This window comes from Rhinolophus sinicus, linkage group LG02, assembly GCF_036562045.2.
Source record: "Rhinolophus sinicus isolate RSC01 linkage group LG02, ASM3656204v1, whole genome shotgun sequence".
In the NCBI taxonomy this organism is placed as follows: Eukaryota; Metazoa; Chordata; class Mammalia; order Chiroptera; family Rhinolophidae; genus Rhinolophus; species Rhinolophus sinicus.
In genome coordinates, this window is record NC_133752.1 from 181,259,221 (window position 1) to 182,363,789 (window position 1,104,569).

The following is a 1,104,569-nucleotide window of genomic DNA, read 5'->3' on the forward strand; positions in this document are numbered from 1 at the left end:
GGAAGGATTTAACAAGATAATGCTTGTGAAGTACTTTCGTGCTTGGACCAAGAAAATGCTCAGTGAACAGTGCTTGGTGTGATTTGGGTCGCATCTTCTGCCTGACAACAGGTCCCCAACTGCTGTCTCTGCCACCAGTCCTGCCCCTCTGCGTGATTTTTCCAAAGTGCTCCTGTTAGTCATGTCTCTTCTCTTTAAAACTCCAGACCTGCGGTGTGTTCTCTTGCTTCTCTGGCTTTGTATGCATTGTTCTCCCTTCTGTACTGCCCCTCTCCAGCCTAATTTTCGTTTGTCCTAATTCCTTCTTACCCTCCATATACAAGTATTCTTTGAGATGACCCTTCTGCTGAAGGTCTGCCCTGCCTTCTCGTAGCATCCTCTTCTCCCTTACATGGCTCTTGTTGCCCTGCGTTGTTTACTTATAGGAGTCCCCCATTAGATCGGAAGCTCCATGAAAGCCAGGTCTATATTACACCAGAATCCAACACAAGCCTGGTTCCAACTGGAGCCTCAGTAAATATTTGTGAATGATTGACACTCCTATATGCCCGCATGCCTGTGGCACATTCTGTGTTCTCCCTCTGCACCAGGATGTCATGAAGCTGTCAAATTGAGGTGTAGCATCTCACGGGCGTTTTCTTTATCTTCCCATTTTAGTTTGGCATTTTGTTGTGAAGCATCATTAGGGAAAAGTCAAACTTTTCTTGGGTAGAAAAGATTTGCTTACAAATTACATGAAATAAACATATCCCCGGAGTGTTATAAGTTGGCAAGTGAGGTGATCTATTATTACTCAACAAATGTTTTGTGTTATCATAATTTACGTACTGACCTTTAGAGAAGGAGAAAATGATTTACTAGTAATTCTTAGTCTCTGAAGATTGTTACTTGAATAGCTTTCCGTGCCCATAACCTCTCCGTCTAAGACTACAGATATACTATATGGTTATTAAAATGCCTGAATTAGGAAATCAGCTGTTGTTGGGCTAAGAGTTTAACCACAGAATTGTTGTGTAGTTGTGTATATTCACGTGGAGGGCACAGAAGAATTTGCATCAAACCTGGGACTCATCAGAGACCAGGCCTTTGAAGTCATTTGACATCAACAGGGACTTCTGAATCAGATGATGTTGTGAGGAGACCAAAAGTTGGGAAATTTTCATTTCAGTTATGATTCAGGAAAATGAGTTGCTGGTATTCATTGTAAATACATTTATGAGTCAGTCCCTCAGAACTGGGAATACTGCTTCTCACACAGAAGTGAAGAGAGAGGAGAGAGATGCCTCTGTGATTTCCCAGCACCCAGCGCTGGAATAAGTAACCAGAGAGAGCATTCCAGGCCTGAGTTTGTGCTTGGTGGTCTGAACAACTGATCACACTGGAAAACACCCAGCAGGTGAGTCAGGACTCCTGCTGAGGACCAAGGTGGCTGTTCTAAGGAGCTGGTGCAGGACTTCACATCTTCATGACCTCCCCACTCTGGGCCCTACCTAGTTCTTATTTTATCTTCACAGTAGTTAAGTGGATTTGTAGACTATGCAGTTCCCATTTATAGAGAAAGAACTACACTCCAGGCATTTAATCAGTGACAAACCCAGGACCAGAATCCAAATCTGGTTTTCTTTATAGGAAGACCCAGACCCACTGGGCTACAAGCTGAGTGTCAGTTGCAATTGGAAGTGGAATCTTCTTGGTTTCAAGGCAGATGAACAACAGTCTAGGGGTCAAAGCTTGGGTTTCAGCAGCTGGAGAAGCTGTTGGAAATCTGCTTTCATTTTGATTAATCTTTAATTAGTAAGGATTCTAAACCCTTCACCTTGGATTTGCCCCACTCTGTCAAGTAAATGTCTGAGACGTAACAAATCCTTTTTAGGAGGATGGAAGGGGGAGGTATGATTTTTTATGGTTCTTTTATTGTCAGGCCCTGTGCTGGGTGCTTCCACACTAATTTTTTTTTCCAAATTAGTTTCAGGTGTACAAAACAACATAGTGACTAGACATTTATATACCTCACAAAGTGATAACCCCAATAGGTCTGTTAACCATCTGACACTGTTCATAGTTATTACAATATTATTGACTATATTCCCTGTGCTGTACTATATATATCCCTATTTTTTTTAATTATAGTTGACATTCAATACTATACTAGTTTGAGGTGTACAGTGTAGTGGTTAGACTTTTATACAATTTATGAAGTGATCCCCCAATAAGTCTAGTACCATCTGAAACTATACTTAGTTTTTACAACATTATTGACTATATTCCCCATACTGTGTAGCACATTCCCATGACTATTTTGTAACTACCAATTTGTATTTCTTAATCCCTACAGCTTACCCGGCCCCCAAATCCCCCCTCCAATCTATTAACCATCATTTTGTTCTTCGTGTCTATGAGTCTTTCTGTTTTGTTTGTTCATTTATTTGGTTCTTTAGATTCTACATGTGAGATCATATGGTATTTGTCTTTCCCTATCTGACTTATTTCACTTAGCATAATACCCTCTAGGTCCATCCATGTTGTCATAAATGGTAATATTTCATCTTTTTTTATGGCAGAGAAACACTCCATTGTATAAATGTACCATAGTTTCTTTATCCAGTGTCTACTGAAGGGCATTTTGTTTTTTTCCATAAATTGCCTATTGTGACTAGTGCTGCAGTAAACATACATCTTTTCGAATTAGTGTTTTGGATTTCTTTAGATAAATACCCAGAAGTGGAATTGCTGGGTCATAAGGTAGTTCTATTTTTAATTTTTTCCACAGTGGCTGCACCTATTTTCAATCTCATCAACAGTACACAAGGGCTCCCTTTTCTCTACAGCCTCGCCAACATTTGTTAGTTGATTTATTGATGATGGTTATTCTGACAGGGTTGAGGTGACATCTCATTGTAGCTTTTATTTGCATTTCTCTGATTAGTGAGGTTGAACATCTTTTCATATGTCTATTGGGCATCTATACATTTCATTTTAATCCCCTTCTAGGAGTGGCCAGTGGCCATGTACGCAGAAGTTGTGGGGTGAAGCTTACAGGGAAGCTCCTAAAAGGTTGACTTAACTCAGTTGGGAGGCAGGAGCCCTTTGGTCCCCACCGTCCTTTTTCCTGCCTGGAATGTGTATGTGCTGGATGATGTTCCAGCAGCCATTCTGTGATCATGAAGTGATCTTGCAGAGGATGACATGGTAGGCATGGCAGGGGAGAAATACAGGAGCGTGGGATTTTAATGACTATGGAGCTACCATTCCAGCCTTGTACTATCTCTGAAGTTCATGTTACATTAGAAAAAATCCAACCCCTCCCTTGTTTAGGAGACTGTTATTTCTGGTCTTTGCTACTTGCCCCTGCCTGATAGTCCCATAAACTAACCTGGTGTATAAGATCAGCTCAACAGATGTCAGTGACCCTGCATCCCTGCCTCTGCCTCCCCCTCACCCCAGTGACAGACACTGTTCCTCTTCTGATAAGTAAATAACTGGATATCTAGCTGTGAGGCCGTTGAAACTTTGTGGAATCTCAGAAAGTCTCAAACAAGTGATGCATAGACCATGCCCAGCCAGTCATGAATTTTGTTTGGCCCACACTTATTTTTTAAAACTGAATTTGTTGCCAGCATTGGAAAATCTGGTGGCCTAAGAGTCCTGATTTCTTAGAAAATGTTGACTCAGGGTCTTCCTTTCTGCCTGGCAACAGTCAGCTGGAACTGAGTAGCAGCTGCCCCGAGAGGAGGCAGGTGCTCTGGATGTCACAGCCCTCCCTTCACTCCTGTGGCCCTGACACATCTGAGTTGGCAACCGCCCCCTCCCCTCTCCCACAACCACGCGCCAGAAGTGGCCTGCTAAAATGGGACTCCTGGGTTTCCTGAGCCTTTCTTCTTTCCCAGTCTCCCCTGACTCGACACTGAGCACATTGTTTTTTTGTTTCAGAAAACTGAGCATGCAGTTTTGAGAAGTGGTGAGAAATCAGCCTCTCAAATGTCAGAAAACAGCTGATGTTTCTTCTTACTTGGAGGCATCTTGACTTCCCTCCTCGCGTGTCTTATTGACAGGAGGAAGTAAGAGGGAGAGCGCAGGCTCCCCCAGGAGCAGCTGTTGGGATGCTTGATTGAGGCACTGAGACATCCAGAGGACAATTACTAGGTTGGTGCAAAAGTAATTCTGGTTTAAAAGGTTAAAAATAATCGCAAAAACCTCAGTTACTTTTGCACCAACCTACTACATGAGGATCGAATATGGATTGCTTTGAACGGCTTTTATTAATTACCGTGTTGTGTGCTGACTTGGGCTGTAAGAGTGACTCCATCTCAGATGCAATTACTGTGGCACTGAAAATACTCAGACGTTTCCTAACTGGCAGGACTTGGAATGCGCATTTAGCTCTATGGTGCCCATGAGTCCGTTAGGCGACTTGCGGACCTCTTGGCCGTCTGAACCAAGCAATGAGCTCTGAGAAAACTGCAGTTGCTGTGGCTACCACCTTCAACTGGGGTGAACCCCCCGAGCTGTTCCATGGAGGATATCTATTTCAGTCTGATGTATGTCTGAGTCTTTGCATCACCCGTCATTAACTACTTTTTGGAAAGTTAAACGTCTGTGAAGCTTTTACAAACATAGGTCTCTAGGGTTTGGGAGAGAAACACAACTATGTTCGTGATAATTTGCAGCTGTGATTCTCTCAGTTGCACACATAGTGCAATATGTTGGGTGGGAATGAATGACATTTGCATTAGCAAAGTAAAATGGCGCCACACTGAGCACAGCGAGTTCTCAAGGAATACATTGGCTTGAGATGAAGACAGGAGACAGGTAGGTAGGACAGGCATTCCCCAGGTCGGCATCAAAGTCTCATAGTTAATTCCACCACAAATAATACATTCTGTTTGTGAGCACTAAGGGAATCTGTTTGCAGGATCCTGATTGGGCAACAAGCCTAAGGAAAATGCTCAGCCTGCTTTGGAACTGGTTTCTGTGGAAAGCAGGACTCTGTTGCTGGGACATGCAGATGCCTGGGTTCATTTGCACAGCCAGGAGTAAATGGGTGTGGGGGCTGGCTGGACGTGGGGGAAACAGGAATGGAGTAGGGGTTCCTGATGGACCTCGGTGCAGGGAGGCTCTGCTGGCCTGTGTTGGCTGGCTGCTCAGTTTTGTTTTAAGAAAATGTGTTTATAACTGTCAGGTTGCTTAATTTTCACCGGAAACATACTAAATGAATAGCCTGTATAAAAACAACTGGAAAACTTAATGTCTTAAAAACTTTATTCCTTATAGACTTCTGAACATGGTCATTATACTCCAATTCTGTGGAAGACCTCTGGAAGCTAGCCCACTCACCCGATTTTCATTTCTTTTCAGAAATAGCTTAGGAGCAATGTTACTCAGTCCAAGTGTGAATTTTTATTGATTTTTGAAATTGGGCTGTTTGTTCTTTATCTAAGTCTATCTTCTGCCCCATCATATCCAGACATTATACGAGGTCTGACAATGAAGTTCACGAACTTGTTACAGTGATGTTGCTAACCTTTTTTGATATCAGAAGGATTAGTCATTATGAATTTGTACCAACTGGAGAAATACTTAACGACCGTGTTTGCCCGAAAATAAGACCTAGCCGGACAGTCAGCTCTAATGCGTCTTTTGGAGCAAAAATCAATATAAGACCTGGTCTTATTTTACTATATATAAGACTGGGTCATAATATAATATAATATATAAATATAAATAATATACCGGGTCATATATTAATTTTTGCTCCAAAAGACGCATTAGAGCTGATTGTCCGGCTAGGTCTTATTTTCGGGGAAACATGGTATTTGGAAGTGCTGAAAAGCCTGCATGAAAAAGATGAAAACGACCTGAACTTTTCACCAACAATTCATGGCTCTTGCATCACGACAATGCACCAGCTCACAGGGCACTGTCTGTGAGGGAGTTTTTAGCCAGTAAACAAATCACTATTGGAACACCCTCCCTACTCACCTGATCTGACCCCCAATGACTTTTTTCTTTACCCGAAGATAAAGAAAATATTGAAAGGAAGACATTTTGATGACATTCAGGACATCAAGATAATACGACAGCTCTGATGGCCATTCCAGAAAAAAGAGTTCCAAAATTACTTTGAAGGGTAGACTAGGTGTTGGTGCATAACTTTCCAAGGGGAGTACTTCAAAGGTGACCATAGTGATATCCAGCAAAGAGCTATGTAGCACTTTTGTTTTGGATGTGTGTGCGAACTTAATTGTCTGACCTCATACACACCAGCAATATTCCCAAGTATTCCAACAGAGAATCTGATATGGCTTGAGAAAAATCACTTCCATGACTTATTAGTGAACTAAGTAGGCATAATTTTCATAGGGTTCATTCACCCAAATTTATCATAGAATATAATTTAAGAAGAAAAAAATTAATGGCGTAATTGAATTGAAGTCCTTTTTTGGAATAATATTAGCATTCAAGGATTCCCCACTCCCATGGATATTGGAGTTACCAACCTGTCAAATTTACCCTTCAAGTAATCTGCAAGTCCCTTTAGTATGTGGCCTGGCTCGCTTCTGTTTGCCCCTCAGATCCACTCTTCCCTCCTCCCTGCCCTGAGTGGTGACTGGAGGCTGCCCTGTGTAGACTGTGTCCGCAGGCTCCTTGCCCTCTGGTTTCTGTGGGTTCAGGTAATGCAGGATGGAAGGTAGAGAGTGAGATCAGGGTATTTTAATCCCTGGCTCCCTTGCTGAGGGCCCCTGCACCTGGCCATGTCCTTCAACCTGTCTGGCAGCCCCTCCACGCAGCCTTCTCCTTTCCAATCCACCTCAGGCCATTACCAGCCTGGGGACACTGCTCCACCTCTCTGTTGTCCTACCTGCTGCCAACACCTATGTAAGTATTCTATTTGTTAAACTCTTAAATTACCTAACGGGAGAGTGCCATCTCTTTTGTGCTGGGACTATAACTGATACAGAGAGGCATTTGGTCCACAGAAATAACAAATAAGATTACTGACCTCTTGATGGTTAGCAAAGAGAAAAAGGGGCCAGAGTAGTCCAATCAAAACATTACCATCTAAATTTCTGGCCCAAACCTTCTTTCATGAAACCTGCCCTTTGTGCTTCTGTGAAGGTCACTGCCCCACCTCGCTGTGCTCTGGGCCTCTGCATGTCAGGCCAGAAGCACCCTGAGATTGCTTTGGTGTGTATTCTGGAGAGTAACAGACTTGGATCCAGCAGCGGGGAGGTCTTCTGAAAGTCAAAGGTATGAATGTGAGTCATTGATCGTCCCAGTGTGTTTCTATTGGCCCTAGTATTATGCAACTCACAGCTGGCATGTATTTTAGGAAGAATGACGGGATTGGTGGATGTTGTTACGGAATGTTTGTATCCCTTCAAAATTCATATGTTGAAGCCCTAATTCTCCACTGTGATAGTATTTGGAGATGGGCCTTTGGGAGATAATTAGGGTTAGATGAGGTCATGAGGGTGGGGCCCTTCTGATGGCATTAGTGCCCATAGAAGAAGAGACACCAGAGAGCTTGCTGCTCCCCCACCCTCTGCTTGCACTGACAAAGACGCCACATGAGCACACAGTGAGATGGCAGCTGCATACAAGCCAAGAGAAAAGGCCTTAGAATGAAAACTACCTTGCTGGCACCTTGATCTTGGCCTTTCCAGCCAACAGAACAGAAATAAATTCGTTGTTTAAGCCTCACAGTCGATGGTACCGTGTCTCCCCGAAAAGAAGACCTAGCTGGACAATCAGCTCTAATGTGCCTTTTGGAGCAAAAATTAATATAAGACCCGGTCTTATTTTACTATAATATAAGACCGGGTCTTTGTAATAAGACCCGGTCTTATATTAATTTTTGCTCCAAAGTACACAGTAGAGCTGATGGTCTGGTTAGGTCCTATTTTTTTGGAAAACAAGGTATTTTGTTACGGCAGCCTGAGCTGACAAAATGTGCAAATATTTTTTCCCAACCTGCCATCTGTGGTGTCCTGCCGTGTTTCCCCGAAAATAAGACCTAACTGGAAAATAAGCCCTAGCATGATTTTTCAGGATGACATCCCCTGAACATAAGCCCTACTACGTCTTTTGGAGCAAAAATTAATATTAGACCCGGTCTTATTTTTGGGGAAACAATATAAAAGTGATCCCAGTTTGGTTGTCCTTCCTCTTTTAAAATTTTGCTTTTGGCAATTCCTCCTTTAATCTTTCAACAAAGACAGTGTGGTTTTGGGGCTGAAATTCAAACTTTAAAGGCCACTGTATCTTTCTCTATGGGTTGAATTTGGAAATGAGCAAATTTTCTCAATAATTTTGCCAGTTAAAAGATCCCTTTAGCTGTGAATGCTGAGAAGACTGGTGCTTTGGTTTTGTTCCTAAATGGAGGCAGGAAGGTGCTCACAGAACGATGCCAAGCACCAGTGGCTGTACAATTTACTTTTTATTTTGTGTGCTTTTTTATAGGATATAAATAATGACAAAAATTACAAAATTTATAACTGGAAGCCCAAGCATATTTACACATATGTTTCTGTTTCAGCAAAGTGACTATTTACTTTGCTCCTATACAATTTCCTTTTGGTACCATATATGTGTTATTTTACCTTCCATTTTAGTACATACATATCAACAGTGAATAGGCAAAATATATACAAGGAACTGTTCAGTTCAAGTAATTTAATATTGTATTAAAATTTTTCAACACTGAACTAAAACCATATACATTTGTCAGTTTGAAATAAAATTTAGTTATCCTCTCAAACTCACCAACTGATGAACATAACTGATAATCTCAGGTTTAAAATAATATTGGTTAATAAAAAAAAAACAACAACATTAAGACAATCCCACAATTTATCAATATCGCTATAGTGAACTTCAAAAGGATTCACAATATATGATTGGTTAGAACAATATACATTAAAATGTTATTTTTTTCTATAATGATATTGGTACTGTTTATATAATTTGACTACATAAATATACCTTATGGTATTTATCATACAAATACTCCACAGAGACATTAAAAAAATTAAAATGCCTTAAAGAAATGTAAGTAAATTTTATTTAATCAAATAGTAAGCAAACATTTATTTGTTTTTTTTTTCTTTCAAGAAAAGAGTTTTATTACTTTGGAATCTCTCTTTTTTTTTTTTTTGTATTTCTTTTTTTTCTAGAAAAAAAATTTTTTTTTGCAACAGAATTTTATTAACACCTTTCTCAAACAAGGTCTTGACAGCAGGAGCCCCCATTTATTTTTTTTAATATGTTCTTTAAAACACTGTGAGAATTTAAAAAAACAACAACAATCTTTTCAGGCTAATATGGCTGCATCAGCACTTTGGGCTGGACGCCGGTCTGCTTGGCCGAATCTCCTGCTCTGGTCCGAGTGTCATCAGTACTTAGCCAGGCCTGAGCCAGTCTTCTTGGTAGTAGCAGTAGAAATTTAGTTATTTGAAATGAAACCAGAAATATCCCTCACAACTAACCTAATTTTCTTATCAATGCATTAATGAAACATTCTTTTAGTAAAAATATTTAATACAAGACACATATTTCTGTGCATAATAAATTCCTCTGTTTTAAATCATTCGTAAATTGTGAATCAGTCCAGAGATGTAAAGGTTTTCTTTATCTGACATAATTGATTACATATAAAATCCACAAATATAGAAATTTGGAAGCAGGGTTTCCTGGTAACCATGGGGATGGTTTTGTCCTGTTGTATGAAAGGATACTCAGTGATGTCATCGTTTTACAGATGCTTTATGGGGGTTCTGATTCTACCTTTAAAACTGACAGTGAAAAACCCAAGATTTGTATACTTTTAGGCAGTATTAGAGATCCCCTGTACTTTTTTTTTTTTTTTAAAGGCGTTATCCCCAACTATAGCAAAGCAAGTGTTGGGGCCAAGTCACTAGAAATACCTTGGGTGGTGGCAGGGAGGGGAGTCAGCGAAAATCTCAACTCATGCCTCTCAGGGGTTACGGCTGGAAACTCTCAGTTGCACTTTCTGTCACTGGTACAGAAAGAACGTCCCCAGGAATGGCCAGCGGCATTTCGCCTGTGACAAGGCCACACAAACAGAGCAGTCTTCCTCCTGGGCTGGGTGGAAACGGAGGCGGGAAGGAAAGCCTGCTCCAGACTGCTCGGCGTGCAAGGCACCGCGAGGATGGGAGGACGGTGAGTATCAGAAAATCGTGGTCTCATACTTGGTATTAATTCCCCTCTTGGCTTCTTGTCCCGGCTCCACAATCCACGGCAGATTGGCCAGAGTCTTTTGCTCAGATGGGTCGATCTGCTTTAAAAGAGAAAGGCTGATGCCTGTTATGTGGTACCTGTACGGGGGCTCGGGCATGCATCCTAACACTGCTTGGAGACCAACACGCTGCCCTGGCAGGACTTCAGAGGTGTTGGTTGTGAGAATCATTTGTTCATTGTTTTGACAGCATTTATTACATGTGGACTGTGTGCAAGACACTGAAGAGGGGATGGTGAATGAGACAGGCCTTGCTGTCCAAGGCACACAGATGGGGAACAGACACAGAAATGTTTCAGTCCTGAGAAGTGGGCTAGGAGGGGGAAGCAAGGGTGCTCTGTGGGCACAGAGGGAGGCCACTGACCCCACATCAGGGAGCCAGGGGGGCTTCAGGAGGAGGTGAGACAGATTGTGCCACTCCCTGATGTGCAAGCCTCCAATGGTTTCCATCACAGAATGAACCCAAAGTCCTCAAGGTGACGTACGGTGGCCCTGCCCACCTGCCTTTCTGCATGCCAGCCACACCAGCCCCCTTGCTGCTCCCTGCATGCCAAGCCCACGGCCAGGGCCACTGTTTGCGTCAAATGTTCTGCTAGATGCTCTTCTCCAGGCACTTGCATGCTTTATACCCTAATGTCACTCAGGTTGCTGCGCAGACTGTCACCTCCTCACCCGTGTGCCCGTGCAAAACAGCTCCCCAGCTGTCCTGCTCTCCTCTTATTCGTTATAGTCCTCATGCCACACACATCATATCTGTTTACTTGTTCATCCTCCTCGCCAACGTATGCTCATGAAGGTGGGTTTTATCTGTTCTTTTCACTACTGTTTCTCCTGAACTTAGAAAAGCTCCTGGCAACCCAGTAATTTGGAGGCACACAATAAACACTTGTTGAATAGATAACTATTAAAAGAATGAGGTAATGTCTGAACAGAGAGCTGGAGGACAAGCAAGCGTTTGCTGGTGCAGGTAGGGGGAGAGGGACAGCATGTGTCAAGTCCCCAAGAGAGGAGAAGTGGCTGTCTGGGGCTGACAGACAGTTCACAGAGGGGGAGACCACTGAGGGTGAAGAGGTGAGGAGGGCCAGGTCTGGCTGAGCCTTGAACCAAAGTGAGCTGAACTATATATAATATGGTTAAAACCGCGTTAGCCCCCATGACACAAACAGGCCATTAGGGTAGGGCTTAAGCCATGAGCTCTTAGGAGGGGCCTGGGAGCTGCCTCATCCTTGGGTGTTCCACGTCTGCCCCGGCCCCCTGTCCTGCTGGGGAATGCTAGGCAAGCTTGCTGTGGAAGGCCTTCCCCTGGCCCTTCTCTGGCACTGAGCTTTGAAGCCTGCTGGAAGGTCGCAGGATCTGAGATCCGTGCTGTCGCCTACCTTCCAGTATGATCTGAATGCATCTCCACCAGGCTGGGGTCAGGGAGGAGGGGACTGTTCATAGGAACCACGGAATAGTTCTCAACAAGAAAACAACTGGAGCTGAGGGAAGTGGAACAGGGACAGCAGCTGAGGGGATGGGATGTTGAGGCCGTTAAAGCACCTCCGTATTATTCACTGTATGTTTTCATGTTTCTCAGTGAAGACTTGTAGAAGGCTCACTCAATGAGCACCCAACCCTTAGTGCTTTTCTGGCAGAAGACGGGGCCCAAAGTGACATCAGATGGAGGCACCTGCCACGAACAGATTTATCTGGCCCACATGAACAGGAATACAGTAGTCTAAGAGAAATCCCAAAGTATTCTGAAAATTCCTGGACATTTAACTTACATTTTTGTGGGTAAAGCTAGACAATAAACAAATTTCCGTTAATAAATGGTGCACAGAATTAAAAGCGGTTGATGGAGTCAGAGCGGAAATAAATGAAATACAAAAAAAAACACAAAAGATCAATGAAACTAAGAGATGGTTTTTTTGAAAAGATAAACAAAATTGAAAAACCACACTCATCAAGAAAAAAAGAGGACGCAAATAAACAAAATCAGAAATGAAAGAAGAAACGTGACAACAGACACCACAGAAATAAAAAAATTTCCCCCCTTTCGTCTGCCTTCCTCTCACCTCCCACTCCAGTTCAAGCTGTTGTTTCTCAGTCTAGTTGTGTAGGACACAGCTCCCTGGCCCATGCTGGTGTTATGAGCCTTGCACTCTCCCCGGCTGAGGTAGTCGGTCGACCCGGTTGTTGGTCGGCCACTCACAGCAGCTCACAGCAGCTCTCGCCGGCTGCCAGCCACTCACGATGGATGCCAGCCACTCACACTGGCCACCGGCCATTCCTGGCAGCACACGGTAGCCCACGGCAGCACACAGCAGCCTACGTCAGCTCATGCTGGCTGCCGGCCACTTATACTGGTCACCGGCCACTCATGGCAGCACATGGTAGCATATGGTAGCCCACGGCAGCTCTCGCCGGCTGCCGGCCGCTCACAATGGCTGCTGGCCACTCACGCTGGCCCTGGATGCTTATGGAGGCACACAGTTGCCCATGGCAGCACACAGTAACCCGTGGCAGCACTCAGCAGCTAATGCCAACCTCCGGCTGCTCACAGCAACCCAGCTCCAAGGAGAGCTGTTGTTCACAATCTTAGCTGTAGAGGGCGCAGCTCACTGGCCCATGTGGAAATCCAACCAGCAACCTCGGTGTTAGGAGTGCGGCACTGTAACCACATGAGCCACCAGGACTGACCAAATAAATAAAAAAATTAAAGAAAATACTATGAGCAACTATACGCCAACAAATTAGACAATCTGGAAAAAATGGATAAATTCCTAGAAGCATATAATCTTACATTGCTGAATCAAAAAGAAAGAAAATCTGAACAGATGGATTACTACCAATGAAATTGAATCGTAATCAACAAGCTCCCAACAAACAGAAGTCCTGGACCCGATGGCTTCACAGGTGAATTTTACCAAACATTAAAAAAAGAATTATCACCTATTCTCAAACTATTCCAAAAAATCCAGAAGGAGGGAAGGCTCCCAAGCTCATTTTATGAGGCCACTATTACTTTGATCCCCAAACCAGACAAAGACAGTACAAAAAAAGAAAACTATAGGCCAATATCCCTAATGAACACAGAGGCAAAAATCCTTAACAAAATATTAGGAAACTGAATTGAACAATACATTAAAAAGATCATGCACCATGATCAAGTGGGATTCATTCCTGGTATGCAAGGTTGGTTCAATATCTGCAAATCAAAGTGATACACTACATTAACAAAATGAAAAATATAAATCATGGTCATATCAATAGATGCAGAAAAGCATTTGACAAACTCCAGCATCGATTTATGATAAAAACTCTTAGCAAAGCGGGAATAGAGGGAACATATCTCAACATAATAAAGGCCATACATAATAAACCCACAGCTAACATCATATTCAATGGGGAAAAGCTAAACATATTCTCCTTAAGATCAGGAGATGCCCACTTTCACTCAGCATAGTGCTGGAAGTTCTAGCCACAGCAATCAGACAAGAAAAAGAAATAAAAGACATTCAAATTGGAAAGGAGGAAGTAAAATTGTCATTATTTGCAGATGACATGATACTATATATAGAGAACTCCAAAGATTCCACCAAAAAACTATTAGAACTGATAAATGAATTTAGTAAAACAGCAGGATACAAAATTATTCCGAAATCAGTTGCATTTGTATACACCAATAACAAACATCAGAAGGAGAAATTAAGAAAACAATTCCATTTACAATTGCTTCAAAAACAATAAATTTAACCAAGGAAGTAAAAGATGTGTATTCAGAAAATTATAAGACCTTAAAGAAGATACAAATAAATGGAAACACACACCATGCTTATGGATAGGAAGAATTAATATATTTAAAATGTCCATATTACCTAAGGCAATAGATAGATTCAATGGAATCCCTATTAAATTACCAATTACATGTTTCACAGAACTAGAACAAATAACCCTAAAATTTATATGGAACCATAAAAGACCCCAAATAGCCACAGCAATCTTGTGATACCTCCCACAGAAATAAGAACAAAGTGGGAGGTATCACACTACCTGACGTCAAATCATACTACAAGGCTATAGTAATCAAAGCAGCATGGCATTGGCATAAAAACAGACAAACAGATCAATGGAACAGAATAGAGAGCCCAGAAATAAATCCATGCCTATATGGTCATTTAATTTATGACAACTGAAGCAAGAATTTACATTGGGGTAAAGACAGTCTATTTAATAAATGGTGCTGGGAAAACAGATACATGCAAAAAAATGAAACTGGATCACCTTCTTATACCATATAAAAGAATAAACTCAAAATGGATTAAAGACTTAAATGTAAGACCTGAAACCATGAAACTCCTAGAAGAAAATATAGGAAGTAAATTCACAGACATTACCCTTAGTGATATTTTTACTGATACATCCCTTTGGGCAAGGGAGGCAAAAAACCCCCAAATAAATGTGCGATTACATCAAACTAAAAGTTTTTTCACAGCAAAGGGAACTATCAATAAAACAAAAGGCCATCCTACTGATGATATTTGCCAATGATATATCTGATAAGGGGTTAATATCCAAAATTTATTTAAAAAATTAACACCAAAAAACACAACCCAATTAAAAAATGGGCAGAGGACATGAAGAGACATTTCTCTAAAAAGGACATACAGATGGCAAACAGACATGATTAATCAACATCACTAATGATTAGAGAAATGCAAATAAAAAGCACAATGAGATACCACCTCACTCCTGTCAGAATGGCTATCATCAATAAGTCAACAAACAACAAGTGCTGGCGAGGATGTGGAGAAAAGGGAATCCTCGTGCACTGTTGGTGCGATTGCAGATTGGTGTAGCCACTATGGAAAACAGTATGGAGGTTCCTCAGAAAATTAAAAATGGAACTACCTTATGACCCAGCAATTCCATTCCTGGGTATTCATCCAAAGAAATCCAAAATACTAATTCAATTAATATACGCACTCCTATGTTTACTGCAGCACTATTCACAATAGCCAAGATATGGAAACAACTGAAATGTCCATCAATAGACGATTGGATAAAGAAACTGGTACATTTATACAATGGAGTATTACTCGGCCATATAAAAGAATGACATCTTACCATTTGCAACAACATGGATGGACCTAGAGAATATTATGCTAAGTGAAATAAGACTGAGGAAGACAAATACCATATGATCTCACTTACATGTGGAATCTAAAGAACAGAATAAACAAGCAAACAAAACAGAAATAGACTCAGAAATATAGAGGAAAAACCTGATGGTTGCTAGGTGGGCAGGGGGTGAGGATGGGAGAGAAGGTGAGGGGATTAGAAAGTACAAATTAGTAGTCACAAAATAGTCACGGGGATATGAAATACAGCATGGAGAATATAATCAATAATGTAACGATTAGGTAGGGTGTCAGATGGGCACTGGTCTTATCAGGGGGATCACTTCATAGACTGGTGATGCCTGACCAATGAGCTATACACCTGAAGCTGAAGTAGAATAATATTGAATGTCAACTATAATTATATATACTATATAGATATTCACGGGATGTAAAGCACAGCATAAGGAATATAGGCAATGGAAATGCAACAGCTATATAAGATGTCAGAGGGGTAGCAGATTGGGGGGAGGTTATCACCTTGTGAGGAATGTAAATGTCTATTACATTGTTTTGTACACCTGAAACTAATGAAAAAAAAAATAATAGCAGCTTAAAAAAAAAATATATATATATATATATATATAAATAAATAAAATAAAAGCGCTGATGGACTTGAGCATGACTGGGTATCTACCTCAGGTGGGGTGGTCCAGGAAAAGTGTTCGTGTACCTGAGAGCTGAATGACAAGCTGGAGTCAGCAGAAATTAGGGGGAGACTGTGCCAGGTGGAGGGAACAGCTGGGACAAAGGCCTCAGGTAGGCGTGAGCTTTGTCTGTTCCAGGAACAGGAAGGCCTGGGTGTCACAGAGGAGTGGGGTGGGAAACTAGGGCGGTGGTGCCATGATGTGAGCTCTGCTTTAAGATGCCCCTGGGTGCTGTGTGCGGGAAGGGAGGCTGCTGGGAGGTACTAGTCATTCTGGAGAGCAGCAGCGGTGGGAGAGGGTGAGGAGAGTGACAGCGGAAATGGAGAGGAGTGGATGGAGACCTGTTTCAGGGGTTGAGTGGATGGAATCTGCTCAGGGGTTGGCCATGGGTGAGGTGAAGACCAGCATCAAGGATGACTTCTGGATTTATGGCTTGAGCAACATGGTGAATGGTTATGCCGTTTGCTGAGCTGGCAAAGATCGGGAGCGAGAAACAGCTCAGGGGACAATCAAGAATTCTGTTGGGACATACTGAGTTTCAGATGTCTTAAATACCGAAGAACAAAGGGAGCACGTAAGTCTGGAGTGAGTCAGGACTGGGAGCCGGTGGGGCTGGTTAGGTGTGAGGTGGGGAGGGCCAAGGGGTCAGGACATGGTGCGTGAAGCAAAGATTTTCAGGGGATGTGCGGTTTCTGGTGACGATCGGCGATGAGGGGTGAGCACGGGCGTGGAGGGCTGATGCGGGGAGAGGAAAGATCCTGGGAATGAGCTGGCAAGGAACAGAGGGGCCAGGCACTGGAGGGACCATCCCATGGATGTTGAAGTCGCCAAGAATGGTGACAGACGTAGAAACCAAAAAGAAGATTGTCGACAAAAAGCTACATGGTCACAAAGGAAGGTGCCTCTCTGCGAACATTAACAATCCTACACTCCCCCGTGACCCTGGGGGACAAGAGGTGGTGGGGAGGAACAGAGAGTGACAGATGGAAGGATATGTGGTTGTGTGAGTGAGGCATCTGGGGGACGCCTGCCTGCCCCGAGTCCCAGCATTTCCAGGATGCCACAGCGCCGGCAGCTGGAGCAGAAACCAGATGGGAGGCCGGTTGGGAACCTTCCCACTTCTGGGTATTGCTACTACCAGAGGAGGCTGCTTTGAAATCATGAAAGTCTGTTAAGACAGGATGTCTGCAGAGCTTGTGGGAGGGCAGGGGAGGAAATTCCTGGAGGAAGGCAGGTGACAAGGAGGAGGGGCGGCACCTTCTGAACAGTCTCCACTGTGCAGGAAGCCTGAGGTGGGAGAGAGCACACAGGGCCGGGTACCTCGGTCTCTCCATGGGGGCAGCTCTGCTCTGACCTGCCCACAGCCTGTGCATCTTGCTTCCTCTAGCTGGACCCCGGGGACACCTTCACCGTGAACCTCTGCCAACCTCTGTTGGCCAGGGGCTTGTGAGAGGCTTTGTCCTCTAGTGGGATGGCAGCCAAAGCCTCTGGAATGTCATTGGTCCCAAGCTGGGACCTTCAGGAGAATCACCAAGGACAGCAGCAGCCCCCAGTCCCCCTCCCAGGGTTGCCACAGATGACAAAGTGGAACTTTCTTGGGAGCCTCTAGGTTCAGGCAGAGGGTCCCCCAGTCTTTTCAGGAACTAGGCTGAGCAGAGGGTGGACGCATGCCGGGAGGAGGCCAAGGAAATGGAAAAGAAGGGCAGGCCCTGGATTCTAACCGGTACCCACACCCCGCAAGGGCCGGGTGAGCAGCCCCCTTTCCCTCCCCTTCAAGGTTTTCAGAACATCTGTATCTTTTCTACTTACCACTGACTTGCGAATGCTAACGCGGGGCTTGGGGATGGGCTTGGAGGGTTTGTTTTCAAAGCTTTCTGGAAGTGTGGAGGAATGTCCCCCTTTCCTTGCTTGTAGTGCGAGCTGGTAAGCGACTTCAAATGCCTGTCCCAGTGTTAGGATGATTTCGTAGGCTAAGTTCTGCAAGAGAAGAGAGACAGCGTTTACTACAGCACACTGCAGACCAGAACGAGTCCAGCGACTGAGGAACACCGTGGGAGGTGAACCAGTGAAGACCTTGAACTGCTCCACGTGACGTGGCAGTGAGTCAGCGGAATTCTGTGCGAAAAGGACACTCCAAGTCCTATGTCAGGTCTGTCTATGCGAGGCATTAGTCACTGACACGACACACTTGCTTATAGCCACGCAAAGGAGCGGACTCCCCACTTCTCTCCATGGGGAACAGGGCCCCCACCCCGGCCCAGGAGCCCACTCCATTAGAACCCCCCACAGGCAGCTGCTTGCTCCCCAGGCCTTGGAAGGAAAGGGGTTACTCCGGCGGGCTGCTGAATCCTGGGTGCAACTCAACCATGCCTGTGAGGACAATCCCACACACTCCACGGGAGGTGTTCCTCAGAAGTTTGGGTCTTTTTACCTCAAACATCTGTGAGTCAGTGAACATCTCTGAAACACAATCAAAATCTAATTTAGGCAGAGGGGAGAGGCATTAGTCATGCTGGTGTGGTGTCTCACAGTTACAGCAGCGAGCATGCAAACAGCCAATTATCCATCTATTTCTTGAGGCGTTTGCTCTCCCTGTGGGTCCACGCCATATTTTATCATCAAATCAGCAAGAGACAGGAGATCCTGTCAGGCCTGAATGCCAAGCCAAGCAGTGCCTGGGAGAAAGGTTGTTTTCTTCAGACCTTCAATCACTCCCCTCAAGACGGCTTCTAGCTTTCTTTTCTTTTCTCCAGATGCGAATCTTTATTTCTGCCTTCTCTTCCCAGCCCAGCTCCTCCGTCTTCTCTCACTGAGAACACATGACTTTGTCTGGCCCCAAGGAGGCAGGGTCTTGACAACATCCCCTGCTGTCACGGCACATTCGAAGTGGACGCCTACTGGTCACAGAGCAGGTGCGGTCTGTCCCAACTTTTCATTCTGATGAGTGTCTGTTTATAGTTTTTCAAACCCACAGAAAGAGCATTCTGATTATGCTGATTTTCCACCTATGCCCTCTCCCCCAGGACTAACTGAATTCCCAGGATTCTCAGGAGGACTGTTTGGGATGGATCCCACTTGACAAAGGTGGAGCAGGAGGTACAAGATGGCCTTCAGAGGCCACATGGCAGAGGCCCATGGGCTTCTAGGCCAACCACGTTTCAGATCAATATCAGACTGACATGGTCTTAGACCCAAGCAGGGACATGCTGCTGAGCATGACAGTTGGTTTGACAGATGACAATGTGTGTTCTCCTTTGAGCTACTTGTTGAGACATAATGGCCCCACAAGACGGATATGTGCTTGCTGGAGACAGCAAACCTCGCAGAGCCAGCCGAGCACTTCCCGAAATGAACACTGAGCCCGTATTTGCCTCCAAGGATGAGTCAGACTAGTAAATTAGCAACGCACCAACAAATGATAGTGGAGGAGGGCTGGCAGACAGCTCTGGCCATCACTGCACAAAGAGGGCTGAGCCCTGTGACTGCCTACACTCGGCACTCACATCCTGGTCAGCTTTGCCTCCTTGTGTGCGATGGGTCCCCTCTGAAAGGCAGGCAGGGCTTCTGACTTCTGGGGGCTTCTGACTTCTGCAGCCTCCACATGAGGCTGTGGGCTCTTGGTCTTGGTCACCATTACCATGGAGACGCTTGGTCTCCATCTGTCAGGGGTAGGGACCAGGTATTCGTGCTCTGGGTGGGCAACTGGACTAAGGGAAACATGACAGATTCAGTGATTCTACACCATGTGGCTTTTAGATGCTGGGACAGTGGAGCTTCATGACTGTGAATTCCTTTATAATTAACCTAAAAAACAAGATCCTGAAAGTGAGATTTACTTAAAACGCCAGTGTCTTCCGACGAAAGTCGAAGATGCTCATTTGAGCAAGTGCGATTTTTCACATGGCTGTTATAGGAAGCCTGGAGGGTTTGAAAGGTACTGGGTTAGAAGCTCTGCCCCTTCATTTTTAATTAGTTCCTGGTGTCTGGAAAATAATCAAATAAGACACAGAGACCAGACTGTGGGACTGAGGTTTCCTGCCAAATGGCTTCTCCTACTTTGGCTTGCATTCTCCTTGAAGTGTTGCTTTCGGTTTTATTTTAGAATGCTTTGCTTTGCAGAGTTCTTTTATGATTACGTATAGGAAAGAGTTGGACATTGTTACCTTTCCTACGCTTTCTGCCACCTCGATATTTGAGGAATGGATTCTGGATGTCAGAGGAGGCCCCTGGGCACGAGCTGCAGGGAGCAGCTGGTTGCTGATGGGGATTTTGCATGCTGTGCAACCAGCCCCCACTTGTCAGATGGGACCTGAGGACACACATTTGAACCGGGAGGACGGTTCATTTCTCCTGCCTCTCCTTAGTAACAGCCCAACTGTTTAAAACGAGAGAGTTGTTATTATGAGAGCAGGAGTCTCTACTGGGACAAGGCGAAAGATAATATTGCAATATCAGACAGGCTTAGGTGACAAGCCCTTGCTTGTCCTTCGAGCCAGGCTTGCCAACCCCAACGATAATGGCTGGCACTGCACAGCCAGTGACAACGTTCACAATGCCTGAAAGCCCAACGCGTCTCTGCCTTCCATATATTATCGTTGCTACTGTAAGGAGGCCAGAGCCTGAGACTGTGCCTGAGACACGGAAGGCACTCAGGAGATGCTTGCTGAGTGAATGAACAGCCAAATGACAAACTGGAGTAATAACACTACTAAGTTATTACTAGGTAGTATTCCTACTATAAAGTAAGGACCCAACAGATATCAGGCGTTCTGCCAAGCATTAAATTTATCTCACTTAAGTCTCACCATAACCATATGAAGTAGAGTATTATTATCCTCACTTTATAGATAAGGAAATTGAGGCTCAGAGAGGTTAAGTAATTTGCCTGACCTCACAGAGCTAGAAAGTTACCTAGCTGTGATATGAACCAGTATTTGTAACTCAAAGCTCAAGGTCTTAACTCTACCTGGGTGTGGCAGCTTGTCTCCAAGATGGCCACCATCATTTCTTCCCCTCCCTGTACATGCCACATTCCCTGTTGAGCATCTCCTCGAATCTGGATTGGTTTTAGTGACTTTCCCGATAGTAGAATGTGGCAGAAATGACATGCTGGGACTCCTAAGATTAGACTGCAAGGGGCCTTGCAGCTTCCACCTGGGCCTCTTGTGACACTTACTCTGAGGAAACCAGCCATGCATAAAAAGTGTGACCCCGAGATGACCACGCTATGAGGAGGTCCAGGCTGGCCACAGGGAGAGGCACCCTGGAGAGAAACAGCAGTTGAAGCCAGTCCAGCCCAGGCTCCAGATACGGAGTGAAAGGAGTCATCCTGGACATTCGAGCTCCAGGAGACGCCACATAGAGAGGACCCAAGACTCAGACAGATGGCCCTAGTTGAGCCGTCCCTGCATCTGCAGCCATCTGAGTCCCACCATTGGAGACCCAGGATATTGTCGAGCGGAGAAGAGCAGAACTGCCATGTTCTGGCCCAATTCCTGACTCACAGAATCGCAGACAGATTAGCATGGATGTTGTTTTACGCCACCCAGTTTTGGGGTGGCTTGTTAAGCAATGACAGATAACAGGAACACCGTGCGATGCTGAAGAAGGCCGGCTGGACCCTTATTCAGGCAGGAGGAGGAACTGCCGGCCTTCGAGCTGGGATGGACAGTACACAGTCGCAGGAGGCCAATTCTGCGGCTACCGCTCCAGCTTGGCCAGGCGGAAGTAGCTGCTGCCTCGACCCTTCCTGGTCACAGGTCACAGTGAGCGCTAAGGTGTCCCTTCACCCACCAGCCCAAACCACAGAATGGGAATGTCCTTTTAAGTCAGCACAACCACACTCTCATGTCTACTTCCTACCTGCCTAGGGCACACATTCAAACTCACTGCGCTCTACTCTCACTACTCACCTCTCTGAAATGCTGTAACCCGGAGTCTCTGACCTTGGCATCTCTGCCCCTCCAAGCTTATTGGAAAATACCTGGCTTGGCCTTTCAGGAATGAATCTCTTTCTGGCAGTTGGCGTTGAGTATTTTCCACCTTACTAGACCATTAATGAAAGAACGTGGCCCCTGGTGTCCGTGCGTGGGTGTTTGGTGCAGTGTGTGTGGGGGGGGTGGCTACTGGGAAGAGCATGCTCTGAGTTTCATTATCTTAAATTGGGGATAATAACACCGGCAGTACCCACCTTACTGGATTGTTTTGAGAGCCACTCAGAATAACAGTTAACCCAATGACAACGCCAGCTAACATTTATTATTCACTATGCGCCATCACCTTCAGTGACGTGAAGATGATGGCAGGGATGCAGGCTACACTCCCTTTCCAGCAGAGGCTCTTTGGGGTGTAGTCAGGAAGTCCCAATTCAATGGGGACAACTGCCCAGGGGGCATATCCTGCTCTCTGAAGGCTTGCCCTCCCTCCCCAACGGAGTTTGATCTGTGGATTAAGAATTGCTACATTAGAGGGAACTGAGGAGACATCCTACTTTAAGGATAGACCCAAACTGTAATCCAGGGATGCAAAATTCTTTTTCTTATCCGAACTGGAGACAAGTGCAGGCAGCTTGTATTTCCTACAGGCCCCTTAGGACAGTCAGGACTGCAACTGAGCCTCATCACGGATGTGTGCTGAGTCCCTGGTGCCTGGCCCATGCACAAGTGCTCACTGAATGCTGTGGGGCAGGGGAGGCTCATGGAGAGACACAGAGACATCCCCCATTGTCCTCCTGTATCCTAGTCACAGGCTGTACCCGTCACACTCATCACTTTGGTGTTAGGAAATCTGCAGCACAGAATGTGGGCAATCTCCCCTAGGAAAACCTCTGACCACCCGGATACTTAATTTATATTAACCAGCACATCGCTAGGATTATTCTGTGTTGGAAACTGTGAAAATCTTTTTGGCTCAAGGGTTCAGCAGCCTATTTGCAAGAATAATCATTATACTGTTCAAATTTTTCATTAATAGGGGAATGATTAAGTATACAGATCCTTGTGGTGGAACACCAGGTAGCCATTTAAAATGAAAATGGAGTTGTTTAAAAAAAACTAGCTAAAAGACTGTAAAAATATATGTACACATACGTACATGGATGGTATCTGTCTGTGTGCATAGAAAACAGGGATGTTATATACCAAAATGTTATTAGTAGTTATTATTGAGTGCTCAGATCACGGATGGTTTTTCTCTTCTTTATACTTTGTCTGTTTTGGATTTTATTCAAACGAAGATGAATTATTTTACAGTCGTAAAAAATAACAAGCTTTTGAAAATGGTGGAGTAGTAAATGCTGTGCCTGCCTCACCCCATGAACACATCAAAATTACAACTAAATTATAGAATAATCAACTTGGAGAACCATCTGAAGTCTAGCTGAAAAGAAGTTTTATAACTAATGACATAACGAAGCCATGCTGAGACTGGAGCGGCAGAGACGTGAAACAGGCTAGTTCCAAACCTCTGTGTGATGGGTAAAAATTGGGAGGGATACCTCGGCCACCCAGCATTGTTCACCCAGGATGAACAAGGGATCCCAGCCCCCCACACCAGGCTCCTCAGCTTGGAGTACTCGTGCCAGGAAGAGGAGCCCCTATAATATTTGGCTGTGAAAAACAGTGGGGATTCCGACCATCCAGGTGGGATGGAAGGCTGCGGGAAACCCAGACATCCTCTTAAAGTGCCCGAGGACAGACTCACTAGCTTGCAGGCACTCACCCTGGGCTCCAGTGGTGACTTCAGGGTGTGTGCCAGAGGCATAGGGGGCAGACTGAGGTGTGTGGCCTTAGGCGAGCGCTGGAGGACAGTCACCATTTTGCCTGAGTGGGGTCTTCCTCCCATGCAGCCAGCAGGCGTGCACCTTGTTTCCTGTGTTGAGCCCACCCCCTACGCTTATGGCCAAATCTGAATCTAATAGGTCTGGTGAGCTCTAGAGCTCTGCCCTGCTGACTCACGGAGACCTGGCCTCACCTAACTTCATACTGCATGAAGCTTTATCAGTGGCAGAACCTTATGGGAGCCAGCAACCGGCAGCAGGTGTCCAGCTGTCCTGACTTTTTGTGGAGCTACCCCAGACCCGGTACTGGTGGCCGCCATCCTTGGTTCACAGTAAGGCCTCTCCCACGCACCTCCAAGTTTAGCACAGGTAGCAACTAACCATGGATTGCTCTGTAGCTTGTACGAGGTAGTTCCGGGTTGATCACAGGCAGTTGCTGACCTGGGCCAGAACCTGAGCCCCTCCCAAGAGGCCCAGAACCAGCATACATGGAGGTTGGCTTCAGACCATAGCAGAGCACTGCCCAATTAACCCAACAAGTGACACACAAAAGAATGGTCTCAACAGGCACCACAGCCTGCTGAGGTGAATTCCACTCAGTCGGATAAGCCCCCCCCACAGCAGCTGTAAGCTGTGGATGTCGCCAAACCCCACAGTCAGTCATCCTGAGGGTGAATCCCACCCACTGAAGTGCCAATAGCAAGCAAGGCTCAAATATAACAGAAGGGAACGCACAACCCATAAGGGACACTCCTGGAGCACCCAGCACAGGTGACCAGGGAGACTTTGCCACTGGGCCCCACAGGGCACCTACTACATAAAGCCACCCAGCAAAAGACTGGGAGACATAGGAGATCTACCTAATACATAGAAGCAAACACAGAAAGGAGGCCATAATGAGGAGACAAAGAAACACATCCCAAATGAAAGAACAGGAGAAAACTACAGAAAAAAACTAAACAAAATAGAGACAAGCAGCTTACCAGAGATAGAGTTCAAAACACTGGTTATAAAGATGCTCAAGGAACTTAGTGAGAACTTCAACAAAGAGATTGCAAGCATAAAAATAGACACAGAAACTATAAAAAGGAACCAATTCGAAGTGAAGAATACAATAACCAAAATGAAGAATGCACTAGAAGGAATCACCAGCAAAGTAGATAAAGCAGAGGACTGAATCAGTGATTTGGAAGACAAAGTAGCAGAAAACACCCAGTTGAAATAGCAAAAGGAAGAAAGAATTTAAAAAATAATTAGGATAGTTTAAGAGACCTCTGGGACAACATCAAGCATAACAACATTTGCATCATAGGGGTACCAGACAGGGAAGAAAGAAAGCAAGGGATTTGAGAATGTATTTGAAGAAATAATGACTGAAAACTTTCCTAGATATACAAGTCCAGGAAGCACAGAGAGTTCCATACAGGATGAACCTAAAAAGGCCCACACCTAGACACATTTTAATTAAAATGGCAAAGACATAATTTTAAAGGCAACTAGTAACTTATAAGGGAGCTCCCATAAAATTGTCAGCTGATTTCTCAACAGAAACTTTACAGGCCAGAAGGGATTGGCAAGAAATATTCAAAGTGATGAAAAACAAGGATCTATAACCAAGAGTACTCTAACCAGCAAGGCTATGATTTAGAATCCAAGGACAGACAAAGAGCTTCCCAGACAAGAAAAAGCTAAAGGAGCTCATCACTACCAAATCAGTATTACAAGGAATGTTAGAGGGACCTCTTTAAGACCAAAAAAAGAGAATAAAATGGTAATAACTACAAATCTATTAACAATCACTTTCAATGTAACTGGATTAAATGTTCCGATCAAAAAAATAGAGTGGCTGAATGGATGAGAAAACAAAACCCTTACATATGCTGCCTGCAAGAGACTCACCTCAGATTGAAACACACACACAGACAAAGTTATTTCATGAAAAAGGAAATGAAAAAAAAAAAAAGCTGGGTAGGAATACTTATACCAGACAAAATAGACTTTAAAACAAAGGCTATAAAAAAGAGACAAAGAAGGACCCAGTAATCCCACTTCTGGGTATTTCTCCAAAGAAACCCAAGCTACTTCTAGGGAACGTGTGCATCCATATGTTCATTGCAGCATTGTTTATAATGGCCAAGAAGTGGAGGCAGCCTGGGTGTCTGTCAATGGAAGAATGTTTAAAGAAGAGGTGGTATAGATATAGATATAGATATAGATATATACACACACACAATGGAATATTGCTCGGCCATGGAAGGGAATGTGTTCTTGCCATCTGTGGAGGCAAGGATGGACCTGGAGGGTATTGTGGTAAGTGGAGTGTCAGAGAAAGAAAGACAGATGCAATGTGGTTTCACTTATATGTGGAATCTAAAGAACAAAATAAACAAACAAAACAAAACCCCACTCATAGATACAAAAAACATTTTGATGGTTTACAAATGGGGGGGGTGAGGGGGTGGTTGAAAAACGGGAAGGGATTAAGAAGTACAAATTGGTTGTTACAAAGTACTCATGGGGATGTAGGGTATAGCATAAGGAATATAGTCAAGCATATTGTAATAACTACGTATGGTGTCAGATGGGTACTAGATTTATCGGAGTGATAGATGGGAGAGAGGTTGGGGGAAAGGGTGAAAAAGGTGAAAGGATTTGGAAGTATAAATTGGTAGTTATAAAACAGTCATAAGGATGTAAAGTAAACATAGGGAATATAGTCAATAATATGGTAATAACTATGTATAATGCCAGGTGGTACTACAGTAGCCAGGGGAATCACTTCTTAAATTATATAAATGTCTAACCACTATGCTGTACACCTGAAATTAATATAAAATAATATTGAATGTTAAGTGTAATTGAAAAATTTTTAAAAAGCGGGAAAAAGGTGAAGGGGAATAAAAGGTTCAAATTTCCAGGTATAAAACAAATAAGTTATGGGGATGTAATATACAGCGTGGGGAATATAGTCAATAATATTGTGATAGCGTGGTACAGTGTCAGATGGTTGCTGGACTAATCATGGTGATCACTTCTTTAGGTATATAAATGTTGAACAACTATGGTGTACCCCTGAAACTGATAACAATGTTGTATATTAACTATATTTTTTAAATACTCAAAAAAATAACAAGCTTTACCATTTTGATAATTAAAAGCAAGACAAAATCTTCTAGCTCAAAATAATCTTATTCATCCTTTATCTGTCACCTTGGGGTTCTGAGTGTCTTTTCATTCTTTGGCAGTAAGGGCTAGAAACTGTTTTCGTGGCAAAATCCAGGCGCATTTGCAGGTGTTACTGTGGCTCACCTGCTCACCTCCGTGTACCAGCAGACTGGCCGTCCATCTGGCCAGGAATCTTGTTTATTTAGGCCCTTCTGTTTTTCACACTGGATGGCAATTCTAACATCTGCTCAGTTGAGTTTTATTATACCCAGCTTTTCTTTTATCCTGGAACCCCAGTACCTCTACTCCAAGGACTGAGCAAAGAGTCGAACCTTCTCCTGTGTAACACCCCTCAAGCCCAGATGGAAATGTTGTCTGTGGACATTACCTTACGGACATGCAGTCAATCCACCCTTGTAACTGTGATAGGTTTGATCCCTGCACCAAGTCAGACCACCTGTGAACTTGAACCACATTCTATTTCCTCTCGTAGTTATGACAAAGCAGTTGGAGCAGCAACGACCACATGACATTGCTCACTACATCCCGGTGACGAGCTAAGTGCCGGATGTGATTCTCTAACCCTCACAACCCCTTAACAAAGGAGGGCTCATCATCCCTATTTTACGTGTGAGAAGCTCTGGCTCAGGGAGTCCGATTAATTTGGCTGAGTTCATATAGCTAGTAAGGGGCACAGTCAGGATCCAAACCCAGATCTGTCTCCATATGAGCCAGTGTTTTGTGCTGCTGGGCTATCCTGCCTTACTGCTTTCATGAGTCCACTGGTGTTCTGCCCCCCCCACCCCTCACCTGAGGGACCCTCTAAAAATCCAGTGTTTTGGAGATTCACTGCACGAATGTTGGAGAAGACACTGTCACACAATATCCCCTCATGGTTCCCAGGACAAAAAGTTCTTTTAGTCTCATTGAAGTTTTGTTTTCTGAGAGGACTCAACAAAGAAATATCAAGCACGTAATGGCTGCATTCCCCTACTTGTCTTGACCTCCAGGAAGCTCAGAGCCAAATGGGTGGCTCAGCTTTAATACTGATGTAGAACTCTGTGGTCTGCATGCCGACGTTAAAACCTTCCCTGGCTGTTGATCTTCCTTTTAGTCTCTATTTTCCCTAATTCAGATCTGTGTGCATCTAGCTTTTCAGTTTATCATACCTGTTTGTGCAGGCTGCCTTAAATCCTTTATGGAAGGAGGCATGGTATAAATAAATGGTGCCCATTTGTTCATGTAGACATTTGTTCAAGAGCTTACTGTGTTTAACCCATGACTGCCAAAATGGCTGACAAGGCACATCAGACACAATCCTCCACATCATCTGGGGAAAGGGACAAAATAGGAAATAAGCTGAGAGAGGAGGGGACACCACAGTGGGAGAGGGCCCTGCTGGCCCAGGCTGGGGAGCTGCTGTTTACAAGTGGACCATTCTGACCTGTCTACTGGCAATTTCCATTAGCATTAAGAAAACCACCACCATATTGTGGTGACTGGAATTGAAGTAACAAATAAATGTGTTCGTTTCATAGCCTTGGAAAACTGCAGGCACGAACCTGGCTACTCTTTGGCCTCTGGGGGTCGGCAGAGGCACTTCCTGAGGATGACAGAGGCTACTCAGTCCTGAAGAGGGCGCAAACACAGACATTCAAGGCAAGGGCTGTGTCTGTGCAGAGAAGTGTGGGGCGAGGTGGAGAGGCCAGCAGCATTATAAGGAATCTCAGAGGTGTGCTCCACCCGTGCTGGTGAATAAAGACCACGCCTGGGTAGCCCGCATGGGCTAAATCCACCACTGGCTGCCTACCCATGTCACCCATCACTGCCACTGAGATGACACTGAGAAGGGGGTGTGCTCCAGGTGATCTTTGGGTTCCTTTCCACCCTGGGAGCTCCAGGAATCTCTGATTAGAAGCTGTAGTCTTTCTTTTACCCAGCCAAGGAGGGATTTAGTGTAGAGGTGTGTGCAGTGCGCGCCATGTTAAATAGCAGCATATTATACAAAGGCCAGATGGCAGGTTCCACAATCCACCAGCCAGTGCTTAGAAATACAATGACCAAGGGGCTGGCTTTCATCTCAGAGGATGTCCTCATTGCAACAATCACTACCCAAACTATTCCAAACGGCCAAGTATTCTGCCATTTATAAAATGGCTTTTGTTTCTGGCAACACACCCTTTTCCCATCTCTCACCTTTGCCTGGTGAATTACTGCTCATCCCTGAAGGCTCACCTGGGGCCTTATGTCTTCCAGGAGCCCTGAATCCCCTTTCCCGATCCCCCCGGCTCAGTCAGGTGCCCCTCCTCAGGTGGCCCCACAGCACCTTAGGTATTTATCAGGATTTATCAGGATTTTCTCTTTAGAGTTCCCACTCCCTCAGTTGACTGAGCTCTTTGAGGGCTCTGGTTCCACTTGACTTTGCATCTCTCGGGCTTAGGACATATTAGGTGCTCAACAAATGTTTGTTGGAGGAATTGAAAAAAAGGAAGCTGCTTGGAAGGTCCCTAAAATAAGAGGACTTGCACCATAACAGTGAGGTAAAGGTGACTATGGATGGCCAAAGCCTTCTTTCCTTCTATCTTCCCTCCCACAGGCAGATTGGGATGGAAAAATGCAGGCCATGCTTTTGGGGGCCTGAAGACAAAAGAAAGTGTTTTTTAATCTGGGTCCTCTGTGCGGTCTCTGGAAAGTAGCCATATTTCTCTTTTGGCTGTATTTTGCTTGTACTTCTTGTTTTCTAAGACCTACGGTAAGCTTTGTCTACAACTTGCTTCACCCACGTCTTGAGGCAAAAATAACTGAGAATATTCTGGGCATATTCACAGAATTCATTGCCATCTCCTTAGCTCTCCCTATAGTTAGTTCTCTCAAGTACAAGCCAGAAATTAATCTTTATAGACTAGATTTGTAGAAATAAATACTGCCCAAAGACAGGTCTCCAGCATCTAGACATAAAAGTTATTCTGCTAAGAAGCCTCTCTCATCCAGGGCTGACATGTCAACTGGCCAAAATGCAGAGAGCTTCTTTAGGACTAATTTCAGCTAACTACAAGAATCATTAATTTATTATTTTCCCCATAATTATAATAGGGGTACATGTAGAAAATTTTTGAAAATACATAAAGAAGAAAATAAAATAAATCACCTATAAAATTCTACTGCTGGGAGGTAGCCACTGCTATCTTTTGCTGTATTTTCTTTTGACACTTGTATATACACACAAATACTTTTTCTATGCTATATGAGTTATGCTATATGCGAATTTACAAACTTAGAAGCAGACTTTATATACAGTTTCATAAGTTGCTTTTTCATGTGACATTAAATCAGGAGGGTTTTTTGCATGTCATCACACATTCTTCAAAAACCAGATTTTTACATGTGGCGGAGGGTCCCACCATGTCTGCCAAGGTTTCCTGTCAGGCCTCACCCAGCACACGAGTGCACGTCGGCTGAATGAGACTCAGGGAGGAGGCTGGGCCCTGCTCACTACCTGCTTTCTCACCACATTCCAGGTTCCCTGTGGAGGTCACGCACGTGTGCCCTGTGGTCACCTGTCCTCATGGAACCACAGCCTAGGGTGCTGGATAGACCCACCTTGGAGGGACCGGCCCATGAGCGCAGAAGGGAACCATGGTCTCACGATTTATCCTGTTCTTGGCAGGTACTGGGGAAAGGGTGTGCAGAGGAGAGATTTGCTAGATTTCAACCTCTCCCCACTCTTCAAAAGTAAAAGCTACTGGTGGAAGCTACAGCGAACACTTCACTAACGTGTGATGCCTTCAAAAGGGATCCTTGCTAATATCAAACCCGTTTTATTTTAACCCTCGCTGATGAAAATCTGTCTCAAATGGACAACAAGCCCATTTCCTCGGCTTAGTTAACACTGTAAATATAAATGACTTCTTGTTTATTGGAGATGCTTGTCTAACGCTCTGAGCACATCATGCTAAAGGGAATTAATGAGTCGCCATGCTTCCGAACGCACCACGTGTACACACAAACGAAATGTTCAGCCTCCAGCCCCAGAGCCCCTCCTCTGGGAGCCCCTGCCCTGCAGGGTGCTGGCACAACTGCAGGATAGCATAGGCATGAGATGTTATGTCCCCACGTCTGAACTATGAGCTCCTGGAAAGCAGGAACCGGTGCCTGACGCGTGCTGGGCACTCAGTAAACATGCCTCGTACGGATTCTGACTTTCCCCTCAGGTGTGGAATACAGCTGCAGCAAACGTGTTGTAAACCAAAGACTGGGGCACAAATCCTCACACAGGGTCTGACAACAAGAAAGAAAACAGCTGCTACCAGCTGCTCCTACTGCTCTGCCATCCTTAGCAGCGAAGACCGACTAAATGCCATGTGCTGGAAACGGGCATGTAACCACAGCTGGTGGACACCACTGCTATCTCTAGTTTACAGGTAGACACGGAGGCTGAGAGGCATTCTTGCCCAAACTCTAAAACTAAGCAGTGCTGACCTGGGATTTAAAATCAGGCCGATTCTAAAGGCCATGCCCCTAAACACGAGATCTGGTATTTAGTTATTTGGGAGGGGGCTATAATGAGTACGTGTATGAAGGCTGCAAAACAACCTGCGAAAAAACATTCAGAATGCCTACTTTCTTTTTTTTTTTAACTCAATAAAAACTGTGATCAATTTAAGGCTCTGGTAACGTCCAACCCACTCAACCTCCACCCCCCACCCCCCTGGGCCAAACAGTGATGAGAGGAAAAAAAAAGAGTGACTATTATTCTTTGAATATCCACCCACCTTTGGCTTTACGGCTTGATTATGGTTAATTCTCAATGCTTTATGCCAATGAAGAGGAGATATGCAGCCCAGCAGTGTTTATTCTTTTTTTTGGGTGGGGGGTGGAGGTGGTGGTGTAGAGGACCATGGGGCTAGGGACGCTGCCTTTGTAATTCAATCAGGGCCATTCTCTGCTCTCAGGAGCAGGATCCCTCCTGGGACAGACCTAGTTGATGAGTTTCAGTTGGCTGCAGAGGGCCAGGAAAGCCTTCTGCTGTGCCTGTAGGTTGCTCCTTTGTAAGTGGGAGACTAACCAGGGAACGTGTTACAGTTCCATCTTAAAGGCTCTATGCACTTCAACTTTTTCTTATATTGCCACGTGCTTTCATAGTATCATCATCAAATAGGTTGAGGGCCATTTTCAGGTGGAGAAAATGAGAAACAATGAAAGAGACCACCTAGCTGCACATAGGGTATTAATTTAGTCGTTAGAAGTTCTTTTGAACCTTTAAGTGCTCACTTTATGGGACAATCTCTGCGACACAAACCATAGATACTTTATGTCAGGAACTACTCCACAGGAATCATTTCAGAGCTTAAGAAAGTGTGAAATGGGTGACACTGGTCAAAAGATACAAACTTTCAATTACAAGACAATAAGTTCTGGGGATGTCATGTACAGCATGGTGACTGTAGTTAACAATACTGTACTGAATATTTCAAAGTTGCTAAAAGAGTAGATCTGAAAGTTCTCATCACAGTGAAAAAAATCTGTAACTATGTGAGGTGATGAATGTTAAAATTAAACTTACTGTGGTGACCATATATACTGGGGGTGCCCAAAAAAGGTATACACGTGACTTGTATTCATCTTTTGTTATCGGTATATATTGAGTATTACAATTTTAATACAGTTTTTTCCTTTCTTAAAATGTATATACACTTTTTGGGCGCCCTCTGTATGTATAAAATCATTATGTTGCACACCTAAAATGAATACAATGTTCTCTGTCAATTATATTTCAGTGAAACTGGGAAGAATTTAAATTTCATTAAGCTGATGAGAAAACCAAGAAAGAAACTTGCAGCAGCGCCCGAACTGGAAGTTGGCATAGGTCTCATGCACTGTGATAGCATGACTGACTCTAGCAAGTCAACTCACGCAGACGGTTCTCTGCTTTGGCCTGCTGGTACATACTGATGGTAGAGTACGATAAAATGTTATCACACAGTCCACGGACCATGTTCTCCTACATGCTGTCATTTCTGTTTCTCCCACTTAGCTCCATTCACGGCCCACATTCAGCCAAGAAAGCCCAGGAGAAAGGGAGCTTTGTCTCCCACATGCCCCACCCGGCACATCATGACTCTGACATTCCCTATACGTTCCCGAGCCAGTACAAGGCACACACCACGTGCTTATGGAATTTGGGAGTTGTAAGTAAGAGAAAAATGAGCATGGTTAAAAATATCTAAGGCTGTAAACATATTCTTTATAGAGAAGTGAGAATTAGCAAGGGTCTAGCAGCAGCCATGCCATTTAATGCCATTAAAAACAATAAACCTTTCATATTTCAAAACTATTGAATGAGGTCCTTCCCAGATTTCTTTCCCCCTTCTTCCGCCTCCCCCCGTCCCCCCGCCCCACTCTAGTTCTAGTTGTGTAGGACATGGTGACCTCGGCATTAGGAACACAGCGCTCCAACTGCCTGAGCCACCAGGCCGGCCCCCTTCCCAGATTTTAAAAATTGACCTGTTATTCCCACAGAGAATGCACTCAAATCTTTCGGATTTACCTACCTCAATTCTATGATTAGAAATTCTACACCGAGTGAATACTAGGCGTATATAAAAACTAGTTTCCAAATTACCTTGGTTATATCTGTCTCTTATCTGTCGTGCGTGGCCTTTGAAGGAAGATCACTGCAGCCTTGGGACCCGGTTGTCACTGAAATACCCATTGCCCCTTTTGTCATCCTAGTAGCATGGAACTCTGCTTCCCTCATTTGAGATAAGGGAGGCAGAGGAACGCCGAGTCGGTGTCTTTAACCCCACAACTTCTAGTCGCGTAACACGGCCTTCTCTTCTGCCAGTCCTACTGCTCCCTTTTCCCCAAGTTTTCACTGACTGGAAGGTAGAGTTTGGGAAGCCTTTTGTTCTATGGTTGATGAGGTGTGTTCCAGACCCTTAGCAAGTTAGAGATGTGCATGGAAATCCGCTGCCGCGATAGTAAGAGTCTAGAATGCAGAGCAGGCCTGGCGCTTGCTTGTAGGTATGTACTGGCTTTTTTCTTGGGAATGCTAATTCCATTTTTGCTCTAGTCTTTTCATTTTTATCTACCTGTCATCTAAAACTAAATATCACAAGCTGAATTTAGTATAGATTCTAAGAAATGGAAACAGGCACAGAGATCATAAGGCATAATATTTCCTGAAGTGTAGTCTGCAGAACACCACCCCTGCAAGTGCTCTCCAAAACAGGCTCCCATGACCAAATGAACTTGGGAAACAGGGCACACTCCACCCCCTCCTGGAGTCTGAGCATCTCAGACTAGGTATGACCTGAGGTAAGCGAAGTATGTTAAACTCACGTGCTAGCTTTTGTAAGGGGGCTTGGGCCTCCCTTCCCAGGCCACAGGATTTCTATGGGAAAATGTGCTGAATTTCAAATCTATCTCTCCGTAAACTAGAAGCATCTTAAATGTCATTGAATTTTCTTGATGACAGCAGATAAACATTTTGTGACCCATGAAAGGTCCACAAGGTCAAAGTGGCAGTAACTTTGCAATTAAAAATGCTTATATACTCATAAATATCAGCTAAAAGATTAACTGTATACTTAGGGTATTCTTTTCTTTTTCTCTCCCTTTCTTTCTTCCCTCCCTCCCTTCCTTTCTTTCTTTGCCATTTGGGCAGCCCAGGGGACTGACTCTCAACAAAAGAATTTTAAGGTTTTAAGACTGGACTAAATAGTGAACTGCCCTACATAAAGACACAAAATCCATGATCAAAGAGGCTTTTTTTAGTGCTAGCAAAGCTTGTTGCATCTCAAAATTGCTCAAAAGCCCTGGTCAAGGTTGGTAGCCTTTGTTACTATTTTGGAAGTTAAACAAACTGTGTTCATCCAGAGAGGATTAAAATGGTAGATTTGTGGTGTAAGATGAAAATCCGTTGGAGCTGATACCAGAATCCTAAACTAGTGAATGTCTACATTAAATCTAACATCTGGATGAAGAGATAAAAGATGAAGCAATTCTCCACATGATTTCAGGGATATCATGTTGCTCCTCAAACTAAACAATTGACTATTTTCCCCCCACATTTCACCTTAGTATTCTGTCATATATCTTTATATATCTATGTCTATATCTATATCTATATCTATATCTATGACATGACAAATTTTAGAACCAAGGCAAATCTAAATCTCAAGGGGGCAGATGGGCAATGGGTATCATTTTTAGTTCAAATACAAAATGTTTTGGATACACTTATGAAGGCAAATAAAAACCAATTTAGAAAGAAATGCTGCAATACTCAAGGAAAAGCTGGAATTCATCCTGAAAAGTATTGGAATATTAATATTCAATGAAAACACTGTAAAGAGACATCCCAATGTGAGGTCTGCAGAATCATTGTTTTCTTTCTATTGTTTCTATTTTACTTATTTATTACTTCTGCTTTTTCAGTTCTTTTTTTTTTGGGGGGGGGAGGGGATCGAACCGGCAATCTTGGTGTTATTAGCACCATGTTCTAACCAACTGAGCTAACTGGCCACCCATACTTTTCAGTTCTTTTACAAAGGCAGTGGGAAAACTTTGGACCATAAATACAGTTTTGGCAAATCTATCTTATGTCTTTTAGCAGAAAAAGGGGCCAGGCTGCCCTTTGTGATGTCAGTGGGCAAGGAGAGAAAACAAGTGGGGATGGAACGAATATTGAACACCTATTATTTATGCGGCACCCCACATATGTTCCTTCATTTCAATCCTGATGAAAACCTGTGAGGTATAAATCCTTGTACCTGTTTTATACACAATGGAAATGAAACTCAGGAAAGTCCTGCAACTTGTCTAAGATCAGGGAGCTGTGCTGGGAGGTGAACTCTGACCTGCTTCCTCCTTCTAGGACACCAATCCAACTCCCACAGAGAGAGGTGTTTCATGCAAACCAAAATATATGTGGATAGAACGGAATTTTGCTGTTTGAAGAAACAATTGGCCTTCGCTGATAGCAAAGAAGGAAGCCCCTGCCCCTCCCTAAGCTGAAGCCAAAGCAAAGGCTTTGAAACTAAAGAAAGCAGTGCTGAAAGGCATCCACGGCCACAGAAAGAGAAGATCCGCACATCACTCACCTTCCAAAGGCCCAACACACTGGGGCTCCAAAGGCAGCCGAAACACCCTCGGAAGAGCGCCCCCTGGAGTAACAAGCTTGACCACTGTGCCATCATCAAGGCCCCCTAACTACCAAGTCAGCCATGCAGAAGATAGAAGACAACATACACTGTGTTCATTGTGAATGTCAAGGTCAACAAGCACCACATCAAACAGCCTGTGAACGAGCTCTGTGACATTGACGTGGCCAAGGTCAACACCCTGATCAGGCCTGATGGAGAGAAGAAGGCATATGTTTGACTGGCACCTGACTATGATGCTTTGGATGTTGCCAACAAAATTGAGATCATCTAAACTGAGTCCAGCTGGCTAATTCTAAATATAAAATTATTTTCACTGTGAAAAAAAAAAAGAAACAATTGCACTTGTCAAGAATGACAAGTTATGCTTAAGGCACCAGAAACCTAATGCTGAGATGGTTTTAATCAACTCCGCCGATCCCATGCAAACAAACACATCCAGAGATATTTAGAGTGGCCTTTGAGAGCTTTGCTTTGCCATCCTTACTGCCACCACATGTCACTTTTATATTACTTTCCTCATGCCTCCCAAGATAGAAGGAATTTTTTCAAAAACTGAAAGGGATGAGCCACGCGCAGCGTGATACAAACGCTCTGGGCATGAGCCTAACATACGTTAGAATGGTGCAAATTTTGCATTACGATGGTCCTTTGTTCATGGGTGTTTGTCAGACCTGACAAAGATTGTTTCTAGCAGCCTTACCCAGGACGCTGAACTGTGGGCTGGCCTCCCAAGAATATATTACACTGCAATTTCTATGTACTTCTTTAAATATGTGTATTTCAAATACATTGAGCACAGCAGAATTGTTAAAGCCACATTTTAGAATTCTTCTGATTATAAATTATTTCATGGTTACATATATATACATCTTAAAGAAAACCTTGTTACTTTGTAGAATTGGGTGTAATAATCTAGATTTGTTTGGAAGAAAAATAAATTTCAGTGCCTCACACAATATTTGTGGTTTTCTGTATGGCAGCTGTGTAATTTAACTACTAATAATAGCAGATTATTATACTCTACTATTTAGAAATGGCTACCAGAGAAACCAACAGACATAGTGAAGGAAAAAGGAGGCTGGGAAGACATTTACTGTATTTTGATATCCGAAGAAAGGTAATTCGTCAAATCTGAAAAGTGTAGTTAGTAGCTGAGCAAAGACAGTTCAGATACTAGGTAGAAGCGGAGTTTTATAGACAAAGCTCAGAAAAGCTGAGTCTCACTATACCTTACGCTAGGTATACCTTAATACTTGGTAAACAAGCCACGCATCTTAATTATAAGCTGGGCTTTCAATAAAATCCAGGTACCTTTGGGGAAATATTAAATCTGTCCAAAGAGGGTAGTTACTCACCACATCAAAGGCAGTAAACACGTGACAGTAGTGGTGATTTGACTTCAAATCTTTTGTGATATAAGCAAATGTTGAGAGATCTTCTGGGTCCTGGGCAGCACAGGAGATATTACGAATTTCATGTTCAGCAATTATGTTCTGGAAAAAATAACAAATGATCATTGTTTTCCTTTGCAAACAGGCACATTTTAGAACCAAGGCAAATGACCTGAGAAGCAGCTGCTTTCTCCCTTTCTAGAATGTTCTAGACCAGCAACATTCAAAGTAATCCAACATTCTATCTGTGGGTACATGTATGCCAGGTCTGGAAGGAATGTTTTCATTTAATTAAAAACAACCTAAAATAGTCATGTCCTGGAACGGTGGTTCTCATCACCAGGTGCTATGCACAGAAGCAGTGTGGGTGCCAGACACTTTTTTAAAAAAAAGTAATTACTAATCATTTTACTGTTTCCATTCCACACTACACCTGTAGATAGGTAACGCTGCTTCCTGCTAACTCTGTCCGGAAGCGATGACCTGTCACGTTCTGCATGCTGGGAGGAACTCTGCTCTGAGGAAGCTGACCCTTCACCATCTTGCTGCCAACTGTCTTGTGCCCTGTCCTCCTCCCCCAGAGCAAAGGCAGATACAGAAGGCAGCAGGCCGGTGGAAGCGTTAAGGTGCTGTCTCTTGGAGACTCCATGGAAGCTAAGGTGTGGGGAAGGGATGAGGAAAACACCACATTGCACTATTTAGGCCTTGGATGCCTTGCTTGATACAGGGCCCTGTGGATGACAATACTTTACTAACTACACCCACTGTATATAATTATGAGTGAGTGCTGTGGTTATTATCAACTTACAGGTGAGGAAACTGGTACTCAGAGAGTAGAAGTGCCTTCCACAGGGCACATGGTGGAACTGGGACTGAAATTTGGGGTTGTCTGACTGTAGAGCTCAGGCTCTTTCAAATACATTGCTATGCTCCTCATTCCCATCTCTCTATCATTGGTTTAGTATCATTTCACTTTTTCCTCTGTAGCATTTCTTCATGCCATCTCCCTGCCAGTCCTCTTATCCCTACCTGCCTCTAAGAACAACTGGTGGGAGATAAGTGAGGAAAGGTTTAAGTACCATTATCCTGAAACATACAATAATGAAGGAGCATCATTCTGGCTTCCAGAAGTTTCCTTCTGCAAACTTCTTTGGAAACATAGATATATTAAAAAGCAAAAAATTTCACATAATCCTGCAACTATTTTTAATCTTATAATATCCCATTTATGTTTTCTGCAGTTGTCATATATAAAATCCTCAAAACTTTAGTTACCCTAGTTACTTTTTAATTGCACAGTCTTAATTAACCTGTTGGCAATATAATGCTCCATGTATACCCACCAATGCCTAAAAACGTTTACAAAATGTCCTTCCCTACCAGCATCCCCAGCAAGTACTTCATGTCCCTCACTCTACTAAGCTGAGTGGCTGGGACGCAATTACAGAATTAACACATAAAATAAAATAAAATCAAGACATTCTTCACCACGTCCCTGTATGCTGACACTACATGAAGTGTTTTGTCAAAAATAACTCAAATTGAAATTAGAATCCCCTAAACAAGTAACATTCTATTGCAAGATACAGTTTCAAAACAGAAGGTCTTGATCCTCTTCTGACATTCAGATAGCATTTCTTCAAGCAGAAATCTAAATTAGGAACTAGTGTGTCTAAACATAAATTTTAAAATAATAAGATCTACATAGTCTTTACAGGTATGATGTTAACAGGTGCCGAGAGCCTCCACCATCATTTTAATTGGGGGCTGTCATTACCTCAGGAAGATTGTGTGGATTTGGTCTCACCTGTGCAGGATGTACGGTTGCTGAAAATAGAGCATCAGCTCTGTTAACTAAATTGGCATTTTGTGTTCTTGAGATCATTTGCTAGCATAAGGTAGATCAACTTCTTGGAAAAGTATTACAATGAAAAGTGCCCTGTGATTTTTATTGCACTGAATTTCTTGAATCTTGTCAATTCACAAGATGCCACTCTTGATTTTCAAGAGTGACAGCATCGTAGCCCTGGGCAAAACTATAAAGTAGGTAAAGTATATCTTTGGCGGTTTCCTTTATTATGGATTGTATGCCTGTGTCCTCCCCAATACATGTCTGGAAATCTTGGCTTCTTATCAAAATGATGGAGTAGGTGAACACCGTGCTTGCCTCCTCCCATAACCACATCAAAATTACAACTAAACTACAGAACGACCACCACTGAGAACTGCCTGAAGTCTAGCTGAACAGAAGTCCTATAACTAAGGACATACAGAAGCCATATCCAGACTGGTAGGAGGGATGGAGATGCGGAACAGGCTGGTCTCACACACACGTGTGGCAATTAAAAATCAGAAGGGATATCTCAGCTGTGGAAGTCCTCCCTGAAGAGCAAGGGGTTCCAGCCCCATACCAGGCCCCCATCCCAGGGTTCCAGTGCCAGGAAGAGACGTCCCCAAAACTTCTGGCTGTGAAAACCAGCAGAGGTTGTGGCTGAGTGAGATGGAGGGCTGCTGGAGTCCCAGGCTTTCCTTTTAAAGAGTTTGTGCATGGACTCACTCACTGAGGGACTCACTTGCTCTGCACTCCAGTGCTGGGGCAGCAGCTCAAAAGGTGCCAAGGACATTTAGGGAGGCAGTGAATTGTCAGGCTTCAGAGCAAGTGCTGGAGGGGCAGCTTTTTCCCAGACAGATGTGCTGGCAGAAGCCACTGTTCCTTTGTTGAGCCCTCCCCCAACCCAGTGTGCAGACAGAGTTGGACACCATATCTGAGTCTCCATCAACCTACCTAACACTGTTCATTCACCTCACCCTGGTGATTCCCTGAGATTCCACCCCACTCAACTTGTGGGCCCACGCAAGCCACTTCCAGTAGCTTTTCCATACAAACAGCCTGTCTTGGCTCATGCTGCTGACCTTCCTAAAATCTCTCAAAGGTTCACACACCCCAAACAAGCAGCATCTTGCCTTGGTATGCCTTGTACCTCTTGCTAAGCAGCCCCAAGCCCAGCACTAGTGACAGCTGGCCTCAGCTCATAGCTTAGCCTCTCTCAGGTACCTCCAAGCCCAGCACAAATAGCAACCATCTGCAGATCACTTTGCAGCACAAAACAAATGACCCTGGGCAGGGCACAGGCAGCAATTGACCTTGGCCTGCACCAGAGTTCCTCCAAAGAGGCCTCAAAACCAATATACCCGGTAGCCAGCTTCAGACCACACTGGAGCACCACCTCTAAAAACGACATACCAGGGCAGACTGGGCAGGCACCAGAGCCCCACTAAAGTGAATCCTGCTCTGTAGGATCAGCCCCTGCACAACAGCTTTTCCACTGTAGTCCAGGCCAGTCCTCACAACCAATCAACCAGAGGGTAAATCCCTCCCATTGATGTGCCAATAGCAATCAAGTTTCAACTATAATAGGAGGGCACGCACAACTCACATAAGGGGCATACCTGGAGCATCCAGCTCAGGTAACCAGGGAGACTGCACCACTGGGCCCCATAGGATACCTACTACATAAGACCACTCTACAAAGACTGGGAGACATAGCAGCCCTACCTAATACATAGAAACAAAAACAGGGAGGCAGCTAAAATGAGGCGACAAAAAAATATGTCTCAAATGAAAGAAGAGAACAAAACTCCAGAAAAATAAACAAAATGGAGAAAACCAATCTACTGGATACAGAGTTCAAAACACTGGTTATAAGGATATTCAATGATCTCAGTGAGAACTTCAACAAAGAGATAGGAAACATAAAAACGGAAATAGAAAACATAAAAAGAACCAGTCAGAAATGAAGAATATAATAACTGAAATGAAGAATACATGAGAGGGAATCAATAATAGATTAGATGAAGCAGAGGACTGACTCAGCAATTTGGAAGACAAGGTAGCAGAAAACACCCAATCAGAACAGCAAAAAGAAAACAACAATTCATAAAACTAAAGATACTTTAAGGAGTTTCTGGGACAACATCAAACATACCAACATTCGCATCATAGGAGCACTAGAAGGAGAAGAGAAAGAGCAGAAATTGAAAACCTATTTGAAGAAATAACGACAAAAAAACTTCCCTAACCTGGTGAAGGAAATAGACACATAAGCCCAGTAAGCACATAGAGTCCCAAACAAGATAAACCCAAAGAGGCCCACACCAAGATACATCATAATGAAACCATCAAAGGTTAAAGACAAAGAAAGAATATTAAAAGCAGCAAGAGAAAAGCAGTTAATTACCTATGAGGGAGCTCTCCCTAAGATTGTCAACTGATTCTCAACAGCAACTTTGCAGGCTAGAAATGATTGGCATGAAATATCCAAAGTAATGTAAAGCAAGGATCTACAACCATGATGACTCTACCCAGCAAAGCTATTATTTAGAATTGAAGATAAGAGAAAGAGCTTCTCAGACAAGAAAAAGCTAAAGGAGTTTATCACCATCAAACCAGTATTACAAGAAATGTTAAAGTGACTTCTTTAAGAAGAAAAAAAATATGAATAACAAGATGGCAATAACTACATATCTATCAACAATTACTTTAAATATAAATGGATTAAATGCTCCAATCAAAAGAAATAGGGTGGCTGAATGGATAAGAAAATAAGACCCTTCCATATGCTACGTACAAAAGAATTCATTTCAGATCAAAAGACATACACAGACTGAAAGCAAAGGGATGGTAGAAGATATTTCATGCAAATGGAAATGAAAAAATAAAAGGCTGGGGTAGTAATACTTATACCCGACAAAATAGACTTTAAAACAAAGGCTATAACAAGAGACAAAGAAGGAGCCAGTAATCCCACTTCAGGGTATTTACCCAAAGAAACCCAAAACACTAATTTGAAAAGACATATGCATCCTTATGTTTATTTCATGCAGCATTATTTACAATAGCCAAGATACGGAAGCAACCTTAGCATCCATCAATAGATGAATGGATAAAGAATATTCCACACAATGAAATATTACTCAGCCATAAAAAAGTTAAATCTTGTCATCTGCAACAACACAGATGGACCCAGAGGGTATTACACTTAATAAAATAAGTCAGAGAAAGACAAATACATACAATTTCATTTATATGTGGAATTTAAAAAATAAAATAAATGAACAAAACAGAAACAAACTCATAAATACAGAGAACATTTTGATGCCTGCCAGATGGGAGGGGAGTTGGAAGGTGTTGGTGAAAAAGGAAAAGGGATTAAGAAGTACAAATTGGTAGTTACAAAGTAGTCATGAGGATGTAAAGTAGCCTAGGAAACAACATCAACAATATTGTAATAACTATGCATAGTGTTAGATTGTTACTAGATTTATCAGGGTGATCATTTCATAAGTTATGTAAATGTTTGATCACTACGTTGTACACCTAAAACTGATATAATATTGTATGTCAACTGTAATTAAAAAAAATAAATTATGTTAAAAAAAAGAAATCTTAATTCCTAATGTGATGGTTTTGGAGGTGAGGCCTTTGAGAGATGACTGGGTCATGAGGGTGGACCCCTAATGCGTAGGATTAGTGCCCGTATGCTGAGCTAGCTAGCGCTCTCTGGCATGTGAAAACACAGAAGGAAGATGGCCATCTATGAACCAGGAAATGGGTTCTCCTCAGACACAGTACCTGCTGGTGACTGTTTCTTGGACTTCCCAGCCTGTAGAACTGTGAGAAATAAATGTTTATTGTTTAAGCTACTCAGTCTATGGTAATTTGTTACAGCAGCCCAAATGGATTAAGACATTTTTACTGTGTTTACTGACCCTCCCCCAATTTTCTGGACCCCTGCCCCTGCCACTTCTCTATTCCCTAGGAGCAGAGGGCTGTTTGTCTCCCCCTCCCCCTTCTGCTCCTCCTGCTCCCCTCCGGTTCAAGCCACTGTTTCTGTCTAGCTGTGTAAGACACAGCTCCCAGGCCCATGCTGGTGTTATGAGCTGCTGAGGCAGTCGGTCACCAGTCGTCTGTCGGCCGCTCACAGCAGTTCACAGCATAGGAGCACAGCGCTCTCACAGCCTGAGCCACTGGGCTGGGCTCCTAGGGCTGTCTTTTAAGTGCCCGTCCAGGCTACCCGCCTCTGTGCTGCTCCATGTCCCAAAATTAGCCTCCTCTCCCATTGTTGAAATTTTCATTCCTGTGTTCCCATGGTCTAAACTAGAGGGGAGGCAGGCTAACACAAATATTCTATACTCAATTAAGAATATTTGATATTTTATCATCTCGATCGGCACTCAAATAATATGCTGTTGAATGAATGCATATTGATGGTCTGTGTAGGGAGGTATTTTTGAACAGAACTTCTGTGGTGCTAGAATGTGGTAAAGACCTGGGATCTCACCACTGAAACACTGCCATTACTCTGATGTCATCATGAGGGACAGTTCATAATTAACTCCTCTTATATTGCCGAGCCTCCTCATCTAAGCATGATTTAAGGAGACTAGAGCTTTTAAAAGGCTCAAGAGAAGGAATGGGGAGGGGTTCACCTTGTCCCTTCTTTGGGATACAAAGTTTGGCAGCTCAGTTCCCTTCAACAGGGAGAGACTGTTTTTCCACCTGTTGCCTTTCATCATGTGGAGAAACAGCTTAAAGAGGTGTCTGGCTGGCAGGTGCAGAATACGCTTTTTGGTGCAGCCAATTAATGGGTTCTAAGGATGTGTGATAATGAAGTGACGGAGCCTAGAAATCAGCTTCTCCCTGCTTTCCTCTCTGGGCTCTGACAGGCAGGGATTTCTCCTCAGTCTCTGCCTCAGGCCAGGCCTTTCCTGAGAGAATGCCCCTCTGGAGAGGGTCCCCCCAAACAGAAGCAGCAGCCCTGGCCCCAGACTAACTGCAGACAACTGTAGGGTGGGGATGCAGATGAGAAAGCGTACATGTTTACGGGCTCTTAATTTGACTCCGAGATTCTCAGGAGAAGGATGTGCTATAAAAAACAAACAGGCGCTTGTTTAGGCAAATGTTCTAAATTATTTTGCGCCCCAATAAATAGCATAATCCCTGTTTGAAGTTGATATGCAAAACAAGTGAACAGAAAACTAGCTCGGGCACTGACCGTTCCTAATTTGGCTGGGTGGGAAGGTTGAGGAGGGGGTTGGAGCAACCCACCCTCAGCCACACGCTGGATGTGGGGGTGATGTCACCTCTGGAAGATCCTGCTGACTGGAAGATGGGTCTGTAACTAAAGGGTTGTAGTCCTCTGGGCTGAATGCCATGCTACTGCTGCCTCTGGGCTATGGAGCTACGGAAAGCTGATGTGCTTTAGCTACAACATTTTAGTACCAAATCGATTCCAATTTCCACTTTTAATTCAAGATTATTTTCCACTTCTTCCTTCTTGAATCAGGATTAGTGATTCGTTTCCTAAGTTGCTAGGCAATAAATTTGAGTTTATAACTCCGAACGGAACCCTTCCCCTTGAACTCAGCCAAAGACACTTATTTATTAGAGCAAAACGAAAGAATTGCTTTGTGAGAGGGTCCATCTTTCACACAGTCTAATGAGGGCTAAGAGGAATGGAAGAGTAATTAACACATAATCAATTATCCATTGCACTTCAAACTAATTGGTGGAAAGGAGCTGTGGAATAACAAAAAAAATGTGTTAGTCTAGGGGGTGGGAAAGTCAAGTTGTAGTTCTTCATGACCAGGTGGCGGTATGACTGCAGGGCAGTGCCTCAGGGAAGGGTCTGAGGTTTTCCCTGACTCTACCTGTCCAGTGCAGGTGGAACTACCCCTCTGCCGTACCAGGGCAGGGTTAAAGACATGCGATGGTTAGGAGAGGCCTGCTGAAGAATACAATACAGTAAAAACATCAAATATGAATGTGAAGGTGTGACTTTTGGTTGTGCCTTGTTATGCGTTTAGTCTTCATGTCAGGTAAGTCTACATGTCCCACGTCCTTCCCTTCAAATCAAAGTGGCCATCAACACACCAGTCCTTGGGGAGAAATCTCTGGTACACACTGACAGCAGGACTCTGGAATTTATATCAGTCTCCTCCTTTCCTGCTGTGGGCGTTAATTGGAGGTCAGGCTTTCCCACAGAACAAAGTGGCCTAGTAAGATGCCACTGCAGACATTGCTAGAATGTAGATGTATGAGCACAGCTCCTGCCACATCACGGCTTGAGGCTGTTCCTTCAACTATGGGTCCTCCATGACTTTTGACACCAGTCCTTGAGCCCCAGTGGTGGTAGTGTTTCTCAGCCTTTTACGGTCCACCTCCACCAGTGTGGCCTTTCTTCTCTCCTAAATACAATCTCTCTCCTTTGGCTTCTCACACAGCAACTACTAGACTATCACCCGAGCCATCCACTCTCTCCGTATCCTGTAACACGGGGGGAGATCAGCTACCCCAGGTCACTGGGATGGCGACCCTGTATATCCATCAGTGTTGAAGTAATGTTCCCAAATTCCTGAAGACTCCAGGCACATGTCACACAGTCATACAGAGGCTGGCTCCACCTGCCAGCAACATATGCTTTTGCCTTTGCTCTAGATTTTAAAACTATGCTGACGACCGTAGTGCAAGGACTTGAAAGATATGCTGACCTTTATTTAGTGTCTTTATTCACACAGAACTATCTTTTGTATATCGTTTGGTGCTTATACTTCCAAAGAGTAGTCATCTGTGAGCAGAGATCCATGGGTAACTCATGGATCTAATTAATGGCGATGAAGTGGAAGCGTCTCCTCAAGGTATAATCGAGTTCTATGGCCCTTGATGTATCCATAAGCAAAATGCAGCAGAACTGACAGAGCTCTCTCTCATTCCTCTGATCATGGGGAGTAGGTTAGAGAGGATGCTATTTATACAGACACATCTAGTTGTACCATCAGTTTCGTGGAATGACAGCCTTAAGACTCTGGGAACTTCTCAGGGCAAATACCACTCATGTAGAAATTGTCAGAATCGAAGCCTGCTAAGGTGGTTAATCTGAGAGTTGCTAAACTCATACACTGAAAATATGTTGCTATTCATGGTTTTCAAATGCAAATGGGGGTAGAAACAGTTGTTCCAGGTTAGGGAAAAAAATCCAAATGCCAAAGCCTTTCTTGAAATGTACATACAGCGATAGCAATGATATCTTCAATGAGAGTTTCATAAAGTCTTGAAACTTTTTAAATCAACTGACTCTAGTCTAAGGATAATGTAAGTTTATGCACCAGTAAATATGCTTCCAAGAAATAAAAAAAGCAAATCAATTGGGATTTTTCTGACAAGGTCTCCACAATTATAATCTGACAACAACAGCTGCCACCAAGACATTGCAGAGTTGAAACTAACAGGCATCTGACTTGGAGATGCTTTGAATGCTGTCAGCCAGCATGACTGTGCCTGGGTATCGGCATTCTGCTTGATTTTCAGAACTGTTTCCAAAACTGGGAGGGTGTTTTCCTAAGTAGATTTTGGGAGCTTGAGTACATCTGATGGCTAATGCTGTAACCTCCTTCGTTACAGAAAAAAATAAAATCAAGAAAACTTCGAATTGGTTGAGTCAGATGCTCAGATTTCTGATCCAAGGGTCACTGCCCATGAGACATCCCCCAGTATCTGAATCTAGCTGCTCTGGCCCAAAGATGTCATAGTTTAAGTTTACCTGTTCCATGACTTTCTGCTCTCTTTCTCCAAAATGGAGTGGGTCCAGGTGGGAGGTCCGGTGGGCAGTCCAGAGAACAAATGGTATTCACCAATGGGGATCGCCTCATTTCCCCTCCTTCCACACTTTATCAGTTGGAAGGATGTAGAAATAAAACACATGGACATTGCGGGGTTTTGTGAGGAGGAGCCAGTCAGCTTTGAGTTCCTGGAGAGTGCGAGTGGTCACACCCAAGCTTTCTAGTCTAGCCCCGGCATGCCATCATCTCCACCAAGAAAGGAATTCTAGGACACTGTTTAAGTAAAATGCAACCCAGCTGTCCACACTTGACCTTAGGGACTTTGTCTTCCCACTGTGAATACAAAGTCCCACCAGAGTCCCAAGAATGGCCTGGGCTTCTTTTCTGATTGCGTCTCTTCAGAAAACAATACAGTTGAAACTCTCTTCCATCTCAGTAGCTGAGAATTATTACAATTATAAAATATCAAAGTCAGAGGAGGTGTCCCTTGTGTCAAGTATTCATTGCATGTATGAAAAGAAAGGACATATATATCTCTAGAGAAATGGAAAGACAAATGTTTTAGCCTTTCACCTGGTAACAGTTCCTCTGATGGAAAAATGATAACATTGCTGAATTTTCATTCTATACATAATATTTTTTTTCTGTTTTAATGTTCTGTGGAACCAGAGAAATATGCCAGATAACAAGTGGCCACAGTCTATTAGAGATGGCACCATGGACAAGTGAAAGCAAAATATGTATAAGAATCCTTGATCAAGTCCCCCAAGTAAAACGTGCCTTTCTGTATACTTGTCCGAGTGTGTGTGTGTGTGTGTGTGTGTGTGTGTGAGTGTGTGTGTATGTGTGTATCAGCTGTTGTGTTTGGGGAGCATGACGCTAGGGGCTAGGGAACGATTAAAACGGGGGATATTGGGCATGATGGGAAGCAAAGGATGCTGGGTCATACTCGTATACTCAGGACTGTATCTGGTGTCTAAACTACAGCGACGTGCGATACCTACCTTATTTGTTGCGTCAATAAATTTGACTCCTTTATAAGAGACTGAAAGAATAATAGTAGGGACCTTCTTCATTTGCTCTGTAGACTTCTGAAATTAAAATTAGAAAGCTGTTAGAGCAGTTGTGTTGCATGGCAACTGAAGCACATAATTTTTCCTTTTGAAAGATAAAAATGAGTTCGAGTTAAAAACCACACACACACAAACACACACACACACACACACAAACACACACACACACAAACACACACACATACCTACATACATCAAACACACACCAAACACGCTCTAATTTAAATGTATGTCTCTCTTCTCCTGGGCTTAGCTATGGTTTGGGCTTATAAAGTGTCTTGCACTTGAGGATCTAAAAAGAGCTTGTTCTGCTTCATGTGGGTGAAGGAATCCTCCTTTCCTCTGACACCAAAGGGAGAAACGAACAGCCCTGTCTCCTACTGCAATTTCAAGCGACAGTTCTTTTGACTAGAGTTAAACCATGTCAGATTTAACTCCAAGGGTGAGCTTAGCATTAACAAAATATATGCCACCATGCTTCCTTCTTTCCTAGTCACTCTCTTTCTTCAAGGCACAATGTACGTCTGCATATGTACTTAAAATAGGGATTTACAGGTCTTTGTGAATTTTTCTCGAGCCTGGCCAAAGCTGTGAAAGCTGGTAGTGCATTTACAGCAGAATCACTTGTGACCCCCTGGAATATAGTACCACTCTGTAACAATTAAGCCCTCCAGGAGCAGTCTGCATTTTGAGCGACAGCAAAATGGGACAGTCCAGGTAACCTACTTTATGGTTTAGCGCTGCTCTAGTCCCTTAGGCTAAGTTCTTATGACAGACGTTCACACTGGCTTCATGTGCTTAGAATTTCCAGCTTCTCCAGTTTCATGCATCTGCAAAGTTCCTCTGTAATTTAGGATGTGCCTTTTTTGTTTAGTTTTATCATTCGTCACAGGTCACCAGCAGTCTGTTTACTTCATTTCCTACTATGGATGCCCCCTCACAATCACACTGAACATCAGGAAGAACCTACCTGACAGTTAGCCTGATGGATTTTCCAGACGAGACAAGGTGAGAACATAACAGGAAAGAAAATACATAAAAAGGTGAGTGGAAATCACTTCAATAATTCACCAACAGCATAAATTCATTAAAAAGTAAACAGAGCATAGGCATTACAGCTGTATGTAGAGGCAGTGACACTGTGAGTTTAAAATGCTGCAGGCTTTTATAGACCCGTCTCTCCTTTTCTTTTTCTGTTTTCTCCTCATTCTGTTTACTGAATGGCAGTCTTATGACTGACATGCAAGAACCTTCCACTTTGAGTGTTCCGCAACTTATGTATATTAAGGGAATTGGGAGCAAATATAAACTGTCTTGATTTCTTCATCTATATTATTCAATTTTCCATTTTTAAATTCTGACATGTGACCAGAATCAAAGAAGGCTTTTAGTTGGATGGCGGGAATGAAAATCATTGAACTCAATAATGGGAATTACACTGCATTTTTCACTTGAGCCACCGAAACCATGTTTCACGTTGTCCTGATTTTGACATGTTTTTTATAGTTACTATACCTGTTTCAAAGGTAAAGAGAATGGATTACTAAGAGTATTACCACTTAATATTTATTAAATGTTTCATACAGTAAAGAAAAAAGCAGCTCTCTTGAAGTGCTTTTTAACTAGTTTTAGAATTACCCAGACTCATGAGGGTTTTTTGTGTGTGACTGCCAAAGAGATATTATGAAATTGGAATGTAAGGTTAGGTACACTTTCATCTTTTCCATGCTTTATCCAACCAACTCTTAAAAACATGCAAGATAAATCAAAGGCAAGGCTAGAAGAAACAACACGCCGTGTGTTGATTTTAAGGCAAAGCAGTGAGCTGAATTCTGGAAAGAGAGGGCTATGGCAGGCGCAGACAGTGGTTTCGTGCACCGAATGTGCATGTGTATGAAGAATTCTTTGCAAAGAATGACAATGGATTTCAACAAATCATCTTGCTCATCTCTTGTCATGAATACATTCTCCTGAGCAGATTTATTGGTAACATGAAACAATACATAGCTAATATAAGAGTGAAACACCAACATTTTATTTAGTATTAAGAAAAATCCCCAAAATTAAAAATTAGAAAAAGAAAACACATTTTCACTTATTTCAGCAACGGAGTGGTTATATGAGGAAGCTCACTGAGCTTACTGTTGGAAAGACTCAGGGTCTACTTCAGGAGCTGTCACATAGACCTCAAATTGCGTGTAAGTTGGAGTCTGCTGAAAGTGGCTGTCTGAAGTGCTGTGCTGACAAGGATTCTGAGCCTGTGTCTGTGCTGGCTGGGAAAGAGGGCTGAGAGTGATGTCAGCCATGGGAGAGGGAGACGAGGAGCAGCACAAAAGCCACGCATGGCTATTCCTGGCCTGGTCTGATACAACAAACAGCTACAACACAAACGCTGACAAATGTGACAGAGATATGAACAGTGTCTACAGAGAACTCAGCTGGGAGAGTCTCATTTTGCATGAGAGGGTGAGGCAAATCTTCATTCATTCATTCATTCATTCACTCATTCATTCATTTATTCATTCAACAAACACTGATTGCCTGCCATAGGTGATTGAGCTGGCTCTTCAAGGATGATTAGGAATTTCCCAGGTGGCCAAAAGAGGGCAGAAGAGGCTGTTGTAGCAGCAGAATCGCCATATACATCCTCACATGCCTGGAAATAAGAAATAACGTAGTGGGTTTGGGCAATTGGCAGGAGAGGGGGCTGATACAGTAGGTTTGGAAGATTGTGACTTACTCTGCTAGGATCCACTGGCAGCTTTTAAGCAGGGAGTGACACAATCAAATCTGTGTTGCAGAGATGGACCTGGTGGTTGGATGGCTGGACTAGCTAGAGGCTAATTGCAGGGAGGCAGGGAGCTGTGGTGCAAATTCAAACAAGAGTCTAACTAAGCACCTGAGCTGAAGTAGAGTCATGGGGGAATAAGCGAGGGAGCCACGATTCTGAGGAGGAAGGATCCAGAGGATGTGCTAACTGATCCACCATAGAAGACGAGTGAGCAGGAGAATGTCACAGACAAAGAGGCCATTAACTGGAAGGGGACATGGTTTTGCATGAAATCCTTTTGAATGTGCTCAGTTTGATAATCAGGTGGAGATGTCCAGGAGAAAATTAGAAGTAAGAATCAGATCTGCAAATCCATCCATATGGAGGGAGGCTGGGGAGACGGGAGCAGAGGAGGTGGCTCAGGCGTGAATCAGAAGAGGGCTAAGAACCACCCCTCAGGGAAGCAGGTTAATACTGAGGGCTGGGGCAGAAAGGAGTCAACGAGGCAACCTGAGACAGAGTTGGAAGAAGCCCGAGAGCAGTATCACAGAGTCAAGCAGCTTCCTTAGAAGGTGGGGGCAGTGCCCGATGCCACGAGGACTAAAAAGACCTAAAACCCTGTGCCTAGCGCAGTGGCTGGCACACAGAGGAACGGCTACTTTTGCTGGGTTTCCTGGGTGAAATCTCTGGCGTTAGCAAGTAGAAACGTTTGTAAGTGCTGATCTGATTAAGAGCAGCTTCATGAGGATGGTGGCAGCAGACAAGAAAAGAACGCGGTGCACTGTGCCACCAGTGCCCGGGAAAAGGAGTGGAGCGCTGGAACAGATAGCTCAGGACACGTGCTCTGAGGCTGAAATGAAGGCATCAGCCGTGGTTTCTGTCCTGACACAAAGATTCCACATCATATACCCAGCCAGGAAAGAAAAAGGGGGGTCATTTCTTTTTCTTCCATGGGTGCCAAGAATCCCCACTTTCCTCCCTGGAGGCAGCACTGGGGTGCCCCTGACGCAGGCTGTGGACAGGCCTCTGTGAATGGCAGTGTTGGGGTGGTCATGCAGTGTGATCTGGCACCTCATACGGACATTGCTGCTCGAGTTCCAGAGCACGCACTGCCAGGCAACACTGGTTTCCATGACCTACCTGCAGCTTTGCTGGAGAGCTAATACTCCCAGATGCATATGTTCAAAACTCAAGCCTTATTTGTTTGTGGAAACCAAACTCTCCTCTTCAAGCCCATATCCCCAGGAGGACGCTCAGGGCAAACCTTATGTTATGGTTCTCTCTTGTTTCTACTTGCTTTTTCCTATGCCATATTCTTTGTGGAGTTTCCGAGGTTTCCCAGAGTCCTCAAATTCCCTCCCCTCAGTGACAGCTTTATAGGGGACTCATTTGTAATGAGGATCTCCGGATACTAGGCAGCTGAATACTCCTGGGTAGTGCCCCCCAATTCACCTAACCTACAGCATCTTGTTCTCCTGCTAAAAGTACCATGGCGCTAGTCAATGGTATTTTGTTCACAATTTCCCAAATTAAGATGATCAGCCTTTCATTATTCCAAGAGAAACAATATTTAGTTAGATAGAGATGTTATATTTCTGAAACCTAACTAAAAAGCAATTTTTGAATCTTAAATTTAAAGCCAGCCTTACATGTAGCACTTGGGTTTGTATTGTCTGTAAGCGTTACACAGAACAGGGGTCATAATTTCACCTCTGGAGGTGGATGCGTGGACTATTGTTCTCAATAGGGAAAGCAATTAAACACTTTTAGAGTGTTTTTTTTTTTTTTTAAGAGGGATTTTTGGACTCGCCAAGTAAAGAACTCACCATCTTTTTTCTTTTCCTTTTCAATTCTAAATCATGAACTGCATGGAACCTTGCATCAAGTCAGAAATCACCACCGATGCTTTTATTTTAGCCGTAAAGCATGTCCTGAAATAAATCGTTTCTCGTTTTCTAATGCAGAATCAGCAGTATGAGAATATCCTTTTGAGAATGCAGGGGTTATCTCAGCCCGTGACGTTCACAAATGTGAATGAGAGCAAAGAGGCTTACGACTGGGAACATTGAGCTCTAAGCTGCAATGTTGGGTTTGATGTTTACGTTCCTAGTAAGAATCATGTGTGCCCCATAATCTGCACAGAGGGAACAGTGAGGCCGTCAGTGAGGACGATACCCTGACCATTCCCCGGGCAGACCAGGGAATAGATTTCCAGATGGTCTTCTGCCATCCAACGTATAGTATATTTTTAACCTACACATGGCTACCCTGAGAACGCTTTCTCGTTAGATAGTCAGTGCTGAGTCATAACTATTAATTTTGCCATGTAATATTTCCCTTAGTTTCAAAGTTTAATTATTATATTCAGTTTCAGCAATTAAATTATAATAGGATCCAACAATTATGTTTGGTAGCCCTAAGTGACTTTCAAATGATTAAAAAAAAATACACAAAGCAAGCATTATCATGGTGATTTTGTATGCAGCGAAATTAGCTGTCTTGGGGTTATAAGAGATAAAAAACAGACCACAAATCAGCAATTTGAAATGAACTCTTACCCATCGGGAACTCAGTTTAAATGTCACTTTCTGGGGAGATCCTTGTCTGGCCTCCCTGCCTGACGGGATGGCTTTCCCCTTGTTCCCTGCCCCCACCCCATGAGCTCCGGCCTGGGTCTCGGGGTTGTCTGTTTCCCTCATTATACAGGAATTGAGGATGGTTCATACCTTTCTTGATTTGCCTCCCCCATAATGACTAGTACCTGGTCTTAGGTTGCGCCCTATGAAATTGCCATTTTTAAGGGTCAAAATGGCTAACTCTGAGCGATTTCATAGGATTCAATCGAACAGCTGCTGAAATCCATGACTGTTAAATGAATGAGCAAATGATCTCAAGTGTGTGGTAATGAGCACGAAGCCAGCTTTCTAACGAAGAACCACAGTGCCAGCCTCTCAACACACAGAGAGCTCAGCAAACAGTTCAGAGAGCACCAGTGCCCAGAGGAAGGCATGGAGGCTTTGGAAGAACTTGGAAGAGAACCACAGATATGATTAGAGATAAACCAAGAGATTCCTATGAGGTGGTGTGGGGACCGAGCCAGGAGTGCAGTTTCCAGGCTCTCGGCCTCACGTGGAAAGGTGCTGGCTTAGGTAGTAAATAGCCATCAACTGTGATTGGATGGCCATCAGCTGTGGCTAATTGGCTGTCAACTGTAACCAGTGAGCCATTGGCCACTAATATAACTGCTGTGGCTATGCTAACAGAAAATGGGGGCTAGCAAGAAGATGGGGGCTGGCAAGCGCGGATTGCTGTTAGGACGGTGGGTTGTGGACAGTGTGGCTCCTGCTTCTTGTGTCTCCAACCCAGCCGCCAGCGAGAATATAGTGGTATGACTCCCCTACCTATGGCTCTGTGGGTGTTCCTTTTTGGCCTAGCCACATCCTGCGTTCTTATGTGGGGCGTGGGACCAGAGACCCCGCAGGTCGCCTTGCACAACAGGTGGCAAAAGCTTCATAAATCTTGGGATTTTTCAGCCTCAAGGAAGAGAAGGGTTAGATCTTCATTTTGACAACAGGACTTCAGCTTACATTGCAAGCATGGAGATGAGAAGGAAAGACTTCTTGAGAAGGCAGAATGATTACTAGGGGCAGCTGAAACGTTCCTCCAGGCATCTTTAAAAATAGTTTGGATTTTCATCTGTCACTAATGACTTAGGGGTGTCTCATTTGGCTGGGAAATAGGCTAAATGACCTCTCAAGGGGTTTTCTGGTCACAGAAACTCTGACACAAAGGCTGGGTGAACACAGAGCCTAAGACCATATGACAAAAACAGACAGTGGGCAAGTGGCCACTCAAAGTAGTACTCCGGCAGAAGACACAGCTGTTGTACCGCCAGTGTCCCTCACACCCTGGCTGAATCTGGTACAGCGCAAAGTGATGTCCTCTATCTCTGTTCCTGGAGCCCCAGCGGGTTACCAGGTATCGAGGCAGAATGATTCTACCAGAGCAGCCTATCTACACAGCAGACTTACTGGAATGCCCAGAGGCCTGAGGCAGTGGTTCCCAAACTTTCCAGGGCATTTGAATCACATGGGGGCCTGGTAAATAACTCACTATTGGGCTCCACCCCTTGAGTTTCTGATTCAGTAAATGCTATGGACTGAATATATCTGTATCTCACCTAAACCAGTATGTATGTTGAATTCTAACACTCAATGGGATGGTATTAGGAGGTGGGGCCTTTGGGAGGTGATTACATCATGATGGTGGAGCCCACATAAATGGGATTAGTGTGCTTATAAAAGAGGCCTGAGAGACCTCCCTTATCCCACCTGCCATTGGAGGGCACAGGTGAAAAGATAGCTGTCTATGAACCAGGAAAAGTGTCTCACCAGACACTGAAGCTGCCAGTGCTTTGATCTTGGACTTCTCAGCTTCCAGAACTGTGAGAAATACATTTCTCCCAGTATATGGCACTTTTGTTACAGCAGCCTGAACGGACTAACACTGTAATTCTGAGGTAAGGCCTAATACTTTGCATTTCTAACAAATTTCCAGAAGCGGCTGCTGCTGCTCGTCCGGGAACCACACTCTGAGAACTTCTGCTCTAAAAATGCAGTTGATCAGTTTGAAAGTCACTGTCGGAACCGCTCTCTGCTGCTATCATGTAAACTCAGTTGTACTGCGTCCTAAATTAATTCAGAGAGAAGGTAATTTATCAAAACACACTATTCTCCACTTGACAAATGATTTCCCCAAATCTTTAGCACTTAACTGCAACTCTTGGTCTTCAGAGCAATTAACAAGAATTATTGAATTCTCCCATGATCGCTCAGGGACTGCAAAAGTATAAAACATTCTTCATATAAAACAAAGAGTTCAGGTCATAAAGACAGATTTTCCAGAGTTACGTCTGGAATAGATGTTATCACATAGAGATGATAAGCCCAGGGGTCAGGCTGAAGATGTGTGGTTTCTCATAAACGTTCCCCAGCTCTCCCTCAACTACCAGGTTTCCCCGAAAATAAGACCTGGTCTTATATTAAGTTTTGCTCCAAAAGACACATTAGGGCTTATGTTCAGGGCATGTCACCCTTAAAAAATCATGCTAGGAGTTATTTTCCGGTTAGGACTTATTTTCTGGTTAGGTCTTATTTTCGGAGAAACACAGTAGGAGCACATCCAAGGTATTAAGTATATGCCCTTGAGAGATGTGACAAGCAAATGTCAACTGGTTTTCGTGTACTGGAAGAAGCTTTTTGGAAGGCAATTTGGCAGTTCTTACTCATTTTCAAGTTGTGTATACATACCCTTTGACCCAGCCATCTATATTTAGTGGCTTATTCTAAGGAAATAATCAGACCAGTTTAAAAGATTTAGATATAGGGTTGTTACCCTTAGTATTGGTTATAATTTGAAAAAAACTGGAGATGGCCAAATGACCAACAAGGGTAAGTAGTTACATTTGGTTCAGTTATGAATTGGAATATTGATCAACCAACACAGATAAATATTGGGGCTATTTATTAAAATGAAAATATGTCACATTATTGTGTTTAAAAATAGATTACAAAACAGTAGGCACAGAATATTTCCATTTTTATTTTTTTTTTTATAGAAAAGTGATGCCTATGAATGCACAAATAATCAGCCTGGAGAATTATATACGAACAAGGTGTTAACAGAGAGGTGTTTACAACATCTGGATGGTAAAAGTACAGTGGTTTTTATTTCTCCTTTCTGTACCTGTTGAAAATTTTAATGATCTTTTAAGTTAAAAAAGCCACCTGTAAACATGTGAAAAAACACAGTGACTTTTTCAGTCTATCACTTGTACCGTGTTTCCCCGAAAATAAAACCTAGCCAGACTATCAGCTCTAATGAGTCTTTTGGAGCAAAAATTAATACAAGACCCGGTTTTATTTTACTATTAGACCAGATATAATAATATAATATAATATAATATAATATAATATAATATAATATAATATAATATAATATAACTATAATATAATATAATACCGGGTCTTAAGTTTTGCTCCAAAAGATGCAGTAGAGCTGATGGTCCGGCTCGGTCTTATTTTCAGGGAAACACAGTAAGTACAACTTCAGAGCGTGTGTGGGTGTGTGTCCATCTTTAACTTATCAAGGGGCTCACTGATAAGCTCCTTCCTGTAGGGGGCACTGTCGTGCAGTAAGTAAGAGCACAGGAGGGTACAGCTTGGCTTCCTGTTTAAGCTCCACCCCTTTGGAGCTGTGTGGTTAGGTATTTAACCTCTCTATGTCTTAGTTACTTCCCCTATAAAATGGGTATGTTAATACAGCATCTACTTTGTAGAGTTGTTGTGGGGACTACATAATTCAGGGCCTAGCATGTAGTGAACAGCAACAGATTTTAACGATTCCTGTTATTCTGAGGATGAGCACTTTTACTTAGCTTTCCAAAACACAGCCTCCCACTGGCAAAAGAGTGCAGAAGCAAAATCAAAGTCTGTGAGCATAACTGAATAATCTCTGGGCTGGCAGTGAAATGGTGTTTGCAACAATGAACATTCAGCAGAGTAACATATCTGGACCAATGACAGCTGACTCAACACATTTAGAAAGAGCTTAAGACAAGTGGGAGCTAAAAACAGAAGAGGGTAATATATTGGAGAAAAGCGAGTCACAAGAGCAATAAAAACAAAAATAAAAAATTAAGACAACTGAGGTATGAAGAAGATGGAATAAGATAGTTGGAACTGTTTAGTCTTCTGTTGGATAGACCCCTAGGAAAATAGTCACAAAGCAAAAAGTGCACATGGACACAGCTCAGCAATGAGGAGTTAGAAATCTGGTTGTTTCTTTGTGTGTAGTACTATTTTAAATACACACACACACACACACACACACACACACGAGCTTAGATCTCTATTTACCTGGCTTGCTTAGTACTTGGGAGAGACTGAAAGATAAAATACTTGATTCTTCTGTGAAACTTGGGCAACAGAGACTTTAAAAAAACCAATTGTTTGTAAGTTTTTCCCAGCCTGGTTCCTGAGAAGCAGTCCCTAAATTATTTCTGAAAATGACAATTCCTCATAGAAGGGATCTGCATAAGGACTGAAGAACTAAACACGACTTTAGTTGGAATCTTTTCTAAGGAAAGAGGCTTCTTAATTTAACATTTCCATCTAATTCTAAACGAACTTTTTTCAAGCTTTCCAATCCATCCTCCACCATTAATTTGTTTTCTTGTAAGCACAGAAAAAAAAAAGCTTCACACTTCAATCAAGGCACAATTATTTGGAAAATTCAACTTTAGAATTGCTTCCAGATCGGAAGTTCAAAAATCACACAAGTTAAGGAGAACAGACTCAACAACAAGTCTGAACTACGCTAAAACTTTAAGCCCTTTGGGAAATGAAGGTTCTAAAACCTAAATACACCGAAAGATTTGCTTATTCTTGACTTCAAGATAATTTTAAAATACTTCCTTTCTTACATCAGGAAGGCAGATATCTACCTTATTGTAGTTGAACTCAGATATTTTTTTTCTTTCTTTTAAGAGAAATTTCCTTGAGCACAAACACGTGTGACCAATACTAACCATTAACTATGGAATCAGACAAAGTCAGATTTCAGAGAGTATTAAATTGAATATAATGGCACACCTCTTTCAGTAGCAGATGTTTCCTAATGGTGTATTTAATAAGGAAAGTAACAGTGTTGTATATTAGTGACAATTATACCCTGGGGCAAAATTCAGGAGGGGAGGCTGGGGTATGTGGATGTCTAAGGAGGCACAAGAGAATAGCACAACCTCATCTGGCCAGAGCAAATCCCTCATCTCACCAAACACTGTATGTGTTAGAATCTTTGAAGTGGGAGCTATTCATACCAAAGAGAATGCTGACAGGCCAAAGCAACAAATGTATTGTTTTGGAAAGTTCAGTCCTGTTGACACATTATTTAAAAGAGGCAACTCTCAGTGGATTTAGGAACAAATTACCACCCTCAAGAATACATACGCCATCTATGTACAGTTTCCATTTCCTCTCCCTTCTCTTACAGTGTTCAGAGAAAACCTGGGTAATGACTGGGGTACTGGCATTATAGCTGGAGAAAAACAAATGAAATAATCCAAAGTGAATATCCATCAATTTACCTGTTTTTCAAACATTTGGAGGAAGAGGTCAACACATTTTGAGACTATACTGAACTAGACCCCTTACAGGCATTAGTTCATTGAACCCTCACACGTACCTTATGAGGTAGCTATAATACAGCAGGCCCCGGGGATACCATATATTCTTTATATGGTTCCTTCCCTGTAAGGGGCATGGGCATCAGTAACCAGGTGTTTATGCAGGCTCGGGGCCCAACCACCATAATAAAGCAAGTACTAATCTTTTTGCTGGTGGAGGGTCTTCCCTTCAATTTGCAAAAAAAAAAAAAAAAAAAAAAAAAATGCAACATCTGTCAAGCACAATAAAACAACGTGCAGAAAAACGACATATGCCTGTACAGTGTGAGGTGAGGTGTGACAGAGGGAAGGCTCTGTGTTCTGCGGAACACGTTGGGGGCGTAGTATTCAGGATCTCAGAGCTAATGCTTCCCCTTGGGAATCCTTCCAGAAATGAAGGCTCTGTGTCTGAGCACTGGGTTAGCTGGAAAAACCAACCAGTAACATAAAAGGCAACACTGAACAAATATGTTTAGATTAAATAGATACCTTTACAATCCCTCACACATTACTACTATGTGCTTTTAGATTTTAATTTGAAATAGAAATGTCTCCAAAGCTGTCATGGTAAAGGAGATAAGCATCCAAGTTGTACTACTAAGGAGAAAAGTAATTAATAGACATCATTCTTCCTAAAAGTGTGCCCCAATATGAAGGCATATTCAATCTCTTAGGCTTCTATTAAGGAAAACTCTAAAAGATAAGGCAAAAATTGCAATTTTACTTAAAAATTATCAGGGTTTAATGCAACTTCACGTTGATTGTTCTTCACTAAACACAACTCAAGATAATTTTCAGAGAGACATTATTTAGGGTTTGGACCAGAGGGAAAAAAACCTAAAGAGGAAAACCTGCATCCAAATATTTATAGCAGTTCTATTCACAATTGCTAAAACTAAGATGGCCTTTAATAAGTTAATGGATAAACAAGCTGTAGTACATCCATACAATGCAATATTATTCAGTGATAAAAAGAAATGAGCTGTCAAGCCACAAAAGACATGGAGGAACCTTAAATACACATTGCTAAGTGAAAGAAGCCAGTCTGAAAAGGGTGCATACTATATGATTCCACTACAGGACATTGTGGAAAAGGCAAAAACTGCAGAGATAGTAAAAAGGTCAGTGGCTGCCAGGGGTAAGGGGGCAGGGAAGAGGGGAGGTGAAGCGGTGGAGCACAGGGGATTTTTAGGGCATGACAACTGCTGTATGATATTGGTGGTTACATGGCATGATGCATGTGTCAAAACCCAAAACAGTGAGTGTATAACAAAAGAATAAACTCTAATGTAAACAACAGACTTTAGCTCATAATAACGTATCAATATCGGTTCATAATTGTAACAAATGTACCACACTAATGTGAGATGTTAATAACGAGGGCAGCCATGAGGGTGGTGGTGGTGTGGTGGTGGTGGCGGCGGTGGTGGGAGTATACATACAGGAACTTGGTGCTTTATGCTCAGTTTTTCTGTTAACCTAAAACTGCTCTAAAACGTAAAGTCTATTAAAAAAACCTTAGGACAGTCTGAAGAGGAAAAACTGGTTAACCTGAACAAAGAGAAATGTGATTCCATTTTGCAGAATGGTGTGAATTGCTATCATTTCACATATGTTAGTTTATTATGGCATATTTTTAATCGAAATAATATGTGTATAATAAAACATCAGGTGATTCATGTAGAATTATCTTTATTTCAGAACTAGAGGGGACCATAAAGGTGAATAAACAGGTTTAGATAACTTAAAAATTAACTAACTGTGATGATCAAATACTCCAAATGTTTCCAAGAGGAGAAAACCCTGTTTAGTTTCTATTGGGGTAAAGTGAATGTGTTAAAGTTAGTGTTGTAGAGATAAATACTTTCCACTATCTAGGGATGCAATAAAAACTCTCCTGAAATTTTGTATTTATGTTAACACACTGGAATATACACCAAATCACTACATATGGCTGTACCTACTAAATGGTTGAATTTAGTTAGTGCCAACCTTACAGGCTCTTTAGGGTGCCTAAAGCTATTTCTTTGTCAATATACATGGATCATCTTTTCAGCTATTTTAAAACTCAAGACAGTAAAGGTTGCACTGGCTCATGAGAGAGACGGTACAGCCTGGGGTTCAGAGGTGGGTGGTACAGCTAGACTGCCTAGGTTCAAATCCTGGTTCCACCAACTTGCTGGCGGGGTGACCCTGAGCAAGTTACTAAACTTTCCTTGGCCATTGTTTCCCCGCATGTAAAGTGGGGACAATAGCAATACTTTCCTCACGATTAAATGAATTGGCGCACATAATCACTTGTGCAGGGCCAAGCATACAGCTCTCAAGTGTTAACTGTTATTAGTCCCAATACACTGATTTTAGGAGACCAGGCCTGTCTCATTTTGGGGATCATCTATGAGAACTCCTCAGGTTGATGGCAACATGAAGACACCTGGATGATGATACTTCTGCTGCTTTGGGGTCATTAATGTTAACATGTTGGACTTCGCCACTGGATTGTGAACTCAGTGAGAGCAGGAGCCAAATCTTAGTTATTTTTGTTAACAAGTTGTGTGTAAGGAAATATTATTCAGAACACGGAACCACACTGATGTACTTCTTACTAGGATAGAAATTCTAACTTCCGCTGAAATGCCTACTATTGAATTGAAAATTTGTTTCAATTAAGAGAGTAAGCCAGGTGAAGTTTTAAGCTACAAAACTTTGGCCTGCCATTACTGTTTATCAACTTTCAAGATCATCTGTGTCCTGAGGTATTTTCTGTGGGAAGACCTGATTATACTGGGACTTTTGGCTGAAATGCCACCATATCCAGAACAGAGAAAACAGCTACTTGAGGTTCAAACTGAATATTAACTGCAAGTTGACATCCACACCATTTTTAGTTGGTGAAACTTCTAATTTACAATCTGATAGTGCCCGGTGACAGATCAAACCCGCGCTTCTGGCTTTGAAAGGCTGTGATGAATCCAGTGAGTGCAGCTTTAGCTCCTGTATCAGAGACTAATATTTATTTAATCGAGATGGGAAATAAGGGCCTGTGATATTCTAAGAAGCGATAAAGTTCTTATTTTCATATAAACTATTCAAAACAAACACCAAGGGCAGCAAACCAGAAAAATGCCTCAACGAAGAATGGCTTCTAAATAGACGGGGTTTTTCCGTTTCACTTGAAGCGACAGACAAGTATTTAATTAAATTATTCTCCACTGAGACTATTAAAATGGCTTTGTTATTGCTATCAGAATGGAATTTCAGATCCATTTAATTTCAAGAAATTGACTGAAATTCAAATCACAGATTGGGTGTAGTTTAAACGGTGCTCTGTGCTCTACCCACTGTTTATGCTGATTACAACACTGAAGTAGCTGGGCTTTGATAACTGAGTTAACAGTACTAAGCCAGAAATGCCAAGTTAGTTTCTTAGGTATAGTCATTATAATTCTTACAAGGTTTGATGATTGAAAAATGTTCCCATTTTCCTATTGTTCATTGGTGACATAGTTTAGATCAGATATATATTTAGAATGTAAGATTTCCAGAATTATAAAACCAGGAAGAACCCTGTAGGGCATCTTGTCCAGTGTTCTCATTTTCTAAGTAAGAAAATGAGGCCCAGGAGAAGCCAGGGGAAGGGGAGGGTGTAGCAGTTAAATGCTTGTACTCTGGCTTCCGACAGACCTGAGGGTCCAGTCCCAGACTGGCAAGTTGTTCACTATGTGATATGGGGAAAGTAATTCAATTTCTCTAAGCCTCAGTTTCTTCATCTGTAAAATGGGGACAATAACTGTACTAATCTCACAGGTTTGTGGTAAATATTAAATAAAATAAATAAGCACAGGACTTAGCACAGAAGACTGCCACGTTGTAATTACTCAGTTATTATTATGACTAAAAAGTGACTCCTGAGCCAAGTAAGCAGCAACAGAACTAGAATTTAGAGTTCCTGACACATATCAGGCCTTTTTTCATCTAAACACAGTACCTGGAATAAACATTCATTGGTATACTGACAATTTAAGTATAACTTTGCATCAAATAGAAGGATATCTGTTTTAGTCCTTCTGTTATTGAATTGATCAAAATATTAAATCAGCAATCACATGCTGAGGTCTCAATTTCATGAAGATCCACACATATTTAGCTTTCATGAGCAATGGATATTACACGCTTACTTTCATAACTGTTTTAGTTCAATTATACGCTTTTAAATATTTCCCGCCCAAAGCTGTTCATATAAACTAAATGACAAGGTGTATTGGCTACAAATAAAGTTAGGGTTCACTCACTAATGATCTTAAATTTGACTCTGGTTAGTTGCTACGTGGAGTAAGTTCAATATTCTTAATTCCGTGTTTCCCCGAAAGTAAGACCTAGCTGGACAATCAGTTCTAATGTGTCTTTTGGAGCAAAAATTAATATAAGACCCAGTCTTATTTTACCATAATATAAGACTGGGTCTTATATAATATAATATAACATAACATAACAACATAACATAATAAAATAACAGGTCTTATATTAATTTTTGCTCCAAAAGACGCATTAGAGCTGATGGTCCAGCTAGGTCTTATTTTCGGGGAAACACAGTTTGTACTGTCAGTCAGATATCGCTATAACCCCTATACATCTGCTGTGGAGGAACCAAGAATAAGGGACCATAAAAGACAAAGGTAACGTGCTTTACAGTATGAGTGAGATTTGGTTTGGCTCATACAGACTCCTAGGAATCCAGCAGTCACCAATCACAGATGTTTGGAATGGCCGTTTTTGTCAATATTTATTGTTATATGTTTCAACTCAAGAGTTTAATGTGCTTCTTATACTAAAAAAAGAAAAAAAGAATAATTAAGCCTCAGAAAGAATTTTAGCTTTATATAATATGCTGTCAATACTTCTGCATTTCATATTTTCTAGTTAATTGGCAGTTTTTCAGTATTCTCAGACTGTCAAGTGGGTGCTGAAAACATTTCCTTGTAATACACCAAAGATCATTTTTATCCTAGTTTGGACAATGATCAATGTATAGACAATTAATTTTAGATCTTTAAAAATAAGAATAAATGTAATATGGTATAAATACATCAAATAGACATCAACTCAAACCACAGTGAGATAAGCTCAAGAATAAATACGAATGAAGCCCTAGCACCATTTCATGTAATCATGTGATTTAGCAGACCAACAGATGAAGAAAAGAGTAATTTTAAAGTGGCAATTTGTATCCATACCCAGTATTTAGTACTTCAACAACTAGAAATAAAATCATTTGGCAAACTCACCCGCATTTTTGCACAAGCATCCTGGGTTGATTCTGTCCCCCTGAGCTCTTTTATCAGCATAGAACCTAAGTACTAAAATATAAAAAAATTCAACGATTTATTAAAAACAGAGTATAAACATGGGTAGAGATATAAAAACAAATTGTGGAAGTACTACTGGCTAGGTTTCCTGGCTGTAAGTTGCACAACTTGTAAACACGAACAGTAACTAATTCTAACAAATAAATGCATTTATAGAGAGAATGTAGCCAAGTTAACCACAGTTCTGAAAACTACACATTGCTCTTTATAATAAAACTGCATCATTTTCTAAAGACACCATCTTTCAAATCATATTTAACTGCAAAATGGGGGCATCTAAAAATGTTTTCCCTGTTTTTTTGAGGCAGCAATGTCTGCAAAAATAAATCACCCTACCATCTATGTAATTATAGGGTTGTATGAGACAGCTGAGAAGCTGAGCAACACGCACCCCATTTGGGCTTAGTTGGCTGCATAGGTAATTAAAGTTAGGCTGTTCTTAGGCGGATATGCCATTTTGGACCTTTTTCATTCACAGCTGTGTGCCCTACGATGGTTGATCCACCTGAGAACGGATGGGAGCGCTCAGGAAGGGAGAATGTCACTCTCAGTTGTTCCACAGTGCAGGGAGCTGAAGCCCTGGTGGAAACTGACACTAGAGGGCTGAATGGGGTAGAAGAATGAGAAACTCTCTTCTCAGGAATTACCATCCACTTTGTTGTTAGGTGGCGGGATCCAATACTGCCTCAGAACAAAACACCACTCATGCTCCAAGCCCTGGCTGGGGGCAAATAGTTTTTAGCAAAATGTCTATTTTGCCTTTCTATCAATTGACTCCTCAACTTTTTGAAGCTTCAGTAGGGTTCCCTCCTTTCGTCATTCTCCCCTCTCTAATTCCCTTCAAAAAAAAAAAAGTAAAAGGAGCTCTAGGTGTCTTTAAAAAAAAAATGAATTAAAGTAATTATTTTCCTGACATGACTGCAAAAACAGGGTTGGCAACCCGTCCTGCAGACCCAGGAAGTCCCTGACCTGCAGAGAATGTGCGAGGGCACAGCAGCAGAGAGCCTGGCCAAAGGCTCTGAAGTAAGGCAATGTTCAGAAAGTCACAGGGACTTGGCATTTGAGCTTTGGAAGAAGAAGGAGGCATTTCAAGCTTACAGATTTGGGGAAATTTCTATTGAAATAAATCTAATGTGTCAAGATAAGTAAGCACAAACTGAAAAAAAGCCTAAATTGCTATGAGATAACCAGGATGCCCACGTCTTAATTAAGGAAAGTGCTCTTGGTGAAATCCTTATCTTTTAAGGTATCAGGAAAGTTTGTCCTAATTGAAACATTTCTCTTTAAGAGAGGCAATTTCAACGTGGGTTCAACTGAATGAGGGTTCAGCCACTTCCTGCTGTAGTCATGACAACCACCTGCTCCCAAATCTATGGTATCTTTTGAACATTTACCTGTTCAGGTCACTCTCAGTTCTCAGCTAAGCTTGATTCCCTCTCCTATTAAAAAAAAATACCCAGTAATATAATCCTAACGATAACAAGGAAAAGAATCTGGTATTTATATAATGCGATAGATCCAAGGTTTTGAGACCACTGGTGAATGTAAATGCCTATATGTGCTATATTTATACTCATTTCCATGTAAAGATTTTACTTTATGACATTTCATTTCAAATTTACAACTATATAAGAAGAAGGCAAAACAGATCTTAAACTTACAAGGTTAAAAGGGTTATAAAGCTATTTGGACTTTCTCAGTGGAGAGAAGGCAACTTTAAAAAAAAAAGGGAAGGGGACAATCTTTTAGGAAGATGGACATTTTGGTATATTTTCAATATGAAAGCAAAGAAGCCAGAAATTTACCATCTATCCCTACTCACACCCAAATACTGAATTCAGGGTAACTTACGAAAGCTTTGTAATCACATGACTGGAAGATGAGCTTCTCTGGGTGGTGTTGCCAGTACTGTACTGGAGTTGAGGCTGTGGCTTCATTTGGAGGTCGCAAGGTAATGGAAGGTTCTCCCCAGTCTCCTGTCTGAAAATCACATTTATTCTAGAGGTAATATGAGCAGTAGGCAAAGTTCATTCCCTATAGCTAGTCTGAGTTCATCTTATACACATGTGCTGCTGAAATGTGCAAATACATTTATGCGTATTATATGTATATGAATACTTTCACTGTTTATTATGGTTTTATACGTATTAGATTGGTGCAAAAATAATTATGGATTAAAAGGTTAAAAATAATTGCAAAAATCGCAACTACTTTTGCACTAACCTAATAGTACCATATTTTCCAAAGCTGAGTTAATTTTTCAGGTGCGAAAGAAGTTGAATTATTCTATTTTTAGAATGATACACTAAGCTAAGTAATTTTAAAATGAAACATGAAGATATTAATAGTGTAATAATTAATAATTTTCTGTTACAACAGAAAAGAACATAAATCTTTGAAAGAATTTTTTATCTATTTTTAAACTTGACCATTTGAAATTTTTAGTTTGACTTGCTTTTATGTTCCGAATACTCAGTTCCGTAAATTTCAGTTCTTAGATATGACAGGCACCATGTCCTTTGAATTTTGTCTTTGGAGAAAAGGTACTGTGTGACACTAAAGTTTAGAAGAAAGATTTACTAATGGATGACATCTAGTTTCCCTCACCTGAATGCATTTGTATTGACATAATGCCACTGTGATTGTTTTGGATGTATTCAGCTACCTTTTTTCAGAAAACCTAAAGCACAGATGAGCACTAAACATTAAAATACCAAGTTCGGTTGTATGTGACATGTATGTACTTAAGGATTCTGTTTCACAAATATTCACTTACGATGGGACATCATATAACACGTACGCCCACTAAGGCAGACCTAAAGCAGAAGGGCATCCCACCCATCATTTTATTTACTATTTTTCATGAGGTTGGACTTGGCCTGTTTGACTACTACAAGCATACCTCAGAGATATTGTGGGTTTGGTTCCAGACTACTGCAATAAAATAGCTCAATAAAGAGAGTCGTAATCTTTTTGCTGGTGGAAGGGCTTGCGTTCAATTTGTAAAAAGCGCACTATCCATGATGCTTAGTAAAGTGAAGTGCAGTAAGATGAGGTCTGCCTGTATAATGGTTTAGTGTAAGCATCTATAATGTCAAGGGCCTTTGTGGGCGGGTTTTTTCTAGGCTCCAGTCTATTGAGGTGTCACACATGGGAGATTTCTTACTCTTTTCTCTGGTCAAGATTCTGATTTTTCAAAATTTAGTTCTCAAACAGAAATAACAAAACGACAACAGGCTGATTTCCAAAGCTACCCTTTTCTACCCTGGATTTGGCTGGTCTTACAGAATTATGAGAAGTTACCTTTCTCAAGAGTTGAAAGAACATAAAACGGTCTCATGAGCTCCCAAACCAAGCAAAACCTTGGTTAGAGAGCAAGTTCTATGAAGGTACTAGCAAATGGGTTGGCACTGCAGGGTTTCTTAAGTAGGATTTTCAAGGAGTCTAGGATGAGAATGCAAACTTTTGGAGGTATATGTTTTTTGGGAAAAAGAAAGTCCATAACTTTCACTGCATTCCCTGAAAGGATCCAGAAACCCCCAAAAGGTTAATAACCACAATTCTCCAGGAATCGCTTCCATAGGATGTGTGTTTTGGGGAAGAGGACTAGGATGCCAACTTTCTCTGTGCAGCTTGGACTTACATTAGGTGGCATATGAGATGGCTGCCAATGCTGAAAAGTGTGAGGCACAGGCTTTACCTTCTGGAAGCTTCTACCTGGCTTTAAAAAACCAGAAGAAAATTCTAGAGCCCCACAGGAATGCACAGGCCTTTTCACAGAGGTAGAAAGCCCGAAGCCTTTCTCTTTAAGATGGGTCGCCCCAATCACAGGAAGAGCTAAGCTCGCATCATGCTATTTCCTTGGCTCCTCACTGGAGTGTGTGACCAGTCAGAACCCCTTTTGCTCCTCTCTCATGCTTTATTTTGAGCTTCTCTGTGAGTTAGTTTTCTTCCAGTTGCTGGATTTACTTGCATACGGCTTGGTTCTTCTATCAACTAACTGTTGATATTATTACGACTTCACCTGGGATATTCTATTTTAGCATTTTTGTCTATTTTATGATCCATCATTGACTCATTCTTGAGTTTTTATATGAATTTTTATTTGGTAAAAACAACTGACTGCAATTAATTTTAGGATTAAGTTTTCCTCTGACTTCCTATTTTGATCTTTTCTTTTCCTTCTTCCTCAAACATCTGTATCTTTATTATGTCTCCAAGTCTTCATTTCAATTGGTTGTGATTTGCTCTAAAAAAAAAACTAGTATAAAATTCAAAATGTAGGCTATGTGGATTTCAATATTATTTGGAGGTTCAGTGTAATAACCTTTAAGTGATAATGGTTACAACTCTGGAAACATGTAGCTGTGAGTTCTTAATTAAAAGTTCTCCCCAAATCTAGCAAATCATCCTCTAATCTCCATTAACTTACTTCCCCTTTCTCCCTGCCCCTGCCCCCCCACCCCCAAGCAACAACAACATAGCAAACAGCGGTTGTACACTTAAGTCACAGGTAACATTGTTAACAGAACAACAGAACTTTGCACGCAACTCCGTGGAATGATACAAAAGGAGCTGGTTGACATCAAAAGATCCTTCGATCCAGTGTCTGCTGATGTAACAACTCAAACCAAGCATCAGATCTTCATGTTAGCCCTGTCATAGTTCAGCTGAGGTACCTTGGCTGAGCTCAACAGGCAGTTTTCAAAACAGCCTAAACAGACACGCAGGAGCTGGGGACACCAGGGGTTGTTGGGCAAGGGTTGGAAATAGGGCTGGGGGAGGGGATGGTGGGGTGAAGCTGAAGTTACAGGAATATTTCAGGCATTAGTACATTAAGCATGCAAATCATATGCAAACTCATTCTCTAATTGTTGAATTAACTCAGGCACTTTCATAATTAAACTTCAATATGAATTCCATACACTTAAAGCAGAACTACAGCCAAATGCTGATCCAAATATTTACATCATCCACATCAGTCATAGCAGCCATTTTGGGAATAACAAGCCCCAGCACAAACCACCTCCGTCTGGAAATCATCCAATCTCTTATTAGATAACCACTTGAAGAAATCAGTGGCACATCCATTCAGCTTTGTTTAGGCAGCACCATCATCTGCTCTCCTATGATTCCACTTGGTCCAGAAATCACAAACCACCTGCTTTGAATCATAGTGAACTGATAAAGCCTCTCCTACGTGTACAGGGAAGATGATTATACGGAAGAGAAATATAATCCTTATTTTCTTTCTGGCCTTGAAACACTGCTCCAGTCCAAATATTTTTAAATTCCCTACCTTGATTGAATCTACCTTTCTGGAAATAGAAACTGAGTTGTGTCATACGGGGTGGTTATTTCCAGAAACTCGTTTTCAAACAGAGGGAAACATGTTTTTAAGATTGAATTTATAAGAAAGTACATTTCTTTTCTTCCTGGAAATTCATCATTTTTTTTTTTAACCTTAGATCTAAGAATATATAGAAGATTCAGCTTGTACATGTCGATTTTTCTCTTTGGAGTTAATTTAATGAGATGAATGGACTTGGCATTACACTATTATAAAACACATGTACATATGGCCTTGGCCCCCGGGTGGGATTCAGCTTCACCTGGTTGACTGACAATAAAAACAAGAGTTCAGAGAACAAGGGTGCTTTAGGTCTCACCCCTTCTGGAGGCTGAATTACAGCAGGAATGAGTTAGGAGGAGCAGGGTGGAGTAGTTCCTCTATGGAGTAGCAAAAGAGACCAAAAGCAAATACGGGTTTTTGCCTAAAATAAATTCAAATTGTGAAGCGCAGTATTAGGTCTTGTTAACTAGTGCATTCATATCCAGATAATACCTATATTTATTCAGGTAAATGAAAAAAAATAATTTAATAATTTTCCAGTTAAAAATGTTTATTAAACACAAAATAAAAGTCAATGGCTCTAGAAGTTCTTTTGCCTCAAATAATGGTTTATAATCAGGACATATTTTTAATGAAAAGTAGGTCTAAACATGGGTAACAATGAGGCAATAATATTTAATTAGAATAAAAAAACAGGAAAAGTTGGGGGTAAATTCTGTCATATTTTAAACTATTATTGATTGGCAGTATTTTTAAAAGTCTTAATTACAGAAGAGAAATTAAAATGATGCAAGCCACTTTTACTAAATGTCTTCAGGCTCTCTTTAGAGCTTGAAATACTTAGAGAAGACTTTTATTTTAGATTTATGTATTGAATGATCTTAATATTCCAATAATTTGGTCATAGCTTAAAAATCTCATTTACTTGGTATGTATGTATTTATTTCCTTTAGGATATATTGCTTAAACAGAGGAAAATGTACATCATTAACTATCCCTTGAAGCTCAAATAAAAATTAACCTTCTCCTATAAAGAAAAAGCATAATTTGAGACTGGAGTTTTAAATGGAGACTGGATTCTGTTTAACAGGTTATTTACCAACTGCTAACTAGAAATTCATAGTCTGGCTATATTTGAAGGACTATAATTGGGTTGTACCTAATATGATGTAAATTAAATGTCTTATACCACCAGCTGAAAAATACAAAACCACTAGCTGCATTTAGTCATAACACAGGAAAAAAATTCAAATTCTATAGATATTAGATTTTTACTGGATGGCAGAGTCCAAAGTGAAGCTTTTAAACTTCGTATTGTTTCAAAAGATGGTAAAACTGCCTGGTTTTAGTTCACATGCACCAGATCCCTAAGGCTAATGCTAAAACATCACAGTGTATAGCTCTCTCCCCTAAAAAGGAAAACTGAAGATATCACATATTCTATATGCTTTGAGAATGCAAAGGGGAAACAAGGTCTATATTCTTATTTTCTTGAGGAAAACGTATCCTCGGGATATCAGTAAATAAAAGCCATGGTTATGACTTCGCTGTCTAATACGAACAGGAAGGTACGGTATTTTCCAAGCCTTGTATTACTCTTTTAATCATTTTTCAAAATTAGGATTTAATTGGTTTTTTCAAATAGAGGCTTTTAAATCTTTTCTACTAGGAACTGCTCCCACCTACCTGCCTGTAAATTTAGATCTGAATATTAACAAACATTATCTATTTCTTCAGAACACTTAATGAAAAAGTTAAATGATTTTAAACGACCACTGTTATTTTAAGGTTTCCTTTTCAGTTATTCTGACAAATATCAGAGATGGGCTCCCCAAACAAACACACATAAGATCTATGTGATTACATTTACTTTCTGTTATCTCTACGGCTTTGAGGAATAAATGTTACCGATAGCTCTGTGCTTAGAACGATGCACGTACAGATATCTGGATATGAATGTGAGGAAAAGCCTCCTACAAACATTTGCACACACACATGAAAGCAGGATGCTGTGGTGGTTCCTTTAAAAAAATCTTCAAGAATAAAGAATGTGAGTTCGGTCAAATGCAGTTGGTATATTAAATATGTTCCCTTTGATGATGAAGAGCAGAGATGGTCACTTCTGAACACGAAGAGCACTGGTTGGCATGTACAAGTTCAGGAGGAACTGCTGGGTCACTGGAGCGCCAGCACCAGGCAATGTATCCGCCCCACGGTCCCCGGAAGCCAGAAGTCCCATGCACAGGAGGAGGGCGTGCGTGATGTGACACCCCGAGAGAGGCCCTTCGCATGCCGCCCCTAGAGCTCTGCTTAGTGATTCTCAACCAAATGTCTCAAGCTCTCAGACAGCAGGTTATCCAATGGGACAAATTTAACAGGATGTGAAAATAAGAATGTATTTTAAAATACTACATGGAAAAAACTCAGACATTAAAATGTTTACTTTTCAAACAAAATGATTTTTAAAAAAAAGTATGCAAAGGTGAAATGTGAACATTAAAAACATTTTTTTAAATTAAATTTATTTTGATGACATCGGTTAGTAGAAATGTGAACATTTGAATATTAAGTAGCTCAGAGTAAAATAGGTCACAGTTTCACACACATTCCAAAGATCAATTCAGTACTGTCAAATGGAAAAAGGCTGAGAACCACTTTTAGCTGTAATTGTGCCTCTCCTGGCTACCCTCCCCCATTTGCATAAAATTTATACAGAATATCATGCAAATCATACTCAAATATTTCTCACGAGTAAAGCACATGAACCTTTGAGAACTGTTAGACACAATGGCTTCGATAGTCCATGGACACGGGGAAGTACAAAATGAGGAAGAAAAACACTGATATATACATGTGTATATATATCAATTTACCCTTTTCCTTCTTCCTGTAAAAGCAAGTTAACACAGACACCTGGGATGAAAGCCAAAACTCACATAGGACAGATTTTAACTATAGACTTCAAAACCAAGTATGTTGTTCATTTTAGGACAATGTTTGCACGTCAATAGTCACAAGGCACAGTGAATGAAGTATCATAGACAAAAAAAAATCTCAGCAGTCATTAGACACCACAGATTTTCTGCATTGCCGGGACACAGTCCCTACGGCTACTGACAACACTTTGCAACACATTACATAGCGCAAACTCAGGACGAGTAAATAACCATTTGTAACCTTACATTATGAACCTGATGGATGGCTGAGAAAGGAAATCCAGCGTTCTGATTCGTCCATATTTCACAGACAGACGACTGCTGATATAAACAGAAAACTATCTCATCTTGTCAATATTTAAAACATGGCAGCTACCAAAGTAGCATGAGGGAGAGAAGGAGGAAAATCATAAAAAGCAAAGCAGCACATTTCTAAAACAAAAAACCAGCAAAAAGAACCCCCCAAAACCAAACAAACAAAAAAGCTCAAAAAATGCCCAAGGTTTAGTAATTGACTTTCAAGCCATTCTTTTGCTTAAAAAACATTGTGGGTTGGCTAGAAAAGAAAGACCATTTATGCATTAGTTTTAGATCAAGGGAAATTACCAATCATGCTGGAAGAAGTGAGCTGTGTTTTACATTTGCCAAAGAGAATGGAAATACCTTCCTTCTTCACATCATTCATTTCAGAAGATCAATATTTTCATGACGTTCAAGAAAGATAGGGAACAAACTTTCAACACAAGTCAAACATTTAAATTTTCTTATCTTCAAATGACCATGAGCAAACGATGCAATAAAATGACTTTCCTAATTTGGTCATTGCTCCATTTGATAAACGCAGAGATATTTTTCCCTCCAGACTTCTCAAGGGCACAACTGTGGTTAACAAGGGGGGAAGTGTCAGTTTGCCACCCAGCAGTGGGAGTGTGTGGTGGCAGAGGTGCCAGGAAGGAGGCTGGAGCAAGGAGGGGTTGGGGGAGGCAAGCTCAGTTCTGTCATTCAAGCAGGTACTTTGGGGAACAGCATTTTTGCACATAATGAATCAGCTCTGTAATTTGCTCTCTCCACCACACCATTACCAATCTAATAACTAACAATTATTAAAAGGCAATAATGTTTGCTTAGGACCAAATGCCAAACTAACCAACTACCCCTCTTAGGAGTTATAGTAGAAACCACTAAATAAACTGACTAGGATCCTGGCTGACCTTCACAGAGTTCTTTTCCTGAATTCCATCATTCTAAAAGACGCTGTGAAATTGAATCACAGAAAATGGCAGAGCGCCTAAACTTATTCAGCAAGCTCTAAGAACATCCCCAGAATTCACAAAGAGATCGTACAAAGATCAGTGCAGGAAGAAGATAAGAACATAACCACAAAAGGGTTTAGAAACCCAGCAAAGAATAATATCATTGGCAAAAGAATTAAGGAAAAGAAAGCTTCTCCCTGGCTAAATGTTTCCTCCAACATCACCCTCCCAGAAACGCTCACCAGAAATGTAACATCTCACACACCTACATCTTTGCTTTCCATCCCTTCTGTCATCTGGATGGCTTGCTGGGGACAGACTGTCAGGTAACTGGCATTCTGTTAAACAAGAAAGATCCCCGGGTCTGACCAAAAGGCACCTCCAACCATCTTCCACTTAAACCAGCTCTGCTCTTCTCAGTGCCCTCTTTAAACTTAAGGTTATTTTCTCCACAGGGGGATCTTCCTCTTCCTGCTTTTCAAAAATTAAATCTCTAGCAAGTTAAGTCTTGGGTCCATTACCCTCCCAGCCTGGTCTCGAATAGCTGCCATCTGATTTAAATATATCAACTCCATGCTTTAGTGGGATTACCATCTGACACCGTACTGTGCTATCACAATATTATTGACTATATTCCCCATGCTGTACATTACATCCCCGTGACTTGTTTTATACCTGGAAATCTAAGTCTCTTATTCCCGTTCACCATTTCCCACCTTTTTAATTTTTCAATTACAGTTGTCATTCAATATTATTTTATATTAATTTCAGGTATACAGCATAGTGGTTAGACATTTATATAATTTAAGAAGTGATCCCCCTAACATCTGGCATCATACAAAATTGCTACAATATTATTGACTGTATACCTTAGGCTATACCCTATATCCCCATGAATACTGTGTAACAACCAATTTTTACTTCTTAATTCCTTCTTTTTCACTTCATCCCCAATGCCCCTCCCATCTGGCAACCAAAAAATGTTCTCTGTATCTGTGACCTGGTTTCTGTTTTATTTTGTTCTTTAGATTCTAATTATAAGTGAAATTATGTGACATTTGTCTTTCTCTGACTTACTACATTCAGCACAATACGCTTTAGGTCCATCCATGTTGTTGCAGATGGCAAGATTTCATTCTTTTTTAAGGTTGAGTAATATTCCATTGTATGCATGTACCACCTCTTTATCCATTTGTCTATTCAAGAACACCCAGGCTGCCTCCAAATCTTGCCCATTGTAAACCATGCTGCAATGAACTTATAGATGCACACATGCCCTCAAAGTAGCATTTTGGGTTTCTTCAAATAAATACCCAGAAGTGGGATTACTGCGTCCTTCCTTGTCTCTTGTTACAGCCTTTCTTTTAAAGTCTATTTTGTCTAATATAGTAAATATTACTACCCCGGCTTTCTTTTGTTTCCATTTTTCATGAAATATCTTTTTCCATCCCTTTACTTTCAGTCTGAGTCTTTCGATCTGAAGTGAGTCTCTTGTAGGCAGTATATGGAAAGGTCTTGTTTTCTTACCCATTCAGCCACTCTATTTCTTGAAGCATTTAATCCATTTATACCTGTTTAAAGTAATTGTTGATAGATATGTAGCTACTGTCATTTTATTACTCATATTATTTATTTATTTTTTTTCTTCTTCTCCTTATAGGAGTCCCTCTAACATTCCTTGTAATATTGGTTAGGGGGTGACGAGCTCCTTTAGCTTTTTCTTCTCTGGGAAGCTCTTTACCTGTCCTTTGATTTTAAATGATAGCTTCGCTGGGTAGAGTCATCTTGGTTGTAGATCCTTGCCTTTCCTCACTTTGAATATTTTGTGCCAATCCCTTCTGGCCTGCAAAGCTTCTGTTGAGAAATCAGCTAATAAGACTGATGGGAGCTCCCTTGTAGGGCTTTTCTCTTGCTGCTTTTAAGATTGTCTTTAACCTTTGGTGTTTTAATTATGATGTGTATTGGTGTTGGCCTCTTTGAGTTCATCTTGTTTGGGACACTCTGTGCTTCCTGGGCTTGAATATCCACGTCCTTCATCAGATTAAGGAAGTTTTCTGTCACTATTTCTTCAGATAGGTTTTTAATTTCTTGTTCTCTCTTTTCCTTCTGGTACCTCTATGATAAAACCTGATGTTGTCTCAGAGGCTCCTTAAACTTTCCTCATTTTTTTGGATTCTTTTTTCTTTTTGCTGTTCTGATTGGGTGTTTCCTGCTACCTTATCTTCTAAATAGCTCATTTGATCCTCTGCTTCATCTAATCTATTGTTGATTCCTCTAATATAGCCCTCTACTATATTCATTTCAATTACTATATTCTTTATTTCAGACTGGTTCTTTTTTATGTTTTCTATCTCCACTTTTATGTTTCCTGTCTTTGTTGAAGCTCTCCCTGAGATACCGAGCATCCTTATAATTAGTGTTATGAACTCTGGGTCTGGTAGATTGCTTGTCTCCAATCTGTTTAGTTCTTTTTCTGGAGTTTTTTTCTGTTCTTTCATTTGGGACATATTTTTTCGTCTTCCCATTTTAGCTACCTCCCTGTTTTTGTTTCTACATATTAGGTAGGGCTGCTATGTCTCCCAGTGTTGGTAGAATGGCCTTATGTAGTAGGTGTCCTGTGGGACCCAGTGGTGCAGTCTCCCTGGTTACCTGAGCTGGGTGCTCCAGGTGTGTCCTTATGTGAGTTGTGTGTGCCCTCCTATTTTAGTTGAAACTTGATTGCTGTTGGTACGTCAATAGGAGGGATTTACCCTCAGGCTGATTGGTTGTGAGGACTGGCCTGGAGTACAGTGGAAAACCTGTTGTGCAGGGGCTGATCCTACAGAGCAGGATCTGCCTCAACAGGGCTCTGGTGCCTGCCTAGTGTGCCCTTTGTGTGTGTTGTCCTTGGAGGTAGCCATTGATGCTCTGAAGCTGGCCATTGGACGTGCCAGCCCTGGGGCCTCCTGGGAGACCAAGTTCAGCCACAAACTGTGCCCTGCCCTGGGCCACCTGGCATGAGCCAGAAAGCAATCTGCAGATATCTTCCACCTGTGCTGCGCCTTGAGAGACCTAGCATGAACCGAGGCTGGCTGTTGCTAGTGCCAGCTTAGGGCTGCTCAGCCAGAGGTATGCAACACAATGAAGTCATATGCTGTTTGTTTGGGTTTTGTGAACCTTTGAAAAATTTTAGGAAAGTCTGCACCATGAGCTAAGACAGGCTGTTTGTATGGAAAAGCCACTGGAAAAGGTTTGGGTGGGCCCGAAAGTTGGGTGGGGCAGGGTCTCATAATTACCAGGGTGGCGTGAATGAACGGTGTTAGTAAGGTTGATGGAGACTCAGATATGGTGTCTGCCTACATCTGCATGCTGGGAAAAGAGGGCTCAACAAAGAAATAATGGCTTCTGCCAGCAACTCTGACTGAGAGAGAGCTGCCCCTCCAGCTCTCACCCTGAGGCCAGACAACTTGGTTCTTCCCTGTATGTCCCTAGAGCCTTTCCAGCTGCTACCCCAGTGCTGGAGCTCAGAGTGAGTGAGCCTGTCAGTGACCAAGACTGTGTGAGGGCCTTTTAAGAGGAGCCCTTAGGACTGCAGCCACCCTCATCTCACTCAGTCATAATCTTCGCTGGTTTTCACTTCCCAGCACTGACACTCTGGTCTTAGGAGTGTGGTGTGGGGCTGGGACCCCTTACTCTTCTGGGGGGACCTCCACAGCCGAGATATCCTTCCTGATTTTTAATGGTCACACACGTTTTGGACCAGCCCATTCTGCGTCTCTGCCCCTCTTACCAGTCTCAAGGTGGCTTCTTCTGTACGTCCTTAGTTGTTGGGCTTCAGTTCAGCTAGACTTCAGGCGATTCTCAATAATGGTTGTTCTGTAGTTTAGTTGTCATTTTGATGAGAGGAGGTAAGCCCAGAGTTTACCTACTCCACCATCTTGACCAGAATTCCCGACAAGGGCATCTTTCTTAAATGGCAGTCGCTGAGTTGTCTCTGATGGTTGTCACTGGTTCTCAGTATAATACTAACTTGGCCTCTGATGCTCTCTTGTAGGACCTGCCCTGCCCTGGGCTGTACTCCCTGGAGGGCTTTGCTGGGGTGTGGAGGGGGCTCCCACTACACAGTACCTGATGTGAGAGATGTGGCTCTAGCTTGACTTCCTTCACTCAGCCCTCCTTGTGCACATGCACGCCCCTTGGGTAGGACACAGGGGAGAGGGCACAAGCCCAGCTTCCCTCTGCAAGCCTCCTCACATCAAATGGGCACATCCTTGCCATGCAGGGCAGGCTGCTCGGTGACCACTCCCCCTCCCTGCCAGGATATCTCTTTCTGATTCTCTATTCTTCACATCAGGTTGGTGCTAGGTACATTTACCTGCAAGAAGTCCAACTGTGGAAAGAGATGCTAGTTTCCTCTCCTGGCAGGCTCCCCCAGTATGGATAAGCAGTCCTCTTGGAGTCCTTCTCTCTAGGCTTGCAGTGCATAGAACAGACTCATTCGTCTCTTCCATGGGAAGGGAGGAAAAGCCTCAGCTCTTTCCACAGTGGTTCAGACAATTCTGTCCTTCCTCAGCACCAATCTTCGCTATGTGGACTGGTCACTGACTGGCAGGACAGGTCTACCTTCTTTCAGTAAACCTCGACCACGGTGTGGCTTTCTCTTTAGAATGTGTGGTACTTAGTACCTACAGGAAAATTCCCATCTAGCATCCTGCTATATGAATATATCTTCCAACAGTCACAGAAAGTTACCAGGGAGTTAATGAGGAAAACGAGGGTCTCGCGCCATACCTACTTTATTTTTAAAAATCCGTATAAAAATTTTCTCAAAGAAGAAAAAAAAAACCACTCTGAAGAGAGTTCATACGTGGCTTACCTACCTTTTAAAGAAGTTACAATAACTATTTTCCATTTATAAGCTATGTTTTAAACTTTGAAAAAGTAAAACCTCTATAATTTCCAATAATTATGTGACTCAATGCAAATGGTAAACAGTCAGATTTTTAAAGGAGTCTAAAATAAAGGCAGTTAATTGTATTTTAGTTATGAAGGTTGTTTTCTAAAAAAACTGATACATTTTAGATATCACAGTAATTCTGTTGGCAAAGGATTTATCAGGCTCATAGAGCATTAACTTATAATGGACCAGCTGTAACTGCTGTCTTCATACTATGAAAAGGCTCTTCTAGACACATAGATATTAGACTGAGTGCTAGAATACATTTTTTTAAATACACAAGTTTCCGCTGCAGAATTTCATTATATTTATGAAGATAACATTTCAGGATGCAACACGTATGAAAGTGCTGAGGTTTGAAAAGTTTTGAGGAAGTAATGAAATTTCATCTGAGGCCCCAATTCTTAGAACACTAATGGTGTAAATCTAAGTTTTAATTAAGCCTTAGAACATCTTCATCTGGAAAGACGGGTAATAGTACCTGACCTGCATGTTTCACTAGGGTGTTGTGCAGCTCATGGCAAGCTTCATCAGAGAGGGAACTTTTGCACAATTTCTAGAACCTAAACTTCTAGGACCTAGAATGCAGAAGGCTGTCAAATGCATTCACTGAGTGAATGGAATCACAGAATAGGTTCAAAACATCGTGTTAAATGGTAAAGCACTATAGGAACATTAATTAACGTAATTTTTATCACTTGCAGTTGGTCCAGTTTGTTGTTGCCACTCGTGCCTTTAAATGATGTCACTGCTTACACACTTCTGATAAAAAGCGCCAGAAATTAACCCTGCAGATTTCTTGTTAGAAAAGTTCTCATTTTTCCTGATAAAGGCTGAAAAAGGGCTGCCGTCTTTACTGAAGGGAGAAGGTACATCTGCAATTAGCACACCTATGTGTTACAGAGCTGCTTGTGGAGGAAGAGCTTAGAAACAATTCTATAAAAGGATGTTAAACATCCCGTTGCAATTTCATTTGCCTATTAATTTCCTACATATACTGCAAAGGCCAGTGTAGTTTATCTGAAACTGAATTACCATGAAATCCAAATAAATGGGGTTTAACTACAATATAGTAGTCTTATAACTGAGATATAATTAATAATTTAATGTTTAATTAAATGAAGTCAACACATATTTGAAGGGGTCTAATTTTATCGTTTGTTCAAACCTGTCTCCTCACTCTGGAAACGTTTTCTTAAAATACAACACACACCTATTTCACTTTTCTTACCACCTGTATCTCAGGTTATCATGAATTTAGTTCAGAAAATAGAACATATCTGCATTGAAATTTAAAAACAAAACAAAAGCATATCGCCAAAGTTTTCCTCCTAAAGTGGACTTCTTTTCTGTTCAACTGGTAGCAATCCAGTAGTTTGCAATAAATTATCTCTCCTTCATCATCCATTCTTTCCCCTTTCCTGAAGCATTCCCAAAAAGTGCTGTAACATCTCGCAGTCAAAGCAAACAGATTCCTTCCCTTGACCCAACATCTTCCTTGAGCTCCTGCTCAATTTCTGTTCTTCCTTAAGAAGCAAACCTCCCCAAGATGCATCTGTTCTACCCAAGAGGGGTCTCCACAGTCTCCACTTTCCCTTTTCCTGCCTCCACTTGAGCTCACTCTACTTAAACTGCTCCTCTCAGTAACCTCCACTCTGTCAAATACAGCTTTTCATTTGCCTTGACTTATCTGACGCACAGGATGGCTCCTTCCATTTCTCAGCCTCCTTTGCTGGTTCCTACGATCTGATCATCCTCTGATCCCTGGAGAATCCGTCCTCAATCTTTTTCCTGTCTCTGGTTATACTAGGTGGTCTCTTCCAGTCCCGACTCCCCAGTTTGTATCTTCAGCTCAGACCTCTCCTCTGAAGTCCAGACTCAGATATCCAGCTGCCTTCTTGACACCCGTACTTTGATGAGTAATAGGCATCTTAACCTTTCATTAAATGCCCGAATCCAAGCTCCTGATTATCTCCCCTCTGCTACAAGTTTTCTTATCTCAGCAAATAAACGCCAAACCCCTTCTTCCAGTTGGACTCATCCTTTCCTTTCACTTCACATGTCGCACTCAAACCAGCAGCAAATCCTACTGAATCTACTTCTAAAGTCTTCTCACCCTCCTAGCCCTACCTGGTCCAAGACACTACCTTTTCTTACTTGGATTATCTTATTAGCTTCCAAACTGATCTCATTATTTTCATCCCTGCCTGCCTTAGTCCTTAATCTCAATACAACAGTCCAAATGTGCCATTTAAAAGGAAAGCCAGACCATGCCACTCTGCTCCATTTAACTCGGCAGAAAATTCGGAGTCCTAACAATGGCCTGCAAGGAACTCCACCCTCTGGCACCATCCCGCCTTCCCTCCCTGCCCTCCGCCCGAGGGAGGAGAGGCAAATTAATAGGCAAATGAAATTGCAATGGGATGTTTAACATCCTTTTATAGAATTGTTTCTAAGCTCTTCCTCCACTTCTAAGCTCTTCCTAACACTTCCTCTTGCTCACTCCGCTCTGAACAGCAAAGCACACTCTTGCTTCAAAGAGTTTGCATTTGTTTTCCCCTCTGCCCGAAACGTTCTTCCTCCAGATACTGCAGGACGAGCTCCCTCACTTCTTTCAGGTTCTACTCCAAAGTTACCTTCTCACAGAAGCCTTCCCCGAAGACCCAGCGTGTTACATCCAAATCAAGTCTATGCTGCCCACATTATAAAAGGATTATTCTTTCAAGCAGAAACTGAAACTTGAAAAAACTTTAGAGCATAAGTCTACCTGGCACCCCGACATTCATTTAAAACAGTTACTGTTCATCTATTGGATGCAAGGCACGGGACACAAAGTGAGTAGGGATTCACTCTGCTTTTAGTCCATGTTTCTGGAATGGAAATTGTGATGGACACCATCCTTTTTCCATTGTCAAGACCAGCAGTAAACTGGGATTCACAGGCTGCTGGTGGAACGGAGCAGGCACACTGTGGCTCCGTCTACTCGACAACACCAATTAGGCTCTGAAAACCTTCTGGGAGTTTTGCTGCATAGCTAGGGTAATAAAGAAACTTGTATGAATACAGCCTTTGGTCAGACTCTATCAAAGATGAAATTTTCTGCCTTGTTCTAGCTCTGAAAAAAAAAATTGGCTTTTGCTCTGTTTCTCCCTTATGTTTGTCATAATTCTTTCACACTACAGGTTATTTAGAAATTGACCAGAAAGACTCCATCGAGAAATAGGACAGGTTCACTGTGAAAGCTAAAGGAATAATAATCAATTCCTTCTTTTGCATGACGGAGCTTCTAAAACAAAATGAAAACAAACTTGAAGTGTGAAAAAACAGCTTCCAAGGCAAAAGAAAAGTGCGTCCCAACAAAGGAGACCTCAGTCAGCAGCCAGCAAACTCCAAGGCTCCTTGAGCAGAGACTAAAACGAGATGAGATGTGTCAAAGGATGGAGTCAAACAAATTCAGTTCAGTCAAGGAATAATGCACCGAACACTTCCGATGCTTCTTTGCTTCCAGCAGTGACAGCCCACGCCTGCGGCTTCTTCTTTTATGGGCACTAACTGACCTTTGCCTGGAAATCAGAAAATCACAACCTTTTGTCTCTCCTGAGTTACCCAGAGCCTGCAGGCCACCATCTTATCATTTCTTATGTTGTAGATGCAGGAACGATCCTCCTTCTCTGGTGAGTTTTGTGACACATACATGGCCCTCCAGCAACTGTATGTGATTCTTCTCTTCAACTATACTGTGAACATCTCAAGTTAAGGGTTTCTTACCACTGACCCTTTTAATAAAAGGTTTTAAATAAACAGTATTATATGCAGGGAATGCTGGACTCAAGAAAATGCTTTCGCCTGTCATTTCACCATCTTTCTCAAGAGCGGTCCTTGCAAACCTTCATGCTCGTGACCTTTCCGTGTCTACGGGGAAATTCTTGGACAGATCGGAAATCACCAGCTAGAAGTGAAAAGCCAGGCCAACAGTTGTGTCTCTGTGTATGACCCACTATTGCTGGTGTCAGCATTAATCACTCTAACAAGAGTGGGAGGAAATAAATACCATGTTTGGCCCCATCCTAAGTACACTGGCATGATACATATTACATTGTTACCTGTAGCCTGCACCAATTTACAGTCATCCATCGCTTCCTTCCTTCCTTCTTTCCTCCCTTCCCCCCTCCCTCTTTCCCCTCGCTCCCTTCCTTGTTAACTCTGACTCTTGTATTGATAGCACATAAAATAAGCCCTCAGCTGCCAAAGTAGGAGAGAACTATAGGCTATGTGATTCCTGTTATTCATTTGTAGAGATAATATATAGCATGCATTGCCTAATATGACAGTTGGAGCCCTAAATGACATTACACAATTATTTATGAAATCTCTTCACAGGAAAAAAATAGAGCAGAGAAAAAAATGGAACACTGTAAATCCAGATCCTATTACACAGCTCCCCAGGTCTCTGGATGTTGAAGGAAATTTAAGTCAATTGGGATTATGCTGTTTATTGCAATATGGGTTAGTTTACTTGTTTGGATGCCACCACAAACGTTTTTTAGGACTACTAAAAAGTGGAAATATTAGTAACGCATTCAGAAAAACAGCACTCAGCTTTCTTTTTTTGTATCATAACTTGAAATGCTTCAGAGAAACTTGACTTTACAAAGCAATATCGTTCTTTGCCTATAACATCTCTTTAAAACATCTGTTATGTTCCTTTCTTGCAAATCGAGGGGTCACATTTTCCTTATTGAAACCCATTTATTAACTATGTGTTCAACATTGCTTCCTGCCTCTGGTAAGAAAAAAGGTACTGGACAGAGCCATTCATTCAACAATGTTTACTGAGACCCCATTATTTCCTCATTGCATCCTTGTGGAAAATATAGAAAAACAAGGTCGAGTTGAACAATCACTTTGAGTGATGCCAACCTAAGAGGTCTCTGGTAGAAGGCTACAGTTTTCCCTCAGCTCTGTTTGTTCAACACTGAAATCAATAAACTGTTGGATCACTTGAGAGGCATGCTTTTTTTGAGGTCAGATTTTTTAATGAGTACATTACATATTTGGGAAGGATCACAGATATACCGAATGTTAACCAAGATTTTAAAGGGCATTGGTAAATTAGGATTATTGTATAAACTTGATAAAACTGTTTTAGCTAGAAAGTAATAATGTAAATGTAAAATCCTGCATTAAGGTTAAACACACACACACACACACACACACACACACACACACACACACAGGCTTATGGCCATTGATAAAGGCTGGGAAACTTTCACGAAGAAAAGCTCAGTAATAATTAATATGTTCATGTGGTTAACCATGAACATCCACAAAGCAGGCGTGTGCCCAGGGCGGGGGAATCAAGATGCTGTGTAGCCCACGTCAGCCTTGTCAGAATGATATGGGCAAGAAGCTGGATAAGGTTAATACAGTGATGCGGAAACAGCAAATTGTCTTCAGAACTAGTCTCATCAAGAGGGAGCAGTTTTACTCTCCGTTGTTTCAGAAGATAGCGTGAACTACATAGGAGTTTTAGGAAGGCTTATTTATGAATTGAAACTTTTCTAGCCATGGGGCTGCCTCACAAAGTGGGGGCCACCTTTCCAGTAACAAGTTTAAGCAGAAACTTGAGGCTGTCTGTTAAGGATGTATTAAAAGGGATGATGCATCATGAGACAGGACTACCGTGTTTCCCCGGAAATAAGACCTAGTCGGACCATCAGCGCTAAGGTGTCTTTTGGAACAAAAATTAATATAAGACCCAGTATTAAAAGGTTCAAACTGTCAGTTAGAAGATGAATAAATTCTAAGGATCTAATGTATAGCATGGTGACTGTAGCTGATAATACTTTATTGTATAATTGAAATTTGATAAGAGTATATCTTAAATCTCACCAAAAAAAAAAAAAAAGGTAACTATGTGAGGTGATGAATTGTTAATTAACTTGATGGTAGGAATCCTTTCACAATGTCTATCAGATCATCACATTGTACAATTCATTTTGTCAGTTATACCTCAATAAAGCTGGGGGAAAAAAGACCCAGTATTATATTACATTATATTATATTATATTATATTATATTATATTATATTAATTATATTATACCCGGTCTTATATTAAAATAAGACCAGGTCTTATATTAATTTTTGCTCCAAAAGATGTGTTAGAGCTGATGGTCCAAGTAGGTCTTATTTTCAGGGAAACACAGTAGATATACTTTCTGGCCCCTTCCCACTCTAAAATCCTGTTTTTCTTTAATAAAAGGAACAGAAGAATCTTCTAGGCATTAATGCACATAAAGAACTACAACCTTTTGTGATGCTGCATTCAAACCTCATTAAAATAAAGAGCTTTACAGAAAGGGGGGGATCACATCATTTCATAATTGTTTATATGAAGCAATTGTTTGCTATTCCTCATTTGTAAAGAATGAAAAATTGGATGAGAAGAGAGAAGGGTTTTCTTCAAATACAATGCTCATCCATGCTACCTGAGAGATTTAATTCTTTACTAACCTTGCAGTTACACAAGGTATTAGATATTAATAGAATTTGTCAAAGGACTCAAAACATTGCACTGGAGCCTTTCGGGGTTCTAGAATTTCTAGAATGTTTCATGTCTGCTGGTACCCAGTTTGTAGGGACAACCTGGGGTGTTCATCACAGTGGTTAAAGGGCAGGCTATGAAGGTAGACTGCCTGGGTTCAAATCCTGTCTCTGCATCTCATGATATGTGTGGCCTGGGGTTAGCAATATAAACTCTCTGTGCCTAGATTTCCTCATTATAAAGTTGTATTAATCAGTACTGGCTGACAATGATGACAATGGATTGCCAGATCTAAGCTGGGCAGGTGATAGGCTGCTGTTCTAGCTGGTTTAGTTCTCTAAAAAATTTGAGATCATCTCAATTCATGTTCAATGTGGAGTTCTAAAAACCAGTGGTTTTGCGGTGCCTATAACCTTGTGTATTTATGGAATGCTTATTATAGGGAATTGAAAATGACCAGGGAAGAGTCCCGCCTTGTCCTGACAAAGCCAACATACACTTTAAGAGAAATAAAATACTGTAACCTAAAATATAATGATATATTTTGACATGTGCTAACTCATAAACTGTTTAAAAGTACTGAAGTATGGATATCATCCATAAATCCTTTCCAAACAGCTCCAGTGCTAATAGGTTATAACACAGATAGGAACTGCTTACACAGTGTTTGGATTCCTAAGAACCATTGTTTCCCTATCAGTAGAGAGGGATTAGTTTGGGCTTACAAGTGGGAAAATAAAAATAGTTTTGTAAAATGTAGCTACATATTATGAGCTTTACTTTAAAATACATTTAGTCCCAGTTGCAGTTGAAAAAGCAGAAAAAAACTAGAAGTCATCTCAAAATAATAATTTCCAAAACCCAAACACATAGGTTTGTAGTTTGTAAAGTACTTTGACAAATACTATTTTCTCTGTGCCTCACAACAATGATGCGAGCTGGGAATTAATCTCACTTTAGGAAGAGAAAACTAAGGCTCTGAGTAGTTAAGAGGCTTGTTCAAGGTTACAGAGGTAATAGATATCAGAGATGGGATTTTCAACCCTGATCTCATTACTTCAAATCTGGTATTTTAGAAAAGCTCATAAATTAAGTATGAAAAAAAGAAATCAATACCCTTGTGATATAACAATTTTCCATCAGACATTGTCAGAATTTGAAAGTAAAAGTGGGTTTATTCAGGCACCCACTATTCCTGTCTCTGCCTTACTAGAAACCATCCCCATTTCCAGTCATGGCCCTTTGACTGCAGGAGGAACTCCCTTCTCATCCTTCAGTCCATGTGGTTCAGGTGGAGCTAAAACCACCTCCAGTCATGTGACCTTTGCCTGGTTAATCTCTCCCCCCACCCCCGTGTGTGTGTGTGTGTGTGTGTGTGTGTGTGTGTGTGTGTGTCTGTCTCTCTCTCTCTCTCTCTCTCTCTCTCTCTCCCCCTCTCTCTCTTTCTCTCTCTCCCTGGGATTTTTTGGGGGCAACTCTTGGAAAGAAAGCCCTCTTTCTAGTATGTTCAAGTTTAGTAGGAATTTGACTTTGAAACTTCTGTCATGTAGAGAAAGCCTGTCTGGGAAGAGGGGAGAGCAGAGCCGAGATATGAAGAGCCAGAGGGCAAGACATCAGACAAGCATGGGGATTAGGTCGACCTGACTTTGCAGTGAAATGATTCAAATGCATGCCCTTGTCTGCTTAAGACATCTTGAGTTGGATTTTTGTTACTTGCATGCATCCAGAAAAGTTCCTACTGATATATTATTTTAGTAACACACAAACGGAATGAACTCAGACAGCACTGCATAATCAGCCCTATTTCTTCTAGTCATTAAGAAAACCCTTCTCTTCCTTTCTCTTCTTCTTCTTCTTCTTTTTTTTTAAACCCTGGAATGAAAAGAGGGAGAAGGAGAATAAGAGAATTCTCCTACCCTTGAAAATTTAGCAAGGTCAGATTATACCAGCCCAAACTCTGACCTGTGGACCCAAGAACAGGACTGAATATAATGAGAAACATTCCAAAACTTTAACAAGTGGAACAGTAGCCTGGTGTGCCTCTTTGTGAACAAGCTGCTCAACGTCAGCAAGCCTAAGGCGCCGTGAACTATCACAAGGTCGATGCCACTGAAATAGGGTTTTTATGTATTGTAAGATTTCTGATTTATTCAGTTGAAAATAGGATCTTTTCTATTGATGTTTTTTTAAAAACCCATGGTCTGGTTTTAATTGGAAACATTCACACTGGTTAATTCCCAGTACACGGAGGGAAAGCGGAGACATCAGAGCTTCCCTAGCAAAATGACTGGAGGTGTTACGTCTATCTGGCATCTGCCTTATTTGCCTCACTGATGGGCTTGATAGAGAATAAAAGAACAAGACTTGTAAGATGAGCATCAAAACCTAAAATGCACCCACTTCTTCCCGTTATTTTTTAAAGACCAATGTATAGTATAGACAGTAGCATGGCAATGTGGCCTGAAAGACACTAATAATATTGCAATTTCCAAGCCCAAAGTTGTCAAAGGGAGAGTGGCGTATATTTTGAAAAACGACTGTTCCGAATAATAAACAGGGTGCACAACCCATCGATTTTAAGTTCCAAGTACAAAAGCAACATTTTCCACTTCTGCTTGGTATGATGCCTTCGGGAATAGATGGCGGGTGGTTTAGAGTTTCTGGCTTGAAACGGGGCACAGATATCATCAACATCTCAAGTTATGTCTGAAGCTGGTATGTCAGCTTGTCAACTCGACAAGCTGTCACATCGGAAGTTCCTGATGGAAGAGCTTATTGAGTTTATTCTTAACCTTCTTCTTCTTTTTTTTGGGTTATATATTATCTGTCTGTGCTTAAGTATAAGAGTTGCTCTTTAGACCTTCATGGGGGAAAATACTGAAGTTATGGACAGGCTGAGCCTTTCTGAGGAGCAGCTAAGTAATGAAAATCTAAATTAAAAACTAGCCCCTAACTTATAATTTAAAATTTGATATAACACAGTAATAAGAAAACTTGTATAGTTTTTTTTGGGAAAAAATCACTTTGGAAAATGCTGTTCCTCTTAACACAGTTGTACTATTTTCTAAAGGCTGCATCTGTAGTTTCCCGTAATGCCAGAGCACGGCGGAGAATTTCTAGGAACAACGGGCTTTCCCTCCCAGGGAAAGTATAAAAGAATACACTACTCTCTTCCTTCTTTCCTAAGCATTTGCCTCATGGCTTTTTGAGATATCCATGCTTCTCTAGGTAACAATTTTGCGTACTGTGTACTTCAAACAAGTTCTAAATTTCACTTAAGGAAAAAATAATCCTTTCTTTCTCACTTGATGTTTAATCTGACCATGTTACAGTAAAAACAGGTTATTACTGTGAGATAGCCTTTGCTGCACACTTTTGGAACCTGTATGTGCGGAGAACTATTCTATCTTTCCCCTGCTTTTCCTGACTTTGATGATCATTTTGCACTGATTCCCTTTCCACCATGGTCGACGCTCCTTGGCAGTCTTCATATTTATACAATTAAAATCGTAAAGAGGGAAATTCCAATTCCATTCTCAATATACTTTCTAAGCATGGATAACACTAGCACAAAAAGATGGTTTTTATAGAATGCTACAACCATCTGAGCACTCACCATTCTAATAGCTTTGGAATTAATTGGCCCTATGAAGAATCAGAGACCTTTGAATTAGGGACTGATGGGTGCTGTATCTGAATTGATAGTCATGTCACATGTATATGATAAGTACTATATATATCCCGGGGATGCCAAAAACTGTATACATGACTTGTATTCATCTTTTGTTATCAGTATATACTGAGTTTTACAATTTGAATACAGTTTTTCCTTTCTTAAAATGTGTACACATTTTTGGCACCCTCTATATTTATTTACAGTTTGGAACACGCTTTTACATAAATTATCTTAACTGATCCAAACCCGGAAGGCAGGCATTACCCACATTTTAAAGACAAGGAAACTGAAGTTCAGGGAAACCCATGACTTGGTACAGGTCACACAGACACAAAGAAACCAAATCGGAACTCCAGCTGAAGAAGCCATGAAGGAAACAGCATCCATGATTTAGAGAAACCCCACAAGCAAGCTCGTCTCTGTAAAAGCAGTAAACCCCACACCAACCTGCAAAGCTTTTCACAGACATAGGAGAGGGACAGAGTTCTACCAAGATGTGCAGGGTGGGTTTCCACTAAGAGGACCAACAAATAACCATTGGAGTTCTGAATTTATGGGGTTTCATGGTGATAACCATGAGCTGATTCATTGAGTTTCCACTAAACTATCAGTGATTTTATCCCGTTCTGCTCATTGTGCCTATGTAAGTGTAATCTATTATAGCATATGAGAAATTAACATTTGTTGAACTGTTATTAAACTATTTTATATCATTTAGAGGCAGCCCAGAGGGCAGCAGGAGCCATGGAGGAATCGGGATACGATCAGGGAGAGCCAAGCATGGGTGCTGGCTGTGCCATGTACCAGTTGTGAGGCAAATCATTCACCCACCTCAGCTTCCTTGGGTACAGAACGAGCTGTTGTGAGGATGAAACAAAATACCGCACCTGGAACCCCAAACACGGAGCTGGCCATGGCAGGGCTTCTGTAGCGCTCACTTTCCTTTCTCTTCCTTATACAACATCAAAAGAATGAATATTTGTAGACTCCAACATGTAAAATGCTTTCAAATAAAGAAGGAATTGATCTAGTCATACTTATTAAGTAATACTGTTTGGATCAGAATATATTAGACGTTGAACTGAATCAACTTTCGATGACTTAGAAGCAATTTACACAAAGCCTTTATAGAGCCTAAGCTATTGCTCTAGGCAAGTCCTAATTTGGTGTCTTGCTGGCTGTGTTACCTGGTACCCAGGAGAATCATGTAGTTCATCAGTTTCCTTGTCTTTACAATGTGGCTCATGCTTGCTTTTAGGTTTGTGTGCCTCAGAGAAGGTTACCACCCCAGGCACTATTAATATTTTCATTTAGATGACAGAATTCAAAGCACAAGGACTTCTCCATGCTGAATTTCCCTCATTCATATAGAGCTAAAAGTTTGTGCAGAAATATGTCTTCCTCTTCCTGTTTAGGAGTCTTTTTTATTTTGTGAAAATAGAGGTATTATTTCATTTTCCCCGTAAGTATTTTCTATAAATGGAGGCCTTCTATAAATGAGTTTAAGTTTCGCACTGGGGAACTCCTTTCCCTTTTTCATAACTTTGAAGAATGTGGCCTCTAAACTTTATTAATTCCATTACTCTCCTTTATTATTCATTTTAAGAGTACTTTGACTTCTCAATATCACTTGAGAAAATTTCTAAAGATTGAGATTAGGCTGTAAATACTGGAAGTACTTTTCCTCTTTCTGATATATTTTTATGTACTATCTCGTCTCCCCAGAGCTTGGACTTAGAAGCTGATCTGCCATGTGCCACACACACACACACACACACGAAGAGCTGTGCAGGACACCTTGTTTGTGCTAAAATGAGACAACAGGTGTGAATACTTGGAAAATTTAAAAGCTCTATATGCATTAAGGTATTATTATATAAATGTGTGTGCAACATTTGTTAGAGGTATGGAAATAGGGGAGCATATCAGAACTTCTGAGCTAATGTGTCCAATTTAGAATTATAGGCCAGAAAACCTACGTTTTTAGCATAATAGGAAACCCATTGTTTAAATGTGTTTCTATCATTACATTCATTATTTTAAAAACTGCTACTAGTACTAAACTCAATTTTGTTTCTCACATATTCATCTAAGACAATTTGAGGCCAGAATATTGTTAATATCAGAATAAAAGCAAACAACAGCTACAATTTTTGCAAATCCCCTATATTCCAAGACATGTATTTTAAAAATTGGGTCAAATTGAAAACAAGTAATTAAACATAACTCTAGTGTTTTTAAAAATATTTTCCAACAAATAAGCTTAATAGGTGGAATGGACATTAAATTTATCTTAATTCAACTGTAAGCACTGGTTTTCCAAGTTAAGCAGAGCATCTGCAAACATCTACTGAGCAGATCGTAAGAAGGCAAAACTCCTATGAGTTATTGCAACTACCAAGAACTTAAGGTTTCTGGCCTATGGCTGGGATTCCAAACCACTCTAGTGGGAGCTCAGATAAACTTGAAAAAGTACGGGGTTTCTGAGAACATGGATTTGTCCTGGTGATTTTCTAGTAACTGCATTTTCCTTTCTTTTAGCAAGTAGGAAAGGAACTCTGAGGATGGACTTCTGTGACTTAGCAAGAAACAGACTGGTTAGGCATGCATTCACCAAGCTACAGTAAGCCTCTTGGGAGAAATCCCTTGGGAAAGAACCACAGGGACTGAGCTCCTGGTGGAAAGGAAGGAGATGTAAGTAGTTGTCTGCTTAAAGGGATTTTGATTGCTAACGCAAGTCTTCATTCAGGAAGACTCTATTGCCTAAGCACATAACTTTGGGGGGGAAATGTGGTTTAGAGAGAGTATGACAGGTTTAAAAAAGCAAATGGATTTAAAATGTATTATAGCAAATGACCAAAAAAAAAAAAGGAAAAAAGGAAGAATAAGAAAAAACATCAATTGAGTGGTTGAGTGGTGGAAAAGTCACATAAATAACACTGTTTAACAACAAAATTACCGAGTATTTAATATCTTGACAGGTTAAAGCTTTGAAATGGCAGTACTTTTAAGAGGTACACACGTGTTCATTTCTCCACGATTTTTGGCATTTCCAAGGCTACAATTAATGTAACCTAAATAGTTGTAATCCCAGAGTCCCTTTTTCTTATTGATCAGATTCCTGTAGTGCCATCTCTTATTTTCTCTGCAGCAAAAGTGCTGTATCAAACAGTAGGGTTTAAGAAAATTTCTAATAAGCTCCTGGTTCTTGATGGAATCCTGGTTCTGTATCAGTCATTTGATCACTGTGACTACACGTGGGGTGAACAAGCACATTCACACAGGTCACCATAAGTCACCAAATCCTATCCACCTGCTTATCTCACTCCTCTTTCTGCTTTTGGGCCTTTCTCACCTGGCCAGATACAAGTTCAGTCAATTTCCTCAAGAGCAACACAATTCTTGAAAGCAAGGCATTATGATTGCACTGACAAGAAAAAGATCTAGACAATTCAAACGGTATTACTGCTCCTACTTCGTGAATCTCATAAAGAAAGGAAGAGAGCAATCTTGTTAGATAACATCCGAGTGTTCACACATAGGTGGAAGAGTAATTAATTTCCTCTTTGAAAAAACTGTACTATGCGGAGAAACTTCATAAATTACACGAGCACCTGAGAGAGGTGATTCTGTTCCTGAAGTTGGCATAGTCAATAATAGCTAATGCTCATTAACAACGCATGGTTCTTCCTTACCCAGAGAACAGAAGGGTTCAGAAAAGGCCCAGCTTGTATTAACACATTGCGTACGGATCATGAGAATCTTCGTTTTTTTCTGAGCCATGCGTTAAGGACGGATAATGAGAATTCTCATTTTTACTGTTGACTCTTTTTACTTTCCATATTTTATTGAATTATTTGTAGAATAATTATTTATAGAATAATTTATTTGTAGAATCTATTATTTATAGAAAAATAATAAATGACATAGAAGCATTTATGCTTTAAAGAGAAGAGTGCATTTTAAAGTAGTTTCTTTTAAAAACCTGCCGGAACAGAGGGGTATGAGGGATTTAAACCCCGCCGTACGCAACGTGTTAATACATAAAGACTACATGGTTCAAGGTTAAGACAAATCATGGCTCTGAAATGCTGTCATTAGAAATAGTTAACCACATACTTGGTCCACAAATATTAACAAGTAGTAGGAAATATACAAAGAGTTTGGGGAAAAAAAGCTTTCAGACTCTGTTTAAAAGAACATCAGGGAAAACAGTAATAAGGATTAAAACACAATACTTAACAAGAGAGAACCGGAAAATTATTCTTTTCTTGTCTCTCCTAACATTTTCCATCTCCCTTCTATAACAGATTCTCCATAATCCCAACATTGCCATTCCTTGCACAAACAACAATTCAAAATTGAGAAAGCTAAAAAAACAGAGGCAATGTCCCAGGCCATTTCTCTCCAGGGCATTTGCAGGCAGAACAGCCTGCAATAGTTTCCAGAACATTCTCTTCACATTTTTCTTTTGTGAGCGGCATCATAGAATGTTTACCAAATGCTTTTAAAAACAGAAACGAAATCTCATCAAACAGTTGAGAAAAATATTTAACAACCAAGGCGAAGCAATTACAGTCAAATTTTCACCTCGAGATTTTCATCTTAGGTGTGGGAGGCAGAGAGAAACCTCTTAACACATCGGTCTGAACCTAGAATGAAGATGAAAAGAGTTGAATCTGCCAATAGTTGTCAACAAGTCCATAGCTTAAAAGCTCAGGGCGAAATGGCAGAGTGAGCTGCCCATCTGAATATGCTGTAAGGACAGCACCACTGTTTGGCTGACTCGAGTTTCTGAGCAGCAAGCTAAGGACAGGCCAGAGATGGACTTCCACACCAAAACCATGGAAAGTGACAGATCTCCCTCTTCTGAACGTCACAGATCTCCCTCTTTAGTTATTTGTGTCAGGCAGCATCATCATTTTTAACTACTCAAGGTGAGCACATGAGATGATGCAACTAGTCCCAAGAGTATAATTCTATACAAATGTGTACATGTGGGAGGCAGTTAACATTACTCGGAGTTAATACTTCCCCCCAAATTCTGCCCTGTCATCCAGCCGAGTTATGTTTCATAATCCAGACTTTTATTATTCATTTTCATCATGATTCGATTCTTGTTCAGTATTATTCCCTTTAGAGGAAAGACTTTCTGGGTACAATGAAATCAGACATAATTTCTTCAGCAGGAATGGAGGATAAAGATCTGTGTATACCTTCCATTCCCAGAAAGGTCTGTTCCAGTCTAGTTCAAGCGAGCAGGACATGAAAACCATGATATAAAGTGGTCAAATTCCAGTTGGGGTGGACAACAGGCATCATCCACTGTAAGCTATTGTTCAATATTAGAAGGCATTACTTGATATGGGTAAAAGGCAAAAGAAACGTCACAGAGGCTTTTAACACCTTACCTGAGCCATCTGCCTCTCCAGTTTTGATCGGGGAATATCATCAAAGTAGTTTTCATTTCTTCTCCTCCTTGCATCGCCCTGCATGATAATGTGAGGAACGTCTAGGGAGCCACCAGTGGTGTAAGTGCTTTGGCTAAGTGATGGAGACAACTGAGGAGGAGTGTGATTACCACTGGGTTCCTGAATGGAAATACATCATGAAGTAAATACCATATTTTTGCGGCTAACCTTTGGTTGCAAAATCGTGAAATACTGACAAGACAAACTGCGGGGGTGGGGAGTCATTTTTGAATCAACTGCTAAGGAATGGATGACACTCCACCACGTTATTAATGGCCGATCGAGTTCATACTTTTTCCCCTAAGTCTTTCAGGTCAAAGTTTAAAGTATAAAGAATCAGGCTGTTTTCTTAAACCAGCACTATGGGTGATCTCAGGGGAGAACACACAAGTGTCGGGCAACCCTGATGCTGTCACCTGTGTTTACAAGGGAAGGAGCTGTGTCTTCATGGGGACAGAGTGTCCTCACTATGGTAGACGCCATGATGAGAAAGCTTAAATGGGAACCAATGGGTCTTGATCCTCCATCACAGAGTGATCTGGCAATCAGGTGGGGAAGAGGACACAGCATGGAAACACAGCAAGTCACATGTACAGACGGCAGAGTAATGCATATGACAGAGGATGCGTCGAGCTGAAGGGAACTGGTCAGAGATAAGACAAGGGGTGGCAGACAGCTGGGCTCTAGTGTTTGCAAATAAGAGGAGGATTGGATCATGCTGATTCCCGGGTCTCCCCCAGATGTTCCGGACCTCTTCTGACAAATTAAGGTTCTGTACTTTTTCTTGGGATCTCGGTCATTACCCAAATCTCTTCCAGGGAGCCAGAGGGTCAGGTTCAGAAGGGGAAGGAAAGAGAGTAAAGTAGCAGGAAATGGCTACTCTAAAGAGTTATTTTAGGATGCTTACACTGATGGTAGCTATAGCTTTCTCCCCTTTCGTGTAGCAAAATGAAGGCAAAATAATAATCCATTTTCAGCCTCATTTTCCTCCCAATTTATTTGAAGCTCCTCTTATTGAGAGAGAAAAATAGGTCCTATTCTACTTTATTACTCCCAACACCCTCAACTAGCCTCCAAATGTCCCAGTGTATCCCAATTGCCCCAATAATCAATTTCCCTTAGGGTTCCATCCTGGAGCCAATTCTCTTACATTTCCTGAAATCTTAGTGCATTTCCTTCCTTAAAACTGAATCAGACTCAAATCTTAACAGCTCCTCTCCTGCCCGACCCTCTGCTACGCTTACAGTGGTTATGCTGTTTGCTCAAGTTCACTGATACGAGACATTCTACTGCATTTCATTGCTGGCAGTTACGGCTAAGTGCCATGCTGGTGGTGTTCATCATTTATTATCATGACCTTTTCTGACAGTTGCAGAAAGGGAATCAGAAGCAAGCAAGTGCAGGGCTGAATAAAGAGAACAGAGTTGAAAGTCTCCAACGGTCATGGAGATCTCAGCTTTTTGATGAATTTTAGAAAGTTTCTTTCCGCCTCACGAAACCCAGCGACTGTTGGCTACACCTCCCCATTCCATTCTGCCTGGCAATCATCTCTCGCATTTTCTCCTTCTCTCTGCTCTTGCCTTCCTTCCCCTTCCACTTTCGTTCTTTCTCCCTCATCTAGGGTTTCTCTCTCCCTCATCTAGGGTTTCTCTCTAGTGTTGCCACCCCATAATTCTAAAATCTAGCTGAAAGAGTTTATTAAATAAAATTCTAGATTCTCTATTCTTAATTTATGAAGTGAGTAAATCTGGGAAATTTTTACTTTCTTAAAAAACAGAAGACCCCAAGGTTAATTTTAAATTGATCTTTACTTAACTGTAGTCCCTGATCGGTTTTCTTTCTGTGGGTTTGAGGAGTTTCACAGAAAACTCATTTCCTCTCTCCTGGTGTAGATGGGAGCGTGGGATGGCAGTAGCGGGAGTGGCTCTTTAAAGGTGGTGGTTTGTCAGATGTGTATCTAAATCTCAAAAATATATATTTAACCAATGGAGGGAAAAAAAATCTTGTTTTATAAAACACAACCAAAAGTGAGATTGTTCTCTTACACGGCTTAGGTAAGCTATGTGGAAAACAGCCTGTACTTCCTGACCCAACGCTTCAGTCATTTCATTGTATTGCCCAAAATAAATTTGGGGGTAAGAGTACAGAACGCCATGAATGTGCTGAGCACTTACCCTGAGGGTGATGGACCGAGGGGGCTTCTGTGGTGGGTCCTCGTGCAGCCTGTCTCCCAGAGATGCCAAAATACGTTTCCTGTGGCCAATCAAACTGATTTTTAAAACCTGAAACGACATATATTTAGGTTAAATATTTCATTTGAGATAAGTAATTTTTGTATGTACTAAAAGATGAAGGAATGAAAAGAGATTTGTGCAGTTTATCTCTGCACCATGGAATGTGGTAGGAAATCAGTGTGGCCCTTCAAGTCCAGGGAGAAGGGAGTAACATGGAGAAAGTCTCAAGGGGCAAAGTAGTGGGGTTAGGGAGAGAAAGCAGAGACAGTGCTTTTACTCAAGCAGCCCTAGAGTCCCATTCTCTACCCAGCAGCCGCAAGACCTTTTACTAAGTACAAGCTGAGCCTTAGCCCTCACCATCCGAATTCTCCCGTAGCTTGCTATTGCTCTTAGAATAAAATCGGAGTCCTAACCTGGCCTCAAGGCCCAACACGGCTGGTTGCTGTCTGTCACTGTGTCCCTGCCTCTCTCCCCTTCATTCAGGAGACTCAGTCACACTAGCCGTCTGCTTATTCTCGCCTTGGGGCCTCACCCCGTTTGTCCATCTGCCTAGAATGCTCCCCCTGAGATCTTCAAATGATGCCTTCTTGTCCCTCCAGACTGCACAAGTGTTGTCTCCTCAGAAAGGCCTGCCCTCCACCCTGTCCCCGCCTCAGTGAAAGAACTGTGCCCGCAACCCGCTCGCGCTCTACCCTATGTTCTTTTCATCATTTTCTGAAATAACTTTATTTACAAGTTTAGTGTTGGTGTGCCTTTCTCAGGTAAGCTTCCTGAGAGCAGGGCCCTGGTATACATCACTTATTTCCCAAATGCCTAAAGCAACACTTGAAATAATAGGGACTCAATGAATATGAAAGAATAAATGTTAATATAGATAAAAGTAGCAGAGTAGGGTTATAATCAAGCAGTTTCTACTTGGGGGAGACTCAGAGTCTCCCCAGGATGGGATTTTGAGTCTCACAGTGCTGCAAAGGGAATCAACATTTGAAAAGAGCCTCAGTCCCCACCCCTTCCTGGAGCTTTACAAAGGCTGCCCCTTTCAATCCTCCCAGCATCCTTATCTCGAAGGGGTTCTTCTCACTTTACAGATGAGACAGAGGTTCAGAGTGGCGAAGGTGCCTATCCAAGAGCTAGTGCATGGAGGCTCTGGAATTTGAATCAGGTTTGTTGTTTCAAAGCTTGTTCTACCCCAAGGTAAACTGCAAACATCTCCAAATATCACCAACTTTTTAAAACAACATATAAATCCATTCATAAGAAATGTATTTACCTCTTCTCTGCCCATGTGTAGTTCCAGAATATAACAACTCTTGTTGGGTAATGAGTTCCCAAAGTACCCATTGTGTAAATGTTTTATTTAAAACATTTTTTTTCTCTTTCCAAATTTTAAAAGGAAGGGATGGGCATTTCTTTAGGCGTTTCATCCTGTGCTAGCTTGGATTTTTATTTGCTTATTTGTCAATTAGCTTATTGGGTTTTCTGCCTAAATTTATTTAGATTTCAAAATAGCATTTAAACTAGAATGTCCCCATGCACCATATCCCAACGATTTTATAAACCTTCATCCTCCCAGGCTGATGAATCCTAATCTTTGCAGTTTGTTTTCATAAAGCAGGTCCTCTTTCCCACAGATCATTTCCGTTGACTTTCTCTGTATCTTCTCCCACCCTAGCACAACTGCTTAATGTTTGTTGAACAAGTTGCTCATAATATTGCAGGTATAAGTGAATCTGGCTTTACATTGGAGCAGGATACTATTTTCTGCTTTTAATCCCTCTTTTAAATGCCCTTTCTAAGCACTCCTGATTTCTGGCTGGCCTTTTACCCACGGTAGGAGTAACTATGGAGAAAAATGTACACCGACAGTAAAAATCTCTTAATTTTGCTATAGCTGATAGTTCAAAGCCCTTTAATCTTGGAAGGACGGTTTGAATTATTTCTCCCTAAATTCCTTGTCTTACAGTTGTCCATGCAGAAGCCAATCTGCCATCCCCCCGCTCACTCCTATAGCCCCGTATTACCTTTCTGCCCTTGTATTAGTCAGCTTGGCATTTCACTATCTGGAGGAGCTTGGCAGTTTTTGCAAATCTGGGAATTTCACCATACACTCCTTCTTTCAGATGATTGACAACATGCTAAGTAAGTGTGGTTCCATTGCTGTTTACTTGCAGGCAACCAACATTGTTTGCATGATCCAGAGAAATGCCTTTATAGTCCCACGTTTGTTTCTTTTTTTTTTAAAGCCTCAAGATCAAAGAATTCCCCCATCTCAGAAAAATACATTAACCTTTTCAAATGTATTTTGTAAGTCTAAAAACACTACATTTTATTATTCTCCCTTACTCTTATTCTCAATTACTTTGCCAAAGGCTTTTACTGGATATGAATATTTCCCATAAAACCCCACTGGCTTTTTCCCAGTAGGTAATGGGATCTGATGCTGATGGTGCTAGCTTGGAGCCCCGAGTCCTGCTAAGAAACGTTTTCATAGTAATACAGACATTTAAAATTATTTTGAGAATAACTGACACTAAACAACAAATAACTGTGGTAAAATCGAGCTGGTAGAACCTCCATTGCTGCTTTGGGTTTATTCCCACAACTCAATTGTGGGCAAGTTACCTGACTCGTTTGGTTTCAGTTTTCTCACCTATAAAGTGAGGAACTTAATGACAATATCAAATGTTGGGAAGATGATGAGTGAAATTGTGAGAATAACCAGCACGGTGCTTGGCACATAAGAGATGCAACCTTCGTCATGTGCTTATTCCAGCTAATGGACTCAAAGGATGCATGGAAATCCTGATCCAGAAAAAAAGGGACTTAATAATTTTTACAATTAATCATGTCAAAAAAATTCACTGGCACCTTGCATGAAGAGATGTAGCTAACCTTGGAAAAGCCCTCATTGAAGTGACATGTACTGGTAGAAATGGATCTGGTTTCTAGCTATTTGTTTAATACTAGACCGAATCTCAAAGAATGTATACTATTCTTCCATGTACACCAGTTAGTCTCCGACAGGAGGTAAGCTGAGCCATTCTTCTACACTGGAGCTCCATACCTGCCTCCTCCAAAGAACTGCCCAGAAGAGGATGGATGATTAGATAGACGGACAGAGAGATAGAACAAATTAACAAAGAACGATAACTCACATCAAGAACATTTGGATAGATCTCCTTATTTATCAGAAATGATCCCAAATCACAGAAGAAAGTAATCGGATAACTATCATTTATTGAACATTTACTATGTTCTCGTTGTGCTAGAAACTGAGCTAAGTGCATTATACTGTGTTTCCCCGAAAATAAAACTTAGCCGGACAATCAGTTCTAATGTGTCTTTTGGAGCAAAAATTAATATAAGATTCAGTATTATATTATATTATATTATATTATATTATATTATATTATATTATATTATAGACCTGGTCTTATAGTAAAATAAAACCGGGTCTTATATTAATTTTTGCTCAAAAAGATGCATTAGCGCTGATTGGCTAGGTCTTATTTTCGAGGAAACATGGTATATGTGTATAAATGTCTCATTTAATTCTTAAAATAACATTATCATTCCCATTTTAGAGACGCAAAACTCAGAAATCCTGAGTAACTTGTCTGTGGTCACATCGCTAAGAGGTATCCTGGCTCGTGTTCACACCTGATTCTTTTGTTTTGTTTTGTTTTTCTAATTAAAGTTTATTGGGGTGACAATGGTTAGTAAAGTTCCATAGGTTTCAGGTGTACAATTCTGTGATCCATCATCTATATGTCACATTGTCGCACCCGATTCTTAGCCTGCTCTTTACCACCTACCGTGCTCTTCTTCTTGGTTATTAACCTCTGCACCTTAGCTACACTATCGGTTATACCATCACGAGATGCATCTTAAGATGGGGCTTTATGAGTTGTCATGTTCAAAACATTTATACTGGGTCTTGACTAGCTGAAAAACATTAAAATAAGACAGCTTCAGTTTTGGACGAGGCTTATAGCCGTGTCAAAGCCAGACCAAAAGAGCTCAGGCAGTTACCTCACAGAATTCCCTGTGAAATGCATATACAGATACCCTCACTTTTCGAGTTTGCTTTACGCTACTTTGCTCTTACGAAAGATCTACATTAGTACCTGTTTTTGCTAACTGAAAGAAACCTGAAGGGGATTTTCGCTTTTACAAAAATAAAAATAAAAAAGGCGAAAATCGAAAATAGCATTCAGTGTTTGTTTTGCACAGAGATGTTATAGAGGCAGGTGCGCCATGAGCAGCTAGAGTGACCCCACCAAGCTCCTTCCCTGGGAACCACACTCGGCATCTCAGCATCAAGCCGCCATAGCCTTGACCTGTGTCTGTGAGCATCTGTGCTTTGTCTTCATTATTTTGTGCATCCGTTAGCAAAAACGTGTCCTAAGGTAAATTCTTCTTTGCTTTAAGCCATTTCCTGGGAACGCTCTACTTTCAGATATTGGGGGAAATCTGTATAGACAAAGAACAGGAAGTCCTCATCAACCCTAAATCAATCCAAGGTGGCTAATACTAGAGTGGAAGGGAGGGTGACATTTGGCTTCAAAACCCCCAAAACTGACAATATGAAATCCAATCAGCAAGACAATAGCAGAGAATATTCCAAAGAAAGATAGTCATTATAGGAAAGTCAAGTCCAAAAGCAATTGGGTTTGCCTTGACAGAGAACAGCTTAACAGCTGATTATTGTTGTAAGCAGATAGGGAAGTAGTGGAATCCTACCATCCCAAGCACCATAGCTGATGACCAGTCAGTTTATAAACCTTTAGTAGTGTTCAAAAAGCCAGAGCAATGGTAACTGTGGTAGAGAAAAACTCTGTACATTTTTCATTATTGCTTAGGTGAAAGCTAAGTGCATCTACAAGGAACCCAAGGGAGTAAGACTAAAATAATGGTAATATATTGGAGATTCAGTTATTCTAAGATATTGACACAATTCAGTTCAATTCAAAGAAACAATATTGAGTTTCTGCCACAAATTATTTGGAGGATTCAAAGGAGAAACTTAGAGGGATTGGGCACAAATAACTACATTGTCAAATCATTAACTAAGAAAAAATTATTATACACATGAGCAGAAGGATGTGGTTCCAACAGATAAGAAATAAAAGGTATTGCATGTTTTCTTAATGGTTTTTAAGACACCTATCATGAGAAATGTGGGTCAAAGGCAAGGAATATTGTTGAAAGAACACAGGCCTGCCTCATATTGGTATCATCCATCATAGCAGCTGTCTCTAGGAATTCTCCCCACTTTCAATTAAACAGGACAACTTCAGAAACCACATCAAAAATCCCGGCAATAGAATAACTGTGCTGAGTGACAATGCTATAATATTATGTCACTGCCATTTATGTTTCTGGGTTTAGCTGTGGGAATTCTGCCAGACAATATCATGACATCCTTGCACTGAATCGCTCACCTCAGAATACATGTCACAGCAACACTGCAAGTCAGTCAACTTAGACTTGTTTTTCCTTCTTAAATTTAATGTAATATAAATTAAACCTGTTAAATTTAACATGATGTGAATCAAACATTTTTTTCTCTTTATCTGCTTTTAAAAAAAAATTAATGTTTTGATTAAAATAACAATACCGTTCTCCCATTGTAGAGACAAAAAATACAGAAAACAAATAGGAGAACAAGTTCTCCAGAGGCTAGTAGCATTTAGGCTTATTTCCTTTCACTTTGTCCCCATGATTATGTTTTGTGGTGGCCAGAATGTAAGTACAATTTTCACCTTCATTTTTTCACCCATTATTAAAGTTAAGGAACTTAGCTACGTATTTAACTCTTAGTAGACATTTTAAGTAACTCCATATTACCATATTATCACTTTAGAGAAGCATGTCGTAATTCACTAACCGTTTCCCTTTTTGTTGGAAATTTAGTTTGTGCTTCTTTTTCTGGATATCAAACATTCCATGTCCTTAAAAAAGTCCTATCCCCTACAATTTCCATTTTCATTGCCATGTATGCATAAACACAATGAAAAACACCAAAGAAAACTGCAAGAATGCACATGACTCATGAAGAAAAGTCATGTAGCGACACTCTGTCTCCACGTTCCGCATGAAATCTCAATCCATTTATTGCCGGCTGGACCAAGTCCTCCAGGGAAAATCGCAAATGCACATAATCTTCCTCAGTGTCACATTTTGCATTTGTCATATTCCGGAGTTCAGATTTAGCTGACAGACGTGAAATAACACATGTAGCTGGAATCCTCCAGGGATTTCACAGGCAGCACTACTTAGCACACGAGTGAATCTAGTTATCACCGCCAGGGGACTGCATCCTTTTTATTCTGGGTTTTTGTTTAGGGAGAGATTTTTATTTTACTTTTATTTAAATGGTATTGAGGATGAAGCAGGTTTGTCCTGCATTCGGAATCCCCTTTCCATTTTTAAGGGGCAGACTGTTGCCCCTTTTCTTTCCTAGATATTTGCTAACTAAGGACAGCAGCTTCCGTACACATCCGGAGGGCTCCTCTAACTTCAAAGTGGCTTCTTCCAACAAAACTGCAAGTGTTCTGAGGAGCTCTGGTGGTCTTAAATGTCCAGAAGGGAAGTTGAGGTGGGAGTTTATTTGCTTTGTTCACATCTGCAGAACTAAAATTGCAATGAAATGTGAAGGATTTTCCCCCTTTCCTGCTTATAATTTCTAAACACTTTCCCCCGGAGAGCATCAAAGCAAAAGTGCCTATGTGTCATCCAATTTCAACTCCCGCAATTCCAGAAAGCCTCATTTGAACTTGCATCTGATTTTTGACTGTGACATTTTCTCTCTTATTTCTTGGACTGTAATAATCTATGTCTGGTAATAGTATGGTGGACAGAAGGACCTGAAGCAGAAAATCATGATATTTGGTTCTTCCTCTGACTCTTCTGAGTGGTCTTTTAACAGCTTTGAGTTGTGATATTAAAGGGACAATAAACAAACATTTACTGAGTGTCTTTCCCACATAACCACTATGCTATGAATTTGTGAGTCATAAAGAAAAATATATTCAGTCCTCTTGGGCTCTCTATCCAGTAGGTGGAAAAATATGAAAAAATATGTGTGTGCAGATACTTCTATCTATTATCCATCCATCCATCCACCCACCCACTACCTAACATCTATTCATCTATCTATATAAATATATATGTCTACACAGCCTTCTAAGACTAAAAGAGATTTCTGTAGCTTCAATAAGAATGATTAGGAAGCTGCTCTGGAAATTATAAAGCACTGAACTATGGCATTATTTCTCTTTTTAGTGTAACAGAAACTTAAACCTTTCTTACTCTATCCTTGAATAACCCTAACAGCAAAATTTTAAATATTATTTTTGTTTTATTTAAATGTGCTATCATGGCTATCTCTGGGTAGGTATTAGACCAAGAACCATGCCTTTCCAGCTCTCTCTCCTTTTATCTAAAATGTCTTTAATTCCAGCCAAATCTCCTCCATGTCTTCAACTGTGCCATGTACATCTCTTTCGCCCACACAATACCTCTGCGTATTCTAGAATGTCTTTTCCCTCCTTTTCATTAGATTCTTGCAAGGATGAAACCAAGATCCACCTAAAGCCTTCCTTGCTCACCTTGGATGACAACAACCTCTTTTTCTCTGAAGTTCTCTAGCATTCATCCAGACTACAAGCTCTGTATATGTCAGATACAATGACATTGGATCCTGGGGACCCTCACAACATCTAGCACACAAGTACACCTTCAAGGGACACCCTGGAACATCAGATCTCATCCCTTACACAGTAGACAACCAAGGAAGTGGGGGAGAGTCTTTGAAAGGCAAAGAGGAAAGGAAGAGAACACCCACATCCTATTTCCTTCCCTTCCTACTCTCAACGCTTTTCCATTCCTTCTGAGCGTTAGCACCTCAATTCGTTTACACAGTCTTGCCATGGGTGATGTAAAACTTCCTTACCTACCACCATCTGTATCTCCTTTCCTTTACCTCTAACACTTCATGCAAGGAAAAAAAATTCCTCTGACTAGGTTTTCCAAATTTCCTTTTCCTTCTTACCTTTCAAAGCAAATAACAGTTTGTATGACATGCCAACAAAATGCAACTGTGTTAACCTATGGGAAGGAAACAAAAACAAAAAATATAGGTCCAGAGAGAGCAAGGGGCAGTGGAAAAGGGGGAGAGAGTAAGTGAGAGGAGGCAGGGGTGTGTGTGTGTTTTCTGAATATAGTCTGTTTCAATAAATAGCAAATGCTAATTATGAGGAAATGAGATGATCCTTGCATGGGGAAGAGACCTTAATGGTATAATTGCCTCTGCGCATTTAAGGGTTCTGGAGGTAGAAAGCCTTTTGTAATCAAGGAGAATCTCAGGTTTATTTGTGAAGCTCTCTGAATTACCTCTTGATGAAGGTACTAATTTTCTGATTATATTTTCACATAAACATTACTCCAGAAGATTAAAAAAAATACAAACAAACAAACCAATCAGTTCCTAACTAATTTCCCTGTAAGTTACTTTTAAGTACAGCTTGCTGCAAATTTGGGTTTTCACAGGAGAAATTTGGTTTGCATTGCTCAATAACCCAGTCATGGGGATTACGGAAGGAAAATTCTGTTACAAAAGAAAGTGGGAAATATGTGACATATCCCACATCTCAAGTTATTCTCGGAGACATGATTATGGGCTAATAAATAGCATTTGAAATCTGCAAATCTCTTTGCAGTATTATTACTACATAAGGATGCTCTGCATCTTAAGAAGTAGAGAGGACAAAGTTTTGCTTATTTTGCAAACCATGCAGGGTATTTATCTATTGAGGGTATTTCTCAACTTATTTCCTTTCAGTTTTTGAGATCTGAAAACTTATGATCTATTGGGGCAGCTGGTCAGCTCGGTTGGTTAGAGGCGGTGCTCTTAATAACAATGTCGCCAGTTCGATCCCCACTTGGGCCACTGTGAGCTGCTGCCCTCCACAGCTACTTGATTGAAACAACTACTTGACTTGGAGCTGATGGGCCCTGGAAAAACACATTTAAATAAATAAAAGTTAAAAAAAAAAACACCAAAAAACTTATGATCTATTATAGTAGTGTATGATTGATGTTCTCAGTCTCATAAATAAAATTATATTTAACAAAATTCAATATTAACACATGTCCACATATAAATTAAACTGAAATATGTAAAATATGTAAATACACATATATTTGTAAAGAGAAGCTTTAAGACAAATTGAATCTCCAGAGACAGTCCTAGGTTAAGTGACGGCTGGATTATTCAATTTGGGGATTATAAATGGCCTCCTTTGTGCTGTTTAGCTACTTTAACGGCATGTAACACCTTTCATCAGAGGGTTGAATAGGGGAAAAGGCAATGAATTCAAACAAGTCAGTTCTGTTTCTTGTCAGCAACTCTGATAAAAGAATTTGGTGTGGGAGGAGGTAAAAATCTATCTGAAACAAGCTAAAATGTAACTTTAAAAAAATGCATCCATGGATTTTACTTAGCCTAGTAAGCTATTACTGGGCTTTAAAATTGGGCATTATGGTATTTCAGCCCAGGTGTGGAGGGAAAAAGGATGTTAAGGGCTTAAAAAAGTATTTCTAAGGAAGGCAGATGTTAGTCCCAAGGACAGGCTCAAGATGAGGAAGCAGGATGATAATAAGAGACAGGTTTTTTTCATAATCCCCTTTTCCCATTGTTTCCTCACCTCCATCCGTACCTGCTTCCTTATCTCCTGGAGAATCATCACATAACAGAATAAAACTGGGAATCACTATATACCCATTAGAATGGCTAAAGTGAGAAAGACAATACCAAGTGCTGGTGAGGATGTGGAAAAACTGCAACCCTCATTTTGCTAGTGAAAACGTAAAACGGTAGATCCATTTTTTGGAGAACTGCCAATATCGCACATTATGACCCAGTTTCTTACCCTATGACCCAGCAAGTCCACTCCTAGGTAGCAGCTCAAGAGAAATAAAAACATATAGCCACAAAAAGATTTGTAAATGGATGTTCAAACAGCATTATTCGTAATAGTTGAAAACGGGGAATAATCCAAATGCCAGAAACAATAGACTAGCAATTTGACTACAGTTTAATCAGCTGGTGAATAGATACTAAGTAAAATGTATTATTTTCAATGCAATGGAATACTATTTAGTAATAAAAGGGACTACAGATATACGCTACAGCATTGCTCAGAAACATTATGCTAGACACGTACGATTACATGTTGTGTGATTCCATTTATATGACGTCTCTAGAAAATATAAAACCATATCAGAAGAAAGCAGATCAGGTGAATGGGTGCCTAGGCTAGATTGCCTGGGGTAGGAATGGGAGTGAAGATTGACTGCAAAGGCCATCAGGGAACTTTTCAGGGTGATGGAAATGTTATAAAACTGGGTTGCATGGATGGTTGGACAACTGCATAAATTTACTAAAACTCACTGAACTGGATACTTAAAATGGGTGATTTTTATGATCTGTAATTATATTGCAATAAAGCTGTTAAAAATGAATAATACTGTGAGAAAGCACTCAGTATTCAACAAGTGTAGAATAAGTAAGGCCATTCCTGAAGGCTATAATTCAGGCTGCTCCAGACAGAAACTACTGTCCTCCTGGAATGTACCTTTTACTAGCTGGACTAAAGGGTGAGCAACACGTAAACGAGAAGGTGTCCAGCATGTTTCAAGGGAAACGTGACCCAAAATGAAGCTTTGCTCTGAGTGCCTAGTGTTGTTTAACTATAGGCTAATGGGTGAGTAGGCTATTCTTGGACATTCTTTGTTATATGTATACAATAAATTAGTACCTATGACTTCCCCACATCTATATTTTAAGTCTTAATCCTCCTAGCTCTGACACTCTGGTAAAAATGTTTATGCTTTCTAAATGCTTCCAGCAAACGGTTTGTGAATGTTTGTCAAGAGTGTAGTGACCCCTAGGAGCCAGCATGGGTTCTGTAGGGGTAAGAACAGGCAGTGATAATGAGATTCCCTCAGGCACGAGGGCATAAGGCGGCCTTCTAAGCACCAAACTAATCACACCAACAGAGAGAATGGAGACAGAATGACTTTCTGGCCCAGAAAGAGCCAATAGAATAATAGACTGGCAATTTGACTATCGTTTAATCAGTGACACTGAAACCCAACTAAACAAAGAAGGTATGTGTCAGGGTGGGGTGAGCATGGAAGCAAGAGTAGAGGGCAGATTCAAGCAATGAAACAACAGATAAAAGACAATTAGCAAGCCGAGCCTTGGCAGTACTGACGGGAGAGCGAGCTTGAATCTGGAGTAAGTACACTCTTTGTGGACTTAAGAGGTGTGCTCTGCCATTGGGCGGCTGCTGTTTCACTGGTCCTTGTCTTGATCCAAATGAGACACCCCTCAAAATTGCCTTTCTTCCAACAGCACGTGAATCAGGAAGCAGTAATCACAGAGTCAATCTCCTCGGTAGCCAGTGCCAGGAAAGGAACAGTTGAAGATGGGGGGTGGGGGAGCTTTGGTCACCCTTCATTGACAGATTGGGAATTTTGATACGCTCTTCTCTTGTCAATAAATTCAGCACCACTGAGGCAAAAGAACCTGCTCTGGAGGCGCAGTGATTAAGAGCAGGGCTTAGTGTTAGAGTGACGGGTGTGAGCCTTGACTCTGACACTTACTAGTATATATGACTTCGGGCCAATTATTTAAACTCTCTCGGCTTCACCTACGTAATTCATTCAAAATCATGGGGTTAAAAACAGTATGTTCTCGTACACTACTATAGTGTCTGCATTAAATGAGATATACGAAAAGCACTTATCACAGTGCCTGGCATACAATGAGTCCCAATAAATGGGACCCCATTCAGTGTTTTAAGTCCAGTTTCTGCACCGGAAGGGCTGAGCCTACCCCTGAAACTTGGTTCATTCATCAGTGTCACATCAATGCCACAACCAGAAACAGCTCAGCAACTGGACAGATGCCTTTTCTCTGGCAACAACCCCGGTGCCATCAGCCATTCTTCTTTACAAACTTCAGTGGTCTCATAAAAAATGAGTTTTTGATAAACTATATTAATTTCTTTTTTTTTGACAGAGCTATTAGTATGAGGTTGACAGACCAGGAGAATGCCATAGATATAGTGTCTCTGATTCCAACAAAGCACTCAATGAAGACTTTCAGTACCTATACAATGGGGAGCTCTACGCGAGAAAAAAAATAAGTGGAATCACAGCTGGTTGTACATCTACACCCAAGAGGCTTGATGAATGACTCTGTCACAGCCTGTAGGGGGACCACTGATTGAATGCCACAGGGCTCTGTCCCTGGATTCTGCTCTATTCCAGATTTTCATTAATGGCCTCAAAATAGACATAAGAGGAATGTTTATCAGATTTTTCAATGACATAAAGCTGTGAAGGTATTTAGTATGGTAATAGGCCAATGCAAAATTCAAAATTCCCTCCACAGGCTGAAAGGCCACGCTGACATAAAAATGATCCCATTTATGAGGAGGGATAAATGGAATGCCCTACATTAAGGCTCCAGAAGAAATCAATTGTGCTAACTTAAGACGGGGGAAATATGGCTTTACCACGGTTCAAAGAAATATCTGAATTTTCAGTTGAACACAAGAAGAGATGTAGTGGAAAAGAGCGCCAGACTAAGGGTCGGAGGGAAAGAAACACACACGAAAAAAATGACTTTTCAAAACAAATGATCTCATTTACATTACCATTCAGTCTTAGAGGTTGGCAATTATCTCTATCTTAGACATGAAACAACTGAGGATCAGAAATTTTAGAGACTTGCCAAAGTAGGTGACAAAGCCAAAATTTGAGTCCAGTTCTGATTTCCAAAATTCATGCTCTTTATATCCGTAATATCCTGCTGCCAGCTCTCTCCCAGAGTTGCTGTGAGGCTCAAGTAAGACAATATTAATAGAAGCACCGAGCACAGTGCCTGGTGTACATCCTCTGCTCAGAAGTTGTGGGTCTGTTTCCAGACTCGTTTAGCTTTAAAGCTGTGTGCTTATCAAAACGACTGGTACTTTATTTATTGTAGTATGAGCCCTGCAGTTTATTCTGAGTCTTTTCAAGTTTGTCCATTAATATAACTATCATAGTAATGATTCTGTCAATTTTTCTTATATTCCTTTCACTCTGTCACCATTACTCCAAAACCCTTAATTCCAGAAGCGGAAGCTCTGGCCAGGAAAAAGGTAGTGGGAAATTTGAGGGCAATCAGAAATCTGTCAGTCAGTAATGATTCCCAGATAATGAAAACTTTTTTTTCCAATTAAGGTAATTTTCAAGGGCTGCATTAGTGGTTTAATGTTGCATATTTACATGATAAAACCTCAATTACCTCTAGATAATGAGGTAGTGTGTTAAGTAACCTTAGTATAATGATATGCATGGAAAAGGTACAAAATTTTCACTTAATTCAATTATTTGATTAGTGTATTTTATGGTTAAATGATACTTTTCCCCCCGTTGTTGTTGGAATCCTTATTGGAATTCTTCATATATATATATATATATATATATATATATATATATATATAAAACATAAAATGTTTTATACGTATTATGTAATAGTTGGAATTCTTCCTAAATATATATATATTTAGGAATATATACAAAAATACACATTTAGGAAGTATTCCAAATATATAGTACATAATATCTATTCCTCTTAGATATATAATACATATACACAATATATAATATACACATATTTAGGAAGAATTCTAAATATTATATATAACACATAATACACATATTATAATCTCTATATATTTTATATATATATATATGTACATAAACACATTTGTTTCCCTCCCTGCCTAAGCACAGTTCATTGATGGTCCTTACGTCTTTCCTGGATATTTGGAATACCAAGTGACATCAGAGTCATGCTTTATGAACAGCATTTGTCACTGGGCCCCAGTGCTGCTGCAGAAAATGGCTGAGGAAGGTACCCTGGCTCCATCAGGATCCCAGAAGATTTTGCTCTTCTTAATAAATACTTAGGAGCAGTTATTTGTCATTGTCTCTTGCACTAGAAGCAAGGGCTGACAACATTAGCTATCTAAACGTTCCAGTTAACGAAGGGTTTATTGTAAAAAATAATTCTTTTGGGGTGGGGGTGGGGGTGGGGTGAGCTCCTTTTCAATTTCTCTCCTTTTTCCTCTTCGCCCAGACCAGCCATGATTCACAAAGCTGGAGAATGGAGAGTCATTAAAAAGATGGAGTCATTAGCTGCTGATGGCGCTGGTTTTGTTCTCCCATCCTGGCATGGAGAGGTATGGCCATGGTGATGACCAAGCCTCATCACCATCATAGAGCCGTGCGGTGGATGGGCTGAGAACCTCTGCTATATACTGTCTTATAAAAATATGGAAAGAAGTGTCATCTGGTCTCTATCTGGTGAACCCACTCATCTTCCAATATTTCCAAGATCAAGTTCAAATACTACTTTTGTGAAAGATGAAATTTCTACCAACACCCTTGTCATCCATCCTGGCACTGATCATACCGTGCTACAGCTAGGTGTTTACAGTTTCCTTCTCTAGACCAAAATCTTCTTGTACATGTGTAAAAATATAAGCCTTATTCTCTCTATATTCCTAGCATGTAGTACTTTAGAAGGTGGCTCAAAGTTAAACCCAAGCAGACTGAAACAAAGAAATCATCAAACAAATAATAGCAACAGACCTTCTGAATGACACTTATCAAATTAGCCATGCTCCAAGAAAAAAAATCTGCTTAGCACACTGTATAAAAAAAATGAAATATATTTATGTTGTATCTGGTTTGCAAGCTTGTTGATCAAATTTATGAGCTCAAAACAAAAAAGTGAAAAGAATAGCAATGCTTTCTAAAAAGCAGATTCCTAGCATGTAGTATGTTAGCAGGTGGCTCAGTTAAACCCAAGCAGACTGAAACAAAGAAATCATTAAACAAATAATAGCAACAGACCTTTTGAATGACACTTATCAAATTAGCCATGCTCCAAGAAAAATATCTGCTTAGCGCACTGTATAAAAAAAATGAAATATATTTATGTTGTATCCAGTTTGCAAGCTTGTTGATCAAATTTATGAGCTCAAAACAAAAAAGTGAAAAGAATAGCAATGCTTTCTAAAAAGCAGATGCTGAACTGTTACATGGAAAGTAATAGCCCCACTTGCCAATGTAATTCAATATAATTTACAGGGCTCCAATGAAAAACCAAGCAATAAACAATGACTTAGTATTTGGTAGAAAATGGGGTGTAATATGCAATTGTCACTGAACTTATTACCTACATATAATGTCATTCACACAGTGAGAAATTACTCATTTTTACTTCAAGATAATTTTAATACTAAGCTGGACAGAAAAACATATGATGAAAAATTGGTAATTTATTCTCATATTGCCCTAGAATGATGATAATATGGGGCATGTCATTAATTAATTAATATAATGTTATTCATGCAGCGAGCACTTGATATCCATGAAATGCATAATTAATGATGAAAATGCCACAGTGTTAATATCATACTTACAGATGACATCAATTTCTTCCCACCCATGCTTAAATTAAATATTCCTGAGTCCTGTTTTAATCTTTATGGGATGCAAGGAATTTGTGAAGAAATAAAAAAAGATGATGAAAAATCAAATGCCAAAGTTTACTTCCAGTATATGAAAAATGATTATTCGACATTAGAAGTATTTTAATCTCAACTTTTTAAGGCATTTGCTAACATTGTTTCAGGCCAAATGCTTGAAATGTTGAAATCTTATATTTCAATTCCTTAGGGTGAAAGGGGTTTTCTTTCCCCAGCATTTCTTGTTTTTATTTAGGTTTAATCGCTTCTCTCATCAAGGTTCATAAAAGATGATATTTATATCTCATAAACATAGCCAGAATGTGTTGCAGGCTCCCTGCGGGAAAACCATGAGCAGAGGTAAAAATCATTGCAAGATCCTGAGCTTCTTAACTACAGTCTCTTAGAGAAATGTCGCATGTGAGAAATGCTAACTAAGGAGGCTGGGAGAAAAGATGCTACCTTCCCAAAAACAACATTTGAAAAAGCAAGGATTATTAACATGGTGGTTTTATGAAGCACTTGAATTTTACATAAGTATGGCTCATTTTTTGTTTCCTAAAAAAGGATGGCATTAGGGCAAACCAAAAACTGAATACATTGTGAAGTTGAGCGAAAAAATTTGCATCGAGCTAGGATTTTAACAAAATGCAACTTTTCAAACACTTTTCCTATTTTATAATCATTTACATGGCTATTTGCAAAATCTCTAGTCATGATGCTGAAAAAGATGATTTTAATTTTAAAATAGTAACACCGCACTTGTTTATGAGGATTTTTGCAGGAAGGAAAATTTTTATATACTATTCATCTCAATATAAAAGGGCTTCAATTCAAGAGTGTTTATGCTTAGAATTTGAATTTGTTCCTTGGAATGGCCTCATGGCTAATATCTTGTCTATACGAGTATGCAAGGTCAAATGGATATATCTCCTCGGTAAATTTGGATTGACCACCAAGCAATTTATCAGGAAGCTGGAAGATCTGAATTGATCATTAAAACAACAGAACAAATGGGCTCTGTCTGCTTAGTTGAGTTTACTTGATGGTTAGCTCATTGTGCCTTAAGGAAATTTACTTGGCTTCCAAATGAGACAGACACCCCCATGACATACTTACTATTTAGAACCCTATCTCAAATTAAAAAAAAATCAATTTTCAAAAGCACAGCATTAGACGTCTTTTGTTGCTTATATCTTTGCTGAATTACCTCCCAGGAAGTGGAAGAGCTTCCTGTTGCCCTACTTCATGGTCTATTGTCATATTCCCCACAGCTGGAGACTTTTGGGAAGATGGGTAATTTGGGTACTAAATACCAGAAATTATAAGTGCTTGGTCTTCCTTTATCAAGTACTTCTTTTCCAAGTGAAGCTTTCCAATAGCTTCTTTTGGAGGCTATTTTCCACAGGTTGTGGGTGATGGATAGAGACCATTAAAGGGGGTGCAGCAGAAGGATACTCCAATTCCTCCCAATACTTCCATCTTCACAGCACCCAGGCCCACCAAGACGTAACCTTACGCTGAACAAGGGAACAATGTCTTAACTGAGCATGAAGTTCTATTACTGTTGTTCCTTAAAATGCAAGTTGCTAAAGGAACAAAGCTGATTAAAGAACCACAGTGTGTTTTATGAAAGTTGGTCATTGTGCCATTGACAGAACTGTTAGAGTCCTAAGTACTGGGTCCCTACTGGCAGCTTCCGTTCTCAGAGTCACACCTTGGTGGGGGACCTCAATAATGCAGCCTGCAGTGTGCAGTTTTTCATCAGCAAACACGCATCCGGGGTTGACTGTGTCAGCGATGTTAGGTTGCTGAGGGACATACGGAAAGGAAAAAATATTGCCTTGAGGAGCTCCCAGTCTAGTGGGGAAGACAAGGGATTACTAAGCAAAGTGACAGGTGCTCCAAGGGAATACATTTAGTATTATGAAAGTGCAGGGTAGGGAGTGACAACGTCTGCCTGGGGGAGTTGCAGATGGCTTCACACGTAGGACACAGGCTTTTAGGGACGAGTAGGAGTTTTCCAGGTAGAGAACTAAGGGAAGGGGAATTCCAGGCAGAGGAGAATAGCACGTGCAAAAGTGCAGAGGTGTGCAAGAACGTAGGAAGATATGTCTGTTTATGGTTTTAAAATTTTATTTATGTCCCTATTTAGTTTTGGCAAGGAAAAGTTGTACGTGTGAATGGCAGGACAGGAGGCTGGGCTGTGGACAGATTTCAGGGAATTCTAGAGGAATTTGGTCTTCCAACTTAATTAGACAATACATGTGAAGTGCTTCCAACAATATTTGGCATATAGTGCATACTCAGTAAATATGGCCTGTTTTTACTATGTTGGAATCTTTGGGAAACCAACCAACTTTTAAACAAGGGAAAGGATGAGATCAGAGATCAGTATTGCTTAGAACAATAATTTTGATGTCAATATTGAGAATGAATTAGAGTAAGAAGACACTGTCCACAGGCCAATAAATTCAAATAACTAGAGTGAGGAACGGGGCCAGGAATTAAGTCTTGTTTACTACTGTATTCCCAGAGTCCAGCGTAGTGGCTGCACGTAGTAGGCACTCAATGAATAGTCACTGAATGAATAAGTGAGTGTAATGAGAGGAAGGAACCGATCTGAGAAATATCTAAGTGGCAGAAGGACAGAGATGGCGAGCATTAAATGGTAAAGGGGAGGGAGTTTTTTTTGTTTTGTTTTTTTAAAGATTTGATTGGGGAAAGGGAACAGCACTTTATTCGGGAACAGTGTGTACTTCCAGGACTTTTTTCCAAGTCAAGTTGTCCTTTCAATCTTAGTTGTGGAGGGTGCTGTTCAGCTTCAAGTTGTTGTCCTTTCAGTCTTAGTTGTGGAGGGCGCAGCTCAGCTCCAGGTCCAGTTGCTGTTTTCTAGTTGCAGGGGCCGCAGCCCACCATCCCTTGTGGGAGTCAAACCAGCAACCTTGTGGTTGAGAGGACGCACTCCAACCAACTGAGCCATCCGGGAGGCAGCTCAGCTCAAGGCACCGTGTTCAATTTTAGTTGCAGGGGGCGCTGCCCACCATCCGTTGAGGGACTCGATGAGTTGAACTGGCAACCTTGTGGTTGAGAGCCCACTGGCCATGTGAGAATCGAACCGGCAGCCTTTGGAGTTAGGAGCATGGAGCTCCAACCGTCTGAGCCATTAGCCCAACCCTGAGGGAGTTTTTGTTTAAGGATGACACCAGAAAATTGGATTTAAGAGAATGGTATTGCTGTTCCCTCTAAAGGAGGGAGGAAAAGGTTTGGCAGGGGAGACAAGGCTCTGTATTTGCTACTTTCCGTGCAGCTGCTGGTTTCTGTCTCTCCTGAGTGTTGAGAAAAATTGGTCAAGGGAGTGCAAAGGACCCTCACACAGGCACTGAGCTTGGAGCTTTCCTTGTTATCTTGTTGAATCCCACAAACTATCTATGAGTTTGGTATTGTTATCCCTGTTAACAGGTGGGGAAACTGAAGCTTAAGATGACATATTAATTAGGTGGTGGAACCCAGACTGAAAACACACACACCTTTCTGCCCAAAGCCTGTGCTTTTTTCACTCCACCATATTGCCTCTGCTGTTAAAATGAGCATTTGGAATAAGGTACATTCCATATTCAGAAATCTTGGGGCTAGGGAGGTGAGCACTTTGCAAAGAAATCAAAGCACAACTCTTGTTAACTTTTGGCTTCATTAATACTCCAAACTTGTCTTCCCCATTCACAGAATTATTAAGGAACCAAAAAAGATGTGAAAATCTTTCGAAAAATAAAAACAAGGTGATATAACAAAATGAGAAGAAAATATGTTCAGATTCTTGTTAAGGAATTCTAGAACAGTGCAAAAGATGTTAGGAGCTGGATGCTATAGTAGGGCTGTTTGACTGGCAACGGCATCTTTTCAACCATGGTTCAGAGAGCTTGTTGAGTTGTTTGTTTTTGTTCTTCCATTCTTTATGGGTCAATTTTCCTAAAACTTGAAAATCTGGATCTGAGGTATGGGAAAAGAATGAATTTTGCCTTCCAGTCAGAGAGTTTACAACTCTACGGTGTTCAATCTTGTTTTCAAAGAGGCTTGGTTCTGTACACACCTAAGTTCATACCACCCATGTCCGCAAAACTCCCTCAGGGACTGGGCAGGATGGTCATGTATGGAAAGCAAGTGGCCACTGGGTGTGATGTATTTTGTCCTTGTGCTGGGCAAAGCATCCCAACACCATAGAGGACCAGCGGAGCGTAGGGTGATATGTCTCTTGGTCCCATCACAATGTAAGCAGGCTGAGCAGAGGCAGCACCCACATTCGTGTGGTAGCCACAGCACCTAGCATGAAGGGCTCATTGTAGGTCATTCAACTTATGCTGGTTACACCCTTCCCTTCATTCTCCAGAGGGCTGGCTCCTTTCCCCACTCTGGTCTTGGCTTAGATGCTGCCCCAACAGAGAGGCTTTCCATGGCCACCCTCTTTAAGCAGCTCCTTTAAGCTATTCTCACCTACTGCACTCTGTTCATTTCTCACATGGCTCTTTTTAGAATTTTAACTCACATATTTGCTTATTTGCTTCTGTGTTGCCTCCTTCTCAAACTAGAATGTAGCCCCCAGGAGGGCAGGGAGCATGTCAACTTGGTTCAGACCAGCACCTAGCATGGGCCTGAGCTGTTGTAGGCTGGTAGAACCTATTTGTTGTTTTAATGAACAAATGATGCTAACCCTGAGATGGTGAGACAGGTGACAGCAAAGCAGAGGGCCACTCAGTACCTGGGGGATCTCGTTCCATAGTTAGGCTTTGTTATGATCTGAGATCAGGAAAGGAGCAGTGGACTGGCTCATGTGTGGACTCTCTGGTCTCATCAGCAAGACACACCAACCAAATGAAGTGACTGGTCCACACATAAGCCCCAAAGGAGAAGCACGTTAAGTATCGCTATTCATCAACCTCAGAGCAGTTTCCTTGCTCTCCTAGTTATATATGCATGGTATATAAAAATAATTATGCAGACAGAAGGACTCACAGTTGCTCAAAGTAAACCAGGAAAGTGTTAGAACCATTCAGTAGGTGGTGCGACTGCTAGGGGAGTCAGGAATGTGCCAGGTGTGGGAACAGAAACTACTCCAGGAAATGGTAATGGTATGAAACAATTTACATGTAGTAGGGCATGGGAGGTTCTGGAACTGCATTTGTTCCCCTGCATTTCCACCACTGAAATAAACTGGTAAGACTTAAACTGAGTGATACGGCTGGAAAGCCACATAGGACTAGTTTACAGGCTTTATGCATAATTTACCACATCAGATCCTTACAACCTGTACTGAAAGCAATATATCCTCTATTTTACAAACAAGGAAACAGGCTCAGGGAGGTTATGCAAGCAACTAAGTCTGTTAGATTTCAACACTTGCACTTTCTTTACTATGGAGCGAAAGCCAGATAGCTATTTAGGATATAATTCTAAGTTCCTTATTGTAATGTTATTTCTTACACACCTTTTGGATACCAGGAATGTATTTCTGATGGCATGATGGCATTGTAAGAAGGGTGGCTTCCAAGATGTGGGGTGCATTTTCCACTTGGAAACAAAATTAGGGGAACAATGACTTTACTTCCTCAGTGTTAAATAACATGGTAGACATTGAGAATTTCATCTATTTCCTACTGAATGATTTTAATCCTAAACAATTATTATCTTTGTAGAAATGATCTCTTTACAAACTCTCTTCTTGCAAAATACTTACTTTTTTTAGTAAATATCTTCTGGCAATTCTAAAGAAAGGTACATGAGGGGTCAGCCTGGTGGCTCAGGCGGTTGGAGCTCCATGCTCCTAACTCCGAAGGCTGCCGGATCAATTCCCACATGGGCCAATTGGCTCTCAACCACAAGGTTGTCAGTTCGACTCCTGCAAGGGATGGTGGGCTGCGCCCTCTGCAACTAGCAATGGAAACTGGACCTGGAGCTGAGCCTTCCACAACTAAGATTGAAAGGACAACAACTTGACTTGAAAAAAAAAAAAGTCCTGGAAGTACACACTGTTCCCCAATAAAATCCTGTTCCCCATCCCCAATAAAATCTTTAAAAAAAAAAAAAAAGGTACATGAATTCTACATCCTAACTATTAGTTGTTAAGAGAGCTGAAATATGCAATAGCCATATTTATAGCACCAAAACCTGTTCTTCTGAGGTTGCATTTTGCTGATCTGCTCATCCTGAAGGGCTTTGGTGCCTTAAATATCCCCACATGTCATTTATTTCTGCTTAATGTGCTTATTCACCATTTTTTGAAAATAGAAGCATATTTTGGAACATGTTTACTTTTCTGATGTTGAAAATGATCACTTCTGGTCTTCACCCAAACTGTACGGAGTACCTGGCATATAGTAGGTGCTCAGTAAGTATAGTATTACTAAATGAAGAAAACAAATGGAGGCTAACATAATCTATTTTTTTTTAAAAATAATTCTAGCCATATGTAATTTCTTGGATTGCATTGGCTTCAAAGCTGGGACTTCCTCTATACATATATAACCAGAGTGAAAAGTTTGTGACAGGGGGGTGCAGAATTCAAAACTGGTTCTTGGCCAGGATTTGGAAAACAACCAACCCAAGGTCTTCAACCTTAAACCACAAAACTAGAAGAAAACATAGGCAGTAAACTCTCTGATATTGCTCTTAGTAATATTTTTTGGGGGATTTGTCTCCTGGGGCAAGAGAAACAAAAGAAAAAGTAAACAAATGAGACTACATCAAATTAAAAAGTTTTTGCACAGCAACGGAAACTATCAACAAAATGAGAAGACAACCTACTGAATGGGAGAAGATATTCACCAATGATACAACTGATAAGGGGTTAATATCCAAAATTTACAAAGAGCTCATACAATTCAACACCAAAAAAACAAAAACAAAAATCAAACAATAACAACAAAAACAATCCAATTAAAAAATGGGCAGAGACCTGAATAGACATTTCTCCAAAGAGGACAACAGACATATGAAAAGATGCTCAACATCACTAATCATCGGAGAAGTGCAAATTAAAACCACAATGAGATATCACCTAACACCTGTCGGAACAGCTATCACCAATAAGTCAACAAACAAGTGTTGACGAGGATGTGGACAAAGGGAACCCTTGTGCACTGCTGGTGGGATTGCAAATTGGTGCAGCCACTATGGAAATCAGTTTGGAGGTTCCTCAAAAAATTAAAAATAGAACTACCTGATGACCCAAGAATACCACTTCTGGGTATTTATCCAAAGAAATCCAAAACACTAATTCGAAAAGATACATGCATCCCTATGTTCATTGCAGAATTATTTACAACAGCCAAGATACGGAAGCAACCTAAGTGTCCATTGGTAGACGACTCAATAAAGAACACACAGTGGAATATTACAATACAATATGTACAATAGGAAATATACAATGCCATAAAAAAGAATAAAATCTTGCCATTTGCGACAACATGAATGGACCTAGAGGGTATTATGCTAAGTGAAATAAGTCAGACAGAAAAAGACAAATAACATACGATTTCACTTATATGTGGAATCTGAAAAACAAAACGAACAAACAAACAAAACAGAAACAAATTCATAGATGCAGAGAACAAACTGATGGTTGCCAGAAGGAAAGGGGGTTAGGGGACTGGGTGAAAAAGGTGAAGGGATTAAGAATCACAAATTGGTAGTTACAAAATAGTCATGGGGAGGTAAACTACGCATAGGGAATATAGTAAAAAATATGGTAATAACTACGTATGGTGGTGGGTGGATAGTAGACAGATGAGGGGATTATTTCATAAATTATGTGTCTAACCACTATGCCGTGCACCTGAAACCAATATTGAATGTCAAATGTAATTGATAAATAAATACCTATCCGCCCGCCCAAATCAAGGTCTTCAAATATTTCTGAACTGCAAAATGCCTTTGCTGCCCTTCCCATCCTCTCTTTACAAATGGAATTGTGGCATGACCCTGGCGTGCCACCCTAATTAGTCTGTCCTTTGCGATCCTTAAGTATAGGGAGAGTCAACTTGGCTCCCTTAAGACCAACCACTTGAAGTGCTGTGTTTCTCAAAAGCATGGTTAGTCAGACCTGTACTTTAAAGCCCAGGATGGGTTATGCTCTGGGACTTAACTGGGAAGAGTCTGTTCTTCTCTGGGCCTTGATTTTCTTTTCTGAATTATGGAGCATCCTATCCTCTGTTTCAGATGAAAGTTGCAAATATAAATAATTCCTCAGTGAATGATGCTCTGTGAAGTGCAGACACCAGCAGTTAAGAACACATTTGAGGCCTGGTATAGCACGGTTTAGTAAATAATTTATATTTTTATGATATATACAGTCTAGCTATGATTAATGTACCACAGTCATACATACAAGCCATACAATCATTAATATTAATCAAGCCTCCTTCTTTTTGAAGCAGTATGAGTTAACAGAAAGTGCATTGGCTTTGATATGAGGCAGACTTTAATTTGATTCCTGGCTCTAACATTTAGAGTCTGGATCTCAGGGAAGGTATTCACCTTTCCCAGCTTCAGTTTCTGAGTTTGTGAAATGGAGATGGCAATCCCTCCTTCATAGATCTATTGAAAGCATTTAATGAAAGCATTTTTAATGTGTTGATTACATGTATATAAACTGATGTGTTAACAAATGAGATGACCCTGTGGTGTGTGTCTGTGTGTGTGTGTGTGTGTGTGTGTGTGTGTAAGCACACTTGCTTGCGTGTATGTGCCTGGTGCAGGACTGATAAATACTGCCCCTCCCTTATGTTTTATTATTTAATATGACTGTGAGGACAGTGGTCAAGCTATTATTTGCTGCTTCCTTCTAGGGGTTAGATAGGGTCGTATAACATGAGGATAAGGGGGAGGGCGGCCACAGGCAGATCCTGAATAATATCTGTGTGCCTAGGAGATGATTGCAGCTAGCTAGGGACAAAAGAGGAAAAGCCAAAACAGTTTTTAAAGCATGTTTTCTTCTATGTCTACAAGATCATTAGGAAGGCCCATCATCAAAAGAAAATTTCTATTTGAGAACACAAATGACGTGATATGACATGCGTGTTTACTGTTTATGGTTATTAAGTCTTACCTGGTGGGAGGGAAGAAAGAAAAATTATTCCACGAACACTGGTTAAAATATCAACTATGTGGGAAAACCATGCAATGGAGATACAATGATTCATAAGACATGCGATGAGTTTTCAATCCAATGGGGAAGCATGTGTGTGCGTGAGAAACTACCCTGCCAGGCTGTGGTTCATTCTGTATTAAGAGACAGTGTGCCATTGGAGCACAGAAGAGGAGGTAGTTATCTGAGAGGACCAAGGGCACTTTCAAGATGGTGGGATATTTAGGTCTTGGAGGAGACACAGGATTTCACAGAAAAGAAGGGATGTAAGGGCACCTGCATGAGTTGGGGATGGGGGATGGTGTGAGCAACGCTTAGAGAATCACAGATATTCTGACACTGCTGCAGCAGTGACCTCGGCAGTGGGGAGTTGGGCTGACACACTGCAGGGAGCCTGTGGCTAGAAGGAGAAAAGAGCTGATGGATTGTGGAGAGGGAGGGTGGGGTGGACCCGGGGCACATACAGAATGGTTAGCTTTGGAGAGGAGGGACACGTGTTTCTGTGAGCTGCAGATTCTGGCTGTTACTTGGGTTAAGTCTAGAGATGGAGAAGTAATAAGTTCTTTTTTTTTTTTTTTTTTAAACCACTTTACCGAGGTATGACTGACATACAAAAAGCTGTTCCTATTTCATGTAACCAACTTGATGAGTTTAGAGAGAAGTACTACACACTTGGGAAACCAGCATCACAATCTATGCCATAAACACACTCATCACCTGCAAAGTTTCCTCCCACCCTCCGGCAGTAAGTGCTAAGAGAGCACACCTAGCCACTTTCATGCTCTTGGTGTAGTGAGAGGCAATGTTGATGGAATGAATGAGTGAATTTGGCTAGGGTAGCGGCTTAAGAAACATAAAGGTTTGAAGAGCTATTTATGGGGAGCAGTAGACATGAAGTGAATGAAGGTATGGCTTCTGATCTCAGGGTATTTACAAGTTAGTTGAAGAAACACGTGTTAAAGACATCATACGTATTTTCAAAGCAGAGAAAGGGAAATGAATGGTTCATACAATAAAAGGGAAAAGGATGCTTATGCGTTGCTTGAGAAAGAAGTTTACAGCTGTACATTGTATAATACACGATGATGTGACCTCATTGCTGAGGGTATGTGTTCCTTTTCTAATGTTAAAAAATATCACAGCCTGTCCATGTGACCGCAGATATGCTTTCAGTTATATTCAGGTTCCTCACAATGTTTGGTGCACAGACAGATTTGGGCAGTTTTAGTAATTCAGTGCATTGTCCACCTTCTCCGTGTGCCTTGACCCCCATTTCTGGGGTCTTCAGCAGGCCACAGTTTGGGACCTTACTACACTATAGTGTCCCCATAATCATATGGGGGTGATTAGAGAGGATTTCACTGAGAAGGCAGCACTGGGTTGCACTCTTTTTCAGGGCTGTAGCCCTGAGCGAAAGCACTGAATCAATGAAAAAGCATAGTTCAGAGCAGACGAAAGAGGCTGGAATGTACCCGATGGCATGAGAGGAAAAGCTGGTCAGCAGAATGGAAGAGAAGCTCCTTTTAGCAGCGCTCTGAGAGGTGGGGCTGGAAGAACAGGTTGGGGTTAGACTCTACATCTTAACACTTTGCCAGGGAATCTGACCCTCACTCCATGGAGAGCAAGGAGCCACAGAACAGGGATGGGATGTTTCTCTTGCACGACTGGATATCATGATGTCCGACCTAGGCTCTCCGACAGCTCTAACTAAACACAACCTTAGCACTTCTCACAGTTTTCCTTGAGGAAGTGCGTCTGGAGAGCCATCTGTTTCCCGTGGGATGAGAGAGGAGCATAGATTATCCACTTATATTAAGTAGACTTCCGACTTCTCTTAGGGTTATTGTCTCTTTCTTGGATCTCAGGCAAGGGAATAAAATGCTTATTTTCATGGATTTTCTATTTGCTAAAGAATGTTGTGTCTAGTTTGCTGTGATACATTTTCCCAAAGACATTCTCATTACCGTGAATTAATTGGGTTCCTGAGGAAAATAAGGACGGGGTTCTAGAAGAGCTTTTGGGTCTCACGCCAGGATTTCTAACTCTCCAAGTAAAAATAAAGAGCTATGGGAGCTCAAGCTACCCAGAATGACTTCAACAGAACATCTAACTGTGAGGGTATCTGAGCCCAAGTCGTCAAAGAGAAATATTTTGAAAATTCTCCCTGGTTTCTGGCAAGAGCAGCAAATCCTGATTTTTCAGTTCTTTATGAAAATAAGAAAAGACTAACAAGTTAAAACCTGGGCATTAATCAACTATTTAATAATGCCAACAAATGAATTGAGTTCTACTGTAATTCACTGTGGGGAGATTAAAGGAAACCTAAGAGCTACAAATAAGCCATTACGAACAGTTTATAGTGATTCAACACATGAGCTATGATTAATAATGAATCAGACGTAGAGCTATGAATGACAACAAACAAAAAGGACTCATTAGATTAAGAATTTTATCAGAAAAGTATAATTTGGATATTGATTCAATGTTTCCACTGGTAACAAAAGGGAAAATAAATTCTTTTTTATGCAATGCATTTTAGTTGATCCAATTCAAATTGACACTGTGTCAATTTTAAGTGAGACAACACTTAAATCAATACAGCCCAGGAGTTGTAAAAGTATAGGCTTGTGTGGTCTTCTAAACAACTGATATTTATATATTCTATTTTTCTTAAGATCCTTGCAAGCAAAATGGGAAAAGCTCCCTCTAATATTTTGGCTTTTCAGGAGGGAGGCTTTTCAGCTTTGCTCATATTTGGGTCAACATACTGACATCTTGATTTGTGACAAAAACATTTTCCCACCCATATTTTGGGCTCCTATTTTCTTTATTACACCGAAAATAATTTATTGCACAGAGGAACAGAAGATAAATTGAATTGATTTTGTAAGCTGCCACAAGAACAGCTCCCAGAAACAAATGCAAATAGAATGAACAGTTCTTACCATATGTCTCATGTAGGCTACTCACGTTTTTCCTCATTCCAGGATGATTTTAAAAACCTGTTCTGTTAATGCACGTATGCAATCTCTGCAATCTTAAAGATTTAAAAACCTGTGAGTTTTCACAGTCCTGAATATCCTAATACACATAGTTTTCACACCTGAGTGCTGAACACAGACACTGAAATAGCTTCTATGAACAAAGGAATTTGAAAGGGCCCATGAATTTCTCATTGCATGCTGAAGCTGTCCTGTGTCAGCTCTTCACATAAATGCCAAACTCAGGGCGCCTGAATTTTAAGAAAGGAAGCCATACTTTTTATGTCAGTAAGTTTGACTCTTTGTTGTCTAGTTCTGCTCCTTGGAGATACAAGCACACCTTGTGCTTACTGAATGAATACTAATATCTTAATTAAACCTCGATAGAGGATCACACTACAGCCCTCACTTAAAATATGCACAAAATTAGAAGGGGGGAAAAAAGAGCCGGATGTTGTAGGCCTGTCAAAGGAAGAAGAGAGCCCACTATCAATGGTGCATTGAAAAGACTTCCTCAGACTGCTTTTACACTAACGGCCCTAAAACGAAAATTGCTCTCATTTCCTCTTCATTGACATGAGGTTTTTTTTAAATTTTTTTTCTTTTCTTTAAGAGGTGAAGGGGCAACAGGAACAGAGTGGTTTTAAGTCCATAAAAGGAACATTGACAGATTTGTGGCAATCTGAAAGACTTACTTCATAGTACATCCATTTCCAAACCCCTCTCTTCTTGGGGTTAGGTTATGTGGGAAGGACTGTAAATTTTCACACTAGATTCTCTCATGGTAAAATTAAGACTGCTTCAGAGTTGATACTACTATTTCATAATTTCCAGCTCTGAATGGAGGTGTTGCTAATATAGATAGATCAGGCTCATATTTTGATTTTAGCATTCCTTATGTCAGTTTTCTGGGAGGGCTTTCTTGCAGCCCACTTTCTGATAGATAGAAAGAAAACCGATTTGGTGTCTCTGCGAAAAAAAGAAAAACAGAAGAAGAAAGCAAGGAAGAAGACCAGGAAGAGAGAGAATTGCTTATTTAATACATCATCTTTGTTTATTCTAATGGTTCCACGTGGCTCTGTACTGTATGGAGATACGACAGTACCTTCTTGGGGAGAAATAGAAGATTTCAGCAGCTTTAGCAAATGACCAAAAGGATCCATTGTGATGTTGGACTTAATGTGATCAATTAACAACAGAAAAAAAGTCTGCCCAGTTGTTGATCTCATCAGGAAAATAAAGCCCACAATAATCATCTTTGAAAAGAGGTTAATTAGTTTTAATTCTAACCATGTAAAAGTTCTAAACTAATTTACAGTCTGAAGACATTCATAAAACATTAGAGCTGGCACAAACACTGGTTACTAGAAGATTACTAGATTATTAGAAGAAAAGGATTTTAAGGTTATGGAAACTGAGACTCAGAAGGTGACAAGTTCAAGGTCACGCAGAGGAAGCCGGGAGAGTATCTTGGGGTGTCTGAGTTCTGATATGTTGCTTTTCTACTGCAAATCAGTTTTCGAGATTCACATGTTGAAAAAGAATGACATAAAGTAATGCTGTCATTTTTTGGCCCCAGTAGCAAATAATAAATCTCTACCACAGACAATGGCATTTAATGGTCCAATATAGTTCCTGCACGAAAACTGACAAATCATTCAATATGACCTCCAACACATTTCCAATATACCACGCAGTCATGTCACTGGGGGTTTTCACCAACTCTTAGGGCCTTGACTTATCTGTTACTCGGAGACGCTCATCACAGAGATTTGCTTTTTCAGATACTTCCAGGGATACAAGCAATTCTAGTCCTGCCCTGCACAATAACAGTTTTTTGGGCTCAGTAAGTGGAGTTCACCCCCTCATCCTGTTAGTAAATGTTTATTAACCATAATGACGAATAATAAAGAGGTTTTGTCCTCTCTCACCTGAGCAGAACAAAACAGCAGGATTTTCCTGCAGGTCTGCGGGACCCCAGCCTCGGTGGCCTCTGCCAACAGGCTCTCCACAGGAAATGGACAGGAGATACCCGCTATGCAAATTAAAGTCCTGATATTCATGATAGGCTGCAAAACCCAAATGGCCCTGAATACGAGCCAGTGAGGCATTTCTGTGCCCTGTACCTGGTAAGGTAGAGGACCCTGATTAGTCTGATCATGGAAACGAACTTCTAATTAATTCCCTTATGGGATACATGAAAATTATTTGCTAATCTCCTTTTTCCAAAGGAGGGACTAAATAAAGTATGTTCGTTGTATAGGTTCAATGTTGAAAGAAGGGGAAGAGGGCATTCTTATATATAAAAAATGTGTTCCTCTTTGTATCAACTTGGTTGACAAACAAAATATGTGGTTTTCTCCTATCAACTATGGATCACTGACAACTAGCTGCAACAGAAACAAACCGGTCCATTAGCCAATGAGGAATAAAATGCTACAGATGTAACTGGAGAAATTCTGGAGATGGGGAAATAGTCTGCAAGTATTAGTGAATTCTTTTTCCATGGTCATCTTGACAGAAAGTTACTCGTAATGTAGATGATACAAAAGCGTTAGGTAAATATCTTTCAATATTTTGCATTACCTACGCATGGACACACTGCACCAGATTTATCTTAAGCACAAAAGTGAGCTGATATTCTTGGAGGTGACCTGGAAGCATGTGGAGTTTCATGCCATCTGTGTTATTCACTTCAATAGCGTCAGAGCCAGTATCTCTGTTGCTGGAAGGAAGGAGCGATCTTGTCCTTAGTGTTCCCCCAATAAGACGCCGCCTATAATAGGTGCCTGTGACGGTAATTTTGTGTCAACTCTGCTTGGGTTCTTCCTTCCCAAAGATAACCGGCACATTCAGGGAAGTCTGATTTTCATGCATTTGGTTTTACTTTTCCCAAGGGAAAATTAGATATGTCATCAGTATTTGCGATACTTTGGGAAACACCTTGCCTACACAGCCAAGGATTAAGATCTGGATGCTCTGTGCTCATTTAAAGCCATTAGAAGGGTTTTTGTTTGTTTTCTGAAGACATCTTTCCTCACAAGTGCCTCCTATAAAAGGCTTTGAAACAATGTCTCTGCAATACGCAGCATCCATGGATTCTTCCACCTCCAGACAGCTGGATTCCAAGTCTGCAACATGAGGCAAGCCACCTCTGGGACGTCCCAAGCAGCCCACACCCAACACCAGTGTCCCAGGCGCAGCCCACACTTGGCGCCCGTCCTTCCGGCCCCCTCAGGCCCCGGGTGCACTCCACCTTGAATTAAAGTTTTAGATATTTGTGTCCAGGCCTCGTTCCCTCCAGATGCGGAGCAGCCAGAGCTGCTGAAGCATGTCTATTAATTGATCAATGCAGAATGCGTTTTAACTAATGATTTGATGGGAGACAAAAGAAGACCATCGGGCTGAGGTGTTTGAGGAAGAGGCTGCTAAGAGTGGGAGGACTCTAATGAATAAAACACCTCAGTGGTATTGGGAGGCAGCTTCTAACTTGGGGGGTGCAGAGGCTTCACCTCCCATAAATGTCAGAAACATTACAAAGTAGTGAATATCCGGAAAGAAAACTGACTTACAGTCTAGAAGATGTAATTTGCTTTGAGAAGTTTATGAAAGGAATGAAGATGACAGCTGCCTTTTTCCTACTGTTAGTCGCTGATTGCTTTTGGCTATATTTCATTTTGATTCCACTCTTTCCTGTCTGTATGATATTTCCATTACATTTTATGCCATTTTAGATTTTCTTTTGTTGTCACGTGTAGGAAATGGATTATTTTCTTCTTGTCTGTGAAACTACAGCGATTGTTTGTTTGGAGATGGCCGCATACTATGTGGACTAGAGTACAAAGAGATCAGGTGCCAGAATGATCTGTGTTTGAGATGAGGCTCATTGTAATGGCTCTAAAGGGGGATCAGGGGAATCCATGTGACCCAAAAGCTCATCCTAACCCACAGTGACAGAGCAGTACAAATCATAACTCCGCTCCTTTAGGTGGTTGCCTCATGGCTACAGATTCTGCTTCTGTAAGAAATTCCCTTTTAGAGGAGATTATACTCCGTTTCTACATTTCTTTTTCCCCTATAGTATCCATCTATATAACCTTCAACTTTCCACGTGGGGATTATTCATGTATTTATTCATTAATTCAACAAACGTTTATGTAGCACCTCTTATGTGTCAAGCCAGGTTTGAGGTGGTGGGATGTAAAAAAAAGTATCATTCCCACCCTTGCTTAAAACCTAGTGGGGAGACCAAGAAACAAAGAGACTGTGTAGATACAGTATGAAGTTGCTGCAGTAGATATACCACCGTTTTTCCTAGGAAAACAGTGGAGGGTTACTAAAACCAGAGAGAGGAAGGTCAGGAGAAACTTCCTGCAGGAAGCGAGAGAGCTGAGACTGAGCTGACCAGGCCATGCTTGTTTGCATGACAAAGGTTGCAACAAGTGGTGAAGGAGGGTGTGGGGAGGTGTTTCAGGATGAGGAAGCAGCACCCACAAAGGCATGGGTGCCGGAGAGAACATACATATTCAGAGAATCTCAGGTAGGGTCACGTGGCCCAGCGTCCTGCGGATGGGGAGACATGGTAAGAGATTACGTTGGAGCTTGTGGGCTGCAGCCAGGTGGGAGAAGGTCCCTAAGCCCTGCTTCAGGACTGCGCGGCATCTCAGCCAGCAGACAATGGGGAGTGTGAAAGAATTCTAAGCAGGTGACACCTGCGTTTTTGAAAGCTCATTCTAGCTGCAGTGTAGGAAGTAGCTGGAGGTGGGACAAGACAGGACATAAGAAAACCACCTAGAAAATCAGCATATTAATGTAGGTGAGAAGAGACAGGGCCTGGATTGAAGCAGCAGTGCAATAGACAAATTGGGGTCATCTAAGTGCTAGAAATGGAGGAGCATTGTGACTCTGCTCAAGCCACACTGGCCTCTTCACTGCTCCTTAAGTACACGGGGGATGTTCTTGCCTTGGGCCTTTTCACTAGTGGTTCTCTCAGCCTGAAGTGACTGGTGGCCAAATATCTGTGTGCTTCCCTCCTAATCTCCTCAAAATCTTGACCCCAATGCCCCCTTCTCATTAAAGCCTACCGTAACCACTGTGTTTAAAACTGCACCCATCTCCCCCGACACTCCTGAATTCTTGTCATCCTGTTTTCCACTGGGTCACTTATTAACACCCTAATAGCCTCTATAAATTTCATTACTTTTATGTTTATTGTTTATGATCTTTCTGCCCTGCTAGAATACAAGATCCTTGAGGGCAGGTGTGTTTGTGTTTTGTTTGTCCACTCTTGTGTCCCAAGCTCTAGAACAATGCCAGGTACATAGTAGCCACTCACCTAACACTTGTCGAATGCATAACTGGATGGATGTTAGGACTGAAAATGCAAGAAGAGGCACAGATGATACCCTGTTTTCTTCTGGCTTGGGTAGATGAATGGGGAGAGCAGGTAGAGAATTCATCAAAATGGGGCAAAGAACAGGAAATGGGGAAGACGATGAGTTCCTCTTGAAACATTTGCCAAGTGGTAAGATCAAGCGTCTGGTCTGGGGGCCCAGCCACAGTTAGCCGTCATGAATACGTAGTGGCTGGTGGCAGGACTTTTCTCCAGCAGAAGACCATCGGCTTGCAACTCAGGGAAGAGCTGATGTTCCAGTTCAGTCCCAAAGGCCGTCTGCTGCAGAATTCCCTCTTTTTAAATTAAAAAAAAATGTTGTTTTTATTTAATTTTAAGTGTGTTTTTCCAGGACCCATCAGCTCCAAGTCAAGTAATTGGATCACTCTAGTTGTGGAGGGCGCAGCTCACAGTGGCCCATGTGGGGATCGAACCGGCAACCTTGTTGTTCAGAGCACTGCGCTCTAACCAACTGAGCTAACCAGCCGCCCCCAGAATTCCCTCTTGCTTAGCAGAGGTCAGTCTTTTGTTCTATTCAGGTCTTCAGCTGATTGGCTGACGACCACCCATAATTGGAGGGTAATCTGCTTTACTCAGAGTCTACCAATTTACATGTTAATATCACCCAGAAACACCCTCACAGAAACATCCTGACCTATCTGGGCAAAAACCCCTCTAATGGCTTTAAATGAGTACAGAGCATCCAGATATTAAGCTTTGGCTGTGTAGACAAGGTGTTTCCCAAATTATCTCAAATGCTGATGGCACAACTAATTAATTGCCCCTTGGAAAAAAATACCCAAAGCAGGAAAAACAGACTGTCCTGACTGTGCTGGTTATATTTGGGGCGCTGAGCGAAAATCACCCAAAGTACATCTATACGATGGGATGAGGCAGCGTGGGACCTGGCCCTGTCAGCGTGGTAAATGCCTGACAACTGGGGGCGACTGTGACTATAATTTATGACTGTTTACCCACTTTCCTACCCGCTGAGCACTGGGAAAGGAAAGGCCTCTGTGCTTGCACAAGAGGGGGAGGTGGAGGGGAGCTTCGTTCCATAGCGCTAACCTTTACTCCATGCCTTGTGTTCCAGGCACTGTTAGCTGCCTGAGGTGCTGTTTTCACTTTATCTTCTAACCAGTCCTCTCAGAGAATGTATACCCATTCTGTAGAAGAAATACACGAAGGCGCTGGTGTGTCCAAGGGCTCAAAGATGATTGGCGGAGCGTGACATAAGGACACAGGTGCCGGATCCTGCGGGCCATCAGGAGCCCCACTCGACGTGACGCAGAGCTGGTTGTCTTGCAGAGCAATACTCCCACCATCCCCTTCTCTTGTGGTGTGTCTCCAAGGACACTCAGACCATAAGCTCCACGAGGACAGGAATTTTTATGTTTTTCTTCATTGTTAATTATACCCACAGTGCCTTCCACCGTGCTTGGTACATGCGTGGTGCTCAGCAAATATTTATTGAGAAATGAAGAGACCCAGGGCCTGAGGAAGAGTCCTTTGCCCCCAGGACCACTTTCCATCCACGTGAGAGTGCATCTTCCCTGAGGAGGGCTGGGCATGAGCCCAAAAATTCCGGGGAGGAGAAGTCTTTAAAGGAGTGAAGGACTCCTCCGTCAGGACGAGACTTGTGTCAACCCAGATGACAAAGGAACTGTGAGACCCTGGGGGGAGTTATGACCTGAAGATTTGCCAGGGGTCTGCCTTTTAGTGTGTAATTCCCAGTTCCGATGAATATTAAAATAACTAAAATCCCAGAACTCTCGAGTTTCCCAGAATTTTGGCGACGCTCTTTAATAGGTTCAACAACCAACAGTCTAATTCAGGTTTTGCACTATTCTGATTTTTCACCTACAGATAGCACAAAATAGCATGTACATGCACACTACATACACATACACACAAATACATATATTTTTGCCAACCCTTGTCTTATGTGGGAAATTCGAATTTAAAACAAAACGAAACCATGTCCATTACTACTTTCCTCATCATTTGGTTATTCACACACTCACTGTCATTTAACTCCTTTGAACCTCACTCCTTTCTGTAAAATGGGGTTAATAACACCAGCTTTATATGAGAGCAGATGATGGAATATGCTAAAATGCCCCGTAAACTAGAAAGTAGTCTTGTCAACAGCAGGGCTTGGCCTGTCTGTTTTATTTTGTGTTGCAGGTAAGAGGAATTACCTGGGCCCCAGCCCTTCCTTGGCCACCTGTGATCTCTAGGGAGTTTAGGAGAGCCTGTGCCTCAGTTTCTTTATCTGTAACTAAAGGGTAATAATGTACCCAGCCCCTAGAGTTGTTAGGGAGATTCAATGAGATAATGCCTCCAAAGCACTTAGAAGCCCAGAGACATAAGACGTGCTTAAAAAAATGTTAGCTATGGTTATTACTTTGGATCAGTGTACAGGTGTCGATCAGGCCAGTCACAAGCTTCCTAAGGGATTATTGGCAGTTGTCCTCAGTAGAGGGCAGGGGTGATGGGTGGGCAGATCCAGGTCTATGACCCAAAAAGGTGGTTGCCCCGAAGTCATTTTGCCAGAGAGAGAGAAACCAGAGGAGCTTTTTGGGGTATATGTTCTTTATTTCCTTTTCCTCCCTCCTTCCCTTCCATTCTTCCTTCCTTTCTTCCCATTTCTTATTTAAATAAGACACAGAATTCAGGACTGCCTGAAAGGAGATGTTAGGGCAGCTGGGAGTCCAGCTGGGAGACGGTGAGAAAACAGGCCCCTGCTATCCTGTCCTCTTCACTCAATCTTCCCCAATTAACTGGAAGTGAGGGGGTGATCCCCTCGCCAACTTCCTGCTACTAAGCAAAACTTGTACAGCGAATGCAAACACTTGGCTGTCAGTGTCCAAACAGCTTGGATATCCATCACACCTGCCCCTGCATGTGTGCCCGCACCCAGGAGGTAGGACCAAGATCACAACACCTCCTGTGTGCCAGGCTCCCGGGATGCTTATAAGATGCATTTGCATGACAAAAACAAGAATGGTCCCTTAGGGGAGATTTTATAAAAGGAGACCGCTCTGTGCACCTGTGTCATTCCTTTGATTATTCAGACTTGGGGTAGAAGCAGGAAAGGTGTCCCCATTTCATTTCTTCCTTTCTCAACTAATCAAAATTTCCTCTCACCTCTTTGAACTGGACCCACGTCTTTTTCCCTTTCAAAAATCTGCCTCAAAGACAGCTTTTTCATTTTACCTTAAGAATGACTTAAATGGTCTAATTTTTAACCATTTCTTCATGTAATAGAAGTGATACATGAGATTTCTTATATCTTACTCCTTTTGAACTTCAAATTTATTTCTAAATCAATTCCCTCTTGGCAAGGCATTATTACTTTCTGCTCATAACGATCATCCACGATTTTCTCTCTTCCATGATAAAGCATGATTTATATTTGAAATGAAGTTCTGATATTTAAAGTCTAAGCACTGTCTTGCATATTAATTAATGTAATTCCTACACTGGAAAAATGCAAGAGCATAAAATATGAAATAAGTTTGATATAAATATAATCATCTGTATTTGACCACGTAGGAAACAAAAGCTAAAAAAAAATGGAATGCCTTGTACAAATCCAGAAGGAGTGAGTGGCCCAGCTGAAATCAGAACTGATATCTTCTGATCATTACATGTTTCCTGTCAGTTCACTAAAGACAACATCAGTAAAATTGTGAATATCTGATAAGGCAGACATTTCAAACTCTTTCATATTCAATAAAATATACATTTTTTTTCCCATAAAGGAGAACCAAGAAGCAGTTATATTTTTTGAGTAGTTTTTTTTCTAAACTATATTCTTATCTACACTGAAATTCTATACAATGATCCATCTAAATCAAGATAATTTATTTCTACAGAGGGAACAAATTACTGGAAATTAAGCAATTTAAAGCCCAATTATTTTATTAATGATAATGAATGTAATGTGACTTCCACTGCAGTACTGAAAGGGTTCAGACACTGTCACGTGTCCTGGGCCTTTAGGGACAAGTTTTAGTAGTTAATGAGGTATGACTTCTGTTTCAATTCTAAACAGAGCTACGTGGGAAATCTGGGACATTTATAGCAACATTTAGTATAAATTTAAAACATTTAAATAGCTTTGCTCAGCAAATATAGCTCATTATATATCCTTTTAGCCAAGTTAAGTGATTCTGAAGTCCAGTTACGCCAATAACTCAAATACCACCAAAGACTATATACAAACTGTTATAAGCTGAATTGTGTCCCTTCCCCAAATTCCTGTGTTGAAGCCCTCACTCCCAGTACCTCTGAATATGACTCTGGAGATAGGGTCTTGAAAGAGGTTGTTAGGGTGGGGCCCTAATCCAACACAACTGATGTCCTTCTAAGAAGAGACTAGGACACAGACGTCACAGGCAGAGGGATGCCCGTGTTAGGACACAGTGAGACGGCAGCCATCTGTAAGCAAGGAGAGAGCCTCAGAAGAAGCCAAACTTTCTGTCACTTTGATCTTGATCCTCCAGAACAGTGAGAAAATTAATTTCTGTTGTTTAAGCCATCCAGTCTGGGGTATTTTGTTGTATTAGTAGCACTAGCAAACTAATATACAAATCTAATACTCACTTTCTCCCTTCAGCCCCGTGTTTCCCACAGATTTTTGATTTCTCCTTGATCTGCCAATAATACAAAGATGGGCAGATCTAGAAGGAGGAATCAGGATAAATTGAGAGGACCCATCTTGTAAGACTACACCTCTCCATGAAATGCCATTTTGCCTCGTCTGCCTAGAAAACTCATCCTGATTCCCCAGACCTACAGATGGATTCTTTTTCAGGGCCTTCACCTCCCCAGGGTGGTGCCCCGGTTACCCCCTGTAAATCCACCTCTGTCATAGCACATATAACACCGTGTTAGAATTGTTTCCATTGCTGGCCCCTTTGCCATCTCATGAGTGCTTTGAGAAAGTGCCAGATCCTAACCACTAGAACACCAGGGAACGTTTGTGAGTGCTTGGAATGGAGAGTATGCGATACCAAGGAGGTACTCATTAAATGTTGGTTTAATGAACGAATAAATGAAATAAAGAGATTTCCACTCCTCCTGGGATAAGCCTGGAATAATTAATTCCCCAAAGCAGTTTGAAGTATAGTGGCAATTGTTTGTTGAGAAAAGTATTAAGTGATACAAAGCTAAAACAATGTAATAAAATCTACAGGAAGAAAGTACCTATTGATGAGCTTATTAACAGTGAAGAAAGTACAGTTGACCCGTGAACAATGTGAGCTTGGGGACAATGACCACCTGTGCAGCTGAATATTTGCGTATAACATAAGTCACTCCCCCCCCCCATATTTGGACTCTGAACTGCCAGTTGACCCTAGAATAATGCAGGTTTGAACTGCACTACATCAATTCAACTGATGTCAACTGAAAAAATCTGCATGTAAGTGGACACATGCAGTTCAAACCCCGCTGTTCAAGGTCAACGGTAATTGAGGATGAGATGGCAGAAAAAGTAGAAGCAAAGACCCTGGGATGAAATAACACAAGCTAACAGGGCTGCACCTTTCCTTGAGGAAAGGAATCACAGGGGCAGTTGTTCTGAACCAGGCCCTACAGCACCCTTCAGCATGAAGTTCAATGCCTTCATCATGAAGCTCAAGAAGCAAAGATTCAACGAATACTCCACGCGCAGTTGAAAAAAAGGTAGTCATAGTCCTGGAGGTAAAAATAATTTTACTCTCCAATAAACAGAATCATGAGAGAATGTGGAAACAAGCGGATACAAATGCACTAGGTGTGAGTTATCTTCTGAAGGGAGTGAAAGCAGATGAGCTAATGCCAGCGGCTCACGTAAGGGGGAAAAGAGGTTGTAGATCACAGAGCCAGGAATGGAGCGGAGGCCCACTGGCTGGCAAGGAGATGATGCCGTCAGTCAGGATGGCTGGGAAATGGCGTGAGAAGATGGCCTTGGCTAACAGGCGCAGGGGGATCACCCTCTGCCCACCTCTTTCACTGTCGCCACCATCCTCTCTAAATAATGACTCTGGTCAATAGAAGACACATAGAAATCAACAGGAATCCAAGTATTGAGGTACTACAGAATGAGGCAAAAGGAAAAGAGAGCCCTGATTTTCAAACAGTGAAAGTGACCCTGGAAATCGTAATTTGGCAAGTTTGCAATATTGTGAGAGAGTAATAAAAAAAAAAATCTGTTCACATCCAGAGGGAATAAACCCAAAAGTAATAAGATGCTTGGCTTTATGACGGAAACAAAAACAAAAGGCATGCCAAGTTTGATAGCTTTTCTGATGGAATTACAAAATTACTCGTTGAAGGGAATGGAGCAGATGTGATGTATTTGAATTTTATTAGAGCACTTAGAAGAAAATCTCACCCAATTTCCTTCACAAAACTAAGTGACTTTGAGCTGAACATGGACTGAGATAATAAATGAAGGGCAACGATGCATTATAATCAGTATCACTGGGAGGAAGGTGTTTAAAAGCTGACGAAGGGCTCCTCCTGTTTAGGGTGCACAGAATATGCTTCTTAATGTTGTGTAACAACAGAAGGATGAGAGCGACACACAGGAAACATGGAGATTTATTGAACAAATGGACTAGAAATTTGGTTAAGATCATCTGAATATAGAGAAAAATGAAAACTAACAAATATATTTATATCTTTACAAAAGTAAATATATTTGGGAAAATATTTGCAAAAATGCAAGCATAAAAGGAGGAAAGAACTAGAAATTAATAACACTGAGAAGTACCTAGGAGAAGCTCCTTGCCATAAACTTGAACTGTACTACAGATATAAAAATAGAGATATTAATGACTTATATCATGCCATAACGAAAGCACATTATGTACCTTGCCCCAAAGTAATTCTTTTAGGTGCAAAAGAGCTGACTTTTACTCATCTGGACTTTGTTATGAATTTTAACCCTCAAGTTTAGCAATAAAACTATTAAATCAGTTTTAAAGGAACTATTCTAGGGCAAGCACAACTCACCCCGTCTCTCTCTGAGAGAGATGCTGTCTTGCTTTTTATCTGCTCCTCAATGAGGCTCAGCTCAGTTGCGACTATTTCTGGATAAATGGACCATCTTCAGGGCGGTCATGACCGATTCTAAAAGGATGCTGAGCGCCACAGTGAAGGGTCGCTACTGTTGCTGCTTTCAGAAATCTCTTCAAAGTTTAAAAAAAAACACCCCTTAAACAAGTGCTCCTGAGCGGATTTTGAAAATAATGATTATGTCCCGGATTTGGCCACTCTTCTGTTCATGTATTTTTTATAAGCTCAGTGAGACGTTCTGAAGCCTCTATGCCTGGGTTCAAACCCTGGCTCAACTACCTGCTGCTGGCTGGGTGACCTTGGACAAGTAGCTTGCCACGGCGGTGCCTTAGTTTCCTCATCCAGAAAGGGGATAACGTTAATGCCCGCCTCACAGGATTATATGAGTCACTGAATTAACACTATAAAAAGCACATAGTGAGCCCTCTATAAATGTGAGCTATTCCAAACGGACTCCCTGTGAGCAGACAAATTTAAAAGGGATAAGATTCAGAGAAAAGAAAAAACTATATTCAGCTCTAGATGCTCATCAACGACTATTTGCTGAAAACCAAAAAAAAAAAAAAAAAAAAAAAAAAAAAGAATCCCATTTTGCTAGGATTATATAATCTAATGATGCATCTTCAGAGCAGGCAGTACAGTTTCGAGTGAAGAAACAGGATGAGGATTCTAATCCTACTTGCCACATTAGCTGTGTGCTTTTGTGCGGGGTTTTGAGTTGTCTCTACAAAATGAGGATATTGCCACTTGTGTGAGCTCCCTCACAGGTTCTGGAGGAAAAAATGATATAAACGAGGTGGAAACAATTTGCAGGGCTACATAAGGCTTATGAAAGGAGCTTTATTTATTTTTTTGACAAGGCTATAAAAATGAATCGAGGAGGAGCGTGGCATTCAAATCCAGACAGAACTGTTAACTCTGTATCACAACAGTGGCACTCACTGAAAAACTACCACCGGTAGACTATGGACCATCTTTGTTCATCCCCAACTTCACCCTCTTACTCATCTCCACATCCAATGAATCCCCAACCTCTGGCCATTTTGACTCCTTGCCTCTCTTTTAGGCCCATCTTCGTCTCTCTGCCGCACAGGCGCGAGCTTGGTTACAGCTCTCAGTATTTCTTATCAGCATCACTATCAGGGCTCAATAACAGAGGCAGTTTCCCTGTCTCCATCTTGCCCCTCTCCAATCCACTCTCTCTCCTCTCAGAACAATATTTCTGCAAAGCTGACAATGTTATTAATAATTCTCCCTGTTTAAAAACTCTCTTGGACCGGCTGGGTGGCTCAGGTGGTTGGAGCGCCCTGCTCCTAACGTCCAGGTCGCCAGTTCAATTCTCACATGGGCCAGCGAGCTGTGCCCTCTACAGCTAAGATTGTGAACAACAGCTTTCCCTGGAGCTGGGCTGCAGTGAGCAGCTGGAGGTTGGTGTGAGCTGCCATGGGCTACCATATACCACCATGAGAGGCCGGTGGCCAGCGTGAGTGGCCGGCAGCCGGCGTGAGTGGCTGGCAGCCAGCCAGAGCTGTCATGAGCGGCCGACCAAAGACTGGTGACCGACTGCCTCAGCCGGGGGAGAGCGCAAGACTCATAACACCATCATGGGCCAGGGGGCTGTGTCCTATACAACTAGCCTGAGAAACAATGGCTTGAACCGGAGTGGGGGGGAGAGGCAGCAGAAGAAAGGGGTAAAAACAAAACAAAAAACCTCTCTGGTGTACAACTCCTGGAGACTCTGGTCCCTTCTGATCTCTTTAGCTCCTTCTTTCATCACCTCCCTCCCCTTCCCCTGCTGCCTCCCCTCCCCCTTTTCTCCAGCTGGCCTGAGAAGCTCTCTGTCCACCCTTCTCTGCATCTTCCTTTGGAAGATACAGATGCAATCTCCTACAGGAAATCTTCCTGGTCTCTCTCCCTTCCTTTCTGTCCCTCTAGCTTCTCTACTGTGGCATTGATTGTACTCTATTGGAATTGTCTACATATCTGCACATGGTGGAAGGCATGAGCTGTCTCATTCCTCTATGTTGCCAGCCTGGGACACATAGCAGGCCCCCAGGTATATGCTGACTGAACAGACCCAGACCATCAACTCAGAGACTGCATCCAATGTCAAGGCAAGTGTGGGCTTGTGATCAAAAGCTCACTGGTTTTGGAAGCAGCATACAGGAGGTAGAAAGTCCAACAAAAGGACTACAGTGATGACACAACCTAAACATTGCTATAACAAGCCAGGGGATAACTGTAGTAGGCAACCTGTTGGCCTGTGGCCCTTAATTCAGCCTTCCTCAATTCATCTGGCCTAGAAAATGCTGTGGTTTAGATCAAACACTGCGGGAACTATAATAAAAAAATGAAGGAGGGGCCGGTTTTTAAATACAAACAACATAGCAGAGGACGAGGAATGCAGATTGTACCAAAGTGACCTTTCCCACCTACAAATATAACCACACGACATCTCTGTTAAGGTCTCTTCGATGCCTTTCCATCACTGGAATGCTGAAGTTTAACAGCCTCATTTCTCTCCTCCTCTTCCTCACACCCACCCATACTACATTACTAGTGGTTCCCGTAAGACACCCCACGGTGCATGTCTCTGCATCTCTGCATGTGCTGTTTTCTCTACCTAAGGTACCCTTCCCCTCAGCCTCTTCTCAGATTTTCCTGGTGAACTCCTGATCATCCCCGAAGTCTCATCTCAACCGTCACCTCCTCTGAGAAGCCTTCCATGACCTCTCTAGGTAGAGCTGAGTGTGGCTCCTTGGTGACTCTAATGCACCTTGAAATCTACCATATAACTAAACAGATTGTCTGTTTACATGCTGGTTCCTCCCCCACACCACAGATTTTACGAGTACACATCTTTGCATTTTGGGATTCCAGCATAACACCCTGCCCAAATTAAGAACTCAATAAATTATGTGTTTAACTGAGTTTGTTGAATTCACATGGACGAGAACACTTACTTAGAGCCTGAAAAGCTGAAGTGGTCAATCTTTCGTGTTTTATTCAATAATAGGGCGCATCATTAGAATGAACTACATACAACGATCAAGAATGTGCAGAAAGACCTTTACAATAAGAAACTACAGGGATACCAAACTTTGCAGTAAAGTAAATTGAAGACAAGAGCACTCACAGAAAATAAAATTAGATGGCTTTAAAGTACAGGTAGAAATCACATGATAATTTTAGATTGCTTTCTTTAAAGATGCATCAATGTGTTTTAAAAGGCAAAAATAACCCAGCCTTTTAGAAGTGGTATTTTACAACAGGTATTTAGATTCTATTTTCACAGTGCGTTTGTTCAGTGTAATTGCACAATAAAGAAAAGCACTTGGCTTTCAGGTCACTGTGCATATAGAGCTAAATTATGCAATTAGATGACATGTAATTAAACAGACTAGCAACACAGTCAACCTAATGGGGCCAGTATGGGTCTGAGTGACTCATAAAAACATTGTGTCGTTAAGTGGGCATCTACAGGAACACTGGATTGCAGTTTACCTACAGCCTAACCAATCCCTCCTGTGACTAAAAGGAAAACGGAAAGAGAGGCCTCAGAGATGGGGCAGTCTCACTGGAAATTCTGCCTAAGCAGAAGCTGAGGTGCCATCTTGATTCTTACTATCCAAAACTTCCAATGAGTCATAAAATCTCTCCAAACATACTGCTGTCAACATTATCAGGTTGACCTTCTAGTACCAGAAATAATAGGAAAACACCATTAATCAAAGCTTATTTTGAATTAACTTGAAGAAACACTTCCTGACCCATCACTCACGTACTATAACAGAGTGAATATTCAGTAAGTGAAAACTAGTGGCAGAGGAAGTATAAATTCGCTTTTTTCCTACTTCTTCAATAACATATGTGTCGAGCATGAGTGTATTAATAAAGTCACAAACAAGAAATGTTCTCTCTTTTTGGATAAGGTTTTGTTGTTGTCATGTTTTGCTTTTGGGGGGTGATTCTGGTTTTGTTTGCTTGCTTAAAATATGGAAGCATTCCAGTTTTGAAAGGATTCCAGCTAGGAACAGAAGGCATCCTTTAAGAATTATCCAGTTACTGTTGTCTTTAGCAAGAAGAATCTAGCCAATGTCATACTTGCTAATGTGGCAATAACGTTTTTTATAAGAAAATTTTAAGTGAGAAATAAAACAATCTAGCCATTTACTCACAAACCCATCCGTCAATCCCCAACCTGAATTATTCCACACATATTTACCAAAAATAAATACACTAGACCTCCGTGGGAACATGAGGGTGTGGAGATTCAGCTGCTGACAGTCTACCAGATGAGCCAAATCTGTCACCCAATCTTTATATTCTACTTCAAAATGGCTTGAGTATATACATATACTGTAATGTTTTAATTAAAATTATACATATCAAAACCTGGAAGGATACATACTAAAATGTCATCTGGTAGAGGGATAGCAAATTGTTTTACTCTTTTTGCTTCTCTGTATTTTCTAATTTTTTTCTATAATGAGGATGTATGACTTGTGTAAAAAAGGAGAAAAAACTCATTTTATAAAAAATGAAAAAAAAAAATCCAAGTCTGGTAGCCTTATATCTTGTAATACTTTTGAACACTTACAAAGACCCACTGCTTACCCTCTGGAATATCCAACAGAGGGTTTTCTATTATAATAGCCAGTTTACTTGTGTGCCTCTCCCCCACTGGTAAGGAAACTCCTTGAGGGCAGGGAGCCTGATTCTATTGTTAGAGCTAAGGCCTAATACAGATTGAGGCACATCATAGACACTTGATAAATACGTGGGGAAGAAGGCAGGATGACAGGAGAGCAGGAAGAGAGGGGAAAAAACTGGAGGCAAATGTTTCTGAGGCTTTTAAGGAAACAAGTACTTAATGTAATCATTTTGATGACAAAAAATCAATTAAACAAATGGACAGCATGAAGATGACATAGTTGATACGATGACCAATATGGTTTTTTATTGCACAATCAACTCTACTATTGGCCAGAGTGCCCCCTTGAGAGATGATGGTTCATTATGAGGATGCCTGAGCCCATCAATCTGGGAGCAAGGGGTTTCCCGTTTCATACAAGGGGACTTTCAAAATCTAAGTTGTTTCATTACAAAAATGTATTTGTCATGCCTTGATTTTTATGCATCTCTAAAAGCAGAGACTAACAAAGCAGATCGAATGATGAGGCATCGTATTTCGCATACCATCTGTGAGAGTGGCTGACCCTGGTGCTGGCAGAGGACAACCTGTGAGGCCACAGTTAACCACTCTAGGTTTGCTCGGGGCTTTAAGTTCTTGTCCTCACGATGATTTTTCAGATCCATATGGTTTGAAAGCATCAGTCATGGTCCTAACTTTGGTGATATATTGACATGTGGAGGTGAAGGATGAAGAAAAATGTCTGTAAGAAGTACACGAACCTTCAAAAAACAGCAACTAGCATTTATTCAGCACCTACTGTGCTTCAGGGGGCTAGCTGTCTACTTGTCTATCTAATCTGTTAGTTCTCAGAATAACTGTTCAAGGCAGACGTCTTCACCGCTTCACAACTGAGGAAAATAGGGCTCGGAGAGGTTCAGTTCAGTGACTTTCCTGAAAGCACACGCAGCTCACTAGTGGTGGAGCTAAGATGCAATTCGAGGTCTGACAGCAATCCCAAGCTCCGTCTTCCTCTAAAGAAATGCAGCAACGCCTACCAGGTATTGTTTCCGTGTTGTACAAACGGGACCTTTTTGCTCTTCCTCATTTTACTTTATTTCTCTTGCTTCTTGTCCCTCCACCGTACAGCATCCCTGTTCTTTCAATATTTTTGTGCCATTTGATAAAACTTAGTTTTAAATTTTTTAAACAGTGTCTGTAGGTCCTCTGAGAAAAAGCACCATAAAATAATCTTTAAATCCTTAAAAATAATCTTCAATTCACGTAGTATGGATAAATATATTTAGGTTTTCAGGCACCCTGAATATTGGACACATCATTCTCTTGGAAACTTTATATTGACTCACACACACACACACACACACACACACACACACAATTAGAATCATTTTTTTTAATCAGAAATGACATTTGATTTTGAAATGATTATTCAGTATTACTCTCACTCTCAGCCAAGACTTCCACAATGCCTAGATAAATAAAAAGGGGCTGAAGACTGAGATTTTTCAGCTTTTTTCTTTTTTTCTACATTGTGATAAATAACGATTAAAAGTAGAACATGTATGTTAATGATACACAACAGAACCCTCTCTGATGCTTTGCAGAATGTAGCCTGGAAGGTCAACCTTCTAACAAACACATCTATGAGTTTTATTTTCTATAGCCACAGACCCTCCCCACCCTCTTTTGGAAAAATCAAGTAGAGCCTAAAAGTGAGACAATAACAGCTCATATTTAGGATTACCAGTTTTTCTACCGGAGTTAGGCTCAGGTTCCAGGAGAGAAAAAAAAGATTTCCATTAAAATCATTTAAAATGACATGGGGGCAACAACTGCCACGCAAGGCACACATGACAATGAAAGTCCATTTAAATAACAAGCCCCTCAAATAAGACACAGAGGAAGGCAGCAGTCACATGAAGCTCGGTTTGGTGACAATATGCCAATTGGAAAAAAAGAATATAAAAGAAATCAACCTTCACTAGAAGTCACAAGTATACCTAACTTCACAAGATGGATAGGTTCCTAAAATGTTCTGTATGCATAGTTTTTTTTTCATAAATACTAAGGGAGAGAGAAAAATAACATAATGGCATCTTGCAGAAATTTTTCTATAAGCAGAGAAATCTTGTTATACGGCAAACAGACATCTGCTTTGATTCCCTGCCTGAAAAGACTTTTAAAAATTATAATAAATGATGATTTGTATAACAGCATGTTTTCTATACAAAACAAAGCAAACCTGTATGTCACTGCAAATATGAAAAATGGAGAAAAAGCCAGAAGGGTGATTTCCATTTTACTTTTGGTATTTGAATGCTACAGTGATAACTGACCACAGTAGCAGCGGAAAGAGTCAAATAAATTATTGTTAAATTGTCTTGTAAATTACTCAGGCCTTCAGCCCATAGTCAGTAATACACAAGCATTGCCTGTGGTTTAGTCAAGACTACAGAAATTCAAAATAATCAGTCATTCCACGTGGCTGTTATAGCTTTCCAGGCATTAAGAACTGGATTTTATTGAATGCAGGCATTTAATTAGTAGGTAGTATTAAAGTGCAATTTTCCAGATTAAACTATATTCTGTATAAACTTTCTGTATAGCTTGCTGGTATGCTGACTTGTAAAGACAAGGTTATCGTAGGTTCACCCAACAGTCAGGTAATAACTCATTTTTGTTGCTGTTTTTTCTGATTCTACAGAATGCAGTCTTTTGGCTGTAATTAAAAAAAAAAAGTTTCCGAATAAATATTCTCCAAGATTTGTTTTATGTTACTGTCCAATAAACTAAATCTTTTAAGATTAACCTGAATACTAACACTACACATTGTGATACTGCTTATGCTATAAAGAAAATTGTACCATAATTTCCAATTATCCCATAGTTAATTACAGCCATTCTACCACAAAAGTGCAATGTTCAACAAATACCTTTTTTCCCATTATAGTGTAAAATATCATTTTGACTTTTATTTAAAAAAGTGTGACAAATGACTTTTAATTCAATGCATAAATTCTATCTAATAATGATCAAAACATACCAATATAAATGACAGGAGTAAAATGAATTTGAAATAAGTATATACTTCACATGATTAGTGGAATATATGAAGAAGCATTTAAGCAAATGAATCCATTTGATTAAAGACAAGTATTAATATTATGGACAAAATCCACAAACAGTGGATGGAGATTTTTTTTTTTTTCTTTCAAGAGATTATTCTTGGAAATTCACTGGTTATAATACATATATTGAAGTTTTTTTTCTTTAATGGTAACTTTTGTTAAAAGATCTCAAACAAGACAACATTGCTGATTATGTAACATTGATGCTCTGCTGTGTGATTTCTCAGCTCTGTATCAAAAGATAAAAAAATAAAACAATAAATTTTGTTAATGTTTTTAAATAACAACATCTTCTAAATCAACTGCTACTTCTCAGTGCAGAGCTAGATCTCCTGAACAATGATAAGAAATGAAAAATAATATAAAGAGCAATATCAATCTTTACAAAATGCAAACTTTACAACATTTGAATTGGAACCATTGAAGAACAAAACATCCCTTCCCAGATAATGTGCTGTATAATTAGCTGGAAAGGTGTAGCAATGCTTTTGGTTATGAGCAGCCAATTGGAAGGATTATCAAATAAACAATCTAGCTATTTCTGCTTTGCTAGAAAACTGATCATTCTTAGTGGTGAATATTAATCTTTTTAAAAAGATTAGAACAAACCTAGCTTTGTGAATTGCTGCATGCTTTCTTGCAAATACACAGTAAGTCAACAGTTTGTCTAATCATCAATATTGTACACTTTAAAATATTGGATATAAGTAATTGTCACTGAAAAACAATCTGCTGCGCGTTCAGATAAAGCTATAGAGATCTGGCTTGTTACCTAGCAACTAGGCAAGTAACTGCCATACAGCAAAAAAAAAAAAATCCTTATTTTTTAGGTAGCATGTTCATAAGACTCCATATTAAGATGTTAATAAAGCTGAAATATATATTAAGGTACAATTGCAAACGATTTTAGATACATCCATAGTCTGCGTTTTGAAATACCATGCAGTAATGAAAACGGTCAATATTTAGACCTATTATTTGAGTTGGTCACAGAGGACAATACTCTGTACTGTTGTTGTTTTTCTCAAAGGATCACCATACCTTATTAATTTTTATTTGTATTGTTTTACAGACAAAGGAATTCCAGCAAGATCTTATGTACTGATTTCTATTTATTGAAAGGCTGATGCCTACTTATTTAACATCAATAAAACTATTCTAATTAGCTCACTGTCGGGGATCCCAATTACTTCTTACATTTCATATAACAGCTTAAGGCATTAGATTTATATCATTTGAGGGAGTCTGGCTTGCCAGTTAACCAAAGTTCTGTTTCAGTTTTGCTAAAAATCTGGATTCCAGGACTGTCTGTGCATAAAATCTCTCTGTGAGAGCAATAGGTATTTGGGAGCACTGTGTCATTGTCTTCTGAAGTCTACAACATTCAGTGTGTGGCCAATCTTCAAGTCCCCATGTGAAGGCGCTTCCTTCTGGTGTGCAGTGCAGGCTGACTGGCCGTGGCCTGTATGATGATGGTCGCATGTACAGCTGTGATTGCCAAGGTCTTCACAGTACCTCAAGCCCTTTGCTTACACGGCACTCCAGTGATGGCATAATGTATGATGCTTTTACTTGTATTTGTGCAGATGGAGACACAATCCAAAAAAGCCCTTCAAATTATTACACGTAATTAATATATAGAAGTATAATTAAGGCAGAATGAAGCTGTAAATTAAGTATTTGATGGGGAGTCTACCACATTGTTTTCATTGGTTTTTACTCATTCTCACATTACTACCAAACCCATCTTCTTTGATTTGAGAAGGAATCTGCATCAAACGTGCTAAATAAATCATATTTACTCAAAATCAATAGGTACATAAAAAACTGTCTGTTTGAGTTTGGGGTGTGGGTTTGAGAAGAAGGCAGGGGTTCACAAACCCCAGTGTTTCTGAAAACTGGCTGAAGACAATTGGTCACATACCCCACATCTTGCTCGAGAGAAATGGAAATGTTTCATAGAACTACTCTGTTTTTCTTTTAAACAAGTACTTCACATACATTATCTCATTCAATGCTCACAGATCAGGGAGAAACGTGTCCCCATTTGACTGACAAGGAACCGGTGCTAAAAGAGTGCCCACTGGAGGCCACACAAGCTGGTAAGCAATGGAGCTGGGACTCATATCTTGATTCCCAGGTCAATGTCTTTCCTAAATTACTATGCTTTTAGTTTGAGTACAATTATCTCACTTTGCATAGGAAAACCTGACTTTCATTTGCTGTATGTACTCTGTACACATAGGCATATATACAACTGAATTTAAAAAGTGATGAACAAGGTCCTAAGGGTTATTGTCCCTGCCCTCAAATAGCTTAATTAGAGTCTCACGGAGAATATAACAATGTGTACAGACACCCAAACACAAGGCACAGAAAACTGGGAGTTCAGAGAAGGGCTGGTTATTTCTAATTGAAGGACTGCAAGGAAAAAGTGACAGATGTGACCAGGAACAAAGGGCAGGGTTTGAAATAGCCGGAGCAAAAGCAGGGAAGAGGGAAGCCGGAGCAAAGAGGGAAGGTGTTTGTGATACAGTTTTAGTAGACCAAAATCTCCATAATTTACTTCTTATGCTGGTTAACCTTTGTTATATCATGGTTCATCTTCCCCGTGACTATGAACGAATCTATTTCCATTTGCTTTCATTAATAAGATCATTAAAACATTTTTACATTTCTTGATAAAACTGTACAATTTAAGACAAATTATGCTGAATTTTAGGACCACAGGGAAGATTGGCTTTACAAATGAGGAGCTGAGAGTCCAGAGAGATTAAGTAGCAGGAAGCTGTGTAACTACACAACTTCTTAAAAAAGTAAATATATGTAAAGTGCTTAGAACAGTGCCTGTCACACCAAAAGGATATATATTTTACATTGCTTTTTCATTACTGTAGTTATTACTGGCAGAGTTGAATCTAGAATGTTTCCTAATTTCCTAATAGTGTTCTTTTCACTAAGCAACTTACCTCAAAATATAGCTGTGCTTTAAAATGTATAATGTGCATCTTCTATGAGCAAAAGCTGTATTTAATTGTAAAAGTATGCATTAAATAAAAACGTGCACTCGTATATAGATTCACTTTGAAAACAGAAAAAATTGAGTCTTCATCACTAATAATTTACAGCTCTTTGTTTGTAATCAAATCTTTATCATCCTCAAATATACATAATTGATGTGTTACTAGCTAAAAGCAAGTCTAAATGTTCTCCAAAAGGCAGCACTTTACTAGTGTTACTGTATAGACCTAGAAATACAAAATTTCCCTGATCTACACTTCTCATTAATTCATTGCCAACCATTAACCTGATACGTTTATACTGAAAGATGTCAGATATTTGCCAGATTAAGAACAGTTTACGCTGAGCCAAGCGTTCATACACATACACCTCTTGATTAGTAAGTATTCGTTATACTCTTCCCTGTATTTACATTCTCTCCCCAGGCGACCTCGTCCAGTCACATGGCTTTAGATACCACTGTGAATTGTAGGCTAGTAGATCCAACCACCTGCTGGACATTTCCATGTGGATGTCAAGTCTCCAACTTAAAAAGCTTAAAATGGAACTCTTGATTCCTTCTGTCACCACTAGCCAAATCTGCTCATCATCTATCCAGCCGCTAAGGTCAATAATTTAGGAGTCATCCATAACTCCTCCCTGTCCTTCATCTTTCAAATTAATTCATCAACATCTAAGTTTTATCTGCCAATGCACCCTAGAGTCTGATTTAAGATAAAAAATTTACACTGCCTTAGAGAACCTCCCTTTTTAATACCTAATAAAATGTTTTTAAAAATTGCAAACATTAGGTAAAACAATACTGAATAGTAACAAATCAACAACAGGAAAATACAGACAAATAAACTTCACAACTGACAGCCAAGGAAAGAAACAGAAGATTCTGGAGCAGGATAAAGAGGCACAGTGTTGCTTGGTTCTTCACCCTGTTCTCACTCCCCAGAGAGGTGAGTCAACAAAATTCTGAGAATTCTTACTAATAACCTAAATTTAGAGAAAGGTATACTCAATGAATACTCTTATCTGTTTTCTCCCTCTACTAAAAGCAATGGAAATGTGAAATGGGAGAAAGGGAGCAAAGGGCTAACTCCATGGAAGTGAAGACTCCAGGGCTGCCTGCCTACTCCAACGAGGAAACCCTGAAGTCCTAGGTTAACTCCAGGGTAGCTACTAGTTCATACGGAACTTTTAAGTTAATTATATAAAGGCTGTCCTTGGTATACCCCACCTCCCCTCCCAAGTTGGTGAAATGAATACTGATAATAGGGATATTCAACAATATCTGAGAAAGACAGCCCACAAAATCTAACCAAGATTTGAGCTACCTTTCTGTACAATTTATGCCTTTTTCTGCTATTTCTTCAGACTGCTGAAAAGTGGACAGATCTAGGCAATAAAGAGCTCAAAGAAAAAAACCAAATGGTGATTTAAAAAGCAAAATGGAAGTGATTTAAAAAGTTACACCGTGTCTGGACAAAGCTGCCCAAGCACCAGAAAAAAAAAAAAAAAAAAAGATAGCATGGCAGATATGCCAGGAAGGGAGAAAGGAGGAAAGGAAGGGAGAAAGGAGGAAAGAAAAGGAGAGGAGGAAAGCAGGACAGAAGAAGGAAGAGAGGAAAGGAAAGAATATGAAATGCAAGGGTCACAGTATAAGGAACTAAATCTGGAACTTTATTCAATGGGAAGAAGGAAATCCTCACACAAACTTTCTACTGTACAAAGAATGAGTTGCAATTGAAGCTTAAAGGCAGAATAATTTGTTTCCTTGAGTTCACAATCTCTCTTTTTATCTCAATCGTTTGGGCATACCAGAAGGAGAAGAGAGAAGGGACCAGGGAGTATATTCAAACAAATAATCAACGAGAACTTCCCAAACTTGTGGAAAGAACTGGATCCTTGAATCTAAGAAGTAAATAGAATATCTAATTACCTCAACCCCAACAGGTCTTGTCCAAGGCACATTGCATTGAAGCTGTCAAAAATTAATGACAAAGAAAGAATCCTCAAGGCAGCCAGGGAAAAGAAAACGGTAATCTACAAAGGAAAGCCCATTAGATTATCATCAGATTTTTCAGCAGAAACTCTACAAGTCAGGAAGGAGTGGAATCAAATATTCAAACTATTGAAAGAGAGAAATTATGAGCCAAGAATAATATATCCAGCAAACATATCCTTCAGATATGAAGGAGGAGTAAAGACCTTTCCAGACATAAAGAAGCTGAGGGAATTTTCTAACACACGACATACACTACAAGAAATACTGAAAGAGGCTATTCGACCAACATAAACAGGGATAATTTGTGGCAACCAAAACATAAAAGGGGGGAAAAATAAAGGCCTGAACCAGAATATGGGAATGGAGAAATAAGCATGCTGAAGAAAATGGAATACTCTAAATATGAAACATTCTTTTACATAAACATAATGCTAACCACTCAAAAAAAATCCAGAACTGAAATATATAACATAATAAAAGAAGAAACAGAGGGAAAAATCATAAAATACCACCATACAGAAATAACAGACAACAAAAAGGCAAAGAAACAATGGAGACACAGTCTTACCAAAAAACCAAAGATAAAATCATAGGAAATCCTCACATATCAATAATCATCCTAAATGTAAATGGACTGTACTCACCAATAAAAAGGAGAGAGTAGCAGACTGGATCAAAAAACTAAACCCAACCATATGCTGCCTTCAAGAGACACATCTCAGCTACAAGGACAAGCATAGACTCAAAGTGAAAGGGTGGAAATTGACACTCCAAGCAAATGCTATCCAGAGAAAAGCAGGTGTAGCCATACTGATATCAGATAAAACAGACTTCAGGATGAAAAAGGTAACAAGAGACAAAGATGTACATTTCATAATGATAAAGGGGACTATACAACAAAAAGACATAATAGACATCAATAATTATACCCCCAATCAGGGAGCACTGAAATATACCAAGCAACTACTAACAGGAAGACATCCTTAAATACTAAAACAAGCAAACAAAAGACCTTTAGAAATGAAGTATCCATGAGTCTTTCTTGAAATAACAACAAAAAACAATTGACAATGCAATCTATGCAAGTAAGGGATGAATCAAAGAACTCAGTCATAAATGTAGAAGCTATTCTAAAGGATTGGAAAACACTGGGTTTATTTTAATAGAATTAATACTAAGTAAGCTTAGCAATTATGATTACAGAATAGAAAGTGTTATAAACATGATCAACATAAATTGATTACAATTATTAGCTGAGGAAAGGGTTGGGGGAGCGGGGGAGGTGTCACAGAAAAGCATTCACATGATCATGTTTTGAAAATTTGTAAAATATATGCCATTTTCTTAAAAAGGAGCCCCAAGTTGTATAATCTTCCCACAAAAATCTGAATCCATTCCTGCTCAAACTTCTTAAGTTTTTCATAGCCATTTCTCTTAACCATAAGGGAAGATCTTTTAGGAAAAAACTCTTGTAGTAAGGAGACAATCGTTTAAAGTTGAACAATTATTTAGCTTTTCTTACTTTCATTTTTTTCTGCTGTTAACTATAAGAAAACAAATTTCAATACTTTTTATTTAAAAATAGCATCTTCAGTATGATTCCATTGTTGTCATTGTTATAAAGTATTTCTGTCTATTCACGCATTCATGTATCAACCCCTTCGTATAGATGTATAGAAAGATGCCCTAAATGATATTAGTCTAATGTTAAAGTTGCTTATTTCTAGGTGGTGGTATACTTGGGGTAATTTTTAAAATTTATTTTATTATTTATTATGATCACATATCAAAATATCAAAAATAACAGAGCGATTATTTTTGCTTAAAAAAATGCCACGGTATTAACAGATACTACTATGGATGGTGAGAATTATGGGGAATTGTGATTTTCTTCTTTGTATTTTCCCATATTTGTAGAATTTCCAAAAAGTCTTTCACAATTTTATGTACTGCCTCTTTGTTTACTGCCCCTGCTCTAGTCCAAATCACTATCATTTCTCACCTGGACTACTTTAATAATCTACGTGGTCTCTCTGTGTCTCTTTTTGTCCTAGTGTTACCCAGTCGTCACACAGTGGCCAGCCCGTGTATTATTTTCAAAGGTAATGTTATTGCATATCTGTTTTAAAGTCTCCATGTGCTCTATACTGCTTTTAGGATGTCCCTTTGCCATGGCTGGCAAGGCTGACCTCAGGTGGCTGGGACACAGCCACACCGGACTGCGCTCTGCTGCCCAAACACCTGTGCTGCTTCCCAGAGGGCTTCTAAAGAGGTGGTTCCCTCTGTCGGAAATGCTCTCTGCATTTCCCCAGCATCTCGGCATGGCTGGTTCCTGCTCACCATTCAGGTTTCTGTTTGAGGGGCACCTTCTCAGGACACCTTCTCTGAACAACTTTTTTAAAGTAGCATCCTTCCCCTCCAGCACTCGCAAGTATGTCACCCTGTTATGTGGCCTTCACAGCACTTACCACTATCTGAGATTTTCTCCTCCGTTTACTTATTTACATTTTTTTGTGTCACTCCTCCCCCATGAAATATCTGCTCTAGAAAAGAGGAACCTTGTCTGTTTTTTTTTTTCACTATTGTATCTCCTGCCCTAAGAATGGTGCCTAGAAGACAGCAGACATTCAATAAATATTTCTCAAGTGACTAATACACACAGAGATTTGTTTCTCAGCTTAAAAACAAAGGTTGTGTTTGCAAAGCTGTCTTTTAAGTCAGTTGTTTAGAATTCAGAATACATATTCCTTCAAACAAGCTACAGTAGAAATAATCATTAAATATCAAGGTTAGCCCACAAAAGTCTGCTGGACCCATAACAGGCTAAAATTCTGTATGCCTGCAACAAAAATACTAGAAAATCACCATGATGAATTATCATTGGAATAATATACAATTAAAAAGAAATATTTTAATTTATTTAAATATGGACAAATTACAATTATTATTAATCTTTCATATTGGTGAAGATACTTGTGGGTATTCTGAAGGGGACTTTGGAGCATTTCCAAGGCCTGCAGATCTTTCTGGTCCTGGTTTTTAATTGTATAAAACCTCACTTTAAAATTTCTAGATTTTGGGGCCAGGCCGGTGGCTCAGACGGTTGGAGCTCCGTGCTCCTAACACCGAATGCTGCTGGTTCGATTCCCACATGGGCCAGTGGGCTCTCAACCACAAGGTTGCTGGTTCAATTCCTTGACTCCCACAAGGGATGGTGGGCTCCGCACCCTGCAACTAACAACGGCAACTGGACCTGGAGCTGAGCTGCACCCTCCACAACTACGACTGAAAGGACAACAACTTGACTTGGAAAAAATCCTGGAAGTACACACTGTTCCCCAATAAAGTCCTGTTCCCCTTCCCCAAAAAAATCTTAAAAAGGAAGACATTTAAAAAAAAATTTTCTAGATTTCGCTCAACAGGCATATCACCAGTACCACCCTGAAGGCTTATCAGTCATGACTTGGATCCCTGCATCAAAAATGTAAAAGAGGAAAGAGCACATCGATTTTTCTGGAGGAATTAGGAGAGAAGGGTCTAGGGAAAGGGATATGTGACTTGAAAGACAGCTGAGCAATGAGAGGAGAGAAACAGTGATAAGCGGTCAGCAGAAGATGGTAAAGAGTAAGTTCCTCCTGCCAGTTACCAGTGAATTGCATTTTCCAAGACAGCTTGGTCCTGACTGGAGCAGTTCTGGGTGGGCAAAAGGAGGGAGAACCAGTGTGTAAATAATGTTGAAACTTGGGAGGGACTCTATGTTCCTAATTTGAAGCATTGTCCCAAATTTGGTTTGGCATGAATTTACATGACTAATCTACCAGAAGTGTGAAATAAATAGCATCATTCATATCAGGAGTACACACCAATCCTTGGGAGATATTTAGGAGGCAATGTCAGACCTTTCATTCCAGAGGGAAAGCTACACTACAAGAAAACAATTTGAGCCAATTATTTTTACACAAAGTTGACAGTTAAGACAGAAAAAAATGTCTTAAGAGCCAAGAGATACTGCATATGGTCTGCAAGTCTTTTCTGGAGAAATGAATCATGGAGATAAAGAGAAGCAGCTTATTCTTACAGTTACATTTTATATTTCTAGAAAAATAACTACAACATGGTCATGGTTTTTAAACATAGGGAAATGAGACTTTTTATGAACGTTACACAACACAAAACATACCACCTGTTGCAGTTACAACTCTGTGCAAGTTGCTCTCAAGTCTTAATTAAAACCAAAGACAGACCATAAAACGTATGGTTACCAAAACACTATTCTAATTGAAACGTGCTAAAATGACAGCATGCTCGAAGAGCCTTAAAATATAATTTTCTTTTTCCAAGTGTCTTCGTTCTAAAATGGCCACAAAACCTAGCCCTGACCAATGTTCTAGAGCTACAGAGCTGAGTGCCATTTAAACCTATGGCCAAGCAGCACTGAGATTATGGTGGGGTACCCACTGATCCCAGTGAAGTCTTCCCATGCCCTTAGAAGGTGGCGATCTGCAGTAACAGTGGTGGTGGAAGATGGTAACCATGGGTGTCTGGGAAAATCTCAATGCAGGATTGATTTTCCAGAGAACGTCATTGTGGTTATTCCAGTGAAGTTAGTAATTGCAGTTTAGTTAGAGTAAGTCCAAACCCCAAGAAATGGATCCTTAAAAGCCATTTACCGAACAACTCTGATTTGATATTTACCTAAAAACACACTACGAAGTATTTAATAAACACATGGGATCAGAACGTGCATTTTTGCTTCTTCCAGTTCAAGTCTTGTTTTGATCTTTTCTGAATTTCTTTCTGTTCCCATATGAGAAAACAACTAGCAAATACCAGATTTGAGAGGTACACCCTAAACATAAAATTTTTTAGGGAATTAATCTTGGATTTTCATCTAAACGAGCTAATATACTCTCACAATTTTTTAAAGGAAAAAAATGACTCAGCTTAACCATATTTTGCCTTCTAAAAACATCATCTCATGATTGATTCCATGAAGAGAAACCAAAAATCAGATGAACACAAATGGTTTTCATCTCACACTAGAATTGAAAGAAAGGTTATTTTTTACATGAAAATTACATCTACATAAAGATAGATTTCTGGAACAATACATTATTGACAGTTATGTGGGAAGATAAATGCACCCATGTAAATGTTCTTTCTCAAGCAAATTATTAAATATATTGACAGTATTACACTTTGAAAATGATCATTTTAAAGAAATCAAATATTAATACAAGCGTAAAGACATCATAGCTAATAGAACCTTTCACTCAAAGAAATATGCACACAACAATTTTTCCAAGGCTTATTGATATACACTGCTATTAAATTCAATGGCAAACATTTATGCTTTGTTATTGGCTTTTGTCCATGGAGGGAAAAAGATAAGTAACCAACTGATAAATCTGGATTCTGTCCACACTTCTGTTAATTACTGTTGGCCTATGGAAGACCTTGTACTTTGGTTACTGACTGGTATTGGTACCTATAAATGCAAATCAAGTCTGAGTTACTGCTATAAATACAAAATGTGTAAAACTCAAACATATCTATGGAAATACAAATATCTTACTCATGGCTATTAATGACTCTATTCAAGCAGATCGCCTAATTAATTTTTGCTAATTGTTCATTTCTTCTGGGACATTAACTGACATGATGGGTAGAACTGTGACATGTGTTGACACCAGCATCTGGTCAGAAACAGGGACATCAATAAACTCTACCCGGTGTTTCTACAGACTTCTGCCAATGCAATAAACACTGACAATGCCAAAGCATTTATTTCAATGTAATATTTACAGAACATGTCTGCCTTTCATTTAGAGAAAGGATAAACCTTCAAAACACATGGTGCTCAAAAATGCTTATTCAACGAATGATGCAATGACTTGATACTACATTGGGAAACATCTCCTTACATTTAAAAGAGAATAATAATATCACAAATGATTACTGGGAATGCCTTTCCTGCACAATGTGCTGTCTGCTAATTTATATCCTACGTAGAATATGCACAGTAACTTTAAACAAATACCACTGTTTTAAAGAAAGCAATTCCCTAACGTGTCAGACCATGGTACCATACGCAGTAAATTAATAGACAATAAATGTATCAGAATTCAATACATAATGCAAATTTTGTTAAACATGCAAACTTTTACATTGTTAATAACTGTTCGACGATTATCATTTTAAATTGCTGGCAAATGCACTTACATAGTTTTGTGAAAAACTAGTTGTCCCAAAATATCTTATTAAATATTTCACCATGCTGTATCTATATTTAAAAATTATTTTAATGGAGATTTCACCTCCAAGTAGAGGTGAACACGTTGTGTTCTCTCTCTCTCTCTCTCTCTGTCTCTCTCTCTCTCTCTCTCTGTCTCTCTCTGCTCCCCTTTAGCAGAATTGTAATAAATATAGGGTCTCTGTAATAAATATAGGGTCTCATTCCTGATACATGGATCTATTGTCACGCCACTGTCATTAAGAAAAAAACTATTGGTTCTACTAAAAGTGCCAAAGTGCATCAAGCAAAGTAACTCCAGTGCAGTAAAATTAAGTTTTGGCAATTAGCAACTTCAGGACAAAGTTCCCATCCCTGAACAGGGAACACTAAGTCTTCACTGCTTTTCCAACATTATATTTCCCCTCTGCATTCTGAAGCTAAAAAATAAGTCTTTGCAACATGTTTTTGTGTGACACTGTCACTAAGTATCCCAGGTAGCCTGCATTGGGACCAGTTACTCCTCTCTCCTCTGTCTGAGTCCAGGAGGATCACGGCCATCGCACCAAGCACTCACTACCCAGGCCTGACAGACAGAACAACAGAACACTACTGAAGACTGCAGTGGAATAAAGCCAACAGCAGTCATTATATCCTCGTTTGTCACAGAGCCATCAACACTATGGATTCAAATAACCCAGACACCACCGGCATCTCCTTGCCCAAGCTCACCGGCTGAGTACAAAGAACACAGGTTTGGAAGAAACCTCGCAGAGGTTTTCTAATCTCCTTTCTTCTCTTTCCTCCAGATCCAAACCAATTCCGAACCAGCTCTGAACTTTACCATGAATCTACCCGATTGTAAAAGACTCCCAAACAGAATTACAGACTCCCTTGGTAACTTGTGTCAATGTTATGAAAAGTCTTGAGTTGTACCTAAATTTTTCGTGTTGCTCTTCCAACACTATTTCCTCTAATTCTGTCCTTCCAGTTGCCAAAGTCCACAGAGCAAGCATACTAATCTACTGTGTCTAATAATTGTAAGGACCCCAAAGTTCATATGCCTGCAATCTACTGATATACAACATGTGGGGTGCACATATGCGGCACAGGGACTGAATTTTTAGTCATCTAAAGCCAGCGTTGTAGTCGGTCACAGAGGAGAAATAGTAACGGCAGCGAGGACTAGCCTTTCTGGCTAATCTCTGAAAATGCATAGCCTTCGTGTACTGCCCATTTATTTTAGGGGCTTGTGTTTACAGACGGCTGGTTTCCTTAGAGGAAAACAAAACAAACAAAAACCCGCGTTGGTGGCAGCATCCCTGTAAGAACAGAACCTCGTTTGGCTTTGGCAAGTTTTAGCCTGGAGTAAAATTACATCCAAGTTACAACCACGAAAATCGGGATTTCAATGGAAACGCTGACCCAACCTTCACGAAAGCAGAAAATTGCAGTCTCTGCTGCTCTATTACTGCTTAAGGCGTAGCACTGGAAAGAAAGTCGGTGCCCACTCTCCCCTCCGATAAATCAATGTGTAAAAAATGCGAGGAGAGAGGGCATGCTCAACACCAACCCTTCCAGCGTCTATTCTTCCTGCTGTTCCTGAAAGGTGATTCAAAGCACCTGGAAATTACATGGGTTGGCGTGGCTTTCTAACACTGAAGACAAATGACCTTTGGAAAATATATACTAATGAAAGTCAAACCATTTGGAAAGACATCCGGCAATTTATCGCTTCAAACTCCTCGCAACACCATAAGGAGGAAAGGAAAGGGAAAAGGAACCCAACCAGAGGGGGAAAACCAATAGCCAAACCACGTTCGTTTTCTTTTTTTTTTTTTAAAAGGCAGCCCACACAGTAGAGACCAAAAGCCTAGGCTGCAACAAATGCCCCAGCAAAACCTTTCCGCAGCCTCCCTGGCTTTTCTGACTCGGCTTCCTCTTTTCTCCCTGCCCCAGCTGCACCACCACTTCTCGCAGCCGCATCTCCGCGAGCTGGGGCCGTGGACCGCGGGGGAAGCCGTGCCCCGCGCCTCCCCGGGCCATGCCGCTACTCACCCGAGCTGACCCGCACTAGCGACGGCAGCGGCCGCAGGCTGGCTGCGAGCCGGGATCCGCGAGGGCTGGCGGGCTCCGGCCCCCGAGGACGCGGACATGTGGCTGGGACCTCCGCTCCCCTAGCCGTTGCCTCTGAGCATCTTTCTGCGGGGCTCCCAGCGAATGCGAACGACGAGGCGAGGGCGAGCGCGCCGAGAGGGGCGGGAGAGGCGCCGCGCTGGGCTGCGCCGCGCTGCGCTGAGCGCCGGGCTCTCCCCGCGAGCTCCCCGGGCCCGCGCGCGCGCCCCCCCGCCGCGCCCTCCCTCCCTCCCCACCCCGCCGCGCGCCCTCGCACGCGCCCGGCCCCACGCAGCGCGCGCCAGCCTCGTCGGCGGCGACCGCCCAGCGCCGGCGGCGCGTCCTCCCCCGAGCGCCGTCTCCAGGGCTGGTGGCGGCGCTCTGCATTGTTCTGCGGCTGCTTCACGGGGGTGGGCGGCCCGGGAGGGTGGGAGGTGTCGGCACAGTTGCCGGGGAGGGCTTACCACTCAGTCAGACCCTAACTGCGAGAGCGACGCGGACCCGGGCACGGCGTGCGGGGGCTGCGGGCGCCTAGCACCGCCGGCTGCGGGCGCGCGGGAGCTTCCTCCTCCCGCACTCGCTCCGGCTCGGCGCCCGGCGCATCCTGTGTTACTATGGATATCTGGCTCCTCGCCGCCCCCTCCTCGCACCCGGAGAGGCCTCCGCAGAGGCAGCAGCCAGGCAGCTCCGCAAGCGCCCAGGTGACTGGAGGGACAGCGGCAGCAGCGGTGGCAGCAGCCGCCACCGCCGCCGTCACTGCTGTCGCCACTGCTGGGGAGAGGAAGAGGAGGAAGACGGGGAAAGGCAGGTTCTGCTCTACCCCGAGGCCGCTTCTGGTTCCCTCCCACTAACCAAGCTGTTCGAGTTCTCCACGCAGGAGAAGCCACAGCAGTCCTCAATATGTATGGACTATTGTCACCACTTGAGTCACTGGCGTTCCAGTGTTCAGAGGTGGATGATTGGCTCCCAATAGACTTGGAGGATCGGGGTTAAGATCCGGAGTAAGATTTTGATACGGTTCAAACATCTGTCCCCGGTTTCCACCAAAGTTATCATTGTTCTACTACCAACAGTTGTAGAAATTCACTTTGGTAAAGGAATCTCTTCAAAATTATGCCAATTAAATGAAATAAAAAAAAAAAATCTGACCTGAAATGACAAGGCTTTTTTTTCTTCTTTTTAATCCCAATGGTTTTTCCCTTGCTCTAACTAAATAAAAATAATGTGTGGCTACATACTGCTTAATACCATAATCTTTGAATGAGCATCTCTAGCAACTCACATACTTCAGATCTTAGGTGGTTCAGCCTTCCATCCAAAAGTGGGAGTTGCCACTTAGTCTGGCATAGGGTTTCCAGATGGGAATTCCCACCTGTTCTCAGGAATTTTTTTGGGGTTCCCGTTCCTGAATCCCGAGATATAAACTGCTTTCTGTTCTCCACAGTGAATCGTTTCCACAAAGTGACCGCCGATACTACCAACTACCTGGGTTCAAGGAGCAGATTTTCCTGGTTTCCCGGCCAACTTGTCCCGGGATTTGGGAACGGAAAAGCAAAACCAATTTCTGAGAACGGGCGGGAATTCCTGCCCGGAAACCCTAGCCAGAAATAGGAAAAATGTTAACAGATACATCGTGAGTAGTACGTTTATGTCCCATTGTGGGTATTACTGGGATCAAGGAGCTGATTTCCCCGATTTCCCCACCAACTTTTCTCAGGATTCGGGAACGGGAAAGCGAAAAAATTCCTGAGAACAGGTGGGAATTCCCGCCTGGAAACCCTAGTCTCGGATAAGAAACACAGATAATAACCAACATCTGAAAATGAGGAAACAGCACACAAACAGTCTGAAAAATAGATTGGAATAAAGGTACCTTAAGGAAAAGTATTTAAGGCAATGTACAACATTTTGATGAACTCCAAACAGTACTAATAATCAACCTGTTGTTTAGGGTATTTTCACTTTCTAAACTTTAAGCGTATCCATTACATTCTCACTTAACACTGTAGATAGGATCTTGGAACCACAGCGAAAGCTCCTGTAGCAAAACCAGTTTTACCATCGGCTAATTAATATAAACAGCAGTTAAATTCCTATGGCTTTATTATCATTATAACGAAAGGATGTTATTCGAGGAGCTGCTATGCATTTATTGCCTTAAAACAAAAGAAAACAGATTTCTGTCAACTGCAAAACATCAGGCACTAAAACAGAAATGTGAATCAATTCTTGTATAGTAGGTAACCTTTACTGAACACATATGGTTTGTCAGGCAACTGTGAATTATCTCATTTAATTCTCACAATTCTATGAGGTAGGCTTTATTATCCTTACTTTTCAGATAGAAAAAAAAAAGCTTAGCAAGATCTGCATCTAGTAGTTGTGGGACAACATTCATTTCCTTACACAAGAAACATAAATGTCCACTGTTTTGCCCACCTGCATGTCATTGTCTGCTTTTGTGATGTTCAGATTAATATGTACTCTGAAATCATGCTTCTACCAATGGGCAGGACCAGGACATAAACCCAGGCCTGTCAGGCTCCAGAGTGTGAGCATTTAACCATATAGAAACCACTTCTCATTCATGTAAGGAGTTCATGAAGCTTTTTGATTTTATGTCTTATTTGCATAGAAAAAGAAACAAATTGGACACGATCTACTTTCTTGAATGGAGCGTGTTTGGATAGCTCTGTTTTTTTGTGATCAGCAAACTTTCAGTGGGTTTGGAAGTCAGGCCACTTAATTCTATTTGTCACTCTGCAACCCAAACACATGTGCCTTGAGATAGAATAGGTGATTTGTTGGTTTCCCAATCATATGAATGACTGAAGGGCATCACTCTCTTCTGGCTACTGTTCTCTGGCAAAAATACTGGATTATCTCAAAGAGATGTCATTTGTTAGGAATGAACTACGGACTCTTTAGGAAGCAGGCATGCTATCATTTTTGTACGTTGCTGAGTTCTGTGCACTCTAGAGTAATATGGGGTCTACAGGCCATTTCGTGTTTGCACCACCTCTAGAGAATGATGGAAATCTAATTCTCCATCAGCGTTTGTGCTTGGTTTGTGAAAACTTCTTGAGGGAGCTGGGAGGGAAGTTGCTGTCCATGGTGGATGTTACTGATACTCCATTCAGCATAATCTGCTTACACATTAAATACTAGAGTCCTGGAAATTACCTTTAGCACAGCACTAACAAAATTTGGCCATAACCTCCAGATATGTGTATTAAAACACAAAGGTCTTATGAATGTAATCTCCTACTGGTTGGAGTAAAAACATCAGTTCACAGAAAAATGACTTTTTAGGGCACTAAAATAGCCCCTCCTTATAGTTGAAATTTTAGATATTTTAAAGTTCTAGAACAGTATATAAGGATATAAGAGATTATCTCCTGAACCTCTCTTATTGCAGAAAAGGAAACGGGTGCTTAGAATAATTAAGTCACTTGCCCAAAGCCTTACCCAAATTAGAGGCAGGAACAAAACGATTAATACTTGCCACTTGAACTGTTCAGACACTTACCATGATACTATGTTATTCCAGGATACTCAATATCAGAACTATTTTTTCCGTCACTAATCTTATTTTTTACTAAAAACAAATCAGTCAAGTTCCATTTTATGTTATTTAAAATATGAATAATATATAGCCTCAATTTCTTTAATTTGGGGGGTATCTACATCTTATTTTTAATACTCTGGTTATATTAAGTAATATATTGTTCCTTAAAAAACGAGACACTTTAGAACAGAATCTTACAGTACCAATTTCAAACTTCCTTATATTGCCAATGAAAGGTAAAACATTCATTCCATTATAGGTCATCAAGAATGCAACATAAACTGCTAATTTAAGAATAGCAATTTTATATCAGAAAGGACTAACATGTGGGATTCCCCAATTTCCTGCATTCTTCTTTTGCATTAAAAAATTATCCAGAACATCGTGTTGAATATTCTAGTTTCATAAAGTTTAATAACGGTGGTAACTTTTCAAAGAAATATGTAACACACTTATATTAGTACTTTTATACAGATTTAGAGAAATAGAATGTATTCATTTGTTTGGTGGTAGTATTATGCAATAGTTAACCTTCCAATTTTGGAATCAGAACTATGAGTGCAAGAAATGACTATTGCACTTAATAGCTTTGTGATCTTGATTAAGTTACTTACCTTTTTTGAGGCTCACCTTTTCAATTGTAAAATGAATGTAACAATAATGGAAACTACTTCATAGAGTTGTGGTTAGGAGGAAATGAGAGTACTCATGGGTCGTGGTCTTTTTGATGTGCCAATTTGGCTAGGTTATAACCCCCAGTTACTCAAGCAGACACCAATCTGGGTGTTACTGTGAAGGTATTTTGTAGATGTGATTAAAGTTCATAATCAGTTGGCTGTAACTCGGGGAGATTATCTGGGGTAATCTGATCCAATTAGTTGAAAAGGCTTAAGAGCAGAACGTAGGCTTCCCTGAATAAAAAGAAACTCCAACCAGGGAATGTCTGGTCAAGATGGCAAAGTAGGTAAACACTGTACTTGCTTCCTCTCATGACCACATCAATTCCAACTAAACTACAGAAGAACAGTCATTGAGAATTGCTTGAAGTCTAACTGAACTGAAGTCCTACAACTAAGCACATACAGAAGAAGCCACCTTGACACAAGTAGGAGGGGCAAAGACACCAAATGGGCTGGTCCCACACCTACATGTGACTGTTAAAAATTTGGAGGAACATTTCAGCTTTGGGGAAGAATATTTCAGAGGAGTGAGGGGTCCCAGTTCCATTCTAAACTCCCCAGCCGAGGGTTCCAGTGCGGGGAGAGAAGTCCCTATTACTTTTGGCTGTGCAAACCAGCAGAGATTGTGGTTGGGTGAGACAGAGGGCACCTGCAGTCACAGGCACTCCTCTTACAGGGCCCACACATGGACTTACTTGCTGACAGACTCATTCATTCTGAGCTACAGCGCTGGGGAAGCAGCTCAAAAGGCGCCAGGGACATACGGGGAGGAACTGAGTTGTCTGGCTGCACAGTGAGGGCTTAGAGGGGCAGCTTTTTCCCAGACAAAAGTTTCTTAGTTTCTTAGTTGAGCTCTCCCCGCATTGGTTTGCAGATGTGGGTGGTCACCATATCAGAGCCTCCATCAACCTAGCTAACAATGTTTATCTACCTTGTCCTCAAGATTCCCTGAGATTCCACCCCATCCAACCTGCGGGACCATCCAAGCCGCTTCCAGTGGCTTTTCCATACAAACGGCCAGTCTTGGCTTATGCTGCAGACTTTTCTAAAATCTCTCAAAGGTTCACACACCCCAAACAAGCAGCACATGGCTTTGATATGTCCCGTATCTCTTGCTAGAACAGCCCTAAGCCTGGCACTAGCAGGAACTGGCCTCTGTCCATGGCTTGGCCTCTCGAGGCACCTCCAAGCTCAGCATGGGTGATGGCCATTTGTGATTGCTTTGTGGCTCATGCCAGGTGGCTCTAGGCAGGGCACAGGCTGTGGCTAAATTTGGCCTGCAGCAAGGACCATTCCAGGAGGCCCCAGGGCTGGCATACCTAGTAGCCAGCTTAGGACCAAGCTGGAGCATCACGCAGCCACCTCCAAGAACAACATACCCAAAGGACAGACTGGGCAGGCACCAGAGCCCCGCTAAAGCAAATACTGCTTCCAGCCACTTCACAATAGCTCCTCCACTGTAGTCATGGCCAGTCCTCAAAACCAATCAGCCTGAGAGTCAATCCCTCCCATTGACCTGCAAACAGCAACCAAGGCTCAACTACAACAGGAGGGTACATACAACCCACATAAGGGACACACCTGGAGCACCCAGCTCAGGGGACCAGGGAGAATGCACCATGGTGCACACTGGGCACCTACTACATAAGGCCACGCTGCCAAGACTGGGACACATGGCAGCCCTACCTAATACATAGAAACAGGGAGGCAGCCAAAATGAGGAGACAAAGAAACATGTCCCAAAGGAAAGAACAGAACAAAGCTCCAGAAAAAGAACTAACAAAATGGAGACAAGCAGCATACCAGACATAGAGTTCCAAACACTGTTTGTAAGGATGCTCAATGATCTCAATGAGAACATCAACAAAAAGAGAGGAAACATAAAAATAAAAATAGAAAACATAAAAGAAAGAACCAGTCAGAAATGAAGACTACAATAACTGAAATGAAGAATACATTAGAGGGAATAACAATATATTAGATGAAGCAGAGGATTGAATTATCAATGTAGAAAATAAGGTAGCATAAAACACCCAATCAGAACAGCAAAAAGAAAAAAGAATCCAAAAAATGAGGACAGTTTAAAAGACCTCTGGGACAACATCAAGCATACCAACATTCACATCATAGGGGTACCATAAGGAGATGAGAGAGAGCAAGGAACTGAAAATCTGTTTGAAGAAATAATGACTGAAAACTTCCCTGAAAACTTATCTGTTTTAAGAAATAATGACTGAAATCTGTTTGAAGAAATAATGACTGAAAACTTATTTCCTGAGAAGGAAATAAACATACAAGCCCAAGAAGCACAGAGAGTCCCAAACAAGATAAACTCAAAGAGGCCCACACCATGATAGATCATAATTAAAACACCAAAAGTTAAAGACAAAGAAAGACTTTAAAAGCAACAAGAGAAAAGCAGTTAGTTACCTACAATCAGCTGACTTCTCAACAGAAACTTTGCAGGCCAAAAAGGATTGGCATGAAATATTCAAAGTGAGGAAAAGTGAGGACCTACAACCAAGAATTTTACCCAGAAAGAATATCATTTAAAATCGAAGGACAGATAAAGAGCTTCTCAGACAAGAAAAAGCTAAAGGAGTTCACCACCAAACCAGTATTACAAGGAATGTTAGAAGGACTTCTATAAGAAGAAGAATAAAAAAATAAAAATATGACTAATAAAGTGATAATAACTATGTATCTATCAACAATTAGATGTAAATAGATTAAATGCTCCAATCAAAAATAGGATGGTTGAATGGATAAGAAAACAAGACCCTTACATATGCTGCCTACAAGAGTCTCACTTCAGATCGAAAGACACAGACTGAAAATAAAGACACAGACTGAAAATAAAGGAATGGAAAAAGATATTTCATGAACACAGAAACAAAATTAAAAAGATGGGGTAGCAATACTATACCAGACAAAACAGACTTTAAAACAAAGGCTATAACAAGAGACAAGGACTCAGTAATTCCACGTCTGGGTATTTATCCAAAGAAACCCAAAATACTACTTCAAACGTGTGCATCCACATGCTCATTGCAACATTGTTTATAATGGCCAAGATGTGGAGGCAGCCTGATGTCTGTCAATGAATGATTGGATAAAGAGTAGGTGGTACATACATACAATGGAATATTGCTCGGCCATGGAAGGGAATGGGTTCTTGCTATCTGCAGTGGCATGGATAGACCTGGAAGATATTTTGCAGAGTGGACTATATCAGACAGAGGATGACAGATGCAATGTGATTTTGCTTATATGTGGAATCTAAAGAACAGAATAAACAAACAGACAAAAGAGAAACAAACTCAGATACAGAGAACATTTTGATGGTTTCCAGATGGGAGGGGAGTTGGAAGGGGGGTGGTGAAAAGGGGGAAGAGATTAAGAAGTACAAATTGGTAGTTACAAAATAATCATGGGATGTAAAGTAAAGCATAGGGAATATAGTAAAAAAATATGGTAATAACTATGTATAATGCCAGATGGGAACTAGTCAGGGAAATCACTTCTTAAATTACATAAATGTTGTAACCACAATGCTGTACAGCTGAAATTAATATAAAATAATATTGAATGTTAACTGTAACTAAAAAATATTTTAAATGGGGGGAAAGGTGAAGGGGAATGAGAGGTCCAAATTTCCTGGTATAAAACGAATAAGTCACAGCGATGTAATGTTCAGCATAGGGAATACAGTCAATAATATTGTGATAGTATGGTACGGTGTCAGATGGTTGCTGGACTTATGGTGATCACCTCTTTAGGTATATAAATGTTGAATGATCATGGTGTACACTTGAAACTAATAGAATATTGTATGTTAGCTGTATTTTAATAAAAATTTAAAAAGAATAAAGTTTGGAAAGGAAAGCAAAAACTCAAAAAGAAAGGAAACTGCATCTATGAACCTCAGTTTCAGCCCCAGCCTAAGAGTTCCAGCCTGCCCTTTCTGATGGCCTGTCCTACAGATTTCCAGACCTGCCTAGCCAAGGGCCCCACAATCACTTAGGCTGATTGATTGCAGTAACTCTCTTAGTATACATCTCCTACTGGTTCTGTTTCTCGGAATTGAACCCTAACTGATACACTTTGTAAAAAAATTAGCTAGTACCTGGCACATAATAAGCATTCTAAACGTGTTAGCTGAAATGTTCTTTTAAAAAAACCTTTATTGAACACCTCTCACTTCACAGCATTGAGGCATACCTTACACTCTCATAAAAATGCCCAGGTTTCTGAAACAGAATAGGAATAGACACCTATTACCTTCAGTGCTAGCAAACCCAACCAGGAAGGGATTTAACATTTTAGTAAAATTTCCAGGAGAACAAGGGAAATGTGCCAACAGGGTTGATTATTCCTTCTGGAGCTATGTAGGGGAATTATGCAAATCTAATGTGAGGGCTGCTTCTTGGGTGAAGAAGACAATGAACAAAAGGGCAGGCACTCCTTTCTCAACTGATCTGTATCTATTTAGCACCTGAAACTAGGGAGATCAATTTTCATGGATCAACCATGAAATTCCAGGATGCAATACAAATTCATCTATGACTATTAGTCTTAAACCAATTAGAATTATATACTTGAGAACTGCTTTGAGATTCTTGAAGGAATAATTACTTTTATATTTAATAATATTAAAGTATAAGGTCTTTCTTGTCTCAATGTTAGCTTATCTTAGAAGTCTGCATTGTTATATCATGCAGCTTTTAGTTTGTTTTGAACATTTTTAAGCAAACAAAGAGTAGTTTAAAAACATCATTAAAAAGCAGGCACGGCACAAATCTACTTATAGGAGTTGCCTCTGTCCTTTAGGATTATCACTGCAAACTTAAAATTTAAAGCTGGAAATATCTCAGAACAGTAAACAAAGTCCAGCCACGGTAGTCTCAGATATAAAAAGTATTAAAAGGTGACTGGGGAAGAGAGAGAGAGAGAGAGAACCTTTTGATTTTATATTAAAGCTCTGATAACTTAGAGCCTATCTTATGAATGAAAGTGCTTTAAATTGTGTGTTTGTCTGTGCATGTGTGTGTGTCTTTGCTCGAAAGAGCTGTCTCATAATCTCTTATACTATATTAGTGATTTTTAGAGAGCTGATGATATAAAAATACTTCTACTCATTATGCCAGGATTTATTAAATGCCCATGATGTCAAACATTGAGCTGGGTACTGAGGGATAGGGAGGTGGATTAGAGATGGACTTCGTAGAAATCTTTCTCTGGGTAACTCCAGTTTATCCTTATGGATTTCAACTAACATGTAATTTACTCCAGGAAAGGTTTTACACATCCCTTGCCCCGTACTGGCCTAAGCAAAATTCTTTTGCTCTCACAGTAACTTTGTTTCCCCTAATATAGCATTTGTCTTTCTTTTGGGGGTCAGTAATTACTTGTTTAGTTGTGGATCTCCCCATATGACTGCATAAAGTCAAGGACCCTGCTTATGTGAAGCTCTATTTACATTTGGCTTCTGTCTCCCAATAGGTACTAGGCAAACATTTATTGAACAAGTGAAAGAAACTTGGGATGTGTTGAATTTTAGTAGCTCTCCAAATAGATACATGCAGAAAGCAGATAGAATATAGATCTGGAGCTCAGGAGAGAAGTGAGGGCAAGAAATACAGATTTGCTATCAGCGGATTTCTGGGATTTCTGGTAGTTGGCAGGCCTGGGCATGGACTGTCATCAACTAGAATCACATGTAGAATTATGAAAGGTTTGAGGTCAGAACTCTGGACAGAGCCCACATTTTCCATTGTACAGTGTGGGATGATGATACATGGTCCACCGATGAGGATAGAAAAGCTTCGTGAAACCCTAGCTCCACATACATCTTTTGAAGCATGTGAACAAATTTCTAATAGAAAGATATTTCAGAACTAAGTGAGTGTAGAAATAGAAGCACGAAGAATATGGATTTATAATCATGACATTGTGGAATTTTACGTTCCAATATATATATAGAAAGGTTTGAATTTTGAAAAAAAAGAGAAAAAAGGTGGTGTATATGCAGACAGAAGGAATGGGACATGAGTCAGAGAAAGAGAGAGTCTAGGTAATGGCGAAGCAACAGAATGGAGTTCCGCAAGAATCGGGCATCAGGAAGGCTGAACAAGCGGTGAACAAGGCGTGTGTGGCTGTTGGCGTATGTCCGCCATAGAAACAATGTCGTTCTCCCTTAGATTTGGGGCTTGCTTGTCATTAATGAGACAAGGCAAAGGCCAACTTCCAACACTTACAGGTTTTATCATTTTTATTGCACGGTCATCCTTTTGCTGTGGAAAAATTCCTTTATTTGAATAGCACATCGAAAACAACGCATAGTGCACCTACTCACCATGCGCATATTTACAGATCCAACAACCCAGCTACCACAGCCCAGAGTGAACAGAAGGGGCTGACACTTTTTCCTGAAGGCAAGCAGGCTTGGAATCCAGAGGGAGCGAATGCAAACACTGAGGCCCATCTGCCAGGAACGTTCTGCCCCAGGCTTCAGAATTAAGACCCAGGGACTTCTTCTGGATGTTAACTACATTCAAATCCCGAGTCACATACAGCTCCATGAGCCAGATCGAAGACATCGTTTGCTCGCAGACTTCGCTGACAAGCAACCCCTGAGAATCCATTTTAGCCACACAGCACAGGTAGATGTTAAGTATCTTGTCCTTCTAACACCTTTAACCAATAAAGCAGCTGTGCTGAGCCCCTCGGAGCAACGTCCGAGGTTAGCCCTGAGAGGAGACTGCTCCAGGAACCTGATCTCGATGTCTGTTTCACTAAGTGGCTGTACATTCCAGATGTCCCAGGATGGCCCTCTTTAAAAAGTCAGACCATGAGACTTGATCTTGGTTCGGAAAAATATGGTTTCTAGCATATTGGAGACTCACATTTGGAGTCCTCCAGGAGGTAGCATAATGTGTAGAAAAAGGCTGCGGGCTCAGACCTGGATTCAGGTCTGATGCTGTCATTTATTGGTCGTAGGCCCTGCGCAAGTTGCTTAACCTTGCTGCACCTCAGATGCACCTCAGTTTGTGCATCTGTAAAATAGGGATAATTGTTCTTTAAGGATTGAATGGGCGCACCCATGTAAAAATATAGCACAGTACCTGGATCACAATGGGCATTCAACCAGAGAATTAAGTGCACGCTAGTATTAATTCATAAACCTTTAGAATCGAGAGCCCACTCCATCTTATCAGCGGAACTAAATAACAAAGCTCCTTCCCACAGCACCTTCCAGTGTGCTTATCAGCTGTGTAAGTGAGGAAGAGCCATGCAACTAGGAGTGGACCATAACTTTGTTTTGCAGACTCATAAAAAAGGTCTGCCCCTGTTTATATATAGCATTATGCTAATTCTCCCGCAATGCTAGGGTGTTGAAATATACTAGAGGGACAAAGGGAGAAAGAATTACATAATAAATACTATTAAAAATATTGTTGGGTTGGAATAACTGAATCTTAGAGTAGGGAAGTGTGGTTGATGTTCACTGTTTTTTCTTGTTCAACACCCAATCCCTCTACTTCTGTTACCAATCGTCTGATTTTTCACTGGGGGCCTATTTCTCCAGCCCTCTGCCATGAAATCCTAGAAATTCCTAGAAGATCTGACCATGAAGAGGATTTCACTGGCCAATGAGAGGATTCCATCGCTCAGTCACAGAGATTTGTTCAGGGAGGGTCAGGACCAGGATTCTGTTGGAAACATCGGAAAAGAGGAGTTGTCTTTTCACTGATTTCTGGGTTGGGGACACTGGCATTGCCAGGGTGCTGAGCTTAATGCCTGGAGCTGCCGAGGCCATCCTGTGGAGAGGGTCTGCACGTGGTGAAGGCAGTGCCCGGGAAGCAGAGCAGAGATATGGAGCGAGAGATTGAGAGGTGCCAGTGATAGCTTCTGAGGATCTGGATCCAGTCATGCCTGAAATTATTGGATATTTCCTAGTTGACAAAATATATTCATGCACTATCTCAATTAATCCTTGAAGCAATAACCCAGAGGTTGGCATTGCTAATATTGTTCCTATTTTACAGCTTAGGAAACAGAGTCCCTGAGAGTCATTGACTAGCTCAAGGTCACACAGCCAGCGAGTGGGAGACCCATTGCTAGAATTCAAAATTCCTACCTCCAAGTGTCATGTATTTTTCCCAGGACATTGCAGCTACTGCACTGGGCAAGCTGCTATGAAGAGGGCCTTCGTTAGAGTAGTAACTGACCACAGCTTTGCTCTGAGACATTCTCTCCCTCGCAGAGCAGTGCCCAGCCTGATGCTTGGTAGTAATGCCTGCTGTCACCCTCACTGGCTCACAAGAGAAAGAGCCCAGGAAAAAAGGAACAAGGGCTCCCTGGAGTTTCTGGCGGAGAGTGGAGGAGGGAGGATGCTTCTCTAGACCCTTTAGCCTACTCCCTTTCTGTAGAACCCTCAGGCAGGGTCTACAGTGCAGTGCTGGGCACATCCACTCAATGCTGGGTCTACACACTTGGTCAGGACCTGGGATAGGACACACCAGCATGCCCCTGGGGCAGAAATGCCTGTCTGAGAAATAAAGTGGGAAGCCACATTAACTCTTTCAGGCCATTAGGCTACCATTCAGTAAATTACTACTTTGCTCTAAATGGGTCCCTAGTGGGTATGGAGGCTGAGAATATTCTAATGTGCATTTTTCCCCCCTTTTGCTCAGCTGCTTTTTCCAGTTGTGATGTGGATCAAGAAGTTGCTTAATAACTGCTTTATTCTGAGTCACTAGATGCTCTTACAGATACTAAAAATTTCCCTGCAGATCTATTATATTAAAATGTGTGGAATCAAATCTACTCATATGTGTAAGGTTGGGAGCTGCAGCCCGGAACCCATCGGACCAAGGAGTGACCTAAGGCACTGGGACATCCCTGATTTTCAAGTTCTGAGTTAATGGAAGGAGTGTGACAGAGAGCCCCATGCTCCTGGAGGCCTGGGGTGGTGGTGGTGGTGGGGGAGCAGATGCTGTGGGAAGCTCCAGCGTGGGAGTTCCTTTTTCCTGCTTAGAAGGGAGGAGCCACAATTCTGTTCTGAGGAGGATTTGAGGTCCCTGCCTTGGCATATTTGTTACAAGGGAGATTTCTGGGAAGGGCAAGTATGTTCCCTGAAAATGCTGGTTTCACCCTATCACTCAGAATGCATGACCACTCTCAGTAGAAGGAGATGGTGGGGGGGGTGGAGGGAACAAATACATTAGAGTGACAGATTTGCTACAAATCTGTGGTGACTAAGTACATGCCCAACAGAGTTGCTAGGGCATGTGGTTACAGTGATTACAACAATAATACGTCAGCATTAAAAGTTTTTGAAGCATTTGCATATTCATTGCTGACTAGGGCTGGCTTCATGGGCAGTGACTGACCAGTGCTGTCCCACAGGGCCTCTCAAAAGGGCCCCAAACTTGGTGGAATGTTCTGCAGTCGCAGTCCTGCAATTCTAAATAATTTTCACTCGAATTTATATTCTGTAAGTAAAGTCTGATGGGATATGGAGCATGTGCTGGCACTTCGAACCTCAGCTCGTGTGTGGTCTTGCCATCCTGGGATGAGTGTTTGGCTGTCTGCTCCCTACTTCCAGGGCCTGCTTGCACCCCCCCCCCCCCGGCTTACCCCACAACCACTGCTGCCCTTTGCCTGGGGTAGCAATCAAGTGGCATTGACAGGGGTGAGCAAGGGGCTGGCCTTCATTCAGCCCTTTCCCTCTTTTCTCCACTAGTGGTGATAGTGGGTCTTGGCATGGAGGGTCACCCACCCTTTGGCTTTTTGGGGGTAGCCATCCCTGCCCGGAGCTGCAACTCAAGTCATGTTTGGTGGGCAACATGGCAGGTGACCATGCAAAGGCGTCTCACTCATAGCATATTCTTTCCTAGAGACTGTTATCACATGGGGGTGGGAGAGTCACTCTTCTGCCGCAGGTTGGGGTGGTGAGGCTGTGGGAAAGGAAGACTGACTTCTCTGCCCCTGGCCAGGCCCCATATTTTCATTTTGTACTGAGTCCTGCAAACGATTTAGCCGGCCCTGTCATGGACATTCATTATGATAGGACAAGGATGTCACCACTATTACATCTTCTGCTATTATCTCTCCTGCTTGTGGAGGCCGCCATGACCTTCCCTGTGACTTGCACGAAGCAAGCACTTACAACATGTCATCCTCTTTAGTCCTCAAAACCAATAAGCAAGGTAGGGCTTATATACTGGGGTGGTTGCCTAACTTATCTTGAATTTTAGTTTCTTCATTTGTAAAACTGGTACAATAATGGCTACTTCACAAGGATGTTGTGAGAATTAAGTAAGATGGTATGTGTATAGAGGGATGGAGAAAATTTAATCACCTGCATTCCTCCATATTTGTTTGGAAGAAATATTTTGATAAGCTATATGAGGAGAACGGTGAACACACTCCCCGCCCCCTGCCCCCATGGACATACTCAGGTAACTCAAGCAGGCTGCTTAACTTTATGACAAGGAGAGGAGTTTACATTGTGCCCTGGAGGAAGGTGATAAAGAAAGAGGAGTCACTGAGGGAAAAGGTTTTGCGGGGAAAGAGAACACTGGTGACCGTATGACCTTTAGAAAATGGAAATATTGAAAGGGGGCTTTAAATAGTTTGTGTTGGGTTTATGATGTAAATGCCCCACTTCCCCATCTCCATGAAATCTTCTGTAAAGACGAAGTAACTGACTAATGCTTTTGTGTGTGATTAGATTAATCGGGGGAGGGAAGTCTCAAAGAGGTATTGAGGTTTGCATGATTGTTGGCATAAATGAAAAGAGACAACATGTGTGGATGCACGTGCCAGAAGATGAGTGTAGAGCTCATGCTGGGTTATGACATTATTCTTTGATTGTTTCTTCTGAGTGATCTCACTTTTGGTGCAGGCCAGGCATTTGGGGGAAGTGGGGGTATGACAGCAGCTATGTAGATTCTGTTTAGTTTATATTTTTCTTGGTTTTTCAAAAATAAATTTATTGGGGTGACAACGGTTAGTAAAATCACATAGGTTTCAATTGTACACTTCTACGTGTATAATACATCATCTCTGTATCACATTTTCCCACAAGCCCCACCACCAAGCTCTGCACACAGTGGACACTCAAATGTTAAGGGCTAATCAAGGTGAGTAGTAACTACTAAGGGGAGGAAACTGATATGCTTTTGTATAATAATTTCAACATAGGAATTTGTCTCTCCAGCTTACAAATGAGGTATCTGAGGCTCAGAGAGGCCAAGATATTTGCCTGGGGTCACACAGATGCTAAGTGTCAGCGCAGAGATAGAAACCCATGCCCAATGCTTGATGGCTCTCTGGTCAATGAAACTTTTGCAGACTATCTAGGCTTTTGCAGTCACATAAACAAAGCATTACTCATGTATGTATATTCCACAATGCCACTGAAATCAGAAGAATAAGACAAATTAACTTTCAAAGCATTCCCAGAGAAGAAAACATTTTCTTTTTAAATGGGTGGAGGAAGAACAAGAGTCTAAGGAAAGAAAATAGCATAACTCAGTTATCCCTTAGATGTCTGTAGGATTACACCAATATTAGTCATTGGACTATAATGACACCAAAAAGGAAAAATGTGCCAGGCAGATACAACCCATTGTGCAAGAAAAGGCTGACTCAAATGTGTCTAAAAGCATGGTTCTTCCTTCAGCCAAGTCAAGTCCAAAGGAGCTCATGAATAATTGGCTGCAGCTACCCTTTAAGCAAATGCCAGCTCTCTCTGCTCAGGTTGATACATCTCCAAACCTCGGGGAGTCGGGAATCAGCTGCCAGTGGGCAACGGGCGTCTGAGCGTTCATATCCAGACCAGGCGATGATCCATCAAGCTAATTAGCAGCTTGTGGGCCACCGATAGCTGGGAAGGTAGAGGTTTTTAACTCTTTTCCTGATAGACTCTGGGCCTATTTGTGCTTTTTGAACAAGGTTCTGTCAGCAACTGCATGTCCTCCGTGACCCCACAGCATTTAGAATTCAAAAGGAATGAGGGTAAAAGGAAATTCAGGTTTGCTTTAAATAAGACAAGAGAGACTAAAAAAACAACGGAAGTGAAGTCTGACATACACATATATTAATAGTATATACATACTGGTTTTCCCCATCCTCTGTATCTTCATTTTACTTAGCATAACATCATCACACAGAATGAACATTCAAAAATGTTTGTTGATGATGATATTTAAGATGTAAATAATAAACAAAAGGAGAAAATGGAACAGAATTATGAGAGGGCAAGAGATATAGCTTGTTGGCACCTCAAGCGCATTTAATCATCAGGATTCCAAAAGGGGCACCAGAAACAGAATTAGCTTCCATGGGAAACGTAGAGAACATGCTGAAAGTCCACAAAAATGGAAAACATACGCTAATCAGGAGATGAAGGTGATGGAACACATCTGAAGTAGTGTTACGGCAAATTAGCACTTATAAACCAATGTGTAAATCAGTAGAAGAGCAAATCCAGTGGATTTTAATAAATTTGTGAAAACTTGTAAATAGTGCATTTAAAATTGGTTTTAATGTGATGATCAAACAGTAAAATAGAATCAGCAATCAAGGAAGCCAGCACCACCATTTCAAATGTCTTCACTGACACAAGAGAAGCATTCTATAGCCAATTTACTCAATATTTCTGACTCTAGTGTGGTTTTGCTTTTCATGGACCCAATAATGTGCAATGGAGCAGTGCCAGCATGTGATCTGGAGTTATGAAATAACAGAGAAGCACTCTAGTCCTCGAAGTAGCCAAATCTGAAAACCACATAGAATGGTAAGGCTGAACGCAGGCAGAAGTCTTAAAACACAGAGATAACATTTATGGAGATGTCTGCACGAGCTCTCTCTCTCAACATATGGAGAGTTGAGGAAGGGCTACGGGATTTCAATGACACCCCCATCACCACCATCTGGAGATAAAAAATCCTGCAGTAGATTTTCTTTTAACTGTGATAGCGAACTGATGAACTTTGTATTAATGACAAGATCCGAGCCAAAGTTCCCTTGGACTACTTACTATGAAACTGTTCACGGCTTGATGCTGGGGTTAAAAAACAGATTTATGCTTCTGTGAGGAACAGCTGTCATTGTATTTGTAGAACCAAACAGTCAAGATGATGAAATGGAGATGAATCCAGAGTCTTCAGGGACCTAAAGAAAGCATTACACAGTCTGGGAGGGTTTGGATGTACTGGCTATAATGTAAACTGTATGGGGCCAAGAAAGGAATCTACATACTGAGATTATGAGCACAAATCTTACCCCAAATATTTACTAAGTAAAAACATAGTGAGTAGTTCCTTAGGAGGGAGCAGAGGCATGGGCTCGATTGCTTTTTGCTGCAAGAAATTAATGCACTACCCTGGACTATAATCAATTTCAGGACTGTAGTCTTTGAAACAGATGACAGTGCTTTATCCAGGGTCAATGAGCCATTGGATTTACGCCAAATGATAATTCCCCAGAATGCGTCCTACAGTCTTTTGTGTGTGAAGCAGATGAGGTCACAAGTTTATTCTATGGCCCCCAGTGTTACATTGGTTCTGGTTATTGCCCTAGAAAAGGAACTTCCCTAATACTGCCACCCTCACCCCCCAAGAAAACAGTCTCCTTATGGTTTGGTCAGAGCTAACCCTCAAGTTCTCCCTGTGTAAGTCATGTCTTATGAGCAAAGGAAGAAAAAAGCATATGATCCTGACTATCTCTCTAACCTCAGCTCTGGTGTCTCCTCACTTGAACCCTTTGCTCCACCGCTGAGAGATGTCTTGACTTGGTGCCTCTACCTGTGGGACTCTCTTGGCCTTTAGCATTCTCCCACCAGTCCTTTGCCTGGAAATCTGTTCTTCCTTTATGTGTGACCTTCTCCTGAAAGCTTTCCCTGATAATAACAGCAAACACATTGCATTTACTTGGTACTGGGTACACTTCAAAATCCTTTATTAACATATTTAATTCTCACCAGAGCCTTACTAAGTAGGTACTATTATAGTATCCATTTTAAAGACAGATAAACTTAAAGGCGGAGAGGTTAAAAATGTTTTCAAGGTCACCGGTAAGTGGCAGAGCTGAGATTAGGGACCAAGGCAGTCAGGCTCTGGAGCGTTGGTTCTTCACCACCGCTCGGAGCAGAGGGATCCCTCGAGCAGCCTGAGCACACACCAACGGCCTGGCCCTGCCGTCACGTTTACAACCCTCCCATGTTTCTGTGCTCGCTAACTCCAATTCCTCCTTCAACCTTCCGCCCAAGCATCATTTTCTCTTGTCATTCAGCCTTGCTGCTCCTGCTCCGCGAGCCTGGGAGTGGCGCACTGCCCACACTGTGCTTCTCTGTGCCAGAGCAGACAGCACGTGTCTGTTTACCTCTCTCTCTTCCCCATGAATCCATCCAGGGATGGTATCAAATGGGATCGTAAGTAACACCGTGCCTGGCGTATAGAACTGTGGCTAATAAATATTCATCTGTTTGATGGATGGACAGCTCTGTTTGGCAACTCTGGTTTCCAGCTTTTATAAGCAGATTAAGAACAAAAAGGGATTCTATCTCAAATCCTGGGAGAACCATGACAAATGTTTAGCTCCAGTTCTGAAAGAAGCAAGGCTATTTATAACTCAGGGTCTCAACATTAGGTGACCTGGACTTAATTTTTTCTCACGGCTTAGATTTATAGAACTTTAGACTGGAGGGGCCCTTGGAGATTATTTAGTCCAGGCATTACAAACTGGTGGCCTCAAGATATGTTTGATTTGGCAGACTATTATGTGTTTCTATTTTTATTAGAACAACGATAGGCAGGGCATTTACTCTTTATTTCTCCACATTCTTCACTCATTTATATCATCTTCTTGACCCTTGAAGGCATATGAGTATGAAATATCTGATTTTAGTCCAAACTCTTTTTTGGTCTCCTTTTACAGCCAAACTCCTCAAGTCTGTACTTGTGGTCCCTAATTTTCTCACTTAACTCATTCCAATCAGGTGTTTATTCCACCCTCTACTGATGTGTAACAGTGACCAATGATCTCCATTGTGCTATATCCAGCTGCCAGCTCTGACCTGAGACCCTCCTCCCTGATTTTCAGACCGATGTCCTGTTTTCCTCCTCCTTTTCTGGCTTTTCCTTCTCTGTCTCCTTTGCTGATTCCTCTTCATACTCTCAACCTGTATATATTGGATGCCCCAAGGTGCAGCCCTTGGCCTGCTGCTTTCCTCAGTCTGCTGTCACACCCTTCGTGATTCTGTTCAGGCTCACAGCCTTAGAGACCATCAACATGCTGGTGCTTTCTCACTGTGTACGCTCTCCAGCCCACTTGGTTGTCTAGTGGGCTCGTGCAACTTAAATTAAAAACAAATTCCTGATTTCCGCCCTAAATCTTTTCTCCTTCTAGTCTTCCCCATGTCATTTAAGCATCATCTTACCAGCTGCTCAGGCCAAAAAATTCATGATTGCTCCCTTTCTATGATGTGCCATATCGAAAGCCTCAACAATCACGTCTCTACTCAGATCCTACAGCATCTCCCCAGTTATTTCCAAGTCAGAGCCAAAGAAAGTCTTGTTTTGGGGCCTTGATATTCCACCCACAACCTTAATCCCACCTCTGCCTTTATTTCTCTGACCACTTTTCCTACCACTGTCCCCTTATTGACCTGATTTGGCCAGACGGGCCTCCCTGCTGTTCACTGAGCACTCCCCGCACGCCCTACCTCCAGTCTTCACATTTTCTGTTTCCTCTTCCTGGAACATGCCCACCCCAACCTTCCTCCATCCTCCAGGTATCTCTGTGGGTTGTTTCCTCACTTCCCTCATGACCACACTAACGAACCTTCTCGCTGAGGCCTTCCTAGACCCACCTTATTTAAAATGGACTCCCCCACACCAGGACTCATTGTCCCCAACCCCTTTCTCCTTGACTTTTCTCTAAAGCATTTTTTTACCCTTTCACACGCTGTATAATTTATTTACTTATTTTGTTTGTCTATCTTTCCCTACTGGAATGTAAGGACATTCCTTGTCCAATGCTATAGCTTCTGCATCAGAGTTGTGCTCAGGACACAGCAGGGACTTGCCATGGGTTGAATTGTGTGCTACCCTCCCCCCCACACACAAAATTCATATGTGGAAGCCCTAACCCTCAGTACCTCGGAATGTGACCTTATTTGGAAAGAGGGTCATTTCAGATGTAATTAGTTACGATGAGCTACAGGAGGGTGGACTGCTAATCCAATACGATTGGTGTCCTTATAAAAAGAGTGCCACATGAAGAGAAAGAGACAAGCATGGAGGGAAGACGATGTGAAGAGACACCAGGAGAAGATGGCCATTTATCCGCCAAGGAGAGAGGTCTGGAGCAGACCTTTCTCTAGCAGCCCTCAGAAGGAAGCTACCCCGCCGATGCTTTGATGTTGGACGTCTGGCTTCCAGGGCTGTGAGACAATAGACTTCTGTTTTGTAAGCTGCCCACTTTGTGGTAGTTTGTTATGGCAGCCCTAGCAAACTAACATAGCACTCTAAAATATACTTAAGAAAAATGTATGAGTGAACTCATTTTTCCAATGAAAACACTGAAGCCCAGAGAGATTAAGTAACTTGCCAGAAACCCACAGGGGGTGAACTGGCAGAACCCAAATCTTGCTTTCCTACCTCCCAGTCTAGCTCTCGGCCATCACATCTTGACGCAACTTCAGTCTGCCTGCCATACACTGAACAATACTGGGTTGAGGGTGAAGGAGATATCTGGAGCTCTCTCACCATGTCTTAGGTGTCATCTTTTCTGCTTTCCTACTTAACACCCCCTCCATCACCACGTAATCTGGATGTGTCATGGCTGGGCAATTATTGATGTGTGTTTGCTAAGTGTTCTGCTTGCCTCTCAGAGGAAAGCCCTGTGCATGACTCTTCCATTATTCAGGAAGTAACACAAGTTAGAGTCATAATATAAAGGAAGAAAAGAATGATTCACTGCCGAGCCACTGAGCCACAGGGAGCAATCCAAGGTTTAGAGCAGACAATCAGCTAAGATAAGTCACGATGATGTCATAGCAGAACATACAAATACCTCAGTGGGCTGATCCAAAAGAACATCACAATTAAATCAGCTTACTGCTGAGCACTCATCTACATCTGTGAAGAGCTGCTCTCCATTCTGACAGCCCCATTTAAGGAGAGGCAATAAAAGGAGGTGGCGAGAGGAAGCAATCTAGCCAACATAGGCCATGGAGGAAGAAATTATTTCAAATTGCTGCAAAGTAAATGAACATTAGTCACTTAGAAACACTCTGAAAGAGGTCAGACATGGTTGGACACTTACCAAACAGGTCAGAAACAGTGTTTTCTTTTCAGCATGGAATTACAGTGTGACACTGAGCATGAAAAATTGATGAGGGCCATAAGGGGTGATATTCAAAATATTTAACAAAATGTCGACAGCATAGGCCATCACCACCAGCAAAGCCTTATCAGGATATGGTAGTTGAACATGGTCCTTGGTGAAACTCACTTTGCTACAATGGCAGAGATGCTCTTAACCTCTTTGACCTTCAATTTAGTTTCTTTGTCACAGTGTGAGACGCCACCTTCCATTTCTCAGTGTTGTTACGAAGATTAAAAGAGTATGCTTGTGAGACTGCTTTGTACATGTCAGGTCCTCAATAATAATAGCAAATATTTATATGTTCTTATTAGTTACCAGGCATTGGCAAATGCTAATTCACTTAACCACTATGACAAACCTAAGATTCAGCGATTATTATTACAATTTTACAGATGGAGAAACTGATGTGTAGGGAGGTTAAGCAACTTCCTCCATGTCACACAGATAACAAATGGCAAGACTGGGTGTTTGGACCGAGGCAGTCTGGATCCCAGGGTCTCAATCTCCACCCTACGCTACCCTCATAAATGTCAGGGCCCTCCCCTCCCACTCTGTGCTCCAGAGAGCCAGAGTGCCTGCAAATCCAAAGTTTCATCGACTGTAAGGCTCAGTTAAAGGAAAGTGGACGGTGCATCATGGGCTGGTGCTCGGTGATTTAGCCTTTCTGTGTCTGCTCAGCCCTCATATGCATGAAGAGAGGAAAAAAATCCCAAACAGTCAAATTAATACAAAGGTTTGATGACAAGTTTGGGAGGCTTTTGTTTCATTTTGTATTTAATATCAGCTGCGCTACTGTAAGCATTCAGGGTGAAGAGTTATTTATCCCAGTTAATGAATCTCATGATAACATAAATGTCTTACAGCTCTGAGCTTAGTGAGTAGCTCTTATCTGGGGACCACTTAGTGAAGCAAATCCTGCATGAACAAAGGAGGAATGGGATTTGGGAGAGTGAGGAGGGGAGGAGGGAGAGAATGAGCCTTTGCTGAGCAGCCACCGCGTGCCAGCCCTCGCACTAGGTGCTTGACTCTCATTATTTCCACTTATTCTTACAACAACTCAGTCATTCGACCAACACTCACTGAGTGTCAGGCATCAGAATAGGTGCTGGGGTTACCAAGTTAAACAAGTCATGGCTTCTGCCCTTCTAAGTAACATGAAGAAAGAAAACAAGTAGAGCAGCTATTTGAATTCGGTGTGATATTACTGACCTGCGTATATGCAGGCAGCGGAACTGCGGTACATAAGCCGGGATGGTACCAACCTGTTCACAGTCTCCTCATAACAGATTCTTTCCTGACAGGGCAGCTGTGTCCTGGGACAGGTGATACCACCACTGCTCCTCCCTGCTGCCTGCCAGACCTCTTCACAGAGAAGGTGGCAAACTGGCCTGATGAGAAATTCTTTCCCCTAGCAGCTTACATTCAGAGGGAGAGATGGAATCAGACCCTTAGTTGTAGAGACAGAAATTGAGAAGATGATCAAAAATGAGTCTGAAGTAGAGTAGGAGGCCAGCTGGGACGAGGTGCAAGCAGAAATAAGAAGTAAGCAGAAGCTATGAGTAAACAGAAGCTTCGAGGTGCAGGAAACGCTGAGTAGCATGCGGAAGCTAGTTGGTAGAAGGAGGCGGGTGTATGGAACAAAGTGTGCTGTGGTATGTGTACCACGATTTATTGAACCATCTCCCTACTGATAGATCATTTTCATTTTTTTCTGTATCACAAGGAATTCTATGGAGAATATCCTTGTATGTCAATATTTGTAGCATTTCTGATTATCTCCTTTAATATGTTATTGGATCAAATGGTATGCAAATTTTAAAGCTCTTAAAATCTTTTTTTTGCAGAAAGATAGTGCTGGTTTTCCACTCCCTTCAGTAGTATATGAAAGGGTCTATTTTAACACATGGCATCAACACTGAGTCTTGGTCAATTAACCATTTTAATTTTTTTTCAATTATATGCATACTTTTCATCTATTAGAGGGCATTTGTACTTATTCTGCTGTGAACTGAGCTTGTTTATATCTTTTGTCCATTTCACCTATTGGGGCATTTATATTTTCCTTACTGATTTATAAAAACTCTTCACGTAACCACACCTATGCCCACAGACAAATGAAAGTCGAACAATTAAGTTTGCGAACTTTCCACCATGTAATTCACATTTTGCAAATACTTCCTCTTACATTGTGTTTGCCTTTTAATTTTTATTTGAGACAGAGAAGGTTTATATTTTTCAAGTAGTCAAATTTATTGATCTTTTCCTTTTTTTTTTTTTAATTTTCTGATAAAATATTTTTCTCCTTTCTAGATCAGGAAAATACTTGGCTCTTTTTTTGTTGTTTTTTGTTTTTTTCTTCTTCCTAGTTTCAATAAATGTTTTTGTTTTTACATTTAAATCTTTTGTTCACTTAGAATTCATTTCGGTATATTTGAACCTTTATAAAAGAAAATTTTGTACAAACTGAAAAAACAGAATTGTGTGATCCTGTTTCAGAAAGATCTCAGCTGTATTAATGCTTGTTTTTCAGTGGAGTTAATCATCAATGACTTTCAATAAACAATGTAATGAATGGAGCATGCACAGGCCCATGTAAGTGCAGAATGAGGGACAGCATATGATTCTGGGCAGGGATATCACCATTTGTGTGCTCTGTACAGAAGAACCTACTCTCACTAAATAGGAAACGTGGGTAATGAATAGGAGAAAGTCAACTGACTTTGACTCTCAGAAAGAGTCAGAAACCTTCAGTTCTTGGATCTGTGCTGATTTACAACGGGACACTTAAACACACTGTACCTCGTGGACCCCAACACCCACTTTCCAATTCCTGTCTTTGAAAACTATCTAACTAGATGTCTTCAATAAAATAACACTTCGTCATTTGGGAGAACATTTTCTTTCCTTTCTTAGTTTGTACTTATCTAATGCTCAGGGCAACTTCCACTTTTATTTTCATAGGGTCTCTTTCAAAGTATGATGACTGGATGGAAACTGATTGGTGAAATAGCTAGTTGGCTATATTTAAAAAAAAAAAGATGCAATTGTGAGTGTACATAAACAACAGTAAGTTCCACAGGAGAGTAAAAGGCAGGGGAACATTCTAAAGAGGCACCTCATTTCATTTTAACAATGATAAACTTCAGGAATTGGGGAAAGCCTACTAACTTAGCACCCAATTCTCTGAAAATAATGGTGTATTAATATGCTATGGCTGCCATAACAAAGTACCACAAGCTGGGTGACTTAAGCAACAGAAATTTATTGTCTCACAGTTCTGGAAGCCACAAGTTCAAGAAGATAGGTTGTCAGGGTTGGCTCCTTCTGAAGGTTATGAGAGAAAATCTGTTCTTGCCTAGCTTCTGGTGGTTTGCTGGCAATCTTTGGCATTCCTTGGTTTGTAGAAGCATCACCCCAATCTCTGCCTTCATCTTCACATGGTATTCTCCCTGTGTGTGTGTCTGTCTCTAAATGTATTTCCCATTTTTATAAGGACACCAGTCATTGGAGCAGGGCCCAGGCCAATTAGCTCATTTTAACTGATTACATCTGTGAAGACCCTATCTCCAAATTAGGTCCATTCTGGGGTACTGTGGGTTAGGACTTTAACACAGGATCTTTTAGGGACCCAATTCAACCCATGACAGGTTGGCAATACAATAATTATTGTACCAACTACTCCGATGTATTGGATATAATATGGGCATCTCAGAGGCCAAACTGAGGTTTGATCCTGGCTCTTATTGGATCTTGAACATTAGGAAATCTCCCTGAATCTGTTTCCTCAACTGTGAAAAAGAGATGAATTATAGTAAGGATTTATTCATCAATTCAACAAATGACTGCACACGAAGTGGGCAGCTATATGTAAAATATCAAGTATATATCAAGTACACATTCAATATGTGCTACACTTGTCTTTTCTTGTACATACTTAAATTATTAGAATAATCTGAGTGATAATAGTGTTAACCTAAGTATTAGTAAACAAAATTCAAATGCAATGGAAGCATTTTTGTTAAATGTTTTTTATTAATAGGGTATGTGTCTATGTTTCTGATATAACTATTTAAATTTGACCGGCTCTTGGAGTTATTTCAGATTTGGTACTCTATTGTTCTTGTTGTGGAGAGATGGGGGTAGACACTCCTGACATCCTTCATCACTTAATGACTTTCCAGACATTCCAAGATATAAAAAAATTAGCCTGGACATGCAAAACGATACAAACGGAGTAGACTCACTGAATCAATCTATTTCTTTCTCTTAATATAGACGAAAGTTTAACTACAATTTGTTTATGTGAGCTTATGTTTATTCTTTGGATTATGTGACCCACTTTGAAACCAAGTAAAAAAATCATGAATCAGTACTTCATGAGGATTTGTAATATTTCCCCATTCACTAAATGTGATGTTTTATTCACTGGACCATGTTTCTTCCCATATTGCATTAACAAGAAATATCTTCCTTGATTCTCCATGGTAAGCCGGGAAATACGCCAGGGAGAAAACTCCTTGTTTAGAAGCCTGTCAAAATCTCCTTTTGCCAAGCATTTGCCTTTCCTGGGAGCGGGGAATCTTGTTCTCTCTGATAAGATGCTTCTTCGAAGACTCTCTAAGGCAGTACATTTTAAACTTTTAAAAATTATCAACTTTCTCAGTGGAATGCTGTTTTCTAAAGAGATCATACACAAACTCCCATGCTTATGGTTAATGCAGGGAGGAGTTTCTGGAGATCCTTTCTCCGTCTGGTTTTCCTGTGACTTAGAGGGGCTTTTGCCTGAGGGATGTCTGCAGAAACCCAGGACTCATTGGAACACACTTTGAAAACCACTGCGTTAGAGCTTGGTCTACAGAGGAATGAAGGCACCTTGCCAAGAACGTCTTCTACGTGCTACCTGGTATCATGTTAGAATCATAGGAGGTGAAATCAGGGAAGAGAAAGGGAACAATGTTGGTACACATGTCCTTTGATTCACCTGGAAATTCTAGCAGACAATGATTTCTGGTGACCACAAACAGGTTTCTTTCCCAGTAGGTGGGGAGGATTTAGTTTTAGAAACTGATTTTAGGATATATATGCCAGTTTCTATAGGGAGCACTCACTGATTCCACAAATTTGTTGTGAAGCACCTACTTTTACTTCCATAGTCACCTGTGGTTGTACTGATAATGTATCTGTATCATTGACAGTTTTGCTTACTAGTTGGATCCTCCAGTAAGCAAACTCATTGGGGATAGGGGACATGTCGTTTTTACATTTAGATTCCCCAGTAGCTGGATAACAACAACAACAATTACTGTTTAATAAAAACAACTAATAATTAATAAAGAATTATTAATTAATAACAGTCATTATTTCAAAAGCAGCTGACATTTTTGAGCACAGTGCCAGACATTGTTCTAAGTGGTTCATGTATAGTATCTTATTTAATTCTCACACAAACCAATGATGTAGATTCTATTCCCAGGATCCCATTTCCTAGATGAGAAAACTGGCATAGAGAGGAGGAATCACATGCCCTAAAGCCACGCAGCTAGTGGAGGAGCTGGATTTTTAAAGCCAGGAAGCCTGTTTTTCCTACTATATTATATAATATCGTTCAACAATACTGTTTGAGGCCTCTCAGGGTGCCAGACACTGTTCTAGGAACAGAGGATATACGAGTACGGTGATCAAAACCAAGTTCTGGTTTTTGTGAAGTTTGCATAGTGAGGTGCTCCCTAAGTATGTGCACAGTTAAGACTTACTGAATGAATGAGTTAAAATATTATATTTCTATAATTACTACCACTTCACAGATCAGGTGACAAATCTCAAGGTGACAAATCTTGGGGTGCCAGGAACTCTTTCAAGGTAACACAGCTAATCTGTAGTGGAACCTGATTAAAACTCAGTTCTGTAACTTCTGATCTCTTGCTCTCAGGTCCATCTATCTAAACTACGCCAAGCAATCCACACTTATTGGATGGGTGCTGTTTTCAGAAGATTCTCAGGGAAAGAGCTAGAGAATTCACAGCATCTGCTTTGACTCTAACTCTTTTTTCCCCTTGCCTACCCATTTTCTTTTTTATTAAAATTTATTGGGGTGACAATGGTTAGTAAAATTACATAGGCTTCAGGTGTACAATTCTGTAATATATTATTTATATATCACATTGTGTGTTCACCACCCAGAGTCAGCTCTCCTTCCATCACCATATATTTGACCCCTTTAACCTCTTCTAACATCCCTCCTCCCCCCTTACCCTGTGGTAACCATTAAACTGTTGTCTGTGTCTATGAGTTTTGCTTATACTAAGTCTGTTTCTTCCTGTTTGGTGCTCTGTGGTCCATGACTTCCTTATAGTAACTTTTAACATATGCACTCACTTAGCCTGAATGCTCGATAGAAGAATGAAAGCTATAGTGAGATGCATACTGGACAATATAGTGAGGTCAGCATGCCTACGTCTACTAACTCTGTTTCAGCTTCCTTACAAGTTTCACATCTTGAAGAACAGAGAGATAAAATCACACTATTTGCTTAGATTGTTTGACAAAAGCACTTTCAGATATGTTTCAACGTCTGGGCTTCTACACCTGGGTAAAACCCTGCTGGCTGTAGGGGCTATTGTTTGAGGGTGAGCGTGGAGATGTCTCTACTCTCAAAAGCCACAAGAATTACTAAGCACACGGAACACTTAACAAGCTCTGGTCCATGTACCTCATCAACTACTTGCAGCCAGAAACAGCTGGCTGACCTGCAGCGAACTCTCCTTAGAGGTGTATCTTCAAACCGTCAATCTCAATGCGTATCTTATAGGTGAAAGTCTGCTTCTTTACTAAGTGCTAAGTAAATTAAATTCTACGAGAGTTAGAGAGTAATTTCATCTGCTGGTAGAAGCTGTGGATGGCAGCAAGTTAATACAAACTTCGATTTTCAAATAAGATCCAGTGTGTGTGTGCGTGTGTACACACACACACATACACACACACACACGGCTATTCCAGGGAGACAAAAAATAATTACTAGATTTTGCTGGAAGAGGGAAAAGGGGGTCACATATATGGTGATGGAAAGAGAACTGACTCTGGGCGGTGAACACACAATGCAATATATAGATGCTGTATTATAGAAATGTATACTTGAAACCTATATTATTTTACTAACCAATGTCACCCCAATAAATTTAATTTAAAAATGCTAGAGAAAAGAAAATTATTCATTTCTTCCTTCCCTTGTCATCATCCATTCTTCTCTTTCTTCTTTCTTTTTAAAATTCCCTTCCTCTCTCTCTCTCCTTCCTCCTTTCTTTCCCTTCATGCTTTCTATTTATTCAATGAACATGTAGGGAGCACTTACCATATGTCAGGGCTTATACCAGCTGCCCTCATGCACCCCAAATACTGAGATAATATAATTCCTACCCTCAACAAACTCAAAGTATAATAGAATTGAGAAGTTACGTGATGGGGGAGGCCTGCAGTGCTTTTTCTATGATATCCGATCAAAGGAATCATCTCACATCTCTTGAATGCATTGCATGATTTTCCTCTTTGCTTCTACCACTGTTTTCCCACCTGGGAGTCCCCTTAATAGTTGTAGTATAATGTTATACTACTCCTTCAAGCAGCTCAGTATGTTTTCTATAAATTCCATCAATTATTGCTGTGTTCTAATGAGGTTTTAAAGCAAATGTTTGACATTTAGGGGTCTTTTCATTATATAAAGAACATCACCCGACTCCCATTTTAGCATTCCTACATCTACCCTGGGACACAAAAAGCAGGGAGGGTGGGGGTTACTTAAGAGGGTGGCTAGATGGCCCCTGAGGAAATTAATTCAAAGAAAGTGATTGTAAATGAAGAGTATGTCCATTTATAAATGTGGTAACTAGAAGGATTCACTTGAAGGGATTTTTTGACCTTTAGTATAGCACTTTCAGTGGCTTCAAGTCCTAGATTTTAATAAATTCCACACTCTGAATCAAATTTGTATACCTTTCAGAATGGATTTTAAAGGAACAAACATCTGCAGAACAAAAACAGTTTCCTCCTATGACCACAAGCAAATGTGAGGGCTGTCTGCTCTTGCAATTTTTACTACTTCAAGTTATCAACAAGGAAACAATGGCTCAGTTAGTCCTTCTCTTTCACACACTCAGAATTACTCTGCAATTGTTTGGTGCTGCTTTATCCACCCTCAAGTGGCGTCTCTGCTTGAGAACTGCATTTTTCATTATTTAGACTTTCCTGTAATTTGTTTTGTGATGTTAATGTTTAATAATTCCATACCCTGAGAGACATCTTTGTGCAACTTTAAAATACACACATCTTGCCCTTTTAAAAAATAACTTTAACCTTTTATTATTCTAACATTCTGAATTTAATGGAATCTATACGCATTTTAGTGAAGATTTTTTGATCCCTGGTTCATAACTGGTACTCACTGCAGGCTTTCCTTTCACAACATAAATTCCTGCTCCCTGTATATGGAATCTAATCCCTTCATTGGAAATGTAAGTGTAACTGTGCCACTGCATAAGAAAAGCAATTAAATTGATATAACTCTCTCTTGAGATCTTAACATGCATGTTGCCTGCACACTTAAGTTCTGATTTATTTGTGGACTTTGCGTAAAAATAAAATTTTCTCAGAAATTCCTTGAAAAACATGGCGGTTCTTATTGAGCATAATAGTAGATGCCCTGAGAGTTCTGTTCCTCTGAGCTGAAGGAGAGCTTGGACACCGAAAGATGATCTACTGATGTATGAAGGTAGGCTTTGCTTTGCCTGTTGTAAAACAATTTTAGTCCATAAGCCCATCATTTCTTAAAGGTTTAGTTTCCAACAGTTTTTGTTCTGCAACTGACAAACGCCAAACACATATTTCCTGCGTGCTGAATAGAGTAGGCACACTATAAATGCAGAGTGAATTTGTAGAAACCACTTTTGAGTAACTGATAAAAAAGCTGCTGATCACTCCTACATTGCTCCGAGCCACCGATCCATATTTGATGAAAAGCAAAATCTTCCACCTTTGTGTCATCGTCAAGAGGAAGTAGAACCTGATAGGGTTATCATTTAGTCCCTAGCCATTCCTCATTTTTCATCTCTACTTTTATCAGAGCCATTTATTTTCTTCTAATGCCTTCTTTCTCCTTGTCCTTTTTTTTTGCTCTAAATATCTCTGGGGAACACCAAAGAACTCATTTATTTCTGCATTCATTAACAATAGTTTTATGCTTTGCCTTTTGTTCAGTTGCCACTTGGGCTGCAAGTAAGACACACATATGCAGGCAAGTGAAGCGTTGGACATGGTAGGCCCCAAAGTTAGATGCTGCCACTTATGCCTGCACTCCCCCTATTTCTCCCATTCGCCCCCCAGGACAGGAGGGGAGAAGGCAGCAGTGCTGCCATTAAAGCATGGAGCCACCACTGCAGTGCTGAGACTACGTGCAGCCCCAATGTCACAGGAAAGTCTGCAACGTCATTTCAAGATTAACTGCATGAACATTCCCCCCAGGTTGCTATTTTCCACACATAGAATATCCAGAGAGGAATCTTTCAGTGGCTAAAAGAAGTGCCATGTTTTTTCAATGTCATTTATTTCTCTGCTCAATAAAGTAGATATACAGTTTTTTAAAATAGAATTCTTTTTTCCCTCATGGTACTCTACTTCTCTTTCTCTCTCTATTCCCTTCTATACAAAAAGGTTGTATTTACTTTTGAACATACATACGAGCTCCAAGTGTGTGTGTGTGTGTGTGTGTGTGTGTGTGTGTGTGTGAATTTGACTTTGGGAAATCCAAGTAGCTTTTCACAAGCCACTCTCTATCTGTCCTTTCTATTTTGTTCCCCTTAGGCCAATTTTACCTTGCTCTTGTGCACCACCAACCCAAAGACATTGCCTTAGGGACACAAATGTGGAATTGATATAGTCAGTTTTATTTTGAGGTCATGCAATCCCTCTGCTAAATCTTAGGATGTCTAATAGTATTGGAAGAAATTTTCCTTCTGTAATGAGGCTTTCAGGATTTCTGGAAAGGAATTCATAATAGAGGCTGGTTCCTTTTGTTTCTTAATCAATTCATTACATAGCCTCCATTACATAGGGAAATTACTCCACCCAACTGAGACAGTATTTTGAAACAGATTATCAAATAATAGTGCAGCCTAATTTCTATAGTTCAGTGAGTAGAAAGGCAGAGTATATTATTTGATAACACAAATGCTGAGCCTGTTCCAAAAAATTTAATATTCAAAGTCCAGACGGGACGAGGAGACAAGAAAGTAATTGCTTAACAATTTTCCAAACCGAAGTGACCTATAGCACACAAAATACGGTTCCATTCTGTGCAACTGACATTTTCTTTGTTAAGAATAATGAGCTATAGCAGAATGGCATAATGTAGAACTCCACAACTGCGAAGCTTTCTGCATAAGAACAGAAAGAGAACATTTCTTAAGCAGTTCTGTGTCTACTGCTTGCCTTGAGGAGGCACTTAATGGCTATTACTGTTAATAGTAACAATATGAAGCTAATTGGTTTATAATGAAGCAGCAGAAAATAGTGACAACGAGATTTGGGTATACAAAGGGAGACATAAAAGTCTCTATTCAGCCTACATAAAAATGATGCTTAAAATGTAACCTAATCTTGATATTTTATTCACACTGTAGTGAACATTCCCTATGTGGCTCATCAAATCTCATCTCTAAGTTGGTGACTCTCAAATTTTTATACCTAGTTCTGAATTCTCTCCTAAGCACTAGACTCAAATAGCCAACTGCTCACTTGACATCTGCATCAATAGAGCTAATAGACATCTCAAATTTAATGTGCCCCAGACCAACCCCCTGTTTTTTCCCTCTCCCCCACTTCCCGTTCTCCATCACTGGCACCACCACTCACTCACTTGGGTTAATTCAGCTAACCTATGACTCAGCCTTGATTTCTTTTCATTCTCCTAATGATCCCTCAGCAAGTTCTATTGTTTTACCTTTAAAATATATCTTAAATCCAAGCACATTTCAGCAGCTCCTCTGATAACCACCTCCTCCAGGCCACTGTAATCTCTCAGATAAATTAACCCCCTTTTTTCTACTCTTGTTGTCTTACTGTCCCTTTTCACAGAGGCAACCAGTGATCTTTTGAAAATGTAAATCAGATCATGTCACTTTCCTACTTAAACTTTTGCAATGGCTTTCCTTGCCCCTACTTACAGTAAAACTAAACTCCTTCTCCTGGTCTATGAGGCTATTATCTGACCCCTGCTTCTTTGCTAGACCTTATCTCTTATCACTCTCTCCCTTATTTTACTCCTAAGCTTTCTTGTGTTTTTCTGAAAAACCCTATTCCATTTTTGCCTCAGGGTATTAAAACTTGCCATTGCTCCTCCCTGGATTTGCTGCTCCTCAAATATTTGGATGTCTTGCTCTTATTTCAGTGACTGTCCCCTTCTCAGAGATGGCTTCCCTGACTGCCTCTACACAGCTGCCTCCTACTTCTGGTTCCAAAGCTCTCTCAACCCTCCATTGCCTCTCTTCTTTAATTCATAGCACTTATCCCAACCTAAATCTATGTGACATATTTAATATTTTTTTCTCATTGTATTTCTTCCCCCCAAGAATGTAAGCTCATTGAGGTCAGGACTATTGTCTCATTCACAGCTACATCTCCAATACATAGAATAGTCCCTAACACTCAATAAATATGTTGAATAAATTAACGATTCCTACTTAAGGACTTTCTATGATGTCCCATTACTTAAAGAATTAAAATTTAAACTTCTTAGTATTCCTTAGCCAAGGCATTCCTTAGCCAAACTCCCTCACTGTCTTACTTCATGCTCCCTTTCCACAGCTTCTTCCTGGAAATTAGTCACCCTGCGCTACCAGGTCCCAACATTTTGTGGACTCTAGAAATATCTTCTTTGCCTAGGTGCCTGCTCTCCTTTTCTGTGTTGCAAATTACAGATCATCAGTCATGCCAGCTCTTATATCATCTTTTTCTCAGATTTTTTGCACTGAGTTGTTTCCTCTCATCAATTTGTTACTATATCTATTATAATAAATATCACATACCCAGGGTATTTCTTGAAACAATCAGCAGCAATTTTTTAACATAGCAGCTGCCAGAAAGAAGTGATACTAGTGAGAGCTGAATAGAGGATGATCAAAAATGTTATAGAAAAAAACTGGAGAATGGTATATGTACAGGGGGCTTTGAAGAACTCCAATATGTTCCTAGTAATCTAGAAGGCCATGAACATGTGCAGGGCTTCATACATGCCCAGGAAAGACCTGAGTAAGCCCTGATCCTCACTTCTGTGTAAGTAGAGATCATGAAAATGAAGATATATCATACCAGAGCTCATGAGATATAGCTAAAACAGTTATTAGAGGGAAATTCACAGCTATAAATGCCTACATCAAAAAATAAGAAAAATATAAAGTCAATAACCTAAACTTCTACCTTAAGACACTGGAAAAAGAAGAGCAAACTGAACCCAGAGCAAGAAGAAAGAGAATAAAACATATTAGAGTAGAAATAAATACTATGGAGAAGAGTAAAACACCAGAAAAAAAATACAAAATTAAAAGTACATTCTTTTAAAATAGAAAGTAAATTGGAAAGTATTATCTAGACTGACCAAGAAAAAAAAAGAGAGACTGAAATTACTAAATTATGAGAGTAGACATTGATCCTACAGAAATAAAAACCATTATAATTGAATTCTATGCACATAGTATACCAAGAGATTAGACAATCTAGATGAAATGGACAAATTCTCATAAAGGCGCAGTATTAAAATGGACTAAAAAAATAGAAAATATGAATATAACAAGTATAGAGATTAGATCTGTAATAAAAAAACTTCCCACAAAGAAAATCCCAGGTCAAAATGGCTTCACTGGTAAATTCTACCAAATTCTACCAAGAGAATTAATACCAATCCTCGTAAGCTTTTCCAAAAAAAAAAAAAAAAAAACAAGAGGAAGGAATACTTCTGGACTATTTCTATGAGGCCATACTACTTCAATACCAAAATGAGACAAAGACATCACAAGAAAATTATAGACCAATATCTCTTACAAATATAGATGCAAAAATTCTCAAGAAAACACAAGCAAACTGAATCAAGCAATGTACTAAGAAGATTCTACACAATGAACAAGGGGAATGTATCCTAGGAAGGCAAGATTGTTCAACATACAAACATCAGTTACCATGTTTTGCCATGTATAATGTGCACTTATTTGTCCAAATTTGTGAGGGAAACATAAGGATGTGCATTATACATGGGTAGTACTAATTCCATATATATATATATAAATGTTTTTAATTCTTTTATTTATGCTTATGAGTTAAAAGTGTAACCCTAGAAATCAATAATGATATCCACATGCAAAATAATACCCTGGAATATGATCGTTGGTTTTGTTGAACTTACGACAAACTTGCAACAACGAAGAGTTCTTGGCCTTCTATGATGTGTAAATATCGTAAATTTGTTCCGGTACATAAAATTTCTTGTACCATAATATGTTAAAAAATAAATGCTAAAATTTCTTTATACTACATAAACAAGTGTGTAAATGTTAACAAATAAAAATTTGAATTAAAAAATTAAAACGAAAGATTTTTTTCCCTGAAAGTTTGGGCCAAAAACATGGGTACACATTATACATGGGAGCGCATTATACATGGCAAAATATGGTAATGTAATGTTATCATATTACATTAATAGGTTAAATGACAAAAATGACGATTATCACAATAGATACAGAAAAATCGTTTGACATAGTCCAACACTCTTTCATGATAAAATTATTCAACAAACTAGGAGAAAAAGGAAACTTCCTCAGCCTGATAAAGGCCAACAATATATAAAACTGCATGGCTAAAATCATACTTAATGATGAAAGACTGCATGCTTTCCCCCAAACATCAAGAACAAGACAGGAAGTCTTCTCTTGTCTATTCTATTCAACATTATACTAGAGGTTATATATAGGGCAGTCAAGAAAAAAAAATAAAACATCCACATTGTAAAGGAAGAAGTAAAACAATCTCTTTGCAAATTATATTATCTTGTATATAGAAAATCCTAAGGAATAAACACACACACACACACACACACACACACACACACACATACACACACACTTAAAACTAATCAAGTTCAGCAAGATTGCCTGATATAAGATAAATATACAAAAATTAGTTGTATTTCTACATATTAACAATGACCAATTCAGAAATGAAATTAAGAAAAAATTATTTATACAATAGCATCAAGAAGAATGAAACACTTAGGAATTAATTTTTAAAAAGAAATGAAATACTTGTACGTGGAAAACTATAAAACATCATCAAAGGAAATTAAAGAAGACCTAAACAAATGGAAAGAGAACTCATGCTTATGTGTCAAGGACTAAATACCAGTATTGTTAAGGTGGCAATATTCCCCAAATTACCCAACAGATTCAGTGTAATCCCTATCAAAAATCTCAGCTGCCTTTATTTGTAGAAATTGACTAGCTGATCCTAAACCTCACATGGAAGTTCAAAGCACCTAAAAGTAAAAACAAACAATCAAAAAACTTGAATAAGAAGAACAAAATTGGAGGAATTCACACTTCCTAATTTCAAAATTTACTACAACCTACAGTAATCGAGGCAGTGTTGTATTGGCATAAGGATAGAAATATAGATCAATGGAACAGAATTGAGACCACAGGAATAAGCTTTTACATGGTCAATTGATTTTTGACAAGGGTGCCAAGACAATCTAATTGAGGGGAAAAGAAGCTCCTCAACAAATGGTTCTGAGACAACTGGATATCCATATTCAAAAGAATAAATTTGGATCCCTACCTCATATAATATATAAAATTAATTCAAAATGAATCATAGGCCTAAATGAACGAGCCAACACTATAAAACTCTTAAAGAAAACACAGGAATAAATCCTCATGACGTTGAATTAGGCAATGGCTTCTTAGATATAACATCAAATGAATGAGTGACAGGAGAAAAAAAAAATAAATTGGATTTTATCAAAACTAAAAGTTTTTTGCTTCAAAGGATGTCATCAAAAAAGTGAAAAAAACTACAGAAATGTAGAAAATATTTTCAAGTCATATATCTGATAAGAGAACATTCAGAACACATAATTAACTGTTATAACTCAATAATAAAAAGATAAATAATATAAAGACAATTAAAAATGAGCAGAGAATTTGAATAAGCATTTCTCCAAAGAAGACATACAAATGGCCAATAAACACATGAAAAGATGCTCAACCTCACTAGTCATTAAGGAAATAGAATTCAAAACCATAATGAAATACCACTTTGTACCTATTACGATGACTAAAATAAAAAAGACAGACAATAAAGAGTGTTGACAAAGATGTGGAGAAATTTTAACCCTGGTACATTACTAGTGGGATTGTAAAATGGTGCAGCCTCTTTGGAAAATAGGTTGGCAGTTCCTCAAAAAAATTAAACTTAGATTTATCATATAATCCAGCAATTTCACTCCTAGGTAATACTCAAGAGAATTGAAAACATTGTCTACAAAAAAAATTTGTACATGAATATTTCCAGCAGTATTATTCATAATAGCCAAAAAGTGAAAATAACCTAAATGTCCATCAACTGAAGATGGATAAATAAAATGTGGTATATCCATACAAGTGGAATAAAAATTTGTCTATAAAAAGGAATGAAGTACTTATACATGCTACAACCTAGATGAAACTTGAAAACATTAAGCTGAGGAAAGAAAAAAGACCAATAAAAAAGACTACATATGACATGATTCTATTTATAGGAAATGTCTAGTATAGGTGATGGGGAGAAAGAGGAAGGGGGAGTGACTGTTAATGGTTGCGGGTTCCTATTTGGGACGGTGAAATGTTCTAAAATTCATTGTGGTGATGTGATAGTTGCACAGTTCTGTGAATACATGAAACACCACTGAATTGTACCGCTTAAAAATGAATTAATGGTATGTAAATTATATCTCAATAAAGCTATAATAAAATTTGGGCACTAGTGGTTTTCACCCTCCCTACCCTCCCACTAGTGGGACAATGCTGGCACCTCTAGCAGAAAATGATGGTGAGAGCAAATGACATTTCAGAAATGGCTTTTAAAGCACCATGAGCAATAGCCTGAGGATAATCAGAGTTGTTAGTCTCCTCTCCTACCCTGGGAAGCGAAATCAACCTGATTCTGTCTATCATGGACCCTGGTGACGTGAGTTGTTGATGAATGCTCTGTAAAGTTTAATATCCCCGTTATACTTTAGATATAGAGTCCAATCAACAGTATGTTTCAAACTGAGGCTCTTTTGAATATAACTAAAATAGAACTTTAAAATTAGAAGAACTTGAGGTCCTCTGGTCACTGGCCAAAGGGGGAAAATCAGTTTTTATGACCTGGAAGTTCATTTAGCATTAAAAGAAAATGACTTCTTTAGATGAGAATAAGGGAGAGGCAAAATAACTAAATCGGAGGTTCTGGGTAAGCACAAAGCAACAACGTCTCCTGCTTTCTCCTTTTTTTCTGTTAGGATTATATTTGGGGATATTATGTCTTCATCAAACGGTGACTCTGTATGCTTTAAAGATGGGTTAACTCTTCATAATCTAAGGTAGAATACCTCTACTGCTGCTTTTAAATTTATATTGATATCCTGTTACAACCATTTTTTCTTCTTTTTCTTTTTTTTTTTGCCTCTGGGGGAAAAAGGGACCCAAACTCAGGTCATTACATTGTCAAATATGTCCTAGGTACCTTTGTATGTGGAGGAAGGACAAGTCATTCACAGCTGCTTTCTCAATTAATACTGCCCTTCATCACTGCATTTGCCCCTTCCAGCTTAACCTCTCTATTTCCTGATTGGCTTCTCAATATACCAAAGCAAAGTTCCATTTCCTTAAGGAAAACCCAAGGAAGCACTTTTCCCAGAAAGAAATTGAGGCCCCTGACCATACATTCTCAAAGGCTTCTGTGGGTTACTGGGAAGGGACACACCTGTGCATCTGACCTTAACAAGCTCTAAGTCTATATTGTGGTGCTCAGCGGCTGCCTGACAGCTCAGTCTAATGGTGGAAAAAAATGCACCAGCCTCAGTTTTCCTGGCTTTCACTGGCTACAACCCCCTCACCTCTCTCTGCATCCTTCCCGTTGCCATTCTTCTGCGAAGGCCTCTAGTCCCAGGCAGGGGCCCATGGGGAATTGCAGATTAGCACAGTGTACACCTCCTGGCTTTGTGTGCTACATGTCTTTGCAATTTCCCTACTCTGGTAGGCAGTACTCATCAATCAGCCCCACAGCCCCACCACTGAGATTCTTTATAAGGAGCAAGCTTGCCTTAGTCATAGCCACTTGTGTAAGAAATGTTTTCTCTCATGAGGTGTTTGATATGCAGTACAGTCATTCCTTCTGTTCTGAAAAGCTCACCCTGAATAGGGTGGTATAATTTCAGGATGCTCAGAACCATCATACCTTTAGTTTTTTGTGTTTCCAAAACAAATTTTATGTTTGTGAAAGGGACCAAGTTTGATGAGTGGCAAGCACTGAAGACTAAAGGATTATTTATGTGAAATTGTTGCTATAGCAAAAAGCCATATAATCTTCCCTGTTCTGTACATACTAAATCTTCCAAAGGGTTAGAAAAATATTTCATTTCTCTTTGGCTTTCTGATAATACCAAATAATACACCAAATGGAAGTAGTCTTATAGTTTCTTTCGATAAGCATTTCTCAAACAAGTGGTTATTGAATATTTGTTCCTGGGTAATGTTAATATTTATTCCTGGAAAACAGAAAGGTTTTCATGGTCAAATAAATTTGAAAAACTTAGGTTAAATAAAAATAAATTGATTTCCTTCTTGAAGGGCTTCACAGAATCTTTAATAATACTACTGTGTTTTGTTTAATTTCTCAGATGCAGCTATGGCAAACAGGTTTGTCTCTGGAAAGAATACTTTATCTCAAGAAGCTAGTGTTCTGTGACAGAGTTTGTGAAATGAAGTATTAAGGAGGAGGATTTTTAATAAATAGGACTAGATTCTAATTGTGGGCCCTCTCCCAATTAACTTCATCTATAATAAGGACAATAATACTTGCTACAAATGGTGTTGTGAAAATTAAATAAAAATACAATGCTCAAAAGTAAAGAGATTGAAATAATCATCCAAACCCTCGCCAAAAGCAAAAGTCCAGGACCAGATGGCTTCATGAGTGAAATTCTACCAAACCTTTAAGGATGGTTTAATACCTGTCCTCAAACTCTTCCAAAAAAAGTTGAAGAAGAGGCAGTACTTCCCAACTCATTTTATGAGGCCAACATTACCCGGATACCAAACCTGGTAAGGATAATGCAAAAAAGAAAACTACAGACCAATATCACTGATGAATACAGATGAAAAAATCCTAAACAAAATACTAGCAAGTTGAATGCAACAATACATTAAAAACATTATACATAATAATTAAGTGGGATTCATTCTAGGGGCACAAGAATGGTTCTACATATGCAAATTGATCAAAGTGATACACCACATAAACAAAGGATAAAAATTATATGATCTTATCAATAGATGCAGAAAAAGCACTTGATAAGATACAACATCCATTTATAATTACAACACTTAATAAAATGGGTATAGAAGGAAAGTATCTTAATATATTAAAGGCCATATATGACAAACACTCAGTTAATATCATACTTAAAGGTGAAAAACTGAAAGCTTTTCCTCTACTACCAGGAACAAGACAAGGATGCTCCTCTCATCACTTTTATTCAACATAGTATTGGAAGTCTTAGCCACAGCAATCAGGCAAGAGAAAGAAATAAAGGGTATCCAAATTGGGAATGAGGGAGTCAAATTGTCACTTTTTTTGACAACATGATTCTTTTTTGTTTTTGACAATATGATTCTTTATATATAAAATCCTAAAGACTCCACCAAAAAACTATTAGAAACAATAAACAAATACAGTAAAATTGCAGGATACAAAATCAATGTACAAAAATCCATTGTGTTCTTATAACATGAAATTTCAGAAAAAAAAGAAAAAAAAGTTCCTTTTGCAATTGCATCAAAAAAGAATAAAATACCTACAGATAAACTTAACAAAGAATATGAAGGACCTATAAACTGAAAACTATAAGACATTATAAAGATATTCCATGTTCATGAATTGGAAGAATCAACATAGTTAAAATGGCTACATTACCCAAAGCAATATACAGATTTAATGCAATCCCATCAAAATCCCAACAGCATTTTTTCCAAGAAATAGAACCAAAAAAATCATCATTTGTATGGAATAGCCAAAGCAATTCAGACAAAAAAGAACAAGGCCAGAGTTATCACACTCCCTGACTTCAAATTATACTACAAAGCTACAATAATCAAAACAGCATGGTATTGGCAAAAAACAGACAAACAGACCAATGGAACAGAATTGAGAACCCAGACATAAACCCACATATATATAGGCAGATAGTTTTTGACAAAGGAGCCAAAACATACAATGGAGAAAAGAAAGTCTCTTCAATAAATGGTGCTGGGAAAATTGGAAAGGCACATGCAAAAGAAATAAACTAGACTACTATCTGTCACCATATACCAAAATTAACTCAAAATGGATCAAAGACCTAAATATAATAACTGAAGCAATAAAATGTATAGAATAAAACGTAGGTACTAAACTTTTGGACTTTATGAATTGGACCTCAAAGGCCAGGGAATAAAAGCAAAAATAAACAAATGGGACTATATCAAACTAGATGGCTTCTGCACAGCAAATAAAACCATCAACAAAATAAAGAGGCAACCAACTAAATGGGAAAAGATATTTGCAAACATCTCTGATAAGGGGCTAATGCCAAAATATATAAAAAACTCATACAACTCAACAACAAAAAGACAAACAATCCAGTTAAGAAATGAACAGACACTTCTCCCAAGAAGACATACAAATAGTCTATATATATAATATACAATTATATATGTATATAAAATATATGTATGCATGTATATATAAAATGTATACATGTGTATATATACATGCATATGTATATATATATGTGTGTGTATATATATATGTGTGTGTCTATATATGTGTATATATATGTGTGTGTGTGTGTGTGTGTGTGTGTGTATATATATATATATATATATATATATATATATATAAAGTGTTCAACTTTACTAGCTACCATGTTTCCCCAAAAATAAGACCTAGCCAGACATTCAGCTCTAATGTGTCTTTTGGAGCAAAAATTAATATAAGACCCGGTATTATATTATATTATATCATATTATATTATTATTATAAAGACCTGGTCTTACATTATAGTAAAATAAGACCAGGTCTTATATTAATTTTGCTCCAAAAGATGCATTAGAGCTGATTGTCCAGCTAGGTCTTATTTTTGGAGAAACATGGTGGTAGGGAAATGCAAATCAAACCCACAATAATATACCACCTCACACCTGTTAGAATGGCTATTATCAACAAGACAAGTAATAAGTGTTGGAGAGGCTGTGGAGAAAAAGGAACCCTCAGACACTGCTGGTGGGAATGTCAACTGGTACATCCACTATGGAAACAATATGGAGGATCCTCAAAAAATTAAGAACCATACATACAACAATCCCTCTTCTGAATATCTACCCAGAAAACTTGAAAACATTTATCTGTAAAGACATACGTACCCCCTACGTTCATTGCAGCGTTATTCATGATGTCCAAGACATGGAAACAACCAAAATGTCCTTCGATGATTCAATAAGGAAGATGTGGTATGTATATGCAATGGACTATTACTCAGCCATAAGAAAAAATGACATATATAGATGGATCTTATGATTATCATGCTAAGTGAAAGACGTCAGACAGAAAAAGTCAAGAACCATATGATTTCACTCATGCGTGGGATATAAAACTGAAAGCAACAAATGAACAAGACAAACAAATAAGCAAAAACTTGCAGACACAGACAACAGTTTAATGGTTACCAGAGGGTGAGGGGGAAGGAGGGGTGGTAGAAGAGGATAAAGGGGGCTCAAATATATGGTGATGGAAGGAGAACTGACTCTGGGTCATGAACACACATTGCAATATATAGATGATGTATTATAGAATTGTACACTTGAAACTTATATAATTTTACTAACCAATGTCACCCCAATAAGTGTAATCAAAAATTAAATGAAATATGTGTATACTAGCTAGTAAAATCCCAGGCATCTAGTAGGCCTTTAATAAATGGGAGTTTTTAATATGTGTAGAAAAAATAAGTTGTCAATACTTTTTCCAAAGAGAAGCATTTAATTTGCAATAATAGTTTAATAGAAGTTCCTGAAATGCCTTCTGCATCATACAAGAAGGATGAAATTATATTTACTCTTCAGCCCAATTTCAGTGATGAGCACAATTTGTGATATTTGTTGAGGAATGGGAGGGAAAAGAACATCTATTGATAGATTATTTAGTACTCACATCAGTTTTATGGTGTAGAAATGATCCAGCCCCACTTCATTGGTGAGTAAGCTTAAGCGAGTTGCCCAGATTTATACAAAGTATATTAAATGGCAGAGTTAGAACTCAAACTCAGGTCCTCTGACTCCAAAGCTGGTGCTCTCTCCATCTATGACTCCATATCTCCTTCTTTAACAATTGAGAATTCAGGGGTGACCGGTCCGCTCAGTTGGTGGGAGTATGGTGCTGCTAACACCAGGGTTGCCGGTTTGATCCCCGCATGGCCACTGTGAGCTGCGCCCTCCTTAAAAGAGTCAACTATGCCATTGTAGCAGGAAAGCAATATGTAACCAATGACCATGGCTGTTTCCCAATTAAAAAATAAAAATTTGGTAATTCATTCTTACATGTACGAGGTAGCACCCTGTTAACTAACACTATCCTATTCCTCATTCATTTCAGATAAGTGACTCCCCTCCTACATTGCAACAGTGATCCTAATTCAGTCTCATCCCAGTGATGTTTTATGGTCCCTTTGTCAGAATTTTTCTCATATTCTGCTAAGATAAGGAAGGATGACATAATTGAACACACAGCTATATCTTGCCCGAAGCCTCTTCACAGGAGATTGTGGTGATGAGTACAGCTCAGGGGAGGTGACGTGAGGTAGTCGAAGGAGCGCTGGCCTGGGTCTTAGTTCTGAGTCCCCATCCTCTCTATGCTATAACTATTTATGACCTTGACATTACCTTGACAAGTTATTCTCTATCTCTGGGGCTTAGTTTTCCAACTTTGGCCCTACCTACCTCACGGATTCCATGAAGTAGATTAAGTCCTTCACTGCCTCTCCATGTCGGTTGCAGTGGTCCCAAAGAGGGGCATACACACTCCAGGAATGTGCAAGGTGATTCATTGGCATGAAGAAGGACAATATCAGGACTTCCATTTATAGTAATTTTTAATCTTGTCCTTCAAAAAATTTCTCTCTTTTGCATATGTTTTGTAATATATTAACAAAGCATTATATTTAGGAAAATGATAATCAAATGTTGGAAGTTGTACTAAAATGTTTAATTAATAGGGGTATGTGATAAAAAATGTTGGAGGCCCAGTGGCCTTCAGGATAAAGCTCATATTCTTTAGTATAAAATTTAAGTCCCCTGTGAATGCTCTAGTCCCATTTCTTCCCCCGCCTCCCTTCTACCTAATTAACCAAACACACAAGTATGTTTCACAGCTTTGTTGTCTTTGCTTACTCATATACTATTCCTTCTGCCTTAAATTCCTGAAACCTCTTTCAGCCCCCCACCTTCCACTTAGGGACCCCTTACTCATCAGTCAAGGCTCAGCAAAGGAGTTACCTCCTGGATGAATCCTTTCCTGAACCTCCCAGATATACCACATGACGCTCACCTGAGCTTTTGTCGGGTTCTGGGAATTGCAACTTGTCTGGGTTATGTTTGACTTCATTTACTAGTTTGTATGTCTCTGAATGGCAAATGCCTTATCTTCATCTTTTTTGTTCTGGCACCTAGTATGTCTCCTGATATGTGTTTCATAAATATTGATTAATTATGCAAATAGCAAATGAGTTGTGAGAGTAGTACTATAGGGTTAAAATCTCCAGGAAAATGCAAATAGTCAATATTATTAACATTTGTTAAATTCTGTTGGATTTCAGTGGAATATCTTTCGTGAAAATCTTGACTAAGCAATATGAGCAAAATAATTCTAAGCAACTGTTGTAAGCACTGGTTCTCATCCCTGGCTGCATATTTCACCTGGGAACTATCAAAAATACCAAAGTCCAGACCCTACTCACAGAAATTTCAATTCAATTAGTAGGGGATGAAATCCAGGTATCTGTGCATTTTAAAAGCTCCCAGATGGTTTTCATGTGCAGCCAGGGCTGAGAACCACTGCTCTAAGTATCACAGACAGACAAAGGTGCTTGCATAAACCTGAGATAGAGTGAGTGCTTTTCCTAAAAATGCAACTGCAACTGTGAGTCTTTAGTACCCTGTCTTTGTAAAGTTAGAATCCATCTTTGGGGGGAGAACACACAAACTGCAGTTATTTATTGAGACCAAACTACTGAGTCACTTGGATGAAAATGTGAGAGTTTAAGACTCCCCAGCATGGGTTCACTAAGAATAGATCATGTCACAGAAACAGGAACAGTTTCTTGAAAGGAATGGCTAAAGATATTGACAAAGGCAGAGAAACCCTTTTGCAAGGTCATTCATGGGGCATAAAGGTTGGGCAAGGTGAAGAAAATGTGCTTGCCGATTGCAATGAAATAAAAAAGGCGTTAGTGAGAAGGAGATGGTATTGTGCTGACTTTTAACAGGACACCTTATAGGAAAGCGTTCTGAGAACTATAAAGGATGACACATTTGTAAGGAATTATTATTTTTATTAATATTATATTTAGGGTGGGTTGGCTGTATCTAAAATACTCACTGGGAAAGAGTGTATCTCAATTAGATTACATAGAAAACAAAAAGACAAAAGTTTGTTAAATGTGACCCTGATTTTGCAACTAACACCTTTTTTTGTTTTTTTCCTTCCTCATTTTTTTTTTTTTTTCACCTTGGGATTGTAAGAAAACTGAGTGAGGTGTCAAATTAGCTTCAAACTGCATCTCTGGGTGAAAACTTTAGGTGAGCATCAGCTAATACTAGCTCAGAGCATATGTCAGTTGAAGTTTCTGTAAGGATGTTTTGAGAAAACTTACTGGGGTTGGTGTATATGTTGTCAATATAGAACTTTTTATTTTTTTTAATTTGTTATTTTTTTAAATAAAGTTTATTGGGCTGACAATTGTTAGCAAAGTTACATAGATTTAAGGTGTACAATTCTGTATTACATCATTTATATGTAAGGACAGATGGACACTAGAATGGACACTCTGACCTCTAAAAGTAATGCTGCCGTTAAGGCATGGAACAAGGTAAATTAATGTATTTAACTGGTTCTTGACTTGAATGCTACTACTTATTCACATACTGTACACTGATATCCCTAAATAGCAATTTGTACTCTGAATTTGATCTTCGAAAGAGTGATAGATGCATTTGAGCAGAGGCTCTACTGGGGGAATAGTATGGGAGAGGGGATTATGACTGTATTTGTGGTGGCCCCAGCCAGTGCTAAACTGCAGCATGTCCCTTTGCCTCATCCGACAGTTGAGTTCAGGCCCCCCACCCTGAGCAGGCCTGCAGTTAAACCTGACCCCTCTCTCCTGCCAGCTGGGTCCTGTGGGTCCACTGGCTATTAGCTACTGTATGCCATCCAGACAGGAGTCCTTAGCCTAGCTTGATGGCCCCTGTATTTCTGTCTTTGCTCCCTTTGTGTGGGGGTGGAACAGAGGGTGGTAGTGGATGTGGGCACAGAGGGTGCAGCCTATTGATGCACTTGGCTTCTACTGTGGTGAGGGTGAGAAGCAGGAGAGTGAGAGAAAGAGAAACACCTATCCTCCACCTCTAATCTAGAAGTCTAGGGTCATCTGATCCTGAGATCTTTCAGGACTCAGCCGAGAATGTCGCTTCATCAGGGAACTCCTGTCATCAAGGCCATGTTCTCTTAGGTGCTTTTGTAGCATCCTATACATAAGCCTACTAGCATTTATTACTATTATGATAAGTAATTTGCGCAAATACTCATTTATTATCTGTCCCTCTCAGTTGATTACAAACTTCAGGAGGGCAGAGACTGATGTCTGGCCTGTTTATTTTTGTAGCCTTATGCATGAGACCGGAAATACAGCAGGCACTCAATAAATACTTGTTGAATGAATGAATAAGTGAGTGAAAAACACAAGAATGTATGCATAAAGATGATCTTTGGAAATAATCTAACATCTAGGAAGAAAAAAAAAATAAATCATGGATACCCATTTGGTTGAATACATCATTAAAAAACATTTAAAAAATGTTTAATAACATTGAAAAGTGTTTAGAATGTAAGGTTAAGTGAAAAAAGTAGGATACAAAAATTAATATATGGCATGACTTCTTTTTTCTTTTTTGGCATAAAGAAAATATAGTAGATTCTTACTATTCACAGTAGTTCTGTTCTAAAGTCACTAGGAACACAGAATTACCCAATACTGACTCATTGCTCCTGGGGAAATACAGCCTTTGGTCACATTTTTGTCAATTGATAAATATATAACCTTATTTTATAGGCATTTCTGTTTAAAGACTTCTGATTTAATATATATTGTTGATTCATTAACACTGAATGCACAACCAACAGCACCATAACTCATGTCTAAACGAGCTTTTCTAAGAGATGCATTTTCTCTGTAAGCACATCACAGCCTTGTGCTTGGGAACACTGGACAGCACTTCAGCACTCTAATTAGAGGTCATTTTTAACAGTGAAATCACCAAGAAAACCACAAAAATGTGGCACTAAGTAGACTGCAGAAAGGACAGTTGTTTACAGCATGAGAGCTGAAACAAGAAGGCAGAGTATCGCCTGTCTAACCTTAGCTGGGAATGTGTGTGATGGTGACTCAAAGTTTTTGCTGTATTGCGCTTGTGCACATCCATTGGTGACCAGGAGAGCGATGTGAGCATTGATTCTGGGGTTACAATTAAGTTTTAGTGAGTTGGTGAATTCGCAAATATGGAGTTTGTGAAAAGTGGGGATTGACTGCATGTACTTAAAAAAAAAAAAAAGACAAAACTGAGGGCAAAGATACCCTCAGGGTACTATTATGGTGATAAACACTGTTTTCTTTATGGTTTTTCACAATTTTCCAAATTTCAAATATTAACTTGTATCATTTTATAGCTAGAAAAATATTATTTTTCTTATATTAGGAATTAGCAAAATGTGATGGGCAGGATGTATAGAGAGAAAAGGCAGCAAAAGGTTATTTTGTAAGCTGTTGCATAGCACGTTTAAAAACAAAAAGCCCAAACTCTACCTGTATGGTAATTTAAAAACATTGAGAAAGATCTAAGATGGCAGAGTCGATAAACACCGTGCCTGCTTCATTCCATGAACTCATTAAAATTACAACTAAATTATAGAACCTGGAGAACCATCTGAAGTCTAGCTGAACAGAAGTTTTATAACTAAGCATATAAAAAGGAAGCCATGTCAAGACTGGTAGGCAGGGTGGAGACGTAAAACCAACTGGCCCTAAACCTTCCTGTGGTGGTTGAGAATCAGGTGGGATACCTCTGCCATGGAGGTTCCCTCCAGGAAGAATGAGGGACCCCAGGCCCTCACCAGACTCCTTAGCCCAGAGGACGGGTGCTGGCAAGAGGAGCCCCATTCTGGCTGTGAAAAACAGCGGGTGTTCTGATCATCCAAGGGGGATGGAAGGCTGTGGGAAACCCAGACAAACTCTGAAAGAGCCTGTGCACTGATTCCCTCACCTGCAGGCACTCACTCTGGGTTCCAGCGGAGGGCCGGTGACCTGGGGAGCATCGGAGGCTTATGATGCGTGGCTCTGGGGAGAAGACTAGAAGACAGTCACCATTTTTCCTGCGTGGGGTTCTTGTCCCATGCAGCCTGCAGGTGGGTGCTATTTTTCCTGTGTTGAGCCCTCCTTCTATGCTTACAGCCAAATCTTAATCTGATTGGTCTAGTGAACTCTACTGCTCCTCCCAGCTGACTCCCTGGGACCCGGACCCACCTACCTCCCCCAATGCCCGAGGAACTTTCTCATTAAGCAGCCAGCCCCGCTCACATTGCACTCTTTTTTAGAAAACTACTAGATCTGTGGGCCCCAGGCACACGGCAACTGGCCTCAGTGTGCTCTGAGACGTTTGCTGAGAAGCTCCAGGCTCAGCACTGGCACCAAAGCAGAATCTATTTAACATGGTGACCACAAGTCTTCCCACTCTAGTGACTCCCTGAGACCCTACCTCATTCAACTTGTGTGCCACACAAGGCTTTATCAGTGGTAGATTCTTAAGGGAGCTGGCAGGTGGCAGCGAGCCTTGGGGTGTCCTGGCTTTTTTGTGGAGCTACCCCAGGCCTGGTACTGGTGGCAGATGTCTTTGGTTCACATTATGGCCTCTCGCACATGCCTTCAGGTTTATCACAGGCAGTGAACAACTGCGGATTACTTTGTAGCTTCTCTCAGGTAGTCCTGGGCCAGTCACAGGCAGCAGGTGACCTGGGCCTGCACCAGAGCCCCTCCCAAGAGGCCCCAGAACCAACATACTTGGAGGTTGGCTTCAGACCACAGCAGAGCACTGCCCAATTGGTGCCACAAGCGGCATACCCAAAAGGCAGTCTTAACAGGGACCCAGAGCCCACTGGGGTGAATCCCACTCAGTGAGGTAAGCCCCATGCACAGCAGCCCATAAGCTGTGGATGTGACCAAACTCCACAGCCAATAAGCCTGAGGGTCAATCCCACCCACTGACATGCCAGTAACAATCAGGTCTCAAGTATAATAGGAGGGCACACACAACCCACACAAGGTACACTCCTGGAGCACCTGAAACAGTGGCCAGGGAGACTATGCCAGGGCCCCACAGGACACCTACTACTTAAGGTCACCCACCAAGACTGAGAGATGTAACAGATCTACCTAATACATAGAAATAAACACAGAGATGCAGACAAAATGAGGAAACAAAGAAATACATCACAAAGGAAAGAGCAGGAGAAAACTCCAGAAAAAGAATTGAATGAAATGGAGGCAAGCAGCCTACCAGACACATAGTTAAAAAAAATGTTTATAAGGATGCTCAAGGAACTTAGTGAGAACTTCAACAGAGATAGCAAGTTTAAAAAAGGACATAGAAACCATAAAAAGAACAAGTCAGAAGTGAAGAATACAATAACTGAAATGAAGTATGCATTAGAAGGAATCACTAGCAGACTAGATGAAGCAGAGGAATGAATCAGGTATTTGGAAGACAAGGTAGCAGAAAACACACCGAATCAGAAGACCAAAAAAAAAAAAAAGAGGATAATTGAAGAAACCCCTGGGACAACATCAAGCGTAACAACATTTGCATCCTAGGAGTACCAGAAGGAGAAGAGAGAAAGCAAGGGATTGAGAACCTATTTGAAGAAATAATGACTGCAACCTTTCCTAACCCGGTGAAGGAAATAGACATACAAATACAACTCCAGGAAGCACAGAGAGTCCCAAACAAGATGAACCCAAACAGGCCCACACCAAGAACACATTTTAATTAAAATGGCAAAGGTTAAAGACAAAGAGAGAATCCTAAAAGCAGCAAGAGAAAGGCAACTGGTAATTTATAAGGGATCTCCCATAAGATTGTCAGCTGATTTATCAACAGAAACTTTGCAAGCCAGAATGTGATGAAAAGCAAGGACCTACAACCAAGGGTACCCTACCCAGCAAGGCTATCAATTAAAATCGAAGGACAGATAAAGAGCTTGCCAGACAAGAAAAAGCTAAAGGAGTTCATCACCACCATATGAGTATTACAAGCAATGTTAGAGGGACTTCTTTAAGACAAAAAAAAAATAAAAAAAAGGAAGATCAAAATTATGAATAATAAAATGGCAATAGCTACATACCTATCAACAATTACTTTCAATGTAAATGAATTAAATGCTCCAATCAAAAGACATAGAAAGGCTGAATGGATAAAAAAATAAAACCCTTACATATGCTGCCTACAAGAGACTCACTTCAGATTGAAAGATACACACAGATGGGAACTAAAAGGATGAAGAAAGATATTTCTTGAAAATTGAAATGAACAAAATAAACAAAAGTTGGGGGACCAATAATTATAAAATAGACTTTAAAACAAAAGCTATAACAAGAGAAAAAGAAGGACCCAGTAATCCCACTTCTGGGCATCTATCTGAAGAAACTCAAAATGCTACTTCAAGGGGAAGTGTGTATCCTTATGTTCATTGCAGCATTATTTACAATGGCCAAGATGTGGAGGCAGCATGAGTGTCTGTCTATGGAAGAATGGATAAAGAGGAGGTGGTAAATGTATGCAGTGAAATATTGTTTGGCCATGGAAGGGACTGGGGGCTTGCCATCTGGGTCAGCATGGATGGACCTAGAGGGTATTGTGCTGAGTGGAGGCTCAGACAGAGAAAGACAGGTGCAATGTGATTTCGCTTATATGTGGAGTCTAAAGACCAAAGTAAACAAATGAAACAGAAACAAACTCACAGATACAGAAAACATTTTGATAGTTGTCAGATGGGAGGAGAGTGGGGAAGAGGTGAGGGTGAAAAAAGAGGAAGTGATTAAGAAGTACAAATTGGTAGTTACAAAATAGTCATGGGGATGCAAAGTAAATAAAAAGAAATATAATCAATGATACGGCAATAGCTAGATAGAGTGCCAGGTTGGTACTAGACTAGTCAGAGGAATCGCTTCCACTATAGTCTAACCACTATGCTGTACACCTGAAATTAATATAATATTGAATGTCAACTGTAATTGAAAAAATTAAAAAAGGGGGGAAAAGGTAAAGGAGAATAATAGGTCCCATTTTACAGATATAAAACAAGTAAGCCATGGGAATGTCATATACAGCATAGGGAATATGTGATAGCATAGGACGGTATCAGATGGTTGCTGGACTTATCATGCTGATCCCTTCTTTAGGTACATAAATGTGGAATAACTATAATATTGTATGTTAGTTATATTTTTAATACAAATATTTTAAAACACCATATTGAACCATAATTTTGAAAGTTGCTTTGAATTCCTCCTTACAAGACGTTTTTGAATGGCCAATGTACCATTCTACAGCCAGGAGCAGGGAGACTCCCTGAGCAAAAGCTTCAAACTGACCGGGAGAAAGAGACAGAAAAAGAACAAGACCCAGCTCTGCAAACGTCACTCAGCCATCTGATGAAGGCCGTGCAAGGACAGCTTTCTCTAGAAATTCTTGCCCTTAGCTATTTATCCCCTCACTCTCTGCCAAGTCTGAGTTAGGTGCCCCTCAGCAAAGTGCCCTTCTCCTATTACAGCACCTCCCACACTGTGCTGTAATGACCTTCGTAATGACCTTTGCATGTGTCTGCGCTCCCAACCTGAAGCTCTGAGAAGGCAAGGGCTGAGAGTAGCTTGTTCGCCACTGCATTCCACCACCTGGCACAGTGCTTTGGACACAGTGAGGGTCAAATAAGTATTTGTTCAATGCAGATGGAGTGATCATGCATCAAGCACCCCAGCAGAGAGCCACTCCTGTCAGTTCTCATCTTTCAATAGGAAACACCAACACCTCATCCAAAAATGTTGAAGAGTTCAAATGAGAAAATCTCAGTCTTAAAAAAAAGACAAGATTTCTTAGTTTCGGGCAAATAGAGACCGTAGAAATAAGAATCTGCCTGCCTCCGTCTGATAAGCAAATGAAATTCTTGTTTCCTTTTACCTTCTTACAATTGTATATTCTGTTCATCCGTCTTCTGGCTTGGGATTACTGGGGCGTACACTGCTATTTCTTGCAGTGTCCATAAGCGCAGAGAGCAGAACTCCATTCCTGAAATGTGCTCCGGTTTGATAAGGCGGATTGGACTGGATCTGGTTCAGCCTTTAATCTGTTTCCATAGGCATCTAAGAATGTTCCAGAGCCAGGGCTATTTCAGGAGCTTTCTATTTGCAATATGTGATTTTACAAAATGATAGCTGTATTAGTTTTCTATGGCTGCTGTAACAAGTTACTACAAAGTTAAGGGCTTAAAACAACGCAAATTTACTATCTTATAGTTGTGTATATCAGAAGTCTGACATGGATCTCACTGGGCAAATGCAAGGTGCCAGCAAGGCACATTCTTTCCTAGAGGCTCCAGGGGAATCAATTTCCTTGCATTTTCCATCTTCAGAGGCTGCCTGATTTCCTTGGCGCATGCCCATCTTTTCTTCTTGAAAGCCACCAACATCAGGCTGAGTTCTTCTGCTGCCATCTATCTGTTGTTCCCTCTTCTGATACTCTCTGCCACTTTTAAGGGCCCTTGTGATTACATTAGGCCCACCAGGATAATTCAGAATAATCTCCTTATTTTAAAGTCAACTGTTTAGCAACCTTAATTTCATCTGCAACCTTGATTTACCTTTGCCATATTACCTAACATGTTCACAGGTTCTGGGGGTTAAAACACAGACACCTTTGAGGTCATTATTCTACCTGCTATAACGATATAGACATACAATTGTATATACATACAATCTAGAAAATATAGTAGTCATTTTAAAAACAGTGTTCCTATCCCAATTCTGCTCCCCCTGAATACCACCCCTCTGGAAAAAAAGAAAAAAAAGAAAAACTATCCAAAGCATCAAACCACAGAATGAAATAATTTTAGAGTTAAAAAAGTCAAGAACTGCTTATTATGTGGATATAAGAGATTAAGATCTCCATAGTATCACTTGTGTGGGAGTTTATGTGTAAGAATCTCACTGCTCATAAGTGATTTCCATGAAGTTCCACTCACAGTATGAACAGATCTGATCCTGTTATAATCTGCCTACAATTTGCCTGGAACTGTGCATACAAATTGTGTCTAAAACTTTCTTCTTAATCATTCCTCTCTCAGGAATTCTCTTTATCTTTCTAATTTGTATTAGACAAGGCTTTCCCATCCCCCACTGCTGTTTTTTCAACAGGCACTGAGATAGAGTCTAGCCGGTCCCAGGAAGACTGATCATTGACTGGAAGCCAGTGGGAATGATAAGCTTTTCTGTGTGGTTTACGCAGAAGGCAAAACACTGCAGATTCCACATCCCATATGTTCCCCTCCTACCCCACATCAATCACACAGTTAACAAATAAAAAGTAACAACCGGCAGCATTCCCTATTCCAGCCACCTTTTCCTCATCTACTAACTGTAAGAGTAGGAAACATTTGTTATATTTGGTCTTGAGTAGAACCAGAATCAGTTGACAAATTTGTTTCACATTCATTCCTAAATCTATTTCCTGTGTGAATATGGACCAGCAGGGGTGGTGTGACACTATCACCCTCGAACAGGGCTTCTGTGCACATCCATCCTTCCAAAGCACCTGAACAAGGCCGATGGAAAGCTCAGCTCATGTGCTTCTGAGTTCAGAGCATCAGCACAAGCAAAACTGATAGGGATTTTTTCAGAATGTTCAGTTTTCCAGCTTCTCAAACAAATCCTCCTCCCTGCCCCTTCTGTCTGCCTGTTGGTCTTATTTGGCTAAGTCTGAGGAATGGACACCAGGTTTGCCTGCTCTGCATCCACCCCACTTGACCCCATTGTGAGGTGACCATGTGGTCGGATGGGTCTTGACTAATCTTTGTATCTCTCTTGCTTTTCCCATCTCTCTTCCCAGTGAGGCAAAAACATTGCATATCGTTTCCCTGGCAACAAAGACCGGCTCAGTTTGGGCCAATTAGATGCTAGCAGAAGTTTGCTGGGGCTTCTAGTTAGAGCATCCTCATTCTTAAGAGAGAGCTTCAAAGAATCACCCTTCCCTACCCCAAATTGGTCCTAGAAGCTTTGCAGCCATTTTGTTATCAGTCTGATGAGTAACTGACCTAGAAGAATGACAGGGAAGTAGAGTTTCCTCCCGATCTCCCCACCCTGCCCCCACACTCTGAGCTTCCAGTTCTGTGGGGCAATATTTTCTTTTTACGTAAGCCAGTCTGAGATGGATTGTCTGTTACAGGTACGCATTCATTCCACACATAATTACAAATGTCTGCCGTGTACTAAACACTGTTCTAGGGATTCGGGTTATGCCAGAGGACAAAACAAAGGTCCCTGCCCTCTAGTATGAGCAGATAAATAAGCAAATAATAAATGTAATAAATCAACAAACACAAAAGTACATTAGAAGGTAATACGCAGAGCCAGATGAAGGAACGAGGGAGTGACAGAAGCTGTAGCGTAAAAGATAGAAGTAGCTGATAGTAATTTTAAATAGAGTGGTCAGTTTCACCTCACTGAAAAGGTGCCTTTTGAGGAAACTCTCGAGTGGAGTGAGCATGTGTGGATATTCGGGGAAGACTCTTCTAGGCAGAGGCAACAGCCAAAGCCAATTCCCTAAGTTGGGGGCTTACCTGGAGTGGGAGAGAAGAAAGGACCTGGTTGGTGGGGGTAAAGAAAAGGAAGGCAGAGGTTGACACGGGAGCCCCGGGGGTCTTCTAGGCCGATGAAGGATTTAGGCTTTTACTCTGGGTGAAATGGGGAATCACAGATGGGTTTCAAGCAGAGGAGTCACAACCATCCCTCTGAGAATAGACTTTGAAGGGGTGAGGGAAGGTCCGGGGAGTCCACCTGGGAGGCCATAGTCCAAATCCAGGATGGCAGTGATGAAGGTCATGAAAGCAGTTTCGATTCTGGATATGCTTTGTAGGCAGAGCCAACAGGATTTTTTCCTGACAGAGTGTATGTGGGATGTGAGAGAAAGAAAGGAATCCAGGATGACTCCAGCCAAAAGCAATCTAACTCATTCAGTCTCAAATTTACCTGGCTGGCCTGTCATCGATTTACAAGCAATGAGTGTTACAAACCATGGAAAAGTCCAACCCAATGTAGGGTTCACGTGCAAACCAGTCATTTATATCAAAATATTGAGGGTTTTATCTTTTCTATCAACCATCTCACCCGCCTAAAAATCTATATTTTTTGGCTGCCCTGTAAAAAATAAAATGATCCTTCATTCCCGGGTAGGACTGAAGTGATGACTGTTCTACTCTGTGCAGTAATGTCTTTGTCCTTCATCTGTGTGTGATGCGGTTTCTCTTTACCTGGAGCCTTTCGCTGCCGTATGTGATGATGGTGTCCCTTCCTCGCCGAAGGACTCACCATCTGTGTAAGGGATGTTTCCACCCTGATTCTGCTGATGCATCACCCTAATTGTCTGGTTGTTACTGCCTTGCCACTTACCAACTGGCGGGAAATATTCCTTAGCTCTCCATCCGTAACAGAATTACAGCCTCTATCTTTAGAAATGATACATGTCGAGGATTATTCATGTTTGTAATTACAAACCTCCTAGCAGAAGCACAATTATTAAAAACCTTTGGAAACGACATTTTGTCTCACATCACGAAACTTGCTGTGAGCCTCTCATGCTGGTATTGCTCTTGTTGCTGTAATTTCTACCTGCACTTCAATTGCAATTTGACATTATCTCACTTCTCTCTATCTTTCAAACTGGTTATAATGGTTAGGTCTCCTGCTGTTTATCCTTAAATACTTTCCCCTCTGAATCTTACTGGGCTGTTTCCTGTGGTTACAGCCAAGGACAGAGCTGCAGCAAGACTTGTGGCATTGTGATAACTTGAGAGGGTTGGTTTCTCTCTGGTGTAGAACCAGTGAGGGAAAGAGCTGGAGGGAACTTCGGAGATCATTCACACAAACCCATCACTTTAAAGAGGAAGCAAGTGAGGCTCTGAGAGGTTAAGTGAATTTGCTCCTGATCACCTAGGTTCCAATTGTTGAGTTATGCTCTGGAATAGCAGGTATGGATATATTCAGGGACAGACTCTTTTAAGTCTTAGCAACTTGCAATTTAAACTGATGCACCAATGATCTGGATACACAGCTGCATGGCAAGGGAAGTAACACTGTATGCCTCTTCTGAGCCAGAAGACACGGCTAGTTTTTTGGTATCATGGGCCACATTAATATCCACAAACATCTGATGAGATAGGAATAATGATGCCCATTTCACACACAAAAGAGGCCCTTGGGATATTAAGCAACAGGCCCAAGAGCACACAGATAGTAAGTATCTACCTTGTCTCCTTGACGTCCCACCCTTTCTCTGTCTACTACATCAGGGATGGAATAATAGATAATATTCTGAAAGGCTGAGGTGCGAGCAAGCATGAACTGTATTTAAAGGTGCGGTGTGAGCATGAACTACTTTTAAGGTGGTTGGGGAACCTAAAGTGTTTGGGAAACGTGAAGATGGTGTTAGAGACTGTGCCTCACCATATCTGCCATTTCCTCCATCCTTTCACTCAGAGCAAGCCGGACCTGGCTAAGCAATGCCATCCAACTGTTAACAAAGAAAACTCAAACATTAGGAGGTAGGAAGCTGGAGAATTTGCTTAATACACGAATGTTCAATTTTAACTCTTTGAGGTTGTTTTAGGCTTCCTTGGTACGTAGTGGTCCAGAGTGGCTCAATTGGGCTGGTGGGGTGGGAGGAGGATTAGAGGAAGAAGGGACTGGAAAGTGAAAGATGCCTACATCTCTGTGGAAAAGGATGCTGCCTTAGATTGCCTGTAGATAAATAAGAACCTGACTCTACAATTGGTTCTCTTCCTGAAATAACCAGAAACATTGAACATCAGAGGCATGAATTAAATACTGCCTCCTTATTCTTTACTCCTTTCGTTTTTAGCTATTTCCATTGCTGCTGCAGAAGCAGAGAGATGGCCAGAGCATCAAGATCAGGAAATAGTATGGAGGACGAGTCAGTAAGGGAATCTCTTGATTTTCTGACCCGCGGGGCTATCTGAATGGGTCCCCCCTGAATTGCAGGAGGACATCCAGTAGGAGCCCCAGTATGCCTCATTCCCCAAAGAGAGCCTCTAGAACACTGGGAGCAGCATTAAGCCCTGGAAAGCCAGGAGCCCAAATGATGACGGAACTAGAAACTATATCTACAAGGCTGTTTTTCAAGAGGGCATGGTGACCGTGTCGGGTGAGGGATGAAGTAGACGTAGCAACTGAAACTGCAGGAAGACCTTGAGGTTAGGTTTAAGTAGTAGCTCCCTGAGAGTTCAGCCCCATAATGCCATATTGAAGGATCTCTTCTAAGATTGTCACTAATAGCAGAGCGCCACATCTGGCGGGGAAGGGTTATAGCCGTGGTCCCAAAGTAACTCGATGGGAGGTTTCAAAACCTGCTTTCTTATCACAGTGACCTCGGTTTTTCAAAAATTCGGGTTTTTGAGTCCTGTTTCCAAAAAATCTGATTCACCAATGGGAATAACCTTCGGGTAATTCTGTCAAAACTTCTCATTGGAAACATCTGAGATAGGTAATCCCGCCTTCTGTAATTGTGGGTTTCTACTGTGCTACTTCCTATGGTGCTTCTGAAGCACGCTTAATTTTGTCTTTTCCAGCTCCGAGATTCTTAATCTGAGTTTCTGGGACTCAATGGATAGGGCTCAGGGGGTCCAGGAACCCCCTGAGATACTATGCAGAATTTCACACATATATAAGCTTTGTGCAAAGTCTCAAAGGAATCTATGGTCCCCAAGGGATTTAGACCAGCTGTTCTACCCGTTTCCTTTCTGCCCAGACCTGCTAGTGCTGGCACATTGCTTCCTGCCCTGGCCAGTCTTCATGGTTTCAACGGACAGCACATTTCACTTCTATTTGGGAAATTTGCATTCAACTATGAAACAGAGGATGATTGGAAAAGGGGGTGGTGCACTTCCATGTTTCTGTTGAAATTAACTTCCTTTGGCAGGATATGCCTGTGACAGTTTTCACAGAATTCTGCTGTCCCGTTTTAACGAGCAGCTTCACAAATATATATATCCATGTCATCAAAACTCTACTGTCTCCATTTTTTCCCCCTTGAAGCCGACCCCTTACTGACCCAAACAACGCACAGCTTAAGATGTTACTTGACTTCTCTGCGTCCTGTGTTGGCCTCATTGTGCTCTAGTATCCACAGAACAAGCCTGATTCCTTTTCCTGGCATCTGTGCCCTTTACAATCTGACCATCTCCTGCTGCTCCCCTAATTGTTCCATGTTCCAAGCTGACTGCGCTCCTTGCCAGTGCCCAAGCCCTGTCTGTGCCCTCTTCCCTCTGGGCCTACATGGCATGTCCTCCCTTTCCTCTCCATCTGTCACAGTTTTATCCTCATTCAAGGCCTTCCTTCTCTCTGTCCCTCAGCCAGAATTTTCTTTTTCTCTGAACATCAATTATACTTGGTTCGTATGGGTCTTACGGCATTTGTTACATATTGATTCATGTTCTATTATTCATGACTTGTGCTTCTCTCCTTCCTTACTCGCTTCTAAGTCATTTCATAGCAGGGTCCATGTTGATTTTAACTCTGTATCTGCATGTTGCCTGTGTCACAGTATCGAGCATACCACAAGTCCTTAATAAAATCTGCTGGAGACATTTCAAAACCTAGATCTGGCTATATGAATTTAGGAAAATAGTTCTGTTGGTCCTTTGGTAATCTAAGTTGGACGGCAGCTTGAGAACTGCATATAAACCACATTTATTCTCGCTGAAGTAGAAAAGGAGCCTGATGGCTTCACTGAAATTTATACTTTAAAAATATTTACGTGATTTCATTTTTTTATAACACCTGTGAAACTTGTAGCAGTGTAGTATTTTTATTCCCTTTTGGCCGGTGTATTTACTGAGGTGAGAGGTGAAATCCAAGGCCCCAGAGCAGGCAGGAGACAATACTGGGGCTGGAGCCCAGGCCTCCCGAGGATGTATCAGCAAAGCGTAGCACTAACTGTGCTAAGAATGGGATACAAATATGTTCACACACTGACTGCTAAGCTACTTAAGGCAAACCTATGGGTCAAAAGTTTGGTTTAGTGTAGATGGTATGAAGAAAGGCCCATACCGTCCATTTGAAATTGTCTTTTCACCAGTCTGTTTTGACATTGCTGGCTCATCTCTGTCTTTTGTTCCCTAAATAATAACATGACTGTAAGTCTAGTCATTAGCTTTCTGCTTTCCGCCCACTCCAGTGTCACCTTCAGGGACCTACCCCTGTCTCATGGTTTCAATTTTTACCACTCTGCCGACTTTTCTAACATCTTTGTAGTGATGTAGTCGTCCCCTGATCCCCCTCACGCCTCTTATGGATTGCCAGAAGTTTCCACTTGGAGTTCTGCCATCACTTTAAACTCCTGATTATCTAAATCCTAACTCATCATCTGCCTTCTGACCAAACTTACCCCCTTCTCAATCTACATTTTCCCATCACCATTCTAATTATACAAGTTCAAAATCACTGTTTTCTTTAACTTCTTCATTCTTCACAGTTGAAACATGAGGTCTTACCAAGTCTTCCTCCAAAATGCTTATCATGACCATTTGACAATCTAGAAGCTTTTTGGCAAAGATGATCTTTCTTTAGAGGCCCTCACTGCACACACATTCTTTCCTTTCTGTTTTCAACACCACATTCTAATCTAGGGTATCTGTTGGCTTATCCTTAAACTGCTCTAATAATCTTCACCTGATTAGTGTCTCTGAAAGAGAAATGAAAAGATGTTACTTCTCCTCACTGCAAACCCTCCCGCCCCAATTCCATTGGTGTCCATTTGGTTGGATAAATTCTAGTCTTCATCCTGGCACACCAAATCTCCCACAATAGGACCCAACTGATCATTTCATCTATATTGTCCAATACTTCCCCATAGTGATTCTTGCCCCAGGAAAACTCTTCTGTTCCCTGCCCCAGAATGTATCTTCCACTGCGTTGCTCTGCCCTTCAGTCTCTTTCTTTCTTTTTCTACTCCATCTCTTCTGATCCTTCTCATTTCTCAAGGCCCAACTCATGTCTCCTCTTTTGGATATGGCTTTTCCTGAATATTTAAATCCACACCTCTGAAGTTCTTTGGCCCTTAATTGTCTACATCTTTGCCTCTCAAAATGTTGTCAAATGATCAGCGGCATTGGCACCACTTGGGAGCTGGTTAGAAACACAGAATCCAGGGCAAATGGAAATCTGAGAACAGATAGTGTCACTATACTCTTCCACTAGCCTTGGTTCACAAAAGCCCAAAGACTACCGCAGTATGATCGATGACCCCACCAGCTCTTGTACTGTTACTTAACTGTTTGCATGGGAACATGTCTTATTTCTGCCAACAGACTACAAAGAGAATAGGGTCATATATTTTATAATTCTGTACATAATTGATATGCTCAGCACATAGAGTTTCAGCTCTATCTCCCCTTTCCTTTCCTCCTTTCCTCCTGGTGTGTATTGAGTGATTTAGACATTCACTCAATTGAGATATTCTATCTGTAGCATAGAATATTTCATTCTAGTGCTTATACATGCTGGGGAGAAATCATTCATCAAAACAAAAATCCTTCTCTTTAAGGAACTTGCATTCTATGGGAAGAAAAAGACAAAATAAGTAAAATATATGTTAGATCACAATATGTACTGTAGAAAAAAAACACTAGGGAAGGATGTTGGGGAGTTGGGGAAATTTACTTTTAAATAAGGAGTCAGAGTAGACCCCTTTTGACAAGGTGAGATTTATGGAAGGACCTGATGGAGGTGAATTATGTAGCTACCTGGGAGAACAGCATCACCGAGAGTGGAACAGCAAGGGCCAGGGACATGAGGTGGGCATGTTCTGAAAGGAACACGGGACAGAAATAAAAGTGTCTTGAGTTTGGAATATAAGGAGCTTGGGGGAGAATATAGGTGAGATCAACTCAGATCTCACATTGTAATAGGATCTCTCTGTCTGCTCTCTTGCGAAAAGCCTGAAGGGGGATAAGGGTGGAAGCAGGAGGCCAATGAGGAGGCCACTGCAGTGATACAGACAAGAGATGATGGTGGCTGGTTCAGAGAGGCAGCAGTGGAAGAGGTGAGAAGTGGTCAGACTCTGTATTATATTGAGGGTAGAGACAGCAGATGTGCTGGTGATTGGATTAGGAGTATGAGAGACAGAGAGGTGTCCAGAATCCAGGCATTCAAGATATTTGGCCTTAGCAATTAGAAAGATGCAGCTGCCATCAAATGAGATGGGGGAAAGGCTATGGGTGGAAAAGATTTTCAGGGAAGATTAGGAACTTAGTTTTAGCCATGTTGAGCTTGACATATCTTTTAGACAAGTGAACATGTTGAGGAGGCAGTCGGATATCTGGAATGAATGAATAAGCAGGATCTTAATGAAGCGTGTAACTCCCTCAAACATAAATCAACACATTCCTCTAACTACTTCCTCATAATGTGAAGCATTTTGGGAAGTGACACTGGAAGTTAGACCCTTCTGACAAAGACCAGAGCTGGCGACCTAACCATCTTCTAGTCCTCCCCCCTTAAACGTTCCCTACACCCTCAACATGTCTAACATAGAACTCATTTTCTTTCTCGCAAACCTGGTCTCCCTCTTTGTGAACGTAGTGAATGGTACCAGCAGGGAAGCAAGCGAGTCACACTTTATTCCTTCCTCATCCCTTCATTTCTCATCCCTCTGTCTATTGGTCACCAAATCTTATCAATCCTACTTCCAGGCCATCTCTAGAATTCATCTCTCCCCTATATCTTCACTGCTACTTTTTTTTTTTTTTTTTTTTGGGGGGGGGGGATTCTCATCATCTTTCACTGCATTATATGTCAATCTTCTCCTACTTGGTTTCCTAACCTCTAATCCATTCTTCACATAGCTCTCAGAATGATTTTCCAAAATGCAACTGTGGCCATATTACTCATTTGCTTACATTTCCCCCAAAGGCTTCCTTCTGTTTAGAAAAGCCCAAATCCAGAGCTTGGCCTACAAGGATCATCACGATCTGGCCCTGCTTATCTCTCAGATTTACCGCCTTATACACACGCACACACCACTTCCATCCACTAGCCATACTGAACTGCCTGTAGTTAACTGATTTATTTATTCCCATTTTAAATATAAATGGAGAGCTTCCTATGTTACAAGCACTGTGCTGAGCTTTGGGGATACAACGTGGGGTGAGGCCGACTCATTTCCTGCTCTCGTGGAACTGCACCTTCTCAGTTCCCGTGCTTTTGCTCTTTGATCCCTCTGCCTTGCATTTACCACTGCCTTCCCCTCCCTTCACCCCACGGCCACTGAGAGAACACCAACTCACCTTTTTAAGATTCCACTCATATCATTTCTTTGAATTAGCACTTTTCTTAATCTCCTCTCTTCTAAAAATATGTCCTCCCTAAAAAGATATTATTAAATAACTTAATATCTCTAGAAGCAAAGATATTTCTAAATACATTCAGGTTCAGTTCAGAATATTATATTTTATACTAGGAGATTACAGCTCCAGGAATAGGATTTTCTTTTTGATCTCAGGAGGTAGAAAAACCCCCTTTTTCTGGATTTGTTTCCTTGTCCTTAGATTCCACAAATGGGATAAGTAATTGTTGACTGCTACAGAATGAGTGAATTCAAATGCACTGGATTACACATACAATGGCTGCTCCAGAATGTTTATAGAGTAAGGCCTTAGGGGTGGTGATCTGATCTCAGGGTAGGGGTGCTAGGGACCTTGTCTTAAAGCTGAATTTGCGTAGCAAGCTCACAATTTTTACTTAGATTAGCGTACATATATTTGTAGCAGCTTGGTGGGGGACTGATAAAGATGGGGGTTAAGGACTCCCTTTTAAGCTATCCCTTATGCTACCACTGTACAGAAAATGGCAGGATGATTGCCTTATATGCATGTACCTGCCCATACTTCCTGATCTGCCCTGTTTGCAGTTCCTAGAGGAGGTAATCAGGAAAGAAAACATAGGGACTCAGCACATGTAAATCGATGGGGGCCAAGGGATGGGTAATAAGGGTGAGTACCAAGGATAGTAAAAGCCTTCCTCATTTGTCTATGCCTATCACCTAAGGGCTGTTTCAGTGTACGGGGTTGGAAAATTAAGTTCGCGAATTCATCCTAGAAAAAGTGCTACATACCTCATTGCTGAATATCACTACGGTCATCCTTGAGAATCTATGCACTGATGCCAGCACTTAGTCTACCCTTCAAAGCAGCTTTGGAACTCTTTTTCTGGAATGTCTATCAGAGCTGTCATCGTATTACTCTTCATTTCCTGAATGTCACCAAAATGTCTTCCTTTCAATATTTCCTTTATCTTAGGGTAAAGAAAGAAGTCATTGGGGGCCAGATCAGGTGAGTATGGAGGGTGTTCCAATACAGTTATTTGTTTATTGGCTAAAAACTCTCACAGACAGTGCTGTGTGAGCTGGTGCATTGTCGTGATGCAAGGGCCATGAATTGTTGATGAAAAGTTCAGGTCATCTAACTTTTTCATGCAGCCTTTTCAGCACTTCCAAATAGTAAACTTGGTTAACTGTTTGTCCAGTTGGTATAAATGAATAATGAATAATCCCTCTGATATCAAAAAAAGTTAGCAAAATCGTTGCAACAAGTTCACAAACTTAATTGTCAAACCTCATGTGAGTGAGCATTTTGCTAAGGCTGCGAAATCCTAGAAACTCTGGTCTGAAACTCTGTCTCTGTCCTATTCTCTTTTTTTGGCTCTATATCTCCTCACGTCTCTCTGGATAGTCACATATGTATACATTTAGATGATTTTAGAAAGCTCCATAGGGGAATATCTGTATTTTATTAATATGCAATAGCACTAAAATCAAGTATTCTAGTAAAAAATCCTGAAAAAAAAAATCCCTCTTGATTATCTCCCTTTTGACTTATTTATAGTCTGAATATGGCAGTATATCTTATAATGGAGCTATAAAAATGAATGTCTGATACTTCCTACCTCATGTCTAGTGAGATTAGGGAGTCAACATTCTTCTTATCATTGTTGAGCACTTTAAAGAGTAGCACAAAGTCACTCTGGCTGTGATAAAACTCATAGCCCCCAAATCGGTAAACCTTCCATGATGACTGCTAGCACATGTTTGACTACACATGTGTGCCCACACATGCACACACAAATACACACATCTAAACATTCTAACCAGATTCATCTTTTCCTTTTGTATTGTACTAAATATTCAAAATAATATTTTATCAATGATTGTCAATCTGAGTTATAAAATCATATGAATTTATTTATAAGCTATAAACAATTTATAAAGGACACAATTTGCTGCTTAGAAGAGATAGCACAGTCACTATTAATGTGTTTAATTTATTTAATGTGATGCCTGCTTTGTTATTGCTTAAATTATAGTTATATCTACACATAGCTGATTATTTATTAATTTGCCACATTTAGATATATCGATGGGGTATTTTATAAATTAAAATCATATCAAGTAAGAGGCTATCCTGATTATGAAGGCTTATGATTAGTTGATGATTATGAGTGCTTTGTTTAACAATTATAAAGGCTTAATGATGTTTGTGGTTATATTATAAGAAAAATTGCACTTTTAATTATATGGGAAGGGATGGTATGTAGTGAACAGACAAGAAAAAGTGTCAGTTCTGAAGCTTTAAATTAGATTCCCATTGATCGGAATCAATCTAGTATGAGCTTTCCTTGCTATGAATGTTTTCATGGTTGTCAGTCTCTACTACTACAGGTTAGTGATTTTACTGGCTGTGTACAATGGACAGATTAAATGCCAGGGTACGGATACGGCCAGAACTCAACACTGATGACATGGACTTACTACTGAGATTGCAAGGTACTTCCCTGCCTCTGCTCCATCCCTGCTGAGGAAGTCAAGCCACATATTTCTGTACGTGTCACATTCACATGCCAAGCTAAAGATAGGGTGGTCCTGTCTTTTATCTGGTAGAGGCGGGGGGCATGTGCCTTTCCCCTCAGCCCCGTTGCCAAGATTTACACATCTGCTCCAAGGCCCGCCATTTGGGTGGGAGCACATAACAGGAATCTGATTCATTTACTAGTTCTGTCATTCAAAAGAAGTCTACTGAGTGCCCAGGTGACAGGATTGGTCCAGTTGCTGGGAATACCAGGTGCTGGGAATACGTAATGGTCCTGACTTCAGGGACTTCCATTGCCATGATTGCTTAGGTTCAAATCCTGGCTCTACCGCTTAACCTTGGGCAAGATGTTTTACTCTCTGAACTTCAGTCTCCTAATTTGCATCAGGCTCCTATCTGTTGGGAGAATTAACTGAGGCAATGTCTGTAAAGCACCCAACAGTCTTCCTGGTGCATTACTAAGGTCAGTGATTTTCTATTGTTGGGCAGAAGTCAGATGCAGGCCATATTTCCACCACAAATTTAACTGGTTGTGAATGTGGTCTCTTAGTTGAAATTACTCTGACTCACTATTCTTCTGAGTCTAGTCTGAGCATCATTTACTATATAGTAATGACCATGCAACAATGGGAATATCATTACTGTCTTCCTAGTAATGTTTTTGTCCTTCAGGTAACACACATGAAATGAATACCCAAGCTCCGTTCCCTTCAGGGACTGAGAATAAGAATGGGAGACGATCTTTCTAAGAGCTATTTACGCACTGTATGAGACACAGAAATGGAAGGAAAAAAAACCACAAGATAATATTTAGTTTAAATGTTAAAGCAGTGGCATTAGAGGCCCTGGGCCAAGGAAGTTTAAAGAACTAGAATCTTCCTTGTGTTAGAAGAGGTTTCATTTTATCTTGTCCTTGAAAAAACCTGAGAAAAGGACATGAGAATCTGTTTGTTTGTAAAAATCTAATTAACTATTGAACTGTATGATGTTCTCTAATAACTGAGTTTAGTTGAATCAGAAACCATTAGGTACTTTCAAGTGTTGAAATGAAGGCCCTAAATTGATCACCTAAATTATGTACTGTTTTATCAAAATGTCCAGGCTGGAAACTGGTTAATAGCTTACACCACTCAGGTCCAGTTGTTTTTCTATGTTAGTAGCTGCGCCTCATCTGAAAGACCGTGCAGGGTATCACCACACTATCGCCTATGGACTGGGGGTGGGGTGGGCATGTAAAGTAATCAAGAGGATTTTTGGGGGAAACCAGTAGGTGGCACCAGAGAGCTCAGGGCAGAAGGCACAGGAAGTGCCAGTCCAAGAGGCATCCCCGAGACATTCAAACAAGGAGAGAAGCTGATTCAAAATGGGACCCTGATACTAAACAGTGTCTCATAGGATTTGGAGCAGAGTTGGAAGAATCACCTGGAAAGTTTTAAAAATGCCATTGTCCATCCCTTACCCCCAGACCAACTACAGGAGTATCTCTGGGTCTGGAATCTAACATTGGTCTTTTAAAAAAAGATCTCCCAGATAATTCTAATAGCCGGAGGTAAAAACCAGAGCTCTAGGCTAGTAGTTCTCAAAGTAGAGTCCCCAGACCAGTATCCCCTGGGCATTTGTGGAAAGGCAAGTTCTAGGGCCCCCAAACCTACTGAATCAGAAACTCTGAGGGTGGGGCTCAGTAATCTGTGTTTTAACCAACCCTCCAGGTATTCAGATGCTCATGCAAGTTTGGGAACCAAAGTTCTAGATAAGTTCTGTTAGACGAGAAAACCAGGAGGGCAGTTAGGCTGAAATGGCTCAGGAGGGAAGTCCACTGGGGTTCCCTTTCGTACTTAGAGAAAAGAAGGAAAAACACATTTCTCATTCCCATAAAGCCTTTGAGAGGGGAGGGGATCTAACTTTGCCACTTCATGTCTCTCAAAGCTCTTAGGAAGGATTCATGACCTCTTGGTTCCAATGGGCTCATATGAGTTTAAATAAAATGCAGAGACTGATGAGGGAAAGCTGTCTGACCACCAGAAAGGACAGCTTTACTTAGGAGGGAGGTGAGTGGGGGGAGGGTAAGGGCTTTCCAGACCTGGAAAGAATAACCTAAAAATAAAAAGAGAGGAAAGTCATTAACATGGAACATTGCTTTACTTTTTCCTTTTATTTCATGAAAGCAATGCTTTTGGGGGCAGAGCACTGATATGTTAATAAAACTGAATAATGTCCCTTGTACTTAGGTTTTAGTACAAGATGAGAACTGCATAAGAACATGTTCTACTGATGCGTTGGTTTTTCTCACAGTAACATCCAGCCCCCAGAACATTCTCCGGCAGCACCCACACTCTCCTGCTCTAGTGAATAAACCGGGAACAAAGCTGCAAATCTGAGTTGCTGATGTCTGGATGGTGAATGTGCTTGTGTATTATAATCTGGCTCTGTGGCTGATTTAGATGGAAATGTGGGGAAGTCACTGAGCTTCTCTGGCCTGTTTCCTCAAGTAGAAAATGATGGAAAGCACACAGATGAACCCGAAATGTTCAAGTGATCTGCACCAGACTGGGAAGAGGCCCAGGTGTCACAGCCAAGCAGGACAGAGGAAAATTGCACTGACTCAACGGTGTCACCTCCTGGTAAATGGACAGAATGAAATTTAAGCTGAAACACCTTTAAGCTGGAAGTTTAATTATCAAATGTGGGCCAAGCACTTTACATGCATTTTTTTGTTGTTTATTTTAATTATCTTTTTTCCCCATACTCATGCATGCTACAAAAATACTGCCTTTACCAACCAATAATAAAAGTAAACCAAGTTAAGAACCTCAACCAAATCCCAGGTAATTGATTTGGTGGAACAGAAATATCTTTTTTGCTCCCTTTTAAGTTCATTTTATGAGAAAACAAATCCCGCATGGGATCATTATTTTAAGCACAAATTGCATTTAAGAGAAAGTGTTTGGTAAACTTTCCGGGGCTGTAAATTAGATCACAATTTCATTAGAATAAAGGCTGCGAAATGCATTTCTGAAAAGTACTGTACAGAGACATGCTTCCAATACTTTATGAGATAGACTTCACTGGGCTTGGAGAGAGAAATGGAATCCTATTCAGTATACTTGTTACTAAACTGTGATTACTCAGTGACCCAGGCTCACTCTATCTGACTATATAGTCAGCTTTTCTGGATTTACAAAATAAAAGATTTTGGGAAAGAAAATGAGAACCAGTGAATCATTCACATAGACACATAACTAGCAATTTGAAATAGGTATTCAGACTATCTGATCTTTACATCTCCTCCTTTGCTCAGTCCCTTTCCAGCCTCTGAAATTTCCCCCAGGTACTTACTCAGTACTCTGTTCAATCCAGTTAATGTTATGTTCAATTACTCTCTGTTTCTCAATGGAGTTTTGCATTCAAGTCTAGTAACAACTGTTTTCAATATATGTTTACATTTTTTCATTTCTTCATACAAGTTCCATCATTTCTTTCTTTCTCATTATATTTTTCTTTAATTGCTTTATTTTTTGTTTGTTGTGTTTTCATGCTTTAACTCTGGTCCTTATTTTCCTCCATGACACCTCTTTTCACACTTAACATTATTCTCTAGAATGCTGCTAGATTCCTTATCTTTCTCTTATTTATACAAACAACTGGAGCATAGAAAGGACCATTCAGACTTGCCAATACCAGGGTGGTTTGGGCTGGCACACTTTCTGGCACATACCAGGCACTCAATCAATATCTTGTCAATGAGTGCCTGGATGAATAAAAATAGAAATGGCATTAGTATATTTTTGGTACAATCTTAAGCAAAATTATGAACTAATAACTTCCACCCCTTCAAATGTGTGTCAGAGTCCAACAGACACATTTCAGACAAATAGAAACTGGAGAATATAGTTTACATTAAGTGCCACAAAATTTCACTGGTTGTTCATTTGTGCCAGCTTAACTTTTTTCTATTAAACCACTGAGGTATTATTGACAAACAAAAAGCTGTATATAGTATTTAATGCATACAATTTGATGAGTCTAGAGATAAGTATGCATCTGTGAAATCATCACCATCTACGCCATAAACATATCCATCACCTCAAAAGTGTCCTCCTGTAGTTTTCATTAAGAACCTTTATGAATTCAGATTCTGCTACTGTTTATCAAAATGAATATGATTTAGTATGAGCCTTGCTATGCTTCCATTTTGATAATAAATGTTTTCATTAGCAGTATGAATTTGTAATTTGGGATTTAGAAGTTTCTTTTTTAAAAATTTACTTTGTGTTTTGCCTTAAAGTAATTAGTTATTAGACCTATCCTGTTTCCCCGAAAATAAGACCTAGCTGGACCATCAGCTCTAATGTGTCTTTTGGAGCAAAAATTAATATAAGACCCGGTATTTTATATTATATTATACTATACTATATTATTGTATTATATTATATTATATTATACCCGGTCTTATTTTAACATAAGACCGGGTCTTATATTAATTTTTGCTCCAAAAGATGCATTAGAGCTGATTGTCAGGCTAGGTCTTATTTTTGGGGAAACACGATACTAAAGTATTATCTTTTCACGTCAGGGATACATGGCTTCAAAGTTAAGACAAGGTTAGATAATAAGGAAATGAACAAAGAAGTTGAATAAAAATATTAACATTTTTTAATTGATCAATGAAAATGTGTCAGGATGTATGAGCATCTTTTCCTGGTGATAATACAGTGGAAATAAATAATTTAAGTGAAAGCAACAGCATCATTGGCTATTCATTGTATGTATTCACTGTTGTACAATAAAATTCTGAGAGGCAAAGATTTAAAGTGAATGAAAATTATCAGTTGTAATTAATACTTTAAAATTCAATGAGCTCAGAGAATATTTTCAGTATGCTTTCTGTGCTCTAAATGTAAAACTTAAAATTATTAAGAAAATCTTATTCAGTCTTTTGAGAAATTTGCATTTCACTGTGAAGATGGAACACAGCATCCTTGGCTGAGTTATTTTCTGTAGAAGTCAGCACCATTTTGTGGTATATGATTAGCACATTCCAATGGCAAAGATTCCAGAAAGTTTAAATTTAGTTGTGAAAAACTGAAGGCATTTATCCATTCACATATAAACATGAAAATGCAAGCTTCACTTTCAGTGTGTTTAAATGCCACATATTATAAAGGAAACTCTACAAGATGTAATCACCAAACTCTGATTTCACATTTAGAAATCAAATTTAAAAAAAGGCTCGCCTATAATTAGTGACACAGTAAAATATGATACAAAAAATGGCTGTCATAGAAAAATGTTTGTCAAAGCAAAAATCTCTTATGCTCTGTGGAAAGTAAGATACCATTCTTGATGGATATTGTAGGTCAATATAGATTGGAGAATCTAGTATAGGAATAAAGTGTTTATATCACTCTAAAATTCAAATAGTTTATAGTTCATGTACATATAATCAATAAACATTAGTGGCTTAAGATAAAACTCAGTGACTGATAGTTGACAGATTGATATAGATTCAATAATATTCGAGATACAGTTGTAATTGATGAGCTCATCAAACTAGGTCACATTATGGTATATGGGAGATAAACCAAACGTCTATAAAGAACTTAAATTCCCTTACTAGGCAAAGTATAGACCAATTTGTTTTAATCTATGTCTTTATATTTAAAGTAGATTTTTTTCATGGACAGCATATAGTTAGGTACTATTTTTAAACAGTTTTAACCCAATTTCTCTCTTATAATTTACATTTAACATAGTTATTGATATAGTTGAATTTCAATTTATTATCTTGTTGTTTGTTTTTTATTTCTTAAGCCTTATTTTGGCTTAATGGAGTATTTGTTTTAGTATTCCATTTTATCTCCATTATTGGCTTATTAGCTGTACCATTTTGTTTTATTTATTTATTTTTAGTTCTTGGCCTAAGGCTTGCAATATGCTTTTTTAGCTTATAGTCTATCTTCAAATTGTGTGCCATTTAATGTATAATATATGATTCTTACTATAGTTATAGTTGCATTCCTTCATCCTATTGTCATACATTTTACTTCTATGTATGTTAAACCTCATAATACATTGTTATTATTTTTGCTTTAAGACCATTTGTCTTATAACCTACCCCTGGCCCATACTCAACAACCTGTGGCCTGATTTGATTATGTCATCCATCTGTCACTTCAGACGCACTATCTTCTATTGTTATTTTTTTACATATAAATATTCTATTTTCCCAACTAAATGGTAAGTTTTCTAACAGCCATACTGGATGTTACTTATAGATCCACAGTGCTTTGTTTTAAAGTTTTGTTGATAAGTGTGTGTGTGTGTGTGTGTGTGTGTGAATATACACTATGTTTAGAATTAAATCTCTAGAACCAAACGGCCTAGAATCAAATCCCGGATTTTATTACTTACTAGCTACATGACTTTGGCAAGTTAGTTTCCCAGTGACTTGGTTTTCTCATCAGTAAATGGGAGAACTAACTATAACTGCTTCATACGCTGGTTGTGAGGATTAAATAGGTCACCAGATTTCATAGCACTTAGAACATTTAAAGATGAAAAGTACAGTGTCTGAGATGAAAACTACACGAGCAATGAACTAGAATCAGCAATTCAACACCTATGTATCTAACCTGATTATGTCTTGCATGTGTGCTCCAGGAACTTGTCCAAGAATTTCCATGACAATGTAAAACTGAAATACCAAAGTCCATCAAGACTAAAATAAATAAATTGTGTATATTCATACAGAAGAATTTATACAGCAATATGAGTGAATCTCGGGAACATAATATAGTGCAAAAAATTGCAAAAGAATGTATACAAATGATTCTATTTATATAGTTTCTTACATTCAAAAATATGCAAAACCTAACAATGTATATTTGGGAAGACAAGCATATGTGATAAAACTATCAAGAAAAGCAAAAGGATAATAAAAACAAAACTCAGGAGAGTAATTGTCTCTTAGAGGAAAGGGGATGGGATCAGGGCAGGGCTGGCAGAGGACATCAGAGATAATCATAATGTCCTTTAGCTCATTGGTCGTGATCGTTATATTATCAGTGCTTTTGCTACTCAAAGGATAGTCTGCAGAGCAGAAAGCATTGGCAGCACCTGGGCTTTTGTTAGAAATGCAGAAACAGGCCCACCCCAGGCTGCCTGAATCAGAATCTGCATTTTAACAAGATCCCACATGATTTGTTTGCACATTAAAGTGTGAGAATCACTACTTTTAAATTTACATATATTTTGTAAGTATTTGTTTGTATTTAATAAATATTTAATAAAAACTACTTTAAACTGATTTGATTCATGTTTGATATCCCATTCCAGTTATCTCAATGTCTAGGTCTTTGAAATACCCAATTTCTTTTTCTTATAATCACCTCATACACTTCTCTATAAAAAATGAGTGCAATGATGCCTGCAACAAATTACTATACCTACGTTCCTTCATGACAGAGCTATTTAATTAGTGGTTAATAACTGATGATTAACTGGCATTCCATATCAGATACCCCTTCCTTTGGGGTACTCATTTCAATAGCTCAAGATTGAAATAGCTCCTTCTAATGAGATACAAATATTATCAAAATAAACTTACTTAAATAATATTCCATTTGACATTAATAACGCAACTGTTTTCTTTAAGAATTATGATATAATCATTTACACAGTCATGGTTTCTGTAGGAATTGTTTGGTCTGAGCATATTTAAAACAGACTTGAGACTTAATGCTTTTGACCATCATGGAATATCAAGATCGGGACTCAACCTCCCATTATAAATTGGACAAAATATATGAAGTAACTGTTTTCAGACATTGGACTACAGGCAGCATAAGACTGTGATATCTTAGAGAAGGGGAACAAATGAAGTGACGTCTACAATTGCCCCAGATTTCTGCCTGGAGGCGATTTATGGACCATGAGCAGAAGGAAGAGTAACCCCAAAGAGCTGGGTTTCCCTATTGCTCAGAGGACAGAAATCAAATATTAGGGAGGCTGAGACTAGAAGTTGCAGGGTGGAGATCTAGAAAGTAAAGGATTACGTGGAAAAAATGAGCTCCAAAAATCTGAGTATTAGGACATGCATGAGTAAATTCCACAACCAGACAAAGAAAAACCAGAGATTTGTAAGAAGAACAATTCTCAGAACTTGTACAGAGTGGGAAGACATTGAATCTCTGACCAGTTATTATGGAGAGTCCTCTACAATTACCTGGGATATTAAATGGAGACCCCAAAAGGATCATACCTTAGTGGTAGGGGCTAGGGAGAAGACTACTCTAGACTTACTCTAGCAGAGCTTTAAAAGGGATTTAGAGTAATTAAACTGATTAACAAATAATTCAGCTGCTTGCCAAGATAAAAATACACATTTTTAAGGAAGTCCAAATCCAGACAACTAACAGTGTAGCATTTTCAGTCTTCAGCAGCCTATCAAAAATTATCACACAAGCCAACAAACCAGAAAATGATTACCACCAGGAGAAAAAAACAAACAATCACTTCATAGAAACAAACCCAGAAATGACAGAGATGAAGGAACTAGCAGACAAGGATGTTAGAACACCTATGATCACGAGGTGGATGTACTAAAAAGAAAACATAACATGAAGAGAGAAATGAAAAATATTTATTAAAGCTCAAATGAAATTTCTAGAGATAAAAAAATATATAATACCTGACATGAAAATTTTACTGTATGGGATTAAGAGCAGATTGGACACTGCAAAAGAAAAGAGTCCATAAACTGAAGACATAGCAATAGAATTGTCCAGAATGAAGTATATAGGGAAAAAATGGTGAAAAAAATTTAACAGTACTTCAGTGCCCTGTGGAATAATAGCAAGCGGTCTAACATATGCGTATTTTTTCCAATTATACATATGTTAAAAAATGAGGGTGAGATATTTGAATAAATAATGGCCACAAAATCTTCTAAATTTGATATGGATCCAACAGACCCCAAGCAGGATAAACACGCGCACACACACACACACACACACACACACACACACACACACACACACACACAGAGCCCACACCAGGGCATAGCGTAATCAAACCATTAAAACTCTAAAAGCATCTAGGGGAAGGGGAACCACATTACATATAGAGGAACAAAGATAAAATATTCTCCAGGTTTCTTGTCATAAACTATCCAAACCATAAGACAATAGCATGAACATCTTTAAAATTCTGAATGAAAAAACTCAATTTAGATGCTGTAGCTGATAAAAATATCCTTCAAAAATAAGAGCGAGATAAAACATTTTTAGGCAAACAAAATCTGAGACAATTAATTTCCAGCAGATCTATACTGTAGAAATATTAAAGGAAGTTCTGTTAGAGAGAAAATGATACCAGATAGACAATCAAATCTATACAAAGAAATAAAAAAAGTGTTGAAAATTGTAAACAAATGGGTAAATAGAAAATAACTTTTTCTCATTTTAAAAATTTACTCAAAAGATACCTAACTGTTCAAACTGGTGACAAGACCTACCTGTATATAATCCGGCTCCTACCCAATCACTCTGTACTGATCTCCCTGACACCTTCCAAACTCTAACCACATTGACCTTCTTTCTGTTCCTCAAAATGTCATGCTTGTTCCTATCTCAGGGCCTTGACCTTTGCTGTGCCCTCTGCTTAAAATGCTCTTCCTCCAAGTCCTGGCAAGGCTGGCGCCTGTGTTAACATTCAGAATTGATCACTTTGTAAGTTACATAAATGTCTAAGCACTATGTTGTACACCTGAAACTAATAATATTGTATGTCAACTGTTATTGAAAAATTAAGAAAGAGAAAAGAAAAAAAAAAACTCAAATCAAATGCACCCTCCTTAAAGAGAATTTTCTTTAAGCAATATTTTAACCTGAATTAATGCTCTACTCCCGTCTTAGTCCATTAGCTTGTTTAATTTTTTTCAGGATGCTTATCCCCATCTGAAATGATCTCATCTATTTGTTTACCTCTTCTTAGTCTGTTAGTATTTACTAGAAACAAAGCTCTGTGAGCAAGGATCTTGTCCGTTTTGTTCATCCCTCAAAGAGTCTCTCAAGTTTCTACTTCATCTACAAAAGTCTTTGTAAGGCTATGAGGAAATGTCTCTCTTTGACCTGCTTGGAGGACTTTGGCCTAATTTATCTGTACACAAGAAGATATTTCAAGTGTGTATTTCATCCCCTCGTATCTTCAAAACCTGGGAGAAGCATGGTTTGTGAGGTCTTTTGATTTGTCATCACCCTTGAGAGTTATCGATGGGTGATAGAAAATGTTCATTCTTTGTAGCGGTTTTCTTTTGAAACAACACTCCACTTTATAGGTCATGCTGCTAGCACTTCCTTTGCCCTCACCAAATATTTATTAGTCATCACAGGCTTTTCTTGCTGGTGGGAACTTAATCCAATGAGTTTTTGTTTCGTTAGGAACAGATGAACACAAGTGGCTTTCTAAAATACTCCAAGGAAACAGTGAGCTATAGGAAAGATTTTACTCTTCATTTATGATGTATTTTCGTATAAGGAATCATTTCTTTGGCTAAGTGATGCAAACAAAGTGATGAATATTGTGCTTGATAAATCTGTGAATTGCAGAATACTTTTGATACTGTTTAAAAATCTGATTAACATGAATTTTCCTTCATTAATTTTCCCTGTGAAATAAATATATTACTACTTATACACAAAATGATATTTATTCTTCCTAATGGAGGTCTAGTATATTACTTTTAGCCTTATTCATAGGCATGGTATTTGAAGTAAGTTATCATATTGAAATAATATTAGTTTTCAATTGTTAGTTTTTACAGAAAGCTAATTATTATGACTGTTCTTTCAAAGGTAACACAAAGAGCAGCTTTTTAAAGATAAAAAAATAGGCAATAGGACCTGATATTTTTCAATCCTATAGAATGGGAATGGTGGAAGAAAGCTTTAGGAAATGGAAGATCAAATGGAAGAAACGTTTACGACTTGCTGTTATCATCATGAGGGACCTCTGAATCTGAATTAGTCTGTGCACGAACTGTCAGTGTCTCTGACCATGGTAAGATACAGGATTTGCTTTTAATGTACAGATTAATATTTCTGATCTGATGTATGTGGCAGGACAAAACATATGAGGGTCTGAGTGTTCCCAACCCCTCTCTTTCAACCCGCTAAAGAGTCTGTCAACTTAGTTTCTTCCCTTTCCAGGTCTTCAAGGAGGTTTCTCCAAACTGGTTAAGAAAGGGGATGTTAAGGAATACTGTGTGAATGATGAACACTCTTCAAAGTGTTTGATATCTGAAGTAAAGCCCTTGAGATATTTTGGAATTACTGCTTGGTTGCTATGCACTATTTGTCTATCATACCACTTTAAGACTGGGCTACTTTGGTTACGACTTTAATAAGGTCATAGATTTACTAACTGGACAGATGTTTATTAAAAATTAAGTATGTAAATTCTACCAAACATTTAAAGAACAATGAATAATAATTCTCTTCAACTTTTCCAAAAAAATAGAAGAGGACCACTTCCAAACTCATTTTATCAGGCCAGCATCACCCTGATACCAAAGCCAGACAAAGACACGAAAGAAAAGAACACTATAGGCTGATATCCCTGATGAACATGGATACAGAAATCTTCAAAAAATATTAGTAAATTAACAGCAAATTAAAAGGGTCCTATATCATGACCAAGTAGAATTTATCCTTGGGAATTAAGAATGGTTCAATAGCCCCAAATCAATTAATGTGATACACCACATTAACAGAATGAAGGATAAAAATCACATGATCATTTCAACAGATGCAGCAAAAGCATTTGAGAAAATTCAACACCCTTTCATGATAAAAACTCAACAAATTATGTATAAAAGGGACGTACCTCAACACAATAACAGCCATATATGAAAAGCTCAAGCTGACAATGATGAAAAACTGAAAGTTTTTCCTCTAAGATCTAGAACAAGGAAAGGATGCTCATTTTTGCCCCTTCTATTCAACACAGTATTAGAAGTCTTAGCTTGAGTAATAGGGCAACAAAAAGAAATAAAAGACATCCAAATGGAAAGAAAGAAGTAAAGTGGTCTGTGTTTGAAGATGGCATAATCTTATATAAAGAAAACCCTAAAGACTACACATCCACACACACACAACCCTAAACCATTAGAACTAATAAACAAATTTGACAAAGTTGCAGGATACAAAATAATATACAAAAACCTGTTGCTTTTCTATATACTAACAACAAATTATCCCAAAAGGAAATTAAGAAAATAACCCCATTTACAATAGATTACAATGAATAAAATGCTCAGGAATAAATTTGTCCAAGGAGGTGAAAGACTTATACTCTAAAAACTATGAAGCACTGATCAAAGAAATTAAAGCAGATACAAATAGATGGAAAGATCCCATGTTCATGGATTAGAAGAATTAATGTTAAAATGTCCATACTATTCAAAGCAATTTACAGATTCATTGCAATTCTTATCAAATCTCAATTTTTACAGAAATAAATAGAAAAAATAATCCTAAAATTCATATGGAACCACAAGACCCTGAATAGCCAAAGCAATTTTGAACAATCAGAATAAAGTTGAAGGCATCATACTTTCTGATTTCAAAATGTGATGTGAAGTTACAGTAATCAAAACAGTATGGTATAGGCATAAAAACAAACATACAGACTAATGGAAAAGAATAGAGAGCCCAGAAATAAACCCATGCAAACAACCATCAACTGGTCTTCAACAGGGTGACAAGAATACCCAATGTGGAGATCATAGTCTCTTTAACAAATGGTTTTGGGAAACTGGATATCCACGGGTAAAAGAATAAATTTGGACTCTTATCTTACACCATACACAAAAATCAATTCATGGATTAAAGACTCAAATGTAAGACCTGAAAACATAAAAATTCTAAAATAAAACACAATGGAGAAGTTTAATGACATTTGTCTTGGTAATGTTTTCTTGAATATGTCACCAAAGGCACAGACAATAAAAGCAAAAATAGACAAGTGGGATTACATCAAACTAAAAGTTTTCTGCACGGCAATGGAAACAATCAACAAAATGAAAAGGCAGCCCATGGAATGAGAGAAAATATTTACAAACCATATATCTGATAGAGGGTATACCCCAAATATATTAGGAACTCCTATATCTCAATGGCAAAAATCAAATAACCCAATTAAAAAATGGGAAAAGGAACTAAGTAATTTTTCAAAAAGACATACAAATGGCCAAAAGAATATATGAAAAGGTGATCAATATCACTAAACATCAGGGAAATGCAAGTCAAAACCACAATGAGATATCATCTCACATCTATCAGGATGGCTTTTATGGAAAACAAAAAAAAAAAAAACTCCCAAAAGAGAACAAATGTTGCTGATGAAGAAAGGGGGAACCCTTGTACACTGTTGGTGAGAATGTAAATTGGTGCAGCCACAAAACAGTAGGAGGTTCCTCAAGAAAATAAAAATAGTGTTATCATATGATCCAGCAATCCTACTCCTGGATATATATCCAAAGGAATTAAAATTAACATCTGAAACACAAACTAACCATACACGGCATTCTTCCCAAGTGGCTGGCTATAGGTTAACCTACAGATGAAGAGGCTGGGCTCCTGGCCTATGGTGAGGGGCCAAGGGGATATCTGCCCCAACTGTGGGACTTGGAACGGCAGGAGGTACTCGCCAATGGCTACAACTCTGGGTAGGAGGCTGCTGTCCATGGTGATCTCTGCACGGAGAGCAGCAGTGGCAGAGGGGTGCCAAGAAAGGGCTTCAGCCTTAAGCGACCTTGAGGACAGTCAGCAGGGCCACAGGACGGCTCTCCTCCTCACATTCCCAACCCCCTGCCCAAGGACACCTCCCAGCCCAGGAATCCTGGCTCAGAGAAGCAACTTCATTCAGAGTTCGGGGATCTGTGAGCAGCTCTCTAGCTCCTTGGCTTCTGCCCCTGCTTGTTTGGTCAATAGCATACCATGACCTAATGTCCCATAGATGACACTCCCCTCTGCAGACCTGCTAGCCACAAAGAACCTTCAGGAGAAGGGCTGGCGGGAACAGGCTTGGCTCCTGCTAACCCGGACAGCCACCCAGGGGAGCCCCAACTCTCCAGATCTCTGCACTTCTCAGTCTCAGGTCCCCTCCCAGCGTGACTCCGCCTCTCCACTTCCCATTGGCCCAGGTAACTGGGCTCCAGATGCCAACTGGCTGTCCTCCGGCCTTGGCTCCCACCTCTAATGGAACCAAGACGTCCATGGTTAGCCTGGAAACTGGGCACATGAGCCACAAAATACAAAAGCCTCACCTCCCTGGCTCTCCCTCTCCTCCCAAAGGAATTATTGTATAGCCCCGGAGGCCCGGGCTGCTCCAACCAACCCCAACCCCCAACCCACGTCTAGCCTGGCCAGAATCCCGATCTCGACCCCAGAGGCCCAGCCAGGGGAGAATTTCAAAGAAGCCTCAAAGAGCCCAAGCCTCTAGGCTGAGCTAACCCTACAGAAAGATGGGGTGGGGAACACTGTGGGCAGAGAAGCTGCACCCAACTCTTGCCTCAGTGACCTGGACAGGGGAGAGGAGAGGAATGGAGGTCCTCCGCCACCAAGGCTGCCTTCTGACCCCGTCAGTCAGGAGTGGTGGAGTCTGGTCCCTGGTCTGCAGTGCTTCTAACTCCTGGGGCCAGGACGCACAGCCAGAGCAGTGGGCCTAGGGCTGGACTCCTAATTCTTGAGGGCCTGCAAATTAGAATTTCATGGGGTGGGGGAGGTGTTAAACCCATACCATTGTTGGGTTTCCACCTCGGACCAATGAACTCAGAACCCTTAGGTAGTCAGGATCAGGATTCGAGAGGGCTAAAAGGGCAGATGCAAAGTGTTCTGAGCAGGTGACAATCATGAGTAACTAGGAGCTGGTATGACAGGGTGGGAATGGCAGGGGCTGAACCAAAGAGCATATGTCCTGCCCAAGTTCAGGAAATAAGACTGAAAACTATTGTGTTAGCCTAACAATAGTATAGTCACAGGCTAGGTTAAATTAAACCTGCTGGCTGATCTGTCAGTTCTTAGCCTTCAGTCTAAATGTTCTGATAGTTACTGACGGGGTCTAACATGCTGACCCCAGTTATTAATACCTAAGAGTTGATATGAAAAACAAAAATTCTAGAGAACCAGAGTGGAGCTTCCGATGTTCACTAAAAAACAGTCATCTCAGCCCCTGAACCCAAACACTACTTCCTGGGAGCTGTTAGCTCTTTCCTGGGTCCCTGCTCTTCAGGAGAGCAGCATGTAGTGACAATGACATGGATTTCTGCCCCATCTGAAGCCTGCTGCCATCACCTGACAGCTGTGACTTTGGGCTCCTCATTTCACAGTTTTCTTACGTGCTGAAGGAAGATAATAAGTGTCTGCCTCAAACAGATGTGAGGATTAAATGAGATACGGCATGCAGGGTCAGCAGAAAACCCCAATGCTGTTCTTGGTGGTCAGGGGTGCCCTCTCCTGGCAACCTGTAAACTTGACACGCAGTAGCCTGGATTGGAATTGAGCCCTTTGTTCCGCAAGCTGAGCAGACCAGGCCAGCGTGACTGGCTGGGACAAGTGTGAGAACCCTCCACCCTCACTCCCACGTGAAATAAGGTGTGAAGGACTTACACGGAGCCCTGGCTGACAATGGCGGGAGAGTCAGACTGGAAAACGGGCTTGAGGAAAGGAGGGAAGCTGGATAACCCTTTCCAACATGTCCCTCCCAGGTCCTTGGGCAGTGTCCAGGGACCTGCTCCTGTCCCTAAAGTGACAAGCTTCATAGGTAACCAGCAGGCTGGGGCTGGGATCACCTCCATTCCTGAGGTTGCTCCATAACTCAGGGCTGGGCGGGAAGCAGAGCGAGGAGGTCTTCCGGGATGGGCCCTGGGGACGCCAAAGGCACAGCAGCCAACACCTGCCGTGGCCTGGCAGCAGGGGAGGAAATGCTGGGTCAGGACTCAAGAACTGAACTGGCTCTTCCGCTGGCTACTGGTGGCAATGAGGAAGTCTCTGAATCTCTCTGGGCCTCTTCACCCCTCAGAAAAAGACAGATCTGGATTAGATAGGTTCTTGCATCCCTTCTGGTTCTTGGATGGATTCTAAACTGATGCCACTCTTGGGAATGAGACCTCCTCCTTGTAGCTGCCAAAGTACCAGCCAAGACTTTTAGGAGAAGGCCCAACAGGGATGGCTCCTAACACCCAGGAGGGAAAACACAGAGGCTGAGCTTAGAGAGATAGAGATACATTTCTTCTGTTGCATATCTCAGACTTCACACACAATAATGCTTCAGGTTCTTCTGAGAGCCCTGACAGAATCTTCTTCCCATGCTGCTCATGAGGACTCACCCCTGCAGGGTGGAAGCCCAGCCTCTGCTGCAGTTCTGGGCACCTGGGAGACTCTGCATTGGTCTCAGTCGGCCCTGGTGCCCTGCCTTTCCCATCAAGGGCCAGGGTATGCTGGAAAGCCCTAGAGCCAGCTCCACCCCCTCTTCCGTGGTCCTCTGGCTATGGGGGAGAGGCTGTCCCACTAGAGTCCAGGTCTGCAGTGCTCCCCCAAATCCCCTGTTCTCAGCCTCAGAAGCTGGCATGGCACTTATGGAGACTCAGCCGTGAGCACTGCACACCCAGGCTGGGGGACGAGGCAGCCCAGACTCCTCCAGGGCAACAGCAGAGGGGCTCACCAGCCTCCTGTGCCCAGTGCATGGCCCACTCCTGGGGGTCGCTCTGAGCCCTACTGCACAGCTTTTGTTTCTAGTTCCTCCCCCAACACACATTTTCCTTAAAAAACAAAACAAAACAAAAACAAAAACCTAGAAGGGAAGGTTTGGAAGAGTAGGCCGTGGAAGCTGAGCCCTTCTCCCCATGTTCCTGCCCCCTCTGGTTCCCAGCAGAGCCACTAGCAGTAGTAAACACTATGCCCACCTTCAAAAAATAAAATAAAATTAGGATCTCAAAGAGATACCTGCACTCACATGTTCACTGCAGTATTATTCACAATCGCCAAGACAGGGAAGCAACCTACGTGTCCATCATGGATGAACGGATGAAGAAAATGGGGGACACACATACCATGGAATATTATTCAACCTTAGAAAAAGGAAATCCTGCCATTTGCAACACTATGGACAAACCTATAGGACATTATGCTAAGTGAAATAAGCCAGACACAGAAGGACAAATATTACATAATATTACTTGTATGATGAGTCTAAAATAGTCAGACTCATAGAAGTAGAGTGGATGGTGGTTACCAAGGGGTTGGGGCAGAGGGAAACAAGGAGGTTTAGCAAAAGGATACGCAGTTTCAGTTACACAAGATGAGCAAGTCCTAGAGACCTACTGTAGAGCATAGAGCCTACAATGAACATACTGCATTGTATACTAAAAATTTGGTAAGAGGGTAGATCTCATGTGATGTGTTCTTATCATGAAATATAATAATAATAATGATAAGAATAAGAATAAGAATAATCAGGAGGGTGGAAAGAAACTTTTGGAGGTGGTGTATAGGTGGTGTATAGATTGTGGCGATAGTCTCATGGGTGTATATTTATTTCCAAACTCAGCAGGTTGTATACATTAATTATGTACAGCTTTTTTTAAGTAAAAAACTTAAAAGAGGAATGTATACTGGAGAAAATTAATACAGTAATAGCATACTGTTTGGTAAAAAAAAATTAAGTGTATAAATGCAAGGACTAGAACGATGTTCATAGAATATTTCTATTCTTTTTAAAAAAGAAAATACCAAAAACATGTTAAACGTATACCCCCAAGTATCACCACTGTACCAGAAATGTACCACATATCATTACGTGTCAATAGCCATTTAAAATTATTAGAAGGCTATATGCCAAATTATTTTTTAACAAAAAGTTACCTCTTTCTCTGGGGACTAGCACTGGGCAGGTAGAAGGGAGCAAACAAAAGGCAAGGAGATCCTTTCACTTTGTACGCTACATATTGCTGCATTGTTTGCGTTAATCGGAACAAAAATTAATTATGATCTGTCATTGAAAACAAAACCAGATATTAAGAATTACAACCTTCCTATTAGTCACAATTTGAAAACATTTTAGTAGCATAGAAAGTAACTAACAAACATCTAGAATATGTGAGTGTTATTCCTGCCATCTTGGACAACTACATTCTTGTTCAATCTGTTGATATTTAAATGCATGTCAAGCTATCGATAAAATTAGTACTGAAATTTCCCTAATTTCTTTGGTTGAAAAGGTTCATGTCAAAGCTCTTTGGATTTTGCATTCATTTCAGATTGGGCCACGTTTCTTTTCTTTTAAAACGAAAAATATCATTTCTTTAACTGCCTCTGATAATGTTTACGCATACTGCCGTGGCCTGTCTATGGTTTGAAACTTTCTCAAGGGCAAAGGTATATTTGTCTGGTGTCCTATGTGCAACTTGTCCTTGTGCCACTTTTCCAGGGTGAGGGGGAAGGAACAGCTGTCATCTGTCCTGGGAATTCAGCCTAGAGTCTGGCACCGTGAGAATTTACCCAGGCTGCTTTGGGGGAAGACAGCTGACATTTCATGATAATCATAACTGTAAACCAGAACGACACTGGAACTGGTGGAGTTAAAAGGAAATATGACCGAAGATTAAGCAGTTGAGATGATTTTTGGAGACAGGATGATTCAAGCGTATTTCTAAAGTTAGCTTTATTTATTATTATATTCTAAAACAGAAGAGAAGATCTTTTAATAAGGATTCTAAGAGGAACTTAGATTATAAACCCGGATCATGCTTAGAGAAAGTTACTGAAAATAATAATGAAAACAATAACTGAGAACGTTAAACATGAGAACTGTATTGCTTTGAGTTGAAGGCAAGCTGCACACATGACCATACATTCCATCCTTTGGAAGCTTGCATCCTTATATGGGAGAGATTGCCAAATGAGTGGTGAGAAAATGGTGGTGTATGTGTCATAAGAGCATAGGTACATAAATTAATAAGTTTCATTAACCATAAAAATAAGGTTAAAAGATAAAAATGTAACCTCCATGTGCCTATGTAAAAAAGAGACAGAAAAAAAAATTGTCAACACTCTAGAGAGGCTGAGATCAACCACTACAAAGACTAATCTGTTCACATATAATCTAGAACAAATATTGAGTAGCAACAGCAAAACATTTTCACTTCTATATTTTGCTTTACCTTTGGAATAGAAAGTGATGGCGTAAGGGATTCAGCACGGCTTGCTTCTGGTTAGAAGAACACCAGAACCACCTAGTGGAGTTTTCATTTACTGCATAATCCTTAAGCTTAATATTACTAAACTGTAATTGCTGAAATAAGCCCTAAAGTGAAATCAGTGGTTATGATCTCTCTGTGGCTTATAACAGAAACAGTAATTGTTAATCTTCAACAGACAAAGCTGTCCCCAAATATTTGAAGAAAAATCCCTGCCCACCTCTTACCAACTAGCACACTTGCATACTTGCATGTAGAAGCACAGTCAAGAGTTAAACATTTTGCCGCTGAGATAGATCTTTAAATTATCTGTGAAAGGTAAGCTGTAGAAATCTATCTGCATTCATGGCAGAGTCGTCCTTTTGGTGAGCAAGAACAGAGAACTCTACAGAGCGCAGCCAAAGGGTTGCACTAGAAGCTTGACCTTTATATAAATCTGTGGTTACACAAACTGTATCAATTTCATTTTTGGAGCAAAGGAGCTCAGATGGTTACAGTGTACTCCGGCCATTCTGTATCCTGTGACTGAACCAGCTGGATCTCTGCATGTTGATGGTGGTGACAGATGTTTCCTACGTTGTATTGGAATTTGGAATGATGGGTCAGAGAAATAACAAACATTCTGGGAAACGATACTTTGGTGAAATACAAAAGGTTACAAAATGCCAAATTTTAGTAAACTCTGATGCTAAATCAAAGGTTAATTAAATGTGATTTATTATGCATCAAAAGAAGAAAAAAGAGCAGGATCTATGGGGAATGGGAAAGTTGATGCTATTCTCACCTGTGAGATGTAGTTTGTTAAGCAGAAGACAGGCTTCAGGCTGTGAGGTGGTGCTTTTCAGCCAGGTACCACTCGTGAAGGGCACGTGGATAGGCAAAGCTCTCCCAAAGCTGCAGGGCTGGGGTTGGCAGCCATCATCAGAAATTTGCAGTGGCTGAAACTGCAGCTCTTCTGATCTAGGAACAATTCCCTTTTTATTTTCTTCCTCCTACAGTGTGAAGGAGGCTAGGTGGACACTCTCTGAAGATTGAAATTTCAAACTGTGATTTTTACAAGAGTGACGATCTCTTCCTAACTCTTTAGAAGCTAAGATGGGAACAGTTTCAGTTCACAAGAATAAAGCCCAATTCCTCTTCTTGTTGGAATACCCAGTAAAATGCTAAGAAATGTATGAGTGGAAGAAAAGAAAGGAACGGAGAGGAGAGCAAGAGATGAAGAAGAAATTGGAAAGGCAGAACGAGATGGCGCACGTAAATAATAGTAACAACAGTAACAGACAGAATGGAGTGTATACTCGTATAGAGAGAAGGACAGGACTTCAGACAAGGTGAAGGGCTTCTACATAAAGAGCTTCATTTCCTAAGGCAGGCTCTTGGACTTCTCTTGGGTCAATGAAGATAACAATAAGAGATTGTTAGCACTTCTTAATATCTTGAAAAGCCTGTTATTGTTATCTCTTAGCACTCATAGGAAATTGAAATTATAAGTTGATCTGTGTGCTTCTTTGTCTCATGGCTCCGTGAAGGCAGGACCTTGTCTCTTTTACTCAACAAGGAGCAGCCAGCACCACTGCTGTGCAGGAGAGCCGATGGTTACAGCTGCAAGCCCTGAAACAGACCTCCTGGATGCCCAAGCTGCCTCACCACTTACTACCCGTGGCATGTATGTTGCCAGTTGGCTGACCTAACAAACATCCAAGATCTCTTCTGACCTCTGCCTTCCATTATATATGCTTCCAAAGAGGGGAGGGAGGGAGGGAGGGAGGGAGGGAGGGAGGGAGGGAGGGAGGGAGGGAGGGAGGGAGGGAGAAAACACTTGAATCTCACTTTCCCAGTGTCTCTTGCCGGTAGGGTAACCATATGACACAGACTTGGCCAAGGCGAGGTGAGTAGAAAGTGGTGAGGAATTTGAGAAAAGCTCTGACTTCTTGCTGAAAGGGACAAAAGCAGAGGACACTACCTTCTCTGTCTTCTTCTCGACATAAAGGTGGACATGATGCTCGGCTACAGGGCAGCCACTGTGTACTCATGAGGGGAAAAGTGAGGCAGTTCCCAGCGATGCAGGCGAGCTCTGACATTCTTGTTGAGCCCCAGAACCAACACTAGGAACAAATGACCTCTGGCCTTATTGTTATAGGAGAGAAACAAATGTCTATCTGTTTCAATCTCTGTAGGTTGGGCTTTCTGTTACTTTGGGAGCAAATCCTGCCTGGTCTAATAGTCCTGTGACTTTGAGCAAGCTACTGTACTGTTTCAGTGCCCTCATTTGAAAATGGAGATTACAGCAATATCTTCCTTCTAGGATGGTTGCAAAGATTAAACAAGATTTTATATATATATATAGTCTAAAGTAAGCACTACATTGGGTAAGTTGTTATTTTTATTACTATTTTGAGAATGGGCTCTCAATAAATCTTGGTTGAATGAGTGAATGCGTGGAGTAGAAGGTCAGACGCAAAGGGTATGGCTTGAACTAAGTAGCAGTAGGATGACTCAATTGTCCCACTTGAGAAAAATGAGAAAACACGGAGTAATGAGAGGGAGGGGGCAAATGAGGGGGGCTAAAGAGAAGCCTGCTGTGCGGGTTGAGATGGGCCATGACAAGCGCCCCACAGTGCACGATTCGTGCATTGGTGCTGAGTATAAATGGACAGCCCACGCATATCGGCATCAAGTAGACACTGAATAAACGTTTGTTGGCTCAATGAATAAATGAATGAACCGTTAGGGTGTTTACTAAAAACGAAATTGCTATCTCTTCCTTTAAAATAAAGAGAGCGAAGCAACAGAAGGTTTTTCTCCAGGGCCATCTGCATGCCTTTTACAATATTTGCCTGAAATTATGTAGGTTAAGATGTATTGCTCTATAATTGCCTGTGCCTTCGCAAGGAGCAGATAAGAACATCCGGTGGGGGCAGAAGCAGAAGCAGAAGGAACCGCTTTCCCACAGAGTAAAATATTCTGTTGTTATCAAGAGCCCCTTGCTGTATAACAAACGAGAAAATGAAAAGGAGAGCTGATAGTGGAGAAGCAGATACCTCCTAATAGGCACATCTCTCCGAAGTTTCCCACCAGGAGACAGCTGTTGGTTAAACAAGGAAGAAATGCTACAGTGAGGTGACGGTCGGCTCCATTGCTTGCCCCAGCGCTGGGACTGCAGAGCATCTGTAAGTGCATGGCTTCCATTGCCTTGGCCCATTGGGACAGCTGGGCTGTTATGTCAGAACCACCCTGCACACACAGCTCCTTTGCATCTGCGTTCACCCAAGCCTGCTCTGAGGAGGCTCAGTGCATTTCTAATCTTTCCTAAAAACATGTGCAGAAAGCAATGGAAATTTGAAACGTATAAAAGGCTTAATCATGGTTATAAAGTGGGTGCCTCCACATGAAGGATTAGCTTCGATGGCCGTATTTCTGAACATTGTTTGCATCACAATTTCACATGAATGCCTCAGATCTAGCTCTGTTTTTCTCTCTACCCTCTTTCCACGTCTATCCTTCCTCTGGATTACACTGGCTTGAATTTTGCGTACATTTAATACAGATGACACACACACACACACACACACACAGACACACACACAGACACACACCCCACACACCACTCAAAGCACATATGAGTCACAAACATATGCTGCTACACTTGATTTGCTGATGGCATGCTGAGCAGTGAGCCCACTCAGTACAGCTGAAGGGTCTGGAATAGTAACTCTTCACAGGGATAAACAGCTGAGATAAACAGTGATGCCGAAAGTCTTCTTCCAATGACAGAATAAATAGAAATTAGTATCTCTTCTACCCCCTCCAAACAAAGCCCCAGGGACTTCTAAATTAGAGGGTCATATAACCTTCTGGGTCAGACCCTAGAATTTGGGTCACATTACAACTCAGAAACACTTTAAGACAGACTACATGGGGGCAGTGGGGAAAGAGGGAACACAAACCTTCAAAATCATGGAGCTCTGACCAAAGCTTGATCTCCTTAACGTGTCTTAAGACTATGCCAGCTGAAGCCTCGTTTCTTCTAACTGTAACTCACTCCATCCTATAGCACCAGTACTTGGAGAAATTAACTGCTTCATTCATTCCGCAACTATTTATTGAGTGCCTGACACTAGCAAAGGGAATATAGTCGCAGCCCCAGAGGAATTCACAGCTAACCAGAACACTTCCCAGGGTAAATGAACTCAGAGTTGACTCCACATTAGAATAACAGTAGAGCCCCACAGGTGGGCATGTCCAAGAGGTTTACTTTCTCTTCCTCCTCCGATCAATGTAAACATTTATGGGGGCCCGTCTGTATGTGGACCCATGTGCATGGGGACCCATCTGTATGGGGACCCATCTGTATGTGGGTGCGATGCCAAGGGGCAAAGCAAGTTTAAGGGCAACAGTCCTAGTCAATAGCCCAGGGACTCATGATCAGAAACAGGCCTCCTCCCTTGTGTTCCAACTCCTGCCGTGTGTGGGTTCAGCCCCAAAGTACTTCCGAAATCCCAGAAATGAGCGGAGGCTAAGAATCACAAATGTACTTTGAGATCTGCCTATAGATTTTGATAACCATGATGATAGTATTATTCCTAGTTAAAACAATGAAGCTAATCTTGGGTTATTATGTACCAGGCACTGTTCAAAGCATTTTGAATGCCTCGTTTCACTTAGTATAAACACTACTATTGCCTCTATTATTCAAGCAAGGAAACTGTTCATCTATCAGTCAAGCCAACTCCAGAGGCCTCGTAGATTTTTTAATGATTAAGTTATGCCACTGCGCAATCACTCTGCCAAAAACTGTATAAAACTGACAGGTTCTACAATTAAAATCTAAAACATTGAGGTAATATAATAAAACAAAAAGAAAAAAAATAAGTTGGGGATTTTCTCTTGCTTTTGCTCCACTGTTTTTTTTCCCTCCAAATAAGTCCCATTCTTTAAAGCACATTCACCTTAAGGATATGATGCGAGAGCTGGAGCTGTCTACTTACCCACCAACTGTTTTTAAAGGAAGATGATCAGGAGCTAGTGATGAAAGAGCTGTCGTGTTTAGTCTGGTGCCAGAGGACCTGAGAACCATAGACCTGGTGAGTTAGAAAAGATGTAGGCAAGCAGTGATGTCTCTATGGAAACAATGTGAAGATTCAAGCGAATACTAGGTCTATTAGTCATGAAGACAGCAGGATCTTTTCTTTTTTTTTTTTTTTTACACTTATATAACCTGCTTATTGAGGAGTCTGACCATGGTGAGGGGATAGCTAGAAACACATTTTTCTTTCTAGCCACTGCTCCTAACTCTGCTATGTTGAATCTCCCATCTCTCCTGATGACCAACTTTTAATGACATCTTGGGAAGGCACCCACAGTTACTGGAAGTTCGGTCCAGTCCAGTTTAATACTATAGCCTCATATCCAGTTAACGATTTTCTGCAGCTCCACTGATGGCTAGCCTTACGACCCACGGGCCCGATGTGGGGGCGCTTAGGGCAGCTCTTTCACTTCAGAGTGTTCTGGTTCTAGGCTACCTCCTTCTTTCTTCTGCGAGACCCAATTCCTCTTGTTTTGGAGATGGCGAGACAGGATGAGATGGGTTAACAGTTCTTTGCTTTTTCCATTGCTTTTGCTGCTTCTCTGCAGTCACACAGGTGACTGTTGAGACTCTCTGTGGGGCATATGTCCACGTGTTAGCTCTCTTAGGGACATGTGTGGGCTTTTTGAGGTCCCTCACATGAGAGAGACGGCTCTGACTCAAAAGTGCTCATCCTCACTCAGCTAGTTCGGCCACCCTGCCAGCTGTGACTGAGCTGCCGGCATTTTCCTGCCGGGCGGGTGCGTTACTGGCATGTGAGTCAGGCGGCAGCAGAAGGAGCGTTGATACAGTAGGAAGAGTTTCACACTTAGTGAGCCCCAAAGAAGGTATCCGGTGGGTGCACTGCTTGTAATGTGAAATACGTGCCATCCCTTTCCCCAAGCTTTGGCCCATAAGTACCTGTTCTCAGACAAAAAAAATTCTCTTTTGATATCCTATCCTACTGTAGTAAAAACTTTGATCAAAGCTTTAGGGTAAGAAAGCACCAAGATACTTCTCTCTCTTCTCCCCTCCTCTCCCTCCCCTTTATTCTCTCTTTCTTCCAAACAATAACCATATAAACTAAAACAGGAGAGATAAAAAAGCCTAGAAAATTAGTATTATCTTAATGTCAATGAGAGAACTTTAACAGAGAAGAGGAATTTGGAATATTAGAAGATAGGAAACAATTTTAGTTTCCTGAGAATTTTGGTGGTATTTCTACCTGTTTCAATCTTGGACTGTACTTTTCCACCCCCAGGAAGCCTCCTACAACCAGGCTGACACTGCAGGTAGCCAGTAGGACTTTCTCGCGCTCTGAGCTCAACCTGCTTTCATTTGGATCTGAGCTTTCCAGTTCTGAATGCCTGTTTTCTGGTCCAAGAGTATAATTTGAGTAGACGTGGTGAACTCACCCCAGCCTCCTTACCAATTGCTATTGTAATTCTTCAAGAATATAAAAGAAAAAATTTATAGAAATTAGGGATGGGTGTTGTTCGCAGGCTAGAAACATCAAAGAATTTCTGTAAGATTTCGTGTTAGAAGAGCTGGAATGAAGGCAGGGCAAGCTTGCTCCATGTTCATCACCAAAGAAGGAAAAGATTGCTAATGAAAAGATCCCTAACAGAAATCCACCAGTGCTCTCAAGTTCAGGGTGACAGGGTTGAAGATGAGAATTAGCTTCAGGGAAGATGGTGGCGAAAAAATGTTTATCCCACTCCGGACTCCAGGCATCACATCAAATGCAGGATGGAGCTTGGTCATGGTTTATGTTTGGCAAGGACGAAGCATTAAAAAAAGGTGGAGGGTAAGGGGGGAGGAGGGTGGTAGAAGAGGATAAAGGGGGTCAAATATATGGTGATGGAAGGAGAACTGACTCTGGGTGGTGAACACAGAATGCAATATATAGATAATGTATTATATTATAGAATTGCGCACTTGAAACCTATATAGTTTTACTAACCAATGTCACCCCAATAAATTAAATAAAAAAGAAAAATAAAAGGTGGAGGGCATGGTGAAGAGAGATGCTAATGGTCATTTCTTGGGGAGGCGTTATTGTGCTTATTTCAGGCCACCATAAAAAAATCAAGAATCTGATGCAATTTGTTCAGCTGCTTCAGACTGCGGCCGGGCTACCTCTTTACTAGGTATAGGCATCTAGATAACTCAGAAGTAAAGAAAATTAAAGTAAATCTAAATGTTCTCCTTCTTTTATTTGGACCTTGTTGGGGTTCAGGGCAGGCCACTCCCAAATATGCCAAAGTGGCCTATTGATTATTTTAAATTAAAGTTACTTGAGAAACAGCCAGTGGCAAAAGGACACTCTGACCCTCCTTCATCCCCCAGAAAGCAGGAAATAAATCTCCTGTGATAGGTACCCTCCCTGTACCAGGAAGTAGAGAGACATCCTTGTCACCAGAGACAGGGAATTCAGGGCCCAGAAGGCTGTATAAACAAGCCCTGTTACTGCTGTATTAATTTACTACCCCAAGTCCAAACTTCTTTGTCTTGTCAGTTCTTCACAAATTTATGGCTTCTTTGTCTAAAAAGTATAAAAGCTGATTGCTTTGGTCATTTCTTTCAGTCTCATTTCTGTGAGACTTCTGTATGCATGAATTAATTTTTTTTCTTCTGTTCATCTGTCTTCTGTCAATTTATTAGAACAGCCAGAGGAACTAAGAAGGGTAGGGATACATTTCCCCTCCCTAACAACCTAAACGTTTTTATCACAACGTCCCAGTTGAATTGATTGCAAGTAGTGGAATCTCTGTCAGGATGAGCAAGCAGAGAGAAGTGACTGGACATAGGAGAAAGACTGCAGTTCTCAAGAAGACGGTCAGTGTGAGGAACTGGTTCTCAGCTCTTGGTTCTATGTCCCGCAATAACTTTCCTTAGTTATTGTCCCTCTCAGATTCAGTACCTCTCTGTGACTCTCCCTTATCCATTGAACTCTGTTTTGGAGAGACAAGGCATATTTTTCACTTTATGTAGTTCTCCAGTCCAGTGTCTCCTGTGATCAGTGGTTAAGAATTTCTTTCCCTGGCTCCTAGTTTTGCAGAACTCTGTCTCTCCATGGAGCAGGGTGGGCCTGGCATCCAGAAAGATGGGGGAAGCTGAGCAGAACTTGAAATAAGAGAGAATCGAAGTGTTCTGAAAACTCTCCTATCAAATCCCTCCATATTATTCCATCATTATACAATTAGCCCTCTGATTCTTAAAAAATCATAGCACTTTTTTTTGTTTGTTTTGCTTTTTTGCTTAAGAGTTGAGTCATCTATGCAGAGGAAATACTGGGTAAATGAAAACCTGAAATCTTTATTATGTACTAACTCAAGAGCAATAATAGTATACTCTTTCAATTAGAGCAAAACACACTGGGAATGTGTGTAGGATAAAGAAGGAAGTCATAGCAAGGGAGACAGCAAACAAGGGGCAACGAGAATGGAAAGGAACTAAAGAGAGGAAGGAGGGCCCCAAAAGCAATCTTTCCCTGTTGAAAACTGCCTGGGACCCTGGCCCGTCATTTGGTGTCCTTGGTCATTCTCATGAGAGGCAGAGCAGCACACCGATTAAGAGCATAGACTCTACAGCTAGACTGCTGGATTCATAAAGGTTAACAGCCCCATCCTACCTCAGGAATCTGGAGGTAGATAGGTGTCCAGTTTCTTCATATAGAAAACAAGGATAATATTGGCCCCTGTATCACAGTGTTGTTGTGAAGATTAAATGAGTTGATGCATATCAAGTATTTAGAATGGTACATGGCATAGATTACATGTTAGTTGTTATTCGTATGTTTTCTATATCACAAAGGGACTTAAAATGTCACAATTCCTCCTTGTAAGAGTCAGTGGGGAGGAGTGAGGATCACGATACTCGTATACTGAGCATCTATACTCCGGATACTGTATATAAAATATGTCATTTAAGCCTTATGTGCTTATGAAATAGTATTACCCCTACTTTGCAGGCGAGAAAAGTGAGTGTCAGAGAGGGTGAGAATCTGGCCCAAGGTCACACAGCGAAAGAGCGGCGATAAAGTTGGCTATGGTACCCCGTGACATTACTTACATAGTTCCCTTTGGAAATAAAAATGTACACAAATGGTATAGGCAGATAAAAAAACTCTGGCATTAAGTTTTTACAGTAGTTATACTCATAACCCTCATCTTCCTTACTCAGTGCTTACATTTATCTCCTGCCCTACAGACAGTAGACTTTTAGTCCAGAAAGGATATATATATATATATATATACTGAATACTAAATAAAACACACCAGAAGGGAAGAAAGCAGTCCTATCCATCATGTAAATATAAAGATAAGTATAAATGTAAAGCATATATAGTGAAAGATAGGTATGGATTTGGAACTGAATTTCCAGGCTGGATGTATATATACACGGAGGCAACATTCCTTCCTACTTAATTAGGAGAAATTCAGTGAGTAGCCAATAGGTAAGACTGCTTTATTAAACTACTTTATAGAGCACATAACTTTAATTTACAAGAGCAATTAAATGCTTGAGAGAGTTAGGAATTTTAAAACCAATATGATTGGATTTCAAGGTGTTACATAAACTAGGAGGCAGGGATTATGACTTAATCAACCTCCACTATAAACAAGAATCCATCAAAAGTCTCAAAGCACAAACTTATTTCAGAAAAGAGGCTATGGTATCCAATGACGTTACTTATACATTTATCTTTGGAAATAAAATATAAAAATATACACAAATGTGTAGACCAAAATTCAGGCATTCAATTTTTACAGTAGTTGTACTCACCACAAAAAAATGCATGTATAACTGAAATCCACAAGCAACTGTCCAAACCATCCTAAGTCAACATTGTGAGAAACTTTTCCTGTTAAAACTTCTACCAGAACCACAGCTTGGGAAAATTGGCGGTTATGTTTCCTTGCTGTACCTTTAGCGCCATGGATGCTAACAGGACTAAATATTTATGAAAAATTTGGTGGAGAAGCAAAGAGCCTGGACAGTTTAATTACTGTGGTGGGCAGAATTCTAAGACGGCCTCCAATATGCCTGCCGCGGTACATGGTACATACACCCTGCTTAACCCCTCTCCTTGAGTGTGGGCAGGATCTGTGAATATGATGGGATCATCGTGCTTTTGACTAGGTTACATGACAAAGATGAAGAGACTTTGCAGATGTAATTAAGGTCTGAATCCGTTGACTCTGAGTTAATCAACAGGGAGATGATCCCGCGTGCGCCTGACCCAATCAGGTGAGCCATTAAAAAAAACAACAAACAAAAACCAAAACACCAGGAGGCATTAGAGGGATTATTCTGCTGGTCTGGAAAAAGAAACAAACATTGATGTTGTGAACTGTCCACAGAGAGGAGCAGCCTCTGGGAGCTGAGAGCCTTGGTCTTACAACCACAGGGAAATGAATTCTGCCCACAATCATGGGAGCCTGGAAGAAGACTCTAAGCCTTAGATGAGATCTCAGACACAGCCTGTTCCTCGATTACAGCCTATGGGACCCTGAGCAGAGGACCCAGTTAAGTGGTGCCCAGACTCTCAGGAGATGCACACCCACACAAATTATGAGAAATAAGTTTACGTTGTTTTAAGATGCTAAATTTGTAGTAATTTGTTATATAGCAATAAAAAACTAAAACACAAAGTAGTCAGATCCTGAATTAATAAATAATTATTAAAGAATCCTGAATTATTAAAACTTGGTTACTTGAATAAAAGAATAAATACGTATTTGAATTGGAAGATTTGGAGTTTTCACATGAAGAATCAAGTGTGATTGAAATAACCTCAGAGTAAGTATTTGGGAGGTCTATTACTCAAACATTTGGTAATTGAAGGAGGGCTAAGATTATGGATATAGCAATTGATTGTAAGGTTCCAAAACGTATTTCCTGTAAGTGTAGGAAAAGCTGAAACTCTGACTGTAAAGAAAGTGGTATTTTTCTTTTTATCTTGAAATTATAGACACTATTCATTATACTATTAATAGCCAATAGATCATATTAGAAATCACAAAGCTCTTTCATACAGATATTTTTGTATTATGTAATATATGTGTTTCAAAAAGTCACTGTGTTATGATAAATGAAGCAATGGAAAACTCATGACTTATGGGAAAACTGGGGTTAGGGACACAATACTCCAAACGTTGCCAGTGACAAAATTAAAAAAGTTAAGATTCTGATAAAAATGGTAGCACAGTTTTACACATGTCAAATTGTTGAAAAATATATATACATATACATATTACAATAAGTGTAGTACTTTCCTCTGAAAAAGACCTTAACTTTGTTGGTGGAAGTGGAAGTCAGAAGGGTTGCAGCTTGGGAGGTTTTGTGAAATAGTGGGAAAAGGGGTATCTGAAATCAGAGGGAGAGTTGTATCACTAGATATGGATGGGTGTGGTTCATAATACAGGGGGTGAACGGAGGTAGGTGGTAAATGTGTGAGGTGTGTGAATGTCTGTTTTTTGTATTCCCATGTGGCTGGGTGCAATTGTGGAGTGAATGAGTGTGCAGACAAATTACAAAGCACATACTGGCTCAGGAAAGGTGAAGGGAAATAGTAACTTTCAACAGTCCAAAATAGCCATCCTGGGGCTTATGGTAAGTAAAGTAGGAATAACCCTAACACTAACCCTAACAATAATTCAGTCATTATTCCTGGGTCCTCAGACATATTCCACTGGAGGATTTGGGCAACAAAATTTTACTTTCCTAATTCTGAGCACATGCAAACAATAATTTCTTAATTTGTTTGTTATACATTTATTAAGCATTTCCTAAGTGCTGTGCCATATTTTGGGGACAGATAGTAAAAGTTTAAGAATATAGCTTCAAATCTGTAGATTCCTTCACTATTTATTGGAAATATCAGTACTAAAAAAACCGACTAGAATGGAATTATTTTCCACTTTCATCTAAGTTGAGTAGGATAATTGCAAAGTTTATCTCATTGTCTGCAACAAGTTTTATTTTGATAATCATTAAATATTTTAATAGGGTAGCCTACACGTTCTAAGGAAAACAGGCAGCTAATTTTATACTAATGCTTTCTGGTTAAAAAAAAATAGCTCTGCATGGACAGTGTAGATGCTTGACCATTGCACTCTACACCGGAAGCTGAATAATATTGTATGTCAACTATAATTTAATATATATTCACGGGATATGGAGTAAAACATAGGGTATAGAGTCAATGGAATTGTAATAGATTTATACAACGTCAGAGGGGCAATCTATTGGGAGAGGGGGGTTATCACTCTGTGAGGGGTGAAATGTCTAACTATTGCATTGTTTTGTACACCTGAAACGAATAAAAAAAAATAGCTCTGGTTCTCAAGCTTGGCTGTACCCTGGAATCACCAGGGGAACTTTAATAAAAAAATATTGATACCTGGCTCCTACTCTAGAGATTTTGACTTAGATATTCTGGGGTGCAGTCTGGCATTGATTTTCTAATGTCATCAGAGTTAAGAACCACTAATATAGTCAAACCTCAGAGACTCAAACCCACTTAATCGGAATTCTCAAATAACTGGTATTGGGGAAGGGGAATGATGAACTGGGTTGCAGAACTGAATTCTATTTTTTTTTAAAGGTAAAAATCATTGACAAAGTTCATATCAGAATTTATTCCAAAGTGTTTTTAGCATGATCTGAATGAAGTGAGGTTCCATATCTTCCAAACTCTTGCACTTGCAATGCTAGACAAGGACAGTGCCATAGAAAAGTGACCGTGAGGTATTACTATTCCATCAATTATAAATAAACAAAGATTTAATTGTTTTTACTCTACTTATTATTAGGTGGTTAACTCATCGTATATGGATATAAAACTAATACACTCTAAGGTGGGATTCATGGCTGTAATCACAAGACAACTTTTCTCCCCAACCATCACTTTACATTTTTTTCAGTGGGGATGGTTTTTTCAATCTGCTGGATAAAAACTCGGGCAGCCTTATTCACTCTTAGAGTGAGAAAAAAATAACCACGATCACTTTAGATAGGAAAACACAATTGCAATTTAGTAACCACGAGTGTTCACCCCATGCAATAGTGAAAAACTCCAATTTTGATTTGAAGTTGAGGCTTTTCTTCTTCCCACCTCGGACCCTTGCAAATGGGAGCCTCTGGTCAGGGGACTTGAGTGTGGTTGGGGTCTTCTCTCTTTCCTTCACCCTTAGCACTTGGCACCGGCCTCCTTGCACTCACATTTCAGCCATACAGAAAGCTTAGTGTTCCCTCGACACCCCACGTTGTCTCACATGTCTGCATAGCTAGCTCTTCACTCCATCTGGTCTACTCTTCCCTTCCTTGTTCACCTTGGGAAAGCCTATTTGACCTCCAAGACTAGTTTGGACATCTCTCTAGTTTCAGTTCCTTCCTTATTCAGCTTTATTATTGGTAGGCAAAGGGGTATGAATGAAGAAGTGCAAAATAATACCATGAAATCAACTGCAGAATTATCTGAGGGTTTACATGTGCTGATCAGTCAGGGGTCCTTAGATATCATGCATCCAAATCCTTCACTTTCCAGAAGAGAAAACCAGCGAGGCCAAGGGACTTGCTAACTGGTTTCTTGGCTGCTTAGGGCACTGCAGGCCTGGGGCTCTTTCCTGCACACTATACTGCTTTCTTCAACAAAGCAGAATATTCTGCTAAATTAAAGAGGTTTTCAACTCCACAGATGACAAATGTATGCCAAAGAACCATGATTCATCACTACAGGATGTTAGGCTGAGTTGTGGCACGTGCAGTGCACAGAGATGGGGAATCAGACAAACTCTGTGCACCGCAGGCAGTGGCCTTGGGCAATGCTTTTACTTCTCTAAGCCACTGTTTCTCTATATGCAAAGCAGAATATTAATACTCATCTTGTCTTCCTGAAAGTGTATTGTTAGAAATGAATATGATTATACTTTATAATCTCCAAGGTGCTTTAAAAATGAGAGTTGTTATAATTACTGCTATAGCTACTCCAATAATTACATCAAATGATTTGTGTACTTCACAGATATTTTGCAGAATAATCAAGGATAATTTGTTACTCTTTGCAGAAGCAACAAAGAAAAATCTAGACCCGAGATTTATTTAAAAATTTTTTTTTATAATTTACACCTGTGCCCAATGTCATTTTCTACACTTAATCTAAGCGGATTGCTTAAATAATTAAAAACGATTAATATACATAAAGCAATTAGAAGAGTGACTTGCATGCAATAGAAGTTTGGTAAATATTTATTATTGTTATTTATGTCCTCAGACTTTTCTGTTCCTCCCTGATCTGAGAAAGCGAAACATAACTCTCTCGACTGAATTTCATTTTCTATTATTTGAAATGACAAAGATCATGGGTGACTAACAATTCAAGCACCGATTTTGCTCCCTGGGAAGAACACAGCGTTGCTTTAGGGAGTAAATGTATTTGCGAAGCATTGTTTATAACAACTGCTATATATCCAAAGGACAGTGTGCTTTTTAAATATATGTATATATCATACTTTTATTCCCATTTAGCTTCTGTTAGAAAAGTCCTGAGATATCCTCCAGGCGTTATTCTGTTTATGGATCTAGATGCCAGGGAGATGATAAGACCAAAGGTTAGAGAGAAAAATTTGTTACTAATTTGCAAATTAGCAATAAGCCTTCACCTACCGAAGTATTTCTTTTGCTGAATTTCAGAATATAGTCATCTATGAAGGTTACTTTACTTCAGCAAAAAAATTGTTAGATGAGGAAGATAGTAACCGTATCTGTTGTACAAAAGGAAAACAGAGTTTAAATAAAGTGTAAAAAGTTACCTATATTCTCCAAATTGCTTATTCTGCAGGGCAGCTCAGAAGAAGGTGAATGGCTCCCCTTTCAAGGTCAGGACACCCACTCCTGTGTGTTACACACTTTTTTCAACGTGAACATTGATTGATTTTTAAAGAAAGAACAATTGGAAGAGGTACCCATGAGATTTTTATAACTCCTTTAACAAACACTAAAAGATATTTTATTTTTAAAAGGAACTGTGGGTACTGGTGATTGCAACCAAGTTCATTAAAATAAAAATTTTCATGCAGCAGACAAAAAACACAAAGCAATCGGAGAAAATCCAAACTTGGTGTTATAGTTATTGTTTGTGTTCAATAAATCAAGTCTATTTGCAAATATGCATAATTACTTTTTAATAAAAAAAGAAATTAAGCATTTTGCTGGCGTAACCAACAGTAGGTAATTATCTTAAAAATGACACGAAAGTAGGCGGCCATATACTGATTCATGCTGCTTCTCTTCTGAAGTGGGATTATCTGAACTGGAAAGGAAAATCTCCATTTCCCCAGAAAGGAATGGATTGTACAAGACAGAGATCCATTGTTGACATGGGAAATCCAGGAAAACCACCTTTTCTTTCCGTTTGCTCCCATCTTGAGCCATGGGCTGTATATTAAATAGAGTACTCGCCTGCTGTGCCCACTGAGGGAGGGCATTCCCACCCACCCGATCCCAAGAAGAGGGGGGCATTGACGGTACAGAGGAAGTTGCCAGGACTGGCACTGGATGGATGGAAGCTTCACGAGGTTGCCTAGGTGGGAAGGTAAATTGATCACGCTTTGGAACCTAGTTTCCTTTCTCCCACGTGCTCCTTCAACAGCGCAACCTACAGTGAAGTACATGTCGCAGTAAGTGGTGGGGAAGGGGGTTATTGTCTACAGCAGGTAGGTTACCAAAACACTAGCAGAGAAAGGCTTTACAACAGAAACCTAGCAAAGCATAAGAAGAATATTCTTTCAGGCTTCGGCAAGAAACCCAGAAGCCTGAGCTGCACTTATGTCTAACAGAAGTTCTGGGAGAAGGCAGCTTTAAATACGATGTATAATCATGAAGTTGAAAGGATGCTGGTGTCGCTGTGGAAAGAGACCTTGGATTCAGATAGGCCTGGGCTTGAGCTCTGGCTCTCCCAGGTTCTAAATGCGTTAATGTGCTTGGGTTCCTTGGCACCCCTTCAAGTCCCCTTCCTCTGTAGTAAAGTGGAAATGATAATACCCATCTCTTTTTGGGAAGAAAAAGCCATCTGAGATACGTGAAAGCTTTGTCGAGTATAAAGCACTATTAAAATGCTTCCAGAAAATAATAGCAATTTATCCTAGACACCTGCCTTGGGAAACCGTCAGGGAACTGTCAGTTGTTTCCAGTCCTTACATTTTCTTCCCTCGGGCTCAGAAGGAGGGCTTTTCTCTTGGACCTCACAATTACTGGCTCATTCCTGTGCTGTGACGTGGGATGACCCTGGTTGTCAGCTTGGGCACATGGCAGAGAGCACCACCATGGTGGTGTCTGTGGGTGCAGTGGCCAGGCTGGCAGTCTCCTCAGCTCCCAGGCTGTGGGCAGGGGCCAGAAGAGACCGTGGTCACCTTGTGTTGCCTCATGATGCTCTGGCCGTGGTGACGGTGGAGGTGGCTGGTGCTTCTGTATGTCCTGCTTCTGATGCTCCATTTCTGGGTCCTTGCAGTTGTGTGTGGGGCCAATAGCCCCCGTCTTCCCTTTCTCCTCTATCTACCCTGGCACATTCTTCCAGCGCCTTTCCCTCTCCTGCCCTCTTGGAAAGGCATTCAATTCCTACCTCAGCATCTAATCTGGCCACAGCTTCCTCCCAAACAAGCAGAATCCTTTCCTCTTCTTTGTACTGTACACCTCCTCCAGCAAGACATTCCCGATTCCATCCACTGTCCTAAGCTTGTTTTAAGGTCTCTGCTATACATGCCTGTATGCAAACTTTGAACATGGCACGTACCACGTGGTATGGTAATTGTTTACTTTTTCACCTCCCTTCCAGAATGTGAGACTTCATAGGTAAGACCTGAGTCTTCTTCACCACAGTCTCTCCAGCACCTAGGACAGTGGTTGGCATGCAGTAGTAAACCACTACTGAACTAACTGATCAGACTTCTCTCTTCCACCCGCTCCCACGGACTTTCAGTTATATATACCCGAAGGCCGCAGTGTGGTGAAGATAAACATCTCTCTGCAACTTGCTTGCTTGCCTCTTTCTGTTTCCCTCTACCCTAGATCACCCATAGGTGTGCAAGAAGGGCCACAATCAGCGGAGCAAAGGTGGAACAAAATCAGTCCCAAGTTAAAGTATTCTGTCTTTGTTTTTTCATTTATCTTCTGTTTCGTCTTTCAAATGGAATGTCAAGGTTTTACTTTCTCTGGTGTTCTTATTCTAAAATGCTTAACAGTCTCAAGGTGGATAAAAGATTTGGATAATTGTAAGTGGGATGGGTTATAGGAAAAGTTTGGACATCATTCTGTACCTTCTAGAAATATCCCAAGTCAAACTGATTAAAGAAATTTGTTTCTTCTTCTTTAGTTCTACATCATATACCCAGGAATTCAGGGTTTGAGAATTTCTCGGTCAAGCGCACATTAGTAATAAATAGCATGCAGCCTTTCCAGAGGACCCGCTGTTTTCTAAAAGTGGTTTCCATAGCTCTGTGGCAGACGTTACCAGTTGGTGCAACGCCCATTCCAGTTTCTCCTCCCTTGCCTGCTTTCCCTTACAGTGGCTGGAAAGAGCTAAGACATACTTTCTCAACCTCCTTGACATTGGGCACTGACATAGACGCAGTTTGGCCACTGATGTATAAACCTATGTCTCCTGGAAAGTTTCTGGAAAAGCTTTTGATTTCCCAGTAAAAGGAACACATACCTGTCATTGTTTCCTTTCCCCTTCCTCCAAGCATGCATGCAGGTGTGATGCCTGGAGGCCTGCATGCTATAGCTATTTCGCTGCCATGAGGTGAAAAACATGAAGACAAGATGCCATCACATTACAGGAAGCAACGCAAAAAGACCGAATGGCCCTGGTCTTAAATGATACTACTACCAACTCCATTTCTGGGTCTCTTCGCGACTGGCGTAACACACGTCTGTATTGTTTAAACTACGACTGGTCAGGTTTCAGTGCCTCAAAGCTGAAAGCAACTTGTGCTGATTCAAGCGGCAAATAAGAACATTGCCCCAGCAGTGAAGCGGAGCTTGGTTTACCTGTGGCATCATTCCAAAGCTGAAACACAGATAATCCTTACTAAATTTAATCCTAAATATTTCTCTTTATGTCCACAGTCAGGCAAACCCTTCTTCTGCATCTGGCTCCTCGTCCCTTAAAGCCCATGTTTCTACTTCAGCCTCGCAATGTGGTGGCGGGGAAGGGGCTGTGCGCCGTCTGTCACGGGGACCATAAGGCACAGTTGACTGAGGATGGCCTCTATTTAGCATATGTTCTACTGCAACCTGCGGTTCCTGGAACAAATTCTGGGTCACAACACTTAACACTGATACCATAGCTACTATTGCATGAATATTCCTGTATTCCTTTCTTTGGGCTGCTGTACAAATTGTCACAAACTGGGTGGCTTAAAACAGAAATTCATTATCTCACAGTTCTGGAGACCAGAAGTGTGAAATCAAGGTGCCAGCAGAACCATGTTCCCAGGGAAGGCTCCAAGGGAGAATCCTCCCTTCCCTCTTCCAGCTTCTAGTGGCTGCAGGTGTCCCGTGACTTGTGGCAGCACTCTAACCTCTACCTCATCGTCACATGGCCTTCTCATCTGTATCTTTTCTTTTGTCTGTATCTTGGCTGCTTATTATAACGACACTTCTTATAAGGGCCCATCCAGACAATCCACAGTGGTCTAGAGTCCTTACCTTAATTACATCCACAAAGACTCTTTTTCCCAATTCAGGACACATTCTCAGGTTCCAGGAGGACATATCTTTTGGGGACCACCATTCAACTACAATTATCTTCCTTTCTGTTCTAGAAATACTATTGCATTTGTCTTATTTTTCTTTCTTGGATCTCATTAATTTTGATTTTTTTTTTTTAACCTGGGTGAAAAAATGGTAATGATTTAAATCTTGTATTGGATCAGAATTTAAGGTTGTTTTTCAAAATATGTGTTGGATTTCATATTTTCAAGTTAGGAATTATTTTTCTTGTAATATTCTAGTCTTTATGTCTCATTTTAAAGTTAAAAAAAATAGATGGCTTCAGACAGGTAAGGATATCACAGCAGTAATATATTTACCAAATTTAATATCACCCAGGCACAACATTTATTGTGATTTATTAACCACAATCTTTAAGAGAGATTGGATTATTATTACTATTTTTAGGACATCAATTACTTTCTATCTAGATCAATGGTTTTTAATCCTGCTTACATAGTCTAATCACTGGAGGACCTTTAAGAAAATGTATGACTAGGGCCTCACTCCAACCAACTGAATACAAATATCTGGGTCTGGGTCTGGGCCTGGGAAGGCATACTTTTTAATAGCCCCCAAAGTGATTTTTATTCGTATGATTAAGAACAGACTTAAATTCTTATTAATGATTACCTTCTTCAATATCATTTATTTATTCAATCAAGTTACAAGTCTTTTGGGAAATGTGAGACTATATAAGACATGCTTTCTATCTGAAGGTTTGAGTAGTGTTGGTGTATAATATATTAAGTATAATGTGTCATTTATACTCCAGGATGGTGCAACCAAATATCGGGACAGAATTTCTCTCCTAGTATCTGTGCAAAGCTCAAATCGATTAAAAAAGTAACTTGTATCATTATTGCTTTATCTCCCTTGCGCACGCACACACAGAGACACACACAGACACACACAGACACACACAGACACACACACACACACACACACACACACACACACACACTGCTAGTAATCATCAGCACCAAAAAAGACTCCTTTACTTGACTATTATCAGACATAACCTCTACAAGTCAGAAAGTTTTAATATACTAGGTGTGATCAGAAAATATGGTGAATGTTTAAATTAAAAATAATTTATTACAGTAAAAGACACATTGCCATTAATCACCCTCAAAATACAACCCTCCCCTCACCCCCCGAACACACTTATCCCATCGTTCTTGCCACTCTCTGAAGCAGTTGTGGAAGTACTCTACCTTGAGTGTTTTTAGTTGCGCTGTCATGGCTGCCTCAATGTCCTGAATCGATTCAAAACATTTACCTTTCATGGTCATTTTGACTTTGGGGAAGAGCCAGAAGTCACATGGTGCCAGATCCAGTGAATAAGGTGATTGAGGACACACCGTAATGTTTTTTATTTGACAGAAATTGCTGTACCAGAAGCGATGCGTGACATGGAACGTTGTCATGATGGAGAATGAAATAAAGACACCCATGAAAGAGGACTTCCAGAACTGCTTCAGAAAGTGGCAAGAATGACGGGATAAGTGTGTTCGAGGCAGGGGCGAGTACTTTGAGGGGGATTAATGGCAATGTGTCTTTTACTGTAATATTTTTTTAAAATTTAAACATTCACTGTATTTCTTGATCACACCCCACGCCTTAGATCCCTCTTCCACAGAGTGAAATTATCATATGCTGGTAAAAATCAGTACTACTAGTGCTTCCTATTAGTAGGAAAAGCTTCAGCAGCAGAGTTGTGCACGGCCTGGGGAAGTGCAGAGGACTGGAAACTCTCCCAGCCTCCAGTTACTTGGGAAGATCCTTGGGATGCTGAGCTGACACTGGCAGGTATGAAAGGGCATGACAGTGGGGCTGGGGACAGCAACTGTCCCTCAGCAGCTGCTTTGTCTGAGCTCACCCAAGACACTGCGGCTGCTGCTGCTCATTGAGACATTTACAGACGCTTCGGTAACAGCCAGACCACCAGAACCAGGCAGTCACACAGCAGAAACAGGAAGAGAGGAAGGCCCTGCACACAAGAGAGGGTGAGGGCAGGAGCCAGAGGAGACTGGAGTCCACAGCTGTGGGTCAGCTTTCAGGAAAAGAGAATGGAACACTGTACTCGAAGGACTCATCAAGTCACATAAACATGAGGTCTTGTGGATGAAAGACAGGGAGAAGGAGAGACCTGGAAGAGCACAAGATATTAAGCCAAATATTTAAAAAACTACTGATGAGATAGGAACCAAGTTGGGTTTATTCATTCTACATTGATCAAATATTTACGGAGCATCTTCTATGTGTTTCAGGAGTTGGGGATAGAGAGGCGAGCATATGTTCTAGTGAGGGAAACTGACCAGAAGACAGGTAAAGGAAAAGATTTCAGGGCCATAAAAACAAACAAACACACATTCCAGGTATTGTGACGGAAACTGGTGGAAGATGGGGAGATGCCACTTTCATTTGGGTGGTCAAAGAAAGCGTTTGGACCCCGGAGGTGACCTTTGCGCTGAGATAATGAGGAAGGAGAAAGGTAAACACGTGCATAGGTGATCCAGGCAGAGGGAACAGCAACTGCAATGGGCCTGAGGTTGGAACACATTTGGAGTTTGCAAAGAATCAGACCACATCCAGTCTGGAATAAGAGCAAGGGCATGGCAGGAAGAAGTAGAAAAGGCAACTGGGTTTGATCATAAGCAAACAGCTGGGCTTCTGGAAAGGTCACGTTGCAGGTCTTTCTGTTCTGGTCTGAAAGGGGCCGAGGTCCCTCTGGGAAAGCTTCTCAGGGCTGCCCTGATACAGACAGCCTGTCAACTCTGACAGCAGCAATCCGATCCTTCCAGCTGTCATGATGTAGCCAGTGGCTTTGCAGTTGCCTTACTCTGAGTATTCCAGTCACATGGGGCCTGCACCTCCAGTCCCTGAGGGTGGTTTTGATAGTTTCACTACGTGCGCAGTGATTTAAAGCAGGAGGAACATAAGGGACTGCAGCAGCGAACGTCAAGTGATGTCAACCTCTGACAACTCCCATGACTGAAACATTCAGATTCCTGAAGTGACTTCATTTACACTGCCAAATCCTGACAGCCTCTGAGGTCTTTCTTGGTATATGAACACGAGCTCATCTCATATCTATGGAAATGGGACAGAATGGGCGTTGTTTTCTAAGTAAAAGGCAAATGTTAACTCAAGAACTGAACTCCTTTTTATTCAATTTGCACTCTTCCCAGAATACCTTGCTTATGCTCTATCTCCCTGATTTCAAGACCCACACTTTACCTTCAGTCTCTACCTCTGAACTCATGCATCTTACCATAAATCATGCCTCACAATTGCTGTGACATGGCTGTCATCACCTGTCAGTGCACATTTGGTCATAGCTGCTCATGGTGTCAATTAAGCCCGCAGGTATTGCTGATACCACACGTGGTGAGTATAATTAGCATTTAAACTGTGTTTAAAAAGATTATACTATATTTTGGTATTAATACGAACAGTTTTGGTACTTAGGCACAAATAGAGAAGAAAGAAGGTAAGGTGATATTTTTGAAGCAGACATCTTCTTTGTAAAAGAGACTACAATTACTCATTTTCTTGAAAAGCAGCAACCACGTGCATTATGACAGAAGAAGAGAAGATATCCATAAATACATGAAGTCATATCATGCTTTACTACTGTGCTACATGAAAAAAATTACAGTTTACATGCCAAGGAACTCAATAAAGTCAGGAGAAATTGACAAAGCCCTCTAAATGAATGTCAAAGCTGTGTGATGTGTTTATATGTTGGACAGACTCACCATAAGGCGCTGTGTCAGAGTTTAATTTGCAGCATCTTTTTTCTTTCTTAGGGATGCAGAAAATATGGTGCGTCTTATAATAGATGGCATTTGAGAGTCCGTGAAATACAGTAGAAGAGAGCAGATGTTTTTCTCTTTAGATGACTAGGGCTATGCAAATACGAGATCCCATTTTATCCCATTACATTCGAAATGTCTCATGCAAGACCACTAAACACATTACCAAAGAGCTGTCCACTTGAAAACTTATAACTCACGACTGTGTCTCACGCTTACGGTAGACTGAACAAAACATCCCTGGGACAACTTAATACCCTTGGTTACTGAACGGAATTTAGTCAAAAGCATCTAAGTACTTAGATAAATAGGAAGCATAGGCAGATGACTGTGAAGTAAACTGTCTTCATAAAAAAAGAAGAAGATAATTTTGCTAAGACAATTATTTAAAATTCAACTTAAGTAGGTCACTGTGTTTTAATGTCTAATTTTTGAAAAGTCAGGACTACAGGCCCTGAAGTTTTTTTCTCTTAAGGTGCTCTCAGATCAGCATGAAAAGACAGACTGGGAAGCGAGTCAGCTGGAGCGCTATGAAATCATTCACAGCCCTGCTCTGGGCAGGTTGTCAATCACTGTGTGTGAAGCCTGTATTGATTTTTTTTTTTTTTTTTTTAGAGTCCATAGTCATTCTCCTATTTCTACTAAAAAAAAAACTGTCTTAAAGATTTAGTCAAGTTCCTTGACAAATAGCAGGTCAATGGCTGAGGACATGCTGCCTGGTGGGTAGCGATTGAGAAAGGGCAGACCTCTCTGCCCCAAGCGCCAGACGGAGTGTCTGTTGTGACAGCAGGTTCTAAAGACAAAAGGTTTCTGCATAAAAGTGTAGCTTTACGTAGCATGCAGAAATGTTTTTTGGGGGTACACTTTGGTTATTTTCAGGCATGGATCATAAATACTTATTTCAAATGCAAAGAAGAGTTGAAATGGTGTGTGTGTGTGTGTGTGTGTGTGTCTTTGTAATTGCTTCCAGATATTTCTACCTGAAGTGTGTGATAGGTAGTTCCAACTTACCACGTTCAATAGAACTCTTGATTTCTCCTCCCAAATATTCCCAATCTCAAGAAATAGTTCAGGCCACAAACCTCTGACTTACCCTCAGCTCCTCTCATTTCTCTTACAATCAGTATCTAAGCCATCAGCTGTCTTCGGTGTACATTCTGATTCATCTTCACCACCTTCACTTCAGTACCAGGCACCGTCATCTCCTGCCTTGACTACCGGGAGAGCCTCTTAGCTATATTGTCACCCTCACCGTCCTTGTCATCCCTTCCCCCTGTCTGTTCTCCCAACAAGTGGAAGGGGGCCTTTAAAACAGAAACCACGCAATGCCACACTCTCTTCCTCAAAAGGCCTCCCAAGACTTCCACCCGTACTTGGAATACACTTGGATCCCTCTGCATGACCCACACTACCTGGCCCTCGGCTGTCTCTCCCCATTTTCCACCAGCCTTTCCCCTTGCTCATGCTATTATGGCCACACTGGTTCCTCAGTGCTCCTCAGACTGGCTGAGCATGGTCCCGCCCCCGGGTATCTGCACTGGTCGTCCCCTCAGCCTGGAACGCTGGTCTCTGCTTGGCTTATTCCCGCATCTCATTCAGCTCTCTGCCCAAATGGCACCTCCTCAAAGGAGTCATTGCTGACCGTCCTTTTTAAGATCTAGTCACTTTCTGTCTTCTTGTCCTCTTTCCATTGCTTTACGTGCCACTATCTGATGTCACATTATAGACTTATTTGGTACTTGCTTATTGTCTGACTCCCTCTCTAGAGTGGAAACTCCAGGACAAGGAGGGGCTTTGTCCCTTGTTTTGTTCCCTGCTGCATTTCTAGAGCCTAGAACAGTGCCTGGCGTATGGTAGTTGTTCAATAAGTATTTCCATTCAACATAAATACTGCATATACTTCTTCACGTGTCAGACTCCCAGCGATACACATTCTAGACACATTGAGGCCCTACAAATATGTACATAGTATGGTCTGCCCTTCAACTTAAGCACCTTCGCCCGACATGCCAGGCACTCCCAGCTGATGGCAGCTCCCAGAGGAGGCACTGAATTGGGGTGTGGATCACACACATGGTTGCCTCTTCTAGGCCCTCAACTGTCAGGTAGGTGAAATTTGTCCCTGACGACCTTGCCTCCGGTGGCTCCCCTGTATCCTCCTTTCCCCACTCTCACTGTCAGCAATTCAGTCGGTGAATATTTTTAAGGACCTGCTTTGTGAAGGGCATTGCAGGTGGATAGACAGCTGAGCCTTCTGAGGTCAGGTTCTCAAGGAGTTTGGTGTCTGGTAGGAGTGGAGGTGACAAGAATAAACCAAAATAAATGTAAGGGCTGTTATAAAGGTTAAGTGTCTTGTCCGGGAGGAAGTAAGGAACCAGGATTTGAATTGGCTCATCTAACTCCAAGTCTAGCCTCTTTCTCCCTCTGCCACCCAAGCCTGCTTTCTCCCGGTGCTTCTCCGTGTTTATAAATTTGTTCTAAATCCCCCTCCGCCCTTCTCTGTATCTAAAGCCCTAAAAACTGCACTTTCTTGGTGAAGTTATGTCAGCTGATTACCTGATCACAGTTGCTCACAGTAAGTGAGAGCTGACTAAGAGATTTAGTTCTCTCAGGTGGTGTTTGCATTGTAACTTGCTCTTATCTGCTGCAGCCAGTCCCAGAGAAACATGTGTGTGAGCGGTGATCTGTTTATTTATTTCTTGGGGGAATTGTGGGGGAAAGAAGATGACCTGGGGTCCTCTTACTTTGAAACTTTCTCATCCTGCGTCTCTAGACTTCCAATGACCAACCCAGGAAGTAGGTTGGGTGTGGGATTTTCCCCTTCTTTTTAGTATATTTTCTGAAGGGAAGTTGATATTTCATTTTGGCATTTGGGAGGTGGTAAAAGAGGTCTCCCCCCTGCCTGGCCCGTCTGTGTGCCTGCATGTGTACCTCTGAGACCTGATATCTTAACAACCATGATATCATGATAACAAAGCTAGAGCAAACCCCGGTGGTCTAGCACCAGAGGCCATAGTCTCACGACTCCAATGTGCCTCTTCTTCATGGACAGTGAGAGCACGAATAACAAATAATGAACTTTAGATGTTGTGTGACCTGAGTGCCTGGACCTCAGGAATAAAGCCACACATGTGTACCTGGCAGCCATCTACCTGAAAGCACTGGGGACAGAAGATCGGAGGACAAAATCTTGAGCAAGACTGACAGTTAATGGAGGGGAAGATAGAGAAGGCGGCACTGAAACTTCTGCTATTGTGATTCTTGCTATTATGCTCTGTGCCTGTCTGGAGGAGTCAACTCACCTAAGGAACCACATTCAATTAAAAAAAATTGTTACACACCCACTTTGAGTAGAGTGGGTGTGCAGCAAATATTTGAGCAAGGCATGGAAATGAGTCTCCATTAGATACATGCTTCTGCATTTAGTTTTCTAAAATAATTTAGTTTGATAGTCGATTAATCCAACAAACGAATTTTCAGCTTTGTATAGCTCTAGCAAGGTCATTATACATACAGTATGTTTACCATCTAAGTTATTATTCTCTGGTTGTTGAATGATGGTTGGGGGCTCCTGTCCCCCAATTTTCCATACATTTAAGACGTCTACTATCACACCCTATCCAAGTCTTTTTGTTTTCCTGTGAGCGCTCACACTTTAGCACCATTAATCATTTTAGATTTTCTGAGATGGTTTTGATTGGAGGCTTAGAAACAATAAGATCATCCAAAATTCTAAAATTTTCTCTTTAATCAAAACTTCTCTTCTGTGGTGGGTTGATTGTACTAATGGCCTCAATTCTTCATCCCGACCTGCATCCAAGCCATTTACATGTGAATTTTCAGTTCTCTCTATCAAGAAGTGAAATATATCCTCCCCTCTCAACTTGATTCTAAGTTGCTCATGTAGTTTCCTTTGTGCAATTTTTAGGAGATCAGGTGCAAACACAGGCTTGGGAAAGTGCTTGCACATTTTCAGTTCTCTCTGTCTTTGCCACGGGACCTGCCTGGGAGAGTATGTTAGAGAACAGGACATGTGCAGCAGAGCCAAGCTGCCCCAGGTGTCTTAGCTGAGACCATCCTAGACCAGTTGACTCTCATATCCCAACAAGCTACAGCCAAGTGCCAGATGGGAGGGAGTCAGCTGAGATCAGAAGAAATTTCCAGCCAAACCCAGCCGTGGTTACCAACCCGCAGATTCACAAGCTAAACAAATGCGTACTGCTTTCAGCCACTGCATTTTCAGACTGTCGCACAGCATGGCTCTGGCCACGGAACGCTGACGCATCCCATACATCTTGGGAACCTGGAAGCTGCCCCTCCATTTGGTGTCCATTAAACAAAAAAATTGAGTGCCTTCTATTTGCAAAGCATTGTGCAAAAGGCTTTGCTGGATTATTTCATTTAATCCTGACAACAATATTATCTAGAGGATAGATAATGTTATTATGCAACATTTAGAGGCAAGGAAATTGGAGCTTGGAGAAGGTTAAGTGACTTGCCCAAGGCAGTAAAACTATAAGAAATAGAGTTGGAGTCAAACCCTGGAAGACTGCTTTCGGAGCTTCTGTGCTTCCATCACCGATGCTTGCTTTTTATTCTACTGGTCCCTCCAGCCCCTTTTCTCCTACCCATCTCCACTCCATACTCAGGAAAAGACCCTGTGTTCCAATTTGAGATTCAGACACCAGTTTTCTACTCACTTCCCCTTAATACCTCTCTTGTTATAGCTGGTATAAATGGCCATCTTCTCTATTAGTCTGGAAGTCCTTTTGAGGTTAAGGACTGCAAAATACTTATCGTATTTTTTTCCCACAGTTACTATGAAATAGAATTTTAAAAAAGCTAATGATCCTATTCAAGTTTCAGGAACTCTACTTATCCCCAAAGAGCAACTTATACAAAAGTAAGAAAAATTCTACTATTATAGATATATACTATCATATATATTACACGTATATTATATATTATATATACTATTATATATCTATAATAGAATTTTTCTTACTTTTTAAATATATAAATATATATTTAAATATGTATATTTAAAAGGGCACTGATCCCAAATTAATCTAATTGGTATAACAGAATGCATAATAGAGGGTTTTCCCCATTCTATTAAACAGTTTTAGGTATTTCGTGTTTGGCTGATGCCTACAAAAATAAAACTCTCCTGACTCACGTTTTAATATTAAAAACAGGGATTGATATAAAACTGGCACTGAATAATTTCTGTTTTGCAGTTTATGCGTTTAAGAAATTTTTATGATTTAGTCACTTGTCCTGTAGTTTAGGTATGCTTCCACCAGGTGGCAGCAGGGTGTCAGACATACGGTCTGCACAGTAAGGACTTGACACGGTTTCTGAGGTTCCAGGTAGTAACACTTTCCTTGAGTTAAAAAATAATTTGAGACAGCAGATTTAATTTAACATACTACATCTCTTTAGTAAAATACCTAAACTTAAACTCTAAATCAACCTTAAACATCTTTCAAGCAGGTATAAATCCTAAACTACGAAATCTCCAGCCTTGAATTATTTTCATAATGGGCTGATTCTAACACTAATCTTATAAATGCATTGTAATGATGATGTTAACCTTTATGATTTACTGAGTCTTTATTTATTGTCAATCCCTTCTATGGCAGCTCGCATGTCAGGCTTCAAAATTCTTAATAGTTTTTTCCTAACAAAAGTAACTCTTTGGCTTCCATTTCATCTACGAATATAGAGGCTCATCCTTTTAGCATGCTGTCAGATCTTACACCAAGGAAGACCCAAAGCATTTCTCCATCAGAACAGCATGAAAAATGTAGTTTCATTTTATGGGGAACTTTTCCTTTTTATTTTTTACATTATGGAGTAATCCATTAGAATATTTCCCCTCTCAGAGCTCCTAGACGCACAGAGCCAATTTACTGTATTTACCTACTTAACTGAAACATAAATGGACCTCCTTAGCAACAGGCTCTTCCCTAAATGCCTCCAGAAAAAAGTTCTTCAAGAAACAAAAGTCTTCATGCCATGTTAGAAATCTGAGCACAATAACTGACTTTATTATCATTAACGATACTATCTATTTAAAAGGAGCAATTTCAATGAGCTACTTCAAAAAGCTGTCAGAAGTTTCCACTCCTATAGATCATCAAGTTGAAACTTGGGAACAGATTCTAGAAAGGCTTAAGCGTATAGGCGATAAACTGAGAACGAGTACATCCCTAACCTCTGAGCTACTACCGTGCTACGCCCCAAGGTCTTTTGCTTCAAAAACAGAAAGAACTGGGTGACTGAGAGTCAAGAGTCAATGCTATGTAGTTGGGGGGAAAGACACTAGCTATTCTGTATCTAAGCATGGTCAGAAAAAGAAGGAGTGGTGATGAGACTGTGCACAGCTCTATCCTGAATGTTGCTACGCAAAGCTGACAGTCATTCCCTCTGACAGTCTCCCACTCCAGGAGTGGAAGCATCAGAGCAGCACTGAGCAGTGAGGGTTTTGACAGAGCTGGTAGGAAAAGACGGGAGGCTGAGAGGCTGGGAAAGGAGAATGGGGTAAGAGTTGGGAATGTGGGGAGAGAGAAGCTGAGCAGTGATTTCCAGAGGCTGGAGTCTGCACAATAGTCAGGGCTATCAATGCTGTAATGGGTGAGTACTGACAGGGAGACGCAAATGGCCACTGAGTTATGAAAGCCGGCCAGCTCCCAGTCTAATTCTAGGAGAGGGATCTAATGGAGAGATACAGAGAAAGATAGAGGCAGCAGAAAAGTAAAATAGAGAAGGAAGAGAAAGGGATGGATACTGTGATTTTGAGTCTCACAGGAAACCTATGAAACCAACAGGGCAGACATTATTATTCTTTATTTACAAATGAGAAACTGAGGCCCAGAGTCGGTAAGTGACTTTTTAAAAGTCACATACTGAGTGGCAGATATAAGATTCAAAATCAAGTGACCTGATTCCAAGATAAAGATGAAACGAGAGAGGTGCACTCGCAGCCCTGATACACACCCTATGTCCTACTCTTTATTTTATAAACAGGAAGTAAATCTTTCACATAACCAAGGCTTAGTCTTTTAAGGTTCAAAATGAAACAATTTTAGCCACTATTGAAAAGCATTTCTGAAATGTATTATACTTGTCCTTGCCTTCTTTTGAATACTCACTGTAATTTACTTTCTTCTTGATGTGTGGGATTAAAATGATGAAAACTGACTCAATATATATCCAACTCAGGGCTACCCTCAGGTTCTAAGAAGGCGCACAGGTTTTATTGCGGTCACGCCTAATACACTCATGGCTAGCAATAGCTGTATAGCAGAATCGGCTGACTCAGCTGCTCCTTCCGTCACCGTCAGCTCTTCCTTCTTAAGTGTGTTGGTTTCTGGGCCCTGCCTACTGCTTCTCATCATGTCATTCCCCTGATTAAAATCTTGTGAATGGATATCTACTGATTACAGCAGCATTTTTTTTTTAACCCAGGCTGCACATTAAAAATCACCTGGGGAGCTTTTTAAAAACTCTCAATACCCGAAGGCCACCACCAAAGATTTTTATTCGGTTGTTTAAGGGTGGGGACCTAGCCTGCAGGGATTAATATAAATAGCACAGACCTGGGCTTCCGGTCAAGATGGAGTAGCAGGAGTTGGATGTACCCTCCCACCTGACGCAATAAAAAATCTAGACAAAATATATGAAATACTGGTTTTTGACACACTGGACATGAGGCAATGAAGGACATGGATCCCTGGGAGATGAGAAATGAAGTGAGTCCTACAATTGCCCTAGTTTATAACCTTGAGAATATTCCCAGGCCAAGTTCAGGGAGGAGGAACCCAGGGAATCTGGAAGACTCTCTGAATTGAGAAGATGGAGGTGAGAGTCTAGGGAGACTAAAGTAGCTCGAGTTGTCTGGACAGAGTACTGGAGAGGAGAGAGTACTGATCAGGACAGGCATATGAGGAAATTATCTGAGGCCAGATTTTTTTTTCAAAAAACAAAAACACCTGAAAAGATTAGTGGGAATAGTACTCAGAGTTCAAACAGAGTTGGTAAGAGTTTGCACTGTATTCAGACTGGGAAGCATGGAAATTCACAGGACATTGTTAGAATACTCAGAAGTATCTTGCGTCAATAGTGTGGAAGCATTAGCCACAGACGAAATAAATGATGCTCTGATTTTGCCTAACAAGTCTTAAAAGCAAGACTTGAAAAGATCAAAGTGTGCCCAAGGAGCTTCTCTGTGTCCTAGAAGAAAGCTTAAGAATATTTATATGAATACAAAAATATCCAGTACCCAAAAAGGTCAAATTCGTAATGTCTGGCATCCATTAGAAATTACCAGGCATGGCAAGAACAAGGTGAAAAGTCAGTCAGTCAAAACTGACCCCAAACTAACCCAAATGTGAGATCTAGAAGACAGGGGCATTAAAACAGTTCTTATTACTACATTCCATATATTCAACAAGTTAGAGAAAAGATTGAGTATGTTAGAGACATGGAAAATATTAAAAGGACTCAAGTCTAACTGCTGGAGATGAAAACTACAATCTCTGAGATGAAAAACACACTGGATGATAATAATGGCAGTTTAGATATTACAAGAAGAAAATATTATTGAACTTGAAGACATGGCAATAGAAACTACCCAAATGAATCACAGAGAGAAACAACATTGAAAAAAATGAATAGAGCATTGGTGAGCTGTCATCCAACTTCAAATGGCCCAAAATACATGTGATTGGAGCTTCCAAAGGAGAGGAGAGAGAAAGCAGGGCAGAAAAAACATTTTAAGAAATAATGACCATGGTGCAGCCACTATGGAAAACAATATGGAGATTCCTCAAACACTTTAAAATAAAATTACTCTAGGATCCAGCAATCCCACTTCTAGGTATATATCCAAAAGAATTGAAAACAGGAACTTGAGATATTTGCACACTCATGTTCATTGCAACATTATCCATAATAATCAAGAGGTACAAACAACTAAAATGTCCAACAGCTGGATGGATAAAATAAATGTGGTCTATCCATGCAATGGAATATTACTTGGCCATATAAGAAAGGAAATCCTGTCTCATGCTACAAATTGGATGACTTTGAGAGCATTATGCTAAATGAAATAAGCTAGTCACAAAAAGACAAATACTGCGTGACTTACTCATGTGAGGTATCTAAAGTAGTCAAACTCTTAGAAACATAAAGTAGAAGGGTGGTTGCTAGGGGCTGGGGGGAGGGGGGCAGGGAGCTGTTGTTCAATGGACATGGAGTTTTACTTTTGTAAGATGAAAAAGTGCTAGAACTCTGTTGCACGATAATATGCATATTGTTAATACTCTTGTACCATACACTTAAAAATGGTGAGCACGGCTCATTTTATATGTTTTTGACTGCAACAAAATGATTTTGGTGATCATATAACTGAATATACGAAGTATGATTGAACTGTACATTACAAATGGATGACTTGTACCACATGCCAATTATATCTTAATAAAGCTGTAAAATCAAGTTGAGGATATTACACAGCAATGGGAGAGAATGAACAGTCCTACAATTATATGCAATGACATGTAAATTAAAGAAGCTACATGCAAGAACATTCCATCCAACACAAGCACACTGAGCTCTGCCGTTGGACATAAGGATGGTAGCTGCCTTGGGGGGCATGTGAAGATTAGTGACTGGAAGGGGCCAGGAGGTGCTGTTAATTTTAGGTGCTGTTCATTTTCTGTTTCTTGGTCTGGGTGTTAGTTACATGTGTGTCCTCTTTTTATGAAAATTTATGAAGCTGTACACTCATGGTATACATGGAGTTTTTAATGTATGTTATAATTCTATATAAAAGTTTTGAAAATGTGAAGAGAAAAAAGAGATATAACTATTTCATAGAAAACAAACAAACAAAAAGAATGACCAAAATTTTTTCACAGCTGATGAAAACTATAAATTTCATATCTGCGAAGCTCAAAAGACTTCACACACAAGAAACATTAAGAAAACAACATTAAGGTACATCATAATCAAATTGCTCGAAAACAGTGATAAAGAGATCACCGTAAGTGCAGCCAGAGGTGGGAAAGAGACTTGTTATGTGCAGAGGAATAACAACACCAACAAAACAACAAGAAAAGAAAGGGTAACAGCAGATTCTTTGTCAGAAATAATGTGGAAGGGAAGATGGTGGATCAACATCTATAAAAGAATGTTATCCTAGAATTCAATACCCAGCGAAAATATATTTGAAAAATACAGGTAAGAAAAAAGCCTTACTAGTAACCTCACACGATAAAAAATGTTAAAGGAAGACTTGCAGGTAGAAGGAGAGTGCCAGCTGATGGAAATAAGGGTACACACAAAGGAATGAAGGGCAGGGATGGCTGCGTGGCTGTGTGACCTACGCAGTTGGACATGGTCCTGCATGTTGAAGGGTCTTATGTTTGGTTTAATGTTTTGATGCCATTGACTTAAAATTTTTAATAACTGTTGAACAAGGGGCCTCATATTTTCATTTTGCACTGGGCCATCAAACCATGAAGAATGGTCCTGATGAGGAATTCTTTGGCACCGTGGGAGTGGGAGGAAAGGCTGCAAGGCTGAGTGTGGCTGAGATCTAGGTCAGACATTCAGGCATGGAGTGGGGAAGGGCAGGACATTTTGAATGCTTTAATTTTAATCAGCAGAAGACTGAATGGAATCTGGGTGGGAAAAAAACAGATGTCCAGTAAAATCACTTTTTTTAGGGTAGACATTTCTAGATAATCAGAATAGGATTTCCCTTTTGCACATAAATGGCTCTATTCAGAGGGTTTCAGTTCTTCATTTGTTACTGAATGCTGAGGACCATGTTGTCAGGCCAAATGCCTTGTTTACTTTCAGTGTGTGTGTGTGTGTGTGTGTGTGTGTGTGTGTGTGTGTGTGTTTCACTAATTATAATACCAACACATTAATAGTGCTCTTTCCCTAATATTGACCCTGAGGTGATGCAAGAGTGCAAATTCACTTCCAATGCAAAGAAAAGCAATATTCCTTCCAATGATGAGGATGCAATGTTTAAGCACATTTTATTGTGGTATGGTTCTGTCTCAGTTTAGGTCAAGGCTCCAAAGTTAAGAGCAACAGAATAGGCATAGATATGCAACATGTGCTGAAAGATAGTGGAATGAATAACGCCAGCCCTAGTCCATCACCAACAACAAGGCCATATGTGGAAGGGCTAAAAATTATTGGAAAGTGAGTATTTACTTGGAAAAAGACTGTCCGTCTCACATGAAGAGGAAAAAGGGTGTGTTTTTTTTCTCCAAAATATAGGCCACGTGAGTGAGGAAAGCTTCAAGAGAATGACTAGAAGAGTTTGCAATTTAGATGCAGTGAGTGGGGGGGGGGTGGAATCCAGGAGCTTTACCTGATAAAACACCTGAAGCTCAGACACTGTGTCTTGCTGTCCTGAAGGTTTGTAAAGAGCTAGCAGTATTGTACACGGGTATAAATGAAACGCTTAAATCCAAAGATAATTTATGAGGTTTGCTTTACACTTGAATACTCATACCTACTTAATTAAAGCCTTTGGCTTTGATTAAGGTTTTTAACATTTGAAACGTTGACTGATATAGCTTCCCAGGTGTATAAACATGAATATTTTTTTCTCATTTATTAATATCCTCAGTGAAGGTATAACCTTTTACTTAAAATAGTTGGTTTTGGAGATGGAATTATAACATTCATTCTCCCCACTCTTCCCTGCAGTTTATGGATTTGTTGATTATTCTTCTTGGTTGGGAGTGTAAGTTACCATTTGCCTTTATCCAATAGGCACACACACACACACACACACACACACACACACACACATTTACACATAAAATGCAAAAAGGCTTTTAGGGAGTAAATTTAATCGCCACTCTAGCAATGACGGTAAGGTACATAGGCGTGTGAGTTTATAATGCTGATCATGAAATAAAAACCTTAAAACAAGTAATGAGTCTAAATTTGATACCAATAGGACTATATTTCTATAGCATTTAAAGCAAATAAACTCACACTATTACAGGTTTAACACAAAGTTAGAATGTTTCCTTTGAAAATTTCTCAGTACATCTCCAAGTGATTAGATTATCACAATATTTCCCCTGGAAAGATAGAAATTAAATCAACAACATTGCAAAGAAAAAAATAAATTGACAGTCCTAATCAAAAGAGAGATGTAAGTATAGTTTCAGCTGCTATTAGGCAAAAGGCAAATGATCTTTTAATTAATTTACTGTTGCAAAATATGTCCAAATGATTTTCATGGGACACATGGATATTACTACCTTAGTTATTTCATTTGTTTCTGCCCTAAGGTATTTGAAACACAACCAACCACTGCAGTTAGAGTTTTAAAGCTATTCTTGCAGCTATCAGCAGAGACTTAAGCATGCACTGAAGACTAAATTTTATCTGGTTCATTCAACGTGTATGCTTATCATTATCAATACTGTAGGCTATCATAAGGCTGAGCTAGAATGATTGCTTTGGTAAATCCATTGGGAAGAAATTAATGATATATTCTACATTGAGATTCACAGATTAATAAACGAGACAGAGTTCAAATTTATTTAGTCTTATCAAAATCCCCTTAGCAGGTATGTACACAGTGGTAAAATAAATTAATATTGTTTTTCATTATTGCAATACATTTTTGGCTAGAAAATGGATAATTTCATAATTATCCATACATATTTCACATAGGGAATATATAGCTCTTTTGTCTAAAATTTCCCCCACGCAGGGCTGTTGAGGCTGTCAATAGCAGTAGGAATTGTTGTGCAAACTTGGTAATACTGTATGTAAAGCCTGACAAACCTTCTGATTTAAAAACATTCATGTACTTATGTACTGTTAACTCATCTTTAATTCTCTTAACAAGCCTTTGCAGAAGACTATAATTCAAGCTAGTTTTATCTAGCTAGCATCTGCAGAGGGAACAATTTGCCTGACAATCTCTCCCAACATATTCATATTTTAATACCAAACTATCAATGCAAAAGTGAGGTAATGATGCAACTAATGATAGAGGCAGACACAGAAACAAAACAGAGATATTGATAATATATTTTGAATATAAAGCATAGGTTAAGGAATAAAGGGAACAATTATTGGCACATGCATCTTTCTCTAAGTCTAGACACATATGGATCTGTAAAATTGGCACTATCTTATGTCTTCAAAGTTTCTCTATGCTTTATTTCCCCTGCAGAGAACGCTGATATTAAGATGTGAGATTTCCACTACTCTCGCTCACCCCTACGCTTGGGTAGCTTTGTGACCAAAGCCCTTATTAGGTTATTCAAATAACCTTGTTTTTCAAAAGCAACAAGTACTCTACCAAGAAAAAGATCGTAGAAGACCTTCTTGAAAGATTACAATTTCAAATGTATTTGTACTTTTTAAGTCGCAACTTTGTATTGTTTTCATTTCATCATGAAAATACTTTGAATAAACTTACTGTGCTCACTGAGACTGTATTATTATTTGTCTAATACTAAGCATAGTAGCATGTGAAATTGGAGGCTTAATCAATACTATTGAAAGATGCTGAAGTTATTTGTAATCATATCAGGAGCCAGCCTCCTCATTCTCCTTTCTCTTCCCCTCTACCAGCAGACCTCCGTATCAGACACAGCCAACACTTGCCCTTCTCTCTTCACTTTACAGAGAGCAACAGTTACTGAAGCTATTTGGTTTCCTTAAAACTAGTCAGTCATTACAAAAACTAAGGATGTGAATTTCCATAATAAGCTTTGCTCTAACTCAAGGTGACTGTACATTCTCTTTAGGCTAGAAAACAACAAATTATGGGTACCTAATATATATTTACTGGGCCTATAAATTACATATGATGTTATCTTATATTTGGATCCCTTCCCGTATTAGTTGAGATAAATAAAAGTCTTGAGTTTGAGACCAATCAAAAGCTTCGTAGGCCAGAAGGCACACACATAATTGTGCTTTTCTCTCACTTTAAAACCCAACAATCCTAAACCATCAAATGAACTACTGCTACAGCAGCTCTGATGGACACAAACATTTTGTTCTCTGATTTCCAAGTCTGAAGGAACAGATCAGTTTTTGTCCATAATAAATATACCTTCTGAGTTAAATGACTGGCAAAGCCTCTTCATCACGGGTGTGCACTTGCCCAGAAAGATGTCACAAGGAACTTCGCATTTCACCAGTTTATTTTAAGGGCAATAAAATAAAATAAAACAAGGAAAAAGGCTGGTGTTAGATACTGATGCTGCACTCCAGGCCAGAGGAATTTGGTCTCAAAGTCTAAAACACAGTGACTATGCTTTTTTTCAAATCTTATACAATGCTTGTGACAGCCACTGCTGCTCTCGAGACTGAAGTCACACTGTATTATAGCAAATGTGACTAGAGGGAAAACCTGTAAAGGGCCAGTCTGGGTGGGAAAGTCTATATTGCTGTCCCAACCCGAGGCTGCATGGGCCTGTGGGTGGTGGTGGATCGGCCCCTGAGCCCTGGCAGGAAACCTGCTGGCACCGCGGACCTTGCTGTCACGAGGCCTAGTCACAGTGACTGAACAGGGATTTCAAGGCTGCCAGTGCCCACAGCACTGGGGAAGGTGTGGGTCCAAAACGCTAGCCCCGGCGTTTGGATTTTGAGAAGATACAGTCTTGCTTTATTTAATGATACTTGCTTCAAACATTTTATAATAGAGTTCTATTGGAATCCATTCTTTTCAATGAGGGATTACTGCTAATGGCAGTTAGCTGAATGACTCTTGTGCTATCTATCCATCGTATTTGTTCTTCACTGGGGAGCCGTATTATTCAGAAGATGTCACATAAGAGATATTTGTCAAGTTATATCATTGGCTAGAATGCAACTTAACTGGAAGCAAGGTTGTTTGATCTACGGCGGGTACCCCGTTAACAAACGGCTCAGACTGTCGCGTTCTCAGTGGAGAACTGAAATCTGCTTGACACAACCAAAAAGAAATACAGTTTCAGCTAGTTCCATTGCCACACAGACTGAGAACAAAATTAATCAGAGGCTTTTAGTCAGACAGCAAGTTTCTTCTGAAGTAAAGATAGCTTTTGTGAGGGAATAAGCACAGAAAGCTAAGAGCAGATGATGGGAAATTAGAAGAAGGAGCCAAGAATTTAATTAAGTGAGTTTTACATCAAAGAACATTTTTTATGAGATGTTCTAGAAAAGATATTATTTAAAAGCAAAAAATAACTAGTTACTAATGACCATCACTTAAAATAATTAATGAAATGACATGTATTCGTTAGGACTGGATTTCTGGAGACAAAGTGGCATAAAGAATAGAACAGAACACTTTTGAACTAGCAGAAATTTATTTGCTTTATCTTTTAGTTTATGAATACTTTTTTAGTTATTAGAATATAGAATTTAAATCTAAGAAATTGTCTAAAAGGTTAAATGATTTCTCAATCACTTTTGGAAAGAACAGCCAAATATAATGCAAAGACATCATCACTATATATTACATTTTCATCTCTTCCATTCCTTTATGCCATTAGAAATAAAAAGCCAGTAAAAATGAAATGAGAGACGTATCAATAACAAAAGTATTTGTGCACATTTAGTCGATCTCTTTGGACTTGAATACATGGCAACATATGTTGGCTAGTTTTTATAGAAACTCTATGTCAAGTGTACAAATAAAACAGAGACAACTTAAGATTAGATATAAGTTATGGAAAATAAAATTTTGATATTATAGCAGCCTATTTAATAAGATCAAAAGCAGTCTCTTTAAGTATAGGGTTTGTATCTGCAATTAAGGAATAGAGATAAGGAAATACAATAGAGATAGACAACTAAAAATAACTTTCATCTTTAACAATGAAGATGAACAAAGATCACAATGTGAGCCAATCAGTTATCACGTCCATATCCTAAACTCAGAAATGCTTGGAAGATTCTCTTAGATAACGTAAAATACCCTGAGAGTCCTCTTAGTTTCCCCACACCAAAACTTGAAAAGACAGTGACTGTGGAGCTTGACTGGAACCAAGACAGATATGTATCTAACACAGAAGGCATAACTGTAAATACTTGGACACCAAAACATTTCCAAAGAAAGAAAAAATTACCCACCGATGATAAGAATTTCATTTTTCAAGGGTCGAAGGGCTAAGGTGTCTTTAAGAGACCAACTTACATTAATAAGCTCAACCTCCCAGATTTTTTTCAACAGGTCCATCGATGTGTAGCCATTAATTAGAAAGGCTTTGGTGTAGTCACCTAGCTCAATGGAATCCAGCCACTCAGCGACAGAGGTGGGATGGTAGCCATCGTGGCCAATGGGTCTCATCTGTAATTAAGAAAATCACATCAGGATTAATTTAAAGTGTTTACTTTGTATTCCAACAACAGAATGCATCTTGCCATTTTGGAAATTTATCTGATATGAAGCAACACCTCCTTCTGGATAAGGAAATAAGGGAAACCAAAATACTTTCGGCACAATTCTAAGTCAATAATTTTCACGCTGACTTCGTTTTAAAAAATGCACCCCAAATTTTCCAGTTTAGCTGTGAAATAAACTCCATATTTGAGAGGACTAAATATGTCAAACTTCTGTTATAGATATTATCGGCATTCTGTTGGATGGAATTTAAAGTGATGTCAGTCAAGCAGTATTAAATTTAGTGCTGAATGCACAAGGGATGGCAATCTCAAAATGTGGATGATAATTCTCATGTGCACAACATCAAAGCATGTGAAAATACTGCATGACTTCATTTAAACATCCAAAGGAATTCGTGCTTATGCAAGACACGCATTGTAGGCAGTGCAAACATGCTGGAGAAACATACTGCTGCTCTGTTAAGCCAGTAGAGAAAGGCTTTTGAGCGTTTAAAGACCATGTGTTCTCCATCGACTCTGCAGAACGGTAGGCATGAATAGAGACCTTGCTGGCAGACAGGTTCCTATTTTTTGTCAGCTATGTACAGATCTTTTTTTTTTTTTACTTTAGAAGAACAAAGAAGCGTGACAGCAACATAATGCTTCTGAGTTTAAATTGGAGTGTGAAAGTAATTTAAGCAAGAGAAACTTCTGGGTTTAAAATTTTGTAGGGATTACTCCAGTCCTTAAGCTTTTATTTCAAATTTTAGTTGAATCTGCAGTTCCTGGTTTTTGAAGTAACTCACTTTGTAAGACTTGTGCTGCTTTGTGTGTCACACTATGTACCTAATACTTGAGTTACTGAGGACAGCTGTCACCTCAACAGCCAGATATGGTCCTTCAGGGAAATTCATGATGGGAACAGCAAAATTGGGTGAAATACAAAATACATTTTCTTCTTCCTTCAGATTCAAAGATGTAAGTATTAATGCAAGTCTATATGATTCTGATCTGTGAGCAGAGAAAAGATTAGTCTGGGCGTTAGGGATTCGGATTGTAATCTCAAATGGGTTGGGCTTTCTATCACTACGCATTATTCTCATTGTTAAGATTCTCCTTAGTACTTCATTTTTTAAGTTACTTTTTCTCATTTCCTCTTTCTCATTGTTTCACTCCCCAATCTATTTTCCATTTTGAGGTTTAAATGTCTTCTATTTGAAAGTTACAGTGTAATTCATTATTTGCATTAGAGTCTGAACTGCATCAGACTTTTGTATTTCACTTGTACACTGACTAACCCATTTGAGCTACTCATTAAATGTTTGTTCATGTAACACTTAACTCAGTGTTTATGACACTGAGTAGCTACAAATGTAAATGACAACTCAGGGTTTGCACACGGAAGTTTAGTGGCATTCCCACATAACCAGATGTTATGTGTGTGTAACATTGGTGACTCGGACCCAAAGCTGAGGCTCAAAGGTATTAAGTACCTTCATACTCTAGAGAGAGTAACAAAAATACTGGGCTAGGTACATCCTCCAGGACTTATGTATTAAGAGGTGGTGGAACCAACTCTGCTACCTTGAAAAATCACCCCAGTGCCAGAAACTCCCTGGTTGTCCCATAAGGAAATAACTAGAGAAAGAAAAGAAAGGAAGACCCACTGGAGTTGAAATTAGCAGCCTGGAAGGGAGGTCTTGCTGTTAGCCATAAAGAAACTGTAAACCCCAACAGTAGATACTAGGGATAAGCTTCGGAAGTCCTGATGAATCCAGCTGGGGCAGAGTCGGAGAACTGTGCAGTGGGGTTCCCACAGTTCACCCCAAATGACACATCACTCCTTTGAAAGAGCCGTCAGTGGCCACCTCCCACACAAACGTTGTTGATGGTCTGTGTTGGCGAAGGAACTTTGGTGGGGAAGCCCAGCAGAGCTCTGTGAAGCAACCCTCATGAAGTATAAAAATGTTTGCCTCTCCCCTAATCCTTCCTTGCCCCAGCACTAGGGCATTTGGAATCAGAAAAGAGAGAGGTGTCAGTCCCCTAAGGAAAGTCTAAACTTCAGCTTAAACTTCAGGGTTGGGTGGAGGGCGAAGAAAATAAAACTGGAGGCTTAAATGGATCGGCACTGAATTTTCAATATTTTACATGACTGGAAAGTTATAGGATATGATAGCGATAACATTAAAAGTTAGTAAAGAGAGAATCAATTGAATTTGGTTGAAGGCAGGATTAGAAAAAAAAGTCACATCAGTATCTCACTGAATGCAGACTTCTCAGTAATCTGGTTACTGCCGAGAGGCAAGTTCTCCCAGACCAAATTTAAGGAGGTGAGAATGAGGGAAATATTTGCTGGGATTGTGAGAGACAGGGCAGGGTGGAGGGCAAGAGTGAAGAGGACCTGGAAATGGGGACATTGATGTGTGCAGGCGCAGCAACACATCACTCATTCAATAAGTATTTAGTGCCTATACTGATGACTGCTGTGGAAACAGCAGAGAACAAAACAGTTACAGTTGCTCCATCATGGAAATTATAATTCTTAATTAAAAATTATGTGAACAGATGACCAATAAATTATAAAGGCTCTGCATACCTGAAGAGAGGACGCCATCAGAGCCATATGAAGTTACAAAATTAACTTGACACGTATTTAATGATATGCAGAATGGTTACTGTGCTACAACAATAATTTCTTTCAAAGCAATTCTCCCATCTGTTCCTTCATTGCTGTTCCTACTCCCACTGCCCTGTTTAGGTTTTCTCATTAGCATTTACAAAAACTAACGCAATAGCCTTCCACATGGACTTCCACCTTTGGTCCACCTTATATCTTGCTGCTCCATCCGTTTTCCAAAAAGCCAACCTTTGCACCAAAACAAACCTATAGTGGCTCCTTCTTGATAAAAGCCCAAATGTCCAGTTACAACATTCTAGGACAATTGTGATCAAGTACAATCTTATCTTTTCAACTAAATCTCACACTACTCTGCTACATGCAGCCTAATACACATGATTAGACATGTGCATGTCTAAACAGTATGTTAAATTGCTAGCCGTTCCACCAACATGAACTGTGCAAGATACATTCATATCTTTGCTAATATCATCTTCCATGCTTGGAATGCTTTTGTCTTTATTTCTGGAGTGTTTTTCTAGGACTGCCTTCCTTTCTTGAGCTCTAAGATACAAATTACCAATCATTTGTAGGCTTTCCTACAGATGTCCTATTTGTAGAAGTCCTATGGGTATCACAAACACAAGTCAAAAACAAATCTATCTCCTTCAACTCACAGACTGGCCCTCCCTCTGCATTTCCCATCTCAGTTAATGGGGACCCATCACACTACTGCCCAAGTAAATGCTTAGGAGTCCATCTTACTTTTTTCTTTCTGTTTTACCATCGTATCTAATTCACCCAACAAGTCTTATAAAGCTGATTTCCAAAATGTCTTTCAATTCAGTTCTGACAATAGTATCTAGCCTAAATGTTGTTGTAAGACTTATATGATATAGCGTATGTAAATTGTCTATCACAGTGCTTTGAATATAATAGGTCTTCAGGAACTCTTAGTTCTCTTCCCTCCCCACTGTCTTAAACCAAGGCCATATTTATTTTGAAATAACATTGAGTCTTCTGGTTGCTAATCTGTTCAAGTTCTAATAAAAACTCTTCTTTCGTCTCCCATCCCTTCCTCTTTCCTTTCCTATCTTGTTTTAGAAAGGGTTTATGTCTGCTCACTTCTTTATACTCCTCCTTCCCTCAGCTGACAGTTATTTTGCAGAAACACAGCTAACGAAGTCACTCAAAGAGATTGACTCGTTCCCCAAATCTTTGCTCTCTTCCTGTGTTACAACTATGTCTCTGTGCCCTTTGCACTGTACCCCACTGGCGGCTGCAGTAACTTCCCATCCCGTTGGTGATGGCCATGTACTTACTGGGCCAGTGGAATCAGGGGAAGTGTCAGTGTGGCAGTTTATAGATGAGGCCTCTGAGCTGTGACATACTCATCCTTTTGTGTTCTTACACTCTGCCACAAGAATAGTCGCATAACTGCTGGTCCCAGGAGAAAGATGAGACTTGTGGGGCAAACCTAATTCTAATCCAAAGCGCGGAGTCTAGCCTAGCTCAGTGGAGATCGGGCAAACCAGCTTAAGTTAGCTGAATCACGGTGGATGCATGGACCCATGAGTAAGAAAAATAAGTATATATATACATATATTCTTGTTGCTGTAAACCACTGAAATGCTGACATATGGGGAAAACTGACTAATAGAGTCACATCTTGTTTTGAAACCCTTGGTCTTTGTATTAGTCAAGTTATCCAAAGAAACAGAACCAGTGGGATGTGTGTGTGCTCACACATACTCACACACATGCACACACACACTCACACACATTCATATCTATTTCTATTTCTATTTCTATCTCTATCTATCTACCTATCTATCATCTATCTATCTATCTATCTATCTATCTATCTATCTATCTATCTATCTATCCATCCATCCATCTGCCTAGATTTATTTTAAGCAATTTGCTCATACAAATGTGGGATCTGACAAGTTTGAAATCTGCAGAGCAGGCTGGCAGGCTGGAGACCGAGGGAAGAATTGATGTTGCAGCTCAAGTCTGAAGGCTGTCTGGGGGCAGAAGTCCCTCTTCTTTTTTGGAGGACCTAAGTTTTTCCCTTTTAAGGCCTTCAAGTAATTGGATGAGGTCAACCTGTAGTATGGAGAGTAATCAGCTTTACTCAAAGTCTACTGATTTAAATGTTAATTTTATCTCAAAAAAGACCTTTGTAGGAAGATCTAGACTAGTGTTTGACCAAATAGCTGGGTATTGTGGCCTAGCCAAGCTGACACATAAAATAACCTCAACTCTTCAGTTTATGAATCCATTGGCAAATGCATCCTCATGAGACTGAGAAAGACTAGGGAAGCGAAGCTGAGCTAACGTCAACATCCGTCTCATGCTATATGACTGCCATCTAGTAAACATCTACTTAGTGCATCCTTACTAATGCTAAACTAAGCAATTCTTTATTTGAATCGAGTAAGATTATTGGGGCATAATCCACTGTATATCTAATGCCTGTGCTCATGCCATTCCCTCTGACAAGAATGCTATTCCCCATTCTACTGCTGAAATTCTATCCATTCTTGAACAGTCCTGTTTAAATATTCCTTCTTCTGTGAAGCCTTCTGTGTTATTTGAAATTAATCACATCTTCTGCTAGATTTCCATAACCTTATTACAGCACCATGAAGGGCTGCTTTCTATGGTAGATAGAGAGGTGAATATCTGTCTTCTTCATTAGACTGTGATCCCTTTGGTGAAGAAACAAGGTCTTAGTATCTCTGTAGGCTCTTAGCATCTCTGTATCAAAGCATTTCACACTTGGCAGGAATTTTCTAAATGTTTTTTTAAAATTAAGTGATTTAATGCCACACAAAGATAAAATGAGAAATTAATTTTAATAGCATGACATCCATTTCTGGGGGGAGATTTGTGTTTTGTACTACATTATTATGAAAATGAGGGCTATTTTTATGGCTTAACATTAAAGTTTACAACTGTTTAAAACTTTCACATACCAAGAGCCAATTCCAGGTAGCATGCTGTATTTCAAATGCACTGGGCTTTGTTTCCATAGCCCAGCAGTCTTGACTCAACTCTCAACTAGTTGTGTAACCACGGGCAACTCATTTCACTTCCCCAAGCTTCAGTGTTTTCACCTATAAAATGAGGGTGTTGGACCAATGATCTTAGAGTTCCTTTATAATTCCTAAATCTTGCAATTCTATAATTTGTAAATTAATATCAAATTAGTGTCAGATTTATTAATAAAGTAAATAAAAAAAATCAGCCAACTCAAAGAGACAAAACTATAAAAAACATGACAAGAAAGGACATTTAGCCTAAAGGTCAGATGGCATCCACACTTCTTTCATGAGACTTCAGCGGCATCCACAATGAACACTGACTGCTTTCTCAAATTAGCAACGATACAACGCTTTTTTCAGCAGGAACATGCGGCAGGAAAGGGCTAGAGAGAAACAGCTCCCTGGACCCACTGCCAGGCCAGCATGCTGTTGTGCACAAATGGGATGCACTAATCTGTGAGGGAGAGTGGTGGGCAGGCAGGAGGCATTATAACAGGAGCATAACGAGGCACTCTGATCACTGGTTGAATCCTAAAGTCTGCAGGGAAAGCCAAACTGGGACGGAAATCAAAGATAGAAGCAAAGGAAGCTTCAGTCTTGGGAAAATTTAGGTATATTGATACGAGGTCTGACAATTAAGTTCGGGAACTTGTTGCAGTGATGTTGCTAAACTTTTTTGATATCAGAGGGATTATTAATTATGAATTTGTACCAACTGGACAAACAGTTAACCGAGTATACTATTGGGAAGTGCTGAAAAGGCTGCATGAAAAAGTTAGATGAAAATGACTTGAACTTTTCGCCAACAATTCATGGCTCTTGCATCATGACAATGCACCAGCTCACAGGACACTGTCTGCGAGGGAGTTTGTAGCCAGTAAACAAATAACTGTATTGGAACATGCTCCCTACTCACCTGATCTGGCCCCTAATGACTTCTTTCTTTACTCGAACATAAAGGAGATATTGAAAGGAAGACATTCAGGACATCAAGTATAATACGACGACAGCTCTAATGTCCATTCCAGAAAGAGTGTCAACATTACTTTGAAGGGTGGACTGGGTGCTGGCATCAGTGCATAGCTTCCCAAAGGGAGCACTTCAAAGGTGACCATAGTGATATTCAGCAAGGAGCTATGTAGCACTTTTTCTAGGATGAGTTCACGAACTTAATTCTCTGACCTCACATATCCAGGAGATCAAAAAACGAATGATCAAGATAAGAAGAGAAGTGGATGAAACAGAGTCTCAAGGAGGGCATGCTCGGTAGTGAGGGAATGCTGCAGAGAGGTCTAACAAGATGGGGAGAAAGAAGTGTCCATGGGATCTGGAAGATTGGTCCCTGGGCCCCAACTGAAAAGAGCCCAGAAGCTAGGCTGTGCTGAGATGAGGTGTGAGTTAGAGGTGAGGAAGCAGTATTGCACTATAGAGTATTCTTTTGGGTTCATATGGCAGGAGAAGGGAGATGAAGGTTTTTAGAAAGCACATGGAAAAGGCACGGAAAGGGGTATGAACTGAGGACTCAGGCTTGAGGAAGGTCAGAGACAAAGCAGTAAGAGCCGAAGAATGCAGGGGAGATTGGGGTGAGGTAGAGGGCTTGTCTTTGTCTTTTGCTTTGGGGATTTTGCTTGCCTTTCTTGGAAATTATAGCACAAGAGGAATTATTAGCTGGAGCTAATTTGGGGGTTAAAAATCTTTCTGTTAAAACAGCTGTAAGCGTCCAGAAGCTACCTGGTTTGGACTTAGCGAGAGCTGGAACCTTGTATGTGACCTGGTAAAGGTCCTCACGTGGGCCAAGGCAGCCATCCATGTGGCATGCCATTCCTTGGGCACAACCACACAAATCTGTCATTGTGTAAACCTGTGCAGCAGCCCTGATGTGCCAGGCTCAGCTACTTAAACATGCCTATAAGGCTGCAGTGGACTGTGGCTTCCCTTTCCCCACCTGGATGTCCTCTGTACTCGCAGACTCCCTGACGACTTTTGTCACATAGATAGCCAGTATTGTTGGCTAGCTCCCTCTATTCCTGCTCCTTGTTCTAGCCTTTTCTGCTCTGTCCTGCTGCTATCCAAGACTTGGACCAACAGCAGCCCTGAAAATAAACCAGGACAAGCAGTGCTGGCAGACAGGGTGCTGCCAAGTCCAAATGCAGGTCTAGCAAGTAGTGCGAGGATCAAATCTCGTAGAGGCTGACACCTGGGCTTACACATCACTGCACTATTTCATCAGTGGCTCTTAAAAGACTGATTGAACATTAAAGAGAAAGGCAGATCCACAGACCACAGGGCCCCAGAAAAAAGTCCACCCATCACCATCTAAGTGCTATTGCAGTACGACTTTGCTGGGAGAGATACGCCTACACAATGGATAGGACTATTAAAGAGAAGACCATCACCTAATAACCATAGGAGACTTGAAAGATCCCAAAGTGATCTCACACACATCCTCTCATTTGTGAGGGGTTTTAGATGATCTCTGGGAAAATGCCCTTTATGAAATGTGAGACCCTGGCTAGTCCCCGGAATGATACCCTGTCTGTGGGAACTGAAAGGATTGGTACACTGCGGTCATTGTTGCGAAGCCAGTGTGATAAGGTCTCTGTGCTGTGCACCAAGGGAGGGGACACATGTACAGGTCTGTTTCTTGGAGCCCCTTTGTTTAGAATCAGACTCTGTTATGGATGCAATTTCTATAGAAGAATAGGGAGGAAACCTAAACCCACAGAGCTAAGTGAATTGTGTTTAGAGGTCAGTGTGGACTTCCAACTACAGAGAGTGTTAACCTCTATTTTTCCCCCCACTACCACCTGAGCCACACCGACTTGGGGTCCCTTGAGTGTTCAGATGATTGAAAACTCTCCTCTTTAGGCAAAGGGCAGGCACAGTGAGGAGGTAATATTTGGATATTACTTGGCACTACATTTTGGGGAAATAAAAGAAAAAAGTCAAGTGCTTTGGGCTGGGTAATGCCCCTTAATGCCCTATGATTTCTATTTTGTAAATAAAAGAAACAAATTAAGGTGTATCCCAGAGAGGGCTTGAGGTATCCCTTATTTTGACAAGTGTTAGATCACGGAGGCAACTGAAAGTGCAGCAATGGACAACAGAGAGTGCAAATACAAGAAATGTATTCAAGACACATGGGGATCAACTCCCTACAGCACACAATAGCCGTTTATGAACAAACTAAAAGCACTAGCCAAATGAAGCTAGCCTCTGGGCATCCGCTGAAGGGGTGCACCCCCTCTCATCCCAGGGGCTAGACTGACCACAAGCTAAAGGAGTGACGTTGCCAAAACGAACAAGTTCCATAAATCATAGTAAGGAAAAAAAATGACAACGCTAACAGCAACTACAAAACAATCTCTCTCTTTATGGCTTTGAAAGCACTACTAGTCAGTCTGCTAGTCAGGCACTGGTCGTCTCAGAGCAACTACTGTCTATAGGTAGCAGCGCCTGAGAACCCGGCAGTTATCTGTCAGGTAAGATCTGCGGGGATGTGGATGAAAAGAACATTAGAGCCACAACACAGGACACACAAAAACATGGTCCTTCGGGTTGAATGATTTTATCATACTTCTACCTGAAGCTTTTAGCAAAAGGGGTGCCTTTAAAAATTCAATGAAAGGATACACACACACACACACACATATGTATATATATGTATATGTATGTATATATTCACTTCTAAACCATCTTTTCACTTCTAAAATCCTTATTGAGATAATGTCGACCCTAGAGCCCTTTGTTAAATATCACTATTTGTTTTGATTTATTTCCTTGTCACAAAGCTCTTTTATCAAACAAGGGCTCTGATTAAAGATGAAGAGGATTTTTGCAACTAGAATAAGGTGCGGAACCGCTCTCACTATCATTCACATTTTCAAGCTCCACCAGTGATGTGAACTATACTTAGAAAAAAGACATGGGGTCTCTTTTTCCCTCTGACAGTACACGTTTCCTGACATTCACGCAGCTATTCAATGGTTATATAGCACACGGCTTTGCTCTGAAAACGGAACCTTTAAATGCTGCTATCAATCAGGAACATTGTTTGCAAGTTATTAGTCTCAGCTAAAAAAATTTCCCCAAACTTGAATCTTCAGAAGATAATGAATGCTCTGAATGTCAATTCTATTTATTTGATGTTTAAAAAGCAAGTCCTTTCTCAGAGCCTCCAGGCATATGCATAATAACATCACCCACTGAAGTAGTTCAAACATAAATCTATCGGAAAACCAAAGTTAGCAGAGTACAAATGAATAAGTTAAGTTCTGACTGGGTAGGGCAGTATAAAAGATAGCATTCACGTGGTGGCCTAAAATTAGTAAAGGAGTTACAAAAATGAGAACCTGCCATCCATTCATCCATCCATCTACTCAATCTACTCATCTGTTCATTCATTCATTCATTCATTCATTCATTCATTCATTCATTCATTCATTCATTCAACACTTATAGCATGTCTACTATATTCTAGGTGCTGTTCTGGATACATCAGTGAACGAAACATAGACAGATCCCAGTCCTTGTGGAGTTTCGATTCCAGTGGGGGAAGCAGATAATAGTTAACGAGCACAATAAATAAGGAAACTATGTCAGAAGGCGATAAGTACTGTGAAAAAAAGGGAAAGTACAGCAGGAAGATTGGAAGTGTTGCAGAGTATGTGTGGAGGCCGGAGGTGTAGTATTAAGTGGGGTGGTTAGGGGAAGCTTCATTCAGAAGGCAAGATTTGAATAAAGATTTAAAGATGGTGAATTGGCTGTGTTGGCCACTGAGGGGAGAAAATTCCAATTAGAGGGAACAAGTAGAGCAAAGGACCTCAGGATGGATTGAGCCTGGTGTCTATTCAGGAACAACAGAGAAACCACTGGGGTTGGAGCAGCAGAAAGGAGTGAGGAGCAGGTCAAAGAGGTAATTAGGGGTCAGGTAAGGTCAAGCTTTGAAAGCCTTGTAAGGACTTTGACTTTCATTTCTGAGGGAAATGGGGAGCCAGTGCAAGAATTTGAGCAGAGCTGTGACGCGATATGGTGTATGTTCCAGCGAACTCACTCTGGTTGCTGCATTCAGAATAGGTAACAGGGAAGTATGTTTAGGAGCAGGAAGGCCTGTTCAGAGGTGTGGAGGTGACCCAGGGGAAGGAGGCCAGTGCTTGGACAGGGTGCGGGAGTACAGCTGGTGAGAAGCGGTCAGATTCTGGATGATTTGCTGAAACACAAACTGTTCCTGTTTTCTAACACAGATGGGGAAGCTGTGAGTCTGATGGATGCAGCTGTGTGGCACAGAGCTCAGCTGAAGCAGAACTGTGCTCACGCATCCTGTGTATGAATATTTGGGTGCCTGGTGGGACAGGTCTTGCATGGGTCCATTTTCAGTGAGGAATCCAGGGCTTCAGGAGACTCTGCTTCTGCTCAAACAGGTGGTCAAAGCATCTGTATTTGATTCAAGGAACAACAGCCAAGTGTCCGAGGGGATGGGTGATTCTGAAAGGATTTCAGGATCCGGCCCACTGAGTGGGCCCTGGCCCAGCTCCCACTGACCATGCCTTAGGAAAGAAATGCTTCAATAAGAAAAGCTGTATTATGAAACATTTTGGGGACATTGGGAACAATAGGAGTCAGCAGAATTGGCTCCAGTGAGCAGAGCTGGTGCCACACTGCACACACTGGTGTCCTCAACACTGGGCACCTGTGGTTGGCATTGGTGCTCACACGGGCAGGCTTCAGTGATGCTGGCAGAACATCCAGTTGGCACTGGCTAAGGTGTCCTGATGGGAAGATGTTGGCCATTGTAGCCAAAGCACAGTCCTTAGTAACAGACTGGGTACCCTAAGTGGGTATCAGCAGCACGGAGGGCACTTTTGCTAAGTTCTGGTGGTATTGTTTGAAGCTTTGGTGATAGGAGCCATTAACCACAACAAGCCAGAGCAAAAGAGGCAGAAAAGGGCTGATGTCACACGGTCAGTGAGAGGTCTGGTAAATGGTGCATATGTGACATGAGACGCCTAGAAAATCCTTAGCAGGTATTTCGATAAGGTCTAGTATATGCAGATAAGTGTACCCCCATTTTGAAGCTCTACCTGGAATTCTAGAGAACTCCTTTTTTATCTATAGTAAGGGGTACACTCTAAGAACTATTCCATCACCACTGGGGTGAGAACAGCAGTTACAATAAACAATAGCTTTGCCCTCAGGAAAATGTTTCCGGTTTCATAGTCTGGTGTTTTTGTTTGTTTCGGGTTTTTTTTTTTGTCAATTCAGAACTTTTAATGATCTCCATCATCGAAGTGACTAAGAAGTTTTAGCTCTACTTATGTGACTCTCCAGTAGAGAGTCAGCTCTAACAATAATTTTAGTAGTTATCATTTATTTAATTCAACAAAAATTTTTAAGCACAAATGATACGTAATATCATCCTAGGTATTGTGAAAATGTAAGCGTCTAAGGTTCCTTCCTTCCAGGAATATGTAATTTCCTTGGTTATACATGTGAAACACATACAAATATAAGAAAATAATTAAGTGCCAAAGTTTTTATAAGTTCCAGAAAAGAAAAGAAACTGAGTGTGCTGGAGAAATTTGAGAAGCATTTATTCTGTAGTTTCTCTTACGGAATACGTATATTGGGAAGTAAGTGAATGCCTGTGAGTGTGTGTGGTGTGTGTGTGTGTGTGTGTGTGTGTGTGTGTGTGTGTTTGCCGAGAGAGAGAGAGAGGATGAATATGGGCATCCACTTCTCCTTACTGTCTCTGGACTCAGCAGGAACACAGGCAGCACCCTCTGTCTGGAGTGACTCCCTAAATTGACAAACAACACTTAATTCTTTGAGATTTAGTTCAAGCGTCAGCTATCTATTCAGAAAACCTTCCCTGACCCCCATGTATTTAGCTTTTGCCTCCTCTTGTAGCATTTTCTTACAGTGCTTTACTTTTTGACATACCTGTCTAACTAAAATATAGAACTCCTTGAGGCAGGGACCAGGTCCTTCATTTTTGTAACCCCATCTCTGAACCTTGCATGGGGTCAAAATGAACTGACTGACTGGCTGAACTGGATGTCCGAATCCAGGATTGGCTGATGAAAATCTGGGCAAGTGGATGTTTGCAGACGTTATGCTCCTGGAGTTATGCTACCTCCCTTTCATCTGGCTCCAGTCCTACCAGGGATGCTAAGCTTGGGATGTAAGGTCTGTGGTTATTTCACATCTGTATCAATAGCAACTAGAAAAGTATTCTGTAAAAAGTGAACACCAGAAATGTTGATAGATGATGATGCAATTGAGTCTCAGAGGTGAGAGGCCCGGAAATCAATCTTCTCTACACTTAATGCAATAATCTCTTGTACATTTGTGGAGAAAATTTCGCATTCGAACATTTCTGTAATACCTGTTAGGATTAGAAAATTGTAAATACAACCCTTTCCCACCAGGCAGTGGCCTCGAAGTAGAGAAGAAGTTGAAGGTTAAAACTGATGATGCGTTTGAGAAAAAGCTTGAACCTGTTGGGATTTTACGATTTGTAATTTATAACCTAAGAATCACTTAAAGTGTATCTAGTTACACTTACGCTATCATGAATTCATAGAACAAGTAAAGCTAAAAATGCATTTTCTCTTGGAGACATGAAAGAAAGAATCTGGCAGTTTCTTGAGTACTTATTTCCTCTGATAAGAGCAGTAACTATCTGTTAACTAAAAAGAAAGCCGAACTTCTATTTACTAAAATAGTAGATGCCAGCTCTGCGGGAGACAGTGAAAATGGCCAGTCATTTTCCAAAGGTGAAAGCATTGACAGATGATTCGTAGAGAACAGAGATGCGATAGAGGCAGCAGCGGAAAGCAGTTAAGGTCACAGACTCTTGAGCCAGGCTGCCCGGTTTGAATCTGGGTCTCTGCCACTTATGAACTTTGAGATCTTAGGCAAGTTTACTTAACTTTTGTGTGCTTTAGTTTCTTCATCTGTAAAATACAGAATGAATTTTAAAATTTAAAGGAGTTAATCTAATAGCACTTAGAACAGTGCCTGGCACATAGGAAATTTCTATGTAAGTGTAGGTTATTAACACAGGGGTTTGCCCTGCAGTGACTTTCTGAGCATACTCAAGACCAACTTGGGGGAATGTGAATTTTAGGGAGAGTATTCACTATGGGTCCACAGAAGATCAACCATCTGGTTAGAATCCAAAGCCAAAAGATGGAACTCTAAAATTTCACCAATCATCAACAAAGAAAATGACCACCAAGAAATACCATGTAATGAAACAGTGCTTAGCTTAGGGGTATGATGAGTGTCACCTCAGTTCCTAGGTTAGTCTGCTCCATGCAAGCTGACTACAGGTATCTGTGTGGGCTTGAAGAGTTTGACTCATTACAGCTTGAGGAGCAACGTGATGGGATGAAATTTGTAGCTGGATTGATGGCACAGCTATATTTCAGAAGATGGGTATTACAAATGAGAAAAAAACAAAAACACACCCCAGTATAGCTCTCTACCTGAATAAGCTAAGCAATTGCTTTGGGTCACTTTTTGCTGGGAGCGCTGTCTCAAAACTCCCCACTACAAAGAAGTTTTCAAGGTGCATAGGAATAACTTTTTGATTCAAGTGCTTCCTCCTCCAGGAACCCTCTCCTAATTCCCTGAACAAAAGAGACTTTCCCTTCCATTTAACATGCAAAGTTTCTATTTTCACATCTATTGTAGCTCCTTTATGCTTTGCTTTGTATTAAAATCACTTGAATATTGATCCAATCTTCTTTGCTAGCCTATAATCTCTTTGAAGGCTGATATGGTATAATTTCATCTTTATTCTCCTGGGACTCTGAGACGTGAGTAGATGCTCAATGCATTTGCGGACATAAATTGAACAGAGACTTCTCAACTTGAGTGCTTTTGATCAAAAATAAGAAATATCACCAAATTACATTCAACTATTGAATTAGAATTTGATTCAATTGTATGGTAAAGGTAGGGGACGATGGCTCATTGAAAACAGCGGAGATGTTGTTTTAGAGCTCTTCTGCAGATTTACTTAGTTCTGCTTTTCTATGGAATCACAATGCCTTTAGCAATTTCACGGAACTGCGCTGTCAAGGTCTGACCCCTGAGTTTCTCACTTCATCTTCACTGCATTCTCTGCCACATACATTTATTGAGCCCTTGCTGTTTAAAGTACTCTCTCTATTTCCACTTTTCTCCCACTTTCCACTTTGTGTTGGGAACTGATTACATTATTTCTAAGAGATACAGACAGGAAACCCTCTGAGTCTATGTTTACTCATTTACTCTCTTGGGTAAGAAGGCCCTAGTTATGGTTTTAAACACCTTCGCTTCCAGCTCCTGATGAGTTAAACTATAATCCTAAATGTATTAAACATAATTAATTTAGCGGCTGATGATCAGATTTAAAAATTATGCCTTTTTCTTATCTGGAAATGAATCATGTACCCCAGGAGTAATCCACTAGTACAGAATGGAAAGTATGCAATGAGTGCAGCCACGGGGGCATTTTTAGTCACAGGACCTTTTATGTTAGTAACTGAGTTCATTTTTGTTACTTTTTGGCTCAGGCGAGAGTAACGTCAAAAATTCATTGAGTTTTGTTACTTCAGTGAGCATTTATTGAACAAATAAATGCAAGTAGTTATAACTAACATTAATTTAGTCCTTCTAAGTGCCAGGCGCTTCATGAACATTTTTAAATTTGTAACTTACAATAACCTAATGTGGTAAATGTCACTATAATCTCCATTTTACATATGAGGAAACTGAGGAGTGGAGAATTTCAGTAACTTGCCCCAGGTGACACAAGCAGTAGGTGGCTGCACTGTGATTAAATTAGGTCAGACTAAAAGCTCAAGAGAGTTCATTTTTTGAGCCCCTGCAAGGCTGCAAATTCCTTAAAGGTGCCGCCCGTGGATTAGTTAGTTTACTCATCTCAATACCCCCTTAGTATCCTCACTGTGCTGTGAAGTACAGTGTCAGCCAAGACAGTGTGGGGGTTGAGAACCTCAGTTAAACTAGCTGGGTGTGAATCCTAGCTTCTCCGTCCGATAGAGCATCCGTACAACCTCGTCACGCTCTGCCTAGTCACTTGCTTCATGTTTCCCCACAGCACGTACCATTACCTGGCATTACATCCTTTCTCGTCTCTTTGTCTGTAGCCCTCCCTAGAATGAGCTGCATGAGGACAGTGACCGTGTAGATCTTGTTTCCTAACAACAACTCCTCAACCTTTAGAACAGGTCCTGGCATGTCGGAGATATTTCATGAAATATCTACCGAGTGAACCAATGAGCTCCATTTTGAGTACTGTTTATTAGCCATTTTCAGATATAATTAATGGACTGAAGGAAGCTCAGGTTTTTTTTTTTTTTTTCTTGGTTCACCTTCAATCTTCTTTTAAATTTCTGTCTCACACACACACTGTTATAGTACACATAACGTGCCAAGCTCCATTTTAAGTGTTTTACAAATATTGACTCATTAAATTCTCACAACGCCCCTATGGGGTAGGTAAAATCAAACTCAGGGAGTCTGGCCGTGTTCCCAGCCATCACCCCATGCTTCTTCCTGGCTTAATCCTATGGAAATGCCATCTCTGTGGAGTTTTATGCTCAAAAGATACATCTTCACTCTTGCCCGGAGAACGCCCTTTCATCCTGTCCATCTTTCCTTCCTTTCTACCCAGACTAAAGAAGAAAATAAGTTGTTTTATTTTATTCCATTATGCCTTTCCTTCTTCGAAACAGCAATGCCTACTGTCAGTGAAGTTTCTCTAAGGCCATCTTCAAGGATAAACAAGTGGTTTGATCCCTAGTGGCCACTGGACAACTGACATGGTTTACGTCTACCTTTTTTTGTTTTTCGTGTTTGTCACCTCCCTGCTTTTCTAGGACTTTTGAACCCCTGCCACAGCCCTTCCCTTTCAGCCTTGAGAGGGGAGTTTAGTGGTCTACAGAGGCTGCAAAAACAGCCTTATTCGCCTGAAACTTAAAAGGAACCCCAATTTGATAAACAATCCTTTTCTTGAGTTTAGTCATTTGGTCCTTTCCTGTCCTTTTACAGTTTTTCTCACAAATAAACAAGCATCCTCAGGGACTCTGGGATTTAGTTTCAGCTCTGTCCTAAGGAACAATCTGCCTCAGGGCGACTCATTTAATCTAACCTGGACTTGGTTTCCTCACCTGTGAAGCAGACTCAGGTGAGAAGTTGAGCTGGTATTTTAAGGTCCTTTCCAGCTCTAAATTGTGATTTTCTTAGAAGAATTATATAACAAAGAGAAAGTGCTCAGATATCTAAATTCCTTTACTCTTACTACTGATGGCAGTATCGCTTCAAGGGAGCCATTGTTCTTTATTAAAAGGGGGTGAACATCTCAAAGTTAAAAGGATGATAGCTGCTGGGGATGGCAATAGATCAGAACCTATTTACTTACAGGATTCCTCCCATATTTCTCTGCAAATTTTAAGGGGGCATAATGAGTAACACTGATATTTCAGCTCTCTTTTCTATATAATAAACTATTCCAAGATAAATTCATTTAAAATAAAACATTAAAAATCCTCCCTCTCTAGCTTAGGAAGGATACAGCAGCCATCTTGCTTTCTGAAATTGCAAAAAAACAAACCACAGAGCAGACCACCAGTAAGTAGGTTGGGACTGCACTGCTCTCATATTTAGCATTCTTGGACTATCTAACCAGCCCAAACAGCTATAGCTATTTTGTACTTTGTATGTACTGGATTTTGTCATTTCAAAGGGCCAAAGAACTTTAGAAGCACTAGCCATTCCTTTTCCCAATGTACCCCAGAAGAACAGACTAGTTATTGGTCTCTACTCACAAAGAGAAAGCATGAGGCATGGGGGAGGGTGTCATTCCAGGAAAAGGCAGGCCATCAGGGTTGTGGGTGTTATGTTTGTGAAGGACTTGCCTTCCTCCTTTCTATAAGACTCAAACAAAAAGGTGTTAATTCGGGAAATGTGTTTGGGAGTCCTCACCAGACCCATTCAGGACGGACTTCAAATTTGCATTCTTGTTTGGCCCAGTCCGGTCTAATAAACATTAACTGAACATTACTGTGTCCAGGTGTTGTGTGTTTCATGCTTAGGAAATGAAGATTAACATGACAAAGATCTTCATCTTGAGCGCGAGAGACAATCTAGTCAATAGGTAATTTTATAGGGTGTAATGAGAGCACAGAGGGGTTAAGTTAGCAATCTAACCCAGACAGAGGATGTCATATAAGGCTTCGCAAGGACTACATCTGAAGGAATGAATATGGGTTACTCGTATGAAGAAGGGCAGTAGTCGAGGTGCAGAAAGGAGAAGGTGCTTCTAACACAGAATGGCTAAATTCTCGGGGATTCTGTTATCTCTTCCTGGGAAGGGAGGCTGTATTTCTTGGCTTACTTTGCAGTTTAGTGAGGTTAATATAAGTGAGTCCTGGTGAATCAAATGGAGTCTAAAGTAATATATTTTCAAGCCTGGCAGTAGAACATCACGTGTGATCTATGCTCCTCTCTATCTTGACCTAAGATGGCTCTCAGAGAACTCCAAGATGGGAGAGCCACATGATGGAAGACGCTTGGATCCCTGAATTACTACTTGGAAGAGAGCTGCCTGACACACGCTGGACTTAGCATGAGTGAGAAAAGAAATTTAATAGTGGTAAGCCACTGGAATTTTAGAGTTGTTTGTTATAACAGAGTTCAATAGTGTGCCAGGCTAAGGAATAATATGAAATATCTGAATGACTTATTGTCACTTTAAAATTCATATATTCCAAATTATCTAAGTTTTTCAACATAAGGTCAATTACTCTTCCTTCCTTCCCTATTCTCCAATGGCACCAACATTTATCCTGAAAAATCAGTAATCTTTTACACTGTTCTAAGTGATCTAAGTGAGCATATCTGTTTGTCCCAGAACCAAGAGACGTTTACGGAACAGAATAGAGCTTGAAAGGATTCTAGAAACAGCACCACCTGTCTCACCAAGGACCAGACACCTAAAGGAAGTGAAACATCTTATGTCCTCAGTTAGACTGTAGGTTTAATCATACATTAACTTTAGGTTAGGGTCCCCATGCTAATGTGATGCCTATATGTGTGTGGGGTTTTCTTTGTGAGTATATATCTTTGACTGGATGTCTACATTGAGTGGCATGAAGTTTAAGATACCAGCTGGTGAAAAGAAAGAAATGCAAGTAAAAAGAATGCGGGTAAATGGAGAGTGAGTGATGACATGGGAGAATGAAAAGTCACCTTGTCAAACAGTACCCCGTGACAATCTGTGCTGGTAGCCTACATTTTGTTGTTGCTCTTTTGAAAAATAGGAGAAGAATTAGGAATGTGTTTCTATCATTTTTCTAAGTGACAGGAAAATAAGACTGAACCTTCCTTTCTAGACATTTAAAGAAACAATGTTGGGTGTGCACTTTTCCCCTAAAGCTTGCATACGTCTTCATCAGCCATCAAGCCTAGAATTAAACATCTGAATTTTAAGGACCTTGAAAGAACTAGAGTTTTTAAGAAAAGAGTGTTGAACAGAAAGCTAAATGGAGATAACGCCACATTTGTAACACTCCTTTTAAACTCTGAAGTTATCTGTGCTCCCATTGTATTAAGACTTTCATTTCTGCAGAGACTCTCTTCCTTTATGACACAGGGTTAGGAAAGTGACAGTTACAACAAATCTGGTCCTCTATGCTTTGTTTTATTAATAAAATTTTGGAAACAAAGCCACTTTTTTGAGGGGCAGGGTTTGTGCTCTCCACTTTGCCAGTTCCCACTACTCCATATTGTCTTGCCTTTAATAACGGTTGAGTTTTCAGTCACTGCCAGTGTATCTCTATATCTCTGCTCACAAGCTTTGTTTAGTCAACTGGTGCCTTTATCTATTTGCTCTGATCAGACTTAAAGTTAAATGGTGCTTTTTACTTTCTAACTTTGTTAGTTTTTTTTTTAAATATGTTTTTGTCCTTGCTAACATCGTTAAAGTCTTGTCCAATAGACTTTGACCAATTCACTTCCCTAGTACAGATGGAAAGATGCTCTTTTCAATAATGAGGCACCAACAAAGAATGAACATACTTTTAAAATTTGTAGTATTTTATGGGATTACTGATTTATGCATATTACTTAGAAAAGCAGAATTTAGATCATGAAGACTTGATATGCAATTGACAAATCTCTAATATCTCTGATTTCTGTATGATTGGATCATACCATGCTACGTTATATCTAACTCTACAAACCACAGACATGTGCCTCTTTTTTGAGTGATGATGACAAGTGTGGCTTCTAAATCATCTAATTGTGACTATCACAGTCCCATGAAGACAGCCCATGGAAATAAAGGATACTTTGGTTGTTGCTGTTGTTGATGGGTTATTCCTTTTAACCATAAATGTAGACATGGAAACTAGATTGTGCAGTGGCTCATATAAAGTGTACCTGCCAGAGGCAAACTTCTGAGATCATCCCCAGTGATCCCACGTCCTGTGTAAACACCTCTTATTGGGTAGGGGCTGGGTCTAGTGACCCGATTCTAATAAAGAGAATACAGCAAAAGGGTGAGATGTTCTCATCACAAGGAGAACACTGTTTTCCTTTCTTTTCTTTTTTGTTTTATCTATATGAGAAGATGGAGGTCAGCTCCACCTAGAGTGGCAATCATTTCATGCTGTATGCCTTAAACTTATACAGAGACGTATGTCAATTATTTCTCAATGAAACTTGAAAGAAAAGAAGAAAGAAAGGATGGGATGTTACAAAAGACTGTGACTTCCATCTTGATGGCACTTTCTTGTCCTCTCACTTGCTGGTGCTGTTGAAGCCAGATGCCTATTATGAGATGCTTTAAGGGGAGGCCGCACATGACCAGAAACTGAGGGGGGCTGTCAGTCAACAGCTTGTGAGCCACAGAGGTCTCAGTCCAAAGACCCCCAGGGAACAGAAGCCTGTCTATATCCACATAAGTGACCTAGAAGTGGATCCCTCCCAGTTGAGTTTTGAGATGAATGTAACCCTAAGAGAGACCAGAGAACCCAGCCAAGCTGTGCCCGGTGTCCTGACCCACAGAAACTGGGAGATAACAAATGTTGCCACTAAGGTTTGTGTGTAATTTGTTATATAGCAACAAATCACTAGCACAGAATCTTGTTTTTGTATTGTAATAACAGATAATTCTTTTTTTTTTTTAAACCAGTGTCTCAAACAGAGGATGGGAAAGGAAACAATTTAATTCAATCAGAGGTATTCAGTGCCATTCAGTGAAAAAATAATTGAAACTATGTAGCCCAACAATTATTGGTTAAATTGAACTGAACTGAGAAATAAAGGGCAGCTAAAGCACAGGTGTTCATTGTGCAGTAAAGTAGAGATAGAGTAGCAATGCATAGAACAATGAATACCAGCAACTCTACTATGATCAAGAGTCCTGTGATAACAACATTCAGTAGTCATCAAATATTTTTGAATTAGAGTTTTGAGGAATGGCAACATTTAATGGAGGAGAATGAGCAGAAAGAGAGCATCAGAGAGGCAGGAAGATAACTGGGTATCTGGAAGCCAGAAGAAGACAGTGTCGATAGTTGATAAGTGTATCAAAACCTACTGAAGCCAAAGTAAGGTGAAGGTGGGGCCTTTGGAATTTCTGCTCTGCTGGTCCCTGGTGATCTTAGCCCTGGTTGTGTGTGTGTGTGTGTGTGGGGGGGGGCAGCAAAGGAAATAGTGAGGCCCAGGTAGGTTGGAGGATGAGTGGGAGCAAAGGAAAGGGGGATAGCAGGTAGACAACTACTTGCTGACATGTATTTAGACAGCTACCAAATAATACCAAAATATATTATAAAACAGAAAAATATTAGAAAAGGAAATATTGAAAAACAAAGTGAACATATGATCTAAAAGTTGCTAGCGTGCTGAAATATATTTTCAATTCAGGATGAGCGATATTAAGAGAGCAGATAAATATGGGCCTTGACACGAAGTTCTGCAAACTTTTAAAATGAAAATCCTTTCAATTTTTGACCTCCAGTTGTTATATTGTCGAAGCACAAAAGAGATTATGCCCTTTTAAAAGGATTTTAGAGGATTATCCAAAGACTTGGCCACACATAATTCTTATCTGGAAAAAGGTAAATTATATGTTGCAAATAAGTAATCAGGTTATTTCTCTGCTTAAAGTTCCTAAGAGAGTAAAAAGTAAGCCATCTTCTCGTGGAACTTTTGGTATGTTTCCTTTTTTAAAAAGTGAGGAGGTGAAATATAACCTTGAAAAGTCCAGGGAAATGTTTAGACCTAAGAAAAGATTGAGTTGGGGTTGGTGAAGGAAGTGGATGCTGAGTGAAATTGATATTAAGCTTTGCTACTAAAGGTCAAGCGTTGCAAAGGACAGAGGGAAAGAGTGGATGGAGGACAAGGCATTAATGTGGTCACAGTTCTAAACACGTCTATGCTTACAATATATCACATGTACTCTGTGTTCAGTGTATCAAGTGTCCTACAGAACATGCAGACCTTTTCAGTGGTGAATATTTCAATATTAAAAAGGGCATATTACAGATGAACCATTATTACTCAAGGAATAAACTTTTGTCTTTGAAACATGAAACAACAAATACCAATAAAACATGAAAAGCATGCTTTGAAGTGTGCTAACAGGTAAAGATTGTACTTAGCACACCACCTTTTCTCTGCTCAGGCATAATCTTCCCAATTCCAAAACACAATGTGTTAATGAAAGGATCTCAGGTGGCAATCGCGGAATATTTTTCATGAGAGATGAAGAACACAAATACTCTGAAGACCAAAATTACATAAACAGAAATGAAGAGACATTTTGTCCATTTTCTGGCATTGCAAAGTTAGAGAGAATGCAAATGAAGGCGCTGGCAGTAAAATTACACTATTAACCATCTGAAGATTGGGCTCATTACCTAAGAAGGCAAAGCATCAATTTATAGCATTATAACATTCTGTTTGCGCTGCTGAACACGTGTTTGGATGTTTTTATGTATTCTCTACTCATTTGAGTGCAGAGTAAGCACTTTGCATCAGCCTCTTGATAGAAGCTTAATTTTTGTGTTGTTTCTATTATATTGTTTTTCTCTAATGGAAATGATATTCTGTCTTAAAAGTAAACACTCCATTTATCCTCCAAAAATTCTGGATTCAAATTCTTTTGTTTCTCACTATCAAATGGCAGGTACAGGATTACAGAGATATCTTAACAATGCGGCATGCTTTGATTTAAAAATTATATTTGAATAATATGTGAGGAAAACATTCAATCACTCATTCCTTCATTCTTTTAATGTGTATGTACTGCACTAAGCACAGTGGGAAATTCATGGGTGGATGTGACACTGTTTCTGCTCGCAGGATTCCTATAACATAGAAGTGGTAGAATTTGATCAGTACCTTCAGACAGAACAAGCATAGGACCATCAAATCTCAGAGGAAAGAGAGAGCTGTGTAGTCCTTTCTTCCACAAATATTTTGACCACTTACTATGTGCCAGGTGCTGTCCTACGGGATGGGTACAGAGAAGGGAACAAGATAGTCGAGGCCCCTGACTTGTGGACCTTGCATCTTTGGGGGAAAATGGAAAATAAGACAGAAAACAAAAATAAATAATATTACTTCAGTTAGCCATAAGTGCTATGAAGAACAAAGTAAAGCAAGACAATACAAAGGTCAGCGATGGTGAGTGAGGGCAGCGGCTTTGAGCTCATGAAGGCCACTGTGAGGAGGTCACAGCTGAGGAGAGATTCAATGATGTACAGACGCAAGCGAATGAAGATCTGTGCAAAAGGCTTTCCAGGAAGAGAGACCAATAGGGAAAGACCTTGAGGCAAACATGAACTTGGCATGCTCTGGAAAGAAAAGAAAGCACATGACTAGAGTGTAGAGGTGGGGAGAGTGAGAGATGAGGCCATAGAGGTGGGATGGGGCCAGATCCTATTGACTTTTGTGGGCCACAGTAAAGATATTATTCTAAGTGAGAAGGGAATCTGTTGGAGATTTTAAGTAGAGTGTGGCATGTGGCATGAGCTGATTTATATTTTCGAAGAATTGTTCTTGATACTTTATGGAAATTCAATTGGAGAGTGGTAAGAAAGGAAAGTAGGACAGAGATTAGACATCTATGAATCATCCAGGCTTGAGAGGGAAGACCAAGGAGAAGTCGACTCAAGCCGTCTAACCTAGAGGTGACAGATCAGAATCTACTGTAGTTCAGTTAGAGGCAGTTGGTTTGGAGTAGGGTGATAATTACCAAGGTGGGGAGAAGTGGTTCCACTTTAGGGGATGTTTCACAAAGAAAGTGATATGTAACTATTTGAGTTGAACTTCAAATGATGGGCAGCAATGTAACAAGGGAACATTATTCATTGATTTATTGAGTGTCTACCATGGGCTGGGCACTGGGCTAGGTGGTGGGGATAGAGCAGTGCAGAAGGCCTTCCTGACAACGAGGAGAAAACTTGCTGAGGAAGTACTATTTTAAGTAAAGATACAAAAGTAGTGAGGTAAACAATACACTTATAAGAACTGCTTCTAGAATGAAATCTTACCATTTGCAACAATATAGATGGACCTAGAGAAATTACATTAAGTGAAATAAGCCAGACAGAGAAAGACAAATACCACATGATCTCACTTATATGTGGAATCTAAAGAAAAGAATAAATGAATGAACTAATAAGAAACAGTCTCAGAGACATAGAGGAAAAACTGAGGGTTGCTAGATGGGGGGGTGGGGTGGGGATAAGGGGGAAGGTGAGGGGATTAGAAAGCACAATGGGTAACCACAAGATGGCCACAGGGATATGAAAGTCAATTTGGGGAATGTAATCAATAATGTTGTAAAGATTTTGTAGGGTATCCGATGGACACTTGTCGCATTAGGGAGACCACCTCAGGGATGATGTAGATGCCTGATCACTGCACTGTACACCTGAAGCTGAAGCTGAACAATAATGAATGTCAACTTCAATTACATATATACATATATACATATACATATATATGTGTATATATATATAAACATGTATATGTATTTATAAGAAGTAGAGTACAGCATTAGCAATAGAGACAGTGGAAATGTAACGGCTGTGTGCGATGTCAGAGGGGTAGTAGATGGGGGAGGGGGTTATCACTGTGTGAGGGATATAAATGATAAATGTTTAACTATTACATTGTTTTGTACACCTGAAACTAATTAAAAAATGTAAAAAAAAGAACTGCTTTTAGAATTGGTTCTAAGGATGCATTATTCTTCTCCTTTTACTGTAGAAAATTGTATAATTAAACTCCTTTGTATGCTTGACTCTCCTTGACTTTGCAAAAGCGTTAAGTTTCTATCAGTAGAAACTCAGTTTACTGTCAGTTGGCAAATTTTACCAGATCACTTCCTTGGGAACAGTGGTTAATATTTGTCTTTCCCATTCTGAGCAGGAGAAATTATAGCCTCCTTATAAAGGGAAAGGGCAGAAGGGAATACAAAACATGATAAGCTCATATAGCTAGTTGAATCTAATACTGCTCATCTGTCACTCTGCCTCAAATCCTGCCCCCACGTCTTTTCCCAACTGGATGACCCAACTTCAACTTTCCTTCCTTCTAATTCTTATTGTATACTGCCTCCAGAATTAACCGACCTAAAGTATTCTAGTCCTGTCCATTCCCCAGTGCTTACAGAATAAATTTCAAATTCCTTAGGCTGACACCAACTGACCTAACCTACTTTTTCTGCTTTATCTGTGGCTCTACTCTCCACTCTCTAATTGTTTTAATCACAATGGATTGTTTTTCTTCTTTTTAAGAAAAAGAAGAGTGGTTTTAATCACACTCTCCAATTGTTTTAATCACAATAGATTGTTTTTTTTCTTTTTAAGAAAAAGTTAAAATAAAAATAAATAAATAATTTTTAAAATTGTGCTATAATTACGAAACATAAAATCTACCATCTTAACCATTTTTTAAGTGTACAGTTTGGTGGCATTAAGTACATTCAGATTGTTGTGCAAATCCCATTGGATGTTAAATCACAGAGTATCACTATTCCTCTAATGCTTCTGGCAATTTGTATTTTGGACCACACCTGTATCTATGATTCCTTTTGGCCCCTGAAATGCCTTTACCTTTCTTTCCCAGTTAAAAACCTATGCATCTTGAAGACCAGCACTCAGATCCTACCTCTTGCTTTAGGCTCCTATGAAATCTTATCTGGAAACAGAAGCTCAATTTTTGTTGCCAGGTAACATACTGCTTAGGGTTAAAATGATGCCTGGTTGGCAAATTGTATCTGGACTGGGAGGATTTATACATGAACTATGTAAATACCTGACGGGGATGCAATACTTTGGACTTCTCCACTTGAAGACTTGTAAGTAGGCAGGATCTTTGTCCCTGGAGGCTAAGCCTATGGCGTTGTTACAAGAGGTATTTTCTCTTATGGAGCGTGAGGCTACTAATCCAGGAACATTCCCATGTTCACCCAATGTTGGTCTTGTCTTCTTGCACCTGAGCTGTCACCTGCGGGGCCTGGAGTGGCATTTGTACTGATACAAGGACTCCCACGGAAGAGAAACTCTGAAGCAGCCTTCCTGGCCAGTGGTGTTTCCTGTATCGCATCCTTTTAGATAAACCGAAAGCTGAGTATGGCCCATAGCAGTCTTGTGAGTCTGACTGTTTAGCTGAACCTATGAAAACCTCCTTTGGGGAGTTGCACCAATATGTAGGAATGTCAGAAACAGTAACACTGCTTGACTATCTGGACGTAAACCACTGGGACTGTCTTGAGGGTGAGGCTAACAAAGCATTGCTTACCTTTGGAAGGAGCTGGATTGCCTGTAGAATTCTTTGTCTGTGCCCAGAATTAAGGATTCCAATTTCTAATAAATCCTGATCCTCCATAACATTGCTTCCCTAAAACAAAACCATAAATGTTATAAGTTAAATCAGGGCTTATTACTAAGGGTAATAATGATTTATTCAATACAGAGACAAATGACCAACAGGTGATCTGAGTTTTATAAACAAAAACAGAGAGTCATTCTTCAGTGAGGGTGAGTGCAGAGGGGGTCACCTCTGTGACTGAGTTGAAAGTTCTGGGAAATCTTCCTTCTCCTCACAAATACTTTTACGGTTTACTATTTCTGGTTGGATTATCTGCATCGGAGATTCATTCCTGCGACTTAAAACTCTGTCCCTCTAAAAATGTAAATGCTTCTGGGAAGAGCTACCACATTTAGAACTGTCAGTGACTTCTACATTGATATGAATGAATCAGAACCCCCCAAACCCCCCACCACCACCCAGACCCTGAGTCACCTGAAAACAGATGAGAAAACAGTATACTAGGCAGGTTAATAGTCAGAATTAATCTTAAAATATTGAATACCAGACACCTAGTCAATATGTGCAGATAAAACAATAAATATGGTACAGGTCTCCACCCACAATTGTCTTTATTCCTTCTAGGCCAGTGGTGGAAACCAATTATTCAAAGACAGTTAGAACGATGGGACTGTGCTGCGATGGTGACACATGCTTGGGAGCCCAGAGGGGATCAGGGATATGTTTTCAGAGGAGATGATATCTACGCCGATATCTGAAGGATGGTTATGACTTAGCATTCAAAAGAGGAAGGACAAAGGAGAAATTATGCGTAACGTCCTATGGGTAAGAAAGAACACGGTGCACTTGGAAGCACTGAGTTCGGGGATAAGTTGGAGACAGCAGCAAATGACACAGCTGGAAAAGCAAGCACCGGCCCGACTATACGGACGTTGCATGCCACGCTGGGGAATTTAGACTTCATCCTGCCCGTAATGGGAAACAGGGACAGATTTTATGAAAAAGAGTTAGTTATATGATGAGATCCCAAATTTAGAAAGATCAGTTTGGTTGCTCTGGCTGGGCCTCAGTTTCCTTACCTACAAAATGATTTAATTGAGCTTCCTTAATCTTCAGGGACCAGTCTAGTTCTGAAATTCAGTGATTTCCATGATTTTTTTAGACATCTGATTAACATACAGAAATTTACACAATGCTTATTTTGTCCATAAATTTTAGTCTTTTGGGCTTTGTAAGCTAGAGGACTCCTTTAAATTGAGGAGACTACAGAGAAAATTCAAGAATTTAGATCACTACCTGTCTGGACAAATCAAACTGTCCTCTTAATGTGGCACACAAAAACACTTATGAGTAGAAATTACAGAATACCTATTTGTGGAGAGCAATGGGTACTGATGAGCAGTTAAAGCAAAAGAGAATGAATTGGAAAGGGCAACCCTGGGGCATGGAGGCCACTGCAGTTATTCTAGAGATGCTGTGGGACTATACTAAGGTAGTGGTCATGGGAGACAGAAAGAAGTGAGAAGATTTGAAAATTCAAGAAGTTTGACGTGGAGAAATGCAGAATACACATTGGTTCCAGGCTTGGGCAAGAGGGATGATTCCTGATGCCTTTTCCTGATATAATAAAGAGAAGGGGCCAGTCTAGCATGGTGCAAAGTGAGACTAACGTCTTTCCCTGGACAGGGACAGAAGAAATGGATGTAAACAATTCAATGTCAGACCACATTATGAATGAATAAATGACTGTTTTTAGCAAGATTAAAACCGTTAGAATGGTACCATAGCTAAGGACTTAAAATGGGCATTCACTGGACAAAACCTTTCAGTTACTCAGAGCGCCATTCCTATGCTTAAGCTACCCTGGCATTCTTGGAGAAGGCAGAATGATCCAGGTATATAGCAGCATGGTAATGAAAAGCTTAATGAAAAACAAATAAAGCCAGGCTTGGCCGTGTGCCATAGGAAACACTGCTCTCAAGAAATTACTCAGTGCACACAGTAGAGCATGGCTGAGAATATAAATGACTTCATTTTGAAAAAGCGTTATTTTCAGAAATGTACTAGTGCGTCGTGAGCGGGATGTATGATACAATTCATATTTGACTTTTACTCTTTGAGGGGTTTTCCAAGAGGAGTTAGCCAGCACTTATAACAGAAACAAAACAAGAAACCTTTAGCTCTCTCTCTCTATTTTCGACCATTACCAGGGTTTCCACGGACTAAATAACCAGCCTACAAGTTCTGCTCATACAAAATGCAGAACCTGGTTTCTTTGTACAAACACAAAACACACCAGGATCCTTTAGTCTGAATTAGTTTTTATCTACAGGTCATCCTGAAAACTTGATTTCAGTGTTTGAATGCTGCAATGATTTGAGGAACTGAAACCTTAAAGACCACTTTTCTTCCTCTAAACTCTCAGCATACCATCTTCTCGAGCTTCAGTAGGAGGGGAATCTTTTTGAAGAATTGTAAGGAAGTCAGACATGTTCTCCTTGGGTCAAATTGCCTGGCATATTGGATAATTACCAAGCACTTTTGAACAATGATTGAAAATTATGGGAAGCACAATACAAATGGTGAGAATGTGCCCAAGGGGGGATGGTACTAATAGTAGAAATGTAAAGAAAAGGATTCACTGTTCCCAGTGAGGCCTGCTGTTAGAAAAGTTCTATTTTCTCTCTTATTGTAAAAGATAGGGATACCAAAAATATCCTGGTGCCCCATCTAGCCAGTCTTTTTTCAAAACAGCACCAGGCTTGGAATCTAAAGACAGGGGTTCCAGTCTTCTCTGGGTAAACTTGGCTAAGTCACACGTTACTTCTAGGCCTCTGATCCTCACCCATAAAATGAAGCAGTTTGACGAACATCCATTCAGGTCTAAAATGCTATGATTTCTGTCATGTCCAAGTTTTGATTAGTATCATTAGTAAATATAAGTTGTATAATGAAATTACCTTTTATTGTTTCAGAACTTGTAGCCTAAAGTTAGCTTTAAGAAGTAATTATGGAGTAGGGCAAACATGCATGGTTGTGGGTTTTTTTTTCTGTTTTTTTTTTGTTTTTGACAAATTCATCAGCACTAGGAACTTATACAGTTTCTTATTAAAAGAAATGATAGCATACCTTATTTTTGTAGTGTTATGGATTCTTACAGGTTTTCAGAGAAAAATCTAACGTTTCAAGTCTTACAACTAACCATTTTGTTTGCACTTGGGTAGCAGTTGCACTATCAAGGACAATAAACATTTCCATTTTTCCTAGGAAGCTGGAATTTATTCTCACATTGTCACTTGCCTTCACTAAATGTTAAAAAAAAAACTCAGCTTAACTCTTTTTTTCCTTGATAAAAGCTAAGCGTAAACTCTAGCTTTCTCTCTCCTCCATCCATCTCACATAACTGCCAGACCAATGGTTTTTGGAGTAGAGCTCCATTGTGTCCAGCTTGTGCTTAAATCACCTACTACACTGCATTCTCTGTCTCTTCCTCTCCCCAGCACACACGCTGTCTCTACTTCCTCTTTTACCAGTTGCTCCTCAGCACACCACAAAAGGCTTCTACCCCGTTAATTCCATAGACTTTCTCTGCCAAATGTTAAGAATGACCACCCAATTGCCATCTCTAGTTGCTCTTTTTCAATCTATGTCAAGGACTCATTGGCCATATGTGGCCGGTGGCTACTGTATTGGACAGTGCACATTTAGAACACTTCCATAATCATAGCAAGTTCTATCTGACAGTGCTTCCCTACAGTTGAAGACATTGAAACTGTGGTTCAATCACATCGATGGGGCAAAATGGTGATGCAACAAGTAACCAAAAATACTCATGAATCATTCTCAAGATATAATTGATGTGCTGCTTAGTGAAAGTTCATGAACACTAAATTTAGGATCTTTAGCAAATTCTCTTCTCATTTTTTAGTCATTAAAACAAATTAGTAACTGGCTCTACTTTCATTAGTGTTTCTTTATTATGGGCCTAGAAATCTGTGCTATCAAAACGACAAGTCCGATTGAGAAGTTATTATTTTCTTAGCACACAACCTGGCACATTGGAGAGATTGTCTAGGGGATAATAATCAGTAGATAACATTGTTTAGTCAATGACTTACTAGAAGTATTGAAGGCCCAAGACAATGGTTTTCAGAAGAGATGTTCCTTTAATACAAGAAATGTCTAATCCAGGGAGTCTTCATTGCTTTCTTAAATTATGGAATTAAGAAAAATAATCTAATATTTATGTACCGAGAGCTTGAAAGCTGAAATTCCTCTGACCATAAGGAGAATAACTTATGTATTGAAGTTTGTGCAGCTGTGATAAACAAAGAAGATAACCAATAAAATAAAAAGTAGTGTTTTATACTTAATGATCCATTAGAAATAGAGTAGCTATTTATTGAAATCATGTCTCAAACAAAGAGCTGGTTCTTTGAAAAGATTAACAAAATTGACAAACCTTGGCTAGACTCACTAAGATAAAAAGAGAAAAGACACTAATTAACAAAATCGGAAATGAAAAAGGGGAAGTTACCATGGACACCACAGAAATACAAAGGATCATCCAAGAATACTATGAAGGACTATATGCCACCAAATTCAATATCCTAGAAGAAACAGACAAGTTCTTAGAAACATATAGCCTTCCTAGGCTGAACCATGAAGAACTGGAAAATCTAAACAGACCGATCACCAGTAACGAAATTGAATCAGTCATCCAAAACCTTCCCAAAAGCAAAAGTCCTGGACCAGATGGCTTCACTAGTGAATTCTACCAAACCTTCAAAGAGGATCTAATACCAATCCTGCTCAACTCTTCCAAAAAATTGAAGAAGAGACAATACTCCCTAACTCATTTTATGAGGCCAACATTACCCTGATACCAAAACCTGGTAAGGACAACACAAAAAAAGAAAACTACAGACCAATATCTCTGATGAATACAGATGCAAAAATCCTAAACAAAATTCTAGCAAATCGAATACAACAATGCATTAAAAAGATTATTCATCACAACCAAGTGGGGTTCATCCCCGGGGCACAAGGATGGTTCAACATCCGCAAATCCATCAATGTGATACATCACATAAACAAAATAAAGGACAAAAATCATATGATTATATCAATTGATGCAGAAAAAGCATTTGACAAGATACAACATCCATTTATGATTAAAACACTTAATAAAATAGGTATAGAAGGAAAATACCTTAACATAATAAAGGCCATATATGACAAGCCCTCAGCTAATCTCATAATTAATGGTGAAAAACTGAAGCCCTTTGCTCTACATTCAGGAACACGACAGGGCTGTCCCCTATCACCTCTGCTTTTCAACATAGTGTTGGAAGTCCTTGCCAGAGCAATCAGGCAAGAGAAAGAAATAAAAGGCATCCAAATTGGGAATGAAGAAGTTAAATTGTCACTCTTTGCAGATGACATGATGCTATATATAGAAAACCCTAAAGACTCCACCAAAAAGCTATTAGAAACAATCAACGAATACAGTAAAGTTGCTGGCTACAAAATCAACGTACAAAAGTCCATTTCATTCCTATATACTAACCATGAAATCTCAGAAAAAGAAATACAAAAACAATTCCTTTTGCAATTGCAGCAAAAAGAATAAAATACCTAGGAATAAACTTAACCAAGGATGTGAAAGACCTATATGCTGAAAACTATAAGACATTTTTAAAAGAAATTGAAGAAGACACAAAGAAATGGAAAGACATTCCGTGCTCATGGACTGGAAGAATCAACATAGTTAAAATGGCCATATTACCCAAAGCAATATACAGATTTAATGCAATCCCCATCAAAATCCCAATGGCATTTTTTAAAGAAATAGAACAAAAAAATCATCAGATTTGTTTGGAACCACAAAAGACCCTGAATAGCCAAAGCAATCTTAAGAAAAAAGAACAATACTGGAGGTATCACACTCCCTGACTTTAGCTTGTACTACAAGGCTACAATAATGAAAACAGCATGGTATTGGCAGAAAAGAGAAACATAGACCAACGGTATAGAATTGAGAACCCAGAAATAAAACCACGTAAATATGGACAGATAATTTTTGACAAAGAAGCAAAAAACATACAATGGAGAAAAGACAGCCTCTTCAATAAGTGGGGCTGGGAGAATTGGATAGCCACGCGCAAAAGAATGAAACTGGACTGCTATCTGTCACCATGTACCAAAATTAATTCAAAATGGATCAAAGACTTAAGCATAAGACCTGAAACAATAAACTGCATAGAAGAAAAAATGGTCCATTGCACTCCCACCAACTCATGGACCTTGGGTTCAAACAGCATTTTATGAATTTGACTCCAAAAGTAAGGGAAGTAAAAACTAAAATAAATGCATGGGACTATATCAAACTTAAAAGCTTTTACACGGCAAAAGAAACCATCAACAAAAGAGTCAACCAACTGAATGGGAGAAGATTTTTGCAAACAGCCTCTGATCAGGGGCTAATATCCAAAATATACAAGGAATTCATACAACTCAACAACAAAACAACAAACAATCCAATTGAAAAATGGGCAGAGGACCTGAAGAGACATTTCTCCAAAGAGGACATACAAATGGCAAATAGACATATGAAAAAATGTTCAACATCACTAATCATCAGAGAAATGCAAATAAAAACCACAATGAGATATCACCTTACACCAGTCAGAATGGCTGTCATCAACAAGACAAATAGTAACAAGTGTTGGAGAGGCTGTGGAGAAAAAGGAACCCTCATACACTGTTGGTGGGAATGCAGACTGGTGCAGCCGCTATGGAAGGCAGTGTGGACGTTCCTCAAAAAGTTAAGAATAGAATTACCATATGACCCAGCAATCCCTCTCCTGGGTATCTACCCAAAAAATCTGAAAACATTTATCCATAAAGACATATGGTCTCCAATGTTCATTGCAGCTTTTTTTTATGGTGGCCAAGACATGGAAACAACCAAAATGTCCTTCGATAGATGAATGGATAAAGAAGTTGTGGTATATATACACAATGGAATACTATTCAGTGGTAAGAAAAGATGAAATAGGACCATTTGTGACAACATGGATGGATCTTGAGAGTATAACACTAAGCAAAATAAGTCAGACAGAAAAAGTAGAGAACCATATGATTTCACTGATATGTGGTATATAAACCAAAAACAACAAAAGAACAAGACAAACAAATGAGAAACAAAAACTCATAGACATAGACAATAATTTAGTGGTTACCAGAGGGTAAGGGGATTGGGGGGTGGGAGATGAAGGTAAGGGGTATCAAATATATGGTGATGGAAGGAGAACTGACTCTGGGCGGTGAACACACAACGGGATTTATAGATGATGTAATACAGAATTGTACACCTGAAATCTATGTAATTTTACTAATAACTGTCACCCCAAAAAAAAAAAAAAAGAAATCATGTCTCAAAAATATCTGTACTGATTACTTCTGCTTAGAACTCCAGCTTGAAGAGGTTTCTTACTTTCACAACCTTAGTACCATACATATCATATTCATTTAGAAACCTTTTCTTCACATTGAATATTCTATAAAATGCTAGGGAAACATAGTCAAGGACCATAGAGAACTGTTTTCTTCTTAATATAAGCTTGAGTTCAATGTTACTTATTCTCTCGTTAGTCAAAGACTGAAAAAAAATCGAGAAGATGCTGTTGGAGAAAATTTCTTTTGCTCTATATTGAACTAAATGATTCTTCGCCACAGTTTGTGATGTGACCTTAAATACTTAAAATAGAATATTTGTATAACAGAATGACACCAAGGTCTTGCAAACTCACACATGGAAAGACACGCATTTTAGTTTATTTCTAAGATAATTTTTTACACCATAAATGACACAGTGGCATAAAACTACAGATATCCCCTGCGTTTCGAAAGTTCAGGTTACACCACTTCGCTTTTGTGAAAGACCTACATTAGTACCTGTTTCCATTAACTGAAAGAAATCCCAAGAGGATTTTCGCTTTTATGAAAAAAGGTGAACATTCAAAATAGCGTTCCGTGTTTGTTTTGCAGGGAGCCAGTATAGAGACAGCGGCGCCCCCAGCATCCAGAGTGGCCCCACCAAGCTCCTTCCCCGGGAACCACACTCAGCATCTCAGCATCCAGGGCCATAGCTTTGAACTGTGTCTGTGAGCATCTGTGCTTTGTCTCCCTTATTTTGTTCATCCATTAACAAGCAACACGTGTCCTAAGGTATCAGAAGAGCCTAAGAGAGCTCATAAGGGTGTTAATGGTTAGTGTAAAACTGGACATAATTAAGCATTCCAATCATGCTGAACGAAATAAAGACATTATGCATGTGTTGAATTTTGGGTCTGGGAACACTCAAAAATTTTCCTATATAAATTAATGATAACTGCTTCTCCACTGTATGCCATTTCCACTTACAGAAGTTTTCATAGGCACACTCTACTTTCGGATAGCAGGGAAAACCTGCATATACGAGTTTTCTTGGACTAACAATGCTACCTCTTAGCTTTTATAAAGGCAGTGAGTCAATTTGATATCAGTTCACAGTATACCCAATGCATGTCTTTTCTGCATTATTATGATAATCATTATTATGATAAATACCAGATTTATAATTCCCCTATCAATGCTGAAACAAAGCTTTATTTAGTTTATCATGCAGAAACATGGTTACCATAAGTGATCAGATAATAGATAATGTGCTTCTTCCGATTTTAATTCCCTCTCTCACACTAAAGAAATGGCAGTGGAAAAGATACTCATTATACATTTTTCACCTCTCTACCTTAGCCATCCATTTGAACATATTCTGTTTACTGCCATGAAATTTCTTGTTCATAACTAAACTTTCATGATTTTAGCTTATGAAGAAAGTTTTCTAGATTCTTCAGACCACATAAATTAATGATTCAAATAAAGCCACATTTAAGCAATAAGTTAGAGAGCAATAAGTTAGAAAACATCTTATACATGTAAGTTACGTATTTTAATAAGTTGTATCTCAGACTTACATTTTTTAATTTATTGGGGTGACAATTGTTAGTAAAATTACATAGATTTCAGGTGTATAATTCTGTGTTACATCATCTATAAATCCCATTGTGTGTTCACCACCCAGAGTCAGTTCTGCTTCCATCACCATATATTTAATCCCCCTTACCCTCATCTCCCACCCCGCAGCCCCATTACCCTCTGGTAACCACTAAACTATTGACAGACTTACTTTTTTAAGATTAGTATTTAACAGTTAACATGATCACAATAGTGTTATACTATCATTTTCTTCCCTCATTATTTTTCAAGCCTATCTCCCCTTTGAAACATCTGTTCTGAAGCTACAGAAAGAGCGATGGAATTTAGGTAATTAGGTATTTATTTGTAAAAATATTGAGCAAGATTTGGTGATATCATAAATTATAATTATGATTCATTTGAGACGTGTTCATGTAGGTTTTAGAATTTTATCTCTATCTATCTATCTATGCATTTATAAAAGACTGCAAAGTCATTTGTGCTGTTGTGGTCCAAAATTTTATAGCTGCAAGAGAGGGAGCCTATTCATTTTCAAGGCTGCTAATCCCTAAGCCCTACAAGAAGAAAAGCTGATGTGAACAAATTTTATTTTGATGCTCTTATTTTTCTCCAGATACATACATCGGAAAGTATAAAGCTTATAACACCTATTGTCTTCTTTGAATTTTCACACTAATAGCTGTTGGTATAAGTTAGCATGAAGTAAATTGCACAATTATTGACTTATTCTGTGCCAGGCACTGTTCTAAATGCCTTAGACGTATTAGTTTATTTAATTCTCACAACAACTCTATGAGGTAGGTACGTAAATAACTTGCCCCCATAGCTGAATAGAGTGTCATAACTATTACCCAATACACGTCCAGTGGGGTTAGTATAGGAGAGAAAATGTTCAATAAAAAAAGTGGCTAGACCTAAACGGTTTGCATTTTCCTTTAGAGCCCTATGAAATTCACATTTGAAAGCAAGTGTCCCAATGTATTTTACATTTGATTTTACAGTTTTAAAGCCACACTGATTCCCGCTATAGAAGAGAATTTGGAAAGCTGCCTGACCTCGTCTTCCATCCTCTGCTCCCGTCCTTTCTGTTCACTGAATCACCGAATCAGGGTTGGCAGGAACCTGGGGGTATTTCTAGTCTTACTGTTCCCTAACTAACCGCAAAGCTTTAACTTCCCTCTCTTTTGAAGTGTGATGTCTAGCTGGGTTACACCATCCCCAAAAGGGTAGGGCGGATATTAAAATCTTTAACTGGTCCTTCCCAGCAGCTGAATGTGAGCAGGGGGTGGGGATGGGGTTGGGGCACACCTGTGTTCTGTTCCCTGCGCTCCCCCTGGGCTGCAAACTGCATGTGACAGGAGAGCTATCAGAAGAGCTTGCCCAAAGTAGAGATGAAAGGAAAACAGTGAGCGGCTGTCCTGTGTCCTTTTCCAATCACAAGCTGTGAAGTTTTAAAAGAAATTTTCCTTGGGTAGGCTGCACATGATCTTGGCAAGAATGATTTTGTTCTCCCATCTAATATGCTGAACATTCTCCAGTGTCTCACAAGAGAAAAGTGAGCAGCGATTTGGTTCTTTTGGACACCCTGCTCTTAACAGAAGAGGAACATGGCACCTTTATATTTACAACAGGCTCCCCTTGCAAATGTCCTCTCCCTGGTGATACAGAGCTCCGAAAGGAAGGGCTCCTCTTGACAGAAGCAGAAAGAATTTGCTCCAAGGCAGGACTAACAGAGCTACACAGGACAAAGCAAGAAAAAGCGCTGAAAATGATTCACTACCAGCCATTTGGCATTCATGAGTACCAGGTACATTGCCCACCTTGCTTATAAACTTTACAACAATCTTATATGTAGTAGTATCTTCCATTCATAGACAAGGAAACCGAGCCTGAGAGCTGTGAAACAATTTAGCCAAGTGCATACAGTTAGTATCTGATGAATCTGGGATCAGTGTTACAACCTGCCAGACTCTGACGTTCATGCTTCCTTTACTATAGAAAGAGAACCAGTGTTTAGCCCAGGGGACATTTTCTGGATGGAGATTCCAGTCAATGGATACACTGCCAAGAATTAAGTCCCTATGTTTACACACAGCCTTACAGATATACTGACAGACCACTGAGAGCAACTGCCATAGTTTCTCCAACATATTTATTTCAAATAAATTACCTCCTGAAAAATTATGCAGTTAGTTCTTCTCCCACCTACATTAGGGTAATCTAGAGCCAAGCATGTTAATTGGTGATGTCAGGTAACTTGCCTTGTTCTGAGCCAGGACTATGCTGGGAGGTGGGAAGCAACAGCATGGTGTCCACACTTCTCAGCTCTTCTGGAGAGCTTTGTCAAACTGACTGGCTGGCCAACTGGGAAAGTGAAGTTTTTAGGGTCAGGGCCAAGTTTGGTGACCTTTCCTTTAGGTCTCTTTTAAAGCCAGGATTTAGGAGGGAGGATGTCTGAAAATGAGTTAATCAAGTAGACAATGTCTGGGAACAAGTTTGTGAAACAAGTTTTGTGTCCCTAATTTAATGTGTTCTGAATCCAGAGGAGAGACAGTCCATTGCAGTCCCCCGAGCAGGCTAGCCAGGCTGATGGAGTCTGATGGTGCAGGTGGATAAGATAGTCCTCTGGGAACTGGTAGCTCATCGTAAAGGTGACTCATTAGTCCATCAAAGGGACGGTTGTACTCAAGAATCAGATACCTTCAGATTTAAAGCTGATGGGGTCTCCTGACCCTGAGAACTAGATTCAGAAATAGCCAAATAAACTTAACAGGAGAGGAACAAAGAGGAAGAGAAAGGCAGGGAGAGAAGGAGAGAGAGAAAGTGTTGCTTATTAAGGGTGAAGGTGGTAGTGAGGGAAGTAGAGTCGCCAGACAAAATAAAGAAATTCTAATTTATCTGGGATTGTGTATTTTTATTTGTTGAATCTGGCAGCCTTAGAAAGGAGGCCACTGAATGTTGGAAATGAGCTGCCACTCATTCATTTATTCAACATATATTTGTTTAAGTAACATTTTGTGAGCACTTTTTATGTGCCTGGCACTGGGCTAGGTCCTGGGACACACTGAAAACAGGACATAAAAGGTCCCTCTACTTTTAGAATTCACAGTTGAGTGGAGAAAACAGGAAAATAACCAAATAAAAAGTAATACAAGTAATTATCATTTAGCAAAGTTTTATATATGCAAAGCACTATTAAATGTTTTACATTGTTTACTGCTCACAACAACCCCTGAGGTTGGTACAATTACTACCATTGCTTACAAATGAAGAAGTGAAGACACAGAGAAGCTAATCGTTTGTCCAAGATCACAGAGCTAGTAAAAACTTCTCTAAAGGAAATTAATACAGTGTTGCGGTAAAAAACAAACAAACAACAAACAAAACTGCAAGGGAGACCTATGTTAGAAAGACCAGTCAGGAAAGCCTCTCTGAGAAAGTGCATGGAAGTTGAAATGTGAAGGATTAGAGGGAGCAGTCCAACCTTGAGAAGAGCCATTAGAAGGGCATCCAGGGCAGAAGGAACAGCAGGTGCAAAAGCACTGAGGTGAGAAAAGAGCCAGGTGCATTCTAGGGACAGAGGGACAGTAAGATTTGGATTTGGTGACTGAGTAGAAAGAGAATCTTGGAGGGGAAAACAAGGCATAGATTTTTCAGGGCCCTGCAGATCCTGAAAAGAACTTTGATTCCATTCTAAGTGCAATGAAAAGCATTGAAGGACATAAACTGACTTACGTTTTTAACTGGCTATGATGTGGAAAATGGTGGAGGAATTGGGTGATACGGAAGTTGACCTCAACAACCAAACTTGAAATGACAGCTCAGAAACATCAAAATCTGAGGGGGATGTAATGAAATATGACCTATTGGAGAACCATGGGAACCGGGGTCAAGTTTCCAAACTAAATATAATTTTTTGATTGAATTAAAAAGAAAAGCCAGATGGCAAAGATGAAAGTCTGAATGGTCTTTGATATAGGCTGTAAATTGACACAACTGTAGGTAGAGACTGAGTTCAGTAATACCAATTAAAATGTAAACTTTTTTTTCTCCATGGCCTCAGCAATTCTATTCCTAGGTTGTGGCAGCCGTTACGGACAGGCTGACCCCATTCTCCCTTGCTACCTTCTAGTATGGAGGTTGGACAAACTACATGTTCTCAGCCTCACTTGAAGCCATGATTAGACGTGTGACAGAATTTGCCCACTGAGGGACTCCTCGTCTACTCTGTTCTAATCTTAACAGAGTAGAAACAATGAGACCTTTTGGGGTTATGCTAGGCTGGCCTCTGCCCTGAACCCTTGAGATGCCCGGTGTGTGGCCAGGTGCGTTGTAACCTGGAACGCCTCTGGTGGGCAGTGAATGATGATTTCCCTATTGAAGCAGTTGACCAGAATATTCTTGACTTTTCTCCTTATTTACTTTTAGTTTTGAAGACATTTTTCTTAAACTGTCTTCAGCAGAAAAATCACTTTTCCCCCCATGAAAACTCTATTTTGGCTTGCTTCATTTTTAAAATTTAGTGGTGGGAAAACTCACTTGTACTACGCTATAGTAGACTGAATGCTTGGGTCCCCTCAAAACGCATATGTTGAAACCTAGTAGCCACTGTGATAGTACTTGGAGGTGGATTTTGGGAGATGCATAGGTCTTGAGGGGAGGGTGACTTATAGCAGAGGTTTCCAAGAGCTCCTTTGCCCCTTCCACGTGTGAGGACCATGGAGAAAACATGGTCATCTATGAACTAGGAAGTGGGCCATCATCAGTTGCCTAATTTGCCGGTGACTTGATCTTGGACTTCCAGCTTCCAGAACTGTGAGAAATAAATTTATGTTGCTTATAAGCCACCTTACCTATGGTATTTTGTTATAGCAGCCCAAATGGACTAAGACATACAACCCTGGAATTAAGTGTGAGGAAACAGTCACTGTGGGTTAGACAGGCAGGAGACTAACCCAACCAAGGGCTTAAACTAAGAGCTGAGCAAAATCCCAACTAAGAAGAGTTCCTTGGGCTGTTGTGAAGGGGTCTGGCTCCACCATTTGGCCTTGGGTTGAATTCAAAGGGAAAATTTATGCAAGAGACACAAACACTCCTTTCCTTTGTATAACATCTATACCATGAAGGATACTCTCTCCTCATTTTACTCACTAAATAATAGTACTCAATCAGAATGATGAGAGAAAGAAAAGGGAGCTGTCCTTTCTTATAGTGAATATCAATGTCTCCTTGTCTAATTTTTTTTAATTAAAGAGAGAAGTTCTTGGGTTTTACTTCTAAAATATTCAACTGGTAGCAAACCCACTATAAAGTTCTTCATATTAAATTGAGCATTATTAAAGAGGAGCACATTTTGACTAGGTTAGAGCAGCTGCTAAATAGGCCAGAGTCTCTTATTTATTTCTACTTGGTGTTATATGTCTTATATTCTTCACTGGATAGCAAATTTTGGGGGGGAGAAATGATTATGCCTTAAGCATCTTTGCATGTCCCCTATCACCTGTCTGCTAAACTCTGACTAAAATAAAAACTTGAAAGAATGAATGCATAAGTAAAAATGTGAAGCATAGATTTATAAAAACACCAGCCTAAAGATTACTAAGTTTGTAGAAAATGGATTGAAAAGTTTGAGCTGAAAAGTCTAATATTTAGAATGTCAGATATTTTTTCCTAATTGAAGAAAAGATAAAGATGGAATTTCCGGTACATGATAGCATCAAAATGTTCTTAATTTTTTTCAGTTTTGCAAATCCTCATGATTTGATTTTCATCCAGAACTGTCAGTTGAGACATCTGATAATCTAAAAGCATTCAGAGAATTAGGATCCCATATGGCTCAGAAATACTTCCTATCCGGCAGAGAGAAAGAGAACATACTGTGAAAATAATACTGGTATATCCTTCAATTATGTGTACAAGGAACACAAATGAATTTAAATTATTATTGATGGCATAATGATCATTATAATGACCATCAAGATCAATTTCAATGAACAAAATAAGAATATACAGTTCTCATAATCACTCTGCATTATGAAAAAGCAGCTGTGTATTTCAAGGCAATGATAGCAATGGAGTTGTGTTTCGTCTCACAGAAGCAACATTCATTGGAAATAAGCACTGAATTAGGAGTCCTGGCTTATCTCTAATTAATTGTATAAACCTGGAAAAGTCATTTCACGTCTATGGGACTTAATTTTCTCAACTAGAAATGATAAAGTTGGACCAGATATTCCCTTCTAACATAGCATCTGATCTTGAGGTTCTAGCAGAAAGTAAATCTACTCAGACATTCATATTGTCTGATGAAGAATTCTCCTTGCTTGAGGGGAGCATTTTCTTCAAGTGAGTGTTCAGTATTAAGAGATACCGTGTTTCCCCGAAAATAAGACCTAACTGGAAGATAAGCCCTAGCATGATTTTTCAGGATGACATCCCTGGAACATAAGCCCTAGTGCGTCTTTTGGAGCAAAAATTAATATAAGACCCGGTCTCATTTTCGGGGAAACACGGTATATTTACATAATGATGAGAGAGGACAAGGACTTGAGCTCAGCCAGCTGTACCAACTGAAATAATAATAATAATAATAATAATAATAATAATAACAACAGTTGTTAATATTCAATGTGTTGACTGTGAGCCAGGCACTGCTTAAATCCTCAGAACAATTCAATATAATAGATATTCCTATTAATATCCCCATTTTACAGATGAGAAAACTGAAAGCTTAGAAATAACTGGGAACTTGACTGAGATCACACAGCAAGTGGTAGAGCTGCTATGGCAAACAAGGGGACAATAAAGTGGATTGTGGAAGCAGAAAATCAGATACCCCCATATCCTCTAGTGCCTAGACAAGTGTCTTCTTCATGGAATTGGACGTAGATGGATGGAGTCTCTCCAGTAGTCTGCATTAACTCCCTTCCCTGCAATCTCTACTGAGAGATTGGAAATTAATAAAAGCAATATGGAATTCAGAGCTCTTGGGCTCATGTTCCAATTTTGCTCTTTAATAGCAGAGCGACTCAAGACCAGGTGGCTTCCTTTCTTCATCTGTAAATGGAGATAACAATGACACTTACCTGTTAGGGACGTGGTACATAATGCTTACGAAGTTGTTTTAAAAACTATAAAGTAAAATTCCTAAAAATAAAGCATGCCTGCTAGGAACTACTTTTTCCCCATTTTTTTTTTTTTTTTGTGTGAAGAACATAGAGCTGGAAATCTTCTAGTTTCATGTTGTTTTGCCAGAAATAGTCTATACTGAAAGAGGCAGCATGCGTGGTGGGAAAAAATGTCGGTTTTATTCCTAGCTCTGCCGCTTACTTAGCTGTGCGGCCATGAGCAAGATGCTCAAGGGGGCGTCCCATAGTGCCCCTCACACAGGTTCCTGTGCTTGGGGTTTAATGCTCTGTGCCTGCTGTCTTCAATTCTTCATAATTTTTTCTTTGAATTTGCATTTCGTTAGGGAAGACTGATGGGACAGTGGAGTATGTGTTGGGGTTCCTCACCACATCTCAGGGACGGGTTTCCCTGAAAACCTCCTCACTGCTTCCTGGCCATGGGCCCTGCTTGCACTTGCCCGTTCTACCTGGTCCCAACCCGATGCTGCTCTGCTCTCCTCTCCCAGCAGGGGTCTGGGACTGACACAGGCAAGGACAGGGTCAGACACTCAACTCTAGGGCACCTCGGATGGGGCAACATGTTCCCGATCACCCTCAGACTCTGGAGGCACGTGGGCACATCTGGTGGGCAGTGGGCCCACGTTTATCCTTGACCTAGGTACCTAGCATGTCCTGGCACAGATACAGAGATTTAAAAATCCTTGGAGATCCCCTGTCTCCCATGGGTTGGAGAGACAGGCCCCTGGGAAAGGGACACCTGGCTTGCCTTCCCCAGACTGCCCAGGCCGAGGTGCTGCTCGTTGGTCTGGGGGCTGTGGGAGGTGGGGCTCAGCAGGTGTCAGGGTCTGCATGAGGCCCCTGCGCCTGCATTGGCGGGCAGGTCAGTGAGGGTCTGTACTCTCCCTGCTACTGTCTGATGCCTGACAGTGCTCCCTCGGCTGGTGCTATGCCTGGGGGCCTTCTCCTTCCTTCCCGCTAACCTTTAACCTCTTGAGTTTGGTTTATGTTTGTCTTGGCCAGCTCAAGACACCCTCTGGATTAAAGTCACAAAATAGGAATTGTGTAATTTTGGTGATTCTGCCTATGAGTTATTAGGTTGGTTCAAAAGTCATTGCGGTTTTAAAAGGTTTAAAATAATTGCACAAACCGCAATTACTTATGCACCAACCTAATTGGCATTTCCAAAATTTGCATTTAAAATTGACATCGCGCAATATAAAAAGTGGCAAAATTCATGCTAATTGCATAAAATTTTAATTTTTCTTTACTAAGGGCATTAAATAGTAAATTAAAAACACTGTGGCAAGTCCAGAAAAAGACTAAGGAAGAAAGGGAGAAAATTTACATGTAATTTTAGTGGTATTTTTACCCTGCTTTTAAAATAAGGAGCCCTACGTTTTTATTTTGCACTGGGTCTCACAAATTATGTACCTGGGTATGCTCCCAGCATGCAAGTTTTGTATAATCGCCTGGTCACTGCCTCACTCCACAGATATACCTGCATCAGATCTGTAAGCTCAGTGAGGGAGCAGAGTTGGGCTGACCCATTAAACAGCTCACGCTCTATCTAGCCACCTGTAATTGTATCTATTCCTTCCCATAGGGTAAGAGAAATGGGGGCCATTCCTTTGGAAACTATGAAGGTCATTTAACCCTAATACGGATACTTCACTAGATGTTAACTAGATATACTTTCCATTTGTAATCCTGTGGGGTGTCTTAAAATAATGAGGATAATGAGAAATATTGTAACTTGCCTGGTCTTCTGGGGCTCCTTTATTTATTTATTTACTTATTTATGTATCTCTCCATCCATTCATTCAGTCACTCATTCTCTCATTCACTTACATATCATTTCACATCTACTGAAGGCTTACCATGCTGCACATACTTTGTTAAGCACTGAGCATCCAAAAGTGCTTAAGAGGTTCTCTCTCCTAAAGCAGCTCAAAGTCAATGAGGGTGGATGGAGGTGGGGAGGAAGAAGGCGCATAAATGTATAATTATCTTCTTATGACAGCAAGTGCAATAATTATGGCTACACAGAGAAAAGATTCCTGAAAAGTTCATAGGCATGGATCAGGAAAGACCTTTTGAGGAGGGTGATGTCTTTGTTTCCTACTAACCGATGAGTCAACGTTAGCCAGGATATAGAAAATGGTAGAGACAGGGAGAGATGGGCCTTGTACGGATTGGTTATAGCATGAACAAAGACGCTGAGACTAGAAACAATGTAGTGAGAGTGCAAACCAGCATGCAGCCCCCTAGTAATCAGGCTGAAGACACAGGGCGAGAAAGACCAAGTAGTGAACCTTGTAAACCTAGAATCACTGAGACGCGAAGTGAGTTTCATCCTGTAGCTCCCTGCAGCCTGGAAACCAACGCCTGGAAAGATGATTGGATTTACAACTCAGAGAGCACAGACCAGTGGCTATCTGAAGTGTGGAGCTGAAGGGATAGAACTGGAGGCTAGAAGCTAGACCCTGTTTAAGAAGCTCTCGCAGCAATTACTACAAGAAACAATGATGGCCTGAATGAACTAGGGCTGCAGTAATAAGGATGGTTCTATATTAAAGAAATACTAAAGAGTTAAAACTGCCTGGACTTACTGGATAAACGTAGGAGCAAGTGGAGGCGAGGAGCAAGGACGTTGTCAGGTCTCTTGTTTGGGTGACTGAGGGTGAAGGGGTCAGGTGAGAAACAGACTTCAGGAGGCGGTAGAGATTTTGGAGGTGCAGTCGGCAGAATGGCATGTTCTGTTTTGGATGTGGTTCGGGGCCTTTGGGAGTGCCAGGTGGGGGTGTCAGCAGGCAGTGAGAGCAGGCTGAAGTTTGGGGAGGGGCTTGGGCTGGAGTTGTAGATTTCGGGGTGATTGGGATCTAGCTGTAACCATGAGATGGATGAAAGCACCCACAGGGGACACCAGGAACGAGGGAGAGAAAAGAGGCGAGCATATTGTCACAGAAGCCAGGAGGGTAAAGTTTCACAGATGAGGACAGGAACCAGCTGTTAAGCATGGCAGAGAGACCCTAAGAGAAGTGGAAAGAGCCTTTGGAGCAGCTCATGAGGGGTCACAGGAGGAGTCCTTTCAGAATTGTGGGAACAAAAGCCAGATCAAAACGAACTGAGAAGTGAAGGGAGTGGAGACAGTGAATACGGGCTAATTTTGAGAAGTTTGAATGAGAAAGGGAGGAGAAAATTTGGAGCACAGCTGGAGGAGCAGCAGGATCAAGGGAGAGTTGCTTTATTTTCTTCTTTCTCTTCATAATAGGAGACACTTAAGCACGTTTATGTGCAGAAGAAAGGAAAATACTAGAGAGGGAGTTTGAGATACAGAAGAGGAGAAGGAAAACTGGTGGAGGCAGGTGGGGCATCCTGATAGCCCATCATCCGTACCAGGAGGAAAGGCTGTGAAGCCGGCGGAGGATACAGACACCTGTACCCCAAGCCCCCCCGGCCACACTTCTGCCATCACTGCTTCCATGGCAATTCCTCAGGCTGTCTCTATTCCTGAAACTGAGCTGCCAAACTGTCGGAAAATGTCAGGCGACTGTGTTGAGGTCTCTATAGAGTCACATTATTTAACCACTGATAGACTGTACTTGTGTGGCAATTCTTTTTTGAGGGGGTAGGAGGGGTTCCCATAAAACTTCCCTGATAACAATTCTCCAAGTTTCTAATCTTATCTTTACAACCCTCAGTCTTTTAAGACCCTGTCCTATTTTGAGTGGTTTGAGGTTATCTATCATGAACTCTTTCAACATCTTTCTATCTCAATTTCTGATGTCCTCATCGACACCTCAGTTTTTTTTCATGCAATATCCAAAATTCTATTGATCTTTCAACATCCAACTCAAGTGATAGCCCTTATCTCTGTTACGCTTTCATCTCACATATACATTTTAAAGTTATTTGATGTCTTTTACATTATTTTATAAGCTATTTTGAATACTTTTAGAACAAGAAAGGGATTCAATCAACCAACCAATTACCCTGATGCCTTTTTAAAACAATCTCGTCTTTTTTCATCTTCTTTATCTCTTTAACTTACTGTTATATCATTCCTCTACTACACTATTAAATCCCTTAATGGCAGGTAAAATTTTTTGCAATTATTCTAATAGTGACAATGCATTGTAATTAATAGCTACCTACTACAATTAATGGACTGCAAGTTCCTGGAGGATAGATGGATTAGATAGATAGATAGATAGATGATAGATAGATAGATAGAAGATAGATAGATAGATGATAGGTAGATAGATTGATAGATAGATAGATAGATAGATAGATAGATGCATATGCACACATATATTCATATTCTCTAAAATACATCAATTTAATTCAATACTTACTAGACGCTTGCTAGCAACTATACAAAGATAGCAATTAGGGGTATATAAACACAAAACAAAACAAAACAAAACACAGTCTCTGTTTTCTAAGGGTGCAAAATCCAGTAGGGCATTCTAATATGTCTGTATGTGACACCAGTACATAAACACTAATAAATATTAGGAGTGGGTTTTCAGTGTGAAAAGAACTTTTACAGGAAGAAGGCACAGTACAAAGAAGCACAGGTCTGTGAAAGGTCACGGCTGGAAGGCAGGTGAAATGGTAAGAGGACGACGCTGGGAATGCAGCCTGGAACCAGGGAACTAGAGCGTTCCGATGACAGGCTGATGAAATGTCACGTTACTACGTGGGAAATCTGGGGACGTCAAAGTTTTCAGGAAGAGAACAATATTAAATATGCGTTTTAAAAAGATAATGGAGGGAGAACTGGAAAAGAATGAGATTCAAAGTGGGCAGATAGAGAAGAGGGCTTTTTTTCCTTCTTGAGGTGTATTTGATATACAACGTTAGCTTCAGGTATATAACATAATGATTCGATATTTGTATGTATTGCAAACTGATCACCACAGTATCTACTTAGCATCAGTCATCAAATATAGTTTCAAAAAATTTTTTTTTCTTGTGATGCGAACTTTTAAGATCTACTGTTTTAGCAACTTTTAAATATGCAATACAGTATTCTCAACTGTCATCACCATGCTGTGCACTACATCCCGAGGACTTAGTTATTTTGTAACAGGAGGTTTGTTATAGTTTAGGTGAGAGATGATAAAAGTGAAGCAAAGGCAACTTGGTTACAGATTAGATATGAGAGAGAGAGACAGAGAGAAAACAGAGAGAGAGAGAGCGAGAGAGAGAGGAGAAATAGTTAGGTAAGTCGTGAACAAGGTTAAGAGCCCAGGAATAATCTGTTGATCTTATTTTTTAAAAGACATTAATGGCAAATAGCAACAAACACTGCCATTTATATATCCCATAACACATGTTTCTACAATCAGTCACAGGCAATATCGACATCGCTTCTCCTGCACCACTTATCACCCTCTAGGCCTGATTCTGGAACTTGATCCTATGTTCGTCTCCTATTAATTCAGGTCTTAAGTTGTGAGCACCCGCTGAGCTCATATCCTGCATGTATATTAGTATGCATCTTTTATACTTTTCATGGTACTTGGCAGAGGGTTAGGCAAACAGTGGCTATCAAATGAATACTTGTTCCTTTGAATGGAATGGTATCACCTGGGGTTTCCTGAAAGTTGTATGTCCTCACATTGCTTGACCTCCGCGATGCTATTCTGTGCCTGGAATCCTTTCTCTCTCTCTTCTCCCTCCTTCTATGATCTTTACTTAGCTTTGCCTCGCTTGTTCTTTCTCTTCACTTCCTCTAGAATTTCTTGGTTGGTTCACTCACACTGGGTTAAACGCTTTGGCTAAGTAGCATTGTAACTTATTGGTTTCTCTCTTTGCCCCATAAAAGCAGACAGCCTTTTGGTCATTTGCTCTTTATTTTATCCCCCAATTGAGTCCAGTGCAAGGCATACTGTGGGCTCAGTAAATATTTGTTAAACAAACATGGTTGTATATGGTTTTATTTGGAAATCTGAACATTTTGAACTGCGAATCTTCCAATAGCTTGACACAAAGCCCTAGATTCATCCAGTGCGTCTAGATGAAAAAAGTATTTCTATTCTTTATGCTCTTAAACCAAGTTAGTAGAAATTGAATTAGCGATTATTGAGGACTTTTATGCCATTAAAATTCTGGAGGAGAAACAGCAAGACAACTCAAGCCTCAGCTCTGTTACTGCCCCCAAGAGCATGCAAACGTCTGCTCGGTTACCCATTTTCTCATGTGTACACACTATCATTTGTAGTTTGTAAGTTCCTGTGGAGCAGGAATAGTAAGCATCTCAGAGATAGAAAACAAGTGTGACAGCAACAATACAAAGACATCAGAAAGGCAGATTCCATTCTGGAAAGCCTTAAGTGGTGCAGCTTTAGTGTCCTGCAGATGCTCGCAATTCAGGGTCACCGACAGCACAGTCCTTTGCTCTGAGGCATGGGTTTTAGTCAAACAACACAATTTTACCTACTACTGCCTGATACCATTTTAGGCCCTAGAAACAGAGATGTTAAGAAAATCAGGCATGGCCCCTTGTTCTCATGGAGCTTAGCGTCAAGGAAAGAGTTGGTGGTGACCTGGTTTTGAGGAGGTTGATTCAGATCAAGACCCAATTTTGGAATTGATCCCCAAGAAGAGAAGTGGTTTCTGAGGATACAGCTCTGCACAGACGAAGCTGTGGATGAGGACTTGGAGGGAGGAATTCTCCTTAACAGATCCTTTACTAGGAGTCTGTGCAAGGCGCAGGTCTTTACTTCAGCAGAGATGCTCTATGTTATCATCTGGGGCTCATTTTCCCAACAGGCACGACAGGGGATTAATGACGACTGGCAGCCTTATTTTCCAGATAATGAAATGTCCCCTTATTCTAGTATCTCCACTCCCAGAGTTTACTAAGTCTCCCTTAGCACCATCAGCCACCATCATGGTGTAATGGAAAAAAAATCCTAGAAAAGCTAAACAGGCCTGGGTTATAAGTACTCACAGCTCAGAGGCCACGATGTGCTCCAAAGGCTAACTTTGACTGAAGGACTCCTAGCTCATTGTGAAAATCTAAGATTAGAACAAAGGTCAGAGGAATCTCATCCCCCTACATTTGAGTGGCCTAAAGCAATGTAAGCTTTCTAAGTCACATCTTGGATAGGTCTCAACAGATAACATTTTAAAAGTGCTGATCCCACGGAATTAAACAACAGAAACAGCATGTGTGGTACGGCTGGGCAAGGAGCACCTTGAAAGTTGTTGCCAGTTTCCAAACGTGTCTTTTCATTGTGAAAATTTAATGACTCATTGATAATACTAGTCAGAATCATAATACTGGAGAGCATTTTCCAAGTTAGCTTTCAGTTCTATTATTTCCCTGGATAGTAAAAGCTGATAGGTTAACTGGCTTGGCTCTGATGATCCTGAGAATAACTATTAGAGCAAGAACAGTGATCCACCTGTCTGCTCATGCTGTAGTGGTCCCTCCATCTTCCCTATGTGATAATGATGAAATAATTCCAATAGCTGAAATAATGCCAATAAACTCAGGAATTAAAATAAATTAACATATTGGAAAATATAATGGACCATAACTCGCTGTTCCACTTCTACAATGGTTTCTCAGGAACCATTTCTGATTTTGGAAGAGTACCAGGTACACCCTAACTATTTGAGTAATGATGCCCTGGAAAAGGGATGAGAGTAGGAAACTGGCATAGACCTGAGCAGAGAAGCCAAGTGGAATACCGGATGATACATCAGGAGCCTCGACCACGTTGCTTCAGACTTATAGATGAAGCATAAATTAAAATGTTAGCAAGATGTACTTGACATCCCATGGCTTCACAAGGAATGTCTTTGGGGATGTCTATTTTTATAGAAAGAACCTCTTGCATTCCTTTTTGTAATATTAGACCAAAGTATGGGATAATGAAAATAGAAATTTCTTATGCAATGTTAATAATTTTTATACTCAGAGGGTTCAGTGGAAGCTAGTAACTACGTAAGATTAGTTCTGCATCTAAACTGAGCCTGCCAGGAATTGCCAGGCCCGGGATGCAGGCTGGAACACTTGAGTGAGTTCTAACACAGGCTTACTTGTAGGTTAACCACAATCTTCTTAGGACTTCCTCTTTAAGGCTGCAATAAAAAGATGAATTCCTGCAGGAAAGTACTCCCAGAAAGGCACAAGGAGGTCTGAGTAGATAAATAAGATAGATATCTAGGGAACGGAAGCTAGAGGGAGAAAGAAATGAAAACACACAATGATTTAAAGAATATTTTTTTAATCTGTAGGGACATTAAACTTAGCTCATCTTTTAAGATCAAGGATATCTCTATTTTTATATCTCTATTTCTCATTGAAACTTCCCCCAAGCCTCCCAGGAAGAATAGAAAGAATAAAGAATTGGTCCAGTCCCTTACAGATGAGATGTGAGGCTCAGCAAGGTCAAATGACCTTTCCCTGATAACAAAGCAAATAACTGCAAGAGCAGCATTTCTGACCCCTATGACTTCTGCACTGAGACTTTTTGCATCATCACAGCAGAAGATGATTCTGAAGTGGCTACAGTAGCGTCAGTTCATGAAGATAACTCACTATGACAGGAAAGGCAGTCTGTGCAAACTTCCATGCACTGATCACAGCGAATTGTAGCCAGTGGTCTAGGTCTCTATCTCTTCAACTAGACTGTGTGCCTTGAGGATAAAAGCGGTTCAAGGCTACCCAATATCCCCAGTGGTTAGCGTAGTAACTAATATATAGCAGATAGTCAATAAACATTTCAAGAATGAATAAATGAGTGACTGAAAACATGATGCAATCTGGGAAAATTGCCTTCAGGAATTGGGGCTCTGAGACAAAGAGTGGGGTACATACAAAAGAATACAGAATAATGTTGAGTGACTAGAGTCATTGAGTTAGGTACTAATATAGGGAAAAATAAAATAGATTAGAGATAGTAGACAGATGATAAATAGAAAAAGAAGGTAGCGTTCATTTTGTTTTGTTTGTTTTTGCTTTTAAGATTGACAGTTTTATTTATGAGCATCCCGATAGGATTTGACCTATACAGAGAACAGATAAGAAGGCAGGTGATTGGAGAAATGGTTGCTGAGAAAGAGTAGAAAGCATTGTTTAGAAGATAGAAGAGGATAAGGAGGGAATTGTAAAGATATTTCACAGGAAAAGGGGAAAAGAGAAAAGAATAATCTTTCAGTAGGACATTCTAGAAGCAGAATACAGTTATCCTCTAGGGAATTTTAGAAAATGAGAGCACAGGGGAGAAACTGGAGCCCTGGAATGGACAGAAGAGAAGGGAGTGTGATATATAACATACGGCATTGATCACTCACAGGGAAAGGGAAAGGGAAGAAAATGGCCTCCAGGGTGGCATTTCTGTTATCAAGCTGGACATTCCTCCTGTTGTGCAGGTAGAAATCAAGGCCGAACTATAAACTGGTGGTCTGTCTTCAGCTTTTTCCTCCTCTCACTGGGATACCTGCTCTCAGGGCAGCTCCCTGGCTGGCCGGGGAACTCTCGCTGGGCTGGAAATGTTTCCTAAGCTCTGGACCTTCACCTCTTGTTTTTCAACCATCAGAACTTGCCCAGCCTCTATTTTATTTTCTGTCAGGACACCTGTTTCTATGCAAAGACAGAGAAAGCTAATTGGTTCAAGTGAAGTAATTCCTATTGCAGGCTTAGCTAGCTAACGCTTACCTTGCCTATCACATATGACAGCAGTTCAATTCACATAAAGTTCATAAATTAACAGAATTCCTTGAGTGTCAGGCTCTGAATGGATGCAGCAGAGTATGGTGGGGTAGCACGCGGGCGTTGGAGACAGAAACCAAAGACAGAGGTATACCTGTATACCTAGGGAAGTTGTCTTCTCGGGATTCTTTATCTAATTCTTTATCTGTAAGGAGATGATTCTTCATCCTTAGTTTCCTCTCCTATGAAATAGAGACCATGTTGCCTACTTTGCAGGGTTGTTTTTAGGATTCAAAATATGTGTAAATGATACTAATGCTATTTACCATTTATTTATTTCTTTATCCGTGTCTCTCCTTTTAAAAAAAGGGAAAGCAGAGGCACAGAAAGGTAAGGTGGCATGACTAATGTCACACAGTTGGAAGGTTCCAGAGTCAACCTTGCAGTCAACCAGGCAGTTGTTTGCATATTTTTCACCAGTCTCCAGAATCATCTAGGTGAACAGATGACTTCCCTCCACAATGACCAAGACGATGTATAGCCCTCGCAGTGGTGAAACACTCTGAAACGCACTCATTTCATTTAACGCACACCGCCATCTTGTACAGAACTAGTATCCCTACCTGAAGGAAAATAAAACCCAGAGCAGGGAACTCATTGGCCAAAACTCAGATAACTCATTTGCAGCATAAATTGAAGTCACATGCAGGATTTATGACCGTAAATATCAATACAAGAAGGAGAGCAAGCCCTGGGTTCAGGGAAGGTGCCCACATCATCGCTATTTATCTAGATGGTCTTTTTTGCATTGCTTTTAAAGTTCTCTGACAGAAAAGGTGAGACCTGGCTAGATATCATCACACAGATGAGAAACAGAAAGTGAAGGCATAGTTCATGAGGAACTCCTTACTGCAGGGGCACTGGTCAATTATCTCTTACTGAGTGGTGCTATTGGCTCATGGGAAAACAAACTAGATTTTTAAGAAGGTGCAAAATTGCAACTATAAAATCAGATAAGCCTCCTGCAGTTGGGAATAAATTCTATCATAGAAATACATCCTGCCTGATACCAAAGGCAGCCAAGAAACTGTGCCAGGAGTTTCTTGGATGAAAACTGCCATTTTCTGCTGTAGAGACAGAAGTGGAAGCACTGATTGGAGAATGATATTATGAAGAGTTCTAAAATATTTATCATCATTCTAGGTCATTTACTCATTTACCCTTTTAATGCTCATTTCTTTTGTGCCACTGGGCCAAGCTTAAAAGCAAAGAATAGAAATTCATTTTGTTTTTATACGTTAAAATAAAGCAGGAAGCTTCTGTCTATGGTTTGGAAAAATCATAGCATTTCTGAGAAACATTAAACACTAAAATGATCCTTCAGAAAATGACTTTTGTCATTTAATAAGGATATTGGATTTATCTGAACAGGTTACAATTTTTTTTACGTTTTTTGGGGGCAGCTTCCTGAAACTTAAATACTTCAAGAGGGGAAAAAATGATGAAAACAATGAAAACTGCCACTGCTTCACTGTATTGATTACCCTATTATGCTTTTTTCTGGCCTCGACTCAGCTACCTCCTTTTGTAGGTGGCCTTTTGCAGATTCTCCACCTGAATGAAGATGTCCTTTCTCTGTGCTCCAGGGGCACTCACAGAAAGCACCATCCATCACTGCCCTCAGCGTACCGTGTGGTAGCTATCGCCTGCATATCTGTGCCCTCGGAAGACGATCGGGATCAGGACCATGTCTCAGATCCACCCGGCGTCCTCAGTGCCCGGCTCATAGCCAGAGCTCAGAAAATGTTGACTGAACAGCACTGCATTTAAAAATGACAACCTGACTCCAGAAAGGCTCCCTCTACCCACATAAAAGTCACTATTTTAAGTGTATCATGTATGTGAAAAATGTCATTCCCTAATGGTATCAAAGACTTGCAAATGAAAGAGAAAGTGAGCTTTATTTTCCAGGTCTTCTCTAATTGGCTTACATAATATTAAAAGGTGTTTCTTTAAAACATCATTTCTGTGTCTCAGGCTGGAAGGATACTTCTGCTTAATGTCCTCATAGCTTTCTATTTTGGCTCTGAATTCAGGGACATGAAAGAGGTTTGACTCAGCTGCCACTTAATACTGCACAAGCCCGAGAGAGACTATTATATAATCTAATGTGTATTTTAAGTTTTTTTATCTTCTCCCCCATCCCCTCCCCGAGCCAGTACCTAAATGCTACCTTCCAACCTTATGAAAATGCTGCAACCCAGTGTGTGGGAAAATGAGGTCCCCTACTTGCTCTGTATTCCTTGTAAGTATAAAAAATAAAAGCAGTTGATTAAGGGTTAGCAATTTTTCTTTTCTTTCTTTACACGTACTTGTAATTCATTTAATGCAGGAAGTGGGCAGAGTTTTCTTGTTCTTTCCAATTCAACTGTCAGGGAGCTTTCTTGCCAGCCTGCTATGGTTACCATGGCAACAACATGATGGTGGCAGTAATATGATCTCATGTGCCTTGTGTCAATAGCATCAGATCATCATGCTTGAGAATAATTTTGACCATAAGTTTCAGTTATACATTCAGGATTTATTATTTGACTGATTTACTGGAAATATTGAACAATTGTAGCCCTACACTGCTGATATAAGCATGTTCACAATGGCTAGCATTCTTTTCTATAAATGACATCTTATTTTCTATGGCATTCTAAAATTTGTAAAGTGCTTTCATATAATGTACCTATGAGGTCTGACAATTAAGTTTGCGAACTCATCCTAGAAAAAGTGCTACATACCTCATTGCTGAATATCACTATGGTCACCTTCCAAGTACTCCCCTTGGGAAGCTATGCACTGATGCCAGCACCTAGTCCACCCTTCAAAGCAATTTTGGAACTCTTTTTCTGGAATGGCCATCAGAGCTGCATCGTATTACCCTTGATGTCCTGAATGTGGTCAAAATGTCTTCCTTTCAATATTTCCTTTATTTTCGGGTAAAGAAAGAAGTCACTGGAGGCCAGATCAGGTGAGTAGGGAGGCTGTTCCAATACAGTTATTTGTTTCCTGGCTAAAAACTCCCTCACAGACAGTGGCGTGTGAGCTGGTGCATTGTCGTGATGCAAGAGCCGTGAATTGTTGGTGAAAAGTTCAGGTCGTCTATGTTTTTCACTCAGCTTTTTCAGCTCTTCCAAATAATAAACTTGGCTAACTGTTTGTCCAGTTGGTACAAATTCATAAATGAATAACCCCTCTGATATAAAAAAAGGTTAGCAACGTTGTTGCAACAAGTTCGCAGACTTAATTGTCAGACCTTCATAGCTTTCATTAGGCAGGTCACACATTATTAACTCCACTTCATAGAAAAGGAAACAAAAGCTCATGTAACATGGTTGTGTTAGGTAGCAAAGCAACTCCACAGTAGATCTGAAACTTCAACTTGGGGCTTCTGTCATCAAAATCACAACCCTTTCCTTAACGCCCACGGTGAGAATTGATGGTGTTAGGAAAATGTGCTTAGGTGCACAGGTTAGACCACGGAATGCCTGAATTAAAATAATTAAAATGTGTGTATGATCACAACGACTAACTTGAAAATGTAACTATTTTACATTTGGATGATGCTTCATACTTTCACATCTCCCATGGCAACCTCCTTTCCTAAGGCTGCCCTGATACCATATATAGATCTACAAATAGAGGCTTCTCCTTCCTTTTGCCAACTGACCATAGCCTTGCTTTTTAAAAATTATTATTAGCTGCATTTATTTTTCCACTATGAGTTCCTTGAAGGCAGGAATCATATTATTCATTTTTTGGTATCTCCCTGTTCCTGGCACACTACCCGGTACATAATAGATACACCATAAAAGCTTGTTTCTTATTGAAGTTAACTCATCTGACTCTCAGACAACCTCAAGAGGTAGGTACAGCAGGCATTATGGTCGTCATTTTAAGAATGAGTAAGTAGGGGTTACATACATAATTTTAAGACATTTAATTATCCTCCCTCCACCCATGTGCTCTTTCTACAACATCCTGTTTGCTTTCATTCTTCACGTATTTCTTCATTCAGTCTTTCATTCATTCACCAGACATTTGTTGGTTGCACCTTATATACCAAGCACTGTTACAGATGCTGGGATAAGGTAAGTAATTCACAGTACCCACCATCACAGGACTCACAGATCCTGGAGATAATTTTCTGTCTGGTCAAGTAGGTAAAATGAAACCTTATATGGAACTCGGGGTATGCATTAGATTATTTCACAATTTAGTTTTCTCTTGGAGACAGTATCTTCAGAATATATTCAATCACTCCCTTGAATGTAAGATTTTAGAACCAGATAAGCCTTGAGTCATCACCAGTATAGGACTGAGGACTAATTCTATGTCTCGATTTTGTTTTCTTGAGTGTGAAATCGGCATTTCCAACTTCCTTCAGAATCCCCAAACTTAACGTGTCTGAAACGAAACCTAGTATCTGTGCCACACAAATGAGGTGAGAAGAAAGACGCAGATGAATAAGTTTAGACTCCTGACTCTCTTGAGTATATTTTTTATTGTCACCTTGGGTCTGTTACTTATATCGTCTAGGTATTTCTTCATTTCTAATTTCTACCTGGCACAAAACACAGTGCTCAAAATACTTCTTGAATAAATGGATTAATGAAAAAGTTGTCAATAAGGATTAAAATGATAACAGCTAATAGTGATACTGGCACAGTGCTAGCATTAGGAGGTACTCAATAAGCATTTGTTAAATGAATGAATAGGCTAAATAAATATGATTAGATCCATTTCTTGAAACATATTCAATTGCCAAGAGAAAACTTCTGAATACCTTTAGTTCTCTTTCTTCAATCTCCACAACATGGAGTCAGGTTTATTTTACCCCTGCAATGTTTTGGATTTGTTCCTTTCTTTCGATCCAATATCATGCTGCTGCCCAGCCTCCACTCTTTATCAACCAGACTTTTGTAGGAGGTTCTTGACTGAACTTCCTCTTTTCCATGCTCTCCCATTCCAAATTATTTCCCAAACTGTTATTTTTAAAGAATAAATAAGATCGCATGTCTGTTACGATCAGAGTTTTTGTTTATTCTCATATTCTAATTAAGAAACTTCTTAGCATGGCAATCAAGATCCTTGAAATGCTGACCTTCAGCTCCATTTACAATCACCTCCCTCCATACACTCTAATTTTTATCTTTCCAACTCCCTAAACACGTTTTTGGACTTTAAAAAATTTTTTTCTTTATGTCTAATTAGTGGAGTGATTATAGCTCTGTAATACTTTGCACATGCTTTGCAATTTGCAATGAATTCACATGTGTATATATTGAAACTTCACACAAACTTTATGGTAGGCAGACAAGATATCGTTTCATTTCACTGAGTAGGGAATTGAAAATCAGAGAGGTTAAATGATTCTGATCATCATAACCTTTATGAGAATTAAGTTGGCAATATTTCTGCCTGTGATGATTGTTGAACAATAGAATAAATCAAAATATTTACAGTAATAGCTATGACTTCTAAATGTTAATGCTCAACATTCGTTCAGCTCTTCAGCACAGACATCAATAATAAGGGCCCTGAAGCCACACTGCCTTGGTGGGGATCCTGGCTCTACTATTTCCTAGCCGTGTGGCTGTAGATAAGTTACTTGATCTCTCTGTCCTTCAATATTTTCATTATTATAATGGGGATACCAGTAGCCTCCACTGCACAGCATTACTGTAAGGGTCGAGTGAGTTGAATATGTGTAAAGTCCTAGAATAACACCTGACACATAGTAAATACTCCTAAATGGTGTTGCTGTTGGTAGCCTCAAAGATACATCATAAGGAAAGAAGATGTGGTACCTATATACAAAGGAATATCATAAAAAAGAATATAATCTTACCATTTGTGACAACATGGATGGACCCAGAGGGTAGCATGCTAAATGAAATAAATCAGACTGAGAAAGACAAATACCACATGATCTCACTTACATGTGAAACCTAAAGAATAAAATAAACGAACAAACACAACAGAAACAGACTCACAGATACAGAAAACAAACTGATGGTTGACAGATGGGAGTGGGGCTGGGGAGCTGGGGGGAAAAGGTGAGGGGATTAAGAAATACAAGCTCGTAGTTACAAAATAGTCACTGGGACGTGAAGTTCAGCAGAGAGAATACAGTCAGTAATGTTGCAACAACTGTATATACTGCCAGGTGGGTACCAGACCAATGAGGGAGCGGGAATCACTGCATAAATTATGTAAGTGTCTAACCACTATGATGTACACCTGAAATTAACATAAAATCATATTGAATGTCAACTGTACCTGAAAAATAAATAAATACATACATACATACATACATGCATACATACATACATAAATACATCATAAACACTTCTTTTCTGGAATATCCCCTGAACTCAAGAAGCAAATTTAATCACTTCCTCACAGGTGATCCTTTAACACCCTGTTTGTATTGTCTATACAGTGCACACTATACCGTGTTTCCCCGAAAATAAGACCCAGCTGAACAATCAGCTGTAATGCATCTTTTGGAGCAAAAATTAATATAAGGCCTGCTCTTATTTTACTATAACATAAGACCAGGTCTTATATGATATAATATAGTATAAGACCGGGTCTTATATTAATTTTTGCTCCAAAAGACGCATTAGAGCTGATTGTGCAGCTAGGTCTTTTTTTCGGGGAAACACGGTAGCTGCTTTAGGGTGCTGGCTCAGGATAGACTCAGAAAGTTTCCATCTACTTCTCATTAGGACCAGCTACTCAATTTCTCTAAGCCTCACTTGACTACCTGGAAATGCCAGGATAGTTAGTAACAGTACTGATGTTTCAGGGTTGTGGTGATTATACTGTCAGCTAAGCACACAGAGACCTACTGCGTGGCACAGAGTAAGTGCTCAAGAAAATTTAGCTGCTATTACTACTGCTCATCTAAACGTTTCACCCGTGACATCTTGTGTTTATTGTGGTTACAATTTGTCTTTACTCCTATCTTTAGTTTTTCTGCACAGTAGATTTTAAAAAATAAACATTTAGATACAAGGGATTTTTAAATAACCATGATTTAAGTAGAAAGATGCAACTGAACTTTGTAGAGAAAAATCCCAAATTCTAAACTGATACGTACTGGGATTGAAATACAAAACCATTGAATTATAGACAAAACTATCTTTTGAAATATCTGTTCTAATTATTACATAATATAGATCTAGTGGTTGTCTGGGAAATCTGAATGCAACATATAATACATTAGCTTAGATATATAAAAATTCTATATATGGATGACTTTACAACACTAAAAAGTTTGAAAATTTTCTTTTGTTCATGGACATAGCTCACTAAGAAATGGGGTTGGTTATGCTGCATATGAGAACACTTTAGTGCAGTAAAATTTTTTATTATGCAGCTTTATATAGCACCTTTCCTGAAAGAGTGACTGACTATACATTGCCTAGTGCTAAATTCAGTAGCTAACTCAGACCTTTTCCCTTTCATAAAGCGGTTTCAGGAATGAAGTTAATATTCTACTTCACAAATTAAAGCACAATATTATGTGTTGCAATGTTGTGTGCCCACCCACCCATCAGCCTGGAGATGAGCTGCTATTCATATGCTTGAATTAAGTACTAGGCATATTTCTAGCTCGTAATCAAAAGTAACTACATACACACACACACACATGCAAAGAAAGGCTAGAAGAAAATGAAAGTAGTTAACAATGATTGCAGGCAACTTCACCAATATAAGACTGGACATCTTTGACAAATATTCAATTTGGAATTCCCTAATCTTTTACTCTTAGGACTCAAAGACTGGCAGGAGTGAATTTCTTGGGATTTTCTTATGTTTGTCCAGAAACTCTGGATCAAAATTTTGGGTCTCAGGGTAACAACAGTAGCAGCAACAAAAACAGCAATTTCCCAAGCATTTACTTTAAGGAAACACTTATATGAGACATCAGCTTCTGCAGCTGGCTGAATTAACAGCCCTCAAAGGTGTCAGGTTCTAATCCTTGGAACCTGTCAATGCTACTTTATTTGGGAAAAGGATTTTTGCAGATGCGATTAAATTATGGATCTCAAGCTGAAGAGATTTATCCTGCGTAACCTGAGGGGGCCCTAAAGGCAATCACACGTATTCTTATAAGAGAGATAGAGGGATAATTGACAGACAGAAGAGTAGGAAGCGATATGACCATGGAGGCAGAAATGACGGGATGCCACCACAAGTCAAGGAATGCTGACTGGCAGGCAGGCCTCCGAAGCTCGAGGAGCATGGGGCAGATTCCGCGCCAGAGCCCCTGGAGGGGAGGCCCTGTCTACACCTTGATTTTGGCCCAGTGATACTGATTTCAGACTCCTGGCCTCCAGAACTTTGGACTGAATAAACTGTTTTTATTTTAAGCCACCCAGTTTGTGGTAATTTGTTACAGCAGCCACAAGAAAGTAATAGAGATTTTAAGCATCCAGCCATAGAACAAATATCAGAAGACTGCTGATATTCCTTCCGCAGATTCTCAAATTCTTGATTTGTTTGTTCTGTGGGGGTTGCTGGTGGTGGGAATAGAGCTATTAAAACATCCTTCCAATGTTAAGCATCACAGGCTGACATTTTTGCAAAATCTCTTCCATTGTCAGCCCCGCCCACTTACACAGTGGAACTGACACACAGGTATGGTGAGTCAGACTGACGTAAATGCCTTGTTTTGCCCAAGTGGATTTTCTTCAATGCAGAACCACAAATGCTGTTATTTCAGTGTTTCTTGTTGAATTTCATTCATTTAAACATTTTGAGTGTTATTAAAAAAAATAACAATATCTGTGAAGATCATGAATACACAAGAAATGGATTTATCATTTCTTTTTGCTAGCACATGTTAAGAACCTGTGCGTGTAAGGTATTGATTGGGGCAGTAGAGATTTAATGATAAACATGACACATTTCCTGACTTCACTTAAATTCTCATTGCGATAAGAAGAAATAATATGAAGTCATAAATAATAAAAAGCAGGGTGTGGAAATGCCGTAAGGAGAGAATGGAGACACGGTCCACATTCAGGTTTCTTGCTTGGATGACTGAAAAAAATAGCAGTGTTTCACTGGCATGGGAACTGTGGGAAAAGAAGCAGATTGGGGAAGAGTGATGGGTTTGAGGTACGCGTGGAACATTCGCATGGAAAAAGGGTCTTGCTTTACAAAGATAGATCTAGGATGAAATTATATTTTTAGAATAATCTGGACATTGGTGGTAAGTAAAGTCTTGGGAATGGAACTGATTGTCCATGGATACTGTGCTCAGGGAGAAGAGAGTCTTGAGGAAAAAGTACAGCGCTCATAAAGCATAGCAAGTGAATGATGGCTAAACTGATTTGAGATTTAAAGGGGTTTGATAGGACATCAACTGTAAAAGTCTATCCAATGAGGATGACCTTAAACGCCAGACTCAAAGTTGAGATTGTTTTTCGTACGTAATGAGTAATAGTTAGGTGCCTTGAATAGGGCACTCATCTGTTTCTGCTATGCTTCATACAGTGAACCCAGGGTAGCACGACGATGGAGGCTGGAGAGAAAGGCTGAGGGTGAGTTTAGTTGCAAGGTTAATGTGATGATCGAGGGTAAGAGGTGATGGGGTCCTGGAAGAAGTCCCAAATGTACTAAACTAAATTGGTATGAAAGGCACACCTTTGAGTGTTTATGTCTGCATTAAAGGTCTTGAATTTTGTATGAACAGGCAGAAAGAGAGGAAAGTGACATGTTATGAGGAAAAATCTGGTGTATGGCATGACCCACTTTATTTATCGAGAACTCTATGGAAGCAGGATCAGTGAGGCGTGCAGTGTTGTATCCCGGAAGTTGAGAGGAAAGTTAATAATAACCATCTCCACGGGATAGACAGTGGCCGCTCATGCAGTGTGTTGCTAAGATCTGCAAGAAGCGAATGAAAAGAATTATCTCTCAGTTTCCTTTTTGGAGACACTTACAAATGAAATGTGTTTAACTCAATAAACCACAAAGTCCAAGGGTCAGAGTTATACTTGGCAGCTTGCTTCCTGAGGTCACTATGGAGCTGCTGAGAGTGGTGGGCATGGTTCCTTTGATCCTGGAGTTCTTAATGTCATTTTCAGACTTGGCCAAGACTCAGTGAGATCTTAGGGAGATCTTAGTAAAAGCACTCCAGTAAGTTCTGTAGGTAACTGGGATGATACCTGAAATATTTTTAAAAACTGTGAGGCAGTGTGAAACAGTGGAAATACACTCTTTGGAGTCAGACAGACTAGAGTTTGAGTGCCATTTCTACACTCTGTCATCCTGAGAAAATTATTTAGCCTCCTCAAGCCTTAGGTAAAAGGAGGATACTAATAGATTTTGTGAAAATTTAATAAAATAATATATGTAAAACTTAGACTTAAGAGATATATACTAAGTATTAGCTCCTTCCCGATTGGATGCCACATCAAAATATTCATTGATATCACACTGAATAGAAGACTTTGGAGAAAGAAATCAATCCAGGGAAAATGGAAGGAAATTCCTTAAGAAACAAACTGAAAAATTATGGGAGGTATTCCATTTGCTTAGTTTATTACAACTCTGGAGACATTTTCTTATTTTTACATGAATCTTCAGGGACTTCTAATCAGCAGGGTTTCCATTCAGTTTTTAGTGGGATGATGCAGAGACGTAGGTATTTAGAAAAACTAATAAAATTTTTTCCTGGTGTATGTTGCAGGGTACTTTAACCTACAATACATGCAAGGTAAACAACTCCTGATGTGAGACAACAAATAAGATGTCTGTCTAATTAATTTATAAAAATGTTTAGGAGGCTCCATAAACATGTTTTCATAAATGCTGCTTGCCAACCTTCCCGACTTTGAGAGTTGCTATAACAACCATCAGTCTTCTCAGCAGCCTTGGCATTCTGCATTCTGAGATTTGTTTACTAAGAAACGTTATTACCTTGCCCAGGCCCATTAGCTCAATCTTTTAAAGGATAGTGCTAATAAAGTAGGAATTTTAAAGTATATATTAGCAACCATATTGTATCCATGGGCCCTCCTCCAAAGCAACTTGTTTGTTCATTGAATTCATTCATTCAAAAATATTTATTGAATGCTTGCCATATGCCAGACTGTTTTCGGTGTTAGAAATAAAACAGTAAAACAACAACAAAGCAAACAAACAAACAAAAAACAATGCAAAGTGCCTGCTCTGGTAATGTTTACAGTCAGGGGTAAGGGGCAGGGAGGGAGACAGACATCAAACAAGCAACAACAGATATACATGGTGGGATCTACATAGGGTCGTATGCACAGTACAGAGAAAGAAAGCAGGGAAAGGGAGAAGTGCTACTTTAAGTCTCTTGAAGTGGTGATATTGAGAAAAGATTTGGACAAACAGAGTAGGAAAAGTTGCAGGGAACTTGTAGAAGACCATTTCAGTAAGAAGGATAGTGAGGGCATAGGTCCTGAGTCTGGAGTGAGTGAGGGGTCTGGGTGACTTTTGTGGGATGCTTGGGGAAGATGGTAGGTGATGGAATCAGAGACAAACAGGGGACCTGTTCACACAGGATCTTGGAAGCCACTGTAAAAATTTTAGATTCTATTATGAGTGAAATGGGGAACCAATGTAGGATTATGAGCACAGGAGCAATATCATCTGATCTCTGTTTTAGGAAAGATCACTTTGGTTCCTGTGTGGAGAAGAGACTGTGACGGGTCAAGATAAGAGGGAGACCAGTTAGGAGGCAATTGCAACAATACAGGGAGAGGTGATGATGGCATAGAGCAGGTGGCAAGTGGTGACAAGTCATCACACTCTAGATGTACTTTGGAGGTAGAGCCAGTGGGAATTAATTGCTGAAATAGGATAGAAAGTATGAATTTAAAGATAACTCCAAGGTTTTTATATTGAACACTAGAAAAATAAAGATAACATTTTTTTCCAAGGGAAGAGTGAAAAATAAAAGCAAGCAGAAGCGTGTGTGTGTGTGTGTGTGTGTGTGTGCACGCGTGCACGTAAGGCAGAACCTAAAGTGGAGTTCTAGGCCTATTAATTTCAAGAATACTGTGAGACAGCTAGTAAACATGTCAAGTAGGCAATTGTATATAAAAAATAAAATTCCTTTATAAATTTCAGAGTTCAGGGGAGAGGTCTGGCCTGAAAGTATAATTTTGACAGTCATCAGTGTATAGATGGAATACAGGGGCTATGGGACTGAATGAGATCACCTAAAAAGTAACATGGATAGAGAAAAGAAAACAAAACGCTGAGCCTTCGACCCTTCCAGTGTTAGAGGTGGAAAAGACAATGAGTATTAGGCAAGAGGGGATGAAGAGGAATGGCCAGGAAAGTAGAAGAACCATGAGATAACGAGGTGTTAGAAGAAAATTATTTCAAGATGGAGGAAGGTATCAGCTGAGTCAATACTTCCGACAGGCCACATAAAATGAGGACTGAGAATTGACAATTAGATTCAGCAACAAAGAAGTCACTGGAGACTGTTGTGGAGCAGTTTTGGTGGAGTGATAAGGAGAAACACCTCTTGTTTAAGAGAGAACAGAAGGGGAGATGGTGACTAATGACAGATCTTTTGAGGGATGTTGCTAAAAAGGGAGCTGAAAAATGAGGCAGTAACTAAGGCAATGTCGGGCAGAGAGCGTTAGGATCTCTTATGACATGTTTGTATGCTGACGGGGAGAATCAACAGAGGGAAAAACTGATGATACAGGACAGAGAAGGAACAGTGAAGCTGGTGAGCAGGCAAGAGGGGCCACCTCATTTAAATGTGAGGTTTCATTTGCCAATTCAAAAAAATTAAATGCGCATCTATCATAGACCAGATACACAGCTATGTACCGGGACACAGAAATCAATAAAACGTGGTGGTTCCTGTTATCACAGAGACCATTTTCTGGGAAGATGGAAGAAGCATTTTATAAACTAGTCATTCACATTCAATAGAGCAATGGTGATACCCGAGAAAGGTACCCAGGGCGCTATCTTGGGCTCTTGTCATCACAGCATGCTGATTCTGGGGAGACCATGTCATTAGAAGCCAAGACTCAAGGGCTTCACTCCTATACTGCGTAGACATGTTACGGATCACACTACTGATTGGACTAATTCAGGCAAAAGATCTGAGTGTGAATTGATGCTGTGGCCGCACAGATCAGGTTGAGATTTAAGAAATGGTTAGGAGGTAAAATCAATAATTCTTGGGGACTGGCTGGTCTGAGTAAGGTAAAGAAGAGGGAGGGTCCAGAATCACAGGTTCTCATACCCAGGACCCTGGAGGTGTGGCTGCTGAGAAACACATTACTCACAGGTAGCATGGATGGATGAGAAGAGTCCGGGATCTTTCCTTTAAAAAGAAAATTAAGGTCAACCTGGCACTTTCAAAAAGCTTTAAAAGGGGCCAGATATTTCTGTCTATAAAAAGAAAAGAAAAAAACCATACCTATTCTCTCTGTGATGTCACAAACACAAAAGAAAAATAAAAGACAGGAAAGACTCTAAAATACTTTTGACACTACATGAGAGACTCTTAAAAAAAGAAAGCAGAGTTCCTGGATTGATGTCTTTACTTTTCCGTAGAATAGCTTGAGAAATTCAACGAAAATTAATTGAAACATATGGCGGCCATTCACAGTGGCCCCTGACGTTATGAGTCCTAAGAAAATTGTGAGGCATCTTAGAGTTTTGGGAAAAGAGAACATGCCACCTACTTTTAGGTTAACTCCTCCAAGCAGGATGCTTTAGGGTACCATGCAGTGCTTTTCAAATTTGAGTGCCCACTCAAGCACTCCCACTCCCAGAGGGATAACAATGAGTCCCCCGGATGGCAGATGAGGAGAGGGGGTGTCTGAGGGTGTAACCTGAAGCAACCAGTTGCATACATGACATTTCTTTGAAGTCTAGCATTTGAATATAAAACAAATTTTATATTAAATTCCATAAAATATCTATTTTCCTTCATACAAAAATAATAGATTCTACTCCCACCTTACCCTGCCTCAGATCACTGAGTAAAACTAATACATTGGAAAGATATGTGGTGTTTTATCTAATGACTCTGCTTATGTCTTTGTATCCTGCCACACTCCCCTGGGCATGTTGAGAAGCCCAGGGGAAGAGGAAAGAACTCAGAGCAAAGTTTTAGGAGGCCTGGGCTCTAATAGACTAAGAATCTAGCCCCTTGTGGTCCACCAAAATATGAATGGGATTCATGGATGGTGGCATCAAATGATCCAGTGAACATTTTAGGGGGGAAAATGAATATTCAGCTAAGACTTGAGCCATAATGGAAACTTTGAATAAAACCAAAACAAAACAAAAAAATACCTCAACCCTTGGGAGATGACTATAGCGTAGAATCCATATACTTGACGTGTGTTATAGGACGAGGTTATTTCTTGAGAAGTGGAATTGCAACTTTCTGCTGAAAAGATATCAGTCCTTCAAAGGCACCCTTAGCAAGCCCATATGCCAACTCCCACGTTAGTAGACTGAATAGTTTGCCTATAAAATATCACGTTGAGATTAGCAGGCTGAATAGGATGGAGAAAAGCTCATGGAGGAGAGGGCCTGCACTGAGACACTCATGGAGACGACAGAGGCAATTTCAAATCTTAGAGCAGTCCACTATTTGGCATCATTCCATTCTCAAATACTTCTGCACTTCTGTCACTTACTGAAATTTTTTTTTAAGTCTGACATCAATAATGCTGGTGCTTCCAGATTCTGGAATAGTAGCAATGATCTAAATAGATTTTTATCATTTATCAGCATTCAAAAAGGAGAAAACAGTTAGCTACGAGTTTCTAGGGGGAAAAAATCCTAGAACAGAAAAGTGAAGAGCACATGGTGCCTGATGTAGTGAAGACTTGTACAAGTACGGTGTTCCCTTTAAACGGAACATAACACACTCTGAAAGGGTTGTCTCCAATAAGGAACTGTTTTCCTCTTTGAAGGGAATTCATTGGCCATGCTCTATGGACAAACCCAATTCCACGAAGGGCCATGGGGTCTTGGAAATATTTGGCTGGCCTTCCGTTCTCTCTAGCAACTTTGAAGACCTGATGATGACTTCCACAGAGTCTGTATGCTTTCTGGGCCTCCTGGTCTGTGCCGTAGTTCTACCAGCAGACGGTTGAGAGGGCTTTCTTTTTTGCCCATGCCTGCCAGTTCCCTCCACGGATCATACTTCCTTTTATAAAACTGAATCTTCTTTTGCCAAGACAAGGATGAGCACAATTTATTTTAAAAGACACATATAAAATGTATAATAAAGGATGATATGTTTGAACCACACATTAGAAACTAAACCCTAACATCCTCTATGTTGAAATTCTCAGTTCTTCTACCAGTTGGATGAATGATCTTAGGCAAGTCGTTAACCTCTCAGAATCTGTTTCTTCATCTGTAAAATGTACATAATAGTTTCTCGCGTCATGGGACTAATTAGTTACAAGCCACACAGTAGCTGCATACTGTATTGGATTCTGAAAAAGCCTTGCTCAAATGCTAACATTCTATAAATAGCGCTGTGGCTTATCATATGAAGAGATGGCATCATTAGCGTCCTATCTCAGCTGAATCAGGACACAGACCATGCCTAGGACTCTGATTCAGATGACCAGATGAAAGGGAAGGAAGCCTTTACCTAAGAACTTCATGATTTCTGATTGGAATGCTGCTGTGTATGCTTAGAATTGTGGTGGCACCCTTAGCCCACTGGTGGCTAATTTGAACCTGTTTGGCTGCAGAGATTCCAGTCAATAAACCTGAACCGGTCTGTTCATCTGGACACTCCTCTCAAATTGGTTGAAATAAATTCTCAACATTTGATTTTCTGACCTGATTCTCAGCCACTCAGCACCAGCATGTGGTCTGGCATTCTGAGAAATTTTCCAGTCTGTTGGGTGGAAGTAATCCAATCCTGCCACTGTTTGTGGTAGAAGGAAGAGAGAATATAGAGACAGGGGCCAAGAAAACAAGAAAAGTTCTGAGGCTTAGGGGAAGTGGCATCATGTGGTAGCAATCTGGAGAAATGGAGTTGGAGGTGACTGAGAAAGCCAAAAGACAGAACGTTCCAGAGCCATAGTCACTCTTTGGCTGGAAGCTTGGAGGATGGTTAAAGAGTAGGATGCCCTATGTCTGGATTTTTCTAGGCATGATCAGGTACTGCAGCAAGATGGGGCAGGTGGGGCTACTTTAGGGCCAGGAAAGGGGGCCTTCCTCCTATAGTGATGGAACAAGGGCTAAGGAACTGATTCAGTTGCAGCTGTGGCTAGAGGAGTTTCAGTTTGAGAGTACAGCAGGGTACCCAAGTAGAGTACAACAGTAGCAGGGCACAGTTTAAGCAGATAGTTCCAACTGGCAGTCTAAAATAAAGAAGCTTTCAAATACATGCGTGTGGGTGGTGCACCCTTCCCAGTGGCCTGGGGGATTCTTGCTTGGGCAACACTCACAGGTCCAGGAAGAAGGGAATAAGTGTGATGGGGAGCAGGGCCTCAGTCATTTAGCCCAGAACAAACCATTGGCTAAAGCCTCTGATAAGAAGAAATGGGCCATGTGACATGGATGGTGGAGCACAGCTCAAGCGTGGAGCCTCAAGCCTCAGTTTTGAGGCTCAGGAATGAGACAGGGCCCACTACAGTCATTAGAACTGAGATAGAAATGCAGGGCTCGCTTAGCAGCAAGAACTGTCTCATGTGTAGTCATAGAAAGTGGGTTAGACTTTAAATATTTGCTGCTTTAGGTGTGGCTGGAACTCAAGAGTGGGGGAGCAAGGCTCGATCTTGAGGGGCAAGGTGGAGGAGGTGTGCCCAAATTTGGAACTGAAAAGGGGAGCAGAGAAGCTGGAAGGTAGGTCTCTCTTCTCCTCACATTCCCTTGCTGTCAGTCTGGACAGAGACTCAAAAACTGGTTTAAAACTCTTCAGTGGGTCTGCCTAACTTGGATACAGAGAAAAACAAGGTTATACAGCCTGGTTAAATAAGGGAAAAAGCTGACAAAAAGGTATTGATTGTCCCACTTTAGACTATCCATCGTTATTCACCTCCTCGACACTGGAAAAGATGTTCAGTATAACATTTGGATTTTAAATGACAGCTGCATCAAAAATGAAAATTGTGTAACTTTTAAACTTCCAAGTGCATACGGGTAGGATGACTGCTCACCCCAGCTCTACTCCTGTGTTTATTATTTGATTAAATAACAAGTAATAGTCTCTTATATAATTTGAAATCATAGTTAGCCTTAATTTTAGAAGGATGTAATAATCCTTATTTTTATCTTCTGTTCAGTTATGTATTAATTTTGGCAATTCATTGTCTAGTTTTATCCGCTCTATTGTATGATGTCTGCCACATGACACTGTACATATAAGGTGTTTAAATGACACATCAAGGTACACTGATGTGTACCTTGCCACTTGCTTAGTGACTTTAAAAATAATCTTCAGCCATTTGTTCCACTTTCAGATCTTAACATGTGACTCTGCTTTGTGAAACACAAAAGATTAATCTTATATTCACGAGCCATTTGTTAGGGAAGCTGGTAGAGTAAAACTTTAATTGATTTTTTTTTTTTCCTGCAGCTCTTGAAGAAGTAAGATGTGAACCCAGATTAGGTGGCAGCATACGTATTTTTGTAAAAGGAACTTTTACTTGCTTAGGCTGAATTCATAGTTATAAGCCTCAGCCATCCTGGATTCCTCTGTTTCACTCCCTCCTAAAGTCAAATCTTACCATGTCGAATCCGTATCTCTGAATCTGTCTCCTGTCCATCACAATAGCCAGTGATGTTCTCACATCATGTAACAGGCGCTCCTTCTTTTCCCTCCAATCATCCTCCATACTGCACCAAAGTCAGAGTACTAATACACAAATCTTACCATAACACTGTGCTACTCTAAGCATTTTCTTCAGAATTAAGTTCAAACACCAAAGGATGGCCTTTAAGGGGCTGGTGACCTGTCCTATCTCTTTAACCTTGTTCCCCGCCTCTCCCAGTCCTGACACACACACTGAGCCTCCAGCAACATATCTTCTGGACATGCGCTGCACTGTCATGTCTTCGCGTCTCTTGGTACTTGCTGTTTCCTCTGCCCGGAAGTTCTCCTTGGGTTTCTGTACCTGTTGACCCTTTGAAATCATCCTTTAAGGACCGGTTCAGAGACGACTTCTGTGAAATAGTCCCTGATTCCCACAGGCAGAGTTAAGACCTTTGCGGTGCTTCTGTGCTGAACACTAGCTACATGGCACTGTAATGATCTGTTCATGAGTCTGTCTCTTCCCCTCGGCTGCAAGCTCCAGAAAACCAGTGGCTGTTGCTCACTCATCCTTGCTTCATGCTTCCGCCTGCATCCCCATCTGCTCTCCCAACCTCCATGGTCTAGTACCGTCCCTGACACACAATAAACACTCGGCAAACACTTGTTGGTTTAAAGAATGAGTGATTGCAGTGTACGGGATTTCAGGAGTCCCTCTAGTTTTGCTTTCTTAACTTACTTAGTGCTTCTTATGGTAAATTCACTTCCAGGTCTACCGTACTGACTCTTTGATTCCAGTTCTCAGTCATTTCTCCCCCTTTGCACAAAACTGATTGCATAATATTCTGAAGTCTTACTCTTCAAATTACATGACAAAGTTTGAGTGCCCCAGACTTTCTCTGCCAAGCACAAATGATACATTTTTTCAAGGCATGGGCTAAATTATCTGCCAGTGAAAATGGTCTGCATTTTGCCTCAGTTGTTTTTGCAGCACAACCACTCCTGTAAAGCTCTTTATTCCTAATTTTTAGCTTAAACTTTTCATTAGATACAGGCCATTTCTTCCTGTCTCATCATCTTCTAAGACTGTAAATTATCCTGTTACCTCATTTCTAATGGTAACATATTTATCTCCTGCAATGATGGCTCCCCTGAGCCTTCCTTTTTCTTAGCTACATAAAGTTAACTTCCTCGGTGGCAAATTAAGGACAGATTACAAGCAGCCTGGGAACCAGGCTCCGTCACCACAGGGGGCCGCCCACTCAGCCTCCTTCTGTTCAACCATCCGAAAGATGCAGCTGCTACGCCAGCCCAGCACTGGGCTGCTCTCCCCCTGCCTCTCCTCATCTCCTCCAGGGAAAGAGAAGTCCCTCGCTCCATCAGGAACTGGTTGGGCTCGATCCTGAGTTCTCTAGGCTCTCCTCCTCCTGCTCGCCCTCCCCCTGCTGCCTACCATCTCCCGCCCACACCAAGGCCAGCAGTGACTGTCTCCAAGACTCCCCCTCCTTCCAGAACTGCCTCTCCGTTTCCATGGCAACAGAAAATGTTGGTAGGAAGCAAAAATGCTGAACTGCAACTAGTGTTGGGGCTGGGAGGAGGAGGTGAAATGTGGGCCTCTCTGGAGGCTGCAGAATGAGGGAAAGGGGAGCACCCAAGTGAAAGCAGGGAGAACGAGGCCAGGTGAGAAGCCCTAAGAGAAAAGAAGGACCTGGGAGGATGGGGGAAGGTGCATTGGCAAGCGGAAATCACTGGTTAGAAAAATAAAGCTAGGAGGAAAGCTTCAGACAAAGTAATGGAGAATTCTATATATAGGGACTAAGGGGCTACGACAATAGGTATGAAACTGGGAATAAATGAATTTCGTTTCAAAGGTGAGTAGTGGAAGGCAACAAGTGTGGTGGCAAAAAGAGGGGCTTTAGAGCTTAATAATAATGTATAAAAAGAAAAGTAATGGAAATGTACCTGGGCTTGTAAGCAAGCACCTCTATTTAATAGTCATGTGTTACTTATCTTCTCTGAGCCTTAGTTTTCTCCTTTGTTTGCTCATCAGTTAAAATAGTTATTAATAACTACCTCAAAAAGTTGTTGCGAGGATTGGGTAAAATAAAGCCCGTGAATTGGCCACTCAGAGTAGGTAAGGTAGCTTTTTTTTTAAACCAGTGTTTGAGGTTCAGGAATATAGCATTCCAGAAGGCTGGAATTTGAAGTTAAAATTCACTGAAAACTGTGCATTGTTATATGTTATATTGTTATATGTCTTTGTGCATTTATTTCAATTTTCCATGTCTCCTAAGTAGATAGTATTATGATACTATGCACCTGAGTACATGGTGTCATAACAATATTTAGTTCTAGCCCATTCATCACAAAAATGGAACCACCCCTTTCCTTCAAATCACTTCTCCATCTGCGCTTTAAAAAAGTTCTTCTGACATTTACTCATTTCCTCTCCTATACAGCCATAACACCACTGGTCTCCTAACCTCTCAATTCTCTTCTCTCCCCATAGTTCAAGAGGTTGCTATGAAAATAATATTCCATGGCCACAATCATGCTTGTAGTAGTCCATCAATATTTTTTGAATGAATGTCTGTGACATCATTTCCTTCAGGACTCCAAGGCCAGAAAAGCTAGAATAGTTGGCCTACCCAGAGATGCCTAAAATGCGATTTGCTCTAGGCCACCTTTGCTATCTTAGAAGAAGGATGTGAAATACTGCAGTAACGCTACATCTCCATGCCTCCCTGTCCTGACAGTGAGACAATAATAGCAATGATGATGACTAACACTTGAGTTTGCTGTTCCAAGTACTTTACATGGATGGACTCATAAATCTTACCTGAATCCAATGGGATTCGTATGCAGTTATTACGCCTGTTTCCATGTGTGGACATTGAGGTACCGAGACACTAAGAAATGTCCCCAAGGTAATACAGCTTGTAAGTGGTAAGTCAGGGCTGGAATTGGAGTCTAGGCAGAGCCTATCCTTTTAACCATTGCACTGTGCTACTTCTCTGTGGAAGACATAACTGAGCTCTTTTAGGAATTGTGGTTGGATGAGATTACTACTGCTTTTTAGGGATAACTGTTTTTTCCGCATTTGGTATCATTTAATGAATAAAGTAGGAATGTGTGACTCTGCCTTTTCAAGAGGTGCATTGAGTGCATTGCTTTATCTTGATTCCTCTTAGATCCCAGTAAAAATCTGAAAAAGGAATAGGAATAAAAGGAATGAAATAAGGAATAAAAATCTCATGATCTCACAACAACAAAGATAACTGGAGATAAATATTTAAGGATGAGAAGTTTCAATAAATCTCCAGAAGTCAGAAAGAGCACAGAAAAGCATTGAATGGTGCAGTGAGGTGGATGCAGCTTTAGCTAGTGGTGGCCCTGAGTCAAAAAAGGAGCCCAAGTTGCTCATTGGAACCCCAGAGGTTTCAGCCTGAGAGAAGGAGGTAGCGGAAAGGAAGGGATTGAGAAGTGGACAGAAAATGGGGACAGACTAAATGTCTACGTATGGCACAGTTGCCTCCCTACACCCAACATGCATTCATTCTCTCTCTCTCTCTCTCTCTCTCTCTCTCTCTCTCACACACACACACACACACACACACACACGCACACACACCCGGCATTTATCCTTCTTCTCAGGCTGAAAAGAAAACAGATACTTATTCTCTAAAGAAACTTGAAAAACCTTTCTGGAGACAATTAGAGCAGTTAGTGTTATAGTATTTGGGACACCCTGCTCATTATAGGGACACCTTGCTCACGACAAAGTGAAGTCTGGAAAGAAAAAGAAAATGTGCCTATGTAAGCAGAGCTTCTGCTTACGCTTTCTGTCGCTTCTTCCTGAAATCTGAACAGGAAACCACAAGCTACCAGTCATGGAATGGTAGCCTGTATTATGACTGAGAAGGAACAAGTTAAAAACAAAGCATGATAGGAAAACTAACTCTAGAGATAATTCAATAAAGAGAATTTCAAAGTAAAACAACTAACCTCTAACTGGTAACCCCTGACAGATTCAAATCACTGTTACATACAAGGAAAAAGAAAAGGGTGCCATGAAAAAGGACTAGAGAAGAAGAGCATTGGGAAATTAAGCATTTTGTTGCCAAAATTTAAAAAAAATCAGTTTAAAGATGAAGATAGAGAGAAATGGTAAATGTGAGAAAAAGGACAAACTACATTAAAGAATGGCTGAAGAAGTCCAGTATCTGTCTAATAGGAATTTACAAGAAGGCAACAGAGAAAATGAAGAGATAGAAATGAGCCAAGAAATAATAAAAGAGAATGTCCTAGAATGTATCTTTATATTTAAGGTGCCGAACAAGTATGGAACAGGATGAAAAAGAATCTACTTAGTCACATGTTAGTGACACATCAGGACACCAGTGATGAAGAGAAGATCCTGAAAACTTCCAGAGAGAGAAAAAGGTCACCTGTAAAGCAACCAAGGTCAGACTTCTCAACAACCATATCCACTGCTACCGACAATGGAGCAATGCATGCCAACTTCTGAGAAAAATTAGATTCATTCTGGAACTACATACTAAAATACAATATTAATCAGCCATGTGGGCAGAATATAGGCATTTTTAGATTCACGAGGGCTTAGAAGTTCACCTCTCCTGTATTTCTCAGCTTTTTCATTTTAAAATAGTTCTTTGAGTGTGTGCTCCAGCAATATGAGAAATCAAATCAAGAGAAAGGAAAACATCCAAGAAACGGTGGATTTGGTCCAGGAGTGCGAAGAAGAGAGTCCCAGAATGACGAATGTGAGGCAGTCCCAGGGAACAAGAGCAACACAAGAGCAACTTGGGACAGGAAGACTGGGGGCGGGGTCTCTGGGAAAACATAGGTCAGGGAAAGAGACGGTATGATGGAGACCGTGGAAAACCTAAGGATAAAATACAGGCAGAAATGCAAGAGAAAGGAAAAATAATCAGAAACGACAGGAAGAAAACAATTATTAAAAATAACCAAGATCGTTCCCATGTTTCTAACTTAGGTAACTGGGTGACTGGTGCGTGGCCATCATCACCGACACCCATTCTCATCAGGGTGGGAGTAGGAGCCCAGGAATGGGGTTTTCATCCCTGATAAACATGCCCACACCCCATGCATAGCAGGGAGGCAGAGAAACACTGGACTTCAAGGTACCACAGCAGGTTGTTGAGGGCTGCAGCGGGAACCACCACAAAGCACGGTTCCCCTGTTTGCCTGGCAACACTCGGGTCCCTAGGATTACGGGGTGACAATAGAAGCCAGTACTGATAGGATAGCCGTGGAATTTCATGCTAGCACTGGCATGGAGTCAAAACTAGGCTGATTTAAAACATTAAAAAGTGGTATTTCTTATCACCTGAGTTTGTGGGCTAAGATTTAGTCTGCAACTCTACTGGGGATGGGGGCAGGTTGGAGAGAGAAAAAATGGCATAAATGAGCTCTAGCCTCATCTCTCATATCAAGATGTCAGTAAATGATGTCTAACGTTGATCAAGTGGGAACTAAGGCAAGATGCATATCACATGGAGATAATCTCTTCAAGGACTCAGTACAGAAACGTTTAAGGTATTTGCTTCTGGCGAGTGGGGTTGGGAGTGGGGAGAAGAGTGCAAAAAATAGTTTACATTTAAGTTTTATTTTTACAGTTGTTTTGATGTTGAAAAAATTTATATGTATTACTTAAAAACTTTTTAAGAAGTGTGTTCCTTTCTGTCAGTCCTACTGTTCAAATTACCTTGCTAGCGTGTATTTGTTTAAAATGTCCTTGTGTCTACTGTAAACCACCTTTTTGGAAGAGGGTGAGTTAATAAATCAAATAATTAACCAGTGATCGGTGTCCACTACTCCATTCGCCAAGCCTCTTCCTCTTTCTCATTTCCAAGAGTGCTCTGTAGAACACAGGGAGGAACACCCTACTTACTGCGGTCATTGTCTTGGTTGCAGGGTAATAGGAAGCAGAGAAGCCTTAATTTTTAGCATCTAGACTGAATCTGAAGACTGCTAATAAAATGGTAAGCTCTAATTAGAGCTATTTAAAGTGCACTGTTTCCCCTGACCTGAGAAGGGTCTTCTGAACGACTATCAACAAAATGCTAATGGGAGCTCTGACACCGGGAGTCAGCAATGACACGGGAAGTCGTCACTGACACAGGAAGTCGTCACTGACATCAATGCAATGACCATCTCTGGACTCGGCCTTGCCAGGCAGCAGATAATCACCTACAAACCACAGGCTGATGATTAGCCAGTCAGCTCACACTGAGTGCTCACTGGAAAGGTCTGTAGAGATGACAAGGAAAGAGACGACCCTGCAGTGACCTTTCTTCAAGGCACTTCAAACTAAAAGGGGCTAAGGGTGTGGAGGGGGAAGGACAGCAGAGATTCACACATATCTAAAGACAAATAAATAAACATACCATGTTCAGGTACAGAGAGAGGGCCCTGGAGATCCAAGTTGGATTGGAATAAAAATAGACACTCTGATCTGGCCCACGATGACCTTTCTGGTTTTATGTATTGCTTCTTTTCATTTTTGCCCCTTGCCCCCCAACAGGACACAAACTACTGGATATCTCTGTATGCTAATTACATGCTATTCCACTTGCCTGAAAGGCTGTCCTGTCACTCAGCCTTTGTCAGGCTGTGAATTTTCCCAGTCTATCAAGAGTTAGTGTAAACCTGACCTCTTCTATGGAACCTTGCTTGAGTCACTCATTTTGATGCCTCCACTCTACACTGAATCATAGTTCCCATCGGTTCTAGTGCTGAAGGAATTTGACTGTTTTCACGTTTGTTTCTCCAGTAGATTGCAAGCTTCATGAGAGGAGGGACTGGGTATATTATTCATTCCAGAATAATTAAAATAGTTAATATATGTAAAACACAACAGTACCTGGAATATAAGCACTATATAAGTGTTTGCTATCATCATCAGCATTATGATCAATCTTTGTATTTAGGCGCATAGCACAAAGTCTGGCACATGTAAGTGGCAGCTATGACAATTATTCTTCATTTGAATTCTCAGAAAATTTCCAACAAGCTGAGTTTTAGAGATGAGGAGGTTGACAGGTGTTTCAGCAGTGGTAATGGTTGCAAGGTGAAAATGAGGTTGATTTCTTCAGATATTGGTAACTGAGAGTAGTGGACATATAATATTTGAAGAAGCAAAGGATATGATGGGTGAATAAATTTAGTTTTGGACAATAGGAGGATATTTTAGATGACAAGAAACTATTGAAAACAGATTTGCTGTTGGCTTTGAGGCAATATACTCGCCCTTAGACAGCTGGGCTTCTTTGGAGTAACATCTAACGTAACTCAAGCAACTTCATTTTCTTCAGGACTATCTGGAAACAAGGCCAATCGGTCAGATGTCTTCTTGCCCATCCTCCCTTGCTGTCTGTATGTGTGATGTGCACGTGTGTGCTGCCATCTGGGTGAGTCAATGTGGGCACAGTGATGGATCATTAAGCTTTCTTTCCATATGGTGCATGGGTAGTGTCTGAACCATGGTTTCACCGGTAGGTAACACTTTGATTCACTGAGGCATTACATGATTGCTAGGATTGCTGCAAGGTCAGTATCTCTTTTGTTCCTCAAACACTATATGCATTGCAATCTCACCACCTTTGTTCAAGTTTCCATTCAGTCTTATAGCATTGGCCCCATTCTTCACTGTTTACACAAATCCTACCTACGCCCACTTCCTCCAGACAGGCTTCCGTGATCAATCCAGCTCACAAACATCTCTTGCTTCTCAGGACTCATAGAAATTCATAGCTTCTGACACTGATTCTATGCTATGAAAACACTTACACTGCTGTTCTTCATTGCTATTTGAATGTGTATTTGCTATTCAGTGGTTAGGTGTGCCAGTCTTAGCTCCCTGAGTAGACTGCAGGATCTTTAAAAGGAGCTTGTATTATGCCTCTCTATAATCTCTACCAGTATTGGCACAGTTTGGTAAGTATAGTATGTACTCAACAGGTGTTTCCTTAGGAATGAATGGACAAATCTCCCTGGAATCCATGAAAAAGATTTTCCTGAGAGCCCCTTCACAAATGCCTATCTGCTTTCTACTTGAGATTGTCAACACATGTTAAAGAATAAAAGATGCAGATTTCAAACACATAGGTTTATATTTTAAAATGCTATAGTCTCCATAGTCTGTGTTTTTTAAATATCCTTGTGAACATATGAGTTAATACACTTTAGAGTTTAGATGCAAGTTTAGGCTAGTTATACTTGAGGATAAAACTACTAGACTCTTGGGTATTCAAATATTCTCATAAAATTATCACAATGTGATCAACCATAGTTAAGGGAACACTTGACTGCTGTGAGCAGGTGGGCGTCCTTGAGTATGTTTCTTCAAGAAAGCATTAAATGCGACCTAGTGCCTTGGACATCCCAAGGCATTCTGCCAACAGCCTGTACCACTGCATGGCCACTGACACTGAATGGCTCAGTTCTTCGAGTGTACTGCAGGTGATTAGTCAAGATCTGCGGTGAGTTAGAGTGAATTAAGGTGACAGAGCTTTCCCACATCCTTTAGAGTTATTGGAGGTAAGGTCACTGAGATAGGTGGGTTTGAGGTATTTCGGTGTTCCTAGCATAATTCATGTAAGCCTTTCCTTGTATCCACTGTATTACGAGGGCGGGAGCAATGAAGCCTTGTAGCAATTTCTGTGTATCATTGCGCTGTCAGTAATTCCAAAATGGCTTGCCAGCTAAATGGTACGAGCACTCTTGTCACCACCGTGATTCATTGCTTACTGAAAGCACACAGCTAGCCTTAATCTAATTCTCACCACAACCTACTGAACCAGGTGGTATTATCTTCTATTTGTACGTGGGAAACTAATGTCATGGAGGTTACGGGCCTAGCCCAAGTAGAAGAAGGAGCCGGACCATGAAAGCAATCCTGTGCCTTAGGCTACAGTCACCTGTCCAATTTCTATTGAGCATAATGGTTACAAATCTCAAGTGAGCCCTCAATGTGGCCCTGTAATTCTACACCCTTTTCCTGGTAAATTGTTTCTCACTTTCTGAAATGTCATTTTAACATCTTCTATATTTTCAAATCTCCCACACTGTGGTCTCATAATTCACTAGGAAATAGAAACCATTAGAGGAAATATACCTCCATATTCTCATCACCCTATATAAAAATCATAATAATCATCTTCTCTGCCTCCCTTCCTGTTACAATAGGAACATCTCCATCAAAGACAATTCCTCCACTTGTTTCTGGATCCCAAACTCTCTCACCTTTATTCATTCAGTCAATCTCTCTTTCTTCTCCAATATCTCCCTTTCTACCTGATCATTCCTTTTAGTAGCAAAACATGACTCCAATCTCTCCTGTTTAAAAAATCCTCCCTTTCACCTCCATATCACCCTTTAGGTACGTGCTTATTTCTGTGTTCCTATTCTCAGCAACACATCTTTCAAGAGATGTCTACCGTAGAGTAGACTTCTTCAATTCTACGCAATGTGGCTTCTGTGCCTCTTACTCCTCTTACTGAATGTGCTGTTGGCAAGTTTTCCAGTGGCCTCTATGTGGACAAATCTGGTGGCTGCCACTCACTCTAGGCTCATCTCACTTGATCTCTCATCATCATTTTTCCCTATTGATTGCTTTCTCATGAAACAAGTTTTGGGGGAAAGATCTTTCCATTGTTGGACACTTTGAGTTTGAGGGGTCAGCACAACACAGGAAGTAGAAAACTTCTGCCTTTGTTGAGTATAAGTGAGGCTACCTAAGGTGAATGTGTGGAGTAAGAAGAGAAGAGGGAAAGGGCTAAATCCTAGGGCACAGGCAGAGGCAGGGAGGTCTATAAAGGAGCCAGAGGAGGGGTGGCTACTGGGGCAGGAGATGCAAGGAGAGAGATGCCAAGGATGGTGGTCAATAGAAACACAGGCCACGGAAAGATGGAGTAAATAAGGACTAGAAAGAAATAAGGACTTGGGAATTAGAAGTTCATGAATCACCATTTGTAAATGATTTCAGGATGCCGACAGAGGCTAACTGTTTCAAGGCCTGATTGTATTGAGTTGAAGGGCAGGCCAAAAAGTGTAGACATTTCTTGTGAGAAGCCCAGTTGTGAAGGGAAGAAGAGTAAGCAGGTAGCATCTAGAGCAGATACAGGATTAAGGGAGGGATTTGGATTAAAAAAAGAAAAAGAAAAAAAAGAAATCAGGTTATACCTGAGCTTGTTGAGAGACTGCAGAGCAGAAGGCTTACCTAATGTCACAGCACTTATGCGACAACTGAAAATAGAACTTACTTATTTTGTGTCCCGAATTAATTGAGATATGTGTAAGAGTGTTAAAGACCATAAAGTACAATAAGAATTTAATACGGTATTCTTATTTCCACCACATCATAATTACCAGAAAAAAATTACATTTTTTTGACTGTATAACATACCCTTTATCCAGATCCCAACCCCAAAATAACCTCATTGTTATTAATTAACCTCAGCAGATTGAATTGGTATGAATGACCTTTTGCTTGCTTCCTTTTGAAAAAGTCAGGGCTTTCTGGAGTAGATGTTGGCCAGCCTGTATGTTTCTGTTCCCTTGTTCTGAGCTGGCAGACAGCTGGATGGACTATATAATTGTATAGGCCGGATGAATACTAAATGCTCAGTTCCTTCTTTACACCATTACTCCTTTCTGATAACAGAATGTATAATATAACTCCTGTCAAATAAACCTGAGATACTTTACATTCTAGGCCTCTTATTCTAAAATCTCCTTCAAAATTCTGGAAGGACAAACCTACTTCTTCCTTCCAGCCATCTAATCAGACGCTGGCTTATAAACCCAAGATGTTCCACAATACTTCAGACATGAATCCTAATCATCTTTGTTCAGTCTGACAGAAGGTAAAAGTTTAGCAATCTGAAATTTAATTCTGTGGACTCAAGGGGCAGAAATCAATGACCTGATATTCACTTATATTAATTATTCATTGTATTTTTCTCTCCTCCTAATACGCCTCTGTAATTTATAAGTAGAGCTATAAGGGCTCTTGTTTCTCTGTACCCTTTTAGATCATATTCTTTTAAATGAGTGGAGTTTCCCAGCGTTTATGATGTGCCTGGTACACACTGACTAGATGAGGAAGTCAGAGACATACACGCAATGACTTGTCAGGTACTATGTCTATGTCTCTCTAGCCTGAGTTTTCTTCTGGGTAACAGTTGGTAGTAATTCATAATGACAACGCATAACATCTTAGAAAGGATTACACTGAAGGGCAAATCATCTCTTCCACGAACACTGCTCCTGTTTGATGCGGTATCTCCTGCATGGACAGAATGAGTCCCACTCAGAAGGTCTCATGATCTGAAGACAGACGACCTGAAAGTGCCTCTGCATTTTCACATCCCATGCTTAACGGGAAGTTTCCTGAATCTGGATGGCCTAACCTCTGCATGAGGCAAGGCTTTTGCTCTCTCTCACCTCTCCTCGAGGTACTCCTGAGTCATCATTCCTCTAAGCACAAGAAATGCTTATGCTGCGTTTGTTTGTCCAGAACCCATAACCTTTTCGGCTTACCTACCTAATGTTGCCCCAGCAACATATTCAATAAAATATTTTTCCTCTTTGGACTCAGATTGACTTGGGTTTCAAAGTTGAGTGCTTTGGGCCAGATATTTAGTCTTTTCCTAAGTTTTGTTATTTGTAAAACTAGAATAACACTACATACTTTGTAACACTTATGGGAGAGGTAATATATGTAAAAATGTATATAACAAGTTCTGATAAACAGTAATCATATTATTATATTGGTTATATTTTATTTCTTTCCTACAAAACACTACTTATCTAATCATCAATTCCCTTGGGGCTCTTCTAATAGATAGTTATCAACCATAAGGATGGCAAACAAATTAATATTTCCTGTAAATGTGATTTATTTAGACACCAGCAGAGCTGCAAAGTACAATGGAAATAGCATAGGGCTACAGAGGTAGGAAGTTCTCAGTTTTAGCCTTGCTGGTTCTCATAATAACTAGCAGTGTGACCTTGTATACGATGGGCCACACGTGCAACACTATGAGTTACCAGGGAGAGTGCCTTATTATTGATGAAAGAGTAACATCAGATTCTTTAAACATTTTAAATCTCATGTAAACCTCAAGTAGAAATTGAGTTTAATTCAATTAATCAAGTATTCATTGTGTGATCATTACGGGCTGTGCTTGGCAACGTGAGGGATAATACACAAAGGATCCGTATGCACACACATTTATTGACGACTGTTATGGGCTAAACTGTGTTTCCCTTCAATTTATAAACTGTAGTTCTAACCCCTCCTCCCCCAGAATGTAAACTTCTTTGGAGATAAGTTCTTTACAGAAGTAAACAAGTTTAAAATGATGTCATTAGGGTGGGCCCTAATCCAATATGACTGGTGTCTTTATAAGAAGAGGAAATTTGGAGATGACACACACACAGAGAAGGTGATGTGAAAACACAGGAGAAAACAGCCATCCACAAGCCAAGGAGAAAGACCTAATATAGATCCTTCTTTCAGTCCCTTAGAGGAATCAACCTTGCCAACACTTTGAACTTGGACTTCTAGCCTCCAGAACTGTGAGACAATAAATTTCTGTTGTTTAGGCCACCCAGTTTGTGGTACTTTGTGATGGCAGCCCTAGCAAACTATACAAGAACCTAATATGTGCTAGTGACTAGGAAAATAACACTGAACCTTACACTGTTCTTTCTCTGAGGGGAAGGAGTTAGGTAAAGAAGCAGAGTATTCAGCCCTGTATGATAAGCCTGCTCCAATAGAGGACATACAGGGTGCAATGGGAGGCCAGTGAAGGATAGTTGAGCAGTATCAAAGAATTTGTTAAAGCCTCCCCAGAAGGAACTTGTGAGCTGGGATTTTGAAGTAAGCGTTACCTAGGCTGAGAAGGAGTGTAGGACCAGAAGTATGACAAACTGGGAGTGCTTTGAGAGCACAGCCAGTTTCTTGTTCAGTGTCCACAATCTAACAGGGGCTCTATAAACTTCTGCTAAGTGAGTGAAGGGCAGACTGATGAAATAATGCGGTCTTACCATATTGAGCAAGGACTTTGAAGACCTTGTTTGATCTGTCTATTTTGAAATCCAGGTGATGCTGGGCTATTGTTCTAGCCTTGTCGAGTCTCATTCTTGTCATTTAAAAATATGGGGGTACTAATATTTACTGACAGGGATATGGTAAGCACTACATAGAACAATTTACAGGAAACTGAATAAAATTTTAAAATTCTATCCAATTCGTATTAAGATGCTACTACATGCCAGGTACTGTGTTACCTTTAGGAATACAAAGATAAATAAGACCTGATCTGTGACCCTAAGGAATTCCCTTTCTAGGGTGGGAGGCAGACATCTGAACACGTGACATAATGCAATGCAATACAGTAGAGGGCCAGGGGTGCACGGAGCGAGGCAGTTATGCCGGCCGGAGGACAGGACGGTATTAGGGAACCCTTCCTGGAGGAAGTGATGCTGCATCTGAGTCATGAACAACACTGTACAATTAAGTGATGAGGAAGAGAAAGGAATTCCAAACAGAGGGAACAACAGGCTTGCTGTGCAGCTGTGTTTTTTTTAGTTCCTGAGCCTGTGCAGTTCCCTTGCTGAAAATATATTCTAGTCTGATTGGCTAGAGCAAAAACACCCTCTGTAGCTCTTGTCAGACTCCTGAAGTTAGGATCTTGACAGCTAAATATCCTCCGCTATTGTCTGGGCTCTCCTCAAACTACACAGGCCTCGGGAAACTTTCTATAGCCATCTGCCTAATGTCCTCACTCCTTTTACCTTTTCCTCTTTCTTCTCTTCCTTTCCTTCATCCTTACTTGTTTTCTTCCTTCTTCCTTTCAGCAAATGTTTACTGTGTCTACCCATGTAAGCCATGGGTTGCACTAAAGATACAAAGGATCAGAGCATATTTCAAATTCTCAAGGAGTTAAAAATCTGCCTGTTTGCAAGGGCAGCAAATGATGTCCCATGAACCAAATCTGCCTGGTTTTGTAAATAAAGTATTATTGGAACACAGCTATGCCTGTCATTTACGTATTGTCTATGGCAGCTTTCACGCTACAACAGCAGAGTTGAATAAGTTGCCACAGCGACCATGTGGCTTTCCAAGCCTAAAATATTTACCATCTGGCCCTTTACAGAGCAAGCTTGCCAGTGCTTGTGTGCGGCATGGGTGGTGGGGGTAGGTGGACAAGTACCCAGGTAACATGATGAGATAAGTGGTAAGAAAGGGAACTACAGAAAGGAAGTTATATTGGTCATAGAAGTGACAACTAGGCTAAAAACTAAAAGATAAAAAGGAGTTAAGAGGGGAAGGAACACCATTCTCAGCAGAGAGAGCAGCATGTGCCGAGGCCAGGCAAGGAAAGAAAAACAGAATTCTCTAGAACTGCACAGAGAGGAAATGGTAACAGATGAGGTTGGAAAATAGGTTGGGCCCAAGCAGGTCATAAGGGATCCTGAATGCGAAAGCCATGTTAAGGATTTTGGAAATGTGCATTCCCACAGCTAACTGAGACTCATTGAAGTATTTTAAGCAGGGTAGTGCTAAAACAAATGAGTGCTTTAGAAACATCACTCTGGCTATAGTAATACTTAAACATTTGTTGGGCATTTATTCTATGCCAGGACTGTGCTACTGTGTTTCCCTGAAAATAAGACCTAACCGTACCATCAGCTCTAATGCATCTTTTGGAGCAAAAATTAATATAAGACCTGATTTTATTTTACTATAAGACCAGGAATATAATATAATAATATAATATAATATAATATAATATAATATAATATAATATAATATAATATAACCGGGTCTGATATTAATTTTTGCTCCAAAAGACACATTAGAGCTGATGGTTTCGGGGAAACATGGGAAATGCATGCATGCAGGTGTATGGAAACGTTTGCTGAGTAATTGGACAGCACTGGAAGCCAGGTGAAGAGGTGGAGAGTAGGGACAGCTGAGGGTCTGTGAGGACCAATGATCTCCCTAACAGACGGACAGGCAGAGCACCACCCACATTTAGAGGCAGGAGGACTGTTAGGAGAATAGAAATGATTGGAAAGGGCGGTATAATGTTACAGAACCCAGATAAATATCAATAAGGGAGTCCATTTCAATAAGGAGTAGGTAGTAAAAATCAGACATTGTAAAGAGGGAAAAGAGAAATGAAGTGGGGAAAAAAGGAGGGGTAGGATTTGGCAAGAAGCATGTCACAGCTGACTTGAAAGAGAACAATTTCAGCAGAACAGTTGTGAAGCAAGCAGGATTACAGGGGTTATGGAGGCGACTAGGAATGAGAAAATGAAGTTCACAGCCATTGAACACTTGTTGGAGAGATCTGTCCTTTTAAAGAAGCAAAGAAATATGATTGTGGCTGAATTTCTTCAAACGAGTCTGTTAATTCAGCAGTTTTAACAAATTTTGTGATTCACGAAGTAAAGTCCTCATTCCCAATACCTGGCCATTGGAGGCAATAGTGGCGATCAAATTATGCAAATATGCCTCAGGACTAAATTAAAGGACAATGCACGTGAGCATGTTAGTGATGGGAGTTGTAGTTACCGCATTAGAAAATGGGCCAGCGCATTGTAATGCTTAACATGTAATCAGAGTAACTTCCAGGTGGAAGAAAAGGTTCTCCGTAGAATCACAAGATTAGAATTGTGGCTAATGTTATCTCCAAAAGCCCTTCTTCGAAGGTGGCCATCCTTGAACTTGCCCTCATGTCTGACTCTCTACTGCATGAGCAATCAGTGTCCTTCCAAGGCTAATGAGATCTACAAGGAGAATTAATGGCTCTGCCAGCACTAATATTATACCCTGCAAGTTTAAAGAGCTCAAAATATTAAATAACAAGCCCAAACAACATTTCTCCCAGATCCTCATTAGATTGATTTTACAGATGAGTAAACCGAAACATACAGAAGCAAGACAGCGGAAATGAGAAGTCTTACTTTAGTTCTCTCTCACACCACTTGAGGCTTTTGTCTATTATATTTGTAATTAAGCTGTTGTCCAGATAAAGAATGAGTCCCTTCTGGCTTTGCTTTTGGATACCAATAGATTTTAAATGGCTGTAATTGAAAAAACAAAAGATGTCTTTTTTCCTCCCATCCCAAAAGGGGGTGTGTAACTACTGGCCTAAATGAATTTGGAAAATTATAGCTGTACTTTCAATAGAAAGCCACCCACTCAACACAGAGCCTGGCCTGTTTCAGAAACAGGAAGGTGTAGGGAGGGTGGAAGGTATTTTTCTCTTCTACCTTTAAATCGCAATAATTTTATAAAACGTTCTTAAACAATATTTGCAACAAGAAATCGTCATGGAGGTTATTACTCTTACCCTACAGGGGCAATATATTTTTCTGCTTCACAAGTTTAACTTCTTACTTGGATCATGCTATGTTGCTAAGATACTTAAAAAGTCATTTTTATCAGGTCAACTGCAAAGGGTGCTCTTATTACAGAAAAGTTATGTAAAAGGAAAAGAGAAGTCAATCCAGTAGCATGCAAAATGCACCACAAAAATGGGGGAAATTTTTATTTAAATACTTGTAAGATCCATCTTGCTCAAATCGTTTGTTCAAATGAATGACTTCCAAGAGCTCTGGGGCTCCACTTCAGTATCTAATAGGCACTACTCACTTTGACCTTCAGTAAGTCCTGTATGAATGCTATTCACCCACGTGGACAAAAATGCCAATTCACACAGGGCTCCTGGTATTATTTTTATTTCTTACTCTGTAAAGGCTGTATTTTGAACATTATAATAATGGTCAAAGCATTCCTAGTCAATTGAGATGGCAATTGCTAGAAACACACATATGCTAAAAAAAATAGTTGGTATAATTTCATTCTTTCCCCTTTTGATTAGTTTACACATATAACTGTCAGCTAGTTATCCTAGTGAGGTTGGGAGTCAGTCCTCCCAGTAATATAAACTTCTTAACTCAGTCTTTGGAGCTTAAATCTACCATAACACTCAGTGTTTTGATGTTATCAGTATCTTCCTTTACTCCGTGCTGTGATAGATTTTATTTCTTCCATTGGCTACTGTGATTTGATGCAGGAAAAACAATTACTAGTAAGTAACATGTTAAAGGATAGTGATTACATGGAAGGAGGAGGGGCAAGGTCCTCATGATACAGTGTGTGTGTGAGCACATGAAGTTTATGTACAAACTTTGTGTACAAAGTTTATGCAAATAACATGATGGGTCTGAGGGCAGGACTGATGCTTGAGGTCAAGGATCCCGTATTGTTCACTGTTACATCCCTCATAATTAACACTGTCGCTAGCACATAAAAAATGTTTCAGGAGTACTGGTGGCATGAATGAATGTAGGGTACGAGTGCTCCGCGTTCCCCCTGGCAAAACAAGGCTTCCACATTAAAAATGAGCCTGGAGGTCCATCTACAACACTCTGCTGTGCTTCCAGTGTTTATGGGTGATTTCTGCGTACATAGCATTATTCTAGGAGTTGTGAGAAAGGCAAGGAAATTGAATACACAGAACTTGGACTTGAGGAGCTTCCAGTCTAGATGGGGAGACAAGATACATATAAGTGCAAATTTAACTCTTAATTCTAGAGAATGATTAATGACACGCCAAGTGTAATTTTTCAGACCAAATACAACCATCACATGAGTTCTGAGAAAAGAGAGGCTGCTGAGGACTGGTGTTGTGAAGGAAAGCTACACAAACAAGGCAAATATTGAGGATAAAAGACAGGGGGAAGGAAAGGAAATAGCTGTCCAGGAAAGGATGGCGGAAGAGTACAAACGAGCAGTCATCAGGACAAGAATAGATAGTTTGAGACTTAAAATTTAGGAAGTAGTCGTCAGACTTGGAAAAAAGAGATAATGGTCCAAATATGTATAATAAAAAGCAAAGAAGCATATGCATTTTGTATAGTAGACTTCACACCTAAACTCCTTGGTGAACAAAAAAAGGAGCTTTGAAACTTAGACATATGCTATATGTTGCAAACTTGGGGAAAATAGGTGGGATGTCAGAGGACCACAGCATTTCCAGAGGCTAGTGAGTAGCAGGGAGGTAGACATGCCTAACGAGGAGGGAGCTGATGGATGACTTCCGAGGGGATGGACAGGTAGAGTGGGGCCTGGGTAAGTCTTCAAAGGGCTCTGTGTTGAAGGGACTTATGATTACAACATAGATCTGACTTTCCCAAAGTCTTAGGTAACCTAATGTACTTTTGTAGCTATTTATTGATTTACCAATTTCCATTTGTTTTATATATTTAAGGATACGGAAGGGTCAAAACTGTGTGCACAACTATTCTACAAACCAGAACCAGACGCATAAAGAAAAAGTTTAGAATTTTTAACTTTCAGATATTGAAAAAATTTCACGCATCAGTAAAATCAAGGATGAGTATTAAGAGACCAAAGGAGAAGCAACAACTTATAGATATTTAAAAATGAAGGGGAGAGGGGTGTCCTTCTTTTCTAACCATGTCTAGGAATTGATGTAAGGAATCTTTATTAAAGTTAATCACAGCAGTGTGGATAAACCATCATATAGTGTGTTTATGTGTGAGAGGATTTCAAACAGAGTTAGCAAAGAAAAATTTGTTAAAGGTATCAGTAAACACTTTGAAAGTTACTTATATGGATCCTTTAAAACTCCCATTCATTAATGGATAGTTATTAAATGAAAAATTAACTCTTGAGAGTGTTTCTGAAATAAAGTGTATCTATGCATATATGTACTACCATGATGTTTCAACTAACATTAATTATGTCCTTTTGATGTTTCTACTGTCTTGTTCTAAAAAGCTAATAAGACCTGTACTACATTATAGTTATGGGAGTATGGTGCTTGTTGCTTAGGCAACAGGATGAATAAATGCAGGTCAGAATATGCTTCAAGAAAAACAAAAGCTAGAATATGATACCGAGTGGAGACTAAGCAGGTCTAGCCGATTTTTCACCACATTAGTGAAATCTGTTTCTTAAAGTGGGCTGATCATACTAGTGTTTCAACTGAGTTTGTAATGAAATAAATTAGATTATGGAGATTAATAAACATTTTTATAAAGGTAGAAATTGTTTTTTTATGATACTAGTAACAAATAAATGGTGTACCGCAGTATAGAAAGCAATAATTGATGACACCATTTTATGACTTGCTTCATTTTCATAATTAACTAATTCCTCTAAATGAAAATTCAAAGTTTTAAATATTGATTCTGTCTTATGAGAAAAGTATTTGACTCATGTGAATTAACTATGTTTTCTTAATTTCTGGAAAATTATATACAATACTTGGAATTGAAAAAAGACAATAACCTACGGAGAAGATCAGACCTTGGTTTTGTCACATAAGTACAGGATTTTTACCTCCCAGATACATTTTGGAGTGCTTATACATATTTCATTCAGGAGTATTTTTTTTTTTAAGATCTCCAAATGCTTATTCAAAACCTGTTTGATTAACCTTTCAGTTCCAGGCTTTCAAATAGGGATTATATTTACTCAAAAGTGTTTAACATTCAGAGGAAAATTATGCTGAATTAAAATCTTTCAAAGCAGCCAAATAGTCTAGAGAATCCAAAAACCTACCTAACTTCTCATGGGACCAGAATAAATTTAGACAAGGGTTTGAGGAATAGAAATGAGAAATGAGAGTCTTATCTCAAGTGAAGATAGGGAGAAAGAATACCTATCAAAATGTGCAGTAAACATAAATAACGATTTTCATTCTGTTTTGATAGTTCCTCTACTTTGTGGTATCCTATGTTTAGTGTCCTAATTCTGTCCTAAATCTGCTCAGTGTCCTAAGACTTTCATAGCAATGGAAGAAATTTCACTCTTTTCCTATTTCAATATCTACAATATCTTGTCTGTCTAATCAGTAATGGTATTCTTAAACATGAGAAAAATACCAGTAGCTGCATATCTCATTGTAAACAAAATAGATTCATAAAGAGTTCTATGTATACAATTACTTAGAGCTCATATGTCTTAATACATTTATGTAGCTTCTTTGGGAAAAAAAACAACTCATGGGGCATACACATTTTTGGAGAAGAGGCAGACGTTCCACAATTTGAGAAATTTTCAAATTTACAAGTCAGCTTGGAGAAAAATGATCTCAAATGGAGATAAAAAGACATGACTAGCTCCCAGTGTTTTGTTATCAGTTCTGGTATTAAAAAGCTTCAGGTGTCAGCCCCGGGATTTCTAGTACTTAGAAATAGCTATTAACTATTTCTACAAGCTATTTGTGTGCTACATGCCTAGGTTATGGGGCTCTCTCTAAATTTAGGGATCAGTAATACGTGTGATGGGACCTTAAAAACAAGGAACATTAATAAGGACAGTGACGTCGCTTAACAAGGGAAACTGATGAGCACTGGGGGAGGTATGTAAATGATTAGAAAGCTGTGTTCTGGGTCTGCACATCTCCCCATCCTCCTGCCTCTCGGAGTCAACACAGTGAGAAGTTCGCATGCAGACCAGAATTCAGAAGCATGTGAATGTACTCAGTCCCTTAGCCTCTTTCTAAATATTGACAGTTCATTGATGGAAGTGTTTGTTTTCTACCTAAAGTAATAAACAAGACTTTGATGCTCTTCCATCAGCATGCATAAGTGAACCCTCTTCATAACTGACCATCTAAAGCAGTTTGCTAACAAACTAGAGGTTGTCCAAACAATCTAAACTGCTTATCGAACAATTATCAGGGGGAAAAAAATGATCTTCCTATGGTAAACATCACAGATTGTCTAATTAATCACTACCTGCTGCTGTTCAAGCGAAATAATATGTTTTAGGAATCTAGAATTAACTGAAGAGTGCGATAATCAAACTGAGTATTCCGAGATTACAAATTTATAAAAATCACAGAGAATGACAGGGAGACTGTAAATGTTCATCTTCTTTCACTGCCTATAAATAGTACTCGCACCGGTTCATTCACATAATACATATGTACATGGATGCCCACAGATCTCATTTTTTAGCAAGTGGATACATGTACATAGCAAGTTCAGTCCTAAGGTCGGAGGCAGTTACACATATAAAATTGACCGGTTTTCGTGCAAATCAGGCTGCCTCTGAGCCATGTAAGACACATAAGAAGCAAAGACAGACAAAAGGCAGCTCTGTGGACACAGAGAGCGTCTTACCATAAACTGCACATTGTCAAATCCATTAGCCATCAGGTGGTTCTCGTACTGAGGTAGCCCAATGCTTTCCAACCATTGTCCCACTGTTTGGACAGGGCATCTGGGTCCTGTAAGAGGATGAAGAGGGAAGCGTTTAAGCAGGGAGTAGCCGTCCACGGGGTAATAGCGGTAGTCCTGGGCTGAGAGGTGGCATTGCCACATCATGCTCCTGGGAAAGTTGCTATCAAAGGAGCCCGCCAGCTTGACAGATGAATGTTCTCAGCGAGAGAGCAAAGTCAGAAGTAAAACATAGTTTGCCAGGCAGGCTGTGGAGTATGACTTGATCCTAGCTCCACATTTTCTTACATATTAATCTTTACTACCGACCAGTACGTCAGACAGCCACCAACACCAGGCAGCAGAAGAAGGCATAGCAAGCTGTCAGCTTAGGCTGGGCTGCGTTCTGTGACTGTTGGAGTACTCCACAATGAGCGAGGCACGGCCAGCAGCCAGAAGTCTTTTTATCAAGTACTCCTACACGCATCAGTATGCAGCTCCGTGCGCCGTGCTCCCCCTCGCTCGCTCCCCTTCATTACCCAGCCCAGGCTACACCTCGCATTTTCAATAATAGCCATCAGATAAGGCAGATTTTTTTTTTTTTTGTCTGCAAGCTGTAAGCCTGCTGCTGCTGCTCCCTCCTACACACCCATCCAAGCGTCAATCTTGAATGATGAGAGCCGTCAAAACAAATGCAGAAAATAGCAAGATTCCAAAGCAAACCAAAGTGCTTAGATCTGAATTGAATCTTCATACTGGTTATACGTTACAGAGCCATTTGTTGTGAAATTTTACGTTTCAAAAGACACCAGGAAATGCAAAGCTTTAACTATAGCTTGTAGCAGAACTCACTACAGGTTCCCTTTTTCCTTTTCTTTTCTTCCTTTCCCATTCCCTTTCTTCTTCACTCGTAGCACAAATAAATGTTTCTGATTGAAAGCTTTACAGTGTTTGGAGAATAATGATTCTCCTTCTTTACCGTGCTATGTCAAAATGAACCTCTCTGAGATTTTTATTTCTTTTAGAATTACTGCAAAACAGAAGCTGCATCGCAGTCCTGAAGTCAAGATAATTCATTTCTTGTTTGCAGGGCTTCTTCCAAACAAAAATATTATTAGGCACAAGAAATCCTTTTCTCCTCTGATATTTATAACCCCATCTAGCAGGGTTCCCATTCTAAATTAGCTGTAAAGGTAACATTACAGGGTAGAATTTTTTTTTAATAAAGCAGAAAAGCCCTCACCAGAAATAATTCACGAATAACAGATGTAAATGTGTGAGTTTTACTGAATGGCAGACAGATGAGTAATTTATCTAATAATTGAGAAAAACAAGAGATTAATAATAGAACTCATAGGACTAGATCATCAGAAAGAACAGACTCTCACTTAAGTTCAGGAAAGAACTTGTGGAAAGGTTAGTCTAAGTTCCCTCTTACCACAGGAATCTCTGTCACAGTCTTCCTGGAAAAAGAATATCATGTAATTTATGCCTGAATACTGCCTGTAACAGAACTCTTACAACTTATCAAGAAGACCCCATTTATTAGAAAGATATTTTACTTCCTACTTGACTCCTACTCACTGGCTCCAGCTCTGCCTTTGGAGTCACACAGATTGGGAACAGTGCCTTTCCCACACAAAGTGCTTTAAAAATTAAAATAACTCTCATCCCCTCAGAACAGTGCCTGGCACATAGTAAATGCTCAATAAATATTTATTGAATAAATGAAACATCATTTTTCTTCATTCCCCAAACCTTATCTTTCTGTTTCCGTTCTCTATTTAAGAACATTGTCAACCTCCCTGACACACAGACATTAAACTTCGAAACATCTTGGGCTCCCTCTTGCACGGCTGACGTCAGTTCCCAAGTTCTAGGCGTCCCTCACCATAGTGTCTCTGGCATCTATTTCCTTGATTCTATTTGTGTTTGTGGAACTTCCATCCACTTTGATTCTGCTCTCTTAGTTGGGCCACCTGGCCTAATGCAACAATGGCTTCTCTATTGATCTTGTTACCTCTGATATTTTTAAAATCTATTGTGCATGTAGGTGTCAGAAGAAGTTCTGTAAGATACCGTTTTATTACTCCCTTTTCTAGACCCCTTCCATGATTTTCAGTTGGCCTCAAAATGAACTCCCAACTCCTTTGGTAACATTTCGGGGTCTTCATGATCTACTACAAATCATCTACCTTTATTTCTCTTTCCCAGTGCTCCAGTCAGGTGGGATTACTGACTGGTCTCTAAAGGTTGCCTGGAACATAGTGTGACTAGTTTTGTTATGTCCCCACATTTCTGCCCCTTCTTTGCTGGCTTTGGATCACATGACACTTCCTTTATGAAACTTTTTCTAATTCCGACTAACAGGAATAAATCTCTTCCTTGTCTGACTGAAGTGGCATCTTTAGATTCTCTATTACAACAAATATTTTCTGTCTAACATTATAGTTATTTGTTTATGAGACTTATATCTTGAATCAGGAATATGTCTTGCTAATATTACACATAGTAAGGAGTCAGTAAGCACCTGCTACACCACATAATGTAATTTTAATTTCACAATCCAAACTACACAAAATCCTCCTCATTTTGACTTAAAAATTTGTTTCTTTTGTTTTTAAATTTATCCCAAGTATCTGAATTCTTTATAAAAGAAGATAGTTGGGTTTCAAAATAAAATCTTCGGTATAGATTTTTGTTTATCATCCTCATCCTCTCTTATTTGATGATAATTTATCCCTGATTGACTCTAAATCCCTTAAGAAGGTCAAAAAGTTTCCAGCACTTTAGAAATCAAATTTTTTTTCAGAAATCAATTTTAAGAGATTCTGGTTGTTCAACATCACCTGTACTAGAAGTTCAAAACATAATATTATCTGTCCTTGGCCAGCTCTAAAGCTGGTATGAGGGGGAGTAAAGGTAAATATCAATTATAGCTTCTGTTAGGGTCATATCCATATTGTTCTTTCTGATCATTTTAATGAATAGGTAGATAAGCTACATGAAGAATGAACAAACACCACAATAATGTTTTGTCTTGGTAAGACACATACTGATTGGTCAGCTCCTAAAATCCCCATCTCATCTCTTAACATGCATACCAGGGCCCAAGTACATAGAAGAATGTCACATACATCTTAGGCTTTAAATCATCTTTGTTGGAAGAAAGAAAGAAGGAAAAAAAAAAAGGAAAGAAGGAAGGAAGGAAGGAAGGAAGAAACTAATTGGAAATGACTTTAAAAATTTTTCATTTCTTAATATCTATCTATCTATCTATCTATCTATCTATCTATCTATCTATCTATCATCTATTGATTGAAGTGGGGTTCTGTCAAGGTCCAGATTACTATATGAAAACATGGCTCAGAGAGAATACTAATTTCTAATCACCTGACAAATCTTTACATAGACTGACTGAATTTTATTTTTTTAACTATTCAATCATTCAATTCCTACTCAGTAATTCTTATATGTTGGTGAAAGGTTATGATGCAGTAGGGAAATAAATTAGGAGAGAATGGGGTAGTGGGAGGTGGTGAGGGAGAGGGAAGAAAAAGAAAGAGACTTTGAGTCATGCTGTGGTTTTTGTTAAAAGTATTTTCTCATGAACCAAACCTCTGAAAGAATGCTGGTCCAGGTATGAAGATCATTTTTAAGGTGCTTAAATATATGTTTAATTTACTTAAAATACTTCCTTGGAGTCTTAAAATCCTTAAGGTGTAGCAACACATTATTGGGCAGGCACCTTCATTCAACTAGAACTTCCCTAAGTCCCAAAAGTGAGATAAGAAGAAGGAAAGAAGAAACTAACAGTTATTCAGGGCTACTCTGTCCTAAGCAGTGTGGCGTGGATTATTATCCCCATTAATAGATAAGGGAATTGAAACTCAGAGTGTGTGATAAAACCAGGAATTTCCTTTCACACAGTCTTTTAAAAATTAATTCTGGGGGTTCCAACTTCCAGAATGGCAATGCGAAGAGCTCCATGCACCCTATCACAAGCCAAACAAACATAACTGCTAAAAACTGTATAAAAACAAAACAAAACAACCATTTAGAGTCTCTGGAAATTGTCTCAAGAACATAGAGGATGAAGAAATATTCATTCAAGAAAATCTACTAAAACTTGGTAAGAACAGAGAGGATCTATGGCACTGGCGCCATGACTTGTTTCCTCCCTCCCATCCCTCCCCAGTCCAGCTTGAAAGAGACTCCACTCTGGGTGGGTGTGCCCAAGAGGGCGAGGCTCCGTCTCTCCTCAGCTCCCATCCATGGACTATGAAATCTTATCAAAAGGGGCAGGCCAGCAACATTTTTAATCTACTCTAGCTCCAAGCTGCACAGGTTAAATTCCTGGTGCGTGTGGCTGAGATGTCATGGGTTCCCTTTGTTCAGCCAGCCCCCATTCACAAAGTGGAAGCACTATCACAGTGGCGGCAGGCAGAGAATAGTGAGGTCCTCCTGGCCCTCATCCCAATGTAACTGTAGGGCTGAGGTTCCATGTCCAGAAAGGCAAGCTAAGAAGATGAGAAGACCAGAGGCTACCATCTCTGCCCATTGCCCAGAACAGTGGTTCAAAGCCTTGCCAAAGGGGAGAGTCAGTCCCTAAATACAGAGAGCTCTAAAGTTCTATTCCAAGGAATTGATTTTATTTGAAATTGAGTATGAGGAACTTCAAGCCTAACTGGGTTATTGAAAACAGTGGCGATTTTTACGATAAGCAGTTAAAAGGAGACCAGTAGGTGCATTAGGACAACAAGCTAAATGGTGGGTCAACTAGTTTTAGAGAACCAGGAAAAGACACATTTAAGAAGCGCCCTCCTGGAATCAGAACAAATTTCGAAGGCTAGCCTCAACAACTATTCCTGCTCAAATTTAACTGGACCAACTCTGGAACAATTCATATCATAGGGAACTGTCAAAAAGAATAGAGCAATCAGCTGACAATTAGTGGAGCCTAATATCTGGGGATGATACCAAATGAGGCATAGAACTTAAAAGAAAGATTAAAGAGAGAAAGAGAGCGCTGCTATGACCACTGTTGTCCCACGATGACGGTGCACAGGGGCAAGTCTGTACCTTTGAATGGATAAATACCATGGGATATAGTCATAAAATGGGATCTTGTTTGACAATATAAAGAAATGAAGTGCTGGGACAGCTGGATGGCTCAGTTGGTTAAAGCGCGAGCTCTGAACAATACGGGTGCCGGTTCGATTCCCACATGGGCCAGTGAGCTGAGCCTTCCACAACTAGAATGAAAACAACGAGCTGCCACTGAGCTTCTGGAGGGGTGGCCGATGGCTCAGTTGGTTAGAGCACGAGCTCTCAACAAGGTTGTTGGTTCAATTCCCACATGAGATGGTGGGCTGTACCCCCTGCAACTAAAGATTGAAAATGGTAACTGGACTTGGAGCTGAGCTGCGCCGTACACAACTAGATTGAAGGACAACTACTTGGAGCCGATGGGCCCTGGAGAAACACACTGTTCCTCAACATCCCCCCCACCCAAAAAAAAAAAGAAATGAAGCGCTGACAGATACTACAACACATACTACAACATGAATGAACATTATGGTAAGTGAAAGAAGCCAGTCACAAAATACCATATATTATATGATTCTATTTACATGAAATGTCCAGACAAATGTATAGAACAGAAAGCAGATTACTGGTTGCCTAGGGCTAGGGAGAGGGGCTTGGGGGTAAAAGGTGAGTGACTGTTAATGAACATAGGGTTTCTTTTTTTGGGTGATAAAAATGTTGGTCATTGGTATATAGGTTTTTGTGTGTGGCAATAGTTGTACAACTCTGTGAATACACTAAAAAAACCACTGAACTGTACAATTTAAATGGGTGAATTGAATGATCTATAAATTATATCTCAATAAATTTATAATTATTGAATAATAATAAAATTATAAAATAATAAAAATAATTCTTACATTTTCCTTAAATTTATAAGAACATAACATACATATATAATTGCATGTAAGTATACACTGTTATTGTTTAAATATATTGGTATTTTTAGTGCTCTCATTTTTCTTTTTCCATTTTTTTGGTTCTTCACCCAGTTCCTCCAAAGCATCAGGGTCATCCATTCTTTCCTCAAGGTAATTCATCTAAACAAACAACTGTGTTTCTTTCATGTATTACCCATTGCCAAATCTCTTTCTTTCTCAAAAACATAGATAGATGAGTACAAAAATGTATACTTCTATATGTGGGTATTTTGGGACATTATTTCATAATTATAGAATCATATTACACTCATTTTTCTGAAACTTACTTTTCTCATTCAACAAAGCCTTATGAAAATTCTACCAAGCAAATGATAAGCTGTAATTTATTCTTTTAAATAATTGCATAATAGTCCATAACGTAGATGCACTGCACTTTATTCATTTCTTTGCCTGATATCTCTAGGACCACCTCTTCATTTTCTTTTTAAAAACTTTTTATTTTGAGGAATTTTAGATTCACATGCAATTATAAGAAATAATAAAAGAGAGACTCTGTATAGAGTTCACCCAGTTTTCTCCAGTGGTAACATCTTATACACCTATAATATATCACAACCAGGTAGTTGGCATTGATAAAATTCACTGATCTCATTCAGAGTTTACCCGTTTTACATGCACTCGTTTGTGTGTATGTGTGTGTTTAGTTCTATGTAATTTTATCACATGTAGATCATGTGACCATCACCACAGTCAAGATAAAGATAGCACCATCACAAGGATCCTTCCTGCTATTCTTTTATAGCCATGGGCATCTCCCTCCCTCTCCCACTAGCAATTACTGATTTGTTCTCCTCCTTTATCATTTTGTCATTTCAAGAATGAAAGCTATGTAAATTTACTAACACTTGTCACCCCAATAAACTTTAATTAAAAAAAAAAGAATGTTATATGTATCATTTAGTATGTAAGATTTAGGATTTTTGATTTAGCATAATTCCCTGGAAATCTATACAAGTTATCCCATGTATCAATAGCTCATTTCTTTTTACTGCTGAGTAGTATTCCATGGTATGGATGTACCACAATTTGCTTAATAATTCACCCACAGAAAGACATCCGGGTGGCTTCTAGCTTCTATCAATTATTAACAATGCCATTATGATCATTGGTATACAGGTTTTTGTGTGAACATAAGTTTCCATTACTCTGAGATACATGTCCAAAAATGCAATTGCTGGGTTATACGGTAAACACATGGTCCATTTTATAATAAACTGTCATGTTATTTTCCAGAGTGGTTGTATCATTTTACATTCTCACCAGCAATGTATGAGATATCAAGTTTCTTTGCATCTTCACTAGAATTTGGTGTAATTACTGTTTTGTTTTTTTCTTTAATTTTAGCCATCTGATAGGTGTATGGTAATACCTCCTTGTGGTTTTAATTTGCATCCCCTCATGGCTAATGATGTTGAATGTATTTTCATGGTTTCTTTGCTATCTATATATCCTTTTGGCAAAATGTCTATGCATGCCTTTTGCCTATTTTCTAATTGGATTATTTGGTTTTGTATTGTTGAATTTGGAGGGCTCTGTATATATTCTAGATACAAAATATTTGTTGGGTATTTTATTATTGATTTGCAAATATTTTCTACTAGTCTTTAGTATATCTTCCATTTAGTATATCTTCCTGCAGAGATAAAAATTTTTAATTTTGATGAAGCCCAGTTTATTAATTTTTACTTTTATGGATCATGTTTTTGGTGTCTACCCCATTATCTTTAACTTTTTAAAATATCATTAAAATAGGTCTATATTTTACAGCCTATAATTGTAAATATTTTTTAATCTAGCATTTAAAAATACTACAAGCTAGTGGTTTACACTTTAAAGGACAAATACAATGACAGCCATGCTTGATTTTAATCATTTCATCTTAGTTTATGTTTATATTTATTTACATTTTTTGTCACCTTATTTTCCTTTTCTTCATTTTTGTTAGTCTGGTGACATTCCTATTCATTCCATTTTCTCTTTTTAACTTTGAGATTTTATGATACTTCTCTACCCATCATGATTATTTTACTTTTCTCTGCTCTAAATATCAGACAAACACTTTTCTATAATATTTAAAAATAAAATACCAACTTTTCCCCCACCAAAACATCTTGTTCCTGTAAAATTAGACCTTCAGAATATTTTTTCTTCTCTATTTTCCCTTTCCTACAACCACACGTTACAATTTCCAAAATGCTTTTCCTTTACCTATCTGCCCCATTCCCAACCAATTCTTAGGTTTTGCTGATAAATATTTAGAAAATTTTGTTCTATTCTATTGCTAGAATTTTTTATCCAACATTCCTGCTATTTAATGAACCCTTATTTAACATTTATGTTGAATATTCCCAATGTGTTTATTATATCAATTTGTATTTTATTACTATAAAGATTCATTGATAGCTACTGTTTTATATCTTTATAACCTCCTTCATCTTGAGATTTCTGTTTCCATTTATGGTTTTATTAAACTACCTTCTCATTTACTCAGAAAATATTTTGAACTGAATGAAAATAAAAGTACAGCATATTAAAATTTGTGAGATGTCGCTAAAGTGGTACTTACAGAGAATTTTACAGCATTAAATACTTATATTGGAAAGAAAGAAAATGTCAAATCAATAATCTTAGTATTTACTTTAAGAAATGAAAAAAGGAAAAAAAAATCCTAAAAGTAAGCAGAAATAAGAAAATAAACGGAAATAAATGATGTAGAAAAAAGGAAAATCAATAGAGAAAAATCAAAGGAACCAAAAGCTATTATTTGAGATAATCAATAAGACTGATAGAGTACTAGTCAGGCTAATCAGGAGAAAAAGGAGAATACACAATTTACTAATATTAAGAATGGGAGAAATGATAATCCTACAGATTCTATAGACATTAAAAAAGGTAATAAAAAAATATGAATAATTTCATACCAATAAAGCCAAAAACTTAGGTGAAATGGACAAAGTATTGAAAGAGACAACTATCAAAGCTCACTCATGAAGAGCTTACTAACTGAATATCTCTCTATAAAAGTAATTGTATTTATAGTTAAAACCGTGCATAAAGAAAACACTAGGCCTCATCAATGGCTTCAATGGTGAATTCTACCAAATATATAAGGAAGAAATAATTCCAATTCTATCCAAACTCCTCCCAAAAACTGAAAAAAATAACTTGCCAATTTATTCCATGAGATCAGCATTACTCTGATAACAAAATCAGACAAAGACATTATGAGAAAAGAAAACTATGGACCAATGTTTGTCATGCAAATAGATGTAAAAATTCTTAACGAAATCTGGCCAGTAGTATTCAATAATATAAAGATCATAAAACACGACCAAGCTGGGTTTATCCCAATAATGCAAGATTTCTTTAAGATTCAAAAACCAATTAATATAACTCATCATATTAACTACTAAAGAAAACCATATAATCCTCAAAGTGATGCAGAAAAAAAATCCTTTGGCAAAATCCAACAACCATACCTCATAAAAACTCTTGGCAAAAACTCTCGGAAAACTAGAGAGGAATTTCTAATCCTAGAAAAGGCATCTTTAAGCACTTAATTGTGAAAGACTGAATGTGTCCCTGCTAAGTTCAGAAAAGAAAGGCAAGGATGTCTACTCTCACCACTTCTATCTAACATTGTACTGGAATTACAGCCAGCACAAAACATGAAAAAGAAATAAAATGTGCAGATTGAAAAGAATAAGAAAAATGGTTTCTGTTCTCATATGACATGATTATTTATGTATAAAATCCTATGAGAGCCACCAGGATAGGTAAGTTTAGCAAGATTTGCAGAATACAAGATCAATGTAGAAAAATCAACTGTATTTATTTATACTAACAATAAACGGAACTTGAAATAAAAATTAGCATAAATTATAGCAGCATATAAAACAGGAAATTCTAAGGAATAAATGTGTCAAAAAATGTGCCAGACCTGTACACTTACAAGTATAAAACATTGCTGAAAGAAATCATATAGGACCTAAATAAATAGAAAGATAAACCATATTCATAGATTGAAGGACTCAACATTGTTAACATGTCAGTTCTTCCCAAATTGATCAATAGATTCAATGCAATCCTAATCAAACTCCTCAGAGGCTTAAAAACTTTTTTTGTGGAAATTGTCAAGCTTCTTTTAAAATTAATATGGAAATGCAAAGGACCAAGAATAACCAAAATACCTTTGAAAAAGAAGAACAAAATTGGAGAAGGTATACTACTTGACTTTAAGACAATATAAAGCTATGGGGGTGTTGGTCTTGAGATAGACAACTAGATCTGCAGAAGAATGGAGGGCTAAGAAATAAACGGACACAGAGAAGGACAATTGATTTTTGACAAGGTGAAAATGCAATTCTGTGGAGCAAGGAGAGAGTTTTCAATGAATGATGCTGGAACAACTGGCAATCCATATGCAATAAAAAAAAAAAGACTTCAATCCATATCTTGCACTATATATGAAAATTAGCAAAAAAATATATCATAGTCCTAAATGTAAAAGTCTAAAACTATAAAACTTCTAGAAGAAAATCTGGGAAAATAATTTAGGGAAAATCTTGAACTTGGGTTAATCTACAAAAGCACAATTCTAAAAGAAAAAGCGAAAAACAATGATCATTAGAATTTAAAATCAAAATTTAAAAATTCTACTCTTTGAAAGACACTGTTAAGAGAATGAAAGGACTAACGGCTGACTAGAAGAAAACTTTTACAAATTATGTCTGATAACAGACTTGCATCAAGAATATATAACAGGGCCGGCCCGGTGGCTCAGGCAGTTAGAGCTCCGTGCTCCTAACTCCGAAGGCTGCCGGTTCGATTCCCACATGGGCCAGTGGGCTCTCAACCACAAGGTTGCCAGTTCAATTCCTCAGGTCCCGCAAGGGATGGTGGGCTCTGCCCCCTGCAACTAAGATTGAACATGGCACCTTGAGCTGAGCTGCCTCCCGGATGGCTCAGTTGTTGGTTGGAGCGCGGGCTCTCAACCACAAGGTTGCCAGTTCAATTCCTCGACTTCCCTTGGGCAGCGCCCCCTGCAACTAAAATTGAACACGGCACCTTGAGCTGAGCTGCCGCTGAGCTCCCGGATGGCTCAGTTGGTTGGAGCCTGTCCTCTCAACCACAAGGTTGCTGGTTCGACTCCCACCAAGGGATGGTGGGCTGTGCCCCCTGCAACTAGCAATGGCAACTGGACTTGGAGCTGAGCTGTGCCCTCCACAACTAAGACTGCAAGAACAACAACTTGAAGCTGAACAGAACCCTCCACAACTAAGATTGAAAGGACAACAATTTGACCATTGTTCCCCAATAAAATCTAAAAGAATATATAACAAACTCTCAAAACTTAATAACAAGGAAACAACAACTTATTATTATTATTTTTTTTATGGGCAAAAGATTTGAGCAGGCACTTTACCAGAGAAGACATAAGGATGGCAAATAAGCACATGAAAAATGTCCATCATTAAACATTAGGAAAATGCAAATGAAAACCCTCATATGGTATCTCTTACTAGAATGTCTAAACTTAAAAAGGCTGATCTCACCAAGGGTTTGACAGGATATGGACCAATTGGGACTGTCAAGACACTGCCGGTGGGAATGTAAAGTGAAACAACCACTTTGGGAAATAAATTCTTAAAAAGTCAAATATACATCTACTACACGACCCAGCTACGCATATTATACTGCTGGGTATTTACCCAAGAGAAATGAAAGCATGTACCATACAGAGACTTGTACATGAACTTTCATAGCAGCCAATAACTGGAAACAGCAGGAATGTCCACTAACAGGTGAATGGATGAACAAATTGTAGTATATTCATACCATCGTACTCAGCAATACAAAGGAACCAACTCACGCATGCATCACAAGAATGAATGCAAAAATAATTCTGTAGAGTAAAAGAAATCAGAGCCCCCCCCAAAAAAAAAATCCCACTGCATTTTGTATGATTCCATCTATATAAAATTCTAGAGAATGCCAACTTATGTACAGTGATGGAAAATAGATCAATGACTACCTGAGAATGGGAAGAAGAGTGGAAGGGATGACAAAGGGACATGCGGAAACTTTTGGAGGTGATCGATGTTTATTTTCTTGATTGTGGTGATGTTTCACAAGCGTATGCATATCCATTTTGCCAAACATCAAGCGGTACTCTTTAAAGTTCTGCAGTTTATTGTGGGTCAATTATACCTCAATAAACCTAGCTTTAGAAGTTTTTTAAAAAGTTGGAAAAGGACAGAAAAATGGTGAGGGAGGGAAGCGACTTATTTTAGATAAAATTGTCAGGGAATGCCTCTCTGAAAAGGTGAAATTTGAACAGAGAATGGAATGTAGTGAGGGAGATAGCCATTCTGGTGTCTAGGAAAAGAGAATTTGAGGCAGCGAGAACACAAGTCCAAAGCCCCATATCCTGCTCTCTATTGTAATGGCACAGTAATACTAGAGGGTGGAGTACTAGCTTAATTTTGACAAGTTTTTAACTGTTCTCTCTGCATATTGTGTAGCCACTGAAGGCCTAGGAGACTGAGACGAATGTGTACTTATTCCAGGATACTGTCTGAAAACTGCTATAATTGTATTAAGTTAAATCCATAATGTCAGTTTAGGTTTCTAAACTTAATTTTCTCTTTTAAAAGTAGAAGACAGCTAATGTTCTCATTCATTTCAGACATCTCCTAATTGGGTTCTAGCTAATTGGGGGAGAGGATGCTTCTTTCATATTTTATTCATTCCTTCCGCATTGACTGATATCTTTAGCAAATATTTATAAAGTACCTCTTGTCCCAAGCATTTTGCTAGGAGGTAAGGATATAGCTTTGAACATCTCTGCACAAATGCAATTTATAGGCTAGTGGAGAAAACAGGTCTACCATTCACAAAATGTCATTTAAGATTAGAGGAATTAAAATTTAGAAACATGACTTTTGATTGTGACTATACAGAGGGGAGAAATGAATTTGAGAAAACTGCTTAAGTGACTCCAGGTTCCATGAGCGAAAGAGAAACTCAATACACTGTTTCAATAGGCACTGCTAGGTGAGATGGATTAAACAGTTAACGTGGGTAAAATGAGTTGGCCCAGGTGGCAGTTATCAAATTCGTTAAGTAGGAAAATGGCATTTAGGAAGTGATAAAAGAGAGCTTCTGGAATAATGGAAAGAAGAAAGGAAGGAAGGAAGAAACTGGCTAACCCCTCAAAAAGGTAATAAATACCTGTTTATCCTCTCAAGGTAACTGACATCGAGGTAACTGACATAAAGCACATGCTTTTCAACGAATCTGAGTCTTTCCAGTGATCTAAAACTATATACAAAGGAAGGGAACTTATATTTAATGAGCACCTACTACATCTCTGGTCTTTTAAATATGTTATCTTATTATGTAAAATAATACCAAATATGCACTTACTATGGTGAGATTCTAAACATTCTAGATGCATTTGCTCTATTACCTTCACGACAACCTTGTGAAGTATTGCTATTACCATCTCCTTTCACAGGGGATGAAAATAAGATACATGGGGTCATACGTTGTTTAAGGTCACCAAGTTAGACTAGAACCCTGGTAGCCTGGTTCCAGAGCCTGAGCTTTCCCACTACTCTCTACTGCTCCTCTGTTCCAAGTGCACAGGATGGGAAAATGGTCCTTTTGTCCACTCGTACATATGCCAGCAGTTTTGTTTTAAAAGGGTTTCCCGATTTTTCTGTTTATTCTCCTTCCCACCCTTCATCTGACGTTCATTATTCTTGGATTCTAAAGTGGAAAACAATGAGAAAAGGCAGGAGGAATGATGAGAGATAGCAGGAACGGGTAAATCCTGTCACTGGGATATTTCTATTTCACTATAACAAAGGGCTTTTCCGGGGTTCTAACCGACGGCAGCATCAGTGTCGTTTGCACACGGGTCCTCAGCCTCTCAGGTCTGCACGGCAGGGGCGCCTGCGCTGTGTGTCTACGAGGAGATGCTGCCTCGTAGTGTAGCACGGTGGGAGAGAGCCCAGACCCTGGAACCAGTCGGCCTGGGTTTCAGTTTGGGTTCTTTTCCATTACATAAATATTTGCCGTTTCTATTCTTGAGATGGATCGTGGGACAATAGAAAGTACCATCCTGCCTGGGCAAGTTTCTGGGGCCGAATTTTTCAGTGAAGTCAGGGTGATACCTCAACCCTCCCATCTTATGGTTTTGTTTAAAGCTAAAATGAAATAACATTATGTGAGAACTCACTACGAATGGTAAAGAGCTATTCAAGTGCTAGGGACATATTATTATTTTTACTGACATATTATCCTTACAGCCAGTAAAATATATACTTGTGTTGTTTATGCAGTCCCTTAATCAAAGAGGCTGGTCCTGAGCCAGCAGCACTTTTCCTTGCCCAGTTCTTTGTTTCCAAAAGACAAAATGAATGGGGTGAACAGACTGGCCAAACAACAGAGGAAAGCTAATTATACTGTGAGCAGACACCCCAAACCCATGACGTCAGTTAGGCGCTTTGTCTTATCTAATGCACCGACAACCAAGTCCTCAGCACCAACCAACCTGGTCTTCACATCCATCTCAAGGTGGAAAGAGAAGAAAGAAGTGGGGAAACAATGGCAAGAAAGAACAGTTCGTATGCCTAGCTTAAAATTGAAAAAAGGGACTATCAGTTCTTTATTCCAATATATTTCAAACAAAGACTGGTCATTTTGAAGAGACTGGTAAAAAAGTCCACTGAATTCAGAAGGCTATGCCCACATTTGGGGGAGAAATTGCACATTTGGCTCATAATGAAAGTGATGGTCTGTATGTGAACTTACTTTTCTGTCTTTTATAGCTTATAATAGAGGTGTAGAAGCTAGGAGTAATCAGTGTTCGTTCCTGCAGGGTAATGTAAGAAAGATCCTGACCAACAACTCTATTTTCTAACTAAAAAGTATCAGTATCTCATTTTTCCAATCCTAAATGTCCTCTGTGATGAGAATTATAAATTACATATCTGTTTTCCTTACGGAGAAAAACTGACAGTGAAAGTTATCAGGAAGAGAGACAATGCAGTAAGAACAAGGCTTCCTCCACTGATAAAAGGACAGCCATTCTGAAATTCCAAACAGAAATGCAAAGCAGAGGTGGAAGACAACAGAAGGAAAGAGGTTAGTCATTCCAGCAATTGTAGAATGTTGTGGGTCAACAGAGTTCCTGGCTCATAAAGCCAAGATTTAAGTAGGAAAATGTTCCAAGATTATGGTTTGATGTTTAAATGCGAAGGGAAGTCAGGAGCTCAGATTCAATTTTCCTGAAGGCCTTGAATTTTATTTTGAATTGAAAACTTCATGGAGCACTTAAGAAATACCAGCCTTTACAAAACAGATCTGACAACTTATGTGTGGGGATATGGTTTAAAATGGGAAATGAAATTTAAGTCTAAAATGCTAAAAATTCTTCTGGCAGACAACATACCTGATTTTAAAAAATAGTAATCCCATTGATTTAATTCTCATCTCCCCTTCTTTTAAGGCGTCTGGCAAATGTTTGAATCTTCTTTGAGAAGAAGCTGATTACAGCCGTAAGTCATCGAGGCCTCCTGTGTGCCAGTCACTGCGTTAGGCCCAGGGAGCAGAGGGAACCTGTCCTGCCTTCAAGGATCTAGAGTCTAGTGGGAAGGAAATTACCATGGAGGAGGATGAGAGCTCTAATGCAAATGTGTACAAAACACGTAAAATGTAGAAAGAACGGAAGGATGCTTAATTTGGCTTGGGGAGAGAGCTCAAGCGAGTTTATGGAAGAGTTCATTTCATCTGTGACTTGAAGATTTAGTAGGAGTTTGTGAGGCAAATAAAACAAAGATGATTGTGATGATTAATTATGTCTCTACTTGACTGGGTTGAGGGATGTTCCGAGAGTGAGTAGAACGATTAATCCTGGGCATGTCTGTGAGGCTGTTTCTGGAGGAGATTCCCACGTGAGTCCATAGACTGAGTAAAGATCACGCTCACCACTGTGGGTGGGCATCAACCAAACTGTTGAGGGTCTATAAGAATGAAAAGTCAATGGCAGAGTGGATTTACTCTGCTTGAGCCGAGACATTCATCTTCTGCATTCTGACATTCATACTCCTGGTGTTTGGACCTTCAGACTGGGACCAGGGCTTATACTATACAGTTAGCATCCAAGATTCTTGGTCCTTTGGACTCAGACTGAATTACACTACTGGGTTCTCCAGCATGCAGACAGCAGACTATAAAACTTCTCAGTCTCCATAATCACGTGGGCTGATTCCTGTAATAAATCTCCTCTTATGTATATCTATACATACATCCTATTTGTTCTGTTTCTGTAGAGAATCCAATGGTATTCCAGGCAGAGGGAATAACATGAGGGAAAGGCATATTTGAATAGAAAATGATTAAAATGATTCATTATTGCCATGATTCAAAGGTTATACGGGCATGTCTAAGCAGGGAAATGCAGCAGGGAATGGGGCAAGGTGTGCAAGCAGGAGATAGGTAATCAAGGAAGTCATATGCCAGGAGAAAGAGTAACTATTTTCTTTCTCAAGAACAGAGAGATACTATCAAATTTATGTTCCACAGAAACGTCATCTGGGAAGATGTGAGAGCAGAATAGTGCAGGGAAGAAACTGGAAGTAGGGAGACACAGGAAGCCGTAAGACTCTCCCTCTTATAAAGCGAACAGACAGAATGACCCAACTAAAGATTTTAAGGTACGTTCTCTAAGTAGAGGAAATTCCAAATATCCTCAGTCTCTTAGAACCTTCCTAAGTAAGCACTGGTTCAATGGCTGATTACATTTCCTGTGAAAGGACCTTTACCCGCCACGCTTCAGCTGCAGGAGTTAGACACAGGGTTCATTCTTCCCACAGACAAGACCTCAATCTAATTGGTTCAAACTTAGCTAGATAGTCATGGCAAATGGGCACTCTTTGATTTCCAGAAGGACAATACCAAATTTCCTTTGTGTTCTGCACATGTATACAAAGTGGTAAAAAGGGAATTAATATATGATTTTTTTTTTTAAAGATGATTGCTGTGAAGATCAAAAGAATTGATAAATATGGAAAGTGCACTGAACAAATATTAGGGAAAATAATAAAAACATTCACTAATAATAAACATTAGCTATAATGATATTTATAATAAACATAATACATACATATATATATAATGATATTATTAACAATTGGCTCCTGAGTCATAAGCAAATTTCAAAAAATTGATTTGCTGAGTCTGTCCCAAATCCATGAAATCCATGATTTTGAAAGAACTCATCAAGAAACTCAGGGTTAGATTTAACACCCATCATTCTTTAACAGATGCATTGTAATTAAGTATGAAAACAGATAAGGCACTGAATTCATTTACTCTTCCTAGCCTGACAATTTTAACTGTGACAAAACCTCCTGATAGGGTAAATACCTGCTGTGATGAAGGCTTGTTTACTTTCTTGATAAAGTCAGCAAGTAAATCTATGATCTCTACAAAACGGAAGCCCCCTCAAAATATTTTTAACTTCAAAGTTCATACTTATTTCCATTTTCTACTAAAATCCTGAAAAGTCAGGGCTAAAGACTTAGTTTTGCTTAATTTTCTCCGCAACCATAAAATGCTTCTTTGGGTAAAGTGGGATGAGTTTTGAGAAAATTTGAACCTCAAGCCTATGTGTGATCCTCCACACTTAAGACAATCTCAGCAAATTCACAAACAGAAATTTTAATCTATTTCATATAGAGGTATTGGCTGAAAATTATAATATAAACTCAAAATAAAAAAGGAACAGAGCTGGCTTCGAAATGTTGAATTAACAGACCAAAACATCTTTATCTCATAATATAAACACATAATTAGATAATCTAAAATAAGTTTTGAGATTCATAATCACTCAAAGTTATGGAGATAGAAAAAGCGTTTCCTTTCTCTTTTCTAAAGAACTCAGAGACAAACCTGGGAATGTTATGAACAATTGTTTTGACCACATACCATCCATCCCTCTCTTCTGATAATGATCCCAGTTTTGCACTTTCCTCCTCACTCACTCTCAGTTTCTGTGCTTTCAAAAGAGTTTCTTGAACAGCACCTTCTGCGATGGACATGTGACTCAAATTCAAATGTGGTGTGGTAGGTGGCTTGTAAGCTGGGACCACTGATTCTTGTTTCCTGGTATTAATAGCTTTATGCAACTGACCTGCTTCTTGAGCAACTTGCTTTTAACCAACAGAATACCTCAACACTGTGCGTATGTCACTTCCAAGATCAGATTACAAAAATTCTGACTTCCATCTTACTAGGAGATCCTTTCCCTTGCTGGCTTTGATAAATCAAGTTGCTTTGTTGAGTCCCATGGCAAGGAATTGAGGAAAACCATTGTCTGATGGCCAGCCAGGAAAAGAGGCCCTCAGTCCAATAGTCCACAAGGAACTGAATCCTGCCAATAATCACGTGAGTAAGCTTGGAAGTGGATCCTTCCTCACTTGAGCCTTCAGATGAGCCCCAGCCCTGGCTAACACGTAGGCTGAAGCTTTGCGAGAAAGCCTGAAGCAAGGGCCCAGTCAAACCATGCCTAGATTCCTTTTCCACAAAAACTGTGATATTTAAAAAAATGTGTTCTTTTAGGAAGCTAAATTTTGTGGCAATTTTTTATGCATCAATAATAGATAACTCATACTATTACTAGTACATCTAGTCATTTATGTCCCCCTCACCAGAGTATTTCACTGAGGGTTGATTGAGCACATGACCAAATTCAGGACATTAAAAGCTAGACTTAAAACAAAATAATTTTTTACTACCCCTTCTCTGTGCCATACACCCAGGACATAAAATTGTGAAGAACAGGAATGGTGGTGTTGGCAGTCTTATTCACACCACTTTGGAACCTGAGAAAGAAGCCAACACAAAAGAGAATAGAGCAGAGAAATGGAAAGAGGCTGTGTCCTAATAAACTCTTTTGAGACCTCAAGATCAAACAGTACCTGAAACTTGGATTTTTGACTATAACCCCTTTATATTTTGCAAATATTAAAAAAATGTATTTTACGTTTTGGAAATATACCTTTTGCTGAACCCAACTTGAGCTCTAAGATCCAAGATACACCATAAAACAGTAATTTCATTTCTTTTCTTTGGTTTTGTAAGCAATATTTTACTTTCTATAAAATAAAATAGTGATTAATTGCTCATAGATCTAAGAAAATTGGTGGTCAATAAAGGAAATCTCTTTCTCAGTACCTCTGGATCCTAGGATAAATTTTTAAAAATAAAATACTAAAGATCATCTCAGTAGCATTTATGTAGCTAGCTGATATTAGAAAGAACAAGACACAATTCTTTGAGTTCTATAATTGCCATTGTTTTATTTTAAAAAATAATATACAGATTAAATTTCCAACATGTTGCTTTCTACTCTGTCCACAGAACATTTTATTCTATGTTGGATTCTTCTAGCAGCCAAATAACATCTTTAAGTTCCCGTAGACATTTAGCAAAATCTGCCCAGTTTCTACTGTACTTGTACTCATATGTAAAAATACCCTTCCTGTGATCAGATACTGAAATTTTATCTGAATGTACCTATGTTTTCAATCTCAACAAGTATGTTTTATTTAATGGATTCTGATTTCATGGATAGACTGTAGTATTTTATCTTGAGCTTCTATTTTCTTGTCTATTGGTTTTGAAAAAAATAGCCTTCTGCTGTGGATTATATCAAACATGGCTTAATTGAAAAATAACTTTGTACTCATATTTCACATAATGGGTCATAGATAACTAACTTATGACCATATATGTAATAAAATAACAACAACAACAATATTTTTGTAATTTTAGATATAGTTTAAGCAAAATAAGAGGAACAAAAAATTTATGAAATCCTGTGAAGGTCAAGTGCTAGTTCAAGTGTATATGCAAAACCAGACATCTCTTCACCTCATTACCAATCCCCTGGACTATCAGTGACTAACCTCACATCAGGATGATAAAAATAATGCTTTAGCATGACAAAGGAACATCAAATATAAAGATAACATGGGAAAAGAGGTTAGTAATAATATAATAAACCTTCGGTATAGTGTTCATTTATGTGAACCACAGTGGTCCTCTAAATCAAATGTGCATTATGACTTAACTCAATATGATGATGAGTTAGGTTTAGTGAAAATATATGCTTACTCTCCGTAGAGTTGTTTATTTTACACATACTCTTGACACATACTCTAGAACAGAACCGTGCATTCTCTTTCCTCCTATTGATTGCAATAGTATTTTGTAATTAGGGGGTCGTTTAGGGCCATGTAACAGCTGATGTAGCATATGAGCTCCAGCAACTTTTCTAAGTTTAAGAAGTAAAGAGCAAACTCCTATGTAACCATGGGCAAAACCTCTCTGTAGAACCATTTCTTCATCTATAAAATGAGGAGAATCTGTATAAAGAGTATTTACCTTAAGAGCTGTTGAGAAATTAAATGAGATAATACTTAGAACAGTATCTGGTATATGATAGATCCACAATAAATGTTAACTGCGATTATTACTATTACATTAATATTATGATTATTGTTATTCATGATTAGCCTCATTACGTGGCTTTTAAGGCTCTCCATTGTTTGGGTTTATTCTACCCCAAATTCATTCATATTCCCTTCCTTCTATGTTAAGTAAACGCCTTATTGTACTCATTACCTGCCTCATGCCTTCTTGCTCTCACTTTCGCTCATGCTACCATTTCTACCTGTCACACCTTATGGCCATCCTCATTTCTACTTTCCTCATGGCTTCATTCTATTGGTCCTTCAAGGTCCTTCCATGTCCTCCATAGAACTTTCTGGGATACTCCCAGTAGGAAGTAATTTCTACTTGCTATAAACTCCCACGGCACATTATTTGTGTTTCTTAAATGGCACTTTTCCGTTTTGATACTGTGCAATATTTACATATATGTCTTATATCTTTCACCAGACTTTAAACACCTGAATGATGGAAGTCATGTCTTAATCATCTCTTTGTCCCAAAAGTATTTAGCAGAGTGCCTTGTACAAAATAGGCTATATCTTTTTTTTACTGTTTTATTCAAACAAATCTTTTTGAATGAATGAATGAATGAATGAATGAGGTGGCTGGATAGCTCAGCTGGTTAGAGGCGGTGCTCTTAACAACAAGGTTTCCGGTTCGATCCCCACATGGGCCACTGTGAGCTGCTCCCTCCACAACTAGATTGAAACAACTACTTGACTTGGAGCTGATGGGTCCCAGAAAAACCCACTTAAATAAATAAAAGTTAAAAAAACAACAACCCATAAACAAACAAACTTAAGATTGGGCAAATAAAAAAAAAAAAAAAAAAGAAAGAATGATTATGGGTGTCAGATATATAACTTTAGCTTCATTAGAAAAGCTTTCTAAATAACAGGCTTAAGCAGTACTTACTTTTCTAAATAGCTAAATATATATAAGCTCATTCTTGAAGGTTTATTTCTTACATAACCAAAGCTGGTCACTGGATTCTTTGATTTTCCCAAAATTGGACCTGATGCCTGAAATTGGGGTAAGTTCCTTGAGGGCAAGGGATTTTTTTCCCACCATCTTTCTATTATTTAGCTACAGTGAATGCTTCTTAATTTGAATGGAGTTGAAAGAAATGTAGAATAAGAGTTTCCAAGTTGAAAGAAATCTTGATTGTTTTGATCCCCAGTGCCCTGCTCTTGGAGCAAAACTTAATCATTTTTCAGACCGGTGTGTTGTCTTACCAAATTCCAACCACCCACTGAACTTGAAATGTGTGGTTTGTTTCTCCAGGTTATTATTCTGGGAGATTTTAGCTTTCATTTGGACAATGATCAAAGAGAACTGGTTTTCACAGCCTCAAAGTGAAAGATTATAAACGGTAATCTGTGAAGGTTAATGAACAAAAAAAGTATTTTCCTTTTTACCTCAAATGTATTAAAAATCAAGGTGACCTTCACAAAAGTACGTGTTATTTTTCAGAATAATATTGACTAATTTGAAATTGGGAGATTCAAACAAATTTAATTTTCCTAGTGAAGAAAAGAAAAAGATTTTTCCTCAAGAGAAAGTTTTAGTTATTAATACATGAAATACTTGGATAGAATAAAAAATAGTGGCATCCAAAACTGAAGGATTTAGGGACAATGATCATGATGAACTTCATTCAGTACTGTTGTTACAGATGATCTAGATATTTATTGTTGGACGCGGAAAAGAAACTGTATGTAGGTAATACACAACGATTGGATTGGGGCGAACACAAGGTTTGCCAAAGTTTTTAAAGTTCTATGTGATAATAAAAGGAATAATGTGAAATAAGGATCCAGTGGTCGAGTAAGTTTTGGGAAACACAAGGATAAAAGAAGTTAAACAGGTTTCTTTAATTACTTTGAATTACTGATTTGTTTCTTGAAGCTGCACGGAGGGGCACATAGTATTGATATCTCCTGACTTTATATGGCTAAGGGTTATTTCTCACTTTTTTATCAGAGCACCTTGAGGGGTTAATGATCTATGAAGCACATTTTGGGACATTTATCCCTAATATTACCCAAGGAAAGTTAATGACAACAATCAATAGGAAATCAAACATAGCAAAATACAGTGCTCATAAACACATTTATTTATATCAAATCTAAAAGGTATAGTTTTGAAATAAAATGGGCCTTACTATCTGAAATGGGAGTATTTTCTAAAGAACAGGGAATAATTTCTGATCATTTAGGTATAAATTAACCTATTGTTTAGAGTATGATCATTTATGAAACAAGTACTCTGTTTTCATCTTCTTTAAGGTAAGAACTGTGTTCAATGCCATGATAAGTAAAAGATAAACAGTATATCTTCCCATTTAGGCTGTAATTTCATGGGGGTTCTAACGGTACATTCATTGGCAAAACAGTTAAAACTATATCAAGAAGCTATATCAATACTTTATCAAACCGTCGAAGATTAAAGAAATGGAAGATCAATATGGGAGAGAGGAGAATGTTTCATGGAAGATGTGAGACTTGAGTTTGGCCTAGAGGACTAGATAGAACTTACAATTTAGCTTTATTTGGGCTCAAGCATAGAATATGTCCAGAATAAAGAAGAGATTTAGTGCCCTAATTTCATAGGAGAAAAGATTCCTGGACCTGGAGTTAGAGATCTAGATTCCTATCACAGTTCTGAAGGTCACTTGCTATGTGACATGCTTCAGCTTTCTTGTCTATAGACCATGAAGAATGATGCCTATTCTGTCTACTTTATAGTATTGTTAGGAAAACACCTGTAGACTGCATAGCAATGGTGTTAAGATTCAGCTTTTCAAACTATTCATCTCTCTAATTCCATCAAGACCTAGTACAAAGCACTGCATACAATGTGTCCTCAGTAAACATTTGTTTCATAAAAGAATGATTGGAAGAATGAAGTTAGACAGACTTGATCTCTTCTGCCAGTTAGAGCTATGTGATCTTAGTCAAATTACTTAGCCATTCTGAGCCTTAAATTTCTTTTCTCTAAAGTGAGGATTAAAAATTATGCTTATATCACAGAATTGTTCTGTGGTTAAATGGGAATAACTCATGGAAAGAGCTTAGCATAGTAGTTGGGACATACTTTTCAATATATACACATTTTATAAATTGGACAATTGACAAGTGCTCACCAAATATAAAGCACAGTGATTGTATTCATAATAAAAACTATCAAATGGAAGAGAAGTTGTAATAGTGTCCAACATGTAGTTGTGATCTGATGCTTTTGGTCCAACAGCTGCACAGAATGGATGAGTGACACACGATGCCTCCATGGCAACACTAAGGCTTGGTTCAGAAAGAATCAGGTCATTGGCTTTACTTCTTCATAATTCCTCATAGAAATCCTTCTATGCCATTTAAAAACACGTACAATAAAAGCAGAGCTCAAAATTTATATTGGAAGGCTTTCCAGTGTATGTCAAGCTTCAAAGAAACGAATGTAATGAACTGAAACTTGGACATTGTATCACAAAGATGGTATAGCTCAGTGGTGATAATACAGTTCAATGGTGATAATGTTGATTGTTTTATACGTTTGTAAATTGGTTTCTCTTCTACTGGGAGCCAAAGAAAATGCTACATAACAATAAATTATAACAATGGTAGATGTTTTAGGTGGTACTCAGTGATTCTGAGGAATATCCATTCACTTTGATAGAAATTTTATGGCTAAAAATGTTAAATTGATTAGAAATACTCTTTCTATAATTTCCCTACTATCTTTGAAATATTTTAAGGAAAGTTCAATAAATCAATAAGATATATAGATTATCTGGTGGGAATATATTTTTTACTTCAGGTCATTAAGCTGCTGGCAGCACATTAATTCAATTATTTATGACTTGATCTGATTAGCAAATTTGTATTATCCAAAACTTAAGTTTAGTCCTATTCAATACTATTAAAGTTATATTATCTGCTCTTGAAAACTAAAGTTGGGTGCATAATTATTTCTTTCTTTAGCATTTTACAAATATAAATTGGCTCATCTCCAATAACAAAAGATTAACCACTGCACGAGGCATGTTAGAAAGGAGTGCTCATAATATCACATTTTAAATAATTGGAAAATATATTTAAATATATTTTACCCACACTAAAGTGTGACATAAACCATCTGTGTATAATATAAAAATGCATCTGCTTAAATTCTGGCTACAGATTATAGTGACTACTATGCAAAAAGTTACCAAATTATTCTAATAGTTCCATTCTTAAAATTATTAGGAAGTTTTCTGTCCTTATTTTAAAATTTTAATATAATAATAGAATTGGATGTGATAATTTGAAAAGTTTTTATATGCTATTTTACATAATTGCATATAGTACTACTCCACTCTTCTAGTATTGAAAGCTAAAACAGTTTGAATTAACCCTTACTCTTTCCTATTTTCATCTCGGAAAATCTGTCATCAAATTCTGACGTGTCCTCCTAGTTCTTCAGATTTGACTTTTCATTTGATTGTCATTGCTTATCTTATATCTGGAATAAATGATAAATATCCTTAATATGATTAGTCCTTGTACATAAAGGTTATAGATATTCAATACATAGTAGATGAATGAATTACTCATTCTACTTTCTTCCTGCTCTCTCTATTCAGCCACTGAATCTCTCGGGAACGACTGTAAGGAGACAGATTTCCCATTTATTATTTATTTCAGGCTCTACATGTGATGGAATAATTTTTAAAAAATGAGTTTGATTAGAATACATTTGTTCATGAGAATATTTCTTTATGCCCATTTGAAGAGTATGCTACATTTGAAATTGATGCCTGTGTTGCATAAACATATAAATGTATAAATTTGTTTAATGTAAAGCAAGTCCTCAATAAGTATTTATTTAACAAATGAATAAGTGAACATTATACTGAACGTAAACGAGTTTAGACCATTTCCTGATGGCTTCAATGGGCTCATCGTCAGTGTGCTAGTGGTAGGATTTCAGCAGTGAAGACAGATCTCACCCTTTCCTTCACACAGTTACTGTTTCGGTACTGTCTTTAATTTAAACGGGTTTTCACTATTTTTAAGATAGATTTTCATGCTTAGAGAGAAGCCAATTTTTAAATAAAAGATTACTGAACTCATAAAAGAAGCTTTTAAAACAATTTGGCATGACTTCATCAACAAATAAATTTCAAGGAACGGCATAAAAAGAAATGGACTATGAACTAAAAAGAGTCTTAAGAGAACAATCAACCAATCAAAATATATTTAATAGCAGCCTGATTCAAACAAACAAAAGGTTAAAAAATAAATTATGAGACAATTGGAGACATTTAAACATCAAGTGGCTCTTGAATGACATTAGGAAATTACTGTTTGATTCTTCTTCAGGTGTGGAATGGTATTTTGGTTATACTTTTTAAGTTCTTGTCTGTTAGACTTTTACATACAATATTAACAGATGTTATGATGTAATGTCTAAGACTTTCTTAAAACTGATCTCGAGTGTGTATAGGGAATGAATTGTTGGTATAGAAGAAAACAAGATTGGTCATGTGTTGATAGGTTTTGAAGCTAGGTGACAGGTATATGAGTGCTTATATAATAATTCTATTCTCTTTACTTTTGTATGTTAAAAATTTTCCATAATAAATAGTTTCTTGTAAGTCATGTTGGTAAAATTATAGGAGAAACTTTGAAAACATTTTATTTTTGACCTTTTATGGAAAAAGTGGCATGGAATAAAATGCTGTCATACTTTGTTCCCTAAATGCTTTAATTGATGCATTTTACTTAAATATTGTTACTATATATTACAATATATTACTGAACTCCCAGTTGGCCAAATCAACATATTAAATGATGGAATCATGATCTGTAGCTCGCGAAGGTTTTTTTAAATTTTACTGATTTTATTAATTATGTGTTCCTCATAGATTTAACATTTAATCAGACAAGTTACAGAACTCCAATAACATAATAAAAATGTTAGTTTCCTTGTGTATATATAAATCTCTTCTGAGTATCTACCTTATTGATGATTTTGAACATGAACTTCTAATAATGGAACGTCACAGTGTCAAATGTTGATTTGGTCAAAAGTGCTGTTTTTGACTGGTTCAAGCGAAACACTTCCCAAAGTACAGCAGCAGCAGCACAATCTGTTATATTTGCAATGAGAAAAAATTGGCAAGGATTATAAAAGTTACTTAAGAAAGAACTTCACAGGAGATGAAGCACAAATGGAAATGCCACAGAAAGTAGAATGTAGGGCTAATTCCCGAGGAGATCACAGAGAAATAGCAAGAGCTGGTAGGAGTTGGGTCAAAAAAGCTCAGTAGGAAACAGGATGCCACATATAAGAGACATAAAAGGAAACAGAAAAAAAGAATTATTTTACTATTTCAGGAACAAAAGAAAGCTGAATGACACACTTTGCTCCTTCTCCTAGAGGGAGCGGGAAAGCCAATGGCTCATGATAGTAAAAATGCATATGTAATTGGTAATTTTAAAAAATCCTCCTTAAAATTAAAATAAACTTGAAGTAGAACTGCTAGTGCATTGGTTGAGAGGTACAAATTTAAGGCACAAAAAAGAAAAAATATTTTTAAAAAGGTATGTTAACATTTACTATTATGATCTCATAATTTACGTTAGAAAATATCTAAAGAATTTATCATCCACACATGATGGAACATTATACAGCCAATAAAAATCATTTTCAAGGGTAGTTAAGGACAACAGGAATCGTTGAATATTATATAAAGTGGTAAATGCAGAATCATATTATTGTCTGAAAGGGAATGATTGAATTGTCAATAGTAGCTAATACTGATGAAGTTATTGGTGATTTTTATTTTGTTCATCTATTTATACATTTGTTGCCTGTTCCACAATGAGAATTACTTACTTTAATAATCAGATATAACAATAAAAATCACCAAAGCACCAACTCCTCCTCAATCTCCTACAGCTCAACTCCTACTAGCACATTTAAATAACTCTTCTTAAAGTTACCGATAATCACCACTTTGCTTAATCAAATGGATGCTTTTTGCTTTTATTCTTTGCTTTTATTCCCATGCCAACATTTGACATTGATGGCCACCGCATGCTAAAATTTTGTTTCCTTGGCATGGCTGTTTGAATTTAATCACACCTCAGCTGTCACCTGGAAGACTGCAGTAGCTGTCTGACTTCACTAAAAGCCATTCTGCACACTGTGACCAGGGTAAACCTGCCCATATCACTGCACTGCTTTCATCCTTGGAAGATTTCTCACAGCACAAGAGGTGAGTTACTTAGTATTCTTTCAGTTGAAAATGACTCATTGAAAAGAAAAGGACAGTTTCAGGTCCAGGGGGTTAAAACAGTCCTCAGACCTCTATTTTTTGTTTCTGTTCTCTCTTGGGTAGTTACATCTTTTATAAGCAGATGAGCTTCCTTTCAGCAATTGGGATTTGAGAGCAGGGTCACAGATAATTCCAGGCTTATACCATCCCAACCAGCATCCTCAAAGCCAAGAGAGACGCCTTCTCTCCCAGTATCTGTATATGAAATCCAGGGAAAAGTCTCTAGTTGAATATGTCTACACCTTGGACAACGGCTAAGAAGGCAGCCAGAGTCACAGGTCCAGTCTTGTGGACAGAGGGGTAATATACTATGTTTCCCCGAAAACAAGACCGGGTCTTATACTGTATTTCCCCGAAACTAAGACCGGTTTTACATTAATTTTTGCTCCAAAAGATGCATTAGGGTGTATTTTCAGGGGCTGTCTTATTTTGGTGAGATTAATGTGTGAATAGTTAGACTGAGTAAAGCACATTTCCCTCTATAGTGTGGGTGGGTATTGTCCAATGAGTTGAAGACCTGAACAGAACAAAAAGGCTAAGTAAGAAGGAACTCCTCCTGCCTGAAAGCTGGAGCTGGAACATTGACCTTTTCCGACCCTCAGACTCAGATTGAAACATCAGCTGTTTTAGGGTCTTGAGCCTGCTGACTTTGGGACTTGGTCTAAACTACACATCAGCTTTTCTGGGTCTCCAGCTTGACAATTGCAGATCTCGGAACTTTTCAAGCTTCCATAGTTGTGTGAGCCAATTCTTTATAATAAATTTCTTTATATATATACTTTTTTTCATATATACACATACTTTTATATACATATATATATACATATATATGTATATATACTTAAAATCTATCTACGAGTATATGTATTTTTGGTTCTGTCTTTCTGGAGAACTCTGACTGATACAGATGGTGTGATTCCTAATGTGGCTTCAGGAAATCAGAAAGCCATGACACTGTCTAAGTTTTCTACTTGACATGGTTCAGGACAGAAATAGATCTTTTGGGGTTCTCTACTTTCCTGAAAAACAAAATGAGAAGGTATAAAAGCTACCTGCCATCTTTCAGGTCTGATATTCTTGTGGCTTACTGCGTTTCTCCTGTTTTAGAGAGTCTGTGGATGGACACATACTCAAGGGTGTCTCTGTGATTGCTGCTCTGTGTGCGACCATCACAGAACAAATGCCCGGATGTCACCTCATCCAAAGCACCAGAGAGGACGTTTCGGGCAGGGAGAGAGGAGGGGTAGGAGGAAGAGAGCAACGAAGAAGGGTAAAGGAAGAACAGCATAATTGCAACTGTGTGGAAGCAGAAAGCGACGAGCTGGTTCGGGCATAGATCAGAGCTGATCCTTGCTGTTGAGTTAACACAGACACACTCTGGTTAATGCCCTAAAGAAGATGAATTAAATGAAACACTTTGGTTCCAAAGAAAACGGTTTCTGCAAAAGGGCAAAATGGGGTGCAAATAGAAGAAAAAGGCATTCTAGTTTAACTTATTCAATTCTGAGAAGGTAACACAGTTGAAATACTTCCCATCCATACAGTACATTTTGAATCAGACAAATATGATTCTGATAAACGTTTCCACATGAATCTGTAAATAGCAAGCTGAAGGTTTACTGCCACCATTGTTCATAAGTCAATTAGAGTATTTTTCCAGCCTTGCTATGAAATTGCTTCAAATTAGATAGAATGGCTAAGTAGTTAGTTGTCTTCAGTATCCTGACATTTAATAGTAGAGCTGTGTAGCAGATTTCAATCTTTCTAAGCAGGAATGGCAAAGTGGTTTCAAATTATTGCCTTTTTTTGTCATCATATGACTGCTAGCATATCATTAGTACTTTAATTTTATAAGCATCTATTTATCAGGCGGCAGAGGTAATTTTCCCCCTCTTCTAAGCTTATGCGGGGAAGGTAGTGACCTCTGCAGGGTGTTACTGGGGTGTAGCCAAAACCTAGTACTAACTCTTAAGCTTGTCTAAATTCAGGGAAGTCACTGGAGAATAAGAAAGGTACAATCTTACGACAGTAGAGTGAAAATTCTAGGCAGGTCTTAGAATCAGGGAATAAAGGTAAAATTCTGAAGGGCAGAAATCTCTGTTCTTTTTCTTTCCTGATCAAACACAAGGACCTGTGCATTAAATAAGCATTTCTTGAATTTCTGAAGGTGCTAGAGAATGCTCAGAAGAGAAGTCAGGTGAAGATATGGAACCTATGGAAATCAGGACTCTCAACAGCGCAGGGAATTGGTACTTAGCTCCTGTTCTGGGCTGTGGATTGAACTTTGGAACAACAGAACACTTAATTGGTATCACCTCTAGATTAAAGTTTTATTTTTGAGTGTATAGACTCGAAAGACGTATATGGAAAGGCTTCAGGCAGTTAATAAAGCCCCTAAAATGATACACAAAATTTTGTAGGCAATCATACATTCTTTTGAGATTCTTAGCTTTCATCAGAATCTCAAAAGAATCTGAGACCCAATGAAAAGCTAAGAGCTACTGTGCCACAGAGAAGTGTAGGAGGGGACAGTCTCTTTGGAAGTGCCATTTGAGAAGACATCTGAAAGGAAGTTGAGTCAGGGAGCTGCCTGGAGGAAGAAGGGTGTAGGCTGTGGGAACAGCATGTTAAGGGCCCGATGTACTGGTGAGCTTAGTGTGTTTAGGGAGCAATACGACCTGTGTTGTGGGGCAGAGTGAGGGAAGAGAGTGGTAGAAAATGGGTAGGAGAGGTAGCTGGCAGCCAATCGTGTAGGGTCTTGTAGGTCACAATGCAGACATGGACGAGACAGAAAAATCACATGTCATGTGTCCTCTCCCAAAGCAAATGTGATATATGTAATGAAATTAATATTTCAAAAATCAGACATTTATGTAGATTTTCAAAGACTATTATAACAAGTAATGTTTAAAAATATCTTTTAAAATGTTGGACTCCAAAAAAAAATTGTTTTATCTATTCTGACTATAATAGGAAGAACGTGGTCGGAATAAGTATTCACAATCCATGAGAGCGACAGGCTGTCTTTGAAACACATTATTTCCTGGGTAGAAGAAAAACTAGGAACTCTGAAGATACTGTCAAGTATCCCATAAGCACTGAATAAATACTCTTAACTCACTAGTAGGTGAATGTGTATGAAAATGATGAATGAGGAACATACTGTGTTATTATTCAAGCTATCATGATGGGTATTGATTCAGTTCTTTAAAGAAAGCTTCTTATTTTTTGATAAGTTGAATAAATTTATTATATTGTCCAGAAACGTAGTGCTTAGAGAGTTATTTTAGTGTTATGCTAATACTCAGGGATTTTCACTTAGGTGATCTTTCAGGTATGCAGGGAATTTGCATAATAAATTTTGCATGAATACATCTCCTCTCTCCTTTGCTGCAAAAGGAGCTAAGTAATAAATATTGTTCCTCAGTAAAGGGTTCAACAAAGGAAAACAAATATTTATAATAGTCAAGTCACATGAGATAGTTGATAGGAGAGGGTGATAGGAAGACTGTATCTACAGTTCATGGCAACATTTTTTACCTGGAAGAAATAACTTGGCTGGCTATTTCCAAGTACTCAATAAACAGGTACTTAATTAAGTGCTATTAGGTAAAATGAACACTGCCAAGTGGCATAGAAAGGTAAAATTTTGGATTTCATTCACTCACTCATTCATTCATTCATTTATTTAAATCAACTAATATCTATCATGCATGTACTAGGTATTAGGTACTAGGTACTGTGCTAGGGGCCAGAAATAGAAGAAAAAGTTTTAATTTCAACTATAAATAATTAATAGTCTAGTAAGACCTCAACAGAGTAACAGTGGCTTCTAATTCTAAATAAAAATAGTCATCATATTTCTTCACGGTTATGACAACTGGCAATAGATTGTTAACCTCTTCAGATTGACTGTCTCCCTCTCTGCTTTGACTTTGTTTGTAATTAGTAGAACTGTCAGCATGACTGGATCCACAGATGACAGTCCGACTGGACAAACGCCTAATTCTCATGGTCAGTTTAGATGACTGCCTTCAGCCCCCTTCTGCTCATTTGCAGAGCTCACTTCAGTGACTTTCCACCCATAATCCCTTTGTGGTTCTTTGGATGTGAGCGCACACTGGCTACTTCACAGACAGCCCTGTCTCTGTTAATAGAGAAAGTGTATGTGACGAAAATGACGATTAACTCTCATTTTAGTAATTGGACATCAGGCAATTAGTTCACGTTATTTCCTGGGTAATAACGTGTGCCTTGGGATTTGCCACCATTCCACTCCGCACTGACCCCTCAGCTGGACAAAATTCTTAGCTTGTTAACACACTGCTTGATTAAGATAGTAATGGGAGGGTAATAATTTCTCTAGCCCACAGACATCTCTCATACTACTGTCTCTGATACTTAAATGACTTTTAAAATACATTTCGCTTTCAGTTATCTATTGTTGTGTAACAAACAACCCCAAATCTTGGAGGATTAAAACAACGAGCATTTCATTTTGTCATGATATCGCATATGGGCTGGGCTCAGCCATGCAGTTCTTCTGCTGGTCTTCCTAGAGGCCACTGGTGTGGATGTGTTCAGCTGGTGGTGCTGCGGTGGCATGCAGGGACAGCTGTGCTTCCTTGTCTTCATGTAGTCTCAGGCTTCCCTCTCTCCACGTGTCTTGTGTCCTCTCTGCATTGTCTCTCTCCTTCAGATGGCTTTTTTCACACAGCACCTCCGAGCCCTCAAGAGTCCCAGGATTTATTAAGGCTTAGCCACATTCTATTATGAGTGAAAGAGAGTCACGGAGCCAACCAGGTTCAAGGTGAGGGAACCACACAGGGGCATGAATACTCAGAGGCAGGTTCAGTGGAGACCTCTCATGTGACATTAGGATGGTAGGAGTGAGCTCCTTTGCAAGGCAAATGGGTACTAGTCCTGGATGATCAGGGTCTTACCTGTTCAGCACTTCATGGTGCCAACAACGCTTAATTTCTGGAAGTCAAGTTGCCGTGAATCATCCTGGTCCTTTTGCCTGGGAGCGCTTCCGCCTATTTTGGGGGGTTTGGCAAAGTTTCTTTCTCCTCCTGCAAGTTCCAGCTCAGGCTTTATCTTTTTCAGGAACTCTTGCCTGATGCTCTCCGGTTCTGTCAGGTCCTTGCTTTTGAGCTTCCAGAACATATCCTGTGTTTGTGGTAAGTTCATAAAACTTACCATGCTGTATTAAAATGTCTGCGAATTTGTTTCATGAGTTAGTTTCCCCAGATAGACTATGAACAACCTCAAGACAGGGGATGAGTCTTAGTAACGTGATTGCTGTCACTCTGTAAATACCCAGTAACAGTATGTCAAACAGAATTGGAACTACAGGAGTGCATCTTGTGCAGTTCAGCGTCACCAAATTACCCAGAACGATGCAATGCACATATTAGTGGTTTAATAAATACTGGATGGTTTATTGAACAAATACATCTACTTCTCTTAGTTACTATGTAAGAGATACAAACTCTGATTTCAGTGACCTGGTAAATTTTCAGTGAGCTTCATAAAAATTTCAATTCTTAGCATGGAGAAGAAGCAATATGCCTTGGGCATAACTTTTCAAGAAACATCAGTGTTTAACAGCATAAACATTTCAGGTGGGGGCATGTGGCTAAAAATAAATCCATATCTTTCTGAAGATGCTGGCGAAAATTCTGACGGCATGTATTTATGCCACCAAACACACAACTGTTCTCTTGCTTCTGCAAAACATAATAAAACCTATAGGAAACCAAATTAGTTTGCTAAGTGTGACAAATCCAAACTGTTACAGAACAAGAGATAACATAAACCAACGGTTCTCAGAGGCAAACACCAGGAGTTATTTTGAGGTGAGTGAAATCCAGTCTTCACCCTAAAACCATACTGCATTCCCGAAGATCAAGTTTTCAGTTTTATGCTGCATGGAAAATGAGTTGCACACAATGATTTCAGCCACTTGAAAGCCCTAAATAAGGGTGATAGCAACAGAGTACCACTCAAGCATACCTGCATTTACTGGCCTCTCTTCCTTTTGAGTGCTTTGTGGTGAGCTGTGTACCCGTATTTGACAATTTCCCCCTTTAAAACCTCAAACCAGAGATGCTGCAGGGGTTTGGAGTACCAAGAGAGTTACAGTGCTTGAACCTGATACACTGTGGCCCAGGCAATGGAACGTCATCAACATACTCTCCAGCTACCATCTTTTTCCTGTTTTCAAAACCTGTTGTTCTAAGAGAAAGGGATATAGTGTCAAGAACTCTTGGTTAGGAGGCAGAAAAGTGGGGTTCTAAATGTGGCTCGGCTACTCCTTAGCCGTGTGACGATTCCAGCCACATGGCCTCTTTGTGTTTATAAGATTTCTCACCGATAAAATACCACTGGAGAGAAAATAATCTCCTTCTAGATGTCTGCTGTTTTTTCCTCTAAGATTATTTCACTGTCTACAATCTACGGCCCTGGTACCTTTTAGAACTTTGGATCAACGGCTAAACTTTCGGTTTCCTCATCTATCAAATAAAGGGGTTGGGTTTGATAATCTAAAGTCCTTCCAGCTGTAACAATCTTCCCAGTGAATCTTAGTGCCTATTTCCCCTCATTTTGAGATGAATAATTAAAACCCAAAGACAGTGTGTGTGTTTGCCTGAGGCTACACAGCTGTTTAGTGGTGGAACCTACTGGAGGCAGAGAACAACGTCAAAATGTTAGATCCTGTTAGTCTCAGGGGACCCATCAGCTACTGGGTCCCCTATGACCACCTGGGTCCCTCAGGACTTTCAAGGACCACTTAAGTAGTCGATATGTCCATGATTTCCAGTTTCTACAATAAATCGTTCTTATTTGTGAAATTTTATCCAACAACAAAATAAAACACAACTGTTAACGTTCATTTAAATTTACTACAGGCCAAGCACTTCATGAAGAATGTGCATTACATGCATTATTTCCTTGAATCCTTACATGAATCCTATGTAGTAGGTGGTTGCTATCTCCGTTTTGCAGAAGGCCAGAGCAATGAAATTATTTGCCAGGTTCACACTGCTAGCGGCAATTTTAGTGGCAAAACTGTGTCCAGGCCATTCTGACTGTACAGTCTATTATACTGCCTCGAAGTTTAAAATTCTATCCCCTCTATAGTCTTCCTCTTCCATATTGAGAACCATCAATGAAGTGAAGTCTTGCTCCTCTGAAACCCCAAAGCCCAATTAAGTGTATTCACTTAAAAATAAAAGGCCAAAGTGAGAGGCAGCAAGTGTTTGAAATTCAGAATAGCCGTTCAGAAACCACTGGTTCAGGCAGAAACCCAAATAGTGTTCTGATTAGGAGCCGAAGGCAAGTGGTATTTATGAAAGGGAAGGGGAATAATTATATGAATAGAAGGAAGGAATGTCCATAGGTACAGATAAGCTGACATAGTGATGCTAATTCTAAAGAATGTCTTCAATTTTCAGTCCAGTTCTGCTTTCCTCTTAGCTTTGCAAACAGTTGTTTGAAATACAATGCTGCTATCAATACAGTTCATTTTGCCCAGTTTTAAGATTCCAAAGGTTTGAGGAGTAAGAGTTCCTCTGGGATGGCAACTCAAACACCATTTTGAAGTGGCTTGGATTATATTACTTTTTACAGGTGTAAGCCATGGGAAATTGCCAAATGCTGTAATGTATCATCGTTATTTTGGGGTACATGTCATTTTCCTAAATTAAGCCTTACTCTTCCTGAGAACAGAAACATTATCTTGGAGTCCTTCTGCCTTTCAAGAATCTTTGCATACGGTGAGTGCTTAGCAATATTTGTGGTTGAAACAAGTCCGTTTCTGGATTAAATTCACCTCAAAGGAGAGACATTATTCTAACCGGGAAGGACCCCTCTGTCTGCCTGCTAGTTGATCATTCTCATCTTTGGATTTCTTCGCTGTGTGGAACACAAGAACAAAGTGGAACAGATGACATCCGGGGAGGGCAAGCCATGCTAATTTCTGTTGACTGGCCCATTGAAGTGGTAATGAGGCAGAATTACTGCCTTGGGTCAGAGCAGACCTGGCGAGCTCTTTTCGTTATTCATCTTTTCCTGGGGGATTAGCAACCCAGGCAGGCGGTTTTCTCAGCCAGGCAATTGCTGAACCTCTTGGTGAAGTGACAAGAAATATTCACCCCAGTGGCATCTTCCCAACAAGGCCTAAGGCAGAGCGCTGGCTTTCTTCACAGTTCCCAGGCTTTGCAATGTACCATAAGGTACAATTCAGAACACCAAGCTACAGGGAAAACCGAGCACACCAAAAAGAACAAGTCCCTTCTGCACACTGATTTTGTCTGATGTGGCATTTGCACACATGGGTGGCCTCTGCGTCCACGGCTGCTGCCAGATTCATTCTCCCCAAACGCTGCTGCTGCTGCTGAAAACTGCCCTCGCTCTACCTCCTGAAAAAGGCAGCCTGACAACGAAAGGTTTGCCATAGTTTGGCTCCAACCTATATTATCATCTCTCATTCCTATTATTTCAAATTCCAACCAACAGTCTCTCATATTTATTCTATACTTTTCTATGCCTTGACATGAGCAGGGTTTTCCTCACTTGTAAGTCAAAAGCCTAGGTGTGCTTCAAATTCCAGCAGTTCACTTGCCCCACTATCCAAACCTATTCTGACCATGCCCTTTGGCAGAAACATCTCCTCCCTCTGCTAACAATGGTTTTCTCAGGACATTTATATTTTTTTCTTATGTGGCTCGTGCTTGTTCAATCTACAGAATGTAGTCAAGTGCATAGCATATAACAGGCATTCAATAAATGTGTGTTGAACGAATATTGAATATTACTTACATTGATCATCTCTTTGGAAACCAAATATAAAATGTACATAAATTCATCATTTTCAAGGGTCAAAGATAATTCTAGTTTTCAAGGAATGAGGGCTCTGGAGTCTCAATGCTCTCAGGGCCTAGTGCTGTACTCGGGTACCTTGAGACATCCCTGTTACAGGTGACAACGAATAATATGAATGTGCTCAATCTCCTGAGCGCCTACTGTGTGCTAGCTCACTTCACATTCACACTCTAGTTCTCCTGGTGATAACGCACTGATGATGGCTATTTATTTTTAGAGAAGACAAATGAATAATGCTTAAAGATCAACATCCTTGAGCAGAGTCACATTGAGAGGGAATGTCAGAGTCAGGATTCACACCCAGGTCTGTTTGGCTCCAAATCTAGAATTTTCCCCACCACGGCAGGGGCAGGGTCCCTCTTTGAACAGCACAGCAGGCTCTATGGAATTTTCTGCTACTATTTCTCTGTCACTTCTCTGAGGTTCGCTTCCCACTCCCACAGCTTCACAAAAGGACAATTACGCCTGACAGTGACCTGCTTCCTCTGATAGGATTTCCGATGGCTGTGGTGCCATTTCAGCGAGCTTCTGCATGGTCTGCTTCTCTCTACCTAGAGCGGGCTCCCAGGAGGCGCTTGCGGTCTGGCAGTAGGTCATTTCAGCTACTTGTTTTTGCTGCCCTCTCAGCCCAAACTGCTTATTTCAAAGCTTTCTGTTATACGTCACTTACCTGCTCTCAATTTCCCTTTCACCTTCCCTTCAGTATATTCTGGAGGCCTGTAAGGCACAAGAGTGGCAACTCAACGTGGCATCAGGGAAGGGCAGAAACCTTATTGTCAGACTTCCTAATTGGGATGTGGGGAAATTCCACTGAGTTACCTTTTAACTGCCTATGAAGAAATTGTTTTCTGAGCCTTGAGGAGACCCATGATAAGGATATCTGTGTGGAGAGAGAGTGGGAGAGGAACTCTAAAGTAAGAGAGCAGAACTACTTGCAAGCACCAAAGCATCTCCTTGAAAACAGTTAATGAAACCAATAGAAATGTCATTTAATCCATTATAATTATAATAATATAATATAATTATATTATATATAATAATCAAATATAATTTTTTTTGAAAAAAAATTTTTTTAACATCCCTGTAAATTGCAATGTGGCTTACAATTAATTGATAGTTGTATAATCATTGTTGGCCACACAGCAGTCATCACAGATGTCATTGCCTTTACCTGTGTCCTCAAATGTATCAGCATCAATGTTTGCAGAATGGGTGGGAAAAGTAGAGTAGGTCTGCAGAATTGCAAAGCCAGCCTAAGAGCCCAAGCTTTTAGTTCTTTAATAGTTTTCTTTAGGAAATGCTTCATCATAACTCTTGGTGGCACAGAAGGCCAATCTGTGTGGAAAATCTTGGAACTCAATGACTGAACCAAAACTGAATCTACTCAGAAGAGTCAGGTTTAGTCACTGAGGAAGTTTTAGAAAAATCTGAACCAATTTATTTTGCTTATGTTTTTCTTTCTAATGTATGCCCAAGAATGATATGTGATTTTAAAAATGCCTAAGAATATTAGAGCTCTTTTAATCAATAAAAAAAAAAAAAAAATTTAAGTGATTAAATGGCATGTGTCCTAGTCAAATTTACGTTCTTTTCTGATGCAGTTTATAAAAAATATCTGTGTGTACATGGGAAACAACTTGTTCTCTGTGTCAGCAGATTTGAGTTCTGGCTTTACCACTTACTAGCACTGGGACTCGGCATTTTACTAGGTCTTACTGACACTGAAATTTGTAAAATGTGGCTAATAATTGGTTTGCTGCAAGCATTTAATGATTTATTAAACAATTCCTTTCATTTGGTAAGATTTGTAAACACTTATTATTTTTTTTTTTTTAAATTTTTTAACTAGAAAGTAAAAATATACATTTCTTTAAAAATCTGTATAGCTTTCCTTGCTGGTTGATTTTATAGTTTCAATAAAGTAGCATGCATTTTGTAAATGAGCTTTGCTATCACTCAAAAGAGGAAATATAAAACAACATTCCAAGAGGTTTGGTGGAGTCCAAAGCCTTGGTGGAGACTGGTAGGTTTCCTTTAAACACTAGTGGGAATATAGTATTTGACAAGGCCTGGACTTCTTTCCTTTAAGAAGGCCTGGTTGGACACAACATCATGGTGCTAGGGTTTCATAACTGAACTTCTGCTTTGGTATCCGTGGTACAGACCACCAGTTTAATAATTTTAATAGTAACACAATTTTTGGTGGGCTTATGGCTCCTAGCCAAAGACGACATCTAGCTTCCTTTGCGGCTTGGTGTGTCCATGGGAATTAGTTCTGGCTAATGGGATGTGGGGAGATGTTAGGTGTGCAACTTTAGGTCGTGCCCTTAAAATAAAGATGCAGTCCACTTTCCCTGTCATTGTTTGGAATGGAGCTGGGATGGGGAATGCTGGAGACATTCTTGGGTCAAAGATGGAAGCTATGTGTTAAAGGTGTCAAAACAGTAAGCTAGAATACGAGCCCTAATGCTTTGGGATGCTTTTTGCCGTATCACCTTAGACCACTGGCTCAGACTAATGGGCAGGAGACGTAAATTTTTATCTTACTAAAGCCACTACTATTTTGGGTCTCTCTGTTCCAGCAGCCAACAAAGTTATGTGAGCAGCTTCACTTTCATGGTCCTGTCCTCATCCTCTCCTCTCCCGAAAGAACATGACTCACTCTACTCATTGTGCCAATCTCATAAAGGGACTACATTGAGCTCTTAATCTGAGAACCTGCTAAATTTTCTTGAAATCTGATTGCCTTGGATTTATTAGTCCTTCTCCCTGGTGAATAAAGTCCTGCCCTAAAGCTGGGCCCCACTACTTCTGGAAACTCTTTCTCAAAATCTGGTTCATATTCATTCTGACTACCTGAATTGTTGTTTCCTCTCTCTTCTTACGGTCCTCAGCTTCCTTAAGTTGGACTTAACCTTAGCTTGTCTTTTCCTTTCCTTGCCTATATGATCCTTTTGTTCATCATCTACCACAGACAGTTGTTTCTATGCCCCCCCCCCCCCGATATATACCTGGTTCCTGGTTCCTGCTTTGCTTCAGCTGAACATAACTAGAAGAAGGTTGCTAAAGCATATGAATATTCATAGAGTAACTATTGTGTGAGTGAAACTTTTTTATACATTATATCCAACCTTTATAACAATTCTAAAAAGAATTATCACTATTACACAGATGAGAAAACTGAGGCTCTGAGTGGATAACTGTCTTGCCCATGATGCCTCATCTAATAAGTAATGAATCTTCACTTAAAAAATAATCTATACTTTCCTCTCTATCCATATTATCACCCAAGCCCAGTGCTAAGACCAGGTTCCAATGATGAGGGCTCAATTAGAAAGAAGAAAAAGGAGAAAGAAATCTAGCATCCTTCTCTAGAAGCCATATTAACACCAGGACACCAGATTAACATTGTGAAGTTACTCAGAGAAAAGGATGCTTTTCTTCTAATTTTTGCTTTTTGGATTTAAAAAAATAATAATTTTCCTCCCTTTTCATCCCCCGGGATTCTTCTATTTCCCTGACATGGACAGACGTTTCTCCTGAGGTCCTCTGAATTATTATGAGTAAAATGGCTTATTTTAATTTCCCTAGGTGTCTTTATTGAATTCTTTCACAGTGTTTTATGGAAAATATCTGATTACTAATTCATAGAACAGACTATTATGAGATTCTCTGCTAAGTGGCTGCCACGTTGGTATTCAGGCTGGGGCGCCTCTGGAGTCACTGCTTCTGACCCGCTGCCCGCAGGCTCGGAAGTAAGGAGGCCAGTTCAACTCCAGAATCTTGCGGCTTACCCTATTCTATCACCCCCGAAGAATTCCTAAAATAAAATACTGCCCCCAACCCCCTGGTAAAATTCTTGAAAGATTAGAAAGCAAGGCATTTTTAACATAGAAGTTAAGAGCTTGGGTTCTGGACTCCGACTGGGTTTAAATCCCACTGTTTCTATTTAAATAACCTTGGGCAAGTTTCTCAATCTCTTCGTTCCTCTATCTTGTTACCTGTAGAGTGGAAACAATAACTATCTCTCAGAGTTTTTGTGAGAAATATATGAATTAACCTAAGTAAGGTGCTTAGGACAGTGCCTGGCTCATCATATTAAATGCCTCCTAAAAACATTAATTAATTATTTCTCTTATTATTAAGAGTTAGTAAGAGTCCTACGGAACCTGGTGCAAAATACCATAGCGTCCAAAAGGTTCTGTGAGTGCCTGCACCTCTTGGACTTTGCTGGCCCTGTATGTAAACACTCACAAACATGAAACCACATGAAACCATTGTACTTAGTAGCGTGATTCCTCTAACTCAGCGTGTTTGACAAATATACCACACACATGGAAATGTCCTGAGTGATTACATGATTCTCTCAAGGAAGAGAATACCCATTGGAGATCTGATAGTTTACAGGCAGAATGAGTTACTGGATGAATTACAGAATGAGTTACCAGTAAATAGATTCACTGTGGATAATGTTTGCTTCAGTTTGACTAAACTTTAGAAGGGTTTCTTCCTCACTACAGGCCCTGATCTCTCTTTTCTTAGAGCATTCACTTTAGAAAACTTACAATTGTAAATTGCTTCTCTGCCCCTTTGAGAAGTAAATCTTTTCCCAGTCTCTTGCTGGTTTTACAACCCAGGGATGTCTTTCCCCAGGACCTGGAAGCCATCCTTTGAAATGTAGTCATCAAAGAAGATATTGCCCACATCTCCCAAGGCTCCCATTGCCCACCTCCCAAGGTGGGAGGGTAGGAGTCTAATTTCAATAAACATCAATTAGTAAACACAGATGGCCTAATTGCATTGACCAATCTTCCCCCACGACTGTCCTTAAGTACTTTTCCACTAGCTCACCCCAGCACTTAAAAACTCTCCCACATTTCTTTCAGGGGAGTTGAGTTAAATCTCTATTACAATAGTTTTGAATAAGTCTTTGACTGTTTAACTCCAACCAGTGCAATTTTTCTTTGACACTACAATTAGCAGGCGGAATAAAACTGTAAAACAAATATTTCAAGGCATAAGGAATGGCGATAAGATAAAAATGGGAATGAAGAATAAAAGAAGCCTCTTGTCCTCCTTCACCCCCACTGCTCACCAACCAACCAACCAAACAACAAACCAACCAACCAACCAACCAACCAGATTTTTCTTTAAAGTAAGGGAATAGAAAACAAGTCAATTGCAGAGAGTGCTGAGTGTGGCTCAGATTCAAGCAGAAGATACATTTTAGTTGTTACAAAGATGCTACAATATACATTCGTCTCTTAGAAGTTGGTTGGGCTTTGAGAAGACGAGACGAAAGCTCAAAGTTAGAGACTGTTGTGAGAAAATACACAAGAAGATTCCTTTCACAATGACAGTCAACTCATCTCTCCAGGGGATGCCTAGTTTCCATAAAGCTTCACGTGAAGACCAGCCACTCAGTCTCTAAAGGCTCTGGGAGTGTGCTGGCCTCCTCTAAAGCCAGTCTCTTTTCTGGTCAAGATGACAGAGTAGATAAATGCTGTGTTTGCCTCCTCTCATGACCACATCAAAATTACAGAACAACTATCATTGAGAATTGTCTTAAGTCTAGCTGAACTGAAGTCCCATAACTAAGGCTATAGAGAAGAAGCCATGTCAAGACATGTAGAAGGGGCAGAGACGTAGAATGGGCTGGGCCCACACCCATGTGAGATGGTTAAAAATGGGGAGGGATAGCTGAGCTATGGAGGTCCCCCCTGAGGAGAGAGGAGTTCCAGCCCCATACTAGTTTCCCCAGTCCAGGGATCCAGTGCCAGGAAGAGAAGTCCCATAGCTTCTGGCTGTGAAAACCAGTGGAGATTGAGCCTGACTGAGTCTCAGGCGCTTCTCTAAAGGAACTCGCTCATGGATTTACTCACTGACGGATTTACTCACTCTGAGCTCCAGTGCTGAGGCAGCAGCTCAAAAAGCACCAGAGACCTACAAAGAGGAATTGAATTATTCAGCTGAAGGGCAAGGGCTGGAGGAGCAGCTTTCTCCCAGACAGAAGCGCTGGCAGAATCCATTATTTCTTTGTTGAGCCCTTACCCCTCTCAGCCTGCAGAGGCAGGTAGCCACCATATCTGGGTCTCCATCAACCTGGCTTACACTGTTCGCCCCACCCTGGTGATTCTGAGACCCCACCCAAGTTGCAGATCCACCTAAGGTGCTTCCAGTGACTTTTCCATACAAGCAGCCTGTCTTGGCTTATACTGCAGACTTTCCTAAAATCTCCCAAAGGTTCACAAAGCCCAAACAAGAAGCATCTGGCATCAATGGGCCCCATACCTCTTGCAGAGCAGCCCCAAGCCCGGCATTGGCAGCAAGCCTTGGTTCATGGCTTGGCCTCTTGAGGCACATCTAAGCCCAGTATGAGTGGCTGCCATCTGTGGGTTGCTTTGTGGCTCATGCAAGGTGGCACAAGGCAGGAAACAGGCTATGGCTGAACTTGGCCTGTGGTGGGGTCCCTCCCAGCTTGCATGCCCAGCTTGCACTCCTAGTGGCTGGCTCTAGACAGAGACAGAGCACCACCCAGTTGCCTCCATGGACAACATTCCCACAGGACAGACTGGGCAGGCACCAGAGCTCTGCTAAAGTGAATCATACCCCATAGGATCAGCCTTCACAACAGCTCTTCTACTGTAGTCACGACCAGTCCTTACAACCAATAAACCTGAGGGTCAATCCCTCCCATTGACATGCAGAGAGCAACTAAGTTTCAATTACAACACTAGGGCACACACATCCCACATAAGGGACACACCTGGAGCATCCAGCCCAGGTGACTAGAGAGACTGCATCACTGGGTGCCACAGGACACCTACTACATAAGGCCACTCTACTAAGACCAGGAGATATAGCAGCCCTACCTAATCCATAGAAACAAACACAGGGAGGCAGCCAAAATAGGGAGACAAAGAAAGATGTCCCAAATGAAAGATCATAACAAAGCTCCAGAAAAATAGCTAAACGAAATAGAGACAATCTGTCAGATGCAGGGTTCAAAACACTGGTTATAAGGATGCTCAACGATCTCAGTGAGAACTTTAACAAAGAGATAGGAAACATAAAAATGGAGATAAACATAAAAAAGAAGCAGTCAGAAATAAAGACCACAATAACTAACATGAAGAACACATTAGAGTGAATCAACCGTAGATTAGATTAAGCAGAGGATCGAATCAGTAATTTAGAAGATAAGGAAGCAGGAAACACCCAATCAGAACAGAAAAAAGAAAAAAGAATCCAAAAAAATAAGGACAATTTAAGGGGCCTCTGGGACATATCAAGTGTACTAACATTCACATCATTGGGGTACCAGAAGCAGAAGAGAGAGAACAAGGAATTAAAAACCTATTTGAAGAAATAACAACAGAAAACTTCCCTAATCTGGTGAATGAAATAGACATACAATTCCAGGAAGTACAGAGAGTCCCAAACAAGACAAACCCAAAGAGGCCCACATCAAGATACATCATAATTAAAATGCCAAAGGTTAAAGACAAAGAGAGAATCTTAAAAGCAGCAAGAGAAAAGTAGTTAATCACCTACAAGTGAATTCACATAAGACTGTCAGCTAATTTCTCAATAGAAACTTTGCAGGGCAGAAGAGATTGGCATGAAATATTCAAAGTGATGAAAAACAAGGTTCTACAACCAAAATTACTCTACCTAGAAAGGCTATCATTTAAAATCAAAGACAGATAAAGAGCTTCCCAGACAACAGAAAGCTACAGGAGTTCATCAGCACTAAATCAGTAAATATTACAAGGAATCTTAGAGGGACTTCTTTAAGATGGGAAAAAAATAAATAAAAAAGATGAATAATAAAATGGCAATATCTACATAATTATTAATAATTACTTTCAATATAAATAATTATTTTCAATATAAATGGATTAACTGGTCCAATCAAAAGATAAGGTGGCTAAATGGATAAGAAAACAAGACCCTTACATATGTTGCCTACGAGAGATTCACTTCAATTCGAAAGACACACAAAGACTAAAAGTAAAGGAATGGAAAAATATATTTCATAAAAATGGAAACAAGCAAAAAAACCCACAAAAGCTTGGGTAGCAGTCCTTCTACTGGACAAAACAGACTTTAAAACAAAGTCTATAACAAGAGACAAAGAAGGACCCAGCAATCCTACTTCTGGGCATTTAGCTGATGAAACTGAAAACACTCCTTTGAGGGACATGTGCATCCATATGTTCATTGCAGCATTATTTAGAATAGCCAAGATATGGAGGCAGCCTGGGTGTCCATCAATGGATGAATGGATAAAGAAGAGGAGGTGCATATACATAATGGAATATTAGTCGCCCATAAAAAATGAAATCTTGCCATCTGCAGTAACATGGCTGGACCTAGAGAGTATTATTCTGAGTAGAGTAAGTCAGACAGAGAAAGACAAATGCCATAAGTTTTCACTTATATGTGGAATTTAAAGAATAAAATAAACAAAACAGAAAAATTCATAGATACAGAGAACATTTTGATGGTTTCCAGTTGGGTGGGTGGTTGGGGGAGGTAGGTGAAAAAGGAGAAGGGATTAAGAAGTACAGATTGGTGTTACAAAACAGTCATGGGGATGTACAGTACAGCATAGGAAATATAGTCAATAATTATTGTAATAACTATGTATGGTGGCAGATGGATATTAGATTCATTGGGGTGATCACTTTGCAAGTTATATAAATGTCTAATCACCGTGTTGTACACCTTAAATTAACATAATATTGTATGTCAACTGTAATTGAAAAATAAAAACAATATTAAAATAAAAAGTCAGTCTTTGAGCATTGCTGTCAACTAGAAAGAACATTCTGGCTGATGTCTGAGTCTGTAGAACCAGGGTTATTCTCATGCCCTCCAAGGAAAAATTCAGCATCACTAACCCTTGATGAAACAGAATGGTAGTGGGTGGTGGTCAAACATTTTAAAAGTACTAGAGCACCAGCATGAGTTTTCTTGGTAAAGAAAACATGAGTTCTGAAAATGGATATTAAGACATATTATAAAGTAGAAATAATTAAAACAGTATGGGGCTGACACATGAAAAGATACAGATATATAAAGGAAACACTAGAAAGTGAATAAAAACAAAATATCATTGGACATCAAGCATATAATAAATGTGTATCTCAAATCAGTGAGGACCACCTGAACTATTAACTCATTAAATGATGTGGGGGCAATTGAGTAGTCATCCACAAAAAATAAGATCTTCCCAAATGGAACGGAGGCTCTATGTCTTTCTCTGAGAGGCTTTGCTGATAAATTTAGCATTAATCCTGGAAACATTCAACTCCAGAAATCCAAAGTCTGGCGTACTCTCAGAAGTTTTGAAAATCTTTTTTATATTAATAATTCATTATGAATTACACTTTGTTTGTCTATCAGCATTTTTCCTCCCTCAAGGTGGATGTGTGTACACATACACACATCTATACACACATACATAAACATATATATATATGCGGAAGGAATTCAAAATAAAATACTTTCTTTTAAAATGTATTTGCATCTGTCTTGCAAGAGGCCTCATAGTTTTCATGAGACTCTCAAAGCAAGGGTTAAATATCAGTAAATAATGAACATTATCTCTCATAGACACTTTCCCTTTTCCTACTAAAGTCTAGGCTGCCAGTTTCCTTTGGGTCTAGATGGCCGTGAGCGCAGCATAGCTGGCCCATCTGTCTTCAGGCTCTCTAAGCTCCATACCACACACTCAACCAGTCAGCTGTTAGCATAGTCATTTAAAAAATAATTTATAGCCTACTTTATCAAATTTTTTGAGGAGAGTTTGATTGTATGTTGAATAACAATCACGCACGTGCATGCACACTTGGTCTTATTTCATGGTCCTGGAATTCTCTCTGTTCCTGTTTTTATTAGTGGAGAAAATTGCCCTATTTGTTTTGTTCATAGAGTAAGCACATATTTATTTAATATACAAAAATTAACTAGAAAAATCTATTTTACTGGTCATTTCTTCAAGAAGAAAAGTCTAGTTAAAATATATATACACATTTTTTTGGAAACCTTCCAGAGGGTGAGTGGTCTACGTGTGGATATAAAGGAACTCCTTCACTGGGTACTTATAAACTGTATTCATTTGTCTGGAGAGAAAAATGAATATAATGACCTCTAATTTAAAAGTAGAGAGCTTTCTGGGAAGGCAACATAATAACTGACAGACCTTTACAGGTTACAAGTGCTTTCACATAAATCACCTCATTTAATTACAACAAGAAGTAATACATTTATTATTAGTCTCCTTTTAAAGAATAAGGAAATGAAGGCTCAGAATGATGAAGTAACTTGCCCAAGGTTACACAGCAAGTAAAGGATGGAACTCTGACACTATATTTCATATTCTTTCACTTATGATGAGTAGCTCTCCAATCTCATGGTCATGTAAAATTTTAGATAGTGTTTGTAATTTTATTAAGTACCCCTGAAATCCTGGTACTCAAAGTCATTAACACATAGACCACATTAAATAAAGAGGGCCTTTTTTTAAAGGGTAAGGGAAAATAAAAACATTGATAGTTTAGAACCAATGCTTGTATATATTATGGAGAAAGCTAGCAGTCCTCAAAAGGAAGGTCTTTACCGAGACACTCCCCTAATCACTGTACACCTCGCTACGTATATGTCATAGGTAGAATATTCCTTTTTTCCCCTGGCATTCTAATGAAAGCATTGTTCTTAATCTAGTTATATCTCTTTTATAAAATACCCCATGAGGAATATTCCTTCTAAAGTTTCAGGCTAGGGAAGAGTTCCTTTCTTTGTATGTCTTGATAATATTTCCCTTATAATGATAGTTCTGTAGCCCACTTTTATCTTGGTTGCCAAGAAGCTCAGAGCCAAGTTGGATACTTAGTGGCAGTTATTTTCCTTAGTTTAGGTTTTCTGGAATTTTTTCTTTCCTTTTTCTCCTTTTCACATTTTTTTTTTTTCTCTTTTGAACTATCTGGTTCATATCTTTTACTATTGCTTTAATGGGTTTTATGTTACTGTAATTATATCTTGTATTATAAGCTTTCCCAAGCCTTTTTTGAAGCTAGGCATAGTATATGTATACACAGTCCCAATCTAAATAACACTAATAAGAATATGAGCACTCACTCCATTGAAAAAAATAGCAAGAATATACCAGATGTAAATGGTTTATTTAAATACTTGGGAAGTTCACATAGAAATGTTTGTTGTGAACACACAGGGTAATAGAGTCCTGTTTTGTTGCCTTTATTCTTTATGGTTTTTTTACTGTGTAAGAACACTCAACATGAGATCGACTCACACGTAATGAATTTTTAAGTACACAATACAGTATTGTTAACTACAGTACAAAGTCGAATAACAGATCTCTAGAACTTATCTATCCGGCAGAAGTGAAATTTTATACTCATTGAACAGCAATGCCCCGTTTCACCCTTCCCCAGCCTCTGCCAACCACCATTCTATTCTCTGTTTCTGTGAGTGTGACGATGTAAGAAATCTCATATGCTGCAGACTGAATGTTTATGCCCCTCCAATACTCGTATGTTGAAATCGAATCCCCAGTGTAATGTTTTTTGGAAGTGGAGCCTTCGGGAGGGGTTTAGGTCATGAGGACAGAGCCCCCATGAATGGGATTAGTCCCTTAGTAGTACGGTATAAGGACCCTGATAAAAGAGAGCTCCCTTGTCCCCATCTGCCATGTGAGGACACAGTGAAAAGACCATGAACTAGGAGGCGAGTCCTCATCAGACACTGCACAAGCCAGTGCCTTGATCTTGGATTTCTCAGCCTCCATAATTGTGAGAAATAAATTACCATTGTTCATTAATTACCAGTCTGTGTGGCATTCTGTTAGAGAAGGCTGAATGGACTAACACATATAGTGGAATCATGCAGTGTCTGTCCTTCTGTGACTACTTATTTCACTTAGCATAACGTCCTCCAGGCCAACAGGTACGGGAAAAGTTGTTCAACATCACTTATCGGGGAAATGCAAATCAAAACCACAATGAAATTATTGCCTCATACCTGTTAGAATGTAGGACGGTATATATATATATATATATATATATATATATATATATATATATATATATATAACAAAGATAGCAAATGTTGGCAAGGATGTGGAAAAATTGGAACCCTTGGGAATGTAAAATGGTGCAGCTGCTATGGAAAACAGTATGGAGGCGCCTCAAAAATTAAAAATAGAACTACCATGTGATCCAGCAATCTGACTTCTGGGTATTTATACAAAATAACTGAAATCAGGATCTCAAAGAGATGTATACCCCTGCATGTTCACTGCAGCATTATTCAAAACCAAGAGATGCAAACAACCTAACTGTCCAGTAATGGATCAATGGATAAAGAAAATGTAGTGTATACATACAATAGAATATTATTCGGCTTTTAAAAAAAAGGAAATTGTTCCTTTACTTTTATATTAAAGGCTCAATGTCACTATAAGAAGCATTTCATATTTCAGCAACAGTAGATGATAAGGCATTTGGTATTATATGTTACCTTTTTATTAAAAAATAATAAGCCTTAGCATTTCATTTATGTTTTATGATTATGCACATTTCGCATGATATAAAGAGATAATGGTGGAATTTTCTAAGGAAATTGTTGGTTGATACAGAATTGTATCAAAATTGATACAGAAATCAATTTGTATATATCTCACATATATAATCATATCACATACAATTCTGATTTCTGTGGGAATATGATCCATATGTCACACACACATACACAGATATCAGCACGCACACATTTTTCAAAATAATGGCTACACAAAGAAAATCAGTAAGTATGTAATCTCTGAGGAACAACACTGGGGGAAATGTCCTTTATAGTCTGATTGAGACTAAAAGAGGAAAGGAGAACTGGTCGAGAAGTTAAAAAGTGAACGGAAAGAGGCCTAAGGAATTTTCAGTACTGTCAAATAAAAACAAATACAGACTTCGGCAAGGAGAGACTTAAAAAGACTATGATAGAGAAAACATACCTCCCTCAGGATTTTTAGGCATCTCAAAGTCAAACAGTAAAAAGCTTTTCTTTTATAGGGAGGGTTTGGGGGAAAATGGAGCAAGCAGGTGGAGCTGAGCAGAGAGCAAGAGCAGGGTGGTACAACAACAAATGTTTCTCTCTGTAGTCAGCTGATTCAAAATGAACTGCTAAGCAGAGATGTTCTGTCTTTCAGTAATTGCTCAGATTTGGAGGCCAGCCAAGTTCAAGAACCCCAGGAGAAGACAGATGCCTGACTACAGTTAAGCCAGGTCAATGGGTAAGGAACGGACAATTGTGAGCACTTGACCAGTACATACAACCTACTGAAAAGTATACACTATTTAAATGCTGACTACCTTTTTGTTTTGCCATAAAAATTCCTATTAGAAGCTTAGTGGATTCAAGGAGCAGGCAAAGTATAGTATAGTAGTAGTCCACCCTTATCCACAGTTTCGCTTTCCACAGTTCTGTGGTCCTAAAATATTACATGGAAAATTCCAGAAATAAACAATTTATAAGGTTGATATTGTACACTGGGGCTGGCCCGGTGGCTCAGGTGGTTGGAGCGCCATGCTCCGAACTCCAAGGTTGCCAGTTCGATTCCCACATGGGCCAGTGAGCTGCGCCCTCTACAGCTAAGACTGTGAACAACAACTCTCCTTGGAGCTGGGCTGCCCTGAGCAGCTGCAGGCTGCTGTGTGCTGCCATAGGCTACTGTGGGCTGCTGTGAGCAGCCGGCAGACGACCAGCAACTGACTGCCTCAGTCAGGGGGAGTGCAGGGCTTATTATATCAGCATGGGCCAGGGAGCTGTGTCCTACACAACTAGACTGAGAAACAATGGCTTGAACTGGAGTGGGGGGGCGGGGGTGGAAGAAGGGGGAAAAAAAAAGAATTTGTGCACTGTTCTGAGTAGCATGATGAAATCTTTCTCCATCCTGCTTTGTCCCACCCAAGGTGTAAATCATCTCTTCATCCAGCGTCTCTGTACTATATATTCTCCCCAATAATTAGTCATTTAGGAACTGTCTCGGTTATAAGATCTACTACTATGGTATCACAGTGCTTTTGTGCAAGTAACCCTTATTTCCCTTCATAATGGCCCCAACGCTCAAGAATAGTGATGCTGGCAATTTGGATATGCCAAAGGGAAGCCATAAAGTGAAAGGTAAAAGTTCTCGCTTAATAAGGAAAGAAAAATAATCATATGCTGAGGTCGCTAAGATAGAAAAAGAACAAATCTTCTAGGTAATTGTAAAGAATGAATAATAAATTTTTGCTAGTTTTGCTGTTGTACCTCAAGCTGCAAAAGTTACAGCCACAGCATGTGATAAGTGCTTAGTTAACATGGAAAAGACATTAGATTTGTGGGTGAAGCCAAAGAGAAAATGTGTTCTGATTGATGACAACGTGTTGTGCCAGAAAGCACTGAGCCTACATGAAGACTTCAGCAAGGGCTCCCCTGAAATGAGTGACCACATTCACATAACTTTTATTACAGTATAGTGTTATGATTGTTCTATTTTATTATTAGCTATTGCTGTTAATCTCTTACTGTGCCTAATTTGTAAATTAAACTTTATCATAGGTATGTATGTAGAGGAAAAACAGTATACTCATATATAGGGGTCGGTACTATCCGAGGTTTCAGGCATCCACTGGTGGTCTTGGAACATATCCCTTGTGGACAAAAGAGGGACTACTGTATCAGAGATTCTGCATTTATTCCCACTCGCATCACTAAAGTTCCATCACTAAAGTGCACATGATTTCAGTTAGTCATTGAAGTCTCTGACAAATCTGCATCAGATAAGATTTATTAAGAGAGCTGAGATGCTTAGGAGAAAGTCAGTTTTGCATATAAAAACAAAGAACACATCTATCTTACAGACATATATCAATTAAATTATGCATTTATTATATTAATATATCTAAAAGGCATTGTAAAATGACAAACTGGCAACATTCCTAGAAGAACCTAGATGAAATACACATCCTTGAGATGTATCAGTCATTTGTCTTTAAGAAAAGTGGAAAGCTTTAAAGAAGGACATTCTGCCAAAGCGTAACCCATTAAACAAAAGATAAAAATATGAGTCATAGAATTAAAGAGTTGGAAAGGATCTAGTCCCACCTTTTCATTTTCAAGTAAGGAAACTGAGGTTCATTGTGAGGTTTTCCTAATCACACAGCAAGTTAGTGCAGAGGTGGGAGTAGCAATCAGATCAGAGTTCGTGAACCCGCTGAGGCTGAACTTCAGGAGGGCAATTTTGTTTCATAGGTTGTTTACTGATTACAAAAACAAGGTAAAGCTATGATTTATTGTTAAATGAGAAGAACAAGTTGAAGAGAAATGCATATAGAGCGATTTCATGTTTTTAAAGTACATCTATCTATCTATATCTATCTATCTATCTATCTATCTATCTATCTATCTATCTATCTATCTATCTATCTAATTATCAGTCATCTATCTCCCATCGATTTGGGATTGCCTGAAATTGGAGAAAAGAGTGGAAATATATAACCGAGGCTAACATTGGCCGTTCACAGGAGGGATAAAGCAAAGGGATAAGAAAAAAAGTGTAATAAAATAGAATTTTGTGGAATGGTATATGAAAATAAAGATTGCAAAATTATATCTATAAAGTTATTATTAATACATAGAAATTGGAAAAATACATAAAAAAAGACTAGAAAGTCACTAGAATATGAGAGCAGACCAGAACATGGACAAAAGAGAAAACAACTTTGTGATCAAAATTATGGATATTTTAAAATTTGTATAGTTATTTTAAAAGCGTTTTCAGTAACATAAAAAAATAAAAATAAATACAAGTCAAATGAATCTCTTTTCTGAAATCACTGAAATATCTATTTTAACTCAAATCTAACAAAAAGACTTAATTATGTATTTATTAACAAACCTTTAACTATCAGTATTAATGGTGATAATGTTTTATGTTTACATATATGTGTATATATGTGTCTCTATATAAATAAATACATATTTGTTTACTAAATTAGCATATACTTTCTTCATTGAATGGTGTAGACAATGAAAGTAAAAGTAATGTATACTCACTGTAAAAACTTTCAGGAGAGTTTTTTAGGAGAGCAGAAAATAAAAATCAATGATAATCTCATGCAGAGATAGCCACAGTTAATTTTCTTTCATCTGTCCTTCCAGATCTTTTTTATGCATGTGTATTCAAAATGGGATTATAATTTACTTCAGCTAATTTTTTCACTAAGTAATATATTATGGCTATATTTCCATGGTAATAAATATAATATCACTTTTAATGAGATAGTTAACATTTCATCATAGGAAATTACAGTAATCCATTTTACAAATTTTCTCTTAATGGTCATTTGGTTAAATTCTATTTTTTAAAATGATCCTAAACTGCTGAAGTATGCATCTTTACATACACATTGATCTTGTCCTGTTTCTTCTGTAAGAAGATACAGTCCTATGAGTGATACTGCTGGGTATTATTGTTTTTAATTGTTTAAAACATTTCATTTCCTAACTTTCTATAAGTTTATACTTGAGCATCAAAAATACTAGTAAATGAAAGTTTAGATTTGAGTATCAAAAATACTAGTAGATAAGAAACCTTTGTTATCAGTACAGCGTATCATAGATGTAACCAGTGTGAGCTATAAAGTTTTTCTCATGGGTAAGCCGTCCATGTTTATCACTTAATTGATTATATTTCTGGAAAACAAATTTATACCTAAAAACAATCATTAAAATGATGCATAACTTATGAAGGTCTATTATCTATATTTCACATTATTCCTAATTATTATTTTAGCTTCCACTCTCACTGGTATGAAGTCATTAATGGTGGACTTTGTAAAATGCACTGACATTTATAAAGAAGTCATTCAACTAACTAGTATTTTTAAAGTGTCTACAAAGAAGACTCTGCAACTGTTTTCAGCTTTATGTTGAATGCTCAGGGAGTATGGTCTTTTAGGAATATCATGCATATCTTTAAGATACTTATATATATTTGAAATAATGAGCTATTATCCTTTGTTTCTTTGGAAATCATTTTAAGAGATAAATTAATAGGAGGGAAAAAAGAAGTCAAGGAAGGGAGATGTCATATATTATGGTCTGCTATATACCAAGAATGTAGCTACTTTCTCATTAGATCTTCCCAATTATATCAAGGGAAGGTAGATGTTATTTGTTATAGCTGCTTTTTGTATGAAGAAGTGAGGTTTTGGTTGATGAAATAATTTTCCCAAGGTCCCACAGCTGGTAATTGTTAGAGTTGATGTTCAAACCTGTGTCTATATAGGTAAGATATTTTGCCTCAAAAAAAAAAAAAAAAGTTTTTAACAACTGGAACTTCCTATGACAGAATGTATTGTCTCTATAAGTAGTGAGTTTATCATCATGGGAAAGATAGAAGCAGATGTTGATGCTAGTTGGTCATACATGAAAGATGTTATGGAAAGTATTCCGGTACAAGTGGAAGACTGTACTTGCTCACTTCTCTAGACCACATCTAGAAGGTTAAATATTTTGCTGAACTGAAAATAATGTATCAGTTCTAAGTATTGATACATCACAGGCAAATATTAGGCCACGGAATGGTACTCAACTGTCACACTTAAGAGAAACTTAATTTCACTTATAGAAATTTTGCTAATAAATATTACTGGTAATTTCAAAACCAGAGAATCTAATGAACAAAATATATATATATTATGTAGGTTATTTTAGTTTTTAATAACTACATATTTGGAAGGAATGGTGTTAAATAAATTTTAGTGTCTCTTGTGCTAAGAACACCATTGTTTGGTTGATAAACACTATCTTTTGATAAAGATTAGATAACTCATGCTAGTCTAATGATTACTATAACTCACAATTCTACATAGTTATCCTATTATTAAGGGATTTCTTGGATTTAATCTATCTAAAAAAATAACTAAGTCACTCAGTGAAGTGTTATATAAAGTAATGATAAAAACAAGTCCCCTCTTGATTTAGACAAAATAGTGTGCTTGTGTGTTAACATATTCTACTACCTACCTTCCCCAGTTGGTTCTATTAAAAAATAGTGCTGTGAAAAGAAATAAAAATAAAAAATAAATTATGCCTGTTGCAAAGCATTTCACAGAAAGGCTTTTACGTGCAATTTAACAGTTCATGAAAAAAAGAATATTACTGGAGGCAAGAGAAATTCTTCCTCTGACAATAAGTGAAACTCAGGTCATGATCAGCATTTATGCATTCACTTTTGGGAGGTAGAAGAGATTCAGAGCTGTGATTCATTTAGATGTATGACCATGTGGCCTGTGCTCTGGGGACTGAGCTAGAGCCTTCCATAACAAGAGTCAGGCTTTGCTAAGAGGAAGTGGTTGTTTCTACACCTAAACATACTCAGTGCACATGAGTATGATTTGAATTAAAGAGAGAAGCAAAGAGCTGGCTTCTGCTGTTCTGTGCACGCAGCATATTTTATTGAAGGGAGCATAGGTTGCAGGAAGAAGAAAATCTGTATTTGAAGCAGCTGACTTCGATAAGTTACTTAACTTTTTTTGAGCCTTTCTTCATCTGTAAAGTGGGTATAATAACACCTCACGGAGTTATTTTGAGAATTGAATGCAAAAATGTTCACAGGAATAAACCGCACAGCATCTGACACACAGAAAGAATGGAATACATTTCAGCTTCTTTCCTCTTTGTCATTTCTCTAACATAGTGACTGTGGGAAATTGTAAATACATTTTTTTCAAAGTGCTCTCTCTTTAAAACTCTTTTTTAAAAGAGTTTGAGGAATGATATTCCCATCAGCAATCTCAGCAGGACAGCTATCAGCTGAATCAATGGCAAAGTACCTCCTGATGCAGAGCTAGAGATCTAGTAGCAAATGTCAGAGGCCTGGGAGCAGCCTGGGGAGCTGTGGGGCTACCTGCCCTAGCCACCCAGAAACCCAAATGAGCCCCTCTTTGAGAAAAGGGTCATGGGAGCTCTCTCTACTCTCACAGACCAAGGAGAAGGTGGGGCTTCGATCATGAGGAGAGACAACACTTACTGTGCTTTAGTGAGTTCCCAAATTCCTAGAAACGCTTCATGGAGGGTCTCTACAGCTATGAGGGACTGAACTGTACTGGCCCTCAGCCTCTTGAAGGAAGAGGAGCAAAAGGTTAGAAAGTGGGGTGTGGGATTAACATTCGCTACTGTTTCCAGAGCTAATGTGTTTTCTGAAAAAAAAGACCTAGCCGGACCATCAGCTCTAATGCGTCTTTTGGAGCAAAAATTAGTATAAGACCAGGTATTATATTATATCATATCTCATCATATCATATCATATCATATCATATCATATCATATCATATCATATCATATCATATCATATCATATCATATCTGGTATTATATTATATTATATTACATTACATTATATTATATTAAAGACCCAGTCTTCTATTAAAATAAGACCGGGTCTTCTGTTAATTTTTGCTCCAAAACATGCATTAGATCTGATGGTCTGGCTAGGTCTTATTTTTGGGGAAACACGGTATGTATTTTCCAGAAAATGGCTTATGAATTATGCTTTATGCAATATAGACAGTGTAGCTTATGATAAAATCCTTCATAAATTCATTTTAATAGCTTTCATTTATAATTAAAATCTAGCTGGAATTCATATATTGGCAAAAGTAGGTTTTTAAAAGATGAGACTCTAGATATTTCTCTTTGAATACAATTGAACCTTAAGTATAAGAAAAACAATCCCAGCCTTAAAACATACTTTTTAACGAAATACTATTTTTTAAAATTCATGTACTTGACATCAATCTAATCCAGTCCTTACATCTGAAGTCTGTTTAGTGTAACAGAAGATAATTAAAGACAGTGCAGAAATAGGAAGGTGTTTATAAGATTATCTGCCACCCTGGTATTGGAAAATCTGGGCACTCGATTACTCTGCATTATTTGCTGTTGTGGAATGACAGGCAGGTCCTGTGGAGCCAATTATTGCCTCCACTTTACTTAAGTGATCCTCAGTCTCATCAAGATCATCAAACTGATTCTTAGAAAGTGTGACAACCTGAAGCAGTTCCAATGAACAGGGTAAATTTCCTAACTTGGAAGTGCTTCCTTGTGATACCGTGTTTCCCCGAAAATAAGACCAGGTCTTATATATACAAGGACAATGGTTAAAAAATAAATGATATGGATGGACCTAGAGAAAATTATGCTGAGTGAAATAAGTCAGATGGAGAAAGACAAATACCATATGATCTCACTTATATGTGGAATCTAAAGAAAAGAATAAACGAGCAAACTAAACAGAAACAGTCTGAGATACAGAGGAAAAAATGAGGGTTGCTAAATGTGAGGGGGTTGGGGATGAGGGAGAAGGTGAGGGGATTAGAAAGCACAATTGGTAACCATAAGATTGTCAAGGGGATGCGAAAGACAGTTTGGGGAATATAATCAATAATGTTGTAAAGATTTTGTAGTTTCCGATGGGCACTTGTCTTATTAGGGAGACCACTTCAAGGACAGTGTAGATGCCTGACCACTGCGCTGTATACCTGAAGCTGAAGCTGAATAATAATGAATTTCAACTATAATTATATATATATATATACAGTCACAGTATGTGGAGTACAGCATAAGGAATAGAGACAGTGGAAATGTAATGGTCATACGGTGTCAGAGGGGTAGTAGATTCGGGAAGGGAGCTTATCACTTTGTGAGGGTATAAATGTCTTACTATTACGTTGTTTTGTACACCTGAAACTAATAAAAAAAATTAAAAAAAAAAAACTTCAAGAAAGACTCTACATGAAAACAACTTAGAATATGATAGTTATCTCTTAACCACAATACTCACTGATCAAAAAAGGGTTTCCCTGTGTGGTGTACACGCTAATTGGAAAAACAGTCATGCATACTAGTAGTTGGAGAAGAAGCAAGAACATTTATACTTATGGGTCACCTGGTACATTCTAGGCTATAGTCGTACAAGTGTATTTTTAATTTTGCTGCAGTTTTATGAGGTGATTGTGAAAAACCTGAATTTACAGGTGAGGAAGTTGACATCAAAGATATCACAAAGCAAAGCTAAGATCTCAAGCCAAGTCCATATAACTTCAAAACCTATTCTTCGAAAACAATCCTACACATAGAAGTACATGATGATATAGATTGTACTATCACATCACAATCCAGCATCACTAAAAAAGGATGTTCTACATAACATGAGGAATTCAGTATAATTGAATCCTACTGCCAATGCTAATTTGTTTGGCATTTAAATCTGATTTCAAGTGGGAAACCAGAGTTTACGTTTGTGAAAATTATGTATTAATATTATTCTGAGGGAGCATCTAAGGGACTGACCTAAAATAAATTCAGTAAACTTTATTTACTTTTATTTCTATCTTAGTCCTGGATAGTTGAGGTTGCTGGATAAGTTTCAAACTACAATGTAATTGCTGAGGAAATTTAAAAAAAAAAAAGAGGAAAGTGATTTTTATGAGTGCAATTGGTTACATGTTTCATGGAGACTGTTCAAACTTTGAGCTGGTTCATATTTATAGGTGTGAAGATGAGAGTGTTTCAAATCCCTTTCTGCCAATAAATATTTTGTTTACAAAATACCTGAAATTACAAAGATGGAGGTTTGGGCAAGAGCAAACAAAAACATTGAAACAAAATGGGCAAGGGCATGGAAAATGCAATGCTAATCCTTGATCCGTCATACATCTCCATTGCTGATGATTTTATTCTCCTAATCATCCTCTGAGGTTTTTAGCAACAAACATCATAAACATTCATAAAACTATGCAGCTCTGTTAAAGCTGGGCATAGTACTTGGCTTAGTGGCTTCCAAAGCAAAGTTCCAGGCACGACAACACATACTATGTAAAGTTGTATTTCTTCTCGCTAATTCTAAAGTTACCTCCCAGGAATTTCATTGTACATCTCTTCCCCACTGTCAAGCAAAAAGAGGATACTCAGATTTCAGAAAAACAGTTTAGACCATTTAAATTAACACCTTCTAGATGTTTCTCTTTTCTTTGCCAGGGTGCCCTGGAGTTTTATGCTGTTTTTTAGTAACTACTCTTCTCTGGTACCTCTTGAAAATTGGACTTGCACCATCTGTATTACAATTGACACACCACAATGCCAGGGGATACAACAATGAAGACTGAGGGACTAGCTGGCATCATAAAGTCCTTAAAGAAAGGGCTGATGTGTGTTTATTTGGAAGTGGCCACAGTGTCAAACACAACGTCTCCCTCAGGATAGGGCAAGGAGAGAGCTGAAAGATAATGCATACCTACGTGTCAGACTCTACATACATGCCATTGCACAAAGTCTCTACCATGATCCTATATTAATATCCCCATTTCTGTCGATGGGGAAACTGAGTGAGTTGCCTAAGATCATGCAGTTAGTAAACAGTAGAGCTGAGAGCTGAATTCATGTCCATCTGACATTTAATTTCACCATGTGATTTCCCGACTATACTCTGTACCAGATACATTATTTGTGGAATGTCATCTCCGTGGGGCTATCGTCTCTCTAGTTCTATCCAGCCTCAAGAGGAAAAAGCTTGCAGCCCAGTAAAGTTGTAATTCACAAATGGCCGAATGGCCAACTGGAATACCACGTTATGGTCAATCGCTTAGTACCTAATTAGTGTCTAATTAAGAGGTGAAAATTAAGATGCATACAGTAGCAGTCTTTGTTAATAGTAACGACACTTTGCTTTGAGGACTGAGTCTATACTTTCATTTTTATTATCACTGTAGAAAAATAGTAAATAAAGGCAGCAGGTAGGATGGCAACAGGAGAGGTGGAAAGACGAGAACTAAGGAACAACAATCTGTGGATTTGTTTACCACTAAAATGACCTTCAAAGGCAGCTTTGCCTGAGTGGCATTTTTAACATTTACCCTTATTTTCCTTATAATCATATTTATAACATTTTTACAATTTTATGGTACTATCTGTTTGAAGAATTTTAGAATGTTAAAGTTCAATGTCACCTACGTCTTCCAACAGAGAAGCACTAGGTCTCTGCTTGGACATTCTCGGTATCAGGGAATTTACTTCTGATAAGAAAATAAATTCTCACCTTTACCTTCAATCAAAAATATGCATCCTACAGCTTTTTTAAAATTATTCTGTAAGCATATCTGAAAGAATTATGGGGCAACATACATTCCTAGGTTAGATCTTCGGATCCTAGGAAAGTTTATCAGCGTTTCTGGATAAGATATCTGGCGACTCATGCTATCACAGAGCTAGTATCATACTTGTGTCGCTAAATGTGGGCACACAATTTTGGTACTTTTTCATAATGTTTCAATTTTAAAAATCTAAAACAAATATGCCTTTCATAAAAACATCGTTTAACTTGTAAAAACATTATCACTTAATTAACATGGTGCCTAGCCACGTTAGGATATTAAGTTCTTACTTGTCCCTAGCACATGAGAAATGAGTGAGGTGCTCGAAAAGGGTCTCATTTTAGACCTGAATATTCCATAACAGCAACCCCAGATTTCAGTGTCACTTCTCATCCACTCAGGCCCAGCACACCACGAGAGAGCTATTCTACAACTAACCTGTGCTGAAGAGTCACGTGGAGCGCTGTTTAAAAGGCCCTCGTGACTAGTCAAGGGTCCACAAAGTCCCATCACTGGAAACCCTATCATATATTCAGGCTTCTTTGACACAGATCTTAATCTTATTATCTCTACAGAAACATCAACTATTATTGCTAACTTAAACACGAGAAACATGAGCTGTTCTGGGAGCTTAGAAATCACCTGTGTTAACTCCATATGCTATAAACTTATTTAATCTACAGTTACACCACTACTTAGTGACAGGGTAGAACGGAGTCAGGTCTTTTGACCCTTTCCAGAACAGCAGTTCATTTAGTATGAATATTACTGTTGTTTTCAGGTTTAGGCATCTGGTATTTAACATCATCTATCAGTATCAAGCAAAGTCTTGAAAGAAAGTCTCAAATGGCCGTTTACTCTGAGCCTTTATTGTAGGGCAGAAAACAATATGTTGTAAGAGTAATATATTAGACAGTGATTACAAGACCGAGTACTTAGGAGACATTCTGCCAGGTATTCTGGAATACGTGAAGATGAGTAACACATAGTTCTTGCCATACTGGCGCGTACAACTTGGAAGTTGTCAATCATTTTGGCCAGGATAAATGCGATATTTCACTGAATGAGAAATAGTCGTGCATTACATCATGATAGTCCACAACACTTTGAAGTGCCTCAGAATTATCTCTATGTGAAGTTGAGACTCCATTAATGTTAACTGGCATAGTAAAATATAGCCCATGGGGGGAAAAGAAATCTCTCAATGTGCTAAATCAATATATGAGGTCTGACAATTACATTCTCAAACTTGTTGCAACGATATTGCTAGCTTTATTTGATATCAGAGGGATTCTTCATTATGAATTTGTACCAAATGGACAAACAGTGAACCAAGTTTACAATCTGAAAGTGCTGAAAAGGCTGCGTGAAAAACTTAAAACGATCTGAACTTTTCACCAACAATTCATGGCTCTTGCATCATGACAATGCACCAGCTCACAGGGCACTGTCTGTGAGGTAGTTTTCAGCCAGTAAACAAATAACTGTATTGGAACACCCTCCCTACTCACCCTATCTGCCCCCAATGATTTCTTTCTTTACCCAAAGATGAAGGAAATATTGAAAGGAAGACATTTGGATGACCTCAGGACATCAAGGGTAATACAATGATGGCTCTGATGGCCATTCCAGAAAAAGAGTTTCAAAATTGCTTTGAAGGGTGGACTAGGCACTTGCGTCAGTGCATAGCTTCCCAAGGGGAGTACTTCGAAGGTGACTATAGTGATATTCAGCAATGAGGTATGTAGCACTTTTTCTAGGATGAGTTTGCGAACTTAATTGTCTGACCTCATACTTATAATTGATATTGTTTAAGGTCATGGTTGTTTGGTATGAGTGGAAGGAAAGCATTCATAGTTGTTGTTATTATAATAAAACATGAAATTATCTAAAGACTCCTATCATTGTCTAGCTAGTTCTTGAGCACATTTATTCATTACAATATAGAAGAAAATTTTCCTTACTTGCGGTCTCACCATTCATTTCTTCAAGTCCACTGTTAATTCCAACATCTATGGAACTCATTATTTTGTCAATCTGTGAGAAACAGAAAGCATAGAAATGAATCATGACATTCACTTTTAGCTCAGCATTTTAAAATAATGTTTAAATGCCAGAAGCATATATTCTTGATATTATTACCACTGCAATACCATAATGAAGAAACTGACAGAGAAAGGGTTAAAGGAAGCAGACATCTTTTGAATTGCTTTTAAAAATATAAATTATTTTTCCCTTTCTTAAACTTTTCTTTGTATTTCCTAAAAAAAGGAACTTTGTTCACACCTACATGGGTGAGTTAGGAATTGTGTATTCTTTAAACTTTGTAGGAGAAAGGTGCTGAGAAAAAAATTCATGGACGATATCTGTCCACTAAGGCATGCATCTCATCTGATGGGTGAAGGGGTGGGTTTCAGTTTGTGGGCAAGGCCATTGGATCCAAGATCGTACTGAATGGTTTGACCAGTCACAAGCTGATTTGTGGCATGTAATCACAAAAATGAAGGCAAGGAAAGAATTTAATTCTAAGAGATAAGTTAAATATTAATTAATTCTGCCTCATTCCCAAAAGGATTTCAGATGTTATTCAAAGAGTTAATAAATATAAGAAATAGACTTGAACAAACTATCAATCCAGTAGTATGGGATTTATAGGAAGAAATGACTGTCTGAGCTTTAGCCATTCATGGTTTAATCCCCCTCCTTATCATTCTAGGAATCCTAGTAAGACAGCAGGTTTCAGAAGGGACAATGAGCATTTTTAGTTAAATGTCTCATTTTGTTCAGATGCAGAGGGAATGGGTGATTTTCCCCAAACATCTCAATTCAGAATGTCAATATCAGAACAATTTCCATTTCTAGTTTTCAGAGTACTATAGTGACCTATTGTGTTTGAAAACACAATCCAACTGGTGCAGTCTTTTGAGCGACAAAATGTGACATGTTTGAATGAAATGCTAAAGGAGAGTATGGCCCATTCTTTGAAGCAATTCAACAAAAAGCAAGAAATGTCATTATTTCATGATGCCGTCCTCCTTAGGGACAAGAATAATATTCCATAACCTTACAAGGGCACTTACTTACACTCTGAGTAACTCTATGAAATTAAAGAATTTGTCTTTAGATAGAGCTTAAATTGGTGATAGCGGCCTCCAACACATTGTTTTCTTTAGTGTCTTTCTGATACTTGTAAAATGGAACTATTACTTTGTATTTATTATAAGATTCTAAGATCTTCTGGAAATATAGATACTTTCAAGAAGGGAGATGAACTAACAAGGAATTTAGCAAGTAGCAAAATGATACAGGGCAGCAAAAATACAAAGATTTTTCTCAATTTGTCAGCTGCAGCGCTTGCGAGGGCATAATGTGAACATTCTCTTGTACCTCATAGCTAGTTATTACTTCTGCTTGATATCAATTTCTATGGAAACGCTAGATTTCCCGACAAGTGGGGAATTGTTTGTTTTTACACTCACTGTGAAATCCACAGCATCACGTATTACCCCTAGAACCTTTTCCTTCCACTTAGAGCTGTATGCGTTTGTTAATTTTTTCTTTTGCCTCTGAAAGACTTAAGCTGAAAATCCTTCTCCCAAACCTCCCTCAACTCCAAAGCCTTAAATAAAGAACAGGCTTACTTCTTCCCATTCAGAAGTGAAGGATGGCGTTCTTTCAGAATTCCCTTTAGAACTGTGTTCAGCAGTTGAAGATTCACTCCAGTTAACTCTCGATGTTTTCTCATTCGAAGGGTAGGTAATGAGATCAGAATCCGATTTAGACACATTTTTTGATAAGTGCATATCAATCAGGGCTTTTGGCAATGACCTTATCCTCCCCAGCGTGCAGGCTCTCTCCACAAATCCTCCTGTGTTCACAATCCACTGGTCCCCATTCCGGGATCCACTCCTCGACGTTCTTGTGCCAACAATGGTATGGTTTTCAAGGGGGTTGCTTTTTTTGTGGAAAATTGTCCTACTGACCACTTTGGGTTTAATTTTCTTTACCAAAGGTTCTGAGTTCTTTTCTATTGGAGACGGTTTGAAAGGCAAAGTATTATTTGCCAAACTGACTTCATTGTGTCCTTCACGTTCGTCCCTTTTTCCATAGAGATGGAATGGATTTTCAGGGGACTCACAGGCTGGGGAGGATCCATGCAGAAGGCCTGCAAATTGCCCAGGATCATATTCTTTTGGGGGATCATTGTCCTCCTGTTGAGAGAGGTCATCTACAAGAGAGAGGAAGGATGTCAGGATGCTTGTTTCTAAATAACTCTGGAAACCCTGAGACCATAGCTGTGCCCTGTCAAACTTGCACAATACCCAGACATTTGATTTATTGCTACACGATGATACCCCCATAAATGTACAGAGCTGTATAGTCAAATAAATGTGTGTGTGCATGCATGTGTGTATGCAAGAGAGAGAGAGAGAGAGAGAGAGAGAGAGAGAGAGAGAGAGAGAGAGAGGAGAGAGCTACAGAGAGAGAACTGGATCTTTCTGACACACCTTAGAGTGCATTTCAAAGGTATGAACTAGGTATTAAATTAGTAATTGCATACCCTTCTCCCTTGTCCACAGGGTGTATGTTTTATATTGGATGACAAAATTGGTTTCCTTAAAGTGAGACACTCACGTCCCAACGCCCCCACTGAATTGAGTCACTGTTCAGTAGGACATCAGGCAGGTAAATCAAGATCATGTATAATGACATCTTTCTGTCCTTCCCCAGCAAATAAATTCAAAAACAAAACCTTGAAAAGAAGTATAATTGGAAGTAATTTAGGGTTAATAATCCTAATAGTGTTACTTTAAATATGATATTAAGAATAATTCCACTCAGATTATATAATTTAGACAAAAAGAATTTGTTCAGGCTTAACACAGGCAAACAATGCAATCCAATATCTCTAAAAAGTGAGACTCTTTTACAAGAAACTGATGTTGAACTATTAACACAAAGCTATCTTTTTCTTTTTTCTCTAAGATACCATTAGTTATTTTTGAGTTTCTTCAGGTCTTTGAAAACTCAATGCAGAAAGGAAACCAAAGAACAATGATGATTTTTATTTTCATGTTTTCTAAGATGAAACATTTTTTCTAAGATAAATGTTCTCTGAGATTTAAAATATGCCTTAATTTGTCTTCTAAAGATATACTGTGTGAAAACCTGGCCAAAGAACTTAGCAAAGGAAGTCAGTTTACTTTTGTGACTGGTCATTTTAACTCATTTGGCTGAATATTTGTCACAATCAACAGTTAAATCACCCAATAAGCCCATAACCCAATCTTGTAAAAAAATCAAATTCTGTGTAGCCAGTATCGTAAATAACAATGACAAATCCAAAACTGAGTGGCTTACTCACACTTTAAAGAACACCAAAGATTTTATAAATTAATAAGTAACAGTTAATAGGAATGTGTTATTTACTAGGCATTGAATTAGGGGTCATATTTACATCATCTCATTTGATCCTCATAACAACTCTGTGAAATTATTAATAATAATCATGATTTTCTGATAGATATGGCCAGAATATTGAATTCATATATTTACACAAATTGGCAACCACAATAGGTATTTGCCCAGAGGATGCTACAGACAAACTGACTTTCTTTGTTCAAGTTTGGTCCCAGGCCCCTATACTGTTCTCTCCCTTAGAGCTCATTGAAGCAGGTTTGTTCCTGGCTTTCCATATCCCCAGACCTCACCCCGATTCCTGCTTGGCTTTTCCTAACAGACAATGTCCCCCTGCCACATCTATCGGAATGGTGTCCTGAGATGAAAGAAAGATGAGTGATAGGAAGAGAGGCCCAAGAGACAATCTAAAAGAGCAACAATTTGCACCCATCCAGTACTATTATAATCACTTTATCTTCCCACAAAAACTCTGTCTCTTTCTAGTGTAGCAACACTATGTCCTTGACAACACTCCATTTTGTCTTCCCCTCACAACTGAGACCCTTTTTGGAATAGACTACTGGATGGAGAGTCAGGAAAGGCAGCTTTGAACTCTCTCTAAAGGCTAGAATTTATGGCCTATTATGTACATTTTTTAGAAGTCAAAATTAACACTGAGACAACTTAAGATGCTGAAGTTTCCCCAGCTAGTAAGTGGTTAAGCTGAGATTCAAACTAAGGTCTATCAGATTCCCATACCCCTTGACCTGGAAAATATATCACTATTAAGATAAAAGAATAATCTAGGATTCAAGGAAAATAAAGTATGGCCTTTGTGAGGAGGGACTTGTTTCATGTTTATGACTGTTTCTGGAATTTGGGACAAGTGGATTAAAAGCATTTTTTTTCCTGCTTCATTTAAGTATGCTAATACTATGAGGTATTAGCTCGTAAATAAAATCAGGTATTTTGTTTCAATTTATTTTCTCTTTTCTTCCTAGGTTACTTGGCTCCCCCACAATGCTTTGCAACATAAGTAGGTTGGTATGGAATGACAGTAGTAGGGAAACAATGTAAAAGGAAGAAGGAATTCTGAAATAAGGAAGTTGAGAATTTTATTTTGAAAGTTGATGAAGAAAGTTGAAGAGTTTGAGTTTGAAAGGACAACTGAAAAGAACGAGCCTATTGTGGGAAAAAGATTTTGTAAATCTCAGTCAAGAGGCTTCTGACCATGTTCTCGATAATGAGAGTTCTAGAGGCATAATATTATTTAAAGTTTTCTGTGAATATTATTATTAGGTTATCATCCTCTCTGTGGTTTGACCAAAATGACTATATACTCACAACTAAAAAAAGCTTTATGCTGTCCAAGTCCTCTAGTCATAAACAGTCACTTCCCTAAGAATTTAGTTAGTTTATAAAATTAGTCCTTGGAATAATAGCTTTTAGCATCATGACAGATGGTAACATTTTTGCTCAGAGATATGAAAGGGCAAATGTTATTTGCTTATTTCAATGGCCATCCTCTAAGGATTACTCAAATCAAAGTCAAAGAGAATTTGATATGAAACCTCCTGAAATGCCAGTTTGGTGGAACTGATTTCAGTTATGGCCCCAATCGGCAGTGGTTCCCTGTAGCCACACCCCACCTATATCCAGTCCTCCCATATGATCTGGATGTGGCCACGTGACTCGCTTTGGTCAATGGGACAAGAGCAACCATGATATAAGCGGAGACTTGAAAAGCACTTGTGCATTGAGGCTTGTTCGCTTGCTGCTCTTGGAACCTGCTGTCACGTGAACAAGCTCAGCCTGGCCTGCTGGATGATGAAATGATACATTACCCAACTGTTTGAGATTGTAGGTTTTATTATTTTTCAAGTATGAAGAGGCTAACAGATCAGGAGACAACTGCCATTGAAAAGACAGACTGTTATACTCATAGATCCAAGAGGAAGGAGAGCAGGCCATGCCACTGGGGGTGGGGGGAGGAGGGGCACAGAGGGAGGCACCAGGATTGGTCAGGAGGCAGAATGAGTGAAGGAAAAGGTAGGTAAGAGCCTTTATTGTGGTTTCTATGGGGGGGGGGGGGATTGGTGAAGCAGGACAAGGCGTATTTAGGATTGGCTACTTTGAATCATTTCAGCTGCCCCTGTGGCATAGGGACTGTACCTATGATCTGATACCTGGCCGCAGTGTGAGTAGAGCAAGTGGATGATGCCTCAGAGTATGTATGAGAGCCTGATAAAGGATGTTGTTGGTATGGCTTTGGATGGGCTTTCTTGGGCTCTGGATTGGCTGGTTTGCATATGAAAGGTATATTTGCAGGCAAGTCATTTACTATTAGCGAGTCCTGGGAGGAGTAGTCCCTCCAAAGTCAGCAAGGTCCCAAGAGGTCAAAGCATCATAAATAAATAAACAAACAAATAAACATGGTTAATACACCAGCTACCCCCATTCCCTTAGTTGACAGCCAGAAAACTTCCGCACTGTTTTAGGTAGTTGTAAATGTCATTGCCACAAGCATGTTTGCCAGAAATATTTTCGATGTACAACTAATTGGCCATAAGGCAATTTTTCCGTAAAAGATGAAATAACTAACTGGTTGACAGTTTCATTTACATTTGGCAGACATAAACGTATTTTGTCAGTTCGGCTTCATTCTCCATTGATGAAGATCTCACAGTACTCCCATTTTCGTATTATATAAACCTTAGTCCTCATAATGGTCTATATCTTGATGAGTAGATGTGGTAGTCTTAAAATAGTGGGTGATAACTACGTATAAAGCCAGACTACAAAGCAATATGTAAAGCCAGATTAAATACCATGCTAGAAAATAACGTATCAGTTTTTGCAAATCCTTTGGTGAGCACAATCAGCCCTCCCATCTGTTAAAACCAAGTTTACCAAGCTATGGCAAATATAAAAGAGGTGACTACTAGTAATTCACAACAGTCTTCCAGAGCATTCATGATCAATTCTTTAGTTGGAAACTGATACCTGTTTTAATAAAGGAAGAATGTTAGCAAAAAAGAAAAAATACAATGCTGAATGAGGATGCGAATTAATAAAGAAAAAAGTATAATACAATGAACAAAAAACTTCAGAAACAATGTATTTTTATTTTTCTCAATAGTCTTTTAAATTTGTTATTAATTTGTTCATGCTTAATGATGTCTTTTTTAATGACTTTTATTTTTCGTTATTTTATCTCTTACAGTGAGTTGCCTTATGGCCAATTAGTTATGTGCAAACATGCTTGCAGCAAAGATTTATTACAAAATTATGGGACATGCTTCTACACATGTGAGTGAGATCACCCAGGACCATCCAACCCCAGGCTGATCAGCCTACTGACCGCAGATGTTTGAGTAAACCCAGCCAAGATTAGCACCCGCCAGAATCATGATCTAAACAAATGGCTGTTATTTTAAGGCATTAAGTTTTGGAGTAGTTTAATATGGAGCAATAGATAACTGATTCATCTTGTAGCCCAAGTTTTAAAGAAGAATTAATACATTTTTCAAAATAAATTCTGCCAATGTTTATTTTTTCACATCTAGAAACGATGATAATAATTATATATCCCTATAAGTGTTGTGAAGATTAAAATAATAGAAGTAAAGCAGTTAGAACAATGCCTGTGGCATAGCACATATTAAATACATGTTTCTATTATCACAATAACAATTTTTAATCTAGAAGGTTTTGTTTTTACAAAGAAAGGCAGTAGTAATTGATTATATTAAGCACTCAATACAGATTGCTATTTTGACATGGTAAACATATGGGATTTGCTACCTTGTTTCTGCTTGCATATTTTTAAAAGCATACTTTGGAAAGGATTTTTGCATTTTCCTACTATTTCTTTAGATGAAACTGAGGAAAAGTGTATATATTAAACTGTTTTCATAACTTGTTTCACTTAATTTCACACTTCTCTTTTAATAAGTGGATATTTCATTCTAAGGTACAGAACTAAATATGTGTGAATTCCAATCTGATAGTTATTCAAAGCATCATTACCATTTCAAAGAAATGTCAGGGTATGTATCCAATGGTAAGCAGTTCAATCGCTTTTAATCCATTTTTGCCCCTGATCTTTATCACCCATATAAATACCTGAATAACAATGAAACCAAAAATTTCATGTTAAGATGAAAACAAATTATGGAAAACAAGTGATTTCTTCTATTGTAGTCATAACCTTTGTCTATTGGGTCATTGCATTCCTCTTTAGAAAATAAAAACACTTTCACCATTTTCAGGGATTCTAGCACTGATGTTGGTATTAGTAGAAACTCTAAATTCATTTCACCCATATCTATAAAATGCCTCCTGTGTACCAGCTACTGTCCTAGGTGCCAAAGTTTCAGCAGTGCCAAAGCAATGCCCTACCCTCAGGGTAATTACATTCCAGTGAAAGAATGTAATTTTTATTTGCAGGCAAATAAAAAATACTATAATCTCTGATGATGGTAAGTTCTACGAAGAGAAGAAAGCAAAATAATGAGATAGGAATTGTTATTGCAGGCAGAGGGAAGAAGGTATAAAAAAACCCCTGAGGCCATTCTGAAGGCCTTTGTAGTAACAACAGAAGGGTGAGAGGGTGGTGTATGAACCCGGGTTCTTCAGAGAAAGAGAGAGACAGAGAGAAGGGTAGTTCCAGTTAGAATCCAAAGGCCTGGTAGACACTGAGAGAAAAGGATGTATAGTTGTAATCTGGATCCAAAGGCCTGAGAACCATGAGAGTTGATGGTGTAGTTCTAGTCTGAAGGCCAACCGACTTGAGATGTTTCAGGTTGAATCCATAGGCAGGAAAAAAGCTGATGTCCCAGTTCAAAGAGTGTCAGGCAGAAAGAATTCTCTCTTATTCAGGGTGATGGTCAGCCTTTGGGTTGTATTCAGGCCTTCAACTGATTGGAAGAGGTCCACCCATATTAGGGAGGGTAATTGGCTTTACTCAATCTACCAAGCTAAATGTTAATCTCATCCAAACATACCTTCATAGAAACACCTAGAATAATGTTTGACCAAATATCTGGGCATCCTATGGCCCAGTTAAGTTGACACATAAAATTAATCATCACAGTTGGGTAGAATGGGTTGGAGATGAGGTCAGAGATTAGGGTAGGGGTAGGGTTTACATGATCTGATTGACACTTTTAAAAGATCACCTGGGGGGGCGGCCAGATGGCTCAGTTGGTTAGAGCGTGAACTCTTAACAAGGTTGCCAGTTCAGTTCCCACATGGGATGTTGGGCTGTGCCCCCTGCAACTAGATTGAAAATGGTGACTGAACTTGGAGTGGAGCTGCACCCTCCACAACTAGATTAAAGGACAATGACTTGGCTTGGAGCTGAAGGGTCCTGGTAAAAACAGTTTCCCAATTTAAAAAAAAGATCACCAGTTATTTCTGATGGCCAGAACATGACAATAATACAGTATTTAAAAAAAAAAAATTAATCTCCTCGAGTCCCCTCATAAAAAACAATTCATATGAAAGTGAAAGAATAAAATGATCACATGATAGCAAAACAAAAACAACAACAAAAACCGAACTATGGGTGACACCTTCAATAAAGCATGTATCAAAGAATCCCCGTGTCCCTGGAACATGGATGCATAGCCAAATCATGTGACAGCAGCAGGATCCAGAACTGGATTAGCAGCTGTGCAGCGTTAGTGGTGAAAGGGAAATTTGATGGAGCCTATAAGCCATGGCACCTAGAAACTGTCATCAGGCTGAGTTCCAAATGGAGAGGGCCTGGCATTGAGCAGGATGCTAAGAACAACTAGCAGAACTTGAAAAAGTCCTGCAAAAAGACAATGGGGAGGAGCTTAAGCCCTTGAAAATCTCAGAAATATTTAATAGATATATGCGTTTAGAAAGCTAGCGGCTCACTCTGAAGAGAAACTTTTAGGAGCAGAATCCATACTGAACAGGGCGGAAACACCAAAGCTCTCAAGGAGAAAATCATTTCATATAAAAGGGAGGTGTGAGTGACATGGAAGGGAAAAGTCCAGAGGTAGGGGACCTTGAATATAATAATAGCAAAATACAATGTTCAAATGTGAGAGTACTACTTTGGAAGGAACTCTGGAGAATACCAAGGTTAAAAAGGCAGCAAGCCTTTCTGAATTAAGGAAAGAAGTACCCATATTTCTTAATATTTAGTGGCAGTAACAGAGGAGAACATCCTTGAGCTGAGAAACAGGGAAAGCTGCTGTGGCTCATGCCTGTTCTCACACAGAAACCTCTTCTGAATAGTCCAAAACAAAAACAGTATTTGAACGGAGGCCCATTTAAAGACACTGCAAGAAAAACACATGAAAATGAATGTTTAACAGCTAATGAAAACAAACCAAAAAATATGGCCCCAAAGAATTTGAAAGCTGTAATCTAACATTCAAAATTATTTAAAAGAAATTCAGGAAATGATTAAAGTTCTGAAAGAACCTAAATCATAAGTAGAAAAGCCCAGATATGAGACAGCTTGTCATTCTCTTTCCCCTTATCCTTTCAGTCCATGAGAAATTCAGTCCAAAAGTCATTGTTAGATGGAGAAGAGTGAGCAGCCACGCATACCTTCAGTGGAGAGAGGGGATTGCAGTGGTCCAGAGTAGGGTATCAGAGCCCAAACAGGGTATAGAGTGTTCATGTGAGGGGACAACCTAGCCCCCATGTTGAAACCCAAACAGGGTTCAGAGGGAAGTAACCCTGTGTGGAGAGTGAGAGCCCAGGCAGGGTGAGGAGGACATCCCTGCAGAGGAGCAGCTTAGCAAGGAATGTGAAAACCCAAACAGGATGAGAACTGTGTCCATGTCGAGAAGGAAAGTGTTCATACCCGGGGTAACCTGCCATAAGACGTCAAAACTCAGGAGGGGAAAGGAGGGTGTTCATGTGTGGGGATGACCTGCTGTAAGGAGCAGGGTCCCAGGAGAGTGAGCAGGTGGTTACACTGAGAGCTAAGCTGGCATGGGGAACAAAATCTCAGCCAGGCTGAGCAAAATACCGGAGTGCGCTGAGGTGGCAGTGGATATGGGAATCCGGGTACTTACAGCAGGGTCGATCAAATAAGCATCTACATTGAGGTTAATGGGAGCCAGATTTCTCATTGTTGAAGGAGGGATTTATAACTATGATGAAGGAGAAAACTAGAGTGAACATTGTGATGTTGGATTGGAATGGAAAATATCAATGTTTTCAAAATAGATAGATAGAGATACAGATTTAAATATGGTTTTTTGTGTGTGTGAGTATACATACATGTATTACCTAACTCTGTTCACTAAGAGGGCCTGGGAAACTGATATCCCAATAGCAATAAGTAAAGCCCAGATTTTGGCCACTAAATACCATATTTTGCCATGTATAATGAACACTTTTTCCCCAAAATTTGTGAGGGAAAATAAGAATGCGCATTATACATGGGTGGTACTAATTCCATACCTATATAAATGTTTTTAATTCTTTTATGTATGCTTATGAGTTAAAAGTGTAACTCTAGAAATCAGTAATGATATCCATACACAAAATAATACCCTGGAATACAATAATCAGTTTTGTTGAACTTGCGATGAATTTACAAAGACAAAGAGTTCTTGGCCTTCTATTATATGATGCATAAATATTGTAAATTTATTACCAGTACATAAAATTTCTTGTACCTTTTATCTGTTCTTGTGTTTTGTAATTGTTTGTTACATAAAATTTCTTGTACCATAATATGTTAAAAATAAATGCTAAAATTCCTTTATAATACAAAAAACAAGTACCTAAATGTAAACAAATAAAAATTTGAATTAAAAAATTAAAATGAAAGACTTTTTTCCCTGAAAGTTTGGGCCAAAAACGTGGGTGCGCATTATACGTGGCAAAATACAGTGTATTTCCCACTAAAAGAAACAGAAATTGAGAAATGACTGACATCAGGGCCGGTGCAGGACAAGTACAAGGTGAGCCTGAAACATCTTGTGCCAGAAAGCAAGGAAGTGCTCAGGGAATGATGAGGCATGTTAAGAGGATAGAGAAGCCAGCTTGAATGGGCTCCAAAGGGTTAAATTGAGGACAATTTTAGGAACAAGATAACAGTAATGAATTATAATCCATTGAGTAAAATAGAAAAACATGAGCCAATAAAAAAATAAATACATGAATGAATTAAAAGTTTGATTAGGAATGGGAAATTTAAATAATTTCAAATCAGCTCCCCACAAAATACTTATTAATTACAAAGAGAAAAGAATGTGTCCATTTCTTTCAGTATTAAAATGTGTTGGCACAAGTTGTTCATCATTTTTTCTTATTATCTTTTGAATGTTGTTATATGTCTCTAGTTATATCCCTTATCATTACTAACATAGTTCATTTGTATGTTTTACTTTTTTCTTTACTATTTTTACTAGACAGTACATCCATTTTTTAAGTGTTATAAAATATTCCACTTCTGACCTTGTTTGTTAGTTTTCTATTTTTTTCATTTCTGTTCTTTACCATTTCCCTTCTTTTACTTCTGTGTTTCTTCTATCATTTCTTATAAAAATTTTAAAATTTACATTTAGCTCATTAGTTTCCAGCATTGCTTCTTTTCTAATATAAGGATTACAAATTTTGAAAGTTTCACTGTTGCTTTCACCATGTTTGATATTTAGTATTAAATTTTTGTTTGATTCTAAACATTTTAAAGTTAGAATTATGCTGTCTCCTAATGCACTTTTCATGAGTTATTTAGAAATGTGTATATAAGTTCACAAATTTATAGGGATAAATATGGGAATCTTTAATTTAAGTTAATTGAATTGTCAGAAAATGTAGTGTGTGTGAATCTGACATGTTGAAACTTGCTTATAGCCAAGTTGAGATCAATTGTTTCATGTAAATAACATGTATCCTCTTGTTGAGTACAAAGCTCTATTCATTTTATTAGATTAAGTGTATTAATTGAGCTGTTAACATATTCTATTGAGTGAAATATATTGAAATCTCACAGCTTTAGTGGATTTATGTTTTTCCATGTAGTTTCATTGAACATATGTATATGATATGACATATATTTTATATGCATTTATATATATATATATATATATATATATATATATATATATATATATAAATGCATACTTGTTTAGAATTTTTATGTTTTCTTGGTGAATTGAACCTTGTATCATTTCATAGAGACTCTATATTCTGGTAATGCCTTTACTGTTAAATTCTATTTGGCTTGATACTGATACAGCTACCGTAGCTTTTGTTGGGCTAATATTTCTCAGGTACAACTTCTTTTATCTTTACGTGTGTGTGTGTGTGTGTGTGTTTGTAGTGTGTGTGTGTGTGAGTGTGTGTGTGTGTGTACCCTTAGCTAGGGATGTCTCTATTTTTTAAAGAGCAGAAGGCTGGAATCTGTTTTCCTACCAGTGAACAATCTCTTCCTTTTAACTGGTGAATTTAGCTAATTTATCTTTACTTTGACGATTTATATATTTAGACTTGGTTCTACTATTTTACATTTTGATATCTATTTATCTTTAATACTCTTTTTTTGGCCTCTTTCCTTTTTTTTTCATTCTTTCTTTTTTCATTGTTTTCTCTCTATGACTTGAAATTTATAATTTATTTTTATTCTTTAGGTACCCTTAAAATTTTACCTATCATTTTAAATTTAACAAAGTGTAAAGTGGAACAAAACCTTATCCACCGTTTTCCTGAACAATTTTAAGATTTTTGGGTCACTTGAAATTCAATTACTCTTTCTCTAATAAATACTGTTGTCAGTGTTTTCATTCTGTTTGTTAGTTTTCCAAATCAAATGTTTTATTTAGACTATTTTTATTTGAATTTGCATACATATTTACCTTCTTATTTATTCACTATTCCTTCCTTAGACTGGCCTGAGATACTTTTCCTTTTTGAAGTAATCCTTGAGATTTTTCTTTTAGAAAAAGTCTCTTGGTGGTAAATACTTTCAGTTTTTTCAACTATGAATGTCTTTATATTTTACTTTCATTTATTCAAATTAGGTTGTTTCTTTTTTAAGTTCACAATTTAGGCTAATGGCCAGTTTTTCACACATTTTGAAGATACTATTCTACTCTTTTTGGTTCCTATTATTTCCTTGATAAGTTGGCTCTCATTATACCTGTGTTTGGTTGTAGTTGATCCATCATTTTCCCACCTGCTTTGAAAATCTCCCTTATATCTTTCAATTTCACTACAATGTACCTCAGTATGTATTTCTCTTTACTTATCCTATTTGGTATACAGGGTGTTTCCTGGATGTATAAATTCATGTTTTTACCAGTTATGGAAAAATTTCAGCTGTTATCCATCGAAAAACTTCCTCTCCTATATATTCTTTACTATTTCATCCTGAATCTCTGATTAGATTTGGATTAACCTTCTTATTCCATCTGTCATATCTCTTTATGTTTTCCATAGTTTTTGCCTCTTTGGCCCTCTGTGCTACACTTTGGATAATTTCTTCAAATTAATTTTCCAATTCACCAATTCTTCCTTCATCTCTGTCTAATCTGCTGTTTATCTGTTCATTTGGAATTTTAAAATAATTTCAAATGTTATATTTTTCATATTTAGAAATGGCATTTATTTTCAAATTTGCCTATTATTTACTGGTACTCCTTGTTTTTATTCATCTTCATGATCGGGCATTGTATTTTAAATATATACACACACACACAAACACACACACAAACACACAGATCTGCTTTATTTTCTATTTTCAGTAACACTAGCTATAGTCACTGGGGATTTAATATGCATTTGTTATTTTTACTGATACCTGCTTAGAGTGATTAGCAGGTATCAAGTGAAAAGCAAAAGTGATTTGCTTTTCAAAGTGATTAGAAATCATTTATTGTTACCCCATTAGTTGATCTTAATCTATGGAAACTTGTCAATATGAGCAGAGATGGTTTCCTCCACAGAAGATTTATATTTGCCTTCAGTGTTGCTGAGTAGTCTTGACTCAATCTCCCAACCTTACCACTGAACCAAGGGAAGGGACTGTGCCCAAACAGCAGAACTATCACTGACATCTGCAATAAGAGCAAAATGGACTCTCTTGTCTTCTAACATGCTTTTTTTAGAGAGCAAATGTTGTCAGAGCAGGCAATGTCTCAAAGCAACATGTCCTATTCAGAAGATATTTGTTCTCCTGCAGAAAGATCTCTCAGAACACCTAGTCTGCCATAATACTTTGTGGCAAAATATTTTTATTGTTCAAATGTACATTCATAAAAATTTCAATTTTTAAATAAGCTCAGTTTATTAGGACTCAAAACATTTTAATGTGAAACTTTTAAATGATTTGTACAGTACAAAATAGGTAGAGTTAATAATAAATTGCTTGCCATACATGTTAGTACTCAGTAATGTATGATGCAATATATTATAAAATAAATCAATAAATTATCTTGAGAATTATGTAAATGAAGTTTACTATAATTATGGATTCAGATAAAGCAAGTCCTTTTTTAATAAGATCCTTCTAAAATGTATATTTATAAAGAACGTAAATGAAATTCATTGAGGCATGGTAATTTTTAAAGCATTCCAACTACTCTATGATATTCAGGAAAAAAATAATATGCAAATTAATCATACAGTGTGTTTTGTATTTAAATTCTAGATCAACTAAAGTGAACAAAGAGCAAAATTTTGGTAATATACACTGCGAACATGTCTCAATAAATTTTTAAAGAAGTGCTGGGTCTTCTCAGAAATATTTGGGAGAAATGCTACATTTTTTCATTTGTAACGTAAATTTATGAACTCATTAGAGTTTATTTATCTGTTTTGCTTTCCTAGTCATGGAGCTCATGTGTTCTGTTTAGTATGTCCATTTATATCCAAATATTAAGAATGTCTTTTCAAGTCACCTACACGTTGAGATAGAAGTGTGAGTCAAACAAATAATAATGAGCCACAGAGGCAACTATACAGGATTTGATTTATATCCTTTAATTTCCCAAGATCAAAAATGAATTAAAGTTTCCAAGGATATGTAAAATTAATTTAAGTAAGTGCAAATTCCCAGGAAAGAAATTTGTTTCAAAAATTACAAAGGCTAAGATTCCATACTAGGTAAGGAGAATCAACATTTATTGTGTGCTTTCTATGTTTAAGGTCATTCAATCTCATTTAATCCTCACATAAGTCTCTGTATGTGAGCATTACACAGTAGCTCCCCTCTGCCCCATCCATGGTTTACTGTCTGCTGTCCAAAAATATAAATGGAAAATTCTAGAAATAAACAATTCATAAGTACTAAATTGTGCACTGTTCTGAGTAACATGATAATATCTCAGGCCATCCCGCTCTGTCCTGTCCAGGTTGTGAATCACCCCTTTGTCCAGGGTGTCGATGCTATGTAAGCTATTTGCCCGTTAGTCTCTTAGTAGCCATGTTGGTTACCAAGTCGACTATAGTGTCGATATCACAGTGCTGGTGTTTAAATAACCCTTATTTTACTTAATAATAGCGCTAAAGTACAAACGTACTGATGATGGCAATTTGGATATGCCAAAGATAAGCTGTAAAGTGCTTCCTTCAAGTGAAAAGGTGAAAGTTCTTGACCTAATATGGAAAGAAAAAAATTGGGGGGCGGCCGGTTAGCTCAGTTGGTTAGAGCGCGGTGCTCTTAACAATAAGATTGCTGGTTCAATCCCCACATGGGCCACTATGAGCTGCACCCTCCACAACTAGATTGAAACAACTCCTTGACTTGGAGCGGATGGGTCCTAGAAAAACTCACTTAAAATAATAAATTTTTTTAAAGTTTTTTTTTAAAGGAGATTAATAATATCTTCTGTAAAAAAAAAATGTATGCTGAGGTTGCTAAGATCTAAGGTAAGAACAAATTATCTATCTGTGAGGTTGCTTAATTTAGAAATTAAAAGTTTATCATAGGTATGTATGTATAGGAGAAAACATAGTTTATATAAGGTTTGACACTAAATGTGGTTTCAGGCATCCACTGGGAGTACTGGAATATATCCCCAGTGAATAAGGGGGGACTACTGTATTACAACCTTTAAAATGAAGAGGAATCACATATCTAGTAAATACAGAAACTAGTATGGCTAGTCCAAAGCCTGCCTTTTTCCATTCCATTTCATGGCTTTGTGCTCATGGCGTACCCCAGAATTTCCTAAGGCATCAGCACAACCTCCTGTCCACTGGGGTATTCTATATGACTGGAGTTTGAAAACCACCCAGTGGGTCCCTTTTCAGGCACTGGCAGTAAGCTTTGGGTATTTTTTTCTGATTGTACAATTAGCTCAAAGGTGGTTGCTATGTTTAGATGCTGCATGGCATTGGATAAAGCATGTTATAAAATTCCCTCTCCTAAACAACTTAAGATCACAGCTGCCTTTCAGAAAATGCATCCAGGTAGTCCGTTGTTTCCTGCCCTATTAGCCCCATAGTCTGCCAAACTCAGTATTTAACGCAGAAGCCAGAGGATGCTGGAGTTCTGGCAGCTCCTGGATCAGAACAGACCATGCTGTTCGGCTCTGATTTCGGGCATTTATAATCTTTTCTCTTGCTCCCTTTGCTTAGTATAGGAGAGAGGCTACCGGCCAATTTCCCCACCATTTATAGCAAATCCCAAGGCTTCCTCGTTTCCAGCTGCTAAACTGCCTGGGCAGACTGTATTACTAAATTATTGTATCTTTTTGGTAGAGTGCCTGATCTCTCTTGGCATGGGCTTCGCATTGAAAGAGGCTCCTGTTGCAAGCAAAGGAAGCCAGCTACATTCACCCGTCCCACATGCCTTTTCTGGTAGCCTTAACCACTAACCTCTTTGTTTCCCATGTATAAGCCAAGTTCATAGGGCAGTTTCTCATCTATCTCTGACCCCCTAGGGAGTTAGGGATTTCAAAGAGAGTTCTGTGCTAGTAGGAGTAATTCCCAAAGCCTAGAGCCAGAAGAATAAATGGCCTATAGTGAATACATTTGGAACCAAGAGGTTTTGTTTTTCTGTTACCAAAATGTATTTCTTTGTGATACTGTGGTCACTGTATCCATGTATTTTCCCAAACAGAAGGGTCTATTTGGGGGAAGAGACGAAAGAACTCCTTTAATTCAAGTCTATTGTTTTCAAGTGTGTTGATCCTTCAGTTTAAATTCTAAAAAAGCTTTTCATTTTGATACTCTCCTAACTGGTTATGAAAGTGAAACGAAGAACCGCTCTGGAGAAATGAACCAAACAAAAAACAGATCTATAATCTTCAAATAAAAAAATAATTTTGCAACATAAAAAGGATGGAAATTATATTTAATTAGTCTAAAGTGAATAATCACTTTATTCCGTTTTCAAAAGATCTATCTTGAATTTGAACTCAAAGTCACCCAAACATTGTCAATAAAAGCTCTGGGAAAGTAATGCCTTCAAATGTATCCTGTAAGTTTTCTGTTCCTCTAAGCAATGAGCTGCCTAGATTTTTGTCACATGCATCCCAAGAGATGTCTGATTTCCAAAGAGCAGGAGAGTCATCGAAAGTGGGATCCTATTAACAAGACACACCATAAAAAATAGACAGAAATGTTAAAGATAAATTATATCTAGTGAGTTATGTTTTAAATCAACACTGCTGTTGCTATGGGAAGAAATATTTCATGTAAAATAAAAACCCTCTATAAGAGTTTCGTGCTATAGCCATGGCAACGCTGGGATGATGTCTGACATATGGCTCAACTCTTTAATTTTCCATCTGATCCAGATAGAAGAAATAGATGTGCTTTAAATGTATGTAAAATGGCCTAATCAATCATTTGTTGCTATCGTTCACATGACCCCTGGACTGATTAAAGAGGACACTGTAAAAATAGCAGTCAGGTAGCCTAAGCAAAGGGTCTTATAGTTTGTGTTTCTCATAGTTATGGAAGCACGAGAGATACACTGTAAGCTGAAGTGTTGGAAAATGGCATATTCATTTAACAAAATGCCTCACAGCATTTTTCAGGTTGGTGGCATCATGTAATTTTCCATGGATAGGGAAAAATGAAATGCAAACAAATTGCAATTCCCACCACTCTACCACAGAAAGAGAAATATTAACTTAAAGGAAGAAAATATGGGAAGCAGTGTTCCAGCTCTGCAGAAGAGGAGCTAATTCTCACCTTTCTCTGTCTAACCTCTTAAATCCACTCCCAGTAGACTCTGGTTCCATATCCCTCCACTGAAACATACCTTCTCAACATCAGCGAAGTCTCCACTGTGCTAAAATGAACACTCCTTAATCCTCGATCTACTTGATCTGCCAGCTATACAATTAATACAGATTATCATCCCTCCTGTATGAAACTCTTCCATTTAGCTCCCAAGATACCACACTCTCCTGGTTCTCATCCCACTGCACCTCACAGGCTGCTCCTTCTCATTCTTCCCTCATCTCCTCACTGTCTAAGTATTGAAGTGCCCCAGGCATGGCATTGGTGGACCTCTGCCTTCTCAGTTTATATTTATTCCCGTGCTGGTCTCATTCAGTCTCGAGGCTTAAAATATCACCTCAACAATGACAACGCCTACATTTCTATTTTCAATCTGACTTCTCCCCTGGACTCCAGACTTGTATAACTAGATGCCGAGAGTCATTCTTATGCCTCATTTGCTCTCACCACCCCATGCCCGTAATCATGCACTGAATCATGGTGGCTTTGCCTTTAATATACACCTATAACCTGCCTGTATATTCCCCACCATGTTTCCCCTGGATCACTGCGGTCGTCTCTTGACTGGTTTCCCAGCTTCCACCCTTGTACCTATTCCTACAATTCTCAACACAGAAGCCAGAGTAATCCTTGTAAAACCAAGTCAAATTATATCAGTCCTCTGCTCAAAACTCCCCACTGGAACCGCAAGTCACTCTGAGTGAAATCCAAAACCTTTACAATCACCTGTGAGGCCATACGTGACCTAAGGCCTGTGCACACTCTTCCCCAGTTCTGTAACCTAAGCTGCTAGTTTGCTCCTTTTCACTTGCTTACAGCTAGCCATCTTGCTTCCCTGCTATTTCTCCAGAGAGTAAGCATTCTTTTTTTTCCAATATTTTTAAAATTAGTTTCAGGTGCACAAGACAAAGTAATACTTAGATGTTTATCATTTATATCCCTCACACAGTGACAACCCCCCTCCCCCCATCCACTACCCCCCTGACATCGCACAGAGCCATTACATTTCCACGGTCTCTATTCCTAATGCTGTCCTCCACTTCTTGTAACTATATATGTATGTATATAAAATTGTAGTTGACATTCATTATCGTTCAGCTTCAGCTTCAGGTGTACAGTGCAGTGATCAAGCATCTACATCTTCCCTGAGGTGGTCTCCGTAATGAGACAAGTGTCCATCGGATACCCTACAAAATCTTTACAACACTATTGATTACATTCCCCAAATTGACTTTCATATCCCTGTGGCAATCCTGTGATTACTGACTGTGGTTTTGAATCCCCTCACCTTCCCCCTTAGCCACACCTCCGTCCCATCTAGCAACCCTCCATTTTTCCTCTATGTCTCTGAGACTGTTTCTGATTGGTTCATTCATTTATTCTTTTCTTTAGATTCCACATATAAGTGAGATCGTATGAGTAAGCATTCTTCTGCATGACAACCTTTGTACTCCTAGTTCCCTCTGCCTGCGACTGTCTTCCCTTAAGAAGCCACATGGCTCCCTGTCACACCCTCTTTAAGTGACTATCACTGGGAGGCCTTACCTCATTATCTTCTCAATGAAGCCTCCACAGGTCACCTTATTTAAAACAGCAACCACTCATCCTTGTCACCTCTCTTGCTTTAGCTTTTCTGCATGCTACCTATCAACATCAGAAAATACGTATTTTACCTATTTATGCTGCTCACCCCCAACTAAGTTCTAGGAAAACAGAGATTTTATTCTTTATTCTTTTGTTTTTTACTGCTATAATCAGCGATTAGAATAAAGCCTAGAACATAGTAGGCAATCAATAAATATTCTTTGGATGAATGAATGAATGAATGAATGAATGAATGAAAGAATTATATACATATGTGTATGTGAAGAAAAATTCTAGGGTAACATCCACCTAAATAAGAAAGCTATTTATAAATAAAATAATCTTTGTCTCTGTTTATAAAAATGATAATATGTCCATTATAGATATTAGTGAAAATAGAAGAAAAGGACACACATAATTTTGATACCTAGCAATGATTATTATTAATATTTATGTATATATGTATATGTTTTCAGTTTTTATCTATGTACATATGTTTCCCCCAAAACTGTGATCACTCTGTATATTTTTAAAATTTAAATTAATAAATACATAAATAAATAAATATCACCTAAACAATGAGAACATGTTTATTTTAATGGCTCTATAGTACTAATCTTTCACACATTCTAATAACTAATATATTTGATCTTGTTTCTTTTTACTAGTATACAAGATCTGACAATTAAGCTCGTGAACTCATCCTAGAAAAAGTGCTACATACCTCATTGCTTAATATCACTGTGGTCACCTTCGAAGTACTCCCCTTGGAAAGCTATGCACTAATGCCAGCGCCTAGTCCACCCTTCAAAGCAATTTTGGAACTCTTTTTCTGGAATGGCCATCTGAGCTGCCATCATATCACCCTTGATGTCCTGAATGTCATCCAAAGTTCTTCCTTTCAATATTTCCTTTATCTTTGGGTAAAGAAGTCATTGGGGGCCAGATCAGGTGAGTAGAGATGGATGTTCCAATACAGTTATTTGTTTAAAACCTCCCTCACAGACAGTGCTGTGTGAGCTGGTGCATTGTTGTGATGCAACAGCCATGAGCTGTTGGTGAAAAGTTCAGGTCGTCTAACTTTTTCACACAGCCTTTTCAGCACTTCCAAATAGAAAACTTGGTTAACTGTTTGTCCTGTTGGTACAAATTCATAATGAATAATCCCTCTGATATCAAAAAAGTTTAGCAACATCATTGAAACAAGTTCGTGAACTTAATTGTCCAACCTCGTACAGTACATTTGGTCTTTTATAATAATTTAGAGGGTGTGCGTGTGTGTGTGTCCGTGTGTGTGCGCGTACATGTGTGTATTTTTTAGTCATTACTTTCATGTTACAAAACTCATCTTCAGATCTATTTCCTCCACCATTTATCAAGAGAATCTTTTGATTTCTCTCTTTAATCAGTTAATAGCTAATATTTACTGAGTGCTTATAGGTGCTCAGTACTTTACATGCATTATTGGATTTCACTCCCACACAACTCTGGTGTATTATGATATTCCCATTTTATAGGCCAGGAGCCTAATGCTTAGAAAGGTTAAGTAACCCCCTGAGGTTACACAGCCACTAATTGGTGAAGCAGCATATGAACAAGGTAATTATACTCCTCACCGCCAAACCATTTTGCATTCCTAAAATGAGAAAATTAGCATACTCATCTTGCTTCCCTAAATTCCCCCACCCTTCCCAATTTATAGTAAAATAATCTGGGGTTTTAGATAAAGTGTCTATACTATATTATTCCATATTTTATATCTTCTTTTCAAATATTTTGACATTTATATTTAGTTTTAAAACCATATTGAGAATAATTTTTTTGAAAACATGTTCTATGTGTCACAAGTTTCATTTTACATCCCAGAATCTTTAATACTGATATTTTCCTTGCCCATTCTTGAGTTTATTATTATTATTCATCCCTTAATCAACTAGAGTATATCTTTGAGTGATTGTTTCAAAAGAGTAGGTTGTTTTCTAAAATACATATCTAAAAATGACTTACTTCCTATGATCTTGCGTACCTTGGCTGGGCATATAATCCTTGAATATATGGAGTCCTTACCCCTCTCTCTAAAAATTCTGTCGACTCTTCTCCCTTGTCTTCTGGGTGCTTGGACTTGGGGAGTGTCTGGTATCAGATTAAGTTTTATTCCTTTGTGGGTAAACTATTTTGTTTTGGTAATGTCTATTTAGGTTCTTACAGGAATTTTTCCTTATCCTTGAAATTAATGAATTTCAAAATTTCTAGTTTAAATTAGTTTCTTTCAGAAATTTTACCTATATTCAGTAAATCTTCTGTGATTTATTAAGACTTTAGCTCGGAAAAGTTTTCTTCTATTTTCTCTTTTACTGATACTTTTGAAAAATTGTTATGCTCTTACTTCTAAAATTCCTATATCATATGCATATTGAATCTGGATTTTTCCTCTGTGTTTTACCTTATAATTTTTCTTTCTCTTTACATGTCTTCTGCCTACTGAATGTCTTGAGTAACTCTTTTAATTCACTAACTTGGGTTTCTCATGATCCATGTATTTTTACCTCCATTATAGTTTTGAATTTTACATGAATATTATTCCACTGAAGCCTTTATGATTTTCTAACTTTGGCTCTTCATAACTGCTTATTCTCATTTCACACAGCATTAGGCTGCTGAATACTGTTGAGATCCATTTTGACATTACTAGTTTGGAAAACTCCATTTTCTTAAGAGTAATTTTATTTCACGGGGTGGCATTATTTTGATTCTTCAGAACAAGCTTCTTTTCTTGAGGTATTATTTAATATATCTAATTATTTTTCTACTTGCTCAGTCTAGCAGTGGAAGGTTTGGCTTGTCTACCTTGGAGAATTGAGATGAGTTCTGATAGGGGTTGAGCGATCTATAGGAAGTGAGAACGGAAAAGTTGAGATAAACTGCTATGTATGTCTGCCATATTGCACAATTCACATAGCACCAATGTGCTTCTTACAGGTATGTGGTGCCCAGTTTACTAAAGTTTTACTTTTTAGTCTAGCGTGAGGCTGTCCAATAGAACTTCCCATGACGACATAAAACAGAAGTGTTTCGTATCCGTACTGTCCAACATGGTAGCTGCTAGCCACATATGGCTATTATGCATTTGGAATGTAGCTGGTGCAAAACAAGAATTGAATTTCCAATTTCATTTAATTTTATTAATTTAAATCTTATTTGAAACAGTCCCATGTGGTAGTCGCTATTGTAAAGGGCAGAGCAGATAGAGAGCAGTAGTTTTCAAAGTGTGGTCCCCAGACCAGCAGCATCAGAAACTGGTAACTTACTTGAAATGCAAATTACAGGATGTGCTCTGGAACATCTGGGGGTGAGGCCTACCAATCTATGTTTTAGCAAACCCTCCCCGTGATTCCAATACACACTACGAATTGAGAACCACTGGTCTGCTGCTCACGAGTTAGGAGAGGATCAGAACTACTAACAGCTATCACAAGGGGGAGTTTGCTCTCTGTTCCAATGTTTCTTTTCTGTATTTGAGGTTAGTAGCCAGGAGTTAACTAGGACACTGTCCTCATTTTTCACCTGTCACAGTTGTCCTCATTAGAAACCAACTGTGACAATGTCTCCCCGAAGTGTAAGTCAGGAGTGAGCCTGTTACCTGATCCTTGCTTGCTGACTTGGGGCAGTTGGTGTGCTCCCCAGGGGCACCTGGTAGGATCCAAGGATACCGCCTCACCACCTCATGTATGTATTTGATTCCTGCCATGAGTTTTCTAAGTCTTCTCCATTTTATTACCTTAGTGAGTTGTTGCATCACAGGTGGGGAATCCTGTATTTCCTATATCTTCAATCTTATTCACTTTGCCTTCCATCTTGCACAAACTCTTGAATTACTGGCATGTAGATGTCACCCATTATTAATGTCCCATGCTGATATAGGTTTATTCCTCCTTATTTTATATCTCTTAGTCATTGCTGAGGTAACATGGAAGGTGAACCGGAGAAATGCATTCTTGCTTTTCCAAGAAATCCTTTGTACCCCTCTTAACACCTCACTTTTTCATATAATTCTATAGTGCTCTTTTAAATGTATCCTCTCATTTAATTCCCTCAAACATTCTTCTGATGTGGGTTTTATTATTTCCGTTTTATGGATAAGGAAACTGAGACTTAGAGGGTTTACAAGATCTATGCAAAAGGAATGGCTAGAATATTTGCTTTGTGAGGGTCCCTAAAGTGTAGAAAGAGATGGCTGACAGTTACTGGATCTTTATGGACCCACCATTGCATTAAGTGTTTCATATCCATTATCTTTTTTAAGCCTTACGGGTACCTTACTGAGCCATACTGTGTTGATAAATTTTATTCCAAATTTATTAACACAGTATGGCTCAGTAAACTTGAACAATAGGTATAGGGATATGGAAAAGAAAAAAAGAAAAAAAACTTGACTTGTTTTAGAAGTGCAAACTTCAACAATTATGAATCCATGAAGGCATGGATTCATTCAAGACAAAAAGAAAGGATGGTTAAAATTTCCAAATATTCTCTACTTTAATTATCTTTTCCATTGGGAAACTCCTTTTGAGACTACAAATTATGTCTTTGGAATAAAATCTAGCTTGGGGAGGAGAATGAAATTTATTTGTACTTATTATGAATTCATTGTACATAAAATCAGGTTCCATTGGTTGTTACGTAATAAAATGCTGAAACTATTAAAAATACACACATGAGTACAATTTTAATATTACTTTAAAATCAGCTTCACATTGAAAATAAAAATCCCCAAGTTATTTATAAAAATAGGTCCTCTGATTCTTATCTGGGAAATACCTCCTAATGAACAGCTGATACCCTTGCAATCTGAATGTATGAGATGCTTACTTGCCACTAGGGCAGTTAATTTTGACCGTGTAGTATTTGGTGTACATCAAGAAATACATTTTTATTTTTTGTTTAAAATATTATTTTCACGGTTGCATTATTTAGGGAAAATTATCTATGGTTTGCAGATAAAAGAGAAACATCAATTGAGCAAATTATGGCATTCATAATTAAATGCTTCTGGTATGTACTCTCCAACACTGCTAAAGGAATCCATCACTACAACATAATATTGAATATAGTTAGCATAAAATTGCATTAAACAAACCGTTGGGGCTTTGATTAATTTATTTGGGATGAAATCAGCAGATTATTTTTCATTAAAAGTTTTCTTTAAAATTCACTAATTTAAAAGCTTTGTTTGTGATTTTAAAAAGCCTATTTTAACATGGCTGACAGCAGGGTGGACTTTATAATTGAACAGGCCATTGTTTCATTTGGAACAGAAATATGGAGACATTTCAGTTGAGAATGTTGGGCAGTAAACCAAAGGGTAATGAATAGTAAATTTTCCAAAAGAGAGCTTCAAAATTCAAACACGTAACAGATAATCAAGTTCTCCAATTAATAAAGAATTGGAGTGAAAGTGAGGTAACGCTATACAGAACTTGGAAAAAGCCCAGTTATGCTGATCAGTGTGGCTCTAATATAAAATATAACTTTAAAATTAGGTAATCTTTAACCTCTCCTCTCTTATTGAGTCGCTGCCTTAGCCCATCTGACTTTATCTACTAAATATTTCTAAAATCCAGTGGTCTCAGTCTCCTACTCATGATTGGCTCCTTCTCATATTGAGGTCTCATCTGAAACATCACCTCTTCAGAAAGGCCTATTCTGATCCTTAGTGTAAAGTAATCAATCAAAATCCAGCCCTCACCCCACCTACCCCTCACTGCTCTCTACCTCCTCCAGTTACTCTCTAATGCATGCCCATCCTATTGCACTTACTTGAGATCACTTACCTTTGTTTTCTTGTTTACTGTCTGTCTCCTCCCACCCCCAACTAGAATGCAAGCTTTATGGGGGCAATGACTTTGTCAGCCATAACTGTTGAATCCCTAGTGCGTAGACTCTTACCTGGTATCTGGCAAATACTTGAAATAACACCTACCTCCAGTGTCCTAATTCAGACCCTTATAATGTCTTCCCTGGGTAATTATAAGATTTCCTTAACTGGTCTCCTTGACATCAGTCTCATCTTCCTCAAATCCATTTTCTTCACTATTGCTGGGTCCTTTTCTATAATGCAATCTAATCATATCACCCCACTATCCAAAGCTATTCAGTGATTCCTCATTATCCAGGTGAGTATTCCCAAAGCATACAGAGTGGCATGTAGTATCATTTTAAGTAGTTCAAGGAAGAACATTTTAATTTAGCAGTTAGTTTTTTAAAAATCTATTTCAATGCGAGTTCCAACAAACCATCCGTAAAATAGCACATTAAACTCATGATTTCACCGATATTATTATTGAAGATAAGAAAACAAACTATAAATCCATTTACAGACATGAAAAAAAAAAAGGAATGTCACATCAAGTGAGTTTTGAATATACTGATTTAAAGGAAAAAGCCCAAGTCCTGTCATCCAGTCCCTGCCTTCCCCTCTGGATAATACCCACTACTCTTCGCCTTGCACTTTATGTCCGGGCAATATCAAACTATTTGCAGTTCTCCCCATTTGTCACACTGTTTATTGTCTCTCTGCCTTTAGTTAGCTGTCTTCTGTGTCTACAATGCCCTCGCTTTGCTCCCTTCTTCCCTTCTCTCACCGGGTTAACTCTTCTCATCCTTACAACTCAGCTCATAGCACCAATCTCAGATCAAGTCTGCCTTTTGTTTCACGTTTCTCAGATTTGGTTAGGTACTCCTTATTTTTGCTCTTAATGTCCTCTGAAAACCTTTATCTTTATACCATCTGCATTGTAACCTAATTATGTATGTGTCTATCCTACCAAGTGGTACATGAATTCCTGAGGTCCTGGTCAATGTCTTTTTAAAATGAGCAGTCCTAGCTTCCATCATGGATCTGAATAAGTATTCAATTAAAATAATTGGTTATTAAACTAGAGTGAGAAGGGGTCATGTACTGTAACATTAATAATGACTTTTTTACCCATAGTGCTTCTCAGTATGAGACACACAGGATTCATTCATTCATTCATTCAACAAATCTGTATTGAGTATAGGTATCTAAAACCAGTTTGTTGAGCAAAATAATGAAAGGTCCAAGCCACATGACATGCTGGGACCTGTTGGCAGGGAAGAGGGGTGAATGAAGAATGTTGTGAAACAAGGATTAGGTAACAGTTGGAAGATTTAATCAAAGATGTGTGTGGGAGTGGGGATGGGGGGATAACAGTAGAATATGTGCCATTGAAACTTCCAGAAATCAGGTGTTCTGTCTGTCTTTCTGTTGGGTGGTTGAGTCAATGATCATCTATGTTCACCTGAGAACACCACAAGGAACCAGGGCAAACAGTTGGCAGGAACTACTAAGACAAGTAACTTCGGATGAAGAATAGAAGTTAGGAACCAGGGACCCTAGTGTGAGATAATTCATTCAATAAACAGATTGGCTTCTGTAGACCAAATACTGTGGGTTCAGAGATGAGGGAATTCCAGTATGATATTATTCTGGCCATGCACAATGATAGTAGATGATTGGAAGAGAAGGAAGCTGTTGTCCAAATTTCACAGAGCTAACCAAGGGGTTACATCTTTGTACAGTAGATGAGGGACATGTGAGCAGTACATTATTTTCAGACCACTTTGTTAGTGCTTGAGGAATAACATATTAAAAGCCACACAAGGCGTTCAGTGGCTTGGGGGCCACATAGGGTTAGTTTTATGGATCCAGTACTGGAGCACATGTAAGAGCAGAGCAGGTCTCTCTTAATGTCTATGTCTCTATTACTTTGTGAAAACTACTAGTAGGGGTAAGATTTTATGAGTGGTTGAGCAAAGTATTTCTTTATGATCTTACAATTCCATGATTGATTCAGTTTTACCAAATGTTCCCTACGAGGTCAAGGAACTACATTAACAAAGACAATAATTACTCTTAATTAGTACTTTGCCACCACAGTTTGAAGTAAAGAATGAAGTAATTTCCTTTGCTTCACTAACTGGCATTCAAATCTGAACATAACATACATTTGGGGAGTTTGAATTATAATCATTTATAAGGAGAAAACCTTTAAATCTCTTCCTTCTCAAGACCATTCATGGAGTGACTTTATTATCATAAAGCACCATAGGATGATGTACCTCAAAAAAAAAATTTTTTTCTGTAAAGTTTAAATTAGAAAAAGAAATGTGTGAATTTGTTCACACACTTTTACAATGTATTTGTTATTTGTTATTTCACTGATTACCAGATGGTGCTGTCACTGACCCAGATAATATCTTTGGCTTACCTTATATATGGGCAATGATATTATGCAGTTTCCCAACTATTTATGGAACTTCCAATTTAAAATAATATGAAAAAAATGTTATGATAAGGAAAGACTATGTTCTAGTTATTTATTGCTAGGTAACAAATCACCCCCAAAACTTGGTGGCAAAAAAAAATAAATAATAATTTTATTACTATCTCTCAGGATTCTGATTGTAGACCAGGCTCAAGAACATGGTTCTCACTGGGGGTCTCTCATGCAGTTGCAATCAGATAGTGGCTGGGGATGGAGTCATGTCAAAGCTTCCTTAGTCTGTCTGGCAGAACAGTTCCAATGAGCTGTCTGTGTCTGCTTGCCTTCCTCACAGCATGGTAGCTGGCTTCGAAGAGCAAGTGTATGCAGAGGACAAAGCAGAAGCTGTATTGTCTTTTATGACCTAGCCTACTTTTGCTGTAGTCACAGACCCACTCAGACACAAGGAAAAGGAACCTAGACCATTCTTCTCAATAGCAGGTTTATCAATTTCACATTGTAAGTAGAGTGTGAGGGAGGTGATGGTACAGACCTTTTTTGCAAAATATAATCTGTCAAAGTTTACCCTGTGCGTATAGTAATTCATATTCCTCCCCTTTGCAAAATACACTCATCCCCTCCATGAAGAACCTAATGTCTTAATCCCATTATAACATCAACTCGAAATTCAGGGTGTCACCGTCTAAATCAGGCGCAGGTGTGGGCTAGCCTCCTCACATGCAGTTCCTGGGGTAGAGTTCCTTGAGTGCCATTCTTTTCTACCTACATACCTGTGAACTGACAGTCCATTTATTTGCCCTCCGCCTCCAAACGCTCAACATGCAATTTTGGGATAGGCATAGGATAACCACTACAGACACTGGCATCCAGAAAGAGGGAAAGTGGAATGCACACAGCGGTTATGGGTCCATAGAAATTCTGACATCCAGCCAGAGAGAAGTTGTCAGTTTCTTGGTTAGGTCTCAGTCCTATTACACTGGAGTTGTTCACTGTTGCTATTAGTTCTATAATCTGGGCTCATGGCTCCTCCCTCTGAGTGGTCCTTCTTTGCACCTAAGAAAACCCTGAAGGCCATTTATATATTATATTCTCTCTGCCTCTTAGTCCAAGCCGGGGGTGCTTCCACCAGAATAATTATCTCAAAAACATTGTGGGATTTGTGTTTATTAACCTATAACCCACAGAATTAGATAAATTTACACCCACAAGTCTCTTTGAGATAGCCCTTCTCTTTTCTTCATTTGAGGCTGCTGCGTGACTCCCTGTGATGTCCTTAAGATTCTCACAAGTCCCAACGTTTAGTGGGGAGAAACCTCAAGTTCATGACCTTGGGGTCCTGGGCCTCTTGTCTGAAAGTTTCAATGAGGTACTGTCTTTGAGCTCTTTGAGGACTTAACAGGTTTTATAATCACACCCTGGGATTCACCCTGAGACCTTTCTTTCCTGATAGTGCTCTGGATTTTTATCTCTTCCCAGAAACCATTTTTAAATTGTAGATTCATTTGACATATGGAGGATCTGAGAATAAAATCTAGTTTTGTTTTTTTTAACAAAATGCTTCCTTTATATTTAACAGTTAATTCTTTCATTTATCTCTGTCCTCTCACATTTTGTCATGGATAGATAGCAAGAAGAGGTGAGAAGGTATCAGGTTGGTGCAAAAGCAATTGCAGTTTAAAAAGTTAAAAATAATTGCAAAAACTGCAATAACTTTTGCACCAACCTAATACTTTTACTATCCTCCCTGGAAATCTGAATAAGGTCATCATTAGATTCATTTACTGTTTTCCTCTAGCTTCCACTCCCATTCCCTTCACTTTCTCTTAAACTCTCACTGACTATACTCAAGGAGCTTCAGGCTTCTGCTAACACTTTCCCTCTTCGACCCCCATTAACATTCTTGAAACCCTTCAATACTCTTCTAGTTTCTCCCTGCTTCTTGGTTCCTAGGCAAATGCTATATGTTTTAAGATTTTATAGTTATCTATTGCTGTAGAAAATACCTTAAAAATCCTGTTTCAGGAGGACAGTGGGTGGAGTCATTTCAAAGATTTTCTCAATTAGATGTCTGCTGGTGATACTGGCTTTCGACTAGAACTTCACTTGGGCTGTCACTTAGAATACCTACATGTGGCTTCCTCACGTGGCTTTTTGGCTTCTTCACAACATAGTGGCTAAATTCTGAGGGTGAGCCTGTCAGCGAACCAGGAAGAATCTACATTGCATCTTATAACCTAGCCTAGGAGGTCACTTAGTGTCATGTCTGCTATTGTCACTAGCCATACCGTATTCAAACATAGGAAATGTGAATCCCATCTCTTGATGGGAGAAACATCAATCTAACATCGTGAGAGGAGCGTATAGATGGAAAGATCTTGTTATAGTCATCCAAAATACAATCTGCCACAGGCTGATATAGCTAACTTGCTAAATTCATCTTTAATTTTAATTTTTCATGACAAGAAAGGAAATGATTTTGGGTGACACTGGCTCTCTATGTCAATAACACTTTTTAAAAAGGAAATAAACTTGATGATGCTTTCATGAGAACGCTAGAGCTGGTTGATTAAGAAGTAAAGTTTTTAAGAGAAAAATCTGCCATGGGTCCAAAATAATAGTAGTACAAGTAATGCCTGTTCTCTGTGCCAGAATTATTCTGCATGCTTGCCATATTAGATCACAGTGAGTCCTTACTTGGTAAACAAAGGATAAAGTTTATTAGTTTTTGATGAATAGAAGCAGAGAAGCTCAGAGTGAATATTTAATTTCACTAGAAGGTTAGGAGCATTAAAGTTGGGGCATTAAATCACCTATCCACACAGTAGAGTGGAATAATGCAGTAGGGTGGAAAAAGGCTTGGAGGACAGACCTACTTGAGTTGGAAGTTCAGTTCTTCCATTTATAAGTTATTTTCCATAGGTAAGAAAATTAATTTCTCTGAATTTCAGTTTCCCCATCAATTAGGGGTTGAATTGTATTCTCCCCAAATTTATGCACTGAAAACCCCAACTCTGAGTTCCTAAGCCCGGTGACTGTATTTGGAATTAGGGCCTTTATAGAAGTAGCTAAGTTCAAATGAGACTGTTAGGTTGAGCCTTAATCCAACATGATTGCTATTCATATAAGAAAAGGATTTGGGACATACTAAGTGACACCACGGGTGCACATGCACAGAGGGAAGACCATGTGAAGAGACAGCAAGAGGGTGGCCATCTGCAAGCGAACGAGGGAGGCCTTAGGAGAAAGCAACCCCACCAACACCTTGATCTTGAAATTCCTGCTTCCAGAACTGTGAGAAAATTAATTTTTGTTGTTTAAAGCACCCACTCTGTGGTATTTTTGTTATAGCAGCCCTAGCACACCAATACAACATCTTTAAATGAGGATAATAATACCTACTTCATAGGTATTATTGCTGTGATGATTGAAGCAGACACTTGAGAAAAATCAAACAGTGCTTGGCATTCTATAGTGACCAGATGAAGAAATCAACCTCTCTGTGACAAGATTATGCTATGTAGCCATAATTATAGAATTAATGTTGAAGTCTTAATAAACACTGAGACCCTTGGATAGTTCTTCAATGTTTTACTTCTTTGGTTAAGTTATGTGATCTCTTTATAGTTCCTTAATATTTTATTGGATAAACACTGTAAAGTCTTTCTGAAATTGTCTAGTTATGTCTACATGCCCCTTCCTTGATGAACTTTAACAGATCCCTTCACCCCTACTTGTCATGAGGAACTTTTTCCCTTGATGACCACAAGGCAATTCTTGGAAGGGGTCCTGAGATATACTCATGTATAAAAGGGAACCTGTAATTTTGATGTGTTAAGAAACTGGGGTGTGATGATCTCCAGTCTCGGTCTGAGCTCTCTCCCTCCTTCATTCCTCGTATCTGCCATGCAGTTTTTAGCAAGTGACAAAGTCTTATTTTAAATTTTGAGTCTGTTGATTTCCCATAAGAGCACCCAATAAAAGGAAGTTCATTCCTATTCACTCTGACTGTGACCTGAATTAAAAGCAAAAGCAAACTTAAAAAACAGAATCATTGATTTCTTTCACAGACTACATAAGAATCACAACATTATCAAAGCAATTTTGATGCCACAGAGCGAAATGGTGGCTGAGAATCCAAGAAAATAATGGTTTTACCAACAGTACAGACCTGAAGGAATTAAAGAATATTGTTTATCAGAGAGAAATCTAAGGTAATAAAATGGAAATGAGGGTCTACAGCTACATGTATACATGGAACGTGGGAGATAGAACCAAAGATACATTATGGATTAGTAAAGAGTTCTTCCCTTTACTTCTGAAGGCATCAGGTAATTCAGGAGATCTTTGAATTCTCAGCTGTGTTCAAAGCTAGGGAAGCAAAATTAGACCCTAAGTAATCAGGACCTTGTTCAAGGTGCTAACTGCCTTCAAATTGGTATGTGTCACTCACTAGCGCTGGGTCTTGTTTGAACTCAGTTGGATAAAGAAATGAGTTCTGGATCACTGTAAGATTGAATACACATTTTATGAGGTGGAAGACATCATTGTGAAGTGTTGCCCTAGAGACTATTCCCAAACAGTTCTCATCAAGTAGCTTGCACAATGGATATCTGTCTTTTCTATTCAAGAGATAATCTGAGCATGCTTTGTGACCATGCTCAACAAATTCATTTGATTCACAAGCATACTGATGATACCATAATCCATAGATGCAATTCCATAGTTTGTGACATAAAAGATATACTATCCAAGTAAGAATGTTAGAAATAAAGCTGTCCACTAAAGATTTATGTTTTCTCCCATGGACTAGAATAGTTGTGTTGCTAGGAAGTAGCTGCCTATCCATTTTCCGAGCACCGCTGTACTTAGATGGGACAATGTAGCTGAGGTCTGGCCAAGAGAAGACAGGCAGAGGTGATGCACACCACATCCAGGCCTGGCCCAGGAAAACCTCTCGGGTAATCTTCCACTCTCTTTGCCACTTGCTGGATAGATTCAACACTAGGGATGAGCCTGGCAGCCACATGCTAAATATTGCAAAGTCTCTGAATGAAACCCTATGTCCAGGCACTATCATTTGGGACTTACATGAGCAACAAAAAAATTGCTCTTATGTTAAGCCACTAAAATTTGGGGGATGTATGTGTTCCCACAACTAATATTTATCTTAACTGATAAGGAAATAGACATAGAAAGAAGGAAGTTTTCCAAATATATTTTGTTTCCTTATGCTTTTATGCCTCCTCTTCTCTCTTTAGTCCCTTCTTTGATTCTTACTTATCCTTCAAGACCAAGGTCAGGTATCAGCTCCCCCAAGAAGTCTTTGAGGCTCTCCCACGCTGAGTTAAAAATGGAATTTATGTGGTGAACTCTAATCCTCTATGTACATGGCCCTCTGCAAATATCTAACACCGTAACTGGCATATATTTGTTGAATTAATAAATAAAATTAACATAATAAATATGTGAAATAAATGGAGAACAGCAATACTTTGACTTAATCACAAATGTGAACAGTATAAGCCTACGTGAAATTAAGGAAGCAAAACTCTCTACCAGTTGGTAGAAAATGCAATGCCCTAAATATTACCTATGTATTATAAGCCTTTCTCCTGCTCCATATTTCCTTATATTGACCTAAATTATAGCACCTAAAGTATCGCACATTGTATTTCACTCCAACTCCTTCACTAGATTGTGAACTTCTTGAGGACATAGGCCATGGTCTTATTGTGTTTCTGTTTCCAGGTCCCAGTGGGGTGCCGGAAACCTCAATAGATTATCTACTGACTGACATGCTGACTCAGTGTCTGGCTGCCTGACGTAGTTCAAGACATAATCTCAAACCTTTTATCAATAAGAAAAGTTAAGAGAATTAGATTAGCTCTATTACAAGAAAAAAAAAAAGGCTATTGCCATAATCTACGTAACATAAAATTCATCTGTTTAAAGTATATAATTCAATGACTTTTAGTATGTTTAAAGAATTGTATAACCGTTCCCATAAACTAATTTTAGAACATTTCTATCACCCAAAAAAGAAACCTTGTAGCAATTATTCCTCATTCACTTCTTCCCACCCTCAGCCCCTGGCAACCACTAATCTAGTTTCTGTCTCTAGAGATTTGTCTCTTCTGGACATCTCATATAAACAGAATCATGCAATGTGTGGGAGTTTTTAAAAATAAGTTTTATCTTTTGAAAATTGCTGATATCTTTTTAACATGCAGTTGAATATATGAAATATGTTCTTAAAATGAGCAAAAATAGAAACAGGATGGGGTTTTTCCTAACTAGCTGGAATTCTTAGATACAACAGTGAAAGGCATCAGTAGTTGAAATTTTATTAGAAATAATTTTAATAATTGATATTTTCTCTGAATACCACAAAATTCCCTCCATGTTTTGCAGACCAATCTTTCAAAATTTTATAACAAGCACTACCATTGAGGAACACTAGCGAGTAAATAAGCAGCTATGCAGTTTGGCAGGGTCTGCCAGGACACACCTGTATATGTCATCTTGTCTTTCTGGACACTAAGTTTGACCCTTTCCCTGTGTCTCTTATAGTAAGGTGGCCGTATTACCTAGTTCTGGGCAATGGAATGTGAGCCCAAGTTATGCAAGCTCAAGTTTTATGTGCCACTTCTCAGCTGTGATGGTTAGTTTTATATGTCAACCTGACTGGGTGATGGGGGCCCAGATCTTTGGTTGAGCCTTATTTTGGGTGTGTCTGCGAGGGTGTTTTTGGAGAAGATGAACATTTGAATCAAGAGACTGAGTAAAGCAGGTTTTCCTTCCTAAAGTGGGTGGGCCTCATCCAATCAGCTAAAGGCCTGAATAGAACAAAAAGGCTGAGTTAGAGGGAACTACTGCTGCCTGACTGCTCCGAGCCGGCACATTGGTTTTTTTTCCTGCTTTCAGACACATACGGAAACTTTGGCTTTTCCTGGATCTTGAGCCTGCTGGCTTTCAGATTAGAAGTATACCGTTGGTCTTTGGGTTCTATTTCTCTGAAAACTCTACATTGGCCCAGAATATAAACCCTCCCACAGAGGACCCTGCTCTCTTCCCTCATCAACTGAATGAATGAGGAGGATTCTAAGGAACAAAATGGAAGGGGTCTGCGTCCCTGAATAAAGAAGGAGAGGCGAGCTGGCCAGTCAGCCTGCACTGTACTGCAACATGAATGAGAAATAAACATTGACAGTGGTGATCCCCTGAGAGTCGGGGGTTTATCTGTTATAGCAGCTAGCATTATTTACACACACTACATGAAGGATTCTTATGGAAATGAAGGGGGAAAAAAATCCATTCCAAGTCAAAGTGTAACTAAAGTTAGCTACCTGAGTTGAATAAATACCTTTTTGCTTGTGAATTTCAAAAAATTACCACAAGAGGAAAATCTGAGTCATAAAGTGACAGTAGAGGAGTGCCTTGCCATGGCCGGCGCCTAGCTCACATGAAACGAGTTACATCTAGCCCAAGGAGCTAAACTCAGAGTCACTGCTTAGAGTTCAGACCTGACTCATCCAGTGCGGCTTCTCTTAAGAGACAAGAACAAACTCTATCTGTTGGTAGGTAATTTCATAACAATTGGCAAGCACAATAGTACTTTTATTATTTTTTTCTAACTATGCAAATGCCGGTAATGTACCAACCTTCATGACCTTGAACAAATACAAGAACTTCTGAAAAGTAGGAATTATTTTGTCAGAAAGCAACTTCATTAACAGAGAAGCAGACCTGCATACTAGGCAGAACTAGGACTTTGGAATTAGGCTTTCATACGTTTCATTCATTCATTGATTAAACAAGTAGTTCCTGAGACCCTGTTAATTAAATTGATCCATGAGAATGCAGGTATTCAACTCTATCTGAGCTATGAAAAATGGTGGTTTCATATGGTTCAACCTAATACATGCCAGACACTGTTGTAAGTACTAGGCATTCGGTAAAAACAAAACAAAGTCAGTGTTCTCATGAAGCTTATGCTCTAGTGGTGAGAGACAGAAAGAAAACAAGTCAAATGTATAGTGTGTCTAATAATGAGAAATGCAACAGAGAAAAAATGGGAAAGATAAGGGGGATGGTCAGAAAGCGAGGGGAGGGGTTGCTACTTTATGGTAGTGAGGAAAAACGTCTTGGATAAAGCAGTATTTGAGCAGAGAACTGTAGGAAGTGAGAGGGTAAACCGTATGGCTACTGAGGGGAGAACATTCTAGGCAGAGGAAATAGCAGGCGCAAAGTTTCTGGGACATATATATCCTCAGTATAGTCAAGAAACAGCAAGGCCACTGTGACTGGAGAAAGTGGGCAAAGGAGAGAGTGGCCAGAAATGAGGTCAGCAAGGTAGGAGGACAGGCTCATGTAAGCCTTGTAGTACTTTATAAAGACTTTGTTTTTCATTGATATATGAGACAAAGAATTTTGGAGAGTTTGGGGGAGAGAAGTAACATGTGTTTTCAAAGAACCACTCCGTCTACTCTGTAGAGAATAAAACTGGAGGACAGACAAGGTTAAAAGGCTATTATAATGATCCTGATGGGAGAAGACTGTGGCTTGGTCTAAGAAATTAGTTATGTAGCTTGTGAGAAGTGGTTAGATTCTGTTATATTATGAAGACAGTAATAACAAGATTTGCTGATGTATTAAATGTGGAGGATGAATGAAAAAGAGGTTCCAAGGATGTTATGAGCAGTGAAAAGGATAAATTGTCATTAACAAAGATAGGGAACATTGCAGGACGAACAGGCTTTGGGACTGTGAGAATTAGGAGTTAAATTTTGGACACGTAAAAAGTTGAGATGCGGGAGATGAAGGTAAGGGGGATCAAATATGTGGTGATGGAAGGAGAACTGACTCTGGGTGATGAACACACAATGGGATTTATAGATGATGTAATACAGAATTGTACACCTGAAATCTATGTAATTTTACTAACAATTGTTACCCCAATAAATTTAATTTAAAAAAAAAAATTGAGATGCTTGTGAGACAGTCAAGTGAAGATGTCATGTAGGCAACTAAATACAAAAAGTGTAGAGAGAACCAGATTAGAGATATGAAGCTTGGAGTCCTCAGCATGTATAAAACAATAAACTACGGAGGCTGACTGGGATTTAGAAAGAGAGAGACGGCAGTCAGCCTGGGGCAACTTTGGGGTTTAGGGGTGAAATAACCAGGAGAGGGAGCAGCTGGTTAGGTGAGAGATCATTGTGTGTTGATTGCAAGTCTCCCTTGTTGTGTGATGTCTCCAAGTTTCAATTTCTACAAGTGAAAATCTAGATAATAACAATTCCTAGGTCATATGATCTCCAAAGCCTGAAAAGAGGTCAGATGAGATAGCATGCACAAAGCCTAACATATTCTCAATACATGTTCATTTCTGACCTTTGGTGAAATTCAAAATAAACATCAGATTTCTCATGCTTCCCTCCATTTTCTGCCTCTCAGTAAGATGCTCAACTATGAATTCTGTAGTTCAACAGTGTGGGCTATGGAAGCAAGAGCTTCATTATTCTTCAATTACTAGTTATATATTTTTGAATCATAGAGCTCACTATTATTAGGTACTTGTCTTTGCTCTTCCCTCTCTTCCTCTGTTTTGTAAGTGCATTGGGGTCAAAGGAGGGGGTGATCACTAGCATGGGAGTAACGTGGGTTTGGGGGGATGGGGCGTGGTGATGGGTTCTTTATTACCTGGCATTAGTGTGCTATTATTTAGACATTTAACTGCTCACCAAATATTTAATTTCAGAGGATTTATTCAGTGCTATGGAAGAGCTATCTGTATATAAATAGCTGGGTTAAATAGACCTTTTGCTGCAGCTGTTAAAACCTATTGTTGCAGCTAGACACCTTGTAGTGATTCAAGATAATCTCTTTGAAGAAAGTGTATGCTTTCTTTGATGCAAATGTGAGTTATTTTAGCTTTAAAAAAAGGAAGCTTTACTTAGGACTGGTAAAGAAAGTGTTTTCTGAATAAATGAGGGGTAGCTGAAATAATACTCAGCCACAATCTCTTGCTTTTATTTCACTTCTTTGGTTTCAATATAGACCACTGAATACTTATTGAAAGAATGAATGGAAAAACTGAATGAATGAATTCCTACATGAATGGATTTTCTATTTTCCTCTGGTCAGAATCCTCCTAAACACTTCTGCATGAGTTCTGGATTATGCTGGGTTCTATCCTTTACGACAAGAATCAGTAAGGAGGGATATTTTTCATAAAGAAGAGACAAACATCAGAGCAACTCCAAAACGTATCTAGTAAGGTGATCAGCAGTCTGTGTGGCATCGCAGGAGATCCTTTGATCCTAGCATCAGGCTCAAGCAGATTCTTTTTCAGGTTCCTACCCCTCCTCTTCCCTCCATCTCCTAGAATTGGAGTCAAATTATAGATAGCCTTTTTGGGAGGGAGGAATTGAGCAACAATAACAAGAGAAGGAATTTCTGGGTGCTTTAATACAGTGCTAGTACTTGAAGCACCCAGAGTAAAGCACATAGAAAACAGGCTACTAGTAGGATGGATTGTAGGAAATGGAACCGATGGATTCGGTAAACTGAGGCCTAGACTGCAACAGTGCTCTACAAAGACTGCCCCAAACCACATATGTACATCCTTAAATTTAAAAATAGCCCAAAAGTCATTCATATGAATGAGATTTTGTATTTCCATATATAAATATAGATAGATGGATATGAAACATATATACATATATATTGAGAATAAATAAAATATATATCTTTATTAAGATATAGTTGGCATATAAACTGAACACATTTAAAGCATACCATTTGATAAATTTTGACATCTGTATCTATGTATGAAACCATAATCACAATCAATATGTCTATCATACCCAATTTTCTTTTGCCCTTTTATAATTACTCTTGTTTCCCCCCCCGTCTTCTCGTCTGCTTTCTGTCACTATAGATAAATTTACTTTTTTCAGAATTTTATATAAATGTAATAATACAGTATGTGCTCTTTTGTAGTCTAACTTCTTTCACTCAGCATAATCATTCTGAGGTTCGTCCATGTTATATATATCAATAGTTCATTACTTTTTATTACCAATTGGTAATCCATTGTATGAATATAGTGCAATTTGTTTACCTATTCACCTTTGATGAACGTTTGGGTTGCTTCCAGGTTTGGGCTGCCTATACAAGTTTTTTTATAGACATATCTTTTCATTTCTCTTGAGTAAATACCTAGAAGTAAATGGCTGGGCCACATAGTAGGTGTATGTTTAATTTAAAAACAACAATAATAAAAAAAAAAACCTGTTTTCCAATGTGATTATAGCATTTCACATTTCTACCAGTAACGAATGAGAGTTCTAATTGCTCCACCAACATTTGGTATGGTCAGTATTTTAAATTTTAAACTCTGTAATAGATGTGCATTAGATTAATGACTAGTGATGTTGAATATTTCTTCATATGGTTATTTGCCACCTGTATATTTCTGCAGAGAAGTATCTGTCAAAATCTTTTGCTCATTTAAAAAAATTGAGCTGTTTATTTCCTTATTATACGATTTGAGAGTTCTTTATATATTTGGAATCAAGACCTTTCTCACATACGATATTTGGAAATATATTCTCCTAGCTTATGGTTTGTCTTATTGTTGTCTTAACAATGTCTTTCTGAATGCGAAATTCTTAATTATAATCAAGTCCAAATGTATCAAAATTTCTTTTGTGGATTATACTTTTGGTGTAATTTTAGACATATCTCTGCCATGTCCAAGGTCACAAAGATTTTCTCCTGTTTTCTTCTAGAAATTTTAGAGTTTTAGGCTTTACATTTAGGCTTTACAATCCATTTGAGTTCATTTTTATATGGTGTGAGGTATGGATAAATACTCTTTTTTTTTTTTTTCCAAAAAATGATATCCAATTTTACCAGGAATAGTTGTTAAAAAGACTTCCCTTTCTTCACTGAATTTAACATTTGATAAAAGACAATTGGCTATATAAATGTGAATCTATTATGGACTCTGTGTTCTGTTGCACTAATCTATTTATCTTTGTACTGATACCAATATAAGAGATTGTGACTTTATAATTAGTCTTGAAATTAGTGTAAGTCTTGCAACTTTAACTTTTTTCAAAACTGTTTTGGACTATTCTGCATCCTTTACACTCACATATGAATTTGAAGATCTGTCTGCCAATATGTATTAAAAAAAAGCCTGCTGGGGTTTGGATTGGGATGGCATCTCTCTGGTTTTCGACAATTTAAAGTTTATTATCATTGTAAGACCTTTACTGTTTTGTTTTTCTTTACACAGATTTCCCCATGACTGGGTCCTTTGCACCATTTGGATTTCAGCTCAAAAATAATATCCTCAGAGATAATTTTCCCTGACTACCCAATTTAGATAAAGACCCCTCATCTCTTTCCATCAAAACATTGTTTCATTGACTTCACAGCATTGCCATCTGAAATTAATCTTGTCCATTTGTTTATTTACTTCTTTATTATCTGACTCTCCAACTTTAGAATGGAAGTGAGATCTTGTTTGTCTTATTTAGTTTGTATACCTAAAGCCAAAAAGTGCCTTTGACAAGTAGACACTATTTGTCAAATGAATGATTGACTATTTGACAAATGTGCTTCTAAGTAAATATTCAACTAGTATGGAAATATTGTGATATTAACTAGCACATATTAACTTATTATGAAATATTTCTCTGAGTACATTGTGGGATTTATATGTTACTTAAACCTGCAGTTCTCTTTAAGGTTGCCAGTTGTGTTTGTTGGGTTAGATTATGGCATTTCAAAAATACAGGTCTTTTTTCTTAAAAAACACATATCTTCAGTTTGGCTCATTAGCTTTGTTAGTAGTGTTTAAAAGAGATCTCATGTAAGAAGGAGATAAAATGCTCATGACTTTAGGAAAATGAATAGACTGGAACAAATAAAATCTTTCCCACACATTATGTAGATAAAAAGTAGAAAGTTTCAGGTCCATGGGAAATTGTAGTTATTTTCAAAATAATATTTGATTTAAAAAGAAAAGAAAGTAAGCCATAGTTTTGACATAACAGCGGCAACAATTAGAAATTATTTTATGAAGGTGCTTAATTGTTCAAAGTAACAGATGACAACAAAATCAATTTATTGTGCTCTATCCATGTTCCAAATGTCTGAACAGGATTCTATCCTTAAGAAGCTGATACAACAGAAATATAAAACCTAAAACTAGCTCAAGATCTCTTGTAGTAGTATAAACATAGAATTTTCCTCATTGTGCTATTTCCTTCTCTCAAAACCTTCCCTCATTTAACCCACTAAACTTGTACTGAGCACCAACTATGTGCTAGAAACTGTGCTAGGCAGTGAGAATAAGAAACGAACAAAACAGCCCCGATCCTTTAAGAAGTCACAGATTTCACAATTTAATTGACTGAAGGAAAAAAGCCACAATTGAAAGAACTGGAAATCAGGAAAATGGTGATTTCTTTCCATGATGGTTCTTAAGTGGTTTTCATTAGATCCTTATGCCTCATGGTGGGCTTAGCTGTCCCCTTCCTCAGCCAAGTGACTCAGAGGCAACTACAGATTTACTGTTCTATTATTAGCCTTCTCAAATCTGATTATTCTAAGAAGCGCTTCGCACTGGCAACATGGTAATCATGTTTAAATATAACTCTCCATGATCAATCTAAATCTCCAGATTTTTAACCAAGTTTCCCTGTGGCTTAGGGACTTAAAAAGAAAAAAATAATCTACATTTTTATGATCTTTGGTTACTTTGCCATGTAAGGGGTGTGTGTGTGTGTGTGTGTGTGTGTGTGTGTGTGTGTTAAAAGGTGACTCTGAATAAAGACCTTTGTCTTCCTCTGTCCCCATACTCTGACTACACCAGCAGCCGTTCTAGAGTTTCAGTTGTCAGATTGAGAGCTAACAGGATGTTTGTATAATAACTCATAACTCAGGGTTTGTATAATTATAGCAGCTAACATTTATTGAATGTTTCCTATGTACCAGGCACTGGGCACCATGCCTGCTATCATTTTATCTTTGCATTCATCCTATGATGTAGGGAGTCTTATTTCTTCATTGTATCAAACAGGCTCAAAGAGGACGAATAATTTGGCCCCGAGTACATTAGTAAGTGAATAGGATTTTAACTTAACCCTGTCTGTCTAGTCTTAGTATATATACTTAGTCATTATATTAACATGAAAGCAGACTTTGCAACCCTAGGCTTTTAGTAACCAGGGCGATGAGACTAAAACTGTTCATTTTCTGCCTTCATAGACATTTCTGTTTTTTAAAACAAGCTGCTAGAAAATTTCTGCCTCCGTGAATCTGGAAACACAGGCTGTAGTTGACCTTTCAGTTATTTTTGCAATTTTGACCACAGGCCATTTATTCTATTTCATGCTTGTAGCTTCTGTAGACTGAGAAGGAGAGCTTATGAGTTAATATAAAACATAAAAGTGTCAATATCATATGAAATAAAGGCATAATTTTCATAGAAAACCTTTCTACAAATTACCTCACTCTTTCCTTTCAAAGCATAATAAAAGTGAAAACTATAATTACTTTTTATTTTTTCTTGGTCCTAAGTTCTATCCTATTACTTTTGAATAAGGTGTATGCTTGAAGGTGGTCATTGTTAACTATATACACTCAACTGTAAGTTATCTAACTTTCAGAGTAGAGTGGCCCAATTTTCCAAAGATCATACGCTGACGTCGACTTGGGGCATATCTACATGTCCTGCCCATATTCAGGAAAAAAAAAGATGAATCAAGTAATAAAACAAGTTTTCCTAATAAGTAATTTTTTTAAATCTATTTCCTCCTTTTTCGTTTAGCACATTGTATTTTCCTTTTGTTATTAGATGTTGACATCCTGTTACAGTGATGAGCACTTGCTTTATTGATTTCTTGCTTCTCCTAGAGAGGAACAACAAATGATCTGAACCTATTGTTCCTATCGGTGGGGGGAAAATCACAGTTCATTCAGTCTGTTTATTGAGCTTGCCTTTGTGCTCAACAGAGATGGCTGTAATCAAATCAATTCTGGGACAAGCCACCCTGAATGCTAAAAGTCTGATGTAAAAGGTTCAGCCTAACAGATGATGGAATCTATGCCACAGCCTAACAATCACTATGCTTTAGGAAAGTAAAAATGTCTTAATTTACTAGGAGGGAAAAAAGTCTATATTAAAAGGAGTAACATTAAAAATCTAATTAAGAGTATTAAAATCCCAAAAGAATTGGGCCTGAGGAAAGGATCCCTGTAAGGTGCCCAGATGATTTTATACACACCAATAGACCCATCTAATGATTGGTTGCTAACTATGATAAATGCAGTTTGTTTTTGGACAAGAAGTATAGATAATTAGAGATAAACTACCATTCCAACACTAAATGTAATGTGGATGACATATTACATTGGGCTTTTTGATTTCTCCCATTTATTGAACATCTGTTGAGATTAGAATATTAAGAAGTTCGTATTTGCTAACGAAAAACAAAACAAAACAAAAAACACAGATCAAAGCTCTGTTATAATAAACTCCATGGAACATCTACATTTTAGTTACAGCACAATTTTGTTTTGTTTACATATTTAGAAATTACTTCTCCATTAAAAAGACTCTAGAGACAAATAAAGAGGCTCATGCCCACCTGTTCTGGAGAATTTTAGAAAGTAAAACGTTGTGTTCAAAATTCAGTAGGTATAAGGGGGAGATAAAATGTATCTAACTTCACTTTTGCTTGTTCCATCGGTGAGTCTTGGTCTGGTTTGGTGCTCAAATGTGAAATTTTTGATGTACAATCTGGTTGTATAGTTTTGTTGAGAGTTTGACGTGGATGTAAAGACTGGATAAAAGTGCTAGTTGGTGACCAGACCAAAACAAAATCTGTGAAAAACTGAGTTCTCTTCTCAACGTATGTGGGTAGAATTGTCATTCACACATAAAGAAACAAGGAGACACTAAACAGGATGTATTACAATGCATTTAGTGTACCATGTTAGGGTTATGAAAATGGAATCATGGGAAACCCTGTGGTAAAAGGGATTTTACCATGTATTTGTTAAAATATATGTATGCATTAAATGTACATAATATATTTACTCATTCATTTGTTCATTCAAAAACATTAAGTATATATATACTATGAGGCAGACACTGAGTTAACCAAATAGACTTGGTTTTATGCTGATGGAGTTTTACAATCCGATAGAGGTGAAGAGTAACTCTTGGCAAAAATAAACACAAAAAGAAAACATAACCATTAGAGTCCATAGGAAACACCCAAATTCAGAAAAACTATGACAACCATTCAATGGTACTTGTATAAAGAAGTATTCAATGTTATGTTAAATGCAGACACACACACACACACACCCCAAAGTAAGGCATCAGAGAGACTAGGACCAAATGAAGTTCACTTGAGGAGACCACATAGGAATTTTCAAGCAGAGTAGGAAGGCATATCAGGCAGGCCAAACCAGTAGTAGAGACATGTGCAAGTGAAACTTTTCTGAGCTGACAGGCAGAGCATGGGTGTGGAGAACTACTGAGTTCTTGACGCTGCATCAGTCTCTATACAAAGAAGAGAGTCACATGGTGTTTATCAATGCAAAGATTCTCATTCCAGTGGGACAACAGTGAAGGTTTATTTCACTGTAAAGAGATTTCATATGTGAAAATCAGAGTTTTCGGGGGAAAAATGAGGTGCTGGTTATTTGCATGGCAAAAGAATTGTTTGATTTACAAGGAAAGTTTGCCAAGCATTGTTATTTAAATAGTAAAATTGTTTTACCTATTAAAAATATAAAGCTATTTTCTAAAATGTGTTTTATACCCTCCCCTCCTGGGAACACATGTATTGTACAAAAGAATGTATCCATCTGCCTTGCAATAAAACAACAGCAGCCTACCATTTCATTTTATTTAGCTGTTAATGTCAAGGAAGCTGAGTTAAAGTGAGTTTTTCTGATTCTCCTTGAAAATACTTTTCAGAGGTCATTACAGTCTATGTGATACAGGTTTTTAGAGAGAGAATGAATGAAGGGTAAGTATAACACTGTTTTTCAATGACATGCCAGGCATATGAATTATTCTAATGGCTTAAAAGAAGATAATTTCATCTAAGCATCTTTCCAATTCTCCTTCATTCAATGGCTTTTCCATTGTCACCTATCAAATATTTCAAACAAAACCCACCACATTGTTAAATAACCCAAAGAATCAAATTGGCGATATAAATTTGGCTTTTTCTCTCTTACACAAAGTATGTAGTAATGAATATAAACTAATTTAGTTTAGACTTGCTTGTCCCTCATCTAATTAATAAAACACATTTTATAGAAAATGAAGCATGCTAAAAGTGGAAATGACATTAAAAGCTATCTAAATTTCTAAATTTCAAAAGGGCTTAAAAATCTAATGCCGTGAGAGGTACAGAAGATTAGTTCTCATGTTCTTTAGGCTAATTGGGTTCAAATATTTGCCTCTGTGCAACGTGCAAAAGGGCCACTTGGTTATGAAGCAACCTTAGCAAATGCACACATGGGTGAGTCAGAACGGTTATGTCTGAATTAAAGTCACATGATACTTTCATGTGTCAATAAAGGAACCTCTAAGAGCCATGTCCTAGGAAATGTACACTTCACTTATTGCTGATCTAAAACATTACACTTGTTACATGGGGAGGCACGTACAATATTGGATGGTGTGGATTTGCCTTAAAAATCTAAATTTAGAAAAACCATTTTGGATGAAATGTGGGTTCTGACAGTCAATTGGCCATTTATCCTAGACCAGTTTTCTGTTTCAAGAAGAAAAACAATCTATTCAAAATATTTTCTTAACGTTCTATTTGGGGCTCTGGTCACCTATTAATCAATCAATAAATCCATTATTTTTACATCGGTATCTATCTAAAACAAATATTTATTGAGGGTATATTGCATGTTAATGTTGTTCTAACCCCTGGAATTTCAGTAGTGAAATACACAAGGTGCCTATACTCCTTGTAGAGAAATACATAGACAACGAAAAAGTAATCAAACAAATAATTTCAGTATTGATAAGTTGTATGAAAAAAATAAAGCAAGTTAGGAGGGGATGGAGACTATTTTAAATTAAGGGGTCAGTGAAAGCCTTCATAGGTGGGTAGGTTTTATCTGAGCAAAGGGTTCTCTCTTGCTCTCTCGAATCTAGTGTTTCCCTCTGTTAGCTGTGCACTTCCTGTGAAGTGCTGACTCTTGGCTCTTCTCTCTCCTTCCAAAAAGTTTTACTTCGTTTTTGCCTGTCAGACCGAGTGAGATAGCAGGTGAAACTCATCTGTGACAACGTTGTGCTTGATGACAGCTCTATAGAGAGGTTTGTTTCAAAAGGAGGCTGACAATGATGACTAAAATGAGATATTCTTGGATTCTAATGATATAGTTTTTCTATGCACCCTGGGCTCATGTATCAATAGCTAGTTGAGAGTTCCCTGGTTTTCTGAGTGATCTCAGTCTATCACAGGCTCTGGGGATATGTCTGGCACTGGTCATTTCTAATACACTAAATACTATAGGTTAGTTGTCCATTTTAATTTGCTCATCTTTGCCAGGAAGTCAGTCATCTTGAATCTTTAGCAAGAAAATTGCAGTTGAGACTCCCTTGAATTAATAGAAGCAATTTATGTACTTATTTTACATATTGTATATTTTCTGAGTATATATCTTTCTGTATATTTTTTCTGTATGCATTTTGTGTATATTTTCAATTTAATGAAATTAAATTGTTTCCTAATCCATTTACTCATGTTTCAAAGACTATCACTAAATTGATGGCAAAAGCTTTGGCCAATGTGAAGCTTTGGCCAACAGTCTCAAAGTCCTGTTCACTTAGAATTGTGATGCCTACTAGCTATAGGATGAAGGCCTGTGGGAATATCTTAGATCAGAAAGAAGTAGTTCCTTGCAGTTACAAGGGTAAAGAAAAACTCTCTCAATATTTCTAGATAGAAAGAGAAGTAACACAGCAATTAAGACTCTCAAAGTCTTTGGAAATACAGATACAACAAGGAATTCTTGTTTTATTGAAATTCTTCTTTGGAAGCTATGTAACACTCTACAGCTAAAATTGGAAGTCACTTTTCTGTCTTAGAGCATTCTCTCTACGTGCATCAGTACCCAAGAATGATTAAAAAAAATCAGAGAAATTTTCCTAGAATCAATGAAGCCTGATGTGGGAAAGGATCTTAAAAATCAACTAGTCCAACTCTTCATTTAAGATTTGAATCACTGAACAACCTCTCTGCTATAAATATTCAGACTCCAGTAATGGAGAACTCTTTTCTTCCTGAAGCAGTGAATTCTTTTAATGGAAACCTACATAACTGGTAGGACATTCTCCCTTGATGAGTGGAAATCTATTTCTCTCTGACTTCTATTTCTATTTTAACAGAAATTGAACCACGCTTTGGGGGACTCTTTTTACTTTCATGTTACATTTTGACTGCACTAGCATTTGCTGTAGCCATAATTTAGATTCTAGACTCATAATTTTAGACATTTGTAGGGTGTTTTGGAGGTAAGACAGGAAGAGCTAGAAGCCTGAGTCTTGTGCTCTAATCCAGAATTTCCTGAATGTCTTTACCAACAGTTACTGGGTATTCATGTGGAGCTGTTAGTAAAGTGTTTTGTTTTTTTTTTTTAATTTTCATCCTACTATTTTTTCTTGTGTACTGCCCCCTCAACAGCCTCATGAGTTGCAAATGGAAGTCACTGCTTCAAAGGTGATCTAACCTAACCTTCTAATTTAACTCTAGTGGAAGGTGAGTTCTCAAGAGGATAATTCTTATCCTAGGTCACAGAGCCAATTTATCTCACGACTGAGACTAGAGAATCCATGTTTCTCAATCATTGGTTCAATACTCTTTCCTATGGAGGAATCCCAAGACGAGTAATTCAAACAGTTTAGCATAAAAAAAACAAAAACAAACAAACAAACAAAAAAACATGATCTCTGTCAACCTAGCCCACTTTCTGCTGACAGTTTATTAAACAAATGATTGAATGACCAAATGAGTAATTATGGTTTATTTAATCATATCTAGACATGGGGTGGGGGGACTATTTTTTTTTTTTCATTTACATTTTACAAAAATATTTAAATACTGTAATTCTATAGAAAAGCATAAAGAATAATAATCAATACAGCCACCACACAGCTTTACGAATTTGCCTCAGATTATTAAGATATATTACAGACACATTTGTAGCTTCCTGTGCATCATTCTCTAATCCATTTGCACTACCTCCATCCCTAAATTTGTTGTTTATAATTTTCAATGGACTGGATTGGTGAAGAGTTTCACAAGGGGCTTTACTATTTTTTTAATTAAGCAAATATTGTAAAATAATATTTGATTATATCGATTGGGGGCTACACAATTGTTTGTTCTTAAATTTCCATTTATGCACAGGTTTTGCTCCTAAGCTCCCTTTTTCATGTCATCATCATTTTGTCTATATTTGCATCAATTCTACATCATCTTAATTACTATATTTTCATGATAAGATCTGGTATCTGGCAAGACAAATCCTCCATATATATTTCAAAATCATTTTGATTTATTTTGGCTTTCTGCTCCTCCTCATTAATTTTAGTATATGCTTATCGAGTCCTACAAAAAACTCTGTTAACATATTATGATGGCTTTAGAGTTTAAATTGGAGATAAATGCCATCTGTATGATATTGAGTTAGTCCACTTTGGATATGGTCTATTGCTTCATTTATTCACATCTTTCATATCTGTCAAAATGTTTTGTAGTTTTCTTCACAAAGGTCCTGCACATCTTTTATTAGAATTATGTCTAGGTATTTACAGATTTGTTGTTATTATGAAGAAAGTATATTTCATATCATGAGATGATATATAGGAATGCCATTGGTTTTTGTATATCAATCTTATATCTAGCAACTTTGCTGAACTCCCTAATAGTTTATAGTTTCTTTTGAGTATTCTATGGGTACAACCTTATAGACTATATGTCATTTCATTTTGTGTCTTCCTTTACAACCAGCATGCCTCTTATTTCTTCTTATTATTTTATTGCATTGGTGAGGACCCCAGTATATTTGAATATAAGCAGTAGTATATATTTTCTGTATGTTTTGACAGATAATTTTTATCAGTTATCAGTTTAAAGACATTATCTTCTATTCATGGCTTGTTAATGGTTTATTTTTCAGTCTTATAAGTATGGAATTTTATCAAATGTATTTTATTATCCCTACTGGGATAATTAAATGTTTTTCTACTTTAACTGGTTATATTAATAATTTTCCACATGCTGTAACATTCTTGTATTCTTAGGATAATGACCAGTTAACTTTCTTTAATTTTTAAAAATTTATTTTTAAATTACCACTGACATACATTATATTAATTTCAGGTGTGCAAAACAATATAGTGGTTTGATATTTATTTATCTCAGAAAGTGATCACCAATAAGTCTGTCACCCATCTGACATGCTCCATAGTTATTACAATATTATTGACTATATTCCCTATGCTGTACTTTACATACCCATGACTCATTTTTTTCAATTATAGTTGACATTCAATATTGTTTTGTATTTGTTTCAGATGCATAGCATAGTGGTTAGACATTTATGTAATTTATGAAGTGATCCCCCCCAATAAGTCTAGTACACACCTGACACTATCTATAGTTTTTACAATGTTATTTACTATATTCTCTATGCTGTATTTTATATATGCATGATTATTTTGTAACTACCAATTTGTATTTCTTAATTCCTTGTCCCTCTTTACCAGTCCCCCCAAACCCGCCCCCCCATTTAGAAACCATCAAAACGTTCTCTGTATATATGTCTGTTTCTGTTTTGTTTGTTTGCTTATTTTGTTCTTTATATTCCACATATAAGTGAGATCATATGGCATTTGGCTTTCTCAGTCTGACTTATTTCACTTAGCATAATACCCTCTGGATGACCAGTTAATTTTTATGGCCCTATGAATTCTGATATTACCAGCTAAAAGTCTTGCTTGGGAAAGGATTTTCAAAATAGAAACCACAATGTATAAATCTTGCCATTAGGGATTAAGTGATACATCTTAATGTATGTGTGCATGTATAGGTATACACACAAATTTACATAAACACATATATCTACTCACTTATACATAAACAAATATATATGTGTGTGTGTGTGTGTGTGTGTATGTATATATATATATACACAAATTTACACATATATGGAACAGAATATAAAGATATTTTGTCCATTTTATTTCAGGACAATTGCTAAAATTCTCATTGCTAGTAACATCGAATTCTAATAACCATTTATAATAACCATATATTACAATCAGTGTAGCAATGAGAAAAAAATAAAGTGTGGCTGTACAGAATTTTAAGTAAGTCCAAGCAATATTATGAACAACATTCATTTGGCTAAACACACCATGGTGTCCTCTCAGGAACATTACTTAAAATCTTTAAAGCTCATTTTCTCTTTAGTAATTATGAGTTTAGAGTGAAGTGGCAATGTAGGGGAAAAAAAAGAACTTACTATAAATAGTATTCACAAGTTCTTTTATATGGATCCACACAGTGTTGCTAGGGAACATGGATTCTTAGCACTTGAAAACCTAGAAAACCAAGCCTCTTACCTCTTTTGGCCATGATTTCTATATCAGGAATCTGAATTAAGATAGTTTGGAGATTAATTTCCTTCAAAATATTTGCATATTTGTGTGTTATGATCAACCTTCCCTAAATAAATAATTACATGTATTTAACTCATGCTTTGAAATGGGAAGATACATAATCTATTATCTTTCATTATTGGGATACCACATACATAACTGTGAAATATCAGAATAGTGGTTAATTTTATGTGTCAATTTCACTGGGCCATGGGATGCCTAGATATTTGGTCAAACATTATTTTGGGTCTTTCTGAGGATGTTTTGGGATGAGATTAACATTCAAATAGGTAGACTGGGTAAAGTAGGTTGCCCTCTCTACTGTGAGTGCCTCATCCACTCAACTGAAGGCCTGAATGGCACAAGGCTGAACCTCTCTCCATTAGGGAGAATTCTTCCTGCCTGAATGGCTGCAGACAGGGACTTTGGCTCTTTTTCCTGCCTCCAGACTCGAACTGAAACATCAGTTCTTCTTGAATCTACAGGCTGCCAACCTTTGGACAGGGACTATACCATAGGCTCTCCTAGTTTTCAGGCCTTCAGACTTGGACTAGAACGAATCCATCTGTTCTTCTTGGTCTCCAGCTTGCTAACTCACCCTGCAGACCTTGACCTTGGAACCTGCCCACCTCCATAATTGCATGGGACAATTTCTTATAATAAATCACTTTCTCTCTCTGTCTCTCTATATATATCTATAAATATATAGGCATATATATTTATTTATATATATATATATAGAGAGAGATATCTAGATAGATATCTAGATAGATATCTAGATAGATAGATAGATAGATAGATAGATAGATAGATAGATAGATAATAGATAGATGATAGATAAATATTGCTTTTACTGTATGGTCAGGTTTGGCTGCTAAGAGTGGTTTTGTAGACTCTGTGGGTAAGGGGGGGCATCTATGGAATTAAAGAATAAAGTGAACCATTATAAATGGGGCCACTGGATATATATCTTAAATGTGTTTATATCAAAAAAAGGGCAAACATATAAAGGAATAAAGTATATTTTCCGAATCTTCATAAAAACTGCTGGGTATAGAGAAAAACTAATGTCACAGTTAGATATCAGGACAGAAGTAAACACTACCAGAATCGAAGAACAGTTCTGTATGCAAATTGAAACCACCAGGGGGAACCTAGGTAGGTGGAATATAATTACTCAAACTGAAAAGTGCTCAAGGTGCTGGACAAATAATCTGCCCACATTTTGAAAGTGCCACGCATTTTTGAATGGTCATTTTTCCCCTCACATATTCAGAAGCTTTTCATTATATTTTATAATCATAAAACATTTTAAAAGTAAATGCAATGTACAAGTCAGAACCATATCAAAAATAAGAGTAGGGTGAGGGGGAAAGAGGTACTTTTTATTGTTGTGTATATATTTCATCTTTTTACAGTGTTGAAGAGGCTTACACTTAAATAGAAGGACAGAAATGAAAAATTCCCTCTTGATGGGTGCAAATTTCAGAGCACTTTGCCGTCAAAGTAAATTACACTATTCCACTTCCCATCTCATGAAAAAGGTGTGAGAATGAGCTTTATTAGAGAGCATACTTGAAGCATTTGGTGGAATTTTAGGAATGAATTTTGATAATGGCATCGAAATAAATCTTAGGAATTATTTCTACAATTTTCTGGGAAGAATGCTCTGTGGGTTAAATAAGTCATTTCTTAAGCCATTAGGTCTGCCCTTCTGTAACGAATGCACTTGTGTGCACCCAGGGCTATCTGCTAGGGCCAGCAACTAGGAGTCTTGCTATTAAAGAAATGATGTCAGAAATGTTAATGTCAGAGGCTAATCAACAAAAGACATTGGTAATATCAAGGGGCTTATAGGCAGTGGACAACATCGTTCCTTTTATTTTGTAATAGCAAAGTGCTCGCTCTTATTACCCGCTGTCCTTAACTGGTGAGTTGGTAACAAGAAGCCCTATATGTACTTGCACAGAAAGTGGTGAAATAAATGTTTGCTTGTTTCAAACTTGCTTTTTAGATCAGACTCTTCCAAGTTACAGTGAGAACGTAAGTCAGCCTGTCTGACCTTCATGAGCTGCCATTCCAAAATAAGTATATAGACCAAATCTATATTCCTCTGACCTTCACAAGGGAGATGTCCTATCTTTTATTAACAATGAGTAAACAACATATTATATAAGAGACAAAAGAATGAATGAATGGATAGGTAAATATTTTTTTATCACAGACAAGGCAAGGGTAAATGTATGTTTGAGCTTTCATAGGACTGACTTGGGACAGGCCTACAACATTGATTTTGGATCTCAACCTGCCCCTATGGTGTAAACTTGAACTTTTTACAAAGTATCCTCATCTACTTTTACCTCTTCATGCCTGGTATGAGCACCCTGTGCTCCAACCATATCAAGTGACTGGCAGAGCCCTGAATGCACCAACTTTCACCATGTCGACACTTGCCTTCTCCCCTCAACTTGGGCTGCTCTTCCTTTACATTATCCACTGAGAAAAGTCTACTTAATATTCAACTCAAGAGTCAGCTCACCCTACATAACCTCTGTGAACGGAGTTCATCATCTCCATGAGCATTACATATTTCTATTATAGCAAGTGTCACTATACGGTGATTAGTTATTAACTTCCATGAGATAGGAGGAGCTCTTGAAGAAAAAATACATAAATCCTTTGAGTAATTAATAGGGTTTGCATGATATTCATGTAGGCAGACTTCTTTTCTGACTATCACTTGACTAGCAAGAGCTGAATTTAATGGCCAAGGATTTTCATTTCTTGTGGCTCTGCTCTTTCACCAGCATAGATTCCTGACCTTATTTTATCCTCATCCAAATGGGCTCAAGTCCAGCACTGACCTGAACGCTTCTAATGCATGGAGTGTGATGAATAGAGCTACGTTTTGCTTTCATGTCTTAGGCAAACATGCCATTTGCTTTATATTTACCTTTAATAATGACGCTTGCCTTACTTATCACATTTGGACTAAATTAATTATTTCATTTTGTCTGCCAGAGTTAAAGCTTAAGGCTAGTTGTTAAAGCCATGGAAGTAAATTTTGTTCATAGCATGAGTGACATGGAATGGCGAGAAAGGGAATTTTGAAGAAAGCGAGCTATTGACTGTGTCGCTATAAAAGAAGACATCAAAGTGAGTGCAAGAAGTGGGGATGAAGTCTTAGAAGAACAGGTGGCAAAAGCAGTGAATTGGGAAACAAGTGATTTAGATTCTCATCTTGCTTTGTCTCTAATGTCCCGTATAATTATTTTTTTCTCTTTGAGCTTCATTTTCCTCATTTGTTAAGTGAAGCCATTGCACTTAAGTCTTTTGTACCGCCAGTAAGTTTTTTGCAACATGTACACACAACTACACTAGTATTTGCTTAGTTAAAATACTAATGTTTTAACTATGTCACCATCATAAGTGATGTTAAGCAATAATATCTCTATAATCACAGATTTAATGAGATAGTTGTATATTTTAAATGCACATTAAATATATGGACATTAATGTTTTTTAAAGTCCATTCATATACACATACAATAACAATAGCTAACATTTATTTAAAGCTTACATTGTGCCAGGAGTTATTCTAAACTCCATATGTGCATTAATTTATATAATCCTCACGACACCCATTTTAATCCTGATTTTACTAATAGGAAGTTGTGGCACAGAAAGGATAATAAGTTGCCCAAAGTCATGTAGCTTGTAAGTGGCAGAGTCAGAACTCAAACTCAGGCAGTCTGTAGCCACACTTGGGAAATGATGGATTAGAAGACATCTATGGTCCTTTCCTCTCTGATTTTGCTTTCCTCTGGAGCACACTCTTGTGAGTTGCTAAGAATATACTTATGTACATATGTACTTAGCTTAATAATTTCCTTTCAAATACAGTCTATATTAGACTGTATTTGATTTTTAGCCCTTTCACTATCCATTGTCTCCTCACAATTACATGGCTTACTGAGCCAGTTATGCACAAACACAAGTCAAATTTCAATGCATTCCCAGAAATCATTTTATCTAACATTTCTATAAGAAACATTCATTTTTGACTATGAAGAGTTTATACAAAGTTACCTTTTCCCAAGGGAATTAGTCTGTCCTTGATTTTTAATAATCTACTAACCACTTAATTATTCTCAAAAGAAATAGTGTGCACAAAAATTCAGAGTTGGAAGGAGCTTGGATATTATCTGATTCCAATACCAAGCAGTGACATATCCTTTCCCAGCTTCCCTGAGTGCTGAACATTCAAGTTTTGAAGAAAGGTTTCCAGTAGGAGATACCATTACCTCCACCCCTGGGTGCTCTAGTCATTGGTAAGTATACCCCAACTCCTTTATGAAATCAGATATACCTTTATTTTTTATTTTTCAATTATAGATGACATTCAATATTATTTTATATTAGTTTCTAGTGTACAGCATAGAGGTTAGACATTTATATAATTTATGAAATGATCCCTTGATAAGTCTATTACCTACCATACATAGTTAGTACCATATTACTGACTATTCTCTGTATTGACTATATTCCCTATGTTCTTTACATCCCTGTGTCATTCGGTATGCCTTTTACGTATATATAAGCATCACTCATTAATTTTAGTGTGTTATCTTCAAGCAAACTAGAAGTTTGTTTTCTTTTTCCAAAAATTATACTTACTTATGTTATACATAATATTCATTTTTAGTAAAATTAATATATTTTCATATTAGAAGAGAATTTAGAAAAGTATTTAGGAAACAAATACACAGGAGACATAATTCCAGGGATCAGCACTGTTGTTAATTTTTAAAAATTATTTTCTACTTAATGCATGTGCTAATATTTTACATATATATCTGTTTTAAAATACCTTGGGATTATTCATATTCTCATATTTCCTGTGTGTAGTGAGGTTCCTCCTAAGACTCCACCACGTATAGATAAATCAATTTCAACAATGTTTTGGAAAAAGAAGCATCAAAAAAGTTAAGGGCATCCATTTCCAGACAAGAGACCCAATTTGACCTCCTGCCTAAAATAAGAAGGAAAAAAACAGGACAGAATATATAAAATGATGGTTTTCAAAACACTGGACATAAGGAGATGAAAGGCAGAAATCTCTGTGACAGCAAACAAACAAGTTGAGTCCAACGGTTGCCCAGTTTACTGCCTTGAGAGAGTTTCCAGGCTGCAATTCAGGGAATGGGAACCCAGGCTGAGTGGTGACCTCTGTAGTTGAGGAGATGGAACTGACAGTCTAAGAAGACCCAGGTGAATAGAGTTGTCAGGACAGAGTATGTAAAGGAGAGAGCCGCACAGAGACAAAACTTCGAAGATCTAGGGAGGGACTACTTCGACTATTAGCTGAGGGATGATCAGCGCAGGCATATGAGGAAAGAACCCAATGATAAGGAAAGAACCACTTGAAAGAACAAGACAAACAAATGAAGAAACAAAAACTCCCAGACACAGACAATAGTTTAGTGGTTACCAGAGATTAAGGGGGTGAGGGTTAGTAGATGAGGATAAAAGGGGTCAAATACATGGTGATGAAAAGAGAACTGACTCTGGGTGGTGAGCACACAATGTGATATATAGATGATGTATTACAGAACTGTACACCTGAAATCTATGTAACTTTACTAACAATTGTCACCACAATAAACTTTAATTACAAAAAAAAAAAGAATTAGTAGTAAGTGTGCCCAGTGCTCACACAGGGCCAAGAATACTCGCAGTGTGCCTTCCCCATAAGCCAGATTAGAATTCGGTACAGTACACAAATGGATCTTGCTTAGTAGTAGAGAATAATTAGCTTTAGATTTAGTACTGCCATGTTCTAGCTTAACATAGTTAAAAAGTAAGAACTGAAAAGATCAAACTGCTTTCAAGTAATTTAACTGCACCCCACAAGAAGTTCAAGAATATTTATAGGAATGAAACATACCCAGCATCAAACAAGGTGAAATTCACAATGTCTGGCATCTGATCAAAACTTATTAGGCATAAAAACAAGTGGGAAATATGACCCAATGAAAACCTCAATTAATCAATTAACTGACAGAACTGATAGATGTTAGAACTAGCATTAGAGGAGATTAAAATATTAAAACATACATTAAAATTATATTCCATACATTTAAAAAGTTAAATAGAGACCTGGAAGTTATAAAAGGACAGGATTCAAACTTCTGGAGATAAAGTTCAAAGTCTGAGATGAAAAATACATTGGATAGGATAAAGGGAAAGTTAGACAATTGCAGAAGAAAACATTAGTAAACTTGAAGACATGGCAACGAAAAGTACCCAAAATAAAACACAGAAAGGACAGAAAAAAATATTTGAAGAAATAATGGCTACAATTTTTCCAAATTGGATGAACATTATTCTTATTTTTTTCATTTAACATTATATTGCCAAAATTTTTCTTGGTCCCTATATATCATGTGAAAACATGGTTCTTAAAGACTATAAAATCTTCACCCTTATGAATATATTATGGTATAGCTAACCCTTAATTATGCTTGCAAATTTTTATTTATTGTAGTTTTTCATTATTATAATAATGCTATAATTAACCTTTTCTCCCCACAAATATTGATTTGCATCTGATCCTTGAGGTGCATTCACTGAAGTGGATTTACTGGGTAAAATATATTTGCATATATTTTAGTTTCTTAACATATACTTTTAAGGTATTTTTGAGAAAGATTTTATATATATATTTAGTACACATAGTATATTTTATATTATATAGTATATTTTACCACAGTCTAGTCAATAGATGTCAATATGAGAGAATAAAAGATATCAGGGAAAAACAGAGAAATTTAGCTACTTTTATAAGGTAAAAAACAAACCCTTTAAAATCTGCATTTTTTTTTGTACTATTAATAGTTTAAATATTTTTCATGTTCATTATAAATGCCAGGTCATATCCTCAGGCCATTTTTCTACTAGTTTTAAGTGTTTTCTTAGATCAATTTGTATGAACTCTTCATATATTAAGGATACAACCCTTGGTCATATTTGTGATGAACATTTTTCAAAGATTAGCCAAAATCTCCATTTATACTTCACATGACATAATTTCCAGAGCTATCACCTCCTTTTAAATGCATTCATATTTATCATTGTTCATAAGTCCTCAATTTATGCTCATTTCTCCCGTAAACTGGTATTGGTATTTTGGTTGTAGAATATGAACCTAAGACTCCAGGTACTTTATCCTTTCATGTATGATAGAATCCTGTTCAACAGAATCCCCTCAGTTTATCTTATCTAAGAAATCTCTTTTACCTCATAAGAGAATTAAAAGTAGTTAAGATTCAATCCAATGGCTAACAACTAGTAGAAAAGCTGTGGTATGACTAAATGGAAGAAAATTTTCCTTCCCCAGGTGTGCTATGGGTTACACTTGAACCTACTCTTGGAAGAGTTAATGCCCTATTTCTAAATTATGTCTATTAGAGATCTAATTAAATGCTGCTAGATTTACTCAATACACATATCAAGTAAATAATGGTAATGGAATGATTCCTGGCCTGAGTTCCAGGAAACACAGTTTAGATGTGGCTCTGCCACCTCTCCAGAATCTTATTTCCTTCCAGGCTATAAAATGAGAGTTAAACTGGATGATCTTTAGGCTTCATTCCAGCTCTGAAATTCTACAACTTGTGACTGTTTTCTAAAACAAAGATTGCATTTCCCTCCAAAGAATCATCTTCTGAGATTGCCTGTATGTTTTAGAAAGACCGCGGGTGGGAATCATCAATTTTTAATGGCTGCAGATGTTTTACAGATGTTAAAGATACAACATTTGTTCTGATAGCTGGCTTTGAAATCGAACAAATAAACGTATACTGAGAAGTTTCCAGCATTCATATAGTGAATCTGTTTGGTCTTTCATGTTTCAAGAAGCTAATAGAAACTGATGACTCTTTTGAAGTCAGTGAAAGCTCTAAACTCAACTAAAGCATGTGCCAGCCTATTGCTAATAGAAAAATCTAGTCAGTTTTTATTCCATCAGTGCAAAATTAATCAAACAAGCCTATTTTTAAATAGCATGTAAACTATTTAATTCTTAGAGTCTAGGTTATGTTCATAGCTTGTGGGAATGTTAAAGTATCTGACAACAGATTTCAAACATTTTTATGCAGTGAATGTGGTCATTTAAACAATGTATTGATGGATCCATTGGCTATTGCTGGGGGTGGGGAAGCTTTGTAATCACTTGACTTTCATCCAAATAATAAAATATTATAATTTAACTTTTATAAATGTTACAATAATTAAATTATAATCATGCATATAAATGTTTGTATGTGTTTGTGATAATAATGGCTTATATTTGAAGACATAAAGTGATTTTATAACGTGTTTGTTCCTTCCTGGATTGAATCTGAAACCTCTGGACTTACTTAACTTCCTGAAGAAAGAAACAATAATATGAAGGTAGATGCTTGAAAAAGTCAACTAGAAACAGTAAATGTCAAAATGTACCTTAAAATGGCATCTCTAATTATAAACTGACACTAGCAAAGCACTGGCAGTTTCCATGATAGTGCATGAATTCACAAGCTCCTGCAGCTGCCAGCCAAATCTCCAGTTTCTCTTCTACATTTGCTTTTCCTTAATGACATTTGATCAATCAACAGTAAAAACGTTGGTGTTCTCCTAAGCCACCCTACAGTTTAAAATCCTGACTGCTTCATGTTCTCTAGAAATCAGGACTGGGAGAGCAGCAAGTCCTTCAGAATGAGATCTGTACTTGTCAATCACAGCAACAGTACCCCCTGGGAAGTCGGCCTTTGCAGAGGTGAACCTGGTTCAGTCACTGGGAAAGGAAAAACCATTTCTGATGAAAATGGAGGCATAACAATTGAGGCAGCTGGAGAGACTTCTGAAAACTGGAAAGACTGGATTTCCAGGGTTTGGGCAACAAAGCAGAGAGAAGTTTATGTAAAGCAGACAAGAGAATAGCTTCAGGTTAGTTTAAAAATGGAATCTGGGGAGCTCTTACACAGAGAAAAATAATACAGGCTGAATCATGGTGGGGGAGTGAATGGAAGAAAAGCCTGACTCTGAGAGCCTTGTTGACAGAGAAATAAAGGCAGTAAAGTTGAAACCCCAGCTCTTGGAAAAACCTCACATAAAGCCTGCCTGGATGTGTTCACAGCAGGATAAGCCCTGCAGCAACACTAAATAGTCCTCCTTCTGTTGAGTCCCTTCAGCTACGTGTCCTGCTCCTGAACCTCCCATGTGAAATCCCTTTCCCCAGTGTCCACTGTAGTTTTGTCACACAAAGTGTGGTGTGAGAACCAGCAGCTTCAAGCCACCTCCTAATGGATTCTGTATTAGAAATGCAGCCTTGTGGCCCCAACTCAGGTTTACTGAAATAGCATGCCATTTTTCCAAGATCTGCAGCTGATTTATATGCCCATTAAAGTTTGAGAAGCACTGCCCTACAACATACACAATGTGCTGTCTGAGAGATTTTACTACTGCATACAAAGATGGTAAAAAGATGATTAGTGTACAGCCTTTATTCATTTCCTACACAGGTTTTCATTAAGCACAGCGAGTATCCCACAGGCCTTAGTCTTAAGGAGTTAGCTCTTGGCTACCGTTTAGGGAACACGATTCTGTGCTCTGTTGTGTGAGATGCTAGGGTTACAAAGATAAGTAAGACATTGTCCCTGCCTTTAAGGAAATCATAGACATATTAGGGATTGGTCAAAGCAAAAGAAGTGTTATGGTTTTAATGATACAAATATTCATGTGGCACTAAGGTTACAAAGAAGTAGTAGGGGGTGCACGTGAGGAAGATGATAATCAAGTTTTACAGAAATGGAAAGGCTTTTATAAAGGAGATGAACTTGAGCTAAATCTCGGAAGAAACAGTGTGTTCTTTTTTTCTTTTTTCCAGGTGGACCACAGGGCATTGAAGGTAGCAAGATGGTAGGAGTAGAAGGCAGAGAGAACAACTTTAACCAAAGTTTAAGGACAAGAAACAGGTTGGCCTATTCAGATAGTCTTAAGTAGCTCCATATGGCTGGATTATAGGTTTTGAGGAGGCTGGATTGGGGTCTGGTGGTCAGGGAAAAGGCTAAAGAGCTTGAGAGGGGCCAGATTTAGAGGGTCTTGTAGACTAATAACCTTGGTATTGATCCTGCAGAGCAGCAGTACAGAAAGTCACTGAAGGGTTTTAAGTCAGGCAATAACAGGATCACATCTGTGTTTTAGACACCTCACTCTGGAGGATGTTTGGGGAATGGTGATTGGCCAATGTGGCTGTAGCACAAAGTACGTGGAGAAAAGCTATGACAGATAAAGCTGGACATGTAACTTTGGTCCAGATCATAGAAAATACTGCCTGCCTGCCATGTTTTGTGCTTAGTAGGCAGTAGGGAGCCACTGAAAATTAATAAGCAGGAGAATATTTTAGATGAGAAAGAGACTAAAGGCAGAAGGCCAGTTAGAAAGTTATTGCAATAATTTAGGCAAGGGGTAATAAGAACTTGATGAACCCAAGAATAGCAATTAAGGGATTGATTCAAGAAGCAGGTGCATAATTATAAGCACAGTTTCATTGCTCATTTTAGGATGGCACAATTTTATACATAAATCAGATCTTTATAAATGTCTCCATTTTCACATCCTAATATAGCCTTTACTTCTGCACCAACCACTGGGTGAGATGCTCTTCAAGTTCTTTAGGTCACCAAGCAAAAAAAGCTCTTGTTGATACAGCTCTAGGTCTATAGTTCAATTCTAAATGGAAACTGCATGCCCCACAGTCTCCCAAACTCAGAATAGGAATCTTGTCACAGAATTGCTCTCTAGTCAGCTCTTTCACTGCCCGCCCCCCCCCCCCCCATATGTTTATGGGGAAACTTCTTGGTTATTCCTTACTCATTTTCAGGTAAATGGCATTCCCTTTTCACATTTCCAGCGCCTTTTCTTCTACTGCCACGTGTTTTATTTACACGTCAGAAGCAATGATTCCACTAGGTGGCAGGGGGATCAATCACATTTCCAGTTCTTAGTTTTTTTAAAACCAAGAGTGTGAGAGAGTTGTAGGGTAGGTACAACTTGATCACACTTCATATACTTCAACCACTGCCAGACTCAGTTTTCACATGATTTGGGGCTACAGAGTTGCGCTGCTGGTGTTAGATTACCCTGAATTTCTTCAGAAAGTATGTATATTTCCAAGTGTTTCAGTTTCACGATACAGAATATCTATAATCTGGGTCAAGCCTCATGCTTGGCTTGACTTCCAAAATAAAGAATTTCAAATGGTTATTTTCTCTTCTAATATATATATGGGGGGGAGGAGAGAGAGAGATAGAGAGAGAGAGGAGAAACGCTTGACAAGGGCCAGATTTAGAGAGTCTTGTGGACTAATAACCTTGGGATTGATCCTACAGAACAGCAATACAGGAAATCACTGAAAGGTTTTAAGTCAGGCAATAACAGGATCATGTCTGTGTTTAGAAACTCAATATATAGAAACACTACAGAGGGTCCCAAAGAAATGTACACACATTTTAAGAAAGGAAAAGCTGTATTAATTGTAATACTCACTATATACTGATAACTAAAGATGAATACAAGTCACGTTTGACTTCTGCAATTACAAGAGGTGCTCAAAGTGGTTACCATCAGCATCCAGGCACTTCTGATTACGGCGAACTACTACCTGAGCAGCGTTGACCAAAATGTCTACTGGTATATATATTTTTTGGCACCCTGGTATTTACTGGGGGTGCCGAGAAAATGTATACATATGACTTACTTGTATTCATCTTTTGTTATCAGTATATATTGAGTATCACAATTTTAATACAGTTTTTTCCTTTCTTAAAATGTGTATACATTTTTTTGGTACCCTCTGTATTATATACATAAATGAAAAAATAGGAAAAGCATTATATTCTATTTCCTATCAATTTTCCCCATATGACAACTTGCCTTCTGTCCTGGATGGCTCTATTCTTTCTAATTCAAGACTGAACAGACTTAGAGAATGATTAGAAACATTCATGCGGTACTATTAACACAAAATCTCACTGTTCTTAACTGAGCTTTTCGATTTTGTTAAGACGCTTAGCCAGAATGGAAGCTGCCCACACAATTCTTGTATGAAAATTATACTTGCTCAATAATATTCATATCTCTACCCACTTTTGAGTGGAACAGAGCAAGCATTAAGATACACACATACGCATTTGCATGAAAATATATCATACACAAATTCAGGTTTGCACGTCCAATTTCAAATGTATATCACCATACAAATGCACATTAGAAAAAGCATAAACTCTTGATGTCCAGATATTTTCCTCCCCAGGTTATTTTCCCTAAATGGAAAAGAAAATGATAGGCTTGATTTATGTAGTACCTTTTTCCATTATCTTTCTCTACAAGCAATAGGAATGGGTTGTTTTATGAGCTACTTAAAAAAGGCACAAATGCTTTCTTCCGTAACATATAGATCATAGTCAGATTGTCTCAGAAGACTGGTTATTCAGGAAGATTCTTGAAACAAGTGAAATTCATGAATATATTCTCTCTTTTATGAGTCTTTCCCTCTCTTAAAGTTACCCCAGTTTCTTGCCAGTCCCATAGCTTAGAAATTTCCCTTGCAGAGCTCGCTCAGACTATTCTCTCCAGTACCCATCCCATAGTATAAAATATTTCAATTCACGCACAAAAAAACCCCCCAAAACAGGTTTTCACAATCCTATGTTCTCGCAATAATTTAATAATTTTGTAAACTAATAGAGCAGATATCATTAGAACCATTTCAGTGAATATTATTTTTCACTTCTGAGACTTCTAATTCCTGCTTACTATTTACCTCTTATAGTTTTATTTCTTCCTGTATTTGATTAACAATTTTTTGCTTTTTAAAATGAAATTAATATATTTCTCTTTTCAAAAATATCGTATAGAATGTTCTTTGCAATTAATTTGTCTGAAATGAATCAGGCTTTGATTGTTGATTTTGTTGGCTATACTTTTTAGTTTCAGATTTCTTTATATATTTTTGAATTTTTGTTTTCAGGCACCCATCTTCTAACCCTTGCACTGCCCCCTGACCCTGGCTTTTAACAGTAAGCTTGGATCCCATCTCCAGTTTTGCACAAAACACTTTTAGCCCTTTTGTCGTACAGAAACTGAGTTACTGGATCAGAGTCTAACAGTCCCCAGGCCGCAAATTCTACTTGGATTTCTACTCCATTTCTGGTCTACTGAAATGTTTATCTGGGTTTTGAACTTGACCTTGTCTTTCAGATTTTTAGTCTTACGTTTTCTTATTGCTACCGATGTATTGTGAGCTTATGGGGCATCTTGAGAACTTTATAGTATCTCTATCTTATAGATAGAAATGAACTAAAAATATTTATTATTAGCTTGCCCCAAATTGCAAACCTAATTAGTGGTACAGTCTGGGCTCCAATTCAAGTCTTTCATTTGGCGCTGATAATCAAAATTTATTTAATCTTACAGAGAGCTGCTCTCAATGAACTTCTGACCAAGCGTGGTAAAGCAAGAAAGCACATGACTTGGAATCAAAAGACTTGCATTCAAATTCTGACTCTACCAATTACTGGTCTCTCTCAGCTTCAGTTTGTATGTTACATAATGACAGTATTACTAAATACCTTACAGAGTTGTCATGCGATTAGTGCATGTGAGAACTTCTTTAAAAAATGAAAGGACAATACAAATGTGAAGGGATTAAGAGCTAAAAGACTTGCCTTTTAAAGATATATAAGTAATATGTGTTTATTTCTGAAAATAATTTCAGATAAATATGAAGAAAAAATAATTTGTAATATAATTAAGCAGTATATTCTTCCAACTTTACCTCTCTCTCTCTCTCTCTCTCTCTCTCTCTCTCTTCTAAAGAGGCAACTTAATTAAGCACTTGTCAAAACTTTACCCATATATACCCATTGATTACATCTATATGTAATCAATGAAGAACCTCAAGGAATTTGGGGGAAGGATATTGATATAAAAGCAGAGAAAGTGATATTAGAGTGTTTGACAAGTGTAGTATTGGTTGCCTTAGTTTCATTTGCTATAGTCTTTATGTTCCAATCTCAAGGACAAATTTAGATTTAACCCTTTCAACAAACTATGAGGGAATAGATCTTCCAGATTTCATTGTGGCAGACTATAGAATCTCCTTTAGCTGTTTGGAACAGAAATGAGTTTATAAAAGGTATTAAGTAGCTCACAGAATCTTTAGGAGGGCTAGAAAACCAAGCTCAGAATTTCAAATCAAACATAAGGCATCCAGGATTGAAATCAACAGAAGAAATATCCACTAGTCATACCACCACACCATTCTAGAAGAACTACTCATTGGTGTCACCCAAGAGGATCGGTACCTAAGCCTAGATTTAAGACATTGCACTCGAACCATCCCAAAAGAACCAGACACCACTCCCACCATGCTTGGCACATGTGGCTGCTGCCTTCTCAGCTCCCTTCTTCCTCTAAGTTTGCTCATTGGTACCGAGTGCCAAGGAGAAATTTAGCATCAAGGGAATTTAGAAAGGAAGTTTGTTTTGTTTGTTTTCTTTTTTTGAGGCTCTATACTAGGAAGGTGAGATATAATATAACTGGAATGGGTAATGAGTAAGGCAATCTGTGACAGGTTGGTACCATAATTTCTCTCATTTTGTAAATGAGAAAACTGAGCCTTAGGTAAATTATGTTCTTTGCTCAGTGGAAAACAGTTAGCATGGGAGGAAGCCAGGATTCCAACCCAGGCATTCCACAACTTTTGATTGACTATTTGCTATGTGCCAGGCACTCTTCTAGCGACCTAGAAATATGGGGGCGAACAAAACAAGTATAGATCCTGATCGTGTGAAGATTGGTGTTTAGTGGTAGAGAATCATTAGAAAAAAATACATAATAATTAACTATGACTTTTATTACATGTGACATGACAGAAAGATATGTGAAAATAAGAAAGCATTTTAATAGGGGGTGGGGAATGTAAGCTAATTTTGGAGGACAGGCAAAGAACGTTTTCTCTAGGTTAGTGATTTGAATTTTAGAGACTGGCAAGATGAGTAGGTGTCAGCCAGACTAACGGACCGGTGCTTGGCAGAACATTGCAGACACATGGAATAAATAGAGAATGAGAAGGTCTTGAGGTTGAAAGGAGGTTAGGGAATTGAGTGTGGCTGGAGTCTAAATAATAAAGAAGGAACTGACTAGAGATAAAGCTAAAGAAGTGGGAACTCATCAGTGTTCACTGAATGAATGAATGAATGAATGAATGAATGAATGTGTGTATGCACCAGGGAGGGTTGCTGTGAAGCCTCGCAAGCTTCTTTTTACACTGAGTTCCTATGATTCCAATACAGTCACTGAATTACTGCATGTTTAAAAAAGAAAAAGTGAAGCCAGAGTGGTAAACTGCCCTAAACTCAGTAGAATATACTGCTGGTCTACCTTAACACTTTAGAATTAATCACTTTTGTTGATGCTGTGGATTAAAGGAGAAAACTAGAATGGATCCAATTAACATCTGAAAGTAGAAGGGTGAAACTAAAAGGATAACTTAGTATACTTAAAATTAAGCAGATGGTTAATTTGGCCTTTGAGATTATATTTAAATGGCTGTTGAGATAACATTTTGTCTTGATGAATAAACAAAAATCTTTAAAACTTTGCCTAAAGCTCCTTTTCAAACAATGGAAATGCATACAGTGCTTACATTAAGAATACTATAATTTGTTCTTTAATATATTTTGAATCCAAAAAAATCAAATTGTCCTATTTCTGTCCAAAGAAAAATGCAATTATATTCCATTTCTTTATGTAAGAAGAACCCTCAAAATTACTCTATCAATATCTAATCCAAGTTTTCAAACTTTTTAAAGATTTGCATTATTATATAGCCCAAAGTAATGGTTAAAAGTCACATATTAATTCACATGTATATCTTTTTAAGTCTATAAATGAAATGTCTGGCTGTTCAAACACATTCAGTGAGCAAGAGCCATTTTCAAAGAAAAAAATTAAGTAGGCTTCTGAACTCCTCAGGAATAGATCCAATATCTCATGATCAGTAATCATTTTAAAGTGATGGTTTATTTCTCTATTATTTGAAGTTTGTTATCATAGACATATACTTGAGCCTCAGACACGGTCCTTGACATTCATGAAGCACCCTTAAAATTACTTTTCCTTGTCTCATCTGCTTCTCTCCCAGGTCAATGGCGAGGCCGAAGGACTCCAGTGTAAGGTGAATTCCATTATCTGTCCTCTGAATCTCATTGTCTGCTGCCTACTCTGGGACAACTCAATCACTCTGACATCTACAATCTTTTCTTTTAACCTAATTATTTCCAAAGCTGGTTATTTCCTCTCAGCACATAATCATTCTCAGTTCTCTATTATAGTAAAAATAAACAAAAACAAATAATAAACAAGACCTCAAATATGTGTCCCTTGATCTATAACCCTTGTTTTATCTTTTTCTTCACACCCAAGATTTTTAAAGAGTAGTTGGTATTTAACGGCACTTCTTTCTCACTTTTCTTTCACCCGTCAATTGTGGTCTGGTTTCATGCTCTAATGAAATTGCTTCTGAAATCACTGCTGACCTCTTAGTTTCCATACTCAGTGGGCACTTTTTGGGTTGATCTTTCAACATTACATATTATTAACCAGACACTTCTTGAATCTGATGGTGCCACTAGGAGGAATAAACCAGGTTCCCAGAATCACCACATGGAAGGGTGCACAACCTGCACTTACCTGAACTATTATGTGTGCAGGAAATAAACTTGTGCTGTGTAAGGCAATGCTGTTCATGAATTGTTACAGCACCAAGCATTATTTACCCTGGCAAACACATGACTCTTCTTAGGTCATTCTTTATCTGGTCTCCTGATTAGCCTCAACTGTCATCAATATCCCTGTGAACTCTATGCCCTAGTTACACAAAATACTTAGCATGCATGTGTGCACATGTGTGTGTGCTACTGCCCATGCTATTCTGAATTCCTTTCTCCTTATCTGTTGACACACTCATTCTTTTAGCCTCACATACAGCCTCTGAGAAAGTTTTCCTGTTCCTGACAAGCACAGTTATTCCTATTGCACCTCATATACCACTGGCTGTGGACTGAATGTTTGTTTCCCCAAAATTCATATATTGAAACCTATTCTCCCAGGATGATGGTATTTGGAGGTGGGGTCTTTGGGAGGTGATTAGGTGATGAGGACAGAGTCCTCATGAGTGGAATTAGTGCTTTTATAATAGAGATTCCAGAGAGCTCCCTTCCCCTTCTGCCATATGAGGACACAGTGAAAAGACATCTGTCCATTAACTAGGAAGCAGGCTCTCACCAGACACTGACTCTGCTGGCACCTTGATCTTGGATTTCCCAGCCTCCAAAACTGTGAGAAATAAATTTGTTTATAAGTCGTCCAGTTTATGGTATTGTTTATAGCAGTCTGAGCTGACTAAGACACCCCTCTATTGCAGCACTCATAATATTGTATCATAATTGTTTTCTGTCCCCAACTGAATGTTTTGGGCCAGACATTATGTGTTTACAGTGGTGTTTCCACTGCCTAGAATTATGTCTGCCACATGATAAGATCTTAGGTTTATGGAATATGCGAATTATAATAATTGCAGGTAAGCTGTGCTAAATGAGGTTGAAATGATAAATATTGGACACTTAAATAAAATTTTATAAGAACATTAGATTCTGGCAAGAAGAACACAGTCATAGTTTTATATTTTGTTTTCCTTTAGTTAAACCCTAGCTATTAAAAATTTATAACTTTCTAAAAAATAAACTCTTACCTACCACTGGTTTTAAAGATTACCTTGGGCAGCAGCTACATGAACTAAATAAATTGCTTGTATCTAATTTTCTTAGAGGTGATTTTTCATGCACAATAAATTTACCTCTTGCAAATAATATTTATATACGATCAGTCATGTTTTTTTGTATTCCAAATGTATTACTATTTTAATTAGCTATAAGCAATAGGAAAGAGATTTATCCAGTCTGCTGTGGAAGTGCTAATATGATTTTAAAAAAAACAACTAAGAACACTAATTTTGTTGTCAATTTCCTATCTTTATAATTACCTCTTAAATAGGCAGCACTTTTCTCATGGTAATCACTGCTGCTTTAACAGAAGAAAAGCATTTAAGCTAATTTTTACAACAGATGAAACTGCTTATTTTGACATTTGTCGACTGTGGACCATGTCCTTTCCGATTCCAAAATAGACAACCTGGAAACGTCTGTGTTTAGAACAAATAATTTTAATAACTTTAAGGGGTGATTGAAAAATAGAACCACTTTTAGATGTCAGATAAGATGATACCAATTCATCTTTTCTCAAAGGGACTGACCAGTGACATTGGTTGGGGGGCTGCCATACTGTTACTGTGCCAGTGGCTCAAAAAAGCCATCTGAAGAGTCAGATGGGCAAGATCTAGGGGCCTGAGGAATAACTCCTTTCTTTTTCTCCAGCCCTGCCTAAATTGGACACTTGATAACGGGAGGAAATGTAGGGCGCTTCTTTTAGGCAAGGTCATCCTAATTGGAAGCAAGACAAAAACAGTTTAGGAAGTGGGTTGTAATTCAAGAGATAGTTTACAGGAACAATGGAAAGTGATGTAGTATAGTTTATGAGGTAGCTGTTCAAGGTGCTAAATATATACAAGAGAAGACTATAAAGATTCTAAACTGTGTCAGAAGGAACCATGGAACTTGAAGAGTATAAAGGACTTTAGAGAGACACCATTTTAACTCAACCCTTTCATTGTAAAGGGAAGGAAACTGACCTTTAAAAAGGTTAAATCACTTGACCCAGGTTGCATAGAGAGTTAGTGAGCATAGAGTCTGTGGGTTCCTGTGGTCAGGATGGGGAAGAACATATAAGGGAAGAAAGGAAGTGGGTCTCTTTTCATTCGGATTCAGAAACGCAAATCCTTTAAAAGGGTATACAGACCTTTTTGAAAAATCACCTGGCATTACCTGCAGAGTTGAACCAAATGCTGTGGTTTGTACCCAGGCTAGGCCAGAAAATTGGGCTCTGTAAAATTTCTTTTTGTGTATGGATAACCTTCATAAAATTAGTTCATGCTTGCTTTTAAATTACTTCAGACCTATTGTAAGTGCTTAAAACAAAAATATAAATAAGAATGACATAAATATCAAACATTCTGGTGCATATCTGAAGGAGACAATCTGTGCTTTGAGGACAGCTTATGAGAGAGAAACACTGAAAGACTTCAGAAAAAGCAGTCTTGAGTCCCGTCACAAATACTTCCCTGTAGCCACCAAAAATACTGCTTTGGCTTTAATGAAGACAATGAAATTACACTATAACCTGCTTTCTTACTAACATTATCTCTTGTAATCTGTGTTGCATATAATAGAAAATGAGAGACTATCAAGATGTCTTGAGCGGCCACTCCCATGAGGCAAAAGACTCATCTGAAGATAAAAATCACACCACTTATAAACGAGGATCTTATATAACCCCTGCAGTCCAATGTGTGCAAAACTGAACCTCAGTACTCAAGCCCAGATTACTCTTCTTCTAACTGGAATCTTTGCTTCTTGCCACTAAAAATCTTACAAGGATACCAGACCAATCTCATGTGAGATAGCACAGGATGATGTGGCCTTTAGGTTAATATGGGTGAAATGTGGGCTTCACTCCATTTTATTGTGAACTCTTGGGTGAATCTCTTATCTCCCTAAGTCTTAGTTTCCTTATCTGCAAGACAGAGATAATATCAATCTCATGATTTATGACAGAGAGTAAATGCATGGAGTGTCTATACAAATCCTGGTCTGCGTAAGCACATAATAAATGGTAGTGACTGTTACAATCATCACCTGCTAACACATTGTTTTTTCATGTCACTTCCTACTCAAAAACCTATGATGAGTCCCTCTGGCCATAGCAAATTAAATTTAATCTCTTCTCTTGTGCTTTTAATGCTTTCTCTTTATTGGTCTAATTTCATCTCCTCTCCCAGGATTCCAGGTCATAAGCCCTAACTCTGGTCAGTCTAGTTTCCTTTTGATCTCTTTCACTACCGTGGCAATTCCTGGATGTCGTCATTGTTCTTTTCATTTGCTTGCTATATTCTCCATCCTTACGCCAGCACCTGCTCATTCCTTAAGGTTTCAGCTCATGTCCCATCCACTTTCTCTACAGAACATTCCCTGGATGATACTAGCCTGCTGCTTTCTCCTCTAGCTCCTAGTGCCAGCTCTCAGAGGAATTGGGAAAAGGGTGAATTTGCCTGTAAGTTGCTCTCATTTTCCCTACCAGCGCTTACTCTTCTTGCTGTATAACCCTATCGCTTCAGGCATCCATTTTACACCATAATGGAGGCGAGTAATTAAACACTAAAGTAATTTTCTTTTCCATTGAAGTTACTAGGATTATAGTACAAAGAAAGGATGAATTTATGTTCCTGCAGGTTATATTGATTTCAGCTAAGCTCCTTATTGGCACACTGGGTTCTCTTCTTTTCCATGCAAGATAAAGGAAGGATCACAAAAATCTTATTAACTAAATAGTAAATATAGGTTAAATTATAGCACAGTGTGAGGCACTGTACCCAGAGAGTAGTAATAAATGGATCTTTAGTAACATGCTACAGGGATCTCATATGAGCCGTAGACCCTTTCCTGTTCCTTAGGGACCTTATGGAGTAGTGTAGCCATTCTTGAATACAGATTACTGGGTTCTACTCCGGACCTAATGAATCAGACCCTACTGGTTAAAGCCTAAAAATGTATATCATTGTTCCCCATGTGATTTCTTATGCATTTGGAACCACAAATATAATAACAAAAGCATGTGCTCAAAATCAAAGATCTAGATTCAAAGCTTTTTTCTATTTTTTTCTTTGTATGTGATGTTGAATCTCTCTGAGTCTCAGTATTTCTTCATGGTGAGCATTAGGTGAGGTGATATATGTATAGCATCTGGCATATAATAGGCAGTCATTAAATTGGAGCCACTCATCTCTAATCTGGATGAATACCCAAAATATACTTATCAAATCCATGGTTGACATAACATTGGGAAAGAGAGCTAATGCAACAAATGCAAAATGACCTTGAGTCCTGGACCACTGAACCAAACACCCACAATATTAAAGTGGATAAAATTAGACAGTGGACTTAGGTTGCAAAATCAATGGCATAAGTAAAGGATATGGGTCCTATGAAATAACAACAGTTGACAAAAAAATAAACCTTAGAAGTTTTTGTTGACTTTCAGTTGAGTAAAAGGTAAATGTATGATTCAAATAATCGTTAGGATAGGGAATTAGGAAGTTGGGAGGGTACAAGCATGTACAAAAATCTTTACATCTTCCACCATTCCTTTATAGAAAACAACTCAAAGGCATTTTGAACAAATAAATAATAATGTGTGATATGCCATTAAAAGGTCAATATGATCTTTGGCTCTATGACCATTAATAACTACATGACAGTATGATATCTAGTATTATTGTGTACTTATATGCAATATAGTATGTTCAATGTTTTACATGTAATATTTCCTTTCACTGACAAACTTTTTATCTCAAGATATTTGTAAATAACCACTTCTTTCAATACCCAATTTAAAAACCAGGCCATCAAAGACTTAAGCCAGTGGAATTTCTACATCCTCTCAATAATTTCCATGAAGTAAGATAAATATGCTTCAGCTTTCATAATTGGTAAAAACAAAGTAAAATAGTGCTAGAATTATTTCCTCAGTTTCAATGCAAATTTCTGTGTGTAATTGATTTTAATAATTAGCTCAGATCTGCATTTGCAAAGTTTTATTTATTTTTTTACTGTGGCAAATTTATTCCTTTACAAAAGTTTGGGTTCATTCTGTTCTTTATATGACTTTTTTCATTGTCCTTCGAGTAGACACTAACTCGAAAGAATCGTATTATTTAGAATTTAATAAGCACTACTCTACTGCAAAAAAAAGGAGCTTCTGCTTGTTTGGCTTTCTGATTTGGTGGCCTCTATATAGATATTCAAATTTTATTTCTTATTTGCATACATCATTTTGTCTTCTGATAGTTTTCCTTCTATACCGTTTACTAATAGCTTTGTTTTCCTACTGTTTACCATTGCAGAAGGGGATATTTTTCTTTAACAACTTATATTTCCTTCTTCCCTGTGTAAGAGATATTTACCCAGCTTACACCATGCACCTACTCATTTGGAATTTTGTATGCCTTGAAGACACTTTCTTTATATCTCCTTTTCCATATTTGAAACTTATGGTTCTTGACTTCAGTAATAAACATACCCCTTGAAGTATGTTAGTTATATCCTTTACCTTTGTTTTAGTGAAGAGAGGAGGATGGAAATTGTAATAAAATTACTGAAATTCACGAAACCTCGGTGTATCAATCAGGATCCAACTGGGAGACAGAAACCACATAGTAATCTGAACAGGAAAAGTTTAATATATAAAGAACTATTTATTGTAACAAGTGATTGGCACATGGAGGGATTAGCTAGTAAGGAGTAAAAGGAACTCCACAGAGTGTAGGAATAGCAGATATAAGAGCAGGCTCTAACCTAGGCCAGAGGTTGATGGTGTCCTAAGGAAGATGTCCCTTACCCGCAAGGCTGATGCAGACCTCTCAGGGAGGGAGGGAACAAAAGTGGCTCCCTGAATGGCAGGCACTGAGCAGGGTGCCCTGCCATAATAAGCTGATGAAGATCTGCCTTCTAAAACTTGCTGGAAATCTGCTTTCTAGGATGCTAGCACAAACTGTGCATAGGGAGGTGTCTCACTGGAGTCACCCCAATATACAACTGGCCAAGGTGGGTGCTGGGGTGAACTTCAGGCTGCAATCACCACACACTGCAGGAGCCTGCAGGTCAGCACTCAAGGACCAGGAAGGAGAACACCCCTTTCTCCTACGATGTGTCCAGTGCCCTCAACTGACAAAGCATTGCGCAGCCTCGCAAAGGAAGAATATTTAAAGGGCTCACCCCTATTTTTGCAGAACAGGCAATGGAGTATAAATTTGCAGTGAAGTACAGTAAATCGATACCTGGTATACCAGGCAGCCTGCATCTAACAGGAATCTCTGGTGATCGTCTGATTCAGTTTCCTATGTTCCAGCAGATTGATGGCTAAGCCATCTAAGACAGTTGGCTGTTAATTGTTAAATGCAGCTTCCCTTTACAACCTGCTTCACTCTAAAAACCTACGTCAGTTAAATCTATACATGTTCACTAGAGAGAATTTTGGAAGTACCTAAAAGTATTACAAAGAAAATTAAAATAGCCCGTAATTCCAGTATTGAGAGAAAACTACTGCTGGCATTTTGGTGTATGTTCTTCCAGACTTTTTTGGCCATTCATTCATTCAATTAAAACACTTCATATTTATTAGGTCCAGGAACAGCGGTATTTGTTAGGTGTATAGTTGTAAACCAACCAAGCACCATCTCATCAACTCAGAATCTAGTGAGCAAAACAAATGTCAAATGAATATGTATACAGAAATGTGTTTATATGTACATAAATACGTATGGTACATATGTATATGTGTAACACTTTTTAATAATGAAATTGGATTTATTTTATATATGCTGATTTGTATTCAGCTTTATTTGTTTAATATTATGGTATAAATATTTCCCATGTCCCTAAAAGTTTTTTAAAAGTGTCATTTTTTTTCATGGCTAAATAAAATTATATCTTTTAAATATAACTTAATTTCTTTTACTTTTTCCTATTGATGGACAACTTTTTAGCATTATAAGTAATGCACGCTGTATTGCATCCATTCTTACAGAATGGTTAACGGTGCGGATGTAACCACACTTCTGGGTTTAAATCCTATCTCAAGCAGGAGCTGAGTGACCTAGATGAAGTAATTACCCAACTGGCAGCATAACGCATTGATTGTGAAGAATGGAAAACTGGGTTTCACATCCAGAATCTAATCATGGGCAAGAGTCACTTAACATCACTCTATTTTATCTGTTTAATGAAGCAACAGGATTACTGACTCTTCCAAGTCCCTTCACCTCTAAAATGCTAAAAGTCTCTGACCCTACTTTGTACATAAAAAAGACCTAATGATTCGTGTGTGAATGTAGGGGATTCTGAAGGCCAAACGTCTTATACAAAATAATATAGGTACTAGAAAAGACTGCATTACTTATTCACAATTATTCATCTTCTCCCTCAGCATAGCTTCCCTGGGGTTGAAGTATAACCTCTGCTTCACTGACTATAGGCTTGCCATGTGACATGCTTTGACCTACAGAATGTGGGTGGGTGGAAGAGGCCACTGTGGTGATGCAAGGAGAGGTGTTAAGAGGTGCTCCATGCCTCTTCTCACTCTCTTAACATTATCCCTCTGCCATAAGCACAGCCTGCCCCCAATAGTGCTTGCTTCTTGAGCCTGGGTCCCTGAATAAAGACACCTGGAATAGAAGAACGGACACAAACCCAGCTAAACCTCTTCTTGCCTGGCAGAGTCCAGCCAACCTACAACCCTGTGAGGAAGAAATAAATGTTCATTGTTGTAAGTCATGAAGACTTTTGGGTTTGTTGTCACAGCAATAGCTGACTAATCAAGAACTAGGTGTACTTTTTATTAAACTAACAAAAAGAAACTATTTTTGAAAGTCTCATTCCAAACATTTTATTAAGCAACTCTTTATTATCAGGGCTTTTGCTCCTTCTTTGATGCTTGGTATTTCACTGGAGCAGCTAAAATAAGACAGAGAAGAGAAGGAAAGGAAAGGTGTGTTTAATAGATGGAAGGAAGTTAATAGATGCATATGAAGCTATTTCTCAGAATTGAGCGTTTAAGAATCTAAGTGTTAATGGTACAAACAGATGGATAGTTTGGAGCTAATCACCTAGCACTGTTGTCAACGTATGGTCAAAATGATTTGGTTGATAAATTAGCTTTAATAGGATTTAGTGAATTTTGTCTGCCTGAATGGTCAAATTTGAATATCTGTATGGTGTCTTCTAATTAACTGGACAGAATTCATTATTTAAAACCTCTAAAATTCTATCAATGTTGGGATAACGATTTATTTATGCTTTATAACAGCACTGGAAGTGGAGAAGTGCTAAGCATCTGATTACATTTAATTTAAAAGAAAATTTAATTTTAAATTATGTGCTTTATATTTTATCTTCACATTTCCTTCATATTTACATACATAATCAAGGAGATGACTATCTAAGTACCTATGTCAATACATGAAAGCTTCTATGTAAATTCCAAATGCCAGAAAAAGGAAAAGCAAAACATACATATGATGTAGGGAAGATAATAGACGTTGTCTAAGAATGTTATAAATCTGGAATAATTTTGAAGAAAATTATAATAACATCATGTAGCCAACACTCTAAAGCATCACAGGACATAATGAACTGAAGCGGCATATTGCTAAAATCTATCAGCACATTCAAAAGTGGAGGGCATTTAATGACATTTGCCTCCTTAGCAATTTTATCTATGCCTAGAAAATAACTTGGCCTAATAAAACCTTATTATAACTGCCAACAATGAATGGACTCTATTACCTGCCAATTTCTCTGCTAAACACTTTACATATATTATCTAAGTTGCACAAAAAAACCTATGAGGTAGATCCTTCCTTTACAGATAAGGCAACTGAGGCTTAGAGACATAAAATTCTTTGCCCAAGGTAAGTGGCTAAAGGTCAGGAAATAGGATTTCGGAATTCAAACTCTTCATGTTAAAGCACAACCTAATGAATGGAATAAATTAGTATGTCCTTTCAGGTCACAGCCTAATATTTAAAAATACTAAATATCATATCCAAAGTTACACAAATAGTTAGAAGCAGACATTAAACAAGAACATGAGGTATTTTGTTTTATGTTTTTTGTGTTTTACCACGGTGTTCTAATTCATTATACCACATAATTAAAAAAAAAATTTCTATGAAGTTCTTGGAAGTTTATTCCAAATATGCATTTTATCTACCAAGCCTCAGTATACTTTTTATAGTTATATACCTTTACAGAATCAAATTATCTGCTAATTTCTGCATTTTCTCCTCTGAAGAGTTCAATAACCTCTAAAAGATACATTTTATCCCAGTAGGGGTCTAGGAGGAGGAAAATAACTCCTAAGATGTCTTTGTTCATATTTGATTACTAAATTAAGGGAAATGTTAGATATATACCCAAAGTAAGTTGATCTTAGATTAAATAATTATGTATTCCATTGGAGTCAAATTGTACATCTCAATGATGTCTGAAAATTATTAGAAACTGGAAGAATTATTAGAAACTGTCAAATCTTCTCTGAAATCATAAAATATTTACAAAGATTAAGTGAATTTTCCTCTCACCTCTTTATGGCCAGTGCAGACAAAGAACACCTTCCTTTACCTAGCTTATAAATAAATATTTAGTAGACTTCCCAATCTCCACTTTTAGTGAAAAAAGATGAGTATAGGATGGCAGGAAGTTGGATTTAAAGGAGAAAATAGAGACTGGGTAGGAAAGGAGGGAAGGGATTATTTCCCTTAGTAACACACGTTTCAATAAACCCATTTAGTAAAATCTTCCACTGACTTATGCATTATTGTCTATAATGATTTAAATAAAATCATAGATTAAATGCTAATTTACAAATGACATGACGCCAAGAGGAATGAATAATATACGTAGAGTATAATAAATACAGGATCTCAGAGGTAGAAATTTAACATGGCAAAATTTGGAAGAGATAGACAATATTTTGCACTGAGAATTTTTTTTTTTAATTGGCATTCCAGCAATGACAGATTTACCATGAAGCTCACACTGCTTCAGTTTCAGGACCTCTAACTTACACCAAAACCTTACAGAGCCCCATACCTAATTACTTATATAACATTCTTCTTTATTAAAAAAATATTCTTCTTAAACACAGCCTCCAAAATTATATATGATTCAAGCCCCACAAAATGTGAATTTACCCTTGAGTTTCAATTCTCATAGGATAATATAAGCTTCCTAACTGAATCCCTCCACTATTATTCAATAAAACTTTCAGATCAAATCAAGGGGAGCAAATAAAATCATCATAACACATGCCAGAGCATAATTTGGACAGAGTCAATTTACATCTAAGTGGGAGAAATAAACATCCGAAACCAACAAGGTTGGCTTCACGGCTCTCACCATGTTGAGGAGGAGGGAAATTGCACACCCAAGAGGAACGTGAGGCATTGTCCCCAACCCCAAAGAGGAAGGTCCAACCAGGACCACCCACAAGGTACACAAGCCCCCAGGCAAATATTTGTTTTTTTGTGGGACTCCGGTCTCTATAGAGTTTGATTTAAATGTATTACAAACAGCATGGACCCATTTAAAGGATAGTTACTTATCAAAGAAATAATGGGTAGAGAAAAGGTAGTTACATTTTTGTTTATTGTACAATCACTGCACATGAAGATTCTTTATAGTGTCTGGTCACAACCTCCATCTGATCAGATCCAGGAACCATATCTTCATGTTCCTCACTGTCATATGTTCTGTTCCTAACCAAGTTCATATCTCCCAGCATGAGAAAAAGGTAGCAACGTGGTTATTGTTATTGTCATAGTTCTTTGGAACCTGTGTATCTTTCAACAACCCAGATCCTTTGTACTTGCAGTCCTAGTGCCATTTATTTAATGCTGGTACTCATGACATAGCATCACTTATCATGCCACCTGCAAATTCTGACTTCAGTGACTCTCAAAGCTGATACCATGCTTTGTTGATGATGACCATGAATACAAGTCATTCCCAGAGTATTCCAGAAAATTAGAACGACAGTTTGTTTCCTGGTCATGTTAAATTTACTGACTTCAATTTTATAGCACAAACTCCACATATCTTCCAGCCATGTTTCTCTTGAACTACTTAGGCCAAAATCTTTGCAATCCTAAAAATAGGATTGCTTTTGATGTTGATGTTGTCTATACTCTCACCTTCCAGAAACTGCCACCAGTGGGGACGATAGGCAAGAGGCCTGGGGAAAATGTGAGAAGAGAAGTTTCTGCAAAAGGAATGTCCATCCTTCAGTCAGCATGGCTTAGACTTGCCCTGGAGAGCACACCATCACTGCATCATTTGGAGAACATTGGTCAGAAGGGCCCATTGGCAATGCTGAGCAAGAGTCTTCAAAGGTCCCAGAGGAGAACAGGATGGCTCTCCCCAGGGGAGTACCTGACACATGGCATGGAGCCTACAGAGGGACTGGGGCAAGCACGCTGGGTGCTCGTGGCAGGGACTACATAGAGTCTAGGAAGCCTCCTGTAGTCCCTGCTGCCCCCAAATGCTGTACACTGAAGGTGATAGTGATCAAACATGGACCAGTGACAGCTGATGCACAGTCCCACAGCTCATGCCTAAGGGTGAGGGACAGATGGTTGGTGGCCCAGAGCCCTGGAACTTGTCCTGCGTCTGACATGAGTGAGTATGTCAGTGCCAAATCAGTATGTCAGCACTGCTCTGGTGGACCAGTTTCATGTTCTAACACAAAAGAAACACTGCTGCAGGCAGCAAGTGACCCACTCAGCAGGCTCCCCTCTTATCACTGGGACTGGCCCTGGGACAACGCAGAAGTCTGTCACTCCCAGAGCTCCTGGGGGCATCTGGTCATTCTACGTGCAGAAGATAGAGTTACAGAGTGTCTCAAAGGCAAGCAATGGGAACCAGAACCCACGTGGGTCCTGGGCTGGGCTCAGGGAGCAAGGCCTAGATGGCATTGTCAGGTACTGTCAGCCCCAGTCACTCCAAGGCACTGAGGAAGGTCTCAGAAAACTCTCGAAGAAGGCCCTCCAAAGCTTGGGGCTCCTGATGGCAGGGCCACACTTCCCTGGGTCTAAAGGTGGTATGTGATCCAGTTCTAAGGGAGACAATTTTCAGAATAGGCCAAGATTTGGTAGCTCACGGTGCTGAATACCGGGGAGTTGGAAACAAGGGACCTAGACCGTGGGTGAGACTGGAAGTGGTGATCTCTATCAAGTACCTCTCCTGATAGAGAAAGTGACATTCTAGGTAGTTCAGACGATCCTGGAAAGTTTGAGTATAGGTAGGAAAAAAAATTGCTAAAATAAGGGTCATACCGAAACAAAAAAATGGGTAAAAACATGACAAAAGACAAACAATAACAAGTCAACAGATGAAAAACAAAACAAACAGTAAAAATAACCCTTCACATATCAACAGAGGTAGCCTGTGAAGTAAGAAGGGCAGTATCACGGGACCTGGACTTGTCTGCCCAAAGATCCCATCCCAGCTCTTCTCCTGTTCATCTCCATATCACCGGGGCTGACCCCGGTGGGCTGTTTCCCCCAAATTCCAACCAGCTGGTTTCTGGGTAGACTTGAATAGCCAAGGGGAAGCTCTTCTGAGAGACTGGAAAGTTTTAGGTCGCGAGAAGCCAGTGGTATTTCTCTCTTTCTCTTTCTGCCTTGGGAAGCATCTCCATTAGGGACTGTTTCTTCTCCATGGTTCCATTATTACAGCCTTGGTGTTGTTGGCCTCTGGGCTCTGATAATACCACCATCTCCTTGTGTTGCTTAGCCTAGGAATGCTAATGGCTTCCTACCTTTGCTAGTCTCTAGGTCACCTCACTTCCCCATTTGGCTTTTTTTACTATTTTATCATCTATATAACTGATCCTCTGCTTCATGTTCCCTCTGTTGTAAAGCCTCTAGAATAAAAACAGTGTGGTATTGGTCCATGAATAGACAGAAGGAGAGTGAAGCAAATAGAAAGTCCAGAAATAGACTTAGGTATGTATGGAAATTGGGTCCAAGATAAAGTTGGCATCTCAAATCACTGGGGGGAAAAATGACCTTTAGAATACATGGTGTTGATACATCTTGATAACCATTTAGGAAAAGTAAAAAACTGAGTCCTACCTCAAACAGTACCTTAAGATTAATTCCAAGATTAATTTTACATAAATGTAAAATGTAAAACCACACCAGTTCTAAAAGAAAACACAGTGAATTCTATTATAACCTAAGAGCTAGCAGAGCCTTTCTAACTATGACTTAAAATATAGAAGCCATAAGAGGAAAGAATGAGAAAGTGAACTATTTTAAAAAGAAAAAGCATTTCTATTATAAGCAAAATCAGAGGACAAATCAGGAGAAAATATTTGCAATTTACATCACAGAAAAAAGTCTAATCCAGTGTTTCTCAACTTCAGCACTACTAACATTTGGGGTTAGATAATTCTTTGTTGGGGTGTCCTGTGCATTGTAGAATGTTTAGCAGCATCTTTGGCCTTTACCCACCAGATACCAGTAGCACCCCCTCCCCAAGTGTGACAACCAAAAGTGCTTCCAGACATTGCCAAATATCCTAGGGAGGAGAGCAGGGAGGGAGGCAAAATTATCCCCAGTTGAGAACCACTACTCTGTTCTAATATATAAGAAGATCTTTACATAGTGAATGGAAAGTTCAAGGCCCCAGTAGAAAATTGAGTAAACGACATGGACAGTTGATAAACAGAGAGATGAATGGCTCTTGAGCACACGAAAGAATGCTTAATCTCACTCATAAGAAAAATCCAAATTAAGACTACACTGAGATATGCTCACCTATCAGACTGGCACGTATCCAAACACTGGAAACAAGTCGGTCAGGTATACATTACTGATGGGAGTGCAAAATGCTACAGCCCCTCTGAAGGAGTATTTAATAGTATCTAACAAAATTATCTTCACATTTTCCTTTGAACTAAGAACCTCACTTCCAGGAATCTTCCCAAAGAGACATAGTTCCACACATACAAAACAACATATGCACAAGGTTATTTACTGATGCTTTCTTTTTCTTTTTTCTTTTTTTTTCTTTTTTTGTAATAGCAGAAGGTTGAAAGTAATTTAGATGTCCATCAGCAGGGATGGTGGAATAATCTATGACACACATACCAGATGAAATATTCTGCAGACCTCACAGGAAATGAAGACTATCTCTATGTATTGATGTGGAATAATACTCAGGAGGTATTGTTGGGTAGAAAAGGAAGATACAGAACAGTGTGTGTGTGTGTGTGTGTGTGTGTGTGTGTGTGTGTGTTGCAAAAGAAAACTTTTAAAAATGGTGACCTATAGTAGATGAATAGGAAGACAATAACAGCCACTGGAGGGGGGAGGAAGCAAGAATTTTCTGAGTACATCTTTCAATCTATGTAATTTTGACTTTTGAACTATGTAAATATCATATGTATTATATTAAAAGATTTTAAAAATAGAAAATGTTAAACCCTGGAATTGAAAAGAAACCAAAATAAATAAACTGAACTCTATTTTAAATTAGTAATACAACTCAGAGAGAAAATCATTTCAAGTGACTTTGGATACAGTATTGATTTTGATGATATTTTTAAGACTGTCATCTTAGAATATATCCTAAGCTCAAAAAGCACTTCAAATAAATCTTAAATTTTCCTCAATAGTTTTATTGTTATTAGTATTATAACTTAGAACCTATTTTGTATGCTAGGATAAAACAAGTAAGTAAATATCTTAGGAACCAAAATTTTCATTATAAAAAGATACAAATATAAAAAATTAAAGACCTATAATATTAATTTTAATTAGAAACACCCATATGAAATATTATATATGTATGTATATATACGTACATATGTGTGTGTGTGTGTGTATATGTGTGTATATATAAGGGATAGTAAGATACTACTATCCCATATGACATAAACATAAAAATGGAAGCATAATATGACTTATTCAACATTCTCCACCTTGCCAAACAAAGCATATATAAACTCTTGAGTGTAATATTATGTCAAAATCAATAGTCTAAACCACACATTTGTATATATTTTTTTACTGGCACTAGCCACTATCATTGATTGTAAAACACTATATATATCAAAATTCATAAGTCCACAGTGGTTCTCAGAGAAAGAAAGAGAAAGAAAATGAGAGACACAGAGACAAGCATTTGGGGAAGGGCAGAGGACGAACATATTGGTCACTACCGGTGGTAACTAACATACCAACTTTTTACTTTAAAAATTGATAATTAAAAGAAAATAATTAAGAATGTATTTATCTTTTTGGGAAAAGTTATTGCCCATGCCCACTTTCCTATGGAAAGCTCTTTGCAGAAGATTAACAGCCAATAAATAAGTGTAGAAGAAATGATAAGAGAATCACAATGTTGTGATCCCAGTGTAACAATTGAGCCCATAAAGGATCATCGAAGAATAATAAACTCTTAAGTGAAATGTCATTGGAAAATGCATGGTACTATTCTCAACAGTTCATTCACCCCACAGTTTACTTGCTAATTGCAAAGGGAAAAGCAGACCGTAACAATGGAGAGATCTGGTGGTAACCACCAGAAGTGATTAAATTTTCATATCCAATGGGGGAAACCTGACATTATATGCCTCCCGATGTGATGCAATATAAGGTGCTCAAAATCACAGATGACGTATTTCTGTAAAAATGCTTAACCTGAATGTAATCAAGGCTTTAGATCTAACTTCCAGGTTATAAGAAATACAGGGTGTAAAGGAGTAAGTCTAAACCCAACAAGAAAACCATCAGACAAATATAGAAAGTCACATATTTTACAAGCCAATTGCTCTACCCTCATAAAAAAGTCAGTACCATAAAAAAGAAATAATAAATGTTCTAAATTAAAAGAAACTAAAGTGATGTAGCAACCAAATGAAATATGTGAATTTTGATTGAACCCTGGTTTGAAAACATAGCTGTAAGAGTCTTTTGGGGAAAACAGGGTAAATTAGATTGGTAGATTAGATAAATTGATAGATAACAGTCGATTAACAAATTATTACTAATAATCTTATGTGTTAAACAGTATTATGGTTATGTAAAAGAATGCCCTTTTTCTGTGTGCATGCTGAAATATTTATAAAGAACATTATCTATGAAATTATTTTCAAATGATTCAGCAAGACAGATAGATAAAACAAATATGGTAAATGTTAATTATAGGTTTGTTGGATGGTGGGCATATGCTCATTGTACCATTTTTTTTAACTTTCCTGTTTGAAAGTTTTTATAATGAAAATGAGGTTGAGAACATTGCCCAAATATAGGATGAGATACAACTGAACACTAAGAAGACTGTGTAGGGGATTAGTGGGACACGATTATTCTAGCCTTAAACTATTTAAAGAGGCACAAAAAAGTACTTAGTCTGAGACAGCCGATGGTATACAGATTCTGAGGTGGCACTAGATTCACCTTCTAGAGCGAAAAAGGCACTGGGGAGCTATGTCGGATGTAGGTGCTGACAACCAAGCAGATTAGACAAATATGTATGTCTCTAGAGCATTTGGCCATGACTTACAAAAACAGCAGTGGACACTTGTCTTAATAGGGAGACCACTTCATGGACGGTGTAGGTGCCTGACTACTGCACTGTACACCTGAAGCTGAAGCTGAACAATACTGAGTGTCAACTATAATTTAGTATATATATACTCACAGGATGTGGAGTACAGCCTAAGGAATAGAGTCAATGGAATTGTAACAGCTTTATACGATGTCAGAGGGGTAGTAGCTTGGGGGAGGGGGATTATCACTTTGTGTATAATGTATTGTGCTGTGTAACAATTACATTGTTTTGTACACCTGAAGCTAATAATAATAACCCCCCCCCACACACACACACAAAAACCAAATAAGTCACTCAAGCTGTAGTGCAATACAGTTATCTCAATATCCATGAAAAAAAACAGTTCCTGGTGTTTAAAGGCAGCTTCAGCACATCACAGATTCTCATTTTCACAGGATGAATGAAGGAAAGGTACTGCTATCCCATATGACATAAACATAAAAATGGAAGCATAATATGACTTACTCAACATTATTCTCCACCTTGCCAAACAAAGCATATATAAACTCTTGAGTGTAATATTATGTCAAAATCAATAGGAGTCTAGAACATGAAATACAATATATGTTACATTAAATTACAGAATAATTGAAACAAAAAAAAACAGGTAGCAGTAAGTGGTGATGTTGGCAGGGGAGAGTCTGTCTCAGCTATTATTATTCTGGCTTAAGGAACACGGTGACAGGGACAACATGGAGAAATCAGAGGGGAAGCAGTTGTCACTGAGGAGACGTAGCAGGAAGGATTCAGGATAAGATCCAAGCAAAAGGGTATAAAGGAACTAGATAGAAATGTTGGAAGGCCAATTAGTCCAGTAGAGTTCTAAGAATCTCTTTTAAAAAATAGGCAATTTAAAAAAAAAACCCAAAAAACAAAAAAAGAAACAGGCAATAGATAGTCAATGAATTCATTTATAATTACGTTGTCATTGCTCACTTTCCCAGTCCCAGGCAGTTTTGCCCTCTGAGTGAAAGGTAATGAATGGTTTGTTAGTAAGAACCCGGCCTTACTGCTCACTATTTTCAGGGTGAAAAGGAAATGCTACTTTAATGGAGTAATTGAAAATTTCACAGGTCTGCAATTTAATTACCTGTTAGAAATGTAGGTAAGATATCATAGTCTCATAAGATTTTAGTGCCTTTTTAAAATGACTCTAATTCATCAGAATCTTGGCGGAGGGGGGGGGACGGAACTGTATATTGAAATAACATAAATATTGGAATATAACTAATTCTCAGGTTGAAGAAGAGACTTGAAAATCCTTAGATGTTTTGAAGTTTCGGTGAAAAGGACGATTCTGTTTATGTGACAAGGATACACTGGGCCTCAGAGTTCGCTACTGTCTTCAGGTTTTGCAATCCAGTTTCTGGTTTTGCATGCCAGGGAAAATGTGAAAGTGGCTGAAGGCGCCCTTTGTGAAATCACCCTGGCTCCCTTTTCAGTTAATTCACTCAACATGGCATTTAGAGCCTGTCTGTCTTAATCTACCTCTTTGTTATCTAGGACCTTGTATTGTTTTGCGGTTTTAACTCTATTTCTCCTTGTCTCGGCAGCAGCATATGTGCTCAGGATAATGTATTGTGCTGTGTTTTCTCTATACATTTATCACAAGACGCAGTTAGTGGGGAGCCCTGGACCCTTGGTGAGAGCATGATGAAGAAGGGAGACTAGAACTGAATGTGTCCCAGTCTCTGAGCCTGTAAATTCCCAGTTTAAGGGGTAAGAGTCATGAAAAGAGATATGTATGTTTGCAAGGCAAAGATTAAGGATCAGATGAATTAGTTGCTAGTCTATTTATCAGATAAGTAAATTTACCCTCCTGGTATACTTTTCATCTGTAAGGACCCTCCAAAGTCTTAAATTTGTAATTTTACATGTAAAGGAACACATCTCTGATGTTATACTGGTGCCTGAAAACAGCCTTTACCATTAAAGAAACAAACATTTCTTTGAAAAATATTTTCCATTTCCACTTATAATGCAAAGATAAACTCCACCAGTATATAATAACTATAAATTCTTAATAAGCAACATCTGAACTAATAATGCTTTTCCATTTATTAAAATATTCCACAGGGCTAAAGATATTTAGCTACATTAGCAAATGACCCAAATTAACACTAGTATTATTTCTTTAAAATTGATGACCCAAGTGTGAATAACACCCGAATTACATTGAACTTGAGCATTTAAAATCAACTTGCACCATACTGATACCACTTAGGGTTCTTATCATGCTGTGTTTCCTATGATTCAGTTGTAATTAGTCGAAATATACTGCAGCTGTTTGTGATTTCAGGGAAGAATAAGATGTTTATAGAGAGAAAATGTTTCATTATCTCTGCTTTTAAAATTCCTTTCTTTGTAAATGTTATTTTATGATATGTTTTCTCATCACTTCAAATCATAAACAAGGTTGTTAAATCGGGTTTTATCATACATGAAAAAATTGCTACATATTGGTTTTCTTCCCCAATTCCTTCCCTGGTTCTATACATGCATACACAGTACTCAACACACGTTATTTTTATATATGACAAATCTGGCTCCGCATACGTGTTACCGCAAAAGTACAGTGTGTCAGGTTTTCTCAGCTTTTTACATTTCTACTCTGGTACCATGGCCAGGGTTTCAGATGAAATTAAGAATCATGTCTCATCAGACTATTTTAATGTCTGCATTCCCTTGTGATGTGTGCCTTCTGTATTATGGTGGGTTACACTCTTTTTTCCTGCTTTTATTCCCTAATTTCTGGGTGACACTGGAATCAGTCATGGATATAACAGCGAGAGTCTGCACTAAAACCAAATATAATCCTTATAAATACAGCATGGAATCCTGAAGTACCATGAAATATGATGTGAAAAACACCTTCTCAAATATCCAGGGAGACAATTATTAAATTTCCCCGTCCTTGTACAGTTTTATAGATACCCAATTCCTATCCTTGGATTTCCACAGAGCAGGAGGTAGCAGGGAAAAGGGGGAACTATGGGGTAATATAAGGAGAGGGCAGGAATAGGCCATTATGTGCATGTGATAGTAAAGAACTGGTGGAGGCATCAAGAGATATAGTATGAAAATTAGAAGATGCAAAAATATGTTTCTCAGGGTTTCAAGATAATTGGCAGAGGAAAAAAGTAATGTACTGTAGTTAAAGCTACTATTTCTGCTTGACTAGAAGTCTCCTTCATCTAGCAGCATCGCAATTTTTCTCTGAGCAATGTCCCCTTCCCTATGAGATGAATGAGAATCTCAATCACTGTGCCCTGTCCTCCCCTGGCTTAGAGTACAGATTTGGCCCAACCAAGGAAAATCAGATACTCTATGGAACATGAATTGAGTGACACAAAGATTGAAGATTTTTCAAATGGATTTATCTCAATAATGGCATTTTGAAGAGACTTTTTCATCAGTCTCTCCTCCCTGGCTATCCCTAGTTGCTCCAGTTACTGTTCGTTTTGAAGCCTTGTTTTTTGATCTTGCTGATGTCTGTTGCTTGTAATGCTACAACCCTAATTGATACATCCAGACCAAGGAGTTGGGTCTCTTTAGTGATCTGGAGAGGGAAGAAAGAAATCCCTGACTTTGATAAAGCATGGACTGGATTAAAGAATGGAGACTTTCTGCAAAAAAGTAGAGAAGGACTCAGTCCAGAAATGGATTGGAACTCTGGTCCACTTTGAGATAAGAATACTAAGCCAGAAAGTAAATCAATGCACTGCTTCCTTAGATAAAGCCAGCTGCACTACAAAAGTGTCAGCTGCACTACAGTCTGCTTTGTGAGGTGTTTGGATTTATACAATGTGGCCAGTTCTGTTTCAGAATCTCTGCTCTAAACTAGGTTGTTTTAAGTCTAAAGATTTTACTGATTGAGACCATTTTTTGGACGATCTAGAACTCAATAATGTGATTTACATAAGTATAGAAGATTCTGGAGAATATATAAATCAATGGAAAAAATAGTGATTTTTCCAGCTGAAAAAAATTACAGCAATAGTTTCTTAATTTTTCACTTTAAAAGATATAAATTCACACACCTTTGCCTTTCTGATATGCTCAATGTTGTTGCTTATGAGTTTTGAATGTAAATTTAATACCAACTTGACTTGGCTTCTTGACCTTGATTAAATTGCAACTCAAATGTTGTAAAAATTTTAACGTGTATTTTCTGTTGTCAAAGAATAAATTTGGTTACTTAACTATAGAACACACTCTTTTCCAGAGTCAATGAGGTCAAGTTCAGCTGGAGTCTATAAACTTGAATAGACTTTCTCTTGAAGGCTACATGGTAAACAAAGTCAAAGTTTCAGGTCGTCTGAGTATACCAGGGCTTCCCAACCTTGGTGCTATTGACATTTGGAGCTGGATAATTCTTTGCTGTGTGTGACTGTCCTGTGCATTGTAGGATATTTGTCCTCATCCTTGATCTGTACCCACTAGATGCCAGTAGCAAGCCTCTCAGTTGTCAAATGTCCCCAGTGGGGAGAGGGCAAAACCATTTCCAGTTGAGAAACACTGGTACATCTCACTGAGGTTAAGGGCATTGGTTTCAGAGCCTGACATATCTGAGCTCAACCCTCAGGTTTGCCACTTTCTTACTGCTGACTTGGGAAATTACTCATTTGCTTTCCCTGTGAAATGTTGATTTTTTTAATATGGCCTACCTCCTAGGATCCTTGGAGACATGAGATAAGATGATGTACTTAGCTTGGTGACTCACCCATAGTAAGAATGCAATAAAAGTAATCATTGTTATTAATAGTAATAGTATCATAGTTTCCTAAATACTAAATGCAAATTCCCTGACTCAAATCTGCAAAACAATGACTAATCACATTTCCAATTGTGTTATTTTATTTTACAAAGGTACAATAAACTAAAACTCTAGTATAAGTGAAATAAACTAAACTTTAAATATGATAACTCCTAAGTGAGACAGAGATGAACTTTGTAGTTAACTCTTTGAACTTGAAGGAGAAGTGACTGGAATAATTGCTTTCCATATATGACTGCTGAGGAAAAGTACAGGTAGGACAGAGAAAACTAAGTAAGAGTTATACATCTAAATTTCTAGGACCTAAGAAGAATACTTTGACTTCCTCCTTTTTCCTCTAAATCCTTAGATGTTAGTGGTAAAGATACCAAGAAAATGAAGAACTAGAATGTTGAATATTGTCACGTGGCAGTAACATAAGAAGTATAACCAAAGATGAAATTTAAATGAAGGAATTTCGTACGTGTGCATTTCAAATGCTCTCAACCACAAAATGAGAGAAATGACAGATGAATACATGGATTGTCAAACCATTTGCTGTACAAAAATAAACTTCTGAACTTTCGTGTTTTGCTTAATAGAAAACCGTTTCTTTCTTGACTCAATTATGACCTCAGACATTCATCAGATCTTAACGCATATGAAAAAACAATTTCATGCCAAAGTTTGAGGCTGTGAAAAAAAAAATCACATGGGTAGAATGACATTTTAAAATGCTGATTGAAATCCCTTAGCATAAAATTCAACCATCTGGGAATTTTATGTGCTTTTCCTCTGGATTCTGGTGCACTTTCAGGTGTGAGTACAGCTCTTAAACATAAATAAGTGGTTGTTCTGAAGGGGCATTTTTATAGTTGTTTTAATTCCAAATTCACTTTGTCCAGGGATGTTCAGATAGTGCTTTCATTTAGGGGGTTGTGGAAATGGAGAGATAGAAAAAGCTCAAAATATTTTGTCAGGAGATTCTGCTACAAAGAGGAATCCTGATTACTGCTTTGTACCTGCCAAGTGTACAAAGTGTAACAGGTCCCCTAAGTGTAACAGGCCCCCTCAGAAGTAAGTCACCTAATAGTCCAGATCACACTGAATAATTTTAGAAATATTCTGTATGAAAGTACATTGCATGGTCCAAGTTATGTGCTACTCTCCTGCAACGAACCGTGCCATGATTAAAATTGCTTTACCACTAAATTGCACAAGGGTGCCTGGTAAGTAGAAGATATGCAATAAATAATTCTTGATGACAGCCCCATCTCCCCTCATTTCAGCAAATTAAACTGAAGTTGCAAAGGCTTTGAAGAAGTCACACTAATTAATTGCAGAGTTTGTCCAGGAAACACACTCCTGAATTCCACTCCAGCTCTGGGTTGGATGATTAAATCATGAACATGACTGTTTTGATGAGAGAAGTTTACGTGTTCATTTAATCTAAGTCATCCTTCACCTAACATAACACCATCCACACACATCTTTATTTAACTTTTGAATGAGATGAAGAGTTGACGATTTAAAGCACTTGGTCATTTTTCTTTAGGATATTATTCTTAAACAAAATAAGCTTTGTATTATACTCTGGCTTTTGCAGGGTGACAGTATCTGAAGAAACACTTGAGGAAAACACTGTGGACTATATTCCCTGGGACCCAAAGACATCATCAGTGAAATTTCCATTGTCTGGAAACTTAAACCCAGGGCAAAGAAAATTAAACTATCATAAAAATATTTATTTTTCATGAACAAATTTTGATAGTAGTGCATAGCATTCAGCCATAATGAATCTTTTCTAATTTTTCTAAAGGAACTCCAAAAACTGAGTTCCAAAAAATGACTTACGCAAAAGTAAACTTTTAGGGAAAAGCATATATCTTCCCAGGGTAACTACTTTTAAGTAATTTGCATGTTTTAAATACCAGTCAGTTTGTTTTAAAATGCTTCATCATATTATAGTGATGCTTTGAGGTAGACTGCATTTTCCAAAGATAGTTACAACAATACTTCCTATTCCATGTGTTCTTCTAGAATCTTGCAAATTTCCTATTAGGAAGTAGAGCTTATTTCCTGTCCCCTTAAGTTTGGACAAATCTGTGACTTGCTTGTAATGATAGTACACAATTTCCCTAGCTAGGTCTTAAAAAGGCAGTGTAACTTCCATTTGTCCACCTGAATACTCAGGCCATTCCCAGCCTCTCCAGATGTCAGACAATTATCTAACTAAAAAAGAGCCCCAAGCCAAAGATTAAATCTAGGTGGGACTGCAAGATCATTTGGCAAGACTTCGGAAAGATCTAAGGCTGTACCTCATAGAATATGTAAGACATACAAAAGGCCCTTGCGTGTCTTAAAGGCATGCCTCATAGGTCCTCTCTGTTAAACAATATGGGGATTTTAAGTATCTTAAGAATACTGTTCTTCAGCAGACTCACAGGGAACCCAAAGTAGAGAAGGGATTATTTTGAAAAGATTTGTGATAGTAACTTTTGTCTAGTAGAATGACAGCCAATAAGATTTATAGAAAACCCACAAAGTTTTTATAAGTTATATTGGTGAAAACAATGCCAGTTTAAAAATAAAAGGAATGGAAATAGTATAAAATGAAAGGAAGTCTTTGGATGCTAGAACTAGTGTGGGCAAGAATCAAACTGAAAAGATTCCTTAGTTTTATACATAGGTTGCTTATTATACAAAAAAAGGATGATTCAGAGGGGATAAGGCGCCAGAGGGCAGAGCCAAGAGCCATGGAGAACAACTCTCAGAGAGTAGAACTGAGCCCTACTCACAGAACTGGCAATATGTGCCTCATTGGAATTCAGAATTTCTATGGACTGACGACTTTTCCATCTCCCTTTAATGGAAGTTTTTATTGTAGGTAATCTAAGTTTGTCTGATTAGATGATAAATATGTGAATGGCAGATCACCTGTCTCTTCAGTTCACAGGTCCTTTGCTTCAGGCATTTGCCTTAGGAGACTCAACTGCACCTGGACTAATTAAATGATGAACCTCCAGCCTGAGACTAGTGCTAAATGGGATGAAGCTTTTGAAGAATCTTGGGGAGAGGTGAATACATTTTGCCTGTGGTAAGAATGTAAATTGTTGGGCTAGAGGAAGACTGTATTTTATAGAGAGAGCCACAACTGTATCTCCTAACCCCACATGTTCGTCTAGAATCTTGCCACTCCCCCAGCATGAAGTAAAGTCTAATATTTCTCCTACTGAATGTAGGTGGATTAGTGACTAATTTATAACTAATAAAGTGTGGCAGAAGTGATGCTGTATGACTTCTGAGGGTAGGTCAGCAAGGCAATGCTACTTCCATCTTGCATCTGATCTGGAACGCTGGCAATGGAGCCCTGTGTCACCATGAAAGTAGCCCAGCTGCTCTGAGACAAACATGCCTTGAGGAAACGTGAACAAGCTTGTGCATGGAGCTCTCATGGAGGAGATACATGGCCAGTCTCCATCTTCTCCAGCCCCACACTGTTCTAGCTCAAGCTACCATCTGACTACAACTGCATAAGAACCCTGAGACAATATCAACCAGTGAAGACCTGTCCTGAATTCCTGAGTCATGAGATAATTATTCCTATTGTTTTAACCTATTAAGTTTTGGGGTGACTAGTTGCATAGCAATAGTAACATCTCTTCTAACTTAAAAAGAGACTTCACATTTAATTCCATTTTTTTTAACACTTATAGATTCTGGACCTTCATTACTCAGCTTTATTTTAGCCTGTACATAAGATTTGAAAAAAAAAAAAATTAGCTAGCTTCCACCAGGAAGTCTAAATTTGAGGTCAAAATTGGTTTGAATTCGTTTTTAATTATCATTCATTACCATAAACCATGGAAATTTACTTAATCCTTTTGTTTTCCCATCTGTTAACTGGTGATAATAACTATGAGAGAATCAGCATACGAGTTGAGTGAGTTAATACATAAGAATGACCCCTACATATTGTCTGACACATAACTACCTGGTTTAGTTCTACGGTCTACCTGGTGACAATCCATAGGGATATCGCTAAGGAAAAATTTTGCACATGGCCATCAGATGGTATATGCAGTAGAGGGAGATGGATAGAAGCAATGGCATTTCATCCGACAGCTGGCACATTACCTTGTCCTTTTCATGAAACTACCAAACATGTCTTCCCTTCCCTGTCAGCAACAAGTGAGAGACTGGCTCACTGCTGTACCCAGCCCTTAGCACAGTGGCAGGCATGCCCTAAGTGTTCAACAAACACTTGTTGAATGAGTGACAGGAGTAAGCTATGAACATGAACTCATCTGTAAAAAACAAACAAACAAACAAAAAGACAACTAAGCTAAAGACACTATTTTATCTCTCTCTCCATGAAGCAAAACTTCTTGGACTTTGAATTCCTTTTAGGTAAGGGCTGAGACTTTTATGTCTGTATCTCAGTGCCTAACAGTGACTGGAGCAAAAGAAGTGCTCCATAAATACTGGCTGAATAGAGGAAAAGAGTCGTTCTATCACATACCCTCTAAATACACAGAGATACTGCCAGCATTTGGGGCCATTGGAAAAAGTAAACGTCTGCTTCTCTAGATCCATTTACACTTAAGATTTCTGAAATAAGGGATCCAGTTTACGTGAACTAATAACAATTATAATAGGTGAAAATGGTGTACTTTCTAAAGTATTTTACAAATATGATGTAAGATGATTGAGACAGGATAACATGGTGGTTAAGAGCACAGACTCCAAGATAGAATGTACAGAAAATAGTCCCGTTCCCACTCTCTTCTAGCCATATGAATATGGGCAAGTCAGTGAAAGGCTCTGTGCTTTCGTTCCCGTCCATAAACCACAGGTGAGAGTAGTACCTACATAGGTGCTATTGTCATCAAGATTAAATGAGCTAATAATACAAAACATGTACTAGACCATTGCTTAATAACAACAAAGATGTCATCACAAACATCTAATTGAAAATGACAACTTTTATTGCTGAAATGAAGGAAACTGTTTTAACTACTTTAAAATTATTTGGAATTAAAAAATGAATCTTGTTGAGTGAAGAAAAGTTCTTCATAAGGCTTTAGAAGTGGTTACATAAGTACCTAGAGGCCTCTACACACTACAGGGAAAGCTAGAATCTTCTGCTTTGAATTTGTCAAAATGAACTAAAAATAGATGAAGAATAATAAATACTGAGCTGTGAGTGCTAGTGACAATAAATCTACGCAGACCCACTGGGTTATGCCAAAACATGTTCCTAACTAAATCTAATTTGGTTGACTTTTTCTGTTTAATTAGTGAATTCTATAATTATGTGTTCTGAAAGTACGGATTTAATACCACCAAGGAGCACTAAAGCCAAGTAGAGAAAAATACTAATACTTCTAACTTTTTTGGAGGACTTGCCTTCTTGTAAACAATGCAATTAACCATCTAGAGCAGGGGTGTCCAAACTTTTTTCAACGTTTTTCACCAAGGGCCATATACGGTAAAATACACAAACAGCGGGGCCACTCACTCGAGGTAAAGTACGTACTGCCTCACCTGGTTTATTTAAGTAAACTAAATATATTTTTGGAATTTGCTGCGGGCCAATTAAAAATGGATTGCGGGCTGCAGTTGGCCCGTGGGCCACAGTTTGGACACCCCTGATCTAGAGGAATCCTTATTAGCCTGCATGATGAACGCTGTGAGAAAGTGAGGCATTTCCACTTCTCTTCTCATCAACACCTGAATGAACTAGTCTGATTGAGTTAAACCTAGAACATTTCCAATGAATACAAGCACGGGGGCCTACCGCAGACCTTCTCGTGGGAGAAAAATTATTATCATTGGCAAAGCAGACACAGCACTGCATGTCTTATCCCTTCTAAGCTCTTGGTTACCTAAATATTCAGAGCTTTCACCAGCTATGTATGTAGAGAGGCCTACATGTTTCACAAAAGCAGATATAAATTACAATCGGTGCATTCATTCTTTCAGAGTGACATCTGGATACATTTTGTTAGGGTATACATTTTTTTCCCTTTCATTTCTTCTCTCTCTCTCTCTCTCTCTCTCTCGGTAATTAGAATGCTAGTAATTGCTTAATCTTGTCCTTTTTAGAGATGTGTTTGAGAAATACATGTATTTGGGAAACAATGTCATATCATGTAATATCAACAAAAGTGGGAACTTTTTTTCATTAATAAAGGAGGGGTAAAAGAGCCAGTTAAGAAATGAGCAGTGGGGCACATAATTGTATTTCCTAGCATCTATGGAACAATGGATTGTTGCTACAATAGAGAAGATTTTGAATGAGCTTAAAATAAGATTTGACTGATTCTTAATGTATTTTGTTATTATTAACTAGAAAAAAATTACCTTTGCCCACACTTTTAAAATTTGTACTTAAACTTACTTTGGCTTCCTTATCATTTTTTTCAGATTAGTTCTTGTTGACTAATTGCTTTACTTCTATCCTTCATCCTTCTCTTTAATAAATATTTATTAGGCAATAATTCATTTACTGACACTGTACTAGGTGCCTGAGATTCCAGTAGAAAGGCATCTAGATCTATGATCATTAAGCTTATAATACAATAAAAACAAAACAAATAAACAAAGGCACTTAGGGTGGGCCCCAAATCCAATGACTGGTTGGTTTATAGGAGGAAAGGACGTAGAGACAGAGAAGGCTATGAGAAGATGGAAAGAGAGACTGGAGTTATGCTGCCACAAGCCAAGGAACACCTGGAAGCTAAAGAGGCAAGGAAGGGGTTTTCCTGAGCACCTTCAGAGGTAGAATTGCCCTGCTCATACCTTGGCTTCAAATGTCTAGCATCCAGAACTGTGAGAAAATAAACTATTGTTTCAAGCCACCGAGTTTGTGGCAGCCCTGAAAAACTAACACAGACATTGACTTTGAAGGACCTGTGGGTCATCGAAGTGGGGAGAGGTCCAGGAGAAAGATGAATTTAGAGGTTTCAAACTCCAGTTTGGTTTGGAGATAAAACTTTCAGGAACATCAGCATATGATTGAGCAATCAAGCCATATAAGTGGCTGAAGTCAGCCAGGGGGCAGTCTGTGGAGTGAGAGAAGAGGAACAGTCTAGAACCCTGAAGAATAGTAACCTGGTAGGAGGGAGCAGAGCTAGCGATACTCACAAAGGGATACCAAGAGGGAGACTGGAGAGGTAGAACAAAGACTGGGAGAGTGTGGTGTCATGGAGCCACAGGTTTCACTGGTTCAGTGAAGCAGATTGGTCAAGTTAGATAAAGGCATCATCCACTATATTTAGGAAGAGACAATCCTGGGGATCTAAGATTTCAGTGCAATAGTGGAATGGTTTTGGAGGAGTGACCAACAGATGAGAAAGTGAGTCCAGGAAGTATAGACAACTCTTTCCAGGAGGCTGACCGTGAAAGGGAGGAAACCTACTGTCACTAGAGTTAGACAAAAGATTAAGGGAGGGCTTTTCCTATGACTTAATCATCAGTATTTGAATTTCCTTTCAGATGATTGTGTTTATATCTAATGAGGCACCTCTGATGTTTAGACAATGATGATAAAACAAATAACACAATACCTATTGTTGGCCATAAAACTGCTGACTAAATTATAGCAAAACAACAACATGTTTTACAGATACAAATCTGAAAAGTCAGTAAATGAGAATCTGTTGGTAGAAGTTTCCTGCATAATTTATAAGGAGGCTAAATTGTAGGCAGGATAATGTTTTGAAATGCAAAACAGCTGACTCATAGTAGAGATGAAGAATACTGAATGACCCATGAAACAATATCTTATTGTCACATACAGGGCATAGAAAATTCAAAACTGATAAGGCATCAGTCATCTCAAAGTAAAACGGCTTTAATGAGGGTGAGTCATGGTGCCATCCAGGGAAATGAATCAGGTGCCCACATGCCCAATCTTCTTCATAATTACAGTTTTTCCCCCTTTTAAATTAAAACTTAAGAAAGGTAACAACTAATGCCCCTGTGGAACAAATTTGGCCAAGTGGAAATATACAATGGCCTAAGAAGTAAAATGAAACTATCAAAGGGATGCACCTTTTCCAGCAAGGAAAAAAGAGGAAGAGAGAGAGACAGGGAAGGGATGGAATGGGAGGGGAGGGAAGGGGAAGAGAGAGGAGGGACAGGGAACCATTACTTTAAATGTAATGTCATGTCTGCTGGCCCCAAAGACTTTCAAATGCTTTTATTGTATACTCTATTTCAGCTTTGACCTTCCCATCATCACATAACTCCAGGAGCTTTTTGTCAACATTAAAGTCTTAGATATTGTACCCGAGGCTCCTATGGTTTTCTGCTCAAGCATCCCTGTCCTCCTAGCCCCTCACCCTCTAGCATCGTAAGTCCCGTAAATTCTATACCTTAAATATCTTACTTCTCTTCTTCCCCAGAGCTACAGCCCTGATCTAAGCCGCCACTGACTCACCTACACCAAGTCTCACTTATACTGTCTCTCATCCCCTCTACAAGAAGCTACAGCACAGCAACAGTGAATTTGGCAAAATGCAAATCAGTTATTCTGCTGTTTAGAACCTGGGGTGGTTTCTCTCTAGGGCCACAGCAAGCCTGTTAGAGCCTTTGAGAAATTTGAAAAAAGGTAACCATCCCCTCAAGCAAAGAATGAGTCAGATTTCAGACCCAATCCTTCCCCACCCCACACCCCCACACCCCAGGCTTTTTACACCTTGTAGAAAACTGCAACACCCTTTGCCCTTAGAATAAAATCCAGGCTCTTTAAGATGGCTTGTGCCGCCCTCTACAACCTCGTCTCTGCCAATCTCTGCAGAATCTCCTCTTGCCATTCCTTCACTCATGTGCCCTGGTCCTGCTGTCCTGCATCAGTTTCAGTTCCTTGAACATATCATGTTCTCACTTACATCTTTGCCAAATCTACTGCTGTTTGGAAAAATCTTCTCTCCTGCCTGTCCAGATAATGCCTGCTCACTCTTTAAGTCTTGACAGTGACATCACTTCCCGTCACAGGATGTCCCAGACGTCCTTGATTAGAGTAAGTCTTCTTGTCACACATGCCCTCAGAGCACCTATGCCTTTGAATAACACTCATTGGGACATGTTGAAATTGCTGATACAAAGTCTGCCTTCTCTAGGACTCTCAGCTCAATGAGAGCAGACTTTATTTGTTTCCCACTGTATCATCTCTACAGTAAGTGTCTGACACTTAGTAGGTGCTCAAGAAACGTTTATTGGCTGAGTGAATAATTAAATGCATGGGGAAAGCCTGGAATCCTTGTTGCAGCACAGTGTGGGTAAGTTTGTCAGAAGACAGAGGTCTAGTCCTAGTTCTAGCACTAACTGACTAGTCGTGTGACTTTAAGCAAGTTTCCTTAACCACCGTGAACCTACTTTCCTCACCTTGAAAATGGTGACAAACTATCAGTCCTATTGTTGTGGGGCTCAAAGTAGGTGAGAAGGGATGATATTTATTGGTTGCCTACCATGTGCAAAGTTCTACGCTAGGTGCAGCCTTCTACATTATCTCAAAAGAAGTAAAAAGAGTCTCTAAAAGGTTATCATTCACCTAAACATCACAGTAAATGCCAAAACAGGGACTTACGCACAAATTTCTCTGGTTCCAAAGGTTCTGCTGTCTCTACCTCTTTCTCTATTCCTTTCCTTCCTCCCTGTTATTGCTTCAATATCCATTCGATACATTGTTCTAGTCATGGGACAAGCATTGCTTATTCTGTGAAACCATTTCTGACTCTCCTAGGAAAATTTATATGCTCCTATCTCTAAGTTCATATTGTTCTAATGTAATACCATTGGGCTTTAATTATTTGCTCACCACAAAGTTTGTTGGAGAAGGGACCATTGCTTTCCATTCTTGTATGCTTAGTTTCTCGCCTGGATGTTAGCATTTTGTAAGTACTAAATGAGTATTTGTTAAATGAATGAATGAACTTTCTCTATCTCATGTTATTAATAAATTTGATAATAAAACTAATTTTTATTTAGTGCTTATATATAGTTTATTTTATAGCCAACCAGTAACTAAGGGTTCTACCACAATGGCTCATATGCTTGAAATTGCTAAGATAGTACAATGAATATATAACACCAGCTCTTATCTAATAACAAACTTCTGATTTTAAATAAATATATTAAAGATGAATTTTAAAGAATAGCTAATAATTGCTTGAAAGGGAACATATCAAATATGAGGTATGGAGATATATTTTGAATTCAGGTTTATTTTGAATTTGATAGTCTAGTTTTTCCTTCCTTCCTTCCTTCCTTCCTTCCTTCCTTCCTTCCTTCCTTCCTTCCTTCCTTTATATGAGCCAAAGCCATTACCTTGTTTCATGTTATAGGCAAGAGAGACCAAAGTTGAACACATGACCAGCCCTCTTTGCTGAGAATCTCAGTGTGGGGACATTTTTTCTATCTAGCAGCAACAATAAGATAGAAATTACTTCATTTATATGAATAAAGAAAAGGAGGTTAAAAATTACAGATGTTTTAGTTCCAACATTTGTATGTGACATACATTTTTTCCCCCAAGTTAATTAATGAAAGTCTGGTCATTTAAAAAGTTATTTGACTAACATTTATACACAAGTCTTAGAAAATAGTTTCAGATTCCATAGTTTTCATTTTCTATATGGCAACTTCAGGGAACAAATATATTGTTAGTAAATAGCAAACTACTTAGCCTGGAGAACTTGACATAATATTTCCTGTAGTGTTACACTCTTCCAGAGGATTATAATTAATAGGAGAAATAACACCGAGTTGCAGCATACTGGCCTACAGCACGTCAGTGGACTAGAAGACTAAAACAGAGCTGAAGGTTTCCTTTATATTTAAATGAAAATGAATCCTATTTACTTGATACTCAAATCAAGAAAAAATATATAAAAATACTTTGAAATTATGTAATATATGATCTAAATCCTTCATTTAAGACAACAGCTTGTCAAAATGCTAATTATTAAGAACTGAAAGATCTGTTTAGGTAATAATCCTTCCTTTCATATGTGCTAAGTGCTTTCCAGAAGGAAACTTGAAATCTATCATTATCTTTACATAGTCAACTCCTGATTATCTGAGTTAATAAAAAGAACACAGATATCTGTGCCAATAGAAAGAACACACATACATAATAGACTTGTTTTAGATCTAAAAAAAGGGATCATACCAAAATTACATCTTTCACTCTGAAATAAAAGTTGACTCTTTGCAGCATTTTTGTCTTCCTACTATACTCCATCAGTTTTTCTAGGGAAGGAGAACAATACTGTGGAAAACTCATACACATGGAAGTGAGAGCTCCCTCTAGGTCATGTGAACTGCTTGCCAGAGGTTAGAATTTGGTTAGGGGGATTCCTTCTATACATTGGATTTCAATTATTGCTAATATGTTAAAAGTTCCCATTTTCAAGGATCCAGGTTCTAATACAATATTCTCAACCAAACAGTTGGCAAATGCAGAAATTAGCAAAAGCAGTGGTAAAGAAGTCAGTTCTATGAAAGAAAAAAAAAGTTATAATATGCCTTGCTTTGACCTTGTGAAAAAACAGAGATCACCAGAGTTTTTCCTGTTATTTTTTAAATTAAGACTTAGATATTGGTCCACTAAAATAAACAGGGGAAGGAAATTAGTAATTAGTGCACATTGCAGATATATTGCTTTTTAGAGTGATATGAATGATTTTGGCAATGCTAGGGCAACTACTTTATAATTATCTAAACAAACTGAATAGCCTCCCACTGTAAATAACTGCTATCTTTTCATCTGTGAAATCAGATCAACTATGTAACAAAAATTTATATTAAAAATGACATTTCTCTCTGAGGCATTTTATGAAATGACCAATGAAAGATGGGCTCCATGGCTCAGAAGAAAGCAATGTAGTTAAGAGAAAGACTGGTACGGCCTTATTGTATAGATAGAAATAGACACTCAGTAAGGGAAAGAATTCCAACAAAACAAATATTTATTCAGTTATTCACTCGTTTACCATTTACTGAGCATCCATTGTAAGTCAATCACTGTGCTAAGTGCTGGGGATACGTCTTAACTGAGAAGTGGTCTCTGTATTCAAGGAGCTTACAGACACATAAACCAATACTTTTAGACATAAAATAATAGTAAAGGTATGTGAAGAGTGTTGAGGGGGGAACATGGATGAAAGAATTGTTGGAGTTAGAGAAGACTTCACAAAGGAGATTGCCCTTAGCCACATTCCATACAAGAACTGAAGCTTACCAGGTAAATTACATGGAAAGGCAGACCAAGCAGACAGAAGGATACTCTAAATCAAGAACCAAGAACTCCAAGAACAGTGTCGTTAGGAGTACATGGTGTATTTGGGTAGAAGTAAATTAGAAGTTACAGTCAGATAATTAAGGGTTTTGTTGGGCATGCTAAGGCATTTGGACATTCCCACAGATAGAGACATGACGTACTCGTAGAAGTTGTTAAACACTGCAGTGGCATGGTCAGATATCGGCTTGAAAAAATTAATTGCATGAGAAAAAGCCAAGTCCTGGAGGAGGGAGGCCTTGTTGGGAAGCTTCAATCATTTAGGGATTTCAAGTCTGTGTGATCCCCGATATAGTTTCCTACCCTCCGGATTATGTCTTAGGATTTTACTATTAGAGCTTTAGCTTCACAACTTAGTACCTATTAAAATGGAAAAAATGGTACGATGGCTATGTGTGAGAGCCTTAACTGAGCTGGGCTTGGGGAGGAGGGGTGAAGGAGGCAGTTTTCAAATTCTTCACTCTCAAGCACGTCTATAATCCCAGTGACAGCCGGGGGACTAGAGTGATCAGAGGTTTCTCCAGGCCAAAGCAGGTGAAGAAAGTCTTCTTTCTGCTCAATCAAGGGAATGTGACACATTGTTTTCATTTTCTATCTCTGCATAACAAATCACAATAAACTTAGTGGCTTACAACAACATACATCTATTATCTCACAGTTTACATGAGTCGGGAGTCTGGGCATGTCTTAACTGGGTCCTCAATGAGGGGTCTCACCGTGTTGCAATCCAGGGTTAGCCAGGACTGAGACCTCAAGTGAGCCTCGGGGTGCAGCTCTGGTGCTCCTGGTGGTTTACTTCTCCAAAGCCAGCCTGTCTCTCAACATGATTACAGACCTCAATGATATCTTCAGAATTCCTTCACCTTTGCCATAAAATGTATTTTAACTATGGGAATAATACCCCTTCACTTTGCCATTGGCTGGTAGCAAGTTACAGGTCCCACACACACCTTGGGGTGGCACAGGAGCACCACACAAAGGTATGGGTACAGGGGGCAGTGAATCATGAGGCCATTGTAGAATTCTGCTTATCACAGATGCCGAGAGTCAACTAGAAGAACTGAAATTGATACAGGATAGTTAGCATGTCCCTAAGTAGACAGGGAGGTCCTTGGTGGAATAAAGAAAAGACAGTCATATCCTAAAACTTCAGGTTTTGAAATCACTCCTTCGCTCCAGGACATAATGTAACAAGGCCTTGACGTTAATCATAAAATTCATTTTGGCCTGACAAATGGAGCTGATCTGATAAAGAGTGGGTTACTTTGCTGATTCCTTTAGGATGGGCAAGCAGAACAAACCTCGTAGATGAATTTCATTAGAAGGTGCCAGTTCCCTTCTTCAAATAGTTCCCTTCTCCAAACAGCTCCCCTTCCCCAAGCAGGCAAGGGAAGGTATAAAAGTAAGAGCTTTTGCCTCAGTCATGGGGCACCCCCATTCAGGACCGCCTCCCACTCAGGAGCTGCAACCTCTTCTCCTGCTTCTAATATACTGTCCTCTTTTTAAAACTCTTTGCCTCTCCCTGGTCCGTGTTTCCATTCTTCGGTTTCACGAGACACGATTCTGGCCCACACTCGGAAACTGCTAGTGGATCAAACATTACCTACATCAGAATCACTACAGCTTAGAGCCAGGTAAGCAGAGAACAACTGATTTATCAAATAGGTAGGAAGTTAACTGGGGAGATAATCTGGAACAAGTTCTGTCATGGGCTGGCTCACTACGCCATGGTGCATGACAGAAGCCTGCATTTAAAGGGTTGGGCCCAGGTACACACCACACAGGGCGCCAGTCCAACAGAGACAGATGTAGAGAAAAAGGGGGAAATGTTCTCACAAAAGAAGACTGTAGAGATAGAAGATGTGATCAGAGAGAAAGGTCTAGCACTTTGGAAACTGTTTTCAACTAAGGGTAGAGAGGGGATTGCTCCATAGCATAGACCTGTAAATACCAAGCCTTTTTCCCTCCATTAAAAAAAAAAGTATATAGATACCATATATATATATACTATATATATATGTGTATATATATATATAGTATATATATATGTATATATGTATATATGTAGTATATATACATATATATATTTAAATATATATATATATATATATATATATATATATATATATATAAAGTTAGGTTTTCTTCTACCATTTTACATTTAGTGATATTTCAAGAGACGTAAGCAGTCTGGTAGAGAAAATCAGGAAAGAAAAACTATGGAGCAAACTAAAGTAGACAAGATAATTACAGAGAAGATATATGCAGCACTGAATTTAAATCGCAAAGAAAATTCAAAGCAGTTATATTTTCACACAAATTAACAGAAGGTAAAAGCAAGAGAAAATTGAGTTAATAAAAGATTAAATGGAAAAAAAAAATTTCTACACAAAAACTCTCTGAAACAGTTCCTCTCTTGCCTCTGATATAATTTTGGATGGATTAGTACTTGTGGAAGTCTGGCTCTCCCCAGCAGTGAGTGACACAGATTCCAGGTTCTGCCACCCTCCCACCCCATATAAGACTGGAGCAGAGAACAAATGGAAATTCCAACTCTGCTCATCAGTAGGTTCACCTGCCTGTTCTAAGCAACTCTGTGGAATGAAGGTTCTGGTTGCCTGGCTGGACTCGTAGCATCCGGCTGCTCTGCATTTGGACTGAATTCTGAGAGTCTAGGCTCTGCTGTCTGCCTAGACCTATTGTAACCACAGCAGTACAAGTAATAATAATGGTCACAGGTATTAAGCCTTTATGAAGTTACATTAATGAAGCATGTGTTATGTTCATGTATTTTTCATTTAGTGGCACTGGCTCAATGTAATAGGGATGGTATTTTTTGTGTGTTTTTTTTAATTAAATTTATTGGGGTGACAATGGTTAGTACAGTTACATAGGTTTCAGGTGTAGAATTCTGTAATATGTCATCTATATATCACATTGTGTGCTCACCACCGAGGGTCCGTTCTCCTTCCATCCCCATATATTTGACCCTCTTTACCCTCTTCTACCATTCCCCTTCCCCCCTTACGTTCTGGTAACCACTAAACTGTTGTCTGTGTCTATGAGTTTTTCTTTCTTTCTTTGTCTTGTTCCTTTATTGCTCTTAGTTTATAATGGATGGTATTTTTCAAAGACTATATTGATATATTTCCATTCTTATATTGAGTTCCATTGGAAACCTCTCTTCCCCAAGGTCTATACTTGAGGCCTTCATGCCCAGAAGAGGAAGGACATACAAGCCTTTGAGAAATTTTAATAGGGAAGATAGGGAAATAGTTTGGCCTGTGTCCTGAACTTTTCTTTCTAGACTTTGGCCTGGAGAGGCTATCATGTAATAAATAGGTAATGGGAGAATATAAGGAAAGAGAAACCCGGGCTCCAAATCCTATCTAGTTTCTGGCCATGGCCATTTCTGAGTAAACTTGGTAGCTCTGCATAGTATGGACTAGTGAGGTCTTGAGGATTAATTTTTCTGAGATCTGCGTATTTTCCTTGTGAATGAGACCCAGAGGTTCCTGTGGCCTCCAGAAGGGGGCCTCAAAGGTATCTGGGCTGAAAGCCAAGTAGGCGGCCATGAGGCGGGCTTGGCAAGGAGACAGGTTACTGCAGCAGAGGCTAGGGTGGATAGATGGCAGATGTGGCAGATTGAGAGGGTCCAGTTTACCAGTGAGAGATGAGCTGAAATGAGTCGGCCCAAAAGACCTGGCTCTGGTCAGAATGATCTCGGCCTAAATACATCACCCACAGGCCACAGGTGTACTAGGGGGGATATCTACCTCCAACTATCCCTTCTGCCCTGCTAACCTCAGGCCCCACATACTAACCATTTGTTAGGAGTTTAACTAAAAGCTAATTCAAACTTTTCCCACTCTCCTTAATTGTCTGATCTTTGCCCTCCCTGGTCACTCTCCAGGGAAGGCTTTGCCTTTAATTCACAGAAAAAATAGAAGCCATCAGACAGTAAAATGAAATTATATAATTTCTCTCTGCTTACAAATCTGCCAGTGAATTCTCACTGCTCTTAGGACTCTTTTGGTCTTAGGATAAATACCAAAATTCTGAACATAGCTTACCCGGTCCTGCGCAATTGATCTTTTACTCCCTCTGTGGCCTCAGTGTGGCCATATTTGGACAAATAAAGTCCCTTCCCGGGAAGCTTCACAGACCCCTGCCTGAGATCACTCACACTACTCTCACAGCACTGCACGTTCTCAAATGTCACACACTGAGTAACTATACTCCTATTTATTGTATGCTGCCCAAATAAACCAATAGTCTTATTTCAACTAATTTCACTCAGAACACTAAGTTTCCAACCGATTCTTTGTACTAACTAAACCACATTGTTCTGACAGACACCTAACTGTGTAAGACATTTTGATATTTTTAAGTATTGAAAAGCAGCGAATATTTTGTTTGTCAAGCATCCACTAACCTCTATCTTGCCTTCTGTGTGATGCAATGTGCACAGAAAAGTGTTGGAGAAAAGTCAGGTGACACCAGACAGGGAAGAGGAAAAGGAAAGTATAGAAGAGCCATTTCATGATTTATCAAGAAGTGATAAGAATATACTTTTACTAAGACTTATATATGACCTTTGATATAAAAATGCTTTCCTTTTGGCTACCTAAAATCCTGGTCAACTTAAAGTATTGAATTTAACAATCAATCATTCAGATAATTTGTTTAATGCATTTTTTTTTTTTAATGAAAATAAACCTCAAAGATATAATTATATATCATTTGCACTAACCCTTAACTTCCTCCACATCAGTTCACTCTGCGTCTCAGATTGGAGCTTGAAGATCATGTCCACAGCCTGGCTTGGGCCTTCCTGCCCGCTGGAGGTCAAAGCTCCCCTCAGTTACCTGTGCCCAGGGGCTGCTGGAATAACTCTGTCTCAGCTTCAGGAGGCCTATTTCCAGTCTGTGTGAACTAATTAAAAGGAAGGCCTTCGTTTGCCTTTCTGCAAATCCCTGAGCAGTGTGCGAGGTCCATGCTACCTTCTCTGTTCTAATTTTAGCTCTCCGCTAATGTTTCTCCTCCCTTGCAGAAAAGCATTCTCTGCTATTAAGCACTTAAAAGTTTTGTTTTTGTTACTTCTCCCATTTGGAAAGAAGTACTTTTCCATGACTCTTTTTCTAGATTCCCTCCCTTCCATCAGTTTTCTCCAGCAGGAAGTGATGGTTTGAAACTACTAACTAAACTGGAGATATTTATCTAGGGCAGTTAACTTGGTTAGCAGGTACCTAAATGTGCTAGCCCACAAAATTCTTCATCTACATAGAGCTTTCTGGAAACAACTTTCCATAAAGAGGAAGCATCTTCTATTATTGGTGATTCTCAGTTTCTTTTCCTTCAGTAGTTTATAACACACCTGACCAGGACATTTTCATTGAGGAGCTCAGACTCATAGGTCACTCATTGTGGGGTAAGGCACTGTTTCTCAGTCTTTTACAACTGATAGACGTTACTTTTGATAAACATAAAATTATCACATAGCTTCCTCCCACTCTGTCCTTTCCTTCTGACCTCCCCTCCCACACACACACACACACACACAAAATTCACTGTCTCAGCTACCTATCAGCTTATCTACTTGGATATCCAATTGTGTTTCAATTAAAACGTCTAAAACTGAGCTTCTTCATCTCATTATCAAGTCCATCCCACCAAAGGTCAAAAGGACCCCAAATCCTTGAGTTACACCTTTGGTCTCTTTCACTTTCTTATACCCTTTCATCTAGTCCATCCAAATAATATGTTGCCTCTACCTTTAAAATAGATCCAGAATTCCACCATCTCTCAACACCTCTACTTAAAAAAAAAAAAAAAAAAAATATCTGACAAAAAAGAACACCTTGGAAACCATTAGGGGTACCAAATAGACTGAAATACTTTATCAAATAGCTTCTCAGGTCACTCAAAAGTTTCATATGATGGTCAAGATCAGAGACAGCCCCATGAGGGAGTGATCCAGAATGGAACGTCACTCTCATGGGGTCCTTGGCACCTCAGGGAAGAGTGGACAAAGTATAGAAGAGGTAACCTCAGGTGAAGTTCATCTACATCATAATTTGTTAAGTAAATGGAAAGATTAATTTAAATATTATGAATGGAGATCAATGTAGAAATATAGTTCTTTAAAACAACTATTTCTTCTAAATAGTGTACTTATTTAACTACAGTATTTAAGGCTGATTTGTGTGGGGAGAGGCTAACTCAGCTGCTCCCATGGTCTTAAGACCCGGTAATTACCTCTCTGAATCTACCACCTATCATTCTAGCCCACTTCTTTAGTACCTCGACTCAAGCAATCCTTTGACCGCAATGGAAACTCCAACCTCATGATACTATTGGTTTTTCACTATTACTTGCTCCCGTGTTATCCTCTTCCACCTACTTCCCCTTCTTAAATTATATGGTAAAACATTATTCTCATTCTCTTGCATTCATATTTCCTTGCCCTTTTATTACTTCAATATACCCAATTGGCAAAACCACGACCTATGTAAAATTCAGGCCCCCCATCTGAACTGGGTTGGAGAAAAACACAGAACTACACTGGCTAATCTAATTTTAAGTTTATGGACTGTTAATGCTGCCAGGCAATCACAACATACCTCCCTTGTCCATTCACGGTCTCTTTATCCTAAACAGCTTTGGCTGTCTTTTCACTTTTGTAAACTGCCATCTTTGTTCTCAACATTCTGATTTGACTCATCTGATTAAACCAGAAACTTGAGAGCCCTCTTTGAACTCTTCTCCCTCACTGTCACATATCCAATCAGTTGTCATAACCTGTTAATTACTCTTTCCTTGTATCTCTCAAATCTGTTTACATGTTTCCATTGGTAATGGCACTGTTTCTCCCCATCGCCAATTTGACCTCATCTCCATTCTGTCTACTATATATTAATACTAGAGTGATCTTTCTGGTTAAATGCAAACCTGTTCATAACATTCCCAAGTCTGTTCAACCCCAAAGGTCTTCCCCTTTAACCACCTTTTTTGATTATTCATAAATTGATGCTTGAATTACATAATACAGTGTCTTCCAAATAGGGAGCTTTAATTACAATCCAGGCTACTTTTGAAATGGCCCTCTGTTATAATAAATTCTTTGGGTCACTTATTTAAAGTGTGTCATTAGTCTTTGTTCTATTAAATGACATTTTGTCAAGATTAATTTTTTGTACATGCAATCATTTTTAAAATGAACTGTAGATTTATCTGTTCATTTAGCTTATACTTTCAATTCAAGAAAAGGTCAGCTACTTTAGCCTAAGTACAGACCTATATTAGGCTCTTTCTATCTAAAGGACTGAAGATTTCAAATAATATTAAAGAAAAATAATTATATTAAACAATAATTGTGATAATGTTAAGGAAGGATATTAGTTTTCATAGTTTACAAAATGCATTCACATAAATAAGGTCATTTATTACTACAACTACCCAAAGAGTCGCTATTATTTCCCTTTTTCAGAGGAGAAAACTGGAAATCAGTGAAGTGAAGTGATTTGATGGAAAATATCTAGGCAATTAATAACAGAACTGACTCTGGAACTCATTCTATTTCAATACATACTAGGTGGTAGTGCCTGCATATGGAGGTTCTTACATGCAAATAACAAAACATCAATGTGTTAAGATAATGAAATGCTACTTTTTCAAGTAGATAAATACCTACCTTAAAAGTTTTACTTGTACAACTAAAAGTTTTACTTTTTTAATGTAAAACAAATCAGCATTGTCCTTCCACATTATTACTAAATATCAGTCTACCCTAAAATTTTGGATGTATAACACGGAGGTGACATATTATATTAGGAAACCATAGTAACATGCTATTTGAAACTATTTCAATCGTTAAAGGTTAGATGTTGGTTCTATTCAAAAGCTAGAGACAATAAATAAATAAACAAGTGAACAATGTAATTTTACATAGTAAATAAGCTCTGGAAAAAAAATGATGATTTGACAAAGGAAACTAAAGCAATGTTGAAAAATGGTTAAGAACATGAACTCTACCACCAACTCTGAAACCCAGCTCTAGTACTATGGATGGTTATTTAGTTATTTATCCTCTTTCTGTGCTTCCTTATCTACAAATAACAATACCTGATTCATGTAACAGTTTTGAGGTTTAAATGAGTTAATATGAATACAACACCTAAAACAGTATATGATGCACAGTGTGAAGTATTTGCTTAAATACTCATTGTTTATTAATATTAAAGATGTTAAATTCAATATATTAAATACTTAAAATTTTATAAGTTAAATATTAAAACATTAAATATTAAAATATTTAAGCATTTGTTTATTATGTTTATTGTTACTGTTCTTTCACAACTTTGTTATTATAATTATCATCATAGTGAGAGCTCTACTTAAGATAGGGTGATCTGGGAAGGCCTCTATGAAGAAATGCATTTGAGCAAAAATCCAAATGACACTTAGTCACATAAAAATTTGAAGACAGAGATTCTAGGTGGCAGGACCCAAAGTATAAATTCCCAAGGACAGAACGCCTAGCTAAGAAGGTTCATGTGGGCCAGGATGAGTTTGCTAGACGTTAGCTTAAAGAGATAGTCAGAAGTTTATACTGAATTTCATGGCCATGATAAGGAGTTAGATTTTAGTCTAAATTCAGTGAGACGCCATTGAGCATTTTATACATGATAATGGCATACTTTGATTTACATTTTATAAATATCACCAAGTTGCCATGGAAAGACTGGATTATACCTTCCACAGAATATCAATCTTACCACTTCCATTAATCATTATTCTAAAAATCTTAGTTTTGTTTATTTTTTCCCCTAAGGGGAAAATAATTATTTGGCTAATAATTATTTGAAGTTTGTATTGGTGCTCTTAAAAGTAGAGTCAGAGTAAAGGACTTAAATAGGTACATGCGTATACACTCATATAGTCATATGCACACTCATTTTGAACAAAGATTAAATGCAATACCATACAGACAATACTTTATGATTCTAAAACTCATATTAATCATATTTAGTGGGTTTTTAAATTATACCTCTTTGGAGAAAAGTAGTTGAATAGTTCATTTACTTTAAATTAGATACAAAGAGAAGATATTCTTTAGGTCCCATTCTCATATTTCTGTCCTTTGTCCTTTGTACCAGTTATTAACTCCTTGACCCCAAAGAAGGGAAGCGTTGCAAATGTGATTGGGTGGAACCAGGTATGGTTTACTAGTGGGTGTGGTCACTTTCCCTAATCGTCCCCTTAGCCCCAGCCTTATTTCTCCACAGTCCTCTAAGTTCACCTTGGTTTCAGTAGATTGACAGCCCACCTAGACCACACTGCCCAGCTCAATCTTACCAGATAACCTTGAAACAGGTTCTTTCTCCTCAGAGCAGCTATCAATAAAGTCACATATTGATGAGTTAGTTGATACCACTGGGTGGAGAGGGATAAATAGCAGTGGAAGAAGAGCATTTCTAAGTCTCTGGTATTTTACTACCATAATAGCATTAAATCATCAACGTCATTATCTAACACCTAAACGGCTATTAATATACTCAAAAAGAATGTTACATCCACACTGACAAAAATCATAACACCCTACACGCCACACATGTAGGTGAACGAGGAACACACAATGCAATTTGTACAAAGGATTCCTCTTAATTCCTCTAACTCATAAAGGTTTTATGAGTTAGAACTTTAAAAGTTCAAAAACAGCGCTGCATTAAAGTGAATTGCTTTACCTGTTCGGCCGGTTCCTTCAGTCTTGACGTCCGTGATTCCCACAGAAGAGGTGTGTGGACTCACAGGAGGGCTGGAAGTAAAGCTCGTACACCCTGTACATGTGTTGATTTCAAAATATTCTTGGTTGTGATTCATTCGATGAAAATCCAGAGAAGACACAATAGATGTTCGTTGTTTAGGCTAAAATAAATGAAGGTGACGACAGTGTTAACGCAATCATGTTCATCTGCCACCCAATCTCCCCATCAATTTCATCTAAGTGATGATTTTTTTCAGTTACACTACCTGGTTTTCATACTTAAAATATAATTGTGCTTTACAGAGAGACACTAAATAATTCCTTGATGAACTGAATAATGAAAAAAGAATTGTTTAATGAAAAAATATTAAGGCATAGTTGATAAAATAATTTAGACTTTTTGTTAGGTTTCCCCTGAAGACTGTAAAAGTATATTGCACAGAATTTCTCTTAATGGTCAATTTGGAAAGTTGCAATTTTAAGTCACCTTTCATTCAACTAACATTAGGCATCTGGCATTTGCCAGACCCTGAGGATATAGAATCTAATAATAAAAGCGCCCTCACAAAACTGAAGCATTATTAAGGCAGTTCTGGATTTTTTTTTTTTTTTATTCTTTATATAGTCCAAGGAATTGGTGACATTAGATATTGTCCTCAAGTACCATATGCTGAAATTTTATCATCAGAATTAAGTGAAGTTATATAAAACATTTTCCAGGATTTAAGAATCTGCTTGGTATTTGTAATAAATTTTGATTTTCTTTTTTAAGGATTTTAATTAATCCCCAAACAGCAAGAAAACTAAGTTTAAACATAAAAGTTAAATAATAAAGTGATGGCAGCTATAATCACTACCCCTTTGTCAGTAAAGAATTGTTCCATATAACAGTTTTCTTCCATAGTTTTAATTATGTTCACTCATTTCCCTGCCTAGCAGAGCTTCTAACATAGTCCTTCAAAAAAACTGCCATCTTTTTGGCTCTCAGAATTGTTTACATTTCTCAAGAATCAATCCGACTATTTTTACTTTTTATTCTCATTCATATTACTTAAATAGCAACAATCTCACATTAATAAACAAGAGGTTAACTGCAATCTCTTAACAATACAATTTATAGTACTCTACTTTTCCCAAAGTATAATAAGCTGTTGGTTTAATAACATTTCCATTGCTGTCAAATTCTTGTGAATTTAATCTCAGTACTTTACAGATTATTTTCCTGCATAACATTCAAGTTACCCTGTCTCTTCCAGCTCATCATGTTTTCAAGTAAATATTAAAAGTCTATAATCTAAAACAGACAATGATATTGAAAATGTCTGTATTTTACAGTCTTTTTATATAAAGCATGCAAATTATCACAATACGCTTTATTCTTCTACCACTGAAATATTTTTTATGAAAGAGATTGAGAGGCATAAATATTGTTATACAAGAAAGTATCAGTTATTTATTATTATTATGACATACCAAGTCAGTAATAGAATTCAAATTACCATGTTTCCCCAAAAATAAGACCTAGCCAGACTATCAGCTCTAATGCATCTTTTGGACCAAAAATTAATATAAGACCCGGTCTTATTTTACTATAACATAAGACTGGGTAATATAATATAATATAATATAATATAATATAATATAATACCGGGTATAATATAATACCAGGTCTTATATAATATCAGACCAGGTCTTATATAATACAAGACCAGTTATAATATAATAATATAATATAATATAATATAATATAATATAATATAATATAATATAATATAGTACTGGGTCTTATATTAATTTTTGCTCCAAAAGACGCATTAGAGCTGATTGTCCGGCTAGGTGTTATTTTGGGGGAAACACGGTAGTACCCATAGAGGACTCAGTGGCCTTTGAAGTACGAAAGATCAGGGTTCAATGACAGGTTTGGTTTCTCCTGAAATGTCTATCCTTGGGGCTACTGAATTTCAGTTTCACATTCAATGTTCTTTCCACTGGACTATATAACAGCAATTAAAAGTCATGAAATATGACACTGGTTCCAATGAAAACACAGGTGTGTTTATCATCTTGGTTTTGTTTTATTGTGTTGTATTGAGTTTTTGTTTCACTTTGTGAAACCAAATTTATATAATGTTCTTTCTGATAAACTTTATAAAGATCAAGCTAACTAATGTATATGACTTCTTTATTTCCAAATTTTTCTTAAATACATCTTTCTGAACCCTGACCACCCAAAGTTCTAATTACATTAAAAACACATTTGTGATGTTGTAATGATGAAAGCAAACAGGTGATTTTTCGCTACAATGTAATTCATTCTACAAATATTTGCTGAGTGACTAAATTGCAGATAGCATGGTCAGCACTGTGATAGGAACAAGTAAGTCAGACACTGTCTCTGTTGTCCAGGTGATAATAGACTTTACACTGGAGAAGGGATGGTGTATGAAGGAAGAGCTAAGCCTTCCCAGGATTATGCTTCAGTACAGAATAGGACAGTGAAAAGGGCTCCGATACGTGGAGGTATAGACTATAAAGGGAGTCCAAAGGTGGGTCTGTACTTTAGGGAAGGAATCAAAAAAGGCTCCCATGAGCAGGTGATTGATGGTTGAGCTGAATCTTGATGAAGCAGAGGTGACAAGCAGACAAAAGAGGGTGGGGAGAAGAAAAGTACCAACTGCATATACTTCAGGATGTCTATAGTGCAGAGCATGTGAAGGTAGTGGTGGGTTCAAGATGTGAGCTATCATAAGTTGCAGGGGACAAATCATAAAGAGCTCTAAATGCCACGTTAAGGAGTTTGGTCATCAACTTGAATATTTTAAGGAACCACTGAATGATTTTCAAGCAAGGGGGTTTCAAAGTTGGCTTTGCATTTTAATAAACTCACTTTAGCATTTTAGGGAATGGGATTGGTCAGGGCCAGACTTGAGGAAGGAAGACTAATTAGACAGATTTTATAAAATTCCAGCCAAGACATAATAAGGTCCTGAAGTAAAAGCAGGGCCAATAGGGTTGGAGATAGCAGATGTTTTTCAGAGATGCTAATGAGGTTAGCTCTTTAGGTCTTGGCATCTGATGAGCTAGGAAGGTTGATTTTAAGGGAAGAGAAAAGGGTGACTCACAGATTTCTCACTTGGGTAGATGCCAGAAGATAAGTATTTTGTGGAAAACACAAATATATATACATTCTTATACCAGAAGTATACAAAATGAATACTACTGGGACTCAGTATAGACAACTTAGAACATGGTTATGGAAATCCGCATGGTATTTCCCCTTCTTTCTATGAGCAGAGTGCTATGATCTCACTGTAGCATGGCTTCAAATATAATATCTGGAGGAAGGGAGACAGGCTAATGGAGATTTCAAAGGGAAGAAACCATTGATCAGTGATCACCTAACCTCATTCTTATTTGCTCCTTCAGATCTGTCTATTGATTATTAGCCAGTTTAAGGTACATTAAGGTATATAAGCCCAAGCTCTCTGAGCATTTGAGGTGAAAAATGAGAATCATTATATGTTAGTTATGTTCTAAGAAAGGGATCAGCAAACTATGGCCTGTGGCCCAAATCTGGTCTGCTTCCTGTTTCTCAAAATAAAGTTTTATTGGAACACGGCTATGCTCATTCATTTACTTATTGTCTATGGCTGTTCTCACATTACAATGGCAGAGTTGAGAAGCTATGACAGAGGCCATATTATGCCCAACGCCTTACATATTTGTTATCTGGTCCTTTAGAGAAAACATTAGCCAACCCTTGTTCTAAGAGATCATGACATATAGTTCTGTGCTCAACAAAACCATAAGCAGAGGCTCCTTTTTATTTCCCAGCCTTATGTGCATTGGGATTGGACATGTAACAAATTCTGACCAACTGACTATTAGTAGAAGTGAATCTTCTCCATCCCTCTATTACTCTCCAGATGATGGAGTTGTAAGACGAAGGAGGATCACTCAACCCACATTGGACATAATGAAAAGTTGAAGTAAGCCTCCTTTATGTTCAACCAAAGAGACTGAGATTCTGGTTTTGTCTACTATGGCTCCTGGCACTACTTAGCCTAACTAGCAAAGAATGCAGTGGCTCGGAAAGGTTACATTATTTATTCCAGATTATATAAGCAGTTAGCAGCAGGGCTTAGATTACAAGGAAGGGTCATGTGTTCAAGTCTAGAATGAATGGTGCCACAAAACTCAAAGGACACATGCAAGATTAAGAAAAGATATCTATATAGAGAAATGAAATAATAGCAATGAGAGAAAAGAATAGATGGTAGTGATATTAAAAATGAAGATAGAAGAAGATGAGTCTGAAATAGTCACTTAATTTTTCATTTTAATATATTCTTTTAAAAAAACCTATTCTGATGGAATCCTGCTAAGCCATTCAGTATAAGAAAGCAAAAGTGTTTTCACAAATTCATTGAAATTACAAGTGGAATGTACTTGTGTTCAACATGGCTCCTCCTTTAAAACATCTCCTCGCCTGCGGTCCAGCACTCATATCTCCCGACTTTCCAAAGGACTCGCTGGCATACATATTTACTTAACCGGAGTCAGCAAACTACAGCTCATGGGCCAAATCTAGTCTTCTGACTATTTTTGTGAAGCCTGTAGGCTAAGAATGGTTTTCACATTTTTTGATGGTTAAAAAAAAAAAAAGCAAAGGAAAAATATTAGTGACAGGTGAAAATTATATAAACTCAGATTTCAGTGCCTATAAAGTTTTATTGGAATATACCAGGGGTGCCAAAAAAATGTATGCAAGTGGACACTTTGTTCAACGTTGCTCAAGCAGTAGTTTGCCATAATCAGAAGTGTCTGGATGCTGATGGTAACTGCTTTGAGCACCTCTTGTAATTGTTGAAGTCAAACGTGACTTGTATTCATCTTTTGTTATTGGTATATATTGAGTATTACAATTTTAATACAGTTTTCCTTTCTTAAAATATCTATACATTTTTTGGTATCCTCTGTATATACGCTAATTTATTTACATATGGCCTATGGCTGCTTTCACGCTCTCACAGCAGAGCTGAGTAGTTACAACAGAGACTGTATACCCACTAAGCCTGAGCTATTGTATTCTCTGGTCCTTTATAGAAGAAGTTGGTGACTCCTGCAATAGAGTGATTAGATAATGTCTCTGAGGAGGTGAAATTGAACAGATACATGAATGACTGTGCAATATGTGCAACATGAAAACGTGGGGCCCTTTGTTCCCAAAGCAGGAATAAAACCAAGTTTTCCCTTTCTTCCATGGTCTCTCTCTCTCTCGACCTGTCATGGTGGTTCTATTTGCTACTTAATGTCTCATTCCCTTGGGCAAAGGGGCATTTACTGGATGAGAGCAGACCCTCACATGCATCCAGAGGCTCTGCCCGGCACCCTAGCCTGTGTACCTGCCCTTTACCTCGTCATGCTCAAGGTCTCACTGCTGTGCCAGCAGTTGCTGGGCTGGTTGGGAGCACGAGGATTGGGGGACCAGGTGGCCAAGAATATCACCTAGTAAGGTTGGGAGATGGTAGGATGTGGAACCACAGATGAGCCAAGGCTCCAAGCCCCAGCATATGCTCCATTTCCCACAGACTTCATTTACAAAACACAACTTCAGAGATAAAGATTATTAACAAATTTACACCCAAGAGAATTAACCCCTAAGCGTGAGGCCCTTCTAAGCGTGGGGACCATTGAGACTACATTGGTCCAACATCCATGAAGCTAGCACCATCCTAAATTATTACCTTAAATGGACAAATGTGTGAATGTACCAGGGTCACATACAGGATGGCATACATTCCCTAGCCTTATTTTGGATTCTCTTCATCAGAACCTATTATTATAAGAATATCTTTATGATCTGTAAAGATATAAATGAAATAATATATCCTGATGCAACATTAAGAATTCCACGGCATTTCTGCAACCCAGATAGATATGATTCATATATGAGTAAAAGGAGGACACATAATTCCTGACTTGGATGAGATCTAGGTAATGTGCATATTTACTTCCAAATTTTCTCTGGATAAGAATTGTTTCAAATACTAACTTTTGTGCTTCCTCTTTTGTTATATTCAAATCATTTAAACTAATGGACATTTTTAAAAATCCACTTACTTGGATTTAAGTGGATTTTAAATCATTTGAATTCACTTAATTGAATTATAAAGGGACCTCATCAACCTCCTAATAAAATGTCAAGTAGGACTAGAGGGATACTCTGGTGTCAGTACAAAGAAAAAGTGGTGCTAGCAAAAGTCAATGGGGGTATTTAATTATTCATGAAAAACCAAAGTTCAAAATGAGTTCCCAGAGAAGATGGCTGAATGTCAGAAAATTAGCGAATGACATCAATAGAAATATGTGGAAATGACAGACTACAGACACTGGCCCACTGATAAATTATATCAATATTAAAGCAATATTCTGTCAAATCAGTGGTAATAAATTAGATGCCTTTTAAATACTTTTAAAAATGGGAATGGACATGAGGTGATAAAAATGGGAAGCTAGACCAGTAGTGTTTTCTTTCAGAACTTTAATCAACATGGATTATTTTGTGTATCTGGGATAGAGTGAAAAAAAATTTAATTTTAAGTGTTTTCCCCCAAAAATGATACCTTATCGTCCCAATGCCAAAATATCTTCACTAATTTGAAATTCCAACTTTATCATACACTAAATTTCCAAATATAGACTGGCTTTATATTTTTGGACTCTACTACATTCCTACTGACCTACTTGTCTATTTCTGTGCCAATACCACACTCTCTCAATTACTGTTGACTTCTCCTATGTAGAGAGCTCCTACAAGTAAATGGATATTGGACCTCTGGTCCTTCTTTTTATATTCTGGGGTATTCTACAATCGGTGTCCTAAAGCACTTTCATTAATCTGTTCAAAAAATACTCTTGACCATCAGCCATGTGTCAGGTACTGTTTTAGGCTCTGGGGATGCATCAGTGAACAGATAAGACAAAACACAAAATATTCAGGCATTTTGTTTTGACTTTAGGTCTGATGATCCTATATTTAATTTTCAAAAGCTTTTCTTGCTTTCCAAGTATCCCATTTAAAAAATAGGCTATTTTTAATTTTATAAACTCAATAACCTCTGAACTCTTTCAGAGGATACTGAGCACAATCTTTTGCTTGCATTAACTCTTGTTTTCTTAGGGGTCATTTACTTTGTTCCCTGAGCTTGGTCCCTCTCTTTTTGGTTGTTAGCTATCCTCAACTGTCTGACATCTTTGGTTAACCATTTTTGGTTACCTAGGACACTGCCCCATTTCTCTCTCCTGCCCCAATTCCCACACTAATTGCTTCAGCAGATTCTTTAACTTACTTAGACAGTTATTACCATCTGGTAGGAAAAAACAAAGTCAATTGCTCCATGTATAAAATACTGAGGTTCTTTAGTTGCCCTGACCAATCCCTGTCTAAATCCAATATCATTTGTTTTTTGTTTGATTTTTAGGAGGGAGGTATTTTTCTTTTTTCATTTTCTTTTTCAATTACAATTGACATTCAATATTATTTTATATTATTTTCAGGTATACAGCACAGTGGTTAGACATTTAAATAATTTATGAAGGATCCTCCGATTACTAGTAGCCACCTTGCACTATACATAGTTATTACAATAGTATTTACTATATTTCCTGTGCTGTACTTTACATCCCCATGACTATTTTGTAGCAGCCAATTAGTACTTCTTAATCCCTTCATCTTTTTCACTCAGCCCTGCAAACTCTCTCTCATCTGGCAACCATCAACTTGTTCTCTGTATCTATGAGCCTGCATCTGTTTCGTTCATTTATTTTGTCCTTTGTATTCCTCATATAAGTGAGATCATATAGTATTTGTCTTTCTCTGTCTGAGAATTATACTTATTTCACATAGTATAATACCTTCTAGTTCCATCCATGTTGTCACAAATGGTAAGATCCCATTCCTTTTTCTGGCCAAGTAATATTCCATTGTATATATGTAGATCATTTTTATCCAATCATCTATTGATTGGCGCTTAGCTCACTTCCATATCTTGGTTATTGTAAATAGTGCTACAGTGAACATAAAGAAGCATGTATCTTTTTGAATTATTGTTTTGAATTTCTTCAGATAAACACCCAAAAGTGGAACTGCTGGGTCTTAAGGTAGTTCTATTTTTAATTTTTTGAGGAAACTCCAAACCATTTCCATAGTGGCTGTGAACCAATTTGCAATCCCACCAACAGTGCACGAGAGTTCCCTTTTCTCCACATCTTTGCCAACAATGGTTGTTTGTTGATTTATTGATGACAGTCATTCTGACAGGTGTGAGGTGATTGCTCATTGTGGTTTTAATTTGCATTTCTCTGATGATTAGTGACATTGAGTATCTTTTCATATGTCTATTGGCCATCTGTATGTCCTCTTTGGAGAAGTGTCTATTTATGTCCTCTGCCCATTTTTTAATCGCATTGTTTCTTTTTGGGGTGTTGAATTGTATGGGTTGTTTACAAATTTTGGATACTAAGCCTTTATCAAATGGCAAATATCTTCTACCATTCAGTAGGTTGTCTTTGCATTTCGTTGATGGTTTCGTTCACTGTGCAAAAACTTTCTATTTTGATGTAGTCTCATTTATTTTTTTCTCTTTTGTTTCCTTTGTCCAAGGAGATATATCAGAAAAAAATATTACCAAGAGCAGTGTCTGACAGTTCACTGCTTATGTTTTCTTCTAGGAATTTAATGGCTTCGGGTTTCACATTTAAGTCTTTAATTCATTTTGAGTTTATTCTTGTATATGGTATAAGAATGCAGTCCAGTTTCATTTTTTTTGCATGTATCTGCTCCAGTTTCCTAACATCACTTATTGAACAGACTGTATTTTCTCCATTGTTTATTCTTGCCTCCTTTGCCATAGATTAAATGTCATAGATAAAGAGGTGTGGGTTTATTTCTATTCTGTTCCATTTATCAACGTGTCTGTTTTTATGCCAGTACCATGCTGTTTTGATTACTATAGCCTTGCAGTATAGTTTCGTATCAGGTAGTGTGATACCTCCAACTTTGTTCTTTCTCAAGATTGCTGTGGCTATTTGGGGTCTTCTGTGGCTCCATATAAATTTTAGGATTATTTGTTCTAGTTCTGTGAAAAATGCCATTGGCATTTTGATAGGGATTGCATTGAATCTATAGATTGTTTTGGGTAGTATTGGCATTTTAATGATGTCAATTCTTCCTGTCCATGAACATGGTATATGCTTCCATTTATTTGTATATTCTTCAATTTCTTTCTTCAGTGACTTACAGTTTTCCAAGTATAGGTCTTTTACTTCCTTAGTTAAATTTATTCCTAGACAATACCATTTGTTGTTATCTGTCACAAGTTCCCAAATGCCTCTGATGGTAAAACTCTCTGCTTTTCATCATTGTTATGGATTTATTATTATATTTATTTTACCATTTTAATTGCAGGTCAAGAGGGAGGAGATGTAAACAGCTGGGATCACTTCACCATGTTGAGTGAGAATTCTCATCTTTCTCATCTAGATCACGTTTAAAACAGTATAGAGAAGGGATTTGAGGGAGTCCAGATAACTCAGTAGGGGTAACTATTATTAAACTTTTTACTACAGATGTCATACAAATCAAAAACAACTTATAGGTTCTTCCTTTTCAGTAAAAGGGAAAAAACATTTTTAATATGAGGTACATGTTTTGTTTCTATTTGTTTTTTGTCACAAATATAACAGTTAATGTGATTAAAACTTGTTCTAAAGATGTAGAATGTATCTTCCAGTAAGGAAAATACCGTTCCTCTGCTGTATAGATTATGGACATATATAGCCAGGAAAAGAAATGTATGACTACTACAAGGAAATTAAACCATTTTAACTTAGTTAAGCCTATAACATTGGTATTCAAAGTAGCTATGACTCTTCATTTTATAATAAACTTGAGATTTAAAGATAGTCTCACAGTTAACAAATGGGAGAGCTGAAATTAAACATAGTACTACGGAATTTTAAATTGCATTTTTCCCCGTAGGGCACAACACTATAGATGAAGCAAAAAGAAGTAACATTAAAGTACAGGTAGAGCTTGAGTTTCTCATACTTATATCAATGAGCAATTTTCCTACACTTCAGTCTATTGACAGCATTGATTAAAAAAAATCCTTGTTTTATACAGTGTTGAAGAAAATACAAGTGGATGGAAAATAGGAACAAATGGAATCTAATTCTACTACATATTAAACCCTATAATCTCTAGATGTTTTATTAAAAGTCAAAACTTTATTAAAATCTTTATATTTTCTACTTTTCTCTCTTAATTCATTTCATTTTTATGTAGATATATTAGCTGTGGATTAACATATATATACATCTTCTATTTAAAAAAAACAACAACAAACTATGAAACTCATATTTTCCTAAATTTTAACATACATAAGTACGAATGTAAAGTGTTTAAAATGGAAAATCTGTAACATGTGTTTCTTCATATGAGTTAATTTCTTCAAACAATTTAATCAAACCTGAATTAGAAAGACTACATATAACCATGAGAGGGTAATAAAAGCTTTGGTTTTTATTCCAGTTTTATTTGATAAAAGTATAAGTAGGTCTGGACTCAATGCACATTTTAAAGACCTGGAGACCATTTTTACCTTCAAACCATGAAGTTTATTTTCACAGAAAATTCTCTCAGCATTAAAATAGTCATGACTTTCTTAAACATTTTTTTAATTATACATTTCAAATATTTATGCATTAATATATCAAAGATGATCCGGTAAAATTCAAATGTCTCAAAATTAAAAATAAGGCCAGTTTGACTTCCCACATTTAACTTCTTTTAAAAAATTAATTTTAACTGGTTCGAGATGATGTCATAAAAATGGTGGCGTGTGGTGAGCCTCTTGAATTCTCCCTTGGAATTTACAACAAATTGAACAACTATAATTCCATAAAGGACTCCCTGCAGAGCAGACAGGCAACACTAAAAGGCGCACTACAGAAATCATCTAAAGGTGGGCAAATTACGCAAGCAGGGGAATAGGGATGGGAGAAGTGCGGAGATGGGGACATGTGGGCACAGAACTCAGACCTAGCTCAGTGTTCCAAGCTCGCTGCATTCTGGAACTACCACAGCTTCGGGAGAGGGAAGAACTCAGACTGCTAGGGCTCCTCCTATGGCCCACAGGGCTGAGGGGATGGCAAATAACACGGCTGAACCCAAAGCTCACAGCAGAGACCTTGGAGCAAAGACTGAGGGAAGAAGGCTGAAAACAGTGGTTTAAGCCCTCACTGCCAAGCAGAAAATGGAAGCCTTAGATACTGAGCCTAGCCGCCGCCCCATTCCTACCCTCCCAGAGCTCGCCCCACCCCAACCTGCCCAGTGCTAGAAGCAGAACAGTAACAGTGTCACATCAAAATAACAGAATATTTGCAGTTCTGAGAATTGTGGTCTGTAGACAAGGACTTGCAGCCCAACTAGCTCTGGCAAAGGGGAGGGAGTCGTGGAAGCAGGACTGGCTGTGGTGGCGGTCACCACCATTGCTCTGGGCCATCTCTCACAACCCACCCCACCCCTGTCCCACCTATCTGGGTGGATTCCTGCAGGAGTAAACAGCTGCTGAAACACAAGGGCTCTGAATCTGGTGCAGGAAGAGCATTGGAAATTCAGAAGCTCTCCACATCCCCCAATGAAGGCAGCGCCCTATGACCAGGCAAACTGTTCACAGAGGAGAAGCCCGCCTTCCAGGAAATACCCCCATTATGTAAGAAGCCAGAATAGTGCAGAGAAAATATAACATTACAGTGTGAGAGAGAATAAAAGGCTGCAGTTAGAGAGAAAAATAAAACATTCTACCATCACATACTGGAAAACAAAAAAAAGACCTCTTTCTATCAACCTGTTGTAGAACCCACTCCTGTAGATGTCTAGGAAGAGAAATAATAAATCATTAATTGCCATGAATAACCAAGGTAACAAGATAGCTCAGAAAGAAAATGAAAAGTCTCCAGAAAATGAATTTAAAGACATGAAAATATGTGACTTAAATGACAGAGAATTCAAGATTGCAATTCTCAAAAAAACTCAATGAGATGCAAGAAAACACAGACAGGCAGTTTAACAAACTCAGAAACACAATCAAAGAACAAAATGAATATTTTACCAAAGAGATTGAAATAAAAATAAAATAGAATTTCTGGAGATTAAGAAATCAGTAAAAGACATGAAGAATGAAATTGCCAGCTTAGGTAGTAGAGTTGACCAGATGGAGGAAAGAATCAGTGACATCGAAGACAGAAATCTGGAAATGACACGGATGGAAGAAGAAAGAGACTTGAGACTTAAAAGGAATGAAAGAACTCTACAAGAACTTTCTGACTCCATCAAAAAGAGCAATATAAGTACAATGGGCATATCAGAAGCTGAAGCAAAAGAGAAGAGAACAGAGAATATATTCAAACAGTTGACGAGAACTTCCCAAACTTGTGGAGAGAACTCGATCCTCGAATCAAAGAAGCAAATAGAACACCTAATTACCTCAACCCCAACAGGCCTTCTCCAAAGCACATTGTATAAAAGCTGTCAAAAATTAACGACAAAGAAAGAATCCTCATGGCAGCCAGGGAAAAGAAGACGGTAACCTACAAAAGAAGGCCCATTAGATTATCATCAGATTTTTCAGCAGAAACTCTACAAGCCCGGAGGGAGTGGAATCAAATATTCAAACTATTGAAAGAGAGGAATTATGAGCCAAGAATAATATATCCAGCAAAGATATCCTTTAGATATGAACAAGAAATAAAGACATTTCCAGACATAGAGAAGCTGAAGGAATTTTCTAACACATGACCTGCACTAAAAGAAATACTGAAGGAGGCTATTTGACCAGCATAAATAGGGATAATCTGTGACAACCAAATCATAAAAAGGGGGAGAGTAAAGGCCTGAACCAGAATATGGGAATGGAGAAAGTAAGCGTGCTGAAGAAAATGGAATACTCTAAATATGAAACTTTCTTTTACATAAACTTAATGGTAACCACTCAAAAAAAAATCCATAACTGAAATATATAATGTAATAAAAGAAGAAACAGAGGGAAACATCATAGAATACCACCACACAGAATAATAGACAACAAAAAGGCAAAGAAACACAGTCTTACCAGAAAACCAAAGATAGAATGATAGGAAATCCTCACACATCAATAATCACCCTAAATGTAAATGGACTGAACTCACAAATAAAAAGGCACAGAAGTGAAGATTGCATCAAAAAACTAAACCCAACTATATGCTGCCTCCAAGAGACACATCTCAGCTACAACAACAAACACAGATTCAAAGCAAAAGCATGGAAGTTGACATTCCAAGCAAATGGAGAAAATCAGGTGCAGCCATACTGGTATGAGATGAAACAGACTTCAGGGTAAAAAAGGTAACAAGAGACAAAGATGGACATTTCATAATGATAAAGGAGACTATATACCAGAAGACATAACAGTCATCAATATTTATGTCCCCAATCAGGAAGCACAGAAATATACCAAGCAACTGTTAACAGAACTAAAGGGAGAGATTGACCAAAACACAGTTATAGTAGGGGACATAAATACATCATTGACAGCTATCGATAGATCATTCAAACAGAAAATAAATAGTGAAACAGCAGCCCTAAATGACATATTAGATGAAATGGACATAATTGACATTTATAGAGCACTTCATCCTAGAACATCAGACTATTTTTTTTCTTTCTAGTGTACATGGAACCTTCCCAAGAATAGACCATATATTGGGACATAAAACTAGCCTCAGCAAATTTAAGAAGATTGAAATCATACCAAGCATATTCTCTGATCACATGGCTTTGAAATTGGATATCAAATGCAAAAAGAAAGCAGGAAAACCCACAAATATGTGGAGATTAAACAGCATACTTTGAAAGAATGACCGGGTCAAAGAACAAATAAGAGGAGAGATCAAAAGATACATAGAAACAAATGAGAATGAAAATACATCCTACCAAATTTTTGGGAAGCAGCAAAAGCAGTTTTAAGAGGGAAATTTATATCATTACAGGCCTATCTCAAGAAACAAGAAATATCCCAGATAAATAACCTCACGTTACACCTTAAAGAACTAGAAAAAGAAGAACAATGAAACCCAAGGTCAGCAGAAGAAAAGAAATAATAAAAATCAGAACAGAACTAAATGAAATAGAGAACAAAATGACAATAGAAAAAATTAATGTGACAAAGAGCTGGTCTTTGAAAAAATTAATAAAATTGACAAACACTTGGCGAGACTCACTAAGATAAAAAGAGAAAAGGCGCTAATAAACAAAATCAGAAATGAAAGAGGGGAATTTATCACAGATGACACAGATATACAAAGGATCATCCAAGAATACTATGAAGGACTATATGCCACCAAATTCAATAACCTAGAAGAAACGGACAAGTTCTTAGAAATGTATAGCCTTCCTAGGCTGAATCACAAAGAATTGGAAAATCTGAATAGACCGATTACCAATAAGGAAATTGAATCAGTCATCTGAAACCTCCCGAAAAGCAAAAGTCCAGACCAGATGGCTTCATTAGTGAATTCTACCAAACCTTCAAAGAGAATCTAATGCTGTCCTACTCAAACTCTTCCAAAAAATTGAAAAAGAGACAATATTCCCTAACTCACTTTATGAGGCCAACATTACCCTGATACCAAAACCTGGTAAGGATAACACAAAAAGAAAAATACAGACCAATATCTCTGATGAATACAGATGCAAAAATCCTAAACAAAATTCTAGCAATCGAATGCAGCAATGCATTAAAAAGATGTTTCATCACGACAAAGTGGGGTTCATCCCAGGGACACACGGATGGTTCAACATACGCAAATCCATCAATGTGATACATCACATAAACAAAATAAAGGACAAAAATCATATGATTATATAAATTGATGCAGAAAAAGCATTTGACAAGATACAACATCCATTTATGATTAAAACACTTAATAAAATGGGTATAGAAGGAAAATAGCTTAACATAATAAAGGCCATATATGACAAATCCTCAGCTAATTCCATAATTAATGGTGAAAAACTGAAGCCCTTTGCTCTACTTTCAGGAACATGACAGGGTTGTCCCCTGTCACCTCTGCTTTTCGACATAGTGTTAGAAGTCCTAGACAGAGGAACCAGGAAAGAGAAAGAAATAAAAGGCATCCAAATTGGGAATGAAGAATTAAAATTGTCACTCTTTGCAGATGACATGACACTATATATAGAAAACCCTAAAGACTCCATCAAAAAGCTATTAGAAACAATAAACGAATACAGTAAAGTTGCCGGCTACCAAATCAACATACTAAAGTCCATTGCATCCCTATATACTAACAATGAAATCTCAGAAAAAGAAATAAAAAAAACGATTCCTTTTGCAATTGCAACAAAAAGACTAAAATACCTAGGAATAAACTTAACCAAGGATGTGAAAGACCTATATGTTGAAATCTATAAACAATTTTAAAAGAAATTGAAGAAGACACAAAGAAATGGAAAGACATTCCGTGCTCATGGATTGGAAGAATCACCATAGTTAAAGTGGCCGTATTACCCAAAGCAATACACGGATTTAATGTGATCCCCATTAAAATCTCAATGGCGATTTTAAAAGAAATAGAACAAAAAATCATCAGATTTGTATGGAACCACAAAAGACCCCGAATAGCCAAAACAATCCTAAGAAAAACAAACAATGCTGGAGGTATCACACTCCCTGACTTTAGTTTGTACTACAGGGCAACAATAATCAAAATAACATGGTATTGGCAGAAAAACAGACATACAGACCAATAGAATAGAATTGAGAACCCAGAAATAAACCCACATAAATATGGACATATAATTTTTGACAAAGAAACAAGAAACATACAATGGATAAAAGACAGCCTCTTCAATAAATAGTGCTGGGAGAATTGGAAAGTCACATGGAAAAGAATGAAACTGGACTGCTGTCTGTCACCATGTACCAAAATTAATTCAAAATGGATCAAAGACCTAAGCATAAGACCTGAAACAATAAACTGCATAGAATTAAAAACAGTCCATTGCATTCCCACCAACTCATGGACCTTGGGTTCAAAGAGCATTTTATGAATTTGACTCCAAAGGCAAGGCAAGTAAAAGTTAAAATAAATGCATGGGACTATATCAAACTTAAAAGCTTCTACACGGCAAAAGAAACCATCAACAAAATAAAGAGGCAACCAAATGAACGGGAGAAGATTTTTGCAAACAGCCTCTGATCAGGGGCTAATATCCAAAATATACAAGGAACTCATACAACTCAACAACAAAACAACAAACAATCCAATTGAAAAATGGGCAGAGGACCTGAAGAGACATTTCTCCAAAGAGGACATACAAATGGCCAATAGAGATATGAAAAAATGTTCAACATCACTAATCATCAGAGAAATGCAAATAAAAAACACAATGAGATATCACCTTACCCCAGTCAGAATGGCTATCATCAACAAGACAGATAGTAACAAGTGTTGGAGAGGCTGTGGAGAAAAAGGAACCCTCATACACTGTTGGTGGGAATGCAGATTGATGCAGCCACTATGGAAGGCAGTGTGGAGGTTCCTCAAAAAGTTAAGAATAGAATTACCATATGACCCAGCAATCCCTCTCCTGGGTATCTACCCAAAAAATCTGAAAACATTTATCCATAAAGACATATGGTCTCCAATGTTCATTGCAGCTTTATTTACGGTGGCCAAGACATGGAAACAACCAAAATGTCCTTCGATAGATGAATGGATAAAGAAGTTGTGGTATATATACGCAATGGAATACTATTCTGCCATAAGAAAAGATGAAATAGTACCATTTGCGACAACATGGATGGATCTTGAGATTATAATGCTAAGTGAAATAAGTCAGACAGAAAAAGTAGATAACCATGTGATTTAACTAATATGAGGTATATAAAACTGAAAACAACAAAAGAACAAGACAAACATATGAAGGAACAAAAACTCATAGACAGAGACAATAGTTTAGGGGTTACCAGAGGCTGGGGGGGGAGGGGGACTCTAGAAGAGGGTAAATGGGGTCTAATATATGGTGATGGAAAAAGAACTGACTCTGGGAGGTGAACACACAATGTGAGGTATAGATAATGTATTACAGAACTGTCACCTGGAATCTATGTAACTTTACTAACAATTGTCACCCCCAATGAACTTTAATTTAAAAAAATAAAAATAAATTAAAAAATAATTATAAATGATTTGTTTTGGTTTAAGAACAGCAGGAAGTAATTATGCAATGGATTATAGAAGATATGCTCTAAGCGGCCAAAATTGGAAGCTCATATTACTGCGTAGGTGAAAGAAAGACCTTTTTACAAATAAGTGCATGTTGCCTTTTTTCTTTTAAACTTAATTTTTAGATTAATTTTTTTAAAAATTTTGAGACAATTGTAGATTTACACACACTTATAAGAAATAATATAAAGAAATCTCACATGTGCTTTTCCTAGTGTTCCCTAATGATAAATGTTGCACAATTATAGTACATCACAACCATGATATTGACATTGATATAGCCAACAACAAAAAAGAATTCCATCACACACAGATCCGTCCTGTTGTACTTTTATAGCCATACCTACTTCTCTCCTGCTCCCACCTCCTCCTGGCAACTACTAATCTGTTTTCTATTTATACAGTTTTGTCATGTTAAGAAGGATAAATAGGCTGACACAGTCTTTGATGTGAAGCAGAAATGTATAATGGAATATTTATTTTAATCCTTATTCAAGAATGATATTTAAACAAAGCTCTAAGACATACATTAATAAATGTCAGGAAAATAACATTCTAAAAAAGGAGCATATACAATTTAACTTCTTTATAATTTCAATAATTTCTAGAGATCCTTCATTTTCTGAAGGTAAAACAATCTATGTGAAACTGGGCCTAGGCCAGGTTTTTACTGAGTATGTTCTCTTTCTAATGCTTATGACAGGATTAGCCATGGAGAGTTTGATGTACCTTGTAGTTTGAGTAACTGCACATAACTTTGTAGTAAAAAATAGAACAGTCAAAAAAAAAAGAATGAAACATAAATAGAATCATACAATATACGAGGTCGGACAATCAAGTTCACAAACTCATCCTAGAAAAAGTGCTATATACTTCATTGCTGAATATCACTACGGTCACCTTCAAAGTACTCCCCTTGGGAAGCTATGCACTGAATCCAGCGTCTAGCCCACCCTTCAAAGCAATTTTGGAACTCTTTCTGGAATGGCCATCAGAGCTGCCATCGTATTACCCTTGATGTCCTGAATGTCATCAAAATGTCTTCCTTTCAATATTTCCTTTATCTTAGGGTAAAGAAATAAGTCATTGGGGGCCAGAGCAAGTGAGGAGGGAGGGTGTTCCAATACAGTTATTTGCTTACTGGCTAAAGACTCCCTCACAGACAGTGCTGTGTGAGCTGGTGCATTGTCATGATGCAAGAGCCATGAATTGTTGGAGAAAAGTTCAGGTCGTCTAACTTTTACACGCAGCCTTTCCACTTCCAAATAGTAAACTTGGTGTACTGCTTGTCTAGTTGGTACAAATTCATAATGAATAATCCCTCTGATATCAGAAAAGGTTAGCAACATCATTGCAACAAGTTCACAAACTTAATGGTCCGATCTTCGTATAATCTTTTGAGATTGGTTTTTCTCACCCAGTATAATTCTCTGCAGATTCATCTAAGCTGTTGTGTGTGTTAGTAGCTTGTTCCTTTTTATGCTGGGTAATATTCAATGGTGTATGGATGTACCAAGTTTGTTTAACCATTCATCCACTGAAGGACATCGAGGTTGTTTCCAGTTTTCAGCTATTATGAATAATGCTGCTATAAATATTGTTATACAAGGTTTTGGGTGAATGTAAGTTTTCTCTTAGCTGGCATAAATAACTAGAAGTGCAAATGTTGGGTGGTATCCTAATAAAGTATTTAATGTTTTAAGGAACTGCTTCCAGAGTTGCGGTACCATTTTACATTTCCACTCGCAATGTATGAGTTTCTACATATCCTTGACAGCGTTTAATGTTGTCACTATTTTCTATTTTAGTCATTTTGATAGGTGTGTAGTGACGTCTCATTGTGGTTTTAATTTGCAATTCTCTAATTGTTAATAATGTTGAACATCTTTTCATGTGCTTATTTGCCATTTGTATATCTTCTGTGGTGAAACGTCTCTCCATATCTTTTGCCCAATTTCTAAATGGATTTTTTTCCTTTTATATTGTTCAGTTTTGCATCAGGTGTGTGGTTCATAAATATTTTCTCCAGTCTGCACCTGTCTTTTCATCTCTTAACAGAGTTCTTCAGAGAATAAGCTTTTTTTTTTTTAATTTTGATGAAGCACAGTTTATCAATTTTTCCTTTTATGGGTCATACTTTTGGTATCAAGTATAAGAACTCTTTGCCTAGCTCTAGATCATGAAGATTTTTCTCTTACATTTTTTTCCTGAAGTTTTACAGTTTTACATTTAAGTCAGTTATCCATTTGAGTTAATTTTTATATAAGGTGTGAGACTTTGGACAAATGTCCATTGTTTGCAATGTATGTGCAATTGCTCCAACACCATTTGTTGAGAAGGCTATTTTTCTTCTGTTGAATTGCTTTGGCATCTTTGTCAAATATCAGTTGGGCATATTTGTATAGGTCTATTTCTGGGTTCTCTCTTTTGTTCCATTGAAACATGTTTCCATCCCTTTGCCACAGAGTCTTAAGTGCAGCGACTACAAAATAAATCTTGAAATTGGGTACACTGATTTGTCCCCGTTCATTCTATTTCGAAAATTGTTTTAAATATCCTAGTTCCTTTACATTTCCATGTACATTCTAGAATAATCTTGTATATCTCTTCAAACAATCTTGGCTGGGATTTTGATAGAATTACATGAAACTTGTATATCAATTTGGGGAGAATTTATATCTTTACTATCTTGAGCCTTCTAATTTTTATTATGTTTTTTTTCTTCATCCTGTGACCTTGTTGAATGTACTTATTAGTTGTGGGAGCTTTTTGGTAGATTCCTTGGGATTTCCTACATTAGTCAATTATGTCATCTGCAAATGGAAGAATTTTACTTTTTCCTTTCCAATCCGTATGCCTTTTATTTCCTTTTTTGTTTGTTTGTTTGTTTTTAATTGCGCAGGCTAGAACTTTCAGCACTATGTTGAATAACACTGGTTAGGACAGCAGACATCTTCTCTTTGTTCCCAGTCTTGGGAGAAAGCAATCAGATTTTCATCATTAAATATCAACTGTAGATTTTTTATAGATGTTCTTTATCAAGTTAAGGAAGTTCTCTGTTTCTATTTTTCTGACATTTTTTTTAATATAATGAATGAATGTTAATTTTGCTGAATACTTTTTCTGCTTCAGATCCGCTTCGATGATGTGGTTTTTGTTCATTAATTTTCAAATATTGAACCAGTCTTGTTTCCCTGGAATAAACTCCACTTGGTCATGGTATATAATTTTTTATATATATTACTAAATTTTATTTATTAACATTGTGTTAAGGAATTTAGTGTCTATATTCATGAGGGATATTGCTGTGTGGTTTTTGCTTTTTGTGTTTGATTTATTTATTTTTATTTATTTATTTATTTATTTATTTATTTATTTATTTTGGACTGTCTGGTTTTGGGGTTGGGAATAATAACTTCATAAAATGAATTGAGAAGTTCATCTTCTGTTTCAGGAAAATATTGTTTAGAATCAGGCTTAAACCTCCTTTAAATGTTTGTTGTAACTCTCCAGCAAAACCATGTTGGCTTAGAGATTTCTTTTTTGAAAGATTTATAAATTATGAACTCAATTTGCTTAGTAGTTTGGGACTGATCTTGTTATCTTTTTCATATTGGGTGAATTGTGGTAGTTTGTGATTTATTTAAGCTGAGCTGTCAAATTTATGTGGGTAGAGTGGTTTACAATATTCCTTTATTAACCTTTTGATGTTAACAGACTATGTAGTGATATTCCCTGTTTCATTCCTGATATAGATAATTTGTGTCTTTTTCTCTTTTTTTTAGTTCTGTCTAAGAACAGCAGGAGATAATTATATAACGATTTATAGAAGATAGGTTCTGAGCAGAAAGCATAAGGTCAGCAACTTACAAATAGTTCTAGTAAAAAAAGATCTTTACATTGTTTTCTAACTTTGCTATAACTTTTTTATTGTTTCAAAATATAAAATAATAATAATAAAGCATGAAGATCACTATGTGAGAAATGTCGAAAATAAATTAGAAGCAGATGAGAATGACAGCAACAGAACCATTATGGGGGTTAGTTCAATAATCAAGTCAAGAAAAGGTGAATTAACACGTTTGCAGTGGAAGCAGAGGAAAGAGGAAAGGTCAGGGAGATATTTAGGACACAGAACTGACATGATTTGGTGGCTATTTGGATTTAGGGAGAGAAAGAAAGGGAAGAGTTTAGGGCAACTCAAATTTCTGGTTTAGGAAACTGAATAAGATGGTAGTACCAGCAATTAATATAAGGAATAAAAAGAGCAGACTTTGGGGGTGAGATGATATAAGGCAAGTAAGTATAGTGAGTCTTATTATCCAAACACACTAGGCTACTTGACCAAATAAAGTATATTTTTTTATTGTTTCGTTAAGCTGAATTTGTACTCTCTGGCCTCATATTTCCACAAGAAGGAGAATTCCATTAGAGCAACATTCTGGGCCTATTCTCCTATCCTTCACTCATTTGCCCCCTACGGAGTTAGAGCTGCTCAGCTGGAAAATGACTTTGGGGAAAACACTAAGCATGATTATCTCTGCCCCTTCTGGGTTTCTCCTCTTCAGAGCCAACATGTCAGCACATTCTACACATTCTCTGTTCTTGTACGGGAAAATCACCTTGTAGATGATTGTGATGTGTATTTAATTCAGAGGCAAAGTTACAGAAAGCACATTTGGCCACATACCTAGAATCACATTGTCCAGTCAGTTCTACGAGTAATAATAATAAATTATGACATTTGATTTTACTTTGTCTAACTCCTATATCTTATCTCTATCTCAACTAGTTCTGAATCTGGGAGAGAAAGAAAGCAATGTAGCGAATTTGTCTCCGAAACTCAAACAATTATATAAACTTTTTTATTCCTCATAGTGCCAAACATAATGCTTGAAACCAAACTATTGAACTGAATTCAATCAATATAAAATAGACTGAATGCCAAAATAATGCACTATTATAGTGAAAAATAGAGATCCTTTTAATTACTTGTTTTTCAGTGTTAGGCATTTAACACCATTGATTAAAAATTTGTTTTTCAACATGGTACAATATACAGTATACTTATTTTATTTTTCCTCATACATAAAATAGGAATTATAATGGACCTATCATCTCACAGCTGCTCAGAGGATTAGACAATGTATAGATACCACTCTGTAACATACTAAATGAATGGCATATATTTATTGCTTAGTCATCATGCTGCCTTTCTCAACAGTGTGAATTTCTGCAGAATGAGTGGAAAAATCAAACCAGAATAGAATTGCTAGGGTCAGCTATAAGGAAGCATATCAAATGACCTAGATTATGTGTCCCAAATTGTGTTTTGTGGGCCACTGGTTGTGAAAAATATTAATGGGTTTCCAGGGGTGGTAGTGGGGGAAGGCTGTGAAAAATCCTTCAGCGAAGAAAAGTATTTAAATCTGTATTTCCTCAGTACATTTGACCATGAAAATATTTTTTCCCCCAAGAACACTACTCAGAATGTGTACTCCATGGAGATTAAGCTATTCTTATTGAGGGGAAGAAGGTAGACTATCTGGTTGGGAATTCTTGATTTATTAGAATATCCTATGGTGAATTTGGTATAGCATTAAGCTAAAAACTAGTAAATGCCTTGTTCATCCAATCCCGCTCCCTGTACTGTATATCTAGCACTTTATTTAGCTAATCCCCATTCAAAAATAAAGCTCAATTTGAGTACCCCGTTCCTAGCATAGTCTTCCATGCCTTTTTCTAACTATACTCGATTAATTCAAATAATACTTATTGAGCACCAATTATTTACTATTACTAACAATAATTTACTATTAACAATAAAAATCACAATAATATGACGCAGTTCTCATTCTCATGGAACATCTATTTAAGTGGGAAAGAAAGACACTGATCAAATCAACACATAAATCCTAATGCAGGAGTAAAAAATGCAATAAAGAAAAAAAATAGCATAAAGGACATAGAAAGTGAAGTGGTGGCTACTTTATATTCAGTGGTCACAGAAGGCCTCTCTCATAAGGTGGCCTCTGAATAATGACCTCAAAGAAGAAAGATAATGGCTCACGTAAGTCTCTGGGAGAACCACATTTCAGACAAATCAATGATGAGTAGAAAAAAAAATAAAGGCAGGAGAAGTTTGGCTTATCTGAGGTAATGTAGGGAGGAGGGCCTGGATGGAGTGAAATGAGTGAGGTTGAGAATGACAGGAGACAGATTAAGAGGTTAAAGAGAGAATCAAATTATACAGGGTATTGTGTGCCTTTACTCTGCGTGAGACGGGAAGACATTGGAAGGTTGAGCAGATGAATGACACGATCTGGTTTGTATAAGTGTATCTGCTGATTTGCAAACAGACAATAAGGGCACAAGAGCCAACGCCAGGAAACCGTGCAGGGAGCTTTTCCAAAAGTTGAGGCAAGAGATGTTAATGACTTATCTGAGAGGCACTGGAGAGATGGTAAGATGGTCCTGATTCAACACCTATTTTGAAAGGAAAGCTAGAGGAACTGTTCGTAAACTTTTTGATCTCAGGACCCTTTCACACTCTTAAGAATTACTGATAACACTGAAGAGTTTTTTTCATGAGGGTCATATCTAAATATTTAGCAAACTAAAAATTAAACCTGAGATATTTTTAAGTACACATTTATTTCATTAGCCATCAGAGCTATGGTATCATTGCTCATCACAGTGCAATGATGGAAAACTCCATCAAATGTGATATTTAACTACACATGTGCGTGAAAAAGACAAAATGTCTCTGCATTATTATGAAAACAGTTTTGACCTGAAAGACCTCCTGAAAGGGTCCTGGACATGGCAAAAGAATCCCAAACCACACTTTGAAAATTGCTGGCCTACAGGGTTTTCTAATGGATTAGATGTGGAGGCGTGAGAGAAAGAAAAGAATCGAAGACAAGGTCAATTCCTTTAGCCTGAGCCATTAACTGAAATATGAAGTTTAATGCTACACACGTTAAGCTTAAGATGCATCTTAGACATTCAATTGAGATTTAGAGTAGCGGGCTGACTGTGAGCCTGGAGTCCTGGGAAGTGGTGGGGGCTGAAGATGAAAATGTAGGAGTCATTTGCGTATAGATAGCATTTGAAGTTCATTTGGAGGTAGATGTGAGCACATAGGGAGTCAACATAGATTGAGAGAAGAGGGCGGAGAGTGATCTCTGCAGCATTCAATCAAGGAATTCCTTCAGTAAAATTCTGAATGTTATCCGTTTAGAGCACAATCTCCCTCAATTGATTAAACATTCTTTTAGGTTATTGTCATATGTAAATCTTTTATGATGCCCAGCATACAGTAGGCACTCAACTATGTTCACCGAATAAATGAGTAAATTAAGTAACAGTGTGTTCTGGGGGACAAGAGTAGGAAGTTAAAGTGAGTAGCTTCAGATTCATACATTCGGGATTCTATTCATCATGTGAACAAACAGGTTTCCATGAATTTAGAGGCAGAGGTAAGTGGGGGCTTTTAACCCCCACCCAGTGCAAGTCGATAGCAAGTGAGCAATGGGAGAGATGAGATTAGATTTAAAATTCTAGTCTGCCGCTTAAGACATTTAAAACAATAATGCCGACTCTACTTTCTGGACATTTTAATTTTTAAGGAATTTTTTTTCCCAGAGAATTTTTCATCTATGCATTCTTATTCAGACTGCCTAGAGATGCTCTAGTGAGAAAGATATGCCAAAGAATGGCATCCACTGAATTTTTTATGTATGTGGAACAATAACAAAAAACTGAATAACACAAACGAAAAACACCATTTTAGTAAGTTCTCGTTGTCAATGGCAATGTGGGCACAAAATTCAGAGAATCGTATTTTATGCTTAGAAAAGGAGACAAATTTTTTTACATGTAGAAAGTGTCATTAATAAATAATTCCCCCTTTTCCTGGTACTTAAATCTAGCTGGAGTTTCAACAAAAGACGAGGAATGAGGGGGAATTAATATTCCATTGCACGTGATTGGCATGACCTCTATAATGAATGATGGTGAATTTATTCATTAATGGAAGATGGTATTCATAGTGGGGGCATTTTTTTAAAAGCTTCCTAGGAAATTCTAATTTGTTGCGGACTACTCGTTGACTGTTGGGGCCATTGACTTCTTTCTCGATTTTTTTCCTTTCAAAGTTGTTCTTTGTTTCGCCTATTTTCTATTATTTTGTTATCTTTCTGTTTTTAGCCTTCACATCTTGCTTTGGTTACAAGACTGCAAATTATTGAATGCAGTCTCCTTTGGTTCTCTGCTTTAGGCTACAAACTGTCCATCTATGTTTCTGTTCTTCTTCCTTTTTCCAACCTATTATTCTCCTCTCAAACTTCATCATCCCTCTGGAATACAAATATTCCATCTTGATTATTTTCTTCCTGATGAGCTAATTAGCATTAATAGACTACTGGAGTTAGGAGACCAGAGTTCTTGCAGTCAGTGTCTCTATAACACTGGGAAAATTATTCAACCTTTTTAAGTCTCAGACCCAATTGGTAAAAGAAAAAAACTATCTATCTTGTAGGGTTTTTGTAAGAAATAAATAAAACATAGGCTCAATAATAGAAACTAGTGGCTCAATACTCAATGATAAAAATGTTTTTTAACATTATCTATTTGAAGATCTTTTTATTCCTTACCTATTTTTTTGTTGCAACCCAATACAATTTTTCTACTCTTTCTGAGTTACATGTCTCTGCTTTTTAGATACCCACTCTCAGTTCTAATTTTAAAATTTAGCATATGTATTCTATAACCCCACAGTGCCCAGTAAAATGTTATTTCAGATTTGGCAAGAATTTTATATAATCCCAGTTCTAAACTCTTAATATAGGAAGGGAGAGATGGTATGGTTTATTATTAAATTACTTTATTATTAGCTCATTAAGCTTTTGAGTGGGGTTATACCTACATATACAAATGTCAAAATTCACCAAATTTTGACATTTTATTTTTCAATTAGGAAGAAATAAAGATGCTTCACCAGGAATGCATTAGAAAAACAAAAGCCATTGCAAGTAACATACAATTATTTAGTAGAAAGAAGAAAGCTGGTATGTCAATAGACCTACCTAAAATTTCATGTCACAGATAATATTTTCAAGTTTAAAAATAATTTTTTTTCAAGTATAAAGAAATGAACCAGCCTAAAGAATTCATCCTAATAAGGAAACAGCCTTATGTGTTAATATACTTGGGAAAAACAAAGAGAAACCAGTCGTATATAAATATTTCAGTCCTTATGAATTGACAATAGAATGTGTCACAATCTGGAGAATTTTAAGACATGAAAGAGCCCAAAGAAGCCAAGGTAAAAGATCAAACACATGATGCAGAACTAACAGCTGCACTTAGTGAGTTAATATAATAAGTATGCCGAATAAAATCGAACTCAAAGAAACACTGCAAAGTCTGTAGCTTCCAAGCAATTAACACAGTAATTAGAAACACAGGCAATGTGTAACAGCCCTATCACATTGAAAGCAAGGACTCTTTGGTTGCAATGAATATTCTCCATGTAGAGGTAGAGTTATGGAAAGTTGACCAGATAATAACATACATAAGCAAAGGGAGAGCAACCTAACTTGCTCTATCTGAGCAGTATCTATTTGCAGTGAATGAGGTAAAAGTTCTGTTTTCACTCGCATGGCCTTCTCACAGTAAGACTGAGCACATGTGCCGAAGCCCAGGCAAAGAAATGCAAATTCATGAATACAGGTTGCATTTATACTCTTATTGTCAAGACTCATCACCAGTGTGAAGAGTCAAATGATCATTTCAACCATGTTATTAACTTCTAATTAGTAAATTGAAGAAGTGTTTTAATACCCACAAGTCAATCTAACTTCATATTTCTTGCACTTTCCAGAGACAGAAAGCCAGAGTTAGCAAACACGTTAGTGGATTAAAGTTGTGATCAAAATATAAGCGAACCCATAATTATCTTTTTTTTGGAACGGTTAGTTCTTGACAATTGCTCCATCCCTGACACACCTGTGACTTGTCAGGACACATCAGGGAGTCCCATGTTCTACCCATCCAGCTGTCTCCCATCCCCACTCTTTCGTCTCCAAACACTTTCCTGAAAGCTTGTACTACCCTGATATTCCCTCATAATTACTTCCACTTTAATTTTTTATTCCCCACTCTCGACAAAGAATGAGGAGCCCCAGGAGACCAGAACTCATAAGGAGAACTTAGTAATGCACCAAAGTCTCTGAGGTGAAAAGCAAAGTAGCCCAACTGAGGTTAAATTGTTTCCTAATTATATACTTTAGCTGTTATTATTCTATCACATAGATACTTACAGACTGCATTGCTTCTAATTTAAATACCATAATTCTTAGTTTCCTGACTTTCTTTCTTCATTTATTCCTCCTTAAATTATCACTATAATAGCTAAGAAAGGAAGATGGAGTTCGTTACCTTCATAAGCATTTAATAATGGACAGAACCAAGAAATCGAGTCAACATGGAATTTCTGGCTTTAATACTACCTCTAGGTTTCTTCAAAGTTTGCCAAAATAAACTAATCTGATAGAAAATAGAACATATAAAGAAGGTTTATGGAGTAAGTTTCCTTAGTGTTGCTTAGATTACAGATATGTAGAAAGGAATCTGTCTTTCATTAATTGAATGACCAAATGCCTTTACATTAGAGAATTTACATTGGCATAAAAGTAAATATGTTTAGTAATGAATTTTATTAACTTATTATGGAAAAATCTCCCACGCAAACTTTTAAAAATGCTGGAAATGTAATAGCTGCACAATAACACCAGAAACAGCTTCATATAATGAGAAAACCAATGACAACAAATGTGGTATTTAGCATCTCAATCTGGGGTTAATGAGGTTATTTCTTGAAGCAAATGAACTTGCTCAAATTTCCCTAGAGAAAGAAGAAAAGATTTTTAAAGACATTTTCCTCCTCTGCACATTGGGACACTATGTAAAATGTAACCTGTGCCTAACTGACCCTGAACCGATAAGTTCCTCATAAAAATATGTCAAGTTGCACAAGTTCATGAGGATTTTTTCAACCTTTGAGCAGGACTGGAGGAGACAATTATACTAAAGAAAGGGAAAGGAACTTCAAAAAATCAGTTGCACAACTTGGCCCCTTTAGAATGTCAACATCCGTATCCATAGCACTAGAATATCCATTCCCTTGGAAATGATGAGGGTTCGGTGAAACGATGTATATGAAACTGTTCTGTAAAGTTTACATGACATTTTATTGATGAGGATGAAGATTATAATAAAAATAATCCCAAAGCAAATAAGATATTAAGCAAATCATTGTTCATTCACACCAAAACAATCTTAAAAGACACTTTGGTCCTACAAGTTAGCTCTAAGGATTTGTTTATACTATATAACTAAGGAAATGGTGAATGGCCTTGATTGGATCCAAAGTCCCCCTCTCTTGGATTTTATGAGGCCCATTCAGAATGAGCCAGGTTGAGAACACCACCAATTGCATGTTCTGAGTTCATCTGTTGGCAAAAATATAAAGCAAACAGCTTTATAAGTGCTATTTTCAATGCAATATCACAGAACAGCTTGTCCCAATGATATTTCTAAAGCTTGCCTGCAAACCGCCTACTGGGAAATCCAACTGAAAGAGAAGAGGGAAGAGAAAGAAACCCTTACAGACAAATTACAGGAATGGAAAAAAAGAACAAAGGGTAAAGAGATACAGGGTAGAGGAAAGTGAGCACTGTAGGAAAATAAGGAGCAATGAGATGTATACTATCAAACACAGGCAAACTTAGTTCAATACCATAAGGAACAAACAATTTAAAGAAAATACGCAAAAAAACACTGGGGTTGGAAGATAGAGACGTGATCATGAATAATACAGCATGTCCAGGGAAACGAAGACAAAAGGAGCAGGAAACACCAGAAAACATGTAATGGCTCAATAATTGGAGTGTACTTATTAAAATGTTGTGAAAGGAAGATGACGTGAAATAGCCCTTTTTCTGAGTTTCTCTTCTGTTTTCATGTAAAACACAAATTCATTTTTCCAAAGGCTAATATAGGTTTCAATGTCCATCATCAACTCCAAGGGAGAAAACACCCTCTTCCAGTCCCCTTTTTTAAACTCCAAAATCAATTTACATATCATAAAATAAGCCAGGCATTGCCACATAAGTTGTGCATGTACTGATTCAAAAACAAAATACATTATAGTATAGACAATGTCATTCTGTGCACTTACCTGGGGTCGAATAACTTTTACAATATTTTTGAGGGCAGTGTCAGGGGATGGAGGTGAGCAGTCAGGTGTTGGGCCTGTCGAGCTGTTTCTATGGTTACTAGTCCCTGGAGCAGTAATTGCTACCTCAGAGGTATTATCTGTGAATAAAAATAGAACTGCCATGAACCTAATCACTCAGTTTACCTTTTAAGACTTGAAATTAAGTGAACATGAATTGAGATTTCAACTTAAAGCTGGTATCAATTATAAGATCATAATGAGGAATATACTCAGTAGTATATTTTAAGGATAATGTTTATTGAATGTGTTGTTTTCTTTTAGAATGGTATCACCCTCTGTAGTATTATGTCAAGAAGGAAGAGTATTATTATTCAATTCATAATGATTACCCAGCAGAACTGTTAAGACTGCCACTATTTATTATATTAGTAACTAAAACCTTACCTTAACTAAAAAAGAACATGATTTTTTATATGATGGGGCTAAGTTGACACCATAACCTTTTGATCTTTGTTAAAATAGAAGGTTTATATCTCCCTGATTCATAAAACTCCAATTCAAGCCTCTTTAAAGCACTTTTCCCAGAAATCCCTCAAGCTATAGAGAAGCATCCCAGTGAATTAACTTTGATGAAAAACTGACATTTGTACAAAATGGTTTTGTAATGTAGACAAACACAAAATTATTACCCCCAGATAAACATATCCTTCTTTATGGTCAAAACTAAATGAAGAAAATTTCAAAAATCTAAATTAATCCTCCCTTATGTTGAATATTTGGGTGGGGGGAGAAAATGATGACTTAAAAATCAGAAACATGCGTAACATTTTGTTCTCAATGTTATAGCAAAACAAAGTAACATCAAATATGCAGTTTGGGAATGTTAAAAATACTTAGAAAAGGATGATAAATGTTCTATAAATAACTTCTCTTACCACAAAGAAAGCTACATTATTTTAATAACAATTTGGCAATCCTCTATGGCTTTTTATGGAAACATTTGGAAGCTCAAATCTGCAAAAACTTTACTTCCCTGGTAGATTTTTAATTAGTTCCCAATAATTTTCTGTCCAAGACAGTTAGGTGAAGTGATGCAAAGGAGACTGTGAATTTTTTATAGACCAGCAAGTTTCTCTGTTCCATGGCCATTATCTATAATTCCAAGTAAAAAGCAATAATTTATTAAGGTACCTCTTGTTCATAAAAAGCAGAGGATGAAAACTCTACCCACCACATGAAAATATAATTCAGTCACCTGGGGAACCCAGACATAGGCTTGTGAAATAAAAAAAACACAAATGTGACATATTGAATTAAATAGATCACTCATAAAATAAGTCTTAAAAGTGTCCAGAACTCATTCTTGACCTAGGTATAATGGATAAGTGGGATTTGAATTAGCATCACAAGAATAGTCAGGGTTATGAGACAGTAGTTTGTAGGGGTGGACTTTGAATAGAATACTAAGAGTAAATATGGAAACAGAGACACAACATCGGTCAGCAGGCAGTGACAAAGATGCTCTGATTCTCTTCCAGTTTGCCCCTTCCTCCTTCTATTCATTCAACCATACATCTAAAACATTTACTTGGGGGCAAGTGTGTGTCAGATATTATATCATGTTCTAAGGATAAACTACAAAGAATCTCCAGCTGGGGGGAAGGGGGTAAGGAGGGATAAATAGGCAAAGCACAGAGGATTTTTAGGACAGTAAAACTATTTTTGCATAATACTATAATGGTGGATACGTAGCATTTTATTAGGTTGGTGCAAAAGTAATTGCGGTTTTTGCAATTATTTTTAACCTTTTAAATTGCAATAATTACTTTTGCATCAACCTAATAATTTGTCCAAACCCACAGAGTATACAACACCAAGAGTGAGCTCTAATGTAAACGATGGACTTTGGGTGACAACGATGTGTCAGTGTAGATTCATCAATTGTAACAAATATACCACTCGGGTGAGAGATGTTGTTTAGCGAGGGAGGCTATGCTCTTTTGGGGTCAGAGGGTAGATAACTCTCTGTATCTCTACTCAATTTTGCTGTGAACCTAAAATTGCTCTAAAAGTAAACTCCTGTTTAAAAATTTTTTTTTAAATCTCTTCCCTTGAGAAGTACACAATCAAATGTGGCATCAGATATGCAATTTATAATGCAATATAACTTGAGAGTTGATAACAGATAAATGAAGCGTGATGAAAAGGCAGGAAGAGGACTGTGGCTGGAGAGGAAAATGGCTGTGAAAGGCTTCAGTTTTCAGGCAAAAACGCTGGAACAGAACATAAAGCATAAGGGCATGAAGATAAAAAGAGAGCACAGAAGAAGCTGTTATTTTATGTTAGGAAGAAGTGGGACATAACTTTAGATGAGTAGGAAGTGTATTAGCATAAAAGTTTATAATTAATTCTGTAGGCAATAAGAAATATTGACGATATTTCAGCAGGAAACAACATGGAAATAAAATAGCTAATGTTTATTGGACTCCAATGAAATGGTGTTAGACACACTTTATTTTCCTTATCATTTACCATTTATTCTCGCTTTTGTACTTTTCATTGTTGTCTCTCTGGTTTTGCATTCTGAATAGTTTTTTTATATTCATTTTCCAGTTTATTGGTTCTTTCTTCAGCTATGTCTAGTCTGCTATCAAACCATTTTCTTAATTTCTCTTATACTTTTCAGTTCTAAAATTTCTATTTGATTTTTGGCATTTTTCAGTTCCCTAACTTTTATTTATTGGAAACTGTCAAGTACAGTTGTTTTGTTTTTTAAATCTGAGTCCGATAATTCCAATATCTGAATTCTTCATGAATCTGCTCCATTATCTGTCTCATCTTCATTTACTTGTTACATGTTATTAATATTTAACTTTTGCTTGGAATAAGATATACAACATTAAATATATATATTTGTCTTTTAGAAAATGTTAATTCAAAAAGCATCCAAACTTACATTCTAATACCAGATGTGAAGTCTGTGGAAAACTTGCCTGTTAATTATTAAACAATTTATTTCACCTGTCCGGATTCCAATTTTCTTAATTTTAAAAATGAGAATGATTAATAACTATTATTCTAGGCTTTATGTGTGCAGATAAAATGAAAGAACACACATAAGAAATAAGCATGTTAACAGGCACAGAATATAGGTTTAATAATTTGAGTTTTGTTTTCCTTATCAAACAAAATATCAGAATTAAATAAAATGTGGAAGAGGAAAAACAAGATCCGGAGAGAAAGGCAAGAAAATAATTAGTAATGCTTTGTACATAATACATCTAGCGTAATGACTCTGAGTAACTGGGTAGGATTTGAGGCCAGTATCTTATTAACACAAATTGGTGGGGACAGAATTTCATCCCAGGAATAAGGGATGATCCCTTGAGGAAGGATTCACTGCCAGGGCTGGGCCTGTTAACTGTCTTTGCATCAAAGCCAGGAAAACTTCTGGGCACTCCATACAGACTGAAAGGCAAAAGCTTACGGACGTTTTTTATAAGTGATTTAATACACAGTACAGGACAGTGGGTAATCAAGTACTATATTATTTAGAAAAGACTATAAGTGTCTCCATTTTCAGAATCTATGATCTGTTTACACTGATAATTTGATTTTATACTACCTTGCATTGCTCATTATCTCTTCCAGACTAGGTTATATTTTTTCAGAGACTTACATTTCCCTTATCCCCACCACAGCTCTTAGTTCAATGCTATCCTTTAAAAATTGCTAAGTGAAATAAAATGAATAAAAGCAAAACCTGTGTGACAATGAAAACCATCATAAGGCCCTTAATTACATGGAAAAAGTGATCTGGCTTTTATAATTCCATGGTCCTTATGGAGAAAATTCAAATGAAAAGCATGTTCTAGAACACACATAAGAGCCTTAGGAAATTGATTTATTCCTAAAATAACCTTTATTATATTATTTATTTAAAAAATGCCAATTGTCCAGTGGACTTTGCCAAATGACAGCTTATATCCAAGACAGTTTTACATGATCAACCTACATTTCACAGCTGCAGCTGCAAAACATTGCTAATAAAAATGAATGAGGTGTGTTAAAATTGCTTAGAGAAAATTACTGAATATTTCAGAGTGAAATAAGAAACTTATCTTCTAGTCCGATTCCCTTACTACACATTAGATTATGCATTATGATTGTGTTTCCACTATAATAATAAGCTTAGGGGAAAAAAACTTTCTAGTTTACTTGAGCTTTTAGGAGGAAAGTATCCTATGAATACAAAATAATTCATGTGCTATGGTGCAGTGTAGCATTTTAACATCATTCTAAAGCATGTAGTGAGCAGTAAAGTGCACCCGAGACCATGTTAGTGGCTATGCAGCTGACAAGTAGAACTGAGATTACTTCTGGCTGAGGATTCAGGAAAGGTATGACGGAGAGGTGGTGATTAAGGAGGTCTCTGCCAGATTAGTAAAATTTAGACATGAAGAATTGGCTGGGAAGGGTATTCCAAGAGTTGGAAGAGGGATGAGAAAATGGTAGAGAGATGGAAAAAAGTTAGGTACATTGGCAGAATAAGAAAGAGTTCAGTTTGAATAAAATATGATATTCATGGAAGTAATACTAAGAAATGGAGGAGCCATATACTATGAATTTGGGCTTTTCAATCAGATAAACTTAAACTGGCGTATTTAATTTGTTTCCTCATCTGTGAAACAGTGCTTTTCTCATAGTGTTGTTGTAAGGATAAATGAGGTATGTGTGTATGTATGTGTATGTTTAATATATTGCCTGGTACATAGTAAGTGCTCAATAAAAGTAGCTATTGCTACTATCATATATAATAATAATAAATATAAGTAGAGAGGTGGCTTGAGGTGTTCTTGTGGAAAGTCTTCAGGGCAACACTAAGTGATCATCAGGTACGTATTTGATAATTATTAGTCTTGCAATGAATGAAATACAGTTTTTAATTGTTGACCTCAAGTCAGGGATTGGCAAACTTTCTGCAAAGGGCCAGATAATTAATATTTTAAGCTTTGTAGGCTATAAGGTCTCTTTCATAACTACTAAATTCTACTGTCGTAACACAAAAGCAGCCATAGACAATATGTAAACAAATGGGTAAGGACTGTGTTCCAAGAAAACTTTTATTTACAAAAACAAGCATAGAACAGATAGCTTGTGGACCTCTGTCATACTTACTTCCCATGGGAATGTTTCCCCTTTTATGGAGAAACCTTCAAGAATGTAATATTAATATATATTTACTTTTCCATATTCATATTATATATGAACATTCTGCTCACTATGCAATGAAGACCTAAGGTTTTCATTATGAAATAAGAAATGTTTTTATCATTTATGCTAAAAATTACATTACATATAACACAAGGGTTATGCCTTGTATACCAGTGTTCAATAGATGCTCATTGGATGGAGAAATAAAAACTGAATAAGACTAATTGAATCTTTTTATTCTAAAGTAACTTTTTAAGTAATGGGACATGACCATCTTTTCCGGGAGAGACAATATAAAAATCCTAAGTAAAATAGTCCAAACATAAGATTCTGTTTCAATATTTTCAGTGAGAAAGTACTCACTATGTACTTGTTGAGGAAGTTAAAATTTAACAATTGTTTTAGAGAATTATTTAATATTCCAGATAGTTATTACATTTTTGCTTGCTCCAGCAATTTTTTTTTTTTAAGAATTAGCAAATTTTTTAAATACATTGAAAACTGAAACACTCGAACCTTCTTTACTATCATCACCAACAGTTTACATACTCCGTAGTCTTACTCAAGCAGCTACTTTACCAGGTAAACTGCGGGGTAGGCGGCTTCTGAGATGGCTCTGATTGATCCCTCCCTGCCTCAGGGTATTCAAGTGTTTGTTAAATTCTCGCCCCTAGAGTGTGAGTTGAACTTGTTGATGAGCTTCTGACAAAGACAGAAGTGATGAAATATCACTTCTAGGACTAAGTTATGAACAGACTGTAGCTTCTGTCTTGAGTGTGTCATCTGGTGCTCTCACGCTTAGATCTTTCATACTGAGGAAATCAAGAAACCATATTGTGAACAGCGTTTTGGAGAGGCCCACATGGCCTGGGAGGAACTGAAACCCTCAGTTCAACAGCCCACCAGGAACCGACACTGGGCAACAGCCATGTGAATTAGCTTGGAAGTGGATCCTTGAGGCCCAGTCAAGCCTTGAAATAACTGCAGTTCTGGCCAACAGCTTGATGGTAACCCATCCACCAAAGCCCCTCCTGGATCCCTGACCCACAAAAACTGTGAGATAATATGTATTTCTTGTTTTCAGCCACAGTTTTGGGGTAATTTGATAGGTAGCAACAGATAATTAATATGTTAGATGTTTGGCTAACATTTATAACATGGCCCACATTTCAGATGTTTGAGCTGCAATGATAAATAGATTCTCAGCCTTATTTTTAAGTTGTTAACTACTTAATGAAAAATATAGAAGGACAAAGATAGTATTAAAAAACTGTATTATTCATGCTACGTATCAGGCACTGTGGGTGCACAATGACTGACTAAGAGGACCAGGGAGTTACGTTAAGGGTAAAAAAAGAACGTAAAGGTGACAGATTTCATCATAGCCTTGAAGAATGAGTGCCACGAAGAACTCTAGGAGGGAGAAGCATTCCAAACACTACAGAATATGGAATGGGGCAGAAGCATGAAAGCGCACTGTGCCTTTGGGGAACTATAAATGGCTTGGTCTGCCTGGAGCACAGGATATGTATGGAAAAGTAATGGAGATGATGTTGGCAAGAGAAAGTTTGAAGATGAAAAATGGAAAAGTGTATGAAAAGAAAACAAAATTGGTAAAAGATTGAATTTTTCTATTTCAAAAAAGTCAGCAACACCGCATTGCTAAAATTGCTTTTCTTGAGGCTATGGTCCAATACCACTTTCACCTCTAAGGACAGATTACAAGGCCACCATTGCTTTAAAGATCTCTACATGGAAGAGGCCATATTTGTGTGCTGAAAGGTGGAATGATTGGCCACCAACATCAAACTGACATTCAGTGTTTGAACATCTCTAATCTGTAAGGACCTTTGGTCATACTTACACCAGAGAAGTTCTTCTGAAGAGCTAACTCCAGGGCCAAGAGACCAACAAAGAGCCCAAGGTCTCAGTTCAGCGTGTAAAGTCGCCCCAGGGATAGACTGTGGTGGGACAGTAACCGGTATCCCCTTATTTCCTCATTCTTCCTCCTTCCCATTCCTCAGTCATGGCAGGTCTTTTAGCATAATCATAATAATTATATAATCATGTTGTAATTTGTGAGCAAAATAGTAGAAGAAAGTCTTGTTTATCCACTTATGGATGCTCTACTCTGAAGAAACTCGAGGATTTAGGAGGAATGAGGGCAGTCACTGGCTTGTATTTATTCTCTTAATATCCTCAAGGCCTTATCACATGTTTCCCAATATTGTTTTCCCAACCCTGCCATCGCATTGGAACCTTCAGTTTCCTTGTAGATGTTAAACAATTTCTTAAGCCCAAGAGTGTTCTGATTTCTACTCATGTGATCTTTTGCCTTAACTCTATTCAGGTCCCCCATGTCCAAGGCTAAGCCATGTATTTTGTTTATGAACGTCAGCTGCTTCATATGGGCATTTTAATCTCTAAGGACCTATTCCATGGACACAATATCCAATCATTTTAACTGTCTTATTTCCCTTACTATTGTTCAACCCCAGTGAGACCTCTAATCCTTTAATCCATCTATTTTCATTCAATCTATCATCCCTTTCAATCTTCACTTCTTTACTTGTTCAGTTGAGACATAAGGGTCTATCACATAATAACTCTTTTGCCAATAACTACATCCATTCTTCTCATCACTGTACCACACACTCTGAGCAAAACCGTAATCTTATTTACAGTTGACACCATAATGTGCCACCCAGATTCCCCTTAAGATTTGAAGGGAGGGTTTGAAGTTGTTGGAAGTGTTGCTGGCAGACAGTCTTCACCTGTCAGCCCTCTCTGGGAATTGTCTCAGCTGAAGAGAACTGTCTGATCCAAGGTCACACCCCCTTCCAGGAGCAGCCTCCTTCCAATGGCTGTCTAATACAGCAGTATAAAAGCTCTACTAGTCACCAACTTGGGATGGTTTTGAAGGACTATCCCAGTTTTAAAGTTTCCTTGGGAGTCTTTGGAGGTCTATGATGAGAATTCACTGCAGGCTAACTTCTCCTTCCGTTTTATCCTACTTCTCTTCGAAAAGCACTCTTAATCGATCTCCTATATGCCAATCTCCACCTCAAAGTCTGCTTCCTGGAGAATCCAGGACTGGACTCAGTCTAATTGTTCTATCGCTTTTGCAATTTTTTTCAACAATCAGGTACTAATCGCTATGAGAGAAAACCACTTAAATGCCATAAATTAATGTCATCAAATGATTTGATATGATCTTAGAAATCATTTCATGTGGTTAAAAACAAAAATAAAACAACACTCCAATAGAAAAATAGAAACTGGGACCAAAATCACCAATAGGCACTTCATAAAAGAAAACTACAAGTAAATGTCTAAACCACTTTCTCAACCTTTGCTCAAAACATTGTACAGGAATGCATGAATGGTATACAATCTGGTTTTGTGTTGCTTTAATTAACGTGGAAAAAAATATTCAAATGGTTAAACATTCAAACAGCATAATATGGCATAACTACGATAAGTGAGCCCGATTCTATCTTAAGGTACCACTACCATTTTGTTGTAACTTCTTGCAGGAATTCATAGGAAAAGATTAGAAAACATATGCATTTCTGTGTGCATATGTGTATCATACATATATCATATTCTTACACAAATGGAAGCATATGCCTTTATGATTACAGTTTGCATTGGTCTTATCCAAGCTCCATTTTATGTCCTTACCTTAGTTTCCTTTTATTTCTACCTTGCCTTCAAATTTTCATTAGGAAGTTGGGTTTTATGTTTCCTCATTAATTGATTAAGTAATTGAGCTGCAATTAATATAAACCTTCCCTCTAACTAGATTAAGCAATGAGGATACTTATTATTCCACTTATAGGAACCCGAATCAGGGCGGCTCCAGGTGCTGAGGTCAGAGCTCGGACACCACTTCTCTGTGCCTTTCTTGGCTCTGCCCTCTTCCCTGTGATGCTTCATCCCCAGGCGGGAACCAAGATGGTTGCAGCAGCTCCCAGCATCGTATCACATATGATAATATCAAAATAAGGATAAGGGCCACCTGGTAATCTAGTATTTTGGTATAAAATGTGTCTACAAATTAGTGTTACTCTTATTACTAACTGAACATATATTTCCTTTGATATGCTATTATGCTCTTCAAGTTATGTGGATATTCATGATGACAGACTTCATGTATTATAAGAGACAGATGTTGTATGGAATTACAGTCTGTTTAGATATACTTTGGAAAAAGTTAGATCGCCTTTCATCTGCTTTCATAAGTCAGATTGTAATGTCCCAGGATTTCCAGAAAGTAAATGGGAACCAAAGTATTATTTAATCTTAACTCATATCTCTATTTTATACTCACAGCAGGAGTAATTCTTAACTGGGAGAAAGATTTCCCTTTTTTCCTATTCTAAAGATACTTCTATGCTCATACAGTCGTCCTCATTTCTTCCTTATTGAAGAGTCTGTCTAGATGATAGCATCAGTAACAGAGATGAATTTTCTTCAGTCCCACTGCCTAGTTACTTTCAAATACCATTAATCACAACACTGTGAAGCTCCTTTAAAGGCTGCTTTCCTATATATATTCTTTTATCTAAACTTTACAAATTCAATAAATTGTTAATATGTCCCTGTAAAATCAGTGACACTTTTGCTACACATGATACAAAATTTTTGTTTGAAATTCAAGGGCATTTTTTTTGTCAACTAAATACTACTTAAAACTAACTACAAAGCCATATGTATTTTATAGGTGCAAAAGTATCTAATGATTAAAACTTCAGAAGCCCAGAAGTCTTGTTTTTTAAAAAGAAAAAATTATCTGTCACAAAAGGTCTCAGAGCTTCTAATGAATGTGTTATTAATATAACACGTTGTATGAACATCTTAAGGGACCTCTTTCACAAGCAACCAGAAGCCCTTTTGTAATTACTTATGCTCAACACCTATTTCTGATTGGCAGAGTTAGGAGGAGGACTATTCCCAGTTCATACACTGCATGGCATCTCTGAACTTATGATCAATGTGCCAGTACACTGGTTAGTAACTGGTAGATATAAAACAAGATAACATACACACACATGTCGAAAGTGCTTACTCTTTGGTGCACTGCAAATGGGAAACAAATATATTGATGTCCAATATACCTAACACTCCAAGGTGTAATATAGGTTTCTCCATAATCTAAGAAATCCCTGCTTTCCCTCAAAAAAAGAAAAAGAGAGATAGAAACAAAACACCATCATTCTAGTAAAAGTAGAGACAAATTTACATAAAGGAATAGACTAGCATGAATCACTGCTTTCACTGTTGCCACAATCCATTACTAAGCTGTGTAGTGGTCCCTATAATAAATGCCCTTAGAATTGATAGTGCAAATTTTTTTCCATGAATGAGAGTGCTATATGACAAATTTTAATGCCATTAATTCAACTAATTAACCTAACACACACAACCTAACCATCACAGTAAATTATAATCTGACCTTTAAAAAAATATGTCATGAGCTAAGACAAATTTATCTTTATCCTTGAAATATCAGGAGCTTATTCTTAAAGAAGTTTCTCCCTTTCTTTCTTTATAAATCTATTCAGGAATGCATAAGGTGCTATTTCCTGTTACTTTGCTAAAATACATATCTGATGACTGCAGTCCTGGTCTTTGACTTGGCGGGGTCCCCAATACCGCAGGATGGTAGACAGCGTTACAGATGCATTTAAAATCTCACTTTTACCCTTTCAGAAACCTATCCCCCGCTTCTATCTCAAGAGTTAATCACTATCCCAAAGTTGATGTGTATTCTCTATCAATACCTTTATAATTTTATTACTCATGCACATACTTATTATCTATATAGTCATGATATATCAGATTGTTTTACATTTACATAAATATCAAATTGCATGCATAATTCCGAATCTTGCTTTTTTCACTTAATATTGTTTTCAAGATACAGCCAACTAGGTGTTTGTAAACCTGGTATTTTCATTTTCATTTGTGCATAGTGGTCCATTTTACCAAAACTTACTCTTTGATTCTCTTACTAATGGAAATTTCATTTTTTCCCAATTTTGTATTCTTACAAACAATGTTGCAATGACTATTCTTCAAAGTCTTAGAGTTTTCTTATAAAGAACTGTACCTAGAAGTAGAATTGATTGATAGGGGAGCATGTGCATTTAAAACTTTTAAAAAAACATTGTTGAATTGCCTTCCAATGTGGAATATCAATTTACAATCCTATTAGCTATGTACAAGTGTTCCTGTTTTTCTATATTTTTACCATAATTGACATTGCAGAACTTTTGTTTCATTCTGGTGGATAGATATAAACTGGTATTTTGCAGTGGTCTTAATTTAAATTTCTCTCTTACTGATGTTAGCTATGATTATGGACCATTCAAAATTATCTTCAGTTAACTGCCTTTGCCAATTGTTTCAAAGTTTCTGGGGTTTTTTGTTGCTGTTTGTTTGTTTCTTATTTTGTTGAACTAATCCCTTTTAAGTGTTATGTATTGCCAGCATCTCTCCCTGTTTGTGGCTCTTTAAATGTATTTGTGGAATTTTATTCTAAGCATGAATTTTATTTTTAATTTTAATGTACCATATTTTGCCGTGCATAATGCACACTTTTTTGCCAAAATTTGTGAGGGAAAAATACGGATGCACATTATACATGGGTAGTACTAATTCCATATCTATATAAATGTTTTTAATTCTTTTATTTATGCTTAAGAGTTTAAAGTGTGACTCTAGAAATCAATAATGATATATGTATGCAAAATAATACCCTGGAATACGATAATCAGTTTTGTTGAACTTATGACAAACTTGCAACAAAAAAGAGTTCTTGGCCTTCTATGATGCATAAATATCATAAATTTGTTACTGGTACATAAAATTTCTTGGACCTTGTATCTGTTCATGTGTTTTGTAATTATTTGTTACATAAAATTTCCTGTACCATAATACGTTAAAAAATAAATGCTAAAATTCCTTTATAATACAAAAAAACAAGTACCTAAATGTAAACAAATAAAAATTTGAAATAAGAAATTCAAACAAATTATATTTTTCCTGAGAAAGTTTGGGCCAATAACGTGAGTGTGCATTATACATGGGAGCACATTATACACGGCAAAATACGGTAGTCAGTTTTTCCAGTCTTTTTCTTAATGATGTTATACTTTCTGTCTTGTTTAAGAAATACTCCCCTTTACTAAGATGATCATGTAAATTCTCTCTTAATTTGCTAAATTGAGGAAATAGATTGAAAGATTTTTCTGATGGTTGAAATGTACTTTAAATAGTGAGGTGAATCCTACTTAGTCATGAGGTGTGTTTTAAATTGCTGGATTCAATATAGTAATAGTTTGTTTAGAAATTGTGTATTTATTTTCATACCAGAGGTTAATCCATATGTTTTTCTTACATTCTTCTCCCTGTCCAGTTTTGTATCTAAGTCATACAAGTACAAAGTTGGTAGCTTACCTTTTGTGCATTCTATTAAAAAGGTTGTACAGCCTTGATATTATCTGTTCATAAAGGTTTGGTAAAAGTATCCTATCAAACCACCTTGACCACCTGTTTTTGGTACCTCTTCTCTTCTGTTAATGTCTATCAGGGTACTGAGTTATGATTAGTAATTTATATTTTTTCACAAAATTGTATATTTGATCTCTGTCTTAAATTTTTTTGGAAGAAAATCATTCATGATACCATCTTATGTTTTCTTAAAACCTCTCCCGAGTGTTTGGTTATATTTTCTTTGTTTTTTCTCGAAAACAATTATTTTGACTTTCTTTCTTTTCTCTTGGTTAGTCTTGCTAAGAGTATATTTATATTATCAGCCTTTTCAAATATTGAATGATTTCCATTATGATTTTGTCTTGATTCTTGAGTTACTTTAAAATGTACTCCTTTTTAGTTTCCAAACTTATGGGTGAGGGCTCTGGAAAGATGGTAGACTAGGTGTGCTTCCTTACAACACATCTGTCTAGCCCAAGCCCTGAAGCTCCAGGAGCCCACTGGCAACTTGTGTCTGGAAGGAAGAACAAGAAGGCTGTTATAGGACTGTTTGCCCTCTGGGATAGGTGTGAGTCCTAGAACTAGCATAGGGATGACCATAGATGAGGCGCAGGCTGCCATCATCCCAGAGAAAACCTGTCCAGCAAAGAACGTGGTACCCCAAGGGAAATGTTGGCATTGGCCTACATGCTGTACAGGGACATGTGAACCATCACCATGACCTCCAAGGAACAAAGGACTTGTTGGACAGGTGTTCTAAATTGGCTTCCCCTAAAATGCTGGGAAAGGTTACAGACTGGCTTTCTCCTAATGTCCTGACAAGTAATCAATCTGCCTACTGCTATACTGCTGACCCTAACAGTGGGAGAATTCTAAATGTTCCACTATTCTAGAGACTGCCACTTTTTAAGGCACTAAAACAACTAAATGGAAGCCCTAAGGAGTAGACCAAAAAACAAACAAACACAAAACAAGCAATCACCTAAGAGGGCCCAGCAACCAGAGAAAAAAAGAACAAAAGAAAATTGAAAATGAATATCTAACAAAATAGAGCTGCTAGTAGAGACATAAGCATTTTTAACACAAATAATAATATATACTAAAGGACAACATATAAAAAATATTTTGTGAAAAATAAAAGCAACCAGTTAAAAATGCAAACGACTTGAAGATAAGGATGATTTATTGGTGAAAACTGAATTAGTGTCTTTAGAATACAAAGTGGAAGAGATATCTCAAGCTACAAAGCAAGAAACAAAATTGAAAAAAAAAAAGATGGAATTTATGAAGGCAGAGATCCAGGAGACCTTATTATGCAAATAATAGGAATTCCAGAAAAAGAAAAAGAAACAGATGGAGACATAGCAATAATTTAAAAGTACAGTTAAAAATTCCCTTAGTTAATAAAATCTTTAGTCTGCATGTTAAGTTCCAGGCAAGATTAATGAAAAAGATTCACATATATACATGTACTGGAAAAAAATCTCTGTGTGCCAGGATAAAACGGTTATCATATAAGCTTCCAGAGGGAAATAACACATTATTTACAATGGACAAAGACACTGGCACTAAAATTTTCATCTGCAACATTGAAAACTAGAAGACTAGAAGATCATTTATTATCATCAGAGGAAAATACTCAAGAAAGAACTCTGTACAGAACAGAAACTTCAAGATAGATGATGTATAAAAGGAAAAAATAGTGATGAACAATAAAAGTATATATTTTACTATAACTATCTATGTAACTGTAACTACATCCATCTATCCATCTGTCCATCCATCATCTATCTATCTATCTATCTATCTATCTATCTATCTATCTATCTATCTATCTATCTGATAGACATTCTGATAATGGTTAAATAATTAAAATAGGGATTTCCCTAATTCCTGTTCCCTCTAACTGGAATGTGATGCAATGAGGGTAAGATGCGAGTGAGAATAACAAACTAAGGTTGGCAAAGGAACAATGAGAAAGCCAGTGTCCTTGAGCCTATGGGTCCCCTAAGCCAACCCTGGACTGCTTATGCCTAGAATGTTACATGAAAGGTAAACAATATTCTATCTTGTTTAAGCCATATTCATCCAAAAGGGATATCTGTTACAGCAGCGAAATTGATATCCTAACTCGTACATGGGACAAGCATGTGTACATCGGGGAATAGACGGTCTCAGGATAACATTTGGTATCTTTCTTTCATCTGATGCTAGAGAAATACCGGAGTACCAAAAAAATGTATACAAATGGACACTTTGGTCAACGTTGCTTAAGCAGTAGTTCGCCGTCATCAGAAGTCTAGATGCTGATGGTAACCACTTTGACACCTCTTGTAATTGTAGAAGTCAAACGTGACTTGTATTCATCTTTTGTTATCGGTGTATATTATTACAATTTTAATACAGTTTTCCTCTCTTAAAATGGGTATACATTTTTTTGGCACCCTCTATATATGTTTGATTATGAGATTGTGAAAGAGAACATAATCATTATTGTTATAATAAAGAACAGTACAATTCCTAAACGATCAATGGGGAAAAATTACTAGTAACCCAATGAAAGCAGAAAAATAAGAAACAAAAAGAGAAAAAATAAACTAAAACAAATTAAGAAAAATAAAATGAAAGTACAAAATCAAGGATATCAATTTTTACACTAAATATATAGAGAAAGAATTACCCCCCAATAAAAATATAGATGGCTATAATTAAGGTGTCAGCTGGGTCTGTGGTCCCATCTGAGCTTTGACAGGAGCAATTGGCTTTGCTCACAGTTGTTGAACTGAACAGTTTTCACAGAACTGTTGGACTAAGGGCCTTCGTTTCTCACTGGCTGTTGACCAGTGGCTTCCCTCAGTTCCCTGCCATGTGGGCCTCTTCACACAGCAGCTCACAGTGCAGGCAGTGGCTTTCACCAGAGATAGTAAGTGGGAAGTGCAACAGACAGGCAGCAAGATGGAAGCCAGAGCTTCCTTGCAACCTGATCTTAGAAGTGACACCCGTTATTTTTGCCATATTCTATCCATTAGAAACAATTCACTGGTCCAGTCTACACACAAGGGGAAGGGATCGCACAAGCACATAAATACCAGGAGATGAGATAATTGGGAGTCATCTTAGAGACTTAATATCACAGTTGTGCAGGGAAATGCTACTCTCAACCTACGGTTGGCAACAGAAACGGATAAAGCCAATTTGGAAAGCAGTAAGATCAGTGCCTCTGGATAGGGTGACCCACTTACCTTGGTTTTCTAGGTTCTTTCTCAGTTTTAAAACTGGAAGTGCTACATCCTGGGAACCCCTCCAATCCTGGTGCTTGGTTAGCCACCCTACTCGGGAGCCAGGCTGTGGGGTTTAAAGCATGACTCCACACTTACTAGCAATGTGACCTTGGTAAGTTACTTATTTCTCTGTGCCTCAGTTTCCTTATCTGTAAAATAAGAATAGTAATAGCATGTTTGTGGAAACTAAATGAGATAATACATGCAGAGTGCTTAAAGCAATGTCTGGCACATAAAAGGTGTCCCATGATATTAGCTATTATTGATATTAAAATATACATATTATTTCAATAGGGTATGCACACAATTACAATCCAAACTGGGACGCTTCAAGAGTGAAAGGGTGTATTAGTAACAATTATGCTAGATCAACAAGCATAAAAGGAAATATTCAAGGGAAACTGAGATGTATGATCCTTCTATTTCACCCACATTTTATCTCATAGAAGTAAAAGCAACTCCATCTAAGACAGGTGCACAATGATCTTTGTTGCTTTTTTCATCATAGTAGAAATATAATGTAAAATTAAGTGAACGCTCATTAATAGAGGTGGCATAAATCATAATACATAATACCATCAAACATTACACAACCTTCAAAAGAACAAATTATAATGATACCAACTGATTTGAAGGAAGTTCTTTGAAATCTTCTTGAGTGAGAAAATAATATGCAGGATATATATGTATATATGGTTCCATTTCTTTAAAAAAAAAAAAAAAAAGAGGCTTAAACTCAGAGGCAAATAGTGAAGCTTAAGCTTCAGGATCCAGTACTTTCATGGGCCCATTCCAAGGGCCCAAGGAGGGGCTCTGGAAATTTCCAAGGAGGGGCTCCGGAAAATTTTTTATACATTTTGTTAAAGCAAAATTTTTTAATTGCAATAAGTTAAGACCTCCGTTTCTTTCTATTCCAATTTTCCTGCTGTCATACTTCCCTTTGTTTTGGGTAGTGTTAGAATGGCTATAGACATTTTTGGGACCTGGCTAAGGAGAAGATGAGTTTTAGATACGTTTAGTTTGGATTTGATTAGATATATTTACGAGCTTTGAAGTCACTTCCATGTACAGTCCAGATATAAGAATGGCTTCTAGAAATACCCCTACCACCTCCTGTGCCCACTCACCTGGTATGTGATTGTACAGTTTAGAACCATATTACATTGAGTCACATTGTGATGTGAGAATGGCCTATGAGAGTGGAAATATTTGCGTACCAGAAATATTTGTGCAGTGGGGAAGAAATACTTGAAATGTACAGAAGTTAGTGCATGGAAAATTCTTCCCTCTCTTAGCTTAAATATGAAACAGGGGTTTTATCAAATTTGACAAAAATCCTAAAATTTAGCATGGCAGTACAAATAACAGATTGAGAAGCTGAAAGAAATTTTCTACAAACTAACAAACAAAAAACTAATTTTGATCAACTATGCTAGAGGAAAGACTGAATTATTTTATTTTGTCTACAGCAGCATTGTCCAATGGAAATGTAATGTAAGCCCTATCTGTAATTTTAATTTAGCTAGTAGCCACATTTTTTTGTTTTTAAATAGATAAAATTAATTTTAATAATATATTTATTTAACCCAATTTATCCAAAATATTATCATTTCAATTACTAACAAAATATTTTACATTCCTTTTTTGTGAACTAAATCTTCATAATATGAAGTATAATTTATACTTGCAGCATATGTCAATTCAGACAGTAAAGTTTCATTGGAAATACGTGATCTATATTTAGATTTTATAAAACTACAGTTAAAAAGGTAGATTTATATGACCAAGTTGTTCTAAACATACATAAGTTTTCAAATAATTAGATTGTGTACCAAAAAATCATTTTCCTTTAATATTTGCATCCACATTGACAAACTTGTTTCATCACTTTTAGAAGAATTGATTTGACTTAGACAAAAAATAAATTCAGCTTTAAAACTACGTCTGCCCAAGTTAAGTAAGTTCCCTGACTCAGCAATATTAATAAACAAGTCAAAGGGGTATTGCATACATTTAAATTACAAGCTTGGATCCTCCTAAAAATTGTTCTAAAATATTTTGCTGGACATTTACTTCTGATTTTAAGTAAATAATGTTTACTGATTCCTTTTTTAACTGTTGAGAGCAAACTCCTTATCAAATTTACTATGTATCTCTTAAAGGAATCTCTTATTATTTTCCACTTCCTTATCTTAAAAAGTTTTTTTAGACAATAAACAGCTTTTTCCGTTTGCTCTGCCATGGCAAATTACAACTAGCATCATGAAATTTGTGACATACCATAGTCCAATCTCTCATTTTTTTCTTTACTGTTCCAGTCATTAGTGTGTGCACGGTGGAAAAGGCGGTAGTGTACGGGGGGTGAGGAAGCCCTGGTCCTTAAGGGAAAGCCCCAGGTCTTCCTCAGTCCACTGGGACTCATGTAGGCTGGAGGCTCTCTCCAACTGCATGGCTGCTTAGAGAAGATCTGCAGTTCCTACAGCTTATTAACAGATCACTGCAGATAACTTTGCTTACAGATAACTGCAATCTCTATGAACGGTTACAATGAAAGGAAAAAATACAGCTGCAAACTAGTAGGTATAGTATGATTCTACTTTGGTAAAAAGAAACGCAACCCATATCTATATACATATATACACTTTGCTATGCTTGTATGTATGAGAAGACAGTTAAAAAATATATACTGAGTTGTTAGCATTGTTTAAATGAAGGTGGGTGAGGAAGTGGGGACAACTGGGTCAGGTAAAATGGGGGAAATGATTAGCATTGCCTTTATAAAATCATGTACTGTATTATAGGCTTTCATTCAGTATTACAAGCATATATTTCTTTTATAATATGTAAGCCGTCCAATACAGGGGAAAAAACTTTTAAAAATATAGTGTGATTTATATTTTTTGTTGATTCATAATTTCATTACATCCTAATATGAGATTGGGGCCTCATTCTCTGATTGTTGAGAATGCCTCTGTGACCTAGTAAGTGCTTTATGTATGTATGAGAGGAACATATGTATTCTCCATTGGTGGGTACAGAGTTCTAGATATGTCTATTAAATCAAGCTTGTTAATTGCATTATTCAACATGCTATATTCTTATATTATGATTCTTCATTTATCAGTATTCTAAATGAAAGACAGTATACAAAAATATTGCACAACTTGTGAATGTCAATATTTCTTCAAAGTCCTATCGGTTCTGACTTTTAATATTTTAAGGCGATGTTGTATATAAAAATGTATAAAAAATGTATGACTTATACATATATCTTCTTGGTATTGTGTTTTATCCTTTTATTATTATATAGTAGACCTCTTTATATGTTTTAATGTTTTTAACTTTCAATTATATTTTGACTAATGCTTTGCTTCAATGCCTTTGTTTAGGTCTGTTTTGCTTGATCTTTGTTTTTTAACCCCTTTGCATCATTTTGATTTAGGTTTGACTTCTATAACAAGCATATAACAAGATTTTTAAAAATTGTATCCAATGTCTTATCTTTGTCTTTCATTAATTATTTTCAATTTTGTATTTTTGGTTTGCATTGTTTATTACTCTTTGCTTCGCTGCTTCACGTCTTTTCTTTTTTTTTCAGATTTAGGGACATTTTAGTTAATAAAGATTCCTTTAATCTTTTATTTTTCCATTCCTGGTTTGGAAGACATAAATTATGTTTCTATTTACTAGTGGTTTCTTTTAAAATTTTTATTAGAAATTTTTTTTTTAACAACAAAAATATCAAAAGTCACTAAGTATCTTTGTTTCTCTAGTTCTTTATCCCACTTTATTTGCTCTCTGAACACAAACCTCTATCTTCTTTGTTTGTATTTTCTGGAAGTTTGACACCCCAGGCTGCACATTTTCAGCAGGCCTGCCTCTGGCTCCCACTCCAAGCGAAGCTCGTTTAGACTCTATGGTCCTGAAGGATGAGATCTCCCTACGGATACTGCCCATTTCTCGGCTGTTACTAGCTGAACTGCCATTTAGATTCCACGTCCTCTTTTGTGTATCTGATACAGTTGAGCATGAAGATATTCTTTTCATTTTTCAGCAAAGCCAGAATTTATAATTTTCTGATTCTATATTTCATCCCTCAGCTTTTTTTGATGCATTGGAAAATAGAGGAAATTTCATTTCAAAATAAACCGGATGGGCCTTGCCAAGACAAAAGGTCATACTATACTTCCATAATCAGAAAAATATACAATTTAAAAATCAGTATAATACAAATGTATATACTCCTAATGTTCATTCTCAATTATGAAAAACTGATGCACAGCAGAAAAAAAAAAGTGGGAAAGAAATAAACCATAATGTTAACATTAGTTACTCTGATAGGTAGAAATCAGGGAAAACATTTTATTATTTTTTACTAAATAATTTATTCAATTTTATAATAACATAAACCTATTTTTAAAAAGCTACTAGAAGAAAAATAAATTACATTAGTAGCTATATTAAAAATTATTATACTATACTTAAAAATCACGCCAATCCAACAGGATTTCCTAAGGGCAACAATTAGTTAAAAGGTATTTAAAATGAGCTCATCTGTTCAAAGAGTTGTTTGTGTTGCTATGTCTCAGAATATAGACCAATCACACTCTTTTCTACACTTGGTTAGAGTAATCAGAGTATGCTTCACTTGAAATGATGCTCCAGGATCCTCATATGTGCCTGTGACTTAATGTCTGCTTACTTTTATATTGACTAAGGAAAGGAGTGTGAGCTGGTTCACTGCTCTTGACTTGTTGATGGCACTGTTTTTAGCATTCTATTATTCTTTTCACTTCCTCTATTCACAGGTGAGAGTTACAGAAGACACTAGATAACTATTTGGTAATGAATGGTTCCATAGAAATTAAAAGCATAGAAAAACCTATGTGATTAAATAGCACCTGCAGTTCCTTCTCTGGGTTATGTGCATAAACAGCAGAATAGGATCTCCCGCAGAGAACGAACATGGCCGAGTTTGGCAGTATAATATATAACTTTGGAAGCAATAATGGTCTATTTGAGCTCTCTTGACTCCCAACACCTAGAAGGCTTTAAACTTAGCAACGCATTGTGCATAAAACCTCTCCTATCGCTTTATATCTAACATGTTTTCTTTTTCTTTGTGTCTCATGCACCTAAGGACCTGGAAAACTGTAAGTCCTCAATAAATAGTTGTGTAACAAATGACTCAATAAATGAATGGATGAGTGAGTGATATTATGAAAAGAGAATGTTCTGAACTGTATGATGGAGCACTGAGGAAGAGATATGAATAAGACACTGAGAGTCACAGTGAATTCACAGTGCCAGATTTGCTTTTGAATTCCCATCTCTTTCAACAAACTATTCATTTAGTTTGATTTCATTTTCTCAATTGCAATAGAAGATTGGATGATAAATGTGATGAAATGCTAAATCTGGAAATCTTCTGTGCATTAATTCTGAGACTAAATAATGAAATTACTTTTAATTCCCTATTTTTCTTAACTATTCAAACTTGGTCTGTTAATACCCAAAAGTATTACCTAAAATAAGCTATTTTTATCTTTTCCATTTTTTATAAACTGTCTCTGAGAGTCTAATGGAAAAGTAATCTGAGTTTCTTGAATTTGTTTATTCTAATATAAATGTAAAATGTAATATATTGGATAAAATATAGAGTATATTAATGTATAATTTTACATTTAAAATGTATAGTGTGACTGTAGTTTGGTGTCAGTTAATTTTGCTAATGTTACTTAATTAAGAGTGTAGGAGTACCTAAAGGGAGAACTAGTAGTCTTAATACAATATTACATTAATAATGCAGCATCTCTGGAAAAGAACATAAAGTAAATTAGTGAGCTTGCTAGTAGATGTACAGGATACGTCTAGACAGTGCAGGTAGGGAAAAAATGTGTTAAATATGAGACTATAAGCACTATGCAAAATTTATTTAAGGTAGTATTTTCAGCATGTTATTTCTAATTTAATGCTGTATGTAGCTGCTGCTAAACAGAACAAAATTAATGAACTCATGAAATAACAGCTTAATCATTAAAAGGGATTGAAATTACACAACTGTAAATTCCCACAAGTTATAATGATATTGCCTCTTTTAGGAGCATTGAGAATAACTCTTGTCAAGTGTTGAACCAGTGCACCAAACAAGATAATCTAAATTAAAATATTCTGAAGTTTGAGTAAAAATAGAAGCCAAAAACACGTATCTTCAATAGATTAAGGGTTATTGCAGGAGAAGTTTCAGTATTTTATAGATAGTATCTATCCTCAGACCATTCAACTCTCTTTCTTCAAAGAGAGAAATCACCTACATTAATGGATGTGAATTGTTTTTTATGATCTCTAGATCTAGGAGATTTCTAGATGATTAAGTTATTTTTAATTATTTTCTAATTATAAAAATCAATATGTGTTACTGTAAAAACAACTGGACAAAACAAAAAAGAATGAAAAAGAAAATAAATGTCACAGTAATCCTAGCATCAAAAGATAGTACTATTAATAGTATATCTTTTTGGTCTTTTTTTCCATGTGTATACATGTAATATCAGTTTTCCACTAAATTTGTATCTAATGGTAATATACAATAATTCACTCAACAGACATTTATTGAGGGGTAACTATGAGCCATTATGAAATTTTGAATAATTAGATATTATTTGAAAAAATTATTTTAATGATTATAGATGATTCTAAACTTTGAATGTATCATTACTACAACTTGCATTGACTTTCGGTTGTCTCCAATTCATCTACTTATTTTAAATTAATTAGAACATCCCCCTTCCATCACTCCATAGGTGGGTACAATGTAGATTTATCACAAACCATTACACAGCTTTCCAACTATTCCTATTTTAATTGAAAGACAAAAATTCAAGATTTATCCTAGCAAATTCAAAAGAATCTCAAAATTGCATGCTTACATAATCAAATAACTAATTCATGAGTTGTAAATGTGGTTAAGAATTTGGTACTAGAAAGATGTCAGAAGCATGGCAGCATGAGAGGTCCCCCAGTCACTCGCCTTGAAGTTATATAACAAATTGGACAGCTATTCAACAAAGATTTCCTGCTCAACACACAAACACACCTGAGATCAGTGCATTGAAACATCTAAAGGTGGGAGAATTGGAGCAAATAGGGGAGGAGGGAAAGGAGAACAGCAGAGACAGGTTTCATTGACACAGCATGAGTCCAGAGCTCGCTGTGGGTCTTGGGACAGGGGAGGAATCAGGTTGTCATACACACTCTCTGTAGCCCCAAGGAACAGAGAGGTAGAATAAGTGTCCCTACCTGAGTAGTAAGCATATATTGAGGCTGAACCCAGTGATGGGGGCAGAGACAGAATACAAAAGTGTGGCAGCTGTGGAACAGCAGCCACCATTGCCAGAAAGAAAACAATGCCACAGAGTCTGCCTGCCTCCCCTCACCCTCCAACCTTGCATCCCCTCACCTTCCCAGAGCTAACAGAGGGCCCCAGGAGAAGCTGCAGCAGTGAGTGTTGGATTACAGAGAATACTATCTGCAGCCCCGAGAACTGGAAAGACAGGAGCATTTCTCCCTGAGCAGCAGATGCATGCTACAGCTAATCCCGTTGACAGGGTGGAGCTACAGGGGCCAGGCAGCATTAGTCAATGAGGTCTGGCAGACACCATTACTGGGTAGAGAACAAAGCCACAAATGCAGGACCCAGCCTCTCCCAGCCAATCCTATCCCCACCCATTGTTCTGATCCCAAAGGGGGCATCTGGGACACCTGGAGCAGTGCAGCACTGTCAGCAGCATCTGGTTGCAGGGGGTCGTGCTGGGATTTCATAGGCTCCAAAACCTATTGCCTATCACATTCCCCCCATGAGAGTGGTGCTCTGAGACCAAGGCAACCTGGTCACAGAGAAGATCCCCCTCCCCAGGGAATATAGGGTATTTTGTACCATCCTGCACAGATCTCAGGAGCTGCAGCAGTACAAGAGAAAATAAAAAACTTATGCTTCAGTACCACCTACTGGAAAACAAAAGGAAGACCTCTTCTTATCAATCTGCTAAATAAAGGTATCATTCATTAAAAAAACAAAAACAAAAAAACAAAGCAAAACAAAACAAAAAAACAAATTTCATTCCCATAAATGCCTGGGTAGAGGAATAATCTATCAAACACCATGAACAACCAAGATAAAAAGGCAGCTCAGAAAAAAAAGAAGAAAAATCTCCAGAAAATAAACTTAAAGATATGGAAATGTGTGCTTTAAATGACAGAGCATTCAAGATTTCAGTTTTGAAATAAACTCATTGAGATACAAGAAAACTCAGGTGATTTTATAAACTCAGACATAAAATCAATGAACAAAAGGAGTACTTTATCAAAAAGATTGAAACTTTTAAAAAGAACTAAATAGAAATTCTGGAGCTAAAGAACTTAATAAAAGAGATGAAGAATGAACTAGCAAGTTTAGAAAAATAGAGCTGGGCAAATGGAGGAAAGAATTAGTGATATCTTAGATAAAAATCTGGAAATGATGCAGATAAAAAGAGAGAGAGAGAGTCTTGAGGGTAAAAAGAAAATGAAAGAACTCTATGGGAACTATGTGACTCCATCAGAAAGAGCAATATAAAATTAATGAGTATACCAGAAGAGAGGGAAAAGGAAACAGAGACCTTTTCAAACAAATAGTAGATGAAAAATTTCCAAACGTATGCAAAGAGCTGAATCCTTAAATTCAAGACGCAAACAGAAAACTTAACTATCTCAAGCCAAAAAGGCCTTCTCTTAGGCACATTATATTAAAACTGTTAAAAATTAATGACAAAGACAATCCCTCCTATTGATGTATGAACAGCAACAAAGGCTCAACTCTAATAGGAAGGCAAAAACAATCCACACAAGGCACATATTTGCAGCACTCAGCTCAGGTCATCTGGTAGAGAGTAGGTAGGGCTACTGAGCCCTACAAGACACCTACTACATCAGGCCACTCTACAAAGACCGAGAGACACAGCAACTCTACATAGCATGTAGAAACAAACACAGGGAGGCAGCCAAAATGAAGAGAGAAAGAGACATGTCCCAAATGAAAGAGCACAACAAAGCTCCAGAAAAAGAACCAAACACAATGGAGGACAAGCAACCTCCCAGACGCAGAGTTTAAAACACTGGTTATAAGGATGCTCAATGGTCTCAGTGAGAACTTCAACAGATAGGAAACATAAAAATGGACAGAAAAAACATAAAATAGAACCAATCAGAAATGAAGAATACAATAATTGAAGTAAAGAACACATTAGACGGAATCAACAATAGATTAGATGAAGCAGATGTTTGAATCAGTGATTTGGAATATAAGGTATTAGAAAACTCCCAGTCATAAGAGCAAAAAGAAAAAAGAATCCAAAAAAGGAGGATAGCTTAAGGGACCGCCGAAACAACATCCAGTGTACCAACATTCACATCATAGGGGCACCAGAAGGAGAAAAGAGAAAGAAAGGAATTGAAAACCTATTTGAAGAAGTAATGACAGAAAATTTCCCTAACCTGGCAAAATAAATAGGCATACAAATCCAAAAAGCACAGAGAGTCTCAAACGAGATGAACTCAAAGAGGTCCATACCAAGAGACATCATAATTAAAATGCCAAAGGTTGAAGACAAAGAGAGAATCTTAAGAGCAGTAAGAGAAAGGCAGTTAGTTACCTACAAGGGAGCTCCCATAAGAGTGTCAGCTGATTTCTCAAAGAAGCTTCGCAGGCCAGAAGGGATTGGCATGAAATAGTCAAAGTAATGAAAAGCAAGAACCTACAACCAAGATTACTCTACCCAACAAAGCTATCATTTAAAATTGCAGAACAGATAGAGAGCTTCCCAGAAAGGAAAAAGCTAAAGGAGTTCAACCAAACCAGTATTAAAGAAATGTTAAAGAGACTTCTTTAAGAAAAAGAAGGGGGAAAAAAGATAGAAATATGAATACTAAAATGGCAACAACTATATATCTATCAACAATTACTTTCAATATAAGTGAATTAAATGCTCCAATTAAAAGATAAAGGGTGGCTGAATGGATAAGAAAAACAAGACCCTTACATATGCTGCCTACAAGAGACTCACTTCAGATCAAAAGACACACACAGACTGAAAGTAAAAGGGATTTAAAAAGATATTTCATGAAAATTGAGATAAAAATAAAAGCTGGGGTGGCAGCAATACAAGAGAAAATAGACTTTAAAACAAAGGCTATAACAGGAGACAATGAAGGACCTAGTAATCCCATTTCTGGGCATTTATCCAAAGAAATCCAAAATGCTACTTTGAGGGGATCTATGCATCCATATGTTCACTGCAGCATGGTTTACAATTACCAAGATGTGGAGGCAGCCTGGGTGTCCATAAATGGATGAGTGGATAAAGTTTTTCAATCACAGTTGCATATAATATTATATTAGTTTCAGGTGTACAACATAGTAACTAGACATTTATATAACTTATAAACTGATCAACCCAATAAATCCAGTCCCCATCTGACACAATACATAGTTATTACAATATTATTGACTATATTCCTTATGCTATATTTTACATTCCTTAAGACTATTTTTGTAACTACCAATTTGTACTTCTTAATCCCTTCACCTTTTTCATCCATCCCCGCAACCTTCCTTCAAGAGACACCTCAGCTACAATGGCAAATATTGACTCAAAGTGAAAGGGTGGAAAATGATACTCCAAGCAAATGGCATCCAGAGAAAAGTGGTTGTATCCATACTTATATCTGACAAAATAAATTTCAAGATAAACAGATAACAGGGGGAAAAAGATGGAAATTTTATAATGATAAAAGGGGCAGGACATCATGAAGACATAACACTTTATATATATATATGTATATATATATGTATGTATATATATATACATATATGTATATCTATACATATATATATATATATATATATATATATATATATATATACACACATTAGGGAGTACTAAAGTATATAAAGCAACTATTAACAAAACTAAAGGGAAAACTGAGAAAAACACAATTACAGTAGAGGACCTAAATATGCCACTGAAAGCTATGGATAGATCATCTAAACAGAAAATCAATAAAGGAATATCGGCGTTAAATGACACATTAGACCAAGTGGACATGATCAACATTTACAGAGCCTTTCATCTCAGAACACCAGATTACACATTCTTCTCTAGCACACATGGAACATTCTCAAGGATAGACCATATGTTGGGACACAAAACTAGCCTCAGCAAATTTAAGAAAACTGAAATCATACCAAGCATATTCTCCAACGACAATGCTTCAAAATTTGAAATCAACTGCAAAAGGAAAGCAGGAAAAGCCACAAACGTGTGGAGATTAAACAACATGCTAATGAAGAACAATGGGGTCAAAGAAGAAATAAAAGGAGAGATCAAAAAATATATAGAGACAAATGAAAATGACAATGTGACATATCAAAACTGTTGGATACAGCAAAAGCAGCAATAAGAGGGAAGTTTATATCATACAGGCCTATATCAAGAAACAAGGAAAACCCCAACAAACCATGTAACGTTACACCTTAGAGAAGCAGAAAAAAGAAAAACAAATGAAGCCCAAAAGTCAGCAGAAGGAAGAAAATAATAAAAATTAGAGCAGAATTAAATGAAATACAGAACAAAAAGACAATAGAAAAATTAAGTCATCAAAGAGCGGGTACTTTGAAGATTAATAAAAATTATAAACCTCTGGCTAGACTTACTAAGGAAAAAAGAGCAAAGACTCAATAAACAAAATCAGAAATGAAAGAGGAGAGATTATGAAATACACCACAAAAATACAAAGGACCATACAAGAATACTATGAAAGACTGTATGCCAGAAAATTCAATAACCTAGATGAAATGGACAACTTCTTAGAGATGTATATCCTTCGTAGACTGAATCACAAAGAATGGGAAAACCTAAATAGCCCGATCAACAGTAAGGAAATTGAAACAGTCATCAAAAACCTCCCAAAAAGTAAAAGTCCAGGATCAGATTGCTTCACTAGTGAATTCTACCAAACAGTCAAAGAAAATGTAATATCTCTCCTGCTCAAACTCTTCAAAAACTTGAAGAAGAGGCAATACTTCCTAACTCATTTTATGAAGTCGACATTACCCTGATACCAAAAACCCTTCCAAGGATAACACAAAATAGAAAACTGTAGACCAATATCTCTGATGTATTGCAGATGCAAAAATCCTAAAAAAAAATACTACCAAATGGAATACAATACATTAAAAAGACTATACATCATGATCAAGTGTGGTTCATTCCAGAGGCACAAGAATGGTTCAACATACGTAAATCAATCAATGTGATACACCACATAAACAAAATAATGAATAAAAATCGTATGTTCATATCAATAAATGCAGAAAAAGCATTTGACAAGATACAATATCCATTTATGATTAAAACACTTAATAAAATGGGTATAGAAGGAAAGTACCTCAACTTAATAAAGGCCACATATGACAAAACCTCAGCCAATATGATACTCAATAGTGAAGAACTGAAAGCTTTTTCTCTAAGAAAAACAGGAATAAGAAAAGGATGCCCTCTGTCACCACTATTATTAAACATAGTACTGGAAGTCCCAGCCAGAACAATCAAGCAAGACAACAAAATAAAAGGCATTCAAATTGGAAATGAAGAAGTAAAATTGTCACTTTTTGCAGACGAAATGATTCTTTACGTAGAAAACTCTAAAGACTCCACCAAAACCTATTGGAAACAATAAATAAATACAGTAAAGTTGCAGGATACAAAAATCAATGTAAAAAAATCCATTGTACTAACAATAAAATTTGGGGGGGAAAAATTGTTTTAAATTCCTTTTGCAATTGCAACAAAAAGAATAAAATACCTAGGAATAAACTTAACAAAGGATGTAAAGAACCTATACACTAAAAATGATAAGATATTATTAAAAGAAATTGAACAAGATACAAAGAAATGGAAAGATATTCTGTATTCATGGATTGTAAGAATCAACATTGTTAAAATGTCCATATTACCCAAAGCAACATATAGATTTAATGCATTCCCGCATCAAAATCCAAATGGCATTTTTTAAAGAAATAGAACAAACAAATCATCAGATTTGTGTGAAACCACAAAAGACCCTGAATAGCCAAAGCAATCCTGAGAAAAAAGAACAAAGCTGGAGGTATCACACTCCCTGGCTTCAAATTATACTAAAAAAAGACAATAATCAAATAGCATGGTATTGGCAGAAAACCAATCCCACAAACCAATGGAACAGAACTGATAGCCGAGAAATAAATCCAGGTATATACAGGCAAATAATTTTTTACAAAGGAGCCAGAAACATACAATGGAGAAAAGAAAACCTCTTCAAATAATGGTGCTGGGAAAATTGGAAAGCCACATGACAAAAGAATGAAACTAGAGTGGTATTTGAGACCATACACAAAAATTAACTCTAAATGGATCAAAGTCCTAAATATGAGACCTGAAACAAAATGTATAGAAGAAAACATAGGTACTAGACTTATGGACCTTGGTGTTAGAGAGGATTTTATGAATTTGATCTTAAAGGCAAGGGAAGTAAAAACAAAAATAAATGAATGGGACTATCTCAAACTAAAAAGTTTCTGCATAGCAAAAGGAACCACCAACAAAACAAAAAGGGAACTACCCACACAGGAGAGATAATTGCAAATAACACCTCCAAAAAGGAGTTAACATCCAAGATATATAAAGAACTCATACAATTTAACAAGAAAACAAACAATCCAATGAAAAAATGGGCAGAGGACCTGAACAGACACTGCTCCCAAGAAGACATACAAATGGCCAACAGATGTCTGAAAAGATGCTTAACTTCACTAGCTATTAGGGAAATGCAAATCAAAACCACAATGAGATGCTACCACACCTGTTAGAATGGCAATTATCAACAAGAGAAGTAACAAGTGTTGAAAAAGTTGTGGAGATAAAAGAACCCTCATAACACTGCTGGTGGGAAGGTAAATTGGTGCAGCCACTATGGAAAACAGTACGGAGTTTTCCCAAAAGATTAAGAATAGAGTTACCATATAACCCAGCAATCCCTCATCTGGGTATCTACCCTAAAATTTTGAAAAAATATATTCATAAAGATAAATGTATTCCTATGTTCACTGCAGCATTATACACAGTGGCCAAGACATGGAAACAACTGAAATGTCTTTTGATAGATGACTGGATAAAGAAGAGGTGGTACATATATACAATGGAATATTACTCATCCTTAAGAAATAAAATACTGCCATTTGCAACAACGTGAATGGATCTTAAGAATATCATGGTAAGTGAAATCAATCAGATGGAAAAAGTCAAGAACCATATGATATCACTCATTTGTGGGATATACAACTGAAAGCAATAAACAAATAAGACAAAAGAACAAAAACTTACAGACACAGACAACAGTATGGTGGTTACGAGAGAAAAGGGGGGATGGGGCAGAAAATGGTAAAGGGGGTCAAATATATGGTGACAGAAGGAGATTTGACTTTGAGTGGTGAACACACAATGCAATATACAGATGATGAATTATAGAAATGTACACTTGAAACCTATATAATGTTAGGAGACTGGTGAGAGATGAGACTAAATATGAAGGGGGGGAAAATCATTCAGGGCTTTTTGAACCTTATTAGGGATTTGGACCATTTTTCTAAGAACAATGACAAAATAGCAAGTGACTGAAAGTTTTTAATCAGAGGAATGACATTTTCAGATTTGTAATATTAAGATTAGCTTGGTTGCAACATAAATAAATTCAAAGAAGGCAAATAGGACAGTTAATATTTTATCATTAAAATTATACAGAAGAGTGGTTGGTAATGGTAGAGATTATGAGAAGTGGATAGATTTGAGGGGTAGTTGGGGGTAGACAGTAAATTACAGAATTACCCTCACCCTACTACTTATTCCAGTTAAGAATCACAGGCTCTGGTGATTGTTTAAATATAAGAGTTGATGGAGATGGAGACGGCAAGAGTGACACCAAGTTTCTGGAGTGATGAGTAAGTCACTTACTGAGATAAGGAACCCTGCATGAAGAGCAAATTTGAGGGGAAAGATATGAGTTTAATTTCGATATGTTAGGATCGAGGTGCCTTGGAAACAAACAGGTGGAGATATTCAGTAGACTGATGGCTGGCTGGCTGGATAAGCTTGGAGTTGAGTGAAGTGATCTGAACTGAGAGTCCTTAGCATGTTGATTGTATAACGGAAGCCATAGTATGGATGAGATCATTTAGGAAGAGAGAAAAAGTAAAAACAACAGGGAGGACTTTCTCTGAACCTTAAGGAACTCCCAACTTTTAGAACCATGCAGAAAAATGTCAGCTGTCAACTTTGAGAGGAAACAGTATAATAAGATGAAAATCTTCCTGGGGCAACAAAGGGAAGAAAAGGTTTCAAGATGGAGATGTCACTAACCTGTGGAATGCTGCTGAAAGGTTAAGAGAATGAGGATTAAATGTCCCCTGAATTTTGTGACATCAAGTTCATTGGTACCTTTAGAAAGCACATTTCAACAGAGCAGTGTGGAATGGAAACCAGACAAAGGGGCTAAGAAGTGAAAGGGAAGGACAAAAATAAACATACTGAGAATGTGGAGGGATAGAGAGAGTGGTAGCTGAGGAGTCAAGTGGGTCATGGAACTTTTTAGTTGTTGTTTACTTGTTGCTTTCATTGTCAGTTGTTGTTGTTTTACAGAAGAAAAAGACTTAAGCAGATTTAAATGTTAATGTGCATGATCCAGTGGAGAGAGACAATTAAAAACACAGAATAGAGAGATAAAATGAATGAAAGGGCCAAATTTCTGAGAAGGCAGAAGCATGGAACATAGAGGGCGAAACTGACCTTCGATCAGAGGAAAGTCCCCTCTAAGGGGCAGGCACAAAACGTGCAGTGACAGTTGTATTTGTAGACTTGGTGGAGGGTGTTCACAAAGTTCCATCTGATGGCTTCAATTTTATTTATGAATTAAAACATGAGGCTGTCTTCTGAGATGAGGGACCAGGTAGGAAAAAGTACCTGAGGTTTGAGGAGAGTATAGTAGAGAAAGTGCAATGTGATGCAGTGTGGGGGGGCCTGCCTGAAACCGTGAGCATGAAGTTATGAAGTAATGAATGTTTACTTCATTATTACATCTAGTCTGACATTGTAGGAGAAACTCTGTCCCATAGGGTACCATAAATGACATCATAAGAAGCCTGTAATCCTCCACATCATCACTTTAATAAGAGTTTGTTGTATTTTTAGAAATATTCCACAATTCATGTTATTCATGCATAGTATAAGTAAAATTGATTTCAGGGGAAAAGAATACACCTTTCTTTTAGTTTAGGATGTTGTTTTCCAAATAGAGCCAAATTCCACCAACTTGAGCAAATTGAGATGATCACATTTTTCAAATTGGTACACTGTCCATATGGATGAAAGAGTAAATGTTCCAGGATTTCACCGCAGGCACTGCTGCCCTAGTTTCCTCTCTTTGCCCCTTTATAAATTAACATTGGGTTACAAATTTACCATGTACCAATCTGCTTTAATAAATGGCTAAGACAGCAGTGAGCACAGAACAAATGCCAAATAAATAATTCTTGTTTGATAAAAATGGTGCTTATCAGCAAAGCCAGTGTTTGCATGTAAAAGAGTGATTCCAAGGGGCTTAAAAATAGTTTGCTCTTTTAAATGAGTTAAACATACCCACAGAAACCGTGTTGACACCACCCACTTGCTTAGCAGAGATAAACATTAGTCCTAGTCCAGTCTGAATTCTTTCAATTCCAAAATTTTGGCATTAAAATTCGAAAAGCTTCACCATTACAAAAAAATATTTCTGTATAAGTAAGTTACAGAATCACCCTCACAACCACCTATTTCAGGATATTTAGGGAGGTGTACTCAATTGAGGAAGATCATTCACCAGGTGACATTTTCATTTCAGATTGACCACAGCCAGTTAAGCATATTAGCAAATTGAATAGAGGTAACTAAGATCCACACTGTCCTGCCATGGAACTATTGATTGTCTTCTTTTTTTTTTTTTTTTTTTTTTTTTTTAAATCAGAGATCGTCTATTCTCTTCCAACAAGGTTGGAAACAGTCTTCACTGCTGTTGTAATTTGCTCATTAATGAAAATGGATTTATTGAGCATCCTCAGCGTGCAAAGCCTGTACTAAGTGATTCAAAATAACAGGTTGCCTAGTTACCATAAAATGGAAAAATTCCCCTGTGAAGGTTAAAATTAAATGAAAAGTCGATAAGAGAACATTACCATTGATGGCATCTGACTATTTCATAAAGGCTTTTTCTGCCATTGCAGCCATTTTCTTTTTAAGATAATATTCATTCATTCATTCACTCATTTAATTATTCATTCATTTGTGCAACTGAGTCATCACTATGATTATATAAGCTTCTTTTCCCTGATACAATAAGGGAACAAATATGATTCAGTATTGACTGCATAAACATGCATCTCAGACAGAAAATTTATCAAGCAAGTAGTGGACTTCAGTTGATCTTTATTTAATGAGCCTAGTAATAGAGCAATATCATTCTTTACTCCATATGAAATCTGTAGTCATTGAGGCAATAGTAAGATGCTCCTTGGAAACAGTAGCCCTCATTTGCTGGTTAAATTACAAAATGTTGTTGAACATAGATTTACTAATAAGTTGCTTCATATTTAAATTAAACCAGTGGAGATGATGAATCTTTTTTCTTGTGGTCAGGATGAGATATATTTTGCACTAACTCATCTAGTTAACAAATAGAAGGGCCCACAGAAAGGTAGCTAGCATGCATACTTAACTGTGATTTTCTGAGAAAATACATATTCCATATGCATGAGTGACCCTGTCAGTCACAGCCAAGACTCTCAAGCTGCTCAGTCTCTGAGATAAGCAGGCCAGGCAGAGTCTGTCCTTACAAGCTCAGGCATCCTCATTCACCCTCCCCTTCTATGTAATACTGAGTTTGTGTGCTGAGTTTGGGTCCCTTATTTGTTTCCTAGAGCTACTGTACAAAGTATTATTAACTGGATGTCTTAAAAAACAGAAATGTATTCTCTCACAGTCTGGAAGCTAGACAGCTGAAATCAGGATTTTGGCAGGGTTGGTTCCTCCTGAGGGCCATGCGAGAAGATTCTGTTCTAGGTCTCTCTCCTTGGCTTGTAGATTGTCATCTTCTCCCCTTCTGTCCACATCATCTTCCCTCTCCGTATCCCATCTCTGTGTCTAAACATCCCCCTTTTCTATAAGGACACCAGTCATGTTGGATTAGGGCTCATATAATGACTTTGTTTTAATTTAAATATCTCTATAAAGACCTTATCTGCAAATTCTTCAAATAAGGTTACATACTGAGGTACTAGGAGTTAGGATTCCAAATAAAGGGGGTGGGGGCACAATTCAATAGTCCCTCTAAAGACATGGTCATCATCCCTCCATCATCTCTCTCCCCCTCCATCATATCTCTCTCTCTTCTCTCTCTAGCAGTTTCAGAATATAGTTCCTATGTGTGTAGACATCTCCATTTTGTCTGTAAACCTAAGCCATGTTATCCAACACAGTTAACCAAAACCACAGAACACATTCCCTAAGATACAACTCTTTAGTTCCCTCGGCTACTTAGTTCCCAATCGTTGGAATCCCCAGGGGGAGAAGGGATGAGCTTCATTCAGCTTTGTTCCCTTTCCCTCTGTGGAATTCTAGATGAGGTTCCATCTATAATTGGAACAGAAACTGCTCTGACTTGTATTCATCCCTATTCCAATCATTAAAAAGAAACATTCTTCCATTTCAATGGTGGATTCCTTCACCCCTAGAACTGGTGCAAAGACTACCAATAGTTATGAATTAAATTTGGGTCAGTTGAGCAAACTGGCTTCTTTTATACTGAATCCAGATGTCTGAAAACAATTGAGGAAAATCATATATCTATGCAAATTAATTCTTACCCCTCTTAAAAACACAGTAACAACAACGAACAACTCGGGCATCGTGGGATTTTGTATTTTCCAAAAGTGGCTGCAAGAATACCTTCTTATAATGTAACTTTAGTAACACTTTTCAATAAAGGGGAGGGGGGACTAAGCTCCCTCCACTTAAACACAAGCAGCCTGGTGACTCCAGTGTGAGTGGTGTTGCCTTCTGAGGCTAAGTCACAAAAAGAAATAGAGCTCTGCCTCGTTCTCTTAGAGTGCCTGTTTTTGGAATCCCAACATACACCATGAGGAAGTCCAAAGAGGCCATGTCAGCTGTATAAATAAGGACTGACCTGCAGAATGGATTCTCCAGCCTCTAGTGAAGTTGCCCCAGTTGATACCACTTGGGGCAGAAACGAGCTATCCTTGCTAAGCCCTCTCCAAATTGCAGATTTATAAGCACAATAAATAATGGCTATTTTAACTAAGTGTTGAAGTGGTTTGCTATGTAGCAATCAATAACCAGAACAGATTTTGATACTTGGAAATGGGGTGCTGCCATAAGAAAAACCTACAACAAGTAGCATCAACTTGATGATTGGACAGCAGGTAGAAGATGGAAGGGCCTTAAAGTGAATGAATTGGGCCTTCGGACAGGATTTGTGGAAGCCCAAATATCTATGGGAAAGCTGTTGGTAAAGGCTTAAAGGACAGCAAATGTAATTGATAGCTAAAAGCAAGGATTGATTTATTTATCCTGTAGTAGTGGGAAGTTCGGCAACATTGGCATCTGCAATAACATAGAAAATCGAAAATGAAGCAAATGAATCCTACGATCTAGCTAAACAGGTTTCCAGGCAGGACATTTAAAGTACAACTTGTATTCTTCTGGCTGCCTATGATAAATGCAAGCAGAGAGAGAACTGGAGAATGACCTGCTAAATACAAAGGAGCCAGGAATTTCTGGATAGAAAAACAAAACTGGTTTCTTATTTCCAGCTGCTCCACATGGCAAAAAAATTCTCAAATGAAGTAGGCCAATGATCAAATCTGGGTGGGACTACCAGATCATTTATTAGCACCTAAAAAAGATCTCGGGTGGAGCCGGAAAGAAACTTTAAGCCAAACAAAAAACAGGATTTTTAAGGGCATGCGTCATGGATCCTCTTTGTTCAACAGAAGTGTTTCTAAGAATCTCAAGGACATTGTGTCACAGAAGTAACATAAGGAGCCAAAATACAGAAGAGCTTATATCAGCTTGGTTGAAAGGAACAGAGTACAAAACAAAGAGGTCTTTTGACCCTTCAACTGTTACAGGCAGAAAGCAGGTAAGAAAGATACTCAGCTATAAACACGGATAACTTTTTGTGGAAAAGGAGGAATAACTCAGAGGGTGGAACCAAGAACCGCATAGAACCATTCCAATGCCATAGGATTGACCCTTAATCAAGGAACGATGCCTGATTAGATTCACAATTGCCACAGACTTGTGACAGCTGTGTGCCCTATTCTTCCTGTGTTTGAAAGGGAATGTCAGTTGTGACTTTCCTGTGCCTGTCCCACTAGTATATGTTGGGTGTGTAGGGGAGGAGACTGATAAATTGTAGTTCATGGGTCATCATTGCCAAGAGCAAAGGTAACCAAGGACCTGTACCATCAATGCACCACGGGTACTCCCGAGCACCTGAACCTAATCTTGGAGCTAGTGCTCTAATGGGCTGATGTGTGGGGATCCTGAAGGAAAACATGAATGTAATGTGCATATGAGAGGATATAAATTATTGTTGCCAGAAGGCAGATGGTGGCAGATTGTATTTTCCAAAAGTGACAATAAAATTTCTCTCATTCTATATTCTCTGATTATAAAGTGACTTTGATACTCCTTCCATCAAGAACTGGGGTCCATGTTCCCTTCCCTTGAATCTGAGTGGGCTTGGAACAATAACAGAAAGGACAATCTGTGTCTTGTAAAGCTAGATAATGAAACTGAAACAGATTCCACCTGGTTTTTTGGGGGGTGGTTCTGACTCTCAGAATCCATGCAGCATGTTATGAGGAAACCGAAGCAGTCCATGAAGAGTGAAAATGGTCCCCAGCTCATAGTCTCCACCATCACCAGCTTGCCAGCCAGGTGAATGGGTCTTCTTGAAAGTGGATCCTCTATCCCCCAGTTGAGCAGCCCCTGCTCATTTCCTGTGCCGTGGCACAGGAATTCTATCCCGGTCAAATAAACTCTGCCAAACTTGCAGATTTGTGAGCAAAATATATGACTGCTGTTCCTCTAAGTCAATATATTTTGAGGCAGCTTGTTAAGTAGTAATAGACAACTGAGACAGACATCACTTCCTTTACGATGTCTTCCTTAAGCTCCCAGGTGGGTTAAATGCCCCTCTTTTCTGCTCCCAAAGCACTCTTGTGTATTATCTTGGTTATACTCCACTGAAATTAACTGTTCACATGCCAGCTTCCATGGGAACATGAGGGCAAGCCTGTGCTTTTGTTGAAAATCAGCTCCTTATGAATCTATTACTTTTACTCCATTCTCTCTCTCCTCTCCTTCTGGAACTTTGATTAGGCAATTTGGAATTTCTTAGCATATCCTCCAAGTCTTTTAGGTTCCCTTTCACATTTTTCATTTCTTTGTCTCTTTGTGCAACATTCGGAAAATCTTCTGACCTAATTTCCAGCTTGGCAAATGTCTCTTCAGCTGAATCTAATCTGCTGTTCCACCCATCCATTGTGTTTTAAATTTGGGGTTTTTCTTTTTGTGTGTGTGTTATTGTTTTGTTGTTGTTGTTGTTTTGTTTGTTTTTTAATTTCTAGTAATTTTTCTTCCTCTTAAATACACTAGGTCATTATTTATAATTTCTATTTCTCAAAATACATTCAAACTTATCTTTTATTTATAATAGCATCATCATTTTATAGTCTCTATCTAATAATTCCAATATTTGAAGTCTTTTCCGGTATGGAACTGTTCTTTCTTGTTTCTGTTGATTCTCATTTGGGGTTCCTTTTCCTGTAGGCTTAGTTACTGTAAACTCCCAAATTTAATTGGAAAAATATTTAAAGGAATTATTTCGAGCCTAAGAAGAGAGTACATTCCTCTTTAGAGGGATTACCTTTTGCTTCTGCTTGATTTCAGAGGGTATTGTCGTCAACTAAATTCATGGATTGACTTTTTTGGAACATCTAAGGTGATATAAATTTTGGGTGTGAATCTGTGAGAGGACAAGTTTGTGGTAATAACTTCTTAGGAATTTCCTCTCTTGTTTTGCTCACAACCAAGTATCTTTCCTTGTAGTCTCATTGGGGTGCCGGTTATGGGGAAGAATTATTTCTGATTACTCTGAGGTGTAGCCCTTGGAGTCCCAGCTCCATGGAGGAAGGATTCCTTTTAGAATCTTCATGCTGACTAGGCACAGAGATTTATTTTTTTGTAAACAAACCCAAAGAGGACTTGAGCACAAAGTTCAATAGCAGGTTCAACCGATTCCGTCAGGACAAAAGTAGCTTTAGTGCTCCACTGGTTTCCCATCCTCACCAACGTTTGGGCTTAATTATTCCTTACTAAACTACTGACAAAAAAAGTTCCTAATTTAAACGTTATTCAGTTTACATAATTTTCCTGTCATCATTTTGATGCTTTTACAAAGTTTTTCTTTTCTGTATTTTTATCCACTGTGTTTATTTAAGCGGGACAGTTGTTCTGAGCCTAATCAGACTTGTTACCCTGTCCATGGTTTTTTCGTTTGTTTGTTTTGTTTTTGTTGTTTTATCCCTATGTCCTCAGTGTGCAGAACAGTGCTTGGCACATGAAAGAACTAAATTAGTTTTTGATTGTTTAATGAATAAATCCCCATCTTCTTTGTCTCTTTCATTTCTGCATCCACCACCCCTGACACATCCCTACTCACTGTGTCCTAATTAAAGCTCTTTTACATTTTCATACACATATGCCCTCTATTTTCCTAAGTTAACTGAGCTATCCCCTTGATCTTCCCACAATTTTCCCCATGGTCTCTCATATGAAAGATTTTTCATTCTTATCAACTCCCATAGTTTGGGATCAGCATTGTCTATACTCTCCATGACTGCTTCTGGATCACTATTCTTTTGCCTTCATCCAAAAAGTACTGCCTCTCTGAAGATTTTGCTGTCCTACTATAACATTCTTTTTCTGATTTTATTGCTATCGTATGTGGACTTTCAGTTATACCTCCACATTTCTTGAGGGTTTCAGTAATTGGTTCACAATTTCACACTACTTCTTCCCCTAACATAATTCAGCAGGGTAATGAGTACTTAAGAGCATAATTGGACAAACCAAGTTCAAGTCCCAGATCCACACCTTAGTAATATGCAACCATGGGAAGTTCCCTAATATTTCAATGCCTCAATTTCTTCATCAGTAAAATGGGAATAGTGGTATTATTACCTTACAGCATTGTAAGAATTATATGAAATAATGTATATAGAACACTTAGAACAGTATCTGGCACATAGTAAATGCTCAATACATTTTAACTATTTTCATTATTATATTCTCACCTCATCTTAAAAATCTTCTTTCTGCAGGCTTATGAGTCATACAACACACTAGCCTACAGGTTTCACTTCTCAGAAACCTATTTGGTCACTTCTATAACAATTCTTTAGTGTATTATCTAAAATAGAATTTCTCAAGATCTAGCTCTTCTTTTCAGCCAATGATCTTTTATCTAAACCCAGAAATTCAGTCCATTTGGAAATACATATTTCAGAACTTCTCTATATTCATAGCAATGCTCTATTCTTCTCTCTGGGAAAAGCAATGTCTGTGTTTTCTTAGACTAGCTCAGTATTAATGTCTACCCATTCTGTTCTCTTTCCCTATTCTTTATCTTCAGTCTCTTGCTCTCCACCAGCAAATTCCTCCAACCTCTCAACTTGACCAAAGCTTACTTATTCTAAAATAAACTAGCTATTTCTCCCTTGTACCTCTTTCTTTTCATGTTATCATATATTTCTTCTTTTAATCTTGAAAGGCTAACCTGTATCCTCCACTCCCATTTCCTTATTTCCCATGTCTCACTATTAACGTCCAGAAATCTGGTTTTACCATAACACCTCTAAAACTTACTTTTCAAAGATAAGTAGCAATTAGATTGTCAAACCAAAAAAAAAAAAAAAAAGTCTCTCCAGAACTTCTCTCACAGATCCTTTGCAGCACTGAGTATGTTGACCATCCACTTGAGATTTTCCTCCCTCATTAGCTTTCATGTACCCTGCCTCTTTCTTAGACGGGGTGGTGAAGTAACAGTAAGCAAATATGATGGTAGTCAAACACTCATGTTTGAGCAAAGACCCCACCATGTATTGATCTAAATAAGACAACTAGCTCCAATCACCTTATCAGTCAAATGGGCAAAATATTTGTTTGCCTTGTTCATTGGTTTATATGCAAATAAATAAAATAATGGATCTGAAAATACCATAGAAGATATAAAATATACAAGGTAGCTGAATACACTTTTATAACCTGAAAACAGATAGGATGCAGAAAAGTATATTAAAAGACTCTTGCTACCAAATCTGTTATGAAGTCCTGAAGGACCCAAAGCTTTGTGTTGGCCTAGAAGATTTTTTACCATGAAGAGGTTTCAAAGTGCCTTCACCAAGGCAGTGCTGCTCCCATGAGAACTCTTACCAGGAAGTTAGGAGACTTCATATCAAAAACCCTCTGACTTACCTACGCTTACTTCAAAATGTAAAAAAATAAAATAAATACAAAGCTTATTGTGGTTATATTGGGGAAATTTCATTTTGAAATTATTGTGGAACGTAAAAATATTAATGACATGTCTTCACGTATATAAGCATGCAAATAGAATTGTGAGTAAGAATATTACCAGCTCTCGGGGTAGGAGCTCTTGCAATTTCTAAGGAGCAAGGTTTCTTTGTAACTGCCGTGTCCGTGAGGTCACATAGAAAATTCTCGTTTTCCGAAGAAAACGTATCCAGAGAAGCAGATGGTACAATTTCCATAGTGTAATTCCTCTTCTTTGGATAGGACTCCTGAAAGGAAAGAGAAAAAACGAAACAGCTCTGTGATAAAGATACAGCTTGTTTAATTTACAAAAGCTGGAAAAGATAACGGGGCTCATCAGTTCTTCCAAAAGTGATCGGGAGGTGATGATTCATCTGTTGGAATAATCATGTTACCCCAATATTATCAGTGACCTCTTTAGTAGGGTCTTTAAAACTTGGTTCCCCTGAATTTACCACTAAACTAGTGAAGTTCATGATCTATTTTTATAATATATATCTGTATTCTAGTTCTGGCCTACACTGTTGTTTAATCAACAGTCATTCCCAAAACTATTCCTTTGTCTGCTTCCTTGAGCTAGCCATACAACTCAATTTTGGCTAGTTAGATATAAGGGGAATATTTTTCCCCACAGAAAAGAAATGCAAGGAGGCTGTTTCAGAGCCTTCACCATCCTCAGATTCCTCTCTCTGGATGCAGTTTTGATGTCTGGAGCTGGGGCAGGCATATTGTAACCATAAGGCAATGAAGCTAAAATCAAAAAGGTAACAGGCCAAGAGCGGCAACAGAAGGATAAAGAGAGCCTGGGACTTGATGATATCACTGAGCTACTCAAAGAGCCCCAGGGCCAGTTTCTCCAGGCTTCTTAAGTAAGTAATAAAGTTCTTATTTTTTGAGCCATTGCTAATTGGGTTTCCCATCATTTATAAGTAAAAGTATCCTCACACAAACACTAGTATTTTTCTTTGTGAATACTGTTAATAAATATATAATGGTTACTCTTTTCAGGTTAGGATAAAATTAAGGTCTAATTCTATATTATTGATTCTTCAATATATTCTAAAAATTGGAATTTATTTCATTTTACGAGATCTTAATTTCTTGTAAAGGCATTAAATTGGTCAACAAATATTTATTGGACATCAGTATGTATATCTAGGACTGTGCTAAGTGCTAGAGATTTTTAAAAACTAGTAAGATAATCCTTGCTCTCAGAAAGTTCAGTTTACTAGAGAAGAAAAACAGATTATCTGTAGGATGAATTTCACTATTAATCATTTTTTGTTTTTGATATTTGTTACCTTTATAAGGTATAATGCACTATCAAAAGAAAAAGACAAATACGAAAAAAATAAACTATTTTCAAAAAATCTTCCAAGATATATGCGTATCCATGGGTTGGTAAAGATTTAGTACAAGCTCCTATTTTCTCCTATAATGATATTTACAGTACAGAGAATAAGTATTCAAGGTCAGTGTAATTGCTTTCAGACTATACCAGACCCTCACACATCAAAGAGTCAATTATGTTCACTCTACTCTACTGAAAGCAGGAAATTGGAAGTAATTTATTTTTAACAACAAAGGGTGACAAAATAGAAAGCGTCCAGAGGAAAGCAATCAGGGTGGTATATGATTTAAAAACCATGTCACAGAAGAAATGATGAAAGGAACTGCAGTGTTCTATCCCAGAGAAGCAGCATAACAGTATTCTCACCCTATTGGAAAAGGCTACCTCCTTAAAAACTATCCCACAAAGTGGGGAAAAGGGGAGGTTGCTATGGTAGATTGATTCTCAAGTTCTTAAAGGCAGAGCAAAGACCAATGTTTATAAGTCAACAAGGGAAAATTTGAGTTAATACAAAAGATAACTTTCTATGAATTAATAACATTGCTTATCTTATAAAATAAAAATTCTCTCATATAACAATTAGCTAAAAAATAGCACTAGAAAGCAACTGAAATCTTTCAACAGAACACATTGTCCAGGGAATATACCAGATGACTGTCAACTCAGTGAAGCCTGGAATTTGTCTTCCTCATCATTCTATCCCCAGAATCTAATAGAGATCCTGCCACATAGTGGCATCAATAAATATTTATTGATCAACTGAACAATCTCTAATGTCCTTTTTAATAAATCTAACTACCAGTTAGGGAAATGATTATGCCTTTTTAAGATGTAATTTTTTTTGCTTTTCAGTTTGGTTATTATTATTACTGTTGTTTATTGCTTTGCATTTCAAAAGTGGAAAAACTGGAACTATGACAATAAGATTGTATAGTCTATGACGAAAAGAGCTTCTAAGTTAAATCATAGTTCATCCTAAAATTAAATTAATTAGAACAAGCCATTCTTCATGGATTTGGTTAAGTTGGAATTCTACTATGGTTATAAAGAATTATGAGGATTTTAAATGCCTTGAAAAATACTCTGAAATTTAACCACACAGGATGAGTTAGTTTGCTTTCCCCTTTAAAAAAAGTATATATATTTATTAGAGAAATATTAGAAAATATAAAGAAAGAGGAAAAAAGTCACATTGAATCCAGTATGCTCAGATAATTAATAGTAACATTTTTAGATATCATCTCTGAGTGCTTCCCTGTGTAAATGTGTGTATGGACATGTGGGTATGTGCAAGGGAGACTAAAAAAATATTTTAAACAACAATGAAGTGCATCTTTTTCTGCTTCCTAAGGAAAAACCATCATTTCTCATTGAAATAGAAATCTGTAGTACATAGTTTCCTTATGGAAAGTGAGAGCCCCAAGGAAGGAGATGGTAAAACAAAGATGGCGAAACTACGCTTTTGTCATCAAATATTTCATATTGTCAAAAAAGTAGGGCATTCAGCAAGATACCTGACAAGCATCTCTCAAAAGGGGATGGATATGTGAGATAATAAAATAATAAAATGAATCCATGTGTGTCCACCACTCTGTTTAAGAGATAAAACATTACCATTGAAACCTGCCCCCTCCCACCCATGTTCCCCTTTCTAACCCCAATCCCAACCCTCCCCAACCAGGGCTCAATCCTGTTCTGAACTTTGTATTTATAATTCCCTAGACTGCTGTTAAAATTTAGCTATATATATAAGTATCCATAAATAAATTGTTTTGTACTATATGCCTTTGAACTTCTTAACATGGTATAAAATGCTTTTTTACCAGTGGTTCTTCTACCAGTTTTTTCAATCAACATTATGTATCTGGGCTTCATTTATTTTCAATGTGGTATAAGAATCCACTGTATACCACATTTCATTTACAGATTCTTCTGACGGTGGATTTTTAAACATTTCCCAGATGTTTTGTTATTCAGAAAAACGTGGTTAGGAATATTTCTGAATAAAGTCTCTTGGTACAAATAACCAGGGTATGTTACCTATTCCAGTAGTCATGGGGCAGAGAGTCAAGTATAGCTACAAATGAGAAAAATGAATGAAATCAAGAGTACTACACAAAAAGTAATTTGCAACAAGAGGTGATTATGAGTATTGAGATTAGATACCCTGTAGAGTCTACAGAAATCTTCAGCAGGGCATTGTATTTTCCCACCCAAAGTGGGATGGAGGTTCAAGAGATTTTCTGTAAATTTTATATGAAGATATTATGCATAAATATGTAACAGCATTATAGGTAATGTTTAGTAATCTGATATTTACTTCTAATAATGTCTTGTAAATAAGTTTCAATGACAAATATATACCTACATGATACATTTAAGATTAAATACCGGAGGAGGCGAGGAAAAATGGTGGCGTGAGGTGAGCCTCTGTAAAGCTCCCCTGGAATTTACAACGAATCGAACAACAAAAACTCCACAAAGGACTCTCTGCACAGCAGACAGGCAAGACGAAGAGGCCCACTACCAAAGTCACCTACAGGTGGGAGATTCGCGTGAGCGGGGGGAGGAGGAAAGGGAGAAGTGCGGAGACGGAGCCGCGCGGGCACAGGACGCAGACCTAGCTCAGTGCGCCGAGCTCGCTGCTTCCCGGAACTACTACCGCAGCTGCGGGAGAGGGAAGAACTCGGACTGCTAGGGCTCCGCTTGTGGCCCACAGGGCTGAGGGGGCAGCATATACCACGGCTGAACCCAACGCTCACGGCAGAGACCTCGGAGAAAAGACTGAGGGAAGAAGGATGAAAACAGTTGTTTAAGCCCTCACTGCCGAGCAGAGAACGGAGCCTCAGGCACTGAGACTAGCCACCCCCTCCCTCCCCTCCCAGAGTTCGCCCCGCCCCCACCTGCCCGGTGCTAGAAGCGGAACAGTAGCAGTGTCAGATCAAAAGAACAGAATATTTGCTGTTCTAAGAACTATGGACTGCAGACACAAATCCACAGCCCAATTAGTTCCAGCAAAGAGGAGGGAGCTGTGGAAGCAAGACCGGCTGTGGTGGTGGTCGCCGCCATTGCTCTGGGCCACCTCTCACAACTCACCCTGCCCCTGACGCCACCTATCTGGGCGGATCCCTGCAGGAGTAAACAGAACTGCTGAAACATACAGGCTCTGAATCTGGACCTGGAAGAGCTTTGGAACATCAAAAGCTCTCCGCATACCCACCGGGACACTGCGCCCTGTGACCTAGACGATCTATTAACAGAGGAGAAGCCCGTCTCCCAGGGAATCCCCCCATTGTGTGAGAAGCTGGAATAGTGCAGAGAAAACATAGCACTACTGTGTGGGAGAAGAAAAATAAGCTGCAGTTGGAGAAAAAATAAAACATTCTACCAACAAGTACTGGAAAACAAAAGAAAGACCGCTTCATATCAACCTGTTGCAGAAGCCACTCCTGTAGATGTCTAGGAAGAGAAATAGTAAATCAGTAATTGCCATGAATAACCAAGGCAACAAGATAGCTCAGAAAGAAAGTGAAAAATCTCCAGAAAAGGCACTTAAAGATACAGAAATATGTGACTTAAATGACAGAGAATTCAAGATTGCAGTTCTGAAAAAACTCAACGAGATGCAAGAAAACACAGATAGGCAGTTAAATGAACTCAGAAACACAATCAAAGAACAGCATGAGCATTTTACAAAAGAGATTGAAATTTTAAAAAAGAACCAAATAGAATTTCTGGAGATTAAGAACTCAATAGAAGAAATTAAGAATGAAATAACCAGCTTAGGTAGTAGAGTTGACCAGATGGAGGAAAGAATCAGTAACATCGAAGATAGAAACCTGGAAATGACACAGATGGAAGAAGAAAGAGACTTGAGACTTAAAAGAAATGAAAGAACTCTACAAGAACTTTCTGACTCCATCAGAAAGAGCAATATAAGAATAATGGGCATACCAGAAGGAGAAGAAAGAGAGAAGGGAACAGAGAATATATTCAAACAAATCGTCAATGAGAACTTCCCAAACTTGTGGACAGAACTGGACCCTCGAATCCAAGAAGCAAATAGAACACCTAGTTACCTCAATCCCAACAGGCCTTCTCCAAGGCACATTGTATTGAAGCTGTCTAAAATCAACGACAAAGAAAGAATCCTCAAGGCAGCCAGGAAAAGAAGACGGTAACTTACAAAGGAAAGCCCATTAGATTATCATCAGATTTTTCAGCAGAAACTCTACAAGCCAGGAGGGAGTGGAACCAAATATTCAAACTATTGAAAGAGAGAAATTATGAGCCAAGAATAATATATCCAGCAAAGATATCCTTTAGATATGAAGGAGGAATAAAGACCTTTCCAGACATACAGAAGCTGAGGGAATTTTCTAATACACGACCTGCACTACAAGAAATACTAAAGGAGGCTATTCGACCACCATCAACAGGGACAATTTGTGGCAACCAAAACATAAGAAAGGGGAGAGTAAAGGCCTGAACCGGAATATGGGAATGTAGAAAGTAAGGTTGCTGAAGAAAATGGAATACTCTAAATATCAAACTTTCTTTTACATAAACTTAAGCGTAACCACTCAAACAAACAAACAAAAAATCCAGAACTGAAATACATACTGTAATAAAAGAAGAAACAGAGGGAAACATCATAGAATACCACCACACAGAAATAATAGACAACAACAAAAAGGCAAAGAAACAATGGAGACACAGCCTTATCAGAAAACTGAAGATAGAATGACGGGATATCCTCACATATCAATAATCACCCTACATGTAAATGGACTGAGCTCACCAATAAAAAGGCACGAGTAGAAGATTGGATCAAAAACTAAAATCAACCATATGCTGTCTCGAAGACACACATCTCAGCTACAAGGACAAGCATAGACTCAAAGTGAAAGGGTGGAAAAGAAAATTCCAAGCAAATGGTACCCAGAGAAAATCAGGTGTAGCCATAATGATATCAGATGAAACAGACTTCAAGGTGAAAAAGATAACAAGAGACAAAGATGGACATTTCATAATGATGAAGGGGACTATACAACAAGAAGACATAACAGTCATCAATATTTATGCCCCCAATCAGTGAGCACTGAAATATACCAAGCAACTACTAACAGAACTAAAGGGAGAAATTGACCAAAACAAAATTATCGTAGGGGACTTAAATACATCATTGACAGCTATGGATAGATCATCCAAACAGAAAATAAATAATGAAATAGCAGCCCTAAATGACACATTAGATGAAATGGACATAATTGACATTTATAGAGCATTTCATCCTAAACATCAGACTATACATTCTTTTCAAGTGTACATGGAACATTCTCAAGGATAGACCATATATTGGGGCATAAAATCAGCCTCAGCAAATTTAAGAAGATTGAAATCATACCAAGCATATTCTTTGATCACAAGGCTTTGAAATTGGATATCAACTGCAAAAAGAAAGTGAGAAAAAAGACAAATACATGGAGATTAAACAACATACTTTTAAAGAAGGACTGGGTCAAAGAAGAAGTTAGAGGAGAGATCAAAAGATACATAGAAACAAATGACAATGAAAATACATCCTACCAAAATTTTTGGGATGCAGCGAAAGCAGTTTTAAGAGGGAAATTTATCTCATTACAGGCCTATCTCAAGAAACAAGAAAACTCCCAAATAAATAACCTCATGTTACACCTTAAAGAACTAGAAAAAGAAGAACAAGTAAAACCCAAGGACAGCAGAAGAAAGGAAATAACAAAAATTAGAGCAGAACTAAATGAAATAGAGAACAAAAAGACAATAGAAAAAATTAATGTGACAAAGAGTCTGTTCTTTGAAAAGATTAACAAAATTGACAAACCCTTGGCTAGACTTATTAAGATAAAAAGAGAGAATACACTAATTAACAAAATCAGAAACGAAAAATGGGAAGTTATCACGGACACCACAGAAATACAAAGGATCATCCAAGAATACTATGAAGGACTATATGCCACCAAATTCAACAACCTAGAAGAAATGGACAAGTTCTTAGAAGCATATAGCCTTCCAAGGCTGAACCATGAAGAACTGGAAAATCTAAACAGACCCATCACCAGTAACAAAATTGAATCAGTCATCCAAAACCTTCCCAAAAGCAAAAGTCCGGGACCAGATGGCTTCACTAGTGAATTCTACCAAACCTTCAAAGAGGATCTAATACCAATCCTGCTCAAACTCTTCCAAAAAATTGAAGAAGAGACAGTACTCCCTAACTCATTTTATGAGGCCAACATTACCCTGATACCAAAACCTGGTAAGGACAGCACACAAAAAAAGAAAACTACAGACCAATATCTCTGATGAATACCGATGCAAAAATCCTAAATAAAATTCTAGCAAATCGAATACAACAATGCATTAAAAAGATTATTCATCACGACCAAGTGGGGTTCATCCCCGGGGCACAAGGATGGTTCAACATCCGCAAATCCATCAATGTGATACATCACATAAACAAAATAAAGGACAAAAATCATATGATTATATCAATTGATGCAGAAAAAGCATTTGACAAGATACAACATCCATTTATGATTAAAACACTTAATAAAATGGGTATAGAAGGAAAATACCTTAACATAATAAAGGCCATATATGACAAGCCCTCTGCTAATCTCATAATTAATGGTGAAAAACTGAAGCCCTTTGCTCTACATTCAGGAACATGACAGGGCTGTCCCCTATCACCTCTGCTTTTCAACATAGTGTTGGAAGTCCTTGCCAGAGCAATCAGGCAAGAGAAAGAAATAAAAGGCATCCAAATTGGGAATGAAGAAGTTAAATTATCACTCTTTGCAGATGACATGATGCTATATATAGAAAACCCTAAAGACTCCACCAAAAAGCTATTAGAAACAATCAACAAATACAGTAAAGTTGCTGGCTACAAAATCAACGTACAAAAGTCCATTGCTTTCCTATATACTAACAATGAAATCTCAGAAAAAGAAATACAAAAACAATTCCTTTTGCAATTGCAGCAAAAAGAATAAAATACCTAGGAATAAACTTAACCAAGGATGTGAAAGACCTATATGCTGAAAACTATAAGACATTTTTGAAAGAAATTGAAGAAGACACAAAGAAATGGAAAGACATTCCGTGCTCATGGATTGGAAGAATCAACATAGTTAAAATGGCCATATTACCCAAAGCAATATACAGATTCAATGCAATCCCCATCAAAATCCCAATGGCATATTTTAAAGAAATAGAACAAAAATCATCAGATTTGTTTGGAACCACAAAAGACCCCGAATAGCCAAAGCAATCTTAAGAGAAAAGAACAATAATGGAGGTATCACACTTCCTGACTTTGGCTTGTACTACAGGGCTACAATAATCAAAACAGCATGGTATTGGCAGAAAAACAGACACATAGACCAATGGAATAGAATTGAGAACCCAGAAATAAAACCACATAAATATGGACAGATAATTTTTGACAAAGAAGCTAAAAACATACAATGGAGCAAAGACAGCCTCTTCAATAAATGGTGCTGGGAGAATTGGATAACCATGTGCAAAAGAATGAAACTGGACTGCTATTTGTCACCATGTACCAAAATTAATTCAAAATGGATCAAAGACTTAAGCATAAGACCTGACACAATAAACTGCATAGAAGAAAACATAGGTACTAAACTTATGGACCTTGGGTTCAAAGAGCATTTTATGAACTTGACTCCAAAGGCAATGGAAGTAAAAGCTAAAATAAACGAATGGGACTATATGAAACTTAAAAGCTTCTGCACAGCAAAAGAAACCATTGACAAAATAAAGAGGCCACCAACTGAATGGGAGAACATTTTTGCAAACAGTGCCTCCGATAAGGGGCTAATATCCGGAATATACAAGGAACTCATGCAACTCAACAACAAAAAAACAAACATCCCAATTGAAAAATGGGCAGAGGACTTGAAGGGACATTTCTCCAAAGAGGACATACAAATGGCAAATAGACATATGAAAAAATGCTCAACATCACTAATCATCAGAGAAATGCAAATCAAAACCACAATGAGATATCACCTCACCCCAGTCAGAATGGCTATCATCAAGACAAATAGTAACAAGTGTTGGAGAGGCTGTGGAGAAAAAGGAACCCTCATACACTGTTGGTGGGAATGCAGACTGGTGCAGCCGTTATGGAAGGCAGTTTGGAGGTTCCTCAAAAAATTACGAATAGAATTACCATATGACCCAGCAATCCCTCTCCTGGGTATCTACCCAAAGAATCTGAAAACATTTAGAGATAAAGACACGTGTGCTCCAATGTTCACTGCAGCTTTGTTTACGGTGGCCAAGATATGGAAACAACCAAAATGTCCTTCGATAGATGAATGGATAAAGAAGTTGTGGTATATATACACAATGGAATACTATTCGGTGGTAAGAAATGATGATATAAGAACATTTGTGACAACATGGATGGATCTTGAGAGTGTAATGCTGAGCAAAATAAGTCAGACTGAAAAAGCAGAGAACCATACGATTTCACTGATATGTGGTATGTAAAACAAAAACAACAAAAGAACAAGACAAACAAATGAGAAACAGAAACTCATAGACACAGACAATAGTTTAGTGGTTACCAGAGGGTAAGGGGGGTGGGGGGTAGGGGGTGGGAGATGAGGGTAAGGGGGATCAAATATATGGTGATGGAAGCAGAACTGACTCTGGGTGGTGAACACACAATGGGATTTATAGATGATGTAATACAGAATTGTACACCTGAAATCTATGTGATTTTACTAACAATTGTCACCCCAATAAATTTAAAAAATAAATTAAAAAAAAGATTAAATCCCAATATGTACATGGTTATAAATTATTTAGTTAATCCTATTGTTTTGAAATTTTAATGTTTTACTTTTATATGTGTTTACATATTCAACTATTTCTTTTGCAATAATAGCAGTCTTTGAAAATAAGTATATACCATATGTTTACATATAATTGAATCTGTTTCTGGATTTTCTAATTGGTTCCATATGTCAATCTATTTTAGTACGAGAACCACACTCCTGATTATTGAAGCCTTAAAATTAATTTTACTATCTAGTAGGATAATTCTCTCCTATTTATCTTTGTTAAAGCATTCGTGATTATCCTCATGTTGATTTTTTTTTTAATCTTTAAACATTTTGTCAACTTCTCAAATCATTCTCTCTCCTTGGTTTCCAGTCAGTAAACAGTACTTCCATACACTAGCCACTCAAACAACCTGAGGGCTATTCTTCAATTCTTATTCTTCCTCAGTGTCCTGCCAAATTAATCCACAAACCCCACACTCCACCACTGAATTACATCTTAAACACATTCATTTCTTTCTACCCCGGCTACCACCCTCCTCCAGGTCATCACTGGCTCTCACTTGAACTGCTGGAACAATTTCCATACTATTTCCCTCGCCTCCAGTCCTGCTTTTCTCCCAAGTAATTCACTGTCAAATACTAGCGTGAGGTTACTGATAGTAAGTCATGTCAAAATAAAATCATTTCCTTTCATCATAACTTTGAGAGAATCATAAAATCCTCTGGTCATAGAATATATTGATTCTTTTTAAACACTTAATAAGGTCTCTCATAGTATCTCAAGAGTTTCCACGCTGAATGATTTAATGATCATCAAATGCATTAATGATTCAGATAGTAAACTCATTAAAATAACAAAATCAGGAAGAATAAACAAAGGTTAAACACAATCTCACTAATCTATAAGGTAAGATTTCTAAAGGCATGTTTTTCTAGCACCTAGCAAAGTGCCATGTTCATAATAGGATTCTATGAATATATGCTAAAAAAAGAATACATAAAGTAATTAATATTTCAGTTGGCATTTTAAGGCCTGCATCCTTCATTAGAATTAAAGAACCATAGAGGCAAGGACCACGGCCATCTTTTTTGTACAGTATGCCCTTAATAAACATTTGTCAAATAAATGAATCTGAAACAATATCATTCAAAAACTATCATGGATTCAAATTACTGTAAGAAGAATAGTAATTTCTATTTGTGAAGTGTTTTACAGTCTGCAAAGCAAACAGTATTTCATTTACCCAGATGATTCTTATTTAGCCCCCACAATATTCCTACCAATGTTACTATTATTCCTATCCAGAAATTACGGCTTGAAATTATTCAGTGACTTGTCCAATAGTAAGCATCTGGTTAGTGGAATGCAGGGGTCCAACTGAGGTCTCGTGACACCAAATCTAGTGTTCATGCTATTGCATCACAGATAAAAAAGACTATGACAAGATCTTTATTGCCCGAACTAAGGGGAAGAAGAAACTCTGTACATTACTGGGTAGTATCTAGCCCTGCCAACTTTGTAGCCTTTGCAAGCTCCCTTTCTTACAGTGGGAAATCTGGCTTTTGATTTATACATTAAGTGCCAACATACCCTTGATAGTAAATCCTGGTAATGGACCAGTGGGATTTAAAGAACTGTGACCCAACAATTTGTGACTCACATTCAAGGCTCCATTTTACCAAGTCTAGCAAACTTGGGCTCCAATTTGGATATTTAGCCTCTATCTTCATTCTAATGCCTGGTTTCAGGATCCCAGAATTATTTCTGTGCTCGATTTTTTTTTTTAATAGTAGCACGCATAAGACTGTGTTCTACATTAGTCTTTGCCAGCTCTCTTCCGAGGGACTATAATCCTGCCCCTGAATCCTAAACAGGTCCCTAAGGCCTTGAAAGCCTAAATTGACAGCGCCTGAGCAAATGTCTGTCTTTGATGCTTAGACTTACTTAATTGGCTTTGTCCTACCTGCTACAGTTGATTGTGCAACATGTGGACCAAATACTACGTCTTCAAAAAGATGCATACTGAAAACACTGAATAAATTCATAGAACATTATGCTCCCCCCAAGAAAAATAAACATTAGCTATTAAAAGTCTACATAACATATTTTCACATGTTGTTTACACTGTGTTTCTATACAAGGGTAAAATCATCAGTGGTAGGCTAAGTCTAACAAGTCAAAGTTTACTTGACTTTCAACTTGGGCTTCATTTTTTTTCTTACTTGGCTGTGAACTTAGGCTTTCAAGGCCTTAGGGACATGTTTAGGATTCAGGGGCAGGATTATAGTCCCTCAGAAGAGAGCTGGCAAAGACTAATGTAGAGAACATAGTCTTATGCGTGATACTATTTAAAAAAACGAGCACACAAACAATTCTGGGATCCTGAAACCAGGCATTAGAATAAAGATAGAGGCTAAATATCCAAACTGAGCCCAAGTTTGCTAGACTTGGTAAAATGGAGGCTTGAATGTGAATCACAAATTGTTTATTAGTGACTAAATATGAAGTCCTATTTTTCAGTACAGAAATGAGTTGTGGAAATTCTGTATGGGGGTACAGAGATTACCAATACCATGAGAAAAGAACTGGGAGTTACAGCTGACAGAACGAGTCAGAGTGTAAGACACCAGTTAAAGACATGGGGGCAAATGAAGCAGCTTACCCCACACTGCAGTGACACCACACTTGGGCACTCAGCTCGGTACTGAGGCCTACATTTGTGGAGGTGCAAAGACCAAGTTGACTGTTTTCTCTGGACATGGGTAAGGAAAGTGTTGAGTATCATGTCATGTGAGAAAAGATTGAAGAAGAAAAGGTACAGGGCAACATGTATCACAAGTACTTGAAAAGCAGACGGGTGATAAGAATGGTCCTCTGTCTCTAGGGGGACAGACATAGTGCAGACAGTGAGATGATAACAAAGAAACAGATTTCAGCTCTACATGAACTTTCTAAAAATTAGAGCTTCCCAGGATGGAATTGGCCGCTTAGCAGGTAGTAGGTTCTCTGCCACTGGACATTGTCCAGCCTAGTGTGATCAGCACAAGGCAACTCCTGAGAATAGAAGACATTGTTTTGACTTATCTGAGTTTTAAGATGGTAGGTAAATAAGACAATGGGAATCGAAGTATTGTGTTAGTATGTGATACAATCTACTTGCCTACTTTCACTGTTCCCTGAATTCTTTTTTCTGATAATGAGAAAAGTAATACTAACACAAGGGAGTGTGAGTTTATGACTCTTTCGTCGTTAGAGATGACTCACAATTCCAAATGACTCAAAATACATGAAAGCTTTTGGAAATGGTCTTACAGCTCTGTCATGTCTTGTAATACCCAGTATACTCTAATGACTTACAATGACATTTAAGTAAGAAAGACTACAATATAAATATGGAAAAATAAGAAAATAATAAGGAGAAACTTTAAGTGGGAGGGAATGATGAGTGACAGCAGGACAGTCCTAGGGAAAGAAGTATTGATAATGGTGGTAGGCAGAATGACTGCCTTGAAAAGATGTCTGTGTCCTAATCCCCAGACTCTGCAAATATATTATCGCACTTGTAAAAGGGCCTTGCAGTTGTGATTACATCAAAGATCTTGAGATGAGATCATCCTGGATTATTGACTTATCAGTGAAAGAGGAAAGAGTCAGTGTCAGAGTGACACAATATGAGGGATTTGACTGACCATAGCTGGTGTTGAGGATGGAAGGTAGCCATGAGCCAAGGAATGAGTGAAGCTCATAGAAGATAGAAAATACAAGAAAATAGATTCTTCCCTAGAATCTCCAAAGGGAATACAGCCCTACGAACACCATGAATTTAGCTCAGTGGGACCATTTTAGACGTCCAGAACTATCAAATAATAAAGTTATGTATTTTTAAGCCACCAAGTTTGTGGTAATTGGTTACTGCAGCAATAAGAAACTAATGCAGTAACACTGGCAGAAACATCACATAGAAATGCAACAGAAATTATTAAAGGCTGAGTGAAGAACATGAAAATTGGATTCCAGTGGAAAAATACACGTTGTTATATTATGATGACTCAATGTTTTCAAGATAGTGATTCTTCTACTTTCACTTAGTCTTAAATTTAATGCTGTAGTATTGCAATAGAAATTTCCCTCCCACTCCATCTTGGATCTTGGCAAGTAATCCTAAAGTACATTTGGAAAAAGAAATGTGTGCAATAGCCAGGTATCAATTTGAAAAGAGAAAAATAATGGAGGGAGTGGAGATCAGATTTTATCAGATATTTAAATAAATTTTAAATGACTCTGGTGCAATAATTGAAAGGCAATAGAAGAGAGAATTTTTTAAAAATGCTCCAATGCTTGTAGAAATTTATTATATTATGAAGGTGGTATTTCAAATCAGTAGGAAAACAATGGATTATGTAATAACTGCCAGTGAAATAACTGACTTGTCGTTTGGAAAGAAATAATAAAGCTGGATTAATACTTCCTTCCTTACTTCAAAATAAATTCCACATAAATATTTATATAAATAAATACACTTGTAATAATAATAATCTTAAAATATGAATGACTTTTGACCAGGAGCCATACCCAGACACATAACCAGAACTGCAGAGAAAAAGATTGATGAATTTGAGTACATACAAATATTAAATTTCTATAAAGCCACTAAGATTTCAAATATTAAAAGATAAGTGACAGATTTGAGAAAACTCTTTGACATATATAACAAAGGGCTAATATCTTTATTATATAAAGAAAATTAAAAGTTGAAATGAGAGATCATAACCTAAGGGGAAAAGTAGGCAAAGAATAGGAACAATTCATGATAAATAGCTAGAAATTTCTTATGTGAACAGGTACTTGATCTCATTTATAATTAAATATATATAAATTAAAATAACATGATATGCCATTCTTGATCAAGTTGCTGTAGGTAATGCACAGCGTTAGTAAGGGTCTGAAACAATGGATACCATTAGTTGAAGTGTGAATCAGTATAAGCCTCTTTCAGGCTAATTTGTCAATTGTTACAGGAGACCTTTAGAAAGCAACTTTTAGACTTTTGTCATGTTAAAATTTTTCTTCCTTCACCTGGGAACAGATGGGATTGAAAAACTGCCATTATTATTCCTGGAGAATGATACTGCAAGGCACCAGTTATATGCATAATTATCACTCTTACTTTCCAGAAAATTATGTACACTTGCTATTTTTAATGTTTCTGTTAAATAAAGAAATGGAGGGAGAATAAGTGGTGGGAAGCTTGCTTCTTAGAGTCATGAATGAGAAAAGTAATCAGATCTTAGCAATATCAATCATCTGAATTATAAATGGGTGTCAGGATATTGTTCCCTTTTGGAAAGTGTTACCAATTAATGTCCATGGAACTTGATTCTTAGTTAAATCTTTCTTGCATAGCCACTTTGAAGTTGGAGGTGTCAATTAAACATTTGAAACCACAGCAGAAATCTTACCAGCAAAGTGCTGAGACACCAGTGTAGGTACTACCTATGAATTTTACTCTGGGTATGTTATGGGCTGAGTTGTGTCTCCCCAAAATTCATATATCAAAGTCCTGTTCCCGGTACCTCAGAATATGATCTTATTTGAAAATAAGGTCGTTGCAGATGTGATTAGTTCAAGTAAGATGAAGTCATAGGGTGAGCCACTAATCCAATGATTGGTGTCCCAATAAAGAAGGAGAAATTTGGAGACAGACATGTACACAGGAGAATGCCGCATGGAGATTGGAGTTATGCTGCCACAGCCAAGGAATGTCAAAGATTGCCAGGAAACTACAAAGAGCTAGGGTAAAGGCATGGAACAGATTCTCTCTCACTGCCCTTAGGACTCAACCCTACACACACCTTGATTCTGCACTGCTAGCCTTCATAACTGTTGAGACAATACATTTCCATTGTTTAAGCCACCAAGTTAGTGGTACTTTATTAAGGCAGCCCTAGCAAATTAATACAGGGTAAAATAAATAATAAATATGAAAGGAACTGGTTGAAAAAAACTTTTGACTAATCTCTTTTGGTGTTCTAAAATCTTTACTCCTAGGAGAATAACTAATAATTAACTAGGGACTAACCAGGGAAAAGGATTATCTCTGTTCTTGATCAAATTCTCAAAAGTGTATCAAAATTTTAAATGCATATATTCTTTTATCCAGGAATTCTACTTCTAGAACTCTTTCCTACAATTAAACTCACCAATACAAATAAAAACGCACTAGTAAGGATGTGTATTGGAGCATTGTTTATAATGTTAAAAGACTGGAAATTATTTTTAGACTCACCATTAAGATACTGTTTAATAAATAAATATCATTCATACAAGGAGACAATGTAGTACAATGCAGAGGGTCTACAGATATTACGCTACAAAAAATCCTCTTGGATTATTGTTAATAATTCAGATTTGTGACTCTCCCTCCCAACTTTTACTACATCAGACTCTCTGAGAGTGAACCTGAAAATCTATATTTTACAAGTATCTCAGGTCATATTGATGGAAATGGTTGGTAAAATATACTTGCAAAATACAGTAGTTAAAAAAGAGTATGATGTCAGAATCCTAACTCTGCCATTTTGGGCAAATGTGCCTTGGTAAAGTCTCAGTTTCCTCATCTGCAAGATTAGAATACTAATAGTATCTATTACAAGGGTTGGTGGTGGTTATGAATGAAATAACAAAATTAATGAAATAAATTGAAAGGAATTTTAAAAAGTGCTTAGTGTAGTGCCTAAGTTTCTAAATGCTCATTAAACATAGCCATTACTACTATTCAGTCTTTCAAAAAAATGAGATATATGTATAGGTACTGACAAGGTGAGCTGAGACAAATAAAGGGAAGAATAATATGCAATGTATGTTCACATCTGTGCAAAAAAGAAAGTATACACACATGTAATATATGCATGGGATATTTCTGGAAGGAATGATTAAAAATTTGGTGATGAACATTGGAGAACAACACAATATCCTCATTTGTTTTGCTTGATCTTTTTAAAAAGCAAACTATATATACATGTTACTTTCAGAAAGAAAAAAAAAAATCCATGAGTCTAAATACCATCTGAGGAAGGTGATAATACCATTTCAAATATAAATGAAATTTGATTTTTATTTCTGTGTAGAAATTTGCATACCCCAGGTGATATCGAAGATGGTAAAATCCCAGAAATAATCTCCTCAATAAAATGCACAAGTGCAACTAAAAATATGCCAAATGCCAAGTAAAACTGAATAGGGATCAGTTAAATATGAATCCTCAAGAAAATGCCTACATAATCTACATAAATCAAAAGAAATCGTTAAAGAAAAAAAAAGAAACAGAATGTAATTCATCAATAACAAGATGATAAAGAAGACACCTGCATCATGTGAAACAATCTTGAGGCTAAAAAACTAAGGAATGCACTGTCTGGGAAGCACTAAATAGAGTCAAAATGAGAAGACAAGAAAAGAAAGGAACCAAGATTATTTATTTGAAGGGATTTCTTTACAATGTGAGGAGCCCAACACCTCATGTTCTTTATTGGAAAGAGGCAGAAAACAAAACATTATAAAAATGGATTCACACTGACAAATAAATAAACTAAAAACTTGAATATTCAAACATACATAAGTAAACAGGTTTCACAACTAGGTATAGGGAACCAGGAGATAAACCATGTGTCTATGAGAAAAATACTGAAATCTAACTTAAATATTGGGAAGACAAAGGGCATCACCACGTTCGTAAGAATACGATGCTGGATTGACGCTGAAGTTGCATATACAAGCGTTTAGTGTTGGTAACAGTGACAGGTCCTGAGTGACTACTGTATCTAGGCTTGGAGCCTTTACCTCCTGATGGTGGTGAATGTGTGGCTGGAAGGGCCAGAGGCAAGGCAGACCGATAAAGAAATACATTATAAACTGCTCCTAGGATGTTCACGGTCATCTAGGCTTCAACGCTTAGAAACATTTTGCTTTCTCCTGTTCCATCATGCTTACTGTTACTGCAAAAAAGTAGACATCAACTTCTGTAAAATTTGCACTTCATAATAACTCCTAAACCCAGTATTACTTTTCTATTTCCATAATCACCAAACTAGTTCAAACTTCATTGGCTCATACCTATGTTACCTGAAGAGCGACCAAACCCCCATTCCTGACTCCAAGGGTTTCTACCATTTTGAATAATAAAACATGTTTTTAAAGTCAACATTTTAACAAATCCCTATATAATAATGTTGGGATTCATTTAGTAATTTAGGGAGTACAATAAATGACTTCTCTGCCCAAATTATAAATGAGAGTTCCAGGGTTGACAAATCTTTTCTGTAAAGGGCCAGATAGTAAATATTTTAGGATTTTCAACCCATATGATTGATGTCTGTTGCAACTACTCAGTGCGGCTGTTGTAGCAATAAAGCTACACACAATATGTAAATGGAAAAACTTAGCCAGATTTAGCCTGCAATGTGTCAGATTTGGCTTAGAGACTGTAGCTTGCCATGGATAAAACAAAAGGTTTAGGCAAATGGATTCAAATGTCAGCTAGGTTAATGACAGAGTAGATACTAGAGTATCTAGCTTAGGTGCAAGGCAGTACCTGCTTCCTACTACTATATCCCAGAACTGTAGAGTACTAGCAGCAGGTCTCCCCAGGCTGAGCAGGTTCTTCACAGCTAAACTTAACCGCTCATACTCTGCAGGTGAGAAGATCACAAAGAGAATTAGTGACTCATGCTCAGTTCCTGCTCCCAAATTTACAAATCAATTAACTCCCCTGAGGAGTGAGTAGGCACAGAGAGAAGCTCAGTTAAACTAATCAATGTCTCTCCACATAAAAACTTGACGCAAAGGGAAAGAATCCTACATTCTCTCTACCCAGCTCCAATACCTTTTGGATCTGTTGCTTGAAAAAAAATACATGAGCTAAAAAAGGCAATAAAAAAGGCAACAATAGCAAAACTTATGCACATTTGAAAATAATAAATATGGATATGGATATGAAAGACATATTATTTATATACCCTAAGGACAAGGCGTGACACCCAAATGAAATTGCAAGCCCTTCACAGTACCTCCACAAAGTGGTCCAGTTTGAGATCTACAGCTTCAAACCATTCCTAAAAATTACGTACTATAGCCCCAGATTACAGTATTATTAGACAATAGTAATCATCAAATAAATATTTGTTGAACAAAAATTAAACTTTATAATAATTATTTTTTAAAGCTTTTGATGCCTCCCTAAGATAACTTTCAACACAAACCCTCTGCTCCCATAAGGCTGATGTACTGAGTAGTCCCAATCCCAAATATCTTTTTGCTTATACTGTCGCCATACCTTCTGAGGATCAGGGGCTCATTAAGGCCTATAGAAATTCTCCTTTATTTTCACAACCAATCATAAATTCTACTTAGTTGAAGAAGCATTTAATGACTACTCATGTCTACATGGCTTGCTTTCTTCTCTGAATCTAACAACAATAGTAATATCTTGTATCGACAATTCAGTATCTCACAACACACTAGATTTTCAAATCCTATATTTATACTCAATATTTTGATTGTTAGCTACTTCTTCCCAGAGAGCAAGTGCTCCCTATGGTGCTTCTTCGTGTTTCATAGAATGCAATATAGTTCAATTCTTGCAGAGTAGATTCTCAAAAATTGTTTGTTAAATGGTTGAGTTAATGAATTAACAAAAGAATGAATAAATAAATAACATAAATAACCAATATTAAGAAAAATTAAGTCTTAAGAATAGAAAGGACAACACGAATGGCCTCCCAAAACCTTCCCATCCCTGTGCTATTTTAACAGAAACATTAATTATAATAAAACTCTTTTGTAATCATTACTTCTTTTCCGACAAAGACAAGTAAGATAATATTATAATTGAGCTTTGTTATTTTAGCTCTCAAATAAAGGTAAATGATACAAATCTGTGACTTAATGCTTTGAAAAATCTGGAAGAACATAAACATTGATGAATACTTAAATTAGTTAAAATACTGAAATACTGCAATGGCAATGTAGAAATATGTACTGCTGTCTCCACTTTCAGCCTTGTTAGAATTACATATTTCTCAATTATATGAATTAAACTGATCATCTCATTGATAATCATCTCATTTTTCATTTACTGCTTTCTCTCCTCAAGGACTATGGAATAATAAAGGAGGAAAATAATTTTTAAAAACAATGATGAATCCACTTGCTGAGAGAAAAACATTGTGTTCTAAGTAACAGGGTGACAGGCAGTGCTTAAACCCAGGGCTCTTTACTTATAAAAGATACACTATTAATACACATTGAAGGCTATGAACCTACTGTTTCTATACACAGTAACTAAACCTCATTAATACAAAACCTCATTAATAGCATTCTTACATCTGCTTTTCCAGAGAATCACAAGTTAGAAAATTAAGTTAACATAATAAACATTTTGGAATATCTTTAGACTTAATTTTTTTCCTTTTCTTCTTCTTCTTTTTCTAAATTAATGTGATTTAGGAGGCCTCTTGATGATAGTTAGCTTTTGATAGCACAAAACCCTGGTTTTAATTATCAACACCTATTCATTTAATCTTTCTAATAACATGTCTCCAAGGAGTTTAAGAAGAGACTGTTAGTTCAATGAAGGAATTTCTAAGATATCAAAATAAAATTTGCCATATGTCGTACATTGTCCTCACTATTATTCTACCAGCATCTCTGCAAAGCAGAGCAGCATCATTTATATCTTTTGAAGCTCTTCTATTCCCTTATTCCTCAGATCCAGTCTATCACCAAGTCCCATGATTGCTTCATCCTTGCATTTCTATGTCCATAACTCACCTCCCTTCTTGTACAACTTGATTTCACTCTATCACAATCATTAGAATAATCTTCAGACATCATTATCATCACATAATTCATGGTCCAAGAACTCAAGTACCTTCTAAATACTTTTTATTCAAAACTACTTTGTGTTATTTTTCAGTCAACTCTCTGCCAGCAATCTGCTTCATCTGAGTTCATCTGCTTATTGGCTCAACTTAACTGAATTTAAACATGACTTACTCTCCACCTCTTAAAAGACATGAAGAAAGAGGCACTTCTGGAAAAATGTAAGGATCTCTGAACACAAAAAAAAAAAAAAAAAAAAAAACCTGTCAAAATCAACTTTTTCAGAACTCTAAAAATTAACCAAAGGTTTGCAACAATCTACGTAGAATATATTCCAGAAAAATTGGCAGAATCTTTGTTAAAACAGTGAGCATTGTAGCATTTTTAACTTGCCCCTTTACCATTCCCTCTCTCCAGTTTCACAGGGAGAAACCTAGCAGCCTCACAACAATGAAAATCTTAAAAACAGCAGCTTAGAAGCCACTGTGGGGGAAGAGGGTTAATAGGTTTGGAGCACTGCAAACATCTTCACACACATAGAGAATTCTCAAGATTTAACAGATTCAGCGGACCCCTGGAAAAGGCCCATTTATAGGGCTTGTTTTTATTTGACCTGATACAGAGCTCACTCAGTGGAGAAGGCCTTACCCTCTAGATGTTTGTTAAAATCAATCAGCAGCAATTAATTAATGTTGCAGCTGTCTAACATCACAGTTTCCAGAGTCAGTGATACTAGTAGCAGCAAACAAACGGCGGTCCAAAAAGACATGGGTCTTTGAAAAGCTTCGACATTTTTCTATGGGCCAAAAAAACACATACATGGCTGTGTACATGCCCAGGAAAGATCTGAGAAGATTCTAAACTCTCACCTCTGGTTGAACTTGAAGCTCTGTACAAAGAGGAAATGAAGGCTAAGGTAAATATGTAAACTGCCAGAACTTGAAGACATGCCTCAACATACACAGAGTCCCTGGAATAGGGGATTTATTCTTTAAGGTATTTAAGGAAATCTCTGTCAAATCATAAGATAACCACTAAGCTAACTAAGCAGACACTGAGTGGCCACAAATGAAAAACAATTCAGACTTGACAGAATTAATCCAAGAAAGTCACTAAACAAAGAGCAGCAGCAACAACAACAAACCCTGGGAAGAAAGGACTCTGATTTCCAGAGTTACAATTTTATATTATTTCAAGTGTCAAATTTTCAACAAAAATTACAAGACATATAAAGAAACAGAAAACTATGGTTTATAAACTGTCCTTCAAGAAATCAAGAAATACAGATTTTGAACTTACTAGACAAAGACTGCATAAATATGTTCAAATAACTAAATGAACCATGTGTAAAAATTAAAGTAAGATAATGGATATTAAAGGAAAATAGAGAATATCAATATCAATAGAGATATAAATTATGAAATAGGAACAAAACAAAAATTCTGAGTTATAAATTATAATAACTATATGAAATATTTGCTAAAGGGAATCAATAGATTTGAGCTGACAGAAGAATGAATCAGCAAACTTGAAGAGGGGTCAACTGAAATTTTCCAGTCTGAGAAACAGAAAGAAAAATAAATACAAATAACAGAGCATTAGGAAACTATACAACACCCAAGTATACCAACATATGCATTCTGAGAGTCCCAGAAGGGAGGAGAGAGAGAAAGGACAGAAATAATATCTGAAGAAATAATGGGCAGATACTTCCCAAATTTGATGAAAAAAACATTAATCTACACATCCAAAAACTCAACAAACTCAATGTGGGATAAATTCAAAGAAATTCACATATGGACACATAGTCAAACTGCTTAACAATAAAGATAAAGAGAGAGATGTGGCAGCAACAAGAGAAAAATGATTAATAGCTAACTTTTCAGAAATCATGGAATCCAGAGGCAGTGAGTTGAAATATTCAAAATGTTGAAAGAAAAAGAATGTCAACTAAGAATTTTATATTGAGCAAACCTATCCTTCAGAAAAGAAGGAAAAACTAAGGCATTGAACTATTATATTAATATATTCCCAGATAAACAAAAATTGAATTTATTGCTAGTAGACCTGCCCCTAAGGAAATACTAAACTACTAAAGAAAGACTTTCAGGAATAAGGAAATTATTGATTGACTATAGCTTAAAGCCTAGTTGGCTGTTTGCAACTGGTTGTCCTTAGTTTTGAATTTCATAACTTTGAGGCATTTACAGGCTTAGATTTTGGTTCCAGAGCATTAGAGCCACTTCAGTCTAATAGTGTTCTTGTGTAATTAATTCAAATTACATACACACAAGGTCTACAAATTAAGTTTGAGAACTCATCCTAGAAAAAGTGCTGCATACCTCATTGCTGAATATCACTACAGTTACCTTCAAAGTACTCCCCTTGGGAAGCTATGCACTGATGCCAGCACCTAGTCCACCCGTCCACCCTTCAAAGCAATTTTGGAACTCTTTTTTTGGAATGGCCATCAAAGCTGTCATCATATTACCCTTGATGTCTTGAATGTCGTCCAAATGTCTTCCTTTCAATATTTCCTTTATCTTCAGGTAAAGAAAGAAGTCATTGGAGGCCAGATCAGGTGAGTATGGAGGGTGTTCCAATACAGTTATTTGTTTACTGGCTAAAAACTCCCTAACAGACAGTGCCGTGTGAGCTGGTGCAGTGTTGTGATGTAAGAGCTCCTTCGGGACCATTTCTGCACACACCTTTCTCATGCCAAGATTTTCAGTTAAGATTTTCCTAACTGTTTCTCTATCAATGTTGATTTGGTCTTCTACGCTTCTCACAGTCGGCCGATGATTTTGATGCACAATTTGATGAATTTTTTTAATGTTTTCTGTCAGTTCTGCTCATTACTGGCCATCTTGGCCTCTCTTCATCAGTTATGCATTCTCCCCTCTCAGAAAAATGTTTAATCCATTTGTACATTGCTGTTTTCTTCCTGGAATTATCCCCACAAACTTGGATTAACATGTCCCTGATTTCATTTCCACTCTTGCCAAGTTTAACAAGAATTTTAATGTTTGTTCACTGCTCTAATTCAAGTTCAGACATTCTCGTGATGGCACACAAAAACACACAACAATAATGAACACCACTTAGCAAGACACTGCCACAGGTTGACAGGAACACAGCTGTGAGACGCTGATATACCAAAGTTATGAAACCTTACCAAGCTGTTTGTACAGTGCTGCCAAATGTAAGCACACGGCGGCAAGTTCACAAACTTAATTCTCAGACCTCGTGTTTGTGTGTGTGTGTGTGTGTGTGTGTGTGTGTGTGTGTGTGTATCTGCCATGTAAAAGAAGGAAATCCTGCCATTTGCAACAATATGGATAAGCCTTGAGGGCAATATGCTAAATGAAATAAGTTAGAGGGAAACAAATACTGTATGATCTCACTTACATATGGAACCCAAAGAAACTGCACAAATAGAAACAGAGAATAGACTGGCATAACTGGGTTATTAAAGGAATCTAGTGTATTTTATATACTTGATATGAGCAACATGTGCCTTTCTTGGCCAAACCATGAAAGAAAGAACTATTAAAGTTTAGACCTTAAGAATTATATTGTATCCATATCAGAAAACAATACCTTCCTATAATATATAATTTATTAGAGATAATAGTTATAGAACTCCCATATGGTTTCATGAAAGAATTAACTTTTTTCTCACAATACTTAGAATCCCTAAGTTGTTTTGATTGTGGAATAGTGACACGAGTCTCATTCATATTTGCAACAGAATCACCAGAATTACATTATCCTGAAATGCACATTTTCCTTTCTGAAGGCAGATTTCAGTCAGAATAAAAGAAAAATAAATAAAGCAGCAGCCATCTCTGTTTAAGAGTCTATAACAGACATTTTTTCAACAACTTACAATTCTACTATCCAAGATTTATGAACACAAAGACATTTATTTTCACAGTTACTCATGGACAATTGAGCTGTGTAAGTGATTACTGACCTCAGTTTTGGCTTATGAGAAAAAAACAAGATACTTAAAAAGTCAGTTAAGAATCTGTGTGAATTAACTCCTTAAGCAGAACATCAAATATTATAGATTGATTCTTTTAAAAATCTATATTATGTGCCTGAAGGCTGATTATTAAAGATAAAAATGGTAAAATTATCAAAAACAAAAAGAACATAGGAGAAGTATACAAAACTACACTGTGACAGTCAAAAAGTTAAATACTGTCACTAGTAACAAGAATCAATCTTACTGCCAAATTCCTCCACCTCAACAGCACAGCGTTCAATGATTCACTAATAGATAAGAATATAAGCAATAATGTCATCATATCCTTTAAGAAAGAGCATGGCACTAATAGGATAAATTTATCACCAAACTGCATATTGAATAGCAGTTATAATGTATAGCCCTCAATCCCAAGAAAACTGCAAAAGATGGAGTTAATGAATCAAATGTATTATACAATGTGATTATTCCTCAGTGTACTTCTGTAGATGTTGTTTGTGAGTAATCAAAAAGTGGCTAATGGTGACTGTAGCAGACATAGAAGTCAGGTCAAAACAGTCTCTGGGCATGAATTCACCTTTCTCCGATAATCTAAAGGTATAGGCCAACCTCCTGGTAGGAAAAAAGAAGACAAATTTGAGAAACCCAAGCTAATAAGAGATACTAAAATTAAATTATCAGTCTAGTAAGCACAAAAGGAGGCTGTGGCATTAGCAAGATCAGGATCAAAGGACATGAAAGGAGAAGGAAGGTCAGAACTTCACAGGACACCAAGATTTGGTAGTTGAAATTGAAGATGCTGCCACTGCCTTTCCAGGGGGGGAAAAAAAAAAAGAATGACTATAAAATTCAAATTTATGAGAAAAAGAAAAAGAAAATCTAATTCCTTCCCACTACTTCGTGTTTGGATTGTGTCACCCATGCATGGCAGTATCTAAATAAATGCAGGCAATATGGAAATGAATGCATAGTTTGTTGCCATGGACAAATACTGAGCTCAGCAAATTACGTCAGTTATCAATTATTTCAATTCCCCCTCCTCAATCCTGATGTTGGCAATCCTCAATCTGGGTGGTTTTTACTCCATTCTGCCTTAGATTTTCACACCCATTTTCTGGAGCAGGTTTTAAAGTCCAATAGCCCTGGACCCAAATCCTAGTTACTGCACTTTATTATGTGTGTGTGTCTGGCAAGTCACGAAAGCCCTATGAGCCCCTTTTCTTCATTTATAATATGGAGATGGTAATATCTTTCTCATAAGGTTGTTTGGGGAATGAAACAAAATATTCTGTAAAAGATCTAATACCACTCCTGGAACACAGTATGAGCTTCCTTTTAGGAAAGCTTCATTACCGCTGCCTCTGAGCTGTACTAAGCATTTCATGACAAGATACCCTGGAATGTAAGGAGTCAAAAACACCCACATATTTAGTCAGTCGTGATGGGAGAATAAGTGACAAGAGCAATTGTTCCCAACCATAGCTGTGAGTCTGGAACATCAGGGAACCTTTTATAAAGCATAGAGTCTGAGCCCCACCCACCCTCTACCCCCACTGATTCTAATTCAGGAGCTCTGGGGTGAGCTGGAACCTAAGCATCTGTATTTTTGGAAAGTTCCACATCTGATTTCAATGCACAATGGGACCCATGCTGGTAACTTTTCTACTGCCTAAAGTCTTTTATAGTTTTCCAAAAGACTGGACAAAAGCCCTCTGTGTTTTCTTCCTTGGGCTGAAAAAGCCTGCTATTTTAGCCCTTCCTCTGTAAAATACTTTGTAATTATTTGTTTATTCTTGTAGCCCTCCTTTGAGCCTTAAATTATCTGACTGCCTCTTTTTCATCAGGTGAACTTACAGGAAGTGAGAGAAGGTTACTGTAATTTTATTGATGTAACCCTAAGATAACCGATTCTTGCACAAGACATTTTAATTATTTGATCCCTTTTTCTTGAAAGGACAAAAACACATCACTCTGAGCACCTGGAATAGCCTTTTTTGTACATCTGAAAAAGCAACTGGACTTGATTTTTTTTCTCCTTCCCAGTTAAAATGTTATATCACATGCTGAAGCAGTGATGGAGCATAGCAAATATATTCGACATTCAACTAGCATTTATTGATTCCTGTGTTTCATAAGGGACTAAAACAAGCCCAGAACTTTTCCTGTCTTTTATTTCTTGAGTCTTTCCCCTAAGGATATAAACAACTTAAAAGGGAAAAAAACACAGAAAATATTCCCTTGAATTATTCAAATAACTGACTTCAAGCCTTTCTCCCACTATGCTCATAGATGGACATCTTGTGAGGCTGGATGGGTTTTGGTTGTTTTTTGGTTAATTGTGCTATTTGTGGGCAAAGGTGTATGGGGGCTTTTGAAGGTTGTTTGCTGTGTAACGACAGAACTAAACCTAAGGCAGGTATTCTTGCATCTGCATTTGTCCATTTGCTTTCTAGTTTTTTTTTACTTTAAGCAAGTCACCTAAACACTATACATCATTTTGTAACCACTAAACTTTATATAATACCTCTTGTGAGAACCATATGAGGTAATACATGAAAAAATGCCTGGTACTGTTCATTCATTCTATTTTTCATTTTATTTTATTGTTACGTAAAATACAAGATTTTACCTTAAGAAGTTTATCTTTCTGTCCAGGAGAGATGACCCAACTCCCATTTCAAGAAAAGAGAAAAAGGTAGAACATGGGAACTTAACACCCAAAAGGGCTGTGTATGATCATGAGACACCAGGCCTAAAAGACAATTGGGGGCTGAAATGCTATGCCTAACTCTACAACCAAGCAATAGTTCTGGCTGGAGGCTGAATCCAGGCAAAGTGGAGTGCCCTTTTCTAATCCATTCAAAGCCCCTGCGTGGGGTAGTGGGTGACTCTGAAAGTGTATCCCCAGGAGACAGGCTTTCATGTTCAACACACTAATACTTTAGTCCTAAATGTTTATTGAATTGAACCGAGTGCTACTCAGTAAGTGAATAATTCTCAAGTCCTATGTACATTAAAAAAATATCTATTAGAAACATGCTGTTCAAATATTCTAAAATATCAAGTACTTTTTTTCTCTTTAACCTAACATTTATATCTCTCAGAATCACATTCCAGAGAAGCAGACCTTAACAGTAGAAGGTAGAAGAGGTTATTCTATATTTATTATACTGCATACCTTCATGCAAAATAAATAAGGAATTACAAATTGCAAAAATGTTTGTAGAAAACTTCGTTTTTGTTTTTGGTTTATTTTCTTATGCCCTTCTCTGATGTTTTCCTATGCTGCGAAAAGCTAAAACAAAAATCAAATATGACGAAGAAAAACTACAGGTAAATTTTCAGCAATTTATTTAGTACAATAATCATTATGTTAACAAAAATACTTACTGTAGAACTACTGTTAGGAGCTGACAAAAAATGCCCAGTAATGTATTGAGCTTGCTTATAAAGTTTATTTGCAATATATTTCTATAGTCCTATATTCTCTAAGAAAATTAATAGAGGGATTGTAATTAACAAATTTGATTAGTTAACAGGAAGTGTTAAGAAACATGTTCTTAAGGAGTTGTTTCAGAGCATTCACAAAGCATCTAATCTATTCTTAAAATTGTCATTTAAAGTAAGAGGAAGGTGGATATCGTTACAGCCATTTTCAAGGAAGGAAACTAACGTATACAGTGGCTTTCCCTAGATCACTTAGGGAGCAATACTGGAGGAGTTATGAATAGAACTCAGCTTGCCCTATTCCCATTCAGCAGCTAAAAAGGCTAGGAATAATGGTTACAGTGATTCATACTGATAATCTAGTGTCTCTTCTCCAAAGCACAGCAAATCTAACAGAGAAATCATCACAGAAGCATTAACATGCCCTTGGTTAGTTGATTTTTTTCAAATTTTTTTCCAGCCCTTACGGTTTCAATAAAGCTCCAAAGATGTACAGAGAACATGTTGCAACCTATCATTTTACTTAAATTTCAAATTAATTTGGAAGGCCTTAAATAAGCATGACGTTAAAATTTTAAAACATGCATTACTAATCTAACTGGGAGACAAAACCGGTAAGTAAAGGAATAATGGATGTGCTGTGTGAGAGCTTTAATTACTGATGCACTGACACAGCAGTGGAGAGAGAGGCTGTGCTGGTGAAAAGAACTGGGGATTCGGACAGAATTTGATTTACATCTCAATTCTTCCACATATACCAGCTGTGGAACCTCGGACAAGCTAGCTACTACCCTCGGCCAATTCCTCATCTTGAAAAGAATATGGCTATTTTACAAAGTTGATGTGAAGATTAAAGGTCATATATGTAAATACTTGGTACACAAAAGCATTTAATAAGTTTCCTACTTAGGAAAAACCTGAAATGTAAAAACAGATTTTCCTCCTAAAAAATGTTGGAGTGGATGCTCTGATGTGCTGCCCAGATTCCGCTTCAGGGAGGAAGGATTTATTCTCCAAGCTGCTAGGAGCACTGCTGCTGGAAAGCTATCTGCAGAGATTGCCCTGGCTGAAGGGAGCCTCCTAACCCAATGTCCACCCCAGTCCAGGATGACCTGCCTCCAGTGCTAATAGGAAGGTCCGGCATCTCTGACCAGAATTTGCCACTGGGTTGGTTGAGACCTCCGTTGAGACTGCTTACCCACTCAACTTCTCCCTTCCTTCTTTTCACTTCCTTTCCACAGGTGTTGATCTCAATAGCGCTCCCTATAAGCCGCCTATACTCTAGTCAGAGTTGGGAATGGGTCTCCCAGGGAACCCCACCCAGCAACAGTGTTGCAGGGTGTGTTGCTCAGCCTCTCATCTGGACCTTGCCACATCATTCCCCACAGGGCACAAGTGCACATGACACACCCAAGCATTGGCAGGTTGCTCTCGCAGTAATTGCAGAGTAAGACGTTTTCTGTCTTATATTTACTTCTTCTGTATTGTTTACCAAGGAGCCAGAATAAGTGTGACCCATCAGCCCCAGCTCTACATTACCCCTTCTGAACATTTTTCACTCACCAATTTGTGTAAAGAGTCAGCCTCTTATGTTAGAAACGTTGCTAATCTCACAACTGAGGAAATTTTAACATCATTTGTGTAGTGAATGATATTAATTAATAATTATTGATATTGTTATCTGGGGTTTGTTTTATAATAACCCAGGAAAAAAAGAGGAAAGATAAATGAAACAAGACTGGCAAAACATTAATTATTGATGAAGCTGGCTGACTGGTACACGGAAGTTCATTATACTATACTATTCTCCTTACTTCTGTATATATTGGAACTTTGCAATAATAACAAAAATGGATATTAATATGCCTTCTAAAAGTACATGTATGCACATTATAAAAGTACATATAATGCATGTACTTTGATGATCAACTTTAAGATAACTTTAATGTATCTAAATTCTGTTCTGCTTATGTTAAGCAAATAAGTCAAAATATGTAAAAATTCATATTTCCAAAGCAGATAAAATAGAGCTTGTTAGGCATCTTGCCAAGTAGCTCTCAAATTTATTTTTAAAAATTGCTGAGGCTTTCCTTAATTTATATTTTATGAGATTTAGTTTTTGTATTAAAATACAACCTCCCAGACAAGAAAGACCTAAAGGAGTTCATCATCACCAAACCAATATTACAAGAAATGTTAAAGAAACTTCTTTAAGAAGAAGAAAAAAAGAAGAAAAAAATATGAAAAATGAAATGGCACTAACCACATATCAGTAATCGTTTTAAACGTAAATGGATTAAATGTTCCAATAGAAAGACACAGGGTGGCTAAAAAGAGGAAAAAACAAGACCTATACATATGCTGCCTACAGGAGACCCATTTCAAATCAAAAGACACACACAGACTGAAAGTAAAGGGATACAAAAGATATTTTATGCAAATGGGAATTAAAAAAAAAGCTGGGATAACAATACTTATATCAGACAAAATAGACTTTAAAACAAAGGCTATACAAGAGACAAAGAAGGACATTTCATATATAATAGCCATCAAAGTTGGAGGACTGACATTACCTGACTTTAAGAATTACTATAAAGCTACAGTAATCAAGACAGTATGGTAATGGTGAAAAACAGACAAATAGTTCAGTGGAACAGAAGAGACCCAGAAATAGAGTCACACAAATATTGTCAACTGATCCTTGACCAAGGCAATACAAAGGAGCAAAGACACTTTCTTCAATAAATCGTGTTCAAACAGTTGGACATACACATGCAAAAAAATGAATCTAGACACAGACTTTACACCCTTCACAAAAATTAAGTCAAAATGGATCATAGACTAAATATCAAATGCAAAATATCAAATATCAAATAAAACTCCTAGAAGACAACATACGAGAAAATCAAGATGGTAATGGGTTCAGTGGTGACTTTTTAAAAACAACACCAAAGGTACAATCCATGAAAGAAAGAATTGATAAACTGGCTTAATTAAAATTAAAAAGGCGATACCACTACATAATGAATAAAATCCAGAAGACTGACAACATCAAGTGCTGAGAAAAATGTGGAACAAACAGGAACTCATTTATGGCTGGTGGGAATGCAAAATGGTACAGCCACTTTGGAAGATAATTTGGCAGTTTCTTACAAAATTAAACATATTCTTACCATATGATCCAGAAATCATGCTCCTTAGTATTTACCCAAGAGAGATGAAAATGTTATGTCCACACAAAAATAAATTGCACTATATTCATAAAGAGCAATGCTACTGAGCAATAGAAAGAATGAACAACTGATATATGGATGGATTTCAAGAACAGTATGCTATGTGAATAAAGCCAAGACACAAAAGAATGCATACTATGATTCTATTAACATGAAAAACTAGAAAATGCAAACAGATCAAAGAATGCTTCACTTCACAACATAACACATACATTCTCATTTCCTTAATTGTGCTACTTCTCACTTCATTGTCCTTGCTTCTGCCAGCTTTCTTTAGCTTAGGACTTATGCATTTCTAGTTTCAAAACTTAATGAAATTACCTAAATTGTCCCTTAATTAAGTATCTCACTTTCTGGAAAACAATTTGGCAATCTATACGAAAGCCTTAAGATAATAACCTCTGTCCAATGATTCAATTTTTCTGAGTAAATATAATCAAAGATATAAGGATTTATGCATAAAGATGTTCATCAGAACAGATAACTACTGAAAACAATCTACATGAATGTGTCGTTCAGCGTCAGTAAAAATAAAAATCTCAATACAAAAGTGGTTAAGTAATCATCCTGGTACATCCTTATAATGGAATATTATGCAACCATGAAAACATTTAATCACATAGGAAAATGTTCATGACATAATATTAAGTGAAACAAGTATAGTATATACAAGGTGTGATCAAACAATACGGTGAATGTTTAAATTTTAAAAAAATGATTACAGTAAAAGACACATTGCCATTATCCCCCTCAAAATACTTTCTCTCACTTCAAACACACTTATCCATCATTCTTGCCACTTTCTGAAGCAGTTCTGGAAGTCCTCTTTCATGAGTATCTTTAGTTGAGCTGTCATGGCAGCCTTGATGTCCTAAATCATTCTGACTTTGGGGAAGAGCCAGAAGTTGCATGGTGCTAGATCCAGTGAATAAGGTGGATGAGGACACACTGTAATGTTTTTATTTGACATAAGTTGCCGTACACCAGAAGCAATCTGTGACACAGAGCGTTGCTGTGATGGAGGATGATTTATAGCACACTTTAAAACACACCTTCTCTCAACCATAGCTCACACCTGACTGACCGCACCCAACAAGTTGAAACTTGTCACACACTGTTACTAAGGTTCCTCGCGCCACTTCCTGTATTGAAGATCCCTGCCTTTCCATTGGATGGCACTTGGCAGCAGCATTCACTGTATTTTGTGATCACAATGGAAAGTCTCCGTAACACACATTGCTTCTGGTATGGCAATTTCTGTCAATTAAAAACATTACGGTGTGTCCTCATTCACCTTATTCACCAGATCTGGCACCGTGCGACTTCTGGCTCTTCCCAAAAGTCAAAATGACCACTAAAAGGTAAACCTTTGAATCAATTCAGAACCAGAACATCAAGGAGGCCAGAACAGCGCAACTAAAGATACTCCAGAACTTCCAGAACCGCTTCAGAAACTAGCAAGAATAATGGGATAAGTGTGTTCGAAGTGAGGGGGAGTATTTTGAGGGGGATAAATGACAATGTATCTTTTACTGTAATAATTTTTTTTAATTTAAACATTCACTGTATTGTTTGATCACACCTTGTACGTATATAGAACAATTCCAATTTTGAGTATACTACATGAAAACTATATGTTTATGTATGTAAATATGAAAAAAATGCACAATGTTACCTTATTTTTTCATTCCTTCAGTGTTCATTCATTTTAAACACACACACATTTACTTACTATCTAACTTACTGTCTAACGACTTACTATCTAAACAAAGCAGACATGGTCCTTACCCTATGGAGTTGGTGGGCCAGTGAGAAAGATACATTTACAAGTAATTACAAAAAAAATTGCATGTATACATTTTTTGTTGTCGTTTCTTATATCTCTCCACTAAAATTGCCAACTCCATGATGGTAGCGATTGTGTTTATCATGTTTGTCACTGTATTCCCAGCATTCACCAGAGTCCAGGATCATAAATATTTTGTGAATTTAGAGAAAGCCCACAGACTAAACAGCAGCATATTAGCAGGAGAACCTAAAATAATTTAGGGAGTTTGAAAACTTTTTTGAGGGCAAGTGTCATTTAAAATAAAGCCCTGCAAAATGAATAAGAATTAGCCAGTTGAAGAGGGTTAGGAAGACTATTCCAGGTAGAAAATTTCTATAAGTAAGAGATTTAAAAGTGTTATCTGAATTCAGAGAAGCAAACAATGGTTAATTCGGGGTAGAAGGAAAAAGGCAATTTGTTTTTCAAATTTTCTTCAACAAACATGTATTTTTGAGGTGATCAGAGAAACAATACCTGAACAAAATAGATTTTTAAATCTCTGACTTCTTAGCAATAACCCTGACTCTACATGCTTATTTTCTTACTGTGTGTCCCCGAAAATAAGACCTAGCCGGACATCAGTTCTAATGCGTTTTTTGGAGCAAAAAATAATATAAGACGCAGTATTCTATTCTATTCTATTCTATTCTATTCTATTCTATTCTATTCTATTCTATTCTATTCTATTCTACCCAGTCTTATATTATAGTAAAATAAGACCTGGTCTTCTATTAATTTTTGCTCCAAAAGACTCATTAGAGCTAATTGCCTGGCTAGGTCTTATTTTCGGGGAAATACAGTATGTCAAATTTTCTCTTCATATGTAACACTGAACAAATTATTGCAAATCCAATGTTCTATTCTAGGAATATCTTGTATTTCCTCCTAGAGTTTAAGTCCTTTCAGGTCAATTATAATTTTTCTTTATTTTGTATCTTCCATAGCACTGGTACTGTGCTGTCGACCCAATATGTATTTAAAAGCTAATTAAATAATTGATATATGTATATAAATAGTGACTGAACCCATGAAACCTATAATTCTGATCTTATTTGATGGCTAGTTATTGTTTCAATGACTTTGCAGAATTAGTCCCAGAGGAATCAAAATATTATTAAATTTCCTTTTCGATATCTTTGTCGAAGAAATTATGTCATTTGATATACTTTATACTTAAATTAGAACAAAAATTAATGCTATCTGTTGTCCTAAAATCTCAGAAACAGATGTTTTGATTTCTTTCCAGGATAAAGAGGGGGAAAATATTCTGATGGTCAACGTAAACATGACTACAATTTTCAGTACATACAAAGTGTTATTTTCATACTTTGTGTTGGTTAAAATAATAACCTATTCTCATACATAAAATCTGTTTGGTGAACCTTCCTTCTATACTGCAACAAAATACTTAAAATTATTCATCAACCCAACAAGTACCTTCCAAGAGTAATTATTTCTCCACAATATAGAGAACTCTTATGGGAGGAGAAGTGCCCTGCCCCCAAAACATTGAGGATTGTTACTTTGGTCAATATTCAGATCATAAATCCCTTTTAACATTGTTCTCTCCACTTTCAAGGTAGAGGAATAATTCTCAGCTTTAACAGTCCAGGCCCAGATCTGTGCTGTGGCACAAACTTGATAGTGGCTGTGTGGGAGAAAGACGCACAGTGCAATCTTAGTCAAAGCCAATGAGTCGTACTCTCCCACACACAAATGGAATATAGATCTTCCTATGTATGATGACATTTCATAAATAGAGAAAATAATGTGTATAGTTACTTAAACTAACACTCAAATGGATTGAAAATGAATCACATTTCCAAAAAACCTCTGTGAATAAGTAGAGCATGTTATATTTTAAGACTGGCCCTTGTTCATACTAATATAATGGTGGCTTCATTACTAGGAGCAAAATTTTTCCTATCTGAGAGGTTTTATCTCTGTTCATTTTAGCAAAACGGTGTGATTAGAACCAGCTTGGTGAATGATGTAAAGCGAAGGAAATGTTCTTTATTATGACAACTAGAAATATGTGAATATGATATCTACAGTATTATAGTTCAAAGTAAATGGCCTGTCATGACAAAGCGCCAAATGGAAGGAAATTGACCATTAACTCACTACTGGGTGGTGAGCGAATTTCATTCTGCTATTTACCCCACAACTCAAAAGAGGTATCGACCTAATGTCTGAACAGAAATTGGAAGTGAAAGTAATTTTATTTTCCTTTTTATCCTTGGACAGAAATTAGAGAGGAGCTTTGTAATATAGGCTATTAAAAGGTTGAACAGAAGACGTGGAGGGGGATGGGAAGTAGAGAAGAAAAAAGAAGATGTAAGATGATGATGATGATGAAGAAAAAAAGGATGGTAGACTATGAAAGTCCTCATCAATTGAAGAGGCATTACAATAACCAAAGGAAACATTTATTTTGGTTGTCAGACACTAAATAGAGATAACTGCAGCTAGAATTTTCCAATTCAGAATTTTAGTATCTCTTTGAGAAATGTTTGAAATTCAGACGTCTAATAAGATAATTTATGAAGAATACCTAAAATCATCTCATTAATGAAATGCTTAGGTATCAAAAAGGAACAGATGTTCTCTGCAATAAATCCCACTATAGCAAATAATTTAGTCTTAAAATACTTAAAAATTCCTCTCATGCAAAAACTAGCATGTTACTAACATAAAAGACTGACTTTGTAACAGATGATCCTTAGTTAAAGCAATTCAAATGATCAAGAAGTAATTCTAAAATATAAATTGTGCATGAATATACCTGGAACTTACACAATGTTATTAACCAGTGTTACCTCAGTAAATTTAATTTAAAAAATAAGAATAAAAAAAACAACAACCATGAATTGCTAAACTAGTAGCAGACAACTTTTACATTTCGTTTCATTTGTTAAATGAAGCAAAATACATATCTTGCTTCAAAGATTATTTCAAGAAACGTATCACTAGGATTAGGATGTGACAATAGCTTTTTAATTCCACAGTAATTGATTATAAGAAAACTACCTACCCTGACCTTTCCCCGACAGTTACAGACAGAAAAGCTTTCTTATTCATAGTAAGTAAACTTGCATCAGTCTTTCCAATTTACAAAGAGCTTATATACACATCGTCATTTATGCGAGCAACCAGCCTACAGGATGGGTGTTATTTATCTTTGTCTTCACAGAGAAACAGCAAAGCAGTGAGGCTTTGATGCCAGCGTCCATGCTCTGTCACTGAGTGGTTTGTGACTCTGGGCAAGTTATTTCAATTCTCTGAAGCTCATGTGTAAAATGAGGGCATTTGTCTACTGTATCAGGTTGTTATAAAGATTAAATGAATCAAAAGCTGTGAAGTACTTAGAACAACAAGTGGCACACATTAAGTGGTGTAGTTACTATGATTTCTACAGATAAAATTGAGGTTAAGAGAACTGGCCTAATGCTACACAGTGAATAAACAGAAGAGTCAGGATTCAAATTCTAACCTTTTTCATAAAGACCAGGGATTTTAGACAAACCTTAACTCAGTTCAAATTAGATAAAGCAATGTGATATTCTTGAAAGAGCACAGACTCTGGTGTAGACCTGGACTCAAATAATAGCTTCACCACTTGGGCAAGTCACATAACAATTAGCTTCGGTTTTACTCATCTGTGAAATAGAGACATTAATACATAACTCATATGGTCATATGAGAACTAACGACACAAGAACTCCATGAAATCTAATAGAAGGAATATATAAACTGAAAAGTCATTCCTTGTAATTTTTGGCTTTGTTGGAAATATTTTAAGAGATCCTAAACCCTATGTTAGAATTCCCAGCACAACAAAAGACACATAGTTACAAAAATGTTAAGTTTATTCCCTATTGCAATACTACACAACTATTTTGAAAAACTCTAATGAGCATCTGCTCTGGTCTTATTAGAAAATTGTGTGAGAAACAGTATAATTGCTGGTATATTTTACCAATTATTTTCCTAGAAAAAATAAAAATTAATGAGATGAATATCTCGATTTCAATGCTGAAATAGGCAAAATGCATTTTTCAGAAAATGAGAAAGCCTGTCAATATTATGTCTCAAGTATTTTTAGAAAATACAAAAGTAATTATGTCCAATTTAACAAATTAGCACTGTCATAGTCTAGCCAAACATTACAAGATCCTTCATTAACTACAGAGGGTGCCAAAAAATGTATACACATTTTAAGAAAGGAAAAAAAACTACTAAAATTGTAATACTTGATATATACCAATAACAAAAGATAAAAACAAGTCACATTTGACTTCTGCAATTACAAGAGGTGCTCAAAGTGGTTACCATCAACATCCAGACACTTCTGATTACAGCGAGTTACTGCTTGAGCAATGTTGACCAAAGTGTCCACTTGTACACATTTTTTTGGCACCCTGGTATATGATCCCACACATTAACTCATATTTAAGGAAAAAGTTTCAAGTAAATCTTCCTGCGTTGAAAGATGTCCATGCATGACATGTTTAATACCTTTAAATTAAAACAATTTAAGACAAAACATACACGCTTTGTGCATAATACACAGCATACATCTTTTATTGTGTTGAAATTCTACCCTTAAATTAATCTTAGAAAACTTAACTCACCAACTTTCTAAATTACAGCATAATTTTTTTAAGTGTCAACAATCAATCCAGTTTGATTGGTACATGTTTATGACATCAATTTAAATAAATACATGGCACCTCTGAAATATGAGTTGCTAGGCTCCATGGCCAGCTATGAAACAATTTTAAACCCAGAAACTCCTTTGCCAAAACAAATCATTTAATAGACTCTTTGATATGAATAAACAAATATATTGTTAGTTTCAATCAATGTAGGTGTGTGAGTTTCCTAGCAGTGCCATGACAAAGTATCACAAATTGGGTGGCTTAAAACAACAGAAATTATTCTCTCACAGTTCTGAAGACTAAAAGTGTGAAGTCAAGGTGTCAGCAGGACCATGCTTTCTCTAAAAACTTTACAGAAAGATTCTTCCTGTTTCTTCCTAATTTCTCATGCATCGTACCAGCCATCTTTGGTGTTCATAGGCTTACATCTGCATTCCCCCAATCTCTGCTTCCACCAGCACATGGCTCTTTTCCTGTCTGTGTCTCTGTGTCCTCTTCTCTTGTTATAAGGACATAAGTCATATTGGATGTAGGATCCATCCTACTCTACTATGACATCATATTCACCAATTATATCTATAAAGCCCTACTTCCATATTCTAGAGGTTACAGAGGACGCAAGCTCTGAGGGGATGCTAGTCAACCCAGTACAGTAGCTTTAGATTTATTCTGTGTGATTTTAGTCTCTACAGTGTAACTCAGCTATACAATTCTGTGTTTCCATAATTGTGAGACAAAATAATGAAACCACATCTTGCACAAAATGCACATCAGATGTTTTCTCAAAATTACCAATTTTCTCATAGATAAAATGTGTATTACCAAATCAGTTATTCCTGTATATAAAAATACCTCTACGTCCTCATACTTTTAGACTTTATCCATGAAGATCTTTAACTTAGCAAGACTATTTTGACTTTGCAAAACAGAATTGAGGAAGCATCTATATTGTTGGGGTTAGAGGGGAGGATGAGGGAGCAGACCAAGAGAGGACATTGATGAGCAAAGAATGGAATCATTCCTCTCAGGTAGATTCCCAGAAGTAAAGTTGCTGGGTCATATGGTAAATTTATGTTTAACTTTTTAAGAAACCACCAAACTATTCTACCAAAGTGACTATGCAATTTTATATTCCTAACAAAAACGCAAGAGGGCTCCAGTTTCTCCACATCTTTGCCAACACTTAGTGTTGTCTTTTTATTGCATTCCCCTAATGACTAATGATGTGCCAGGTATAAAAAGGTAAATAATACATAATTTCTGCCCTTAAAGCATTTAATGTCAGAGAGAGAGAGAGGGAGAGAGAGAGAGAGAGAGAGAGAGAGAGAGAGAGAGAGAGAGAGAGAATTATAACAGCACATTAAATGAACACATGGAATCATATCACATGAAAACATGAACACTATAAACACCATGTCTTTTACTACATAATTTTAGGAAATTTGAGCATACTCCCTTAGAAACAAAGAGTTTTGTGGATACTCGACTAAATAAAGCACAAGATTATATTCATCAGCCTGTCAAGTATTTCTTCTATATACTGCTGATCTTTAAAGCAATCATGTAAGACATTCTCTCAACTACTTCATTTTCTTTGAAAGACTTTTGCAATAGTGTGGAATACAAATTAACTCTGCATTTAAGTTTCCTCAGGGAAAAATAACCAGTATTATTTTAAGAGAATTTCGACAAAGATGATTTCAACAATAATAGATTTTTTCTGGTGAATGATATCAATCATTTTTGCTAGACCTTTAAAAATGTCGAATGAGTCCTATAAAATGGAGATTGAGGCAGATGATAGAATCTTTAGCAATAAGGAATCCTGAACACTTCTGTTAAATAAAACTGAATAGTTCTGTACTTCTAGGCTTCTGATTGCAATGCCATACAAATGAGCTGCACACATGAATAAGTTTTCTTTAAATGTTAAATTACTTTTTCCTTTAAGTACCTCAGAGGGCCTACCTCTGAATTCAGTATAAATTGAAATGGGGGCAAGGAAATGTGGATCTCTTGAATAATGGACAAAGTTGAAAACTAGTCTTAAAGTCCCTACCAAGAAGTAGGAAATTACCATCTGAGTCTTGCATCCATAAGAACTCCATTATAGAGATGAGAGCTAATATGTTGCCACATTCTATAGATAAAAAATATAATGTCACATTTTTGGAGGATGAAGGAAAACAAGATCAAGTGTTTTGAGAGTTTCCAGTAAGGGAAAAATTATTTAATAGCAAGACCTATGGTAAAAGACACATTTTATTCATTTATCAATTAAGCATTAATCGAACTATTACCCAGGCACTTGGTATAAAAATAATCCCCCCTTCCATCAAAGAGCAACTAGCCCAGTTAAGAGACAGTCATGAAAACAATTAAAATACAGTTAAGAACAGCTAACATTTATTGAGTACGTACTATTTGCCAGATATCACATTTACAGAGATTGTCTCATTCAACCCTCATAACAAACCTACACAGTCAGTACTGGTATTATTCCCACATATAGATAAGGAAACAAGCTTAGAAACATAACCTGTACAAGGTTGGTCAAAGCATCCCTAACTGAATCAAATGGCCTGTACCCCTAACCATTGAAGTAGCTATACTGCCTCTTATAACTCTGCAATAAATGTAACGATGTAAAAAACAAAAATGAAACAAACAAAGAGTAGGTACAATGGGACAGAGCAATGACTTGCCAGAGTCAGAAAAGTTTCTTTGCAAAGAAAATAAAAGCAAATATTTTAAGAAGAGAGGCAGAGGAGAGGCATTCCAGGTTGGGGGTAAATAATGGATGAGATCAGTAAATGTTCAGAGAAATAACAGGAATAATAGTTGTATTAGCTGTATGGCTGTTGCAACAGATTATCTCAAATTTTGTGTCTAGGAATCTGGCCAGTAATCTGAAATCAGTATCACTGAGCAAAAATCAAGGTGTTAGCAGGGCCATGCTCCCTCCAGAGGACCTAGGGACAATTTATTCCTTGCCTCTTCCAGCTTCTGGTCACTGCCAGCATTCCTTGGCTTGTGATGCTAGCACTCCAGTTTTCAAGGCCAGTATCTTGAAATTTCTCTGTCTGTAAAATCTCCCTGTCTCTCTTTCATAAGAATATATGTGACTGCCTTTAAGGCACACCCAGATAATCCAGGATAACCTCCCCATCTCAAGATTTTTAACTTAATTACATCTGCAAAGATCCTTTTTTCCAAATAAAGTAACATTTACAGGTTCCGCAGATTGGGAGCTGGTAACTTTTCAGCCTACTACAGCAGCGACAGTCCTCCGGGCTGGCAGAGGTGCAGGAGGTGTGAGAGGTATAGCAGGCGGGAGAAGGAAGAGAGCAGGAAGCAGGAGAAGCTAGGTGAGCAGGGACAAATTAATGATGATTAGCTTGGCTACGAGAAGTTTAGATTTCATCGTACAGGAGATTACAACTGCAGTGTTTGGGTTTGCCCAGGACACTGTGATATTTGTACACTAGAGAAAGATGTTTACAGAGTTAATATTGAAGAGAGACTACTAGGAGTCAGGAGATTATTAAGACTCTCAAAAATTACTCAGGGAGAAAAGGAAGGATGGGTACGATATGAATATGACTATTATTGACTGAATGTAGAGAAAAAGATGGAGGAATTTAGGATAACTCCTAAATTTTGTTTCGGCACGTGGGTAGTGGGGAAGACAGCGGGAGGGAATACTGGAGGAATAGCTGAGGGCCAGAATGAGCCTGGCATTGGACGCACTGACGTACAAGTGACTGTGTGACATGCAAACTGAGATGCTGGTTGATAACTGGACATGTAAGTCTGGAATACAAGAGAAATATTTGGAAATTTAGATGTGAACACGTATTTTGGAGATTTAGAAATTTAGATTTAAGAATCCTTGGCATAAGTATGATTAAAATTATCAAATGGTCAATAACTCATGATAGAAGAAATCTACTTTGCGGGCACCAGTATGCTGTGTGACAATTCCTCCATAATTTTTATGCTGACGTGAATGCTTCAATTTGGTCACTGTCAAGTTTTAGCCACCCTAGAATGTGTCAAATTAGCTAACTTTCTTTAGACACTGCCTGCTCCATTTTGGAAAATTATCTTATTAAAGTCTGCATCAGAGAAAACTGAGTTTAGTGTTCTATTAGGTTGGTGCAAAAGTAATTGCGGTTTTTGCAATTAGTTTTAACCTTTTAAACCGCAATTGTTTTTTGCAACAATCTAATATTTCTGTCCGATCATGTATATTCAGCGTCCTGGTGCTAGGGACCTCATAAACGCCAAAGAGAACTACCAATCCTAAAAGACTTTGGAAAGGAATTATGATCATGTCTATGAATCATCTGGGGAACTGGCGGTGAAAAATTACCCTAGCTCAGTGGTCCACAAAACTTTTCCATCCCATGACTGCCCAAGCCCTATATCATTTCTCCTACAAAACTAATCACTAATAATTCTGTGCTGCTGGGAAGGGGAGAAAGAGTATCATCTTTATGAGAGCACTGGTATATTCAATAACTGTTGAGGAGACCAGGCAGAGACAGAACAAAGAAGCTACAGGAATACTGCGTCCCGAGGATTTGACAAGCAGGTGTTTCTGTGGTCACCAAATCACTATTCATATGTTGTTCTGGGCCAGAGATTCCTGCCCTGAGAAACACAGCCTCAGCCATTAGCCCCACGAGACATCAGTCATGCCTGCCAGGGCACATAGTTAGCTCAGGAAGGATTTCAAAACATAACTGGGTCAAAAATTGCTTCAAAGCAGTGTCTCTTAATCTAATCTAAAAGCGTGAGGAAACTGAAGGAATTCTTAAGTCCCTCCAAATTCCCAAGCTACATCTCTAGCCCTATTTTTATCACTTTTATTTCAGGTACAAAATCCTTTGACTCGATGTAAATAATTAGTGAATTGCTTCCTGTGAGACATAAGCATTCCTGCTTACCTCCTCATGTCACCCCTACCTGGAATGTCTTCCCTTCTCGCTGCTTTGAAAGTTCAGTCTTCATTTTGGCTTCTACTTACTTAATTCATAGAAATTTGCTGGGACCATGCCAGCTATCAGTCATAATACCTCTTCAGTATTTCTACCATAATTGTAAAATTCAGAACTCAGCAAATACTGTCCTCCACTTCTTTTATGTATCTGTTCTATGCCTCTAACTAGATTAAAAGTTCCTTTGGATGGAGTCAGCATATAACTTATTGAAGCACCAGTGTCCAGTAGGTCTCAATAGATGAGAATCATAGAGATGACCTAAAAGCAGATTCTAAAATATATTTCAGCCCTTTATTCTTGCCTATGAATATGATCTTTCAGTTTTTTTACTAACTTTCTATTCTGTGTAAACTTTTCCAATTAAAATTTCCACCTCTTTTTACCAGTACAGTTTTATTTTCATAAATGAGACTTCCTTTCTGTATTTCCTTTAATAACTCTACTCCATCTGTCAAATTTCAATACTGCCTGAAAAAAGATTATTTTCCAGAGTAAGATTGTATCTTTAGCTTAATTTTCACATTATCTCATTATATTAACACATTTAGGAAAAGCAGAAAAAGTAACAAAGACATTGCTTTTGTGGTTATTTTACAAAAACAATATGCTTTACAGACACACAGATAAAAAAACGCAACCTAATTTGAAATGTTCATTTATAAGATTCAACCTTTTTATATCAGAGATGCCAGCTGAGTAAAGGCTTGTGACAATGAATTAAAACAGAAAACAAATTTTTATTATAAAACTCATTTCATAGAGTCAAGAGTATTAATGATTATGCCTTTATATTCCACAACTTAACTAAATGTATACCAGCAAATATAACAGAATCAAATTTAAGAGGTCTTGGGGGTGTCAGGTTAGCTCAGTTGGTTAGGGCGAGCAACAGGGTTGCCGATTCGATCCCCACATGGGCCACTATGAGCTGCACCCTCCACAACTAGATTGAAACAACTGTTTGACTTGGGCTGATGGGTCCTGGAAAAACACAGTTAAAAAATAAATAAAAGTTAAAAAAAAAAAAATTGAGAGGCATCTATCAGATAATCTAGTTCAGGAGTTCCCAAAGGGTATTTCAAAAATAGTGCCACTGTCAAAAAGGGTTCTTGTAGTCACATAAGTTTAGGAAACTCTGCTTGCTCTCTTTTCCCCTTTGGAGATGCATATCATACACATCAACTCAAAGAACTTCAGCAGGAAAGAAACCGCTTCATAAGCATGTTTGACCATGGAACCTTTAGCTCAGTAACGCCTACTAAGAGACTAGAAATCAGAATCCGTAATCACAACACAACTTATGAAATACTAATCTAATATAATACCTTTATTTTGTGGATTTTTTTAAAAGAGAGAATAAATAGCTGTCCAGGTGAGACACTCTAGACATCGGCAGAGCTGACCCAAACCCAGGTCTCTTAATCCCACCTTCCCCCCATGCCTCATTCGTTACATATAACACATTTAACATAACCATCACTTTGCAAGTCAATGTTTCTCCATCAAGGCTAAGATATTATTTTTTAAAAAGCACACACTAATAGGCATTTTGAGCATATCTAGAGCTTATCTATTACCCTGCCTAAATTTCTTTAAGTGTCTTCTTGTTTACAAAGTTAAAAAGGTTGACTCAGGTAGCCAATAACCTGAGGACTTTGTGACAGGGGAGACGGGCCAGCAGCCCCTGAGACTCGGTCTGAGACGCGTCCATCTCAGATAAAATCTCAGATGGATAGTGCTACAACAAAGCTCCTATGAAATTACTTTTAACTCCCAGGTTGAGCTTTTAAGAAGGAATGATGGAGCTTAATGGAGGCATTCGAGGCAGAATTCTTAATGAGGTAATACATGAGAAAATGAATGCACAAGGGAGGTTTCTATGATTAGAGAATTCATGCATCATACTTACTGCATGTCCCAGGAATGTATTATTTAAAGCAAGATTACTGAAGTATCAATCTGTGAAATTCTACAAGAAAATCATTTCATAACTTAACTGTTTCTCTTATCATGAGTAACTTAATTTTTACACACGGGAAGCCCTCATTTAAATGTTCTGAATATCTAAACCAGTTGTATTTCAGTAGCATGAAAAGATACAATAAATTTAGTATTCATGATATTCATTTAAACAAGATGATTAGAACAAATTTGTCAGTTTGAAAAAAATGCCACTGGTATTTAGCTGGATTTGGGAGAATATGATCTGAAATCCAGCAGTTCCTTTTCTGAAGCCTAAAACAATGTACTGTCATAAAATGTATGGGGGGAAAAATACATAGAGCTGTAGAGGAAAAAAAATTGTACTCCAAATAAAAATAACAGTCATCTTAATGAAGGTACAAGATTTCTGATATATTTTTATTTGACATAGTTTTCATTTTGTGATGCAAAAATGATCTATGAATTTTTCAGTAACCACCACCACCACAAAACAGTAGTTACGACACCTAAGACTCATTATGTGACAGGTACAGTTCTGAGCACTTTGTGTATTATATAGTCACTCATTTAATTCCCACAACAACCCTGTGAGATAGTACTAGTATTATCTCCACTTTACAGTTATCGATTCCGAGGCACAGAGAGTTTAAGTCACTTGCCCGAGGACACACAGCCACTAAGAAACAAATGTAGATAGAATTTGAATCCTAGAAACCAAGCTCCAGAGTCTGCAATGTTTGCATACTTACTGTGTGCCAAGCACCATGCTAAGTTCTTTGCTTACATTACCTCATTTCATTATGCTGATTTAACTTTATTTTTAAGATAAAATCAGCTGTAAACTTATTTTTCTTTCATTTACACATTTGTGTAGTATATGGGTATATCCCTGAATTTATCAATAAATCTCAAATATATTTAAAACACACTGTGTCCCATAGAAAAAATGAAGGCATTATTCTCTGTATTGCACAAGGACTTAAATGTAGAAAACTGTATACTTTCTGCTTCTTTGGCCTGTCTTGATTAAGCAGCTGTGGGGAGTATAGCAGAAAAGAAAGAGATACCCCAGGATCCAGTTCGCCCAATAAGGGAGGCTGCAAAAGAAGGCACAGCAGAGAGGCCCTTCAAGGAATGGATTGACAAGCTCTGTCTAGTGACAGCCTGGAGCCAATGGCAGTGTACTGAGGAGGGATCCTCTGCTTAACTGATGGAGCATGGCACCCTTAAACCTGAAGAATCCTCCAACATCACCACCTACCATTCCTAAGGAGAGTTAGTCACTTCCTCCTCAATGAGCGTAATCAAATTAACTCTCTATTTCTGAGTAAGGAAGCCATTCTCAGTAGAGGATTTCTGCTTTCTTTATATTCACAGCTAACTATTCCTACACAAGTGCTCCAACAGTTGTTTTCAAAAATTCATTTTCTTTTCCATGTTGCATATTTGTGGGGTCTTTCCTATTGGATCCCTCTACTGTGTATGTTCTTACTGTAACATGGCCTGTACCTGCAATGATCACATTTATAGTTTTCAGTCATGTTTTACCCATGTCTCATTTTTCATCTTCTCATCAGAAAAATCAGTAGTAATATGTCCATGTTTTTCATAATTCAGAGATTAAAATATTCCTTTGGATTTTTTGAATTAATTCTTAGAAAAGAAAAATGTTGCTTTGGTTTAAGGTTTCTTCCCCATGCTACTGTGAAATGAATCTCAAAGAATGGAAAGGATTTTCAATGAAAGGGGAGAATTTTTATCTGTCCTTTACTCCATCTTGAAAATTGCTTCTTCAGCAATGTGTTCATCTCTTAGTGATATACTTTCTCATTAAAAATGTTAATAAAAAGAATGAAAAACTATGAAAATGTATGTTTACAAAAAGCATAACTCTAAAATGTATGTTCACCATGATGACAAATATGTGTGTGTATGTATGTATAGAAAAAATTTCATCAAAATTGTTGTGTTTGCATAGAAAAAATTTCATCAAAATTGTTTTGTTTAACAGTATTGTCTAGTTTTTTCTTCCTAATAATTTTTTTCACTTTCCACTTTACTGAAAGAACACATCATACTTTCAATAATTAAAAAAACTGAACATTTACTCTGTAGAACTAATTTACAAACCAGGAAATAAACTATCACTTTCTTCCAAAGTGCTGAGATTTCTCTGAATCTAACCCACCAAACCTTTCTAACAATTTAGTGTTTCACTTGGGTAGTTTGGCTTTACAAATACATATGAACACAGAAACATACTTAAAATAAGCAGGTAAGAATATATTCAGTAATTTTTTTAATGTAAATTAAATCATGTAAATGCTTGTTTAAAATCCTCCAAAGATTTCTCATTTGAATTAGAATAAAGTCAAAACTCTTTATCCAGATCTATGAAGCTCAATAAAATAGCCCTGCTAACTACCTCTTTGACCTCAACTTCTAACACTCCCCCTAACTCACTATAGGGCAGTCGCTCTTGCCTTTCCACTTGCCCTTCATATCGTCTAACACAGAGATCTTCACATGGCTAGCCTGTTCCTGTCATTAGATCTCAACTCTAAGGTCATTTTCCCAGGGAGGCCTCTCTTGACTATGCATTCTAATTTGCCATCTATTTCTTATTGCCATCACTCATTTCCATCACTTTTAAAATTTTTCTACATTAGAATTTGTCACTATTAAATCTTCCTGTTTATTTCTTTACTTGCCATTATCTCCCTTACTGGAAATCAAAAACGTCACCACTATATACTTCTTACTTAAAACAATATCTGATATATATCAAAAACAAACAAAAATAAAATAAACAAACAAACAAAAAAACCCCCAATAAATATATGTTGAAGGGATGATGACTAAAGGGTGATAAGAACTGTAGCTGTCCATGGTACCGTTTTGATTTATGCCTCTAAGCATCCACAGTTTGTTTCCAGTCACCAATTTCATGGTAACAATGCAGCTGACATAAATTAATATATATGTTAATAAATATAGGTGATTCTGGGAAAGCCAAGAAGTGAAGACACATCCACAGGAAAGGATGAGTATACAGTCACACACCACATCATGACTTTTCTTTCAATGACAAACCACATATATGATGGTGGTCCATAAGATTACAGGTGACCCTTGAACAACATAAGTTTGAACTGCAATGGGTCCAATTACATGTGTATGCTTTTTCAATTGAAACTTGCAGTTCAAACTTGTATCACTCTATGGTTATCTCCAAGGTTGGGAATCCCAGTATGAAAGGGCCAACATTACTTACAAGCAATTTTTAACTGCACAGGAGGTTGGTGCCCTTAATATTTATTGTTCAAGCGTCAACTGCATAAAGCAGTTGAAAAATTCCTATCACCTAGTAATGTCATCGCTTTCCTAACATCATAATACAATGCATTACTCGTGTTTGTGGTGATGCTGGTACAAACAAACCTACTGCAATGCCTATCATACAAAAGTATAGCACAATTATTATGTACAATATATAATATGTACTTGTTAGTGATAATAAATGACTATGTTACTGATTTATGTATTTACTATACTATACTTTTAATTGTTATTTTAGAGTGTATTCTATAAAACAGTATTCTATAAAACAGTATATAAAAATATGAAGTATTTGCTATAAAACAGTATGCTGTGTTACACCAGCAACAGCTTCATACATCTCATGTTTACCTTATCTCTTGATGGCATCATTTTCTCTTGTGCTTGATTTAATCTTGTGTTGTTTATACAGTTAACAAGCTGTACAGGCTTGTAGCTTAGGAGAAATAGGCTATAACATATAGCCTAGGTGTATAGTAGGCAGTGCAATCTAGATTTATATAAGTGCTCTCGATGATGCTTGCACAACATCACATATTTAAGAAATCATTCTGTCATTAAATGGTACATGACTGTATAAGGGTTTTCTTTATCACAGACAGTATGGAGTAAGGGAAAGAATGGCAATTGAGTCCAATAAAAGGATAAGGTTTAGGTGATGATAGTAGATGATCTGAGATAACTGGCTTCTAGTGGTGGCTGAGGCATAATGAGATTTGTCCAGAAAGTTCTTATTGAGAGTACATACTTAGTTCCATGCCCTGGTCGGCCATACTTCAGGCAGCTTCTTACTCAGATACCTTCCAGAGGAATTCGGCTGAGATTGGGGTATTTATTATCCTCAATTAAAGGATTCACTGTTATTTTGACTATATTGCGATCTATTTTCTTCTGTATCAATATGTCATTAAACAGAACAACATGGTACAAAAGATGATGTTATTTATTTCTTATAGTCCATAAGACTCAGGTCCTTCTCAAATCTGGACAACGATCAATGTCCCCAGAATTAACTTTGTCATGTGCCCCAATATCAATGTATCATGGAGATATTTAAAACTAGTAAAAACAAAATCACTTTAAAAATCCAGTAAATATGAAATACGTATGAGTATATTTTAAAGGATTATAAATATGTTAAAAGAACTATAAAAGCATCATCTATATATCACAATGTGTGATCACCACCCAGAGTCAGTTCTCTTTCCATCACCATATATTTGACCCCTTTCACCCCAATATACTTTATTAAAATAAAATAAAATAAAAAGTAAAAATATAATGTAAAAAAACTACAAAAAACAAGTTAGAATTAGCAATTATAATATTTATATTGAAACATTAATATAAATTAAAATTATGAATTTAAAAGACAAAATTGGCAAGCTATTGGACATCTTGTCTATTCTTTTGAGGCACAAAACAAAATGATCCTTAACAGAAACACTCCTGATATGCCAAGCCCTTTTTGAGGCTAATTTAAACACATAAGAACTGTCTGAGTAGGTATAATCTTCACTTTATATAGATGAGGAAACTGAGGTACTAAAATAAATCAGCCTTACTAATGGTATCTGAGAAGCTGTATAAATAGTTGTCTTTGAAATGCTCTGAACTAAGAAAATCAGGTTCCATTAGGAACTGAAATAAGGCTTCAGTTCAAGATGGCAGAGTAGGAAAACACTGTACTCATCTCCTCCCATGACCATATCAAAATTACAACTAAACTACAAAACAACTATCATTGAGAATCACCTGAAGTGTAGCTAAACAGAAGTCCTATAAATAATGACATACAGAAGAAGCCACATCAAGACATGTAGAAGGGTCAGAGATGCGGAACTGTCTGGTCCCACACCCATGTGTGGTGGTTAAAAATCAGGAGGGATATCTTGGCTGTGGAGGTTCTCTGAAAAGCTAGGGGTCCCAGCTCCACACCAAGATCCCCCAGCCCAGGGATCCAGTGCAAGAAAGAGAAGTCCCCATAACTTCTGGCTGTAAAAACCAGCAGAGATTGGTGTTGAGTAAGACAGAGGGCTGCTAGAGTCCCAGGTGCTCCTCTTAAAGGACCCATGCATGGACTTACTCACTAATGGACTCACTCTCTCAGCTCTGAGCTCCAGGGGCATACAGGGAGAAACTGTATTGTCCAGCTTAAGGACAAGGGCTAGAGAGGCAGTTTTGCTCTCAGACAGAATTGCTGGCAGAAGCTATTGTTCCTATGTTGAACCCTCCCTTCATTCAGCCTGCATGAGCAGGTGCACCAGTCACCATATCTGAGTCTCCATCCACCTAGATAACACCTTTTGCCCAACCCTGGAGATTCCCTAAGAACCCACCCCACCCAACTTGCAGGCCCACCCAAGCTGCTTCCAGGGGCATTTCCATACAAATGGCCTGTCTTGGCTCACGCTGCAGACTTTCCTAAAATCTCTCAAAGGTTCGCAAACCTCAAACAAGCAGCATCTGACCTCAACATGCCCTGTACTGCTTACTAAGCAGCCCCAAGTTAGGCACTAGTGGCAGCTGGCCTAAGTTCACAGCTTAGTCTCTCCCAGGCACCTCCACGCCTAGCACAAGTGGCAACCATCTGCAGATCACTTTGTAGCTTATACCAAGTGAGTGGCCCCTGGCTGGGCACAGGCAGTGGCTGACCTTAGTCTGCACCAGAGCCCCTCTTAAGAAGCCCCAGAACCACATACCTGTTGGTCAGCTTAAGACCACATCAGAGCACCACCACAAATGACACACCCAAAGGGCAGACTCAGCAGGCACCAGAGCCCCATTAAAGTGAATCCTGCTCCATAGGGTCAGCCCCTGCACAACAGCTTCTCCATTGTAGTCATAGTGAGTTCTCACAATGAATCACCCTGAGGACCAATCCCTCTCTCTGAATTGCAAACAGTAATCAAGGCTCAACTACAACAGGAGGGCACACACAACCTCATAAGGGATAAACCTGGAGGACCCAGCTCAGGTGACCAGAGAGACTGCACTACTGGGCCCCAAAGGACACCTATACATAAGACAACTCTACCAAGACTGGGAGACATAGCAGCTCTACCTAATACATAGAAGCAAAACACTGGTTATAAGGATGCTCAACGATCTCAGGGAGAACTTCAACAAAGAGACAAGAAACATAAAAATGGAGACAGAAAATATAAAGAACCACTCAAATATGAAGAATACACTAATTGAAATGAAGAATACATTAGAGGGAATCAACAGTAGATTAGATGAAGCAGAGGATCGAATCAGCGATTTATAAAGTAAGTAAGCAGGAAACACCCAATCAGAACAGCAAAAAGAAAAAATAATACAAAAAATGAAGATAGTTTAAGGAGCCTCTCGGACACAAGTGTAACAACATTGACATAATAGGGGTACTAGACGGAGAAGAGAAAAAGCAAGAGATTGAAAACCTGTTTGAAGAAATAATGACAGAAAACTTCCCAAACCTGGTGAAAGAAATAGATATACAAGCCCAGGAAGTGCAGAGAGTCCCAAACAAGATGAACCCAAAGGCCCACACCAAGATACGTTATAATTAAAATGGCAAAGTTTAAAGACAAAGAGAGAATCTTAAAAGGAGTTAGTTACCTACAGGAGAGCTTCCATAGACTGTCGGCTGACTTCTCAACAGAAACTTTGCAGGCAAGAAGGGAGTGGCAGGAAATATTCAAAGTAATGAAAAGCAAGGATCTACAAACAAGATGACTCCACCCAGTAAAGCTATCATTTAGAATCAAAGGACAGATCAAGAGCATCCCTGACAAGAAAAAGTTAATGGAGTTAGTTCATCACCACCAAACCAGTATTGCAAGAAATGTTAAAGGGACTTCTTGAAGAAGGAGAAACAAAAAGATAAAAAAAAGTAAGAAAAAGAATAACAAAATGGCAATAACTACATAACTATCAACAATTACTTCCAATGTAAATGGACTAAATGTTCCAATCAAAAGATATAGAGTGTCTGAATGGATAACAAAACAAGACCCTACATATGCTGCCTACAAAAGACTCACTTCAGATCAAAAGACACACAGTCTGGAAGTAAAGGGATGGAAAAAATATTTCATGAAAATAAAAACAAACAAACAAAAAAGCTGGGGTAACAATACTAATACCAGACAAAATAGATTTTAAAACAAATGCTATAATAAGAGAGAAGGAAGGACCTAGTAATTCCACTTCTGGGCATTTATCTAAAGAAACTTAAAATACTAATTCAAAAAAACTTATGCATCCATATGTTCATTGCAGCATTATTTACAATAGCCAAGACATGGAAGCAACCTAAGTGCCCATCAATAGATAAATGGATAAAGAAGAGGTGGTACATATATACAATGGAATACTTCTCAGGCATTTAAAAAAAGAATGAAATTCTGCCACTTGCAACAATATGGATGGACCTAGAGAATATTAGGCTGAGTGAAATAAGTCAGACGGAGAAAGACAAATATGATACAATTTCACTTTTATGTGGAAACTAAAAAAAAACCAAAATAAACAAAACAGAAGCCAGATGAGAGGGGGGTTAGAAGGATGGGTGAAAAGGGGGAGGGGATTAAGAAGTACAAATTGATAGTTACAAAATAGTCATAGGATGTAAAATATAGCATAGAGAATATAGTCAATAATATTGTAATAACTATTTATACTGTTGGATGGGTACTAGATTTATTGGGGTAATCACTTCGTACATTATATAATCACTATGCTGTACACCTAAAAGTAACACAGTGTATCAACTGTAATTGAAAAATTGAAAAATTATTTTAAAAAATAACTGAAATAAACATTTTTTGGTTTCTGAGCTACATATATGTTGCTAAAGTACAAAACAATTTAATAAATTATAAACTTAGTTATCATTAAATGATCAGCCCTAAAATAATACTTTTACAATGTATTTTAGATAGCCAGCTGTCCACTTGTTGCAATGAAAAATGTCTCATCAAAAGTATGTAACATTCTGTAATTTCTTCTCCACATTCAGGTGACAATGACAAACTGCTCAAGTTTCCACCTTATATTCCCATCATCATTACGTGTTTGAAAAATCAATATCCCTCTTGCAGCTAAGGATTACAAATGCAACCCACATTCTTCCTTTTCATTTCTTTTTTTTCTCCATCTGTCCTAGCATTTCCCTCTCATTATTACCCACCTATTCTTTCCTCTCCCTTTTCACTTGTTCTCTCCCTGAAGCAATATGTATCCACTTATGACCACCTCCCAGCCCTCACCCTGGCAACCAACTAGAAGCAATATTTTTCCTCATTTTCTAATAGGTTAAGCTACTAGCCAGCAGGCTGCAGAGACTGACTGACACACACTAGGGTGAATGCAAAACCACCGTGGAAGCTGTGTTTGGTAAGAAGCAAGACAACAGGTGAGAGAGGCACGTGGATCAGTGACGCCGCCTGCGCAGTGCTGGACTGTGAAGTCTCACGGAAGAGTCACGGTGCGTTATCATACCTAAGCATGTAAACATGCCAGAAATAAGGAAATGGACAAGGCTGGTGATATCTTCCATCTCCTGATGGTTGTTCCTTCCTTCCAGTACAAAATATGCACTGGTCATTTTTCGAATATGAAAAGATAACAGGCACCACTTTTTTTTCTCCAACAAGTTCCCTTAAAATTCCTGTTAGTTTCCACATGTTTTCAGAATGCAGGAGCCTAATCAATAGAATCAAATCTCAATTTGGCCACAGATCAAAGCAAGAAATAGAACTCCTTTTAGGATTCCATTCAAATTAAATATAGCTTTATTTTTGCTACTATGGTAACTTTAAAAAGTACAATGGATAAAGTATTTATTGACAAACAGAAAACAACATAACATTTCATTAATTCATAATCAAAGATGTTAGTTACCTTTTTCACATTGTTGACATCTACTTATAAATAGGTTATTAAACAGTCATTTTTAGAACAACTACATCGTAGAATCATGGGTAACACAGAGAAATTGAATACATCCTTTAGAAATAATAAAGGTTACTGTTTTATGTGCTAGGTTTTCTGTTAGGCACTTGACATTTGTCAACTCATTTAATCTTCACATAACAATGTAGTGCTGGAATCACCCTCATTCTACAGATGAGGAAACTGAGGTTGATTCATAGGTTGAGGATGTTGTTAGCAAGTGATCAAGTCAGAAATAGAACTCAGATTGCCAAAGAGAATGCTTTTTACACCAGTTTATCTCTCTATGATGACAGTAAAAGAAAAATCCAGAATTCAACAAGCATAGCCTGAGTGTCCCCTGCATGCAAGGCAGAAAGTAAAGTATGCTGGAGAACATAAATATTGTCAGACACAGACAGCTTACAACCTAAAATAACAGATATTACATAACCATATTAATAACTATAATATAAAGGAGAAATCTACAAATGTCAAAAATAAGTTATTTGAATGCTGAGAGTAAGGAAGATTATGTCTTGCAGAGGAGGACTGAATACAACCCTAGGAAGGAAGTAACATTTGAATTGGGCCTTAAATCCTATAGAATTAATAGTTTTCCACCAACGAGTTGCTCACTAACATTTGGAAGAAGTATATCATCTCATATACCACAGAGGGTATTCATCTCATTTAGAATGTAGTGTCTAAAAACTCAGAGTGGCTCTATATGAACCCTAATCTGGTCTCAGTTGTTGAAAAAAGCTGAACATCTAAAATGATATGTTAAATTATGCTTTGAGCCTAAAAGTTTAGAAACTAACACTTTGGAGTCTTGTTATAAATGAATTCAGTTTTGCCTTTTCTCTAAGCTACCAGTTTTCTGTACAGGATAAAACATTTTCTCATCTGAAAATATTTCCAATTAGACCCATATTGATGTGGATTTCACCATCAGTATTAGGGTTCTAATTTCTTTACTCCACAGATCTGAGGTCAGTAAAATTCATCAAAAACCCAACCTACCATCCATTTTCAAAAATAAGGTTTTATTAAAACATAGCAATGCCCACTTGTTTTCATATTGTCTATGGTTACTTTTGTGCTACAATGGCAGAACTGAGTAACTGCGACAGAGACCATATGGCATCAGATCTAAAATATTTACTATCTGACCCTTTACAAGAACGCATTTTCAGACCCCTGGCAGAAACAATTCATTCAGGAAATATTTATTAAAAGCTTATAAAGGTAGGTAGCAGGTAGGCAAGTAGTGTGGCTTGCTGGCTGAAAGACTGTAGCCTCAGTAAACCAAATTAAAAATTAATTAACAGTGCATTGTATTCTTCATTATAATTAATCATCACATGTAAGGAAGAACTTGAACTTTTGCTGTGGAAAAAAAATCCAGTAAGTGACTCAGGATGTAGTATTATTAGGAAGTACTCTATTCTTACTACTTCTCTACTAGCTAACATTTATGGAGTACTTACTCAGTGCTAGAACTGTAACAAGCACTTAATATAAGCAGACTATGTCATTTATTCCTCACTACAACCCTAGGATGTAGGTGCTATTATTATCCTCATTTTACAAATGATGATATTAAGACCCGAAGTGATTTATTTCTGAGGTCCCAGCTTGTATTTGTTAGAGCTGGGACTTTATAGAACATGCTTTTATCCCTGGAGACATTCAAGCAGAGACTGGATAATTTCTTAAAAGGTTTAATGGTTTATACTTTTAAGAGGAAGCAAAAAAAACTAATGGCTACCGTTTATTGAGAGGCTGCTGTGGATCTGACACTGTTCCATATGCTTTACACACATCTCTAATTTTCATATCACCCTACAAAGTAGGTATAAGTTCCCGCTTCTACAAATGATGAAATAGTAGAGATGGGTTATTTGATTGACCAAAGGCATATACCTAGTAAGTTGCAAAGCTAAGATTAAAACTTAGGTCTATCTGACTTTCGATTATACCAAGCTATGTCCATTTTTAAAAATCCTAGCTGTACTTCTATAGTGTATGAAAAGGAACCACATTTACAAATGAAAGCAGCAGATATTCAACACCTAACAATAAAATATCAGGCAGGGCAAGTAATGAAAGAATAACCTATGCAACTAAAACAACAAAGGGAAAAACAGGGAAATATGAGATATATTTCTAAATGTAAATACAGAATCCATTCCTAACTGCAGCTAAGATCAAACTCAGAATAAGCAACAATAGAATTTGCTGGAGACACTAAAATAATCTGAAAACTTCATTAATTCTCCTAATAAAAATGACGATCCATTAACGTTTAGCATATATCTCTGACATAATCAGATACCCCATTTTCCATGGGAGAGGGGCCTGGTCAACCCATTTCCACACTGTTGTTGAAGAAACATCTGAAGATGGAAATGTAAACAATACTGATCTCTTAGGAGGCATACTTCAATGACAAAGAGAAAAAGGAAAAAGAAACAAGGGGCTCAGGCCATTACGTTCAGATAGACCTGAGATGGAACATGCATCTCCGCTTCTTCATAACTGTCAACATAAACAAGTTAATTAACTTCTCTGCACCTCAGTTTCTTCATCTAAAAGATTACTTGTGAGAGATGCTATAGAGACATCAAGCACGCCTTCCCAGAACACGTCCAACCTAGGGAATTATTCTTTCAGTAATAATCATTTCTCCTCAGGGAAGGTCTTCAAGAGAAAATATTTTCTCACTTATTCCCTTTCCCACTCTGCATATAGTCTCCATATGTCTCTAGTTTGGAAGGCATGAAAAGTATTTATTGTGTACCTGCTATGTATGGGTGGGTTAAAGATGTTGAAATAAGGTAGAACATTTCGGGTGCTGGAAAGGACTTATGGGCATGCTCAGAATCTGGAAAGTTGATGTATGTTCCAGGTCTTGGCAATCACACTAGTTGTTCAGTATGACAGAGGGCAGAGTAACAGGAACCAGATTGTAGAGAATTCTCCAACACCATGTTGAGGAATTAGGATCCTGATAAGATTAGCACATCGTGCATAGCACTAAAAACTCATAACATGCAGTATATATTCTACTCTGTCAAAAAATACTCTATGCTCATGCACTTGTCAGCTCTAACATAGTCAAATAGTTACTCCCTTTACAACCTAATTGACCAGAATCCTATTGACTTGATTGATGGCTTTCCTTTCTCTGGTAGGCATGAAAGCATCACTTTCTGCAACAGAACTCATTTCATGAGATTTGAAATAAAGTCTTACAATACTTCTTACAAGTAGCTATCTACATAGTCAGAAAGCACAGAACAGGGTTCTTTGGGAAAGACACAATCAGAGAATAAGAAAAAACTATTAGAAAGTAAAACTATGATTGCTAAAACATAAAAATAAATAAAGGATTGGAAAATAAATTAGATAATAAAGTATAAAGATATGAAAAAATAAAAAGATATAAAAGATGAATATAGGAACTTCAACATTTAATAATAGATACTCTGGAAAAAAGAAGGATGAAAATGAAAGAAAGAAATCAAAGCAAAAAACAGAAAAGTATTTTCCTAGAGCTGAAAAAGGATACAATATTTTTTATATTAAAAGGGGCAACTTATGTGCACCATGATACAATTTTTAGAACCCACAACTAGACATAAAAGTTTAGAACACCAAAAATGCAAAAATATGGAAGAAAGAGCATAGGGGCTAATACCTTCATTTTCCAAAATAGGAAGTCAAGAAATACTGTCTAGGGGTGGCCAGTTGGCTCAGTTGGTTAGAGCACAGTGCTCATAACACCAAGGTTGCCAGTTCGATTTCCTCCACAACTAAACTGACAACAACAACTTGATTTGTTGCTGATGGGTCCTGGAAAAACACACTGTTCTCCAATATTCCCCAATAAAAATAAAAAAGAGAGAGAGAGCTACTACGTAAAGTTGATGAAAAAAACATAGAAATATAAAAATATTGTTTAAAGTTATTTAATTATATTATTTAAAGCCACAAAGCTAACCAGTAAAAACTAAAATTTATCATAAAAAATGATAAGTTTGAGATTCACTCTGGGGTGAAGCATTACTTTATTGTAGTAATGTTCAGCCATATAACCAGCGAATTAACATAATTTGTTAAGTGATATTTTAAGAATACTGTTAAAGGGCTATGTTATCATAGAAACTCAATATATAGTGCACCCAGAACGAAACTTGAGATTCTGAAACTTATGTTCTAAAACCCCAAATCCATGTAAAAGAACAGAGATAGAAGACAACTTCAAAGAAATATTAGAGACACCATGTAGGGTGTCAGAGGGCACTTGTCTTATTAGGGAGCCAACTTCATGGACGGGGTAGATGCCTGACCACTGCGCTGTACACCGAAAGCTGAAGCTGAATAATAATGAATGTCAACTATAATTTAATATATATGTAGTCACAGGATATGGAGTAAAGTATAGGGAATAGAGTCCATGGAATTGTAACAGCTATATACGATGTCAGAGGAGTAGTAGATTGGGGGAGGGAGGGTTATCATTTTCCGAGGGGTGGAAATGTCTAACTATTACATTGCTTTGTCTAACAGTTACATTAGTTTCAGTTACCTGAAACTAATAAAAAAGAAAATGTATGGAGGTCTCTGGTTTTAATGTTGCTAAGTCCACACTACCACTATTCAACAGTGTAATGGTGGATCCAACCAATTCTATAAGTGATAAAAGTCAAATTATTATGAACATTGACAAGTCAGAGACACGATTACTATTATTTCCAGCTGATATAACTGCCAAACTAAAAAATGAACTTAAACATTTCTATAAACCACAGTGATCCATAAGATAACAAGATGTAGGATAAATATACAAAAGTCATCAGTTTTCCTATCTACCAGCAACAACTAGTTAGAAAATACAATGGGAAAAATATCTATTCACAATAGAAACAAATATTATGAAATAATCAAGAAAAAACAACAAATGTAGATAAACTTTTTTTTGATAAACTTTTTTTAAAAACTATACACCTATTTAAAAGCATAAAAATGACTTGAAAACATAGACATTTATACCATGCTCCTGAGTGGGAAGATTCACGATTGTCAAAATGCCCATTTTCTCCTGCTTAATCTCTAAATTTGACACTATTCTAATACAAGCTCAACAGGTAAAATCTAAACTTATAAAATTCTTAGAAGAAAACATAGGGGAAAATCTTCATGACATTTGATTTGACAATGATTTTTTTGTCAAAAGCACAGGCAACAAATACACAAATAAATGAATTGTACTCAATCAAAAACTTCTGTGCATCAAAGGACACAATCAACAGAGTGAAAAGGCAACCTAAGAATGGGTTAAAATATTTGCAAATTTTATATATGATAAGGGATTAACTAACTCATGGTCACATGAGACATGATTTTTTATAACTCATGGCATTTGTTTTCGTAAAATATAAAATCTTTATTAGAAAATTGGGTCTTGTTTTAAAAAATTCAAACAATGTGTATGTATATGAAGTAGGAAGTTAAAGTCCCCCTGGAACAGTAAACCTTAGATATAACAATTTTTAACAGTATAGTATACTTTCTAAGCACATACAAATCAATATTACACATAATTTAATACAATTATATAAGGATGGTTTGTACTATACATACTGTGCTTTCACCTGCGAATTCTACCAAAATTGTCAATGTTGGTTTCAGAGGCCAAGAAAACTGAACAGAAAAGATCAGTTTGCATTTGTATAGCAATAAATTTATACAGAAATTTGCATTTATATCATAAGATCTTAATCACAATCTTATAAACAGGAACTAGCCTTCTCATTTTAAAGAATAGGAAGCAGAGGGTAAATTAATTTTCCAAGATTATACAGCCAACAAATAGCAATCAGGACAATTCAACTAAATTGTAAGGCTTACCAGGGCAGAAACCAGGTAGCATAATTCTTATTGTATATATTCACAAAATCTGGCACAATATTATAAGAAACATGAGAGAATGATAAATGTTTTTACTTTTTTCTGCTTTATATCCTACATATAATAAAGTCAATAAATATTTTTGGAACAAATGGATGGATGAATGCATAGAATAGAGAAATGTGGAAGGATTCTAAATGAAGTGATATTCTCATGAAGCCATCAATTTTTTAACCTGTAGGATAAATAATATATTCAGCAGCTCAACTGCCCCAGAAACACAATGAAAAATGATAAATCAATTGAATACACACTTGACAAGAGTGATACCAATAATTACTGATATCCTCTTTAACAAAGAGATGTTACAGTGACAAATACTGGGCAGTAGACAGTTCACAAGTTTACTGTGAGAAACTGGGCCCTCTTCAAAACATTTTAATTTCATAGAAAAGTATTCACATGAGTTTTGAATCAAACGTAATAAGCAAACTTGGGCAAATTACTTAATCTCTTGAAACTCAATTTTCTCAAAGTCAAGTGAAATTTGAAGTGAGATGGTGAGATAAGGAGTGCAAAGTGCTTACTTGTCACTGTACCTGGCACGTGCTGGGCACTCAGTAAGTGCTTGATATTCTTGTTAACATTTGTGGGGGCAGCGCCCCAGAAAGCAGTTTCCAGGCTCTCGACCTCACATAGAAAGGTGCTGGCTCAGGTAGTAAATGGCCTCAACTGTGATTGCATGGCCATCAGCTGTGGCTAGTTGGCCGTCAGCTGTAACCAGTGAGCCATTGGCCACTAATATAACTGCTGTGGCTACGCTAGCATCAAATGGGGGCCAGCAAGAAGATGGTGGCTGGCAAGCGCGGATTGCTGTTAGGACGGCGGGTTGCAGATTGTGTGGATCCTGCTTCCTGTGTCTCCACCAGCCGCCAGTAAGAATATAGTAGTATGACTCCCCTACCTATGGCTCCGTGGGTGTTCCTTTTTGGCCTCACCATATCCTGCGTTCTTATGTGGGGAGCAGGAGCAGAGACCCCGTATGACACCCTGCATGACAAATGGCGCAGCAAGCAGGGTCTCCCGCATGACACATTACTATTATCATTATCATAAAACTTTCCTAAAATATACAAAATGGAGCCTTTCCAACAGTAAAGTTTTAGTTCAGTTATTTTAAAAGTTATAAAAATGACTGCTTTATAAAATCATAAAGACCTAGATAAAGGTAAAATACATTTTTTTGTAAATGCCTGTATCTCCTACTTTCTGTCTAGATACAGCCAACAGGCACCTGTTCCCTGAATATGTAATACATGAAATGTCTACTGACCTAATCTCCACAGCCATTGCATTAGTGTCCTTTAGCCATTGTAACACATCACCACAAACTGAGCTGCTAGAAACATTAATTTACTCTCTGACAGTTTTTGAGATCAGAAATCTGAAAGGAGTTCTGCAGGGCTAAAATCAAGGTGTCAGCAGGACTGGCTACTTCTGGAAACTCTAGGAGAGAATTTGCTCCTGCCTTTTCCATTTTTAAGAGGTCACCTGCATTCCTTGGTTCATAGCTCCTTCTTCCATCTTCAAAGCTAGCAATATAACTTTTTTAAATTCCTGTTTTCCTCACCATATCTACTTCCCTTATTATAAGGGAACATGTGATTACATAGGGTCTACCTACCATGTTTCCCTCAAAATAAGACCTAGCAGACAATCAGCAGTAATGCGTCTTTTGGAGCAAACATTAATATAAGACCCAGTATTATATTATATTATTATATATTACATTATATTACATTATAGTTATATTACAATTATTATGCTTGTATTATTATTATATTATATTATATTATATTATATTATATTATATTATATTTTATTATATTATATTATATTATATATTATACTATAAAGACCCGGTCTTATTTTACTATAATATAAGACCGGGTCTTATATTAATGTTTGCTCCAAAAGACGCATTAGAGCTGATTGTCTGGCTAGGTCTGATTTTTGGGGGAAACACTGTACATAATCCAGGATAATCTCTCCATCTCAAGATCCTTATCTTAATCACATTTGCAAGGTCCCATTTGCCATATAAATTAACATATTCACAGGTTCTAGAGATTAGAACACTGGATATTTATGGTGGGAGGGAGGCATTGCTCTCTCCTCATGGTCCATCCTCTATTCCCCAAAGATCCATATCCATTCACATGTGAACTCCATTCACCTCATCTCAACATCCCCCCAGTGTTAAGTCATTACAACATCAACTTAAACTCAAATTTTCATCTAGATATCATCAGCTCAAAAGTCCAAAATCTGATCATCTAAATCAGGTATAGGTGAAACTCTAGGTATAATCCATCCTGAGACTAAATTACTCTCCATCTGTGAGTCTTTGAAACTAGAAAACGAGTTATCTGCTCGCAAAACACAATGGTAGGCTTAGGATAACAATTGTAGATACTCCTATTCAAAGAGGGAGAAATAAAAGAAAAAAAGGGAGTCAACAATCATAAGCAATTTCGAAAACCAACTGCCCAAACCCCACTGGGTTTCAGGCCTATGAATCACCCTTTGTAGTTCTCAGCTCCACACTCTGGGCCCTCAAACCATGACCTCTGAGTCTTACTTCCTATTTCATAAAGGTTAGCATATATTCGCAACTGAGTCATTTCATAATCCTGTGTCTTGCCTGTAAGAACCCATTCCTTTAGGAAGGGTTTAGGAAGATAAGAGTCTTGTTTTATCTTTTTCCTGTTCCTTTCAGTCCAAGCCGGCAATGTCTCTGCTAATATACAAAACTCCAAAATGTTGTGGTATCCCATGTACAGCATGGGAATTCATTCCATTAAGCAAGAGGCTCCCCCACAGGTTTTTCTCAGCTACTCCCATCTCCTGATGGTGCTAAAATGAATGAGGAGATCTATGAGACACATCTCTCATCTCTTTAAAGAACTTTCCATGTGATTGAATAACCTGATATTTTGATCCTACTCAGGCATTAGAAAAAAGGTGTCCAGCCATACTTTTGTCTTTCTCTCCAGAACACACTTTCTTGACAGTGAATCTACACATTTTAGCATCTTGTTTCAATCTGGATAGGCTGAGAAAATCCCAAATCATCATGTCCTGGTTCCTCTTTGCTTAAAAGTTCTTCATTCAATTGATCTCTTTCTTCTCACATTTTGCTGTAGACAACAAAAGGAACCAGGCTGCACCTTCAAAATTCTGCTTGGAAATCTCCTGAGCTAAATATCCAAGTTCCCCACTTCCTACTTCTGCTTTCTACACAACTGAAGACCACAATGCTGCCAGACTTTCCACTACCACGTAACAAGTATCTCCTTTCCTCCAGTTTTCAATCACATGTTCTTCTTCTACTTTTCAGTCCTTACCAGAAGCCTCTTTAATATTCACATGTCTACCAACATTCTATCTATGATGATTCAATGTTCTCTAAGATAACACAGGTTTTCTCTACCATTCTCCTCAGTTTCTTTTGAACCCTCACGAGTAGTGCCTTTAATATCCATGTTTCTTCATTCTGTTTATGACAATTCGGGTGTGCTCTAAGACAAAATAGGTTTTCTCTACCATATCACTTCCTTTTCCACCCTCACCGGCAGAATCTTTAAGATTCACATATCTGTTCAAGGCAGTCTAGTCTTTTTCTACCATGCTATTCAAAATTCTTCCAGCCTCTGCCCACTGCCCAATTCCAAAGCCATTTCCACATTTTAATGTATTTGTTACAGCAGCATCCCACTTCCAGGCTGCTGTGACAAATGACCACAAACTTGGTAGCTTAAAACAATACAAATTTATTCTCTTATGGTTCTGTGTGTCACAAGTTCAAAGTGATTGTCAGTGGTCTAAATCAAAGCGTTGGCAGGGCTGGTTCCTTTAGCAGGTCCTAGGGAAGAATCCATGCCTTGTTTTTCAGGCAACTCCATTCCTTGGTTCATGGAGGCATTAATTCAACCTCTGCTTCCATCATCACACTACTTTCTCTGACTCTGACCCTCCTGCCTTTCTCTTATAAGGACCAGAATGATTACATTGGGCCCACCTGGATCATCCAGGCTATCTCCCCATCTCAGGATCCTTAACTTAATTACATCTGCAAAATCCCTTTGTCATGTAAGGTAATATATTCACAGGTTGTAAAGATGAGGATGTGGGCCTCTTTTGGGGGAGTTAATCTGCCCACCATGTGTTAATTAGTAACTGAATTCTGTTTAAAATGTTTAACCCATCTTTTCGATTACAATAGTTTTAAGCAATGCCCCCATTGCCTGCCCAGTTGACTGACCTATCATTTTTGTCATTTCCGCATTTCAAATGTTGGTTCTTTTAAAAGTTTCAGCAAGAAGAAATTCAGCAACGAAATAATATTATGTATTGAATCATAATTTCCAGGGCTGTTAATTTCTGAATAATTCCTTGACTCATTATTATTGTTTGAAGTATTTCCAAAGTATGTAGAAGTTTTATTAGAGAAGAAACTAATTAAACCCCTATCACAAAACCATAACTATTCTGGGGTTGAAAGATATGCCTAAGGATCATCTCAATTTCAATGATGATAAATAAGGCACAGTGAGATTAAATGATTTACCCAATGACATAAACTCGAGTGTAGAGGAGAGGGAGCATAAATGTATTGCAAGAATATCTAATGAAACTCTATGGAAATCTGTTCTAAGAGCAAACTGAAAAGCTGAGGCATTTACATGAGAAGAATTAGGTAGAGTTTTGTTTAGCCATCTGAGCTTCTTAATTATTGTGGCAAATACTAACAAGGTAGCTTTCTAAATAGTAGAGGAATTGCAGATATACTTCACCAGATTCATGAAAACAGAGGCATTTGCCAAAATGCTACACATGATGGTTATCAGGCCAAATAACAGAGGTTCTGCTGTTGTTTGTCTAACAACTAGATTAGGAAAAAATTCTGAAAGTCCATAGGCCCTGCAAGTAATAAATATAGTTTCTGGTTTCCCTGGAGACAAAGCAATTAACTTGGTGCCCTAAAGGAACCCTAAGACAAATATCTGGTAATAAATGTGTACAGCATAAAAGTGATTTTAAGAAAATTGGTGTATTTCCACATTACTTTTTAAAAGCACCTAAATTAAATTATACTGTGTCCATGCTACGCACTCCTTTCAAAAAATACCCACACCACTTGGATACCTTTAAAATATTAGTTTGATTAAAATGTAAGTTTTTGCTAATTATAAGATAAGTAATAGAGCCATGAAGTAGAAATTAAGATACAAGGACTTTGAGCAAGCTAGTAAGAATTGCTATTGTTACATGAATAGGCCTTTCAATAAATAAAGGAAAAATACTCATATTACCATAAATAACTAGATATTTCAATATAAAGAGAAGTAAAATGTTTGTTTTGATCTATAGAACAGACTGAAGACTAAAAACTAGTGCTGTGTGTGTGTGTGTGTGTGTGTGTGTGTGTGTGTGTGTGTGTGTTGGGTATATTGTATCAATAAAGACAGTTAAATTTTATTGCACTGATATCATTTATAATAATTGGCAAAATTTTTCAGACTTTTTTATATACAATCTGATAGTGGGCAAAGAATAGAGTATAATACATGTAATGTTTGAGGCTCTTTTCACTGCAGAGTCCCAGTACAGATGTCTAGGGAAAAAGTTAAAAATCTCAGCAGCAATTTGAAGGTGTGTCAAAATGTAAAAATTATCATGACTGTAAAAATAGGCACTGCTAATAAAAAATAGCTTCATTCTTCCTGTTAATAGAAATAATAACTATCCTAATAAAAATACAAAGTATAAAGAAGAAAATTAAAATTACAACATCCAAATAAGCACTTTAAACATTTCACTGAACATAGTTCCAACTCAAACACACACATACATGATTTTACAGAAATTGGACCATGCATATAATGCTAGTTTGAAATTGCTCCTTTTCTTTAAAAGTCAGCGGTATCTTTTCATTTCAATAAATATGGAACTATATAATCATTTTTTATAGATACAGAATATTCTATTATAGAAAGCTCTATAATTTATTTAACCAACCCCTTATTGTAAGATATTATTCTTGGTTATTGTCTTTTTGATACAATAAACTTTGATAAACATCCTGTACTAACCTGTTTACCAACTTGTCTAATTCTCTCTTTTAAGGTAAATTATCTATAATTAATTCTAGTTTCGACAATTAGAAGTGGTGGGTAAGAGAGTATGTGTAAACTCAGACCTAACAGAAAATTCTCTTTGAAAGCAATTGGCCATTATGTGTTAAGATGCTTAGATGGGGTCCTAGGGGGAGGGGTGCTCTGCTGAGTTGTGGCAGGCAGAGTGGTGTGGTGAGGGAAGGTGAGGTGGAGGAGACAGCGTCCCTGCTCTGAGGGAGGGGCTGTTGGGCAACAAGGACAAAGGGGTGTGTGATGGGAACAGGTCACAATGGGCAGGAGAGGACTAAAGCTGTCCCGAGGTGGTTTAGGCCTAGATGGAGGCTTTGGTTTCCAGAAGAGAAGAGCTCGGGATATGTTTCACATTGGAGGTCGCTGAATCAAAGACAAGGGGCTGTTGTGAACCAATGTGTCTAGCTCAAAAGGAAGTGTCCCATGAGGGAACAGCAATATCTGTGCACCTGGACTTCTGTGTACCCTGACATCTACTGGGACCCCGATATCTGCACACCCCAACATCTCCACGCTCTAGACAGGGCACAGTCTGATCTGAGAGCTGATCTTGGTCTCTTAACACCAAGCAGTCAGTAATCAGTGACTCCACCCTGTCCTCAGTCACTCAGAGACAAAAAAGCCTGCAGAAGACCACCTGCGAGAGAGACCTGAGGAACAGGATGCTTTGCAAGGTGTGGTAAGGAAGGTGCGGAGGAGCCCGTAGGAGCTGCCTTGATAAAAGAGAGGCATGGACGGCCAGTCTGCGTTACCGTATTACACAGCCCAAAGCAGCCCTGCCACCGGCACGGTCAGTACCTCCGTGGGAAAACTGCAGCGACAGCTGTACAAGGGGGAGTATGCTATGTTCAGGTATGCACCAATGTTTGAGAGCGACTTTATATAGGTCAGCCAAAGAGGAGAAATGATGGACGTGCACAACCATGTTAGAATGGTGACCGTGGGCGTCGTCCACACCAGCCCCCACCTCACACAGCCAGATGTCGTGCTGCTGGCCCTACCAGCTGCTATGATGGCTATAATAGATATGGCCCTGCCACCCAGGAAACAGGTAACAAGCCTACACTGATCTTAGAGCTAACCAGGCTGTTTCCCTTGAAGTTTGTAAAGATATCCATCCACAACAGTACAAAACAAAAGCTGCACCTGAAGCTTGCCTCTGGCTGCTCTCTTTACCTTCAGCTATGTCCCTGTTCAGATACAAGCGATTTTTTTGTTCACTGGGAAAACCTCATTTACATCTTGAGACCACCAGTGGAGGCTTACAGTGGTGCCCGGGCCATTCCAGCTGGAGACACACTGGACATAACTGGGTTTGGGGAAGAAGAAAATAAGAGCCCAGAGGTAAGTCTGTGCAGTCTCCAGAAGATGGAGCCAGGTTGTTTTGGAAGAGCAGCTAAAGGTCCTGCAGAGCTTTTGGTACTGAGGCTCACCTAAAAATGCATTGTGTTTGGAAGTGCTCAGGGCCAAATGAGTCTCCACTGGGTAGCCATGCCACATTGGGGAGATTCCTAGTACTTCTCCCCAGTGTTCCCCAGGCTATATTTCAGAGATTCCTTAGCTGTCAGCAACTCATTTCATATTGATATGGTATTGCCTCTGCAGCATGGTGACCACCCAATCTATTCTTGAATATAGACTATTCCGACCTAGGTAGGCTGATATGCTATGGGACAGAATGTCTCTCCATGACAGCCACGTAGTGAGTTTTGTGTGCGTCAGTGGCAATGCCATGTCCTTGAGTGCATGTGCACAATTTATTAGCAGCGATAAAACAAAGTGCATATCGCTTTAGCAGCAGAAATACTAACACAAGTGTATTTTTTTAAATGTATGAGGCTGTTCACTGATGAGTTATGATGGTGCTCTTTCTGGTACTGGAACTGCTCCAGCAAAACTGGAATGATCATTGCGGTCATTGTAGATAATATAGAGGGGATTTCTGCACCAAATGGGAGCTTGGACTTGAGACCTCAAAATTCTTCTTACAAGCTCTTGTTTAGCTAGAGGTATAGAAGGGAGCAGACCTTTCTGGTCTCACTTTCTTTAGTTCACTTATTTTGTCTTCCTCCTAGGAAAACGCTTTTCCATTCCTATGGAAGAGACAAGATCAAGTGAGCATCAGGAACCTTCACATGAACCCTGGAGGGTCTGGAGCCACCTATTACGGTTACACTGGGGAGGAATGAATTCAACATGGCTCCCACATGTACCGTACTCAAGGGTTCACATACTTCAGTCACGAAGCCCACAGTGCCTGATACAGGGTAGGAGTGGTGGCAGGGGCAGTGGTGACAATAGGCACTATTGCAGGTGCCATGGATGTGGCTGCAGCCAGTCTGCAGACTCAGAAGCGAAACAAAGCATTGGCAGGAGCAGCCTTCACAGATCAAGGAAGAAGGGCAGCCAGTATGACCAAAGTGGGTGCTTTCAATGTGTTTTAATCTTGTTAGAAGGGCTGTGTGCCGTTATGGAAGGCAGTGTGGAGGTTCCTCAAAAAATTACGAATAGAATTGCCATATGACCCAGCAATCCCTCTCCTGGGTATCTACCCAAAAAATCTGAAAACATTTAGAGATAAAGACACGTGTGCTCCAATGTTCATTGCAGCTTTGTTTACAGTGGCCAAGACATGGAAACAACCAAAATGTCCTTCGATAGATGAATGGATAAAGAAGTTGTGGTATATATACACAATGGAATACTATTCAGCAGTAAGAAAAGATGATATAGGAACATTTGTGACAACATGGATGGATCTTGAGAGAGTAATGCTGAGCGAAACAAGTCAGACAGAAAAAGCAGAGAACCATGTGATTTCACTGATATGTGGTATATAAACCAAAAACAACAAAAGAACAAGACAAACAAATGAGAAACAGAAACTCATAGACACAGACAATAGTTTAGTGGTTGCCAGAGGGTAAGGGGGGTGGGGGGTAGGGGGTGGGAGATGAGGGTAAGGGGGATCGAATATATGGTGATGGAAGGAGAACTGACTCTGGGTGATGAACACACAATGGGATTTATAGATGATATAATACAGAATTGTACACCTGAAATCTATGTAATTTTACTAACAATTGTCACCCCAATAAATTTAATAAAAAAAAAAAGAAGGGCTGTGTAATCCCTTCTTGTCCTCAGAGGGTACATCCAGTACATCAGTAAGAGCTGCTGGCCTCTCCCCAGGAGGCAGCATGAGTGTGTACTACTGACAGGCCTCTTGCAATAACAGCTAAAGCCTCAGTGTCAGGACCCCTTATCTCAGCCTTGCAGAGTGAAGGCTGCACATGAGGGAACAGAATGGAGGCCAGAGGGACTCCACCCAGCAGGACTGACTCTTTAGAAAACACTTCACAGTCTTGTGTTGCACATGGGACCCAGTGGACATCTCATCCAAGACTATAGGAAAGCAATATCATCTACCATAATAAAATTCAACTCAAATTCTCTGCTCTAATAACATAATGCTCTATTAACAGGAAAGGGCAGCCATAAAACTAATGGCAGTTGAATATCAGGCTCTGAATTATCTTTAACTTTCCTTTCACTTGATATTTATGATTAAATGAAGAGATGACAGAATAAAATGTTAAAGATTGCTCTCAAAGATGGTCGTCCACTTATGATCTACATTTGCTAGTCAAAGAAAATTCTAAAATTTCTAAGATATATAACCAGGGACAGAAGCGACCGAGAGGAAGACGGATGATGTAAATGAAGCTGGGAAAGTAATATGACATCATAGTTTGTAACAATTTTAACATTAACTATGACCCTGAATAGGTTACCTGTTCCTTCTTTAAATAGTTATTTTCAGAATTAGAGCTTATACATGTGAAATATCTGGCACATAGTAGGCACTGTATAAATGATAGTGATTATTATTCTCCAGAGTGTTGAAAACAAATTTGAGTTTAATTATACTTTCTAAAAAGGGCTTCATTTTCCCAATCTCTTCATACGTGATTTCTCTTCTAATTTTTTGTCCAACTTAAATCTTATTTAACTGCTTGAAATTATACCAAAGTACCCAACATATTATATAAACCTATATAATCCCCTGATGTTATTTAGAATTCTAAATGTTAATGAATTTGAAAGAAATTGCTTCCTGTAAAAACTTCAATAATGTAGTCACAATGGAAGGATAGAATGCCATAGGAAAACTAGAAAAACATAAAAAGTTAGATTAAACCTGAATATAAAATTCAAAATCTAGACAAAAACTGGAACTTAATCTTAGAAGTATAAAATAATTTTGCAGTATAAGATAATTTTCTAAGTAAAAGAATCTATTTAAGAGTTTAAAAGTGATATATCACATAGTTGGTTTTTTTTTGGTTTTTGGTGTTTTTGTGGGGTTTTTTTTGAGAATTTTTCATTTGAGCCAAACTGATGACATGGCAAGAAGGAGGATCTCAAATGCTCTTATCACATAGTTTTATAATCCAGAACCAGAATGTACAGGTAACCTGGCTCCTAATTGCCGTGTTTCCCTGAAAATAAGACCTAGCCAGACAATCAGCTCTAATGAGTCTTTTGGAGCAAAAATTAATATAAGACTCTGTTATTTTACTATAACATAAGACTAGGTCTATAATATAATATATTATATTATGTTATATTATGTTATATAATGTTATATGTTATATAATATATAATACCGGTCTTATATTAATTTTTGCTCCAAAAGACATTAGAGCTGATTGTCCAGCTAGGTCTTATTTTCGGGGAAATATGGTAAGTCTGTAGTTGCATAATCCTCATATTTCTTAAGCTTAGCACAAGAAATTTGATACATGCTTGCTGGATCCAATTAAGTTAAGGGTTATAAATGTGAAATAAATATAATTTATTCCAAACCAACAAATCTGGGCATATAAAAATTTGCATAGCTCTGTACTAATTCTACTGTTATCAAAGTCTCCTGTACTGTAGGTAGTGTATTTTTTTTAATGAGGCTTTATATGTATAGTGTTTATAGCCTAATGATTTTTAATATCCTCCAAAATATTTCAGATCTGACAAAAAGTGGCTTCAAAATTAAAAGTTTTCTTAAAATTTCATAAATAATAAAATTATATGCCTAGAAAATCCTAAATTCAAAGCTGTTGTAAGTTGTGAGGTAAATCTACATTTGATATATCTCCAGCTCATAACAACTGTATTAAACTATATTAAAGGAATTAATCATTTGTGCATAAATTCGATTGTAAAATGTAAAAGTATTTTTATAGTTTTGTACCATCACACATTAAACAATTTTATTGTAAATATATACATATATACATATATTATTGTAAATATATACATATATATGTATATACATATATATATATGCATATATGTGTTAGGGGAGAGTCCATAAACAAATTGAGAACTTTAGTAAAAGAAGAGCAGGTGAGACCATTGGTAAAAGAATTCTAACCTTGATTTGTTAGATTAAATACAGTAAAAAAAAATAAAAAGTATACTGCATGTCAAGTTAATTTATAGATTTAATGCAGTAACAATTCAAATAAGGATTCTTTTAATACTTGACACAGTAATTATAAAATATAATTTTTTAAAAGCAAGCAATCATGTTAGCTAATAGTTTTAATGCAATAATGATTTCTCCCACCACATATTTTATATAAAAATTTCAAAACTGAGTCATATGGTTTTAAAAAATAGGAAAATGGAAATAAGAGATTTCAGAAGAAAAGACAAACCAAACAGGCTGAAATAAAATGTGTAATGTGAGTTATTGTCCAATGGGAAGTCATTAAAAAACTAGATATCAACAAGTAAAAAAACATATAAAGCCGTATTTGGAATTTGTTAATAGGAATTCTAGAAGAGATGAATTGAACAAAAAATAAGATTGAGAAGTTTAATGAATTTGATAGTTTAAAAAACTACACAACATACACTCATACACACATACAAATTAAGAAAAAAGCTGCAGACTGGGAAGCATTTTGTAGCAAACGTAATTTCTAAAATATTAGTATTCAATATTTATTGAAGCAATACCAATCTTCACAGAAAAATAGCCAAAGAAAAATATCTCATATTAAAAAATTTTAAACCAAAAGCAAGTTACTACCAATCCTACTACTAAGTCTAACAAATAAATTCTTTTTAAAAAATGAATGCTAGTAAAGTGGTAGAGAAGTATATAGTCATATATTATTGATGGCTTAGATACCTAACACTTTCCAAGAATTGTATTTTTTAAAAATCTAAAATACAACGATGTTAATTTTATGAAACAAAAAATATAGATAAAAGCATTCAATTACTGGTAAACTGTTAAGCAGATGAGGGTATATTACCAAAATAAAACCAATGTTTCTTAATTCCCTTTGTCCTATACCCTTAAAACTCCATATGTAAAAACCATTAAGTGAAAAAATGAAACCATAGAATATACACATTTGTTCACTGATTCATTCAACTGCTTAATTCTGACAATATACCTGGAACTATTGGCATGAGGACATAGGTCATGAGCAATACATACTCTACATTTATGAAACTCACAGTTGAGTAACAGTAAAGATAAAATGTCTTAAAGTCCTATAAATATTTCATATTAAGGTGAAATACTATATGCTGATTTGATTATCCTATTTCGTTCTTCACAATAAATTCGTATTGGAATTTGAGTGGCTATGATCAAATTGTGACATAGAGATGAAAAATGGTTTCTTAGACACAATTGCTTCACATTTGTTGCAAAACAGAAACTAATGTTTTTTGAGATATAACACTATTCCAGATAATTACTGTGAATTATTTCCTGTCCTGGACTAATTCTTCCACTCATGCTCTATGGAGTTACACATACAAACCTTTGCTATTACATTTTTTTTTTGTATTAAGTGCTTTTTTATTTTTGTGTAGAAATATTTTCATTGTGGCTTCAAATTTCCTAACTCGGGCTTATTTTACTTATTTCTGAAATTTCTCTAAAGGCTTGCTGTACATAGCACACAGTGAGAAATGAAGATGATACAATAGAAATAAAATTGACAATGAAAATGAAATGGTTTCAAAATTGTAGTCAATGTTTTAGTGTTCCGGTCTCCTTTTTTGGATTGTATTGCATTATCCTCAATGGCACACATTATTCTACAATGTTCCATTGTGCTAGCTAAAAAAAAATCACTAACTATGCCTTTAAAGAGCCCTATTATGTTTCCTTGTAAATCATTTTGTATTATTATTTTAATAAAAATTGTGATTTAATTTCAAAATAGTATTCTTTAAAATAAAATATTTTAGGATCACAAATATTAAAACCTCATAAACAACTCAATATCTCTGGAATTAGATTCATGACCAAAATAAAACCAAATAAAATTATGTAAAGTATGCGTTTGCACATGCATATATGTACAGCAAGTTATATAAATATGTTACTGACCTTAACTGAAGAAAAATCACATAGTAAACAAGACACTAATTGGATTTTTGGGGGTAGAGGGAAAGTATTTCTTTAAAAACATAGGCAACCATTTTTATGTTCTTTGTACCTTAAGAAAAGCAAACCATTACCTGTGCAAGAATAGGGAAGCCAAGGTTCCTACAGCCATTACAAGGAGTTAATGCTTCCCAGAGTCCCGAGGGCCCACATGTGTTTTCATCATCATCTTCTTCTTCCACTTCTCCTGGTGACAAATTTATTGTAGATGAAGTTCTCTGAAATTAAATTTATATTATACCAATATATTATATCAATGTTATTTAGATATCTTAACATCAATTAAATTGCATAAATTTCTTACGGTGTATGTTAGCAAGCAAAAGTCAGTTTAATTCTAACCATAGTTATGTGGTTGTGCCATGTGAATCAGCCAAAACACTTGCATAATTCAATTTTAAATTGAAAGTGGAAAAACTGCGTGAGAAACACTAAGAAAAAAAGTTGACCAAAAAAAATAGTTGAGTAGCAACAAATGAGAAAAATCTTATGATTTATAAATTCAATCAGAAGAATAGCATGAGAATACTTTATTGAAATAGAAATTGCCAAAAAGCCCATTCTTTTCACAATGTCACAAAAAGGTAGTCTTCTTTTTGAAAAAAAAGATTCATAAAATTTTATATTACATATATATGTACTACTGTTAAAATTAAACATAGTACTTCTATATTGAACATACATATTTACTTTTGCTACTTCCAAAATCCCACTAAAATGACAGCAAAGGGTTTGTAAAAGTGGTTGAAATCATAAGGCCAATGACAACAGGAAAGATGTTAGTGGATGAGCTTCTAGATAATGATAAACAGGTGGGTAGAAATTACCTGACTTAGCAAATTTGAGAAAATTGAAAGCAAAGTGCCTATGAGGAAAGAATAAGAAGCAGGCCTGTTTATGACTCAGCACCCTCAAAAAGACTTAACAATTGAAGACATCGACTACCTGTGAAGGTAAAGGTGCAGGTGGGACTAAAACAAGATGGGAACTACGCGTATATATTAGAGAAAGTTAGACCTCTAGACTCAGCTCCTTTTTACCCAGCCAAGAAACTAAACCTTTACCACTTGACAAGAAATTGGAGGTTTATTCTCTGGTGAGGTTGACACAAAGGCATTATGAATTCTAACAATACATGTACAATGAGCAGAGGAGCATCTCTCTGAAAACAAGGGAATTAAGTGAATACCTATGTAGTAAATGAAGATTCTCAATCCACCCCTATACCTCTCCACATTTACCTTAGAGAATATGGCAGCTAGATTTATACCCTCCAGGTAGGAGGCTAGAATATATTCCGCTCTGCACAAATTAACCTCCTAATAAAAGAAATCTATAGGGACCTAGGAAAATAGTGGGGGTCTATCCCTTAACACCTATTATGAAGCCCACCTCTCAACAAACTCCGCCCACATAGACAGTTTCTAAGTTTTTAGTTAAATTTGATTGAGAAACCAAAGATCACCACATATTTGAAGGAAGCCTTTAACAGAGACCAAAAATAAGTATACAAAAAAAAAGTTATAAATAGCATCATCAGAGAGATAGAAGATATTTGCATCCCTGAAACAAGAACAGAATGCTACAAAACAAATAATACATAAAATCCAATAGAAGAGTTGGAAAATAAATTTGAGGAAATTTCTCAGAAGACAGAACTGAAGATGAAAAGAAGTTACAAGTTAAGAAAACTAGGGCATCAAACTAAGAGGTCCATGTAGAGATGGTAGGAGATTATCAAAGAAATAATGCAAGAATTTTTGACAGAACTAAACAAAAATTCCACATTCAAAGAGCCTACTGAATGCTCAGCAGAGAGAAAATTTTAGAAAAAAAGGAGACAGCAGGTTTTCTAAAAATCTTCAGAACATAGTGTTTAACACATACTGATAGATCTTGATTACTGAAGTTAGTAAAGATATTTTACATATTGAATTGTAAAGAGCACCTATTCCCCCCAAAAAGTACTTGCTTTTAAAAATAGAATGTAAGACTTTATAAGACTGTTGTAGGCATTCATATCTTAAATTTCCCTTTATCAATTTTCAATAAGTGAGAAATTAAATTAAATAATCCCCCAATCACTGACTGTTTATAACATATAATAATAATAATAGCTACAATCTATTGAGCACTATTATTCATAATTTAAATTCACACAAACAACCCTTGAGGAAAACACTAAACTAAGGGACAGAGAGGTCATGTAAAACTCAAGGTTACAGAGCTGGTAAATGACAAAGGATTCCAACTCAGACTTCCTGAGTCTAGAGCTTACCCTGTGTAACTACTACATCACATTGTCTCTCATTCAGCACAATAACCTGTAAAAGGTGTGTGTTGAACAACCAAGCTAATGCAACTGCAGTTTAAAACGACAACATATTTGTTAATATATTTCAACTACATGATGATACTAGCAAAAGCATTTTGCTATCTGTGACAGCACCAGTGAAAATTTCTGTAGTTTGGTACATAGTTAATACTTTCATAAATATACATTTCTCAAATCAGTACTACAAGGTGATAATCACTGGGATTTTTGATCCCACGGATCATCTAGGTAAAAAAAGTCTTGGGATGTCTAAAACCTTAATATAATATCAAGAATATCTGTATGTTTGATCAATGCTATCTACAAAAATGAATAGCATGGTCAAATAGGTTCCTCCTTCACCAACTCATGATCAGTTATTCGTTTGACACATCATGGTTGCCATGGCATGGCACTATAAATCGTTACATAGTTGGATAAGAATTACCAACATTTCATAGGTAAATCAGTTCTTTTCTTCTCACTCTCCTCCCCAAAGAAAAATTCTGTTTATGTCTCTTCCTTGGTTATAAATCACCAATTACTTCTCATTGCACAGCAAATAATATCCAGATTCCTGAATCTATCTTCAAGGTTCTATGGTCAAAGCCTTTTTCAGCCTTTTTCTTACTCTATTATACTCACCCCAGACTATAACCAAAGGAATTTGTTTACCCTTTCCTAATCATGCTCCATGCTGTTTATCATGCTTTCCATCTTACTCCTCTGTATAGCATATACTGGTTAAGAATTTAGACTCTAAAATTTGTTCTGGATTCAAGTTTCAACTCTCCTGCTTATTAGCCTACATTTTTAGTGTGATTTAAGTCCTGTCTCTGCTACTTGCAAGCAAATCACTTAATCTTATTAATCCTGAGTTTCCTTATCTGCACAGTAGGTGTAATAATAATTCCTACTTGATATGGCTGTATGAGAATAAAATTAATTGCTTGACAGTGACTGACACATAAAACATAATCAATAAATATTGCTATTTTTATTATCTTTATCCTGAAAGAGGCATGTACACACACACACACACACACACACACACACACACACGTATGGCTTATCCTAGTTATCTGAAAGCAAATATTGCCTAGTCACACTTGTATCTCTTACAAGGTGTTGTACATAATGGATTTTAATATTTGTTGAATGAATTATTGAATGAATTTCAAACTATCATTTTCACTTGACTACCTAGAAAATGTTACTAATAGTAAGGGGTGTATACAATTGTATCACAAATCTCGTTATTGTTATTTTAATTTTATTTTCTATTAGCCATTACCAAGAAGTAGCATTAGCAGAAAAAAATCTATCAGTGGTTTCGTACTGCCCCCTAAAGACAGTATATAAATTTGCTTGTAAAACTATAATTTTCCACTTCACTGCTTTACAGTTAAAGATGCTTGGAAAATATCTCATCAAACTAAATATTCTCTTCAATTATATGTGGGAAAGAAGACCCAGGAGCATACCAACTCAGAGTTTCCTTTATTTCAAATGACTTTTAAATCTTTTATTTGAGATCCAACTATGTTCCTAAAGTTCCAGATGTCAGGAAATTCTTCCATAGAATATAAACCTAAATTTACATAAAGTTTGAGCCTATTAGCTTTCTTGGTTAATACATAGTAATTATGCAGAAGAAATATTGGACCAGTTCTACAGTGTTTCAAAGAATAAATGTCATACTATATAAATACTGTGGGGAAACAAATTTGAGCTCAATCAAAGAAAAATACTTCTAGAGTAACTACATTAACCGAACATGGAAGAAATGGATTTCCTTGTGAGGTGGTATCTATATATAATATAAAAATTGTATGACATGAAAATGTGTAATATTTTTATTTAAATAGTTTAATATATTATAATAGTATATATTATATTATCATCATATATTATATATTGTATTGTGTATATTTTTTCATATATTTTATATAAAACATTATGTTTATATAATCATTATATATTATATATAGTACTATATATAACATAGTTATATGTTTTATATATATAAACATAATTAATGCAACAACTGTCTATAGCAGTAGTTTATAGTTTAGAAAATGTTTTCAGATATAGAATAGCCAAGTAAAGTATGGTAGGGATTTTCTTCATTGTATAAATGAAGAAACTAGTGCTCTCAATGTTACTCAATTTGCAAGATCATCCTACAAATGAGGCCAGATTATAATCCAATTTCCTCTGACTCTAGGTCCTATAATCTTTCTACTAGACTATGTATGGAAGGAAGTTCCTAATTACTAGAGCTCTTCAAAGCCACAATAGATGTTCAAGATATTCAGAATGTCCATAAAGGAATTTCTGTGTTATGTGATAATTGACAGCTTTTAAATTCTTTTTTTCAGTTTAAAATGCTATAAATCAATGCAGTTAAAATGTATGCAGTTCAGGAAAAGAATCAAGGGCCAGTTATGACCTTACAAAACCCCTTTAATCCCTATTGGTCAACTCTAACACGTGCCTTTAGAAACATGGTGGCGATAGGGCAAAGAGAAAATACAAGGATATCCCCACCCTGTCCAAATGTCCCAGGAAGAAAAGCAGAAACTTGAGGTGCTCAATTTAGCCAGGATATAGGAGAGCAATGTATGAGTGGGGAAACGGGATGATGGAATGAGTCAAGGTTGTCCCTCATCCCACCAGGAAGGCAAAACCAAATTGAAAAGAAGAAAACAGTCTAACAGAACTATCAATACAAAGGGACCAGGAAAATGTCAGACTCCAGGAAGGAGGCAACCATCAGAAATGGAGATGAAAACAAATGAAGTCCACTTGGAATGGGAGTCAGCAACCTGGACTACCTTGCAGAGTAGCCACAAGCCTTTCTGTGCTTTTTTAAATGAAGTTGATTATTGATCTTCAACGAAAGTTAAAGTAACACATGCTTATTATAAAAACAATCATTCAAAACAGTTATAAAGGAGAAAGCGAAGCTTTCCTAAACTCATTCCCACTGTGAACATTCAGTGTTATGTCCTTCCAAACTTTGTAATCTTGTATGATGATTTTTGTCAGGATAAATTCATAAATATGCAATTGTATGCCAAAGAGTACAACTATTTTAGACTTTGTAAATATTGCCAATGTTGTCTCTAACCTACTCGCCACACAAGTCACCAGAGGAAAAAAATTTATATGAGAATGTGAATATGTTACCCTTTTCCTTAAAAACCTTCTATGCCTTCTAATTGTTCTTCTGACAAAATTCAAAATTCTTAACATGATCCTAGAGGCTGTGTATTATTTGCCTTTATTGTCTCTATCGTTTCATCCCTTTTTCCCGTTTGCTCATAACATTTAAACACACTACGCTGTCTCTTTCCCATGAATATACCAAACTTCCTCTTACCTGGAACTTCACATAATCACAAATGGTTTTCTCTGACAGAGGCTGTCAGCTGTCCCCCAATATACATTCTCCCCTGTCCCCTTGGGCTTTAAGAACTGAATGCCTCATCCTCTTTTTTTCATAGTAATAGAACCCTAACTTTTATGTCTGCTTTGAATAAAGACCACATTTCCCAATCTCTGTTGCAGCGAAGGGTGGCCACAAGATTAAGTTATAACCTTGGGCTGTAAGAAGGGTTCTTACATGAAGGAACATGTTCTGCCTTCCTCTTTCTGCTGATCGGAATGCTAATAAAATGGCTGAAGCTGAAGCAGTCATCTTGGAACATGAGGTATTCTTGGAACTAGAAGACAATACACAGTGGAAAAAATAAAACAGGAGAATCCCTGGGTTCTCATACTGGTGAGACTTGGGCTGCCTAGCACTAAACTTTGCAAGTGGGAGTGAAATAAACTTCTCCGTCTTAAGCTATTAGGATTTTCTTTTTAAGTCATTTTAGATTTTTCTGTTGCTTGAGATTGTACCAGATCCTAGTAAACCAATGGCTGGAGTATTCTCTTCCCTTGTGTTCATCAGATTTAGTCTTACTTGTGCTTTAGGTACGAATTTAATTCACTTCTTTTGGTAGGCTTTCTTGCTGTCCCAGTCAAAATTTGTTTCCTTTCTTACATGCTTCACCAGCATCCCACTTTTTTAATAGTAATTATCACAATTATAATTTACAGTTACTTGTGTAACTTTGGTTTAGTATCTCTCATCCCTACTCAGATAAAAGGTGCAGGATTGCAGACATGTCTGTTGGATTAGCTACCACAAACCCAGAGCTTTATCACAGTGCCTAGAACATTAAGGAACTTTCCATTCCATATGTGTTGAATGAATGAATGAATGAATGAATGAATGAATGAATGAATGCCAGCTTGCCCTCAGAGGTGTATTATTAATGTGAACATTCTCACCAATTCTAGGAGGCACCAATTTAACTGCAACCCTGATCGTAGTGTCCTGTATCTTCTGATTCCCCTCTATTCACTTGCTCTCATTGTGTTCGGCTCATATTCAAACTAATGTTGAACTCAGCAGCTACTTGATTTCGTTAAACAGAGCAGTCACACCAATCATTAGCAAGCAGTTTAGACTTTACCAAAAACTCTATAGTGGAGAAAGAGAATGGGTTTCAAACTGTACAACTTAATACCTCCCCAACAAATATACCGTGTTTCCCCGAAAATAAGACCTAGCTGGACTATCAGCTCTAATGAGTCTTTTGGAGCAAAAATTAATATAAGTATTACATTATACTATATTATATTATATTAGGCCAGTGTTATGTTATGTTATGTTGTTATGTTATGTTATGTTATGTTATGTTATGTTATGTTATGTTATGTTATGTTATGTTATGTTATGTTATGTTATGTTATTAGACCCAGTCTTATATTAAAATAAGACCGGGTCTTACATTAATTTTTGCTCCAAAAGATGCATTAGAGCTGATGGTCCGGTTAGGTCTTATTTTCGGGGAAACATGGTATTTTGTCCTTGGAATGACGGTTGGGTACACAGGTGTTTTCATCTTCCCTTCCACCAAGCTATGCCCAACATCCTTGGTGTCTATTTCCTCCCACAGTTTTATTCGTTCTTCAAATTTCTCTGCCTTATATTATGGAGAGCAGTTTAACCCTAATGTATACCTTATCTCCAAACTTGTATAGCCAGTTCCATTACACATATGACCTTATATAAGAATACTATTTTTTTTTTTGTAAATTTAAAAGGCAAAACACCAAAAAAGGATAGATCCATAATAATTAAAAAAACAAACAAATAAACAAACAAAACAAAACTTGGGAGACATTTATTTACTTTCCCATATCACCACTCACTGATAAATCTTATATTCCCCTCAGGAAAACAGCATTATTGAGTGACACTTACATCCTATGAAGAACTTCAACCTTTGGTCACAGCATTAAGAGCTCCTGGTTTGGGGTATTTTATTTTTTATAGTACTTTTAAAATTGGGGATCTAAGGACCTACCAGGGGCACTGAAAGGAAGGAACTTGTAAGATATTAAGGCGGTTTATTTACACCAAAACTGTAACAGTGCCAATGATAAAACAAATACAGGTCAGAGATCATATTAGTCTAAAAGAGCAGACTCACTTATCTTAAATTCAGTCCCAAGAAAAGAGATCACATGCTACAATTTAATACATTAGTTATGCTCAGGAAACTTAGTGTCCAATGTAACATTTTTATCAGCTTATTAACACTAACCATCTGTTTAAAATTTTCTGAAAATAACTGCAATGCTCTACAGAATCTTTTCACCTCTGCCATTTGCTCCAGGTTACTGAAGTTCAAAAAACCTGCAACATTTAAGTCTTCTGGAAAACAAAATTTCTATCTGATTTATTTGGAGTTAGCTATGAATTCTAAACTGCATTTATATCTGCAAGGAAAAGAAAGGAAGAAGAAAACTAAGTTTTTGTGCCAAGGAGTATGCTGAGTCCGCCTCCTAGCATCTACACGCCAAAATGATGTTATTCTGCAAGGTGATATTTTAAACTTGGGGATTTGCAAGTATCAAAAGTATTTCATGTTTACTGAAAGATAGAATTGCTATTAAAGCAATTATTTTCATTGCAAGAAATATTGAAGACTAGATTAAGGAGAGCTGTTCTCTTTTTAATAGTACATGAGGTTCATTGTAATTCCTCCAAAACTCTCAGTTTCAACACATTTTGTCCCCACCTACTTACTACCTGTTTATATAGCTGACATCCTTTGCATAGCCATCTGGAAAACTTCACAGAGGAATGCATTTGGTTTGCTATTCTACTTTAATACAATCAATTTGTATGTTCTTATTATCTCTTAAAACTTTTGTTCAGTTAGCTGACTCTGGCTTAATAATACTGTTTATTACTGCAAAATTAGAGAGAGAGAAATCAAAACTGATGTCAGGTTTATCCACAAGAGACTAATTTTTAAAAAGTGAAGATTACTGTAGAAAGTTTATTCAAGTTCAGGTTGTTCTTTCAGCAAGATTTAGTGTAAAGGGTAAAATGTGTAACTTTTGGAAACTACACTACCCTTCATGACAGATCATTTTATATAAACAAATACTATTTTTCAAATAGTTTCTTTTAAAAATCAAATTTATTAAGGCCTTATTTAAATACATCCTATGCATCCATTCTGGATCTGCAGTTTGACAACTTTTGATAAATGTATAAACCTGTGTAACAACCACCATAATCAAGATAGCTATCATTTCCGTCATCACAAATGGTTCCCTCGTGCTCCTTTCCCTGTCAATACTCATCTACCCCTGGCCCCAGAAATACATTTTCTGTCATCACGTTAGACATGCTTTTTCCCAGACCTTCATAAAAAATGAAATCATAAAGTATATACTTTATGTCTGGCTTCTTTCACTCAGCATAATGGTCTTGAAATTCATCTCTATTTTTCACTTATCAGTAGTTTATTCCTTTTTAATGCAAAGTAGTATTCCAAGGTATGGATATTTCAAAATTTGTTTACACCTTGTTCTATCGAGGACCACAGAGGTTGCTTCCAGTTTGGGGCCACTACGAATGAGGTTGCCGTGAACATTCATAGAAAAGTCTGTCTGTGGACATAAGCTTTTGTTTCTCTTGGGTAAACACCAAAATGCCAACTCAGATGGCAAGTGTGTATCTTCAACATTGTAAGAAGTTATTCAAACATTTTCCAAAATCTCTGTACCATTTTACATCCCCATTAGCTATGTATGAGAGTTCTAGTAATTCCACATTCAAGCAACACTTAATTTTAGTCATTCTAATGGGTGTGTAATGGTATCACATAGTGTTTTTAATTTCCATTTCTGTGATTACAAATGTGATAAGTATCGTCTCCGGTGCTTGAAGGCCATACACGGAACTTTCTGTGTGTGTGAAAGAAATCTTTACAATCCTTTGCCTATTTTTAATTGGGTTAATTTGACTTCTTGTTGTTGAATTGTAGAATTGTAAGATGTTATTAATTTTTTTTGAAGATTTTTCTTCTTAGAACAGTATAAGATTCACAGCAAAATTGAAAGGACGGTACAGAGAATCCCCATATAGCCCCTGCCCCCACACATGCACAGTTTCTCCAATTATTAACTGCGCCACCAGAGTAGTGCATTTGTTACATTTGATGAACCTACAATGATGCAACATAATCACCAAAGTCCATAGTTTATATTACAGTTTACTCTTGGTGGTGTACATTCTATGGGTTTGGACAAATGTCTAATGACATGTATCCATCATTATGGTATCAAACAGAGTATTTTCACTGCTCTAAAGATCTGCCTATCCATCCTCCTAACCCAACCATTGTTTTTACTGTCTGCAAAGTTTTGCCCTTCCCTGAATGTCCTGTAGTTGGAATCATACAGTATGTAGCTTTTTCAGATTGGCTTCTTTCACGTGGTAACATGCACTAGATTTTGTTTTCTGTGTTTTCATGGCTTGATAGCTCATTCCTTTTAGTTCTGACTAATATTCCATCATCTGGATGTACCACAGTTTATCCATTTATCTACTGAAGGACATCTTGGCTTCTTTCAACTTTTGGTAATTATAAATGAAGCTGTTATAAATATTCATGTGTAAGTTTTTGTGTGGACATAAGTTTTCAACTCCTTTGAGTAAATACCAAGGAGAGAGATTTCTGGATCATATGGTAAGACTATGTTTAGTTTTGTAAGAAATTGCCAAACTGTCTTCCAAAGAGTCAGTACCATTTTGCATTCCTACCAGCAATGAGTGAGAGTTCCTCTTGCTTCATATCCCACCCAATATTTAGTGTTGCCAGTCTTCTGTATTTTGACCATTCTACTATCTGTGTAATGGTATATCTCATTGTGGTTTTAATGTGCATTTCCCTGATGACATATGATGTGGAGCATCATTGTATATGCTTATTTTCCATCTGTATATCTTCTTTGGTGAGGTGCCTCTTAAAGTCTTTGGCCCATTTTTAGTCGGATGGTTTGTTTTCTAATGTTAGGTGTTAAGAGTTCTTTGTTTACTTTGGATAATAGTCCTTTATCAGATATATGTTTTGAAAATATTTTCTCCGAATCTATGGCTTATCTTCTCATCCTCTTTACATTGTCTTTTGCAGAGTTTTAATTTTAATGAAGTCAAATTTATCAATTATTTCTGTCATGAATCATGCCCTCAGTATTGAATTTTAAAAGTCATCACTGTATCCAAGGTCATCTAGATTTTCTCCTTTGTTATCATCTAGGAGGTTTATAGTTTTGCCTCTTACATTTAGGCTTTTTACAGTGATCCATTTTTAGTTGATTTTCGTGAAGAACATAAGGTCTGTCTAGATTCATTCCTTTGCATGTGGATGTCCAGAGTTGTAAGTTTTAAAATATATATATATATATTCTCTATTCTGGGCATATATCTTTTGTGCTGCTTATGTAATATCTAAGAAACCTTTGCATACCCCAAAGTCACAAAGATATTCTTTCATATTTTCTAAGTTTAATATTGTTATTTTTACATTTTGGTCTTTGGTCGACATTGAGTTAATTTTCACGTACAGCATGAGTTAAGGGTTGAGGTCTATTTTAATTTTTTTATATGGATAGAAGTTGTCTAGCCCAACTCATTAAAAAAATTATCTTTTCCCCATTGAAGTGCCCTGCAACTTTTTCAAATCAATTGACCATGTGTATGAGTCTATTTCTGAACTCCTCTCTTCTGTTTTATTGATCTGTAATTCTTTCTTTATGCCAATACCAAATGAGTTGATTATTGTAGCTTTATAGTAAGTCTGGAATCAGAGTCCTCCAAATCCGTCCTTTTTCAGAATTGTTCTGATTATTCTAGGCCCTCTGACTTTGCATATAAATTTTAGAATATCTGAAAAGAATGAAACTGGTTTTGAGACCTTAAGTAACTTCCCCGAAGACACACAATAATAAGGTACAAAGGATGAATGGGGATTTGGGAATCAATTATCACTGAAAAAATAGCCTGACTATTCTCAGTTTACTGAGAGCTGGTATCATGAATAAATGCTTTTCCTATAATTACTTATATTTTTTCTTCTTTATTCTGTTGATAAGGTGAATTACATTCATTGATTTTAGATTGCTAAAAAAAAACCTTGCCTATCTGACATTTACCTCATTTGGTTATGATGCATAATATTTTTTTAACATATTGCTGGGCTTAGTTTGTTACTATTTTGTTTGATTTTGGATAGTGTGTTCATGAGTAGTATTGATGCATAGTTTTGTGTGCGAGTGAAATGTCTTTAGTATTGCAATATAATAACTTGGGAACATCCATTATTTATCCTTTATTTTAAAAAAGGATTTTCAACAGTGAACCATCTGGGCCTGAAGTTTCCTTGTGGGGAATATTTTAATTAATATAAAATTAATTAATTATCTCAAATTAATTTAATTTAAATTATATGATTTATATGCACTATATCAAACAAACTCATTATAGATTTTTAAGTTTCTGTTGATCAGCAACTATTATCTACAAGACTACACTTGAGGGTGATAGAAGGGAATGATAAATACAAACTGAATTCAAAGTATAAAGACCCATGTAGATATGTAACTAGACAGTAAAACTAGGCCAAAATTATGAGCATTACAGAGATACAGAAATAAGGTGTTTAGAGAAATAACGAAGGAGTAATTATTTCCAACTGGCGAAAGAAGAGGAGAGAATTCAGAGAAGCGCCAACATTTAAGCAACAACACCTCATGAGATAAAAATTCTGAGCGAATGAGAGGATAAGTACAGGGTAGAGGGATTGCGTGATCGTGGCCATGTGAACATCCTTTCCATGTCTGACAAATCAGGTATGAGGAAGGGCAAGTGAGAAAATAAGACAGAAAATATAAATTGGGGCTCCATTGTATAAAATGGGTAGTTTCAAATAAGTTCAACATTTGCCAAGGCATAATTTTCTACTATTAATTCTATGATGATTATAAACAAGAAAGCCTCTATGTGGCTGGGTACAAAGGATTCACAGACTGTTTCTCTTCTCTGAATTCTCATAGTACAGATGGTCTTGGACACTCAAGTCCGTTGTTCTAAACTATTTTCTACATTCCCATGAAGTATTACTTATCTTTATGATTTAGGGACAATATTTTCTATTATTTGTGTAACCCTCAAAATGACTAACACTGTTCTAGGCACATTATATGCACATATGTTTGACTTGACAACTCTGGTTCTTTCCCGAAAATTCTCTCTAAAATAAAAATGCCCGAAGTGCTAGTATGTATGTAAATATTGATATGCTCTTGTGTGTGTGTGTGTGTGTGTGTGTGTGTGTGTGTGTGTGTGTGTGTGTGTCTCAGGGGGTCGGGGTTGTATTGGACTGAAAAACAGAAAATATTAGGTTGGTGCATAAGTAATGGCAGGTTTTGCAATTATTTTCAACCTTTTAAACCACAATTATTTTTGCACCAACCTAATAAAAGGTACGTTTGGTCAGGAAAACATATGAAAAAACATCCTTGAATAACTCTACAATCACAAGATAAAAATTATCATTCTTAAATGGCAATAATTTACCATTTTCAATATCTAATAGTATATTAATTGGCATTTGTCATCTTTTTGTTATACACATTGTCTTTCTATTATACTACTATATTTTTATCCATTTTCAGGGGAAGCAACTGTTCAGTTATATGAAAATAACATTTTGGAATAGCAAAGAATACAATTGAAATGTATATTAATTAAACCATCAGAAAGTAACAAAACTTACAACTGAAGCATTTTGTATTGAAAAGTAAATGAATACAAATTAGACATTAAGTCTGTTAGGTCAGCAGAAAACTGATTAACTCTAGGTCACGATGGCACAAAATCAAAGTAGAATAAATAAAATAGGAATAGAAATTGGGGATTTTGCACAGTCTGTTAATATTAATATAGACAAGGGTAGGTTAAGGACACAGCACTGCTAAGAGATGTGAGATAGATGGTTCAGACTAATGATTTGATCCTTTTGGGTGACTTCCATGACTCATATTACTGGGTGGAGGAAATTACACAATAAGCAATCGTCCTTTTTTTTTTTAGTAACGAGAAAATATGTTTTACTATGACTCTTCAGGAGAATGTAATTTCTTAACTTCAGCTCAAAGGAGAATGGAAATAAAGGACTAATATTATCAGCATGGGCCCATAAAAAACAATAAAGCCACAGAAAGTAAGACTGAAAAATTAAATCCCATTTTAAAAATACAGCAGATGTTAGACATGTTAGAGTTTCCAGATTCAATTGCAGGATCAAAACATTCTGTTAATGACAATAAGAAAAGCCCAGAAAATAAAGTCTTGTAAATTAAAAAAAAAACATGGAGAACATAACAAAGGAAAATTATAAATGGTCAGAACAACTAAAATAGAATCTTTTAAGTTAAACCAATTAAGAAAAATTTTAAATGTTTGTTATTCACAAACTCTTTCATTAACAATCACGAAATACTTTTCACATAATGAAATAAAATCATAACACCCATGAAGAGATGTGTGTGCTAAATGTTATGTCTCGGTGTTACTCTTATACAGCATTTTTTTATTTTAATAAAACACTTTCCCTTACACTGGTTTCACTTACATAACTTTAGAACTAATGTGTCAACTTGCATAATGAACTATTAATATTGAAATCTAAATAATTACAAAAGAACAAGTCAAATTTTCTTTGTAAATAATAGAATTGCAACAACCATATGTCTAATCCCTTACCAATCAGAGCACAGAATTTACAGAATTTTAATAAGCTTTACAAACTAAAAATAAATCTCAAGGCCTCCTCAAAGCATAGATATGATTTCCCTTTCCCCCGGTTTATGCACAAAGACAGATCACACTAATCCACTGAGTAAAGTGTGTATATATTATGTGAAAGTGATAGATGTAAACAAAACTGGAATCTAGATCACAATTTGGTAATCAGGACTCAAGAGACAAAAATTGGCAGGATATAAAAAGGTCTTTTTAAGTACTTAAAAATACTCTAACTTATGTTTTTAAAAAGATATGAGGTTTCTTTTAGAATACACACAACATTGTAATATAAGAAATGATGATGCCACAGAAGGTACTTTTATTGCTGATTTCGTGTGTGTGTGTGTGTGTGTGTGTGTGTGTGTGTGTGTGTTAAATATACCTCGTGAGATTGTTTTCCGGTAAAGTTAAATTGTTTATGAAGTTTTTAAAGGCTGCATGTACTGCTAGAGATTTTCCAGGTCTGTGGTCTTGGTTTATAATTGACTTATGCTCAGGATAAATTTTGATTTAGGTTATTTTCTAATCTTAAAAGCATCTGCATCAATTTTATCTGTCACAGTGACCATCATAGTGTCCATACTGGAGAGAAGAAAAGGGTCTGGATGAAAGTTTCAGAAGCAAATCTTTCAAACCTTTGAAGTTTATCTCTCACCTCAAGGCCCAACTTTGAACTGATTTAAAGTAAATAAACAATACTATCTAACATAGCATTATTTCTCTGGGGTAACAGCTGGTAAAGGGGGGAGGTCTGCACCTTACCTATGTTTGTATTCCTAATATCTAGAGTAGTATGTGGCACAGGTGGGAATGTGAACCCTGAATTTAATGTGCTTCTTTTATATGCTCAACAGCACCAAATAAATGCTTTTTGATTGAAATATTTAACTAATTTACACTATCAAAGGAAATCAAAACTGATAGTGTTTTTTCAAAAACAAAAAACTACCTTTAATTAACAACCAAGTTAACAATGCTGAGTGTTTTCAAAAACCTTTCTCTTTTGAGATAATTAAAGAGAGAGAGAGAGAGAGAGAGAGAGAGAGAGAGAGAGAACCTTCCAGATGCACCAGGACAAGTTGAAAAACATGGCAATATCCTTCTGCCTGTGCAACATTCTTGCCATCTGCTAGCATTTAATGAACTCTCCCAGATACCAGACCAAATGTCTGACTTGAAATGCCTGAGCCACATCCTGTCTAGCCGAGGTATTAAATTCATGCTGGATAACTCATCAGTCTGAGATACTAAAGTGGGAGATACTCAGGACAATCAAGCAATTTCAGATTTACCAGATGCTCCTGTTGATTCATTCCCTAGTGCTCCACCTTGATCATCCTAAGGGCAAACTAATTACATCCAGAATAAATGATTTTTTTTTCGCTCCCCAGCTATGGATTTACATCATCTGAAAACCCCTTTCCAGTATACACCACTCTGACCAAACATACCCCGTGCCATACCATTAAGTCTCTCTTCTGTCACCACAGAGTGCCATCTTGTCATTGCCTAAAGTCAAAGGCTCTCCCTGGGGCAGCCTGCAACTAATAACTGGTCAATGAAGTCCAGCCCCCTCCTCCCAACCTGAAGGACAACTCAGAAGGGCCACCTCAATCAAGCATGGAGGCACCACCTAGTGGGCTGCAACGAATACCTTCTCCAGCAATGTCTGAATCACAACCTTGTGGAGAAGGGCTCTCCTCCACATTTGCCCTTCTTGGGTACTCTCCCTCAGTCACAGAATACATTTATACTTTGTTTTACATTTTTATAATTATTCTCCTATTATAGTTTAAAAATATTTTATGTTAAGCTTTGCCTGTTTGAATGACTACGTGGCATCTGTCTCCTAATGTGATCCAAACTGAAAGAATATCTTTTAGTAAGGATAGAGCCAAGTATGCACCATCGCTGAAAGCAGAAATCAATGAATATTGCTGCATCCCAAAAGCGTAGCCAGCTACTGAAAAGCAGACTGAATAACTACAGCAGTTCACACCAAGGGATGGATTACTTAAAGTACAACATTTTCCAAGGGACAGAAAACTATCTTTGGTTCCCTAGATTAGCCATAAAAACACAAAAGTCAGAGGGAGAGGTCAAAGTTCGTCCTAGAAGATATCTCTCTAAATGGATGCTTGCTAGGCATCATAAATTGAGTGTTCATATCAACTTATTTTTAAAGTTTAGATTTGAGACTGGGAACTAATAGACCCAAAAGTAAGATCGAATTAAGAACATTAATAACCTATTGGAAATATAAAGTCTATATAGACTTCACTTCATTTAACAATGAGCAAACAGCAAAAAAGTTCTCAAAAAGGAAGAGACTATTAAAAGATGCTGCAGCATAAGGAAAAAGAAATGTTTTCTAGGATACATGCTTATCTCTGAAATTAATTTTATATAAGAAACAAAAGGAAATTTTAGCAGATGTATCTGATATCTTTTAAAAGTTTCAAAAAATAGCCACTAATGAAACTGCAGAAAAGAGCTACCATATGTAACATGCCTGACTATACTTTGAAAGGTCTGCTTACAAGTGCAGCCCTCGATACCATCTGGGAACTTAGATTTCTGAAGAGTTCCCATCACTTTGACAAGAGCAGTTCACTGGGCCTAAACTGTTTGTGAAAACAATGCTGACCACCGGATTTCCTTTCTGGGAGTCTGGAATTGTGTACATGCTAGGCAGAGGGCGTCTACATGACTAGCCCTGGAGAAAAATCTGGGATTTGATTCTTTATTGAGTTTCCTTGGCTGGCAACACTTCACAAGTGTTGTCACAACTTGTTGCCAGGAAACGAAGTGCATCCTGTCTGACTCCACTGGAAGACGACCCTTAGCAGCATGTACCTGCTTTCTCCAGACATCATTCCATCTACTTAGCCCCTGATTTTCCTTTTATCCTTTCAATGTAATAAATCATAACTTTGCGTACAATTATTTGCTGAGTCCTATAAGCCCTCCTAGTGAATCATAAAATCTGGAGGTGGTCTTGGGCACCTTCAACACAAAAACATAAGCAGGGAATGGTAAGAAAAGAACAGGCTAAGGCTGAGGCAAAGACACAAATAAAACTTGTTGACATAAGAAAATAATACATTACAAAATATGAATTATTTTTGGAAGTCTCTAAGAGACAAACTGACGTTACATACCTAAAATTAAATTAGTGTTTTGATCACCAAATTGGAGAAACTGGCCCAAATCCCACCCCCAGAAAAGATGAAAATATGTATAATGTTTGGTAGAGCAAATGAATCAAGTTTAAGAATGGATAATCCTAGATGAATAAACGTGAGCAGTAGACACAAAGGAAATAATCAAAGACAGAATAGAAGAAAACTTTCTAGAATCAAGAAAGAGCAGGTCTACAGCAAGAGCCTGGAAAAACTAATTGAAAAGATTCAGGCCTAGACATATTCAGGCACAATCTTTTAATTGTAAGGAAAAAGAATAAACTCTTCAAATTTCAGAATGAGCACTCAGATTGCCTACTGTTCTCATCAGAATTTTTTATTGCAAATAACAGAAATTGACTCTGGTTAAGTAAAGCAGCCACTACATTTATGTAAGTATTGGGTAGCTCTCAGATCAATGAGAAGCCTAAAAACTTAGGCACTGAAAAGACACCAGTGGACTGTCAACTGTGCTATAACTGTAGTAAGTAATTCGGAAATCTTTGCCGAAAAGAAGGTTTTCACATCCTAAGTAGCCAGAAAACAAGAAAATTTTAAAACCCAATGTCCACCATATCTACTAATGGAAAATATCACGCTGACATTTTATTTTTATAATTTTGCAGTATTAAAAGCCTCAGATAATAGAAAATGTCAGCAGATTATTCACAGTGCACAGATGTAACTCAAGAATTTTATACCTGCCAAATTTACTAGTTATGTTTGAAAGCAAGACTAAGAAAATACAGCTCTTATGAATAATTCTTGAGAGAACAAATTTATTCTATTTGAGGATAAATTCTACCCCACCAAGTGACAAATTAAGGAATCAAAAACATGCAACATAAATGATAATTGCTGAATATTTAAATCAATTAAATACAAAGTTCTAAGTATAATAATGTTTGTTACCATGGTTATAAAATTGAAGGTAAAAGCCAAAAAGGAAAGGTTTATAAGATTAAAATAACTTTTATATTAAAAGGTTTGTAGGCTCAGATCTAATTAACAATTACTTGGAACTGCAAATAAGGCAAATTAAAGGAATCTAAATTTCTCATTATAGTCAAATTAATTGTTTTGTCTTTAAACTTGATAACTGAAAAAACATAGTTTGAAGAGAGTACTGGATAAACTTTAAGCCAATAACTATTTAAATTAAAATAAGAATTTCTATATTCTAGTTCACTGTAAAAACAAAATAAACAAAATGTAGCCTATGTAATGAGAGGCAAAAAAAAAGGCAGCAATAAAACACAAGTGTATTAGGAACCAACGACGAAACAAAGTTGTAGGCTACTAATTATAAAGTAGAAATTATAGTTAAAAATGGATTTAAATAGAGTAGGACTAATTTTTGTACATTAATAAAAGCTAAAAATTATAAAGAGCAACTCTGAACATTAGGCTCCAAGAACTACCATTTATTGAGTGATTAATATGTATAAGACATGTGCTAAATTCTTTAAGTTTGTTGTCTTATTTAATCTTCAAAGTAACCACATATTGTATTATGAAAATACTATTCCCATGTTTAAAGATATAAAAATGAGGACTCAGAGTCTTTCATCTCAGTTACTAGCCTACAAATATTGTGCTTTTAATCATATAACAGCATCAAAATATAAAGGAAAAATGTGAAAATATAAAGATACAATAAAAGAGAAATAATTATAATGGGACACCATTCCACACTATTGTCAATCTGTGAAAGATAGAGAAAAAGAAAACAAATAAAATAAAAGATCAAAGTCTCTTGTTGTGATATTTTTTTCTATTACAATTGACATTCAATATTATTTTATATTAATTTCAGGTGTATCAAAGACTCTTTTTAAACATTTATGGAATGTTTATAAAAATTACCCTAAAATATGCCATAAAAGACTTCATTTCTTAAGACGATAAATTTTATTTCCTCTCATTATAATGCCAAAACAAAACAAACAAAAGAAGAGTGCTAGAAATTAATAATAAAAATTAAACTTGGAAAAAAACTTTACCAACTACAGATTTCAAAATACTCTTTTAAATACTTGTATGGTAACTGTTGGGCTAAAGAAGAAGGATAAAATTGACAATGATTAACTTTAAAAAAAGAAAAAAAGAAATGGCATGTTAAAACCTATAAGAAAATGCCAAAGAAAAGCTCAGTGATAAATTTATGTTTAGAAAAGCATCTTTGTTATTAAACAACAAAGAGTGAAATGATTCTGCATCAAAAAAAAACTAAATAAAAATAATAGGGGCCGGCCCGGTGGCTCAGGCAGTTAGAGCTCCATGCTCCTAACTCCTAGGGCTGCCGGTTCGATTCCCACATGGGCCAGTGGGCTCTCAACCACAAGGTTGCCAGTTCAATTCCTCGAATCCCGCAAGGGATGGTGGGCTCTGCCCCCTGCAACTAAGATTGAACACGGCACCTTGAGCTGAGCTGCCTCCCGGATGGCTCAGTTGTTGGTTGGAGCGCGGGCTCTCAACCACAAGGTTGCCAGTTCAATTCCTTGACTCCCACAAGGGATGGTGGGCAGCACCCCCTGCAACAAAAATTGAACATGGCACCTTGAACTGAGCTGCCGTTGAGCTTCCGGATGGCTCAGTTGGTTGGAGCGTGTCCTCTCAACCACAAGGTTGCCGGTTCGACTCCCGCAAGGGATGGTGGGCTGTGCCCCCTGCAACTAGCAATGGCAACTGGACCTGGAGCTGAGCTGCACCCTCCACAACTAAGACTGAAAGAACAACAACGTAAAGCTGAACAGAACTCTCCACAACTAAGATTGAAAGGACAACAACTTGACTTGGAGAAAAAAAGTCCTGGAAGTGCACACTGTCCCCCAATAAAGTACTGTAAAAAATAAAATAAATAAAATAAAAGACTGAAAATAAAAATAAAATAAATAAAAAATAATAGCATGAACAGTCCAACAGTATATTTACATAATAACAATGAGGAACAAAAATTTAAGGGGGAAATGCAATAGGTCAATTAAAAGGTACACGGTCTCGAGGCGGCCAGATGGCTCAGTTGGTTAGAGCGCAAGCTCTTAACAACAAGGCTGCTGGTTCAATTCCCACAGGAATGGTGGGCTGCACGCACCCCTGCAACTAAGATTGAAAATGGTGACTGGACTTGGAGCTGAGCTGCGCCCTCCACAACTAGATTGAAGGACAATGACTTGGAGCTGATGGGCCCTGGAGAAACACACTGTTCCCCAATATTCCCCAATAAAAAAATCTAAAAAAGAGAAAGGTACACTGTCTCAATAGGTGTCATAAAGGTATTTAATAAAACTAAAAAACAACCTCTTCACAAAGACATCTGGTAAAATAGGAAGAGAAGGATACTTAAAGAAGAATCAACAGTACATAATAACATTAAAATTAGGAAACAACAATGTCCGTTATTATCACTATTATCTAATGTCTTGAAAATTCTAGCTAATGCAAAACACAAGCAAAAAAAAAATCATATCCTAAATGATAGATGTATAATTATGAAATATATCACATAATCATTATTTTCAGGTGAAAAAATTACATACTTATAAAACTCAAGTAGTAGATCTGCTAAAAATTATTATAATGTAGGAGGGTAAAATATGGCTACTGGTTATAAAAGAAACACAAAAATTAACAGTCTATATATTAGCAAAACTTGCTATAATATATAATAGAAAAGGAATAAAAAATCTTAAAATATTAAAAATCACAATCAAAACAGCTGACGATAACTTTAATAAGGAATGTGGGGCCCCTACGTAAATAGAAGCATAAGATTGTTAAGCATAAAAATACATGCCTGAGAAACAAAGGAAAACTAGTTTAAATACAGAAATAACATGATCTTGATCAAGAACACTGAATGTTCCCAAAATAATAAAACATCCTCAAATAAAAGTATGTTAGTTACAATCACAATCAAAATTTCCATCGACTCTTTCAGTAGGTTATAAGCTTAATAGATCTTAGTTGGGTCTAGGGAAAAGATGAATAAAAAATCCACCAGAAAGAAATAAAGAAGAATTTTAAGAAAATTCTGAAAAAGAAAATAAGTACTATAAAAAGTAAAACACTATATAGTACTTGTGCAACAATGAGAGAAGAAAAACTTCAGATATAATCTTTGTTATGTAAATACTTAATACATGAAAAAAGAAGCATCAAAAATCTATGGAGAATGAATGGATTACTCAATAAACTATGGTGGGAAATACACTTAAGTGTCTAGAAAAAGAAAAACCTTAAACTTTTCTTTACATACCATAGTAAATGAAACCATGTGAATTAAAGTCTTTTGTGAGAAAAAGAACCACTTTCTTTAAAATGACTTTCTAATACAAGTAATAGTAAATATAATAAAAGAAATTATTTAGAAACATTATTTCATTAAAAATGTAACACCTCTGAGCAGTATTAATAAAATGTTTAAATAAATGATAATCTTGGAAAAATATTGACAATGAATACAACAAAGTAATAGTATTCTCAATATGCAAAGAACCCATAAGTAAATAAGTAAAATAGGATATTAATTATAAAACACATAAAAGGCTTAAAAGATTATTTTAAGATACAGTTGGCCATTAATCATATAAAAAAATGTTTAACTTCATTAAAATTCAAAGAGAAACTGAAATTCAAATAGCAAAGAGATATCTTTCACTGGTCAAACTGAACTGTGTTTTTTTAAACCATAGCATTCAAGGCTGATGAGGGGCTTGGAAATGGTAATGTAAATTGATAAAATCTTTTGAAAAGTAAGTTGGTAATATGTACAAATAACCTTTAAAAGTTTCTTTTCTTTCATCTCTCACAAATTCCACTTCTAGGTATCTATACAAGAGGAAAAATCAGAAATGTTATATTATGTTGTATTATATATGTTGAATGATAGTTATTATACTACTGTCATAAATACACATAACTGAAAGAAACCAATGTAACAGAAAAACACTGTTAAATAAATTAGGGTTTATCCATATGATGAAATTTTTAAAGGCTTTTACAAATCATATTCTCAGAAAATAATACTATGGAAAATCGTTATTATAATACAATTTTTAAAAGCAATATAACAAACCATAGGCACATTAATTTTGTGGGGATTTTTATTTTAATAAAAGTTTTCTCTAAATAGTGAAATAATGGTCAATTCAATTTTTTTCTTTACATTTTTCTAAATTTTGCAAACTTTCTACAATTAACTTGGAATACTTTTATAATGTGTCAAATATTACTAACTATATATTATGCTTTGACAAATTTATTTCACCTCTACCAATCTAAGCATAAGAAAGGTAGATATGTATGTACAAAATTTTTTTTATACAAAGATACTTAAAGCATTATGTATAATGAAATTTGCAAACAATCTGAATGTCTAACCGCAGGAAATAATGAAATCATGCTACCTGCATACATTGGAATAGTATTACTATAAATAAAAATTTCAAAGGAAAAGTATAGATTGAGGAATGTGATTCAGGGAAGAAGATAGCCTGTGTCCATAGTATCCATTCTTGCTCCTTCTTAAGCTCCTGGCTGCTCAACACGAAAAAGAACTGAAAACTACTCTGGAGTCTGGAGACAAACCTTGAATCACCTGATGTCTCAAGTCCTAAGAAAAAAAACCACAGCTCTGGCCTGACATTTACTGGCCAGAAGTGAGAGTGTTGCCTCTTCTATACTTCCGTCTTCCACAAAACTTGGAAGAAATGTCACAGATCCATGGATATCCCTGAGTTAGGAGAGAAACTTCTGTCTGTTTGTTGAAAAAGGCCAGATATTACTTTTAATTGGAGAAGAAGTGTAGTATTAGGTTAAGTACAATCCATCCCTGATTGCACCAAAAAATAAAGAAATCTTCCTTTATCAACTAAATTCCATTGAAAGCAATCTGAGTGTAAATCCTGCACTTGTGTCATTTACTGTTTTTCAATTACCACTTCCCAAGAGCCTCCAAAACCCTGAGCAATACTAACATTGAAGGATCCCATCCCTGATAATATGAAGGCAGAGAAAGCTCAACAAGCCATTTTATGTGATAGAGCAGCTTAAAAGGAGGAGGCTTAGATGATCAACAAAAGTAGTAGAGGAAAAAATAATGACGGACATGAGGGTGGGGGGGAATATGAAGAACAATGTATTGTGATCTCCTAAAGGTATGAAGTTAGATTATGTAGAAAGAATCACCAGAACTAAAATAAAGAGTAAATTTTTAAATTCAGTCAAGAAAATGAAAAAAAGAAAGTCATTAAAGAAACACTAATGTTTCAGAAAACCAAGTGGAGAAAACACAGATTAAAAAATCCTAATAGGCATTACGATTTAGCACTTGTAAATGTGTGAATAATGGGATAAAAACAAATGAATATGTAGCCATCAAAAAAAATAATAGAAGAAACTTTCCTAATCTGAAATTATGGTCAGATGAAAAGAGCTTACTAGTTCCAAAGAAGGCACACACATTTAAAGATAACCTGATAAGTTTTTGAACTCTAATATTAAACATAAAATTTTACCACTTTCTAGAGACAAAAAAAAAAGCAGGTTAATTACAAAGAAAAAATAACCAGATTAGCATATATTTTAATTCTACATGTTATAAACCACACAATACATTATTATCTTTGCTTTAAACATTCAATTATGTTTTAAGGAGATCAAAAAACAAGACAGTTGTCTTTTATATTTATCCATATATTTATCATTCTGGAGCTTTTCATTGATTGGTGGATTAAAATTTCCATCTGATACCATCTATCCTGCCTTCTGCCTAAAGAGCTTCCCTTAATCTTTCTTATGATAGAGGTATGCTGACAGTGAATGCTCTTCATTTGTTTGTCTGAAAATGTTTTATTTTACCTTCATTTCTGAAAGATATTTTCACTGAGAATAGAATTCTAGGTCAACAGCTTTTTCTTTCATTGCTTTAAATAAAGATTTCATTTCATTAGTTCTGGCTCACATAGTCTGTGACAAGAAGTCTGCTTTAATTCTTATCTTTGTACCCCTATTGGAACATGTCTTCTTTCCTAGTTGCTTGTAGATGTTTTTGACTGTTCATCACTGGTTTTCAACAATTTTATTGTAACATTCTTAGGTGTGGCTTTCTTTAAGTTTACTCTGCTTATGGCTTATTGAGCTTCTTGGATCTGTGGGCTTATAGTTTTCATCAAATTTTGAAATTTTCAAACATTATTTTCTCAACTAATTTTTCTATCTCTCCACCCCTTTCTTCTTTTTTAGTAGACATTCTTATTTAGTAAATATTCTTTTTATTATTAAATGTATTGGGTGACATTGGATAGTAAAATCACATAGGTTTCAAATGTACATTTCTATAACACATCATCTACGTATTGCATTGTGTGTTCAGTACCCAGAGTCAGTTCTCCTTCCATCACCGTTTCATCTTAGTTTCTATTGCTATGTCCAAGTTCATTGATCTTTTCTGCTCCAGTCCTAAAAGTACACTTGATATCAATCCATCCCATCCAGTGTACTTTTCATCTCAGCTATCATATTTGTTATCTCCAGAAGTTCCATATGAGTCCTTTTTTTCTCTCGTCATGCTCATGTATCCCTTTACATGCCTGAGCATATTTATAACACTTGTAATACCAGTTTTAAGGCCCTTGGCTGGTAAACCCATCATCTCTGTCATTTCTCCATCTGTTTCTAATGACTGATTCTTTTTTCTTCCACGCTATTGCTTCATGGCTTGCAAAGTAGTTTTTTACTGTTTGTTGAACATTGTGAATTTTACATTGTTAAGTGCTGGATTTTGTTATATTACTTTTTACAGGTACATAGTTTATTTACTTGCAGATCAGCTTGACTATTTCGAGGCTGCCTTTTGAATCTAGTTGGGGTGGCTCCAGAACATACTTCATCACCATTATTAAGGGGAGACTATTCTGAGTGCTCTATCCAATGCCCCGTATCACATGAGTTAGGTCTCTTCTTCTGGCTGATGGGAAAATGAAATCTTTCCAGTTTAAGTGAGCTCCTGGAATTGTTCAGCAAACTGCATTCCGTTTCTTTCCCCAGCTTAAGTGTGCAGATCAGCACTCAACCAAAGAGTTGATGGAACCCTCTGCGCATCTTCAGGTCTCTCACTGTACACTTTCCACCTCTCCAGTACTCTGTCCTATAAATCCCAGCAACCTCGACCTATGGGAAGACTAAACTCTGTCTTGGCAACTCATAGGACAATGAGCTCTGTTTAGGCTCCCTCTCCCTGCTCTGCTGCCTGTAAACTTCCTGCAGACAGAAGCTGGATAATCGTAGGGCTCACCTGTGGTGACACATGCTCTTCTTTTCTTGGAAAATTCTTTCCCTCTTTTTTTTTTTTTTTTTACCTGTTTTTTTACCTGAGTCATTCTTAATGACTCAGCTAAATTGATTACTTCCAGAGTATAACAAATGAATTATCTATTTATCCCTTTAAGACCTTATGATGGTTTTCCACTACTCAATAGATCCCCAGGTATAAATGTTCTGCCCAGAGGTATTTGATCAGACTACACTGGACTAGCTTGTATAGCTTTTTCTCCTACTGTCTTTGTTCTTTTTACCGTCTCAAACAGACATGCTTATTCCTCAACGTTTATTCATTCACTGGTTCAATCAAATTCACTCGACAACACAGGCAATCTGCTGGTGATTCTCCCAAGTTTCATTCTATACTTGGAAATATACCAATGCCCCCTTCACCATGGACACACACATGCGTGCAATGAATAAACAAACACACACAACATATATACACATTTTTAAATTCTACTCCTTCCATAAAGTCTTCTCTAATTCATGGAAGAGAGGTAACCGTCTTTCCTGAGAAGTTTTTTTTTTTTTCCTATCTAAAACTGCAGCACCCTCGAATCTACCTCTCAAACAACTGATTCTTTGGATAAATATTTTAATTACTATATTCATCCAGTTTTGCTCCTCTCTGTATTTTCTGTGTTGCCTTTCTTAAATAGTAAAATCCTAGAGCTTAAAATTATGCCTTTATCCCCTTAGTCCCAAGTCCAGTAAACGAGAAGGCTTTCAGCAATACTTGGTGATGGTAATATTGCAGCACTATGCACAGTGGTTGTACAATAAATGTTTACTGACAGAACGGAAATAATACCCTTGATAAATGTTGAAGGATGGGGCCTTCTTGTATGGCAGTTTTAAAAACCCTATAACTTCTGGTCAAATCCCTTTACTTGTTATAAGATACAAAATTTAAATAATTGGCAAGACTTGCTCAAGATTTTATACTTTGGGGGAGAGAGTGTATATTCATCAATGCAAGTAACTGAAACATAATACAGTAAAATGGGGGAAAAAATGATAAAGTCATTGCATTTTAATTTCAACAAACAGGTGCTGGCACTGATAAATGTAACCAGAAGATTTAATTCAGTAAAAACTCCTCCTTCAGGCATGCTTAAAAGAAGCTGTTTGCATTTTCCTGCATATGATTAGTCTAACCCTGAAAGCACCTTTGAAATAGGAATTAAATCTAGCTGCCTTAAAATGAAACTAAAAGGTTTTTCCCCCCAGTCTTTAGTAAATAAGAAATTGACGTAATATAATTATTTTTTGCTTAGAGGGCTAAACCTTCTGACTAAATAATTCCTGTTTAATTTTTAATGTACTTTGAGTTTACCAAAGTTTGTACAGAAGATATTTTAGGTTAAAATATTGTAATGAGGTTTGATTTTTTTAATGCTGTAATTTTTCTGTGTTGTCCCTCTTCCAAAGGGGACATTTCACAAAAGAAGGGACCCCTCAATCAGGCAGGGTATCTTCAACAAAGTACAAGAATGAGTTAGAGGACCCCAAAGCCCCGATATTCCTGGTATTTCCATGACACAGCCATTCTAATCGCCAGAATCCACAGTTCCTAATCAGAAACTAACTTCAGCATATACCAGAGAATTTCTCTTCTGCAGTTCCGTAAAACCTCTCCTGACAGTCTTGGACCATTGGCTTGAAGCGGAAGGAGCTTTCCTGAATGACTACAGAGCAGTCTTCCATTCTCTGTCTGCTCAACTGGTGCTTATCTCCTACCTGCAATATCTGTGAGTAATGCAAGAAACCCACAAACTCTGCTGTTCTATTTCCTACAAAGTTGAACTTTGGTGGGTGCATGGTCTCAGTCCCAAGAAACAACATGTTATAGTTTACCCTTGTTACCACATTTCCAGAACTGTTAGTTCCTCACCCTGGGACCCAGGAATCCGAACCGCTCTCCTAACCCACTTGGCCTATTCCGTATGTTAAGGCCTGAGAGTTACACCCCCACTTCCAGGTACCAATAGAGACACTTGGGGGTTTCAAGGGACAGAAATCTAACTCAAACTAGCTTAATCATAAACTGAAATGCACTAGTTTTCAGAATCCTGGGGAAAATTTTAAAATGGATGTAGATGAGCCTCAATAAGAACGAATTAAAACAAAAAAAAGAATCAACAACAGAGATGCTACTGCTTTTTCTTTGGCAGTTTAGATCCATTCTCTCTTATTGTTCATTTTCTTTCTCACAAGGTAGGAAACATAACCAACAAACTTCTAACGTTTATATCTTCAAGTTCCTTCAGACATCAGAAAGAAATATTGACTCTTGATTCCAGTTTTAAAATTTCTGAAAATAATTCTGATTGGCCCGACTTGAATTAGACCAATCTAAATTATACCACTGTTGACAAGGTATAAGGTGACCAACTGTCCTGGTTTACTTGGAACTCAAGGGTTCCGGGGACATGGAACTTTCAGTGCTAAAATTGAATAGTCCAGAGCAAAGTAGAGATGGCTGGTCATCCTAAGTCAGGTATGGAGGTTGATGTTTCTCTTTATAAGGTTGTGGGAGGTAGGTCAATGAGACGGTGCTATGACTATACAGACATGGCCACAGCTATCCACACATTTAAAATTTTACTGATGGGCTATGGTAGATTACAAAACGGGCCACAGTTCTTTGGAGCTACTCTCATTAAGAGGTCGAGTCTATTTCTTTAAGGGTGGGTTAGCCCAGGGACTTGTTTTGCCCAAAAGCTGTGGTGAAAGCAATGTTGTGTTAGTTCCAAGCCAGTCCTCCTGAAAGCTTTGACATATACTCACTCTCTCAAGACCTGAGACTGCAATGTGAGCCACCCCTGGCTAGCCTAGCGGAGGGCACAAGGCCACATGAGAGTGAATCCCTGCTCAGCTGAAGCTACTGTTAATTTGGCAGCCCCAGATGATGCACCAGTTGGCTGAAGACACATAAACAAGGCCAGCCGAGACCTGCTCAGCCAGCCCACACCAGAAGAACCACCCAGCTGATCCTAGTCTAGATGGACAAACTGCAAATAGTAAGATTAAAAATTGTTGTTGTTTTAAGCTACAAAGTATAGGGTGGTATGTTACACAGCTAAAGCTAACAAACACTCCAACCTATACGATTAGAGTTGATTATTTGCAATAGTAAATGTAACATCACATCTAATGTGTTCAGAGCGCTTAGAGTCTTTTCAAAAGAAACAATTAACTGGCTTCCATTACTCTTCTCAAAATGTTTCTATATTTTGACTGGCACCTACCAGGTGTTATGGGTGTCTCTCTTTAGCTTCACTATTCCCAAAACACATTATCCTGTTCATGCCTCATATCCTTACATGTGCTGTTCCCACCCCTCCCTCCTTGTTCACATGTTGTTATTCTCCTCTTCATTTAAACTCACTTTAGGCACCACTGCTGAACCCTGCTCTCCCCTACGAGGTTCCCGGTTTGGTACTCTATTCCCAGGATATATTTCTGCCTCATTAATCCTGTCTTATAACAATTTCTTTACAAATGTGCCCCCTTGCTAGCCCACAAGATCCATGAGGCCACATCTTCGTATTCCCAGTAACTAGCAAAGCCTGGTGCAGTGTAAGTGTACCATAAAAGTTTGACAAATCGAATAAGAAACCTAAAATAAGAAAATTTTTAACTCGGTTTGAGGCATGAGGTATTATGTACTAGTATTTCTGTGATCGGTCTCTGAATAACAGTCATTACATTTGGCATATTTGCATTAACATTTAAATTTCAAAGGATAGTGGATTAAGAAAAATAACATGATTACTAAAATCAGTAACACGATTTGGTACTTCAAAGAAGTTAATTTCAAGCTTGACTTTGGTGTAGGCCCACCCAAAGTGTATAACTTGTTCCTAAATGGAAGTTAAATAACAGCAAAACAGATGTGTAAACAGGAACAGAAAGTAGGAACATAATCAACCCAGTTCCCTGACAGGTGGGTTGGAAGCTGGGATGCACAAAACAGTAAGGAAAGTCCTCTACGGGCTAACGTGGGAGGGAGAATTTGGCTTCCCCTCTCCAGGGGCAGATGGAGGTGTTTTTCCCCTGCACACCTCCTGAGAATGCAATGAGGAGGAATGACTGTGACATTCCTGTGGAACAAGCATAGTATTTGGCTTCGATTAAAAAGTAGAATGAAATGAGTATCCCCAGAGAGAACTAACTTACCCAAAACAAGACATTGAAACATTGCTAAATTCATCTCCCTGTTACTGTGCACACAATAGGTACTAAAATATATGAATATAAATATTAAATGTATATATTTAGTGGAAATTGTGCCAATTTCTAACTAAAGCTAAATTGGATTTCAATTCTGCCTCCTCTCATCAGGAACTGAGGTTCTCCAACCTAGTACTGGCATTCCTAAGCCAGGCCAAGAAACTGGGAGCTAAGAAGCTGTCTGGTAGTTCTCCGGTTAAATTTCTAGTAGCATAGATCTCTGAGATTCCTTCAAATTAGAGGAAGTTTCCTAGATTTGATAGGAAAAAAGGGCAGATTGATCACACACACTGTCGTGCAGGGCGTCCTGCAGGGTCTCTGGTCCCACTCCCCACATAACGCAGGATATGGTGAGGCCAAAAGGGAACACCCACGGAGCCATAGGTAGGGGAGTCATACCACTATATTCTCTCTGGCGGCACTATACTCTCAATGGAGGCTGGATTCACACTGTCCGCAAACCGCCATCCACACTTGCCAGCCCAGCCACCATCTTCTTGCTAGCCCCCATTCTTTCCCTCTTCTTCTTCCCTCTCTGCTAGCGTAGCCACAGCAGTTATATTAGCGGCTAATTGGCTAACTGGCTACAGCTGACGGCCAATCAGCCACAGCGGACGGCCATCTACTACCCGAGCCAGCACTCCTCCACGTGAGGCCGAGAGCCTGTAAACTACTTTCTGGGGCTCTGCCCCCCCCCACACACACACACAGACACACACACGTCTACTTTCCTTTCCTCCCCAAATGCCTTTAAAATGACAGAAATGTATTTGTAAAGGCACAAATACATAAAGACAAGCAGAACAAGAGAAGAGACTACAGTAACAAAACTCTGAAATCAGTAAAGCAGATACATGACAAATGACTAAACAGATATGGGAAAACAATTCAAAGCAGGCCACAGGAAAAACTGAAAACCTGATGATACCACAAAAGTCTCATAAATTTCATACCAGGTATGTCTAGAAGATATGTCTAAAAGTAGAGAAGAAAAAGGCCCAAAAAAGTGAAGAACTATTTGAAAGGTATTTAAACAGCAGTCAGATTCCCATATGCTTTCCTCATTCTTTATAGTCTGATGACTATTTCTCCCTCAATCTTGCAAAAGAATGAAAGTTTATTCTCTGGGGAGGGAAACTGTCTAAACCAGTCACCATTGAGGGTAGAGTAACATACTGAAATTAGGGTGACAGAGAACACACGGGCATACTGAGTGCTGACATTCCCGAGCCCTCTTTCCCAAACTGGCCATAAGAACTTCCCATTAGGGGCTTGAAAGAGTAATTTTCTGGGATATCGTATGTCCAGCTCACAGGTAAAGACCTATATATACTGACATCAAAGTTTCCCCAACAAAACAGCTCCACTGAATCAACAGAAAGCTCACAGTGACAATGGTGTCTAGAAGACAATATGACCAATTGCCCTATGTTTCTCAAGGAAACTATATTTCCAACTCTGAATAAATACACTTTCAGGAAATTACTGGGAGATGTGCTCCATCAAAACAAGAAAAGGGATGGGATGTAGAAAGCGGCGATCTATAATAACACAGGAGACAGGAAATAGGAATCCCCAAGCGATGGTGAAGTGAGTTCCAAGGCTGACATCTGTACAGCGGGAGTAGAAAGAAGGTGACCAGTTCATATTTGAGCAAATAGACTTGGGTGACATTCTTCAGAGACATAAAATGTATAGGATACCTGATGAACCTGACTATCTTAAGATATGAGCTATATATACATAGAAAACTAACCACAGTGAAGAAACAAAACACAATTATTAATTCTAGGGGGGAAAAAAACACATGTAAAGGAAAGAAAAAGGAATCAGAGTTTACTATGTGGAACAGTAAACATTATAATGTTTGTCAACAAACAAAGTAAATAGAGAAGATCGATCTAACTCAAATCATGCAAGTTACATATTGGAGCGATAGTAATAGGACACGCATACATACACATGTGTGCTTGTGTGGTGTGTGGGGAGGGAGATGAGTCTTCATAGTCCACAGTGGGAAGTCAGTAGATAGTACCTACAATTGAAAAGTTAAGTAGTAAAACAAACAGGTTAGAACATAAAAGATAAATTCTGCGGTAATCAGATAAAAGATGAAAATGATAGGGTGATAAGAGGAAAATGGGCAGGAGACCGCTGTTTTAATAATAATAAATTCTATAGACATATCTGACACTTTCAATCATATCCTTTCAAACATCATTTTGACTAAAACTGAAAAACAGAAGTATCCTATAACTGCTATGGCAGAAAGGGCTTGAGAAATCCAGCCTAGTTTGGGTCCACTGGAAATTCCTGTCAGCTTCCTCACATCTCCAAAGAAGCCAAGGGAAAAACTATGGTAGAAAGGGCACTAAATCTGGATCCCAGCTTTAACAGTTTCCCGTTTTGTTCCCATGATTTTCTGCTTCTTTTATATGGGAATTCCTGCTTTACCTCCCTCACAGAGCTATTGTAAGGAGGAAATAAAATAATGCCAGTGAAATCTTTTTATGTACAAATGGATTTGCAAATATAGCATAAAGTTTATTCCTCAAATATTTATTGAGTCCCTACCATACATCAGGCATAGTTAACACTATTATTCCTTTTCACATATTGTTACATAATTTGCCTGAATTTAAAGTGTCAGTTCTTATGAATACTCTTGGATAAGCTAAAAAATGAAATAGTCGGTAATCCCTTAAAACTTCCTTCTGTTTGGGGGAACTGTGGCAGACAGACTCTAAGGTGACCTTCATTGCCCCTGCCTTGTGGTATTCATGCCCTTGTGTAATTCCATGCCTGGAAGTGTAGGCAAGGCCTGTGATTTGCTTCTAATGAACAGAATATGGCAAAGGTGATGAGGTGTCACTTCCACGGTTATGTTACATAAGATTGTAACTTCTATTTTTGCTAGCAGATGCTGTCTGTGACTCTCCCCCTTTCTGGCTTTGAGGAAGTAAACTGTCATGTGGAGAGGTCCCTGTGGCCAGACACTGAGGGAAGCTTCCAAACTGAGCCCTTTAGTCAAGGAACAGAGGGCAGCCAGCAAGGAACTCAGACCCTCAACTGGCAAACCACAGGCACGGAATCCTGCCAACTGACATGTGAGCTTGAAAACGGACCCTTCACCTGCGGGGTCACAGATGAGACCCCAGCTCTGGCGGACACCTGATGACAGTCTTGTGAGAGACTACGTCGGAGGACCCAAGCCATTCCTGGATTCCTGAGACACAAAAACCATGAAATTGTATATACATAGATCTTTTTTGCTTTAAGCCACTAACTTTGTGTGAATACTGTCTATCAACAATGGGTTAATACAGGACCTAACCAGAAAAGGCCATGACTTGAGCACCTCATCAACTCCTGGGTATTAGAAAACACAGATTGCTGACTTCTGCTTGTCAGAGGTATGAAACCTGAGTGTGAGGGCCCAACCTCTGGCCTAGTTACCTCACTCAGCCTCACCAGCGTCAGGCAACCTCAGTTGACTTCATTCTGGGCTACATCAACCAATTATCAGGAAGTTATAAGATCATCCCCCAAATACTAAAGAATTTAAACAAATTACTATTTTTAGCAGCATCAGTCAAACGTCACCCAGAGGGTAAAGTGATATTCGCTTTGGTATTTTAGAGGGAAAAGCCGTAAGAGGTAACGCACGAGTAGAAATCTTCTATTTAATAAAATGTAATGTTTAAAAAAAAATTAAGTTCTTGACCCTCCAAAAGTATACATTCTAATGCTAACACATTAAATATTTAACGAACTCTGGCTTCTGGGTAAAGGGAAATTTCCTTTGCTTTTATTCTAGAATAAAAGGTGATGTGTGGGAGGCAAGATGGTGACGCTTAACAAAGTATACATTATTGTACAGGAAGAAAGGGCAGCAGGGAACTAGAATCATAGAGGCAGAAAGAAACGGTGTGACAGCTAGGTAGGCATCCGACTCTCCACCTACCAGCTCTCATAGGCTTTCTTGCTTTAGAGTTATCATAACTACGTTGTTAAAGAAAAACTAGTTATTTGCTGTTCTGATGTCTTTATCAAACTGACTCAGAAACTGTGTGTGTGTGAGTGGGAGAACTTCCAAAAGAGAATCCATGTACAGCTGTGAATCATTCGCCTGAAGAACAATGAGCTGAATGGGCCATCACTGACAGACTGTCACTTATCAAAACTTCCGTAAGGGATGTGAAGGTTAACGTGGGGTCTGAATCTGTCAGCACCCAGTTTCTTGCAGCTGTCACAATTGGACAAGCTGTCTCCATCATAAAATAATGCTCGCAAGCCAGATTCATTTGAGTGGGACTCATAAGAAAAATCTGAAATCTGACAAAGGCAGCCCTTGCTATCTAGATGGTTTCATAATAAAGTTGGTGACAGGGGTTGGAAATGACACAGTACATCAGTGTGGAAGTCTCCCTTTAATGACCTCATGTCATGAATAAAGCCTAAAAAGCAAATAACTAAACACATTGTTCTTATCTAACATTGTACTGAGGGCTGGCTAATACAGGCTTACATTATTCTCAACAGGTACCATTTAGATCCTGTATTACTTCAGTTGGCTGCTGTAATCAATTACCCAAAACTCAGTGGCTTAAAACAGAAAATGTATTCTCTTACAGGTCTGCAGGCTAGAAATCCAAAATCAGTTTCACTGGGCTAAAGTCAAGGTGTTGACAGGGCTGCTTCCTCTGGAGGTTCCAGGGAAGACTGTGTTGCTTGCCTCTTACAGCTTCTAGAAGCTACAGGAATCCTTTGCTGTCTGTGGCTTGTGGTTCCTTCCTTCATCTTCAAAGCCAGCAGTGCCGTACCTTCTTCTATCATAACATTGCATGCTTCCTTCTGTTGTCTATTCTCCCTCCACCTCCCTCTGATAAGGGCAGTTGTGATTACATTTTGGGCCCCTCCAGATAATCCAGAGTAATCTCTGTATATTAATTTCCTTAATTTAAATCACCTCTGCAAATCCCTTTTGCTATAAGGCAACATTCACAGTTTCTAGGAATTAGGACCTAAATATCTCTGAGAGCCATGAGTCAGCCTACCACAGGTCCTGGTTGCATAAATGTCTTAATATTAAGCTGTTTGTCTATGATAAAGTAACTCATTACTCACTTCCTAAGCCATCCAAAATACATTTAAATTGACTGGAGGTTGTAAATCATTATTATTTTGGCTCCTAAATTCTTTAATAATTGTCCTGGAAATTTTCTGATTCATTCCTCTTGGTATGTGCAATGTGAAAAAAAAAACAACAACAACAACCAAAAACAAAACCAAAGAGCAAATGTCATGGGTCAATATTATCCTAGAGGTGAATACTTGAAGGATTCCAACAATACTTGCACTCACAGCATGATTCACACTATAATAATTACTGCTGGTGCTAAAATCTACATCAATAACCATCAGGCAATTTTAATTCAAAATACTTTGAGCAGATTTTGAAGGAGTTGCTCTGACACCTGAGGGTGTGACTATGGTTAAAGGTGTGTGGGATGCACAGAGGAGAAAAAAACAACTTTTATTAAATGACTGCTACGTCTCAGGCACAAAACTACAGGCTTTACAAATATTAATGTTAAGGCTCACAACACCCAATGATGTAGGTATTCAAAGAAGAGGAAAATAATACCCAGAGAGAATGAGGTAAATTTTCCAAGTTTGCAAGTTGGCTAACGGTGGAGCTCAAATTTAAACTTACATTAGTTGAAATCTAAAAATTCGTAATGGGCTTTTCAGCATACTGTAACATACAGAAGAGGTCAAAAGTCAAGAAAACAACAATGGTTCTTTGAGAAGAGCTCCCCTCAAGAGAAAGGATGAGTTTCACAAATATTATCACACACTCCAAGAGCTGACAATAGCAGGACCGCATAATGGCGGCATGGGGTATTGGACCCCATGTCCTGATGACATCACAATACACAACTCTAAGTAAACAGTGCTTCCCACTTTCCGGTTTCTGTTTCACTGTTCTGAGCCTCCCTCTGTTACTAGGCACAGAAAATTCATGGAATCATCTCTCCCCATAAAATGGGCTCTATAACCAAGCCCAATTTCTCACTTCATCTCAAATGTAGCCTTATACCTTTAACTGAGTTGAGATTAACTGTATGGATTTTCCATAGTGGCGCTCATGCATTTTTCCCCCCTATTATAGTATCTACTTTCTAACGCTAATTTAACTGTGATCTAATATTGCAGATCAGGCTACTATAGAGATGACGGCTAAAAACTTGGTCCAAGTGGAATATGAGTCATTACCACAATGAGAAAGCATTTCACTCATGATGTCAACACTACCATAAAGAAGAGAAAGCATCATCACAATTTTCATTTCATCAGACTGCCTTCTGACTTTAGACCAGCATTCTTTGATGGGATGTTTACAACTCACTAAGTGGAAGAAAACAGTTAAGATGGAAAATAAAGCCATCAATATACAGATAATTCCTTGGTGTGGCCAAAGCTTAAGGATCCATTCCTCCAGGGACAATTAAAGAAGTGACTAAATTTCGACTCTGCTTGACTAGTCTAACTAAACTTTACTGGATAAAAGAGACAGACTCAGGTAACAAATCCAGACCAAACCTTGACTGAGATCTCAAGTCTATGTATCTATGTGTTTGTGTGTTTCATTAGGAATGGGTTAGGTAAGGCAAATCATGAAAAGCACTGAGAGCCAATTATTCTTTCTTTATAATGTCCCAATAGCAAAAGTTACCTCCCTCATAAAAAGGGGTTCTTTCATACGCTGTATAGTCATAACGAAGAATACATACATAACAAAGAATTGGTCCTTTCAGCCAATATCTAATAAGAGCTGAAAACACAAGTAAAAATAGCTTCCTAAAGTTTGTTTGTATCTCAGTTTATTCACACGTGTGCCTTTAGATCCATACAGACCAAAAGCAACCTGAGATAAATGTCACTCTGCATCTATCTCTTAGGGGTGCATCATAATCAACGAAAGCCCATTATTTGAGCTTAACTAATTAATCACCAGCTTTCTCCTACCTTCTTCAATTGTAATTCAGTGTGCTTTATGTTAATTACTATTTTTATAACCTCCCAACTCCTCTTTGAATGGAATCACCACTGTCCAAACCACCCAGGCTAAAAAATTCAGGAATCAACAAACAAAGCCCCTCCTTTTCAAGTCCTGCAACCAATGAGTAGTCCAACAGAGTCTACATCCAACTTCCTCACTCTGCTTTCCCAGGTCTTATTGGATTTGTATCTATAATAAAGCCAAAGGTGGTCAACTAAGAACAGAGCTAATAGCACTATGATGAAATAACCTTATGAACGGGAATGCACAATGCTAATATTATTTTTATCTTTACCTGAAAAGTGTTAATTGATTTCCTCAGTATAAAATACAAGACTTTGGAGGTATAGATGAAATGGAAAATTCAATTGTATCTGTACCTGATAAAGACTTTTTACGAAAGAGCTCTAGTTTAAAAGACTAAGTTAGAGAACAAGATGATTAAATTGTATCTGCCATATGATACTTGTGAGGTATATGAAATTTAGCCATTACATGTATATTTATATATATTATCTAACTAGAGATAAGAGAATGCCAAATTCTCTAGCTAAAGCAAAGCCAATAAATTTACAGATTGTGTTTCTCCATTATTAATAGTTTTACTAAGACATAATTGACATACAAAAACTACACATGTGTAAAGAGTTCAATTTAGGATTAGAAAGCACAAATTTGTAACCACAGGATTGCTATGGGGATACAAAAGACAGTTTAGGGAATATAATCAATAATGTTGCAAAGATTTTGTAGAGTATCCGATGGACACTTGTCTTATTAGGGAGAGCACTTCATGGATGGTGTAGATGTCTGATCACTGTGCTGTACACCTGAAGCTGAAGCTGAATAATATTGAATGTCAACTATTTTATATATATATATATTTATATAGTCACAGGATGTGGAGTACAGCATAGGGAATAGAGTCAATGGAATTATAACAGCTATATATGATGTCAGAGGGGTAGTAGATTGGGTAAGGGGGATTATCACTTTGTGAGGAGTGTAAATGTCTAACTATTACATTATTTTGTACACATGAAACTAATTAAAAAAAGAAAGAAAAAAAAGAGTTCAATTTGATAGGTTTTAACATATGTATACATACGTATACAAACCACCACTACATACATAATATGATAATCACCCCCAAAAGTTTCCTCTGCCCTTTTATTTCTTCTTTCTCCCTCCCAACTCCTCTCCTACCTCCCAATCCACAGACAATCACTGATTTGTTATCTTTCATTATAGGTTAATTTCCATTTTATATAAATGGGATTATACAATTTTATATACTCTATTTTGCATGACTTCTTATTTTGAAAAAAAAAATACTTTGAGGTCATCCATGTTGTTATGTGTATCAATAGTTCATTGCTTTTAACTGCTGAGTAGAGTATCACAATTTATCTATTCATCTGTTGATGGACATTTGGGTCGTTTCCAGGCTGCATAATAGCCCTCTGAAAATGTCCCCATTCTAATCACCAGACCCCGTGCCTATTTCACCTTACATGGAAAAAGGACATTTCCAGGTTAAGATTTTGAGATTACTTTAGATTATCCCTGTAGACCCAATGTAATCACAAGTGTCATTATAAAATGAAGGCAGGAAGGTCTGAGTCAAAGGCAAGGGTCCTAATAGCCTCAATCAGTTACAGCATCAACCCAAGTTCAAAATTTCATCTAAGTTTTATCAGCTCAAAGGACCCAAATCTCATCATTTAAATTATATGAGTGTGGCTCTGGATATAATCCATCCTGGGGCAAATCACCTCTCCCTCTGTGGATCTGTGAAACAACAAAACAAATTATCTGCTCCTGAAGTACAGGCATAGAGTAACCGATATAAATATTTCTATTCAAAAAGGGAAAAAAGGGTCACAAATTCCAAGCAATTTTGAGATCCACCTGGGCAAACTCTATTAGGTTTCAAGGCCATAATCTTCCGTGGCTGGAGGCTCCACCTTCTGGGCCCATGGCTCTGCCCTAGCAGCCCTCATTCTGACCTCAGAGGCATTTTGTTCATGAAGAATAGCATGTGTTTGCAGCTGAGTCGTTTTGTTAGCCTGTTTCCTGCTTGCAGAATTTTGGAAGTCTAACAGCCTCTTTTCACTTTATTCCTCGTCTCTCCCTTCAGTCCACGCTGGCAGTGTTTCTGTTGATATAACATTCGCAAGAAACTTGTGGGTCTTCAGGGCTTGTCACAAAGATTCGCTCCATTAAAGAAGAAGCTCTTACACAAACACATGCTGGATAATCCCATTTTTATTCCTAGTTTCTGCTGAGATGTGTGAAGAGATCCGTTAGTCGTATGGTTGGTTAATCTCTTCAAACAGCTCTCTGTGTGATTAAAACTTTGACCTTTATTTAAAGGCCTTCCAAGGCACTAGCAAAAGACTGCTTAGCCATACCTTTGACTTTCTCTCCAAAGCATACTCTCCTGACATTAAATCTTCTAATTTTAGCACCTTTTGAAAACTGGATAGTCTGAGAATTTCCCAAATCATCAAGTCCTGGTTGCTTTTTGTTTAACAGTTCTTTCTTCAATCTACCTCTTTCCTCTCACATTTTACTATAAGCAGCAAGATGCAATCAGGCCACACATTCAACACTTTGGAAATCACAGGTGAATATATATTCAAGTTCATGGCTTACAAGTTCTGTTTTCCACATAACCCTAGAACAAAATTCTGCTAAGCTTTCTGTCACTAAATAACAAAGAGCCCCTTGCTTCCCTGAGCCCTCATGAGCAGTTGAGGTTGGTGCAAATGTAACTGCAGTTTTTGCAATTATTAACCTTTTAAACCACAATTACTTTTACACCAACCTAATAATTATTTAAGTATTCTCCCAGACAACAGAGGTTTTCTCTACCATGTTCCTCACTTCCTTCTGAGCCCTCACTGGCAGTCTTTGATATCCATATTTTTACTAAGAGTATATTCAAGGAAATCTAGGCCCTTCCTATCATGCTCCTCAAAATTCTTCCAGGCTCTACCCACCACTATCGAAAACCATTTCCACATTTTTAGGCATTTATTAGAGCAGCATCTCACTTCCAGATAACAAAATCTATATTTGTTTTCTATTTCTGCTATGATAAATTACCACAAACTTGACTTAAAACATTGCAAATTTATTTTACTGTTCTGGAGGTCGTAACTCCAAAATGAACTTTGAAATATAATGACATTCAGGAATCTTACAAGGCTAAAACTGAGGTTTCAGTTCCTTCTAGATGCAGTAGGGGAGACTCCATCCCTTGCTTTTTCCAGCTTTAAAAGGCTGACCACATTTCATGGCTCATAGCTGCATCACTCATATCTCTGCTTCTGTCATCACACATCACCTTTTTTGACACTATCCCTCCTGCCTCCTTCTCTTAAGGACCCTTGAGATTACATTGAGTCTACTCACATATCCAGAACTATCTCTCCATCTCAAGAACCTTAAAAGAATCATATTTGTGAAGTCCCTTTTGCTATATAAAGAAACATATTCTCTGGGAATTAAAATTTGGGCATATTTGGAATGAAAAAATCCCGCTTTTTCATTATGAACACACTTTTATTTTATCTTTATACGTGAAAGATGTTTTTCTGAATATAAAATTCTAGATCAATAGCTACTTTTCAGCACTGTAAAGATAGCCCATTATCTTCTGGCTTACATAGCTTGTGATGAGCAGTCCATTGTCATTCTTTTCTTCATTTTGCTAACTAATGCATATTTTTCTCTTTTTGCATCTAAGTTTTGCACTATATCACTGGTTTTCAGTAAATTGAATATGATGTACCTTGGAGCATTTTTCTTTATGCTTCTTCTGCTTGGGGTTTACTGAGCTTCTTGAATCTATGGATTTATAATTTTCATTGAGTTTGGCAAAATTTTGGCCATTATTTCTTCAAATATTACTTTTGCTCCCCATCACACTGAAACAGCAGTTATATATGTATATATGTTATACCATTTACATAGCACTGTAACCAACAATTGCAGCATATACATTCTGTTCAAGTGCACATGTCTACCAAGGTAGACATATAGTAATTCTATAAAACAAATCTCAAATTTAAAATTATTGTAATCTTCTAGAGTATGCCCTCTGACCAGAACAAGAAAATATAAAAATATCTGAGAAATCTCAAAACACATGAAAACTAAACAACATGCTTTTAAATAATCCATAGGTTAGAGAAGAAATAACAAATGAAATGAAAAATGATTATGTACAAAATAAAAAATGTAAACAGTGTATAAAAATCTGTGGGTTGCAGTTTAAGCAGTGCTTACAGGGAATTTAAAGAGAAAATAATTTCTCAGGTAGAAAATAGATAAAACATGTAGTTGTATATTGACACAAGTAATTCAATTTGTAAATTTAAATGTTCTCTAAATTTATTCCTGAGCATTTTGTTCTTTTGAAGCTATCATTAATGAAATTATTTTCTTAATTTTATTTTCCAAATGTTCATTGCAAATATATTCATTAACAGCATTTTACTTTGTTTTTTATATAACTCATGCTTCTTTTTTTGTTCCTTTATTCTGCCTTTATGGTTTTCTTTGGCATTAAGCAAATGTTTTCTAATAGAGCATTTCAATGTCTTTAATGATTTGTTCACTATATTCTATAAATTATTTCCTAGTGATTGCTCTAGAACTTATCATACTTGTACACATCTTATCAAAATCAAATTTATACTAACTTAATACTAGTAAGATATACAAATGTCATGCCTATATAAAAATGATACTCGTTCCTTTTCTTCCTTTTCTTTTTTGGTATTATTGTTTTGTGTGTGTGTGTGTGTGTGTGTGTGTGTGTGTGTGTGTGCGCAATTGATAATGGTACAAATCCATCAATATATTGTTATAATTTTTACTTTATATAATTATGTCTTTTAAAGAAGCTGAGAGAAGAAGAGTAGGTATATATTTATACTTGTGCTATATTTGTGATACTAACAAGTCATTTTTCTCTTGCTGCTTTCAAGATTTTCTCCTTGCCTTTGGCTCTCAGCATTTTTACTATGATGTGCCTGTTTGTGGATCTTTATGTGTTTATCCTACTTGAAGTTGTTAAGCTTTCTGGATGTGTAGATTATTATTATTTTTCAATACATTTGGAGAGTTTCAGCCATTAAGTGTTCAAGCATTTTTCTGCTCTTTTCTCTCCTGTCCTTCTGATTCCCACATATGGTGGGGTGGTTAGTGGTATCCCACATTTCTCAGAGGGTCAATTCACTTTTCTTCATTCCTTTACTCTCTGCTCTTGAGATTGTATAATCTGTTGATTTGTCTTCAAATTCACTAGCTCTTTCTTCTCAGAGTTCAAATCTACTGTCTAGCTCCTCTAGTGAAATTTTTTATTTCACTTTTTGTACTTTTCAACTCCAGGATTTCCATTTGTTTACCATTTCTACCTCTTTATTGATATTCCCTATTTAGTGTGAAGTTGTCATCATACATTCTTTTAATTCTTTAATAGTAGCTTCCTTTAGTTCTCTGAATATGTTTACATTGACTACTTTAAAGTTGTTGTCTGTTAATATGATGCCTAATCTCTTTTGATTTTGCCTACTTTGTTTATAGGTCATGTTTACCTGCTTCTTTGCATGTCTTGCAATTTTTCATTAGAAACTGGACATTTTAGGTAATATATAGGAAAAACTGTAGGTATTCCTCCACCTTCCCCAACCTGAGGTTTATTATTGTTATTTGCATATTGGTTTAGGTATTGGCTGGATTATTTTAGTAAAGGCTATCTCACCCTGAAGTATTAAGGATCTGGTGTTGTTCCTTAAGGAGGTGCAGCTTTGCATATGGATGCCCAGTCACCCTGGTATGACAGTGGTTTGGGCAGGACTCTCTTTGATGTCTCTTTCTCTGACCATACTCAACTGTTTTCAACAATGCCCTGGTGCCAAAATTGCTCTATAGACTAATTCAATTAAATTCAGTCTCCTTGAAAGAGTAATTTCCAAAGTCAGTGGTTGAGATTTGTTCTAGCCCCTTGCAGACTCCTCCAAACTATTAACACCTTTTCCCCAGAGTCTCTGCTTCTCCTCCCAGCAAAATCTCTGAGCCTAGGCTCTGGAGCTAGGGGTGTAAACAGTGGCACACTCCTGAGTGGCACTTCCACTTTAAGGAGCTGAGTATTCCCTGAAGGGACGGAGAGGAGAGGGTGGACAGTAGCCTCCAATATTCTTAAGTTACCTCACCCAGAATGAAACTATCACCTTTCACACCTCAACCAGGGTGATCAGGGCCCCAGTATTCTCAACAGTACCACACCCGAGATAGAGAGTTCATTCCATGAGTGTGGTTTGGACTGAAGAAGGGAGTCACTTCTTGCCTCTACACTCAGAATTTAGCCTCAGCAACTGGTAGCTGGGGAAGGATGAGGAATGCTGGTGTCCTGCCCCTGCCAGAAGATAGCCCTGACTGGGAGCTGAGCAGAGAAACCGCTGTGCTTTCGTTTGCACCAGTCTAAGCTCCCATCTTACTGAGTTAGGATGGGAAGTAAAGGAGTGGGTCTCGGTTCAGATGCCATAGAATCTCACTGTTCTTACCAAAATAATAGGTTTTCTTAAATAAACATTTCTTCATTTACTGTATATCCTTAGGAACATTTCCAAAGACATTAAATGATTATATTTTTTACAACTTCTACCTTTGCTGGGCAGTAGATCCACTGAGCTCCTCATGCAGTCATGCTAGAAGTCCCTCTGGTCAATTGATTAACAAAAATGGCAAGATAGTTCAATACGGAAACTAGAGTCTTTTCAAAAAATGGTGCTGGACAATGGACATGAAAAAAAATTAAACTCAACCCATCCTCATACAACATACAAACTAATTTTAAATAAATTATATCCCAAAATGTAAACCTATAAAATTTCTAGAATAAAACATAGGAAAAACTCTTTGTGACCATGACTTCGGGATAAGCAAAGGTTGCTTAACCAGAACACAAAAAGCATAAACATAGGCAAAAAAATTGTTAATTTGGACTTCAAAATTTATTAAAGCTTGTCCTTCAAAAGACACTGTTAGAAAGATGTAAAGGCAAGCCAAAGACTATAAAAAGAACTTTGCAAACCATAAATCTTATAAGAAACTTGTTTTTAAGATATATAAAGAACTATTTCAACTTAATATTAGTAACATTAACAATTTAAAATGGGCAAAAGTGTGAACAAATACTTCACCACAGAGGATATGCAAATGGAAAAATAAGCAAATGAAATGATGCTCAATATCATTAGTCTTCAGAGTAATGCAAATTAAAACCACAATGAGATACCTCTTATCTGTACACTTATTAGAATAGGGAAAATTAAAAAGATTGATGACTCTATACATCAATTGCAAGGATGTGGGGAAATTAGAATATTTATGCATTACTGGTGGGAAGGTAATAAGACACAGCCATTTTGGAAAGCAGCTTGAACAGTTCTTTAAGTGTTAAACATACATGTAACATATGATGCAATAACCCCACTCTTACATGTTTACAAGAGAAATAAAAACACGAAGACTTGCATGCAAATGTTCATAGCTTTATTCATTATAGCCATTATAGCCAAATGTCCATCAACAGGTGAATGGATAAATATATTGTAGTATATCTATACAATGGAATACTACTCAGCGATAAAAAGGAATAAATATATAAGTGAAAGAAGCCAGGCACAAAATTGCTGTACAATTCTATTTATGTGAAATTCTAGTCAAGACAAAGTTATACTAATAAAAAGCCACTCAGTGGCCACCTAAGGAAGGACTGTTGGGTAAGAACTGACCAAAGGAGAATGAGGGATCTTTGGGGGATGACAGAAATATTCTGTATCATTATTGTAATTCTAGTTACATTACTATATATCTCTTGAATTCATCTAACTGTACCCTTAAAGTAGGTGAATTCTATTGTATGTAAATTATATCTCAATAAAATTATTTTAAAAGAGAAATAGAAGGAAAATATTAAATAACTTAGTAGTAGAAAAAGACAGTGAGATTGAGACACTCAGTCCTCATATGTTGTATAAGCTAATATATTGGATATCAGAGATTCTGAAATTACGTTAGCAGATAACAAGTGAAAATTTTCTTTTGACAGTCATTTTATTTCAGCTATAAAACAAACTTTTCTCTTAAATGAGATTTGTGAAAATTAGGTTTAAAAATAATTATATTATTTCAGCTGGGTGTTATTTTTCCTTGCTAATTAAAAAAAAAGTATTATTATGTCATAGTGAACAAAGGGGTTTTGTTCAGCAGGTATTCACTTACTTCCTCTCCTCCTTGGGACATAGTGAACAAAGGGGTTTTGTTCAGCAGGTATTCACTTACTTCCTCTCCTCCTTGGGACAGAGTATACTTCCCACCCCCACTGCCTTTATGCTTTGGCCACCGGAATAGAAGCATGCAGAATATTCGCAGAGTTTAAAATGTGCCTGCAGAGTCTGGCTTGCTGTTGAACTCATACACCAACCTAAGAATAAAACCCAGGTACCCGACGCCCCTTTAAACTGGACCTCAGAGTAAAGCATGAGGAACAAACCCGAACTTGTATCAAAACCTAAACTGAACCACAGCCTAAAGTACAGCTACCTACGAGAGAGAAAATTAAACATTTTCCTTGTATGATGATAAGTTTGGTGGAGATTTGCTACACATTACTGTGTCAATAGTCGACTAGCACAATAGCTAACATTTGTGGAGAATTTATAATGACTTAGCTAAAAACTTCACATGTACTACCCATTTAATTATCACAAGGAGTCTCTACAATATTTTTAACTCTCTTTTTTTAATTTCTTACCACATGATAACACTGAAGCACAGAGAGGATCAGTGCATTCTCCAAAGTCTCAGAGCTAGTCAGTGACCAAGTAGAATTTAAATCCCAGATATCATAATTCTAGTACTCACTCTCCTTGTGATTGTGCTCCATTAATTAAATGGAGCATTTCATCCGTGCCCAAAATGTATCAGCAGAGTGAGTGTAATCAGTAGTTTGAATAAAAATTTTCCTCAAGATGGTATTTTCCATATGTGAGAAAATAGCTTATTATCAGACCAAAGTGAATGTACTGATTACCAAGATCCAACTGGGTTTAAAAAGTCTATGCTTCTAATTAATGGTTAATAACATTCTAAATAATGGTGAATAACACTCTTCAATTCCCACATACTCTTTCCTTCTGCACCTAACCTGCCAATATCTGTATCTAAACCAGCATCTGTTTACTGCATCCCAGCTCCTGCGGGGGTTGCCAGGGGCTGGGAAAACTGTGCTGCCTCTACTCCATCACAGTGTTATTCTTCAAAGTGATGGGGCCCTCCACATCGCTCTGCACTCATTGTACTTGTCCAAGTCCATTTCCTTTTTCACTCCACACAATATCCGTTCCTAACTTTAATCACTAACATTTAACCCCTAACTTCCATTTTATCCCTCACTCGCAGACCTGCCCCACTGTCACAGAGAAAGAATATTCATGAGGCATTACATTTATCAACATTTCTCCTCTCAGCCTTATACCCATCTTTACCTCCTGACCCCCTACTCTCATGTCTCAGATGACAAATTCCACCCCTATGTCCTTGATTATCTTTCTTCCTACCTCTACCTTGTTGTTTCCGTTTAATATCTTCCTTTTTTCTTTCTCCTGGGAAACTACATACTCATTTCTCCCACATCTTAAACCAACCTTCCCTCACACCTGATTCCCCCCACAAATTACCGATTCATACTCACATTTTTCCTTGCTTTCATTTAAACTTCTTGAAAAAGCAGTCTACATCAGCTATCTTCACTTTTTTCCCCTTCAATTCAATCTTCAATGCACTATAATTTGGCTTCCCCTTCAATGAACTTTACCAAAATTATTATCTCAAGACACTGATAGTTTCCAAATTGCCCAAGTCAATGATATCCTCTCAGTTTCCTTCTAATCAAGCACCTCTGAGGTTTAAATGACACTGTTAACTAGATATATCAGCTCCATCCTTCCACACCCACCCCACACCTAACTGTTCCTCATTCTGTGTTCCCTATTAGGATTACTGATACCACCATCCACTCAGTCACCCACCTTGGAGGTCTGTTGTCCTTCCCCCTTACCATAACAGATTCAACATGTCCAATATTCCAATCCCTATTATTACTATCTTAGTTCAGCTCTCATAATCTCTCAGCTGGACTACTCAAAATATCTTCTGATTTCCTTTCTGGAATCCAGTCTAGCACACATTCCATCTACCTTCCACACTGTTAAAAATAATCTTTCAAAAATGAAAATTTAATCAAGGTAACGCCTCTCCCTCCCACATCTTTTCCCCATGATTAAAACCCTTCAATAGGTTTCCATGTCACTGCCTAGAAGATAAGGACAAATGCATTATTAGGGACTACAAGGTGTTTTTATGGCTACCTCCACAGCATTATCTCCTGATCACCTCCCTGTACCATATCCTTTACATTTTACATTCCATTCATACAAAACTTCTTACAGTTTTCCAGGACAAATCACGTTGTTTAATGCCTTAGTGACTTTGGTTGTACTGCCCTCTCTTTGTGAAATGCTATTGATAATCCTATTCAACCCTATTTATATGAAGAAAAACTAATACCTTTCAATACTCAAATTAAGCATCAACTTCCCTATAAATAATTTTTTGCTCCCTCTCTCCGCCTATTTTAATTTACCTTTATGTCCCCTACAGTATCTGTACCTATTTCTATAGTAGCATTTGCTTCACGTGTCTGTCTCCTCCTACCAGACTTTAAGATCTTTAGGAACTACTCGTGTGCCTATGTGTGCTCAACTCTTGTCATTATGTCTGACACAGAATACATCCTTAACATACGTTTCTTGGAGTTCTTTCCCCCATAGTTCCTTTAATATCACCCTTTACTATTTCCAACCCCCTGTACATCCCCTTCTGGTACTTTTCTTGTTTTCCAATTTCTCAGGCCTTTGTTTTTTCTTCTCTTTTAGTTCCATCAATTCTAGTATACTGAGCAGTCTTGTTCCTTCCAATCTATCTCACTGCCTCCTATTAACAGCTATTGATCAACACTTTCCATAGTCTACACCCCCCCAATTTCTAACCTCAACTACAGTCCCACAGACTCTCGAGTCCTCTCAATAATTATAACTCATTTACTGAAAGACTGCTACATGCCAGCAATTGTATTAGAACACATATCCAATAATATATATGTTCTCATTTAATTATCACAGCTATCTTGTAAATTATTCCATTTTAGGATAAACAGAGTCATGGAATTCACATAATTTACCCATTGTCATATAGTTAGAAGGTTCTGAAGCGGGGATTTAAGCCCAGATCAATGAAAGCAGAATTTTGCTACAACATTTACTACTGCTTGCCAGACTCCTCCAAGTTAACATCTTCAACACTTTTTTATTATTTCCAAACCCAAATCATTCCTGCTTCTATGATTCTTGCCTCAATTCATGGCATTACGATTACAAGCAATAATACAGAAGTGTTCCAAGTCACACTTAATCCCTCCATCTATCTTCCCCATATTCCTTTGGTCACCAAGCCATAGTCTACATCTGAAAAATCTCTTGAATCACAACTGCCTCTTTATTGCAATATTCCAGTAGCTATCTCACTGTTCTCCACAGTTCTGCCCCCTCCAGCTCACATTCCATTTCTTTGAGAGTTTTTTTTTTCTAAATGAATCTGACTGAGTTCTGGATAAGATAGCTACCTGAGTAAATATGGCCAATTACCTTCTCTACTTCCTAAGATTCCAATTACAATGATCAATGAAACTATTGTAAAAAATAGTGTAAACGCAGTACTAGAAACTACAAAGAATGACATTTCACATCACAAAATTGCAGAACTTCTGCAAGCTGATAGTGCCCACAGGACCTACTTGGAGAAAGACTGGCCCAAATCAGGACTCACTAGTGATTAAGAAGTAACTTGTCTGGAAGCCAACTAAAGAGAACAGAAGCCCATGAATATGCTCAGATTTGGAGATGTGAGGCTGAAGGTTAAAGCAGCGTGTGCAGAAATGAAGTGATTCAACATAGCATTGTAGCTAAAAGCCCAAATGGACATCAGACATCGACTCTCTGTGTAAGAGCAGATATCAGGTTCTCTGGGTGGTGTAAGAGCACCTCCCCTGGACTACAGGCAAAGGTTAGGAACTGCTTCCCTCACCCAATTTGGAAAGGTATTCCCATACTCCAGGATCTCTCTCCAAAATCTCTCTCCCAATTTCCTGGACTTTACACCCTCCATGTCTTTTCGGGGTATAAATGCTGTTTAACCAATTCCACACTAACTTCCTTATAAATTTTAAATAACTGTGGCTGTACTTTCGAGTATAGCATCTATTATCTTGGAGCTTAAAAAAAAAAAACCTTCCATTTTAATATCTTATTACTTTAATATTCTGAATAATGTTTTCATTTTTGGCAAAAACAAAAATAAAGTACCAATGATTAAAACGTAAGATTAAAAATAAAACTCTATCCAAAATCATTATAACTTTAAATACCATGTGAAATTAGACTGGCTGATTCAAATCCTGGTTCACAATTACTACTAAATAGTTGTGTGGATTTTGCATGTAATTTAAGCATCTTAAACCTTAGTTTTCTAACCTCTCCATGAGATTAGAGGTTAGATATTAGAATAAAAACAGGTCTTCACAGGGTTTTTGTAAGGATGAAATGAGATGTTATAAATAAAACTAAATAGACACAAAGCCCTAAAAGGATTGCCTCTTTCATATCTCTTTGACCAGACCATCTCCCGCCACTCTCTCCCTCACAACTTTTCTACCTCAAGACTTCTGCTGTTGCTTTTTCTTCTGCCTGGACTACTCATCCCTCAGGTATTTTGTTGGCTAAGCCCCCACCTCCTTCAGGTCTTCACTCAGATATTATCTTCTCAGCGAGCACTTCCCTGAGCATCCAGTTGAAACTTAAACCTCTCATTCCGCCTCAGCCCCTTCTCTGCTTTATTTTTCCCCATAGCACTTATCATCTTCTATCATACTATTTTCACATTTTTATCTTGTTTATTTTCTCTCTCCTACAACTTGAATATAGTTCCATGAAGAATATTGTCAATAATGGGGCTAGCCCGGTGGCTCAGGCGGTTAGAGCTCCGTGCTCCTAACTCCAAAGGCTGCCGGTTCGATTCCCACATGGGCCAGTGGGCTCTCAACTACAAGGTTGCCAGTTCAATTCCTCGAGTCCCGCAAGGGATGGTGGGCTGTGCCCCCTGCAACTAAGATTGAACACGGCACCTTGAGCTGAGCTGCCTCCCGGATGGCTCAGTTGGTTGGAGCACGGGCTCTCAACCACAAGGTTGCCAGTTCAATTCTTCAAGTCCTGCAAGGGATGATGGGCTGAGCCCCCTGCAACTAGCAACGGCAACTGGACCTGAAGCTGAGCTGCGCCCTCCACAACTAAGACTGAAAGGACAACAACTTGAATTTGAACGACACCCTCCACAATTAAGATTGAAACGACAACAACTTGACTTGGAAAAAAGTCCTGGAAGTACACACTGCTCCCCAATAAAGTCCTGTACCCCTTCCCCAATAAAAAAAAATAAATAAAAAAATAAAAGAATATTGCCAATAAATATTGGCTATTATTATAATAACAGATGCCATGATGCAGTACCTTTGTGCACTATTCCAGGAAGCAGACCAGCAGCAGCGCTGTTCCTGGCTTGCATGCAGCATGCCAGATAAAAAGGTGTGCCGGGCAGGCAAATCACTGGTTAATATAAAGCAGACTGTAATTCACAAGAAGAGCGTCAACGTGAGGGTCAGATCAGTATTGTCCCCAAAAGTCAAGTGAATTTAAGAAATGGGAGAAACCGTTTGAACACGTAAAATACATAATGTGCTCTAAGCCAGATTAAAGAGAAAACTGTTTAGTGAAACAAAGTAATAACAAATGGGAACAAAAAAAGACGGAATTGTGACAAAAAGATGACTATCACATAGAAATCACAGGGAAAGAACGAGAAGCAGGCTTTTTGCCAAAGAAAACCAAATCAGTGACGTACAGTTTTAATACCAGGTAAGATTTAGTAAAATGACTTTAGATGGGAAAGAGAAAATATAGAATTGCTGCAAGATTTCTAGCTTGTACTATTAGGTACGTGGTGATAACCTTACCTGAATTAGAATTAAGTGAGGAAAATCAGGACAGGTTAGTTAGGTTTTACAAATGTTGAACTTTGGATGCTTGGAAACCATCTGGGTAAGCATGCCCAAGGTGAACTTGGGAGAATAAATATGAAGGTCAAGAAAAGGCTGTGGCCGATGCTGTACAACTGGGATCTTTAATGTAAGTGGTAGCCTAAGACACAAGAGTAGAGAAATAACCAAGGTATTCAACAAAGAAGCTCAGAGGATAATTCAACAAGGAAGTACATCGTTTGATAAAAAGAGAGAAGTGTGGTATCAGAGATAAGAGAACAAAGTTTCTGGAGGAAATGCCTTTAGAAATGATCAACAGCAAAAATTAGTCCAGTTCGATAAGAACTAGAGCGAGGTATTAATGTCCACATTTCCCTACTTTTATTCTCTGTTCCAGAAAAATCACTCATCATTATCCAGATCCAATATGTTCTTTTCCTTTCTTCATTCCTTCCAAATGGACTACCCTGGTCCATCGTGCCCAATATTCTCCAGTTATTTAAGTCCATTCTTCGAGACCCAGTTCAAATACTTTCCTCCAATACACATTTCTTGGCTTCACTTTTCTTGGGTAATTACTTGTTCCAAACACATGAAAAAGAGTGTTCAAGGGTGATGTACCCTTAACTCTAGACCCTCAGTTTCAATATAAATACATGTACAGAGAGAAAGGAGGACAAATGGCAACTAACGATAACAACAAATAATGCATACGAATTTTCCCTGAAGTTTAGAGAGCTAGTGAGTTAGCATGAGAGCATGCCATGGTAAGTTGAGAAGCTGAGCATATAACATGCCACTAGCACAATTTTTTTTACCACGCTGATTCAAGTGGTAACGAATGCTGCCTTAATACAATTTCTTCTTATTTTGCTTAAACTAACTTTTCTTTGAAAATGTAATACACAAATGTGATTTTTTAAATGCATGCATGAAATGTGTTTCTTTGCCTGAGGCAGCCCCTCTTGAAAGTTTTATATATAAATATTTAAAGAAATATTCAATGAACCATTAATTACCCCAGTCTCTACTATCACCTGGTAATCCCCAAAGGAAAAAAAATAAGTTGAAAATAGATTCTTGGAACAAACAAATATAGCCACAAATATTTATTTGGATATATGTCATTACTTGTACTGAGAATTCAAGTTTCTTTGTGTAAAGGGCTGTGTCTTATATATGTCTGCATTCTGAATGTGTCTAACATGACTCATGTCTTTGCAGAGAAAAATGTTGATTTAATGGAGAAGTCACAAAAAATGACAAATTTCTGAAGTTTTCATTTCAAAATTAGAGAAGCCAGAAATTATATGGCAAGTAGAAAAAATATTTTTAAACTATTGATTTATTTTGAACCTATTCCTTCCCTATATTTTTCTAGTTGAAAAGCAATGGATCAAGTTTTAAATATTGAGCAAAGTGTGTATTTTCAAAACAGATATTTGAGTGAATCTGAAAATTGGTTGTTAAATGTCAGAAAGTCAAGGCTTTACAAACTGTGATGAGAATATGTATTTTATTCTAAATTTGATCATTTAGAAGATAAACCCTAGATTTTCGTGGTGTTTAGGGGGGAAAGGTGTCAAAACAGGCTTACTGCATTAAAAACTAGATTTTATCATTTGACTTAGGAAACAATATGGCAAGGTTGGTGGTACGGAGGGTACATAATTAAAGAAATCTGAGTATTTTGCTATTTACTAAATTGGTGAAAAAGCAAACCAGGAAAATACACATTAAAATGCGCAGCGTTTAAGTTCTTATTCTTGGGCTTCTTTTTCTTTCTTTCTTTTTTTGAACTACAGATATTAGAAATTATTTTCAAGCATGTCTTCACATCCTTGTACTTTTCCAGGCAACAGCTATCAATGTCTTCCTTGGTCTAAACTGGCCAAGTCTTGATAACAAATCTTTGACCTCATGACACTATATTAGCTTCCGCGAAGTGAGTCCCCTAATTTATAGTCTACCTGGCAGAAACTCTGCCTTAATTATTTAGATAGTATCTGATTTAAGTAATCTCTTCTAAGCATGTACTTAATTATAGTAAGTGACGATTATCAGAGTGTCTCCACAAAAAGGACTTCTATCACTGTAAGCCTACAGATGTGAGAGAACTAAAGTTCTCCATACTGAACTATGTCTTAGAAAGAGGTCAGAAACACGGATGCATCTTTAAATAACGAGTTTTAGGGGTACCCGATTAGCTCAGTTGGTTAGAGCGCAGTGCTCTTAACATAAAGTTGCTGGTTCGATCCCTGCATGGGCCACTGTGAGCTGCACCCTCCACAACTACACTGAAACAACTACTTGATTTGGAGCTGATGGGTCCTGGAAAAACACACTTTAAAATAAATAAATAAATAAATAAATAAATAAATAAATAAATAACGAGTTTTGGAGAAGCTTCATACATCTTGATAACTTTCTAGCTTTAATTGTGTTGATTCTGAAAGGTATGCCATTAATAATCATAATGAGAAAGATGGTGATACTGGAAAAATGTTAAAACATCTGGAAAATAAAATGAGACATTGGGAGTAACAAAGGATGGAAAAAAGGGGATGAGGAGTTTCAAATGGATTAATTTTTACTTTAAAAAAATTCATATGAATAGGTTAATTTCTCCATTTTGAAAGTTAATCATGTAATACCTTCAATGTAACATTTGTCAACATACACTAAATAGTATAGAATTTGAAATAAGACACAAATTTGCTGGATTTGATCAACAGAAGTATCTAACTTAAAGTAAAAGGAGACCATTAAAAGTTTCACTAACTTTTTCCCTAAGAAAGAACACACTCGGAAGCATTCTTCACACTGTTCTACTTCGGTCCCTACTTCCCGCTGTCCTTCTACATTCTGATTAACTTCTGAAAAGAATCTGAAATCATTAAATAGAACAGTGCAGCTACAGGCATTCCTTTCTTACTCTGCTCATTTCCTCTTTTTTCAGGACTATAATTAAACTATAGAATCGCTTCACATCCCAAGTAGAGGCTCCATCCTTGAAGGGTTAGGAACCCATAAATAGGGGGGGGAAAAAAGCATTCAAGAAGCCTTCCTACAGAAAAGACAAAACTATTTATTAAGGGGGTCTTTGCAGAAAGTCAGAATTTTCAAACACTTTAAACATTTGTTTTAAAAACTTCAAAGTATTAATAATGTATAACATCTAATTAAATAAAGAAAAATAAGAAAGTTAGACAAATGATTACTACATTGTGTATGAGTGCAAATGCATGAAGACACAGGAATATAACACACACACAAAAAAAACAAAAATAGCTATGTTAGGGCAATGAAATTTGTGAAGTTTTCTTTGTTTTCTGATTTTCCTTTAATATTGTTAAAAGTCCTCAACATGGCACCCTCTATTACCTACCATCTATTGTAACACTTATGTCTGACAACTTGTGGTTGATGAACTTGGGATTTTCTAAGAAAAAAAAGAGTAAAATTATTCAATTCGTTGGATATATGCACTTTACTTTTAGAATTATAGGGAAAATTGCTAAAAACTAAGGTCAGTGATCATATCATAAATTTGGTAAAAAGAATCATGCCCATGATAGGTCCTAAAGAAATAAGACAATTTTCTCCAGCTATACCTAGAGTGTAATACAAATAATGTTATTTACATTGTAATAAAGACATATCCATGTATAAATAGTAACAATACTAACATTACATATGTTTTAGAACTTCAAGCATATAAAGGACCTTAAGGACATGAAAAGTGATTTAACATATGGTCAAGAGCGTATTTGCTAGAGCCAGACAGCCAGAGTTTGTATCCCAGCTCTTCAGTTTGCCCATTGTATGACTTTGGCCTATTACACAACTTCTCTGTACTCCAATTTCCTCCTACAAAATGAGTACTTCTCTCACAGAGATAATATGAAGGTTAATGAGTTAATATACATAAACATCTGTGTTTAACCCACCATTTTCAATCAGAAGTCTCTAATGTAGTACTCAACATTACTCAAGCATATAGAATTACACAGAGAAGCCTTATTTTGACACTTAATAATTGTTATCGAACACAGTGAGATTCAACTAATTATTAATAATTATTAAGGAATAATAATTAAGGAATACTTAATGGGCTCCAAGAGCACTGTGATAATCTGTAACAATACAATAATGTAGATTTGTTAATCCTATAGCTGCCCAAAGGAGTTCAAGGGATTCGTGTCAAAATGAATGTGTTTTTATTTTTATTTTCAAAATAATAAAACAACTATATACACAATTTTACACTTTAAAGCAAAAAGTTTAAAAATCTTATGTGTATATCAAAGGAGCATGCACTGTGCTGTTGAGATCTGACAAGTTAACTCTTGATTCTGTCACTCAATTGATTCATTTCTCACAACGACACTGCTACCCACTGTGGCACTTTTCACCATTATACAGCTTTTAAGTGTGTCTAATCTTAAGTATTATTAGCTAACTTATATCATAAAGGACCAATTATTAAAGGCAAAAGCTTAAGGAACATTGATGTTGAAATATAACAAACTAAAGAGAAGCATTTAAAAACAACAAACATTGTACAGATTTGTCTCAAGCTCTTCATCAGATTTTAGTTTATATTATTCTGCTCAGAAGGCATTCACAATATATAAAAGTATCTCTAAGCACTACAAATAATATTAAAAAGAGAAAAATGTGGTGAGGATTCTATCCATGTGGCTTTTCATTTAATGAGAATGAAGTCTCCATGCTTGCAACTTACAGACAAGTACAAACAGCAGTCACAATTTTCTATCTTTGCCACATGGGAAAAAGCACTAACATAATTTTTTAAGTCTTCGTTTACTAAGCACAAGATGTAAGCATCAGATTGTGAAAGTATTTTGATGCCATAATCTAATAATTATAATTTATATTTTAATAAAAAACAAAATATAACCTGTCATTTTAGTCTTTAAAAATCTAATTTAAAGTAAATGCCATGTATACATCAAGAAAATACATTCACTTTTAATATGCATAATACTTAAATTAACTTCATGATACAATATTTAACTACTGATCTAAAATAAATCATTTAATATTTTTGAAATACATTTCACTGAAAAAAATGCCAATGATTTTCTAAAAAGTGAATAGTGTTCAAGACACCACATAGAACTCTAATAGGAGTTCATGAGGTTGGAAAACTCTGTTCTTAGATAAGCACAATAATTTCCATTCTACCAGTAATGACAATAAGACTCAGACATAATTTGCATGCAAGTTTACAAAGCTAGTGAGTGGCAACACTAGGATATAAACCAAGGCTATGAGAATCTAAGTTTATTCTATGAAATCATGATATCAATGAATGAATGATAAATGAATTCTATTATCCCAAGGTTTCTGAATAAGAAGTTATTTCCATATCCAGTAGATGGCTTTATTGAGCCAACATCAAATAATGATCATAATATAACTAAATAAATAATTCAGTGTAATAAATATTGTCTTTAATCCCTATCTATATATTTAATAGTCAAAAATGGAATACTATAGCAATCTGGCCATCAACAAATCCAAACAAAAATTTCCATTCCCCATGTCACCAGTGAGTTCCTAATATCAATTCTTAAGGTCTTTTTTCAATTTTCATTGTTTTTGGCCTCAGCAGTCGGCCAATTTCCCTCAAATGTTCTCATTTGGTTCCTGTCATATTATACTGTCCTGAATTTTTTCCCTACCTCTTTCCTCCTTTGTCTCCGTCAATCACTGTAGTGACAAATACCAGTAGTTAAATTCAGAGTGACAGAAACTCCAAATACAGACACTGCTTGATTAAATTAAATATAAACATTATGGAAGGGAATCACTGCAGCAAAAATGTAACAGAGTCAGCAACATTATCCAAGACAGACAGAGATATAAACTTCTAGGCCCCCAAATTCTCACTAAGGGAGGATAACGGATGAGTCTATTAGAGACAGTCACATCAGATCTAGTCTGGAGGGAAGAGGACTGTCCCACCCACACTTAGCCTTCCATACAGAGGCAATCCAGCCTGCAGCATGAGGCAGGCGCATATCTTCAATCTTCAAGCTGTGAAACATATAACATGATTGCAAGAATACTCTATAGAATACAATCCAGCATTTTTAAAAATCCTTAATCCTCATCCTATATAGTCTAGTAAAACCTAGACCATGGAAATTTGTAAATTCCTAAATTTAGTGTCATGGAACTGGAAAAAGACATCTAGGGAGTCATGCTATATAATCTGCTATAATAACTTCCATATGTTCCATGGAAGAAACTATATTATTATTATTCTCATGTTCCCCCAAAGGTGAGACTTAAAATGTTCAGGTCTCAACTCCCTTCTCTTCTTCCTCCAAAATCCCAAGCTTTTACTTTTGTGTTTATAATTCCAAAGTCAATTTTCTTCACCTGAACTCTTTACCAAGTGTCCCTCTAAAACCTTTACCGGCACTGGGCATCACCTTGGAATTCTGCAGTCCCGTGAAGGTTAACATGCCTGAAACTGAACTCTCTCTTTCCAAAAAAGCCAGTTTCATCTCTGGACACCTCATTTTTATTGTTGTCTGAGCTGCAGAAGAGCGTGATCCCTGATTCCTCTCTTTCTCCTCTCACCTGCTGCCTATGCCACCAAGTCCTGTTCAACCAGCCTTCATAAATGTCTTTCCTCACCGCTCCCCACTCTCACCTGGGCCCTCTAGCCCAGAGAAATGTAACTGTTACCTAACTGATTTCTATGCAAACTGTGTCTCCCTCTCCCTCTACTCAAACTATTTCACACTTAACCTCCTGTTCAAAAATCTTTAATGGCTCCCCACTATCTATAAAATATCATTCACACTACTTAACCAAGTATTCAAAGTTCTCATTGGAGCTCTGTCTCTACAACCCTTTCCCTCTCTTCTCCTGTACATCAGCCATCCAATTTGGTCACATTCCTGCAAACACAGTATGTAGTCCCACTCATATGACGTTGCTCAGAAAGTTCCCTTGGCCTACCTAAGCCCTGGCTTTCAAGATTGCGTTGCTATCTCACGTCTTTCTCACTTTACACATGTGAAAAATGAGCCATTTTCAAGCAATCCTTGAAAAGAAACACCTAGAGTCCTAAACAATCCATCAAAAAGAAACACATGGGCACACCAGGAGTCTGAAAGTAAAGAGAATAATGATGTATAAATGCACATTTCTTTTTCCTTCTATATTCAGAGCACTTTTGCTCCCACATATTCACTTTCTATTCTTAAAGGTAGAGACAATTCTATTTCCTCTACAGCCCATGAAGGTTGATAATGCAGTTCTTATTACTGTAACTAGTTAACTCACCTTGTTAGAAAAAGCATCATGGTACTAAGGTTAAGTTTAAATGTCCGCATGGCCTAGATGACTTCACTTTATTCGGGTGCCATCGATTGCACCCCTGATTCTTCCTTGAAATCTTATTCACGTTTAGCATGACTATCAAGGGTAATGTCTGTGACCAGGTGAAAGTAAAAGCAGCATAAAGTGAATGATCCTCTGATTTTATTTCCTGTAACTGGATTTGAAATAAAATATTTTACTACTAGTTATTTTAAATATTATTGATATTTATAAAAATATAATTAAAATGGGCTTGCTAATGGCCCTCAGAGTGCTTTTCTTTAGACTCTGGGACAAATATTTCCCATGGTAATAAATACTTTTCCAATTTTTCAGCATAAATGAGAAATCATCCAATTAGACTTCATCTTCTATAGAACTAATTTTTCAGTCTTCATTTGTTCATTCATTTAGCAAATATATATTAAGCATATGCTATGTGCCAGACATTTTCTAGTTAAGAAACTAAACAGAGCTGCTGCCCTCAAGAAGTTTACATGTAATGGAAGGAGACAGAAAATAAATAAGCAAACAATGTGGGAGTTAGGAGACCTGACCCCTGGGCAGTTTGAAAACCGCATGTACTTTTGACTCCCCAGAAACTTAGTTGTCCCTCAGTATCCACAGGGGATTGCTTCCAGGACTCCAACAGGTACCAAAACCCACGGATGCTCAAGTCCTCTACATACAGATGGCCCTCCATACCTGCAGACTCCCAACCATGGAAGGAAAACAGTACAGGCATTGAGGGAAAAAAAAAATCTTGGGTAAATGGACTTGCCCGGTTCAAACCCGTGTTGTTTAAGGGTCAACTGTAATGTGTAAATGGTGATAAGTGCTATGAAGAAAGATAAAGCAGGGTAGTGGAAATAGTACTGGAAAGGAAAGAAAGAAGGCTTCATTGACAAGGTGAGACTTGAGCAGAGATTTTTAAGGATTCCAACTATTCATAAACTATGGAACATCATCATAGGCAAAATCCAGGTGAGACTGATGTAATAAGCTCATGATTCCTAGTAATATCAATGACCAGTTTCTGTGCTACTGAAATAATTACCAAAGCAAACCTAAAAGCCTAGGAGTAAGAGTAGGTCGCAGTGACCCTCTACCATTTAATATAGGAACTATGTACCTTTCCAAGCTCTCTCCACAAGCAACAGGATCATATTCAAAGCTGGTCTGTAATGACCATGTGAAACACAACCATTTTCCAGGCTGCTGGATACAGCTCAAACAGAACCACTGAGATTTCACTGAGCACTTTGGTTCAAGTAGGGATGACCCCACCACTCAAGCTCTGATGTGAGCACGTAATCAAGGACCGACTAACCAGTGTATCCATCTCTTTGGGCACTGTGATTCGGTCCAGCGTCCAAATGCAACCAAAGTTAGAAATTTTCCTGGAATTTAGAGAAAGAAGACTTTTTTGGCTGGCATTATTGAACAAAAATTTTTTTAAATAAACCTTGGGCTACGTACATTCTTTGTCACCCTGTGGGGAAAGGTTGCTTGAGAACGTATAATATAGAGTATAAAATCTACTCTATACAGAAAGAGAAAACGAAGCTGAGAAATAGACATAAACCAGATTACCTTGTTTGAGGACATGCGTCCGACCTTACAGAAAAGCCTTTTTTGCTCAAGTCACTTTGAATTGGTTTTGGAGAGATATGCAGAAAACTAGAAAATTGGATATTGCAGAGATTTAGAAACTTTCCTCTTCCTATTTTCAACACTGACCTGGTTTAATCTGTATATGGATGTCCCCTTGTTGGGAAAGGCAATCTCATATGCACAGTGTTCCGTCCCCATCCAGCCACATAAGAATGGGCCTTGGACCTGGAACACTTCCTTACTAAGAGATAAAGAGCCCACACAGCCTGTTCCAGGCTTATCGCCTCGTGTGGGAATATCTTTCCCTGTTTGAGGGTCCATGAATGTTCCTTCGTTCTATCAGGCATGTGCATTAATGGCCCTCAGGCATAGCCCCTGCTTTCAGCATTTCAGACTCCACAGGGGAGGGATGGAGGTCCGTCCTGTGGCACAAGAGGGATACATGCAGGCCAATTGTTTTGCATTGGCTGCCAGGAGGAAGATGTGATGGCCATGGGGACCAACATACTATGGGAGCTGACATACTCCTCTATGTAAGTAAGATTGTTGTTCCATCCAGTGCTTGACTGCATTGTGCTTTCTTTGGAGACTGCAGTATCAAAACCCAACTTTGACTTTTATTCTTGATGGTCGACATAGTGATGACCTCAGCTTTCCTCCATGTAGTTGGAGTCCTCCCCTGGCATTGGGAACCTGTGCCAAGTGTTCTCCTTGACATACATCTTTGACAACAGTAGACCAAGCTTCACTATAGAACCTGAAGTGTGATCACAGGATCATTTCAAAGTTATAAAACCTAATTCTCCTTAAGGAAGTCAACACAAACACAATGAGGCTGCAGAAATAGTCTCTCAGGATTTAAAGCTCTTGACATCAAGATAGGTGAAAAAAGATTACTTTGGGGAGGTATCAGTATACAGAACAAGAGGAATTCCAAAGCAAACCAAATGAAAGCAAATGTAGCTCAGTATAAGGAAAGAAACCGAAAATAGTATTTCAGCCAGATATGCTATCACATACACAGGTGTATAATTCAACTTTTAACTATGATACTTAAAGGCAAATACTGACTTATCTACCAAACAGCCCAAAAAATTACTACCATCTATTTCATAGTGGAATTCCTTAATGTCAAAAAGAAAGAAGTCATTTCCATTTATTTTTTGGCAAACATGATCTCAGCTACTTTCTCATTCAAGCATATTAAAGTTGCTGATTTTATTTATTTAAATGTGTGAATTAGTGAGTGAAGCACTTATTTTTAACTTGATGCATACGTAAATGCATCAAAAATTATATGTAAATGTTCATAATAATTACTCTAAGAATAATTAAATGACCTATTATTTATATAATGAGCCAATGCTTAGAAATAACTATAATATTCTTTAGGAGGAAATTAAAACTTAAAATTGTCTCACACAAAGGCCTAATATTTGTTACATTAAAAATATTCCACAATTTTAACTGGGAAAATTTTAATTAATAAACACATGCTTAAATATGAGGAAAATTTTTTATGAAGGAAACTGTAAAAATCAGTATGTATGTCGAGAAAAATTATTCACATTATAAAAGATATTATGCAGCCATTTCTGGTTAGATGATTACCAACCTGTTTTCTTTATGTTTGGGGCATGTAGCTACACTTCATTTGTTAACTTCCTGTGCAGATTGGAGTGGCCAAGTGACTACATGACTGAGTGCTAGTCAATGAAATATGAGTAGACGTGATGTTCACTCCTTCCAGGCCCGTCCCCTACAACCTCCTCTACTTGCATACTCCATTATGTTGACCCTTTGCCACCATTTATAGATGAGTCAGGCAGAGCCAGTAAATGGCAGGAGTCTAAGTTCCTGAATTCCCACTTGGAGAAGAGCTACTTGCTGATCAGTAACATGTATGATGAATTCTAAATGAGTGACAAATTAACTTCCATTATATTTGACCTATTATTATACGATTTGTCTTAATTTTTTTAAAACAGCTAGCATTACTTTAATATAGCTTATTATTAGATAATTAAAATTAATCTTCATGCTAGTGATGTAATTTAAAATTTTAATATACCAAAAACTTAATACAAATATATTAACTTCAAATTGAGAAATATTTTAACGTCCATAAGTAGACTACATTTTAAATAAAATTAGTTTTCAAAGTTTATGCTTTGCTTAATCCCAACAGATCCTAAACTTTCTTTCACATTTAATTAACAACTTTAACCTTATTAATGGTTTCAGTGATCAATTAAATCTTAGTGAAAAGATGATTTTTCAAATGATCATATCAAAAAATAAGAATCAGTCTTATCAGTTTTATCACATTCCTATAAAGCATCTAAAAAGTAACAAAATGTTTCAAGAAAACTGCCAGAAAATAACTTTAGATTAACTTTAAAAAGAAGTAAAAAATGGTTCCACCAGCATAGGTTTCATTTGGTAAGAATGAATGTGCAATCACTCAAAACAAATAGATGAAAACAAAAGAAAACCAACCCTAGACGAGATTTTGAAGTTGGGGAAGTTTTCTCAATTTCCAGTCAAGCGTTCGAGTTCATTTGTCTAATATTTATCCATGCATCCATGCATCCATCCGTCCACCCATCATTCTTTTATTCATTGATTCAATAAAAGTATATTGGTCTTCTTTTATGTGACAGGCATTTATGTGACTGTTAATACAAAGATGAAATACACAAATAATGCCCTCAAGGAACTCAGAGTCTAGTATTTTCAAGAACAAGAAACCAACAAAATATGCAATTACAATCACCATGAGTACTATTACAGAGCATGGGGAAGCGCTGAGGAGCATCAAATCCAGACCAAGGAGAGGGTGCAAGGTTGGGCTACGATTGGAAGGAGGTCACATGAGAATCAAGTTTTGATGGAAGAGGAGAATGAAAAATAATAAAATTGGTGTGGGGTGGAGGAGAAGATAACAACTTCAGGTATGTGAAGACAGGCGAAAAGGAGTATGGAAAATTCATAGAAGTACTGGTTAGTACAGAAACTAATGAGAGATGAGAACACAGAACGAAACAGGAGTCAGTTCATGACGTGCTCTCATTTTCCTTATTTCATAATCAAATAGTAGTTGTCATCCCACTTTTTAATGCCCCTCCCACATGCTATTCAAACAGGACAGAATCACCTTTTCATTTTCACTGAATAAAATGCAGCCATTTCTTCTTTCAACATACCTCCATTGAATAGCTACAACATGTCAGGCAACTTACTAGATTCTGAGGATATAAAAATAGTTTCTCTTTCTCTTTTTCCACAGCACTTGGTGGTTTTGTATCATTTACTGGATTGTTCCGTAAAATAACTTATCACTCTGTATTTCTATTATTTAGTGCTACATCTGCTTTCTCTGCTAAGCCCCAAGCTCCTGAGAACAAGAAAAATGCCTCATTCATTTTTCATCCGCCCTAAAACAATATCTGGTACATAGTAGAGGTATAATGAATGTTTACTGAGTGAATGAACTGAAGCAATGCAGAAAAATGGATCAGCTTTAAAACAAAAGACCATTTTTTAAGTTTCTTCAACGTATGATAAGGCTTTTTAAAAACATGAAATATAATGTATATTTTATATTTTGCAGAGTAGTTACACTAATTTATTGGTAAATAATATTTTTCCACTGTAGCACCCTTTCCTAAATGGGAGAGAGACCTTGGAAACAGCAAAAAGAGTCAGTTCTTCCAGAGTAAATGAGGCAGTTCCGGGAAGGTGAAGTAGGGTCAAGCGGCGGTGGTAAGAATAAACAAAGGGGAACTCTAGCAGACCAGGAGAATGAGAGAAATGTGAAAGATTCAAACATAACACCAAACTTTTATCTTGGAAGAATGAAATATCTGCTCTATTACTGAAAGATGGAAAATGGGTACAGAGACAGATTTGGGTGGAAAGAGGATCAGTTTACATTTTGACAGGTTCGGTTTGAAATGGCAGCGGGAAGTTTGGGGAAAGGGGTCTTGGTAGCGGGAGAGAAGTGAGAAGTTACAGATAGAATTGTCGATTTGGAAATAAACATTGAGTTACTACCTGAACCCAAAAAGCAGCCCTCTCACTATGGAAGAAACTGCCCAAGAGAGAACAGAAAGAAAGCCAAGGGACTGTGAGAAGAAAGGGGGGCCAGCTAAGGAAAACACAAACAATAAGGAAAGTGGCTGCCTGGTTGATATAAGAGGAATCAGGGTGGAAAAGAAGTAAATTTGGAAAGTCTTTCCTAATCACCCATATCTGAGTTCAGTATCTTTCCCATGTATTTAATGCTACCTTGTATTTCTCCTGTTATAACACTTATTACCCCATTGTGTAATTACCTATGTCCATGTCTGTATCTTCCGCTAAACTGTACGTTCAGTGATAGCAGGGATCCTCCCAATCTTGTAGACTGTTGTATATACCACAGGGTATAACACAGTAGATATATAGTAAGTAATTGTTTCTCATATATTAAATGCATTATTCTATAAATATCATACAGACATTTGATATTAAAATAGAATTAGCAGTGAATTTAGAGGAGGCAGAAACTTTCCAATTTTGCTCCCATAAATCAGATCACATCACTTTCCTGCGTAAAAACGTTCAACAAAAACAAAACAAACAAACAAACAAAACACCAAACCACTTTCCATGAGCTCCGAGGCTCTTGCTAATCTGGATTTCCATTTCATTCCATTCTATTCTCTACCTAGTTCACTATACTCCAGCCTATTCCATTGGTCTTCTTTTTGGTACTTAAATATACTAAGCTCTTTCCCAGCTCAGGAAAGAGTATTTCCTTTTATTCCAAATTCTCTTTCCTTGGTGCTTTTTATGACTGGGTCCTTCTCTTCCTTCACATTACAGTTTATGCAGCACATCACTCCTCAGAGAGGCGTCTTCTAGCCACTGTACATAAACAACCACACTCCATTCCCAGTTACTCCATCTCATTACTATGTGTGAGTCAGAATATCTTGGTTAAATATGTCTCCAGGCTTATGAACAATCAAAGCACCTCTTAAAATCAGGTTATAGACAAGAAAAAAATTTTGAAGTGTGTCTTCTCATATCTGATCTATGAATGTAGAATTTTTATGTGTTAGACTGTGACCTTACTATGCCTAAAAATATCAGATTCTTCAGTGTTTATGACTGGATTCTCAAAACCATGAAACGGCACTTGTTCCAAAGAATAAGATAAAATTACAGAACTTTTAAATCAAAATAAAAAGATACAAGTCCTTACTAATATTATAATCTCTCTCTTTTCCTCTTACTTCCTCTCTCCCTGCCCCTCTTCACACACACACACATTTCTGTTGTGTGTGGTGTGTTAGTTATGTATTCTACTTGAAGAGGAATCACACCAGTAGAAGGACAATTAATATGATATTGTAAACAGGAAACACAATCTCTGTGAACATCTCTCCTCCTGGGGCCTTATCTAGAACTTTGTTTAACTCTCATGAAGGATGCTTCCCGGCCAATACAATCTTATGATATTATCAAGGTAAAATGACTTCATGTTAATTTCTGTTGCCCAGAGCTATGAGGGGATGACTTGAGTTCTGATTAGATGTAACAGAATTAATGAGAAGAAAGATATTGGTAGTATCAAATTTTAAAAGAGCAATTGAATGGCCACAAAACATTTACTTAGCACTTACTAAGTTCCACTGGGATAGATGATGATGATGATGATGATGATGATGATAAAAACTGTTCCTGGGTTCACAATTTCATTCTTACAGAGTTTTGTTTAAACGGGGAGGCGGGCAAGAGAGGCAGGCAGGGGCGGAGTGGGGGAGGTCATGAGGAAGAAGCTAGAACTTCAAAGAACAAGTAAGCAGAAGTGAATATAGTCTGTGAGTCTGAAGAACTGAAAATGAAAGTATGATAAGGATGGTAATATATTCTTTTGAATACCAGTGTATACTTTATTTGGTATTTTAACACCATTTTAATTTAATTCCAAGTATAAAAATTACTAAAAGATCAGTTATATACAATCTAAGATAAAAATCATATGATCATCTTGATAGACGCAGAAAAAGCATTTGACAAAACGCAACTTCCTTTCATGATAAAAACACTCAACAACTTGGGTATTGAAGGAACATACCGCAACATAATAAAGGTTGCATATGAAAAACCCACGGCTGACTTCATACTCACCAGGGAAAAGTTGAAAGCTTTTCCTCTAAAATCAGGAATAAGACACCACTGTTAATTCAGTATAGTACCGGAAATCTTAACCAGAGCAATTAGACAAGAGAAAGAAATAAAAGGCATCCAAATCAGAAAAAAAGTAAACTGTCTTTGTTTGCAGATGATATACTCTCATACATAGAAAATCCTAAAGACTCCGCCACAAAACTGTTAGAACTAATCAATAAATATAATAAAGTTGCAGGAAACAAAACCAACATACATAAATCTGTTGTGTTTCTATACACTAACAATAAAATATCTGGAAAAAATAAAGAAAACAATCATATTCACAATAGCATCAAAAACAACAAAATACTTAGGACTAATTTTAACCAACGAGGTGAAAGATCGATACAGTGAAAACTTAAGACTTTGATGAAAGAAATCGAAGAAGACACCAACAAATGGAACAATATTCTGTGTTCGGATTGTAAGAATTAATATTATTACAAGTTCCATACTACCCAAAGCCATCTCTAGATTCAATGCATTCCCTGGGAAAATTCCATAGCATTTCGCAGAAATAGAAAAAAACAACCCTGAAAAGGTAAGTTATTTTGCCTTGATGACCAATCAAATTTGCTTCCATAGGAGCAGAACAGAAACGCAAAGACAAATGAGGGCCAGATCATTGGAATCTAAGTTCCACAGATCTGTGCAGACAAGAAGAAAATGGGTCTGAGTAGTTGACTAAAACATCAACATTTATGAAATGTTCCAGTGCCACGTGCACAAACTATTGAGCATAAGAATTATCTAGTTTATTAAAAATAATCCATCTCCAGAATTGCTGGTTCAGTAGGTCAAGGTGAGACTTTTGGGCACAGCTCACAGTGGGCCATGTGGGGATTGAACTGGCACCACGCTCCAACCAACTGAGCGGACTGGCTACCTTCAAGGTGAGCCTTTTTAGAAACACTATTATTCAGATGAAAAATTATAAAATTCAGGGTAGTATTTATCTAAGGAGTAGATATTTTATCTAAGGCAGTATTTATCCAGGGATCCAAATACCAGTCTGACTTTAAAACTCCTGTTCTCTATACTATGATGTCACTCCCAAGTTACAAATATATGTTATTGAAGAAATTAATATAACTTTAATATGGAGACTCAGCAAGTTGGTGAGGATGGTAATAATAACTGTAACAATAAAGATACTTAAATGTTTAGAAAAGTGGCACCAAGCTAAGTAAGAGTAGGATTATAGGGCCAAAAGGAAATCCTCTCCAAGGCTAGAATTGATTTATTTCAGCAACACAGAATGGATGATTACAAGGAAAAAAATATATAACATGTCAATATTTGTCTCACTTGTTCTGGGGGCAAGCTATTTCCATTCCTCACAGGTTCATTATCTTTGTTCATTGCAGAGCTTCTCATTTCCTGTCAAATCCATCTTCTTGACTACCTCATTCTTTCTCCAAATTAAGACTTTGTTTCTCGTGATTAATTATTTGATGGCATAGACTGGCAGCTATCAACTAAATGGAATTGTTGTGAAACTGTAAGCAACCAAAATAGTTGAGCTTTAAAAAGCAGAGATAGTTGAAATAAAAATTCTGGCAAAGGAAAGTGAAAATAACACGCAGACAATTTGGAAAATCGAAGCTTGAGATTGAAGCAGGCCACACAGTATCTTTTCCATTACTGTTACTGTCTTTGATTATATCTTAGAAAATCCTAATTCTTCAGCTGTTAAAGGTTGAATGGATTCCAATATTCAGCTATCATTTCCAAAATGGTCTCATGATAAAATGTTAGAATTGTGAGCAACTTCAGTAATTTTTTTCTGGGTTACTAGTCCACTATTTCATTAAAATTAATTTGCTCTTCAAGGTGAAAAACATTTCCCTGAACACAGAGGTAAGTGATTACTGCCACTGACATGCTCCTTTAAGCTCAGGTGCTAGACTGATTTCCTTTGGCATTAGGAAGCAAAATGGGATTCTTTTACAATGGCAGGCTGGCCAAGGCCTTTACTCCAAAATAGAACCAAGAATTCTCAAATGTGTAGCTTGAAATAGAATTATAAATTAGGTGCATTATGGTAAATGAACATGGTAAATATGCAGCTGAGAGTTGTCAAAACTTAACGTCATCCTTATCCATAAAGTAGGATTAGAAGAAAGTTAAATTATTATTAAACTTAAAATAAATAAACATTAAAATCAGCTCCTGAGTGTAAAGTATAGATTCCCAGAGAAATCATAATAGCTGAGTTCTTCTGCTAGGAAATTAAATTCAAGTCAGAGATAATAGAGAGATCAGAGAGAATGAAAGTATCAAAACAAAAACTGGCTGATGTTGTACCTGCAGAGTAGATAAAATAAAAACTTCGTAATATAATATTGTACCAGTATGTTAGGTATATTTTAATAAAAAAATTTAAAAAACATAATTATCTGTTTTGCAAACTGTTTTGTGATGTGATTAACAAAAGGTTAAGGGGATCTAATGTACAGCCTGGTGACTATAGTTAATAACAAACATTGTATTGTCTATTTGAAATTTGCTATGAGGATAAATCTTAAATTTTTTCACCACACACACAATAAAAAGGTACTATGTGAGGTGATATGTTAACTTGATTGTAGTAATCATTTCACAATGCATATGTATATTAAATCATCATGTTGTACATCTTTGAACAAATCATGCTGTACAACTTAAATATACAAAATTTTAAATTACCAATCATAGTTCAGTAAAGCTGGAGAAAAAAGGCAAAAAAAAATAGAAGAAAAAAACTTCATAAACTTCATAAAATCAAATATTTAAAATATTGAAAAATCTGATGAAGGGAGTTTACTGCCTTTGGATACCCTAACAGAATGCTCATAATATTGAGAACTTTTTTTTTTTTTTAAAGAAAAAAAAAAAAAAAAGAGAACTTTTTTAATGGCAAACATGTTTTAAGAACACGCACACATAATACTGTGCTTCAGCTGGACACACCATGATCAGCAAGAATCATTATCAATCTGGGGGGGGGGGAACAGGGTGCTGGCTTAAGTCCATTTTCTTTATGATTAACTGAAAAACAAAATGCTCCCAAAATAGTCCATCTCAACCTACACAGGAAGAATAACAGGGATGAATTAAAAAATGTTCATGACAAAATATTGAAGAATTTGATAATTAATATGAGACATATGTTCCTATATCCTTACAGTAGATTTCCATTATATATGTTGTCAGGAATCAAACATAGTACTTGTAATGTTATCTATCAGTGACAGAAATATGCTACTACCACGTTTCCCCAAAAATAAGACCTACCCCGAAAATAAGCCCCAGTTAAGATCATCAGCCAGACGGATGCATTTAGTACGTTATGATGATGTTCCAGAAGAAGATGGCATGACTGTATTTGAATAAATGTAGATTGTTGTACATGAAAAAATAAGACATTTTCTGAAAATATGCCCTAATGCATCTTTTGGAGCAAAAATTAATATAAGACATGGTATTGGGGGAAACACGGTATACAAGAGAGAATGATGGACCTAAGATATTGTTTTTATGTTGTGAGGTAGTTTATAATATAGTTTAACCAGGTTATTTCATTTCATCCTCAGAACAAATGGTGAGGCATGCATTATTTGAAACATCAACCAACAGAGGAAGTTCTGAAACTAGAATGACTCCACCTTAGAGCTCTTCCCATAGGTCTTGCCCCTAAATTCAGTTATCAAACAGACTTTTTGATGTCTGTGGCCTAATCAAATCAATTCAACAAATGTTTACTAAGCATGTGAGTGAGGAACTATGCTGAAGATACGCATACACAGAGATCACTATATCCCCTGTCATAAAGAGGCTTACAAGCAAAACCAAAAAAGACTGATGCATAAACAATACAGAGCAGACTATGACACTTATATCACAGATTTATAAATGAAATGTAATGTATTCAACCCAAATAGTTGGATCTAAACAGGAGGATCAAAAAAGGCTTTGTGATGAATCATTTTCAGTAAGTTGAGACAATTGGGGGGGGGGGAATTATACATGGATAAAACATTGTGAATCATTGAAGGACACTTGGTCCTGTCTAAAACGTCTGTGGAGACATTTGGTTCACATTGAAATGTCCTTGAGATTTGGTTCTGTTCAAAATATCCATGCTTAGAAGATGTCGCTGAGTTCAAATAGCCCATAATGTTTATTTCTACTTTTGATTTACAGGATTAATATATTAAAAATACGATCATGTTTTATTAGTCCAGTAATTGTGCTGTGGCTGTATTACCATTAATAACCCTTCTTGCCTTGTAAGACATGAGACCTAAGTTCAGAGCTCAGCTTTAACCTTTTGGCATCTCTGTAACCCTTGGCAAGTAATTTTATTCTGGATTTCCACATTGAGGGTAATAAAACCTACTTCCTGCCATTGTTGAGAGAAATAAAGACGATAATGATTTTAAAATGCTTACCACAGTGTCTAGCACATAGTTAAAACTTAGTATAATATCAAGCTAGCTTCTACTATTATAATTATTTTCAGAGATCATATCTTGGCAACTGTTTATTGATGTTTAGCAGCCACATCTCACTGTTGGTTCACATTGCAAATGTGGTCATTTAAACATCCTGGAACTTTCTGCATAAACTACTGCCGCAATTAAATCTCTCCCATCTTATATTTATACCACTGAATTTTTAGAAATCTAAATATAAAATTTTGTTACAACTCCCGCTGAATTCTGTGTTTGTACTTTGAGCCAAGAATCTCAGATAATTGAGGTAATTTTTCATGTAAGTTCAATTATTTGCCATTTACTATTCCTCCCTAACATCTGCAAACTTGATTATGATAGATGACTGTCTTTTACAAAGTAAAATATTGACTTAGACCAATCCAAGAACAGAACATTTAGCATTTCACTAGAGAAATCCTTTCCATGTAGACATTGAGTGATCATTTGAAAGTCTGGACAAAATTGGACAAAGTCTATAAAACATAAAATCAAGATGGCATAGCTTCAGCAACAAAAAAGAATAGCTCTTTTTATGTGAATGACAGAAAGCCATAATAAACTTTTTGTTTTAACTGATGAGGAAACTGAGGCTTGGAAAGATCAAGCAACTTGCAAAGGTCACCCTGCTAATAAGTGGCAGACAGGGATGCAAGCCCAAGTCTGTGTAACTCCCAATCTTGTGCTCTTAACTGCTAGATTAAATTGCTCCCCTAAAATGGTTGAGACTCTATGCTTGATGGCAAAACCCTGTCCTTGGACTTTGTAACTTATCTCCAAATAATTGAACATGTGTTTCAGTGAATGTGGTTTATTTACAACAATGGTTTATATGCACTCTTACATGTAATGTTTGCCCTTTTTATGCATTTATTCATTCAGTGAACTTTCAAAAGAGACCACTACATGCAAGACACTGTGCTAGGCAGGACGTGATTACAGAGATCAACCAAATATAGATTCTACCATCAAGGAGTCTGTAAGAATATGAAAATGTATACACCTACAAGACAAAGCAGAACAAAGAGATGTGTCATGAAAGGTAAAAGCAATAGTGTTGGAAGTTCAAAAGAATGATTCTTTTATCCTAGTAGCTATTCATCTCCAGAATCCTCCTAGATTTGTTACAGGTACAAAATGTTCTCCCTTGGGTGAGAGAAGGAACAAGAATTTTACCATTCTGATTCTGGATTTTCCTTGTATATACATATAGTACATACACACGGTTAAGGGTATTAGTTTCAAAATACTAATATAGGTGAACAAAATCTACACATTTCCTAAATACTGGAAGATCTGTTAGCACAATCCAAACATGGCCTTAGTACACAGTGGCCCTGAGTCAACCTTTTCCAAAAGTTTGTTCAACTATGTAAGACATACTCATAAATTATTGAAGTTAGAAACATCCTCTGAACACTATATTCCCAATAAGACAATAGATACCACTGCTTAGGATTCAGTTCCACTATAAAATAACTCATATATACTAAAGAATCAATTATAATCCTGTAAGACCCCTGTATGTTTCAGAAAATTAATTTCCCAAAGCACTCTGAATCTGATGGGAATTGGATGAGATGGTTAGCCACTAAATTTTTCACAATTCTGAAACTGGTGCAATCTTAATTTTTAAGCTCTAGAAATTATGCTGAATGTGTTTAAAAGTAAACTTTATTTCAAAACCACCATTTGGATTTTAGGCATCCTAATTTAACTTGATTGACCTTTAAGACATGATGAATTCTGGCACGAAATTAAGCATATTTTCCTATAGCGACTCCCCCCACCCCCCACCCCCAAGAGTGTTCTCAAGCAGTTTATAGAAGCTTGGTATGAAAACTGAGAAGTTGAATCTTGAAATGCTAAAGTAAAATATCTCATGCTTTAGAAGGTTTACATGTAATTTAAGATTTTGCATTGGAAAAGAAAGTGAAATGACAGGAAAGAGGTACACTGAGTAAAGTTGCACAAAACCTGTAATTGCACAACCACTTTAATACAATAAGTCTTAGTTAGATGCTGCTTGTGTCTAGGTTTTCCCTCAGGAGAAAAAAATATATAATGCATTTCACCCCGGAGCTTCCTATTTATTTCTTAGAGACATAGGCTGATGAGGCAATAACGCTTTTTCTATTTTAACCTTAAAAATATGCTTTCCTGAAACTTCGATTCTGAAATCTGCTCTAAGGATCTTTATGTTATCATCAAATTTCTCTGGGACATGATGTTGTATACATTGTCTATACATACGGAGGAAAGAACTGAATATATGATTTGGGAAAATAAGTGAAAAGAATATAAATTTTTTTCAGATTACTTTATATATTCTTTCAAAAACTTGAATTTCATGGGTTGGAAAGAATGTGAAGATATTTATATTTCTTCAAAATTTACATTCTAGATTATATAATGTTCTAATTCAACTTAGAAAATGGCTCCATATGCATATTACAAAAGCATTTAAAACAGACTCACTTTTGAATAAAAATTTATGCAAGAGAAAATGTAATTTTTAACTTGAGCTGGCTTTCACATTAAATATAAAACTTTCAATTGAATACATTCAATCATAATAAAAATTTTAGTTTTTAATTAACTTATATTAGTAAAATTATTCAAAGTATCACCCTAAGGCTAATTTTATATTTTAAAAAAACGAAAAACCTCCAATTCAAAAATGAGAGTTCTTACATAAGATGGCTGATTTTGTATTTTAAATTACTGAATTACAGTGCCCTCTATTGGAAGAAAAAAGGCAATAAAAGCTAAATTGAACAAAGAATGGTTAAAATACCCCAAAATTCAAGCTGCATCATTAATAGGTAAATACATGTATTAATAATATGAATTCTACACAATATGTTTTCTTTTAATTTTTTTTCTGAATTACTTTGGATTTATTTGTCATTACAATGAACAAGTTAGATGTTGCATATCATCTAAAATTAAATTTCAACAAACTAAATGCCCATCCTTCAGTCAGTAATGTGTATAGTAAACAAAAATGTTTCTCCCCATTTAACATTCCAACATATTAGAAATAACTTAAAGTTAGGACTCTGGCAGGATTACAGTTGAAATTTTGTTTAATGAGAAACTTAAAATGTCCCTAATTCAAGAGATTTTCATAAGCTCTTACACTGCGCAGTGGGAGAATTAGGCTGGATACTAGAAGATCTATGAAATTTAGTCTAAGTCTAAAATTCTATAATCCTGTGGTGCTATCAAGACCTCAGTTCAGACTCAGCATCTCAGGCCTGAATTACTTCAGTAAGGTCCTGGCAGATTTTTGGTCCTTTAAGACCAATAGTGTGCACATTATAATAAGCTTTTGTGTGTGTGTGTGTGTGTGTGTGTGTGTGACTCCTTTGGACATGGCTGTCTGCTTTGGACTAATCAACTAATTTTGGTTGAGGTGTTAATAGCTGATAAGAGTTTAAACTATTGTTATGCTTCGAGATAAGATTGACATTTTAATTACAACTTTCCGGAAGTCAGACAAAAGTAGGCTTTTTAATCCTACCCTGGGACCCTCCATAAGAAAGGTTCTTTTACGAAAAGGAGAGGGAGAGGAAACAGCAAATGCAAAGAGGGAAGAGGAACGGTGGGGTGAAGAGAGAACAGAGGACGATGGAGATGCAGAGAAAGGGAAAAGAGACCCAGTAAGCTAAGCGCCCTGTCAGCAGGCACCCTTGTGTTCACCTGCTACTGCCCAGAGCCTAGTACTGATCAGGGCACAGCGTGGACAATTTGTAACTGCTAAAAGACTGAATGAGAATGAAAAAGGAAAAGAGAGTGAGGAGAACAAACTCAGGCAGTGGAGAGACAAAAATAAAGAGAGAAAATCTGAGGACAGAACTCTGGCAGACACCAAGACCACAATCAGACGCCAAACAAGTTTTTAAAGAACAAGACTCAGAGCCACCCAAAACAATTCTGACTTAGTTGGTATGAAAAGGTACCTGAGGGTCTCAGTATTTTTTGAAGCCTCTCCAGATAAGTGCAATGTATAATCATTGCTGGGAATCATTGTCTGAGTCTCTCCCTAGAACATCTGACATTCAATTACCACTTTCATCTTCCCCAACTGTCACCTTCATTATAGAACTCCCCACTACTCAAGGGTTTATTTTCCTCAGCATAAATATTAAACGTCTGACTTGCTTCCCAACTCTAATTATCTGCCTCTAGCAAAATAGTTGAGTGGTAAGGGGTACAGTTCTGGCCCCAGACTGCTTATGTTCAAAGCCTGGCTCAGGGACTTAACCTATAAACTTAGGAAAATCATAAAAGTTCTGTGTGACTGTTGTTCTCATCTGTAAAATGGAAGGAATACTACTACCTCATAGGATTATTATGAGGATTAAATCAGTTAATATAAATAAAATGCTGTGGGGGGGGGTTCCATCAAGAACGCAGAGTAGGTAAACGCTATGCTTACCTCCTCTCATAACCACAACAAAATTACAACTAAACTACAAAACAATTATCATTAAGAATTGTTTAAAGTCTTGCTGAACCAAAGCCCTACAACTAAGGACATACAGCAAAAAGAAAAAAAAATAAGGATATTTTAAGGGGCCTCTGGGACAATATCAAGCGTACCAACATTTACATCATAGGGGTACCAGAAGGAGAAGAGAGAGAGCAAGGAATTGAAAATGTGTTTGAAGAAATAATGACAGAAAACTTCCCTAACCTGGTGAAGGAAACGGATATTCGAGCCCAGGAAGCAGAGAGTCCCAAACAAGATGAACCCAAATAGGACCAAACACCAAAGGTTAAAGACAAAGAAAGAATCTTAAAAGCAGCAAAAGAAAAGCAGTTCCTACCTACAGGGGAGCTCCCATAAAACTGTCAGCTGATTTCTCAACAGAAACTTTGCAGTCCAGAAGGGATTGGCAAAAAGTATTCAAAGTGATAAAAAGCAAGGACCTACAACCAAGATTACTCTACCCAGCCGCACTATCATTTAGGCTAGAAAGACAGATAAAAAACTTCCTGGACAAGAAAAAGCTTAAGGAGTTCATCACCACCACACCAGTATAATAAGGGATCTTAGAGGGAATTCTTTAAGATGGAAAAAAAAAAAAAAAAGATAAAAATATGAAAAATAAAATGGCAATAATTACATATCTATCAATAATTACTTTTAATGTAAATAGATTAAATGCTCCAATCAAAAGACAGGAGGGCTGAATGGATAAGAAAGTAAAACCATTACATATGTTGTCTATAAGAGACTCACTTCAGATCAAAAGACACACAGACTGAAAGTAAAAGGATGGAAAAAGTTATTTCATGAAAATGGAAACAAACACAAAAAAAGTTGGGGTAACAATACTTATACCAGACAAAATAGACTTTAAAACAAAGGCTGTAACAAGAGACAAACGACTTAGCAACCCCACTTCTAGGTATTTATCCAAAGAAACCCAAAATGCTACTTCGAGGGGACGTGTTCATCCACATGTTCATTGAGGCATTATTTGCAATAGCCAAGACATGAAGGCAACCTGGGTGTCCCTGAATGGATGAATGGGTAAAGAAGAGGTGGTGCATATATACAATGGAATATTATTTAGCCATTAAAAAGAATGAAATCTTGCCATCTGCAACAACATGAATGGACCTAAAGGGTATTGTACTGAGTGTAGTAAGCCAGACAGCGAAAGACAAATGTCATATGATTTCACTTATAAGTGGAATCTAAAGAACAAAATAAACAAATGAAACAGAAACAAACTCATAGATATAGAGAACATTTTGATGGTTGCCAGATGGGCAGGAGGTTGGGAGTGGGTGAAAAGGGGAAGAAATTAAGAAGTAATAAATTGGTTGTTACACAGTAGTCATGGGAATGTAGGGTATAGCATAAGGAATACAGTCAATAATATTGTAATAACTATGTATGGTGCCTGACCGGTACTAGATCTATTGGGGTGTTAGATGGGAGGGGGGTTGGGGACAGCGTGAAAAGATAAAGGGATTAAGAAATACAAACTGAAAGTTACAAAATAGTCATGGGGATATAAAGTAAAACATAGGGAATATAATCAATCATATGGTAATAACTATGTATAATGCCAGGTGGGTACTAGACTGATTAGGGGGATCACTTCTTAAATTATATAAACGTCTAATCACTATGCTGTACACCTGAAATTTATATAAAATAATATTGAATGTCAACTGTAATTGAAAAAATTTAAAAAGGGAGAAAAAGATAAAGGAGAATAAGGCTCAAAGTTTCACATATAAAACAAGTCATGAGGATGTAATGTACAGCATAGAGAATACAGTCAATAATATTGTGATAACGTGGTACGATATCAGGTGGTTGCTGGACTTATCATGGTGATCACTGCTTTAGGTATATAAATGTTGAATAACTATGGTGTACACCTGAAACTAGTATAATACTGGTTTTAGCTATATTGCCATAAAAATCTTTAAAAAATAATAAAGTTCTCCATAAACGTTAGGTATTATCATTACTTATGCAAATTTGTTTCCACTGCTTTCCCAAATCAACTCTCATAGTAAAACACTCCTCAAATTAGATGCTATGTTTCACCTCTGTGTTTTGCAAATATTGTTTCTGCAGCCTGAAATCCTTTCCCATTCATTCATTCACTCATTCATTCATTCCAATACAAGTACAAGGCATATCTCCTCTTTCTCCAGAAACCAGTTTAGTCTCTCCCTACCTCCATGAAGTCTTCAATGAATACCAATAAATCTTCATTAACTTCTCACTTTTTAAAAAAATTCCTTTGGCCGCAGAATAGTTTATTATGAGAAATGTAGCTGGGAATTAAAGACATTAGCTCTGAGTTTGAATCCGAGGTCTGCCATTCGTCAGCGGAGTCATTTCCCAAGTCTGTAACTCCTTTCTTAGGATTACTATGAGGAGTAAGTGGCTGAAATCATATAATGAATAGCAAATAGCAAGCACCTAAGAAATGTAGTTCTTACAATATGTATTTGTTGTTTCATATGTTAGCATTGTCTGCACACTGTGACGAAAGACTCCTTGGAGTAGGCATTTTGAACTCTTTGGAGTCAGGAACTGTGTCTCACTATCATTATTATAAATCCTACAGCTCACAAGACAGTAACAACCGTCTATATTAGGTGATCTATAAGTATTTGATTAAATTGTTGCATAATTTGAGAGTATAGGTCAGAACAAAACTCTGGAAAAGCATGTTTCATGAATGGAAGGAAACAAATATTCAACAAACAGGAAATGGAACCAAATAAAACACAGGCTGTAGAGAAGGGTCAAAATAATTTCATTACTTTGTAAACATTCAATAACAAGTTTCTATCAAATTAATCTTCTGAAAGGCCACTTCCAATGATGTCTTTTATCTGCCCAAAATCCTTCAGATTTTTCTCATTTCCTAAAAAATAAATACCCAAATTCTCAACCTGACATTCAAAAAACATTCATGGCCTGACCTCAACCTATCCTTCTAATCTTATCTCCCATTTGCCTCCTTTATAAACTCTATTATTTCAGATAAATAGAACTACTTGCTGTTACTCATAAGCACTCTCTGTTTTTCTGCCTCATGTAATCTTTAATATTTAATATGACAATATTTTCAAGGAACATAGTATAAAGGTTTATCACAGGAACAAAGAGTGGTTGCCTGTGTGAAACGTATGAACTTGAATTTTAAGAACTTAAGTTCAATTTATGAGCATTAATTTCTCTCTTGCTACTATTAGAATACAGCCTTTGTCTTATAAAAAAAAAACACATTTGGCCATCATTTTCCAAAATTACATCACTCCCACAATGCTAAAAGCCCTTGCCATCACTACTTGAAAGCTATAAGCTTGAATAAGCACAGTCTTATTAATAAGAGTATACAGACCCCAGGATGCATAGGATATCCACTGAGTAAAAGGAAAAAAATTAGAGCTTCTATTTACACTTATTCTTTATTCGCCTCACTTGAATTTCTTTTATAGCATATGCCTTATAATCTACATCGTATACTCTTAGAATAATAATAGATACATATAATTTATAAATAAGTGCATTTGGAATGTTTGCTCAAAATTTCTTTACTATGATACATACAACAACAAAAATTGGTCTAGAGAATTAGGGCTTTCAGAAAATCTGTGGGTTGAGAAGTAGACCTAAAAACCTAATCACCATGTATTGTTTATGAAGGATAAACACGTCCTAATTTCTAACCAACTTTCAAGGAAATGTTGAAATGTAACTGGTTTGTAATTTGGAGATAGCATATACCTGTTTTTGATTTTTAAACGGGAAAATTTTTCCATTAAAGTTGCTACAGTAAATATTTCATTAATATAAAAATTTCACTTGGTAAATCCAACAAGTATTTACTTCAGTATATATACATATCATTAATCATAATTATTCATAAAGACCTTTTATTGGAGCCAATAATGTGATGTTTTACAAAAGACAGTGCAGCAAACAAACAAACAAAAACAGAAACAGGACTACGTAGTAAGACTAGCCTTGGAACTAGACTAAAAAGTACTACACTGGGAAACAGTGTCAGCTCACATTCAGTAACTAAATGAAGTAAATCTGTTAGTTACTATACTTAGCTACTTTTTTGTTATTTTTCATAAATAATATGACATAACACAATCCACTCTATTATTGACTTTTAAAGAAAATATAATTTTTCTAAAACAAATTAAATTCTAAAACTAAATATCATAATGTCTTTCCTTTAATACCAGTGCATCCTATAAATCCTTCCTCTATAGGACACAAAATAGATATACAAATCTTAATTTTAAACAGATTGATTCTCTACAGTTTTCCTTGCTATTATGCTAATATAAAAATCCAAATAAGCAAGAATCTCATGATTTAGATTCTGAGCTTGTAGGTTGCATGCAAATCCCTTGGGATTTGTATTAGATTATAAAAATATGGAGGTCAAACTTTCCACAACATTTCTTTCCTACTATGACAAACGGGGTGACTATATACACATAGATCATCTGTCTTTCTTCTTCAAGATGGGGTTAGACTCAGTTCACAGACACAATGGGGAAGAAAGACAAAAGAAAGGTTTTCTACTTTCTTTATAAACCAATATCATTATGTCCAGTAAAACTGGGGGAAAAAAGAAAAACATAATCAAAGAAACTATGATTCATGTGTTACGAGAGTCTAACAGTGGCGATATCATCACAAACTATAAATGATTTATCAAAGCATCCCTTCCCCGACACATGCAGTGAGAATAAAACACCAATGAACATCAGGGGAAAGAGCAAGAGGGAACTGACATTTGACAAGCAGAATCTGAAGATAGGATAAAGCACAAATCCCACGCTCTTAGGTACACACTAAACTGGCAAAGACAGACACATTGTCTTCCTTCCCCCCTTACTTACTACACTCTGGCTTCCATTTTTCCCAAGTTCTTCCTCTGAAATCTTGCTCAAATTATCTAAGTAGTGGTCTGATATTGTGTGGCACAAATCTTCAAAAGAATAATCCTTTTCTTGACAGAGTTTTATTTCATCCAAGAGTTTTGATAATTCTCCAGTCACGGTTTCACCTGTAAGACAGTAATTTTTTTCAAAGTTTCAAGAAAGGCCATTGATAAAGCTTAATGCTAAATAATAAAAATATGACAAGTATGGTAATAGAACTCAAAATATGGCAAACAAGATTAAGTAGTCAGAAAATGCTGAAAACAAGGTACTAAACTATAATTAGTACAAGAATACTAAAAGAATACTAAAAGACAAAGAGAAGTTCTAATTTCTATTATTATTCTTTTTCAAAATGGAAATGAGTAGTGAAGGTTTACATATAAGCAGTACATAAAAGCATCTGGAATTACAGTTTCTAAAGCTTCATTTATTATAGCATTTAATCTTCCACAATCTTTTATCAGCATACAGAATTTATTCAACAATTCATTAGCAAATTTAAAATGGTGCTGGGAGTCTACTTCCTGGGTTCTATAAAAAGAAATAGTAGAAGGCACTTAAACAAATAATTATTTAAGTAATTACTAAATTAGAATTATGTGATATCAAGGGCAAACACAGAAGGAACAGATAAAAAATATGCATCACCTGTCAAGACACAAATAATCTATAGGTGGCATACAAATATTCTTTTTTCTAATCATTCTAAGAAAGGTACCGTATGACTATAATTTATTCTGAAAAAAAAAATCCAGCCATTACTATCCAGATATCAATATTTTTATTCTTCATTCAAAACGCATTTTAGGAAAAAATAATCTCTGAAATATCCACTCCATATAAACTTCATGATAGCAGGGACTGCCGTCTACTTTGATCACTACTGCATCTCAGGACCAGAGTAGTGCCTGACAAATAACAGGAGCTCAATAAATGTTGAATAAATGAATAAAATATAAAGTATAAGATATAACCTACTAGACTTGAAATTTTCACAAGTCTTAGCAATTTTTATATATCGGACAAATTTGTACATGAAAGTCTAGTGTCATTTCAAAGCCTTTATAGTTAGCTACTCACTTTTGGTCTTTTGGGAAGGAGACTCAACAGGAGATGAAATGTGTGTTTCTTGCGTTGTATCTTCCTGCACGTGTTCTTCAAGGATGGTTGGTCTTCCCACGCCGTCTACATATTCTGTGTATGTAAGTTTTTTAAATTACATATTTGAAGTTATTTATTGTGAAATATTTAAACTTTATGTTTTACTTCTGGTGATCAGTTTTTCATTTATTTCTTCAAATCTAACTATATCTTAACACGTTGCATACAGATCACGAGAATCTTCACGAGGGATTTAAACCCCGCCGTACGCATCGTGTTAAGATTTTAGAAGAACTTCAAAAAACCAGACAAACCCAAAGAACTTCTTGATGAGCTATTAAGCTTCTTTCCTCAAAAATATATTCATCTGTTGAACATACAATAACATCATTGGTTTCTTTAAACATATTCTACCTGAAAATTCAAAACTCTGAAAGATGCTTTGAATAGACTTGATGCCTAAATAGGAATGTCAAATTCAGATGATACAACAGGTAGGTAACATAAATGAATAAAGTGGGATAAGTTTATGTTACAATGGTGTTGTCATCTTGCAAGACAAGCATAACTGCATATTAAACTTTTATTTCTACAAAGAAATAATGTTCTTTTCCATTATTCTTGAAGCAATGTCCCACACTCAGTCTCTCATTTTTCCAACTTTGATGAAGCCATAATAATAGTAATAGCAGCTAAAACTTAAATATTGCTTACGAGGCACCCAGCAATGTTCTAAGTATTTAATATAAATTAACTCATTTAATCCTCACAAAACTATGACACAGTCACTATTACTAATCTCAGTTTTAAAGATGACAACTAAAGGAGAAGGGTTTCAACTTGGCCATGTTCATACAGCTGATACATGGCAGAGCCAGAAGCACATGGGACAAGAAAAAAAATCTCAATTTTAAGCATAAGGAAAACAGCATCTGAATGCAAGGGTAAATGTCAACTAATATTCAGTCTATGTCACAGAGAAGACAAAAGGCATGTGTACCCTGAGGAGCCGGAGAACAGGTGTCTCATCTAAAGTTAGGCAATGAAGTAGAGGAAAGCCTGCATTTTTTGAGAAACCAAAACCCTGGAGTTTTAGCTGAAATCTTAGATTTTCAAATGTCGAAGGTTAATGTTTTCTTTTGTTTTTCGTTTTTTTTTTGTTTTGTTTTGTTTTTAATGGAAACACAGGGTGGGCCAAAAATATGTGATCTAAACAAAACATAATCTATCTGACAAAAGCATTTAGCTCACAGTGGCTAGTCTGTAGTGTTCATCTAAAGGGTTAAATCAAAAGATCCTCCCTCGCCCTTGTCCCCACCCCCATAGCCCCAGACATCTTTTACTTGCACTTCTTTATTCAGAAGGAATCTTTTTTCTTAAAATCCTGTTAAGAATGTTTGTACTCTCTTGCCAAACACTTGGTGTCTTCATACCATTCAAATAGTTTCTACCTAAGGGCAATTCTACTAGGCAAATTCTAGTAAGAAAGCAACCCATGGGATTCTATTCTTAAAAGTTTAGACCTATGCAGTAATTATGTAAACTGAATGCTTCCTCCAGGACAAAAATAGTAATTTTATCCACTATAAATTGGCTTTATTGCAATAATAAACTTTTTAATAAGATTTGAAAAGTACCAGAGAACTTGAAATCCAGGAATCTAAAGATATAGCTAACATGTTCACATTCTTTAATTTGCCAGTAATTTTAAAAATTCAAAGATGTCCCATATACCCTATCACAAACAAACCGGCATACATAATGAATCTCAATCACTTGAAAGAACACAGACAATCACTCCTCTATAATAACATTTCTAAGTTGAACTAACACAGTATGTTAAAAAAAAAAAAAAAAAGCCTGTAATTATGTCATGCCCCCTTTTTAGTGGATGACATTTCTTTTGCTTTTCCCAAAAGGCATTATGCACAAGCCTCGGTTTTTTTAAAGTTCAGTTAGAGGCAAAAATCCATTATGAAATACAAAGTGCCTAGAGGGAAAATACATAAATATATTGTATTCTAGTTTTATTTTTTAGCTTTCATTCAACTTGATTTTAATTTGAGTCAATATGAAAAGCTGCTCTTATATTCTTCTCTGATTTATCTCTATATATCCATTTGGCTTGAAATTAACTTCTTTACTGACAAGAAAATTGTAGGGGCCTGGACTTCCCTGAGAGGTTTTGGTAATTTAGAGAGAAGAGAGCATAATGACCTCCTGTAGAGCATCTATTCTTTTGACCCCTCTTTAGCCTTTGTTGACTCCTCTCTATCTACTTGGCTCCTGCCCACTGGGTTTTAATTCATTAATCTCTCTGCAGGACAAAGCTGTTCTTCAGCTTCCCAACTGGTATCCAACGAAACCCCTCCCACCTCCTTCCTCAATTACACTTGCAGCTAATCTGTAACAATTATAGGGGATAATCACCACTGAACAGTGTAGGAATTAACGGGAAAGGGGAGAACAAACATCTGGGTTTTTAAGGGAACATGTTACATGCAGGCATAATCACCAAGCAGAAAGGGAAAGCATTGAAATCTAAGTTGTTCATAAAAGTTTAAAATTCAATGGGGCTGTATGTAATCCTGCAACGAAAAGTAGTACCTAGCTTGTTGTCAAAACTTCATTAGACATAATGACTGCAAGTGACCACAAAGGTACTTAAATGACCTTTATAAAAAACAAAGGCGGGATTATTTTGTAGTACTGGCTAGGGAGGAAATAATCTGTATTCTTCCAGCTAAACATAATTTTGTTGTTGTTAACCCAGCACTTAGGTACCAACTCTACCACTTAGAATAGGATATATGAGTTTGATCCAGTCACTTAGCTTTTAAGAGCTTCAGTTTCCCTTGTGTACGAAACAGAGAATAATGATATCTGGATTTATCTACCTCACAGAGTTACAGAAATCAGACAAAAGAATAGAAAATCCCTGAAAACTCTTAAGCATTATTCAGGTGTACAACAACAGTTAATCATTACCATTTTATAGCTTTATTACCCTCAAGTTCATAACTATGTATTACTACATGGGTTTATAAAAAAAGACTTTTTTAATCAAGTGAGTGAAAAAATAGATTTTCTTAGAATACTGACTAGTTGAAAAACAGAAATAAACATTAAAAACTATTACTATTCAGTTTAAAAATCTGCCATAAAAAAAAAATGCAAGTAAAAAGTTCATTCAAAAGTAAACACTAACTCAAACCCCAGGAGAAAACTAAGACAGTATTAATTTATTCTTAACTTTAAGGCAAACTCATCCATCATTCAATATTGTTTACCTTGTAAGAGCGTTGCAATCTGGAGAGATTTCTGAGATGGATGTTCTTTCAGAACGTCTAAGACAGTTCTACCTAAGCTATCCTTTATGTTGGCATCAATTCCTGAAAGAAAAAGAAAACCCCACTAGATGTACACCACTGGAGTGTCATCAAAAGATACTATTAATATGTAACTGCTCTAACTTCAAACATATACAGAACAAGCAACTGAAGGTAATTGAAAAAAAATTAAGCTACACATACACACACACATGCACGATCTTAGTAAGACAGAAAGTGGGAGTCTACTGCTACCAAAGATCAGGAACATTCTTGACAATGAATTAACTCTTAGGACACTGACACAATCATTAAAATTGCTTTTTAGGATTATAGCTATTCTGGGTTGTAAACTACATGGTACATTCTCAGGATGAAAAGTATTATTGATTTATAATGTGAATTCCTAAAGTATAATGGTCATGTGATTTGCATATTCTGTACAATATCACACAAAAATTTTAAATGATAATGTACCATGGGAGTAATATAAAAACAGTCTTGAATATTCACAAAAGTTGAAAGAGCATGATTTTGAACTATCATCCAAATACGAAGTCAAGTATTTCATACCTTTTCATGCAAGATTATACTCAATGACAGCAACACTCATCTACCTGGTGAGCAAATTTCTTGAAGTATGTAACTAAAACACCTTTGGGAGGATTTTAATTCTGAAAATATATATTGTACTAAAGAGCTTATTTTAATGTGGCAAATAACTTTCACCATCCCAAAAAAGTTTATAAACTTTCCAAACATCTAACCATAAACAAAGCCAGTTTTCACAATCTGGTCTCAAATGTTAGTTCACCACAAAAAGATTATGTATTATTTTTATTTGTGTAGGGATATATGACCAGCACATATTTAATTGATTGCCTCAAAACATTTATTATGTCACTGTGTCACACGTCAAACATACATGAAATTTTAACTTTGTATAAACACAATCAAAATGCAATAGTCTGCCAATGTGTTAGGTTTTATTTTATTTTTTTTACAGAGGAAAACACACTAAATGTAGTCCATTACACAAAAGACTCACATCAATTGTTTACAAGTATGAATTTGTACACATGCCTTTTGATCCTAAAAAAATATCCGACCTCAGTTCCAATTTTATTTCATTTTGATCAGAATATACATATGAAGACAAATAAGCCTACTTTGTTGTTCCTTCAAAGCCTTCCCTTTAAAAGGCTTCCTTTACCATCACTGCAGCTTACAAACAAGGGCTACTCGGCTGAGGAAGTAACTAGAAGGAGAATTTGCCTTAAGAATAGGGAACCCTAATTTCTGTCTACCATTGTTCACAATATAAAACCTAGAGAAATATGTTCTTTAATAAACAAAACAATTGCCATAACTTCACAGGGATCAGTTCCTTCCTCTTGTAGAGGCAGAGATTTCCTTTTCTTCTTGGAAGTTTCTCTAGTATATTTTAATGTGATTTAAATGTATAAAATTGTAATTTCTAAGAGTTTTTAAGTAAAACATCTATTGAGTGAAAAACAAGGTGCACATTTATATCAATTTTATCTAATCATTGAAGCTCAATTCTATATGATATGAATACATATCTGCAATTTAGAGTGAACATAAGAAGTAAAGATGATTATATAAAAAAAAATTGTGTCATTTTCCTGTACTCCTGAAACAGAAATAATATTTGGCAGAATAGGCTCCATGGGGAATCATGATAGTTACCTGTTTCTAAGAGAACTCTCACAACATCCACCTTTCCAAACAAAGCTGCTTCATGAAGTGCACTCCCCTTTTCTGTCTGGAAAAAAGAGAGAGAGAGAGAAAGAGAGACAGAGAAGGTCAGTTGCATTAGGAATACTTACAGGTTAAAAAATTCTGTCATTTATGTATTAATACATATTCTCTGAAATCTCAGCACTCCCTGAGAGAAAGGTAGTGAGAATAAAGAACACATTCCAGTCTCACCCATTATCCCAGACAACATCCAGTCAATTCCTGACACAGAGCCACCTGACTTACAATTGACCCCAGATACATGACAGAACCCAACCAAGACAGAAGAACTACCCAGCTACGCTCAGACTAAATCACCAACCCCAGAATTAAGAGCTAAATAAACAGTTACTGTGTTAAGTCATTAAGCTTGGGGGTAGTTTGTTATGCAGCAACAGCATACTAATACACAGGGGAGAAGGTCACAATCTGACCGAAAACAAAGGGGTCTCTGGAAGATAAGAATGCCACCACCAATTTGGGAGCCAAGAAACAGTCATAAAAGGAGAAAATGGTTAAAAAAAAATTGTGGCTGAGTTGAGACAGATAATAAAAGCAGGTTGCCCTTTCCTTGTGGAGAAACAAAACCTTTCATGAATGTTATGCATTCTTCAAAGCTCAACTCAGATCACACCTCTCCAATTCTTTCTGATTGTCCTTAGGCATAGTGATCTTTCTTTCATTAGTCATGCACATACAGCACATTATTGTGGAGAGAGGCCTGGATTTTAATCAGTGAGTCTAAATTCTCATTCTCGGTTTATGAGCATGTGTCCTTTTGCAAGTTTCTTAAATCTTTGAATCTGATTCCTCATCTTATACCTAGAACTTAATAGCTCTCAATCCCACAGGAGAATTGTGAGAATTAGATTCTAAATGTGTCAACATATTAAACACAAAGTCCATACTCAAAATGTTCAAGTGAATTTTGTTTCATTCATTCATTCTTTCATTAATTCATTCAGCTTTGACTGGATTCCTAGTGTGTCAGGCTGTGTGCTAGATACTGGGAGAAAAGAAACAATTACTAATGATATCACACAATTTGTATCTGGTAAGAATTTTCCATGTGTATAACCCTCAAATTAGAATGAGGTCAGAGATTATCCCTTATGTCTATTCATCTGTCCCAATAGTGTGTGGCAGAATGCCCTGATTGAGTAGTTACAAATGTACTTGTGGACAATTTGACTAATTAAAAAAAGTGGTGAGATTTCTACCTACAACTTTTGACATCTGCATCTCGAAGCAAAGCAAAAGCAGCATTGCTTTTAAAGCACAGCGAAAAGCAGACTCACCTGACAGCTCACATCCATTCCTGCTTCCAGCAGCACCTGAACAACGGCCTTGTGACCATTGCGAGCAGCCAGGTGCAGGGGCGTGTGCTTCCGGGTGTTGCAGCTCATTAAGTTGGGGTGAGCACTGATGATCATTTTGACCACTCTCAGCCGCCCGTACAGTGCTGCTAGGTCCAACGGCGTTTCCAGCTTGCTGTTCCTGATGGTAGGATCGGTGAGCTCTTCCAGGAGAACAGCCACTACTTCTGAGTGTCCATACTGGGCTGCACAGTGCAGGGCGGTTTCATTTTCATTGTTCTGAGAAGACGAACGTAACATGCAAGTTGTCAATTAGCCATCAAAATTTAAACACAATCATTTAAAACCTGAGATGCTTTGGAAACATAAGTTTATCTATTTCGATAAGAAGGCCTACTAGATTTTATGTGATAAAAGTGTGTACCATCTAGTGCACCGAAAACATCACACTTGATTTTTATCACTTCAACAGTAATAATCTGACTTTTCCCTGCATTACTTATTCCAATTTCCAAGAGTGATAAATGGCCATGTTAGTCAGGGACCCTGCTGGGCCCAGATGGTCAGTGTTATCTACACCGTGGATCACACCGCCATAACATTTGTTAGTGAGAGAGATTAGTAACAGTTGTGACACACTTTTAACAGACTGGCTTTCTAAAAGACAGGTGTTAGGAAATTCTTGACAATGAACGATCTATAGAAAGGTTTCCCAGAGTAAGCTTCATTTTATTTTCCACATAAGTTAAAGAGTGAAGCCGTCCTTGCAACCCTAAGTTTAAACAGTATCTTTTTAAAATATAATTATGGATTGAAAAACACACCTAGATCCACTCCCAGACAAGTTACAAGGAGTATCACAGTATGACATATGCAGCTTCTAAGTGTTTCCATTGAAAATCAGGGAGATTTTCCTAGAAATCTAGCAGTTAAAAAAAAATGTTATAATGGAAAAAACTCAATCCAGTTGCAAAGCAGATGATCAATTCAGACCATTTTGGCAGACGGTTTAGGTGCGTGGGGTGTGACTATATCAGGAGGTAGAAGGGACAGTCAGGAAAAATGTAAATAAAAACCTTTAGTAACAAAAATGAAATGATCCTGAATGAGGGTTCCAGAGAAAAAGGGGTGCTACCATCATCAGAGTTATCATCATAACTAACGCGATGTACCAGGCACAGTTGCAATTCATATATGCTTACTCACTTGACCCTCACAGTGAGATAGATACTATTACTGTTATTTCCATTTTACAGGTGAGGAAACTGAAGCACTGAGTAGTTGGATAACTGGTCTTCAATTACACAGCCATTGAGTGTTGGGGCCAGGATTTGAACCCAGTACCCTAGACTGGAAGTTGGTACTCTTACTACTGCCTTCCACAATAAACACTAGTACTAGTACTAGCATTTGCTGAGTGTCTAACTTTACATACATTATCTCATTTACCTCTCACAAAAGATCCTACAAGATTAGTAGTATCATCTTTAGCTCCTGGATGAGGAAACTAAAATACAGAAAGGTTAAATTACATGCTTAGGCAGAATCAGGATCTTTTGAGATCTGTATTTGTCACAATCCAAAACCCATTCATGCTCTCTCAACTATACCACACGGCCTGCCATGTTGTCAAAGAAGAACAGGAAATTAGCGATCTGAAAGCAGAATTTCTACAGATTTTGCCCAAAAGAACACCAACTGAGTTGGAATAGGGAGGAGCTGCTTAGAGAGCTGTTCTGACTAGAACAAAAAGACAAAGAGGCTTCAAAGTCAAACAAATCTTACTGTTCCAGAAAGTAACTCAGCTTTGCTCTAGCTGAAGGTAAGTAAGTTGAGAGCAGTGGGAGGATTTGAAAACTTAAAAAGAGGAGTGGCAAGAAAATAATCAAAAACAAATTTTAAATGAGCACTAGGGAAGAAGGTTTCTTCCAACTTTACATTTCAAATAAGTATCAGAAGATGGCATCTGAACATCAAATCCAGGGGAAAACCTACTCCTTGGAGCTGGTCAGTGAAAAATTTAAGATCTGATAGACAGGGAATCCAGCTGGAGAGGTTGTTTCTTCCATTATTTCGGGGGGAGTCATTCCTGTTCTTGCTGTGCTGTCTTACTATAAATGGTCTACTTTCGCATAGATACTCACCATATACATGTTTACACATAGACACTTACCATATACAGGTTTACACTCCCTGATTTTATCTGGTTAAGTTTTATGAGCCTGATAAGAAAATCAATCTTATTACTCTATACCATGAAAATATGATACAGAAATATGATTCCTGACCAAACCAAATTTCCCCATGCCCAGAAAGAGATTCAGTCTCATTTTGCAAAATACAGCATCTCTTTGAGAAAAAGAAAAGTCAATTATAAAATAACAATTCCTCAAAGACCTCTCTACTTTTGCAAAGGTCTTAGACTAGGAAATTACCCATGCAAAAGTGAAACTTTTTGTATTAACACCAACTGTTCAGATCTCAAGAAAAACTATTTCAGTCATTCCAGACTTACTCAGTAGAAAATGTTCATAGAGTTTATCCATGATCAACACACACTTGGACTGGCACGTCAGTGAAGACCACAGCTGTGGTAACTTTATAAGGGGCATGATTGTGCCATGCTCACTAGTGATCCAATACAAATTTAATTTGAAATAAATTGTGAATAAGCACTAATTCATAATTGCCAGTATGTCTACAATAAACAGTTTTAAAATTGTTTCAATTCCTTCTTTTTTTACCAAATGGGTGTTGTCTGAAAAATTAGGACACTTCCAGACAACCAGAGACAGAATGAAACTGGCTAACAAAAGCTATTTACCAAAAGATCTTGCTTCAAAGTAAAGCTAATGGAAACTATATAACGCGCTAGTTAGATTCAAGTTTTGGTGAATGGCAAGGAAATATACTTAGGAGATAAGGGACATCTGGGTTTTGCCCTGTTAAAATAAAGGAAAAAAGGGGGGTGGGGGGCAGAGAAGGTGAAAGGGGGAAAAGATGAATGTACAGAGAAATGTAAATTAAAAACATATATAACATCCAAATAAAGGATATAACAAATCAGTTGACAAAAGATATAGGAAAGATATGGCAATTATAAAAACCATAATCCAGGTTTGTTTTCAATATTATGTCACCCTAAACTGACCACTAATTCTAGGCAGTATAAATGGTGACCTACGTAGAAGTGCTGACATGAACTTATTGGCAACAATAAACCCCTCTGAACCTATCCTATCTGTAAATTTAGAATATTACCTTCCCTGTGAACCTTATAGTATAGCACATAAATTAAGAGATAACATACGCGTAGGAAAATGCTTCATAACTTTAAATATAAAAATGTACTTTTATGTTTTAGTTTAAAAACAAAACAAAAAAGATAACTTTTGGACATCAGAATGAAGTCCTGAAAATTAAGCATAATTTGAAAATCATAACATAGTGTATCGCTGGTGAAAAGCTTGGGCTTTGGGTCAGGAAAACCTGGGTTCAAATACTGGCTGCATTTTTTAGGAGCTGTGATTTCATGGTCAAGTTACTCTCTCAAAGGTGACTTCCCCATTTTTAAAGAACAATGCCTACTTCATCAGGCTGTGGCAGCGCTTAGTAAAATAATGTAGATGAAGTACTTTGCACAATGCCTGGCATATAGTAAACCCTCCATTAGTGATAGGATTTATGAGGACAATACCGAGGGGCTACTGTGGAGGGTTCTGGAATTAGAGAGACCTGAGCCCAAGCCTCACTCCGGTCACTCAGTAAGGTGTGGCCCTACAGGAGTTAGCTTTACTGAGCCTGATTTCTCATCTATGAAACGAAAGTGATATCACTTCAGAGGTTCGTGAGAAGTAAATAACATACTGCAGGTGAAAGTACTTAGCATGATAGCTGGCAATCTTATGTCTCAATAAATGTTAATTTTCCTCCTCATTCCTTCCCTCTCTATTGCTTAAATACATAAAGGTTCATAATTAACTAGGTTGGTGCAAAAGTAATTGCAGTTTAAAAGGTTAAAAATAGTTGCAAAAACCGCACTTACCTTTGCACCCACCTAATTTCTGTCTCATTCAGAGAGTGGGAGAAAGGAAATAAAGCTGAAATCAAAAGTTACTTATGAAAATAAAATTCTCACATCAGAAACTTTTAGGAGAAATGACATTGAGTAAGAGTACTATGTCAGCACTAAAGGAGCATATACATAACAACAAAACAAAAAATTACTGGAAGCATGGTTTTAAGAATCTCAAGGTTTTTCAACTTGTTTCCAGTAGGAACCACAATACAAAGCAATAGGAGAAAAGAATTTTGATATTCAATCACTGTAAAAAGGACTTTTTTACAGTTTAATTGATCTGTTTAACATCACAGAAAACAAGGGTTTCTCTTTAAAACATACCATTACAGTTAGAAGCCATTTAAAATCTTTAATTTTCATATATAAAGAATTCTAGGTGTCTTTTTCTTATATTCATGTCATTTAAAAAAATCTAAGGTCCTGTTTAACCTTGGTTTGTTTTTCCATCTTATTATTTCAGGTTTGCTTTGGGGCACTCAGACAGTTTTAAGAATAACCACCAGGTGGCTCATACCACAAATGATCTTTCTTTTTTTTTTTTTAAATATATATATATATTTATATTTATATTTATATTTCAACTTTTGGTTTTCTGAAGAACAGCTTTCTCATAAATATCCTTTATAGCGTGATCGGTAATAAAGATAGCTATACCTGTCATTTTTTAAACATCAAATTTATAAGCGTATTCACATGAAAAATACTCCACATTTTGTAACCTGTAAACCGAAATTTTTATTGTGAAAAGTATTAATAAGACAATTTTCCAATTAATAAAACATTTTTCTTTCTACAACTGCATTTCATTGGGGAAGAAAGATGTTTCTCTTCCCTCTATTGTTTATAGCTAGTGCTAGTATTACTTATTCTTTAGTCTGAATTTTAGCCAAAGGCCTGCAAAGTCTGTATCTATTTGAACAATATGCTAATCATACTTTATTAGATGTGCTCGTCCTAGAGTAACCTACTTGCATTGATATTGGACAACTGCCAACCTGCAGCTTAATATCATGGTTGTAATTCAATTGTTGGATTGCATGCTGCCTCTCAAATATAGTTTTACAAAATGGGAACAGTAGGGGGCATGCAGAGCTCAAGATATTTGTATCATACTATATTAGGGGACCTTATTTTACTTTCTGGAATCTGTGGTCTTATTTTATTTAGAATGCTGACAATGGCATACCTTTTTTAATATGCCTATTATGTGTAATATGGATATTACATACTTGCAAATATTTTGACATTACTGTCAGTATCGTACTGCTGCTGTGTTTTACTCAATTTATTCTGGGGAGTGTGTGTGTGTGTGTGTGTGTGTGTGTGTGTGTGCATGCAGGACATTTTTAACAATATGTAACTAGCAACTGTACACACTGTATTTTGCATTTTAATTCACAAAATTGTACTTACTGTGAAAGTACTATGCAAATGGTAAAGCTTTATAGAAATGATACCTATCACCATTCTTTTAGCATTTAAAATTTTATTAAGGAAACTAATTCGCATTACAAATGTGGATTCCATTCTACTGTTAAATATTCAACAACTATAAAATGATTATCTAAGGCAGGCAAAAATATTATAACTACTTCCTTTATATGGAATTTTCTTGTTAACAATACCTGTTCAAATGCCCAACTTAGTGCCTATGCACTATATACAAGCGCCAAAGAATTTTTCAGTTTTTCCTTTGGGAAATTCAGCAGTGGAAAAGTGTTTGGCAAGGTAAAGACAGAAGTAATCAATTTTTCAATGTGGTTTCGCCTTCGCAAAACTCTAGAAAAATTATAGTGTTAGCAAACATTTGAAAGGTGCACCTGTTCATTGACTCGGGAATGGGATGGTCCATGATGAATAAGAATCTTCACAATTTCCACATCTCCTTTCCAGGCAGCCAGGTGAATAGGAAAATAACCTTTGTTGTCTGCTACATTTGTTGATGCCTCATATTGAAGTAGTTTGAGAACTATGTCCCTAAGGAAAAGAAAAGAAAGAAACACAACAGAAAAGAAAATATGCTGAACAACACAGATTTATTAAACAGGTCATTATAAAAGTATACTAGATGTTGGCTGGCAATTCAGAGTAATCATTCAAGGCACTGAGACGTAAAATTGAGTTTAAAAGTCTGCTTACTCAACATTTAGCTATTTTACTTACCTGGAAAAACACCAGCAGCGCATGCGCACGCACGCACACACACATACACACAGCATTGACTAACCAATGAAACTACTTAATAGAATTCATTTGGGCAAAATTTATCTAATTTCATTAACTGAATGAATTAAGTAAAATAATTTAAAAGTATACCTCTTAACTTTTTTTTTTAAAGGCCAGATAGCTCATACCTGAGATTTAGCCTAAAGGAAAAGCTGAATTACAAGCAAACTTCTTGTTTAAAAAAAAAGTTATACTACCAAGAAACTTTCAGGGAGTTTATACATTATTCGTATGAGAATTGGAATAAGGAATTGAAGATGCATATAAAAGAGAAAGCAGACAGCACGTAGGAAAGCTAGCTGCAATACATGCCCAAGGTTTAAAAAAAATTTACTAACTTTTCAGTCATTACACACAATATACTTTGAATGTGTCATGTTCATACTCTCGCACTCCTTAATCTTTCTCCTCCCAAGCCTAAGAAATGATTTCAAAAGGGAAATTCATTTATGGACAGGTTCCATTATTAATGCAATTTCAGTACGTACTCAGTATATTCTACCTATAACATTCTCTATTCAATTCCCACCAGGTTTTCAAAGTAAAAATTCTGAACTGCAATACTCAACCTCAGGAGGAATTAATTAATAATTAATAATTATTAGTATACATCATACTGAACTTTGTAACAATCAGAAACAGTCTTTCTAAACAAAAAACATATTTTCATTTGGATGCATTTAAAAAGCAAATTCTATTAATTCACTAAATGAAATCCTAGACAGATAGATACACATATATATACATATATACAATTTTAATATAGTCTAAAGTTGTTTCTTAGATATAAAAAATCACCAATGGTGAGAATGAATGTAACAGAAAGAACTAAATTGAAATATTTCATAAAGCCAGGCTTTCAATATAAGTACCAAATGAGAAAATCTGGAGGCCGTTTGAATAGAAGTTAAAACTCTGAAAGACCACTGTAGGGGTTCAGAGCAAGTCACTCAAGGTGTGCCTTTGTGGTGTGTGGATTCTTTTGAGCTAAAGGCAACTGAGACCCTGTGGGCTCAAAAGAAACTTATGCCCCACCCCCCTTAACTACCTAGAATTTAAATTAGGGGCCTCGTCCATAATAAGAGTTATTATCAGAGATAACCTTTTCTGACCTATCTGTATGTCAGGACAAATATCTGATTATTGAACATCTGTTCTTATCCATCTGACTGTCCGTCCTCCCTTCTGAAGCTTCAGCTGCCTAACCTCATCCCTTAGCACAGGATGTCATACATACCTCATTTTACCTGTCTGTCTCCGAACCTCTCATGTACATGGGGTCTCTGACTCTCATGTATGTGAAGTTCCCATAAATATGTATGTAATTAAATTTAGTTACTTTCTCTTGTTAATATCTGTCTCACATCGATATGATTATTAGACCAGCCAAAAGAACCTAGAAAGGTAGTGCAAAATTTCTCCCTTCCTCATACCACCAAAAAACAAACATGATGAAACACAAAATTACAGTAAATGATAAAATACGTTGCCCAGAAAATGGCCTAAACTTGCAAAAGAGAGCAGAATGTACCACCCCAAAATATGTCTATTTGGCATAAGTATTATTTTAGGCTGATTACTTTTAAGATTGGGGGGGGCAGGAGGAAGCTTTGAAAACTGAGAAGTTACCCTTTTGTATGAAACATTTACGTTTATATGGAAAATCTCTATTTGTAAGTGTATCTCCCTCTGTGTACCAGAAGGAGAACAATGACTCTTAATCTCTAGAAATTCTTATCAGTGGAGAAAGCAGAAACTTACATCTGCATAACAATCCTATGCCTTTGTTTACTATGCTTTTTCTGATATCCTCCCAGAAGTGGCTTCTCTCTTCCCCACTTCTCCTACCCCAACATCTTTTGTCCTTGGCTGGAAATGGTATTTAAGGTAGTGGTTTGTGCCTTTTGGGGGAGTTACTCCGTTTTCCTACGTCTCTACCATGTATACTGAGGTAATACATGTTATTAAGCTTATGGGGTTTTCTTTCTCCTGTTAATCTTTCTTTTTTATTATGGGGGGAGTCTTAACCAAGAACCTAAAAGAATAGAGGGAAAATTATTTTTCCTTCACCACACTTGGAACATTGGATTTAATTGGTAAATATATGAACCATGATGAAATAATCAAGAATATGTTGCAGAAATATTTAGAAAGTTCCAAAAAGCCCTAAATTTTCTATTGATAATATTTCAGAGACAATAAGAATAAATTTCATTTTAACATCCTTTTTAAAAACCAGTATTATTTTATAAGATCTGAATTGAGAAAATTTTAATTTGAATCCCAGCTATTCAAACTTCCTAATGATGTGACCCTGAAGAAATTAGTCTCATTTTTCTTTTTCTTTCCGTTAGGTAATACTATAATAATAATAATAATGCTAACTGGTTAACACTGGTAAGATTTTTTTACTGAGATCATAGAAAAAAAGCCCCTTGAGAAATAATAAAGCATTAAACAAATATTAGTTCTTGCCCCAATAAAGCTAAAATTCTTTAAAAGTGAAAAACGCTTGCAGCAGATCACCTTTGCAAAAATGAACCTGAAAATCAGGACACCTGAAGGTTGTCCAGTTCATGTACTTCTCCTCACCTCTCTGCCACATAAGAGTTATTACACAAGGTCTTCTATTCTGAGATAAAGAACTACAATAAGTTAGAAAGAATTCAATATCTATAAATAGCAAAAACAATTGAAAATTAGAAGATCTGGTTTGAAGTCCCAACCTCTCTACTACTTACCAATTTGGTTGCCTTGGGCAAAGCAAATAACTTCTGTCTGCCTTACAGATACAGTTAAAATAAAATTCAGATTCTATATCTTGCTACCAGCCTCAAAGGGTTGTAGTGTCAACCAAATGAAAAACTGATATGACTATAAAATTGTGTACATTCAAGCACTATTCTCAAGGCAGGCTGTGGCCATGTTGAACAATCCCAGTGATTTTTTTCAACTGAAATATTTCAGCATTTAAACAAAAGGTAAGATAATACCAAGGAAGCACACTTAAATACCTGAATCTGACAGGTAGAATTCATTCTGTGACAAAATAGCCTTTTCTAAATTCATATATCAGAGAGAGATAATCGTGTAAAGGGTTTAAATTTTAATTCTCAATGTCTAAACAAATAAAAATATGTTCTAGACCGTCTAAAAGCATTTCCTTTCAAAGGGTAAAGAGGAAAGTTTAATGGGATCATCAGTCCTAGTTTCCTTTACTCTCACTCAAACCATTTGAATTTCATTTGTTCTTTGGCTCAATTTTTGTGGGCGTTTTCTAATAATGCATGCAATATGCACTCATTCTTTGTTTATCAGGGAGATTTATGATATAGTGAAAAAGCTGACTAACTCACTGAAACTAGTAACAAAAAAATAAAAATAAATTTTAAAAAATTAAAAAAGAAAACACTGACTTACTGATTATTTATATCCTGTAGTGCTACCACTGAAAGGGATCAGCTTTTGCTACCCCAAAATATGTCTCTTTGATATAAGCATCATTTTGAGCTAAAGGCAATCAAAACCCAGCAGATTCAGGAAAAGCTCTTTACCTAAGTTTACATTGGAAAGGGAGCCTGTACCAGAAAAACAGTTATTACCAGAGATACCTTTTACCTAAGGAACTTGATCTGCATAACAGGGCAATCTTTGTTTTCCAAACACCTCCCACCTTCCTATGAATGGCTTCCTCCCCTTGGTATTCCCAAACCCCTACCCCTTACTTAGCTCAAGATGTTATATAAGCCTCAATTACCTGGCTGCTTTTTGACCTCGTATTCTATGGGGCTCCCATACATATGTAATTAAATTTGTTTTTCTTCCTGTTAATCTATCTATATCCGTTTAATTATTAGAGCAGCCAAACAACCTAGAAAGGAAGAAGAAAAAAATTTCTACCCTGGTACCACCATCTAATATCTAAATCAGAAAAGAATAATATATATGTTTATGAAATGGCTTTTGGTGAACATTAAGATCCTAATTAAATACTATTATTTTTATTTAAGTTTTTAAAAAATTTATACATTTTATTAAATTTGTTTACTGTAAATTTTTTTTTTTTAAAATTCTTATTCAAGTTGAGCTTTTTGTCTTATGTAGAGATATCAGCTAATGAACTGGCTCAGCTCAGATTTCTAATGTGAAAACATATTTGTGAAATCTAAAGTTATATCTCTAACCAAATAAGTGCCTGTTAGACTTACTGAATCATAGATAAAATTTTAATCAACAAATTGCCATTAATGTTTCTTCTGAGCTATCCATGTATACCACAATTAAGATGTATTACACACGCCTTTTTCATCCAGACTCATTAAGAACAAATTAAATTTCAGGTACTTTCTATAATATCTAAACTAGAAGAGTAGTTAACACTAGGATCATATCAAATCAGTATTATTATTTTTATTTTTATTTAAGCTGCACTTCATATCTTCTGGAGATATCAACAAATAAACATGTTGAGTATGGTTGGTTACCTGGCATGAAATATTAAATTATACTGACAATATCTATAGACTAGCAAGCAGAGAAGTAATCCCTATTTATCTTAAACATAAAATGGCATTCTTTCTTATATGCAGTATTTGATAAATAAGAAATAATCTAAAATCTTAAAGTAAGTGTGATTAATAGGATCATAAAAAAATAATTCCATTTTCCAGCAGTTAAACAAATATCAAATAAATTTCATAATAATCCATTTCAAATCATTGCAAAATGTTTCAGCTTGAAGCTAATACACGAAAGTTTGGGTAAAAATGGGAATTCTAAAAGTACTGATTTTTGCTACCATATTTCATTTTCTGATAGATATCAATATACTACTTATTAATAGGAAATATTTTTTAAGAAGTTGCAGTATATGTCCCGAGCAAAATTAAATTAACTGGGAAGGTTCAACATTTAAATTTTTTTACCTCAACAGCAAGTTTCCCTATAATTAAATCATAACTGAAGACATTTATTTTGTTCCATCCTCCCTTGCTTGTTGGTAGTCCAAATAACTTTGAAATAAACACAAATCATCTTCATATGGATGTAGTATCAACAAATGAATGAAATTCTCAAATTAATAAAGGCTCTTGATTTCAAACTTTCCTGAAGATTTTACTTCTCCTTAATGGGAATAAAGTGGCAAATGTATTTGATGCGATCAAAAGATTTTTAAGACAATACACTTCATTTTCTAACTGGAGCTCCTTTATATATTGAATTCACTCTAATAGATTTCTAGTTGGAGTGAATAAAGCCAAATTTTAACTAGTTAATCTGCTTATCCACGAAAGAAGCAATCAAAACAAAGATATTTCTAAGGTTATTCAAAGAGCAACTTCACCGACCAGATCATACAAATTTTTAGAGGAAGTGCTCTTCTTTCACTAGAAAGCCTAAGAAAGAGCAAATTAAAAGTATAGATAGTAGCTTACTATCTGGATTCTAGATCCAATTTGAGATACAACCTGGATTATACATAAGGGAGCCTTGGATTCAAGCATTAAATATTTAAAGAATGAGAGGCAAGGATAGAAAATATTTTTACCTGACACATATCAAAGAACATATATATTTCAAAGATAAAATAACAACTTAGCACTGACATTTTTCAAAACAACAATCACAATGTACCCAATATAATTTAATGAGATGAAACTTCACACAAAAAAGGGAGCAATTTGCTAAAAAGAGAAGGAGAACTGAAATAAATATGAATATTTAGGGGTAGTAAAACCTTATAGAAAACAATATTATTACTAAAAAAGAAAGGATTAAAAAAAAGAGAGGAGAAAAAGAATGAAGGAAAAAAAGAGAAAGGGACGGAGGGAAGGAAGAAAGGGAGGGAGGGAAGAAGGGAGAGAGAGAGAGGGAAGGAAGGAGGAATGGCGGGAGGGAAGGAGGGTTGGAGTGAAGGAGGAGGGGGAAAGGAAGGAAAGGAGGGAGACAGACATGCCAGCTGGCCTGTGAAGGGGCTCAGGACAGGCCTCCCCAAGGTATGCTACTTTGGCACATGAATTATTTTGAGCTGAAGGCAATCGAGACCCTGTGGGCTCAAGAGAAACTTTCGCCTCTCCCTTAAAGAATTTAAATTAGAGACTTTGTCATAATAAGAATGATCAGAAATAACTTTTAATGACCTATCTATAGGGCAGAGCAAACTTCTAATTACTGAACAGCTGCTCTTCTTATCATCCTGCAAAAGCCCTTCCTCCCCTCTGAATTCTCGGGTGTCTTACCTTATCTTTAGCTCAGAATGCCAGATATATCATTTTAACTTTCTGTCTTTGAATCTCTCATGTAGGTGGGCTCCCTGACTCCCTCATGTATGTGGGGTTCCTATACAATGTATGTAATTAAATTTGGTTATTTTTTCATACTAATAATCTGTCTCATGTCAATCTGATTATTAAACAAGCCACCCAGAAGAAGGGTAGAGGAAAACCCTTCCCCCACACCAGCTCATTGCTATTCAGAAGAGAAGTGAATCAAATTTGTAGCAGAAATACATGAGACAATGAATCCTCCATTTTTTAAAAAAGAAAAAAAGAGTAATAGATAGGTCTCCAGCTTATCTATTGAAATAATTTATTTATAATTGTCGCTAGTGGATTTTGTTCTTCTGACCATAATTTTTCCATCACTTGAAATTTTCTAATCTGCAATCACAAAAGACTGAGGAAAACACCAATAGAGTACATTTTCTCTTGTGTCCTGACTTGGCAAAATGGAGATGAATTGTTCATTGTGAAATTATGTATTTCAGGTACAAAATGGTGCCCCATTTGTGGATTAACTAGTGTTAGTAAACAAGTGCTCCAAATAAAACACACCAAATGAGGGGAAGTAGACTTAATATGCAGTATGAAGGCCTTAGATTATATGTTGGGGGTAGTAAAAAAGCCTGATTCAAAGCAAAAGAACAAAATACAGGACGCTGCAACATTACTGCTAGCTATGATTCCATGAACTTTAGCTTAGAAATCATAATGTTTATGGAAACCATCTAGAGCCGATGGCTATAACAACAGTAGCAACAAACATGGAAATTATGTATTTCTATGCTGACTGCTAAGGCTTGCTTGGAAAAACCACAACATAATCAACTGCTCATTACCTATGTTAAGTGAGAATAGTAATGGCAAAGAAAAGAAAAAACATTCTTCTCTGGCTCTGAGACTTATTCTATGACATTTTTCTCTCCTTCAAACACCTTTTTTTTTAGTCAAATAGTAAAATTAGCATTCCATGTGAACACACTATCTGATGACAATGGGAGGCAGCCCAGAAAGACATGACGTGACAGAGAAAAGCCAGCAAGAGTTTAGGAAATTGATGTGCACAAAGCCACAAAGGGGACATAATGTAGAGTACTGGTAAAGCATACACTTGGAACTAAAACAATTAAGACTCTAGACACAACCCCACCTTAATATTGAAGTGTCCACTAAGTCATTTATCCAAAATGGCCATGTTTCTCCAGCTATAAAATGAGGGGAGTGAGGAAGCTAGGTTAGAACAAATGTTCTCTAATTTTAAAAGTCCATGGGTAATTTAAATAATTTAAAATAAAGAAATCTTATACTCTAGATGAAAATTCAAATTTCAGAGTTATGGCATCACAATACATAACTGAGCCAGCCACAAATAATACCAAACTGTACATCATAAAATATTATAATTGGAAGAAATAAGGAAAAAATCCAGTCTATGTATTAAGTACACTGAACTGAGGCCTAGAGAGGTTAAATTAAATGGCTCATCTAACTAACAGAGATGGGGAGATGGGATTAGAATTTTCCTGCTTTTCCCCCAATGCCGATAGAATAGTACTGAGTAAAATCTTTCTAGAAAGCATTAAAAAGAAAAGATAAATGGGATGTTCACATAAGCAAAGCAGTTATATAATTCTCAGGGAATATCAGTAATTAAAGAGATCTTAAAAGATATCTAGGACGTCATAAAAATGGCGGCATGAGGTGAGCCTCTTGAAATCTTCTCTGGAATTTACAGCAAATTGAACAGCTATAATTCCACAAAGGACTCCCTGCGCAGCAGACAGGAAAGACTGAAAGGTGCGTAACTGAAATCATCTAAAGGTGGGCAAATAGGGTGAACAGGGGAGGAGGGAAGGGAGAAGTGCAGAGACGGGGCTGCGTGAGCACAGGATGCAGACCTAGCTCGGAGTTTCGAGCTCCCAGCATTCCGGAACTACCACAGCCTCCGGAGAGGGAAGAACTCGGACTGCCAGTGCTACCTTATGGCCCACAGTCCCACCTGAGGGATCAGTATATAATACAGCTGAACCCAACACTCGCGGCAGAGACCTTGGAGCAAAGACTGAGGGAAGAATGATGAAAATGGCAATTTAAGCTGTCACTGCCAAGCAGAGAACGGAGCCTTAGGCACTGAGCTAGCCGACCCCTCCCCACCCTCCCAGAGCTAGAAGGGAATGGTAGCAGTGTCAGATCAAAAGAACAAGATATTTGCATTTCTGAGAACTGCAGGCCGGCAGCCAGTCAGCCAGTCGGCCGCCATTGCTCTGGGCCACATCTCAAAACCCACCCCACCCCTGTCCCCACCTATCTGGGTGGATCAATACAGGAGTAAACAGAGCCGCGGAAACACACAGGCTCTGAAACTGGTGCAGGAAGAGCTCTGGAACTTCAGAATCTCTCCAAATCCCCCCACAGAGGCGGTGCCCTGTGACTCAGGCAACATGTTCACAGAGGAGTACTCCTTCCAGGGAATCCCCCCATCATGTGAGAAGCCAGAACAGTGCAGAGAAAACACTACAGGATGAGAGAGAATAAAATGCTGCAGTTGAAGAGAAAATAAAACATTCTACCAACACCTACTGAAAAACAAAAGAAAGACCTCTTCCTATCAACCTGTTGCAGAGCCCACTCCTGTAGATGATTAGGGAGAGAAATAATAATTCATTAATTGCCATGAGTAACCAAGGTAACAAGGTAGTTAAGAAAGAAAATGAAAAGTCTCCAAAAAAGAATTTAAAGACATGGAAATATGTGCCTTAAATGACAGAGAAGTCAAGATTGCAGTTCTGAAAAAAATCAACAAGATGCAAGAAAACACAGACAGGCAGTTTAATGAACTCAGAAACACAAAGAACTAAATGAACATTTTACCAAAGAGATAGTGCACATGGAATATTCTCAAGGATAGATCATACATTGGGACATAAAACTAGCCTCAGCAAATTTAAGAAGATTGAAACTATAGCAAGCATATTCTGTGATCACAAGGCTTTGAAATTGGGTATCAACTGCAAAAAGAAAGCAGGAAAAACTACAAATAAATGGAGAGTAAACAACATACCTTTAAAAACCAACTGGATCAAAGAAGAAATAAGAGGAAAGATCAAAAGACACATAGAAACAAATGACAATGAAAATACATCCTACCAAAATTTTTGGGATGCAGTGACTCTGTCACTAAACCATTAGGTTATGTAGCTAAAACACTGGAAATAAAGTGGTTGTTATGGTTACACATTCTTTTACTCTCCATACTATAGAGTATATTACCACATTATTTGAAGCATCATCCTATAGGTTAAACAAGTTTAAAACCAGAAAGACCATCATGAATGCCAAAGAAAAAGCATTTTAGCTAAATTTGAAGGAATTTGAAATGGTTCATATACGTGTCCATCGCTCATAATAACAAGAATCTATTAAGATTTCACTCCTAGTGAATTATCTCATGTGAAGTGAAGACACCAAAAAAGATAGTGTTATGTTATTAAGTGGTCTTATGCCACTGCCTCTGTAAATCTACCCATGACTACCGTGTTCTGTCACGTCTCTCATTCTCCCTGTGTGACATTTCACTATTTTAGAGCAATTCTCTTGGTTTACTCTCTGCACATAATCATCCTCGATAACATTCCTACCAAGTATAACTTGTCAGTGTTGCCATCTGGTGCCTCTCCAAACTCATCTAAGCCCGGGGGACTCATGGCAACATGAGATAGGTATCAGACATAATTAAGTTCATCACATGGAACGAAATACACAAGGATGCCAGTCCAAATAAGGGGCACTTACTTATGTCCATTTAAGGCCGCATGGTGTAAAGCAGTGTAACCAGAACTGTCTGTGCAATTCACATTGGGGCCTCGCCAGATGCTGCAAATAAAGCACAAGGGCAGAGTTAGTGGTTAAGCAGAATCGACTTTAAAAGACAACAAAAAAGCCTGATAGGCCCACAGCCAGCAGCATGTTGCATATGAAAATTTTAGTCATGTAGAAAATGACTACCATCTTTCATACATCCATTTTGGAACAATAACTTCATTTATTTGATTCAAGGAAAATAGAGAATATAACTACCTTCAGAAATTATGAGCAAATGCAGGTCTACTACCGTATATTAAAATCTGGATCCCAACATTCCCTATTATTTTATATCATTACTTAAACATTGGAAGAGATTAAAATTCAGCTATTACATTATATACCAGAGAATAAGGATTTATGACACCTGCCTCCTCCCTTTTAACACACCCATGCTGACATGGCAGTGATTTATATAACTTATATTTTTGCATTATGAGAAGAATATTGTGGAAATAACATGTAACTATATAAACTAGTCTAATTTATCCTTGACCACTAAAATTAGAAAAATTATTTTTAGCTTTTGAATAAATAAGGCATTGAAAGACACTTTTCCAAAAGTAGACCAAACAACAACTGTATCTAATGTTCATGATGACATTAAAGCCATCAAAACTGACATCTATGACAAGCTAATTCATGTATTCCCAAAATATTTATTGTACACATAGTGTGTGTCACACATTAAGCTAGGCACTGAGAGTACAAAATCATAATTTAAGGTCCCTCTGTACAAGAACAGAGTCTAATGGAGAAGATAGACATATAAGCTAGCAATTACAAAGTAGTAAGATAATTGAGGGACCAGAGAACCACACAGGCATCTCTGAGAATAAATAAATAGCCATTCTGAAGGAGAGATCACAACAGACTAAAACTACCGTGTTTCCTCGAAAATAAGATCCTAGCAGGACAATCAACTCTAATGTGTCTTTTGGAACAAAAATTAATATAAGACCGGTCTTACTTTACTGTAAGACAGGGTCTAATATAATATAATTAATATAATGTAATATAATATAATATAATATAATATAATATAATATAATATAATATAATATAATACTGGGTCTTATATTAATTTTTGCTCCAAAAGACGTATTAGAGCTGATTGTCCGGCTAGGTCTTATTTTCGGGGAAAGACGGTAAGGTGGGACAATGAAAATGAGTAGAATGTACTTATTCAAAAGTTAATTGAAAGGACAAATCAGTAAGATGCAAGGACCAATTGAAGGAAGGAGGAAGTGGTCATCTAGAATGACTCAACTTTTAAGCTTAGTTGACCAGAAGGAAAATAACAACATGATCTAAGATGTGAAAAAGAGAAGCAAATCTTGGAGGACAGTGCAGATGGAGAGCGAACAATGACTTTAGATTTGGAGACACTGAATTTTAAGTACATGACATACATACGTATAAGTAAAGCTCTCCAGAAGACTATAAAAATATATACTTAGAAGCATGGCTCTGAAGTTAGACTACCTGAGTTCAAAACATGGCTCCATTACTTGTTGGGAAGGGGAGGGGAGAGGGGAGCCCTGGGTGAGTTATTTAACCTCTTCGAACTTCAATTTCTCATCTGCAAAATAGAAATGATAATAACAGTACTACCTTGTAGTGTTGCTGAGAAGATCAAATAAATCAATACCTATAAAGCTCACAGGGCATTACTAGAACACAGTAGTAGCATGTGTTATCTTTGTTAGGACGCAGTTCAACAAATTGTTAGAACAAATTATTAAATAGAAGGTAAAATCATGGGAGTGCCTGATATCAGATTCTGTAAGAGGGAGAGGTCGATAGACCTCTGTATATGGGGGCAAAGTGAAATCCTCTCTCAAAGGTAGATATTAGTTAAAATCTATCAATCCTTGGTTAAAAAAAGAAAGAAAGAAAATCAAACTTGAGTTGTGTATATAGCTCCACGTATAAAACAACTCAAAATCTGAAAATCTCCCAGCCCTCACTGAAACTCTCAGAGAACCCATATGAAAGTATCTAGTGGGAAAAAAAAAAAAAATGAGAGAAATTCAGGACAGACAATAGAACCATGGATAATTAACAAAACTTAAGAGTCCAACAGAGGGAAAGGTTATATGAAGGACATTGAGAGTTGTCCAGAAGTAGAAATAAAAACAAGAGAAAGCATTTTGCAATTTAAAACAGGAAACTTCCGAAACGGAGTGAAGAGGTCAAAATTATGTAAAAATTAAACAATTTATTTGGAAATTAAGATCTTGAGGAGACTATTGTCCAAATAGTCAATTCTAAGGTATTGACATTATTTTGATCTTAACTTTATTTCAATCCAATGGCTTATTTTATGATACCTTACCCCCATGAATAAAAAATGACAATTAAATCAGAAAAGTAATAAAATGTGCATGTTTTACGATTTCATTAAGATTGTTAGGCTTTTAACATTTTTCTAAAACAAAAACCAATCCTTGAAGCATTTTCAATTTCATATTATATTCTTAGATTTTTTGTACTTTTGTTCCTTCTGTTAAACTCATCTGATCCTGCCCTATTAATTTCCGCCACTGTGCCTTTAATCACACCCTTCTAATAACCTAGAATAGATTCTCTAACAATCATATCTTACCATTCCTCCAAAGCCCAGATCAAGACTCATCTATTCCTCAACCCTTTCTCTAAACACTCAATATAACAACTATTTAATAAATACGTGTCAAATTATGTAAATAAAAATAAAGGATTATTTTTATGCCATAGATGAAACAGTGTTAAAGCAAATATAATGTATTCATTTAAAATAACCTATGAAAATATGGTAAAATGCATATGCTGAATTGCAACTGTAAAAAATAAATTAATAAAATGAAGCACAACAATATGTATAAAATACTCCAACTAGGAGATAATTGTGTTTGTATGAATGTGTGCATGTAGAAAATTTCTGAAAGAGAGTAGAACTGAGTGCCTTGGGGTTGGGGGGCAGGGATACAAACTGCACTCCCTTTTCTATCATATGAAGTTGTTCCCTTACCTATATGTTATTTTTATAAGAGTTTAAATTTTAAAAATAAATAAAATAACCCATGAAATAAAAACAAAAAATCCAAAAGAGGGAATAAAAAAGCAGAAAGGGGAACAAAAAAATAGATAGGACAAATACAAAGCAGATATTAAGACGGTAGACTTAAATACAACCATATCAATAATTACATTAACTATAAATGTTCTAATCATCCTATTTAAAAAGGAAAAATTGCCAGACTGGGTTTAAAAAAATGAGAGCCAACTGTATGTGCTCACTACAAGAAACCTACTTTTAATAGAGAAACAAACAGATAAGAAGTAAAAGGACAGAAAATCCATACTACTGCTAATCAAAAGAAAGCTGAATAACTATATTAACATTGGATAAACTAGATTTCAGAGCAAAGAATCTTTAGAGAGAGAGAGATAAAGTCATTTTATAATGAAACAGAGATCAATTTATTAAGAAGACATAATAATCATAAATGTTTTGTGCTTCTAATAACAGAATTTCAAAATACATGAAGGGAAAACTGTCAGAAATGCAAAGAGAAATAGACCTATTCACCCGTGCTTGGATATTTCAATACCCCTCTCTCAATAACTGATAGAAACAAGTACACAGAAAATCGATAATGGTTTAGAAAGCTTGAATACTTCTGTCAATCAACTTGACCTAATTGACATCTACAAAATATATATTCTTTTCAAGTGAACACAGACAGGGCATTTACCAAAATATACCATATTGTGAATCATAAAACAAATCTAATAAATCTAAAAATATTCAGAAAATTTCTATCTTCATAAATAGAATTAAGCCCAAAGAAAGCAGAAGAAAGGAAATACTAAAAAACAGAACAGAAACCAATGAAATAGAAAATAGGCTAACAGAGAAAAAAGCAATGAGATCAAAACTAATACTTTAAAAATAAAAGACTCTATAAAATTGATAAATCCATAGCCAAACTGATGATGAAAAAAAAAATAGAAGACAGAAATTACCAATATCAGAAAAAGAGAGATAGTATCACTACATATTCTAAAGATATTAAATGGATAGTAGGAAAATAATAACTTTACACCAATTAATTAGAAAACTTATGAAATGGATAAGTTTCTTGAAAAACAAAAACTACCAAACACTCAAAAAGAAATAGATATCCTGATTGGCCCATACATCTATTAAAGAAATTAAACTTGAACTTGTAGTTAAAACATTCCCCATATGGAAGGAGAACTGACTCTGGATGGTGAGCACACAATATATAGATGATGCGTTATAGAAATGTACACTTGAAACTTATGTAATTTTACTAACCATTGTCACCCCAATACATTTAATTAAATTTTTTTTTTTAAAAAAAGAAACATTCCCCATAAACCAAAACAACACAAAACAAAACCTCCAGGCCCATATGGCTTCAATGGAGAATTCTCCCAGATATTTAAGAAAAATGTAATACCAATTCTACAAAAATGATTCCCAAATATTGAAGAGGCAAAAATTACTACCTAACAGTCTATGAGAGTAACATTCTATGAGAATAAAGATATATGACAAAGGAGAACTACAGGTGAATGAATATATCACTCATGAACATAAATGCAAAAATTCTCAACAAAATTTTAACAAGTTGAATCCAACAATATGTAAAGAAGATACTACATCATTATGTAATGGAATTTATCCCAGGAATGCAAATTTGTTTCAACATTCATTAGTTACCATATTAACAGACTAAAAAAGAAAAATCATAAGATGATCTTAAGAAATATAGAAATAGTAGTGTAGTTGCCCAAATCCAACATCAATTCTTATTAAAAACTGTTAATGGGGCGGCCGGATGGCTCAGATGGTTAGAGCCCGATCTCTGAACCACAAGGTTGCTGGTTCAATTCCCACATGGGCCAGTGAGCTGCACCCTCCGCAACCAGATAGAAGACAACGAGGTGCTGCTGAGCTGCCAGAGGAGTGGCTGAATGACTCAGTTGGTTAGAGAGCCAGCTTTCAACAACGAGGTTGACAGTTCAATTCCCACATGAGATGATGGGCTGCGCCCCCTGCAACTAAGATTGAAAATGGAGGGGCCGGCCTGATGGCTCAGGTGGTTGGAGCTCCATGCTTCTAACTCCAAAGGCTACCGGTTCGATTCCCACATGGGCCAGTGGGCCCTCAACCACAAGGCTGCTGGTTCAATTCCTCAAGTCCCACAAGGGATGGTGGGCTCCGTCCCCTGCAACAAAGATTGAACGCGGCACCTTGAGCTGAGCTGCCGCTGAGCTCCCGGATGGCTCAGTTGGTTGGAGCGCATCCTCTCAACCACAAGGTTCCCAGGTTCAACTCCCACAAGGGATGGTGGGCTGTGCCCCCTGCAACTAGAAATGGCAACTGGACCTGGAGCTGAGCTGCGCCCTCCACAACTAACTGAAAGAACAACTTGAAGCTGAACGACACCCTCCACATCTAAGATTGAAAGGACAACAACTTGACTTGGAAAAAAGTCCTGGAAGTACACACTGTTCCCCAATAAAGTCCTGTTCCCCTTCCCCAATAAAATCTAAAATTAATTAATTAATTAATTAATTAATTAATTTAATAAAAATAAAAAAAAGAATGACTGAGGTTTCTACCATGAATGAAATGCATGTAGGACGAGATATCTGCATGACAGAGAACTGCAAGGACAGTGGTGTCTTTTGGGAAAAGCCAAGTTTCTGTTAAAACTGCTGGAACACTGTTGCTCAGGAATACCTCCGGCAAAAGACAAAAAAAAAAAAAGAAAAAAAAAAAGTAAATTAATCCAAATTATTTTTTAAATTTCCTGTATGTTATTGGACCTTATAAATATTTAGCAAGGGAAGATATTGACATTTATAACTAAAATAAGATTCAAAGTCAATAGATATCCTTTACCTATGCCATCTCAGTTCCTCATTATTAGGAAAAGAAAAAGAAATTAATATAAAGACAGCATAAAAAAAAAAAATCTCCAGCGCATGTCTCCTTTCTTAAACAGAAAGGATGTGGATACATCTCTTTTTTATTTTTAAAAAAGAGGTTTAGAATAGAAATTTCATATATATATATATAAATATATTTGACTGCACCTATTCACAGAGCCTCTAGGCACATATCCCTATATCCATAAAACATCCACACACATTTGAAACATAGATAAGCCAGACCCAAACCTTCCAATTAAAAAATTTAAAAATAAACCTTGCATTGTACAATAAAAACCAAATCTAATATAAAAAAATAAATAAACCTTGATGTTTAAAAGCTCAATCTATGTGCTAATATTCTACTTCATTCCAACTTTTGTACTGCTCTCCTTTTTTCAATGATAATCCTCAAGAGGGCCTATAGTAACTTAAGGCACTTTTATAAAATGCAAGAGTTTCTAAGTATCTTTAAGGGATGTCTCAAAAAAGTTTTAAATGCTTATTATATATTTATTCCCAAAACAGGCAATTTACAGATCCTTAGTCTTAGTCTACTATACACTCAATTTTATCTCCTATACTTACTTGTCAATGTTTTAAATTCTGTATGTGAGAATCCTTGCCCGGAATGAATGCTCTCAGACAATCTGAGATCCCCAATTACCAAAGATTTAATTTCCTTTGCTATACTATTGGTACGAATGTCACAAATCAGATTAGTATGTTTTAAAACAAATATAAACAAAATAGATTTTCCACAGAACTTTCAAATAACCAGGATATTCATTAGTCAGAACATTTTATTCCCTGAGCTTTCATATATTAAAGATTATTCCAAAATAAACTGTAAGCCTGAGTTTCTTGGGCCAATCTTCACATATATAGCAAATAAGTTGTAGGCACAGCTACATCACAAATTGAACATCATTTTACCCTCCACTAACCAATGGGAAATATCCATTAGGAGCAACATAAGAGAGTTTCAGCTTTTCTTGATTCTCATGTGCCTCTTGATAGTTGAGACCATTGCACAGCTCTAGATATGGAAACTCATATGGGAGATACACTAAAAGCCTCATGCAAGGTCAGAGTATGTAGGACTGGTCTTCTGACACATCAGGTAATTTCAAGCAATGCAACACAAAGTCCCTCTTCTTGTACATTTGTATCTTAATAATTGGCTTCCATTTTTGGGTGAACTGGACAGACGTGCACATGCTACTGAGTTCTATAAGTTCACATCTTCTCTTGTGATGATATAATTTTATTATCATGGGTTAGAAATGTAGCACATGGGTCTAGAATAATGTGAGCCATATATGTAAATTTAAATTTTCTATTAGCCACATTAAAAAGGTAAAAAAGAAGCAGTCGGAGCGTGAGCTCTTAACAATAGGGTTGCCAGTTCGATTCCCACACGGGCCAGTAAGATGCACCCTCCACAACTAGATTGAAGACAGCGAACTGCCACTGAGCTGCCAGAGGGGCAGCCAGATGGCTCAGTTAGTTAAAGAACGAGCTCTCAACAACAAGGTTACTGGTTCAATTCCCGCATGAGATGGTGGGCTGTGCCTCCTGCAACTAAAGATTGAAAATGGCGACTGGACTTGGAGCTGAGCTGTGCCCTCCACAACTAGATTGAAGGACAATGACTTGACTTGGAGCTGATGGGCCCTGGAGAAACACTCTTCCCCAACATTCCCCAATAAAAATAAATAAACAAATAAATAATGAAAAGGTAAAAAAGAGAAAAATTAGTTTTAATACATCATATTTAACCTAGGATATCCAAAGTATCATCATTTCAGCACATAATATAAAAATTATTGAGGTAATTTTACATTTTTTTGGTACTGTTTTCACTATCAGTGTTTATTTTACACTTATAGCACATTGTAATTAGGACTAGCCATATTTCAAGGGCTTACTCTGCTGCACAGCACAAAGCAGGTCCTACATAATTATTCCCAGGGAAAAAGAGGACACTTAAGGTTAACTCTGATAATTTAAAATGCTTCCCAAAAATAAGTGAAAACACTGGCCTTGAGTAAATAAATGCCCATTTGATTGAGTCACAGAAAATTTAACACATTTCTTACCTTTTGAGAAAAAGCATATAATAAACCTAATAGTCGCATCAGAGACTGTAAATGTACAATTTTACATAATTGAGCACATTAGGGAGCACCATAGCCAAAATTATGCTAACCAAACCTTTTCTACTGAATAATATGCACCTTGAATTGCTTGATGTAACTCTTAATAACAGGTATTCACACAGCAAACCAGAATTGGCTAACTGTGCGCAGAAATAACTCCTTGAGTTATAATCACACAACTTATGATCTCTATGCTATGAGGTCAGACAATTAAGTTCACGAACTCATCCTAGAAAAACTGCTACATACCTCATTGCTGAATATCACTACGGTCACCTTGGAAGTACTCCCCTTGGGAAGCTATGCCTAGTCCACCCCAGTGCTCCACTATCTTCTAGCATCCACACAGACAAGAAGACCAATTTCAATCTGATTCTCTCATTTTGGACAGTACCTGCTTTTTCAGTATAGAATCTTATAAAATGGTCTTTGTCCAGGGAGTTCAAAATGTGCAAGTCTTTTCTCCCCCAATAGTTTCAGTTATCACTTTTTTGCGCATTTTCAATTGAAAGATTTAAATTTGTCTTCATCTCATGGAAATGTTACTTTATTTTGTTTTTATTATTATTTATCAACTTATTTTCCCTTTCTAGAACATCTAAGACTAGAATATTAGATTGCCTGGATATACCATATACATCTTTTCTCTCTCATTTCTCTCTCTGCAGTTTTCCCCTGCTTTCTAAAATAACTGTTTTAATTGTATTTTAATCACTTGTTTATTTTTCAGAAATGTCCATTCATTGTGTCTGCGTTATTTATTTTTGTAAACTATTTTCTCTAACATCTAAAATCTCCTAGTAACTTGGAAGTTCCATCCTCTTGCTGTCACCTTTATTTTATTATGTGTAACTTCAAAGTAAACCCAATTCCTCTAACTCAAATTTTCAATACACAAAACACATCAATAAGTCCAGGTATTTATAAATATAAGATAGCTATTTTTCTGCTGTGAGCGGTGGACCGACGACTGGTGACCAACTGGCTCAGCCTCAGCCGGAGGTTGGGGGGAGCGCAAGGCTCATAACACCAGCATGGGCCAGGGAGCTGTGTCCTACACAACTAGACTGAAAAACTACGGCTTGAACCAGAGTGGGGGGGAAGCATAAAAAAGGGGAGGGGGAGAGAGATAGCTATGTTTTCCCCTTTTATATCCCCACAAAATAGTTGGAAGCATTTTACAATCCCAAGTAGAAATACCCCATTATGTTAAGTGACTCAAGGGATACAGTTAATTTTGTGTGAATAGATTAAATTTGCTTCATTGCTCTTTTTCAGTAAAGGCTGTGTTAATGTCAAGTTTAAAGCTGATAGCTTTGTTTGCTTTTGACGAAGACATTTGTGGGAAATTTTTTTCCGCTGATTCCATATACTCTAAATCAACCATAAACATAAACGCTAGTCCAAGCTCCCCCACAACCAAAAAAAAAATCAAAACACTTGATAAAAAGCCAAGAATGGATGTAATGAAAAAGAAAGGGTACAAGAGAAATTGAATAGTACGCTCCTCCTTTCTATTTCCTATTTGTTTGACGTTCCATAAAAACCTACACTAATGGAAGACATCTGTGTTTTCACTCTCAGCCTAAGTTTTCGTTCTCTATGGCATGACAATGACCAAACCTTCTGACTGGGTCGCTACTCGCCAACTCCTCATTCTCCTATTCCAGAAACTAGTCCTGTGTGGAACTGGACTGGGTTTTTCTGTTTTTCGTTTTTAATCCTGACCATCTGAAACCCTGGAAATCATCAAAATACAGAAACCTACTATGTTGGTGTGGTTTTCTATGGCAGAAATACTGAAAACAATTTAAGAAAAGCCCTAATCATAACATGTTCATGGAATTCTTACCTAAAATACTGATTCAGAAGATTAGAAGCCCTCTTCTGCCCCATACCACCATCCTCTCAAGTTTTCTGCACTTCCCCTACCCCCACCTGATCACCAGAATGAACTAGGACATAGGTAAAAAACTTCCTAAGTATTAATATATCTACTACTCCATATCACAAATCTAATCATATTAATCAAGGAGGAGATGCTACAAATTTAAGGAATTTTTTAAATCTTTAGAATTTAGAACACATTATGCCCTTGGAGTTACTCAAGCACAAATATGTAGTTAAGTTGGAAGGGATGGAATGCCTTTCTATTATAAAGAAGTCACAAGGAAGTTCATAATAGGAGCAATAATAACATTAGCAATATAATATCTCTTATAATGAAAGATGATGCTAATCCAGACAGGCTAACAGGCATACAGTTCGGGTACTAACATTTCACTACTAGTCATACAGATAGAAAATCTTGGGCAAGACATGTGACATAATTAATTATGCAGTCTGTGTCAAGGAATGCAATAGTGGTTGTCAAATTGCGTCCTTCAGAACCTCTCAGAGACGTCAGGTAAAGCTGGCTCACATTCCGTGGTACTCTGGTTCATTCAGATTGCTATCTGCTTTGTTCACTTATGTGTACAAGAAATACTAAGCTGCCCATTACATGCTTGTACTGTGGTTAGCTAGCACCTTCTGGAAATCACACCTGTGAGTATAATAGGAATAATCCCTACCCTCAGGGAGCTTACATAAGAATAAAAACATCAAGCAAACAGTACAAGTAAATAGTCAATGTCCATACATACAAACATTACAAAAGATAAGTATACAATGCTATGAAAGCATATAATAAGAAGTCTTTGATGAATTTTAGGCATCTTATGAGTTTTTTCATAGATTTTCGCTAAATAAAGGTTACATGCTCCCAAGCCGCCAAAATAATGTAAACTAACCTGGCATTTCTGGTGTTAATGACAAAATCTAAACTCTGATGACCTACTTTATCATGACACTGATTCAAAAGAAACACAGATTCAATCAATAAAGTACCTTAAGTATCTCTATGTACCAGATACTTATTCTAGAGGCTTTGAGGCTACAAAAGAATATTCACTTAAGAAATATTTCAAAATATTTTACTGAATGTCTAATATGCTAGGCATTGGGGATTGTTTCCACACAAGAGTTAGTTTCCAGCTTTTCTCAGAAATTTTGTATTTTTCTAAATTCCAAGTCCTAAGAAAAATTAGCTAAGAAATAGGAAAACTTAGAAACAAGAAAAATATTATAATTCTTCTCTGAGAATTAAAGCTTAACAACATGGAGACATTACTGGTTCAAAGGAATATACTGATGCCAAGTTAGAAGCAAGAGCAGCAAGTGCTGACATAACACGTAGACTGGAGGGTGAAGGTCAACATTCCAGGAAACCAGGGCAGGCGAACATCGGAACAAAGTGGTCACAATTAAATCAGCCACCCTTGTTTGTAGCTGTTGTCAAGTTCACGGCCCTGTTTGCTAAGAGTGAATCACTGGCAAATAAAATAAATATTAACACGTTGATACTTTATACAAACCCTGTAAGTGATGTTTCAAGAAGTAAGAGGTTTTAGAAGCAAAATAAGTGCTTACATTGGCAATTTTGACACTTGCTTCTGTGAGGTACTATTCGTTTTTCAAGGAGGTCTGAATGTTAAGCTTTTCGAATGCTACCCAATAACTATTCATTGGTGTTTCCTATCATTTTAATATAGGCTACAGTTTTATATAAATACTACTAAACTTAATATTTCATATATTAAACAAATGTTTAGATATTAATAACAATGCATATAGTATATAAAAACTATTGGAAGTATTTTTAAGAATTTATGACTTCAGGAAATCCCCCAAATTCCTAGGAATTATGATTTTTTGCTCCTGAATCCCAAAGATTAACATTTATTGGGTATTTAGAAACACTACTTGGGTTAAAAAGTTGATGAAGAGAGTCTCCCTTCTTCTTTGGAGTTCAGAGCTTAGAAAAGGGACAAAAATTTGGAAACCAAAAAAAAGTATTACAAGTGTTAGGATAAGATTCTATTTAAGATATAGAGAAGACATGAAGGGAGAAGGCAGGCCAAATCAGTCTACAGAATTCTGAGAGGGGACTTCACGAAAAATGAGCTGGGTGCTTGAACTGCGTTCGAAAGATTTTTTTTTAAAGTATTTCCCAGGTAGAGAGGAGGGAGGCCAGGTTGCTAAGCGGCACTAGAAACACAATACAGCGCTGGAGCAAAGGCGGGGTCATGAAACACCTGTGTTGTTCGACAAACGCCTGGTGAGGAAAGTGGGGGATTTCATAAGAGCTGACTGGGAGAAGCAGATTGATTTAACTGACAGAGAAGTCTCCTGATGAATCGGAAAGTCTTTCAAGAATCTTAAGCAGCTGATCAATATGGCATCAGATTTGTATTTCAGAAAGATCCCTCTGGGGGACACATGGAGGATGGTTTCAGAATGTGTGAGACCAGAGATCAGTGCAGGCTACCACACAGCTGGTCACATCCCTAAACGCTACAGCTCCAGACATTGTTAAAGACACACACGTATCCTACCATTATAGAGCGAAAACCTGTAAGAGGACTGGGGAACAGAAGTGGGTGTGAAGTTGAAAAAGGTAAAACAACAAATAAAATTTTAAAAGAGAGAGAGAGAGAGAGAGAGAGAGAGATGATGCTGATTGTACCATGAACTGAGAAGTATGATACACTCAACTCTGCAGCTGAGGTACCGACACACACACAAAATAAATAAATAAAAAATAAAAACAACTATATCTTTCCTATCTTTTTCATATAATCACCTAAACTAAAAAGAAAACTGATGTTTTTAAAACTCTTTGGTATAGTAAATCAAGTTGTTAAGAAGGGCAATTTTTTTAAAAAAGAGATGCCTAGTTACTCTGTCACTGATGCTCCTAAGGAATCTATAGACGCCTCATTTATTTTCTAAAGAGTTTTGTTAGCTTCCTGATCCAGATTACCTGGGAATTAAAACTACAGAGTCTATAGAATTTTTTTTTTTTAGTTGTCCATAAGTAACTAATTGTTTTCATTGCTATTTTTCTTTCAGATTATATTTAGGGAAAGTTATTTATCAGAAGAACATCTAGGAATCATAACCAGGCTCACCGCTCTTATGTCTCCCGCCCCCATCATCCCATTCTGTTAATAGTGTTATGCAGAGTCTGTAAACAATTAAATCTGTTCACATGAAAACAATGTTGGTTTAATAGAGAACAACAGGAAAGGAGTTCACACACTTCTTTTATGGTCTTCATGACCTACCCATGTTCCTTTTAAAAACATACTAGTATATCCCATTGTGTATTCCCAAGCTGTTATACATAAGTGAATGTTCTTTTCAAAATTCTTTGGACGTGCTACTGGAGCAGCTCCAGAAAAAAAATGAACACTTTGGGGGATTTTTACTGCATTCCTTTTAGTAGCCAAATAGGAAGTTGGTGGGGGAGTAGAGCCAAAGATTAGAATAAATGCATTATTCATTTTTAACAGTAGGTTTTCTCTTTTTCTTCATTGTAATAGTTTTAGAAGCAATTTTACTGTTAACACTGAATTTTTAGAGTGGTGTTGTATAAATCATTTTTACAAAGAAGGAGGCTAAAAAGATTTTCCGCTCACCATCAGTGCACAAATTGAACAAGTGACAATCTTCACATACAATATGCTTCCAATGAGCGTGCTCTTATGCTTAAAAAGGGAAACAAAGCATTTTGGATAGTATTTCTAAAAGGATAATTTTTTTTTTTTTTAAAGAAAGCACAGAGCAAGTTTCAGAATGGAGAAGCATTTTTTTCCTAATGTAACATTTAAAGGAGGACATCTGTGTTATTTACATAATATTAAAATTATAACAATAAGAAAAAACACAAAGGTAGACTTAAGAAACCAGCTCCTACGCTATAAAATATTTTTGTTTTTGTCTAACAGTCACCTGAACAAGGGTGCTATTATCATGCCAGGGCAAATGTGTCCTAAAAATTGTCTCATATTTTCTGTGATACTGACTAGTCCAGCTCATTCATATGTCTTGTTTAATGCAGCTAAAAATACTATAAATGCTATTTAGTTATCAAAGATATAAAGTACCATTCAAGCTTAGGGAAACGCTATAATCTTTATTACACAATAACAAATTATTCTCACCCACAGCTTTCATCTTCCCATTCAACACCCATATGTTACAATCCGTTCCATTTTTCTCTTACACCACACCACCAAACATTTTTACTGCAGCAATAAGTGTGAGAATACAAAATCCAGTAGGGGTGGAGGGGAGTGAGAAACAGTGTAAAGGTGGAGAAGCTGATGCGGAGAAGGAAAATAGGATACATCTCCTTTGAATGCAGTTTATCAATTGTTAACAAATGTCCCCAGGGAGCGCAGCCAGTGTTCTTCCACCAGACAGAAAGGACAGTACGGCACAGAATTCTCTACCCCTAGACCTGGCTGTCGTGAGGAATGGAGAGCAATCCTCGTTAGGAACTAACATGTCACACCATGTTTCTTGTGGGCTGTACCACTCATTCATACATAGGCTCACCTTTGGATAGGATTTTTTTTCCCTTTTTCTATGTGGGTGCCTCTCAAATTTCTAATATCAATCCTTGACCTCTCTCCAAAATCCAATCATGCATTTCCAGGCCCTGACAATGATCTCCTTCACACATCGATCTCAACATGCCCCAAAACCAAACTCATTTTCTCCTAACATGGAAAAAACAGGTCCACCCCTTGATTTTTTTCCCTGAGGCTGGCAACGTTGTCCCAATCCTTAAAGGTTTAAATTTCAAAGTGATCATTAATTTTCCTTCTCTCCCTGTCATCATACCAAGGTATTGCTAAATTATATAAAAGTCTGATAGCAAAAAATTTATCAAACCTATACCCCCTCTTTTCTAATTTCTACTCTAATCAATCCCAAAGTTTGGATTGTCTCACTTAATTTGTTGCAAACACCAAAAAGTTAAGACCTCTCACTTAATTCGTTGCAAACACCTGAGTAAGTCTCCTCACCTTTAATCTCTTTACCCCCAATTCATTCTACCCCCTACTATCAGGTTAATATTCCTTCAGCACAGCTGTGATCCTGCCACTACAATGTTCAAAAATCTTCAGGCGTTTCACACTGACTATTGAAAACATTTAAAATCCTTTGACTTAATTACCAAAGAGTTTCGTGATCCCACCTCAATCTGACTTTCAGAATGACATCACACAATCTCCTTCACAGTCTTCCTATTCAAACCACCAGACTATATATTATTACGGGGAATACACCTGAGCTTTCATAGCTGTGCCTTTGTTCACATTGATTCTTCCATTAACCTTCCCTCCTGGTGTACTTTGTGATTGATACTAAGTGATAATGAGATGAAAAACAGATCTTATACAGATCCTAAGCTTCTTGGAGAAAGAGGAGGGCTTTGGAGTTAGATAGGACTGGAGGGTTGAATTTAGATGTTGCAATTACCAGCTATGTGACTTTGGGCAAGTTCTTAACCTGAGAGCTTCCTGATGTGTGAAATGAAAATAACATCATCTACCTTGGAGAGTTGCCAGGAGATTTAAATGATATATTGTAAAAACCTGATACAGTGTCTTGCATATAGGAAAGTCTTCATCTTTAGATACCAACATTAGCTTCCCAAGGCAGAATACACTGAAAATATTAATGTGTTAGCTCTAACCTGCCTACATCCTGACTTACTGTAGACAGAGAGTAACGGCAGCTTTTCTCTACTCCTTTTCTCCAAATTTGGACTTTTCAGAGACAACCAAGGCAAAGGCCACAGCTCATGCGTCTTCATCCTTTGCCCTGTGATCTTTCCATTCTCCCACACCATCACACGGTGTCCCCAGATAGTTTCAGGCAAGGAGCGTCGGTGTTAATGGATGGTTAGACAGCTGGAGAAACTGACTGACAGAGCCACGTAGGTAGATGGATCTCTAGATGGGCAAATAATTTGGTTTCCCCTTCAAATCTATTTTCTTTCAAGAAGATTCAAAACTTACTTCATGATGGAAGGGCACTGCACAATTGTAATACTTTTTTCCACTCTAAGCTAGTGTCTACTTTAGTGGGAAAGGGACATATTTAGATTGTGCTACATTATGGAAAACTGAGCTAACTAGTGTCATGTTTCTAATCTACTTCATTGATATTTTAACACCCTTTATAGACTGGCCTCCTGAAATCCTAACTGACCTTAATTCAAGTCTGTATATGCAAAATTACCTCAGGAAAAAAAATGGGTTATTTATATGGTGTTTGAATAAATCCAACAGTCTCAGTCTTAATTCCAGAAGCAGTCAATGCCAAGACATCCTAGACATAGCGGAAAGGAGTAGTTGGGAAATCCTGTCAGCTATGCTGCTTAGAATGCATTGAAAGCTGAAAGTCATAGTGCTGGGGCATTTGTTTACATGTAACTGTACCTCTGAAGGAAAGTACATATAAACAGAGTGAAAAGGGCTTGACATAAAGCGGACTAATGAATTTATCTACTATTCACAGAAGCTTGAAAAAGTAGGCAGAAACTAGCTTAGAAACCATCCCAAAAAGTACACTTTGGTCTTTATTCAAAACTAAATTAGAAGTTCTCTTTCTTACACCTATGCCTTAACTTGGACTGCACAGTGAACATTTATGGGGATCTGGCTGCTTAGAATGCATTTCTTCCTTCTTTTGGTAACAGTGTCCTCATTTCATTCTAGAGGACTCCTTCTTCTCTAGAATGCATTCAACATGGCCTGACTTCTTCCTCAACAGGGATGAGCAATAATACAGTGGTACCTCGGTTTTCGAACGTAATCCGTTCTGAAAGACCATTCGAGTTCTGCAACGTTCAAAAACAGCCGACAGCTAGGCCTCAGGATCTTGCACTCAGCGGAAGCTGTGTGACATGTTCAACTTCCGCAGCATGTTCGAACACTGGCGCATTTACTTCCAGGTTTATGGCGTTCGTAAACCAAAATGTTCGTCAATGGAGACGTTCGAAAACCAAGGTACTACGGTACAAGCTATGCCAAAATTTAGATCTAAAGTAGAGTGGCTTAAGAATGAGAAGATAAACTCCCAGAACTGGAGCTTTGACAAGACTACTGAGAAGACCCTGCTGTTGTGACACCTAACGCTACCCTGAGACTGTTCTCTGGCCCTTAAGTCAGTGAAACACCCAAAAACTTCCCAATAAATTCCTTTTCTGCTTCTGTAGCTTGAGTTGGTTTCTACTGCTGCTGGCAACCTAAGTACTCTTAATGTGGAGATGAAGCCATGTTGCCTAATTTTGTGCCTGGTCTTCCCAACTGAAAAATACAGATACCTTAAATGAAACTACCCTGTGCTAAAACAGTTTATTATGGCTATATTACAAAAGTACCTGGCATACATTTATCAAACACATAGGACTTAGAGGAGCTTTTTTCCCCTAATCTTCCCTTCCTCATTTTTATCAGAATTCACATTGTCCCCACTGATCCCTGCATTTCCCCATTATTCAATTTTCTTCATATTTGAGCCAAGATTTACTCTGGTAAGGTTAGGGGCACTGATTTATTTTTGAATGTGCTGTTCCAAGCAGTTAAGTAACTTACATAGCTCATATTGTAATTTACCGCTGATTATTTTCTTAGCATTTTTTACACCATAGCCCCTTATTCCAATAACTTTTATCCAAAATGTAATACTGCATTAAGAGAACTTTGTAAAAAAAAATTGTTAAAGGTATAATACTAGTACTTGCTCCCCTGGGTCTCTTCTATGAAATAAATTACCATAAGAAGATCTAAATTTGTAATTTAGCCTATATAATTAATAGAAGTTTCGAAATCTGAAAAATGTAGTGATCACCTAATGTAAGCCTATCATTTTAAGATAAGGGAATTATGGTCTCCTTAAGCCATTCTCCTTGATTTCCAGCATCACCATTAATTTATGTTTGTTTTTCTCCTGTCATTGAAAAGTGGTTTAAGGAAGAAGATAACGAACAAATATGTTCAGTAATCCTTCCCAAAGAAGACCCCCCCCAAAAAAGTAACCTGACTTCGGATAACATAAACAGATGATTAATACATATTTTGTATGTTATATGTATTATATACTGTATTCTTACAATAAACTAAGCTTAAGAAAATCATAAAAAAGAGAAAATACATGTACAGTATTTAATGAAAAAAATCCATGTATAACTGAACCTGCACAGTTCAAATCTGTGTTGTTTATGGGAAACATATATCTATATACATATATAGATATATATATATAGAGAGAGAAAAGATATATATATATATATATATATATATATATATATATATATGTATATATATATATATATATATAATTGTATGTGTGTATGTACACACACACACACAAACAACCAACTGGAAAGATACATAAGGGGTATTTCCGAGTGCTGTTCTATTTCTTTTTTGTTCTATTTCTTACTCTGAGTGGTAGTTGCATGGGGGTTTTTTGCTTTGTAATAATTCATAAAGTTGTACACTTATGATGAGCACCCTTTTTAATGTGTCTAATACACTTCAATTTAAATAAATCAGGAAAAAACGGTGAAAAAAACTGGGAGGAGAAAAAAATCACCAAGTGAAACAAAAATCAGTGATGTCTACACAGGAACCTGATAGTAAAGATAAATATGTGATTTCATTAGCCTGTCTGAAATACTGAAAACAATTTTAAAAGATTCATATTATTTTTGTGTACCCCTTGGCATTCATAGATCTTGACTGGGAATCATGCTCTAGTTTGAAAACAAATCATCTTATCAGCCAAATATATTCAGTAAAATTTGCCTCTTCTATTTGTTACATTATTTGTTACGCTTATATTGAAAATTATCTCTTTAGGAAAATAAGATAATCCTAAGTAATACATTAAAATAAAACCATGAGGATCTTATTCTTAATTCTTCCTAACAGTAGGTATATTATAAACTGAAGTTTTTTCCATACAACTCCCAAATCGATGTTCCCTGTTAGTTCTTCTGTCAGGATTCAGATCTTACCTTAACAACACAAACTATGTGACCTTGGGCAAATTTCTTACTCTGTGCTTCAGTTTCCACAACTGGAAAATGGAGGTGATGTTGCTAGTACTACATCATAGGACTGTTGTGAGGATCAAATGCAATAACACATTAGTATTACAATACGTAAATAAATCACTTAGCACGGTCTAAATGTTAAATTATTATCTTTGCCAGCCTACTTATTTTTAAAATGAAACACTATAATGTGGATTATTTTGTGAGCATGAGAAGGATTGTGGATACAAGGGCTTCACTTTGGTGTGATTAGGTTGAAAGCTAACCTTCCATTGGAGGACTTCCACATATCAGTACCTGGAAGCCTTTTCTTTCTTTTTTTATTGGGGAATATTGGGGAACAGTGTGTTTTTCCAGGACCCATCAACTCCAAGTCAAGTCATCATTTTCAGTCGAGTTGTGGAGGGCACAGCTCACTGGCCCATGTGGGAATAGAACCGGGGACCTTGGTGTTATGAGCATTGCGCTCTAACTAACTGAGCCAACCCCTGGAAGCCTTTTCTTTAGTCTTTCAATTGTTTCAGAGAAGAATATATTGATCTCCTACCTGGAACGTACCTGCCTAGTTGATGATACTGTGCAAAGGAATGGAAAGAGAGGTTCGATTGTTCTGTATATAAACATTTTATCTATCCCCTTGTTTTCTGCGTCAAAATGTATCCCCTGACTTCAGCTGTACCTGATGTATATTTCCAAGCCCTTCAAATATTTAAAAATAGTCATTAATTTCTTCGTGAGTCTTCTGTTCTTCAGCTAGACATAACCATCTTCTTTAACTGTGTACATATACTTCAATGATTTTTTTATTTAAGAAATATCTAGTGACTGCTGTTATGATGGTTAATATTATGTATTAACATGACTAAGCCATGGTACCCAGATATTTGGTTCAAGATTATTCTAGTGGCTTCTGTGAAAGTATTTTTAAAATGAGATTAACATGTAAATCATAACGGGGGAAGGCCTCATCCAATCAACTGAAGGCCTTAATAGAAAAAGTCTGACCTCCCAGAAAGAAGAGAATTCTTCCAGTAAAGCAACTTTGAACTTTAACTGCAACTCTTCCCTGAGTCTCTTCCAGCTGGTCTCTCCTAAAGATTTTGGTCTCTCCACAATCACCAATTCCTAAAATACACACACACACACACACACACACACACACACACACACACACCCTGTTGGTTCTGTTTTTCTGGAGAAGCTTGATGAATACTTTCATGTTCCAGGAACACCAGTGGGACACACTACCCACCTTTGTGAATATCCCAATCTAAATTTACTTCATATGTCCACATAATTCTTTAACCTCTGCCTAAACCACACCATTTCAAATGCAATCTGACTGGAAGAACAAAATAAGCTGAGATTTTTCACCTCCCTAATTCTATCTAATTATTGTTTCTTCAATGCAGCCAACGGGCAGCCTAGTTGCATCACTACTTGTATTAAGCTCACCATGATAAAATGCCATAAGCTTCCAATAAGAACTGTTGCCAAGTCACATCTCACCAATTCTGCATTTGTGCAGCTATTTTGGGAGGCCTGCATACAATACCTATCATTTATTTCTACCAAATTTTATCCCTTTAAGTTTACCAAACTAAAAAAGACATAGCAGAGATTAAGAGAAATCTCTGACATCATTAACCTTAAACAAAGTCTTAATTCAAAGAGTTTTCACATAAATATGATGTTACTGAAGGTTTCAGAGAGTATTTGATATGCAAGGAAGGCAGGATGCATGTTGCTCTAGACAGAACTGGTTTCAAGTGCTGCCACTAAACTTATGAGTTTTATGACTGGACAAACTGCTTATTTCTCCAAGAGTGTCAATTTCTTTTTCAGTAAAATGGGAACAATAAAATATACCAGAGGATTGCTCTGAGGATTAAAATACACATAAAGCACTTGACCTAATGCTTAGTACATAGCAAGTATTTGACATGTGTCTCATTTGAAACACAAAGTAAAGTACTCAGAAAGACGCAGATCCATTCCAACTTCACATTCCCTTGGATCAGCCTATCACCTAAATTGCCTCGCCACTCTTGGTGTTGAAGAAGGAAGAGAGAAGGAGGGAAGGAAGGAGAGAGGGAGGGGATGCAGACAGATGAATGATTTGTAGTTGTTGCACAAAGTTGGAATAATGACAATGAATACTTTGGAATTTGGAAATACATCCAGGGGAACAAGTGACTAGTGTTAAAGGCTATAAATACTTTAGAAGATATCCAATAGTTTACAAAAATACTTTCATTTAGTGTCCTGGCAAATTACAACTTCTAGCCAGAGAGGAATACATTCAATGACGTTTAGGATTTGGTTAAATATTTAAATTGCCTTTCAGAATGTTGGATTTGGCAAAATCTAAAATAAATTTTGCCAAGTCCTTGACTTTTTTTTACTTGCATGTATTGAAGGGAAAGCCAGCTTGTAGATTTGAATCATTTAGATTTGACTCATTAAAATGTATAGCGTGTTTTATCAAGCCACAAAATCTGCCCCATATAATTTACAGTTTCACTCAGAAAAAAAGAAAGTCTTATATAAACCACAGTTCTCAAAGACTCAGTTGCTGAGACTCGGAAGAAGAGTAACTCAGAAAGGCCTCATGAAAGAAAGAAATTTTGCAGAGGTAATTACATGAGTGAAATGGCCCTGAATACACAGGAAATGGAAAAACCATGCCAAATATGCAGACAGAAGTGATATTACATAACAGCTGACAAGGACCATATGCAAATTTCAGTTATTGGATTTTGACTTAAAGACATTTTTCAAAAATGTCTGGAAGAACAACTGGATCTTTGGAGCATCCATAAAATTACTGTCAGGATATGTTTATTCAACAAATGATTACTGGGTGTCTCCACATACAAGTTTCTCTAACAAACACTGGGAAACAAGGCTGGACAGACAGACATGCCCTTATCTTCTGAAAGCTTACAGTCTATGGAAAAAACAGATTTTAAAAAAATAGTGAAGACACAACATAATTACAAACTACAGTAAGAGCTAGGAAGGATAAAAATATAAATAGTAGTCTTTATGCATAGATTTTTCAGTTGCAATGTTAGGGCCATTAATAAAAAATGAATAATAAATTTTCAAATTCTTAGAGATCTTGAAGCTCATCACATACAGTTTTTCCAAGGAGAACATAAGACATTGTTGGGGGTCAGAGGGATTTCCTCTACCCTTCTAAGTTCTTCTGGCTGGTCTAACAGATTAACAGGAGAAAAAAACCACATTTAATTATGTATGTACATATGAGGGTTCCATAAGAATATGAGTCTGGAGGACAAATCAGGCAGTTGAGGCATATATGCCCTTGAGCTAAGTAGAAAGAGGGATAGTGGTTTGGACTTCAAAAGGAAGGAAAGCAATTCACAGGAAGATGGAAAAGTGCAAACGTTTGGTAAACAAATTCTTGCCATCCACCCAGAAACAATGAGACTCAGAGGGGAGTCTAACAAACAGACTTTGCTTGGTTCCTCTCCGTCTGCCACATTTAATTTGTGCTGAGGCAGTAGCTCCCTTCATGGACAGGTCTTTCTATCTGAATTCCTTTAGGCAGGTAAGGAGGTAAAAGACTCTTCCTGACTTTGTTTCTTAAAAATAACCAGTTTAAAAATAATCAATATCCCCCCAAAATGCATATTTGGGGGTGGCAAACTCTGCTCCCCCCTCAGCATCAATACATAAAGTGCTTTGATCACGGCAAGGGGCAAAAGAAGCCCCAAAGGAGATCAGAATACAGGTTTCCTAATTCAATACCCTAGATACATTCCTTTATTCAAGTTTTACTGAGTATCTACTATGATAGGGCACTATATTAAGTGCTGCAGAGTAGGCAAAAATTAAATACACCTGCCCTCAACTCTCAAAGAGCTGACCATCCTGGAAGGGAGATAAGCATGAAACAAATGGTGTTCAGGAAAGTGTAAGTATAAAAAGTATAAGAGATGCTTTATTCCTGAGCTTTCATTTTCTTCAGTATTTTTATCAAAGTAATACATGCACATAGTCAAAGAGTGTGAAAAGACATAAAACACAGCAGTCTTGTGTTAACCCACACTATCAAAACTCTCCCATTCCCAGATGTAACCACGTTACACTCATTCAGCTGCTACTTCTGGCATTTACCTCCATGTTTCTAAATCACGTGTATATACTACTGATATATTGGTATCCTACATGGTTATGAGGATTTTTCACTTTATTTCCCTGGCCTCAGACTCCCAGTATGGTTGAAATATGATTTGGGGCTATAGCAATAATTGTTTTTAGAATAACTAAGTAAATATTGCTTACTTACGATTAACACATTATACTATAATTATATTTCCTTTCTGTAATACCTTTTTTTTTCTTCCCTAAAGTTGGTTTGTATGTACCTTATTGTTCTTTTTTGATCTCTGGGTAAATTTTACCCCACATTCCAAGAACTCTAAAGACATTCTTCCATATTTCCCTGATAATAAGACCTAGTCAGACAATCAGCTCTAAGCGTCTTTTGGAGCAAAAATTAATAAAAGACCCGGTCTTATTTTACTATAATATAAGACCAGGTAAAATATAATAATATAATATAATATAATATAATATAATATAATATAATATAATATAATATAATATAATATAATATGTATGTAGTATAATATATAATACCGGCTCTTACATTAATTTTTGCTCCAAAAGACACATTAGAGCTGATTGTCTGGCTAGGTCTTATTTTTAGGGAAACACGGCAAGTATAATTTTCCTAAAGTCAAACCTATCAGATAATCTGGTTTTTCCTGTGGCTATATATACCTCCTTTGCCATCTCTCAGGTTCAGTTTTCATAGACTATACCTTCCATATGTAAAGATAGGGAATTGGTAGTTGTCAGTGTCTGGAAATATAACTAATTTCAAACATTCTACCTGTTTGCATCCCACCTCACCCCACACCCACAATCTCACCCTACCTTCTTTAATACTGAGCATCTCTGATTCCTGAGTCTTTCTCAGAGTCTGCTGGATGAGTCATGTGCTTATCACTGGTACATCCCTCTACAGATGGGGAGATTTGACATTCTGACTGCTAAGTTAGCTACAATTCTTCCATCTGCTTTCTATCTTCCTATCTGTAAACAAGGGTTATAGAGATACCTGCTAGTTTTACTAAAGATGGAATGTGTATATCTATTGTTATTGTTTATGTGTTGTTTTTAAGTGATGCTTGGTAAGGGACAGAAGTATTTTCTTCTGCCGTTTTTAAACAGGTAAGACTCTAATTATGAACAAAATATGCTCCACAGCAAAACTCTACCCACTAATAACAGGTAGCATTGGCGATTATACACCACCAGTTTAGAAAGGCTATTATATTGCTGATTATCCATTTCTGGTATTATGATGTAGCAGCATGAATTCTGCTATCCATATGGTCTTTATGCAATATCCATAAAATTCTTTTTGTCAATCTCTTAATCTGAAAAATGTAAAGTGATGGTGAGAATTAAGTGAAAAAAGTACTCAGCACATAAATAATAAATACTATTTACTGTGATGAACTCCAACAGATCCAATTTTCCCAAGTAGTGAGAGTGACAGGCACTATTCTAAGTACTTTACAGGTATTAACTTACTGAATCTTGAAAACAATACTATAATGTAGGTACTATTACCAGGCCGATTTTATGGAAGGACAAAATTAATGCACAAATAGACTAAATAACTTGCCCACAGTCACACAGCCAAAGATAGGTAATTGGGGTTTAATTCCAAGTAAATTGGTTCTAGAGACTTTGATCTTAACAACTTATACTATACAGCCCAAGGACGCCATCATTCAAATTTGAGTCCCCAGGTTCTGCTTAGTTCTCTTATGGAATGCCAGTTAAATTACATTTGGTACCATCGACAAACATCCAAACTTTAACATCCCAAAATGACACTGCAAAATGTAAACCAAATTATTTCCACATTAAACTGACTTCTGTACAAAGGCAGTAGTGCAGAATGGTTCTGTACCTGATACTCACTTCCATAAAGAGTAAAGAGCACAAAACATTAAAATGCCATACAGTTTTTAAGCCTATTGGTCCCAAATCATTCACTGTGATTATATCCTTTACCATATATGAAGAAATGTTTTCTAAGTAAACCTTCTTTGTGTGAACCGAAAGATTTATAAAAGGGAAAACTTACCTTCCTCTGCCAAGAGACCCATTAAGACAGAGTTCTTAATTAACTAAGCAATTAGTCATGACAAGTGAAAGCTAAAATGAAACACAAATACATAATTTTGTGATTGCTTTTCCTCCACTAAAACCATCAGCTAGAATTTAATAGTAAGTGTCCTTTGGGTTCTGGTTTAAGTAAGATTCCACCCTGTCTCTCCTACTGACTGCGGCCATCAAATCTGAACAGAAGGCATAGAACAGCTATTTGAAAGTTCCAAAGACTGAATAATAACAGGTAGATTAGACAAAAAGAACAGAATTCAAAATACTAACAATGAATTTCTTCTTTTTCCTTCAGTATCCCCCAGCCTGGACTCAAGGTTCACCAAAACCAAAAGAAGATATCGAGATGCAAACAGAGCGAGTTCCACAGAAGCCCACCAGTTCTGGCTCAACACGCGAAAAAAAGGATTCCTAACATTCAAAGAGAGAAAGGAAATCCCAAACTTTCTTTTATTATTATTAATTTTTAATGTTCTCGTCTCTTATGCTTCAGTCCCCAGGCAATCCTGTGGCACTAGCAGCAGCAACAGTGAGAGTAGGGAATGACCCACAAATGCCTAAAACTTGGAGGAAGGAAAAAAATTCCTTCCCAGTTGGAGGGGTTGTGGTCCCTTATATTTGGTTGCTTTTTTTCTCTCTGTCTATTTACCTCTTGGCCTTGAACATAGGTACAGCCATGGGACATGTGTAGCACAACAGAATAACTAAAGCCCCAGTTTTCTGGCCAGGGGCTATTAAAAATAACATGGGATATTATAGAGAGGAAGAGTCTTGGGATATGACTTCATCCTGAGCTGTACATGCATGGATATGATCCTAAACACCACAACAAAGATTGAGAACTGAGCTAAATTAGAGACTACTGCCAGATCTCAGACTGACCACTTGGTTGCTAAAACATGGGACAGATCAGAATAGAACTACAAAGGCTTTGAAATGGAACTGACATTGAAGCCACAAACCACAGGAGGGTGGGTCAGAACTTGCAACCTGACTCTCTGGGTTGATTGTCTACTACAATAAAACTATCAACACCCTTCACAGGATATAAATAAGACCAAGTCTCATAATATTCAAAATGTCCAGAATACAATGAAAAATTACTCAGCATTACAAAGACTTAGGAAAATTCCGACTTACATGGGAGAAAAACAATTACAGATATCAACAACAAGATGACACATGTGTTAGAATTACCTGACAAAGATGTTAAAGTAGGTTTAAAAAAAACACTCTTGTAATGATTGGAATGACATAAGTTTCAGCAACGAAATAGAAGATATAAAAAAGAAACAAATGTAGAATTCATAACCAAAAAAATACAATAACCAAAACTGACAAAGGAAAGTGTCAGTGAACTTGAAGACAGATATAAATTATCTAATTTAAACAACAGAGGGAAAACAAAAATATTTAAAAAGTATATAGGACATCATAAAAATGGCAATGGGAGGTGAGCCTCTTAAATCTTCCCTGGAATTTACAACAAATTAAAAAACTATAACTCCACAAAGGACTCCATGCACAGCAGACAGGCAAGATGAAGTGGCTCACTGCTGAAATCACCTAAAGGTGGGCAAATTGCACGAGCAGGGGACAAGGGAAGGGAGAAGTGCGGAGATAGCACCGTGGGCACAGGACACAGACCTAGCTCAATGCTCCAACCACAGCTGCGGGAGAGGGAAGAACTCGGACTGCTAGGGCTCCGTTTATGGCCCACAGGGCTGAAGGGACAGCATATAACACGGCTGAACCCAATGTTCACGGCAGAGACCTCGGAGAAAAGACTGAGGGAAGAAGGCTGAAAATGGTGGTTTAAGCCCTCACTGCTGCAGAGAACGGAAGCCTTAGGCATTGAGACTAGACGCACCTCCCTACCCTCCCAGAGCTCGCCCTGCCCCCACCTGCCCAGTGCTCGAAGCAGAACAGTAGCAGTATCAGATCAAAAGAACAGAATATTTGCAGTTCTGAGACCTGTGGTCTGCAGACACAGATTCACAGCCCAACTAGTTCTGGCAAAGGGGAGGGAGCCATGGAAGCAGGACTGGCTGTGGTGGTGGCCGTTGCCATTGCTCTGGGTCACATCTCACAACCCACCCCACCCCTGTCCCCACCTATCAGGGTGGATCCCTGCAGGAGTAAACAGAGCTGTTGAAACACATGGGCTCTGAATCTGGTGCAGGAAGAGCTTTGGAACTTCAAAAGCTCTCCACATCCCCCAACGAAGTCAGTGCCCTACGACCCAGGCGAACTGTTAACAGAGGAGAAGCCCATCTCCCAGGGAATCCCCCCATTGTGTGAGAAGCTGGAAAAATGCACAGAAAACATAGCATTACCGTGTGAGAGAGAAAAAAGGCTGCAGTCAGAGAGAAAATAAAACATTCTACCAACAAATGCTGGAAAACAAAAGAAAGACCTCTTCCTATCAACCTGTTGCAGAAGCCACTCCTGTAGATGTCTAGGAAGAGAACTAATAAATCAGTAATTGCCATAAATAACCAAGGCAACAAGACAGCTCAGAAAGAAAGTGAAGAGTCTCCAGAAAAGGAACTTGAAGATATAAAAATATGTGACTTAAATGACAGAGAATTCAAGATTGCAGTTCTTAAAAAACTGAACGAGATGCAAGAAAACACAGAAAAGCAGTTTAATGAACTCAGAAACGCAATCAAAGAACAACATGAACATTTTACAAAAGAGATTGAAATTTTTAAAAAGAACCAAATAGAATTTCTGGAGATTAAGAACTCAATAGAAGAAATTAAGAATGAAATAGCCAGCTTAGGTAGTAGAGTTGACCAGATGGAGAAAAGAATCAGTGACATCGAAGATAGAAACCTGGAAATGACATGGGCGGAAGAAGAAAGAGACTTGAGACTTAAAACAAATAAAAGAACTCTACAAGAACTTTCTGACTCCACCAGAAAGAGCAATATAAAAATAATGGGCATACCAGAGGAGAAGAAAGAGAGAAGGGAACAGAGAATATATTCAAACAAATCATCGATGAGAACTTCCCAAACTTGTGGAATGAACTGGATCCTTGAATCCAAGTAGCAAATAGAACACCTAATTACCTCAGTCCCAACAGGCCTTCTCTAAGGCACATTGTAGTGAAGCTGTCTAAAATCAACAACAAACAAAGAATCCTTAAAGCAGCCAAGGAAAAGAAGACAATAACCTACAAAGGAAAGCTCATTAGATTATCATCAGAAAAGAATGTTCAAACCAGAATTCTACAGTGAAAAGACTCTTCAGGAATAAAGATGAAATAGACATTCTTAGATGAAGAAAAACTAAGAGAATCCATTAACAACAGACTTCTTGAAAAGAATTGTTAAAAGGAAGTTTTTCAGACAGAGGAGATGATACCAGAAGAAAACTTGGAACATCAGAAATAAAGAAAGAACAATAGAAATAGTAAATTTCTGGGTAAATACAGTATTCTTCCATCTTCAGTTCTTTAAAATATGTTTGATAGTTAAGAGAAAAAGATATAGTATTGTCTAAGAGAGTTTTCAATGTATAAATAGAGTCCAAAAATAGGCCCACAAAAGTATGATCAATTGATTTTTGACAATGGTACAAAGGCAAATCAATGGAAAAATGACAGCCTTTTACCATAAGAGGTACTAGAACAAATGGACATCTCTAAGAAAAAAAAACACACAAAAACACCTCAAACTATGTTTCATATCTTATAGAAAACATAACTCAAAATATGTCATACACCTGAATGTAAAACATAAAACTATTAAATATAGTTTTTAGAAAAAAACAGTGGTAAAAATCTTTGTAACTTTGATTTAGGCAGATAAACATCAAAAGCATGATCCATAAATATTTTTTTGAACAACAGGACTTCATCAAAATGAAAAACTTTTGCTCTGCAAAGACACTATTAAGACAATGACAGTATCAGCTATAGAGTGGAAAAAAATCTGTAAATCATATATTAGACAAAGGACTTGTATCCAGAATATAAAGAACTCCTAAACTCAACAAGAAAACAAACAAAAAAACTCATCTTAAAAAATGGAAAAAAGATTTGAAGAGATAACTGCACAAAAAAAGATACACAGATGTTAAATAAGTTCATGAAAAGATGCTCAACATCATTGTCACTGGAAAAATGCAAATGAAAATAAATTAACAATGAGGTGGCATTACACACATATATCAGAATGAGAAAAAAACACCTGACAATTCCAAGTGCTAACAAGGATGTAGAGTGACTGAAACTGTCAGATCTTGCTGGTGGGAATGCAAATGAGCACAGCCACTTTGAAAAACAATTTGGAAATTTCCAATTAAGTTAAGCATACCATAAAGTTATACTTATCATATGCCCAGCAATTCCACTTTTAGGTGTTTACCCAAGAGAAATAAATATTTATTTTCACATAAGCTTGTATGTGAATATTTATAGTAGCTATATTCATAAATACCAAAAACATAAGGAAAAAAGCAAATGTCCTGACTTATGGATTGCATTTTGGGACTATATTTTCTTTTAATAAGTGCTTGGCCTACTTGGCTTTGTTCACGAGACTTTGTTCCTACATGCTGGAATGCCTACCAACTCTCCGACAACACACTTAAAAGGTGAGAGCAAAATAATTAATTTTTTAAGCCCCCACAGTATTGGGGAGTCAGCGAGGAGAATTACTGGCTGGCGCACTGCTAGTTCCTGGAAAGTGCTGTATCTGAGAACTCAAGGACCTCTGCACGTAGAGGGCCCAGCTTAAGAGGCACAAGATTCAAAATACCCAGAGGCCAACTCCAGATCAAACCAGAGTACTACCGGGTTTGACCTACAAGTGACACACCCAGAGGGAATTCTCTACAGGCACAAGAGCCCATAGAGGACAAACCACATTTAAGCGGTCAACCCTCACGCAGCAGAACACCCTGTGGTGGGCAGAGCCAAGTCTCACAACTAGTCAGCCTAGGAGTCGATCCCACCTACTGACAAGCCAAAAGCAATTAAAGTTCAACTTTAACAGGACAATATACACAACACAAGTGTCACCTTTGGAGCACGTGCACAGGAGAATAAGGAAGTGGTGCAAGTCAAATATAAAGGACACATATTACATAAGATAATCCAGCAAAAACCAAGAACCCTAGGGTATCGATCCAATACATCAAAGCAAACACAGAAAGTCAGCCAGAATGGGGAAACAAAGAAACATGTCCCAAATAAAAGAACAGAAAAGAACTTCTGAATTGGAACAAAATGAAATAGAGGTAACCAACCTATCAGAGACAGAGTTCAGAACACTGATGATAAGTATGTTTAAGGAGCTTAGAGACGACATAAAGAAGGATGTAGAAATCATACTGAACAACCAGTTAGAACTAAAGAACACAATTACTGAAATAAAGAACTCACTTGAAGGAATTAACAGCAGGTTAGATGAAGCAGAGGGTCGAATCAGCGACTTAGAAGACAAGTTAGCAGAGATCAACCAAACAGAACAACAGAAAGAAAAAAGAATAAAAAACAATGAAGATGGTTTAAGAGAACAATGCGATAACATCAAGCACAACAACATGCGCATCATAGGAATACAAAAAGGTGAAGAGAGGAAGCAAGGGATTGAGAACATATTTGAAGTAACAATGTCCGAAAACTTCCCTAACCTGATGAAGAAAACCAACATACAAGTCCAGGAAGTGCAGAGAGTTCCAACCAGGATAAACCCAAACAGGCCCACTCCAAGATACATTATAGTTAAAATGGCAAAGGTTAAAGACAAAGAGAATCCTAAAAGCAGCAAGAGAAAGACAGAGGGTTACGTACAAGGGAACTCCCATAAGACTATCAAATGACTTTTCTACAGAAACATTGAAGGCCAGGAGGGAGTGGCAGGAGATACTCAAAGTGATGGAAAACAAAGGCCTACAACCTAGATTGCTTTATCCAGCAAGGCTATCATTTAAAGTTGATGGAGAGATAAAGAGCTTCCCAGAAAAGAATAAGCTAAAGGAATTTATTACCACCAAGCCAGCATTGCAAGAAATACTAAAAGGACTTCTGTAAATAGAAGAAAGATGAAAACAATCTAAATACAAATAATTAAAATGGCAATAACTATGTACCTATCAATAATCACTTTAAATGTAAATGGATTAAATGCTCCAATCAAGAGACATAGGGTGGCTGAGTGGATAAGAAAGCAAGACCCTTGTATATGCTGTATACAAGAGACTCACCTCAGATCAAAAGACACACACAGGCTGAAAGTGAAGGGTTGGAGTAAGATATTTCATGCAAATGGAAATGAGAAAAAAGCTGGAGTTGCAATACTTATATCTGACAAAATAGACTTTAAAATGAAGAACATATTAAAAGACAAAGATGGGCACTATATAATAATAAAGGGATCGATCCAACAAGAGGACATAACCCTAGTAAACATCTATGCATCCAACATAAGAGCACCTAAATATATAAAACAGATATTGACTGACATAAAGACAGAGATCAACAGTAACACTATCATAATATGGGACTTCAACACACTTCTGACAACAAGAGACAGGTCTTCCAGACAGAAAATCAATATGGAAACAACAGCCTTAAATGACACATTGGACTACTTGGATTTAATCGATATTTTCAGAGCATTTCACCCCAAAGCTGCAGAATACATGTTCTTCTCAAGTGCACATGGAACATTTTCCAAGATAGACCATATGTTAGGCCACAAAACAAGTCTTGATAAATTTAAGAAAATTGAAATCATACCAATTGTCTTCTCTGACCACAGTGCTATGAAATTAGAAATGAACTACAGGAAAAAAACTGGAAGACACACCAATTCATGGAGGCTGAATAACATGTTATTAAATAATGAAGGGGCAACCAGGAGATCAAGGAAGAAATCAAAAGATATCTCGAGACAAACGAAAATGAAAACATGATGACACAAAATCTATGGGATGCCGCGAAAGCAGTCCTAAGAGAGAAATTTATAGCATTGCAGGCCTACCTAAAGAAACAAGAAAAATCACTAATCAACAGTTTATCTTCACACTTAAGGGATCTGGAAAAAGAACAGCAAAATAAGCCCAAAGGGAGTACCAGGAAGGAGATAATAAAAATCAGAGCGGAAATAAATGAAACAGAAACCAGAAAAATAATACAAAAGATCAATGAATCAAAGAGTTGGTTCTTAGAGAAGATAAGCAAAATTGACAAACCTTTAGCCAGACTCATTAAAAAAAAGAGAGGACCCAAATTAATAAAATTAGAAATGAAAGAGGAGAAGTGACAACAGAAACTGAAGAAATACAAAAAATTTTAAGAAATTACTATGAGCAACTATATGCCAACAAATTTGACAATCTGGAAGAAATGAACAATTTTCTAGAGGTGTACAACCTCTCAAGGCTAACTCAAGAAGAAACAGAAAACCTGAATAGACTGATTACCACCAGGGAAATTGAATCAGTAATCAACAATCTCCCAACAAACAAAAGCCCTGGACCAGATGGCTTTACAGGTGAATTTTACAAAACGTTCAAAAAAGAATTATCACCTATTCTCCTCAAGCTCTTCCAAAAAATCCAGAAGGAGGGAAGACTCCCAAACACTTTTTACAAAGCCACTATCACCCTGATCCCAAAATCAGACAATGATACCACAAAAAAAGAAAACTACAGGCCGATATCTCTAATGAATATAGATGCAAAAATCCTCAACAAAATATTAGCGAACAGAATTCAGCAATACATTAAAAAGATCCTACACCATGATCAAGTGGGATTCATCCCTGGTATGCAAGGGTGGTTCAACATCCACAAATCAATGTGATACACCACATTAACAAAATGAAAAATAAAAATCACATGATCATATCAATAGATGCAGAAAAAGCATTTGATAAAATCCAGCAGCCATTTATGATAAAAACACTTAAGAAAGTGGGAATAGAAGGATCATATCTCAACATAATAAAGGCCATATATGATAAACCCACAGCTAACATCACACTCAATGGGAAAAAGCTAAAACCATTCCCCTTAAGATCAGGAACAAGGCAAGGTTGCCCACTTTCTCCACTTCTATTCAACATAGTGCTGGAAGTTCTAGCCACAACAATCAGACAAGAAAAAGAAATAAAAGGCATCCAAATTGGTAAGGAGGAAGTAAAATTGTCATTAGATGCAGATGACATGATACTACATATAGAGAACCCGAAAGACTGCACCAAGAAACTATTAGAGCTGATAGATGAATTTAGTAAAGTAGTAGGATACAAAATTAATATTCAGAAATCAGTTGCATTTGTATATACCAATAATAAAACATCAGAAGGAGAAATTTAAAAAACAATCCCATTTACAGTTGCTCCACAGACTGTAAAATACCTGGGAATAAATTTAACCAAAGAAGTGAAAGATCTGTACTCAGAAAATTATAAGACACTGAAGAAAGAAATGAAAGAAGATACAAATAGATGGAAACACATACCATGTTCATGGATAGGAAGAATTAGTATAGTTAAAATGTCCATACTACCTAAGGCAATATACATATTCAACGCAATTCCTATCAAACTACCAACAACGTTTTTCACAGAAATAGAAATAAAATCCTAAAATTTATATGGGACCATAAACGACCCCAGATAACCTCAGCAATCTTGAGAAATAAGAACAAAGTGGGAGGTATAACAATACCTGACATCAAATTATACTACAAGGCTACAGTAATCAAACAGCATGGTACTGGCATAAAAATAGACACATAGATCAATGGAACAGAATAGAGAGTCCACAAATAAATCCATGCCTATATGGTCATTTAATCTACGACAATGGAAGCAAGAATTTATGGTGGGGTAAACACAGTCTATTCAATAAATGGTGCTGGGAAACCTGGACAGACACATGCAAAAAATGAAGCTGGACCACCTTCTTACACCATATAGAAAAATAAATTCAAAATGGCTTAAAGACTTAAATGTAAGATCTGAAACCATAAAATTCCTAGAAGAAAATATAAGAAGAAACTTCACAGACATTACCCAGAGTAAGATTTTTACTGATATATCTCCTCACGTGAGGGAAGTAAGAGAAAAAATAAACATGTGGGATTACATCAAACTAAAAAGTTTTTTCACAGCAAAGGAAACCATCAATAAAACAAAAAGGGATCCTACTGAATGGGAAAAGATATTTGCCAATGACATATCTGATAAGGGGTTAATATCACAAATTTATAAAAAACTCACTCAACTCAACTCCAAAAAAACCAAATAACCCAATTAAAAAATGGGCAGAGGACATGAAGAGACATTTTTCTAAAAAGGACATACAGATGGCAAACAGACATATGAAGAAATGCTCAACCTAACTAACCATCAGAGAAACGCAAATAAAAACCACAATGAGATACAACCTCACCCCTGTCAAAATGGCTATCATCAATAAATCAACAAACAACAAGTGCTGGTGCGGATGTGGAGAAAAGGGAACACTTGTGCACTGTTGGTGGGATTGCAGATTGCTGCAGCCACTATGGAAAACAGTATGGAGGTATCTCAAAAATCTGAAAATGGAACTACTTTATGATCCAGCAATTCCACTCCTAGGTATCTATCCGGAGAAATCCAAAACTCTAATTTAAAAATCTTTATGCACTCCTATGTTTATTGTAGCACTCTACACAATAGCCAAGACATGGAAACAACCGAAATGCCCATCGGTATATGACTGGATTAAGAAACTGTGGTACATTTATATAATGGAGTATTACGCAGCCATAAAGAAGAAAGAAATCTTACCATTTGCAACAACATGGATGGACCTAGAGAACATTATGTTAAGTGAAATAAGTCAGACAGAGAAAGACAAATACCATAAGATCTCACTTATATGTGGAATCTAAAAAAAAGAATAAATTAATGAACTAATCAGAAACGGTTTTGGAGACATAGAGGAAAAATTGAGGGTTGCTAGATGGGCGAGGGGGTGGGGATAAGGGGGAAGGTGAGGGGATTAGAAAACAGTCAGTAACCACAAGATGGCCACGGAGTTTTGAAAATAAATTTGGGGAATGTAATCAATAATGTTGTAAAGATTTTGTAGGATATCCAATGGACACTTGTCCCATTTGGGAGACCACCTCAGGGATGATGTAGATGCCTGATCACTGCACTGTACACCTGAAGCTGAACAATAATGAATGCCAACTATGATTTTATATATATATACACACACACTCCGCTTCTTGTAAGTATATACATACATATATAAATATATATATACATACACACAAATATATACATATTTATATATATGTATGTATATACTTACAAGAAGCGGAGTATAGCATTAGGAATAGAGACAGTGGAAATGTAATGGCTCTGTGCGACGTCAGAGGGATAGTGGATGGGGGAGGGGGGTTCACACAGTGTGAGGGATATAAATGATAAACGTCTAAGTATTACTTTGTCTTGTGTACCTGAAACTAATAAAAAAAATTAAGTTACATAAAATTAATTAATTAACTTTTTTTAAAAAAACAAATGTCCTTAAACTGGTAAATGAAAAAACTAATTGTGGTACACCCTACAAAAGGGTACCATTCACCAAGAAAAATGAATTACTGATACGCACAACAACACAGATGAATTATGTGAACACAGACTTCACTTATGTGAAGTCAAAGACGCCAGCGCAAAACACTACCCGAGGTCGGACAATTAAGATCACAAACTCATCCTAGAAAAGGTGCTACATACCTCACTGCTGAATATCACTATCACTATGGTCACCTTTGAAGGACTCTGTTGGGAAGCTAAGCACCAACACCCGCACCTAGTCCACCCTTCAAAGCAATTTTGGAACTCTTTTACTGGAATGGCCATCAGAGCTGCAATCGTATTACCCTTGATGTCCCGAATGTCATCAAAATGTCTTCCTTTCAATATTTCCTTCATCTTTGGGTAAAGAAAGAAGTCATTGGGGGCCAGATCAGGTGAGTAGGGAAGGTGTTCCAACATAATTATTTGTTTACTGGCTAAAAACTCCCTCACAGACAGTGCCCTGTGAGCTGGTGCATTGTCGTGATGCAAGAGCCATGACTTGTTGGCGAAAAGTTCAGGTGATCTAACTTTTTCATGCAGCCTTTTCAGCACTTCCAAATAGTAAACTTGGTTCACTGTTTGTCCAGTTGGTATAAATTCATAATGAATAATCCCTCTGATATCAAAAAAGGTTAGCCACATCATGGTAACAAGTTCGAGAACTTAAATTGTCAGACCTTGTATATATACACATATCTTAGTTTTTATCTTACTCACTGTCTATATACATACATATATGTGTGTGTCTATATGTATGCATATGTGTGTATATATTTACATGCATACATATATATATATATATATATTTATACACACACCATAATGTAATGTATATAATATACATACCATCAACAAAGTTCCCTGGTAAATGTCCATAAAAAGATAGCAAATATTAGATTACGCCTATAGTTACATGTTTACTAACTTTTCCTCATTTGTAATAATTAGCATTAACTGAAACTGACAAAAATGACAATGTGACAGACATGCCGTATAGCCATAAGTTACATTAACAAATTAGTTGGTAATTAGATCATTGTTAGGAACACACCGTTGGGTATACAGCCAAACATACATACAGAAAAGCACCCAGGAACCAAACCTTTTTTTTTTTAATAGAAGGTGTCAAAAATATTAAAAATTTGACTTTCAAGAAACTCAAAGCATGACCTATAGACTACACATAGTGACATATCTAGAGCAGCTAGCAGTATTAATAATTAGCTGGAACTCAGTCATGGATGCTTCCCAACGTAAATCCCCAGAGAGCCATGTTAGATCTTCAAACCTGGCCCTACACGGTCCAGGTATGTAAGGTATTAATACCCGCCATTTAATAAATCAGTCACTGAAAGGCTCAGTGCAGATCACAACACTACTAAATGGGTAGATGGGCATTCACTCTACTGCAATGCTGTCCAGTATGGTAGCCACTAATCATATGTGGCTACTGAGCACCTAGAATCTGCCTAATCCAAATCAACAGGTTCTGTAGGTATAAAACACACACCGGATATCGAATATTTGGTACGATAAAGAATGTATAATACATCATAAGTAATACTAATCAGTTTATACTGATTACATGTTGAAATGATATTTTAGATAGATTAATATATTTAAATTAATTTCACCTGTTTCTTTTTACTTTTTTAACGCAGTTACTTGAAAATTTAAAATTATATATGTGGTTTGCATTGTGTTTCCATTGGCATTGGATAAAGCACTTCTAGAGCAGTATAGCTTAACAAAATGAGATATTTAGAGGCAAAGAGACTTAGATTTACATCCCAGACTTCACCACATACCGTTTCCCCGAAAATAAGACCTAGCCGGACCATCAGCTCTAATGCGTCTTTTGGAGCAAAAATTAATATAAGACCCAGTCTTATATTATATAAGTATTTATATAATATATAAATCTATCTTATAGTAAAATAAGATACTTATTTATCTTATAGTAAAATAAGACCCAGTATTATGTTATGTTATGTTATATTATATTATATTACATTATATCATATCATATTATATTATACCCGGTCTTATATTAATTTTTGCTCCAGAAGTCACATTAGAACTCATTGTCCAGTTAGGTCTTATTTTCGGGGAAACATGGTACTTACAAAGCGACTTTACAGAAGATTAGTTAACATCACTGAGATGAACTTTTATCACACTTAAAATTAAAATATTAAATCTATAATATAGTTCCATTAAGAGTTTAAATGATACATGAAAGATCTAACAATGTGCCCTACAATTAATAGCCACTCAATGTTAATTTCTCTTTCCCTTCTCTTCCCCAGCCTATGTCCCTATTAATTTAAGCTCGAATTAAACTTATGCAGCAGACATGTTAGTTCCACTGCCCACCATCCCCACCACAAACCCCACGACCAGTAAAGCAGATATAAGCTGGTATTCACTCATTAGCCTAAGGTGGACACTTGACTCAAGTATGACCCCTCTGAATGCACAGTCTGATAAACCCAAATAGTGGATCAATTATGATTCGCTAAACCAGTCATTTTGCTTTCTATGGAATTCATCCTAATACAGACACTGACCAGTTAATAACAATAGGATAATGAAGCAGACATGGATAGAGAACCAGAGGTAACATGGAAAAAAGCAATTAATCCATTCCACAAATATTAATGATTGCCTGTTTGTTATGTGCTATATGACCCCAGAGGTGGTAAAAGAGAAATGAATTCCTACAGCTTTAAGAGATCCAAACACCTTCTAGTTCCCGTCCACATTCCTCTTTATAATCTTTTTTCCCCCCTTAAAATGGATGGCTTAAGGCTTTGTTCCTTGAAACCAAAATGATGTAACACAATATCACAAGGGAAGTCATAGAAAGGTGACTTTTTGTTAGATTTAAAAAAAAAAAAGACAAAATATGTCTTGCCCTAGGTAATAACTCTAGTGAAAAAAGGTTCTTCCTCAAAAAGTACAGCACCCTTTCCTTAAACTGATAAAGAGAGAACAGAAAATGACAAGTGAAAATAGGAAGGGGCACTCACCGTAAATATTCCTTTATAAAATAATCAGCACCAGAAATACACTTATAAGTGCCTTACCCGCATTGCATGGAAATATGTAGGCAAAAAGCAAAGACATATGCCAACAGACTCTAAGTACCATGAAAAACTTTTTCACTAACACAAATGTAATTCACTGCATCAAAGTCCCCTGACCACTTCCTGCAGGGAAGTCTACGGATCTCACTAAAATAATTTGGGATTCTAAGGCAAGGGAGGTAGACATTTCCTCATGCTAATGTATTACTGGGCAGGCTTGAAGTCTAGACCAGGAGTGTAGTTATGTAATAGAAAAAAAACACAAAAAAAACTAGTTCTTTTAAATTGCACCTTTTTTGATAAAATATCTCATTGATTTCAGCATAGGATAGGATTTGGTCAGTATAGGATTTGGTCTCTTAGCACTAAAGTTCCAGCCCTTGAGAAATGTCTCCCCTGGGCAAAAGACACCAGAGACTGACTTGTAAACCAAAATTTATTTTCTTGTTAAACAGTAAGTTTGCTTTATAATTATGTGCAAGAATAACTATGCTAAGAACTCAGTGCTGGTTTCAACCACTACAAATGGACGTTCCCCCTGCCCATATCCCCAGGCGCACTGTAGAGAAGAAGCACTGCTAAGCACTTACTCTGGACCAAGCATTTCATACAGGTCATTATTTTCATTCTTAAGAAAAACCATGTGAGGCAGGTTGCGTGACCCTACTTTAAAATAAGGAAACTGAGCATCAGAAAGGTAATTGATTTGTCTAAGATTCCTAAGCACGTAAATGTCACAGTATAGGATGGCCTAGGGCAGCCTTCCTCTTATCCATGATGAGTTTCCAGAACCGTTAACATCTCTAAGAAGTAAGGTTTAGAAAAATGAGTCTTTCCTGTATATGTCTCACTGACTTTGGATATTTCTTATTTCAAGAAAGACCTTTTTGCTTAAAGATCCCAAATCAACCAACAGTCATTTCTGTAACACTATAAATTCTAAATGCAATTGTTGTCACCTAAAGAAGGTCTAAGAACATTTCAAACACTCATTTCCCCCAAATCCATATGATGACTCTGCTTGCTGAGAAAGACCACACTCAAGGCAGAGTACTTACTAAAACACTAACAGTATTTCCTTTCAAATATAACCCAAGACAAATACACTGCCATGGCATGTTAAAAGAGGAAACCCTACTGATAAAATCACTTATTAATAGTATCCACAATGAACCAAAGTTCAGTCCTTTTACAAAATTTTAGTAGTTTGCCAAATATATTAAAATCAGAACCCAAATACCAGAATGAAATTGTGGCACATCTTTAACTCTTCCGGAACCTTGCTCTGCGTGGGGCTGAGGTGCATTTTAACAAGCTTCCAGGTAATGCTCGAGCAGCAAGGAACTAGGCTGTATCAGGGCAGAGGCTCTCAGCCCAAACCCATCGGACTCACCTGGCTCTCACTGGCACATGACAGACCCACTCGCGCATAGTTTTAAAACCTCCCCAGATTATTCTAATGTGCACTCTGGGCTGGGAATTGCCATGGTTGAGAACCATTTGCCTAGCTCATCAGAGCCTGATTTCTGCTGAATGTCCTTTCTCTGAGCTCTTCTCCCCAAGTGCTACAAAAAACCTGGGCCTGGTTAACTCCAAGTTGAGTAAAGAAAATTAAACCTGGAGCGAGAATAATACTAGATACTGTGATGGTTAATTTTATGAGTCAACTTGGCTAGGCTACGGTACCTAGTTGTTTAAACACCAGTCTAGATGCTGCTGGGAAGGTATTTTTAAAATGGTATTAACATTTAAATCAGACTTTTAGTAAAGCAGTTTACCCCCCATAACGTGGATTGGCTTCATCCAATCAGTATATTGCTTTAAGAGAAAAAACTGAGATTTCCAGAAGAAGAAAGTCAGCCTCTAGACTGTGACATAGAAACCCTGCCTGAGTTTCCAGCCTGCCTACCCAGCTCCTACAATTGCATGAGCCAATTCCTTAAAAAAAATCTCTCTCTCCTCCCACCCCTCCGTGTGTGTGTGTGTGCATGTTTGTGTGTCCTATGATTCTGATTCTCAATACACATACCATTTATTTAAATACAGTCACATGTTAGCAATCACGCTAAGTTATTCACACACGTATTCTGATTTAATCCTTACAACCAAATTCAATAGTTAAAGAAGCAAGCTATACGGAGAAGTAGTGACCAGGAATAGAGAAGCTTCATTTAGTGACTGCAACAGGAAACAGTACAGGAGACGTTATCACCAGGTGAGTCAAGAAAAAGCCAAGGATAAAAAGGTAAGTGTTCATCGAACAATAAAAGGTAAAGAGGGAAACCTATAGATTAAAAAAGATTGTGCCCAACAAAGAAAACCATTCATCTGCTTTCTGTTTCTATAGATTTGCCTGCTATGAACATTACACTTCAGTAGAATCATACAATATGTCATCTTTTGCATCTAGCTAGCTCCTTTCAGTGAACGTAATGTTTTTGAAATTTGTTCATGTTTTAGCATGTATCTGTAGTTCATTCTTTCTACTGTTAAACAGAATTCCATTGTAGAGCTATACCTCATTTTGTTTGTACATTCACCAGTTCACAGACATTTGCATTGTTTTCAGGGTTGGACTATTATGAATAATGCTACTATGAACATTCACGAATATTACGTTTCCATTTCACTTGGGTAGATACCTAGTAGTGGAAGCACTATGTCATATAGTAAGTTGATAGTAAGACTATAAAGAAGCCAAACTAACTTCTCCTAAAACTTCTGCTTTAGGAAATAAGTAAGAATGTACAAGAAGTAAACAATAATAATGCCCTTGCTATTTATAACCTATCTTATGGGGATTTCAAAGCACTTTAAATCATAAAAGAAGTCCTAAAATGATTCTAGGGACACTTCCAGTTTCCAGTTCCACATATAAGGAACTTGGAAGTCACCACTTCATCCTTACAACAAGTAAAAAGCTGAACAGACGGAAAAATCAACAGCTGTTCTTGGATCCATAAGAGAGGGGAAGACACAGAGCAAACCACTTCCCCCACGAATGGACAGACAGATGAATAAAGGGGTCACAGCTTAACAGAGCAGAGATTCACAAGTAGAAACCGCCATGGGACCCAGTGCTGAGGTAGGAAAACTGAATTGCAATTGAGGAATTCCTGGAGGCTCAGTGTAAACAAGTCTGAGCATTGAAAACTCCAGGGGTGGCTTTTCTCAAAAACACAAGAGATAACAAATATTGGCAAGGATGTGGAGAAAAGGAAAGTCTTGCACGCTGTTGGTAGGAATGTAAATCGGCATAGAGATGCAGTTCCTCAAAAAATTAAAAATTGAACTACTAGATGATCCAATAATCCAACCCATGGGTTTATATCCAAATAAACTAAAATCAGTATCTCAAAAGGCTGTCAGCACACCCATGTTTTCTGCAGCATTATTCACAATAGCCAAGATATGGAAACTACCTAAATGTCCATGAACAGATGAATGGATAAAAAAGATGTGGTATATATGTGCAATGGAATATTATCAGCCATGAGAAAGAAGGAAATCCTGCCATTTGCAACAACATGAATGGACCCTGAGATAAGTCAAAGAGAGAAAAACAAATACTGTATATCACTTATATGTGGAATCTAAAAAACCAAACTGGTAAAAACAGAGTAAAATGGTGGTTAGCAGGGGCTGAGAGTAGGAGAATTGGGGAGGTGATGTTTAATGGTACAAACTTAAAGCTAGTAGATAAATTAAGTTCTGGAGATCTAATGCACAGCATAGTGATTAGAGTCAACAACGCTGTATTATAAAAACTTCAAAATTGCAAAGAGACTAAATCTTAACTGTTATCAACACAAAAAATAAATGATAAGTGTGACATGAAAAAGGTGTCAGCTAACACTACTATAGTAATCATATTGCAATATGTAAAGGTATCAAATCAATACGATGTACACCTGAAACTTATACAGTGTTATATGCCCATTATATTTCAATAATAATAATAAATAATGACTAGCTTTAAATTTTCTATTAAAAAAAGTCCAGGGGGACCCTATCATGCCCCCCCTCAATACACACACACATACACACACACACAATAATGTAAGATTTACCTCCAGGAGCTCAACCGGATTCCCACAGTAAATATCAAAGAAAATTCCCCCTTGGGCTTCTGACAGTGGACGGGGAAAGGAATCATTTTGAAATACACCAGAGCATTCTGTTCTCCTGAACAAGGTCTGCCCTCACAGGAAACTAGTTAACCAGAGCCTAACCTGCTGGAGTGTTACTGGATCCTAATTGACCTGGAGGAGGGAAATATCCAACTCCAGCCCACTCTAGTCATTCTGTCCCAGTGTTGAACCAGCCTTGCAAACTTGGAATAAATCCCAGTTGGTCATGGTGTATAATTCTTTTTATATGTTTTTTAATTCAGTTTGCTAATATTTAGTTGACGATTTTTGCATCTATGTTCATGAGAGCTATTGCTCTATAGTTTTCTTTTTTTGTAATGTCTTCATCTGGTTTTGATATAAGGGTAATGCTGGCTTCAGATAAGTTGGGAAGTATTCCATTGGCTTCTATTGTAAAATAGATGGTAGAGAATTGGTATTTCTTCCTTAAATGTTTGGTAGAATTTACCAGTGAACCCAGCTGGGCATGGTGATTTCTGTTTTGGAAGGTTATTTTTTTTTATTAGTAGTAATAGTAGTAATAGTAGTTCAGGTGTATAAAACAAAGTAATAGTTAGATATTTATACCCCTCACAAAGTGATAATCCCCCTCCCCCAATCTACTACCCCTCTGACATCGTATATTGTTGTTATATAGTCAGTTCCACTGGCTCTATTCCTTACGCTGTACTATACATCCTGTAAATATATATATATATATATATATATATATATATATATATATATATATATAAAATTATAGTTGGCATTCATTATTATTCAGCTTCAGCTTCAGGTGTACAGCGCAGTGGTCAGGCATCTACACCGTCCATGAAGTGGTCTCCCTAATAAGACAAGTGTCCATCGGATACCCTATAAAATCTTTACAACATTATTGATTATTCGATTATATTCCCCAAACTGTCTTTCATATCCCTGTGGCAATCTTGTGTTTACCAATTGTGCTTTCTAATCCCCTCAACTTCTCCCTCATCCCCACCCCCCTCGCATTTAGCAACCCTCAGTTTTTCCTCTGTATCTCTGAGACTGTTTCTGATTAGTTTGTTCATTTATTCTATTCTGTAGATTCCACATATAAGTGAGATCATATGGTATTTGTCATTCTCCGTCTGATTTATTTCACTTAGCATAATTCTCTAGGTCCATCCATATCATTGCAAATGGTAAGATTTCATTCTTCTTTATGGCTGAGTACTACTCCATTATATAAATGTACCACAGTTTCTTAATCCAACCATCTCCCGATGGGCATTTTGGTTGTTTCCATGTCCTGGCTATTGTGAATAGTGCTGCAATAAACATAGGGGTGCATAAATTTTTTCAAATTAGTGTTTTGGATTTCTATGGATAGATACCTAAGAGTGAAATTGTTGGGTCATAAGGTAGTTCCATTTCCAGTTTTTTTAGATACCTCCATACTGATTTCCATAGTGGCTGCACCAATCTGCAATCCCACCAGCAATGCACAAGGATCCCTTTACTCCACATCCTCACCAGCACTTGTTGTTTGTTGATTTATTGATGATAGCCATTCTGACTAAAGTGAGGTGGTATTTATTGATTCAGTTTCTTTTAATAGATATAGTCCTATTTGGATCATCTACAACTGATGTAATCCATCATACCAACAGACTGAAAAATGAAAAATTATATCATATCAATAAATGCAGAAAAAAAGCATTTGACAAAATCCAATACCTATTCATGATAAAAATTCTCTGTAAACTAGGAATAGAGGGGAACTTTCTCAACTTGATAAAAAGAAATATCTACAAAGAAACCTACAGTAAACATCATACTTAATGATGAGTAACTTGAAGCTTTGCCACTAAGCTCAGGTATAAGGGAAGGATGTCCTTTCTCACCACTCCTTTTCAACACTGTACTAAAAGTCCTTGCTGATGCAATAAGGCAAGAAAAGTAAAGAAAAGGTACAGATAGGATAGGAAGAAATAAAACTGTCTTTGTAGCACCTGTGTATTCCTACAGCTTCTCAGAGTCCTATGGACAATGACTGAAGAGACAAACCATGCAGAAAACGTCTAATATAATAAAATTTTAAATGTAAGTAAGATCATAACTGTAAATCTAATCTTTTTTTATTGTTGTATTGTTTTGTTTCTGTTTTAGTGTTTTCATTCAGGAGAGAAGAGGAGCCTCACTTAACTTTTGGCAGTTGACAATGCTTTGTGTTCTTTATTTGGCAGGAAAAATTGGTAAAATGAATGATATTATTTTTGGAAAATAAGTAACTGCCATTTAGAGAAAATCAAAGGGGAACAGGAAGACGGAAATGCAAATTCTCAGGCGTAGCCCCAGAACCGAATTAAGAACCAGTAGGTAGAGTGATAGAATGTTCCATTAGCCCGGTGGCCCACTGAAATTTATAAAGAATTGCAGAAGGCACTGTGTCTGAGTAGGTCTGTTAAGCCAGTATGGGCCTTGGACCTTGGAGGCCCAAAGACCCTTTCAGAATGCCTGTGAGGTGAAAATTGTCATAAGAAAACTAAGATATTACTTGGCCTTTTTCACCATTCTCAAATAAACTAAGTTTTCTAACTATACAACTGAATGAACAGAGAGGAGAAGCATGAGAGCCTCTTTTATTAAATATATCCATTTCTAATGTACGAATTATAATAAAGATTAATATATACATTAAAAAGCTGTCTTTTTTTGCAAATGATATGATCATCTATGTAGAAAAACCCAAAATAATCAAAGAAACAAACAAAAAAATCCTGGAACTAATAAACGATTATAGCAAGGTTACAGAATACAAGGTTAATCTTTTTCCTATATACCAGCAATAAACAAGTAGACTTTTTGAAATTAAACACACAATACCATTTACATTAGTATCCCCAAAATAAAATACTTAGAGATAAATCTAACAAAAACATACAAGATTTACATGAAGAAAATTACAAAATTCTGATGAATGAAATAAAAAAACAACTAAATAGTTAGAGATTCTATTCATGGATAGAAAGACTCAATAGTGTCAAGATGTCAGTTCTTCCTAACTTGATCTGTAGATTTAACGTAATCCAAATCAAAATCCCAGAAAGCTATTTTGTAGATACCAAGACACTGATTCTAAAGTTTAAAGAGGCAAAAGACAGAGAAGAGCCAACACAATATTGAAGAACAAAGTTGGCGGACTGATGTTACCTTATTTCAAGAGTTACTATAAATCTGTAGTAATCAAGGCAGTCTGATATAGGCAAAAGCATAGACAAATAGAGCAATGGAACAGCATAAAGAGCCCAGAAATAGAGCCTTATAAATACAGTAAACTGATCTTTGACAAAGGTGCAAAGGCAATTCAATGGAGCAAAGATAGCCTCTTCAACAGATGGTGCTGGAACAACTGGACATCCACATGCAAAAAAATAAATCTAGATGCAGACCTTGTACCCATCACAAAAATTAACTCAAAATGGATCACAAACCTAAATGTAAAACTATAAAACTCCCAGAAAATAACATAGGAGAAATGACCTGTCATGGTTCTGAAGGCTTTTTAGATATACCATCAAAGACATGATCCATGAAAGAAATAATTTATAAGCTAGACTGCATTAAAATAAAAATCTTCTGCTCTATCAAAGGCAATGTCAAGAGACTAAGAAGACAAACCCAGACTGGAGAAAATATTTGCATAAGAAGCATCTGATAAAGGACTATTACCCAAAATATACGAAGAACTCTTAAACCTCAACAATAAGGAAACAAAAAACCCAATTAAAAAGTGAGCCAAAGACTTCAACAGATACCTCACCAAAGAAAATATACAGATGGCAAATAAGCATGTGAAAAGATGCTCCACATCATATGTCATCAGGGAAATGCACATTAAAATAACAGTGCGAACCCACTACACATCAACTAGAATGGCCAAAATCCAGAACACTGACAGCACCAAATTCTGGCAGGTATGTGGAGTAATAAGAACTCTCATATATAGCTAGTGATAATGTAAAATGGTACAGCTACTTTGGAAGACAGCTTGGCAGTTTCTTACAATACTAAACATACTCTTACCATAAGATCCAGCAATCATCCTCCCTGGTATTTATCCAAAGGAACTGAAAACTTATGTCCACACAAAAACCTGCACACAGATATTTACAGTAGCTTTATTCATAATGGCCAAAACTTGGAAGTCACCAAGGTGTCCTTCAGTAGGTGAATGGATAAACTGCAGTCCATCCAGACAATGGAATATTAGCACTAAAGAGAAATGATCTATCAACCATGAAAAGACACAGAGCAACCTTAAATGCATATTACTAAGTAAAAGAAGCCAATCTAAAAAGCCTACATACTGTATGATTCCAACTGTATGATATTCTGGAAAAGGCAAAACTATGGTGATAATAAGATCAGTGGTTGTTAGGGGAAGGGGGGAATTGGCAGAGCACAGAAGATTTTTAGGTCAATGAAAATACTCTGTATGACATATGTCATTACACAATTGTACAACACCAAGAGTGAACCCCCTAAAATAAAGCAATGGACTTGGGGTGACTATGAATTGTCAATGTAGGTTCATACTTGGTTAAAAAGAAAGTTCAATTTTGGTGAGTGAGATTGACACTGGGGGAGGCTATGTACGTGTGGGGGCAGAGGGTACATGGAAAATCTCTGCACTTCACTCTCATTTTTGTTGTAAATCTAAAACTGCACTAAAAAAACTAAGTATTACAAAAATATTGATTCCAGGAAATGGACTGGTAAGCCAAAGTACAGTAAAAAGAATGGTTAATTTTTTTAAATCTTCTATAAGAAGCAATTCCATGCATAGAACAGTAGGAAACAATATTTAACATTTATTTGCAGAAGTATAATTTACACAACTCTCAATCCTTACCATACTTCTGAAAGACAGGCATGTCAGATTCCATTATCCCCATCTTAAAGCCAAGGAGGGGCCACGACTCATAAAGGATACCTGCCTCTGCCAAAATCAGGTACCAAGAGGCAGAGGCAGGATTAGAACCCTGGTCTTCTCATTCCTGGGCCCTGTACACTTGCTATTCTATTTGATTCTTATTTTTCATATCAAAGAAATGTTCAGTTAATGTTTGACAAATGAATGTATGCAATGCATGAGTAAATCAGATCTCATCAGAAAGAAATGTTGACTCTCTCAAATCCTGCCCCCATATTTTACCATTATATACAACTTTCCCCTCTAACTATACTTTTCATTTCTGAAGAATTAGCTTTTCTCCTCTTTCCTCAGGGAAAGTAAATTACTTTTAAGCCAATAAGATGACAGATAGCTAATGGACAAAATCACCAATTTTTTTTTCTAGATAAAAATCACAAGTTAAAAAACAGATGTATGTTCTTAGAAATATCTTATACCAAAAAAACCAAATGCTATAACCTTTAATCCTAGTTTATAGTATAGCTAAAGAACACTTACTATATATACTAAACACAATTTTGGAATAATTAAGAGACTCATTTACACTAAGAAGGGAGGAAAGAATCCCAACCTCCTGTCCATCCATGATTTTGCATCTATTAAAGTAGAAAATATTATCATATTCTCACAACTGTCAGTCTGTGCTGTCAGACTTCACATTTAGCAATTATCTTGATGCCAGCTGTCCCCACAACTTCATTCCAAATTCCATTCCCAAACTTCAAGTGAATTGCAAAAGACAGTGACAAAACGATGGCCTCTGTAGGGGAAGTATGAGTAGCCTCTCAGTGCGCTGGGGGAACATAATAGAATCTGTGGAGGACATTTGTTATTTGCCCTCACCCCTTCCAGTTCTTCTCGGACAGCTCCCAGTTATTGTTTGTGAAACATCCCTTCTCTCCTCTCAGTCATGTGGCCTGGATGGGGTCTTCTCACCCAGTCAACAGAGCCCAAAATGAACACAAGACCTGTTACCATGGCCAGTGCTCAGCGAGCTGTCAACTAAAGTAGACATTCATTGTTTTGTCTGTCCATTATAATATTCCTTCTTATGGCACAGAAATTAATGGTGGGGACTCTGGAATTAAGCTGCCCACAGGGCACAGCTCACAGTGGCCCATATGGGGATCGAACCAGCAACCTTGGTGCCACCAGCACCACACTCTAACCAACTGAGCTAACCAGCCACCCAAGCTGCCTGGTTTTGAAACCCTTTCCGTCATTTCATGCTATATGACTGGAGTCAGTTACGTACCTTCTCTAAGCCTCAGTTCCCTCATCTGTAAAATGAAGATTCATTCACATAGTCAACAACTATTTATTGAACACGTACTATGTTCCCAGATATTATACAGGTGCTGGGGATAGATAATGTGAATAAGATAGAACAGGCTGATGTGATCATGGCATTTATACATTGTAGTAAAGGAGTCAGATGATAAACAAATAAATAAGAGAAGTACAAATTATGACATGCCATAGATGAAATAGTGTGATGAGATAAGACAGTAACTACAGATCCACTTTCTGCAAGGTGTTCAGAATAAGGCCTCTCTGAGGAGGTGACACTTGAGCTGAGACACAAATGAGAAGAATGAGCTAGCCATTCAGCAAACTAGAAAGTCATTCCAGGAAGAGGGGAGGCCAGAGCAGAAAAGAGCATGGCCTGAAAGGAGACCTATATAACAAGCATAGTGAGTGACAAGGGGTGTGGCACAAGATAAAGCTGGAAAATTAACCAGGAGCCAGATATGCCAGGCCTTACAGGTTATGGAGAAAAGTTTAGACTTCATTCATTGAAGGGATTTATTTATTTATGCTTTATGTTTTTAAGCAGTTATTCTGGCTGCTATGTAAGAATGGACACAGAAAAAAAGACTTAACTATGTAAGAAATGAACGGAAGGAAGGAAGGGGAAAAGAGGGAATGAATCAGGGATGATTTCTGGGTTATTCGGCTTGAGTACTGTATGGATGTTCATCTATTAAGGTTGGAAAGATAATAGAAGGTCGGGGTTTGAGATTTATTACATCTGAGATGCCTATCAGACTACTTCAAAATAGCTGCTGTCTGTATTAAATGAGATAATCTATGTAAAATGCTTAGCACAATGCCGGGTACATAGTAAGCACTCAATAAATCTTAGTTAATATTACTGTTTGGAAAAATAGAGGGAAATTCCTCCCCTAGATTACCCACGTGGTTCTTGTAATAACTGACAACCTTATCTTGTCTCCTGGCCCAGCTACAGGGCTGAACACCTAGCCCAGATGCAGCCAATCACAGTATCCCATTTTCTTAGCCACAGTGACTGGTTCATGACTTTGGCTGCACCAATTGAAATTCTTCCCTGGGATTTTCAAAGTGGGATCTGGAAGAGAAGTTCCCTTTCCTACTTAGTAGAAACACTATTCTCTCCTAAGAAGCCCGGGGCTGCCTTCAGCATGATTCCTGCTTCTAGAAGAAAAGTCCTTCGTAACTAAAGGAGAGGAGGCTGACACCCAGAGAGAAGCAGAGATGAAAGACAGAGTCCTAGAGGCATAGAGCCCCTGGTCCCAATGATTCTAGAGCAGCAGAAACATAACGTGAGCCAATATGTGGGCATATTAAAAAGAAAAACACATAAATTAATTTTTTAATGTTTTATTTAACCCAATATATCCAAAACATTATTTCAACATGTTTTCAGTATAAAAAATTGTTTTACTATGACAACTGTATTTCCAATATGGCATCTAAAATAGTCCACAGAGGGCCGGCCTGGTGGCTCAGACAGTTAGAGCTCCATGCTCCTAACTCCGAAGGCTGCCAGTTCGATTCCCACCTGGGCCAGTGGGCTCTCAACCACAAGGTTGCAGTTCAATTCCTCAAGTCCCGCAAGAAATGGTGGGCTCTGCCCCCTGTAACTAAAATTGAACACGACACCTTGAGCTGACCTGCCGCTAAGCTCCCAGATGACTCAGTTGGTTGGAGCATGGGCTCTCAACCACAAGGTTGCCGGTTCAATTCCTCGAGTCCCCCAAGAGATGGTGAGCTGTGCCCCCTGCGACTAGCAACGGCAACTGGACCTGGACATGGTCCAGTTGAACACGGCACCTGGAGCTGAGCTGCGCCCTCCACAACTAAGACTGAAAGGACAACAAGTTGAAGCTGAACAGCACCCTCCACAACTAAGATTGAAAGGACAACAACTTGACTTGGAAAAAAAAGTCCTGGAAGTACACACTGTTCCCCAATAAAGTCCTGTTCCCCTTCCCCAATTAAAAAAAAAAACAACAACAAAAAAAACCCTTTTTAAAATAAATAAATAAAATAGTCCACAGAAGTGGGAGATAATAAGAGGGTACTAAGATTAGTTAATGGCCTATATCCCCTTCTTTCTGTTCTTCATAATTCCAATGAACAAACTGCTAGTTAGAATTGGAAAAAAAATTAATAATTGTTGGCATTGTTTTGACTATAGTCACATAGAAAGTGCCCTGTAACTACATTAAGTGTCATGTGATACCAGAATGTCAATCTATAGTTAGACAACTTTGATTTGTTGACTTCACTCAGAGAAGCAAGTAGAAGTTTGGACAATTAAGAATTAAGCATTAAGAATACCTGCTAACTGAGTTATATGAAAGGAATTCTAAAGTCTGTGGGCAACAGGGAAGAGGACATACCATAGCATTCATGAGTAACTCTTGGCTCCTCACTTACATTTCCCCCCTTCTCTCTCTACACAAACACAAAAGCTAGCAATATTCTAGGGGGTTCAGAAAAGTGTTTGTACAATGGCTTGTACATAGAAGATGCACAACAAGGATTAGTTTGCCAGGGCCACCATAACCACACACTGGGTGGCTTAAACAACAGAAACTTATTTTCTTACAATTCTGGAGGCTGGAAACCGGAGATCAAAGTTGCAGCAGGTTGGTTTTCTCCTGAGGCCTCACTCCCTGGCTCGCAGATGGCTGTATTCCTCCTGTGACTCACATGGTCTTCCCTCTGTGCATGTCGATGTCCTACTTTCCAGCTCTTACAAGGACCCCAGTCCAGTCATATTAGATTAAGGCCCATCCTAAGGACCAAATTTTCATGCAATTATCTCTTTAAAGACCCTATCTCCAAATACAGTCACATTCTGAGATACTGGGGGGCTTAAATATAGAAATTTAGGGAGAGGAGACACAATTCAGCCCATAACAAGCACTATCTACGTATGCATCCACCATTTGATGGATATTTAAAGAATCCAGGAATAGCTGAATCTTGAAAAGGTGACACAGAGTTATTTGATCCCAGGGATATATTAAACATGAAAGATACAAACCAGTGGTTTCAAATTATGGGGTATATTAAACCTGTGAGTGGCCTTTCCAGCTCCAGACCCAGACGCAGAAGCCGTAGAGATGTGGATGCCCAAGAACCGGACTGCCATTTAGGAACTGCTTTTTCAGGAGGCAGTGCTGGTGGCCAAGGATGCTCACAGGCCTAAACACCCTGAGCTGGCGGGCAAGAATGTGCCTAATCCTCACGGACGTCATGAGAGCCAGGCGGTCTCTCAAATCACGAGGCTGTGGGAAGGAACAGTTGGCCTGGAGACACGTCTACTGCTTCCTTACCAATGGGGGTACCCAGTATCTCTGTGATTATTTTCACCTGCCCCTCACCCCCGAAATCGTGCCTGCCACTTAGGGCTGTGGCCGGCCTGAGATGGGCAGGCTGAGGCCCAAAGGTCTGGAGGGCAAGCAACCGATAAGCCTCACATGAGGGGAAGCTGACAGAGACACCTGCAGACGGAGTGCGGTGCCTGCTGGAGCCCACAAGACAGCTCAGGCCGGGGCTGGGTCAGCTACCAAATTCCAGTTAGAAGCAGATGGGTCAACCACCTCAGTCAAGTTGGAGCGATTATTAGATGTTGAAGAAGCTTGTGGAGAGAAAATAACCTCAGCAAACTGAGAGCGATTGTTTGGTGTTGAATAAACTTGTGGACAGAAACAAAAAATTGTGGGTGTTCTGGCCATACTCAGAGACTCTTAAGAGTCCAAACATTTGTTTGTTTGGTTTTTAATCAAGCTTCTCAGGGATTACGGCATACATCCAGGTTTGAGGACCATTGACTGAAATCTGGAATGAGCAGTTCCATAAGTTATCTGCAGCCGCGATGAACCAAGTCTGGTCTCAATCCTGAAGGGCATGTCAATCCAGAGCCAGAATGAGGCAAAACCAATACTGGCGAAGACGGGAAAAGCAACGCAAATGAATCATGCAGTTAGGTGTACCACTGTGTTCTCTTCATCACTAAACCTTTCTGTTATTAAAAACTCACTCTAATACTACATATTTCCTTTGTGATTTGTCCAAAAAAAGCCTTTCCAGAGAAGTAATGCACAATGAGCAGACGTGTGTGCTTAAGACATTTTTCAGGGAACGGCTGGCTAAAATCACAAACGATGACCATTTGCTTCATACCTAATATAGCTCATTATGTACTGGATGGATTTTTAAATTATTTTTGCCGATGAATTCAAAGAACTGGGGCATATTCATCTCATCTTCTCTACCTCTACTTCAAGCTGCCTCTGGGACAGGCTGATACACATGCTTGTAACTCTCTAGTCTTATAGTTGATTAATAAATACCTGCAGGATTATATTTCTTTACATTGTTGAACAGTACTGGGTTCAAAGTAAAACCCAGTGAAACAATATATTACAATTGTTTTAAAGATAATATACTTTATTTTCACACTTTCTCCTTCATGCACTTGAATATTTTATCTCTGCCTTCCATCCAACAAATATTTATCATAGGCCACAAATAGTGCCAGGAGTATAAAATACAACCATGAATAAAACATAATCCCTGCCCTTTAAGAAAGTAAAGTCGGGGGAGGGGGCATATGCGTAAACAATAACCACAAGGGAATATGCCATATTATAAGGTTTCCACAGGTGCTATGGAGCACAGAGAAGGAAGCTAATATTGCCTGAATCAGAGTTTCCAAACATAGATTAAGGGTATAGTTAAGTACCCAGGCAAAGATACAGCATAAGCAAAGACATAAAAGCAAAAAAACAACTGAAACAAAACAACAACAAAAAAACCTGCAAGGCATGTTTAGGGAAGAGAAAACATGATGATGGCTATAACTAAGGGCTTGTAGGGGTAGGAATTATGGTGGGCCTTCTTTGCTCTGTTAAATAATGAGCACTTGCGCCTGTCGGAGGAAGTCACTAATGGTTTTCTTCAGCTAATGGTTTTCTTCAGCACATCAGTACAGTGTTTAATTTCCCCAAGGCATCCAATTCTCCCTAGGCTTGCTGTTGCTCCCACCTCCCCAGGCAGCTATTCCCCAGCCCCAAGGCCTGTTGCTGCCTCCCCAGCTCCATGCTGTCTGTGCTACAGCATTCAGAGGCACTTACTGTTCTCTAAATATGCCATGTGTGTTCTCAGTGGCTGCTAATGTCAAAAGCATGAATTGAGGAACATCTAAACGCGTAAGACCAGTGATAGCAACCCTTTCAACAATTAAGAGGAGCAATACTGGCCCATTTGTAATCTAAATATTGTCATGTCCCCGTTGCCTCACAGAAAAGTGGGACGTGTTCTTTGTACATAACATTTTTACATCCTCATAACCATCAGCAGGGAAGGGCACTCTTCTCTTCCCAGGAGAAGCTGAATGGGAAGTGATTTTGTTTTCTCTCCTTTTAGAATCAGACTTTAGTTTTAACAAGGGTATGGGTGGAATATTCTTTTAGCTTTTGATGTCTCCTGGCAATAATTTTTTCTTTTCTCTATAGACATTCTTAAAATAATAATAATAATAATAATAATAATCTGACTGTTTTGATATAAACCTTGTTTAGTTAATAGGGTGTTAGCCTTAAAGCTCACCTAAAAGAGGAACAAGCAACGTCATAGCAAATCATAGAATTTTAGACCTGAAAGGACTCAAGAGGGAGTGCAGTGGTGTGTTTAAAAAGTTATTGTTCCTTTAAAGTTCAGATTAACAAGGCCTCCTGATACTGATCATCTAGTATCTTAGGTAGGAATGTAGCAAAGACTAGAATTATAACCCTGAAAATTAAAATCAGAAAACTATCACTGTTATACTCTCCAAATCATTTAAAAAAAAAAAAATACTTGTTAGGGGATAGAAGTGAAAATTTTGCAATTCAATATGGAATTATTAAATTTCTGAAAATTTAATTTTTCTCTCCTATATCTACTAGGTGAAGGGCAAAATCAATGTTGATGCTCAAACAAACAAACAAAAACAAAAACAAACCCATAGCAAACATTGCCTAATTAAGGTATGATGCAATCGATTTTCCAATTCTTCACGCTGTTAAGGAGCCAGTCAACCTCTCACGTGCTGCAGGAATTTCCTAGAGCACCCCTAACGCACAATCGCCCAGTCGCTGAAATATTCTCTTCAACTCTCCTTTTTTTTTCATCCCTTGTCTTAATTCCCCTTCTTTTCCTCTTTCCTTCTTCTCTCCTTCATCTATACTTGTATCCTAAATCACAATTGGGTAGTGTTAGGCGCATGTATATATAGTGACTGTTTTTCCCAGTAGATGATTCAGGTTACTATTATAATCCCTGGAAAAAAAAGTGTGGAATTCCCTCATTCACCTAGAATAGAGCTACATTTAGTCATCTTCCATCCCAAACATAGGTAGTTAGGAAAGTGTAAAGTATTCTGTAATTTGTAAAAAGATTCATATAATGGAATATTACTTGGCAATAGAAAGAAACAAAGTACTGACACATACAACAATGTGGATGAACTCTGAAAACATGCTAAGTGAAAGAGGACAGTCATAAAAGACCACATATTGTACGATACCATTAACATAAAATGTCCACAACAGGGAAATCTATAGACACACAAAGTACATTAGTGGTTGCCTGGGGCTAGGGTGATGGGAGGAGTGGGCAATGTCTCCTAATCCATCTATAAGAGTTTCTTTTTGAGGTGATGAAAATATTCTAATATTAGATTGTGATGTGGTTTCACAACTGTGATATTATTAAAAACCACTGAATTATATACTTTAAGTGGGTGAACTTTAAAAGTATGAGAATTATCTCTCAAAAAGGTGCTTTAAAAAAAGTTATCTAATGTGGCAGCCTACACAGTGTGTGTGTGTATATATATATATACTGATTTACAGTGTTCTCAATCATAAGCCTGCAGTTTATACATGAAATTTTAAAGTTCAAAATTCTTTGATAGTATGAAGACTGCCTTGATAGTATGAAGATGACAATTAATGACAATACTGACAACAATTATAATACTATCAAGTATCCATTGAGTGTATACTATGTGCCAGCTATTTCCTAAAAGTACATAATGTCATTTAATATAAAGTCTCTGGAATGTAGATTCTATTATAATACTATCATTTTAACATATACTATTTCTTTTAATACTCACAAAAGGAACTATTATTCATCCCAATTTACATATGAGAAAACTGACACTTGGGGTGGTGGAATAAATCATTCTAGATTTCACAGCTCGTATGTTGCAGAGCTATGATTTCAACTTTGATCACTGAGCACTGCTGCCACTGCAGTTTTCCCCTGTACATGCAACTGAGTCTCAGTGACCTAAAAGAATCTTCCATTACTTTTGTAGACAGACATCTGATGGAATGGAAAAAATCCCAGAGAAAAACCTGAGACCCAGACTCCAGTCTGAGTCATGAAACGAAATAACCAGGCCACCCAAATTCCAAACCTTCATTTGCAAAGGTAGAAACTGGAACAGAAAGTTCTCAAGGTCCCTTTGGCTTAAAAATCCATTTAGTTCAGGAAACACTTTGTCATGCGGGGCGGCCTGCGGGGTCTCTGCTCCTGCTCCCCACAGAAGAACACAGGATATGGCTAGGCCAAAAAGGAACACCCACGGAGCCATAGGTAGGGGAGTCAGACCACTGTGGTCTCACTGGAGGCTGGGTTCACACGATGCGTGACCTGCTGTCCGCTTTGCTGCCAACCGACCGACTCTTCGACTCCCCAACGTAGCCGCAGCAGTTATATTAGTGACCAATGGCTCAATGGTTACAGTTGATGGCCAACCAGCCACAGCTGACAGCCATCTACTACCCGAGCCAGCACCTTTCCACATGAGGCCGAGAGCCTGGAAACTGCTCTCTGGGGCTCTGTCCCCACACACTTACTTAAAATTGAGTCTTCTGCCCACAACCTTGCCAAAAGAAACGGTTTGTTTTCTTCCCTATGTCTTTGTGACTATTATTGCTCCTAGGTTGTGAAATTATTAACTATAACTGGACAAAGAAAGCATAATTAACATCTATTTATAAGTTAAATATTAGCAATATATCACATGATTTATTAATTTTATTATGAAAAATGTTAAACATATTCAAAAGTAAACAGAATAGTATGAGGTATAATAAAAAATATGGTGAAAGTTTAATTTTTAAAAATGTATTACAGTAAAAGACAGATTGCCATTAATCCCCCTCATAATACCCTCCCCCCACTTCGAACACACTTATCTCATTGTTCTCACCACTTTCTGAAGCAGTTCTGGAAGTCTTCTCTCATGAGTGTCTTTAGTTGTGCCGTCATGGTTGACTTGATGTCCTGAATCGCTTCAAAACGTTTACCTTTCATGGTCATTTTGATTTTGGGGAAGAGCCAGAAGTTGCAAGATGCCAGATCCAGTGAATAAGGTGGATGAGGACACACTGTAATGTTTTTATTTGACAGAAATTGCTGTACCAGAAGCGAAGTAAGACACGGAGGCTTTCTGTTGTGATCACAAAATATAGGGCGGCCTGGTGGCTCAAGTGGTTTGAACGCTCGCTGTGCTCCTAATGCGTGGAGGTCACGTGTGGGATTCTCACATGGGCCAGGGAACTGCGCCCTCTACAGCTAAGACTGTGAACAACAGCTCGATCTGGGCTGCCATGAGCTGCCCGGAGCGGCTGACTGATGGCTGGCGACTGACTGACTCAGGGGGTGGAGTACAAGGCTCATAACACCAGCATGGGCCAGGGAGCTGCATCCTACACAACTAGACTGAGAAACAACGGCTTGAACTGGAGTGGGGGTGGGGGGGGTGAGCTGAAATACAGTAAATGCTGCTGCAGAGTGCCATCCAACGGAAAGGCAGGGAGTTTCAATATGGGAATAGAGCATCAAACCTTAGTAACAGTGTGTATGTGTGACAAGTTTCAACTTGTTTGGTGTGTAGACAGGTGTGACCTACAGTTGGGAGAAGGTGTGGTTTAAAGTGTGCCGTAAATCATCCTCCATCACGACAACGCTGTGTCACACATCATTTCTGGTACATGGCAATTTCTGTCAAATAACAACATTACAGTGTGTCCTCATCCACCTTATTCACTGGATCTGGCACCATGTGACTTCTGGCTCTTCCCAAATTCAAAATGATTCAGGACATCGAGGCAGCCATGACAGTGCAACTAGAGACACTCATGAAAGAGGACTTCTAGAATTGCTTCAGAAAATGGCAAGAATGATGGGATAAGCGTGTGCAAAGCAAGGGGGAGTATTTTGAGGGGGATTAAGGGCAATGTATCTTTTACTGTAATAATTGTTTTTATTTAAACATTTACCGTATTGTTTGATCACACCTCATATAACAGACCCCCCATGTAACCATCACCCATCTTCAAACATCACTGACTTATGGGCAATTTTGTTTAATCTATATACTCTCCCACTGTGAAGGGAATCCCTGGTATCAGAACATTTCTGTAAATATTTCAGTATGTGTGTTTAAAAGATAAGGACTCCCTTCTTTAAAGCATACCAGTATCACACCTAAAAACATTAATAATATATTAATATGATTTAAATAAACTGGAGAAATCAATTTAAATATATAAATGACAATAAAAGTATTTTAACTCACCAATTTTATTTTAAATGTTAATTAAAGCTATTTCAATATTCAAATTTTCTGTCACTGTAATTTCTACTTTACTCCATTATTTCTATATACAATCTGTTATTTCTATAATTAACCTTTCTCTTCATGAAATGTCACCATATCTAATATATCCAAAAAGAAGAATATTAAACATTCTATATACACTAAGCTAATTAGATTTTGTTTACTCATTGAGCTTGCCTGGATATCACAAAGATACTAAATTAGTTTGACATGACTTGTTTGTGATTAACGTTTGCTGTCTTCCACAGTTCAATTTATTTTCCTCTTGGTGACACCAAACGACACTTTATCAATTCTCCCAGCAATTTGCCAGCTATTATTATTTTTGAACTACATATATTATTATCCAACTGAAGTGTTGATATATATTTTTTTTAAATCTTGTGACCCTTATTTTATATGTAACTCTATAGTAAGCATTTTGTTCCTACCACTCACTCTTCCCATGCCATCCCTAACTTACCTCTCCTTCCAAAAAGTTTCACCTATAAAATTACTAATTGATACTTTGCCTTACACACTTTGCTTTAAAATGTTCCTTTGAAAAATGTATTTCAAAAAGTGAAAAATTAATTTCATTTTCTCAATCTAGCTGATCATAAAATAATGGTGAAACCAAAGAGAAGTGGAAACTGAATGATTCAAAAACAGGAAAAATCATATTTTGTGTTCTAAATTTATATCATTGGTTCACAAGTGCAACGGAAATTTTCTCTGAGGAAGAGTTATAATTACTATTTGCACCGTAAGTAAGGATTTTCCCGAGGCTTGAGACCCATAAATATCATAGTTTCTTTTGAAATAGGGAAGAATTGAAATTTTCATTTTCTTTCATCATGTTAACAAGAAGTGAAAGAAATTACAAAAACTGGGTTGAAGAGATTAGCTTCAAAATAACTGCAGTGCAGGAGCAAACTACTGGACATGTAGGTGATCAGGACGAAATGGAGGCCAGTCGTCATCTCATTGTTATAGTTCAATCACAAGTCAGGGCTTATGGGAGGACCTCACTAACGAAACAGACGTTTTGTGGAAAATTGGAAGTTTGGAAATACAAAGCAAATCACACTTCAAATGCATTAGGAAAGTTCACTAATTAAAGTTATCCTGAAATGAATCCTTTCCTACTGCAAAAGCAAACGAAACAAAAACTATTTGTATTATAATTAAGCATCAATACAAATAATAGCAAATTTATTGAGTGCTTATTGTGTGCTAGTTTCCTCTATGCTCTTGCTTCACCTCTATACTCTTCCTAACAACCCTATGAGGCCATGCAGGAGACTGTTAATGCCCACACCACACGCCCTTGTCTCATCTCTTGCCACTGCTGTGGACAGTCATACTGATGCTGACAGCTTCCCTAAGGGACCTTCACCGAAAGGATCCACTTCTTCCAGAGGTTTCCTGAGATCACCTCACAAATACACTGCCTGCACGTAAATCCTTACTTCAGGGTCTGCTTTTAGAGGAAATTCAATTAAGACTGTTGGTAATAGAAGTGGTGCTAGAAAACAGACTCTCAGAATGGGATTCTGGAATTTTATCACTCGCTGGTTAGGGGGCACCAAGGATTCACTTTCTAATGATAAATGAGTGGTGATAACTCTTAACATGGAACAGCAGGATGATGCCTAAGACTTTTACCTGAGGGAGACTGGAATGAGGTACAGAAGGAAGGAGTCAAACACAAGCTTACACAACAGCTCTAATACTTGAAAGACAGGCAGTTCATCATAACGATGATGATTTTGGAGTATTTGTTCACTGCTCTAGAGGCTTTGAAGTGTTGGACTGACAGGCCTGGGTAGGCTACGTATTTATTAATTCAGGGCATACCATACAAACCAGAAAAACTCCACATCAGCATTTACGTGAACCTTATCTCTTGTACCCAGAGAGCAGACCATACTTAAAATCAGGCCTAAGATGTGACTGAGTAGCCGAGCTAGAAAGAAAACTGAATGCACATTCCCAGCAGGTCTCCCAGATGTAATTAGGTCTCTGACAGGGAGAAAGCAGGACAGTGAGACAGGCAATGGTGATATCTGGGTGGGTGCACGTGAGAACATGAACCCTCAGATGCTGCTGACCCCCTGGGCTGGGAGGATCTACTCCCTTCCCTTTTATAAATTAAAGCAGCCTCCAGATGCCAGGAGACCTTGCAAAGGCCACACCCAAGGAAGATGTCCTCCTGAAGAGGAGCCCTGCCTCCCCTCATTGCCTCTTGCCTCTAGACCAATCACTAAGGTTAGATTCTACTTACAGTTGCTCCAATTATGAAATGCAGTCCTTGCTATGGGAAGAAGCAGCTTATTCCCCCGAAAAGCTGCTGAGTCTGTCTGACATGTGGCATCAAGAATTGGGGCACACAATGAAAGTGGATCTCCAGGGTGTTAAGCTGAGGCAGGGGAAAGAATGCTAGAGAGAGGAAAGTGTATCAATATACACTTTCCTGTGACTCAGAATTTAACTTCTAAGAAGAAAACCTTAAGAAGGTCCTAAAACACTAATGGGCCATCAATGGGAATGATAGTATTAAAAAAGAGCAGGCCCCAGAGATAGCACTGACCCATCAGAATCGAGGTGAATATATTTGCTATAAAAGGCAGTGAGGTCAAAACAGCAACCAGAGAACTTTGACCTACAAGGATCTGTGGCTATGGCTAATAAATCATTAGCCATATTGCTTTGTAGAGGCAAAAGAGATGGGTAGTATATTACTTTGCTAGGGTTGCTGTAACCAAGTACCCCAAAGTAAGAGAAATTTACTGCCTCACAGTTCTGGAGGCTAGAAGTCCAAGATCAAGGTGTCAGCAGGGCTGGTTCCTTCTGAGGGCTGTGAGAATCGTTCCATGCTTCTCTCTTATCTCCTGGTGGTTTGCCAGCAATCTTTCAGCATTCATTGGCTTGTGGGAGCACCACACTGATCAATGTCTTCATTTTCACATAGTATTCTCCGCGTGTGTTTTCTGTGTCCAAATTTCTCCTTTTTATAAGAACACCAGGCATATTGGATTAGGGGCTCAACCTATTTCCATATGGCCTCGTCCTAATTAATTATATCTGCAACGACCTTATTTGTTGATAAGCTCACATTGTGAAGTACTAGGGTTTAGTACTTCAACATATGAATTTGGGGAGGGGGACACAATTCAACACATAACAAGTAGTGAATGAGGCTATTTTTTTACTTACATGACCAAAAAGCTCCAAGAACAGAGAATATAAGATTTGTCCAGTTGGAAGCCAGTTCAGAGACATAGTACCCACCAATGTAAGGGTAGGCTGAGTCCCTTTGAGCAAAAGAGGCAATGTTTCTCCAGTCACTCTCCAAGGGGATGTGCCGCCGTTCACCAGAGTAAACCAACACTGGTGGAAGAGTAATACCTAACCATTCCAGGGACCGCTGGATATAGATCTACACTGGCATTGACACCAGGGTACCCAAAATACCTTTATGGCCACCCAGTTCCACCCAGAGTGGAAGGATATGGAAGCCAGATAATAAATGGAGTCCCAGCCCAAGACTACCTCACAGTTGGCTCAAGGTATCTGCAAACTCACCATCTGGTCATGTACCTGGTCCTTGAGTACATAATTGGGATGGATAAACTTAGCAGCAGCCAGAACACAAACACTGGTTTTCTGACCTGTGAAAAAAGTGTCGTTATGATAGAAAGGGAAAGCAGACGCCGCTGATATCCCTGGCCCAGATAATAAATTGGAAGGAACGCTAGCCAGGGGAAATAACAAACCTTTACGCAACTCTCAAGGAGTGGCTCCTGCAAAAACCATGCAGCCCATGGATGAATCAGCTCAATACACTGGTACAAAATGAAAACTGCTATCACACTATAGCCTCATGCAGGAGTGAACTACTGCTGTGTTACTCAAAACGTGGTCCACAGATTAAAGCCAGTTTACAAACTGCTTTTATCATTCCACAAAAAGATATAAAAACAAGTATAAAAAGCGACAGTACACATTTGGCAGCATTTATAGCAACTTGACATTGTTGCAATAACCAAATGTGTGGTTTTATGTTTTGACTAAGGACCAATCGTGATGAATTGAAAACAGAACTGAAAAAGGTCCTTCACGTGGTCAGTTTGAGTAGCATTGCTCTGAAGGACAGTGGTGACAGGAAATTCTGCCATCAGGGAGAGGTTCATCAACTTTGTATGAGAAAGAAGTAGTTTGAGGTAAGGAATTCATGGGCAGTGGCTTTAACAGCTCTGCTAACTGATCAGGGGCCTATAAAGAATAGTAATGGATGATCAGACACAAAGAGGTCTGAAAAAAGAGGCATATAGATGACTACAGACGTGGACACGAGGTGCAAATACCCAACAGTGTGTCTACAGCAGAAGCACTGAACAACCAGGTAGAAAGGGTGGCTCATCCAGCGATATCAGCCAGCCCCCACCTGGGCCATGTTAGCGCTTACACAGTGAACCTGTGAACAGAACAGCCATGGTGGCAGGGATGGAAGCTATGCATGGGCACGAAAGCATGTACTCTCACCAAAGCTGATCTAGTTATTTCACAAATATTAACTGCCTGTATGTGTTAGGCACCAAAGATACATGTAAACCACAGCCCTGGGAGCTATGGTTCTGAGCGCTAATATGTGAACAGAAGTTAGCTGGGAGAAAGAAGAGAAGCAGGAGCATTCCATGAAGAGGAGCGGGCACGTGCAAAGCCATTTGGAGAACCACATAGAGTTTCATATGACTAAATCCACGGGAGAATGCCAAGATAGAGGCAGAGGTGGGATCATTAAATGTTTTAGACGCAGGCTTTTATAATGAAGGCAACTGGTAATTATGAACGGGTTTTAAATAAGACAGGATCATGATCAGATCTGTGTTTTAACAAAGCCTTTCTGGCAGCAGACCAGTTAGGAGGAATCCAGGAGAGAAAAGGGCTAAGGAAATAGCATTAATGATGGGTATGGAGAAGAGGAAAGGACATATTCAAGAGGGATTTTGAAAGGAGGCCAAAACTTGGTTAAAGTGAAAAAAAAAAAAGGTGTCTAGGATAACTTGGGTTCTTTCCTAATCCCTCTGTCCCCTTTAATACAAACATCTTCTCCTTGGAGCCCCTATTTTATTTTGACCTTAGTGGACTTTTATTTTTGTACTTATTTATTCACCGTCCGTCTCGCCTTTCTGGGGAACTCATTATGGGCAGACATTATGGCTTATTCCCCTTATATGGTCAGCAGGGCCAAAACTCAGGTGAAGAAAGTGAGGCACTCACTTTTGGATTCACGCCAGTGCAAGGCTGAATTCCTTCTTTATTTAAAATTTTGGTATTTCATTCATTGTGGATATTTTCGCATACATTCTGATTTTTTTAATGATTACATTAAAATATTATTCACCTCGATTACTGATATTTTTGGCATCCTCTTAGCTTCAGTTACCTCACCCTAGATTCTGCCCAATTATCAGTGAGTGCCTAACACAAGCAGGGATGCAAGTACATGATGAAATGAAGGAAGAGCAAACGAATGGCAAAGCAACAAGATGGATGGTGGTGGGCCATTCACAGTGGATGCAGGAGGCGGGACAGACTTTGGAAAGAGACAAGGAATTTATAATGCATGTCAGAAGCTTGGCGTATTATCTTATAGATTCATTTATTATTCAATACTGGCAGCATTTATAATAGGAAACATTAAAGACTAACAGGACTCATGAAATTGTCCTCAGGGTATTTCCCCATTATCATTTTTAACTTACGTTAATACTTGAGATATGACAGCAATATCCAATTTCTTAGCTCAGCTTATGAGTTAACACTGCTTAGGACACCAAGATGAGCTGCTCATTATACAAATGTATCGCTAATACCATCTTTGACATTATCCTACCAAATACTATACTCTATCAGCAAGGCCTAATCTGAACACTCTGTGTGAAACAGCACCCCCATTACTTTATTTCTTTATCCCTGCTCCCTCTTCTTTATAGCATTTATCGTCACCTGATATATGTTTATTTTTCCCCCTTTAAAACAAGAGCTCTATGAGAATGTAGGATGTCTGTTCTTTTCATAGTTGCATCCTCAGCACCTAGAATAAATACCATTGAAAGTCATGACAAAGAGTGGGAGGGTGGCTGGAGGGAGACCTACACTGGTGCAGAAATGAAACAAAGAAAATAAGTAATGCCCTGTGTGGACAGAAAACTGCAGCTAGGAGCTCACAAGAGGGTGACTGAAATCCCCAGGGACCAAAAACAAAGATGTAATTGCTAACAAGAGCGATGGGCTTGGGACCTTACCTGTAGTTACCCTGGGAGGTTTTCCAGGTAGGTAACCAACGGGCTTGAGTGCTTACAGCCTTTGACCAGATGAGATCCAAATCTCTATAGAAACCTGGTACTTTCAAAAGGCTACCTGATTGGGTATGACTGCCATACAAGAAGATGAAAAAAACTTGCCTCAGCCTCAGCTCTGGGAAGCATGAAAAATCCGCCCTGAGAATTCTTAACTATGACCTCCCCTCAATTCTTTCGGCTTTAACTTTATACTACCCATAGTCTAGGAATTTGAAGCAAAAAATTTCTGAAATAAATCATGGTTCTGAGGTGGGCTAGTTATCAATTTATTTTCTCCCAGCTCCAACTCCACCCTTCTTTGTTCTACTTTGTGATACTAGAGCTGGCCCTTCTAAACATTTCTCCTATGCCTGATAGGTCAATATTAAGCTTTGCAAAAGTGTATCCTGAAGGGGCAAAGCTGATAAGTCCATTGAAAAAAAGGTAAATGATTTCAAGCAACTGATTTTACTCATTAAAAACATAAAAGATTTGTTTCTGGAAAGTTAACACACACAATTCTCACCTAACAGGCACTTTTTTTCTTCCCCTAGTACAGATAACTGGCTTTAAGCCAAGCTTAATTTTTCAGATACTAAACTATTCCCCAATTACACCTCAAACTTGCATAGATTTTCAGCTGCTTCTTTATCTCCATAGATGTATTTCTGAAGACCTATAACCTCATATGGAGACATACATATCATCCCATTTGTCCTGTTTCTCTGGAGAACCCTAACTAGACATACCCCAAAAGATTTCCTATTGACTCCTGATAAGCACCCTCCTAAGGAGCTACACGTGTTCCAGACCTTTCCATTTCTCCCCCTTTTGAAAGGTATTATGTTTATTGTCCCCTTGTTTCTCAACCCCTTCCTCTTATCCCACCACCTTCTGAAAAATATTACTACCCCTTCTCTGTAATTATGTAGCTAGAGTGTGAGCTGGCATCCTCTTGAAAACCCTGCCTACACTCCAGGCCACAGCTGTTTGGCCAGGAGAGAGGGAGAAACATCTGATCCAAGCTCGGGTCAGACATGTATATGAAATTTTTTTATTTTTAATTTAGAAACTAAAAGAGAGTTGACAGAAGTCCCTTTCTCCTGGAAGCCATGTGCAAGAATCAGGCCTAAGAAAAATGAAGCAAACACTGAAGAGGTGAGAGTTAAAAAAAAAGAGTCACAGGGGTTTGTACTCTCTGAGGATCCTTTTTTTTTTTTTTCCCTTCCCACTCGGTGTAATTTCACCAATTAGGAAAGGGAATTGGATACTCCCAGAATCGGTAAGAGGAAAAACAAGCTTGGAAGTAGTCAATACCTTTAATAAGGCACTTAAAACAACTAGGTGCAGAGAGGCAAACAAGTTAGTAAAAACTTTAACAAAATATAAGGCCCCAGAATCATGCTCACGTATCAAAAAGGTTAGGTTTTCTACTGTTTTAAATTTATAGAATTTCAGGAACTGTTATAAGCTTCATTTGCACAACAGCTTCATGGGAACAGTCAATAAATATAATATTTCAGATTCAGTTCAAAGAACTACTTTTTCACAAATTCTTATATAATTGAAACCCCTTTATTGTAGTGTGCCCAATCCTATCCCCATTAAGACCCCTCATACAATAACCACTCTGCCAAGAGTATGGCAGGACTACCCGAGATGACATAAAGGGTACACCTGCTAATATTAATATCCCATTCAGAAATACCTGTCCACATAGTTCTAATCCAGTAAACCCATGTTATACGTGTACTTATGAGCCTTTGGCACTTTTTGATATACAGCGTTCACCCTAAACAGTAAAATGTTCAGAAAAGTTTTGAGTCCATATTAAGGAAAGCATTTAATCAAAGTGTCAAAATGATATTAGAGTTAATATAAGTAACGTCAATGAAAGGTTTGACAGAAATGATTAAATTCAGTAGATTTTAAATACTTAGGTAATACCTGAGGAAGTTAATACACGAAGGAAAAAGACACAGATTCTTCAAACATCTCACAATGAAGAAAAAAGGATAAACACTATGTTAGTTTGTATATAAAAGAGGGAGGAGGTATATACATATATGCTCACCTGTGTGAGTATATATATCTGAAAAGAATTGTTACCTATGGACCAGAGGCGTAAGGCACTGGTGAATTGACCTAAGAATCCTTACTTTTCATTATATATTCTTTCTCACGTTTAGAATATTTGAATGTATGTATTTCCTATTCAAATCAACAAATTTAAAACAAAAAGTATAAACCATGTATACAAATAATTCTTATGCAAAGAAAACATGTAAGTTACATGAAAGAGACACAAAATATACTGGATATTCAGAGCAGAGAGAGATAACAATCATCTATGGAAATAGGGAAAACTGTCAATAAGGAGATGGCAAGCGAGATGGGCCATAAATTATGGCTCAAACAGATAGACATATATAACAGAAATCATTCTAGGGAAGAGAATACCTGAATATAGAGACAAAGTTGGGAAGGGATGGGGCATGTTTAGGAAAATGTTATTGTAGAGGCTTAGGCTCTATATAAGGTGCCATATTCTTTTTCTACGGCAGCATAACAAATTACCAAACAGTTAACAGCTTAAATCAATATAAATTTATCATTTCATGGTTTCTATGTTCAGGGGTCTGGATTAGCTGGTCCTCTGCTCACAGTCTCATTGCGCTGAAATCAAAGTGTCTGCCAGGGCTATGGTTTCACCTAGAGTGTGGAGTCCTCTTCCAAGATAACTGATTGTTGGAAGAGTTTAGCTCCTTGCAGTTGTAAGGCTAACCCCCATTCTCTTGCTGACTTTCATCCGGAAGCCACTCTCAGCTCCTACATGTCACCCATAATTCTGTGCCATGTGACTCCCTTGATAAGCCCTCTAATGCTTCCATGTTTGAATCTCTCTAACTTCTGGGAAAATCCAGTCCCTTTTAAAGACCTACCTGATTAGGACAGGCCTATAATGTCCCTCTTGATTAAAGTCAGCTGATTAGTAACCTAAACACAGTCACAAATTCAGTCCGAACTCAAAGAGGATTATACAGAAGGCATTCAAGGTTAAGTAGATTACACAGGACGTGTACACCAGAATTTGAGAGGCCATTTTAGAATTCTGCCAAGCATAAAATGTACTATGAGAAGAGAATAAAAATTCTCCAGGGCTATACCAAAGTCCAACTAATTTTCCCACCTATTTTTCTGTTCGCAAAGATTCTGGGGCTTGTAAAACATATATGCATAGTTAACAGTTGCAACCAAGGATATTTGGTAACTGTCTATTCTTTGGCTGTTGGCGGTGATCATTTATTATACGGCCTATTTTACTAACTGGGAATACCTCCTCTCTCTCACAGTCTCTTATTCAAAATGAAGCATTCCTACCTCTGACTGCTGTATTCCAGGCCGGCGTCTCTCTTCCTGTTAGATAAATACTGAAGTTATTAATGTCCTCCCTCATGCCACCAAGACCTAGAGTCTTTCGTGGCATACTTTTCTCTCTATTGTTAGCCTTTATTTTTCTGGACTTGTGTTAGTTAGTTCATGCTTCAAAAGCATTTTTAGGTGTTATCTATGGTTATCTAGCCTCCACCTTATTTATCCAAGAAAGAAGGATTACAAACAGCACAGCTTTGCAAAATGTGAATTCTAGGGCCATATAGATGATTAAATACGCACATAATTAATACTCCTATAATGTTGACTATGACTCTTCAGGAGCACAACTCTAATAGTTGGAAATACTCGGTTCTCCTTTGATCTGGCAGTTTATATTTTTCTCATAGACAGAAATGAAAAGGTTTGCTAATTTTTCCTGCTGATTTGGAAGGCAAATGTTATGTTGACAAAGAAGTAGAAAACTATGAAAAGAAGGCCACCTTATATGGCTGTTAGCCTCTCATAACAATGCGTAGAAGGTTCCAGATCTTCAGGCAGCTAGTAATAATGCTATAATGATTTATCAAGGTGATCTGTATGCTCCAGTTTTAAAATAGAGCACCAGTATAGCTTTTTCTGAGTAAAGGAGTATTTATTAAAAATTACTGTTTGATTAGACAGATGATAAAATAGACATTGCTAGCAATAACTAAAATTTTAATAGTCTTGGTTTATAAACAATGGCTTTCAATTTGCCAATAGTCAGATTCTCAGGCTAAGTACAAGAGTTTCAGCTTTCTTTGACAGGAATTTTTTAGCATTATAGTTAATTAAGCCAACAAATACCAACTGAGTCCCTACTAAGTGTAAGATACTGTTTAATAGGTGGGTGATGGTGGAGAGCAAAAAATACAAGATGACTCAAACATGAATCCTGCCCTCTAGCTATTTATAAGTGAAAAGAAAATCCTGAGGGTGAGATCAACCCAATTTTCCTTTCTCTTCCGTGACAAACAGATTCTTCTTTAGGTGACCCCCCCTTCCCCATGATTCCCAACTCCCAGTGTTCCTGCCCTTGTATGACCCACGCCCCTTGAATGTGGCCATGGCCTGTAACTTGTTTCTAACCAAAAGAATTTGGCAAAGGTGACAGGATGTACACAATTACCTGTATGTGATAAAGTAATTACAAAACATGACTGTAGCACCCATCTTAATGGAGACTCTCTTCTTTGCTGGTTTTGGGGAAGCAAGTGGCCATGGTGGGGAATGCCATGTGACCAGGAACTGCAGGAGGCTTCTAGGAGCTGAAGCTGGTCCCCCAGCTGACAGCCAGCAAGAAACTGAAACTTTCAGTCCTACAACCACAGGGAACTAAATTCTGCCAACAACCTGAGTAAGTTTTGAAACAGTTCCTTTCACCATCAAGCCTGAGTTGAGAACGACCTCCTAGCAAACACCTTGATTAAAGCTTTGTGAGATCTTCAGCAGATGACTCAAGAGAAGCTGTACCCAGACTGACGGCCCACAGAAACTGTGAGACAATGAATGATGCTTTTTTAAACCACTGAGTTTATAGTAATATTGTTATAGAGCAACAGCTAATTAATATACCTTCATTCTTATATTACTCAAGTTGCGCACACGTTGTAAGAGGTAAACTCAAGTATTCTAAACATCAGATCACCCGTGGCAATATGAAAACCCCAGCCAACACACAAGAGAAAACCAGAATCAGTCACACAGTCCCACTTTTTCGTAAGACTTAAGCTCTAAACTTGTTGCCAGTATTGCCAGAAGGGCCAGGCTGGTTGCTTAATAGCCAGATTAACAGATCAAAAACTAAAGATGGCTGCTTATTGTCAGAGAGCAAGCAGCTTCCATTTTCTGACTAAGTGATCAGAATGAGCCACCAGCTATTACATATGAATGGAAAATCTACAAGTTCAAGGGGCACCACAGTGCCTGATAGAGATGACAAGCTTAAGGTAGAGAAGAAAACTGTCGTTCTCACTTACTCCAAGAAAGAAAAAAAATGTACCTCCTGGTAAAATACAGTTCTTTTCTTTCATATTTAAAAGCCACCTTTTCTTTTTTTAATTTCATTGAGGTGTAATTGACAAATAAAATTGTAATATAAAGTGGATAGTGTGATGATTTGATTTATATATACACTGTAAAAGCATTCCCACAATCGAGTTAATTAACACATCCATCATCACCTCACATATTTACTTTTTCACATTTAAATATTTTTATTAGTTTCCATTGTACAAAACAACAGTGATTAGACATTTACACCCCTCACAAAGTGATAACCCCCACAAGTCTACTATCCATCTGACACTATACATAGCTATTACAATACCATTCACTGTATTCCCTATGCTGTACTTTATATCCCGTGACTGTATATATACCGGGGGTGCCAAAAAAATGCATACAAGGGGACACTGGTGAACGTTATTCAAGCAGTAGTTCGCCGTAATCAGAAGTATCTGGATGCTGATGGTAGAAGACTGTGAGCACCTCTTGTAATTGCAGAAGTCAAACGTGACTTGTATTTATCTTTTGTTATTGGTGTATATTGAGTATTATAATTTTCATACAGTTTTCCTTTCTTAAAATGTGTATACATTTTTTTGGAACCCTCTTTTTTTTTAAATTATAGTTGACATTCTTTTTTTTTTAATTGGGGTGACAATGGTTAGTAAAGTTACATAGGTTTCAAGTGTACAATTCTGTAATACGTCATCTATATATCATATTGTGTGTTCACTACCCTGAGTCAGTTCTCCTTTTTTAACCACCTTTTAAAAATGACAATTAGCCCCTAGTTTAGGACATGCATTCATTATAAAAGAAACAGAGTAAGCCTACTACCATTCTTACTATCATTGTTTCAGAAGTCCCATCATCACAGGCTCATTGTAACACAAATATTTTCACAAGCAGTGGAAGTGATATATTCGCACAATTTTATCAGGATCATAAATGTAACTAAAAACAAATAACTAACAAGATTTATTTTTATTATTCAACAGTGAGAAGCAAAAAAGGAACCTGTCACTACAGTTATTTCATGCTCATTTTTTAAAGAGTAAAGTCAGTTACTTGTACAACAAAATATGTGAGAAAACATACGCTTAGAGTAATGTACTTTTCTTCTTTGTAAAAGGAGAATCACTACATTATTTCATTTAATTTTTCTATGTATAGGAAAAGTGAATCAATAACCTAGTTCCAAGTGGGCAGATAATAAAATTAATTTTTATTACACATTTAAGAGTTACTTTAATTTCCTTTAATTACACACAATAAAAAAGGCTTTTTGCAAATCATTAATAGTTAAGAAGTACTTTCACTGACAATATTCAGTTGTCTGAGAAAAGCATTCCTGTAACATGGGTAAATGCATAATCACATTTCAAAATTGTAGGAAATAAAAGCTAAATAATTGGAAAGAATGTGCATGTACTCTAAGTAAAGCTTGAGGACATGACTAGCGATGAGTGTGCAAAGCAGAACTTGATCTGTGCTCCCAGAGTGCCTCAAGATATCTCTCTGAGTGCGCTGTTCATGAACATCTGGGTCAGTCCCCTGGGTGAAACTACAATGTCCTAAATAGGCGTGAGAGTAAATGAAACCCACAAAAATGTAAACCAATGTATATTCCGGATGTAAGGAGGCACTAAATGTAACAATGTTAAAAACAAGCATATAGGGGCCGGCCCGGTGGCTCAGGCGGTTAGAGCTCCATGCTCCTAACTCCGAAGGCTGCCGGTTCGATTCCCATATGGGTCAGTGGGCTCTCAACCACAAGGTTGCCAGTTCAATTCCTCGACTCCCGCAAGGGATGGTGGGCTGTGCCCCCTGCAACTAGAAAACGGCAACTGGACCTGGAGCTGAGCTGCGCCCTCCACAACTAAGACTGAAAGGACAACAACTTGAAGCTGAACAGCACCCTCCACATCTAAGATTGAAAGGACAACAACTTGACTTGGAAAAAAGTCCTGGAAGTACACACTGTTCCCCAATAAAGTCCTGTTCCCCTTCCCCAATAAAATCTTTTTAAAAAAAAGAACAAAAAACAAACAAAAAAAACACCAGCATATAGAGAACTGCCATGAGCTGCTGTGAGAGGTCCACCCATGACCGGGGAGGTGGGGTGGGGGCGTGTGGGGACAGAGCCCCAGAGAGTAGTTTATAGGCTCTCGGCCTCACGTGAAGGGGTGCTGGCTCGGGTGGTGAATGGCCGTCGGCTGTGGCTGATTGGCCGTCGGCTGTGGCCAGTTAGCCAACTGGCCGCTGGTATAACTGCTGCGACTACGGAGGACTGCCGAGGATTGCCGAGGAGCCGAGCAGAGCCGAAGAGAGCGGAAGAGGAGAGCCGAGGAGAGCGGAAGAGGAGAGCCAGGAGAGCGGAAGAGGAGAGCCGGGAGAGAGGAACAGAGGAGAGAGTGGAGAAGGGTCGTCGGTCGGTCGGTTGGAGGAAAGGCTGACGGCAGGTCGCGCGTCCGGTGGGCCCAGCCTCCAGTGAGACCATGGTGGTGTGACTCCCCTACCTATGGCTCCGTGGGTGTTCCTTTTCGGCCTCACCATATCCTGCGTTCTTGTGTGGGGAGCGGGAGCAGAGACCCCGCAGGCCGCCCCGCACGACAGGGCACAAGGCTCATAACACCAGCATGGGCCAGGGAGCTGGGTCCTACACAACTAGACTGAGCAACAACGGCTTGAATCAGAGTGGGGCGGGGGGCGAAAGAAGGGGGGGGGAACAACCCAGCATATACAAGCCAAAAACAAAATTAAAATATTTCTATGGCTTTCTGGAAGAAAAAAGAAGGCAGAGTAAATGAAGAATAACCTGCAGATACCTATTCTTGCCTCAGTGAGGGCCAAGAGTCACATACTGGTCTCTCACTTGCACTCCCAGTTATGAGTAATAACCTAATGAAACAAACTCATGAAAATCCAGCCCACCGTACAAAACAAGGAGAATAACTGGCCTCATTTTAAAATGGTTGTTCTGCCATATTTGCGGGAATCCCTTCAAGTGGCCTCTGGACCTCTGCTTTCCTTAGACCTGTGATATGCACTGATAATTGACTTATTCACGGATCTCCACTACTAAGACATATAATAATAACACACGTGGCCAGTCTGCTTCACGACTGTGTCCTGACCTGCAGTAAGCATCTCACATATTCCACAGAATAACCTACATAGTCTCACATTACATAGAACAGGGGCCTACAAACTTTTTCTATAAAGTGTCAGATAGTAAATATTGCAGGCTTTGTGGGCTACACAGTCTCTGCTAGAGCTATTGAACATCATGACGTGAAAGCGGCCTTAGAGAATGTATAAATGAATAGGTATGGCTGTATTTCAGTAAAACTTTATTTACAAAAAGCAAGCTACAAGCTGGATTGGGACCACAGCCCATTGGGACACAGCCAACCCCCTAACAGGGAATCTCAGAGGTCCCTACACAGTGAATCTTTCTCAAGTCTAATACGTAGCTGAAAAATATGCCTTTGGTAAAGAAGATGAGAAAACCGAATAATTTTTATTCTGCCTTCAAAGGCCAAAAGCACATACTAGCCATACAGCTAAACTCGGGAAGTGTGTGACTCCCTGAAGGAACAAACTAAGACGTTATAGTAGATGAAAATGAAGATTGAAGATAGTCAGTAATTTTGACCAACAAATAGTTATTGAACACCATTAAACCCACAGAAATTCTAACTGACCTAAAAATGTTCTGTTTCTGCCAATATTTAATAATACACACCCCTTCCCTCTCCTACTTTTCTACTTCTATTGCTTACCTTGTGTGAAAATAGATAAAACAAGCACTTGACAGTGGTAATAGCTTCCTAATTAGTCTCTCTGCTTCCAGGAATGAATGACCTAAAACATTATGCTTAGAAGTTGCCAGTTTAGCATTGGTTAAGCCTATGGACTCTGGAGTCAGAGAGAACTTAGTATGAGTCTAGACTCTATCCCTTTTATTAGCTGTGTGACCCAAGTTATCTAACCTAAGCCTTACTTCCTTATCTACAAAATAGTTATAAAATAGTAAAAAACAAATTCATAAACTTGTGGTGAGGAGTAAATAAGGGAATTCATGTAAAGTGTTTATCAAAATATCTGGTACATTACACTTGCTCAATAAATATATATTATGATTATGGTAACTATGGGGGTTTTAAAACACATCAGCAAATTATTTGACACTCCTCCCATTGAGAGGTAGAATATATGTGCCCTAGCCTTGAATCTGGACCAGTCTTGGTGAGTTGCTTGTAACCATGAGAACACCACACAGGTGACATGGTGTGATTTCTGAGGCTAGGTCAGAAAAGACTACACAGCTTCAGTCTCTTGAGATGCTCATTCTGGGGCCATGTGAAAAATCCAAGTACTCTGACATTGTCCCATCAGAGAGACCACATGTAAGCACCCCAGCCAACAGCTCAGCTGAGCACTCACCCATCTGCTGTCAGCCACGAGAGGAAGCCATTCTAGGTCAACCAACCCAGGTGAGCTTTCAGGTGACCACAGCTACAGCCAACATCTGACTGCAACTAACTGACCCACAGTAATTCCATTCCATTTATATGAATTTCAAAAACAAACTGAGTCAAAATTAATATGAAGACAAGTCACAACAGCAGTTACCTCTCAAGGGTTGTCACACTAACGATTTAAATAGCTATTTGGTAAGAGAAAAGAGTATTTCAAGCAAAAAATGAGGTGAGTCATGAGAAGATACACATAAAGTGGAACCAGAGCTTGAAGAATAACTTCCAGCTAAAACAAGGAAAGGCATCATCAAGGAAGGAGCATTTGAGTGGGGTTTTAAAAGACAGACAGCATAGAATACATGATGGCAGGCTTCATTTCAAAACAGGCATATGCCTTCATAACCACAATGACACAACTTATGTGTGTAATTATTTATTTAATGTCTCTCCCCCCAACTACACTTCAAGATCTGAGAGGGCTGAGCCTATCACTTTTTCAAATGTCTCTCTAGTACTAGGACAGTACCTGGTACATAGTAGACATCAGTACATATTTGTTAAATAAATGAATAACAAACAGAGGCATGAAAGCAACAATTTGCCTGGAAAATAAAGAAAAAAGGGACATGAGGCTCAAAAGATTATTTAGGGCTAAATCACAAAACACCTTGAAAATCAAACTCAGGAATTTTTACTCTGTTTAGTTGGTAATAAGTCACTGAGGTTTTTAAGAAGTGCAGTGACATAACTAGGTCTGTGCTTAGAAAGTATATCTAAAAGCCGTATATACAGATTCCAAAAAAAGACAATGAAGGCGATCAGGAAATCATTACAGGAGTCCAGATCAAAGATAACAAGAACCTAAACTAGAATAGAAGCAGTGGAATGAAAAGGGGGGTAGGGAGAATATTGTACAGATAATTATCAATAGGACAATCAGTCATCCATTCAACCAACATCTTCTGAGCACCCAAGTATCTACCAGACATGGCGCTAGGAACTGGACATAGGAGAAACTAAAAAGCCATAATCCTTTACCTGAAAGAGCTGACAATCTCTCTGAGTTGTCCCTGTAGGGAACATTGCAGATATAATGAACGAAGAAAGGGAGAAGACAAAGACTCTCTTAAGTTTTGAGTCTAGGTAACCAAGAGGATGGTAACACCATTCAGAAACTAGAACAGAGCAGAAGAAAGTGGGTAGGGAAGAAGATATGGGCAGTTTTGACATATTGGCTTTGTGTAGAATATCCAGGTGAACATGTTCAGATGGCAGCTGCAAATTCAAGAATGGAGAACAGAACAGAGGTAAGGTCTTATGATTTGAGAAATATAGCATAAACATGTGAGCTGAAGTGCTAGAAAAGATAAGGATGATATAGGTAAAACCTTGAGGACTACCCACATTTAAAGAGATGGGGGAAAGTGGAGGAAAGAAGGAAGAAGAAGAATTATCAGTAAAGCTAACTGAAACAAGACAGAAGAGAGCAGTCAGAGAGACAGAAGGATCATCGAGACAAAGAACTGTTTCCAGAGGCATGAATCATCAATAGCGTTAGTTGTAGCAAAGAAATCGTGGAAAATTAGGACTGAGAAAAGACCACTGGATTTGGGAATATATTAGTGACATTTTAGAGTGGCAGAGAGATCAGGAAGATTCTGTTGGCAAGGAGTTAAGGTATCAGTGAGTGATGAAGCCAGCAGTGGAGAGAGCTAAAGCAAACTACTCTCTTGAAGTCTGACAGTAAAGAAAAAATGATGCAAGTCTGACGGTGAAGAAAAAGAAAATGATGGGACAGTAGTTTGAGGGAACAGCAGGAGGAGGAAAATAATTTTTTAGGATAGGGAAAGATTACATGACTTACATGTCATTAGTTGGAGGGAAAGAATTAAATGAACAAAAAAATAAAAGCCACTTTTTTGAATGGGAAAGAACTAGAGTGAGACAGGAAGAAGACCTGGGAAAAAGACAAAGATACATAAAATTTTGTATTTATTCATTCAATAAATATTTATTGAGTGCCCATCATGAACCCAAAACTGGAGAATATCCACTGGAGAGCAAGTTAGATATATAGTCCTGAGCTCATGAGCTTAGTAAGTCTACTAAGCTCCAGAGAAATGGAATAACACAGAGGACATGGTAGAATGTCTCCCAAACATCCATTCCATTCCTCCCCTATTGTGTAGAAGCCGTGTAGTTTGGGTAGAATCAATTCCACTATTAGCAAAAGTGGTTGATCTTGGGTGGCCTCAAAAATCAGCATAATCTTTACCTGCCTTCTCAGGGTTTTGATTCAGGAATGGGCACAGAACCAAAGTCAGTCTAATCAGAATGAAACATGGGACTTGGGTTTAATGGAAAAATGGACATTTCTAAATGGGATAGATTGCCCTTTTTGCCCAATTCTCCATCTTTCCCTGTATCGATAACATTATTAAATATGTAACTTTGCAGTTCCTCCTTCTAATGGGATGGAGTATTTATTAGTCAACAAAATACCACAGACTAGGTAGCTTAAACAACAGAAATTTATTCTCTCTGGAAGCTGAAAGTCCAAGATAAGTGTGCCAGCATGGTTGGGTCCTGGTGAGAGCTCTCTCCCTGGCTTTCAGATGGCCACCTTCTCACTGCGTCCTCCCATAGCAGGGGTGGGGGCACCCTCTGGCACCCCTTCTTAAAGAGCAATAGTCTCATCATGAAGACCCTTCATGACCTTATCTATACCTAGTTATCTCATCTAGGTTTAGGCCCCCCGTCTCCAAATACCATCACATTGGCGCTTAGAGCTTCAAAATATGAATTTGTGGGGTCACAATTCAGTCCATAGCAATGTATATTCTCGCACCCCTTGTTTTATGATTTGGCCATGTGACATGCTTCAACTAACAGAATGAGGCAGAGGTGATGTGTGTGCCAGTTCCAAGGCCAGGCCTTAAAAAGCCCTGGTATGTTTCCACTTGCCCTCTTGCACCCGTCATGGGTATGAGAAGAGCATGCTATGGCTGGACCACTCCACCAAGGAGAACAGAAATACATGGTGTACTACCAGCACAGCCAATCCATATTGTAACAACCTGCAATGAAAAGCCGAGCCACCTAGCCACCAAGCCTAAACCACCCTGCTGAGCCCAGCCTAAATCAGCAGATGCACGAATGATAATAAATGATTATGTTTTTAAGCCACTGAGTTTGGGGACAGTTTGTTAGAAAGCATTATGGTGGAAACAGGTAATTCATGTAATATTTATCCAATATCTATAGGCAGGGACACATCTAGCTCTTTAGGAACAGCCTTATGCTAACAAAGAAGTAAGTTGGACTAACTGCCCCAACTGTTTTCTTCAAATCCCTGTTTCTTTATTCACCTCTGCTGATTCCTTGTGATAGCTCCTGAATTCAATGCCAATACTGGTCAGCAAGACTTGTGAAGAAAACAGAAGGATGAAAGAAAGAGGTTTAGCCGGGAGAATCACATAGTATTACAAAAAACAAAGAATCACATAGTATTACCAAAAAAAATAATTTCAATAAAGAAAATCAAAATCAAGTACAATACAACCACCAAAGAAAATGAGAATGAAGAAGTCCTTGGGTTTGGTAAGGAAGAGGTTGTTAGTTCATCAGAAAGTCATTTTTGGACACTAGAGAGACAGGCACAAAATTCAGAAAAGAGTAAGTTGCATGTAAATTGAGACAGTAAGTTTAGACAATTTTGTTTAAAAGTTTAACAATGAAAAGAAGAAAGAAATAGGGCAACAACTAGTAGAGCAGGAAATGGAACTCATTTCTTAATAAGGAAGACCTGTGTAACAAATTACCACAAGCTTATCCCCATTTTGTAGGTCAGAAGTCCTCATGGGCTTAGCTGGGTTCTCTTCTGAGCATCTCACAAGGACAAAATCCAGGTGTCCACCAGGCTGGGCACTTATCTGAAGGCTCTGGGGAAGGATCTACTTTCTTGCTGATTTGGGTTGTTGGCAGAATTCAGTTCCCAGCCGCTGTAGAACTGAGGTCCCATTTCCTTGCTGGCTGTTTGCTGCAGGTTGCTCTCAACTACTAGAGGCTGCTCTCCAGCTCTTGCATGTATTTCCCTCTAGCTTCAAGCCAGCAACAATGCAATGGATCTTTCTCACGTTTGGACTCTGGCTTCCTCTTCTACTACCAGATGGAGAAAACTGCTTTTACGGGGCTCATGTGATTATATTAGGCTTATCCACATAATCTCCCTATCTTAAGGTCAACTGATTGGTAACCTTAATTACACTCAAAATCCCCTTGGCTGTGTAATCTAACATAATCAAGAGAGTAACAGCTGGCATATTCACAGTCCTAGGGATTATGGCCTGAAATCTTTTTTTTTTTTTTTGGGGTGGTGGTGGTTCTTAGGTTTCTGCCTATCACATATACATATCTAAAATTAGAAAAGATTCCAAAAGCTAAAAGACCTTAAAGAAGATTTTAAGCATCAGAATCTTGTATTATGCAAATTACAATAATTAGGAAAGAAGAAACCAAGGAAAATGTATGAGGGCTAACAATTAAGTTTGCAAACTCACCACCATGCGCTTACACTGGCAGCACTGTACAAACAGCTAGGTAAGGTTTCATAACCTTGGTATATCAGTGTCTTACAGCTGTGTTCCTGTCGACATGTGGCAGTGTCTTGCTGAGTGGCGTTCATTATTATTGTTGTGTTTTTGTGTGCCATCAAGAGAATGTCTGAGCTTGAATTAGAGCAATGAACAAACATTAAATTTCTTGTTAAACTTGGCAAGAGTGGAAGTGAAATCAGGGACATGTTAGTCCAAGTTTATGGGGATAATGCCAGGAAGAAAAAAGCAGTGTACACATGGACTAAACGTTTTTCTGAGGGGAGAGAATGCGTCACTGATGAAGAAAGGTCAGGGAAGCCAGTAACGAGCAGAACTGACATGAAAATATTGCAAAAATTCAGCAAATTGTGCATCAACATCATCGGCTGACTGTGAGAAGCATAGCAGACCAAGTAAACATTGATAGAGAAACAGGAAAATCTTAACTGACAATCTTGGAGTGAGAAATGTGTATACAAAAATGGTCCTGAAGGAGCTCACCAATGAACAAAATCAAAAGAAAGTCAAAGTTTGCCAAGACCTTTTGGAGAGACAAGACGATGTTTTGGGCCGTGTTATCACTGGTGATGAAACATGGGTGTACCAACATGAAGCATCAAAGTGCACAATGGAAGTCAGCTAATTCTCCAAGACTAAAAAAGTTCCGTCGGTCCAAATCAAGAGTCAAAATGATGCTGCTAAACTTTTTTGATATCAGAAGTATTCATTATGAATTTGTACCAACTGGACAAACAGTTAACCAAGTTTACTATTTGGAAGTGCTGAAAAGGTTGTGTGAAAAAGTTAGATGACCTGAACTTTTCACCAACAATTCATGGCACTTGCATCACAACAGTGTACCAGCTCACACGGCACTGTCTGTGAGGGAGTTTGTAGCCAGTAAACAAATAACTGTATTGGAACATCTTCCCTACTCACCTGATCTGGCCCCCAATGACTTCTTTCTTTACCTGAAGATAAAGGAAATATTGAAAGGAAGACATTTTGATGATATTCAGGACATCAAAGGTAATACGACGACAGCACTGATGGCCATTCCAAAAAAGGAGTTCCAAAATTGCTTTGAAGGGTGGACTAGGTGCTGGCATCGGTGCACAGCGTCCCAAGGGGAGTACTTAGAAGGTGACCATAGTGATATTCAGCAATGAGGTATGTAGCACTTTTTCTAGGATGAGTTTGTGAACTTAACTGTCAGACCTCGTACATCATCCTAGCCATGGCAAAAAAGAAGGAGACCTTTTCTTTGAGATTGGGAGAAAAATGATAAAAGGGGCGCAGGGAGAGGCAAAAGACAGCATTTATGCCAGCTATTTATTTTGCGAAAACTAATATCGTTTTAATTAAGATACAAAGAGACATATTCTCATAGTCTAGGTTCTTTGACAAAGTTCTTCCAGATGGTTACCTCTCCCTAGAGTGACAGCAGTCAGTGTAGTCTTGCACATATTGGGGATTCAATTAAATACTGCTGACTATCTGATTCAGGATTCAGAGTCTGGAGTACCTGACTCAATACAAACAAATGGCTTAGTTCCCCATGAAAGTTAAGTCACCCTATTCTCCCCAACACTGCACCTCCTTTGCAATGTGGGAGAAAACTGAAGTCAAGAAAAATAAACCATGTAACAAAGATTAGGGAGCAAATTGCAGAATACAAAATTTCTCTAATTTTATCATAAGGTCAGAATCCAGAATCCTCCAGATAAGGATCAACACTGAGATATTTCCCTCTTAATGCAGTTCAATCAAATCAATGCTTACTGAGCGCTGCTTCAGGATACTTCAGATGAGGAAGATGCAGTCTGAGCTCAGCTGCAAAGGGCTGGGGATAAGAGAACCACACAAATGATTATCACGTGAGGTTGAATCACAGTGAGTGTTAAAAGTGAAGGGAAGAATGCAATATTAAATCACGTTTAACCCTATAAGAACCTTATGAAGTATTTATAGACAAGAAAAAGGCTCAGACAGGTTAAAAACTTTTTTTTTTCAGGCCATATAGCAAGTATATGGTAGGGATAGATTCAAATTCAGGATTGACTGACCCCAAAACTCAATCTCTCCCTAAGGAGGGATAAGTCATCTCTGGTTGGCAGGTTGAATGTGGGTTTGGAGGCTGGTGGAGAGAAACTAGGAACAGTTTCTTTAGAGGCAGTTATTTCAGGGAGAATTTGGAAAGATACATACAATTTTGAAGAGTTGAGATATTACAGAAGGAGAATAATTCCAGGGGAAACAGCATAAAGCAAGAAGCAGGAAATCCAGGTCAACTTTTGAGGAACAGTAAGCAGTTCAGATAATCTACAGCACAAACTCTTTACAAATAAATATTAAATGGGATGCACATTTTAGGGGCCAAATATTGGGGTTTAGAGATTAGTGGGTTAGTGCAGACAAGAGTCTAAACTAGGATCTCAGCTGCTAAAAAGGAGAAGGTGGACTGATATGAGGGGCAATATGAAAAATTACCCTATATTTACTCTACATTTAACGGGGGGAGGGGAAGACAGGGAAATTAAAAAAAAAAAAGAGCGTGAATTAGGAAGGGAAAATTATCCCTTTGCTCTGCAGTCAAGAGGTTAGCAAACTATGACCCACAAGCCAAATTCAACTCTCTGTTTTCGTAAATAAAGTTCTATTGGAACACAGCCATGTCCAGTCAGTCATGAATTGTCAAGAACTGCTTCCACCCTACAACAGCAAAACACGTGTGGCCCCTAAAGCCTAAAACATGGACTTTCTAGCCCTTAAAAGAAAAAATTTGCCAACATTTTCTCTAGTCCCACACCTTATAAACCACTCTTCCTACTCTTTAAGCAGTTCGGTCTGGCCTAAATATGAAGCTTAAGTTGATATTTTTTGATTCATCAATTTCCAAGATTATCATTTTAATTCCAATTATATTAATAGTAACTGAGGATTTGGCTCTCTTACACCATCAGCCTCCTTCCCACTCCCTCCCCTCCTTACATACAGACTTTTCTCTCCCAATATAAATATATGTTTAAATCAGTAGTCAGTGTTTACACTTCATTATGACTACATATTCATTACTGAGCCAGATAATGTAATATGATGTTTCCATACTTAATAAAAACATCTTTCTAAAGCTAATAATCATTTGTTTCATTTGCTTAGTTTCCCATTACCTGTCAGTATTTTCCCCCAAGTCCAACAAATGTGTCAACTGTCAATTTTTTCCAAATGTTCAAACATACCAAATACTTCATTGTTTCTATCTGTTCCTCCCACAACCCTCCCCTAGTTGTCCATCCATTTCCTCCAATCTGGACGAGTTGCCCTCTAAGCCTAGGGAACAGCTGTTTCCATGAAACCTTTTTGCTCTCCTATATTGAATCCTTTGTTTCCTGCATCCTTTGGCTTTCTCTCTACTTATTCCCTCATTTTACGCAAGTTCATCCTCCAGAAGCTTTCAATGAAAGAACACATAGACATAAATGTTTCAATCCTTCTACGTCTTAGAACTTCTTTATCTATCCTCAGATCTAATAGATAGTTTGGCTGAATAGAGATATCTGAGCTGAAAATCATTTTCCCTCATAATTTTGAAAACATTGCACCACTGTCTCTATAATCCAGAGTTGCTGTTAAAAATTTGATGTCATTCTGATTTCCAGTCATCTCTATGTGACTTGTTTTTATGTTTTGTTTTGTTTTACACACCCTCCACAAAGCTTTTAGGATTTTATTTTATTTTATATTATACTGGAAAGTTGCTGAACAGATGTGAAGTAGGTAATGTCAGGTGGTTAGGACCAAATACCCAAAAATTAACCTGATTTTTTTAAATTAAAGGACTTTCTTTCCTACTTTTAAAAATAAAATAGGAAATTGAAAACTAATAAAAATAAATTCTTCAATCCAGGAGTTCTTTTAACATTCATTCCTGGCCAATCTCAGACTGATCAAGCCCTAATTCCAGGCTAATTAAACTTTCTAACTGAACTTTTAAAGTTCACCCCAAACTATGGCTAACTATTCAACTCCAATCTCCTTTCTCCAAATACTATTTCTCCATGACAATCTAAAATAGTTCACATTTCCACGCATTTGCAAATGCAAAGCCTTCTTTCTTTTTTGGTATTTATTTCATCTCTGCCAACCTGTGTTCACGATTAGGTTGCTTTAGGTCCTGGATGCCTTTGGAATTCATATGAAAAGATGTAACCTTTACCAAGTCACTTATAATCACAGTTCCCCTCACTCTTTCTTTAGTCAGCAGCAGCCACTTGCTTCATACATCTCCAAAACATCTAGTGGGCCAAGGATGCAGCAATCCTACATGACAAAGGACTACCCTTCCCCACCCCCAATAAAGAATTATCTGGCCCAAAATATGGATAGTACCAATGTGGAGAAATCTAGCTCAAAAGGTACTTCACTCTAATCTAAGACCTACAACTAGCCCAACAATCAAGTAAAACCTACCTTAGGCTCAAGATCACTCTCTCTTCTCCCTGGCCTCCCTACTGTGTTCCCAGGCTCTTTGTCTGCCTCAGCCATTGAAACTGCCTTTTTCCCAGCACTGCTATGATATACTGGCCCTCAGATCCTTAGCTCCCTCCTGACATCGGCACCTGAGACACTGTTGCCTCCACCCAGTTCCAAAACTCCCTGGCTTGCTTCTCATCATGGAAAATGGGTGGCTTTAACCCCTTGTTTTCTGGACTTGGATCTCTATACAGTCTAGTCTCCACTCCAACCTGACTAATGTTAATCAGCTATTGCTCCCTACATCCCAGGGTGACAATATGGTTTGACACTACACATCAGAGCCATCTTTAAAAGGCCTTCTCCTGTCTAACTCTGAAGTCCTGGCATTTAATCTCTTCTTTCTGTAGTCACCTTAGGAGCTGCTGCCTATCTGTAAAACAGCCATTTACAGGTTTTAAGAGCTCATGACATGGTCACTGAAGAAATACATGAACCAATAACCTGCAGGCTTGAGTTGCAAAGAACATACATTTAGACTGACTGAATTCTGAGTTCTTTCTTTCAGCCACTAAAATATTTATTGAAGTACTATGTTAGGCATTAGAGGTTGGCAGCATTAAAAAAATGCATGGTCTGTACCCTTAAATAACTTAAAGCTTAATATATGTCAGATATGTAAATAAATAGTTCAGTTATGCTGATTACAATTAGATCACCCCTATTCCATAGCTTAAAAAGAAAAAAAGAGAAAAATCCTTTCTCAGAATTGACAGAAATAACAGTCTCAAAATTAAAGTATACAGAATGAATGAATGAGCAAATGAACAAACAGATGGACAAATCAGAAACCAAATACCAAACTGGTAAAGCTTTTTTTAGGTCTTAGGCAAGGTGGTACATCATGTAAATGAGACTTTCATTATTCTACTGCATCTCCTTTCGTTTTCCTTAAATGTCATTCTCACTATAAATGCTAATTGGTTTAGCATATGTAACAAATTAATCTAGTGGCAGAATAATTCCATAACACAATGCATGCTAAAAAGTCTTTGCTTCTCAGCTTTACAGATAACTGGAGCTTCTAAAACAGATCTAGCCCACTAGCCTGTGCACAGAGCAAATTGATACTAAGCCAGAATGCACTGTCCAGCCTCTCCACATGGTTAGAGCCAGCGTCCACATAATTGGTCAGTGTGCATTATCAGTTATTAAACAGTTTTAATGTTATGTTTAATTGGCGCATTTTCTCAATTTTAGAGCAACAAGCAGGGTTTTCAAGAAAAGGAGATCATAACTATATTACATTCCTTCTCCCTCTAGAAGTATAAAAATAGCGGTTACCAACTGAGTCATCACAAAGGATCCACCTGGTTGGACTGATTTTGTCTCTGTATAACACCTCGTTATCTCATCATGTCAATTTATTTACATTGCAGCTGCACTGATATATCTGATGCTACAACTGAGATTGTCTCCATTACTCATGAGATGGAGTCATACACAACTGGGCTTGAACTCAAGTTCTACTGGGTTCTGTCTACATGACCTTGAGCAAGATGTTTAACGTATTTTAAGGCTAAAGTGTATATGGGACTTTAACCACATGTGAATGTGGAAAATAATACCTCGTAGGTTTGCTGTGAGAATTGATAAGGAGATTATAAATCTATAAGACTAGCATTTTCTAGGTGCTCAATGAACACTAGCATTCCCTTTAACCTGATATAAATTTACTAAACAAAATTATCTTAAATAAATCTTTTCCCTCTTTTTACTTAATTTTCTTAGCTCCCTCCACTTTATCAACTTTTCCATCATTCTTTCATTTATTCAAAGTTACTAAGAGCAAGAACTTACTATGGCCTCTTCCAAAACATTTCCCGGGTATCTCTACAATCCATAGTAAGAGTTATGGTTCCAAATTGTCTTTTACTCTGAAAACACTGCTTGCCTTTGTTTTAAAATGTTTCCCCCTGCCCCCACTTCTAATAATTTTCCAGTACTGAGGAGAGAATATTAGTTTTTGAGGCAAACGTTATGGATTCCAAATCCAATTGTGTTGCTTACTTACTTACTCAAGTTACTCACTTGGTCCAGTTACTAAATTTCTCTAGGTCTCAGTGTCCTGTAAACTAATACATGTACAGTGACGAGCAGAGTACCTAGCGCCTAATAGGTGCTCTAAACAATGATTTACTGTTTCTCAGCACTGAGGTTGCTAACCAAACCCCTGTTCTCAGTCAATAATTGCACTCAAAGATATAGTCCAGATATACATAGTCCAAACTATGCGCCATCAGTATGCCCCATTCCACAGTTACTCATTTAGTTATTCAACAAATAATTTTCTGAATGTCCTATATGTTCTAGCATAAAATGATGACATTTGTACAGCACTTTAAAAGATTACTAGCTTTTCACAAAGATGGCACTGAAAGCAAAGAAGGAAGCCCCTGCCCCTCCTAAAGCCAAAGCCAAAGCAAAGTCTTTGAAAGCAAAGAAAGCAGTGTTGAAAGGCATCCACGGTCACAGAAAGAGAAGATCTACACGTTACCCTCTTTCCGAAGGCCCAAGACACTGCGGATCCAAAGGCAGCCCCAATACCCTCAGAAGAGACAACACCCCCTGGAGAAACAGGCTTGACCACTGTGGCATCGTCAAGTCCCCCTAACTACAGAGTCAGCCAGGAAGAAGATAGAAGACAACATACACTGTGTCATTGTGAATGTCAAGGTCAACAAGCACCACATCAAACAGCCTGTGAACGAGCTCTGTGATATTGACATGGCCAAGGTCAACGTACCCTGATCAGGCCTGATGGAGAGAAGAAGGCATGTGTTTGACTGGCGCCTGACTATGATGATGCTTTGGATGTTGCCAACAAAATTAGGATCATGTAAACTGAGTCCAGCTGGCTAATTCTAAATATAAAAAATTTTCACTGTAAAAAAATAAAAATGAAAATTAAATTAAATTTAAAAAGATAAACTAGCCAAGGTTTCAGGAATGAAGAAGTTCAGGGTCTAGAGGAAAGGCAAACATGCAAACAAATAATTACAGTGCAGTACTCTAAGTGCTAAAAATAGAGACGTGTACAAGGTACAGGGACGCACAGAAGACAAAGCTCAGGCACAGCTTTCAGAAGAGATGATTATGCTGGAATGAGACTAGAAGAACAAACAGGGCTTCACTGAGCACACAGGGAAGGATGAGTATTCCAGGGGGAGCAAGAGTAGAAAGTCTATGACGCCTGCTAACAACACCAAGATTTTCAGGTACGGTTGGAGGCTGCTGTTGCAGAGAACCAGTGGGAAATGAGGCAGGTAGGAAGGAGCCAAATCACAAAAGGCCTCAAATGATACGCCAATGAGTTTGGGCTTTCTTCTTTAAACAACAGATAGCCACGAATTTCTAAGTCAGAAAGTAACTTGTTTTAGAACAATTCCTTAATGGCAAAGGAAGGAATGAGTTGGAAGGGCTAATGTTGGAAGTGGTCGTACTGAATGTACGTAAGAGCGAAGGAGGATTCAAGGGTGCTCTAGGGCAGGGGTGTCCAAACTTTTTTCAATGTTTTTCACCAAGGGCCATATGCGGTAAAATACACAAAGAGCTGGGCCACTCACTCGAGGTGAAGTATCTATTGCCTCACGTGGTTTATTTAAGTAAACTAAATATATTTTTGGAATTTGCTGTGGGCCAATTAACAATGGATTGTGGACCGCAGTTGGGCTGCGGGCCGCAGTTTTGACACCCCTGCTCTAGGGTTTCTAGCTTAGATGAATGCTACATAGTGGTTCCACTAACACAGAGGAGTGAAGCAAGAGGCAGAGGCGAACTGTGGGTAAAGAGAATGAACACTTCAAGTTTACTATCTCTACTGAGGGAGAGATGCTCAATAGGTCCCTGGGAATAGCATGTCTAGAGTACAGGAGAGAGGACTCAATTAGAGTATATATTTAGGATAGATATTAATAGTAACAATTTTTTAAAACCCAGGATCATACTTTTTAAAAGAAACATAATTCATTTGGACTTTTCTCCCAACTTCAATTGAAAAGATTATGAATTTAAAACTTTAAATTACTGTCTATTGCACACATTAAATTTTACCATGAAAAATAAGTCCACGTATTTCATGAAAAAAATAAACTCTAACCAAAGGTATTTTATATTTATTTATCTGTTTTCTTAAGCAGTCTAACTGATAATATATTTCCAAAATACTGTTTTCATGGCAAAAAAAAAAATACAGCATGCTTCATTTTCTGAATAAACAGCATGTTTAATTTCCTGAGTAAACACTACTCCTATTTGACAGTGAACAGAGTCCAAAGTCCCAGAAGGAGTTAAGAAATTTCTAAAATCCCAGGAGCAATAAACCTCAGCTCACCCAGAGAATCTAGTCAAAAGCTTATTATAAAGGACTAAAAGTCAATGTCATACCAACATTTTAAATAACATCATGCCTTCCTCTATTTAATAAATTATTTCAAAATCAGGTCACAATTGACAGACACACTATCTTGGGCAGACGGGAGAGAGTAGATAAGCAGGGGAAATTTCCTTTTCTCTACTGAAGCATGTCCACCAACTGTCATGTCTGGAAAACAGCCAAAATGAGCACTTTATTTGCAAAAAGAGCAGGAGATTCATGAAATACTAGCAAAATGTGTGACTGTATAAATGTGGAATGTAGAGAATTCTTTTAAGATTCACATTTACGGATGTTTGGAAATAACCTTTCTAAGAAATAGATTAAAAGCACAAGTGCTACCTCTAAAAGCCAAGGTAGTGCCCTGAACGTCTGGGGATAAACTTGACCCTTTTCTTCTAGGCTGTGAACATCTATCCATGCAGTTCCCTTACACACTCCCAAGACAGATCTCTGGCCTCCTAGATATTTACCTGAATTAGTCACATAAATTACCTTGAGAAAACCATTGTCAAACCATGTCTCTTTCTCTTAACTTTCTTTTTGTTAAGTTTCCTAATTTTTCTGTTCCTCTTTGATCACAGAGCATTTTCTAGTTTCCTGGCCATAGGGTTTACCAACAAAAGCTGACACAGCTGAGTTGCTGAGGGAAAACAGCTGAACTATTGGAAGGAAATCAGAGAAAAAAGAGGGAGGAAACCTAGAAATGTTAACTACAGAGGAAACAGGAAAACCTTGAACTTTGTCTGAATCTGTATAAACTTGTGACTCTAGATTAATGTTCTCAATTCAGATCAGGATCCATAGTCAACTACCATGTTTCCCCGAAAATAAGACCTACTCAGACCATCAGCTCTAATGCGTCTTTTGGAGCAAAAAATTAACGTAAGACCCGGTCTTATTTTACTGACCGGGTCTTATATAATAAAATACAATACAATATAATATAATACAATACCTGGTCTTATATTATATAAGGGACCACACAGAGTATCTATTAATTATTGCTCCAAAAGACGCATTAGAGCTGATGGTCTGGCTATGTCTTATTTTTGAGGAAACAGGATAAGAGTCACCAAGGGCTTTCTAAAGAGTTTCTCACTGATCTAAAATAAATATATATTTTTTAAAAAACCAGAATGGTAGGAGTCTGGATCATGTTTATAGCCAATAACTAGGGAAAAGAGAAAGGTGGGCATTCATTTTGAGTGACTTTACTATTGGAAACTCCCCAACAGTTATAACATTGCAAACACCACTGTCACCTTGGACAAGGTACCCAATTGTGTCACAAAGTATTTTGGCTTTTTAAAGAAGTGAGATAAGCATAACAGAGAGCAAGTGGAAAAGGTAAAGTGAAGAAATACTTCTGGTTTTGGTGTATTTTCTCAAGAAGTTCACAAAGTAGTCAAGGTAATAAATGTTTCCACATGGCCCTTTTCTGAGATTTTTGTCCTCTTTTACCACCCAATCATGAGGCCAGGCTCAACGCAATCTAGCAGCCCCTAAAATATGCTATATGAGCCTGTCCTCCTGAGCCTTTCCAACTCCTGGCAGTTCAACTTTTTTTATTTGTATCATCCAATAAAACCCCATCACCCTGTAAAGAGCAAGCAAGCAAGACCTCCAAGGAAGGTCACATTAGACACGTATCTTGAACTCTTTTCCTCAACTCCTGTCCATCAAAGAAACAACATGTGGATCACATTGCTGAGGAAACAGTATCTGCCAATCCCAGATTCAAGAGTTCTGGAAGGATTTTGAAGGGAATAGGAAATGGGTTGCATAGATACTCTGTGTGGTCCCTCGTTCTGCTAATGAACACTACACCTGCAAAGAACCATTTCTATGGAAGCCCAAGGGTTCCATAAAAATAGAAAGCCAAGATACAAACAGACATATCATGAAAAGGTCATATGTTACTAGAGGTGCTATTGATGATAAGAAAAGGTAAGGCGGTAAGAAAAGAGTAGATAGGAATCACGATCTCTTTAGATCCCTAGATGGTACCTTGTACATTAAGCAGGTTGCTTCAAACCAGGCCTGTTTCATTCCCTTATTAGATTGTAAAACCTAAATTTTTATTATCTTTCCATTGAGCTTGTTTTCCCAGACCTAGAAAATAATAGCAGCAACTTATAACACTGCCTGATGCTTATTTTTTCTTGAATTTGGCATGAAAAGCCAAATGGTCTTTTAAAGTACGAACTATAACTGTAATGAATTATTTTTGCAATGCTCCCAAACTATTTTACCAATTTTTGCAAATAAGGAGGGTATTTTTCAGCTATATCAATGCTTACTGAAAGTTTCTTTGCATGGATTTGTTTCTAGATATGGATTCCTTGTAATAATTTAAAGTCTGAGAAATCTCCAGTATGTATTATTTACTGTCCTGGTTCATTTGGGCCAATAATGATTTTTATAAGACCTGTGCAGAGTTATCATATTTTAAAATATACTTGGTCAATGTCCTGACATAATGTTTTTCTGACATTTTAAAAATCATAGTGGGACTATCATATAACAAGAAAAACCTACTTGCTGAACTTCTTATCTCTATCAAATTCTGCAAACTCAACTTCCTCAGTGAATGACAGTTACTATTCCAGTGCTTTTATAACTCTTCTTTTGCATTATCATCATCTTGCTGAAATTCTTGAGAAGGCATTTCACTGACAATTATCATAAAGACTTTTAGCTAAACAGAGGGAAAAATATAAAGATTTTCTGTCTCGCATTCAATCTGAAGGCCTACTATTAGGTTGGTGCAAAAGTAATTGCGGTTTAAAAGGCTAAAAATATAATTGCAAAAACCGCAATTACTTTTGCACCAACCTAATACCATGTTTCCCCAAAAATAAGACCTAGCCGGACAATCAGTTCTAATGCGTCTTTTGGAGCAAAAATTAATATAAGACCCGATCTTACAGTAAAATAAGACCGTGTCTTATATTAATTTTTGCTCCAAAAGACGCATTAGAGCTGATTGTCCGGCTAGGTCTTCTTTTCAGGGAAACATGGTACATATCTACAACAACATTCATGAAAGAAAAAGCTCATAAAAAAATGCAGGGCGGCCAGTTGCTCAGTGGTTAGAGCATGGTGCTCATAACACCAAGGTCACCAGTTTGATTCCCACATGGACCAGTGAGAAGCAATGGCTTGAGCTTGGAGCTGAGCCGCCGGCAGGCAGCCAGTTGGCTTAGTGATTGAAGCAAGGTGCTCCTAATACCACAGTTGCCAGTTCGAGTTCCACATGCGCCAGTGAGCTGCTCCCTCCACAACTAGATTGAAAAAAACAACTTGACATCCTGGAAAAACACACTGTTTCCCAATATTCCCCAATTAAAAAAAAAAAAAAAAAGCAAAGTGCTGACCAGCCTATCAAACTATCATCATCTTTCCTCCAAAATACAAGGAAAAATAGTGTCCAGGAGAACTGCCACACAGGACTCAAGCTTTGGTCATAATCTCCATGGTACCTGGTATTCTTAATTGCCCATAGCCTATTTTCTTCCAACACAGGGGTACAGGCATTGCTGACTTGGAGAGATTTTATTATGATGATGATGATGATGATGATGATGATGATGATGAAAAATAAGAGCATTATGTTACTCTCAGCTTCTGCTCTCTTTTTTTCTTTTCCTTCCTCCTCATTTCCCTCTCTTCCTGAACAACTCAGTTCCCAAAGCCATTTAGTAGGGCAGAGAAAGACAGGCGTTCACACTAGAGGAAGAGGGAGACCCACAGTGACCCACAGTGAAGTGACAGAGCCCAAACTAGTGGAGGAAAATATCCTTATTGGGGGCAGCTGAGTGTGGGGTATCAGAGCTGAACCAAGTTAGAGAGGGTGTCCCCTAGAGGGGTATGTGATGTGAGAGGTCAGAACCCAAGTAGGGTGACGAGGATATCCAGGTAGCGGTGGCAGAAGTGAACATCCAGACATGGGGTGTCAGAGTCCAAACAGGGTGAAGAGGGCATCCACATGCCAGGGTGACCCTGTGCAAGGGTTAGACCCCAAGCACGATAACAAGGGCATCCTTCTGTCGATGTGAACTGGCAAAAGGAGTACAGCCTGGAAGGGGCAAGAGGATGTCTGCGTAGGAGATTCGTCCTGTTGCTCACAATGTTCTCGTTTATCACTTGCTTATGAAAACACCTGTCAGGCTTCCCGTACAATCACTCTTCTTCCCTTTGTAATAACTAGTTTGGAGAGGCACACTTAAACTATTTGAATATGCCAGTCTTCATTATTAATTCTGATACTTATATTTTCTCAGACTTCAGTACAAGCCCTTTCAGGCTGGCTTCTTTGAGTCATTTTTTGAGCATTTTCTTGCTTTTGGCATCATAAAATGTTCCAGGACTCATCTTTCTCTGTTTCACTCCTGGATCAATCATTTCTCTAAGAAGCCATGGTTCCTTTTATTGGAAAATGGCAATCAGAGCTAAGATTTGGTTCCTGGGTATGTTCATTAGTGAAAACGATATGTTCACACACAGAAAAACACACATTTACATCTATATCTATATTTATTGAAAACTGTGAGTTTACAATGATTTGTCTAATTCCCACCCAACTCCACAGGCAGGATTCATTTTGGTTTCTTCCTTCCTATATCTGTAAATTCCTTCAATAGTGAAAACTTGGCTTCTGTTCTCTTTAGTACATAGACCTGCTCGATAAATCCCGCTGTCTGTAACCAATCCTCCTGTTTACTGCCACATCTTCCCCTGTGCCAATGTCTTCCTTACCCCCACTCAGGCTCTGCCGCCCGTGTCAGGCTGAAACGCCTTTCTCCCAAATTGCTCGCCTGGCAAACTCCTACTCATCCAACAAGATTCAAGAGTCTCCGTCTCTCTGAATTTTCCCGACTACTCCTCCCAGATGGAACGAAGGGCGCCTCCTTCTTGCTCTTCACATTCCTGTAGCATATTTCCATACTTCCATTATAGCACATATCACACTATTTTTAACTCTTTGTTGACATGTCTGTCCCATTACTCTGCAAGTACTTGGGGACAGACAAAGATGATCTCATTCCATTTTAGAATCCTCAAGGTACTCAATAAACAGTTGCTAAAATGAGTGGTCATTCTTTGTTATCACTGTTCTTAGATGTCAGTGCCCCATAAAATCCTGATTGACTTTGGTTAGTTGGAGAGTATTTGGTTCCTTGATTAATAAGTTTTGGTCTAAATACACCCTAATACACAGCATAAAACATACCAGTGGAAAAATGTGTAGGAAATGGGTTTATCATTATTCGTAATTCTTCACCTTCTCTGATATGTCTTCGAAGCTTCTGTCATCCTTCAGAGTGACAGACCACTATGGTCTCTAGCCAAAGCAAGCCAACAACAAGATGCAACTCTGTCCCTGGCTAGCCCATTGCTGGAGTTTCCCACGCCAAAGAACATTCTGCTGCGCCCCCACGCTCATTCCTACTCACTCCTAGGTCACCACCACTAGCAGTAAAATAGCTCTACAAAACAGGAATAATTCTGTAAGTAAATATAGCAGTTTTCTGGTATATTCAAAACACAAGATACTATATTTAGCATATTTATATGATGATACATAAAACATTTCAAATGCAGATTAGTTACTAGAGGTATTAAAGACTCAAAGGAGTTAAGTAGTAATTCAGGCAAAGAAAGAAAACAAGGAAGGAAACTTTAATGCGGAGGAATGCTAATTGATATCCAGAGGTCAGAATTTCAAATGCCTCCCTCGAACAGTGAAACACAGGTGTACGAAATAGTCTACATACTGAAGTCACCTTGCAACATAGATTGTTTTAAAACCCAAGAAAATGCATTTAAAAGAATGTGAATCTCAAACCATATTAGATATTAAATCTCTTAAACATTTGCACAGCATATCTTTGTCATCCATGATTATATAATAAATATGTACATCTAAGGAATAACTTCTAGAAACAAGCAAACAACATGCCATATGCTGATACCTAAGATGGGTATATAATAAAACAGATATCCAATAAAATGTTCTAGAGACTAAACAAGCAGCAAAAAGAAAAGGCTTTTCCAGCACCAGCCCTGTGTCACCCCATTTCTCACATCTCCAACCAAATCCCTTTGCCCTTGTACAGCAGCAGCCTTATCAGAAGGAAGGATAAATGACCACCTTTATCCAACACCCTCTTGCAAATCTGGCCAAACCCACTCCATCAGCTCTACTACAAGAGCTCCAGGGGCCGGCCGGGTGGCTCAGGCGGTTGGAGCTCCATGCTCCTAACTCCAAAGGTTGCCGGTTTGATTCCCACATGGGCCAGTAGGTCATAACCACAAGGTTGCCGGTTTGATTCCTCGATTCCCGCAAGGGATGGTGGGCTGTGTCCCCTGCAACTAACAACGGCAACTGGACCTGGAGCTGAGCTGTGCCCTCCACAACTAAGATTGAAAGGACAACAACTTGACTTGGAAAAAGACCTGGGAGTACACACTGTTCCCCAATAAAGTCCTGTTCCCCGTCCCCAATAAAATCTTAAAAAAAAAAAAAAAAGCGTTCCAAAGCTTTACTATTTGTCCTCAAGTTTTGTTTTACCTTAAAATGAAAACACAAAAAGAGCATCCTCTTCCTAAATGCATTTATCAATCAATCACATCTCAGTATGCATTAACTGTGAGCTCCCAGAAGTAGTTTTTGGTGATGGTGTAAAGTTAGGAAAGAAATGAGGACACTGAGTCCATGAGGTTAGTGGAGAAATTAACATTGAGGGAGGGAGGAAACTAGAGATGATGAAAGCAAACTCTGTAAATTCAATATTCCTTCTTCTTAATCTACTTTTCACTACACAGCCCATTCCAGTTCTACATCTCACACAAAATCTGCGCCCCCTTAGGAGAGGGACAGTTGGCACAAAAACTAGAACCAGGGTGAACTTGTAGTAATTTGAATGCATAAAAAAGGCTTTCTTTCTAGAAAAAGAGATTTGGCCAGGAACGGTTAAAGGAAATGTTGTATAGGGAACAAATATCTCAAACCAGCACTAAGAAAATAGGTTAGCCTTTTAAGCCCAAATCCATCATTCAAGATTTGATACAATTTGATCAAAGAATAGTGACAAGTTTAAGCTGATTGTTTCAGTTCACTTAACTAGAATTAACCACTTTAAATAAAGCTGCTCTCACAACACAATAGAACCCAAATATCTCTGCAGCACAACTGAATCAAAGTTCCATTTTACAGACAGATTCATGAAGATATCCTGTTAAATAAATCACAAAATTTCAATCCTCACCCAGGTTTAACACAAATGTAGAAATCACTTGCTGTCCTACTGATGCAAAAAAAGAAAACTGGACTCTAAGAAGAGTTCCTAGACCTGTGTTACACAGGAAAATTCACTGGGTTTTCAACTGGCATTATGCCTCTGCCTGCCATATGGTTTACATGACCATGTCATCACGTACATAAGATAGAACTGGAACACAGATGAAGTTCTGCGTAAATTCCTGCTTTTTCAAATATAAAATACTCTCTCGTGTCAAAATATGATGAATAACCCAAATTCATCCTATTTCAAGTAACTAAAACTATGCTGCACTATGTTCAAAATAGAAACCAAAGATACACTCAAGTGCATCAAATGTTAAATACCTTAAGATTCTGAAATTAGTCTTTTCTAATCCTTGATTTGACTTAGGGTCAACTTCCATTTCTAGTTAAATACTTAGGAAGAATGTTCTATAATAGGCTCCTTGAAAGAATTTTCCAAAATTATCCCAAATGCATAATTAAGTAAACTATTTCAATAAACAACTGAACGAATCAAATTGTGGTTATCATCACCTGAGAGGCCAAATTGCTATGTCGGCAGATGCATTACTGAGTATCGTGAGCTCCTGCATTATGTCAGTGAAGACCTGCTCCACTCTTCCATCTACTGTAAGAAACCCCTGAGACACACGAGGTGTTGGGCAATGTAAGTACAAACGAGATGCGTAGTAGTCACAGGCCGGTTGTCCTAATTCCTTGCTACAAATGAGCCTCACCGTTATGAAGAGGGAGCTGAAAACCCTGCTTAGTAGAGAAAGAGGTCAATCCCAAAATTCCCTCTCCTCTCTCCTCCCTCCCCATCATGCAGCTGGCACCGTTCACTCTGGCAGACACAGCTCCCTGAACATAATGGTGCAATCACCGCTTCAAACATCATTACTATCTAAAATAGATAACCCACTTGCAAGTTGACTATTTTTATAGATACAACATTTTCATGCAGTTTAGCTGCTCTATTTGTGATTTATTCCACTTAACCAATGCAGTTTCCCTGGTAGTGTCTTATGTCAGAATCAGAATAACCACAATTGCCCAAGTAATTGTAAAAATTATAATGCTTCCGAGTTGCCCCTTATCTCCTTGTACCCCTCACCAAAAACTTCATAAACTGAATCCTGAATCTGAAAAAAAAAATTATAAGTTATCTGGTTTATATGTCTTTAGTGATCAGAATATTATTTTTATCCAATTTATCTACTTTTTTCACATGGAAGTCTTGAGAACAAGAATTTACTAAATACACTTTATATAGTACTTGCCTCTTTGAGGTATTAAGAAAACCAAGTACAAAAAAAAACCAAAAAAAAAAACACTAAGTACATTTGGAAACATTAATAAACTTTTTATTATTTTATTAAAATACAAATAATTCTTACTCTAGACTCACTAATAAAGAAATAGTATACATTTTAAATGGGAATTAATTTTGTTTGGATTAAAAGGCAGTTGTACCAAAGAAAGACACTTTAAAAGGTTTTGCAGCTGTATCATGAAACATATGTTAAATAAAACGAAATTTCACATATAATATGGAGGAAGGAAAAGGAGAGAGGCAATCAATTTGAATTCTCTGATGAGCTCAGATTTCTTCAAGGACAAAAAGGGGTGATGAGGGGCATAATTGAAAAACACACAAAAGAGTAGTATATACTTGTCCTGGGAAAATTCTAATGTCCCTTTCAGCTAAGTTTGAAAAAAAGAAAGGAGATACAAAAGTTCACTGGCTATGGTAGCTAATGTAACCTTGAGCTCTGACAGAGTACCAGTAAAACTGTGGATGGTTTTAGACCACAAGAGAATTTCCTATGACATTGAACAACACCAAGAATCTGACTCTTCCTAATTTCTATTTCGCTTCTGTCTTCCCTAGTGAGAAATATTCTCAAACCAGAAAGGGTAAACAAATAATGTTAAGAGATTTTTGAAGTTCCAAACAGACAGAGATCCTAAGAGACACTTAGCTGCTTTAAATCAGTGTAAGTATCCAGACCCAGAAGAATTAGATGCAAGGGAGTGGGAGGAATTTGCATAAAAATTAGGCATCATCAATGGTTCACTACCAAAAACAAGCTATAATAAAGTAACCTGATTTGGGTGGAATTCATAGACTTACTACTAAAGGCGTAGATCAAAGGAATGTCATAAAAAGAACATAGCGTGAATTTGGAAAGGCAGTGAATAAAATACCTCACAATATTCTCACAGGTATATTGGAAAGAAGTAGCTGACAAATAGCTCTATTAAGTGGCTTCAGTGTTGGTAGAAATGCTATGCATAAAAATTGCTGCTTGTAAATTTATACTAATCAGAAGAGAGGTTCTTTAGCAATATATCATGGTGTGTTGAATTCCAGTTACAGAAAACATGCTTATTAAATCTAAAGATCATGCACAGGAGACAAGCGAATATGTTGGAAGATAGACTCAAGATTCACAAAGATCTAGATAATGAATATAGGCTAAAACAAATAAGACTAAATGTAATAGGAATCATTTACTTTCAATCAACACTTTTACAAGTACCAGATAGGGGAACCATGGCTTCACAAGTCATTGGAAAAAAAAATACCTGGAAGATTTAATTGAGTATGTGCCCAGTGTGAGCCAGTACCATTAGATAGCTCAGAAAATATTGGCCTACATTACAGTAGATCTTAGATCAATAATAAGAAGGTAATAATTTCATTGTATCATGTTTTAAATAGCTGCTAGTTTATTTTCATCACATGATACATGCTCATTGTAGAATATTGGAAAATGTAAACAAAAAGATCACTCACGGTTCTGCCACTCAAAGATGAATACTGTTTACATTTGGTGTTTATCAGTCCAGATTTCTTAATGCGCATTATAAGTGTTCACACACTTATTTTTCATTTTTTTTAAAAAAGGATTATACTGGGGCCAGCCCAGTGGCTCAGGCGGTTAGAACTCCATGCTCCTAACTCCGAAGGCTGCTGGTTCGATTCCCACATGGGCCAGTGGGCTCTCAACCACAAGGTTGCCAGTTCAATTCCTCGAGTCCCGCAAGGGATGGTGGGCTCCGTCCCCCGCAACTAAGATTGAACACTGCACCTTGAGTTGAGCTGTGCTGAGCTCCCGGATGGCTCAGTTGGTTGGAGCGCACCCTCTCAACCACAAGGTTGCTGGTTTGACCTCCCTCAAGGGATGGTGGGCTGTGCCCCTTGCAACTAGAAACGGCAACTGGACCTGGAGCTGAGCTGCACCCTCCACAACTAAGATTGAAAGGACAACAACTTGACTTGGAAAAAAATCCTGGAAGTACACACTGTTCCCCAATAAAGTCCTGTTCCCTTCCCCAATTAATCTTTAAAACAAAAAAAAGGATCATACTATTACAATGCTATTTTGTAACCTGTTTTGCTTTTTAATTCAACAGTATATCAAGTCCCAGTATATTCTACACTGGTCAAATGACATCTAATGCCCTTGTGTTCATTTCTGCTCACCACACTGTGAGTCGTTGCAAAATTTGAGAATATGCAAAGAAGAAAAAAGAGAGTAGCAAAAAGTATGAAAATATAAGTTCACCTATGCTCTGGTGCCACATGACAAAAGGTTGAAGGAAATGAGTGTACTGCCATGAAAAAACATAGAAGATTTATAAGAAAATAATATAGCTAAATGCATGTGCCTGAACAACTGTGCTGGTAGATGAATTAAACTACTTTAGATTGACCCACATTGCCAAACTGGTACCAACTCCTGGAAATTAAAGGGAGATGGATTTCAACTCAATAGTAGGATTTTTTTTTTTTTTTTAAATAATTAGAGCTGTCAAAAAATGGAATGGATCTAATTATTGGAGGGTTTAACAGGACTGGAATAACTAACTGGTAAAGGATGTCAGAGGTAATTCCTATAGGTGAGAAGTTCTAATAAAAGACCCCATCTTTACGAAGAGTCTGCTTCTAATGGTAAACTTACTATAGAAATTTACTCCCAGTCCAATATGAAGCAAATTGGTAGTCATTGAGATCTTAAGAAATAAGTCCAGTGCTTTAGAGCTGCATGAGAAATGCTAGCACTAACGATGAACACCAATGTGCTAAATGCTCTGCATTCATGCTTTACACCTCATTTAATACTTACAACAACGCCATATACACTATTCCCATTTTATAGAAGATAGTGAGGCTTAGAGAGATTTTTATATTTGTTCAATGTCATTCTTACTTTTGCCGAAAATTGCAATGTCACCCAATCATACCTGATTCCCCATCACATAGACACTTGCTCACTTAGTAGGTAATATGTAATCAAAGGCATTTTCACAAAAGTTCTTAACTAGTGATCCCTCAAAGCACAGTCATGAGATTTGTAATTAGAAAAAATATATAAAGATTTTTAAATTAAAATATACATTGTAAAACAAAAATATTCAGATATGACATTCTCAACCATATACCTTAAACTTTTGTGAATAAAACAGATCCAATGAATAAGATGTAAGATGTGGTAAAGCAAATTTAAATCAAGGAATTTCAAATCTTTGCCATTACTAATTATGTGACCTTGGGCAAGTTCTTAATCTTCCTATCTCTTTAGTCCTTTATCTATGAAATGAGGATCACTTAAGGTTGATATAAGAATTAAATGATACATGTAAGCATTTAGCAGCACGGGATCTAAAACTTATTACACAACACAAGTAATAAACGGAGGGGGGATAGGAGAGGCAAACCTATTCCACAATTCATTCCAAAACATTTTAAAATTTCAGAGTGTCATTATGTTTGAAGGGGGAGGGGCCACATTTTCCATTATTCTGTAAAAAATTTCTGATGACAATCATTTATGAAATAAAGTGACAACTAAATAACATGTGCCTTCTTTTAGGAATTTCATTTTATGCAAAGGATCACCCAAAGAGTACAATTTCAACTCCCATTTCCTTCTAAGACACTTTTAATTGTCTATTCAGTATGAGATACGTAAATCCAAGTTTAATGCTTATTGGTTTGGGTTTTGATTTTTACATCTTGGTTCAAAATACTCTAATGAACACGTTTTTTAGTTTCACTGTTTTCTATGTGCATTCTTGTTGTAGAGCTACTACTGTTACCTCTGACAACACCAGCAAAAGAGAAAAGCTCTCACTCAAGAAGCACAATTTGGGTCACCATTTTGATATTTTATTTAATGTTGACATTAAAGAGTTGGTATTTATTCTAAAAGTTTGACATCTATTCTTTTTTTCGAAATGGCACAACTGAGAAAGTATTTAAAATATGTTTGCCTTTAAGGTCTATCACAAAGATAGGCTTTTTAAAACACTATTTATCTCAATGAAATTTACTGAAGTTCTCCCTGTTTTCAAAGAATTCTTTAGTCTTTCAAAGAATTCAGTTCCAAAAGGAATTGATTATTTTTAGAAACCTCTTTCAGCATATAGGTTTCTAGCTATAATCATTTTTATAACTGATATGATCCACTGGCAAACGCTTTACCTGCAACTTAAAACTGTAACTAGATATACTGCATCTGTGTAAATTACCTGTGACTAAGGGCAATTACTACAGCTATCATCTGAAATATGTACACATTGTCTGTGCGTGAAAGTTAAAATTATTTAACAAGGGAGTACACACAAGAGTCATCACTTCTAAGACCTACTGAAAAAGATGTCCCATAAATATTCATTGTTCTGTAGTGAACTGTCATTCCAATAAAATGTCACTATCAACAAGTATAGATGATCACATATGGAGATTTTTTGAATCTCATCAACTATTTTCCTACTAAATTCACTTCACTGTAATACAAATGTTTTCACTGACCCTGTTAGCCAGGGCTGTAATTAACTGCATTGTCTGACCACTACAAACATGAGAACTGTGTAAAGAACACATTGTCATCATTCAAAAGTTTGCATTAACCACTTGTTAAGAGTAGCACAGAACAGCTTTTCAAAACCAAGAAAATCACTTGGGCTTTTAAAATTTTTTACAAGTCCAGCTGGGTTGCCTAAGAGATGTTTCAGGGTGAAGATATGAATAATGCCTCTCAAAATGTCCAGGATAAATTGAAAAGCCATGATTTTAGATAAAAAGAGTTTTCCTTGAATGCTATCTAGTGAATATTCTTCAGGCTTCCTCCTTCCCAATTGATTTCATTTGTCCATCAATTCAACTTTTTAGTTCATAGTTTTTGAAATATGCAAATCAACGCTATTTCATTTCTACGGTACTGCCTGCTGAATAAAGACCTTGACATTTTTTTAAAATGTCATCTTAGAAAGATTCTCCAAAGATTCTCCAAAAGGCCTCTACCACATTCCAAATACACTATCCGGATCCCGACTTGGCATCCTTCATCCCGCGATATCAAATAAGCAAGTTTCCACTCAGCTATGTCCAGGTAACTGAAAGTACTGCTGGGGCTGCCAAACCTGCCTCATCAAGTTTTATACACACCCTGTACTGATGCCATCTCATCAGAAGGTTCACTTTCTTCATTTCGTGGGATCATAACCCATAGCAGAGCAAATGCCTTCTGCAAGAGAAGGTAGCAGCAACCAAAAGCTGTGGTTTTTGCAGGGTGATTGCATGCACGCAATAGCTTCTCTGCCCATTTCATTTAAATACTCCAAAAAAAAACCACCACAAATAAAAGGCTGGGTTCGAGCCTGCAAATATATCATAAACATTGATGGGAAGCAGGTGGAACGCCGATTTTCTTCCAGCCACACTAGTACATGTCCAAGTTCTGCACCACAGCTCAGAGAAAAGTAGCTACAGACGCATTGATGGAAGGCTATTTTAAAATTACCGAATGTGAAGCATCAATCTTCCTGGGAGGCTCAAACCTCCTCTCCATACACCCTGCCTGTTTTCCTGCCTAATTTCAGAATGAATCGCTGGCAGCCGGCAGGTGCAATAACCAGGAGGAGGAGGAAGAGGAGGAGGACGTATCCATCACAATGCATAAGGAGGTATGCAATCCCGGAGCTGCAGCCGGTCCTTACCTTAGCAGATTAGACAGGGGCAGGGGTCCGGATCCGCCGCCCAGGATCCCTCCTTTCCTGCCAGACAGGAGTTTCTCCACCAGGGCCACATTGCCAGTGCGAGCAGCTTCCAGCAGCTCCTGGTCCTTCCCCATAGTCTCTCAGCGACTCCCTCACAGAGTCCTTTCCCCTCTGGGTCCTTCTCCCCGCCCACCCCCACTCCCCCAAATCCGGGGCCCTCCCCGCCCCACCCTAAAATCATGCGAGAGCTTCCGCACAGAGAGATCCCTGCAGCCCCGAGCCGGGAGCACCACTCCGTCCTCTTCGGGGCGCAGCTTTTACAATGGGGAGCGGACCATGTCTGGGGAGAGGGGCTGGCCCAGCGGGGAGCCGCGACGCGCCCCCACAGCCACTCCCCTGAATTCCTGAGGCCTCCTTCCCGCGGGTGGGGCGTGAGGGGGGTGGGGACCGGGGTGCTTTGAGAAGCGTGCGGAGAGGCCGGTGAGGGCTGAGGAGGTCTGAGCAGGAGGAGGACACCGTCCTCGCGGGAGCCCGAGCGCAGCGACGACCGCGGCGGCGGCCAGCGCGCCCCGGCCCGGGATCTCCTCAGCTCCGCGCCCGGCCGGCTAGCGGTTAGGGTAGGCAGCGGCGGCGGCGGCCCGAGGCGGAGAGGAGCGCGCGGCCGCGGCTCCCGCGCCCGTGGCCCGCGCCGAGGCAGGGCGGTGCGGAAAAACCGCGGCGGGCGCGTGCCGAGGGCGGCGGCGCGGAAGCGGCGGAGGCGCGGGCTGGGGACCGGCGGCCGGGCGCCGGGTCCGCCGCGAGCCCCTCTGAGGCCTGGCGCGCCGGGCGGCCGGCGCGCGGGGGGCGTGAGCGCGCGGGCAGGTGCGGCCCGCCTGTGCGGGGGGCGGGGGCAGGGGGCGGGGCCGGGCCGAGAGGGGGGCGGGGCCCGGGACGGTGTGATCCTCGTTTTCGTGGGCGGGGTCCCTCCCTCCTCCAGTCTCCTTGGAAGAGGTTTAACCGTGTGAGGACTGGCGTTCTCCTCCTCAGCGGGTCGGGCAGCCGCGCCATGCCTCAGGTCAGTCACGACGCTTGAGGAAAATCCTCCGTGGTGGGGGTGGGGAGGCTGGGGGTGCTGGGAAGGGGTGCTTCTGCCACCTATTCTGTCCGCATCCAGGCAATGGACCCGCACTCCGTCCTAAGGCTTAACCTCCCGGACACGACTGAGATCTATCTGCCCGTGGTCAGAAAGAAGAGGTTTGTTTTATCCTAGTTTCTGTGGCACTGGCCCCTGAACGGTCGGTGACTGTTCCAGTTTTTCTAGGGTCTTTCATCAGCCCCATTTTTCAGTTGGGCTTTGAGGATCTGCTGACTTGTAAAAATACCAGCAAGAAGGCTCTCGTTGAAAATTCCTCCACAGTCATACTGGGGAAAATACTCATGGGCATGGATTAGAGACCCACTGTAATTGGAACGTATCATCAGCAATTCACTATGCATGGTTTTGTTGGTTTGATGCTCTCCTTGCCTGTGGTGGTGAACACGCGTTTATTTTCTTTTGAAACTTCCTGTGACACCTTGTGCTTTGCCTTGCCCTTGAAATACACTTCATAAATGTTAACTTGCTAATAATCGATTGGGAGGAAAGGGACATAATGGGCACTTTCCTGTCAACCCAGTGAACTGGGTATTATTTACAACATACCCGTTTTGGAAATGAAGTAGTGACACAAGGGGTTAATTAAATTTCTCAAGATGCTGCACACAGTAAGTGGTGACAACTGGAACCCAGAACTGACTCATTGCAGAGCCTGTGCTCTTCGCAATATACCTTACTGCCCCTCAGGGAAAAAATAAAGTGAACAGACAATAATTATCAGTCATTTGATGAGCAGCTACTATGTACCAGGCACTATGTTAAGTGCTTTTCATATGTTATCTTAACCCTCATAACCATCCCATGAGAGACTTCCATTTTTATCCCTATTTTACAGATAAGGAAACTGATTATTCCAAGATCATGCAGCTCAAAGTGAGCCAAGGCTCAAATCCAGGACTGCCTGCTACAGGCAGAGATTTTAAATCAGTAACTAGAGAAAACAAAAGACATTCAGAGATAAGTAACAACAAAAGTGTATATATATATATATATATATATATATATATATATATATATATACATATATATATATATATATATATATATATATATATATATATATATATATATATATACTGAGTTCTGAGGTTGCATTTGAATGGTTGAAAGTATTAGGTAAATTATGGTTACTCATGGGAGGTTCCCTGAAGGAAGTAGGTTTTGAGCTAGTATGATTTTTGTTTGTTTTGTTTTTGTTTTAGAATCTGTTCTAATAATATGATATTATATATGGGGATAATACGATCCTTGACATAATGGGACTAGCAGACCAGTTAAAGAAACCATTGAATTTGTTTTGAAAATGGCATACAGAAATCCTTCCACTTTTCTCTGTTGCCACTTTAGCAACACACACATTTCCTAGAATATACCATAAGTATTCAACTGGTCAGAGGTAAAAATCACCCCCAGTTTTCACAAGCAACATTTAATCATGGCTGAGTTAGTGATTGGGAGACTCCTGGGTTATCTTATCAAAGTCAACTCCCAATGAGATAAGCATTAGTAATGATTTACTCTAAGAATCAGTTCCACAGTTCCAGGCACTCTAGTGGTATATGGATACTCAAAACCAGTTTTTTCAAGTCCAAAATCAGGTTTTACTTACATTATAGTTTCTTGTTTGAATAGGACAAAGGCTTGTCTGCATGGGAACTAACATGCAATTTAAAAGTGAAGACATTCTTCCAAAAATCTGAAGATGCCAAAAAACCCTCCAGATTTTTTAAACATCCAGATTTCATCAAGATACTTTGCATCTGTATACAGTAAAAAGATCCAGAAAATATTGGGAAACAATTAGACAGGCTAGATCTCAACTTGCACATATGTAGCTGATGATGTGTCTGATGGTCTCTACTAGCCTTTCCAGCCCTAATATTCTGTGCCTATGGTGAACGGTCTTAGTCCATTAAGTTATATGTATAACTGAAGCTAGAAATCAAGTATGGGAAAAGATTTGAGACCAATTTCTATTGTGTTTTTAATAACAAAAAATAAAAATTATTCTCCATGTTTTTCTAATTGAATTTTTAAACCAAAATCTATCTTTGTTATTCTCAATAGACAGTATTAATGATACTTGTAAATGCATATTATATACCAGAGATGATACCAAATTCTTTACTTTTCTCTCTTTCTCGCGCTCTCTCTAAATATATGTGTGTGTGTGTATACACACATATATATATGTAATTGTATTTTATACACACACGTGCACACACCAGTCAGGATTAAATGAGACAAAGTGAAGAATCTAGTATCATCCCTGGTACATGATATTCATTATATTTATATATACATAATGTACCATATATATATATATATATATATATATATATATATATATATATATACACACATATATATATATACATATATATATACATATATATATACATATATATATGATATAATTCCTGCAAAACCTCTGAATCCCTTCTTCAAAATCCTGATATACACGGATGTAATTGTGTGTACTTTTTGGCAAGTTGAGAATTATTACTCCAATATACACATATTGCAAGTCACTCCTTTTGGGGTTAATTAATAAAAGAAGGAACTAGGGACTGAGACTAGGAAAGGAAGGTAAAGCAAAAGATAAGGCAAGTATTGAAGTGTTTGCACACACACAAGTCTTTGGAAAAAATTGCAGGAACATAAATCCAGATTAATCTCAAAACTATGTATCAAGGTCTGTCTGCAGTGAGGAAGAGGAAAAGATGATGTCCCATAGCATCAAGTTATCAAATGAGCTAAGATAGGATAACCTTGTGATTCAGAGAATGGGTTTGGAATATGTCTACTTTCTCCATCTCCAGCACTGCAGACACTCCACATAACTGGGACTATAATAGGCTGTGGGATAGAAGTCAACAGCTTCAGGTTACAGAATATGAAGATACTGGACATGTAAATAGAAGGCCAAGTTCTTGCTTTCTGCATTCCACTTGAGTTTGTCTCCTATGCCCACTTGCCCCTCATCATCTTCCTGAGGAAACCCAGACACCAAGCATATCATGATGTTTGCAGTCTTTCTGAATGCATGGTCATGAGTGTAAAAGGCCATGGAATGTCCATCACCCATCTTCTTCAGGTTCTAACTGAGAACAGACATAAGGAAACAAATGAGCATCTCATTGGGGTTCATCTTTATTACTGAGTCAGGTAGTATCTAATATCCCTAGTGCAGGCATCCCTACTAAAACTAGAAGGAAAATGAGGCTAGTATCTGCCTCTCTGTAAATATGCAACCCTGAGACCTACATGTGGAGAAAGATCTGCAAATAGGACTTCATGTACCCAGCCAAACAAAAGCCTGTCTCACAAATAGGGTCAGAGGACTGGAGAGAATGATACGGAGACAATGATAGGTTTCCTGGGCTGCCTTTGGAAAACATGCTGGGACAGGTCCTGATCTACCTGGGAGAGGTCCTGAGTTAGGAAGCAGAAAAAAGCCCACTTTCCTTCTTAGTGATTCATGAGACAGGCACATCAAGACAGAAAGCCCGAGTTGAATCCATATCTTGTTTTGAAAGCAAGGTAACCCTACCCACATAGCATCTGCCAGGCGGGAAATTTAGAAACATTGCATTAGGTATTCTAGCCTTGGGTAAGCAGTAAGCTACACATTTGACCAGTTCTGCCCCTTGCAGAAGTTTTCGTTGAACTGAACTGTAATGCAATGTCCTTGGCTTTTATGTGACATGTGTTATATGTAGGAATGTGGTTGGAAATTTTGTCCACTACTTTATTTAGTGAATTCTATATTGAACAAAGTAATAAAACTATACAGGAAAGTTTCTCTACCTCTAGGGAATTCATTTTTTTACTAATACCTAAGAAATTGACTTCTTCACTTTCCACTTTAGCTCTCTGGCAACTGAGCCAAATTTAAGGTTTGACATACTTGTGATCTTTTTGCATCCTTTACATATTTTTGCCTTGATTTTTATTGATATTTAGTTGTATTTCATTCAATGTTTGTTACAAGAGCTATATGTGCATCCATATTATTGAACTTGCATCTGTAATGAACTTGCTATATGCCAGGCACTGCTCTAGGTAGTAGAATAATCAGTAAAGACAAACATACTCCCTGTCCTCATGGAACTTCAATTGAAAGTGATAAAAATGCCAGAAATTAAGGAAAAGTTCCCCGTTCTCTATTTCTTTTTGTAATTATTTCACTTATCATATGAAAGCAGGCATAGGGAATATCTTGAAGATTAGTGTCTCCTTCAAAATGTACTATAAGAAACAAACTTAATTTTGACCTTAACGATACAAATTAAACTATATATTTCTCATCTTTTCATTCACTCAACACTTACTGAGTTGTCTGCTCTGTGCCTGGAAGCTTGCTAGGTGCTGGCAATTGAGCGGAGAACAAGGTGAAAATGGTCACAGTTCTCATGGAGCTCATATTCTATTTGGGAAAAGAGACATGGAACAAGTACTAACAAATGTTATAAAGAAGATGCTATAACGGATATGGGCTGAATAACAGGGACACCTAAGTCTTGGAGGTGAGCAGGAGACTTGTCTTCAAAGGAGATGTTTAAACTGAGGCCTGAGAGATAAATGACAAAGAGAAGCAGGAAGTAGAAAAAGAACATTCCGTGCAGAGAGCTGCTTGGGAATCATTACACTTTGCTCTTTAGAGGGCAGTTGGAAATTATACTCTCAGAATTAAATCCCCACATCTTTCTTCCATCTCTATCTTTACCTCTGCTTCAACCTTGTTTTATTCACTCACATCTCCCAAACATGTTTGTATTTTTATGAAATTTAAGTTTATTGTTATTGAATGTTCTTAATTTCAAAAAGTATTACCCAAATGCTTTTTCTAAAAATAAAGTTGTTTATTTGCTTGTATATAGTCACTGATTCCTTTTGAAATTGATGATATTAGCCCACTTCAAAGGAGCTTCCCTCTTCATATGGAAAAAACCCAAATGAGTAAACTATGGCTTGTACTTTTTTTGATGGCTATGCATACTTTATGGACCAATGAATAGAATGGGAATTAGTCGCATGAAACAACTTGTAAACACAGCTAAGCTGAATATGAAAAAATGAATAGTTAATTCTAATTATAATTGTCCAGCACACATACGCTTTTAAATTCTTTCACTAACAAAGAAACATGTGCAACTAATTATTTGCCACAATCCAAAGCCCTCCCACCTTCCATATTCATGGGCCAGCTTCTTCCTGTCACCCAGCTGAGGTCCAAGCCTGCCAATCGGGGGACCAAGCTGGGCTAGATTTGCAGCCAAGAACAGAAGGGGAGTAATTGTGAGATTTTTCTGGACTCATTAGCTAACATCTGACTAAATGTATTTGTCTTCTTGTACATTGGTACCTAAATGCTTTCCAAAGTATCCTTTACAAAATACCATAAATTATGGTTTTGTAGTAGACCTCGTCTTAGCTTAGAAAACTTCTAGAATCTATCTGTGTCAACAGAGAAGCATAATACATACCTTTACAGGTATATCAGTTTGCTAGGGCTGCCATAACAAAGTACCACAGATTGGCTTTTAAACAACAGAAATTTATTTCCTCACAATTCTGGAAGCTAAAAGTCTGAGATCAAAATGTCAACAGGATTTGTTTTGTTTCTTTTTCCTTGGCTTATAGATGCCTGTCTTCTTCCTATGTCTTCACATGGTCTTCCTTCTATGTGCATATGTCCTAATTTCCTCTTCTTATTAGGACACCAGTCATATTGGATGAGGGCCCATTCTACTGAATTCATTTTAACTTAACCACTTCTATAAAGACCCTTTCTCCAAATACAATCATATTCTGAGGTACTCAGGGTTGGTAATCAGGGCTAATAATTTTGACATATGAATCTAGGGAGGACACAATTTAGTCCATAACAACAAGGTTATGAGGACATTTTGAGGATCAGATTAAATGAAACTAAAGAAGTGAAGACATTTGACTCTTACTAGATATTCAATAAATGCTAGTTATATCTAAACAAGTAATTTTTGAAGTATCTATTGTTTCTAATATTATCTAAGGTAAGGTTATCCAAAAACATTTGGTGTTGAAGGTAAACTTTAAATGAGAAAACTGTACTTCCTATAGGGATACACAACTACAATTTCATAATAAAATAATTCAAAATATTTGAGTTAGCTCTTTTGCTCCTTTTAAGAGTCAGCAGTAATCAAGAGTTACTTCCCTTTAATATCCATGTGATCATATTATTCATTAGTATAATTAAATTTTTCTCTTTTGGTCATTTCTAAGTACTTTAAATATCCTAGTAATTAAAATTAATTTTATTCAAGGTGTTATTTCTGAAGTAGAGTCAAACTTTTAAGTTTGATTGCTTGTCTCAGGAATCTGAAAATGTGTGTAAATACGTATGTATGTGATTTCCATGCATGTAGTACAACTGTAAAATCAGAAAAAAAATACTGTGATAGTATTAATACATTAATATATCAATAAACACTACATTAAGAAATACATTATTAATATAATTCATACATGAAAATAAGTGAAACTTTCAGTACTTTGGCAGGGAACTAATCTAGACAGGAAAGAGAAAAGATAAGGACCTCCCCACCTCATAGACTGTGTAGATGCCTGACCAATGCACCATACACCTGAAGCTGAAGTAGAATAATATTGAATGTCAACTATAACCAAACATAGATGTATATATAATCACGGGATGTAGAGTACAACATAGGGAAGATAGTCAATGGTATTGTAACAGCCATATGAGATGTCAGAGAGATAGTAGCTTGGGGGTTAGGGGTTATCATTTTATGAGGGGTTTAAATGCCTATTATGTTGCTTTGTACACTTGAAACTAATAAAAATAAATAAATAAAGTAAATAACCTCTCCAACACTCTCAATCATTGAATTCCTTTTCTTACAAACTATTGGACCAGTTTTTATGATGATTTTTAGTAGCTATGAGTGTATCCATTTAATAAACAGCATCACATTTACTAATAGAAAAACATAGATATCATTTGACTCAAATAAATTTGATCTAAGATTCTGAATGAAGGAGGACAGAGAATTAAATTATTTACAGAACCTGCAACCTGAAACAAGTATTTCACTTATTTCCTGTTTGGAATATGTCATTTTAGGTGAAAGAACCTACATGCAAAGTAGATTGTTGCAGCCCAACTTGATAAGAAGGACACTGTAAATACCTAGTGTCTAGAAAAAATTAAAAATTCAATTATTTCCTAGTATCTATAATTAAGTAGGCAGCACAGAGAAAATCTCAATGAATCCCAGCAATGACGGAAGGATAAAGAAAGAAAATACTGAGACATTCAAACTGCTAGGGTAGGTGGGGATTTGGTGAACTACTTTTCTTAAAATACTATGAAATAGACGAGCACATTAAAAACACCTTCCAAGGAGATCCAAGATGGTGGAGTAGATAAACACTGTTCCTGCTTTCTTCTGTGAACACATTACAACTAAATTATAGAACAGTCAACTTGGAGAATCATCTGAAGTCTAGCTGAACAGAAGTTTTGTACCTAAGGATATAAGAAGCCACCTCAAGACTAGTAGGATCGATGGAGACCCAAAACAGGTTACAAAAACTCCGTATGGCAGTTGAGAACCACAAGGGATATTAGCTACAGAGGTTCCCCTAGGAGGAGCAAAAGACCCCAAGCACTAACCAGTCTCCCCAGCCTGGAGTAGTGGTGCCGGGAAAAGGAGCCCCCATAATATCTGGCTGTGAAAAACAGTGAGGATTCCGACCATCCCAGTGAAACAGAAGACTGCGGGAAACCCAGACCTCCTTTAAAATGGCCAACATACAAACTCTCTCACTCACAAGCACTCACCTTGGTCTCCAGCAGAGGGACAGTAACTTGGGGGATGTCAGAGACATATGGGAGGCAGACTGAGGTGTGTAGATTTGTAGTGACATCTGGAGGACAGTTGCCATTTTCCCTGTGTGGGGTCTTTCTCCCGTGCAGATGGCAGGCAGGCACCATCTTTCCTGTGTTGAGCCCTCCCCCACAGACCAAATCTAAATCTGATTGGCCTGGTGAGTTCCACTCACTCCAACCTACTGACTCACTGGGACCCAGCCCCAACCAACCTGCCCAATACCAGAGGTACATTCTCCGCCTGCAGCCAGCCCCGCCCACATTGCATTCTTTCTTAGAAAACTATCAGTCCACAGGGCCCAGGAAGGAGGCGACTGGCTTTAGTGTGCTCTGAGACATTTGCTGAGTAGTTCCAGGCTCAGCACTGGCACCAGTCAGAGTCTACGTTAACTTGTTGACCACACTCTTCCCACTCTAGTGACTCCCTGAGGACCCACCTCACCCAACTGGTATACTGCACGAGGCTTTATCAGTGGCTGAACCTTAAGGGAGCTAGAAGTGGCAGCAGCCTTGGGGGTGTCATAGCATTTTGTGGAGCTACCCCAAGCCCAGTACTGGTGGCAGACATCTTCGGTTTTCAGTGTGGCCTCTCCCACTCAATTCCCACTCAATTCAATGGTTAGCACAGGCAGCGAACAACTGTGAATCACTTTGTAGCCCCTATCAGATAGTCTCCAGCCAGTCCCAGGCAGTGCACCTGAGCCTGCACAGGAGCCTCTTCCAAGAGGCCCAACATACTTGGAGGTTGGCTTCAGACCTTAGAAGAGCACAACCCAATTAACCCACAAGCAGCACACATGAAGGGCAGTCTCACCAGGCACTAGAGTCCACTGGAGCAAATCCCACTCAGTGGGGTAAGCATCCTGCACAGCAGCCCATAAGCTGTGAACATGGCCAAACCCCACAGCCATCAGCCTGAGGCTCAATCCCACCCACTGATGTGCCAATAGCAATCAAGGCTCAACTATAACAGGAGGGCACAAACAATCCACACAAGGGACATTCCTGGATTACCCGGAGCAGATAACCAAAGAGATTGTGCCAGGGTCCCAAAGGGAACCTACTATATAAGGCCACCTGGCCAAGACTGGGAGACATAGCAGATCTATATGACACATAGCAACAAAGAGAGAGGCAGCCAAAATGAGGAAATGCAGAAATATGTCCCAAATGAAAGAACAGGAGGAAACTCCAAAAAAAGAACTAAATGAAATGGAAGCAAGCAATCTACCAGACACAGAGTTCAAAACAATGGTTATAAGGATGCTCAGGGAACTCAGTGAGAACTTCAACAGAGAGATTGCAAGCATAACAAAGGATAGAGAAACCATTAAAAGAAAAAAAAACAAGTGAAGAATACAATAATTAAAATGAAAAATGCACTAGAAGGAATGAATTATCAGCAGACTGGATGAAGCAGAAGATTGAATCAGTATTTTGGAAAACAGGGCAGACAATCAGAACTGCAAAAAGGAAAAAAAAAGTGCAAAAAAAATGAGAATAGTTTAAGAGATCTCTGGGACAACATCAAGCATAACAACATTCGCATCATATGGGTACCAGAAGGAGGGGAGAAAGCGAAGAATTGAGAACCTATTTGAAGGAATAATGATGGAAAACTTTGCTAACTTGGCAAAGGAAATAGATATACAAGTGCAGAGTCCCAAACAAAATGAACCCAAATGGGCCCAGACCAAGGCACATTATAATTAGAATGGCAAAGGTTAAAGACAAAGAGACAATCTTAAAAATAGCAAGAGAAAGGCAACTTGTAGTAAATTATAAGGGAGCTCCTGTAAGATTGTCAACTGACTTCTCGATAGAAACTTTGCAGGCCAGAAGGGATTGGCACAAAATATTGGAAGTGATGAAAAGCAAGGACTTACAACCAACATTACTCTACCCAGCAAAGCTACCATTTAGAATTAAAGGACAGATAAAGAATTTTCCAGACAAGAAAAAGCTAAAGGAGTCCATCACCACCAAACCAGTATTACAAGGAATTTTAGAGGGACTTCTTTAAGATGGAAAAAAAAAAAAAGGTCTTAATTATAAATAATAAAATGGCAATAGCAACATATCAATCAACAATTACTTCCAATGTAAATGGATTAAATGTTCCAATCAAAAGACATAGGAGGGCTGAATGGATAAGAAAACAAAACCCTCACATATGCTGCCTACAAGACAATCACCTCAGATTGAAAGACACACACAGATGAAAAGTAGAGGGATGGAAAAATATATTTCATGAAAATGGTAACAAACACAGAAACAAAAAATTGGGGTAGCAATACTTATTCCAGACAAAATAGACTTTAAAACAAAAGCTATAAGAAGAGACAAAGGACCCACTTCAGGATATTTATCTGAAGAAACGTAAAACGCTACTTTGAGAGGACCTGTGCATCCATATGTTCATTGCAGCATTATTTACAATGGCCAAGATGTGGAGGCAGCATGAGTGTCCATCAATGGAAGAATGGATAAAGAGGAGATGGTACATATATACAATGGACTAATGCTCGGCCATGGAAGGGAATGTGTTCTTGCCATCTGTGGAGGTATGGATGAACCTGGACGGTGTTGTGCTGAGTGGAGTTGTCAGACAGAGAATGACAGATGCAATGTGATTTCACTTGTATGTGGAATCTAAAGAGCAAAACTAACAAACAAAACAGAAACAAATTCATAAATACAGAGAATATATTGATGGTTGCCAGATGCGCGGGAGGTTTGGGTGTGAGTGAAAAAGGGGAAGGGGTTAATAAGTACAAATTTGATGTTACACAGTAATGATGGGGATGTAGGGTATAACACAACGAATATAGTCAATAATATTGTAATAACTATGTATGGTGTCAGATGGGTATTAGATTTGTTGGGGTGATAGATGGGAGAGGGTTGGGGGCAGGGTGAAAAGGTGAAAGCCTTAAGAAGTACAAACTGGTAGTTACATAATAGTTATGGGGATGTAAAGTAAAGCACAGGGAATATAATCAATAATATGGTAATAACTTGTATAGTGCTTGGTGGGTACTAGACTAGTCAGGGGGATCATTTCTTAAATTATATAAATGTCTAACCACTATGCTGTACATCTGAATATAAAATAATATTGAATGTCAACTGTAATTGGAAAGTTTTTAAAGTGGGGAAAAGGTGAAGAGGAATAAGAGGTCCAAATTTCCAGGTATAAAACAAATAATCATGGGGATGTAATGTACAGCATAGGGAATATCATCAATAATATTGTGATAGTGTGGTACAGTGTCAGATGGTTAGTGGGCTTATCATGGGGATCACTTCTTAAGTATATAAATGTTGAATAAGTATGGTGTACACCTGAAACTAATATAATATTGTATGTAAGCTACATGTTAATAAAAATCTTAAAACATAATAAAAACACTTTCCATAGAAAACATTTAAAACGCATTCTGTTGGATAACTGTTTTTTCTATATATAATATACATCACTTATATTTATAAGAATATGGCAAAATAAAACTTTTTAAAAAAATCCTCCTCCCATTCCCTTTTCCCTTTGTCCTCACTGTTAGCAACCCCAACCCCCACCAATTTTTCTTTTTCTTTTTTTTTTTAAAATCAGGTATCCCACTTCTCAAAGGAGGTACCTGGTATTAACCTGAAATTTTCTTCCTGGCTTCTGGCTTCCAAAATCCTAGGCCCTTAGGAGAAGAATGAAGCATTACAAATATAGAGAGGTGAAGAACTGAGGATAATAGCCTTCCTCACCTGAACCCCTCCTTCGGATAGAAAAATATTCCTGATTAGGTAGATAGAAAATTTGCAGGTAAGCAAATACATGAGAATTGAGACCACCCATAGTTACAGCTTAACTAGTAGTACTGAGAACTTAGGTAACCCGTGTCCATATGACTTTTACATTTATTTCAGGAAATTCTTTCCTAGGAAGACAATTCTAATTCCAATAAATAATTTCAGTTTCTTTCAGGAACTACCTTAAAATAACTTTATCTGACCAAATAGTTTGGTCATCTGGGTAAATAGCCCCTTCTTAGGACTGTAGGGAGGAAAATGTGCTTTAACGAAAAACTATGCATTGTTTAGAGCACACCCTTCTGGGTTATATCATTCTGATTCTATGGAGGTTCTGAGCCACTTATTGCCTTTTAGCTATTTCAAACTCTGTAAGTTGTAGATAACTAATAGCAATGCAAATTAATTCTTGTCTATATACCTAAAATAAATTGTCCAATGAATGTCCACTAATATTTTGGGATAAAGCTCTAGCGGAGGTGCCATCTTATAGGACTAAACAGGTATACATATTTCATCTTCCCATCTTCCTATCATCTTCCTAATTCTTTAAGCTTGCTTCATCTTTTGATCTCAGAGGCAAATGACTTCTTTGAGGACAATCCTCATAGAATAAATGGCATTTTAAAGGTAAGATTTAACTTCAAATTAATCTGTTATATTCAGCTAAAAGGGAAAAGTTTTTTATATACACAGCCTTAGAAACTGTTATTTTAAATCTTTAATGTTTGTTACCTTTCCTGTCAAATGACTATTAGTGCAATAAACTATTATTTCAGAAAAACATTTGTGAAATGCATTATCGACAGTTGGAAATGTGTTCATTATTTTGTTAACAGAAATGCCATTTTTTAGGACTGCTCCTAAAGTCTTAGGATTAGAAGTTTTGGTCCAGAATCAGAATAAGTAAAACAATCTCGTCTTCTAATAGGAAATGATGATAGTGGTGGAAAGACGATGAAAATAATAAATAGCTAAATATAGATTTATTCATTTATACATTTGTATTCCCTTTGCAAACTATTCATGTTGACAAATATATTTGTTACAGTGACTTACCTTAAAAATATGTCTATAATTTTAATGTATAGACATTATGATCTCAAAATCAACTGTACAAATATATTTTTGATTATTCACACATTCCTGATTTTGTTAGACTACTAAACTTCAAATAAATGGAGTTTTACTGAAAACTTTACTATTATATGAAATTAATAATCCCACAATCGTATTATTCAAATTATGATAGCTACCAAATTATTTACAGTGTGATTAGGATTTTTGAATATCGTAACTGTACTGAACAAAGACAATTAGGTTTTGTAAAAAATGGATTGTTAGGCATTCTCAACTGATGCCAACCAGTAACAACTATTTGCTGAATAGCAATCCTTTTTGAAGAGAAACCACTTTGAGGATTAATGTGTACACCCTTAAAATCATTACTGAAGCATATTTATATATAAAATTCACCCATTTGAAGTATAAAGTGGTATGAGTTGTAGTAAATATATAGGGTTGTGCAACCACTAGTATCAAGTTTTAGAATACTTTAATCACACTCAAAATTTCCTGATGCCCTTTAGCTGTCAAGTTGTCCTTCAACCCATCCACAAAGCAAGCACTGATCTGTTATATTTTTGCTTTTTCCAGAATTTCATGTTCATATTTCATGTCTTTTGTGTCTGGTTTCTTTTACTTACTATTATGCTTTTGATATTCTTCCATATTGTTCTGCATATCAAGTGTATTATTTTATTTGCTAAATTGTATTCTGTTGAATGCACATGCCACCTTTTGTTTATACATTGACCAGTTGATGGCTATTTGTGTTATTTGTATTTGATTATTATGAATAATGTTGCTCTGAACATTCATGTACACATTTTTGCATGGACATATATTTTCATTTCTCTTAGGGAAACACCTAGGAGTTGCATTGCTGGATCATGTAATAGGTGTTATGTTTCCATTGTTAAGACACTGACACTGTTTTCCAGTGGTTGCTACATCTTTGCTAACACTTGGCATTTCAGTCTTTTTTATTTAAGATATTATAATACCATGTTTCCCCAAAAATAAGACCTAGCCGGACCATCAGCTCTAATGCATCTTTTGGAGCAAATATTAATATTATATGTTATATAATATTAATTTAATATACTAAAATAAGACCAGGTCTTATAAATATGATATGACATGACATGACATGACATGACATGACATGACATGACATAATACCGGGTCTTATATAAGACCGGATCTTATATTAATTTTTGCTCCAAAAGATGCAGTAGAGCTGATGGTCCAGCTAGGTCTTATTTTCAGGGAAACATGGTAGGTGTGTATCTCACTGTGGTTTTAATTTGTATATTTCTCTAATGACCAGTGAAGTTGAGCATCTTTTTAAGTACCTGTACAGATCTTTTTCCTGTTTCTTAAAACTGAGTTGTCTTGCTACGAATTGTAAAATTTCTTAATCAGATCTGGATACAAGTCTTTGTCAGACATATGTTTTGCAAATATTTTTTCCCAAACTGTAACTTGCCCTTTAATTTTCTTAATGGTTGCAACAAGCAAACGATTTTAATTTTTTAAAATTCTATTAGTTTTTTTCATTAATGGTTCATGCTTCTTCTATCTTATCCCAAGGTTACAAGGATTTTTCTCCTATGCTTTGTTCATAGGATGTATGTGTTTTTGCCCTTACACTAAGGCTTATGATCCATTTTGAATTAATTTTAGTGTATGGTATGAAGAAGTACCAAAGCTCATTTCTTTTCCCTATGAATATATAGTTGTCCCAAAAACATTTCTTGAAAAGACTATTCTTTTCCTATTAAATTTATTTGACATGTTTACTGAAAATCAATGGGCCACATCAGTGTGGGTCCATTTCTGGATTCTTAATTCTGTTCCATTGATCTATATATTTATCTTTATGAATCTTTTTATTTTTAATCCTTCAGAACAAGATAACATTAAGAGAAAAATAATCATGTTCAATACCTTCCACTGAAGCATACAATTTATCAAAATTTAAATAAACAGGCAAACAAGGATTAATCTTTCTAAAAAATGTATTCTTTACTACGCAATTTAAAGCAAATGTGGTAATTAGATCATTTTGGACAGTTTTTTACTGGATCTGGAAAAAATTAGAAGGAAAAGCCTATTGCTTGAGGTAGTAAATTATTATTAACTACTGTGTTGCTTATGTTAAGAATAATTTTTGAATTTAAGAGGTAAGTAAACATGATTATGAGACAATTGAAAATAGTAAGAATACACACAGTTCCTTTAAACTTGTTTAATTCTTCAGCCACAGATGAATTACATCCATGGGTATAAAGCATAATACTAGGTGATTTAATGATAGAATCATTGTCAGTAATTTTTAGAAATGGAGAAGAACATAAGAATTGCCAGAAGGCTGAAGACACACAGATGTTTCCATTTTCAAAACATACAAAAAATAGATTCCAGAAACAAAATGCTAATAAGCATGATATTGAAAGCTGGCAAAATTATAGAACAGATGAAGCATATAGTTTATCAACATCATTTCAAGTAATCACTAGAAGATGAGGGAGTTTTTTTTCACCAACCTAAATTACTTAAATCACATACCTGAAAATGGCTGACACAGAACCTGATTTATTGTGACTAGTAAATATTTTTTTTAAATAAGGCAACCTCAAACGTTTCTCAGGGAAATCATATAATGGAAAGAAATAAATTAAATAAAAAAATGGAACCTAAATAAAATTATTTTTTAAAATATCATGTATAAGTGTACACTTAAAAAATAGAAAATCTTGATGAAATAGACTCATCTCAAATTATTAAAACTGATACCCTGTCTGTGCATGGTCGGCCTACTGACTCCAATATAAACTGAGAAATACTCAGGTGGAAGTTTAATATATGAGGTTGAGTCCAGGTAAGAAGTCAGGGCTGGAAATATGAATTTGGGAATAGTCAATGTATTTGTAGTATTTAAATCCATGAGACTGGAAGAGATAACCTAGGAAATAAGCATGGACAGAGAAGACCAAAAACTGACTCCTGGCACACTGAGGAATATGAGGAGGACTCATTTAAAAAGATTGAGACGGGACAGCCAGTGAGGCTGAGGAAAAACACAGGTGAGTGAGTCCTGAAAGACAAATGAAGCAAGTGCTACAAAAGGAAGAAATAATCGACTGTGTCATATGCTTCTGAGAAATCAGCTGAGGACTGAGACCTGAAGCAAAGCGGAGATAGGAAAACAGTTTCAGTGGAATAGTAGAAACAAAAGCCAAGTTGGAGTTGGTTCAAGATAAAATGGGGAAGGACAAAAAAAAAAAAAAGAGAAATAGACAATACTTTGAGGAGTTTTTCTATAGAGAGTAGGAAAAAAAAATAATAGAAGCTGAAGGGGAATGTATGGTCAAGGGAAGTTTTTTGTTTATTTTTTAGGTTGAGAGATTTTATAACATGTTTGTGTACTGGTAAAAATAATCCTATAGAAAGAGAAAATTTGATCATGTAGGACAGAGGAAAACATTTCAGAAGAAAACAGCTTGAATGGCTTACAAGCAACAGTATTCGCGCAAATTGAGGATTTGGTCTGAGTCAGCATCCACACATTTCACTCATGCGAGGCAGTGTACATAGGTAGACATTGTTAGACTGATAGATTTAATGGGGTTTTCAGGTTCAGAGGGTGTTTAAATTTTCCACAAAGCAGACACTGAGTGAGGGGCCTAAAATTACCATTGCAAAGTGACACCTATGAAAGGAAAAGACATGGGTACACTTCTACAATGCTATCCTGACAATCGCTGCCAGCCCAGCTCAAGTCAAGATTGCCCATTCAAAGGAGTACCCCCCTGGATGGAAGTGGATATGTCCTTACACACCACCTTGCTCTGTCATCAGCTGGGTGTCAATCCAAGAAGCCCATGGCCTCAGCTTGAGAGCTAAAGTGGACCCTGAAGCCATTGACAGCTGGAAGCAATCAGCCAAGCACACACCTAGCAACTGGGCAACTAGTCCTTCCTTGAAGGGGTATCTGAGTGGGTATGCTTCTTCATATCTGACCTAGGGTAAGAAGATGTAGAAATTCTCTTTTGATTACTTCCAGCTTCACAGTGAAATAATAAGCAAAGTCATGGGCCTGCATGGAGGGAATGGGGGAGTGTTGGAGGTTTATGGAAAGAACAGAAAGCATGAAATAGTTAACTTGAAAAGTAAAACTGTGAATCTAGAGGATTACTAGGCAAACCTGGTGATTTAGTAGCATTTGATAGTCATAAATTTAAAGCAAGATCAGCAGAAGGATCAGGAAAAGCAAGAATTATTGAAATAACTGAAGAAAACTTTTAGTATTAGAGTTGAGTCTGCCAAATTAAAAGGGCAAGTGCCAATAAAAATAGAGACCAATGGCTATACCTGCTATAGAGACATTTTAAAATATATTTTTAAAAATATTGTTAGCAATCAGTCAACAAAAACAAGTTATACACAAAGGAACAAGAATCATGCTGGCCTTGTATTTCCCTGATGAAGCAATGGAACAATATATAGTTAAAAGTTGTGTACCAGGAGGTTTTTCAGTTCCAAGAAATAGAAAACCCAGCACAATTGGTATGGGCAATAAAGCAAATTTATCGTCTCAAATAAGAATTTCTAAATTGGCTCTGAGATTGGTTAATTTAGTGACTGAAGGACCTGAGTTCCTTCCATCATTCTGCTTTGCCAAGCTCAATGAATCAGTCTTGCCCTGAGTTATACATTTTTTTGTCTAGGCATTGTAAGTGGACATGACAATATCAAGCAGAAGGAAGATCTCACTGGCTATTTTTGTGTCACACGCCCATTCCTCAGTCAATCACTTTTAAAGGGAATGCAACTGGTGTAGTAAAGTGCTGGCTATGTGGAGAAAGGTAGATTACTCAAACAAAACCAGAGTTTTAAGAAGAGGAAATGGCTGTTGGGTAAGCAATCAACAGTGCCTCTTTCATGAGAGGAAGAAAATATTGTAACCTGAAAATAAAAACCCACCAAACTATCTTTTTTTTTTTTTTTTTAAATGAGGACACATTCTCAGACATGAGACTACTTAGGAAAAATGTAGGATCACCAGTGTATCCTCCCTGAAAATTTTTCTTGAAAAATATTACAGATGATTGAAAGGAGAATCAAAACAACTCCAAAGGGGGAAGTCATGTTATGAAAGAGCTGGTAGTAATCGATGAATCCAATAAAACAAAATTAAGTCTAATCACTTGTTTTTAATAAGCGTATCTGCATATTATATGAAAAACCAAATACTTAAGTGACATTTAAGCTGGGACTTAAAAGCTGAGATGTATTTAGTCAGATGAAGAATTGGGTGAAGAGCATTACAGACGGAAGGAACAACATGTGAGCATTTCCTTAGGCTGGAGTGGAAATAACCACAAGATAGATTAGGCAGGAGTCAGAGCGTGCTGAGCCTTGTGAGACATGTTAGGGATTTGGAGTTTTATTTTAAGGATATTGAAAATCGATGATGTATTTTAAGTATAGGAGTGACATATCTGCATTCTATTTTAAGATCTTCCTGGTTGCTCTTTAAAAAGACAGATGGTAGGGGTGGCAAGGATGGAAGTTGAGAAGCTATTGAAGGTAAGAGATTATGTTGCTTGGACTGGGAAGGAGTGTGAAAATGGTGAGCAACTGATTAATTGGAAATGTAAGGAGACCCAATAGGACAAGCTAATGGATTGCATGCATATGAGGATCCGTTCAGAGACGTGGTAGAAACAAAGATCCAAACTTTTGGCTATGTGGGTGGCAGTGCCATTTACTAAAACAAGAAGTACTCAAAGATTATCAGTTGAATGTTAACATGGAAAGAGGAGAGGAAAATGGGGGACCAAGAGCTGTATTTTGAACATTTTTAAGTGTGAGATGCCTGTGAAAGATCCAAGTAAAGATGTTAAGTAGGCAGTTGGAGTTCAGAATAGTGGTCTGAGCTGGAGAGATATTTTAGGAAGTCTTGGCACATAGAAGATACTTAAAAACTACAGGAAATGAATGAGATTACCTAAGGAGAGAAAAAGAACGAAAATTCCAGAATATAAAGGTTGGATAGAGAATAATAAAGAAGACGGAAAAGGAATACCCAATGAATTAAGAAGAAAACAAAGCGAGTGTTGGAATCATGGAAGCCAAGAACAGGAAGTGAGTATCCAGTTGTGTCAAAAACTGCAAAGATTCTAATGAGATGAGGACATGCATATATTCATTAGATTTGGCAAAGTTTGGCCATGAAGATCGGAGCGATATCTGGAAAGATGAAGGCTAAAGGGAGGTTTGTTTGCTTTTAAAGATGGGAGAGACCAGTGTACGTTTGAATGCTGATAAATGATCTTATGTGATAGTGAGAGGTTGACCATGAGTGAGATGGGGTTTAATTGAAGAAGTGTCTTCAGAAGGCTTTAAACCCATCAGTAGATTGAGGACGGAATCTTGATGTATCCCTCTGTCAGAAAAGTTGAGTGCTATGTGCCAAGCTCAGTTCTAGGTACTGGTGCTGTAAGAATGAAGAAGACAGACAATATATCTGCCCTCACAGATTGTACTTTCTAGTGTGAAAGAAAACATGTCAACAAGTAATTAAATATAGAAGATCATTTTGAATATTGATAATTGCTATAAGGAGGTCAAGAGAGCCCATGTGCTTCGACTGACTATCCTTACAAGCCTCCATGTATTGTTACCCATCAGCAAAAACCACATGGCAGCTTCCAAATCATATGTGACTCAGGCAAAACCCCATTTTTCCTTCCCCTAAAACTCTTAGCTTCACCACTACCTTCATCTCTGGGGCCAAAAGAACAAACATCATCTTACCCTCAATCCTTATTTGTCATTGAACACACCCCTCCCTCTCCTGACATCAATCCGTACACTGATCTGCACACCACCTTTCCTGGCCCCATCTTCCCACGCCTCTCCACCCAAAATCTTTCCACTGTGAGACCCTCTGGAACTCAAGGTCAGTCATCAGCAAAACCACAATTTCCTTAACGTCTTCTTTATTTCTTGTATCTACTTTAACTGAGGCCAGTCTCTCCCCTAAGGGCCCTGCTTCTCCTGCAGCCCTCTCTCAAGTAGTGGTAGTTTTTCCTCCCACATTCTTCATATCGCAGGGCCTGAAGGTGGGATGGGTGTTTTTCTTGCACTTAATTAATGCTTCCAGGGTGTTTTCCTTCCCTCCTCTCTTGAAAAACAGTCATCTTTGAATTTTGGACCATCAGACCATAGAAAGTTATCTTCCAGCCCACAGTTTACTCCTCCTTGGTCCTTGAACATTTAGCTCCTGGATCACTTCACTCTAATACTCCTCTTGTCGTTATTCTTGGGGACGTAAGATCCTCACTGATGATCCATCCGACACCCTGGCCTCTCATTTCCTTGGTCTACCCTCCTTCAACAACATTGTCTTTCACTGTTAGCTACTCATTCCTAAAGTCATTCTAGATCCTTCATTATCATTAATTAACCCCTACATAATGTCAAGTTCAAACATCCTATCCTTCAACCTCTACCTTATTTTCAGAATCCCAACTCCAAATACCCTTCAATACCACTGGGATCTATAATCCATTGATCTGACCACTAGTTCATTGTCTCTTATCCCCCTCGTGTTCTACTTCTTTTTCTCTTCTCGGCTGTTATGGGATGACTTGTGTCCTCCCCAAAAATATGTTGAATTCCTAGTACCTGTACCTAGTCTAGTATCCCCCAGTACCTGTGAACGTGACCTTATTTGAACACAGGGGCTTTGCAGATGTAACCAAGTTAAGTTGAGGTCATTAGGGTGGGCCTTAATTCAATGACTGGTGTCCTTATAAGAGGAAAATTTGTACACAGACACACAGAGCTATGACGACCATGTGAAGACAGAGGTAGATATTTGAATTCTACTGCCATATGCCGAGGAGCAAACACGTGGGGCTATGACAAGCTGGGAGAGGCAAGGAATGATCCTCCCCTAGAAGCTTCAGAGGGAGTATGCCCAGCCAGCACTGGCAGATTTCTAGTCTCCAGTACTGTGAAATAAATTTGTTTTAAACTACTGTTTGTGGTACTGTTACGGCAGTCCTATGAAACTAATACACTAGGTTCACTTGTACATGGTTAAATGATAAAATCATTCCCTTGCACATACTCTGAATTCCCTTGCTTTCTCTTACTTCATTGTACTTGGCTAAACAATAAACCCCGATTAAATCCAATTCTCAGCTCTCACCATGACTGCACCTGCAGTTAAACCTGCCCTGAGAAAAACACTTGATGTTGATTGGTGTCACTTAAAACACACGATTAACTGCAGTTGGACCCTAATAGTGCTTGGTAATCATACTGTATTTCTCTACTCCAGTCATCCTTCATCTCTCCTATAAATACCTCTCCTAAATAAAACCTCCAATAACTCCTCTAATCCTCACTCTTAACTAGTGACCTCACTACCTATTTCAATGAGAAAATACAAAGCTTCGTAAGGAAATTTCCACGAGCTCCCATGACATCACCCCTCCTACCTGCATCTGGCCCCATATTCTTTGCCTTCTGTCTGTGCTCCTGGCTAAAACCAGCCACTCCACTCATGCACTCTAGACTATCCCCTCTTGCCTCTGAAAGACATGGCTCCAAAAATGCCTTTTCTCTTTCTTCATCAAACTTTCCCAGTCTACCTGATCATTCCTATTACCTATTATTTCTTCCTCTTAAACCAACAAACCAACACTTTATTCCACTTTCCTTCCAAGCATAGCTCCCTCTCTCCTTTCTTTCGTAAAATGACATTTATTTTAGTTTGTCATGACAGTTCCAGTTTATACTTGATTATTAATTAAATTTGGGCTTAATTATTAATGGTGCCCTTTTCAAATGTTCGTTTGGACTGTAAATTATATGGTTAGCTTACCTTTTAATGTAAAATTCCCTTAAAGTGTTGTCTATGTTCATTTTCTCCAATTTTTATTTTATTCTCTCCTGTGCCCCACTGCAAACATCTTGCCCCCATTACCGCATTGAAACTGTTCTCAAGGGCACCAACCATGTCCATATTGTTAAATCTAATTGTCAATTTTCAGTTCTCATCTTTTTGACCTTCAAGCAGCGTTTAACATAACCAATCATTTCCTCCTTCTTAAACAATTTCTTCACTTGCCTTTCAGGGCACCACTGTCCTGATTTTCCTCGTCACTTCTTCTTGGTCTCCTGTCCTGCTTCTTCCTCCCCTCTGACCTCTGAACACTGTACAGGCAAAGAACAGTCTTTACACCTCTTCTGCTTTTTATCTATACTCATTCCCTCCTTGTTATTCTTCCAAGCTATATAGGGAAGGAACTAAAATCCATTATACCTTCCCCTACACACACACACACACACACACACACACACACACACTCTGCTGAAGTAACAACAGATGGTCCCTAACTTTGTCTAAGAAAGAGAGTTATCTGCAGGAATTTTGTTGGCTGAATGTGGGTGTACGATCACAGCTGAATAGTTCAGGTCCAAAGGGGCTGAACACTCCACCAGGAATTTCAGTAAGTTGCTCAGGTCAGAAATCATGGATCAACACTCAAATCTTATCTTTCACACACACATCCAACCCAACAGCAAATCCTCAACAGATGCACCTTCAAAATATATTCAGCCTCCAACCACTTCTCACTTCTGCTCCTTTAACAGCTCATCCCTATTCCTTTCAGTTGTTGATGTCACACAAAATTACATCCTTATACATTGTGTCCAAAATCATAAACTAATACTTTTTAATGATTTAGTCTCTTAAATTATATGGAAAACAAAATATAGAGTTACAAAACAAAGTTAATGCTAGCTTCTAGACTAACAAGTTTTTTTTTTAATGTGCCTCTTAAATCTTGTAAAAAGGGTGGAGTTGCACACTATTGCTACAATAACACTTTTATAACTATGTATTTACCTTTACTGAGATTTTTCTTCATGACTTTGAGTTGCTGTCTAATGTCCTTCCACTTCCACCTTTGTTTGCTTTTAACGATCATAATCACTACCACTGACAGTGCTTCTGAGGATACAAACTGTTGAAGCCTTTTGCAAAGTATTTTCAGTCACAGGAAATTCATGGCCTTTGATGGAGTTATTCTACTTTTGGAAATCCTACGAAAATAATCCAACCTGTAGACAATGTTTTGGCTCAAAAATGTTCATTAGTTATTTACAATAATAAAACATTGGGAAAACCCAAACGATTAATAATGGAGCAATTGTTAAATTTTAGTATATCTACTCAATAAAAATTATTCAATAATTAAGATTATATTTACAAAGAACTCATAGTGCATGGGGATATATTCATGGTACATTGAGAAAAAGTATTCCATGATTACATAAATGTAAATGCCAAGTAATTCGTGTAATTAGAAAATGAGAAGTGACATTAACAAAAAAAATTCTTAGTAGGCTCACAAAATATATTAAGAAAATATTTTAGAACTAAGTGGACAATCTGAGCAATTAGGCTGAAAAACAATAGAATCGAGTACAAGAAGGTGGCAAGTGGAATAATGGTACCAAAAGATTCACCTCTCTCCCTAGAATATCATATTGTTTTACATGGCAAAAGGGACTCTGCAGTATATATTTTTATATTATTTGTGCTTCAGTTTCTAAAATTGGTCACATTTTAATGGCCTCTGCACATATTAAGGGAAATACATAAAAAGTGGATCAACACAAAATCAAAGCTGAAGCCTACTCAGCAAAATACGTGAATATTAACAAAAACCTGAATTCTGACAAAAAAGGAGGACTTATTAAAGATACAGGTAAAAATTGCAAAATATTAACTAGACTCCCATTAAGATTATAGGTAAGGCTTACATACATGATTACAGTAATTCTCAAATATCTGTGCTAATGCAGCAGTCTACCACTTTTAATAAATACGTGGAATGTTTTTCTATTAATAATATGGGGATGCCTTAATTTCTGTAAATTTATAGAAATAGGACATAAAAAAATTACTTAATTTGCTCATTCTGTATCCTTTAGAACTCTTTGCCTTCCTAGCTCTTTTCTATGAAAAATCTCGTTTCACTGCAAAGAATGGAGAAAGTAAAAATAAACCAGAGAGGAAAGCACCAAATGATCATCATACCTATGCTAATTATGCTAATAAGAATTATGAAGCTAATATGCTGAACTCAGACAAAATGCTAAGATGCCACATTATTGCTACACCAATAAAATATCTCCAAAAGCAGAGTGCCCTGACTATCGATGTCAAAACTGGAGTCTTAAGATTCCAACAGATACTTTTGTGGGCATATCATTTATTGAAGAAATATGCCAATGTGCCAATTTTTGCACATTAAATCGAAGAATTTCTATCTATTTTTTGCTTTAGGCTTTAATATTATACACCAAGTGAATTCTTTATTATACATCTTTCTCAACTACTTAATTATTGGAATTTTGTTCAACATATTTCCTTATGTAGGATTTGTTCATTGTTAATTATTTTTAAAAGCCCCTTCTCTGATTTTACTGTATATCTATTTTAATTGGAATGATCTTAAATTCTTGTGGAAGATGGACTTTGATCATACCCCTATAAATTTATTTCACTCATATCCTTCAGGGATTCTTCTGCTCTCTATTTATTTAAACCTTTGTTTATTTGCCTATGGCTTTAAAAAAAAATTGTCATTCATTCTTGATGACATTTATGATTTGGTATTTGAGTTCTTTTTTGTCACATCAACCAAAACACTTCTGTTAAATGGTCACAAGAAAAGGTTAATCACCTCACTGTAATCTCCTAACCTCTGTAACACTTCAGTATTTCTTCACTTAAGTAATCAAATATTTCTTCACGTTAAGAATTAAGTCAAGAATGAGACATTTTACTTACCATTCAGTTTAGTATAACTTATAAAGAATGAATTGACTCTTGATAACAAACTGAAAATAAAGTCTAATTTATAAGTTATATAGTATTGCCTTTTTGTCTGAAGATTTTTTTTCAGAATCTTTTAAATTTAAAACCCAGATTATTCTTCTTGGTGATTTAGTGAAACCTTTTTTATTTTCTAAGACTAAGAAGATTATCACACATTTTATTGTATAAATATAAAAAAGACATTAAGTTGATTTCATATTTCTTAAAAATTTTCTATGAAAAAGAATTCCAAATTTTTAAACCTGCCATGACTACACAAGTGTTGGTAACACATATACTGAATTTCAATATTGTAATACTAACGTCAATTTCCCTCTACTTTATGATGATTCATTAGATAATATCTAATGGTTTATAAAAACCACCATGCTTCACGGTACCTTAATTTTTGTACTTCTCAAAAGAGGCAGCAAAAATAAAATTATAGAGAATTTAATGAAGAAATCAGTGTTTTAAAAATATTACTGCTTTAGTGTTCCTATATCCTGTGTAATTCCAACTTTCACTATTTATGTATTCTTAAAGGAAATTGAAACATATTCAAATTTTACTTTCCTTAGCATCTCTAGGCATAAGCTAAAATGACATTGCTTGCACTTTAAGCAATTAGGTAAAACAGATCCTGTGTATTGATTTCTTAAAATTTAGAAACGTTCAGCCACTACTCTGTGGGCCTTATTTCCATTCTGTTTCGCTGATAGGACTGGCAGAGCTTGACAGCCACAACACCATATGCTACAATCAAAGCCAGATGACATTCTGGCACTGTCGTTTCATGAAGTGATATGCTAATTTTGTTTTGTGATGGTTTGTGATGAATTAACTACCATGTTTTCCCCAAAATAAGACCTAACCAGAAAATAAGCCCTAGCATGATTTTTCAGGATGACATCCCCTGAACATAAGCCCTAATGCATCTTTTGGAGCAAACATTAATATAATACCCTGTCTTATTTTCAGGGAAACACGGTAGAAGTTCAGATATTCAAAATTCTGAAGAACACAGTATGGGAAATTTCTCTATTCCCTACTTTTTTCTTTCTCTATGGACTCAAGGAGTCTGCACCTTTTAATAACTACTACCACCTACTTTTCTGCCTGTGTCCCATCTCCCTTCAGTCCAACTGAGAGGAAGAACTCGATACCTGAAAACACCCTTGATGCCTCATCCATTCATTTTATTCTTTCAACAAATTTATTGAGCACCTACTATGAGCCCAGGCACTGTATGAGGCATAAGGAATACAAAGGTAAACAATGACAACAACAAAAACACAATTCCTGTGCTCATGGGATTTTACAATCGAGAGGGTCTACATTAATCAAACAAATACATAAAAAATTACAAAGGTGTTCAATGCTAAGTAGAGGTATGTGTTTACGTGATAATGTGTAACAGCAGTCTTGCTTTGTGACAGAAATTACGGAATGCTTCCCTGAGGAAGTGATGCATAAGCTGAAGTCTGAAAGACAAATAGGAATTAACTAGTCAATGAACAGGGGAAGGTATTTCAAGCAAAAGGAATAGCATGAACAAAAATTCCAATGTGGAAGAAGCACTTTTATTCTCATTTATTCTAGATACTTAAAGTGCAATGAAAGTAGAACGCAAATTAACTGAAACATGGTACACAAGGGGATTAAGCAGTAATAATAACTACCTTCTTTTTAAGGTGCTTTTTAAGGTGATGTGCCAGCCACTGGTTTAATGTTTTGAGACATTAATTCTTTTAATGCTCAGAGTTATCCTATAAAGTAAATGGTGGCCCTAATATTTTTGTTTTCATTATAAAAGCATGAAAAGTCACTGAAGTATTTTAAGGTAGGGTGAGAATGGGGTAGGTGGGTTGCCTTGATTAATACTGCACTTCAAAACCATGAGAACTCTGCCTGCGTACAGAGAATGAATCCAAGGACTCCACAGTACCTGCAGGAAGACCAGTTAGGAGGCAGTTCCAGTAATGCAGGCCAAAGGTGCTGATGGTGGCTTAGATTAGAAAGGTGGTGAGAAATGGAGAGTAGACAAATTTGAGAGATGTTTATAAGGTAAAATGACAGGACCTGGTAATGAATTGGGGGGGGGGGGTGAGTGGGGGCGAGAGTTAGGGAGAGCAAAGTGTCTAAGATGAATTCTAGGTTACTAGTTTGGGAACCAGAGTGATGGTGACGCCATTCACTGAAATAGAAAGATGTCTTGAATAGACTGGAAGTGGATAAAATCTTCTTAAAGAGGAAGTTGTAACTCCTGTATTGACAAGCATTGAATAAGTACAATAAAAACCCAGGAAGGAATTTCTGCTTAATTTTTCCACATACATTTGCCTGCAATCATATATAGCCATTCTTACACGGCTTAAATAAAAATAATGCTTCATCACAGCTAGTGTCACATGGTGGTCTTTTGAAATTCTAGGATAAAATGAGAAAAGAAAAAAATACAAGATACCAAGAAAATGTTTTTGACATACATGAAATTAAAATGCTCAACATAATTACCATTTCCTTCCCCTGATCATTAATATCTCTGCTAGAGATTTAGAAAAGAAAAAAAAAATCAAGATACGGCAATTGTATTTCTAATTTGTGGTGATTTAAAAACTCTAGTAGGTTTATTACAGGTTTGTTCCTGTATTTCTCACACCACTAAAAAGGCTGGTATTAGCTTAATCAATAAAAAATCCTCCCACTATCTATCATTTAAGTAGTTTAAATAATACACATATATCGTACACAAACACTATTAAACATATTATATTTGTCTCTAAAAGAAAAACAGATAAAAGACAGTGATTCTTCTTCCCACCCCTCAAAATCTGTGAATTAATGACTAAAGTAAAATAAGAGCATATAACTGGGATTTAATCAAAAGTGCAGGTTGTTCATTGTGAATTCAGTCAAGTCACTTGTTCTAGGCCTTAGGGTTTTTATTTAACTTCTAAAATGTCAATAATAACTACCCTCCCAGGTTTGTTGAGGGAATTACATGAGATAGTGTTTTTGGAAGTGTTTTAAGAATTTTAAATCACTATAAAAATACTACTAATTTTTAGAAATCCAACAAACCATACAGAATGCTCAGATCTGTATTAATTATCATCTCTACTATTTATATGATTTTCTTGGGAAGGCCAAATAAATAAAAAAGGAGCAAGAAAAACATTCAGCTTCTTTAACACTACACAATTATAATGTACCATTAATTTAAAATGTATGTAGAGCGAATAGGTCAATCCCGAGAAACACCGTCAGCTCTGAAGAAGGCAATGTCCTATCAAATCTGCTTTTCCATACGAGACTCCTTTCGTTGAATATATGCCCACAAATCAAAAGGACTCTATCAAGGATATTAGCTATCCATTTTAAATCTTTAATTAGACCTTTGCTTTTAACCTAAGACTATTACATAGTTTTAGATTAACATGGTTTAAGATCATTTTTAAAATACTCTGAGATAAAATATTAACAATTTAGTATGTTCTTTACTGTATCCTCACCTTCCAAAACAGGACCTGTTATTTTTAAATAATGTCAATGAAAATGGATGTTATAGAAGAAAAAAAAAAAAAGGCCAGTACAGTTTTCAATAAAATCTAAGTCATTCCAACACTTAAGTAAATGAAACACATATTTTCCTCCAACTACTCAGATATAGGGATGGGTATATAACATGCCAACAAGCAAAGCACCATAAAGTGTCGTAACGTGGTTTAAAATTTTCAAGTATCTTAAAGAAAAAGTACCCCAGCGGTTTCATGTTCTACCTTGGATATATTTATGGTTAAGAATGTGAATTTTAAAATAGACTCAACTAAGTTTAATTCTATCAGAAATATATTTTAAATCTTTAAAAGTCTCTGTTTCTTAAACACTCATGAACTTTTATTTCACAATGCATGATTGAGATATTCTTTCTAGTTGGCTTCAATCTTAACAATCCCTAGAAAATAGAATTCAAAATATACCAATTATTCTTATTATAGAAGATAATATATAAGTCACATAGAACTTTAATCAAAACTAGCTATATATATTCGGTATGTGCAAACACCCACCTAATATGATACTACAAGAATGGTACGAAATTTTTCTTTTTTTTTGTATGTGTAAAGAAAATTCTCTTAAAACATTCCCCTCCTTAAACAGAGAAAAGATGAAGGTAAAGAAATAGTATAAATAGTATTAATTAAAATTCTTATAGTTATAAAGCACTGCCAAGTTTAGCAGGATAGTTAAATGACTCTTTTACTTCTAACAATAGTGTTTCAAGGAATGTACAAGTAATACTTTTTAAAAGAGTTGGCCATACACTCTAATGTTTTGCTTTTTTGGTTTGTGCTTTTTATTTTTACACTTGTACCATGTTTTTTGTTGAAAATTATAGCTTTACTGATACAGTCTACCCATCATTTAAAATGATTTCTTTTCCATCTTTTGAAGTTACTTTCTAAGTTCAGTAGGGTGATGATTTTCCAGAATTTTCAAACCAAGTAATTATATAATTTATTAATATGATTGGACTTTTTTTACAGTAATTAAATAATTATGGTTAAGTACATTATTTTAATAACATTTAAAATGTAATCCTTTTATTTTACATTAGCCCTAACAGCATTTGAATCTTTGTAAATATTAATTATTAACAGATAGTGATAAATAAATTCAGCAATCTGTGGAACACAATAGGTTTTCATTTTTCTTTTTAAAAAATACCTATAGTGTGATATCAAAATTCAGAAATTATATCTTTTTATTACCTGTAATTATTTTACAGTATGTGTTGAGTTCCCTGTATCACACCAATTTAAAAGAGGGTTAAATCTGAAACACAAAACAACCAAAAGATTGTAATGTCTGTACCTAATACTTTCTAAACTGGTTTTAGAATAGTTACCACTGTCATTTTATTGTCTTTTCATGAAAAGGAAAGTCTTGAACTAATTGGTAACATCACATTATAACATCCCTACTCCAGAGCTATAATTTGAGTTTTTGACTGACACTCCTGCTATTCAACTGTCATCTTCTTTATCTGATGAAGAAGAGCATCTTTTTCCAAGTGAGCCTCTGCAAGAGCCATTTTAGCTTTAGCCAATTCCTTTTTAAGAGATTCATTCTCTTCCATGAGCTGAAATGATAAATTTGGAAAATAAGAGAATTTAATCATTTTCAGAATATATAGACAACTTATATAGTAGCTAAAGGTGTGTGACACATGAAACAGTAAAAATACCCAGTGCTGGTAAGTGTGCACTTAAGCTGAAAATTGCTTTTTTTTTTAGTTTTCCATTGCTTTGTTTTTACGTTTTGTTATTACAAACAATATTCCTATATACATTCTTACACATGTGTCCTTGTGTACAGGTGCAAGAGTTTAAGAAACATTTTTTTTAATTAAATTTCTTGAGGTGACTATGGTTAGTAAAATTACATAGGTTTCGAGTGTACATTTCTATAATACATCATCTATATACTGCAGCGTGTGTTCCCACCCCGTCAGTTCTTCCATCACCATATATTTACCCCCTTTTCCCTCTGCTACCACCTCCTCCCCCCGACCCTCTGGTAACCACTAAACTGTTGTCTGTGTCTATGCATTTTTGTTTTGAAAATTGCTTTGAGAAGCTATTTGGAAACACATTTCAAGTACTTTAAAAAGCAATTCAAAACACTAATTAACTACTAATTTTGAAATCTAATAGTGATTTAGTTTAGTTTTAACTTCCCTGGACCTCTCTGATACTTTTGACACTATTGACTTCACCTCTTCCTCCTAAGTCTCACTCCTTTTTTGCCTTTTATGCCATCACCTGAGTTATTCTCTTAGATGACCTCATCTTCTCCTGTGGCCCCAACTACCATATACAGCCTGATCCAGCAGAACCCACTCTCTTGAGCTTCAGATCCACATTCGGAATATGTCATTAGACATATTCATCTAGATGGCCAACATGTCTACCCTCCCCTCCTTAAGACTCATTCAAGTATTTCATCCTCTTAGAACTATTCCCTAATCCCTAACTATGATGAGAGGATAAAATTAAGGATTTTCTCCATGGAAAAATACATTTAAAGATACATTAAAATATGTGCACTTAATTTCAAAGAGTTCTCAGACTTCTTTTAGTACCAGCTTAAGAATTCCTGCCTTAGAGACCAAGCTGGGTATTTCCCTGTACTCCCCCAATCTCTAGTATAGCACGTGACACAGTATCATGTGATGTGCATAGACACAGACAACAGTTTAGTGGTTACCAGAGGGTCAGGGGGGAGAGGGGTGGTAGCAGAAGGAAAAGGGGGTCAAATATATGGTGATGGAAGAACTGACTGTGTGGTGAGCCCACAATGTGATATATAGATGGTGTATTATAGAAATGTACACTTGAAACCTATGTAACTTTACTAACCGTAGTCACCTCAAGAAATTTAATTTAAAAATATGTTCCTTAAACTCTTGCACCTGTACACAAGGACACATGTCCTTGTGTAAGAATGTTCATAGGAATATTCTTTGTAATAACAAAACGTAAACCAGTGCACACTCCTGTATTTCCTGCTAGACTTTGAGTTTCTCAGAAGATAAGGATGGCATACTGTTCAATTCTGTATCCTAGCTCAGAGTTGACAACTAAGAAATCCTGTTGAACAAATAAATGAACTCATTCTGTGGTTTTATCACAGAGAATTAAACTTCTGCTGGACATTTCATTTATTCATAACAGCAAAAAATAACAACTCAAATGTTAACAAATATTAAGAGGAAGGTTTAGAAATAACAGTATATCCACCTCCATATCACTCTAGCATTAAAAATAGGAAGCATAGTAGCAATATGGAAAACTATTTGTTAAACAATGTCAAGTAAAAAAATATATAGTATATACACAAGAATAAAAACTGTTTAGAAAAATTATGGAAAACAGCCTGAGAAGAAAATAAAAAAATACTAATAGCACTGCAGGAGGTTAGAAAGCATTAAAGTTGTTTTAAAATATTTTTCCAATGTTCTGAAATATAATACTTTTGCAACTTAAAAATAAGACCTCAAAAGGAACACATCCTCCTGGAAGCCTTCCTAGATTCCAGAAACCATCACTCTTCCACACTGACTCCTCTATCTCCCCCATTAGACTACAAGCTCTGTGAAGGCTGGGAATGTCCCTACACTATATCCATAGCATCTAACACAGGGCAGAGGCCTATAACAAGCACCCAATAAACATTACTTAAATAAGTAAATAACGTTGTAATGATTTAGAATCTAATATTTATTTTAATTGCTGAAACTGAATGAGAGTGAGTTCGCTTTCCCATTACCTGTTCCCTAGTAAAGTCAAAGGAGCACTCAGGAAAGTTAACTGACTGAGAAGACCCAGGAACCTCCGGACTTGTCTGAGTGGCTTGAGTGATACTGTGTTGTTTCTTCAGATCATACTTTCCACCGGTAAGCAGCGTTGACTCACTTTTGACATTTTCTTTCATATCATTTCCAGTGTTAAACATCTGGGAATCTGATCAAACAAATAAAATGCTCCAATAACATTTTCAAATACATGATAAATCTCAATTTCTATTATGAAAAACTAATTTAAAAATTAATATATCTCTATTACTATGAGGACATCATTATGAAATAGAAAAAAACAATAAAGTCAATAAAACCAAAAGCTCATTCATTGAAAAGATGAACAAAATTGGCAAAACTTTAGACAGAAAAAAAAAATTACTAGAATCAGAAATGAAACAGGGGACATTACTATCAATCTTAGAGAAATAAAAATTATTATAAAGGAATACTATGAACAACTGTATTCCAATAAATTAAATAATTTAGGTGAAACATAAAAAATCCTAGGGAGAGGTAAACTGCCAAAATAGCCTAAAGAAGAAATAGACAATGTGAATAGACGTATAGCAAATAAAGAGATTCGATCAGAAATAAAAAAATACTCACAAAGAAAAGCCCAAACCTAGATGGCTTCAGTGGTGAATTCTACCAAACATTTAAAGAAGAATTAATACAAATCTTAACAAACTCTTCCAGAAAAATAAGAGGTGGAGCATTCTCAGTTCATTCTATGAAGCCAGTATTACCCTGATTCCAAAATCAGATAAAACTAAAATCAATATATTCATAAATATGAACACAAAAATCCTCCCCAAAACATTAGCAAACTGAACCCAGCAATACATAAAAATAATTATGTACCATGGCCAAGTGGGATTTATCCCAGGATTACAAGGTTGATTCAATATCCAAAAATCAATTAACGTAATACATCACATCAATAAAATAGAATCAAACAAAAGCCATATGATTATCTCAATAGATGCAGAAAAAAACAATTGACAAAATCCAACACTTTCTCATGATAAAAACACTTAGCAAACTAGGAATTAAAGAGAACTTCCTCAATCTGATAAAGGCAATCTACAACAAACCTACCACTACTATCGTACTTAAAGGTATAAAAACTGGATGTTTTTCTCCTAAGTTCAGAAATAAGACAAGGATGTTTGCTCTCATCACTTTTATTTAGCACTGTCCTAGAGGTTTTAGCCAAGGCAATTAGGCAAGAAAAAGAAATGAAAGGCATCACACTAGAAAGGAAGTAAAACTATCTCTATTCACAGATGATATAATCTTGCATATAGAAAAATAAATTAAGAATCCACTGAAAAACTCTTAAAACTAATGAATGAGTTTAGCAAGGTTGCAGGATACAAGATAAATATACAAACATCAATTGTTATTCTAAACATTTATAATGAACATCCAAATATTAAGAAAACAATTCCATTTAAAATGTCATCAAAAAATAAAATACTTAGGAATAAATTTAACAAAAGAAGTGTAAAACTTAAGCTCTAAAAACTATAAAGCATTGTTGAAAGAAATTAAAGATCTAAATAAATGGGGAGAAATCACATGTTAATGGATGAAAACACTTAATATTAAAATGGCAATACTCCCCAAATTGATCTACAGCTTTAGCACAATTCCTATCAGAATCTGAGTTGGCTTCTTTATAGAAATTAACGAGCTGATTCTAAATTCATATGGAATTGCAAGGGAACCAGAAGAGTCAAAACAATCTTAAAATAAAAACAAAGTTGAAGGACTCAAACTTCCCAATTTGAAAACTTACTCCAAAACAAGTTGGTAATCAAGACAGTATGGTGCTGGCACCAGGATAGATATACAGATAAATGGAATAGAACTGAAAGTCCAGAAATAAACCCATATGTCTATAGTCCTTATCACACACCAAATACAAAAATTAACTCAAATGGATCAAACAGCTACATTTAAGAGCTACATCTATAGAACGTTTGATAGAACACATAGGAGTAAATCTTCATAACTGCAGATGTGATTTTTATCTATAACACCAAAAGCACAAAAGACACAAAAACAACAAAACCCCAGATAAATTGGACTCAATTAAAACAAAAAAACTTGTGTGCTTCAAAAGATACTATTACACAAGTTAAAAAAAAAAAAAAAAAGGCCCATAGGATGGGAGAAAATATTTCCAAATGACACATTTGATACAGGACTTATTTCTACAATATATGAAGAACTCCTAAAACTCAGTAACAGAAGACAAATAATCCATTTAAAACACAGGCAAAGGTTGTGGACATTTTTCCAAAGATGTATAAATGGCCAATAAAGATATGAAAAAAAAAATGCTTCATATCATTACCCATTAGGGAAGCAAAGATCAAAACCATAATGATATATCACTTCATACACACTGCAATGCCTATAATCAAAAAGTCAGATAATACCAAGTGTTGACAAAGATGCAGAGAAGTTGGACCCCTTAATACACTGTAGCGGGAAACACGCCTACTAGGGCAACCACTTTGGAAAACAGTGGCAATTCCTCAAATGGTTAAAACATAGAGTTACCTACATTCTTAGCTATAAACCCAATAGAAATGAAAACTTATACATGAATGTTTAATAGATGTGTAGTTCATAATAGTCAAAAAGTAGAAAAAACCAAATGTCCATCAAGTTATGCATAAACAAAATGCAGTGTGTACAGAGAATTAAATATTATTGGCCAGACAAAGTGATGAAGTACTGATACATGCAACATTATGAGTGAACCTTGAAAATATGCCAAGTGAAAGAAACTAGTCACAAAAGACCGTATATTCTGTGATTCCATCTATATGAAATGCCTAAAATAGGCAAATCAATAGACAGATGTTAAATTTGTGGTTGTCCAGGGCTAGGGGAGGAATTAGGGAAAGACTACCAGTAGGCATGGGTATTTTTGAGTGTAATGAAAGTGTTCTATAACAAAATGTGATGGTGGTTCACCATTTGTGAGAATACTAAATACCACTGAATTATATATTTTGTATGAATGGTATGGTATTGGAATTATATCTCAAAAATGTTTTTATTAAAAAAGTTATAAAAAACAAAGCAGGGAATATCTTTATATGTCAACATTTTTTTTTTTTTAACTTTCTGAATCACAGAGCACTTTAATTTGCAAGTAAACAGAAGACCAACTCAAACTTGCTTTTAAAAATGGAAATATATTTGTTTCTGTAATGGGGGAATCCAAATGATGGTACTTCAGGTGTGGGTGGATACTAGGATTCATATAACATCCTCGAGTGTCATTTAGGGAAACTGACTCTAACTTTTAGGTCTACTTTTCTTTTTCTCTGTGTTGGTTCAGTCATATGATGGCAAAGGTAGCGACTGGTGACTCAAACAAGTAAGTTTTAAAGCCTTTCTCTCTCAGTGTCCTCTGAATACACAAAAAAAGTCTCAATGTTTGGGTCACAGTCAATTCATTTATCACTCACCATGTCCCAAGGACTAAAATCTTTTGATTGGCCCAATTGGGTCCTATCCCAACTTTTGTGATAGGATCATGATTGTCGGGCCCACCAAAATCACATGGAATGTAAGAATGGCAGCACACCAAACCAAATTAGATTGCATAAACAAAAGTAATATCTGTTGAACAGAATTTTCCCCCTTAAAAAGATTCCCACAAAGGGATAACCTCAAAAGACTAATAACACCCCTAAAATACTACTTGATTAGTGATTTATAACATGGTTTGGTTTTCAAACTTTTAAAGCAGCAAAATTCTTCTTTTAAATGAGATTTGACTTAAAATGCCAATATGAACTAAAAATAACAGCTGAGCTACCTGGTTGTAGTAAGGATAATAGAGGACCTAGGACTCATTCCATTTAGCTTACATCTTACTACTCATGGGATCCTAAAAATAATGAAAAAGCCACCGACGAAACAACTTTGAAACCCATTTTGTATTAATATCAATCACTGGGATGTAGGAAGAGAAAAGGGAAGGAGAGAGAAAAGAAAGAAATCTGGAGAGGGAAAGAAGGAATGAAGTAGAGAAGGAGATAAAGATTGATGTAGAAAGAGGAGGGAGGATGGGAAGAGAGGAAGAGGGATGTACAACTAAGGGGAGATAAAGAAGGAAAGATAAGGAAGAAGTAGGCAGAAGAATGTAGTAAGGGAAAATGAAGAGGTAAAAAGGGAAAGAATGGGGAGGAAGAGGCAAGGAGGGTCAAGAATGGAAAAAGATGGGAGGAACTGGAAAGGAATGGGAAAAGAACCCATAAATAACAGAGGTGATTGGAGGCTATTACTATAGAAAGACATTTCATTTACTTGAAAATGGTTTCTTACAAGTTTTTAGGACAAATTTTGATGAACAAATCCATGGCCCTCATAGATGTCTTCCAGCAACATATACTTTTTTCCTAGTGCAGGCTCTGCTACTTTCTAGCTCTTTCATCTTGAACAAATCACTTGACTTCTATAAACTTCAATTTCTTCATTTGCAAAATGGAGGCGATAAGAATACTTGTCTTAATTATTGCAAAGGGTATGGTAAGAATTAGTTAATATTTAATGTAAAAGAATGTTATAAACTGGGAAGCATTATTCAAATATAAATTCTTGGTAGTACCACAGTAGGTGCTCAATAAATATTTGACTTTAAACATGGACTTTAACAGTTCTCTGCTTAGTCAAGTAGAAGATTCCTATTGATTTTTCTTTTCTGGTCATATATAGACACTCTCCTGAATTTAGATTTTATCTTTCTTTAGCTTTAGTAATCAAACAAATCTTCCCATATTCCCAATTAGAAAGCATTATGACAATGATTCTAAGGTGGGAATGGCAGAGCTGCTTATCACAGACCTTTATATATAAATACAGTGCCCCACCCCCACAACATTCTGATATAATCTATTGGGAGGTAGTCCCTCCCTCACAGCCCTTTTGGTTGAGAATTGATGCTATAATGGCCACTGCTCCAGATGGGAGTATGCCAGGTCTTAGATGTGTTGGATAGAAAAAATGACGAGCCCAGTACACTGCTACTAAAAGTAATTAATGATAGATGGCATGGTATAAACACATGCACCATATATACACATATCAAACATCTTCTGTCCTTTTCTCTTAATGGTAGTCTTATTAACAGTTAGCTAATTAGCCATGTTTCACTGGAGCAAGAAATTGTAGTACCTTTCTAATATTCTGAAAAATTATTTGAAGTTTCTCTTTAAAGTCTTTACTGAAAAACTGGTTAATTGTTTTTCAGACGCTCCCAAGAAGTGTGAAGAACTGATAAGCAGCAAAAAAGGTATAAAAGCACCTATTCTTTCATGATGGAATTTAATCACATCCCAAACAGCTGCAAGTATCCCTTAAACTGAAAAAGCAGGAAGGAGTGAAGAAAAGTAGGTAAGCTGCCATTATATAGCAACAAACACCTACAACTAATTTTTGAAATAGCCACTGATGAGATTATTTTGAAGGCTCCTGCTTGCTAAATAAATTTGCTTCAAGGGAGAATAAAAAACAGCATACTTCGAAATTTCTTAACAAGCTTTTTGAGAAAGTTGGGCCATTCAAATCATCCCCTCAAAGCCCTTTTAAATTCTAAGAAGCAAATAAATTGTTAAATACTTGTTTATCATGTCTGATGCTGTTAGTTTGAGTCATATTTATGACACATTATCATACAAGCTGTACATGTAGTATATTAGGCTATATGTTACCTTATATACTTTACACACTGAAGACCCTAATGCAATTAATTTCCACATCCTAAAACAACATAACACAAACTGCTTCATGACACTGCTTTTAGAAATACACTGAAATAAAACATGAGACGTTCTATATAAAGCAAATCATATTTGTTTATGCTTAAAATATGTTATTCTTTCCAGTGCCAATGGAAAACTACTTTAAAATAATCTTTGAATTTTTTACAATGCTAACATGTTGAATAACAACGTCATAGAAATTATCTCAATGAGATTTTGAAACGTACATCTACAATTTACATATGAGAGCTGCTGATTACGATCAAATAATACTGAGTTATGATGCCCATTTTTAAAAAAATCTTTGCATGTGCCTTTTTCTTCTAACATTTCATCATTATCTAAACTGCTTTGCTGAAAAGATCCAAATAAGTGTCATTGTAAAGACATGAAATAAGAAAAAATATATTCTTAAAATGTAAAACACTCAATTAGGAGCAGTTTCTAGTTTTCAAAAATGTAAAACATGAGGTACACAAAATATATGTGAGACATGCCATAATGAAAAAATAAAAATAGATATTATCTTGCCTTCATCAGGACACTCTTGTAATTTAGATATAATTTTTTTAAACCCATACAACTTTAAAGACAAATCCAAATAGAATTTCCATACTGAAATGATCTTCATGCAATATATACACTTGCTAGACAAGTGATTTACTTTGGCCTTTAGCCACTACATTAAAATAACACTTCACAACTGGTGAAATATGTACCTAACTGTAAAATGTAGATAAGAAATGTAGGGGAAAATACTGGGGAATAAATTTCAAAGCACCTTGATTTTTAAATTAGTTTTTACTCATCAAATTGATGTTTAATTCTGTATTTCTCCAAAATGTGTACATAAGTAGATATAAAGCAAAAAAAATAAATTATTGAATTTCTTATGTACTTAATTTTTAATGTACTCAGAGAGGCATGTTAAATTTTTCAATATGATTATAGTATCTCAATATGATATGATTCCATTTTTCTTTATTTGAAACAGGTTTGCTTTGTATTTTTCAGTCATGTTTTTTAGATGGGTAAAGGTTTATGACTGGAGTATGTTTTCCTGGAGCAGGGGGGTATCTTTTATCAATATGAAATATCTCTCTGGGGTCAAAGACTCTAACAGGCACCTCACCAAAGAAAGTATATATAGATAGCAAATAAGCATATGAAAAGATGCTCTAAATTATGTTATCAGGGAAATACAAATTAAAACTACATACCTCTACACATCTATTTAGGATGGCCAAAATCAAAAACATTGACAACACCAAATTCTGGCAAGGATATGGAGTAACAGGAAGTCTCATTCATTGCTAGTGAGAATACAAAATGGTCCAGCCATTTTCTTACAAAATGAAACATACTCATAAAATAATATTGAATATCAGTATAACTGAAAAATAAAAATAATAAAAAAGGAAAAATAAATTCTTTATTTTTGCCTTTAAAAATAACAGTTGAGGTTCAAAACTATTTTCCCACAGAACTTTGAAGATGTTACTTAACTATCTTTTAGTATCCAGTGTTGCCAATGGAAAGTCTGATGCAAATCTGATTCTCATCCTTTTGCCTTTTCTCTCCAGAATTTAGGACTTTTCTCTTTATACCTTTGTATTGAGAAATTTGACCAAGATTTCTGGGGAAGAATTATTTTTCCCCAGATGGACCTGGTCGGCTCATCAACTTGAATACTTGTTTCTTACTTCAAATGTGGTACGTTTTATTATTTATTTTTCCTCTTTCCTTTTATTCTATTCTCTCTCTTTCTGGAACCCCCTTTAGAAATATGTTGTCATTTCCAGCTCTATTCTTCATGTCTCAATGTTTTTGTTTTTGTTTTTTGTGAAGGGCCATCTCAACACCATGAGTCAAAAAAAGATATATTTTCCTACTACGCAGATGCTCTCCCCACCCATCAATACACTTCAGTATCTTTAAAGATTCACTTCCCCTAGACGTCTTTCCCTGTTCCTATGGCCCAAGATACCCCCGCACACTGAACTGTGTTTTCCTAGAGCTACAGACCTTGGAGCTTCTTTGCCTCTCTATTTTTCTTTCACACTTTCCCTATTGTATTTTTCTTGATGGTTGTCTCAATGTTGTTGTTTTTTAATTAAAGTTTATTGTGGTGACAATTGTTAGTAGTTTGTCTCAATGTTTTAAACATTTTTTCCTCCTGTTTTTTTTTTTTGTAGAATACCCTTTGTTCTGTCTTCTATATCTGTGCCATCCAAACAGTAACCATTAGCAACATGTAGCTATTTAAATTGATTACAAATCGAGGAAAATTAAAAATTCAGTTCCTCAGCAGCACTTATCCACGTCAAGTGCTCAACAGCCACTTCATTATAGATTACAGACCTTTTCCATGATAGCTGGAAGTTCTAGTAGACATTGTTGTTCTAGATCAACTATTCAATCTTCAGCTGCATCCACTCTGTTTTTAAGCTGTCTTTATTCACCCAGTCATTCAACAAGTATTTTTTTGAACATCTACTAAGTACCAGACACTGTTTTAGGAGATTGGAATAGCAGCGTACCAAATGAACACCTGCTCTCATCTAACTTACATTCTAGTTAACAAACAAAAAAGAATATAGCATATCAAAAGGTGTTAAGCACCTATTGAGAACAATAAATCAGGGGTAGGGAGAAAGGGAGCTGCTGGGGATGAGGAATGATGGATGAAAATTTCTCTGTTAAGGGGGAGATTTGAGCTGACTCTTGCAGAAAGTGATGAAGTGAGAGGCATGTGGATATCTGAGGGAAGAGTATTCCAAGCAGAGGGAAAAGCACGTAAAAAGGCCCTGAGACAGAAGTATGCTTGCCATGTTCAAGGACAGCAAGAAGGCCAAAGTGGCAGGAGTGGATGATGTAAGGGGCAGAATAACAGGAGATAGTTAAGAGAACAGCAAAGAGCAAGACCATGAGAAACTTTACAGGCCTCTGCAAGGACCTATGTTTCTACAGTGAGAAAGGAAGCCAGTGGAGGGTCTTTAGCTGAGAAGTGACACCATGAATTACATTTTTTAAATGGCATTCAGGTTGCTGGGCTGAAAGCAGAGTGTAGTAAAGCAAAGGCAGAAGACAACACAGGACTTAGGAAGTGACTCATAATTCAAGCTGACTATAATAATTCAAAGGGCTAGTGTTACAGATGGTGGGGAAAGGTTATACTCTGGGTATCTCTTGAAAAGTTACAGCTGATGGATTTTCGGTGAGCTATTATTTTTTACACTTCAAAGATCAAGCTTTTAATTTTCAAAGATTTCTAACTGGTTATTTCCACAAGAGCTTGTTTTTGTTTTATTAGTTCAAAATCCTATCATCTGTCTGAGGACAGTAATTACATTTCTTTTTTTTTAGATTTTATTGGGGAAGAGGAACAGGACTTTATTGGGGTACAGTATGTACTTTCAGGACTTTTATTCCAAGTCAAGTTGTTGTCCTTTCAATCTTAGTTGTGGAGGGTGCTGTTCAGCTTTAAGTTATTGTCCTTTTAGTCTTAGTTGTGGAGGGCACAGCTGAGCTCCAGGTCCAGCTGCCAGTTGCTAATTGCAGGGGGCGCAGCCCACCATCCCTTGCGGGATTCAGAGGAGTTGAACTGGCAACTTTGGGTTGAGAGCGCACTGGCCCATGTGGGAATCGAACCGGCAGCCTTCGGAATTAACAGCACGGAGCTCCAACTGCCTGAGCCACCGGGCCTGCCCCAGTAATTACATTTCTTTAAAAGTCTCTACTTTTCCTTAGCATCAACTGTATTATTCATTTACTTGTCTCTTACTGTGTTGATTTTTGAAGTAGGCATTTTGTCATTTATTTTGGCCATCCACCATCAGAATCCCTGCCAATATGTGAAGAATTTCATATTTTTATGAGTTCTTTGTGGAGTAAAATTTGTTCCCTTCAATAAATGTTGGAAACTACTACTCAATTTTCCATATTCTTTTCCATGTATGTGACTGAGATAATGCCAATCAAACTGCATTCACCCTTGATTTCCCTCAGATACCAATCATAAAAGAAGGGAAGGAAGACAACTCTTTCTCTTTTTGGAGGGCAGCAACAGTGACAGCAGCTGCAAATTCAAGTTTCTAGCATAAAACCTGAAATAATACTGGCTGCAGCAGTTGTGGTAAAGTTGACTTTACGAATCTATAATGACCGTGGTACAAACTATAAAATCAACTTGCCCAGTGGTGAGAAGCAATTTTTCCCATCATACCAGATTACACTATACTGTGATTTGAGGACGTGAATACTGAAGGTAAGCCTTGAGCCTGGTTCCCCAGATCTCTCATGGTTCTAAAATTATACTTTCATTTTTTAACAGCATTATTGAACGATAATTCATACGCCCCATTCATTCGAAGTGTACAATCCAATGGTTTTTAGCATACTCAGAACGTTTTCATCACCCTCAAAAACCACTGTACCTAGTAGTCTCTTCTCCTTCCTTTCCAATTCCTCTCTCCCCCCACTCCTAGGCAACCACTAACTTACTTTCTGTCTCGATGGAGTTGCCTATTCTGGACATTTCATATAAATGGAATCATATAACATGTGATCTTTCATGATGGGCTTCTTTCATTTAGCACAATGTAGTTAAAGTTTCCATATTATAACATCTATCACTATTTCATTTTTTTCATGCTGAATAATATTCCGTTGTTTGGATATACCTCATTTTCTTTGTTCATTCATAGCATTATATTTCGATTCTCCACTGTTTGACTATGAATACTGTTGCTGTCAACATTTGTGCACAAGTTTTTACATGGACCTATGTTTTTATTTCTTTTGGGTGGTCTTCTTGAGTAAAATGGCTGGGTCATAAATAATTATTTAACTTTCTGAGTTACTGCCAAACTGTTTCCAAAACACCCACACCATTTTACAATCCCAGCAATGTAAGAGGATTTCAGTTTTTCCCTAGAGTAGTTCTCCTGGGCTCTCGTGGTTCCCCTTCTCACTTCTTCACAAGGCAGACGGTATAACTTATCTGATTAATGAGTTTAGAAATAGGAAGTATATGTGTGTGTTTCAGTGTTTTCTGACTTTGGTATAAGCATTGCCTGCAAAAAGGGTGCAGTCTGTTCTGGTTCTGCTTTTTCTAAGACAGACTTGCAGTTTTGGTATCTGAAGCATTTGGGAGAAAGAGCCATAGAACAAACCTATCTTCTCACACTTAAGCTATCTTCTCCACCTGAGCTTTTATCAGAATGAAGCTGACATTTTGATCCTTGTTGGCCTGACTTCTACGTTTGCTCTAGTTGATCTCAAACTCCAGAGGGGAATATTCTTCAGTTAAGAGTTCCCTACAAACTGCTGCTACCCGAGCAACAGTCCTGTCTTTTGTGGGTTGATAGCTACAGATTTTTCTGGGTTTGCCTCTGGTTGCTTGATTTAGAATTTCTGACCCACTCATGATATTTATTTTTCATTTGTAGCACTGTTATAACTTTATTTTCTTTTAACATTTTATGCCATTTCATGAGGTTTTGATAGATGAAATAGAAGCATACATCAGTTCCTCATATTTCACCCTCAAGTGGCTACTAATAAAGTGAGGACTAGAACACCCAAGTCTACTGACTCAAGTGCTTTCCATTACTCCACACTATCTTGTAAGATATAAGCCTCAGAGACCTTAAAAATCTTGTTAGAATGAAGATACAAACATTAAAGAAGAATTCAATGCACAGCAATATACTGTAAGTAACTGATGTACGAAGAGTAAGTATCCAAAAATTATAAGGGGTCACATCAGGTTATGGAGAAGGGTTCACTGAAAAGGAGAAGCTAGAGATACCTTGGAAGGGAATGAACAATTCTAATGAGTAATGACAAGCAAATAAGAATGCAGAGATGGGAACATACAAGACAAATTCCAACATAAGGAGTAAGTACACCAGGTTGGTTGAGTAAAAATAAAAGAACAGTGGGAAGTAAAGCTGAGAAAGAGATCTAAAGACCCAAGTAAGACCAAGAGATATATAAGACCATGAAAGCGTCTCTCACTTCCATTCAAAACACATTTTGTAGGAAGGTACTAAATCAACTGTAGATGAGTTATTTCTGAGGTAGAGATCCATACATAGGTAATATTTTATTACAAAGTACTGAAAGTGTCCCTCAATCATTTCCTACTTCATATGTTCATACATATAAATTAAATAATAAGTATGAGGGGAAAGAATCAGAATGTACATCATTTCAAATTTCAGTAGGTGCTCATTTAAATTGTTTTCATATATACCTCTGATATGAAAAGAGCCATCATCATTTCTCTCCACCACAAGATGATCAATATGAATGGTTACAGTCGCTGGCTCACGGGACACTGTACTACTACGAGGACTGTCATCCTACAGGAAAGAGAAATACTATCAGCATGTTGTTATTAAAGTAAATGATAAAATTAAAATATTATTTTCTTAAACATTACTACAATCATATTTTTAATGAGTTACAAATATATTGGAAAAAGATGGTGGAAAAGGTGAACACCGTGCCTGTCACCTCCCATGATCTCATTAAAAGTACAGTTCAATTATAGAACAATCAACCTCAAGAATCATATGAAGACTAGCTGAACAGAACCCCTATAACTATGGATAGAAGAGGTCACATCGAGACTGATCAATTCTTAGACCCAGAAATAATAATATCCTGATAATCATCATTTGCAGTGCATATTGGAATTATTTCTTTCTGTCTATTTGAATATGGGTGGATTTTTCTGGCTTGGAGAGAGTCTGTAATACTGAAATTAAATACCACAGATGCCAGGAAAAAAATACATTTTTACATTTTCTAGTTGATAGAGAGAGGAAACTGCCCATTCTATTTTGATGTTTTCTAATTTCTAGGAAGGGTCTCTACATCATTCACCACAAAGACCAACAAATTTATTTCAATAAATGCTGACAGAGTATGTATCATAGAGAAGGCATATTCTTAGACATGAATTAAAGTCCATGTAGGCAAAGTAAACATTTATAACATGAAAACATAAAAGTATTTATTAACATACTTTTAAGTTTATCTGTGTGTTACAAACTTGTATCTTCATTGGCATCACTGATGCAACAGTTTCATCGTCCAAAAAATGTTGAATATTCGTAAGAGAAGATGTAAGAAACTCAGTGCTAAAGTTTTCTATATGGCATTGCAGAAATCCATTTTTTTCTGCAAGCGAAGAGTGTATTACAGCACCAGGCCCACTTTCAAACCTTAGAGTAATCTCAGGACAAGATTTGGAGTGACTGACAGCTTTATGATCAGAACCTATGGAGAAACAACAAATAAAAATGGTAACTTTGTGGCTACTAAAAAATGTCACTCTCAATTATTTGTCATCAGAGGTTATTGGCACTTTGTACCATGTTAAAGCAATAATAAAGTTTTAATATTTATCCTTAATTTAAATTACATTTATAGTACATTTACAACATACAATACACACCCTAATTTTTACCTTCTACTGCAATGTTGACTTGTTTATATTTTCTATTTTTTAGTAACATATAAAAACATGCCATGATAGAAATTCGATATCATGCATATCTCAGATACTTAAGTGTGTGTCTGACTATGTACTCATCTATAAATTTGCAATATCATGGATAACTGTAACAAAGAAACAGTTATGGCATTTAAAGTGACTCTTAAACCATTTCTCAAGAAGTAACAAAAGCCTGACATTTTTCACCTTCTTCAGTAAAACTGGGTATTAAAAAATTGGAAAAGTAAATAGAGAAGACCTCATTAAAATGTTTCTATTAGAAGACAACCTTAAAACTGAAATTATACCAAAGGATGGATGGATATATACCAAATTATACCAAAGGATGGATATGGATGGATTTACACACACACACACACACACACACACACACACACACACGCGCGCGCCTTAGCCTTGTTCCAGAAAAAAACTTAAGGTTGTTTACAGAAATATAAATACTTGAGTTTAAAAACAAATTTTAAAATTTCAATGAAGAACCCATAAAATATCTAATTTAAAATAAAGTTCTTAGTGGAACCACTGAAGTAAATTAGCCCTCATGGTAGGTAACATTTTGTTTATTTTATATTACCTAGCTCCAAAAAGAATAAAAGGCAACATGCACATGGCATAATCAGATAAAAATTAAGTAAGCAATAGAAAAATAAGGATAGAAAAGGTAAAGATAGGTAGTAAGGTTAATAACTCAAATACATTATCTAAATTGGTGCCAAAGGTAGACCGAGAATGACCTTCCTAGCAGCAAAGAGAAAAATACAATCAGTTTCACAATTCAAAGAACCCATGAGTTAAAAACAAACTGATTGTTCTAGAAAGGGAAAGTTGAGTCTCTGTTATTGAGGTTGTAGTTATCTGTCCACTGGGTCCTAAGAATACCCCAACAGTTCATGATGGAAAAATGTTTCTTTTCTCTCAGCCTGCATATGAATACATACTTAGATATGTTAGTGGTTTTTTCCTATATCAAGAAAAACAAGTTAATTAAATTGTCTATTTAACAATAAGAGCAATTAGAAACAACTTATTAAATGTGATTTTAGTCTTTTATCTATCTATATATCTACATATCCACACACACACACACACACACACAACCACACCCCAGACACATACTCCAGAGACCTGAGAGCAAGAAATAATTTTAAACAAAAAGAGTGTTTACTTGGAGCAGAGATAAAACAAAAATTTTATTAGTCAAAAACCACTCCTCCCTATTACGTCTTATGACATGGAACTATTATACTTAGGTCTTCCTATTAAAGGAATCCACAATCCACGCATTATAGAAAAACAAAAACAAACAAAAGCGATCATATACAATCTTTGTTCGTATGGCTCATTAATTAATGTTTGAAATGTTCAAGCTAAAGCTTTTTTTTCTCTTTTCAATTTATCCCTTTTCACCTTCCTCCTTTCTTTTCCTTTCCTTTCCCTCTTTCTTCTTGTTTTTCTTTCTTTTTTAAAATCCTTCAAACAAACAACTAAGACAGTTGCAGGAAAAAATAAGGTATTAGATAGCACTGACTATGAACCCATACATACAGAGCATTTCAAAGTGTTTTTAGTCAGGATCAATATAAAACAATAGGATATGGTACTAAGTGAGCTATAAAGCAAAAAAATAATTGTGCAACTGGAAATAACCTGACTGTACAATTTGAAGAGTGTTTGGGTTGGGTATGAAACAGGGTCTAGGTTTTGAAATTTTATGTTTAATCTCTTTTTTTTTGGTTCACGCTGAAACCTTCCCAACTATATACTTAGCTTCTACCCTTTTGCATGCTATTAAGATTTTACTTGCTAATATTAATAGCAAGATTTATACTTGCTACTTGAATTTTTTTTAGCAGATATATTGTAAACTGCAAAGCCTACCCATAGAATAAAGAAAGGAGCCAACTGTTTTCCATGATGCTGGTTTATAGAAAAATGGAACATTTCAATATGTTATGTATCAGATATAGCACTCTGTATATATAGCAAAGAAAAATATTACTTTTTAAAAGAGTTTAAAAATTGAATATTGTCATTTTAATGTCTTAGTGTAACTATTCTAATAAACTCATTTCTTCAAATGACTGAACACCATGAATTATAACTTTAAATAAACTTTGCAAAAGGGATGATTTGATGTGTTTTTCTATTCATGCACTGCATGTTTGTTGCTTGTATTCCTCTACGTCCAAGTGAAGGTATTGATCTTGAAATGAAGGACCATAAGAACAGGATACATGATTTTTCCAAATACCAAGAAAAAGTATCCAAAAATGATAAGGGGTCACATCAGGTTATGGAGAAGGGTTCACTGAAAAGGAGAATCAAGAGATACCTTGGAAGGGAATGAACAATTCTAACTAGTAATGACAAGCAAATAAGAATACAGAGATGGGAACGTACAAGACAAATTCCAACATAGGGAGTAAGTACACCAGGTTGGTTGAGTAAAAAATAAAAGAATAATGGGAAGTAAAGCTGAGAAAGAGATCTAAAGACCCAAGTAAGACCAAGAGATATATAAGACCATGAAAGTGTCTCTCACTTTCATTCAAAACACATTTGTAGAACAGGTACTAAATCAACTGTAGATGACTTATTTCTGAGGTAGAGACTCAGTAAATGTTTAAGAAAAAAAATGGAATATAGAAATTGACATTTATTCTAGTGTGGAACTAAGTTTGACCTCCCAGGATTACTGTATCATTCTTTTCCTACAGAAAGAGGTCAGTTTCTCAGACAGATTATCTCAAAGATGGATACTTTTTTTATTTTTTTAAAAAGTAAAAGATGGAACTTACAGCAGCAGAAACAAAAAGAAATTACAAAGTACATCTTCAACAGATTATATTTCTAATAACTTAATCAATACAGCAGCAATAAGGTGATCTAAAAGAATAAATCTTTGCATTATTCTAAATAAATGCAATTTCCTTGAGTTAATTTATATCAAAGATAAAACTGCTGATGAGTCATATGTATATAAAAAAAATGTTTAAATCATATTAAAGTCTTACCTACTGGACGATTAGAAAGATAATGCCGAAGGTTGATATTGCCTAACTCATCTGGTGTCACTTGGTCCACTTGAAGACAGATTTCTGTATCTTCCCCTCGGATGTCAATTTCCCCATTAACACCAGTAATCTTAAACACCACAACTGACATCTAATAATGATTGAATAAATAATATTAGTATACTAAGTAATTCAAATCAAAATTTTAAAAATGACACAGGAAACTACTATCCCCTCTAAAAATACAATTGTGGCCTAATAAACCAAATATATACTGTGATTAACAAAATGTAGTTAATATAGTATAATGACAAACTTCAGCTTCCTCTCTTCTTATTCAGTCAAGAGAAAAATTATTTTACAGCACAAAGACTAATAATATGACATTTCCATATAATTAATTACCAAAATTATTTTCACTAAAAGCTGAACATATTTCCTAAGTCATTTATAGATTATCTCACTGGGTGAAGAGGGCTTAAATAAACCAATAATGTATTTGTTTTGTAGACAGCCCCTCAAAGGAACTGACTACCATCCTTACCGTCAAAAGTTTTCAGAATGTTTTTAAATGGAACTAAAAAAAATAAAGGTCGAAAAATAAAAGACAGGAAAAAGATAGAACCACCCTTTCTCAATTTGAAAAAAAGTATTTTTTTAAGTATAATTCAGAGAAAATTCACTAACAGGTAAGAATTTTCAAGAGTAGAAAGAGCAAAGTGAATCAATCATCCACAATCCAAGTCAATTCATTTCATATATTAATGTCTTAAAATGTGTACATATTGAATGAGATAAAGTTGGTCGCATTTCTCTTCATAGAATCTCTCTGAAATGATTACCAGGTCGTTATGATTTTCTTGAGCACCCTCTGAATTTGTACTCATGGCATCTGGGGAGGTTTCACCATAATTCTGTAGGTTTGCACTGGCATTTGCACTACCTGTTGGGCTCTGAAAATTTGTAGTTGAATTCTTTTTAATACCTGAAATAATGCAAAAATGAACGAATAAATTAAAATCAGTTTTACACATGATCCAAAAATATCACATTTATCTAACCAAAATGGACTATCCCTTTAACCCTTTCTTAAGCATTGCCTTGTTTAAGAGACAAAACAAAGAAAAATTAAACTGTGATTAGTTAGAAATAAGAATAACTTCTCACAATAAAATGTTAGAGATACTAAAGCCCTAAACTTAAGACAGTCTGAAAAGAAATCTACCCCAGCTGACCACACCTGTGTTCTCCCCACTGTGGGCCTGGTGCTGGTCTAACCAGCAGGTTCCTGCTCAACCAGCTTGAACCCCCTACTCTATCCTACATTGAACCATCCCAGTCTGATCACTTAATTTTTCTTTACGGTATGCTCTCGGAACTCCTAACTATCTTCTATGTGAAGTTAATGCCACTATCACCAGTGTAATAATCATTTTCTGTCTTTTTCTACCTGCCTTAATTTCTCAATGTGCCGTATTTCAGTATTTCTCAAATTCTCTGTGCTAAAAGACAATTTTTAAAAATTTTTGTGTCTGTCACAGATCAATACTTTAAAAAAATACTGTAAAACTAAATTACTAGAAAAATTAGATTGGAAAAGCCAAAGACATACAAAACACGCATCAATGTCTTCGTTATATTTACTACCATATAATCAGCTTCTCACCCAGTGCCTAGCAACATAGTAGGTGATCAATAAATTATCTACTGCAAGAATGAATAAAATAATTTTTAGGACCAGGGAAGATGTACATAAATGCAACTGTGGTACGAGTATGAGGACATAGTAAACTCACATTTCACAAGGAGTTCTTAACATAGGCATGGGTTAAGCTAATGTAAACAGAAAGAAAAAAGGGCATTCAATGCACAGGTATAAAGACTCTGACGTGGAAAAAAGTTTGTCACCATGAAGAAACAGAAGACTGAAATATACTATAGCACATCCGGAGTGTAGTAAGCACATGGGTCAATAGCAGAAAAGGTAAGCTGGGGCCACAGTACACAGAACATTGTCAGAAATGTCAAAGTTGTTCAACTTATTAGCCTTACAGCAGTGAGAAGTTATCAGGATTAAAATGGAAATCGACACAATAGTATTTATTTTATAAAGAGTATTCTGCCTATGGAATGAAGAATGAACCGAAAATTGAGAAAAATAAAAACGGGGAGACTAGTTAGGAGCCTGTGGTGGAATGGTTGTCCAGTTTTATGTTTGTTTGCTCATAAATATGTATATATATGCAGAAATCTATACGCACATATACATACACGTGTAAGTTAATCTGTTTGTATACATGTTACTTTTTTTTGCCCTTGTATACATGTTTCTTATGCTATTGTGTGTGCGTGTATATATATATACATATACATATATATAAAAACGTACACATATGTATATAAAAATACATACAAAAAGTCTGGAAGTATACAGTATATGCATATACCAAAAGTTGATGGTAGTTATTTCTGGAGTGGGGAATTGTATCGAGGGCAGAGTAAGGGTGGTTTAAAGTGATACCTTCATTTTTTACTCTAGATATTTTCAAAATATCTGATTTTTTTTACAATGAGAGCATATCCATATATTTCTTATAAAATTAAAACAAAGAAAACAGAAAACAAGAGTCTTCCAAATGAAAAACAATTCCTCTGACATAAAATCATTACAGTTCAGAAGAATTAGGACTATATAGTCATAAGAGTATATCATTTAAATGTTACACACACAATCAATGCCTTGATATTTTTCAGGATCCTAAAAATTAGTCTACTGCTGGAATCTATTCTAAGACAGTAATCAGAAATGCAGACAAAATTTATGAACAATGATATTAATTATAGCATTTGTATAACTGTAAAAACTATAAACAATCTAAACATCCAATATCAGAGAAATGATTAAAAGATTATGGTACATTCTTATGACAGTTTAATACAGACTTTAAAAACATTTTCAAAGGAGTTTAAATAACATTAGAAAATGCTTACATGTGATAAAAAGAAAACCATAAATGTAATATGACACCAAATACATATATATGGGTATATATACAAATTCACAGAATAAATTATAGTTCTAAATTGTGTATTTGGGGTCATTTTATTTTCCAAATTGCTGTTGTCTATATTTTCCAAATTGAGTGGCAATCATTTTTATTATTTAATTTTTAGAAATAATAAGAAAATTGTTGATGCTTTTTGAGAGTAAGTAGGGATATCTTCTACAGGAACACTGCTTTTGAAGTATATTTTGTTCACAAAACAGAAATCATCTGTTAAGGTAGGCTATTAAACCATAAAGGGAACAGAGGAACTAGGCAATAGAGCTATCTGTGAATACAGAATATATTTTTATGACCCTATCAGTATCTCCTCTACATTTAGCTGGTAGAGTATGCTGGAAAGGAGATTGCTGAATTGCCTATACTGACTGGGGTTAGATCAGGGCTTTTTGTTTACATGTGGCAATCATTTCCCAACTCTGGGGAGCTAGCATAGCAGACTGGTTGGTTAAAAGCTTAGGCTCCTGACTCAGACTAGCTGAGTTCCAAATCTGCCTCTATTACTTCCCGACTGTATACTAATTTCTCTAAGCTTCAGTTTCTGAAGCTATGAGTCTTTCCTTACCTGAGCTGTTTTCAACTGTGTCAATAGGCTTATTATCTTTCATACACAAAGTAATCTGTATGTGTCTCTGCTCTCTTACTCTCTGGCTATGGCCCATGCTTTTATTCCTGTTCACAAAGTCCCCAGTGTGGTGGGGATGCATCCAATTCTAAGCCATTCCTACTGGTATTTATCGCGGCATTATTTGCCCCCGAATAAAATCAGGCAATCATGTAGTTCCATCATGTATAATCATGTGAGAGAATCCTGGGAATCAGTAGATCCAGTTTGAAAAAATTCTAGTCCTAGGACCACATAATTGAGAATCTATCATGCTAATTATGGCCAGTAGTCAAAACTCCAGATATAGGAGCCTCTATGAGCGAGGCTTGGAGCCTTAATGTTCTCTGTTTTATGACCTAAATGACTGTATACAAATAATTGCTGGATGTCAGCCACAAAAAGAAAGCAATATCTGTTAAAAAGAAGCTCTGGAACCACTATTAGAAAGTTAGGTACAATGCTCTTTGTATTATGCATGTATGTGTGTATAAATAAGTATTTTGGGGGCTGTATATTATTGAATATAACTAAAAATACTTAAACATCAATTCTAAGATATGTATGTATATAAAATATAAATTCTTAAACTGTACTGCTTTACCTTTTTCCCAAAATATACGACTATCACTTCCATCACTTTCTAACAACTGTTCTTCCAATGTCATGCTGTCAAGTGAAATGGTGTCCAGTGAGGTCTGTGAAGAGCTTCTTTTCATGCTCTTATAGGAAGCACAGAGTGGAACCAGGTTGGGTGGGCACCGTTCCTTAGGCTTTCCACTGTTCACAAACAAAATTATTAGAAAATCATCACATATAAGGAAAAAAAATTATTTCTAAAAATTACGTCTAACAAAATAAAAATATGTATATAGTAGCTACAAGTTTTTAAATTATATTTTACAAACATAAACTCACTGTTCTCATAGATTGAAAAAACTACCTTTCCAAGTATTAAATCTAACAATGGCGGATTTTGGCATGACATTTTCTGTCCAAAAACAGAATATGTTCACATACATGTGCACACACACACACATGCACGCACACACACAGCAAAACAAAAGAACCCCAAATTCCAATACTATGTTGTTACCTTAAAGATGACTGGGACTTAAGTGTTCTAACTGGGGGTGCTTCTTCTTTACTGATGTCCACGTTCTCAGAGAGTGAAGCTGTTTCTGGAAGCAAATCTTCAGCTTTAAAGATCGACTCTGTGGTTTCATTTCCTTTACTAGTTGAACTATTTGAAAGCATGTTTTGAGAACCCTCGTTATCAAATGACAACACACTTGCATCTTCTCTAGAATTTAAGATTCTATTTGAATTTGTATAAGATAAATCCTTTTTGTCACTTGTTTCTGATCCAATTTCTTGTGAACCACTTTTGCAAATAATTCCACTACTTTCATCTTCACTTATTTTCCCTAAATTTTTATCTGATAAATAATCCAGAAAAGAAATGCCTTTTTGCAGATTTGTATCACTGGCTGATTTAAACAGCAAAGGATCCTTCAGAGGGACATGGCTAAGGTCAACACTCATAGATCTGTTGTCTGACATATGATTAACAGTTACACTTCTAATTTGATTTATACCTCTACTAACTTGTTTTCTTTTTGAAGACAAGAATTCTCCGTTTTCTGAAGGCAAATAATCAGGAACCATTGGGGTCACACTTTCAGAAACAGGAGACTTAAGAGTATTTGCGTGATCCACCGGATGTAGCAAAAGAGCCACTTCTGCACTTTTAAGTAAAACTCCAATGCAAATGGAGGCTTGACTAGCAGGACTGCCAGTCACAGCTTCTACATCCTTCCTTAAGTTCTCGGAAAGCAGAATAAGTGACTCTTGGAGGAAAAGCAGGAGCAGATACTGGTAGTGATTGATCTGCATACTGACATGTTTATGAAGGTGAACCAGGACGTGAATATCTGCATCAGATGATGAAGAGGAAAACCTTAAAAATGTGTCTGAAGAAGGTTTCTGACTATTTGTCAAAGGCTCAGACTCGGTACTGTAATAGTCCTTCAGGAGCTTTTTCCGCTTCAGTCGGCCAGTCAGGTCACTAGATTCACTCTGTGATGTATTTAGAGTTACTTGATTACAAGTCTGTCGCTCTTTTTGTGACAGTGCATACTTCGTTGGTTGACAAATCCAGATGGAAAGAGGGAAAGAGTCTACAAAACTTATTGGCCTTCCTTTTCCACTTTTCATCCCTTCATAATCTATCCAAAATTGAGAAAAGTACACAGCCCAAACATCCGTGGCAGCAGAAGTTTTAAGAGTGTATTTATTCAACTTGGGAGTAATATTTCCTTTATAAACTTCATGCATTTTGGTATCTTGCTCGTGAGCATGTCTCTGGAAGATTGGATGCAAAAGATTAAAATTCTCACCAGATTTGGGGAAGCTGGTAAATGTTTTACTGAAAAAATCACAATCTTTGAAGTCTTGGAACAAAGCTTCCAGGTCAGAATGACGACAGTTGGGACAGTGCCTAGTATTTGTAGCAGTCACTTCAGAGCTCTGAATAGAGACTGCACACGGCTGATCTTCATGGCGTTCAGGTTTCATTCCAGAAGGAATGACGAGCTGGAAGAGAAAACACCCATCAAGTCTAACTCACAAATCCATTTGTCTTGAAGATAACATCATCAAGAACATGACTTAGCTCAGGAATTCTTTTTGACATCCCCCCATTTCCCTATCCAGACATAAAACACTAACTCTCTCCCCCAAATCTTTTTATTAAACTGAATGAAAGGGACTTAAAAGATTAACCACTAAGAAAAGAACAACTTAAAAAAACAAACATAATGAATAATGTATATAACATACATATATATTTGCATACAACATATCACAAAATAAAAAGAACAAAATTGAATTAAATCAGTACTATCAAATGCTTACTATGCCTTGACTATATATAAGAAGGTGCCAAGTTTAAAAAAGGGAATCTTTTATTAGGATATTTTAAACCCAAGCAGTTTGGAAAAATGAGTAAATGGAATGACTAGACAGATGTCATTAGAATCCCTTTTCTGGGAGAAAACTATTAAGAAAATTAATTTAAGAGTAAAGGTCCAATTATTTACTAAAATAACTTTCCAGAAATAATTAACCCCATTTCTTAAAATATTCACATCAAAGAGTTCAAAGTGACTGGTTTTAAAACTGCTACTCAGAAAATGTAAAGATTATATAACTGTATCTTAAATTATAATTGTAAATATTATAAAATGTGTCTCTACAGTGAATATTATAGGATCTCTGAGATATCTTTAAAACATTTCTGCAATGCAATTGTTGAATATTATTAACCTCATTTTACAGAGAAATTAAATATATAAATTTAGTCTACCAGCAACAGATCTAGCAAATGAAATTTTCATCCACGCCAAGTCTTATCCTATTTACTACACTTAACTTATTTTTAAAAATTTCCCTCCTTTAAAGTTTAAATATCCATGGTATTCAAATTATCAACTACCTGGCTATAATATAAAGGAATTTTCTATTCTTGTTGGATATTAATAGAATGAATGTGAACAAACAAAACCCAGATATAACTTAAAAATATCACTGTATTATTTACCCTCCTTAAAAGAAAAATTTTTTCAGCTCTGGTAAGAAGTAGGAAAAAAAATGACTGATTTAAATTTTACTTCTGCTTACTGTCAAATGGATGAGCAATGAAAAAAACAAAATAAAAGGAAGGTAGAGAAAGAAGTAGGAAAAAATCTCAACACTCCTATAATTGAAAATCAAAATTAAAACTGAAATTTCAAAATCAAAATTAAGATTGCCATGAAGGTGATTTATATTTCAGCATCCCTCTTACAACCTGGAAATATAACGGTGTTAACTCTTCTTCTGTAAAAATAGTTTTGTTCTCATAGCCACTTGTTTATATGGTACCTTTAGCATTAAGCCATCAACTCGAATATCAACATGCTCATCAGATTTTGAATTGTCATTCAACTTGTATACAGCCATAAATTGATTAAGACTCTGTTTTAAATCCAACAGAAATTGATTTAACCATAGAATACTTCTTTCATCCACAGTAAACTGTAGTGCATTCAGCTGGCTATAAAGGTTGGGAGATGGAACTGTGGAGAAAAAAATTTTTAAAAGATTTTTAATGAACAGATAGTTCTCAATCTTCCCTGAAAACAGAAAAGACATTTTTAACAAGTTTTATTCTTTTTTAATTAAGGTAAAAAATTTTTCAGATGTTATTTACAAAATTAAAGTGACACGTGTGGATGAGAATAAACAAATTTAGATAGACAAAAAACATTTTTCTATGTTTCGCTAACTGAAAAATATACAAGTTATTCTAAAACAAACTGTATAAATAGGAAGTACTCTTTAGATTTCTTTTCCTAATGGTACTGTCACCAAGAAGCAAACTTCAAAAAACCCTTACCTTCTTGATGAAGTATCACATCAAAGTGGTAGTCCTTAATGTCTTATTTCTGTAAGGACTTTTACTACCCAAATCTTAATCTGAATCCTTTAAAATGAGAGAATCACATCTAATGACTAATTTCTTATGGAAGTGGTAAACTAGGCAGATCTTCCTTGAGAAGAAGGATCATGTATAGTTTTATTCTCCACTTACTCCTATACCTAGAATAGTGCTTGGTGCAAAGTAAAAACTCAAATACCTCTTAAATAATCAAATGAATACACTCCTTTACATAGCTCCTCCAAAATATCACAATGCTTAGGGGTTGGATAAATGTTTTAGTGCTAATATATGTTAAACTAATATGTATAATTACAGTACACATCACTTTGTGAAATCCACATATACATATTTGTATCATAAAAGCTAATACCATTTTCAGAGCGTCTAATGAAGGTATTTTATTCCAAAAATTCAGACCTATTTACTTCTATGAAAGGGAACAGTATGCATATCTAGAACCTTTAAACTATATTAAGGAAAATAAGCTCAAGGTGTGGGATACCAGTTGAGACAGCATTGTACAATGTTCTGAATAGGATTTCTTTTGCTTTCATTCATTCGTTCATTCATTCATTCATTCATTCATTCATTCTATCAGCAAAAGATTCATTGAATGCCAACTGTATTTTGTGTAGTATTAAGCAAAAAGAATAAGAAAGAAAACAAACAGGGCACGAAAAAAAATAGGCCATGGTCCATTTCCTTAAAAAATTTATAGACTATTACACAAGACAGACATGAAAGTAGAAAAATTGTAATTCAAGCTCCAACAGAGACATTCAATTGGGATGTAAAGGTGCTTGTCTTTGGGAATAGCCAGGAATGAAGTGCTGAGGAGATCACGTCACACTCAGGAAGGGAAGGAAGGAGAGGGATCTCAGGTATAGATTAAGTGATGACGACAGCCACAGAGAAGACTAGCGAGCAAATGTAGTCCGCAAGACTAGAGCACAGAAGGAAAGAACCATGACTGCAGCTCTGGGAGAAAGGAAGAAACCTGGTACACTAAGCAGTAGAAAGATCTATATGCAGTTTCTAACAGGGATCTACTTATGAAATAGATTATTTATGTAGCTATTAAAGACATTTAAAATGAATTTGTAGAAACCTGGAATGTTCTCATATCATTAAAGGAAAAGAACAGGTTGTAAATCAAATACGTTAAAAAAACACATACATTAAAAACAGGACTAACACTATATTTGTTGCTAGGGTCTGAACTGTGTCCCCTCGAAACGAATATGCTGAAGTTCTAACCTCCAGTATCTCAGAATGTGACTGTTTATGGAGACAGAACTTTCGAAGAGGCAATTATGGTAAAAATGAGTTCATATGAACAGGTCCTAGTCCAATATGACAGGTGTCACAAGAAGAGGAGATCAGGAAACAGACACACACCGAGGAAAGACCACGTGAGCAGATGCTATCTATAAGCCAAGGAGAGGCCTCTGAGGAAACAACCATATTGACACTTTGATTTAGAACGTCTAGCCTCCAGAACTGTGAAGAAATAAATTTCTTTTGTTTAAACCACCCCATCTATGGTTCTTTATTATGGCGGCCCTAGCAAACTAATACACTTATGTTTTAGCATTGTCTCTAAATTGTAGGCTCATGGACCATTTTCTATTTTTGGCATTTTCTTTTCAATATAATGAACATATTACATTTACAATTATTTTAAAAGTTATATGGTTTTAAAGTTGGATCACTTATTTAACAGAGAGATGAAACATGAGGACTGAAAATGGATCCTTATACTTGGTGATCCAATATACTATCCTCTTTACTTTTGCATATATTGTAAATTTTTCCATAATAAAAATTTAAATTAAAAACTGTTAAACATAATCTAGCGATTCCTCTCCTAGGTATCTAGGTGGTAAAGCCTTAAATTGCTGGGAAGGAATTTTATATTTTTATCAGGAAAATAAGTATAGATTATAGAATGGGATTATTATTCCTTTGGCACACATTAACAAAACTGATAGAAATAAACCTTGATTAAAAGTCAGAAATCCTGGAAACCAGTCCTCACTAAAAGAGAAAAATTTCTAGCTCAATGATGCATTATTTAAGGAAAATAATTTGTTGGGGAGAGGTATGTGGGAGAAGGCTGAAAAAAATAGGATTAACTAATTATAGAGAAATGGCTAGGGAAACAGTGGGGGTTGAAAACAATGAATTTCAATTTAGAAGACCCATGCTTGAGTTTTAGCTGTGTCATTTTACTGTTTATAAGGTACTGATCACATGTCTTAACCTATCTTAATTTTCTCATTGTTTTAGTCAGGAAAGTAGAAGAAAACAAACAAATGAGAAATATACCAAAGACTGTTGAAAAGCATAAAAATGTTGAAGACTAGATCCCACAAGTTTGGCACAAACAAAAATTAAAGAGATAAAATAGTTCGATATCTAATTCTCCAAAGTAATTTCCACGTTACCTTCTTTTTATTTATAAACAAAGGCATGAGTATCAGAAATTCCCTTCTGAAACTAAGAACCTATACAAAGTCAATATTAAACAAATGGGTAAAGTAGGTCAAACTATCTTGGAGTTCCACTTTTAAAGAGAGGACATAAAATGTTTTTCTTCCAGTAACATATCCTATTTCATTTAAACATTTTCCTTAACTATGATTTTCAACTACAGTAATGAAAAAGGTACCACATAAACAAAGGCAAATTTTACTTTAAAGGACTCCTTGATGAACTGAGACAATAACAAATAATTTTAATATTCAAAGAACACAAATTATAATCATTTTAACTTTAGGTAGATAAAGTAGCTTGCAAATAAAAATTCATGTAATTCAATGTTTCTAACTAAAGACAAGTGCCAGAAGTTGTCCAAGGTACACATATGGGCATGAAAAACTAGCCCAAAAAATTCTCTGTACCTAAAAGGATAACTTCATTATTAATTTTTCAATGAAATATAGATTTTTATACAGCAGAAATATAAATAGAGTTTCACTAAAGGAAAAAAATGACCTTATTCTACAAATAATCTAACTTTCATTAAACAAACAGTTACTGAGTACAAAAATGAGTCAAAACTCAAGGATAAAATGACACATGAATCCTACACAATTCCTGACATCAAGTATGCTACAAACTAGTGAGAGAAAACACATGAACAAATAATAACATGTAAAAATGCTATACTAGAGTTACAGTATACTACACAGAAGTAACAAAAGTAAAGAACAATAGACCTTTGTTTCTGTTTTCACATTTATAAAATTGAAAATGTTAGCAAGGAAAAAAAAAACAATTTTCCAAGTAATGGACAAATAATTACAAAATAGGAAACTCTTACTTGGAAAATCCTTGCCATCTGGATAGTAATATTCGGTGAATTCTATATAGACAGCTGACATTTCTTGTGGAAGATACAGGGATTTTTTATTGCAAGAAATCATACTTTTGGGGGAAGAACGATATTGTTCTGCTGTAGAGACCTGAAAACATAAATAAGTTTACTGAAGTAACACTGAATAAAGCCCTTTCCAAAGAATGTATGCAACATAGACATCATTTCAAACTTTTAAAACTACTTCCAATCATTTATTAATGGTTAATTTTCAATGAAAGTTTACTATATATTAAACTTCACATTAAATTATTTTTAAATAATACCAATCAACTATTCAGAAAACTATAATCTCTTTGGATTCTTATCAATTACAAAATTAAATCTGTACAACATCCTCTGCAAAATTATTATTTTTAGCATTAAAATAACATAGAATATTTCTATAAGATAATAAAATAAGTAAATGGTAGAGTCTGGACACAGATCCAAGTTCTCAAGACTAAAATGCTTCTCCACTATGTACTGTATAAAAGACTATTAATTTTAAGGTTCTTGTTATATTTTTTCACTCTCCCACCAAAAGAGATTATTTATATTAAAAACGTACATACTAACTTACCAAAGTTCAACCAATAGAGTTTTATCAATTTCATTTATTTATGCTTGTTTAGTAGATCCAGGGATGTATCTTGAGGTTATTTTAACTTTTCTCACTCATTCAACAAACGTGTATATTTCTCATATAAAGTGGAATGCTTTTCAACGGTTTGTTTCCATTTGTGTAGATTGCTAATGATATCTTTTGATTGTTTGTACAGTCTTTATAAATTTGTCAGTTCCTTACATTATCTAATTAAGAAGAATTTCTCTGCATATATGGAAACAAATCCTTTCCAACTCAAAGTGTCAAGTTATTTTAATAGACAGCAGCTTATTCCCGTTTTTCCTTTAATAATTAAAAAGTTACTCAAAATGGAATAAACATACTGTTTTATTTTCCTCCTATTACTTTTATTTTTTGCTTTGTTTCGGTGTGTTTGTGTATATGGGACTTCTTTACTGTATTTCACCCTCAAGCATTCGAGATTATGGATAATTTCTTTCCCCCACTTCCGTATGAAATTATTTAAATCTCATGATTTAAAGTCTGCTTCAAATAAGATGCATTATATACAGAATGTAAAGAAAGAAGCAATTGCACAATAAGAAAATAACTGTTAAATTAGAGTTTCTCAAAATTGGCACTACGGACATTTGTGGCCAGATAATTCTTTGTTGTGGGAGCTGTCCAGCGCATTGTATTAATACAATGTTTAGCAGCATCACTGGTCTCTACCCACTAGATGTCAGCACCAACCCTTTCCAACTGTGATAACCAAACTAGTCCTTAGACAATGCCAAATGTCCACTGGGAAGCAAAATCGGCCCTAGTTGAAAACCAGTAAGTAAAATGAAAACTGCTCAGATAGAAAACTAAGTCTCAAAGCCATACGCTTATCAAAATGAATGAGAACAATTCATAAATGCTAATATACATCTGAAATCCTTTTTTTTTTTTTAAATAAGTCACATATTGTGTTTATCTCAAAGGACTGTGAGGTTAGACTATGTTGTGAGATTACAGACTGAGTAAGATGGTTAGTATAAATGGGACAGAGTCCTTAGCTATAAATTTATATTCACAGTATAGCCAATACTTGGCAGCTCAGTAAAGCAAAACAGGTATTTTAGTTTCTTCCACTGAGACAATTGTTTAATAAGGAATCTGACCTCCAAAGAGAGGGCTGGCCTTTGTCCTTGCTCCTGGGAGGTAAGTCCAAACTCTTGGAATTTCCCATTGATGGTGGACCCCAGACCACTACTGATAGTTCATGCTCACAAGATATCTCAGAGTGGGGCTGGCCATACTTGGATAGCCTTAATAGTGTTTAGAGGATAGACACTTTGGGTCACCTGGAGACTGAACTCAACTATGTGGGCAGCATTTCATACATACTGTTACATATCCATGTCAGGAGGCTAATGGGTCCTGTGGACAAGAAAGTTCTCCTGTCCTCCCAGACTCCACTCTATGCTTTCTTCCTATGGCTGGCTCTAATTTGTATTCTTTCCCCTACAATACATGTGACTCTGAATATAACTGATTTCAGCAAGTTCTGTGAATTTTTCTAGTGAATTTTGAATCTGTGGGTAGTTTAGGGAAACCCCTGGCCTTGGAATTGGTGTCAGAAGTCTTGCGCAGACTTGGCAACCTTGAAGACTGTAACCTTAACCTCACAGTTTGCCTAATTCTGGTTAACAACGTAAACAAAAATCAGTGAGCTGATATTTTCTGTCCTGTCTAATTTAACCATTTCATAAAACTGGCCATTTTTAAATAAAACGGTGGCATTAGTTTGTAAGAGTTGCTTGCGGGAGATACAAAAAGTATTTACCAGAAGATGTAATTTAAAAAGTAAAACATACCTGGTATACAATGAAATCTGCAAGTCTAACCACAACAGAACTAGACATTAACATAGCTTTGGATTGTTGAGATAATACTGATGGTGTCCTGGAAGTCCCTTTCAGAGCTGAGTCTTTCTCTGTGGGAAACAAAACTCTTTTCAATTTATTGCAAATTTTTCCCTAAGTCATTCTTTTATTATTGTTACAGCTACTATAAATATAGATGAACTCTAATTTCTCAAATGAGATTAATATATGTAGAAATACCTTATATATAAATTGATATAAAAATGTAAGTTATTGTGATTATTCTTTTTTTGTGATGTTTATCCTTTAAATAGGAATCATAGTTATATCACATTTAATATTGTATCATATAATAACTTTTCGCTGGAATTCTTGTTAAAAAGAGAGATTTACTAGCCATTTAAGTGTCTGAAATATACTACCTGGATATTACTCTTATATTCATCATGTTAATTTAAAAAGGGCTTTGTTCCATAAGACTCTGGTATGAATGAGGTACAGGATTTTTATACATTAATTAAACATAATACTTACTTACACAGAACATATTATGAACACACACACACACACACACACACACACACACACACACACAAATTAATATTAGGGGAATGCCATAATGTTGTTATAGGTAAAATACCTGTTTGTGTGTGCTGGGGAGAGGCATGTGTTGGGGATTTAGGAGGTGAACCTACATTATGATCCTTTACAGCCTGTTTAAGCATTTCAACGTTGCACTCAAATTCATGTAACAACTCATTGGCCCATCCATTTTTTGTCTTGGTTGCATCACTAAAATACATCCAATGATTACAACTATCTCCTGTTAAAGGAATAACAGAAATTTTACTGAAAAGTTCTCAATTTTCATTTATTCTACTATAGCAATGCTTCTAATGAGATTTATTCATATTCTCAAGGGAGTTTTTAATTTTCCAATAAATTTCAGCCTTCGTTTACTATAGATTTTACTCATAGAAAATATGGACATTTAGAATAGAGGAAAAGAATATCAAAAAAGCAAATAACCTGGGAGGGTTTCTATCTAGAACCCACCATTGGATGAATATCACTCAAAGTTTCAAAGAGAAGCAGCACTGCTAGTCAATCTTCATGAACACTCAACTTCCTGGCATATTGCCATGAGGCAGAATCCCAGAAAATACCACCAAAGAAAAAAATCTTTTCATCAAAGATTTTGTTGTAAAGTGACTAACAAAAATTTATAAAAAAACGATAAGATGAGGATTATTAAAAAACTGAAGAAAGCAATAAAAATCCTCAAGATGGACATCAGGCATAAAAACATATCTATGTTTTTATGGAGAGAAAATTTAAAAAAAAATCAGGATTATTAGGTCTTCTATAGCAACTAAAGAAAGTATTGTGTACATAAAAGGGTTAAGAAAATAAAATCTACTTTATGACTGAAAGTTTCACTTCCCAATATGAATGATTTCTATAGTAAAATTATTTTAAGTATACGTAACTTATGAATCAGGAGGAACAATGTAAAAAAAAGCCCTGCAAGCGAAAATTAAAACAGACCGTCTAAGTGTTAAATTCTGTCAGGCACTGACACAGAGGTGACAAACACTGGAAAATGAAAATTTATGAACAGAAAAATCTTATCACTTTTTAAAGTCCTAGAAAACTCATTATAGTTAATTGTGTGAATTAAAAAAAAAAAAAAGCCATGTACCACCAAAATGCAGAGGTGGGTTTAAGGTCAAATTACTTAATTTGGCCATAAAGACACTACTTTTTGTTTATATTATTTGGGGGACAACCTACCAATACTTGATTATCAAGGAGCCTATTAAATCTTACTTATTGATGATATTTAGAAAGTATAGAATAGATTTTTTTAAAACAGTTCCTAGACTCCTACAATTTAGCTAAAATCACTGTTACCCTTTTGTTTTATTCTTTTTAATTTTTAAAAAATATCTAGGGGCTGGCCGGGTGGCTCAGGCGGTTAGAGCTCCATGCTCATAACTCCAAAGGCTGCCGGTTTGATTCCCACATGGGCCAGTGGGCTCTCAACCACAAGGTTGCCAGTTCAATTCCTCCAGTCCCGCAGCAGATGGTGGGCTGCGCCCCCTGCAACTAGCAACAGCAACTGGACCTGGAGCTGAGCTGCGCCCCCTACAACTAAGACTGAAAGGACAACAACTTGAAGCTGAACAGCACCCTCCACAACTAAGACTGAAAGGACAACAACTTGACTTGGGAAAAAAAAAAATCTAAATAGGGGTGGCCAGTTAGCTCAGTTCGTTAGAGCGTGGTGCTAATAACACCAAGGTTGCCAGTTCGATCCCGCATGGGCCACTGTGAGCTGCGCCCTCCTTTTTTTTAAAAAAAAACCCAAAAACTAAATATGTCATTTAAAAATTCAAACATATTAATAACTTGCTTTTGTTACAATTAAAATAACACAAATATATGTCCTCTGAATTATGATTTTTTTAAGTTTTAAACTAATTATTTAGAATATTGTCAATTTCTAAAAATTATACATATTGCCAATTTCTAACAATTATACTTTCTAATTATCTACATAAACCTCAATATAAAATCCATGAATATTTTTTATGGCAATTTTATTCTCTTGGGAAGATACTGTGGTGGGGAGGGAATAACAAATGTCTTGATCTCTTTTCCCTTTAAAAAATTAAAACAAAATAATAAAAAAACAAACAAAAAAGAAACAAATTGGCCATATAATTATAAAGCAAGATTTACGTATTTAAAGAAATTGTTATACATACCTGCTTTGTGATAAGGATAATAATCTATAGTTAGCTGTGTAAACGACAGTTGCATAGCCCCTCCAGTAATACGTCTGTTCGACTCTGGGAAAATAAAAAAGATTAGAGAAAGAGAAAAAAAAAAAGTATTAAGCAAATATCAGAAACACTTAACTTACCACAGCTGCAGTCCAAGCAGTAGTAACTGTCTCTCTGTTATCACAGATAATACATTAAAGATTTTAGGAAATACAATTCAATCTAATAAGTAGTGAGACTGATCTTGGAGACTGAGCAGTAGAAATTATCCTGCTTCCATCATAGAAGGTTACCAGATCAAAGGGTAGAGCAGGAAAGGTGAGAAATATTTGGATTTTGGAGCAGGATTTGCAAGGTACTAGGCTAAAACATGAGGATACAAGAATAGCACAACTTTTGTCTTTACAGCCCTAACCAGATGCCAAGCACTGTTTTAAATCCTTTAGGTACACTTATTCTTTTGCTTTTCATAACAACCCTATGAAATAGATACTATTATTATTTTGCCCCTAGATAAAGAAACAGACACAAAGAAGTTAATAGGCCAAGGTCATACAGCTAATAAGTGTACAGCTGGTTTTGAACCCACGAAATCTTTTTTTTAAAGGAGGGCGCAGTGGCCCATGCGGGGATCGAGCCAGCAACCTTGGTGTTATCAGCACCACACTCTAACCAGCTACCCCTGAGCTAACCAGCCACCCCTGAACCCAGGAAATGTTAACCACTACACTATATCATCCTGCCTCTTATGAAGAGGAAATTGCGTTTATTAGGTTAAGTAAGTTGTCCAAGGTCACGTAACTACATTAAGATCAGAAGTAGATAACAAGTCAGTGTAACTTCAATACAAAAATCAAATTTTAGAACAATATGGACAAAGCAATACAAATTAAGGTACAGCTATGTACACACTCTCTATGTTCATTTGTTAACTCTAATGTATCTCAACTAGCAGAATTTCTAGTACAGATCTACAATCACTTATTTAAAACCCCTGGAGCCAAAATGTTCCACAATTTCTTTAGGTTTTATGAAAGTAGTATGTGTACACAAGGCATATCATACAACAGTTCTGAGGCAGCACTGATTAATAAAACATAATAACTCTTAAAAAAAAAAATCTCAAGCATTTACACCAGGGGTGTCCAAACGTTTTTCAACGTTTTTTACCAAGGGCCATATGCAGTAAAATACACAAACAGCCAGGCCACTCACTCGAGGTGAAGTATGTATTGCCTCACTTGGTTTATTTAAGTAAACTAAATATCTTTTTGGAATTTGCTGCGGGTCAATTAAAAATGGATTGCGGACCGCAGTTGGCCCGCAGGCTGCAGTTTTGACACCCCTGATTTACACTAAGTGGGCAAAACAAAGATGACAAATAGCAATGTGTTTGTTTAGGTCGAATTTTCCCAGCAAATGAGTTTTTCATAAAGAACATTTCAGATCTTTCTGGATTTTAGAACACCAGAGAACTAATTACAGATCTGTACAATGAGGGAAATATTTTGGTGGAGGGGTTATCCTTCAAATAACATCATTAAGCATATTCTCCGAATTCCAAATCTTCCTCACCTTTCCCGTTCCACGCTGTGATCTGGTAGCCTTAACTGATGAAGGCAGGATAGTTTCTACTGCTAAGTATCCAGGATCAGTCTCAAAATTCACTCTCTCAGCTTTAAAAATCCAGAGTAACAATTTTCATAGAGATAGATTCTGATTCAGGTCTGAGGTACACAGGCCCACCATCTCCATTAAAAAAAAATTACTCAGCTTGATTCTCACACTCAGCAAAGTTTGAGAACCACTCTCCTAGAAGTAGGACTACCTGCTGGCCCCTTCCAGCATTTATGGGCCAGAGAAACAGAAATGCCCCAGCATCTAGATTAGGGAACTATAGATTTTCAAAGTAACCAAGAACAGCTTCCTGCTTATCCCATTACCTTTGTCTACAAAATATGGAAAAATACGGGAAACAAAAGCTAAAAGGAAAGAAGAAAACCTCCTAACTGAAATTCAACTTTCTAACCAAATTTTAGGAGGATTTGTGGGCCTCGAGGAGAAACAAGAAATGTCAAACAGCCATATAGTTGGGTTTCCATGCAGATGGGGTCAGAAAAATGTAAATAAACCACTATGCTGAAAACACATGTGCAAATTACAAATGGAGTATGGACAACAATTCAATTTGTGGACAATTTCAAAATTATGAAAAAAATTAATTCAAAGGCAAGTCTAATACTTCATCATCCTCCAAGGATGTCATCTACTTAGTCTTTGATTCTTTTAAACCTAATTTTACTGTTAGCATTGATAGCTAACAATTGTGCTGAAGTACTAACTACCAAAGCAAAACAAAATTTCATATCAATATATAATGCTTAACATTACACCTTTCATGTATCTCATATTAATGATAAAATTATGATCAGTTATCTTATAGTGTATACCACATATTACATAATACACAATCCAGTTTTATAATAAATTCTGGAAAAACCAAAAGTTTAAAATAAGCAGGTTACCTTTTTCTTTAGCATGAATATCATCGCATATGTGTAAATCTAGATGAGAAATCACTAAATGATGGGAGGTTTCTTTAACATCAAAGTCACTGAACAGTTTCACAATTGCGTCATTTAGATCAGGAGCATTTGAAGTCTGCGGTGTCTTCACTTGTAGCGTCGATGGGGCTACTGTAGAGCTCTAAAAAATTCAAAACTGCCTTATCACTGCAAATTAAATACTTGAAATTCCTCACACAAGAAAACTTAAACATGTTTAGGAATAAAGTGAAGAAAAATAAGCTAATACAGTTTGGATCAATAACTCAGTTCCCTTAAAATATTTTCTGATTTATATAGGAATAAAAATAAAATCCAAAAACTGGAGAACTATACACAATTTTAATATGAACCTAATACGTTTTGGTAAATATCTGAATAGTTACATTTACACATTTATACCCCTTCTTGTCTTAGAAAATATGTTTATTAACTACCAAAGGCAGCTTATTTGATTACAAATTTGAGCCCTGTATACATCAGCTGTATACACTATTATATATCCTACAGAAATAAATCACTTCTTTGTAAAAGCATTTGTGATATTATTATTTAGTACTGTAAGTGTTCTTGTGTCTCCTATAAAGTGTGGTGTGTCCTTTGAACTTGGAAATATAAAGAAGTTAGAAACCAGAAGAGACTTATAATAGACTGTAAGTTCAAATTCTTTTCTCCCCAAAGACAAAAAGCATAGAATACTCATGAAGTGTACAGACATATGTGAAGCTCTAATAGCTTACAATAATTCTGCATAAATAATCTAATGATCTGATTGATATATTAGCCTTAAAACTGTAAATGAAACTTTGGTAATAATAAACAAAATGAAGACCAAATTTTTCATTTAAAAACTTTCTAATTAATAATAATTCATTAATAAGAGTATAGTTATGGAAAATTAAAGTACATATAGTCTGTATTTACACAACTTACACGTATCTATTAAGAAGTATGATCATACTATAAAATAATTTCAAAGTGTACTCAGTAAATGAAAATCTCAATGAAAATAATTGGGGCCCACAGTAATGAAAGATGAAATGTAGTTGTGAAGCTGCCAATACTAGAGACTCAAATAAAACTTTTTTACTAATTGATAAACTGATTTTCACTTAAAAAAAATCATTTTCTTAGCTCTTCCCCATCTACTTTTAAAACCTTAACAGACTTGTATTGATATCTATGATGGTACTATTTGAAAGAAAACACTCTCTTTAATCATGTTTTATCTCTTCTTCAGCAAGATAAACACTGATACAAATAAAAACATAAACATTAATCTCTCTACAAACCCCTTTCTTAATACTGTGGTAGATTCAGGTTTCTGGATGCTGTCTGTAGGGGGGGAAAAAAGTGGGCCACAATAAACTCTTTTGCCTTATGAATAATCTTAACATCTCGTGCTTTTCAATGTAGTCTTCTTTTTCTTTTAAAGCATGAGGCTAAGCAAATATTTATGATAAAAGATGGCTGTCAAATTGTAAAGCTGAGCAACTATTTCACTCTCTAATCCACTCGCTCAGTACCTCAAATAATCAGGACATTCTGTATCATACGTAAAGTAGTGATGTGACAACTACCACCCAAGAAAGAAACAATGGAAATGTGAACGCTTAAGTTAATCTACTATGAAGTATTATGGAGTGACAAAAGAATGATTACAAAGACTAATGACATGAAGAAAACTGTATATACACACTTACTACATCCTTACTAAAACTAGGAAAGAATGCAGATGCCTAGACAAAAAAATCTGTAAGGACCTAGATATGAAAATCTGTAAGGACTAATTACCTCAAAATGCTAACACTGGTTTTGCTGTGATGGTAAGATTTATAGAATTTTATCCTTGTTTCTAGTTTCCTAATCTGTATCTTTCGTTTCCTAATCTATATTCTATTTTATGTAAACGTATCTACACATTGTATAAATAAGAGCTACGGTAACATCAATACTATTAGGTTTTAGTTTCAACTACCATCTCTGTGAATGACATCCTAAGCTACGTAAATCCTTACTGCAAGCCTTCACAGACTAGTGTTTATGTCTATGATGGTAAAATTGTGAAATATTACCTCCTGTACCTCTTCAATTATGTTTTTTTCAATTCCAAAGTGGAACTCATTATTACTTTTTCTTCACCTTACCTCCCTTAATCACCTGTTTCCATCTCTCCCCAATTTGGTTCATTTTTTCTTTCAAGCCATTACCAGAGGTTCAAATGTACCCCTCCTCTAAGACTAGCAATCTTCAGCCCATTCTCTATAATACCACCATGACATATTTGATTCTTCTTTCCTATTTGGACTTCCACATGCCTATAGGAAAAAGTCCAAATTCTTCAACATATAATGCCCTTCACATTTAGTCATCACATACTTCTGCTTCAATTCAGACTACCTATCCAGGAAAATGCTATTTTATGCTACAGTCCAGTGTTCTGTTCAACAAACTTTTAAAATTAGGTTACCCCCGAGAATTATGAAGATATCTCACTGAATAAATATTACTGCTAGAATGATACATGGTTCATCATTATTCTCTATGCAACTGTTTTTATGGCCAAAATCTCTGGAAAACTTTTATCTCATAAATAGGTAGATTGGAATGAAGTGAGTTTTGTTTTAGCAATGTGACATAATTCTCTGAACTCCTTTAAGTTACATTCCAGGATTCACAAAGTGATCTATTATAAAAAATTATTTTTAATACTCTAATAGCTGGCATTTATTAGATCCTCCTTCTAATGTGTTTAAAGCAAAGAAGTAGAAATCACCTGACTTGTTACTCTGTCATTGGTCATTCACTTCCAACATGGATAACAATATGTCAAATTGCCTGTCTTATTTCCTGAACATTTTGGGCTTTTTTCTTCCTGGACAAATCCATCACAGTAAGAATGAAGTCAAATAAGAATGTCTTTCATTTGTAAAGTATGCAATTATGGAATGTGAGAACCAGTCTTAACATCTTAACACAAAAACATTCTCAGGCAGATCAAGTTTAAGAAAGAGTACATCTCAAAAATGGAATATGTAGTACTCAATTTCCTTAAAACTTGGAAAGCTGTTATATATCGCAGAGGCATCTGTATCTCACTCTCCAAAACAATGCACTAGTAACACCAGAGTCATATCAGAAAATACCATGCCCTTCAACACCTCCACACTTTTGCAAATTCTATTTCCTCATCTGAGATACACTTTCCCTCATCAATAAACTTCTCATTTTAAGACTTAATTTCATTATCACTTTTGTGAAACCTTTCCAATCTCTGCAAGAAGTTGATGAAAACTTCTCTGTGCGTCTATAGTCCCTTCAGCCCTCTTTTTAAATCTGCACTCTAGCATTTATGTTGAACTGCAATGATTTGTTTTACACTTGATTCCCCATTTTACTCTGGGATCCTTTTGGACAGAGTCAGACAATATTCATTTTGCTATCTGCAGTGTTTAGCCCTGTATCTTATGACAAAGCAGGCAGGCAGTAAATAATGCCAATTTGATAGTCCTAGGAGAGCCTAAATGTATGCCATTTTCATGTACCAGGCCAGATCACCAACAAGCTATCTACCTGAAATATATTACTCTGTTTCCAAAGAAATACTCTAGCTTTATAGAAGTATGATTTGACAACATCCCTTAAGTTTTTATTAACAGTTGTGAGGAAAAGAGCAAAGAAACAAAATGGAGTCACTATAGTCAATCTAACAAAACTAAGAAAACAATTTTACTTTACTTTAGCCTGATGACTTAAACTTTCCAACTTTTCAATTGTGGGCCAATACCTGGATGTACACAAATCCTAAACAATCTGAAGAACTTAGGAAAAAATGTTCCATTATCCAGATAACCTAGCATCTGGGAGATTACTGTCTTGGGCCAACCCAGAAGCTAAGATGCAGGACTGGTTCTTCTCAAAGTCTGTGCTTTTTACTGTAAAACTCTAACCTTTTCTCTTTGTTTCTGAACACTCCTGGTATTGCCTGGAAATGTTTCTCAAGTTGCAATTCACTTAAGACCCCTAAATGAAACTTTGTCATTTAATTCTAGCAAAGCCTCCTGATTCATTTATGTTCAAATGACATTTAATATAAAAATTCAATTGTACTTTTTATAAAATTATCAAACAACATTATACATTGGGATTTTCATTATCCCTTCTACAAATATCTTCATGTTAAATTCTCAGAATTTAATTTAGCACTGAGAAAGATTTTTAGACAACCTTTTTCTCTTCAGACAAAACTAGTACTGCTAATTTTAAGAACATGATCAATAAATAGCTCATTATGCTTCCCCCATTTTGTTGCTGGCCCTCAGAGAAGTCTAACAGTTTTGTGTTCAACTTCAGTAATTCCCCAGGGTTTTAGTTTTCTGCACTACTAATTCTCACATTCCCTCCCTTGACTATAATTACCTAGGTTGTTTTCCTTTTGTCCTTACTTTAGCAATTTAAAAATTGTATATTTTCAACTTCCTTAAAAGAGGTATTCATAATACCAACTATTTTTATGTCATCATTAATTCTAGTGCCTACTACAGACCTCCACACAAAATAAGCACTATAGAGATAGAAGTACATTTAATGTATGTTTTCACATAGATATAAAGTATCAAATTATATAGTAAGATATATAAGATTCTTGGACACACAGTATTACAATCTATTTCACATAAATAAAATTAACCATTCTCATTTTTAAACCATTTACATGTAAAGTAAGGGTTTTTTTCCTGTTAACTTAATAGCATACCTGTGTAGGTTCAGGAGCCATACTCTTCCTTTGTTCTGTTGATTTTTCTATTGCTTCACTAAGAGATTTTGCATATTGTACCATAGCCTTCAACTGAGAATCTGTTAAAACCCATAATAAGTCATCCAATATTAGAACTAACTTTGTGGCAATGACATTGCAGTCCTTTAACTGTCCAAAAAAAAAAGAGAGAGATTCATAAAATTAGGCCAAGAAATAAAACTTATAATGTACTTGTATTACAATTTTTAAAAATTTTTTAATAGAGTTAAATATGGATTCTTCTTTCATTCACCAAATATTTACTAAATTCCTAGTGTTGGAGACACTGTGGTAAAAAAGTGACAAATTCCTATACCTAAACAGGTACAAGTTATATAGGCACAAGTGCTTATATAATTTAATTTTGCATTTATAGCTAATAAATCATCTAATTATCTATATTAATTCAATAAATTCTAGTAGAAAAAGGGGCATTAAAATTATTTTAAAACTAAAATACTATTTTAACATTTCAGACTTCAGAATATTTATATTAAGTGTCATATTCTGAAAAAATTTTTCAAATTTAATTTAGTATAGTAATTTGTATCTGGTGTTGCAAAATATGTTGTTGAGGCCTTAATTAAGCCATACCCAAAAGAAGTTATTGCTCTGTCATTAAATTACATCATAATCCATTGTGGACTCTCGACTCTGACATCCTTAAGTAACTATCTTCCTTATTTATCTAAATTACCAGTCATATCTTACTAACCCAAGGCAGTAGTGTTAATTACTGATAATGCTGTGCTGTCTACCCACTCCTAAGCAACATTCAATAGGAGAAATGAAATTATAAAACAGTTAATGTTCAACAAATATATGGCAACTGAGAAATCTATTTAATCTATGAAAAATAAAAATCTAAATATTAAATCTGAAAAATGTTATCATTATACTATGTTTCTTCAAATACTGCTTAAGGCACTATATTTCCTTTTATTTTGCATTGTGTTAATGTGCCAATGTTTTGCCTAAAAATTATTTTAAATTTCCTTTCAAACCCAACAGTTATCATATGAATCAAAAGGTAACTGTTGACTTACTCTTCTTTTAAGTGTGACTCTGATTTTTGACTGGTTGGTTATTAATCGAACAGGAGCGCACATAATTTCAAGATGTGAACTTTGGGTAGCATCTGCCTCTATTCGAATCATCTGCCAATTAATTTCTTTAAATGTCAAAACCTAAAGAGAACACAGAGATCAGCTTCACTTACTCATACAAAAGATAAATGTAGATTTGTTAAAAAAAAAAAAAAGTAGAAATATATCTCTTCGCTAATTTTCATATGACATTCTAAATATATTCTCTGGTTTTATTTTTTGAAATTATATACTTCTGAGAAATTCACTAACATCTTCATAATTATATTCATCTGTAAAGCTGTTAAAACATTTATTATAAATAATTTAATTTTAATATAAAGTACAAAGAGCTTTTGAATTATGTGACCATGAATTTAAACAAAATTAACATAATATAAAATAATATAATATAATATTAATAATATAATGAAATATAATACCCGGTCTTATATTAATTTTTGCTCCAAAAGACACATTAGAGCAGATTGTCCAGCTAAGTCTTCTTTTCGGGAAAACACAGTAGTTGTGGAGGGCGTAGCTCACTCGACCATGGGGGAATCGGACCAGCAACCTTGTTGTTAAGAGCTCGCGCTCTGACCAATTGAGCCATTGGCTGCCCCAAAATATTTCTTAAAGAAAATAAAAGAAGAAAATCTTTACCTCTCCTCTCTGTGGATCTTGAATACGAGTAAATCTTAAATCTCCATGTTCCCAGTTTGCATTTACACTATAGATCCGTAGCTGGGAAACTTCAAAGGATGCATTGAAGGCTTTTGCTCCAATACGGATGACGATGGAGTTTACAGAAACAGTAATTCCCTCAACCACTTTTTCAGCAAAGCCGTATTCACTAGAAATATAAAGCAAAACAAAATATAATGCACTAAAGCCAAAAAATAAATTGCTAAAAGATGAAAGATATCTGTTAATATTCTCACACAAATACACAAACTACCATAATATTATTCATTTTGGTTAAAAAAAAATTTTTTGTTAAAACAATAATCTAGCAGTATTTTCTCAATCCACTGAGATTCTGCTTCCTGACAATTGTCTTCAATTTGGCTCAAATAAACTCTTATAAGCTTTCAAAAAAACACACAAAAAACAAAAGAAAAGAAAAATCTATAATCTCGCCTGGTTACATTTAAGTTATAAAAATGCTCTTCTCAAAATAATAGATTTTTTTAAATTGAAGGTTATTCTCTAAAGTAAATTATTATAATCAGTATCCAAAGTTGCCTACTCTCAAAAAGCCTTAGTCCAGACAACTGGCATCTATAACATAAATAAGAGAGCTTAATTGACACAAAGAAGGCTACAGATTCCAGTTGGAATATAATCTCATATTTAGGAATAAGTGCAGAAAAATTTTACATTCTCTAATTCAATTCAGCAAACATTTATTGAGCATCTACTATAAGAATAATGCTAAGACATAAGGAAAACCAAAATATAGTTGTGGCATTATAGGGCTTACAAGTTACTGGGGGAGGAAAAAGCAGCATACCCTAGTAACTGAAAATAAGGTAATCTGTAATTAAGTATTTTAAAAAAGGAATTATCAGTACACTTGGTAGAGGAAAAAATTGCTTATAACTAGGGAGCAACACATCCAGGCAAAAAAGATGAACTTTCCACAGGGAGAGATGGGAACGAAGGGAAATCTTAGAATAGGAAAAAGAATGAGCAAAGGCATAGATAAGTAGGAAAGTAGAGGTCATGTTTCAAGAATGATGAGTAGTACCGTATGACAAGAATATAGACTATCAATATATTTTGACAGAAATGATGCTGAAAGTTTGCCCAACTGGCACATTACTTCAATTATCATCAATATGACCACTATTCCTAATTTTGTCTCTATCCAGATCTCTCAGAGGAAATACAGAATGTAAAATTCAAATGTCCACTAGATAGTTCCACAAGACTTGCTTAATCATTCTAAGCCTCAGCTGAATTATCTTTTAAATCAGGTAATACTTTGTAGGTTATATGTGGATTGCATAAAATAATGCATATGAACCAAATAGTCCATCTCTTGACTCATGATATTTCATAAAATATATTATTTATAATATTATTAATGGTAATGTATTATTATTAATACCATCAAAAGTCTATGCACCTCAGTTTCCTCACTTGTAAAATAAAAATAATATCTATTTCAAAAGGTTGCTGTAGTCCTTCAGTGAAACAGTATATATGTAGTAATTTATGTAGTCTTTGGCTTGACTGGACTCATCATGAGGTAGTTTTGTTATAAAAGGAGGTGGCCATCTACCTTGGGTTTAGAAAACTGAGAACTAAAGAGTAAGAACTCATCAGCATTCTTGGGAGGAGCTGCTCTGATCCTAAGGACAAATACTGGGCACTTAAGTAGAAATATTCCTGTATTTTGAATATTTCTATATAGAAATATATAAACAATATTTCTATAATAATTATGTGGGAATGCCCTTTGGAATATCCAACCCCATCTGTTCTAATCTATGCACATTAAAAAGCGTTACAATTGTATTGAAATATTTACCATCGGAAGGGCGATGGCAATATCAATGACTAAAGTCTACATGCTTATGACTATGTCACCCATGATAAAAGGGTGAAATTCCAGTTTACAAGTAAGTCTCTTCTAAGCCTCTTATTAATTTCCCTCTATTTAATCTCTTAGCTAGAACAAAATCAAATAAAATCAGTTTCCCTAAGTTGTATAAATAAAATAATCATTAAAAATACATATTCTTATTCTTGATAACCATTATAGACCTACATAATGAATCATAATTTCAAAAGAAGGAGCCTAAGAGACTCTAGATTTAAGAAACACCCTAAGTGATCGTTACAATCAGACAAGTCTGGAAAATGTGTAAACAGATGAACCATATTGTCTTACAACAAAATACAAGGATTATCATCTTACAAAGCTAAAATCATAAAACTTATTAATATTATAAAAACATGAACTAGGAAGAGCACTATCAACTACAGTTAGCACACACTGACAAAATACCTTATTTCTGCCACACCTCGTTAAAATAAGTCTTTCATTAATAACAATTTTCCTGATCTTTTCAATAATCTTATAAACATCTCTATTTTCTAATTTTTCTAACTAGTCAATTTAAAGACCAACTGCTCTAATCTACTAATCTACTCTATCAAACCTGAAAACACAATATAAACTTTAAAATCTCAAAATACTGGATGATGCATAAACTACAAAGAAGTTAATGTGAAAGCTCTTTTCCCAGTCACTATTATCTGTAGTCCAAATATAAATTGCACATCTGATAGAATGCACTAATATAAAGGTGGTTCAACCTTGGTGAAAAAGGAGGGTGTGTGTGCGTGCGTGCGTGCGTGCGTGGTGTGTGTGTGTGTGTGTCCCCGGATGTGCATGCTCATCCCTGAGTAGTTTTATCATTGGTTTTACTCAGCACCTAGAATGCTACAAATGTTCAGGGCTGCCATGCTGTATAATTTGACGAGGCACTAATGACATTAAAATCTATGTGACTATTTGACATGAATAGCTGCACAATCCAAAATAGTGCAGAAATCCCACCTTGAGGAAATGATGTATAGTACAAGATCCAAATTCATTGAATGCAAAAATAAATAGGCAATTTTTTCAAGATCTGTGCTTTTAGAATTATTCTAACTTTTTAAGAAGGATTTATGAAATGACCTCCATACATCTACTTTATTAGCATTTGATTTTTATCTATCAAAATCCAATCTGTGAGCATTCTTTATTTAATGAATTTTAGAGTAACCGAAAAGGCCCATAATTTTCTTAGGCATCCAGTTTTAACTCTTTAGAATCTTAAAAGTTCCATGGATGCATAGAATAAACGATATGCATCTGATTTATAAAATACCTAAGCTCTTCTGCTTCCATTTTCTGCTACTGCTGTGTCTTTGGTTGATCACTACTATTTAAATATCAAGAAAAGCAAGATAAATAAAAGAGGCTAAAAATCAATTCTGCTACTTTTGCAACGATACTAAAACTATAAAATCTTTGATGAGAGGTGGCTGAAATAGAGACTGGTTGGAGTTAGGGGACTTTATTTTATGTCCCATTACTGAAGATAATAGAGATGACTATAGGTAAGAATTCCCTCTGCCAGTCATACAGATTGATGGAAATAACTTACCTCTGTCCTGAAGCAGTTGCAATTGGAGATGGGCCATTAGGGTTTCGTGGTTCTTCACATGTACTCATTTCCATAATTACTTTATCCAGGGACTAATAAAAATACATTAAAAATGTAAATGATCAGATATTTTATTTTATGTATATTATGAAAATATTCTTTAAGGCTATTTTCTCTTTCATTTGTTTAGGAGCAAAATAAACAGTAAGTGATCACAGTCATTTTAAATCTCTCTCTAAACGTCTAAAAAGACAAATACAAAAACAATGTGCTCAGTAGTTTCTTAAGACACTTATTATCTGATGGAAAGATGTGTGTATGATAGGAGTACGGGAGAAAAACTGTAAGTAACCAAATACTGCTGAGATCATCAGATTTTATAGCAGTATAATTTCTAATTCCAGAATATATTAATATCAACTGAGAAGTTAAATCATATGCATATATAAATGTTTATTTCTGAGGCAATTCAGAACTCACCAAACAGATAGGATGTGTTTTCAGTTTTGTCCATGGAATCTAAAACAAATTTAAAATAAAAATTTTTTTCTTTAAAATGAACACTAAAAAAATGTAAAACAGTAACCAACACAGTTGCTCTCTTAATATAGTAACAGACATACCGAATTATATCATAAGACTTTTTTCTTTAATTGTAAAATAATAAAATGAGCAATTCATTCATACTTTTAAAATCAGACGTGCCTACTATATATAAAAGACTACTAGTCATATTTTCTTAGTCATATTTTTAAGTAAGAATTTCAGGTTCTCTTAAATATCTTTTTTTCCCAGTCCTAAAAATATCTAACCACTATGCTGTACAACTGAAACTAATATTGAATGTTAATTTGATTTTAAAAAACTATTCAATCTATAAAAAATACATTTTAATTTCATAATTTATGCTAAGACTTCCCAACAAAGCATAATTGGCATTTCTTCCATTGAACAATTTTTTAAATTCCAGAATTCTGACCTATCGTTTTGTAGATATTCAAGACAAATACAAAGTGAGGACATTAATATAAAATGTAGACAATATCAATTAAATACTATCCTGCACTACATATATGTCTTTGTAGCTATTTGGCTTTATAGAAACTAGAACAGAAAATTAAAGGTGACTGTGAAAGAACATATAAATCTTTTCACAATCTTTTCTTTGGTGCCCAATTTTAATTTCATGAAACAAATTAGCATTCAATATTTCTACTGAGCAGACTTCCAAACTCAGCTTAGTCTTTAAGAGCAAGAAGCGATATGAAATGATTAGTATCAAAGATAATAACTACAAATAACTTTTAATAAGTAGGAGTAACAAAAACACTTTAAAATCCTCCAAAGAAACAAATGAGAAGATAAAATTTCAACAGGAAGTATAATATACAGAATAAAAGAACTTATCAGTCCTTATGTCTTCATTTGAAAGTGTTTACTTATTACAAATTTGTATTGTCCCATTTGACAACACATACTATGAAAAATGTCTTTGAATGTGTGCCAAATTTAACAAATTATTTTATTAATAAACTATCAATAATTGTATTTAAATGTTAATAACATTAAATTTTAACAAAAATTAAATCTATAAATTAATGTATGACTTTAAATTCATAGGCCACACATTCATGCTATTTGGACAAAGATATTTGTCTTTTTAAATCATATTAATAAAAATTCTTTACAGAATTATCTGAAAGAAAATATTTATTATAAAACATACAGGTGACATTAAAAAATAAAAATAGACAATTCTTTCCAAAGATATCAAAGTCTCACCCTAATAGATGCTTTATTACAAAACACTTTGTTGATAGCAAGCCATGTCGGCAAATCCAACATATTCTGGAGCACCTCTTCATCTAACTCCAAATTCTTCAGTTCACCTTCTCCTTTAAGGGTACTTAGATTTATCTTGTCAGGAGATAAATTTTTGGTAAATCTGAAAGAGAATATATATTGACATTTATTTTAGTGTCAGTTACTGTACCCCAGTCATTCTTGCAAACATACAGAGCATTAAAAATGTAAAATGTAAGAAATCCAAAAATGCAATGATAACTCTACTTAAACCCATGTTTTCCAATGTGGTTTGTTATTGTTTTCTCTCCTGTCCATAGCTGTCTTACATAAGGCCAACAGCATGTTGGGCATAGATTTGAATGTCATATTCCCCTATGTAACCAAGCTATGGTTCCTAGTGCCTTTCAAATTTATGAATATTTAGTAAGTATCCACTATTTTCCAGGCACTGTACAAGGCAGTGCAAATCACACATTGTGTTCATTTCACTACAGACTATACATCACAGGGGATATCCCTATTCTACTAACCAACCTACAAGGAAGGAAGGTAAGGGAATGAAAGGCGCCTTTAGAAGTAGCCGCAGCAGCTTTAGAAGTAGCCGCAGCAGCAGCCACTACCATTCATCATGCCAGGAATGATGATCAAGGGACATTAGCACTCCCTTTAGAATAATCCACTGATTCCCAGCTTTAGAAACTGACCCACTATTCCAGGAATAAATTATAGTACACATATTTTGTTCTAAAAGGTCTCTGGGGTAGGGGATTATGCAACTCTATTTAGCAATCAATGTTGGTATTTTCTATATTAAAAATACCAATTATTTATAACCCTGAATTAGCTGTTCAAATACCATTTATCCTGTCTATAGGAATTAAGATAACTGAAGTAAAAGTGTGTAATAAAAGTGCCAAAAGTGGACCCTGAACTCTAACTCAAGAACTCAGATCCTCTATGACTTAAAAAGGAAAGTTCTTAAACTTAAAAAAGATTGGAAATAATAATAGTTAAAGTAATAGTGAACATTTTCCAAGGATTTATTGTGCACCAGGTTCTTTGCGTGCATTCATTACTTCATCTAACTCCCATGATAAGCCATCAGGGTCAACACTATTTTTATCCCCACATTTTATGAGTAAACATAATGAGTAACGTATATGCCTAATGTCACAAATAATGATGATAGTAATAGTAATAATAAATTACACATGTACTTTATTTTCATACATATTACTTTACTTATTCCTTAAAACAATCCCCCAAAATTAAAAACTGCTAACTTCACCCAGCAATTACTTTTTCAAAAGTGAAACTAGTGACAAAATTAACTACTGGCTACAAGAATTATTGGCCAGTCTTTTAGTTTTTTCTGAAATTAATCATTAAAGTAGCAAAATGTACCAGTTTATTTACATGCCCTACACATCAACAAGAATACCAATCAACATACACATGCTTCGCCACTGACTCTAAACCAGAATTTCTTGAGTCAGAGAGATTAATCTGGAAGACAAAGAGGGGACCAACTATACAAGGCCTTAATTATTTTGTTCATTAATTAATTTAATAAATTTTATCTTATACAGTAGCTATTTTGTTAGAACATTGATGAACTGGCATAGGAACTTAACTCTTGTTTATGTCAACAGCCTATGGTAAAACTGGTTTCATTATACATCCTCTCCCCACAGTTCCAAGGACCTATAGACGTATTAAGTGAGGACTTGACTGTTCCCATAATTTAACAGGCACTGGGACTTTGACAGTGAACAAGAGATTAAAATAGTCTCTGCCTTCATGGAGCTTAATGGGGGGAAGAGTGTGCGGAGGATTAAAAAATAAGTTACACATATAGTAAGCCAGGTTTTTATATCTATGGAGGAAAAAAGCAAACTAGTAAGGAGGTGCAAACAGAGGACTTTTTAATTTTTAAAAAGATGAACAGGAAAAGCCTCATTGAAAAGATGACATCTGGGCAAAGATTTGAAGGAAGTGAAGGAGCTAGCTATGCAATTATTTTGAGGAAGAATGCTCTAGGCAAGGAAAAGCAAGGACGAAAACTTGAGGTACAAGCTTAGCATGTCTGAGGAACAGCAGGAAGGCCAATGTGACTGGAGGAAATGAACAAGAGCAAGAATAAAAGGACATGAAGTTAGAGAAATAACAGGGACCAGACCACGAGGGACCTTTTAAGCCACTCTAAGGACTCTGGCTTTTAATTTGAGTGAACATGAGTTACTGGAGATGGATTTGACTAGAACAGAGGACTTCATTTTTAAAGGATCACTCTATTGAGAATCTATGAGGAGGGCATGGGCAGAAACAGGGAGCCCAGACAGGAGGCTATTGTTGCAATAATCCATGTAAAAGATGTTAGCTTGGATCAAAAATGGAAGAGTAGGAAAGAAATAGTCTAGAGATATTCTGAAGGTAAAGCCAACAGGATTTGTATAGATTGAAGTCAAGGATGACTCCAAGGTTTTTGGTCTGATAGGAATGGAAAGATAGGTTGCCATTTATTGGGATAAAGAGACAGAGGGAGAAATAAGTTTGGGATTAGCTTTCAATAGTTTAAGAGATGCCTATTAGGTATTCAAGAGGAGACGAGACGCCAATTAGGTAGTTGGATATTCAAATCTCATTCAGCAGCTACAGATGTAAATTTTGTAATCACCAATGTTAATAGATAGCATTGATGGTCATAAGATGGAGACAGAAAATGAAATAGCTCAAAGACTGGTCAGGGACCACAAAGAGGCCAAGGAAATATAAAAGAAAATAAAGGAGATTAAAAAGACAGGCCAGTGAGGTAGGAGAGAATTGGTGGCGGTGGTGGGGGGTGTTCTTTCTTTCTTTCTTTTCTTTCTTCCTTTCAGTGAGAGAGAATTTAGCAGGCTTGTATGCTGAGGACAACGATGCAAACAAAGAAAACTAGTATTGATGGTACAAGAAGGACAAACAACGGCTGGAGCAAAATCCTTAATTATAAGACAGAGTACACAAGCAGAGGTGTTGACTTTGAATAGCTTTGACTTTGGAAAGCATGTTAATATCCTACATATGTAAAAAAATAAAATGAGAGGAGGAGAAACACCTAAAACTGAACTTAATTGTACTTCAAAAGTACTGTAACCATACTCAAGGAGAAGACAGGAAGAAGGACAGACGGGGGCAGAGGGACAAAGACTAATCTGAGTAACTCATGAACACATTTGACTATATATCTTAGGGTTGGGCAGGGTGGAACGTGTGTGCACGTGGCGGGGGTGGTTAGTGGAGAAGTCAGGCAACATCCTGACTGCGTATGTACACGAATGTTCTTCTCAATATTTACCAGGGGGAAAAAAGTGAAAGCAGTTAATAGTCCATAATGGAGTAATCCCTTTAATTATGATACATTGTGCTATATGCACATCAAATAATGTCTTTTATTTTTTTTCAGATTTTATTGGGGAAGGGGAACAGGACTTTATTGGGGAACAGTGTGTACTTCCAGGACTTTTTTCCAAGTCAAGTTGTTGTCCTTTCAGTCTTAGCTGTGGAGGGCGCAGCTCAGCTCCAGGTCCAGTTGCTGTTGCTAGTTGCAGGGGTCGTAGCCCATCATCCCTTGTGGGAGTCGAATTGGCAACCTTGTGGTTGAGAGCCCGTGCTCCAACCAACTGAGCCATCCGGGAGGCAGCTCAGCTCAAGGTGCCGTGTTCAATCTTAGTTGCAGGGGGCACAGCCCACCATCCCTTGCGGGACTCGAGGAATTGAACCGGCAACCTTGTGATTGAGAGCCCACTGGCCCATGTGGGAATCGAACCGGCAGCCCTCGGAGTTAGGAGCATGGAGCTCTAACCGCCTGAGCCACCAGGCCGGCCCCAAATAATGTATTTTTGCCAACCATATAAATCAATGTTTATATTATAATGTCTGGTGAAAATTCAAGGTTCAAAATTATATGCAGTGATGTCAATTATGTAAAAATGTATTATAAAATCTCAACTATCAAGAGTACCTATAGTTGGTGAGATTTTAGATTTATTTCTTAATCTTTATACATTTCTGTATGTTTAAGTGTATAAGGAGCACATATCACTTTTATAAATACAGAAGTTCAACAGAAACCCAAAAAAGACAGGTCTGGCAAGAGTAAAAGTGAAAGATGGAAAGATTGAAACATATGTCATTCACAAGAAATGCTATCTTCAAATTATTTCATACCAAAGTGATAACATCTGCAGAGAGTGTGGGCCTTTAAAGTCAGACAAACAGGACTGAATTCTAGTTTAGCCACTTATGTGACACTGCTGTGCCTCAATTTGCTCATCTGTAAAATGGGGAAAATAATACCACCGTCAAAAGATTTTAGTGAGGATTAAAGATAATATACAAGTATAAAGCACCTGGTACAAAACAGATATTAAGAGTTCTCTTTCTCCTTCCTTCTATTTAAATTATGAACATACTGATTATAGTTTTAACTGGAGCAATATCAAAAGTTTATGCTTTTCCAAACAAGATTTTAAAATGGCTAAGCTATGGAGCTAATCTTGAAAACATTAATTAATGTGGCTGATCTATTAAAATATTTTAAATAGAAAGCTGAAGATATATTGGTAACTGTCATAGCCACGGCTATCAAAAAGCTGGTTTCTTATATTGAGTGGCAGTGTATACATCAAATTATTTATCTTCTATTATTCATATGTTAGACTTTATATGTATTTCAGTTTGCACAAATGTTTCCCAAATCATTTATTAATATAATATGCTTCTTCCAAAAACAGAAACAGGTGAACGGTTCTCCAGCCACATTTGTCAAAATTTAATTGATGTAGAAAAAGCAGACTTTCATTAAGTGTATACTAGGCAAACAAAGGGAAGAATACTCACAGAAGAGCATTAAGGCATGGAAGAGCTATGTGTCTACCTATGTTTTTTCTAAGTGTTGCTGCAGGCTCTTTGGACTAAATTGCCATTTGGAGTCCCCAGATAACTGTATTAGCCTTCTAAATATTATAATTGAGAAGGGGTATAATCCTGGGCCTGCTCCTAAAGAGAACAAATTGTTAACTGAAATAAACCATTTCAGCTTTCTAAAGAATCATTTAAAGCTCTAAAAAGTTACACAAACATTTTAAATCTAAACTTTAAAAAAAAAAAATGGTAGAAATCTAGGTCCATGAATTAAACTCTGAATAATTATTTACTTGGTAGAGATGGGGGGATGGGGAGAAAATGGAAGCATGAAATCTATATAAAACCAAAGCAGATTTGTTAACATATTCAAAACAAGGATAAAAGAGAAAGCCGATTTACCTGAATATGTCAGTTATAACAACTACACAGAAGTAATAATAGTACATAACAAAGATAAAAATGGCACAACTCTTACTGATACTTTTATTTTTAAAATTCAGAACACACTGTTTCATTACTATGTACATTATGGTATGCAAAGAGGTTTATTTTAAAATAAATATGTCCTTTATTCTAACATTAGTATCATATAAAATAAATTTTAATGTGAATGTATATATTTTTATAGGTTAATCTCATATTTTTAACAATGTAACAATTTTAAAACATACTTAAAATATGAAAACAGGCTTCCATTTTATCCAAAATCTTCTTTAATTACACATAATACACGAAAATAAATTTACTAGTTTTGTCAGTATTAACAACAAAAATAGCTAACTAGGGCCAGCCTGGTGGCTCAGGCAGTTGGAGCTCCGTGCTCCTAACTCTGAAGGCTGCCGGTTCGATTCCCACATGGGCCAGTGGGCTCTCAACCACAAGGTTGCCAGTTCAATTCCTCGAGTTCCGCAAGGGATGGTGGGCTCTGCCCCCTGCAACTAAGATTGAACACGGCACCTTAAGCTGAGCTGCCGCTGAGCTCCCGGATGGCTCAGTTGGTTGGAGCATGTCCTCTCAACCACAAGGTTGCCGGTTCGACTCCCACAGGGGATGGTGGGCTGTGCCCCCTGCAACTAGCAACGGCGACTGGACCTGGAACTGGGCTGTGCCCTCCACAACTAAGACTGAAAGGACAACAACTTGACTTGGAGAAAAGTCCTGGAAGTGCACACTGTTCCCCAATAAAGTCCTGTTCCCCTTCCCCAATAAAATCTTAAAAAAAAAAAAAAAACAGCTAACTAGAGGAATAAAATTTCCAGACAAATGGAAAGAATTGGTTTAATTTGTATTATACGTTTTACAATCAATACATAATTATTAGAGTATAAATTATGTGCAAAGCACTGTGCTAAGTAAACATTTAGGGCAAAACAAAGCAAGCTAAGTCCGTATAATCAAGATTTGTAATTTGATTAAGGGAACATAGCATAAATGCATGAGCAGTCAAGAATCCCAGCTCTCCAAGAAGAAAAATACCACCTACTACTTAACCTGTCTGTGCCTCAATTTCATCACCTGTAAAATGGGGATAATGATATAGTACCTGCCTCACGAGACTGAGTGTTAACTGAGTAAAAACATGTAAAATGCTAGGAAAACTCAGTGAGTGTTAAATATTATTAAGACATGGGTGAAAATAGGAATACGAATAATACAGAGACATTAATTAACCAGTAATCAAAATTTTCTAAAAAGTTTTTGTCCTGATAAAACACTAAGTATGCATATGCAGATCATAAACAAGAAAGGTATAAATTTCGTGTTTTCCTGAAAATAAGACCTAGCCGGACAATCAGCTCTAATGCGTCTTTCGAGCAAAAATTAATATAAGACCCGGTCTTATATTACATAAGATCTGGTCTTATATTATAATAATATAAGACCGGGTCTTATATTAAATTTTGCTCCAAAAGACCCATTAGAAGTGATTCTCTGGCTAGGTCTTATTTTCGAGGAAATATGGTTTTATATGTAATATTACTATAAATTTTAGTCATGATTTATTTGAACTTCCATTAGATTCATTTTATAGCATATCATAAAAACAAAGAGCATACAGTTGTTTTATTTTTCTAAAGCAACCTGAAATTTGTGAAATGAACCATCTCCAGGTTAAATATAATACTTGAATGTAGAATCATAGAATCCTAGAGCTATAAAGAAACTTAGAACATAGTTTATAAAAACTCTTTTCCAACCTTCTTTCACACTTACTACTTTGCATTCATATAGTGAACCCCTGGGACATTCTTTTCAAACCTCTCCAGCAAATGTGCATTTCCTGAATTACTTACCTTGTCCTGAAATTATTTATGTTTCCTGTCACTGTACAAGTTAAGAGGTTCACATCAATGCCTAATGTTTTTCTAAATTTAAGAAGAGGTTATGCTACTAGATAGCATTTTCTCAAATAGTTGTAATTAGAAATAATTATTCCTATTCTATATTTCATGCTATAGCATGAAGAACTAGATTTTACAGAGAATTTAACAATGCATTTTAAATTGTTTAATGAAAAAATTTAAAGTAGGCACTCAATCAGAAGTTCCTGGATGGGCTTTAAGGGGTGCAAGATATTTAATCATATTTATCATATCAAAGGGGTTTGGGGACTTCAAAAAGGCTAAGAACTATTGTCCTAAAGAAACATGATTGATTTTAACCATCTGGAAAACAAATTACTTCAATACCGTAATTTGATTTTTAATAGTTATTTAGTTAAATTAACTTGTTATTAATAAACAAACACTTCTTAGGGTGGTTGCCCAGCTACCAGTGGTTCCATCTTCAGAGAAAGTCTATAAACATAGGGGAAAGGTATAAATCTAACACATTTTAATATACTTCCTTGGTTACAGATGATTGATCTAGAGGTTGTCAAGGCATCTAGGCTGCTTAATCAGATTCATTCCTTCAAAATCTGAAATTAAAGCACTACCTTTGGATCAAGCTGACAAGTAACAAAGGAGTGTAATTGAGAGACAAACACAGATCCAACATTTTAGAACTTTAAAGTACCATAAAGATTCTTCCTGGGGCTGGCCAGGTGGCTCAGGTGGTTGGAGCGCCATGCTCCTAAGGCCGAGGTTGCCGGTTCGATTCCCACATGGGCCAATGAGCTGCGCCCTCCACAGCTAAGATTGTGAACAACAGCTTTCCCTGGAGTTGGGCTGCCGTGAGCTGCCGTGAGCTGCCGTGAGCGGCCAGCAGCCAGCGTGGCAGCCAGTGAGAGCTGCAGAGAGCTGACATGAGCTGCTGTGAGGGGCCTACCTATGAGCGGTGACGGTCTGCCTCAGACAGAGGGCGGGCAAGCCCGGCTCATAACACCAGCATGGGCCAGGGAGCTGTGTCCAACACAACTCGACTGAGAAACAATGGCTTGAACCAGATTGTGGGAAGTGGCAGAAGGGAAAAAAAGTCTTCCACCATCATGTTCCATTCTCCTCAGTTGGGCCCTACTCACATACCTTCAAATGAATTAGTAATTAAAAGCGCTAGTTAATATCTCAAGACTGCGTGCTCCCACAAGGATTAAATTATCATTGCATATGAAGAGATATTACATGAACCCAATGTCTTTGTGTAAGTAAATTTAACAACTTCTGCTTGATTTTATTCAAAACAGTGTTTCTAGAAGAGAAACGCACCCTAACACCACGTTAAAGTCATACAAGAGAGGATGTTCTTGGCGAGACTTCCCAAAATCTGAAGGACTGCCAGGTCCTTTGGCTAGGAACACTAAGTTATTAATCTGCAACTAATTACATCCTTTCACAGTCCATGAGCTTCATCATGCAGTCAGAAAAATCCCTCCACTCAAAACTAAGAGGTGAGGCTTTTCTAAAATTCAAATTCCTCATTTTTGAGGGATATAAATGATAAACGTCTAAGTATTGCTTTGTCTTGTGCACCTGAAACTAATACAATTAAAAAAAAAATGAGAGGAAAAAAAAAATTCCTCATTGTCTCCCTTACCCTACACCATTTATTTTCCCCAAGTTGTACCTCCTTTAATTTGCCCCCAATCTGAAAACTAGCTGCTTTCTTGCCCTATTCTATGCCTCATTATCTTCAGGCTCAAAAAGTGAATGTTATTTTCAAAATTTTTTATATAAGTAAAGTCAAGAAATATAATTTATGTTACAATCTAATACACACACACATACACACACACATTCGACAAAAATGTCATGAAGTAATAGTTTAATACAGTCTGATATTTTCTATTTTATTTCATTCTTTTACAATGGTAATCACAACCTACTACACTAATTTCACAAGGCAAGCTATGATCCACAGTTTAATAAACAATATATAAAAAGTACAACACATCATGACCAAGTATTTATTCCAGGAATGAAGGTCCATTAACATTCAAAAACCAACTAATGTAATTCACCATATTAAAAGTAAAATCACAGGATGATCTCAATAGAGGCATAAAAAAGCATTTGACTAAAGTCAGCGACATACATGGAAAAATAATTCTCAACAGAAGAGAAATTCCCCCAAACTACAAAGGACATCTATGAAAATCCTACAGCTAAAATATACTTAATAATGAAAGACTGAAATGCTATTTCCCTAAGACAAGGACAAAGCAAGGATATCTGCTCTTACTTACCACTTCTATCCAACGATGTATTGGAGGTTCTACCCAATGCAATAAGTCAAGAAAAATAAACAAAAGGGATCCAGTTTACAAAAGAAATAAAGCTATCTTGTTTCCCCAGAAAACATGATTATGGAGGGAACCCTACCGAATCTTTAAAAAAAAAAAATCTACCAGAACTAATAAATGAGTTTAGCAGGTTACAGGATATAAGACCAACATAAAAAATAAAATCAATTGACACAGGAACCAAATAAAAGAGCTTCCTTCCAACAGCAAACCTGGAATAATTTGAGCAATAAAATAAAATATTGGATTATAACCCAAGTATAAAAGAAATATACAGGAGTCTACACAGATATAAACACATGATTGAATAAATAAATAACTGGAAGAGAACATATAAACCTCACATACAGAAAAGTTCCAAATTACTTATTCTAGCCTCAGGGAATAATTCCTGACACCTTTTGTGGGGCTGCACACAGTACTTCCTTCCAAAGCATACAGTAGGAAAGTGGGGTAAAGAATAATTTTACAGTGGAGAACCTGACAGACACTACATCAGCCAGATGATCCAACAAAGGTCAACATTAACAATGGTGAGATACGTTGATACAATGTACCTTAACATGATGTAACACAAATGGCACTTGACCTCTGTGGTCTTCTCACCAAAAACTCAAAAGCCCATTCTAATCATGAAAAATATTAGACAAATCCTGACTGAGAGACATTTAACAAAATATCTGACCAATAGTACTCAAACCTCTCAAAGTCATCAAAAACAAGGAAAGTCTGAGAAACTGCCACAGCCAAGGAAGAGCCTAAAAAACCCCGATGAATAAATATAATTTGATATTCGTAATGGGATCCCGAAACAAAGAAAGGACCTTAGGTAAAAAATTAAGGAAAAATGAACAAAGTATGGGCTATAGTTGATAATAATTTATAAATATTGGTTCACAATTGTGACAAATGTACCATATTAATAATGTTAATAATAGGGGAGACAGGATGTAGGGTATATGAAAACTCTCTGTACTATCTTTACAACTTTTCTATAAATCTTATTTTAAAAAATCATTGAGCTGCATCAGGAAGGTTTATCCATTTTATTATATATAAATTTCAATCAACAGAAAATGCAATAAAAATATCAATTGTGTTTCTACACTTCTAGCAACAAACAATTATAAACGGAAATTTAAAAGTAACTTTTATATTAGCATGAAATTTTTAGGGATAAATCTCACTAAAGGTGTGCAAGACCTATATACTGAAAATTACAAAACGTTGCTGAAATTAAAGAAGACATAAATAAGTGGAGAAACAAAACATATAGGTAGATCAGTTTTTTACCCAATGTCCTTTTTGTTAAGATGTCAAATTACCCCAAGTAGATTTATATATACATCCCAAGTAAACACCCAGAAGGCTTTGGGTAGAAAAGGCAAGCTAATTCTAAAACGTATTTGAAAACGCAAAAGACTTACAATATCAAAATAACTTTAAAAAAGAGAAACAGAGTTGGAGGCCTTGTATCACCAATTTTAAGACTTATCAAAAAGCTATAGTAATAAAGATAGTCTGATATTGGTGTAAAGACAGACAAAGGAACAAAATACAGAGCCCTGAAATAGACCCAAATTTATAGTCAGTTGATTCTCACTCAACAAAGGTGCAAAAGCAATTTAATGAGTAAAAGATAATATTTCAATAAATTGTGTTGGAACAATTGTATAGCTATGTGCAAAAAAAAAATAAAGTAAACCTTAACACTTACTTCACACTATAAACAAAAAATTAACTCTAAATGGATCACAGACTGAACTCTAAAAACTGAAATTATAAAATTTCTGTAAGAAAATATTGGAGAAAATCTTGGGGATCGTCAGCTTGGCAAAGATATCTTTAATGCAATTAAAAAAATGCACAAATCATAAAAGAAAAAACTCAACAAATTACACTTTATCAAAATTAAAAATTGTGCCCATCAAAAGACTGTTACTAAAGGACAAGCCATAGACTGGGAGAAAATATTTATAAAACATGTTTGAAAAAGAACTTGTATCAACACGATATAAAGAACACTTACAACTCAAAAATAAGACAATCCATTAATAAAATAGGCAGAAGATTTCAACAGAACTTCAAACCAAAAAAAACATATAGATGGTAGATAAGCACATGAAAGAAACATGTACAACATCACTAGTCAATAAGGAACTGCAGATTAAAAACCACCATAAGATACCTCTACTTCCCCACTAAAATGGGTAAAATTAAAAAGACTGACCATACTGAGTATTGGTGAAGTTATGAAGCAACTGGAAGTCTCTTACACTGGCTGGTGAGAATATAAAATGTACACTTTGCAGCCACTTTTAAGACTCTGGAAAGCTCTTCAGCAGTTTCTTAAAAAGTTATATATGTACCCACATATAAACCCAATCATTTTACTAGATATTTACCCAAGAGAAATGAAAAGCTATGTCTTCACAAAGACTCATACATGAATGCTCATAACAGCTTTGTCTGTACTAACCAAACAACCCAAATGACCATCAACAAGTGAATTGATCAACACGTTGTGGCATATCCACAATAGAATACACTTGACAATAACAGAGAATGCATAAAACCAAAATAAATTAATTGTAAAATAATTATGCTGAGGGAAAGAGCCAGAAAAAAAAAAAGTATGCTTTTTCATTTATATAAAATTCTAGAAAAATGCAAACTAATCTAAGTGGAATAAAGAAGATCGCATAATAATAAAGGACAAGGCAAGAGGGGAGGAGGGAGAGAATTACAAAGGGGCGTGAGAAAACTTCTGAGGGCATATGTCAAAATGTCATCAAATTGTATACCTTTAACATGTGTAGTTGATTACCTACAAATCAATCATATTCCAATAAAGCTATCTATATCCCATGTATATATAATTGGTTATACAAGATGGGCTGATTTTCTTTACTTGCATATTACAAAAATAATTAAGCCAAACAAACTCTGTATATTGGAAATGTTCTTCCCAAAAGGGTAATTTGTCATGAGCACACTTTGATATATACAAACATACACACACTCACCTATATAAACATGTAGGTGTATGTATACCTCAATAAAAAAGAATGGCCTAGGGAGCATTTGAGATCTTACTCCCCAGTATATGTCGTCAGTTTGGCTCAAATAATCTCCTATTAAAAAGGAAAAACAGAAAGAAAAAGAATAGGAATGGACTAGTTAACTCAATAAAATACAAAGGAATAAGAATTTTTAAGGTATTTGAACCATGGCTTTGTGAAAACTACACCACTGCATTTGTCATATAAAGATATTAGAAACCGCTTTATTAAGCCAAGTAAAAAAATCTGAGTAGAGCCACAGGCAGCCCTCATACTAGCAAAGAATATCAAAAAATTTCAGAATTTTAGCACCTGAAAAGTTCCTCTAACCCAAAGTCCTCCTTTTATGGTAGAGAAGGTGAAGCCCAGAGGGGTTAAGTCAACTGCTCAAGGTCACTCTAAGGCAGAGCCAAAACTGTAAGTACATTTGTACAATTTTAACTTAAAAGGTATTTTAGGATCAAGTGCCATTGTATTATCATATTGATCAATGTTCAATTCAACAATATTTACTGAACATTTAGTAAGCATTATAGGAGTCTATGGCAATTCTCATCCTCAAGGAGCTCTCAAGGTCAATTTGTGAGGCTTATTAAATATTTAAGGCATAAATGTTGTTATTATTTTAATGAAACCTACAGTGTTACTGGAACAAGGATCAAGAAAGGTACGAGCATAATCTTTTGTTTTTGAGCATTCTCAATTTACAGTTTGTTTGACTTGGTTATTTTTGTAATAAGCACGTAAAGAAAAATCAACCATTCTTGTCTAACCAGTTTTTCTACAAAAACATTTAAAGAATGAAAGAGGTTGCAAATTGGCAGCCTGTGAGCTACATTTTACCCACATATGTTTTGTCTGGCCTGCAATGTTTTAAAAAAAACCTGATGTTGCTAACATTTAAAATGGGTGGACCTTACACTGAAATCTGGGTTTCTGAATTTTGTTGAAATATTGGAAGATGTGACACAACTATGCATACATCCTTCATGGCAAAAACTTGAGAACCGATTAGGCTCTTGGGTAACTTAATAAATAAGACATAATTACTGCTTTCAAAGACCTCAGTTTATCATTAGAGACAAGCACATAACCAAACCATAACAGTACATTAAGGTCTTACCATGTGCCAGGCACTGTGAGACAATAAAAATGAGAGTAGGATAAAATGGAGGCACAAGGGAAGAGGTGATCAATCGGTTAAAAAGAATACTGCTTCAGGAAGGCTTCATGGAGCAGGCAGCACTTCAGATGTTTTTAAGAGTGTTTTTGCCTGGTAAATAAGGCACAGGAGGACATGTCAAGCATAGCAGAAGCATGTTCAAGGTTACATGATCACAAAGAGTAGGCAAAGATGAAGTATAAGGCATCAGGTAGCTTGGAAAATGATAAGCCTTGAAAGATGGTATGAAGCCAGATCATGAAGGACTCGTTATCCCATGTCAAGAAATGTGGGTTTCATCCTACACGTTAGCATCATTCCCACAGCGCTACTAAAAAGACTGCTCATGATTCAACGCATATGGGAGAAGAAATAAAAACGGAAAAGATATGACAGCTGACCCCCTTAATTACTGACTCAATTAGAGAAGCTCTACTTTTGTCTATTTTATGCAATGAAGTACTATTTTAATATTTCTTTGGACAAAAAAAATTCTAGTTATAAACAAACTTTTTTTAAAAAGCTTAAATATGAGCCATTAAAAGATTTTTTTACCAAGAAATTAAATGATAAGATTATCATTTTGGAAAGATCTCTCTGGTAACAGTGCCAAGGATGGAAAACAGTATGAGACCAGACGGAAATGAGAATTAATTGCAACAACTGACACAAGAAATTATGAGTTAAATCTGGGTAGTGACAACAGAGATATTTAAATCTTATTGATACCTACTTTGTGCCAAGCAGTCTGCTATGTGCTAGGTTCAGGAGGAAAAAAGGAATTCAAAAGTTATTTAAATAAAAGGGAATCATAATTGATTAAAATGAGAAAGAAAAAGAAATTAAGTTTGGTAGGTGACTTGAATAAAGGCATGGATAGCTGTGGTTTCAACTTAGAATAAAATCCAACACCTCATCTTCCACAGGCTAAGCACAACCCAGGTCAAAAAAAGACATAAGGAGTACAATCTAGAAAAAGCAAAGGGTTATAGCTATGACTACACTTCAGGTGCAAAGGTCCCAGAGGATTTGCTAAAGGTATATACAAAATCAGAACCATCCTCGAATGCCATTATAAACAAAAGACCTTACCTATCCATATCCTAGAGAGAATCTCAATGGTTTCATGAATGGTCTACCTAAGGTTAAAGCTTGGCATCTTTCCCTCAGCAATTTTGATAGAGATCCAGATACCCAAATGGCAGTATGGCACCAAGGCAGACAAGAACACCGACAAACAGTACCTACTTACATCATCATACCTATACAATTGCTAGCTGATATATGGCCAACCTGTGTTTCAATTGTCCCGTTAGTCCTAGGGTAAGTATGTAATGCGGTGCACAATTACATTCATGGTCAGTCTTCAATGAATGATTTCTTACTAGACTTTTAGCATAGGTTCAAAGTATTTATGTGGATATACTTTCCAAGCATTATAAGTATTCACTAATACGTGTTTCTAGGTTTTTTATCGAGTTCTAAGTTGAAAGAAATTCAGTGCCATTTCCACAAAAATCTGGTTTTACAATGTAAGTGCTTTTCCTGATAATGAATTTTAAAAAGGGGCAGAGGAGAGGAGAAGAATGGGGTGGGAAGCCCTACATTTTTAAAAAATGAATCCTATTTTCACTGCTGTTCATGAGTCATTTCAATCTCCTTGGTAAAGATTATAATTAACATTAAGTACACAAAATAAACTCTGAAGTCCTTCAGTGAGAGAACTGATCAAAATACCCTCTTTATCAAGAGCCTTCAAACCTCATTAATCATAGACTATGAAGTCTTACCCATTAAAGAGTAGATCAAATGCTAATTACTATTTCTAAATAGCTGACTCTAAGTTATAAAACTCTCTTTCGACAACATCAGGAAGAGCTGGTTTTAAGCAGAAGTGCACTGCCAAACCTCATATATTAGAAAAGACATTCGAAGAGAGGAATTGCTTGAGCCTGTAGCCATACAGTGAAAAAACAAAAATGAAATCGGTATCTGACTAAAACGGTATGAATTAGAAATTATTCTCTAAGTATCTTTTTGTGGGGCATAAAAGTGCTTGCATTTATAGGAAGAAAACAAAACGATGGGGAATAGAAGTATTACCTGAGGGCAGGAAATTTCAGACAAAAGGTCCCTATTCCTGATGAAAGCAAGTAGTCAGTTGCCAGGGTTTCTTAGACTCCTCTGGTACTCATTTGGGTGATTATGAAATTCACAGCACACCAATCTCCACCACAGCCAGCAGGGATCGCTGCAGGGAATGGGTACACAGGGGACACAGAAGGGAGCAAGTTTAAGGGAAGGAAGAGGAGAGGAATGATATGATAAAAATATTTAGCTATGAGTCACTTTTTAAAAATACAGTTGTATTTCACACTGGATGAACTAAAGGCAGACTACTCAAATTCTAAGATAAATTAACGGTCTATGATTTCTTCATTCTCTCTACCACTGGAATTACTACTAATCTACTAAATTAATATGTATTTAAAATTTTTTATATTAAAATGCTACTTAACAAAAGTGATAGCTATACTGTACAAAAGTTATACAAAAACTGAACTGTATAATTCAACATTAAATGAAGCCAATTAGGACAAGCACTCTAAAAGTTAAACAATCTACAAATACAAATTGTCAATTTAACGCCAAAAGTCCCAGTTACAACTATTATCCTCTTTTCATTTCACAGAGAATACCAGAGTAAAGTTCCCAATGAAAAGCAACCTACAAACCAAAGAGTGATCCAGTAATAAGCTATATCTGTATTCTCAAAAGTAAACTGGAGAACTACTGTATTTATCAGGAAAAGGGTTTTTAATCTAAATTTTTGGATATGAGTCAACTTTTTAAACCAGCCAAAAATGAATTCAGGACCATCGTATTCTGTGAAGGCTAATGTAGTATACATTTATTTCTCCAGTCAGCTAAAAGTGTTTCTGAACAACTACTACCGTGATTCCCCGAAAATAAGACCTAGCTGGACCATCAGCTCTAATGCATCTTTTGGAGCAAAATTAATATAAGACCCGGTCTTATTTTTAAAATAATATAAGGCTGGGTCTTATCTTATAACATAATACAATATAATATAATATAATGTAACGTAATATAATACCCAGACTTCTGTTAAAATAAGACCGGGTCTTATATAATATATAACATATAACATATAATATATAATATAATACCAGGTCTTATATTAATTTTTGCTCCAAAAGATGCATTAAAGCTGATGGTCCGGAGAGGTCTTATATCCGGGGAAGCACGGGCTGTACCAGAATACTGCGGCAGCTGCTCAAGTACAATGGCAAACGAGACAAGCACAGAGCCTACCAGGGGGCTTCTGCCCTTAAAGAGATGACACTACAGAACTAACAAACATGAAACTTTTCTTTAATAAAACAAACAATGTATTTTAAGACCTTAAGGAGTTCAAAACGAAGATGACCCGTGAAGACTAGCCTAGTTAAAGTTGCCTATGGGAGATGTACAAGTAAAATGAAGCGTCAGAGGATGCCCTGTCATGAAGGTATGCAGACAATCTGGCTGCAGGAAATAAAACAAAAGGTGGGGAAAAGAAGGGGTGGGAGAAATCTAATATTGAAAAACAGTAAAAAAGAAAATTGCAGCCAAATTTGGAGGATCTAAATTACCCTAAACTTCTCTAAATACTTGCATTAAATATTCCCTTGCTGTGCATGCTATCGTGAGAGAAAACAGATTTAAAGCTATCCACTTTATATGACTAAGCTGTTGTTTATGTGCTTTTTAATTCAATATTTCTTTGTAAGTTTCTCTGAGACTTAGACTACCTCTGTCTCCTGTCTCTACTGCTGTTAAAGTTGCATATAGTACTTTGTGCTTCTCTCATAAAACATATTCTAACTTGAATGCTACTTACATCTACCATATTGTTTCCAGAAGACATCCCTAGCTCTTAATTTTACTCATATATCTTATGGAACTTTCTTTAAGTATTGGTAGAAAAAAGTAAACAAATGACTTGTCAATGAGAATAATCATACTTAAAATAGTCCTTAAAGATAAGATAAATATCATTTATTATAGATGCCTCTTTTTATAGTACATTTCATTTACATATAAAGCATCACAGCAGAAGAAAAATTTGGAACAGAAACTCAATTTAATTAATATCTAAAAACATAGTTTTACCAAGTTTTAAAATCTCTGAATTTTCTAGTATTATTAAGTTTATCCCTAAATATTAATTCCTAACAATAAAACTACAAAAGGTAGCAGCGGCAAAAAGAAGCCAGAGATCCCTTTTTTAATAGTATTTTGGGGTAGAAAAAGAGTATATATACATATGGCTAAAATTAAGTCTTAAAAGATAGACTAACGTAATAGTGATTCAAAATTTATACACAACAATCATTTTGTCTAGGAGAAGTCTCAAAATAAGTCAGTGAATTATAAGACAGACCAATAGCAAGTCTAATGCTGCATGTTTCACTCATGGAAATAATCATTAAGTCTTCTTGTAACTTACATTCGATCTGAGCTCCAGTCACTAATATCAACTGATTAAATACTAATATTTAATAGCAATATTAAATTACTCATCCTAGGTAATATAATACACAGAATTTAAAACATGTATAATTGATAAGAGATCAACTTATTAAGGAAAATGTTTAGACCAGAAACTGCAGTATTAAGACAAAGTTTAATATTGCAAAAAGTAATATTGCAAAAAAATGATGCAAATAAAAAATGGATGGAGAAATTATGCTTCCACAATTTCAAAGAACTGCTGAGTCAAAAGATTCCCAAGTAATAAAAGAATCCCTTAAGGGATACTGCAGCAGGATAGTTAAACACCGTAAGAGTAATGAGGGAAACGTTGAAAACTGAGTAAAAGAAAACCAAGCCATTAAGTCGGAATAGCAGCCTGAGCAGGCAGCATAGAAAAATAAAATTAAAGGTGTGCCGGACTAGTGACTTAACCACTTAACACTACGTGTCAAACCTTAACCTTGGGCAAGTGACAAATCTCAATGTTTCAGTAACTTCCTATTCATAGACAGGAACAAATCCCTTCTGATTCTAGGATGGTGATACTACAATATCCAATGGACCAAGCATCCAACCCCTTTTTCACCTAAAGTTTTCAAATCAATCTCCTGAAAGTAACTTTTGCAAGAATCAATATCTGATATATTTGGAAATTAATGTGAAAGAAATGGGCACCTGCTTGATTTCAGATGCTTCTATATAGTGAACTTAATATAAAAAAAAAAAAATCCACCCCCTAAAATTCAACTCACAATTCACTCTGCTGTAATCACGTGTTGCATAAACCAAAGGATAACCACATAAAAAACACTGACATTGCTGTTGCCAGTCTAAATTAGTTCACAAGTGAAAGGGATCTCCATGATATCTAACAGGCATCCAAATCAATGAACCCAAAACCAAACTCTTGACCTTCTTCCATAAGCCTGCTCCTCCTGCAGTCTTCTCCAACCCAGTGAACAGCAACTCCACCTTGCTAGTTGCTTATATCAAAACCTTGGAGTCATCCATTACTGCTTTCTGTCTCAATCACATTTTATCTGTCAGCAAATCCTGTGGCTCTACCTTTGAAATACATCTAAAACCTGATGATATCTCAACAACGCACTGCATGCACGCAAGTCCAAGCCAGTATCTTTCTCACCTGGATAGTTAACACTGCTAATTGGGCTCCTGTTTCTGCCCTGGCCTTCCTATTACTTCTTTCCCACATGGCTGCAGTGTGATCCTTGGCTCCAAGCCTTCCAGTGGATTCCAATCTCACTCAAGTAAAAGCCAAGTCATTACAAGGCCCCACAACATCTGGCCTTTGATCTCATCTTCCTCTACTCCACTCCTCACTCCAATTTACCTGTATCAGTGGCTCAAACATATTTCAAAAATAACAAGCAAGCTTCCCCACTTCTGGATCTCTGCGTTTGCTTCCAACAGCTCTCTTTCAGATCCCTTCTCAAAGATCACCTTCTCAAGTAAGGCTTCTGGAATCAACAGATTGAAAATTGCAAACCAAATCCTTACCACCTTGCACTTCCTATTTGCTTTCCCCGTTAATTTTTTTTTCAGTAGCACTTACCATAAACTGATGCAATGTACTTCACTTAGTTAGTTATTCACTATCAGCCACCTATTCTTAAAATATAAACTCCACGCAGGGATTTTTGCCCCAGCGCTATGGACCAGTACCTGGTACAAAGTAGCACTCAGTAAATATTTGTTTAATAAATGACTAGTATAGCTAATGTCAAAATCAACATTATCAAGATTATTTTTAAAATAATACTGTCAATGTAAGTAACCGACGTTACTTTAAAAAAATCCCCAAATGTATAAAAGTAAATTTATTTATAATCCTAAAAGGTAGCATTTAACTCAGTCTTTTCCCAGTTGCCTAATCCAAGTAAAACAAATCTGGCAAATTTCAATGGCAGTATAACTCTAGAAATAGGTTACATTTAGTGATCCTATTCCTGCTTCTTATGCCAGAATGGGAGTTACTGAAGTTTCCCAAGAGCTGAGACCATATCTTACCCATCTTTGCATCTCTAATGCCAAGTGCTCAAGACCTGATATACATAAACTGAAAATTTATTGATTGAGCTTTACCATGAAAGTGAACGATGTAAATAATTAGCCTATCGATAATTATATAAAATTATCATTTGAGAAAATAATTTCCAACAGTCTAATCTATGTTGTATTTCCTTTTCAGAATGCCCAGTACAGAAACAATTATAGACCTAGCAGTATTTTTCTCCAATTGCATGCACCTTAACTTCAGCAATTCACTTCCATGGCCCTATCTGACGTTTTTTGTCCTAAGCTTGGCCTATTCTACCACTAAAATTAATTAAACTTCAATGTGACACTTTCAGACAAAACCTCCAATCCTTCCAGTTCTCTCATTTGTTTTTCTCAACTGCTCTTCCACCTAGATAAAATTTCTAATCCTTGGACGGTTCTTATGCAACCTAAACCACCCTGTGGGGGCAGAGCCCCAGAAAGTAGTTTCCAGGCTCTCGGCCTCACATAGAAAGGTGTTGGCTCAGGTAGTAAATGGCCAACTGTGATTGCATGGCCATCAGCTGTGGCTAGTTGGCCGTCAGCTGTAACCAGTGAGCCATTGGCCACTAATATAACTGCTGTGGCTACGCTAGCAGCAAAATGGGAGACTGGCAAGAGGACGGTGGCTGGGCTGGCGGGAGCAGATTGCGGTTGGCATGGCGGATTGCAACTAGCGGGTGAGGTTGGTTGACAGAGAAGCAGACAGCAGGTTGCAGGTTGTGTGGATCCTGTTTCCTGTGTCTCCAACCCAGTCACCAGCGTGATTATGGTAGCAACTCCCCTATCTATGGCTCCGTGGGTGTTCCTTTTTGGCCTCACCATATCCTGCGTTATGTGGGGAGGAGGAGCAGAGACCCCACCTGGCACCCTGCAGGCCTCCCTGCACAACACACCCCATCAACACATGGTGAGGCATTCTAAACGCTCATCTCTTTGCCATTCAGTCACAAGATCCTGCAAGTGGTCAGCCCTTCCTAATCTCCTTGACAAGTATCCCAAATATTTAGCAATTTCCTAGACCACCCTCACTTTCTATATGTTCCTTCCCCTTAGTCATAGTTCAGGGAACATGACTTGTTAAAACAGTCAAGTAATTTCTCCTACCTAGATCCTTGGAGCCAGTTGGATCCAGTCTCTTTCCAAGTCTTCTTTTCTAACCTTCCCATAAATTCTGTGGGATACTGACATCTTTCCAATGCATTACTTTTCTAATTAAGTTAATCACAGCCCCTCTGTAGACTCTATACCCACCCCAGACAAATGCTCCTGAACCCTGGACTTCAAAAATAAAACTGATATCCAGATATCTTTAGTGATCAAGTCCTTCTTTTGTCTGGAATTCTTTATTAGCGGTCAGTCACCTCCTGGGATGAAGTTCAATTTCCCTAACATAGAAAATGAGGCCGTGTGAAATCTAATTTAGTTCAGTGCCTATTAAAGACACCAAATGGAGCAGCAAGCCTGACTCAAAATACTAGTTCTCCTAATAACCATATCTGCTGTCTGTATAATCTTTTGCCATTGCCAATTGATCCATGGATAAACAGAAGTGGGCCAAACAGGTTCTCTCTCCCAGGGATCTGAAACTTGACAGGAAGGATCACAGATTGAGAGTTGTGAGAGATGGGATAGCACCTTAGCAGTGGTTCTCAACCAAGAGTGACTCTGCTCCCCGGGGTACATTTAGCAACGTCTTTAGACATTCACTATCAAGACTGTGGGAGTGCTATGGGTATCCAGTGGGTGGAGATCAGAGATGTTGCTAAACATCCCAAAATGTACAGAACAGCCCTTCACAACAAAGAATTATCTAGTCCAAAATGTCAATAGTGCTGAGGTCCAAGAACTCTTCCAATGAGGTTCTAGGAATTGGCGGGTTTCTGCCCTTCCCCTGATTCTGTGACCCACCTGAATAGCTTTCTGTTACGTTTACCTTTCTACCTAAGTTAAACAGAGCAGGTTTTGTTGTTTGCAGACAAAATAACCTTAACTAGCACAGTAACCCTAGTTCAGTCATCTGACACACATGTGTACACTTTAAACCAGTTTCTCAACCTCAACTATTGACATTTGGACCAAATAATTCTTTGTTGTGGGGAACTGTGCTGTGAATTGTAGGATGTGTAGCAGCTGCCCTGGCCTCTACACACTAGATGCCAGTACCCTTAGCCCACCCATCCCCCCAAGTTGCGACAATCAAAAATGTCTCCAGACATTGCCCAATTTCCCTGGAAGGGCAAAATCACCCCTGGTTGAGAAACACAGCTTTAAACTGCAAAAGGACTCCACTCAGGTGTGGTGTATGTCTATCCTGCCAACTCCCACGCCCCAGTAAACTTTGTGCCAATTATAGTCTCCTTGAGCCAGAGAGAAAGGGGGGAGGGGAAGAGGGAGCATCTGTATCTGCCTCTTCCCTACCCCTGTGCAGGCCCTGACTTAAGTATACCCCATCTTCCAGCTTCTATCGCCCCATCTTGGCCTTTGCTCGAGCACGCATGTGCGCACACTCAGCAACCGATAATGAGGCCTGGAGCTGAAAGGGAGCCCGTCCTCTTCTTTTCTTTCTTATATTTCTTCTAACTTTTCTTTAGAACTTTCCATTCCCTTGCGAAAAAAATACTCTTTTAGAAAAGCCTCCAATGCACATTCTGCGCCTATTACAGTGTGAAAGATCAGAGTAATTTCTCCTTCAAAGACTTCCTGTTTCACTTCTCTTAATATTAACAACTCCAACCCCACCCCACCACTTACACAAATGTGCGCACACACTCTCCCTCCCTCCCTATCAGTTTCAGATTAGTTCCAAATACACAAACTAATTTTATAAACAATGCAAGAGTTGCTTGGGATACAAACTAAACAATTAGGCAAGGATTAAGTATATAGATTTATAGTTCTCACATATAGTTCAGCATTTACTCAAAGCATTTGTTAATTTCTTAAGAACAATTCCTCTTTCATACTGTTCTGATATATCAGTTTATCAAGCACCTATATCCAGGTAACATTGGCTTTAATCTTACAATTTTACCATACTCCAGTCTCAAGGCTCAGAGTAAGCATTCTCTTCCTCCTGTTTTCACCTAGATAGCCTTCTCCCTTACTGGGAGATCCCCAATATACCCATCAATGATCATTTTCATTGAGTAAATATGAAAAGCATATTTACTCAACGATTCAATTACCCATTGCTTCCTAACACCACAGGTAAAATGTGATAATATTGCTGGCATACAGTCTTGCCTCAGTTAAAAAAAAAAAAGCAATATGAGGGAGAGTCAGTTGATTGGTGCCATTCATCCATTCATTTAAAAAATAGTTGTTGAGTGTACATTATGCTACAGTCAAAACAAAAATCCTTACCATCATGGGGTTTACATTCAAGTGGAGAAGACAAACAGCAAACAATATATATTGTGACAGATGAAGATGAATGTTACGAGAACAGTGTGGTCAGCCAGGTAAGGCCTCCTTTGTGAGAAGGTGCCATGGTTGCATCCACTGGCCATATGAAATGTCTACTATTGGAAAGTAATGTGTTCTAAGTATTTCCTGTTAAAATGTATTAAATTGTATTCCAGATGATTACATCAACATGGTGACATCTTCATTACTGGAAAATTTGTAAAATTAATCTTGACCCATGTAATTTCAAAAGTTCATTCCTATTTGAACAACTATTATTTATCACAACACCCACCTTGTTTCATCTACCGTCTCCTTTAAATTTATAAATAACACCATAAAGTTAACAGCAATAGCAGCAGTTAATCAAGAACATGAATTTGATACTCTTCAAGTCACCTGAGTTGTTTTGAAATATGAAATAATTAAAAACTTAAGTGTTTCAAACACTCAGCTCTAAAAAAATTCTCATTACTATTTACAACACAGATATTAGAAATCACACAGATTTAAAAATAATTCTAAGGACTCAATTCTAAATATATGGGTGTTGTTTATTTTGTGAAGTAAGCCATTACCTTGCCTATTAATTTTTGAGTCCTTCTCAACTGTTCTACAACAGAAACTCTAATGCCCTAAGACGCTCGTTGATAGAATTAACTTTCCTCCCATGCATCTAGAATACAATTATTAATAGCTATGTACCATCATCCTTGGGAAAGTAAGAAAATAGACATTCAAATCATTTTCTGTAGGTCTAAAGATTCTGTGGAACTGAGTATGAGAAAGGCTAGAAGATATCTGCTAAGTCAGATCTTACCTAAATAATACATTAAAAATGAAGATAAAACCTTCTTCCAAAATAAGTTATTCATATGGACCATATGTACAATTTTAAAAAAACTTTCCAATTAGTGATACTAAAAAACGTATATTCATAAATGCCGCTATAATTTGTTACGTTGAAAAACTGTTATGTCTTATTCAATGTTATGTCTTGTTCAATTAAGTGTGGAAAATACTTGCTGAATCAGAGAAATATTGATTTTGTTCCCCAATATAGAATCTGTGGTATATACAACGATCTGCAGAATCAAGAATTGTTTTTACAAGTATACTACACCCAAGCCTTTTCCTAAAATTAGTTAAAAACTAATCATCAACTCACAAATAACAAAGAAAAGGGTCATAACCAAGCGCTTTGGATTCACTGTTAACAACTTGGAAACAAGATCCTACATTTAGCCCGTGTCTGAGACAAATATGGAGAAGCCAGGAGCAACAAACTGCCAGCTTTACTGAGTCATGTTTCTGACTAAAACCGCATTATGAAATGGAAAGAATGACAACTTCAGGGTTTATCACCAAAGATGTTGACTCCCTGACTTTATGGGTCTCAGATTAAAAAAGCAAAAACAAACAAACAAACAAAAAACTGTGTTCTAAGAACGACCTGGGGCTTAAACGACTCAAGAAAGAAACTGCCAGAGCTGGGAACTCTGGTTATTTACCTAAAACAAATCTTAACCGTGCAAACAGGCACACCCTCTAATGCATCAGAGCGGGAACGGCAAGGTGGGGTGAATTCAGAACAATAACAAGGTTAACATTTCACTAAGACAAGCCTCAGCCCTAGGAGTCCACACTGCGCCAGACGCCCTCGGTTAACGGAACCGCTCGGCTCCGAGAGGAGGCGAGCACAGAGCTCAGGTTCATCCGACCACAGAACCCAGGCACTTGGGTGCCGCCTGGCCGTCTCCAGCCTCCGCGCAGCACCGCTCAAGAGGGGCTCCCCGGACGACCCCGGACGCTGCGTCGGGGACGATCCGAGCCCGCTGTCTCCGCCGGCCGCCCTCCACGCTCCTCCATGAGCAGGCCGGGGAGAAGCCGTCCAGGGGCTGTCTCCTGAGGCCAACCACTGGCGGGAGATCCGGGGCCGCGCGACCCCTGCCCCGACTGGAGCAGGGAATCCAAGGGTCGCCTCTCGCACGGCTGCCAATCTCCGCCGTCCCGGAGGCCGCACGCTGCCTCGGGTGCCGACTACGGCGGAGGTGGGCTGGCCCCCACGCCCGAGGCTGTCACTGACCTGGAGAGGTGTTTCAGGATCTGTTTTTTGATGAGCCCAGCCATGGTGTCGGGGCGTGAGGCACCGCGCTCTCTCTCCGTTACTCACTAACTCTTCTCTTTGGGGCCGTCTCCTTTTTGTCCGGGTTAACCCGGCCGGAGGAGAGGCGCCCGAGCGCTCACGTCCAGGAGAGACCCGACGCCTCGGCTGAGGCCACAGGCGCCGCCGCTGCCGCCGAGGAGCCGGAACATATCGCTCAAGCAGCCACAGCCGCCGCCAGCGCCATCTTGGCTGCAGCATCACCTAAGAGACCTGGGGGAGGGCAGGAGCGATACGGCCTGGAGGCGGGGCGAGCTCAGGGCGGGCGTGCTCGGGGCGGGGCGAGCGCGCGAGGGGCGGAGCAACGCAGGCTTCCGGCAAACGCGGAAGTTATGCGTCCTCCATCCTCATTCAGTCCTTTGGCGGTGTCCTTCTTTGCCCAGACGCTGTTGGGCGCTTTCACTCCCAATCCCAAAAACTTCTTGGGCTTTAGTCCTCCCTCCCCACCCGTGGACTTGTTCCTGCCTCCTTCACTGAGTCTCCTTTCACATCCTACTGTTTTATTTCCTCAGAATTTCTTCCACAAACTTAACTGCTTTCTTTGCTCTCTTTATCTACTCAGCTTTCTTCATATTCTTGCTGCAGTTTCTTCTCCTTTGCTAAGATATTCTGCTTTCCCCTGGCTAAATGCTATATAATGCTTCCTCTGGTGATTTCAATCCTAAGGGAAGTAAAAGTTGACAATATGCCCTAATGGAATATAGGACCTGGGGATTAGAAGACCTAAATTCAAGTCATGGCTCTAGTATTTTTCTAGCTGTGTTAATCTGGAGAAAATAATTTCCTTACTTTTAGCCTCAGTTTAATCATCTATAAAGTAGGTTAATAATATCAACCTTTTCCTCCTCACTAGGTTGTTGTACCTAACGAAATAAGGATGTAAAATTTCACTCAAAAATTTCTATTAAAAGGAAGTTTTTGAAATAGCAGGGGGAACTATTACAGCTCCGCACCTTCACCCCACCCAGCCCCAAACCAACATTTTTCAGAGGTGAAAATGATCACCCAGTGATGTCTAAAAGAGGAAAAGAAATTATACTACTTCTGAGAAATGTATCAAGAAGATGTGTGTGTATGTGTTGGGTAGAGGGGGTAGTTTACACATAGTGCAACAAACTGGCCCTTTTTGAAGAGAACGGAATTGACTATTCACTCATTTAATATTTATCATGTACTATAAACTAGACACTATTCAAATAACTAGGGTTGCCTAAACAAAAACAAACAAATGTTTCTGCCATCAAAGAGTGAACAGCCTAGCACAGAAGGTAAATTGCTAGTGCTAAGACCTTGAGCTCTGCCATTAGACTCTGCTTCAAATACTAGTTCAGACACTTTGTAGCTGTGTAAACTTGGGCAATTTATTTAATCTCAGCCTCTCTACATAATGACTGTTGGAGTAATGGTATCTAACTCAGAATGTTGTGAGAATTAAATGAGACTGTGCATATAAAGTGAATGTCTAGCATATGTCAAGCTCTTAATAAATGCTATTATTATCATTAACATAATTAAAAACAGGAACAAAGTGCTATGAGAACACAGAGGAGGGAGTGATTCTATCTGGTTAAGTCAGAGATAGACTTATAGGGGAGATATTATTTCAATGATGCAAATGTCAGCTTAATGTGTTAAAAGAACTGGCCCTGAAACTAAAGACTTGGACGTGAAACCTAGCCCTGTAGATAGTTAGGTATGTGATCATAGGAAAGAATGTGATTATTTTTTCCTGTGTGATCACAGGAAAAGAACCTCTGGAGCCTTGTGCTATTTACCTTCATAAGGTTGTTGTGAGAATTAACCAAGCTAATCAAGATAAAGTACTTAGAGAGTTCCAAATACAATAAAATGGTAGCTATCATTATTAATTCACTAGGCAGAAAAGAATGTGTCAGCCAGGTGAAACACAGTTATGAAAAAGGACAGAAGTGTCCAAAGTTCATGGTTTCTAAATAGCAAGTGGCCTAATGTTGTGGCTAGAACAAAATGTGGATTCCTTTTCAAAGTAGTAAGTATCAACGAATCCCACAGGTTAGTGTAGTTATAGTATATTTTCATTGAAAAAATACATGGTAGTAACATTAATTTTACTCCCTGGATTGAGAGAACACATAATGTCACAAAACCACCATAAATTCAGTATTTAAAATTAATTTATGTTTTTGTTAATTGCATTTAATTATCAAATTTTCAAAAAGTTAAAAACATGACTGTCATACAAATATATAATAAGTATTCATCAAAGATTTATGAACTCATATTAATGTAAGAGCCAACAAGATAGGGTATAAAGCAATTCACTCAATATGACAAATATGTTGCACATGTTCGTCATGTATTTATAGCAAAACCATATTTTTAACTACTTTAAAATTACACATTGCCAAAAATATATATTTGAAAAGTAGTACTTACATGCTTATTTATGCTAAAACCTGGGAGGAGGAAGTGAATAGACTCAGAACTTTTACTGAACAGTCTGAACGGAAGCTGGCTCATACTGGCTCACAAGAACCTATTGTGTGCATCTCTTTCCAACTCTGTGTTCTGTGTTTGGTAACTTCAATATAGCTTGAAATCAGCCATTGTGGCAGTATTTATATCACAGACAGTGGTAAACACTACAAATCAGGGCTTGATTTCCGGGAGATCGGGTTGTTAAACATTTACCAGCACACACTTTGAGATGGGTTGAAGGGGAGTGAAATTGCAAATGTATGCATATTATTTCATAGCCAATGTCAAGCCATGAAAGACTTCTTTGGAAAGTGTATTTGGGGAGGATGATCAGATTTCTGATTTAGAAAAATATCTGCTAATAATTAGGCGCCCAGTACAAAGGATAGGTCATAATGAGAAGAGAATGGAGGCAGGAAGGGCACTGAGAAAGCAGTGGCATTTTCAGGTGAGAAATACAGCAGTTATCAATAGAGATGAAAGGACAAGGACAGATTCTAGAGATTCAGTCAAGGATAGAGCTGAAGGTAGTTGAGGTTACTTCTAGCTTGGGGCATTGTGTGGATCTTGGGACAGATCACTAATAAAGATAAGTAGTATAGGTAGAATTAGAAGTTTTGGAGAGAAAATTCAGTTTGGGATTTGTTGCTTTAAGATTATCTCAGCATATCTGGGTAGAAACATTCAGGTTACAGTGGAAATGGAAATTCTGCTTTAGGATTTATCTGTGTTTAATGGTAGCTGAAGCCAAGAACAAAAATGATCCTGATAAAGGAGCATGTAAAGGACAGCAAAAAGAGAAACTTAAATGTGAAAGGGATGATGACCAGAAGGAGAGATGGGATTGAAAGAATGTATTTTGAAAGAGATGAATAGAAATGATGGCTGTTCCATGATGTAAGATTTATAAAATATTCTTTACATGTTTGTAGTAAGGAATCTTATTGATTTAATACTAGAGAAAACAGAATGACTAAAATTGGATATAATTTTGGACATCCAATGACTGTTTTTGATACAAAGTGTTATAGACACAAAAAGAGTGCCTGACTTCAAGGAGTTTGCCGTATTATGCAAATTAACAGAGAATGATCATATGTAAAAAGATGATGATAACTACTACCAGGTACTTGACTTTCATCATTTACCCTCTATAAAATAATTCTGTAGAGAGGTGTTACTAATATCATTCCATTATACAGATGAGGAAACTAAAGCATAGAGAGGTTAACTAGCCTGTCCCAGCCATCTAGTAGCAAATCCAGGATTTGAGCTAGGAGTTTGAATTCAGAGCCTGTACTCTTAACCACCATCTCTTTGATTTCAGTAATAATTACTTCACGAATTGTAATGACTAAATTACTTAACACATGTAAATCTCTTAGAACTGTTTACCCACACACATTAAGCGCCGACTGTGTATTAATCACTATCATCTTCATCGCCCAAGATTACACAGACATTTTGTAGCAGAGTCCGGATTCCAATCCAGAATTCATTCTCTTGACCATTACGATACACGGGAGTGAGCCCAGAACATTACAGCAACACACAGGAGCACCTAATTTTATGAAGGGGAACGAGAGGAAGTGTGTTAAATGTCGAGAAGCCTTTTTAGGTAAGATAACAGAGCTCTGTCTTGAAGCACAAGTAGACAGGGGAAAAGTGTGAGAGTGAGGAAAAAAAGCAAGGCGGTTGACAGAACAGCATGTTTGTAATTAAGGATGGTGGGATCCTACAGCAGGATGAGCAATGGCAGGGAATGAGGCTGAAGAGACCCCATGTTCAATACCATGCTGCCTTTGGATTTGCACTTTATTCTCCATAATTGTCACTGTCTGACCAATACTTCGAACACACATACACACACACACACACACACACACACACACCCAGGTTCGCTGCAGAGGTTAGAAGAAAGTTGCAGGAGCGAGTCATTATGTGAAGTAAAGGACAAATACGCAATGGGTGAAAGAGTACTACTACTCTAGGATCTCACCACGACGTAAACGACTTAGGCTTGGAAGCACAGCACGACTCTCGCGGACAGGCCAGGCGGCTGCGCATTCTCTGGCTTCCGGCGTCTGCCGTTGCTAAGGGAGACCGGAAGCGCGTTCTTAAGCTCCGCCCATGCAAACCATAGAGTGCCGGAAAAATTGTGAGCAGAAGTGTCGGAAAGAGAACGCTAAGACGGTGTGATTCGTGCTAAAATGACGACCTTAGTGCTGGATAACGGAGCCTACAACGCCAAAATCGGTTACAGCCATGAAAATGTATCGTAAGTGTTCGTTTTCTCCGAAGGATAAGGCATAGACGCCTAGTAGTTTCACATCTACGCTTCATCTAGGGACGTCAGTAAACTGCAGACGCCCCCACGCGGTCGCAACCTAAGCCAAAGGGATGCTCTTGTTGGAGCTAGGTGGTTGGGGTTAATTTTGGGGTTCGCGGCCCCGGAAGTGGCACGTGTGTTTCGTTTTGTAACAGGAAATTGCTCAGGAAAATAGGCATCTAGAGAAGCGGTTCCTCACAAAGAGGTCTGTACACAAAGTTAATGAATCCTCAGGAATCGTGGACAACATTTTGTTTGTATATACGTTTTGTTAGAGATGCGATTATAGCTTTCATCAGATCCTGAGAGGGTTCCTTGACACTCCCCTCCCCCAACCACCCACCCCTCCGCCAAATGTAAAAACCACTGTCTTAGTGGCTGGAGACTTTGAATTCTTGTGCCTAAGCCCTTCGAAGTGCTCATTGGCTGACGTGGTTGATTATAGAGTCAATTAAAGAAATGCTACAATAGCGTTCATAAAACAGATGTTTGCATAAAGAATAAGCAAATTTAAAGAAACGCTTTTCTTAACATTCACAGAGAACTTTTTCCTTTTCTTTCCTCTCTTCTTTTTTTAAGAGGACAGTCGAACTGCTTAGGAATGTAAATTGTTAGTCTTCTAGAAAACATTTATCAATGTATATTGTTGTTATCCTTTGACACAGCAGTTCTATTATCAGTCACCTAAGAAATAAGTTGCTTCATAAGAGTAAATACGGGAAGCTCTCTATTATTTATAAACATTGTGTATGGTAGCAAAAAGAAAAAAAAAGGAAGTAAGCTAAATAATCAAGAATACCAAATTGCTTAAAATTATGATACAATCATAAGAGACTACAATGCACTTTTTAAAGTCATGTCCTCAAAGAGTATTTAAACATAGAAAAAATGACAACATAGTAAATTAAGCATGTACAAAATAGTTTTGAACAGTATTAAATCCATATACTTTCTCCCCACCCTATCTCTCTCCACAAACGTACACTTGTATAGTATGATTGATAATAGCTGTAGTTTGTCTTCCTAAACAGATTGTGAGTTCTTGGTGGACAGCAACCATATTTAAAACTACTTCCTACTTCTGTATCCTATAGCATCTTGCTGATTGCAAATCTTTGACTTAATGGAAACTTAATTTTATGGCCAGAATTTTGAACTTGTGATTTTTTTTTTTTTTACCAGAATGGTATTAAGAATTTCTGAATTGGTCAAACCACTATGTTGTACACCTGAAATTAATATAAAATAATGAACGTCAACTGTAATTGAAAAATTTAAAAAGGAGGGGAAGGGTAAAAGGAAATAAGAGGTTCAAATTTCCAGGTATAAAATAAGTAAGTCATGGAGATGTAATATACAGCGTAGGGAATATAGTCAATAATATTGTGATAGCATGGTATGGTGTCAAATGGTTGCTGGATTTATCATGGTGATCATTTATCTTTAGGTATATAAATGTTGAATAACTATGGTGTATACCTGTAACTAATATAATATTGTCTGTTAGCTATATTTTAACAAAGATCTTTAAAAAAAGAATTTCCAAATTAAAGCTAGAAAGACCAGAAACTTTATCTAAGTTCCACTCTAATCTGTGTGGTGGCAGAACCAATACCCACCTGTAAAGATTTCTTGAAGATTATTTGAGAAAGATAAAGGGTCTAGTATAGAACCTCGTGCATACTAGAACCTTTAAAAAAAAAAAAGGCTTTTTAAAAATTATTTGAAGACAGAATGAGAAACACTGGTTTTGGATATTTTTTGGCATCCAAGGTGGTAGTTAAGTAAACATATTTTTAGCAACTAAGTAGTTAGTTATGTTATTTTTTGTATTGTTTGTTTCTTTGTTTCTAGGGTTATTCCTAACTGTCAGTTCAGGTCAAAAACAGCACGTCTTAAAACTTTTACTGCTAACCAGATTGATGAAATAAAGGACCCTTCTGGACTCTTTTACATCCTTCCTTTTCAGAAGGTAATTCAATTACGTATCATTTCTAGCATTATAGACCTAAATTTAAAGATAATTTTAAAATTTATGTATAAGATTTTGTATGTATGGAAATATTTGTAGATCTTTAAGAAAAGGTTATTTTAAATTTTAAATAAGATCTTATTAAAACCAAAACTTGACATTGTCTTGTTAAAAATAAATGACCATGATTTAGTTACTGATTGTGGGTATGAGTACTGAATTTTACTTGTTTGTGTTAAAGCTAAATGAGATAAATACATTAAAGAAAATAAATATAGAGAGGCATCTCCCCATACTGGTGTCTTTTGTTCCTTTGACATTTTGGTTGTTGTTAATTTGTAATTCTTTGAACTTTTAAAAGGAAGAAAACAATTGGTTTGAAATTCAAATAGCATTAGACTGGTGAAAGTTACCATAAAGAGACAGAGTCAGTGATTTAGGATATATTAACATGATTTTTTTAAATTGTTCAAATACTTTTAATAACTAAATTTGTAACAACTTGTTTTAGGGTTACTTGGTGAATTGGGATGTTCAAAGACAAGTTTGGGATTACCTTTTTGGAAAAGAAATGTATCAGGTAACAAATTGGAGTATGTATTCAAATTTCTATTTCCATGTTTTATTCAAATGAAAAATTAGAAGTTACATTTTAAGAGTGATAAACTTCTAAATATGTTTCAGGTATGTATTTACGTCACTTCATATACTGAGCTTAGCTGTGATTTTCAAAATACTAAATAAATCCAAGTGAATAGAATTTCCATTTTGAAGTGAAATTTGGGATTGAGAAAAGATAGTCTGTATGTAATTCAAGATTAAACTTTTACTTCAGATTTCTATTATTAGAACAATTCAATGTCTCATTTTTATTTTCAGAATAAAATATTTTTGCCTGCATATCTGAATGTATGAATATTATAATATGTTTGTACTTCAATGTCTGTTGTGTGATTTTAGATATACTGAGAGAATGTGCAAATTTTAATGCTTCTTAATGTGTGAGAGAGAATTATGTAAACATTAAATATCCTCAAGCTTCTTGCCTTTTAACTTTTAAAAACGAAATGACAACAGCCCCAATGCTTGTAGTTATATCATTCATTACTTTTGCATAATTATCTTTAAACAATTTGATAGTACCATTTTATTAATGCTACCATTAAGAGAGTTAAAATTGAATAATAGTTAAACTGCATGAATTCTGTAACCAGACCCCAGGGTTCAAATCCTAGCTGTGTTACTAACTAGTTTTATGAATTTTGGTAACTTACTCAGTTCTTCTGTCCTTCAGTTTGCTTACCTGTAAAATGGGTATCATCAGACCTGTCTCCTGTTGTGATTGGATTATTCTGAGAGTTAAATAAGTTTGTTTATGTACGTAAAACAAGTGTTCATAATTATAATCACAAAGTTATAAAACTTGTGGGATTTTTTTCTCATAGGTTGATTTTTTAGATACTAATATTATTATCACAGAACCATATTTTAATTTCACTTCAATTCAAGAGTCAATGAATGAAATCTTATTTGAAGAATACCAGTTCCAAGCAGTATTAAGAGTGAATGGTGAGTTAAAAGTTTTGATTGAAATTGAGTTATGTGACTATGGATATGAATAGGATAAAGAAACAGTTAAAATCCAAGAATATTGGGTGACATTCTTTTAGAGTTGAAGGAAATAAAACATGGAATTTAAAACTAGATGAACCCTTAGAGATTTCTCTCACTTTATCTTTTTACTAATATGATATTTCTCCCTAATGAAGTTACTAACCACATATTTCTAATCTCTTAAGCATTATTGTTTCTGAGGTAGTTCTTTTCTGTGACTGATGTGTTCGCTATTGTTATTATTTATTGAAATAATGTTAATAGTTCAGGCTGCCAACAGCAAGAAAAAGAATCTGTAAGTATCATTCAGAAGTAAGTTTATTAAAGGTTAGAATTACATTACATGGCTGTACAATGAAAGTATTCAGATATTTAGCTTGAGGAATTTAAGTCTATATGAGCAACAATGTATTACAATAGTTAAGAGCACAATCCTAGAACAGTGTTCTCAACCAAGGGTGGTTTTGCTCCTGGGGGGACTTTTGGCAATGTCTGGAGACGTTTTTGGTTGTCACAGTTGTAAGGGTGCTACTGTCATCTAGTGGGTAGAGGACATACATGCTGCTAAACATCTTACGATGCACAGGCAAGCCCAAAAAGAAGGAATTATCTGGCCCAAAATGTCAATAATTATAAGGTTGAGAAGCCCTGACCTAGAGTCACACTGCCTAAATTTGAATCCTGGCTCTGTTACTTTCTAATTGTGTGGTTTTGGGCACATTCTTTAACTTCTCTGTGCTTCAGTTTCTGTAAAATGGGATTGTTCTGAGGATTAAAGCACACATACTCATGGAGTTTAGAATAGTGCCCAGCATGTAATAAATACTCAATAAAATTATCTGCTGTTAAAATAATTATAAGCTATGAAATTAATATTTACCTTAAAAATTTGAGCACAAATTTATATTTACCACAACAGCGACGTTTTAAAGTTTAAGTACTGCCAAGAACTTGACAGAATTATGCATATGCGTATAATTAACATTTTTCTTATAAAGTTTTGTTGCGCTTGCCTTAGTTTGCTACCTTTATTGCTGTAAATTAAATATACTTTCATTTAATTTTTTTCTTTATCTTTTTTTTTAATAGCTGGGGCTCTCAGTGCACATAGATATTTTCGAGATAATCCTTCCGAATTATGCTGTATCATTGTAGATAGTGGATATTCCTTTACACATATAGTTCCTTATTGTAGAAGTAAAAAGAAAAAAGAAGCAATTATTCGGTGAGTTGCATTTAATTTTCATGTTTTTTCTTAGGATAAAACTGGAAAATGTGTAATAAACTGAACCAAATTTCCATTCTCCATTTTTAGGATAAATGTGGGAGGAAAACTATTAACCAATCATCTAAAGGAGATCATATCTTACAGGTAATACTTAGCTGTGATTCTTTCGGAGTATATGGTGCTGGCAATGAACTTTTTCAAGCAATTTAAATTTTTTCTCATCTTTAATTGTAACTTTAGGTGGTAATTCTGTTACTATTCATAAAGCTACATAGCACATATAAACCCAAATGATATTCAAATTGAAAAGGTGTTTAGAAATAAAATGGTAGTGTCTACCAAAAAGAAATTTCCAAATTCTAGGGAGTTAATATATTGATAGTATTATAAAATTATAAATGTTGTACATGTGAATTGTAGCGCAAATTAAAAATGTGTGTAAGGAAATAAGGATCTAAAAGGAAAATAAATCTCTGCCTTCTCTTTCCATTTCTTATGGCAATATACTATTTGAACGTTATCTTTATTTTTTAATTTCTATAAACCTTAGTAACATATTGATATTTTTGATTCTAGAATAACCAATATTATTTGTCCACTATTTTAAAATGAGAAATTAGTATACTTTTCCACCTTCTAACTTTTTTCCTGCCTCTAAAATTTTATTTATGCTATTATTTTAAATTTTCTGTGTTTAAAAACGTAAGTAGAATTCTTAAATCTCAATTTCTTGCTAAATTAACTTTGGCCGGTATAATACTGTCCATATTTCCTAGCTCCCTCTATGTTACGTGAGAAACTGAGTGAATCTTCATTTATTTCTGCCTGTCCTCCCTCCTTGACCTCTTTCTTCTGTCAGTTATAACATTACTTTTTTTTATCAGTTTTATTGAGATGTAATTCACATACTGTGCAAATCATCCGTTTAGAGTGTACAGTTTCATTGGTTTTTAGTATATGCATCTATTATCACAATCAATTTTAGAACATTTTCATTATCTCCAAAGAAACCCACTCCCATTATCTCGAGTCATCCCCCCAGCTCTAGTACATTTTTAAAAAACTTTTTATTCTGACATATTTATAGACTCAGGAAGTTGCAAGAATGGTATACAGAGCCCTGTGTACTGGATATTTCTTAGATTGGAAGCAGCAAATTGGAAGGTTGAGACAGATGAGGACATTAACCAAAACCCAGGCAGTTTGACTCCAGAGCCTGTACACTTAATCATTCCTTCGTGCTGAATGGAAAATACTTTATATATTTTGAAAAGCAAGGGTGTTGAAGTTGAACTTGAAGAGAATAAGCTGGAAAGAATACCTAGAAATATGTACGGAAAAGAATAATAGTGAAAGGAGACTTTCTGTAGTAGATGATAAAACGTTTTTAAATTGTAGTAATTAAATTAAGGTGATACTTGTATGCAGATTCACTGATCAGTGAAACTGAATAGTTAATCCTGAATCAAACATTATATTTTAAAGAAAAATAACAGTATATACTAAAGAAAGCATCAGAAGCCAGTGAGGAGGGTGTTAATTATTCAGGAAAGAATACAGGGAAAGTTCGCTCTTTGTAGAAAAATTAAAATTTTACTTTGCCTCATACACTAAAGTTCAAGTGAATTTAAGACTTACATATAAAAAGAAAACCACAACAAGAAAATATTTAACTGAGTTGGCTAAGCATAAAAACAATAGCAGAAATAATAAAGGATATATTTTTCCTACATACAACATGTTAAAAAATAAAGTTTTATTGAAGTAAAACATTATATGTGTGTGTGTGTATATATATATACATATGTATGTACAGAAAAATTGACAGTCTTTGAGTGTACAACTCAGTGAATATACCCAAGTAACCAGGACACAATTCAAGCAGAATATTACCATCACTCTAACTTCCCTTTTGTTCCTTGTTAGTCTGGAAAAACGACTAACTGCCAACAAGATAGATTTTGCCAGCCTTTGTGCTTAAGTACATAAAAAATTTAAACCTTATGTATGTCAAAAGCCTTTGTAAACAACACAAAAGTAAATATAAACTTGAAAAAATAATTTATTAGACACTACCCTGGTATAAAATGGTTAGATAATTCTCAGAAAACAAGTGCTCAGTAGCAAAGATAATCATTAGAGAGTTACATGCAGTCAAAGGACAAATATGGGTAATTCTAGGACATAAAAAATGTTAAACATCTATAGTAATTAGATTCAATTCAAATATTAAGCATTTGTTTAGCAGGTTGGGATACATGAATTAACAAAACGTAAGAATTCCTCTTTCTCATGGCACTTAGTAAAGAAATGCAAATTAAAATACCATTTTTTACAATCCAGATTAATAGAATTATTTTCAAAAGATGACGTTGTAGATTTGTGATATGGACACTCTTGTTTGCTGCTGATCAAAGCATAACTTGAAAAAACTTTTCTGGTAAATGATTTGGCAGTATACCAAAAGACTAAAGATATTTCATATTCTGTGTCCTAGAGTATGAATAAATAATGAGATAACCAGAGATATAGATACAAACACCTATATTTCATTGATTCTGAGTTGTACTTTTTTACATTTTAACATCTGAAATTGTGATGAATCTTCCAATCATTGGTAACTTAGAACTGTCATAGTTTAATTAGCATTTTTCTTCTTATTGGCACTATTGTGCACCTAATAGAAAGTGGAATATGGTATATATGAAGATATAACAAAAGAAAAAAGATAGAAGCAATAATAATGTTTTTTATTTATTGAGTACAGGGACTATGTTAAACACTTTAAATGTATTATTATAGTTATGTTAAGTTGGTGATCTTACTGTGATTTTAGAGATTGAAGATACTGAGTTCCAAAGAGGTAAAGTAAGTTGGCTAAGTCGCAATTAAACCTCAGTCTCTGACTCCAAAGTCCATGTTTATAAACACAAAAGTATTTTTCCTCCCTATTATAAACTTCCAACATTAGGAATATTGATAAATATATTTTAATAGACCCCTCTGAATATTACAGGGCAGTAAAGAGTCATTTTTAAAGACTATGTAATAGCATAAGAAAATGTTCATGAGATAATGTTTAGTCTGAAACGTAAAAAGAAAACACGTACATAATCTAAGTGCAGAGAAAAATATTCAAAGGAAATAACCTCACATTTTTGTTTTTTAAAAATCTTTACATTAAGTTTGTGTTTTCTTTGATTCACTCATCAAATATTTGTTAAGCATCTACTTTGTGCCAGGTACTGTGTGCTGACTCTTAATACTTATATAATCAGAAAAGAAAGAGCAAAGAGTTAAGGCAAGATTCTATTCAGAATGGTTAGAGGAAAAACTTTGCTCCTTAATTGGATAAACCTTACCACTTAAGACCTGTTTTCAATTTACTCCTGCAAACTAAACTAATACTTGCCCTCAGAGGGATAATGTGTAGATTACATAAGATAATGGACATGAATATTCCATAAAATAACAAATATTTTATACATTCAAGAATTCATTTAAAAAAATTAGTTACCCAAAAATTTAATTCCAGAAAAAATGTTTTCAATGATAATTGTAAGTTACATTTAAATTTTTCCATTTTAAATGTTATAACTTTTATTTCTCTTTAGGCAGCTACATGTTATGGATGAAACACACGTGATTAATCAAGTAAAAGAAGATGTATGCTATGTGTCTCAGGATTTTTATAGAGATATGGATATTGCCAAGTATGTATAATGGTAATCTAAGAATTGGGAAGTTGATTCTTGGATAATGTTACACGTTAATGTATTTCATGTCTCTATTTTGTTTTTCAGGTTAAAAGGAGAAGAAAATACAGTAATGATAGATTATGTTTTGCCTGACTTTAGTACGATTAAAAAGGGCTTTTGTAAGGTAATTAGAAAAATCCTCAATGGTATTTCTTCAAGTGACCACTTCAGTCCGATTTGAAAAGCATGCAGCTGGGATTGGCGGTCTTACAGAGTTACAGTATTGACTACTGCCCTCCAGGTGGCCATTTCTCCAGGCACAAGTGCATAAATGATTAATAAATACAAGTATCTCACTAAAGTTATTTAGAAAAAGAACTGTTAGTCAAATGATAGCACATGGACAGATCTGGAGATAAACAGTATTATTACCTATGTTACGGTTAACCGTTTGCTGGGTTACTTAAGAATTAGTTTAAATCCAGTTAGAAGTTGGTTATCTGCCTGTTGTGAATATTACTGATACAGCTGACCCGGGGCTGAATTATACCCATGGTTGGTCTGATATGATCAGATTCTAGTTGCAAAGGGCAACATCCAATGCACTTTCAAAATGTTGAGAAGTATTTTATCTTGGATGTCAAAATAAAGTAATTTCTCCTTATGTTTGATCAGCTCAGGTAAACTATCAGTTCTGTGTTTAGATAAACGTGAAATTTGCCCTTCTAGTTACTGGCTTGATGAGAACGTTAAAAATCTTTGGTAAGAAATGGAAGTATATTTGCACAAGGAGACATTTATGGTAATTTTCATTGCAGTATACTTTAAAAGAGTGAAAAAATTGGGAAAAGCCTAAATATCCACTAATGGAAGAATAAATAAACTTGTATATTCATATTATAAAATAAGCAGTAGTGAAAATGAAGTAGAGCTACGTGATCACCATGGATAAGTCTCAGAAACATGTTTCTGTCTAAAACATTTAAAACATAATAATGTTTAAAAGCAAGTTTTAGAAGGATATATACAGTTTCAGGCTATGTAGAATAAATTATGTTTAGGAATATATGTATGTATGAAATACATATAAGTATATAAGAATATAAGTATGAAATAACAGTATAAAACTGTATATATATATATGAATGATAACACCAATTTAAAAAGGGGAGTGTTACTTTATCTGTAAAGCTGCATTAAACTGGTTGATAGATGACGTGGGTTTTATATAATTATACTGCTTTGTATGCCTGAAATGTGAAAAAAAAAATTTTGGCCAGATTATTGAGGTGAAATACAAATCGGAATTCAGAGTAGGCTACCCGATGTCTTATAAAATTGAAATCATCCTGCAGTGTCCTTAGAAATAGATCCCTGTGGAAGTACCGGGGCTGTCTTTTAGAGGAGGGAATTGGGACAGATTATGGGATTAGGTTGCCTGGAGGACATAAACTAGGGAAACTTGAAGCCCAAGTCCTACATAGGTTATAGAATGTGTTTTTGTCTTTATACGACAAGGAAAACTGCTCCAAACAGATGGACGTCAAACTGCTTTCTCATTAAGCACATTTGATCATCCTTACATATTATAGCTGATTAAAACACTCCAGTGATGTAAAACACCAGTTTATAGCACTCTGTAGAGTTAATGGTGGATGTAAAGTAATCCATATTTCTACAGGGGTGGACCTTGAGGAAAGTCTAGTGATTCCCAATTTCTCCAAGCCTGACTGGTCATTGGAATCAGCTGGCCACTTGAAGAACAATCAGTATTCATGTTCTCAGTTCCTGTCCTTGGAAGTACTTAGTGCCTGAGTTTGAAAATTTAGGCTTAATCTTAAAAAAAGAAAAAGTCGCCTTTAGATGGTTGGACTGTCAACTGGGTTAGGAAATCTTTCTCTTTTTTAAAATGTAGTTCTCTCCTACCCTGCAAATGACAACCTGTCAGTTTATTGGACATTATCGACTAAACTGCCAGTTTCCTCCTTGCCAAATCATAAGCCTTGTTTTTTCAAACCTGCACCTTATCTACTGAGCCTGCGTATAGGTGTGGTTATTCCGCTTGGTCATTGTTTTACTCATTATCTTTGGAGAAAAAAGACAGAAGCCACATTATTTTGTTTGCATTTCTTTTATGGGCCTTTGGTCTTGTGATCAGAATCTTCTTGTGGACGGTGCTTCTTTAACGCAGTATAGACTTGTTACTTGTACACTTTGATATCGGTTGAGTGGACAGAGTCAGTTGGACTGGACTTTTGCCAGACGATGGAATGTTACATCGAATGTCTGTTCCAGAAATAATGGTTTAACCTTTCGTTGTCAATTAATGTTAACATTTATACTTTATTCACAATGCATGTTAGTTAAATCACGCATATTTTAATAATTTTTAAAATTTAGAAAGTTATATTTTGTTCATGTTAAGATTACTCCTAAGATGTATTATTTTGAATTTAATGCGTGATTAACTTGTTTTCATTGTTGCCTAATAACATAACAACTTTGATAACGGCTGATAAATATTTATGAAATTAGAAAAACAATATATACAATGAAAAATAATTATATTTGTTTGAGAGCCTTTATACGTTGAATATTGTTAACATTTGGACCTTGATAGTTTGTCCAAGAATATTTTTAAATACCTAGGAAAAAGTTATAGACTTGATTTTCTAATAATGATAGTAACAATAACAGTAAGGTCTATAATATTGTCACTGATTACAACGCATAGAAATTCTCGTTTTATCTCTTATCAGAAAATATAAAGTATAAGGCACTTGACTGACCTGAATTGAGAAAATAGCCTTCATGATTAATGACTACCACGTTCTGCAGAGCCATTGTAATTTAAACTGATCCTTTCTTTCATGGTATCAGAATGAAATTTATGACGGCTGCATAGTACCCATGGCCCACACTGACCAAAATAGCAACTCCCAGAAGCCTTTATAAATTCTATCATTTTTCTCTGTCTAAAACAAAAACCTTTTTGGAATTGCAGTCTTAAAAGCCAACTATTTGTAGTTCCAGATTACGTATTAACAGTTAATGGCTTTAGAGCAGAGGTGTCCAAACTTTTTTCAACTGTTTTTATCAAGGGCCATATATGGTAAAATACACAAACAGCCAGGCCACTCACTCAAGGTGAAGTACGTATTGCCTCACCTGGTTTATTTAAGTAAACGAAATATATTTTTGGAATTTGCTGCGGGCCAATTAAAAATGGATTGCAGGCCGCAGTTGGCCCGCAGGCCGCAGTTTGGACACCCCTGCTTTAGAGCTAACATTCAATAAGGATATCTAGTTCTAGCTCTTTTCCCTAGTTAGATATTTGATCTTGGGTAAGTTGCATGACCCTCTTCTATAAAATCAGAGCTATGGACTAGATAACCTCTAATTTTTGGCAACTGACCTCCAAGTCTGCATTTGTCTCAGGTTATTCTGAGTGTTGACAAAATGAGTTCTGTCCTTTCAACTCAAGCCAGTATCACTTTTCAATGAATTTATAAAATTATAGGAAATATTTTTCATTCTACCTGAGAAAGAATACTTTATCTGTGAAGGAATAATATTCTTTGCTAGTGTAATAGTAGTTTAATTGAGTTAAAAGTGATTCATAGTTCTTCCTAGAGTATTGTGAATATTGTTTAATTTTAAGGATATTTTTATTTAAAAATAAAGTTTCGAACATGGAATTTCCAAATGATAGCAAAAACATCGTTGGCTTACATGCCATTGTTCAAGAGCTTATTGTATACTTACTGTGTACCAATACTATGCTATGCTACGTAATGGATATGTGGTGGCATACAATATAGACTATGAAGGATAATACAGGGTGATAGTAGAGAGGAATGGAGGGACCTTTATTTGGGAGTCAGAAAAAGCCTCTCTGAGGAGGCTGAAATCTGAACAGAGAGATGACTGATTATATTAAAGAATCTGTAGTAATTTTTATATACATTACTCTTTAATAAGTTACTAATATTCCTTTTCATATATTTTAAGTATTTTTTATACTTATATGAAGGATTGGGATATACTCTGATATGGGAGGAAAATTGCATGATATGAATCAAATGAAGTGAGTGTCTATAACTGAATCTAGAAGAGCTGATGATTCTTAGTAAAATTGAGAGAGATCATTATTTTAATGATGTAGGATGCTGCAGATTATTATTTTTTCTGGCCCCATCAGGAATGTCGCTCACAGATGGGTGGGTTAGCAGGGAAAAAAAAGAGAATTTCAGTGATAATGCCCAATGCCTAAATCATTTAGAAATCAATTTTCAAGTAGAGATTGTATCTGGAATCAGTCTACTGTTATAGGTAGATTATGAAGTTCCCACTCCTCAGTTCTCCTTTCTGTGTTAAAATGTGTGGAATGAGGCCAGATTATCTCCAGGGGAATAGTATATTAGAGTCAGTAATTATTTATTTTAATAGTTTAGGCAACAGGAGAGAAGGCCACATTTTTTTCTAACTGAGCATCGCGAAACTTCCAAGAACATGGTTAATATATTAGTATTACATATTACTAAATGTTATCAGTTATGTGAGCTAGATAATGTAGCTTAAACATTTTATCTTATTTTTCTTTAAGCCAAGAGAAGAGATGGTGTTAAGTGGAAAATATAAATCTGGGGAACAAATTCTTCGTCTGGCCAATGAGAGATTTGCTGTTCCAGAAATACTCTTTAATCCTTCTGATATAGGCATTCAAGAAATGGGAATTCCAGAAGCTATTGTCTATTCAATTCAGAACTTACCTGAAGGTACATAGGTAAAATATTGAGTAGTAATGGTAGTTTTAAAATATCATAAGCTCTCTGAACCCTAGAGAAGTCATGTGTTTCTTTAAATAATTTCAGCAAATGGCAAGTCTTTTATTTGTGGAGATTTCCAGATCCAATAATGTACTTGAATAATTCTTAATTTATTGGTCCTAGATTATAAATTTGATATAGGAGGTCATTGTGGTCCACTTAAACTTGAATAAATTCATCTCTCCATGAGTATTAAATTGCCATATCCATTTTAGAAAATGTTTTAATTTAACAAATTTTCACAGAATAGAAATTTATACTTAGCAATTTAGTGGTTTTTAGCTGTTGATGGGATTCATTTGTTCTTTCTCTTGTATTTGGATTCATCTATAGAAAGTTAATTTTAATGAGATTGAAGTATGGCTCTTCCCAGTGATGTCTAGGTTCTCCTGAAACATTTAACTAAATTATGTTCAGTGTCTTCCTAGTTAATAAGGGACAGTCTAGGCGTTGGATAAAATGTAGCACATGAAATATCTTATCCTCCCATTGAAAAAAAAGAATGAAAAAAAAGTCACATAATGCTATCACCCTAATATAATTATTTCACAACTAATTTAATATTAATATTTCATACTAATTTCACATTTTACAGTCATGGGGTATATAACATATTGTCCTAAACTGCCTTAATGTCATGACACTCAATGTCTATATAAGGGAACTTGTTTCTTGTTTTGTGAACAGAAGCATTATGTGGGATGGCCAGTACCTAATTATTGTACTAATAAATTTCCCTGTGGTGCTTAGTAGGCTTTTAATACTGGCTAACCATATGGCACTTAATGTTTGCCCTCACGTAATTAATGAGTATAGAACATTTTCTTTAAATATTATTATAGATTATGAGTATTTACCCCTATCAAATGTAAATATTGCATAGTGCTTACATAAATATCTGTCTCAATGAGATAACATGGAAATTTGGACTCCCAAGTTAAAAAGTCATAAAGGACCTCCTTTTCATTTTTACACTAGCTCAGAATCTCAGCCTATCTAAAGACCCTGTCCATTTCAGGGAAGAACAATTATAATGATTAAATGGCAGCGACTAGGATGTTATTCATTTATGTACAGCTTACATGTGTAATATAAGTAGTGAGTAGTTCAACCCTTTTGCCTTTCTTTTAAAGATCTATGAGGTCATATTTCTGTTTAATGTGTCTGTCTAAACTATAATCTGATTACATAATCTTAGAAATTATAATTTATATGGTTATGAAAAATTATATAGTTTCCGAACCAATGACTACTGTTTCCCCGAAAATAAGACGTATCCCGAAAATAAGCCCCTGTTAAGATCATTAGCCAGACGGACGCAGTTATGACGATGGTCCAGAAGAAGATGACATGACTGTATTTGAATAAATGTGGATTGTTGTACATGAAAAAATAAGACATCCCCTGAAAATACGCCCTAATGCATCTTTTGGAGCAAAAAATATGAGACCTGGTCTTATTTTCAGGGAAGCATGGTATAATCCCTAATTGCTTTTACCTAAGTGCTCATCCTTATCATTCCAGAAAGATAAGTAAACAGATTTTCTAATGCCTTTTTTCTTCTTCCCTTTCTCCTTTTTTTTTCTTTTAAAGAAATGCAGCCGCATTTTTTTAAGAACATTGTTTTGACAGGAGGAAATTCCCTTTTCCCAGGATTTAGGGATCGGGTTTACTCAGAAGTTCGATGTCTCACTCCAACAGATTATGATGTTTCTGTTGTGCTGCCTGAAAAGTAAGTGTTGGCTTATATAGAAACAAAACGTGGAAGTCGTTTCATAGATAATGTGGTCTGTAGGCAGACTTGAGTTTAAAACCTGGTTCTACTACGTTGGCAAGTTTATTTCACCTTTGGAATCCTCATTTTCCTTTTCTCAGAAATTGAACTGACAGACCTTACATTTCAGTGGGTGAAATGGGATGAAGTATGGGCAGTGCCAACCATAGTGGTTTGTACATAATGGGCATTCGGTTGATGTAGGATCACTTCCCTATAGTCAGTTAGTCCTCATTCCTAAGAGATTTTTACAGGCAAAGCAATTAGGTTATTATCTACTTGAGTTATCTGAGATGTATCATTTCTTGAGAGTTTCTATCCAGTATAGAAATTTAAGAATTGAACCATTAAGGTAAATTATGTCAGCATTTGAGATCTTGCTTCCTGGCAATTGTCATCAGTTTTGGCTCAAATAAACTCTTAATAAAAATTTGAAAAAAAAAAAAAAAGATTAAGTTATGTCAATTCCTAAGTTGTTTTGGAATGTTTTAAAATAATTTAAAATATTTTAACTACCTTTTACACTTTACAGATCTTTCTTAAATTTAAAAGTGTGTTACCCCTCCATCTTACTAGAAAAAGCAGATATCATTATTTCCACTTTAGTGGTAAAAAAAAAAAAAAAATTAAGGTAGGTTGGTGCAAAAGTAATTGCGGTTTAAAAGGTTAAAAATAATTTCAAAAACCGCAATTACTTTTGCACCAACCTAATTCAGAGCTGTAAAAAAGGCTTACAGGTTATCCTGTTCAACGTTCATACTTTGTAAATAAAGAAACAAGGGCCCATGAGTTGGCAAAGGCCTTACAGTGAGTTAACAGCAGTGACCATACTAAAATCCAGTTCTCTTTACCTTGAGGCAGGAGCTCTTACCAAACATGTGTCTAAATATCCCCTCCTCCCAAGTCTTAAGTGGCAGAATTGCATATGAAACCCTACATATCTGACTCTTAGAGTTGTGTTTTAAAGCTAAAATAGAGTTTTTCAAAATCTATAGCAGTTAATAGAAGGCCCTATTACTTAGTTTTATAGCTATCAGATAAAATAATAACCATTAGATATTAAAATAATTTTTAGCAGCATTGATGTTCATATACTCTAGAGTATGAAGCATATTGGATTTTTATCCTACATTTTAAATGTAAATCGTGCAGATGTTACAGGCCAAGGGATCCACAGAAATAGTTTTATTCTTCATTTATTCACAAAATCTTTATTGCACATCTAGTGCTCGTGTGTGTGTGTTACACACACACACACACACACACACACTCCCCCCACCTAAGGTTAGAAATTCAATAAATACAAAACATGTATTAACTTTTTAAATCATTTTTCAGATTTAAAACTGAATTGCAGATAGAGGAACAGTAGAAATAGAATTGAGTCATAACACAAAGTATAAACCGCTTGTAGATAAAACCAAAGTACATGTTTAATGTGCTCTAATTATACTTATTGTCCATGTCCTACCATGTAACTCTTTATCATGCACTGTTTTCTAAATGTCTCATTTATTAAAGGCAACAAAGTACAGCAGCAAAGCACAGACTGTGTGAAAACAGTCCAGGTTAAATGCTAGTTCCAGATTTAATCTCTCTGAACCTCATTTTCCAAATCTATAAAATGGGAGTTATAATAGCTGTTTCATGAATTGCTGTGTAAATTAATGAGATGACATAGCTCTGCCACACACAGAAGTTGGACTTGGTTATGACGACATGTTTTGTTTTAGGCATTTTTGGTCTTTTGCTTGTATCCTTGTATTTATTAAAAGTAGAAGGTCCATAAATCCAGGGCACTAGGAAAAAATCCAAAGAACACTTCCTTGTAGTTGTGACCAAAGTTCTTTCTGAGTTTGCTTTACTTCTATGAAGTTGATGCTTATTTTCATACTTCAAATGATTTTCTGTTAAATCAGGTTGGGTAGAGATTGCCATACTTTAGTTACTAATTAATGTTTCAGTTCCATAAAACCATCTGGGTTCATTTATTTTACCTTTATTTTTAGCCCTATTACTTACGCCTGGGAAGGTGGAAAATTGATATCAGAGAATGACGATTTTGAAGATATGGTGGTAACAAGAGAAGACTATGAAGAAAATGGACATAGCATCTGTGAAGAGAAATTTGATATTTAAGAAACATTTCTGAATGAACATTTTTTGGCTAGTTGTGACAAAGGTTTAATTTCAGTGTTCTTTTTAAAGGAGGTTCAGGGTCTGTGTTACCTTTCATCTTAAGATAAAGTCTTAACTTATGTAAATACTTTGCTCGCTCCATGGGTAATTTTCAAAGGTTTCTAAGCTAGGTTATTAAGTAAACTGTAACTCAGCCCATATTTGCGTTTAAGACCTAGACTCCCATAACAATGCTTATACTGTTTTTGAGAGCAGGTTTTCTTTCATTAGAAGATGAAAGGTTGAATGCGTTTTAAGTTTAATTCTTCATAGCTGAAAGCAGAAACTTAACTGTCTCACTGGTCAATTTTCCTAGAAAATAGTTTTGTGTGACTATAATTAGGAATTGGCCAAAGTGTTTTCAGGTTGTTAGGATTTCTTTCTCTCTTAGAATTAAGTATTTTATTTTGAAGTTTTCATTTTTATTTGTATATACAAAAGTTGGGAAGACTAATCTTGTGGGTGTTTAAATGTTTATTTTTTATTCAGAATAAGTTTGAAAGGGTAGAGACTAAAGCCTTTTTGTTCATTACTATGTTGGCAGAAATGTATTATTTCACTCATAAAAATACTGTACCAATTTTTGGGTTAAAAAGAAATTTGGAGTTAACTTGAGGTTGTTTAAAAACTCTTCATACAAATGTCAGTGTTTAGTTTGAAAAACTCTTTTATATAATCCACAGTAAGCATTTTGAGATGTTAAAGGCTATAGTTTTCCAATTTAAGGAAATAGCTGTCAGTGATCTTAATGGATAGATTAAGTAGGCTTCTTTGATTGCAAACAGTAGAAACTCATTGGGGCTATCCCAAGCCAAACAAAATTTATCAGCAGGACCGAGGACAGCTCATAAAAATCTGAGAGAAAACTGGACCTTAGGAAGAATGAAAACCAGATAATCTTAGGAATGTAAGTTATAGAAATTGAGAAACAATCCTAACAGAGCACTGCCATCAAAATACCTCAGCTTCTGTATTTTCTATCTTATGTTACTGTGCTCATGAATCAAATTCCTACCAGTCTCCTTACCCCAGTTAGGATTTTGTGCCTGCCCCATGGCTCTGGGGACTTTGACAGTCTACTAAGATAGCCTAGGGTGAAAAAAGGTAGTTTCCCAAAAGGAAATCAAGGTGAAGAGAGAAAGATGCTGGGCAGGGTGAAGGAGCTGTCTACTACAATCATTATTTGGTTAATTATTTGGGTTAGGGCCTGATTGGTCCTTCTTAAACGTAGGCTGGTTATTACAGAGTTGCAATTGATTGTATTTCTGTAATTCCTATTACTAGCATATAATCTGTGGGCAGTGTAGCAAAAAGATGCTGGTAGCATTTTGCAACCATACAGTATAATAGTGCTAGAATTTCAAGGTGATGTGGTTGGAGGTCAAAAGATAAACCCCCATTTAAAGGACTTTCCTTGACTTGGCCAGGACCTCATCCTGGACAGACAGAATACTGTCACACCAACCAGGGTGTTTTCCCTGTGAGGAGCTGGGGCATTCTTCAAAGCTGCATTCCCCAACCATGCCCCGGCCCGAGGTCTTCTGTTATGTTCTGCTGAGAACAATGGGTGTATGTTCACTTCCTTACTACAGTAAACTGTAATTTCTCTACACAGTGTAGGTTTCATAGTGCTCATTTTTGAGACACTAAAAATTCATTTCTGAAATTAATGAACATTGACCCCCAATCCTTTATCTCTAGCATCAAAGCTCTCATGCATTTCTCCCCCCCCCCCCCGTTTCTGCCGCCTCCCCCACACCCCCACTCCGGTTCAAGCCGTTGTTTCTCAGTCTAGTTGAGTAGGACACAGCTCCCTGGCCCATGCTGGTATTATGAGCCTTGCGCCTCCCCCCCCCCACACACACTGAGGCAGTCGATCGCTAGTCGTTGGTCGGCCGCACACAGCAGCTTATGGCAACTCTTGCCTGCTGCAGCCTGTGGCAGCTCACACCAACTTCTGACTGCTCACAGCAGCCCATTTCCAGGGAGAGCTGTTGTTCACAATCTTAGCTGTAGAGGGCGCAGCTCACTGGCCCATGTGGGAATGGAACCAGTGACCTCCAAGTTAGGAGCATGAGCGGGGCTCCACCCACCTGAGCCACTTGGCGGCCCCGCTCCCATGCATTTCAACACCTAATTTTGAAATTTTGTTTCTAGAGATACTATACGGTAAGTTAATTTCGAAGAGAACATTTAACATTAGCTCTAAATAGCATGAGATGATGCATTAAAGATTTCTATTATTTTGCAAAAATATTGATGATTTCAGTTTGAGATTTACTAGAAGTAGAGAGAGAACTTAGCTACATTTGAATTTATAATTTTTATTGTAATTTGCATGCACGGAAACATGTTCCAGTGTTGGCCATGCTTTATGTACACCATGAGACAGTAGAGGATTAGGATTTACAGCAATGAGTAGTCAAGATAGAACAGTCCTCTCAAACACTTTTCAGTCTTGGTTTTGAATTTTTTAATTCAGTGGTGATTGGCTTGACATAGCAAACTGATCATGTTCACCTACCTCTTTACCTGTACCAGGTCCATTTAAACATATCCAGCGGAGAAGGGAGGGAGGTAAATGAGAGGGAGCAATGCACAGGGAGCGCTTCAGTGCTATTTGTGACGTACTATTTTTTAAGCTGAGTGATGGGCGCCATGGATGTTCATTATATTAGAATCTATACTTATTGTGTTATGAAATAGTTGATACTATATTTTGACAGAAAAATAGATCCTTAAGTGACTCTAGGAAACAAAAAGGGTGCCATTAATGAACATATGTGGAGGAATTTCTAAAAGATGGAAAACAAATTGCATTAAATTGTTAGAGAAAGAAGAACAAGAAAACCCTTGTCCCAGATCAGAGCAGGAGAAAACTAAGGACATAAAAACAAGTACAGAGATATTTTAATTCTGGGCAAATACAGAGAGTAGGAGTTCATGAGCGAGCCATTAAAAGAATAAATCGGAAACAGCTGAGCATTACTCCCTTGCTTGGAATTGAGGCTCAGCGGTAAGAAGAGAAGTGTTCAAGTTGGAGAGAGAAGGAATAGAACCTGAAATGTCATAGCTACTAAAAGCAGCAGAATAAAAAAAAGAAAGGAACAGCTGATTGTGGCACTGTTTGATCTCTGTACAGACGAGACCTCAGACCCCATTAGAAAGAATTCTGACTGGGCGGGGCCCTAGAGAACTTAGTGCCCCTTCCTCCTGCTTACCTAGGAAAGGCACCATAACCAGAAACTAGATTCACCAACAGGTAGATAGGAATTCATTCATAAATGAAAAAAACAGACACCCATGCAGTAAACATTTGAGGGGTACTTAACACCACCAGAGAGGCACCAAATCCAAGAAACAAAAACGAAACCCTAAGGGAATATAATAAGCAAAAAGAAACTTTACAAGTTATATTCTGTAAGAGACTGATGAGGGAATATCTATTACAACATGAACAAGTTGTTAAAGACAGATCTTAGAAATTAAAAATAGGATTACTTATGCTTAATTGATAGGTTGACTAGCAGAATGGATCCTACTACTGAAAAACAGAAAGAAGCTGAGGGAATTTTCACCAGAATGTAGCACCACTGAGCCAGCACTGGGATGGCAGAGGAGAGGCTAGCTACCGTGTTTCCCCGAAAATAAGACCTAGCCAGACAATCAGCAAAAATTAATATATGACCCAGTATTATATATCATATCATATATCATGTCATATTATATTATATAAGACCTGGTCTTACAGTAAAATAAGATCGGGTCTTATATTTTAATTTTTGCTCCAAAAGACGCATTAGAGCTGATTGTGCAGCTAGGTCTTATTTTGGGGGAAACACGGCAATATACACAGTATAGGCCGTGTTGTCCCCCTAGAGCCTTCCCTACAGAAGAGGCCTTTGATGACCTTTCACACAGGACAAAAACATCCTCGCCATTGTGGCCTATTCTGAGATGTCCATTCAGATACTTCTTTCCTAAAGCTTCTAGTTCCCAGGTTTCTTGTCTTTAGTTCTCAAGTCTCTGATCCTCTAGTCAAACCATTAGCCCTCATCTCCAGCCATATCTTCATGCAAGTTGAACAACCGGAAATGCCGCTCTCAGTTCTGCTCCCTGGGATCATTTCCCTTTCCCACTGCAGGTTAGGCATGCACAGAAGCATGCCATTGTCAAGCGGAAGTGGTACATACAAGATGGGACTTAGGTTGGACAAGTTTATTGCATGAGCTCACACTCAGATCATTTACTGCACTGTTAACCTTTCCCTCAACCCACATCTGTGACCTCATGGAAGTGCCCTAATACCAAAGAGAAAAAATTCAAACCTGGTTTAAAGGTGGTTCTGCATAATATGTGGTTGGCACTAGCTACAAGTGGAGTGCTGGCATACATCAAATGTTCAGTGATACACCTGTGAGTGAATCCGGCAACAAAGAGTTGCCTAATAGTGTCACTGATCACACAGTTGTTAAGTGACAGAGCTGGAATTGCAACACCAACTTTCTGGTTTTTAATGTTCAAAATCTTTCCAGCGCACAGGAATCGCAGAGTAAAAGCACTTCCAAATCCTCCTGTAGAGTACAGGGAGGAAAGACTTTCAGAAAAAAAAGGTCTCAGGAATGACTTTCAATCTTGAACATTATGTATATAAGTTAGATGAGGGAAACGTTTTGTCTCAATTTTATTTTTTGGAGTTAGAAAATCTTTTATTTGCCTGGATAGTACCTGAGAATGTGAATCATAGAAGTTTAAGCAGAGTCTTAAGCATTATGAATCAGTCTGTTAATTCACATGGAAATTTACTGACTGTTCTAACAGGAGGTAAGTTTTACAGTGATTGGAGCTGGATTTTATTTATACAGTGAAAAAAAATCCTTTGCATCTAACTCCCTCAAAAAGGTTCAGCCTAAAATTGACCCTTGGGAATTCTATTTAAGCCTAATAATTGTAATTTATGGAGCTGTCACTAGGTGGAGGGGCGCTACTGGGTTAGGAATTTCTCTTTAGTAATTAGTGCCTCAGAATTTTCAAAAACCATTCCTCAGAAGTCATTCAATAGTAGGCTATATGTTGATCAAAATAAGCTCCATTAGGGCATGTTATAGGAAATGTCATTTTAAATAAAAATAAAACATTTAAACATTGCTGAACTCTTCTAGTAATTCTGCTGTTTCTAAATTGAATTTTCCCTCAATCCAGGGCACTCATTTGCTAACATTTTCCCTTCAGAACCCAAGTAGTTCAAGTAGTAGATCCAGTTCTCTGACTCCAGAGCCCCCCTACCTTACCATCCACTCTCCCTCATACCATTGCATTTCTGTTCCAATCTTATCAATACAAATCTATGCATGTAATTTTTCTCATTAAATCTTCAGTATCCTGAAAAAAAAAAGTTGAGGGGAGCAATTCTTTGTAGAGGCTTTGAGAAATACCACTGCAAGTACCACTATCAGTACTAAAATGCAATATAGTAGTGAGGCTAAAAAACTATCTTGACATGTTTTCAAAATATATCAAGCATCTGAACACATTTTACTAACTGTATTGCTACTCCTGTTTCAAGTCACAAGATCTCTTGTCCAGATTATTACAACAGCCTCCTAAAAGGTGTTCCTGCTTCTACCCTTGCCCCTCAACAAGCTATTCTCACAAAAGCCGGCGTTATCTTTGTAAATGTTGGTCAGATCAGGCCACTGTTCTCAAACCCTCCAGTGATGCCCCATTTTATCTCTCCGGTGGCCTAAAGGGCCTCCACCTCTCTAACCTCATCTCTACCTCCCCTCTGCTCCCCACTCCTTGCTGGCCCTCAGCACCCAGGCATGCATCACCCCCAGGGCCTCTGCTCTAGGAACCATTCCCTCTGCCCAAAACCACTACTCCCACCCTCAGAGCTGTTTAGTTGACTCCTCCTTCCAGTCTTTGCTCAAATTTCACTTCTCACTGAGCCCAAACTTGGTCAACCTGTTTAATACTATAAGCTCCCAATCATCTCCTTCCTAGCACCCATTAAATCCTCTTAACCAGCATTTCTTTTTTTCCTATTGCATTTATTGCCTTCTATAAACTATATGACTTGACGATGAATGCGTGTATTTTTTTATTGTCTGTCATCTCACTTGGATAGAAGCACTGCAAGGGCCTGCATATTTGTGTTCTGTTTGCTGACGTATTCTAAGAACTTAGTGCCTGGCACATAGTTTCAAAACACAGGAAATTATGTATATAATTTCATATAATATGCCAAACACTTGCATAATTACATCCAGCATTATCAAACAGTATTTTGATGCACCAAAAATGGGTTGAAGAAATTAATATATTTGCAAATAATATTAAGTCTGCTTTCTTCTCTTTAGTGGGTAGGTACTCCTTCAAACTTTGCACATTAGAGGTACTCAATAAATTATTAAGTGAATAATTTGCCTTTTTGCTTGACACTAATAGCTTAGTAACAAATGTGCCCAGACAAAATGCCAGAGATACCTCGAAGAGCTCAGGGTGACACCCCAGTAGAAACCAGACGAGTTCTTCTGCCTATACTTTAAATAATGATTTCATTTGCAAAACTGCTTTGGCAAGAGTTTTCAGGACCACAGTTTTGTTATACTGTAAATCTTCCTGTATTAATATTAAGATTAATAATAGCTTGAACAGTTTTTAAAAGAAAAAAATAGCAGAAAATTATAAAACTGTTATTGCAATTTATTTTTACCTGTTTTTGTAACTTGTAAGTATTAGGTTCTGATGTCATAGCCATAAAGGTAAGTAGCTGTTGTAATTCTTCTCTAATGTTGGGCAACAACAATCTTAGATATAGGTGTGTCGCTTCAAGTGCTTCTGTTCTTATTTTCTGTTACATGAGTTACAAAGAAGACAAAGCATGGGTCAAAAAACGAGATTATAGTACGTACTAGTCAATTGAAATGCTATGATGCTGTATTGGGTTTTCAGAGTCTTTTTTTTATTCTCAAGTGTACAAAAGAACATTAGATTCTTTTTTACACTTCAAAGTTTTCCTTATGAAATGTTTCAAACACACTGGAAATTACGTATATAATTCCATATAATATGCCAAACACTTGCATAATTACATCCAGCTTTATCAAACAGTATTTTGCTTTTCACATGAAATTACATGGCCACCTACATAGCTGAAAAAGTGACATGATGTTAGAGCACCTGATTTTTATTTTGCTAAAAGGTCACCAAATAATACATCAGAAATATTTCTAGCTACAACAGTTCTCGAATCCTGTACTATATCAAAATATTTCTTATATATAATTACCTGAGAGCTAATGTCCTCTACTACATTAGTTACATTTGATAGTATGATTTACATGGCAGGCAACATTAATGAAGTAAAAAAAAAAATTCCATTGAGTACTTTGATGTCATAGAAGAAAAATATTAAATTGTAACATAACATTTTATTCAACTTGTATCTTTAAAAATGTTCTTTATTATGCAAAAAATTAAGGTTTAAACATCTCTTACCTAAAAGTTCAGTAATTCCTGAATGAATATCAAAATACTCATCAGTTAACAATCTCTCTTGATTATAACACTTTACTATGACATCAAAGAGTATCTTCTTCTGTATATTCAATCTCATCTCTTCATTTCTGTTTTGCACTAACTGCTGACTAACCAAAACTATTAACTGGTGAGGGAAATATTCCAAGCATTCAGTTACTGCCTTAAGCCAGTTATCAATCCTGGAGGAAAAATACAAAACAAAACAAATCAAGGGTTAACATTTCCATTTACCTAAAGCTGTTCTGATAAACTACTGTTTGACAAAACAATCAAATCTAGCTTATATTTAGCCAAATCTAAGGAAGAAACTATTTTTCAGAGAATCATTTCAATAAATTTTGCTGGATGAATGAGGAGTGAATAAGAGGGAATAGCTTTTTTTCCTCACCAAATACCACCATACCTTTCTATACCTTTATTTTCAAGGTGTTAAAATATTTCTGGCCACCTTTTCATTATTTATTTCTAATTTTGTTAGATTTGGTTCAGAGGAGTTCATCTATACTGTTCCATTTCATTAGTGGTTCCCTTCCCTTTCCCACTCCAATAATTAGGTGCCTATTGTTCTGTTATTTGAAAATAAGACAACTATTTCCCCAAACAATATGCACTGTTGACCCCACCATACACTGTCTTCCCTTTCTTCTCTCCCCACCCCAATAAGAAATTTAGGATCTTTTCACCCCTCCCTTCCTTCAGTGATGCCTCTGAAAGGCCTTTAATTCCTCTTTCTCATCTGCCACCTTCCCAAGCTCTAGCTTTTGCTGAGATAGATTAGTATTTATTATAATTTCCCTTAATAGTATGTCCCTTGTGTTTTGACTTCTTATATAGCACTTACATTTTATACATTCCCACATAGTCTTACCATATCAACTTGGAACTATGTGTGTACGTGTGCACGTGAGTACAAAATGAGCGAGAAAAAGGAAGAGTACAGATCAAAATTTGTTGCCTACCAATGTTTTCTTTCCTCTTCATCAGCTTATGGTTCTGGCTATTTCTTTGTAGTATGTTTAAAAGCATTCTTCAAATATTTTCTTGGACAGGGTTCCTAGGTGATATACTCACTGAATTCTTGATAATCCTCAAATTTCTTTCCTTCTTCCCTTTTCCCTTCCATCTTTCCTTCTCTCCCACCTCCCACCAACAGGTGAATGGTACCGTACATCTTGCCTAAGATGTGTGACTCATTATCTTCTAGATTCTAGTGTTGCAAATGAAAAGATTAATGACAGTTGTATTGGTTTTTCTCTTGCAGATAACCTATCCTTTCCTCCTGGAAGCTTATAAAGGCAGATTGGCTGCTGTCTGTTTCCTGCAGAAGCATCCAAAGAAATCCTGTTTCTTTGCTGGTGTCCCTACACTCTACCTGACTCACGAGCTAGAGAAGACTCAGCTCTTTGTTTGGCCCTTTCTTGGCTTATTGTGAATTAGGGAAACCTGCCATGTGCAAACAGGACCACAGTTGATTATCTAAGTGGGTCCGCAGGTCTCTCATCACCAAGTTCTTCCCAGGATCTGGAATTTTCTGGTCATCAGCCTTAGAGTCTGATGTTCTTTTCTTGTTTGGCTCACATGGGAAAAAGGATCGGATCCGTTCTCTCTGTTGGAATTCCAACAGTACCCACGGTTTTATACCTATAGTTCCCGGCAGTAGGAGTGACAAATATATTGGAATTCAAAGTGAAAGAGAATGGAGCCTCATTAAGATAACTGGGTTCCCTGAACCTCTTCCCCACAAATGAGGCTGATTTTATGATAGGACTTACCTCATTGGACTGTAATGTTGTTTCATGAATGTCTTCTCTACTAGACTGTGGATTCTTTTAGGGCAGGACTAAAATAAACTGGTAGAAACTGATGGTTAATGTTATTTGAGGGTCATAAAACAGAAATGATAGAGCTTTAGCAAACACTGAACTGGTGCAGGGAGGGTATGATAGACAAATCATGACTGAAATAATACGAATGAACCCACACTGATTCCCAATAATCTTGCAGGTCATAACCAGTGACTTTTTTTGTTAGATCAAATGAGAATTCACAGTGATTAATTTCTAAAACAGATGGTGTTAGCTTATACATATGGATATGTTCTCGCATCTTAAAATACCTAGGGTGAAATATATGAAGACCTTTTTAGTCATCAATTATTAGACAATAAAAATGGTCACTTAGGAGACATAAACTTGGAATAACCTCTCTGTCTAGACAGGCATTTGAGATAACAAGATCTTCCTCTTTAGTTAATTGAAGATTTTGTGTTTTGACTGGAGGCTCCAAAATATTTTCCAAGAATGGAAGATGAATCATTTGAAGAATATGTAACAATGTTTGTTGTTTCCAGACATCTTCTGTAGCTTAGAAAGAAAAATAACTATCAGATTGAGAAATAATACACATTCAGCCAATATTATAAAATCCTTCCATTTCTAAATAATACAAAAGAAAAGCTACATATATATATAATGGATTAATTTAATGCTAGGAAAATTTAAGTTTGCTAAATTACAATTTTTCTTTACAAGGTTGATCTTTAAATAGACACCAGGGTTATGAACCATATTGGTTGTATTTTCTGGTTATGTTGATTATAAAAGTGATATTATTTAGTTTTTAAGGCCAATAATAGGCTATTAGATGGGGCAAAAGTAATTGCAGTTTTCGCAATGATTTTTAACCTTTTAAACCACAATTACTTTTGCACCGACCTAATAATTCCAAATATAAAAAGCTACTAATGCTTATAAATTATTTTGCATAACTGAGAGAATATAAGCTTGTTAATTATTTACAATTTTATTCAAAGTAGCACGGGTAATTGTAGTTTGTTGTTTTTAAATTAAAATAGAGTATTATGTTAATCTTAACTTGGGTTTCTGGTCATTCCTGTTAAGAGTTAAGTTTTTTATTATCCTCGTCAGATCATAATTAATGTTTTGTTTTTCCTTTAAATGAAACAAAATCATAAAAGCAACAGCTATAGTAAATCTCTTGCAGAGCTCCCAAGCCAGTACCCTATGTATTAAATTTGGACCATAGCCATAATTCGTTTGGTTATAAAGCACTTTGAATAAAATTACTTATGTAAAAATGGAAGATTTCATGTAAAATTCTGGGTTTCCAGCTTCTCTTTAAAAAAATCATAAGATCTCATAACACGAGGCTTGAATTAATGCCTGACCAAAGTCAGCTGATATGAATCAGTACCAGTAGGCACCCCCTTTGCGCTGGCAGGTCATTTCTAGTTGACCACAAATCCCACCTCTCCCCATTGTAGCCCATAGAATGAAGTTGAGTGTCAGCTACCATTTCCATGATATTGTCCTATTGGTTTTGCTACAGTAAAAAATAACCTCCCTGTACTTATATCTACGTGTTAAGTGGGAATAGGAAAAATAGCCTGAGAGGGCCATATATTTCAAGCAAAACAACAGTATGTATTTTCCTGCATGTTTGATAATTAAGTACCCACTGGCCCTCTAACCTGCCTGGCTCCTAAAGTCATCTGAGTTTGCTACCTGTGAGTTATTGGCCAAAAATAAATCAAATTAACAATCTTTTAGTAAAAACTTGAGATCATAAATGGACTCTAATGAATCAGTCCACATTTGTCAATACCAACCGTTGGGCATGGCACTGAACCAGGTGCTGGAAAATGATACATAAAAAATTGTGGGCCTTCAGCAGCTACACCCTAACTACAGAGGCAAAATAGTGACCTATGAAAGTGGTGAAGACAAATTTTATCAAAAATCACCATGAAGTATACATAATATATTATGAATAAATCCAAAAGTGGAAAAACAACTTTTGCAAGAGCATTAAGACAGAACATTCATTTATTCAGCCAATATTTATTGGGACCTATTTTGTGCTGGGCACTGTTCTAGGTGCCAAGGATACAGTGGTAAATAAAACAGGTGAAAATCCTTGCCTTAATGGAGTTAATATTCTAGTGGGGGTAGGGAGGCAGGCAATAAATAAAAAGTGAAATATGTAGTGTGTCAGTTAGCGAGCGGCAAGTTCTATGGAGAGAAATTAGGTAGAAGAGAGGTAGTGCTAGGGGGAAATGTTGCAATTTTAAATAAGATGTGTGGGAGCTATCATAATAGCAAAGACCTGAAAGAGACAGGACAGAGAAATATGCATGTCAAATAAAAGATAGAGAATACCTAGCTCTGTGTAGGGAAATTAAACTCAAGTAGGGTATTGTGGCAACGCATCCCATCACCGCAGCCATCTTTATGGAGCTCTTCATATCCAATGATTATTGTGCTGAGTGATGCAGACAAAAAAGGGATAGACTGCATTTGAAGAGTGTGCAATCCACGCGATGTGTAGGATAGCCTAGACACACAAGTTCATATATGCTTACATATGTATATGTATAGGATGTATATATAAAAAAGAAAAAACTCATAAAATAAAAATAAATCTCAGCGAAGGTGGTTCACCTTAAATCTTGTCACACAAGTGCAAATTTGTAAGTAGGCCTGCAGTCCTATAATTGCACTGCTTTACCACTGCTGGCAGAGTTTTCAACTCAGTCAAGTGAAGTTATTTGGGAATTAAGAAATGGCCTTTTTCAACAATAGAGGAACTCCATACCTTTATTTTTTGGCTGAAATTTATATAGGTGTCCTCCAACCACATACCCTTAACCAGCCATATTTTACCAAGTAGAACATGGCTTAAATTTTCTTGTTGGCAAGCTAATTATTTAATTTTATAAAACTAGATAGTGTCTATATGGTTTTATTCCTAATTTTACATCTATTAATGTCTGATTGGGTTGTTTTGTGCTTTAGGATCAGAGAAGAATCCTACTTTAGTGGATCACAATAACAAAACTCGATTCATGCCTGATTTGTTAAGAGCAGAGAAATTTCCAAATGCACTTTCCCCAAAAAGTTTTAGTATGAAAATGAAACTTCTCCAAAAGTGAACTTTTTTTAATGCATCAAATATAAGAGCAACTAGTCAATTTTAAAGGTAGTTCTCCTTTCCAAAGCTTTTTATGAAACAAAAACCCCACCCTACTAGATTTAAAAAAAAAAAAAGGCTTTTGAACATAAAGAGATTACCTATTAGTAACATATTAAGGACTACCTCTCTGAAAACTATGCTTTTATTAGAAAGAACAACTAAAATAGATTTTGTGTTTTTCTATTCTGAAGGCTGATACATTCACTTGTGACAAAGAGCAAACATACCAAATAAACACACCTCATCCCCACTGATTTTATAATTTACAGTACTTTGTTGTAACAATAATGATAAAACATTGGATAAGAGTATGGAAATCTAGGTCTGAATCTTGATGCCAGACTGTGGAAACTTGTTAAATTATCTCTGAATTCTCTTGAGTTTCTGTTTCCTTATCTATAAAATAAGCAGTCTAAACTAAAGCAGTGGTTCCCAGATTGGCTGATTTTTGTTTTAACATAAAGTCTCTCTTTCAACAAAACTTAATAGTTTATTGTTTTGTGACTTACTGTTTAAAATATCTGGCTAAACAATATCATCTAAATCTATATATATTCCTCCTATTTTCACCTGACATTTTTTGTTATATATATTATACATAAAAGAGTATAAAAGCATAAGTATTATTTAAAGTGTTTGGGAGACAGATGCAACAAAGGGAAGAGGCCTAAACCCCCATTTCCTTTGTAGAAAATTAACAGATGTACCTAAATCTGAAAAATCATCAAGTAGCAATATAAGCATCCTATTTAGGGATATGAGATACAAGTTGTAAATGATTGTCTCTGGGGAGGAAGAAATGGGTGGGAGGAGAAGGGCAGGGAACTGCTATTTTTTGGTAACAAAACCTGTAGGATGCTATCAATGTTTTACATTATATGCATGTATAACAAAGAAAAAAATACATTTTTTTTAAAAAAGTACATAAGAATGCCTGCTTTCCTTCATACTGTGTTTTCTTTATCCTTCTCTTTGTTTCGCCAACTATAAAAAGGGAGTTTCAGTTTCACCAACTATAAAGTGGGAGTTTTATCCCTCATTTTAGCGGCCTCTTGTTAGATTATAGACAATGAATATAAAATGCATAACAAATTGCTTAGCACAGAGAAAGGCTCAACCAGTGGAAATTATTTTTCTTAGCATCTTTGCTGATAAATTACGTCCAAGATGGTGGGACAAGTTAGTTTTTCATTTGTATTAGATAAAAACTGTACTTCTGTTGGCTCTTCGTCTGCCTGTCCTCTAAATATTGGTCTTCCAGTCCCTCTTCTAATTCTGCACCCTTTCTTTGGGCACCCTGTATTCTCCTTATCACACTTATCCTAACTATTGTTGATAACCTTTCCTCCTCCAGTGTGTGTGTGAATCATGTTTGTTTTGCTTCTACCATGGTTTGACCAAATTCAGTAAAGGGTGAAACCATATTGAATTGCCCTGGGTATGGGGCTCTTCTTTCCACCATTACTTGCCTAATAAGGAGAAAACCACAAGTAGATGAAGTAAATAGTAAAGAGGAATAGAGCAACAGGTAGCCTAGCTAATTTGTTCTGAAAGGTAAAGGGCAGGGAGATGTTTGGGAGGGGTTTATGTAATGGACAAAGGATATACTCCTTAGAAGATGGTCATGAATTATAAATTATAAGGACTGGTAATGAGTCTGTATGTTTTCTTCTGGTAGTGTGGAATGTAGCACCTCCAGTTAATCTGTTCATGGTCCTTGTAAAAAAATACTGGATCTATATTGCCTCACCTGTCTTGTCTGATGTAATCACTATGTAGAAGGAACTCTTACAGGAAAGAGGATTAGTGAGTTGATACACCCAACACACTACTTTTATTATAACTGAAAAGTCAGTTCTTGGAGACAGTAAAAAGATCAGTGGTTGCAAGGGGTTAGGGGGAAGGGAGGAGTGACTAGATGAAGCATACATGATTGTATGATACTATAATGGTAGATACATGTCATACATTTGTCAAAACCCACTGAATACATAGCACCAGGAGTGAACCCTAATGTAAACTGTGGGCTTTGGGTGATAATGATGTGTCAGTGTAGGTTCATGGACTGTAAGAAATATACCATCTGGTGGGGGCTGTCGATAGGGAAGCTGTGTGCATGTGGAGCTGGGATATATGGGAACTCTCTGTCCTTTCTGCTCAGTTTTTCTATGAACCTAAAACTGTTCTAAAAAATAAAGTCTTTTTTTTTTTTTTAAAGTCAGTTCTTTCTTACAAAGTTCTGAAAAAACAAAAGAGAAAATTGAAATTACCTTCTTTTGAAAGCAAGAAAATAGGTTTGTCAAAACCAGATTCCCACTCATTGTATGAATGAGTTCCTTAATTCTTTCCTCACCAATCTCTTGTGCTAGAGGACTTGAAATCATTCCATTTTCTGGTCTGTTAACAAATAGTATGTGAATTTTTCAATTATAGACAGGATCAAAATTTCAAATATACATTTTAATGTATTAAACTTATGTATTCTTTATTTCCAAAAAAAGATTTCAGGCAGCTTACAATAAAAGATACAAGTAATAAACTTACTAGATAATAGAATATTGCCAAAAAAGACTAAATTAGGATTACAAATAAATAGAAAGGATGTATGCTAATTATAAGGTTAACATGGTTGCTATGATGGAGTAGAAAAGTTTTGCTCTTGAATTTCCAGAAAACTTTGGCTTCTTTTTACTTTGGGTAAGTCATTTTTCAAAATTAGGAAGCATACAATTCATCAGAGGATAAAGTTTTTTTCCTGGTATATCAGAGGATCAAGTTTTTCCTGGTATAAATTCTGAAAAATGTATGTGGTAATGTCCTCCACAACAGTTTTAGAACAAATGCAGAAATAGATTTTTACATGGCTATTTCTTTTATTGACTTCTGAAAGAAAAAAAATAAACTGAAAGCATAACATTCAAGTTTAGCTCAATAAAGACTGTTCTGCCAGAATCTAAATATGATACATTGCAGTATCCCAGTCAACACTAACCTTAAAGATGCCTCTGAGTTTATCAGTTAATCCATTCTCAGCATCCTTTTTCTTTTGCAAAAAACATAAGTTGATTTATTGCCTAGAAACCTGTAGAGACAATATTTGGAAGCTTCAAATTCCAATTCCTTTTCATTTTTGAATAGCTTCATTTCTATGGCTTCAAATACTTTATGGTTCATTAGAACTTGGCAAAGATGAATTCCTTTAAGATGAGAGAGATCATTACTACTTAGACACATTTTTTGCATAAGATGCCTTAATAGTATATCAACAGCATCAGAACCAGTAAAACAATCTTCATATGTTCATAAATGATGCCGCCTTCTTTTTATTTCCACTTGAGTCTGAAGGGAATGAATAATACCATCCCATAGCTGAGTAGCTTGAAAAGGACCAGAACATCCTGGAAAAAAAATATTAAACATGTTTCTAACCAACACATATTTAGATTACACAAAAATATTTAAGTTTTTCAGTTTTGATTGTATGCTTTTTTATGGCATATCTGTTGCCATTGTCTTTCTTAAATTTCTACTCCTCCCATCTTATGTAAACCATAACATATTTACTAAGATTGCACCATGTATGCCAATAAAAACAGAATAGATGTAGGTACTTACTTTACTGATATTAAATATATGATTATGTAAATTTATACACCCTAAAATTACTTGTTTAACTACTAGCTATACTTAATCTTGAAGAATATTATTTCAGGACACACTTAAAAGGAACGTACACACACACTGGATTCTTGATTATTACAGAACTGTGGCTTCACCAGCCTTTTTTGTTTTGCTTTCTTCTTTTTGCTTTTTGATCAATGGCAAGTTCTTTATGAGCGAGATCTAGGGCAAAGAGCTCAATAAAATTAATCAATTTATTTTCCTTGTTGAAAAAAAAGTTTGTGAGGAATAATAAAATCTGAAAACAATAAAAATGTCCATCACCTGGGGAATCATTAAATAAAATGTGGCATCGCCTTACTATGGAATAAATATTAAGCAGTCATTAGGAAAAATGAGGTTTACAGCATGGAAGGATATCAAGTAGGAAAAACAAAACAACAAACCCCAACAAGTTGAGCAGAATTATTTGTATACTATCATCCTGGTTATGTAAAAATGAATTCCCAACCTACACACAAATATATGTAAATAAATAGAAAGGTCTGGAAGGATAAACTTCAAACTATTAACTCTTGAGAACTAGGATTGTAATGAAAGAGGATGTTCGGTTTTCTATATATTTCCAAATTTTTATAAAGTACATATGTAAATTTTTCAATTAATTGGAGACAGCAAAATTTTTATTCAGATATAATTGACATACCACATAGTTCGCCTTATGAAGGTATACAATTCAGTGGTATTTTAGCGGTCACAAAGTTGTGCAACCATCACTACGATCTAGTTGGCAGACCATTTCATAACTTCAAAAAGAAACTCAGCAATCACTCCTCATTTCCTTCTACTAGAGCAAATTTTTAAATAAAGAATTTTAAGAATGATAAGGGAATAAAATGAAACATCTAGAATGGTGTTTCTAGATTTTTCGGGTTAGAATCCAAGAATTTAGCTCTCTCCTCCTTTGACTATGGATAATTGGAACCAGGATACCCAATTTTACAGATAAAATGACAGAAATAAAAACCCATCACCTTCAAATGCCTGTATTAACAGAAGCCGTTATCTGTCTATCCTTCAAATATTAGCCCGAGATACTGTGGACAGTACGGAGACAGGAGTGGTGTGTAGGCGAAGGATGGAGAGGGGTGAGGGTTAGAGGAGGGAGGAGCGACGGGCGGGAAGGGACGAGTTTGGGTGGGATGGGATGTAGAAGTCTACGAGTTGTTGCGCGGTGGAGACAAGGGTATTTTCCATCCGCCTCTAACTTTTTACACAAGTAGGCTAGGTTAAAGAAATAGCCTTCGTGCTCAAGGAATTTTCCATTTAGTACTTTAACCTCTTCTTCTAAGTGTAGCCTGTCGACCGACAGCATTGGTATCATCGGGGAACTCATTTGAAAAGCAGAATATCAGATTCCACAGCTGAACCCAAACTGCATTTTAACAAAGTCTCCAAATGATTCGTGTGCATATTAAAGTTTGAGAAGCACTGTTTTCCTGGACTTCTCAAGGAGAGTAGTTCCGAAAAGGCCAAGTCGAGGTTGTCAGTCCCCAAGCAGAGAGGGCAGGTGTGCTAGGAAAGGGGCGGGCCCCAGATTCCCGAGGAACACAGGCAAAATCACATGCTCCCATGAGCTGCCCTCCCCTTCAGTACACACTCGGTAAAGGGCTACTTGTCATATATACCTGTCCTCTATAGGGCTACCTGTCCTCGTTTTCCGGCAGAAGCCACCTCTAGAGCTCGGCCCGCGAGGTGCTGCGCGGCGAAGCTCGATCTGGCTGCCAAGGGCACCGAACAGCGGAGTCAAAAGAACCGCCCGAAGCTCGCGTGCCGGCTCCTCCCCCGGCCCGTAACCCCGCCTCCACCTTGCTCTCGGGGGCGGGGAGCCAAGGATGGCCCCACCCCGCCCCTTCCGAGCCAGCAGGAAGTGACGTCATGCCCTGGCCAGCTGGTCTTTCGGTCTTCTTCCCCCTCCCTAACTCTTCCTCCCCAGTCCCTCCCCGCCCCTCCCCCTTCCCTCCTCCGGCTCCAGCCTCTGAGGCCGCGCGGGTGGAGGAGGCTATGGAGTAAGCTGGGAGCTTCGGCCCCGAGCGGAAGCTGAGCAGGAGCAGCCAGGCGGTGTTTGGCTGGGCGGGGGAAACGAGCCCCAGCACCGCCCCTCCCGGGAGAATTGAGGAAGAGGTGAGTGACCGCCCACGGGCATCGACTGACCTCCTTCACCGGTCACGCTCCCGCCTGGGCTCCCAAGGCCGGCGAGGAGGGAATGGGGAAGACCCGCGCCGAGGCTAGGCCTCCCGAGGCCCCCAAGGCTGGCGACTGTTGCTAGGTGACGGGCCTGCTGGCGGAGAGCTGGGCTGGCCGGGCGGTGGGCGCCCTGGCGAAGCCGACCTGGGGGAGCGAGCTCCGGGGAGCGGATCCGAGAGGCCCGAGTCCCCGGAAGAGGCCTTGAAGTGACGGGCGACCCGGGGCTGGGGCCGTCTGTCCCAGGGAGAGCTCCCGGCTCCGGCTCTGCAGCTCGGGTTTCCGTGGTGGACTTCTTGGTTCTCTTTTGGGAAATTGGATACTACTCCAGGACTGGGTGAGACAGATCCCCTCAATTCTGAGGTCCGCAACTGATAACCAGGTTTACCAAGCAGGGCCCTACCCCTGGCGTCCTTTTCTGACAGTAGCTATAGTTCTGCAACGGAAGGTTATTGTGTTTGAGGTGGGTGGGGCAGGTGTTTTGTTAAGACTGAAAAACCCCTCGGTCGTTTCTGCACTCTTATTTTTCTAAGCGGGAGAGAAAGGATGGAGGAAGGTTAAGCCCGATAAAGCTTGCAAAAACTTCTTGGGATCCGATTGAATACACACCTATGATTAGTATAGTAATTAAGGAAACCAGTATTGTCAAGTCAGCTCCTGTAACAGTCTTCATGAGACTCCACATTCAAGGGACTTAAAAGCGCTATGTCAGTAGTGACTTACAGTTGTAAATTGCCATCTATGTTTTTGTAGATCAAATCCAGGAATTATCTGTAGGATGGCTTGTTTTACAAATTGGATTCTATTGTAGTAAGAAGTTTTCTAAGACGCGTTCGCATGCCTCTCCATTCTGGAAAATTGACCTAGTTTACAGTCTGTCACTGTAAAACTCGATCAGGCTCTGGTAATAGTTTGAAAGTCAGGTGCTTGAAGCTGCCTTTTGGACTTTGCAGGCTTTTTTGTTTGTTTGGCTTTCTGTCTTTTTCTTTAGTATAAATATTTTTTAAAAGTTTAATAATGATTTATCAGCACTGAATAGGTAGAATTCTTGACAGTATTAAATTGTACTCATAGAAGATGCTTTTGGGGGATTGTGTCATGGAACAGAACCTAATGGAAGGTAAGGACCTTCAGTCTGTTCAGATACACTTTACACAACACACATGCAGAAACCTGTTCTTTTGTCTCTAAGATCCACAAACAACCAATAAAACAAATACAGACATTGTACAACGGAATATTTCTGTACAAATCAACCCTGTAATTGGGAATAACTACTCATACTCACATATTTGGAATTCATGATTTACTGCCACCCCCAAGAAAAATAGGTCCTCTTACTGTGTTTAACTCAAGTGACTAGCTTCATCGTCTGTCCCTTTCTATAGGAGTCAAAGTTTGACAGCTTTCTCTCTCCTGCCTCATAGCAATTTCTCATGAAGTCCTGTTGATTTTTCCTCTTGAATATCTCTCAAGTCTGTCTTCATCTTCACCACTAGTACTCTAGCTCCAGCCACCGTCATCTCACATCTGAAGTATCACTAGCCTCCCAATTATAGTCTACCAGCAGTTAGTTTTCCACACCAGACTGAGTGACTTTTTAAAACTGTGGGTCTAATCACATTGTCTCCATGTTTAAAACCCTGCAGTGGCTTTCATTGTTTTTAAGAGAAACTAACATTTTTAAAGGCCTGTTTGGGTCCTCCAGTTGCCTTTCCAGCCACATCGCCACAGTGCTTGCTGGCATTCCTTTTTCCCCTAGTCACTCTGTTTTGCTTCAGGTACTCGGCTTTTGGTTATGAAGCTTAATCTGCCAGGAAATGCACTTCCTTTCCGTTTCATCCAGTTAATGCCAGCTCATCATTCAGCTCACTTCAGGAAGACTTTCCTGATTAGGATAGATTCCCCTAATTATATGTTCTCATGACACCATCGCAGAGTTGCCTTATTTATTAATACCTAATAAATTTATGAGATGTTCTTCATCTCCTGTTGCTGTGTAAATGCTTAATAGTTTGTTATGTGAATGAATTCAGTGAATGCTTACTAAAAGTGCCAGGAATTGTACTAAACATTGTTACGTGCATCATCATTTTTAATCCTTATAACAGTCAGTTGAGGTATCCCCCTTTTTAAAGGTTAGAAATTGTGTTAGGGAGGCTAGTTTAGGTGGAAACAGTGTTAGTAAGTATTAGAACTGATTTTTGAAGCAAGGTTTTCTTGCCACTGAAGATTGTGTACTTAATCATATAACACTTAATTTTCACACTGTGCGTCAGAATCACCTGGAGCAGCTGCTAAAAATATAAATGCCCTGACTGCATATTTATAGGTTCTTATTCCAAATGTTTGAGATAGTATATAGGCATCTATATGGCTTAATAAGTTATTCAGTCATTAGATGGTATTAAATGTATATAGGTGTTCACCAGAGTTTGAACACCATCCTCTTAGACAACACTTAAGTGCTTTATGAGTTTCAGTTTTTACATATTGTACTATAGTGTATTTCAAATTGTGTACGTTCTTAAATCAGGGAAGAACTGTAGTCCTAAGGAAATGACCTTAGTGGTCATTTATTCTAATTTCCTACCCAGTTATTCCTTTTCCCCTTTCTCCAGCTGCCACCCTAGTGCTCTTGGTACCTTTTTTTAAAATTACAATATCAAGAATCTGACTTTCTGTAGTAAAAAGTATACCAAGTACATAGGCTGGAAGTGCTTTCAAGCGTTGCATATACTCTGTCTTCAGAACTTACTGTTCAAATGACTGATTTTGATATTTAAGCACATATTGCCTTATAACCTCATAATTGCGTTTTAAATCTTATTGTACAATGGTCTTAAGTTCGTAAACAGTGATGAAAACTGAATGTTTTACTTGTTTCTCCTACTGTACCTTACATGGTGCTTTCCACTTAGTGGGTGCTCAATAATTTGTTGAATAGATGGGTGTTTTCACTGTACATTTCTAAGTCTCTTTAATTTTTATGTTTGTTTCTTAAATCAGGTTTGTCTCCTGTAAGTAATCTGTTCTGGCTCAACTGATAATAATCACTTTTTGTGGTTGTAAAGAGAATGATTGTACTCAGCTGGTATAATCTTTGTTTTCTGAATAAGATTAAACATTACTTCTGTATAGGCCAAAGAATGGTATTAACCATTTTTTAGAAAACTATAATTTTTTAAAACTTCTGATCTCTGAGTGCTCCCACAAGAAAAAAACAACAACATCTATCTCAAGAGTATATCTCAGGATCATGTTACTTTAGATATAAAAAGATAAGCACTGCGTATTAGGAGTATAGGTATAAACATTTTTCCATGTTGTGAAGCATTTTACCAAAGGTATTTGTCATTAATGTAATTCTTATTTCAAATTACAAAATTTCATTTTATGAATACTTAACTACTTAAATGACTATATAAGGGGTATTCTTTTATTTTCAGGCGTTTACGTGGAAAGAAATCTCAGGCCCTTGTTCTTCTAAGGAATAAAACAAACTATTTTTGAGTTCTTTTGTATTTATTTGTATTATTATTCTTTGTAGTCAATGTGAATTGTTTTGTGCTTATTGAAAGTCTCTGCTAGTTGCCATGAGACTAACAGTTACTAAATGTAATTTCATGATCAGATGTAATTACAGTATCTTTTTATTTGCATTTCAGTATTTTCAATAAAAATGCAAGCTAATTCTACTTTTTAGTATTTTATTCTTGGCGAATTAAGGGACTCTTTGCACTTGTTTTACTTGAACATTCAGGGAGGTTCTTTTTTTTGGCATAAATATAATTTTTTCTACTATATTCTTGCTGTGTCTAGAGTTTATGAGTAGGCAGAACTGAAAGAATTGCCAGTACTTTTCAGCTACTGTCATCAGGTACTGTAAGAACTCAGCCCACCTTCTGCCAGGTGCACGTAAAATCTAGTATTACAGTAGATTCACCTACTGGTTCTGCTAAAAGCCAAGTGATGGCTGAGCCAGATGATACCGTGTAGTAAAATAAGACCCGGTCTTATATTAATTTTTGCTCCAAAAGACGCATTAGAGCTGATTGTCCGGCTAGGTCTTATTTTGGGGGAAACACGGTAGGATGATACAATCTTGGGAGCATACTGGCGCTGTCGCAAATCTTATTTTGGCTGAGCTTTAGGAGGGGGAGATGATTGAATTTCAAGTGAATACTAAATTGTGTACAAGGGGAAATGGCTTATGTGAATAAATATTTCTGTCATTTATAACTGTCTGGAAAAAATAGGCTTATTTCTTTATTAATCAAGTGAAAATTTGAAAGCTATCATATCCAGAAAAGGTATTTGGGCTCTAGATTTCTTACATGTCAAAAGCTGTTGCTAATAATTCAAAATCTCATCAAGTTCAGGTTTTATTTTACAAGCTCATTCATTAGCCTTCTGTTACTTTCGCCATATTCTTCTTGGGTCTCTTTAGGTCACCTTTTTCAAGCCCACAGTCTTTTTTAACTACTGTACTGCTTAAAATCATGGTGCCCAAATTTTGATCTTCAATTGAGACATGTTTTCTAAGTTTTTGGCCTGCATGTCACTGAAGCAACTCAAATCCAACATTGAGTTCTTCCTCCCACAAAACAAATAATTGTGTTTTCTAAGACCTGCCTTGGTAAATGGTTTTTGTCTTCTGCCTAGAATCTGAAATTGACGTGATTGGCTTTTGCAGTTTTGTCTCCTTCCTTTAGCTAATTAGTCACTAAGCTCCCTTCGTTCTAAGCTTTCTTCATACTTGTTTCTTAATTTTTTCTTTCTTCTTTTTTACTGCTATTTTCTTAATTCAGCAACGTCTCCCTCTTTTAAAATTTGTTTAAAATTTTAAACATAAAAGTGCATAATGAAGTCTGATATGTAATTATAAAATAAACATCCATTTAACTAGCACCTTTGAAATACCCCCTCCATCCACCATCTCTTCCCTGTCATCTCCCTATTTCCAAGTGTTCTTTCCTTTGTCTTCTGCTTGTATACTCTAAATTGCGCGCGTGCACACATGCACTGTCTCTCTCTATATATATATATACACACACACATCTTCCCTGAACTACATATTGATGTGCTCTTCAGTCTTGCTGTGTGCCTTATTTTCATCCCTAGTACGAGTATATCATTCACTCTGTTTAGTGGAGTGGTTGATGATCTTACGCATGCCTGAAACCCTTCAGTGTCTTACAGCAGCTTGATTTCTTCTTACTACTTAATACTGGTGATCTGGCTTTTCTGTCTCTTTTGCCATACTTCTTTCTTACACTCCAGCTTTAATCTGAACTGCTTTGTTGTTACTCCTACACTTTTCCCATTCACTGTCTAGTTCATTCCTACCTTTAAAGACATCTCTAGCATTACTGTTTTGGGGAAACTTTGTTCCATCTGTTCCTCCTCCTTTTTCTCCTGTGACACTCTGTATGTATTCTGTAGCATTTTATCACTAGGCCGATACATTGTGGGCTAATGCTGCTGTTTTCTCCCCTGTTTCTCATATGGTATCAAGTAACTACCGTGTTTCCCCCAAAATAAGACTGGGTCTTAATATTAAGTTTTGCTCCAAAAGACGCATTAAGGCTTATGTTCAGGGGATGTCATCCTGAAAAATCATGCTAGGGCTTATTTTCTGGTTAGGTCTTATTTTCAGGGAAACATGGCAGTGGGTACTCAGTAAATATTAAATCACCAGATGAATTTCCACGTCTGTTCCTACCTTGTGTACACTAATGTTTACTCTTTGGATGATGGACAGGCATCTCAAATTTGAATATTAACTCTGAAAATATTCTCTGTTTTCATACTGAACTATTTATGGTTTCCAAATCACATCATAGTCTTCCTCCCCTCCATGTGTTGGCACATGGTAATCCTTCTTTCTGGAAAGCTCCTTCCCATTTTTTTCTATCTGAAAAACACTTAATTTTTGAGCCCATTTTCGTGTTCCCATAGCATGGTACACTCATACCTCTAGTTAATTGCTATAAATCTTTGTATGTCTGAGTCTGTTACTGGACTGAGTCCCTGAAGAGCAGAAATGTTTCCATTTACATCTGTATTCCCAGTGTCTAACAAGTGCATGTACTATGTGTCTACTCAGGCAGAGTTAGAAGAATGGATATATAGATTTTAAATAAGATTTTTGTGTCTCTTCACCTTCCCATCAAAATCCACAGCAGATGTTCATAGAGAACTTGGCATAGCAATAAATGTTTTCATACTGCCAGTAGCAACATTTTCTAACTGCTTACAGAAATACAGCATTAAATTAAAAAGGGAAAGTGCAGCTGTTTCTATTTACAGATAGTTCAAATCTTTAATAGAAGAAAGTAGGTTATATTTACATAAATATAATGTAATAAACAGAGAAAACAGGATACAAACTAATGCTACCTTAGTTCAGTGGCTTTCCAAATATTTTTGCTTGTGTATTCTCTAAATAATTTTGGAAAGCAGTGTACTCTTTTGCATGCTTTTAAGTTGATGGCGTCTGAAATTTTATTTTGTCAAGCGTTAGATAGTTACAAAGGATTTGGTTTCTATATTGTGATTGTTTTACTTTCATGAAAACCTTGAAGTTTTTGCTTCTTAATTAAAATAAATTTGTTCCTGTACATTCCTTTGACAATCATCTTGTTTCTTAATTATAATTCTGTGATATAAATAAGGCATGGGGTTTTGCTGTTAATATCTGGCCTGGAAGAAGTAAAGCACAACCTCCTTCAGTATTTCTTACCAAATTTGATTTGCTTTACTCATAAGGGACTTTCTCTTAGGATTAATGCATTCTTGAATTGGCTTCTCCCTGTCCCCCAAAGTTTTTTATACTCAAGTAAATGCCCTATAATAAACTGGGATGGCTGAGAAAAATACTTTTCTTTGGTAAAGTGGGAGAAAATTGTGAAGAAAGAAAAGAGTTGATTCAGGAGAACTTGCAGAATACAGAGTTTTCTGAGGTGAATCAGTTTCAGGAAAGAGTAGTTGAAGATTTGAAGTTTGTTTAAACAAATTCTTTTTGTACCATGGACCCGTTTGACAATCTAGTGAAGCCTGTGGACCCCTTATTAGAGTAACATTTTAGGGTCAGCTTGTCAATTTCTACAAAAGCCCCTCGTATTCTGGTTGGATTGCCTTGAGTCTATACGTCGATGGAGAGAATTGACATATTAACAGTATTGAGTCCTCCAGTTCATGAGCACAATCTTTTCATTTATTTGTCTTCAATTTTGTCAGCAATTTTGTTGTTGTTTTTGTTGTATAAGTCTTGCATATCTTTTTAAATTTATCCATAGGTATTTCATAACCTTAAAATGGTATTTTTGAAATTTCAATGTTCAGTTGTCTGTTTCCAGTACATAGAAAATAGTCTTTTTAAAATGTACTGTTGTATTTTGCCACCATGCTAAACACACATATTAGTTCTAGTAGCTTTTTTATAGATTTCTTCTGACCTTCTATGTACATGATCATGTCATTTAGGAATAAGGAGATTTACTTCTTCCTTCCCAATCTGCATGCCTTTTATTTTGTTCTCTTTATTGTTTTGGCTAGGTCATCCATTAGAATATTGAATCGAAGTGGTAAAAGTAGATATCCTTACTTTGTTCCCAAACTTAGGGAGAAAATGATCTTTTATCTTAAATGTAATACTAGCGGTAGGTATTCAAATATGCCATTGATCAGATTAAGGAAGTTCCTTTCTGTTCCCAGTTTGCTGAGAGTTTTTATCATGAATGGGTATTGAATTCTGTTGAAAATTTTTATTGCCTTTAGTAAGATGATTTCTTTTCCCCATTATTCAGTTAACATGATGAATTACATGGATTGATTTTTGAGTGTTAAATCAACCTTGCATTCCTGAGATAAATCCCATTTGTTTGTGGGGTTGCATTTGTTGAATTTGATGTGCTAATAATTTTGTTAAGGATTTTTCCATGTTAATAAGGGATATTGGTGTTCAGTTTTTTTTCTTTTTTTTTTTTTAGGTGTCCAATTCTGTATTACATCATCTATAAATCCCATTGTGTGTTCACCACCCAGAAGTTTTCTTGTTATGTCATTATTCAGAGTTGGAATCAGGGCAATACAGACTCTGTAACATGAAACGGGCCTTGCTCTATTCTCTTCTGTTTTCTGGAAGAGTTTGTATGGACCTGGTATTATTTTTTCTTTAAATGTTTGATAGAATTCAGTAGTGATACCGTCTGAGCCTGGAGTTTTCTTTGTGGTAAGGATTGTAATTATGAATTGAATTTATTTTATATAGCATTATTATTCCTTCTTGAGTCAATTTTGGTAGTTGTTGCTTTCAAGGAATTTACTATTTCCAAGTTGTTGAATTAATTGGCATAAATAAGATCATTATATAACACCTTATTTAGAATCTGTAAGATTTATATAGAATTAGAATCTATACTATTTCCTCTATTTCTAATATTAGTCATTTGTATCTTCTTTTTTAAGCTAATCTAATTCACCTTTATTAGGGGAAATCATATGTGTTTATCAAGGTAGGCTTCATCATTGCAGGTACAGGCAGCGACATTTCAGCACACGCAGTCAGGACACATGGCTATACATATATCCCATGTTCAAAAATGACGGTCCACTCCTGAGTGGAGATTTTAGTATTATAATGAGGCATAATTAGGAAAGTTCATGAGGAGGTCACTGGAGGGTCTTTCAGGTTGCTCCAGCTGGTTCAGGCAGTTTCAGCTGGTTCACCCCCTGGTCTTGCGAAACATCCTGGGCTTGTTTCTACTCCGCCATCTTGACCAGAACCGCATGTGTGTCTTCTTTTTTAAGATTTTCTTAATGTAGCTAGAGGTTTATCTTTTTAAAAAAACAGATTTGGGCTTTATTGATGTTTTTTTCTTTTTTACTTCTCTATCAGAGTATTAAATTACATTAAATTTAGTCTGTTTCATTGATTTCTTCTCTTCCTTCTTTCTACATATTTTGAATTTAATTTTTTTTTCTCTTTTTTCCCCCCAGCTTCATAAAGTGGAAGCTTAGACGATTGATTTTGGACTACCCCCACCCCCCAATATAAATATTTAAAGCTACAAATTTCCCACAAGCACTGCTTTACTTATATCCCACAGATTTTTTTTATGTTGATTCTCTTAAAAATATTTAAAAGTTTTCACTGTGGTTTGTTTTTTAGCCTGTGGGTTATTTAGAAATGTTGTTAAATTTTCAAGTATTTTCATTTTTTTCCTAGATATTGATTACTGATTTCTAGTTTAATTTCATTGTGGTAAAAGAACATATATTTCAGTAGTTTTAAATATGTTGAGATGTATTTTATGGCCCAGTATATGGTCTGTCTTAGGGAATGTTCCATGTGTACATGAAAACAAAATCTTCTGTTGTGGAGTGTTTTAAGTCAGATTGTTTGACAGTGTTGTTCAGGTCTTCTGTATCCTTACCGAGTTTTTGTCTACCTTGATCTGTATATATCCATCTGTTACTGAGAGAGGACCCATGAAGTCTCAACTTTAATTGTGGATTTGTCTATTTCTTCTTTCAGTTCTATCAGTTTTTGCTTTATTTATTTTGAAGCTCTCTTACCGAGTGTGTACACAGTTAGGTTTGTTATGTCTTCTTGATGAATTAACAACTTTATCGTTATGAAATCCCCCTCTTTGTCTTGAAGCCTATTCTGTTATTAATATACTAGCCACTCCATCTTGGTATATTTTCACATTCTTTTTTAAATCATTTTGTAAAGTGGTTTTAAAGTAGGTTTCTTGTAAGCAGCAGATAGTTGGGTCTTGCTTTTTTATCTAGTTTGACAGTCTCTGCTTTTTAATTGGAATTTAAAATCATTTACACTTAATGCAGTTATTTAAATGGTTAGATTTTAAATCTATTTTGATATTTGTTTTCTATTTCTCACATTTGTTCTTTGTGCCTTTCTTCCTCTTTTCTTACTTCTTTTTGTATTCGGTTTACTTTAGGGTTCCATTTTATTTCCATTATTGGCTTTTTAGCTATATCTTTATTATTTTAGTTATTACTCTAGGGCTTATAATATGTCTTTAACTTGCTGCAGTCTACCTTCAAATGATGTTATGCTACCTCACATAAGAATATTTCAGCAATAAACTTTCATGTCTCCTCTCCTGTCCTTGGTTTGTTTTGTCATTTTTTTACTTAAGCACATTACACTTTTGTTAATTTTACTTTAAATGATCTGCTATATTTTAAAGTCAACATGAGAAGTGTTTTTTATATACCCACATAATTTTTATTTCCAGTATCCTTCATTCCTTTTGTAGATTGAGATTTCCATCTGGTTATCTTTTTCCTTCTGTTTAAAGGACTTCCTTTAATATAGTACCAATCGGTTGGCAACAGATTCTCTCAGATTTTGTTATTCTAAAAAAGTCTTTATTTCACATTTATTTTTTGAAGTATTTTCCCCCAGGACTTACAGAATTCTAGGTCAGTAATTTCTTTTAGGACTCATTCAGTTGTTTTCTTGCTTGCAGTTTCTAATGAGAAGCCTTGGGAAAATTCTTATCTTTGTTCCTCTCTATATAATTTGCCTGTTTTGTCTAGCTACTTTTAAGATTTTCTCTTAATCACTGATTTTTAGCTATTTGATATGACAAATCTAAGTATGGTGTTCTTTGTGTTTATCCTGCTTATGGTTCATTGAATTTCGTCGTGTTTTGTATAGTTTTCATTGAATTTGGAAAAATTTTAGCCGTTGTTTTTTTCAAGTATTTCTTCCTTTTCCCTCTTAATTTTGGGACCCAGTTATAGATGTTAGACCATGATATTGTCACTGAGACTTTGTTCATTTTTTTTTCAGCCTTTTACTCTACAGGTTTCGCTACTCTCTTTTTCTTATACTGTAATTTATTAATTACATCATCTGAATTTTTTATTTGAGATTTTCTTTTTTCATCTCTAGAACTTTCATTTGGGTTCTTTCCCCCCTTCTTCCGCCTCCCCCCGCCACACACACACACTCCAGTTCAAGCCGTAGTTTCTCAGTCGAGTTGTGTAGGACACAGCTCCCTGGCCCATGCTGGTGTTATGAGCCTTGCGCCCCGGCTGAGGAAGTCGGTTGCTGGTGGTCGATCGGCAGCTCCCAGCAGCTCTTGCTGCCCGCGGCCACTCATGCTGGCCACAGGAATGGCACAGGGTAGCCCACGGCAGCACACAGCAACCTGCGGCAGCCCACAGCTGCCCATGGCAGCTCACCGCAGCTCACGCCGACCTTCAGCTACTCACAGCAGCCCAGCTCCAGGGAGAGCTGTTGTTCACAATCTTAGCTGTAGAGGGCGCAGCTCACTGACCCATGTGGGAATCGAACCAGCAACCTCAGCATTAGGAGCACCGCGCTCCAACCACCTGAGTCACTTGGCCGGCCTGGGTTTTTTTAATATTCCATTTTCTTTCATTATGTTCATGCTTTCCTTTAAGTACTTGTACATGATAGCTTTTTAATGCCTTGGTTAATTCTATAATCTCTCGTTTTGGAATCTGTTTCTAGTGACTGATTTTGGTCTTGATTATGATCCCATTTTCTAGCTTCTTGGTGTATCTGGTTATTGAGTGCATGTTGAACATTGTAAATATTATATTGTTTAGTATCTGAAAATTTTGTCTTTCATGACTATTGGGTTTTGTTCTGGTAGGTAGTTAAGTAATTTGTGATTAGTTTGATCGTTTGAGGGTTGCTTTTAGTTTGTTAGGGCTGATTTCGAGCAGCTTTTAATCTAAGAACAGTGTGTCCTACTAGTAAGGCATGGTCCTGGGATTTCTACTGAATGCCTGGAATGATCAATGAGGACTCTTTCTAGCTGGTGAGAAATTAAATGATTTGCAGCCCGGCGCAAACTCTGGAGCAATTCAGCTCACAGCTCTGTAGTTGGTCCTTGCCTGAGCTGGTGCTATTTCACACCACGCATGTGCATCTTAGTATTCAGTAAAGCATCAAGGGGACCCCTATGCAATTTTCTGTAGCTCTGTTTCAGCAGAGTTTCTCTCTCTCTCTCTCTAAAAAAAAATTTCCCCCTTCTCTTTGAAATCCTCCCAGCCACCTCAGCATCCTTGATTTCAGTTTGCTTCCTCAACTTTTTAACTCAGCTAGACTGCTGCTTGGAATTCTGCTCTCTGGTCTGTAATTTGCATTGTGCCTCTTGGCAGAAAGCTGGGGCAGTCCTAGGGTTCACCTTAATTTGCTTTCTCACTGGGATCATATAGCTGTGCTGCCTGTTCAGTGTATGAAATGTTTCCTATATATGCTTTGTCCATTTTGTAGTTGTTCAAAATGAGAGGGTACATTCAGTCTTTGTTCTTCGATTATGGCCAGAAGTGTGTAAAATTTTAAAAGTATTTTGTGACCTACTGTTTGTGCATGTTTTATTGTCCTTCTGTCATCAGTTCTTTTCTTTTAGAAAATATTTTCAAATGATTTCATAGTTCAACAGCAATTTTAATGAACAGAACTTTTATAAAATACAAATTTATTCCTTAGTATAACATTAACTCCTTTCAACCATTTTTATATGGTTGTTTTTAGTGTGAAGGAAGATTCAGACACTTTACACCAGTGTAAGTCTTAAAGGGTCCAAGTTATACTCTTCTAGTTGAATAACATTCATGTCAGTGTCAAATGTGAATATGTCTTTCTCTCTTCCTGGGCTGTCACAATTGAAGTTGAGGGAGCAGTTTGGTTCCTATACTTATATTTGCATCCAAGTTATATTGGGTTCTCTAAAGACCAAACCAACATGTAGCTTTTATCTATAGGACTGTTTTGCTCATTGTTTGGGTATACTAAGCTTTTTGGACTAAATCATGAATGTTAAGTGCTTAAACAAGTAAAAACAAGTGATCACAGCTCCCCTATCCCTCTGTTTCTAGGTAACTGTAGCCAGTATTGCAGCCATGGAGTCCATGCTTAATAAGTTGAAGAATACTGTTACGAAAGTGACAGCTGATGTCACTAGTGCTGTAATGGGAAATCCTGTCACTAGAGAATTCGATGTTGGTCGACACATTGCCAGTGGTGGCAATGGACTAGCTTGGAAGATATTTAATGGCACAAAAAAGTCAACAAAACAGGTAAGTTTTAATTGAGTCTAAGTGGAAAAAACACATGCTAGTAAGTACCATAAGGTGTGTGTATGCATGTTTATTTTAAGAAATGCCAAAAGTGGTGGGTTCTTTAGTTCTCTTTTCACCTAATGAAGTCTACAAAAACAAATGCTTCTAAACACACCCTGAATCTCCTGGTTATGAATATATTGTTTGATGTATCATCTCATAATTTTGCTTACTTAATAAATGTATCAGTTGAGCAAATGTGTATTTATTAAATATTATAAATCAGTTGAGCAAATGTGTATTTATTAAATATTAAAATAGATTTTAACATTTAGTGAAGTGTATGTTTTAGAATAAAAATTGTCATTTTCCTTTTCATATTTGTCAATAAGTTGTTGGTAAAAATACCCAGTTAAAATTTTCTGACATTAAAATGCATTCTTATTTAGTGCATTCTTACTCCCTTTTTTATTCTATAGCCTTCTAGGAAATAGACTTTTATAATATTCTTTTGTGTTTAATCTGATAGTTTTTACCATCATAATGGGATACATTTGTGGAGTATAATCAGTAATGTGTCTAAGGATATTGATTTCAAAGTTATTTTAAAACTAACTGTTCTTATAGTGAGGGGTAGTTTGAATGAGTTGTATTATTTTTTTTAAATTTGATTTAAGAGACCAACAGATGGTTCTTAGAAATGTGGAGGATCGTTAGTGTTATATTTTACTAATAGCTTTCTGTTAGAATTGTTAAAGATTTGAAAAAGTTTGCATACTTAAAACCTCTATAGAAGGATGTTCTTTAAAAAGAAAAGTCACCATTTCCAAAAGTACTTTTACTTCTCTACAAGCGAAACATTTGGATTGTAAGACTTAATGAGATTTATTACACATATTTTTCCAGTGACTGTAACAGTCATACAATTGTGAGTTTGTATTATTTGTCACTTTTTCAAAATCAGCTTATTTCCTACATAAGTATATTGAATTAGCTTTGATTATCCTTTTATGAAGTGGGAATCTTGGCCCTGTGATAGATTGCTGGTATGTGGTCTGTACCTGACCTATAAATCTGTCGTTTGGTTGGAAGTCTAAATCCAAAGTTCTGTATTTTAAATGTTGATTGATTTGTCATTTTTGAACATTGTTTTTTCTTTCAATTCACCAAAAGCTCATCCACAAAATAAGTGATTTCTTGAGTATTGACTACTTACGTGTAAAAAGCCATTAATCAGGTCATAAGTTATGTAATGACCAACCTCCAACATTAGCACAAATTGCTTTTATAATCAATTATACAGGGGAAAATGAAAAAGCACCAAATTTACCAAATTTTGTGTTACTTATTAAGGATGTGGTAACATAATAGTGTTTTTGTCCTTAACCAAAAGCATTCTAGGTATTTGGGTTTTAAATAGCAGTTCGTATGCTGACCTCTGATAATATTGGAGCTTCTGTTGCTGCTCATAGAACATGAGAACAGGCACAATTAATAGATAATTGATTAGATATTGCATAATAATACAGCAATTCTCAATTGCTAAAACTGGGTTTTCTTAGGAAACCTTACTACAATCCTCCCTCTCCCCCCAAAAAAATTTATTGCTTTGAGGAAAAAGGTAGTTTGGGAATATTTCAGTGCTCTCTATGAATATGGTTTTGAATTTTTTTCTTTGCCTCTTTCAGACCTCAGGGGTCAGACTTGATTATTCTGTCTGGCCCACTGGCTATTTCCTTAAGGAACAGCTAAGTCTCTAACTACTTTGGCATTGTAGCCTCATTTTAATTTCTCAACTATATGAAAAATTGTAATTCTTTCCCAGTTTCCTCATTTTTATTAAAAGGGAGTCATAGGTAATCTAGAGCTATGCTATCCAATATGGTGGCCACAAGCTACATATGGCTGTTTCAATTATTTAAAATTAAATAAAATTAAATTCAGTTCCTTAGTTCCACTGGTCACATTTCAAATGCTCCATAGCCACATGTGGCTAGGATTACCATATATGAAAATGAGAGAAAAATAATGGACAAGGGTACTCACCTTAGTCCTTTTTTTCCCCATAAAGGAACATTGAAGCTGAGAATATCTTTCTTACCGTCTCAGCCTTTCTTGATCTAGCATACAGTGTACTTGATTGCAGTGGTGTTTTGTAGCAGAATATATGATCTTAAATTTGACTCTGAGGTAGACACCAGATTAGGAACTTTGGGCTAGGAGATTCTCATACCTAGTTTTAATAGTTAAAAATACATGTTTTCTAGCTCAATATGACAGTGAAATAAATCCTGTGATATTTAAGCCATTATACTTAAAGTTTGTTTTTTTCTCTTTCTCCTCAAATGCGTTTCACTTTTTTTTACATAATCTTCAGGAAAAGTATCACAACATAACATTGTCCAAAAAACACAAAAAAACACACAATATTTCCAAGTTAAAAGAATCCTTATATAAGTAGTATTTTCAGGTTTTGTATACCCTTTGAAAGATTATCTGTGTATTTTTCCTAGGGTTATTTCAAGTTCACTTTAGTACATGCTGAATTACAATTATAATTTTCAAATCATGTACAACTTTTGACTTTTTAATGTACATGTTTGAAGGCCTTTGAGAAGAGTAGTAATAACATGTACAGAACATCAAAAGTACGTATTTGTGAAACCTGAATGCAGCAAGATGAATTGGTAAATAAAAATGTACCTGTGTGGCTGGTAACTTCATTGTACCTGATTAGACATTTGTATTATTATTCTGGCCTTCTGCTTCCAAAAGTCTATTTCTGTTGGTTTTGAAAGACATTCTTTGAAGAAACACCTCATAATGAGTAATTTATGAAAGTGAAATGAAAGATTCCTGAGACTCTTTAAGACATTTTTTGCAGTTCTTGGGACAATTTTGTATACAAAATAAACAATTAAGATTGTAAAAAGTTATTATTTGGATAAACTTAAGCGAATACAATATGCAAACATGTTGAAATGGCTAGATCTTTTAATGATACCTTATTAGCATTTGAAGATTCTATTTAGGCTTATGTATTTTTCAGTTTCTTTTTTGAGTGTTCGTTTATAAGCAGCTCTTTTAGTTCCTAGCCATTACTCTTTCTAGAATCTCAGTAGAGATGCTGAAGACATTTCAAAGTGACATTTAGGGAATAAAAATTGTGTCTCTTTAAATTTTGTAAATATAAACTTATTTTTAAGAACCGATACAATATAGTGCATAAATCATGAGTGTACAGCATGATGAATGTTCACAGTGGACACACTCGTGTAACCAACACCCAGATCAAGAAAACATTGCTAATACACGTGTCTTCTCAGGTACCCGTCCCCTCCCCTCCCCGACCACCACCACCACCTTCTCTCCAGGGATAACTGCTACCCTGTCCTTTGGCACTGCAGAATAATTTTGCTTGGTTTTGAACTTTATTTAAATGGAACCATGATGTGGACTCTTGTGTTTAGCTCCTTTTCCTTAAATGTTTGTTCATGAAATATATCTATGTTGTTGAACATAGTAGTTTTTCTTTTATTGATATATGTTATGAACATTTTTGTATGTGCCATTGACGTATATGACACATTACCTAGATAGGGTAAATGATAAGTTAGTCCTATATCAAAAGATACAGCTTCCATTTGGGTAAATATTAGTTTTTAGAATAATTTTGTTTAAAGCTAAGCTATTGAAAAAATATTTTTTAGTGGATAACTTTCTTTGCTAATATAGTTTAAAGACTACGAAGTGAATAAGTAAACAATAGAGTGCTAAATGTTACTTACATTCTGTTTTAGTGATTTTTGTATAAAAAAAGAGCCTCAAATTTTAATTAGAGTTAATAGTTGTTGAATTTTAAATGGAAGATATATTGATGATTGCACTACATTGTCTTTTCTGTATGTTTGGAAATTTTCATAATGAAAAGTTGAAAAATATTTTAATTCAAGATGATAATGAAAAGCCTCTAATAATTGCTTATTTTTATTGACTATCAGTAGGCAATAAGCGTCTGAGTGTTTTCTAGGTATATAGTATCTTCTGTGGTGACTACAGAGATATTTAAGGCATAGTTTCTTTCTTCAAGAAGCTTGTAATACATATAAGGTGGCAGGATTTTTACACAAGTGATAATGTATTAGCAGAGTGGGTAGCATAGTGAAGTAGTAGAAAGAAAACACAAATTAGAAATTGGATGTTAAGACTATCTGTTCTGATCAAAGATTTTGAGGTTCAGGCTGAGAGTTTTCTCTTAGGAAGTCAGTATGAGGCCCAAAGGGTTAGTTAATTAGTAACAACTTAGTTGAAATTGGTTCATTTTAATAAGTTCCAACTAATTGGAACAAAGAAAATATTTTTAAAGTAGTTGATAACCTATTGTGACCCATGTAGGAATCTTTCATCTTTGACCTAAAACAATAAATAAATGAGAAAATATTGCGTTGTTTCTTTCCTTTATGAACTGCAGTGTTCCTTCCTCCTTCAGAGTGGCAAAACTGCAAGAGCGCCAGCCATTTCATATGATCTTTTTTTTAAGATGTAAAACATCTTGAAAAAATAAACACATTTAAATTAGATGCACTTATAAAATGTGTTATAGCAGAACACTTACTAAAATAAGATTGTGAACATGAATAGTGAGATAGGAACCTGAACATCTAGGTCATTTGTTTTTAGTTCAAATTAACATTACATAACACTCTTAGCTCCTGGTTGTCTTGTGTCTCATAATGAGCAAAAGAGCTAAGATTATGTGTTTATATATCAGTGCTCTTTAAAGTGCTCATTGAAATGATGGTTTTCCTGAAGGCATATGTCATGTTTTACTGGGGTGCTCCATATGTGTTGGCCCTGTGTTATTTCTGGGAAGACAGAATGGTGTATTGGGTAAGAATGTGGTCGCTCAAGTTAGACTGACTAGTTTTAAATGTTGATTCTCATCTTACCAATTGGGAAGTCTTAGATAATACACTTATCATCTTCACAATCCCCTCATCTGTAAAGTAAGGATAATAACTTGTCTCATAAGATCGTTGTGAGGAATGGAATAATTCCTAAAAAGTACACAGATGTTTGCGGAATGGGATTTTAAAATTGAGTTACTAAATAGTCCCTTTATGTTACCATTTTTTTTGACACTCAATTGTCTAGTACCCTTAACTTACGTATTTATATATACATACAAGTATATACATACATGTGGGAGGTGAAGGAGAGAGAGATTGCGAGCCTCCAACTTAAAACAAATTGTATTTGAGAAATGTACTGGCTTGAAATTCTGCAGTGAATCTCTGTTAGGTGATTAGGTTGCCAGGCTAACTCATGAAAACAGTAATCATAATGTGGCAAAAATAATTAGAGAACAGCAGTAAAATGGAAAGATACTGTCTTGGATATTGATAGTTTAGTAGTAGTACATTTAATTAGAGGCTTTTGAAAGAGACTTGTGGAAATGCTGGAAGGTCCATTCAAAAATCTTTCGAAGAATTTTGGAAGGCTAGCATTCATTCTTTGCTAATTTTGCTTCCAGTTTCATCAGTTTTCTTTGCATTTAGGTTGGAGATCTAGCATCACTGATGTAGTTCCCAGTAGTAGTAGTATGTCAACTATCAATAAGGCTATTTTTTGACTGATTTGCTAAGATTGGGTAACTGGATGGGAACTTTTTTTGGGGGGTAACAGAGAATGAAAGAAAGAAGATAGTTAAGGAAGATGTGTGATTTTAGTAGTATGAAAAAAGCTGTGAATGATCTTAAAGAGAAGCAACAGGGGGGCATTTTCCTGTACTGGTACCCATTCCCAGTTTCTACCCATAACAAGATGGGAACAGGGTAGAAGGAGAGACAGAGACAGAGACAGAGAGATTATAGGTTATTCATATGTAAAAGGAGCTTATAAATTGGGTTTTTGTGTAAACAAGCACTCTGACATGCACAACCTCTCTTTCAAAAAGCATTTCAAAATTTTGTAGTGTACTCCAGGGTTATCATTATGAATAGCATTTTGAATTTTTAAATATTTCAACTTTTATTTGAATTCTGGTTATATAAGAGATTAATAAATAGGGGACAATACATTATACACAGTTTATGCATACCTCTGATACCAGCGTTCAACGATGGAGATTTTTCCTATGTTTTCCTTAGATGAGGGCTCTGGGTCTCATACCTTTAAAAATATTTAGATTTACTAATCATGAAGAAGCCAACTGTTCAATACCAAAGAAGTATTAAATAGTGCTAAAATTTCCATGGCATTAGTTTTTAGTTATTTGTAGATGGTGACACTTAAATAAATTTTTTATTACTTTCATATATTCTTGATTAAAATTAGTTACACAATTCTTTTCATAGGAAGTGGCAGTTTTTGTCTTTGACAAAAAGCTGATTGATAAATATCAAAAATTTGAAAAGGATCAAATCATCGATTCTCTAAAACGAGGAGTCCAACAGTTAACTCGACTACGACACCCTCGACTTCTTACTGTCCAGCATCCTTTAGAAGAATCCAGGTAAATTTTTATAAAGGCTTACATAAGAGACTTCCTGAACACAAAGTTGAAAATGACTTTATATATGATATCTGTCTATATAGTACACTGCTAGTGAAAAATTCTTATAAACTGAATGTTGAGTTCCTATGGATTAGTTATTTCCCTAAAATTTATTTGCATATTCTATGTATGTGTGTATTTTTGAAATATTAAGTAAAGCTTTCTTCACATTTGCCATGAGTCTGTTTGCTCATTCTGTGCTCAGCACTACAGTAGTCAAAACGGAAGATGCAAGAGATGTATAGAATATAGTCCCTGCCTGGAAGTAGCTGTCTTTGTTAATTTGCTAGAATTTCTTGTGCCCTTTTCATTGATTCACTATTTGGGGGTTATTTTTGTATGTATTCCAGGTATTGTTCTAGACATTTAACCTTCTGCTGTGCCCAGTATGTCAGTCCATAGCCCTCAGTTACTCTACCATCCATTTTGCTCAAGGATGAGCCTAGAAACTGTTGCTGAGAATGATAAGAAAATGAAATCTATGTTGTGTAACCTTAACTGCAGTGCTTTTAATGTGCCACAGATACCCTAGCTATATAAACCTTTTCCACATCACTCGTAACCCCTAATTTATTCCTTTCTGTCTTCCTGCATAGCAGACTGTATTTCCCTCTTAATTCAGAAGATGCTAACCAAATGGTTTGCCAGTTGTGTTCATGGACCCACGGATTTTAAGGATGGGGGAGGAACAGGAAGGTGGAGAAAGAGAGGGTAGGGTTCCAGACTTCCCAGTCCTCTTCAAACGGGACAGTTTTGTTGCTTTTATCTATTTTATATATTGGATTTCTGCGTAATTCTTACTTTGGAATCTTCAATAAACCACTACCACTACCCTCTACCCCCAAAGGCACAAGATCCTTTCTTTCAGCCTAAGAGAATAAAACCTAGTATTTGCTATGTGAAAAATTGTACTAAATGCTTTATATTTGTTTATTCTCACAATTAGATAGAAGAACTGAGAGACAGAGACCTTACTTAAGCCACATAACGGTGTCCGGATTATGAGCCCATGTCCCCCGCCCCCACACTGTACCATGCTGTGCCAACCCAGAAATATGCTCATATGTCTCTTATTATATAATTTGTATTGCCCTTCTGTTCATGAAAAAAACCAGAAGAAGACGCCAGTTGTCTCTGAGGTAGCACTCACTGTTGTGAGCCCTCTGTCCCTAAGTTTGGCTTGCCACACTTGTCCTGAGCCTCCTGAGTCCGTATTTGTCGCACTATTTCCCTGAAGAGTTTACCATCAGGTTCTGTAGTGTCACCTATCAGAGTACCGCCTGTCTTTCTTATTTTAACTTGTATTGACATGTCTTATATTTCACTATTACGTTTTAAGTCTCTTGAATGGAGAAGGATGAATATTTTATGTTTTTCTCTTTTCCTGCAGCTTCTAGTATATGATTTAAATATTATAGAACTAGGGACTTACTGGCAATCATAAAGAAAGACAATTCAAAGATTACTTTAATGCTTTTTATTGTTAAGTTGTAAAAATTGCAGTAGCATTGATAGAAACAGAGAAGGAAAAAATAACTTCCAGTTTTTAATGAATTAATAAAACAGAGATGACACTGGAACTACCCAAAAGAAATGTGCTATGGGAAGAATCAAAGCCCAGAGTTGGTGATGTGTATGGGGGTAAATAACACAGAGGCAGCCATTAAAACTATGAAAAAAAATGAATTTTTCAAGAGCATGAGGGAAAAGCAGAGTACTGAGTACAGAACTTGAATTGTAGAGGGGAAAGAAGAGCCAGGGAGGAAAAGCTGGAGGGATCATTGTCATGTGGCAGTACCTTATAGTTCTCCATTGCCAGAGCCGAAGCCAAGCCAGAACATTGTTAGGACTTGCATCTCAAACGTGTGGTCATTTAATAGTGTTAGTAAGCATTTGTGGAGTTTCCGTGCTAGTCATTGTACTGCTGACTTGACATGCATTATCTCTTTTGGTCTTCACAATGACCCCTCAAGGTGGTCTTTTATCACCATTTTACAGATGAGCAAAGTGAGGCTCACAGCCATGGTGTCAGAGTCGTCATGTCAAGGAATAGGGCTGTTGGGACTTGAAGTCCAGTATTTGTCCTCAGAGCCTGAGCTCTTGGGCATGATTTTATAAAGCTATTGAATATTAATGTCTAACATTTTCTGAATATCTAAATATCCCTATACATCAAAGAGCAGTACTTAAAAACATTTTGAAATCGTGATACCTTTCAAAGTGATACATAAAATAGATAAAAGTAAAGCTGCTCTGATTGAACTGGTCATTGGGGACCTGGAGCCATGCCCAGTCTCTCTTCCTGACTCCTCTTGCTCCAGAGGCATCTGTGGGAAATCTACAGGTTCCTTTGAGATAGTCTGAAAACTATAGCCTTACAAATAAGGGTAATATCATTGATTGGTATTATGTAGCAGTATTTTAAATTAATTCATTTGTTTTCTATAAAGAATAACAGTCATTCAAAAAGCAGAGTTGAAATGTTTTAGTCCCTGACTTCTTAAGTTTTAAAAAATGGATCACAACTGTTACAGCACTTCATTTAAAAGACTGTTGAATGATTTATCCAGTATAATTCATAGACAAAGCTTCCTGACTTTGTTCTGTTGGTTTAAATGTGTTATGTTAATGCTGAAAATAAATCTGAAAGTTTACCTTCTTGTTGATAGTTTAAGAGGACCACTTTTATGTATTTGATTTTGATAATGTGGAAAGAATGATAGTAATTAACTCTTTTTCTTTTTTAAAACAGGGATTGCTTGGCATTTTGTACAGAACCAGTTTTTGCTAGTTTAGCCAATGTTCTAGGTAACTGGGAAAATCTACCTTCCCCTGTGTCTCCAGACATTAAGGATTATAAACTTTATGATGTAGAAACCAAATATGGTTTGCTTCAGGTATGTATTTTTATTCGTCATGTGAGTTTTTTCTTCAAAATTGTTTTTGACTATTTCAAACTTATTAGCTACTTTATTCTATTAGCTTATTAGCTACTTTTGGCTATTTCAAACTTATAAACTACTTTATGTAAACCTTAGTAATTTAAAAATTATTTCTGTGTTCTAGAATTTTTCCATAGTTTATTTCTAGGCTTAAGTTATATTTTAATTGTATGAAACAAAGCATTGGTAACCTTTGGAGAAGGTCACTTATTAACTAGTGGATGGCACAGTTCCCTTTTGATGTTTTTTTGACTTTTAAACCTTGTGAATATAACAAAACATTAAACTGAAACAATAAAGTACTTAATAAAAAATTATATGATTAAATAAATTATTTATTAGGTGTAAGGAGATGTAGCTTTTTCATATATGTCCACTTCTGATTTTCCTTTCCCTGAATAGCAAAATATCTTCAGCTTTATAGAGTCAATTTATACAGTAGATTGTTACTTCTTTGGGGACAGCGATCATTTTATTTTTTAACAGCTTATTAAGGTATAATTAATTGCCATACAGTGAACGTCATGTATTCGAAACACTCAGTTTTATAAGTTTATAAACCATCACCACAATCAAAATAATGCACATATCCATGACTCCCCAAAGTTTCCTCATACCCCTTATAGTCCCTCCCCCCTGCTCTTTGCTATGTTTCAATCTCTTGTCCTAGGAAACCACTGACCTGCTTTCTGTCACTATGAATTGGTTTATAGTTTCTAGAATTTTATAAATGGAATCATACACTATGTACTCTTTTGTCCTCTCTTCTTTTAATCAATTTAATTATTTTCAGATTCATCTTTATTGTTATGCATATCAGTACTTTTTTATTGCTAAAAAGTAGTCCATTGTATGCATAGACCATAGTTTATCCAATCACCTATTGATGGTCATTTGACTTATTTCCAATTTTTGACTATTGCAAATAAAGCTGCTATTAACATTCATGTATAAGTTTTGTATGGACATATGCTTTCATTTCTTTTGATTAAATACCTAGAGAAACGGCTAGATCAAATGTGGGTGTGCATGTACACACACACACACATACATATACACAAACTGCGGCTGCCAAAAAAATGTATACAAGTGGAACTTTGGTCAACGTTGCTCAAGCAGTAGTTTACTGTAATCAGAAGTGTCCGGACACTGATGGTAACCACCTTGAGCCCCTCTTGTAATTGCAGAAGTCAAACATGACTTGTACTCATCTTTTTTTATCAGTATATATTGAGTATTATAATTTTAATAGTTTTCTGTTCTTAAAATGTGTATATATTTTACATATATAAATATATATATGAGATATATATATATAATTTTTAAAGAAACTGATAAACTGTTTTCCAAGGGGGTAGTATCACTTTATATTCCCACTGTAGTATACCAGAGTTCCATTTTTTTCACATCTTTGCCAAAACGTGATATGTTGTTGGTCCTTTCAATTTTAGCAGTTCTAGTAGACGTGCAATGGTATCTTGGAGTTTTAATTTGTTTTGCCTGATGAATAATGATGTTGAACACCTTTTCATATGATTCTTTGCCATCTAAATATCTTTTTTGTTGAAATGTCTGTTCAGATCTTTTGCCCACTTTTTGAATGTGTCATTTGTTTTCCATTATTGAGTTTTGAGATTTCTTTATATATTGTGATCACAAGTCCTTTGTCAGATACATCATTTACAAATATGTTTTCCCAGTCTGTGGCTTACCTTATTCTCTTAACAGTATATATTTTTTAATTATGGTAAAATACATATAACATAAATTTTACTCTTAACCATTTTTAAGTGTGCAGTTCAGTGGCGTAAAATACATTCACATTGTTGGCAACAATCACCACCACGTATCTCCAGAACTCTTTCACCTTGCAAAACTGAAGCTGTATCCATTGAACACTAACTCCCACACGCCCTTCTCCATCCCCAGTCTCTGGAAACCGCCATTCTGCTTTCTGTCTCTATGAATCTGACTACCTTAAGTACCTCATAGAAAAGGAATCATGCCGTATTTTTTCTTTTGTGATTGGTTTATTTCACCTAGCATAATGTCCTCAAGGTTCATCCATATTGTAGCTTGTTTCAGAATTTCTGTCCTTTTTAAGGCTGAATATTATTCCATTGTATTTACAACATTATGTTAGTTCATTCATTTGTGGATGGTCAGTTGGGTTATTTCTACTTTTTGGCTATTGTGAGTAATAGTACTATGAACATGGGTGTACAAATAATTTCTTCAAGACTCTGCTTTCAGTTCTTTTATGGTTATACCCAGAAGTAGAATTTCTGGATCATGTGGTTATTCTAGTTTTTTGAGGAACCAGTGTTTTGTTTTCCACAGTGGCTGCACCATTTTACAGTTCTACCAATAACTCACAAGGGTTCTAATTTTTCACACCCTCACCACCATTTGTTATTTTCTGGGTTTTGATAATAGCCACGCTAATGGAAGTGAGATGATATCTTGATTCGGTTTTGGTTTGCATTTCCTTAATGGTTAGTGAATTTGAACATATTTTCATGTACTTATTGGCCATTCTTATAACCTCTTTGGAGAAATATCTATTTGAGTCATTTGACCATGTTTGAATCAGGTTGTTAGGTTTTTGGTTGTTGAGTTCTAGGACTCCTTTCTATGTTCTAGATGTTAACCTCTTATCAAATACATGATTTGAAAATGTTTTCTCCTCTTCTGTTGATTTTTGTCCTTTTGATGTAGTGTTTTATTTTAACATATACAATTTATGTATTTTTTATTTTGTTGCCTGTGTATTTAGTGTCATATCCAAGAAGTCATGTAGCTTTCCCTTACGTTTTCTTCTAAGAGTTTTATAGTTTTAGGTCTTAAGTTTAATAAGTCTTTGATCCCTTTTGAATTAATTTTTATATGTGATTTAAGGTAAGGGTCCAACTTCATTTTTTTGCATGTGGACATACAATTTTCCAAGCACCCATTGTTGACATTTCTGTTCTTTCCCCATTGAACTATCTTGATACCTTTGTTGAAAATCATTTGACAACATACAGTAAAACACTTCTAGGTTCCCTGTTCTGTTCCCTTGATCTGTATGTCTGTCTTTATGCCAGTGCCACACTGCAGCTTGGTAATAAGCATCTGAACTCCCCCCCCAACCATAAGATGGTTCCAAAGATTAACAGATAATTAGTAAAAGCACATACCAAATTGGTGCCTGAACTGTACAATAAGCACGCAATAAGTTTTTTTCCTTTTAACCTTAAGAAAACTTTTCTAGACTTGAAAAACCTTGCATATTTTATCAATTATATTTAAGAAATAAGCATTTTAAAAAATGTGAATCTTACACAAATTTCATGTTCACATGTATTAGATAGAACTAGAGAACATTCACTTGAAAAATATTATCAACCCCCTAATTGCTTATTGTACTAGTCACTGAGGATAAATATTCAGGCAATTAGAAGTAGTAGGTTGCATCTCAGGGAATGGTGAAAAATGAAACTGAAAAGATAGAAGAAGATCTTGTTGGTGATGGGGAACTCTGAAGGATTTTATGCAGGCTAATGACCCTGTCCAATGTACATTTTAGGGCTACCATTCTAGAAGAATGGAATTGTGGAGTAGGGAAAACATGGGAAACAATCCCTGTTACATACAGGGTATTTTTCAAAACCAAATGTGTAAATTTATAAATGCTTAGCATAGCGCTTACATGCAAAAAATAGAATGAACGTTTTTTAAAATGTCCTAGGAAGGACTAGAGGTACAGAGTGAAGTTATGCAGGGTAGAATGGGCCCTAGTGACGGACTGTGTGTTGGGAGTTGGGAGTGGTGTGGAGTCTAATAGGATTCCCACATTTATTAAGAAGTTGATAGACTGTCATTTGTAATAATTCACCAGCTGGGACCTACACAGATTCAGTGATTTGCTCAAAGTTGCAAGGCTAGTAAGTGATGAAGTGGGGACAGGAATCGAAGTATCTTTTAAAATAGTACTCTTTACACTCTTTTACTGTTGACTGGCCTTCATGTTGAAAACTGTAAGGAATCTTTTTAGAGAATTTATTCACATATTTGTTCATTCATTAAGCAAATATTTATTGGTCACCTATATGCTGGCAGAATCCTGGGTGCTTAAGGTGTGGCAGTGAACAAAACAGACACAGATTCCTGCCTTTTGGAACTTAAACATTCTCCTGGGGGAAGAAAGACAATAAGTAAATACATAGTACATTAGATTACAATGATAAGTGCTTGTGGAGAAAAAAAGAGTGAAGGGGGATGAGGGAGTAGTTTGGATGGGGAGGAAAGGAGATTTGCACTTTTGAATGGGGTAGTCAGGAAATCTGTCACTGAAAAGGGGACATTTGAATGAAGACCTGAAAAAAAGCAGAGAAACGAGCCATATATATACCTGGGGAGAGAATGATCTAGGCTGAGAGAACAGCAAATGCAACGTCTCTGAAACAGACTCTTGCATGACATGTTCAAGGAACAGTGAAATACCTGGAATGGTGCAGAAAAGTAAACAAGAAGATGAGTAGTGGGAGATAAGGTCTTAACGAGTGGTTAGGTCCTGTTAGGCCCTCAAAGCCAGAGAAATACTGTGGATTTTAGTCTGAGAGAAAGGAAAAGCCTTTGCAAGGTTTAAGCCGGAAAGTGACATGGTCTGGGTTATGTTTTAAAAGAATTACTCTATGGTAGCTGCTGCATTGAGAATTAAACTATGTAGCAAAGTAAGAGCAGAAGGGAAGAGTAGGTAGCTGCTACAATAATACAAGCCAGAGATGAAGGTGGTCCAGGGGAGAGAAGGTGGCTGAGACAGGGTCAAATTCTAAGTATATTTTGATGGTGAAGGTATTGAGATTTGTGGACGGATTTGCTGTATAAGAAAAATAGAGTCATGCAAGATAACTTAAAGGTTTTTGTCCCAAACAACTGGAAAAAATGAAGTGGCCATTAACTTAATATGGGAACAATTGCAGGAGCGGAGAATTGAATTGGAGGGGAAGCTCAGTTTCAGATTCATCTAAGATTGAGGTGCTTATAAAACATTCAAGGGGAGAAAAGTCAAGAAGGCAGTCAGATATTTAATTAATTCTAGACTTTAGAACAGAGGCCCAAGGTGGAGGTATTTGGGAGTAATAAACATATGGATGGTAGTCAAAGCTATGAGAACACAGAGAAAGAGTAGATGCAAAACTCAGAGGTTAAGTCCAGGAGGTTGGGGTAAAGGGGAGGAACCCACAAAATAAACTGAAAAGCAGTGACCAGTGGAGTTGGAGGAAAATCTGGGAGAATGGTGTCCTCGAAGTCAGAGAGCATTAATTAGTTTGCCAAAATCTACGCCTGGAAACAGAAATCCAGTCTTCATTTTTGGTTAGTAAATCCCATGGTAATCTTAAGCACAAATACAAAAATTACCAAATACTAATCCAGTGTGAGAACGAGTGAGCATCAATTAATATTTGAAAACTGAGCACAATGCTATTTAGAAAAACAATTTCAATATGAAGTGTAAGTATGTAAAAATATTAAGAATTAAAACCAAACTGACAAAGGTATCTCTTGACATTTACTATCTGTAACTCAGGAACCAAAGATTCTCTCACTTTTCAAACTCAGGAACTGAATGTATTTGGATAGCAAAGTACTTTTATATTTTCTTTTGCTTGTGTGCATATAGAAAGGAACTTAAATACCCTGTTTCCCCGAAAATAAGACCTAGCTGGACCATCAGCTCTAATGCGTCTTTTGGAGCAAAATTTAATATAAGACCCAGTCTTATATTACATTATATTATATAAGACCCGGTCTTATATTACATTATATAATATAAAACCCGGTCTTATATTAATTTTTGCTCCAAAAGACGCATTAGAGCTGATGGTCTGGCTAGGTCTTATTTTTGGGAAACCCAGTAGTTGTACTCTGGTTTTATAACTGGGTTTTTCCTGCTTATGCTTGGATTATCTTGGCAACTGAGAATGTCTGTACTTTTGCGTTTATGATGAAGTTTAATTGTTACCTGACGTAAAAAATCTTTTATTGGGAGAAGCAGAATTTATGATTTATGAGACATTTTATTATTGTAATTGAAAGTTTTATTTAATGTAAAAATGACTGGGTGTTTTTTTTTTTGCATTTATAGGTTTCTGAAGGATTGTCATTTTTGCATAGCAGTGTGAAAATGGTTCATGGAAATATTACATCTGAAAATATAATTTTGAATAAAAGTGGCGCCTGGAAAATAATGGGCTTTGATTTTTGTGTATCATCAACCAACCCTTCTGAACAAGAGGTAATGAAGGTTTCAGTCTTCCAATTTTTTAAAGCTGTGGAAATTTGTGATTGCATGTGGAATAGAATAGAGAATTTGTAAGCCTCATAAATGTGTAGAAATAGTCTGCATGGTACAATGGTATGTTTAAATGTATAGAAAATTTCTAGTGTTCACTGTACCTAAGAGTATTCTTTAGCTAGCTCATTAATTCAACAGTAGTTAATATTACTTGAGAAAAGAAAGGATGCTGGAATTAAATTTGAGAACTGTTGTGTTAAGTAGGTTTTTTACCCCCCTCAGAATGTCAAATACACAGAGACATTGTGAATCTCTAGAAATATTTCCCCAACTTACTGGCCACAGAATCTTATTTAGGGAGCATGATAACAATAATAGCACTGATAATAAGAGATAAAAAGTGAGGTGTAGAAATAATACAGTTGAGTAAATTAGGTTCATACAATAACATCACCTGCCTAACTTTAGGCAGGTGGTAAGCAACAGAGCTAGGATGTGAATCCAGCCTTTCTGGTTTCAAAGCACCTGTTACTTAGTAATTATGATTCCTGCCTATTTATACTTAAGAAACCACTCAGTATTTCAAGTTTTCACTATATGTAGTTGTTAAAGGGACCTTGATTTGTTCTAAGATAGATTTGTAATTTAAATAAACATTTTTAAGGGAAGTAGAAAGAATTTGTATTGGTGAGTATATACTATGGATCAGACACTGCTTGGTCTGTTTTCCATACATTTATTTAATCTTACAGCAACCTTTTGAAACTATTAACTAAATCATGTAGCTAGGTAAAGAACAAGGTTTCAAACAGTACTCTATTTGAACCTATAAAACTCGAAGGCTGTGTATCATAACACATAGGCCAGACCTTTCCATATTCACACTATCTTATAGTGATAATTTGCTAGAGCTCCGATAATCTCAAAGTCATAAGAGTTCTTATTCTTATCTCTGAATTTGTTGCATGCACTTTCCAGATTTGGGGATTTGGGAATTTTAGAATTGAAGATGGTGATGACATTTTTATTTGACTGAGTATGAATTTAAAACTAGATTGTTGCTACTTGATAGTGGTTTGCTTTAATTTGAAATATTTAATCTATTTCATCTCTTTTCTGTCTTATTATAGCCAAAGTTTCCTTGTAAAGAATGGGACCCAAATTTACCATCATTGTGTCTTCCAAATCCTGAATATTTGGCTCCTGAGTACATACTTTCTGTGAGCTGTGAAACAGCCAGTGACATGTACTCTTTAGGAACTGTCATTTATGCTGTATTTAACAAAGGGAAACCTATATTTGAAGTTAACAAGCAAGATATTTACAAGAGTTTCAGTAGGCAGTTGGATCAGGTATTTGCCTTTAAATATTTGCTTGCATTAAAATGTATTAAATGTTTCTTTGATTTTTTTCTACATTGTGTTCATAAAATTCTCTAAAATGAGATGAGTGTCTCATATTTTAATTTTTGCATAAAATCAACTTAACAAACAGAAGTAATTATGTAAATAATGAGGATTAAAGTTTGTTACTACAACTTTAATCATGGCATTTATTTACTAGAGTGAATATTCAAATTGTCTAAAATACTGGACATTTTGTTTTAGGAATAAATAATTTCAGGTATTAAAGATAAGTGTTTTAATTATCTTGCAATAGTAGAATTAGCAATTTGTTTTAATCTGAAAAAGATGTTTTTTAGTAAATTTCAAAAGTTTCTTAAATGGACTATTGACAATATAAATTCATATGTTTTTAAATATTTTATATTCATATGTAGTATTATCACTCTTTTGAATAGTTGAGTCGTTTAGGATCTAGTTCACTTACCAATATACCTGAGGAAGTCCGTGAACATGTAAAACTACTGTTAAATGTAACTCCAACTGTAAGACCAGATGCAGATCAAATGACAAAGGTGAGTATGCGTGAATTTCTGCCGTAGGTGGAGGGACAAAAACAGTTAAAGTAGACTAAGTGCTTCTAAAACAAGATTTAGTCAGATATAGTCCCCAGAAATATCTGTATTCTTGAGTATATTAAATATTCAACTTCTTTTAATCTTAAACAGTAAAATAATTGCTCTGATATAAAATTAAGATTTCAAATAAACAAGAGTCCTAATAGTCACAGTTAGGTATGCAGAAGTTTCTGGCCACCCTAAGATTTCAGAGCCTTCTAATTCACTCAGAAGCATGGGTTTTAATTGATAAATGGTACTCTTTATTCCGTCAAGATGTTTTATTTAATCTTTCAATATTTTACTAGTTGTGTAAAGAAAAGCTTACTCTAGCCAACTTAAAAGGTACTGGTTCTGAAAATTTGAACTTGAAAAGAAAAATAATTTGTTACTTCTTTATTCTGATTCTTATAATTAGAATTTTTATGAAGTGGTCCTTAGCATTTTGCTAAATGTTCTGAATATTTTTCCACCACAGTGTAATAGTTTCAGACATGAGAAATACTTTCATATTTATCAAAGTCATTATATTTCCCTGTTTTTAGATTCCCTTCTTTGATGATGTTGGTGCAGTAACACTGCAGTATTTTGATACCTTATTCCAAAGAGATAATCTTCAGAAATCACAGTTTTTCAAAGGACTACCAAAGGTTCTACCAAAACTGCCCAAGGTTTGTTGTTCCTCACTCTCTTATTATGGTCAAGATTTTAGAGCTTAAAGTTTACTTTGACTTTCTATAATAATTTTTCCAAAGAAGTAAATGTAACTTTTACCTTGGGTGCATAATGGCTATAAAAGACTGCAGACTGAAGCCAAAAGTTTAGTAGACCTTTTTTCCATCATCCAAAAATAATTAAATAGGATTGAAAAAAAATAGAAGGATACTACCTATGTCAAGGCAGTGCTTGGACATTAAATATCAGAAGAGAAGTCCATGAGTTGTCATGGTGGAGGTCACTGTCTCACCAGCAGTGAGGGGATGCTTCTGAATTGATAATGGCCTCTCTAATTCCTTTAACTCTCCCTCTCTGGCTTATTAAATCATGAGTGTAAGATAGCCTCAAAACTCTTTGTGAATGCTAAATATAAGCCACTGGTTGGGAAACTAATACTTTCCTGATTACCAAAGTATCTCCATTATTTAGTCTTTCAGATTCACTGATTATGTATTGCCTGTATAGGCCTTTATTTAGATGCTTTGGAGAATAAAGAGGAAACATAAAATTTGGCCTAATTCTCAAGGCCCTTAGAGGAAGTGTAGATAGGGTTAATATGCACGAAACAACAATTAATAATACAGGACACTGTTTAAATTGTGTGTTATGAATCATAAGTAATGAAGGAATTAAGAGGGAAAACATATTGATGAAGACGAATTAGGAAGATTTCCTAAAGACACGGTGATTATATGTCCCCTATTATCTGTGACATTCCCAAGTTATGCCTTTTGTCCTGGCAGAATTAGCAATCACACCCTATTTTACTCTTAAAAAGTGTCCCAGTTTTAACCATAAGTTATATGGTCACCTTACCCAAAGGGATTGGAGATTTTAGACTGTAACTTCAGTGTTAATACTAAAGACCTGAAATTAAATTTATTTTTTTTGAAAACTTTTTTTGCCTTTCAGCGTGTCATTGTGCAGAGAATTTTGCCTTGTTTGACTTCAGAATTTGTAAACCCTGACATGGTACCTTTTGTTTTACCCAATGTTCTACTGATTGCTGAAGAATGCACCAAAGAAGAATACATCAAATTAATTCTACCTGATCTTGGCCCTGTCTTTAAACAGCAGGAGCCAATCCAGGTATGTATATTGATATTTTTTCCTATTTATCTGCTGTTATTCAGTGATGTTAGTCAATGATGACTATCATTGAAAACAAAAGGAATGGATATGCAAGTTTTTAAAAATTGAGGTAAGTATAAGAGACTTTTCTTTCCCATCAGTCACCTATTTTGCATATGCTTGAAGTGTACCATTCCTAAAATTATAATTGACCTTAGCAAGTAAATGTGTGCGGCTCTCCATAAGTTATCTCTGAAAGTTAATTGTAATGAGATTTTGCATGTTATACTGTTGCCGTTGGCCTTACTGAAACTTACTGTGTTTCCCCGAAAATAAAACCTAGCTGGACCATCAGCTCTAATGGAGCAAAAATTAATACAAGACCTGGTCTTAATTTTAATATAATATAAGACCAGTCTTTAATATAATACAATACAATACAAGACAATACAAGGTCTAATATAGTACAGTATAGTATATAATATAGTATAGTATAATATAGTATAATATAATATAAATATATATAATACAATATAATGTAATATAATGGGTCTTATATTAATTTTTGCTCCAAAAGATGCATTAGAGCTGATGGTCCAGCTAGGTCTTATTTTCGGGGAAACACAGTATAGGTTTGGGAAAAGAAGTATTTATTTTTCTCCTACACTTCTAAATATTTCTTTTTATTTTGTTTTTGTTTGGTTTCTCACGATCTTTCATTTGTAGATGGTTTATGCCAGTATTTTATCTTTATTCTATTGTTAATAAATAGTTTTACCAGAAGAGGGAAAATGCTTACAGCCCCCAGAACTAATATGTGTGGTTATTATAATTGAAAAACATAATTAGTCTCTGATGTAGACTCTATTACAGTATTTATTTGCCAGATTCAAGGTAGTCTTGGACTTAAGAGCAGTAGGGTCATACACCTGGGTTGGAATCTGGCCTTCTTTATCTCCTTACTAAAAGTATGGCTTGAATAAGTCATTATTTTCTTAAAGCTTCCGTTTCACTCATTTCCAAAATGGCACATAGTAAATATTACTAGTTCCTACTACTACATGGCAATAGCTTATTAAAAAACTATCAACTACCTGATTTCATAGTTTTCTTGACAGGCTGTTTGCATCCCTTCCCTTGAAAGGGGAATAGAATGAAGTGGTGTTAAGGCAAGTATTCCCATGACTAAGGAAAGGGCAAGCAACGGAACTGTAGGCCTTGAAGCAAATTACCCAAACATGATCAAGGGGACAAGGAGAGAAAGTAGTGGAGCCATCTGCTAACCAAGCGATGCATCAGCCAAAATAATAGCCTAAGGAAGCCATCATCTGAATGAGTACCATTCTTTGGTACTCTTTTTCCCCTTAGTAGTCCAGCTGAAAATTCCTTCTGAAATTTTTATCTGAGACTTGGCAAAACCAAATATTCTGCACGAACAGGAGCAATTTGTTCTTCGTAATTTAGGTATGTGGTGGCAGCAGGTGAAAGAACGAATGAGCAGGGATGATTGGAAATGTTTCTCTGTAGATTTTTTCCCAATAGTCCTTTTCATTTCTCTACCTTTTCTTCTCTTGAACTTCATAGAAGCTGAGGGATATGATTTATTTCTATCTAAAGGCCATCTGACTTTGCTGCCCTAAGACTTTTATTTATTTATTTTTTACCCAATAGCTTTCCAGTAGTTGGTACTTGTGAGCGAGTGACGTATTACTGATGATAAGTGCAAGTTAGGAAATTAGTCTTTGTTTAAATGTTGAAGCCGAGAGCAGATATTAAATATTGTGCTTCCAGAAATGTAAGAGACTTGATTTGTATGTTTTTGTCTTCCATGCCCTCAGGCTAGCAACATGGTGAGTGTCAAAATATATGACTTATTCTTTAGAAGATACTTTAAATTTTGGCATATATAAAATCTCATAAAGATTCTGGACTTAATACATTGTTCCCTTTTTCTACACAGATTTTGTTAATTTTCCTACAAAAAATGGATTTGCTACTAACCAAAACTCCTCCTGATGAGATAAAGAATAGTGTCCTACCAATGATTTACAGAGCACTGGAGGCTCCTTCCATTCAGATCCAGGTACAATATTTGATTTTTTCCCTTTAATGGTGATTTTGATTCTTAAGGTAAAAGAAAAAAGTTAAAGTATATTTTGGGTTTGAGTCATAAAATCTTTTATGTAAAACTCATTTGTATATATTAATCCATTGACATCCGTTATACACTGTTACTACAATGTACCCACTTATAAATAATTTAAAGAATCAATTGACAAATACCTGTATTAATGAAGTACAATGATTCATTGCTTTTATTTATCGGGAGAATACTATTTTAGAAGGTTTCATTTATTATAGTTTGGATTATTATATACTTCTAAATGAGTGATTAACATATGAACAAAAATGTCAAAGATATATGTGCCTTTTTCTTATGAAAACATTAAGTGGGTTTTCCCCATACTCATAATTTTCTTCTATGCTTAGTAAGTTAATCTATTTAGAAATGTTCCTTCTGCATTGAAGTTAATTTGTGTAGCAGGTACATAGGAAAGCAGACAGTAGTTTAGTGTGAGCATTCCTAAGGAATTTATAGTTATGCTTTTGTGTCACAAAGGTGATGTTAAAACATCACGTACTTCACCAAACTTTTGGTTTTGTAGCTTTGCTATTAAAAATTGGGTTCTAGGGCTTTTCTGTCTGGAAAAAAAATTTGGATCACTATTAAAATTGTAATTTAGTTTAGTTTTTTTTTTTTTTTTTACTTTGGAAAATAAACACTTTTGTTAACATCTCACTGTAAAAATGGTTTCACATTTAAAAGTTTATAGTTTCTTTACTATTAGAGAAATTCTGTACTATAGTACAGATTGTAGTAAAGAAAAACAGACTTTTAGTTTTAAAAAGTTACTGACCAAAATTTTCTTTTTAATGTGAGGCTAATAACCACATGTATAAGGTCCCTTTCTTGACTGATTTCAGTCTTTGCTAAATTATTTTGTTTATTCAAAGTTGTGAAGTTGATCTTAACATTTGTTTCCTTATTAAGGTCATGTCTTCTCAAAGGTGAGGATATGCTGCCTTTGTCCAAATGGCATGGGATGAGTGGGGAAGGTGTACTTACTTCTGCTTTTCAGCCCTTTACAAAGGGGTTGTCAGTTATAGATTTTGAAACATTCCCACAGGCCCTGTGTAGCCAACCAGGTTTCATATTCAGTGAGATCAGGGAGCAGAGGGAAGGTTAAATGAGATGAAAGGCCATTTTTCTTCCTAAGGGGATTGGTTTTGCCAATAAGTATCAGCCAGTATTTTATGGAAATAGTTAATATATAATTCAAATTGACGTGTGCAACTTTGCTGAGTTTTAGAAACCAGCATTTCTGATATTATTCAACATGTGCTTAGTCACCAGTCCAACTAACTAGTATCAGCATTGCTTGGTGAGAATCTGATAAAGTATGTCTAAGCTTTAGTAGAATCCTAGATAGAGCAAGAGCAAGAAACAAAACTGTTTTCCTCAAGCTTCATACAGGTAGATGGCTAGAAAGTAACTTCTGAAATTCATTTTTGGAGTGATGTTTTTAAAGTAGAAGTTCAGATATAGAACCGTTGTCACCCCAATAAATTTTAATTAAAAAATGTTTAGATATATTTAAGAGGCTAGAGAGAGTTTAGAACAACATTTGGAAAAGTAGAAGATGGTTTACAAAAGTTAAGGTCCTAAGAGGCATTAATAGAAATATATCTGTGAACCTGATTTTTATATTATTTACCTTTAAAATTAAACATAGCAGCTATGTTCATTCTCCCCTCCTATCACCAATTATAAAGAAAGTATAAAATAAGAGTCAGAAGTTCCTGAGAATGTGCTAATTGGATTTCCTTGAGTTTTTGTTTGTTTCAGTCTCCTGTTCTTTGGTTCTTCTTCCTATCTCCTCCTAGGGCTCTCCCCTCCTTTTGCTAAGTGATTTAATCATAATATAAGATTTTGCTTCGTAACCTACTGCTAGATTATACAACATCGTTCATTCTCATTCTCATTCTCTCTCTCTCTCTCTCTCTCTCTCTCTCTCTCTCTCTCTCTCTCTCTCACCAGTTATTGACTGATCTTTCTTAAGGAGGTACCCTCTGGTACCTCACTGATGTGAGAATGGTATCTCACTGATTGCTCACCTTCCTTCTTCTCCTCTCCCATCTTTGGAAAATGGTCCCTTAAATGTAGCTTGTATTTTTTTTAAAAAGATTTTTATTAAAATATAGCTAAAATGCAATATTAGTTTCAGGTATGCACAATAGTCAATGTTTACCTACCTAAAGAAGTGACCACCGTAAGTCCAGCAACCATCTGACACTGTACCATGCTAACAATATTATTGACTATATTCCCTGTGCTGTACATTACATCCCCATGACTTACTTGTTTTATACCTGTAAATTGTAGCTTGTATTTTTTATTTTTAATGATGCCACCCACTTGATTATTATAGTTCTGAGTGGATATAACTCTTATATCTGCCTTTTTGGAAATCTGGGAATAAGTTAAAGTAAATAAAATACTTTCCAGTATTTTGATAACAGATTCTTAGTAGTTAATTCATTTCTATCTGCTAATTACAAATGAATGTCTGTCTAAGTTTACCACATACTGTCAAGAACTCCTTCTCTGATGCACATGTATACTTCATTTTCTTCAGTAATCCTTTCTCCTTTGCTTTGCTACATGGATCAGTCTGCCCTTATAAGATATCTGAGATGTGTGTTCTTCAGCCAGTTAAGTTCTCAGCCATTTTTTAATTATTTTCCTTATCTCATTTAATCCCCCTAATCTCACTCATCCTTTGTTATCCTCAGAGTTCCCTGTTCCGATTATTTACATTATGGTGTGGCACTAGTTAACAAGACTGTTTTAAATAACTTTTTCCTGTTTCTGAGTTATACTTGCTTAAGTTTTAGAATTTGGAAGTACTTAAAAATATAAAGAAAATTAAAATCTCTCTCAGAGATGCCCACAGTTAACATTTCCAGATATATCCTTGCAGTCTTTTTTCCTAAGCCTGTAGACAGATACATGTACATAAACATTTTAAAAATTGGGATTTTATAATATCCTTACTGCATTTTCTCCCCAATATTATTAAACAGTCTTTTAACACTTTGTAAGCGGGCATTTTCCCGCCAAATCGCGTCGTAACGCGGGGCTTTTTTGACATTTTCTCGCCAAAATTAGACTTTCCGTAAAATATTCATATCTTTCAATCTATTTGATATTTTCTATGAAACTTTCAGTGTTTTAGTTTAAAAAGAGGTCTCTATTTATTTACTTTGCAAAATTTTTGCCGGTTCCAAATAGAGGCGATATGATGAGTTTACTCATTTCCCACAAACAATGTGTTAAAATACATTTTTTAAATGTTCGTGTTATATTCCATCATATGGATATATGTAACAGCTAAGAAACCCCCTATTTAAGAAGAATAGTTTTATATAACTCTGTTCTTAATTTTCCCTCATTATGAAAGATAGCAAAACTTACATTCCTAAGTTTCCTATTTTTGAAAATAAATGAAGAATTGTGTTAGGGAAAGAAATTAGGAATGAAACTAGGGAATTTGGTACCATATGCTAGTTTTATGATCTAGCATGATTTCTTCTGAGCCTATTTCCTCATCTGTACAATTGAAAACTGATAAAAAGCTGTTCTTCTTTCAAATAGTTGTTGAAAGGACCAATTGATATAATATACAAAGAAGTTTATTTCAAACTATGTGACAAATTAGCCATGCAAATGCAAAATGTTTTTTAATATATGAGAAAGGATGAGAATCTTTCCAAACTAAGATTGATCCAATTTATTTTCTTAATAGGAACTCTGTCTAAACATCATTCCAACCTTTGCAAATCTTATAGACTACCCATCCATGAAAAATGCTTTGATACCAAGAATTAAAAATGCATGTCTACAAACATCTTCCCTTGCTGTAAGTAATTGCATGTTAACTTTTGTTTTTCTTACACTTCTCATTGTTTAAATAATTTTCTTATTGTTTAATAACCCTTTATAATTTGCTCATATATTTTGTCTTGGCTATAGGTAACATATAGATAGTGCTGTAAAAGTGTGAAATAGCTATAGTTTCCCCTGATATGTAATTTTACAATAGTGCATCCTTGATCTTACTCCCTGTCCCCTAACTTTGAGTGCTTCAATAAAAAATGTGAGTAATTTCTCTGTGTTCTTTCCTGCTTTAATTTACAATTTATTTTGTTGGTAGTTTTAAAATAATCATAAGAGTTTAACTTGGTATATAAGCCTAAAAACTTTTTGAATGGCTTCCTTTTATAAACTGCATTTATTTTTAGTCATGTGTCTCTAAATTTTTTTTTTTATCACTTATTTGCCTACTTTCAAAAAAAGTAAAGGGTACAATAAAATAATAATAAGAATATAAATGGGGGAAAATAGTTGTACTCAAAAATCTAGGGTAAGGGTAGTTGCCCTCTATGAATACAGAAGTTAGTATTAACTTTTTAATACTAAGTTACTTGGTAGTCAAGGAAATATTGGAAGCAATAAATGTTCCCATCCTTTTCTCTAACTCTAACTAAATCATAAGAACTATCTCATTGATATTTCTTTCTAGAAGTGACATTGAATACTCTCCTCAAAGAGCAGCTTTAGAAAAAAAGAGGGAAAAATGTCCTAACTTCCACTGATCAATTCTTATATTGATGTTTGATAATGGGCATATTATTATTAAATTTGCATTTTGTAAAGATATTTCTTGGAAGATCTCATCCATCTTTTCTTGGTGAAATGTGAATTTAAATAAAAATAAGTATTTATAGCTTAATAGAATCATAGGCAAAAGCAATTTAAATGCCGTGACTTTCCTTTACAGTTATCTAGTCCATTTTAGTTCATTTCTGTTTTTTGGTAGAAAGGCTCTGAGATGGGAAACAACACCGAAGTAGGAAAAAATATGACTGTTTACTGAAACGAACATGTACGAAATAAAGTCAAGAACCCTGAGTTCTTATTCTGACTCGGCTACTAATTGTCCCTGTACCCTTGAGCAAGTCATTGTACCTCTCTGAGTCTGTTTCTTCTTCAACATTAAAATAATTTGAAATGTCCATTTTTCTGAAATTTTCTAATTTTATGATTAAATTTTCAAAAAAGGTGGTACCATGTTTCCCCGAAAATAAGACCTAGCCTGCCCATCAGCTCTAATGTGTCTTTTGGAGCAAAAATTAATATAAGACCCGGTCTTAATATAATATAAGACCGGGTCATGCATAATACAATATAAGACTGGGTCTTGCATAATACAATATAATATAAGATCGGGTCTTGCATAATATAATATGATATAAGACCAAGTCTTATATTAATTTTTGCTCCAAAAGACGCATTAGAGCTGATGGTCCGGCTAGGTCTTATTTTCGGGGAAACAACTGTAGTAATACACAGTTTAAAATTCAGTTTTCAAAATACCCTTTAAAAAATCACATACGTTATACTATAGTCTATGGCAGCATGCATTTTGTCAAAGTAGATGTTCTGCTTCAGTTTGAAGTATGTATGCAGAAGTGGGAAGCATGGAAACTTAAATGATCTGTATTATTGCCCAGGGATGTTTATATCTCTTTGTAAGACACCCGCTGAGCCCCAAAAGGCACGTTGTTTACAAGGAGTTATAATGAATGTAATATTTAGAACAATAACTCTGGGATGGATTTGCATTTTACACACCACATTCAGTGCTCCTACCTTCAGAGTGGCAAATGTGAATTCCTGAATTGTATTCATAGACAGACCTGTAAGGTTTAAAACTTCTAACTAGGGAATTCCTGAAACATGATTCATGAGTTAGAATTGTAATAAAGAAAAAATGGATTCTGTGGTTAGGTAAAATGCTCCAAGAGCTCTATTTCTTCATGACTGACATAATATTTGTACATCATAAAAGAAAATAAAAATAAACTAGTATTTCTAGTTTTTCTTTGTGTGTATATAAATGCATATACATACATAAATAAAGAACGCAGCAATTCCTTTTATAAGACTGATTGTAAGAGTAAGTTAAGCCTTTAGGTATCTTTTTGAATGTATAATATCCCTTGTGTTTGTGTTTCAGAAAACAATTATACATTATTTTTCAGAAAAATTTTTTCATCTTTCTTGCAGAAATACAGTGCTTTTTAAACTAAATTGTTTTCTGCTTTTCTTTGAAAACTGGAGTTTTATTGTTGTTATTGTTCCTGGCTCGAAGTATTCTATTTTAACAAATTCCAGCAAAAAAAATAAAGTGTGAAATGTTTATCAAAATAGTCAAATGAATATACATAAAATTTTGATAAAAGAGCTCCTAAATATCACATTTTAGTAACTGTATTAAAGATATATTTAGAAATAGAAAACTATGTAGGGCAAATATAGATATTCTTTACAGTGTTGTTAAAACATTTAGTTAAAGAATGAATTGAACCTGAGTTAGAGAAAAATACTGGAAGCCCAGTAAAATTAATTATTTGGTGGGAGAATGTAGTCCTTTTTATAATTCAGATGTCCCTAAAGAAATGTTCTTAGTAACCAGATAGTAAAGCTTCTCAAGTCCTCATCACTTTATTTAAAATGATACAAAATTGAAGTCATTTCTCACCTTTACTGTGCTGGTAAAACCATCATAAATTCTTTCTGAAACAAGTCGGGAATTAGCATATAAGTGAATTTCCTGTATTAATAAATGAGAGCTTTTAAACATACTTTTATTCTTGAGATTTTAACATATATCTATATGAAGATTACATTTATACTTAAAGATTGTCTAGATTGCAAAGACTTTAAATGACTAATGCAATTTACTTCTTTTAATAGGTTCGTGTAAATTCATTAGTGTGCTTAGGAAAGATTTTGGAATACTTGGATAAGTGGTTTGTACTTGATGATATCCTGCCCTTCTTACAACAAATTCCATCCAAGGAACCTGCAGTCCTCATGGGAATTTTAGGTAGCTGAAAACTTAATGTCCTTTGATGCTACTTTATCGTTTACAGTCATGCAAATAAATTTTCCAATCTATAAAACCATTGTACTCTCTCCTTTCATGTATGTAGCATCCAGTAATTCAAGAATGATGGGATAAATGCCATGATATAACTTTTCTCTATGTTAATTTTAGCAAAAGCAGTAGAACCTTGACATTTACAAAGGAATAAGACATTTGGCAATCCTAGCTTCACAAGTATTATGAAAGCATATAGTTTTTCCTGTAAAATGGTACCAAATAAGAGAGGCAAACAAAGCTACTTGAAATGCTGTTAGTTTTAATATATAGTAATACCTAATGTTTATTTGTTACTCAATTTGTAAGAGGCCTTATGATAAGTATTTTCTCTACATTATCTTATTTGTCTTCTCCAAAATCCAATGTATAGGTACTACTATTTCTGTTTACAGTAAGCAAACTGAGGCTCTGAGAGGTAAAGTAAGTTATTTAAGATTACACAGTTGATAAGTGGTAGAGTTGGTTTTTAAGATGTGTTTAAATCTTAACCAGTATTTTTCTCTGCTAAGAGATATGCTGATAAAGCATATTAGCCTTACAGCACAATCTGTTCTATCAGCGTAATTGCTAAGTACTCTGTCAAGAAACTCTGAAATTGTTTACAAATAGTTAAAGCTGTGAAAGTCCAATCTGGAAATGCTGGGGTCTAAGAGAAACAGACATAGCTATAGGATCACAAAAACATTTAAAAAGTTCACTTTTTACTGAATTTGAAGTTCTTTGTTAATTTTGAGGAAAAACTATATTACTCAGCCATGAATTTTTAACATGTACTTTAGTACCTGGTCTCGACAAAGCCCTCAGTAAATATTTGCAGGAATGGTCAGCAAGTAATTTATTGTAGACCTCTGGAGACGTAGAACTTTTAGGACACGGCATGAAACTTTTGGGCTCAAAGAAATTAGTCTTTCTGAGGAGTTTGGCATAATGGAAAGAGCCCTAACTCCAATCCTGGCTGTCAGTTCCTAGAGTGACTTTGAAAAGTTTCTTTATCTATCAAATAAGGATAAAAATAGTGTCATTATAAATGAAGTCTTGTGAGAATTCAGTGAGACAACTGAAGAGGAAGTAATGAGCGTAGTGCCCAGCAAATGAGCATTTAATAGGTTCGCAATAAAGTTATTCTTTAAGTGTGTAAGTAAAGTGTACATTCACAGGAGAATAATAGGAGACTGTGTGTTGGAAAGCTTTGGATTATATACAAAACGCTTACAACACAAAAGCATTGAGAGAGTGAGAAGCACGTGCTCAGTTGACGGCTGAAGGCTTTGCGGAGTAGGTGGGACAATCAGGTTCTTGGAGGTTGAGTAAATGGGTGAGACAATAGGGAAGGATTGTGTGGCGGTGAATTAAATGATTGTTTCAAACATGTTGAGTAATTGGTTAAAGAAGTGGATAAAGGTATTTCAAAGTGGACACTTTGAAATAGATGTCTCCGGTTGAGTGAGAGAGGTCTGAAATATATACTTAATTGCTCTCAGGGCAGAGGGCATTCTGTAACCTTCCTGCTGCTCTGTAGGAACTATATATGGTTCTGATAGGCTTTCAGTGTTGCATTATTAAATGTGCTCTTAAACCAAAAGAACACAAGATGAATATGTCAGGGTGCTTAAACTGATGAGAAAGCTGAAATCATTCTGATTCATGTGTAAGAGCGTCCTTGTTCTGAGCACTGATAAGGGAAAACTTGTAACTATACTGATTATCAGGAGGTTTCATGTCGATAAACTGTTTTCCTAATTTCTGTTAACTTGTGGCATTGACTTATAAAGTTTGACTCATTCTTTTCTATCAGGCATTTACAAATGTACTTTTGCTCATAAGAAGTTGGGAATCACCAAAGAGCAGCTGGCTGGAAAAGTATTGCCTCACCTGATTCCCCTGAGTATTGAAAATAATCTTAATCTCAATCAGGTAGGGGAAGTTTTGTGCTTTATTCAGTTTATACTTGGCATTAAATATGTAAATATGTTACATATAATATTGCTAAAACGGAATAATACGTCACAGAATTAAATGAAGAAAGTTTGCGGATTCAAAGCAAGGAGGAAGGATGTATTGAGGGCCTCACTAGGAGATAGTAAATGAGCAGAATGTTGAAAGATGTGTAGGATTTGGGGCTAATTCACATTTGGGGCTGGGAAGTTGCCATGAATAAAAAAATATTAATATAATGGGTCTGGGGTGTATATTCATTATTTATTGCTATGTAGCAAATCACCAGAAACTTGATGTTAAAACAACATACTATTATCTCTCAGTTTCTATGGGTCAGCCAAGCCAGGACATGAGGGCCTAGATTCTCTGCTCAGTTTCTCACCGTCCTGCAGTTAAAGGCTGGGTCTCATCTGAAGGCTCAGCTGGTGAAAGGGTCTGCTTCTAAGCTCATTGCATGGTTGTCAGCAGGATTCGGTTCCTTTGGGCTGTTGGACTGAGGGCCTCAGTTCCTAACTCTGTTAGCTGCATGCCACTGTCAATTCCTTGCTTCATGGGCCTCTCCAACATGACAACTTAGTTCATCAAAGTTGGAAAGAGAGAGTCTGCTACAAAGATGGAAGTTGCAGTCTCTTATAATGCAATCAAAGAAATGACATCCCATTACCTTTGCCATATTCTGTTGGTTACATGCATGTCACAGGTCTTGCCCATGCTCAAAGATAGGGGATTACACAAAGGCGTGAGTAGCAGAATGAGATAATTGGGAACCGTTTCAATCTATCTCCCACAGGGAATAAAGAATCAATTTGACACAGAGATACCTACAACACAGTATGGGAGTAGTGGGAGAAAAACAAATGGAGACTAGAATAGGTAGATTTTAAATGCCTGTATGGTTTAGCTATTTAAACTTTCAAGATGTGGTAAATGTTTGAGCAAAGGAGTAATGTGTTCAAAGATTATAGAATTATCACTCTGCGTGCTTCAGTCACTAGTTATCTTGGCTCTGTACTTATGTGCCTGACTCTCGTAGAAGCCTGGGTATTATAGCTTATTCTTCATTATATCCCCTGTATTTAGTGCAGTGCCAGAAACAAAAATATGTACTTAATTGAGAGAAAATTTGAGGTACAGAGTAATGACAAAGATATTTTGTTCAACATAGAACTGGTGTTCAATGAAGTGTAATGGAAAGACTGGGAAGGGTTACTGTTTAACAGAGTGTCAGAAATGGATAAGCAGGCAAGATTTGGAATTAGAGACTAAAAGTGAATTGTAGCAATGAAGGAAGCAGCAAGCTGAGAGGTAAGCAGGAGAGCTTTTGATATAGGGGAAAGTGCTGAGTGAATGGAGTTTTGGAATTAGAGAAATTTATAAAATTAATCAGATCCAAAATTGCACTGAAGTTGTAGCGTAGGCCTCTGAAAGTTTGTGTTTCTAGATTTCAGTTTTGGGCTTGATAGTTTCTTCATAACTTTCATGGCAGGGTTGAGGTTACAATTGGCAAAAAGTGACAGTGGATATTGGGGAAGAATAGGATGATAATATGCCCGATAGTCTTCAGTTTTGGGTCATTTCTGCTCTTATTTCTTATCTTTATGATTTAGGGTTTTTAAAATAATTCCAAATGCTTATTTCAGGATATGTAATTCTATTTGAAATGTGGTATTAGTTTTCTTCAGCTTTATGGTTGATTTTTTTAGAGGCCTATTTTCACCAATAGAAATACTTTAATTCATATCTTCTGGTATTTTATAATAATCAGCATAGTCTAACTTACAGTGAGTGATCTGCTTTCTTACCATATCATGGACAGGGTTCCTAATTCAAGACTGCCCTCTTCTGTCAGTTCTGATGTAAAATAATCTAAGTATATTACACAAAATGTGAAAAAATGTAAAGTAAATTAGGAAAATACCTTTTTAGCATTTGATTTAAAAACAACAAATTTCACACAGCAATCAAAATTCAGTCACAGCTTGTATTGGGGAAGGGTTCCAAAGGCCACCCCCAGATTCAGTGATTCACTAGGAGGACTCACTGGCCTTAGCATATAGTTGTATTCGCAGGTATGATTTTTTTTTTCCTTTAATTAAAGTTCATTGGGGTGACAATTCTTAGTAAAGTTACATAGGTTTCAGGTGTACAATTCTGTAATACGTCATCTATATATCACACTGTGTGTTCACCACCCAGAGTCAGTTCTCCTTCTGTTACCATATATTTGATGAGCCCGTTTTCCCTCTTCTAGAACCCCCTCCCCCTTACCCTCTGGTAACCACTAAACTATTGTCTGTGTCTATGAGTTTTTGTTCCTTCATCTATCTTGTTTTTTTGTTGTTTTCAGTTTTATATACCACATATCTTTGAGATCATATGGTTCTCTACTCTTTCTGTCTGACTTATTTCGTTTAGCATTATAATCTCAAGATCCATCCATGTTGTCACAAATGGTCCTATATCATCTTTTCTTACCGCCAAATAGTATTCCATGGTGTATATATACCACAACTTCTTTATCCATTCATCGATCGGACACATTGGTTGTTTCCATGTCTTGGCCACTGTAAATAAAGCTGCAATGAACATTGGAGCACATATATCTTTACGGATAAATGTTTTCAGATATTTTGGGTAGATACCCAGGAGAGGGATTGCTGGGTCATATGGTAATTCTATTAATTTTTTGAGGACCCTCCACGCTGTCTTCCATAGCAGCTGCACCAGTCTGCATTCCCACCAACAGTGTATGAGGGTTCCTTTTTCTCCACAGCCATGGATATGATTTCTTATGGTGAAAGGATATAAAGCAAAATCAGCAAAAGGAGAAGACTCATAGGGCAAAGTAAGGGGGAAAACAGGCTCAAGCTCCCGGAGTCATCTCCTGGTGGAGTCATACAGAATGGCTTCATTTCCCCAGCAATGTGTTGTGACAATATGTATGAAATGTTGCCAATCAGGGAAGCTCATTAGAGACTCAGTACCCTGAGTTTTTATTGGGGGTTGATCAAGTTGCACCCTCTGCCTGTCATGTGCTCAAATTCCAGAGTCCCAGAAGGAAAGCAGGTGTTCGGCATAAAACATATTCTTTGTATAGTTTAGGTACAGTGAGCCACTATCGTCAGTGAATGGTGGGAACTCTGAGTTCCTGGTTACCAGCCAAGGACCAACCTGCAAGCACATCTTTCCAAGGATAGTGGTTCAGGCCTGTTAACTCTTCTGCACCAACTTCATACAACACTGTGGATGCATCTCACAAACATAGTGTTGAACAAATGAAGCCAGACCCAGAGGAGGATCTGCTGAGTGATTCCATTTGAATAAAGTACAAAACAGTCAAAACTACACTGCTAGAAGTCAGAAGAGGGTTTACTCATAGGGTGAGGGCAGAAGTGGGCAGAAGAAAGCTTCTGGGGTGCTGCCAGTGTTCTGTTTCTTTATATGGCTACTGGTTAAATGCAGTTCGTGAATGTTTTGAGATGTGCACTTATAGGAATACTTCCCTGTTAGTATGTTATGCTTCATTAAAAAGTTTTTAAAAACTCACCAGCAGAGAGTCCATCATGGTAAGGAAATAGGCCTTTTGTTACCCTCTTGGTAAGATAAAGGATAAACAGATGGTAGAGCTAGTGAAAGGCAGTGTAATGGAGGAGAAAAGAGCAAAGCTTTAGAGACAGACTGTATGAATTCTACTTCTGCCATGGAAGTTACTTAGTATCTCTGAATTGCTTTCTCTTGCTGAGCCTGAGCTCCCTCATTTATAAAATAGAAGTATTAATAAACCGACTTTGAAGAGTTGTGAGGATTAATGAAACGATGTCTATATAAGCACCCAGCACAAAGATATTGTTGTAAGATTTGGGGAGGGGAAGAAAGCAGCTTCTGATTTTTCCTGTAATATATAGTATTATTCAAACAAATTGTTTATGATGATCCTGAAGGACCATAAGAATGGTTAAACCAAAGCTTAACCTACATTAAGACAGTGTTAAAAAAAAGACAGTGTTAGATGTACTGTATGAACTTTAATTATTTGAATGTTAGATTATGTACATTTAATATTTCTACTAACTTTTTTAGAAAACAGTGTATTTTGGCCAAATATTTTCATAACAATCTGAAAAACTAATTTTTTTATCCATTATTAAGTAGCTTGTTTCCAGATATGCACAAATTCAGATGGTCAATTTTGGATTATTCTAGGAAAATCCATACGTAAGAACTTCTGGGGATGAATTCATATAAGATCCCTGAATAATAGCTGTTAGTCATCGCAGGATATAAAATTCATTGAGACATGTTTTCTGGAACTTAAGAATCTCATCAGCTATATTAGCACCATACTAAGATAAAGTATAAGCTTATTGTGATTTGCTCAGTTTAAGTATACTATTCTTGTGACATCAGTGCTATGAGTGGGTCATATTCTGGTAGAAATAGAGAATACTATGATTAACTCACTTATTAGATGACTTATTAGATAACATTTGTTGCTAACTTCAAGCATTATAACCATATCAATTTCTTATCATACCAGTTCAATTCTTTCATTTCCGTCATAAAAGAGATGCTTAATAGATTGGAATGTGAACATAAGACTAAACTGGAGCAACTTCATATAATGCAAGAACAGCAGAAGTAAGTAGGTTGCGTATGAATTGCACATGGTCTAGGAGTGAGATTAAAGATATCTCATCATTGATTTTCTGGAATAGACTAGGAAAATTGATGGATTTCAACTTGACTTATATGTAAAACATTGAAAAAATGTTTCCAGCATATTAAGTTGAACTGAGTTAAAGTAGAACATTGTTGAAAATCTAATGTCATTTCTGAGTGCAAAAGTATAACGTGGTATAATCTTAGCATTTTCTCTACATAAAAAATATTCTATTTCTGAGAAAATCTCTTGTCGGCATTAGCCACTGGCTTTGTAAACTCGGTGCTGATCACCAAGAGCACCACTTATAAACATTTTTCAGATCTATAAAACCCTGGTGTTTTGAGTTCTCCCTTTCTCTTTTCTCAAACCCCAGAAACATTTACAGAGCATTAATTTCATATGTAGCACCACAACATCCACCTGTGTGTCTTTCTTTTTCTAGGGAGGATTTTCTAAATTATTTTCCAAATACTTATATTCCAAGGAAGAAGGGAAAGGTGAAAATTATTCACTAGAGAGTGCCAGTTTATTAAAATCGAATTTTCACTATAGCCTTTCCCCTAGGAAAGATCACATGGTTTTAGGAACCTGTTCAAGTCTAATCCTAAACCAAAAGACACCTGAAAGGTAGTAAAACTGATATCAATCACGAGCATGGTCCCCAGATAGAAACTTTTTAGCTTCTGCCACAGTGCAAAATAAAGGTTTATGGAACTAAATACACAAAGTGTAAAATGACGTGAAATAGCCTTTTGTGTGCTCTGAGTATTCTGCGATATATATGTTTATGATGTTTGATGGATTGACTATATTCATAGAAACCCTGAAAAATAATTTTTAAAAATTTTAACATCTAGTATTTATACTTGAGGTATAAATGAACCTTCTCTTTTTATTCTTCCTATCTAAATACTATCTTTTTTTCAAGGAGTAAATCTGGCCCACATCACAGTGATTATAGCATTTATTGTTAGAGTCAAGAGATTTTAACTTTTCCCCATATTTTGTCTTCTCTCTCAGTGAGCTATAAGCTTTCTGATGGTAAGAACCACACTTGCCTGGTTTTATGACATCCTGAGCAAATTTTCCAGTAAATATTAAATATTGAGTTAAAAAAAACAACAACTTGTATACAAATGTTAATTTGGGGGACAAGCAGACATTAATATTAGTAAATAGTGAAAACAATTTAAGACTAAAGTATCAAGTTGCAGTTTAGGTTCTAATAAATTCCATGTGGATGAACTATTTTTAGTATGAGTATTTTAAAAAGATGCATTTTTTTTTTTATTGCTTTGTCACAATTCAACTCTTTGAAGATCTTTGGACATAGGAAACCAAATGAATCCCTCTGAGGAGACAAAAGTTACAAATGCTGGGTCTCAGGTAAGGCAATATTTAGATTATTTAAGTTTTTGTAAAAGGTACTTGACAGTATACTTCATTTGAGGGTTTTTTTCATCTTTAAGCAGTAAAATCACAATTTTTTGATGTCATTCAAGCGGTTGACTTTTTTCTAACTCAGCAGATTGACAAAGTCTTTAACAACATTGGAGCGGACTTTCTGACTAGAAATGAATCAGAAAGTAAAGAGGATGGGTTACAGAATAAACATAAAAGAGTAAGTTTCTTTATTGTTTGTTAGTACTCTTGCTTATATTATAGGACTTCCTGGAAACCACAGATTTTTGCTGGCAAATACTGTGTAGCATTTTAACAAGAAACATTCTTTAATTTTCTTTATAAAATTTAAAAGTTATCAGTGGAACATGACTTTACCTGAGTTGAGAATAAACATGCTTAAGATTTTTAGTTGCTTTGTTACTCAGCCTTACACATAGTAACATTTGTAGATTGTCTGACTCATTTGTCTTTTCAGCTGCACTTTGTCAGTCACACCCCTTGATAAATTCCAGTCTCTTTTCTGCTTCTGATTTTGAATAATAAACTATCAAGGTATACTTTCCAATTGAAATAGTGGTTAACATCCAATATAAAAAAATATGTCAGTTTTGAATTTCTGCTGAGGGCATTCATTCAACAAATAAAAGTACTTGTATGTGTACAGCCAAGGAGCTGCTGGACATTGTGGTTTACAAAATTGTAAGAGAACATACTGTGAGTTTATAGTTCAGCAATCTCGATAAAAGAAAAGACAAATGTCGAATTTGATGCAGTATTAGCAGTGAAAGAAGCTGTTTACTTCTTCCTTAGCTTTCTGGGGAGTTCCTAAAATATTTTTAGAGTGATAGACTAGAGTTGAACAGGAATCTTCTGATTTTATAAAATGAAATCACCTAATCATATTCTTATCGTCTGGAAGAATATGATTCTAATGAATGGTTTTAAAATAATAATTGTTCTTTCATAGTGGAAATATTTGAGCACAGATCCTGTGGGTTTCTACCTAAAGTTAAATCTTATAATAGTTTGAAAAATAACATACTTGTGGGAATCACCAACACTGAAGTAGTTTGCAAACTACGTGGTATTGTCAAACATACCAAAATATAGTTTACAAAAAAAAATTAAATCTTCTGCCTTACAAATGGAAATATGAAGTTACCAGTTGATTTTTTTGTTTTGTTTTAAGGGATCACTTACACTAGAAGAAAAACAAAAATTAGCAAAAGAACAGGAGCAGGCACAGAAGTTGAAAAACCAGCAGCCTCTTAAACCTCAAGTGCACACGCCCGTTGCTCCAGTCAAACAGGTAAGAGTTCAGCTCTTTTCAAGCATACCTCTTAAGGAGTAAGGGAGTGCTGAACGTAGTCTGCCTCCTAGTGTTTTAATAAAAGTGTACTTCAAAGAATAATATGCAGTTTCTGAGAAGTGTGGGCATAAAGGATTTTCCAACAACTCCTCGTAGACAGTCTAATGTATATTGTTTCGTAATAGTGCTTGTTACCAATGAAGAAGGAAGCTAGATGAACAGGAGGATTTTAAAAAATATATTAGGTCTTATAGTACTAATTCACCTCTATTCACTTTGGAATGATCAGGAATGTAGTATTCATGCATTTATGTATTTTTTGAGCAAAAAGTGATTTTCCAGTTTTGGCTTTTCAATTATAGTCAGGTTTGTAACTTGATTTAGGAGTACTTTTTATGTGTCCTACCCAGTATTTATTTCCATCTATGTTCTAGGCACTGGTGCTATAGCAGTGACTAAGGTCCCTACTTGTAGAGAATTTACATTCTTATTGCTTTCCCACATAAGTTTTTCTTAAGTGCTTTCTTTAAATTATTTTTTGTTATCTCTTAGTCACTAAAGTTCTGAGAAAAGTCTTTGTGCACCAAGAGGCAAAATCAAGAATATTTTGTACTTACGTAAGAATAAAAAAATTTCCACAAAATTTTGATAAAGTTCAAAATATAAAAAGAGTATCATTTTTTGTACTACAGATTTATTTTTTTATTCATTCATTTATTTATTTTATTAAAGTTTATTGGGGTGACCAGTTAGTAAAGTTACATAGGTTTCAAGTGTACAATTCTGTAATACGTCATCTCTATATCACATTGTGTGTTCACCACTTAGAGTCATTTTTCTGTAATACGGGTTTATTGATGAGAAGAATACAATTCTGTCTTTGGAGAGGTGGGGAAGACAACATTTCTTTAACTGAAGTTCAAAATGAGTGTTCTTTATCATCATATTGATTACAAATGTTTAGCTATAAACACATACAAAAATATGTATTGACAGGCTGAATTTGGCCTGTGGGCCATGGTTGGCCAACTTGGTGTAGACTGTTGTTAATTTTAACTTGTCCTTTATAATATAATGTATGAAACATTTACTAATTATAAAGTAATTTGGAGTTCTTGGAGATAAAGTAATTTCCTTATATTTTTCAGACTAAGGACTTGACAGACACATTAATGGATAATATGTCGTCTTTGACCAGCCTTTCTGTTGGTACCCCTAAAATTTCTGCTTCAAGTACCTTCACTTCTGTTCCTCCCATGGGCCTTGGCATGGTGTTTTCTACACCAATCGATAATACAAAGAGAAATGTGACAAATGGCCTAAACGCTAACATGGGCTTTCAGACTTCAGGATTCAGCATGCCTGTGAATCCAAACCAGAACTTCTTCAGTAGTCCAAGCACACCTGGAGCGACCACCATGACACTGGGAACACCTTCCACTTTGCCAAACTTCAATGCTGTGAGTGTTCCTCCTGCTGGTACAAAGCAGACACAACAGAGACCTACAGATATGTCTGCTCTTAATAATCTCTTTGGCCCTCAGAAACCCAAAGTTAGCATGAACCAGTTATCACAACAGAAACCTGGTCAGTGGCTTAATCAGTTTGTCCCTCCTCAAGGGTCTCCAGGTATGAGCAGTTCGGTGATGGGAACACAGATGAACATGATAGGACAGTCTGCCTTTGGTGTGCAGGCGAATCCTTTCTTTAACCCACAGAACTTTGCGCAGCCACCAACTACTATGACTAACAGCAGCTCAGCTAGCAATGATTTAAAAGATCTTTTTGGGTGAGGTGTCTTGCTCCTATTTTTGAAGGATCACTTCAGTTTTAATCATGGGTGAGCTGCTTTCCATCTTTATATAGTTGGCTTGGAGGAATTACTTCTATGGGAAAGTGAATGGTTCTGAGACAGAAAACACCTGTTTCCATGCCACCGTAGTAGTTGCATGGACTCCTAACAGTTGAGTTTTTTAAAGCATTGAGGACTTTTTTTCCTCTTACCAACTTCTCTTCAGGTTTTTAAAAGACCAACCTTACCAATCTCAAAGAGAAGAAAGGTACTTGAGTATCTTGAAAAGCAGAATTTTTTAATCAAATGTTTATTTTGGCTTGTAAATCTTAGTGTTATTTAAAATATTGAGTTGATGGTCATTGCAAGTTTTATCTATGAAATACTACATGGTACAGTCTGCCTTCACAAGTCATTAGTCTTCATTTTAATATGTGAAAAATCTCGATGCTGTATTGATTTGTTTGCATTTAGTATGACTGAGAAAGTGATAAGCATAATGAGAAAACGATCAGGTCACTTGCTTTTTCCAATCGTATTCTCAGATGAACTAATGTTTAGTACTGAGCAAATACTGCAAATGTTTAGACTGAACAAATAAATGCAAAAATTTAACTTAATGTTGATTTCATTGGTTCAAACTAAAGGCATTATTAACCATCTTAAATGCAAACTAATCGTTGTAAATTATATTTTAGCATGGTCTGCCTCAAATAGTAATGTATTTTTCTGCATTGTATATATTTAGATTCACTTTTTTCCTATGGTATCACAGACAGAAGAGGTATGTACTGATTTGTACAGATACTTGACAAAGCCCTCTGATGTGATTTCCCTGACTATTGCCTTCATATTTCATTTTGAATTCAAAATTCTAAGGTTGCAGCATATATGAATTGCATTTTCAAAAGGAGATTTGTAAGAATTAAACTATATTTAATGAGTAAACTTTTGAGATTTCTGCTGTTTTGTTTCAAATATAATAAACGTTACTTCTATACAAATGAGCAGTTGTATGTTCTGGCTACCAAGACATTAATTTTAAGCTTACCATGATAAAGTCTGACCTCATCTGTTACTGCATCTGAAGTTTACTTCTTTTCTAGGAATTTCGGAAACCTTTTGTTTGAACATTATAATTAGTTATTTTTAGGAAGAAAATAATAAGTTCTAATAGGAAACATGCTTTATTTTTCAAAGCCTTTCTCTGATATTTTTCTTTGATGTGCTGATTATTCATTCAGTCACGGATGGAGCCTTGTGCTCTAAATGTCATTTGTATTTTGTTAAATTATATTCCACCATTATATGATAACTTTAAAGTGATCGTTCAGAGAACTGTATGTATTATAGTTGCTGCCGTAGTTTGTGGTTTTTAAATATCTGAAACCAGCAATTATTTAAATAAGTCATATGTAGTTTAGTGTGCTAATACTAAATTTATTCATTGAAAAATTATATATATATATACACACTAAAATATCATTGACTAGACAGTACTTGATTATAAAATGTAATTTGATGATAATATTGCTGGCAGCATTCAGTAAGAGGATACTTTTTTAAAATAGTCAGCTTTACATCTGATTTCTATATGCTGTACTTTGTTACATTGTTGTAAAAAAAGAACAAAAAGGAATCTTGGAGAAACTTATCCAAGAAATGAAAAGCACTAGGAAGATCAAGTGTTTTTGTCAAGTACATTCACACTTTGAGCAGACTGTTTTGTTTGTAACACAATATGATTTCTCTTGAGAAAAGTTTACATAGGGAATAAAATTGCTTAATGCTCATGAATTTTTCTTTGTAACAATTCAGTAGTCACTGTTTATTAGGAAATTGCTTTTTATTTTGTAAAACAACTTGATGTCATTGTGTTGAATTTCTAATTAGAAGGAAAGCTTAATGTAACCCCATATAATTTGAGCTTCTAAATATAAAAATAGGTTATTTGAAAAATATGTCATTCTTAGGTAATTTTCACATCTTGAAATTTGCTCATTTATTGTGGTAATGGTGCTACATTTTTAGTAATTTTCTTATACTTCTTTTCTACTTTCTCAAAGGTATTTTATTTTCATCAATTGAACTGTTACCATTGCCTTTTTCTGTTGAGAAATTGCCTCTAAAAAACAGTTCTATTTTTAGGCTTGTATTTCTATGTGAATAAAATTTTGAAAGTACTAGATCACCTTAAAATTATTTCAGGTATTAACAGCATTCAAGTCCCTTGTGCTTAGGAGCAAGAATATTGGTAGTTTAAAAAGCACCTGTAGTCACAAATTACAAGAAAGATTACCTTTTATTTGAATTGGTTTTTTTAATGCTTAAGTGTTTGACATATTTAGAGGATGTATAAAAGGAAACGGAAACAGACTGTGTACTTGGTTGGGTTTGATTTGTTTGTTTTTGTTTTTACTTTGGCATGCTTATAACTCTTCTTTTCACCTGAATAAGTGAAGGAAGTAGGTTTTTGTTATGTTGGTTTTTTTTTTTTAACCTGTAAAATACCTCACATGGGTTGCCTTTACATATTAAAGGAAAAGGTATATGTGAAAGTACCTAATAGTAAGCACAGAGTATGCACCAAATAAATTTTAGCTTTGATAAATAAAATTTTCCATATGAAGTTGTGATTTTATGCTTCATGATTTACTGGTCTTGAAATAATTTTAGAGCAAAACAAATCTATAACTATTCAAACTACTATATAGGAATTTAAGAGATTATCTATGTCAGTGGCTTTCAAACTGTAACTGGAACACTCAGTAAGAAATATATCTTATAATGCAAACCAGTATAAAATACATACGTGAAACAAAAACGTCTTTAATAAATTAGTGTATTCTAATATTCCAATAATAGATTCTAATAATCTATCCTGTTTATTTAAAAAAACAAAACACCTGGTTGCAATTTCTAAAAGGATTTCATGTTGTAGTTTGAATAAAACTGAAATAATTGAGCCCCATCTTTCTCCAAGCAGATGTAGAAACAGGTACAGAGACTTATATGGCCTAACCCAAAGTCAGAGCCAGGAACAAACAGAAGCTCGGTTGTTTTCTAATCTGCAATCCAGTGCTCTCTACCATGTTGCATCCTTTATCTCTTTTATTGTATGAATTCTTCTGGTTACTTTTGTTGAGACTTTTATGTAGCAAGTATACATTGGGTACCATAAATATATCTATACTGGAAAAATTGACATTGAAGAGGGAGATGACAGAACAAATGTTTATAGTCAAAATCATCCTCTGGGCTGCTTCTCTGAATTGTGGTGAGGATGGCTGGGGGGGCAAGGTTAGCAGTGCTTGCAGTATGTACCAGAATTAAAGCATATAACCTTGGGGGCGGGGGTTGCATTGCAAAAAGCCATTTCACCAAAAGGGAGTTTGTTGGCTACTAGAAACTTTCTATCCAAAGCAGCCAAGTTGCTTCAGCTACTCAGGGAGGATTTAACTACCTGGAGTGCAAGCCACACTCGTATATAATTTAAAATTTTCTAGTAACCACATTAAAAAGAAAATTAGGCGAAATTGATTTTAATATTTTATTTAATGGAATAGAGCCAAAATATCATTTCAGCATGGAATTGATAATTAAGTTTAATAAGATATTTGACATCCTTTTTGTCCCTAGTCTTTGAGATCCAGTATCTATTTTACATTTAGCACGTGTCAGTTCAGGCTAGTCACACTTCAAGTACTCAGTAGCCAGCCACATGTGACCAATAGCGGCTGTATTAGAAACTCATAGTGTAGGTATATGTGGAAGCTAAGCAGTCAAGGAGTGAACTGGCAGTTACCAACTTCCTGTCTCCCAGCTCCAAATCCATCCTTCTCTGCCCTGCTTTGTGATACTGGAGTTGGACCCTGTAAACTTGTCTCCTTCGCCAGCTTGGCAGACTGTTGGGCTTCACCGATTGAGGGCCCTGAAGCAGCACTGGAAAGCACTGTCAGTGAGAAGACACTTCACTTCTGCGTTCTGGTTCTCCATTTCTATTCACCATTGGGCCCAGCAGCCCCAGCAAAGGAGTTCCATCTGTGCTTCAGGTCACACTACCAGCCCTGCTGCCACTTTGGAGCAGCTCCAGTGGGCTGCTTCTATGGCAACCCACTCATTTCCTCAGGCAACTCTCTTCCCACGCTGTGGCCTGTGGCCTCTGACAAGTTTCGTCACCACTGGCAGGCTGACGGTGCCTGTGGACACCACGCCTTTTCCAGAGAAGCCTGACGCTCAGTGTACTGGGTTGGGGTGAGGAAGAGAGCCATTCCCAGACTTTAGTTCCTTAATTTTTTTCACTTTGTCTCAGCCTAGAGATTGCTGCTTTTTTTATGCAACTGCTATTTCTGGACTCCTTAGACTCCTCTTTTATCCCTCTAAATAGTTAACCACCTCCTACTAATTAACAGTCGTTTTATTAAAAATGTCCTGTTCAACTATCCGGTGTGGTTTCTGTCTCCCGATCTCACCCTCACTGGTATACTCCTGAATCTACTAAGCCATTTTAAAATGGGGCTAAATGGTACATATTTTGCTGCTAGCAAAAGCCATATGGAATTATATATACCTAGCCTATATTAAGAACTTTCTTTTCTAAAAAGTTCTCTTGAAATGTGCCTATAGTGGAAATATGGTCTAGCTACTTTAATTTTACCTATTGGATGCAGTTCCAGTTTTTCTCCTTATTTTATTTTTGGATACGTTCCTTTGTGTGGTAGCTAGGTTGCTAGGAAAGCCAGTGTTTGACTTTCATATAAGAGTAAAATGAGATGGAGACTCCAATATCTAGAATTGGAACGTAGGAATCAGCATTCATGCAGGTCTCTTCCGAGTGTGTCCTTAAAACCTGCCAATCTCTCTCAATGCAGTGATCAAACCTAAGTCAAATACGGGCATTCCATACACACACTGGAAGCATAGAATGCATAACTTTAGAACTAGATAAAGTCAGGGTGGTGGTGGTGGTTGTTTGTAAGGTCTTAACAATATTCAGGTGAAAATTACAGCACGTATGCTTTATGGAGGTGGAGCGGGATGCTTTACACAACTGTTCACCTGTGGAACAGTTCCAAAATTGTTAAGAAAATATAGTCTCTAACAGTGAGGTACTCTTAAGGTTGTTTTTGTGAAGAGATGCAAAGGCTTGTAATGGAGGCGGTATCTTCATTAGACAGTTCCAGTTTCAGAAGGGGATGTCATCTCTGTCCCCAGCTCCAGGGATTATGTGGACCTGCCCTTAATTAGCAATGATATGTGTACCCCAAGTACTAGTCAGAGAACAACCTTTAACTTTATTGCCCAACCTTCAAAATCTCATTGTTGAGAAATGTTTATGGAGGAGGTCCAAAATTAAATAATCCGTCCATTTCTCTAGAAATTCCAAGTGAAATTAAGCTCACTATGGAGACCTTTGTGTCTGGTTTCCTTC

General features: G+C 37.4%; 6 protein-coding genes and 1 pseudogene across 35 annotated transcripts; 4 read left to right on the forward strand and 3 right to left on the reverse strand.

Moving 5' to 3' along the window:
- Positions 1–8,418: 8,418 nt before the first annotated feature.
- On the reverse strand, positions 8,419–900,062 carry ANKS1B (ankyrin repeat and sterile alpha motif domain containing 1B). Of its 22 annotated transcripts, none has more exons than XM_074326202.1 (27): positions 899,230–900,032; positions 796,077–796,157; positions 785,601–785,757; positions 779,682–779,978; positions 778,333–778,408; positions 776,584–776,685; positions 773,273–773,386; positions 772,148–772,314; positions 691,556–691,699; positions 617,500–617,665; positions 576,626–576,762; positions 547,013–547,193; positions 437,182–437,768; positions 435,505–435,577; positions 373,525–373,631; positions 308,622–308,720; positions 281,938–282,090; positions 96,960–97,067; positions 94,726–94,905; positions 73,151–73,222; positions 66,467–66,595; positions 64,535–64,606; positions 49,226–49,237; positions 48,187–48,273; positions 37,529–37,666; positions 17,874–18,041; positions 8,419–10,294 (listed from the first exon to the last, which is right to left on the reverse strand). In XM_074326202.1, exons 1-27 carry the CDS (start codon positions 899,361–899,363, stop codon positions 10,187–10,189), a joined length of 3,849 nt encoding a protein of 1,282 aa, XP_074182303.1. In that variant the 5' UTR covers positions 899,364–900,032; the 3' UTR covers positions 8,419–10,186. The 22 variants fall into 22 exon arrangements, 21 of the variants coding, with proteins under 21 accessions (XP_074182303.1, XP_019587675.2, XP_074182304.1 ...); XM_019732116.2 differs by having other exon boundaries at positions 8,419–10,297; positions 73,151–73,225; positions 899,230–900,029; XR_012494067.1 differs by lacking the exon at positions 49,226–49,237 and having other exon boundaries at positions 8,419–10,297; positions 48,187–48,293; positions 73,151–73,225; positions 899,230–900,062.
- On the forward strand, positions 684,735–685,441 carry GARIN6 (golgi associated RAB2 interactor family member 6). Its single transcript, XM_019732074.2, is given in 2 exon segments — positions 684,735–685,014; positions 685,017–685,441. Coding segments are annotated over 2 exon segments (705 nt in total).
- LOC109447579 (small ribosomal subunit protein eS10) lies at positions 848,634–849,183 on the forward strand (annotated as a pseudogene).
- A 29,721-nt stretch (positions 900,063–929,783) lies between the features above and the next one.
- Positions 929,784–1,006,153, reverse strand: BLTP3B (bridge-like lipid transfer protein family member 3B). Of its 4 annotated transcripts, XM_019732112.2 has the most exons (22): positions 1,005,803–1,006,086; positions 995,815–995,962; positions 979,875–980,037; positions 978,573–978,611; positions 978,093–978,184; positions 974,590–974,779; positions 973,888–974,028; positions 972,800–972,970; positions 968,005–968,185; positions 965,462–965,545; positions 963,331–963,513; positions 962,682–962,800; positions 960,219–960,360; positions 956,335–956,528; positions 953,507–955,005; positions 953,015–953,190; positions 949,584–949,726; positions 948,742–948,892; positions 945,236–945,489; positions 944,459–944,567; positions 932,380–932,573; positions 929,784–930,190 (listed from the first exon to the last, which is right to left on the reverse strand). In XM_019732112.2, exons 3-22 carry the CDS (start codon positions 979,935–979,937, stop codon positions 930,071–930,073), a joined length of 4,245 nt encoding a protein of 1,414 aa, XP_019587671.2. In that variant the 5' UTR covers positions 979,938–980,037; positions 995,815–995,962; positions 1,005,803–1,006,086; the 3' UTR covers positions 929,784–930,070. The 4 variants fall into 4 exon arrangements, with proteins under 4 accessions (XP_019587671.2, XP_019587670.2, XP_019587672.2 ...); XM_019732111.2 differs by lacking the exon at positions 995,815–995,962 and having other exon boundaries at positions 1,005,803–1,006,153; XM_019732113.2 differs by lacking the exons at positions 929,784–930,190; positions 932,380–932,573; positions 944,459–944,567; ... (1 more) ...; positions 949,584–949,726; positions 995,815–995,962 and having other exon boundaries at positions 948,746–948,892.
- A 4,302-nt stretch (positions 1,006,154–1,010,455) lies between these two features.
- Positions 1,010,456–1,031,063, forward strand: ACTR6 (actin related protein 6). The gene is made up of 11 exons (XM_019732202.2): positions 1,010,456–1,010,615; positions 1,012,521–1,012,638; positions 1,013,150–1,013,218; positions 1,014,084–1,014,207; positions 1,015,342–1,015,477; positions 1,015,568–1,015,624; positions 1,019,095–1,019,193; positions 1,019,284–1,019,362; positions 1,023,785–1,023,956; positions 1,025,601–1,025,739; positions 1,027,791–1,031,063. The coding sequence occupies exons 1-11, from the start codon at positions 1,010,548–1,010,550 to the stop codon at positions 1,027,918–1,027,920; spliced, it is 1,191 nt and encodes a 396-aa protein (XP_019587761.2). The 5' UTR covers positions 1,010,456–1,010,547; the 3' UTR covers positions 1,027,921–1,031,063.
- Positions 1,031,064–1,034,190: 3,127 nt separating this feature from the next.
- Positions 1,034,191–1,046,050, reverse strand: DEPDC4 (DEP domain containing 4; the record flags this gene model as incomplete). Its single annotated transcript, XM_074324924.1, is given in 6 exon segments — positions 1,034,191–1,034,568; positions 1,034,675–1,034,812; positions 1,035,416–1,035,684; positions 1,037,682–1,037,864; positions 1,043,514–1,043,690; positions 1,045,822–1,046,050. Coding segments are annotated over 6 exon segments (1,374 nt in total), but the record flags the coding sequence as incomplete, so codon positions are not given.
- SCYL2 (SCY1 like pseudokinase 2) lies at positions 1,046,037–1,100,773 on the forward strand. Of its 6 annotated transcripts, none has more exons than XM_019732105.2 (19): positions 1,046,064–1,046,298; positions 1,059,253–1,059,453; positions 1,065,792–1,065,949; positions 1,068,744–1,068,888; positions 1,075,064–1,075,213; positions 1,076,344–1,076,565; positions 1,077,015–1,077,131; positions 1,077,719–1,077,844; positions 1,078,803–1,078,979; positions 1,080,800–1,080,811; positions 1,080,922–1,081,044; positions 1,084,829–1,084,942; positions 1,087,843–1,087,975; positions 1,089,828–1,089,946; positions 1,094,508–1,094,608; positions 1,095,953–1,096,019; positions 1,096,159–1,096,254; positions 1,097,227–1,097,346; positions 1,098,495–1,100,142. In XM_019732105.2, the coding sequence occupies exons 2-19, from the start codon at positions 1,059,277–1,059,279 to the stop codon at positions 1,099,137–1,099,139; spliced, it is 2,802 nt and encodes a 933-aa protein (XP_019587664.1). In that variant the 5' UTR covers positions 1,046,064–1,046,298; positions 1,059,253–1,059,276; the 3' UTR covers positions 1,099,140–1,100,142. The 6 variants fall into 6 exon arrangements, with proteins under 6 accessions (XP_019587669.1, XP_019587667.1, XP_019587664.1 ...); XM_019732107.2 differs by having other exon boundaries at positions 1,096,162–1,096,254; XM_019732106.2 differs by having other exon boundaries at positions 1,046,296–1,046,695.
- Positions 1,100,774–1,104,569: the final 3,796 nt, after the last annotated feature.

Coding starts and splice junctions, on each gene's coding strand:
- SCYL2 (XM_019732105.2), top strand. CDS start 1,059,277: ATGGAGTCCATGCTTAATAAGTTGAAGAATACTGTTACGAAAGTGACA. Junction 1,075,214..1,076,343: donor CCAACCCTTCTGAACAAGAG/GTAATGAAGGTT, acceptor GTCTTATTATAG/CCAAAGTTTCCTTGTAAAGA. Junction 1,097,347..1,098,494: donor CCGTTGCTCCAGTCAAACAG/GTAAGAGTTCAG, acceptor TATATTTTTCAG/ACTAAGGACTTGACAGACAC.
- ACTR6 (XM_019732202.2), top strand. CDS start 1,010,548: ATGACGACCTTAGTGCTGGATAACGGAGCCTACAACGCCAAAATCGGT. Junction 1,012,639..1,013,149: donor ACATCCTTCCTTTTCAGAAG/GTAATTCAATTA, acceptor AACTTGTTTTAG/GGTTACTTGGTGAATTGGGA. Junction 1,025,740..1,027,790: donor TCTGTTGTGCTGCCTGAAAA/GTAAGTGTTGGC, acceptor CTTTATTTTTAG/CCCTATTACTTACGCCTGGG.
- ANKS1B (XM_019732116.2), bottom strand. CDS start 899,363: ATGGGGAAGGACCAGGAGCTGCTGGAAGCTGCTCGCACTGGCAATGTG. Junction 373,632..435,504: donor AATGAATGGTGAGACCGCAA/GTAAGGAAAATT, acceptor ATCCTCTTACAG/GACCCAGATGCCCTGTCCAA. Junction 73,226..94,725: donor TGGAGAGGCAGATGGCTCAG/GTAAGGTGTTAA, acceptor TGTTTATATCAG/CAGTCGTCTGTCTGTGAAAT.
- BLTP3B (XM_019732111.2), bottom strand. CDS start 1,005,846: ATGGCTGGGCTCATCAAAAAACAGATCCTGAAACACCTCTCCAG. Junction 978,612..979,874: donor GTAATAAAGCATCTATTAGG/GTGAGACTTTGA, acceptor AATTTGTTTTAG/ATTCCATGGACAAAACTGAA. Junction 956,529..960,218: donor AGATGGCAAGGATTTTCCAA/GTAAGAGTTTCC, acceptor TTTTCTCCACAG/TTCCATCTCCCAACCTTTAT.